Source organism: Callithrix jacchus, chromosome 21 (genome assembly GCF_049354715.1).
Source record: "Callithrix jacchus isolate 240 chromosome 21, calJac240_pri, whole genome shotgun sequence".
NCBI lineage: Eukaryota > Metazoa > Chordata > Mammalia > Primates > Cebidae > Callithrix > Callithrix jacchus.
Window position 1 is genome coordinate 21,151,896 of NC_133522.1, and position 1,153,433 is coordinate 22,305,328.

A 1,153,433-nucleotide genomic window follows, 5' to 3' on the forward strand; every position below is an offset into this window, starting at 1 on the left:
TGGATTTGATTTCCAGCCCTGTGCCAGTCCATCAGCCGCTCACTTTCAAGTGAGAATCTTTAGGTGAGTCACTTTCTGTCTCTGTTTCTTGATTTTTGCACATGAATTTATGCGGGCATTAAGGACCAGAGGGAAACGATCCCTTTTTCAGCTCAGTGCCTGATTTGTTGAGTATACTTGTCAATACGGAATTTAATAAACCTATGATTTTGGATTAGCTCTATTACCTCTGCTAGAGTTAGCAGAAAAATTAAACAAAAATGAACAACTTTCATAATATATTCAGAATGTTTAACTGTATGCGTTATTTCTTTATTTTTGATTCTTAAATTTTTTTCAAGAAATAGAAATATCTGAATCTCAAATTGAACAGTGCATTATAAAAGAAAAACTAATTGCATTATTTACAAGTCCATTAATTCACAAACAAGTGTATTTGATGAAAGACAGCATTTTATGTTTTCTTTGGTGTACATGTGTTTGGATTAAGAAATACTTCCTCTCTTTCTTTAAGTTCAATATTATACCTGCAAAGTGGTGGTCTGTGAAAGAAAAAAAGGGAGAGAACAATAAAATAACTATTAGTAAAACAACAGTTTATTTCTTTCTCTTGTAAATATTAGAATAGTCCATACCTGTAACTAACTAGTTCTCTAAATGTAGGGAGTTGGAACAAATCTATAGGATCATATTCACTCTATCCCATTTTGCTGTGCAGGGACAAAATAGACATAATCCTAATGAGAAAGAAAAAATCTGTTTCACTTCTTTTCTTTCTGCTTTATTGGAACACTTAATTGTATGAGCGATACAGTTATACACTGATACACCTGAAACTTGAACTCAACTCAGTGACCAGTCCATTCCTTCCATCATGATGACCACCAGAAGAGAGTCAGGGTGAATCACATAGACAAATTTTGCCAAAGCGATTTAATCAGTCCTCTCATGCCACCTACTAAAATGGAAATATTAAGGCCTAAGGTATTCTATATCTTGGACAGATTTTATATTTATTATTTCAAGCTTTCTGAGAAGTCAAGTCACTGAAACACTGTTCACATATTTATAATAAAACAGTGAGACAAGTGTATTTTCTACAATTGACTAAAAGCTCATGACCCTATTAGCATAGCACTAATTTAAAAAAATCTATATTTCATAAAGTCTCTACAAGCATTACAAAACAGTTTAGGCAGGCTCACAATGCCTATCAATGTTAAATTTTACTAAAGCCTTTGAGAAAAATTAATTTGCTCTCCTTTTATGTTGTAAAAATTTAATATCACAGTCATGAATTTGGATATCTTTTTTATCTTATGTTTAATAGTTCCTTCTCTCCAGGCAATAAAAAACAAAAGCACTATAATTTGGAAGTAATTTTGTGATATATTTGGAATTACCAAGGGAGAAGAATATTAAGTATTTATCTTTTTAATTTCAAAAAGCATACTGAATATTGTACTTCTTCTGCTGTGCTTACCACACATTACCAAAATGAAAGCATTACATTGGTAAAGTGTAAGATTGATCTAAAATAATAAAAAAGAAGTCTAGTGATTAAAAAATTTTTTAAATTCAAATACATTCTAGTTTGTATTTTAATTCACATTTATTATTATACCAAAGCACAAAATATATATAAGCTTCTTTGCTTGAAAACTCTCCTTAAGGCTTTTGCTCAATCTATCACCACATCTATCCATTTAACATTCCTTTTCTTTTGCCATTAATACAGAGGCCTCTAAATTTGACTTTATTTTTTATTTATTTGCTTATTTTAAATTCATAAAATTCTATGTATTCATTATGTATGTTATGTTTTGAAGAATAAATACATTGAGGAATTGTTAAATATAGTTAATTAAAATACATATTGCCTCATATAGTTATTTTGCAGTAAGAGCATGCAACATTCACTCTTTGCATTTTTCAGGAATATAATATTTTGATATTAACTATGGTCACCAGGCTGCACAATAAACCTATTGAACTCATTCCTTCTATGTAACTGTAATTTTCTATCCTTTGACAAACATCTCCTAAACACTTACCCCTCCCTACTGGCCAGCCTTTGGTAACCACTATTCTACTCTCTGCTTCTATGAAATCAACTTTTTTAGATTCCACATGAGTTAAATACTACAGTATTTCTCTTTGTGTACCTGGTTTTTATACTTAATATAATGTCCTTTAGGTTCATTCACATGCCATTGCCAATGATGAGATTTTCTTTATTATGTCTGAATAGCACTCCAATTTCCATCTCTCTTTCTATCTTTATCTATCATTTATTTCTCTTTCTCTATGTCTCTCTCTCTATATAAATATAATTATATAAATATATATAATTATTTGTAAATATATAATTATATATAAATATATATTATATATAATTATATATAAATTATATCAGATGAAAATACACATGTACATAAGAGTTTGAAAAGCACTAGAAATGGCAATCCTGTGGGTAAATTAATAAGGTTTTACTTAATTATTTATATCTCTTAATAGAGTAGCACAAAACCTGGCAAGAGAGAAATATAAGTATACTACTGTTCTCATTTTATATGTGAAGTGCTAAAACTCACATGAAGTTAGACTGTGATAAAGTAACAGTTATAAACTCTGAATAAATCATTAAAGTAATAAAACAAAGAATAATAATTAACAAATTGACAAAACAGATAAAATTGAATCGTGAAACTACTTGATTCACCCAAAAAGGCAAAGAATGAGAAAAAGTAGAACAAAGGACAGATGGATCAAATAGAAAATGGAAGGGCAAGATGATAGCTGTTTGTTTGTTTGTTTGTTTTGAGATGGAGTTTCACTCTGTCATTCCAGCTGAAGTTCAGTGGTGCAAACTTGGCTCACTGCAACGTCCACCTCCTGGGTTCAAGAGATTCTCCTGCCTCAGCCTCTCAAGTAGCTGGGACTACAGGCGCATGCCACCACACCTGGGTAATTTTTTGTATTTTTACTACAGAATGGGTTTCACTATATTAGCCAGGGTGGTCTCTATCTCCTGACATCCTGATCTACCTGCTTTAGCCTCCCAAAGTGCTGGGATAACAGGAATGAGCCACTGCACCCAGCCAAGATGATAGTTTTAAACCTAACAATATTAATATTGAAATTAAATTAAAAGATGTAAATACCCTCAATTAAATGGCAGGGCTCATCATCATTTTTCATTTGAGACATGCAAATTTTAAGAAAAATGAGGTACCTCTACACACCTATTAGAAAAACTAAAATGAAAACTAAACGTTAAGGAAAAAAAAAAGCTGGAGAAGGTGCAGTTTGGGTTTAGGAGTTCATAGAGTTCTTGTATTTTGCTGGTATGATTGCAAAATGTGCAGTCACTTTAAAAAATAGTCTTGCAGTTTGTTATAAAGTTCAACACACACCATATGACCCAGATATCCAAGTTCTAAATATCTATCTAAGACAAATGAAAACATATGTTTACATAAAAACTTGTATGCCCAATATTTAGAGTAGCCTTATTATAGACATCAAAAAATGCAAGCAAACCATATGTGTTCTTACTGGTAAATGGCTAAACAAACTGTGGTATACAATAGAATACTATTCATTAATAACATGCCATTGACACAAGTAACAATGTAGATAAATTTTATATGTATGTGGTTAAGTGAATAAAACAATATTTAAAAGACCTCATGCTATATACAGTCAACACTCTGTATTCATTGATTCCACATCCATGGATTCAATCAATAGCAGATCCAAAATATCTGGGGGAAAAAATAGATGGCTGTGCCTGTATTGAACATGTACAGACTTTTTTCTCTTGTCATTATCCCCTAAATAATTTAGTATAGCAACAATTTAAATAGCATTTATATTGTATTAGGTATTTTAAATAATCTAGAGATAATTTAAATTCATGTGCATAAATTATATGCAAATGTACATAATTTTATATAAGGACTTGAGGAACTGTGGATTTTTATATGCACAGGGTTTCTGAGAACAATCTGCCACAGAAACGAAGGAGAAATTGTAATTCCATGTATATGTCTGGAGAAGTCAAAATTGGCCACAGTGGTTGCCAGCAGGTGGACTTGAAACCCAAAAAGCAGCATCAGGAAGTTTTTGTGATGAAGGAATTATAAGTTTTGATTGCAGTGGTGATTATATGACTCTCTGTATCTATGAAAATCCATGGAACTATACAACAAAAGAGTAAATGTTACTGTTACATAAAATATTTGAAAGCAGCTTTAGCCCAACATTTTCTAGCTGTCATCTCAGGTCACCTCTGTCATATCCCTCTCAGCCCTAAGTTCTGAGGTCCTACTCCACTGTAAGTGCCTAGAAGGAGAGCTCTGCTGTGGTCTCTAACACAGTTTGTTAAGAAGAGATAATTGATAATTACTCATTGAGTGCATGCATAGTTAAATATGGACCATAAGACATCACATTTTTATAACTCACATTTCCAATAATTTGGCAGTACTAAGTCTCACTAATTGCACATTATCTGTATGGACAGATCTAAATAGGAAAAGCAAATAGATGGTTTTGGCAATTGTCTAAGTAATTCAGCAATTATCTAAGTAATTAAAGTTAAAGCATACATTCATCCAAGCATCTGTTAACATCTCCAGCCAGCAAGGAATGTAGCGTTTTGCTCAACACACCCATGAAATGTATTTTCGTACATTTTCCCCAGAGTAGACACAACTGCTCCAGATTTCAAAAATTTAATAAATTTCCATAGTTCATTCATGTTTATACTTTACATAAAAATTAAAATTACATAGTTGTTCTTTTTTCTATTGCTCTGTAGCATAACCCAGTGACTTCACCCTATTTTTTTCTTAAAATATGAATAAGTAAAATATAATATTTATGTTAAAATGATTAAGAAGATAGTGAGACAAATAAAATAGTGGACACATATGTTTGCCTTTTCTCTTTCTTTTTTCTTTATAATAAGTGGCTAAGAAAAAGAAATGTATGCAAAGAACAATGATTGTGTGCTTACCAACATTCTGTATAAAGGTGTAAACATCATAACCCAAGATAGAAGGTTTAAAAGCGTTCTTCCTCCTTGATGTCTCTTCCATGCATATATAACAATGAAATTGTCTAAAATAAAGATCGTTACATATGCATAGATATTAACTATTTATGGAAAGACAAACTTTGGGGAAAATGACGGATCCAGTAAAAAAGACTAATTAAATTTCATAATCCGCAAAAGATAGAATACAACATAGCCATTAAGTTAGAAAAAAATGCTTACAACCCAGTTCATGATATAACATAGAAGCAATAACATTGTGTTCACATTGTTTTCTATGTGAATAATGAGCTTGAGGATACTGCGGTCTATGTTGAATGATGGATGTACACAAAGACCATGTCAGATAATGTAAAAAATTAAATGCATGCTTCCACTGTAATATATGCACTTATGAGTAAGTACAGCAAAATACTAACAATTTATACGTCTTAGTTGTAGAATTACATATGAATTAAGTTTTTCAAATTTTCCACAATGGGAATAATTGACTATATTAATTAGTGAAAAAGGTATGTTATTGTAAAAATTGCAATACCTAAAAGCAAAAGATAAATAAAACAAGGACAAATTAAAAACTCCGAGAAAGATTTTAGTTTAAAATCATTACAAAGGTACTTCTGAGCTGAGAAACCTTATATATTCTATGTATTAACTCTGGATTTCTGTTTCTTAAACTAATAAAGAGGATATTTCATAGATTTGTTGGAAGGACACCAAAAATAGCATTTGTAATGTAGTAGACACGAATTAAATTTTTACACTGTTACTCATCTAGAAATCAGGTTACTAATATGAAATAATCATCAAGGATATTTCCTTAAAGATGCCTAAATAGTCAAAGAAATCATCAATCTTAAGTACAAAACATATCCTAAATCATGTGTGTTATCCAAAGCAAGCATCTTGGAGAAAACTAAAAATCCCTTCCTTATGTATTAGTTTTCTATAGGAAATGATGAAATTCACTTTGGGGCAGATAGCTCTAAAGATAAAGTCTACTTTAAAAGATAAAATTGCAATCAATGCAAATTTCATTTTCTAACTTTCTTAGTCAACTGCGCTCCAGCCTTCCTATATCTTTAACAACTCTCCTGGGTGGCTGGGCTCAGTGGCTTATGCTTGTAATCCCAGCACTTTGGGAGGCTGAAGTGGGTGTATCAGGAGGTCAGAAGTTCGAGACCAGCCTGACCAACAAAGTCAAATCCCGTCTCTACTAAAAATACAAAAATTAGTTGGGTGTGGTGGCAGGCGCCTGTAATCCCAGCTACTTGGGAGGCTGAGGCAGGAGAATCACTTGATCCTGGGAGGCAGGGGTTGCAGTGAGCCAAGATCATGCCCCTGCACTCCAGCCTGGGTGACAGGACTAGACTCTGTTTCAGAAAAAAAAAGAGACAGGGACAAAAGCGAAATATGAAAGATTTTAGCATCTGTGCCCTGCCCTTGGACCAAGTTCAAGTTGACATGGCTACTGCCACCACCTAGCCAAGAAAGGATGAGGAAACCAGGCTCTCTGTGCTTGGTATATCTAAGACAATACCCACTACCATGCTATGGGCTGCTGAGAGACCAAGACTCAAGCAGACTGCACTGCCCACAGCTTCTTGCTCATTCTGCACACATGAGTAGAGCTCCATCCTCTCTGGTCACAAGCCTATACCTGGCACCATCTTGAGAGTTTAATGACATGCTGTGCATGACCCTTGGATGAATTTTGAGGGGATTCAGCTGCAGCTGCCAGCCAATCAGAAGAGAGATGGAGAGACCAAGCTCTTCTAAGCACACTTAGGACAATAACTCCTGCCCTACTACCAGCAACTGTGGAACTGAGGTCTAGCCTGTCTCACCCATCACAGCTACCAGGAACATCAACATTGACCAATTGCATCCCAGTGGGTTGCTCCACCACCACTACTGTCAACCCCATGCTACCCAGAGGTCTAAGAACCTTCCCACACACCTGGCTCACCACTCTCACTACTAACTTCTAAACAAGCTACTTGGAGACCCCCAAATCAGCCCTCCAGGACCAACTAACACTGAAGCCAGTAAAAGCTCTTCTGGAGCCTAAAAACAGGGACATTTACCCTACTCTGCCACTACTGGGGTTTGAAGCCTGATTCAGTTAGCAACCAAGTCCCCATCAAAATGTTGCTACAGCATCAAATAATAACTGTACCTTAAATCACTGAGGAAATCACAGTTAACACTGACTCTATGTACTGCTGAAGAAGTCAAACAGAATTATATTATCACAGGCACCCCAAATCAAAACCAATGGATCCTACTCAACCAACAATCTACAAATATCTTCAGGAAAAAAATATGCCCCTATGAAAGAAACTTCAAAAAACTGAAACAAGCACTGGCTATGCCAGTTGTGTAAATATCAGTGGAAGGACACAGGAAAAATGAAAAAGCAGGGAAATATGACACCACCAAGGGACCACAACAGTACTCAAGCAGTAGATCCCAAGCAGAAAGAATCCTCAAAGTTCCAGAAAAATAATTCAAAATATTGATTTTAAAGGAACTCAATGAGATGTAAAACCTGTCTTTGAGTTGTGAGATTCTTCTTCTTCTTGATCTAATTTCTTATTGAAGCTTAGTAAAGTTTTGGATGTATTTTGTATTTCCTTCAACAAAACTTTTACTTTTAGAATTTGTGCTTTTGGTTTTCTTTTAAGAAACTTGATAAATTTCTCATTAATATCCTGAATTGATTTTCTGATAGCTTTGTATGAGTTTTCAGTTTTCTGTTACATCTCATTGAGCCACCACATCTGACCATTTAAATACAGTTTCTGTTGGATTGCCAGTCATTTTTTATAGGATTAGAAAAAAATTCTAAAATTTATATGGAATCAAAAGAGACCCCAAATAAACAAAGCAACCCTAAGCAAAATGAACAAAGTTGGAGGCATCACATTACCTGACTTCAAATGAAACACAGCATATTCTCACTCATAGGCGGGTGATGAAAAATGAGAACACATGGACACAGAAAGGGGAGTACTAAACACTGGGGTCTATGGGGGGAAGAGGGGAGGGCCAGTGGGGGGGGAGGTGGGGAGGGATAGCCTGGGGAGAAATGCCAAATGAGGGTGAAGGGGAGAAGGAAAGAAAAGCACACTGCCATGTGTGTTCCTACGCAACTGTCTTGCATGCTCTGTTCATGTACCCCAAAACTTAAAATCCAATAAAAAATTAAAAAAAAAATTGTACTACAAGGCTAGAATAGCCAAAACAGTATGGTACTGGTATTAAATAGACACGTAGATTATTGGAACAGAATAGAGAACACAGTAACAAAGCCATACCCCACAACCAACTGATCTCCAACAAAGTCAACAAAACTATACACTGATAAAAGGACACCCAATTTAATAAATAGTAGTAGAAAAATGGAATAGTGATAGGCAGAATTATGAAACTAGACCCCTGTCTCCTGCTGTATACAAAAGTATATTCAAGATACATTGAATTAACCTAACATAAGACATCTAAACATAAGATCTGAAACTATCTTCTGCTTTCTGCACATGGCTCCCAGTTTTCCCAACACCATTTCTAAAACATGGCATCCTTTCCCCATTGCTTGTTTTTGTCAGGTTTATCAAAGATTGTATAGTTGTATGTATGTTGTGTTGCCTCCGGTGCCTCTGTTTTGTTCCATTGGTCTATATCTCTGTTTTGGTACCAGTACCATGCTGTTTTGATTACTGTAGCCTTGTAGTATAGTTTGAAATCCGGTAGTGTGATGCCCCCCGCTGTGTTATTTTGCTTAGAATTGACTTGGCTATGCGGGCTCTCTTTTGGTTCCATATGAAGTTCATGGTGGTTTTTTCCAGTTCTGTGAAGAAAGTCAATGGTAGCTTGATGGGGATAGCGTTGATTCTGTAAATTACTTTGGGCAGTATAGCCATTTTCACGATATTAATTCTTCCTAACCATGAACATGGAATGTTTCTCCATCTGTTTGTGTCCTCTCTGATTTCGTTGAGCAGTGGTTTGTAGTTCTCCTTGAAGAGGTCCCTTACGTTCCTTGTGAGTTGTATTCCAAGGTATTTTATTCTTTTTGTAGCAATTGCGAATGGCAGTTCGCTCTTGATTTGGCTTTCTTTAAGTCTGTTATTGGTGTAGACGAATGCTTGTGATTTTTGCACATTGATTTTTTATCCTGAGACTTTGCTGAAGTTGTTTATCAGTTTCAGGAGTTTTTGGGCTGAGGCGATGGGGTCTTCTAGGTATACTATCATGTCGTCTGCAAATAGAGACAATTTGGCTTCCACCTTTCCTATTTGAATACCCTTTATTTCTTTTTCTTGCCTGATTGCTCCGGCTAGAACTTCCAGTACTATATTGAATAGGAGTGGTGAGAGAGGGCATCCTTGTCTAGTACCAGATTTCAAAGGGAATGCTTCCAGTTTTTGCCCATTCAGTATGATATTGGCTGTTGGTTTGTCATAAATAGCTTTTATTACTTTGAGATACGTTCCATCGATACCGAGTTTATTGAGGGTTTTTAGCATAAAGGGCTGTTGAATTTTGTCAAATGCCTTCTCTGCCTCAATTGAGATAATCATGTGGTTTTTGTTTTTGGTTCTGTTTATGTGGTGAATTACGTTGATAGACTTGTGTATGTTGAACCAGCCTTGCATCCCTGGGTTGAATCCTACTTGATCATGATGAATAAGTTTTTTGATTTGCTGTTGCAATCGGCTTGCCAATATTTTATTGAAGATTTTTGCATCTATGTTCATCATGGATATTGGCCTGAAGTTTTCTTTTCTTGTTGGGTCTCTGCCGGGTTTTGGTATCAGGATGATGTTGGTCTCATAAAATGATTTGGGAAGGATTCCCTCTTTTTGGATTGTTTGAAATAGTTTTAGAAGGAATGGTACCAGCTCCTCCTTGTGTGTCTGGTAGAATTCGGCTGTGAACCCATCTGGACCTGGGCTTTTTTTGTGAGGTAGGCTCTTAATTGCTGCCTCAACTTCAGACCTTGTTATTGGTCTATTCATAGTTTCAGCTTCCTCCTGGTTTAGGCTTGGGAGGACACAGGAGTCCAGGAATTTATCCATTTCTTCCAGGTTTACTAGTTTATGTGCATAGAGTTGTTTGTAATATTCTCTGATGATGGTTTGAATTTCTGTGGAATCTGTGGTGATTTCCCCTTTATCATTTTTTATTGCATCTATTTGGTTGTTCTCTCTTTTCTTTTTAATCAATCTGGCTAGTGGTCTGTCTATTTTGTTGATCTTTTCAAAAAACCAGCTCTTGGATTTATTGATTTTTTGAAGGGTTTTTCGTGTCTCAATCTCCTTCAGCTCAGCTCTGATCTTAGTAATTTCTTGTCTTCTGCTGGGTTTTGAGTTTTGTTGATCTTGCTCCTCTAGCTCTTTCAATTTTGACGATAGGGTGTCAATTTTGGATCTCTCCATTCTCCTCATATGGGCACTTATTGCTATATACTTTCCTCTAGAGACTGCTTTAAATGTGTCCCAGAGGTTCTGGCACGTTGCGTCTTCGTTCTCATTGGTTTCGAAGAACTTCTTTATTTCTGCCTTCATTTCGTTGTTTACCCAGTCAACATTCAAGAGCCAGTTGTTCAGTTTCCATGAAGCTGTGCGGTTCTGGGTCTGTTTCTGAATTCTGTGTTCTAACTTGATTGCACTATGGTCTGAGAGGCTGTTTGTTATGATTTCAGTTGTTTTGCATTTGTTGAGCAGTGCTTTACTTCCAATTCTGTGGTCAATTTTAGAGTAGGTGTGATGTGGTGCTGAGAAGAATGTGTATTCTGTGGATTTGGGGTGGAGAGTTCTGTAAATGTCCACCAGGTTTGCTTGCTCCAGGTCTGAGTTCAAGCCCTGGGTATCCTTGTTTATTTTCTGTCTGGTTGATCTGTCTAGTATTGACAGTGGCGTGTTAAAGTCTCCCACTATTATTGTGTGGGAGTCTAAGTCCTTCTGTAAGTCATTAAGAACTTGCCTTATGTATCTGGGTGCTCCTGTGTTGGGTCCATATATGTTTAGGATCGTTAGCTCTTCTTGTTGTATCGATCCTTTTACCATTATGTAATGGCCTTCTTTGTCTCTTTTGATCTTTGTTGCTTTAAAGTCTATTTTATCAGAGATGAGAATTGCAACTCCTGCTTTTTTTTGCTTTCCATTAGCTTGGTAAATCTTCCTCCATCCCTTTATTTTGAGCCTTTGTGTATCCTTGCATGTGAGATGGTTTTCCTGGATACAGCACACTGATGGGTTTTGGATTTTTATCCAATTTGCCAGTCTGTGTCTTTTGATTGGTGCATTTAGTCCATTTACATTTAGGGTTAATATTGTTATGTGTGAATTTGATACTGCCATTTTGATTCTAAGTGGCTGTTTTGCCTGTTAGTTGTTGTAGATTCTTCATTATGTTGAAGCTCTTTAGCATTCAGTGTGATTTTGGAATGGCTGGTACTGATTGATCCTTTCTATGTGTAGTGCCTCTTTTAGGAGCTCTTGTAAAGCAGGCCTGGTGGTGACAAAATCTCTGAGTACTTGCTTGTTCGCAAAGGATTTTATTCTTCCTTCACTTCTGAAGGTCAGTTTGGCTGGATATGAAATTCTGGGTTGAAAGTTCTTTTCTTTAAGAATGTTGAATATTGGCCCCCACTCTCTTCTGGCTTGTAGTGTTTCTGCCGAGAGATCTGCTGTGAGTCTGATGGGCTTCCCTTTGTGGGTGACCTGACCTTTCTCTCTGGCTGCCCTTAGTATTCTCTCCTTTATTTCAACCCTGTTGAATCTGACGATTATGTGCCTTGGGGTTGCTCTTCTTGCGGAATATCTTTGTGGTGTTCTCTGTATTTCCTGCAATTGAGTGTTGGCTTGTCTTGCTAGGTGGGGGAAATTTTCCTGGGTGATGTCCTGAAGAGTATTTTCCAGCTGGGATTCATTCTCTTCGTCCCCTTCTGGTACACCTATCAAACGTAGGTTAGGTCTTTTCACATAGTCCCACATTTCTTGGAGACTTTGTTCATTCCTTTTTGCGCTTTTTTCTCTGATCTTGGTTTCTCGTTTTATTTCATTGAGTTGGTCTTCGACTTCAGATATTCTTTCTTCTGCTGGGTCAATTCGGCTATTGAAACTTGCGTTTGCTTCGCGAAGTTCTCGTATTGTGTTTTTCAGCTCCTTTAATTCATTCATATTCCTCTCTAAGGTATCCATTCTTGTTATCATTTCCTCGAATCTTTTTTCAAATCTTTTTTCAAGGTTCTTAGTTTCTTTGCATTGATTTAATACATGATCTTTTAGCTCACAAAAGTTTCTCATTATCCATCTTCTGAAGTCTAATTCCGTCATTTCGTCACAGTCATTCTCCGTCCAGCTTTGTTCCCTTTCTGGTGAGGAGTTTTGGTCCTTTCTAGGAGGCGATGTGTTCTGGTTTCGGGTGATTTCCTCCTTTTTGCGCTGGTTTCTTCCCATCTTTGTGGATTTGTCCGCTGGTCGTCTGCGTAGTTGCTGACTTTTCGTTTGGGTCTCTGAGTGGACACCCAGAATGTTGATGATGAAGTATTTCTGTTGCTTGGTTTTCCTTCTACCAGTCTAGCCCCTTCACTGTACGACTGTTGAGGTCCGCTCCAGACCCTGCTTGTGTGGGGTCCACCTCTAGTAGCCATGGCACAGCGAGGGATGCTACCAGTTTCTTTTTCTGCTCTCTTTGTCCCAGGATGATGCCTGCCTAATGACAGTCTTTTGGATATAGAGGGGTCAGGGAGCTGCTTGAGGAGACAGTTTGTACTTTATAGGGGTTTAATTGCTGAGCTGTGCACTCTGTTGTTCATTCAGGGCTGTTAGGCTGCTATGTTTGATTCTGCTGCAACACAGCTCATTAAACAACCCTTTTTTTTTTTCTCAAATGCTCTGTGTTGAGGGGTTTGGGCTTTATTTTTGGATGTCCGATCAGGTGTCCTGCCCAGCTCAAAGGCAGACTAGCCACTGTTTGGCTGCCGAGGCTCCGCCCTGCTGTTGTGTGATTCGCGCTGTTCCTGCCGGCTCTGCTGTGGTCTCCGCCACGCCCTGCGGCGGAGTCTGTTCGTGGCAGCGTGTTGCCTCAGCAACGGCAGGCTGCGTCAGCAGTGGGCGTGTATCTCAGTAGGGACGGGTTGCCTCGGCAACGGCTGGCTGCGTCAGCAGTGGGCGTGTATCTCAGTTGGGGCGGGTTGCCTCGGCAACGGCTGGCTGCGTCAGCAGTGGGCGTGTATATCAGTTGGGGTAGGTTGCCTCCGTAGTGGTGGACGCCCCTCCCCCACAGAGCGTCTCGGACCGTCTGCCCGGGATAGTTTGAAATCGCGGTTTTGTTCGTCCCACTGGGTATCCCAAGCGATCTGTCGCTGCAATCCCCTGGGCTGGGCTACTGTGGAAGTCTCGTTCAGTCTCAAGTCCAGCCCTCTCAAGTCTCAGGTTGCCAGTTCAACAAGGCACCCGGACAAGCGCGCCCTGTGGGGATTGCTGGGTAGGGCTGTCCGTCACCGCCCCGGCTGCCAGCTTCGCCAGGCAGACCTACTGCCTGGCATCCCGTGTCTTTTTATACTTGGGAGTTTCCCCGTTCTGTGGGCAACAAAGATCAGTCTGGAAATGCAGCACTGACTCACCGTTTGCGAATTCAACGCGGGCTCCAATCCTGGGTTGTTCTCACAGCGCCATCTTGAGTCCCCTCCCCTTGGTAGTTTTTGACTGACTCATGTTAATCTTATTGGTGCATTTAACAAGAATTGCTATTGCTATAACATTGAATCTTCCACTCCATGGATAATTTTTTGAATATTTGCAGAATTCTCTTCAGTATCAAAATTTTAATATAAAATTTATACAAATGGGTCTAAATGTCTTTTCTTTTAGTTCTTTTAGTACCTGGTTTTTAGTTCATCCTTTCTATTTGAGATCTGTATCTTCTTTTCCTCAGTTGAATGGAATTTTATTGTACTATATCTGCGGTTAGTTCTTCTGTCATGTCTCCTTTTCAGGAACATTAGGTATCCAAATATTGCATGTCAATTATTTTTCCCTAAATAATACCCTATTTTATCTAATTTTTGTATCTCTTTATGCTGTACATTATCAATAAATATATTTTTCACATTATTGATCAAATCTATTTTTTACTATTTTAATGTTGATACCAAATAACTTTACGTTTTTTTTAAACTCAGCCAACTTTCTTTTAACTGCAATCAGTTGTCTCATCATCTCACTTTTCACCTAGTCTTCCAAGGATTTCTGCTTTTTTCAAATATCATTGAGAACACTAACCAATGCTTTATGGAACTTTCTTCTATTTCCTGTTAAAAACCTTTTTAAAAGCCAACCTTATTTTGAATCCTTAATTGTTATGCCTTTTCTTCTTGCATTGCTATCCTGAATTAGCCCTAATTTGGTTGTCTTTTTGTGTTTTTCCTGTCCACTTCTGTTTAAATAATGAAAGGAATATCTGCCCTGGCATTTGCCGATGTACACAGAGGGTGAATTGTCCTTGATTCTTTTTACTTTCCACATGAATGGAACTAAATTTCTCTTTCTCATCTTGAGTTTATGTGTTCTTTTATGTGAAAATATTCTAGCTAAATTTCTAATGTCCAGCCAAGATTTATATTGTGTGCTGCCTCTGGATTGAGGTATTTATGATAGAGTGAAAACTTTATTCCTGGATAATATAAATTTTTAAAATTTAAATCCCAGGAAAGAAGCATGCACTATAACATCTAGCCATCTCTGTTTATACTCCAACTTTATATTTAGAAGGAATAGGGCAACTAGGGGACTTTAACCCCTGTTACAATGGTGCAACAATACTGGCCCCTTTATAGTCTAGCATTAGGGGACTACAAACATCATTTCTATTCTTATGTTTAGGGAAGGCTTTTCATCTTCAAAATAATAGTCAGGAAGTGGCGGGAGCTAGATAGCATTAGGAGGAAAACCTAATGTAGATGACGGGTCGATGGGTGCAGCAAACCACCATGGCACGTGTATAACTATGTAACAAGCCTACACATTCTTCTGTACATGTATCCCAGAACTTAAAGTACAATAAAAAATAAAAGAATAATTTGAAATAACATTGAATAAATAAATAAATAAAACAATTACTTAAAGGAAATAAAAAAAAGTCAGCATATTGGCCCAAAGACCTCATTATAGATTATAATTATGTATTATAAAATTACAATTATAGATTATAGATAATAGATTAAATATATTTTGGGGGGGACACAGGGTCCTGCTCTGTTGATGAGGCTGGAGTGCAGTGGCACAATCATGACTCACTGCAGCCTCAACCTCCAGGCTCAAGTGATTTTCCCACCTCAGCCTCCTTAGTAGCCGGGACTACAGGCACACATCATTATGCCTGGCTAATTTTTAAAAATGTTTTGTAGAGGCAGGATTTCTCACCTTATTGCCCAGGATGGTTTCAAACTCCTGGCTTCATGTGATCCTCCTGACTTGGCCTCCAAAAATGCTGGGATTACAGGCATGAGCCACCATGCGTGACCAATTTACATATTTATAATTTAGATTTTATGTTTATATTGTAATTAGTATATTAACTTCCACTTATATTTGGATATATACTTTTTAATATCTATCAACTCAATTATTTGCTTTATCTGTCCTAGGAAGTAACTTCCTGACATCAAGTTCCCTGAGACATAAATTTTAATCATAATGCTACTTGAATTTTAATCAGAATCATAGCGTAAACATTGCTCTGGGAGAGTGTTTAATAGAAACTCTAGAAAAACCTAGTGACATATGCGTACTCCACAACCACATATGCTCTTCTAATGACCAGAAAATGGAATCCCCAAATGCAGTAGCCTTTTACCAGTAAAAGTACGAGTTGTTTTGGAACAGAGAGAATAATCAGAAGCAAATAAATAAATAAATAAATAAATAAATAATAATAATAGATGCAAAGATTAGTAGCAGATTGAAAATCTTGCAGCTCTGGTCCTTCAAGGCATTAACCCTCCCCACTGTGTACTTTCGTAGTGAATGATGTTGCTAATGTTCCTGCTGAAAATGTTCAGATATTTTGGTGTTTTTGTAAGAATTTCAATCAAAGGCAAGGAACAATAAAACTACTCCTTGATTTTTGCCATTATATTGATATCTGATTTATTGACTTTTCAGTGACTAAATGATATCACACCAAAAGTTACAAAATGACTTCCCAACTCTCTTCTGTTGAAATAGACCCCATCTAAATGTATATTCTTAACATTTATTATTTTTATTATTACACCCACAGGTTCTTGTGTACTATGTTTAACATTGACAGGAAGATAATTGGGAAATATATATACAGGAATATAAAGAGAAATAAAAAGGAAGAACCACAGTCAACCGAAGAAGTGAGATTTCCAGCAATGTACGCACCCATTTCTACTACTGGCTGTCAGCTGATGCTTACTGTTTGGACAACTCACATATGCAAATTAACAGATGACCAACTTATAAAAGAGATTTTTAATGGTTCTTCAGGATTTCACAAGGGGTTGTCAATGGAAATATGGATTCTTTTACAGCAAACATGTACACTGATACCATGTGAAACAAGGATAGTGGGAAATACTCTGTGATTGTGCGGACATAGAACTGAGAAAAGTATATTAAATGGAATAAGAAAAACACTTCTAGAGCATGTCGTCTTCAGGAAAATTGTGTCCACACAGCAAGGATTGTGTTACATTTTAATGGGAATGGAGATATCTGTGATATACTAGACCAGTCAAGACAGATGGCTATAAAACTGCAATGTAAAGTGTCAGCTTCTCCTCATGCTGTTATAGTTCATATCTGAGAGTTTCACTCCTGTCAATATATTCTTAGGGTTGAATCTCAAGTGATCGATAGTACCTTAGGTACAGCAGATGAAAATGGACTTTTCTGTCTTCTCAACTGAACAGCAGTGAAGTTGAGAAAAAGAAGTTAATGCTGGAAGTCATGATAAAGTCTATCATCTGTGACCATGTATTTCCTTAGAGAGTTTTCATCATGGGACCCCATCTAAAAAATTGCAGAAAAGGACTCTCACCACTCTGTAAATATGTATGTTTATGGAAGAAATTACTGGTAAACTTCTAAGGCAGACATTATTGTTACTTTTTCATCTTTCTTGCGTCTTTGAAATGACTATGTGTGTTTTCTTCTTTGATTACACAATGGGATTACCAAATAAATTTCATTCAAGCAAGAAAAAAAAACTTTATGCCATTTTGATATTCTAATATTTGTGTAAAATATAGACTGAAATACACAACAAGTATTTGAAAACATGAATTCTTAAACCATTACTTAACAAACTAATATTTTCAAGTTTAAAAGATAACATGTTGAATTCAAAATTTAATTTTCTTACCTTTCTGGATATGTAAGTGATTTTAACATGAGACTCTGGATCTTGTATGTGCATGTGGAACACTGGAGATTTGAGTTCTGGAAATATGTCAAACCAATGCTTGAAATATTTACAAAGTCATTGTAAAATTGAGCAAGAATCTTGACTTCCTGAAGTTTATAAAATGGTGGGTTCTTTCTAGAGAGAAATTTGATATGTTCAGCATATTAATAATTTGAAACATAATTCAATTCTAAAATCAATATAATCCTAATAAGGGAGGCCACAGGGAGCAATACTATAGGGAAAAGACCAAACAAAATATTATTGGGGTATTTATTAAAATAATTAAAACAGTAATTTATAAGAGAACAAAATAATAATAATAAATGCATTCCATCATGTAACTATTTTGAAAAGGCTTTTTTTAGGTAAAAAGTAACATGTCTTTCTGAGTATATGTCTAGTTTGTATATTTGTCTAAAAGTAGAGAAGTCATCCTGTATATGTTTTTTAGATTCTTTAATTATCACAGTTCCTTCAATAGACTAGATGTGCAAGGGATAACTTAAAAATATTTTATCAAATATTTTTGACCAAAAGAAATAACTTTCAAGGCCTGAGATTCAAAATAAAAATATAGTGTTTAATAAGTACAATTTTTCATGCATTTGCAATGTAATTAAGCTTTATATACTTAACCTTATTTAACTCTCTGAATAACTCCTTTTATTAGGTACTATGAGTATTACCATTACAGATAAGAAAACAATATCAGAGCATGTAAGTGTCTTTCACAAAACCATGCAGCTAATAACACTCTTCACCACTCTGCTCAATTTCTCACTCTATGTGCCAGAAATATCGGTCCCTGGAGAGCAATTTATGTCAATTAGGGCTTTCCTGACGCAAGAGGAACTCTAGCTACTCTGTTGCACTTTTTCTTACTAGATAAAACTGATGGCAAAGAGGAGAAGGAGAAGGAGGAAGAAGAGGTGTAGGAGGAGATAAAAGGAGAGAAAGAGAAGTAAAAGGTGGAGGAGGAGGAGAAAGGGAAGGAACTAAAAAAAGGACAGAAGTGAAGGAAAGAAAAGTTTTTTTGAAAAATCAGTTTAAAGAACATTCCCTTTTGAGCCACAACAACTTGGTTAATCGAAGGTGACAATCACACAGAGAACAGCTGAAGAGTAACCATTGGGGCACCCAGCACCTCCTGCCATCTCACATTTTTTCTGCTCTCTTTTTGATTCCTTGCAACAGTTAGAAACCAAAAAAAGGACACAATGATCATTCAAAGTCCATCTCTGCTACCTCCTCGCAGTGTTACCACCTCCTCTTTCACAGACTATAATGTAATTAGATATATCTCTAATGTCTTTGCATGAACTTACCTAAATTTTTCAGAGATGATTCAAATTCAACATAGCCAGATGGGTATGCGTTATCTTCCCATACAAATTCACAGCCATGAAAGTGGCTCAATTACCAACAGTTTGCTCATGATCACAAAATTTTTGCCTTTAGCTAAGGCCTGTATGCTAAGTTTTAGATACATGTATCCACTGTCATTCAACATGTCCGTTTGGATACCTCAAGAATGCCTGAAACTCATTAGGTTCAAATCTAAACAACTCCTCTTCCTCAACACTCTATCCAACCAAAAAAATATATATATATATACTAAAACTAAAACTTAAATTTTCTCAGAGTATTAAATGGCACCACCACCTAATATCCAAGTCAAACAACTAGGATTCATCTTTGATAGCACCCTTCTTTCAACTGCCACATTAAATCTATCAGAAATTTCTGCTGACTTTACCCCTGAAATATCAAAACTGATTTGAATCCCTCATTTTTTCATCTCAACTATAAACCTTCAAACCCAGGACACCATTGTGTCATGCCATATTCCTGCGATGGCATCTTGCTTTGTTTCTCTCCAATCCACTTCAGTCAAATTGTTTTTCCAAAAGAAAAGTCCAATTATGGCCTCAACCTGACTGCCACAACTAAAATACTTTGGTGGTTTTCATATGCCCAGTTAATAAAAAATAAATTCTGGAACATGGCCTAAGAGTTCTAATTTCTTTCAAAATATCTAAGTGTTCTCTACATTTCCCCTCTTTCTTTAGCTTTCCCACTCTCTATTCTTAAACACACCAAAACTCCCTTCACCTCTTGAAGTGGGCCATGCTTCTCCTTGCTTCAGATAGTCTGTATTTATTGGCCCTTCAACCTGGAATGCAGCAGGGCAGTGACTCCTGTTCATCATTTAGGACTCAATTAATATACTATCATGGAGAAGCTTTTAGTCACTCCACTAATTTATACGCCCTATTTTAATTTTCCATATACACTACAATTTGTGTCAAGACAATTTTTCATGAACAGATTTTACTTATATAGTTTTATAATTCTTTGTCTATCCTTATATGTCTCATTAGGCTATGAACTTAATGAAGGTAGGACCATGACTGATTTTCTCATCACAGTATGCCCAGCAGCTAACACAGTGCCTGGCTCAATGTAGATGCTCATTAAAAGTTGTTTGAATTGAGGAATGATGGACATCATTGTTTCACTTTTATTATTAATTTAAAATCTATCTGCTGCAGATATCTAATTTATATAAGAGCAGAGCATCTAACCTATCCAGAATTGCATCCCCTATTCCTAGCACAGGTCCTGATCTATAGAAGAACTCAATAATTTTTAAGGAATGGACTGAATTGGATTCTCTCCATGTATCTTTCAGCTCAGTGTAGAATGGCATTATACTTTTTAAATAGTCACAAAGCTCTAAACTTGAAGTCACTCTAGATTGGTTTCTTTCCTTAACTTTCACTAATTCAATTAACCATGCAAACACATAACATACCTATTCTAAAGCCCAAAACCTCTAGAATTTCCTTACCTTGTTTTTTCATTTCCACTGACTTAGACCCAGGCTCACATTATCTTTCACATGAATTATCACAGTAACTACTTCTGTAGCCTCCTGTCTCTGGTTGTGTTCCCTCTAATCTCCCTATTACTCATATGTCTGGGCCATCCTTCTATCCTGAATACCAAATATTGATATTTTCCACTTAACATCCTATATTAGCATATGAATACACCTGGTCCAATGAATCTTTAGTGGCATAGAAAAAATAACATTCAGTACAAAAATCAGGATGCAGAACACATTTCAATCAGATCCTAATTTTACTAAATAAAAAAATGCCCATCAATTATAGACTAGATAAAGAAAATATGACACAGATACATCACAGAATACTATGCAGCCATAAAAAAGGATGAGTTCATGTCCTTTGCAGGGACATGGATAAACCTGGAAACCATCATTCTCAGCAAACTGACACAAGAACAGAAAACCAAACACCGCATGTTCTCACTCAAAAGTGAGTGTTGAACAATGAGAACACATGGACACAGGGAGGGGAACATCACACACTGGGACCTGTTGGGGGGTAGGGGAGCTAAGGGAGGGGTATCAGGGGTTGGGAGATTAGCGAGGGATAACATGAGGAGAAATACCTAATATAGATAATGAGGGAATGTATGCAGCCAACCACCAAGGCATGTGTATAACCTATGTAACAATCCTGCATGATCTGCACATGGACCCCAGAACTTAAAGTATAATAAAAAATAAAGAATGAAAAAGGATGTGTCTGTACATAAGAGGATGTACAAGAAGGAGGACAAGGAATAATTATAAATCAAATGCAAAGAGTAGATATTTCTGGATGGTATAATTATAGGTGGTCCTTATATTCTATTATATACTCTTACACATTTTCTACAGTGAATAAATATTCCTGTTTCCATTTTGAAAAGGAAAATAAAAGATCATTTAAAATTGTTTGACTCCCATGGTATCTTTAAGACAATTTAAATCCCAAAACATAATTAAATGTATACTCATGTGCCACATAAGGATGTTTTGGTAAACAAAGGACTGCATATATGACTGCATATAATCTCATAAGATTATAACACCATATTTTTACTCTACCCTTTTGTATGCTTAGATATTTTTACATACACAAATATTTATGATTATGTTACAATTGCCTCCAGTATTCAATACTATAGCATGCTGTACAGGTTTGCAATATATTGCTTTCAGGTTACAAACCTATGTTACATTCCATATAGCGTATGTGTGAAGCAGGCTATACCATCTAGGTTTGTGTAAATACACTCTATAATGTCCAAACAATGACAAAATTACTCAAGCATGCATTTCTCAGAGGATGCTTTCGTTGTTAAGTGATGCATGACTGTATTAGAAAATAATTTTAATAAAAAACAGTAAAATCATTATCCAAAATTAGGTGGACAGGTTATAACATATGTGTTTATGTTTCCATATTTTATATTCCTTCATGAAAATACACTAATCCAAGTATGTGAATAAAACTATCACTATTTCATCCTGTTCCACATAGAATATGTTTGTAAATTAAGAGTTACAGTTTCTTTATCTTCTGAACAAATTTGAAACAACTGTTCTAGGCTGGTGGCTGTGTGCAATTTTTGAATTTAGATACTGTATTAATCTATTCTCATGCTGCTATGTAGAAATATCCAAGACTTGGTAATTTATAAAGAAAAGAGGTTTAACTGACAGTTCTGCATGGCTAGGGAGGCCCCAGGAGACTTAAAATCATGGCAGAAGAGAAAGTAACATGTCCTGTTTTATATGGTGGCAGGAGAGAGAAGAATGAGAATCGAGCAAAGGGTGAAGCCCCTTATAAAACCATCAGATCTCTTGATAACTTACTATCAAGAGAATATTATGGGGGAAACCACCCCCATGATTCAATTATCTCCACCTGGTCCTGCCCTTGACATGTGGGGATTATTACAATTCAAGGTGAGATTTGGGTGGAGACACAGAGCTAAACCATATTATTCTACCCCTGACCCTCCAAAATCTCATATTCCAACATTTAAAAACACAGTTATGCCTTTCCAACAGCCCCCCCAAGAATTAACTATTCCAACATTAATCCAAAAGTCCAAGTCCAGAGTTTCATCTGAGACAAGTCCCTTCCACCTATGAGCCTGTAAAATCAATAACAAGTGAGTCACTTCCCAAATACAATGCTGATACAGGCATTGGGTAAATGCATCCATTCCAAATGGGAGAAATTGGCCAAAACAAAGGGGCTACAAGCCCCATGCAAGTCCAGAATCCAATAGGGCAGTCATTAAACCTTAAAAATAAAAAATGAAAAAGAACCAAAAGACCTTAAGGTTCCAAAATAATCTGCTTTAACTCCATGTCTCATTTTCAGGGCATGCTGATGCACGAGGTGGGCTCCCATGGACTTAGGCAGCTCACCCCTGTGGCTTTGCAGGGTTCAGCCCCTCTTCCAGCTGTTTTCATGGCTAGCATTGAGTGTCTGCAGCTTTTCTTCGTTCACAGTGCAAGCTGTCAGTGGATCTACCATTCTGGGTTCTGGAGAATGGTAGCCCTCTTTTCACAGCTCCGTGAGGCAGGGCTCCAGTGAGAACTCTGTGTAAGTCTCCAATCCCACATTTCCCTTTCACACTGCCCTAGCAAAGGTTCTCCATAAGGGCTCTGCCCTTGCAGCAGATTTCTGCTTGAATACTCAGGCATTTCCACACATCCTCTGAAATCCAGGTGGAGGTTCCCAAACCTCGATTCTTATCTTCTGCACACCTGCAGGACCAAGGAGAATAGTATGGGGGAAACCATGCCTATGATTCAATTATCTCAACCTGGGCTCATCCTTGACACGTGGGGATTACTATAATTCAAGGTGAAATTTGGGTGGGGAAAAAGAGCCAAACCACTTCAGGTACTCTCCTATCTCTAGGTTTTTGGTACATTCTTTCTTTTCCCTGGCTGTATTGCCTTGCTTTCATATGCTTCCTTGTTTCTTCTCTCTGCTTGAACCATACATTGAGTGATCTTCTTTTATAAAACAGTTTATTAAAAGCTACGATTATGCACGAGTCTCCATTATTCTGTGACTTCCCTGAAAACAAAATACTGTCTGTGTCAGTTTGGATTTCCATTATTTTGAAAAATGCCCAAATAAATTTGATGCTGAATGATTTGAATCAATTTAATAGCCAAAACTCATGTTTCTGACAAGAATAAATAATAGATTATGTGTGAATGCATATGTATATACATTCATATATACAACTGTAAGCAATTTAAAGCAATGAACAATTATAGAATAATATTAGTTACTATTTTAAAACATTCAGTGTTCAAAAGTAGATGAAAAAAGCCAAAAAGTTTTTCTCAGTAAAAGATAGGTTCCAATGAAAGTCAAGGATTTGGATTGGAATTATTTTTTTGAGATGAAGTCTTGCTCTATTGCCCAGTCTGGAGTACAATGGCACAATCTTGGCTCACTGCAACCTTCACCTCCCAGGTTCAAGTGATTCTCCTGCTTCAACCTTCTGAGTAGCTGGGACCACAGGGGTGTGCCACCATGCCTGGCTAATGTTTTTGTTTTTCTGTATATTTAGTGGAGATGGGGTTTCACCATATTGGTCAGGCTGGTCTTGAACTCCTGACCTCATTATCCACCCACCTTGGCCTCCCAAAATGCTGGGATTACAGGCATGAGCCATGGCTCTTGGCCAGAATTTTTGTTTAATTTTTTTTATCTTCTTTGGGTGATGAAAGGTTAGTTTAAAAAGGGAAAGGAACAAGGATAATTGTTACTCTTTCACTACCAGTCCTATCCAACTGTTAACTTATCTTAAATGTATTTATTAACTTTAAGAAAATTAAATGTATACAATCTAATAATAAAATATTTAAAATATGTTCAAAATTTTAAAAATTTTGCTGGACTTGAAACCCAGGATATTATCTCTAAGGATGATCATGGCATCCCATGATGTAATGGTCTTTATGTTACCTCAGTACACAGGTATTTCACATTTTCATTATGGTGAACTTATCATTATTTTCTTTGTGGATTCGAAGGTTTGAAAAGTTTATTTATTATTATGAGCTATGGCTACTTTTTATATTTTAATATTGTTTCATATTTTACTTAAGTGTTAATAACACCATAACATTAAACATTTCACTTCCATTGTTTGTGAATGTGCAAATAAATAACTAGTCAGGGACTTTCTCCTGGCTCACAGAATTTGGATATCTCTATGTACTCAAGTCTAAGGTCCATCAAACATTAAATTTGTTAATTAATTAACTTATGTACAATAACTACCTAAACTGTACAGCAGTAAATGTTGGAAATATCAGCTATGATTCCTGAAATCCTAATATGTTCAGTAACCACTCAAAACTGTAGCCAAATTGCTCTGTCTATCCACAATAGAACAAACCTTTATATTCTTTTAATCACTAGTTATGGTGTCTGTGAGCCTTTTGAAAATCATTTCATTATTTAATGGCTATTTAGAAGTCTAGCATGGCAGGTTGGAAACCACAATTGTATAGTAATTAGTGTGCCCCTTTATATCATTCTTCTAAGAAAAAAATATTTTCTAGTTTAAGAAATTATTAAACACAGAAATATATATTCAACAAGCTCAAGCCAAGAACATTCTTTATATAATTATACAACCTTAAAAATATGTATACACATGTTCACATACATATGTACAAAGTTAAACAGAAGATTGAGAAACAAAACCCTCTCCTATTATTTGGGAGCGTTGTAGGTGGGAATTGCTCTCTAAAATTCTAAAATTGTATCACTCTATTTACAGAAGTCACTAAACGTTTATTCACATCACTGTGAATGTGATACTGCCTAGAAACTGGAGAAATTGGAAAGCAAGGTGGTTAGGAGTAAGACTGCAATGAGAGTCAAAAGAGAGAAAGAAACAAAGCCATCTTTAACACTTATAACTTTTTTGTGTGTTTGTTTTTTGAGACAGGGTCTCATTCTGTCACCCAGGCTGAAGTGCAGTGGCTCCATCTTGGCTCTCTGCAACCTCAGCCTCCTGGGTTCAAGGGATTCTCCTGCCTCAGCCTCTCAAGTAGCTGGTACCACAGGTGCATGCCACCAGGCCTGGCTAATTTTTTTGTATTTTCAGTAGAGACGGGGTTTCACCATGTTAGCCAGGATGGTCTCAATCTCCTGATACACTTACACTTTTAAAGTCTCTAGTTGCTTAAAGTAAAAGAAACTCTTTAAATATGTTACTTTTCTCTGTAAAATAAAGGATTTAGTATATAACACATGAGATCCTTTTAATATTTAACATTTTAAGACTCTCTGGATTAAAAATAAACTATACTATTTAAATTATCTGGTAGATGGGATCCTGAAGAAAGCAAACATTGAATTTAGGAGAGAAGAAAATACTACATTCTACTTACTCATAAAGCCTTGACTCTTCAATTATTCCAAGCTGGTTTAATAATTTAAATGAAAAAGAGCCATCTGTCATAGTTTTATCCAGAACAATTATACTGAGAACAAAATAATAGGCTGTAAAATAAAAATATAGAATTCAACTCACGTTATTTTTTTAATTTTTTGGTTTTGGTATACCTTCAAATACATATGTATGTATACATTTACATAGATATGTAATCTAGGCTCTAATTACATATGCAAACAATATTATTAGGAGGACTCATTTGGTAAATGGATAATATATTTTACCTTTTGTTTGTCAATTTTCGACTACTCTTAAACATGAGGAATGAAAAAGCCTGCCTGCTAGTAATGGATATGGTGGAGTGTCAAACAAATAGCTTCTAAATACTAACTAGTCTGAAACTAAAAGATTTCAGAAATTAGGCCAAGTAAGCAACTTGTACTTTTCAATGGCACATCTAAGGTAAATATAATAAGATTTCTTAATTATCTGATTAATAGTACTAGCTGTTTCCTTGGAAAACATAATTCCTAATTTCACTGGCTGTTCAAGAATGACTGTGAGATTAAATAATCCTATATAAGGTAAGTTCATAGTAGTTCTTATTCAAATTGCCTTTGCTGACTTCAGTAGAATATGTCTTTCACGTGCAAGGATGCTGAACTCACTCCTATATATTGCCAGAGCTGTGCAGGAAATCCCGACTTTCTAAGAGTTACCCCAAGCCCTAAAAGACAATGAATTTGTAATTGGATTTTTCCCATCCCTGACACAAGAGGTACAAAGAAGCACTTCTTACTTTGAAGTTACTTCACAGCCTCAGAAAAAGTACTTTGATTCATTTTGACCATAAAAAATGGGCATTCACACTTGCTCAGATGATTTCTGGCAGCATAGAATATTGAGATGTTACAGATTAAGCCACCCTCCCACTATAAGTACTTGGAAATGCTAGGTGTACAATTCACATTTCAATATAACACCAAGCTCAGAAGAAGGAAGAATAGGTGTCAGAAGGCAGGAATAAAGAGAAATTAAAGCCAAGGCCAGAAGAATATTTGTGCTATTAGAGTGTCAGAAAGAGAAAAAAGTGTGGGGCCATTATGACTATTCAGATATGATGCCTGAAACTTTCTAAATTTGGCAAAAAAATAAAAATAAAAACACAAGTTGAAAAAGTGAAGTGAATCTGAAATAGAATAAACCTCATGAAATTCTCACCAAGACACATTATAAAAAAAACTGCAAAAGTAAAATCAAAGAAATAAAAACCTCGAAAGCTGGCAAAAACAAATGATGCATTACCAATTTGAATCATATTGGATTTTACATCTGGAAGCCATGGAGGCAAGAAGAAAATATTACATATTTCAAGTGCTGAAAGAAAATACTGTCAACATCAAATCTTACATCCAACAAAACTGTCCTTTGAGAATGAAGGGTAAATAGAGATATTCTAAGAAAAAGAAACAGTAAAAAAAAAATCTCACTACCAGACTTATCCTTAGAGATTGTCAGGAGTAATTTTGTCAAACATAAAGGAATTGATGAAATAATCAAGAACCATTATGAAGAAAGAATGAACAACAGGAAAAGAATAAATATGGGTACCTACAACAGTTTGTCTTTTTTCTCACTGATTTTATAAACATTATTTGAGGATTGAAACAAAAATTATTATGAAATCTGATATTTAAAATCAAGATCAGGAAATGTGGAGAATGTAAAAGGACCTACATGGATGTGAAGTTTCCACAACTTACTGGACGTGGTTAAATGTTGGAATCACTAAACAGTTATAAATTATGTCTGCATATTGTAATTGTTGTAGGTCTCCCCAAATATGTCCGTGTCCTAGTCCCTGGAACCTACAAGTATGTTATCTTATATAGCAAAGACTAATTAAGATAGCAAATAAAATTAGAATTGCCAAGCAGCTGTTCTTAAGTAGTTATTTTTTTATTAAATTATCCAGGTGGACCTAATGTTGTCACCTTAAAAGAGTAAGAGGAAGAAAAAAGAGGAGAATCAGAAAAGGAGATGTGGCACAGAAGAAGGTTCAAAATTATGTAATATGAGGATTCAGTCCACCAATGTGAAAGAAAAGGACACAAGTCAAGGAATGTGAACAACATCAGGAGCTAAAAAAAGTTAAGAAAGGAAAGCACCTGCTAACACCTTGACTTTAGCACAGTGACATCTGCATTAGTCTTCTGGACTACCAAACTTTAAGATAATACATTTGTGCTGTTTTAAGCCACCACATTTGTGGTAATTTGTGTAGTAGTGATAGAAAAGCAATATTCATTTTGATACAAAGAATGGGATACTGCTATAATAAACATATGCAAGTGGAAAAGTGGCTTCTAAATTAGAAATGAGCAGAAGCTGGAAGGATTTTCAAAAACATAATAGGAAAACCTAGATTTCCTTGAATAAATTGTTGTTAGAAATATGCTAGTAAGGACGCAGGAGGAAATAAAGAACATGACAAAGAAAACACACATTTCAAAAAGACTGTTGGTGAGAAATATGGATGTCTAATGAAGTGAATAAGAATGTTAATCTTGCTGTTGTTGAGGACTCAGACAGAAATTAGAAATATGTTATTGGAGGCTGGGCAAAGTGGCTCATGCCTGTAATTTCAGCACTTTGGGAGGCTAAGCTGGGCAGATCACAAAATCCAGTTCAAGACTAGTCTGGCCAACATGGTGAAACCCTGTCTCTACTAAAAATACAAAAATTAGCCTGGCCTGGTGGCAGGCACCTGTAGTCCCAGCTACTCATGAGGCCGAGGCAGGAGACTAATTTGAACCCAGGAGGTGGAGGTTGCAGTGAGCAGAGATTGTACAACTGCACTCCAGTCTGAACAACAGAGGGAGATTCCAGCCTCCCAGAAAAAGAGTTATTGGAAACTGGTAGAAAAAGAATCCTTGCTACATAGTGGCAGGTAGCTTAGTGGAATTATATCCTGCAATTTATGTAGAAAGCAGAAATTGTAAATGAAGAAATCTGAAATTGAACTAAGGGGATTTACAAGTCAGGGATTTAAAGTGGGGCCAGATTTCTCCTTGGTGCTCATCGTGAATTGTGAGGGGAAAGACAGAACTTGAAATAAAACTGTTAAGTTAGAAAGAGTCCTGACTTGCTGATTTGGGAGATCATCAGCTTAGCAAGTTTACTAAAGATGCCCAAATTAAGAAATTTACCATGGGAAATGAGGATCTAGAGAAAGAGCTGAGGGTGTAGCTGGAACAACATTTTCCCTCAGAAAGATTTTAGAAATCAGAGTATTTAGTCACACAAAAGGATCTTTGAAAATATTAAGCAGGTGACTCACAGATTCCTTAAGCCATCTCAGCAGAGGCCAATGATAGAGGCAAGATTTTCTAGAAATGATATGGAAGAGTCTCTTTTCTAATGGAATGACTCTCTGTGGCATGCAGAGAGATCCACCAGGATTTGGAGAATGTTATAGTGGTATAAATACTGCAAACATAGACTAAAGGCAACAAAGTATAAAATGACAGAAAGTTTTGAGGCTTGCAAGAATTCTACAAACAAGAAACAAGATGAAAAAACTACTCAGATGCAAACATATGCTACCATTTATACATCTAAAGAAGAAAGGGGAGAAAGAGAAAGAGAAGGACTCTAAGAGACCAACATACCTTGAACACAGGGAGCAGAGCCATGAACCATATGGAATTATTCCCAGGCCTTGGAAAAATCCAATGGAGTTTTCCATGCTGAATTTAAAAGTTGCATGGGACAGTTGACTCTATTTTTCTTCTAATTTTTTTCTCTTTAAACAAGAATGTCTATAACTGGTATCCTATATCTATGTTGTCATTGTTTTTGAGGAGGAGGTAACTGGATTCCTGAGATTCACCACAGATGAAGAAAAATTATGCCCAAGCACTTATAACCAGAGCTTTAGCCAAATCTGATTTAGATGAATTAGATAAAAAGACTTGGAACTTTATATCTGTTGGGTTTAGAGGAGATTTTTTACTTTAAGTTGATGCCATAGTAACTTAATAATGCCTGAGATCAGCCAACAAAATGTTATTTTATACCCAGAAAAGCAGAATACACATGTATTGCAAGTATCCTCGAAGCATGCACCTAAAGAGATCAATCCTTGACTACTAAAAATACCGCAGCACATTGTTAAAAAATGATAGTTTTATTTCTAGCAATAATAAAATTAAACTAAAAATCAGTAGCAGAAAGACAACAGGAAAATTTCTAAACACTGGAAATTAAACAGCATGCTAACAATTAACCCATGGTCAAAGACGAGTTCTCTAAAAAATACATAGAACAGAATAAAAAAATACAATATATCAAAACACAAGGAATACAGTTCAAGAAGTACTGAGAGGGAATTTCATAGCACTAAATGATTATATTAGAAATGAAGAAATAACTGAGGCCAATAATTTAAGTTCCTGCCTCAAGAAAATAGAAAAAGAACAAAATAAACCCAAATAGAGTAGAACAAAATACCTGTGTGTGTAAATATATACATAGAGGACAGAACAAAGCAGAAATTAATGAAATTTAGTAAAATAACATAATAGAAAATTAAACAAAAATCTAGGTCTTGAATAAAAAACAATAAAATTGATAAACCACTTTGTCTAGCAAGACAGATAAAATAAAAAGAAACAAGAGATAAATCACTATCAGGAATGAAACAAAAGGCATTACCACAGACACTGCAATCCTAAAAAATATTTTAAAAACAGTGCAAACAACTTACTGACCAATTCCTCAAAACTACAAACTACAAAACCTCAGCCAAGCTGAAACGGATAATCCAAGTAGTCTTAAAATTTTAAATAAATTAAATTTGCAGAAGAAAACTTCCTCCCAAAAAGTCTCCAGACCCAAATGATTTCACTGGAAAATTCTTCCAAACATTTAAAGAATTAACACAAATCTTGCATGATCTTTTCCAGAAAAGATAATAGAGAAGGGAAAATTTTCCCACTTCTTTTATGATGCTGTGTTAATAGAGTATGAATACATTATTACTCTTATGCCAAACCAGACAAAAACGATAAAAAAGGAACACTACTAAGAACTTAGAAAAATCCTCAAGAAAATATTAACAGATCAAATTCGACAATATATTTTAAAATATTCACTAAGGCCAAGTGGAATTTACTACTGAAATGCAAAGCCAGTTCAACATTCTAGAATCAATTAATGTCATTCAACATACCAACAAAGAAAAGAATTACATGATCATATCAATTATGCATAAAAAGCCTATGGCAAGATCCATCACATATTTATGAGGTAAAATACTTAGCAAGTTAGGAATAGAGGGGAACTAACTCAATTTTATAGAGTATCTACAAAACAAAGCAAAACAAAACTATAAGTAACATCACACTTTAATGGCAATAGATTGGATGATTTTTCCTCTAAGGCAAAGGTGTCTGGGTTTACCACTAGTATTCAGCATAGCACTGGAAGTTCTAGCCATTGCAATAAGTAGATTTTAAAAAACATTAAGTGCACAAAGATCGTAATACAAGAAATAAAAACATTCTTATTTGCAGAAACATAATTGCTTACATAGAAAATCCCAATGAATTTATTTTTTAACCTAGAAATAATAAATGAATTCAGCAAGTCCCAGGAAATATTTCTAACATAAAAGATGCAATCTCATTTGGTTTTCTTTTCTCTTTTATTTTTTTTTATTGCATTTTAGGTTTTGGGGTACATGTACGGAACATGCAAGAAGTTTGCATAGGTACACACATGGCAGTGTGTTTTGCGGCCTTCCTCCCCTTCACCCACATCTGGCATTTCTCCCCAGGCTATTCCTCCCCACCTCCCCGCCCACTGTCCCTCCCCTCTTCCGCCAATAGACCCCAGTGTTTGGTACTCCCTTCCCTGTGTCCATGTTTTCTCATCTTTCATCACCCACCTACGAGTGAGAATATGCGGTATTTCATTTTCTGTTCTTGTGTCAGTTTGCTGAGAATGATGTTCTCCAGATTCATCCATGTTCCTACAAATGACATGAACTCATCATTTTTGACTGCTGCATAATATTCCATGGTGTATGTGTGCCACATTTTCCCAATCCAGTCTATCATCGATGGGCATTTGGGTTGGTTCCAGGTCTTTGCTATTGTAAACAGTGCTGCAATGAACATTCGTGTGCATGTGTCCTTATAGTAGAACGATTTATAGTCCTTTGAATATATACCCAGTAATGGGATTGCTGGGTCAATTGGAATTTCTATTTCTAAGGCCTTGAGGAATCGCCACACTGTCTTCCACAATGGCTGAACTAGTTTATACTACCACCAACAGTGTAAAATTGTTCCTATTTCTCCACATCCTCTCCAGCATCTGTTGTCTCCAGATTTTTTAATGATCGCCATTCTAACTGGCATAAGATGGTATCTCAATGTGGTTTTGATTTGCATCTCTCTAATGACCAGTGATGATGAGTATTTTTTCATGTTTGTTGGCCTCTTGTATGTCTTCTTTTGTAAAGTGTCTGTTCATATCCTTTGCCCATTTTTGAATGGGCTTATTTGTTTTTTCAGTAAATCTGTTTGAGTTCTTTGTAAATTCTGGATATCAGCCCTTTGTCAGATGGGTAAACTGCAAAACGTTTTTCCCATTCTGTTAGTTGCTGATTCACTCTAGTGACTGTTTCTTTTGCCGTGCAGAAGCTGTGGAGTTTCATTAGGTCCCATTTGTCTATTTTGGCTTTTGTTGCCAATGCTTTTGGTGTTTTGGTCATGAAGTCATTGCCTGCTCCTATGTCCTGAATGGTTTTGCCTAGATTTTCATCTAAGGTTTTTATGGTGCCAGGTCTTATGTTTAAGTCTTTAACCCATCTGGAGTTAATTTTAGTGTAAGGTGTCAGGAAGGGGTCCAGTTTCTGCTTTCTGCACATGGCTAGCCAGTTTTCCCAACACCATTTATTAAACAGGCAATCGTTTTCCCATTGCTTATTTTTGTCAGGTTTATCAAAGATTGTATGGTTGTAAATATGCTGTGTTGCCTCCAATGCCTCTGTTTTGTTCCATTGGTCTATATCTCTGTTTTGGTACCAGTACCATACTGTTTTGATTACTGTAGCCTTGTAGTATAGTTTGAAATCTGGTAGTGTGATGCCCCCCGCTGTATTCTTTTTGCTTAGAATTGACATGGCTATGCAGGCTCTCTTTTGGTTCCATATGAAGTTCATGGTGGTTTTTTCCAGTTCTGTGAAGAAAGTCAATGGTAGCTTGATGGGAATAGCATTGATTCTGTACATTACTTTGGGAAGTATAGACATTTTCACCATATTAATTATTCCTAACCTTGAACATGGAATGCTTCTCCATCTGTTTGTGTCCTCTGTTATTTCATTGAGCAGTGGTTTGTAGTTTTTCTTTAAGAGGTCCTTTTCATTCCTTGTGAGTTGTATTCCTAGGTATTTTATTGTTTTTGCAGCAGTTGTGAATAACAGTTCGTTCTTGATTTGGCTTTCTTTAAGTCTGTTATTGGTGTATAGGAGTGCTTGTGATTTTTGCACATTGATTTTATATCCTGAGACTTTGCTGAAGTTGCTTATCAGTTTCAGGAGTTTTTGGGCTGAGGCGATGGGGTCTTCTAGGTATACTATCATGTTGTCTGCAAATAGTAACAATTTGGCTTCCACCTTTCCTATATGAATACACTTTATTTCTTTTTCTTACCTGATTGCTCTGGCTAGAACTTCCAGTACTATATGGAATAGGAGTGGTGAAAGAGGGCATCCTTGTCTAGTGCCGGATTTCAAAGGGAATGGTTTCAGTTTTTGGTCATTCATTATGATATTGTCTGTTGGTTTGTCATAAATAGCTTTTATTACTTTGAACTACATTCCACCAATACCGACTTTATTGAAGGTTTTTAGCATAAAGGGCTGCTGTATTTTGTCAAATGCCTTCTCTGCATCGAGATAATCATGTGGTTTTTGGTTTTGGTTCTGTTTATGTGGTGCATTATGTTTATAGACTTGCATATGTTGAACCAGGCTTGCATTCCTGGGATGAATCCTACTTGATCATGATGGATATGTTTTTTGATGTGCTGTTGCAATCGGCTTGCCAGTATTTTATTGAAGATTTTTGCATCTATGTTCATCATGAATATTGGCCTGAAGTTTTCTTTTCTTGTTGGGTCTCTGCCGGGTTTTGGTAACAGGATGATATTGGTGTCATAAAATGATTTGGGAAGGATTCCCTCTTTTTGGATTATTTGGAATAGTTTCAAAAGGAATGGTACCAGCTCCTTTTTGTGTGTTTGGTAGAATTCGGCTGTGAACCCATCTGGACCAGGGCTTTTTTTTGTGTGGTAGTCTCTTAATTGCTGCCTCGACTTCAGACCTTGTTATTGGTCTATTCATAATTTCAGCTTCCTCCTGGTTTAGGCTTGGGAGAACACAGGTGTCCAGGAATTTATCCATTTCTTCCAGGTTTACTAGTTTATGTGCATAGAGTTCTTTGTAATATTCTCTGATGATGGTTTGAATTTCTGTGGAGTCTGTGGTAATTTCCCCTTTATCTTTTTTTTTTTTTTTTTTTTTTTGCATCTCTTTGGTTGTTCTCTCTTTTCTTTTTTATCAGTCTGGCTAGTGGTCTGACTATTTTGTTGATCTTTTTAAAAAACCAGCTCTTGGAACAATTGATTTTTTGAAGGGTTTTTTGTGTCTCTATCTCCGTCAGTTCTGCTCTGATCTTAGTTATTTCTTGTCTTCTGCTAGGTTTTGAGTTTTTTTAATCTTGCTCCTCTAGCTCTTTCAATTTTGATGATAGGGTGTCAATTTTAGATTTCTCAACTTTTCTCATATGGGCACTTATTGCTATATATTTTCCTCTAGAGACTGCTTTAAATGTGTCCCAGAGATTCTGGTATGTTGTGACTTTGTTCTCGTTGGTTTCGAAGAACTTCTTTATTTCTGCCTTCATCTCATTGTTTATCAAAGCAACATTCAAGAGCCAGTTGTTCAGTTTCCATGAAGCTGTGCAGTTCTGAGTTAGTTTCTGAATTCTGTGTTCTAACTTGATTGCACTATGGTCTAAGAGACTGTTGGTTATAATTTCAGTTGTTTTGCACTTGCTGAGGAGTGCTTTACTTCCAATTATGTGGTCAATTTTAGGGTAGATGTGATGTGGTGCTGAGAAGTATGTATATTCTCTGGATTTGGGGTGGAGAGTTCTGTAAATGTCTATCAGGTTTGCTTGTTCCAGGTCTGAGTTCAAGCCCTGGATATCCTTGATAATTTTCTGTCTTGTTGATCTGTCTAATATTGACAGTGGGGTGTTAAAGTCTCCCACTATTATTGTGTGGGAGTCTAAGTCTCTTTGTAAGTCACTAAGAACTTGCATTATATATCTGGGTGCTCCTGTATTGGGTTCATATATATTTAGGATTGTTAGCTCTTCTTTTTTTTTTTTTTAATTCTTTATTGGATTTTAGGTTTTGGGGTACATGAGCAGAGCATGTAAGACAGTTGCGTAGGAACACACATGGCAGTGTGCTTTTCTTTCCTTCTCCCCTTCACCACCATTTGACATTTCTCCCCAGGCTATCCCTCCCCACCTCCCCCTCCCACTGGCCCTCCCCTTTTCCCCCAAATAGACCCCAGTGTTTACTACTCCCCTTTCTGTGTCCATGTGTTCTCATTTTTCATCACCCGTCTATGAGTGAGAATATGTGGTGTTTCATTTTCTGTTCTTGTGTCAGTTTGCTGAGGATGACGTTCTCCAGATTCATCCATGTCCCTACAAACGACACAAACTCATCATTTCTGATTGCTGCATAATATTCCATGGTGTATATGTGCCATATTTTTCCAATCCAGTCTATTATCAATGGGCATTTGGGTTGATTCCAGGTCTTTGCTATTGTAAACAGTGCTGCAATGAACATTCGTGTGCATGTGTCCTTATAGTAGAACGATTTATAGTCTTTTGGATATATACCCAGTAATGGGATTGCTGGGTCAAATGGAATTTCTATTTCTAAGGCCTTGAGGAATCGCCACACTGTCTTCCACAATGGTTGAACTAATTTACACTCCCACCAACAGTGTAAAAGTGTTCCTTTTTCTTCACATCCTCTCCAGCATCTGTTGTCTCCAGATTTTTTAATGATCGCCATTCTAACTGGCGTGAGATGGTATCTCAATGTGGTTTTGATTTGCATCTCTCTGATGACCAGTGACGATGAGCATTTTTTCATATGATTGTTGGCCTCATATATGTCTTCTTTCATAAAGTGTCTGTTCATATCCTTTGCCCACTTTTGAATGGGCTTGTTTGTTTTTTCCTGTAAATCCGTTTGAGTTCTTTGTAAATTCTGGATATCAGCCCTTTGTCAGATGGGTAAACTGCAAAAATTTTTTCCCATTCTGTTGGTTGCCGGTCCACTCTAGTGACTGTTTCTTTTGCCATGCAGAAGTAGTGGAGTTTCATTAGGTCCCATTTGTCTATTTTGGCTTTTGTTGCCAATGCTTTTGGTGTTTTGTTCATAAAGTCCTTGACTACTCCTATGTTAGCTCTTCTTGTTGTATCGATCTTTTTACCATTATGTAATGAACTTTTTCATCTCTTTTGATCTTTGTTGCTTAAAGTCTATTTTATCAGAGATGAGTATTGCAACTCCTGCTCTTTTTTGCTCTCCATTTGCTTGGTAAATCTTCCTCCTTTTTTTTATTTTGAGCCTTTGTTTATCCTTGCATGTGAGATGGGTTTCCTGGATACAGCCCACTGATGGGTTTTGATTTGTTTAATCCAATTTGCCAGTCGGTGTCTTTTGATTGGTGCATTTAGTCCATTTACATTTAGGGTTAATATTGTTATGTGTGAATTTGATACTGCCATTTTGATGCTAGCTGGCTGTTTTGCCCGTTAGTTGATGAAGGTTCTTCATTTTGTTGATGCTCTTTAACATTTAGTGTGTTTTTGGAATGGCTGATACTGGTTGTTCCTTTCTATGTGTAGTGCCTCTTTCAGGAGCTCTTGTAAAGCAGGCCTGGTGGTGACAAAATCTCTGAGTACTTGCTTGTTCACAAAGGATTTTATTTTTTCTTCACTTATGAAGCTCAGTTTGGCTGGATATGTAATTCTGGGTTGAAAGTTCTTTTCTTTAAGAATGTTGAATATTGGCCTCCACTCTCTTCTTGCTTGTAGAGTTTCTTCCAAGAGATCTGCTGTGAGTCTGATGGGCTTCCCTTTGTGGGTGACCCAACCTTTCTCTCTAGCTTCCCTTAGTACTTTCTCCTTCGTTTCAACCTTGGTGAATCTGATGATTATGTGCCTTGGGGGTGCTCTTCTTGCAGAGTATCTTTGTGGTGTTCTCTGTATTTTCTGAATTTGATTGTTGGCCTGCCTTGCTAGGTTTGGGAAATTTTCCTGGATAATATCCTGAAGAGTATTTTCCAGCTTGAGTTTGTTCTCTTCGTCCCCTTTTGGTATACCTATCAAACATAGGTTAGGTCTCTTCACATAGTCCCACATTTCTTGGAGACTTTGTTCATACCTTTTTGGGTTTTTTTTTCTAATCTTCATTTCTCATTTTATTTCATTGAGTTGATCTTTGACCTCTGATATTCTTTCTTCTGCTTGGTCAATTCGACTGTTGAAACTTGTGCATGCTTTGCAAAGTTCTTGTGTTGTGTTTTTCAGCTCTTTCAATTTATTCATATTCCTCTCTAAGTTATCCATTCTTGTTGTCTTTTCCTCAAATCTTTTTTCAAATATTTTTTCAAGGTTCTTAGTTTCTTTGCATTGATTTATAACATGTTCTTTTAGCTCCCAGAAGTTTCTCATTACCCACCTTCTGAAGTCTGATTCCATCATTTCGTCACAGTCATTCTCCGTCTAGCTTTGTTCCTTTGCTGGTGAGGAGTTTTGGTCCTTTGTAGGAGGCGAGTTTCTCTGGTTTTAGGTGTTTTCCTCCTTTTTGCGCTGATTTCTTTCCGTCTTTGTGGATTTATCCACCTTCGTCTGAGTAGTTGCTGACTTTTCTATTGTTTCTCTGAGTGGACACCCAGATTGTTGATGATGAGGTATTTCTGTTACTTGGTTTTCCTTCTACCAATCTAGCCCCTCTGCTGTACAACTGCTGAGGTCCATTCCAGGCCCTGCTTGTCTGGGGTACACCTGTAGCAGCTGCAGAATGGTGAGGGATGCTACCAGTTTCTTCTTCTGCTATCTTTGTCCCAGAATGATGCCCACCTAATGTCAGTCTTATCAGTCCTTTTTGAGGTGACTCTGGATATACAGGGGTCAGGGAGCTGCTTGAGGAGATGGTCTGTACTTTATAGGAGCTCAAGTGCTGAGCTGTGAGCTCCGTTGTTCATTCAGGGCTGTTAGGCAGGTACATTTAAGTCTGCTACAGCAGAGCTCTTAAAACCCCTCTTTTCCTCAGATGCTCTGTCTTGGGGGGTTGGGCCTTTCTTTATGAGTGTCTGTTGCACTATACTGCCCAGCCAGGAGGCCGTCTAGTCATTATTTGCCTGCCAAGGCTCTGCCCTGCTGATGTGGTGTCCGCTCTGTTGCTGCGGGCTCTGCCCTGAAGCCACAGGCTTCAACACAGGCTCCGCCCTGCTGCCACTGGCTCCGTCTTGCAGCGGAATCTCTCTGTTAGGGCGGGTTGCCTCAGCAATGGCAGGCTGCATCAGCAATGGGAGTGTACCTCAGTAGGGGCAAATTGCCTCGGTAATGGTGAATGCCCCTTTCCCCACCGAGCTGCACTGTCCTGGGTTCAGCTGTGCCTGCAGTGAAACTCTCCACCCAGAGCATTTTGAATTGCCATTTTGTGTGTCCCTTTGGAGGTGAAACCCACCGAGCCTGCTCGCCTGGCTCCCTGCCTCAGGGCATCTTTCTTTTTTTTTAAGTTGAACAGTTGGCTCTCTACCAGGTGTTTCAGTCGCCCACTGTTACAGGACTGGGATCTGTGTGATTTTTTGTGCCACTAGCCACTGCACTGGCTCAAACGCCACTTCCCAGGAATCTCCTGGTCTGGATCACTGTCCAAGTCCTGTTTAATCAGATGGAGATGCTAATCTGCCCTCCCAAATCTCAGATTGCCAATTTAGCAGGGCACCCAGGCCAGTGTGCTTTGTGCGAATTGTTGTGGAGAGCCGCTGTGCTGTGGCACCAGCCGAAGCGGCCACAACAGCCAAAATGGCTGCGCTTGCATCCTGTGTTTTTCCTACACCTGGGAATTTCTTCGTTCTGTGGGCAACAAAGATCTGTCTGGAAATGCAGCTTTGACTCACCCTCTGAGCATTCACTGAGAGCTGCAATCCTGAGTTGTTCTTACTGTGCCATCTTGAATTCTCCTTCCACAATCTCATTTCTATTTACAAACAATGAATGTGGAGATACCAAAATTTAACAATACATTTTATAATTATCACCCCAAATGAATATGTTGTATACACATAACAAAAGATTCACAGTATCTATATGCTGAAAATCATAAAATGCTGATTGAAGAAATCAAAGAATCAAAGTATATTGAAAGACATACTATATTCATGAATTACAATATTTAGCATGATAAAAATATAAGCTCGCCCCAAATTGAAATATATGTCTAATAAATTTCTGTTGAAACCTCAGATAAATTTTTAGATATAAAAATCTGATGCTAAAATTTATATTAAAATGCACATACAGTAGAAGATCTAAAATAATCATGACAAAGAAGAATAAAGAGGCACTATATAGCTATATTAATTAAATGCTATGTGGTATCAGAAAAAAAAGGTGAACACATACGTAAGTAAAAAAGTATATGAATCAAAATATAAATCCAACACAAATGGGTACAAAAAATATATTTAACTGATCATTGATAAAGAAGCAAAAGCACTTAATAAAAGATAACCTTTCAACAAATGCTTCTGGAGATATACAAAAACTAAATATAAATGGATTTTAGCTGTCAATATAACACATATAACTATATAATTTTTAGAAAAAACATTACAGGAGAAAACCTTCAAGACTTAGGGCTCAACAAAGAGTTCTTAACATCTAAAGCAGGATACATTTCTAAAAGGAACTAATGATCAATAACTCTGCATCAGAACTAATCACTTTTTCTCTGACAACACTTTTGTGAAACAGATAAAAGACAAGTTACAGACTGTAAAAAAATATTTGCAGATCAAATACTTGACAACATATATAGTTTAAAAACTATATAAATAATTAACAAAAGTCAACAGCTTACAATCATACAATCTTTGATAAACCTGACAAAAACAAGCAATGGGGAAAGAATTCCCTATTTAATAAATGGTGTTGGGAAAACTGGCTAGCCATGTGCAGAAAGCAGAAACTGGACCCCTTTTTGACACCTTACACTAAAAGTAACTCCAGATGGATTAAAGACTTAAACATAAGACCTGGCACCATAAAAACCCTAGAAGAAAATATAGGCAAAACCATTCAGGACATAGGAGTAGGCAAGGATTTCATGACCAAAACACCAAAAGCATTGAAAGAAAAAGCCAAAATAGACAAATGGGACCTAATCAAACTCCACAGCTTCTGTACAGCAAAAGAAACAGTCATTAGAGTGAATCAGCAACCAACAGAATGGGAAAAAATTCCTGCAGTCTACCCATCTGACAAAGGGCTGATATCCAGAATGTACAAAGAACTCAAACAGATTTACAAGAAAAAAAAAACAAACAAGCCCATTCAAAAATGGGCAAAGGATATGAACAGACACTTTACAAAAGAAGACATACATGAGGCCAACAAACATATGAAAAAATGCTCATCATTGGTCATCAGAGAAATGCAAATTAAAACTACATTGAGATACCATCTCACACCAGTTAGAATGGCAATCATTAAAAAATATGGAGACAACAGATGCTGGAGAGGATGTGGAGAAATAGGAACACTTTTACACCACTTGTGGGAGTGTAAATTAGTCCAGCCATTGTTGAAGACAGTGTGGCGATTCCTCAAAGACCTAAAATAGAAATTCCATTTGACCCAGCAATCCCATTACTGGGTATATATCCAAAGGACTATAAATTGTTCTACTATAAGGACACATGCACACGAATGTTCATTGCAGCACTGTTTACAATAGCAAAGACCTGGAACCAACCCAAATGCCCATCGATGATAGACTGTACTGGAAAAGTGTGGCACATATACACCATGGAATATTATGCAGCAATCAAAAACAATGAGTTCATGTCCCTTGTAGGGACATGGATGAATCTGGAGAACATCATTCTCAGCAAACTGACACAAGAACAGAAAATGAAATACTGCATATTCTCACTCATAGGCGGGTGATGAACAATGAGAAGACATGGACACAGGAGAGGAGCACTACACACTGGGGTCTATTGGGGGAATAGGGGAGGGACAGCGGGTGGGGAGCTGGGGAGGAATAGCATGGGCAGAAATGCCAGATGTGGGTGAAGGGGAGGAAAACAGCAAATCACACTGCCATGTGTGTACCTATGCAACTATCTTGCACGTTATGCACATGTACTCCAAAACCTAAAATGCAATCAAAAAGCCCAATTAAAAAATGTCCAAAAGACATGAATGTACGTTTTACCAAAGATGATAAAAAGAAATAGTCAATATAATCAGCCATCAAGGCAATAAATATTAAAACCACTGAAGTATTATGTATGCATGTCAAAATGTGTAAGAGTTTTTAAAAATAATGACAACACCACATTTTGAGAAAAATTAGGAAAATTAGATCACTTATATTTTAAATGGGAGAATTTAGTAAAGTGGTACAGTCACACCAAAAAAGTCAAATATTTTCACAGCTAAATGTGCAATTAGGTTCTGTCCCAGCAATAGCACTCCTAGGGATTTAAGACAGATAAATGAAGACATATTCACACAAAAACTTATACACAATATTCATAGCAAATTTATTTGTCATAGCCAAAATCTAAAAACATCCCAGATGCTCTTCAACAGGTAGTTGGTTAAACAGATGGTGCTGTATCCTATATCTATGTAAATGTTTATGTATATTCTATATGTAATATCTATATATAGAGATATATAATATAGATATATATATCATGATCAATATATAGATATGTCTATCAATAGATATAGAGATATTATGTATCTCTAGAAAGAGTTACATAATATAGATATATATTATATAGATATCAATATATACTGATTATCTAACAATGGAGATAGAGGTATATTACCATGGAATACTACTCAGCAAATAAAGTATAATGAATCATTGATACATTCTACATGGATGAACCTCCTCCAGGAAATTATGCTGAATGAAAAAATAAGCCAATTAGAAAAGTCACTTGCTGGATGGTTCCCTTTATATAACATTCTTGAAATAACAAAGTTCTAGGAATGTATGAATGGATAGCAGGAATTGGAAACCAACAAGTGGGGGGATGGTGCAGGTAGTTATATAAGCACAATACAAGGATTCCTTGTGGTGATGAATTGTTTAGAATCTTCACTGCAGTGGTAGATACATAGCCCTATAAATGTGATTTTTTTATATGGAGTCAAATACACACATAGCCACATACACACAGGCAAGTGTGTAGGGAAATCTGATTTAGATGGGTGGATTTTATCAATGTCAATATCCTGCTGGTGATACTAGACTATGGCATTGCAAAATATTTCCATTTAAGAAAACTAAAGTATTCATAGTATCTCTGTATTATTTCTTACATCTACATGTAAATCTAAAATTAACTCAATAAAATTTTTAATTTGAAAAATGGACAGCCCCAATTCTGTTTGATAGGATGCATCACTAATGTCTGAAGAATAATATATTGAAGTTGGTAGTGACTGTGACTGGAAAACATTAACAATGACTGACCCAAAATATTTTATTAGAATTTATTAGAATTAAGTATTTATCTCTCAGTAATCAAAATCAATGACAGGAATTTAAAACTTCCTCCATAATTCTTCACATAAAGAAGACTCATTTTATTTACAAAGCAATTCCAATTTTTCATTTCCAAACAGAATAATTTTGCATTTTTAATACCTCCTCATAAATCTAATTTTGTATTATTTCTATGAGATTCTCTCTTGTTCTACAAGCTTTCTCCTTTTGTCTAACTCTAAATGAATTATGAGCATTACTGCTTTCTTTACTTTATTTATATTTATATATTAATAATTTAGTTTTGGTTTTTAAATGGGTGTTCATACTATATATAGAGGCCAAAATAACATCATTTTAGATGTCAAAATAACTCTAGAGGTGAAAAGAATAATATGTAAATTTGGGATGAGGGAGTACAAACTTGATTGTTTCTTTGGAAAAAAATGCTACACAAGCACCTGTTCATTTTATCTAAAATATCAAGTCCTTAGTAGAATTTGTCTAATTGGCTATAGCAAATTTTAAATTTGCCCGAAAGAACACAGTGGACTTTGAGTGGGTGCAAAGAACACTTTGAATCAAATGCAAATAAGTACAAAAAAAACAATAATTTGTTTATGTGTTAAAAGTGTTAATTACTTACTACAGAATGGATATGTGCCACTAGTATCCAAAAACACAGTGGTCCTAAGTGGTCTTTCTTCCATTCTTTCTTTTAAAACATCTTTAAATAGCTTGGCTTGATAACCTGACATTTGAAAAATAAAACATTAGAAATTGGACATCCATTAAATAGCATATAAAAATGTCAAATCACTAAAGTAATTAAGTACATAAAACCATCATGATGATCATCATGGATTTTGATAACTTACAAAGAATTGTTTTCAAGTAATATAGCATTCTAGTTATTTTAATTATGGTAACAACTCGTAATTTCAGGATTCACAAATAAATCTGCTTCCTGAACAATCTTATCAAAGCTTGGCATACTCCATATGGCTATAGTCCATTTTTAGAAGTTTTACTATTATAAATTCAGAATTTTACTTGTAATTCTTTACAATAAATAAGCAGAGTAAATTGACTACATAAAACATAGAGTATAGCTCCATGAGTATAGCTCCCTCATTCTCCCATACATATAATACATACAGATATGGTATGCATGTATATATGTTATTTATACTATATATATGTATTATAGACGTATTTTCAATGTACTATATATTGTATATATTATATACATATTTCAGATACATATGTGCACATGTAGAATATTTATTATATATAACATACTGATATATTGATAAAAATTTAAAAATTAACTTTATATTAATATATATTTCATATGCTTCATGTATTTCTTTGTTCCCACATTGCTACCTCCAAATTTGAGATTTGAATATGGTAGAAAGAACAGTAAATTAAAAATTCAGGAACTTGAGGAAGATGGCGCTGTAGGACCAACTAAGGATTGCACCTCCCAGTCAATCCACAGAGGGTGAGTGGATGCCGCATTTCCATACAGATCTTTATTGTCCACAGATTAGGAGATTCCCAGGTGCAAGAGCCCCATGGGCCGTGCGGCAGTTTTGGGCTGGCGCGGCTGATTGGGCTGAGGCCGCAGTACACCGACACTCCATACAAAATACGCGGGTTTGGTTGCCCTGTTAAACCAGCAATTGGAGATTTTGGAAGGCAGATTAGTACATTCATCTGATTAAACGAGACTTAAACAGAAAGCCAGCCCAGGAGATTCCCAGGCAGCAACGTGGTTTGAGCCTGCACAGTGGGTCGCTGCACAGAAAATCACACAGATCCTGGTGCCCTTGCAGCAGGTGACTGGAACACCTGGGAGAGTCAACCACTCAACTTAAAGAAAAAAGGGGGCTCTGAGGCAGGGAGCCAGGGGATCAGGCTCGGCGGGTCCCACCCCCACAAAAACAAACAAAACAGCAATTGGAAATGCTTGGTGTTGAGAGTTTCATGACAAGCACAGCAAAGCCCAGGATGGTGCAGCTTGGAGGGGGAGGGGCATCCGCCATTACCAAGGCACTCAACCCCTACAGAGCTACACTGTTATTGCTGATGCAGCCTGCCATTGCCGAGGCAACCTGCTGTTGCCAGGGCAACCTGCAATAACAGAGAGAGTCTGCCACTACAGAGGCAAGCACACCCATATAAACAGGACTACAGGGAATTACACACAACAGCAGGGCGGAGCCCATGACAGCAGGGTGGAACTCACGGCAGCTCAGCATAGCCACTGCAGGCAAGCAGTGATTAGACTGCCCCCTTGATGGGCAGGACAGTGCAACAGTTACTCATAAATGGAACCCTAACTCCCCAGGACAGATCACCTGAGGAAAAAAAAAGGGCTTAATGAGATCTGCTGCAGCAGACTTAAACGTACCTGCCTAGCAGCCCTGAATGAACAATGGAACTCACAGCTCAGCACTTGAGCTCCTATAAAGTACAGATAGTCTCCTCAAGCAGCTCCATGACCCTTGTATATCCAAAGAGTAACCTCTCAAAGGACTGATCAAACTGACATATGGCAGGCATCATTCAGGGACAAAGATAGCAGAATAAAAATCTGGTAGCAACCCTCACAGTTCTGCAGCTGCTACAGGAGTTCCCCCGGCAAGTAGGGCCTGGAGTGGACCTCAGCAGTCCTACAGCAGTGGGGCCAGAAAGTTAGAAGGAAAACTAAGAAACAGAAATACTTCATCAACAACAATCTAGACGTCCACTCAGAGACCCAATCCAAAAATCAGCAACCACTCAGAGGACAGGTGAATAAATCTGCAAAGATGGGAAGAAACCAGTGCAAAAAGGAGGAAAACACCCAAAACCAGAACACCTCACCTCCTACAAAGAACCAAAACTCCTCACCAACAAGGGAACAAAGCTGGATGGAGAATGAGTGTGATGAAATGACAGAATCAGACTTCAGAAGGTGGGTAATGAGAAAATTCCGAGAGCTAAGAGAACATGTTCTAAATCAATGCAAAGAAACTAAGAACCTTGAAAAAAGATTTGAGGAAATGATAACAAGGATGGACAACTTACAGAAGAATATGAGTGAATTGAAAGAGCTGAAAAACACAATACGAGAACTTCGAGAAGCATGAACAAGTTTCAACAGCTGAATTGACCAAGCAGAAGAAATGATATCAGAAGTCAAACATCAACTCAATGAAATAAAATGAGAAGCCAAGATTAGAGAAGAAAAGCACAAAAAGAAATGAACAAAACCTCCAAGAAACGTGGGACTATGTGAAGAGACCTAATCTATGTTTGATAGGTGTCCCTGAATGTGATGAAGAGAATGAATCCAAGCTGGGAAATACTCTTCAGGATATTACCCAGGAAAATTTCCCCAACAACCTAGCAAAGCAGGCCAATATTCAAGTCCAGAAAATATAGAGAACACCACAAAGATATTCCGCAAGAAGAGCAACCCCAAGGCACACAATCATCAGATTCACCAGGGTTGAAATGAAGGAGAAAATGCTAAGGGCAGCCTAAGACAAAGGTTGGGTCACCCACAAAGGGAAGCCCATCAGACTCACAGCAGATCTCCGGGCAGAAACCCTACAAGCCAGAAGAGAGTGGGGGCCAATATTCAACATCCTTAAAGAAAAGAACTTTCAATCCAGAATTTCATATCCAGCCAAACTGAGCTTCATAAGTGAGGGAAAAATAAAATCCTTTCAAACAAGCAAGTACTCAGAGATTTTGTCACCACCAGGCCTGATTTACAAGAGCTCCTGAAAGAGGCACTACACATAGAAAGGAACACCCAGTACCAGCCCTTCCAAAAACACCATATGCTAAAGAGCATCAACAAAATGAAGAATCTGCATCAACTAATGGGCAAAACAACCAGCTAGCATCAAAATAGCAGTATCAAATTCACATATAACAATATTAACCCTAAATGTAAAGGGCTAAATGCACCAATCAGAAGACACAGACTGGCAAATTGGATAAAAATCCAAAACCCATCAGTGTGTGCTGTATCCAGGAAACCCATCTCACATGCAAGGATACACAAAGGCTCAAAATAAAGGAATGGAGGAAGATTTACCAAGAAAATGGAGAGCAAAAAAGAGCAGGAGTTGCAATTCTCATCTCTGATAAAATAGACTTTAAAGTAACAAAGATCAAAAGAGTCAAAGAAGGACATTACATAATGGTAAAAGGATCAATACAACAAGAAGAACTAATGATCCTAAATATATATGAACCCAATACAGGAACACCCAGATATATAGGGCAAGTGCTTAATGACTTACAAAGAGACTTAAGACTCCCAGACAATAATAGTGGGAGACTTTAATACTCCACTGTCAATATTAGACAGATCAACCAGACAGAAAATTAACAAGGAGACCCAGGGCTTGAACTCAGACCTGGAACAAGGAAACCTGATAGACATTTACAGAACTCTCCACCCCAAAGCCACAGAATATACATTCTTCTCAGCACCACATCACACCTACCCTAAAATTGACCACATAATTGGAAGTAAAGCGCTCCTCAGCAAATGCAAAACAACTGAAATCATAACAAACAGTCTCTCAGACCATAGTGCAATCAAGTTAGAACACAGAATTCAGAAACTAACTCAGAACTGCACAGCTTCATGGAAACTGAACAACTGGCTCTTGAATGTTGCTTTGATAAACAATGAGATGAAGGCAGGAATAAAGAAGTTCTTCGAAACCAACGAGAACAAAGTCACAACATACCAGAATCTCTGGGACACATTTAAAGCAGTCTCTAGAGGAAAATATATAGCAATAAGTGCCCATATGAGAAGAGTGGAGAAATCTAAAATTGACAGTGTGGCGATTCCTCAAAGACCTAGAAGTAGAAATTCCATTTGACCCAGCAATCCCATTACTGGGTATATATCCAAAGGACTACAAATCTGCCTACTATAAGGACACATGCACATGAATGTTCATTGCAGCACTGATTTTACAATAGCAAAGACCTGGAACCAACCCAAATGCCCATTGATGATAGACTGTACTGGAAAAATGTGGCACATATACATCATGGAATATTATGCAGCAATCAAAAAAACGATGAGTTCGTGTCCCTTGTAGGGACATGGATGAATCTGGAGATCATTCTCAGCAAACTGACACAAGAACAGAAAATGAAATACTGCATATTCTCACTCATAAGCGGGTGATAAACAATGAGAACACATGGACACAGGGAAGGGAGCACTACACATTGGGATCCATAGGGGGAATTAGGGGAGGGACAGTGGGGGGAGGGAGTGGGGAGAGATAGCATGGGGAGAAATGCCAAATGTGGGTGAAGGGGAGGAAGGCAGCAAAACACACTGCCATATGTGTACATATGCAACTATCTGGCATGTTCTGCACATGTACCCCAAAACCTAAAATGCAATTAAAAAAAAAGAATTCAGGCCGGGCGCGGTGGCTCAAGCCTGTAATCCCAGCACTTTGGGAGGCCAAGGCGGGTGGATCACGAGGTCAACAGATCGAGACCATCTTGGTCAACATGGTGAAACCCAGTCTCTACTAAAATTACAAAAAATTAGCTGGGCACGGTGGTGCGTGCCTGTAATCCCAGCTGCTCGGGAGGCTGAGGCAGGAGAATTGCCTGAACCCAGGAGGCGGAGATTGCGGTGAGCTGAGATCGCGCCATTGCACTCCAGCCTGGGTAACAAAAGTGAAACTCCGTCTCAAAAAAAGAAAAGAATTCAGAAGTTTTACTCAAGTTCTAATTGATGCCTTTATATAATCTATATATTTACTCGGTTATAATTTTCTTATTATATGAAAGAAGGTTGGAACCAGAAAAGCAATCCACAACAGGAAGCCTGAAGGAAGCTAATCCCACATGATATCTTATAGACAGAAGAGGTCTAAAAGAAAAATCAAATTGGCAAAGCCTGCACAGTGCATACCCCTCCCAGAGTGTTCTCTGTGTATGTTAATCCTGCTTCAGTGTATGGTTTAATTTAGCCTATATAATCACTACCCATTCCTGGAACCCCTTTAGCATTGGAAACATTTCTGGAAAATCCTGCCATGATACTGACCAGATGTTTACAGGCTCATGTCATCCTTGAGTCCAGTGCTCTCTTTGAAAATCCCTGAGCAAATAGCCTCTGAAATTCTTTCCAGTTCTAGTATTATATATTTATGTGGATTCTTTTTTCTCTATGATTTCCTATTGCTAATAGAAAATAAGCACTAATTTTCTCTATAATTTCCTTTAAAAAAGGTTTTAGTTATCAGAAGTAGCAATACTTGACTGCTCTTACCAAGCTTTATCCATTTAGAAGGTGTGAACCATGTATGATTCATGTCTACTTGCTGATAGCAAATGAGAAGCTAACCATGGTTCACATCTCTTCACTTGCTCCTTAGATCCCCCATTAAAAAAATAACAAACCTGAGTGTTAACAAGGCCATGCAAGTTTCATTCTTTAAGTGAAAATATAGTTGGATGATAGTTAGATGTTTCTGTACATCAAGAACAAGGATCATTATAAAGCCACCCAATTTGCCTACAGCACTGAACATAAAAAAGCAGTTGATGAAGTTCCTCTAATTCAATATATTAAAAATGTTTAGTATAGAATGAAATATTTACTCTGTACCACATCTCTACGGATAATTTTTTCCATAAAATGGTAATGTATTAACAAGTAGAGTGCACAGTTTAGCTTCCTGCAGAAAATACCAACAATTATGTTATACATATTAAAAAAGAATGATAGTAACTGTAACAATCTCTCTTACCCAGCCAAGGGCATGATTTATTGATAAAACTGCCACAGTCCACACATAAGCTAGTCTTGTAATCTTTGTATGATTGACAAGGAAATGAAATAAAATTGCAGTTTGTTTCCAAAGATGCCATGAACAAGTGAACTGCTCTCTGGTGGTTGCATTTAATGAATTCAATTCCTTAAGGGTTAAAAAAAAAAAGCAAAACAACAGTAGATGTATTAAGGTATGTTCACATACATTTAAAAGCAAAGTAAAGATGAAGTTTTACTAAATACTATGTATCATAGGAATATCGCTGACTTTAATACACAGTTTTATCTCAAATCGCTAAACATATAGTATCAATGAAAACTTAAATTTAGCACTTTTTTGCATATTTATAATAAATTTTTAAAGTAATAATTAACACAGCAGAAAGGTTTAATTTCAGTGTTTCACAAGCCCTACACAGTGCACCTTTACTTAATAACTAGCATACATATCTTTTCCTTCTAATCCTTCACTCCTAACATTTTCACCTGATGACAAAGATGACTATGAAACCAGATGACATTAGAACTTTATTACCATCCTTTTCTTTTCCAACCATTTTTCTAACTTTGCACATCCTCATCCTTTTCACCAAACTTCTTCTACTACGGTGGCCTTTGGTCACGTGTTATTTGACCAGTTGCCATTATGGACCTAAAAGCATTTCTTGCAATGGCTCTGATGTGAGCCAAATTCCACACCATGGGGAAGTTGCTCAGCTGTCTTTATGGACAGAACAACCAAGTATCAAGAGTTTTCAAATTTGTCTTTATACAGTAATACTGTGATGGTTAAGATTAACTCCTGAGATTAAAATTGTTTTATATGATACTTTAGCTGTGTGTGCTTCCTCAATGACTTGACTTCTCCTAATGTTTAAAACAATGAACTAAAATTATTAAAAATATAATATAAGAGGTCTTATCCATGACCAAATTGGATGTCTACTGGTAACCTTTATGAACTAAGCACAATAAAATTAAACCATAGTCAACCAATAACTCTCCTGAGTCATGAGAAATGGTGAGGAAATCAAAACACTGCCTACAGATTAAAAGGAGAAGAGTAAGCTATTTTCTTTCATTATTTCAAATATTATGTAATTCATTCAAAAATCTCTCAGTATACCTGAGAAAATTGATTTAGGACAGCCGGGTTGTTTATTTCCTCCATTTGGATAAAAATCTATGTGGCCCAAGGGCTCTTGAATGCCTAAACCTGAGAAGAAAAGCACCCAAGAGTCATAACGTGTACATAATTAGGGGAGCAGCTTGCATAAAACAAAATATCCTATAAAATCCATGGAAAGTTACTCTTTAAATATTAGAACTGAAAATAAAATAAGCACTATTTTTATAAGAATAATTTTTTCTGCTATAAATTCTTCACAAAAAGTATATTTAGCTAATTTAATATATTTTCCAGTCACCAGTTTACTATGGGTGAGTCACAGTTTTTTGTACGATGAATGTGTAAGTGAAAAAAGAAATGGAGCAAAATTCCTTAAAGTGGAAAATACTTTTTTATTGGATGGAAACCATAATAAACAAGTAAAAATACAGTATGTCAAATAATAAGTCCTATGGAGAAGAGTTAAGTAGAACAGGAAGAGGACAGGAAGGGTCTAATGAGGGCGGTATTTTCATGTTTAAGTCATTTGGTTAAGGAATTTGCCACTTGAAGTTGGAGTGGAGCAAAAATGTGGAGGATGTGAGGCAGTGAGCCCAGGGGATATTTGCATGAGTATGCTTGGGGTATTCATAGAAGCCAGTATGGCTAAAGCCTAATCTGTAAGACAGAGCTTCGGAGCAAATGAAGCCAAGTCCTACAGTGGGCCTTTTCCATCAGTGTGATGATATGCTTTCATTTTGGGTCATAATTCCTAAGACCTGCTGGTGCTGGATTCACTAACTGGAAAAAATCTAAAAACTAAGCTACCTCAGCTGGAGCAGTTTAAGTCGGAGTGACATGAAACACATAGCTTTGATTCAAGGGCCTATGTAGCCCTGTAGATCCTTAGAGCACAGGTGAATGTACAGATTCTGAGCCTATTACCAGCATATAACTCAGAGAAGCCTTAACAATGAAAAGGACTAGCAAACCCAGAATACTCAGAACTCTGATTTGATATAAAATTATGCCACCAAATAAGATTACAATGCTTTACTCTGGGGCACAAAACATTTACTGCAACATAGTGAACTCACGAAAGAGATCAGTAATAGATTTAGCATAAAACAAAGATAAACACAGGGGTCTGGCAAAAAGGGTTTAGATGCCACAACTTGACTTAGTTCTAGGATGTTAACAGAACCCCTAGTGAGTTGTTAGAAGGACATGAGAACACTGGGCATGTACACTGAGACTGGGGAGAGGGGAGAGGAGCACTGTTTAATGCCTAAGGAAAGACAAAGGACAACCTAGATGACTTCATGACAAGTTCCCTTATAGAATCCAGGGAAGAATACGTATGACTCGATTGGGACAATGGTGAGGATATGCTAGACAGTCTGTCCTAACATCCCATCATCCTCTTAGCTTGTGGAATTTAAGCAAGGAAAGGCATGTTTCCCAAATAACTAAAAAGTTTTTAAAAACAAGATCAAAAATTAACAGCATTAGAGATCTGTGAAATGTCCTCATATATGAACTTGACATGGAGTTCCAAGACTAGTGGTTTCCAGTTTGGAACCATCACTTTCTCTAACCTGCCACCGAAGGAGACTCAAACCAATAGGACTGCTTAGGAATCTGGGGGGAGCAAAAGAAATTTGTCATTAACTTACAAGCAGCCCTTGATGCAGTTGTACCACATCTTTAGTAATAAATGGTCTTGTCAAGCTTTTTAATTTTAGGAATGTGGCTTCTTATTTGGGTTTTCATTTATATTTTTTCTTACTGACTTTAAGAACTTCTTATATGCTTATTGTCTATTTGGAATGTCTCTTTCATAATGTCCTGACTTTTTCTTAACTAGGTTATATTCATCTTTATTATTGGCTGATAGTGGGTTTTTATCTCTTTTCCTGCTTTTTTTTTAACAACTTGCTGTTCATATCCTTAAAGTCTTCATGACATTCTCAATCTTTATATAATCTGACATTTTAATCTTTTCATTTGGGTTAGAGGTTTTCGTGTATTTTGGGAAAATGTTATTCATTATTCCAGTGTTATAAAGGTTTCAAAAATAGCTCATAAACTATTTATTTTCCTTTCACATTTATGCACACCACAAGGGAAGCATTTTTGTGTTTCACATGAGTTTAAGGCTTTTCTAAACCTCAGAATCCAGTTGACTGAAACAGAACCACTTAGTTACTGATAATAGTTGTGTCTTCTCTTTTTGTCCTTTGTTTCCTGTCTCTGAGAATTTATTTTTAAAAGAAATATAAGAAGTTCAATAATTCTATGTTCCTTTCATTATATGGAAAGAAGGCAAAAGTGATATAAATAAATTTTAAAATGATAACTAATTTTTATCATTTCCAAAGTGCAAATGTTGGATTTTTAAAGCATCTGCAATTCATAATTTTTATTCAAGTAATCTTTTGGTATGTTTCATATTTGCTCTATGTCTATTTCTATGTGTTTATTTTGTTTAATTCTTAACTTTCTAAGATAGATGCTTAGATTATTGATTTTCAGCCTTTCAAGGTAGCTGCATTCTAACCTATACATTTACTTCTAGCAATGGCTTTTGCTGAATCCAAAATTAATATGAAATAATGTGAATATTATTCAATTCAAAATATTTTGTATTTCCATTATTATTTATTATATTATTCATTAGTTACTTTAAAATGTTTTTTCACTTTCTCAAAAATATATTGATTTTAGTTATATATCTGTTATTTATTTGGATTAAGTGCACTAAAGATAGAGAAGATTATGATTTCTATACTTTGAAATATTTGAAAATAGATTTAAGGTTCAATATATGCTGAATTTTGGGTAAAATAGCCATGTGTGTTTCAGAAGACTATAAATTCTTCAGTTCTAAGGTGTAATGTTCTATTAATGTCTATTATATCAATTGATTTAATTAAAATTATTCACTATGATTATGCAGTTGCCCTTTAACAATGCATTTCTGTCAATATTGCATTACGTATTTTGAAGCTGTGTTATAAGGTACATAGAAACTGGAATTGTTATATCTTCCTTGTGAATTCAATGTTTTATCGCTTTAAAGTCTGTCCACATTTTTAGTAGTTTATGTGATAAAATCAATTTCGTCTATTATAGATTGATCACCAGTTGGAGGATAATATCTGCATATATTTTTTATCACCATTCTACTTTCAAATATTCAGCTTCCTTGCTTTTATATAGGCATTTACTAAATAAGAGTGGGATTTTAACTTTTTAATAAAGTGAGACAACCACAATATTTTAATTCAAGGATAAGGCTATTTATCTTAACTGTATAGTTGTGTTTAATTTTACCATTTTATTATCTACCTTCTATTTGCTTCACCTGTTGCATGTATTCTTTCTCTCTTTTCTTTCCTTCTTTTAGGCTTCATAAAAATTATATTCAATTTCTGTCCTTGATTAGCTTGAAAGTACTCTTTTATTATATTCTTGCTAGATACCCTAGAGATTCAACATGAATACTGAACTTACGAACATCAAATGTTAAAGGTCATTTTTACCTTCTTCTGTACAATGAAATGGAGAAAGCTTGAAATTCATTTACCACCTGAAATCATATGCTATTTTTAACTTATTTTAATTATCTATATATTTAAAGTCCCATAAAACATTATTAACAGTATTTTATGCTATCAGCATAAGTTTAGATTTAACTAGTTCACTGTTCTTCCCTCCAAAATAGGGACGATCTAAGAATAATTTTCATTCTGCCTGAAGAATACCTTTCTGCTCATGACTGTCTGAAGAGTAACCTTTCTGCTCATGACAGTTTCTCTCCAGTTTAAATTTGTCTGACACAAAATACATGTATTGTTGAAACAGATTGGGATACTATCTTAGCAGTTGTTTCTATTCACCATATGGTAGCAATCATTCTGTTGTTTTCTCGATCCCACTGTTTCTGTGGAGAACTCTGTTATAACTATGGTCAAATTTATTCATCTTATTTAAATAGATCTGTATGCTTTGATGATGGCTGTTTATGCAATTCACTATTATTCATCTCAATGGAGATTAATCTTTATTATTTTTCTGATTGAATGGAATTAATTGGGCATTTTGAATTTGTATAGTGATTCTATTAGTTTGGAAAAATTATGAGATAATATCTCTTTAAATATTGCTTCTGTTTCATTTTTCTGCCCCTTTATTCTGGAATTCTAATACGACATAATTTACCTTCTCATTGCATATACTATACATCTCTTAACTATCAATCTATATTGTCCATTCTTTGGTACCCATTTGCTTCAGCCTAGAAATTTACTTTTCACCTACTTTTTAGTTCACTCACTCACTCTCTCTTTATCTATTTCTAATTTTCTGTTAAATCTATTCAATGGATGTCAATTATTTTACCTTTTAGGGTAAGAATTTTCATTTTTCAAATATAATTAATAACATTTATACTTATTTTCTGTTAAAATTTTTAGTCTTATCTTCTACCTTTTTAAAAATATTAATAGCAAAAACCACAATTACTTTTGCAGCAACCTAATAATAAGCACATTTTCTTTATAGCCAGTATATAATAATTCCAGTACCTGGAGGCCTATAGTTCTTGTTTATTGACTGTTGTTTCTGCTGGTTCTCATTCAGGCTGTGTTGCTCCAAGTGTGCCTGGTTATCTTGGATGCTAAACATTTATTTTAAAATGTTTTCATAAAGATAATTTGAGACTGAATTATGTGAATTTTCTACAAAGAAGGCTACTGTTTGCCTCTGTCAGATAACTAGGAGCTCTAATGATTCAGAATCTACTTAAACAAAAACTCAGTAAATGTGCTTTTGAAGGGGCAACTCAGATAACTAGACGCTTGCTGCAGATCATAATAAGGCCGGTTTGTTCAGCTTTACCCAAGCTCCTATAATGTCCTTGGGGTTCCAAACAAGAATAACAGATGATATGTTTTGCAAACCCAATATGAGGATTTCAAAAGCATCTATCTTTTGGGTATTGGACTGATCATTTTCCCCAACATCTCAGCAAGAATATTTGCCCAAATTACCTAATCCACAAATCTAAGGTCACATGACTTTTTGAACACCAACAACTGAATAAAAATAAGGATTATTGTCAAGCAGAAAATGGGATCATTGTCTAGCATTCAAGGAAAAGGAAGTCTACCAGGTATGTGTTGAGTCCACATATCTCATTCAGAAATTTCTCAGGACAGGTACATATGCAGCATCAAACATTTGTTTCTTACTTGGAATAGTCATAAAAAGATCAATCAAAAGATCAATCAAAGGGTCCAACTATGTTGTCTCCAGTGGCAGGTTAGTTCTGATAGGTCACATCATCAAAAGATGTTAAGAATATAAGACAATCCAAGACAGTTCATTAGGGTAAGTAAAAATTGAAAACAAAAATAATAAAAAGTATGAAGAGCTAAGACAAAAATCCATAGGCAGAATTGAAGTTAGAGTTTCAGAAAGAATTCAGACAAGAGACTATGGATGATTAACTGGCCAATAGGTATGTTGTGTGTGGATGTGCCAAGTTGATGTAAAGAGTTAGGGATAATAAAGACATGAGATGTTTGGATATCACACTAAAACTATGACTCCCAAGGCTTTGACTGCTTATAGAAGTAGGTGAACCTAAATTTCAAAAAAGGAGCAAAATTGTTACCATTGGAGTCTCAATCTATTGACATGTAGTCATGGGGGTTGAAAAATTGCATCTATGGCATTTACGTATCTCACCAAACAACAACAACAATAATAATAATACTAGTGTGGTAGTATAGATCACCACAAGATAAATTCAGGGTAATATGGGAGCAATGATATTACCTGGATGAAGAGAAATAAAGCCTCCAGAAATAGGGAATTAGGGGTGGTCTTCGTGTCACTGCCCTTGTCTCTATCTTAACACCGAACCCTCTCCTGATTCTTACAAGTATTTATAAGAATAATATATTAGTTAAGTACATCATCTGGAATCAAAACATATGATTTCAAATTATGATTCTACCACTTACTGATCTTACGACCTTTATTCTGGTTTCCCAGACTGTAAACGGAATGATAGTGTTATCTATGTAATGGAAATTTAGTAGAATACACTAATTAATTCATACAAGCACTCAAAACACTGCCTAATATATAGGAAGTGCTCAATAAATATTAGTATTAACAAATTCAAATCAGGAAGGTGATGAGGACAATCTGTTTTTTAAAACTGTTCGATGCCCTCTGGCCAAGAATCCAATATCCTGTTAGAGATTTTCAGCTAAGATAATTAAAAACAATAGAAAAATGTATTTCCTTACATTTAGGGAATACTATTCTCTATTTGTGGCTGAAATGCTGTGTTCAGTTCTAGTCGACATATATCACAGCAAGAAAATAAGTGGAGAGAATGGTAACCTAAATACATCAGGAACATTAAACATGGGGGAAAATGTGATCAAATCAATAAAACTGTCAACAGCATGAAAAGAATGAACTCTTAGTTATCTATTTCAGTCTTTTAGGATGACATAATACATCTTGAAACCTGAAGGAAGCAAGCTAAAGTCAGAGTGCCATTTGACAATGCAGGACACTAAGAACTATTGCTTGGGAAATAGTATCATTCTATAATTGCAGGGTTAAAATCATTTTATCCGTGATGTTTTTTCTTCTTATGCTCTCTCTGGCCCAGGGTCTACATTTCCCTCTCCATTTTCAAATAATTAAGTGATAAATCCTAATTTGTTACCATTGGAGTCAGAATGGATGACATCCACAAACTTTGCATCAGTGTAATCTAATCTGCCATATGGTGGCTTTCTGGAGAACCTTGGCCCGGCAGGGTCAAGACCTAAAAAGCAAGGCAGAAACCATCAGTCTAATCAAGTCTACAGAGCTCATTATATTGAACAGTTCTATTATTATTACATTATATACATAAAAAGCATTTATACCTTTAAACCTATCAAAAAGCATATTTAAAAACAAATGAAAGTGGATGAATAGCAGGTATCTTCATTATTTGAACAGTACTACTAGGCTTCAGAGCTTTTCAAGTAAAGCCACAACAAAATATTGTAGGAATTTTTGGAGAATTTTAATGTAAGAATGAATTAGGAGTAATACAGTAGTTTATATTGAATAATAACTACTACTTCTTCTCCTGAAGGAAAAAAATAATGAATACCATCTGGTTCTCTCTTGAACTCTGTACCTTGCTACTTCACTCTGGATTTATCTGTAGATAGACCTGTAAAGCTTTTTTAGATGCCAAATATGATTTGGGATATGGAATAAATCATATTATGATTCATTTCTCATAAGAATTTCTCACACACTCTTAAGAAAAGAAAAATATATTTTAAATTCCATGGAGTATGAATCATATTTCTAGGGTATTTTAAATTCTAAATAAAAATTCTAGACTCATGACTTTCTGAGGAGTGTCAAAAAGAGGAGAGAAAAGATAAGATTCAGTTTCTTGAGAACATCTATACAATGAAGAAACAATCTTCTTAAGATATTTGAAGGTGAAATATAATGTTTCTCATCTCAAACACTTCTATTATCTCCATTTTACTTAACCCACTTGACTGAAAGAGGCAGAAACGCCTTTCTTCCTATAAATTATTCTGATGTAGAACCTCCACATTTGGTGGTCTTTTAGTTCCTGATGGTTGCCTGGTATTTGGATCCATTCAAACCAGACTAATAAGTGCAAATACAATTTAAAGTATAAATTGAACAAGTGTGGTTGTTGAAAGAGAATAGGCCTTAAGTACGAGGGAACTTTGTATAAATAAATCCTGGCTAAACTGTTACTTCTTGACCCTACTACATTCATTCAGTTAATTTGTTTTCACACGTTTGATAATATTAAAACTGATTAGAGTAAGGGTATGCTTAAGGTTTGTAAAGTTAACTATCTATATGTTTCTCACCTCTCTCCCCCTTTTTTGAAATTTAGCTAAAGACACTATTACCTTTTGTCAACACTTAACATTATTATAAATATTCTATGGACATAGATATAAATAATTGCTTCTCCCCCCCCAATAAAATGGTAAATTGGTTGAAAGGAATATTATCCTCCTATTCCTAAAATCACCTCCACTCATACAGGAAAGAATGAAAAGCCATGTCATCCTTATTAGGTGACTAAGTTTTCTGGATGCAGTAACTTTGTTATGGAAATATGAATGGGGACCCATAGCCCCTTAAATTGGATATAACTCCTGATTCTTTTGTAGTAAAATAAAAATTTTTAGAGAGTTGAAATGATTCAAAGTTTGTGATAACTAAGTACACAGTTATATTCTTAGTTAATACATAAAGTATTTTTATTTGATGGGTTATATTTACTTCTGTATTCTTAGGATAATATGTCCTTAAAAGTTAGCTGGGACTGCAGAAATAGGTATTTTTCTCCCATTTCCTTTTCGGTAACTTAAAGTTAAAATTTAGCTGGGACTGCAGAAATAGGTATTTTTCTCCCATTTCCTTTTCGGTAACTTAAAGCTCTGTTGAGAACTAAACAAGACTTCAGAGTCTAATTAAAACAAAATAATATTTGAATATAACATAATAAAAAATAAATGTTTGTACATAATTTCTACTGCTTAGTTATTGTACCCATTAAATTTTAAGCAAAATGCCCAGGTGCAGTGGTTCACACCTGTAATACAAGTGCTTTGGGGGGCTGAGGTGGGCAGATTACTTGAGGTCAGAAGTTTGGGACCAGCCTGAGCAACATGGTGAAACCCTATCTCTACCAAAAATACAAAAATTAGCAGAGCATAGTAGCATGTGCCTGTAATCCCAGTTACTTGAGAGGCTGAGGCAGGAGAATCACTCAAGCCCAGGAAGTAGAGGTTGCAGTGAGCTGAAATTGCACCACTAAAACTTCAGCCTGGACAACAGAGCGAGACTCCAACTCAAAAAAGAAAAAAAAATAGCAAAGCAACTTCTGATGCTTAAACATACGCTAAAACAATAATTTTATAAGAATAATTTTACCTGTTATTCTTCCAAGTTGACCATGAAATATTTTTCCAACAAATCCACTGATATGAGCCCCTAAGCTCACACCTATGAAATGAAAATTGTCAAGAGATGCACCATGCTTCTGCAATTAAAAAGGCAGTGTTAACAAACAGTACTCATTTCAAGTAATCACAAATCATGCCTCCTTCATATAGCAACATTTTAAAATTCATTAATTTTTCTGGCTTAATTCATTTTGCAGTTATAGGGAAAGAGACTTTATAATTTCAAAACAACTAATATTTGTTCAACTTATGCCATAAAATATTTGACTTTTCTTTATTCATTTTTAATATCATTTTCTTATTTTAAAATTGTATCATCTCATGCAGGACAGTATATACAAAATACAATTAATTAGCAAAGGGTTTTATAATAATAAACATTACTAGGTGCTTACTTTCTGCTAGCTACCTCAATATGTGCCTTATAACATTTACATTTAATACTCCCAATTTCGTTATGTTATTCATTTTTATCCTATTGCCTAAAACTGTCATTAGTACCTATTAAATGCAAAATAAATAACATTGTATCAATTCTCCTTTTTTTAAGGAAACACTGTCAGAAAATAACGACTTGCCAAAAGCCACATTGATTCATAAAAGATGGAATCCAAGCTGCCGTAGTCTGAAAGTTTGGATCTCCCTAAAATGCATAATCCTCAAGGTGATTATGCATTTTACATTTATATTTTGAGGTGAGGTCTTCTTGTGGGTTGGAAGAATTGCATTATGAATGTGGAACCCTCATGAATGGGATTAATGACCAGATAGAAGAGACCTCTTAGGGATCTCCTTCGACTTCCACCATGTGAGGACATGGTGAAAAAAGGCATCATCAATGAACCAGGAATTGGACCCGCACCAGACACTGAATCTGCTGATGCCTTCCCCTTGGACTTTTCAGACCCCAGAAATATAAGAAATAAATTGTTGTTGTTTATAAGCTACCTAGTCTATGGTATTTGGTTATGGCAGCCCAAATGGACAAAAACACAAACCAAGGTCTGACTTCAAAATTTACGCTAATCTGCCTTCTTGTTTTATCTATTCAGGTTGTGTCAAAAACCTTAGGAAGTTTCACAAAAGTTGAATAGTCATTCTCACTTCAGAGATAATATAATCAAGTTCACGGATTTTAGGTGACTTCCTCACAAGCTGAGGAGTGAGTGATGCAGTCCAATCTTCCAAGGCCAAGGTCTGAATACCTCTTAGTCTAAGCTCCAGGAAGGGACATTAGGCAACTACATGAAGGTGTATTTCCACCACGCTCTCAGGGGTGAATGTGAGACTCGTGGGCAGATCACAGTCCAGCCCACACAGTGATACACCTGATGGCTTGCATAAGATGTGGAGTATTTGCCACAAATGAAAAACTAGACTCAGGCTTTCAAGGCAAAAGGTTATCATTTTCTTCACATGTCTCACAGCCATGCCCCAAAACCTGAGGGAGTATCTCTCTAGAATCCAGTGGTGCCGATCTTTTAAAACTTCCTCTGTAATGTAAATCCTCTGTAAGCAAAGACACTGTTAGAAATTTATCTAATATTACAAATTTTCCTAAATATTTCTATTTAAATTCTCTGCACTTTGAGGCACATATTTATTAGTTGAGGAAAGACCAGTATCATCAGGAAAAATCAATGATGTAATTAATAGTCTATTGGTAGGAATGGTTGAATCAATTAACTCCTCTGTCTCTCTACAGGAATGGAATAGTTGTGTCCAAATTTGGGGGTGTAAAACTAATAATGAAAGTCAATTTATTCAATGATTACTAAATTTCATCCATTGATTAAGCACATATATAATTCAATATTCATATAAATATTTTTACAACATTTTGTTATTCTATATAAACAAAAAAGGAAATACAGCACCAAGAGGCCATGTAGTTGTTCAAAGTCACACAGTTGATCAAAGATGGATATACACTTTGAACCCATCCAGTCTGACCCCTGGTCACTACGTGTAACTGCTTCTTGAAAGTGTTATGTTTGTTGTTTTTAACAGGGTCTTGAAAGCTCAGCACAACACAACTCAAGGACAAATTTCATGTCCAAGAATGTCCCCAAATCAGATATCACCCTTTTTTCTCTCAAGCACCCACAACTACCTACTTTTTTTTTTAAGGATAAACATGGATCTCCCTAAGGTTTGACAAGAATCATTCACAGGTAACATAGAACTGGCCTGAATTTTATTTGATCCATTCAAATCCTGAGCAGACTTGAATGAATCTGAGGTCCACCTCCAAAGTTGACAGAAGTTTGCTACTTTCCAAAATCATTTTTTGCCAGTGATCCCAGCACTTTGGGAGGCCAAGATCACCTGAGGTAAGGAGTCTGAGACCAGCCTGGCCAACATCGTGAAACACTGTCTCTACTAAAAATAGAAAAATTAGCTGGGCATTGTGGTGGGTGCCTGTAATCCCAGCAACTCGGGAGATTCAGGCAGTAGAATTGCTTGAATCTGGGAGGTGAAGGCTGCAGTGAGCTGAGTTTGCACCATTGCACTCCAGCTTGGGCAACAAAGTGAGACCCTGTCACCCCAAAAATGACTTTTCTTTACTTTTACTAATTCACACTTGATTATCTACAAATGTTTTGGCCATAGATTTTTAAAGATAACTAAAAAAGGTAATAATCAGAAAGTTTATATTCCCTGCCCACATAGAATCACCATTTTATTCTGAAGTTGGTATAGGTAGAGTTAAAATAAATCTCAGAAGATTTTGAAATATAGCATAATATTTACTAAAATTTAATATAATTTTTAAAAAATAAGATAGCATATGTCTAGTTATAGAATTATTCACTGAGCCTGACAAAGAAAAGATGGCTACATACATTAGTATATCAAACCAGTAATTGTTAATGCTTATGGAGAAAAGTATTTATCATAACCTTGTGGTATTAAATATAACACACTATATATTATATAATATGTATAATACATTAAATTCCCAGACTTACCAAAAGATTTTTAATGTACCCACTCAAACTTACAGCAACTTTTCTGGTGTTTTTAACTGCTCTACTATAAATAAAAGTTGTAGCACCCCGGTTCCAGTCTACTACAATTACATTCATATCTTCTTCATTCAGCAAAATCCTTAGGAAGTTCTGAAGCCATGATGGGATGGAGCCCACTGGTCTATATCCATGAATAAGCCAGACTGTTTTCTTTTTTGTGTCGAAATTAACATTAAGTGAGTTATTGTGTTCAAACAGTGGCTCAGCACAATTTAGGTTGTTCCTTGTATACATCATCAGAATTGTCTCTATTCTCGGAATAAATAAATCTCTGAAGGAATCCTTTACACTTAGCTGAGAGAATTCAAGGCATGGTCTTTTATTCTCTGAAATAAGAAAATGTCAGTCAAGCTGAATACTGGGATAGTATTTATTCCAAATAACAGAATTGAAAGTGGAGGGTAGAAAGGATTTCATTTCATTAGTCCTTCAACATAATTTACTGAGCAACTACAATAAAGTAGTGCATTAATTATGTAAAAAGATTTTCTGAACCAAAGATAACATAATTACAATGGAAAATAGAAACGTGATTTGTTCCAATATTAAGAAGACTTTTTCATCTGTACAAAATATAATAGTAATGGGTGTGAGTGAAAGCAATAATGCTGTTAATAAAGAAAGTGCAATGGGCACTAATCAAAGTAGATAAGTTAATTACAAACTTTAACAAAAGTTTTACAAAATAGTCCCTATATGATAAGCATTAGAAAAAAAATATTTAACCTGACTAGTTATCAATACAAATCAAAACAATCAAGTAATATTTTCCCTATAACATTTAAACTACTTTAAAAAAATAATAATAAATATTTATATTACATGAATGTTGAGATCGTAAGTTGATACAACATTCTTTTGAAATTTTGCATGTGTATGTGTTTATACTACATATAAACTTAACAAATCTTTTTCTTAATTTTCTTTCTAGGACTTACAAACCATTTGTTTTAAATTGTAAAGACATTAATCTCTGGGTTATGTAGAATGGGACGAAAAGGTAAAACATCTTAAATCTCATTCTTATAGTATTTTCATCCATGCGTGCATTGTCACTATTAACTATTTATTTATACATTGTTCTACATGATTATCTATCTGCACAAGAAAGAACTAGGGTAGAAAATAAAATAACTAAACCAGATTAATAGCAATAGTCATTCCTAGACAATGAAATGATGGTTGCCTTTTATTTTCTTTTTCACAGATTTTTGTGATTCTAATTTTTTCACAATAAGCAAATAATCCCCAAAGTGTTCCCCCACCCCAGGTGATAGTGTATGTTCATACTGTTTCTAGCACTTTAATTTCACAAGAATACTTAGGAAATAATTTTTCAATCCATACCAAAAATTACAAAAGCATTAGTACACTTTATGCCAGTAATTCCACTTTAAAGAATCTATCCCAAGAAAAACATAGCAAAAACAGAGTTAACAAATACTGTTTTAATATTGAGATAATATCTATTTCTTACAATAATCCTAGTTTTCAAGTATATACAGAATATTGTCACAATTGTCTAGATGAAGAAAAAGAAGGAAGGCAATGAAGGAGAAGCAAGACTTGCATTCCATTCCTACGTTAACAGCTGAAAGATACTTGGAAAAGTTATTTCATTTGTTATAAATATCAGAGAATGAGGAAGTGTAGAAGAGAAATATATTGAAACACAATACAACATGAATGCATGCTACCCTGTGCAAATCGTGTGGGAAATCTCTACATGCACCTTCCCACCACCTGGAATATTGATAAGAATTTAATATATATCAATACCAATCAATACATCCAAAGTGCTGGTCTACTCCAGGTAAGATCAATTTTACCTGGCCCTAGAATGAGTAATGAGGAATAAACCAGTAGGATCCTGGTGATAAATATAGGAGACAGAAGTCATCACCCAATATGATCAGCAAAGATATCTGTTAACAGATATAGAAATCTTTCTCATTAGAATGCAAGAAAAATTATATGTCAAAAACCTGAGCTGGAGACCATTAAGAGAAAATATTCCTAATACATTTTCTACATCACCATAGAATAACTTGATATATTCTACATCACCGTAGAATTACTATAGTTAACAATAATATACAGTTTCAAATGGCTAGAAGGAGGATATTGAGTGTTCCCAGTACAAAGAAATAACTGTTTGAGATATCCATATGCTAATTACACTGATCTGATCACTATCTATTATATATATCAACACATTACTATGTATAGAAATAATATGCACAATTATGTCAATTATTTTTTAATAAAAAACCAAGATATTCAGTCAGTAACTCATTTATGCAAATGGTTGAAAAGCTGTTGAAAATGAATCTGACTACACAAGCAAAATAAAGTATATATCTAACAAGTCTTTAAACCAGGAATTCCCAAACATGGTTTTTAAAATAGATGTAAAAAAATGACTGGGAATGTATGAATTTTCAGAATGTAGTTTCCTTGGCCATCCCCAGAGATTCTGATTTTGTAGCTATATCTGCATCTTTAATGGGGTAACCTTGGGGATTCTGATACATTAGTTCATGAACCACACATGGAGAAGCCTTACATCTGGAAATTATCTGAAAGAATTAAAGAGAAAATGAACATGGAAGAAAACAGAGTGGATTATTCTAATCTAGTTTTTATTGCTTTATATGTGACCAAATCCACATTTATGTTAACTTCTTTGAGCTTCGCAATGGAGCAACATAGAATTACAGCTATTAACTGCATTCAGAAATGAGGAAACAAGGTTCATAGAGGATAAGTGACTTAGCACAAGATAACATGCCACCAGGACATGAATCTGGATCTTTTAATTCCAAATTTCATGTTCTTTCATGTGACCCTTGTTTAAAGAGATTTGGGTACAATAAATGGAAATCCTTTGAGGGCATCTGATTTTAGTAAGTCAAGGGAAATTAATCGTGGATCATATCAGAAAAATACTGATACAATTTAGAGAAAAATAATTATTTTGTTGAGGCAGTCAACTCAGAATCCCATGTGTTCTAGAAAGATTACAGCCCTACAAACAGGCTTCTAAGGCTCCATAACTTCCTACCCTCTTATTACTCCAATGTGGTCTGTGTACCTATAGGCATCACCTGAGAGCGTAATAGAATTGCTAATCTTGGGCTTCACTCTACCCTATGGATAAAAATTCACATTTTAACATGATTCCTAGATGTCCTATATCACGTACTACAAAATAACTTTACAAAAATAAGTCCATTTTATTCTGTATTTCACTTTCCTCAACTGTGAAATCAGAAACCTGAATTAATCTATCTTTAGCATCTCTTCCAAGGCACACAGGAGTGGGAAACTATGTCTTGCGGCCCAGTCTGGTTGACAAGCTAAGAATGTTTTTTACATATTTAAATGGTTGGGAAAAATCAAAATTATAATATTTGGTGATGTGAAAGTTATAACAAATTCAAATGTTAGTGTCCATAAATAAAGTTGTGTTAGTACACGTGCACACTCACTTGTTTATGTATTATCTACTGCTGCTTTCTTGCTTTGGTGACAAAGCTTAGTAGATGCAAAAAAGACTGTATAGTCCACAAAACCTAAAATATTTACTATCTGGTAGTTTACAAAATTATTTCCTGGCTGGCTCAGTGGCTCACGTCTGTAATCCCAACACTTTGAGAGGCTGAGATGGGTGGATCACTTGAACCCAAGAGTTGGAGACCAGCCTGGGTAACATGATGAAATGCTGTCTCTCCAAAAATTACAAAATTAGCTGGGCATAGTGGTGTGTGCCTGTAGTCCCAGCTACCCTGGACGCTGAAGCCAGAGGATTGCTTGAACCTAAGAGGTCGAGACTGCAGTGAGCCGTGATCTCCCCACTGTACTCCAGTCTGGGTGACAGAATGAGACCCTGTCTAAATTAAAAAAAAAATTCATGACCCTTGCAATATAATAATAGCAACAACAAAAATTTCAGTTTAAATAGTTACTATAAGTTGGCAACTGTACTAAGAATAAATATGCATATATGCATATAATTTGAATATATAGATACATAGATGTGCTGCATATTTGTATAAAGTTTTTTGCTATTGCTCCTCTCCCATTTTATTCTACTTATAATTTTTAAAAACACCTGACTAATCTACTTTCTGTAGGTCATTTGTAATCAAAGGCAGATGTAATCAATGATTTTCACGTTGACAAGTATGAAACATGCCCCTCCTGGAGGTATATATCAGAATCACCAGTGGAGAATAAAGGAGCATGTATAATAAATAAAACAAACTTATATGAAATAAACTACTGAAATCCAACAAAATTTTTAATGAAGCAGAGATTCAAGGAAAATGAAAGAAAGCATAAAGGGTCTACATGGGTTAAAAATGATTTTGAGGATCAGTACAATTTTTAAATCACATATTTGCTACTTCTACTATTAACTTTTGTTAATATCTAAAAGTTATACTATTTTATTTTAATCATCATATACAAGAATTAAACTCTCCCTGCAGAGAGAAACATACAAAGCAATTATGCTTCAATTTTTCCAATTGAAAATTTAGGCAACTGACTAAGTAAATACTAATCAAAACAATAATATCAGAAAGTCTGCCAAATACATTTTCAATATAAATGATGATATTTAAATAATTATAACTGCATCCAAAATGATAATTAGGGGCTTAGACTTCAAATTTCTTTGATTTTCAACTTAAGATGCCACTATTATACCTTATAATAACATAAAATCCCTATCAAGAAACTTCGGAGTAATAATATGAATTATAAACTGCATATCAGTATCGAGATTGTATATTTAAATATAAAATTCAAACATTTCCAGAATTTATGATTATCTCAAATAGCCAATTGAAAACACAATAATTTTAATTTCTAGTTAATTTTAAAGTTATTTGAACATGCATTAACAAATTTCAAGTAAGTTTAAAACATAAAGGAAATTACCTGCTTTCATAAAACCCCTATGGAAAACTATTCATCTTGAATTTTAAATTTGCAACTGTTATTACCATAAAGTAGAACAAATTGTTCTACTTACCAAGTCAAACAAGTAATTCTACTTTATCATAAAGCAGAAAATGATACTATTAATATTGATAAACTTTATCACCATACACCGATAGAACAGGAGAAAAAAGTTCTATCTTACTACCATAAACCAGCTTTGTTTTTTGTTATACTAAATGAGAGCAAAAGTTGTAGTATATGATTATTTTGTTTGTTTTGCCATTGATAATTTACCCAAGTAAGAATTGTCTTCAAAAGTGGAGCTAGTTAAATAAAATTGAAACAAGCTATTTAAAGTGTAATTTCAAATACCAAAATAATTTCTGTTACTGAATTATTCTTTCTCTTGAGTGTTTCTGCTTATTCTCTATTTATATCTTTTTTAAAAAAAAAAGCTTTCCTAGTTACTAATTAACTGGCAAGTAAATAAAATGCAAAACGTCAACTTATTAAACACATGCACACACACACATACACACACAGAAGTTTTCTTCATAGTAATGTTTGTTATAATTAGTACCAATAGTCATAGCATCTTTTTATTCTATTATGTCATAATATTTTTATACGGGAATACAGACTACACCATTGTATATGCAATTTTTAAAGATAATCACATTGTTAATAAGTATCTTACCAGATCTTACGCAGCACATCAAACAAAGAAAAATGTATACTCTCATTTGGAATCTGAGAAAAGCAAAAGCGGCACTCAATTCACCAGAAAGGAAATTCTGTGACTCATTGAAGTTTGCCTTTGGCAGGATCATCACAGGCTGCCAGGTTCTACTGTAAAAGTTCACTGATTTTTGCTCCTCCCTCTTGTTTGAAAAAGGTGAGGTAGTTTGTTTTCTCTCATTTTAGCTTGTGGTTGTGGGAAGGATTTTTAAGTCACAGGCTCTGTAATAAGTCACAAACAAAGCTTCAGCTACACAAGTTGAATTTAAGGGAATGATAAATCTAATTACATCTTTCTGTATTCCTTTTTAACCTCAGGATTTCAGAAGTGGTCCGGGAAAATATGTAAATGTGATGTTAGAAAATGCTGGAAGTGGAAAGTGTCAGAAAAAGTTGTGGTTTATATTCATCTTGATTACAAACTGAGATGTCTTTATATACATAAATCAATAATGAAATTACATCCATCAAGCTCTGTCAAGTATAAAATACAAGCTTTTCATATTTATGTTATTTTACATCCCCAAAGCAGAAGCTATTTTAAAATTCAAAATTTCACCTTATCTCTTGAGGCTAAAAGGTGAATTTTTTAAATTGTCTTTAATTATGACAACCATTTTAAAATTAGCATGCTTTTTCTTTTTACATGTTTACTTAATTATCTTCTTTTCCTACCAGCCATGGACTTTAGTAAGCAAGAAAAATTGAGAGTTAGAACAACTCTCATGAATTATAAGGTTAAAAATTAAATTTGTTTTTAAAAAATTCAAGTCTCTGTAAAGCTCCAAAAATACAGTAAGAACAGAAGTGTTTAATATGTGTCATAAACCTACAGAAACTAATCTGAGGTTTTGGAAAGTATTTGAGAAGGTCCACAAACAAAATGGGGTGTTAGTTTTAAAAAAATCATGAACATTTAACTTCTGAGGAAATTCCATCATTATTTTGACCTATTTGATCTCTGGGTGTTTTATGTGAGACTTCCATTTTTAAAACAATGCCACCACTACAATCTGTTTGGAGACCAAAAAATAATTTAGGTCTTTCCACAGCACTCAACTGTAAGAACTATACCTCTCTAACAAAGACATAAATAAACCATATCATTTCAGAATGTGAGAAGAAAGATGATCTTAAAACAATTTTTTCCTAGCAAGTTATACTTAATAAATTAAAATACAAATCTTTCCTCCTTCACTTATAATTTCCTTTTTTCTTTGTGCTTTCAATGCAGCATTACAATATGACTTTTGGACATTTACTTTCATCTTTACAATTCTGTAGAGTTCATACTGAAAAACACTGGCATATCAGATAGTACAATACAGTTTCCAAATTTAAAACTATGGTTCTTCATGTATTTTACATACTGCCAATATGAGAAAGATGAGGTTATTAATGTTTATTGCATTAAATAGCAAAATATTGGAGGATGACAAAGTAATAAAATGCCAGTAATTTAGTAAGACATAATCTATTTAAGCACTTTAGTCCTCCTTGGATATAAAAAATAATTGTGAGTAGCTTACATACATACTTACAATGTAAATAGTAACTCAAAGGCGATGTTCAGTATGATGATGTGATGAAGATAATGATGAAGAAGATTTACAATTTATTGAGCCCTATGCATCAGGTGTTCTTCAAGCACTTAAGAAGTAATTATAATAGGTAGATAATTAATGTTTATTGCAATGGAAAATCATTGTTTATCACAATATATTTTGTGAAAACTTTTTATTAATTTGTCAATGTGTAAAAATGTTTAACAATCTTACCTTTTGACTGAGCAATTAAGCATCAAACATATTTCCTACAGAAATCCAAAACATTTTTCTACACACACATCCAAGGTCCTTATATGTGGCAAGTAGCCCACATGTGCACAAATATATGAGCAAAGATGTTCATCTCAGCATTCCAGTGATAGTCAAAAACGAAAGCAATATAAAATCTAACAATGAGAGATTAGTCTAACTAGGTACCTACTGTGGATTACAATTAATGATATAGATAGATCAGTATTTATTGATGTAAAAGGTCTTCGTTACAGTTTTAGAGGGCAGAGGGAAAGCTGAAAAACAGTATTATGTAGCATGCTTTATTTTCCTAAAGTGTGAAATATATATGTATATATATATGTGCATAATTCGAAGTCTGGAAGGATTTCCTCTAAAATAGTTATCTCTGCGTGATAAATTTGTAATTTTTACTCTCTTACTTCCTTAAATTTTAAACATATTTATTTACAATATTTACAGTGAACATGTAAAATGATTAAAAAACCATATTACTTGACAAAAATGTGGATAGGAAAAAAATCAGAATAAAGACAAAATGGGGGTTAAAAAAAGTGAAGACCAAAGTGAGTTCAATTTAAAACAGCATCCATTAAAATCCCTTAACAGTAATTAGCCAAGTTCCCCCATTCACTCATTCATTCATTCAGTTGTTCATTCATTTTGGAACTTTTACTAAGCACCTATTGATTTCCAGGCACAGATTTTGTTGTTGGGGAAAAAAAGTATTAAGATATTTATTTATTCAATCTTTATTATTTCAACAACTATTTATTATACACCCACAGGTGTGCCAGAGATTGTCCTAGGTTCATTTATTATACGTTCATTCAGCTAGGGACATCAGATATCCTGATATGAAGAAAGGCTAATTCTTTATAGAATGCTACATGTATTTAACCCACTAAAACTTGCATATGAGTAACAGTCCAGTAAATGCTGAAAGTTTGAAGTGAATTATTTTTAACCCACTAGATTTATTACCATGCCTGCATTCAATATCAGTTAAGAAACAGAGTATGCTTACATTAGATAAATGATATATTGAGATCAAATTCTGAAAATATTGCTAACTACAGGGGCTGACTTTCAGAGTTTATAATATTGACTAAGTACGTTATAATTATAAGCACTATAAACTCATGTACAGCCAAAAGAGGATATTATAACACCAAAATTATGCACATTTGTAGACAAGGATGCAAATTTCAATACAACAATATAATATGAACATTAATTACAAGTGTAGTTAAAGGTTTATAGCATATACACTCATATACATGCAACAGTTTAAAGTGAAACCAGAATATACAGCTTCCATATAAGTAGTGTCTGAGGGGAATTTAAGGAGGAAATATGTTGGTTTGATATTATTTATGAAGTAAATGACTACAAATATATCAAGAGGTTTACACATAACAGAGTCTTGCAAGTATTCATTCATTTGATCAACTTATATTTATTCGCCTACAATGTGTTTTCTTAACTCCCTCCTACTATACCACAACTATACTGATGATAAAGGAAAGAAAAATAAAACAAAATGGAGACATGATGTATACCTTCATGATATATCAGTTGAAGGTAACTACTGATACCTTTAGTATTCAGTAGTTATTGAAGGTGACTACTTTATATTGTATTTGTGAGGATGGAAAAGCTGTCTCTCCCATAATATAAGTTTTAGGAGGTCAGAGTTTTATACTTGTTTTCCAAGAATTGAGCATTTAGAAAGTATCTATTAAAGTAACTATATTTAGTCTGATCCATTCCCTAAGAAACAGAATTCGAATTCCAAAGAGAAATTGCTTGTTCAAAGTCATAAAACTGTGTAATGTCAGAGTTCAATTAGAAATTAGGACTTCCTAAATTGTGTACCTTCTTATTAGAAAAGATTATTTATTTTTGTTTGGTCCATCACCCAGATAAAAGCACACCTCTTCAATTCAAAATGAAATTTCATCATGATGCCAAACTAAAGGCCAAATAATGCTCTGATTACCTATATTATATTCATGAGATGATCTCAAGGTCCTATGTAGACATATGCTAGTTTCAGAAAGGAAGCTAAGTTAACAATTGACAGTTAATTTATAAAATTACTGAGATTCTAACTTTTCTTTCTCCTTTCTTGTAACTTTATTGTTTTTAAGATTTTTATTAAAAACAAAAATTATCCCCAAGAAAGCACTAAGCCTTTAACATAGTATACCATATACAAAGTATAGCCCTGAAACCAAGTACAGCCATTTGATCCTGCCACAAACCCCCAGCTGCCATTCTTAAAAATTCTCGCTTAGATACAAATCTTGCTCTGTTCTCACCAGTATATCCCTTTGTATTGGCTTTCCCAAGTTCAAGTTCCTTTTGGAGTCCACGTAAAACCTCTGGGGCCAGTTTCAAAAACTCATCCAGGGAGCACTTTCTAAGAAAATAAACTTTAATTCTAGTATTCTGTTGTATCCGCATCCATCCAAGCATCGATTCTTTCAAAAGTTATTTACGAATAAATATCTTAATGATTTGTTCATTTATTCTTCAGACACAAAGAAATGAATCTCCTCACATTAGCCTGGGAGCAATGAAGTTACTACATCTCTACAGTCATTTTATTTAAAATGTTGATTGAACAAATCCAAATCAATTAATGTGCCAGAATAAAAGGAAGCCACCACACGAGCTAAAGGTTAGTAAAGCCCTTTCTGCAGTCATCTTTCTTACTCTCACCTATTTTCCCACCACCCAGCCCTACCCTCGGCAAGGGGGCGGTGCGGTGGGCGGTTCCCCACGGGCGCTGGAGGCGTGGCCCTGAAACATCGCCCCGCTCCCGGCGCCGGACCCGCCCCCTCATCCGGGCGGCGCCGTAAAGAAGAAGGGGCGGTGTCTCGGCTCCTACTTCATCTTACTTCCAAGACCGGAGGATGTTCCCTGCTCAGGAGGAGGCCAACAGGACCGTGTTTGTGGGGAATTTAGAGGCCCGAGTTCGGGAAGAGATTCTGTACGAGCTGTTCCTTCAGGTACCGTCCTTTGGGAAGGGGCGGCGGAGGGGCGGAGCGCGTCGGGCGGAAGCACAGCGCTCACCTGGGCCACCCAGGGCACCGCCCCCTTCCGCCCCATCCTGAGCAGGGCTTTTAATTTGGTTTCGCCTTGGCGCACCCGTTTCCAGGTGAGCGGCTGGGGCGTGTAGTGATGGAGGGATCCCACGTCCCCATCTCTGCTTCAGAGTCCTGGGGGTGGGCAGGGATCGGGTTCCCCCGCACTGCGTTTCTGAGTAAGGGCTTCCCAGAGGCTGCCTGGGCCTCGGGTGTTCTCGGGCAGAATCGAAAACAGCCCGGTCACTGTACTCCGTGAGGAGATAAGCACGTCTAACATCCAGCAGGAGAGGGGTCGCTTTTATAATGTTTCCTTTTACACCTTGCTCCTTACTTCAAGCCTCTTATGCGGAGAGTATTTTTATTCCAGCATCGTAAGTGAGATTTGAGATGATTCGGCAGCCAACTTACCGTGACTGTGACCAGTTGATTCCCTGACCAAGGCCCTTTAATTCATACCAGGAAGACCTTCGGAAACTTTGAGACCTGGTACCTCTAGGATTAAGCCTGTTGTGTCCTGTAAACACACTTACGTATCGTGTTGTCCTATACAGCTAGGTCTCACTTGCCAAAGAGATAACCTCATTCAGCCATTCCCCTAACCGTGTAATGATCCTGAATTCCAGGGCAAACAGGAAGATTCTGGGAATACAAATTGAAGAGACCCTTTCATCTTCCTAAAAGGAAGAACTTAAAATTACAATGTTTAGGATAATCTACGAAGAAGGGGACATAGAAAAGTGGTTCCCAGTGTGAGCTCTGAGGTCAGCAGTGTGACTCTGAGCCTGTCAATGAATACTTCAATGCCTCAGTTTCTTTATATGTCAAGAGGGTAATAGTATCTACAATATAATGTTTCTGTCGGAATATACGACCTAAAGGTAAAACGGCTAGACCTGAGTCAACACTTACTCTTTGCCTCCACTACTACTGCTAATGATAGTGCTGTTAGTATTCATAATAACATCAAGAGAAATCTACAGTTACTTCCTCCTATCAGAATAAGGGAAAGTTCCGAGAAAGACAATTGCAGAACTAAATTTTCGGATTGAATGGGTGAAAGGGGTTCTTTATTTGGTTGTGAAAGGACTTACTTTTGTCTCTAAACTTAACTAAAGAAACCCTCTTTAAGTTATAGATACACACAGTTTGGTAGAGAGGGTTCTCTCCAGGAATAGTCTCCTTTCCTGAACATAAAACTTTTTTATTATTTGAAAAATATTGTTGATTTTAAGACTTATGTTCATTCTTTTAATTCATCATCTTTTTAAACTTGCCCCCTTTTTATCACCTCTGATCCATGTCTGTTTTTTCATCTCGTATCATTTGAAACTATTTTTTTCCAGAAGACTTCTTTGACTTTGAGCCTCCAAAAAAAGGAGCGAGGAAGACTAGGGTGGGATTGCATTATCCAATACAAACACATGTTTAGTCAATCAGGACTCCATCAGTATCAGTTGTGTGGATCCACCAGATTATATATTTTATCTTCTCATTTTTTATAATTTCCTTCCTCCACTTAAGCAAATTGTAAATTTTATTTAATAGATCAGGTAAGAAGCATAAGTTCTTATTTTTGTCTAAATACTGAAAGGAATTGTTGAAGTGGAGTTTCTTTTCCACTTTAGACTTCAACACCCAGTAAAACTTGACAACTGTCATACTATGTATTTCATTGTGGTTTAAAAAATACTATAAGATGATGTGATTGTTGCTACATGTAAGTCTTCATGTTGAATTTTATCTTTAAAAATGCTTTGGATTATCTAAATTTATGTCAAAATTCAAATCATGTAATCATATTCTGTCCCATAGTGATTACATGTATTTAATATCAGTATAAAAATCACCAATTTTATTGGTTTTATTTATATTATTGTATATTTATCCTTTTACTATGTTCTTTCAAATTTCTGATTATACTCGGAAGTGAGAAAGTCAGTTATTTGATGATGTTATCATCAAAAATCAGTCACATTGATGAAGGCTATCATCATTATACTTTTAATACTGAGATATAGAGAAGAAAATGTAATGAATTCAGTTTCAAATACGTTGAGTTTGAAGTACAAGAACATAGAGGTCTCCATGAAAGAGACATGGTAGAAAAAGTAGATTTGCTGATGAGGTGGTCCTTGAAGCCAGAAGGGAAGGGAAGCTAGTCCCTGGAAGAGCACAGAGAATGAAAGAAAAAGACTAAATCTTAGCACAGAGAATTATTTTAAAGATGATTGTGAATATTTTTATTTAGAGTAAAAGCAGTTTTTGTATTTATGCAACTCTACAGAGAAAAATCATCAATTATTAAAGTCTGAACCATTCGACATTAAATCAGTTGTTTGTGTTTGTAAGTGCCTCCTGTAATCATTACTATGGCTACGATTTTTTTGTTAGTTGTAATTAACACTTTTCTATGATATTTGGCTCTGCATTTTTAAATCTTCATTGCATATTACAGGTTTTTCTGTCAATATAATCTGAATATTTATAATTTATATTTTATTCCATTTTAATAATGTACCATGGAATAATATCTCCAGTTAGACTTAGAGCCTCTCTAAATTCTCAAACTTATAAATGATGCAATCTATTTAAAAGTCTTAAATGTATTTAAACATTTTTCCTTTGGAAATTTGCCAAATGGAGTTTCCAAATCAAAATGCATGATATATTTATTTCTTCTTGTAAAGATGTTTAATCTTCATGACAGAACATTTAAACTATTATATAACATTGCCAGCTTTTTTGAGGTAAACTGAACCAATATTGAGTTTCTCATTTCAGTTAATTTTGTAATTCAGTCCTGCATGTATGTATGGAGAGGAAGTAGTATTTTAATCTTAGATGTATGTGTTTTCTAAGTTGGTTTCTTAAGCCTAACAGAAGAATAGTCTACTATTTCTTTTACAGTTCGAAACTAGTACCTAGAATTTTCTATTCTTAACACCATATATGTTTCCCCAGTGAACCAGAAAATACAAAGAAAGTGTGAGGAAGTGTAATGTTTATTATTAGAAAGATGCATTATTAGCAGAGATGCATAAAAATATTGCTAACACATTTCTTTTGTCTAAAGCTGAATTTGTTTGAGTATTAAAAAAAATCTTTGGATTTTTGAGAAACTAATTTTTAAGTTTTTTATAGGCGGGGCCACTAACCAAAGTGACTATATGCAAAGACAGAGAAGGAAAGCCGAAGTCTTTTGGATTTGTGTGCTTTAAGCATCCAGAATCGGTGTCTTATGCCATAGCTTTGCTAAATGGAATTCGTTTATATGGAAGACCAATTAATGTGCAGTATCGATTTGGTAGGTCCTGTCACTGATTAATCTTCAAACTGTTTTGTGGTTGGTACTATTCTTAGAGGTGTAAGCATTTTGTTTCCTATATAGTGTAAGATCAAAAAAGAAAAAATATCTCTCTGGTAATTGTTATATTTTCTCAGAACACATGTCTAATTCATAATGTTATAAGGTTAGTCTTGCCAAACCTATAGCATCTTTTCTAAAAATAAAATGTAAGATTATCATTTTAATATCAGTCAGCAAGTGGCTATGATGGTTGCTAAGGCCCTTATAAATTTAGCAAATTAAATAAACTGGGGTCACACAACTGTAGCATTTATATAGCAAGAGTATTTACTAATCTTGTCACTGCTAATGTATAGCAAGAGTATTTACTAATCTTGTCACTGCTAATACGTGCTCTTTGGAAGATAGACAGGGGACATTTGTCCTTCTGGGGAAACCTTTCTATACACGTTGCCCAGGATGTTAAGCCCTTGTAAGAGCAAAATGGCCAAAGGCAACTGTAGAGTTACCCTTACTAATGGTGGAAAAAGCCTCCTGACATGAATGGCCTCAACACCTTCTCCTGCACACGTGTCAGGAACAAATCATTCATGATTAGCTTCCCAGAGAACCCTATACCATTACTCTAGCCCTTTCTTGTTTCAGGAGACTAATAGAGGCTATATGGTAATTCTTGCAATATGTAAGCAGCCTCCTTTAAGTGATTCAGGCTTCTAAGTTCATGTGCCGTGGGCTGCCAGGAAGGAGACACCTTCCTGAGCCCTGGATCTTTCTTCCTTCTGGAAGTCTTTTGCTGTGGGTATTTGTTTTTGAATAAAAGCGTCCACACATCATGGACCTCATGGGACTGCTGAAGTCTCAGTTCCTGTGCCACCTGGTCTTCTGCTACGTCTTCATCGCCTCGGGGCTGATCATCAACACCATGCAGCTCTTCACTCTCCTTTGGCCAATTAACAAGCAGCTCTTCAGGAAGATCAACTGCAGACTGTCCTATTGCATCTCAAGCCAGCTGGTGATGCTGCTGGAGTGGTGGTCGGACATGGAATGCACCATCTTCATGGACCCGCGAGCCTACCCCAAGTATGGGAAGGAAAATGCCATCGTGATTCTCAACCACAAGTTTGAAATTGACTTTCTCTGTGGCTGGAGCCTGTCCCAACGCTTTGGGCTCTTAGGGGGTCCAAGGTCCTGGCCAAGAAAGAGCTGGCCTACGTCCCGATCATCGGCTGGATGTGGTACTTCACCAAGATGGTCTTCTGCACGCGCAAGTGGGAGCAGGATCGCAAGACAGTTGCCACCAGCCTACAGCACCTCCGGGACTACCCCGAGAAATATTTTTTCCTGATCCACTGTGAGGGCACACGGTTCACAGAGAAGCAGCACGAGATCAGCATGCAGGTGGCCCGGGCCAAGGGGCTGCCTAGCCTCAAGCACCACCGGTTGCCGTGAACCAAGGGCTTCGCCATCACTGTGAGGAGCTTGAGAAATGTAGTTTCAGCTGTATATGACTGTACACTCAATTTCAGAAATAATGAAAATCCAACACTGCTGGGAGTCCTAAACGGAAAGAAATATCATGCAGATTTGTATGTTAGGAGGATTCCACTGGAAGACATCCCTGAAGACGATGCCAAGTGCTCGGCCTGGCTGCACAAACTCTACCAGGAGAAGGATGCATTTCAGGAGGAGTACTACAGGATGGGCACCTTCCCGGAGACGCCTATGGTGCCCCCCAGGCGGCCCTGGACCCTAGTGAACTGGCTGTTTTGGGCCTTATTGGTGTTCTACCCTTTCTTCCAGTTCTTGGTCAGCAGTATCACTTGTTGGTTTTTAAATTCCTCTTGCTGTACTAAAAACAAATACTAATAACAAAAATAACCCTTTATTGAAAAGGGAAAGTGTGCCTCTTCACAATTCTTTTTTTCTTCCTTTCTTTTTTTAAATACATGGTTGCATCATGTTCTCCAGTACTTTCTGGTTAACCTAATACCTAGTCTGGGATTAGGTTGGTGCAACAATAATTGCGGTTTCACCATTGATTTTAATGTCTGTGGACTAGACCAGGGTATATTATGTTCTGGCACATCATGTATAAGGTTAAATTGGCTTTTGTCCATGCAGGTTAGAGAACTCCTGCCTTGTACACTGGAGGCAAATAATACTTGTTTATTTGCCATTTTCAGTTTACAGGTATCTAGAACAAACCATCGTGTATCTTACAAGTCCCATGTCAATGTAATTCTTATGTATAGTCATTGCTTTACACAAAGCTTGATTTTAATTCATTGATTTATAGTACTGTAAACAATCTGTAAATATGATTTGAGATGTCAGATAGATATGCATATATCTTATCTGAGTATAGAATTTTTAAATCACTACTATGTCTTAAAATATTTTGAGTTATTTTATGGCTTAATAATAGAACTCAAAAAAAAAAATGCACCATGAAGTAACCTGCTAACTGTGTTTCTTTGAAAGGGAGTTCTCGCTCTTCTGAACCAGCTAACCAAGGTTTTGAGAGCTGTGTTAAGATAAATTCACACAGCTACAGGTAATTATAAAAATGTTTCTTATTAAAGGTAAAGAAAATATGTTCTTATACTAAGAGGGGTTTTAATATATTTTGGGCTATTGTAAAACTTTACTTTTTAGGCATAGAATAAAATTAGGGAATCCTTTTGTTCTGAGCCATTAAAAGTGATAGAAAATATTTTCATTTAAAGTTTAGTCTTAATATTTTCAGTAGTAGGGGGTAGAGACTTATATTTGTAGTTTTTTTATAGTTTCCCACATGCTTTTCATAGCTGTTAAATGATTTAAGCATACAAGGTTTCATCATGAATTATAGAGATACTGTTATTTTTATTTTGTATTTGAGTTACTGGAGTTGCAAAAGTCAACTAGTTCACAAGGTCATAGGATAATAAAGTGCTAGCTTTGAAACTAAGCCTTCTGGCATTAAGCCATTCAATTAATTATTTTACTTTTTGAAATAACTTTTCTGTGTTAATTTTCAAACTGTTCTAGAACTTGATATAGCCTGATTTCTGATGCAGTGGTAGCCTCCATGTACACTATCTGGCAAGTCATCCCAGAGGTCATGAAACTCGAAGGCTCCCACACCAGATAAAAATGTTCAAATTACGCCTTTTATTAAATCCATTTTTTAAAGCAGTGAAAAGCAAGAAGAAAGATATTGGATAACTTACCACACTTAGGATAAGATCCAAGTGGGCAGAAGGACCAACTAGCTGATTGCTGGTTACACTAATATCCACATGTCTTGTTTCTCTCTGTTGTATCAGCCTCCCCTGCTGGCTGCAGTAGTTCTGCAGCCTCCTCTAAGTGGTTCAGGCTTGTTGATATATCACTTGTTAGTTTTTTTATTTCTCTTGCTGTAAATGTGAATAACCAAAACAATGCTTTCTTGCAAAGAGAAAGTGCTTTGCTTTGCCTTCTCTTTGCATTTCTTCTTTTTTTTTAAATGTCTGGCTTTATCATGCTCTCTGGTACTGTCAGTTTAACTTACAGGCTGGTAGAATAGGTCAGGGTATATTATGTTCTGATATATCATGTTTCAATGATGTATATATAGATAGATATAAGTCATCATAAATTCTGGAGTAGACAACCTGAGTTATGTGTATATTTTGGCTATGACATTTCATTGATAGTACTTTATTCTTCTAGTATTTCTGATATTACAAAGAAAGTATAAAAATGGGTTATCATGTCCCCAAAGCGATTTGCAGAGAAAAAGGTAACAATAGATATACTCTATTCAGAGAGAGAGAGTGTGTGTGTGTGTGTATATATATATATATATAGAGAGAGAGAGAGATATTGCTATACTATCTATCTATATATGTATATATAGAGAGAGGAGTATTACTCTGCTAGCTTGTTTACAGTCTATGATAAACACTAGAAATGTTAACAGTATCAGTGTCATCCATAATTCTCTTTTTCTTGTCTTCTGTAGCAGAACTGAATATTCTCAAGTAAACTAACAATAGCTGACCCTCCTATCCCTTTTAGTTATATCAAGCCTCTGAGCATAGGGGAGTGGCCCATTGGGCTGTCAAATACCCAGGTTTATCTTTAGGAGCAGTATTGCACCCCAGATAAAACAGTGTAATCCTCACCTTCATTCAACCCAGCATTTCGACATCAGTGAAATCAGAAGTTAGGAAAGGAGGTGGTGAAATTAGATTGCCTGAATTTGCGTCTCGGCTTTGCCACTTATTAACACTGTTAATAAAGTAGCAGAGGCGAGACGTAAATTTAGACAAGAACTAGATATGTTATTTCACTACTCTGTACCCCATCTCTAAAATGAGGATAAAACTTCAAAAGGTTACTGTGAGAATTGAATTTTATAATTAACACAAGGTGCTTAAATACTTAGCATACTTAAATACTTAGCATACAACATTCTGCAAATGTTAGCATAAAGAGAGATTTACTACTTGGAGGGGGGAACACTATATAGTCTCATGGATTGAGCCATGTATATAATGTTAAGAGCTCCTTTTTTTCTACTGATACCAAGTGGGAAAAGATATCTCTTCTTCCTCAGGAGTTAGGAAAGAACAAGCTATTGCTAGGATTTAGATAGAAGAGAAAAGAGTAGATGGGCACTAGAATATAGCAGTAAAACTCTGGTATTTTCTAGTTAAGTTTGATACACTGACTCTAAGTCATCAAAAATTCTGGAGTAGACAACCTGAGTTATGTGTATATTTTGGCTATGACATTTCATTGATAGTACTTTATTCTTCTAGTATTTCTGATATTACAAAGAAAGTATAAAAATGGGTTATCATGTCCCCAAAGCGATTTGCAGAGAAAAATGATGCTTATATAACAGTCTAGTCTTTGGTCTTCCTTGGAAGTGGTTTTTTATTCTTCTTGTTTCTTGTACCTTCCACTTTTAATGAATATTTCCTGTATTAGTTTGCTAGGGCTACTGTACCAAAGTACCACAAACAGAGTGCTTAAGCAATAGATACTCATTATCTCATGGTTCTGAAGGCTAGACATCCAAGATAAGGTGTCAGCAGAATGGCTTCTTTATGAGAGCTATCAGAAATAATTTGTTTTATGCCTCTCCTCTAGCTTCTGGTGGTTTGATGTCAATCTTTGGTATTTTTCAGCTTGTAGAAGCATTACCAAGATCCCCACGTTTATCTTCACATGGTGTTCTTCCTGTGGGTATTTGTGCTGTAGTTTGAATGTGTCTCTCAAAAGTTCATGTGTTGAAATTTTGGTCCCTAGTGCAGCAGTGTTGAGATGTGGGACCTTTTGGAGGTGATTGGGTCATGAAGGCTCTGCCCTCATGTACATTTTAATTCATTTATGGATTACTGGATTAATTGGTTATTGAAGAAATGGGTTTGTTATCACAAGTAGGTTCTGTTGTAAAAGCCAATTTGACCATCTCTCCTGAGCTCCTCTTGCCTGTGATGACTTCTGCCATTTTGTAACATAGTATGAGGCTCTCACCAGAAGCTAACCATATCTAGCCACCTGATCTTGGACTCTCCAGCCTGAAGAACCATGAGCCAGAATAAATCTCTTTTCTTCGTAGGAAACACAATACCTGTTTATTATAATACCTGTTTGTTACAACCAAACTGGTGTTGTGTTTTAACAACAGAAAATGGACTAAAACAGTCTGTCTTCAAATTCCCTCCCCCACCCTTTTTTTTGAGACGGAGTTTCGCTCTTGTTACCCAGGCTGGAGTGTAGTGGCACGATCTCAGCTCACCGCAACCTCTGCCTCCTGGGTTCAAGCAATTCTCCTGCCTCAGCCTCCCAAGTAGCTGGGACTACAGGTGTGCACCACCATGCTCAGCTAATTTTTGTATTTTTAGTAGAGACGGGGTTTCATCATGTTGACCAAGATGGTCTCGATCTCTTGATCTTGTGATCCACCCGCCTCAGCCTCCCAAAGTGCTGGGATTATAGGCTTGAGCCACCACGCCCAGCCCAAATTTCCCCTTTTTAGCAAGATACCACTTATATTGGATTAGGGACTCATCCTGTTTTAGTATGACCTCATCTTAACTTACAGTATCTGCAATGACCCTTTTTCCAAATACAGGAACATTCTGGAATACTAGGGTTTAGGACTTTAACAGCTGAATTTTGGGGAGACATGTCAGCCCATCACAGTTCCCAATTTACATGTGGTTCCACTATGCAGACAACTTTACATGCCCTGAAGAAAGATAGTGGTTTCAAAGAATCTGCAGCTGTTTTCATGGTGGTGCTGATCTCACCACTTCTGCTACTTCTGCTACTGAGTCCTATCTTCCCCGCATTCCACCTTTCATCTTGCTCCTTGCCATCACTTTCTCCACATCCCTTCTGGACTTCCTGAGCACTGTCTTCTTAACCGGTTGTTATATTTTTCTCTTTCTGTCACTGAAAACTCTTTCCTCCCTCACATTCTTTTCTTCCCATTCTTTCCTCAAACTCATTGTTGTATAGAAGCTGCTCTTTTTGAAAGTTATCAAAAATTGATAAATTGATAATTGAAAGTGACCAGCAATTCAGAAGACTCAGTGCTATATCCAGTTTACTCTTCCATAACAACTGACACCTAATTCTTTTCTTAATGGAAATTCTGCTTCTGCTGATTTCTATAATAGTGCTCTCACCACTTATAAATGGGGTTCTGCCTAGCAATCTGACTGCTTCCTGTCATTCTTCTTGACTCATCTTTGTCTCCACCTTCCTGTGCTGATTTTAGCCTTCTTCATGGTACACTCTCTCTCCTAAGAATTAATAGTATTAGCATTAAAATTAACATGTAGACTATTGAAGAGTAGCTATAGAGGCTGGCTAGCATTTGTAACCTCTCCATAGAAGCACATATTACATTTATAAATGTATAAATGGTACAGTTTTTAAATTAGGTATTTAATTAATTAATGTGTGGAGGATGCATACAAATGTGTTCATGTTAGCATCAGCAATTAGTTTAGGAAAAAGCATAAGTTTTACAGTTCAGCAGTAAAGGTATCTTTTAAAAATAAGTTGGAGTAAGGGGAGAAAACATAGAGGACAGCTCAACAGGTGCAGCAAACCACCATGGCACACATATACCTGTGTAACAAACCTGTACGTTCTGCACATGTATCCTAGAACTTAAAGTAAAATAAAAACTTTTTTTTTAATTTGATGGAAATGTCTAACTTCTTAATTTTTTTTATATCTGGAAAAGATTGAAGTATACCCTTAGTGAATACTAACAACTTGCTTTACCCTTTCAATAGCTAGCTATAAAGACCCTTTTCAATGTCTTTATATGAATCGAATGCTATCCAACAGTTTTCTATCAGAAAGCCAAATTTGACTCTAAATATCAAGACTTCAATATCTAGTAATTAATTAATTTATTGCTATATCACTACATTATCAGTAATAATAACTGAATATTTGTGTATGTTTTTAAGGTAATTAATTACTCTTTAACTAAATGCCATCAGAGAAGCTTGCTTTCTCTCTCTTTGTAATTATGAAGAGCTTATGTTTTTCTTAAGAGAAAATAACATTTGTACATAGAAATTTTAATATTTTATTGTTTCTTCTTTTATCTCCTCAAAGGAATGAAGAAATGGTGGGCAGATCTTCCTTCCCCATGCAGTGTTTCCCAATTAATAATACTTCTTTACCTCAAGAATATTTTCTCTTTCAGAAGACGGTAAGTTTAATATGCATTTTATTAAGTATATACTATGATACAAACTATGAAGAACATGAAGACTATTTGTAACGTATGGTGCACAAATTTAAACTCGGATGAAAACACAAGATGTCCCAGCACTGTCCTCTAGTGGTCTTCTGCCCTAACGCCATCATCCTAAATTTCACTTGTAATGCCTTAGCAAATGGGCAGGATGTCAACAGAAAAGGGGTGGATGGCAGTGATGATATGCTGCAGTCCAAGTGAAATTTGAGTAGAGAGTTCTAATGTAAATGACTGTTTTAAAAAACATTTGCAGTGGCTGGGCATGGTGGTTCACACCTGTAATTGCAGCACTTTGGGAGGCCAGTGCAGGATCAATTGAGGACAAGAGTTTGAGACCAGCCTGGCCGATGCAGTGAAACACTGTCTGTCATAAAAATGGAAAAAATTAACTGGGCATGGTGGTACACACCTGCAACCCCAGCTACTCGGGAGGCTGAGACATAAGGCAGAGGTTGCAGTGAACTGAGATCTGCCACTACAACTCCAGCCTGGCCAATAGAGCAAGAGTCTATCTCAAAAATTTTTTTGCAGAATTGAATAATTTCACTTAGATTGCTTTTGGACATGGATTTTTAATGTAAATTGCTCTTTTTCATTGAAGATGAAACTATTATGAAGGTTCTCAATTGGTCGGGTAAACTAAATTATTTCTAGAGACAACCAAAAATTGGTTTTGAGTTAGAAATCTTAAGTATGGACTTCATTTCATTGTTAAAAGGGAACCTAATTTTTTTTCTATTCCTCATAAATAAGAAATTGAAGTCCAAGGTTGTCAATCAGCAGGCCCAAGATTTTGCAGCTTGTTAGTGATGGGTGTAGGACTAACGCAGGTCTTCTGATTCACAGACTGTTATTTTTGCAAATACCCAACATATACATGAGATTTAGATTTTTTAAATATCCATTTTCAATTTTTAAACAGAAAAAACTTTTCCTGGAAAATAATGCTTGAACTTTAAAAAAAAAAAACTTTTCTTAGTGATGGTAAAATACAGTAAACAATCAGTTCTCATCTGAAACTATAAATGTCTTCATCCCAGCATGTTTTATCTTTTGGTAGGGATGGTGTAGGAGAGAGACACAAGTGCGTGGTATCTCTGTTCATCTTTAATCTGCTTTAAATATAAATTTGAGTTAAGAGCTTGTGTGTTTTTAAAGGAAGCGTCTCTCCTATCTATATAAACAGTAAATAACTGTGCTATGCAATATGTACAATTAGCTACATATGTACCTAGGCAGCTGAATTTTAAAATTTTATTTAATTTCAATTCATTTAAATTAAAATTTATGACCGATACTTGATTCACTTGTCAGAACACTTTTAAGTATATTTGAAACAATTTGGGCATGTGACTATTTTTTCAACTCTAAATTTGATATAATCTAAATTCAGATCAGGTATTTTCAATAAAAATTTAGCATTCAGATTGAGATATGCCATAATTATAAAATATACCCCATATTTCGAAGACTTCATATGAAGAAAAAGTAAAATATCTCATTAATTTTATATCATTTGCATGTTAAAATTATAACATTTTACAGTGTTATAGTGGGATAAATAAAATACATTGTTTACTTTTGCCTGTTTCTTTTTACTTTTGTAGTCCAGTTACTAGATTTAAAACTACATATGGGCTGGGTGTGGTGGCTCATGCCTGTAATCTCAGCACTTTAGGAGGCTGAGGCACGTGGATCACCTGAGGTCAGGAGTTCAAGACCAGCCTGACCAGTAGGGTGAAATGCTGTCTCTACTAAAAATACAAAAACAAGCTGGGTGTCATGGCATGCACCTGTGGTTCCATTTGCTCAGGGGGCTGAGACAGGAGGATTGTTTGAACCCAGGAGGTGGAGCTTGCAATGAGCCAAGATCACGCCACTGCAGTCCAGCCTGGGCAACGAAGTGAGACCCCATCTCAAAACAGAAACAAAAACTATTTATGTTAGATAACACTAATCTACACTGTAGATTAGTAGAGCTATGCACATCCTTGACTATATTGACCCTTTAATGAAACACCTACATTTCTATGAGAGTTCACTGTCTTCTTATACCGAAACATAGTTTAGTTTACTCATGGCTATTTGTATAATACACATAAATTGTTAACTTTTTTCCTTAACCTTTTGGATTAGTTTTGGTAGATGAACGTCCTTCTTTTTCACAGCAGTGGCATGCATATAATCCAGTGCTGCAGCTTCCTTACTACGAGATGACAGCTCCACTTCCTAATAGTGCATCTGTATCTTCCTCACTGAATCATGTTGCAGATCTTGAGGCTGGACCCAGCTCATATAAATGGACTCACCAACAACCAAGTGATTCTGACCTTTATCAGATGAATAAACGAAAGAGACAAAAGCAAACAAGTGATAGTGATAGTAGCACAGACAACAACAGAGGTAACGAATGTAACCAAAAGTTCCGAAAGTCTAAGAAGAAGAAAAGATACTAGTATTCCCTACAAATGAAACTTACCTACACTGATTTAGTTGTCTTTTGAAAAAAATAAGATCTTATTCCATCAAATAACCAATTTTGTGGCTATCTTGTCTTTTGAAATATATAGTAATATGACTTATCTCGTTTGCTATTCAATTTTTGCCTTGAATGACAAAAGCTTTTTAAAAATAATCTAATGTACTCATTTTGTATTTGTCATGATATTTTTGATCCATTGGCAGTATATACTTTTGTCATTTTATTAGTACCAATGATGAAATTTCACTAAACTACTAATCAAAAATCACTTATTGAACACATTGATAAAGCACCATGCTCCCTTTGATTATCACCTATAACCAACACTCAACTACACATAGGCTGGGATTCTATGTAGAATGGTGGATTTCCTGAAAGAAAGTAGTGCAGATATTTAAGGGTTGCATATTGTTTCTAATGAGGATGTAATAAACAGGCATTAGTACCCCTTTCTTTTAGTATCTAAATATGTTGTTTCTTCTTCAGGTTTATTTTATAAAGTGAGGACATACAATAAGGAAAGATAATTATCATGAAGCCAACTTTTGGATCATTTTTTAAATATATTTGTGTATTTATAGAGATACCTGCTTCTTCTCTCTTATTAATTATATGTCATGAAAATCAGTTGGCTATGTCAGTGTGTATTATCCACCTCTTGCTAGCAAAGTTTGAGATCATATATTCACATATTTAAATCTTGAAAATGAGCAAGTAAATGAAATAATTTATTAATGTATGATATGTAATTCTTACTGTCTAAATCAAGTTTCCTATTTTTGGTTCATTTATTTTAGAAGAAAAATAGAATACATGTAAAAGTAATTGTTTATTTGGGCATTTTGTTTATTGTATAACTCATTACAAACTAGAGTGATGAAACTATATATTTACTAAAGCTAATTGAAAGAGTCTTGCAACTCAATTGGGAATTAACCACCCAATTCAATAGTAAAAGCCATGCTTGGATGTTTCTTTTTTGTGTTGCCTAGCACTTTATAAATATTTATTATTTAAAAAATAAAGATATGTTTTTAACAAAAAGAGTAACTGAATTTTCTATTGGTTATAAATATATAATACAGTAACATTTGAAACATATTAGTCTATATCTAGTCAACATGAAAAACTAAATTTTGCTTTATGTAGCTGATATGGTTTGACTCTTGTCCACACACAAATCTGACCTTGACTTATAATCTCCATTATTCCCACATGTCAAGGGCAGGACCAGGTGGAGGTAATTGAATTATGGGAGTGGTTTCCCGTGTGCTGCTGTTCTTGTGATAATGAATGAGTCTCATGACATCTGATGGTTTCATAAGTATCTGGCATTTTCCCTGTTGGCACTCACTTTGTCTTATTGCCTTGTGAAGAAGGTGTCTGCTTCTCCTTTGCCTTCTACCATGATTATAGATTTCCTGAAGGCCACCACAGCAGTGCAGAATTGAGAGTCAACTAAACCTATTTCCTTTATTAATTACCCAGCCTCAAGTATTTCTTCTTAGCATTATGAGAATGGACTAATCCACTTAATTGGTGCCAGGAGTGGGACACTGCAATAAGATACCAGAAAATGTGGAAGAGACTTTGGAACTGGATAGTAACAGGCAGAAGTTGAAACAATTTGAAAGGCCCAGAAGAAGACAGGAAAATATGAGAAAGTTTGGAATTCCTTAAAGACTTGGAGGGCTCAGAAGACAGGAAGATGTGGGAAGGTTTAGAACTTCATAGAGACTTGTAGAATAGCTTGTTGGAAACTGGAGTAAAGGTCACTTGCTATGCTGTATCATAGACATGGGAAGCATTTAGCCCATGCCCTAGATAGAGATCTGTGTAACTTTGAACTTGAGATAAATGATTTAGAATGTCTGGTTGAAGAGATTTCTAAGCAGCAATGCATTCAAAATCTGACTTGATTCCAGCACTTTGGGAGGCTGAGGCGGGTGGATCACAGGGTCAAGAGATCAAGACCATCCTGGTCAACAAGGTGAAACCCCATCTCTACTAAAAATACAAAAATTAGCTGGGAGTGGTGGTGCATGCCTGCAGTCCTAGCTACTTGGGAGGCTGAGGCAGGAGAATTGCTTGAACCCAGGAGGCAGAGGTTGCAGTGAGCTGAGATCATGCCATTGCACTCCAGACTGGGTAACAAGAGCAAAACTTCATCTCAAAACAAAAGAAAAAAAATACAAAAAATTAGCTGAGCATGGTGACAGATGCCTGTAATCCTAGCTACTCAGGAGGCTGAGGCAGGAGAATTGCCTGAACCCAGGAGGTGGAGGTTGCGGTGAGCCAAGATCACTCATTGCACTCCAGCCTGGGTAACAAGAGTGAAACTCCATCTCAAAAAAAAAAAAAAAAAAAAGATTTGACTTGGGTGTTCTTAAAGCATTCAGTTTTGTGCAGTCACAAAGATATGGTTTGGAATTGGGACTTATGTTTACAAGAGAAGTAGAGCATAAAAGTTTGGGAAATTTGCAATCTAATAAGATAGAAAAGAAAAGCCAAGTTTCTGAAGAGAAATTCAAGCTAGCTGCAGAGATTTGCATAAGTAATGAGTCAAATGTTAATCACCATGACAATGGGGAAAATGTCTCCAGGGGATGTCAGAGGTCTTCCTGGCAGCCCCTCCCATCACAGACCCAGAGGCCTAGGAAGAAGAAATGGTTTTCTGGGCCAGGCCCAGGACCTTGCTGCTTTGTGCAGTCTCAGGACTTGTGTCCTGCATTCCAGTCATGGCTAAAAGGGGCCAACGTACAGCTCAGGCCATTGCTTCAGAGGGTGTAGGCCCCAAATCTTGGCAGCTTTCATGTGGTGTTGAGCATGTGGGTGCACAGAAGTAAGAATTGAGGTGTGGGAACCTCCTCCTAGATTTCAGAGGATGTAAGGAAACTCCCGGGTGTGCAGGCAGAAGTTTACTGCATGGGCAGAGCCCTCATGGAGAATGTCTGCTAGGGCAGTGAAGTAGGGAAATGTGGGGTCAGAGCCTGACACAAGTCCCCATTGGGGCACTGCATAGTGGAGCTATGAGAAGATGCCCACTGTCCTTCAAGCTCTAGAATAGTAGGTCTACTGACAGCTTGCACTGTGCACCTGGAAAGCTGCAGACACTCAACATCAGCCTGTGAAAGCAGCCAAGAGCAGGGCTGTGTCCTACAAAACAACAAGGGCAAAGCGATTCAAGGCCATGGGAGCACATGCATGACTTGGATGTGGGACACAAAGTCAAAGGAGATCCTTTTGGAACTTGAAGGTTTAATAATTCCCCTACCGGATTTCAAACTTGTGTGGGGTCTGTAGCCTCTTTGTTTTGGTCAATTTCTGTTATTTGGAATGAGTATATTTACCCACTGCCTGAACCCTCAATACACCATTTGAATCCTAATAATGTGTTTGCTTCTCTTGTCATATGAAAAGAGTAATATCTTGGAGAGGAAAATCACCTCAGACACATACCCCAAGCTGACTATGTCTTTGTTGATTTTATTCCAACCTCCAAGGTTAATCACAAGCAAAACATTGCAGACTCATTCTGCAATCAGAACTTGTCAATCAGAATTCCAAGAGTTATTCTAGACAACTTCCCATCTCCACTTCTATTAGGTCATTATCTCCTCATTGTGACCTTGTTCAGTTTCTCTTTATTTCCTGCTTAGAATATCCAATAAGCAAGTCAATCAACAATGAATAATATTAATTTTGGTGCTGAGGCTATATTACTAAAAATGTATGGTCCCAACATTCCAGAAACTACTCATCTACTGGTATTGATGGAAAAACAGATGACATCAGGATAATGCTGTCACATAATATAGGTAAACACAGAGCAGAATGAGAGTGTAAGACAAGCTTCATTCCTCAAGAAAATCCTGGGAAGAAAAGAGGGAATCATCTGACTACACAGAATAAAGGAGGGGATCTAGGAGTTCCAACAGCTTTCTGTACGAACTCTTAAGACTTTCTCATATTTTCAGCTCTGCACCTAAGGAAAGGTGGCATCAAGTTTTAAGCCTGTGCAAGTAAAATGACTGGCAGCTTGCCAGTTACTCCATCCCTCTGAGAATATAGAGTCTCAGGATATGGCAATTAAAAAAAGATAAAAATTTCTGCTTTCATGGAACTTATATTTATCAGGAAGATAGAATAATTAAGATAAATGAAACATAAAACATTTTAATAACTGATAACTGCTGAGTAAAAAATGCAGAGAAAGGTTTAAATGTTAACAAGCCAAGCCAGAGAGAGAGTAAGCCACGTGGATAGCTGAGGGAAGAGCATTCCAAGCAGAGTAAACAGCAGATGCAAGGCCCATAAAAGCAGCATTCCTGGGAGAAAAGAAGGGAAGTCAGTGTGATGGAGGAAGTTAACTAAGGGACCTTATATTATATAGACTTTGACACAGATTCTTAGTGAGGGTTTTTTTGTCAATGGGAGTAAGAGTGAGAGTGTGACAAGGATAGAAATAGTGAGAACATTGAAGTTATCCAGCCAAGAAAAGATGATTGTTTGGATCAGATGGTAGAAACAGAAATGTAAGATGTTGTAATATTCTGGATATATTTTAAATGTAGAGCCAACAGTTCACTAAGAAGCCTAACACTGGGAAAGAGAACAAATGGAGTCAACAATGATTCCAAGGTTTTTGGTCAGAGCAACTAGAACAATGAAGTTACCAACTGATATAGAGGAAACAATGGAGGAGCAAGTTTTGGAGAAAAAACAGGAGCAGAATTTTGGACATTTTCATTCTGATTTGCATATTAGACATCTAATAGGAGATAGGAGTTTGTTCACACAAGTCTGGAACCCAGGGAAGAGGTCTAGGTTGAAGATATAGGCATTAGAATCATTGGCATACTCACGATACTTAAAACCTAGAGACTGGATAAGAAGTGAGTGAAGATAGAAAGGAAAGGAATCCAAGAATTGCCCTGGGTCTTACCAGTCAGTATATGTCCCTCAAGGAGATAAGGATCAGCCAACAAGATATAGGGACAAACAGAATGTGATGTCTGTAAAAAGAAATGAGAGAAATACTTCAAGGAGGAAGAACTTATGAGTTGTATCAAATTCTATTGACAGGTCAGGCAGGGTGTGTACTCAAAATTGTTCATTGGCCAGGCATGGTGGCTCACACCTGTAATCCCAGAACTTTGGGAGGCCAAGGCAGGCAGATAACTTGAGCTCAGAAGTTCAAGGCCAGCCTGACCAACATGGTAAAAACCCCATCTATACTTAAAAATACAGAAATTAGCTGGGCATGGTGACTAGTGCCTGTAGCCCCAGCTACTTGGGAAGCTGAGGCAAGAGAACCACTTGAACCCGGGAGGTACAGGTTGCAGTGAGCTGAGATCATGCCACCCACTCCAGCCTGGGCAACAGAGTGAGACTCCATCTCAAAAAAAAAAAAAAGAGAGAATTGATGATTGGAGTTAGCCATGATCCTTGATCTAAGACATTTTGAATGGATGATTCTGACAAAGGCATGCTTGGAGTTATTTCAAGTGAGAATAGACATAAGTAAAGGGAAGACTGCAAAAAGGAGATAACTCATTCAAATGTCTTGTGAAGTGGTGCAGAGACAAAGGACACAACTCAAAATAAACGATCAAGAAAGATTTTTGTTGGGTTTGTTTAATGAAAGACCTAAAGAAGTTCTAAAATTTTGTCGTTTCTTTTTTCATTCTCTGTGGTTTAATAGTTTGTTTATAAATTCTTTACCTTTATTGTAATTGGATTTTCGGAGGAAGAGAAGTTAAAACTGTCTGGTTTTCATATGTCATGTTTAAAGAGAACTTCTGTATACTTATTCACTTATTTTAAAAAATCATTTTTATTAAGTTCTTAAGAAAATTAACTCTCTGTTTTTTGTGTATGTTTTACAAAATTTTCCAGTTTGCTTTTTGTGTTCTTTCCAGAAGAGTTTAGTTTTTATATTATTAATATGTAGTCAAACATCAGTTTTTTATGGTTTCTGGTTTTTTATAATTATGCTTAGAAAACTCTTTTACAATCAAAAATTAAGAAAAAATGTTTTGTCTTAGAATTTTATTACTTTTAATATTACATACAAAATTGGATCATGAACTATTATATTATATATAGAGAGAAAATCTTTAGATTTTCAAAAGTACAACTTAAGCAATTTTGAGTTTGTTTGTTTATAAAAGAAATTATATTCTGACTTTAGGTAATCCTGCAGAGGATGCAGTCCTGATGAAAGGAGTGAATATTCCCTCCCCAGCCATTGGAATGGGAGTTTAAAGCAGAAAGTAAATTGAAGTAAAGGTTACACTACCTTAGCTGAGTTTGTAGAATGAGATGCCAGCCTTCTACATAGAATACATAGCACACTCAGTAATGGATTCCAGGGAAGCAGATTCCATTTCCACCTGAGGTAACAAAATAAGTTTTATGCAGGTGGTCACATTAAGCTTGAATTTTAGAAGAATTAACGGTATTTTGAAACATCCAGAATAAGGAGATTATTTTCTAGGAAAACGACCAGTTTAGAGGTAGGAAAATAAAAGGCATAATTGAAACATGGAAAATAAAATTGAGGGAATTTAAGTAAGATATGGTTAAACGTATTTTGAAATGTGAATTCCAACTAAATAAAATTTGAGTCAGAAAAATCTGAAGAAATATGACACACTCTAAAATAATGCCAAAAATTTAGCTGTTATCATTAATTTTTTAAAAAAATAGATGAGTGGACCTCTAAGAAAAGTAAATTGTCAGCATTTTGCAAGGAGCTAGACTTTCTGAAAATGGCCCAGGTATCTGCTTTTGACAAAGAAATAGTTGAAATGAGGATTTTCTCCCGCTTCTCCTAGCCGGAAGGGTAAAATCCAAGCCCAATTTCCAATGGGACAAGTGGCTTCCTCAGTTCTACCCACAAGAAGGAAGGACTGAAACTTCACATGTGCCCAGGATCTTCTAGTTCAAGGCAGCGGTGGCCTCTGCAACAGCACACAAACCCACTGCATACAACTTCAGCAAGCTTCTCTTAGGAAATAAATGGAGAATGATAAAATGTGCCTTATCTTGTCTTGCTCTGAACTTCTCCAATGAAGTCTATTTTTCACCCATCTATAGGATGGTAAGATATTTATGCCGAGTCTGGTTGTAAGACAAGTGGTGTTTCCAAAGTGACCCATCTTACAAGACATTGAATTATAAGAAACAAGTGTTTGAAATCACAGACACAAAAAAATTAATGAATCTCTTTTTCAAACTCTGAATCTATGGAATTATAATTTGTTTTTCTTTATAAAGATGCAAATCAGAACAGCAATTTGCTGCAATCTCCACCTTTCAAATATATGCATACAAGTTAAGACAAATTAAAATAAATATCATATTCAGAAAATAACAATATAAGAAGCCCCAAAAGATCAGCTTGTGAATTTTACATGAAAATGGAAGAGAGGAAGTTACAGACCATTAATTCGATGAAAATTCCAGTCTTTCTAACAAACTGGGTCTACTTCCACTTTCTACCCACAGAACATCCGGCCACCAGCTTCTTCCCCCTCAATCAAGTCCATCAAAGTAGAACTTAGCCAGTCGTTCTGATCCACTGTATTCCAGGAGTAATTGAGAACCACATGAAAAAATTTGTGCAGGATACCATAATGTACTTCTCTGAAGAACATTAAAGATAAATTCACTGAACTGTATCAAAGAACTAAATTTTCAGGCAATAATATGAAAATAACATTAAGCAAGCTTTCTTTGTTTACTGCTGAGTAATTGAGTAATGTTCATTACTCAGTTTTGGGAGTAGGAAAGTGAATGAATGAATGGAATGGAATGAATAAGGGACTAAGCTGTAAGAGGTTAATAATCACAATAACTACTGTTTATTTAGACTATTACATTCCAAACATTAGCCTTGAGAATAGCACCATAGAGATGAGGAAGTTACAAAGAAAAAATAGAATACAAATCTTGTGGGATTTGTTCCAGTGACCTTAATATTTATTACCACACTGGTGGTACTAAAGATTTACCTGCAGGATCCACAATAACTGGAAAGTGATTTTGAATGAAAATTTGCTTAACAGAAATGATAATTAGCCTTTGCTAGAACTTTCATTGTCACTAGTCTCTTAGATGTAATCTTGGACCTACTAGATTGAGGATGAGGCTCTTTGTAAATATTATGCCATAGCTCACTGTAAACTTCAGATCTATTAAACTTACTTCATTCAGGTAAATGAAATTGAGGCTTTCCTGTGATATTCTGTTCAAGAGAACCATTTTATGATACTGCTTTTATATTCTTTGACCACCCAAATCATCCTATTTTAGTTATTTCCCCAAGTTTAAATAGGATATGCATTATTTGGAAAATATGTTTTATTGATATAATATGCACTATTTAGAAAATATAGAAATAGAAAAATTTTTAAAAATTAATGAGGTGAGTGTGTGTTTAAGAAAAGAGGTATTATAGCAAAAGAAAACAATGTAAATACATTTTGAATGCAAAAATATCCTACCTTTTACAAAGATGAATGAAAATGAAATGTCACCTTCTGAATTATTTTTGAATATTTCACTTTTTTGTTTTTGCTTGATTCAGTTTTCACTGAATGAAACTTTAAGGAAACTTGCTTGAAGAAATCTGAAATTGGGGCATGACTGTACTGACATTTGAAAGAAAGCTACAATATAAGGCAGGATGGTTGCACAGAGAACATAGCAGCTGCCTGACAAGACACCTGACAAGGTGGAATTGTTGAATTCAACATGGTTCAGTGTCTATCTTTCATTTTGAAGTTCAGAAATATTTGGACACCTATTATGGATTGCTTCACATTAAATAATCTCATTTACAAACCAATCCCTCTCTTACCATGATTGACATTGCAATGACCATTATGATTAAAGGATACAACTTCTTTAGATCACATATGTCTGAAGTAGCTAAGCTTATGTGACCCACGTCAAGCCTTCCTTGCAATCTTCCTCTTCTGGCCAAAAGTGATCAGTCAGTATTGCTGCTCAACCCAAAGTGGGCCAATCCTGGTTAATTCTGCTGGAAAATACAAAGGAGAAGGAGAATGAGTGGCTACATTCAGAAAATGTAAATCCAAGAGCTGTCTGTAGCCATGTTTTCATCTTGTGGATAAGTGAAACATGAAGTCCTTTACAAAATAGATTAACAGTGGTATGCAGAGAATGCAAAAAAAAAAAAAAAAAAAAGAAAATAATAAAGACATCTGAGACTTCCTAAGACCTAGTAGTTTTACTATACATTCCCTCTTTTTGTTTAGGTATTTGATTTGGATTCTAAGTAATACACTCTTTAATACAATTTTTTTTTGTAAAGTAAAAGTCATAGATCCAGCTCCTAGAGATCTCTCTGTTAAAATATAAACTCTGTCACTTCTAATCTTTTAATTAGAGGAAGTTGCTTAACAGTTCTTGACTGGGTTTTCTCTTCAGATGATTATGGTAATTTACATTTCTGCCAGCTGTATAGGAGGTATTTTCCAACAATTTTACCCTCACTAGATATTTAATATCTTTAATATTTGCTAATCACCAAGTGAATAAGCCAAGTGTGCTACCTTGTTGATATTTGCATTTTTATATGCTTTATTATAAAATAACACATAAGAGAAAAAGAAGGTTGATTTTTATTCTTGTTTATTAGTCAATTCCTGATTTATGTGAATTAAGTTCTTGGTCCATTCTTCCTATTGGGGGTTATGTTTTTCTTAATTGTTATTACTATTATTATTTTTTAAGATGGAGTTTCACTCGTTGCCTAGGCTAGAGTGCAATGGTGCAATCTCAGATCACCACAACCTCTGCCTGCCGGGTTCAAGCGATTCTCCTGCCTCAGCCTCCTGAATAGGTGGGACTACAGGCATGCGCCAAAACACCTGGTTCATTTTTGTATTTTTAGTAGAGACAGAGTTTCTCCATGTTGGCCAGGCTTGTCTTGAACTCCGGACCTCTGGTGATCTGCCTGCCTTGGCCTCCCAAATTTCTGGGATTACAGGCCTGAGCCACTGCTCCCATTTCTTAATTTTTTTTTAGGAGGCCCTTATATAGAAGGAGTAACATTTATTGCCATCTGTAATTTTTGCAAATGGAGTTTCCCTGTTTGTCACTTGCTTTCTATTTTACTCAAATATCTTTGAGCTGGAGAATTTACAGTGTATACTCAAGTCTAAGTCTATCTTCTCTACTTCGGTGCATTCCTTATGTGATATTCTCAGGAAGGCTTTTTTATTATTAAATTATGTGAATATTTCTAGCTTTTCCTCTGGCATGTTATTTCATCTTTCACATTTAAATTTTTAATCTACTAAAAATTAATGTTATTCTGTGTTACAAGTTAAGGGCCTACCCTCATTTATTCTCCAATTGGTTAAAGTGACTCTTCAGTTGTATAATAAATCCTTACTTGTTTGTGTTTCTGTACTTTATATTCTAATTCATTCAACTATCTGGCTTTACAACAATACTGCATTGTTTTAATCACTCTAGCTTCCAAATGTACTATTTCCATAGTTTTTTAAAATTTCCATTAAACATGTAAGCTAATAAAATTTTGTTGCAATTAAAATGTGTTTTTCTGCTTGTTTTATTTTATTGATTTAAAATATTTTAAATTCAATAACTTCTTACCAATAATTTTATAAAGAACCTGATAAAATAATGACTTTGAAGAGTTAACTTTGGTTTTAATTCCTGTCCCCTCTTTTCCAATGTAAGCTGAAAGATCTATAGTACTGGCAATTTATTTTAAATATATATGTGAAAAGACTGCACTCTTATGAAAATATAATTTATACCTCTACCAATTTTGCTAGTTTTCAGTAGACTTCAGGGTGAAGAGGATAAAATAGCATTAATACTTTTGAACATTTAAGTAAATATATCATTAGAAATAAATAATAAGGGAAACTGAACAATCTAAATCACTCTCCCCTTTTTTCACTTTTTTTCTTCTCTCTCATCTTTATTCAACTGATAGCTCTTGTAACATGAAAATTTATTTTTATTATGTGTATTATTTACCAATTATAAAAATGAGCCAATCCTATTTCCAGTGGTATTCATACATAATACTCAAAAAAAGGACTAAATATCCCATAATCTTCAAACATCTTTGTGTTAAAAAAAAGTTTTACCATGTAGAGAGCTTTACTGTGTGGCTCTGTGGCATCTAGAAACCAGGAAGAGCCTGCTCTAGATTTTATGTAATTTGACCTCTGGCTAGAGTGGAGTGGAAATACCTAGTTTTATTGGAGAGAGTCAAGGCAGTATAATTATTACAGGTTGACACGTATATAGCCATTGTGTCTTAAGTGAACATGTACTTGGCAGTTATCTGAAAAGGAGGAACTGTAACACATGGAAGAGTGATTTGTTCTCTCTAGGCTGCCAGATTTATGAATACCAGAAGCATCAATCCAGCTTCAGCTGGGAAATCTACTGAGAAAATTTTTTCTAGCTGAAACAAACATGAAGCCACGAAAGTTTTGTAGGTCTACTATAGACTGAATGTTTGGGTCACCACAAAATTTATATGTTGAAGTCTAATACTCTGTGATGGTATCTGGAGGTGAGACCTTTGGAAAGTATGGGGTTTTATGAATATAATGACTGTCCTTATAAGAAGAAACATAAGAGAACTTGTTTCCTCTCTCTCTCTGATCTTCACCATGTGAAAATATAAGGCTGTCATCTGCAAAGCAAAACAGGAAATAGGCCCTCATAGATACCAGATATTAGCACCTTGATCTTGGACTTCCCAGCCTTCAGAACTGTAAGAAGTAAATGCTTACTGTTTAAGCCAGCCACACTATGATATATTTGTTATAGCAGCTTGAACTGACTAAGATAAGGCCTAAGCAAATCTATAGGAAAGGGTAGAGGCAGGAAGCTAAAAATCCTTTTCCACTTGTGGAAGCAACATTCCTTGACAAAGCTCTCCTTTAGTGCAGCAATAAAATTTCAGAAAATGGAAATTAAGAGCACTTTCTGGATTGCAAAGATAGATATATATTTTTGCAAATGTCTAGTCTTTGTAAGATAGTAGCAGTGTTTCAAATGACACTTTCAGAAAAAGAAAAGAATGTGTTTAGGTAAAATTTCCCCCAAAATATGATAAATATGGTCATCAGAATAATTTTTCTACTAGGAAACATCCTTAAATGAGTTTAAATTTGCAATATATATATATATATATATATATATATATATATATATATGTATATATATAGATACACACACTCACACACAGTGAGCACTGATAGCCTGGCATTAAACAAACAGCTCTAACATTCTTTCAGAGCAGAAACCAGGTTACTTTCCATCTACTCATTTTCACTCATTTCCAACTAAGTTTCTTGCAATAGACTTGGCAGTCTGTTGCTGGGTTCTGTAATAACAGCCCTCACAACTAAGAATTGGCTTTTGACTAAATTGGCTGATCAGTGCTGTGAGATTCATGAGCTTCCTATTAGCTCCTAATATTTGAAAAAAAAAAAGGTTGCCAAAATATAGAATCAACCTAATTGTCCATAAATGGATGAATGAACAAAGAAAATGTAGTATATGTGTACACACACAGACACACACACACACACAAACACACTGAAATATTATTCAACCATGAAATAGAAGGAAACGTCATTTAAAACAACATGGATGAACCTGGAAGACATTATACTAAATGAAATAAGCCAGGCACAGAAAGAAAAATACTGCATGACCTCACTTCTATGTGGAATCTAAAAGTTAAACTCATGGAAGTAAAGAGTAGGATGGGAGTTACCAGGTGTCAAGGTGTTAGGGGTTTAGAGGAGAAATGGGAAAACCCTGGTCAAATTGTAGAAAATTTCAGTTAAGAGAAATAAATTCTCAAGATCTATTGTACAACACGATAACTACAGTTAATAGGGACATATGGAATACTTGAAAATTGCTTACAGAGTCTATTTTAAATGTTATCACACACAAAAAAAAATAGGTACATGTGATGCATATGTTACACACCTTGATTTAATCATTCTGCAATGTATACATATATCAAAATATCATGTTGCACCCCATAAATATATATGCTTTTTAAAAGAAGAACAGTAAAAAATTTAGACTTGGGGATGAGTTAACCCTCCTCTAAGAAATCATATACATTTCAGTAATTTTGTACTGTGTGAATATAGCTAGGCTGCTGCTACACTTTTCAGACTTCACTTCACATTTGTGGTTTGGTTTTTTTTCCACTTCTGGCCTTATTGATCTATAGCAACTTCAGTCTGACCACCAAATGCAGTGGTAACAGTCTTCTATTGATTTGTCTACCCTATAATAAATCCCAATTCCTTATCACTCATGATAAGTCTTCTTCCTTGGTTGTAACCTATAAAGTTGGGTGCCTGGAGTAAAGGTGTTACCACAATAAAAACCTGAAACACATCAGCTCTGGGATAAGACAGCAAGAAGAAGATGAAAGGCACTTGAGAAGACTATTAAAGCTGGAAGGGGCTTCAAGAGACAATAAGGATGCTGAAAACATTGAGGATATTTTTACTAGAAAGTTTAGCCACACCGTTCCCTGTTGTAATATGGACATTAAATAAGATATCCAGCAAACTTTTTGATTTAGCTGGAGAGCTTTGTGGACTAAATGAGGAAACAGCCACCAGGCTTTTTCTAGCTTCCTGTAATTAAATACATTGGTGGGCAGAGAGAGGCTAGAAAAGAAACTGTTCCATTTTAATTTATATTTTAGGAATTTAGAAGAAATATAAAGGATCCAGAGATTTCTGGGTTGAAAAGAAAATGTTTTTTCATCCCCAGTTTTTGCAAGCAAAAGATTCTAAAAAAGAAAAGAAACAGCTTCAGCATATATAAAATACAGCAGACTAAATGAAAGTCAGGATAAAAATCACAAGCATGTGGCTGCTATAAATATTCTTGTTGAGACCTCAAAAACTTTAAGGATGAAATGGGAGAGTTCCCTGATCCCCCTCACAGGACCTGTGACAGGGATGTGGCTCACCTGATCAATTGAGCTACTTGATTGCAAAAGTTGGCCATTCTGCATGTAGAAAGACCCAGAGGTCAGAATCAATAGCACAGAAGACAGTAGCAAGAAACAAGGGGAATCATTTCCAGGAAGCAGACCTGTTCCCAACCCTGAATGTCAGAATTACTAAAGACCAATAAGAGCCATGACACTGTATCCTCGCCACTTTTGAACTGGAATTTCTACTGCACTTACCTTTCTTCATCTCACCATTGTGTGGAGGTAGAAAAACTTGTCTTTTTAGTTCACATCTCATCAGATACAGAAGAACCATGGCCAATTAGTCAGCGCACCTCATCCGTACCTGGAACTGAATTAGATTATGGCCTCTTGAAACCTGGCCTGAGTGTGGTGCTATAATGCAATGAGAACTTCACAAGGTTCATGGGAAGGGTTGAATGTATTTTGTGTGTGGTCAGAGGGAAGGCAATGGCCCATTAATGATGACCGTAAATTATTGGACATTCATCTCGTGTAGTTATGAGGTACATATGCCTTCTCCAAATGGGCTCTTCAACTGCTTTGGCAAATAAAACGCAGCCAAAATGATGTTATGTCAGCTCCTGAGCCCAGGCCTTAAGAGATGAATATTTTTATTTTGTGTCTTGGAATACTTGCCTTTGTAGTCTTGAGCCTTCACATAGGAAATGCAATTATCTTGCTGGAAGGACCATGTGGAGAAGTACATGGACAGGGAAAAGAGCCCAGATGAACCCAACTTTCCAATGATCCCCGCTACAGCTACGTATGTGAGTGAACCCATTTTGAACCTCTGAATCAGCCCACCAGCTGAACATTATCACAGGATCCCCATCAACAACACAGGGAGCAAATCATGAAATACAATAAATTTTGTTGTTTTTAGCCACTAACATTTGGGGTAATTTACTACACTGAAATAGATAACTGAAATTGTATTTCAATGTGAGACATCCAGGCTTCAGCTGCTAGGACATGGAAAAAAAGCCATCCTTATTTTATTATGGCAAAGGAGAAGGATTTCCTCTTTTCTTGGCCGTCCTAGCAGTGAGTTGGCCTCAAGGTGTAGGTATCACATCTTTCCAACCCGTGGCCCCAAAAGGAGGGTGTCGAGACCTTTGTACTCGTAAAACCACCTCAGGAGTGAGGGTGAGGGGCAGGGGTGGGGGTGAGGGGTTTCAGAAGTTCTGAGGGCTAGTGGATTCTGTAAATCACCTCTGGGGTGGTGATGAGCGTGAGGGGCTCCAGACATTCCAGTGGATTCCTGGGCAAAGATGAGGGTGAGGGACTCTGAACATTCCGAGGGCCAGGGGACTTTTGACATTCTGATGGTTACTTAAGTGGTTCACAAAAGTCAAGATTAGCATTTGTTTACACATTGTCTGGGTAGGGTGGAAATTACCATCCTTAATTACTTATTACAAGTTGCAGGGGCCAAGACAGCATGAGTTTGGACTGCTTGCCTGTCACATTTGGGTTACAGAGAGCAGTTTCAATAGAAAGCCAAGGTATGGTTGAGGTATGCAGTTTTATGGGGCTTGTACCATGTCACATTCCCCCTTTGTTTTATTTACAGGAATTAAATCATTGATTCCTCCAACAGGTTAGTATTGTTTGTTGGTTCTAAGGGCCCATATTGAGACCTTAATGTCATTAATTTTATGGAATCTATCCTAAATTTTATTAACCTGAGCAGTTGGTTGAGGAGGCAGGGGCCAAACATGAGTCCCAGTAGGAGTGGGAAAAATGTTTCCCATGTCCTATCCATATATATACTCTGAGACCTCAGTTTCACCCCGTTGTCCATCTACCATCTGGGGTAGTCACAGTTATCTTGAGTGGATTACAAGACCCAGTGTAGCATGGGGATGGGGGAGAGTCTTGGTGATAAGAGATGAAGAAGTCTATGTTTTTGGTGTACCCTGATATAGTGGAGATAGTTTCACAACCCCAGTGGGGGCAAAAGAATTCATTTAAGTCTCTACAGTTCCATCTTTTTTTTGTGGGGTGGATCCTGGGCACAGATAGTTGTTGTTCTGCCCCTGAACTGTCACACCCAGTTACACCTCCACTTGTTCTGAAATTTAGGTTGGGGCCCAGGAGGGCACAGATGTCTAGGGAGAAGGTAATGAGGTTCTTTGGAATGTACTCCAGGGTTAAGTTGACTAGGGTGGATCCCTTCCCGGTTAAGTAACTAACATATCCTCCAGTGGAGCCCTTAGTGAGGACCCATTGACAGTAGGTGGGTTCTAAGGGGGGTTTGCTATAGGGATTTGCAGCACAAATTATGGTGGTGAGGGTGGTGGCCGCAAGGAGCGCACAGGTCTTAGCTTTAGTGAGTCAGGGGATGAGAGTTTGCTGCTCCATTGTCCTTCCAGTGGGGAAGTCTTATCATGGATGTGATGAATCCAGGCCATTAGTCTGTCCACCTTGAGTGTGGTGGGTGTGGTCAGGATAACCCTGTAGGGTCCCTTTTAATGGGGAGTGAGGCCGGAGGTGACGAATCTTTTAACAAGGACAGAGCCTCTGGGCTGGAAGGGGTGTGTTGGCTGCTCTGCGAGTTCCAATGGGGTGGGATGGGTGTCCTTAATGAGCTGGTGTATCTGGGATTGAACAGACTGGAGCACCTGTAAGGACTTAAGGAATGTATAGTTATGGACTTCAGCATGTATGGTATCCATGGGTCTGGGGAGTAAGGGAGGGGGGGCCTACCAAACATGATTTCAAAAGGGGAGAAGACTTTCTGATAGGGTGTGCATCAGACTTGGAGGAGGACAAAAGGAAGCAGGCTGATCCAGTTTTCACTGGTCTTCAGGAAAAACCTTGTCAGGGTTTCTTTTAAGGTCTGGTTCATTCGTTTGACTTGCCCTGAACTCTGGGGACAATAGGCACAGTGTAATTTCCAGAATATACCCAGGGCCTTGGGTAGGCCCTGAGAAATTTGTGCAGTAAAGGCAGGCCCATTGTCGGATCCCAGCATTAGAGGGAGGCTGAACCAAGGAACGAGGTCCTGTAATAGTTTTATTGTGACACCAAAGCAATCTCGGACCTAGTGGGGAAGGCTTTGACCCATTCAGAGAACATATCTATAAACACCAGGAGGTATTTATAGCCATTTTCTGGGGGTTTTATTTCAGTGAAATCTACTTCCCAGTGCTCCCCAGGGCTAGTCCCTCTGAGTCTCACTGCTACCTGACTAGACCTGTTTCCTCCCGGATTTACTCAGGCACATATATCACACCGAGTAGTAATTTTCTTTATTAGTTCATGTAAGTCAGAATGTACTATTTGGCTTTTAGCAGCTCAGTTAATTTGCTCTGTCCTAAGTGAGTGGCCTGGTGTGTCTCCTTAACTAGGGCCCATCCTAGGGCCTTGGGGACCACAATCCTTGTGTCTGGTAGAATCCACCATCCTGTGGAATCTTGTGTGCCCTCTTGTTCTTTGGCAAAGTTTTCTTCATCAGGTGAGTACATAAGAATAGGGCGCAGGGTTGGGGCCAGCAGAGTTATAAGAAGAGTCAGAGGTTTTACTGGTCTCAAGGCTGCCTGTCTGGCTTGTAGGTCAGCCACCATATTTCCCTTCACCTCTGGTGAATTTCCCTTCTGATGTCCTTTGTAGTGTATTAATGCCACCACTGCCTTGGGCTTCCATATAGCCTCTAGTAGGGCTAGGATTTCTTCTTTATTTCTGATGGTTTTTTTCCCTCTGAGGTAAGTAGTCCTCTTTCTTTATAAATGGCTCCATGTACATGAGCCATAGCAAATGCATACCAGCTATCCATGTTGATGTTAACAGTTTTTCCCTCTGCCCAGTCTAAGGCCTTTAACAGAGGTATGAGTTCTGCCTTTTGGGCCGTGGTTCCATGTGGAAGAGCCTGGACCCAGACAACCCGCTCTAGGGTGACTATGGCTGCCCCAGCATACCTGACTCCATTGACCATGAAACTGCTGCCATCCATATACAGTACCTCCTCTGGCTTCTGCAGGAGGACGTTGGTGAGGTCTGGTTGAGCCACGTGGAGGACATCCATTGTCTGTTGGCAGTCGTGTATGCGCTCCTCTGGCTCGCTGTCTGGTATCAGCATGGCAGGGTTTAAAATTGTAGCCTTTAAAAACTCTATGCAGGGCTGGTCCAAAAGTAAAGCCTGATATTGAACTATGTGGGCATTTGACATCCATTTTCCCGGAGCTCCACAGAGTAGTGACTCCACCACATGGGGTGTTACTAAATTTAACTCCTGCCCCAAGGTTAGTTTGTCCACCTCCTTTGACTAACAGGGCTATAGCTGCCACCTACCTCAGATAAGCTGGCCATCTGGAGGTTACAGGATCAAGTCTTTTTGAAAAGAAGGCAACTGGCTGGGACCGTGGTCCCAACGTTTGGGTGAGCACCCCCTTTAGCGACTCCCTGTTTTTCATGCACAAACAACCAGAAGGGTTTAGAGATGTCTGGCAAGGCCAAGGCTGGGGCTGTAGTCAGGGCAGTCTTGAGCTTGTCAAAAGCCTGATGCTCTATCTCTGTCCATGTCAAGGGCTGATTTCTTCCAGTGCAGGCATACAGGGGCTTGGCTATCTTGGCAAATCCCAAAATCCATAGCCTGCGGTACCCTACCGCCCCAAGGAATTCTTGAACTTGGTGTTTCATGGTGGGGGTGGGTATTTGCAGCACTGCTTGGACTCGGCTAGGTGCCAGTGCCCGGTTGCCCTTGTCTATGATATAGCCCAGGTAAATAACTTTCGGTTGGCAGAGTTCAGCCTTTTTAGCTGAGACCTGGTAATCCAAAGTCTGTATGGTCTTTAATAATGACTGGATGGTCTCTTTACAGGCCTCCTGGGTTTTGTAGCCAAGAGTAAGTCATCCACGTATTGGAGTAGTGTGCACTCAGGAAATTCAGCTCAGAAGATGGCAAGATCTTGGCTAAGTGCCTCATCAAACACTGAGGGACTTTTTAAACCCCTGAGGCAGTCTTGTCCAAGTGAGTTGCCCTGAGACCCCAGTATCGGAGTCAGTCCATTCAAAAGCAAATATGGGCTGGCTACCAGGGGCCAGTGGGATGCAAAAGACTGCATCCTTGAGATCCAAGACAGTATAATGGCAGTGTTCTGTGCCCAAGACACTTAGGAGAGTGTTCGGATTTGAAACCGTAGGGTGGACAGTTTCCACTTGTTTGTTTACCTCCCTTAAGTCCTGTACAGGCCAATAGTCCTTTGTGCCTGATTTTAAGACAGGGAGCAATGGGGTATTCCATGGGGACTTACAGGTAGTAAGGACCTCTCCTTTTAGGAGTCTAGTTATATATGGAGCAATTCCCTGTCTGGCTTCCTGGCTCATGGGATATTGTCATACCTGGACTGGAGTTGCCATTGCCAATAGCTGGACCACAACTGGGGTACGTTGACTTGCCAAGACTGGGGAATTTGTCTCGGCCCACACTCCAGGTACATTCTCTTGGAATTGGTGGAGGAGGTCTGACATTGGTGGTTGATCTGTCTCTGAGGATAAGGTTTCCTGCAAGAGATACTCATCTGACAGAGCACAGGTGATGAGGATTTGTGGAGGTGGCCCTGATGCCAAGGGAGGAGGAATTGAGAGGCAAGCCTGACTCTCACAGAAAGAAATATTTGCTTGAAGTTTGTGAAATAAGTCCCATCCTATGAGTGGGTACAGACACTCTGGAATGGCTAAAAAGGAGTGGGTGACAATGCCGTTCCCCAGATCAACAAGTCGATTGGTGGTCCAAGGGCTTGTTGTGGTTTTTATTTCCTGTGGCCCCTTGGATAATTGTTTTATTTTTTTTACTGGATATTGGTCCCGGAGGCTAAGGACCAAGTGGGCCACCTGGTGTCTACTAAGAAGCTGACAGGTTTGTCCTCGACTCTTAAAGTGACCCTGAGCTCTTGGGGGCTTAGTAAATAAGAGCCCCAGCCCTGTCTATCCTGACCTTCTAACTTGAGGATAGCCCTCAGTGGATTTTCCTGAGCGATTACTCCTCTTTTTCTCTTGGGGCACTCATTCTTTCTAATTTTCTCCTTTACAGTACACATATTGGTTTCTTCCTAATGGGGCCAGGGACCCCGAGTGCCATTTTACAAGGCCCCCTGACCTCATGGAATGACTCACGTCTTCCGAAGGGCTGCTATTACTGCCTTAGTAACCTTTTTGTTTTGTATGGCTCCAGGAGTATTCCCATTATTAACTTTCTGGGCAATTTCCAGCAATTGGTTAAATTTATTCCCTGGAATTCCTCTAACTTCTGTAACTTTCTTTTAATATCTGGGGCTGACTGGGAAACAAAAGCCAGATTAATGGTCCATGATTTTCTGGAGCCTCAGGGTCAACAGAAGTGTAGGTGCAATAAGCATCTTGTAGACGGTCAAGGAAGGCAGCCAGCGACTCCTGCAGACCCTGAGTTACAGTCCCTGCTCTGCAGAGGTTAGTGGGCTTGTGGGCCACTCCCCTAACCCCTTCTAAAAGATACTGGTGAAAAGTGTTCAGAGCCTAGTGACCCCCCCAAGGTGTTGGGGTCCCATTGGGGTCAGGTAGAGGAAAAAATCTTTTTAATTTGGTCCCCCATTTTTTTTCCTACTGTTCCTTGCCCTGGACCTATGATGGCTTTCAGGGCTTCTTGTCTAATTTTGCCTCTTTCCTCTTTGGTGAACAGAATCAGTAATAATTGTAGGCAGTAATCCCAAGTGGGGCAATGAGTCTGCAGTACAGATTCTAAGAGCCCTGTCAAAGCCTGGGGCTTCTCAGAGAATGGGGGATGTTGAGCCTTCTGACAGAACTTACTGCATTGTAAAACCTGCCATCGCCTAAAGTTCCCCAGCCTCCCAGCACAACCCCCTCCCAGGGAACTTTCCATCTCAGCAGGTTTCTAAACCTCCCCCTCTCATCATCTTAGCAGTTCCCCAGCATGAACCCCTCCCAGGAACTATTAAACTCAGCAGTTTCCCAGCCCCTCCCCTCATGCACAGCCCTTTACACTGGATGCATCTGCGTGCTTGCAGGCCATAAAAATCCCCTTTGCCACACCATGGATGCTGTGCGCCAATTTTGGGTGCAGCCCATCAGCTTTTCCCTTGTTCTTAATAAAGCTGTGCCAGCACTTGGTGTTTTGGCCCTCTCTTTAATTTCTATCACCTTCGAGTTATATAAGTCACTTGACAAGAAGGGGATGTGAACAAAGAATGGGTGACCCTGATTGTCTTCTCCTGTTGGGGGGTGCCTCCTGGAGAGGAAGGACAGCCAGTGGGTGTGGGGTCCTGCTGTGGGTGTGCAGGGGGGAACAAGGTTTGGTTACTAGTACTGTCCAGGGGAGTGCTGAGGCCCTGGTTCAGAGGGCCTTGAGTAGGGTGGAGGTAATTCCTGATCCTCCGCTAGGGTGGGGAGAATGGCTGGCCCATAAGGGGTTTTCTTTGGGCTGGCTGACATGACCTGAAGTCTATCCTGTTTTATGCAACATTTCAGCCATGGCAAGGTGGTAGGGGGAGGTTGTTGGACTAAATCCAACCACGGTTAATGTATGGAAACTGGTCAGGGTGTCCAGGAGTTCCTGCGACCATTTTCCATACAGCCTGGAAAAAACAAATTTTTTTTTGAGTTGTAGGTCCCAGTGTCAGGCCACCCAATCTCAAAAGACAGCCATTCTAGTTTAGATAAAGAGCAGAGTTCTCCAGGGTCTAATTTTACCCCATATTGGCCTGAAAACCCAACCTTGAAGTTGGCCATCATGCATTGGAGTGGGGTACAAGGCCAGGAGCTAAATGAACCCGTTTGTTTTTTCCTTCAGTTTTTGAATTTCCCCCAAGAGATTTCACTAATTTAAGACTGGCTTCGCTGAGGATTTGAACCAACAATCTTGCAGTTGCAGGCCCTACACCTACACCTTAACTACTGTGCTAACAATTCACTTGCATTACAAAGAGTTAGAAAGCTTTTCTTTCTTTCTTTTTTAAGAGATAAAGAAAGAAAGAAAAAAAAGGGAATAAAAAAGAGGAAAAAAGAGGAAGAGGAGGAGGGAGAGAGAACGAGAGTGTTGCTTAATTGCCCAGGCTAGAATGCAGTCTAAAAATGGGTATTGAAAACCTCCCTTATACCATCAATTGTGCTTCATAATAGCCAACCAATATTTTATTTAAACCTGTGAGTAGGTGTGATGTGGTACTGATAAGAGTGCATATCTTGTGTGTTTAAAGTGGAGAGTTCTACAAATGTTTATCAAGTTTACTTGTTCTGGATCTGAGTTCAAGTCCAGGATATCCTTATTAATTTTCTGTCTCATTGATCTATCTAATATTGATGTTGAAATCTCCCACTATGACTGCGTGGGAGTCCAAGTTTCTTTACAAGTCTTACGTATCCTGTATTGGGTGGGTACACATCCAGGATCGTCAGCTCTTCTTGTTGGATTGATCCTTTTACCATTATGTTCTCTTTTGATCTTTGTTGCTTTAAAATCCATTCCATCAGAGGTGAGAATTGCAACCTCTGCTTTTTATTTATTTGTTTATTTTTGCTCTCCATTTGGTTGACAAATCTTTCTCCATCTTTTTGTTTTGACTCTTTATGTATCCTTGCATGTAAGATGGGTCTGGATGCAGCATACCAATGGGTTTGGGCTATGTCTTTTGATTGGGGGATTTTGTCAATTCAAATTTAAAATTACTGCCATTTGATGTTAGCTGGCTATTTTGCCCATTAGTTGATATAAATTCTTCATTATGTTGATACTCTTTACTTTTTGGTATATTTTCAGAAATGCTAATACTGGTTGTTCCTTTCTATGTGTAATGCTTTTTTCAGAAGCTCTTGTAAAGCAGGCCTGGTGGTAATGAAATCTCTGAGTACTTGCTTATTCACAAAAGATTTTATTTTTCCTTTGGTTGCAAAGATTAGTTTGGCTGGATGTGAAATTCTGGGTTGAAAGTTCTTTTCTTTAAGGATGCTAAATATTGGCCCCCACTCTCTTCTGACTTGTAGGGTTTCTGCTGAGAGATCTGTTGTAAGTCTGATAGGCTTCCCTTTGTGGGTAACCTGACCTTTCTCTCCGGCTTCCCTCAGCATTTTCTCCTTCATTTCAACCCTGGTGAATCTGATGATTACGTGCCTTGGGGTTGCTCTTCTTGAGGAATATCTTTGTGGTGTTCTCTGTATTACCTGGAGTTGAATATTGTCCTTTCTTGCTAGGTTAGGAAAGTTTTCCTGAATAATATCCTGAAGAGTATTTTCCAGCTTGGATTCATTCTCTTCATCACATTCAGGTACACCTATCAAATGTAGATTAGGTCTTTTCACATAGTCCCATATTTCTTGGAGACTTTGCTCATTCCTTTTTATCCTTTTTACTCTATTCTTGTCTTCTCATTTTATTTCATTAAGTTGGTCTTCAACCTCTGATATCCTTTCTTCTGCTTGATCAATGTGTCTGTTAAAACTTGTGCATACTTTGAGAAGTTCTCGTGTTGTATTTTTTAACTCAGTTAATTCACTTATATTCCTCTCTATATTATCTATTCTTGTTAGCATTTCATCAAACCTTTTTCCAGAGTTCTTAGTTTCTTTGCATTGGGTTAGAACAAGTTCCTTCAACTCCCAGACGTTTCTTATCATCCACCTTCTGAAGCCTGCCTCTGTTAATGGAACACAGTCTTTCTCCCTCAGGCCTTGTTCCATTGCTGATGAGGAACTGGTCCATGAGCAACAACAAAAAAAAATGTCTAAAAGTATGGCATCCTCTAGATTTCTGCACTTTCACTGGGAGCCACAATCCCAAGCTGCTAATGGTCAGCCATCTTGGATCTCTCCAAAAGCTATTCTTAAAGCCAGATTTTGGATGCAAATACTGCACCCTGAGGCAGTGTGGTCTGCCTGAAAGCCGGGTGGGGCTGGTGACCCACAGAGAAAGAAAAAAAATGTTTTTTGTGTCAGTTTAAAAACTGAGCTCACAGCCACTGAGCTGGCTGTGAGTTCCATGCCCCTGCAGCTTCTGGTCACCTTGACACAGGAACCCTAAAAATCATTAAATTCCTGTCTCCCTATCGCTCTCTCCTTGCTCTTTCTCTTTTTCCTTTTCTCTTTGTCTCTGTCTCCTCTCTCCTCTCTGTCTCCTCTCTCTCTCTCTTCTGTCTTCTCTCTCTTCTTCCCTCCTTTTATTTTCTTGTCCTCTCTCCTCTCTCTTCTACTTTCTCTCTTTCTCTACATTCTCTTTCTACTCTCTCTCTTTCTCTTCTGTCTCTGCTCTTTCTCTTTTCCTCCTCTACTTTCTTGTCCTCTCTCCTCTTTCCCTCCCTGTTTGTTTCTTTTGACAGAAGAGACATTTACTCCTTTTTTCACCCTAAATGGGCAAAGAGGGGTGGTGGTAGTTTCTTATTTAAAGTTTGATTCCCAAAAACAGAGAAGAAAAACTACACCCAAGTTGTCAAGGGCAGAATTTTCTCTTGGACATGAAAAAGAGGAAGAATGAGGCCTTAATGACTGAATAATAAGAAGAAAAGGAAAGAGAACAGAACTATTTCCAGGGGTGCAAACTCAATCAGAGTTCCTTGAAGTCAATGGTTACTTAGTCAATGGAGAATATTATCTACCTCAAGAGTAGCAGGCCTAAACCACTATCTATCAGTGAACAGGAGTCTAACAAAACTGGTGAATTTACAATAAAGACAGAATCACATATAGGATTGACAGACAAAGGATGAGTGCCCCCCAGATGGGAGACAAGTCTGATGCCTGCCCGCACGTCCCCGGAGGGATGTTTCGGAGCATCTTGGCTATGGTGTACCCATATAAACCCTGGGCCTGGTCACCTCAGAATTTTCAGTTCTGAGATGAATCACCATTATGCCTTATGATGTCCTCGTTTAACCACAGGTGAAGGCCCACACGAGCCCTGTAGCCTTCCAGCCGTGGGACTACATATATACACACTCACTCACTCACACCGAGGTTATGGAAAACAACCAAAAACTAAATTACCAGAGCCTCCATTGAGGCAACCTGAGCCTCCAGTGGCATCTCATGGTAGGTTTGCCTGGTCAGAGTTGCAATGACCATGTCTGGTCCCCCAACTCAGGCCCAATGATGGACCAGTCCCCAGAACTGACTTACCTCTGGAGGTTCCCAGGACCCTGAGGAATTTTGGGTGAATATCGGCTGGGTAGTCGCTCATCCTCCATGAGGCTGGAACTCTGGGGCCCTGAAACATCTCAGGGGGTGCCTCCCCTGGAGGTCCCCAAGGTGAAAGCAGCTGCCTGGGCGAGACTCTGAGATGGCTTTTGTCTGGCAATGGATGAAGATACGTCTCAGTGAAACCTCCACAACATTGTACTGGCCCAAGCATAGAAAGTCAACACCAAGACAAAAGTATGTCAAATTGCAGGGTCTTTATTGCAGGCGGCCATGGAGGATTCACGTCTCTCCAACCTGTGGCCGGTTAGTGAGCTTTTTAAACTTTGTAATCCAATAACTGGAAGCCATTTGGATCTCACACTCCAATACATTCCCCTCCCAAGCTTTGTCAGTAATAAATATGTTTTGGCCTCCATCTACCACTCTTTTGTTTTATTTATTTTACCTTCAGAACTCAGGTAGATATGGGAGTAGGGAAAGGAGTATTTTCTTCACCCCCTTCTAAACTTCATCAATGTGTAGTATTTCTGCCAACTCAGCATTCAGAATTTTAATTCAATCAGATTGGTTTGATTTGCTTTTAAAAACCAGTAAGATGAAAGGAGAGACCTGATTTATTTTCCATGTTTCATTAATCAACTCTAATAACTTTCCATAGGCTCCCTAAACAATTTAAATGCATTTCTGTGAATTGATCTGCCTTTCATCTCTTTGATACATATCTGTTAACTGGGAGGTTTATATCTACATAGGCACTGGTTCCTCCCTATATTTAAAGGGCAAGTAAAATTATAGCGCCTTAACACTTATTCTGTAAATTTATTTACCAATCATTTAATTTTAAACATAAAAATTCCATTTAATCATATGCTATCTCCATAAATCAATATGTTTAGAACTTAGTCTGAAAAACTCATAGGAAATAATTTACATTAAAGCTGTTCTAAGAATTTGCAAATTCTGCTTATTGTTGATTTTTTGTTTTCTCTGAGAGTTGGCCATCTGGGTAGCTATTTCTTGGACTTCTTCCCTCACACCTGCACTCCAGCTACCACAAGCCACATCTCACTCTATCACCCAGGCTGGAGTGCAGTAGCACAATCTCGGCTCATTGCAACCTCCGTCTCCTGGATTCAAGTGATTCTCCTACCTCAACCTCCTGAGTAGCAGGGATTCCAGGTGTCTACCACCATGCCCACCTAATTTTTGTATTCTTAGTAGAGACAGGGTTTCACCATGTTGGCCATGCTGGCCTTGAACTCCTGACATCAAATGATTCCTCTGCCTCAGCCTCCCAAAGTGCTGGGATTACAGGCATGAGTCACCACACCCAGTTTCAAAAGAACTGTTTATCTCACTAAATACCTTTCATTTTTTTTATATTTTATTCAGGGAGATAAAATAGTTTCTTCCCATTTTATTCTGAACCCACCATGTTTATTTACAGTGATTCACACAGATTCAGCCTGGTGCTCTCAGGGTTTCTAATTCCAAATATTTAGCTATATTAGGCACCCCAGTATTTTCTAAAATCATTAAAGAGTCCAAGTTGGTCCCAAGAATCTATAGCTTTTTTTAAAAAATCAGAGTTATAAATTCCTCAGTAGACCAGATTACTTGGGAGTGCCTTCAAAAGGGGCAGGTGTGTAATGACAAGACATCCCTTTTTTCAATCTCCATGCTTTCTTCAGCAGGGGTCAAGTAGAGCTCCATATCTCTGTGATCTGGTAAGAGACTCACCACTCTCTTATTCCAACTCCAACCCCTGTACTAAGCTTCTTCCTTACTGTTTCCCTTAACACCATTAAGATCAATCTTATTATAGTGTGTCTTTATTTACTTCAACTACTACTAAAAACATAGGTCATCCCTCATCTCTCATACCATAGGCATCATTGGGTATGTGAACATCCTAACTCGCATTCATATCTCACCTCTTTCCATTTTGGAGCATTTCTACTGTGTTTTAAGAACTCACAGTCATTCAACATAAAATCCTACATGTCCTTAACTTATTTTCTTACCTTCCTAGACTGAAACTAGATTCTCTCCTAAAGACACTTGTTCCCTTGCAACTTTCTTGAGTAGTGGTCGTTTTCTCTAGTATCCCCCTCATACAACTCGTCCTGGAGGAGGGATAGTTGCCTCTTTGCTCAACATTGCTACTTCCAGATCATGCTCCTTCTTCCCTGACATTGCAATATATTAATAACACCTGCCATGCCTCCTCATTGCGCCATTCATAGTGCTGTCATGTATTGAATTTAACTCCTGGCTCATGGTCAGTCTTTTCAACACCATTCCTGCCAAAATTCTCAGTGATTTCAAGTATAAGACCTAGTTGATTCTTTCAAATCACTGGGCCTGATTTCCTAAACTTTTCTCTAATGATTTCAAGTCTTACCCTACCTAATAAATTCACTTTTGTCATTGTATGTAAAACTTAACCCAATCAACAAAAAATGCAACTTCTTTATATTTAAATTTCATTAATCCCACTCTTCCCTGACCACCTCCTATTTTTCCATTAATAGATATGGACAAGAACAAGATAGAGATTATGAGAGCTCTTATGATTATGTTTTAAACCCTAGGCTAAGGCAGCCTAAATAAACCACATTTCATAAAATTGTTTTTTGCTTTATTTTCCAAAATTTGAATATTTTGCACCTCTGTAGATAGTACTATGTCAGACATCTTTGTGCAAATTATTAATTGGTATATGTATTATATAATAACATATATCTCCAAGAGTTAATGGATTCAGAAGAATCCATTTTGATACTCCTAGTATATTATTTGAAAGTGGTTAACTTTAATCTAAAGAGTTATAATTATAAGTGCTATAGAGATTAAAACACGTATTTTTCCACTCTATAATTCAGTATTGTTTGCACTTTTAAATAAGAACCAGCATGTATGAGTCAGTTATGTAAGTGAAAACTTTTAGTTTAGTTTAGTTTTGTTTTAATTGTACTTTAGGTTCTGGGGTACATGTGCAAAACATGCAGGATTGTTGCATAGGTACATATATGGCAATGTGGTTTGCTGCATCCATTCCCCCTGTCACCTATATCTGGCATTTTTCCCCATTATCTCTCCCCAACCTCCCTAACCCCCACTGTCCCTCCCCCATCCCCCCCAACAGATCCCAGTGTGTGATGCTCCCCTCCCTGTGTCCATGTGTTTTAGCTTTAAAAATAACAGCTAGGCAAACGATCCAAGATGGCTGATCGCTAACATCCCGGGATTGCAGCTCTCAGGGAAGGCGCGGAGAACTAGAGGACGCCACACTTTCAGACAAATTCTGGTCGCTCATGGATCAGGAGATCCCCCAGTGGAGGAAACACATGGGTGGCCAGCGTGACTCTCGTGGCCGGTGCAGCGGTTCCGCCGGCACCTTGGCACGGCAGCTCTCGGAGCAAAGTAAACAGGTTCAGAGGACCGGCCCGGGTCCCCAGCAGGACACCAGAGCCCGGCAGCGGCTGTGACGGCACCTCGGTGCGGGAGCGCTTGGCGCAGAGTAAACAGGACCGGTTTCCCTTCTCACTGAGGTTTGGAGCCCCAGGAAGGCAGAGTCGCCTACTACCGACACAAGAAGGAAGCCCGACAGGAGAATCCTGGGCAGAAAAGCACCATCAGTTTTAGCGCCCTGCTCTGGCCCTGGGAACTAACAACCTGGACGTCCACTCAAGAGACCTAATCTGAAAGTTGGTAATTTCAAAGAGACAGGAGGATAAATTTACAAAGACGGGAAGAAACCAACGTAAAAAAGCTGAGAATACTCAAAGTCAGAACGCCTCTCCCTCTAAAGATGATCACAGTTCCACATCAACAATGGAACAAGGCTTGATGGAGAATGAGCACATCCCAATGACAGAATCACTCTTCAAGGAATGGATAATAAGAAACTTCGGTGAGTTAAAAGACCATGTTGTAGCCCAACGAAAAGAAACTAGGAACTTTGAAAAAAGGTTTGATGAAATCCTATTGAGAATAGACAACTTAGAGCGGAGTATGAGTGAATTAATGGAACTAAAGAATACAATACAGGAACTCCGAGAAGTATGCACAGGTTTAAACACTTGAATTGTTCAAGCAGAAGAAGGGATATCAGAGGTCAAAGTCCAACTTAATGAAATAAAACGTGAAGAAAAGAATAGAGAAAAAAGGATAAAAAGGAATGAGCAAAGTCTCCAAGAAATGTGGGACTATGTGAAAAGACCAAATTTACGTTTGATAGGTGTACCTGAATGCGACGGAGAGAATGAATCCAAGCTGGAAAATACCCTTCAGGATATTATTCAGGAAAATTTTCCTAAACTAGCAAAGCAGGTCAAAATTCAACCCCAGGTAATACAGAGAAAACCACAAAGATATTCCTCAAGAAGAGCAACCCCAAGGCACATAATCGTTAGATTCAACAGGGTTGAAATGAAGGAGAAAATACTAAGAGCAGCCAGAGAGAAAGGTCATGTTACCCACAAAGGCAAGCTTATCAGACTTACAGCAGATCTCTCAGCAGAAACTCTACAAGCCAGAAGAGAGTGGGGGCCAATATTCAACATTCTCAAAGAACAGAACCTTCAGCCCAGAATTTCATATCCAGCCAAACTAAGCTTCACAACTGAAGGAAAAATAAAATCTTTTATGAACAAGCAAGAACTCAGAGATTTTATTACCACCAGGCCTGCTTTACAAGAGCTTCTGAAAGAAGCATTACACACAGAAAGAAACAACCAGGATTAGCCTTTCTAAAAATACACCAAAAAGTAAAGAGCACCAACATAAAGAAGAATTTACACCAACGAATGGATAAAATAGCCAGTCAACATCAAATGGCAGTAACCCTAAATTTAAATTGACTAAATCCCCCAATCAAAAGACACAGCCAAAACCCAATGGCATTTTACATCCAGACCTGTTTCACATGCAAGGATACACAAAGACTCAAAACAAAGGGATGGAGAAAGATTTACCAACCAAATGGAAAGCAAAAATAAATAATAAATAAATAAAAAGCAGGAGTTGCAATTCTCGTATCGGAGAAAATAGATTTTAAAGCAACAAAGATATAGTGGTAAAAGGATCAATGCAACAACAAGAGCTAACGATCCTAACACCCAGATAGGAGACTTAGATTCAATGAGACAGAAAATTAATAAGGATATCAAGGACTCGAATGCAGATCCGGAACAAGTAAATTTAATAAATATTTATAGAGCTCTCCACTTCAAATACACAAAATATACATTCTTGTCAATACCACCTCACACCTACCCATAAATTTAAATGAAACATTGATTGGCCATTATTAATACTCAATTTTTTTCAAAATAAAGCAATATTTCCATTTACTCTCCCTCTTTCTCTTCCTCTTTCTTCCTCTCCTTTACCTATTTTTTTTCTTTCCTTCTCTCAAAAAAAAAAAAAAAAAAAAACAGCTAACATTAACCAGTGATTCACACACACACACAAAAAAAACATCAATGGATATACAAGGAAAAAAATTCCAAAGATGAAGTCTGATACCAGTATGAATATTCTTTTATTCTTTGTATCAAATTAGTAATTCTACCATAATAATTTTAGAATTTTTCTCAATATTTGCATTAGTTTCTCCTCACACTGTTACAAATGAGTAGCTGGTACTGGGTAATTTATAAAGAAGAGAGGTTTAATTGGCTAATGGTTTCAAACGCTGTACAGAAAGCAGGATGCCAGCACCTGGTCAGCTTCTGGGGAGGCCTTAGGATACTTACAATCATGACAGAAGGCGAAGCAGGAGCCAGCGCCTTATATGGTGGGAGCAGAAATAAAAAGATAGTGAAAGGGGAGGTACTACACACTTTAAAACAATCAGATCTCCTGAGAACTCACTATAGAATACCAAGCGGGGGATAGTGCTAAACCATTCAGGAGAAACCACCCCTGTGATCCGGTTGCCTTCCACCAGGCTCCACCTCCAACACTGGGGTGTACAATTCAACCTGAGATTTAGGCTGGGACAAAAATCCAAACCCTATCAATATGATTGCCATCTCATTTATAAAATATTTAAAATGTGATACTATTCTCACTGAAATACATTCCATTTTTCTAAATTGACTTTTTTCCTACTTATGGAATATACAAAAACACCCTTTTTCTCATTTATCTCTTTTTAAATTACATCTTATTCACTTTCATACCAACTTGTTCTTTTCCTGTAGCCTTCTTCTCATATTAATTAATGTCGAAGCATCTTGTGTCCTGAAGAGAATAATAAACATGCTCATCACTACATTTCTTTAAGTAAATATTTTTGGAGTTTGCCTCTTCTCTGAAGCATCATGATTTGTTCTCTGATGTTGTATTACACATTTTAATATTCCTTCTTTTTTAATTTATTATACTTTAGGTTCTGGGGTACATTTGCAGATTGTACAGGTATACACTTCCCTTGGTGGTGGTTTGCGGCATCCATTGCCCTGTCATCTACATTAGGTATTTCTCCCAATGTTATCCGTCCTCAATCCCCTCACCCCCTGCTATGCTCCCCCTAGCCCTCCACCCCCCAGGCCCCAGTGTGTGATGTTTGCCTCCCTGTGTCCATGTGTTCTCATTGTTCAACACCCACTTATGAGTGAGAACATGCAGTATTTGGTTTTCTGTTCTTGTGTCAGTTTGCTGAGAATAGTTTCCAGATTCATTTATGTCCCTGCAAAGGACACGAACTCATCCTTTTTTATGGCTGCATAGTATTTCATGGTGTGTATGTGTCATATTTACTTTATCCAGTCTATCATTGATAAACATTTGGGTTGATTCCAAGTCTTTGCTATTGTAAACAGTGCTGCAATAAACATTCATGTGCATATGTCTTTATAGTAGAATGATTTATAATCCTTTGGGTATATACCTAGTAATGGAATTACTGGGTCAAATAGTATTTCTATTTCTAGATCCTTGAGGAATCACCACACTATCTTCCACAAAAGTTGAATCAATTTACACTCCCACTGAGAGTAAAAGCATTCATGTTTCTTCACCTTCTCTCCAGCATCTGCTGTCTCCAAATTTTTTAATGATTGCCATTCCAACTAGGGTGAGGTGGTGTCTCAATGTGGTATTGATTTGCATTTCTCTAATGACCAGTGATGATGAGCCTTTTTTCATGTTTGTCGGCTGCATAAATTTCTTTTTTTGAAAAGTGTCTGCTCATATCCTTTACCCACATTTTGATGGGGTTGTTTGTTTTTTTCTTGTAATTTTGTTTAAGTTCCCCATAGATTCTGGATATTTGCCCTTTGTCATATAAGTGGATTTCAATTTTTTTTTTTTTATTTTAAACATTTAAACATGAGGCCTAACACCATAAAAACTCTAGAAGAAAACTTAGGCAATACCATTCAGGACATAGGCATGGGCAAGGACTTCCTGATCAAAACACCAAAAGCAATGACAACATAAGCCAAAACAGACAAATCGGATCTAATTAAACGAAAGAACTTCCGCACAGCAAAAGAAACTATCCATACATTGAACCGGCAAACAACAGAATGGGAAAAAATATTCCCTCTTTTATAAGTACACTCATTCCTAAATGAGGAAAACTTTCCCAGATGCAGTGTTTCCCCAATCACATGAAATTAGAAATGAGTTTATGCCCATTGTGTTTCAACTGGGGTGCAAGTCCTATTCTTTCCTGTATTCAGAAGGCTATGTGTGGACCACGGACTGAGTTCATATGCTCTTTCATTGCTGAAAAGGCTTTTATCTATTTGGGTCCTGAAGAAATGAAATGAGCTCTTTTTATATTCACCCCTGACTTTTTAACATTCTTACCAGATAACACACATGGATCTGTAAAATCCCCACTGTGCACCATGACAGAAGGTCTTCCTGACCCTCTTTCTGTTTCTCACTTGTAGACATTACATCTTGCAAAAAATAGTAGCTACCACCACAAGTTTATTTTTGGATGGCCCTTAGTTCCATCCTATTTGTATGATAGAAATTCCAGTCTCTAATTTAAGGTAGGAAACGTTCACTTGAAATTTAGATGTTAACATGACAAAGTAGCATCTAGACAGTAGAGAAATAGTTGTCAAGGTTACTATTTGATAAAGATATTTGAATTTAGAAACAGGAAGAAAGTGGCAGAAAATCAAGAGAGGATGGCTTGCTTCTTCCCACAGCTGGACTCGTTGGCCTCTCAAATCCATCAGCCAGGCAGTCTGCAGAAAATTCTCCCAGACCCAGACAAGATTACTATCATGGCTGCTTTGAGTTTTATTTTTTTCTGTTTCTGCTACTGCTTATCTTAGAAGCTGAGTGAAGTAAATTAATTACAGTCATTTTCTTAAAACTGCAAGAGGTTATTAAATAACACACTGTCTTCCACAATGGTTGAATTAATTTACACTCCCATCAACATTATTATAATCTTATTCATGAGATGCAAAATAAGCAAAAATCAAACCAAGCAGGTGAAGGAAAAATATACAAAGACTAATTTTGTTTTCAAGTTATCCCAAAAGTAAATTTAAAATACTGATATTTTCTGTCATTTTCACTTTTTTAACTAGGAAAATCATATAAAGACATGCTAGGGAGCAATTAATTTAAACATAAAAAATCAGCATCTCATAAAAATCACATTAGTGATGATGACTTCTCTTAATGGCAGCCTAATATCCTGAAAGTAAACTCATCTTTTCTGTCACTATAATTTTTTTTTTACCTTCCCTCTGTTACCCAGGCTGGAGTGCAGTGGTTCAATCTTGGCTCACTGCAACCTCCACCTCCTGGGTTCAAGCGGTTATCCCGCCTCAGCCTCCTGAGTAGCTAGGATTACAGGAAGGTACCATGATGCCCAGTTAATTAAATAAAGTAAACTGGGTATTATCTTTAACACTCACCCGAATATTCATTGTTTATTAATACTTAAGTTAAGTGTGTAATGATAATCTGATTGCAGGCACATATGCATTTAATTTGATGTTTATAGTTACTTAGAACATTTTCCAAAATTACCATATGCTAGTAGTCCTAAATTCCCTAAGTGACAGGTCCTTTAATATTTCTTTAAGAAATGGAATACCTGAAATTTATGTCCATCCCATATTAAGTATAGAATCATGGGCCAAAGAAATTTGCACAATTTTATATGCAAAGTGGGAAATAATGATTTATTTCTACATTGAAACTAAAGTACTAAGATTGTCCTAAGTACCTTGTAAATGCTTAGTAAATATGATTTTCCCTCTAGACCACAAAAATTATACCATATTTATTTTAAGAGTCCTATTTGTACTTATGAGAGGGTACATGGAAATACACCAATATTCTGTCGGCATAAACACTGAAAAGCAAAGCTCTTTCCCCAAGAATGAGAAAACACTCAATACAGCAGCATGGTTTAACAGCTTGCAATGTTAACAAAAGGACATGCTACAGTATGTTCAGCTCTTCATATCTCTGTGCCTGTGTTTATCCATTGAATCTGATAATTGATAGCCTCCTTCAAGTTATCTGTGCAAGAGTGTATCTTAGTATTTCTTTACCCTATAGAAAACATTAAGAGAAATATATCTTATTTCCTCATTTTTAAAATTTATTATCTAACACATTTATACTGTAAAGGATACATTGCTACAATGTGATACAGCAAGAACAGTGAGTTAAAATTCTTCCTAGCAAATCCAAGCCAGCTATCTTCATAACCCAGAGTTCATTGATAATAAACATGACTAGATATTCAGTGTTCAACAGAACATCTTACTTTATTCTGAAGTTTTCTCTACACAAAGAAAAGGTTCATGTTCTGACTCATCATATTCTCTGCTACTGTAGAGACATCAATGTTTAAAATACTTTACAAAATTCATTTTTGCAGCAAGAAATAGAAAAGAAAAATAAATGTTTTACATGTGTCTGAGAATTATAGTATTATAATTATGCAGCTTTCTGAAAGACAAATAGCAGTTGATAAATACAGAATCATTATACAGAATTATCAATCCTTCTAAGCAGCTTTCAGAAGGCTAAGAAAATTATTTCAGACCTAAGAACTATAAAAGAAAATGAAACACTAATCCCAGAAAAAGACTCCTTATTTTGCATTCTAACCATAAGTGCTTCCTCTGAGATTTTGTAAAAGAAGAAAACAAAAACAAACAAACAAAATGCTTAAAAACAGAGTTTAGCTATTAATCTAGCTAATTCTTGTATGCAGATTTTTTTTGATTTATCAAATCCAGTAGAGAGTAACAACCAGTTAACTATATAGTAAGCAAAATTCACTCTGATAACTTTAATTCAAGCAGCTGTAGTCATCAAGCTTCTAGTAAAAGGTATAGAGTCAAGGGCGTTCAGTATATGTTAGGACTGATCAACAGCTCTCCTTGACCCTTTTGCTCTTGCCTCAGGATGCTTTTTGTCAAAAATACAATTGTCATCACTTAATCATGGGGACGCATTCTGAGAAATGTGTAATTAGGTGATTTAGTTGTTGTACCAACACCATAGAGTGTACTTACACAAACCTAGACTTTGACCAACTACATACCTAGGCTATATGGTATAGGTTATTGTTCCTAGACTACCACCCTGTACAGCATGTGACTCTGCTGAATACCATAGGCAATTGTAACACAGTGGTATCTGCATATCTAAACATATCTATGTGCGGAATGCTCCCGTGTGAGGCCCCTAGGAAATGGGCCTCACCATACAGTGAGCTTGAGCTGGGACACAGATCCCCAGTTGGGGTAAGTCAAGCTGAGGGAAAGCAGGAACCGAGAGAGGGACTCTGCTATTCAAAATAATTAACAGACATTACTTTATGGATATGAGGACTTGGGAGGCATTGTGTCCACTTTCGGTTTCTTATGGTTTATTGCTTCATTGTGTTCATTTTTGGATCCTTGCTACATTAGTTGTAAAATATTAACTTCAGTATTTACAATTGTTAAGTATTTACTGGGCGTAACTTACTCACCTTGTGACTTACCTTCAGTATTTACAATTGTTAAGTATTTACTGGGCGTAACTTACTTACCTTGTGACTTAACTTCAGTATTTACAATTGTTAGGTATTTACTGGGCATAACTTACTTACCTTGTGACTTTACTTCAGTATTTACAATTGTTAAGTATTTATGACTTAACTTCAGTATTTACAATTGTTAAGTATTTACTGGGCGTAACTTACCTTGTGATGTAAGAAGACTTGTGATTTTATGGTAAAACTTTGTGTTCCCCTTTATCTCATAGAAATAACTTTTGTGTTTTATGTAAGCAATTCTACTTGTAACGTATATAATCAGACCCTGAGTGCAATAAAATTGATTGATGAAGCATAGCTTCTCATCCCTCCAGACCCCTTCTGTCTGTCATCTTTTATCTTCTGCACACCCCCCTATCCAGGTTGGGACCCTCTTGCTGGCCAAGAGCCACCGGCAGACGTGCTGCTCTTCTCAGATCTACACATAAGAAACAATAAAAACAGTATTATAATCTTATATGGTCAACCACCATATATGCTGTCATATAGATCAGTTGTTGACTGAAATGTTATGTGGTTTATAGCTGTAGCTCATCCATTACCTCTGTGAATCACAGCTGTGTCCATATTCCATCTTCAAGCTCACCCTGAATACCAGTCCCTCATACAAAGATGCCTATTGTGTGCCTTAACAGTGGATATTGGATGTTGTTGATTGTTTGGAGAACAGAGGGGTAAAAAGCCAAGATTCAAAATAATAGGAAGTTTTGCTTCAAAAAGTAAGGAGTTCTCCCTAAATTCCCTCTCAGAAAGGAAACCCTTCTTGAGATGTATCACAGAGGTGATGATGGGCAGCTTTTTAAAAAAATGTTTTAATCACACACTTGTGTGTACAGGTATTTTGCTGAGACATGATCATTGAGACTAAAATAGATTATTTTGGCCCACAGAATTTCACAGATGGGTAGTAAAAGTCAGTTGCCAGTTCCATTAAATAAACAAAACAACAACAACAACAACAAAAACCTTAGTGGAGCTTCTTTTTTAATGATTTCTTCTACTACACAAAACAGGATGAATCACTGTGAAATGTGGCCAGGTTAATTAATCAAAAGGAAGATATTTTGATTTGATATTGTTCATTGACAGAATTTGTTTTCAGAAAAGCCATTTTTGCAAAATATGTAGTAAAATTCTTAATATAATTCTAATTCCTCAAGAACCTAAATACATTTCAAAATTTGCTAAAACTAGCTTTGTCTATTCCTAGTGAAGTGTTAAAAAATTAAAGGAATTAATCTTAAAAGTTAGCATCTATGTTTTCATTATATAGTCTTTTTTTTAGAAAAATGCCTTGAAAAGCCTCTAGAGAGCAATGATTAACAATAAACTAAGAAATTTGAAATGTAACAGCACTGTATAGAAATGAATAGGATGGGCTGGGCGCAGTGGCTCAAGCCTGTAATCCCAGCACTTTGGGAGGCTGAGGCGGGTGGATCATGAGGTCAAGAGATCGAGACCATCCTGGTGAAACCCCGTCTTTACTAAAAATACAAAAAATTAGCTGGGCATGGTGGCACGTGCCTGTAATCCCAGCTACTCAGGAGGCTGAGGCAGGAGAATTGCCTGAACCCAGGAGGTGGAGGTTGCGGTGAGCCGAGATCGCACCATTGCACTCCAGCCTGGGTAACAAGAGCAAAACACCATCTCAAAAGAGAAAGAAAGAAAGAAATGAATAGGATGGTGTGAGGAAGGGGTCCAGTTTCAGCTTCCTGCGTGTGACTAGCCAGTTTTCCCAACACCATTTATTAAACAGGGAGTCCTTTCCCCATTGCTTGTTTTTGTCCAGTTTGTCAAAGATCAGATGGTTGTAGATGTGTGGCATTGCCTCAGAGGCCTCTGTTCTGTTCCATTGGTCTATATATCTGTTTTGTACCAGTACCATGCAGTTTGATTACTGTAGTCTTGTAGTATAGTTTGAAGTCAGGTACCATGATGCCTCCAGCTTTGTTCTTTTTGCTTAGGATTGTCTTGCTATGTGGGCTTTCTTGTGGTTCCACATGAAGTTTAAAGTGGTTTTCTTCCAGTTCCGTTAAGAAGGTCAGTGGAAGCTTGATAGGGACAGGATTGAATCTATAAATTACGTTGGGCAGTATGGCCATTTTCACAATATTGATTCTTCCTAACCATGAGCATGAAATGTTTTTCCATCTGTTGTGTCCTCTCTTATTTCCTTGATCAGTGGTGTGTAGTTCTCCTTGACGATATCTTTTACCTCCTTTGTTAGTTGTATTCCTAGGTATTTTATTCTCTTTGTAGCAATTGTAAATGGGAGTTCACTCATGATTTGGCTCTCTGTGTGCCTTTTATTGGTGTATAGGAATGCTTGGGATTTCCGCACATTGATTTTGTATCTTGAGACTTTGCCGACGTTGCTTATCAGCTTTAGGAGGTTTTGGGCTGAGACACCAGATGGATTAAAGATTTAAACATAAGAACTAACACCATAAAAACCCTAGAAGAAAACCTAGGCAAAACCATTCAAACATAGGCATAGGCAAGGACTTCATGACTAAAATATCAAAAGCAATGGCAACAAAAGCCAAAAGAGACAATGGGACCTAATTAAACTTAAGAGCTTTTGCACAGCAAAAGAAACAATCATTAGAGTAAACCGGCAACCAACAGAATAGGAAAAAATTTTTGCAATCTACTCATCAGACAAAGGGCTAATATCCAGAATCTACAAAGAACTAAAGCAGATTTACAAGAAAAAAAAAAAAAACCATTCAAAAGTGGGCAAAGGATATGAACAGACGCTTTTCAAAAGAAGACAAATATGCAGGCAACAAACATGAAGAAATGCTCATCATCATCACTGGTCATTAGAGAAATGCAAATCAAAACCACATTGAAATACTATCTCACGCCAGTTAGAATGACAATCATTAAAAAATCTGGAGACAAGAGATGCTGGAGAGGATGTGGAGAAATAGGAACGCTTTTCCACTGCTGGTGGGAGTGTAAATTAGTTCCACCATTGTGGAATACAGTATGGCGATTCCTCGAGGATCTAGAAATAGAAATTCCATTTGACCCAGCAATCCCATTACTGGGTATATACCCAAAGGATTATACATCGTTCTATAATAAAGACACATGCACACGTATGTTAATTGTGGTGCTGTTTATGAGAGCAAAGACTTGGAACCGACCCAAATGCCCATCGATGATAGACTAGACAAAAAAAAAAAAAATGTGGCACATATACACCATAGAATATGATGCAGCCATAAAAAATGACCAATTCATGTCCTTTATAGAGGCATGGATGAACCTAGAAACCATCATTCTCAGCAAACTAACACAAGAACAGAAAACCAAACACCACGTTTTCACTTATAGGTGAGTGATGAACAATGAGAACACTTGGGCACAGGGAAGGGAACAACAATCACAGGGATAGGTGGGGGGTGGAGGGGAGGGAAGGGATGATGCGGGGGCGGGGAGAATGGGGAGGAATAATGCCTGATGTAGGTGACAGGGGGTGGGGGATGGAGATGGCACGGCATGTATGTTCCTATGCAACAATCCTGCAGAGTGCAGGACGTGCACATGTACCCCAGGGCCCAAATACAACTAAAGAAAAAAAAATGAATAGGATGGTGTGGGAGAGAACAAAGAAGAAAAACTGAGGGAACTGAAAGAGGAGCAAGAGAGTACACAATTATAAACATGGTGCAAGACTGGATCCATTGGCAGAAAGTTCCACCGGACAGTGTTCAATACTAAGTTTCAAATTTATTTGCAGCAATATCAACCTGGACCAGGGCTGTCAGTAAAGGCTGGATGTCTGTCCAGCGCATCAGTAAAGTCAGCAATGCAAGCAAAGCACTTCTGTGAATAGGGTGTGTGTGTGTGTGTGTGTGTGTGTGTGTGTGTGTGTTTTGACATTAAAGAAATCTCTGAAGTCAGTATTTGAGTAAACAGTGCCAATATATTATTTCTGCTAATTTAGTAGAAGCAAGAGTTTGAAAATAAAGATGATTATGGAAATGACAATATTGAGTATTCCTAGAAATCTTAGAGATGCCCTTAATTTTTCACAATACATGAATTTAGGGTTTGAACCAATTTTTAGATCTTAAGTGGCAAAGAGTTTAGCTATCACAAATTGTAGATTAAACACGAATAAACACAACACTCCTTAATTATTGAGGAAAAGATTAGCACAGGGCTTTTAAGGAGTTTCTGGGTTCATAGTGGCAGGTAAAACAGTCATATACATGCATACATATATACATGTCAAAAATAAGGCAAATTTTGGCATATAAAACAATACATACACATGCTTTATTTCTGGCATGTATGTGTGTGTGTATGTGTGTATGTATATGTATCTATATATATTGTTTCATATGTCAAAAATAAGGCATATGAAACAATAAGGCATCCTAGAAGAAAGAAGAGCCCAATACATTTATGGAATACATTGTCCCTAATAGTGGGGACAGCAATAAAAGTACTCTAGACCCAGAGTTTGCACATATCAAAAGAAAAATCCAGCAACAACTGCCAGTGTGATCTGTTGGATTATTTACAGAGGCTGGCCCCGCCCATCTCCTGTGGGCAGCGGCACCAAGGCTCTGACTCCCAAGTGGATCTGCAAGAAGTGCATCACACCTACCAATAACTTTAGCAAGTGTTCATTGTTTCTAGTCCATTTATATTTACACTTTTGTGATGGAAAGAAAGCTATACTATTTACATATCAATATTGTTACTATTTCTGATGTAGACCTAACAGATAAATGTAACCAAAACAGTTTCATCTTATAAAATGTCTTTTTTTTTAATTTTAAGTCAGTCATCTTAATACATATGTACTGGTATCTTACTGTGATTTTAATTTACATTTTCTTAATGATTAATGATGTTGAACATCTTTTCATGGCTTTTTTTGCCAACTGAATGTTTTCATGGGTCTGTCCAACTCTTTTGTGACTTTTTTTTTTAAATAGGTTGTTTGTATTCTTAGTACTGGATTTTGAGATAATTCCTTTTATATTCTTGATATAAGTCCTTTATAAGATGTGTAATTTGCAGTATTTTCTTCTAGCTGTGGCTCGTCTTTTTATTCTCTTAACATGTTATCTGAAGAACAGAACTTTTGAATCTGATGAAGTCTAACATCAATTTTTTTTCTTTAACTTTTATTTTAATTTCCAGAGTACATGTAGAGGATGTGCAAGTTTATTACATAGGTAAACATGTGCCATGGACATTTGCTGCACAGAACAACCCGTATTTAGATGACTAGGTATTAAGCCTAGCATTTATTAGCTGTTCTCCCTCATGCTCTCCCTCCCTTCATTCACCCCAGACAGACCCCAGTGTGTGTTGTTCCCCACCATGCGTCCATATAGTCACATCTTTCAGCTCCCACTTGTAAGTGAAAACATGCTGTGCGTGATTTTATTTTCCTGCATTAGTTTGCTGAGAATAATGGCTTCCAACTCCACCCATGTTCCTGCAAAGCACATGAACTCATTCCTCTTTATGGCTCCATAGTATTCCATGGTGTATATGTACCTCATTTTCTTTATCCAGTCTATCATTGATGGGCATTTAAGTTGATTCCATGTCTTTGCTATTGTGAATAGTGCTGCAGTGAACATAAGCATGCATGTATCTTTATAACGGGTTGATTTATAATCCTTTAGGTATATATATCCAGTAATTAGTTTGCTGGGTCAAATGGTATTTCTGCTTCCAGATCTTTGAGGAATTGCCCCACTGTCTTCCACAATGGCTGAACTAATTTACATTCCCATCAACAGTGTAAAGGTGTTCCTTTTTCTCCACAACATCGTCAGCATCTGTTGTTTCTTGACTTTTTAATAATTGTCATTCTGACTGGCATGAGATGTTATCTCATTGTGGCTTCGATTTGCATTTCTCTAACAATCAATGTTGAGCTTTTTTTCATGTTTGTTGGCTGCATGAATGTCTTTGGAGAAGTGTCTGTTCATGTCCTTTGCTTGCTTTTTAATGACTTTTTTTTCTTGTAAATTTGTTTAAGTTCCTTGTAGACTCTGGATATTAGAACTTTGTCAAATGGATAAATTACAAAAATTTCCTCTTATTCTGAAGGTTGTCTGTTCACTCTGATGATAGTTTCTTTAGCTGTGAAGAAGCTTTCTAGTTTAATTAGATCCAATTTTCAATTTTTGCTTTTGTTGCAATTGCTTTTGGCATTTACATCTTAAAATTTTTGCCCATGACTATATCCTGAATGGTATTGCCTATTGCATAGGTTTTCTTTTAGAGTTTTTGTGATTTTGGATTTTACATTTCAGTCTTTAATCTATTTTGTAATTTTTGTATAATGTGTAAGGAAGGGATACAGTTTCAATTTTTCCAATAATATTAGCCAGTTATCTCAACACCACTTAATAAATAGAAAATTCTTTCCTCAATGCTTGTTTTTTTTTCCAGGTTTGTTGAAGTTCAGATGGTTGTAGGTGTTTAGTCTTATTTCCGAGTTCTCTATCCTGTTCCATTGGTCTATGTGTCTGTTTCTGCACCAGTACCATGCTGTTTTGGTTGCTGTAGTCTTCACCTTACAAAATTTTAACATATCTAAAGCGTTGCTAACTTCCCTTATAAGTAAGGGAAGTCAGTATACTGCAAAGCACTTGGGTGATACTTTGTGCCTTCCCTTAGAGAACTTTCTTAGAAATAGGAAGTCTGTTTCTCAGAGTTGGGGCAATTCTCTGTCACCTTGAAACTCACTTTTGGGTTCATGGCATTGGGCTTCAGCATTCTGTCCCATTTCATGGCTTCCTGGGAAGAAAATATAAACTGGTTACTAATAGGACTAGGAGGAAATCCAAGAGTAGTGTTTGGTTTTGGAGGAATTTGCTTTTAAAGGTTGAAGTTATTCGCCGTGAGACAGTGCTGATCTCTTCCTCTCAAGGGGACTATCTTGTTCCTATTTGACCACTGAACTAATGGTTAAGCACAGTGGGTTAAGAGAACAAAAGGCCTAGAGATGTAACAAGGAATATGTTGGTCCCTCTGCTCATGTTTCTACCCTGTGGATGTCCCGAAAAGGATTAAAAACATGTTTTTTAATTTCCATAGGTTTTTGGAGGAATGGGTGGCATTTGGTTATATGAGTTAGTTCTTTACTGGTGATTTGTGAGCTTCTTTTTGTTCAGAATTTGTATTAATAAATAAATATAAACTTATTTATATTTATACTATATATAATTAAATCTACATAGTAGATTTATATTACATTAAATTTATATAATATAATTTATAAGATAAATATATAAAAATTAGATTAACCTAATAATTTATATCATATTAGATTTACATAAATATAAATATGTTAATAAATATACATTTAATAATCTACATAGTAGATTTATAGTCATACACATATATCCTATTGATTCTATTTCTCCAGAGAACATGGATGAATACACTACTGACCTTATTATCCTTCCACCGTCACATTGCCGATACTTTATACAACCCTATGGTATTGCTGTCTCACTCTTTAAGGTGTGTATCACAGGTCAGTTTCTACAGGAAGTAGACTCTGTGTTGGAGTTCAGTGTGTAGGCTATTTCCTAGAGAATGCTCTTGGAATCACAAGGAAGAGATGTGAGCAGCAACGGACAGACGGAAAAGTGAAGAGACCACTTCCTCCTCATAATCGGAGCTATTCTGTTTTGGACTGAAATGGTCTCGTCTTCATACCCCAACTCTACCAGTCATTTACAGTAGGCTACCACAGAGGTGTTTGGCCTTGGGCCAGGCTGCTCTCAGCAGCTGAGGCAACCTTGGTAGGGCTTGGCAACTAAAGGTTCTCTGCGGGCACCTATCTTACCAACTGGGTGGCAAATCCTTCCTTGAAGATGGTATGGGTGGTGCAGCTTCATGTCCCGCACTGGGTCATTCCTGATTGCTTTTATTTTTCATTTTTTAAATGTACTTTTAAGTTCTGGAGTACATGTGCAGAACATGCAGGTTTGTTACATAGGTATACATATGCCATAGTGGTTGGCTGCATCCATCACCCTGCCGTCTATATTACTTATTTTTCCTAATGCTATCCCTCCTCTAGCCCCGCACCCCCCAACAGTCCCTGGTGTGTGATATTTCCCTCCCTGTATGCATGTGTTCTCATTGTTCAACTCCACTTATGAGTGAGACATGCAGCGTTTGGTTTCTATTCTTGGGTTAGTTTGCTGAGAATGATGGTTTCCAGCTTCATCCATGTCCCTGCAAAGGTCATGAACTCATGTTTTTTTTAATGGCTGCATAGTATTCCATGTGTGCCACATTTTCTTTACACAGTCTATCATTGATGTCTTTATTGCTTTCATTACAGATTCTCTCCCTGCAGCTGTTTGTTTGCTTGCTTGCTTGCTTGTTTTTTGAGACGGAGTTTCACTCTTGCTGCCCAGGCTGGAGTGCAATGGCACAATCTTGGCTCACTGCAACCTCTGCTTCCCAGGTTTAAGCAATTCTCCTGCCTCAGCCTCCCGAGTAACTAGGATTACAGGCTCCCACCACTATGTCCAGCTAATTTTTTTAATTTTTAGTAGAGACGAAGTTTTAGTAGGTTGGCCAGGCTGCTCTCAATCTCCTGACCTGAGGTGATCCACATGCCTTGTCTTCCCAAAGTGCTGGAATTACAGGTGTGAGCCATCATGCCAGGACCCTCCCTGCAATTACTACCTGTAGTATCGATGGAGAATTTATCAATAGTTTTTATCTGAAGTTTTGAAATAGACCTTATTGATATTTCCCTAAATTATGGCTCTTTCTGGGAATCATCTAACCTCCTCCTTTTTTTCTCTAGTTGGGTCTCTTGAGACTCCTCTATATCACCTTTCCCCAGGAATTACTCCCTAACTTGCTTTTTGAAACTAAGTTGGTGTAGATATGTTGTTTGTGTTCTAGTTCCCTTTTCTCTCTCATTATGGGTCTAGTTTACCTTCTGAGTATTCAAACGTCCTTGGTATCTTGAACTTTTAGTAGTCCGCCAGTTTTTCCTCTGTTGTTTCTTAGAGTTAACTGTTTTCTGAGTCACAATCTTTCATTCATCTAAAGCATCCTGAATTTTTCCTATCTACTCTCTCACTTACATGTACTCCTTCTGTACCAAATGAAATGCCAAGCCTAAGCCGTTTTAGAAGAATCAAACTGTTTGAAAAAACTTTGTTGGCATCTGTGTTTTCATTGATGTCATCCAGTTTTTTTTTCTCTGACACCACCCAAGTGAAGATTATAGCCCATTTCCTTTAGTTCTTAAGAGAGACTACCACACATTTATAAAAATAGGCATAGCCTGAGTCTCCAGCACACTCAAGCATAATTATGGGTGGTGGTAATTAGGGTTTCAGGAGAATGTAAAGGCCAAAGAAACTTGTGATTTCAAATAATAGGTCCAATTCCTTGGCCCAGATGCACAACAAATCTAATGATTCCAGACTAGAAAACTCTCTGACTGTGAAACACAATGCAAAATGGCCAGCAGGAATGATTTCAGGTAAGCCTTTAAAAGAGCTAATAAAACTGGAATGACCAAAGCCATGTGTGTTTCAAGTGCAGTGAAATCTGTGGCCAAAACTGATGGGCCCTGGACCCACAAAAGTTTTTGTTGTATAACTTTGGCTTCCAAATTCTACTTTTTGTCTTTATTTCCCAGTTTCCCAGTCTACTACATCAAATATTAGGGGTTTAGACACCTCAGGGAATGAGTGAAAGGCAGAGAAAGGTTAAGTGTATTACTGCATAGTAATATTTCACACAAACATAAAGAAGAATCAAATAAGTACCCTCATCTAATGGCTGATATTCACCCAATTTTGTTAGCTATGAAGAATAATGAATATAAAGTAGGAACAATATATAATACTGCCCATTTAGCAAGTATAAAGTGCTAATTAAATGCATGAGATTATTATCAATTATTTTAGGAGATCATTATAGTTCACTTATAGTAAACCTTCATAATCTAGGTACTTTGTCATTCATTTCTCTTTTTAACACATTTTAATATAAACATGCATTATATTTAGAAAAACATGTCTTAAATTTATGAATTGTTATCTATAAATTTCCTGCATTATACCATTTGCTTTTTTCTATATTGACTCTTTCACATTACAAGAAGATAAATAGTAATGTAAAGTCATCTGTTCTGTTTCCCATATTTGATTTTTACGTATAATATTCTAATTAGGATTTTATTTAGTGTGTGACATCAAGTAAAAATGTATCTTTTGACATCAAATAATCAAGCAATAATCACAGAACCATTTAAAATTTTATTTTTGTTTCTGACTTGATATATTTACAATGTATTAAATTCTTGTATATGTATGAAATACATAGGCTGATTCTGTTTTTCGATACTGTTCTATTAACATTAATCCCTTTTTTTTTTATCACATTAGTGCAAAGTTTCTCAAACTCAGAACAACTGGCATTGAAAGCCAAATAATTGTTTGTTTTGTGGCCTGAACTATACACTGCAGGATGTTTAGCAGCATCTATCCTCTATCCATTAGATACTAACAGCAGCTTCCCACCTCTCCCCACTGGGATAACAAAATATGTCTTTAAACACTGCTAAGTGTCCTCTAATGAGGAGTGGCAAAATCACCATTGTCTGGGAATCATTACATTAGTACAACACCACCTAAATATCTGAATCCTTACTTTTTAGTAACTAAAAGCACAAGTCCATTTTCATTAAACTTCTTATCAATCTTTTCTGGTCTAGGTTCATCCTTTTAGATAACTGAATGAATTATTTTTATCCTCCTGAAGTGCTCAGTCTGGCCATGATTGTGTGGCAGACCTACCTTTTCAAAATTATTGTGAGTTATTATGAAGAAGAAAAATGTACATCAGGCATGGAAAATCGCTACTATGTGAATGCTCGATACAATTAATTGGGAAGGTTTAGAACTTTTTATGCTACAAATTTCCTGTTATAATCCTGTTTTCTAATATGTTTCCGTTGGGGGAATAAATTCTTAAGACCTTTCTGCTTTTTTTTTGTTGTTAACATTAGGTCTCACTCTCTCTTCCAGGCTGGAGTGCAGTGGCATGATCTCTGTTCACTGCAACCTCCGCCTCCCAGGCTCAAGAGATCCTCCTACCTCAGCCTCCCAAGTAACTGGGACAACAGGTGCACACCACCATGTCCAGCTAATTTTTGTATTTTTGGTAGAGACAGGGTTCTGCCTTGTTGCCCGGGCTGGTCTCGAACTCCTGAGATCAAGCATGCCACCTGCCTTGGCCTCTAAAAGTACTGGGATTACAGGCCTGAGCCACCAAGCCTGGCTGCCTTTGTAAAGTTATTGAGCTATTCTGGCTTTCCTTTACTTTGAGTGTTGGTAGTTTAATATTTTTCTATTCTAGAAAATTATTTGTTTTATAATAAATTTAATTGTTGATCCAAATAGAGAAATCACTTAAAATGATTTAGTGATTACTAAATCACTTATCCAAATATATACCATTATTTTATATTTTTGTGTCATATCTTTACAGTGTTAAAATTACTTTTCAAATTGAAAAGTTCATGTGAGATTACTATAACATTAACCAAAAGAGGCCAAATGGATATAAAAACAAGTGTACTCTGTGAGACATAAATGCTTACTGTATATGCTAAATTACTGAGATCTTAATAAATGATGTAACTGAGTAATTAAACATCATTGATGCCTCAAGATTTTAACACTGATTTTATTGGTCTCACAGTTCCAATTATGAAAATACAGAAATGTAAATTTATCATATTAGGATAATGTGTTATGCAAGTTACATTTTTTTCCTAAACAAAGTTTTAGCTTGTATTACTTGATTCTTATTTACATTTAAGAAAGGCACCAAGAAGAAGCCTGTTAGAAATATTATATCTTCTGGGGCCTGGGTGCAGTGGCTCATGCCTGTAATCCCAGCACTTTAGGAGGCTGAGGCAGGTGAATCACGAGCTCAGGAGTTCAAGATCAGCCTGGCCAAGATGCTGAACTCCCACCTCTACTAAAAACACAAAAATTAGCTGGGCATGATCATGGGCACCTGTAATCCCAGCTACTCGGGAGCCTGTGGCAGGGAATTGCTTGAACCCAGGGGGTGGAAGTTGCAGTGAGCTGAGATCATGCCACTGCACTCCAGCAGGGCAACAGAGCAACACTCAATCTCAAAAAAAAAAATGAAAAAATAAAAAAAGAAATATTATTTCTTCTGGCTTAAGCCAACTTAAATAGGCAGAAGGGGCTGCCAGCCTTCATGCAATTTAACTTAGAAGAGCAGCAACTCTTTTGGCTAGTCATATCTCTATCTTAAGTTCATTATACTGTTTATACAATTCTCCTAATTATTTATACATTTAACATGTGATCCTTGATATAAATTTTCATATGGAAGTAAAAAGGAAGAGCAAAGAAGTGGTTGATATGTGGTGAAACAAACATTGACCATATTAACATTTACTTTCAATATTTTGGCAGTTTTTGATAATAGACTGATAATAAACGTGCCTTGTTAAGAACAAAAAGATATAATTTTATACATGATAAAATAACATATAAGTCAAGAAAGGAAAATTCTTTTTAAGTGTTCTTGTATTGTCTAAGAGGAAAATAAAGGTGTTGATTAACTCTAGAGTTTGATTAGGTAAGCATCCATATTGTAATTTCTAAAGTAAATACTAAGAAAATGTAAACAAAGTTTGTAACTTCCAAACAAGAAAGGGAGGGGAAATGGATGCCTAAAGAGGTCAAATCCATCGAATAAGGCAGGAAAGGAGAAAATAATGAAATTTAGAACAGACAGAAGCGCAAAAATGTATGGTGCATTTAACAAATAGTAATAACAATATGAAATATTAAAGACCTAAATAAATTATATTTTGGCACTGTAGTTTTAAAAAGTTCAACTAGGGCTGGACGAGATGGCTCATGCCTGTAATCCTAGTTCTTTGGGAGGCAAAGGAGAGTGGAGTGCTTGAGCCCAGGAGTTTGAGACCGGCTTGGGCAACAGCGAAACTCCAGCTCTACAAAAAAATACAAGTTAGTCAGGCATGATGGTGCATGCCTGTAGTGGTGGTGGTGCATGCCAGCTACTTGCAGAGTTGAGGTGGGAGGATTGCTTAAGCCTGGGAGATCGAGGCTGCAGTGAGCCATCTTCGCTCCACTGCACTCCAGCCTGGGTGACGAACAGAGACCTTGTCTCAAAAAAGAAAGAAAAAAAAAAAAGGTCAACTAACATATGCACTGGGAGCGGTGGCTCACGCCTGTAATCTCAGCAGTTTAGGAGACCGAGGCGGGCCTATCACAAGATCAGGAGATCGAGACCATCCTTGCTAACACGGTGAAAGCCCGTCTCTACTAAAAATACCAAAAAAAAAAAAAAAAAATAGCCGGGCGTGATGGAGGGCGCCTGCTGTAGCTCAGCTACTCGGGAGGCTGAGGTAGGAGAATCGCTTCAACCCCCCCGCCCCAGGAGGTGGGGGTTGCAGTGAGCCGAGATAGCGCCGCTGCACTCCAAGGAAGTAGATCTGAAACAGGGATTTCTGGGACTACCTCTTAATATTACCAAATCCTCAGTGGGTTGGTTGTTACTTAAGGTGTCCAGTAGATGGAGCCAAAGTAACATTCTTAGATGATTAGGCGGTCTCACAGGCTGGTCCAAGACGAGTATTATTAGTTCCCACAGCCAACCATCCTTCTTTGCCTTGGAAAGGTGAAGTCTGCATTTGCAATTGCTAATGCCAGCTGGACATATATTGAAACTGGATGGTATTGCTTGTTTTACTTTTGGTATTGAAAGAATAAAGGTCAAACCATATCTTACAGCTTTTATAGACCTTTACTGATATAGTTTTTATGGAATTATAAAATAAACATATTCTGAAATTAAATCAAAAAGTGCTGTGAACATGAGGGTAATAATTCACAGTCATATACCATGTTTCTAATTTTAGGGTCTATTTGAAAAGTGTGCTGTATTTTAAATCAACACTACATACGGTGTTTTTTCCTAGGGTTACCCTTTAATCCTAAACAAGAACACTTGTTAAGCCCTGTTTGATCTTTCATAGAAAATGTTCCATCACCTGAATAGTCAAGACACTGTAAAGGGTTTCAGTTTAAATTTACAAAGCTATAATCAAAAGCATTTTCTAAGCAAAGTAGAGGAAAAGTCATAACATAAAAGGATTTAATTGATTTTGGCAAATGGTTCAGAGCATATTCTGGAGAGAAAAAAATCTTGGTTTTAATGCTTGCTCTGTATGATTCAGGACAAAGTTCTTAGATTTTATTCTGAACCTTTGCTTCCTTAGCTGTATCATGGAAGTAATAATGGTTTCTTTTTCATAGCTTTGCTCTGAGATAACGAGTACAAATAAATTACTGGAAATATGCTTAGCATTTAAGTCCTAAATAAATACTAACAATATTAATTGTAATTAATCATTATTTGACCAATGTTGAACTTTGTGAACTTATGTCTAAAACTTTGTGAGCTCATATCTAAAATATCAAAATTTTGATGTGTAATTTGGACCTTCCATCTACAGTAAATTTGTCCTTTTTCTTTTTAAAATATTTATGGAAACTATATTTTTTATAGAATACAATGTTATCTGCCATTTAAATAGCATGACACTAAGAGGATATTTATTTAAATTTAAATGGATTTCAATTAAATCAGGATTTAATTTGTTAGACAATTTACTCATTCTTGTCTCTGAATGGCACATTCTGGTTCACTAGACCAATATTTATATTCTTGAAAACCGAAATATAGTTGAAAATTTTGTATTAAAATGTGATAAATATTTTAGAACTCATACCTCATGGATTTCAAATAAGATATCCCACAATATAGTTCCCTTGATTCTGTAGCTACAATCAGATATGTGTTTTGTTCAAGTTCTAAAAGTTTGCTCACTCCAACCTTTTTTTTTTTTTTTTTTGAGACAGTTTCGCTCTTGTTGCCCAGGCTGGAGTACAATAGCTCGATCTCAGCTCACCGCAACCTTCCCCTCCTGGGTTCAAGGGATTCTCCTGCCTCAGCCTCCTGAGTAGCTAGTATTACAGGCATGTACCACTATGCCTAGCTAATTTTGTATTTTTAGTATAGACGGGGTTTCTTCATGCTGGTCAGGCTGGTCTCGAACTCCTGACCTCAGCTGATCCGCCCACTTCAGCCTCCCAAAGTGCTGGGATTACAGGTCACGCCAACTTTAATGACCACTGAAAAGTAATTCTCTCTTCCCAACAGTTTCATTTACGGAGGTTGCTGCACGTGTGCTACATTGAGAACACATCACTAAAGCCTTGGCAACTTTGAGACAGCCAGTTATAAAGGGTTCCCCAGAGAATCTTCAACCTGCCTGAGCACTGGGAGGACAGGGTGCAGTCTTCGGAGTTTCCTGCCATTAGCAGTGGAGAGGAGGTTGACCCCTCCTGTTTCTGTGGGATTCTATTTGTGAGATGGGGCCTGTTAACAGGAGCCCCTTTCTCTTTACTATGCCGTTTTCCTTTTCCCTTTTCACTTGAATTCCATAATCACCTTACCCTTCGAAGTGTCTGAGAGCCTAATATTTCCTGGTCATGTGACAAGAACCCAGTTTTTAGCTGAAATGAGGAGAAAGTCCTGCAGCAATTCAAATTTGACTGTATCAAAAAGATATCAATACTGAAATTAAAATACGCATGTACCATAACCCTATACTGTACGCTTAAAATGATTTAAAATTTGTTGGAAAAAATAAATTTGCAAGACTATGCAATAATATTGTGAAAAAAACAAATACACAAAAACTATGAGTTTAGTAAGTATAGTCTGCCAAAAAATTAAACATATTTTAATGCCATAATCATTGAAATTTTATTTATTATATTGGCATAAAATTATATCAATGAAAAAATAGAAGCTTCAGAAATAGACAAGGATTATGATTATTTAGACTATAAGGATGTCCATATTAAATATTGGTGAACTAAATAATATTTAATCAATAATGCAATAAATGTGTTGTTAGAAAAGGCTAGATGCACACATTTTGACATATTTAAAAAATAAATTCTTGAAAAATGAAAAGGGCAATCTTTTTAAAATCAAATGTTAAGAAAACCAACCCTTTCAAAAATTCTGCAAGATTTTTACCACCATTTGCATAGTGTGACTGGGAAAGTGTATCTGAAAAAGGTTGAATGACCTTCGCAGGTCACAAAGTTAGTTAGCAGACGAGCAAGGAATTAAATACAAACTCATTTGAATATAAAATCTATAATTTTTATTTAAATTCTATATAAATTACTTAGGAGAGTTGTCAGCATGTTTTGGACTAGATAACCTTATTATTAGTGGTGGTGATGTCATCATCACTATCTTTATTGCCCATAGAGCAGGAACACAATTGTGAAGTTAGATAAAATAAATTTATCAATTTATAAATAAATAACATTCTGGGGACAATGTAAGTTAGTAGTAGCTTTTGGATAATGTTGCCAAAGGTTAAGCAGAACCATTAAAATGCTGAAACCTCCTAAACTAGTAATTATTTGTAATTCATTTCAAGGTAATAAAAAGAAGTGAGTAAAAACACTTTTTGCACAAAGAAGCTTATGTGATAGTAAAAACTTGAAAATAAGAAGATGTTGAATAATTGACATAATTTTATTGGTTAAAAATATTAGGTAGTTGTATTCAATGATAATTATGGGGATAATGCAGGAAAAACTAAAAATGGAAAAAATAAATGTAAACATGGTAAAATTGTAATTAAATACAATACTAGAGCTTATTTAAAAACTGGAGCATAGAAAATTAGAGTTGTCATGAGGTGGAGGTGAGAATAAAGGTTAGGCAATTTTTTTCTTTGCTCTTTCTAATGTGTTTACATTTTTTTTAATTCATAAAAATAGGAGGTAATACATTTAGGCAATTTGCTTAATATATTCATTGACATAATTATGATTTCTAAATATAAATGTAAGTATATTTGACTGAGATAAAAATAATTTGAGCTTTAATTAATTGTTTCAGCTATTTCAAAGAGAGAAATTCAACATATTAAATAATATAGGTTTTCAGATTTCTCTTTCTTTTTGTCTAAATTTGGACAGTTTTTTATCCCTAAATTAATTTCCAATTAATAATCATTGGAAGGAGAAACCATATCTATATTTTTATAGGAATCTACTCTAATGAAGGCTAATCACTTTGGTAGTCTTTGAAGAATTTAAAGACTTTTCTGACTTCTCTCTCTGTTCATTAACGTGCCATTTTGAAAGCCAAATTAACGAAACTCTTCCTTGCATAGCTCATCCTTATCCCATAAATTCATCTAGTTAATGGTAATGGGAAGATAATGACTACATTCTTGTGCCATAACCACCACCCTTGCTTTAATATATAAAGATCGATGGTGAGTCGAAGTATGAGAACATTGGCGAAGGAGGGGGCTGAAATGAGGTTAAAATTGTGCACCAACCTCTTGTGACCCCTCTTTAAACCTTTAAAATATACATGATTTTATTGTGTCTACTTCTAGGTACTTAAAAGATATTAGCCTTAATTTGAAATGATTTTTTAATGATAAGACTCCTTTGCCAATCTTTATCCTTGACTAAATTCCATCTGCTGTTCCTAATACTATAATTCACTGGATCTAAGTTGTCACTGACTGTAAGCCTTATCATCATTTCATGGACTACTAAGAAAAAAAAATACTACAAGTTAAACTATAACCAACAATGTTTTCTTATCTATGAGATGTGTTATTTAGAGCACTTGTTTAGACTTCAGTCAGGATAAAACTTGTCTAAAGTCTAAACAAGCACTGTTGTCTTGGATTTCTTCCAAATTCTAACACCTGTTCTACAAGTTTCCATGCCAAGGTTTCCTTGAATATTACCAGATAACTATATTTCTTGCTCCTCTTCTCTCTCAGGTGTTTGCTTAAACACACTGAAGGAATTCAGAACATGACACCCCACAATATGCTGCTTTGGTATATGAATTATTTTTAGCTGAAGGCTCTTGAAAAACAGCAAAGGCAGTTAGAAAGATATGCTGAACTCCATCTTTCTACAGACAGATCCTCCATATGAAACAATTGTCATCAATAGCTTCTTTAGGAGTTTCATCAAGCAGGAAAGATTGACTCATCACAGGAGAGGGGACTAGAAGTTGACACCACTCCCAGACAAACTTTTTCTCAAACTTTCATATTTCCCAGCCCTTCTTCTTTTACTCATCTTTCCAAAAAATTATTTACTCTTCCCTAAGTTGTCTATGCACCCCTCTATGTCCCTATATTTCTATATATTATTTCCCTTTGCATATGGTGTATGTGCTCCAGAATCTCACTGATTTTTGGGGGGATATTCACTTTTTTCTCTGCAATGTCCCTGCATATATAATACTAAAAACTAAGAAATGTGCATTCCTTTTCTCCTGTTAACCTTCCCATTGTCAGTTTATTTCACAACCTCAGCTATCAAAAACATGAGGGTAAAGAGGGAAAGTCTCTCCTCCCTCTAACTCTTTTTTCAGTGGGTCCTTCCCTGACCACCATATACAAATTGCAGCAACATTACCCGTATTCCCATCCCTCTTCTCATTATTCTTCTTAACCCTGCTTATTGCTGTGACATCAAAACCTTTCATTATTTAGGTGGTGTATTGTCTCTTCCCCAAAACACACTAGAATATATATTTTATGTTGGAGGGATTTTTCTTCCTCTTTTTTCTTTCCAACACTTCCCACAATGCCTACCCCTTATATAATAGGAATGCAATAAATACATGATGGGTGAATAAATGACTATTCACCTAAACAACAGAAAATTTAGAAAAGTGCTTCTAGTTCACAGTAATCTCCTTCCCCTCGAAAGACAGACTACTCACACTGAGAAAATGTATCTTTCTCATAACCCTGTTCTATGCTGACACTTTTAGCTGACACAGTCTTTTCATAGCTGTGTTAATAGTGATACACATACAAGTTGCCACAGCTCTTGGGCTTTGGGTGCACCATTTTTTTCCATTCTGAGTAAATTGATGGTAAAACTACTTCTGGTCAACTCTGGGATTGTCAGCCATATGACTCTTTTCAAGTTGTTTAATTTCTGAAAAACCCATGGGTTTGTTTATATGGACTCAATTAAAGACTAAATATAAATAGCATAATGTAATATCTGACACATAAATGCACTATAAATATTAACAATTATTAAGTTTTAATCTTAAAATCCTCAGGGCTCTGTTCTAGCATTCTATATTAGTTTGATCAAAATATTCAAGTCTATCTGAAATGCATTGTGTACAGAAATGACAGATTCCTGGAGCATGGCTCAATACACGTTCATTTAAATAGAATAAATGTGAAATTTACCCCATTGTTGTCTCCCTGGAAACTAAATAATTCAGAAGGTGGTGGAGAAAGATAGATGGAGGAATAAAGAATACAGCCCTGCTCCAGGTGTAGAAATATTTATTCATGGACATATTACATATTTTCAAATAATTTACACTCTAGAAAGAATGAAAAAACAAACATGAAAGTGTTTAGGCTTCTGTCCGTGTTGTTCCTGTACCTGAAATGGTTTGCCTTCAACTCTTCTGTGGCCATTTTATTCATCATGAGGCAAAGGGAGAGTGTCAGATTGGCATAGTGGAAAAATAAACACAAAGATCCTCAATTCAAGTAAATCTGATGTTATTCTCTGGCTTTTATTCCAATTTTAATGTTGGCAGTCACTGAACTCTCCCTCAGCCTTGTCTCCTCCTCTGTGACATGGTAGATCTGAAATAAACCCTGAGCACCCTGCAGTCTTTTCTACTAGTCCTTTGACTTTCATTCTCCAGTGCTAGTTTTTAACTCTTATAACACAGTCAGCAACAGTGCAACTTTCACTTGCTTATAATAAACAGAAGCGTAAAGTGACTTTGTGACTTTTGCTAATGTTCTTCTAACTCCATTTTACTATCAGCTCTCATCTCAGGAGGACTGGGGAAAGAAAAACTTGGTGATTTTTCCCAACCTTGACAGATCTTGAGGTGTGAACTTCACAGAGAGAAGCTTGTGCATATTTAATAGAAACAAACCAAAAAGTAATTTTACAAACATGTTTGATTCTCCCTGTGGAAATCAACACCTGCCCTTTCACTGCTTAATGTCATTATTATGATGAGTTTGGAAGTTCTGAAGGGATCCAGCTATGCTTATCACTAGGAAAAAATGTGGTAGCCATGTTCTATAGAGAGTAAAGCTGTCAACCCCAAATGACAGACCTGCATGTTGATTTCCCATAAGACCCTCTTTATGTCCAGTAAAAGAGAGCCAAGTCCCCCTTTAACAGGCAGCACTCTTGGCAGAGACAGCTGACTATTGCCTGGTTTGTCACTCCAAGGGCATATTTGAATTACAATCTGTTGACTGTTTAAATATAACAACTCATAAAAGTTTATCCTCCTTGAGACATTCAGTACTTTGACCCTGACCTCAGTTCCCTATCACTTTCCTAGCCTCAGCTTTTTCTCTATCTGAACAAAATGACCTCAGTGACAGACACCCTCATGACCATTTTCGATTTTTTTTTTTTTTTTTTTTTTTTTTGAGACGGAGTTTCGCTCTTGTTACCCAGGCTGGAGTGCAATGGCGCCATCTCGGCTCACCACAACCTCCGCCTCCTGGGTTCAGGCAATTCTCCTGCCTCAGCCTCCTGAGTAGCTGGGACTACAGGCACACGTCACCATGCCCAGCTAATTTTTTGTATTTTCTTTTTAGTAGAGACGGGGTTTCACCATGTTGACCAGGATGGTCTCGATCTCTTGACCTCGTGATCCACCCACTTCGGCCTCCCTAAGTGTTGGGATTACAGGCTTGAGCCACCACCCCCGGCCCATTTTCGATTTTTGCTTCTTTTGAACACTTTACAGATCCTCTGTGTTAAGTCCAATCATTTCTTTTTCCACTATTGCTCCCATGTTTAAAGTCTATCTAGGACGACGGCCTTAGAGTTATGTCCACTTGCTGTGCTTCACATTTATGGTTTCCAGCCTAGACTGAGCATTAATCTCTATACCTTTTTAGACATAGCTAGGGTTGGGCACGGTAGCTCATGCCTGTAATCCCAGTACTTCGGGAGGCAGAGGCAAGTGAATTACCTGAGGTCAGGAGTTCGAGACCAGCCTGACCAACATGGAGAAAACTCATCTCTTCCAAAAAACAAAATTAGCCAGGACTGGTGGTGCATGCCTATAATCCCAGCTAATCGGGAGGCTGAGGCAGAAGAATCACTTGAACCCAGGAGGCAGAGGTTGCGGTAAGCTGGGATTGCACTCAGCCTTCACAACAAGAGCTAAACTCCGTCTCGACAACAACAACAACAACAACAAAGACATGGTTCTAAATAATGATTGCAGTGTTTACGGTGTCTACACAACACATCAGGGTCTGCACCCTGCATTTTACATTAAGTATCTTTGTTGGCACTTTGGATGTCCTATAAGGTAAAAATGAGGCTGAGGAAACAGACAAAGAAACAAGAAGTTACATTTGTCCTGTTTTAAACAGGTAGAAAATGCCAATGGAGTTGCAATCTCTGGTTTCTCTCACACCCACTCCCCTGCTCACAACCAAGCCCTCCATCAGCTCTTTCCTCTCTATGCTAAGACAGTTGCCAAAGTGTGGGGGTGGAGGTTCTGGCAAAAAATTCTTAAAGCATGTGTTGAAGAATTATGTATGTATTTAAAAACACATCAGCCTAATGGAGAAATCTCAGAAATTTTGAAAATGCATAAAAATATACATATATAAAGAAAACGATTCATAATCTCCCTATGCAGAGGGGATGACTATTAACATCTGATTCTTTACAATGTTAAATAATTTAACATCTTTAAGTAATTTGACATTTTTAAACAAAAGCCACTTATTTATATAATTAATATATAATTATGATATATACATATACACAGATATTTGGAAGATATTTGTAAGTCAGAGAACTAATATTTCCAACTACTAATAAATGATGTTACAAAACTATGAAAGAATAAAATATCCACTCAAAATGCAAGATAAACCAACAGTGTTAATATAATAAAGCACAAAAGATTACCAATATGGTTTCAGATTCCACATTGTAAATAACTTTTAAGAAGCTACAAAGTTTTGGTGTTCTCTCAAGGAAAAGTATACAGAATTACCTGAAAACTAGTTGAATTTGTCTACCTCTTCCAAATGCACATGCATATAAATGCAAACTGTCTTCATTTACTTCAATCAAAAAAAAAATTTTTCTCAAAGGATTGAATAAAGAAGCAGGTATAAGAGTCCAGCTGTCTTCTACTAAACCAGACATTAAAATGTTAAATTATATTAAAACATAAATGTTAGAATGATATCAAACCTTAAGTTTTGGAAAGTATAGATTTTTAAAAATAAGTAATATATCTTTAATGAGAACATGAAATAGGTTTATTGTCGTTATTGTTAAATAGACAAATAAATATATTTTATTTTAAATTTAAATTTCTAATTTGATAAATATAGGTAGACAGAGCATACATAAACTAAAGTTAATTGGGCCCTCAACAATTTTGAAAAATATGAAAGGTCCTATATTCTCAAACTTTGAGAACTATGATCTAACAGAAATGCACTTGCCAGTCCTCAGAGGGAGGTGTTTATCACAGTACTGACTGCAGCATCACCCTACATACTGATACAGTGTGACTAGATAAGTAACAATCATAATAATTCATGCAGTATTTACCACATCCCCTTGTTGTTTTGTTTATTATATGATTAAGTTGTATACTTGTTACAACAAACTTATGAGGAAGGCATGGCTATTACTTTTATTTTGTAGATAAGAAAGTGAACCTTGAGATGTTCATGACTTGCTGGTAAATAGTGGAGGCCACAGATTAAGCCCAGAGTCTTACATTAGAGTCTATGTACTTAATTGTTGTTCTATGGGAGTTCCTGTAAAATGTGGTATTTGAATGGAACAAAGCAGCTTGAAGCAGTAGGTGAGGACTGCCTAGCCTTGCATGGGTAGATGCCTTACAAATAATGTTTTAAAAACCTGGGAAGAGGGAGGTGTTTTGCATGGTTGAAATAGAGATGATCAATGTATGTCACGAATCATAGTTTATTGCTATATACTATGGTTTGAATGTCTGTCCCCTCCAAAATTCATGTTGAAATCTAATAGCCACTTTATCAGTATTAAGAAGTGGCATCTTCAAAAGTGTTTAGGCAGTGAGGGTTGGGTAGAATTCATGCCATTATAAAAGGGCAAGTTACACCCCATTTTGTCTTTTTTTCCTCCTACCTTCCACCGTGTGAAGACATGGTGTTCCTCCCCTCCGGAGAATGCAGTATTCAAGGTACCATCTTAAAATCAGAATCACCAAACCAACAGTGCCTTCATGTTGGCGCAGCCTCCAGAACTGTGAATCAAAGAATCTCTGTTTATAAATTACCCAGTTTGTGGTATTCTGTTACAGCAGAATACCATATAAGAAGAAGTTTTATTCCTTAGGTTCACAATGCTGAAAGAGAGGGAGAATAAGAACAAATCTCACAGGAAATACGCTTGATAGATGAAGTACATTGACTACAAAGTGAGTGAGTTCCAAAATTACTGAAGTGTAATTGCTCAGTTAGGACAGTAGCAGGCCTCTGTACAAAGTTAAGTCTACTTAAAGTTTGAGGTGTATATTTATCTCAGCTTCTCAGGTGAAACTGTCATGACTGATAAAGCAGAGATCTTAGATTACAGGCAAGGTGACTGGTGTTGGCAGGGTTTCAGAGATTATCTCAAAGGGTAACAGGGTGTGGCTCTGTCAAGGCTGAGAGTTCAATCTTCTGAGAAACAGCTGACAGTGTAGCCCGTACACAACATATGTAGGGAGGTAGCTCACAGAGTGAAGACTACTGTGGTCTAAGCTCTCAGATTGTGTGTATATGTATATATATATATATGTATGTGTATATATATATGTGTGTGTGTATGTATATATATGTATATATAGACATATGTATATATACGTATATATATACACACACGTGCACACACACACATATATACACAATATATGCCATATATATACACAATATAATATATATACATGTATATATATTGTGTATATATGGTATATATATGTATATATATTGTGTATATATATGTATATATATATATATATTGTGTGTATATATATATATATGGTATATATTGTATATATACATACAAATTCCATTTGACCCAGCAATCCCATTACTGGGTATATACCAAAAGGATTATAAATTGTTCTATTATACAGACACATGCACATGTATGTTCATTGCAGCATTGTCTATGATAGCAAAGACCTGGAATCAACCCAAATGCCCATTGATGATAGACTGGACAAAGAAAAATTTGGCACATATACACCATGGAATACTATGCAGCCATAAAAAACGACGAGTTCCTGTCCTTTGTAGAGACATGGATGAATCTAGAAACCATCATTCTCAGCAAACTGACACAAGAACAGAAAACCAAACACCGCACGTTTTCAATCATAGGCAGATGATGAACAATGAGGACACTTGGGCACAGGGAAGGGAACAACACTCACAGGGCTGGGTGGGGGAGATGGAGGGGAACGAGGGGGAGGGGCAGGGAAGATAGGGGAGGGATAACACAGAGGAGAAAAGCCTGATGTAGGTGACGGGGCCGGGGGGTGGAGACAGCAAACCACCATGGCATGTATGTACCTATGCATCAATCCTGCAGGATGCAGGACGTGCACATGTACCCCAAACACAATTTTTTTAAAAAGTCATGATCTAAAAAAAAAAAAAGGACCACAGGCTTCTAGCAGGAAATGGAAAGGGAAGAACTACTGAGTGGAGTTCAAACTCCTCGCCTGGCAGAGAGCAGCTGACTATAGACTGTCCCTCCCTGTCTCCCTCCACACCTTCTTTCCTCCGGGCCCAACCCCATTCCACCTGCACCCCGCCCCAGGCACACTGACTAGGACGCCGGGACTAAAGTGACAGCTGACTCTGCCGGGTCGGAGTGCGCGCCCTCCCAGTGCCGGCGCCGCATTGACAGTCCCCTGACAAAGGAGGTGCAGCCGCAGCCCCGCTCTAGGCCAGCGGCCAGGCGCCCCGCGGACAATGCTCTCCAGCCTGCGGAACCGGGGACCCCGTGGCTTCTATCGGCCCGTCCGCGGGGAGCTGGATGAGCAGGTAAAGTTCGCTGGTCCTTAGGGGAGAGGAGAGGAGGCTGGTCGTGGGGCCACTGTGGGTGGGGGAGTGGAAGTGGAGAGAGGTGAGTCCTCGGACCCTGAATGTGGACTTATGAGCCCTTGTTTCAGTTGTCATCACACGCGGGATAAACAGACCTGCATTCACACTCAATCCTGAGAGCAGAGAGCAGAGATCAGGGTGGGTGCAGCTTGAACCAGAGGGAGCTCAGTCTTGGTGGAGCTGGATGAGAGGAAGAGGAATCTTTGAAGAGATAAGTAACTCCCCCATAAACAGAGAGCGTGCGCGGACCTGTTATCGCTGAAGGAACACAGGTTGGAGTGGAATTCTGCAACCAGTGGGTGGTCCCATTAAACCCGGAGAGCATTGGGGATTAATAATACTCAGTGTGGATTTTGATACCCAGGTCTGGGGCAAATTCAGAAATTTCAGACACTTGATTGTGCTTTGCTCTGGCACAGGATAATTCACGCTTTTACAATGGGAGTCCGGTGCTAAGACTGTAGTGAGAGAAACGAACCCTTCAGTTGTGTATTAGCAACAATTTTCCTAACAAAAGTTCCGTTTGTTTCTCTTATCACCACTATACAAGACATGGACTTAGAGACAGCCCTAACAAAGAAAAACAATATGATCCCAATTCAGTGGCACTTGTTCTAATCCTGGCTTTTTTAGTAACTCTGAGTGTCAAATAAATGTGACATCTATTCTGATCACATACAAAATCAAACTATAAATTTATTATTATTTTTTTTACATGATGCCGTTATGGCTTGTCCTAATACAGTTTACAGAAATCTAAGGAAATGTTCAGCATTCTGCAAATTAAATGCCAGACTTTGGAACAAAGTAATAATGATACTTATTACTATTTACCTCATGTCAAATTTAAATGGCATGATGTATATAAAACATTCAATTATATTTGCCCGATATATAGATGATACTCAATAGGTATGCAAAAAAAAAAACCTCATGAAGTATAGAATCTTAAGCATAGCAATTAGTTTAATAAGCTATTTGTTTAATAAACTTTTATAAAATTTATACATTTTAAATAAATTTATTTCAAATTAAGCTACATGTAAACTACCTTTATAAAAGTCTATGAAATAGAAAGGCTAAATAAGTTCCTTGAAAATGTGAGAAAGCTCCATCACTATAGCATGCTTTTTTTTTACTGTACCATAGAGATGGCAGGCTCAATTGGGTAAACTGCTTTAATATCATTAGTGAAACAGCAAAGGTGACCAAAGGCAGTAAATTATAAACTTGTAGTTGAAAAAGTGTAAAACTCAATTTTGTCACACAAAATTCTAGTCAGTTCTTCCTCTAGTATTCAAGAACTGTTTGTTTCCTTGACTATTACTGACCTTTGATAGCCTTCATAGATCAAGAATCCACTTAAACAAGGTTGAAAATCTTCATTTTAATTTCATTCTCTATTTATTATTTCTATGATGCCAAATGTTTTAAAAAGTTGATGGTAGCCAGGCACAGTAGCTCACACCTGTAATCCCAGCACTCTGGGGGGCCAGACATGGAGGCACGCTCATGTATTCCCAGCTACTTGGAGGCACTGAAGTGGAAAAATTACTTGAGTCTGGGAAATCAAGGCTGCAGTAAGCCATGTTTGCTCCACTGCACTGAAGCCTGGGCGACATAGTGAGGCACTATCTCAAAAAAAAAAAAGTTGATGACTTCAAAATGTATAAGAAACTCTGTTTACTTACATATCGACTTCATATATATATATATACACACACACACACACACACATATATGTATATATATATTTGGTTTTTGAGATGGAGTCTCACTCTGTTGCCCAAGCTGGAGTGCAGTGGTACGATCTCCGATCACTGCAACCTCTGCCTCCCAGGTTCAAGTGATTTTCCTGCCTCAGCTGGGACTTGAGTAGCTGGGACTACAGGTGTGTGCCACTTGAATAGCTGGGACTACAGGTGTGTGCCACTATGCCTGGCTAATTTTTTGTATTTTTCGTAGAGAAGGTGTTAGCCAGGATGATCTTGATCTTCTGATCTTGTAATTTGCTGGCCTCAGCCTCCTAAAGTGCTGGGATTATAGGCATAAGCCACCTTTCTAACTGAATTTTTATGGCTATTATGGTGACCTATGAATAGATGCTTCTACATATTTTTTGTTGGTGGTGATTAGCATCCATCCATCCATTCAGTCAGTCATCCCAAACTTTAAGCTGGGACATGGGCCTAGAGAAACTAGAGATTTCTCCAGATGCCACAGACAGAGATAAATCAGCTATAGTTTCTGTCTTCCAGGAGCATGCAGTCTAGTGAGAAAGAAGCACCTGTAAGGAAATAATGAGAAAGTTACATAAAATATGAGGGTAAAGTCACTGAATGCCAATCTGAAGGACGTCTTAAGTCCTCCCTGAGGAGTATGTTGAGGTTGCTCTGGTCATACAGAACCTGTATCAGAGCCTTGGACTGGAGTGAAAGGACAGACATTACCAAAGGCACTAAATCCTGAATAGGACTGAAGAACAAGAGCCCGGAGAAGGGAAGCACAAGGAAGTGGGCGAGAGGAAAGGTGTAGGTAGTGAAAAACAGTGTTGCATTAGAGTTGAGAGTGTAGAATCACAACTGGAGGATAGAATAAACTAAGTGGTTTAGATCCTGTTTCTAATACTTCGTTGCAAGATCTTAGGCTAGTTTCTTAAACTCTGGCTATTACTTTCCATTTCTATAAAATAGGGGTGACAAAAATTATTATACCATAAAAGTATTTTACATTTAGTGGAATAATATACTTAGAACAGAGTTTAGCACATCTTTAGTGATTTTAAAAGTTTTATCTGGCTGGGCATGTTGGTTTACACCTGTAATCCCAGCACTTTGGGAGGCCAAGGTGGGTGGATCACCTGAGGTCAGGAGTTCAAGACCAGCTTGGCCAACATGGCGAAACCCCGTCTTTACTAAAAAAAAAAAACAAAAATTAGCCAGTTGTGGTGGTGAGCACCTTTAATCCTAGCTGCTCAGGAGGCTGAGGCAGGAGAATTGCTTGAACTTGGGAGGTAGAGGTTGCAGTGAGCAGAGATAGTGCCACTGCACTCCAGCCTGAGTGACAGAGCAAGACTCCATGTCAATTAAATAAGGTAAGTATTTTTTTTCAATTTCTGAAACTTTTCTTTTCTCTATGAGCATCTACTTTCACTTTCCCGTAACCTCCTCCATATTCCCAGAATCCTCCTATAAAATCCACAAAGGAAGCTTCTGAAATTAGGCATTACGGGATATCAGTAAACAGCAATGTGTCACACAAACCATAAGGCCACATCTCAACTTTAAACCCAAGGAAGCTTGAAAACCTCACAGTTCTGAACCCTGGCTACCTATGATCTGGTGGTCTAAACAATTCTTGTTCCTCTGCTATAATCCAGAAATAACAGGACCTCCATTCTAGTGAAGATTGCTAAGTCAGCAATGTCAAGGTATGTTTATGGAATGAATGCCTACTATAAACTCAATAGTAAATAAATACAGTAGATGATAAAATAGCTTAAACAAGGCCTGTAGGGGACACAGGGAAATGAGAAACTCACCTGGGGTCAATGAGGTCTTCAGACTAGAATTGCTGTCAGATTGAGAACAAATGAGTTAGAAATATGATAAATATTTAATGGAGAAAATGGGAGTAAATTAGAACATTCCAAGACACTCAGAATTGTCATGTTCTATTTTTCTACATAAAAATTACTATTTGCAGTACATAATCAACTCAGTAATATCCATAATATGAATTCAGTAATTATCAATGTATTATAAAATCATTAGCTTGATTCTTGTGCTTGGTCAGGATTAATTCCCTTCATCAGACTTAAAAAAAAAACTAGCTGCTATTTCTTCTGGGAAGTAAAGTATGGTTGGGCTTTACTGTGCTTCAGCACAGCAAAGAGGCTATTTACTAGAAAATATAAAGGCCTTCATATAAGATGCTTTCACATGAAGAAAAATGGTCCTAGAGGGAATGCTAATCTGAATATTGAGTTCCTAGTCTGCTAAAAAAGCCATTTGTAGTAGTTTTGCAAGGATTAGGCGCCTAAAACAACAACCATGTTATTTAGTTCACTATTCTTTGGGTCAGCTGGTTTGTGTCCTCATTTTGGTCAGTTTGACGGTTTGACGGCTAACTCCTGAGCTGTCTTATGCATAGGATGGTTGTGAGAACTAAATACAGTGACAGTGATTCTACAATGATTGTAGAATCAGCTGGCAGATGGGCTAGTAGTCAGATAATCTAGAACCAACCACCTTATTCCTATGTCTGGCAGTTTCAAGCTATTGGCCAGAGTATAAAAGACCATCAGATGAGTGCCTCGTTTCTCCTCCATATGATCTGTCATCCTTCAGCAGCCTAACACCACCTCAGGTACAGGGTGCACTCAATGTTCTAAGCACAGAAGGAGCCAAAGCATTACAGCATTTGAGGCTTAGAATTGGAGCTCTTTCAATGTCACTCCTGTTGTATTTCCATGACCAAAACAAGACACAATGCCAGCCCAGATACAAGGGGTAGAAATAAATCCACATCTTGATGGGAAAAGCTGCAAAAAATTGGTAACCATTTACAATTTCCCACAATTCTTGTGTTTTGGATATGAATCAGATCCTTTCATTGGTGGCAAAGTATCAAATTAGCAACTCCCTGTGAAATTTGAACTTATAACATAAAGTATGTCCTCTAGGTTAATTAATGATTTTTAGAACATTTTTTCCAATAATTTCTGTTCTTATTTCTGTGGGGTTTTTTTGGGTGGGGGGGTGGGTTTTTTTGTTTTTTTTTTGAGATGGAATCTTGCTCTGTTGCCCAGGCTGGAATACAGTGGCAAAATTTTGGCTCACTGCAACCTCCACCTCCCAGGTTTCAAGTAATTCTCTACCTCAACCTACCCCATAGCTGGGATTACAGGTGCCCACGACCATGCCTGGCTAATTTTTGTATTTTTACTAGAGACAGGGTTTCACCATCTTGGCCAGACTGGTCTTGAACTCTTACCTCGTGATCCAAAGTGCTGGAATTACAGGCATGATTACACTGCGCCCAGCCTTAATTTTTAAATAATATGTTTGGTAACAATAGTGATTACAATTTTATTGTTCATATATTTGAGTCATTGTTTTGAGCTAATGGTGTGATAAGTATTCTATATTTAGTTCTTGCAATAATCTTATAATGATAGATACCATTTTGGTAAATTTTATATATCTTACATGATTTATATAATTTTCTATAACACAGAGAACAGATTTGGAGTTAATTATGTTTTCTCTTCTATACTTTGGGCATTTTGTTGTATAGAATGAAATTTGGATTTACTCATTCCTTCTAGCTTCAGAAGTTTTTAAATTGGTAAACACTGCATATGGAATCAGAACTTAGTTAAGAAAGATCAGTGCAAAATTTCTAAAATTTTGACAGTTTCTAAAAATCAAAATTAACTTGGTGACCAGTCTTACTTTTCAAAATTCAAAGAGATTTATGCTAACTATAAAAACACAAAATGATTATTTTTGAGGTCTTCTCTTTTTAAAGCTCTTTTCTATTCGTTAAACCAACATAGTAAATGGGAAAGTTTTATGGAAATTTTATAATCCAGCCCAAAATAACATGTAATTGTGACAAATATGTAATTGTGCATATAATTACAAAAATATTTAAACACATACAGAACTATAACAAGAACATATAATAGTCTTTTATTTTTCTATTTTTTTAGAAAAAGAAAACTATCTTTAGCAATTTAAATGTTTTAAATTTAGCTTATATATACATATACATATATAACACATATATGTATACATTATTCACTTATACTGTCATATAATTGTATTAATCATAAATAGCCAATATAGGCTAATAAGTTCAAAGAACTGACCCTCTGTATGTGTACATATACATACATAGTATATGTACATATATGTGCATATGTACATATATTGTGTATAAACACATATAATTGTAAATATACATTTCTAAAATCTCTCTATATGTATGTATGCATACATGTACATATTTTTCACCATGATTTATTGCTATGTGCACCATCATAATGTTGAGAGAAAGCTTGAAATTCCTCTAGTCCAACCACCATCCCAGAATATCTTAAGTATATTTCTTAAGAATTAGGATAGCAATAAAATCTGTAACCATTAGTAGAATAAGTCATTTCAGGTTTACTTTTCTGAAAAAAATATTTTAAATGTAAATTTAAAACATTTACTTTATACACTACTTGCTATATCTTTTCTTTTCAGAAATGCAGTCTTGAGAAAAGTGCCTCATTTTTCAGTAAAGTGACGTATTCCTGGTTTAGCAGGTAGGAATTTTACTAATATATTTGTAGCATAACACACTGAAAAAGATCACAAGGGAAATGACACCTGACTGTTATTCCTTTAATCTCAATGTGAATAGTTGGTACAAAATTGTCTCATATTACTTATTACACAGAATCACAGGTAAAAACATACTAAGTAGTTCCACAGATAACAGTACCAATATTCCTCCAATACGTCTGTCCCTTTATAGGGTTTTCATTTCATTAGCACTAGGGAAGGACAGAAAAATGAACTTCTTTTTATCATCAAGTATATGCTACCCACTTTTTGTTTATGATTTCATTTAATTCTCCCCCAAGTGCTCTGAGATAGGCATTTGCATGAGAAAAAGTTAGGCTCAGGAAGGGAAAGCACCTGTCCATTGAAACCCATGTAGGAGCAAGTATGTGTTTTAAACCAATTCCTACTGAGTTCATGTTTTAGGCTTTATTTTTACTATGCCATTCTACTTTTTATCAGGAATGCGTTCATATATACTCATATATGTTACTATGAAAACACACACATACACACAGCCCTAATCATTTTATAAGACATCTATTATGGTTTTTCTCATAGACTAACTCCTCCGTAATGTATGATGAGGGCTCAGAATTTCCTCAGGACATATAATTGTGAACTCTGATTTTAACACAGAAATTAAATCATATTGAATGGGAAGAGCTGATATTTTCTTATTTTGTAAATTCTGAGGCCTTCTTTAGAAATGTATTTCTTTCTCTCCCATAACAGAAAGTCCATGATATGAAGTTAAATTTGTCTTTCTAGCTTTATGTCCCTTTCTCTATAGTCCATAGAAACAAAATTGCTCAATTTTATCTACAGATATGTTCTCAAGAGTAGATTAATATTTTAAAAGATGATTGGGTACTAGGTGCCCCAAACTCTGCTAATCTTTAAAAATGCAGAGATAAATGACTTAATTTCTGTCTTCTAGAATGCATAGTAGAATTAAAAAGGTTAAAAAGTATACCACCATTACGAAAAAAAGGGGAAAAGGCAACGTAAGCATAATTGACAAATACAAATTTTCAGTAGAATCATCTAACCAAGTGTGCATCATTAGGGACTGTTTCACATACACCAATACTTTCACCTAACATTTAAAGATGTATAGGAGTGAGTAACATGGTATTCCAAGTTGAGCAAATACTATGTGAAAACCACATAATAAAAGGTAGGAAAGAACTGGCTGTGAGGTTCAGGTGTGGGTTCAAATTGGGAAATTTTTAATTTTTGAGATACATTTGAAGCATCACATGAACAGGAGTTTAGATATGTGGCTTCCGGGCTTAGAATAAACCTTTGAGCTATAGATATGGATTTGGGAGTCATTGACTAGAGGATAGTAGTTTAAGCCATCAGTATGAATGAGACTTTTCACAAGAAGAACCCATTGAATAGGTTGAACAAATGGAACCACTGGCAATCCTCAGTATTTAAATGGCAAGAGAAGGAGGAGTCTACACAGGAAGCTAAGTAAAGGTGTTCCGAATGTATTATAAGAGAAGTATCTGATAAAATAGTGTGAGTGAAAGATAAGAAAAGATAAACTGTCAAGAAAGAAGAAATATAAAGTGGTCAATAGGGACAAATACTGAAAAGTGGTAAATCAAAATAATAACTACATATTCTTCAGTAAATTTGCCAACACAAAGATCATTGGGGAATTTTTAAAATCAATTGAAGTTATGCGTATACTTGTGAGCAAATACTTGGGCAGAAGTGGTTAAATTGTGATAAGATTTCCAAGTTACACACATCTAGGAATCTCTTAAAGAGGATGGCAAACCTATGTAACATTAAGCTGTACACTAGGAAAAAGAAAGATTAGATAGAAATCTGAATGTGAGCTATTTACATTTAAGGATTTTAATTCTTCAAATTTGCATATGTATAGAAACGTTTTCAACCCTGAATTTTGTTTATGGAGGAGTTGAAAGGAAGAGTAATACCTATCTCAGCTTTAAAAAATTTCAGTTTCATTTTAAAGTCATAGGTATCATAGAATTTTAATAATACAAATAAAATCAATTTTAAATACATGTAATTTTAAAGTTTGATTATCAAACTATAAAACTATGTGCATATATATTAAATATTGCAAACATTATTTTAGCGTTCTAAAGTAAGAAGCTGAACTTAAGTTTAATAAGCAAGATTAGATATAACAAATCTTCAAATATTACAACCTAGTATTTTGAAATCCATATCTTAAATCAATCAAACAAACCATCAAGCTCTAACTGTGAATATCATATTTCTTTCTGTTTAATTTGAATATCTCACAACTAGATACAAAATATTTTCATGGAATATTGTTATCCAGAACTGTCATTGGCATGAATCTAATCTGATTTCTTAAATGTGATTAAACAATTATATTTGAAACATAACTATTGTTTAATAGAATGTCCCTTTGAAGACGAAGATAAATTGTATTTTCAAATCTATCTTTGGAGTTAGAGAATAGTGTCAAATTATTTCCTAGAACAAATTCAAGCATCTATAATTATATGAATAACTCAATTAAAAGTGCTCAGATGTCACAATAATTAAAAATTATATACTTATGAGCCTTAATTCCTAAGACAATAGCTGTCTACATCATTCTGATGCTGAAATAATTACCAAGCCTTTATTAGCAAATATAATTTGTCCCCAGTGGAAATTATCATGGCTAGAGAATACATGGACAAAAGTAGTAAGAGTTTTCATAGGTCACTACTGTGTCATTATTTTAACCAGATCCACTATTCAATACGTCCTTTTTCTCACCTATTAATAAAATTTATACATTAACCAACTTTCTCCCATTCTCCCATTCTATAATTTTTGGCCAGATTAATTTATTTTCTTTTCCCATAACATAATAACCTCTTTCCAGAAATGTTTTAAAAGATGATTAATAATAATAAAATCAATAATGCTACTATATATTTATACTTTCTAAGCATTCAAATATTCATCTATAAACATTATATTTTAGCTTATCTTTCTAAGAGAATGCCACTGTTTTTCTAGTCTCTTCATGAGTTGGTTGAGATATTTATAGTCAAAATTCTCTCTGAGATAATAAACTTCAACAATGAAAGTTGTATCAGTCAGTACTCATGCTGCTATGAAGAAATACCCGAGACTGGGTAATTTATAAGGGAAAAAGATTTAATTGACTCACAGTTGCTCGGGTATGAGAAGGCCTTAGGAAACTTGCAATCATGGCAGAAGGGAAAGCAAACATTTCCTTCTCCACATGGTGGCAGGAAGAAGTGCCAAGCAAAGAGGGAAAAGCCCCTTATAAATCTATCAGATCTCGGGTAAACTCACTCACTATCATGAAAACAGCATTATAAGGGTAAACACCTCTATGATTCACTTACCTCCCACCAGGTCCCTCCCATAACATGTGGGGATTATGGGAACTGCAATTCAAAATGAGATTAGGGTGGAAACAAGGCCAAACCATATCAGAAATAATACATCTCACTGTCTGAATTTTTTGCTAAGTTATCCTTGGTTTGTTTTACATATAAAACACTGTGACCAGTCTCTGAAGTTCTTAATGTTTAACTGCCTGTAAAAATGAGAAATTAATTCTTTTCTGTCTGATTTGAGGAGTTTTGAGAATCAAATTCATTGACGGGACTGTCCTTTGAAAAGAAACTGTAATCCCAGCACTTTGGGAGGCCAAGGCAAATAGAGCACGAGGTCAGGAGTTCAAAACCAGCCTGGCCAAGATGGTGAAACCCCATCTCTACTAAAAATACAAAAAATCAGCCAGGCATGGTGGCACACACCTGTAATCCCAGCTACTCAGGAGGCTGAGGTGGAGAATTGCTTAAACCCATGAGGTGGAGATCGCAGGGAACTCCAGCCTGGGTGACAGAGGGAGACTCCATCTCAAAAAAAAAAAAAAAAAATCAAAGAAAGAAAAAAACATTATTCTAAAAATATGAGATGCATGTGTAAACTTTATTACTGTTTTAGGAATAAAGCCCACAGCTTGATGGGACCTGGTATGCATCATATATTTCACTTACCAAGACGGCCAACTCGTGGTCCTCATTGATTCCCAAAGAACTGCCTCAACATTTGAGTTCAATAAATACCACTTCCTCAACACTTCCTTGCTTATTCTTTTTCCAAACTTGTGTGGGAAAGTAAGGCCAGTCATGTGACCAGAGCCTATCCGAAAGGAGCAAAAGATGGTGGCGGTAAGCACACATCTGGGAAAAAGTCAAGATAGTTAAACCACCAAGCCATGAGAGTCGCAATCAATTCAGCTTAAGTGTCACTTTTAGATGCTGCATTATTTGGAGACTCAGCATGAAAGCCAGAGGTCACTTTTCCCTGAACCAAAACTGCTGAGTTTTGCACACTTCTAACTCAAAATGCTGAGGCAGTAAATGTTATTAAAAATGCTTTTCTAGAAGTTAATGGAGTCTTATTTTGAAAATGAATATTTATTTTATGGAATGAAATAGAACTTAATCTGACATGAAAGTAGTTTATTGCTTAATATGTTTTTAAAAGTGCACTGCAGGAAAATGTCCAGCATATTTGAGCCATCAGAAACATAATTGCCCAAAGTCCTTTCTTATTACATTTAAACCTTTTTGTTAAATTTGAATTGTGGTAAGATATTATCAATTATTCTAAAAGTAAAATAAAATATAGTGGAAACTCTTGTTACCACAGGGTTTAAATTTATCTCAGAGTCAATCAATTGAGATTATTTAGTAACAAGGCCAATGAAAGCAGTCCCAGTTTGGAGTATTTAAGGCATTGTTACAGTCCTCTGGGCTAATAATATGCTTTGTAATGGAGAGAACTTAGGCTCTACGATCAGAAGGCCTGAATTTAAGTATGAGTTTAATTTCTTTTTTTTTTTTTTTTTTTTTTTTTGAGACGGAGTTTCGCTCTTGTTACCCAGGCTGGAGTGCAATGGCGCAATTTCGGCTCACCGCAACCTCCGCCCCCTGGGTTCAGGCAATTCTCCTGCCTCAGCCTCCTGAGTAGCTGGGATTACAGGCACGCACCACCATGCCCAGCTAATTTTTTGTAATTTTAGTAGAGACGGGGTTTCACCATGTTGACCAGGATGGTCTCGATCTGTTGACCTCGTGATCCACCCGCCTCGGCCTCCCAAAGTGCTGGGATTACAGGCGTGAGCCACCGCGCCCAGCCGAGTTTAATTTCTTACTGAACAAGTCATGTCACCAAAGTCACAAACTATATCTGACTTATATCACTTCAGAGTGCATATGGCTTCAAGTAACAGAATAGTGAAATAATAATAATTTTAAAAATCAGGTATTTATTTTCTTATGTTATTGGGAAGAAAGTGTTACTGAAAATAGGATGTTGAACTATCTCAGAAATGCTATAAAAGGCCCAGGCTAGGGCTGTCATGGCAGGTCACACCTGTAATCCCAGCACTTTGGGAGGCAAAGGCAGGTGGGTCACCTGAGGCCAGGAGTTCAAGACCGCCTGAGCAACATGGCAAAACCCTGTCTCTACCAAAAATACAAAAACTAGCCAGGAGTGGTTGTGTGCGCCAGCAATCCCAGCAACTTGGGAGGCTGAGGCATGAGAATTGCTTGAACCAAGGAGGCAGAGGTTGCAGTGGGCCAACGTTGCTCACTGCACTCCAGCCTGGGTGACAGAGCGAGAGTCTGTGTCAAAAAAAAAATAAAAATAAAAAAAGGCTCAGGGCTTTTCTGTCTTTCCACTTCCTGTCCTTATTATTTGGCTTTTCATTCATGGTGGCAAAAATGACTTTTTTATCTGAGCATCATGGCTTCAAAGAACAAAGGGAAGTGGTAGGAAGGCAAAATGTTTTCTCCTTTTGAAGTTCTATGCTTTCATTTGAATAAGAAAGTTCTTCCCAGCAGATATTTGTTTAGGTATTGTTAGCCATAACTCAATTATATTATTAATCCCAAGTAGAGGGTAATGAGATTACCAGGACTGGTTTAGACCAATCATAATTCATAACTTAAGGTCTTAAGATAAGACCTTACCATGAGTTCAAGAGATTTTCAACTGGATAAATATAAGAACCCTGTTAGCAAAAACATAGTAGAGCAGAGCTGTAGATAAGTACAATTCATTGTCTCGCACAGTAAATTTTGTGATAAAACTACACTATGCATCTTGTTTGCCTACTAGTTTAGACCCATTGTTCTTGCATAATTATTCACAGTGTCACTTGGGATAAACTCACTGAATGGAGGAGGGTTGATAAATTAAGAGGCTTGTGGAGACTTGTCTTGCTTCTTAAGGTGTCAATTCAGAAACTGTACTCAGATTGGCCATATGCTGTTGGTCATAAGGCCAAGGCCAAAGCTTATGGGACAGGGACAAGTACTACATATCGAGTTGTACAATCTACAAAATTAGGTGGCAAATTGTGTAGAAAGTCCTAGTGGAACAGAAAAAATTGCAAATGCAGAGGTTGGATCCATTTCCCCTCCAATACAAGCATAAAAGCAAACACAAACACAGTAGAATATTTCCCCATCCACCAAGTGGGTACCAAGTACCAACCAAGTGGGTACTTGGCAGCTGGGGAAATATTCTACTGTGAAAGTTTGCTATTTAAGTTTCAGCAAGTGAGGTGAAGTAGCAAATGAGGTGAGTGGTACATTTCTCAAATATAAGATAAATAAATGAAGTCAGTGTTTCACTGAATAATTGGATGTCTAAACAGCATTTATACAAACTACACATGATTACTTCACATTATTGACCTCCAGGATAAAACCATATGATTTTTTAAACATGTAATATAATCATTGTATTTTGATCAGTAAAATAATTTATAAATCAAGGAATGAAATAAGTTCATGATGACAATTTTTTTAACTCATTATTTGTTTTGCTATCATGTTTACCTTACTTTTTCATCTTCAGAGTAATTACTTTAGGCTATAAGAGATCTTTGGAAAGAGAAGATCTTTTTGAACTAAATAAAAGTGACTCCTCTTACACTGTGTGTCCCATCTTTGAAAAACAATGGAGAAAGGAAGTCTTAAGGACTCAAGAGAGGCAAAAAGTTAAGGTAATTAATTACAAGGTTCTATTAAATTCTGACATAATTACTACTGGAAAACTAGATAAAGTTTTTTTCAAGTATGAGATGCCATTATTAATATAGAAATTCTTAAAATGTGTGAAATGACAATCAACTTTTATGAGCATAATTTGCTGCTATTGCAGCCCATTTCTGTCTTCCAACTTCTCAACATTCCTTCTCTTTAACGTTCATTTATAATGTGTCGATATGCATGTATGTATCATTTGGCTTCTCACCAGTGGTGACAAAGATAGCTTCTGTATCTCAGAGCATCACATCTATTGTTCAAAGCAAATTATATGGTGGTCAAAATGAAAGTTTCTGGGAGCAGGAGCAGATACTCCACATCTAGCATCATATATACATATACATAGGTATTATTTTTAGACTTCTCCAAAGGAAATATAATTTGGAGATAAAAACTGTATTTATATTAATTAAATAGTTTCAAAACTTGGAAAAATAATAAAATGCAACTACTGCACTTGCCCTTTTATGCCATGTGGTATAAATAATGCCACCTACCCTCCCAATGATATGGGTCATAATTTCAAGTTTAACTGATTTATTCCTTTCTTATTATCTTATTGTCTTTGAGCACACTGTTAATTGTATGATTAGTTTATATATATTTTATTTTATAAATATTAGTTGAGTCCAATTTTCTCATTGTTTCTATTTTCTTTAATTATGTAGGCATCTTTTAATAAAGAAGCAGATACCGTGAAACCATCCCTACTCTATGCCTTGTGGAACACCTTTAAGTCTGTCCTGATTCAAGTTGCCTTATTTAAAGTGTTTGCTGATATTTTATCCTTCACTAGCCCACTCATAATGAAGTAAGTTAAATTCTGGTGGGGCTTTTTTTTCCTCCCCACAGGTAAATGATGAGTAAGTATTCTAATAAAAAAGTTCTAATACAAAAGAGTAGAGAAGGTCCTTACTGGAAATATTATTAGGAGGTGGACATGCCATTAGGGTTACTGCAATATAAATGGGAATTAGGGTGATATAGTCAATATTTAATAAAGCCAACCATATAATAAACACTGTTCTAAAATCTTATTTTAATTTTATTAAGCAAGGGTTCTCCAGAGAAACAACCAATAGGAGATATATATATATATATATATATATATATATATACACACACACACACACATACATATATGTATATACACACATACATATATGTACACACACACACATAGAGTCAAATAAAAAGGAATTTATTCTGAAATTTTATTTCATATATGTGTATATATAATAAATTATATATTATAAATATATAACAAATATATGTTTATATAATAAACATATATAATATATATAATAAATTATACATATAATATATATAGCCAAATAGCAGATTTATTGTGGGAATTTATTTATTTATTTTTGAGATGGAGTTTCGCTCTTGTTACCCAGGCTGGAGTGCAATGGTGCAATCTTGGCTCACCACAACCTCTGCCTCCTGGGTTCAAGCAATTCTCCTGCCTCAGCCTCCTGAGTAGCTGGGATTACAGGCATGCGCCACCATGCCCAACTAATTTTTTGTATTTTTAGTAGAGGCGGGGTTTCACCATGTTGACCAGGATGGTCTCGATCTCTTGACCTCGTGATCCACCCACCTCAGCCTCCCAAAGTGCTAGGATTACAGGGAATTTATTATACATGTGTGTGTATATGAGGAATCAGAAGTTCCTGTTTTATGTAAGGTAACTATGAAAGACATTGGTGATAAGGTGACATTTGGTCAAAGTCCTGAAGAAAGTTAGGAAGGAAACTAAAATAAAATATCTATTGCAATTAAACGTAGCAGGAAGGGCAAAAGCCGTGAAGAAGCTCATGCTTAGTATCTCTGAGGGCATACAAGGAGGCAAAATGAGGTTGGAGCAGAGAGTTAGAAAGATAAGATTGAGGTCAGAAAGGTGCCGAGATGACAAGATTTTGTAAGACCTTATGGAATATGATGGTAATATTGGCTTTTATTCCACATTAGTAGAGAAGCATTTGGAAAATTTTGAGCAAAAAAAAAAGTCATCTGATTAGTCTTAAGTTTTATAGGAATGATTCTGGCTGCTATGTGGAGAATAAAATCAAGAAGTGCAAGAGTGGAAGAAGAAACACCAGTTAGAAATTTGCTTGCAATAATCCAAGCAAAAGTCAACGTGGCTTCAACTAGGTAGTAGCAATAAAGGTGATAAGAAGTGGCCAGACCCTGGCTGTGTTTTAAAGGTAGAGTTAACAGAATATACTGCTGGACTGAATGTAGGTTGAGAGAGGAAGGAAGAAGTTAAGGATGCCCTAAAAATTTTTGTTTAAATCATAAGGTAAACAAGTCATTACATCCTGAGATAGAGAAAATGCAAGAAAGACTAGAAGTTTGTTTCCGGACTTGTTAACCTTGAAAGATCTGTTAGCTGTTGTGAAAGAAAGCAACAATTCACATAGCAGACCTGCCTGTGGACTTTGGAAAGCCTAGTTACTTTAGCTGGCAACTGGAACTTACATTTCAGGAGAGTATCCACTGCCCTAACTGATAAGAATGACTCCTTATGTCCAAGTTGTTTATTCAACTGATATGGTTCACGGTGAATATCTGTTTTCCTTCTGGGAGTCTGGAGTTTTGGTGTGCATTAAGAAAAGGGTGTCCACTTGACCAGCCTCCAGTAAAAACCCTGGATGCTGAATTTCTAACAAGCTTGCCTTGTAGACAACATTTGACATGTTTTGCCACAACTAGTTGCTGTGAGAATTAAGCATGCTCTGTGTGTAGGGAAAAGACTTTTCGGAGCTTGTGCCTGTTTTCTCCCAGACTTCACTCCATCTTTTCTTTTATGCTGATTTTGTTTTGTATCCTTTCGCCGTAATAAATACACCCATGAGGATGACGCTATGCTGAGTCCTGTGAGTTATTAAAGTAAATAATTGAGCTGAGGCGTCCTTGTGGGGATCCCTGACATGGGGCCATCTAGATTAAAAGGTTGAGTAAGCAATTGTCTATATACACTTGGTGTTAGGAAAGATATAGGCTGGAGTGACAAACTGGAATTGTTCTAAATTGGATTGGGTATGTCAAGCAATTGTTCTGGATGAAATCACCTTAATGTATGTGAAGAAAAGTAAAAGTAAAGATGTCTGGCAAAAAAAAACCTATCAGCTATTCTAATTCATAGAATTGGTTAAAATGAGGAAATTTATCAAAGGACATTGAGCAGCAGTGGCTAGTGCAAACACATACACATAAAAACAAGAGAGAATGGTACTAGGGAACCAAGGCAAGATGCATATTGCTGTCAGAAAATGGACCCTGACAGTTTGCACCCCAAATTCTTTGTTGGCTCCCTTGTCTGTTGAAGGATAGGCCAAATGTTTCCTGGATTAACTGCCCCCTCCCCCACTAGACAACAGATCTCTTCCTCCCCTTGCTTCTTCCCCTCACCTCAGCATAACCCAGGAGTCACCATATCACTATCTTATGTGTGACCAGAGAAATCTCTGTCAGAAGCATTGACCAGGATCTTCCTCTTCTGCCCTATTCCCTTTATCCAACGCTGCAAAATGAATCAGCTCACAATTTGGTGGTGTTAATCAACAATTTTACTATGTTCATGAATTTGGTGTCAAAACTTTAGGCAGTGATTGCTTTTCTCTGCTCCACCATGATTGCAACCCTGCTGAGTGCCTAGAACATCTGGAGAGAGCTGCCGCAGCCCAAATGGAGACATATGGCTGGCGCTTTGGTTCTAACTGTAGGCTAAGTTACCCTGGATCTTCTCCCTGTGTGCTGGTGCTGGGATGCTCAAAATGGCTCCTCACCTCACACATCTGAGGCCTGGGCTATCATTGCTGGAAACAATCACATCTCTCCCTCTCTTCCGTCCTCTCTTTCTGCTTCTCCCTGTCTCCGTGTCTCTGTCTCCATCTCTCTCTCTCCCTCTTCCCTCCCATCTCTCTCCTTCTCTCTGTTTCTATAGCCTCTGAATGGTTAGCTTGAGAACAGAGGCCATAGAGTAGCTAAATTTCTTACATGGTAGCTAGATTTTCTCAGAATGAGTATTACAAGAGGCTCAGACAAGTCTTTCTATGATGTAGGCTGGGAACTCTCAGAGGTTTTGCCCATTGTTTCAGCCAAAAGATCCCCCAAGTCAGCCCAAATTCAAACGGAAGGGAATTAAAGAAAAGAGTTTCAATTTCCCAATGAGAGGAGTAGCAAGGGATTTTCAGGATATTCTGACTCCTCTTTGCCAATGACTACTGCTCAAGAAACTTGTGAGAGAATCTCACCATGGCCCCGGTCTTTCCTAAAACAGCAATAGGTCATAGCAGTTCAGTGTGTCTGTTTCCTAAAAGGTTGTATCTGAATTACCAAAGAATGTCTGTGGGATAGAGAACAATCTCCTTTATTTTGTGAGACACTTTTTCATCACACTGGTTTGATCAGTCCTGCAAAACAAGAATTTTAATACTGCATTGCAGTGAGTCAGCTGACACACCCTTCTCCCTGCCTACGTGATGAAAGACGGAAAGGATCCTGTATTATTGAGTCATTACGTCCTTAGCTCTTAGCACGAGGTCTGACACATAGAACCCAAATAATTTCCCTGAAAAAAAATGTGAATAAACGGAACTTACCCAAAGTTACAATTTTCCAAGATCTTCTAAGACATTTATTCTGCAGTAGCTGAAAAACCTTAACATTTTCACAATGAGTAACAACTGAGTGATCAGAAAGAATTGCAAAGCTTGTATGATCATAATTTGGCCATGGAACAACTAATGTTATGAGCTATTTTTGAGACTACATATATACATACATACATATGTAGTCTCAGAATATGTTTATTCTTTTTATATGGAAAAGTTGCTGGGAAGGACTGTCTTTAAGGATGAGAGCACATTGTCATATTTTTTATACTTGTATGTGTAAAATAAAGCATATAAAAGGAATATTTTCATTAATTTACTAGTAAAATTATACTTTTATTGTTTATTAGATACATTTCTTGTTGATTGTTGTGTTGGCTCTTTTCCTCCCTTTATGGATTTGATTTTAATATTAAACAAAATACATGTATTCATATCTAATATAAATATTGTTTTATGATCTTTATCATGCCTTGAGCATAGATTATTTTAATATTTCTCAATTAATTTGAGCCACTGCAGTGACTGATGTTAGTCATTTAGTTTTGTTTTTATGAAAAAGGAAAAAGTAGAATTGGTAGATATATGCCCAATAAGAACAGTGCTACTCTTTCAGGAAATGTAACTCATAGAACAAGAAGGCATTTAGCAAGTTGCTTTTGTATAAAGCAGGTGTCCCAATAGGTGACATCAATTAAGAAATACAGAACTTTCTGCTGTTATTATGCATATGTGGGGTGTGGGATAACTTAATAGTATTATTGAGAATATACAATGCTCCAAATAATTTTTGATACCTAGAGGTTTTACTATTAGAGACACTTATATATTTTTATTCTAAACTCTAATTTTAATAAAGTAAATATTTTTTAAGTACTTGGCTAATAAAGCAATTTGGACAAGTTACTACAAAGTTTTCACACAGTAGCTGTCGAAATTGTCAATAAATATATCAAAGCCTAGAAATCTATGCTTTATCACTTAAAAATTTAAACTTTTGGCCGGGTGTGGTGCTTCATGCCTGTAATCCCAACACTTTTTGAGGCCAAGATGGGAGGATCACTTGAGGTCAGGAGTTCAAAACCAGCCTAGGCAACATGATAAAACTTCGTCTCTACTAAAAATACAAAAATTAGCTGGGTGTGGTGGTGTATACCTATAGTCCCAGTTACTCAGGAGGCTGACACAGGGAGATTTCTTGAGCCTCGCAGACAGAGGTTGTAGTGAGCTGAGAGCCTGCGACCGCACTTCAGCCTTGGCAACAGAAGTAAAACCCTGTCTCAAGAAAGAAAAATAAACTTTTATAAAGAATTAGTTTTTAAATATAATATTTTTTGAGGAAAGTGTAGATACAGTCACACCTAATTGCATATGGTTTCATTCTAGTTCTACTAACCTATGGATTCACTCAAAATATCTCTTTACAATGATATAGAACATTTTTGCATCTCCAGAGTTTACAGTGAAAAAGGTCCATTTACCAAACCTCTAATACTATACGTTTTACATATGAAATAGAAGGGACTACTAAATAAAACCCAAACTGTAGGTCTGCAAAATAAATGACATGTTAGCTTGTAGTATGTCAGAGTATATGCCCAAATTGTTTTCACCATATTGCATGGCTTATGTAGTCTTTTAAATTTAATATTATTTTCAATTACACTGAAGCAGTTTAAAAAAGGTGAAATCATGTTTAAAATATTATTACCAATGAACATCAGGCACTCTAAGTTTAGTCACTGTTTATAGTTGAGGAACTACCAAAGATATTATAACTAAAACCATCCCCACTGTTTTTCTGCACCCCAGCATTAACCCTAATCATCATGATCATGCTGGTCACAAACTTAGGAGGAAATAAGGGAAAGTAGAGAAAAAATAAATTGGTTATAGATAAAAGTGACAAAAAAACATGAGATATAAATCAAGCCTTTTAAGAAAACAACACCTGTGTGTCATACTAAAAGATCTTGGTTGCTATGCTTCTCTATATTAGAAAAAACACATAATTTTGAGGAAAAAAATGAAGTTTTAAATGTATCTATGTCTCCACCTTTCTGATGAAGTTAGACCAGAAAAGTTAATTATTTGATGAGCTTGCTGTGTGAAACCAGAAAATAACCTCTTACTCACAAGCCAGTGGAAGGGGTTGCTGATTTTACTTTCTTAAAAAAGGGACAAATACCAAATTAACCCAGTAGAGAAAAAGAACATGTAGAAGCATGTGTGTGTGAGTGTGTGTGTGTGTCTAACATTTTGACAATTATAAACTCTCATAAGCATTTAACTACTTCAGATGTTTAATGTTTCTACCCCTTTCTCAATTTTTATGACATTCAGGCAAATGATCATTTTCTGTGAACACAGCTCAGATTTTGGCTGGAATGGCTATGGTTATGCAATGGCACTTTTTGTTGTAGTCTTTTTGCAAACTCTGATTCTTCAGCAGTATCAACGTTTTAACATGCTCACCTCAGCAAAAGTTAAAACAGCTGTAAATGGACTGATCTACAAAAAGGTAAAAATTCCAAGGAATCCCCATATGTAGATCTACTCCCTTATGTGCTTTAAAATAAGGGGACTAGAAAAATAGGAGAGCGTACCAAAACATCCTTAGGAAATCCTTTGCATACACATTTGTTTTGCTTTAAAAGAACTTTGACTCATTAATATTGGTTGCATTAATTTCTCTTTAGTGTACACTCTCTCTACATAGATAAAAGGTCTTTACAACTCCCGGTCAGCCCTAATCCATGAAATTAACTGATAATCATTGTTTAATCTTATGTCACCTAACTGCTCCTCAGAAAGTGAATGGAATTGAATATTTTCATGATTTTCTATATGTATGCATCAATAACAGTTCTCCTCTTCATAAAATTATTTTCAACATTCATATTACCTTTTCTTCTCCTCTGTGAACTTTATTTTTATGCAACAAAGTCATTCTTTTTTTATAGAGTCATTCTCCACTTCTCTCTCATTCTAAGTCTTGCCTTTCAAACTTGGCTGATCTTTGTTTCGGGCATAACCCTAAGGTTTAATTAGTCCATTTCTGAAAATATCATTTTAAGCACTATCTCTTTACCATCCAGCGTCCCTTATTTACAACATAATTATAAACAGTTAAAGAGCTTTCTCCTTCCTCTAGTTATCAACTAGTTATTCAACCAACAGGAGTACTTTGTTCCTACTTTGCACTGTGATATAAATTGTGGGTTTTTCAGGATTTGGAATAGAAATTTATTTACCTGGTGTATCCTTATCATGTAAGACAGTTACTTTTATACTTCATTAAATTTAGATGACTGAATAAATGAATGAATTAATGAACAAATAAGCCCCAGCTTTTCAAATAAATTGAGGGAAGTGTTAGCATAAATAACAAACGTGTAGAAGTAAATGCAGATTTTATAAGAGATCAGATGAACAGGAAACCTACAAGGATTATATATAGTTAAGGAAGTTTTCACACAGTCCAGAAAAGATCTTTGAGAGAGCTACTGACTTTGTGTAAGGGGAAGGCAATATTCTAATTTGGGCTGAGCTGGACATGAAGCATTACAGGCCATTTTGCTCGACTGGGTCACAATGGGGCATGAAGTGATTTTATGGATCTTGGAAAGCCAACGACAAACTGAGCAGTAAATGGTAACTGAACTTGCAGCAGAGTTTAGCTCTGTAGAACTCAGTCCAAATACAGGATTAGAGGGGCTGTTCCAGTCCTAATTCTAGAGGCAGTACATGCTGCCTCCCATATGGCATAAAGATATAGAAGAATCTAGGAACTGGATGGGATGCTTACACTTGTTTTGATATATAGTCCACATGGAACAGGATTTTATTCCATGATTAGAGCATTGGAGTTTAGACGTGAGATGTAGGTGGATTTACAAGCATTAAAGACTAAACTGCCATGAAAGCATGAATTTAAAAACATAAAAGGTGGAACTTCTAGAGCAATAAACCACTTTGTATGATACTATAATGGTGTATGTATATAATTATACATTTGTCCAAACACATAGAATGTACAACACCAACTGAATCCTAATGCAAATTACAGACTTTGGATGATAATGATGTGTCAATGTAGGTTCATCAGCTGTAACAAATGTACCATTCTGTTGAGGATGTTGATAATGGGGGCACCTATGCACGTGCAGGGTAGGAGTATATGGGATTTCTCTGTACCTTTTTCTCAGTTTTGCTGTGAACCTAAAACTGCTGTAAATAAAAGCAGTCTTTGTAGGGAGAGATAGGTGTAATACCTCTTTTCACCCATTGCGAGAGTTGCAATGGACACTCCTATAGCATAAGACAGGTTAAAAAGAGAAAAATAAAACAAGTTAATTTAATTAAATTTTACTTTGTCAGAAGTAAAAACCCAAAAATCAAGGGCAAACTGTCTATTTTTATGCTTAGGTTCTATAAAGAATATACAGGAGTATAGAAATGTGATCAGACAAGGGTATGATCTAATAGTAATGGACTGAAAGGGGAAAGCATGGCCTTTCAGATTCTTCCTGGCCCCTCTGTATAGTATTCCTTTCCCCGGATATTGTACAGGACGCTTTTGGAATGATGGTCTTCAAGAGAGAATCTTTCTAAGTTAAATGTCTTGTTGTGGGGAGAGGGGTTCCAATTCCTGTGACTCACTTTTGGAAAAAGGAAAGAAAGAGGAGTGAGAGACAAAAGGGCTGGAGAGGGTCAGAGAGACTTTGCTTCTGAGACTCTCCCAGTGTTCTTCAGTTCCAAGCACTCAGCATGCCTAGGTGCCATATTTTGGAGTATCATGTTCTGAGTCCCAACACCTTAAATGTAAAAGCAGAATGGACTGAAGTAGGAATTAGAGCAAACTATTAGAAACAAAAAGGGAAACAAATTTCATTGTTGAGTCTGTTGCAAAGTTGGAATGCTGACTACAGGGGAAAGACCTTGTACACCCCTTAGAGATTGCTTAAGATCAAGGGACACTGGAAGATCAAAGGAGTATTGCTATCAAGCCTACTTTGTGGACCCTGCGGTGGATATTACAATGTAACAGAAGACACAAGTCTTTTTCTATGAGGTGAACAAGGGTGGTTAAGTTTTCCTTCTTCTTTACAGGTTTTAGAATTCCAGATGACTCATATTTGTCTGAAATTGACCATACTTCATCAGGGACTTGTGACTAGAGTAGGGTAAAGCTGGTCTCAGGTCCTTTTCTTGATGAGGGTGTGTATTAGTCTATTTTCACACTGCTATATAGATACTACCTGATACTGGGTAATTTAAAAAGAAAAGAAGTTGAATAGACTCACAGTTTTGCATGGCTGGAGAGGCCTCAGGAGACTTAGAATCATGGCAGAAGGTGAAGGAAGCAAGGCAGGTCTTACATGGCAGCAGGAGAGAGAGGGAGAGCAAAGGGGAAAGTGCCACTTTTAAACCATCATATCTCATGAGAACTCACTCACTACCATGAAAGCAGCATGGGGGAAACTGACCCCATGATCCAGTCACCTCCTACCAGGTCCCTCCCTTGCCACATAGGGATTACAATTCAAGATGAGATTTGGGTGGGGACACCGAGCCAAATTATATCAGGAGTAAAGGTATCAGGATGTGCTTTGTACCTTATCCATATACAGTTACTAGTGTAAGTTTGGAATAAAGTTCAGGGAATATCATTTTTAGGTTTACAAGAAAGAACATGGGCTTCCTTCCACTTGATGACTTTAAGATTCTGTGGATCTCAAAACTTAGATTCTGTAATTGCTTAGTTCACAGGTGCAAACTCCATTAAAACTCTTGGAGACTAAAAAACAAAACATGATTCCAAAGAAATCATTATATCAAAAAGATATTTTCACTTGTGTGTTGATCACAGCACTATTCACAACAGTGAGGCTATGAAATCAACAGTGAGGCTATGAAATCAACCACCAACAGATGATAAGATAAAGAAAAGTTTCTGTATATCACACACACACACGTGCATACACACACACATACACACACACACGTATGTGATGGAATACTACTCAGTCATAAGAAAAGGAATGAAATCATGTCACATTTGTTGGAGAATGGATAGAACTAGAGGCCATTTTCTTAAGTGAAATAACTCAGAAAAAAAAGTCAAATACCAAATAAGTGGACACTAAATAATGTGTACACATGGACATACAGAGTGAAATAATAGATATTGGAGACTTGGATGGCTGGGAGGGTGGGTAGGGATAAGGGTAGAGAAATTACTTAATTGGGACAATGTACACTTTTGAGTGATGGCTACATTGAAAGCCCAGATGTCACCACGACCCAATATAACCATGTAACAAAACTGCAGTTGTATCCCCAAAATCTATGAAATTAAAAATTAAGAGCTTTTTGGCCGGGAGCGGTGGCTCACGCCTGTAATCCCAGCACTTTGGGAGGCCGAGGCGGGTGGATCACGAGGTCAAGAGATCGAGACCATCCTGGTCAACATGGTGAAACCCCGTCTCTACTAAAAATACAAAAAATTAGCTGGGCATGGTGGCGCGTGCCTGTAGTCCCAGCTACTCGGGAGGCAGAGGCGGGAGAATTGCCTGAACCCAGGAGGCAGAGGTTGCGGTGAGCCGAGATTGCGCCATTGCACTCCAGCCTGGGTAACAAGCGCGAAACTCCGTCTCAAAAAAAAAAAAAAAAAAAAAAAAAAAAAGAGCTTTTTAAAGAAAGAACCATCAATTAGACCTGGGTTTACTGTGGGCAGTCTGGGGGCATTCCTCCATTAAGTGTTGTCCAATAGAGTTTTTATGATTTTTAAAAAATGTTCTATATTTGCACTGTGCAGTATAGTAGGCACTAATCACACAGGGCTGCTGAGCCCTTGAAATGTAACTAGTAAAACTAAGGAAGTCAATTTTTAATTTAAATTAGTTTAAATTTAAATTTAATAACTACATCTGGCTAGCGGCTACCACGTTGGCTAGTATGGTGTCTACACTGTCTCCATTTGTAGTTTAAAGGTGTTATCTTACTTTAATTATGGTAATTATAAAATGCCAACAAAAACTGGTAACAATTTCGTTACATTCTTAAAGTAGAGATACTTAAATATAGTCAGGAGAAGGAGAGACAGAATCCACATCCCACCCTGAGAGTCAGAAGGAGAATCCTGGCATATTTTTTGGCACACAAGGAATTAAAGAATGCATTCTTAACGATGTTATGTGGTACCACCTTCAGCTTTACCATTTTTCATACTTCTAGTTGAGATCATTAGGATGGGAATTTTTGGAGCTCTTGCAGTTCTATATGAAATGATGTGTGTAACTTGCAGCTAGGATGGTCAGGAAAAGTTTCATGATTAATATTGCATGATGTGGGTCATGGAATAATGGAAGGATGCATTTAATGGGGTAAAGACTCTGGTGCTGGAATAACATGGGAGAAAAAAAGCACAGAAATGCATACAAGGCCTGCTCAGAAATTGGTGAGTAGATTAATTTGACTCAAGACAATATTTCATGTCCAGAATTGTGTGGAGAGATAGTAAAGGCAAAGGGATTACTTAAAAACAACTTGAAAGTTACATTTTTAAAATGCACCTTAATTCTATAGGAAATTGGGGCCCAGTTGAACCTTAAGATGGATGATCAGGACAAAATGATTGAAAACAGATGAGACTGAAAAGAAGATGACCCTTAAAGCTAGTCAATAATTAAGGAAATAAAGAATTAAACTAGCAGCATTACATTGAGTCTGGAGAGTAACAAATATATAAGAAGGAGAATATGAAATTGCAAAACAAATTTTATCATCAGCTCATAAAATGAAATATTGAGGACTGAACTAGTGATAATCAAGATTGTGGGGCTTGGAACTATATCTGGTTCATGTGGATTTTCTTAGAGCATAATTCAATTAGTGATATGAATGAAGTTTAGAAAAGAGTTGAATCACACAGCTGTATGTGTCTGTGTGAGAGTGTGTGTATTAAAATTTATACGATATGAAAATACTGTCAAAAACAAATCTAAAACTTGGATAGAATTTTAAAATAACATATTCTTAGAAAAAGTGATTAGATAACAAATGACCTGGCTAATTTTCATTTTGATTGAAGAGTACTTAGAAGCTTCCAAACTTTTAACATTGTTTTATATTTTAAAGATAGGGTCTTTTCTTTGCATCTGAGTCACTTATTTCCTCTTGTAACAGACTAAAATATTTCCTACCAGGCAATTCTAGAAATGTTATGCCATCCACTTTAATTGGTATATATTACTGTATTTTTTCAAGTTGCTTCATATAACAAAAAAGCAGCTTAGATTGTATAATTTAGCAACAAATGGTAACTAAATTGCTCTTCCTGGCTTGTAAATGTAGTTCCTTTAAGAAATGTAAAAGTTTATTTGGCAGAAAAAATATTGAAAAAAAAAGTTCTCCTAGGGCCGGGCACGGTGGCTCATGCCTGTAATCCCAGCACTTTGGGAGGCCGAGGAGGGTGGATCACAAGGTCAAGAGATCGAGACCATCCTGGTCAACATGGTGAAATCCCGTCTCTACTAAAAATACAAAAATTAGCTGGGCACGGTGGCACGTGCCTGTAATCCCAGCTACTCAGGAGGCTGAGGCAGGAGAATTGCCTGAACCCAGGAGGCAGAGGTTGCGGTGAGCCGAGATCACGCCATTCATTGCATTACAGCCTGGGTAAGAAGGGTGAAACTCCGTCTCAAAAAAAAAAAAAAAAAAAGTTCTCCTAGTGTTAGAAATGCCATACAAACAACGTTATATAATATTTTTAAATATTTTCTCTAATAATCTAAAAGCAATTGATTTTTTCTTTTATTATTGTAAAAAAATGAAATCTATCATTTTAACACATTTTAAGCTTAAAATGCATTTATTGTTAACTATAAGTGCAATATATCACAGCAGATCTCTAGAGCTTATTCATCTTGGTTAACTGAAACTTTGTACCTGTTGAGTACTAAATTCCCAGGTTCCCCTTCCGCCCACCCTTGGAACCATCATTCCAGTCTTTGGTTTTATGAAATTGACCATTTTAGATACCTCATATAAGTGAACACATGAAGTATTTATTTTTCTGTGTCTAGTTTATTTCACTTAGCATAACATCTTAAGGTTCATCCATGTTGTCTCATATTGTAGAATTGTCTTCCTTTTTTAAGGATAAATAGTCATTTCTCCAAAGAAAACATAAATGGCTAATGACATATACCTGGTTAGCTGTTCCACTGTGGACCCATCTGTTATATTCCAGATGGTCTTTTCCACTGTTTTTTTTTTTTTTTAATTCATTGAATATATAGAGTGACTCCTGTATCTCATTTTTTCTTGCTATCCCCAACTCTCAGTGCTGTCTCTCTTTAAATCAATGCAGTGAAGATTCCATGTAATTTTTTATATATAAATGAATCTGTGTCCAGTTTCCAGTACAAATACAAATCTCCCACTACTTTTACAGTCGTTTATGTATTTCATTGGACATTTTAAATGGAAGGATAATTAAATAAATCAATTTCTATCTACATCTTTTATAAGAAGTTACTAATAATTATGCTTGGGAATATTGGATTCAGAATACACATATTAAATAGCATGCACTTGGGGAAAGTGAGAATTGACACTTTGAAGAAAAGGTGTATTTGTATCTGGTCCATGACACCTTTTCAACACTTTTATCTTTACGTTCCCACCGCCTTTATTAACTGTTTTTACACTTACACCAAAACAATGTGTGTGTATATGTTTGTTTGTAGCTTTACAGACAGATTGTAATCACCTTGAAAATTAAAACTATATCTTTTTAATTTTCCATAATTTCAATCAGAAAACTATTCATTAGTGTTCATTAGCTATTCATTGATTCATTTGTGTACTTCGTATTGATAACATTGAGGTGGTTTACATTTTGGGGACACCACCAAATGGAGGAGAGCCTTAACATATCTAGAACAGAGTTTTTTTGTTTTTGCTTGTAGTTTTTTGTTTTGGTAAGTAACAAGTTGTTGAGGGTTCTTTTTTTTTTTTCCTTCAGCTTTTAAGTTCTAGAGTGCATGTGCAAGATGTGAGGTTTGTTACATAGGTAAATATATGCCATTGTGGTTTGCTGCACAGATCAACCCATTGCCTAGGTATTAAGCCCAGTATTCATTAGCTTTTTTTCCTGATGCTCTTCTTTCCTCTACCTCCACCCATCTGACAAGTCTCAGTGTGTGTTATTCCCCATATGTGTCTATGTGTTCTCATCGTTCGGTTCCCACTTATAAGTGAAAACATGTGGTATTTGGTTTTCTGTTCCTGCATTAGTTTGCTAAGGACAATGGCTTCCAGCTCCTTCCACGTCCCTACAAAGAACATGACCTTGTTCCTTTTTATGGCTGCATAGTATTCCATAAATTCTTCTAGTTTAAAAACCCAAATGTAACTCTCTACCAAAAAACAGGTTATTCCAAAACGATATACTTTAATCAGTAATTATATTTCCTTACCTAAAAATCATGTCTCTTGGTTTTTTAATATCCCAATTCATAAATAACATTGTACATTTTTCTAATTATATTAAAAATTGATATTAAAAGTTACAGTTGTTTGACTATAAAGATGCCCCATAATCACATGACTCTAAAACATTTTGCTTCTCTTTTTATAGGCCCTACTTTTATCAAATGTTTCTCGACAAAAGTTTTCCACTGGAGAAATTATTAACTTGATGTCAACAGATGCTCAGCAACTCATGGACATGACATCAAACCTCAATCTCCTCTGGTCTGCTCCTTTTCAAATTCTCATGGCCATTTCTCTCCTTTGGCAAGAGCTGGGCCCAGCAGTGTTAGCAGGGGTGGCAGTCCTTGTATTTGTTATACCAATAAATGCTTTAGCTGCAACCAAAATAAAAAAGTTAAAGGTAAGAAAATGATGGCCTCATGTTACATGCGTAAACAGGAGCTGAGTTTTCTGACAGCAGTTAACAATCACCATCTAGCTAGTCTTATAGAAAGAGTTATCAATGGAAGTCATCCAAATTTATTATTGACTTATTCATTCAACCAGTATTGACCAAGCATGTATCCTATGTCAGCCAGTGTTCCAGGCACAGGAAGCACAGCAGTGAGGATAATGGACAAGTTCCAGCTCTCATGAGCATAGTGGAGGAGACAGGCATTAAGCAAGTAAATAAATAGAAAATATTTACATCAGAAGAAGATTTAGCAAAGATAAGGAGATGAAGAGACCAAGGACGCCATTTTACATTTATAACCAGGAAAGTCCTCAGGAAGGAAATGGTATATCAACAGGATGAAGGAATAATTCATGTGGACGTCTGAGGAAAAGACATACCAAGCAAAGGGAACAGTATACGCACAGCCTGGAGGTAGGGGTATGCTTGGTTGTTTGAAAAGTGGACTACTGGCTGGGCGCGGTGGCTCAAGCCTGTAATCCCAGCACTTTGGGAGACCGAGGAGGGTATATTACGAGGTCAAGAGATTGAGACCATCTTGGTCAACATGGTGAAACCCCATCTCTACCAAAAATACAAAAAAAATAGGTGGGCATGGTGGAGCATGCCTGTAATCCCAGCTACTCAGGAGGCTGAGGCAGGAGAATTGCCTGAACCCAGGAGGCGGAGGTTGCGGTGAGCCGAGATCGCGCCATTGCACTCCAGCCTGGATAACAAGAGCGAAACTCCGTCTCAAAAAAAAAAAAAAAGAAAAGAAAAGAAAAAAGAAAAGTGGACTACTGCAGCAAGCAGACAGAAAGTGCTTCACTAAATTATTGTTGATATTCTTCCTTTATATTCAGTCATTCATCTTACCATCAATATATGTTTTCACATTTTGCCATGTGTTAGACTGCACAGTATTCTGTCCTATAAGCAAATGGAAAAACCATAGAGTCCATTGCACAGAAGGAAATCACACTGCAATGAGATAGACGCTTTCACATGTCAAATTAACAGAGGCAGATGTATTGCTTATGAAAACAGTATTTTAAATGGATCAAAGATTAACAATATATATTGACATGGGAATATGTCAGTTATATTTTAGAGCAAAAAGTAGATTAAATATATGCATGTATATCAAGCATATATGTATCTATATCATAGATTCATTATTAAAATGTGAATATATCTAAACACGTGTGCAATGGAGAGATAAATAAATGAAGATACATAGCTATAAATATATTTGCATAAGCATAGACGTGGTCTAAAGATAAAGCAGCAGTGTTTTAGGAATAGTTACCTGTAAAGTAGAATTAGACAGGAGGATAGATTTTTACTTATTACTTTAATACCCTTAAGGGACTAAAAATTGTATAGTATTTTATATTTTTCTTATTTTTTCAAATAAAAGATGACTGCTCTTTAAACATAAAACTAGAAAATAGCATATAATTTTGAAGTAAAGGTATTTAGCATGCTAGTGTTTAGAATAACATGTTTGTTTATAGTTATAATAAATGCTTTTAACTAGTTTTTAAGAATATATTCTGGATTTTTAAAAACTGCTATTTAAAAGCACATTATTAGGAATGGAAATGTATTTTTTGAACCTTAATCTAGATTCCTAGAACCTTCAACGAGATTTCAATATTATGTCCAAATATACTAAAAAGAAAATATGCCTTTAAGTCACACACATAATATTATTGTATTAAATCACACACAGAATATGATGGATATTAGCTTGTAAATGGATTTTTTTATAAGATATACAAATACCTGTGTGTATGACATAAAGTGCCAATGGCAATGGAGAAAACACTTAAGAAATGATACCCAAACAAGTATAAAATATTATGACAATTGTTAAATATTTGAATAAAATACAATTGCATAACATTGATAAAAAGAAGAGTATTTGAAAACATAAATTTTAATTATTCTAACTCTTAAAGAACAAATAAAATTTGGAGAAAGCCTTATTTTTATTCCTGTGACTCTTCTGTTATAAGTATGTATATAAATAGTTAATGGAGCTTTTAGAAATGTGTTCTATTTTAGTAGGATGTGAGTGTTATTTTATTATTCAATTTTAAACAAATTATGTTTAAATAAATATTACATTTTATACTATTCTATACTGGTTTTAGTCTCCTGTTGGCTATCTTTGTTACCTATTTATAACTATCTTCCACCATTGTCAATAGAATAATGTATAAATATTGTAAGATGCTTTTATCCACTAAATCTTAAATAACATAGAGAAAACAGACATATTTTTAAAATAGCTATGGCCATATCAGTAAAAGTATTATCAACTTTGTCATATATTTTTAAATTTTCTTTCCATTAAATAGAAAAGCCAAAGAAAGATCAAAGATAAACAGATAAAGCTGCTGAAAGAAATCCTACATGGAATTAAGGTAATATAAAAGGGATATGCCTTTGACTTGACTATTTTGAGTATAGAAATACAAATGACGTTAGTACTGTTCTCAATATCTCAGAGCAATTATAGATATATAATTGTGGGCAGAAAATTTCAGATTTCAGATACGTAGGAATTCTTATCACTAAAATAACATTTAAATGCCCAGCCAAATAAAATGCAGCCATTTTCTTTTTGTTTCTCACACAAGTGAACACAAATATCCTAAAAGTCACAAAATATTACTTATTTTAAGTAATTATGTTGAAAAGATGGGATGAAGCAGGCAAGAATGGTAATAACACACTTATCAATGTAATGGCAGATTTACATAAGGGAAGTGATGACACGTCATTTAGATTATTTTATGTGGTTACAAATGATCATATGAATGCTATTTTATAAAAAATATGTTGCAAATTATTTTTCCCTAGGAAAGCTAGAATAGTTTAAAAATGAGAACAGTCAGTATCCTTGGGGTCTGACAATGGTGTCATAAAGCCTCTCTCTGACAATCCTGATAATTGCTACAATTTGTTAAATATTTTCTGTCCATCAAATGCTGTGCTTATTACTCTATATGTGTTTTCTCATGGAATTCTTATAAACCGCAGAAAAAGATTCCCCATTTCCATTTTATTAACTGGGAAACAAAGGCACTGAGAAGTTAAGGGGCAGGTCTAAATTTACAAAACCAGTGAGAATGTATTAGAGTTTTCCACAGAAACAGAATCAATATGAGATTTCATACATAGAGATATAGAGATACAGGTATATGAATAGAGATTTAAGAAACCAGCTTATCTGATTGTGGGGGCAGGCAAGTGTAAAATCTGTAGAACAGCTGGGCAAACTGAAAATTCTAGCAAAAATTGATGCTGCAATCTTGAACCTGAAGGCAATCTGGAAGCAGACTTCCTTCCCCCTGAGAAACCTCAGTCTTTTCTCTTAAGGCTTTCAAATGATTTGATAAGGACCACTCATAAAACAGAGGGTAATCGTCTAACTCAGAGTTTAACTAATTGAAATGCTAACAACATCTAAGAAATACCTTCACAGAAATATCTAGACTCGTGTTTGAACAAACAACTGGGCCCCATAGCTCAGTCAAGCAGTCACGTAAAATGAAGCATCACATAGAGACAGAGCTGCAATTTGAATGTAAATCAATTCACTCTAAAGTATATGCAATAAGCCAGTGTAGGATCTTATTTCCCCACATTTTCTGCCTCAGAAAATAGTTTACAATCTCAAAACACTAGTCACCTTTCAGAGAACGGCTTGAAGTCCCAAAACATCTGTCTTGAAGAAACTGGAAAGCCAGGGAAACGAGTTTAGCTATAAGAAACAGATAATAGAAAGAACTGAGAGCTGGACCAGCAAGAAGAGTGACAGAACTGAGCTAGACCAAAACTGTCTATGGAGTTCTGTGGAGTTCATGCCTAGAGCTGGCATGTTGTCAGAGTCTGTCTCAGAAATAAGTTATTGGGAGTTGTGGGGACATAAGGCTGGAGGATGGTGATTCCCTCTTTCTGCTCTGCCCCATCCCGAAAATACCACAATTTAAGAAAATTTTGATTCAATCAAAGTGGGAGCAGTTTAGTTTTTTTTTAATGGTTATACCATCATTTTTAACTTTCATAATTGTGTGTGTGTGTCTATGGCATTTGGGTGTGTGTGTGCCTGTGTATGGCATTTGTTAGTATGTGTGCATTTCTTTCTTCTATGATATAAATTGTCAGATAATTTTTGTCTGAATCATTTACAGATCCTCAAACTGTACGCATGGGAACCCTCCTATAAAAATAAGATTATCAAAATTCGAGATCAGGAATTAGAATTTCAAAAATCAGCTAGGTATCTTACTGTATTCTCCATGCTGACATTAACTTGCATTCCATTCTTGGTGAGTGTATGTCATATTTCCTGTTTTGATTTTCAAATCTGATCTAGAGATTTAACTCCAAATTACTTGGAATTAGGATGTTTAAAGTTAAATTGTATGTATCTGAATTAAAGTTTAACCAAATACATTAATTAACTTATGTGGATTAGAGAACGAAAGTTGTAAAAAAAGAGAAAATATTGTATGTGTTTTCATTGGTATGTATTTTCAAAATATAATAAGATTTTACTTTTTTGTGAATTTCTCAGAGATTTCATATATGCCTCTATCTCTTAAAAACATAATCTACATTTCAGAGTTTCATTCCAGTTTTAAAATTTAATATGCACAATTAATTCCTTTTAAGTAGACTCAAAGGGCAGATTAAATGGAGTTGAGAAGTGAAGCAAATTTATTGAGTTGTTACTGAATGTCAGGAAAATTACATACATTGCCTTATTTCAATCTCATCATGATAAGGCTTTATTTTTATCATTTCACAAGAGGAAATGGAAGTCCAGAGTAGTTGGAAACATCCTCAAAGTTATAAAACTAGTATTTAGAGGCTATTTGACATCAAGTGACATTATTCTCTTTCTATTACACCATGTAATACACATTGGGAATCCCATGCTATTTTAACTAGAGTATAAATTGCCTTGGGATATGAAGCCATGGACAAAAGCCAGGGGAAAAGCAAGCCACCTGTAATCAGAGCATGCATCAATTTTAATCAAAGTTGCTACTCTTTGTGGATAATTTAAATTTTTTTTTCAACAAACATATGAGTATTATGGAAGTGAAAGCAATATATATTTGGAACACATTGGTAAAACCATCCAAGATGTATTTGCTTAAGCCTGGACTACATACATGACAGTAAATCCATTCTCATTCATGAATGAATTTTTCCTGCCTTTTCTAAATGAAACTTATAAGAACAAATATAAATCTTAGCCATGGTATATTCATATCTTCCTCAGTTAATCTTATGACACAAAGAAAGCATAATTATTATATGTAAGTCAGAATGTATGCACACGCAACTGGAAAATAAGTTTACATAGAACTTCTGAAGTTTAAAGAAAAGATGAACTGGTATACAATGTAAATGAAAATAATAACTGTAGTAAGAATATAACATGTCTTAAAAGAAAAGTTCTGGACTACATGTTCTCAAGGATGTCATTGTCCAAGACACATGATTTTATGACCTGTACTAAAATATATTTTATGCTCTTCAGCAAGAGTACTAAATTTTAGGAAACAAACAGAATTATTTAGATTTTCTTTTTCTCATTTTTGGAACTGTAACTAATAATGTTGTTATCAGTAGAAATTTGAAGAAAATAACATATCTCTATTTTTTAGGTGTCCCTGGCAACCTTTCGTGTTTATTTCTTACTGAATGAAGAAAACATTTTAACAGCCACTAAAGTGTTCACATCGATGTCTTTGTTTAATATTTTAAGGATTCCTCTGTTTGAGTTACCAACGGTGATCTCAGCTGTGGTCCAGGTACACACAGAGTACCTAAAACTAAAAATCATTCCCCTACTGGAATCTATGCTTTGCGACATTTTGTTTCTTTGTCTTTTTATTTATTTTATTTTATTTCACTTCATGTGGTTAACGCTGCACTCAAAATTAGTCTTCCTGAATTAATAAGTAATACAGAACACTATAGAATGAAAAGAATCATGTTTTCCTTGCTTGTGTTTTTTTCCCATCAAAGTGACTTTTAAATATTTCAGTATATTATTTTGTTTTCTTAAGTGTTAGGTTCTCTACTTAGCATTTTTAAAGCTGGTGTTAGCCACTATGCCATCACAGGATTCATTTTCTGTTTCCAATGGAAAATTTTTAGTTAGATGCTTTATATGAAACTGGATCAAATGTTTTCCCAGAGTTCAGCAGCATTTCATCTATACTGAATGAATAAGCAGGGAGAAAAGCACATTGATACTATCAGTCAGCCAACAAGCCACATGTGAGATATCTGGGTCAGCCTGCTTTTAGTTGTAATCGCTGGTTCCTGTAGGCTAGATACAATGAGTAGATTGATGCTAAAGCCACAGGCAACCCAAAAAAGTTCCTTGAGCCTTTTACCCTGAGATTTCTGGTCACATTTTTTGGATGTCAGGTTTGAGTCATCTGGCCATTCGCCATTGAATTCTTTGCCTCAAATCTAGATTCATAAACAAAGTGACTATTTGCTGATTGGAATCATCCCTTTAATCTAAGAACTTTCCTCTTTAAAAAATATTATTTGAAAAAGGAGTAACGTAATTGAATAGTAAAGACCAATGAAGCCATTTTTGTTACAACTTTTTAATGTTGTTTTTCTTAAAATAACCAACAGAGGGCATAGAAGAACCATTGATGTGATGCATTTAGCTTTGATTTCATAACACACTTTTCTTAAAGAAAATGTCAGTTCGTAGAGTAACACTTTTGTTCTACATTTGAAATTAGAATCTAGCTAAAGGTCCGGTATCAAAGTCTTTTCCAATTCCTAGCAGTACACTGCTGCCTTCACTTAAGGAGAACAATTTTCCAAAATGGAAAGAAAGAAAAAGCTAGCTGTATGTTCTGATTTGGCACACGTGGTAAACAAAACCACAACCTAATTACATCTTATGTGCTAACAATACAAGTCCCCTAGCACAAAGTAAATAAAAATGTACTAGAAATTTTATGGGTCAGTTTCCAGAAAACGATTTAATTTTATTTATCCTAATATAGCTAAACATTTTATAGCTATTTTACTATATTACTATTTACTATTTTACTATACTTGAATATTATTATTGTTAACATTATAGTTTTATTTACCATCAGTAGTAGAATTCACTCACCGATCTTAAAGTTGCTTTTAAGACCTAATTTTTCTACAGCACAAGGAAATACCACCTCGCACCTGTTAGCATGGCTATTATCAACATGTCAAAGAATAACAAGTGTTGGCAAAGATGCTGAGAAAAGGGAACCCTTGCATACTATTGGTGGGAACACAAATTGGTATATCTGTTATCAAAAACAGTATGGAAGTCCCTCAAAAATTCAAAATAGAATTACCATATGAGACAGAAATCCCACTTATGAGTAAATATCCAAGGGAAATAAAATCACTATCTTGAAAAGATATGCACTCCCATGTTCATTACATCATTATTCAGGAGCCAAGATATAGACACAACCTAAGTGGCCATTGAAGATAAATTGCTAAAGAAAATATAGACATAGTTTAATAGTATTCAACATGGCAGAATATTATGCTAAGTGAAATAAACTAGACACAGAGAGACAAATACTATATTATCTCACGTATATGTGAAACCTAAAAACGTCTAACTTATGGAAGCAGAGTGAAGAAAAGTGCATATTAGAGCTCAAGGGTGACATTGGGTGGGGTAGGTGAATGAGATGTTGATCAAAGATTGTAAACTTCCAATTACAAGATGAATACATTCTGCAGACCTAACATACAGCAAGGAAACTGTGGTTAATAATAGTGTATTGTATAGCTAAAAATTGCTAAGCGAGTAGATGTTAGGTATTCATATACACACGAGAATAAAGGTGTGTATGTGAGGCGATACATAATCGAATTAGCTTGATTGTGGTAATCATTTCAAAATGTGCATGTATATCAAAAAATCATGTTGTACACCTTAAATATGTATAATTTTTCTCAATTATACCTCAAAGAAGTCGACAAAAGACTATTCTTTCTATGACTATTAATTAGCAATTATTATAGTTATTCTAGAATAATAAATCTGATTTTTGTTTCTTTTTCTCATACCTTTCTGCATAGATGACATGAGTTTTGATTTTTGATTCTTGAAACAGCCCTTTCTCTTTAAGAATGAACATAATTATAACATTAACACAATTCAAACTATGCTTTCTATATTCATCTCAATATCTTCAATTTGCATAAAAAATTCTAATCAGGCTGTAAAATGTAATAAATAGTTTTTAGTTTAAGTTCTACTTGAACCCCAGATAAATTCCATCTGTGCTTATTTTGATAGACAAGGATATCCCTGGGCCGTTTGGAAGATTTTCTCAATGCCAAGGAGCTTCTTCCTCAAAGTATTGAAGCAGAGTATATAGGAGGTCAGCTCTTCCTCTCGGTACTTATTTGACTTCTGGACTGAAGATAATTAGTTCTAAAATGCATCATTGCCCTTTTTTTTCTTCCTTAGATCATGCTATTGGGTTTACAGATGCTTCTTTCTCCTGGGACAAAAGAGGAATACCAGTTCTAAAAGAGTAAGTCATGGTTTGGATAATTTTTTAATGTTAATATTGGGCTCTAAAATACTCCATATTTTTATTTTTTAGAGGTTTGCAATAAGATTAATATATTGAAATTAATAAGACTTTTAGCCTTTCACTTTACTTTTCATTTTCAAGGTGATTTTGTTGTCCTTTTTTCTATTATTTCTTCTACCTGCAGCACTTTACTGATCATTTGTTTGCATTTTGGAAGGGTAGGTGTTTGTAGAAAAAGGTGAAAAGCAGCAATTTCAGGGATGGTGCTAAGTGCTGCATACAGTGACTTATCTAGGAGCATATGTTAAAAACAACCATAACAAGAATTTCCTATATCACCTCTCTTCCTTTTTTCTCATGCAGCTTGAACTTAAAGATTCCAGAAGGAGTTTTAGTGGGTGTTGTAGGGCAAGTTGGGTCTGGAAAATCATCCATGCTTTCTGCCATTCTTGGGGAAATGGAGAAACTTACTGGAGTAGTTCAAAGAAAGGTAAAATCAAAAATACATTCTTTCAACATCTCCTAGTGTAACCAGCTATAGCCAATTTGTCATTAGTGTCAATAAGAATTTATCAAATTGAATTGAAGATGCAAGTATTTAATGGGTATTTCTAGTTTATAACAAACGTTTCAATTCCATAGAAATTGATTAACTATGGGTGAATGAGTAACAGAATTCTGATCTCCAAATACACCAGCAAATCATTTATAAATGCTTATGGTAATTGTTTGATGATATTAACTGAATTACAACCAGTTATAGAGAAACAAATGTGATTTTATATTATAATTTGATTAGGTATCTAATTATTATTCAGCAAGATTCCCTAAGTAATTACAGCCATTTCATTTCCAAGAAGTCTTAGAGCTACTCACGGGTAGGATCTTTGACTGAAAATAAACCTCAGAAAAATAAAGATATTAATAATGTACATTTAAGATTCAGCATCAGGACCATGGAGAGGTCTGCTCTTGACTAATTGTTCTATTCTTAAAGGTTGATAATAATAATAATTCAACAAGTTCTTTATCAACTTTCTTTTTTCAAACAGTAGACTACCCAATGATTTTTTCCTTGGATGTAATCAACTCTTAGGTAAAATACTAAGTAGCCCAATCTTTCCTTCTCACCTGTGACAAGACGAATAAGCTTTATGTACCTGAGATTAGTATCTCTTCACTCTTAATTTTTTTCTTTCCTCTCTGGGAAAAGTCAACTCTAAATTCTTTTATTTTTCCTCATATATTTGTTTATGTCCTTACATCTTTCCTGATTCCAGTCCTTGGGTGACTAATTTTTTGTTATCTCAACATTACTGTTAGCCAGTCTAGAAGCAAATTTGATTCCTACGACTTTTTCTGATGATTGCATTTAATGAGCACCACTATTTTTTAACCTTAAATATACTATCTTTGTACCACTATGCTGTTCATAGCAATTGCAGTTAGCCATTTCTCTGCATTTCAAGATGGCTGTACCTTTCCTTGGGTGTACCTTACAAACATAATGTGTGTCATATTAATTTCATTTTTGTTTAGTTTTTTCAGCTATTTTCACTAAGCAATTACTGAGCACCATGCTATGTGCCTAGCACCTAGTGCCAGAGAAGTAAATATGAATAAGACATACTGCTCTTCTTTCAAAGATCGTAGTCTAGAGAGGGAATACCATGATCAATTATAACAAATGTCTAAGTTAGACATAAAAAATGAATTAAAGCATAAAAAACAACAAATTCTGCTTTGAAGTGTTCAAAAAAGAATCAGAGAGGAGGTTGCCGTTTATTTTTGTTTGTTTTTTTTTTTTTTTTTGGTTTGGGTTTTTTTTTTTTTTTTTTTTTTTTTTTTTTATTGAGACTGAATCTCGCTCTGTCACCCAGACTGAAGTGCAGAGACGCGATCTTGACTCACCGCCACCTTCGCCTCCTGGGATCAAGCGATTCTCCTTCCTCAGCCTCCTGAGTAGCTGGGACTACAGGCGCATGCCACTATGCCCAGCTAAATTTTTTTTTGTATTTTCAGTAGAGCTGGGGTTTTACCATGTTGGCCAGGATGGGATCTATCTCTTGATCTGGTGATCCATCTGCCTCAGCCTCCCAAAGTGCTGGGATTACAGGCGTGAGCCACTACGCTCAGCCGAGGTTTCCTTTTATTTGATCTTGAAAAATAATTAGAAATTGATAAAGATAAAAATATTGTTAATTCTAGATTTCACTTAATTCATTAATAATAGTAATAAGCGGAAAAGGCTGGGATGAGAATTGCATTGGATAATGTGCAAAGACCTAGCCTATTTCCTGGAAAAGTATTAGCTGGCTCTTTATGAATATGTATGATAATCATCATCTTTATTATGACTGTTGAGGCTCTTATAATAAGATTTACGGATTATTTTTGATATCTTTGAATGTTTTTGATTAAGAAGGTGTTCATAGTGATGAAAGAAACTGTAACAATGCCATTGTTAGTGGTAAAACAGAGAGGATGCTCTTTGTTTATATTAAAGTATAGATGCCCAAGTCAAAAGATATTATCTGTTTTTATAACTGGTCGCTGGCCTTCAGGAAGCTTTTGGCCTGGATCAATAGCAGGAGTTGAAGTATCACACTCTAAATTATTTTCCCAAATATTTTTTATTCAGAATTTGTATCACCCTATCTCCATTTAAATAAAGTGAACATTATAATGGCATTTTCAAAGTGCTTTTGTGTGCTCTTTCTATTTTTCTGTGTTTTGGATGATTATTTTTGGGGGGCATATTTTAATCAACAGTATTGAAACTCTAAGACTGCCTATTGTCACTAAGCTTTCTCTATAGACTCGCTACTCTTCTCAGTATCAAAAGCTCTCACCAGGCACTGTTCATGAAAAGTATTCAGTATTCTGTGGTAGAAACATCAGAGATTTGGAGACCGTTTTTGAATTCACAAAACTTCTACTATAGTTTTATTATTAAGAATGAAACAAAATGTTTTCATTTTTATGTGAAAAGAAATAACAATAATAAAAGAGAACATTTACATCCCTGTGAAAATTGATCAACTCTTTTTCAGCTCTTGTAATACCAATAAAAGGCCATACCTTTTAATGTAGTAGTTTTTTCTTTTTTTTCATGTTGTTTAGTTTTTTCTCCTGGTTTTTTTTATCCTCTGCACTGTTCACCTTGCTTAATATATAGCAAATATTCAAAATACTATCACTCGCATGATGATTTAATATGCAGTTCTAAGCAAAGTTTAGATTATTCACTTCACAAGGCAATTGAAGAGCAATTCCTTTTGTGTTCAAGATCAGGTCAGATTAGAATTATATTGTTTTTGATCAAAAGTCATTCTGTGTCTTACACACTCAACAAAGAAGATTTAAAAGTTATTCTTTGATCTTTAAAGTAGCTGGTAGAAATCAAAAGGCTAATAATGGTTGCTTACATGTGTATGCCAGAAAATACTTCAAGTGTCTGGTATTCTTATAGAGTGTGCAGTACTTAAAATACTAAATCAATGTTTGGAATGAGTCCATGGGGCAGATTGAAAGGTAGGCCACTAGTACAAATACTGTGGGTTCTTTTACTAGAAAAGAAGGTTAGTTGAGAAGATATTTTAGGCAGCAGACTTTCATGTATTTAAAAATCATTTCAAGACATAAAATCATAAAAAAAATGAATTTGGGAGCAGAGGTTAATGTAGAACACATGGAGATTTGCTGCTCAGATCCTCCTACTAGTAGGGACTTCTACACATTACAGCTGTGGGAGTATGAACAGCAAGTCATGTCCTTCAAGGCTGGCCTGGCCTTCAGATAATGGCCTAGCCCAGGGTCCCACTTTTGCTCAGCCTGACTTGGAACAGCTGTGATGACCAATTCTCTTCCATGGCTCTCTGGAGGATTAGCTAATGCTTTCTTGGTTCTGCATCATGGTGTGGCTTCTCCCTCTGCCTAGTCTCCTTTCCTTCTTTCCTTCTGCAAGGGTTGATCCCACATAAACCACTTCTACATTAAAATCTAATTCAGTGTTATAGACTGAATTGTGTTCCCCCAAATTTCATATGTTGAAGTTCTAACTCCTAGTACCTTAGAATAACTGTATTTGGACACTGGGTGTTTAAGGAGCTAATTAAGTAAAAATAAGCTCATTTAGACAGGCCCTAATTCAATATCACTGGTGTCTTTATAAGAGGAATTAGGAGACACACACACACACACACACACGAGAGAGAGAGAGAGAGAGAGAGAGAGAGAGAGAGAGAGAGAGAGAGAGAGAGAGAGAGAGAGAGGGAGAAAGAGGGAGACCATGTGAAGCACAAAAGATTACAATCATCAACAAGCTAGAGAGTGGCCTCAGTAGAAATCAACCTTGCTGACATCTGATTTCAGACTTCTAGCCTCCAGAATCGTCAGAATAAATTTCCATTGTTTAAGCCATCCAGTCTATGCTATGTTGTTATTGCAGCTCTAGCAAACTGACACACTCAGCATCTGCTTACAGAGAATACTACCAGAGATGTATAGCTTGGATAGAAGCTGCAGTGAAAGTAAATAAGAAGCACAAAGTAAATCATTTGAAGGAAATTCCAAAAAGGATATAAAAGATTAAAATATGGTGCCATGATCTGTATAATTATGTTTATCTATATTAAATTTTTATTTCTATTTTAAAGCTAAAGAAGATAAAACTGTGGATTAAATATGTTGCTTTATTGTGGTGCATGCCACTTCTTTTCTCTAGTTAAGAATGCTTATTTCTTTACCTCTTTCTTTTTTAGGGCTCTGTGGCTTATGTTTCTCAGCAGGCCTGGATCCAGAATTGCATTTTGCAAGAAAACATTCTCTTTGGCTCAGTCATGAATAAAGAGTTTTATGAGCAAGTATTGGAAGCCTGTGCTCTCCTTCCAGATTTGGAGCAGCTACCAAAGGGAGATCAAACTGAGATTGGAGAAAGAGTAAGGAAACCATAATTTATCATATGAAGTAACATAGCCCCATTCAGCTGTGCTAATAAAATGTTGATGGCCTTTCTCCTGAAGTCTCGAAGAGCTATACAACTATAATTTTTAGAAAATTTTATGTAATTTCTACATAAGAGACGGCAGTATTAAGGACAAGTGATTATTTATAACTGACCGTGGAAAACAGATTAAAAATCAGTCAGAAATTCTGTTGTTAGTATACATGTGGGGGAATAAAAGCCCATTAATTAGATCATCGAACTTTTGTTTTGGTGGCTGGCACAATGCAGTCCACTTTCTGAAGAGTGACTAATAGTTTTGTTGGTTCCTGTATCTCTTGTGCACAAAGTCAAGTCTAGAATAGGAGCAAAAGAGCACCAGTCTCCTGCAGTGGCCCCTGAGTCCAGGTTCTAAAGAAGCTCTGATACAACACTGTTATTAATGTGACTTCTCCAAGTTTGCTCATCCCTGCTTAAGTGGAACTTGTTTCCCAATCATCTTACTCTTTGTTCTATTTCATTTTCATTGTGTTAGTAAACAGTTGTTACTCTGCTCAGTGTTTTGGATTTAAAAATATATATATCATGAGTGGAAGTATGAACCCCAAGAGACTATCTCCAACCCCTGACTAAAATCTCCATTAATTAAACATTAATGTAAAAGCAGCTTCTGCCCACAATTCATCTGTGCTGTAAAGATGAATAAATAATCCTTATTGAGTGTTTTGAATCCCTGAAAAGAGAGTGAGCATAACATTGTTAGACATTTTTACCCCTGCCCTCATGTTATCTAATAACTGTATTATAGAAATTAATACATGAAATACATAAGAAATTGTAGAATGTAGAAGTATATAAAATCCAGGATGAGCCAGAATTTACCTTGCAACTAGACTTACTTCATTTATAATCTACAACTTCACAGGTATATTTTCTCAATAGTTTTAAATAAATTTATTTTTTTCCAACCCCTGGCTTTCTTCTGGCATCTTCACTGTCTCTAAGAAAAATAATTTCATAGATTCCCATCTCTATTTTAAAACTAAAGAAGGCAAAACCATGGGCTAAATATGTTCCTTTACTGTGGCACATGCAAAATGATTCCCCCACGTGGATACTAAGTAAAATGCAGAAATGTGACTTCTTCAAACTTGTTAATACATGTTGAACAATATGCTGATAAATCTAATCTCTAAAAATATAAAACATCTGATATTTTGTAACTCTAAAAGCCTTTAAAAGGGAAACAAATCCAAACAAAGAAGTATAGATTTAATATCGGCATTGAATGTTATTGTCATTTATAATGTCTTATTTTTACAATTAAATTTATCCCAATTTGCATTTGGACTTTAAACATGTAGTTGAATATTTCAAAAGGAAATCTGTTTACACAATAACTGTAGACTTTTCCCCAACTTGGATTCATCTTTTCTGTTGACATTCTTTTTTTTATCACATTTATTAATTTCTTACATGCCTTTATTCACGATGGTGAGTGAGAGATCTACCACTCTGCCTTCCAGGGATTTGCAGTCTGGTGGACCTCTGCCAATAATATTTATCAGTTGTCTTTGCCAATATTTATTAATCACCTAGCCTTAGACTCTGGGTGTTGGGAACACAAGAATTAACCAGGTAGGGGCTCATACGCTAGTGAGAGAGACTGAGATAAATATTGCCAATTCTAGCAATGGGATGAATACACAAAGCACAGCAAGACAGGAAGCAGGGGAATGAATCACTTCGCTTGGGACATCAGATGAAAAGTTGCCTTCGGAGGACATTTCAGTGTGAGTAGCCCATAAGTTAAAAAGAGCGACTGTGGTCTCCCAAGCAGAGTGAACAGCCTCTGCCCAGTATGAAAGACCGGGTTAATCTGCTTGACAAACCACAGTCACTTGAAGACAACATAGGGCGAGTGGGTGAAGAGATAAGTTAATGCCAGAATATAAGCATCTTAGATTTATACTAAATAATTTTCTGTTTTTGCTGTTGCTCATGAGTGATGGAAAGAGGGAGATGTGAATATCCAAGGTTTTTAAGCAAGATGATGACACATTACAGAAAATGTGATGACAAGGTAGAGGATGAATTGGAAAGAAGAGTGACTGAATGATAATAGCTAATGTTGATGGTATCCATACTCAATGTTGAATTTTTCCTAAATTGTTTAGTCTTATTGAATGCTCCCAACAAACACATGACTTGGGTGCTATTATAAGCATATGTACACACACGGGTATTACATTGCTTTATGTATACGTATATGAGTGTGTCGGGGGAGGACATATAATTCCCATAGCTAAAATGTGACCTCCTCATGACAGACTCTGTTTTACTTATCTTTGAATCCCAAGCACTAGCATGGTACTCCAAATATAGTCATACTCAGAAGATGTTTGCTGAGTAGGAGAAGGTTGAAAAATGCAAAGAAGCAATGGCATTTTACAATTATAGGTCATTGGCTAAGTTCTGTGCTGCACTGAGAGCTTTTAAACCAGATCTGTAAACACTAAATATAAAATAATTCAAGTAAATTGGGCCTGGCCCCATAATTCTTCATGCATGGTTGTACATGTCAACTTTAATTCTCACATGGAGTGATGAATATTCTCTATTCTTGCTTCTTAGAGTTGTACTTTTGCCAACAAGACTTGTACTAATCTTTCTACGGGAGAAAATAGGACATGTTGATTACTTCTTTGGTAATTTAGCTAGTATTTTCAATTTTCTATGTGTCAATTTAAAAATAATCACTACTATCAGTATATGGTTGACAGCCAAAAGTCTTGTTTAATATTCTACAGGCACAACTTTTTAGAATTAGAGATTCAGAAATTATTTTCTCCTTAATTGTTAGCATCCTCTTTTGAGAGTAAGCAGTTAAGAGAAAGTAGATATATCTTCTAATTTGTACAAGTTAGTAATGCTAGGAAATGGGATAGGGCTAGACCTAGAAAGTCCTGGGTAAAGAACGATTGGAGCAGCATTCATCTTGGGTTGCCATCTATCCATGCTATAAAAGAGCATTTAGATGTAACTGCACATGCTTTGAGATATATACACATTTCCTCTAGTCTTGTTTTTCTTCTGCTTCATTTTCAGGGTGTGACTATAAGTGGGGGCCAGCAACATCGAGTAAGCCTGGCCAGAGCTGTCTACAGTGGGGCCGACATCTACCTCCTGGATGATCCCTTGTCTGCTGTTGATGTTCATGTTGGAAAGCAGCTTTTTGAAAAAGTGATAGGGTCCTTGGGTCTTTTGAAAAACAAGGTATCCATAGTTTCCTTTATGCTTTCTTGTGGGGCAGGGAATCGGCCCAGCATTGTGCCTAAAATTCCATTTATTTTGTTTGTTTGTTTAAGCAAAGTAGTCACATTTCACATGAAAATACTGGATGCTTAGATTGTGATTTCACAGGCAAATTTTAATGGGTAATTTCAAAGTTTTACTTAAAAGTTTACTCTGGTGACAATTTATGTGATTGTTATATCTTCATCTAATACCATATCCTAAGGGGATTTATGTGCCATAATGAGTTGTTACTGAATAAAGTGATTTTTAAAATGGTATTTTGGTGCACACTACTGTTATTAAGAATTGAATCATTTTATTGATGATTTAAAGCATAAAATTAGATATTATTAACATAACAATAGTAGTGATTCAACTGTTTTGTGAAGGGGCCAAGAGGATGAAGATTAATATTTACCAGTACCTGCCGTATTTTGCAGTGTAAATTAGTTCAGTTATCCCTATTTCACATATAAAGGACCCCAGGGCGCACAATGACTTGATATAGGTTGCTCAACTCAAGAACAGTAGATACGTTTAAAATTATGTCTGACTCCAAAGCCACATTTATTTCTTCATAATATGTGTTTATGGAATTATTTGTATAGAGAACTCTGAAAAACATATGTATAAAATTATAAAATATATGTCTCAGTAAAAATAAACAAACATCTTTATATAATGACATAAACCCAAGATTTAAAATGTCACACTTCATTGTATGTATATGTAGAAAATAATATGAATGACTTAAAAATAAATACTATAAATTATAACTTGGATTAAACACTTTTTTGTAATGATACTGTATATTTACAAATAAGCGAGAATGACATATATGAAATTGTTTTGAATTTGCAGTTAAATTGATTCATTTCTAATGAGTGAAAAAAATACCTGAACTAAAGTGTTAAAAGTCAAATTTACAAACTATTTCCTCATCTAACAGCATGTCATTATTCCTTGTAAAATATATAGATGCCGCCTTAAACTGGCATCTACAAAAAATCATACTTGAAATAGTAAAGGAGAAAAAGTCACTATAGCTTTTTTAAAAAAGCTATTTTTTGTAACCTATGAAACAAAACACTTTGTTTTTCAGACTCGTATTTTAGTGACACACAATCTCACACTTCTGCCACAAATGGATCTTATTGTTGTAATGGAAAGTGGCAGAGTAGCTCAAATGGGAACATACCAGGAGCTGCTGTCTAAAACCCAAAATCTCAGGAATTTGCACCAAGTCATCAGTGAAGAAGAAAAAGGTAAGGGCACAATGAAAAACAAACTTAAGATACAGTACACCTATTCATTTTGAAAGTTCATTAATTGTGTAATTTTATACTATAAATTTTATTCATCTTGCTTTAGTCAGGGGTGGGGCACCTTTCTTTCCATAGGAAGGAAGCAAATACAGTGAGACAAACAGTTAAAAATCAAACTCATTTATGAATTTTAAGAAAAGTTTTAAATTCCCTGGGATCTATTTATTCATTTATGAAATAAGAAATTAGATTACTAACAAACACTAGTCCAAGTCTAAAATATCATGACTCTAAACATTATATCTTCTTTCAGCTAAGAACCGGGAACACATGTGAAATAAATAATACATATTTTAAACATCTAGGTATAATATAACACATTTAGGAAGAGAAACAAAAGAAAGAAATTGGGAAAGGCAAAGGGAATAACGTTTGTCCAACTTTTACAAATTAACTATTGGTTTTGTTGATTAATTTTTACTACTCTAGCCCTAGAATATTACATTAAGATATATGGACATTTTAAAATAAAAGAAGTAGTTTGATCCTTAGCCAATGTGTAAGATGCAGAAATGCTTGAAATCCAGCATTATGTTAAAGCTGGGGAATGTGCCATCATCTCTTTTTAAAGCTATAGATGGTTTGTCATGTAGAGACCATAATATTTTTTCTATACTTTCCTCGATCCTTCATTTATACCTTTCCAGAACACTGCAATAAACTAACTGTAAAACCAGTTAACTCTTTCATAATTTCAAGATAAAAGAAGAAATATAGAGCTAGTCTCACTATTTTCTACATGAGCTAGTATCCATTAGCTCATCTGACACTTTTCCTTGATATAAAGTCCTAAAAATATGAAATTGGTTTATAACAAGTCAGTACAATTTATCATTTTAATGCCATGGAATTCAAAAACAAAGTCATTCTGCTGAAGTTTCTCTTTGGGATCTAGGGTCACACACATTCGTTTTGTAGTACTACTTTTTTAAATTCCTTGTTTGTCCACCTTTCTCAAATGACAAATATTCTATTTGCAAAATTATTTGGTGCATTGTCAGATGACTGCTGCCATCCTTAACAAAAGAAGCACTTCCTTCTCTCTTTTTATTTTATTTTATTTTATTTTATTTTTTGAGATGGAGTTTCGCTCTTGTTACCCAGGCTGGAGTGCAATGGTGCGGTCTCGGCTCACCGCAACCTCCGCCTCCTTGGTTCAGGCAATTCTCCTGTCTCAGCCTCCTGAGTAGCTGGGATTACAGACACATGCCACCATGCCCAGCTAATTTTTTGTATTTTTAGTAGAGGCGGGGTTTCACCATATTGACCAGGATGGTCTTGATCTCTTGACTTCATGATTCGCCCGCCTCAGCACCCCAAAGTGCTGGGATTACAGGCACTTCCTTCTCTCTTAATGGCTAGCAACTTTGGAAGTGATTCCTTGCCTTCTTAGACAGGTTAAACAATAATTTATGCTTCTTGTGTAGAAAACAGATGTCTAGGAGTGCCTCCTAGACTAGAAGAATTTATTTACTCTATCCCTATCACTTAGGTAGCCTCATGCTAAGCAAATTACAAGTGCTCAGTAGTTGTTTGTTAAGCATGTGAAAGTTTATCCCCTCAGTAGTTAACAAGGCACTATGGAATGCTATAAGCCAGTGTCTTTCTTGTGCTGTGTGGCCATTTATTTTAAAGGTCACATGAAATATAGATGGCATGACTTTAGAAAATATCATTCCAAAAGTAGGCAGTGTGTAAGCTTTAAATTATATCTTTAATTTGCCATAAAATATGAACAGTGTATCTTTTGAAACCTGTGGAATTTGCTATTGTTTAAATATCCAATTTGGGAAACAAAATCCCACCTTTTCTGCATTTGTATAACTTCTTATGTACAAGTGCCCTCTACTGTAACAGAATCAAAGCAGTAATATTCTTGAAGTTTGGCTGATAGATGTTAATAGATCTATTAATAGATGTTACCAACTCACAATCAGAAATTTACCAGAGTTAGAAAAATGTAACTTGAACTTCTTTCTAATTATCTCAGTATTTCTGTCTTTTCCATGACAATCAGGAAGATGGAAAGTAGAGAAAATCTTTACGCCGGAAATAGAATGTGTTATTAAAAATGAATATTCTGGAATATTAATTTTTTTGAATACTGGATAAAAAATATATATATAGACATATACTCACAATAAAAACTAGATAGCCAGATAAAGAGATAATCTGTAAAAGGTTAGCCTTTTACAGCCTTTTAGTATGATTTCCTTGGCCACCATAAGGAGCAAGGCAAAAATGGATTTTAATATCAAACCCTCCATTAAATAATAGCTTACGTTCAGCGTGATGTCCCCGCAATGTTGCCCCCTAAACCGAGGCCAACTGAACCTGGCCCTGTACTTCATGCTTTTGTCACTTCTCACTCTAGTGTTCCTTGCATGGCTCTCTGACCAGCAGTGTCCTCCCTATTTCCCACTTCCTGACCATTCTAAGTATTCAGGTCCCAGGATTTTCTGCTCAAATAATGGAAGCTTGCTTTTGGGACCTGGGCTATCATTCCTCAGATTTGTTCTCTCAAGGGCAGACTGCTCTGCTGGCATGCATCATTCCTTGGCCTGAGGATGTTTACTCTTGCAGGTGGGAGAATGAGTAGAGTCTGGACATGTGAGCTGAAGTATCCACAGATGTGCAGGGCCTTCGGAGTGAAGTGTGGAGCTTGGGAGGGGGAGCAGAGCGGCAAAGGCCTTGGCTGGGACTGACTCATCAAGGACTGTCATGTCCCCCAGAGGAAGAAGTCTCAGGAATCTAGACATTCTCACCTGATTCTTGCCTTCCAGGTAGCTTGGAAGGTATATTTGTCAGAGAAAGCAATAGAACTTGAGTCTTTTAGTCTTTAGTCATCTATGACTATTAAATAATTGAAAATGCAGCATGTGAGCTTTATTTGCTCTGGTTCCAGAGATTTTAGGTGCAAGTCTCTCCCCATGGGAAATTTCTTTTTTTTATTTGCATAAATAGCAAGGAGAATTGGATTCTGTTTGAGCATTTTTTTGCTGAGATTTAGAAAAATTACCTGGCAGAGAGTAGGCTGTGAGAAGTGTGATCACTTTGTGATCTTTCATTTTTTTATTATAATTCACTCTTTTTGGTCTTGAGTCTGTTCAAGAATTTCTTTAAAAGGTACACACAATTCTTCCATTTCAAAATTCTTGTTAATTTGTGTGTCACTACAATGTGAGTGCAGTAGTCACGCCTCATCTACAGGGGATGCATTCCAAGACCCCAGTGGATGACTGAAACTTTGGATAGTACCTAACTCTGTATGTACTATGCTTTTTAAATTCCATATATGCCTATGATAAACTTTAATTTATAAACTAGGCACAGTAGGAGATTAGCAATAGCTAATAATAAAGTAGACCAAGATACCAGCATCACTACTCATGTGCTTTGGGGCCATTATGAAGAGAAGTAAGAGTTTCTTGAATACAAGTGCTTTAATACCATGACAGGTGATCTAATAACACAGAAGTCTCTTAAGTGAACAACATGTGGGGAGCATCTTCAACGATGCTCCCCACATGTTGTTCACTTAAGAGATGATTCACTAGCCAGACAGAGCTAGACAACGAGATGATTCACTAGCCAGACAGGACAAATGAGGACAGTGCAGTATTTCCTCAGGCCACTCAGGACAGCAAGCAATTTAAAACATGAATTGTTTGTTTCTGGAGGTTTTCATTTAATATTTTGGAGCATGGTTGACAGTGGGTAACTGAAACAGTAGGAAGCAAATTGCAGGTAAGGGGGAACTACTGTATAGGTCAGCCCAACGTTGTGGAATAAACAGTGGACCAACTGTTAGGAATCCTGGGATCTAGTTCTCTCACTGAATAACCATGTTGGTCTTCATCAAATGACTTAATTCTTATGGTTCTTCCCGTTTGTGAAATGCAGTGCTTCAACTTGCTCTGTTTTCCCTAGTGGCAGACATGAAACTGAACAATTCGGTTATTATCTCTCTCCTGCCCCCAAAACTGCTTGTTACTCAGCCAATTCTTTTTCTTTCCCAATCATTCTTATTCTCATTGCTGAAGTTAATGACAGGTAACTTAAAAAGTAAATGGTAGAAAGTATTGTTTGCAGTGTAATTTGGGTTTGGATATATCAAATCTCTAAGATTCCATCTAGCTCTAAAAAAATCCTAGAGTCTTGCCTTATGGAAATATCATATAAGATAATCAAATCAGAGGTCAAAAATGAGTTATAAAGAAAAACATAAGAAAACTAAAGAGAAATTTTACATATTTACAGATTTAGGGTAGGCTAATTCTTATCCTAATTATACTGATGTTAGCTTGTATGTCGTGGATATTAACAATGTCAGTATATTCATCAGTTTTACATTTACTTAATCCGCCCCCAAAGCTCCAGTGACTGCCATGGTCCTCATTTTACAGAGATTAGGTGTCTTTCTCAAATTAAGACAGAAGGTAAGTGACAGCATTTGAATCCCATGCTACTTCTGTTTCAAGCCAGAGAACAACCAAGCTCTTAAACATTGTATCAAGTGTGTAGGAATAAGTACATTGACTTGGTACTGACTTAGAGTGATGAGAGAGTGGCCCACTCTCATTTACTGATGCTTGCTGTTTCCCCAATACTTGCTTTCCTCCCATGCCCTGTCTTAAGCAATGCTGGGTTTCAGGCAACCCACTTATCCTCTCTGATTTTTATTTTTCCTCATGCAAAATATAGGTGATTTTACTTATTCTCTTATCAGGCCCTTTGTGAGCTCAGTTTGTATAATGCATGTGAAAGCATTTTATAAATTGAAAATTAAGAAATTTAAATATTATTATTAAAGGCTATAAGAATGAAAATATGCCCTAGAGGGAGAGGCTGAAACACCTTCACACTGAATTTGCACTCTTTGAGATGTGGAATCGCCATGTTTCATAGAGATGGTTGAGATCAATCAGATTCTTCCATTAGGGGCTAGACATTCCCTTCTAGAAAAAAGAAAGCATAGAATTCGTACAAGAGACCATAGAAATCTCTGAATCCAATTCCTTCTTTTTACAGATGAGAAACTTAAAATTCAAAGAGTTCAACTATTGTACTATAAATAAAGACAAAAATCTGTCTAGCACTGAGGTATTTACCATCAAATTCTCTAGCCCATTTACCATCAAATTCACTAAGGTTACTTGAACCTCAGTAGCTGATAGGTCTAGATGTATGACCTTAGTTTGTGTTTCCTGCTTAAGATCTCAGTGCCTCAGTCTTTTTAATCCCTAAAATAAGGATAATAACTATAGCACCTTTCTCATAGGGCTGGTTTTGAAAATTAAAAGAGATATACAAAGCCCTTAGGGCAATGCCTGTCACATAGGATGCAGTTATTACTGTTGGTGACATTTGTAAGACAACAACCGCTTTGGTTAATTTACCATTGTTTTCTTACTAATCTTCACAAGAATCACATTTGTATAAAGGCCTCATGAAATTACATGTTTCTTTTAATGGCTGGAGTGGTGTTCCTCTGGGGAAATACTTAGCTCTTCTCTGGAAGATCTGAAATATGTTAGCATCCCTCTCAGAGGGACACTGAGAGAGTTAGCATCCCTTTCTCAGAGAAAAAAAAAGAATTTATCTTTAGATTTTTTCATTATGAAATCTCAGTTTTACTATGAGATTACAGGACATTTTAGGACAAGCCGAAATAATGGAGAAAATAAAAGGGCTCCCAGTAAACCTACGATCTAGAACCTAAAAATCTCTCCAATTTGTGTAATTCTCCATTATACTTCACTCTATTTTGCTTATTGTTTGCTTATAATTTTGGATATAAAAGTACATACTGTCTTTCTCTCCAGCTCATGCTCTAAAGCAAGTTAGTGCAGTCAACTCCAGAACTAGACAAAAAGACCAAATCCTGGAGCAAAAAGACAGGTGAGTATCAGGAAATGCCAGACTCACTGGGATTATGGACCGATTAATTACCTTTTTTTAGCGTTTGAACACATTCTGTAAAAAAGAGCCATACATTATAACAGATATAAAATGTACTTAGTGGTTTCCAATTCTAAACTACAAGTTAGATGAATGTGTCTAAATTTTTAAGTGAGATGGATGAGACTTAGTTTGGAAAACATATGCTCATTAGATTCCTAGCTATTTCTAGCCAAATTCTAGTAGTAGAAATTTAATTTGATTGCCAAATCATCCCCATCTCATAGCATTCATACACTCTACAGATGAGAATGTGAAAATAGGCTTTGAACATGAACATTTCACAATGGATTGGGATGATTATCAAGACAGGATATGTGAGCTAGACATATAGACTTAGTGTAGTACCTGAAGAACCTGCCTAGAAAAATGGGAGAAAGAAAGAAAAAGAGAGAGAGAGAGAGGAGGGAAGGAAGGAAGGAAGGAAGGAAGGAAGGAAGGAAGGAAGGAAGGAAGGAAGGAAGGAAAAGAGAGTAGAAAGGAAGGCAGGAAGGAAGAGGGGTGGGAGACAGGAAGAAAGGGGTAAATTGTGGTCTTAGGTTTTTACATTTTTTTTTTTGCAAGTGATGAAAATGAACAGTGACTGAGGCAAATTTATCTAATCGGTTCTTTCCCAATATTTCTTCCCATCAGTTGCCTAAACAGAAAGTCAAAAGATAATAAGTAATATGAATAAAAAGATTATAGGCTGGGTGCATTGGCTCACACCTGTAATCCCAGCACTTTGGGAGGCCAAGGTGGGTGGATCACCTGAGGTCAGGAATTCGAGACCAGACTGACCAACATGGTGAAACCCCATCTCTACCAAAATAGAAAAATTAGCCAGGCATATTAGTGCACACCAGTAATCCCAACTATTCGGGAGGCTGAGGCAGGAGAATCACTTGAACCTGGGAGGCGGAGGTGCAATGAGCTGAGATCGTGGCACTGCTCTCCAGCCTGGGTGACAGAGCAGGATTCCATCTTAAAAAAAAGAGAGAGAGAGAGAGAGAGAGAGAGAGAGAGAGAGAGAGAGAGAGAGAGAGAGAGAGAGAGATTGAGATTATAAAATAAGTGTCTGGAGTTATAGGGAGCAGCTTATGATTGCTAAAATGGAGAACTGGGACAGATTACAGGGAATCAAGCACTTTAGGCTCCAAGGGCTCAGAATGTGGCAGTTTTGACCTTGAATGGAAGAATAAGTCTTGAATGTATTATTTTTTAAAGAATTGGATATGCCTAAGGATGTGTGGATGATGTGGATGTTGCAGGTTGGAGATTTGTGTGCGTACCAGATTTAGCCGACTCAATAGGTAAAGTACTAATAAACCATTCCTCCTTGATCATAAAGGTCTTGGACTGCTTCTCTTTGTCTATTATCTTAGTGTTGTTGTACTCTCTCATGGCTTTAAATACTTTCTATACACTAATATCTCCAAGTTAATTCCTCTAGTCTGGATCTCTACTCTGAACTCTAGGGACAGACAGGCAACTGACCCTCTCAGCATCTCCTCTCTAATGTCTAAATGACATCTCCAATTACATGTCCCACCCAGGATTCTTGATTTTCCTTCACCACACACAAACCTGCTCCACATGTGATTTTTTTTTCCACCTTAGCTAATGGTGATGCCATTAGCTTCCAGTTTCTCATGTAAAAAATATCTTGCAGTCATCTTGATCCTTCTTACTCATGTCCAATCTATCATCAAATCCCATTGGCTCAATCTTGAAAATATATCCAAGAATCCAGAATTCACTCACTGCTCCTCACCTTCGCAGCTGCCCCCTTTATCCAATCACTATCATTTCTCACTTGTCATTATTGTAACTGCCTGTTCACAGGTCTTCCTGCAGCCATCTTACTCCATACAGGCTATTTGCAGCATAGTAAGAGAGTTTCTTTGATAAATGTAAGTCAGATCATATCGCTCTTCTGCCCAAAACTTCCAAAAGATTCACATCTCAGAGAAAAATCTAAGGTCCTCACACTGACTTGTAAAGTCCGATAAGACCTGGTCCTGTTTACCTTTCTGATCTCAGAATTGTAGGAAGTTCTCCCCTCTTTACTCTGCTCCTGCAACACTGACAGTTCTCTGTTCATGGAATTGCCAGGTGTGCCCTACATCAAGCCCGCAGCGTTTCTGATTCACTGCATAAAGTATACTTTGTTCAGTTAACCATATGGCTTGCACATCCGCCTTCTGCTGGTGTTTGCTTAAATGCTGTCTCATCAATGAAGACTTGCTTATCCAACCTATTTCAAATCTCTACACTTCATACTCCTTTCCCAGTTTTACTTTTTCATAAGTCTTATTAATTTCATAAGATTGGGAAATTTACTTGTTCATTTTTATTTTGTCTTTCTCCTAACTCTATTATAAGGTTTATAAGGGCAGAACTTTTTATTTGTTCCATTGCCATTAGCTAGAACACCAAATAGCATGTACATAAATATTTATTGAGTGGGTAAACAAATAACTAGAGACTGAAAGAACACTGAAAAGTATTCTGATTCACCATTTTTGAATTTTTTTTGGCCACCGTGACAGAACATATTTCATTTAAATGAGTATAATTCTTTAAGAATCTCCAAGAAAAGTTAATCCAGAAGCACTGAAACACGTTTTGAAATCCATTTGCTATGGGCCATACATATCTCTGAATCCTGAAAAGCATATTTGCCTGTGCATAGTATGGCTATGCACTCAGTAAATAGCTTAATAAAAGCTTAAAATGTACAAATTAATAAATATTGTTGTAAACTTAATCATTAACTTTCCCTTACAGTAAATCAATTTTCCTAATTTATGAAATCTCTGTTAATATAATATCTAAGTTGAACCTCTTGAAGTTCTGTAAACCAATTTTGGGAAACCATTTCTTCTTCTTCTCCCTAAAATAAGAATTCAAGTACTATCAATTTGTTTACAAAATTGTTTTTTAAAAAAATTTCTAAGTTGCAGCAGCTCCAATAAAGAATACAGTAGAGCATGGTGCTGCATGCCTATAGTTCCAGCTACTCCGACCAAAGTGGGAGAATCCATTGAGCTCAGGAGTTTGAAACCAGCTTGAGCAAGATAGCAACTCTTGTCTCAAAAAAAGAAAAACAAAGGGAAGAAAAGATGAAAGGAGGAAGAAGGAAAGAGAGAAAGAAAAAAAGAAGAAAGAAAAAGAAAGAAAGAGAGAAAGAAAGAAAAGAAAAGGAAAGAAAGAGAGAGAGGAAGGGAGGGATGGAGAAAAGAGAGAGAGAAGAGGAGAGGAGGGGAGGAAAGAGGATGGGAGGAGGGGAAGGTCTAGGGCAAGATGACCTATAAAGAACAGCTCCGTCTGCAGCTCCCAGCTAGACCAACGCAGAAGGTGGGTGATTTCTGCATGTCCAACTGAGGTACCTGGCTCATCTCATTGGGACTGGTTAGACAGTGGGTCCAGCCCACGGAAGGCGAGCAGAAGCAGGGTGGGCGTTGCCTCACCCTGGAAGCGCAAGTGGTCAGGGAACTCCCTCCCCTCGCTGAGGGAAGCCATGAGGGACTGTGCCACTAGGGACGGTGCACTCCAGCCCAGATACTATGCTTTTCCCATGATTTTCACTACCTGCAGACCAGGAGATTCCCCTGGGTGCCTACACCACCAGGGCCCCAGGTTTCAAGAACAAACTGGGTGGCCGTATGGGCAGGCACCAAGCTAGCTGTAGGAGTTTTCTTGTGTACCCCAGTGGTGCCTAGAACACCAAGCGACAGAATCGTTCTGCTCCTGGAAAGGGGGTTGAAGCCAGAGAGTCAAGTGGTCTTGCTCAGCAGATCCCACCCCCATGGAGCCCAGCAAGCTAAGATCCACTGGCTTGAAATTCTCACTGCCAGCACAGGAGTCTGGAGTTGACCTGGGACACCTGAGCTTGCTGTGAGGAGGGGCGTTCGCCTATTACTGAGGCTTGGAAAACCACCGTGAGGTTTTCACTCCACAGTATAAACAAAGCCACTGGGAAGTCTAAACTAGGGGGAACCCACCTCAGTGCCACAAAGCCACTGTAGCCAGACTGCCTCTCTAGATTCCTCCTGGCTGAGCAGGGCCCCTGTGAAAGAAAGGCAGCAGCCCCAGTAAGATAAAACTCACTTACAGATAAAACTCACATCTCCTTAGGACAGAGTACCTGGGGGAAGGGGCAGCTTTGGGCACAGATTCAGCAGACTTAAATGTTCCTGCCTCTTGGCAGGAAGATCTCCCAGCACAGTGTTCAAGCTCTGCGAAGGGACAGACTGCCTCCTAAAGTGGGTCCCTGACTCCTGTGCCTTCTGACTGAGAGACATCTCCCAGCAAGGGTCAACAGACACCTCATACAAAAGAGCTCTGGCTGGTGTCTAGCTGGTGCCCCTCTGGGACAAAACTTCCAGAGGAAGGAGCGGGCAGCAATCTTTGCTGTTCTGCAGCCTCTGCTGGTGATAGCCTGGCAAGCAGGGTCTAGGGTGAACGTCCAGCAAACTCCAGCAAACCTGCAGAAGAAGGGCCTGACTGTTAGAAGGAAATAACATTAACATCAACAAAAACCCCCATTCAAAGGTCATCAGCATCAATGAACAAAGGCAGATAAATCCATGAAGATGAGGAAAAACCAGCATAAAAATGCTGAAAATTCCAAAAGATCAAAACTCCTCCCCAGCAAAGGAACAAAACTGGATGGAGAATGAGTTTGACGAATTGACAGAGTAGGCTTCAGAAGGTGGGTAATAGCAAACCTCTCTAAGCTACAGGAGCATGTTCTAACCCAGTGCAAGGAAGCTAAGAACCTTGATAAAAGGTTACAGGAACTGCTAACTAGAATAATGAGTTTAGAGAAGAAAATAAATGATCTAATGGAGTTGAAAAATATAGCATGAGAACTTCACAAAGCATACATGTGTATCAATAACCAAATAACAAACCCGCAAACCCCTCCCCCCAAAAAAGAGTAAGGATTGGAAGGTACAAGCCAGCAGGAACATTTCAACAAATAGAGGCTTCCTATAATGGGATGTACCTAAGATGGAATACAATAAGTCTTCCTCATGGAAAGGTACATGGGAAAACTGTCTAACTGCCTATGAGGAGTGTGTTGAAAAGGAGGGGTTTGTGGTTGGACCAAATAACTTCTGAAAGTTTCTCCCCTCAAAGTTTAAGAATTAGAATTAGTTTAATGACATCTGTTTTCCAGCAAGGACTAAAATATTTATTTCAAACTGTTTCCAATTTTTTTCTAAATTTATATTATGCATATTAATTACTTTCTTCAATCTCTATCACTATCTTCCCTGAATAAAATAAACTGAAAATGTTATTTTAGTGTCTAGGCTGTCCCCTTTTGTCTTTCATGTCCAACACTGAATTACTTTTGTCCTCCCATATGTACTCTAAACTTTGTAATTTTGCGCTCAGCTCAGAGACAATAGATTCAATATGGTAATTTTACACAGTTTATACAAAATATATAAATAAATATTGTGCAAATTTTCCCGAGAATTTCTCAAGGACAGAACAAGACTCATGTTTAAAATTTCTCTACCAGAATTAAATAATTTCTCTTTTAAAAGATTCAAATAAAAGCTATTATTCAGAACAAAGTACCTAGAACCAAATGCAGGTTTTTGTGAAAGAAGGATGAATAACTTCTTGTTTTGGAAAAGGAATACTTTCTATACAGCGTCCAATAAATTATTGGGTTTTGTTAGTTGTGTCTAATTAGGAACCCTTAATTCCCTTTTAACAGTTGGATTTCATAGCATTTTATGTCCAGCTACATTAAGAATTAATTTTTTGGCTTGGTATCAATGCTAAATTTGCTTATCCAAACAGAAGTCATGCCAAGAGCTTGAAGAATGATGACGGTAATTAACCCAAATCATATACCAGGAGCTATTCCAGTGAAAGTGTCTGTTAGTGTATCTTTCTCTGATGCTAAAGCTGATCCTACAAAGGACATGCACTGCAACCTCCCACAGAATGTTTCTGGATACTAGTGCCCGAGACAGGAAGGGAAGAACTACCAGGTTGATCAAATAAGGCATTTCTTATTCTGAAAAGTAAAATAGAAACTATAGAGACATGGGGGTTTCTCATCATCTGTTGAGAGGTGTGTACATCAGTTCAGTATTTCTAGAGGTCAGTTGGATAGTAGACTTGCAATTGATCATATTGCACGTTATTGTGTATGGTAATTTAGTACAAGAGACAATAAAAGATGTATGAAAAGAATGATCATTATAGGAATAAAGTAGGAAAAAAATCTACAACCAGTGTAAGTATTGACTTTGTTAAATAAATCATATCATGGCTAAATGATAAAATATTACGTTATATTATAAAAGATAACAGTGCTATTGAAGAATATATTTTTTACATATTGAGTTACAAAGAATACATTTAATTTTCTCTCAAAAACATGGACTGGTTATAGAACAACATTATCAATATTATTAATGCTGACAATCATTGATAATCATAATATAAATTTATATTATAATATATTAATATAAGATGAGAGCAACATTAATGTAAGATATGACCTATTACATTATATAATATAACATAAGAACAACATTAAGAATATTATCATGCCACACATAAATAGAGACAAGAAGACAGAAATGTTCACAAGTGTGTTAGCACAGATTGTCTCTTAAAATGTAGAATTGTAAATCTTTTCTTCTTTTTTCTTCTCCCTCTTTTATCCTTTTCCCCCTCCTTCTCCTCCTCCTCCTTTTTCCTCACTTTTCTTCTTGCTGTTTGTCATTTTCTAAATCTTTATCCAATAATAATGTTCCAGAAATATTTAGAAGATGAAATTGACAAATACTTGGTGAATAGATGGAAATATACCATGATCAAGACAGAGGAAGTGTCGTGGCTCTTTGCAAAGCCAGAGAGAACATTAGAGGAGATAGGCAAATAACTGATTCAGTTAAAGTTGTGTATAACAGAAACAAGCAAAGAAATAAATCAAATGTCAAGAAACCATTTGACATGTGGATCTGGAGCTCAGGGAAAAGCTAGGGACTGGAGATACCAATTTGAAAGTCATCTACAAAGAAGCAGTTACTGAAACTATGGGAGTGAATGGGGTTGCTTAGGAAAGTGTAAAGCATACAAAGGAAATAATTCCTAGAACTGAGCCCAAGGAAACATAAACATTGAAGGGAAGACAGAGAAATGAACTTAAAGGGAAACTAATGGAGGGCCAAAAAGGTGGAAAGAAATATGAAAGTACAGTGGTGAAAGGAAGTGAACGAGGAGCCCGTTAAATAAGTGAGTGATCAACAATATTAAATGTGATGAAGAGTTTAAGTGAAATAACTTTCAAAGTGTCTAATAGACACAGTAATAGTTTACTAGCATTCTTGAAAACAGTTTCAATCAGGTGCAAAAAAGCTTAAGGTGGTCTGACAGAAAAAATTTGGCTACAAAAAGACAGCAAAAAGTAGGATGGTAACTGAATAAGGATTATAACAATTGTTGTTATTGTTGTTTCACGATGGTTTTAAAATGAGAAGAATATGTTCTCTGTCAGCTGATGAGAAGGAGTCAGTAGAGAGGAAGAAGGTGAAGATTAGAAAAGAGAACAGTTTAGTGTTTTTCAGACTTGTCTGAAGATAAAATCTCTTTCTATTATTTGTTTAAAAGATAGATTTCTAGAGGAGAAATCTTATAATCTGTATTTTTAAATATCTGTGTTTGTTACAGGAGAAAATTGGGAAAGGCTGGGTGGATGAAGGTAAAGGTAAAGGTTTGGTGATTGACTTCCTTGTCTGCTCCTGTTTTCTCCATGAAGTGGGATGTCAGTTCCCTTCTGAGAGTCATGCAAGGATTTCTAGGCACTATTAAGAACCCAGGTAGAAACAAGATATTAACTTATGGTAGAACCAGTTTTCAGGGCTGCATGATTTTTTGAAGCAATGTCCCACAGAAGTAGATGTGATCAAGACTGACATGTGAGTTCTAAGAGACAGATTAGAACTCACCTTTTCTTCATGGAAGAAAAGCAGGGAATGGAGGTTCAAAAATATTACCAAAGTTTGCATGAAATGATCATGGAGAATGCAGGGAAAAGAGAGAGAAGGTAGGTTTGCTTGGGACTAAACAATACCCCAGAATGTTGGATAGCCAATGCTAAACCAGGTAAATCCCAGGTAAAGCAGAATCATTGATTATCCAAGAGGGTAAAGATGATAGAAGACTAGATTTCTGAATCTAAGTAAAATAAAAACCAAATGTAGTGAGAATAAATGAATTTAAAACATATAAATGGAAGAGGTTGTGATCAGAGATCGAAATACTTAGAGTTGGGTTTTCAGAGATGTGTTAGTACTGAGTAATAAGATTCATGGTTTAAGGTCATGAAAGTTGATAGCCAAAGTGAAATGCACATGCAGGACCCTGAATGTATGAAGGTCATGAAGCTGGAAAGAGATCGAGTTTAATACAGTTTTTCATGTAAGCTATGACATTACCCAGGATGGTGGCAGAACAAAATGGGAAGAGTAACCCTGATGTTAGTTCATCTTCGGAGATACCAAGAAGTGAGTAGATGCTAGTCTAGGCCACCATGAGAAGGGATAGAGTATGGTACAGTCAGATGACATTAGTTTAAATGCTCTAAAGACTTGCTTCAAGATTAAGGAATAATTATTTAGAAGAAGCAGTGAAAAATAGGCAATGTGCCAGTGTCCTAAATTATGTGGGATATGGTAGAATGAACAGTCTCCCCCTGTTAAGACAAAAAAGGTGCAAAGTTATTAACAGGTAAATCCATGTTGCTGTTAAGGTAAGGAAGTAGAGGAAGATGCAACAAAATGATTAAGGATGTGTAATTTTTTAATGTTAGTTTCATCCAAAACCTAAAAAGCAAATGTGTCTTGCTTTATCAGGTCCTCATTGGATCAAGGAAAACAGCTCTCAATGAAGAAAGAAAAGATTGCTGTTGGTAGGGTAAGCCCCAGAAGAACTAATGTTATTTGCTATTAACCACCTAAACATAAAAGTTTACCTTGCATTATTGATAAATACTATATATTTATCATTTAATTTGAGGAGAATTGGCATATAATAATTTGAGGAAATTAAATGAAATGGAATTGTTGGTGTTTAGTTATGATTACATGTTATTTAGTTATGTATATATTCTTTTTTACTACTGATAGAAACCAACATTAATTGAGCTTTTAAGTGATCAGTACTGTGCTTGACACTACATATACTTGTAAGTTGACTGTTTGTTTGGTTTTTTATTTTTTCACAACATCTTTATTTGTTTTTATTTTTCTAATTGACATTCTTTTTTTGGAGTCAGGGTCTCACTCTGTTACCTAGGCTGGAGACTGCAGTGGTGTGATCAGAGCTCACTGTAGCCTCAAACTTCCAGGCCCAAGCTATCCTTCCCACTTCAGTCTCCTGAGTAGCTGTGGCTACAGGCACAGCACACGCTATCAAGACTCGCTGATTTTTTCTTTAATTTTGTAGAGACAGTGTTTCCCTATGTTATGCTAATTTACAGAAGACTCATTTGAGGATTACAGGTATTAGTGACTTGACCAAGATCACAAAGCTTAGGAAGTATCAGAATAGGGTTTAAATCGAGGTGGGACTTTAAAGCACATCTTTGAAATCCTATGTAATACTATGTACTTAATTGATGCTAATCGAAATTGACAGTTATGAAACTTTTTCAGAAATGCCATGTCATGTTCTGGTTTCTCTTGGTAATCTAACTTTATATCAATTTTGCCTTTAGGTGAAGTTCTCAATCATCTTGCAATACCTCCAAGCCTTTGGCTGGCTCTGGGTGTGGCTGACTATGTTTACTTACTTAGGGCAGAATTTGTTGAGTGTCGGACAGAATCTATGGCTTAGTGCCTGGGCAAAAGAAGCAAAATACACGACTATGAATGAGTTCACAGAATGGAAGCAAATAAGAAGCAATAAACTTAATGTTTATGGATTATTGGGATTAATAAAAGGTAAAAAAAAATGTATATCTGCTTTTCTTTTCTTTTTTCTGACCTAATTGATTCAAACACGACAAAATCAAATTTGATTTTATCTCAAATAAAATCTGGGCTATAATTATTGAATATTTGGGGATGACTCAAAAGAATATGTTTTCAATTTACCATATTCAAGAGAATAAACCAAAACTTATAGGTGTCATCTACATGGCTAATATTAAATATTAGACATAGGTATTTAATCTTGAAAGTAATTATTTAGAATGTGCTATTGTCCTCATTTTACAGCTGAGGAAACTGAGGCTTTTATGTAAAGTCATGAAAGATTCAAAAATAGCCACTCTCTGTATATATGAAGGTTGTTAGTGATGTGAGGATAGAGAGCTGAGTCTGTTAAGGGGTGTACAGCTTAGTAATCCTAGGTCAGGTTTACAATCAAACCAAATGGTCAGCATTAAGCACTCTACAGGTAGTGAAAGAAAACGCTGTGAGAATTTAGAGCAATGGGAGGCCGTACTGGGTTGACATATTAATGTGATTTCTAAGGAGTACTTGGCAAATGTGATTTCTAAGGAGTACTTGGCAATTGAGGGGACACTTAAAGGATGAAGAGAAGTTTATCAGCTTGAGATCACAAAGAAGAAAAGAAAGTCATATAGGTAGATAGAAAGATGTGAGTAAAGACAGGGATGGGGAGGTAAGGAGGGCTTTTAGTAAGAGAGAGGGTGCCAGTTTGAGTGATCTTCAGGTTATTGGTAGGGAAAAGTAGGGGAGCTAAGGGTGAGAAGGAAGATTGGAGATTTGTCAGAGATAATCAGTTGGAAGGCAGGTGGAGAATTTTGGAAAATTGATGAAGGAAGTGACATAGTTGAATTTGTATTTCAAAGAATAAATTAGTAGTGATAATAAAAAGATGGGTTTTTCTTGGAGGTAGGAAAGTCAGAGAGACTAAGAGGAAGCAGGGTTTGGTAGGAAAAGAATAATCAAGTGTATTTGGGAGTCCAGATGAAAGGTAGTCTAGTAGAGCAAGATCTCTTATCTGATCCATGACTGTGTCACCTAAAATAACCAATAGGTAAGAAGCAGAAAAGAACTGAATAATTACCTGATGAACCAATGAATGAATGAATGAATGAATGGTCAGACAGCAACCGTGGGGTTGGATAAAAGGGATGATTAAGAAAGACATTACAATGAAAAACTTAAGATTTGTCAGTCTGAGGGTGAATAAGATGGTATTCATTAGTCAATCATGCTTTCGAGGTTTAGACTGGGTAACTGGGAGAGTAATGATGACAAAAATAGGGAAACCAGGCAGAGCCTTAATTAGTGGAGGAGAGAAATGGTGAGTTCATTGTTGGACACATTTAATGGGAAGTGTTGATGAATTTTTCTCCCGTAGGCAAACTAAAAATGCATATCTGTAAGTTTGGAAAGTAGGTTTCTTTATTTGTAAAAAGGGGAACTTAAACTAGATAATTTCTGCATATCTGCCAAATTCTAACATTCTAAAGCTCTTAGTTCTACTTAGGCTTGGAATTATCCTATAGAGATAATAAATGAACCCATAGGAGTAGACAGGATCACCATGAATGAGGAATAAGGGCCATGAGGGTGAATGACAGATTCTTAAGGAATGTCCATAGAGAGCTGATTAGTGGACTAACTTCACAGAAGTTGAACAGAGATAAGTTCCTGATTAGATGATCAGAGGGAGAGAAGGAGATAGAACAACAGCCACAATGATGTGAATACTTGCTCCATGTCTGGAAATCGAGGCATGTTTTTGTTGTTGAAGTTGAAACAAATGAAAACGCCTGTATTGGACTTTTTCTGAACCACAAAAATGGCAAATTCATATGGCTTAAGCTAACACAGTAGTTTCTTTAGCATGTATCGTAATAAGGGAGCCCTTACACTCTTTACTTAAACTTTGTTACTTAAAGTTTCAGTTTCATCACTTGTACAGTATAGATATTGTTTCATTGGTTACATCAGATATGTGTAGTACATAGGCAAGAGTGTAATAAATATTAGCTATTATTTAACAATAGAAAATATAAGTAATTATGACAAAGCCCTATGACTGGTAAGTTTTGGAGCCAGCTTTGAATCCATGTCCAGCTTACTCCCAAGCCAATGTTCTTAAAATCTAAATTAGCATTAGTATTACATGGACAGTAGTGAGATACTCTACAAACATCAGCTTCTATTTCAATAAGTTTGGGAAATTGAGAACTCTGTTCTTCCATGAATCTGATTTTTTTTTCTTTCCTTTAGTAGAGGTTTTGAGATATTCTACAATAAAATGACCTGTTTAATTGTGTTTAACACAATATTCCTCAAATTTATTTGACCATGATTTTTTTTCCTTGTGCTACTACTCATTAATATCTTGGAGCAACTTGCGTTCCACAGAATATACTTTGAGAAATTCCAAAGTATGATGATTGTCTTCCAAGAACCAGAAAAGTATGATGAAACAAAAGCAAAGAAAAATAAGTGTTTTAAGTAAATTCTCAATGGTTCTGAAATGTTACATATCTATTAAAAACAAAGAAAATTAAGAAATGATTCCTTATTATAGTCAAGGAAACATAATCGAGAGATAAATGGAAAAAGAATATAGATTGTAGGTAATTAAATAATTGTTTGGAATATTCAAAAGTATTGAATAGTCTTTTAAATAAAACTAATTTTTTTTAGAGATAATTTCTTGTGTTTGTATCAAGAGAAACAGGCAACTAGAGAGAGACTGGTGGGAATTCACATAAGAAAATAACAGAGACATCTAGGTGGAAGTTGTTAGATCTTCATGTCCATATCCAGATGGGCAAACAGAGAGAGATGCATGCTTTTGGTAATGGAAAAGTAAGATAAAACAAATACTATGAAACTTAGACCCTTGCTTCTCTTTTTTTCCTCTCTTATTTTATTTTTATTGTCTGGCCATAGTACTGCTTAAAACTGTCTCCATTCAAAAATAAGCAGAGCTTGTGAGACAGATTTATGTGTGTTCTGCCATTTTGTTAACACTCCCTGGGAAAAGAGATGTTAATGAAAATGAGTTATGAGAATTACCTATAGTATGAAAGAACAGGATCTTACAGTTTCTTTGCTTTTGAATCAGTAAGAGTCAGATTTATTGACTTGCAGTTTGCAGCTCAGTGAGGATGATAGAGATGTAGACGTTTCGGATTACACCAAGAGAAACATCCATATATACACGAATCTCTCTATCTCTGTATGTCACACATACATGTGAAGGCTAACCTCAAACGAATTCAGTGAATTTATGTTACAAATTTAGAGTAGATTTAATAACCTTAGAAGAACATTTATGTGAGTAAATATCATTTCTATAATATATAAGGTATGCAGTTTTAGTGTCTGTAATATTATGTAAAATCTTAATTTTAATTAACTTACAATATTACATTTCAGTAAATATAGGAAGGATTTCATAACTTAAGCAACAGATTATGAACAGTTTTATCACAAAGACTTTTTTCCTGATTGGCTTTTGTTTAGAGTGGTCTGCAGTTGTTAGAATATATCTTCTCTTATTTATTGCTTCCTCATTTTTTTTACATTTAAACAATTTTTAATTTTTAAGGCTCATTAAGTGCAATTGCAGAATACATTTCCATAAGTAAGGAGAGCCTGAAAAATAAAAGTCTATAATTTCTGATTTTTTTCAGCAGACCTCAGCTGTGTCTTATGGAACCTGCTTTAATCAAGAGCAGTCTGTATTCATGGCTCAGTTTTTTCCCTTTCCATTTATTTATTTAGAACTTTAAAGCATAAACAGCACTTTCACATGTTAATACCACTGTGTGGTATTAACATAGAGGACCACTATGAATAATATAGAAGGCTGGCATTCAAACAAAACTGGAGTACTGAAGCTGAAAATGCTACGTCCATAATTTATGACAATAATAAAGGTCTTACCTCATTTTTTAAAGAAAGAAATTGCCCTGAACATTTTTTTCCCTCAGTCTCAGCTTTTTGGTTTTGAATTTCTAGGATACTTGGCACATCTCTAATGTATTGTGTTTTATGTGTCACTCTTGGGAACTTCCTTTCTCTAATCCAATGTGTAAAATATAGGCTCCTTATTTTCAAAGTGTAGTGATTAAGGAGCACACTGCTGCTTCCAGTTTAAGAGGGCTAAGTGGTTCATTTACTTTACTTACCTCACTAAATTTCACTGAAATGACAGTGAATAAATATAAGAGGAAAGGTGTCAGGAAATTTCAGAGTAATATATTTCCACATACGGGATTATACTGATAGAAAATGAAGGGTAGAAGAAAACTTGTAGCTGGGAACAGATACTGGAGATGCTGGAACAGAAGAGGGAGATGTTCAGTTGAGCCATGGAAAAACGCTAAACTTATGTTCACAGGTACAGAGAGAAGAACTGGGTTTCACGGAAGTAATGAAAGTAGTTCATTAGAACATTGCTCTGATGGCCCATCAGCCTCTTTTAGAACAACACTGCCACCACCCCCAGTGTATACAGCCACTGTGACAGTAACAGCACAATGAAAAGGAGAAAGCTGCTGTTTAAAGAGGAAATGAGGCTTTCTAACATATGTGATATACATAGAAGAAAACTTCCTTATTGTGGCTTTCGGGGTCATACCTTCCCACTTACACAGAACTTGAAGCAAACTCTTCTAGTCAGGGGAGAGAAGTGTTGGCAGAAGAAAGCCACATCAGGTACCTATATTAATTAACCATTTCATCGTCTCATATTTTTAAACTGATAATGCCTATCCAGGGCATACATTTCACTCAAACCAACAGCATAAATAAAAGTCAACAAATGCAGAAGTCAGGTCCAGAACTAAAACCATAATATCTGGAATACAATAAGACCTTCAAAAGGTCTAATTAGTGTTTTCAGAGATTCAAAATACTGCGTATATAAAGTTAGTATAGAATATGCTAAAATAAGTCCAGTCTGAGAACAAGAAAGTTCTTGGAAACATTTAAATAATTTTAAAAGGTTGTATAAATGTAAGATAAATTAGAATTATCCCAAATGTACAACATCATAAACAGAGATGGAAAATGATAGATAAGAAAAAATTAGAGGAACAGTTCAAGAAGTTTAACATGTTTATAAAAAGAGCTTCAGTAAATGGGGAAAAATACTAAGTATCTAATATTTAAAGAAAAAATACTTCCCGTGCTAAAGAATAGAAATGCCTATTCCAGTAACCATTCTAGTTTACAGCAGAAAGATGGAGAGTCCCAAGGGGGTAGTTTGTGTTGCAGAGGACAGGGGCTAAATGAGATTAAAGAAACAGTAGGATATTTGATGAGTTTAAGTGTATTCAGAAGAGACTTTGGCTATTGAAGTGTTTGGGAATAAATTAGTCCTAGTTACACAGAAAACTAAGCATATAAAAAAATAATGACACAAGCTACAGATTTGGTGACCTTCACAAGCAATATATGTTTATTGAATATTTGAGAAGAAAACAGGTAATATATTGGAAGTGGAATAGGGAAGTATGGGAGAAATGGAGGAAAATATTAGAAAACACTTAAGACTGAGAAAGCTAATAGCCATATGAGATATTATTTTAAAATATAAAGAAATTAGCTAATAGAATGTAAGGTGGTGAGGGGCAACTAGTTTTGTGTTGTTTTGTTTTAATCATGATACTTGCAAAGGAACAAGGATCATATTGGCAACATACTTTTATAAGCGGTTTTTTATGTTAGAGTGCAATGGAGCAGTTGTGTATCTGTTACTCAAGAGCAAACTGGCTTAAGTAACATGGAAGTGTATTGACACCCAAAGGTAAAATGCCCAGGCATAGATCTTTAACCACACTTGATCCAAAGGTTCACATGAAGTGTTCACAACTCTCTTCATTTTGCAGATCTACTTATTTGTTGTTAGTAGGTTTTGTTCCCAGCCTTCACATAATGATGGAAATGTATCTTTCACAGAACTTCCTTATGTTTCTATTTGTGCTAATAACTGTTTTTCAACTTATTCCACTAAAGCTATAAGTTTATCTGATAAGTAATTAATACAAGAACAATCTTCCCACCAACCACATCTCAGTAGCTTAACATACCAAAAGAATTATATCCCTCACCCATTTTATGTGTACACTGTGGGTCGGGAAAGGAACTCTGCTTATCCTAGGTCTCTAGCTGAAGGAAGGAGCCAAGCACCGTTTTAAATGTTGGCAGGCACTGTGCTAAGGTAATAGGACTGACACCAGCAATTAAATATTCTAACTCAGAAGTGTCATATATCGTTTCTCTCATAACTCATGAGTCAAGACTGTTTATTTGGGTCTATCAACCAAAAGGGGGCCAGAAAATTCAACCTTACTACGTACCAAGAAGCTAGGGGAAGGAAGCTATTTGGCTAAAAGCACTAGTAACTAACATATTGTCCCATGGAACATCATAAAAGTAATAGGTTGCTAAAATTCCATGAATTAGATCGACCTTTTATCTTCTGTGTGGAACCTATGACCACAAATGGAGAGCATTCTGCTGTAGCAGCATAACAAACCAGCAGAATTGTGTATCTATTTCAGATACATCATGTATTATATTAATATTTATTTTAGTCCACAATAACACATTTTAGGTATAATATTTGGATTTTAAGTTAAAATAAATATCAATATTTTTATAATTAATCATTTTACAGCAATCTTTTAAAAGTTAAAACACAAATTTCTTTATATTGTTAATATAACTGTAATAACAATGTGTGTTTAGGTCTCTTTGTCTGCTCTGGAGCATATGTAATCACCAGAGGATCCCTGAGTGCCTCTCGAACCTTGTATGTTCAACTGTTGAATAATGTGCTACATCTCCCCATCCAGTTTTTTGAAACAAATTCCACAGGCCAGATCATCAGTCGTTTCACCAAGGTAAGGAAAAGACACACCTTATTAAATAGCATACATAAAAGTGACCCATAGTTAGTACCTTATATTCTCACCTGTATAAAAGTATCATGTGTTTTATACAGATGTCACTGTTAAATACATTTCTAAGCCTTAGGATGCATATAACTGATGTACAACAGAGTCACATTTTATACATATAATTAAAATGACACTTGAAAAATTACTTAAAAGATTCCAAGAAACACATGTGTTTTGATATCTGCAACTCTAATTCTTACATACATCGAGTTGTTTGAGAATCACTGCCTTAGGCTAAGAAGGGAAAGAAAATGTAAGTCAATATGCAGATAATGTAAGTCAATATGCAGATATCTAGACTTTGAAAACATTCTGCCTTTAAGAAAACACAACATCTCTTATGGTGAATGGGGAATGAGTGAAGATTTTCAGAGTGTCTCTGCTTACCTGTAGGAGTTTTCTCATTATGTTTTATAGAACTGCTATAAAGTGTTTCTAATACAACTGTCCTATAAAGATAAAATGCAAGCCATGAATGTGATTTTAAATTTCCTGGTAGCCATAATAAAGAAGTAAAATAAAATACTGTCGAAAGAATTAATTATGATAATACATTTTATTTAACAAAGTATATCCAAAACATTATTCCAAACTGTACTTAATATAAAATTATTAATCAATCTTTATATTTTTTGTACAAAGTCTTTTAAAGCTGGTTTTTATTATGTGCTTGTAGCATATCTCAACTTGCAATAGCTACACTCCAAGTGTTCAATAGTCACATATTGCTAATGGTCCTTATATTAAAGTGTGCAGGTTCATAACTTCAAAGTGTGTTAACACATTTCTATGTATATGTAGAAACATGGTGGATGTACAAAGAGAAGTGAAGATAAAACACAAAAACATAAATAAAAGTACCTAACATAATAAATTACTAATGGAATATTAAATCTTGCTTTATCGTACCAAGGTACATGTGGTTTCATGAAAACTTATAGAAGAGTTTGATCACCAGCATTCTTTCTCTCCCAGAGGATGTTTCTGACCAGAACCCTACTGATCAATTCTCATTTTTATACAGTAAAATTTCAAATGATTGAGCCTTATGCAGATGGGAGTATGGGCAGTTAAATTCTAAATAGGAAATTGCATGTGAATATGATACTGTTATACTATTTGGTATATGAGATAACAGGGGAACTCCCAGATGAAAGTAGAATTAACAAAATTTCATCTCGGCTTTTTGTGTCAATTTTGTCCTGAACTGAATAGTTTACCCATTCAAGGTTCAGTGTCTCAGTATTCCCTGGCATCTCTCAGGTCATACCTTGTGCCACAAACAGATTAAGTTCTATGCAACAAAGTGTGAAACAGGCAGGGCGTGGTGGCTCATGCCTCTAATTCCAAACTTTGGGAGGCAGAGACAGGAAGACCACCTGAGGTCAGGAGTTTGAGACAGCCTGACCAACATAACGAAACCCTGTCTCTACTAAAAATACAAAAACTAGTTGGGCATGGTGGCTAATGCCTGTAATCCTGAGTACTCAGGAGGCTGAGGCAAGAGCATTGCTTGGACCTGGGAGGCAGAGGCTTGCAGTGAGCCGAGATCTCACCATTGCACTTCAGCCTGGATGACACAGCAAAACCCCCTCTCAAATAAATAAATAAATTAAAAAATGTGTAAATCAATGCATGACCTTCCCATTGTCCTTCTCTCATTCCTATTGGCCCCTCCATCTTTCAGTTCATAATTTAGTAAATGAAGATTATTTTGTTTTTCTGTCTCTCTTGATAAGAGTAGGATTCAGTTACCCAGGAAGGCCACTGGACACATTCTTAGCTGATAACAATGCTCCAGCAGTGACTTACAAATTTTGACTCACAAATAGTGGTAGCGCAATGCCCCAAATACTGGAATTAAGAAAACTAGCTATTTAATCATGGGTTTTTTTTTTGGTATGTTTGTTCATTTTTTCTTTTTTGATCAAAGTCTGGCTTTAGTTGTATAATTAATTGCCATATAGTTGTCATTGGGAAATGCAAATTGCTTGATCGTAGGTGTCTTGAAATTAGAACAGCCTTTTAATTGTTATAGTTGACTAAAGGGGAAAAATATATGGAGATGAGCAAAGATCATGTAGTTAGATTTATTTATGTAATTATTAGATTGTCATACCTGGGTAAACATTTTTAATTTTGCCATTGAATAATATATTTCTTCTTTCTCTCATTCTAAACTGTAAAAAGTTAAAAATAAAGTAACCTAATATCAAATTTTTCAGGACATATTTATACTTGATATGCGTTTGCATTACTATTTACGGCTGTGGTTGAATTGTACATTGGATGTTATTGGAACAATTTTGGTCATTGTGGGAGCTTTGCCCCTCTTCATTCTGGGTATTATTCCCGTAGTGTTCTTCTATTTCTCTATACAAGTAAGTGCATACGTTTCTATTTGTATTAATAACTTGTAAGTTCACAGTCAAATACAGTTTCAGACCCACTTAAGCCCCCTCTTCGTCCAAGTTCTGTAAGAAGCAGAGTCCAAGAAAGGAATAGATGTACGGGAGATATGCTGGGGGAAACGCTTGTAAAAGATAAAGGAAAGGGAGCAAAGGAAGGCTGGGCTGAGCAAGCCCTCGGACAGCCATTCAGGCTGAATCCCTGTGAGGGAGAAAAAGAAAGAAGAAGGATTAGCACTGGGTAACAAGGGTCTTGGACTACAGGACAATTCCATAACAGGTTCAACAGGAAGCTGTCAATCGCTGTTGCCCGTTAGAGGGTCCCATGTGCACTTCCTGCCAGTACTCAGTCATTGGCTGGCCTCTACGCGACTACAGGAGTGGATCCATCAGTGCAGTCGCTGGAGCTGTCAGTCAGCCATGCTCCCTACAGCAGGAGAGGTGGAGACTGCATTTTTATTCCCACCACAAAACCTGTATGTTGTTCACATTTTAGCAGAAACTTAAAATCCCTGCATATCCAAGAGGGAAACAGATACTGCCTTTTCGTTCTGTTTTTCCAGACATCACCTGTTTCTTCCAGACAAACAATTGCTGGAAGAGCTGAATATGTCTCTCATGATACTTACATGATATCTTCATATTAAAGTGTGATCATCCAGTTTAAACTGCAAAATTATGTCGCTGTAAGGCTTCGGTGGAAATCAAACTTTTTAGCATATATATTTTTTTCTTCAGCAGTCAAACAAAGCAATTTTATTAAATAATGAAAAGAAAAAATTAAAATGAACATCTTTATTATCTTTATTATTTTACAAGAAGCCATGACAGCTTTTGGTTTAAAAAAAAGTTTATAGCTTCCTACAGAAATGGCTCACATAAAAGAAATTTCACCAGCTTGCTCCTACACTGTGATATAAAAGTTCTTTTCGTATTCACAGATTTATACACCTTATTTCTGTTCTCATAACTTTTTTGACACTTATCCCAAGGTACTAATCAAACATGCAAGAATGATAAATAGATGAATTTTTCAAATGTGTGATATCTGTAATATATTATGATATATTACAATGTAAGATATTGTAAAATATTTTAAACATCTCTTTACATTACCTTTATCAAAGTACATGCATTCTTTAAATTACAAGCTTAATTCACAAAAAAAGAGTGAAATTTGTGGGTGAAGGGGAGAAGAAAAGCAAAGCACACTGCCATGTGTGTACCTACGCAACTGTCTTGCATACTCTGCTCATGTACCCCAAAACCTATAATCCAATAAAAAATTAAAAAAAAAAAAAAAAAAAAAGAGTGAAATTTAAAGATATTTGTAGAAATAACTATTTCCCACTTATTTATTTATCTTGGCAATAAGGACTTCAATAAAAGAGGAAAATTAGTTTCAGTGAACTGAAAAACAAAAGGAGATTATAGGTGTAAATGGAGCTCAAACTGAATCCCAAATAATGAATGAATATTTTTCCACTCCACATTTTAGTTAATTATCCTCAAATATGCCATCTACTATGAAAATGTAATTCTTACATTTTTGGAGATTTTAAATAGAGTATAAAATACAGAGAAAACTACTTATTATTTCTAAATTTCCAGTGCCATTTCTATGTTAAAATAATATTTATTCCAAAGCATGGTTTCTATATCCTGATAGTCTTAACTGATAACATATAAGGTAAAATAAATCCTGAAGCATATATTTTAAATATAAAAGTATCTGAGCTCTTTTCACAAAAATATTCTTAGAGTTTAATGCTTTTCAAAAACTCAAATTTTTAAAATTCATGTTAGAGTGTAGTGTGCTCAAGCCAGATTACAAATAATTTTCTCATTTCTATACCTATACTCTATTATTCATCCTACTTCACATGTTTTTCCTGTTCTCTCTTGTCCATCCCCATCTTACTTAACATTGATGGCCTACATCATATTCCACTTTCTCTGTGGAGCATTCTCTGTCAAAATAGTGCAAAGAAAACTGACTATTTGTCTACTATTCTGATATCTACTATTACGGTTTTATTACACTGCTGGTATATACTGATGGTATAGTAAATGCAGAATATATGAAAATGTAAGTGCTCTGGGGGAAGAGACTATGTCTTATACATATATTAAAGATCTATAAAAAAGCACTCATGTGTCAAAAGGAATTTTATGTGATGGTCTCCTGTCTGGTAAACTACAACAGAGTGATCAGGAGTAAAAGAGTCTAGAAACCATGTCTCATTAGGGGGAGTGTAGGATGAGGTCTGAATTTGGATTCAGAAACTTGGAGTTCTAGTCATTTTCGTTACTTGTGTACCTTGCACATCATTTCTTTTCTAGGCTCCATGTGTTTCCCCTGTGAAATAAAAGGTTTGATTTAGATGTGTGCTATGTAAAGTGTGGTTCCTGGATGCATGGGCCATAGCCCAGACCTACTGGATCAGAGTCTCTCAAGGTGGGGCCCTGAAACCTGCCTTTCAACAAATGCTTCAGGCAGGTGATTCTTACTAAAGTATGAGAAGCATTGATCTAGTTAAAAGTTTCTTAAATCAGATTTCCCAGAGAGTTGTCTGAAAAAACTCCGTGGATTCTACAATTCACTGAAACTTTATCAGAAGCTCCAAGTGTGTATGCATATTTACGTTTGTCTAGGGAAAGCATTTTACCCTCATTTATCTACTCACAGGGTCTGTGACCCCAGTAACATAGTCCCTAATCTAGACAATCTCTTAAATCCCCTTGTGGCCTCAGAATGCCATAGTCTTTTGTATTCTTCAGAGCACTTAGCACAGAGTTCATAAGTGTAGACCACCAAACTGTATGTAACCTGAAATATGTTTTTGTTTAGCTCGCTCAGTGGTTTTAACAAAGGTAGACATTTTAAAATCAGAGATTTTACATAAAATTCCAGATTTAAGATTTTCCTGAAAATTTTGCAAGGCCTCCTAACTCTTAATTGTCATTTCCAGGTGGTAGCAATTTTCTGGGGCTGATTAACGGCCCAGTTAATTCAGGGCGATGCTCCCTCCAGCTCTCCACAGTCCCTACCTATCCAAATTGTCCTCAACTTGAAGCCAAGGGGAAGTAGACAACTTCTAATTGTGTCTGCAGTGAAAATTTTTGAAGAAAAAAAATAAAAACTATTTTTGCTGTAATTACGTTTAAGTACAAAATATGATTGTTTGTGTATTTGGTCTGCTTCCCTGATTCAGTGAGTTAATTGTTTGGTCACATTTTCAACATGTAACATAGAGCTTTTTGCATGGTGGGTACTCAGTAATGGTCATCTGAGAACATTGTCAAAGTGAAATTTTGCCCACTTATATTCTAGTTGTCCTGTCCAGAATTGGGGCTTTTTCTTTTCTTTTTTTTTTTTTTTTGAGACAGTGTCTCATTCTATTACCTAGGCTGGAGTGCAGTGGCATGGTATGATCTTGGCTCACTGCAACCTCTGCCTCCCAAGTTCAAGCGATTCTCCTGTCTCAGCTTCCTGAGTAGTTGGGACAACAGCAGTCACCACCACACCTGGCTAGTTTTTATATTTTTGGTAGAGATGGGGATTCATCATGTTGCTCGGACTGGTCTTGAACCCCTGAGCTCAAGTAATCCATGCACCTTGGCCTCCAAAGTGCTGGGATTACAGGCCTGAGCCACCGCTCCCAGCCTCAGAATTTAGGCTTTATAACCATTACGAGAGCACGAGTTTCCTAAGGCTTCTGTAACAAAGTGCTGTCAACTGGGTGGGTTAAAATAACAGAAATGTATTCTCTCACATTTAAAAAAATCTGTTTGTTTCTTTTTATTTTATATTTTTGAGACAAGGCCTGGCTCTGTCACCAGGGTATAGGGTAGTGGCATGATCATTGCTCACTGCAGTCTTGACCTCCTGGGCTCAAGTTAACCTCCTACCTCAGCCTCTCAAGTAGCTAGGCCCACAGGCATGCACTACCACATTTGGATAATATTTTTCTTTTTTTACTTTTTGTAAAGACAAGGTCTCCTGACATTGCCCAAGCTGATCTCAAACTCCTGAGCTCAAGCAACTCTCCTGTGTTGGCCTCCCGAAGTGTTGGCCTTAAAGGCGTGGGCTCACACTTGCCCTCTCTCACAGTTCTGAAGGGCAGAAGTCTAAAATCAATATATAGGCAGAGTTGATTCCTTCTGGAGGCTATGAGAGGAAATCTGTTTCATGCTCCTCTCCTAGCTTCTGCTGACTGTCAATAATCCTGGTATTTTCCTTGGCTTCTAAACACATCACTTAAATCTCTGCCACTGGCAGACATGGTGTTTTTCTTGTCTATGTCTTCTTTTTATTGTCTCTGATAAGGACACTCAAGATTGGATTTACGGTCTACCCTACATTCAGGGTGATGTCATCCTGAGATCCTTAATTACATGTACAAAGATGCAGTTTCTAAATAAGGTCACATTCAGAGATACTGGGGGTTAGGACTTGTATGTAACTTTTTGGGGTCACTTTTTAAATCCCTACACAAGGGTCTCACAGTTTTTAAACTATTGAAGCAATTTCTGCTGCATCTTTCTAACTGCTTCTTTCTATCTTCTGATCAGAGATACTACGTGGCAAGCTCTCGGCAAATCCAGAGGTTGACAGGAGCGTCCCGTTCTCCTGTCATTTCCCACTTTAGTGAGACTCTATCAGGAGTGTCCACTATCAGAGCATTTGGACATGAACAGAGGTTTATCCAGCAAAACAAAGAGGTGGTGAATGAAAACTTGGTCTGTTTCTACAATAATGTAATTTCTAACCGGTAAGTCCCATCAATATCTAGCCTAGGATCAGTCTCTCTTCTTAGATATCTTGCTCACTGACTTCTAAACAGAGTGTTTTGTAATGGCATTTCATCCAATTTTAGGAGTATGTATTAATAAGACAAATATTTTCTAGTATTTAATGTATGTTTAAATTAAATTACATCTATTCATATTCACATGAAAGGTACATACTATTTAATAAGAAAAAATGTCCCAAGTTGTTGAAAGGTATGTGGATACTATTAGAATTACTGATGACATAATTCTACATTGTGTTTTATATTTTTAGAAGATATTTTATTTGTATACACTGTTGTGTAAGATTTTTGGATTTGAAGTTATAAGCTTACATAAAGGAGAAAAAGGAAATATTAAATAGTAGTTGGGCACATTTCAATTTTTGGAGACTAATTTTATTATATTAAAAAGTGTATACAATTGTAAAGGGAATTGATTATCCAAAAGGATTTTAAAAATGCAATACATCATTTTAGCTAGTGTTTTCTTGCTTTGAAATTCTGAGGTCTACAAAAGTAAAATGCATTTTCATGCAGATGAATTTTTTCAGTTATCATGTGATGATCCTGTGTTTGATTGATTTCCAAGTCAGCGGAGGAGGAAAAAGAAAGTAGCTATTGCTGTTTACTTCTCGATTTCCCAGAGACATAGTACCAAGTGCACCAAAACTTTTTCATCTCAGTTACTCAGGAATATATTCCATTTATCACAGGTGGCTGTCTGTTAGACTTGAATTTCTTGGCAACTTACTGGTGCTTCTTGCTGCACTGCTTGCTGTGCTGGCTGGCAATTCTATAGATTCAGCAATAGTTGGTTTGTCTATCTCCTATGCCCTTAATGTAAGTAATAACGATTTTTGTGGTATATGGTATGTTTACAATCCAATAAGTTAAACACTCTTCTTCTTTGCTTGTCTGAATTATGGATTATGTTAACTAAATAATGAGAGACAAATCTGGATTGCCCTGGAGGCTCATTTCTTTCTCTATCTTGTTAGTAGCAGAAAGCTAGCTCAGCAATTCTAAGTTAACTTATAGGAAGAACAGGCTGATACTCAAGACTGAGTGCTAAAGGATCAGGAAACTCCTGCTATTCCACAGTTACTCAGAAGTTTCCTGCTCTCCTGTCCTGATGGATTTACAGAGTATTACAAGGGTAAGGTCCCTCTCCAGCACAGTTGGTGTACCTAATTTGCGCAGCCTAAGCCAAGAAGACAATGCAAGCTCTAGGGAGAACATATGTGCTACTTCTCCTTGGTTTGTATGTTTTTTTCTAATAAACCTTACTTGATATTACACTGCTAGATATACCACTAGTGTATTACTAGTGGTAGGACGCACACCACCTTTGTAAAATAGCAAATGCCCTAAACTGCTTAAGAATTCCACGTTATGAAGAAGGTAAGTCTAGATGATTTTGTTGTATATTCTTGGTCTCATATTCAAAAACCTTGAGCCAGTTGCATTTCAGAATTCAGAATTTAGGCTTCTGGAAAAGAAATATGTATACATCCATATCCAGGGCCTGGTTCAGAAGCCTATAATCAAACACTACTGTTTTTACAGTGAACTGTGTGCCTATACACCGTAACTGGATTAAGTAAATGCTTTGAAGAGCCCCATATCAGTTCAAGTCAGGTGGGCTATCAAATAAGTTGGCACCAAACTCAAGAAAAAATTGAATTGTACAAATTTTTTTCTTCTTTTAGAATTCTGTTGGAAGTTACACTCTTGAAGAGCCTACATTTGGGAATAGGGTGAGAAGAAAATATAGGTTTTTTTGTTTTTTTAAATGGGAAAGGAATAGTTCCAAAGTTAGGAGAATCTTCCTTCTGGTGGAAGGTAGTGAAGAATGCCAAAGTGTTTGCAGATGATTATTTTTTTCTCATTTAGTATGAACATTTTTTTTGAGGCACATCCCATCGATCTTGGCATGCATCATTCTTTATACCCAGTATTCACTTCTTGAATATACGCTGAATTATGGTCCATCTTCTGACAAATCGTTTCAATATTTATGATGTTAATGAGTGAAATATCCTTAAAGAAACACAGTATGTATATGAAGAAATACACTTATTTGTAGAGCTGCTAAATAAAAGTAATAACAGTATTTGAGATAGTATGTGACAAGTTCTTGGCAGATCCAAGAAATGAAAAGTGAAACTTTATTTAAAAAATTATTTGTATTACATAAAAAACTAAAGAACATGCATTATGCTCTTGTTTTCTTCACCATACCCCCTAGATAACTCATTCTCTGAATTTTTGGGTAAAGAAAACAAGTGAAATTGAAACCAATGCAGTTTCTCTTGAAAGAGTCTGTGAATATGAAAATATGGATAAAGAGGTAAGCACTCCTCCTGTAATCCTAGTACTTTGGGAGGCTGAGGCGGGAGGACTACTTCAGGTCAAGAGTTCAAGACTGGTCTGGTCAACATAATGAGATTCTGTGTTTCCAAAATATAAAAGTAAGCTGGGAGTTGTGGCTTACGCCATTAGTTCAAGCTACTTGGGAGGGTGAGGTGGGAGAATCCCTTCTGCTTGGGAGTTCAAAGTTGCAGTGAGCTATGATGGAGCCACTGTACTCTAGCCTGAGTGATAGCACAAGATCCTGTCTAATTAAAAGAGAGAGAGAGAGAGAGAGAGAGAGAGGGAGAGAAAAGAGACAAGCAGTGAGCACTCCTAAATAATCAATAAATGGGTTGGATGCAAGAGTAAGACACAGTAATGTACCATGAATTGCCATTTAAAAAAATAAAGTTTGTTTTTTTTTTAAATTTTTTATTGGATTATAGGTTTTGGGGTACATGAGCAGAGCATGCAAGACAGTTGCGTAGGTACACACATGGCAGTGTGCTTTGCTTTTCTTCTCCCCTTCACCCACATTTGGCATTGCTCCCCAGGCTATCCCTCCCCACCTCCCCCTCCCACTGGCCCTCCCCTTTACCCCCCAATAGATCCCACTGTTTAGTACTCCCCTATCTGTGTCCATGTGTTCTCATTTTTCATCACCCACCTATGAGTGAGAATATGCGGTGTTTCATTTTCTGTTCTTGTGTCAGTTTGCTGAGGATGATGTTCTCCAGATTCATCCATGTCCCTACAAACGACACGAACTCATCATTTCTGATTGCTGCATAATATTCCATGGTGTATATGTGCCACATTTTTCCAATCCAGTCTATTATCAATGGGCATTTGGGTTGATTCCAGGTCTTTGCTATTGTAAACAGTGCTGCAATGAACATTCGTGTACATGTGTCCTTATAGTAGAATGATGTATAGTCTTTTGGATATATACCCAGTAATGGGATTGCTGGGTCAAATGGAATTTCTATTTCTAAGGCCTTAAGGAATCGCCACACTGTCTTCCACAATGGTTGAACTAATTTACACTCCCACCAACAGTGTAAAAGTGTTCCTTTTTCTCCACATCCTCTCCAGCATCTGTTGTCTCCAGATTTTTTAATGATCGCCATTCTAACTGGCGTGAGATGGTATCTCAATGTGGTTTTGATTTGCATCTCTCTGATGACCAGTGATGATGAGCATTTTTTCATATGATTGTTGGCCTCATATATGTCTTCTTTCGTAAAGTATCTGTTCATATCCTTTGCCCACTTTTGAATGGGCTTGTTTGTTTTTTTCCTGTAAATCTGTTTGAGTTCTTTGTAAATTCTAGATATCAGCCCTTTGTCAGATGGGTAGACTGCGAAAATTTTTTCCCATTCTGTTGGTTGCCGATCCACTCTAGTGACTGTTTCTTTTGCCGTGCAGAAGCTGTGGAGTTTCATTAGGTCCCATTTGTCTATTTTGGCTTTTGTTGCCAATGCTTTTGGTGTTTTGTTCATGAAGTCCTTGCCTACTCCTATGTCCTGGATAGTTTTTCCTAGATTTCCTTCTAGGGTTTTTATGGTGCCAGGTCTTATGTTTAAGTCTTTAATCCATCTGGAGTTAATTTTAGTGTAAGGTGTCAGGAAGGGGTCCAGTTTCTGCTTTCTGCACATGGCTAGCCAGTTTTCCCAACACCATTTGTTAAACATGGAATCCTTTCCCCATTGCTTGTTTTTGTCAGGTTTATCAAAGATTGTATAGTTGTATATATGTTGTGTTGCCTCCGGTGCCTCTGTTTTGTTCCATTGGTCTATATCTCTGTTTTGGTACCAGTACCATCCTGTTTTGATTACTGTAGCCTTGTAGTATAGTTTGAAATCCGGTAGTGTGATGCCCCCCGCTGTGTTCTTTTTGCTTAGAATTGACTTGACTATGCGGGCTCTCTTTTGGTACCATATGAAGTTCATGGTGGTTTTTTCCAGTTCTGTGAAGAAAGTCAATGGTAGCTTGATGGGGATAGCGTTGATTCTGTAAATTACTTTGGGCAGTATAGCCATTTTCACGATATTAATTCTTCCTAACCATGAACATGGAATGTTTCTCCATCTGTTTGTGTCCTCTCTGATTTCGTTGAGCAGTGGTTTGTAGTTCTCCTTGAAGAGGTCCCTTACTTTCCTTGTGAGTTGTATTCCAAGGTATTTTATTCTTTTTGTAGCAATTGCGAATGGCAGTTCGTTCTTGATTTGGCTTTCTTTAAGTCTGTTATTGGTGTAGACGAATGCTTGTGATTTTTGCACATTGATTTTATATCCTGAGACTTTGCTGAAGTTGCTTATCAGTTTCAGGAGTTTTTGGGCTGAGGCAATGGGGTCTTCTAGGTATACTATCATGTCGTCTGCAAATAGAGACAATTTGGCTTCCACCTTTCCTATTTGAATACCCTTTATTTCTTTTTCTTGCCTGATTGCTCTGGCTAGAACTTCCACTACTATATTGAATAGGAGTGGTGAGAGAGGGCATCCTTGTCTAGTGCCAGATTTTAAAGGGAATGCTTCCAGTTTTTGCCCATTCAGTATGATATTGGCTGTTGGTTTGTCATAAATAGCTTTTATTACTTTGAGATACGTTCCATCGATACCGAGTTTATTGAGGGTTTTTAGCATAAAGCGCTGTTGAATTTTGTCAAATGCCTTCTCTGCGTCAATTGAGATAATCATGTGGTTTTTGTTTTTGGTTCTGTTTATGTGGTGAATTACGTTGATAGACTTGCGTATGTTGAACCAGCCTTGCATCCCTGGGATGAATCCTACTTGATCATGATGAATAAGTTTTTTGATTTGCTGTTGCAATCGGCTTGCCAATATTTTATTGAAGATTTTTGCATCTATGTTCATCATGGATATTGGCCTGAAGTTTTCTTTTCTCGTTGGGTCTCTGCCGGGTTTGGTATCAGGATGATGTTGGTCTCATAAAATGATTTGGGAAGGATTCCCTCTTTTTGGATTGTTTGAAATAGTTTTAGAAGGAATGGTACCAGCTCCTCCTTGTGTGTCTGGTAGAATTCGGCTGTGAACCCGTCTGGACCTGGGCTTTTTTTGTGTGGTAGGCTCTTAATTGCTGCCTCAACTTCAGACCTTGTTATTGGTCTATTCATAGTTTCAGCTTCCTCCTGGTTTAGGCTTGGGAGGACACAGGAGTCCAGGAATTTATCAATTTCTTCCAGGTTTACTAGTTTATGCGCATAGAGTTGTTTGTAATATTCTCTGATGATGGTTTGAATTTCTGTGGAATCTGTGGTGATTACCCCTTTATCATTTTTTTTTTTATTGGATTATAGGTTTTGGGGTACATGAGCAGAGCATGCAAGACAGTTGCGTAGGTACACACATGGCAGTGTGCTTTGCTTTTCTTCTCCCCTTCACCCACATTTGGCATTTCTCCCCAGGCTATCCCTCCCCACCTCCCCCTCCCACTGGCCCTCCCCTTTTACCCCCAATAGACCCCAGTGTTTAGTACTCCCCTCCCTGTGTCCATGTGTTCTCATTTTTCATCACCCACCTATGAGTGAGAATATGCGGTGTTTCATTTTCTGTTCTTGTGTCAGTTTGCTGAGGATGATGTTTTCCAGATTCATCCATGTCCCTACAAACGACACGAACTCATCATTTCTGATTGCTGCATAATATTCCATGGTGTATATGTGCCACATTTTTCCAATCCAGTCTATTATCAATGGGCATTTGGGTTGATTCCAGGTCTTTGCTATTGTAAACAGTGCTGCAGTGAACATTTGTGTACATGTGTCCTTATAGTAGAACGATTTATAGTCTTTTGGATATATACCCAGTAATGGGATTGCTGGGTCAAATGGAATTTCTATTTCTAAGGCCTTGAGGAATCGCCACACTGTCTTCCACAATGGTTGAACTAATTTACACTCCCACCAACAGTGTAAAAGTGTTCCTTTTTCTCCACATCCTCTCCAGCATCTGTTGTCTCCAGATTTTTTAATGATCGCCATTCTAACTGGCGTGAGATGGTATCTCAATGTGGTTTTGATTTGCATCTCTCTGATGACCAGTGACGATGAGCATTTTTTCATATGATTGTTGGCCTCATATATGTCTTCTTTCGTAAAGTATCTGTTCATATCCTTTGCCCACTTTTGAATGGGCTTGTTTGTTTTTTTCCTGTAAATCTGCTTGAGTTCTTTGTAAATTCTGGATATCAGCCCTTTGTCAGATGGGTAGACTGCGAAAATTTTTTCCCATTCTGTTGGTTGCCGATCCACTCTAGTGACTGTTTCTTTTGCCGTGCAGAAGCTGTGGAGTTTCATTAGGTCCCATTTGTCTATTTTGGCTTTTGTTGCCAATGCTCTTGGTGTTTTGTTCATGAAGTCCTTGCCTACTCCTATGTCCTGGATAGTTTTTCCTAGATTTCCTTCTAGGGTTTTTATGGTGCCAGGTCTTATGTTTAAGTCTTTAATCCATCTGGAGTTAATTTTAGTGTAAGGTGTCAGGAAGGGGTCCAGTTTCTGCTTTCTGCACATGGCTAGCCAGTTTTCCCAACACCATTTGTTAAACATGGAATCCTTGCCCCATTGCTTGTTTTTGTCAGGTTTATCAAAGATTGTATAGTTGTATGTATGTTGTGTTGCCTTCGGTGCCTCTGTTTTGTTCCATTGGTCTATATCTCTGTTTTGGTACCAGTACCATGCTGTTTTGATTACTGTAGCCTTGTAGTATAGTTTGAAATCCGGTAGTGTGATGCCCCCCGCTGTGTTCTTTTTGCTTAGAATTGACTTGACTATGCGGGCTCTCTTTTGGTTCCATATGAAGTTCATGGTGGTTTTTTCCAGTTCTGTGAAGAAAGTCAATGGTAGCTTGATGGGGATAGCGTTGATTCTGTAAATTACTTTGGGCAGTATAGCCATTTTCACGATATTAATTCTTCCTAACCATGAACATGGAATGTTTCTCCATCTGTTTGTGTCCTCTCTGATTTTGTTGAGCAGTGGTTTGTAGTTCTCCTTGAAGAGGTCCCTTACGTTCCTTGTGAGTTGTATTCCAAGGTATTTTATTCTTTTTGTAGCAATTGCGAATGGCAGTTCGCTCTTGATTTGGCTTTCTTTAAGTCTGTTATTGGTGTAGACGAATGCTTGTGATTTTTGCACATTGATTTTATATCCTGAGACTTTGCTGAAGTTGTTTATCAGTTTCAGGAGTTTTTGGGCTGAGGCAATGGGGTCTTCTAGGTATACTATCATGTCGTCTGCAAATAGAGACAATTTGGCTTCCACCTTTCCTATTTGAATACCCTTTATTTCTTTTTCTTGCCTGATTGCTCTGGCTAGAACTTCCAGTACTATATTGAATAGGAGTGGTGAGAGAGGGCATCCTTGTCTAGTACCAGATTTCAAAGGGAATGCTTCCAGTTTTTGCCCATTCAGTATGATATTGGCTGTTGGTTTGTCATAAATAGCTTTTATTACTTTGAGATACGTTCCATCGATACCGAGTTTATTGAGGGTTTTTAGCATAAAGGGCTGTTGAATTTTGTCAAATGCCTTCTCTGCATCAATTGAGATAATCATGTGGTTTTTGTTTTTGGTTCTGTTTATGTGGTGAATTACGTTGATAGACTTGCGTATGTTGAACCAGCCTTGCATCCCTGGGATGAATCCTACTTGATCATGATGAATAAGTTTTTTGATTTGCTGTTGCAGTCGGCTTGCCAATATTTTATTGAAGATTTTTGCATCTATGTTCATCATGGATATTGGCCTGAAGTTTTCTTTTCTCGTTGGGTCTCTGCCGGGTTTTGGTATCAGGATGATGTTGGTCTCATAAAATGATTTGGGAAGGATTCCCTCTTTTTGGATTGTTTGAAATAGTTTTAGAAGGAATGGTACTAGCTCCTCCTTGTTTGTCTGGTAGAATTCGGCTGTGAACCCATCTGGACCTGGGCTTTTTTTGTGAGGTAGGCTCTTAATTGCTGCCTCAACTTCAGACCTTGTTATTGGTCTATTCATAGTTTCAGCTTCCTCCTGGTTTAGGCTTGGGAGGACACAGGAGTCCAGGAATTTATCCATTTCTTCCAGGTTTACTAGTTTATGTGCATAGAGTTGTTTGTAATATTCTCTGATGATGGTTTGAATTTCTGTGGAATCTGTGGTGATTTCCCCTTTATCATTTTTTATTGCATCTATTTGGTTGTTCTCTCTTTTCTTTTTAATCAATCTGGCTAGTGGTCTGTCTATTTTGTTGATCTTTTCAAAAAACCAGCTCTTGGATTTATTGATTTTTTGAAGGGTTTTTCGTGTCTCAATCTCCTTCAGCTCAGCTCTGATCTTAGTTATTTCTTGTCTTCTGCTGGGTTTTGAGTTTTGTTGATCTTGCTCCTCTAGCTCTTTCAATTTTGACGATAGGGTGTCAATTTTGGATCTCTCCATTCTCCTCATATGGGCACTTATTGCTATATACTTTCCTCTAGAGACTGCTTTAAATGTGTCCCAGAGGTTCTGGCACGTTCTGTCTTCGTTCTCATTGGTTTCGAAGAACTTCTTTATTTCTGCCTTCATTTCGTTGTTTACCCAGTCAACATTCAAGAGCCAGTGGTTCAGTTTCCATGAAGCTGTGCGGTTCTGGGTCAGTTTCTGAATTCTGAGTTCTAACTTGATTGCAGTATGGTCTGAGAGGCTGTTTGTTATGATTTCAGTTGTTTTGCATTTGTTGAGCAGTGCTTTAATTCCAATTATGTGGTCAATTTTAGAGTAGGTGTGATGTGGTGCTGAGAAGAATGTATATTCTGTGGATTTGGGGTGGAGAGTTCTGTAAATGTCTATGAGGTTTGCTTGCTCCAGGTCTGAGTTCAAGCCCTGGATATCCTTGTTGATTTTCTGTCTGGTTGATCTGTCTAGTATTGACAGTGGAGTGTTAAAGTCTCCAACTATTATTGTGTGGGAGTCTAAGTCCTTTTGTAAGTCATTAAGAACTTGCCTTATGTATCTGGGTGCTCCTGCATTGGGTCCATATATGTTTAGGATCGTTAGCTCTTCTTGTATCGATTTTTTTACCATTATGTAATGGCCTTCTTTGTCTCTTTTGATCTTTGCTGCTTTAAAGTCTATTTTATCAGAGATGAGAATTGCAACTCCTGCTTTTTTTTTTTGCTTTCCATTAGCTTGGTAAATCTTCCTCCATCCCTTTATTTTGAGCCTTTGTGTATCCTTGCATGTGAGATGGGTTTCCTGGATACAGCACACTGATGGGTTTTGGCTTTTTATCCAATTTACCAGTCTGTGTCTTTTGATTGGTGCATTTAGTCCGTTTACATTTAGGGTTAATATTGTTATGTGTGAATTTGATACTGCCATTTTGATGCTAAGTGGCTGTTTTGCCTGTTAGTTGTTGTAGATTCTTCATTATGTTGAAGCTCTTTAGCATTCAGTGTGATTTTGGAATGGCTGGTACTGGTTGATCCTTTCTATGTGTAGTGCCTCTTTTAGGAGCTCTTGTAAAGCAGGCCTGGTTGTGACAAAATCTCTGAGTACTTGCTTGTCCGCAAAGGATTTTATTTTTCCTTCACTTCTGAAGCTCAGTTTGGCTGGATATGAAATTCTGTGTTGAAAGTTCTTTTCTTTAAGAATGTTGAATATTGGCCCCTACTCTCTTCTGACTTGTAGTGTTTCTGCCGAGAGATCTGCTGTGAGTCTGATGGGCTTCCCTTTGTGGGTGACCCGACCTTTCTCTCTGGCTGCCCTTAGTATTCTCTCCTTTATTTCAACCCTGTTGAATCTGACGATTATGTGCCTTGGGGTTGCTCTTCTTGCGGAATATCTTTGTGGTGTTCTCTGTATTTCCTGCCATTGAGTGTTGGCCTGTCTTGCTAGGTGGGGGAAATTTTCCTGGATGATGTCCTGAAGAGTATTTTCCAGCTTGGATTCATTCTCTTCGTCCCCTTCTGGTACACCTATCTAACGTAGGTTAGGTCTTTTCACATAGTCCCACATTTCTTGGAGACTTTGTTCATTCCTTTTTGCGCTTTTTTCTCTGATCTTGGTTTCTCGTTTTATTTCATTGAGTTGGTCTTTGACTTCAGATATTCTTTCTTCTGCTTGGTCAATTCGGCTATTGAAACTTGTGTTTGCTTCGCGAAGTTCTCGTATTGTGTTTTTCAGCTCCTTTAATTCATTCATATTCCTCTCTAAGTTATCCATTCTTGTTATCATTTCCTCGAATCTTTTTTCAAATCTATTTTCAAGATTCTTAGTTTCTTTGCATTGATTTAATGCATGTTCTTTTAGCTCACAAAAGTTTCTCATTATCCATCTTCTGAAGTCTAATTCCGTCATTTCGTCACAGTCATTCTCCGTCCAGCTTTCTTCCCTTGCTGGTGAGGAGTTTTCGTCCTTTCTAGGAGGAGAGGTGTTCTGGTTTCGGGTGTTTTCCTCCTTTTTGTGCTGGTTTCTTCCCATCTTTGTGGATTTGTCCACTGGTCGTTTGCATAGTTGCTGACTTTTCGATTCGGTCTCTGAGTGGACACCCGGAATGTTGATGTTGAAGTATTTCTGTTGCTTAGTTTTCCTTCTACCAGTCTAGCCCCTTTGCTGTACGACTGCTGAGGTCCGCTCCAGACCCTGCTTGTCTGGGGTGCACCTCTAGCAGCTGTGGCACAGCGAGGGATGCTACCAGTTTCTTTTTCTGCTATCTTTGTCCCAGGATAATGCCTGCCTAATGTCAGTCTTTTGGATATAGAGGGGTCAGGGAGCTGCTTGAGGAGACAGTTTGTACTTTATAGGGGCTTAATTGCTGAGCTGTGCGCTCTGTTGTTCATTCAGGGCTGTTAGGCTGCTATGTTTGATTCTGCTGCAACAGAGCTCATTAAAAAACCCTTTTTTTTTTTCTCAAATGCTCTATATTGACGGGTTTGGGCTTTATTTTTGGTTGTTCGATGAGGTGTCCTGCTCAGCTAGAAGGCCGACTAGCCACTGTTTGGCTGCTGAGGCTCCGCCCTGCTGTTGTGTGATTCGCCCTGTTCCTGCAGGCTCTGCTGTGGTCTCTGCCACGCCCTGCGGTGGAGTCTCTTCATTGTAGCGTGTTGCCTCAGCAATGGCAGGCTGCGTCAGCAGTGGGCGTGTATCTCAGTTGGGGCGGGTTGCCTCGGCAACGGCTGGCTGCCTCAGCAGTGGGCGTGTATCTCAGTTGGGGCGGGTTGCCTCGGCAACGGCTGAGTCAGCAGTGGACGTGTATCTCAGTTGGGGCGGGTTGCCTTGGTAGTGGTGGACGCCCCTCCCCCACAGAGCGTCTCGGACGTCTGCTCGGGATAGTTTGAAATCGTGGTTTTGTTCATCCCACTGGGTATCCCAAACGATCTGTCCCTGCAATCCCCTGGGCTGGGCTACTGTCCAAGTCTCGTTCAGTCTCAAGTCCAGCCCTCTCAAGTCTCAGGTTGCCGGTTCAACAGGGCACCCAGACATGCGCGCCCCGTGGGGATTGCTGGGTAGGGCCGGCTGCCGCCGTCCCGGCTGCCGGCTTCGCCAGGCAGACCTACTGCCTGGCGTCCGTGTCTTTTTATACTTGGGAGTTTCCCCGTTCTATGGGCAACAAATATCAGTCTGTAAATGCAGCTCTGACTCACCGTTTGCGGATTCAACACGAGCTCCAATCCTGGGTTGTTCTCACAGCGCCATCTTGAGTCCTCTCCCCTATAAAAATAAATTTTAAGCAAACCTGCATTTATAAATTCATGTACTATTCAGAGTTTCAATGAAATTAACACCAAAATTGTTGTAAGTGGCCTATTATTTTATATATTACTAAAATAGAAATAAAAATACTTTAAATTGGGATAATCCCTAAATTGTAAGATATGTTCCCACTTCAGTGAGTTATAAAAATGCAATATGGTGTCTTGTTTTTAATAGGCACAGTGATTTGTCCTCTACTGATGTATAGGGTAAAATATACAACAGGCAATTATAACTTTGGGGGAATTTTACAGTAAGAAAAGTGTCATAATATAGTCAACTTATAATTATTTAGATTCTGCACAATTTCTAAATTAATTACATTTGATTGCTTATAACTTCCATTTTATTTACTCATCATTAGTAGTATCTCTGTGAAAGAGAAGGGAGAGGAGAATAAATTAGTCTGATTTGTTTCCTCTAATTAACCATAATTTGGGAGGACAAAGAGTTATTTCGACTATTGACAAAGTAAAATATTTAAGTTTTTAAAATATTTTACTCATCTAGGTTACTTCTGCTTCCAAATTCCATTAATTAACATGGTAGATGGCAAAGATGACTTGAATTTCTGTTCTTCAATCCTCCTAGGAAGCTAGCTTTCCTTTTGATCTTGTAACTCTCCCTCTTCTGCTCATGAATCTGAGGAAGAGGTACCTTCTCCAAATAAAAATCTACCATTTCCCATTGCATTAGTGGTAATATCTCTTCCTCTCTTCCCTCAGCTCTTACTCCATTTACCACCTCTTCCACTTCCTGCTCCCTTGCTGTTCCTCTCAGCCTGTAACTATGCTAAAATATTTTCTATATTCTCCAACTCGTACCTAAACTTTGAATTTTCCTCCGAATTTTCTCCCAGGTTTTGTTTTCCCTTCTCATAGAAATTTCATGAAAGATTAGTGTACCTTCACAATCTTTAGTTACTAATATTGAGCTTTTTCAGTCTGTCATCGCAGGGCTAATATAAAATATTATTTTTCTACATTTTCTAAAAAAATTTTTTTTGAGACCGAGTTTTGCTCTTGTTTACCCAGGCTGGAGTGTAATGGCGCGATCTCGGCTCACCGCAACCTCTGCCTCCTGGGTTCAGGCAATTCTCCTGCCTCAGCCTCCTGAGCAGCTGGGATTACAGGCACGCGCCACTATGTCCAGCTATTTTTTGGTATTTTTAGTAGAGACGGGGTTTCACCATGTTGACCAGGATGGTCTTGATCTCTTGACCTTGTGATCCACCTTCCTCGGCCTCCCAAAGTGCTGGGATTACAGGTGTGAGCCACCGCGACCGGCCTCTAAATTTTTGCTCATAAAATGTATTTCTTTCACATTAGAAAATGATGATAAAAGAAGTGTGTACACACATTTAAACAAACAAAAACCTTTATGTAATTTGATGCAAGTTGTGACAAATATTGCTACAAAAACTCTTGATGTGGAAGAGATAAACGTGTTCAAATAACCTTATTCAGCCCTCTACACTGTTTTTCTGCTTTCCATTACAGGAGAATTCTTTTGCAAAGATGCCTGTACATGCTTTTCTATTTTCTTTTCTCTGATTCATTTTTGAACCCTCTCCAAACAGGCTTTTGATCCCATTACTCCACAGAACCTTCCCTCATGAAGATCACAACTGGTCGTTTCTCAGTCCTCACTTTAACTGACCTATCATTTGACATTAGCCATCTCTCCCTCTCCCACGAAACTGTTTACCTCACTGCCCAGGCATCACACAGGCTTGTGTGTTCTTTTAATTCGTATTTCGTCCAGTATTCCACACAGGCCCCTGTCTTAGATCTTGGACACAAGTAATCAGTTCCAAAGAGTTACCAAACCCTTTGCCTAGAATGTTCTTCCATTGGTATCCACATAGCATTTTCTCTCATCGTGGTCAGCAAAGTCTTTCCTAACTACACTGCTTTAAATGACACCTCTTTCTTCTCCCACCTCTGGTTGTTTCTTGTCTTACAAAGCTTTATCATTATCCAGCATGCTGAATATATTACACGGTTCTTTTTGTCTCTCCCCACTAGTATGTATACACTATAAAGGAAATAATTTTTATCTGTTTTTCTCACTTCTGAATCTCCAGCAACTAAAATAGTGACTGACACAGTAAGTCTTTGAGGAATGAATGAACAACAAACTGTCCTTATCTCAACTAAAATTTCATGTTATCTTCAGGCCCTTAATAGGGATTTTAGAAAATTTTTCTTAATAACTTGACAGGAGATGAGAAGTCCTGTTACCTCAAAATATTTATTTCTAATATTTTCTTATAACTAGATAAGTTTCATGTTGGTAGAATTTAAAACTATCTTCAGAAAATCATAATACCTACAAATGTCTTTCATCATTTATATTCACTTTTGTTACATGCATAAGAATTATTTTGGGGGGAGGGATTTTTTAATTACAATTGTTGTTTAAAGTATTTCTTATTGTTTGTTTTTGTTTTAAGGCACCTTGGATAACATCTAGAAGACCTCCATTACAATGGCCCAATAAAGGTGTAGTGGAATTTATTAATTATCAGGCTCGATACAGAGATGATCTTAGTTTAGCATTACAAGATATCACTTTCCAGACTCATGAGGAAGAGAAGGTATCATATATATTTGATATGCTTTAGTTTCCCTTTTATCTGAATGCATTCATTGTTGAGTATAATATGATATTGAATGTAAGGTGGTCTTTTATTAAATTTTTTAATAAAAATAATAAAGACGTGGTTGATGTGTACTGAATGAATTTTTCCTCTATAAAAAATACATTTCTTAATTAAATTGCTTATACACCATTATGAAACACAATTTTGATGTATTTGGTTTTTACTTCCTCTATAAAATGAACTGCAACAATAAATAAATCATTACCCCAAATACAGTAAATACATAAGTTCAACTATTTGTATAGTCAAAAACATTATATGTTTTCCAAAACCATTAAAGAGATGGGAAAATGCTTGAAATGCACTTTAGTTAACAAAAGCAACTTACAAAACCATTGATAGCACAGAATTTTGGCTTTATGTTTTAAAAAAGCAAACAGGCACATTAGCAAAAATATTTTTGGAACAGAAACAACCATTCTGAAATTTTGACTACCCCAATTAATTCAACAGATCTCTGTTTTTTCTGATGTATTTTGTTAGACTTAAGATTTTGTATTAGAGTAAAAAAAAAAAGTTTAATATTCTACCTGCCTAACATTCCTATTAATACCAAGACACAAGTCAGCAACCAGAAGAGATCGCTCTTTAGTTCCATTGGTCACAGGAACATGTTTAATCACTGGGATGTTTATGACAAGATGATCATTTTGGCCAGGAGTCAAAATCCTTAAACACTATTTGTGGCCACACGTAACAGAGTTGTTTTAATGCAGATTTGTTTTGATACACCAGAAAAATTTACGGGTGTTCCTTGGATTTTCTAGTCTATCTGGCGAAATATTGCAGTACCCTGTTTATTTCTTTGCTTGTTTGTTTGTTTCAGTGAAGGGAAGATAGCGAAAATCTGTTTTCTGAAAATCTCAATGAAACCACTCATTCTCATTGCTTCTTTTGCCCTACCCTTTAATGGGCAGTTCAGGGGTGGTTCAGGAATGACCTGTTTTTCCTGGGCCTGCCGGGGATCTTTAGTGAGGAGGTAACTAAATTACTCAAAACTAGAGGAAAAACACAGATTAGTCAGAACCTCTAAAGTGGGTAAAGAGTATTTGGATAAACACTGGTCCTTAGATGTCACATGACATCTTCCATGCCCATCTTGTTGACATAATTGGATCCTATTGACCTAACACTTAATGTATTTGCTGTCAGCACAAAGGCCTTGTTCCCTTACAAAAAGTAGAGTCTATGATTATATAATTACAGATTGGAATTGTGGGAAGGACTGGAGCAGGCAAATCCACACTATCAAATTGCTTATTTAGAATTGTGGAGAGAGCAGGAGGCAAAATTATTATTGATGGAATTGATATATCAACTATTGGACTTCATGACCTTCGTAGCAAACTTAACATTATTCCGCAGGTAAAGCTTATTTTGCCAGTAATCTTTCTTAACCCACTCTAAGGAAATCTGTTTTCTTTTTTAAAATCTATTCCTTCCAAGTTGATAAATTCATTGTTTGAAGCCATATCATTTTAAATGAATTATATGAAAAACTGCTATGAAACTGAATCTTTTTAAAACACTCTTATTATAAAGCATTCTTCCTAAGAGCATTTATCTATTTGAAAAACTAATACATCTTTTTTTTGATAAAATTTCCTTACTAAGTGCAAATAAAATTCAGATAAATAGATCAGACTGAAATAAATTGATTTTTAAAAATTACTGAAGTTCTTGCTTAGTTGGTAGTTTGAGTGTAGAAGCTTGACTGTTTTTCACTTGAAGTTTAGAAAATTAAAAAAAGAACAATAATTTAGTTAGATCTCTTTCCTCAAGTCCTTCGATTTTTCTATCTGTGTAATCAAAGGAACTTGATCATTAAGGGGCAAGAAAATTAGCTTAAAAATATGCCTCTAAAGCCAAAGATGAAATACTCATCAGAAGCTGGGCGTGGTGGCTCATGCCTGTAATTCCAGCACTGGGAGGCTGAGGCAGGCAGATCATCTCAGGTCAGGAGTTCAAGATCAGCCTGGCTGACATGGTGAAACCCCGTCTCTCTACTAAAAGTACATAAATTATCCCAGCATGGTGGTGCACATCTGTGATCCCAGCTACTCAGGAGGCTGAGACAGGAGTATTGCTTGAACCTGGGAGCCAGAGGTTTCAGTGAGCTGAGATCGCGCCACTGCACTCTAGCCTGGGCAACAGAGCAAAGAAATACTTAGCTGCGTTTGAGTGAATTAAGATTTTTTAAAGTATTTGATGAAATATCTTTGTACTATCTTCTAAAAATATATTAAAATACTGATTTTAACATACTAAAATGTCATTTAGACATATACTTGTATTCATGGATTTACTTCAAAACAATTTGAGTAGAATCTGGAATTCTGGAAAGGAAAAAATTTAGTGGAAAAAAGAGACATCAGTCTTTCCTCTCTCATAGATAGAGTAAAATATAGTTTCACTAGGCATCTTGGTGTAGTAGGAAGAAAACAGACTTAATCCTCTTTGAATTCTATTCAACCACTTACTTTCTGTGTGGTGTGGACAAGAGCTCTTCACAACCTCCAGCTCACTTTCTTTAAAATAGGAATACTAATTTCTATCTTTCTGAGTTGCTATATTGATTGGTAATATTATATACATACTATACTTCATATTTATTATATGTTGTATTATATCTATCCCTGACTACATAGCAGTAATTATCGTCATTATTACAGTAGTTGTTATTATTTTCAATAATAGGAGGAGGAGAAAGAAAATCAGGGGACTTATAATCACTTAATATGAATTATAGTTTATTCTGACTCTTCTGTTTTTGTTTTATATATAAAATGAAGTTGACGATTATATTAGATCTGATCATTTTGTTTTCTCTTGCTTTGTTTTGAGTCTGATTTTTAAAAATGTATTTATGCCTCATGACAGTAAGATTATGTGGGACTATTTTCTGCTCTAGCATCCTATTTTATTTTCTGGAACCCTTCAAATGAACCTGGATCCCCTAAACAAATATTCTGATAGCAAGCTGTGGAAGGTACTGGAATTGTGTCACTTAAAAGAGTTTGTGCAGTCCCTTCCTGAGAAGCTACTGTACGAGATTTCAGAAGGTGGCGAGAACCTCAGGTAAGCTGCTGAGAGCAGAGCTTGTCCAAGTTATTCATTCTTTGGAAATCTGAGTTGGCCTGCATGAGAAGTACAGCTCCTGAGCCACCAGGGCTGTTTAAAGTGCACCACGGCTGATTCGCTCTAGGGAAGAAGAAAAAGTAAATTGGCAACTGCAGGCTGGGAAACCACTGGCTAAGAGAAAGAAAAGGAAAAAAAGGAACAATGCCCTATGAAAAGTCACTGTTTAATTGAATCTTCTTTTGTCAAGACTGCTACTCTAAGAGCCTTGTTACTAAAAAATGTAAGGGGCTACTTTGTCTTCACCATTGTTTGTTGCCTTAAAATAGCCCCCTTCATGGGATCAGAGACACAAGGAAAGCCAGCTAGATCCGTGTATTGACCTGTGTGCTGATACTCCCACCAGCCTTTCTTTGATTTCTTTCTCCCTTCCCCTCTGTGTTTTTGCTGCATTGGCCTCCATGCTGTGTCCATGAGTTTGCTAGGCCAGTTCACGCCTACCACAGGGATTGTATATCTGCTGTTTCCTTTACCCAGAACAAGTTTTTACTGGAAATCTGCATTCTTCACTCTCCACGTTCTTCAGTTTTTGCCTTAAAACTTCTCCTGAGGATTTCTCTGGCAAGCCCATCTAAAATGCTCACCCCACACCCACACTTTATACCCCCTTCCGTGTGTTTGAATTCTTCTTAACACTTATTATATGCATGAAATTATGACATAAAATGTTGCACTGTACTTGTATACTCCTCCTACTATGCATTTTATTCAATTATCTTACTGATTATTTTCTGTGTTCCCATGAGAATGTATCGGCTACACAGAGATTTTTGTCTGTTTCTCTCATTGGTCTAAAGCCTGGCACTACCTCAATAAATATTTCTTGAATAAAAGAACAAATGAAGTTGTGGGTGAGAAAAAGAATGAATAGCAGTATCATCAGAATTTTAAAACAGGAAGTGTGTTATGAAGTCCAGGGTTGAAATTACCTTATTATTATTATTATTATTTTTAACAGCGTGGGCCAACGGCAGCTGCTCTGTCTGGCTCGTGCTTTGCTTCGCAAAACAAAAATTCTCATCTTGGATGAAGCCACAGCTTCCATCGACTTTGAGACAGACAAGTTGGTGCAGACCACAATCAGGAAGGAGTTTTCTGATTGCACCATCCTGACAATTGCTCACAGACTGCAGTCTATCATTGATTCCGACAGGTGTGCTTTCTTTCTTTTCAGAAATAAAATCCTTTCTGCCAAGATCAATATTGGGCATATGATTACTTGCCAGTCATAAATAATTATATATGTGCTGAGAGATATAAAATTTTCCCTAATGGTATAGAAGGTATTTTCTAAAAGAATTGGAAGCAAAAGTTAAAGCTAAAAGAATATTAGAAAACTTGATATAGTTCCTGAATTAACTAGCACCTATATTTTGTACTGATATAACTTGTACAAAAGTTTACACTTTATATTAGGAGTACCAAAAAATGTGAAGTGGAAGACTGTAGGTTATCTGATGCTATATTTTTTCACATTTCAGGGTGCTTGTTCTAGACTCTGGAAGAATTGTGGAATTTGAAGCACCACAGAAGTTGATATGTCAGAAGGGACTTTTCTATGAAATGACAACAGAAGCTGGAATAACACAAGACTCAAGGACAAAACATAAATTACTTTAGCTGTGTGTTAATGCATATAATAAAAAAAAACCATATGCATTAGCATTTAAAAAGCAAAGATAGAGAAGAAATGCACAAGGATAGGCCCCTGCTCTGAGTTGGCACACACACTAATAGGCACCAGAGTTTGTTTGTGACGGAGTTTCACTATTGTTGCCAAGGCTGGAGTGCTATCGTGCCAGATCTGCTCTCTGCCCCTCCATCCCCCAGGTTCAAGTGATTCTCCTGCCTCAGCCTCCCAAGTAGCTGGGATTGCAGGCCGGGCTAATTTTTGTATTTTTAGTAGCAACAAGTTTTCACCATTTTGGCCAGGCTGTTCTTGAACTCCAGACCTCAGGTGATCTGCCTATCTCAGCCTCCCAAAGTGCTGTGATTGCAAGCGTGACCTACCGCCCCCAGCCAGCACCACAGTTTCTAACTATTCTGGGCTGTACTGAGTCTTCCCTCTTTGATTCATGCTTATCTTATCCACATTGAGCAAAATGCTAAGTAACACTTGTTCTTTAAGTCTCTAACTTCACTTGGGATTTCCTTTCTCAATGGAGTATCCCTCGATCTTCTCCCTCTGCCCTCCAGTGTGATCTAGACGCCACTTTTCTGTGCTCTCATTAGCCCCACATCCATACGTTTATCATGGCAGGGCTCATACTCTATTTTAATTTTTTTTAAGTCTCCTTTCCCCTTGAAGGCAAGTGCCTAGCTTTAATCGTCTTTGTATGTTATGTTCCTAGCATAGTCCTTTCGCATAACTGATACCCATTATACAAACAAATGTTTGTATAATGAATGACTAGACGTTTTAGAGTACAGTAAGTACCAATTTATATAGATGTGGGCTGAGCACTGTGGTACACACTCATACTTCCAGCATTTAGAGAGGCCGAGGTGAAAGGATAGCTTGAAGCCAGGAGCTTGAGACCAACCTGAGCAACATAGCAAGATCCTGTCTATACAAAAAATAAGAAAATATAATGAAAAAAATGAGACAGGCATGATAGTGCACACCTGTAATCCCAGCTACTCAGGACGCTGAGGTGGGAGGATAGCTTGAGCCCAGGAGTTCAAGCCTGCAGTGAGATGATACACTATAGCACTCCAGCTTGGGTGACAGACACCCTGCCTTTAAAATAAATAAACAAAACAAATAAATATTAAAAATATATGTTGAGTTATTGTACAATGTATGAAATGATGAAGGAATCAGAAAAAAATGTTATTCAGCTGCTTTTGGAAAGAGTAATTATATATTAACAGAATTTTATAATTTTTTATATTTTTGCTATTCACTTTTGAGTAAAAAAACTAGCATTTTCTTTGGAACATTATTCTTTGATTAATATATCAACCTCAGTGAGATATTTTATTACATTTAATGAGAGGATTGTTGATTTGTAGTCCTAATCAGATTCTGAAGGACTTTATCTTTAGTAATTTTATTTAAAAGAGGCAATATTATGTCGCTGAATTGCCCTTCAAATTTTGTCTTTAAACTTCAGTTGGATTTTCTTTCAAGAAGATTTTAATAATAGAGTTTAGCATGCTCTTTAAAGTCATCAACCAATTCTTTTATCCTCTTTTTCCTTCCCTATGCAACCCTGTACAACCATCCTTCATTTCCTAAGGGTATTTATGAAAAGTTGCCTTAAACTAGAAAACTTGTATTATCTAAAGTCACCTCCCTTAAGGATGTGAGCTACTTGAAGTGTTGTCCTGTCTTTACAAGTGCTTTGTACTCATGAATAATTAGCTGTTGAATTCCATTAAGAAAGGAATCAAGATATTTCATTAATATCAGTTAAAAATGTTTTAGCTCTCTACTCCTATAATTTTAGTAAATCAGCAAATCTGCATAATTTTAAAATATAGTGGAAAATCATGGATAAATTGTGGTATATTCACATAATAGAACTCTATCTAGCTATGAGACTGGATGAACAACAGCTACAGGCACTCTGACGAATCTCACAAAGAATGTTGAGTGAAATAGCCACAAAAGAATATTACTATATGAGTCCATGATCCTATTTATATAATTTTTTTAAAGAAAAACTAATTTATACTGTTAGAAATTGGGATACTGGTTATCCTTGGTGGGGAGGGGTTATAATAGAGTATACAAAGTAAGACTTCTGGGATAATGGTAGAATTTTGTTTCTTGAAGTGAATCTGAGTGATTCACTTTGTGAAAGTTCAGTTTATGGAAATTCATCAATCTGTGTATTTAGAATATGTGTTTTCTGCATGTATATACAGATATATATTATCTTCATATGTAAGACAGAGTAAAAGGAAAGCAAAAGTAAAAAACAAAAAATGACTAAATCAGTTATTCAAAGATAATTTTATTATTTTAAGAAATTAATATTTTAAACTTATTTCAATTATGTACATTGAGCTTGTTCAATTATTAATGTATACTAGAAACAAAGTGAAAAGTACTCAAAATGATTGTATTACAGAAAGGTAGCACATTTGTAATAAAACAGTTATTCCATGATTGTATGATTTGTTTAAAGATTATAACTTCAAAATAGATTAACAATATAAGGATAAATTTAAATATACAAAATATTTACCATAGCTGATAGAGAAAAATCCTAAGTAGCATTAAGTTGCTTTCTTTGAAGATAATGAGAATGTTTATTATTGAAAGCTCGGGATGTGCCAGGTAATGTGCTATATATTTGGAACATGTATCACTTTCAATCCCCACTAAATAATGTAAGAAAAGCATTATCCACTCTGTTTACCAAATATGATACTAAGATTCCAAGAGGAGCTGGGACAATAAGACACAGAATCCAGGTCTATGTGACTACAAAGCTGATGATGCTCTTTCTAGTTCTCTACCAAGATGTCTCATTCCTAGAAGAGTCACTTAAAATTAGTCTGTAGTTCAATAGTTTGTACAATCCAAATGTGTAATTTTTTTTAAAAATCCTGAGTTTATACCTAGTGATTTATGCTTAGATCTCATTGGCCAGAATTATATCACAGAGCCATCCCTAGCTGCAAGGGAAGCTGGGAAATAAAGTTTTTGAAGTAAAGGATATTGCTGCTTCAAATAAAACTGGGTTCTGGAAGTGAGCATAAATAGAATAAATGTTGAGATGCATTTAGCAGGGTCTGCCACAACTACTCAGAGTACTTTTCCATCATGTCAAAATTACCTTATTACTATAGCAACTTGGGAAACAGAGGAAGGGTATTGATTACAACTAATAATTGAGACCCAATTTCCACTTTCCAACAGTCCATGTTAAATAATTTAAGGTGGATGAATTCTTAACAGAAAAAATGTGGGTGTTTTTATCATAATAACTTCACATACATACACATACACACATACACATATACATACATATAAATATAAAATAAGTTACAGAGTTACAAGTGTTAGAGCATTTGAAATTTTTTAGGTATTTTAGGTAAGCCAATTGGTAGGTAATTCATGAAGTATCAAACAAATTGCATTTATTCCTGCTTTAAAATCTAAACAACTTAATGTGAAGCAAACTGTTTATAATTCTTGCCAAAACAAAGTAAATGCTTTACTAATCAAACTTTTTTACATATTTAATCAGAACTCTCAACAATTTACAGAAATTCTAGACCCATTGAATTAGGCTCTGAGGATATTAGGTAATATAACCCACTTGTGGCATCCCTAATAAACCCACATAAGGCCAATCACAGTGACTTATTCCTGTAATCCTAGATTTTAGGAGGCAGATCATCTGAGGTCAGGAGTTTGAAATCAGCCTGGCCAACATGGCAAAACACTGTCTCTACTAAAAATACAAAATTTAGCCAGATTGGCATGTGCCTGTAATCCCAGCTACTCAGGTGGCTGAGGCAGGAGAATTGCCAGAACCTGGGAGGTGGAGGCTGCAGACCACACCACTGCACTTCCACCTGGGAGACAAAGGAAGACTCCATCTCAAAACACAAATAAATAAATAAATAAAATCCACATAAAATTGGCAGCCACTGAACACTGTTTCTGTATCTACCATATGTGTTAATATCACTTTCTACATGCCAGGCACTTGCAAAAACCAAATGAAATAAGTGCTATTGATTTCATTTTGTATTTAAGAAATTAAGTTCTAAACCTGCTTGTTGAAAATGTAAAGGTATAAATACCATAAATCTCCAGTGTTAACATTATTTGGTAAATAAGAGGCCTTCCATGGATACTATCTAGGTGTGATAATGGAACAGCTAAAGGTACTACGGGGATTATATTCTGCAATGAATTGGGCAGCACAGCATTTGGTTTACAAGCATCAACTGGATTGAATCCTGATTCTCTCACTTGGTAGTTGTAATCCTGGGAAAACTGCCTAACACATCTATGCCTTAATTTCCCTATTTGAAAATGCAGATAATAGTACCTACTCATATGGTGGCTAGAACTAAATTAAACTGATTAGTATTAGTAAAATATTTAGAGCAGTGCTGTAGTAAAAACACCATTATCTGCTGTTGTGTAACAAACTAATTCAAAGTTTAGTACTTTAAAACAACAAAAATTTGACAATGAGTTCATGTCCTTCATAGGGACATGGATGAATCTGGAAACCATCTTTCTCAGCAAACTGACACAAGAACAGAAAACCAAACACCATATATTATCACTCATAGGGGGGTGTTGAACAATTAATAAACGTGGACACGGGGAGAGGACCATCACACACAGTGGTCAGTAGTGGGGGGCTACGGGAGGGATGGTGGGGGTGGGAAGGGTGGAGAGGGATAATGAGGGGAGAAATACCAGATATGGGTGATGGGGGGATGGAGGCAGCAAACCACCTTGCCATGTATGTACCTATGCAACAATTCTGCATAATCTGCACATGTACCCCAGAACCTAAATTACAAGAAAAAAAAAAAAATGAATGATCTCACATTTTCTGTGGGTTAGGAACCTGGACATAGCAGATGGAAGGCAAACTGTTTATAATTTTTGCCAAAATAAGAATTAAGATCTCTCATGAGGTGGCATTCAGTCAGTTGTAGCTGCATTATTTCAAGCCTTACCAAGGCTGGAGGGTTCATTTCAAGAAGGCTGTCTGCTGTAGCTGGAAATACGTCTCCTATCAGTGGGGGGTACCTGTTCACCTCTACGTGGCCTCTCATAGGGTGTCTTTCTACACCTGTATTCACCAGAAAAGCCTTCTTTACGTTCTTTCTTACATGGCAGCTGGGCTCTGAAAGATAAGACAGCAAGAGGGTGCAACCAAGAAGAAAGCTGGTCTTTTTTAAACCTAGTTTCAGAAATGACATCCCAGCACTTCTGCCATATTATTCATTAGCAGAGCTTCATTATCTCTTGCCCAAATTCAAGAGAATAAGATTACACAAGGGTGTGAATTCCACGAAGTGGAGATCATTGGGTCTTACATCAGAAGCTGCCTACCTCAGTGAGGCACTATCTGTTAACTAAGGTAAATAGGAAGTATTGCTGTATTTCCTCATATATTTGAGTCCCTCCAAGGTCAAGTCTACCATCATTATTTAAAAAGACTCATCTTAAAAGACTACATTAATCAAATGCATTTCTTAAAGAAGCAAAACACAATTAATATTTCTTTTTTATCCAAAGACTAATATAAACTTTGTTAGAGAAATATTTATTAACCATCAACCAAAGGAATCCTGTTATGCAGGATTATTTATTAACTAACTAGATTAGGTTAGCATAGTTTAGCTCCTGGCTCCATTATGGTCAGAAGCCATGAATTAGTATTTGGAATTCTGAAGATACTGTTCATATGCTATAAGAACTGTCTTTCCTAAATTAGAATAATAAGTGGAAAGCATATCAGCAACACAAAGGATACAGAGAAATGCACATTTCTGAAACTAGGCAACAGCTAGTGAGGTTGAGTGCCTAGGGCAACAAATCAGTTCCATCCTCACTTTCTTATTTAGATGCCTGAAAAATATACTCCAGACTAGACCCGAATGAAAAATACAGTTTAAAAATCAAACTGCAAAATGGTATTTATTTACATGAAAACATGAATTACCTGTATACACACAAATATAAGAGGAACAATCTGTTATGCACAATAACTGTAATATTTAGTACATGTTACACACAGTAGTATCTGTTAAGTCAGTGGTTTGAATAAAAACACAGTACCAAAACATTCCTGATACAAAATAAATTACTCATTCAAATATTTGAATCAGACAAGACACTTAATATTTTAAAAGTTACGTACTTCAAATAACACTGGCTAAATGTACAACTAAAGTAAATTGTTTTATGAAAAGACTTCAGATTATTATTCATAAATGATCCCTTTCAGGATGCATTATCTTTTAAATAAATAAACTACATTGATTTTAAGACTATTAATAGCCCCCTAACATATGATTGAAGACATTCCTTCATTTTATTTAAGGTGTAGCTATATACTAGAGAATATGCTAAACTACTGCCCCCAAAATCCAACACTGTCATTCTAATTTTCAGATACAAATTATTTAAATTCCAACTTCAGTACATAAGATTAGCTGCCTGCCCTATTTTGTCAATTGTTTCCAAAAGCATTAATGGACTAAGAGATTGTATTGAACATCTCAAACATTTGAGAAACTCAAGTTATTTTTTAATATTATAATGTTTTAGGTTAAAGCTGATACTATATATGGAGATTCTGAGATAAACTGAACACTTTTAGAAGACCTTCACAAAGACTTTTTCAATTCTACAATCTGCTACAGACTTATATAAAGTCCAAGAGAACATCTGGAATATTTTTCTAATGCAGTGAAGGATTCATCTTTGGCATTTCTCTATTCATTCTAAAGTAAAATACTTCAACAAACATAGTATACTTTTCTATCTAACTACTATAGACATTTTCTGTACACAAAGGTATTTGACTGAAATTTGTGTTTTAACAGCAATTTCATTGCTAAGAATTTTTTTTAGATATGAAAAATATTACTAATATTCAGCTTTTTACTATATGAGAAGCTGAAATGTTTTGAGGTTTTTGAAATGAACTTGCTTAGTTTCCTTTTTCAGTGACTGGAAATTCAATATACTGTCGAATTCAACAATTATAAAGCAGACATACTTTACAGTAAAAAAAAAGTTGACCAGATATAATTTTTTAGTAATAATGTGAAGCATTCCTCTACTAAGAAAAATATGTATGTGTATCCACATATCATCAAATAAAATAATTATAGAAATCAAACTGTTATATTTTCTGTCTTGGTCCCTGTGGTTTTTCTTAAAGGAAACAAACAAACAAAAAAACAACTCTGCTACAAATGCTGATTTGTAGAAACTGAAACTGCCATAACGCCTTCCACATTACATTTCTACATTATTTCCAGTATTCACAATTTTTTGCTCTCATCACAAACTAACCTAATGGTTGAAAATAGTCCAAGTGTGACTATTTAAAAATAATAATAGAAAACATAACATGGCTTTTATAACTGAGCACATTTTCCTCATTCAAAACTAAATATGAGAAAAAATCTGAGTAATACAGAACCAAAACCATATAATATCTCAAATACATGCTATATTCCTCAGGGCTTACTGAAAACATAAACAAAGAAACAAAAATATAAAATAAATATGTGGGTAATTGATACTATTTGCCAATGTTTTCAAAGGTCTTGGATAACAAAAATGAGATAATAATCATGGCTTTATTATGACATTAACACATTCTTCAAATGCAATTAATAATTGTAATATTATTCTCTAACCAAAAAGAATCAGGGAAAGCCAAGCAGAGAATGATGTACAGGACATAAAGGAAGTAGAATATAAATTGGGTATTTCTACTATATAGTGCTGAAACATTTGCATACCTTTAAGAGTAAAATAAATTCATCCATTAAATACATAAAACTCCCAGACAATGGGGATTACAATATTAGGCTTAACAAAATACTGAATTTGTAAATGTAAATTTGTTATAAAATATAGCAGTTATTAAATATTTTGTATGCAGTTTATACTAATACTACTACTATCTTCCAGCCACTGTAAATGCCTGACATTAATGCTGTCTTTCAAGTATAGTTCAAATTAATAGTTACATGTGATAACCAAGAAATTACCAGTTCTTGCTAATACAATTTAGTAAGAACTGGGAATCTCGTAATTGGCACTATTTAATGTTTACAGAATATAATGTTAAGTGCATATGGTTATCTATCTCCAGAATCCAGAAAATACAGTCATCCATACTCTTGTAAGAGAGGTGCACCTCAATTTTATCATTTTAGAAGTTATTTGTTAGAATAGGGTCTCTCCAAAATCAAATAGGATCAATCTGGTCATGTCTAATCCCAAGACATAATGCTATGTAAAATTTTCCTGTATCTACATGTTACCCTGTAGGTAAATCTGTGATATTTTACATACAGACTTCCTTTTGTGGAGAAGGTAATCTGACACATGGGAAGAGATCATCAGACAAGATCACAAATAACCATTATTCCTCCAGAATTCAGTTGAAGTTGGTTTTTTGTAAATGCTTATTGGGAATTTCTAAAGCACTGACTTGGAGAGGCCAAGAGCCTCCATCAATACCTGCTTGGATAGCCACTCCCGTTACCACTGCTAGGTCAGGGTCTACAGATGTGTTGGGATCTTTTCCAAAGAACTCTCGAATGACTTGACGAATCCGAGGAATACGAGTGGAGCCCCCAACTAAAACCACCTCATCAATCTCAGTCTTTTCCAGGTGGCCTTCTTTCAATACTTGCTGAATGGGTATGAGTATTTTCTGAAAGAGGTCTTCATTAAGGGTATCAAAAAGTTTACGTGATATTTCTGTTTCAAATAAAACCTGACTTTCTCCACTTTTCCTATCAGAAAGGCCATGTCCAAACCCACTGTTCACACGATGGTCATCTGCTGAGGAAAGTTTGTCTTTTGGCAGTTCAGTGTCACTACTGAGAGGTTCCTTCCTGTCCTGTTCCTCCACTGTTAGTAATACTGACAACTGAGCAGATTGATGAAGAGTCAGATTTAATTTGACCATTTCCACAGCTTGTCTCAATCTGTGGATTTCCTCTTTCCTAGAGGGCATGAAGCCATACATTTGATAGATCTGTTTATATAAGTACTGAAGCAATCTTTGATTGAAGTCCTGTCCTCCAAGTTTATTGTTTCCTGAGTGAAAAATTAAAAAGTTTAATATACTTATGCATATATGTACGTATACACATATGTTATTATGTACATGTAAAAATTATATTCTGGGAATAACAAACCCCTGTTTCATGTATTATTACAATTTTATTCAAACAAAGATTAGTTAAAAATAACTGTGTTTCTGGGCATGGTGGCTCACACTGGTAATCCTAGAACTTTGGGAGGCTGAGGTTGGAGGACTGCTTGAGGCCAGGAGTTGGAGACTGGACTGGGCAACACAGTAAGACCCTGTCTCTACAAAATAAATCAATAAATAAAAATTTAAAAAATCAAAAACAAAATAACTGGGTTAACTTATATAAAAGAAAATATCTCTTCATAATATCAAATATTTTTCAGAAAACAGATTATGAATACAGATTGGCTTACAAGTAGCTATTTAAAAACACTGAATGTCATTCTCAACAGAAGAAAGTTCTTCTTACAATGAAAAGGTAGGTATTTAATCTCTTTTTCTTCCTTTCATTTTTTTGCTTGCCTGATTAAGACCTGAAAATGTCTTTCTACTTTTCTACCTGAAAACTAGAAAAATGATTTCAAAGAAAATGGGTAACGTAATATAAATCCCTGGTATTTAACTTGATTCAAAAAAGGGTCTGGTTAAGAGAAAAAAAAAAAATGCAGAGGTTAGAATACCTATACCTTACAATTCAACTTCTCAAACTGGTTTAATTCCTTAAGCTAAATTAAACAAAACAAAAACCTTTAAAAAATGATTTAGAATGCAAAATCCTAACATGTCCTAGGGAAAAATACAATTAAATGGTGATATAGGGAAAAGAGAACAAATCTGAACTTGTAATAATAACACATTTAATTACATATTTTATGGCTGGCATTAATTGTTCTACATTAGTGAAACCAATTGTCTTAGTAAAAAAAAATACAATTAAATTTTCTAAAGACATTTATTTTATAAAACGTATTAAATGAAATATACTGATCACCCTTCATTTTAAAGAAAGTTTTCTTTCCTCTGTTCCCTTTCTTTACCTTCACTATGAAAAGTCCTGATGGTTCAGTGAGCTCTAACGGGGTAATTGGTAACATATTTATCTGACTTATAGGATGCCCAGTCAATTTTTGAGATTTAACTTTTTGCTATAAATATATAAAATGTTGGTATAAATTATCGAAAAGAAGTTAAAGAATTCTGGGGGAAAAAAAGCATTACACATTGGATATGTTTAAGAAAGCACTGTCTAAACCTCTTTAACTCTCCCTCCATTTTTCTTACCAGACATTGCTCGGGTTAGAAACATTCCTCCTTGTTTATTCAGTAAAGACACATCTAGCGTTCCTCCTCCCAAGTCTATTACCAAGACGTGGAAAACGTCAGCCTTGTGGAGGCCATAGGCCATAGCTGCCGCTGTGGGTTCATTTATTACCCTCAAAATCTTCAATCCTGTAAGATTAGTTGAAGGGGAAAAAAACTCATGAGAGGATGCTATAAAGTAATCTTGTCCCACTCAATCTCACAGTACATTTGTGTCTTCTATGACATGAACTGCACCACCGAGTAATAATGAGAGCAGTCACAAATCGAACAGAAGCATGAAATGGGAACAATAAACATAGGCTCTTCTAAATGGTGTCTTTAAAATAATTCTGAAAGATTATCATATGAAGAAATAGCTAAGGTTCAGTGGAATAGGTCACTCTACTCTATTAATTGATCCTTAATTTTCAAAAAATCTCCCAGCCTTTTCTAATAATCATATTTTACTTTGGAACATATGAGTAATAAAAATTTAATCATTATATACTATCACTAAGTGCTGTGGATATTAGAGAGGCTTATGTTGAGCCCGTAAAAGATCAGGTTTCTTCAAATGAAATTCCTGCTTTAAACTGAATGCTATACTTATGAGTGGTCTGGAAAGTAGTATGATATTATGCATCAGTAGCTAACACAACATTCACACTCTAAAGAATTCTTCCAAAGATTATAACACCCTTCCCTTCAGCTGTGTAATTTTACCACTTACTCCACTCTGGCCACACTGATCAACTTCCTAGCCTCTATGTACCAGCAAACTCCCAGCTTACAGCTGTTGCACTGGCTGACTTTTCTTCCTACAACACACCTTCTTGGTGTGTCTGCATGGTTAACTATTTTGATTTCTTCAAATGTGCTTAAATGTCACTTTCTCAATGACCTGACCACCCTATTTAATTCTACAAGCCCTCCATCCCCTGAGCACCAAAAGCAACCTTGCCCATTATCCTGTTCTTTTCCTCATGGTAGGTTACTTTCTGATATACGTTGTATCAGTGGCTCTCAACAAGGCAGGATTTTACCCCTGGAAGAAATATGACAACATATGGAGACATTTTTCATTGTCACCACTTGGTGGAGGAGGGTGCTGTTAGTAAATGGTGAACAGAGGCATGGGATGCTGCTAAATATTTTGTAGTTTACAGGACAGTCCTCCACAATAAAGATTTATCTGGCCCAAAATATCAGCATTGCAGAGGCTGAAAACACTATTAAATTTACCTTTTATGCTCATTCTGTTTTTCTCTCTGGTAGAATATAAGCTGCATGAGAACAAAGATTTCCTTCTTTTTTTAGTAAGGACCTCAGTATTGGTTCAATGGTATTAAATGTTAAATGATTAAATGATCTACCTCAGATTTAAAAAATTATGTTGACCTTAACATTAAAGAAATTTAAAGGAAATAATTCCTCACTGCTAACATGTGTCCATTTTCTCTTTGAGCCTTTGTCCTGTAGCTATCTCATTGGTTCTTGTTACATATACATTTTATATTGTGTTACAGAGCTTTCAAAATTATAGACCTGTATAAAAAGCCATCTACTGGGCCCGGCGCGGTGGCTCAGTCCTGTAATCCTAGCACTTTGGGAGGCCGAGGCGGGTGGATCACGAGGTCAAGAGATCGAGACCATCCTGATCAACATGGTGAAACCCCGTCTCTACTAAAAATGCAAAAAATTAGCTGGGTATGGTGGCGCATGCCTGTAATCCCGGCTACTCAGGAGGCTGAGGCAAGGAGAATTGCCTGAACCCAGGAGGCGGAGGTTGCGGCGAGCCGAGATCGCGCCATTGCACTCCAGCCTGGGTAACAAGAGCGAAACTCCGTCTCAAAAAAAAAAAAAAAAAAAAAAAGCCATCTACTTTACCTACTGTGATGGTTAATCCTGTCATCTTGACTGGATTGAAGGTTGCAAAGTATTGTGCCTGAGTGTATCTGTGAGGGTATTGCTAAAGGAGATTAATATTTGAGTCAGTGGACTGGGAGAGGCAGACCCACCCTCAATCTGGGTGGGAACCATCTAGTCAGCTGCCAGAGCCAGAGCGTGGCTAGAATAAAAGTAGACAGAAGAATGTGGAAGGATGAGAGTGCCCGAGTCTTCTGGACTCCATCTTTCTCCCGTGTTCGATGCTTTCTGCCCCCGAACAGAAAGTTCTTTAGCTTTTGGACTCTTGGACCTACACCAGTGGTTTGCCAGGGGCTCTCCGGCCTTTGGCCACAGACTGAAGGCTGCACGGTCAGCTTCCCTACTTTTGAGGTGTGGGGACTCAGACTGGCTTCTTTGCTTCTCAGCTTGCAGTCAGCCTAGTGTGAGACTTTACCTTGTGATCCTGTGAGTCAATACACCTTAATAAATTCCCTTTCATATATACGTATATCCTATTAGTCCCGTCCCTCCAGAAATACACCTACCATTTAGTTTGTTTATCGTGACTATGGTTGTGTGGTTTGGGAAGTGATAAACCTATAGAAGGTTTTGAATCTAACACAACTTTGAGAAAAGTGCAACTCAGTCAAGGGTACTGTTACCTGCAAGGTTAGCAGCTTCAATTGTTGAATTTCTCTGTTTTAGATCAAATTCTGCTGGTACAGAAATGACAGCATTGGCAACTGGCATTCCAAGATATTCCTCTGCCATTTCCTTTAACTTCAACAATAGTCGAGAGCCAACATATTCTGGGGACACTGTGATGGTCTCATTACTTGTCACAGAAAACTCAACCATTCCATTTTTGTTTAAAACCTGCAAAGAGGATTTGCAAATAAGTAAATAAATAAAAAAGTATGTGTGTATATATATATATATATGTATAAGACAGAGATACAGACAAACATATATACATAAATACTAGACCTAATGAAAACTTACCTTTATCTTTACAAAATCAAAAATATATTTGTAATCTATCCAGTATATTCACCAAGATTAGAACTTATTAAATATTATACCTTAAAATCTATAAAATGAATCCATATTAGTTTTTTTTATTTTTTAAGATGGAGTCTTGCTCTGTTGCCCAGGCTGGAGTGCAGTGGTGTGATCTCAGCTCACCACATCCTCTGTCTCCCAGGTTCAAGAAATTCTCCTCCCTCAACCTCATGAGTAGCTGGGACTACAGGTGCAAGCCACCATGCTCAGCTAATTTTTGTATTTTTGGTAGAGACGGGGTTTCATGATGTTGGTCAGGCTGGTCTTGAACTCCTGACCTCAGGTAATCTGCCCAACTCAGTCTCCCAAAGGGCTGGGATTACAGGTGTGAGCCACTGTGCCTGGCCTATACTAGTTTTTAATAACAACAGAATAAAATTCATCACTAAGCATATTAACTAGAACGCACAAGATCCTCAATATATATTTGCTGAATAAATGAAAGAATAAATGACAAAATGTAAGAAACAGAAGTTGCTCATTCAAATATGTAACTCAAGATCTTCTCCCTTTTTTTCCCAAATTACTCATTTCTAAGAGTAATGGATAGTTGAATCTTCTAGTGCATATTAACAAGAATAATTTTAGTACATCATTATGTTCTCTTTATATGTACACAAATATGAACACATACACACACAGATGATCTATCTATGGTACACAGGGCTTCATCAACCTTCCTGCTACCCTGAAAGAGCTAAGCAGACATGCTGAGGATGTGAGAGCAAGAAAATGGTAAGGTCTTAAGCATCTGTTACCATTATGGAATCAGTGATTAACTCATCCAAGAGCTGCTGTGGAATTTGTTATGTAAGATAACAGAACTTTCCTGTATTAATTGATTAAGCTAGAAGAGACAGAATGTTTGTGAGATGAAGCCGAAGCATTAACTGAAAGAGTACACTAAAATTAATACAGATTTTTGATTAATCACTTACCTTAAATGGATATCTACCAATTTCAGCCTCCAGCTCCTCTGGGGTAAAAATCTTGCCTATGAATCTTTTGGCATCATATATTGTGTTTTGAGGATTTGAATCTGCCAGCTCTACGCTTTCATACCCCACATATACATCATTGTCGGTAAAGGACACCATGCTGGGTATGCTGATATGCCCATTTTCATCTGGAATCACCTTTACTTTTCCTGTGCCAGGAAAAAATACCCCAACGGAACAATAGGTGGTGCCAAGATCAATGCCAATCACTTTAGGAGTAGGCAATGGTAAATACTGCTGTGCCAAATAGCCAGCCAACAGGAGAGTCAAAACAGCTGATCCTGAAATACAGGAAAATTAAAAGATGTATTTTATCAAACTAGTACAATGTGCTAAATTACTGTAGCAAAGACCCTTTAATATCACTCCTTGAAACAAAGCTAAAAAGATATATATCAAAATTTGGTATAGGACTACTGATAACACTACTCTCAGGAGGTTTTTCAAAATGTAAATTATAAAATACAATTTAAAATGAAGTTAACAACACAAACAACAAAAACGCTCTATAACTGTATGTCTGTATCATTCTCTAATGGGTGAATGAAGAAATAAAATGTAAAAATATTTCAAAATTATTTGTACAGATTGTGACAGGAAACAACATTTATCTGGAGCAAAAGCCAGATATAATCTAATATTATTGATCAATTAATATTTAGATTTTACAGCTTTATAAACAGCTTCAATTACTTTTTTAAACTCCACTATTAAAATTCTCACAACAAAACCTTTATTATTGTAAGGTTAAAACTCTCTCCTCGTATCTCACTTTCTTCTCCCTTTCAAAAGGATGAAATGAATAAATTGGATAAAATAATTCTGAAAGTTGCAAAGGTATTAAAACTGTCACTTCATAACATAGTTAACTTTTTATGTATTTAAGTATGAACTAGGGCCATCCTTCTTGCAATGATAATATTTAGGGGAGAAGAAACATAAAAGTGGGCAACCCTGACGACAACATCTATGAATGCTTCTTGAAGACAAGTTTTGTTCACTATCCCCCAGACCAGGAATAGGAGATGCTCAACAAATACTAATTAAAAAAAAAAAAAAAGAGTAGGAACAAATGACACGCAGATTGTAAACATAGGTGAAGAAAGATTCCCCTTTGGATTCTGAATTAATTTCGTATTTGGTATCAGAAGGCTGTGTTATATACCTGTGTCCACTCATATTACAAAGGACCCAAAGCGTCAATTTTCAGATCTCCATTTTACTGATTGTTAGCTCATTCTGATCAACACATAACTCAAAGAAATAAAACCAAATGCGAATCCTATTTTCCCCTTCCAGCTACGGGCAACATTTCAGAAGCATTTCATCACCTTCGAGTCGCTGGATGGGGGTGTGTGGGGGTGGGGGATTGGTAATTCCGAACCCGATTTGATAGGAAAAGCATCGATCGAGTTATTCATCAGAGTCCTGAATCCCTCCAAAATCAGCAACCCAAGAGCCGACAGCTCCGGATGCAGCTCCTCCCCCTTCCTCCACAAAGGGGTCCTGGAGGTGCACGTTCTCGCAGCCTTCCACAGCTTGCTCCAATTCAACAGGCAATTCAAAACCCTAGGTGCTGTTAAAAGGAACGCTTCCCTAAGTCTGACGTCGCTGGGATGACACAGCTGGTCGCCGCTTACCCTACCTAGGCCGGCCGGGGCCGGGGCCCTCCAAGAGGCGTCCCCACCCCCATTCGCTCCGAACAGCCGAAAACCGCCTCTAAGTCACCTTTGCGATTCCCGTCCCGCCGATCCAGCAGGATCCAGGAGGTGAGCCAACTACCCCTGCCCACGCTGGCATCCTCAGGCCGCCTCTACGCCCTCAAGAGCAACAAGACCCCGCGGGAACTCACCTAAGATCGTCATCTCTCTGGCCATCACAGTCCCGCCGAACTGGCTTGGGATGACTATACCAGACGTGAGGCACCGCCCCCACGCCACCCGGCAGTCCCGCAGACCCCTGGGAAATGTAGTCCGCTTGCTTTGAGGCAATCGGAGAAGCTACCGCTCTGACCAAAGCAAGGACTTCATCTACCGTGAGGGCGCGGGGTAAAGAGCCTCCATTCAACCGCTGCCGGTGACGACTGAGCTGCCTTCCCACGCACTGCCGCCTGGACCAGTCAAGCTGAGGGGTAGGAGCGCCGTGGCGAGGGAAAAGCGTTTGTAATCAAACCTGTTGTCCCGCGAGCCTACTTGAGAAAAACACTCTATTTTTTAGCCCCCTCCCGCGCTCTGCATTCGGGGAAGCGTAGTTCCGGCCTTCCTCTTTCCGCGGGAGGTAATGAAAGGGAGGATGAGAACCGTTCCTTATCGCTGTCTGTGGTTGCGCCCCTAATCAGGTCCAGGATTCGAGTTTGTGTTCTTTCGTTTCAATTCCTTTTAAAGCGCATTCCTTTGCCTGAGATCTAGCTTCTCGATGGCGTTCCTATAGCCTCCCCACGCCCCAGCCATCCTCCTTAGAAGGGTCCCTGTCGCAGTTTGGGGCCCAAGGGAAGTGGGTTTTGACGTTTCTGCTCGCAGCGCTGGGAACAGCCCTGAAACTCCAGTGACCCTCAGTCCTCTGCCTTTGTTTTGGGATAAATGAATTCAAGCATTCTTCAGTCAATTCGATTTATTCAAGAGAGCAGGAACACATTTTCTCTATGCTAACACTGAAGTGGGCAATTAAAAACAAAGAAAAAAAAAAACGAAATTAAAAAGAAAACCCTTAGCTCTATCTTCAAGTGAGGTTTAAGTGGCCAGAATTGACCTTGTGGACAAGTCCTGTAATGTGACGGCCATTTTAGGAAACTTGTGACATGTTCAGGTTCTAGTCTGCAGTGACATTTTTCTCATATCTTGGTCACTGGCCGCATTTAATGGCTCCTCTGAGAGTGGTTTTGCCATTTTTGCTGTTAGAGTTCACGACAGGTAAGATCCTGGAAAACTGAATCTTATAAGATCCTGATTTGTTCAAGAAGCAGATAAAGATAATGTGATTTCAGAGTAGAAGGCCTTTAGAATTAAGGTTGAACTTAATAGGTTGTATTCATTTTCTATTTCTGCCTTAACAAATTACCACAAATTTAGTGTCTTAAGCCAACACAAGTTTATTGTTTTTACAGTTCTGTATATCAGAAACCTGGTATGGCTCACACTGAAGTAAAATCAAGTTGTTAGCAAAGCTGCATTCCTTTCTGGAGGTTCTAGAGGAGAATCCATTTCCTGCTAATTTGAGTTATTGGCAGAATTCATTTTCTTGCAGTTGCAGGGCTCAGGTCGTCATTTTCTTGCTGGCTGTAACCTGAGAGCTGTTTCCAGTTTCTGAGGCCATACACATTTCTTAGCTCACAGACCCTCTTTCTCCATCTTCAAAGCCAGGAACAGTAGGTCAGGTCCTTCACAGAGGACATCTTTCTGCATTGCTCTTCCAAATCTTAGATGTCATGTGATTACATTGGACCTATCTAGTCAATTCAACATAGACTCCATTTCAAACCCTGTAAACTTCTCATATCTGCACAGTCCCTTTTGCCATGTAAGGTAACTATTCACAAATTCCAAGAATTTGAAGAGGCCTTTATTTTGCCTACTAAAATGGTTCTGCAACCCCTCAAATTCACATCTGACCACATAACAAAATGCAACATCCATCCACCGAAGTCCCATCCCATTATAACATTAACTCAAAGTCCAAAAGGTTCATCTATACTTCATCAGTTCAATAGTCTCAGATATAATTATCTAAATCAACTAAATCAGGTAGTAATTGATACCACTTATCCCTTCTTGTTTGCTTACAATCAGAGGGATAAGAATGCTGGTGAGACTATTCCAGCAAGGTTATAAAGAACAGAAAAGTCAAGGCATTGGGATTGGAAAGTAATCATTGTTATCATTCTCCAATGGTGACCAAGTTATTTGTTGTTGTTACAGTTATTGTTTGGTGTTATATATTAGAATCCATTGCAATTCTTCTTCTTGATACTTGGATTGTTTTAATTTTGGCTGATGGCAGCCTATTCAAAATTCGCTCATGAGTGCTTTTGACACAACTCTAATAAGCTTTACTTACTGCCTTGCTACCTGCTCTAAAAAGATGTCTGTGATCCCCTTATTTATTTTTTTATTTTTGTTTCATACTTATAATTAACTGTATGTCTAAGGAACCCTACTTTCTTTTATTAAGAAAGTGTAGTGTCTGGAGACCATGATTTGCATGCTAGGGGGCTATAATTTTAAGGATGTCAGTTCTCTTTATATATTTGAATTCAGTGAAATATCAAACATAATACCAGCAGGATATTTTATGACTTGACAAAGTGATAATCAAATTTATTTTGAATATTTAAGATAAGAATTTAATGAGCATATAGTCCTTTCACATGTTAAGTGACAAAATCACAAACTTAATACTACAGAGGAAATAGAAAATAGACCAGATAAGCTTAGCAGCACATGCTTGTAGTCCCAGCTACTTGGGAGGCTGAGGTGGAAGAATCACCTGAGCCCCGGATTTTGAACCCAGCCCGGGCAACACAGTGAGACCCTATTTCAAAGAAAGAAAAGAAAAGAAATAAAGAAAAATAAAATGGACCAAAGAAGAAAGTGACAATCTCTTCAAAATAAAGGGAACTTACATTATTCAACAAATGTAACAGGGCAATTAGTTATTTATAACTTTGAATGTAAAAGGGGATGTTATACCTTAACAGCAAAATAAATTATAAGTGGATAAAATGTTTAATTAAAAAATACAAGTAATTTTATTCATTAACTCAAGGATAGGAGAAGTCTTTGAAATTAAGACTTAAGACCTAGAAACAAAGCAAAACTAAACAGAAAGCATACATTTGGTTATGTAGAATTTAAAATTATGTAGAAGACAGAATTACTTATTTGAATTTATATGAAGTCAAAAGACAAATGACAAACTGAAGAAATACTAAACATACATGATGTACAAAAGATTTAATTCCTTACTTTATGAAGAGTTCCTTTAGAATATAAAGATGTACAACTCAATTGAAAAACAAGACAGGACATAGACAATAGAAAATAAAATAAAAATAACCAACAAACATGAAAATAAATTCTATCTTAATCACATTTAAATAAACATAAATCAGAATAATAACATGTTATTTCTTCCTATCTGTAATCAGTTGAATTGTGGCCCCCCTCCAAAAGAGATATGCTGGAGTTCTAAACTCCTGTACCTCAGAATGTGACTGTATTTGGAAATAAAGTTGTTGGATATATAATCTGATAATATGATGTCACACAGGAATAGAGTAGTCTCTTAATACAATATTACTGGTATCCTTATAAGAAAAGGGCCATATAAAGACACAGAAACACAAGGAAAATGTTATGTGATGACCAAGACAGTGATTGGAGTTATGTGCTTACAAGTCAGCGAACGTCAAAGATTGACAGCAAACCAGCAGAAGCTATAAAGAGACAATGAAGAGTTATCCTGCATATTTTAGAGGGAACGTGCCCAACTCATATTTTGATTTTGGACTTCTAATCTCTAAAATTGTGAGACAATAACATTTTGTTGTTTTCAAGCCATGCAGTTTGTGATAATTTGTTATGGCAGCCCTAGGAATCTTTATACTATCTTACTGGAAAAATATTTAAATAATGATAAGCAGTGCTAGTGAATGTCTTTTGCTCATGATAGGCCTGTTTGTGGAATACATTTTGAAAGAGTAATATTGATTAAATTGCAGGGCACATAGATTTGCATTACAGCCATGATTATAATGAATGGAATTACCTTTTCTCCACAGAGAGATGGAAAACAGCACAAAATTAAATGAAATAATAGTTTCAGACTTTGGAAACTATGCAGAGGAACACTGATCTCTGGGAGAAGGAGTTAAACCAGGTAAAGTCTATAGTCATCCTGTATTTCTATTGAGAGACCACTTGTAAGAACACAGTGTAGAGTCCCAAATAGAGCATTTGGCCTTGCCTTGTAGAGAAGATACATATCAGAGTTCAAGAGTTTTGGAAGGAGGCTGAAGTTACGGCAAAGGGCACTGAAGAGGTAAGTGCTATGCAGAACACCAGAAATCCCCAAGATATTGAGATATCTTTACTTCACACCATACACAAAAATTAACTTGAAATTGTCATAAATCTAAATGTAAGACTTCAAAGCTCAAACTACAAATTTATGGGAAACAGGATGGGAGAAGATATTTGTGATCTTCTTGTAGGCAAAGATTCCCTACATATGAAATAGAAAGCATGAATCATGAAAAAGTTGATAAACAGAATGTCAGTAACAGTAAAAATTTCTATTCTTTTTTTTTTTTTTTTAATTTTTTATTGGATTTTAGGTTTTGGGGTACACGAGCAGAGCATGCAAGACAGTTGTGTAGGTACACACATGGCAGTGTGCTTTGCTTTTCTTCTCCCCTTCACCCACATTTGGCATTTCTCCCCAGGCGATCCCTCCCCACCTCCCCATCCCACTGGCCCTCCCCTTTTCCCCCCAATAGACCCCAGTGTTTAGTACTCCCCTTTCTGTGTCCATGTGTTCTCATTTTTCATCACCCACCTATGAGTGAGAATATGCGGTGTTTCATTTTCTGTTCTTGTGTCAGTTTGCTGAGGATGATGTTCTCCAGATTCATCCATGTCCCTACAAACGACACAAACTCATCATTTCTGATTGCTGCATAATATTCCATGGTGTATATGTGCCACATTTTTCCAATCCAGTCTAATATCAGTGGGCATTTGGGTTGATTCCAGGTCTTTGCTATTGTAAACAGTGCTGCAATGAACATTCGTGTACATGTGTCCTTATAGTAGAACGATTTATAGTCTTTTGGATATATACCCAGTAATGGGATTGCTGGGTCAAATGGAATTTCTATTTCTAAGGCCTTGAGGAATCGCCACACTGTCTTCCACAATGGTTGAACTAATTTACACTCCCACCAACAGTGTAAAAGTGTTCCTTTTTCTCCACATCCTCTCCAGCATCTGTTGTCTCCAGATTTTTTAATGATCGCCATTCTAACTGGCGTGAGATGGTATCTCAATGTGGTTATGATTTGCATCTCTCTGATGACCAGTGACGATGAGCATTTTTTCATATGATTGTTGGCCTCATATATGTCTTCTTTCGTAAAGTATCTGTTCATATCCTTTGCCCACTTTTGAATGGGCTTGTTTGTTTTTTTCCTGTAAATCTGTTTGAATTCTTTGTAAATTCTGGATATCAGCCCTTTGTCAGATGGGTAAACTGCAAAAATTTTTTCCCATTCTGTTGGTTGCCGATCCACTCTAGTGACTGTTTCTTTTGCTGTGCAGAAGCTGTGGAGTTTCATTAGGTCCCATTTGTCTATTTTGGCTTTTGTTGCCAATGCTCTTGGTGTTTTGTTCATGAAGTCCTTGCCTACTCCTATGTCCTGGATGGTTTTTCCTAGATTTCCTTCTAGGGTTTTTATGGTGCCAGGTCTTATGTTTAAGTCTTTAATCCATCTGGAGTTAATTTTAGTGTAAGGTGTCAGGAAGGGGTCCAGTTTCTGCTTTCTGCACATGGCTAGCCAGTTTTCCCAACACCATTTGTTAAACATGGAATCCTTTCCCCATTGCTTGTTTTTGTCAGGTTTATCAAAGATTGTATAGTTGTATGTATGTTGTGTTGCCTCCGGTGCCTCTGTTTTGTTCCATTGGTCTATATCTCTGTTTTGGTACCAGTACCATGCTGTTTTGATTACTGTAGCCTTGTAGTATAGTTTGAAATCCGGTAGTCTGATGCCCCCGTCTGTGTCCTTTTTGCTTAGAATTGACTTGGCTATGCGGGCTCTCTTTTGGTTCCATATGAAGTTCATGGTGGTTTTTTCCAGTTCTGTGAAGAAAGTCAATGGTAGCTTGATGGGGATAGCGTTGATTCTGTAAATTACTTTGGGCAGTATAGCCATTTTCAAGATATTAATTCTTCCTAACCATGAACATGGAATGTTTCTCCATCTGTTTGTGTCCTCTCTGATTTCGTTGAGCAGTGGTTTGTAGTTCTCCTTGAAGAGGTCTCTTACGTTCCTTGTGAGTTGTATTCCAAGGTATTTTATTCTTTTTGTAGCAATTGCAAATGGCAGTTCGTTCTTGATTTGGCTTTCTTTAAGTCTGTTATTGGTGTAGACGAATGCTTGTGATTTTTGCACATTGATTTTATATCCTGAGACTTTGCTGAAGTTGCTTATCAGTTTCAGGAGTTTTTGGGCTGAGGCAATGGGGTCTTCTAGGTATACTATCATGTCGTCTGCAAATAGAGACAATTTGGCTTCCACCTTTCCTATTTGAATACCCTTTATTTCTTTTTCTTGCCTGATTGCTCTGGCTAGAACTTCCAGTACTATATTGAATAGGAGAGGTGAAAGAGGGCATCTTTGTCTAGTGCCAGATTTCAAAGGGAATGCTTCCAGTTTTTGCCCATTCAGTATGATATTGGCTGTTGGTTTGTCATAAATAGCTTTTATTACTTTGAGATACGTTCCATCGATACCGAGTTTATTGAGGGTTTTTAGCATAAAGGGCTGTTGAATTTTGTCAAATGCCTTCTCTGCGTCAATTGAGATAATCATGTGGTTTTTGTTTTTGGTTCTGTTTATGTGGTGAATTACGTTGATAGACTTGCATATGTTGAACCAGCCTTGCATCCCCGGGATGAATCCTACTTGATCATGATGAATAAGTTTTTTGATTTGCTGTTGCAGTCGGCTTGCCAATATTTTATTGAAGATTTTTGCATCTATGTTCATCATGGATATTGGCCTGAAGTTTTCTTTTCTCATTGGGTCTCTGCCGGGTTTTGGTATCAGAATGATGTTGGTCTCGTAAAATGATTTGGGAAGGATTCCCTCTTTTTGGATTGTTTGAAATAGTTTTAGAATGAATGGTACCAGCTCCTCCTTGTGTGGTAGAATTCGGCTGTGAACCCGTCTGGACCTGGGCTTTTTTTGTGTGGTAGGCTCTTAATTGCTGCCTCAACTTCAGACCTTGTTATTGGTCTATTCATAGTTTCAGCTTCCTCCTGGTTTAGGCTTGGGAGGACCCAGGAGTCCAGGAATTTATCCATTTCTTCCAGGTTTACTAGTTTATGTGCATAGAGTTGTTTGTAAAATATTCTCTGATGTTGGTTTGAATTTCTGTGGAATCTGTGGTGATTTCCCCTTTATCATTTTTTATTGCATCTATTTGGTTGTTCTCTCTTTTCTTTTTAATCAATCTGGCTAGTGGTCTGTCTATTTTGTTGATCTTTTCAAAAAACCAGCTCTTGGATTTATTGATTTTTTGAAGGGTTTTTCGTGTCTCAATCTCCTTCAGCTCAGCTCTGATCTTAGTTATTTCTTGTCTTCTGCTGGGTTTTGAGTTTTTTTTGATCTTGCTCCTCTAGCTCTTTCAGTTTTGATGATAGGGTGTCAATTTTGGATATCTCCATTCTCCTCATATGGGCACTTATTGCTATATACTTTCCTCTAGAGACTGCTTTAAATGTGTCCCAGAGGTTCTGGCACGTTGTGTCTTCCTTCTCATTGGTTTCGAAGAACTTCTTTATTTCTGCCTTCATTTCGTTGTTTACCCAGTCAACATTCAAGAGCCAGTTGTTCAGTTTCCATGAAGCTGTGCGGTTCTGGATCGGTTTCTGAATTCTGAGTTCTAACTTGATTGCACTATGGTCTGAGAGGCTGTTTGTTATGATTTCAGTTGTTTTGCATTTGTTGAGCAGTGCTTTACTTCCAATTATGTGGTCAATTTTAGAGTAGGTGTGATGTGGTGCTGAGAATAATGTGTATTCTGTGGATTTGGGGTGGAGAGTTCTGTAAATGTCCATCAGGTTTGCTTGCTCCAGGTCTGAGTTCAAGCCCTGGATATCCTTGTTGATTTTCTGTCTGGTTGATCTGTCTAGTATTGACAGTGGAGTGTTAAAGTCTCCCACTATTATTGTGTGGGAGTCTAAGTCCTTTTGTAAGTCATTAAGAACTTGCCTTATGTATCTGGGTGCTTCTGCATTGGGTCCATATATGTTTAGGATCGTTAGCTCTTCTTGTTTTATCGATCCTTTTACCATTATGTAATGGCCTTCTTTGTCTCTTTTGATCTTTGCTGCTTTAAAGTCTATTTTATCAGAGATGAGAATTGCAACTCCTGCTTTTTTTTTGCTTTCCATTAGCTTGGTAAATCTTCCTCCATCCCTTTATTTTGAGCCTTTGTGTATCCTTGCATGTGAGATGGGTTTCCTGGATACAGCACACTGATGGGTTGTGGATTTTTATCCAATTTGCCAGTCTGTGTCTTTTGATTGGTGTATTTAGTCCATTTACATTTAGGGTTAATATTGTTATGTGTGAATTTGATACTGCCATTTTGATGCTAAGTGGCTGTTTTGCCTGTTAGTTGTTGTAGATTCTTCATTATGTTGAAGCTCTTTAGCATTCAGTGTGATTTTGGAATGGCTGGTACTGGTTGATCCTTTCTATGTGTAGTGCCTCTTTTAGGAGCTCTTGTAAAGCAGGCCTGGTGGTGACAGAATCTCTGAGTACTTGCTTGTTCGCAAAGGATTTTATTTTTCCTTCACTTCTGAAGCTCAGTTTGGCTGGATATGAAATTCTGGGTTGAAAGTTCTTTTCTTTAAGAATGTTGAATATTGGCCCCCACTCTCTTCTGGCTTTTAGTGTTTCTGCCGAGAGATCTGCTGTGAGTCTGATGTGCTTCTCTTTGTGGGTGACCCGACCTTTCTCTCTTGCTGCCCTTAGTATTCTCTCCTTTATTTCAACCCTGTTGAATCTGACGATTATGTGCCTTGGGGTTGCTCTTCTTGCGGAATATCTTTGTGGTGTTCTCTGTATTTCCTGCCATTGAGTGTTGGCCTGTCTTGCTAGGTGGGGGAAATTTTCCTGGATGATCCTGAAGAGTATTTTCCAGCTTGGATTCATTCTCTTCGTCCCCTTCTGGTACACCTATCAAACGTAGGTTAGGTCTTTTCACATAGTCCCACATTTCTTGGAGACTTTGTTCATTCCTTTTTGCGCTTTTTTCTCTAATCTTGGTTTCTCGTTTAATTTCATTGAGTTGGTCTTCGACTTCAGATATTCTTTCTTCTGCTTAGTCAATTCGGCTATTGAAACTTGTGCATGCTTCGCGAAGTTCTCGTATTGTGTTTTTCAGCTCCTTTAATTCATTCATATTCCTCTCTAAGGTATCCATTCTTGTTATCATTTCCTCGAATCTTTTTTCAATGTTCTTAGTTCCTTTGCATTGATTTAATACATGATCTTTTAGCTCACAAATGTTTCTCATTATCCATCTTCTGAAGTCTAATTCCGTCATTTCATCACAGTCATTCTCCGTCCAGCTTTGTTCCCTTGCTGGTGAGGAATTTTGGTCCTTTCTAGGAGGCGAGGTGTTCTGGTTTCGGGTGTTTTCCTCCTTTTTGCGCTGGTTTCTTCCCATCTTTGTGGATTTGTCCGCTGGTCGTCTGCGTAGTTGCTGACTTTTCGATTGGGTCTCTGAGTGGACACCCAGACTGTTGATGATGAAGTATTTCTGTTGCTTGTTTTTTCTTCTACCAGTCTAGCCCCTTCGCTGTACGACTGCTGAGGTTCGCTCCTGACCCTGCTTGTCTGGGGTGCTCCTCTAGCAGCTGTGGCACAGCGAGGGATGCTACCAGTTTCTTTTTCTGCTCTCTTTGTCCCAGGATGATGCCTGCCTAATGTCAGTCTTTTGGATATAGAGGGGTCAGGGAGCTGCTTGAGGAGACAGTTTGTACTTTATAGGAGCTTAATTGCTGAGCTGTGAGCTCTGTTGTTCATTCAGGGCTGTTAGGCTGCTATGTTTGATTCTGCTGCAACAGAGCTCATTAAAAAAACCCTTTTTTTTTTTTTTCTCTCAAATGCTCTGTGTTGAGGGGTTTGGGCTTTATTTTTGGATGTCCGTTGAGGTCCTGCCCAGCTAGGACGCAGACTAGCCACTGTTTGCCTGCCGAGTCTCCGCCCTGCTGTTGTGTGATTCGCCCTGTTCCTGCAGGCTCTGCTGTGTTCTCCGCCACGCCCTGCAGCGGAGTCTCTCTGTTGTAGCGGGTTGCCTCGGCAACGGCAGGCTGCGTTAGCAGTGGGCGTGTATCTCAGTAGGGACGGGTTGCCTCGGCAACGGCAGGCTGCGTCAGCAATGGGCGTGTATCTCAGTTGGGGCGGGTTGCCTCGGTAATGGTGGATGCCCCTCCCCCTCAGAGCGTCTCGGGCCGTCTGCACAGGCCTAGTTTGAAATCGCAGTTTTGTTCGTCCCACCGGGCCATCCCTAACGCTCTGTCCCTGCAATCCCCTGGACTGGCCCACTGTCCAAGTCTAGCTCAGTCTCAAGTCCAGCCCTCTCACGTCTCCGGTTGCTGGTTCAACGGGGCACCCGGACAAGCGCGCCCTGTGGGGAGCGCTGGGTAGGGCCGGCCGCCGCTCCCCCGGCTCCCGGCTTCGCCAGGCGGAGGTTCTGCCTGGCGTCCCGCATCTCCTCTTCACTTGGGAATTTCCCCGTTCCTTGGGCAACAAAGATCAGTCTGGAAATGCAGCTCAGACTCACCTCTCCGCGGACACAATGAGAGCTCCAATCCTGGGTTGTTCTCACAGTGCCATCTTGAGTCGCAGAGAGCAAAATTTCTATTCTTAATGTCATCAAGGAATGAAAGGTCAACTCACGAACTGAGAAAATATACCTATAGTACATATATTTAACAAAAGACTTGTATCTAGAGTTTATGAGCAACTCTTACAACTAAATAATAATATAACAGAAAATACCTAGTTAAAAGTTGGTTATAAGATTGTAATAGATATCTCATAAAAGAAAATATACTAATAACCAATAATTGTGATAAGATACTTAACACTGGGGACAAATAAATCACTGCATATCCACTACAATGTCTAAAATTTAAAAATTGATTCACTAAGTTTTGGCATAGATATGGAAAAACTGGAATTCTCATATGTCACCAGCAATAACGTAAAATGGTACATTAACTTTGGAAAAAGAACGTCTTTCATCAGATTGTGAGCCTTAAGGATATATATTTTATCTCTTTAAACTTTGCATCTCCACAGCCTAAAATATCCCCAGGGGCCCATAATAAGCACTCAAGGATTTATGAATGAATGAATGAATGAGGATGCAAAATGACATATCTTTAAGTTAGTCTAAATCCTTAATCTTCTGAACTATTCATTCCCTTTGTTCAAGATATAATTAACCACTTATAATTCCATGAATCTATCCCACTTGATTTGAATTCTGGAACGCTGATTATCAATGTGGCAGTGAGCAAAGTTACCCTTTGAGTCAGTTTTCTCTGCTTCCTCGGGTTGTATGAGTAGTTAAAAAAAAAAAAAGTGTGTCAGTTTCTTATGTTGTTCAACATATTGTTATATCACACTCAGCACAGAAAGTCAACACTAGAACAAAAGTATGCCAAATTACAGAGTTTATTGCCAGCGACCACAGAGGACTCACGTCTCTCTAACCCGTGGCAGAGAAAGAAGAGTGACAAGACCTTTTTATACCCACAAAACTACCTTGGGAGTGGGGGTGAGGAACGGAGATGGGAATGAAAGCTGTCAATCACCTCCTAGGCTGAGAGGAGGGTGAGGGGGCTCTAGACATTCTAAGGGCCAGGGGACTTTTGTCATTCCAATTGCCACCTAAGTGGTTTACAGAGGTCAAGGTAAACATTAGTTTATACATTATTTGGACAGGTGTGGGGTCTACATAATTTTAGGTTACTTGGCACCAGGATGGAATTATCTGGGGGTGCTTACTTTGGTAAACAAAGGCCAGCAATTCTGGCAGTTACAGATAAGAGAAAGTATGCAGCTTGTCCTCTCTTTACATTTTGCAAGGTAATCTTAGAAGTTTACAGAAGCTATGGCTAGCAGTCATTGTGAGGAGAATGGAAACAGTTTTCCCATTTTAAAATGGCATTGTACTGGTTCTAATTCTAGGCCAGCTATATCACAATATCCTTACCATATGACTTAGCAATTCCACTTGGTATTTAACCAAGAAAAGTAAAACCATATAAAAAAATTGTACAAGGATATATGTAGCAGATTTTCTTGCAGTAGCCCCAAACTAGAAGCAACAATAGATCCGTTAACAGTTGAGTCAATAGATAGTTTTACTGTACCATTGTGCATAAGAACTATTAAAATGTGTCCACATGGTAACTTGCACATGAGTGATTTGGGCATCTGTGTCCATAATAGCCTCCAAACAGAAGCAATCAAAATTCAGCAGGTAAATGGAGATGCAAATTATGGTGTATCCATGTAACAGAATTCTACTGCAATAGAAAGAAATTGTTGGTAAATGCATAACATGATGAGCTAAGCAAAAGAACCCAGGCACAGTGGAACTTCTATTATATGGTTAAATGTATAGAAAATTCTAGAAAAGAAATATCTAATACACAGTGAAAGAAAACAGGGAAGTGATACCTGAAATGCAAGGAGGTGATTGACTGGAAAGGGACACAAAGGAAGTTTTTACAATGATGCAAACGTTCTACATCTTAACTGTGGTAGTGGTTACACGGATATAGATCTATCTCTCTCTATATAGATATCTCCTTGTATAAATACTATCTCTGTCAAACTCATTAGATTGTACAGCTAAAATGGATGAATTTTATTTTATATAAATTATACTTTAAGAAAGTTATTTTGAAAAATAAAATTTTCTATACCTGCAAACTATAAAGAAGGACACCAGAAATTCTAAGTATTCTACTGCTAGGAATTTATAGATGTTCTTATGAAAGTACACATCTTAATTGCCCGTGGTAGGACCCTTTCCCAAAAAATAACTAGAAACGACCTAATCAACGATTTAAAATGACTCTGTCAAAACAGTGGAGTCATAACCAAAAAATGAAATTCATTGTGTTGTTGTATTTCTAAAATGTGTTTCTAAACCATGTTGTTAAGTAAAATCGATCTAGGTTTAGAGCACCTATTAATTACATATTAATGCTACTTTGGATAGCCTAAACAATATATGCTAATAGCATAAGCATTTTATGTCCACTTTACTTTAATTTTAAGTTATTATTGGCTTTACTATATTTTCTTATTTCTATTATATTTTCATATTTGAACCATTGGTTTTTCAGAAGTTGTGCTTCCTAATTTCCAAACATTTGGTAATTTTCTAATTACCTTTTTGGTATGATTTCTAGGATAATTATACTGTGGCTGGACAACATAGTCTGGATGATTTTAAACCTTTGAAATATATTCCTACTTGCTTTATTGTCTAGAATATATTCTGTTTTGGTGAATATTCCATCTATGTGTAAAATGTGTGTTCTACCATTTCTGGGTGTAGTATTTTGGAACTATCATTTAGATGTAGTTTAAAGCTTCTGTATTTTAATTTTATTCTTATTACTGTTCTAAATACTTTATCTGTCATTGAGAGTCGTCTGTTAAAACATCCATCTATGATTGTGGATTTTCCTAATTGATATGTGTGTGTATGTGTATTCTCTGCTTTTAGACAAATACAAATTTAAGATTATAGTTATTTTATTGTCATGAAATATTCCTTTTTATGTTTAATAATACATTTTGTTTTAGAGACTACTTTGTCCCAGGGTCAGAACTACAAAGCAAAATTTAAGGAGATGCTTACTCTCTGATTCTGAGTCTGCAGTTGTAGGAAGCTGAGAATAAGTTCCCCCTTAAATTTTGTGTCCTAGCTGCCTCATCCTATAAGAGGCATTCACTCTCATTTGCGCTTGCTTTCCTTGCCCTTGCTCCAGCCCCACTTTTTCTGATATTAAGACAGTAACTCCAGCTTTCTTTTGTTTGTATATGCTTAGTACATTTTCCCTATCCTTTATCTCTTGACCCATTTATGACCTTATATTTAACATGTTTATTGTATGGAAGCTAAGTGTACACATAGATATAGAATGTGGAATAATAGACGTTGGAAACTGGAAAGGATGAGAGGGTGGGGGGTGTGAGGGATGATAAATCACTTAATGAGTACAATGTACGTTATTGAATGATGGTTACACTAAAAGCCTAGACTTTACCACTATGCAATACATCCATGTAACAAAATTACACTGGTACCCCTATATTTATAGAGATTCATTTTTTTAATAGCGTCTCTTGTAAATAGTATATAGTTGGGCTTATGTTTTAATGCAGTTGGATAATATGTCTTTTATTTGAATTATTTAGTCAATTTACATTAACTGTAGCTATGGTTATAGATGAATGCATGGATTTAAGCCTACCATCTTGCTTTATTTAAAAAGTCTCATTTTTTTTTACTTCTTTCCTGCTTTCTGATGGATCACTCAGTAATTTTTATTCCATTTTATGTCTTTTTTTTCAGTTAATATTTTATTTTTTTCTTTTATGTAGTGATTATCTTAGTGATTTTAACATGTATCTGTGACTTATTACATTTAGTCCTTTTATCATGTCTTGAAGAATGCAAAACTCTCATAGCACTTTACTTGATTTACCACTCCCTTCCTTGAATATTTATTGTCATATATTGTACATGTACTATGTTATATACCCTAGAAGTAATAGTTATTACTATTGTTTTAAAGACATTAATATTTTTTAAATTTCCTCATGTATTTAACTTTTTTAGTGCTCTTTCTTTTATGTTTTCATTTTTGACCATTTTCCATATGGTTTGAAAAATTTCATTAACATTTTTTGTAGTGCTGGTTTGTTGGATGCAAAAGTTTTTCAGGAGGGTCTAAAATATTTTTATATCTTCTTTATTTTTAAAAAATATTTTCAGGATTTGTGTTGGCAGTTTTAATTTCTTCCCTCTTTTTCTTTTATCACTTTAAAAATGCCATTCCATTGCCTTTGTCTTATAAATTATCCATAAATCTCATTCTTGCTCTTTGAAGAAGACATGCCTTTTTTCTAGGCCTGGTTTAAAAATCTGTCTCCTCTCTCTCTCTCTCTCTCTTTTCTTTTTTTTTTTTGAGATGTTTAAATATGTTTTGCCAAATATAGTTATTTTGTATCTGTCTTTCTTGAGGTTGACTGGGCTTCTTGGACCTCTGGCTGTTACCTTCATTAGAAATATCCTCATTGGAATATTTTCATTGGAAAAATCCTCATCCATAGCACTTCACATATTGTCTCTGTCCCTTTTTTCTTTTTCTGAGATTTTATTTCAACATATCTCTGCCCATGTCTTATATTAATTTTTGGCCTATATTCATTAATACTTAGTTCTTTTCTTTCCATTTCTTTTGTTTTCACGTTGATTTTTTCTGTCTCTGTGTCCACTAATAATTTCTTTTTTGTGTCCAGTCAGCTATTTAACACATTCTAAAATTTTTAAATAATATATTTTATATTTTTTAGTTATAGAATGTTTTATTTGATTTTTATATTTATTCTAATTGTATGTTGAAATTCTGTCTTTCATTCTGCTTGTTGTTTATGTTCTTTAATTTAAATGTATTTGTTAAGTATTTTAAAGTTTTTATCTGTTTATTCCAGTGATATCCATGGCCGGGGGGAGGGAAAGTGTCCTTATTTCATCTGATTCTTTTTTCCTTTTCTTTTGTCATGTTTTCCAGTTTCTTCATATATCTCATATCTATACGTGTTAGAACCGTAGAGAGGGAGGTCGATGTTATTTTCTTCTCAGACAAGATTTGCCCTTTTCTCTTATGCAGATACACTGAGAATTAATCAATTCAGTACAACTGGGAATTTAGCCACATAGGTGTTGGATTCCACTGCAAGTAAAAAGTTAGTCCTTCTCTAAAGTATAGACATGTCCTGTTTTGTTGCAGACCTCTCCCTCTAGAGGGACTTTATCTCTTAAGAATTGCGAGAAACAGGAGTTTCTGCTCTGCTTTGCACCACCTTAGCACTCATATTTGGGGCTCCTTTAGATTACACTGCTGTTCACCACCCAAATCTTTCAGGGTTTTTGTTTCTCCTAGAGGAGTTATTTCCTTAAGTCAAGCTTAATCTTTACTATGTACACAGATTTGGCAAATGCTGCCATGAAGAAAACCGTTGATCTCATCTTTCCTAAGAGATATTCCATCTCTGGAAACAGTTCATTTAGTCCTCTTTGCATCCTCCCTACTTTGATGTCTTACAAACTTGACTTTGGGATGTAAACAGTTTTTTCTATTTGTTGAAGCGTGGGTTATAACTTGTACCCTATCTTCTTTATTACACTCAGAGGTTAAAATAGACAAATACTTTCATGAGTTTGTTACCTTTATTGGTCCTGGCTGAGATAAATACTGATGAAAAGGATTTTAAGATATATTTATACTTTTGGAAAATGAGAGCCATAATTAATTAATAATATCTGCCATGAGATTGGATACAAGAGTATGGGACTCATACTATTCCTACATCTGTCGAATTACACTATTTGTTTCTATGTACAAAAATCTTTGGTAGGTGGTGGATGTGCCCAAGACACAGGGAGGGAAAAGAATTAAACAGGGAAGTACAATATAGACTCTGAATTGGGGCATCAAGGAAGAAGGGGCTTTGTCGTCTTGTTCTTTCTTATATATTCACTTCTACAACAGTGCTAAGTAAATTGTGGATGCTTAAATATATTAACTCAATGCATGAATGAAAAGAGTGAATAAAGGGTATATATGACAGTATGTAGGTAAAATTCTTCAGTAAGTCTTGGGGATCTAGCTGCTTAAGGACTAAGACCATATCTAGGTCCTTTTAATATTTCCACAGCATCCCACAGAGATATGTTTCTGAATATGTATCATACATGGAAATTATATGTTGTTGAATGAGTGATTGAGTAAATGTCTATTAGGGAAGCTAATCATAAATACTTCTACTGTTGCTAAAATGACTGGATTTATCCATTCATTCCAAGAACTTATGCTGATGGTTTATATTGTATCAAATACTGTAACTGAGGGCATTTTTTACTCAAACCAATAACAACATGTAAATTTATGCAAACAATAAGATTATATCTTTAAAAGTTTTTCAATAAAAGCTGCATAAACAGCATATTCAACAATCTAATTAAATAATTTTACAATATTTCTTCGGGTTTAATGGCTATTTGTGTCTTCTGACATGCTGCTAGTCATTCAAAGGTCACATACTTGAAAATGAAGATCAAGAAAAATGATTTAGACTCATAAAAGACAAATCATTTCTTTCTGGACATGTGATTATTAATAATTAATTAGTATTTAAATATGTATTATTTAAGTTCCCTTTAAGTTATAAAAGTCTATGATTTGCTAAACAGTTTATGTAAATGATGAATAAAACATAAAATAATAACAGTTGCCATTTTTAAAATTCCATAATAACTGATTTATATGTATTATAAACTTCTTTTCTAAAAGCAGAGTTTGGAGGTGGGTTCATAACTTTCTACCAACAGAAAATTGAGATTTAGAGAGTTAGCTAGGGAAGAATTTAAAACTATATCATCTTATTAAAAAAAAATCTATGTTCTTGTCTTAGCTTGGGCCTCCATAATAAAATACGATGGACTGTTGGCTTCAAAAACAGAAACTTAATATCTCACAGTTTTGGTGGCTGGTAGGTTAAAGATCAAGGTGCTGGCTGAATGAGTTTTTGTGAGGATCCTCTTCCTGGCTTACAAAAGGCTGCTTTCCTTGTCATTTATTACTTGATGTAGAGGGGGGGGGGGAGAGAGAGAGAGAGAGAGAGAGAGAGAGAGAGAGAGAGAGAGAGAGAGAGAGAGAGAGAGAGAGAGAGGGAGGGAGGGAGGGAGGGAGGGAGAGAGGGAGAGAGGGAGGGAGGGAGGGAGGGAGGGAGGGAGGGAGGGAGGGAGAGAGAGAAAGAGATCTTATACCTTTTATAAGGTCACAGTTTTGCAGTATTAGTACTTCATTCTTATGATCTCATCTAACCTTAATTACATCCTGGAGCCTTTATCTCCAGATACACATTTCACATTTCACATTGAGGGTTTGGAAAGGCTTCAACATATAAATTCTTGGGGACACAAGTCACTCCATAGCAATTCTTAAGCACTATAATATACTCTTTTGTATTTAATTGATTATAATTCTTAAATAAATATAAAATTATTTAATATGTTGAGTTACTTTTCAGTTGCCTTCTGGGTGTTATTTACATTGTGACTTTTAATACTAACTCCCTGAATAACTCTGACTACAATATCTGCTGAATTAAGGAGTGAATCCCATCCCTAAAAAGAACAAGTTTATGATAATGCAGATGTGTGTTCTTGTATGATCTTCATTTTTTTGTCTCCAAAGTATAAATTATGCACTATTTCCAATGAAAATGATACCCTGTAAGTTTTCTTTCTAGCAACTCTAGAATTCAGAGAATAAGCCTAAACTCAGCTTTGATTTCCTCGACTTAATTATGTCTTAGATATGGGACTTTAGTAGTCTAATTCTCTTTGCATCTTCATTGTTCCTCAGTCCACCAAAACAATATTTAGCCTCAGCAAGATCATTAGATTTTGGGTACAGCTTTAAAATATATAAATAATACTATCCCAATAGCTAAAAATTATTTTGCATAGCTGGACTAGTAAGGAATGACAGTGGGTTATAGAAGATGGAAACGTATCAGCTTTCAGGTGTTTTTCTCTTTTTAACAAAGAAAACCCTAATAAAAATAGTATTTTCAAAGAACTTACTTAGTTGTTCTTAACACAAAGCTATGGTCTTAAATTTTTGCCTGATATGATGAAATTCAATAAAGTCACCAAATAAGAGTTTTCTAGACTCAACTCTATACAGGTGGAAGACAAAGGAAAGAAGGGAAATTATGTCCAGATGTTCACAATCATTTTGTCCTAATCAAACATTTGATCCGATTCAAAAAAACATGTTATTTTTAACAAGAACATTCAACATTTTGGTAATTGGTGTTGAAGTTCTTGGCTAAATTTAGAGCAAATTAGCTATACTATGTACATCAGTATTTTTTTTTTTTTTGGTTCAGATTTGGAGGAAACCCATTAACTTGAAACAGAATAGGATCTGTTGCCTAATAGAGCAGAAATAATTCTGGGTGAGCTATTAGAAAAGAGTTCCAGGACCCTATGACATTGATTACATGACTCTTACATGTAAACATTGATAATATGACACCAATAACGTCTCTTTGGCAGATATGGCCCTGGAAATTTCTTTCTTTCTTTGAAAATGTTGTGATTCCATTCCTCCCTCCCTCCTTCCTCTGTCTTCCTTTTCCTGTCTTTCTTCCACAAATAGTTGTACAACTACAATTTCCTAGGCACTGTGAATACTGTAAGGAAACAGAACAGGATTCCTGAGCTCAGGGAGCTTATAATCCAGTCAGAAGAGCCCAGAACTTTAACAATGAGTTGCTGAAATAATGATATAATTTTAAGCATGATAACTGCTTCAAAGAAAATATTTACATTGGTGGGAAGGGGGCTTTTGTGTATCATCTTATGTTTTAATGTATACACCTTTATTCTCATGTATTAAAGGGAAGTACTTCCATCTTTTCTCTTTTTTTTTTTTTTTTTTTTTTTTTGCTGTAAAGAGAGATTTAATTGGTAATGGGCCAATATTTTAATAAGGATAATAATACTTATAATGCAGTCTACAACTAATGTTAACATTTCAAATATATTTTTAGTAAAATTCGTCTTCTCTTTTCCTAAAAACATTATTTTGCAAGATTCTAAAGAATAGGCATAAGCTTATTTCAGTGCCATCTACTTTTACGAATTTCAAATGTTAGCAATGAGTTGTTTTATTCATGAAGATGATGAGCTCAGAGGACTAGGTGAAATATACAGTGCCCTAGATTTCTCCTTTTTTTTATGTGATTTTTTTCCCCTAAATTTTAGGCCAGCTAAAAACACTTTCTTTGTATAGATTATTGTAAAAAATTTAAACACAGCAGTATGTAAAGTTAGAAAATATCTCCCTTCAAACAATTCAACTTCCCCATGTGGTGTTTTCTTGACATTTTTTTTTCTGCATAAACATATATAACATAGCTATACATTTTTATTCACAGAAATTTGTTAATATCATATATATTGTTGTATAATTTGCTCACCTCCCTTAGCAATATATCGTGGATATCTTTCCTTATAGTTGTACATAATCCTGTTTTAGTCTAATACCTAATAATATTCTAATAATTTTCCATGATACTAATATACTGTAATTTATTTAAACAATATCTCTTGTTGGTTACTAGGATTCTTTCCAGCTTCTTAATGTTATTCTTATGTAATAAAATCCTTCTACGTCTGTCTTTCCTTTTTCTACAATTATTTCTGTGTATCACTTATTAGCACATGGGACAGAGAAACTGTTTTGCACCCAGGACACTGTAAGAGCATATTCCACTCCTGAATTATTCTAATTACTCTATGGCTTGCTTCTGGGCCTGCTCACTCATTTTCAAACTCTGCTGTCCTTGAAGATCATTTTTCTTGATGGCTGGTTCAGAAATTGGTGTACCCTCTACTGTGGACACTACCTTCTTTTCCTGTTGAATTACCGATAACTTAATTTTGTTTTCATGCCCTTCTTATGTTTTATACATACATAATTATAAATGTATAAATAAGAAAAAGAATAAAAATATATATAATATGTATTTAAGTTGTGAACCAAAATAATAAAAGTGAATGCCAGTGAATCAGTCCTTCCATATTGAGAAGTCTGTCAACACCATTCTGAATACCGTTGAGTCTATGAATTTGTTTCTTTCCTATCTTTTTCTATTCCTGCCTCCCTCTCAGGGGTGACTTTTATGTTTACCATTTTCTTTTCTTATTAAAAAAGGTTTATCACATATGATGCATACTGGCATCATACAGTTAGGGTTTGCTCAGAAAAACAGAATGCCTATGAGTGATATTGACCAAGCAACCTACTACAGGGACTAGAATTTAGGCAGGTATGGAACTAATTAGGCCATGTATGTAGTGTTTGTTTGTTTTTGCCTTTCTCAGCTCAAAGCCAGCTGTCCCTGAATCTGGAGGTAAAGCTGGAGTAAAGTGGGAGAGACTGAGGAGAAACTGGAGACACAGCTGTCTCTCATGATCTCCAATCTTGATTATGTAGGTGACTTTACAGAGAAGATTATTCTTTTCACCACAGAGCTGAGCCACACCTGGCCAGAATCAGAGAAGCTGAAGGAGGAGATCTGGAGGGATTTGGGGAAGCTGTAGGGCTGGCTGCTGTCCTCTGCCACGATCAATGACAGCATGTGTGAGCTACAACTGCACATGAATGTTATTGACCTTTTGAGACTTAAAAGTTTCACCTTCTAGGCAGGAGGATAGCTTGAGCCCAGGAGTTCGAGACCTGCCTGGGCAATATAGCAAGACCCCGTTCTCCACAAAAAGGAAAAAAACAAAAAGACAAAAACAAAACAAACAAAAAAAGTTTCATTTTCTAAATCATAGACAAATTTCTTTTGTAGAAGTGTTAATTCGAAATCACACTGCGAAAGCACTTCTGGGCCATGTAATTCCAAATTCGTTACATTGACAAAGTAGCAAGGTATCCACTCTTTATAGATTTCTGTGAGTTTTTCTTTCAATATTTACATTGCCAATTGTTTTTTGTAGCTATATGTCTTTGATTTTCACTGGTCTATTATAGTCCATTATGTGAAAGATCTAAAATGTATTTATCCATTCTCTTGTTTATGGACATTTTAATTGCTTTTAGTGTTTTGCTATTATGAAGAATGCTACTGTGGATATTCTTCAGTATTTCTCCTAATGTAATTAGAAGCAATTGTAATTGTGCAAGCATTTCTCTATGGCTTAGAAATAGGAGAACTGATGTCCAACTTTACAAAATAGTGCCAAATTGTTTTCCAGAGTTCTTTTTTACCAAATTTATACTTTCACTAATGGCATATAGACTTTTTATTGATACATAATAATTATAAATGTTTATGGGGTACAAGTGATATTTTGAGACATGCAGTGTGTAATGATCATACCAGGGTTTCTTGGATATCCATCGCCTCAACCATTTATCATTTTTTATGCTGGGAACATTTCAAATCTTGCCCTTGAGCTATTTTGAAATATACAATAGCTATTAATTGTAGTCAATCAACTATGCTATCAAACACTAGAATTTATTCCTTCTATCTAACTGTATGTTTGTACCCATTAACCAACCTCTCTTCATCCTCACTCCCTTCCCAACCTCTAATAACCATCATTCTACTCTCTACCTCCATAAGATCAACTATTTTAGCTCCCACAGATGAGTTCAAACGTGACATGTGTCTTTCTGTGCCTGGTTTATTTCACTTAACATCATGACCTCCAGTTCATTGATGTTGCTGCAAATCGGATTTTATTTTTTATGGCTGAATAGTATCCCATTCATTCTATACAATGGGGAAAAGTAACTCAAACAACCACAAAAAACAAATAATCCCATTAAAAAGTAGGCAAAGGATCTGAATAGACATTTCTTAAAAGAAGACATACAAATGATAACAGGTATATGAAAAAATGCTCATCACTAATCATCAGGGAAATGCAAATAAAACCACAATGAAATATCACTTCAGGTAGAATGGCCTTTATTAGAAAGACAAAAAATAAAAAGCACTAGTGAAGATGAGGTGAAGGGAAAACTTCTATGCACTGTTGGTAGAAATACAAATTAGTATAGCCATTATGAAAAACACTATGAAAGTTTCTCAAAAAAACTAAAAATTGAACTATTATATGATTCAGCAGTCCCATTACTGGGCGCTTTTTCAGCAGAAAGAAAATCAGTAATCAAAAGAATACCTGCAACCCCCATGTTTTTTGTTGGCACTACTTCAGTTGAGCTACATGCTTGTCAACACTTAGCATTTATCATGCTGGTCAACATTTTCTAGTCTGATGAAAGTAAAATGACATCTATTTGTAATATTTATTTGCATTTTCTTAATTGTTAATGAAATTAAGTATTTTTTCGTAAGTTTACTCTCCATTTTAAATTTTCTATAAACTCTTGTTCATGTAAATTTTCTCATTTTTCTGACTTTTTCTTTCCAATTTTAGGAATTCTTTATTTTGAATGCTATTATTTTACAAGTTATACATGTTGCAAATGTCCTTATGGATTATTTTAAATATATTTATAATTTCCTTAAATGACATAAATTATTAATTATATAGTGTGATCAATTTTATGATTAGTACCTTTTGTATCATTTAAAATCTCCTAACCTACCCTGAGTCATTAATGCATCCACCTATTTTATCTTTTTTAATTTTTATATTTGGGTCTTTAATCAACCTGGAATTGATTTGTGTATGTAATGTGCTTTAAGGATTCTATTTTCCCCCATATTTATAAATATGAGCCAATACTGTTATTGAATAGTCCGTGATTTCTGTAATGTGTTGCATGGCTGTCTCTATTATATATTAAGTTTCAATATGCACAAGTCTTTTCTGTGCGCTCTATTTTGTTTTACTGGTCAATTGATCTAATACTGTTTTAATTGTTATATTTTGATAATAGGTTATGCTGTTCATCAGGACAGAGATCTTCACTTTTTCTCTCTTCTTTGTGAGCATGCTGACTATATTTCCTTCCTTTATTTTTTTATGTCAGTTTTAGAAAAAATCTTACGATTCAATTTGATTTGGGCAACCAACGTGGCTTTACATTCGGCCTGTCCTAGGCTCCTAGTTATATCTGTGACTCTCAAATTGATCTTCCTGTTTCATTGCTGGCCCAGGATTTGAAGTGATGATCTTGGCGTTTGCCCTAAAGGTATCACTGTCTCTTGGGGGTTCTTTTGGTTTTTCTTCTTGAGTTTTAGCAAACTTATATTACTTTTTAGTCCCTTAGAGGTTTGCCTGAAACTCTCAGTAGCCCAGTATGCAATAAAAACAATGTTTTATGAAAGCTCTTTTTTTTTACTAGTGAGAGGGAGCTTCGCATATGTAATATACAATTGTAGAAGTTCTCCAAATTTTTTATGTTGTAACCTTAAAACTCTGAGCCAAAAATGTTATATTTTGAATTAACTGTTGACCTCAGAAATGACAATTTTTACTTGTGAGTTAAGGTAAGTGAAAGTGACAGAACACCTTAACTTTTGTTATTAAAGTCAATTGACCCAGACCCATTTCCTCTCTATTGTACATTACTGCAGAATTGGAAAGAACTTTACAGCTAAATAGCGAACAGGCCTTAACTTTCTTTCTCTCTTATTTAAAAACTATTAACCAAAGATTATTGTTCTCCAAACGAGGATATACTAATCAATAGTATTGAAAAACCATGCTAAAATGAGAGGTGGCCTAGTAAAATCTCTATGTCAATTATTTATGTCAAGAACATTTTTAAAAGTAGGCCAAAATGTAGAGTATCCTGAATTATATCCCTCAAACAAATAAGTAATTGAAACAACAAAAAATAAAATAAAACGTAGCAGGAGGATTATGTTGTTAACTATTATTTAATGTCAGCCTTCATTATGACTCTAGAATATTGAGAATGAATTTTGAAATTATTAATTGAAACTCTGCTTTGAGTTTTTAGCAGGATATTTCTATCAATACTTTTGATTTCCACCATAGTAGTCCACTAACATTTTGGCAAGCAATAATTTCGATGTAGTTTGAAGTGGCCTTCCATGTTGACATTTAGCTTCATATAATGTAGTTCATAATTAAGTACTGACTTTTCTCATACATTATTATTTTTGTGAAATAAAGTGGTCTATACAATTAGAATGTGGGTGCCTTGAAAATAGATTAGTTCTTACAGTTCTATACCTCTTATAATCCTAAGCACAGTATTGAGCACAGAGTGTTAATAACAACTTGTTAGTTACTGAGCTAACTGATTATAGTAAGCACTTTTACATTTGCCCCCATTGTGAATTTAGCCATGTACAATATTTAATTTACTAAGTTTATTTATATTATGTGTCATTTATATTCTGATTGTGGTTATTGGTCTTTGGAATATTTTTTAAATCTGTGTTTTTAGAGTATGAAATATGAGGGTGCTAAGTAAAACACAAATTACATTTTGCTTGCTAAAAGTATATTACCCACAGTATCTTAATTAACTTGGATTATTTAAGGAAAAGGGCTGTATTATCACTGAGTCAAGATTCTCTTAGGGTTGGGAGACCCAACTTCTCCTCCATAATCACCTGCTTAGTCTTCAAGTCTGACCCCTCATAAGTACTACTCTAGTAGCTATGGACACATCCCATCAATCTTGATAATCTTATAACATTGAGATTAAACAATCCCATGTTTTAGTGGTTTATTATAAGATAAACTTTTAATATTTCTAGATAACATTATTTGCATTTCTTTTATAAAACAAAAATCCTAGTCTGACACCTTAGGTATATTTCTTTTATAATTTTTTTAATCTGTCTTATCTTGTCTTTTTTCTTATTCCCTTCCCTTCCTCTTCCTCTTTCTCTGTTTTTTTTTTATTCTAATATGTGATTTTTATTTAGTGAACACAGTATTTGCAAGAGCTCTGATAGCCATCCACCCTCCAATCTTAATCTTATTAACTGTTCACTTTACAACCAAATATCGATAGAAAGAGGCTATTTCTTCATGTGAGCTGTGGGAGTATATACACTGAATAACACACTCCAGACATCAACACATGTACATTATTTACATATTACTATATTTATCACAAGTAGAAATATTTTATTTATTTATTTATTTTGAGGCAGAGTCTCACTCTGTAGCCCAGGCTGGAGTGCTATGGCGTGATCTTGGCTCACTGCAACCTCTGCCTTCCAGGTTCAAGTGATTCTCCTGCCTCAGCCTCCCGAATAGCTAAGGTTATAGGCATGTGCCACCACGCCTGGCTAATTTTCTTATTTTTAGTAGAGATGGAGGTTTCACCATATTAGCTAGGCTGGTCTCAAACTCCTGACCTTGTGATCCGCCCACCTCAGCCTCCCAAAGGCTGGGATTACAGGCGTGAGCCACCGGTCCCGGCCCAACTAGAAATATTTTCTAAGAAGAAAGTCACAACTTGGGGTCTCTGGTCCATCACAGACCTAACGTCTCGGCAAAGCACATCTATGTAGATATCTGCATTTGTAACTTTAAAAAAGGCATTGCTTTCTATGAAGCACTAAGTGCTGCTCCGTCTGTAAATAGCTCCCATTTTCACTCAGTTTGGTACCACATTCAATGGCCCAGAAATGTTCTGTGACCCCAAAGGCATTGCTGCTTATCTGGGTCCAGGGTCAGTCCAATTAAACTCAAATGTGAATCAGGACCCAGCAAGACAGAGGCTGGAGGGGCTGTGACAGCTGCCGCCTCCCCGAGGGGCTCCCCTCACTGCCTCCTGGCCTCTGTCTCTGGAAGAAAGTATGTGTTTGGTCAGAGTTGGGACTAACAATTTAAGCCCTGCATTCAGCCATCAGGGCAAGGAGGAGGATCATGATGGGTCACACCTGCCCAGGGTGAGGAACAAAAACAGATGTCCTGCTTCAGGGCCATCCTGGTGGCAGCTGGCTCTGCTCAGTCACTGACCCAGAGACTCTTCTTTTCTTAATTTAATTTTCTCTTTTCTTTTCTGAGACAGGAACTGGCTCTATCACCCAGGCTGGAGTACAGTGGTGCCATCTGGGCTCACTGCAACCTTTGCCTCCTGGGTTCAAACAATACTCGCACCTCAGCCTCTCGGGTAGCTGGGATGACAGGCATGGCTAATTTTATATATATATATATATTTGTAAAGATGGGATTTCACCTTTTTTTTCAGCCTGATCTCTAACTCCTGGGCTCAAGTAATCTGCCTACCTCGGCTTCCCAAAGTGCTAGGATTATAGACATGAGCTACCACACCCAGCCTCGTCTTTTTGGTTACCATAATACTATTCTGTACTTTCCAGAAAACAAAACTACTTCTTTTTTTCTGGTTAAGGGGTTGTTTGATAGACTTCAGTCTAACTTTTAGTGGCTTATGATACAAACCAGATTTAATATATATTAAAATGACATTATCAAAGTTGTCTTGCTGGCAGAGGTTTTTACCCAGATTCAATGTGACAAATACACTCCATTGATATAATTATCATTTTTCGTATGAATCTCCCATCATGTATGTGCTGTGAATTTTTAAGAGATTAGAAACTATGTGTGGGAATAGGATGTAAAAAGTGAATGAACAAATCTATTTTGAGGGTTTTAACAATGAAATACACAGTGACCAGTAGGTGTCTCTCTTACACAATGCAGATGAGATTCTCAAAGCTTTTCTAGTATTAACCCTACTTTCCATCTAACTGAATTCACTTTTCAGTTTTAACATTTACATTTGCTTTCTTCTTCAACAACATATGAAGAAATTCTTACCTCTTTCATATCTTTAATCAGGGCTCTGCTTTTATTTTCTTAAAATCCTATATCCAAGATGATTTTTTAGTGTGTAACTTCTACCCTCTTTTTAAAATTTTACTTTACTGTTTTCTTTAAACAAACATTTTTAAAAAATATAATAGAGGCAGGTTTTCACCATGTTGCCCAGGTTGGTCTCAAACTCCTAGATTCAAGGGATCTGCCCACTTCATCCTTCCAAAGTTCTAAGATTACAGGTGGGATTTTGCACCTTTTTATAGAATGAAAACTGGATTAAGATCTTTATTTAGAAGCCCTAAGCACTGAAAATTTGCAGTATCACATTTCCTCATATGTTAATTAAATCAAAAATAGTAAACTATAAAGAAATTGTAAAGAAGTTTGAAAAAGTTTTTTTTAAGTAAAAGTTAAATAACAACTACAGCAATTTTTAAAAAACATATCAAATGTATTTTTCTTAGGAGTTTAGGAAAAAATCTGATAATCCTATTTAGAGGGAATTTTCAAATTTAGTTTGCCTTTTGTATAATCTATGACTGTATAAAAGAAAGAGTCTAGACAAAACCAAAAATTATGCAAAATACCCCTGCCAAGAATTTAAATCATACACCACGCAAATATGAATGGTTGAAGGGGGAAAAGAGAGCACTAAAGGAAAGCAGAGGAGTGAATGAGTATACCTAGCCACTGCCAGTGAGGGTGTAATTTCTACATTCTTTCTAATAAAAGTGAAATATAACATTTACTCATAGTTTATTATGTGCTAAACTTTGTGTATACTCTCTCATTTTTCCCCTCACAATGGCCCTGGTAAATTGTAGCTGTGATTAATCTCATAGTCAAATGAATAAACTGAGACTGAGAGATAAGTTACAAAATGTTATACAGTCAGAAGTCTGCTAGCATTTTTAACCTCTATGCTGTATTTTGAGAAGGTAGTTTGATACAATATTGTTTTTCAACTAAAATTTTGCATGCCATTTGGCTTAGCAATTGTAAGATTTTTATTAAAGATATAATAATCGATATGTGCAAAAGCGATCTTTAGAGTTTTTATTAGATAATTTCATTACATTGAAATTCATGATTAATGCAATGGAACCAGACTGACTAACTCTTACAAAAATGTGTTTGTTAAGAGGCTCCCTGGGAGTCTCCAGAAGAATGGGAAACAGATTCAGTGGGACTCAAGTTATCGAGGATGAGGCAAGAAGCACAGTTACAGGCTTGTAGCCAGTAGAGCTGGTCAGGATGCCCTCAGAACTCCAGCAGAATCTACCCCTGTTGGGATGAACAACCTCTAACATTTTCTTCCAGTACTTGATTGAAAGCTTGAGGTTCTAAGTCCCAGGAGAGGGCCTCCAACTGGCCAAATTTATGTCACATGCTAACACCAGCTGTACAGTAATGATGATAGAGAATTTCTTTCCACTGGCTTCTGTAGTAGCAGACAATCACCCAGAATTCTCTCTTAACACTTAAAACAGCAAGAAAGAACTGTTTCTTTAGTTGAAAATTAAGATGTTATTGGTACTAGACAATGAAGCTGGGTGGATCAAAAAAAAAAAAAAAAAGTAGGGAGTAAGCAAGGGGACAAACGACCACCACTATAACAGTATAAAATTGAAGCATCCTGCAATTGAGAATTAATTAAATCATGCAACATCAATATATTAAGATACAAATGAGCAGCTACCAATTAAGTTATAGAAAACTGTTTTTATTTTTAATTTTTGTGGGTACGTAGTAGGTGCATATATTTATAGGGAACATGAGATATTTTGATACAGGCATACAATGCATAATAATCACACCAGGACAAATAAGGTATCCATCAATGATGTAGTTTGGATATTTGTCTCTGCCCAAATCTTATGTTGAAATGTAGTTCCCAGTGTTAGAGGTGGGCCTGATCGGAGATGCTGAGCTCATGGAGTTGGATCATTCACGAATGGCTTGGGCCATCCCCTTGGTTTGAAGTGAGCTCTTGCTCTGAGTTCACACAGATCTAGTTCTTTAAAAGTGTGTGGCACCTCCCCCAACCCACTCTCACTCTCTCTTACTCCTGCTTTTGCCAGGTGATGTGCCTACTCCCTCTGCCTTCCTCCATGAAGCAGATGCTGTTATGCTTCCTGTATGTATAGCTTGCAGAACGATGAGCCAGTTAAACCTCTTTTCTTATAAATTACTCAGTCTCAGGCATTAAGAAATTAGGAAAAGCAAGAACAGTGTAGCACATTCATCTCAAGCATTTATATTTTCTTTATGTTACAAATGTTGCAATTATACTCTTTTAGTTACTTAAAAATGTACAACAAATTATTGTTGATTGTAGTCACCCTGTTGTGCTATCAAATACTAGATCTTATTCATTATATCTAACTATATATTTATACTCATTAACCATTTCCATTTCTCTTCTCTCTAACCTTGCCAGTCTGTGGTAATTATTATTCTACTGTCTATCTCTATTAGTTCAATTTTTTAGAAATTTTCATTTTCTAGCTCCCACCAATAAATGAGAACATGCAGTTTGTCTTTTTGTGCCTGGCTGATTTCTCTTAACATAATGACTTCGAGTTCCATCCATGCTGTTGCAAATAACAGGATTTCACTCTTTTTTTAGTTGAATAGTACTTTACTATATATATGTACCATATTTTCTTTATCCATTCATCTGTTGATAGACACTTACGTTGCTCCCAAATCTTGGCTATTGTGAATAGTGTTGCAGTAAATGTGGGAGTCTAGATATATCTTTGATATACTGATTTACTTTATTTTTGCTATATAACTAGCAGTGGGATCGCTGGATCATATGTTAGTCCCACTTTTAGTTTTTCGAAAATCCTCCAAACTGTTCTCCCTAGTGGCTGCAGTAATTTACATTCCAACTAATGGTGTACAAGGGTTGTACTGATTTATATTCCCACCAACAGTGTATGAGGCTTCCCTTTTCTCCCTTCCTCACCAGCAAATGTTATTGCCTATCTTTTGGATAAATGCCATTTTAACTGGGGTGAGATGATATCCCATTGTTATTTTTAATTTGCATTTCTGTGATGATCAATGACATCAAGCACCTTTTTATATACCTGTTTTTTGTTTGCCTGTTCTTTCTTTGAGAAATATCTCTTTAGATCTTTTGCCAATTTTTAATTAAATTATTTTTTTCCAATTGAGTTGTTTGAGCTACTTGTATATTCTGGTTATTAATCTCCTGTCAGGTGGGTAGTTTCCAAATACTTTTACCCATTCTGTGCCTTGTCTCTTCATTTTGTTGATTGTTTCTTTTGTTGTGCAGAAGCTTTGAAATTCCCATTTAAGCATTTTTGCTTTGGTTGCCTGTGCTTGTGGACCACTACTCAAGAAATCTTTGCCTACTCCTTCTGTGCCTTCCTCCTCTATAATTGGAAGCCTCCCAGAAGCAGATGCTATTATGCTTCCTGAACAAATAGCTGCAGAACCAGAAGCCAATTAAACCTCTTTTTTCATAAATTACTCAGTCTCAGATATTTCTTTATAGCAATGTAAGAACAGCCTAACAGAGTCATCAAAAGCATTTATCTTTTCTTTGTGGTCTAATGTCTTAGAAAGTTTCCACAATGTTTTCTTGTAGTGGTTTCATAGATTGAGGTATTTGAGTTAAGTCTTTATCCATTTTGACTTGATTTTTGTACATGGCTGGAGATAGGGATCTAGTTTCACTCTTCTACTTATGGATATCCAGTTTTCCTGTCACCATTTATTGAAGAGACTGTCCTTCCCCAAGGTACGTTCTTGGCATTTTTTTGGAAAATCAGTTCTCTGTAGATATATGGGTTTATTTCTGGGTTCTCTATTCTGTTCCATTGGTCTATGTGGTTTTTATGCCCATCCTTTCTGTTTTTTCAGCTGTAGTTCTGTAATATGATTTGAACTCAGCTAATGTAATTTCTCCAGATTTGTGCTTTTTGCTTAGGATAGATAGCTTTGGCTATTCTGGGTCTTTGTGATTCCATATAAATTTTAGGATTTTTTTTCTATTTCTGAAAAGAATGTCATTGATATTTTAATCAGGATTGCATTGAGTCTGTGGATCATTTTGGGTAAGGACATTTTAATAACTTTGATTCTTTCAATCCAGAACTTGGAACATCTTTTCATCTTCTGGTGTCCTCTTCAATTTTTTGTATCAGTTTTTGTAATAGTTTTTATTGTAGGGATTTTTTACTTATTGATTAATTTCTAGGTATTTTACTTTATTAGTAGCTATTGTAAATGGAATTAATGTCTTTTTTTTTCAAATTGTTGGTTGTTGGCATATAGAAAACTACTGATTTTTTGTACATTTATTTTGTATCCGGCAACTTTACTGAATTTATTAGTTCTAATAGTTTTTGGTAGAGTCTTTAGGTTTTTCCAAATATAAGATTATATCATCTGCAGAAAAGAATAATTTTACTTTTTCCTTTCCAATGTGTATACACTTTATTTCTTTCTCTTGTCTGATTGCTCTAGTTAGGACTTCCAGAAGAGTATTTCTTGACATTGAAAAGTGATCATTGAAAAATTATAATGACATTAAAATTAAGTTAAAATAAAAAGCAAACATATTGTATGAATCTGTTTTTTTTAGATATATACATATGTGTAGTTGCATACCTATAGTTTTAATTATGCATTTATTTATGGGAATCAGGAGACACTAATTCCTTCATTTTTTTTTCTTTCTGCATTTATTTTGGGTTCTAGAGGTACATGTGGAGATTTGTTTCCTGAGTAAATTGTGTATTGCAGGGATTTGCTATACAGCTTATTTTGTCACCAAGGTAATAAGCATAGTACCTGATTGGTAGTTTTTTAATACTCACTCACTTCCTGCCTTCCACTTGCAAGTAGGCCCTACTTTTTATTGTTCTCTTATTTGTGTCTATGTGTACTCAATTTTAGCTCCCACTTATAAGTGAGGACATGCAGAATTTAGTTTTTTATTTCTGGATTAATTTGCGGAGGATAGTAGTCTTCAGCTCCATTTATGTTGCTTCAAAGGATAATATTTTGTTCTCTTTTATGGCTACCTAGTATTCCACAGTGTATATATACCATGTTTTCTTTAATCAGTCCACCATTAATGGGCATATAGGTTGATTCCAATCTTTCCTATTGTGAATAGTGCTGCAATGAACATTCATGTGCATGTGTCTTTGTGGTATAACAGTTTATATTCCTTTGAGTATATCCCAATAATGGGATTGCTGAATTGAATGGTAGTTCTGTTTTAAGTTTTTTGAGAAATCTCCAAACTGCTTTCCAGAGTGATTGAACTAATTTTCATTACTACCAGCAGTGTATATGTCTTCCCTTTTCTCTGTAACTTTCCAGCATCTGTTCATCTTTGATCATTTAATAATAGCCATTCTGACTGGTGTGAGATGGTATCTCACTGTGATTTTGAATTGCATTTCTCTAATAATTAGTTGTATTAAGCATTTTTTTTGTATACTTGTTGGCTCTGTGTATGTCTTCTTTTAGCAAGTGTCTGTTCATGACCTTTGCACATTTTTCTATGGAGTCATTTGGTTTCTTTGCTGGTTGATTTGTTTAAGTTCCTTATAGACTCTGAATATTAGACCTTTCTCAATAGTTTGGAAATAGTTGCTCCCATTCTATAAGTTGTCTGTTTACTCTGTTGATAGTTTCTTTTGCTATGTAGGATCTCTTTAGTTTAATAAAGTCCCACTTGTTCAATTTTTGTTTTCATTACCACTGCTTTTGAAGTCTTTGTTATGAAATCTCTAATGAGTGCAATATCCAGAATGGTATTTCCTAGGATTTTCTAGTAGAATTTTTATAGTTTTAGATTTGTTCTTTGATCTATCTTGAGTTGACTTTTGTATATGGTAAAAGGAAGGGGTCTAGTTTCAATCTTCTGCTTATGGTTAACCAGCTATCTCAGTACCATTTATTGAATAGGGAATCATTTCCCCATTGATTGTTATTGTCAGCTTTGTCAAAGACCAGTTGGTTGTAGGTGTATGACTTTATCTTTTGTTTGTCTACTCTATTCCAGTGGTCTATGTGTCTGCTTTTGTACTAGTACCATGCTGTTTTGGTTACTATAGTGTTGTAATATAGTTTGAAGTGTGGTAGTGTGATGCCTCTGGTTTTGTTCTTTTTACTTAGGATTGCTTTGGCTATTTGGGCTCTTTTTTGGGGTCCATATGAATTTTAGAATAGCTTTGTCGAATTATGTGAAAAATGCTGTTGGTAATTTGATAAGAATAGCATTGAATCTGCAAATATCTTTGGGTAGTATGGCCATTTTAACAATATCAATTCTTCCTATCCATGAAAAATGGAATGTTTTTCCATTCGTCTGTGGTCTTCTCTGATTTCTTTTAGCAGTGCTTTGCGATTCTTATCACAGAGATTTTTTCTCACTTGTCTAATTAGCTGTATTCCTAGGTATTTTATTCTTTTTGTTGCTGTCATGAATGGAATTGTATTCTTGATTTCATTCTCAGCTTAAGCATTATTGTTATATAGAAATGCTACTGATTTTTGTACATGGATTTTGTATACTGAAACTTTGCTAAAGTTGTTTATCAGATCTAGGAGCCTCTGGGCAGAGACTGCAGGGTTTTCTAGGTATAGAATCATGTTGTTTGCTAAGATAGTTTTACTTTCTCTCTTTCTACTAGAATGCCTTTTATTTCTTTTCTTTTCTGATTTCTCTGACTGGGACTTCCAGTGCTATGTTGAATAGGAGTGGTGAGAGTGGGCATCCTTATCTTGTTCTGGTTCTCAAGGGAAATGCTTCCAGCTTTTGCCTGTTCCATAGGATGCTGGCTGTGGGTTTGTCATAGATGATCCTTATTATTTTGAGATATGGTCCTTCAATACAGAGTTTGTTAAGAGTTTTTAACATGAAGAGATGTTGAATTTTATGGAAAGCTTTTTCTGCATCTATCGAGATGATCATATAGGATTTATTTTTAATTCTGTTGATGTAATGAATTACATTTCTTGCCTTGTGTATGTTGAAACAACCTTGAATCCCAGGAATAAAGCCTACCTGATCATGGTAGATTAGCTTTTTGATGAGATGTACTAATTCTTAGTGGAGTGAAATAACTCTAAAATTTCCCAACAGTTTTCTTCTTCTTCTTTGCTCTTCTTTTTCTCATTACTTTCTTATTAGATCTGCCATTACCCCTTCCAGGTTTGTTTTTGGGGAGAGAGGAATTATTTGCATGTGTGTGTGTATAAGTGTGTAGAATAGGAGATCTTCTAGAAATATAACTTTTCTTTTCCCTTTAGCACTTGCTTTGTATGTATACGTGCCTCCTTGTATGAATAGGTGCATGGACTTATTTAGGTCTTGTGGAGTGTGCTATGGAAACCTTGGAGAAACATTGAGTAAGACGATCATCATTAGATTTGAAATAGTTGGACATTTTAGTTGGTTCTAATCATTTTGCTTACTGCATAAACTAAATGACTTTATGAGGTAGGATTGGTCATATTGCTCATTAAACTTAGAGTAGCACTGAGAAAATAACATTTGTAGAATGTGTGTTTTAGGTAAATTTTATTATAAAAGCATTAGGCAGTAATGATAAATTCTTTTTGTAAATACCCCTAATTTTTACATCTAGAGACAACTTTTTTGAAATATCATCTGGTCTTGAAAATATATCAGAAAAGAGTTTGAAACACAATCTGAAAATACATGTAGGATCATGCTGATGTTGGTTAAATGATTCTTCTAAGTCAGTCCAAACTACTAACTATTGCAATGCCTCATCATCTAGGTATTACCCTCACCTGTGGTGACATGTGACTTTGCAGCTGTCTGGATGTCTTATTAGTGTAAAAAACATTTGTTTAGTGTAGATATAATTTTGAGCCTTCCTGCTGTCCCTGGTCTGCTGAGAATGATCAAATTTACACACATTTCCTTAGTGTAGTGTAAGTTGTGCAGGTAGACACAGCTGAGAATATTTTGAGGTTGAGTATAATGTTAATGAGGTCAGGGAGATGGGCTTTACAGGCCAGTTAGCTTTCTTGTGTTCCTGGCTTCATACAACCTCCATATGTTGTATGTAATTCAACCTCCATTGAATTAACTTTATTCAATCACTTGTCAGACATGTACTGCAAGAGGACTAGGTCAAAGTTTGCCTTTGGGTCAGTGAAATGTACTATCTAGGAAAAGGAATTTAGTTCTAGAAAAAGGAGTCAAGACTCATGTCACATTACTCAGGTGACTATCAGAGCATTTCATGAAACATACTATTTAATAATTTTGAAAAAATTCTATTGTGCAGAATGCAGTATGGGCTAAGACATGTAAATTTAAACAGTGACTTAAGTTGTTAGAGCATATTTGAAAAGATTTAAGTAGCAAAGAATAAAAAATCCAGAAGTGAGTCTGAGATCCCATTTGGGTTATAGATCATTTTATCCACCTGGAAGTAAGACAGAAAGTCAACCTTCCAAGAAAAAATTGTTATCTCCTCTTTTATTTTTCTGATTTCACCCCCTTTCTAATCATATATTGCAAGAAAATATAATCATGTGAATGTTTTGAAATATTGTAAATCAAATCATAATAAAATGATACTGGTTTCTATTCCTTTTTTTTTGAGACAGTCTTGCTCTGTCACCAGGCGCCAGGCTGGAGTACAATGGCGCAATCTCGGCTCACCGCAATGTCTACCTCCCAGGTTCAAGCAATTCTCCTGCCTCAGCCTCCGAAGTAGCTGGGACTACAGGTGCATGCCACCACGCCCAGCTAATTTTTGTATTTTTTTTTAGTAGAGACGGAGTTTCACCATGTTGGCCAGGATGGTCTTGATCTCTTGACCTCATGATCCGCCCACCTCAGCCTCCCAAAGTACTGAGATTATGGGTGTGAGCCACCGTGCCCAGCCTCCTATCCCTTTTTGAAAGTCATATTTCCTGTACTGTTTTCATTTTATTTTATGAAAGGCATGTTCTAGAAAATCACAGAACACACTTTTTTTTTTTTTTTTTTGAGACAGGGTCTCACTCTTTTGCCCAGGCTGGAGTACAGTGGCACAATGTCAGCTCACTGTGACCTCTGCCTCCCAGGTTCAAGTGATTCTCATACCTCAGCTTCCCAAGTAGCTGGAACTTCAGGCATGTGCCACCATGCTCAGCTAGTTTTCGTATCTTTAATGGAGACAGGGTTTTGCCATGTTGTCCAGGTTGGCCTTGAACCCCTTACCTCGGTGAACTGCTTGCCTTGGCCTCCCAAAGTGTTGGGATTACAGGTATGAGCCATCACACCCGGCCCACACATTGCATTATATACTTGAAAGCAATTAAATAATCAGGAGCACTAAGCCAATAATGTGTTAATCTTCTGGTCAGTGTGCATAAATTAGTATGTATGTAGATGCATGAAAATAAAGAATCCAACTTTTGTACCACTTTGCATGTGAAGGCAGTATTGGAGCAAAATACATTTTGAACACTTTTGTATTGTCTATAAAATATTTTACAAATGAGTTTTCAAGGTTCTTGCTCTGTGCCTCTGTGTGAACTCCCTCCTCAAAGTTATACTAGTTTGTGTTCCAGTGTACAAAAAGGGAATTAATTGGTTTACCTCTTAAATTTCCATATACAAGAGTTAAATGGGATACTCCCAGCAGAATTCCAAAAGAAAAACTAAATAAATAAATGAACAAACAAAAATGATTATCCCATCTTTCCAATGCCCCCTGTTGCCTCTACATGTCCTGTGATGGATTTGTGTCCCTCAAATTTCATAGGTTGAAGTCCTACTCCCTACTACCTTAGGGTGTGACTTTATTTGAAGATAGAATAATTGCAGATACAATTAGTTAGGAATGTTTTCATCAGGGTTTACACTAATCCAGTATGACTGCTGCCTTCATAAAGGGTGATCTTTGGACACAGGCATGCATAGGGAAGATGATGTGAAGACGCAGAAAGAAGAGCCATCTCCTACCAGGAAGAAAGGCCAGAAATGGATCCTTCCCTCACAGCTCTCAGTAGGAAACAATCTTGTTGACATCGTGATTTTAGACTTCCAGCCTCCAGAACTGTGACAGAATAAATTGCTGTTAAGTTGAAAAAAAAAAAAGATTATCCTCCTGCAAACAAAAATGTAATAAGTTGTCTGCACAGATGAGTTCAAAAGAAGAAAGAAATATGTTATGTGCCAAAAATGAAGTGGCACTGATCCGCAGAATGCTAAGTCCATAAACTCACCATGCAGTTTATGAGAGTCTCAGTCCTTATAATTAAAGAGTTCTATTTTAAGACTTTCAAGGGCTGAATATGAGGTCTAGGATTTGACTGGCCTTTGGATCAAAGATCAATACACAAGCCAAAATTCTTGAAGACCTATCCCATTGAGAAAAATTATATACTAAGGAGAGAAAAGATGAAAACATCTGCTAGTACAGAGCAACAAGGGAGCTTTTTCTATCTGGGACCTGATTGAAAATAAAAATGAAACACAACAACAGTGGTCTTTTCTGAGAAATCAAAATCCCTGGTTCTACAGCTTACAAATTAGGGAGCCAAATTTACATTTTTGTGGTGACACTGACACTCCAAGCTGAAGAATTAACATAAAAATTGGTCCCAGGTGGGGGATACTCTTGAATCTCTTGCAGAAGGTTTTGCAAACTATGAAACTATGCTGACATTAGAGTACATAATTCAGGTCACGTGGGAATCTTCCCTCAAAATAGTTCAAAACACAAGAGGAGATAAAAACAGGGGAGTAGAACTTCTAGAATTTTATAAAATAGAACAATCTGAAAAGGCTGTAGAATAAGGTTCTGTTTTAAGATACAAACAAAGAAATTGAAACAATAGGAAGGAAATAATGCTTTTAAAAACCAAATAGAATTTACTGGAAATAAAAGTTTCACTTGTTTCTTTTTTTTTTTGAGATGGAGTTTCACTCTTATTGCCCAGGCTGTAGAGCAATGGCTCAATCTCAGCTCACTGCAACCTCCACCTCCGGGGCTCAAGTGATTCTCTTGACTCAGCCTCTTGAGTAGCTGGGATTACAGGCATGCACCACCACTCCTGGCTAATTTTGTATTTTTAGTAGAGACGAAGTTTCTCTGTGTTGGCAGGCTGGTCTTGAACTCCCGACCTCAGGTGATCTGCCTGCCTCGGCCTCCCAAAGTGCTGGGATTATAGTCGTGAGCAACCGCGCCTGGCCAAGTTTTACTTGTTTCTAAGAGCAACTGATATGGTAAAAGAAGTTTGCCAGAAGGATATAATAATCCTGAATTTGTTTACAGTAAGAATATAGCCTCAATGCACATATATTTATATCCATTTTTGTTTCAAATACAATAAGAAATATTAGTCCTCTTCAGTTACTAACAGGTTAAACCAGTAATCTGTAGAACTACAGAAGATTTGAGCATTTTAATTAATCCTTTTAACCCAATGGACTTTGGTATACCCCTGTACTGAATAATTAGAATGCTTCTTTTCTTTCCTTTTTTTTTCCGAGACAGAGTCTTGTTCTGTTGTCCAAGCTGGAGTGTAGCAGTGGCACTATCTTGGTTCACTGCAACTTGCTGGGTTCAAGCAATTCTCATATCTCAGCCTCCTGAGTACCTGGGATTACAGGTGCGCAGTATCACATGTAGCTATTTTTGTATTTTTAGTAGAGATGCAGTTTTGCCATGTTGTCCAGGCTAGTCTCAAACTCCTGGTCTCAAGTGACCCACCCACCTCAGCCTCCCAAAGTGCTGGGATAACAGGAGTGAGCTACCACACCCATAAATACATGTACATTTCAAGCACACATGGAAACTACCAAAATTTTTTTCAGCCTGAATAAAGTCTCAAAATTACAAATAAGCCAATATTATGCAGAAAACATTGTCTGACCATCAATGAAATAAAAATAAATCTCTACAATACAAAAATATAATCAAATGCCTTACACATTAGAAAATTAACAAAATACATTTCTAGATAATTCATGAGCTGTGATGGTTAATAGTGAATGTCAACTTGATTGGATTGAAGACTACAAAGTATTGTCCTAGGTGTATATGTGAGGGTGTTGCCAGTGGAGATTAACATTTGAGTCAGTGGGCTGGGAAAGGCAGACCCACCCTTAATTTAGGTGGGCACAATCTAATCAGCTGCCTGTGCAGCTAGAATATAGGCAGGCAGAAAAATATGAAAGGAGAGACTGACTTAGCCTCCTAGCCTATGTCTTTCTCCTGTGCTTTATGCCTCCTGTCCTCAAACATCAGACTCCAAGTTCTTTAGTTCTGAAACACGGACTGGCTCCCCAGCCTGCAGACAGCCTATTGTGGGACCTTGTGATCTTGTGAGTTAATACTTAAACTCTCTCTCTCTATATATGAATGGAATATATATATAATTATATATAAACTAATGGAATATATATATCCCTATATATATATATTAAAATGGAATATGTACATATAATTATATATAAACTAATAGAATATATATGTGTGTATATGTGTGTGTGTGTGTGTTCTATCCCTCCAGAGAACCCTGGCTGATACATGGGCCAATAGAAATCAAAATGTAAATTAAAAAATAATTAATACTAGCTAGCAATGAACCTGATAAATAACCAAATTTGCCAGATACTAGTATTATACTTAAAGGAAATGTATAGCTCTAAATTCGTTTGAAAAGAAGTCAGAGTGAAAAGTAATGATTAAAACACTTAACTAAATGTTAGAGAAAGAGTAGAAATAGAAGGCAGAGAGAAAGGTATAATAAAGACCAGATGATTAATTAAATAGAAAAACAATAAAGGAGATAATCAAAACTCATATAACCAAGTTCTCAGATACATGCAGGTCTGTTGTGTGTGCTCTAATGTTTCCTGAAGTTGTTGTTGTCATTATTTTTTCCCTACCTCTGACATTATTTTAAATACAAATATTACCATAAAGCTATTTGAATTAAAACATAGAATGCATTACCAAGTCAATGGATCAAGCAAAGACTATTCAATAAATGGTGCTGAGACAAGTGGGATATGGAAATATATGCAACTAGACACTTTTCACCATATGCAAACATACATTCCAAGCAAAACAAAATATTTTGGAAGAAAATGTCTTCTTGTTATTGAAGTAGGAAATAAATTTGCATAGAAGACAAACACAGAAACTTTAAAAGAGTAACAAGTAAACACATGCAAATGTGCTCAACATCATTAATGAAATACACGTAGTAAAACCACAATGAATACCAATAGTTTTCTAACAGAGAGGCCAAAATTAAAAGAGCTGATATTTATAGTGTTGACTTTGATAAGGAGCAACTGGAACACTCATGTACTGCTGGTGGGAGCATAAATTGAAATAGCTACTTTATTAAACTTTTTGTAGTATCTTTTAATTCTAAATAAACAAATGCCTACTCTATCAGTAAGCAAATCCATACATTCAGTAATATATATTGTATCTTAGTTTATGATTTCAACATTCAATTATTAAAAATATCCCAAATGGCCACCAACATGAGAATGAATGCTGGTAAAGGATGAACCACTTCTACTCACACTGTGGGTGAATCTCAGCCAACTGAGGAGCAAAAGAAGCCAGACACATAAGTAAATATTGTATGTTTCTATTCATATTACATTTACCAGCAGATTGCCTTCATTTAAATGTGTCTCCTAAAATTCATGTCTCAGAAACTTAAACTCAATGTAACTATTGAGAGGTGGTGTCTTTTGGGAAATGTCCCAAAGGCTCTGCCCTTATGAAAGGAATAATGTTGTTATGAATGAGGAAGTTTGTCCTTTCCCCTTTGCGTTTGGCCTCGTGATTACACAGTGCTCTCCCCCTCTGGAGGATGCAGCAAGTTGCCATCTTGGAAACAGGGATCAGCCCTCATCAAAAACAAAATCTGCCAGCAACTTGATCTTGAACTCTCCAGCCCCAAGAATTGTTAGAAATAAATATCTGTTCTTATAAATTATCTAGTTTTAGGCATTCTGTTATAACAACACAAAATGGACTTATACACAGGCAAAACTAATCTATTATGCTAGAGATGAGAATACTAGTTACTTTTGCAGAATGTATTAACAGAGAAGGGACACAAGGAAACTTGCTGAGTTCATAAATGTTCTATATCTTGATCAGTATGGTTGTTACACAGGTATACAGACATATAAAAATTGTATGCTACAATTTCTAAAATTTAATAGACTGTATGTAGTTTATACCTCAAGAAAAGGTTTAAAAAACATTTATCAATTGGGTTTATTTAAAAAGAAGAAAAAGGACATGATATCTGCAAGATATCAAACTAGGAGGTCCAAATTCTCATTTCTTTTACAAAACAACGAATAAACAACTACATAACAAAATAGCAAAGGGAGAGCTCTGGAATATAGCAAAGGAGTAGCACAAACCCCGTGGAGCAGAGAAACCTAGCATGGCTGCATAGAATAGGGTGGGAAACACTTTGGTCCACCCCACTATCAAGTCTGAATTATCTCAGAGACAAGAGATATTTCCACCTGCTTGGAAAGGATGAGGAGGAAGATGCCAGTGGCCCTCATTACTACCACTAGTGACATAAGCAATGCTCACCAATGGAGACCCCTGCAGTCTTTACCAGTCCTGAGCCCAACATAAAGAGCTAAGAAGGAGCCAAGGCTGTGCCTTCTGCCTCATGAGCTGAGTTACTGTGGTTTCATGACATTTTAGAATGTTGCTGCTGTGCTGTACCCTACTGTTAGGTCCTGAATAGCCATTGTTTCTCTACACGCCTAAGGTCTTACTGTCCCTACATCCCACCACCTGGAGCCTGGGTTGCCCAGTGCTCCAGTATCTCCGGGCCTAGGCTGCTGCCGTAGGCCTGGATCTCCATTGTGCCCTACCTTTTCAGCATCCTACTGCCACAGTGTCCTGGCTCCCCTGGGTGTGGGTTGCTGAGGCACCTTGCATTATTAGGGACTGGAGTTGCCACTGCACTGAGCCCAACATCCAGGAGCTTGAGTGTTTACCACCTGCCTCCAAGGAATTAGAATCACTGCTGTGCTATGCCATGACTTAAAACCTGAGCTGCCATGGTGTTCTGTCTTTCCAGGGTCCAGAGTTGCGTCTGTGCTGTGCTCAACCTCCTAGAACCTGAGGTTCTCTGGCACCCTACCACCCCAGGGACTGGTGCCATTACTGTGCTGTGCACTGTTCTCAGGACCTGAGCTTCAATAGTACCCCATCTTCGCAGGGACTGCAGTTACTGCTGTGCTGTGTCCTGGCTGCCTGGAGCCTGAGTCACCATTGTGCCCCACCCTCTGTGGCTGAGCTCCCACAGTGTCATGTCCATCCTGGGGTCATGTTGCTGCTGTGCCATGCCCCTCAGAGCCTGAGTTTCTACTGCATCCTGACATAGCAGGGCCTTACCACCACTGAACTCCATCCTTTGTATCCCTAGCTGTGGCAGTACTCTGCCTTCACAGGGACTGGAGTCACCATTGTGCTGCATCTTGCTCTTAGAGCCTGAGCTGCAGCTGTGCCCCATAATTCCGTGGGCCTTGCTGCGACTGTGTCCTGGCCCTTGGGGCAGAGCTTCTGTGGAGCCATACCAACCCTGAAGCCTAAGTCACTGCTATGTCCACAAATCCCCAGTGTCTTACTGCTGTTCTAATGCCTGGGCCAACACAGTAATGTGTCACCCAGGTGCCTGTGCTACTGCACTGCTCCCTGCCCCTTGGGGCCAGAATCATGTCTGTGCCCTGACATCCATGGAACTAGAGTTGCTGCTGTTCCCCACCCCCCAGGACTTGAGTGGCCAGAGGATTCCTTCGCCCTGGGCTGTGCTGCTTCTGTGCCTGTCTCTCAGGGTCCAAGTCACCATTACCTCATATATCCCCAGGCCCATGCCACTGAGATGAGCTCCAAAGTCCTAGACCCTGGCAACGTGGGTGATCAGTGCATGCCAGTGCCTTGTTACATCAATTTGCTCTCAAGAATCCAGGTGCCATGGCAGTTCACAAGCCCCTGAGCCCAGGAAGCTAGCTTTGCAGTGGCTCTGAACACCACATTGCACTAGACACCAAAAGGGATCCTTTTGGTTAGGTCTCCTTGCTCTAGGGAAAAGGAGAGCAAGATGATGCCTAAAGTCCTTGCTACTGAGGACCCCAATGGTCCACATTGCCAATGCCACCACCACAAACACCTGAAACTTTAGCTGTTAATGCTTCTGCAGTCTTCGTTAATGCTGGCCTCAGCTGATGAAGCTACACAGAGACTACACTGCTATATCTTTTTAGAACTAGAGCTATCCAGTCAATGCCATTGCACCCACCTGCAGGTGGAAGTCTTTACCCACTAAAACCAGTCTTTAAAGTCTGGAAGAGATGACTGCTCTATCAAATGTATAAACATTAACACAAAGTCACAAGAAACATGAAAATGGAAGAAAACAACACCACTAAAGTAACATAATTTTAAAGTAACTGCCCTCAAAGAAACAGATATTTTTAAATTGTCTGAAAAGTAATTTAAAATAATTTTCTTTTAAAATAGAAATGGCAAAAAAGAACCAAACAGAAATTCTAGAGCTGAAAAATACAATGAATGAAATGGAAAATACAAAAGTCAAAAGCAGACTTAAGCAAAAGAAAGAATCTGTAATCTTGAAGACAAGTTATTTGAAATTACAGGTTGAGTATTGAGTATTCCTAATCTGAAAATCCTAAATTTGAAATGGTTCAAAATCTGCAATTTTTTGAGTGCCAATGTGATGCTGAAAGGAAACACTCATTGTATCATTTAGGATTTAGCATTTTGGGGTTAAGGGAGCTGAACCCATTAGTATAATACAAATATTCCAAAATCCAAGAAATACAAAATTCAAAACAGTCTGTTCTTAAGAATTTCAGATAAGAGATACTCAAACTGTATCTAGTTAGAGCAGAAAAAAGAAAATAGTGAAGAATTCTATGAGATTTATGGGGCACCACTATGCAAGCTGATATATGCTTTATGGAAATCTCAGAGGAATAAGAGAGAGAAAGGGTAAGAAAGCTTATTTAAAGAAACAATGTCTGAAAACTTTCCAATTTTGGGAGAGATATGGACATCCCAAACCATGAAACTAAAAAGTCCACAAACGGTTCAACACAAAGAGCCCTTTAGCAAGACACATTATATTAAATTGTCGAGAGTTGGACAGAATTTGAAAGCAGCAATAGAAAAGTGACATGGCACATACGGACAAATGACTATTAGACAATCAGCAGATTTCTCACCAGAAACCTTGAGCCCAGAGACAATGGGATGATATATTCAAAGTGCTATAAGGAATATATCATCCACCAAAAATACTATATCTAACAAAATGCCCTTCAAGAATAAAGGAGAGATAAAAGTGTTTCCATATGTGCAATAGCTGAGACAGTTCACTATCACTAGACCCACCTCATAAGTAATGCTAACAGGAGTTCTTCAAGCAGAAATTATAGAACACTAACAACTAACATAAAATTCACTAGTAGGATCAAGGTGGCAGAATAGAAAGCTCCACCACTTGTTTCCACACACCCTTGCAAGAACACCAAGTGAACAAGTATCTTTAGAGAAAAAACACCTTAATACCAGCAATCAGATGAGCACTCACAGTACTTGGTTTTCACTTTATATAGCAGACAGAAGCACTGAAGAGACAGAAAAAGCAATCCTAAATCACCAATGCCACCCCTATGTCACCTCTGGCAGTGGCAAATTGATGCAGAGAGCATCTCTGGGTGCTGAGGTAAGAACAGAGCAATTATGAGGTATTGAACTCAGTGCTGTCCTGTTAGAGACAGAAGGAAATCTGAACCAAACTCGGTTGATTTTAGCCCATGGGGGGAGCATTCAAAGTAGCCTGAGCCGAAAGGGAATGGATCTCAGCATTCTCAACTTGAGTGCCTGCAAAACTCATCACTGAGAATTACAGCACTCTGTCTCCAAGGCAGTCTTGAAAGGCAATCTAGTTCATAAGGACTGCAACTCTTGGGCAAGTTCTAATGCTGAACTAGGCCCAAAGACAGTGAACTGAGTGGGCATGAAATATACTGAGACACCAGCTGGGGCAGACAAAGGGGTGCTGGCATCACCTTGGTTATGACCAAGGCTGCACAGCTCAAGGTTCTAAGAGAGACCCCTTCCTTCCAGTTGAAGACAGCAGAGGGGAGAGTGGGAAGGACTTTGTCTTATATCTAGGATAGCAGCTCAGCCACAACATGATAAGGCACGAGCCATAATTGTTAGGCCCCTGTACCAGGAACTAGCTCCCAAATGACATTTCTAGGCACACCCTATGCCAGAAGAGAACCAGATACCTTGAAGGAAAGGACCCAGTCCTGGTAGTATTTATCATCTACTAACTGAAGAGCCTTTGGACCCTGAATAATCAGCAGCAAGACCCAGGTACTATATTGAAGGTCTCAGGTGATCCTCAGACTTGCTTGCTTCAGGTGAGACTCAGCATATTACCAGCTTTTGTGGTTTCAGGAAAAACTCCTATTTGAGAAAAGCAGAGGGGAAAGTAAAGGGGACTCTATCTTGCACCTTAGGTACCAGCACAGCCACAGGGAGATGGGGCACAAAGCAGGTTCTTGGGGTCCCCTATTCCATGACTTAACTCTTGGATGGCATTTTTGGACCTGCCCAGGACCAGAGGGGAGCCCACTGCCCTGAAGAGAGGCCAGGCAGCACTTACAACAAGCAGACTTGGGCTTTATGGGAACACTGGCAGTAGTCTGGCAGTACTCCCTGCGGCTTGGGGAGGTAGTGCCTACGGAGTGAACCTCCTCTGCCTTTGGAAAGAGGAGGAAATAGCGGGAAGGACTGCATTTTGTGATTTGAGTGCCAAATCAGCTGCAATGTGATAGAAGACCAGGTAAGACTTCTAAGATTTTGACTCTACTTCTTGATGAAAGCAATATCAAAGAACTTGGTGACATGTTTTTAAAATCACCCAAAGCAGAAAGTCTGAACTCTGGTAATTTTATTTTATGAAATAAATTCTTAATAATTCATTAATTCAGAGAAAGAAAGAAAGTAGCACCCCATAGCTGCCTCACAGCTTTGGGATACTACTTTATTCTCACAGCTTCCTTTTTGTGGCCATTCTCATAAATAATTCTACAGATATTCTCCTTTTCTGTAATTGATTAAAGAGGTGTAAATTCCCAAATAAATTAAAACTCTTTCCTTCTCATCAAAACCTAGAGCAGCTTTGCTAAGACTTTGCTGCTTCAGTGTCCACAGTGGAGATCAGGATTTTACAATAAAGACTGCTAATACAGTAGGGTTTTTTTTGCTTGTTTGTTTTTTGTATTCTTCTCTTTCATTGCACTTTAATGTAAATAACTGGTATTTCACTTTTTTGCCTCCTTGGTATTTATCAAAACCAATACATTAGTTTTTTGGATTATATTTGCCCTATGCAAAGCCAGTGGCTAAGAGCTAAAGAGCAGAAATAGGCCAAGAACGGTGGCTTACACCTGTAATCCTAGTACTCTGGGAGGCTAGTGGGTGAATCACATGAGGTCAGAAGTTTAAGACCAGCCTAGCCAACATGATGCAACCCTGTTTTTACTAAAAATACAAAAATTAGCCGAAAATCTCTTGAACCCAGGTGGCAGAGGTTAGAGTGAGCCAAGATTGTCCCACTGCACTCCAACCTGGGTGACAGAGCAAGACTCCATCTCAAAAAACAAAAAAAGGCAGAAAGCTAAGTGCCATTGCCATCTTACTTCATAAGCATAATTCCACCTCGAACGCTGCTCCTTTTCAGTGAAAACAAACTAAATACACCTTGTGCTAAAGTGTAGTGATGTCCCCTCTTCTTAGTGTGCATGCTGAAGACAGTATCTGTTTCTCCCTCTTTAGCCCTATTTTTTACCCTACCTTGGAATTACACTGTAACTTTTATATTTTCTTTGATTATAGAAGGACTCTGGTAACTTTCAAGCTCAAAACAGTCTCATTTTTGTAATAGATTCGATCTAGTGTATTCATGTGAAGTCTTATTTTATATAAAGCAAAATAACTTCTTCAGCTCTGCATTGCTGCAGCCTGGAAGCCACAATGTGAATAGAGTGAGGGATTTGTCTTTGTATTTTTCTCTTTCTTTGCTTTGAGCTTTGCTGCCTCCTACCCCAGGTTATCTCTGGATCTTTGAGGGTTGGAGATAATGGGAAAGAAGAAAGCAAGGAGAAATGTTTGTATATATATTACAATTTTCAGATTTTAGAACATGAGTGTTGTTACCTTCCTCTTCCTACTCACTTTACAGTTCTCATTCCCATGTATTTGTGACATCTTATCACACTGAGAAATTCCAGTATGGGGAGTTTGTACATTGAAGGGTTTAAGGAAGCAGAACTCTTAGACCACGTGGATGTGGTGCCCTCTAAGTACCAAACCTGAAAAGGGAAGAAAGCACAGGATACATGCGTTTTGATCTCTGATGCATTAGAGTCTTGAGGACAAGAATGATAAAGAATCAAGAGAGCCAATGGATAAGACCGGAGGAAAGAAAGCAGTGGGCAAGAAGAGTGGAGCTTGAGCAGGTGGGTCCAGGGTGCTGAAGCCTGGAAGGATGGGTGCTGCCTGGACCCACATTATTTGGCTGTCAATCACCTTCAGACTCCCTCAGTCACTGCCATAGTCCACTCAGGCTCCCATTTATTTTCTCCTCCATGCAAGAGAATAGATCATGGAATGCAATGAGAATTCATAATTATACCCAAGTTTCATGTGATGACTAAAATTAATTTAATGAGAGATAAAAATGTTTTAAACAATTAGAAACAAGACTTAAATGAAAATTCCTCAAACTGTTATAAATGAGTGAATTTATTCATACTAAAAAGTGAATGATTAATACAAAAATCTGTTTTTGAAATTATGGCAGAAGGAAAGAAAGACCACTGGACTCCATGGGTGATAGGGTGACAACACCCAACATTCAGATTTGAGATGGCACAAAGATGTTTAAGGAAACCAAGGCTTTCTCTCTCTCTCTCTCTCTCTCTCTCTCTCTCTCTCTCTCTCTCTCTCTCTCTCTCTCTCTCTCTCTCTTTTTAAACTGCAAATGCCTTTGGATAAGTGAAAGGTTTTCTCAGCTCTATGACATTTTACATGGGCCATGTCCCAAATGTTCTGTCTCAAAGTACACAGAAAATGACTTTAAAGGGGCAGGGGAGCCAGATTCCCTGTGGACAGTAATTCTAATTCTGAAGAACACATGCAGTTGCTGAACAACGCTGCTGGATTGAGAAATGAGGTCTTGAGAATTACCAAAGAAGTGCTTTCAAGATAATAGAGCTTTGCAGTGTTCCATCGCCTGCAGAGGAACAGCAGGACAGACGGTTTTCCCTCTAAAAGGGCTAAACCTCTGAAACCTAACAATGATGGAACTGAAGCTTTGGAGTTGTTTTAAGTAAATACAGAAAAAACAAAATTCTGTCACAGTTCACATCACTTCAGGATTGACATTAGCTGCTTTTATTTATATTTTTTACTTGTTTTTGGGGGTGCTGGTAGAATGTATGTCACTTGAAAGGTCAAGTCTTCAAAACAGGAGGAAAGCAGAGAGGTGAAGCAACTATGTGGAAAATTCTGGGAGATTTGCTGCTCATGCATACATTAGCTTAGGCATTCTTTCAAGAAGCTGCTAGGTTAAGGAAATGCCAGTGCTAAGAAACTACTTTTAAAATAACATTGATATAATGTATTGTTTATGTGGGATTATTTTACCTTCAGAAATTTTATGACTAATGGATTCTTTATGAATTGTCATTTTGTGAAAGAATTTAAATAACTGCAGATTAGCAGTTTATCTAAACTTCCAACTTTTCTTTTGAGCTTTGAGCCAGGCTTTTTCTAATATTTACTTATTTTATAGAAAGACCAAACTTTATCACTAGACACAAAATGTAAGTGAGCATTGTCTGTCCCTTGAACTCACCCACCTTTCTTCTCAGCACTGCTCTTGGTGTTCCTCTTGCCTCAGTCTTCTTTGGCCCCTACATCCTGGCACCAGCTCCATCTTGGGTGCTGTTCTCAAATAGCTTTAGTTTTTTCTCTTTTTCAGTAAAGATACATGAAGTGGTGGCATTCTTACACTTTGGCATGAGGTAGGAATCTTTATATTTGTTTTGTGAACCCCAAAATATGATCTTGAAGCAAAGATTGATAGCAGTGGAAGTAGCAGGTGAAATCACCTGGAGCCCTACCTGATGCTCCTTCAATAAATGCACCATAAAAATTCTCATCCTCTTCTTAGTCAGATCTACAGGGAAACCCACTTCACTGCTTTGTCTGAAAGTGACTTGTAGTGAACTAAAAACATATATGAAACTCTCATCCTTTATGTAAGATAAGCCTGGAGTGCAAAAATGGAAAAGAACTGGGAAATATCATATCAACTTTCAATCATTTGAACAAAATGTTCAAGATAGTAAGTAGGAGATCTTCTTGAATCATCCCATCAATCTCTTTAGGATTCCACTTCTTGTTATGATGACTGAGCATCTCACATTTCATCTGTTTTGAGATTATCATGAAACTAAACAAATAGGCATGAGAAAAACTATAGTAGAGGGAAGCAACTTTGTGTTAATAATCATTACCTCTGTAGTTTTTATTGTAGAGATCTTTCACTTTGTTGGTTAAATTTATTCATAGGTATTTTATTGGTTTTGTAGCTATTGTAAATGGGATTATATTCTTAATTTCTTTTATAGAAAGTTCTCTGTTGACATATAGAAACACTACCAATTTTTGTGTTTATTTTGTATACAGCAACTTTACTGATTTTGTTTATTAGTTCCAATAGTTTTTTGGTCGATTCTATAGGCTTTCCTATAATTAAGATCATGTCTCATGCAAACAGAGACAATTTGACTTTCATCTTTCCCATTTGCATGTCTTTTTCTTTCTGTTGCCTAATTACTCTGGCTAAGACTTCTAGTACTATATTGAATAGAAGTAGTCAAAACAACCATCCTTGTCTTGTTCCAGAATTTAGAGGAAAAGCTCTTAACATGTTTCTAGTCAGTAAGATGTTAGTTCTGGGTTTTTCCATATACGGCCTTTATTGTATTGAGGTAATTCCTTCTACACCTAATGTATTTAGGGTTTTTGTCATGAAGGAATGCTAAATTATATGGAATGCTTTTTCTTTGTCTGTTGGGATGATAATTTGTTTTTTGTCCTTCATTCCATTGATGTGATATATCATGTTTATTTGATTTTCATGTGTTAAACCATTCTTGCATTCCTGAGTTGAATCCTATTTGATCATGGTAAATGATCTTTTAAATGTGTTGTTGGATTCAGTTTGATAATATTTTGGTGAGGATTTTAAAATTCATTTTCAACAGAAATATTGACTTATAGTTTTCTTTTTTAAATTGTGTCCTTGTCTGATTTTGGTATCAGGGTAATGATGGCCTTGGAGAATGAATATGGAAGAATTCTCTCCATCCAGTTTTGCATAATAGTTTGAGAATAATTGGTATTTGTTCTTTAAATATTGGGAGAATTCAGCAATAAAATCACTCAAACCTAGGATTCTATTTGATGAGAGGCATTTTATTACTTATTAAATTTAGTTACTTGTTATTTATCTCTTCAGATTTTCTATTCCTTAGTGATTCAATCTTGGTAGTTTGTATGTGTCCAGGAAATTGTCTGTGTCAGGTTCTCCAATTTGTTGATGTTTAGTTGTTCATAATTGTCTCTAATGATCTTCTGAATTTCTGTAGTATTGGTTGTGATTCCTCCTTTTTATCTTTTATTTCATTTATTTGAGTAGTCTTTTTTTCCTTAGTTGGTATAGCTAAGGGTTTGTCAATTTTACTTTTTTTTTAAAAAAAACAACTATTTATTTCATTGATCTGTATTTTTTAGTATATATTTTATTTCTGATCTAATTTTTCTTTCCTTCTACTAATTTTGAAGTTAGTTTGTTCTTGTTTTTCTAGTTTTTTGAGATGAAACATTATGTTGTTTATTTGAAATCTTTCTATATTTTGATATAGGCATTCATTGCTATAACTTTTCTTTTTAGAACTGTTTTTGCTGTATCTGATACATTTGTGATATATTGTGTTTCCATTTTCATTTGACACAAAAAAATTTTAAATAAAAATGAAATAAAATGTTTCAATTAAAAGTTTTTAAAGATTAGCCCATTAGTTATGCAGGAGCATGTTGTTTAATTTCCATGTGGTTGTACAGTTTCCAAAGTTCCTAATGTTATTGATGTCTAGAATTTTTTTCCCTGTGGTCAGAAAAGATACTTGATATGATTTTGATTTTTAAAAATTTGTGAAGCCTTGTTTTGTGGTGTAACATATGATCTGTCGTTGAGAATGAAAATATTCCACGTGATATGAGAAGAGAGTGTATTCTGTAACTGCTGGATGGAACACTCTGTAAATGTCTGTTAGGTCTATTTGGACTAGAGTGTGGTTTAATGTTTTCTTTGTTCATTTTTTGTCTAGATCACCTGTCTATTGCTGGATTTGGGTTTTTGAAGTTCACTATAATTACAGTATTACAGTCTTTCTCTCTTTTTAGGTCTACTAACATTTGCTTTTATATTTATTCTTCAATATAAGAAAACATTTTTATGTTGAGTGAATATATAAGTGTTATATCCTCTTGATGTATTGACCCCTTTATTATGGCTTTCATTGTTCCTTTTCACAGTTTTTGCTTAAATCTCTTTTTTTCTGGTACAAGTGTAGCTACTCCTGCTTTCTTATGGTTTTCATTTGCATAGTATATCTTTTTTTCTATTTCTTCACTTTCAATCTATGTATCCTTACATGTGAAGTGAAGTCTCTTAGGGACAGCATATAACTGAGTATTGTTTTCTTCTCTGTTCAACCCCTCTGCTACAGTTTGGATACTCGACCCTCCAAAATCGTGTTGAAATTTGTTCCCTAATGTTGGAGGTGGAGCATACTGGGAGGTGTTTGGGTTAGGGAGGTGAATTTCTCATGAAATGCCTTCCCTGGCATTGGGGTGTGTTTGAGTTCTCATTCTGTTAATTTCCATGACTGCACATTGTTAAAAAGAGCCTGGTATCTCCCTTTTTTCTCACTTTGCTCTTACCATGTGATGTCTGCACATGCTAACTCCAATTTGCCTTCTGCCATAAGTGGAAGCACTGTGAGACCCTCATCAGAAGGAGATACTTCTTGTATGGGCTGCAGAATGGTGAGCGAAATAATCCTCTTTTCTTAATAAACTACTTATCCTCAGAAATTGCTTTATAGCAAGGCAAACAAACTAAAACATCTTCTAGCTCTGTTAATTAGAGGTTTACTTTGAATGTAAAGCCAATTTACATTCAAGGGAATTATTGATAGGCAAACCCTAATCTCTGCTAGTTTGTTATTTGTTTTCCAGTTGTTTTGTAGGTTCTTTTTTTCCTCTTTTACAGTCTTTTGTGATTAGATGATTTTCTCTTGATTCCTTGCTTTTTTATTTTTAGTGTATCTTTTGTAGGTTTTTGCTTTGTGGTTACTGTGGGGCTTACAAATGCCAGCCTACAGTTATATCAAGTTATTTTAAATTGATAACAACTTAACTTTTATTGTAAAGAAGAAAAAGAATTTAAAAAGCTGTATATTTTAACATTTTCATTCCAAATTTAAAATTTTTGTCATAATTTACATTTTTATATTGTCTGTCTCTTAATGAATTATTATAGTTATTAATTTTGATAGTTTGTCTTATGGTTTTATACTAAAGATATGTGTTTCCAGAATCATAAGTTATCTATGATGGCAGTATTTGAATAACAATCATGGTACCATCATCTTTCTTTGGTTTGTAGCACTCCCTGTAGCATTTTTTGTGGGACAGATCTGAGAGCAATAAATTTCCTCTGTTTCTGTTTTTCTGGGAATGTCTTTATTTCTCCTTCATTTATGAAGAATAGTTTACTAGGTAAAATGTTTTTGGTTGATAGTGGTTTTTATTTAGCATTCTGAATATATTTTCCATCTATCTTTTGTCCAGCAAGATTTCTGCTGAGAAGTCTTCTTTCTGCCAGGCATATTACAGCTCCATTACATGCTATTTGCTTCTTTTTTCTCACTGCTTTCAGACTTGTTTTTTGTTTTAACCTTTGAGAGTTTGATTATAATGTATTTTACATTGTTCTTATTTGAATCTGATTAGTGACCTATGATCTTCCTGACTTGAATATTTTTATCCTTCCTCAGTTTTGGAAAATTTTCTGCTATTATTTCTTTGAATTAGCAATTCACCCCTTTGTCTTTCTCATTTTCCTTTTTAACTTAAAGTAACCCAAGTATTTACTCATTTGATGTAGTTCCACAGATACTATATGCTTTCTATGTTCCATTTCATTTTTCTCTTTCCTTCATGATGTATGTTTTCAAATATCCTTTCTTTGAGCTCACTGATTTTTTTTTCTGTTTGATAATTTTGCTGTCAATGGCCTTTATTACATTTTTCATTTTATTCATTGTATTTTTGGCTCCAGGGTTTCTGTTTGGCTTTATGTTCTCTTAACCTTTCTGTTAAATTTCTGATTTTTTTGTTTTATTGAATTTTGTTGAGCTTCCTTAAAACAGCTATTTTGAATTCCTTGTGTAAAAGATAGCACGTCTCTATCACTGAAGGGTCTGTTATTGGTGTCCTATTTTGTCATTTTGTTGAGATTACATTTTTCTAATGGTCTTGATGCTTATGGATGTGTGATGATATCTGCCCACTGAGGGACTTGGTATTTATTTCAGTCTTCACGATCTGGCTGTGTTTGTAACATTTCTCTCCTCACACATTTTAACCAGAATAATGGAGTTATGCTTACTGAGCTCGTGACCACTGTAGCTATCTCAACAATAGAGGATGCTCTAAGCCCAGTTTGCCGTGAGTCTCATGAGGACACCAAAGGTGTGGTGACTCTGGCCTGGATGAATTTGAGAAAGACCCAAGAAAGGTACCCAGGCTGTGAAGGAAAGCTAACCAGGGAGTAGAAACTGGAGACTGTTTCTGTGGCCTACAGAAGCATGCCTTCCAGCAGATCCCAACACAAGCAGGATAGATTTTTGACTGTAGTCTAAATAAGCATGCCTTCTAGCAGATCCACATGCAGAATAGGTTTCTGACTAGCAAGAGGAGGTGGAGCTGAGACTGGGTCCCCTTGGCATCTCCTGTGGAAGGGTGGGCGGTGAACTCATTTTGTTATCTCAGAGAGGCATGTCTTGTTTTTTGTTAATTGACTTCCTTTTTACTCTCTACCCTTTTCTTGTGGAAACCATACTATATGAATGTTGGGCTCTTGGGAATTTTTCTCTGTCTCTTGATGGTTCATTTTCTGTTTTGAAACTATTTGTTTGTTATGTGTTCTGGAAAAATTCTCCCATCTTTCTCTTCCAACTCGCTGATTTTCTTTTCAGCTATGGATATTAGCACTATATTATTAAGGGTTTTTTTAATTTTTAGCAAGTATATTTTGCTCTTTTTTTCATAATCTTCTATCATACTTCCTAGATAAAATATCTGCCTGCATCACTTTGAGGATAAACATCTTTCCTGGTTACTTACGTAGTTAATTTTACTCAAGTATTCATTGCTCTTATTTTATTTTTTCTCATGGAGTGGGTTTTCATAAAAAAAATCATCTATGCACTGAGAATTTCTGCTCAACTGTCAGCAGCTGGCCTTAGAGGAAAGGTGAAATCACCTGCCAATGGCTTATACTTTAAATTGTTTTTAGTTAGAGTGAAAGATGGGAGTAAAGTCTCAGCAACTGGTTTTCTGTCTCTAACTTTACCTAGTCCTCCATGGAGTTATCACTCATCTAGGTTTCCACCATGTTCCTTTGACCCAAACACAGTGTTCATTCCTGGAGACAAACCCTACTGACACTACAGGGATGTAACACACAAGGGTGTAGGGTTGCAGAGTTAGCCAATGTGTATGCTCTCCTTGTAGTAACCAAAGGATCCTATCAATTGAACCGTGTTCTGCATAATAGTGAGAAGCTTGCTGTTAGCATTTAACAATGCATTTAGGACATATTTCCAGGTTATTTTTTTAGTGACTGCACAATATTGCATTCTATACTTGTATTATGATGTGTTTAATTACTCCCTGATAGTTTTCAATATTTTTTTTTTTTTGTAGATATGGGATCTTTCCCAAGCTGATCTTGAAATCACCTCAAGCATGCTTTTCACCTTGGCCTCCCAAAGTGCTGGGATTACAGTTCTGAACCACTGTACCCAGCCCCTGATAAATTTTTAAGTTGTTTTTAGTATTATGCTATTGTAAACAAATTTTTGGTTAAATATTCTTGGCACTAGTTTTGTAGAATAGATTCTTAGAAGTACCATTGCTGGGTCATAGAGACCGCATTTTTTAAACAATTTGTGCTCCCATCACAAATTGGGAGCACAGGAGAGTGTGTTTTCCCACTTTGAAATCAAACCTAACCTTTTTAATTTTGCCAAGCTGATACAGAAAAAAAAATGGTATCTGACTATTATTCTGGCTTATATTGCTTCCATTATAATATTTTTCTGCTATACTTTTTTTTTATGGAAAGAAAGAAAGAAAAAAGGAGTGAAGGAGAGGAAGAAAGATGAAGAAAAAGAGGGAGAGAGAATGGAAATATTGCTTTATTATAAAAATGGGTATTAATAATGGCCGATCAATATTTTGTGTATTTAAAGTGGAGAATGTATATTTTGTGTATTTAAAGTGGAGAGCTCTATAAATATTTATTAAGTTTACTTGTTCCAGATCTGAGTTCAAGTCCTGGATATCTTTATTAATTTTCTGTCTTGTTGAGTCTAAATCTCTTTATGGGTCTTATGTATCTGGATGTTAGGATCGTCAGCTCTTATTGTTGCATTGATCCTTTTACAAATGTATCTTTGTTGCTTTGAAATCTATTTTATCAGATGCGAGAATTGCAACTCCTGCTTTTTTATCTATTTATTTATTTTTGCTCTCCATTTGGTTGGTAAATCTTTCTTCATCCCTTTGTTTTGAGTCTTTGTATATCTTTGGATGTGAAATGGGTCTGGATGTAGCATACCATTAGGTTTTGGCTGTATCTTTTGATTGGGGGATTTAGTCGATTTAAATTTAGGGTTACTGCCATTTGATGTTAACTGGCTATTTTATTCATTCGTTGTTGTAAATTCTTTATGTTGATGCTCTTTACTTTTTGTTATATTTTTAGAAAGGCTAAAACTGGTTGTTCCTTTCTATGTATAATGCTTCTTTCAGAAGCTCTTGTAAAGCAGGCCTGGTGATAATAAAATCTCTGAGTACTTGCTTGTTCATTAAAGATTTTATTTTTCCTTCAATTGTGAAGCTTAGTTTAGCAGGATATGAAATTCTGGGCTGAAAGTTCTGTTCTTTAAGGATGTTGAATATCGGCCCCCACTCTCTTCTGGCTTGTAGGGTTTCTGCTGAGAGATCTGCTGTAAGTCTAATAGGCTTCCCTTTGTGGGTAACCTAACCTTTCTTTCTGGCTGCCCTTAGTATTTTCTCCTTTGTTTCAACCCTGGTGAATCTAGCGATTATGTGCCTTGGGGTTGCTCTTCTTGAGGAATATCTTTGTGGTGTTCTCTGTATTACCTGGGGTGAATATAGTCCTGCTTTGCTAGATTGGGAAAGTTTTCCTGAATAATATCCTGAAGAGTATTTTCCAACTTGGATTCATTCCTTCTGTCACATTCAGGTACACCTATCAAACGTAAATTAGGTCTTTTCATATAGTCCCATATTTCTTAGAGACTTTGCTAATTCCTTTTTATCCTTTTTCCTCTATTCTTGTCTTCTCGTTTTATTTCATTAAGTTGGTATTCGACCTCTGATATTCTTTCTTCTGCTTGATCAATTCGGCTATTCAAACTTGTGCATATTTCACTAAGTTCTCGTGTTGTGTTTTTCAACTCCATTAGTTCATTTATATTTCTCTCTATATTGTCTATTCTTGTTAGCATTTCGTCAAACCTTTTTTCAAAGTTCTTAGTTTCTTTACACTGGGTTAGAACAAGTTCTTTTAACTCCCAGAAGTTTCTTATCATCCACCTTCTGAAGCCTACTTCTGTTAATGGAACACAGTCCTTTTCCATTAGGGCTTGTTCCGTTCCTGATTAGGAACTGTAATCCCCTGTATAGGGACAGCGGTTCTGATTTTGGGTATTCTCAGCCTTTTTAGGCTGGTTTCTTCCCTTTGTTATCAATTTATCCATCTGTCATCTTTACAATTACCGCCTTTCTAATTAGGTTTCTGAGTTGACGTCCAATTTATTGATTCCCAGTGCTGGGATTCAAGCAACCCACTGCGCCAGCCAAAATAGCAGCAATAAGACTGATGGTGCTCTTCTGCCCAGGAATCTCTGGTCTGGCTTCCTTCTTGAGTCCACACCTAGCGGCTCTGCCTTCCCGGAGCTCCAAACACCGGTCAGTAAGGGAACCAGTCCCGTTTACTCTGCATGAAGAGCTGCTGTGCCAAGGCGCCAGCAAAACTGCTACACCGGCCACAAGAGTCACGCTGGTGACCTGTGGGGCTCCTCCACTGGGAATCTTTTGGTCCTTGAGCAACAAAAATTCATCTGAAAGTGTGGCATCCTCTCGTTCTCTGCGCTTTCACTGGGAGCTACAATCCCGAGCTGTTAGCGATCAGGCATCTTGGATCCTTTTGTCTCTGCTATACTTCTTTATAGTATGATTATAATTTTGTTGTTTTCACATTTACATTTTAAGTGATCTGTCATTTATTATAGTACAATTGTGAAACAATAATCCAACTATTCTTTTTAATTTGACAACTAATTGTGTCAATACTACTTGTTGGGTAAAATATTTTTTCTCCATTGATATGAGATGCCAAATCTATCATTTATAGATTCTAATATATACTCGCATTATTTTATGAGCTTTGTTTTAGTCAAGTGATCTACTTCTCTGTTGTAGTATTTATACTTTATAGTTACAACAAAGAAATGCATTTAAATTCCTGGTAGGCCACAAACCTATTATTTTTCAAAAACTTTGTAGCGTTTGTGTTGACTTGTCAGATTTCAAAAAAAAAGAGTCAAGTTTCTACTTGGAATACTTTTAAACTTATCTAATAATTGGAAAAATATTTATATCTGAATGGGATTGTATTTTCATTTGAGAAAATGGCATGCTTCTTCCTATCTGTTTTTTTGTAGGCTATCCAGGTTTCTTAAAGATTTTATTAATTTCTTGTTAAATTTATACCTAGGTATTATCAAATTATGTTACTAATGTTAATTATATTTTTCTCTCATTTCTATTACTTTCTTAGGTAACTTTTACTCATAGAGAAAAACTATTGATATTTGTATATTTTCTTATATAGAGCAACTTTATAAATGTTAGGAATAAAATTATTTTAGTTATTTATTTTGAATTACAAAGATATATAATTACATCACCTGCAAATGATAATAGTTTTATCTCTTCTTTTTCAAAATGTAATTAATTAGCGAATGCATTTGCAAAATTTGTTTCATGTGCTAAACTCTATATACTATTGGTGACAGTCATACCTGTCTGGCTCCTGACTTTATTGGAATGCCTTTAGTATACGACTTTTAATATTTCCGGTTTCTGATAAATATATTTTTGATGTTTCAGAAATTGCTTTTTTAAATTATATTAAAAGCATTTTAAAAACATTTTAGAAATGTCTGATACAAATTTATAAAGAAGAAGTAGCAGTTATCCTACATCATCTGATAAAATACATCTGGCCTGATCTGGATTTTTTCTCTGTGTGTCTTATATTTCTCTTGTCCCATGTGGTCTTCAATGGGATGTCTGCTACTTACATTTTTATTATTTATTTTATGCTTATGTTTTTAACCATAGTGTATAAAGTATGGAATCTTTCTCAAGTGGTTTCCTTGGGAAGACTTTATTTTGTTAAAAATTTCACCAAATCCCCTCTCTGAACATGTGGTACTGGCATGCCCATCTTTCATGTGCCATTATTTCACCTGGATTTATGTTCTCTTTGGCAACGCTGTTTTCTGTGGTAGCCATCCCTCTCAGTGCTGTGAAGAAGGAGGAAATTTTGTATCTTCTTTGTCAGTAATAAAAATTTTCTGCCTGTAATCCAAAATGAAAATAAATTTCCACTGTGCAGAAACATGGAAGTCATGATATTCTCAATAAAACACCATCAAATGGTCCCCCAGCAGTGATGGTTTGGGTATTACTGTTTACATTATGATAGGGGTTAAATTTCCATTTATTTTGAATAATTTAACAATAAAATACAAATTGTTTATTCTGTAATGCTAACTTTGTTTTGCACTGTTTAAATTTTAGCGTTTTACTAGTGTTGAGGGATGGCATCCAGAATATTTGCATTTTTGTTTCTGACATTTACGTAAAAAAAGAAGGAATGGAGGAGACTTTGGCTTATCAAGCAAGCTGGCATTGTGGATGATTATAGCTATAATCCTCAAGTTAATTCTTAAAAATTAGACGTTTCCACAATCAAATAAAACTGGATAATTGACATGCCACTGAGTATGTTCCCTTCTAACAGTACCAGTAAGAATTTAATGCATGATATTTTATCCTTTGCTTGCTATCTAAAAGGGCTCTAAATTAACTATTTACTTTCCTTGACTTTTACTATGCTATTTTGTTTTTCTCATAACAAAGATTGCCTCATTCTGATAACCCTTCTTTATTTGGTAAATTTTTAACTTTGGTTGCCATTCTCTGGATTTCTTTCAGTTTCTTGATGTATTTTAATGGAGAAAACTCAAAACCTAAATTCTTGTGGCTTTTAAAATGCCAAGTAGGGCAAAAAAAATTACCTCACTTGTTTTTTTTTTCATGTGATACTCTTATTAACCGTGTTCAATTTAGTGTGTATTTTTTGTTGTTGTTTGGCAAAAATACTTAGTATTGACTAATCCTTTCTATTTCTAATTCTTTTCTTATAACCTTGACAGTGATGCATAAAAAACAGAAATAAAATTTAAAGTATGTGGCAGAGATGGAGGGGATCAGAGGAAGGCGGTATTATGGCTTCTCAAAATTAGCTTAGAGTCTGTGATATTTGCTAGGCAAATAAACTTTGGGTATTAAATCAACAATATATTGACAATTACGTAAAATCTGAATGCCATCTTTTGTCTACGATACTTTAGTAATGATGTAAATAGTATCACATTAAACATTATTATTGCTGATGCTATTATAAATTTTGACTTCGTTCCTGCAGTTTTTCAAATTTTATTTTTACACTTCCAACTGATCACCTCATTTTATCATTTTACTTTTGTTCTAGATACAGTCCATACTGACTGATCATAAGTATTAATTCAAGGGTATTTCATAGTATTTTACAGATTGTAAAGAGATTTCAGGTACGTAATCTCACTTGATCCTACAGCCTTATGGAGTGGGAAGAAAATACATTCTTAGCTCCACTTCACAGATGGAAATGGGGGCTCAGATGACTTCTAGGGTGTCTAATGGGTTAGCAAATGTGGCTAATCTTATGGATACCCATTAGTAGAACCTGGGCTAACAAACAGGTCTTTGGACCCCTGGTCCATTGCTTTTTCCAATACATATCTTCACAAGAAAAGTTTAGTTATAATTTAGCTCTGTGTTTCATCATTGGGGTTAGACTATGCCAAGAATATTGATGGCAGTACTTAAGAGTAGATGGTATGAAAAGGGAACAAAAGAAGAAGGAATAAAGAAAGTAGTCAAGGAAGGAGACAAGAGAGCAGAGTCTCATGCAATTGCCTTGGGTCCATGGTACCAATGTCATAGGTCACCAATCCAAATTTAATAATTAAATACAACTGAGCCATTTGTTACTGAATGTGTAAAAGATGCCAATAGGAGAATATATGGGTATCTCTTACTTGTGTAACTAACATTCCCAATTTGTGTGTGTGATTTGTATTCATTATAATAACAAAACTAACCACTGCTGCAACAAAATCTTTAAGCCCTGGACCCCAGAAAGCACATGTATCCCTTTCTCAGGAAGAGGCAGAAGAGCCTCACAGACTCACCTCACTGCCACAACGAGAGCTGCTTCCTGCCCTTGGACTAGCCTGGATGCTGTTTCTCTGCAAGTGAGCTCTTGCCATATGACTTCATTGTTATATGTAAAGTCACTGCCCTCTGTCATCTTTCAATTTACTTTTGTCATGGCAGATGTTGCAAACTCAGAGTCAAAGGGAAAATGACAACTTATTTATATCAGTGATGAGTTTTATTTAAAAGAGTGTCAACAGATATGAATGGAAAAATAAAATGCAGAGATTTCCCGGAGGGAAGTTTAAAAATGCAATAAAAGAAATGCCAGGTGTTTAAACTCCTCTCTCATTTCTGCTTGACTTTTAAACCTATGATACTTTTGTTAGAATATCTTAGAACTGTGAGTGCATCTAATCCACTGACACTCCAGCTTTGAGTAAGTTATAATTATGAGTCACATTAGTGTAAGTCAGGGACTCATCCTCCCTGTGCCATTCTGTCTTCCATTTTTGGCTCATTGCCACTGTCTCCTGTGGCCAAGACCCAAAGACCTGGCAACAGGAGAAATGCACTTTCCCTTCTCATTCTACCTACATATTTACCACTCCTTGAGAGCACCTGAAAAATAAAAACCAGGTTAGCAGCCATATTATTGAGCTGGAGAAAAGGAGAAAGCAAAATAGTCATAGTATTCCTGCTTTAAACTGATTAATTTAGTCCAAAACATTTTTTTTAAGGCAAGTTCTCACTTTGTCACTCAGGCTGAAGTGCAGTGGTATAATCTCAGCTCACTGCAACCTTAACCTCCTGGATTCAAGTGATCCTCCTGCCTCAGCCCCCCAAGTAGCTGAGACTACAGGCACACACCACCACACCTGGCTAACTTTTGCTTTTTTTTTTTTTTTTTTTAGAGACATGGTTTTAGCATATTGCCAAGGCTTGTCTCGAACTCCTGAACTCAAGCAGTCCTCTTGCCTCGGCCTCCCAAAGTGCTGGGATTACAGGTGTGAACCACCACACCCAGCTAACACATATTTTTGAAACATGCTCTGTGACAGGCACAAAGTATATAGAAATGAATAGGTATTTGGTTTAGGGAAAGCAGATACTTATAATATATTTTGATAAAGGGACATTTAGTTTTATTTATAAATGAGCAATCTTGCTTGAGAGTCCATCATCACCCTAATGGGAGGATTACTCATTTACCTATATTTGACCTCTCAACCCCTTTTCTATTTTAGAAGGTGGCATGAGAGTCCATTCTTGGAATGACTGGCAGCCAATGGCATTAAACCTATTAAATATCTTACCCTGTTATGTTGTGGACTGGCAGGGGACCACTTTACTAGTCAGTAGATAAATCCACTAGCACAAAGACTATTTTTTAGTAGCAAACGTGCATTAAATGCTGTCATGCAATAAGACATCCTTGCAGACCAGGGACACAGTTAAGTAGACAGAAAAGTTATTGAGATAATATTGTGGTATTGAACTACACCGGGGATAATAGCATTGATTCACCCCGAAAGGATATTGTAAATAATAACCAATTAATTGTTGCAGAAACTTTGAAAGTAAATCAATGAAAATCAGGGAGACAGATTGGGTGACTCAATGATTTTGTTCAGTTTTTAAAAAAAATCTTACTGAGTCTTCTGTGGTCAGAGTTAATGACATATTTGCAGTTCTTCCTGTTAGAGGCTTGAGAAATTCTGTCTTGCTATTGTGACCTGAGTGCAGAATCTTTGAAGTACCTATGCTTTCTTCTTTGCTCATTACTGGAACCTTAAAGCAACAAGGCTGACAAGTAGAAAAACACCTCTAGAAACCTCAGGGGAAAAATTATCCTTCAGTGTTTATTTTGCTTGAGGAAACATCCAGAAGTCTCTGGTGATGAAGTGAAGGTCCATCATTTTGGAAAAGCATCCAGGGAAGATCTGTTTTTCTGTCTCCTGTGTTGCACTCTTGCAATTAGCCTTTTCCTTTTCTCAGAATGCAAATAGCGTTCATTGGGTTATCTGACCCTCTGTCTTTCCTGTCATTCCTATAGTCATGTTGAGAAAATGACATCTTTACACAAGGTCAAGTATTGGCCATGTAAGAAACAATATTTTTCTTCCTAAGAATTATGGTTTCAGGATATATAGGCAAGAAGTTAGGTTACTAAAATCCTTCTATCAACTTTTATTTATTTGAACCATAAAGAATGTACCCATTTTATAGAAACTTTAGACGCATTACGTAAAGATTAGTGTTTAATGAAAGTTTTCATCTTTCTTTACTCTGTCATCTCTTTGAGTCCCCAGTGGGTGTTCAATAGGCTAAGCATTTCTCCTGCTTGAAGTTGTTTTTAGGATATGGTACAGTTAAGAGGCACTCATTGCAAATAGACAAAAAAGGACAGCAGCTTTAAGGGCCTGTATACAACCAAAGGGAAGATTTTGAAGGCTAAAAATTAGCCAAAGATTACCCTTCAGTTTTCTTCAACTGACAACCAATATAAAGATATTCACTTTCTAAATAGAATGGCTGAAAATAATTTTAAAGTGCTTAATATTGTACTAACTCATAATAATAACAGCTTACATACATTGGGTGCTTCCTGTGTGCATCTGATATGCATTATCTTATTTAATGCTCACCATGAGTCTGTATAGTAGATCTTTTAATAATCCCTCATTTTAATGGTAAAATGGCTATCCTTTCACTTCACCTTTACATCATCACCAGTCCTATTGATTTGATTCTACCTCCAGTATACAACACATACAAACCACTTAGCTCATATCCAGGGACAATGTGTTAATTTGAGTCACTATCGTCTCTCATTTAGCCTACTTATTTTCCATTCTCACTCCCATCCAATTCTAATAGTCAGAATTACCTTTTAAAAATGCATATTGAGTCATATGGACCCTCTGCATGAAATCGTGGTCTGCAAAATTCTGCAGGCATTGACCACCATGCCCTGCCTGTTCTGACCCTGTGGCCTACTTCTCCATTCTCACCTTTTACAACCTCTTCTTGCTCACTGCACTCCAGGCTCATGGTAGTCTTTCCCTTCTAGAGCATGCATTATTGTTTTCACATGCGCTGTTTGTACCCAGGCTGCCTGAAGTACTCCCCCAGAATTTGCCTGGCTACTCTAAGTCCTCATTAGTTCTTTGAGAAAAAACTGCTCAGTGTTTCCCCAGTGTTGCCATCTAAACCAGGTTTGTTTGCTCTGTGCTGTCATACAGTGTTCATATCTATATATCTGTATCTCTGTGTCGTAGCTTCTGTGGTTTTAGCTACACAGGCAGATTTTTGTCTTGCTGATTAGTATGTTGGTACACGATAAGTCAAAACTCATTAATAATTTTTTGGAGGTGCTTTTAAAGAGTTGGTGGCCCAAAAAGGCCAATGTAGCATAGTATGCTAACATTTGATTCTAAAATCCAGGTATGCAGTGTTCGGTGGGAATTTTTCCTGAAACCTCTGCCTTTCCCTACCCAAGTCTTAAAGCCCCCCACACCTTGACTCCTCCACCAATCAGGATCCAGCTAGTACAGCAGGTGCAGGACTTCCCTCCTGAAATTCCCACTCCCAACTCCCTGGGGCAGTAACATTTAACTTCCTCCATTCAAAATGCATAGCAATTCCATCTGGTCCAGCTTCTACCCACAAACCTACTCCCATTACAACTTGATTTACACAAAACAATCCAGCCACCAAAAACTGTTAAAAAAGCTGTGGAATACCTGCGCTCCTATCTCTGTTATGTTTATTTCTGTGATCAATTGTTTAATGCCCATATTCTCAGTAGAGTAAACTTTATAATAACAGGAAACATTATTATCACGTTTGTAGTTGTAACTCCTAACCATAGCACAGTACCTGGATCATGAAAAGCAAAAAATACATAGTTCTTGAATGAATGCAATAACTTGCACAAAATTACACAGCATTAAGTGTTAGAGCCAGAACTTAAATCCAGATATGTGTCTAATTCCAGAGGCCATGCTCTTTTTAAAAAAATACCGGCCGGGTGCGGTGGCTCACACCTGTAATCCCAGCACTTTGGGAGGCCGAGGCCGGTGGATCACGAGGTCAACAGATCGAGATCATCCTGGTCAACATGGTGAAACCCAGTCTCTACTGAAAATACAAAAAATTAGCTGGGCATGGTGGCGCATGCCTGTAATCCCAGCTACTCAGGAGGCTGAGGCAGGAGAATTGCTTGAACCCAGGAGGCGGAGGTTGCGGTGAGCCGAGATCGCGCCATTGCAGTGCAAAATATAGTTTTGGAGAGTCTCCATCTTGGTGACATAGCCTAAAATTTATTGATACCTTAAAGAGCACCAGAGGCCATTATGAGAACGTGTAGATATATTTTGCTAAAATAGATCTACTGATCATTGATCACCACACCATCTGCCTCCTCTTATCACATAATCAAAAACTAAAGAGTGAAAGGAAATATCCAGGATCATAAGAAAAAATAATGCCCAGTAAAGTTTCTGTTTCAAGGAATTGAAAGGAACTTTCCTGTCGTGACAACAGACAGTTTAAAGGCATGGATTTATGCAAACTTTTTGTGCAGCTGTCACGTGGCCCACAGGTCCATCTTCAGTTGGGCATCAGAAGGATCTGCAAAGGAACATAGAAGGATAACATGTAGCAATGCTCTGGCGTAGCCAGTGCCCCAGGAGGCTCTCTCTGTGGTTTCTGAATTGCCCATTTCATTCTGCAAATGGAAAAAAAAAAGAGCAGTGGTTTCTTTCATTATCTTTTATTCTCATGTTATCAATGGTAATTCAATAATTCATTTATCTATATACTGGTAGGTGATTCCCAACATCACTTATTATTTTGAAAGTAATGCAATTCTAAGGTATACTTGCCACCAATCTAATTTTTTTTGTTAAAAATATAATACTTTAGAATATTTGCAAAGTACTGAAAAATCTAAAGACTAGATATTGATTTTATTATTTTTTAGATTTTTTAATTATAATCTCAGTTCTGGGATACATGTGCAGAACATGCACATAGGTATACATGTGCCATGGTGGTTTGCTGTACCCATTATCCCATCATCTACATTAGGTATTTCTCATAATGCTATCTCTCCCCTAGCCACCCTCTGCTTGACAGGCCCAGTGTGTGATGATTCCCCTCCCTGTTTCCATGTGTTCTCATTGTTCAACTCCCACTTATGAATGAGAACATGTGGTGTTTGCTTTTCTGATCCTGTGTTAGTTTGCTGAGAATGATGTCATATGATTATTGCCGCACTATTCACAATGGCAAAGACTTGGAACCAATCCAAATGTACATCAATGATAGACTGGATAAAGAAAATGTGGCACATAGGCCGGGCGCAGTGGCGCACGCCTATAATCCCAGCACTTTGGGAGGCTGAGGTGGGTGGATCACCAGTTCAAGAGATCAAGACCATCCTGGTCAACGTGGTGAAACCCCGTCTCTACTAAAATACAAAAAATTAGCTAAACATGGTGGCATGCGCCTGTTGTCCCAGCTACTCGGGAGGCTGAGGCAGGAGAATTGCCTGAACCCAGGAGGCGGAGGTTGTGGTGAGCCGAGATCACACCATTGCATTCCAGCCTGGGTAACAAGGGCAAAACTCTGTCTCAAAAAAAAAAAAAAAAAAAAAAAAGAAAGAAAGAAGAAGAAAGAAAGAAAGAAAGAAAGAAAGAAAGAAAGAAAGAAAGAAAGAAAGAAAATGTGGCACATATACACAATGGAATACTATGCAGCCATAAGAAAGGATGAGTTCTTGTCCTTTGCAGGGACATGGGTGAAGCTAGAGGACTGATATCCACAAATCATATTTTGATATGTATATGGACACATGCATCTCAATGCTCACACACACTGTTACTATATGATTAAAGAAACTAAGGCTTTCCCCTTCTATGAAACATAGCAGGAAATTTTAGTATACCAAGACAAAGGGTTTCATATTGCCTTTTATTCCATGTCAAATGCCATGCTTAATCTCTATGCAGAAATGACCTGGTCTTTTCCCAGTCCTCCCCTGGATAAATGGAATTTTCATTGGTTGGAGTAGTACCCCAATGCAAAGCTGTCTCTCTTTACTTAGCAATTGAGGGGATGATACAGGAGTTTTGCTTACAACTTAGCTCTTAAGGACCACCAAGCTAGGCTCTAGTAAGTGTAAAGATTGAACACATTTGTGAAATCAGGTTATAAGTCACTTTTACCACAATTTTGAAGTCTCAAGGTTTTCCCTTATTCAAAATGATACATGTACGATACAGAGATAACAAGAAAGATTTTCAAACAAGATTTTATAAATAAGAGAATTTAAACAAGTTTCATAAAGATATTTCTCATTTTCTTGGTGCAGGTATACAGCTTATATCAAAAAAAAATCCATAATCACTTTATCCTACTTGCTTACAGAAAACTCCTCTTCTTTCTATCTTGAGACAATAAAGACAAAAGAAATGCCCTCAAACTATTTATGAAGAACTGTTTCTCAAAGTTAATTCTCATAACATACCTAAGGTTACATAATATATTTGCTTAGAGTGCCGTAACAATGTACCACAGACTAGATGATCTTAACAGCAGAAATTAATTTTCTCACAGTTCTGCAGGCTAGAGGTTCAAGATCAAGGTGTTGCAGAGTTGATTCCATTCAGAGGCTTCTCTTCTTGTCTTGCAGATGGCTGTGTTCTCACATGATCTTTCCTCTGGACATATTTGTGTTCTAATTTCTTCTTATAAGGACATTACTCATATTGGATTAGAACCCATACTGATGGCCTCATGTTAATTCAGTTATCATTTTAAAAACCTTATCTTCACATAAAGTCACATTCTGAGGTGCAAGAGGCACAGACTTCAACATATGAATTCTGTGGGACACAATGAAGCCCATTACACATAGATAGTGAAAGAAGGGTCTTAAGTTTAAACAATGTTTTTTTTTCTGACTCGCAGGCCAGATTTTTTTCACCCGACCAAAGCTGCCTCTCTGTTATTAATTCTCTTCTACACTGCCTTCATTCCATATCACTAAGCAACTTCACTTCCCCGTCCCAAGGTGGAGCTAGTTGCTAGTAAGATTCTGAAGATGGACTGGATGAACTGTAAGGATAAGAGGTGGAAGTCAGTAAGTAAAATGATCGAAATTCAGATTTTGAAGGTTGTATAATTATTAGTCTGAAAAAGAGACATTTATTGAATGAACATGGATTGTTTGTCAATAACTGCTAGATTAATTGAATTCTACTCAACCAGTGAAATCTAGTTTAAGGGGAAAACAATAGAAAGTCCCTAGGTCTACGTAGTCATTGTTTTATTTGTTCTTCACCTGGTAGGTGGATAAAGTTCCTTTACCTTTATCATTTTAGAGAATAAGGAGTAGAAGCTCAGAGAGTTTGTGTAACTTGCTCAAGTAGTGGAACTGGGACTCCAATCCATTTCTTTTGATTCAGAGTACAGTGATCTTTTGCCTGTACTTGCTGCCGCCCCATTCAATGTACCCACAGGACGCTGTGTGAAGTTCTATAGGTAATTTGTAGATTCACCACGGGATGTGCTCTCAAAGAACTTCCTTTGTGAAACATCAAACTATCATACTTTTCACCCTCCTCACTCTGTCCCTGCTGAAGCTGACAGGTGCCCAAATGAATATGCATATCCACACTCACAAAGTTCATTTCATATTATACCTTTATTTGTGTTCTAAAAGTGGGACTTACTCAGAAGGGTAGGCCACTTAACTGCTATGGCGTATAATTGGAAAGTTCACAAGCTCACATCTTCCCTAAAATATGTCTTCTAAAATATGTCTCCACCTATCTGCCAAGATGTCATACCTTCTCTCAACTGACTTTAACATCTTATCTGTAAATGTGCTAGAATTGGTTAAAAAAAATGTCTTTCAATTATTTCTTTAATAGTGCATTTCACTAGTGAGTGTGAAATCGGTTTTGTGGGTCAAAATCAGCATTTCAAATATGAAGTAGAATAAAATAAAATAGAAAATATTAAAGTGAAGTGATGTGATCAGAGGAAATATTATTTTATGAAATTTTGTTTCCATTTTTCTTGAGTGTATGTGAGAGCTCACATATTGAATTTTTATAAAATATTTATTTCTTGGGAGATGGCAGTGAGAAAAAAAGGTTAAGAAACAATCTTTTTTAAAAAAATAACTCTATACTTTTTGATTTGAGATTTATTTTGTAATATTATAGAAGTTATGGTCCTTCTTTCAAAATATAAGAACATGAATCTACACACCTATGTTTTGGGTACAATTTTAAAGAGCCGATAGGCCATATGAATCTAATCCACTGAGCTCAAGTTAAGGACATCTGCTTTAGCTAAAACGGCATGTATTCTCTGGAAAGGGGAGAAATGGTCTGGAGATCTCTTCTGTGCTCTTTGCCTCAACATTTAAATATTCAGCCTGAATGTTAGCTTTAGCATTTTAAAGCTAGCGGTGTTGCCTAAAGAGGATGAGATGATGAGATATTAGCAACATTTGGTTAACCATTTTTATTAAATAAAGTAAAGCTAAGTATACAAGGGTGTTCAAACCATTTCACACTAGCTCCACTGAACTTACATTCCAAAGAGGAAGAAAGGCAATAAGGAACTAAATAATAAATGAACAGGCCGGATGTAGTGACTCATGCCTGTAAACCCAGCACTTTGGGAGGCCAAGGCAGGAGGATCATAAAGTTAAGAAATCGAGACCATCCTGGCCAACACAGTGAAACCTTGTCTCTATAAAAAAAAAAAAAAAACCCACAAAAATTAGCTGGGCTTTGTGGCACACACCTGTAGTCCCAGCTACTCAGGAGGCTGAGGCAGGAGAATCCCTTGAACCCAGGAGGATAGGTTGCAGTGAGCCGAGATCGCGCCACTGCACTCCAGCCAGAGCGAGACTCCTTCTCAAACAAACGAAGTGATTTCACATAGGGTTAAGTGTTAGAGGAAATAATTGGAATGATGGAATAGAGAAAACTGGAGAGGAGGTATGATAAGTTAAGGAAGATACAGTAGTTTATTTTGAATTAAGGTCCAGGAAATCCCTCTTTTATTAGATATGATTGCTATAAGAATATCTGTGGTCATGACTTCTCTACCACATTACAACTATCAGCGCTTTATGATATTTCAAGCACTCCATGAATATTTCTAGATTGGTGATTTTATTTATTTATTTCAGAATTGATGGAGAAAATATGGCTAAGAGTATAGATTTTGGCATCAGACTGCCTAAGCTTGGATCCTTGCTCTGTCCTTTACTGGCAATGTTGTTGGAGGCAAGTTATTTAATCTTGTTGACCTTCTGCTTCTTCTAGTTTATCTCTAAAATGGGAAAAATAGTATTACCTATGTGATAAGGCTGTTAGGAGGATTAAATAGGTTAATAAATGTAAAGAACTTGTCTATTACATTTTCTGGTTGTGCACTCCAGAATTCAGTGGCTTCAAATAACAGATATTTTATGATATCTACCAATTTTCTGGGTGAGAAATGTAGGCAGATCTCAAAAGGGCAATTCTTCTCCTTCATTCTTTTGCTTCATCTGTTGGTCACTGGTAGTATTTGGCTGGCAAACGAGCTAGTTGGGAGGTCCAGATGGCTTTACTCACATATCTGGCATATGTAGATATGACTGGAAGGATAAAAAGATTGACCAGAGGTTCTATTTGTGACCTTTCCAGCTGGCTTTCTCAGGATAAGCACATTTCTTATGTAGAGGTTCAAGACTCTGAGAAAGAATGTTTTAAGAAAAGAGAAATAGATGCTGCCAGATCTTTAGGTGCTAGGTCCAGAAACTAACACAGAGACAGTTTTGTCCTGTTCAGCTCATCAAAGCCATTAGAGAACCAGCCCAGAATTAGGGAGGAATTCTGGATTGCCTCTCTCTATGGGAAAAATATAAAAAAATACATAGCCATTTTAACCTGCCTCACTATCTACAGCACTTAGAAAGTACTAGGTTAGTCCCTAAGCTATAATTATTATATCTTCTTTTTACCTTAAAAAAATCTGGTTATGATTATTTCTGATTGAGTAGCAAAATCAACCTTTAGCCTTGATTTTTCTTTAGCTTTTCCATCCCTAATTTTTTAAAATAGCCCTCATCCCTAGGTGCCAGTTGGAGATTTAAAAACAGCCACGCCCTTCACAAGCCAGTGAGTATTAATTGTCAGAATTTCCCTCTCATGATAGCAACAGTTTTTATTTATGTCATAAGTCACACATACCTTGGTTTCGGTTTATTCATTGGTACCCCATAATCCCACTAACATTACCACACAGTTGTGTGTGTTTCTTCTTCGGAGAACAAGGGAACAAGGATTTAGCAGAAAGATGACATCTGAGTACATTAAAATTCATAGTAAATAATAAAATGTTCCTTGACTCATATACTACTTGACTGAACCCCAGGTTTTACTTTTTTTCTCCCCAATATCAACAAAATCTTCCAAATTCAAAGAGCAGAAACACAAAGCCACATAAAAAGTTGAACAAGTTCACATTTTAAAATTTCTCGTAAAAGACTGATGATTGTGTGACATTAATCTCAACAGACATTTCCTGTAACTGCTTATACCCCATAAGGAATCAGCAGCTAATAGGGCTTCTGCATTCTTATCTATTGGCTTGGCTGTCTAAATGAGTATTTATTTGCTTTGACCAACTGTGCCTATCCCTCATTTTTTATTTAATTTTTTTCAGATTTAATAGTGTCCTGAGGTACACAAATGTTCTTTTTGGTTTGTGAAGCTCAAGGTCAATTTAAAGGCAAGTCCCTAGAGAAGTGAGCATTTAGATGACTAGGTCATCTATTTCCCTGAATCTGTTACAGCTTTTGAGATATATGTAAGAAAGAGAAAACAGATAAGCCAAATTGGTTTGAGACGTGGGGCACCTCCAAATGGAGCACTATTGACCATGAAAGTGTAGCATCACAGTATTTATTTGGGGAAAAGATCCATTTGATCATTTTATCCTCTGGGAAGCTACAATGTCTTCATCCTTCTTTTATTAAAAGTTCTTTAGAATGTAACCCATTCCAGCCCCTTCAACCACACCCCCACCCTCCCAGCCTCCGATTTGTCTGTTAAACAAATTCTGTTTTGAGGTCATTTTCCCTAAGTTTCCCAGAATTACTACTCCCCCCTCCCAAAACTGTTTCAATTTGTGTAGCAAGGCTACTCCAGAGGGATATTGCTAGCAGGAGTATTGATCCAGTAATGGAGTTGCAGTTCAATTGTGGTGACAAGAAGCCCTCCTTTTTTTCCTTTAAGGATGATGGAGATATTTGGACTTCAGAGGGTAAAATTTGCACATGAAATCACCTGATTTTCCTTGTGACATTACGTTTTACTGCTTAGGCAATACACTTGCGTTAGCAGTTTGCTCGAAGTTCACACATTTGCACCTTTTAAATAGCTTTCAGAATGAAGGCTGTGATTCCCTCTTGGGGAGAGAAAAATTGCTCTCTCACAAGTGGGAAGCTGATATTCCTTGGAGACCACCGGTCTTCTTATGTGTGACATTATCCCCATTATCATACTGGGACTCTCACAGACTTTCCCTGAAGCACGGTGTGGTGGAAAGAACACTAATGAGGAGCCAGGAGGCCTGGCTTTGATACTCTTCTGCTCTTCACCAGCTGCTGATGCTGAACTAGGCACTTAACCTTTCTGTGGGTCCTCTTCCTCTGCCATTTAAAACAAGCATAAGGAGCTATGTGATCTGATGGGCTCCTTTCCAGTCTAAAATACAAACCAAGATATAACAAGCTTAAAATATTAATAGTTCACTTTGGTATGAATTGAGAATGGACAGTGTCAAAGGAAACACTTTAAATCATTTTTGTTTTAATGTATTCCTTAATGCTAGTGTGAATAACTCATTTCTTTTATCTGAGATTTTTAACCAAAAGCTGGCTCTATTGTCCTCACTTCTGATGAGACACTCTGAGAACCTTGCATCGGGTGTGAATATGGGAAATGATGAGCTGATTTCTGAGTTTCAGTCACCTTTACACAGCAGCATTTCCAATCAGACTGATGTTCACAGTTCTATTTCTGGCAGCAACCTGCTTGGCCACAGGGTTTGTACAATTTCTTTTTTTCTCAACACAGCATTTTCCCAGTACACATAAACTCTGTGCTAATTATTTTGGCTATTAACTGAGAAAGAAGAAAAGCTCACATTTGCTAAATCAAGAATGACGGAGTGGATTCAGAAGTGCTCTCTCAACAAAGTGGTTTACACTCTGGAGATAATGCAGACTCTCTTTGCCTCAATGTATGGCTCACAAATATTGATTAAACATTTTTCTTTATTAGCTTATGCCCTCATGGTGGTATAATGCATTTGACTTTCTTCTGTCTTCCAGGAGTGGGATATTATAAACCTGGGCTGACACTTCAGCAAAAGGATTCCAGAGGTGTCTAGAGATAGGGAAACAGATAATTAATGTCAGTCTCCTCTAATAAAAAATAAATGTTAGAGAGAGGGGGTGTGTTTTTCTCACGTCCTTTAAAACCTTGGGCTTTGAGTATGTGACAGTGGTGAGGCAGAAGACACTGCGGTGAAATCATTCAGATCAGGGGTTCATTCTTCTGTTAATTCCACAGTGCTTCCTGAACACAGTTTTCTGTGCCTTTTAAAGAAGGGTCAGAGGCCTATTCTAAGACCTGTATGGCTGTCAAATAAATATCAGTGTTCCGGTAAAGGAGAAATTCTAGTTGAGGCCTTTCCCTCTTAACTACCTAAGAAGTGTGTATTTTTAGGTGCAAAGGAAAGAATTCAGCTGCCTTTTGTGTCCCCGTTGATAAGCATAGTCTTAATAGTCAGAACTCTCTGGCTCTAAGCATGAAAAGAAACTGAGTTAGTTAACACATAAAAGGGGTGCTCTTCACACATAGGACTGGGACATGGGAAGTTATAAGGACCCCAAACATTATCTCTCTGTACATAGGTTTTCTTCTCATGTTGCAAGCTGGTTTTTATCACTCAGTCAACACCATGGGAAAGAGAGCCACTTTGCAGGCCTTGAGATCCCTATCTTATTTCAAGAAAACAGAGCATACTGAACCAAGGGTCTTTCCCTCTCAGTTGGAAATTCCGCAGGAGAGGATTTTATTGTTTTAGCTCCTGTCAAAGGAGTATTTTTCCTTGAATTAATTATGGTAAGTGGGTTTGGTAAAGAAACAAACCTGGCTGCCAGGAACATCCTCTTCATCCTCTTTACCACTATGAAGCGAGGAAGCCTGGCAAAAACTATTACCTAAAGGACCCTTGACCATTGTCAAAGACCTGAACTTTCATAGTCACAGTCGAAAGTAAAACACAATGTATGTTCTTAATTGATCTGCCTTATAGGTGCTTGACAAGAGGGGTTTTACCTTTGTGCCAATATAGAAAGTAGGACCCAAAGCTGAGGACAAGACATTCTCCTATTACCATTTCTTTGAAATTTAGACAGTTACTGACTTCACTGCAGAAGAGCAGGATTTTGCTCCCTTTGACACCCAGCATTCTCACACACCAACACACATGCTTATTCCCCTCTCCCATCCCACTTTTATATGCACCACTCTCACATAACGTATTTCCTGTTTTCACAGTATCAATTCTGGATAGAACAATAATTTAGTGTTTATATTTTTATGAATATGTGAATGTTATTTACATAGAACTATGGAAAATATAGCATAAGCCAGAATAAGTTAATCCATACCTTAGTAAGGAGCAACACCAGAATTTCATTGGCTTTCGGTCAAGCAAAGTCAGCTCCAGGTTCAAATGATTCGCCAGGGCATTTGTCCTTCATGCATGACACAGCTATCTAGAATGTTTTGATCTTCTGGCTGGACCCACTCAGTAATGATTTCGAAAGGAAAAGAGACAGAGAAGGGAGTAAAAATTCCAGGGGCTTTTCATTGTTTAAGACCAGAAGTGATCATTTGTTATTTTTGCTCACAGTTAATTGACTCAAACTAGTCACATGGCTTTGTCTAATTGCATGGATATCGGGATCTGGAATTTTTGGAGGGAAAAGTGAATGGGATATTGGTGTTGTCTACTACATGTCAGATTACTTTTTCTCTTTTTTCTACTTTTTCCTGAATTAAAAAAATTCCTGAAGCTCATCATTGTTTTGTTATTTTATTTGCTGATACAGAATATGAGATTTGTCTACTTGACCATATCTCTCCTTTAGCATTTTGACTAGTTCCAATCTTGACTGGGTTTTCTCCATAGCAGTTTTGGAGTTGTTTTTCTGAACTCTTTCCACCTTTCACTTTGAACTAATCCCAAATATTCCTCTTTTTTGGTTTTACATCTTCATTTTGATGGAGCATGTCCTACAGTGATTTCTTGAGATGGGTACATTGGAGGTAAATTTTTCAATAGCACACATATCTAAAAATGGGTTTTTAAATTTCATTTTTATATACAAAAATGACTTTTTTACTTCATTTTATTTTTACTTTGATAGTATGGATAGATATAAAATCTAGTTTGAAAATAACTTCCTCACAGAATTTTAAAGGCATTTTTCATTTGGTCTCTTGTAGCTAGGGCTTCTGTAGAGAAAGTTTAAGCATTTTTATTCTGATATTTTATGTCTTTTTTACAAAAAACTTTTGTAGAATCTTTCTTTGTTTCTAGCATTTTAGAAGTTTTCAATGACACTTAATGTGTATAAATTGCACTGGCCACTCAATGAGTCTTTCAAATTTAATGACCCTTCAATTCAGGAAAAGTTACAGAAAATAAATTTTAACTTATTTCTTTTCTCCGTTAGCCTTTTGGTAACTCCTATGTTGTGAATATTGTACCTCCTATACTGGTGCTATAATTTTCCTATCTTTTCCATTTTATATTTAGTTTTAGAGTATCTTCTTTTAATGTTTTTACTTAATTTTAAATTTCTACTTTAATATCTTAAATTTCAACAGTCTCTTTTGTCTTACGGTTTTTTTTGTTGTCACTGTTGCTTTTTCGGTAGAAGTGGCAGTTCTTGTTCCATGGATGAAATAAACTTACCTTTTTTTCTCTGAGAATATTGATAATGATTTCCCCCCATCTCCTCAAATAGATTTCCCTTTTCTTCAAGTTTCAAATTGCTGTTGGCTTGTTTAGGTTTGTTTTTAATGTTAGAGAATTTTTTCAGGTATCTTGTGATTTTGGGATGTATGCTTATGTATGAGGATTCGTCACTAGAAAGCTGATTGGAATGTTTGTGTGTATGTGTGACTTGTTGATTATAGGTTTAACCGTAAAGTATCTTTATTGGGTGGTCTCATAGGGGATTCAAAATCAATAGGTTTAGATATTTTTCTTGTAAATGGTTCAGATTCTCCAGATAAGAATTCTCTCCTGCTCGGATGGTATAAATCTGTCTACCAGCATCCTTGGAGCTAGGAGGGAAAAAGAGGACTGGAGATTTCAATATAAATGTATAGACTTTACTTCATTCCCCTGTTTTCAATACAGAATACCTGGTTCAAAATCTGGTATTGGTATCTCTTAATCCTGAATAGCTCTGCACTAGATTCCACATTCTAAATCTCTGGTATTCTGCCAGATCTTTGGATGAGCAGCATGGAAGAGGAAATCTTGAAGTCTAATTGCTTCTTATATAAACTTTCAATAAGTCCTCTTATCCTTAGTTCACATTCACTTGTACTTCTACATGTTAATAGTTTGCCCTGGATTCATGAGATTTTCAAGAGAATATGAAGCAAATCAATTTTTTTTTCAAATTTACTTACCCCTACCTTAGGATTTAGCTTCCTGGGATCTCTAAATCATTTCTTACTTACTTTGCCTTCCCAGATTGATTATCATTTTCATTCATATGCTGTGTTTCTAAGTTGGAAAACCCCTTATATTGTCATTTAAAAATTGTATTATGAAAATTTTTAAGCATGTACAAAATGTTTAAGCATGTAAAATATGCAGAGATAATAATAATAAGCTTCCATGTACTCATTTTCTTCAACAAGTACCAATATATTGTCGATATGTGAACCACCCTCCCCTTCTTTTCCTATTCCAACATCCCGCTAGAATGTTTTAAAACAAATCCTAGACACATAATTTAATTTGTAGCTAATGCTTATGCTAATAGAACAAGAAAAGACTTAAAAAAATATAATTGTAAAGCAACATATGCTACAAAACTAGCATTAACTATTTAATATAATCCAATACCCAAATCCATTCCAATTCTCTCTGGTTATCAGAAAATTTTGTGTTGTTACTTTGTTTTTATTTTTTAAAAAAATTAGAATCTTTATATTGTCTAAAAAATTAGAATCTTTATACTTTATACTTGATCAGCAAGCAAGCATAGTTGATCGAGTCATCAAACATGAGGCCATATGATTGCTCTATCTCTACCCATTTGTGTGGAGGAGTGACCATATGCCACAATCACTTCATGAGTCTTCATTTTTGCCTTTTACCCAAGCACATTTATTAAGTGTCCTTGGCCATGCTCAGAAGTGTTGTGATTTGGACAAGAAATTATGTAGTCACTCTATGCCTGCGGACAGGTCCTATCAGTGGAGAAGCCCATAAGAAACTTTAATAGTTTATTTTTTTCTACAAGTCTTAGGTCTTGCAAAGGTCTTACTTTATAAAACGGGCTCATAATATCCATTCCTCCTCTTTTACCCACTTCCTAGTTGAAGAGGGGATTGAATAGTCAGATAAATTTCCTTTATAATGTATAGCATGCTCTTGAGGTATTGCTCAATTTCTTCAGTTTAGAACTTCAATCTGGGCATGTAATTCTCATTCTACAATGCTGAACTCGAAACATTGATCTTGGGTACAAATGTGAGTTTCACTAATTTGTGGATAGAGATGATTCGTAATACAGTTATTATCATGCTTTAATTAATTACCTGAGCAGCTCCCTGTGACCTATTCCATCTCCCAGTCCCTGTGCCTTTTGTTTTTTGTGTGATTTGGTGCTTAAAAAACTATAAATAAAATCTATTTTGAGCTCTTCCTTGTCTGTGAGGACTTATAGTTCTACAGCTATGTTAGGTTTCATTGTCAATCTGTTCCCACTTGCTTTATAATATCTTCCAGGAATTCTTTGCTTTTCTGGTTTGTGGTAGTATACCACCTGGCTTTCAAGTGCTTTTATGGATTTATTTTTTGTCACTTTACTTTCTGTGTCATTAGAAAAGGGATTTGAGGAAGCAAGGAAGGAAGCTAAACTCAAGGGTATTTGAGTTTAATGAAAACTATGCTTTTTTCTTATTACTACAGACTTCTTAAAATTTTATTTCATTTTTCTCTATTTCTATATATACATATACATATATATATATGTATATGTATATGTATATGTATAAACTTCTAGAGACAATCTTCCAATAGAAAATCTACTGAATATAACAACAGATGTGCGTAGTCATTCGTGAACTATAACTCCTAAAATCTCTCACTGAAGGAAGGGGAGATGGGCTTATTCTCTACAATTACAAGAGAAGTTGTATCAGAAAATTAAAGTTCTATTTATAGAAGATAGATAAAGCTGATGTGATTCAGAAAAATGCAAATAAGAAATGATAATGAATTGCCACTACACACTGACCAGAATCAGTAAATGAGAGAGACTGATATCACCAAGTGTTGGCAAGGATGCAGGGTAACTAGAATTATGCTATAAGTATGTGACAGTGATGAGGCAGAAACTGTTAAATTTCTGAATTTAACAATCTAAAATTGTTTAGAAATTATGGTTTTATGAAAGGAAAGTGAACCAACAGTTTTGTAGTGCTTTCTAGAATTTGTAAACATGAAAGACTTCTCAACAGAAATATAACACAGTTTATAACTGTAACTGCCCAAGAGGTTCACCTTGCCCACCACCTAGACAGAGCATATTTATTAAGACAGGGCACTTGCAATGAAGAAAAAGTAATTCATACAGAGGCAGCTGTGTGGGAGACTGGAGTTTTATTATTACTCAAATCCGTCTCCCTGAAAACTCAGATATCAAAGGTTTTAAGGATAATTTGGTGGGTAGGGACTCAGGAAGTGGAGAGTGCTGACTGGTTGGGTTGGAGATGAAATAATAGGGGGTTAAAGTGAGTTCTTCTTGCTGACTTCTGTTCCTAGATGGGGTGGCAGAACTAGTTGAGCCAGATTACCCTTCTGGGTGGTGTCATCTGCTGCATCAGAATGTAGGGTCTGCAAAAGATCTCAAGCACTGATCTTATGCTTTGCAATAGTGATGTTATTCCCAAGAGCAATTTGGAGAGGTTCAGACTCTTGCAGCTGGAGGTTGTATGACCACTAAACGATAATCTCTAATCTTGTAGCCAATGTGTTAGTCCTACAAAGGTAAAGTGGTTCCTATGAAAGAAGAGGGTCTTTTCGGGAAAGGGTTATTATCGATTTTGTTTGAGAGTCAAACTAAAGTTATTCCCAGGTTATTTAGGCCTATGCCCAGGAATGAACAAGGTTCATTTAACTTAAAGGTTAAAAGCAAGATGGAAGGCCGGGCGCGGTGGCTCAAGCCTTTAATCCCAGCACTTTGGGAGGCCGAGGCAGGTGGATCACGAGGTCAAGATATCGAGACCATCCTGGTCAACATGGTGAAACCCCGTCTCTACTAAAAATACAAAAAATTAGCTGGGCCTGGTGGCGCGTGCCTGTAATCCCAGCTACTCAGGAGGCTGAGGCAGGAGAATTGCCTGAACCCAGGAGGCGGAGGTTACGGTGAGCCGAGATCGGCCATTGCGCTACAGCTTGGGTAACAAGAGCGAAACTCTGTCTCAAAAAAAAAAAACAAAAACAAAAACAAAAAAAAACAAGATGGAGTTGGGTGGACTGATCTCTTTCACTGCCATAATTTCCTCAGCTATGATATTTGAAAAGGCAGTTTCATAACATTCAAACTTAATGCCCATATGATCTGTCAGATTAATGCATAATCAGGGAAGTAGTTTACTAACTAAGAATGCATGTCACTCTGAAATGGTACCTGAACCTTGTATCATCCACAGCATAATTTTGACTGCTTTGATAAGGAACATTTTTTCCCAATCAACCTTTGCTGCTCTGAATACATGATATAAGTTTTTAAGTAAACAATGTTTAAATCAAAGTGCAATGTTTATTCTCAAATACATATTTAAATCAATGTATAGTCTTTTTAGTTTAATTAAATGTGATTTTCTCATACTTTGTGTTAGATTAAGAAATAACTATGTAAGCTTCTCTCTTTTGGTTTGCCTAAACATTTTCTTCTCCTATATTAAGATACATGAAAGCAGTTAATTATAATTTGTTTTTTTTTTAATTTTTTATTGGATTATAGTTTTTGGGGTACATGAGCAGAGCATGCAAGACAGTTGCGTAGGTACACACATGGCAGTGTGCTTTGCTTTTCTTCTCCCCTTCACCCACATTTGGCATTTCTCCCCAGGCTATCCCTCCCCACCTCCCCCTCCCACTGGCCCTCCCCTTTTCCCCCCAATAGACCCCACTGTTTAGTACTCCCCTTTCTGTGTCCATGTGTTCTCATTTTTCATCACCCACCTATGAGTGAGAATATGCGGTGTTTCATTTTCTGTTCTTGTGTCAGTTTGCTGAGGATGATGTTCTCCAGATTCATCCATGTACCTACAAACGACACAAACTCATCATTTCTGATTGCTGCATAATATTCCATGGTGTATATGTGCCATATTTTTCCAATCCAGTCTATTATCAATGGGCATTTTGGTTGATTCCAGGTCTTTGCTATTGTAAACAGTGCTGCAATGAACATTCGTGTACATGTGTCCTTATAGTAGAACGATTTATAGTCTTTTGGATATATACCCAGTAATGGGATTGCTGGGTCAAATGGAATTTCTATTTCTAAGGCCTTGAGGAATCGCCACACTGTCTTCCACAATGGTTGAACTAATTTACACTCCCACCAACAGTGTAAAAGTGTTCCTTTTTCTCCACATCCTCTCCAGCATCTGTTGTCTCCAGATTTTTTAATGATCACCATTCTAACTGGCGTGAGATGGTATCTCAATGTGGTTTTGATTTGCATCTCTCTGATGACCAGTGACGATGAGCATTTTTTCATATGATTGTTGGCCTCATATATGTCTTCTTTCATAAAGTATCTGTTCATATCCTTTGTCCACTTTTGAATGGGCTTGTTTGTTTTTTTCCTGTAAATCTGTTTGAGTTCTTTGTAAATTCTGGATATCAGCCCTTTGTCAGATGGGTAGACTGCAAAAATTTTTTCCCATTCTGTTGGTTGCCGATCCACTCTAGTGACTGTTTCTTTTGCCGTGCAGAAGCTGTGGAGTTTCATTAGGTCCCATTTGTCTATTTTGGCTTTTGTTGCCAATGCTTTTGGTGTTTTGTTCATGAAGTCCTTGCCTACTCCTATGTCCTGGATGGTTTTGCCTAGATTTCCTTCTAGGGTTTTTATGGTGCCAGGTCTTATGTTTAAGTCTTTAATCCATCTGGAGTTAATTTTAGTGTAAGGTGTCAGGAAGGGGTCCAGTTTCTGCTTTCTGCACATGGCTAGCCAGTTTTCCCAACACCATTTGTTAAACATGGAATCCTTTCCCCATTGCTTGTTTTTGTCAGGTTTATCAAAGATTGTATAGTTGTATGTATGTTGTGTTGCCTCCAGTGCCTCTGTTTTGTTCCATTGGTCTATATCTCTGTTTTGGTACCAGTACCATGCTGTTTTGATTACTGTAGCCTTGTAGTATAGTTTGAAATCCGGTAGTGTGATGCCCCCCGCTGTGTTCTTTTTGCTTAGAATTGACTTGGCTATGCGGGCTCTCTTTTGGTTCCATATGAAGTTCATGGTGGTTTTTTCCAGTTCTGTGAAGAAAGTCAATGGTAGCTTGATGGGGATAGCGTTGATTCTGTAAATTACTTTGGGCAGTATAGCCATTTACACGATGTTAATTCTTCCTAACCATGAACATGGAATGTTTCTCCATCTCTTTGTGTCCTCTCTGATATTCGTTGAGCAGTGGTTTGTAGTTCTCCTTGAAGAGGTCCCTTACGTTCCTTGTGAGTTGTATTCCAAGGTATTTTATTCTTTTTGTAGCAATTGCAAATGGCAGTTTGCTCTTGATTTGGCTTTCTTTAAGTCTGTTATTGGTGTAGACGAATGCTTGTGATTTTTGCACATTGATTTTATATCCTGAGACTTTGCTGAAGTTGCTTATCAGTTTCAGGAGTTTTTGGGCTGAGGCGATGGGGTCTTCTAGGTATACTATCATGTCGTCTGCAAATAGAGACAATTTGGCTTCCACCTTTCCTATTTGAATACCCTTTATTTCTTTTTCTTGCCTGATTGCTCTGGCTAGAACTTCCAGTACTATATTGAATAGGAGTGGTGAGAGAGGGCATCCTTGTCTAGTGCCAGATTTTAAAGGGAATGCTTCCAGTTTTTGCCCATTCAGTATGATATTGGCTGTTGGTTTGTCATAAATAGCTTTTATTACTTTGAGATACGTTCCATCGATACCGAGTTTATTGAGGGTTTTTAGCATAAAGGGCTGTTGAATTTTGTCAAATGCCTTCTCTGCATCAATTGAGATAATCATGTGGTTTTTGTTTTTGGTTCTGTTTATGTGGTGAATTATGTTGATAGACTTGCGTATGTTGAACCAGCCTTGCATCCCTGGGATGAATCCTACTTGATCATGATGAATAAGTTTTTTGATTTGCTGTTGCAATCGGCTTGCCAATATTTTATTGAAGATTTTTGCATCTATGTTCATCATGGATATTGGCCTGAAGTTTTCTTTTCTCGTTGGGTCTCTGCCGGGTTTTGGTATCAGGATGATGTTGGTGTCATAAAATGATTTGGGAAGGATTCCCTCTTTTTGGATTGTTTGAAAGAGTTTTAGAAGGAATGGTACCAGCTCCTCCTTGTGTGTCTGGTAGAATTCGGCTGTGAACCCGTCTGGACCTGGGCTTTTTTTGTGTGGTAGGCTCTTCATTGCTGCCTCGACTTCAGACCTTGTTATTGGTCTATTCATAGTTTCAGCTTCCTCCTGGTTTAGGCTTGGGAGGACCCAGGAGTCCATGAATTTATCCATTTCTTCCAGGTTTACTAGTTTATGCGCATAGAGTTGTTTGTAATATTCTCTGATGATGGTTTGAATTTCTGTGGAATCTGTGGTGATTTCCCCTTTATCATTTTTTATTGCATCTATTTGGTTGTTCTCTCTTTTATTTTTAATCAATCTGGCTAGTGGTCTGTCTATTTTGTTGATCTTTTCAAAAACCAGCTCTTGGATTTATTGATTTTTTGAAGGGTTTTTCGTGTCTCAACCTCCTTCAGCTCAGCTCTGATCTTAGTTATTTCTTGTCTTCTGCTGGGTTTTGAGTTTCGTTGATCTTGCTCCTCTAGCTCTTTCAATTTTGACGATAGGGTGTCAATTTTGGATCTCTCCATTCTCCTCATATGGGCACTTATTGCTATATTCTTTCCTCTAGAGACTGCTTTAAATGTGTCCCAGAGGTTCTGGCACGTTGTGTCTTCGTTCTCATTGGTTTTGAAGAACTTCTTTATTTCTGCCTTCATTTCGTTGTTTACCCAGTCAACATTCAAGAGCCAGTTGTTCAGTTTCCATGAAGCTGTGCGGTTCTGGGTCTGTTTCTGAATTCTGAGTTCTAACTTGATTGCACTATGGTCTGAGAGGCTGTTTATTATGATTTCAGTTGTTTTGCATTTGTTGAGCAGTGCTTTACTTCCAATTATGTGGTCAATTTTAGAGTAGGTGTGATGTGGTGCTGAGAAGAATGTGTATTCTGTGGATTTGGGGTGGAGAGTTCTGTAAATGTCTATCAGGTTTGCTTGCTCCAGGTCTGAGTTCAAGCCCTGGATATCCTTGTTGATTTTCTGTCTGGTTGATCTGTCTAGTATTGACAGTGGAGTGTTAACGTCTCCTACTATTATTGTGTGGGAGTCTAAGTCCTTTTGTAAGTCATTAAGAACTTGCCTTATGTATCTGGGTGCTCCTGCATTGGGTCCATATATGTTTAGGATCGTTAGCTCTTCTTGTTGTAGCGATCCTTTTACCATTATGTAATGGACTTCTTTGTCTCTTTTGATCTTTGTTGCTTTAAAGTCTATTTTATCAGAGATGAGAATTGCAACTCCTGCTTTTTTTTGCTTTCCATTAGCTTGGTAAATCTTCCTCCATCCCTTTATTTTGAGCCTTTGTGTATCCTTGCATGTGAGATGGGTTTCCTGGATACAGCACACTGATGGGTTTTGGATTTTTATCCAATTTGCCAGTCTGTGTCTTTTGATTGGTGCATTTAGTCCATTTACATTTAGGGTTAAGATTGTTATGTGTGAATTTGATACTGCCATTTTGATGCTAAGTGGTTGTTTTGCCTGTTAGTTGTTGTAGATTCTTCATTATGTTGATGCTCTTTAGCATTCAGTATGATTTTGGAATGGCTGGTACTGGTTGATCCTTTCTATGTGTAGTGCCTCTTTTAGGAGCTCTTGTAAAGCAGGCCTGGTTGTGACAAAATCTCTGAGTACTTGCTTGTTCACAAAGGATTTTATTTTTCCTTCACTTCTGAAGCTCAGTTTGGCTGGATATGAAATTCTGGGTTGAAAGTTCTTTTCTTTTAGAATGTTGAATATTGGCCCCCACTCTCTTCTGGCTTGTAGTGTTTCTGCCGAGACATCTGCTGTGAGTCTGATGGGCTTCCCTTTGTGCGTGACCTGACCTTTCTCTCTTGCTGCCCTTAGTATTCTCTCCTTTATTTCAACCCTGTTGAATCTGACGATTATGTGCCTTGGGATTGCTCTTCTTGGGGAATATCTTTGTGGTGTTCTCTGTATTTCCTGCAATTGAGTGTTGACCTGTCTTGCTAGGTGGGGGAAATTTTCCTGGATGATGTCCTGAAGAGTATTTTCCCGCTTGGATTCATTCTCTTCGTCCCCTTCTGGTACACCTATCAAACGTAGGTTAGGTCTTTTCACATAGTCCCACATTTCTTGGAGACTTTGTTCATTCCTTTTTGCGCTTTTTTCTCTGATCTTGGTTTCTCATTTTATTTCATTGAGTTGGTCTTCGACTTCAGATATTCTTTCTTCTGCTTGGTCAATTCGGCTATTGAAACTTGTGTTTGCTTCGCGAAGTTCTCGTATTGTGTTTTTCAGCTCCTTTAATTCATTCATATTCCTCTCTAAGTTATCCATTCTTGTTATCATTTCCTCAAATCTTTTTTCAAATCTTTTTTCAAGGTTCTTAGTTTCTTTGCATTGATTTAATACATGATCTTTTAGCTCACAAAAGTTTCTCATTATCCATCTTCTGAAGTCTAATTCCGTCATTTCATCACAGTCATTCTCCGTCCAGCTTTGTTCCCTTGCTGGTGAGGAGTTTTGGTCCTTTCTAGGAGGCGAGGTGTTCTGGTTTCGGGTGTTTTCCTCCTTTTTGCGTTGGTTTCTTCCCATCTTTGTGGATTTGTCCGCTGGTCGTTTGCGTAGTTGCTGACTTTTCGATTGGGTCTCTGAGTGGACACCTGGAATGTTGATGATGAAGTATTTCTGTTGCTTGGTTTTCCTTCTACCAGTCTAGCCCCTTCGCTGTATGACTGCTGAGGTCCGCTCCAGACCCTGCTTGTCTGGGGTGCACCTCTAGCAACTGTGGCACAGCGAGGGATGCTACCAGTTTCTTTTTCTGCTATCTTTGTCCCAGGATGATGCCTGCCTAATGTCAGTCTTTTGGATATAGAGGGGTCAGGGAGCTGCTTGAGGAGACAGTTTGTACTTTATATGGGCTTAATTGCTGAGCTGTGCGCTCTGTTGTTCATTCAGGGCTGTTAGGCTGCTGTGTTTGATTCTGCTGCAACAGAGCTCATTAAAAAACCCTTTTTTTTCCTCAAATGCTCTGTGTTGAGGGGTTTGGGCTTTATTTTTGGATGTTCGATGAGGTGTCCTGCCCAGCTAGAAGGCAGACTAGCCACTGTTTGGCTGCCGAGGCTCCGCCCTGCTGTTGTGTGATTCGCCCTTTTCCTGCAGGCTCTGCTGTGGTCTCCGCCACGCCCTGCGGCGGAGTCTCTTCATTGTAGCTGTTGCCTCAGCAACGGCAGGTTGCGTCAGCAGTGGGCGTGTATCTCAATAGGGATGGGTTGCCTCGGCAACGGCTGGCTGCGTCAGCAGTGGGCATGTATCTCAGTTGGGGCGGGTTGCCTCGGCAACGGCTGGCTGCATCAGCAGTGGGCGTGTATCTCAGTTGGGGCGGGTTGCCTTGGCAACGGCTGGCTGCGGCAGCAGTGGGCGTGTATCTCAGTTGGGGCGGGTTGCCTCGGTAGTGGTGGACGCCCCTCCCCCACAGAGCGTCTCGGACCGTCTGCTCAGGATAGTTTGAAATCGCGGTTTTGTTCGTCCCACTGGGTATCCCAAACGATCTGTCCCTGTGATCCCCTGGGCTGGGCTACTGTCCAAGTCTCGTTCAGTCTCAAGTCCAGCCCTCTCAAGTCTCAGGTTGCTGGTTCAACAGGGCACCCGGACACACGCGCCCTGTGGGGATGCTGGGTAGGGCCGGCCGCCGCCACCCCGGCTGCCGGCTTCACCAGGCAGACCTACTGCCTGGCGTCCCGTGTCTTTTCATACTTGGGAGTTTCCCCGTTCTGTGGGCAACAAAGATCAGTCTGTAAATGCAGCTCTGACTCACCATTTGCGGATTCAACGCAAGCTCCAATACTGGGCTGTTCTCACAGCACCATCTTGAGTCCTCTCTCAATTATAATTTGTTAATGGTGATCATAATGACTCAAAACATAAGAAATTCAAACATTTTTTCCATTTCAATACAAATTAGTTTTCAGGACAGACACAGAGGAAAACATGAGTGCATTCTGCTTTGTTTGGCTCATTTAGAAGAAAAACTGTAACAGGTATAATCAGTGGGGTAAAAATTAGACAAGTTTATCTTTTAAAAGTTATTTTCATTGTTAAATAATAAATGTTCACATAGAAAAGCACAGAAAGACCTAAACAAGAAAAGAAGAATCTAGAGAGCCATTATTAATATTTTTCTATTTCCATATAAATTCTTCCCTATATATGCATATATACAGTATGTACTTGGGTGTCTATTTCATATGTATGCCCACATACAGATATACATAGAAATACAGGGTGTGTGTGTGTGTGTGTGTGTGTGTATGCATTTCTGCAAGTATATATTCTGTTTTATAATTCTTAAAAATTAGCAATAAAAGATGAGTATATTCTAATGCTACAATAAACAATCTGGAAAAAAACCAAATCAACTGTTCCTTTACTGTATATTTTAGTTTATTAAGCATTTACTATACGTTGCTTCTTTACTCAGTGCTGAGGTTACAGTTTCTTCCCTAGAGAGCTATCAGTTTAACAGAGAGATTAAACAGACAATTTTGCAAGAGTGATAAATTCTGTAGTAGAAGAATGCCCAGGATATACAAGAACACACAGCAGGGAATTTAATTCATACTGGAAATAACCAGGATTTTTTTCAGAAAAGGTTCACATCTGAGCTAAGTATTGAAGAGTGAGTATGAGTTTCAGTGAAGGAGATGGGTCTAGATATGGGGAGGTGGGTGGTGGATCAGCCTGAAAGTTAGGAGAGTGACTTCACATTAGAAAAAGTGAAAACAGTCTTCCATCACCACAGGATAGGGTAACGAGAGAGGCGTGGTGAAATGAATGAAAAGGCTGGAGAATTAGGTAGGAACAGATAATTAAAAATCAGTGTAAGTGTTTGAATATCATTCAGAAAGTACTTGAGAGCTAAGGAAAGATTTTAAACTGGGGAGTGGTGTAATCAGATTTGCAATTTTGAATGCTCTACTGAGCAGTCTGGTGAGTGCATTGGAAGAGATGAAGTATAGAGTTGTGGAGTGTAGTGAGAATTGATCATGATTCTATGAAAGGAAATAAAATACACACATATACTGAAGAAGAGGCAGTGGTGATTAAGGGGAAGAGGTAAATTCAGTGGTTAAGTTTTGACAGCAATATTGCTGGAACTGAGTGATTGTGTGTGAAGTATGAAGGAGAGGAAAAAGACAGTGTTCATATTTGGATTTATAATTTGAAATCTAGATAATTGAGCATTGTAGAGAATAAGATTTTGGAAAGAAGATGAGTTTCATTTTGAACAGATTGGGTTTGAGATTCATGTGGAACATTCAAAATAAGTCATTGTCTAGAAGGGCTCAGCTGAAAATTTAGAATGGATAGGACGATAGATCAGTGTATCTCAACTTTGGTATACATAAGAAACCACTTAAAATTTTTTTTAAATTGTATTGCCTATGCGACATTCCACACCAATTAAATCAGAATTTCTAGGGGCAGGAACCAGGCACTGACATTTCTTTTTTTTTTTTTAACTTTCATTTTAAGTTTAGGGTACATGTATAGGATGTGCAGGTTTGTTACATAGGTTAATGTGTGTCACAGGGTTTGAATTATTTCATTACCCAGGTATTAAACATAGTATCTATTAGTAATTTTTCCTGATCCTATCCCTCCTTCCACCCTTCACCCTACAATAGGCCCAAGTGTGTGTTGTTTCCCTCTGTGTGTCCATGTGTTCTCATCCTTTAGCTCCCACTTGTAGGTGAGAATATATGGTATTTGGTTTTCTGTTCCTGCATTAGTTTGCTAAGGATAATGATCTCCACCTCCCTTCATGTTCCTGCAAAGGACATGATCTTGTTCTTTTTTTGGCTGCATAGTATTCCATAATATGTATGTACCACATATTCTTTATCCAGTCTATTATTAGTGGACATTTGGATTGATTCCACGTCTTTGCTGTTGTGAATACTGCTGCAGTGAACATATGTGTACATGTGTCTTTATAATAGAATGATTTATTTTTCTTTTGGTATATACCCAGTGATGGGATTGCTGGGTCAAATGGTATTTCTGACTTTAGGTCTTTGAGGAATTATCACTGCAGTGTCTTTCACAATGGTTCACCTAATTTACACTCCCAGTAACAGTGACTAAGCGTTCCTTTTTCTGTACAACTCTTCCAGCATCTGTTATTTTTTGAATACTGATATTAGTCATTCTGACTGGTGTGAGATGTCATCTCATTGCAGTTTTGATTTTCATATTTCTAATCATCAGTGGTGCTGGGCTTTTCTTCACATATTTGTTGGCTGCATACATATCTTCTTTTAAAAATTGTCTATTCATATTCTTTGCCACTTTTTAATGGAGTTTTTTTTCTTATACATTTGTTTTAAGTTCCTTATAAAAAACACTGACCTTTCAAAAACTCCTTGAATTGTTCCAGTGGGTATCCCAAGATTTAGAATCACTCTCCCAAAGAGATGACATAGTGGGTCTCAATGTTGACTCTTCAACAGAATCATTTAAAGTGCTTTAAATATTCTCAAGATGCAGGTCACATCTTGAAAGCATTAAATGGGAATGTATGGAGATAGAGTACATATGGCAATATTTTTGATACCAGGTTTATTTAGGTATAATTTGCATAATATAAAATTCATCCTTTTAAGGTGTCCAATTCAGTGTTTTTAGCATACTAAATTCATATGGACAATTCATATAAGTAGTGTTATAAAATATATGGCTTCAAATCTGGCTTCAATGTTGAATTAAAATAGGAATAAGAAACATCCTTGTCTTGTTTCTGATCTTAGAGGAGAAGCATTCTTTTTTTATGATTAATTACAGTGTTAGCTGTGGGTGTTGTTAGTTTCTTGCTATAGATATGAGGTTTTTTATTGAGTTTCCTGAATTAATTGTGAAGAGCCTGATTTTCTGTCATGTATACCCCTCAATATCTCTGCTCCGTTAGCTTAGTAGTCAGCTAATGACTTCACATAGATTTCTTTGAATGTGTTGAACCAGTAAGTTGATGTCGTTTTGCTGAAGGGCTTTGAGTGCATGTGTTTGAGGGGAATATTTTAACCTCCCATTTCAGGGCAGTAATTAAAGATGTGCTCATTTTCTTTTAGCAGATTAGTGCTTTAAAGGTTAATGAAAATTAACTCAGAGATTCAAGCATGTAGTTTAAAAACTCTACATTAGCCTTCATTTCCTGCTTGTGCAAAGCCTCAGAGTTATCCACAGGTGATTCGGGCCTCCCAGGTCTTTCCTGCGCATGTGCACCTCCCTGCAAGTGCATATGGTCTTCTAGAGTTCCAGGAATACGTTAGATATTTTCAACATTCCATATGAAAATCCCATCCCCCAATGTTTTCTTTTAACGTTTTTGCTAAGTCTCTTACTTAACCCAACTTGTGCCTCAGCGGCACAATTGAATAATTGGCACTGACTGATTTCAACAAATTTCTAAAGGACAGGGCTGTTCATACCAAATGAGCTCCTGCCTTAGATTTGAGTCAATTGTCAGTGACATCAGATAAAAACAAGCCCCGAGAATGAAAGTGCTAGTGAGGTGAATAGTGACAGTTCTCTAGGGATGGGGTTTTTCAGGAACTCCAAACTCGTTAACTTCCTTCCAGTGGCTCCTGGGCTTCTAGAGTTTATAGTTTGTGTAGCTTTTGGTTGGAAGGCTACCATGGACATAGGAAGGGGATAGGGAAGATTGAATGCCACAAAGCTTGCTGTTTTTACCAAGGGCCAGTTGATTTTCTGGAATAAATGTTCCTCAGATTTGTGCAAGCCTCTGTTTAATTGCTAGAGTTCTGACAAAGTTTACTTTTTTCCCATTTTTAGTAGTAGTCTCTCTCTCTTTGTTTTTATGGAGGAGTGGATTTATGGAGGTCTGTACTCTGCCATTCATAGGGGTTTCTATTGTAATTTGTATACTGCCTTACAGATTACAAAGTTTATTTTTTTCCCATTTTTAGTAGTATTCTCTTCTTTTTTTAATGGAGGAGTAGATTTATGGAGGTCTGTACTCTGCCATTCATAGGGTTTCCTATTATAATTTGTATACTGCCTTACAGATTCCAATGTTCAGGAAAAGCTGAAAAACACTGGTTTCTAGAGAACAGAAGATCAAGTCCAGAGTCTAGAAAACACAAGACCAGGAAGAGGAGCAAGAGCTTATAAATAAGGCAGATAAAGAATGGCATTGAGATGAATGGGCTTATACGAAGCAAAAGAAGAAAGAGTTTTGGGAATAGAATAATTAAAGCTATTAAATGCTGCCTACACGGATTAGAAAATTGATTCAAAAATACTGATTTGAATTATCTACTAAAAAGTCATAGATATATTTTTTAGATGAATTTTGGTGGAATGATGGAGACAGAATCCTGACTATAGTAAGTTGTTATATAAACGGGAGGTTAAGAAAGAGAAAGTAGCTGGAAAGGGAAGTAGAGATAATATAATGGAACAGGACATGAAGTAAAGAAAGTTGCATTCTCCCAGGGTTCAGTTTAACTGCTCTATTTATTATTCATAAATTTTCTTTTTGGCCTCTATTCTAGACCATAGGGCTATCACTAGTGATTTGGACCTGTGGGTGAGGAGAGTGACCTTTCTCCCATTATATAATGAAGAAATATAATCTTAGACATATTAGTCATGCCTCTAATCAGATTCTCAATGAAAGAATGGTGACAAATAATAACTAGATCTATGAAGGGCAGTAGACTGAAGCATGAATAAAGTCTGAGAAAACTGAGATTAAATCCCACTTTACCACACTACTGGTACTAGCTGTATGACCTTGACCAAATTACTTGGACTCTCTTGACTTTGCTTTCCTCATATGAATAATAATGCTAATTATTTAAGATTGTCATGGGGGTCAATTGAGATAATGCCCAGTCTTGGCAATAAAGAGAACTCCTAGTTCTACCTCTTGGATGCTGCATTAGAATGGAAGAGTTAGCTTTCTAATATCTCCATTTTCTCATCTATACCATTAAAAGAGTTAGGTTATATAATCTTTATGCTTCTTTTCAACTTTTTCTATATGAGGCTTCCAGTTTCTTTTAGTTGAGTACTATTCTTCATGCACTTTGTGGGCTAGATAGATATTTGGAGTTGGCCTGGGACTTAAACCAATCTATAGATGACAGTTTCTACTAGAAAAGGCATTCCAAAGAATTGGCTTACAAATAAACTGTGGAAGATAGCTCTGCCAACCTGGGTAGTAGTTTTAAATAGATGGGCTCAACCTAGGATATATAATAGAGAGTGCTCACCAATGCATATTTCTGATCCTTTAGAAATGAGCTTTGAAGACAGCATAACTGGTGTAATATCAGATCCCAAAGCTAAGTCTCTGTTTTGGGTGGTCCTGGATTGATCATTATAACTGAAATCTTTCTGTGTTTATGAATGTTTATAAATGCTAGTTTTTGGCAGTTGAGGAGACTTTGAAGCAGTAAACCACACAAGGGAGAAGGACAAGTTTGAAGCCAGACAGTGTTCAGGAGGAGTAAAGCAGAGAAAAGTGTGAGTCATTGGTAAGACCAGCAAGTGTTATAAGACCCAGATTAGATAAGGGGACTCAGAATCTCAGGACAAGGGAGAACTGGAGGCCCAGTAAGGGTAAGATGGGCCAGAACAGGAAGAACAAAACAAAAGAGGATTTGCCTTCTCAGAGACTGCGTTCTTTTTTCTACTAATGATATCAGTTTGTTTTGTTGAATTTACTGATGCATTGTGGTATTATTTGAGTAGGTTGTATGTAATTTAACCTCCCATTTCAGGACAATAATTAATGATTTGCTCATTTTATTTTAGCAGATTAGTGCTTTAAAGGTTAAGGAAAATTAACTCAGAGATTCAGAGATTTAAAAGGAGATGAAATAATTAGGAAATAAAAACACTGAAAAGCAACACTGGATTCATTGTGATTTTATTAAAAAACAGTTTTTACACAACTTTTTTTAATTATAAAAAATTCCTCTTTAATCAAGGCTTTTAATATAAACAGATTTCTTGAATAAAATGGAAAGTTTCCAGAACATTGAAATATAAATCCACAAGTCACCAAATATACAACACCTGACAGGAAGAAACAAAAACAGCAAGTTTACATGATCCCTGTAACAGCCATGGTCTTAATCTCAGATGCTTCCTCCATCTTCCAAGTATGTTCTGGATACAGAGCACACCATAGCTTCTGGGGTCATACTCAACTGAGACTGTGGGTTTACAGAGCACTCATCTGGCTGGGCTATGATAGTGGTGGCTCTACTCAAGAAGCAAAGCAGTTACCATCACATTCAAACAGTGTATTGAACATCTTTTAAATATCAAAGTGGGCAACATGAAGGCAACATAATAATGTTATCAGAAAGATGCTAGGAAATAAGGACAGCTGTGTAAAACTTGGGGCTAAAAAGTGGTTTGCCAGCTTCATTTCCTTGGCTTCTTGGTTAGTGGGCACGAGAACAGTAAGATGTGAGGTTCTGGTTTCTGGATCATATAATGGACCCATCCCTGACTCTGCTGAATACCAAGATTCCTCCATTCAGATTCAGAAATCAAATGGTTTTAGGGACCAGCTTGGCTAAGTCTTTGGGCAGCATGACATGCCAATACTCAAACTGCTTGTTGTATTTATTCGAATAGTAAGTTTGTTTGCGCGATATAGTCGCTACATCTGCTACCCTTCGGCCCCACACTGCCAACCTCCAAGCAACTCCCAGTAACACCTTTACACAACTTTTAACACATGGTGTCCCAACTGTGGTTTCTGGCTCAATCGTAAAGCTATGTCTACTTTGACCTTTTTTTCTTCCCCTGCTTATTTCCTTCAAGTGGCCTGTCACATAAATTTATGTTTAAAATTAAAGATGGCTAATTTTCCTTTAAGACTGCTCCAGTTCCACACTACTTCTCGAAATAACTGGAGCTGTCCAGGATGGGCTGGGAATACCCCATCTACATGGTATGCATTACTGGAGGCTTCACATTCTCTCAGAGATGCTTTGCTCATGTATACCATTTGGCAAGAGAGAGTCACTGGCATGTCCTTGGATGACCCCTTGCCTAAGTGGAGTTTTTGGATGGTATTTTTGATCAATGGGGGCTTTGTAGGCAGACAGGCAGCACTGCTGCCCTGAAGATTTTCCTCAGCACCCTGAAAATGACACTAACATTATGAAAAATTTCTCCAAAGACAGACATTTTCAATTAGCCAAATTACACTAACAGTAATTTAAATCAGGAAGATTTAAGGCAGAGATAGTTTCTATGCCAGCCAAGAAGACGGCTCTGCCAGTTGAAAGGCAAGCACATCCTTCCCTGCCAGCTTGCAATGAGATGGTTCTTGCAGTGACAGCAGATCTACCATGCATGTTTGATTTAAAGCCCTCCATTACCATACCTTTGTAATTATCATCAGGCAATGATGAGTCCTGGGGAAAGTATGGAACTTAAATTCTAGGATCAAGAAGCCTCATCAAAATGCAGCACATGAAATGAATCTTTCTTCTTTGTATAGCTCTTCTTTTCAACCAATTGGTCTTGATTTAAGTAAAACTGTAGCAAAACCCTGTGCCAAAATTGTGATTCATTTTCACTTTGCTAATCAAAATGTTGTTTCACAAGGCTCTGATGGTGTTCAAGACACCTTATAGGAGGTATGATTTTTCTTTAAGTTGGCTGGTGAAGATCCTTTATTCCATATAGAAGTCATGAGAACGATTTGTAAAGGCTCCTTTGATTGGTAAATTCTCTTCTTCTTGGATAGTGCTCTCACAATGATTCTATGGGACAAACGTTATACTGCTGACTTATTTGCTGTGTCTTAAGGTTAATGATATGTAGACTACTGTACCTTTTTTTTTGAGACGGAGTTTCGCTCTTGTTACCCAGGCTGGAGTGCAATGGCGCGATCTCGGCTCACCACAACCTCCGCCTCCTGGGTTCAAGCAATTCTTCTGCCTCAGCCTCCTGAGTAGCTGGGATTACAGGCACGTGCCACCATGCCCAGCTGATTTTTTGTATTTTTTTTAGTAGAGACGGGGTTTCACCTTATTGACCAGGATGATCTCGATCTCTTGACCTTGTTATCCACCCACCTCGGCCTCCCAAAGTACTGTACCTTTTTAAAGGTACCTTTTTTCTACCTTTTTCATACCTATGGAGTATATGTTGTTTAGGAAACATAAATTTCAGAGGATTTGTAAGGATGAGAGAGGTTGCTTTTTCTTTAAAAGATCTAACTTCAATTAGCAACATTTTGTTAAATATCTAACTTTGCCCAGTGCCCTGTGCTTTACTTATAGTTAAGCAGCATGATGTGAAGAAAGAAGCATAGGCTTAATTCCAGATCTCAGTACAAATCTGAATTCTTCTTACTTGCAAACTGGTGTGACCATGGATAGATAGATATCCTTACCCCTCTACTATCTCAAATCTCTCCTACAATATGGTGGTGTTGAAATATACCTTTCCAGGTCTCCTCCATCTTTGACACCTATGATTCCATGAATATGGTAATCCCCCTCTTGAAGAAATAACCATCAGGCTCCAAGTTTAGTACTTAGTATATAATTTTGTTAAAAAAGTTATTTATGACATTCTAGCAATGCATATTTAGGAGCCATTTTCTTCCAGGACTTCTCTTCAACCTGTCTTTTATTATTTCAGATAATGGAAATCTGAAACCAAAAAGGGATATGTTAGCATTATTCTTATATTCATAGATTTAGGGTTAAAATATATTTGGCTCCTTTGGTTTGGGGAATAGTATCCTCACTCAGACATACATTCAGTATTACATACTGAATGCTGCCTTCCCAGCTAGATGATAAATTCTTATAGGTCTGGGATCATGCTTTTGGGCTCTAAATATCTCTAAAAAAATAAGCTTATGGAACAATTGTACCAAAGATTTCCTTTTAATCACTGAAATGCAAACAATTTTTCACAACACTCAATGAAAAGAGAATGTGTAAATGAATCTTTGGTGTACTGTAGTAAACTGAAGTTCAATTTGGTATAATTAGTGTTAATTAGTTTTTAATTGACAATTCCTCTTAAAAATCATATGGTATATAGCTAAGTAGTTCTACTTCACAAATAGCTTACCTAGTATATAATTTTATGTATACTAGGTCTTTGTGGTCTTTCTCCCCTTAAAACAATACAGTGAAAAAATAGAGCACACACACACACACACACACACACACACACACACAATAACTGTATACTTTGAAAACCAGAATATCTCAGTTTAGAAAGCAAATATGCCAGTCTCACAGACTTTAGGGACGTCTCCCTTCACTGAGCTCTTCAGCTGTGATTTTGCTCTATTGTGATGCATATGCTGTGATGGGATTGGTTTGCTATCATAGTCTTTGATATTGGTACTGCCTCTCCAGAGAGATTGCAAATTTATTGACATAAAAGACTATGCATTTTATGTTTCTTTATTCCAGGTGTCTAATAGAGTTTTATTTATTTAGAAAGACCTCAATTAATAGTTGCTGTAATTATGCAGGTAGGTCAATGGACACATTACCCATTGAAAGCTCATAATAAAATCAACAAATGTTAAGTCAGTTTATTAAACTTCCTAATTGACAAAACAAATAATGGAGAAATAGCTATCTTTATGCTAATTAAACAACTGTAAATTTTGTATCCTGTATCTCTTATGTGGAAAGATATATTTTGATCTTTTAGATATTGCTATAGAGTTTAATCTGGGATCTTATGTAGTGTAGGATATTTGAAGATTCAAAATGCTTTTAATTCAGTTAAAATAAATTTATTAGATAATTAAATTATTTTCTATATCAACACTGCTGTATACATTAAAATGGGAGGCAGCTTTGAAATTATTGAAAAAAAGATTTTTATTAATAGTAATTTATATGATATCTAATTCATGTCTCAAAATACACATACAAATAATCCTTAAATTATATCTCTCATTCATATTTGAAGAATTTTAGCATTTTTTCAGAGGTAAACTACCCTAGACCTCTAACAGCACAGTAAATAAAACATTTATAAAGGTAGGTAGTATAAAAAGGACAGTCTAGAAAAATCTATATAAATCAGAATCCTAAGAGTTCTTTTTAATATTCAGGATGAGAAGTAATTTTTCTCATTAAAGTCCCTTGGTGTGAATATGATAGTTCAATATTTTATAAATAATTAATAAAGTATTATTTCCTACAACTTATGAGTGTTTTGACAATTGAAGCTATGTTTGGAATATGAGTATATGTCTGTCTATGTGGAGAATAGATGATGCTAAATGCCTGACACTGTGTGCCTTGAAAAAGACTAGACAAAATAATTTCTAAATTTTCCAGAAGGCAGAAATGATGCTTAGTGGGATTCTTTATGGTACAAATTTGAAAGTGCCTGATGGAAGCACTTCTTCATGCTTAAATCTGAATGGTATCAATAATAATATTATATGATACAAATAATGAGCTTGGAAGAGGTAAAATCTTGCAGAAAGCATGCTAGATGCTTTACTTGTGTAAGCTTCCCAACAACCCTACAATGTAGACATTAACATCTCCTTTACATTTGAAATAACTGGATCTTAGATGCTTAAGAACCTGAAGGAAATGAGTTTTGAAACGAAATCTGATCCCAATTCCCTCACAGGCCAAACTTTATGCTCTTTTATTGCATCATGTTGATTTCCTGTGCTGAGGAAAAAGTTACTTTTCCTTTTGCTGTCTATAATATAAGTAGTTCTTTGCATACTGGTTCTGGCACTGTCTTACACAGGATCTTCCAATAACTGCCAGTCACATAGTGACAATTATGCTTGATTAAGCAGATCCAGTAAGTACTTGATCGACTTCTTCCCATAAATGCTGACATTCTGCAGCCAAAGGGAAAAGAACACTTGCTGTGATTCTGAGCACTCTGGGCATCTCCCCTTGTCCCTCCCAATAACACCAGGCCCTGAATTTCCTAAGATCAATGTTCCCAGAGTCTTAGACTCAGCCCAGATTCCAGGGTTTCTGTCAAATTCTTCCTCGGTAATTTGAGATTTTGAGGTCTATGAGTCCTACAGGCAGACAGGTGGTAATTTATGAGATTCAAGGGTATGTTCAGCAAGTATCATTGTTGCTATTGGTCATTCTATTCCAGATAATTCATTGTTAGTGATGTTGAAGTCTTCAGTGTTCCATAATCCTCCAGAAATACATAGAAAAGAGTGCTTTGAAAATTATTAATGCATGCTATTATGAGAATATAAATATCCCCACAAGATAACCTCATAGCTATTGGCTAGCACATTGTTTTATAGTCTTTCGATCTGATGACTTCAGTAGTTTCTCAAAAGCTGGCCCAATGTTCATATGTATCAGAATTGCTCAACAATCTCGATACCCCTTTGGGCCCTATCCCCCTGCCTCAGATTACCATAACCTCTAACATAGAGTATTAGAGTAACATAAGTAGCTTAATGTAATAAAGCTTAATTTTATGTAGCACTCAAATGGGGATCAAGCAACATTCCTGAATGACTTTCCTCTAAAAATGACCCAGGGATTTGAGCTCCTCCTTTGGAAGGCTTCCCGTTTCAGAGTTCCTTGTTTCCAGCCACATAGGTAAGGGGGTGAAGGGAGACAAAGAGTAAGGAAAACCTAGTGAAAGAAGGACTTGAATCTCAAAGCAGAAATTTTGAGTCAGGCCCTACTTTTGGCGTGAACTGATCACAGGGACCCAACTGAATGCAGCAGGACCGGGAATATGCCCAGGAGGCTAACAAACACTGTTGGGGGAACGAACACATAGCATTTTCTTTGCCTCATAAATTATATGAGTAAGGCTGATTAGAATAGAGAGAAGCAAAGTCAAGTAACCATGCCACATTTTGATGGAAATGAAGTTTTAATGGGTACCTAACAATGCCTTTATAGTGATGTAAGCCTGTACAAAGAAGATGTGATCATAATGTAACTTGTAGGCAGGTTGTTTTCCTTTCCATAAGTCTGCAATAGAGTCTTTGGAAAAAAAAATTTTTTTTATTGTATTTTAGGTTTTGGGGTACATGTGAAGAACATGCAAGATAGTTGCATAGGTACACACCTGACAGTGTGATTTGCTGCCTTCCTCCCCTTCACCTATATCTGGCATTTCTCCCCATGCTCTCTCTCCCCAATTCCCCACCCCCTACTGTCCCTCCAGTATTCCCCCCAACAGACCCCAGTGTGTAGTGCTCCCCTCCTTGTGTCCATGTGTTCTCATTGTTCAACACCTACCTATGAGTGAGAACATGCGGGATTTCATTTTCTGTTCTTGTGTCAGTTCTCCAGGTTCATCCATGTCCCTACAAAGGGCAGGAACTCATCGTTTTTGATTGCTGCATAATGTTGCATGGTGTATATATGCCACATCTTCCCTGTCCAGTCTATCATCGATGGGCATTTGGGTTGATTCCAGGTCTTTTCTATTGTAAACAGTGCTGCAGTGAACATTCATGTGCATGTGTCCTTATAGTAGAACGATTTATAGTCCTTTGGATATATACCCAGTAATGGGATTGCTGGGTCAAATGGAATTTCTATTTCTAGGTCCTTGAGGAATCGCCACACTGTCTTCCACAATGGTTGAACTAATTTACACTCCCACCAACAGTGTAAAAGTGTTCCTATTTCTCCACATCCTCTCCAGCATCTATTGTCTCCAGATTTTTTAATGATCGCCATTCTAAGTGGCATGAGATGGTATCTCAAGGTAGTTTTGATTTGCATTTCTCTAATGAGCAGTGTCGATGAACATTTTTTCATATGTTTGTTGGCCTCATGTATGTCTTCTTTTGTAAAGTGTCTGTCTGTTCATATCCTTTGCCCACTTATGAATGTGCTTGTTTGTTTTTTTCTTGTAAATCTGTTTTAGTTCTTTGTAAATTCTGGATATCAGCCCTTTGTCAGATGGGTAAACTGCAAAAATTTTTCCCATTCTGTTGGTTGCCAATTCACTCTAATGACTGTTTCTTTTGCTCTGCAGAAGCTGTGGAGTTTGATTAGGTCCCATTTGTCTATTTTGGCTTTTGTTGCCAATGCTTTTGGTGTTTTGGTCATGAAGTGCTTGCTTAATCCTGTGTCCTGACTGGTGTTGCCTAGATTTTCTTCTAGGGTTTTTATGGTGTTCAGTCTTACATTTAAGCCTTTAATCCATCTGGAGTTAATTTTAGTGTAAGGTGTCAGGAAGTGGTCCAGTTTCTGCTTTCTGCACATAGCTAGCCAGTTTTCCCAACACCATTTATTAAACAGGGAATCCTTTCCCCATTGCTTGTTTTTGTCAGGTTTATCAAAGATTGTATGGTTGTAGACATGTTGTGTTTCCTTCGATGCCTCTGTTCTGTTCCATTGGTCTATATCTCTGTTTTGGTAGCAGTACCATGCTGTTTTGATTACTGTAGCCTTGTAGTATAGTTTGAAGTCTGGTAGTGTGATGCCTCCTGCTGTGTTCTTTTTACTTAGAATTGACTTGGCTATGAGGGCTCTCTTTTGGTTCCATATGAAGTTTAAGTGGTTTTTTCCAGTTCTGTGAATAAGGTCATTGGTAGCTTGATGGGGATAGCGTTGAATCTGTAAATTACTTTGGGCAGTATGGCCATTTTCACGATATTGATTCTTCCTAACCATGAACATGGAATATTTCTCCGTTTGTGTCCTCTCTTATTTCATTGAGCAGTGGTTTTTAGTTCTCCTTGAAGAGGTCCTTTACTTTCCTTGTTAGTTGTATTCCTAGGTATTTTATTCTCTTTGTAGCAATTGTGAATGGCAGTTCGTTCTTGATTTGGCTCTCTTTCAGTCTGTTATTGGTGTATAGGAATGCTTGTGATTTTTGCACATTGATTTTGTGGAAAAATTTAAATGTGAAGTGTTGATAAGGAATATCTGAAACCAGGGCCAGCTTCATGTAACTTGTCTTGTTTTTTGCACAGGCTGTGCTCTCATAAAGGTCTACATTTTGCTTAATGCTCTGCTATTGTATTGCTGTCTTAAAATTCTTAATCATTTGAAACAAGAGGTTGTGCATTTTCATCTTGCACTGGGCCCTTATTCTAAGCACTCAGGCTGTCTTCCATTATATAGCTGGTCCTATCTGAAACTTGTGCCTTATTAGTGATTAAAATTGAGGCTTCAAGGATAAAATGAAGACACAGTCTTTAAGATGCTGTCAATGCTAATTGACCTTTTAAAAAAGACAAGTTACAATAATAAAGTTCCAAGGGTGGGGGTGTGGGCTCACACAGGTGCATGTTAACATGAACCTGTGCAAAGTTTATTAGGAGCAATTTGTTTTAATTGATATTCATTGGGCATCATTCCATTGTTTATTCTTAACTACTCATGTGAAGAGTTGGTTGATGTCAATTGCACAAACATTTGTTTCAGATAAATGGGTGTTTCAGTTGGATAAATTTTAATTAAGCAACCTTTACTGTATAAGCAACTGTAGTTGCTTTTGAAGCCAAGAGAAAAATGGCTATAATTTATTAATTCTATAATCCAAAATCTGAAGATATTGAATCTTGTCTACTCTAACCTTGAATATAATTTTCCCTGTGAATGTCCTAAATACTTGGTCACAAGAATAAGGAATACAAAAAAATCCAATGTAGTGTTAAATTCTTCTCCTACTGCAAATGTCTAGGCACATTTAATTATTCTCAAGCTCATATATACAGAACTTGATTGCCGAGGCTGCTAGGCAAAGTAGCCAAACATCTTGAATTTACAGATCATTTGGTTCTGAAATAATTTATTTGTAATTGCTGCTTCAACACCACTTGTACACATAGTAGTTTATCACATTTCATAAGGATGTATTCATTTACACATATGCCAAAGGACCACACTTAACTCTTAACTCTTTGAGAACAGGTGTTTTGTCTCATTTTTCCCAGAGCCTAGAAGATTTACCAGGTACCTAGAACATATTCAATAAACAGTTGATGAGGGAATGTAGGAACAAATAAATCATGATACAAAAAATCACTTTACTTTCAGGGAGTGGCAAAGCATATATTTACAGGTCTTTAAAGAACTTTCTGCTTTTAATAAAGCCAAAATCAGAGTGTTTTTGCTTTGCAAGAACATTTTAAAGTTGTATAACGCTCTTTAGCCTGTAACAGCTATGTTCCCAGTGGGGATGAAGGAGAGAATAATCTTATTACATGGAAATTTAAAACATCTGAGGGATAAAAATAGCATATACTTAACTGTTAAATTCATAAATTCATTATTTTATTGAAGGAGATTTCTGTCCTGTTGTAAAAAAAATTTGTTGATTGAACATAGGCTACACATGTATAAGAAAATAACGGTACACATAGATTTTAAGGGATATAGATATTTATATGTATTTGTATTAAACTTACTGCTAATAATCTACTTTTTCCTATGGTCTACTAGTAAATGCCAAGAATAGGCATCACAATCCTCTTAATACTGGAAATAGTTTATTGGCTGTATTAGTTTCCTGTGGTTGCTATAACAAATTAACTACCAACTTGGTGGTATAAACCAACAGAAATTTATTCTTTCCTGGTTTTGGAGGTCAGTCAGAAATCAGTATCAATGGACTAACATCAAGGTATGTCTGCAGGGCCATACCTTGGAGGTGCTAGGGGAGAATTCATTCCTTGCCTCTTCCAGCTTCTGGTGGCTTCCAGCAGTCCTTGCTTATGGTTATTTCACTCTATTCATCAAGGCCAGCATCTTCAAATCTATTTTTGCTGTCTTCCAAGTATCTTTTCCTTTCCATGAGTTACATCTCCCTCTGTCTTTCTCTTATAAGGACACTTGTGATTGCATTTAGGGGCCCACCCACAGAATCCAGGAATAATCTTCTTATTATAAAATCCTTAATTTAGTGACATGTGTAAAGACCCTTTTCCCAAATAAGGTGACATTTACGAAGTTCCATGGATTCGAATCTGCTGTCTTTGGGGAGCTATGATTCAGCCTCCTATACTTGCTCTGCCCACTATTCTCATTAATGACTAAGTAATGGGATTTTAGATGACATACCCTAGTGTACGTTTCTCCATGATCCCTGACACAGGAATAATGATACTGTGTAATACTTGAGCTTTGGAAAACTATCAAGTAAATAACACTATCAAGAAAACACTGCCTGAAGAAGCAGGCTTTTGGCAAGTAGGGCTGAGATGGAGCTCATAACTTCATGATAATACTTCCCATAAATTAAAGTAATGTTAATTGTCTCCCCCAAAGCAAGGCTATTAAGCCGCTTACTGCTTCTACCTTAAGAATTTATTTTGATATTTCCTGTGGCCCTAACTTTTCAATGGGCTTTTACTTTTTACCCAGAGGAGATATAAACGCCTCCCTGACAGTCCTTTCTTATATATTTCATCTCAAAGTATAACAAGAGAGGTAAATAAATGCACAAATAGGTCCTGATAAACTCTGTAGCCATCCAAGACAAAAGGCTCTAGAAAATTACAAAAGGTACAGCTTTATTTTGAAATACAAATCCTACCAGATAGAAAAATATAAGTAAATCTACATTCCCTAGCTAAACAGATGAACTATCAGTGACCTTGTCATTAACCAGGGAGAGATTTTTCTATTTCATTTGTTTCCATTGTGCTGAGGTAAGACCATCTTAACCATGAAAGAAGGTGTTGCATTCCTGCAACACATTTCTGTGAATCTTCTACTATGGGCCAGACATACTGTGTCCAAAGCACTGGCTAATTTAGTTGCTTTCTTTCACCCTCTCTGCCTATAGTTTTTCATTTAATTTGCAAGTTCAAAACTTTGCAAATTCCAGTGCTTGGTCATTTAAATCTGAGCCAAGGTCACATAAGGACAATTTAGTTAGAGTGAGAGAGAAAAGGAAAAAACAAGAAAGCTACGTTTCCTAAGTGTCCTTTAGCACGTTCCTTGTTCTGAGGGCTAATGTACTGTAGCAATTCATCAGTCATTCTAATAGTCTTTTTAACTTCTGTCAGAAAGTCTACTAAATGCTAACATTTAAAATGTTTAATATTCTAAAACATATTTTCATTAATCATGCAAATTATCCAGGCATCCATACTATCATGCAAATTATCCAGGCATCCATACTTTACAACAACCTCTTTTGAGACTAAGAGGTCTAAGAGTTTGTGTATGAGAGCCTGATGCAGTGAGTGATACTGAGATGAAATATAACTTAGAATTAAACAATTTTGAGAGTAAAAAATTGCTAATATAATTTCAGTATCTATGTGCTATCATATTTATACATACCTCCGAAATGCTATTAATGTCAGATATTTCTTATTAGGTAGCAAGCAGCCTAAAATATGCACTTCCTTCATTCTGCTTTATCATATGACTGCAGGATGAATATTAATATTGGTGGATGATGCATTTTTCCAATACAAATGACCCCTGCGTTTCATAGCAAAGTGGACAGTGGATTTGTTTATTAGTAAAAGAGAGAAGAATGTTAATTAAGTGTTAATTGCAGTTAGGTTGGCCTGAACTGCAACAGGAAAACCTCCATTTATATGCTGCCAGTCACTCCACTTCCAGAAATTCTTAGCTTCTTGGAAAAAGGAGAAGTATGTGTCTAGGCCCCATGAAACAGGTGGATAAAGAATTGAAAGGGTACAAGACATGAATTTTGATGGAGTTAGTGGAAATTCTTTACCCTTTTCTCTTTTCTTTCCCCTCCCCTCCTCTCCTCTCCTCTCCTCTCCTCTCCTCTCCTCTCCTCTCCTCTCCTCTCTTCTCCTCTCCTCTCCTCTTCTTTTTATTTTTTGTTTCTTTTCCTAAAGCAAGTTGATTGCCAGCAAGGCTGGTGGCTGGTAGTGAAATAGAAAAAATGGCCAAGACCATGTACATGTAGTTATACTGGAGTCACAGAGCTCACTGGATTCAAACACATGACCTAAGTATTTAGAAGTCATGAGGGATGGTGGATCACTGTACCAGTCCAGCTACCAGCAGGAAACACAATCAAATTAGGAAATTCCAGGAAGGCTTATTTATAAAGGGACAATTACAAAGGTGTGGGCAAAGAGGAGGGCAGGGGAACCAATAAGGGCTGTGCCCGTAGTGGGAGCTAACAGCTCCAAAGTTGTTACTCAATCTAGACCCTAAGAGATGAGGGGAAGGAGCAGTTACTAGAATCTCAAGGAAGGAGAGTCATGTAAAAGGTCGCCTTGAAAGGACTAGTGACCTTTGATTAAGGGAAGCACCAGCACAAGGTGACTTCATAGGGAGAACGAATACCCTGACCTCACTCCTCAGGGAGTGAGGGGACTTTCTGCTCTCAGACCAAACAGGAACCTGAAGGGATGGAATCGGAATGTAGTAGGTTATACAGGTTAACATCTCTGAGTGAATATCCAGGCTTCACAAGTGGAGAGTAGATTGGAGAGGGGAGTCAGAAACATCTCATTTTAATATGAATGCTACTTCTTTCATTGTGTGTTACCAAAACTCATAACCACCCTTTGAATGATTTTATATAGTTCTTTTTTTTTTTTTTTTTTTTTTTGAGACAGAGTCTCACACTGTGTCACCCAGGCTGGAGTGCAGTGGCACCATCTCGGCTCAGTGCAACCTCCACCTCCTGGTTCAAATGACTCTCCTGCCTCAGCATCCCAAGTAGCTGGGACTACAGGGGTGTGCCATCACACCCAGCTAATTTTTGTATTTTTAGTAGAGATGGGGTTTCATTATGTTGACCAGGCTGGTCTTGAACTCCCGACTTCAGGTGATCTGCCGGCTTCGGTCTCCCAAAGTGCTGAGATTACAGGCATGAGCCACCACTCCCGGAGATATAGTTCTTTTTTTTTTTTTTTAACCATTACCCATATTTTCTTTTATGGTTGGTTTCTTTGTCTTAACACAATTTTTAGCAGCATTGCTGTATCTTCAGTTTACCAACATGAACCACCTTAGCCCCCAAGTAATCAGATATTTATTAAAAAAACACAAATGCAATCCAGACACTTCATTATTCTCCCTATATCGCTGTTTCAGATTAATAGTGTGCTTTTAAATTTCTGTAGTTTGTATTGCTAAGGAAACACTTAAGACTCATTTTTTTTACATGGTTTGCCTTCTAATTGTATTTCTCTAGTAAAATATTTAACCATTACTTCCTGAATCATGGATTCTAAGGTGCAATAAAAATCCAAAGGAAAATATATTTGTTTTACACAGACACATATTTTTTTTCCCAGAGATTTTTCAATGACTGCTGCAGAAATGACTGAGTAAAGGTTTCTGGAATGAATAGTTGCAGAAACTTACTGTCATACAGAAGTCCATGCAGCTCCGGGTAAAAGTACTTATGTATCTCCTTTTGTTGAGTTCTCAATTTTTTTTATGAATCTGCATATTGGGGGAAAACTTCCATCTGCTCTCTTTTAGCTGATTCTATCACATTTTTGAGCTGTGCATCATTACAGAGCTTCAGAGAAAGATAATCATTTACATTACATATGGATATAAAGTAGAGAAGGAGTTGATGAATTGCAAACAAGTATAATTTATATGAACAAAGTTTGCCAGAAGTGCTTTTCACCCCATTTTACTCTGCAACTGGGATGATTCCTGCCCATTCACTTGGCCTAGTGCCCAAGAACTCAGAAAGGAAACGATCCTGTTAGCCTTACGCATCAGGATTCTACTCCTGCCCTATGAGGAAATGGGGCTTTGCACTCAGGCCCATCAGGGACCCCAGAAGGTCAAAAGAAACCACGGAATATACTAATGTCGTTTTTTAGATTCTTCCCTCATGGTTTCTAAACTTATAATGTACCTCATACAGACCTTCTGATACTGTTGAGAATTCAAATGTGAGAAGTTTGCATGATGAGAATAGGGAAGCGGGGGTTATGATTAGATCATATATGCTCCTGGTAGCTTCTCAGCCTCTTTCTGCACTTTGATTTCTCATGGCAGATTGTTTGCCTAAATGCTCATAAGCTTCATAAATAGGTAAATATCTACATTTAGGGTGCCTTCCTAAGGGCTTCTCTGTTGTCTATAGCATAATAAGTTGTGACTTCATAATCTTTAAGAGACCAGGTTCCAGGGTACAGTAATGCCAGTAATAACCCCAAAACATTTATTTATGTTTTTCACTCATTCATTAGGCATTTATTTATAAATCCTTCATTCTTCAAAAATGAGAACTCCAGCCAGGCGTGGTGGCTCATGCCTGTAATCCCAGCACTTTGGAAGGCAGAGGCAGGCAGATTGCCTGAACTTAGTAGTTCAAAAGCACCCTGAGCAACATGGTGAAACCCTGTCTCTATTAAAATACAAAAAAATTAGCCAGGCATGGTGGCGCACACATGTAATCCCAGCTACCAGCTTGGGCGACAGAGTGAGACTCCCTCTTGGGAAAAAAAAAAAAAGTACTCCAATCAAGCTAGGTGTGAGGAATCAAACCTAAATATAATACAGCTTTTTCCTAAGCTGGTCAGGAGTAAACAAAGAAATATTCTTTTATGAAGAAGTGGTCATTCATCTGAGAATTTCTGTTAAGCCAGCTAACCCTCTCATTGCTTCTGACAAACACAGTTATCCTAGTTCTGAGACAATTTGTGTCTTAAGAACTTCAAATGCCAACAAGTCTATGCCTGCATTGTGGTAGCATGTACACTGCTTCCACTGAATATCAAGACATCAATGAGTAAAATGAAGTAGTGGATATAATAACAGTAGTTGCTTTTATGCACATACTACATGCATTGTGCTGTTTGCTTTACACACATTATCTCGTTTAATTGACGACATTTTTTAGATTAAAAAAAAAAAAAAGACTAAGCTTGGAAGATAAATGACCTGGCCAGGCGCGGTGGCTCACGCCTGTAATCCCAGTACTCTGGGAGGCTGAGGCAGGCGGATCACAAGGTCAAGAGATCGAGACTATCCTGGCCAATGTGGTGAAACCCTGTCTCTACTAAAAATACAAAAATTAGCTGGGTGTGGTGGTGCACACCTGTAGTCCCAGCTACTTGGGAGGCTGAGGCAGGAGAATTGCTTGAACCTGGGGGGCAGAGGTTGCAGTAAGTCAAGATCGTGCCACTGCACTCCAGCCTGGTGACAGAGCGAGACTCTGTCTCAAAAAAACAAGAAGATAAATGACCTGCCCAGAGTCACACAGTTCTCAAACCAGATGATTCAACTCCATGACCTCCTCCAGTCTCTACGTTTAGGTCAACACTGGGTATGATCAGAGGAATTCAGCAATTAAATAGGAGGTAACATAAAAGGAAAGTTACTTTTATCTAATTTCTATAGACAAATTCCTGGTCAAGTTTGGAAGCTGCTGTTCTTTTACCTATATTTAGTCTCTATTCATTTTGCTCTCAACCTTTACATGATGGTAGCGTGACTTCCCACTTTATGAAAGGATACTTGAAGTCTGTATGCAAATTAGTTATACAAGTTTCTTTGATGGTTGTAGGGAGGATGGAAGTGCGTGTGTGTGTGAAGTGATGGAGTGTCTACAATTTCTTCTATTATTTTTCTCAGAACTTCTGCTTGTAACGGAAGTTTCTCAACATGAAATGTCATCAATTTGGCCTCACTCAGGAAGTTGCAAGGCACTTGACTATAACCTCAGTAAACTGTACGTTTTCTGAAATCATGATAATCTTTAGCTGCCTATCTTTTGAAATTTTAAAAGTTATTTTATTTCTGAACTAAACTCCTTGGCAATTTAATTGATTAAAAAAGAAAAGATTATAATAAAATACTTCAGAGTGAAGATATATTCATGTTTACATTAGCAATAGAACAAGGGAAACTCAGAATTTAAATGATCTAATTTTTATATTCATCAAAAACTATGATGATTTTATTTATTTATCTAGAATAAAATTCCTCTAATCATGCATGCTGTCACAACATACTTGAATTTGGAAAGACGGGGAATCTCTGGGATCAGAATAACTGTTGCATCATATATATATACAACTGTGTGTATATGAAAGACTCGGTGGGTTCCAATGAGAGAAGCTGTGGTATGATGGTCATGCAGTTTTATAGTTAAACAGACCTTTTTTGGCTTAGTCTTGGACAGCATACATGTTCCATGCTTAAGTATGTCTGAGTGAATAAATCAACAAATGAGACTAGGAATGTCATCAGGGTTTATCCTGGAAACACAAAGCCATTATCATGATCCTATCATTATTAAAATGTTAATCCTTTAGCCATCTTAAAAAATCAGACTCATGTTTCTCACTCAGGCAAAAGCAGCAGAAGGTCCAAGTTCCTCAACTACTTCCCAACCTTGAATGAGCTATTTCTTATCTTTCTGCTCTGCTTTATTCAGCTTTCCATGGCCAAGGCGCAAAACCTGTCTTCCTTCTGTTGATGTTCCCTCCCCTACATAGAGGGAGCTGAGACTAGAGCTGCAGTGGCATGGTAAGGAGCTGTGAGTAAAGTGAGCACAGCAGTACACCCTTAATGTGCAATATATGCCGACTATACACATGTCCTTTCCAGTGCAGAACTGCAGGATGAGGCCTTGCTGCTGACCACTTGAACCCCTTGGTGTCTTCTCTTTTTAGGAATTCAATCTCTCTTCCTCTGTTTCAATCTCCTCTAGGCCTCTGCTGCATTTCCCCTCAAAAATATTTCCCTAAATCCTTCACCGGACCTTCATTTTTAAGGGATTGAAGTTGTGGCTGAGTACATGTCATCGTGATTGCCACTGTTTTAAAGTCAAGTAGTTTGTTAGTTGCTTCTCAACTTAAAATTTCTTGGCATCTCCATAAAGGAGCTATCCTTTCTTGATCTCCCCGAGGCAGTGGGTTGATTAAAGTTATAAAATTATGATTAGTGACTTCTGTGTTTAAGGACACCCTAGAATATTCGGTTTGGGGGGATAGCCTAAGGGATAGTCTTAGCAAGAGTGGGGTCATGATGGAGGCAGCATCTTGGAAAACTGAAATTGAAACACCATTTCACACCATGAAGGGGGAAGAATAGAGCTAGACATGTGATTTATGCCTCACCTGGGCACTGCATATGCAGTTAAATCTCAGGGGTCTGGAAAAATAGGCAGGCATTAACAATGTAATGCTGTCCGCTAGCATCTGAAGTAACACTTCGTGTTTCCTGTTTTTTTCTAAGGTATTATGCTTTATTTGTTTAAAAAAAAGGTCACTTTGGAAGGTACTTACCTTTAGTTTGATTGGATCAATTTAAATAGAGATGGACTCTATTTTATGAGAAGAATCATCATATTCAATGCCCTCTAACAAATATTCCCTAAGTCCCCACTCTGTGCCAGGTATTGTTAGGCACCAGAGATTTAAAAGGCAAAACAAAATAATCTCTGTCACAAAGAGGCCACAGTTTTATGGAAGGGCAATTGTCATACAAATAGATAAAGCATAATATGACAAGTGCTATGACCCACAGTTTACAAGTTGCTACGGAAGCACAAAGAAGAGAGTACCAAAGGGAATCATGGAAGGCTTCACAGAGTAAGCGAACTTCAGGATGGACAAAGGAGGGAGACTTCCTAATGTGGAAAATAGCAGGAGACACTCCAGGAAAATAAATAGCATATGAAAAGTCACAAAGAGAAAAAAATTACAAGTCTATTGTTATGACAGGAGTGTATATTGAGATGTGTGCGTGTATGGCGGTGGTGGTGAGGGGGTAGTTACAATTCATAAGGTAGGTAAAAAGTAATTGGGAAAACCTTACACAGCCTGGAAGAACGTTTGAATATTATACTCAAGACAATGAGGAGCCATCCAAAACATTCAAGCAGAAAAGTACCTGATTTAATTTGTGGGTTAGAAAGATTTATCTGGAGGCTCTGTGGAGGATGGATGAGACGGTAGGGGTCAGTTGGAAAGCTACTGCAATATTCCACACATGAGATCACGAGGATCCAAAGCAAGACAACAACCGTGAAAATGGAAAGAAATCCATGAACATGAAGGCATTTTTAGAGGTAGGATCCATAGGGCTTGATTACTTATTGAATTTGTCTGAGGAGGATATATGTGAGATGAAGCAAGAAGTGATTTTCTGCTTTGATGACTGGCTGGGTGTTAGCAGCAGTAAAGAGAAGTTGAGAATATAAAAGCAGAGAAAAATTTGTAGAGAAAATTAATGGTTTGGTTATGTTGAATTGAAGTTTCCTGGGGGTATCATGTGAGTCAGATAAACATCACCGGGGTTTAGGGGACAGATGAGGCTGAGATTATTGCCATGGGAGGCACTTATATTACATACAAAAAGTGTGGGATGTCTGGGAGGAGGTGTTTTCTCTAAAGTCCAATACTAAAACCCCTAAGTACCACTACTCTGGAAAATGAAATGTGCAAATAGTTCTTTTTATTATTAACATCAGGGTATGTCAAACTTAAAAATATTTACACTTAAAGACAAAAACATCTGCATAATTATTACAATTGGTTTCACTAAGCCAGAAGTGACAACACATTATCTTTACTTTTATACCAGAAAACAAGGTGAAGAAATCAAGAAAATATAATTACTAGAACTCCACTGTGGATCAGGATAAAATGTGTCCAATATTAACTCACACTTTCCCAATAAGTATAAAAATGAATATAACATTGCTTGGACCACTTGTTTCCACAGAGGTTCCTCTACTACTATTTATTCAATAACATATAAAAATTCGAAACTGGCAGGTATGAAAAAAGGTGACTTTGTTTTTTGCAGGTATCGTATTTATAAAATAAAGCATATGTCACACATACCGAAGTCTTACATTATACTTTTCTAATACAGGCAAGTGAAATATTAGCATATAGCATTTAAAATAATAAATATGTGTTTTATTGACAATAATTTGGAATGTTAGAGATACAAAATTTTACGTACAAATTATTCAGATTAAAACATTTAAACTCTAGGTTTTATTTACAAATATTTCCTCTCCTGTTTGATGTTTTAGCTCAAGAAGAGTTAAAATGGAACGCATCTGTAGGTAATAGTTGAGAATGTGTGCTCAGTCGCTTGGCTCTGTGATAGTAATCTTATGTATCATGTCAGACAGATTTTCAGACTCCAGATCCTCTTTGCCATTATCTGAATTTCCTGATGAGATATAACAACCAGAGTCCCTTGGGCAGTCATCTAACTGTGACTTATTTAAGCAGATGTCCGGGCTCGAGGATAGGGGCACAGGTTCATTTTCTTGCTCCTGAATAACTGTAAATGGATAAAAGGGCAGGGGTTAGGTAAAGCAAAGAAAAATCTTATTCATGTACTCATTCACTTTCAAGCATTATCCTATTTTAACTGTTCTAACCATGACTTCATTACAATGGAAAGTTCTGCAAGTGAAAGATATCTTTGTTTATTACAAAAGAGATATTTGCACTCAAACTTCAAGCTACTGTTTGATTAGAAGCCAGTTTGCCCTTCATTGTTCACTTTCAGTTTCATGGAATTCATGTGAACTGCCTGCATAAGCAAAGATCAATATGGACTCTCATTTTACATTAATAATAAGTTGCCAGAGAAAGCAGATTGTATCCACAGTGTGACTGATGCCTCGTCCAAATACTCCTTAAAGTATCATTAGATAACGGCATTTATAGTTTAAGTGCACAATCCAAGTCAATAGTGATCTTTGTGAACAATTTTAGATTTATGATAATGTGGATTAATTAATAAAATATCACTATGGGTAAGAATGTACAGAACTTCAATTATTTGGAAGTTAATAAAACTTTATCCAGAATTTTCCTATGTTTGCATGTATCACAAAATAGATATAAGAAACCAGATTGCTTTTATAAAGTACAACCAAAATTTCCACTGAATCTACCTTATGAATATTTAGTTTGTCTTCCATATCTTTGTCTGTAGTCATGAGGTATAATCATTTATTTTCAGACGGATAATTCTGCCTTCGTAAAGCAGTGTTCTATATACAACAGGCATTATCTTTTAGAAAAAGATTAATATTAGGGATAAAACAAAATATATTTTGGAAGAACCCCTAAGCATCCTGTATTTCAAGTGTTACTCCTCTCGATTCCTTTAACATCAACTTTCTCTCTGTCCGCATGAAGTTTCTTGGTTGGTGTTTCTTTGCATCTTGAGTTGAGCCCAGAGAAGAAATGGATCTCAGGTACTGCCTCTTAGCTGCAGTACCATATCTTCCTCTTTCTCCTTCTTACCCTGGGGCTTCACCACTGTAGATATTTGAATAGCTCCATGTTGAAAGAACCAAGCACACATTTAAGGTTGGGGAAAGGACTCTGCCTTCACAGGCTATACGCTTCATCCCATTCCAGAATCCAAACCTTGAAATTCTTCAAAGAAGGAAATGTTTTTATGTCTAGGAAATCCACTCTTTATCTTATTAATATCTATCCATATATATAACTTGCTTCAAAATGTATTTTCTAGCTTCCATATGCTTTGCCAACATTAGCTTATGATCCACTATGTATACAATTGCCATCAACCTCCAATACAAGAGAGAATTGTTACCCTTTTTTGTAATGAATTAACTTCTCTTTAATGTATGAGGAATGATACTATTTATGCACCATCCATGGGAAAAAGAAAAGGGTTACTTAAAACATCTTCTAAATTCTGTAGTTTAGAAGAACACTGGTTGAGAAAAGGCTGGAAGATAATGATAAAAATTAGTCTACTCATCTTCAAAATGAGTCATAACAGTTCATTTAACCTTTTCCTTAAGGCTTTTATTTGCAGCAGTGAAACCATATTTATGCCATTCTGCTGAATCTCCACATTTGTCCCACAACTTTATTTAACTATAGATACAAATGTCAGGTATTTGTCTAGTGATGTTATAACTAATTCTAGGTATGAGATGACAGTTTTAATATGCACCTGTTGTGATAGTTATTTTTAAATTTTAGCTACCATGGAAGCCTTTTGTGTTCATTATTCATAACAATCTTTAAGTTTGGGGGGGATTTACTTACTATTCACTAGTCTTCTGAGTATGTCATTCAATCCTGTTTCTAAGCCTGTTTTTTATGAAAAGGCAGCGCTAAAATGGGACCTTATTCTCTAAAGAATTGTTTCCTCCTGCCTCTGCTTTTCTATCTTATTGCCACTGAAAAGAAATGAGCCAGCTCTGTGTTCCATTATGCAAGTGTTTCTAGAAAAGGCCAGAGGAATTAGTCCTTTTGTAAGCATTCTGCCACATCAGCAATGATCATCCTATTTGGAGTGTGACCCTCTTAGTCATAATGATTGTGGGGATAATGCCACATTTCCCCAGATTATGTTTGGGCCAATATTACCTCAATGCAAATTTAAAAGAACTGATCTACTTCCTCTCACACTGATGTCCTAAACAAGACCTGGCATAATAAAAACTGTTTGTTCCCAATACTTTGTTCTATTTAGGTTGATTACCAATTGCGGGTCTCTCTTCAGGGTATGAAACAGAGTCATTAAGAACTATAATTTCCAAATTTAGTTCTTTTCCTTAAAAAACATAAGTATTTACTTTGTTATTTCCCTCTCAGAAGCCTCTGTGCATTTACGTTAAAGGGTAGCAAAGTAAATAAATTAAAAACTGTCTTTACCAGAGAATATGTCATTCTGTAATATTAGTAATAAAAATGTATTTGTTTTTATTTCCACATGAGAAATACTATATCACATTCTCTAAATTCTAGGAATGGTTTTGTTTTAAATACAGGTCATTTATTGTAGAAACCTTTCATCTGCAATTTTTATGGAAAAAGAAAATAGTTTCTCAGTATGAAAGTTATGCAGTACAGTAATTTACGGAACAGCAGTAATTTGCTAAATGATTTCCTAGTGAAATGAAAACATGACTATGCCTCCTCAAATGCTTCCCACCAGGCTTGCAATAATTTCAGGCAGGTGATCAGCTGGAACCCCTAAACTGTAACTATAAAAAGGCAGGCCATTATGTTATATTACAGAGATGAAAGCTGTATCACATTCACTTTTTGTATTTGGAAGATCAAGATTTTCCTCATCTTGTTTCTTTTCATCCTGACACTAATGACAGGGATTGGCGCAAACCTAGGTCTTGTGGTATGGATGTTTTTTCCTGCAGAGGAGATGAATTCACACTAATGCATCCACATTTTCTTTCTAAGTCATTTATTCCCTTCATGTGGCCATGAAAGAGAGTAAAGGTAACTGGCTACCCAGAAATTGAAACCATAACAGTCATCAGTTTTCTCCCATGGTTCAATCATCTGGGCTAACCAGGCAAGTAACACATTGGAATAAGAAACAGGTTTGCCTACAAAATTACAGACTTCCCATAGGATATTTCAATGCATCTTTTTATACTAAAATGTTTCTGATAATATGCTAGGTTTTAAAAAAGTATACATAATTTATGTATTCTATTATTAAAATTATATAAAAACATACACATATGCATATAATTTACAAATGAAAGTGTTCAAATTTGTTAATTTCCCCTCTGTTTCTCAGGTCATCCACATTATTTTTTTAATAAAAAACTTAAAATAGTATAAATTTCCAATATGGTTTGCCATGCATATCGAAATCAGAGTACATTGAAGGATGATTAAATAATTTGAAAAAGGGGCTTTCTTATTGCTGCCAGCTGCCAGCAGGCATAATAGGAACTCCAGAAAACCGTATAATGCTGTACACTAGGTAATAAAAATAAAATGATAATATTTAAAAATTATTTAGGAAATATTTTATTATGAAGAGCTCATTTGCACATTAAAATCATGTATTTCCTACCAAAATTGTTATGGAATTGTATAAAGCCCATGGAACAATATTTTAAGATCAGTGATCAATGTTGAATAAAAAAAGCGTGGCATGGTGATTAAAACAGAAGACAACTAATGTAACTATCCACAAAATAATTATATTGGAGTTGTGACATTTAATTAATTAAGAAAGGCAATCTCAATTATACTAAAAGTGAAGATAGTTTTAAGGAAATAAAACTAGGTCCTTATGCTGGGAAAAAGTTCTCCTAGGCTAAGAAGAGAAATTTGCCCCACTTTCACGTATTAAAAAGTTAAAGATTCAAAAAAAAAAAAAAGAAATCTAAATTTTGCTTGACTTTTCCAGATTTTTTTGCCCAAACCTTTCAGATTTTGTCTTTATCATCTCCCTTGCCTTAGGTTTGAAGTCTCTCTTTCTTTGGGCCAAGTACTATAGAATAATGCAGCCTGGAAGGCATAGGAAAATTCCTGGCAAAGGAATTCCTCAATAAATAATTTTTTAATAAATACAATGCTGTTTAGATTAAATAAAATAAGAACCAAAAAAGATCAAAAAAGGAATTTTGTTAAAATTTAAATAAAATTACCTCTCAGCTCCATCAATCATCCTCCTCTTTTTCTTCATCCTATGGCTGTCTCCAAAAAGGGAAAACCCAGGGATATACATCTTAGGATGACTCAAAATCTCAACCTCGTGTTTTAACCTCATTGGAGTCACTCATATGAAAATCCAGCCACTGTCTAGGTAACTGTGGGTATATTTATTTGTCCAGAGGCAGGGTTATCCATGGAGGATAATTTAGTGGACAACATGGCTCAGTTCTCAGTTACTTTTTATTTCATCTAAAGCACATTCTTAAGTTAGTTGAATAATTCTCCTAAGTAACAGTGAATATTTGGTGTTCATTACACTTGAATACGAATTCACCTTTTGGAAACACAGCAACAAATGAAAAATAGGATTCCATTCATAGGAAAATAACCCGTTGCTTCTGTCTCCTTGAGGCTATGAGAGGATATGGAGTTAAAATGACTTCTCCTCTTGCATATCTCTTTGGAGCCTAGCTTCTAATGAGATCTGAACCTGGAAGTAGATCTTTTCGCTTTCAGCCAGGGCAATCTCCACTTCCACTGTGCTGGGTATTTCAGCAGGGGCAGAGGCATACTCACTCAAGATCATGATAACTTAGCACCTACCCAGGCAATGTCATGAGACTGCTACTCTCCCCAACCATACACCCCTATGGAGGGCTTTGGTCCCAGGAAATATTTATCCTCAGTTGAAGTTGTCATATCGAACTGACTATTTTGGTAATAACCAAATAACATTTAAAACTGTCACACGTTATTTAATTATGGGTCTTGGAAAATCAATTTCATATTTTTTACAGGTTAATTAAACCCATTTACTTGATGAAGGAATTAAGAACACATTACCCCAAAATATGCTGCTTTGGCATATTGATTATTTTGAGTTCAAGGCTGTTGAAAACAGCAGGTGCAAGAATATCACTGTGCCTTACCTTTTTTTTTTTTTTTGAGACGAAGTTTCACTCTTGTTACCCAGGCTGGAGTGCAATGGCGCGATCTCGGCTCACCGCAACCTCCGCCTCCTGGGTTCAGGCAATTCTCCTGCCTCAGCCTCCTGAGTAGCTGGGATTACAAGCACGTGCCACCATGCCCAGCTAATTTTTTGTGTGTTTTTAGTAGAGACGGGGTTTCACCATGTTGACCAGGATGGTCTCGATCTCTTGACCTCGTGATCCACCTGCCTCTGCCTCCCAAAGTGTTGGGATTACAGGCATGAGACACCACACCCAGCCTGACTTTCCTTCTGTTTCTTAAAAGCAGATGAAATTTTCATGTGAAAGCTATCTTCCCTTTACCAGAAGAAAAGTATCATTCCTATCATCAAGGACAGAAAGTTGAGGCTGAGGGGAATCTGTACAAACCCTTATCTATCTAACCACTTCACCTAATTAGCTACCCTATTTCAAGCTTCTGTGACTTGTCACATTTTCACAATTTATTATTCTCTGTCTAATTCAGTATAGAAGTGTTCAACTCTAACTGCATCTTTGGGTCTTCATTTCCTGTGAGGGCTCCCTTGCCACATGAAATCAGTGTTAAATAAATTTCTGTGAATTTTCTCCAGCTATTTAAAAAAGCCTAAGAGGGTAGAGACAATATTTTGCCTTTCCTGGATATGGTACAAAACTAATCTAATTTCATTATGTCTATAATTATAGGATTACTCTGCACATTATTGATCTGATATTTGCTTTCACATTTAACATGTTTTGGAAAAACTTTGATATCAGTAAACAGCATGCTATATCATTTTCTTAATATAACACCTTCAAAAGTACTTTATTGTTAGGGTATATCTTAATTTATTTAACGGGTTAATTACTGATGGAAGTCCCTATTGTTTTTAGTTGTTATCTAAAACGACTAGATTTTTAGCTAGTATTTTTATGCATTTGTATCTTGAACTTAGGACAAATACTTAGAACTGGAATTTCTGGATATAAAAGTGTGCACATTTTAAACTTTGTGTTTTAAGTTATTGCCCTCCAAAAATATACTTATTTACACTCTTGCACACATGCATGGTTAGCATATTCATAAACTAAATCTTGACAAGATACACCAATACTGATCTTGTTATTACAAATACTCATATGTGTGAGGTGGAATTGCAGGCAACTTCATTTTTGTAATAATGATAGAAGACTTGCTTACTATTTGAGGATCTTTTGACCCACTCATTTATGATTTACTCATTTTACATGCAATTGTTAACCATCCACTAATGCAAAGCACAGGACGAGGGGCTTTCGGAAAGCAAATGTTAATAGAAGATTTGGTCCTGTTTGGCCAGGGTAATAATTACAAAGCTATGTATAGTACACAATCACAATGCAATATAAACACAGGTACAGGAGTGCTCTATATGTATGAGCAGTAGAGAGGAGTGCATTATATGTAGGGCATTAGACAGGTCCTAATGTGACTAAAGAGAAAAATCTGTGAACACTTTCCATTGGAAATTTTCTGGTAAAAAAGTAAAAATCCTTATGCTTTATTTTATTGTTTATTGTATGATATAGAATAGGGTATCCATCATAAATACAAGTTTGGAGGTAAAGTTAAAAAGAAATCTGAAGAAATTATATGAGGGCAAACAACTATGACTATAGATATTAAATACATATTGATAAATACATAAAGTAAAATGCCTGCATGCTTTCTCTACTTTGTCTGTGTGGACAGCCAGCATAGCTTTTCTTTAAAGCTGTATATTTCTTGAATCTAGATGCAAATCATATGGCAAGTGGGTTGGAAACTCCAGGTACACATGTCAGGGGCTAGGGCACCAGGCTATGCTGGCACACTCTTAGGCCAACTGCTGGACTGCTGCTTGGCATAACTACAAATCTCCCCTGCTGACAGCTCATGTTCCAGGCTCCTGGCTGTGGCCCGCCATTTGCCCTGCATCGATTTGGGCAGACAGGCAGGCAGGCAGGAAGGCACAACTGGGGATGGTTGAGCAATGAGGGGCTGCTGTGACCACAGCTGGTATCAACATTCTGGCGCACAACCCACCCCTTCCCCTTCCTCCTCATTTGGCACTGCAACCAGAGTTTGCAGGTACCTCAAATACATTGTATATAGATTCTGTAAAGTTTGCTTATTCTGTTACTTATTTTTTTTCAATTTTAAATTTAATTATCCCTGTACTCTAGAGAAAACAAGGTATTTCCATCACCCATTTACCCCAAGGACAATAGTACATATTCTCATAGACACAATTATAAGAAACAGCTAAGTGCTTCTAAATGTGGAAAATGAGGAGCAAGTACAGAATAAAAAGAAAATGTTTACGCTAAACAACAGTAAACTATCATATTCTAAAGAGGCACCTCAGAGGAAGGCAAAGGGGACTTGAAGATTGAGTTTATGGAACAACACACACACACACACACACACACACACACATACACAAACACTCTGTCTCTCTCTCTCTCTCATTCTCTCTGTTCTCTTTTTTATTTGGGAATATTTACTCCCAAAGTAAACAAAACATTTTTAAATTCATATGATAAACAGAAAAACCCTAAAGTGTACAAAATAAACAGATCCTGCTCTCTTGTCCCTTAAAGAGCTGCATCTCACCCCGATTTTTCTTCTCCCTATAACCTTACCTAGATTCCCAGTTGAGGAAATTGATGACCTAATTCCTCTCAGTTCTAATGCAACACAGGACAAATTCCAAATATCTGTGCTGGGCTTGCTGGGATTGCAGAACCCCATTGTGGATATCTTCCTCTAGAGGTAATCCTGTGACCAGCACTAACACCACATGCCAGCCCTTTTATCAGCTTGTTGGGGAAGCATCTTTGCCTCCTGCCAGGCAGTGACCTAGATACCATCTCACACCAGTTAGAATGGCGATCATTAAAAAGTCAGGAGACAACAGATGTTGGAGAGGATGTGGAGAAATAGGAACACTTTTACACTGTTGGTGGGAGTGTAAATTAGTTCAACCATTGTGGAAGACAGTGTGGCAATTCCTTAAGGATCTGGAATCAGAAATACCATTTGACTCAGCGGTCTCATTACTGGGTATATATACCCAAAGGATTATAAATTATTCTATTATAAAGACACATGCACACGTATATGTTTATTGCAGCATTGTTTACAATAGCAAAGACTTGGAATCAACCCAAATGCCCATCAATATAGACTAAATAAAGAAAATGTGGCACATATACACCATGGAATACGATGTAGCCATAGAAAAGAATAAGTTCATGTCCTTTGCAGGGACATGGATGAAGCTGGAAACCACCATACTCAGCAAACTAACATAGGAACAGAAAACCAAATACTACATGTTCTCACTAAGTGGGAGTTGAACAATGAGAATGCATGGACACAGGAAGGAGAACCTCACATACTAGGGCGTATCAGGGGTTGGGAGGTGGGAAGGGATAGCATTAGGAGAAATACCTAATGTAGGTGAAGGGTTGATGGGTATATCAAACCACCATGGCATGTGTATACCTATGTAAGAAACCTGCACGTTCTGCACATGTATCCCAGAACTTAAAATATAATAACAAAAAAAAAGTGTAATCCAGTTTACAGTTACAAGGTCAAAGTGGGTACAATGCTATCTATCTTGGGCTAAGAAGAGAAAAGGAAATTTTTTTTCTTTGCTTTAAATCTTAGACGTCTGTTTTTTCCATGTTTTGCACCCCATTCTCTTGGACCCTCTAGATATATTCAAGTCTCACATAAGACTTGTCTTTTCTACATTATCTCAAAATTTTAGCCCTTATCCCCGAGACATATGCCTATTTTCCTCAACTTTTATATCGAATGATTAGCAAAGCAAACCTTTTTAAGTTCTCAATCTAACAATGAAACAGCAAACTAGGAATTTATTGTCATTCCTCAAACTGACATTTGATCATACAATGATCAAATTAAATGCATACATAATATCCTAGAGAATTTGCCTGCCCCATTCTTAAAAAGAAGGTAACTATTTTTAACCTATAACACTCATTTGTTTTTAAATGTCTCGGTTTTATATAACCATATATTCAAGGTCTTTATCATTCAGGATACATGAAGGTTGTGCATTTAATCTTTAGCATGGTTGTAGGAGATATGATTCACAGAGTAGAAAATAGACAAAAATAAGCATTCAGCCAGCATGGTGCCAAATCATCAGAACTCACCATCTTATCAAAAAATGGAAGTCATTCTTCTTTATTTCTTGAGCAAAGCAGTTTTAAATAAGATAAATAGCTTTCAGTCAGAATAGCCTAACATGCAATATGCATCTTTTTGACATGTATATTCTAATACGACTTTAGACCATAAGATTAAAATAAGAAAAATCTCAGGGTAATGTGTTGACAAGAAGCACTGGTTGAATCTGTATTTTTTTTTTTTTTCATTTCTCATCATCCAGAATTTGGCTCTGTGTATGTTTGTACCTTGCTGGCTATCATTAAGTGATCAACTTCTAGTGACCTTCAAGTATCATTTTCTAAAGTTTTGTACAGGGGAATAATGTCTGGGAACTGTCCTTTTTTATATCAATATCAAAAACCATTTAATGCTTTGGAGACCTTATGTTTTGTTTTCAGAGACCAAGATATAGCAGAACATGTTTCTAATTGATATAGGAAACTGAGTTATAGATATGGGAACTTGAGAAAGCCACTTAGCTGCTCGGATTTTCATCTTCCCATCTTGCAAGGAAGAATTTTGCATCGGGCGTTTTTTCTTTTTAATTATACCGGCTCTATAAATAATTTTATCATCTATGAATAATTGTTCTTTTGTTAACATAGAAAGGAGACAGATTATGAGTGAGGTGGAATGAAAAAAATTAAGGGGATGCAAGCCTTTTGCAGTGAACCCATCTTCCCTCTGTGGGTCCCTACTGGACACTGTGCATTGCTGAGAGCACAGATTTCCCAGGTTCCCAGACCCTTCTCTCCACAAACCCTGTTGACAGGCAGCCGTGGTAGCCTCTCATTTTTCACTTTCTGATACAGAAAACTGAACTAAATCACTTGAGAAAATTGGCAAAGGAGCTGAAAACTTCTATTTTCAAATATTCATTGCTTTCCTATTGACTAGTTTGCACATACGGAGGAGTTTTATAGCAGACTCGCTTTGATTAAAACTACATCTCTACACTCATCTAGCTGTTTGACTTCTTCGAAATTCATCTCCAGATTTTTTCCTCATCTGTAAATTGGGCAAAATACGTAAATGTGTGCCATTATGGAAGAAAAGCAATCATTTACAAGTGTTCAAAAAATACTCTTCTCCTCCCTGCAGTTCATGGTCAAATTATTTTGGAGAGTATTGACAATAACACTGGACATTGTCAGTAATAAAACTCTATAGAATCTATTTCTAAGCCAAACATTGTTCAGTGAGGAGCCATGTCTTGAAATGACAAGATGTGAAGAAAACTGACTCCTTTACCTCAAAGAGCTTCCTATATCTGACACTGATCAATATTGTCTTGGCTTGTATTATTGATTAAATTGGCTGCTTTCTAAAGTTTGAACTTTGTCTCTGTGACCTCATCTCCCACTCTTTTCTGTTTCCCAGCCCGATAACTTCCAAGAAAGCATATAAAAACCTAGGCCTATGATGAAATCAGTTCTGCTGATGTCAGATTAGTTATGCCTGTGAAAGCTCTTGGCAAATGATGATAAGAATAAAGGAACAACTTCTTAAAAAGTAAACTACTTTTCACTAGGTAAAAGCCAGTGTATAGGAAACATGTGCTCTGTCTCAATTTTGTGGGACTTATGAGAGAGGGTATAGAATAGCCCACAAATGGACAATCAGGAAGACTGGCCCCTAAATAAAGCTTTCTTCCCTCCTCACTCTCCATCTGGGCTGTTACTTGTGGTGTTAAAAAGTATAACACAGCAGCACAAACATTGGGTTGAAATCCGAACTCTACACTTCACTATGGGAGTGTTGTTAGACAAGTTACTTATTGTCTCAATTTCTCATCATAAAAAAGAGGGCAGTACTGTCTAACTCAAAGATCTTGGGTGAGTACTCAAGTGAATAATAAGGAAGGACCCTGGCCCAAAGTCTTGCTCAGAGCACATATATATTAAAAATGTAGTTAATGATTATTAGTATTATTTTTATGGCCAGGTGCAGTGGTTCATGCTTATAATCCCAGCACTTTGGGAGGCTTAGGTGGGCAGATCACTTGAGGTCAGGAGTTCGAGACCAGCCTGGTCAACATGGTAAAACTCCATCTCTACTAAAAATACAAAAATTAGCTGGGCACGGTGGCATGCCTATAATCCCAGCTACTTGGAGGCTAAGGCATGAGAATCGCTTGAATCCCGGAGATGGAGGTTGCAGTGAGCCAAGATTGCACCATTGCCGTCCAGCCTGAACAATGAATTGTGCCACTATCTCAAAAACTAATAATATTAATACTACTACTAATTATTCTAGTATTTTTGATAGAGAAGTCTGGATTTGATTATCTAAGTTCCTTTTCATCTTTAAAATTAGACTTTCCCCATTTGGTTGCTCACAAAATACTTCTTATAGAGTTTGGAACACCCTAAGCTCAGTGTTTGAGGACCTGACCAGACTTAGCAGGAAAGGCAGTCTGGATGGGTAATTATAAAAAATAAAGGTTATCCTATCTTTACAAGCCTGATTGCGGTAGCCAGTTTTCTGTGAATCTGCATGTATTATTTCATCTTCAGTTTATACTTAAACAAATACAGAGAACCATCTCAGATACTAAGAGTGCTGAATATTTTTTCAAGTTATTATAACATTTTGAAAGAGTACTATAAACATGTACAATATGTGACTATAGAATAATGAATGAATTTTCCTGTGTGGCATGGAGGCTTATTATCTTAAAGCCACATTCTGTGTTGTTCTACAGAAGCCATGTGTGACATTTCTCACTAATGGCTTGTGCTCTTATTAAAAATTTGTCTCTTAACTCCCTCAGTCTTTGGGAATGCTAGCATCCACTTGCATGTAAATTAATACCTTTGCAGAATGGAAATGAGGTACCTGGAAAAGTCCCTTCATTTCTTGAGTCTGATAAGGAAATACATTGCTTTCTATTTATATATTTGAGCAGAGTTATTGTTTTCAAATTTATATGAAAATACTTATTTTATGGGAAAGCATACTTTTATGATCTCAGTAATAAAACTGGGGCTTGTTTTTACTGATTATGCTGTTTATATTTAACTGTAATTATCAGCTGGGGAGAAGAATAGGTGTGCACACTTACTTTCTTCGTCAAGGAAGTTTTCAGCAGCTGATAGTAACCTCCTTCTGTCTTCTGAGTTTTCAATATTTAATTCAATGAGATGACTCTCTTTTATATCTTTTAAATCTTCTAGAGTCTCATAACCATTGAGCAAAAGTGTTGAGGTATATTCCTGCAAATTAGTCAAATTCAAATATTTTATTTTTAGTTCTCTTTAAAGAAAATGTAGCAATGCATATGGAAACCAAAGGTACCAATAGAACTTTTGCTTAACTTCACTTGTATTAGTTTTCGACATATGAACTCCAGGGCTCTTAAATGATTATGTTGTTTAATTCTCACCTTTTGTATGGCCAAGTCTAAAGAAGAAATCATTAACTTAAATATCCAATTTCAAATAATGGATAAATTAAATAGTTGGATCATACACCCATTTGGCATTTTTTCACTTCTCAACCAACTAAATTGATGAAACTAGCATTACTTTAAGGCTATCAATGAAATGCCTCTAGCAGAGTAGCATGCTACAGTAATATCTCAGAATCTATATCTCTTCCTGTTTGCATGATCGCAAAAACTTCTACTCTCAAAATCTTCTTGGGGCCTAGGCGGGTGGATTACGAGGTCAAGAGATCGAGATCATCCTGGTCAATGAAGTGAAACCCCGTCTCTACTAGAAATACAAAAAATTAGGTAATCCCAGCTACTCAGGAGGCTGAGGCAGGAGAATTGCCTGAACCCAGGAGGCGGAGGTTGCGGTGAGCCGAGATCGCGCCATTGCACTCCATCCTGGGTAACGAGAGCAAAACTCCATCTCAAAAAAAAAGAAAAGGATTTGAAACAGATGTAATTCTACATTAAAAATTTGTTGTAGCATTTTGGTTGAAAGGCATTATATAAACCAAAGGAATTCTAGACTTTCTATTTAATTGAAAGTTTTTATTAAGCATAGAAGCACCATAGTTGGGTGAAAGAATTATTTTCTCAGAATGTATATTTTGTCCATCATTTGCATCAATATATATTAGTTTAAAATTCAGAGGTTTCTGATTTCAAATATTAGGTGAAGTTGAGTGCTTTTTCAACTTCCTCAAAGATTTCTCCCAGTTTACTTCATCTAATTTCAATATCCTTATTTTAATTCTAAAATAGAATAAGAGGAAGTCTAAAAGTTTTAAGTAATCAGGAAGAACTTATGACCAGCCCTTTTTAACAAAAAAATAAAAGGAAGGAAAACAAGAGGAGTGACAATTCTTTCTTTATAAAAGTATAATCTTAGCACTGAATTAGAATAGAGAACACAAAAATTCCTGTTGTGACAGAACCATTTAACCCTTCTTGGGCAAGTCATCTCAGTCTCTTAGCCCCTGGTTTTCTCACAGGTCACAGAACAAACAAGAGGCAGAGGCAAGATACCAACCTGTACATTCCCCAAGGAATATCTCATTTGGGGTGCACCAATAGCAATACAGGAAAGCTTAGATGCTGTGTTTATAGACAGAAACATAACTAAATAATTCAGAAAAAAACAATTAAGAAAAGTGTAATTGACTACTGCCTTGATGAATTTCGAAAACTATCAAAGTACTGCTCAGTTGATTTTAGAAATAGACAAAAAAAAACTGTAAATTGATTGATACTAGGTATATTTTCTATACATGCCATTTAACAAGGTAAACATTTCAAAAGAATTTTGCTAATATAACAAGAAAATAGTAATTGGGTTGCAGATACAGACAACACACTTAAAACAATCATTATGGGGCTTGATGATCACTATTTCCTTCAAATTACATTTAAAATGATTATATTCAGTTATCTTCTCTCAACTTGATTTTCATCTCTGCTTTGTAAAAAATACAATTCTTTTCATTTTTCCTTTCACTTTTTTAGACTTATTTTATTCCTTACACTCTCTTTATCATTCTAATTTAGTCATTTTCTTAGGGCCTTTTGTTCTTCTAAGGTATTTTTATTTTTCACTGCACTTTCTCAACATTAATCTCTATTGTCCCTGCTAAATACTATTAAGGTTTAGTCCAAGGGATATTATACCAAGACTTGCCCTTGCATAATAAAAGTAATAAAGGAGAAATAAGAGCTCTTCTAGGAAAACAAGTTTTCCTTTGCTTGTAAGACTGATCCATGCTCCTCAATTTTTCCATTTACATGCCACCAAAAGCAAACAAGTCATAGGTTTGCTCACCTGAAGATGAATCCTCTCTAGGAACTCCTGCAGAGTTTTGGATTTTTCGTTGTTACTCCTTTGGTTTGCCTTTATTTTCTTGGGGGCTGCTTCCTCTTCTGAGATGACATCCACATAAATGAATTTGAAGTTTCCTACTTTATTGTTCAACATTCCCGTCCACATCCCCATTGGTGTTTTGCAGATAATGTCTATGATGTCTCCTTTCTAAGGACAAAGAAATCCATACATATTAGGTTTCAGAGAAGTATGATGCTATAAAAATTGATAGAAAGAATGAAATCATAGAAAACTAGAATAATGAGGACATTATGCTAAAGGGGTTCAGATATAATAGAAATAAATCTAAACATCCACTTCTTGCAAAAGTTCAGGCTAATGGTATGGTGGGTTATGCTTAAATTCCCAGAACTTTGAGAGGCCAAGGCAGGAGGATTGCTTGAGGCCAGGAGTTCAAGACCAGCCTGGGTGCTAAAGTGAGATCCCATCTCTAGACAAAAAAAAATTTTTTTTAATTAGCCTGGAATGGTAGCATGTGCCTGTAGGCCAAGGTGGGAGGAGTTCAAGGCTACAGTGAGCTGTGAGTTAGTCACTGCACTCCAGCCTGGGCAACAGAGTGAGATCCCATCTTAAAAAATAAATTCAAAGAAGTTACTTACTAGGTATAAGGAAGAAAACTTAAACATTCTTGACAAAAAGCCCTCACATAGTTTGATGACATGTTTATTTTTCTGTTATCATATCAATTTGTCAACTTATAACTGTAGAACATAGTGTAATTTACAAAACACTTTTGCCTACTCTAAGTTATTTTTGCTCATAACACATCTCTTAGATACATAAGGGAGGTATCCTCATTATTAATTAACAGATATTAAATGACTTCCCAAGAGCTTGAAGGAAGTTAATGGTAGAACCAGGACTCAAGTCTAAGTTATCTGAACTGAAAAATGATGCTCTTATTATTTGTATTTTGAAAGCAATGTATATGTAACAAAGCTCAAGTCATCATTCCTGGAGGCACTCCCCAGCTGGGGATGGAGATGAAGGAGAAGTCTTTACTCTATGTGTTTCTAGTGCATCTGAAAAATTTATCTACAGTATAAGATAAACCCATCTCCAGTATTTAATCTATCTAAAATAAAGAAATTGTACCGAAGTCATAGAAAAGTATGTGTACACTAAGGTTAAATTATGCTAAATAATTCTTTTTAAGGTATTCATGCCCTCCTTTTATTAAGAGGAGATAACATTTAGATTGAGCTCACAGCAAAGTTTAAATTGAAGTATGAATGAATCACATTGGTATGGACAAACCAATTGGTCTTTTTCTTTACTCACATCTAAGATGATAATTAACTATAAGCTGCCAGTTATTGGCAAAAGTAGAAAACTTCATGGGGATATTTCTTTGTAAAGAAAATTTATTTCTATGCAAATATGATGCCTATGTTTAAGAGTCATAGTTCCTCCTTTGACACAAAAGTTTCTGCCCCAGAGAGGACTTTACAGATTCTAATATTTTTGCACATTTTAAGTGTCTACCCACAAACAAACTAAGCATCAAGTCTGCTACTAAAAATATTTTTCCTGCTGCTCTAGGAATGTGTGTTCTTCCATCTAAAAAACAAATTTTACTTGTAATGGTATAATTCACTGTGACTGAACTATCTGTCTGTCTGGTCTTGTGATCTGTTAAGCTAGGTCTTTCTGCCTTTTAGGAAAGGGAATAAAATTATAGGCTGGATGGCATCAGGTAGGGAGACTGGGAAGCTCTCCCAAAGCTCTAGAAAGTTTCTAGGCATGGAAACCCTTTACTGCATCCTTCCTATTATATTTGAGACTTGTAAATTTGCAAATTATTATCTAAACATACATACCTGCACATTCCAGGAAAGCCCACAGTTCATCAAGCAAAGACTCAGTTTTATTTTGGATAAAACCCTTGATTGAAATAATAGTATTTCAATCTTCATGGGTAACTGGGGAATTCTCATTGTGTCCTATAAGAGCTTCATAAAAACTCACCTCAGGCAGCAGCATCAGTGGTACCCTGGCATGGTATTGTAGGGAAGTTGAAAGGCTATCTTGAGTCAAACTGTGCTGTGTTTATTTCCTTCTATTTCTCTCTTCCACAGTGGTTACTAGATTACGATATCATTTCCCCAAGACTTGAACTTGGACATCAGATCATTTCATATGCATGACTAAGGAGCTTACTATGGGGAACACTACATGTTTTATTCTCCAGTTGAGCTTACTCTGATTTGGTAGTATGGAAGGGATCAAGACCATAACTGTTAAATAATAATATAAATACTCCATAATGTATCATAATTATTAGTTAACATTGGTTAAGTGTTAACAATATAGAAAATTCATACTTTATGTCCTTTGACTTTTAGCACTTTGTGATACTAGAAAGAATTAATTTAACATCTATGAATTCTTTTAGCACAAAGCCTTCTTCTCTTTGTGCTATTGTAGTCGACTACTCTCCTTGAGTGTAAGCAGGACTATGAATACTGCTTACATGGATTTCATAATCATGATTATGTTACCCTTATATGATAGGAGGGACTTTGCAGATCCAATTATTGTACTAAATATAAACTAGTACAACCACTATGGAAAACAGTGTAGAGATTCCATAAAGAACTAAAAGTAGAACTGCCATTTGATTCAGCAATTCCACTGCTGGGTATCTACCCAGAGGAAGAGAAGTCATTATATGAAAAAGATACTTGCACACACATGTTTATAGCAACACAATTTGTAATTGCAAAAAGGTGAAACCAGCCTAAATGCCCATCAATCAATGAGTAAAGAAACTGTGATATATATATATATATACACACACACATATATATATATACACATATATATATATACACACATATATATATATATATGATGAAATACTACTCAGCCATAAAAAGGAATGAATTAATGGCATTTGCAGTGACCTGGATGAAACTGGACACTATTATTCTAAGTGAAGTAACTCAGGAATGGAAAACCAAACATCGTATGTTCTCACTCATAAGCGGGAGGTAAGCTACGAAGATGCAAAGGCATAGGAATGACGCAATGAACTTTGAGGACTCGGGGGAAAAAGTGGGAAGGTGGTGAGGGATAAAAGACTACAAATATAGTGCAGTGTACACTGCTTGAGTGATGAGTGCACCAAAATCTCACAAATCACTGCTAAAGAACTTACTCATGTAACCAAATGCCACCTGTTCCCCAATAGCCTAAGGAAACAAAAATAAAAGGTACTGGAGTAGACTTGCCAAGTCTCGCTCCCAAGGCCTTTGCTCTGCTGTGTTTTTGCCTGACATTTGCACTTTCTCTCCTTCTCTTTGGTTTCGTTATTTTTATTTCTGCAAGTATCAGGCAGAGTTGAACACCCTCAGCAACTGTGAGGCTTTTGGTTTTCAGGAAAATGGAGAGAATTCCTTCCTCCCTGATAGATTTTGAACCTGAATAGTCTACAAAATAACAAATTATGCTAATAGCCTGAATAGACTGCTACCCTGACCCCACCTCACTTATTTCATTCAAATTCTTAGTGCTGTAAGCCAGTCTCCACTTCTATTGTTGGGAAGAACACACTCACACCCTGTCTTCCCACTGCTTATACTTGTTGAAACAGATCATATAACCAGCATTTGACAAACCATTCAGAAGGTGGGATATGGTGTCCTCTCACCTTGATTTTGAGGGAGTCAGTGTCGTAGGGACTTGGTGTGAAATCCGTATGCACTCTGGCACGACCACAGAATGGTCCTGAATAGGGGACATCGTCATCCAGTCGAAAGCTGTCACGGTTACTTGTACCATCTGAACAGCTTGTTATGCCACCTAATAAAAGCAGTAGTTCACAGCTGTCATTGAAGACTTCTAACATTCTGAACCATCATTTAGACACAACTAAGTATTGATAATACTGGAACACTGGATGCCAGGCTTATGAGGAGGTTCTAATTGACCCATCCTGGTTATGGTCTCCCAGTTGCTCTCCATCAATGAGCTTTGTTCTCTGAGCATTTCTAACCTTTTTCTGCCAATCTGGCCACTCTCTCCTCTACTACTAACCCAAGTACCCTCTCACTTCATTCTCCATAATCTGATCCAATACACAATATACTAAGCATTGGACACTTGGCAAAGAGGAGGAAGGTATAGGTACAACCACAGACCAGGCCAGCTAATTAATTTTGTACATGCAAACAAATACAGAAACTGATAGCAAGTTTGAACTTTGTGTGCTATTGACCATGAATGCTCAAGGTATGCATGACATTATAAAATTTCCTACAACTTATCACAAACCTTTTCTGCCAGAGTTCCCACTGTGTACCGAAGGCCATTTTGAGTCAATATTTTTGCCATAACAGGTGGCACTTTTGCTTGTTGTATGAGCGTAAAAGAAAGAGGAAGTGTGTCCAAATGTCTGCACCCCCAAGTGGTTTGAAACTTCTAAACTGGGTCTTTAAAACTGCTCTGAACTTCAAGGAAAAGAGAAAAGAGATATCATTTTGCCACCTGCCTGGGAACAAGAATGGCTCCCAGTGAAAGTAACTCTCCTCCCCTACCCTCATACTCAGTCATCACTTCTTCCTTGGTCTGGCCTTTCATCATTCTGTTCAATGAGGGAATAGCCCAGGTTTCACTACCATGCAATGTGGAAATAAGGTAAAGATCCTTCAAGACGCTCCACATTGTATGTGAACTGGTATAGAACAGGTGAGTTGCATCTAATCAGATAAATTAAGTGGTATATGGTAATAGTAAAATGGGCCACCATCTCTTCACACCCTTCCTTCTGTGACACCTCCAGCCCAGGGATTTTCACAGTCCATTCTAGTTAATAAAATTCTCCCCACGTTCAGCATCACAATATAGTTTTAAAACTTCCAGCAGAAATGAATACTAATGAGATCTGAATTTCACACATGTAAAAAAATTCTTTAAATGTTTCTGTTAGCTTTTGTCACAAAATATCTGTTCTACAGCAAATAGGAAAATAGGAATAAAACTCGGGATATTTGAAACATCTGGTCCTTGCCATACATCTTCAAATAACAGAAGCAGTCGATTTAAAAGGAAATGGAAAATAAACTTTGCAAAATCATTTAAAAGCCCTGAAAAGATTAGAGAGATGTATAACAGTCTACATATAAAAAGTCATAAGGCACCCTGAAATATCAATAATTTCATCCAAATAGTGTAGCTGGAAAAGTGGCTAAATCCTGAGTGATTTCTTTCTTAGAAAATTATTAATGTTCACTAGAAAATCCTTGTTTGTCACTTATAGATCCCTTTTTGCCAAATAATTGGTGACATTCCTACCATTTATTATTTGCATATTGCTTTGCTCTTTACTCATTAATTCTGGGTTAAGATCTAAAAAGTAAATGTCAGTAAAAGTAAATTGATGCAAATGTGCTACATTTTTTCAGAGTACTTCTGAAGAAAAGAAAAGCAGTGGGGGGAGAAAGAGAGAGGGGGATGCAGGGAAGAGGGTGGGAGAAAGAAAGGGACTGAGAACAGAACAGAAAATAAATTTCATTTATCTGAATACTTTAAGTGATTTTAAAATATTTTGACTCGAGATAAATCTGGCTCACTTCAACAAAGATTTTTATTTTAGAGATGCAGATTGAATCACCTAATACGACTTTTTACACTGTTGTTGACTACAGTGTTAAAAGTTTTAACACAATATATAACTGTGTCAAATATATTATGTATTATTTAAACAACAGCAACTCTATATAGATCTAATAGATCTTACATTTTACTATTTCTCTTATCAAGTAGCTGGAACCTTGTTTAACCCAGACCTCACACCCAGGATCTTGTCTCTGATTCATTAACCTTACTTGATGAGCTCTGTCCACTGTAGAGACTATCCATGGAGTCACTGGCTTTGAGTGACAACTTCTCTGTGTGGGTCCCAATCACAGGGTCACTGTTCCTATATGAGAGGGCACCATCTCCATCTTCTTCATCCTTCAGAAAAACAAACCAGAGGTCAAGTACAGAGAGAAGATTCCATGAAGATGTTCATTGTGTACACTGATTTAATTGACAAGACATGTTTTAGCAATGAAATACTTAATACATAAGGGTAAAATATATAGTAGTTGATCTTCAGTTCAATTTCTAGCAAAACCTTTTTCAATATACTTGAAAAAATTCTTCAGATGACACATTCCTTTTTCTAGAATTCAATTGAAATTATAATGGCTCACTTTTACAAACTAGGATGAATATCATATCAATACTATTTAATCAAAAATATTAGATTTATTAACATCTATGGTTTATCTTTTAAGACACATTTACTTCTTCATGTTGTCCTTATCCTCAATTTACCACCGTTACTAATCCACTGATCCTATAAGCTTCAACTCTGCATAGTTGTTTCATGTCAGTTATTTGCACCCCACCAGATCACTAGATATGAATAAAACATGTACATTTTGCAATTCTAAAGCAAAGCTTATCTAAGAAGCTTTACAAATCTAATACCGTGCTTGCCACCTCGTCAGGTGAAAAGCAAATCTTGCATAAAATTAGAAAAGACAGACAATTTCAAAACAAATTATATTTTCTTGAAAACGTCTCCAATGTTTTCCATATTTCAACAGTTTGGATTAAACTTATGAATTTCTTAATATTTATCAGAATGTAATTCAACATTCTTTATTTGTGTGCATTTCTAAATGTTTATAAAACTTGACAATATACACATACTAGACACTCAGTTTGATTTTCTGCTTTTATCCATTTCTTTATTCCTTCAGTCATTCAACACAAGTTTATAGAACACCTACTAGGTCCTGGGCAATGTTCTGGGAACTGGGAATTATCATGGTAAACAAGATAACAGGGTGCTTGTTATAATGAAGGATGTTCTATTGTGTTAACTCTGTGTGTGTGTATCTGCGTGTCTGTGTGTGTAGAGCATTTGGGGAGGTGTGTATAAACAAAATAAGCAAGACAATTTCAGAAAATAATAAGTGTTAAGAAATAAATAAAACTGGGTGATGTGAGAGAATGTGTGGCTAAGGTTAGGGTTACAGGTTGGCTACTTTAAATGGAGTGTCCTTCAAAGACCTCTGCCATACAGTAATGTGTGCCCTTAATTATTGAGCTAAATGACAAGAAAATGTAACTTAGGTGAAGCTTTGGAGACAGTTTTCTAAGCAAAAGGAAGATCAGGAGCAAAATAACTGCACTCAGAATTAGCTTGGGTTGTGCAGGGGAAAACAACAAGGCTAATGTGGTGAGAGAAAGGAGAATATTAGTGTGTAAGTTTAGGGAAATAGACTGGAGCCACATCAAGAGAAGCTTTTTAGACCACGTGTGGTGGCCATGGAAATGAGCCACTTAGATCTCTTGCTGAGGGACCTTTCTTTACTGACAGCCCCAGGACTGCCCCTCTGTATCCACTACTCTGTTTGCAGTAAAACCATACTCCCTGCCAGTAACTGAAAATGTAGAGATATTGTTTGAGCCCATTCTAATGGAATTCTGGGCTCCTGTAATGGAAAACTTTAGTATAAGAATCCTCCATTAATCTGACCAAAGCTTTTCAGAATTCTGCTGAAGTATGACACTCTCTCTACCTGATCCTTCTTCCTTTTCCCTGTCCTTTTACAGATGTCAGATTTGCATTGCAGTCTAAAAGCTTTCTCTTCTTTGGCCTTCCTAGCACTTCCCTCTAAATCTCTGGTGTTTCTATTTCTTTCTTGGGATCTGCTGCTCAGAGGACTAGAATGAACACACCAAGTAAAGGGGTGCATTATGAAGACACTGTGAAATTTTAACCATGACTGGATTTCCACTTGTCAGACATATTTTTAGCTTTCATATGGAGAATAAATTTTATGTGGGAAAGAATAAAAAGCATGGGAAGCAATCAGGGGATTATTATAGTAATCCAGGAAAGAACGATTGGTTACTTAGTCTAAAGCAGGAATAGTTTACATGGAGAAATTAGAGAGTTTATATATACTTGGTAATATAATTAAGATAATTTACTGATGAATTAGTGTGAAAAGTGAGAAAAAGAAGGAATTTAGGGTGAGTCTTAGATTTGATTTTCTTTTTTCCTCTTTTTTATATTTTTATTTTTATTCATTTTGAGGATCAGTGTTGTCTGCTGCCACTGGGAATACTGGATGAGAAAACCTTTTTTTGGGATAAAAGCATAGAGAATTGATATATTAGCTTTGGATATATTAAGTTTTGGATGTATACTGAACATCTAAATGAGGATATCAAATAAGAAATTGATGGTATAAATACAACAGATAAGTGAAGAGATCATTGCTAGAGATATACTTGTTGAAGACAAAGTCATGAGAGTAGATGAGCTGACTTAGGAGGGGAGTGTAGATTCAGTGGAGCAACCAGAAACAAGCCTCAGGAAGATCCAGTGTTTCGAGGAATGAGAAAGAAAGCAGAGCCACGAAAGGAAACTCTGAGGAAGAATAAATGCCAGAAGTATGCCCAAAGAAGCCAAGAAAAGTGAATGTTTTATATGTAAGGATATCAGCACTTGGATCGAATACAACTGAAAAGTAGTAAGGAGAAAGAAAAGTGACCATTGGCTTGGACAACACAGAGGTCACTACAGATGGTGACAGCTATTTTAAGGGAGTACTGGGGGCAGAGCCTTATTGAAGTGGGTTGAAAAAGAGAATGGACATAAGACATAAAAATCAATAAAGTAGAATTGAGAGCCCATAAATAAACCCACTTATTTATGATCTGTATATTTATGACAATATATTTATGGTCAATTGATTTTTAACAAGAGTGCCAGGACCATGAAATAGGAAAAGAATCGTCTTTTCAACAAGTAGTGTTAGGGCAGCTGGATATCTACTTTCAAAAGAATGAAGCTGGACTCTTCCTATATACCATACAGTCGAATTACCTTGAAATGAATCATACACCAAAATTTATGAGACCACTGACTTCTTAAAAGAAAACATAGGAATAATTCTTTATTACATTAGGTTAGACAACAGTTTCTTAAATATGTTACCAAAAGCACCAGAGACCACAAAAAGAAAATCGGACTACAAGAAAATTATAAACACTTGTTTTACAAACAATACCATGGAGAAAATAAAAATATAATCCATGCAATTGGAGAAAATATATTATATTGCAAGTGATATATCTGATAAAGACTTGAATCCAGAATATATAAAAAACATTTAATACACAAAGATAAATAACCCAATTAAAAATGGACAATGGATGTGAAAAACACTTCTCCACAAAGATATATAAATGGCTAAAAAGCACATGAAAAGATTCTTGACATTACTATTCATCAGGGAAATGTAAAGTGCAAAAAAAAAGTAAATCAAAATCACAAGGAGATTCCATTTCACATCCACTAGGATGGCTAGTATTAAAAAGACAGACAATAACAAGTGTTGGCAATGATGTGGAGAAATTGAAACCCTCATACATAGCTGGTGGGAATGTAAAATGATGCAGCTGCTTAGGAAAGCAATTTGCCCATTTCTCTATTAGACACAGAGTTACCATATATCCAAGAGAAATGAAAAAATATTTCCATACAAAAAATTGAACAGACGTATTTGTAGTAGCATTATTTGTAATACCCAAAAAGTGAAAGCAACCCAACTGATCATTAACTGATAAGTGGATATATTCAATGTGGTCCATAAAGGAGAAATATTATTTGGCAATAAAAATGAATGAAGTATTGATACTTGCTACAAAATTAATGACATGTTGTTCACATGCATCTATAGATGCATGATCTTTTTTTTTGGCTGCAATACAGTGGCTCACTGCAACTTCTGCCTCCCAGGTTCAAGCGATCCTCCTGCCTCAGCCTCCTGAGTAGCTGGGACTACAGGCATGCACCACCACGCCCAGCTAATTTTTGTATTTTTAGTAGAGATGGGGTTTCACCATGTTGGCCAGAATGGTTTTAATCTCTTGACCTCGTGATCTGCCCACCTCAGCCTCCCAAAGTGCTGGAATTACAGGCATGAGCCACCGTGCCTGGCTGATTCATGCTCTTTCTGAGTGTTAGTTTCTTCTGTTAAAATGAAAGTAATGCTTACTTCCGCCCAACTTCTGGGCATAATGACTAAGGAAGAAAACAGGTGCTTAAGTACTTCATAAAGCACCAAGCACTTCTATAATCCAGCTGAACAGTTTAAGAAAGATTTAGTAAAAAAGTACAAATGATGTAATAGAGAATACTTACCTTTTCCTCAGAAAGGGCTTTGATGTACTTTTTACCCACTTTTTTCTTCATTGTCCAAGAAATAGCTCTCATTTTTTTACCCAAACCACCTCCATTATTTGAAGTTTTACTTGATTCTCCACTTTCATGTATGGGATCTCCGTCATGTACCTAGATTAAAATTGTTTATAAAAGACAAAGTAATAAAACCATAAAAAGCATTCATCTGAAATCATTGTTACAGGGAGCATTCTGATTCTGCGGGCTTCCCATGCATTCTGTGCAGCAGCCTCCATGGACATACACATATTTTTAAAGTTGTCTAGGCCTGATTGCTCGTGTTATAAACTTGGAAAGTAAACCTTATGATACTGAAGGACTTGAGCCTCACATCTGCAACTCTTTTAGAGAATTTTGGCTATTTTTTAAATTGCTATATTGAAGAACCATTTTATTCCCTCTTCTTTAGATGAACAAATAAGATTAAATACCAGGTATAAGGAGTTGTGTCTACACAGATAAAAAAAGATTTTATTGGAAACTTTAGATAGGCTGTAGCATCTATCTGAGTTGAATGGGCCTTAAAATATCCTCTTGCTTCTCATAGAAATTGAGATGATCGTGGTTATTTTAAAGAACTGTTTGTGTTAATGAAACCCACTGAGAAACATTAGGTTTTTTTTTTTTTTTCATCTTAGCATGCACATTTCCCACATTCTCAAGCAATAGTAAATATGAATTGGTTCCAGCCATTAGTACAGAAATCTTTACATAATTCACATGCTATATTAATCAAACATCTTATTTGGACTGCTTTGGTCTGTGCTTAGGAATTTTATTAAACCAATGATTCAGAATAAAACACACTGTTCACAGCCCCAAGACTCTATATATCATAAAATAATATTCTGTTAATAAAATTAATATGTATAGATGTGATATATGTCACATTATATAGAATCTATATGGAATAAAATATCCTCATCACCAACCTCACCCCTAGCTTTTTCTCACATCTCCCTTGCTCACTGGAGCAGTGGTTCTCAAAATATGATCCCTCGACCAGCAGCATCAACGACACTTGAGGGCAGTTTGTGCTTTAGCAAGCTCTACAAGTGATTCCAATACTCACTAAAGTTTGAAAACAACTGTAAAATGTATTGCTATGCTGATCCCCTTGCAGTTTCTCTCTCAGGTTCTCAACAAAGTTTGTATTTGCTTTTGCCATTGGCTTCCCCTAGATATCCAAGAATTTCTTCAATGAGTTATCCAGGCTTCTACTCACATGTCATACAATAGGAGAGCAATTTTCTGATTGATCACCTCCACACTTCCATACATCCTGTTTATTGGCCCTGATTAATTATTCCTCTAAGCAGTTAACATTACCTGATAATATGTTTTCTCATTTGATTATTGTCTACATCTCCTACTAAGATGCATGCTCCATGAGACTCGAGATTTTACGTTTTCTTTGAGTGTCTAAGTACTTCCAGGCACATAGCTAGCACTTGATATTATTTGAATAAATGAAATTTCTCATATAGAACTTTGCAGATTTTTTTTCTTTTAGGATATGTTTGGGTTACATATTTTTAAATACCTTATATTTGCAAGAAAAGAAACTTGAAGGTCATCTAGTTTAGCACTGCCCACCATTCCTGATAGATGGACAGGCAGTCATTCACTGAATATAAAAAATGATGGGAAACTTCTCTTTAGTGAACTTGAATATTTTAATATAAAAGTTTAACCACATTGTTAACATCATTATTAATCAATATTATGTTTTGCTTCATATCTTACCCCAAATTGCCTATGATAAATATGAATGGACAGCCAATTTAAACCCTCATTGCACTTTATTAATTTCTACATTCAAGGTTATAAAGGCAAAGATTCTTTGCTTAATTCAAAAGCCCTGAATAAAATATAATTTGGAAGCACTTTAAAATTTTAGAATTAGCCTTTTTCTTCTCTCTACTTAAACTTTCTCTGTCTTCATTGTAGAATTATTTTGCTAGCTAACATAAATAAGAAATGTTATTTAATTACTACTTATGTTACCCTGTGATTTCTAAACTTCAGAACAATGTACCACAAATATTTTTTCAGGTTTTTCTATCATTATTTACAGAAGCTACAAAGAAACTATGTTTATGTCTTTTGAATGTTAACATTTTCCTATTCTATTTCTCCATAGCCTGAATCAAATTTCTATTTAGATATTACTTATGGTTTTGTTGTTGTCTTTTAAGATTTGTCTTCCCCTGTAGACTCCAGGTATGAAGTAAGGATTTTCAAGTGTGATTGCAACAGTACTTCCTGAGTGTGTAAGGGAAAACATGTCATAGAGTAGGCATTTTTTTAATGAATGCCGGACTTCTGAAAAATATGCCAACTACTTTATTAGGTTCACTAAATTATTTTACAAATTACTAGGCAACCATTATTAACTAATGACCTTGAATGAACCTGAGCTATCTTATGTAGGCTAATTCCAGAATTATAAACTAAATAGCAGTAGAATATATGTATGATTGTGGAGAGTTAAAAATGTATACAAGATGCCCACTGAAAATAAAATTATATACAGCTTCTTTCTCTCTTCACACACACACGCATATATATATATATATATATACACACAAACACACACATATATAATACACACATATATATGGAGAGAGATTTATATGTATACATTCCATGCGTTACTTACAATTATGTAAATGTTGATTAGCTATATAGTTATGTACAAGTTTACTAATAAATGTGAATATATACATAATAAATAAAAGGAGATAATTACTAAAACTAAAATATTTAAAAATATTACAGATAGATATATCTGAAAACAAGCATAAGATCTAAAAACCTATTGATCTGAAAAGAATATATTGCCTGTGAGCTTGCTGAATCAGGTTCAATCATAAACAGTATTTTCAGTTTTCTCAGTAGACACCCCATCTCTGTACTATTTTATTAGTTGTTGTTATACCTGTCGTTAATCACTTAGCAAATGTGGCCCCTACTTTATGAGACAGTATGGCAAACTTTGGAGTCAGAGAAGAGTTTGAGTTCTGCCTTTGTCATTTATTCACTCTGTAATTTAGAAGTAATTTTATTTGATGATAAAGCATATTTCTGCAATGGCAGAACAGATACACTAATACTTCCTATGTTATAGATAGGTAAATTGTTATAGAAAGTAAAGTTAGCATTGTGCTTATTTCATGGTGAGTGCTCCATTAAATGTACATATTATTGAAATTTTTTGTATGTAAACCTAATTTTATGGGAAGCTTTTCTTAAGCTACATTTAAAATGTTTGTAGTTTATTAATGTGTACGTAGTGCTCACCAATGGGATGTTTCAGTATACACTGAAGTGTGAGAGTCCAATTGAGCAGCCATATGCTCTCCTTAACAAATTTACAGTTGAGCCACCTAATCATTTTCTAATTTAAAGCTATTACAACTTACATAAAATTATATATATATGCTAAATAATGTGTACAAATACAATGTTGGTGTGTGTGTGTGTGTATATACCTAAATATATATATACACACATTGTTTTATGGCAGAAATACTCAGGAAATTTGGAATTGTCAGTGTTTTTGAACTCTAACTTTTTAGGTGTATATTTTGCTTTCCCAAACATCTGTTAGGTTTCTTAAAATAGTATTTTACTTTTAATGCCCTGCATGATACTGGATACTGACAGAGACAAGGGACAGCCAAGGGTCCCTGGCGAAACGTCACTTTCAAGCCTAAAACAGCCTAAAGGCTGAAAAACCAGACTGCTGCTCCCGGATGAAGCCCACCCTTTCCCAACTACTTCTCTTTGAATAATGCCCACCTGTGCACTGAGGGAATTGGGTGGAGCTACGGGAAGCTCCCGTCCTTTGCAGCCGGGAGGAGCCAGGATTCTTCTGTTCCTTTGAAGTGGCTAAGGATTCTATTTGTAAGGTAGGAGCCTGCTAGCAGGACTCTCACTTTGCTAAGAGTTCCTCTTTTCTTTTTTCCTTTTCACACAGTAAACCCTGCCCTACTCACCCTACAATGTGTCTGTGGGCCTAAATTTTCCTGGTCATGTGACAAGAACCCCTTTTTTTCTACAACAGTACTAAATAATGGTTTGTTCATTTATCATGAAAATATGTGCAAGGCTGTAATTTTAAAATGTATTTATTTTTCTTATTGTACTTTGCAAAAATGAGAATGTCTTCATATTTCATAATGTGTTTTCATAATAGTCATAAAAATGGAATAAAATACTAACCTCAGTTGAATCATCTGGTTTTGATATAGAATTATTCCGAAAACGATCAAAATTCCCAAAACTGCTGCTTCGCTATAAAATAGAAAAGAAAAAGGAAAGGAAACTTAGAGTTGGTTATTTTCGCTGCCCAAACTGATTAATATATTAGATTATAGCTGAACAAGCCCCATCTTTTCCAAATAAAGGGTTTAAAAAGCTCTTTTCTCTGGAATATTAGAAGGCTGTGAAGATACAACAATTAACATGTTTATACTTACAGTCAATAAAATGTCTTTCTATGTTATAGTGTTAAGTAAGCACCTTGAAGAAGATCTTGATTAAATTATTTTAAATTTATGATTTTAATTTTGCTCTTGGAAATGGCGGCTGAAGAATCCATAAATTCTAAACTAAAGCCCTTTGAAATGAGCTAACCACAAACTTAGTGGTGTGTAGTACTAACCAACCAGCCAATAAACAAATAACAACAACGCAATACACAAACAAAAAGCAAGCATCTGACTAGATCCACCATTATGCCTCACAAAGATCAAGTTTGTTCACATGCTGGGGCCTGTGGGGAGGAGGGCATGGAGAGGTGGATCATCAGGAAAAATAGCTAATGGGTGATGGGGGCTTAATACTGAGGTGATGGGTTGACAGGTGCAGCAAACCACCATGGCACATGTTTACCTATGTAACAAACGTGTACATCCTGAGCATGTACCCCAAAACTTAAAATAAAAGTGAAAATAAAAGATCTACTTTGTTTTAAGAAAAAAATAAGTGTATATTCTATTACCAACTATTGATCATTTGAAATTCTCTGCTGTATATCAGAAAGAGAAGGCACACACGTAGACTTATTAATAAATTGAAAGCAGCATTTAGGTATGCATAGTCCAAGGTTGGGAGTAAAACTGAATTTTTCCACATTTGACATAGAATTACAATGAGACCTCTGGGTCAGTTTCATTCACTGGTTTTGAGAAAAAGCTCAGTATGTTGATAGAAGATGTTGCCTTGAATACCTTTTGCTTACAAATCTAAATTTTTATTATGCAACTCATTCGAGGCAGGTAATTATAAATAATTCCTGATATGCAACAAAATAAATGAATCTCTTAAACACATTTTAAAATTCTTGAGAGTCATTGAGTCAAAAAATTGATATTTCTTCACTATCTAATTCTATGCATTTTTGAGAAGCTGGATATCTGATGTTGTATTCTTTGCGTACCCATAAATCCCAAGAATATTTTCTTTCTAAAGGCCTTTATCTCATTTCAAGCTTATCATATTTTAAAAATAAATGGGTGGTACTGACATATAATCTGGTAATTCAGAAATTAATAATGGGAGTCAGTAATCTATAAAATCTTGCACAAGTTCTCCCTTAATGCTATCGATAGGATCTCGGAAACTGCTACTTTTAAGCAAAACCATTTATAATCCGCTTTACCATAGGCTACTTGAAATAACAAGTTCAAATAACAAGTTTCTATGACCTATTTCTTATCACGAAAACATCATCCAATTACTAAATAAAGACCCAAACACTTCTAATGGTAAACATGGAAACAAATGTGATCCATACATACATTTAAGAAAGATTAATTTTAAAAACTAACATAATTATTTACCCAGTTATTCCAGTTCAGGGTTGCTGTGAGTGGTCAGAGCCTATCCCCACAACTCAGGGCACAAGGCAGGAACCAGCCCTGGACAGGGTGCCGTTCCATCGCAGGGCGCACTGAAGCACACATCCACACTCACTCATCGGGGAGCTATTTTGACACGCCAGTTGACCTGACATGCACTTCTTTGGGTTGTGGGAGGAAATCCACACAGAAATGAGAAGACTTCAAACCCTGCACAGACCCTGGTCAGGAACTGATTTTTTTTTCTCCATCAATGTTATTATAACAAAATTATGTCGGAGGAAACGACATTATTGGAGGACCTGCTATATTGTCCTTTCAGAAATCACAGCCCATTTTAGTACAAGTCAGCTTCAAGGGCTCCTAGTCCTTAGAAGCTCTTATGTCTCCCTACCAGCTATCTTTAAAAATCCTTGTTTCCCTTTTAAATGAACTGAAATAAAAAGATCCTGACATATGAAAAGGGGTTAGCTTGATAGACGGTGTGATACAGAATATTGCCCCGAGGACGATGTCTGCGTTACACACAATTAGCGCCTTTTGCTGACTTGCCACCCCTGCTGAACAAGCCCTTCAGCCTGTGGTGAGAGGAGCGGAAGCGAAGGGCTGAAATTGAGAACCACAGTGGAAAATACAAAGTCTTCTTATGTAGTACTTTCTAGTCTAGAGTGGCTTCCCAGAGTATTAATCACTCCAACTTGCCTAGTAGGCCTTTCCATCTGGCCGTCATTGCTCAGCAATCACAGAAGGGAATTGAGTGTATTGTTGTCCTGCTTATAAACAATCCGAACACAGGGAAATCTATTACTCTTTTATATACTTAAAACCATTCTATGTCCGATTGGAGCCCATGCCCAAGGCAATTTTGTGGCCTACATCTAGCCTGTTAAATATTAATAAGAGTTAGGGTATGATTTCCACCACTGGATAATGGGTCCCGTTGCACAGCAGGGCACAGAATAGACTCACTTCAGCATTTCTCTACACTATCATCTTCCATTAAGTAATCAATAGCCACCACCTTTTAAAATTAATTCTCCACTCATTATATCAATAAAGAAAAGCAGATTTAGGAGTCCTGGTTTAAGAAGGACACAGAACTATTACTTTGGGTTTTGTCAGTCATCTCATCGCTAATTACTCAATAGCTTTATGCCATAGGAGTATATCAATCCATGCTAAGACAACCTTAGAAAGAAAATCTAAATATTTCAAAGAACATTTACATTTTTTCATTATTCTCTAGTTTAAAAGATAGTAAATAAGTTTCTCAGGTGGTTTCATAATGTATAGATTATGGCTTATGACAAAAAGGGGCTAATGTCTACTATGAGGTCTGAACAACGAACACTTTTGTAACTTTTGTTTTTGTCAAGTTTTATGATAACAAGGCGAATTATATGGAAACAAAGCTTGCTTCCTAAACGTCCTTAATAAATGTTTGAATAATGATAATGTTGCATTATACCATTGTAATGTATTAGACTTAGTAAACATTATCTTATGATACAAGTTCCTATCAAGACAGTTATATAAGCAAATAACTGTCAAAAAGAAGAGGAGCCTAAATTAAAAATGCAAATATATGTGTGTGTGTGTGTGTGTGTGTGTGTATATATATATATATATTTATTTATTTTTTTGAGACACAGTCTCCCTCTGTCACCAGGCTGGAGTGCAGTAGCATGATCTCCGCTCACTGCAACCTCCACCTACCGGGTTCAAGTGATTCTCTTGTCTCAGCCTCCTGAGTAGCTGGGATTACAGGCATGCGCCACCATGCCCAGCTCATTTTTGTATTTTAGTAGAGGCGGGGTTTCCCCATGTTGACCAGGATGGTCTTTATCTCTTGACTTCAAGATCCGCCCACCTCATTCTCCTAAAGTGCTGGGATCACAGGCGTAAACCCACGTGCCTGGCCACAACATATATTTTAGATAATTCTTTGTGTTTGTTGACATTAGATCATATTTAGTCTATATATTCTACACAAATGTTTCCAGTCTTTCTTTATGCAATTAAAATGCATTTGTAAAATGGCACAACACCTACAGAGGGAAATTTGGCAATATCTAGCAAAATTCTACATACATTTTCCCTTTGTCCCAAGAATTCTATTTCTAGATTTTTGCCAGAAATACAATTGGATATGAATTGTTTACACTTCAACGTTTACTGTAGCACTTTCATATTATCAAAAAGATGTAAAGCCTAATGTTCATCAATAGGATACTGGTTGAATAATGTATGGTAAATCTATACAATGCAAATGTATGTAGCTGTAAAAAAGTTAAATAGATCTTTTTATATGAAACAGAATAACCTCTACAATATAGTGTAAGTTGAAAAAGTAAACCGGAGAAAAGTGCAATATATTCAAATACATCTAATGTCAAAATTCACAAGTTCATAAGGATACTAAAAAGAAAAATTCATCTGTTACATTGGGAAATGTCATAATTATATTCAGAAAACTAACAAAGGGACAACTTAGACATTTAATCTGCCTTTCGTGTATGAAATCTGTTTCATCAACTATATAGTTCATCAACTAAATATTTATAGTTGATGAGGGGAAATTGCTCTATATATGTGCATACATCAGCTAATCAATTAAAAATAATGAAATGATAAGATTACTATTTTGCAAACCCCTAATGCAATGTCAAATCCAGGCAATGATCATCAATGAACACTAAAATCACACAAAGGAAGATAACCAGAATATATGCTTTGTGATGGAACACCAAATACAACTAATGAAATGTTGTTTATTTAATAAAATGTATGTTTAACTAATAAAATGTATGTTTAAAAAAGAAAGGAAGGAAGAAAGCAATCATACCAAGCTCTGTTATCTAGCTACCAGATTTAAGGATAAAAAGAGAAAAAGAGCATGTTAAATAATACCAAGAAGATACAGTTAATTAGAAAAAATAGACAAGAAAATACAGGACAAAAGAACTGAGTTTCTTTAGCAAATCAATGTAAAAAAATAAAAAGAGAGAGAGAGGTAAAGTATAAATTAAGATACTTCAGAAACAGATCAACCAAATATAACCCATGAATCTTGTTTAAATATAGAACAAATAAATCACTATACCAAAATCAACTAAGAGACAACTGGGGAAATTTTTAAAGTGACTAGCTATTTGATGTTGAGGACATAAGGTTACTCTCTTATTTACAATTTGAAATAATGTAGTGAGGAGCAGCAAATGTGTGGGCGTAAGGAAAAAACACAATTGACCTTTCTTGAATGATTAGCTGGGTGGTGGATATATGAGGATAGACTTTACTACTCTCTCCTTTTGCATATATTTAAAATTTTCCATAATAAAATGTTGGGTTTTAAAAAGAAATATTTCTATATAATAGCTAAAAATAATTTATAAAAGTTAGTGGTCTCATAACTTTAATATGGAATCAATTTGTAAAAAAGAAAATCATAATATAGCTTACATCATGGTTGTTTGGAAGTACAGACAGGGAAGAAAATAAAGTTGCGTTTCGTAAATTCATTTCAGTACAACTAACTTTCTGATATAAACATGTGACCTTGGATTGCTGTTTTGAAGACTATCTGCAATAATATGGTGCACTTAACCCTCTTCCATAGAATCCACTTGGCTTACACAACCATAGTGCTGAACTAGGGTCTGCTGGGGTGTTTGAACACATTTGTGTATATGTGTTTCTATGCAATCAAATAAATAATATAAAAGCAATTAAGAAGATTTTTAATTGGTCACCTTTCTTCTCTAGTTTTGCAAAACAACCTAATTATTACAGAAAGTTGTTTCATGATATAAAGCTGGCAGTGTTCTTAAATATCATCTAGCTCTTCTCAATGAGGAAACTGTTGGAACCAGAACTTGCAAAATGTTCCTTTATAAAAATTCTCCACCCTTGTGCTGGGAAAATCCTTTTGATTTGAAAAAAACAAATTCTCCACCTTGTTAGATCCTCCCCTATGCCATTCAATTCAGAATCTAGATCCCGTCTTCTTTCAAAGAGACTTGCTTTCTGAACAGAATAAAAATTATGGCAAAGTTAGTCTCATAGAGAAAATGAAACTAACTTGGTTTCCTAGAATACTGACCAGCCTGCATTTATGAACATGAATGAAGATTAGAGGGTCTCTCTGTAGAAATCTGAATCAAGCTTCTGACCAAAACCAGAAGAAATTGACCCTCATTTTCTTTTTTAGCCAGCCACTAACTTTGGGGGTCTTCAAACAAGATCTCATCTCTAGCATGACTTAATATTTGGGTAAGGTGCTGATGGAAAACTTTCACAGTCTATTTCAAAGAAAAAATTTGCATATGTGAATCACACATCTGCAATACCTTGAAATATGCTGGCAAATTAAAAATTACACACACCCTGCTAACAAATTTTCACCTCTTCTACATACTGCACAAAGAGTGTTGGTTAATAATATACTCAAAGATCAGAATTCTGTTTCAGCACACCCTTGTATGAATATTCTACTATAATAAAATGCTAAATCTCAATAAGCTTGTCAGCTTTTATCCAAAGGCACTCGAGGATTTAATTGTTCTAACTAACTCAGGTGCTCAGATCTTTTGAAGAGGCTGAACAAATTTAACTCACTTAAAAATCAGTTAGAATTGCCTCAGTGCCATGTGGTGCCAGAGGAATACACTTCTGTGGGATATCAGGAAACTGAAGGCTAAAAGACAACTAGAGTTGTCAAGCCTTGCCTTTGACACTAACGTTTTATCCTGGGATAAAGGCAGCCTAAAGTTCAAACATGTATCAATGCTTTAAATACTGTCAATGTACATTTGGACTCTAAGAACAAAAGCTAGTCTACTCTATCTCTCTGGTTCAGTAACTTTTCTATCAACTGAAAAATATCTGTAAGAAGTGCAGATTCTGACTCCACCACAGTTTTACAAACTTTTGTCAAAATTTCCATGCTAAAGATTTTCTTTCAGAAGTTCATGTGACACTAGAAATGTTTTCTGCAAGTTGAAACCATTTTAAAGATTACCCAAAGAAAAGAAACTAGAACTGAAAAAAAATCAATGCAGCATGATCCGTAACCTCTATAAGTGGTTATTCATATCAGCCTATTTTATGCAACAAAACAAGTTTGATGAGTAAAAATGTCTCAAATTTACAACCATATCTCATTCCCATTATTTACAATGTACCCATAGACTATAAGTCATGCTATACTTCCGAGAATGGAATAGAAATTATGAAATTCTATTTCACTTGAAAATAGTTCTTAAATAATATTTTGATGTTTTAAATATTAAAATTAAATAATGCTGTCATATGTTTTAAATATCACTTTTTCAGGAAAAAAGCATAACATGGCAAAAGAACTGGTATCATTAATTCTTTAGAAAGCTATTAAAAAGGAAATGAAAAGCTTTAGAAAATGTGGCCACGATTACACTACCATGAACTGCTCAGTTTGTTTTCCCTGTTGTGAAAATTCTGCTGGGCCTACTCACCCCTACATAGAGAGAATGAAACTAACCAGGTTTTCTAGAATAATGACCAGCCTGTATTTACAAACGTGAATGAAGATTAGAGAGTCTGTGTAGAAATCTGAATCAAGGTTCTGACCAAAACCAGAAGAATTTGACCCTCATTTTCATTCTTAGCCAGCCACTAACTTTGGGTGTCTTCAAACAAGATCTCATCTCCAGCATGACTTAATACTTGGGTAAGGTGCATAACTGTGTTGTTGTACACTTTCAATTCCTTCTCCCTCTTCTTCTCTAACTGCTAAACCCATAAATACCACTAAAATCAATACTAAAATAAGTGGTACTTCTTGGTCCTCCTGGAACCCTTTCATTATGGCAACACTTCTTGAAATCTTTAAGAATTTCCCCAGAGAACCCAATTTTATGCTTGCCCCAGCCCATTAGCACTCTCTGCCTGCCTCTAGGCTGCAAGGCAGATACACCAACCAAAGGCTATGTGCCTATGTCCTGCTCCCCCTGAGGATCTAGTTTGGCTCTACCTCTAAACCCTTCACCAGCCCCATTTGAAAATGGTATTTGCTCGTTGCTCTTTTTGGAGAGTTTAGTCACATAATGTAAAATGTAATACACCACAAATGCACATTCTCCCAGCCTATATATATATATATATATATATGTTCAATTATTTCTCAAAATTTCATTGTAGTTTTTTTCCATTATTTTTACTAAAGTATGTGCTAATTCCTGAACAAATGCAAAAACTTTCAGATCATTTGTCCCTAAATTCTTGCCCCTCTAATAATATACAGTTCTATGTCTCATTATCTTATTCTTTCCAAAATGTAAAGCTTGCTCCACATTGCCATGACTGTTACCAAGAGCTTTCTATCTGTCAAACTCCATGCCATGCTATTTAACTATAATTGTTTTATTAGATAAACACAGTCCCCCTCTGAGTTAGGCATTACTTTCTCCACTTCACAGATAAGGAGAACTAGGGCTCGGAGTATTTAAATAGCTCTTCCTCAGTCGACAAAATAAAGCCCGTACTCAGTATGCAGTGCATTTGTGATTTCTTATGGAATCAGGTAATCTTGGTTAATATGATTTAGCAGAATTTCTAATACTTCTTGCTGGTCACTATAGACAAACTCATTTATATCTCTAAGCTTTTTCTCTTACTGTTTTTTTTTCAAGGAATATTGGTCTTTTTTTATTCCACCTACTCAAACACAGCCTACTCTTCAAGGGCAGGATTAAGTCTCGCCTTCCTTATGAAACCCTTTTCTGATGCCATTTTAGTGAACTTTATAGTGCACATTAATTGCCACTGTTATAACATGCTGTAGCTCCAATGGATAAAAATCCTACAGTTGTGAGGCTTGGGCAAAACCATAGCAAAGGACAAATCCCACATTACTCTTCAAGTTAAATGTCAAAAATCATGTATTTCACAGTTACACAGAAACAAATTAGAACTTAATCATGTTACAACTAATGACAATAATTTGTTGATGTCTAAAGATCGTAAGGGTTTGCCTCATGTAATTTAACATAAATACTCTAAGTGGCTTCTATGGCTCAACTGTGTACTCTGTCCATATGAATAAATAAGAGTCAACCCTGAGAGAGATGTATACTGTATTGGTGCCATGGACCAAATCATTCCAACCAGTAAGAACTAAACAGAATCATGTTCCAATGAAAGGTAAACAAATAAAGAATCAATTCCTATAAGCAGATTATATTCATATACAAAATAAAAGAAGTTAAAATCTATAGTAAATGTCAACTTGGAAATTTGCATTTATTCATTTATGCTTATTTGTATTGATTACTTAGTACATGAAAGGCATTTTGAGTGCCTATGCCTACTTAATTTATAGTTTGTCTACATAATGGTACACCAAAATAATCACAGATTTTGGGAGAAAATTAGCTGAAATCAACATAATTTGAATTCACTTAACCATTTTCAAAAATTAGTAGATTTGTGTAATTGTTGAAAAAGGGGCTCTTTAGAAATAATCACTAAATCCAAAGACTATGATTGCTAAAGTTATAAGTAGCAAAAGTAGTGGAATGTATGCTATATATAAAATAGATCACAGGGTGATAAAAAAAATTTGTCTAGTATCTAATATAATTCTCTCCCAAACTTTCATGGGAGAGAAATAAATACTGTCTCTAGCAAACATCATTTAGGTCACTATGAAAAAGTTTTGTATTTGTTATAGGAATATTTCACAATGATTTTTTATTCTCTGGACGAACTATCTCTCAAAACTAAAATTGGCAAAAAGTTTTCAATGCATGCACCAGCATGGATAGTTTGTCAAAATTTCATGGAGAGCTGCGTTGAGAAGGGTTCCAAAGCCACTCTCAGAGCTAAAAAGTCATGATTCACTGTGTCCACAGTGGTTACAGAAGATAGTGGATGTGTGGGGAAGGAATGAGGAATTATGGGTAACATGTTTTATGCATTTGCCATCTCTACTCAAGTAATTTCCTTGAGCAAATTTTGCATTACTAATTTTGTTATCTAGTGATAAAGGGAGAGCAATTCAAAGGATGGATGACTCAAATTTTCAATTTTATATATATATTATATATATATTATTCTTTCTTTATATATATTATAATATATATATTTTATATATGTATATTATTTATATATATTATAATATATATATTTTTATATATGTATATTATTTATATATATTATATATATTATATATATTATTCTTTATATATATTTATATATATATTATTCTTTCTCTATATATATTATAATATATATATATATATTATTCTTCCATAAGTTTGGAGATTAACTGTTCTGTGCATATTTTATTTCTCTATTTATTATAGAATATTAAATAATATTTTTTTTCTTGGCACACGTTTATTATTCGAGTTGGGCTGTGCAGGAGGGGTGCTGTCACATTGACAGTTTTAATTCTGTAACTAAACTTCAAAACCGAATAACTCTACAAATAAATAATTCTGTCTAAATAATACTCCTGTGTAGGATATGGCTAATAGACAGAAGGTAATATTGAAGATGATGGTTTAAAAAAGCAACTATTAATTAAGGGATTAACTTTGAAATACTGATTGCAATAGACTTTACTACATTAACCATAAACTTAAATATTAAATTTATTCTGGTTTTTGTAATAAGTGACTGATTTTTCTATTTGTTGTACTGTTAATAAGATTTATCCTATGTATTTTGTATAGTGTCATTTATCCAAAAGACAAGCAAAGGAGATACAAAAATAAATAAATAAATAAAACGAGTAACTTACTATAAGCTAAGTTAAATTGAGCAATTTCTTTCATGGTCTTAGATGTAAGCCTTTTTTTTCTTTTCTATAATGAGAGAGAGAGGAAATCTTGAAAACTTTTTTATTATCTAACTTGATGGAAGAATGTGCAGTACTTTTAAGCCTAAACACTTTTAAACATATGTGATAATTGAATATGTTGACAAAACTTTAGTGTCCTGAAATATTTCCTAACAGTTTACCCATCTCATATTTACGCTACTAAATTCCAGTCACTCCAGTTTTTTAAATAAAATAAAATTATCACAAAGAGGCAAAAATTTATAGTACCCATTATTTGAAATTATGGTTAAATAAAGAGGTGAAAATTATGTTGGGAAAGCAAAATCATTTTAACCAAGTTTCCCATCAAATTTTCTGGAACAAAAACTCCCTTAAAAGTCCTCTGCATTCACTTGGCCTCTGGGTACGCAGTAACTTTTCTAAAGGTCTGCCCAGGGGATATTTAGTCATTCTGTGATCTCCTTGAACACAAGTAATGACAAACAATAAGTTAATTCTCAAAAAGTTTTTTTTTTTTAGTCATTTTTACTACTTTTAAATGAGTGTGTTTGATGCATGATTTCGGTCCCCCTGATTAATGGTCACCGCCAGCCCAGCTTCTGGAGTTGTAATGTTTCCGTGAGCTTCCCTCCAGCAGAGCTCGACCATTAATCCAGTGGCATATGTCAGCTCAGCTGAGCAAGGTCACTCTTCTGCTTCAAGGGGAACCTTTTTAGAAATAATAAAACTGACAGAAAGTTCTTTTTTGCATGCTTTATGCCACCTGAGGTTGAGTGCTGCAGTTAATATCATAAAGCTTATAAACATTCCCATCTCAGGCAGCACCCGCTGCCACTAGTCTTAGGAATTTAAACACTTTTTTTTCTTAATAAGAACAGACGTATTTATGTGGGACAAATATATGGTATGTAATCCCAAATAGGGGAAGAATGGATGGGAAAAAAACGGCAAGTTCATGTTAGAATGTTTGGAAGAGATGATAGTGTCCTATAATTTTTTAATTGTCAATTATATTTATTTACCTTTTAGCAAACTGGGATTTGGTTAGATGAATATTTCAGTCTATTGAGGGGTTAATAACAGAATTGAAATGTAAGAGTAGTGGTAAAAATGAACTCAGATTATGATGATTACTTGACCCATAACATAATGTTCAATAATTTTAGAACAGTTATCTTTGAAGAACTATATTTTTAAAGTTATAAACATTTGTTTTATTGGTAATGACTTTTTTATACTTGATAAATAAATAAAGTGAGATAATCATAATATTAAAGTAATTTGAAATTTTAGATGTCCTAACATACAAATCAAACAAAAGATAAAAGAAAACAATGATCACTATGTGATAACTAACAATATAAAGAAACTATAATCATAAGTATTAAAAAAGTATATATTTAAGATTTTATTACTTTTATTATTTATTTCTTGAGACAGAGGCTTGCTCTGTTGCCAAGACTGGAGTACAGTGACGTGATCATCGCTCACTGTAACCTTGAACTCCTAGGCTCAGGCAGTTCTCCCACTTCAGCCTCTTAAGTAGCTGGGACTACATATGCAAACCACCATGCTCAGCTAATTTTTTTATTTTTTGTAGAGACAAAGTCTCACTATGCTGCCCAGGCTAGTCTTGAACTCCTGTCAAGTGATCCTCCCACTTCAGCCTCCCAAAGCATTGGGATCACAGGTGTGAGCCACCATGCCCAGCTACTTTAATTAAAAATATTAGTAGCATAGCTATAACCATGTAAAGCATTCAGGGGGGAAAAAAACAGAAAATTCCAATTTGCTCTTTTTAACCTAATATTGAGACTAACACCATATCACTATGTAGATTTTGATACAAGGTAAATCTGACTTGACTCTTACTCTGGGAATTTAAGCTATTAAAACTATGAAAAACATAATAAAGAAACTTTGTTATTGTATTCATTTTACTTATGTAGTGAAAATGTACCCGGAAGTGAAGCCGGTTGGCAACTTAGCTCAATCCTTCTAGGAAGCCAATACCTTGGTCAGGTATCATGTCTCTATGTCCAGGGTCAGGCCCTCACTGCAACAAGTATGGGAACTTTATTTTTCATGCTTGAAGAAATAATACAACCTCAGGGTGACTAATTCATAAACCAAACTGATAAGATATCAAAAACGGCAATACTAACCAAGCAAGCATTGATTTGCTGTGAGAATTTCATCTGCCAAGAAAAATGCATATTCATGTTGACTGATCAAAAAATTGTTTCCCCTGGAAGAAGCATTACATAGGACACCAGATCATTGCTAGAGGTTTGTTTGATTCATGTAGTGGTCACAGTAATGTCAATTAAATGGTATGAAAACTTGAGACATGAAGTTCTTCTCCTAGCCTTACGTATACATCTTACCTAAGGGAAGAAGTCTGTCCAGCCAAATGGGATATTTGCTTCAGCTGTTTTGCATTGTTTGCAGACACAGTGGCAAATTTCTACTCTCCCACACATTTCTAGCTCTCTGCAAAGCAACACCGTTTGCTAATCCTTTTTTTCCCTTAAGACAGATGGCATTACAGTGTTTGATTATTTTGAGTCTAGGAATGGTTACTTTGTTTTGATGTGGGCACTGCCCAGATCTTTATCAGTGACCCATTTACAAACTATCTTCTGGAGCAGACTATTTCTGTAGATGACTAATATTATCCATTAGTCATTTCACACTCACTATACATATTTTGAGAAATCACTACTACGTTTTATACTATGAATGTTTTTGGTGGTAGCCAAAGTTTAATAAAAAGCAAATATAATCTGAAAGTTAGGTAGACTGAGTTGAATCCCTCTTGAATCCTCAACAAAAATCCCGGAGATACAAATATGAGTAAGATACATCCTCTGATCCTCTGTTCTTGATGGTAAATCTAGTCAGGATGGGAGTACATACTGAAATAAACTATGAGTTAAAAAAACACACACACAGAGAAGTGTGGAACAAGCACTCCGAAAACAGAAAGAAGGGAGAGATTATGACGTGGACATGTACTACCAGCCAGGAATCTTACATACGGTAATTTACTTAATTCTCACATCAACCCTATGTGACATGTTTTAAGACTTTCCCTTTTCCTGATTACCACAATGAGTCTGAAGAAGCTTAAGAAAATGTTCAAAGTCCCTTGGTTAAGAAATATCAAGTAAGATGTTCACACTCAGGTCTCTATGCCTTTAGTTCATGTTGCCTTCTGCTCTGCCAGACTGCCCCTAATACATTGTTCTGGGCTAACTGGTCGAGGCTTTCTTGAGGTAATGACAGTCCACCTAGAAATTCTATTAGATAAGAGTTCATGAGTTGGAAAAAAATACACAGAGCATTTTAGGGTAAGAGAAGCACAGACAGACACATATGAGCATGGGTCCAATCACAGGTACATGGGCCTCACTCTACCAACCAAACCAAAAGATCTGGTAGTAGGGCCCAGACATAGGTATTTTTGTAAAATGCCCCATATAAGTTTAATATTAGGTTAGTGCAAAAGTAATCACGGTTTTTGTAATTACTTTGAATATGTAGCCAGAAAGCACTAATCAAGGGAGTTGAACGGATGTTTTACTTTTTAGTTTTCAAATGATTCCTCATAGAGGTCTATGGGATGTAGCAGAGTTGCATTTGGATGGGAGGAAGGGAAGCATAGCAAAGACTGTAGAGTGAAGGCAAAAGGCAGGCAAGTCAAATTTGGGGCTGGCAGCATTAGAGGATTGGTCAACTGGAAGTGGAAAAAGATCTAGAGTAATTGGAAGGAAAGAAGCAACTAAAAACCTAATCCTCACTTCCATTTAGTGCAAGCTCATGAAGTATGTTACGAGCTGAATTGACTCCCACAAATTCAAATGTTTGCAGCCCTAACACCTAGAACCTCAGGTCATGACTATATTTGGATACGAAGCCTTTAAAGAGCTAATCAGGTAAAAAAAAAAAAAGTGGCCATTAGGGTAGGACCTAATCCATTCTTACTGGTGTCCTTATAAGATGATGTCAGGACACACAAAGAGAGACATCAGGAGCACACAGGCACAGAGGAAGAGACAGTAAAAGAGCAGCCATCTATAAGTCAAAAAGAAAAACCCAGAACAAATCCTTCCCTGATAGCTCTCTGTGAAGTCAACCTTGCCAGCACATTGATCTTGGGCTTCCAACCTCCAAAACTGTGAGAAAGTAGATTCCTGTTGTTAAAGCCACTCAGACTGTGGTGTTTTGTTATGGCAGCCATAGCAAACTAATACAGACTAGGTAAAGAACCTCAAAGCTCTTCACATAAAAGGAGGGGAACTTAGCCAGCTTGTAGTAACAAACAGCTCTCTCTATGCAAGAATCACTTCATCTACCAACAGAGACAGTTTAAAAACTTCTTCTATTATTAATCAATTCTTAATAGGGGACATTTTTGTTCTCTACTAAGAACCTAATATGAATGTCTTGTTTCTGAAAGTTCATCCAAATCTTTAACACTAGAAAGGAAGAGAAATGGATCCGATTGGTAATGCTAACTTTGGAAACAACTATGTAGAGTACGGACTTGATTCCATTATTGTAAAAACACACACATAGACACACAATTTTCAGGAATTTTGAAACCATTTATCTCCAAAGAAAGATTAAAAAGATAAATGCCTGATTAAATTGATTTTTAACAAGTCCAGCATCTTAGTAAAGTCTGACCTTATAATGCTTCCTATAAAATGCAATATCCAAATTTCCAAACAAAGGGGAGGCTATACTTCTGTCGTTTCTCTAGCTACTCATCTCCTGATCTTTCTGCTTATTGTCTGAACACTTTTCAAGTATAGCTAATACATTTGGCCCCAAACTTTTGCTACCTGCTTGGGGTAAATACTGATTACAGATTCATATTCTGTAAAATGGAAAAGCTAAAATGAATTAGTGCTTTGTTTGGAGTGAAGTGATCAAGGCTAAAAATTATTTAAAAGGTGAATTACAAATTGAAATAAAATCCAATGGAAAATTGTACGTTTAAGGAAGAAGCAGAAGCTTTTCGAAAGTGAGGCAACAATTTTGCGATGAATTTCTGGTGGCAATAAGCAATGGAATGAGGCCTCTTCTCCTTGGAATGCAAGCACCAACTCGAAGGAAGAATGGGACTGGGCAGTGGAAACTTTCTGTTTGCCATCTTTAGACTGCATGTGGTAAGTTTCCTATAAATATCTAAATGGATAAATAGGTACAAATAGATCCCAAATTTAGAGTCTTCTCAACATCCAACTCAACTGGGCTGTTCCTTTTTCTGAGCCACGGTTATCTCTCGCCTGGTTTCTGCAATAGCCTCTTAACTGGTTTCAGGCCCTTCAGTATATTTGAAACATAAAAGCCAAAATATACCCACTAAATTGTAGGCCAGATTCTATCACTTCTCAAAAATCTTTCAATACTAGCCAACATTCTTATAATGATCTAGAACACCCTCTGTGATCCAGGTCTTTGTGGCTGCTCTTCCCCCTGTGAACTCTGCTCCACTGTTTCTCAAACACACCAGAGACAGTCCCATTTCAAGACCTTTGCACTTGCTTTTCCATCTGCCTGGAGTACAATTTCCTACACCAATCCCAAGGCCAGCTCCTTCACTTTCTTCCAGTCTATTCTCAAATGCCCGGTTCTCACTAAGCCTGCCCTAGAGCCTCATATTTCAATTCCTTCTTTTCTGTTAAATTTTTTTTCTTTCTTGCTACCTATTATTATCAAACACACTGTACATTTAACTTATTTATCCTATTTATTGTCTGTCATCCCCAGTAAATGTAAGTCCTATTGGGGCAGGGATCTTTGTTTTGTTCACCTTGGTATCTCCAGTGTATTGCACATATAGTCCATACAAAAGATTTAATAGATATTTGTTGCGTTGAAGGATACCTGAATGAATGAATGCATGGATTAGTGAACTAACTTCTAAGGCTTTTGAAAAGTAGAAAAATGTGCTGCCAGGTTGGAAACCTTTAAAAATTATTGATGCCCAGTCACATTTATATTAGGTAAATCAGAATATTTGGTGATGGACCCCAATCATCAGTATTTTTTTAAGCTCTTCAGTGATTCAAATACTCGGCCTAGATTAAAAACCATCAATCTAGAACATCATTTCCAAATTTTAAAGTGCTTACAGAACTGCTGAGTATCTTGTTAAAATGTATGTTTTGATTTCATAGTCCTGGGGCAGACTGAAAAATGCACATTCCTAACAAGTTCCTGGAATGCCAGTGCTGTTGCTCTGTATGACTGCAAGTGGCAAGTTCTTAGATTCAAGTCTACATCGTTGAACCTTGAGATATAGTTTAACGTATTCTAGACTCCATTTTCTCCTAACTTGTCTTATTTCGTTTATGTTTGCAAGATAATTTACTACAAATATTAAAAATAATGTTATCAATGCTATGTAAACACAAAAATGAAGACAATATTTTGAGAGATCTGTTTTTTTTTGTTTTGTTTTTGGAGGGGAGGGAGGTAATAACAGAATTTAAAAGAAATATTTATTTATAGCCACCATTTTTTAAATGGGAAAAGAGTAAATCTAATACATTTCCTACATTTTATATCACATATTTTATTCCAGATAACTCTGTTTGAAAAGCCAAACATTCAACAAAATTTGTACCCCAGATGAAGAAATAATAGAGGGTAGGGGGAGAGAGGCACAGGCTTAGAAGGAGAAAAGCTGTGCAGTAAATCCCAAATCCTTTAACTGTGGGAAAACATTTTGCATCTATGGGGCTTTTCCTTCTTGGTAAATTGGAAATAAAAATAATGTCTACTTCATTGGGTTCTGAGACGATTAAATGTAATAATGGACATGAACATCTTGGGCAAGTGCCTGGCCTCAAGTAAACACCAGTGCATATGAGTACTTCTTCTCTTTCTTATACCTGGTTAGATAAGAGTTAAAACTGTATCTTAGCAGCTTTGATACAAAAAACAGTGAAGAAAGCTCTTTAATGGCACAACTATGTGTCATCCTTGTCTAGGAGCATAAATTTGCACAGCAGGCAATGCAGTGAAAACAGCTCATAATCAACTCATCACCTCTCATCATTGCTAGGCTCAAATGCAAATGGGAAAGAATGCCACTTCAGTCATTGCTAGTGAAAATTAGCATCTGTGACACTAATGGTGTCTCATTTAGTATGCACTTTAGATTAAAAAGAATGGTTAAAAAAAGCTGTTTCCAGAACTGTCATTATTCTAACATTTCCCTCAAAAAATAACAATGGTACTTGAATCTCCATTACTCAAAGAAAAAACTGCTAAAATTTATTAACACAGATCATTAATCCCTACCAAGTAAAGGCCAAGTTGTTCTAATTACAGTTACTAACTTTCATTTGTGGGGTCTATTTCTTTCTATTTTCAAAGTTTCTTCCATATTCTTTGACCTGGACCAAAGGTCTACTATTAGGTAACAGTGGCTCTTCCCCCAGAGAGTCTTCAATAACATTGAGTATATTAGAGTTCTTAAAATAAAGCTTAATATGAGTTACAGTTGTATTTATACAGAAACATTTTTACACACATATTAACAGACTTGTTACCAAGGTACAATAAAAGTACATAGCTCCAGTGTGTATTCATATTTGAACCAGGCTATATGTAGTAGACCAAGGATGTAAAACTCTGAAACCCATGATGCTTCTGAATGTGGCCCAACACAAATTCATAAACTTTCTTAAAACATTATGAGATTTTTTTTCTTTTTCTTTTCTTTTTATCTTTTTTTTTTTTTTTTTTTTTTTTTTTTTAGCTCATCAGCTATTTTCAGTGTTGGTATATTTTATATGTGGCCCAAGACAATTCTTCTTCCAGTGTGGCCCAGGAAAGCCAAAAGGTTAGACACTCCTAGAGTAGACTCAAGAAACTTAATTCACTTTACAAATATTTATTGAGAGTCTACTACATTCAAAGTATTATGCTAGTTGTGGAGGGAAGATATGTGGTTATGCTTGCTTCAATATTAGGTCATGATTTTTTTGAGTATTTGAATATTAAGAAAGTTGTTAGCCTGGGAAACCTAGAGAAACCCCCGTGTCTACAAAATATACAAATATTAGCTGAGCATGGTGGTGCAGGACTGTGGTCCCAGCTACTCAGGAGGCTGAGGCAGGAGGGTCACATGAGCCCAGACAGGCTGAAGCTGCAGTGAGTGGTGATTGTGCCTGCACTCCAGCCTGGCTAAAACAGTAAGGCCCTGTCAAGAAAGAAGAAAGAAAGCACAGTGCGACCCTGTCAAGAAAGAAAAGGAAGAGAGAGAGAGAGAGGAGAGAGAGAGAGAGAAAAGAAAGAAAGAAAATTGTTTTACAATTGTAGGTGTTGACATGTGTGTGGACACCTAGAGGGATTTCTTTGATGAACTTCCCAAATTGTCAGAGACAGTAATGGAGGATTTCTAAACTCACAGAGGCTCTTAAACACATGGTCTCCCTGATCTCCGTAAAGTTTAGCTAGAAACAGAATAATATGTACAGTCCTTTTGCTTATAATGGCAGTATATTAATAACAGAATACTGGAAATTAATGTATTTCACATCAGTTTCATTTTTCATCTAACTGTTGTTTTCTTCAAGGTAATTAACCTTCCTTATGCCTTTATGTATATAACCTTCCTTAGGCTCTTTATGTATAAGGCTAAAAAAGAGTGATTCTCTCACAGTTGTTACAAATGCTAAATAAATTAGTGTACAAAAAAGTGTGAGCACAGCAACTGACATGAAAATAAACAAACAATAAATATAGGAAATAAAATAAAACATTTTAGTTGAAAAATAGGCAAGGAAAATTGTTATGTTCTATAATTTAAGCATTTATAGAGTGTAATGCAATAACATCTCATCAAATCTGAATCCAGTATATGTTTAAACGTTTTTAAAATCACTATCACTAGTGGGTCCTAGTAGTAAGAAGGTAAAACAACCAGATCTGGTTGCTTATGCCTGTAATCCCAGCCCATTGGAAAGCTGAGGTGGGCTGATCACATGAGCCTCGGAGTTTGAGACCAACCTGAGAGCAACATAACAAGAATGCATCTCTACAAAAAAATTTAAAATTAGCTGGACTGGTGCCATGGTGCCTGTAGTCCCAGGTACTCAGGAGGCTGAGATGGGAGGTAGCTTGAGCCTACCCAGCAGGTTGAGGCTGTAGTTAGCCATGATTGCAGTACAGCAACTCCAGCCTGGGTGACAGAGCAAGACCCTATTTCCAAGGTAAAAACAAAATTCAAGACGAAAGATAACAGTACCTTGCATGTATGTTAAGCAAGCCTATTTTTTTTTTTTTTGTAAACACAGCCGTCCATATCAATGAAACCATTGCTTTTGGCTTTTAATCCCAGGGGATATGGTTTGGTGCTGTGTCTACACCCAAATATCATCTTGTAGCTCCCATAATTCTCACATATTGTGGGATCCGGTGGGAGGTAACTGAATCATATATATAGATATATATATCTATGAATATATATGTATGAATATATATATGTATGAATATATATATATGTATATTCCAGTTCACTTAAGGAATTACAATAATGTATAAGTAGCCCTCCCCTTCAACATGAAGGAAACAGGTATGTGTGTGTGTGTGTGTGTGTGTGTATTTTACCAATTCTCTTCCTCAATACATGTACAAAACATATATATGTATATATATGTGTGTGTGTATATATATATATATATATACATATATATGTGTTCTCATTTCCCCTGTGTATATGTGTGTGTGTGTGTGTGTTAAGTATAGAATACTTAACTACTATTCATCTTATTTCTTTTTTAATTGGAATTTATCTATATACAGTAAAGGGTTCTGAGACATGCATTAAAACCCTTAGAAGTTATTAATGTTCCAGTACATGCAATGGATTTCTTTTATAATAATTCTGCAAGAATTTACCAGTTTCTGTTACAGAATATCTCTGGTCTCTGGCTCTTAGCCTATACTATAAATGTCTCACAATACATTTGAATGTTACTGGTCTTAATTATGAGTTATTCAAAAGAGAAAACCTATACCAAAAATAGAAAAACAGAGAAATAAAGGATAAAAAATAGGGTACACTAATGATAAGACTACATATGGTAAAACTGCATTTTAACATGTATTTGGATTTACTCTTTTTAAATTCATGAATATATTTATTGATAAGTTTTAGGAATATAAGAAAATAAATTATTTTTGATATAGTTCTCAAAATCTATTGCTACATGTTACATACACGAATATTTGAAACTTCTCATAACTGTAGGACCTATTTGAATAATAACAAAATCTTTTTCCATTAACTTTCAGTTGAAAAACTTCATCATTTTTATTTGAGGTAACGTTAGTTATAATACACATTGCATTTGAATTGTCCATTAGGTAGCTTGAAATAGAAGCAATGATACTTAACAAAAGCTAAATAATTACATATTTTCTACCTTTTTAATATTGTCACCTTTTACCCTATTAAAGCATTTATAATTAAAAAAAAGAAAAGAAAATCGCTTTCAGAAATTCTGAGAGTATAGTACGAAGAGTTTATGTTTCTGGGTTAGGAAATGTAAACTAATGTCTGGTGTGTAGTTAATCAGTGAAGACAGTGATTCCCCATATTTCAGACCAATTTGTTGAGGGTTCTGTTTCTAGACATAGATCCTTTCTAGACACAATTCCTTTTCAGTAAATGAAAGGATTTGCACTCCTTTTTCTATGAGCCTTTTATTTATAGGGATCATCATAGCATCCACCTCTGCAAATTGTTTTTCTTTTTAGAAAGAGTCTTGCTTTGTTGCCCAGGCTGGAGTGCAATGGCACGAACATGGCTCACTGTAGCCCTCACTCTCCTGGGGTCAAGTAATCTTCCTGCTTTGGCCTCCTGAATAGCTGGTACTATATGCACGTGCCACCATGCCCAGCTAATTTTTGAATTTTTTGTAGAGATGGGGTTTTGCCTTTTTGCCCAGGCTGGCCCAGAACTCCTGAGCTCAAGTGACTCACTCACCTTGGCCCCCTAAAGTGCTGGAATTACAGGCATGAGCCCATGCACCTGGTCAGATACTGCTCTTTATTCATATAAGATGCAAAGAAAATTACCCAGCAAAATAAATGTGAATTAATAGGAAAGAAGGGTTATTTTAAGATATAATTACAAATGGAAAAATATCACTTCCATGTTAAAAGGGTCCAGTTGAATGTATGAAAAATATACCTGTGCATCTATACTCACATCTCTCTAAATTCATACAGAATGAACAATCTGTGTAATGAAAATAAGAATTCATTCATGACAAAACTTAGTGTTTTCAATGTGACTATTTTCTGTGATATGTTTTGCTCAATGATGTATATTTTTTCAAATATATTTTTTATTTTATGAATAAGGAGGTCAAGATTAACAGTATTCCACCTGTATTATAATAGTTACTGCTCTTAAGCCAAATGATAATGATAAAGTTTCATTTTGAAAATAGTTTAATGTCATAAATATGAGACTCACTATATAATACAGTCTTTAACAAATAATCTATCTTTAGATTTAAATACTTTGTGGAATATCACTCTCCATATCAACTTTTATGATCTTCCCTAAACCTGCTATTGTTAACTTTTTGTTGCACTTAATCAAGTAAATGTTATATTAAATTAATCTTAAATAGAAGCACAAGTCATGTTTTTAAAACTTTTTTTGTAATCTTTGGAAAATGTTACTTTGAGTTTTTCTTATATTAGAGAAAAAGAAATTATGATACATTATCTGGCTATATTTTAAACTAAAGAAGCCTGTCCATCCATTATCATGCATTTGTGTCAGAAAGGATTAATATTGAAAATCATTTATTCTTAGTTTCCAAAGATTGAAAATCATTTATTTTTGTTTCCTTCAGAAAAATTTGGATGGTAACTTCCAAAAACTTTCAAAATATTGACCATTGTTCAATGTCTCATCAATTCAAAAGGTCATAACCAATGAAAGAAACCAACTTCTTTCTCTGAAAATGGATGCCTAACAAATAAAGACTGACAGACAATAAATAAATTCTTTAAAAATATCTGGGCTCAGCTATTGTTTATCTCAGAAAGAGATTAAAAATTGTATTTACCTAAGAAAAGAAATGTACAGGTATTGGAGAAATTTTCTGACATTGATACTTTATGAATAGTTGTTTCATGTTATTAATAAATCTAGAGTTCTACAATGGAATCTAAACTTTATCCCATATTATACTTATTTTTAAAAGTAGCGCTTATTGTCAAGACAAAGAACAAAGTAACATCCCACATATTAACAATTTGCCAAATCTACCAATATATGGGGTTTTGATGCTTCTCAAAACACAGCCCAATTTTTTGTGTAGTAACAACATTCGTTCAAGACAGAGAATAGAAAATATACATCTCTAGAACAAGCTATCATAATTTAACATTCAGAAATGAGAAAAGCCTTCCATTTAACCACAACATTTCCATTTTATGACCTTCTCATAACTCTATCTTGAAGAACTAATCTTTTTAACAGATAAAATTCTTTCAGTAGACTATTGTTAATAGACGTTGACAATCTCACAGTCATTAAAAACATGCAAGGAGATTTTATAATATCAAACATCCAGAAACCACTAAATTGATTTTCTTGAAGTTGAGCTGAACTCAAACATCATTTACAGATGTAAATGTTACAATATGCACTATAAGACAAAATTACAGAGACAATAATTGCTAGGTGTGATTTAAAATCTAACTTTGCAATTTAATTTTTCTGTATTTGCCATAAGGCATTAAACCCTATGTTTGATTTATGACGAACAGATTAGAACATTGTGTGTGTTCAAACACATATGTTTTTATTTTCTATTAAATAGCGTGATTTTATTTAACTATGTATGAAATTACCTTACCTTTGGTTTTTGATGTTTCTCCTTCTCTGAAACATTGGACGGCTTTCTCTTGAGCATGTTGAATTCAGACTACTAGTGAGTGCACTTTCTGCTGTTACAGAAACAACTGAAAACAGTCAGCAGTGTGCTGTCTAATGTACAGCATCAGATAAGACTGAGCCCAGGGACCCGCCACTTCCTCCTTTGGTCAGGATATGACTTCAACATTTACATGGGTAATTTTTTTTTTCTTACGGTAATTATTTGGTAACTCTCTATTGTCTTGCTATATTCTATGAGGTATGTTCCAAGTCTCACACTTAGACACACCTGCAGTTATAAGAGCCGTAAGGATTCCAAAACAAAACTCATTTTCTTGGTTTATATAAAGGTAAAAATATACAATGCATTCCATAGGTAGAAAAATGAAAAATCTGAGCCAATAACTGAAATAAAACTTGAAATGTTGGCTTTCTGTTATTTTTAAAAACATAAAAGAATACTCAAGGTAGTCAGTTTTATATTTCTAAATAAACACTATTAGAAGATAAAATAAGTTAGACCTTAAACAATATTAATCCTACTCATAGCATGTATGAATATACTTTAAAATTCTAAATATAAATGGGAACATGACTCCAAAAGTAAATGCTTATGCATATGTTACTTTTCTAATGTACTAAGATGTGGTAAAGTCCTAGTTAACAAAGAAATCAATTAAACAGAATCCCCAATTAATCATATGTCTTTGTGCTACAAACTATGCCATATTCTGATCATTGTTTTCTTGGCGATGATCCAATGGATCAATGGTTTCTCCAAATAAAACACCCAGAGTATCTATTTAATAGGCCTAGAAGACCTAATATGACTTATTAAGAGTTTCTCATCAAACTAAAGGTTGTAAGATGTTTATTATAATGTCAAAAGCAAAATACCCAGAAGTAAAAGCAAGCAGTTCAAGCTTTCTTGTTAAATGGGGATTTATCAAAGGGAGACTTGCAAAATATATGAAATTCTGGTTCTATTTGAACAACCCATATTAAGAAAATAAACTTAGATTTCTGTTTATAAATCCTCTGAGTTGAAAAGCAGTAGTGCCATATTCTTAATCAGCAGCTTGTCCGGGTGACAAATCAACTGATTCTATTTCTCAAACTTCCCTCATACCTCTAAGCCCCTCCTCCCTGAGGCTCAAATTTTACCAATTCATTTAACAAATAAGATTCAAATTTCAATAATTCATTTAATAAATATTAAATTGATCGTCTATTATGTGCTATTTGACAATATGTCAAACTTCTTGACTAGTTAAAAACGACCTGTTTTTGTTCTATAACAGAATTGAAGGAATACACTTTTCAAGATTATGGTTAATATGCCTATTATTTTATTACCAGATAATAAAAGCAGACTTTTATTTTTCAGAATTATTGAGCTAGTATTTTCAAAATACTGACACAGAGAGATAACACTGGAAAACCTGAGAATGCTGAGGTTGGGTAATTCCCTAGAAATACATCCTTTAGACTTTCAGTTTGGACTTGGGTTAAGACAATAGGCTAGGAAAATCTCGTTCATCTCTTAAGAAATTGAAAGTCATAAAAAATACATTTTTAAGTGAACCATTTGCACCCTCCATACCCCCTTTTCTTCATCTATAAATAAAAATATAATTTTGGAATTCAATCAGTAAAATGAGGATGATAATGCTTATACTTACTACATGGAAAGAGTTTTGTTGACAATAAAAGGAAATATCAATAAAGGACATACTTATTAGATGATTCATCATTTCAGTAATGTTTCATGTCAAAAAATGTTTGTAAACTTCAAAGAGGCATAAAGTTTCAACAAGTTTGAGGTGGTGCGTGTTATAGGTTATATTTCTCCAATGTTTCTATAATACAATGCTAAAAAATAGAGAACACTCATATTTATGAGACCCACATCTGGACTAGATGCAGTTTTTTAAAAGTGTTATATTCAAGCAGCTTGAAAATAAAAACCTCCATTTACGATCTCTAGGCACTTCGCCATTGTTAATGTTAGAAGAAATATTTAAAATGTAAGCAAAATAAGAATTTTCCTTCAAGTACAGGTGGAAAAGGAATTTTCCAATATTTCTTTCACTCAAGAAAAATGTTTTGTGGGGGTTAAAGGGCAGATACGACATTTGAGATCCCATTCATTATCTAACTATCTTAAACTTCTTGATCTCCAAAAAGATCAAGTGACAAGGTAGCAGATGTTTTTGTCAATTCTGTACTTTTTATGGAAGTTGAAGGACACCGAGCTATTTAGTGAGTGACACAGAGTGATCTAGCAAGCTCAAACATCACAGATGGACAGAACAAAAATGAAGAGTCAGTATTGAGCGCACCTAACTCCAGGCCATGATTAAACCGCTAGGAAGCCTGTTGCTTAACATGTGTTCTGAAATAGGGAAATTGCAAAAGCCCAGTCTTGGTGCTTAACAATACCTGAATGATCTTACATCGCAGGCAGGATGAAACTTTGTATACTAGCTCTGTGTCATGAATGATGTGTAAAAATTTTAACGAAATTACAGTCAAATCACAGAGAGCAAGGTGTATTTTTCAGGGAAATAAGGCGAGCCATAGAAGAATTGTCTTAGCAATCCAAACAATATTTATTTATGATTGCTAACACACAAATCATAAAATTTAAACATAGGTAGAGGAAAACTAGAGATCATGGGAAATTCAAAGTGATGACCTCAATTCTGAGACATTGAGGATCTCCATCTACATTTGTCTGCCTCGTACCATCAAGTTGAAGAATACAGGTAGATAGTAATTTGGATTAATCCTACTTTACATTTTATTTTAGGACATGTACATTTGTTCAATAGATGAAAGGTTTTAAGTCAAATCTTTTAGAATCAAACATTTTTTGACAAAATATATGAAATGCTGGTTCTATTTGAACAACCTATATTAAGAAAATAAACTTAGATTTCTGTTTATAAATCCTCTGAGTTGAAAAGCAGTAGTGCCATATTCTTAATCAGCAGCTTGTCCGGGTGACAAATCAACTGATTCTATTTCTCAAACTTTTATAGATTCTCTGCATTGCCCTAATAGTTAAAACTTCTCTAACATGTGGAGTTGGTTGGGCACAATCTTATGTATGCCTTCATGTATTGCTGGGACAACCATGACCAAGAGCAATTGTTTTAACTCTAACGGAAAATACTCCTAACAAAGTATTCCTCAAGTACTTTGTTAGAGGAGGACAACAGAAAGACATCTTTCAAGAAATTAAAAATAAGCAAAATAAGATTGTCATCACAGAATCCAACTCTGAAATTAACATTTAACATAAGAAAATCATTTTATTAAAAAAAAAACTGTATTCCATGCAAACCTGCAGAATGTAGTCATCTATGACTAAGAAAAGCAGTCAATCATAAAAGTAATTTAACTTTGATAATTCCTCTCTTCTTTTTGGCCCTGTCAGAGTAGGCTTCTTTCTATAGTACAGGGAAGAGAATTTTATACAAAGAAGTTGAGTGCAGATATGATATTGTGTTCCTACCTGTTTGCAGATTCATGGAAGTGGAGATCCTACAATATCATACAAACTCTACCTTACTCAGGGTATTCTGAAATAAGTACACACTGGCATCTGATGAGATTCTATACAGTTCTGTATTTAATAATTCAGATGTTGGTGCAAAGCTATATAGAGGGGCCTGGGTGTTGTACCCTCCTCCAGTTATCTAGCGTATTCTTACCATATGTGGATCAAATACCTCAACATCTCCTTATTTGGATTTGGGAGTTTAAGAGAAATGATGGGACGGATATTCCCCCTGGCCTATGGGAGGGGTGAAGGAAGTAGGGAGACAGTTGCTTCCTCCTGAATCTCCTATATTTCTTAACTCTCTAAAGTCATTTACCCATTCTATCTGTGGAGTTCCTGTTTACTAATTACTTTCTCTGAGGGACCCAGCCTCTACCCTGCTCTTGAAATCCCTTCTAAAGTTTTACTAATTTAAAAGCTGTGCAGTCGCTTTTCTGCTTCTCCTGGTGACCTCCTCTGAGAAATGACAAGCTCATGTTTTGGGGAGATTAGGGGAAGATAAAATTCTGATTCTATTAAAAGGAAGTAGAAAGAAGATGGGAGCTACTGAGGTTTGCCTTTTTCAACAAGACGTGAAATCAAGCATATCTAACACAAGGGTTAATTTCTTCTAAAAACCTGCCTCAAGTCTACATGATAAATTAATATTTTGCCTGGTAATTCTTATAAGGCCTTGCCTGAGTTTCATTGCAGAGTGTTCCTACACATTCAACTAACAGTGATGAGGTGATGTCCAAACCAATTCTAAATAATTAGGGAGGTTAGGGAGACTCTGAATTCATTTACCTCACATAGAAAAAGGACAATAACAGAGACAAATGCTGGAAGTATCCATTCAAGTATTCAAGAAAAAGCGAGCTCAAGAAAAAGATTAGTTCAAGAAAATGGTGAGTTCTAGAAAAAGAGTTCAGTGAACTTGAAGTATCTTAACTCTCCAGACATGCAATTTTAGCTGGATTTCAGTAAACAAAAGATGTGTTTAACTATGTCCCTTTGTTTTGATTTTAAGCTCTATGAATAAATGATGATTTGGCTCCTTGGGTGGATATGTCTACAGGACACAAAGGCTGCATTCATATGGACATCAAGTATCTGGAATCTGTGATTGCTATTTCTCATTATAAATTTAAATACTGCCATTGTGGTTAATTAGAATGTGTTCCCAGAAAACGATCCACCCTTGATATGCTCAAAATACTATGTTTCTGAGAAGTTAGAGTTGCTAGTCAAACCCTGGATATCTTGGGAAGCCTCTTGGAGAGCCTAGCCTGGGAACATTACTGCTTATCTTAAATTTCCAAAGAGATAATGTAGCATATTATCTCATTACCTTGGTTGTAGAAGAAACAGATAATTGGGGTAAATTAAAAGGACCAATGTTCTAAGATGAATAGTGAACCTAAAGATTCATAAGGGATAAAACTGCTTTGAAGAGACAAAGGACTCCATAGATTACATGTATGCCTTACAAGATGTTTGAATGTAAGAGAAGACTGAGTACCAAAACTGAGTAGTATCAGTTCAAAGTGAATGGAAAAATTATGGAGGCTGACAAAGTTTAAGATTCAAAATGAATGCAGATTACTCAGATTACTTCAATAAATTACAAGTATTTCATTTCTAAGTGGCTTTAAAATCATATAAGGGTCAATTTCTGGGGTTGGCATTATAAATAATGATAAAATTTAATCCATTTATGATTAAAAGTTATAATATTCATGAAGTAATCTTATTCTCCAAGTTAGTAATATTAATAATTACTGTCATCTTGAGTGTTTATTGCATAATAGAAATTTTGCTGTGTGCTTTATAAATATTTTCAATATAATCTTCACAAAAATCTTCATGAGTTGGTACTAATGTTATTATCCTCAACTTCCCGGTGGGGTTTGGTAACATGTCTAGTTTGCACAGTAGGAAGTGGTGGAGTCAGGATTCAGTCCAAAGCCTCAGCTCATAACCATCGCTCTATGTCACAACTAGATCTTGGCATACCTAAATACCTGGCATAAAATGGGAGTGATTAATTTGACTGTTGGGGTCAGGAATGCTAAGGGATAGGAGGAGGGTAATACTGAGCTGCTGGCTGCTGGTTGAAAAGAGAATTGGTTCCATCATTACATGTGTAAAAAAATTTGAAACCAGTAAATTTACAACCAATCCAGAACCCTTTCTATAATTAATACTCAGCACCATGGGGACAAAAATGTATGTCAGGCCCTTCTCCAACCCAAGCGACCTCATTGTGACACTTACTGGCCCTCAAGTCTACCCTCGATGACAATCATTGTCTCTAATTTTATGCTTACAAAAATGGGTGTAGGTAATCAGAGTAGAAGCACAAATGAGACTTATGATATGACACTTGATGATATTCCTTTCTATGAAGTTCCTTGGTGCTGTGGTCTGAATGTTTCTGTGGTCCCAAAATTCATATGTTGGAATTCTCACCCCACAAGGTGGAAGGTAATAGTACGTAGAGCTTTTGGGAGAATTAGGTCATAGGGATATGATTAGTGGATCATAGTGCCCGTATAAGAGTCTGCAGAGACATCCCTCACTACCACTTTTCCATAATGTGAAGACATAGCAAGAAGATGCCATCTATGACCCAGGAAACAGGCCCTCACCAGAGGAGAAATCTGCTGGTGCCTTCATCATAGACTTCTCAGCCTCTACACTGTAAGAAATGAATTTCTGTTGTTTGGAAGCTACCCCAGGTTTATGGTATTTTGTTAGTTCATTTGTCCAAATGAACTAAGTCATCTGTTTTCAATAAGGCATCTATCTGTAAAGTTGCTACCATAAGCACATTCCATTTTCTCCTTGATTTGGAGGTTTATCTCTCCAATTTCTACTTCTAAAGAGTGTTTATTTTTCCCTCAATCTTTGGCTCTTAATTTTGCTTTTTTGCTTGCCTCAGTATCAAATCCAAATTGCGGTTATCATCGCCACATTTCTACAACATTGTTCCTTTCTACATTTCTAAATGTCATTTAACGTTTTGCAAATATCATAATGCTTGCACTAAAAAAGTTAGAAAACACAAGCACCCTCCTCAAACCTCTATTCCTAGACTTACTATTTCAACTCTTTTCCTTATCCTTCCAATTAAAAAAAAAAGTTTCTAATTGGTTAGATATATTTTTCTAAATAATAGACCAGTATTTTCTTATTTATGCATTAGGCATTGTCTACTGATTCCTGATTTTGTCCTTGAGAATCTGTACTCTTCTCACTTCCCAACTCCCTTACAATTATTTTGTTAAATCATTAGTCACTCTTTACATTATCATGATGCAAATAATATCATTCCTGACTGAGACAAATAGTGTTTAATGCTTCATGTTTCTTTGTTACTTATTTTTGGAATCAATAACTGTCTTTCTGTTTATATGATTGGCTCTCTATATGTTGTTAATATTTCTCAAGTGCTCTGACAAATATTTCAAGTGATTTCTTTCAAATATTTAATTTCAAACATCATACTTGTCATTTCATTTCAAATGCTCAAACACTTTAGATGTTTTTTTCTGTTCTAATGTGTGCTAATGTAGTTTAGCACTGTAATGTTCTCCACTGAGGATGGAATGGAATTTCTCCTTAATTGCTTCCAGTCCTCTCTGGCTATGGTCTCATATCATCTTTCTTTCTTGTCTACTCTTGCATTTGCAGAAACACATCTCCGTAACAGAAAGAGGGCACTTACATCCTTTTAGATCCTTCACAGTTGAATGCTATGTTGATTTGAAATTGAATTCTAGCCTGGAAATCATTTTTTCTCAATATCTGGATGGCTTCTCCAGTTGTCTTCTAGCTTTCGAAGTTGTTGAAAAGTCTGCACAAACCATTGTGATTCCTGGATTGTTGTGCATGGACTGTTTTTCTCTGTCTCTTTTCTCTGTATTTTATTTGTATGTTTGGAATATTTTTAAATGTCATATTATGTGTCTTGATATGGGTTATTTAAAAACTTCTCTTCAGGGCTATTTTCCCTTGATAAGTTCTTCATCTCTCTTTGTTCTCTCCTTCTGTAAACTGATTAGTCCAATATTGAACATACTGGACTGATACTCTCATTTTATTATATTGCTCTCTGTTCCTTTATTTCCCAGGAACATTCCATTACTCTTTCTACTAATTACAGTAATAAATATTTTATTTTAGTGAAAATTTTAGTTTTCAGAAATGCTAATTGTTTCCTTTTCATAACATTCTATTCTTAAGTTTTGGAAAGGCAGTTACATGTAATGGTTATGAGGGTGAACTTTAACCACACTGCCTAGGTTCAAATCCTGATTCTGTCATTTACCAGGGTGCCCTTGACAAGTCCTTTCCATAAAATGCACATGACAGTAATGCCTGAAAGAGATTGCTATGAGAATTAAAAAAGAAACTATTTATTACGGAGTTGTTCAAAAAGTGTCTCGCACATAGTAAATAAACACTAGGTAGTAACAAGCAAATATACAGAATATGTTCCATTATCTTTCTGAAGTTATTAATTATCATTTTTAGAATTTTCCTTGTATTCCCTTCATTATCTTGATTTATTCTGACTTCTGTTTGCTTTGATTTTAGTCTTTCATGTTTAGGCTGCTGTCAAATGTCAGGAGATTGTGCTCTGTGGATACATTACTAAGATCATGGTATGAAAAACCCAACTGGAAGTTCTATGTAAATGGGTGGGCTTGGCAAGTAATCAAGTAGCAAGGAAGCCTTTGGTTTTCTTTTTATTTTCTTTCTTTCTTTTATTTATTTATTTATTTTTTTGTGAGATAAGGTCTTGTTCTGTCACCCAGGCTAGAATGCAGTGGCACAATCACAGCTCACTGCAGCCTTAACCTCCCAGGCTCAAGCAATCCTCTCACCTCAGCCTCCTAATTAGCTGGGGTTATAGACATGCACCATAATGTCTGGCTTATTTTCTATTTCTTGTAGAGATGGGTTCTCACTGTGTTTCCCAATCTAGTCCCAAACTCCTGGACTCAAGTAATTCTCCTGCTTGGTCTCCCATAGTGGTGGGATTACAAGCATGAATCACAACTACCCCAAGGAAGGATTTTCATCAGAAGACCCTCAAATGACAGTTTCTGGAGTTCTTTTCTTTGAGAATCTGCAGATACTAATCTTCCCATGCCCTGCTGGACTGTGGAGAAAAGAAAGTAATTTCTTTGCTGCCTTCAAAGGCTGAGCCTCTCAGGGCCTCTGTGGTACACACTGACTCATTTTATTGCAGCCTCTTCATCTACAGCTTCTGAGATTGCAACTTACTCTAATTCTCCATTCACCTTTTAGTATCTAGAACATTAATTGACATCTTTTTATCCTTCTCCCAAATCTCTTTGTCTCTTGAGGTGTGTGACTTCTTGGTAATTGTATGTAGCTATTGGAACAAAGTCTAGTTTTGCCAACTACATTTCTTCACATTTTTATTAACTCCAACTCTTCCTTCACCCTGCCCTTTAAAACATTTGCACATCTTTATCTTATTTGCTCAGCTCCTAATCATCTGAAACATATCGCTAACTATGTAAAACTGATTCCTGTCAATACCACCCCTACCTTTCAATATTAAGACTGGCATAGGTACATAGCAGAATGACACAGCAAGAAGGCAAGACACACACGAAGCCTTTCCATTGAAGCCCATTTTTACCTTTACATGATTGTGCTCTCTCCATGTTTTCATATTCTTTTCATGACCAAAAAATACAGTATTCTGTGGAAGAGTTTGCCTTTTCATTCTTTATAAAGACTATAAAACAATCAAAACTCAAGTTTTTGTTAAAAATCTTCAAAATAATTTTTAAACTTAGAATATTATTTAGTACCACCTTATTGTGCCTCATTTGGCAGAAAGGAAATTCTGTTCGTATTATAATACTGACAGAACAACACATTGATGTAAATTTTTCACAGAAGTGCTTTGTTATTAACTTTTTTTCTGAACATAGTACACTTTGTGTTTAATATTAAAATCCCCTGCTTAATTCATACTTTATTCCCCAGAAGCAAAGAGGAAGGTAGATTGTACTGATCAATAGACCATGATTTCCTGTCTCTACCTTCTGAAGAAAAATGCAATTAAAAGAATATCATTGAAGAGATATATATGAGCTTCCTTTCCTCAGAAAAGCTATTCTTAAACAGGAAGAGCAAGATCATTTCTATTTCCTTTCTATTTTCACTCATCAGAAAAATTTATAGCAGATTCAAGAGAGACCAGATTCTTTTTCAGGCCTTATCATTTGAAACTACATTAAAGTTGTAAAACTATAGGAGATGGTAACTGTATAGTCTACTTAAAACAATCAAAAGCCCTGTATGATCTTCTTGCCATCAACTCTGAAACAATATAATTCTAAGATGAACTACTCCAATTGCATATCTGTTTAATTACGAATGAATAGAAAATAATTATGCTGGATATTTTTAATGTAAAAATGTGTATCACAGCAAAATCAAATGTCATATGTATATTACATAAATATGCATATATACATATGTAGATATGTATGTGTATATGCATGTGTGTGTTCATACACATAACATATATTAGGACAAGTTTCAATTAAATGGAATCCCACCTTTTCTTTTCAACATGAAGGGTTAATAAAAGAACTTCTTAGGAGACTGAGTATACTCTAAACAAGTACACACTGCCTTCTCTCACCCAACAGACACAAAGCAAGGTTTATGCATAAAGTGCAAAGCCACAGTGAGGCACACCTCCTTGGAAGCCTTCCTGCATTCTAATTTTAAAACATTTGCATGTGTCGTTTGTGGGAAGACAAAAAAAAAAATCAAGTGATCATTTACAGGATTTTAGAAACATGTTACCTGCAACTTAATTCTATTTTGTTCTCTAATAAGAAAACTTTTCCATAACATTTGCAGCTATGCTTATGAAAAATGAAAGAAAAATCTGGTTTTCTCTGTCAACTGAGTATATAATGAACCAAGTATCCAAGTTAACATCTGTGCCCAGCAACACTCTCCCCAACCAATAATAATTATGATAATGATGATGATGATTAACTACAAAATAATATCTGGTTGAAGAGAAATCAGATTTATTGTTGTTTCTAAGGGCATGTAATTCTGACCTCCTGAAATAGCCCCTGCAAGCAGTGAAACACTCAGACTACTAGTTTTCTGCTGAGCAGGCCTGGAAGAAGGGTCTGCTTTTCCTCATTCTGTCCATCCACGTCTATCCTGTAACGTGATGAGAGCGTGCGGACTTCGGAGGAATGATACAGATTTGAGTTTAGACAAACTACATGAACTTGAGCCTGATGTCTGTCCTCCCCAAGTCTCAAATTTCCTCATTAATTAAAAGGAGAAAATAACATTTCTTCATGGGATTGTCATTGGGATTAAATTATGCAATATGTATAAAGTTCCTGACACAGAGACAGCCTTAACAGATACTAATTCCATCCTCTCTCCTTCAGGGACAAAGGTAGAAAGCATGAGATTCCCAGGAATTCAAGTCCCATACTTCTAGGACATGGTTACAGTGTGACCCAGCTTCCGTAGAACATGTTCAACCCATTTTCAAACCCTATACACATATCATTGCTCTTTTAACCTGGTGTTTTCTTGTTGTCACATGCTATAATGATATTTGAATATGCTGTTTATCCCTGGCTACCAGTTAAGGGAAATTTCTATGGGGAATTCACTTCTGCTTTCACTTAGATTTAGAACTTAACTGTGGATTTCTAATTGTACGTGAAACAAACTCCACACTCTTTTCTATCACCAGGAAGGCTGGAACACCTCTAGCCTTTGCCTGTCTATGCCATTCTCCTCCTTTCTTTCTCTGACCTGGTCATACTGTCTTCTCTGCACTTGGACCACCAATCAGTTCTTTCTTATCCTGAGTTTTGTTCAAGTTCTTCCTTCTGCTGGAAGTGCTTTCCCCTTTACTTTTGACATGGCTGGCTCCTTGTCATTAAAGTCTGCTTTCCTTCAGGCCACCTGTCCATGGAGTTCCTGTGGTGTGATGAGAGCATGTGGACTTTGGAGGGGTGATAGCGTGAGGCTTCATGTCACCTCCACGAAAGGCTTTCTCCAAGCAAACTTATATAGGTGCTTGATTGTTTTTACTGTTTGTATGATTCACTAGGTTGTTGGTTTGTTTTGGTTACTGGAGAGCAGAAGTTAGGCCTATTGCTAGCACTAGCATAAAACCTGACACAGAGAGTGGCTCCGGAAATGTCTGTTTAATACATGAATATCTCAACTGTATAAATGTGCACATTGTAGGCCACCTCCTTGAACTGACAAGTAACAGAATTAAAATTACAGCATCCATCCCTCTCAAAACTCATAAGGATTATGGTAGGTAGAACAAAAGTTGAATTAGACAACATCAGAAAAAAATCCTGCAAAAATTTTGAAAAACACACACTACAAACTATTTAAAAAAATACTTTCTTCTGGGAGCAGTGGCTCATGCCTATAATCCCAGCATTTTGGAAGGCTGAGGGTGGATCCCACATGGTGATATCCGTCTCTAGTAAAAATACAAAAATTAGGCGGGCGTGGTGGCGCATGCCTGTAGTCCCAGCTACAGCCTGAGAGGCTGAAGCAGGAGAATCATCTCAACCCAGGAGGTGGAAGTTGCAGTGAGCCGAGATTACACCACTGCATGCCATCCTGGGCAACACAAAGATTCTGTTAAAAAAAAGAGAGAGAAGGCCGGGCGCCGTGGCTCACGCCTGTAATCCCAACACTTTGGGAGGCCGAGGCGGGTGGATCATGAGGTCAAGAGATCGAGACCATCCTGGTCAAAATGGTAAAACCCCGTCTCTACTAAGAATACTTTATAAAATTAGCTGGGCATGGTGGCGCGTGCCTGTAAACCCCAGCTACTCAGGAGGCTGAGGCAGGAGAATTGCCTGAACCCAGGAGGTGGAGGTTGCGGTGAGCCGAGATCGCGCCATTGCATTCCAGCCTGGGTAACAAGAGCGAAACTCCGTCTCAAAAAAAAAAAAAAAAAAAAAAGAGAGAGAGAGAGAAAGAGAAATTCATAAGATATATCTCAAAATACCTTTCTAATGATGATAATGATCTAATATTGATCTTTATAACATTCTTTCTCAAGGCTTCAAAATCTTTTAACATAAATTATTTTATTCTAACTGCTTTCCTGTGAAGTACTTATTCTAATTTTTATGCACATGGAAAACTGTTTGAATTTCCTTTTCTACCAACTCAGCTCCTGATTCCAGGACTTCTAATTCTGAACCCACAAGTTTTCCTGCAAAGCATTCATTGAAATGAAATGTCTCCTTATCCATTGAAAGAAATTATGTCAGTCCCATCTCCACTAAAATCCTGGCCCTATAATTCTCTGAATATTAGAGCTTGACTTGTATTTGCCGACTCATCTTTGTGCAGGTGGTGTTTTTGAAAATTAACACTTCTCCTTTGGAAGAGAAAAGAAACTTTCTTCACAAGATAATAAATACATAGGGGGAAAACATGGGCTTTTGTTTTTCTAGTTTATGATGCAATCAGTATGTCATATGGTTCATGCAAAGGCAGTTTATTTCAGTCAGCAAAGGTCATCCCAACTGTCAACCAGTAGGTGAGCAGAGTCCACTCAGTAGTATCACCTTACCAAGGCAGCAATGGAGAAACTATAAAAGTTTCTTGCTGGTCTTTAAACCAGCATAGCTTTATCACCAGTTTGGAAAACCCTAACAAGCTTAAGAGTCTTTTCTATGACTGACTAAGGTCTCCACTAGTGAAGGTCCCTTGGCAGAATCTCTCTCTGTCTCTTCTTTTTCCAGAAACAGGTGCTCATCCAGGCTGGAATGCAGTAACACAATCATGGCTCACTGTAGCATTGAACTCATGGCCTCCAGCGATCCTTCTAGGATTCCTGAATTGCTAGGACTACAGGTGTGGGCCACCATGCCTGTCTAATTTTTTTTCTTTTCTGCAGATACAAGGGTATCCCTGTTGCCCAGGCTGGTCTTGATCTCCTGTCCTCAAGTGATCCTCCCACTTCTGCTTCTTAAAGTGCTGGGATTACAGGTGTAAGCCACCAAGCCTGTCCTCAAAATCCCTCTTTTAGATAGACAGAGATAAGAATGAATGGGATTTGAATTCTCCACAGGTATAAGATACTGTTTCTGGGTGCCTTCCAGCATTCTTGTCATGTTGCAAGATTTGGAAGGAGGTCTCACCTTATTTGTTTATAAATATTTACCAAATGTCTGTTATAGGCCTGGGACTCTATTAGGTGTCCAAAGATGGAAAGGTATGAGCTGTGCCTTCCAAGCCTTACATTTTAATAAGAAGACAGGCAGATCAAGAGATAATGAGAATCCAATGTAACACGTTCTATATCAATCTGAGGTGTAATAAACAGTGAAAGCATACATGGTAAATTGTTAATTTGCCTGGACAAGTTAGGCAATGTTTTACTAAAGAGATAATTCTTGGGAAAACATTTAGTGAAACAGGAATTTGTCAGGTGGACAAGAAAAATGGGGGACATATTCTAGCAATGGGCAGAATATATGATAAGATTAGAAGGATGAAAGTGTTTGTTACTGAAACCGCCTTTGCAAAATCATGACAGTAAGAAATCTGACATAGAATCCATCTTGCTTCTGACCTCCAGGCTGTCCATGGTCATTCCTGGATTTAGGCCAAACTAATTTTGGGAACAAGTTAGTTTATAGTTTAACCTTAGAGCAAAGATGATAATAGCCCTTCCCAAAACTAAATTGTCTTTGTAAAACTAATGAAAGCCCACAATGTTAGACTTATGAAAGGGGCTTGAACACTGATAAGATCGGCACAGTTTCTATAATCACTTGCTGCTCAGGGGTCATATAGTCAGAGGTCACAATATTTATGACTTCCCCAATTTCTCCTGTAGATAACGTCACTATTGTAGAGTCTAAAGTGGTTTTTTTGAGATATCTTTCAGACTGCCCCTCCAGACTCAGGACTTATGACTCTACTGGTCAAGTGGCCTCATCCAGAGGCAGACTCAATGCCCAAGGATCATTTTCTACACCCCTATGATTTCATTCCCCAGCCAATCAGCAGCACTCATTCCCTAACCCCTGCCCACAAAATTGTCCATAAAAATTGTCTCCAAGCCTTTGGGGAGACTGATTTGTGTAATAACTCTGGTACTTCCACATGGGCTGGACTCTGTCAGTTAAACTCTTCTCTACTGCAATGCCACAATTTCAGTGGATTGATGTTGTTTGCCTAGTGGGCAGGAAATCCTATTGGGCAATTACAATATGGTCTGGAACTGAGGAATAATTCCCTACATCAAGTGTGTATGATAAACAAAGAGAAAGACATGGGAGGGGGATGGAGGTGCTAGTTTATGGCCAGGTTCTGAAGCATTAGAATGGCATGTGTTATGGGTTGAATTGTATGGTCAAAAAAGATATGTTGAATTCCTGACCCCCAGCACCTCAGAATGTGACCTTATTTGGAAATACAATTGTTGTCAATGTAATTAGTTTAGTTAAGATGAGGCGATATGAAATAGGGTGAACCGTTAATCCAATAGGACTAGTGTCCTTGAAAGAAGAGGGAAACTTGGACACCTACATGCACAAAGGGATGACCATATAAGAACAAACGGGGAGAGACTTGCCATGCGAAGATGGAGGCAGAAAGTGGAATTATGCCACCATAAATCAAGGAATGCCTAATGCCCAGGGCTATCAGAAGCTGGAAGAAACAAGGAAGGAATCTCTCCTAGAGGCTTTGAAGAGAGCATGGCCCTGCCAATACCTTGATTTTTGACTTCTAGCATCCAGAATTGAGATGGTAAGATGCTGCTGTAAGCCACGCAGTTTGTATGACTTTGTTATGGCAGCCTTGGGAAACTAATATACTATGCTAAATAGTGTAGAGTTGAACATAAGGTGATTATGTATACATTTATATGGGGGTGGGGAACCATCAAAGAACCATTGTGAAGCAAGAGAGGGACACAGATTTGTGGTGAAATAAAAGTCACCGACTGAAATGTGGAGCATGGAATATAGATGGAAGAGATATATCTTTCTTCTAATTATCAAAATTTCCAAAGCTTGTTGATCACTAAACTTCCTCAGTGCTTTCTTGTCTATGAAACAGACATACAGAATTCAGAAAAGATCACCCCTCTTCTTCTCTCAGTTGGATCCAAAATGTTGTATCAGAGCTCTCCTGTCTACATAATGTTACCCGAACCAAGAGACATGCTTTGAAGTTTAATCCTGCCACATTCCCTTATTGAGTGATGGGAATGTCACTGTGAAAAATGACAGTACTAATATTATTATATGGACTCAACATAATTCAGATATTGATATTTTTATGATTAAAAAATTCAGTTGAAAGCTCATCACCATAAAATGAATAAAATTAATGTTCTAGTATCAAGCCATTACTTCCCAGAATTATTTTTCTTGATCTTTATCCCAATTGAAAAATGAATTCACATCCATATCTTGAAATATCTACTCCCATATAAGTAAAAATCCTAGGAAGCACTCTACAAGTAAGATCATACTAAGGATACCATAATACAGCTGTAATTTTCTTTTATATGTATTTTCTCCTATGTCATAAATTGTTATGATAATTGGTAACTTTAATGAAAGCAAATGATTCCTTTTTAATTTGGGTAGATGGTAGTCCAACGTATGATGTTCCTAAGTCTAATACTTTCTAGCTATTTCTAATTGTGGATAATTTAAATAGTTCTTATTATGAATGCAGAAAAATTGAGTATGTTTTCAGTATTTCAAAGGACATAAATGCACATGCACATACTTTACAAGTCATATATCTTTACTGAAATGTCCGAATTCACTAGAGAGCAGGGAGACACTGCTGAAGCATTCTATTTCACATTCTGCAATATCATCATAACCTCCTGAGACACAGCATGTTGTCTGTGCATGTATGAGTAAATAATTTAGCCACTATAAGATATGACCCAATATATCTTTCATTTCATTTACTGGACTACCATAACTGACACTGATGCCAAAATATTAATTATATGGCATAACCAAAAATGTAAAGTATATGTTTCTAGTTCAATTATATTGAAGGAAACATTTAACATGACTTCACTTTGTTTTGAACATGAATTACACATGATGTCATTAAATTAAGACTTAGTATGAAAAACTTTTGTGCACACAATTTGTTATTCAGATGTTTTCGGTACTTTTATGTAAAATCATAAAATTTATTTAGGAAAGTTAAGGCTCAGAGAAGAGCTGAAAAAGCTTGACTTAAGGGGGAAGAAAGTAAAGCTGAGAGCAGCATGGTGTCTAGAGTCCAGGTGTCTTCATTTGTGGTACAAACGAAGAGTCATACGCTTATCATGTGAGTGACCTTTTTCCCCAGTGACTAACCCCTGGATACAGAAACAACAGTGGTTTCTATACTTAGTGATTCCTACAAAATGATATTTTAGAGATATTAGTGGCCTTAAACAGAAATGCACATAATTTCTCACCCTGCAAATCAAATGTTCTCTAAGAAAATAACAGATATACAATACTTGGAAGGAGTTGTAAATGCCTCATCTCAGCAATTGACATATGTGTCAGCATAAGTAGTGGTAGAATTACCTAAGCAGGAAAAGACTCAGCAAGGATATAGGTACAATTAAGAATAGTAGCAGAAATTAACCAAAAATAGCCTATATCTGCATGGGGTGGTCAAGTTAGGTATACTTACCTACCTACTGGCATTCATTCATTTTGTCAGTCTTTCACCCCAACACCATTTTTGAGTTCCTACTATACGTCTAGCGTTGGTAAATATATTCGTTTTTTAAAAGTTTGATTTGCTTACAATAGCTGGACTTTTAAAATGAGTAATGTCTGGTTCTGAACCCATGCAATTGATTTCAAATCAGATAATCTAAGAGGACCTTAGATGCCTCCATACTGACTTTAAAAAGAATTTTATGGAGATGCAGATGGAGGATATGGATTATATGTTTAAAAGCCACCATTTCTCATGCTCTCATACTCAGTCTCATTTGTTACTATAGCATAGAAGTAGATGAGAAGAAGGAAGATTTCTTGGAAGAGAAAAATGAACAAAATTGGCAAACATTTATTGATAATCTGCTATAGATTACTGCATCTCACTAAATCCTCTTAAAAACAGTATCAAGTGTTATTATCTCCTGTATTGCAAAGAGGAAGCTGAGGTACAAAATGGCTAACTCACCTAAAGACAAAAAGCTATCAAGTAGTCAAGAGTTAAACCCAGGCCTGTCTGACACCACTATACCGCAATGCCAAACCTGTTACTCAGAATAAAACTTACATGCAAATTAGTAGAGAAAGACAATAAGCCCAAAGCAACTCCATGCATTTCTTTAGCAGTTGGCTGTACATCTAAACCTTGATTTTATAATTAAAGAAAATAGCCTCTTTATCCTTTCCCTCCTTCCCTTCTCTACTTTCTTTCATTTCATTTTCTACTTTGTAATTCCTTTCCAAGTGCTCACTATCCGGTCACCTTCTCCTAAGACCCAAGGTAGTATTTTTCCGGAGCAATCAGAGGAGGAAACCAAAGCCTTGCGAGAATCACTTCAAATCCACTCAGGAGGAAAAGTTGTAGCATGCATAAGTTTCCAAAACAGTGTTCAGGCTTCAAATGAATGGAAAAGTAATGGAAATTAAGCAGAGGGACATCAAAAAGAATACACCAGGGAGCTCGTAAAACCTAGAAGAAAAAGAACATGTTTTGGACTGGGTACAGTAGCTCATGCCTGAGACAGGCAGATCACTTGAGGTGAGGAGTTCAAGACCAGCCTGGCCAACATGATGAAACACCCTCTCTACTTAAAAAATACAAAAAGTATTTGGGCGTGGTGGTGCGTGCCTCTAATCCCAGGTATTCAGGAGGCTGAGGCAGGAGAATTGCTTGAACCTGGGAGGCAGAGGTGGCAGTGAGCCGAGATCATGCCACTACACCCCAGCCTGGGCAACAGGGCAAGACTATCTCAAAAAAAAAAAAAGAAAAAGAAAAAAGAACATGTTTTGATTTGTGTATATTATAGAAGGCCAACAAGATGCATGGAAAATATCTTCAACCACTCATCCTCTATTGATATCATTAGCATTTATACCAGGAGCCATGCTGAGAAGTTCAGAGACAGTGTTAAAGTGCCAAAACAAGTCAATAAGCTCAACAAAATGCATCTCATATACATAAATCTACAATTGCCGCTGGTTTTGTGATGCAGCTTTCTGAAATATGTATTTGTTTCCTGGGTTCTTGGCCTCCATCTATATGCCAAACAGAGAACATGGGTTCTTGGCCTCCATCTATATGCCAAGCAGAGAACCAAGCATCAGCACATAAAATATCTCTTAGCATCCTAACCATAAGTCTGGGAGAAAAGCTGTATTTTTCCTACCACACAGAAAAGGGACTGGGGACCAGAGAGTAGTATGACTGGATGTCATGGATCCCAAATTTAAACACAGGATTCCTTCCTTTAAAGTCTAGTGGTCTTCCCCTTATACCATGCTACATAAACTTATCAACATCATAATGAATACAATGCTAGCCAAACTAAAAGTGCAAAAATGCTCTGAAAATAGGAGCTTAATAAATATTTGGTAATTGGTAGATTTGTTTAATTTCAAAAACAAATCAACATACCTTGTCTCCTTGCCAAGTGGACATATGTCTAGACAATGAAAGTAACAGAAACATGTAATAATTTATTCACTTCCAATTACCAATCTACAGATGGACTTGCTAATTGATTCTGTTTTTGTTACTAGTAAAGACATAATCTTACCTTTTTAACGGTTTTCCCGGATACACAAAGGGCAAGCTGCTACTGTAGTGGACAACTCATTGGCAGTAACCACACTTAAAGTCAGTTGTGTTTTAGTCAAAAGAGACTCTTCTCCACTTTCATCTGAATTGAAGTAATGCACAGTAAATATAGCTATCAAATTTACTAATTGTGTTGAATAAGGATATCCAAGTGTTGCAAGACCGTCAGAAAAGCACATTACAACAGCTAAGTACCCAATTTCAAAAAGCCTTTTAACATAAGTATTTCAAAATCATTAATTTTGTTGCCATTTAACACTAGTGATTTTCATTTCCCACAATCTATTCTGACATTTAAAGGAACATTTTAAAAGTATCTCTTGCATAATATAAGCCTACCACCTTATAATGCTACTTAAAATTGACTTCATTTTACAAAGGTAAAGGCAGAGGGAGGTTGACTCATGAGAAATCAAATAAAACCAAGGAGGGGGGGTCTCATTTTGTTGCCCAGGCTGGGTTACAGTGGCATGATCTTGGCTCACATACAACTTCCACCTCTTGGGTTCAAGTGATTCTCTTGCTGCAGCCTCCCAAGTAGCTGGGATTACAGGTGTGCACGAGCACACCTGGCTAATTTTTGTACTTTTAGTAGAGATGAGATTTCACCATGTTGGCCCTGCTGGTCTTGAGCTCCTGACCTCAAGGGATCTGCCCACCTCAGCCTCCCAAATTGCTGTAATTATAGGCATAAGCCACATCACCCGGCCTTCTTCGTATTTCAGATGTTGGTATTATCCAATACAAAGAAACACATGCATGCACACCACCTGGAGGCCTATTGTCATGGTTCAAATATCTTACAATATAGAGATCATAACCAAACAATATTGGAAATTCTTACTAAAGTAAGTCGGCTTTATGAAAGAAAACTGGGCATTTTCTTGATTCTCTGACACAGGAGATGACTTTTGCTCCTCAATAATTGGGTTGAATGCTATGTCAGTGGCCGTAGGTCATACAGAAGTGGTACTGACAGAGGGTTTCATGGCTCCTAGAACCATAATAAGGCAATCCACTAAAACATCCATACCAGGGAGGTGTTGTCAGAAGAGAGAACGGAAAATAATGGTAAAGAACATAAAAGAGACAGCCATAACTAAGAAGAAGTTGCACAAGTAAGTCAAGTGAATGAATGGTTTTTAATCCAGCTTGGATGGCGAGCTTGAAAAAAAAGCAGAATTAGATTTTATTTACATAAATACCAAACAATGATTATGTTAAAATGATAAAAATTATTTAATTCAAATACATTTTGTAAAATCTGGAAGATATATGGTAAGTAACCTTGTGGTTTGTTTAATACACTTTGCTTGGGGATTTTTCTACTCCATAATTCATAAAAAGTCCCAAATACTCTCTAATGGGATTTTTAGCCCAGTCGGTTGGAAAGTACAAAACTACCTCTGAGAATTTATCCACTGCACCCATTAGAGGCTCTTTATACTTTTCCAGCTGATCATAAAGGCCTTGAGTACTGAGCATTACCAAGTAACACCCAGTCCATTCCTGGTGTCTTTTTTTTTTTCAGTATTCTCAGCATGACATTCTAAGGTGATGTGTCTTACAAGAATGGGACTCAGAAGACCTTGACTGAAATCCCAGCTCAGCCCTGAAACTGACTGACCTAGGGCCGGTTCCTCAATCTCAGCACCCTGTTGCCTCTCATTTGGAAAACTGCATTGCCTACTTTACAGGATTGTTGTGCCTTCTGGATTTAATAACTTGTGAAAATGATACACATATAAGAGATTCTCAAAAAGACTTCTTGGATAGGTGAAAACAAAACTAAAAAATCAGAGAATAATAAATGGTGTTCCTCTATTCAGATATTATTCTCCAACTTTGGTGAGCATAAAACATCACCTAAGCAGGGTGTGAAAAGATGTCCATCCTAGGAATTCTGATATAGTAAGTCTGGATTAAGCAAACATTAATAATCATGGAACTGCACATTGAGAAATATAGCTTTAGAACAAAGTATTCTATCAAAATTGTTTTACTTGAAAATATTAGATATGCAGTGATTCTTTCTTTAATGACATATCTCTTACTTAAACATTCAGGTTTATAAGGCCTTTGATTCTCAATTAGAATTAGTTCCCTATGTCCCCCTCATAAATAGAACTATAACAACCTTTCTCATCTAAGTAGCACTGAATTCTAATAAGTGTGCCATTTTAAGTTAGCCAAGCATGGAATGATGATTGAAAAAAACCCAAATATTGTTTATTTCCTATTTATTTTAAAACTAGGTAATAAAAGGTGGTCACCATTTTGCCATATAAGATACTAAGTTCAAAAATATTTTCCCAGGATCGGGTCTTTCCCCCGCTAATGGCTTAGCATAATCCACAATTACTCTTCATTCCTTTATAAAGTTGATCCCTGAATATTTATTCATGGACGAGGTCTTAGTGGCCATCTAGTACTATTCATTTATTTTACAGCTAAAGAAACCCTAGCTAACATCAGCTGGCTTGTCCCCCAACCCAGAATCTTCATTTGAAGACATTTCCCTCCCAAGGTAAACCTAATTGAGAGCCAAGTCTACACTCAGAAAGATTTCCCCACTGAACCTCACTTTGCTGTCCCGTGTTAAAAGAGAATCCAGTGTTTTAAATCATAGTATTAATAGTAATTCTTTCATGTAAATAAATGCAGCAACTTTGGGTTAACCTCCTTCACAGTATCTCACTGATGATATAAGAAAGCAGGATGACAGATTTATTTCACATAAAAATATACCCCCTCAAGGCCGGGAGCGGTGGCTCAAGCCTGTAATCCCAGCACTTTGGGAGGCCGAGGCGGGTGGATCACAAGGTCAACAGATCGAGACCATCCTGGTCAACATGGTGAAACCCCGTCTCTACTAAAAATACAAAAAATTAGCTGGGCATGGTGGCGCGTCCCTGTAATCCCAGCTACTTGGGAGGCTGAGGCAGGAGAATTGCCTGAGCCCAGGAGGCGGAGGTAGCGGTGAGCCGAGATCGCGCCATTGCACTCCAGCTTGGGTAACAAGAGCGAAACTCTGTCTCAAAAAAAAAAAAAAAAAAAAAAAAAAAAAAAAAAATACCCCCTCAAAATAACAAAACTAATCAGTATTCATTTTACTTCAGATCCTGAAATTCCAGCATTTAAAAAACATTTAAAAGGCCAGGCACAGTGGCTTCATGTCTATAATCTTAGCAATTTGGGAGTCAGGGAAGAAGATCACTTGAATCAGGAGTTCAAGACCAGCCTAGGCAACATAGTGAGACCTCATCTCCACTTAAAAGAAAAGAAAAAAAGCTGGACAGGGTGTTGCACGCCTATACTCCTGTCTACTTGTTAGGCTGAGGCAGGAAGATGGCTTGAGCCCAGCAAATAGAGGCTGCAATGAGCTATGACTGCACTACTGCAGTGCAGCCTGGACAACAGAGCAAGACCCTATTGCTAAACTAAAACAAAACACATTTAAAAGTTACTTCTTCTGGAAAGGTAATTCTCTCCCATGTTCCACAGTAAAATAAATGAATTCATTTTGGCTAACTCCTGTTTTGGGTTATTTCCCTTAGATGTTTACAAAAAAATTAGTGCTGATAATATTTTTATTTGATCTTAACCCTCATCTGCTCTTTTGATAGATTTTTTCCTTCTGTTAACCCAAGCCCACACAGCCAGAAAAACTCCCAAGAATTCTTGTCACCAATTCTTCTTTTCAATTGTACAAAGCTTTGAAAGTTATTGATTCGGCAAATGTGAAAAATTAACTTCTCAAAAAATAGCACACATAAAATGAGAACTGGCCAAAGAAACACAAAGAACATTGTTTTAACTGGAAGTTCTATCATTAACTGCTGCAACTACTGTATTCCTGATACATTTTTTTTGCAATATATTTATCACTATATGGGAATGGTTTAATCTACTCCATACAGAGAGCAGTAGGAACTCTCAGTGGCCTCAAAATAGGATGGTTCTTGCCACAAACAACTAATCTAAATTTCTTGCAGATGGCAGGCCTAACTTTTTTTCTAAAAGGAAATAACTCTCCTCTAAAAGTCAAATTTGTTTTTAAAACTGTGGTGTCTTTAACCACTTTTTCCCCCAGTTTTTCGGTTGACACATTGTCATGAGTTAGAGTGGGTTGCATCAATCATTCTGGGTTCTTACAGAAAATATTTTGTGGTGGTTGACTATCACGTACAAGAAACTAAGTGCCCTTTGTGGGTGACTGCGCAGGTACCTCTGATTTCCTGCCAAATCATTCAGAATGCCGCAAATCCATTAAATCTCTCCACAGGGAGGAAAAAATTCCCGCATTCTAGAGAGAGAATTTATGAGTTCATTTCAATCACCACAAATGAAAGCCACCCTTAATATTCATTAGCAATTTTACAGTGGCAATATGCATTATCTATTCGTATGCCCCTCTAAAAGGCCAATTTCCCTTGAAACCTCGAATGGCTCCAAGCCACTCTTTATAGAAACAACGGCCTATGCCCAAGTGGAATCAGGGGAGGCAAATGGATGACATTTCCTTATGCATTGGTAATAATTCCACTAAGCCACTGTGGTGGCTATGAGTTTCTGAGTTTTAAAAATTAAAGGACAGATTTGGAATGTGCAGTCGTGTCATTGTATCACTTCTCTGCTGTCATCTGTGACCATATGTCCCAAATTGAATAGAGCTTTTCGGTTGGCATCACAAGAGATGACTTCTGAAACTGGCATTTCTTTCATTTGGAGAAATGTATATGTCAGAGACATAATTCTATGAGCCTGAGAGTTTTTCATTAATCTCCATCTTTCTACCACCATAGTTCAAGCCACCATCATCTTTTACCTCTTTTTCCCTTCAAATCTATTGTCTTCACTGTATGTAGAGTTATCATCTTTCCAAAACATCAACTTAAGCCTCATGTCATCAATAAATCAACAAGAAATATCAAATAAGCCCTTGGCTTAAAAACATTTTTGCACAGCTTCCTCATTTCTTTTAGGGAACACACAGCAAAACAGCATAACCTATAGGATCATGTGTGGTCTGACTCCTTCCCCAGACTTACCTTATTGCACATCTCCTTGTTTTCTCTCCCAGCCATCATGAATTCTCATTCTCCTCATTTTGGGTTAGTTAACTCTTCGCTTCCATCACATTCGACCTTAATCATCTGAAAACATTTTCTGACTGTCTGACTAGGTCAAATATGCCTATTACTGGCCTTCATAGAACCATGTAACAATCATAGCTCTTATCAAAGCTGCCATTTCATGTCTATTTTTATTTATGTGATTAAATATATTTTTGTCTCTAATTAGACTATGGGGTTCACAATAATCCGTTTCTACCCAACATTTTATCCTCCTTATCTGGCATGATGTAAATACTCAAAACAAATTGTTGAGTGAATGAATAAATCAGTTCTTGATGTTAATGCATCTTGTGCTCTGGCTAAAAAATCCTTTCTATGGGTGAGACATAGGCTTCTATTGGGGCTGGGCTTGAGGTGAGCTGCAATAAGGCCATATTTCTAATCCAATTATTCATCAGTATGGTTGCATTTAATAGCTGGGGACCATGAGATGCATAAAGATCTTACACTGAATATTCATAAGGCTTTTAGAGAGAATTCAACCACTTGCTTTACAACTTCCCAGGAAGGAGAGGGAGCATGAATTTCTTTCCTTCATTTTTTATTCTCTTCTGAAAAAGGTGGTTATGATTGAGCGATATATTATGACTTTGAAATAAAATATCATGAAATGCATATGTGATGTCGCTTTGATAAAAGATATGAGAGGGGTTTTAAAAAGCTAACATCATTTTATATATGCAAGACACTGTTCATACAGTGATAATGTGGGAGGTCAGAAAAGGGCAATGGTGATCCCAGCACATGCACACCATCCTCATCTTCTTTTTGTCTATATTCCCCAGTGACTCATAGGCATGGGGTCACTAGAGTACCCCCAAAAAGCTAAAAATAAACTTTCACCCTTTACTTGTTGTATACATTTCAGTGAGTTAGCTCCAGCTTTCTTATTTCCAGGGAGATAATGGGGCAAACTATATGAAATAATATCTGAAAAACTACTGGAAACCAGCAATGTAAATTCAGTGCAACATTTTCTCATGTAATACAGAATTGCTCAGAATTGTTGATGGCAACATCCTAATGCAAGAACCTGTCTTGGTTACCATTGTGGCCTCCCAGCTCAGGGAAATACCTGATTTATCACAGACAGTATGCTGTTGCTTACTGAATGACAAATAATTAGAAACATATAATAATACATTATAATTAAATGGTAATAATTTCCCTTGAAAATAATAGCTTTTCTTCATTAAATTCCAATTAGTTGTCAGGTACCGTTAATCATGTTACATATATTATCTAGTTCAATTCTTACTAGAATTCCACAAAGAAATCTTTGTGTTTTCCGTTTTATAGATAAGAAACTGAAAATCAGAGTAACGAGGTGACTTAACAGTTACACAGGCAGTGAGTGGAGAGGCCACAATTGAAGGCCAGGCTTACTTGACTCATGGAGTTTCCACCATATGCTGCTTCTCTTTACTGCCATGGTTATTTATGTATCTCCTGCAAAATTTAAAAACAACCCAGTGATAGGAAAAGTCTGGACTAAGAGTTAGGAGGATTATGTTAAGCATCAGCTCTGCCATCATGTGCTGTAGGAGCTCAGGTAATTCACTTAATCTTTATGCACCTCCATTTCTCTATCTGTAAAATGGCAGTAATGCTTTGCCTATTCATAGAGCTAGTATAAGAGCAAATGTGAGCTCTTCTTATATATGTGAGCCAGTATAAGAGCAAATTGTACCTCAAAGGCAGGGTCTCTAATTATCAAGCAGTCAAACCTCTGCCTTTAATCAGCACTTTCACATGCAAGATATTGTTTTATACTGCAAATTGAGAGCTGCTGTCTCCACTTTTATAGATGAGATAAGAAAGGGTAAGTTACTAACCTAGTCTCAAAAGTTACAAAGCCAAGATCTTTGCAGAAAACTTTGGATGCTATGTAGATTTCAGCTTAAAATCCTGCTCTGCCACCTGTATAAATCAGTTATCCTCTTTGAGTTCAGGTTTCTACCATTAAAATGGAAATAATGATACCACTTACTGAATCATAGCACAATTTAAAGAATATATAAAAGCACCTGAAATAAAGTCAAGTGCAAAGTCAATGGTGACCGTGATTATCACAGTGTGTTTGTGTGATGAAAACAAGATTTCAAAGGCATGAACCACTCAAGGTGGCACCTACTGTATGTGTGGTAGGGGTTGGGGTCGGGGGTGATGGTGGCAAAAGCAGATGTCTCACTCCAACCAAGCACTCTTTAAGCTGCATAGACCCTGATCTTCTGCTCCCTTCTACAGTCTTACTTAAACTTCACCCATCCATTTTTCAAAGCAGACTTTATCCCTAATAGCATTTAAAAGGATCTTTTAAAGTACATCTTTTTTGAATGGTGAGACCTCCTGAGAATGAAAATGAAAATTGTGGTTCATGAAGAAGTTTTTGTGGCCCTGAAGTGAACCCATATTCATAGCTGGTTCTGTCTAACATTGTTTGAGTCATGGCTGATGCATCCAGAGACCATGAGGGAGAAAGAAAGTAGATGGGATAAAGGAAGTGTAGTTGTTCAGAAACAAAACAAAACAAAATAAAACAAAACCCTAAACCTAAAACAGCTTATGTAAAGGAAAAAATAAGGTCAACAAGCATCATCTGAAAAAAAATTGCTTTGAAAAATTAGAAATAAATCTTTATGTACAAATCTTCTGCACATAGAATTTATATTCCTCTTTGTATCCTTATGGCCCAAACTGTTGAAGACAAAAAGGATCTGAAAAATCATTGACATTCTCCTCCATTCCAAAGATGAGTAGGTGGAAACCCATGGAGATTAAGCAATTTGACCCAAAGAGATCCTACTATGACAGAGCTAAGCTCACAGCTGACTCCTCTGGCTTTGAGCAGTCTTCCTCTGAGGGTATAACAGCCTCTGAGACGCCATCCTACACATGCAAACTATGTCTTTTCTATCGTGTGCTTAGCAATATTTGAATTATGAATATATTTCTTTTCAACAAAAGAAAATCTGGCAACACTTGGAACATTTGCCAAGGCTCATTATATGTTCTAATGAGCTAATTCAAATGTTCTAACATCCAGGCTTTTCTCCCGCCAGAGATTGATGTCCAGGTTTGGTGATTTGCTTGCTTCTGTTGAAGCATGCAAGAGAGGCTCTGAGTAGGAAGGACATTTAGGTCTCTCATAGCTAATGGGCATATTGGGTCCCCCTCAGATTGTCCATAGTTGTCTTCCATCTTCTATTTGAGAATCCAATGAAACAAATTCCAGCTGTCTTGTGAAAGCCAAAATGTAGTTATAATAGATTATCATGGGTCCTGTTTCATGATCATAAGAACTAATATAAATCATATACATTTTATGATGAACTTTAGCAAGATTTTACTATAAGGAGTACCAATTCAACTTTCTCCTTAATATGATGCACTTGAGTAAACAAGCCCAGAGTGAAAACATACAAAGAGAGAAAAGGAGCAAAACCCTTAGGGTAATTCATAAAGAAGAGGGATTCTGGGTTTCCATAACAGTTTTAGAACTAGATCATGGGACTCCTACTATTTTCACTTATGCATGAAGTTTGTGTAATTGGGAGAAGCCAAACATCAACCCAAATAATTCGATTTGTTTGATTGTTACATTGTTGTGCCTCAAAAGTCTGATTTAATAATATCCCTGTTTATCCTGGGCTTCTAGACTAATACCTCACATTTACAAAGAAATTACATTTTCTCATTTTATCTTTATTTTTATTGTAAAAGATTTTATTGGAAAAAACACTTAAACATTTTATGTACATTTACGATTTACTTTCTACATATTCAACCTAAGGAATTTCCATAAACCTGAAATCTTCTACTATTATATTATCTCATATTTTATGTGTTTATTCTAAAAGCTCTTCTTTATCTAATAAAAAATGTGTTCTCGTGTCTGGTGAGATCTTTTTTCAGGCTTATTTTATATACAAGTAATACAAAGTGTTTGCCTTTTTAGTGAATTTTTACACCAAAAATTGCGATTACTTATTCTTCCTTTTTACCTTTCTATTTTAATAAGAGCCCATAAACTCTCTTGTCAACCCCTTCTCCCAACACGCACATATACTTCTAAGCTCCCAAGTTCATGGACTGGATGGCTTAGGAGGCACTTTACATGAATTTGCTAAATGAGTAAATGAATGGATAAATAAATGAATCAGCTATTGCCGAATCTCCTATTTTTCTCAAATTCTTCTCTTGAGTAAATGCTGATTCTCCTTCCATCAAACATAAAATTGGCCATAATTTACATTTCATCATATAAAGTGGTCATAATTAATGATTTGTTTTTGCTCGCTTTAAGTTTATAAAATTATTTTTAGAATCTTGATTGTCAAGTATGTTAATTTTAGTACAGACTGTAGTAAGTATAGATATGTTTTAGCATTTTTCTATCACATTTTCCTATTTATTTTGTTGAAATTCTCAGTCCAGATTGCTATTTATGATGCTTTCCTTTCCACAAGTGTTCCAAATATATTTGCTGAAACTTTTTACCTTTCTATCCCACTATAATTTCACTGCAAAAAAAAAAAATTAAATCTGTTCCAACAAGTGGTTTTTGATGTCTTGGAGTTGAAACACAGGGGTGTTAAATTATGAGGAATTATGCATTGGTAATTCAGAGTCTACATTCTTCTGGGTGGATGTGTGAGCTTTCTTCTTAGTATGTCTAGTTACTTACCAGGTTCAAATAATACTATCCACCACAAATAGGAGCACAGAGCACAGAGGTTTTTTGGCAGAAGCCTAACATCACTAATGAACACAGAAAATGAGAATAGAACCTGTGAAATTTGTTTTTTCCTTTTACCTAAACCACGTGCTTCCTTATTTAGTCTTTTTACTGATCCACTCTAGTCTTAATTATTTTCTTGCATATTTCTGTTCTTCAAAGTCTACATTGTGGATTCTTACTCATTCATCTACACTTTTAAACTTCACTACTAATTATCAAATAGGTAGAAAAGAAAGAAAGGCCAAAATGAGGAAATAGTGTAGATATAAAGATGGAAAAATATATCATTGTGCTTGGTGAAAGGATGATACTCACTTTGCCTGTAGTAAACAGTGTATAAAAAAGGCCTGGGTGCTTCTGGTTAGAGGGAAGATTAGGTGAATGAGTTTCGATTTGACCCTGTAGGTTGTGGGGAGGTGCTTAAAGGTTTATGAGGGGAACAGTGACATTATTAGATTTGAGCTTCAGGATCATTAATCGGGGTAGTATTTATCCGTTAGAATAGTCAAGAAAATTAATCTGTTACATTAATCTGGTAATGCTGTGTCATGTTGATTGAAGGGGGAAGACTAGGGTCAGAGAGACTGAGGGAGATTGCCAAGGGAGAGAACAGAGAGACAAAGTGGAGGACAGGCACAAACAGCTTATCCTGGTTATGTGGTCTGTCTCCCAGAGACCTCTGGTTTTCTCAAAACGTATTAAAACTCTTATACAACTTAGCAGTGAAGTTGTGTAACCCAAGAGCACTTTCCCTTGTCAATAATTACATCCACTGCTGCCCATTTTTAACTGAAAGATGAATTATAAAACCTTTTGCTGCTTTTCTTATTGGTTAGCATTAGCAGACCTCTTGTTCCTTAAACTGAAACGGTGATGTGAAGAATTTTCCCATGGCCCACATGGTTTGTCACCATTGTGATGAATTCATGTAAGATTCCAAAAAGCCCTCATATTCACCTTGTATGTCTCCAAGTACAGCCTTATTTCTCACTTTCAGATGCTGTATATCAACCTGACTCATTTTTCTTTGATTTTTGTTACATGATTCTGTCTCTCACTATTATAATTTTCTCTCTATATGATGTTTGAATTCTGCTGTAGGCAGGTCCCTTTTCTGTCCTTTTGGGGCTTTGACTTAGCCTCTTCTTGAAAGATCTTTGGTTAGTCACTTTTAAAAATTTTCACACTGTTTTTATTAAATGGGCTTCAAAATATTTTAGAAATTTGAGGAAAGGGATGGATATTTCTTCTTGCTTATGTCTAGATTGCATCATTTTCTTGATATTATAAAAATAATTTAGGAGAATAGCTTGAACCTGGGCAGCAGAGGTTGCAGTGAGTCAAGATCTCGCCACTGTACTCCAGCCTGGGCAACAAGAGTGAAACTCCGTCTCAAAAAAATAATAATAAATTAAAATTTTTTTCAGAAAAATGTGTTTATCCTTATAAATCTGAAACAGTGTCCCAGGTTTTAAAAAGTATATGTGTTATTTAAAAATATATGAAAGGAAGATTTTTCTCTCCTTCAGAGCCCACAGACTCTATCCTTTCTTACCCTCATTCCCTACAAAGCCTATGGCTCATTTTCCTCCTTTTGTTAAGATGTTCCATGCTCTTAGTGTGCAGAGCTTCATAAGTACTCTTCCGTTATTCTTCTTATAAATTGATTCAAAACACATGGCTTCAAAGATTATTTTTGGCTACCTCCACCATTCCCTTTCTTAAGATGCATCTGAAATCCCCTGTCAACACCACTCATCTCAGATATTACAAAAGACCCTCATCCTTAGTTTTCCATTTCCATTTTCTTTGGAGAATACCCTTTCATAAATCTGATCTTTTACCTTTCTCAGTTTATATCAATTCCATAATCACATATATTTCTTTACTCCCAGATCCCACAGACATTACAAATGACTTAACTTCATGTTAAACATCTCTGTGTGTCTCGTTTTCCTGTTGACTTCTGTGAAGAGCCCTTGACAAATAATACATTTCCCTGTCTGATTCAGTTTGTTTATAGCACCTCAACTGAATAAAACATTCCAATCCTAACACAGACTGCTGGATGTTTTGATTTTTGAAATAAATATTACTTACTATAGATGAGTCCCAACACTATTTCATTAAACATTTCTAATAGATACCAATAACCTTGCTTAATCAATGGGTGTTTTTGGTATGCAAAGTCACTCAGAGGAAAAAGAATGGGGACTGAGACCACTGTACAGAACTGTAATTGGTGGCTGAAAGAGGTAAGAAGATTATTCAAGCTCACTCTGCTGGCAATGTAAGAACTGCATTCAATCAGTCAGGACTGGCCTTGAGAGTGGGAGCCTACAGTAGGCTTAGCAGGAAGCATACCAGGGCAAACAAGGACTTTTTCAAAAATAAGTTAATTTCAGACCACCTAAAAACTTTGATGTAATAATGGAGTCAAAGACACCACGTGGATTATGAGGTCTGGAGTTCAAGATCAGCCTGGCCAATATGGTGAAACCTCATCTCTAATAAAAATACAAAAATTAGCTGGGCATGGTGGTGAGTGCCTATAATCCCAGCTACTAGGGAGGCTAAGGCAGGAGAATCATTTGAACCCGGGAGGCAGAGGTTTCAGTGAGTCGACATCACTCCATTGCACTCTTGCCTGGGCAACAGGGTGAGACTCCATCTCGAAAGGAAAAAAAAAGAAAACGCACACACCAGAATCTACTATTTCTAACATTTCTGAAGTCAAGGAGAAACTAGTGTCCTTGTAGATTGGTTTCATTTCTCATGAAATGTGGGGTTTAGGCCCAGCTCCATCATATCTGCATATGTTGGCACATACATTTTTAAAAATATGACCACACCCTTACCCTTTTAAATTGCAAAAAATGTCGCCTCTGACTACCTGCCATTTATAGTAAGTAACTCTCATTACAGAAGCACATCTTTTAAACCCCAACACTGACTCTGTACGTTCTATAATATGAAAGTTAAATAACCCAAATAATAGCCCTGCAATTACTATTGAAAAAAATCCAGCGATGCTAAAATGAAACTGGATATTTTTCACTTGTTGTTGTTATAGAATATATGTGTAGAATACAAAAATCGTAATTTGCACTCATCCGACTTCCTTCACTTTAGTGTCTCAAGTCCCGGAGTGTAAGTGGTCTCATTAAGTTTACCAAACTAATTTAACTCTAACATGCTCTTGAACCATCTCTCCAAATCCACTGAGGCTTTTCTGTCATGAATGCTGAACAGTATCATCTGAAATTCTGAGCATTCTGTAGATATGTTTGACCTTCTGCAGATAAAACTCACTCAATCATTAAGTTATATATTAAAATAGACAAAACTACCTAAATAAAAAAGAAAAATATGACTATTGTGTATTTGCCCAAATCTACACACATCCATAAACTCTCACATATACAAAATAACTGAATTTATGTGTAACTGGATTTATTATAATGAGGAAAGCTTTGGCTGTAAGAACAACTAGAAAAACAAGAAGAAATACTTTATCTGAATCTATGGAAACAAAGTCCATTGGTTTCTAAGCTCCATTTATTTAGGCAACAAGTGCAAGTGTTACTCAGATATTTATTTGCTTATTTAATTATTTCTGTTCTGCACTTCATGTTAGAAAATACTTCCTTCTTCCTCTTTTTTTTTTTCCTTTTTTGAGACAGGTTCGTCTCACTTTGTCGCCTAGGCTGTTCTGGTCTTGAACTCCTGGGATCAAATGATCCCCCAATTTGGCCTCCCAAAGTACTGGGATTAATGGTGTGAGCCACCATGCCTGGCCAATTGTTCAGATATTTCTCGAGGACCCATTACATTATAGGAACTATGGAGGATACAAAGATAAGTTATTCATAGGAAGTATACAAATACTGAACTGCCAGCACAGGTAGCGTATGGTAAGTTCCATGAGGATGAGGGAAACGTAGATATCATTTAGTTCTGTATCCCCAGTGCCTGATATCATGAATAGCAAATAGTGGTGCCAGTATGTGTTTCAGAAATATGTAATGAAAGAATAATGCCTTCGTTTAGTGTAGACGTTCAAAGGAAGGAGGGACTACTCTGTCTGGTGTTAGCCAGAAAATCATTCTAGACAATGAATTATTTGAAATGAGTCTAAGGGATGAAGGGATGGGTTCTAACGGAGAGAATTCACATACCAAGAAGAGGCCATCACACAAACACAAAGAGAGCCAGGAAAGTGCAAGACAGCCTTTAGGAAAAGCAAATCATTCTGTTTGGCAGTACACCGTAGGAAATCAATAAGGAAGGCATAGTATACAGTTAAGACTGAAAAATTAGATTGAAGTCAGACTGATGAAATCCAGAAATGCCAAGTTAGGGAGTCCAGATTTTATTCTTGAAGAAAGCTTGGACTATTTGTGTTCTGATACTTATACAACAGCTTAGTCACTTGCCAAGGAGTCATCAGCCTTGATCCTGCTTCTGAACCTGTCAGAGGGAGTCGTCAGAAGCACATCCTAATTACATTACCAGCTACTCTCCAAGACACTGCTTAAAGAGAAAACCTGCAAAGTGCAACAGTCGCAGAAGAGAAGACAGAGACTAAAGAAGCAGGAGAGACATTTAGAAATGATTAACGTTGGTCAGTTTCATCACTTCCAAGTCTGTTATTAGACACCTGTTATATTTACCATGGTACTTCGAACACAAGTTGCTTTAGTTCTAGTTGTTGGAGACTTAATGCACAAATCTCAAAAGGTAAAAAAAGTTCCAAGAGAGAACCAAGGTCCTCTTCAGGGACCTCTAATGTGTTATAAAATGTAGCCTCTGCCTAAGGAGAAACTGATTATTTGAGCAAAATGGTAGAGAGTAGGTTTCCTGGATACACAAAATTGTCCCATTTATTCACTTAAAACACAAATGACCAGAAGCTGTAGAGAAATAAAGTCATAATACATGCCTTGAGCAACTTACAATGAAGTTGAAAAAAAGTTTAGCACTCTTAAGTCCTAGTAAATTTATAATATTTGACTTTAGCTTCTTTACTATTTCTTTACTATTTCCATTTTTTAGTTAAGAAAATTAAGATGAAAAGGTTTAAGTAACTTGTCCAAGCAAGAAAAAAAGAAAAGCAAAACCAGAATCAAAATTTGTTTGACTCCAGAAAGCATATTCTTTCTCATGTACCATATAGCCTTAGAGTCTGCCCTAGGATATGGAAAACACTACATGGTAGTAGATAAAAGCAGGATCTCTAGATAAAAGCAAGACCTAGGTTGTAGGTCTTGGCTCTACCTCTTGTTAGCTGTCTGACTTTGCACCTGTTACTAACTTTTTGTGCCTCCATTTTCTCAATTGTAAACTGGGGAGAAATAATATTTCTTAAGGTAGTGTTTCATAATGTAATTCCTTACCTGATAGAGTTGTTGTGAAATTTAAGTGAGATAATACATACAAAATGCTTAGGCGAATGGCAGGCCTAAAGAAAATGCTCATTAAAATTAGCTATTATTTTTCAGTGAAATTTCATTATAATTGCAATAATGTAGACAGTTCACTGCACATTTTCTTGCTTTCAGTCAACATACAAAGTCTTCCTTTAATCAAAAAGAAATCCCTGGAAATATCTTATACAGTCATTAATTTGTACATAATTGAATATATGAAATGTTAACATGGGCAAAAGTCACAAGCATTTGGTTGCTTTTTGGAAAGACAACTCTTGCTCTGGTAACTTTTCTGACACTTATACATTTGACTGATTAGCGTTTTTTCTATCTGTTTCTTTCCTGACAGTCAAAACCCCAGATAAGATGACACATTTCCGTAGTTTGCAAACTTACCCATGAATGTAGGAGATCCATATCTGAGCAGGAAGACTTGAGACGTGTGTGGCGAACACAAGAGGAGCAGTGGCCCCAGGGTCCAACCTCGGCTATTTGGAAATCAACATATGTCCAGAGAGGGTTTTCAGGAAAAGGCTTCCAGTGATGCCATATGTAAGCTTCACCTTCATACCAAGCTAATTTATCTTCCAAGTTGCAGTCATTTAAAGTGTTGGATGTACCCTGTGTTGCAGAAAGAGTATCCGACCTAATCTCCATTTCTTCCTTCCTGCTTGTGCTAACATTACTCGTTTTCTTTTCTTGGGATTTGGTTAATTTCAAACAAGAAATCAACGTGTCATCTTCATCTTCTGAATGACAAATAAATAGGTTAAAAACTATTATCATAATTCTTTGCATATAGAAATTATACTTCCCTTTAGGTAAGAAAAATAAGTGAACCACACTGGATAAACCAGGATGTCATTCAATTTTATAAAATTATTCCAGCAGCATTTCTTTAAAGAGTAAGTTACTTTGCATTATAAAAAATTTTGTTTTGTAAAAATCTGATTTTTCTGATGTTTTTGAAACCATATCTATTGATTAAAGTCTTACTGGAATTAATAGAAGCCACATACAAATAGCATGCTGAAAGATATTTGAGGAAAAAATACAAGTAAAAAAAATCCACCTCTTATGTTATGTTTCTATTCTTAAATATTTTTAATTTTTAAGGTCATATGTATAATAAAGAATTACAAGGAACACATGGACACAGGGAGGGGAAGATCACACACCGGGACCTTTCAGGGGTTGGGGGATAGGGGAGGGATAGCATTAGGAGAAATACCTAATGTAGATGACAGGGTGATGGATGCAGCCAACCACCATAGCACATGTATACCTATGTAACAAACCTGCACGTTCTGCACATGTACCCCAGAACTTAAAGTATAATAATAATAAAAGAAGAACTATAAGGAAACAAATAAAATTATTTGCCTTACTTAAATGAATAAAATTTCAGTGGGTATGGAATGAAATCCTACTGATATTCTGAAATTGTCTATTTTAATATCAACCTGCCAAGAAATTTATGCATGCAGTGTGTCTCATGGTGAAATCGTTTTTAAAAAGCAAGAACGACAAAACACAAAAGGCATATCAGTAATGCTATAAAGTTCATTTGTGAGACCTATATGTACACAATGTGGCAAAGAGTCTGATGAACTTTCTAGTAATATAAAAAACAATTACAGAAAATAGAAATGTATATCACCCAGAATCCATTGCTCTAGGTCATGGAATCCTTTTAAATTCAAATGTTTAATGGGTATTTTTAAAAGATTTTGATTAATTGAAACATGCTATTATGAATAAATAAATACAAATCAAAGTTGCATGCCATAGACATACCAATTTGCTAGGTTTACATCAAAATTCAAATATACTGTTTTCTATGGCTAAGGAATTGGAACAGTAGACACTGCTGAGCTTCCTCCATTGCTCTCACTCTGTCGCTGAGCCTGGTCTCAAAGGGAAGGAGAAATGGGGTGTGACATAAATGTGGGGTAAAATTCAGGACTAGATGGGGATGTCTGTTTCAAAATAATTTGGCAATAAAGAAATACTCGATGTTTAACGATTATCTTAAGACCCTATCAAAATGGGCTCCATTAATATATGCTTCTTTAGTTTTCCCTCAAAGGAATTTTAAGAGCTTATTGAGCTTTTACTTACGGAGGTTTATTAATGTCGGTTTCACCTCATCCAGAATCTGCCCTCTGGCTTTCTTGGTCCAAACCAGTTTCTGCAGTCTCTTTAGTGTCCCCATTGATTCCACTGGGTCACCGCCAGATTTTATGGCCTAGCACAAACACAGCTCAAAGTTAAGACAAATTATTCTTCATAAAAGATTAAATATAAAATATGTTGAGATCATAAGTGTGGAAAAGTTAGTAATGTGACCTTAAAACCTGAAGCCTGAGTCAATTTAAGAAATAACTTGAAAGCACACCACACTTTTTTAGGTTCAAAATTGTAAAATATCTTACAACTGGCCAGTCATACTAAAGCAGAGTGGTTTTACCAATTTTTTTTTTTTTACTTCAAAATACAGCAAAATGAATTGAACTCAGAAATGTCTGTGAAATAGTGGAAAGATCTTTGCAGTGTAATATAGATGGAACAAGAGGTTCAACATTGCTATTTGCTAGTGTTGGAACAGACTGATAGTATGCAAAGTCTAACAGCTAATATTAGATAAAGCAGAATTTAAGTTGTCTTCAATTTCTTTTTGGAAATTTGTGGGCGAACAGCATTTGTTTCAAGTATGAAAAATTTTCAAATAATGTACTTTAAAAAATAACCTCTTTCTAAAAGATATGCAGAAAGTGACACAAAGGATAGCCACAGTATGCCACATTATGTTGTAATATATAAGAATCCCTTATTATGACAAAATACGGACAAATTATAATTAACATTTCATTAATGACTCTTGTTTTCTTTAAAAGATTCAGGAATGTTTTCCACTAGTTCAGTGTTGATGAATTAGTATTTCTACAGCCTTTACTTATGATCTTAAGGACAGTTCCTCATAAGGATTTCAAAATACTTTGGAAATTAACATTTTATGTGCCAAGTTTGATATGAACTGATAAAATCATTGTGTTCTGTTGAATTCACAGGTGTGATGTAATACATATAGGAATACCTCTTCATCCAGAAAGTTCTGGACTTAGAAATATTTCTCCACCCACTTTTGTCTCATTCTTTCCATTGAACAGCTGACAAATGACATCTACAAAGACATTCAATTTTCAAAAGGTGAATGTTTGCTTCCTCATTAAGGTTTGAATGAGACATACTTATAACAATGCTTTCCAATTCTTTGAAAGAGACTATAAGCCCAAATAAATGTTTGGGAGTAAAGAATATCTGACATGCAACATTTCTAATCTTTATACCCAGCTGTTATTTTTAGCCTTTAAGAATGGCTTTGAACAACCAGTATAAACTTGATGTTCTGTCTCTGCAAAATAGCACTTATGTAGGAAATGTGACATTTTTGTCAGAGCAAGCTATACCTTTTCGCATTAAATAAGTGAGTAAATATTGAAATCATTTTAATCTTTCAGAAAGGACTGTGACGAGATATTCTTAGATATGCAAAATCTTCCCTCTCTTTCCAAAGGCCATGCTCTGTTCAACAGAATTTCTATTGCTGTTTATATTTTGTATTATTTCCCAGTGTTTCTTTTAGCGCTTTCTAAGTTACTTGGTTTTATAGACTCTTTTCAGCTGAGAAAGAGCCAGTTTCTCCTCTTCAGACCCTTCCGGAAAATCATAAGATGACATTGCACAACCATTTTTTTTCTTTGCTGTGCTTCTTTTTTTATGGCAACTTCTTGTTACAGCCAAAGCTTAACTGCTCCACTGAAACACTGGCAACAAAAATCGCCTTTTCTTCTCCCTTTGTGAAAAATATTTTCATTTAATGTAGGAAAGGTATTATATACCAGGGAAACGGAACTTTCTATAAATGATTCCCCCTAAGAGGAACTAAAGCATTTGGAAGGTATCTGAATTCAGATAAGTAAGATCTCATGGCCTAGAGGTTTTAAAACAAACTGACCTTTCATTATTTTTTTCACACTATTATAGCCTTTTTAAAGCACAATATTGTTAATTTTTGTATCTTTATTCACTTTGAGTTACTAGACATCAGTCTACTGCATTTTATTTATTTTTTAAAATACTATGTGACTAGGATTGTGCATGGCTTAATAAATATGTACTGAATGTAAATACAATCCTAACTTTATACATATACATATATTTTATATACCAAATGGAGTATTCATAGTACATTTTTAATACTAGACACAGTACTTTCTAATAGCAAAGTACTTCTGGACAATCTCCTCTTGTTAATAGGTACTATATATCCAAGGGATAAAATTTAATGTTAATATTATTATAAAAGAAATAGAATCATTAAAACTATGTATTAAAAAGAAATCCTCTAAAATATTTTCCAAATAATAACCCTATTTATCTCAATTCTCTTATCTGTTACCTACATATTTGTACTGAATGTGATTTAGTTTTATAGTAACATGGCTTTTAAATTCTAAATGTGTTCTAAGAAGATTGACCCATAAATTAAACCTAGCATTCAGCAAATCAATGAACTTTTATTGAGCAGCTACTCTATGCCATGCACGGTCTCATATTCTGGGGATATGGCATTTAAGAAGTAATAGGAGACCACTGTTTTTATCAAGTCTAATTCTAGAGGGAGGTGACAGATGATAAACATATAAACAAGTATAAAACATAAGAATGTGACATAAGAAATGCTATATGAATAATTAACAGGGTGATTGAGTGAGGATGCAAAAGGGGGGTTTATTCATTTACTGATCAGGAGGAGCTTCATTAAAGATACTATAACTGAGGCCTGAATGATGAGAAGGGATCAGATATGTAAAGATTTATAGATGGTTTAGAATTCAGCAGATGGTCAGAAAGAATATTTTGCCTGAGACTTAAGTAAGAGAAAATTTCAGCCAGGCAAATAGCAGAGAGTAGAGAAGTCTTGGAACACAATACAGTTTTCAAAGGTTCTAAAGCTGGAATTCCTGGAATATGCTTAGTATGTGACCATGAAGAGAAAAAAAGGAATAGTATCAAGAGGTGAGCCCAGAGAATAACAGAGATCCTTCCAGGAAACTTCTGTAGAGCAGGTTGAAGAATATGGAATATCTAACTAGAGGATGATACAATTTGGTTTACAGTTTTGTTCTTCTGTATCTACTGAATTTTGATTTTCTATTTCAATGGACTCTTCCCAATAGCATTCAAACGTGCTCTGTGTCATTCATATTTACTTCACCATCTTTCATTCACTTTTTCTATTCTTTTTCCTAGGCATTTGTCTCAAAATGTTAACTATTTATGCTTCCTGTAATTTAAATCTATTAACTTCACATCCTTTCAATGTATCTCACCTATCAGCTTTCATCTCTGCCATTTCCTTTAAATTGTCCTTGTGGTCCATTCTAAAACTCCTTTACTACATGATATTCAGCAATGTTGACCATGGCAACCTTCTGGAAACACACCCTTTTCTTGGCTTCTGTGACACGATGTCCCTCTGATTTTCCTTTTGCCTTTTTTGACTCTTCCTTCTATAACTCCTATATGCTGACAGCTTCCTTTTCTTAACATTAAAATTTGAAATTACTTAAGGATTAACCCTGAGCTTTCATCTGATATCACCATCATTCTCTTCTCGTGTGCATTCATGCACACACACCACTTTTTACACCACTTATATGCTAATGACTCCTAATTTCTTTCTTTCTCTAGGCCTCGCTGCAGAGCTTCAGACTCACATATCCAACTATGTATTTAAAACAATTTTTAAGCACAATCAGTACTGACCGCTAGACCTGTGCCCCAAATATGATGCTCATACAGTCTTCTTCAACTCAGTGAAGGCCATCTTCATCCACCCAGTGCACATTCTGTAATGAAGAGTTTGGTCTATTCTATCACCAAAATGTATTTTAAATGTTTTTTTTTCTCCATCTCTGTTGTTATCAATCTAGTTTAATTTTCTTTCATTGAAACTATTGTCAAGTCTCTAACTGGTTTTCTTTTCACTTTTGTTTTTCTAATTTATAGACTTCTTTGAAAGATGTAAATTTCCAATAAAATGGTAATTATATGCAAGTGTAAATGTAATTTTTCATATGTATATATTTAACATGTATATACTATATATTTCATATATTTATGTCTATAAATGTAAATATCTTTTATTTCATTTTGGTCACTCTTCCTTAAATAGTATACAAATTTTGTTAGAAGTGCTTGGTTAAATATGTCTCATTTTCTGACACTTCGCTTCTATATTAAGATTAGATAATAATTTTTAGAAGATAGCATCAATGAATTATTGAACTGGATTAGTCCTACAATCATATTTTATGAGCTGCAATGGAAATTATTAGACAACTAGTCTACCAGACTATATAAAAAATGAGAAAACTCAGAGAAGTTAAGTGGCTTACTCAAGGAAAGATAATCTATTAATAATAGAGTTGGGATGGGAATCAAGTATTCTGACTTTTAAGCCAATATTTTTTCTAACAGCGACTTTAAAGTCCAGAATAATTACTAGTTATCTAGTATTGACAACCAAATTAAGACCAATCAAATTCAGGGAATCGATTTGGAGGTTAAATATGGTTTTCCAAGACACAGAATAAGTATCAGGTAGGCACTTTCAGATTGGTAGGCCTATCCTCTTAAATATAAATAATTAAGAAGGAAATAAATATATGTGTTTGTATGTATGTATATGCTTACACATATTTGCTGGAAAGGCATTTACATCTTTTAAATCTCTCTTGATATTATCGCTTCCTTTTACAGAAGGAAAATTTAGGCTTATACAGACTAACTAAAACCAGATGGCCCATCTGTCCGAATTATGTTCTCCTTACTCCGCTACTGAAAAGGAAGCTGAATAACATGTCAGACTTAATGAAGTAAAAAACAAAACAAAACAAAAAACCCTTTGTTCTTTCTTTTGTTCTTAATTTCTGATTTAGAAAAATTTTCCTCTCTAGTGCCATCTTTAACAAATATTCAGATAACAAATCCTAGTAATTTGATGTCTATTTCACATAATTCCTTCAACAGGAGAAATGGGGATTTTCAAAAATTGATATTTTGGTTTATTTTTAAAGAAAGCTGTAATGGAAACCGAAATTGCAGGTAGTTTCCTATGTTTTGCATTGACAGTGTTCTCTAAGTTTCCTGGTCTTATGATGCTTTGCTTCATTATTAAAACTTTGCCAATGCACAGGTCTTAGAAATTTTTTAATGTTCACATAAATTAGATGAAAAATCAGATTGTAAATTTATATTGAAACTATAAACACCACCATATGTGGTCATTTTCTTTCTTTATATATTCTACAGTTCTTAGTTTTCTACAATGAAGATGTATTAGTTCTGTAATTATAATAATTGGGAGAAATTTTTGTTTGTTTGTTTGTTTTAAACACAGGGTCTTGGTCTTGCTCTGTCCTCCAGGCTGGAGCCTGGTATGCAATTGCACAATAAGAGCTCACTGTAGCCTTGAACTCCTAAACTCAAGTTATCCTTCTATCTCAGCCTCCCAAAGTGCTGGGACTACAGGCATGCACCATCACACCTGGAATTATTTTTATTTATGATTTATTTACTTTGTAGAGATGAGGTCTTGCTATATTGGCCAGGCCGGTCTTGAACTCCTGGCCTTAATTTTCCACTTCAGCCTCCCAAAGTGCTGTGATTACAGGTGTGAGCCTCCACATGTGGCAAGAAATTCCATAAACTACAAAATGTATTGAGAAGGCAGATTTCAAAAATTCGATCTGTCCCTACTAAGGACAAAAGTGTTCAGTTTTTCTACAGGGAATTTGTTCTTAGTCACTTGAAAGGGAAGGTGCCTAGAGACTGGAAGGAGAGAGCTACTTTCATGGTAAAAACAAAACAAAGAAAAGGTTTTAAATGTTGAATTATTAAACCCCTAAATCTATATTTTTATTCCCTCCTATATAAAAGTGACTAGTCTCTATTCATTACCTAAAACACACTCTAAAAAGATAATTTTAAGGTCACAATGATTAATAAACGTTTAGAAACTCAACGAACAGTAATAAAACCAATGGGATTATGGACTAGAATTGATCAGTGCAGACACATGAAAACAAATACATTTCACTTCAGAGGTTTATTTTACTGCTTTCTTGGAACTATAATTAATTAAAACGATAATTTTTATGCAAATAAAATATTGATTGAAGAAATAATTACTGTTGTGAAAACTGCCATGTTGACATTATTCACATATAATTATAATTTTAAAAATTATTAATTTTCAGTGTTAGAAACTGAACTTAAACCAAGATTAGATCAGCACTTAAAATAAAGCTAGGCAAAATTTTTAAAGTAATAGAATAAATGAGCAATTGAATGAATTAGCTAGTGAAATCAAATATATTCTCCGAGAAGGCCTATAACACATTGACTTATTCATTTATCAAATATTTGCTGAGCGCTTAATCTATGGGAGATAGAGGAAGAATGAGGCCGGGCGCGGTGACTCACGCTTGTCATCCCAGCACTTTGAGAGGCCGAGGCGGGTGGATCACGAGGTCAAGAGATCGAGACAATCCTGGTCAACATGGTGAAATTCCGCCTCTACTAAAAATACAAAAAATTAGCTGGGCATGGTGGCACGTGCCTGTAATCCCAGCTACTCAGAAGGCTGGTGAGCCAAGATGGCACCATTGCACTCCAGCCTGGGTAACAAGAGTGAAACTCAGGCTCAGGGGGAAAAAAAGGAAGAATGAAACATTGTGTCTGCTTGTGATGCGCATTGCCTAACATGAGTACTAAGAAAAACAGTCATATGTTTCTCCTCCTGTCCCCCTCACTGGAAGGTGACTTCTTTGGGTTCTAGTACTGTTTTGTTCATATCAATTCCTAGAATCAGTACAGTCAGTTTATATATATTCAAACTGAACAGCTGGCCAAAAATACATCTGGAAAAAAAAAGTTTTATATGTGTCATATAAGAACTACAAATAAAATTCAAGGATTATTACAGGAGAGAAAGATTGCATAAGGTGAGAGCAGGGAGGGGAAATGTGCTTGGCTAAAGGATTAGCAGGTATTTAAGAAGCTAAGCCGTATAATTTAGGATGCCTGACAAAGCCATTTACGTAATAGTCTTATCCCACTATATAAACACTAAAATCCTTTCAAGTCCTAATAAAATTTTCTAGCTCCTCCTTACTCTCAAGCAGATTTTGAGGTGCATAATTCTGGTCTTGGAATCATGTGCCCTCTGAAAACACCGTAAAAAAGGAAAGGAGTCTTCCAGAGCCACACAGGCCCAATTTTCCATTGTAAAATGAAGTGGCAATGTCATGGCCAATTCACTTCTGCTCTTTCCTCACTGACGTAAAGCTTAGGGTCAGTCTTTGAATGTGAAGACACTGCCATACTAGGTGGGAGTTGCCAGGATTACACAAACCAGAGTTGCAAACGAGGGTTGTGTTGATTTAAGGGAAAAGGCCACAGAAGCCACATCTTTCCTACTTCCTGCGTAATATCCTCTGCTCTGAAATTTTGAAGAAGTTTCTAAAACTGCTCATAAGAGCATTTCTCTTTTTGGGTACACCTCCTAGCTGACCAAAAAATGTGAATAGGAAATGTAAGAGCCAGTATGCAAATCAATCAACTCGTAATAAGTGTCTATTGGATTCTTAGCAAGAAGAGGAGATATGGATAGAAAATTACACAGTAAAAAAACAACTTTTTAATTTAGGATTTATAATTTAATATACACAAGAAATGTAAAGCAAACCTGGAGTAAGAACCTGCCCTTGTGTGTTGACAAATGATGGTTCTGCTTTAAAAATCTGCTTTGTGACTAGCCATGTGAATTTGAGTGAGCCACTTCACCTCTCTGCACTTCAACCCTTCATCTGTAAAATCTAGAATTGGATCAGAGGAATTCATTGTTCCTCCAATATCCTTGGGGACATTTGGCTAGAGAAGTATCTCCTTTTGTTGCTTTACATACATTCTTGAACCTTAAGAAAATATCAATGAAAAAGTGGGAATGAGCTACTGTTAACCACAGATTATCGGAGTCTGTAGAAATATTCTATAGTCCAAGAGTTTACTTTACAAATGAGGAAACTGAGATGCAGAAATGTGAATTGAGTGGTCTAAGAGCACAGTCGGTGGTAGATCCAGGTCCCACGATCCAGTTCTCTTACTTCTGTTTCTGATTAAGGCATTTCATAGTCCTCCCAAATGTATAGCTTTATTTTCATCCAAAAGTCCTTTTAGTATTTATTGAGATTCATTTGTTTGTTTCCTACAGCTCTTTGGTATTTAACTAGTCATTACAAATTCAGACAGCATGAGAAATAGCAAGGGCAAAGCTCAATAATTTGTTTTAGGAAACAGAAGTAATATTTAAATTGTACCTAATAGTCGCCTCTTCCTCCTACCTAGAACAATTTAGATGTCCCTTAGACCCAAAAAAAAGAAAAAAAAAAAAACTATAGTTGAAAAGAAACTGTTATAAAAATGTAGTTGTTAATAGCATGTTAATAATAATGGGGAAGAGAGAGCTATAAATAAAGATATTAAAACTTTTGTATTCATACCTACATAAAGAAACGTGATTTACCAAAAGTAGTGATTTGTTACAAAATTACTATTACATTTTGGGGAGCAATAGTCAAATAAGTTGCATACATTAGCTTATAGTGTTACCAAACCATCTTGAATAAGAACTATAAATAGTAATTATAGTTGATTCATATCTATAATGCTATAATACCTGTCGATGTATGTGAATACCTTGGAAATTTGCCAGACCTTTTAAAACACGTCCTTTCTACGAACCTCTGTTTAGCAATATCTCAACAAGGAGAGGAAGGCAGTTGATGTGATTTTAACATCATAAGGGGGAGCTGGTACAGAGAGATACTTTTTAAAAAATGGTTTTATTATATTTCATTGTCTGGACCATAATCCAATTAATTAATTGATTCCTCTTGTCACACACTCATGCTGCTTCCAAGTTCTCTTTTTTTAGCAGTGCTACAATGATGTACACTTCTCCCAGAAATGTGAAATAGCACTGATTTCTCCCAAATCAGAAGATATGCTTTTTAACATTATACATTTTAGAGAAAAATTTGTATATAACCTATCCTTCTTTGGAGGAAATGCTTTATGCTCCTTTTAGATCAGAAAACCGCTCAATAAGGACAAACCTCTTTTTATATTCTTTAGAAGCACTTCTATGGGGAAGCTAAAAACAAATGTAATAAAGAACTATAGAAAACAGTGTTTGTGGCATTAAAATGATTGGAAAAGAGATGGAAAATTCAGCTAAATAGTTATATCTGGGGAGAAATATCTCACCATTTCATCAAGAGTAGGTTCAACATGTCTTTGATAGTGAAATGGACTCCAATATTCAGAGGTAATCTTAGAAATTAGAAAAGGAAAAAGAGAAAACTCGTGTTAACATTCTTTAAAAAACAAAACCAAAAAACTCCACAAAGCTACCAAACTACTTGGGAAAGGATTCGTTGTCTTAATTAGAAATAATTTTCTTGTTATCAAAGCACACTGATTAGTTTCGTTAGTGACTTCATCTAATGAAACTTTATATGTATACATACATATAAAGACAAATATGGAATATGTATGCATATGTATATATAGTATACACACATTATATATCCATATATGTGTCTATGTGATATGCATGTGTGTCTGTATGTATTAAATTTACTCCTCAGCCCTCACATAGAGCTCTCCCAATCCATCATCTCACATCTAGAAGGGCTAGTGGAAAGAGAGGATCCGGAATGTTTTATGAAGCAGCTCACTGTAATCCCTTAGTGCTCTACATTATTAGGTACATAATGAGCAACCATTTTAGAAACTCTGGTTGAGTCTAAACTTAAATCAAATATACGTTTGGGGTTGGGTAATATCTCGAGTCATAGTGTGGGATATATTTTAGCACATTTGGTATCTGTCCATGTAAGCTTCTTACTGCCTGCTTCTACACCTTTTTAAAACTTTACATACTCGTATCAAACAATTTCTACTGAGGGCACTTCAAGACTGCAGCAAAGGGCATTTGATGGAGTCTATAACAGGTAATAAAACAGTGATGTGGTCTGAATATTTCTGTTGCCCCCAAATTCACATGTTGGAATGTAATACAAAATGTGATAGTGTATTAGTCCCTTTTTACATTGCTGTAAGGAAATACCTAAGACTGGGTAATTTACAAAGAAAAGAAGTTTAATTTGCACACAGTTCTATAGGCTGTACAAGAAGCATAGTGACTTCTGCTTTGGGAGAGGCCTCAGAAAGTCTCCAGTCATAGTGGAAGGCGAAGGGGGAGCACGTATTCCCACATGTCAGGAGCAGGAGCAAATGAGTGGAGGGGGAGGTGTTACACACTTTTGAACAACCAGATCTCATGAGAACTCACTCATAATCTTAGCACCTTCATAATCCCATGACCTAACCACCTTCTACCAGGCCCCACCTCCAACACTGGAAATCAAAATTCAACAGGAGATTTGGGCAGGAACACTTATCCAAACGATAACAGATAGTATGAAGAGGTGGGACTTTTGGCGAAGTTACTAAGTCATGAGGGCAAAGAATTAGAGCCCTTACAAAAGAGGTTGAGGGGAGCTACCTTGCCCCCTTTTTGAAGCAGACACTGAATCTGTTGGTGCCTTTTCTTGGACTTCTCAGACTCTGGAGCTGTAAGCAATACATTTCTATTGTTTACAAAATGCCCAGTTTAAGGTATTTTGCTATAGCTGCCAGAAAGAACTAAGACAAAGGTAATTTCAAATTTCATCCTGAGGGGAGTCTGCAATGAGGTTAAGAGAAATTTAGAGACAAGAAAATATGAATATTCATTAAACATCTTCTGGGAGTAGTATACATATGCTCCTTTATTTAATATTTATGACAATCGCAAGCAGTTTTACCACTATTTTACACATAAGGAAATTGAAGCACAGAGAGTTGAAGCAACCAGTTTAAAGTCAAAGTTTTGACTCATATAAAGTTAATGTAAGTTTGGTTTCCATAAAGTCCAAACCTCAGCAGAATTCTGGAGTTCTAGCTCACGAAATATAGCCAAAGAACAAGAGGTTTGAAGCAGAAAACTGACAGAGTAGCTGAAGTGACTGAAACAAGTACTAAGTGACTGGACTTTATTTTTGCCACTGTGTGTAACCTGTAGGTTCTTAAAAGACTAGGCCCACATGTTCAGGTTTGTTACATTTTAAGGATGCTACCTAATGCCCAGGGCTTGACGCAGTATATGAGAATGCATCTACTGGCCATTTTCTGGGTTGCATAATTCCTTTTTAAAAATGAGTGGGAATGATGCTAAGGAACACCAATTAAGTCCTCAAAAAGGAAAACACACGTACATATGTAGAGTTCATTCTTACCAATCATTTGTTAGAATCAGGCATTTCCTCTTCTTTAAATAAAAGTTAAAATGTAGACTTGCTTAAACTCTCTTCCTTTCTTTAAAAGTGTAAGTACACTTATCATAAATGCAGTATAACTTTGGATAAGGAAATGAGAAAATCCAATATGATCTTAATTTTATTTCACCAGAAATTAAATATTTGGATTCCATGTTAACATCCTATGTTTCTTTAACAACAACTGAAGCCCACTCTTTAAAGTCTTCTACTGTTAAAGAAAGGAGATTAGATTGTTTCTCAAGATAACAAAATACAGACCTATATTATTTCTACCTGCAAAATAAGTTATAATCTTGGTGTTTGGAAGTAGAAAACTTCTCTGTCTATAACCTCAGAATAGTATTAGGTAGTTATAATGGTTTTAAAATACACTCACGAATTCTTTTACACTGAAGAGTTCTTTAGAAGGTGGATCATAATACTGCTCCCCACCCTTAGTGTGAGATGGATGTATTGAGTTGCTTCTAAGAAATAGAATAAAATAGAAGTAATGATGTTTAACCTCTGAAATTAGGTCTTAAAAGGAATTGTGACCTCCTCTTGTTCAGTGTCTTCAATACTCACTCTGGGGAAACCAAATGCCATTCTATGAAGAAACGCAGCCTCATGGATAGAGCAACATGGCAAAGGACCTATCCCTGTAGTCAACTCCCATAAAAACACTAAAGTCACCTGTCTACCTTTCTATAAGAGGGAGTTAGAAACAAACCCTAAAGCCCCAGTCAAGCCTTCAGATAACACCTTGATTATAATCACAAGAGAGACTCTAAGCTAGAAATGCCCAGTTTAGAGTCTCTCTAAGAGACTTCCCAACTTCTGACCCACAGAAACTGTGAAATAATTTTGTTTGTTTGTTTTCAGCCCCTAAATTTGGGGAAAATTTGTCATGCATCAATAGAGATCTAATACAAGAGTTAGTCATATAATTGGTAAGAAAGTACTTAAAACAAGAAACATTAATCAATATATAATATCATAATATTATCACATAATACGTAAAGATTATCATTTGGTTAACACTGGCAGGCACTACTGAGCAATCTGTCACTTTGGACTCTTTGTTTCTACCTTTTAGTTTTTGTTCCCCCTTAGTTTAGAAGTGCCTCAAATTGGTCTGATAAAACCTAATGAAGGACCTGTGTCTCCTGCTTGTTAATATATCACAGCATAACCTTAGATTATTTCTCCAGCCACCCAGTGCTGTGACCTCAGTTAGGCTCATGAAAGATTGGTGTCATTTTGTCCAGTCTACACACATATCCCCAAAATGGTAAGCTATGTTAGATATAGTTTTAAGTCTGTATATAGCCAATGGGATGTGTGTCGCCAATATTTTATTTGTTAGCAATCCAATTTTCATCCTAAGGACTAAATGATGAACTCTAAGTGCTGGTTATACTACATGTGAACCTAAGGAGGCCAGTCTAGTTTGTACAATAAGAAGTGAGTCCAGACACTGTTTAATTCTGTGGACATAGTTGTCTGATTGCTTATGTAGAGCAGAGTTCAGCATTAGCAAAAGTGACTGTATTAAAAATAAATTATCAGGAATGTATTCAGCTTTGAGGAACAGAAAAACCAACAGTAGTGGCTTGAACAAGTATGGGGCTTATGTTTCTGTAAAATAGAAGGGCAGACATAGGCTTTCCAACCCGGGTACAGCTTCTCAAGGATGTCCTCAGTGAATTAGGCTCTGTGCATGTGCCTGCTCCACCGTCTTTCATGTGTGACTTTGCCTCGTGGCTGGAAGACGGCTGCTGAGTTACCAAGTATCACATCCAGCTCCAGGTAGAAAAGAGAGAAAAAGACAAAGTTTTATCTTCATGAGACTCTGCTTTTTTTTTCCAGAAAAGGAAGTCCTCTTCAGGAATTTATGACTATATTTCATTGGCCACAACTGGATTCCATGGCCACCCCTAACTATTGGGAGGCTGAGAATTCAAATAATGAAACTTGCAGTCTCCATAGTGAAGGACATCAAGAAAGAGATTGATTGGTGTGGAATGATTTAACTCTTAATACTTTAATAGCTGCCATAGAAGGGAACCTCAAGGTTGAGGGAATGTTATGTATTTGTCTATACATAGATACATATTTTTTATTAATTAATTCAATTAGCAACATTTTTTCTCACTTAAGGAGCTCAGAAAGCAAATGTTTTAGTTCAGTTCTGGGTAGAGGTGCTTGACAGTGCTTAATATCACCAGCACTGAAGGTAATAAATGTTATCTCTCTTTTCTATCATGAATATGAATGATACTCTGAAGGCTGAATGCAACCTAAGAATTTATGTGAGAAATGAGGCATGCAAACTTTTGAAAATATATTAGCCCAAAGTCTGTATTACTGCATATTTTATACCAGTTTTAATATGCTACTAAAGGTTTGAGCCATCAACTGAGTGCTGCCAGAGAAGAACAAACAAGAACAAGAATGCAAAAATAAATGCTGGGAGTCAGGTTTTCCCAAGCTGTTCTTTATGGTTGATGTAATGATCACAGTACTAAGCAGACTGCTTTGCTTCAAACTCTACCCATCAGCACTTCTTCCATAAGTCTGGTTCTCCGGCAAGTTTATCTTGGGCCAAGTATGCAGAAATATGCATGGGGCAAAGTGGGTTCAGGAGAAAGCGTTCCATGAACTTCTCTTGCCCCTGCCACCTGATCCTTTGTAACTTCTTCTATACCTGAGATCTTCTCTTCCATTTTGAGAACCTGAAGGAAACATGTTTGCCTAACTACTTTCTGACTGGGAATTAGACATTTAATTCTGATCATTCGTAGTGTCTGAAATATATTTTGTAAGCATAGTCATATGATAATTATAACTATACAATGTTTTACATTCCACAAACTTTATCCCATGTTACTAATATTCAGGAAATAGAAACAGAAATACATTTACACTAAGATACTATTCACTATTTTAACTCTTTCTATTTTTACATAGTTTTAAGAAATTCTACAATGAATGTGTATCATCTCCACAATAGAGAACAAAAATCAATTTCACTTTTTCTGGAAGGCTGTTGTCTTTCAAGACCCTACCTAAGCCAAGTTTGAGTTTATAAAGTTAAAATCATACGACATCACATCTGTGAACAAGTATTCATGGTCATAATTTGGACATTTGTTGTCTCCAACCTTCATGTTGAAATTTGACTCTCAATATTGGATGTGGGGTGATATGGTTTGGTTGTGTCCTCACCCAAAATCTCCTCTTGAATTGTAATCCCCATAATTCCCACCTGTCATGGGCAGGATCAGGTGGAGGCAACTGGATCATGGGGGCAGCTTCCCCCATGCTGCTCTCATGATAGTGAGTGAGTCTCATGAGATCTGATGGTTTCATAAGCCTCTGGCATTTCTCCTGCTCACACTCACTTCAGACTGCCACCCTGTAAAGAAGGTGCCTGCTTCTCCTTTGCCTTCTGCCATGGTTGTAAGTCTCCTGAGGCTTCCCTAGCCATGCAGAACTGTGAGTCAATTAAACCTCTTTTCTTATTAATTACTCAGTCTCCGGTATTTTTTCATAGCAGTGTGAGAGTGGACTAATACAGGAGGCCTAATGGCAGGTGTTTGGGTTATGGGGCTGGATCCCTCTACAGATTAATGTTCTCCCTAAGAGGTGAGTTTTCACTCTATTAGTTCCTACGTGACCAGCAGTTTCAAAGAGCTTGGCACACACCTCCCATTGCCTTGCTTCCTCTTTTGCCGTGAAATCTCTTGCCCCCCTTCACTTCAACAGTGAGTGAAAGCAGCCCATGGCCCTCACCAAATGCAGATGCCCAATATTGAACTTTTCAGCCATCATAACTGTGACCCAAATAAACCTTTTTCTTTATAAACTATCCAGTCTCAGATATTTCTTTATTGTTACACAAAATGGACTGACAACCAACTCTCTTGAATTCAGGAGTTTCGTGGCTTATGTACTGAACATTGTCACATAAAATACCACTTCCTAGACTCCAATCATGATGATCCAGTTGAACAAGAGTACGGCACCAAAGTCTGCCTTTTTAAGTGATGCTCCAGTTAAGTCTGATATAGACAGTTCCCAGGGTATAACTGGAGAAACACTTATCTGATAGTCATTTGTTAATTGATGGAAGGCCAAGTTTCATCTTCCATCTTATGCCCACTGACAAGCCAGTGTCCCGCTCACATCAGCTTCTCCATCTGACAATAGCTCCCTCCCTTCCCCATCTTTCAAAAGATAAATTGCATCCACTTCTCCTTAGTCACAAGAAGTTAATAAATTAATATTTTGCATAATACTCCTTGTTAAACTATTCTGTCATAAAGATAAGGGTGTCTTAGTTAAATTCAATTGAATGTCTACTGTGAATATATTATAAAATTTAGATAAGACCAGTGCCTACTCCTAAATGAGGATTTCTAGATTAGATGGCTCCTGCTTGTCTGTCACTACGTATGAATTCCTTCAATCTTTAGTGATAGACTACATGGCACAATTGAATGCTTACCATTCTGGAAGCACCATTTCTTAGCCAAATTTAACCACTAGGAGCATTGCAGTTAGGGTAAAGATTTATCTTTAACCATTTTCTTCTAAGAACTTCCTACATTACTTTCTTCTTTCCAAGAGATAGGTCTATTTTTCTACTAAAAACCTACAGAAGGATTTCTTTTGGCATAAGGCATGTCTAGGGAGCTCTTCCTGTAAATCAGCTGTTATTTTTCTCCTGGCTATCAGACAATGATTCACTTAGATATTATATCTGAGGTTTCATCTGAATTTAGGAAAATGAGACTGTGTGTTTCAGAGATAATCTTCCAGCTGTGCGTGTACAAGTGTCATTAAGCCCTTGCAAAGAGTAAGGGGAGAAGGAGGGTGAGGAGAGGAAGAGAAAAGAGGAGCAATGACAACCAATGAATTTTTTAAAGTAAGCTTCAACTAGCAGACATAGAACTGTACTGTTTTAATGGCATGTTTCACTGAATCCTCATGAAAGTACCGAGATTTTTTTATACACATATTTTACAGATGATAATAGAAGCAGAGAGTCTAAGTGAATTGAACAATGCCACACAGCTACTAACAGTCAAAGGAAGATTCAGACTGAACTCTGTCTGATTTCAGAGCTCTCATCCATGCACTAAGGGAGAACTCACTGGGAGACGGTGCTCAGGCAATGTGTTAGCATGTCTTGTAGCACAGGTCTATCATTCTGGTAGCATCAGAGCAGCCAGCAGAAACTGTAGTGGATCAAAATCATGATCTACCATCGAATTCATTGGACAGCCTCCAACAACATCAGGAATCAGGCTGGATTTAGGAATGTGAGCTTCCTTTCCTCACCAAATCAGCACTTTACAATTCATATGCTATGTACCTTCTACCTACTGCACCAAGTAAGGTCAGTTCTAAATTTTCTAATACAACTATCAGAATGATTAAAGAGAACTTCATGGCTGTCAGGAAAAACATCAAAAGTAAGTCTGATGCCTGAATTGGCCTTGTTGACTCATATATACCCTTTCTTGTTACAGGGTGAAGGCAAGTATTTGGCTATTGATTAATATTATGTTATTATTATTAGGGAGGCCAAACATTCAGACATTTTTAATTGCCCAAACTCCTGGGCTGATTAATGCAATTTTTGGAGGCATTGGTCAGGACCTACAGTATATGTTTTTATATAAGTGCTTAGCATAGGTCTTGACAGAGAACATTGCAGTATATTAATTTAATATTCCCAGACTTACTTATCAAAAGGCTGTACAACATGATGTTTTGCAAAATCAAAATAGTTTATTATCTTACATCATTTGATTTTTTTTATCTGTTTTTCAATTCACAGGGACATAAGCATATCAATTATAAAACAACCTATAATAACTAAATACCAAATAGCTACAAGGCTGTCTAAATATTGTATACTCTTTCTGATATATTACAGAGCTGAGTAACAAGATGATTTTTACAAAACTCGCAAATGCTGATTATTCACATTACCTGACAGGAAGTTCCTTGTGGCGTTTTTCCTTGAAGAGTATGCATGTTGTTACTTAGAAAATCATCTTCGTTTAGATCTAAGGAAAGAGATTACTATTATATACGGATTATCAGAAATTTTAGGATTTAGGAAGTTTAAGTAGAATTTAACACTCATGTTTTTATTTAGTCTGTAAGGCATTACATTGGCTAGGTCAAAAAAATTTTTCTAAAATATATGCTATTTTTACAAGAAACAGATCAAAATAAAATAGAAGTTTAAGAAAATAGGGATGCCCCTGACCAGCTGTGTTTTTGAGGAAGCAATGGAAATTCACTGTGACTCCCTTTCTCTCTTGGTAATAATAGGATTGTGGACTAGCAACAAAAGCCACTTCTAACTCCAAAATGCTGTGATTCTATGCAGTTAGCACCTCACCTGTTTCTATTAAACTAAGCTTTCCACCCCTGGCATTTTGAGCTTCATTAGCTTAGGTCTTCTCAACATGAATTATTTATGTCCAAATTGTTCTATGCATGCTTTAGTAAAAGCTTTGCAATGTAGCATCCATTTGCTTGCAGCTAAATGAAACCTTTTCAAAAGTAGCAGCACTTCCCTTTTAGCTCCTGTAAAAGGGAGCTTCATTTATTTAAGTCTGAAATATATGGTATGTTAAAAGGGGACAAGACTTATGGGTCGCTTAATCCAAGCCTCTTATTTCACAGATGAGGGGAGTGCGACCCACAACATCACCTGGTCACCAGGGCAGTGAGTTTTCCTTTCACTTTCACTCCTGTTTATTTGCAACCATTGCTTCAGTTTTCCACTATTCCTCATTCTCATGCACAGTAAAAAAATAGGCGCAGATTTTTCTCCAGATCTCCATCATAGCGATAGTTCAAAGATATATTAAATTCACAGCACAATCTCAACGTTATTTGCACCAATAACCTAATATTAAAATGAGAGTAGCCATACAACAGGATTCCAGAAAGTACCTAAATTTTAAAATGATATGATTTTGTGATCTGGTTCTATGAATGAAGAATGTATGTCACAGGGTCAGGCCGCTAGAGGCTGAGCTTTAGCAGCTTGGTTTTTATTTTCTGTCTTGAGGAAAACAGCTATTGCCTCCCTTCTTTTATTCCTTTCCATCTTGCCTCTTTTAATCACCTTTTTACAGGAATTTTGGATAACTCCTTCTATCGGCGTTCTTCTGGGTATAGAAAAAGAACAGTAAAGTGGCCTCCTGCGTTCTAGAATTTGGAATCAAGCTGAGGAAACAAGATACGAATATGTGCGATGCACTTACATAACACAAAGCAGAAAAACGAGTGATTCATATTCTGTGGGGAGAGATCGCCATGACTCAGAGAACTTGTGGAAGAAACAGGGCCAGAATGGAAGCTTAAAGAATGGAGATAGTTTAAAAAGGTGGAAGAAAAGGAAAAGATATAAATATAGCAGTGATGCCATGAACATTGGCCTGTAGTGCAGCAGAAGCGGAACATGTTTAATTAAGTGTAGAGATTGAGCTGGTGAGGCCCGAGAGCAGTTCTCAGACGGGTGGATCACGAGGTCAAGAGATCGAGACCATCCTGGTCAACATGGTGAAACCCCGTCTCTACTAAAAATACAAAAAATTAGCTGGGCATGGTGGTGTGTGCCTGTAATCCCAGCTACTCAGGAGGCTGAGGCAGGAGAATTGCCTGAACCCAGGAGGCGGAGGTTGCGGTGAGCCGAGATCGCGCCATTGCAGTCCAGTCTGGGTAACAACAGCGAAACTCCGTCTCAAAAAAAAAAAAAGAGGGCTGGATAGGTGCTGAGACCAAATTTTAATAGGCCCTGAGTACCAGGTGGAAGAATTGAGGCATAAACCTTTAGATCAATGTTGTAAATATAAATATCTACAGGAAATAAATATATAACTAAGTGAAGTTAATCAGATCCAGAAGGCAATGGGAATTCTACAGGGAGCTTAAGGTCCAACTCCCCAGCTAAAGGGTAGCCAAGGCCCTGAGCTCCCTCTGTTGAAGTCACCTGAGACTTTGGGCCCTAGATTGGCACTTTTCCTCATGTTTTTCAAGGGTATATAAATATATGGATTTTACTGTAAAATTCCCTGATTTTTAAAACACCATATGGCCGCAAACAAGCTTTTCTTCTGAATAAATGTAGCTACAGAGGTACCAGTTTACAGCCCCTGCGGTAGAAAATGGGGACCTTTGAGGGTTGGGACTAGGTTAGGTACACTAAGCTAATTGTATTTTATGAAAACATACCTTTGGTGTCTGGTCTTACATATTTTTTGTTTATTTATGATTCCCAAATATTACCCTTCAAACATTTTTTTTTTATAAAGACAATCTATTTGGTCCTAAGTAGCAGTGAAGGCAGTAGTTGAATTAGACAGTATGTGGCTACTCTTCTCAAAGTTGCTCACAACCACATCTCCCATACCATGTGTTCTTTTGCAAAGTGACCTTGACATTTCATCAAGAAATGGAGTCTAATTCTTCTTCTATTAACTCTGAAGTGATCTTAGTGACTCACTTGTCACAGTAGAGTGCAGTGGAAGTAATATTTTGTGATTTCCAAGGTTAAGTTAAAAGAAGCCTGGCATAAGTGGGAGGCAGTAAAGCATGTACAGCCCGCTGCTTGGGAGGCTGAGGCAGAGGATTGCTTGAGGCCAGGAGTTTGAGATCAGCTTGGGCAACAGAGTGAAGCCTTGTCTCAAAAAGCAAAATACAAACGAAAACCATTACAAAACAAGAAACCTTACAGCTTCCACCTTTGGTTCTTGGGATGTTCATTTCTAGATACTTCCTCCTGTGATATGTGACTCTCCCTTGTATGTTGCATCCTCTTGAAACCCAACCCTGAGGCTGGGAACAGCTGGAGTGACATGAAAAGGCCACATAGAGGTTCTTTAGCTGGCTGCCCAGCTGAGCCCAGCCTAACCTAGACTAGTTGTTAGACAGGTAAGTGAAGAAGCCTCTACATAACTCCAGCTACCAGATGGTTAAGTCCTCCCAGGTCATTCAAGTCTTCCCAAATGTAGCCTCAGACATCATACTGTGAACCAGTTCCCCAACTGAATTACTGACCTACAAATTGATGAGCCTAATAAGATGCTGTTTCATACTGCTAACTATTGGAATGGTTTGTTTGCGGCAATAGATGATCAGAACACGCATGAACTACATCACAGATTACCAACATCAATGAGCACAGGAATATGCCAGCCAGCATAAACACTGAGATTCCAACTGCCCTTCAAATACAGAGGCAGCAAAAAGAATAAAAGGGATAATGTAAAGAAAAGTTTTTATTTTAAAATTTTTATTTATTTATGTTTTTGCTTGTTTGTTTGAGACGAAGTCTTGCTCTGTCACCATGCTGGAGTGCAATGGTGCAATCTCAGCTCACTATAACCTCCGCCTCCTGGGTTCAAGCCATTCTTCTGCCTCAGCCTCCCATGTAGCTGGTACTACAGGCACATGCCACCACACCCAGCTAATTTTTGTATTTTTGGAAGAGATGGGGTTTCACCATGTTGGGCAGGATGGTCTTTATCTCTTGATCTCATGATTCTCCTGCCTTGACCTCCCAAAGTGCTGGGATTACAGGCGAGACCACTGTGCCCAGCCATCAATTTTTAGGTTATTCTAACATAGCAACTTCTGGCTATATTAATTTTCAAACACGCAACGATAATCCTAGTAAGAACTCCTTTAAATAACGGAAGGATCCTACGATTCATTTGATAAACAGTGGAAGTCTAAGTGGTCTCATCACTGAATTCAGAAAGCCTTCCTTGGAAATAGGTGGCATCACACCATGCAGTGGATATCCTTTCCTCAGGGAGTTTATTCCTACCTTGTCAGCAAAGGTTGAGAGGCGTGAAGTGGGAACTTCCCTCTGATATTCCTCACGTGGCGCACTTTGGCCAGAGTTTAATTAACTGCTCTTGGAAAACAAGTTTGTCTAAAATTAAATGTGTGTTCCCTGAAAATTAACCAGAATGGTGAACATAATTTTGAATTTATAGCATCTTTTGCCATCTTAAAATTAAGCTCTTTGGCATCAGACCAATGAAAAAATAATAATTAGTAAGGTCTTGAAAAATTAAGCCAAAATATTTATAACTTACATTGAAGAGGCTGGCCTAATAATAATATTGACTAGAATTCTGGAGAGAAAGTAGGTCTCAAACCAATGGTAATTCAAATGGTGGACTAGAGTACAAGGCCTTAAGAACACCTCTTTGTTCTCGGTAGGTTTCTCCTTTTACAATTAATCTCATTAAAGCCATATGCAAAAAAATATATATATATACTTCAAGATGGAGTCTTGCTCTGTCACCCAGGCTGAAGTGCCATAGTGCGATCTCGGCTCACTGCAACCTCCACCTCTGGAGTTCAAGCAATTCACATGCCTCAGCCTCCAGAGTAGCTGGGATTACAGGAACCTGCCACCACGCCCAGCCAATTTTTGTATTTTTAATAGAGACAAAGTTTTACAATGTTGGCCACGTTGATATCGAACTCCTGACCTCATGATCTGCCTGCCTCGGCCTCCCGAAATGCTGGGATTACAGGCGTAAGCCACCGCACCCAGCCAAGAGATTTATTTTTAAATTAACATTGCAGCAGTATAGGTGAAGTTAATATTTCTCTTATTGCTAACACTGTTTTCGGACTTTCTCTGGTCCCTCACTTCCCTTACTAACATATGCCACTTCTCCCCAGATTTTTCTTATGGAATAGTCTGTCACACTTACGCTGATTGATTGTAAAATTTCTGAATGTCCAAATGTTTTGTTTTCTTTTTATTATTTTTTAAATGTAGATTTACTTTTATTCTTTGTACTTTCTTGAAATTATATTTAATTAAATCATAAGTTAATCTTGGGTAAACTCCAATTCACAGATTCAAAAGTTTGTTCTTCTCAATTCTTTTATAAACAAAGCCAAAATAAATTTAAACCTTTTAAAAATTGACTTTAACTTGCTAAAATAAATATTGTAAATATTATTCCTATTTATAATGCTGAAAAATTAACAATTAACCTGAATTACAGATTAATTTCTCTTGACACATAAACTGTGCCAATTTTTTAATAGTAAAGTCCTAAGCACTCAATTTGTTCTACATTATTTCACAGATGTAGTCTTTTTCAATAGAACAGATGTAGGCTTAGATAAAAATCTCCTTAGAAGAAGGAAATGGACTAGATAAACTAAAAATATTATGCATCTGGAACTCAACTTATTCTGATAAATTTGGTCTTAATCTATATAGTACAGTCATGTTGTTGATCTATGGATTAACACACCAGACACAAATCCTAACTAAATATAGCCTATGGAATTTTTTCATCAGGTCCCAATACTCTTTTGGGCTGAAATGCTATTAATATAATGTGTCATGTAGAAATATCATTTTGAAATTCAGGAAAATTGCCTTTTCTTGGCCTTGAATTTTATAAGACTGCTTAAGAGTTAATGTCACTCCTACAGTTTATTTCCCTATATATTTTCTTCTATTTTATTGAAGCTATCGTTACAATTTCATCATTAGTGTCTAATAAAATCATGTGCTGTGGATGACAGCGAAGATGCACTTTTGCATCTTTATCCCACTGAACTCCACAGACTGCCTATCCGCAGGCACAGTAAACTACTACTAAGTAATTATGCAATTAACAGCTAAGAAGGAGTGTTTAAAATGAGAAAGAAATATTTTAGGTCAATACATAGGTCACTAATTACTTAGAAATACTCTGAGCTTTCCAAATGAAACCACTATACCCATAAAATTTGAGCCTACAACTTGTGGCCTTGAATTTCTCCCTTCAATTTATAATGTTACAGACAGCCTTGGTCTCAGGCCATCAATTCTTCCTAGCATGGCATTAATTGCTAGGAAATGTCCTGTGACTCAACTGCTACTGCTGAAATGTCGGCTGAACCTCTTGGATGCACACACATGCACATGTACTCACTGAACACACATGGTCATTCAAGAACCTGAGAAATACCAAAGCTGTGACAAATTCTATAAGGGCTTGCTTTCTTCTTTCTCTGACAAAGCCCTCAGAAGCAACTCACCTAAGGCCAAGATTCTTTGGTGCTTTGTCAATTTAGCTATAACAGAATTCCCTGCCCATTATTTCTAATTTAACACAACACAACAAAATAAAAAATACGTAAGAGAAAGGTAATTTTAGGAAATAGAATACGTGAAGAAATTTACGGAAAAATTTATGTCTAAAGCAGTCTAAACATAGTTATACCTTCTTTAGCCATAGATCAACATACAATAATCTAAAATACAACATGTGCATATAGAGGAATTAATAGATACGTGGATTGATGGATGAATAGAGAAACTGATAAAGGAATGTTTGATTAACTGACTGAAGGTGTGGATGCATATAGCTGGTATCCATGTGGTGAAGACAGAGTCCAATCCAAACATGATAGAGAGGGAGGTGAATGAAGCAAGGTGGCTGAATAGAACCTTCAGCAATCATCCCTCTCACATAACCAACTTGAGCAGCTATTCACGCAAGAAAGCACCTCCATAATATCCAAAAATCAGGTGAGTGATCACAGTACCTGGTCTAACATCATATCTATGAAAGAGGCACTGACAAAAGTAGGAAAGAGTTTTGGATTGCTGACTCCACCCTCCTCCTCTACCTCTGGTAGCAGCCTCATGGTGCTGAGAGAGAATCTTGGTGCTTGGGGAAGGAAAACCAAAGTTATTGTGGGACTTCGCATTGACCTCAGTGCTGTCTCTCACAATGGAAAGCAACACAGGGCAGAATTCAGCCATCAACCACAGGGGAGCATATAGACTAGCTCCCGAGTTCTGACCAGCCCCACAGCAGTAGACGGAGGCACTTTGGGGTCCTAAGTAAACTTGAAAGGCAGTCCAGGCCACAGGGACTGCAATTCCTGGGCAAGTCCTAGTGCTGTACTGGGCTCAAAGCCAGTGGAATTGAGGTGCACATGATCTAGTAAGTCATCAGCAGGAGTGGCCAAAGGAATGCTTGGATCACACCTTTTCCAACCCCAGGCAGCACAGCTTGCAGCCCCAGGAGGGACTCCTTCCTTCTGCGTAAGGAGAGGACACAGGGGAGTTAAAGAGGACTTTGTCTTGCAGCTTCGATACCAACCCAGGCACAGTAGAATAGGGCACCAGGCAGACTCCTAAGGTTCCCATTCCATTTTCATTCCCAGGTGAAATTTCTAGACTCTTAAATCATCAATAGCTAATGTAATCAAATTTGTCTTGTTCCAGTAACCCGTGGGGGTGAATATCAAGCAGATACTGTTTTCATCTTTCTAAACCCTTAAGACTTTCTGTTTTATTACTTGCCTTCCCAAAGTAAAGTAATTTTAATTATGAAATCACTTATTATTAATATGTTATTCTATATCTGACTGCTAATTTGCTCTCCTAGAAATTTTTAAATTGTAACATGACCTAATTTTACATTCATAATCAAGGTTATTTCTCTTAAATTTTTTTAAGGAAACCTAACCATAACTACTAACATGTTGATGTTATCTTTAGAGAGTTTTTGCATGTTCTAATTTTTAATATATTTTAAAATTCTTTTGAACATTAAAACTTTCGATTTTCTTTCCAATTGATTCTTTGCTTCAGTAGGCAACATAACTAGATCCCACTTCCTTTCATACATGTGTGTATGTGATGTATGGACATATATGTATATATATACATGTATATCTTAATAGTTTATAATAATACATATTCTATTATGTCTTATTTGGTTTTCCTTTTTAAGTAGATCACAATATTCTGCTTATTTTCATGGTGAAAGATGTAAATTTTTCTTACCTGCCCTTTAAACTACTTTGGGAAAATGCAAAGTCAGCTGAACTAAATTCAGCAATTACCTTTTAGCTGACAGGGCCTTCTGATGTGGGAATCATTCTTATGCTTGCTGAGTTCCTGCCAGGTTTTGTCATTCACAGTTTTTCCTTCTAAAGTGAAGCAGGGAATTGGTTAGCAGAATTCATAGTAACATTTGTCCAGTAAATATGACATTTGAAATCAAAACAAGTTCAGCACGGGGGTTTGTAAATTTATAAGTGATATCTTAAGAGAGCTCTGTGGCCCATTCTAGGGAGTTCGAGTCCTTCATGGACAATTGCAGGTATCCTGTGGGCTGCCCACTTACTCCCATGAACTACATAGGCACCTCACCATATATGGTAGAATGCTGTTACTCTAGTGTCTCTTGAGCGCTTATGATTGCATTATTCTTTGAAGTCGTTTTGTTGAATTCATAACCAATTATTATTATTATCACTTTTTTGAGACAGGGTCTTACTCTGTTGCCCAAGCTGGAGTACAGTGGTATGATCATAGCTCATTGTGGCCTCAAATTCTTGGGTAGTGGGTATCCTCCTGCCTCAGTCTTTCCAAGTAGCAGAAACTACAAGCATATGCCACCTCGATAGGTCCACTTTTTTTTTGTAGAGACAGGGTGATAATCAATTATTTTTATGCATAAGTTAAAGTATCCTTGCCCTCCATATTCCCCATTATATCTTTTTTTCTTTTTGAGATGGAGTCATGCTCTCAGCTCATTGAAACCTCTGCCTCCTGGGTTCAAGCAATTCTCCTGCCTCAGCCTCCTTAGTAGCTAGAATTATAGGCACCCACTACCACACCCAGCTAATTTTTTGTATTTTTAGTAGAGACAGGGTTTCACCATGTTGGCCAGGATAATCTCAAACTCCTGACCTCAGGTGATCCACCCACCTGGGACTCCCAAAGTGTTGGGATTACAGGTGTAAGCCACCATGCCCAGACCATTTCTAACAAACTAATTGTGTAGAGAGAAATTGAATTGTGAAGAAACTCTTAAGATCCTTAAATAGAAGGTAAATGATTTGCTCACCTTTGTCCTCCCAATATCTAAAGTCGGACCTGGACATGTGAAGAAATGAATTGCACCAAATGAAAAATTGGAATCCCTTTTAAATTACCGACTAAAATAAATCATTCTACATGTTGTATCACACATTGATAAAACAAATGTTAAGTAAGGCAACCAATATGTCGCATGAAGACAAACTCAGCATGCTGTATTGTTTTTAAAGTCACTATTTGCTCATTTGTTTTGTTTATAGAAAAGGCAGTTTATCATCAAGAATTGTGTTAGGGTAGAAATATTTGTTGTATTGTATGTACATGCAGAATAGACTAAGAATGGATCTAGATGGAAAATAAAATTTTTCCTTACTTCCTTTTATTTAAGACTATGCATTATTCAAATCGGGGCTAATATTCAAAATATTTAACAAGGAGTGACTGCAGGACACTGATAGGACCCTGCACCTATAGATGCTACTGCTGGGCGAATTGAAACCTGATTGAAATGCAGATATCCTTCAAAGTCATACCCATTGAGGGGTATCACCTTGGTCAGAATGCGCTTTTCAGATCCTACCAGAAAAATTGTTTTTTAAAAAAGAAGGAAATGGGTATGAGCACCCACTCCTAATCTCTGCTGGAAAAAAGGAAAAGGGTACCCACACGTTTAGCACACTACATTAAAAAAAACAACCTGACTGGATGATCTAGATGTTTCACCATTGTAAATGTTTTATAATTACTGACTCCCTATATGCTGTAAAGTCAAGAGATAATTTTCTAAAAGAAATGAAGAGAAATAGATTTTTTCTTTTGAATTAAAATACAAATCAAACTGATTGCATGTATTATTACTATGTTTGCTATCACAGAACTAAAGAGGAGATTTGGTGTGTGAAATATTGAAGAGACTTTTATAATAGAATCACTTTCTACTAATTTTTTATTGACTCCTAGATTCACATATCTAAAAAGACCTCTAGGGCTGGGTGTGGTGGCTCATGACTGTAATCCCAGGACTTTGGAAGGCTGAGGCCGTTGGATCACCTGAGGTCCGGAGTTTGAGACCAGCCTCACCAACATGGAGAAGCACCATCTCTACTAAAAATATAAAATTAGCTGGGCATGGTGTTGCATGCCTGTAATCCCAGCTACTCTGGAGGCTGAGGCAGGAGAATCACTTGACCCGGAAGGCAGAGGTTGGGGTGAGCCGATATTGCGTCACTGCACTCCAGCCTAGGCAACAAAAGCAAAACTCCGTTTCTCCCTTTCCCCAGAAAAAAATAATCTCTAACAAGTCACCTTGACCACGGAGCAGCCAAGCTAAACATGGAGAGCTGGAAGGTGATCAACCAATGAACTACCAAAGAAGATTATTTTCTTTAAATGCAAAAGGAAATTATTGCAAACAAATCAATGATTTCTTTGTCATAGGCATTTAAAATTAGAATGCAGCCCTTTAAAAAAATTTCTTCCATATAATTCAAAAACAACTCAATTTCACTTTCATCAATCGGTTTTGTTGCTTTTAGGCAGGAGCAGGAGAAAGAACTTCTGGGGAGACAGAATACATCGTTTATACTTGAAATCTTAGAAATCACTAACCAAATATTTTATTTTCAGACATAAATCTCCGGAATAACCTGGAAGAAAAAAAGAAACAAATATTTAAGTCTAGATTTAATAAATAACATTTTAATCAAACAGAAATTAGAATGTATGCAACACCTTTGGGAGCAGAAATAAATTCTACCTCTAAGTAAGGTTTACCTACAGTCTTGAATTTTCCTAACTCTGGGTGGCAAATTACAGTAAATACAAGTATAATTTGGGTCTGTAAATTTCTATTCAATATAAAGAAACTAATATTCATAAAACCTGAAAAAATAGGTAAGTCATTTTACATTAAAGTATCTCAGGATAACCAAATAGTTACCAGGGGGAAAGTGCTTTTCCAAATAATTATGTTAATAAATAGAGAAAGAATGAGGTAAATTGAATATAACTATTGTGAAATATCTAATAAAATAACAGATCTGGAAAATAATCACCAATTATTGATAAAGCTTAATTGAAAGGCTGATGGGCAACTTTATGCCAAATGGATCAACTTGACACCATCCAAACCCACTAAGCAATATCACTGTCATAAAAATATGACCATGCTAATCAATTCATCTGTGTGGGTGAATACACATCTCATAATTAAATTGTCATAGCTTAAGTGTTTTCTACTATTGATATTCTTTATTGCCATTAAATTAAAACCAAGGTTGCCCTTTTTTTAAGCTCATAATCATAAGCAAAAACATGCATGATGAGGTTTCCTTTTCCTTAATTATTTTGTTTCTTTTTAATTTTTCTAATGCAAAATGCTTGGGACATCTCTTGGCATATAGCAAGCATTCCAAACAAGTAAAGCCATTTATAATATTGTAAAGTGAAGTAGATGAATAACAACAAGACTAATATATAGCTTACAATATAACAAAACAAAGTATGCAGTCACTGAAGACCAACTTTTAAATATACATGTATATATTTAAAACTTTTCACACTTTATATACGTTTGAATCTTATCACATTTTGAGATTTAACTAAAAGTTTACAGGAAACATAGAGTAGAGAAGAACATACTTTAAAAAACAGAAGGATTCAATCAGCAAAATTCAAAAATCTGGGAAATTCTTCAGGACACAGATTCCAGTGTCTTCAACAAATACATGAAAAGACATAAATTAAGAGACGTGAACTGGATCCAACTGAGCTTTTTGGATACTGATTTAAGTAAAGCAACACTGAAAAAGCATTTGAGCCTGTCAGAAATATATTAATATTGACTGTATATTTGGCAATATAATGTCATTTGTCTTATTTTGTTTTAGTGCAGTAGAGGTATTGTGATTATGCCGTTCAACACTGCATGTTCTCACTCATAGGCGGTGTTGAACAGTGAGAACACATGGACACAGGGAGGGGAGCACTATACACTGGGGTCTGTTGGGGGGATATAGGGGAGGGATGGGGGGTGGGGAGTTGGGGAGAGGTAGCATGGGGAGAAATGCCAGATACAGGTGAAGGGGAAGAAGGGAGCAAATCATACTGCCACATGTGTACCTATGCAACAATCTTGCATGTTCTTCACATGTACCCCAAAACCTAAAATGCAATAAAAAAAAGTTCTTATTTTCTAACAATATACACTTAAGCATGATATTATGTGTCTGGCATCTGCTTGATTAAGAAAAACAGTGGGGATGAAGTTGGGGGAGTAGAACGGGTAGAAATAAAACAAAATTGACTCTAGGTTGATTCTTGTTTAAGTTTGGTGATATGAGTTTATTATTAACTCTTCCCCTATGTATGACTGAAAATTTTCATAATAAAATGTTTTGAAACAGAAACAGAGGATGGAACTGGGACATATCATATTCTTGATAGTCATGTGCTCACTTTGGCTGCACATATACATATTCTCGATAGTCACTAAATTAAAACCAAGGTTACCCCCCTTTCTTTTGAGCTCAAAATTATAAGCAAAAACATGCATAAATAAGGTTTCCTTTTTCTTAACCTTTTGTTTGTTTTTAATTTCTTAATGCAAAATGCTTAGGACATCTCTTGGCATATAGCAAGAGTTCCAAACAAATAAAGCTGTTTATAATATTTTAGAGTGAGGTATGTATATAACAACATGAGACCACTTTCCATCAGGAGAGTGGTAGGCAAAAAAAAAAAAAAAAAAATTAAGGAACTCAAAGAAGTTTTCGATTTTATTTCAGTTGCTTGGAATCTGATGAGCATCTTAACTGATCTGGTTTATGTTGGAAACATCGTAAATTGGTCAGCATCAGACACTTTCCCTTTAATTCAATCCTCCTTCGTCTTCTATGTTTTGGTGGCCTATATTCTGTGGAGGCATCAATCACAGGCCAACAGCTACAGTTTTGTGTAAGTATGTGCCTTGGAATTAGTGAACTTCTTATTTATGGTCAGAATAAACAGCCTCACATACATGGCGATAAGACTGAGAAAGGCCCTTCTTTACTCCATCTCATGCTTAAAATGCCAGTGTCATAGTTTAAACAGGTAATTGTAGCTAAAATACAACTACACCAGCCTGCCAGTCCCTGAGCTGTTAATCACCCAGTACCTACTTACTATGAATGTGTTTTATATTTTTAACTGAGAGAAAGCTTTGAGCAAAAATTTTTTTTTAAAAAGGAAAGAATAGGAAAAAGCAGAGTGCTAGGGTGGGAATAGAGTAAGGGCTTTTGAGAAAAAGGACACCCAGAGAGAACATCAGGTAATTCACAATTTGGCCCCAGACCAATCCAGGGTGCAAGGAAGCCATTCTTCTGTATCCACGGCAACCACTCTGAAAGTTTCCCCATAAACCAGCTTCCTGCCTGTGTGTATTTCCTGCTTATCAGTTAAAATCCCATTACCTTATGCAACATGTGTATGTCATGTCCTCTGGCAGCTGGATGTGCTGAATGTAAAGCCAGGCCTGACCTAAATAACCTGAAACTGTTTGCAAATACATTTTTATGTGGCTTAGAAAAATACTTCAGAAGATTTATAGGTCACTGATAGAAATAAGTTTTTATGTAGGCTCCCACTTTAATCTAGGCTTGGTTTAGACACATGTTTCTTCTGAAAATATAATTTTCACATCCCTGTCTTCTGGAATGTCACAACATAGCTTTCCCATGTATCAGCATAAACAGAAAAATAGTAGCAAAGTAATCCACACCTAGATTTGTACATAACAGCTGAAAAAGAAAAAAGTACTCTGGCAGGAAGTTCACTAAAACTTCACATTCAAGTCAGGCACACTAGCTCACACCTGTAATCTCAGCACTTTGGGAGGCCAAAGTGGGCAGATCCTGAGGTCAGAAGTTCAAGACCAGCCTGACCAACATGGTGAAACCCTGTCTCTCCTAAAAATACAAAAATTAACCGGGCGTGGTGGCACTCGCCTGTAATCCCAGCTATTCAGGAGGCTGAGGCAGGATAATCACTTGAACCCAGGAGGCGGAGGTTGCAGTGAGTTGAGATCATGCCACTGCACTCCAGCCTGCATGACAGAGCCAACTCCATCTCAAAAAAAAAAAAAAAATTTACACTCAACATTACACAACTAAGGGAAGTTTACAAAGTAAATTTGACTTACTTTCTCTTTTTTGGTTTTGTATTCTCCAAATGAGACACTCCCTGTAAAATAAAATAATATAAATAGCATAAGCCAAAGCTATACCAAGAAATCTGAAAGAATATTCATTCATTTTCTAGTAGAATCAAAATGTAGCTCATTTTGCCTTTTTCCGAATAAAAAGACTGATATGTCCCTTGTTGTATTTTAGTAATGTGTCACAGAAGTTTGGCTCAAATTTTAACTTTTTTTTCCTTTTGTGTTTGTAACTTTGAGAAAAGTAGGATGTTTCCTTTATTAACTAGGGCTTATACCTTATTTTAAGCCCTTGCCATTTTAAAAAAACAAAAGGTCTTTTAAATGAAAACATCCCATTAAATCCTCATAATGTAAACCTTCTGTCCCTTCATCAATCCACCAAAACCAAGGAGAGAGATACATACCAGGGTGTGTTAGTTATATCATGGAGTACCTTCACTTAAGAAAGATGGAAAGTAGTCTATTGCAATACCCTGAGGGTGTTGAAATATATCTGTGATTCATCTGACCTTTTTCTTCAGACCAAGTGACAGTTGTGTAAAATCCCTTACACTTTTGGGGAAAGAATATGTCACATTTTTCACCATCCTTTAAAGAGCTTAAACTGCCCTAGGCACCTTTAAAAAATCCTTCAGATTCTCTATTATTCAGCTGTTCTTCATTTTAAAAAATTACTAAATATCTACCACATGAAAGGCAACAGATTGTGTTCTGGAGAGGTTCATTGGTTTGGCATGGTAGGAATTTACATACCAATGAAAATTGCTATCAATATTCCACTTCTGAGGGGATAAAAAACACAAATGCTAAGGATAAGAGGAATGGTGACTGTAAACCAGAAAGAGGAAGTTTGATTCTATTATTCCAATGGTTAATAGTACCACCCAGAACACAGTGAAATCCAAGATAACATTTCCCCCAGATAGTGATTGAAGGGGCCATTTATCTAATCTTTATTTTGTTAGTATCAAGATTTTTTTAACTAGCAGAGGAAAATCTGAGTTTCCTATTTTCTCAGTTGTTGAGCAGAGCGTTACTAAAACCCCACATGCTGAAACAGTCAGTCCCTGAACTTGAGGAGCACATATTGCCAAGTTTGAAATGCTTGTGCATCTCCCATAGGACATTGCTCATAGGGAAAAGGCGACAGCTAGCAGTTGTAGGTAACGGCGTGGGAGTCATGAACTAAGCCCTGATGCGAGTTAGGATATCAACAGGCCTTTGAGGAGTTAATGGTCAGACTGACCACTCCTTCCGTTCTCTATGCTTTGTCGTCCTGTTCCCTAAATGTACCCAATCTCTATTCAAGGTCTTTTTCTGAAATTGTTTAGGTCCTGAGTCAGATCTCTTCAAACCTCAGATTAGAAGTTAATTGTGTTCTTTGCCCCACAATCAGTAGACACACACAGCTTTGTGACAATCGTGAGGAAAAAAGATGGCCACCCATCTTTGTAGTAATGTTTTCCTGTCACATATATTTGGAACTCACAAGGAAAGAACAAGCTCCATATTCCACAGTGTATGCCATCGGGTCCAAATGTCTTAATTGTCAAAATCCATCATCCTGAGTCTCATTAGTTTGTCACACGGGTTTTAAATAGATCTCTTGGGATTATGAATGTTGCCCTCTACAAAATAGAGTCTACCTTTTGTGAGAATAGACAAGATTTGCCTTAAGGAATATGGAAAATATTCAATACCATTTAATTTTTAATCATTAAAATCACAGTACTTTGGAAACAACTTATTATATCAGTATTCCTTTGCCTTTGCTATCAAGGAGATTAATTCCAGATGCCTAAAAAGATTTATATCCAATTGAGCAAAAGAGTTTGAATCCGGGGAGAAGATGTATTACTCAAACACAGTCTCCTGTATCACCTGGGTGAAGCTTTTGTTAATATATTTAGGTATGGGACCCACACAAAGTTTAAACACTTGTAACTGGTGATTGTGATGAAAGGAACACAATTAGCTTCTGGTTTGAAGTTTGGAGACATCTGGACTGAGACTGAAAGAATTTCAGGATGGGTGTGCTGGATCACACCTATAATTCCCAGTACTTTAGGAGGCCATGGTGGGTGGATCATGAAGTCAGGAGATTGAGACTATCCTGGCCAATATTGTGAAACCCCATCTCTACTAAAATACAAAAAACTATCTGGGTATGGTGGCGTACGCCTTTAGTCCCAGCTACTCAGGAGGCTGAGGCAGGACAATCTCTTGAACCCAGGAGGAGGAGGTTGCAGTGAGCCGAGATCATGCCACTGCACTCCAGCCTGATGACAGAGCAAGACTCCATCTCAGAAAAAAAAAAAAAAAAAATTATAAGACCACAAATAGAGATTAGTTACTTTTACCATGTATGTTGTCAAAATATTCTCTATGGACTATCTACTTTGTTCTGTTTTGCTGGAATTGGAGTCATCCAATTTTTCCTCATGATGAATCAGTTTAGTTTTGGGAATTTTGTTAAAAGACTTTCTTGTAATTAATATTTTGGGAAAAAATTGAGGGGAAATTTCTTTTTAATCTCTATTAAGATGAAAGAGTTAATGTAGTTCTGCTTAGGCAACCTGCTTCCTACAAGGGTAGGGAGAGTTAGGGATATTAAATGTAGGTCTGGAGTGTGATTATATGAGGAAGAGGGATTACTTAAACAGGCCAACATCTACTTAATTAGAACAATAGGTCTATTCCCTTGGCATTGCCTAGTTGTAGATTACTACTGACCTGGTTAAGCAATTTTTAGTACTGCTTATGCCAGACTCAAAGCAGCTGTGGAAATGTAAATGGCTTTCAATTCCGACTGCTGCTTACATAAGCAGACTGTCACGTACATTGGAGTTCATACCCTGGGTACCTTATTCCTAGAGGGGCAAGTCAAAGAAAGACTCATACAATTTTATTTTTAGAACCACAGCTGTGTGTGTGTGTGAGCACGTGCATGTGTGTGTGTGTGTGTGTCTTCTACTCTGAATTCCAAAAGGAAGATACCATTTCAGAAAGTTATTTTAGTAAAATAAATGCCTAGTCCATTAATTTGACATTTGCCATGAATACGAGGTCACACTTACTTTAAAGAATAAATGAGTTAACCTTTATAAAATCCTTACATGATGCCAAACACCTTGGAGACACATATATATGATATTTCTCATTAGATCAATTGTTTATTAATAGTTACATAGAATTCTGATATTGAAGTGAGTTGAACTTAATTATACATATGTAAATATGAATACACACATATAACTTCCTGTTAAGCTAATTTAATTTCTATTTTGTTCAATTCATTCTCTTGCAAATGAAGATTGGTCACTTGCATAACTAAAATGGTTATACTAATATTAAAATATAGTGATTCCAAGAATGCCACGGAAACTGAAAAGGTATGTTTCTGGACATTTATTGGCTTCCTTTGTTTCAACAAAGTTCCTACCAATGTTCATAGAAGACATGAAAGTTAGTTCCTTTTTAAAATTCTGATAGACATATGGCAAAGAGAATAACTATGAAACTTCAAAGTTAAAAAAGTAAACTAATTTTTAAGCATATCTAAGGCAATCAGGAAGATGAAAAAATATATATTGAGGTATCAATTGTATTCTCAAAACAAGATTTATGTGACTGGGAACAAATGATTCCAAATATGAACAAGTCCTACTGCCTTCCTCCATACCTGATTGCAAATATATGGAAAAACTCCAATGAAGGAGATGTCTCCCAATGAATGAGATCACTATGGCAAAGGGGAATGTTGGTAAATGTACCTAGTCTGAGCCCAGTTGGTTAAAAAGCAAATCAATGAGAACACATGGACACAGAAAGGGGAGTACTAAACACTGGGGTCTATTGGGGGGAAAATGGGAGGGCCAGTGGGAGGGGGAGGTGGGGAGGGATAGCCTGGGGAGAAATGCCAAATGTGGGTGAAGGGGAGAAGAAAAGCAAAGCACACTGCCATGTGTGTACCTACGCAACTGTCTTGCATGCTCTGCTCATGTACCCCAAAACCTATAATCCAATAAAAAATTAAAAAAAAAAAGAATGACAAGGATTAAATCTTATCCCTTTTCTAATTATTGATTTTACATATTTGCAGAATAATAATGATGGAATACATACAGTATCAAGCATAGTTCTAAACGCTTTATGTATAGAAAGTCATTTAATCCTCACAACAATGTGTAGGGTTGATACTATTAAAATTAACCTCAATTTATAGACAAGTAAACTGAGGCACAGAGCAGTCAACATTCTTGCCTAAGCCCACATTACTAGTAAGTGATAAAACTAGGGTTTTGTGCTTGGTGTCTTCACTACTACATGATGCTACTTCTATTCTTGATGGCATAGATACAAAATCTACCTATCATCTAGGTCAGAAATTTCACAAAAAAGCACTATTGGCCAGAAGGGAGATTAGCTACAAAAATGCAGAGGAATATAATACCACGTGTCACTACTAAACAAACAACTCAGAAAAAACACCTTTCTTGAAGCACTAATACTAATAATTCAATAGTATTTGAAGGCAAGTGTGTCAACAGCACACTGATGTGTCTTAAAGGCATTAATCATTTTGGAGCTGCCATCATCATCATCAAAGAATGGCCAGCAATTTGTGACACCACATTTAATTAAAATCAGGCACTTCAGGAACCAATGAATTTAGATGACAGTCTGCATATTAGAGGCCCCTTCAGCATATTACTGTAATAATGTTATGGTTCTCAGGGAAAACAGATTTTATCCTCCTGTGAGAATAAAATGAAGAATGAAAAGCAACAATCAGCTCTTTCTGATGGGAGAAGTAAGGCTTTCTTGCCAGCCTGTCCAGCTCCCGTCTTCAAGTAACAACCCCATATAGCTAATGAATTCTGATTTCTCTAAGAGGCTGGTGTACAGCATCCACACACAGCTTCTCATCTCAGGACAGATCCTGTAGCTTACAGTGCATGGAGAATGCACAGGGCCTGTAATCCATCAGGAACAGAGCTAGTAAATCGCGTATGAACTTTGCCATTTGAATACTAGTGTGCGAAAAGAGCCTTATATCAATCCTAAAGTAACAAACTCTTCTGAGAGCACTATAAATATCCAGGTTGGCAAAACAGGTTACCTAGGGGATAGTTATTTGCATTATAGAAGATTCCTCCTTTTCAAAAAGATTCCCTTCCAGATTTCTTAAAACAGAGCTTTCTTAAGTGTCCTTAAATTTATAAATTTATGAAGTGATTTACAAAATTGAATTTACACAGGTCTTAGAAAGGGAAAGAATAACTAATGTTTATTAAGTGCCATGTTTCCTGGCACTTATTGTCTTCTTTAATCTTTGTAGCCACAAATGAAACAAGAGCAAGCCAAACAAACTTGCAAGAAATGTGATATGAAATCAGATAAGTAAAAATATCAAATTCCATCATCGCAATGGAAAAGCACTGAACTGGTATCCCAGAACCTGACTTGCTCTCCCAGCGCTGCTACTAACCTGGACAAAACCCAGGAAGCCCCTCAGAGCTGAATCAGGTGTCCACATGTATAAAACAAAGGTTGATGAACAAGAACTTTAAAATCCTGATCTATAGCATTTCAGTCCAATGTCAGTCAGTAGTGATGACAAACGCTTTTAAGAGAAAATTAAACTGGGAATGGGCTTTTTTGTTTTACAGCTTTTTTAAAGATGATTAAAGAGATAACCATGGCTTTCATCAGATTCAATCAGTAATTGTCCTGTAAGCCTAGGAAATAAAAAAAAGAACAGAGCATAATTAACCTTAATCTATTGATTTCATTTTATTTTAACATAAATCTTTATTTATGGGAGGAAACCAATTAAAACTACCAAAAGGTGTTTATATATGAATTGGTGGTAGAGGAATAGCTGTATGTCATCATAGATATAAGAGGAAAAAATAAAAATGAAAGAAAAGTGCAGTCTTGTTAGTGAACGTAAGCTATGTTTTACGTATTGGCTTGTTATGAGTCATTATATAATCTCATATAAAGAAAAGGATTACATGCACTGTTTTGACACTGACTACTCTTGTTTATAGTTTGATGAAGACCTAGCTGATGGGATGCCATTGTTAATCTCATTTTCTTCCTTTAGTGTCTATGTTATTAATAGCTATGTCAATGCTGATGATAATATAAGACAGAACAAAAAACTCTCAATTTTAATAGTTTGAAGTCAAGTAAGAAATGCAGTTAAGTGGTTAGAATACCAACTTGGGAGTCACCTACTTTGACTCCTCCATTACTCACCTATTCTAAAATGACATGTCACATTTCAATGTGTCCATTTACCCATTTATAGGACACTAGACTCTAAGTGCTTTTTTAAGACCTTTTGTGAAAGGTTCTTGGACACTGTGCAGTTAAAACATCTTAAATACCTGCTTTTCATCATTTTTAACTTGAATTCTTCCTTTTTAAGCCAAGCTTAAATCTCATTTTGTCCATGGGACTTGTACCATTAAACTAGGAACCATGGTTATGTACTTAGAGTTAACACCTATTATTGAGCATTTACCTTGCGCCAGCCTTCCTGTTAATAATATAAAATATGTTGTCACTGTTTATTCTCACCTGATAGTTAAGAGGTAACAAATAATTTTCTAATTTTATAAAATTATAGGAGAAGAAACAAGAGCTTCAAGAGTTTAAGAAAATTGTCCAAGATGGGATTTTTTTTTTTTTAAGGAGTCTAGTTCTGTCACCCAGACTGGAGTGCAGTGGCAAGATCTTGGCTCACTATAACCTCCACCTCCTGGGTTCAAGCAATTCTCTTGCCTCAGCCTCCCAAGTACTGGGATTACAGGTGCCCACCACCACACCTGGATAATTTTTTGTATTTTTAATGGTCCGGGGTTTTACAATATTGGCCAGGTTGGTCTTGAACTCCTGATCTCTTAATCTGCCCGCCTAGGCCTCCCAAAGTGCTGGCATTACAAGCATGAGCCACTGTCCCTGGCCCAAGATGGGATTTTTATAATGTTTGTTTAACCTCCTCCCCAAATTTTGTGCTTCTAATTACTGTATTGCATTATTTTTAGGAATTCTTATAGAAGTTAGGCTTGATACTTATAATACAGAATATAATCGCAGTTGTTCGTGCTACTCTAGATATTTTGAATATATATTTCTTGCTTAAGTGGACATTTGTCTTTTATTGATCTAAAAATCAATGTGTAGAAGAAGGACTAAGAAGAGGAAGAGGAGAAAAAAGAGAAATAGGAAGAAAAAAGGAACAAAGAAGGAAGGAAGGGAAGGCGGGGAGGAGGAGGGGAGGGGAGAAGAGAGAAAATACATCTAACTACTCTTGCTACTAGAATAAGATGTTGTTTAGGTCACATCTATCACAGATGCTAACTTAAGATACTGATACAACATAGGGGAAAGGCAAGGTGTGTGCATCTATTTTTAATGTCACAAACTTCAATGGAGTCAGTGGTTCTTGAGCCAGCCATTGTGGTAGTAGTTTCTTGATTTGGCCACTTCCTGACTGTGATAGAAATAGCAGCTCTCTTCGATGGCTCATAGTGTGCTTCCTGATGTAATTCCTGCAAGCTTAGAGTATGTGTTTTCAGTTCTCAATAACTCTGGGCTCTATAACCTGCAGTATATTCCTTTCTGCTTAAGTTAACTAGCATGCATTTGATTTATCTGAAAATAACCCTGATCAATATCTTGTCACATTAATTTTAGTTTCTGTAATAGCTGTCTATTTTTTTGCAATAGAAATTACTCCCAAATATAATGGCTTAAAAATAAACATTTTTTATCTCACAGTTTCCGTGGATTAAGAATATGGGCCTGACTTAGATGGGTTCTCTGTTTCACGGTCACTCAGAGGATTGTAATCAACTGTTGGCCCAAAGGTCTAAGGTCTCATCTGAAGGTTCAGCTGGGAAAGGATTCTCCTTTAATTTTACTCAGTGGTTGTGGGCAGCATCCAATTTCCTGAAGGCTGTTGGGCTGGAGGCGTTACTTCATTGCTGGCTATATAGAACGTTTTTCCTAGTTCCTTACCATACTGGTCTCTTCCACAAGAGTGGGAAAACCAAGAAGGAAACACAGGCAATCTGCTAGGAAGTCTTTCGTAGCCTAATCACAGAAGTGACTTCCTGTTATCTTTGCCCTACTCTATTGGAATCAAGTAACATCCAAAGATGAAGATGACACAAGGACATAAATATCAAAGGGCAGATGTTATGGTTAATTTATTTTATGTGTCAACATGGAGAGGTCACAATATCCAGATATTTAATGAAACACCAGTCTAGATGTTGCTTTCTCTCTCTCTCTCCTCTTTCTCCACCAACACACATGCATACCACACACACACACATGCCACACACACGCGTGTGCACACACACACACACACACCATGCACACCCTATTAGTTCTGTTTTTCTAGAGAACCCTGACTAATACAGTGGGGTTCATTGAGGTCCTCTTTAAATTTTGCCTTCTGCAGTACCAAGAGGAAAATAATAGAGTTTAATGTTGGGTAACCCTCCATTCCCAAAAATCTTAAATGTATTTATGGAGCTATTTTAATGCAGCATGAGGCCTTAAAAAAAACATCTAGTCTATCTCTGTTAGTTTATAGAGGTAAAAACTGAGTTATGGATTGGGTAATGATGTAACCAAGTGCTATTTAGGAACCAAGCCAGGAAGAGAACTCAGTTTTTATTTTAATGCTCTTACTATTGTCTGATAACTTATCCCAAGTCAAAAATGGAGAATTGTATCTGGTGGCCTAATACCTATTATAGTGAAGGAAAATTCTCATGGACAAATGACATCAGAGTGAACAGTGGACAAATGGAGCACGGTGGTTCTACCCTTCAGTTATTCTTTCCATAATGGGCAATGGTTTTGTACTGGTGCTCTCTATCCTTCAGCCCAGACTCCCTAATGATCAATGGCAAATCCAAGTCAGCTATCTGAGGTCATGGATGCTGCCATTGGCTATGAAATAGAACAAAACTAGCCATGAGGGGATTAAACCCTTGACCTTGGCCTCATTAATGCTGAGCTCTAACCAACAGCTAGATACACATCACATTGTTTGTCTTTAAAACTGTTTGAATCTGCTATATTACTTTCTCATTAATATCTAGTAGCTGCAAATAATTTAACAGATTTCCCCAGTGCTTTTTATCAGTAAAAAATGTTGATTAGTAAGTATATAAAACATTAAACTTGCATTTTAAAAATATTTAATTCTATTACTATTGGTATCCCTATTTAATAAATGGTGCTGGGAAAACTGCACAGCCATATGCAGAAAACTGAAACTGGACCCCTTCCTTATACCTAATACAAAATTTAACTCAAGATGGATTAAAGACTTAAACGTAAAACCCAAAACCATAAAAACTCTAGAAAAAAACCTAGGCAATACCACTGAGAACATAGGCCTGGGCAAAGATTTTATGATGAAATCACTAAAAGCAATTGCAACAAAAGCTAAAATTTGACAAATGGAATCTAATTAAACTAAAGAGCTTCTGCACAGCAAAAGAAACTATCATCAGAGTGAATAGGCAATCTACAGAATGGGAGAAAATTTTTGCAATCTACTCATGTGACAAAGGTCTAACATACAGAATTTACAGGAAATTTAAACAAATTTCCAAGTAAAAAATAAGCAGTTCCATCAAAAAGTGGGCAAAGGATATGAACAAATACTTCTCAAAAGAAGAAATTTATGTGACCAACAAACATAAGAAATCTGCTGAACACCACTGATCATTAAAGAAATACAAATCAAAACCACAATGAGATACCATCTCATGCCAGTCAGAATGGTGATTATTAAAAAGTCAAGAAACAACAGATGCTGGCAAGGCTGTGGAGAAATAGGAATGCTTTCACACCGTTGTTGGGAATGTAAATTAGTTCATCCATTGTGGCAGACAGTGTAGCGATACCTCAAGGATCTGGAACCAGAAATACTGTTTGACCCGGAAATACCATTTGACCCATATATCCCATTACTGGGTATATACCCAACGAAATATAAATTATTCTATTATAAAGACACATGCACATGTATGTTTACTGCAGCACTATTCACAATAGCAACAACATGAAACCAACCCAAATGCCCATTAATGATAGACTAGATAAAGAATAAGTGGTATATATATACCATGAAATACTATACAGCCATAATAAAGAATGAGATCATATTTTTTGCAGGGACATGGATGAAGCTGGAAGCCATTATCCTCAGCAAGCTAACACTGGAACAGAAGACCAAATACCACATGTTCTCACTAATAAGTGGGAGTTGAACAATGAGAACACGTGGACACGGGGAGGGGAACAACACACACTAGGGCCTTTTAGGGGGTGGTGGCAAGGGAAGGGAGAACATCAGGACAAACAGCTAATGCACATGGTGCTTAAAACCTAGATGACGGGTTGATACGTGCAGCAAACCACCATGGCACATGTATACCTATGTAACAACCCTGCAAGTTCTGCACATGTGTCCTGGAACTTGAAGTGAAAAAAATTAAAAAAAAAATTAAAGGAAAATAAAACCCTGAAATATGCATTAGTATGTGAAAAAATACCACTATAATAGATTTTCTTGTTTACAGCTGTTTGTGTTTGATGGGAAATTTAAGGCCGAATTGTCAAACACTGCACTACACCTAGGCGTTTGAGGCAATTTGTGGAGATTAAAATCTTGGGTTTTCTAACTCACAGCAACAATAAATCCTGTTTCTTCTCTTGTCCAGTAAAAATCAATACTTTTAGATAAGAAGCATTGATTACAAATTATTTTAAGCAGTTATTTTCAAACAACATCCAAAATCAAGTGAGAGTTTGACTTAAAGTCATTTAATCAAGGATATTAAATTTAAAGATTACGCTGCCCCAGTATGGTGGTTTGCAGAGGGAAAGGTGGTGATCATTAACATGCGCTATGCCAGGTGCTGAAAGTGGGTAACAACATTTGATGCTCACTGCAAACCGAGAGACAGAAACTTGTATCCATATTCTATTGCTCAGTAAACTTAGGGTCAGCGAAGTTCAATCACATTCTTAAAGACACACAGTTCCCAGTTTGGGAGCAGGAATAAAATGTAAGTCTTTCAAATTCACCCATCTCAAGTTCTTTTCACTATGTTCTCTAGATATCAGAATACATTTAGCACATATATTATAAGGCTGGGTTATTGTTCTTACCATTGTTTCCTCCCCCCATTTCTCTTCTCCCAAAAACTTCCAATTACCCCCTCTTAATCTCTCTCACTCTTGTGTATGTATCATGTGCCTAACCCCCATCCACTGCCACCACACACACTTGTAGCAGAGACACCAAGGAACAGGACTCCAGCCAGAACTCCAGCCTAGACTCCATCTGCCACTGCAATCAACTCACTAATCTCAGCTTCCTCAATGGTAAACTGATGTGTTCCTTATAATCCTATCACCTTTTAAAAGTGTATAACTGGCTGGGTGCAGTGGCTCACCCCTGTACTCCCAACACTTTGAGAGGCCAAGGTAGGTGGATCACGAGGTCAGGAGATTGAGTCCATCCTGGCCAACATGGTGAAACCCCAGCTCTACTAAAATACAAAAAAAAAAAAAAAAAAACTGGGTATGGTGGCATTCACCTGTAGTCCCAGCTACTTGGGAGGCTGAGGCAGGAGAATCGCTTGAACCCAGGAGGCAGAGGTTGCAATGAACTGAGATCGCACCACCGCACTCCAGCCTGGGTGACAGAGCAAGACTTCATTTCAAAATAATAACAATAATAAGTGTACAACTGTTTATTAACAAGTATTATTATACTTTAATATCTATGCTCTTTCTAAAAGTATATAATGAAATGTCTATCGTCAAACATTTTTATACTTTAATATCTGTACTTCCCTTAGTGAGGTGGATAATTGATATTATCTGTTTATTATTATACCTCTGCACCATCAGCAATTCAAAGCCTTCCATCCTACCTTGTCCAATATGGCAGCCATCCATAGTCCCAAGTGTATAATATGTGGCTGACACAACTTAGGAATTGAATTTTAATTTAATTTTCATTTTCATTTAAAACCGAAGGTCAGTAAAAGCCACAATTTTTATTTTTTCACTGGAACTGATTGCACTTTAACCGTTCCAGCATCCGAATTGAAATGTGCTCTTAACTATAAAATACACATCAGATTTTGAAGTGTTAGTTTAGAAACAAAAATGCAAAAATATCATTAATTTTGTATTAATTACATGTTGAAATGATAATACTTTAGATATATTGGCTTAATTCAATATATTATTAAAATTTCACCTGTCTCTCTTTTTAAAACATTTTATTGTGGCTACCAGGATAACTAAAATTAAATGTATGAGTCACATTATATTTCTAATGGACAGGGCTGCTACAATTGTCTTTTAGCAACATAATAGGTCCAGAATGGGGTCTGGGTATCTCTTTGTCTTCAGGTAATCCTTAAATTCAGCTGCTCTTGAGAATGACTGCCCGAAGTGGCAGAAAATATTTTGTCTATCAACTCCTTTGTTTGTGATTTATCCTCTAAAATAATGTTATTAAATAATTTTGTTTTTTTGGTCATGCATCTGTATATTAACTGAAAAAAAAAGGTCTTAAATCTATTAACAGTTTACAGGACCTAAGTATTGCAAAGGGGTTGTTATATCCAACTCCTTTTAAATATTATCATAAAATTTTGCCTGGGGCAGGGATGACACAAATTATATTCTCTAGAGACAAAGGAAGGCCACCTTCTGAAAGCCAGGCATCCTTCATGTACACTGCAAAGGAGTTCCAGTGGTGAGAGGGCACTGTTTGTGTGTGTGTGCATTTTGTGTTGAGTGTAGTGACGCCAGTTACAATAAGGATTAAAGACCCTGGGGGGGAAGAGTGGTGGGCATAGTAGACTTCCCCTTAACATTCCCCACCTACCTTCTTGTGTGTCTTTATGCAAAAGCCAGAAGGCTAAAAACCACATCACATGCACTCCTGCAAAGCTTGGATAGCAGATACTACTTGGACTTGGCCGACTATATGCATTCATGTGAAATTTGGAAAGTGGAATGTAAAAGTGGAGACCACGTCTAGTAGCCATGTTAAAGGGAATGAGCAAAATTTCATTTTTACCTAGTATATATCAAATATTATAATTTCAACAAATTATCATAATGGAATTATTAATAACCTATGTTTTACTCATTTTTTCATATGAAGTCTTTAAAACATATATTTTACACTTATTGTCTATCTGCATTTGGACTAGCCACTTTTTAAAAAACTATGATTACACTTTAAGATCTGGGATACAGATGAAGAATGTGCAGGTTTGTTACATAAGTATACATGTGCTGTGGTGGTTTGCTGCATCCATCACCCCGTTATCTACATTAGGTATTTCTAATGCTATCCTTCCCTAGCCCCCATCCCCCAATGGGCCCCAGTGTGTGATGTTTCCCTCCCTGTGTTCTCATTGTTCTACTCCCACTTATGAGTGAGAACATGTGGCATTTGGTTGTGTTAGTTTGCTGAGAATGATGGTTTCCAACTTCATCCATGTCCCTGCAAAGGATATGAACTCATCCTTTTCATATGGACTAGCCACTTATCAAGTACTCAATTTCCACCTGTGGTTGTCCAGTGTAACTCTAGTGTAGCAAAGTTTTTCTGTGAAAAATCAGATAGAAATATTTAAGTTTGTGAGACACAGTTTCTGTTGCATTTTATTGTCTCCCTTATTTTTGTTTCTGTTTTTAAAGATACTTTTAAAAATGTAAAAGCCATTTTTAGCTTATGCACAGTACGTTTACAGGCTGCCTCAGGCTATGATTTTCGGTCCCTACTCTAGAGTATGAAAATCAGCCCTTCTGAGGGTTCTCTAACTTCTGTGCTAAATCCTGCCTGCTTATAGTCGCAAGAGTAGATTCTGCTTTCCACATTGGAATTTGGCAAATTTATACAGAACATTATTCACCTCATTCTATACCATAAGGAAATGGAGATTGCAAGACTTTGAGAAACTTTTCAAGGTCACGGAGCGTCTAAGTGACAGAGCTAGAAAGAGAATCCATAACTGCTCAACTCCAAAGCTGACAATTTTATCCGCTGCATCATCGGCTCTCCGCTATCACTAAGACTTTCTTTAGCTTGAGTAATGAAGCTTCACGATACATTTATTTAGCTTACAAATATTTATTGAATGACCACTATACACAAGACATAAATAATAGGAACATTGCCTTTGACCCACGTTGAAGCACATTTTTTAAAAGGTTCAAATTTTCTATCAATTTAATTTATGAGATACAAAATGAAGAAAAAATTGACAATTATTTGCTGACCTCAATCAATATAAACAGCAAGTCAGATAATTCAGGCTTGATCCAGTTAACCCCAAATTGGCAGAGATACAAACATTTTATGTTCTCTGTTTTAATCTGTTTTGTGTTGCTATAAGAGAATACCTGAGAATGGGTAATTTATAGCAAACAGGAATTTACTGGCTCACAGTTCTGGAAGCTGAGAAGTTCAAGACAGAGGGGCCACATCTCATGAGGGCCTTCTTACTGTGTCACTGCATGGCAGAAAGCAAAAGGGCATAGAGGTCAAGACAAAGAGAAGTAAAGAGGGCCAAACTTGCTTTTATGACAAACCCACTCTCGATAACAAACTCACTCTCATGATAACGACATTAGTCCATTTGTGAGAGTAGAGCCCTCATCATCTATTGATCACCTCTTAAAGGTCCCACCTGTCAATATGATTTGACTGAGGATTAAATTTCCAACACATGAACTTTAGGAGAGACATTCAAACCATAGCATTCTCATGCTTTTTCTAATTCAAATACTTTATTGGCTTTAGACACAAGAGGTACTAAAATAGATACAGATTCAAGCAGTTATAGGCTACATTTGAAATAACATAATGGAATGATCAGTCCTTAGGCTAATATGTTAGTTTATTTATTTAATTTTTTGGCATGTTTATTTAGCCACGGGCTTGTTCACTCCCACTAGTTTTTGGCAGTTGTCCTCCAACACTTTATGCCTTCCTTAATATACCGCAAGTGGATCACTTGCTATTCCTCGTTAAACATTTAATAATGTTCCATATCTTAAATTGGTTTCTCTTTGGATGAGCTTTTCATTATTGACCCTTCCTGAAACTCCAATTAAGATACAAACTAGATATTTATGATGATGTATGATATTCTTCATTTGAAACCCCCCAATAAAATTATTTTTGTCCAATACCTCTACTACCCATAATTGTACATATGGGCTACACTGGATCATCTGCTTTGAGAACATTTATTGTCTTATGTTCATTCATCTATGGGACCCCCACCATGTTCAAAGCAGTGATATCCAAAGGGTAAAATTCCTAGTAAGTATGGATAAATAAAATATTTCATAAGGAAAGCCAAAAGCCAAGGATTCTTCTCTCATTTTGATTTTCCTTTTCAATTCAGGTGGCAACTGATGTTATTTTTATTAAGGGCTATAGTTTCCTCTGTAACAAACAGCCGTATTGTCAGGTTGATTCTAGAAATTGTTTGAGTACCTCTGTTCTCTGAGAAGTTTACAGATACCTGGATTGAGGACTGGGAGCTTGAGCCAGGACTCCATTAGCTTTAGGGATGATTTCAAAGTACTTCTGAAGAGCCAGTCCAAAAGGAACGATCCTTTTTATGGTACTGTTAAATCTGGTCCAAAATTTTTTTGTTTCTTTACATCAGGACAGGGGAAGGAAGCATCAATACCAGAAGAAAGGGAAAAAACTATGTTCTTCAAAGACTGAGAGAAATTTAGGTACTCTCCAAACCATTAACTAGGGATACTAAGAAAGCAGATAAATATTTTAATTTCATTATTAAAAACCTGATTTTATTTATCTAAGCTGTGAAATAATTTTTATTAGGAATATAATAAGTGTCAATAATAATTTGATTGGAATGGCATAATTCAACTACTAAAAGGTGAAATCAAGGATTGAACTGACTTTTCAGTATGTATACATACATGCATACATACGTTTGTATTTATACATACATTTTTTATTAAATGTTGAGAAATTACAGAGAGAGAGAGCTATAGCAATTTAAATCATGTTTTTATATTCTCGTCTAATTTTGCAATATAAATGAAGTTTGAAAACTAAACTCACACATTTAAGAAAATGTCTTCAGGCTCTTCAGCCTATACAATTTTTCTTTATAATTAATTACAGGGTGAAAATGCTTATAAACAATTTGCAATGTCAGTTGACAGCCTTCATGTGTATGGTTTATCTCGCTCACATTAATATGTACAAAATATCATAAGCTCCTCTTAGGCATATCTAGCAACACCAACATCTTAGGGATATTCAAAAAGTTGTAAGGTTAAGGGAAGAGTTTCCACTGCATTAAAAAATGTTTTTGTTTTATTTTTAAGTTACGGAGACTTATTGTTAAACTTGCTTTCCAGCATTGCTTCTAGTTGCTCTAAGCTTCTAAGAAATCTAAACTTTGAAAGCTATGATAATAAGCCATTTTTAATGTACCCAAAGAACAAAATAGGTATGCGTGAAGGTAAGTACAAAACTTAAAAGTAATTTGTTGTTATCCTTCCCATTAAGCAAAAAAGATCTGAGTTTGAATTCTGGTGCATTCTCTTTTTGAGAGGGCAAGTTATTTAAAATTTTTCAACATTTTGAGAAATTTTGAAACAGAACATTTTGAAAGAGAAAAATCAGAGATTTCTAAATCTCTCTAAAATCTCACAACTCCCTAAGTTGTGAGAATAACATAATTTCATGTATACATATATTACCTTACAAAAATAAGGCATTAAATAAATGATAGCTAAAATTATTTTTTGTGTTATCAGGAAAAGTGTGATTATAAGGGCAGGAAGTGGCATCTAAATCTGTAAATATAGGGACGTTGTTTATCTGTAGTAGACATAGGCTGTTTTGTATTGTCCTGAGCCACAACACAAGTAAAAGAAGTTTATATGTATTAAATTATAGTTGGCCCTTTAACAACATGGAGGTTAGAGTTGCTGACACCCTTTGCAGTCCATAATTTTCATATAACTTTTGACTCCCCAGAAGTGTAACTACTAATAGCCTACTATTGACTGAAAGTCTTACTGATAACATAAATAGTCAATCAATACATATTTTGTATGTTATATATATTATATACCGTATTTTATGAGAAAGCAAGCTAGAGAAAAGAAAATGTTATTAAGAACATGAGGAAGAGAAAATACGTTTATTATTCATGAAGTGGAAGTGGATCATCATAAAGGTCTTTATCCTGTCATCTTCGCATTGAGTAGGCTGAGGAGGGGGACAAATAGGAGGAGTTGTGGCAGAGGTGAAAGAAAATCTGCGTGTAAGTGGACCTGCACAGCTTGAACCCATGTTGTTCAAGGGTCGACTGTATTTTAAATACAGCTCAATTGCCTAAGAGTTGGAATAGCCAGCACTGTTAAATAGGAGGGACAGGTACAATTTTGTATAATGCAGAGAACTCTATCTCTAGTAATTTTAAAGATAATTCACAAAACAATTTACATTTGCATTTTTGTAACACTTACCTTTTAGAAATGATGGTGTGTATCCGTAAGTTCAAAAAACAATTTATTACAGTGGTTAGAAAATAAACTTTGAAAGCAGCCAGTGATACGCTAGAATCAGCCCTTGAGATAATTATTAACTAAATATTCAGATATTGCAAACCTGTAGTTAAACCATGGGCAGCTTGACATTGGCCATGGTGAGGCATTTACACCATAGAAATTGACAAATGCTATGAATCTAGGTCTCCCCTCCAACACCTGGTTTACCAGAAACTACTGATTCAGACACATATCTGTTTAAATGTCAACTTTAACACTTAATGGTTTATAGCCTTTAGTAGCTTATCTTGCCTTTCTTTCTTGCAACTTCCAAATATAGAAAATGATATAATTATTTATAGTCATAAGGTTGCTTTGGGAATGGAATTAACTATATAATCATCTATTGCTCATTCAGTAAATGGTAGTTCACAGTAAGAACTCCAAATCATAAAAAAGACAACAAGAAAGAGAAAATCAGAAACTAAAGGAAAATGAATAAGTTTCTGAGAACAGTGAATTTTTGCTGTATTAACAGGTATCATTGAGCAATAGATTCTAGATATATAATAGAGAGAAAAATTCAGTCAAGTCAATGCTTCACTCACCATGAAGAGACTGTTAGGTGATTGTTCACTCTCTCCAAAGGGTGGGATAGGAGAATCAGTTCTACTGGACATGCTTTCTTGGTTAGCTTGTTGCTCTGGGATCGGCTCATATAAGCTATCCATAGAACCTTCCTGCAATACAGAGATTTATGAGTTAAGAAATAACAGAATAATTATTTTCCTTGAAAAGATACCTAATTTATCCACCCACCTTTATATAGTACTTTATTAAATTACCCTGGGCATAGGGATTAAGAGTTTACAGTATGCTAATTTTCAACACTGAACAATACAGTAAAACCAGGAATTATTACACAGCCAGGAGTTATTATTCCCACCATTATTATGGAGCCAAGAATTTAAAAGATTCTAAATGTTGCAGAGGCAGGCACACAATGAGGGAATTCCTCAAGAGGCATGTTTAAAACATTAAGTTCAAAGAACAGGCCAGCCATATGCAGAAAACTGAAACTGCATTACTTCCTTACACTTTATATAAAAATTAACTCAAGATGGATTAAAGACTTAAATGTAAGACCTAAAACCGTAAAAACCCTAGAAGAAAAAATAGGCAATCCCATTCAGGACATAGGCATAGGCAAAGACTTCATGACTAAAACACCACAAGCAATAGCAAGAAAAACCGAAATTGACAAATGGGATCTAATTTAACAAAAGAGCTTCTGAACAGCAAAAGAAACTATAATTAGAGTGAACAGGCCACCTACAGAATGGAAGAAAACTTTTGCAATCTATCCATTGGTCAAAGGACTAATATCCAGAATCTACAAAGAACTTAAACAAATGTATAAGAAAAAAACCATCCCATCAAAAAGTGGCTGAAGGATTTGAACAGACACTTCTCAAAAAAACATATTTATGCAGCCAATAGACATGAAAAAATGCTCATTATCAATGGTCATTAGAGAAATGCAAATCCAAACCACACTGAAATACCATCTCTTGCCAGTTAGAATGGCAATCATTAAAAAGTCAGAAAACAACAGGTGCTGGAGAGGATGTGGAGAAATAGGAATGCTTTTACACTGTTGGTGGGAGTGTAAATTAGTTCAACCATTGTGGAAGACAGTGTGGTGATTCCTCAAAAATCTAGAACTAGAAATACCATTTGACTCAGCAATCCCATTACTTGTTATATATCCAATGGATTATAAATCACTCTACTATAAAGACACATGGACATGTATGTTTATTGCAGCACTGTTCACAATAGCAAAGACTTGGAAACAACCAAAATGCCCAGCGATGATAGACTGGATAACAAAAATGTGGCACAAACTGTGCAGTCATAAAAAAAGGATGAGTTTATATCCTTTGCAGGGACATGGATTAATCTGGAAACCATTATTCTCAGCAAACTAACAACACAGCATGTTCTCACTCATAGGTGGGAGTTGAACAATGAGGACCCATGGACATAGGGAAGGGAATATCACACACTGAGGCTTGTTGGGAAGTGGAGGATGGGGTAGGGATAGCATTAGGAGAAATTTCTAATGCAGATTGTGGACTTATGGGTGCAGCAAACCAGCATGGCACATGTATACCTGTGTAACAAACCTGCCTATTCTGCACATGCACCACATAACTTGAAGTATAATTTTTTTAAAAAGGTCAGAAAAATAAAAACAGACACACAGACCAATGTAACATAATAGAGAACCCAGAAACCCATTGGCACACCTACAGTGAACTCATTATTGACAAAGCTGTAAAGAACATACACTAGGGAAAAGATAGTCTCTTCAATAAATATTGCCAGAAAAACTAAATGTTCATATGCAGAATAATGAAATTAGGCCTCCATCTATTAACATAGAAAATAAAATCAAAATGGGTTCAACACTCAAATCTAAGACCTCAAACTATGAAACTACAAGAAAACATTAGGGAAAAATCTTCAAAACATTGGTCTGGGAAAGGATTTCTTGAGCAATCCCCCACAAGTATAGGCAACCAAAGCAAAACTAGACAAGTGGGATCACATGTTGAAAAACTCCTGTACAGCAAAAGATACAATCAACAAAGTGAAGAAAGAACCCACAGAATGGGAGAAAACATTTGCACAATATCCATCTGATGTGAGATTAATAACTAGAATATACATGAAACTCAAACAACTCTATAGGAAAAAGTCTAATAATCTGATCAAAAATGGGCAAAAGATTTGAATAGACATTTCTCTAAAGAAGACATACAAATGGCAAACAGAATTATGAAAAATGCTCAACATCATTGATCATCAGAGAAAGGCAAATCAAAACTACAATGAGATATTATCTCACCCTTGTTAAAATGGATTATATAAAAAAGACAGACACTTTCAAATTCTGGTGAAGATATGGAGAACAAGGAACACTTGTACACTGTTGGTGTGAATATAAATCAGTACAACCACTAAGGAGAACCATTTGGAGGTTCCCCAAAAACCTAAAAATTGAGCTAACATATGATCCAGCAGTCTCACTACTGGTTATATACCTCGCAAAAAGGAAAACAGTATATCAAACAGATATTTGCTCTCCTATGTTTGTTGCAGCACTGTTACAATCTAAGATTTGGGTGACAGCTAAGTGTCTACCAATAGATGAATGGATAAAGAAAATGTGGTACATAAAAACAATGGAGTACAGTTCAGCCATAAAAAAGAATGAAATCCAGTTATTTGCAACAACATAAATGGAACTGGAAGTGATTATATTAAGTGAAATAATCCAGGCAAAGAAAGACAAACATTGCATGTTCTCAGTTACTTGTGGTATCTAAAAATCAAAACAACTGGACTCATGGACATAGAGATTAGAAGGATGGTTACCAGAGGCTAGGAAGAGTAGTGGGGTGCTGGGGGTAAGCTGGGGATGGTTAACAGACAAAAAAATTGAATGAATACAACCTACTATTTTATAGCACAATAGATTGACCATGGTCAACAATAACTTAATTACATTTTAAAATAATTTAAAGAGTGTGACTGGGTTGTTTTTAACTCAAAGGACTAATGTTTGAGGGGATGGATACCCCATTCTCCATGATGTGCTTATTTCACATTGCATGTCTGTATCAAATCATCTCATGTACTCCATAAATACATGTATCTACTGTGTACTTACAAAAATTTTAAAAATTTGAAAGAATGAAAAAAAAACCAACGGCAAATGATACACACTGCAACACACACACACACACACACACACACACACACACAGCAGTTTCATTCACCTTACCAAGGAGCTATAAGGATAAAATAAATACAAGATATGCTTTGAAATAGCAAAAATATTTTACAAATACAGTCAAGGAATTAATATTAATGTTTAGAATGTCAATATTGAAAATATTATTTTATTCATTTTTATCCTTGTAAAATGAATTTAAAATACATGTAATTGGATTTAAAACCATTGTGTAATATACTGTAACTTGTTTGTGTTTGGAAAGCAAACTTATTAATCAAATTGACTTTTTGAAAGAATTATCTAGTTATGACATTATCTAGAAGCAGTCTTAAAAGAGAGAGGTATACAGTATATGCTTAGTATATTGAAATGTTCTAGGTGTATTAACGGGTAAGTAAAGGGAAGACTGGATGCCTTGTCTGTCTTTTGAACTTTCAGCCAATATAATTTGCTGTTTCCTCTTTTAAGTAACCCCTGTTCCAAACACATCACAAACTACTGGGAAAATGATGAAGAACTAAGGAAGTAATGAGTACTCTATACATAAACATGTAGGGAAACCTAAGAGAAACCCAAAGTCGTGAGTGAAATTAAAGTTTTAGACATATAAAGCTTCCACTCAAAAACAGACAACATCAGGCAGATCTTAAACCGTGAGGGGTAGCATACAATATATGTCCTCTACATAAGGCAAGCTCCATGAGGGAAATACAGGGTCTATAGTAGCAGTGGTTGAAAGGGGTCTGAAAAAAGCTTTTGCCAACAGCTGTTAGGGCTCTTGCTCACAGGAAGCCATGGAACTGAAAAGCAAAATTCTACAACATGGCCAGAAAAACAGGATATAAAACAGAATATACCAATGGTTTAGTGTCTATATCAGTAATAGTCCATATATTGTCTTGGAGTGAGATCTCTGGACCAGCTCTGGTTTTTAATTGGGGCATCAGAGAAACACGAGATTTTGCTTCACTAATAGATAAAGAAAGGTGACGAAGCTAGGAAAAAGAGAGAGAGAGAGAGAGAGAGACAGAGCGAGAGCGCAACAGGAAAGAGTTGTGATTCTAAATTATCCAAAGCACATGAAGAGATCAAATGCTGAGAAGGAGAGCCAACTGAATTGACAATCAGATAATTAAACCAATTCATTCCAGATGAAATTAAAATCATAAAACAGATGGAGAGACAATATAAGAAAGAATATATATAATCTTCAAAGAGCTAAATGAAAAAGTAATATTTGATTAAAAAGAAATAATTTATGATGAAATGGAAATCATTAAATAGGAACAAAGAACAAATTACAAAGCCTTGAAAATGAATAATATAATCACAGAAATTTATATTAAATAATCAAAAATTGAAATGAACTCTAGACCTTTCAAAAGAGAGAATTAGAAAATGCTGAGTTCATTTAGGGTGCAGCATAGAAGGATAAATAGAAAACATATGAAACACACAGGTAAAAGGTTGGAAGATGTATTGAAAGATGACAAAATGCTACTAACAGAATAAAAAGAAAATGGAACTTTTTTGTTAATGTAAGAAAAAAAGATCAATTTTAAGTATTAACATACTTTATTTTTTGTTGTTGTTTCCCTTGTTTTTTTGTTTGTTTTGTTTGTTTGTTTGTTTTGAGACGGAGTTTCGCTCTTGTTACCCAGGCTGGAGTGCAATGGTGTGATCTTGGCTCACTGAAACCACCTTCTGGGTTTAAGCGATTCTCCTGCCTCAGCCTCCCTAGCAGCTGGGATTACAGGTGCCTGCCCCCACACCCAGCTAATTTTTGTATTTTTAGAAAAGATGGAGTTTCACTACATTGGCTAGGTTGGTCTCGAACTCCTGACTTCTGTTGGTTCACCCACCTCGGCCTCCCAAAATCCTGGGATTACAGGCCCATAGTTTTCTTAATCCTAAGCAAAATATCAACAAAATCAAATAGTGCATCTAAAACCACATTATGACCAATCAGTGTTTAATACAGGAATGCAAGAATGCTTTAATATTTAAATATACATTAAATATTTAAAAAGAAGTTCATCTCAATAAATATTTAAGGCACTTGAAAACTTTTAATGTTTACTCACGTCAAAATCTTAGCAAATAGGAAAAGACAGGACTTCCTTAACCTGAGTAGGGTTATTTAATACACATTTCCTCATGAAAACTAAATTATAAATAATTATATGAGCATTAGAAATAAGAGTAGGATGACTGCTATTATAGCATTCCTACTTGTCAATATTATGGATGATAAAGAAGTTGAGAATAATATAAATGCTAAAGAAGGGAATAATTTATAAATTATTTACACAGATAATCTGAGAAAACCACAAAATATCTATCAGAATTCCTTAAGATCAGCAAAATTATTTATTTGGGTATCAACATACTAACAATGTATCTCTAAGTCAGCATAAACAAACTTGGTAAAAACATTCACAATGGCATCCAAATTTTTAGATCCCTAGCAATAAATTTAACAAAAGATGTGCAAGCTATCATAGGGAAAATTATAAAAAATTATTCGAGGCTATGAAAGTATTGAATAAGTAAAGAATTATCTATGTTTGTGGATAAAAAGACCTAACACCATAATGAAGTCAGTTTCCTCTAAAAATGGTATAAAATTCAAATTCATTTCAGTCAAAATCCCATCCAAGATTTTCAGATTATTTGATAATATGAATCTAAGTTTATATTTTAAAAAAAGACAAAATCCAAACTTTGAAGGACAAATGCAGAGCAGGGTATTCTTCTGAGTAAGACATCTACTTGGCAGTAGAATTATTAATATCTTAATAGGTGTTTAAAAGAACAAGTAAAAGGAAAGGGATAGAAATAAGCCAATGGGATAGAATAAAGAGTCCAAATAAAGACAGAGATAGCATTTCAAATTATTGAAGAAATTGTGCAGGGATAATTGATTTGTAACCTCATTGGTTACAAAAACATGTTAAATGCAGTTACTATATGATGAGCTCAACAAGAAAAATCACCAGGCTTCAAATGAGCAAGTTTTCTAAAAGCCTCATCACACGTAAAACTCTAAGAAAAAACGTGGAGTCACAATGGCATATATAAAAGGGTATTTCTGCCTCCTTTTTGAAAGATAGAGCCCATTTCAAGTTTATAGATCCAAAATAATAGCAATCACCATTAATAGATTATTTATAGTATCCTTGGTTCAGAATGGGTAGTTCATTAAGTTTCTGCCTTTATATTTCTCTTAAAAACCCCATTTACCAAAAGATTTACAATTTTCCCCTACACTTAAATAAGAGATGTTTAACTCTTACATTCTTTCGTTAGTGGTAATCTTTATGTGACACATATTGTTTAAAATCATCTGCTTCCCAGAGATTTAAAGGTCAATGTATTTACATATACTTTCATTCTTTACAATTCAGAAATCTTTCCACTAAATCAGTGGTTTTCTTCTCTTTTCTTAAATGCAGTGTCCGACATGTTCACATTCCTACAGGCATGGATAAAATATGTTTTGGATTTTGCATAAAATCCTGGCAAGAGCTGTAATCCCACCCCTTCTTCAAAGCTTATAACAGCACAGTAGGGTGTCACAACACCCTGGCTGAGAACCTATGCTAAATTATTCTGCATATTTATTCCACAAGAAGGAATAAAAAAACACCTAAGATAATGTTTATTTTTTCCAAGAACCTTGTACACATTTTCTTATTAAAGCAATTGAATTTGATAACATAAACTTTGCAATGATTCAACAAAAGACCAGAATTCTTGATGGTTTCGTCTAATATATTATACTTCTGAGCAAGTAACTTCTTAAGGACAACTTTAACAGATAGAAAAGAGTTATTGAGTCCATGAGCCAGGACTTTGAGGCAATCCTTTTCAAGTAAGCGCTCCATTCCCTGTATCACAGAGGAAGACAATCAAGCTCATTATATGGTTATACATCTTTAGCAGCAGCATTACAAACGTATGTCACACCATGCTATGTTATAGAAACATTGCCATACTGATTATATTACCATTCAAAATAATTTCAGAATGCAATCATCTTTGGTGCTACACTGCCTCTTTCCATGGGAGGTATATTCATATAAACCACATATAGCTCTTTTAGATCAACTAGAAAAGTATGCACAATACCACTTAAATCACCTGAAATGGGATTTATGCCGTCATATTTATATGGCACAAAGCAAAGTAGGGAGCTGGCAGTTATTTTGTAAATTGGACTATATAGGCAACAAGAACTCGATGATTCAGCCTCTCACAACTCACAATTGCATTTTATTTTTCAGTATGCTCTAAGATTAAATCCCTTATCTTGGCTTAAAATGCCTTCTGTTTAGGTATTACAACGTATGTCAGCACCATCTCTACCGCTTATGTTAATCTTATGTGCAATTTGAAAAGAAAACAAACATCAGAAGTACACCATTTTATTTTCCCAAATGAGAGGGATCTCCCATCGACATCTTGAAAAACCAATGAATAGACATAATGCCCTGCTGTAAACACAGATAGAAATGAATAAAATTATTTTTGAAATCCATTTTTAAGTATTGGCAGATGGTCACAAATGCAGGTTAGAGTTATAAAGTATTTTCACATGCATGACTACCTGATAACTTTCACGGATCCACTTCAGAATAAGGGAAAAAAAAGGTAATAATGCGAAAATGAATTCGAGAGACACTTATACTGTTGAGTAAGCATATCTTCAGGACTGGATTACCCTACTGTACCTTGCATTTACAGTGTGGTGCAACTCACAAAACTGCCTCCATGGAAGTTTAACCAAGCCAACATTGAAAGAAATTCACTACTCAAAGAACAAAGAAGAAATTTTGATTCCTGGGATATCTCAAAGCAAAGGAAGCTACACAAAGTCTGCATATTTTGCAAATTTTTTTCTCATACTCATAACAAACAGAAGAAAACTATTTCTCAAAAATACTGTTCACAAAACATTATACTCAGAATTCAGCAACAAAATGCTAAAGACCTAGTAATTGATGCAGTTCTTTTTATCACTTGTTTTTGAGTAGAGTTGGCTTAAGTGCTTTAATGAAAGCATCCTTTCTCACTGTTCCTTTTGATGTGAACTTTCAGAGATTATTAAGTGTATTAATATCTTCATATAGGAAGTTTAGAATATATCCCAATTTCATTCCTTTTATTTGACACAGTAAAATTAAAATGAGAACATAAATGGTACAAATAAAGTAACTTACCAGCGAAATGCAGAAAAGATTCATTTTGATCAGCTTCACTCTCTTGTTGCTCTGCTTTAATGAATACGATTGCCCCCTTGTAGCTCTCTCTTGCCTTCACAGCTGTTTGGCCAGTTCTCATGGGAGATTATGACAAAGTAAAATCCCTGCCATAATCCAGGGCATTCAGAGATCATTATCAAATAATATTGGTCTTTATTGAACAAACAATTTCCTAAATTAATGAAGAACCCTGACTCATAAAATGAGAGAATGAGACTTACCATGATCTGTGTACACAGATTTCAAAGGTGGCAATGATAGCCCTAAAACCTGCAGTGAAAATGCATTGAAAACAACTACAGGCCTAGCTAACTAAATGGAGTATTGACGCAAACCTGGAAAAAATATTATTCTTCAGGATAAAAGTAATATCTTCCTTTTAAAAGTGGTAGGTCAAGGGTTTATCTCATGTTCCTTCCCATCTCCCATTCCTATTTTCTCTTTCAACAATTTACAAAACGTTTGATTCCTTACATGACAAGATATAGAGATAAACACATTTTTACAATGGCAAAATATACAAAATGCATAAATCTAAAATTTACCAGAATAACCTTTTTTTTTTGAAACAGAGTCTTGCACTGTTGCCCAGGCTGGAGTGCAGTGGCACAATCTCAGCTCACTGCAACCTCTGCCTCCTGTGTTCAAGTAATTCTCCTGGCTCAGCCTCCTGAGTAGCTGGGATTACAGGCACCCGCCGCCATGCCCAGCTAATTTTGTATATTTTTAGTAGATATGGGGCTTCACCATGTTGGCCAGGCTAGTCTCGAACTCCTGACTTCATGATTCGCCTGCCTCAGCCTCCCAAAGTGCTGGGATTACAGGTGTGAGCCACCGCACCCAAACAACTTTAACCATTTTTAAGTAAACAGTTAAGTAACGTTAAATACATCTACATTGTTGTGCAACACCACTATCCATCTCCAGAACCATTTAATCTTTCCTAATTCAAACCTCGTACCCGTTAAACACTGACTTCCAATTTCCCCTGTCACTCAGTCCCTGGAAACCAACTTTCTACTTTCTGTCTTTCTAAATGTGACTACTCTACGTGCTTTCTGTAAGTGGAATCGATATTTACCCTTTGGTGACTGGTTTACTTCACTTAGCATAATGTCTTCAAGGTGTGTCCATGTTACAGCATGTGTCAGAATTTCCTTCCTTTTTATTTTTATTTTATTTTATTTATTTTTTATTTTTTTTTCTTAGTATGCTATTTATTAATATTTAAACAATGAGCTCATACATTGATAATTATGACCCAGTGGATTTTTTAAAAACTTTTTTAAATCATAGAAAAAGATGTACTTTACATTTTGACCCAGTATATACATATATCTTTTTTTTTTAATTTATTTTTTTAATTTATTTTTTTTTTTTAATTTTTTATTTGATTATAGGTTTTGGGGTACATGAGCAGAGCATGCGAGACAGTTGCGTAGGTACACACAAGGCAGTGTGCTTTGCTTTTCTTCTCCCCTTCACCCACATTTGGCATTTCTCCCCAGGCTATCCCTCCCCTCCTCCCCCTCCCACTGGCCCTCCCCTTTTCCCCCCAATAGACCCCAGTGTTTAGTACTCCCCTTTCTGTGTCCATGTGTTCTCATTTTTCATCACCCACCTATGAGTGAGAATATGCGGTGTTTCATTTTCTGTTCTTGTGTCAGTTTGCTGAGGATGATGTTCTCCAGATTCATCCATGTCCCTACAAACGACACGAACTCATCATTTCTGATTGCTGCATAATATTCCATGGTGTATATGTGCCACATTTTTCCAATCCAGTCTATTATCAATGGGCATTTGGGTTGCTTCCAGGTCTTTGCTATTGTAAACAGTGCTGCAATGAACATTCGTGTACATGTGTCCTTATAGTAGAACGATTTATAGTCTTTTGGATATATACCCAGTAATGGGATTGCTGGGTCAAATGGAATTTCTATTTCTAAGGCCTTGAGGAATCGCCACACCGTCTTCCACAATGGTTGAACTAATTTACACTCCCACCAATAGTGTAAAAGTGTTCCTTTTTCTCCACATCCTCTCCAGCATCTGTTGTCTCCAGATTTTTTAATGATCGCCATTCTAACTGGCGTGAGATGGTATCTCAATGTGGTTTTGATTTGCATCTCTCTGATGACCAGTGACGATGAGCATTTTTTCATATGACTGTTGGCCTCATATATGTCTTCTTTCGTAAAGTATCTGTTCATATCCTTTGCCCACTTTTGAATGGGCTTGTTTGTTTTTTTCCTGTAAATCTGCTTGAGTTGTTTGTAAATTCTGGATATCAGCCCTTTGTCAGATGGGTAGACTGCGAAAATTTTTTCCCATTCTGTTGGTTGCCGATCCACTCTAGTGACTGTTTCTTTTGCCGTGCAGAAGCTGTGGAGTTTCATTAGGTCCCATTTGTCTATTTTGGCTTTTGTTGCCAATGCTTTTGGTGTTTTGTTCATGAAGTCCTTGCCTACTCCTATGTCCTGGATAGTTTTGCCTAGATTTCCTTCTAGGGTTTTTATGGTGCCAGGTCTTATGTTTAAGTCTTTAATCCATCTGGAGTTAATTTTAGTGTAATGTGTCAGGAAGGGGTCCAGTTTCTGCTTTCTGCACATGGCTAGCCAGTTTTCCCAACACCATTTGTTAAACATGGAATCCTTGCCCCATTGCTTGTTTTTGTCAGGTTTATCAAAGATTGTATAGTTGTATGTATGTTGTGTTGCCTCCGGTGCCTCTGTTTTGTTCCATTGGTCTATATCTCTGTTTTGGTACCAGTACCATGCTGTTTTGATTAGTGTAGCCTTGTAGTATAGTTGGAAATCCAGTAGTGTGATGCCCCCCGCTGTGTTCTTTTTGCTTAGAATTGACTTGGCTATGCGGGCTCTCTTTTGGTTCCATATGAAGTTCATGGTGGTTTTTTCCAGTTCTGTGAAGAAAGTCAATGGTAGCTTGATGGGGATAGCGTTGATTCTGTAAATTACTTTGGGCAGTATAGCCATTTTCATGATATCAATTCTTCCTAACCATGAACATGGAATGTTTCTCCATCTGTTTGTGTCCTCTCTGATTTCGTTGAGCAGTGGTTTGTAGTTCTCCTTGAAGAGGTCCCTTACGTTCCTTGTGAGTTGTATTCCAAGGTATTTTATTCTTTTTGTAGCAATTGTGAATGGCAGTTCGCTCTTGATTTGGCTTTCTTTAAGTCTGTTATTGGTGTAGACAAATGCTTGTGATTTTTGCACATTGATTTTATATCCTGAGACTTTGCTGAAGTTGTTTATCAGTTTCAGGAGTTTTTGGGCTGAGGCAATGGGGTCTTCTAGGTATACTATCATGTCGTCTGCAAATAGAGACAATTTGGCTTCCACCTTTCCTATTTGAATACCCTTTATTTCTTTTTCTTGCCTGATTGCTCTGGCTAGAACTTCCAGTACTATATTGAATAGGAGAGGTGAGAGAGGGCATCCTTGTCTAGTGCCAGATTTCAAAGGGAATGCTTCCAGTTTTTGCCCATTCAGTATGATATTGGCTGTTGGTTTGTCATAAATAGCTTTTATTACTTTGAGATACGTTCCATCGATACCGAGTTTATTGAGGGTTTTTAGCATAAAGGGCTGTTGAATTTTGTCAAATGCCTTCTCTGCATCAATTGAGATAATCATGTGGTTTTTGTTTTTGGTTCTGTTTATGTGGTGAATTATGTTGATAGACTTGCGTATGTTGAACCAGCCTTGCATCCCCGGGATGAATCCTACTTGATCATGATGAATAAGTTTTTTGATTTGCTGTTGCAATCGGCTTGCCCATATTTTATTGAAGATTTTTGCATCTATGTTCATCATGGATATTGGCCTGAAGTTTTCTTTTCTCGTTGGGTCTCTGCCGGGTTTTGGTATCAGGATGATGTTGGTCTCATAAAATGATTTGAGAAGGATTCCCTCTTTTTGGATTGTTTGAAATAGTTTTAGAAGGAATGGTACCAGCTCCTCCTTGTGTGTCTGGTAGAATTCGGCTGTGAACCCGTCTGGACCTGGGCTTTTTTTGTGAGGTAGGCTCTTAATTGCTGCCTCAACTTCAGACCTTGTTATTGGTCTATTCATAGTTTCACCTTCCTCCTGGTTTAGGCTTGGGAGGACCCAGGAGTCTGGGAATTTATCCATTTCTTCCAGGTTTACTAGTTTATGCGCATAGAGTTGTTTGTAATATTCTCTGATGATGGTTTGAATTTCTGTGGAATCTGTGGTGATTTCCCCTTTATCATTTTTTATTGCATCTATTTGGTTGTTCTCTCTCTTTTTTTTAATCAATCTGGCTAGTGGTCTGTCTATTTTGTTGATCTTTTCAAAAAACCAGCTCTTGGATTTATTGATTTTTTGAAGGGTTTTTCGTATCTCAATCTCCTTCAGTTCAGCTCTGATCTTAGTAATTTCTTGTCTTCTGCTGGGTTTTGAGTTTTTTTGATCTTGCTCCTCTAGCTCTTTCAATTTTGACGATAGGGTGGCAATTTTGGATCTCTCCATTCTCCTCATATGGGCACTTATTGCTATATACTTTCCTCTAGAGACTGCTTTAAATGTGTCCCAGAGGTTCTGGCATGTTGTGTCTTCGTTCTCATTGGTTTCGAAGAACTTCTTTATTTCTGACTTTATTTCATTGTTTACCCAGTCAACATTCAAGAGCCAGTTTTTCAGTTTCCATGAAGCTGTGCGGTTCTGGGTGGGTTTCTGAATTCTGAGTTCTAACTTGATTGCACTATGGTCTGAGAGGCTGTTTGTTATGATTTCAGTTGTTTTGCATTTGTTGAGCAGTGCTTTACTTCCAATTATGTGGTCAATTTTAGAGTAGGTGTGATGTGGTGCTGAGAATAATGTGTATTCTGTGGATTTGGGGTGGAGAGTTCTGTAAATGTCCACCAGGTTTGCTTGCTCCAGGTCTGAGTTCAAGCCCTGGATATTCTTGTTGATTTTCTGTCTGGTTGATCTGTCTAGTATTGACAGTGGAGTGTTAAAGTCTCCCACTATTATTGTGTGGGAGTCTAAGTCCTTTTGTAAGTCATTAAGAACTTGCCTTATGTATCTGGGTGCTCCTGTGTTGGGTCCATATATGTTTAGGATCGTTAGCTCTTCTTGTTGTATCGATCCTTTTACCATTATGTAATGGCCTTCTGTGTCTCTTTTGATCTTTGTTGCTTTAAAGTCTATTTTATCAGAGATGAGAATTGCAACTCCTGCTTTTTTTTACTTTCCATTAGCTTGGTAAATCTTCCTCCATCCCTTTATTTTGAGCCTTTGTGTATCCTTGCATGTGAGATGGGTTTCCTGGATACAGCACACTGATGGGTTTTGGATTTTTATCCAATTTGCCAGTCTGTGTCTTTTGATTGGTGCATTTAGTCCATTTACATTTAGGGTTAATATTGTTATGTGTGAATTTGATACTGCCATTTTGATGCTAAGTGGCTGTTTTGCCTGTTAGTTGTTGTAGATTCTTCATTATGTTGAAGCTCTTTAGCATTCAGTGTGATTTTGGAATGGCTGGTACTGATTGATCCTTTCTATGTGTAGTGCCTCTTTTAGGAGCTCTTGTAAAGCAGGCCTGGTGGTGACAAAATCTCTGAGTACTTTCTTGTTCACAAAGGATTTTATTTTTCCTTCACTTCTGAAGCTCAGTTTGGCTGGATATGAAATTCTGGGTTGAAAGTTCTTTTCTTTAAGAATGTTGAATATTGGCCCCCACTCTCTTCTGGCTTGTAGTGTTTCTGCCGAGAGATCTGCTGTGAGTCTGATGGGTTTCCCTTTGTGGGTGACCCGACCTTTCTCTCTGGCTGCCCTTAGTATTCTCTCCTTTATTTCAACCCTGTTGAATCTGACGATTATGTGCCTTGGGGTTGCTCTTCTTGCGGAATATCTTTGTGGTGTTCTCTGTATTTCCTGCAATTGAGTGTTGGCTTGTCTTGCTAGGTGGGGGAAATTTTCCTGGATGATGTCCTGAAGAGTACTTTCCAGCTTGGATTCATTCTCTTCGTCCCCTTCTGGTACACCTATCAAATGTAGGTTAGGTCTTTTCACATAGTCCCACATTTCTTGGAGACTTTGTTCATTCCTTTTTGCACTTTTTTCTCTAATCTTGGTTTCTCGTTTTATTTCATTGAGTTGGTCTTCGACTTCAGATATTCTTTCTTCTGCTTGGTCAATTCGGCTATTGAAACTTGTGTTTGCTTCGTGAAGTTCTCATATTGTGTTTTTCAGCTCCTTTAATTCATTCATATTCCTCTCTAAGGTATCCATTCTTGTTATCATTTCCTCGAATCTTTTTTCAAATCTTTTTTCAAGGTTCTTAGTTTCTTTGCATTGATTTAATACATGATCTTTTAGCTCACAAAAGTTTCTCATTACCCATCTTCTGAAGTCTAATTCCGTCATTTCGTCACAGTCATTCTCTGTCCAGCTTTGCTCCCTTGCTGGTGAGGAGTTTTGGTCCTTTCTAGGAGGTAAGGTGTTCTGGTTTTGGGTGTTTTCCTCCTTTTTGCGCTGGTTTCTTCCCATCTTTGTGGATTTGTCCGCTGGTCGTCTGCGTAGTTGCTGACTTTTCGTTTGGGTCTCTGAGTGGACACCCAGAATGTTGATGATGAAGTATTTCTGTTGCTTGGTTTTCCTTCTACCAGTCTAGCCCCTTCGCTGTACGACTTCTGAGGTCCGCTACAGACCCTGCTTGTCTGGGGTGCACCTCTAGTAGCCGTGGCACAGCGAGGGATGCTACCAGTTTCTTTTTCTGCTCTCTTTGTCCCAGGATGATGCCTGCCTAATGTCAGTCTTTTGGATATAGAGGGGTCAGGGAGCTGCTTGAGGAGACAGTTTGTACTTTATAGGGGTTTAATTGCTGAGTTGTGCACTCTGTTGTTCATTCAGGGCTGTTAGGCTGCTATGTTTTATTCTGCTGCAACAGAGCTCATTAAAAAACCCTTTTTTTTTTTTTCTCAAATGCTCTGTGTTGAGGGGTTTGGGCTTTATTTTTGGATGTCCGATCAGGTGTCCTGCCCAGCTAGAAGGCCGACTAGCCACTGTTTGGCTGCCGAGGCTCCGCCCTGCTGTTGTGTGATTCGCGCTGTTCCTGCCGGCTCTGCTGTGGTCTCCGCCACGCCCTGCGGCGGAGTCTCTTCATTGTAGCGTGTTGCCTCAGCAAGGCAGGCTGCGTCAGCAGTGGGCGTGTATCTCAGTAGGGACGGGTTGCCTCGGCAACGGCTGGCTGCATCAGCAGTGGGCGTGTATCTCAGTTGGGGCGGGTTGCCTCGGCAACGGCTGGCTGCGTCAGCAGTGGGTGTATATCTCAGTTGGGGCGGGTTGCCTCGGTAACGGCTGGCTGCGTCAGCAGTGGGCGTGTATCTCAGTTGGGGCGGGTTGCCTCAGTAGTGGTGGACGCCCCTCCCCCACAGAGCGTCTCCGACCGTCTGCTCGGGATAGTTTGAAATCGCGGTTTTGTTCGTCCCACTGGGTATCACAATCCCTGCAATCCCCTGGGCTGGCCTATTGTCCAAGTCTCATTCAGTCTCAAGTCCAGCCCTCTCAAGTCTCAGGTTGCCGGTTCAACAGGACACCCGGACAAGCGCGCCCTGTGGGGATTGCTGGGTAGGGCCGGCCACCGCCGCCCCGGCTGCTGGCTTTGCCAGGCAGACCTACTGCCTGGCGTCCCATGTCTTTTTTATACTTGGGAGTTTCCCTGTTCTGTGGGCAACAAAGATCAGTCTGGAAATGCCGCTCTGACTCACCGTTTGCAGATTCAATGAGAAGAGCTCCAATCCTGGGTTGTTCTCACAGCGCCATCTTGAGTCCTCCCCCTCCTTCCTTTTTAAGGATGAATAGTATTCCTTTTTGTGCATGTATCACATTTTGTTTATCTACTTGTTTGTTGATAAACACTTGGATTGCTTCTACCTTTTGACTATGTGAATAATACTGCTATGAACATAGATGTACAAGTGTCTGTTTGAGTCCTTGCTTTCAATTCTTTAGGGTATATACCCAGAAGGGAATCATTGTATTCTTTGTGAATTCCATGTTAATGAGGAACCACCTACTGCTTTCCTCATTGACTGCATCATTTCCATTCTCACCTACAGTAGATACCGGTTCCAATTTATCTGCATCCTTGCCAGCCCTTGTTATTTTCTGGTTTTTGTTGTTGTTGTTTGTTTGTTTGTTTTTGAGATGGATTCTCCCTCTGTCACCTGTCACCAGGCTAGAGTGCAGTGGTGCAATCTTGGCTCACTGTAACCTCCACCACCAGGGTTCAAGTGATTCTCCTGCGTCAGTTTTCTAAGGAACTGGAACTACAGGTGGGCATCACCAGGCACAGCTAATTATTGTATTTTTAGTAGAGATTGGGTTTCACCATGTTGACCAGGATGGTCTTGTATATGCTAATGTAAGGGTTCAACTTTATTGTTTTGCATGTGTATATTCCATTTCTCCAACAGCATTTGTTGAAAGACTGTACCTTCCCCATTGAATGGTCTTGACAGGTTTGCTAACAAACATTTCACCACATAAATGAAAGTTTGTTTCTAGGATCTCCATTCTATTACATTTGTCTACATGTCTGTTTCTAAGTCAGTATCACATTGTTTTGATTACTGTATGCTTCGAAGTAAATTTCAAATGAAGCACTTTTGCATATTGTTTTACTCCTTCAAAAAATAAAAAACCTTGAAAAGGGTTCTTTTTCTTTTAGTAAGAAAATTGAGGCTCAGAAGAATAAATAACTTGCCAAGGTCAAACTAGAAAATGGTAAATTCTGGAATCTATTCCAGGAACATCTGGTTCCAAATTTCATGCTTTTTTTAACTAACAATATAATCCTGTGTAAACTTTAGGATGATACTTAGCTTCTGCATCTTCAGTAAATTCATCTCTACAATGGCATGTTAAACCTAGCTATATAAAAACATCAGTTAAAACTAGGTGACTTTTTATATTCATTTAGGTGTTTTATTTCTAGACATGCTTGAAATCTCATTATTTTTAAAAATGCACTAATAGTTCTAAAAGTTAAATTTATTTTTTAAATTTTTACTGTTTTTTCTTTATTTTTAATTAACAAAAATTGTATATACGGTATACAACATAATCTTTTGAAATACATATGTGAAATGGTTAAATTAAGCTAATATATGCATTATCTTATGTATTTATTTGTGGTACGAACACTTAAAATCTACTCTTTTAGCAGTTTTCAATGTACAAAATATTGTTATTCATTAAAAGCACCATATTTTACAATAAATCTCCTGAACTCATTCTTATGTCTAACTAAAATTTTATATCTTTTGACCATGACCATCATTTTCTCCAATTACTCCTCAAATTCCCCGGAGCCTTGTAATCACCATTCTACTCTTTGTTTTTATGAATTCAACTTTCTTAGATTCTGCATTAGTGAGAACATATAGTGTTTATCTCTCTGTATCTGGCTTATTTCACTTAACGTAATATCCTCCAGACTCATCCATGTTGTCACAAACAACAGGATTTCCTACATTTTAAAAACTGAATAGTATTTCATTTTGTATAAATACTGCATTTCCAGAAACCTCCCTAGTGGGTATATATCCAAAGAAAATAAAGTCTGCATGGCAGAGAGATATTTGCACCCCCATGTTCAATGCAGCATTATCCCCAGTTGCCAAGATATGGAATCAACTTAAGTGTCCATTAACAGACGAATAAATAATTAAGTTAAACTTAGATCTTCAAATAAGTTTCTTCACCACCTGGTCCTGGACTTACTTTTCATTAAATAACATTTATTTCCGAAAACCTTATTAGAAATTAGGCATTCTAAGGGAGGATATCTACAGCCCCTTGTTTTTAATTAGTAACACCTAGAGATTTATATTGGCACCTTCTGTTTTAGAGTGTTAACAGTTAAGAATACTTTGAGTTGCAGGTAATAGACTATATGGCTAAGAGTGTTTAATCAAGATGGGTTATTGTTCACATATAAAAATAGGTCTATAGATTGACAACTGTTGTCACTGAAGCACAGGGTCAGTGAGGTCAGTCATGAGTACTGTCCATAGTGCCCTTGCCCTTCCTTTCATGATTTGAAGATGTCTACAGAAGTTCATACCATTAATTCCTCACACAGTTGCTTTCAAACACTGGAAACAGACATCATATGCACCAGTGTCAAGCAGCCCTTCCTGTTTGGCCTCCCTTCCATCATGCCTCCCAAGAGCCTCAGTATGGTAAGCTTCACGATTTCTGTATAGGTTTCTGCATATAGAAGTGTATCTTAATTTTTTGAGATACAATATTAAAACTTAATCAAAAGCAAAACTAGATGATACAAGGACTTTGAGTTTCTTCTTTGTTATAAATCCTGATGTTAAAAAAAGATTATAAAAATTTTCACACATGCTCAAAAGTAGACTATAGTAATTCTTTTATATGCCCCTCACCTATATTCAACAATTATCAAGATATTGCAAAAGTTTGCTTCATCTGTCCTCTTATTTCCTTTTTCTTTTCCACTAACGTATTTTAAAGCAAGTCTCAGCATCATGTTATTTCACTCCTACATATTTCATTTATTTCTAAAATTTGTTGTTTTTTTTAGACACTCAGAATGCCATTCATAAATCTAAAAATTGTTTCCTGATTACTTCAAATACCTTTCTTTGTCATTCCCCTCACAGAAAGGTAGGGTCCTTTCTCCAATCTCTTGAATGTTGCTTCTTTGTGTATCATTTAACTTCCTCTTTTATCTCTGGAATACACTATACATGGAAATTAGCTCTTTCCTAAATGGAAATTGATTAGATTCTGAATCAACCTTAAAAGGTGCAAAAACTTTTTATAGGTATTGGGTACTGTACTTGGCATCATATCAGGAAGCACTCAGTATTTCCCCTATTTGTTAATACTAAGATAATTTTAACTATTAATTATCTTAACGTAAACTGCTTCATTAGGAGCCACAACAGAATGTTCCTTTTAATTTTAGAGGTGATCTCACATCAATTACCTAGAGAATTTGGTAAAGTAGAAATTTTTTCTAATCAATTAGTGACATGGTTAACCTAAAATACAGTTTATAGAGGAAAAACAATAATGTGACAATTTTCAAAAAAGTTGGTGCTGTATAAATTCATTGTCACATTGGCTATAAGAAACACCTGAGACTGGATAATTTATGAAGACAAAAGGAGGCTTAATTTACTCACAGTTTCACATGGCTGGTGAGACCTCAGGAAACTGACAATCATGGTGGAAGGCTATGGAGAAGCAAGCACCTTCTTCACAAGGCAGCAGGAGAGAGCAAGAGCAAAGGGGTAAGTGCTACTTTTAAACCATGGGATATTGGAGAGCTCATTCACTATCACAAGAACAGCATGGGGGAAACTGCCCCCCTGATATAATCACTTCCCAGAAGGTCCCTCCCTGGACATGTGAGAATTACAATTTTAGGTGAGATTTGGGTAGGGACACAGAGCCAAACCATGTCAGTGCTCTGGTCATTTTTTCAATTGCAACCAGTAAATTGCTTATTATTTTTTTCTCTTCATCATCTTTTTCCTCTTCCTATTTCTTTCTCTCCATCTCTCTGTATCCATTTCATGACCCTATGAGCTTATAGACTTTATATGTATAATGTGCTTCAATTTAATTCAAATTGAACATGCTTTAATTTAATTCAAAAGTATTAACATCCATATTTTTCACGATACTCAATTTTGTCTTTTATTTGGCCATTGATAGACTTTCAGCTAGTGTGTTTCTATGCCTCTTTGAACCAACTTACTGTTCTTTGAGTTTCTTGAATTCTAGCAACACAGGGTGTCTCAGCCTCATTTTGTAAGTTTTCTTACTGAGATCTAGAGTCAGCCATCCAAACAAAAAAGTCTAAAAGCTTTTAATAGAATATGAAAGGTCAAATGTATGTGCTATAGTATTTTGCTGTTCTTTGTTTGCTCTGATTCTCACTTCAGTGTCTTAAGAATATCACTTATTTCTCACATATACAGACTAATATATGTTTTAGAGAGCTTATTTCATAATAATAAAGAATAAGACAAGACCTTTGGTCAATATTGAATAAGTGATAATTTCTGATATTTCTTAATGTGCACTACTGTCATTTGGGAGGTGGTAGCTATTAGTAGAGATAATACTGCAGTAGCCAAATTTAAAAATCTTTGTAAACATTTATTTCCCCGTAGTTATTCTGCAACTTGAAATTTTTCTGACTTCTGTGCCTGGTAGAGGCTATACAAACAATAAAGTATCCGAATATTATTTTTGCAAAAGTTCGCTGACTTGTTTAACATTACTCCTGGATACCCATTCCCCAAAAGCCATTGCTTATTCAGAGAAGAGTTCTGGTAGCTACAACAATGGCCCATTGCATTTCCTAACAATCTTGTCTTCTCATATACTGAAAATCAACTACTGCATATCTATTTCCAATACCTTGTAAGAATTCCTGTACCTTGGAAGATGGCCATTACTTTTCATATCAACAAGTAGTTGTCACGACATTGTGCAAGCCCACAAGCTTTAGAGCCAAGAAGACCTGTGTGTGAATTCAACAACTTACTATGAAATCTTTGATAAGTCACTTAACTTCTCTAAATGTAAATTTCTATTTTTATATAAAAAGATAAACCTATCTTGAAACCTTTTATAAAAATTGATATCAATGTACATAAAGAAAATTTCAGGAGAAATTTAACAAACTGTTATGATACATTAGTGTGGTTATATTTCAATTAAAGTACATACCAAGAACAGACATTAAATTCCAGTCTGATTCAAAGGGAAGGAAAGAAGTGTGTCACAGCCAAAGTGTAGCAAAGTAAAAGCTACAAAAATCTGGATTCTATACCCAGCATTACATCAAAGGAATTCTGTTGTAAAGCCTTCCAAACTCAAAGGGTTTCATCTTCTTCATCTATAAAATGAAACAGATATAATTACTTTTTCTCAGCATTTGTCATGTACCAGCACAAAAAACAAATGTAAGGTACCTAAAGGACCCACTGGTAATCCCCAGGTTCCAAGAAGTTGACATATTAAAACATCCACAGCCATTCATAACATATCAGTATGTAACCACACACAGGTTGTGAAGCTCTGGTCTGGAAGACATCTGAAGTCCCTCTACCTCAAGGATATTTGTGATGGAAATGTAATATCATGGAATGGCAACATTAGAATAGGAAAGAGCGAACACTTTTCAATCTAGATAGAGGTCAATGTAATCTTTATATTCAAATCTTATAGATTGCTGCATAAAATTATAGCATAGACCTGAGACCTCACCGTATCCCCAGATAGTACATCCTAAAGTTAGATTGAAAAAATATAAATCATATTGTCCTTTTTATTGAGAAGGAATGGGTCTTAGTTTAATAAGAAATCATTTATTGTCCCAAGTCTAGTGCCAAAATTTCCTGAAGGGTAGATGTAAAGTTATGAATTTCATAGAAGCATAATTAACACAATCAGAAATATAATTAACTAAACACAAAAATATTTATCATTTTGGAAATAATTCATAGAAAGGATTAGAATCTTATCTATTATTTAGTAAACCTAAGTAATATTTTATCCTCGATTTTAAACATCTACTATCAAAGGAAGAGAGAGAGAGACAGAGTGAGAGAAAGGGAGAGAGAGAAAAAAGCTAACAACATGCACATTTTTGTGATAGACAATAAGTATCTTATCTTTCCGGAGACTGATTTTGAATGAACGTTAGAAATATATTTGTTAGATAAAGGTTTACAGAAATATGCTGCTTTCGAAATGCTGAAATTTCAAGCTTTATTTGGTGATGGCTTTCAGTATTTCTTGCAACCAAAATAGAATTTGACAAGGAATACCTTTTTGTTTGTTTTGTTTATTATACTTTAAGTTTTTGGATACATGTGCAGACGTGCAGGTTTGTTACATAGGTATAAATGTGCTATGGTGGTTTGCTACACCCATCACCCATCATCTACATTACATATTTCTCCTAATGTTATCCCTCCCCTTCACCCCCACCCCACATCAGGCCCCCACCTCCAGTGATGTTCCCCTCCATGTGCCCATATGTTCTCATTGTTCAACTCCCACTTATGAGTGAGAACATGCAGTGTTTGGTTTTCTGCTCTTTGTTAGTTTGCTAAGAATGATGGTTTCCAGTTTCATCCATGTCCCTGCAAAGGACATGAACTTACTATTTTCTATGACTGCATAGTATTTCATTGTGTTTATGTGCAACATTTTCTTTATTCAGTCTAACATTGATGGGCATTTGGGTTAGTCCCAAGTCTTTGCTATTGTGAACAGTGCTGCAATAAACATATGTGTGCCTGTGTCTTTGTAGTAGAGTGATTTATATTCCTTTGGGTATATACCCATAATGGGATTGCTGGTTCAAATGGTATTTCTAGTTCTAGATTTTTGAGGAATCACCACACTGTCTTCCGCAATGCTTGAACTAATTTACACTCCCACCAACAGTGTATAAAAGCATTCCTATTTCTCCACATCCTTTCCAGCATTTGTTGTTTCCTGACTTTTTATGATCATCATTCTAACTGGCGTGAGATGCTATCTCAATGAGGTTTTGATTTGCATTTCTCTAATGACCCGTAATGATGAGCTTTTTTTCATGTTTGTTGGCCACATAAATGTCTTCTTTTGAAAAGTGTCTGTTCCTCTTGTTTGCCCACTTTTTGATAGGGTTGTTTTTTTGTTTGTAAATTTGTTTAACTTCCTTGCACATTCTGGATATTAGCCCTTTGTCAGATAAATAGATTGCAAAATTTTTCTCCCATTCTGTAGGTTGCCTGTTCACTCTGATGATCATTTCTTTTGCTGTGCAGAAGCTCTTCAATTTAATGAGATCCCATTTGTCAATTTTGCCTTTTGTTTCCATTGCTTTTGGTGTTTTAGTCATGAAGTCTTTGCCCATGCCTATGTCCTGAATGGTAATGCCTAGGTTTTCTTCTAGGGTTTTTATGCTTTTAGGTCTTACATTTAAATATTTAATCTAGCTTGAGTTAATTTTTGTGTAAGGTGTAAGGAAGGAGTCCAGTTTTAGTTTTCTGCATATAGCCAGCCAGTTTTCCCAACACCATTTATTAAATAGGGAATCCTTTCCCCATTGCTTATTTTTGTCAATTTTGTCATCAGATGGATGTAGATGTGTGACGTGCTTTCTGAGGCCTCTGTTCAGTTTCATTTGTCTATATATCTGTTTTGGTACCAGTACCATCCTATTTTGGTTCCTGTAGCCTTGTAGTATAGTTTGAAGTCAGACAGTGTGATGCCTCCAGCTTTGTTCTTTTTGATTAAGGTTATTTTGGCTATACAAGCTTTTTTTTGGTTCTATATGAAATTGAAAGTAGTTTTTTCTAATCCTGTGAAGAAAGTCAATGGTAGCCTGATGGGCATAGCATTGAATCTATACATTACTTTGGGCAGTATGGCCACTTTCATGATATTGATTGTTCCTACCCATGAGCATGGAATCTTTTTCCATTTGTTTGTGTCTCTCTTATTTCTTTGTAGTTCTCTTTGAAGAGGTCCTTCACATACCTTGTAAGTTGTATTTCTAGGTAATTTCTTCTAACTCATTTTGTGAAGGCAGCATCATCCTGATACCAAAACCTGGCAGAGACACAACAAAAAAGAAAATTTCAGGCCAGTATCACTTAAGAATATCAATGAAAATCCTCAATAAAATACTGGCAAATTGAATCAAAAAGTACAGTAAAAAGTCTATCCATCACGATCAAGTCAGCTTCATCCCTGGGATGCAAGTCTGGTTCAGCATATACAAATCAATAAACATAATCTATCACATGAGTTAGGTGTATGTTTAACTTTTGTACATATTAGGAAATCATTTTCTAGAGTGGTTGCATCCCATCAACAATGAAGGAGAATTCCAGCTGCTTCATATCACCATCAAACGTTGGTATTGTTCATCTTTAGTTTTTTGTTCTGATGAGTGTGTCTTAACCTGGGCTTTACCAATATTGAGGCCCTGTTCATATAATTCTTAGCCATTTTGACACTGTGAAGTGTGTGTTTAAATTGACCAAACATTTCAAATTAAGTTTGAAATGCCTTTTTTTTATTTGTAGGAGTCCCTTATTCTGTTGATGAGTAATTTGACAAACACACACATGTTACAAAAATCTTTTCCCAGCCTCTGGCTTAACTTCTCATCCTCTTAATTTTATCACTTTATAAACAAAAGTTCTTAACTTCAGTGTAATCCAATTTATTGATCATTTTTTATTTTTCACATTTTTTGTTAAGAAATCCTTACTCATTTTGAAGTCATAAACATATTCTCCATGTTTTATTTTAGAAGCTTTATTGATTTAGCTTTTACACTTTAGGTTTATGATGCATCTCGAATTCATTTCTGTGTTTAATATGAGGTAGGAGTTAAGGTTATTTTTTGTTTTTCACTGATATATCCAATTAACCTGGCACAATTTATTAAGAAGACCATTGATTCCTATAGAAATGCAATATGACACTCTTTTCATATCAAGGCATTATTTTAGTGTGGATATATTTTTGGAATATCCATAATTCCACTGCTCTATCTTTGTGCAAATATTATACCTTCTTGATTACTACAGCTTTAGAATAAGTCCTCCTATATGTTATGGCTCTGCTTTATTTCCTTGGTAATATCTTGGCTATCTTACATTCTTAAGTATATATTTTGAAAGCATTAGATTAAAAATATATGAGAAAGTTTGAGTTTTATTTAGCCACTGACTACACATGACCTCATGAAAGACAATTTAACTTCCCTCTTTGTTTCCTCATTTGTAAAATCTGTAGTGCTTGAATTAGACAATCCCAAAGACTCTTGCATGTATGATTTTCTATCCCAATTCACACAGAAAGGGAAGGCAACTAACATTCATAAATAAATCACAGAAAACCTCCAATGAAAAGATGATGGCCTAAATGCAGACACATTTTTTTCTTCACAAATTATATTCCACATTTAAAATAATGCATTTTGAAGCTGGGTTTAGAGACCACTTCTTTAATATAACATCAACAGATTTGCAAATTCGTGGTATTTCTAATTGCCTCTTTAAAATGACAAAACAAATTGCATTGCTTTTATTGGAAGTAAAATTTTGATACTATTGAAAACATTGGCCAACATATATTTCTCTATTACTAGTACATAAATGAAAGCCTGCAGCAACTGGCATCACTTTACCTCTCTAAATAGAATCTTTAACCTCAAACCCACTGTCTCCATTATACCAGGCTTATACCACAACATTACGCTTTGTTTTGCTCTCAAAATTATCCTAATTTCTCTTGCCTAAAATATTCTCCCACTTTATTTTCAACATTTTGCACTTAACAATTTCTTTATAAATCACATCTGCCTGTCTTTCTTAACTTTTTCTACTCTTTTTGTTACTTTGTGCTCATCTGCCTGCACTGCATTATCTAGTCTATGTCTACACACAAATTTATTAAACATTTTATTCTCATCTCCCCACTTAGATTCTAAGCTTCTTCTATTTTGAATGGTCAGATGTGAAATACTGAGTTTAGTATTATGCAAGTACACCTAGGTCGTTGGGAGCAAGACTTAGGTTGTGAGTGTCTTCTCTCTGCCAGTCATGTGTTCTCTCATTTCACAATAGCCCTGTGGTGTATATTAGTCTCATTTTTAAAATAAGGAAATGATGTTTATTAAAATTAGGTAACATGCTTACTGTCACTTGTAGCATCTGAGCCTTTTCTTCCATCATGGAAATAGGGATGCTAACAAATTGTCTCAGAAGGCATAGCTGACCATTGGGACGGGGAGGACAAGGTCCTACAAGGCACTGTCTAGGAACAAAGGAGTGCTTCTCATCATAGACAAGAGGCAGTAGGGCCAGAAAAGCAGACTAAGCAAGAGGTGATACAATGAGGTCAAGATCTAGGCTGAGAAGTGTAAGATAGATGCCAAAGCCAGAGGAGCAGAGAGTGAAACAGGAGATAAGATGGAACAGAGCCTGGTTTGAAATGCAGAGATTGTATTGAAAGAGGGAGGATGTACAGCAACAGAAAAGGCAGCAGGTGATTGACAGGCATTTGCTGGATACAAATATTAATGAATAAATGAATAACTTATAAAGGATAAATGAGAGAGAGGCAACAAAACCGTATTTAAACATTTGCAATCTGGGTAACTGACAAATTATTAGTACAATTTAATAGAATTAGAGAATTCAGAAAAAAAAATGGAAGCTTGAGTAGTGGATATTGAAATGCATTTTGGACAGGGGAAATCCAGCCATGAATGTTTAACAGGCAATTGAAATGTATGAAGCTCAGAAGAAAAGTTGATACTGGAGTTTGCAGCTTACAAAATGCTTTACAATGTTTTACCTTATTCTCTAAAATAACTAATAAAGAAACTGAGATTGAGAAAAGTTGAGTGACTTGCCCAAAGTGGCACAGTTAACGGGTGGACAATCTAGAAATCAAATTCGGGCTCCTTACCGTAAAGTTCAGTGTTCCTTTATTACATTTTACTGCCTTTCATATAAGAATGAGCAAATCATCCAAAATAAAGAGGGTGTCAGATAATATGATTCTATTCGGGCTGCAAATACGATAATGCCTTATGCTAACGTGCATAGCTTCAAGTGACAATGAACTGAAATTTATCAAAAACAAGTTGACCTCCCTCTTGGTTAAGGATCTTTTTTCATTCATTCCAAGAGTTGCTTGCTTATTGCAATGGGCCTGCTGGTGTGGACATAGCTGACAGCATCATCAGCTGCCAAAAAAGTAAATGTGCTGGAAGCTGTTAAGTGGATTAAAACTTTGTGCCACCAAGTAATGCCCAATAACATAGTCTGAAATTCCACCTCAGCCAAAGATGTTCCTAAAAACCATAAAACAAAAAGCAGAAGAAAGAACATTCTAGGAGAATTTATGAGATAGAAGATCCAAAGTAATTATACAATAGACAAGAGAAGAAAACAAATATTTGAAAATTTGTGAAATAGCTGGAAGCCAAAATTGAGAAAAGAAAAATCTCTGTGAGAACTGCTAGTTTTATAAAATATTCTGAGAGTTTAAGAAAGGGTAAATTAAATAAATTATGCATTAGTTATAATTCTGCTGCTGAGCTGGTATCCTTATTTTCTCCAAATTCCATCAATCAGTCAAAGGAAGTCACAGTGGAAGGTCAGAATCAAGGAATCTGGTCAGATTCAAAGTCACATTGCAACTGATGTAGACACAGACAGCAAGAACAATTGCAGTCATTTTGTTGTCAGCCTATTACTACAAATAACCAGTGGTTTGACTTCAAGAAGTTCATCTCTCTTGGCCTAAGTTTTTGTTGTTGTTGTTTTAGATGGAGCCTTACACAGTGACCAGGCTGGAGTACAGTGGTGCAATATCAGCTCACTGCAACCTCTGCCTCCTGGGTTCAAGCATTCCCCTGCCTCAGCCTCCTGAATAGCTGGGACTACAGGCACGTGCCACCGTGCCCAGCTAATTTTTGTAATTTTAGTAGAGACGGGGTTTCACTATTTTGCCCAGGAGGTCTTGATCTCTTGACCTCCTGATCCGCCTGTCTCCCAAAGTTCTAGGATTACAGGCATGAGCCACCGTGCCCAGCCAGTCTCTTTATCTCCAAGATACAGTTTAGGACTTGCTCTGTAGGATTCCTTACAGTCCTCTATTCCTAAGGCAACAGCTTTCAAAACTGCCTTACAGGCAAATTAGAGAACGTTTTTGTATCTCAAAAAAAAAAAAAAATCTACAAACAACATGACATGTAGTTACTTCACTATGTGTAAATCCACTTATTAAAGGCAAAAATGCCATATAGAACATAAAAAGTGAAATAGGAAGATGAAATAAAGTTAAATGACATCAAGTTACTACTGCAAGTTGCAAATGATTGATGATTTCTTGTTTAGCTGTTTGCCAACACTAAACTGAACTGTCCACTTCATGGCCTAAATGGCCCAGCTTGGCACTGGATCATAACCAATATTCCACTTTATAGATTTTTCTGCATCAATAATTCAGGGTGTGAAAGTGATCAATATTAGAATTACTCAGACTGTTACTATCATTTAAATTAAATGGTTAATTGCTTCATCTTCTATTTCACCTGGACCATAAAGATTCAACTGATTTAATGAAGCTTAAACTTTAGCCAAGCAGACAGTAGGTGAAGGAAGTCAGTCACCAGCCAACAGTGCTTTCTATTTTTATATACAGATAAGCAAACTCTTATTAGAAACCCCAACTACCAGAGAAGACAAAATGCTTTACTTCTCTCTGACTGATGGGGAAAAGTGGCTAAGATAGAAAGTGTTATTGTCCAGAAAAAAAAAAGAACAAAATTTCTATGAATGCTAAGGGAAAAAAAACCATAAAGATTTAGTACCTTTTCTTTGGTTTCACTTGCAAATATCTGTATGCACTGTTTTTCCTCAGGATACACAGTTGAAATGTCAAATTACTGGAATCTGGAGATTACTTTGATTAAATTTTGCCTTGCATAAAGCAGGCTAAAAGAAGTTAACCCTAATGGCCTCCACCAATAAGAAAGAATCTACCTGAATTTAGCACACATGGAAACTTGTAATGCTCTACAGTCAGGCAAGAATGAGGAAATGCTCAGATCTAAATGGAGCTGTTGCTGTAAGGAAGCCATTTCCTTGATATCTGCATGATCATCATCTTAGCTGTCAGGCCCCCAGACAGCTGTCTCTTCAACTTCAGGAAATTAGACACCAAAAAGAAGATCTGAAAACCTAAAGCCTGCTAAGCCTGTACATTGCACACAGAGGCCAGGCAGAACTATATTTAGGACTAATTTTGAGAGTTCTGGGTGGTTTTTGTTTGTTTTCTGTGTTACTGTTGTTTTTAATTTGAGGGAAGCCTGGATGGCAGAGTGATCAGTGTACACATCTTAGGTAGAGAAATTACTAAGTAGATGTGTAAAAGTAAAACCTAATTCATTAAAACCCGGAGTATTCATTGAGTTGTTTACTGCTGAGCAATGAAGAGCAATCCACACACAGTGCAGTCTTTATTTTTTCAAAGTAGAAACTCCCATAATCTACATTACGTTAACAAAGGGAAATTGCAAAACAAAACAAAACAAAGTGTTTTGGAAAATAAACTCATTTTCTTTGCATTCCTCTTTCCATTGCTTCTGAAAATGTTTGAAAATCAGTAGCATTATAAAATTTACATTCCCATTTCCCAAATTGACTTTCTTTTTTTCTGCTCCCAATCTTTGGTTATATTTGTCACCTTCTGTTTCTGTAACTCATGGCTGAAGACCTAGCATTGCATCTGCAACAAGCACCCTGACTATCTTCATGAATGTAAGTTTACAGGAATGCCTGTAAAAAATAATAGTAAGAGATTACAAATATCACATCCCTGTTAAATCAGCTTGACTTCCTTCATCCTTTCATGGGTCTGGTATGTCAACAACACTTGACAATGTGAGGTTAAACTACTTGCTCTGCTCATGATCTCATTCCCTCCCACTATCTCTTTCAGAATAACGACCTTGTAGTATCAGCTGATGAATTTTCAGCTTCTTTGCCTCTACCTGTTCTATCACTGCCATCTACATCAGTTCAAACCATTCCTGTCTTTAAAAAATACATCTTGACCTTAAGCCTTCCTCCACTATCATTCTCTTTTTCCTTCCCCAGAAAGCCATGTTGTTGCAAAGACTAATTTATAATCACTTGGTCACAACATTTATTGTTCAATCCACCATAATTAGAATTATGTCCCTTCGTTCTATGGAAAGTGATTTGCTGAAGGTTATTAACAATTCAGATTTTTCCAATCTAATATACTCATTGCAGACATCATCTATCTGGAGCTGGTAGCACAGCTGAGAGACAGCTTCTTTACTCCTGGAGCTACCTCCTCCCTTGAATGGATAAACCCTTCTCTTAGTCTTCTGCAGTCTTTTTGACCATTCATTCCCAGACTTCCTTAAGGCCTCAATTCAGCTGCCTTTCAGTCTACTGCTTAACGATCCAAGGCCACCACTGTTGTGTATCTCCGGTCCTTGAGCCCCCATCTTTGAAACCAGTCTTTGAAATCCTCCCGTTACTCTGGCAGTCTTCTCCTCACTGGTCTTGTTGCCTCTATTCTCTTTCACATCTACTTCATCCGTTCCCTCACTGTCAGCATGATCTCTCAAAATATAATAAAACTACTTTCACTTAAAACCTTTAAACTCCTTCCTGGAACTCCTTATCATGTTCCCTTAGCACAAATTTCCCCAGTAGCAACCCTGAATAAGGGTTTGCATGCTGATAGTTTATTTGGGAGGACAAAGAACACCAGTAAAGGAATGGGGAACTGATACAGAGACAAGAAGGCAGGGAAGACTAGAGCTTAATCCTGCTAGAATATCCTGGGGAATTGCTACAAAACTCATGTCTGCTAGTTATCCTACTGAAGGGGAAAGGTTCTGGAATGATACATATACAACAACTCTTGTCAGTCTGCTTCTGGGGATGGGAGGACTCACTTCCCTCAGCACTTCTGGACTGCCACGAATGGCCAGAGAACCTTCTAGAGATCCAACAAAGCCCAAAGGCAGAGCTTGAAGTTGGCCCTGGAGCACAGTGAACTGGGAAAGGTACAGGGATATGGTAAGACTCTGACAGTCTCTCCAACACATAGCTTACAAATTTTATTTATGTCACATTATCTTACCGTATCTCTTGTGGCACCCTGCCTCACCTTCTTGCATACACCATAGGGAAAGCCTTTGATCTTGCAGGATGTATTGCTCTGCTCTGGTCTATGCATCTCTAGAATGCCCTTCTCCTTGCTCACTGGTCAACACCTGATATTTTAACAACCATCTCAATTGTTACCTCTGTCACAGTGCCTGTCCTGACATTCCCATGGGTACTAACCAATGCTTCCCTTGAATACCTACATGCTATACTCATGATTTCATTCCCTCCTGCTGTATATATATCAATACTACAGCCTGAACATTTCCCTGCAAGTCATGTTCATGTATGCTGCTAAATAAGCCTTTGGTGGCAAAGCAGTGAATTTAGGTCTCAGAAACTCCAAACATAAAAATAAGATTACGTATTTCAGGTGAGTAATTACTTTCGTAACTATTTGTAGCAAAGTTGCCGACTATACTGATTTGCCTTTTTGAGCAAAGTAGACCCTTGAACACATGATTAAAATTCATAGGTATAAAAGTCAGACAATAGACTTGGACATTATAAGAAGAGTTTCATACCAAGAGTTAAAGCATTGTATAGGATTGTGAATTATATTTTGCCCTTCGGAAACACCCACTTTTGTGACATAATAAGAAAAATGCAACAATCGAAAATGTTGACATAGTTGGCTAACCCCACCCCTACCCACACACCCACACTACATACAAGACAATGATGGTGTAGCCCCAAAGAAACTCATGGTTCTGGGGCAGCCCTACTTCACAAGGGCTGATAATAGTCCTTAGTTAGAGGATGACATGCATTCTGCATTTCATTTGTGCAAGACAGATCAGGGTTATCTCAGTAAAATGTATTAAAAAGCAGGTTGTGTGAAAATTGCATGCTGCTATAGCAAACAGCACTTGGATTATATTAAGGAGGAGTCTCTGGAGATGAGAAGCTTGTCAAATTATTACTGTCAGAGCAAACAGATCAACATGGCCTCTTGAAGCCAAAGTCAAAAACATCAACTTGAGAAAAACCAGATAACAAGAGGGGTAATTACAATTTTTTTATGGAATTACCTCATTTTAGTGTTGGGAAGGCTTATTTTGAACTAATTTTATGGATTCTCAGGCTCTTTAAGGTACAGTAGAAAGAACGTTAAACTTTCAGTAGAAGATTGTATTAGTCCCTTCTCACGCTGCTATAAGAAATACCTGAGACTGGGTAATTTACAAAGGTCAGAGTTTTAATGGATTCACAGTGCCACATGACTTGGGAGGCCTCACAATCACAGCAGAAGAGGAAGGAAAAGCAAAGGAGCATCTTACATGGCAGCAGGCAAGAGAGAGTCAGCAGGGGACTCCCCCTTATGAAACCATCAGATCTTGTGAGATGTATTCACTTTCACGAGGACAGCATGGGAAAGACCCATGCCCAGGATTCAATTACTTCTCACTGGGTTTCTCACATGACGTGTGGGGATTATTAAAATTCAAGGTGAGGTTTAGGTGGGGACACAGAGCCAAACCATATCAAGGACCTTGGCACCTACTTGCCTGCCATCTCCTTTCAGTCATAGCATAATACCTTCCTTTTAGGAACTGGTCAAGGATCTAATGTTAAGTTGTCTTTGTTTAATGTCCCATCTCAAGTCCAACCAAAGCAAGTGACACTAAATAGGGAAAGTGTAAAACAAAGGTATGCAACCTCACTGCACATTAGAAGCACCTGGGGAACTCCTAAAACCTATGGTTGCCTGGACCCATCCAAGATTAATTAATAGAGATGAGGCCCAAGAATTTTAAAATTTCCTCCAGGTGATTCCAATGTAACTTCAAGTTTATGAACCACTGACCCAGCAGCATAGGCATTGCCTGACAACTTGCTAGAAATGCAAATTCTTGGGGACCATCCCAGATTCATTGAAACAAAACCTCTGTGGGTTGTTTCCAGAAAGCTGTGTTTTAATGACTCTCCAGGTAGTACTAATACTAAAATTTGAGGACCCATGTCCACCCTATCTTCACTGATTTTTTATCTGCATGTTTTTATTCCATATTCTAGCTCCCCAGAGAAACAGCTAATAACTGCATAGATATTATGGCTAACTTTATACATTTACTAAAGTTCACTATACAAAACCCAGTGAAAGGGTAGGCAATACATGATTTAGAGTTCAAAATCCATAGATTCCACACCAGCTTTGCCCTTTTGCTCTAGAGGTGACGTTCAGCAAGTTCTTAAAGTCTCCGAGTGTCAGTTTTCTCAGCTTTAAATGAGAATAATGATGGTACCTATAGCAATGAGCTATTGAGAGGATAAAATCAGAATACCAATGTAAAGCTCTAGAATAATGTCTCATACATAACAGCACTCAGGAAAGGCTGGTTCTGTAAAGAAACTTTCTGAAAATTTGAAAATACATAAATAAATGAAGTCTGGAAAAGATAGTATCAACTTAAAAAGTTGTTGTCAGGATTTGAGACAAGAAAATATCTTGACCATATCAACTTCTATTAGTCTATGAAAGATGTACAATAGCTCATTGTTTCTTTCCCATCAAAGGTAGTTAACAGGAAGCTCAGAACCGGGCACCAAGCTATAAATTGGTCATAACTTTACTGAATTTAGTTATTATTTTTTCATGTTACATGCACTCATTTATAATATAATTTAGCTCCTCATTTTTAATGCTTGTTTCAAAACAAACCTATGTATTATTTTGAGAAATCACAAATCCTTTTGTAATGAAGGCAAAATACAAAGTAATGAAGGAATGATTAATTGTGTTGCCTTAGAAAAATCAAGAACCATGGAATAGTATGCAGCCATAAAAAAGAATGAGTCCATGTCCTTTACGGGGACATGGATGAAGCCGGAAACCATCATCCTCAGCAAACTGACACAGGAACAAAAAACCAAACAATGCATGTTCTCACTCATAAGTGGGAGTTGAACAATGAAATCACATGGACACAGGGAGGGGAACATCACACATAGGGCCCAGTCACTGGGGAGGAGAGGAAGGGGTGGGATAGCATTAGGACAAATACCTAATGCATGTGGGGCTTAAAACCTAGATGATGGGTTGACAGGTGCAGCAAACCACCACGGCACATGTATTCCTATGTAACAAACCTGCACATTCAGCACATGTATTCTAAAACTTAATAAAATAAAATAAAGAACCACTATCTCCATATCTTGTAAAAATTTTTGAATCCATTTTTGGGGTAAATTTTGTTGCTAGAAAATTTACTATCAATGGTCCTTCTTTAACAGAAAATAGTAATATTCACTCTTTTTAAAAAATAAAGTAAAAAAAAAAATCATTTCTCTCAACCCACCAGATTTCACAGCGGTAATCTGGGTGAACCACAAATTAGTTTGTGTGTGTATGCTTCTTCAGTGTTTCTCTCTGTGTATATTTTAATTGAGATTATTAAATTAGATAAATGTGCATTTTTTATTTTATAGTTTGTATAGCTCTGTATGTAGTATTCTTTGTCTATGTGTGTTCGTATTTAAGGATATGTTTACATTTTTCTACCTCTAAATGATGGAACTGTAGATTTAATTTTTTACTAATTGCTGTATTTTCAATTTTTTTGAAACAGTATGTGTTACTTTTTAAATCAAGGGAAAATACAGATAATTTAATGCTTTTTAGAATTTCCCATTAAAATAATTTCCATTCAGGAACAAGCTAGAGAACAGTTTGAGAATGTGTGATGGTTGTAATCATCCTGGTACTCCTATTCAGATGACAAGCCTGATTCATTCCGCAAAGAACGTTTCTGTGTACCACTGTCTGGCTTGGACTTTAGGAGCTGTGATTCTCTGCCCATGTTTTCACAAAAGGAATTCTCCACTCATACATGCTGAAAACTTTCTACCTTCCTATATGCAAGGTGGGTGAATATTGTGTGGCATATGGAAAACTCTATTGTTTTGTAAAGAATATGAGAGAAGATCATTTAGGAACAAAAATGCTATTAATTATTCTGTCCGATATACAGGTAAGATTTATGTGAGTTTAACATTGTCTTTTTCACAGCTGTGCTAGCCCTGACCCAGAATTCTGTGTAGTGACATAGGAAATAATAGATTGCTAGATAAAAGGCTGATCATGCATCTCCACATCTAGTTTTTGCCAAGCTTTTAAAACTAGGCCAAATATCTACCGTTTTAAAAAGTTGTCATATTATAAGTGAAAGCTCTAAAAAAAGGCTTTTGTTTTACAGCCTAGATGACTGAGTGTATCTAACATGTTTGTATGTAAATGTAGTTGTATGGGTACCATTGAATCAATGTTCAAATTGCATAGACACTTCAAAGTCAGTAATATGTAACTGTAACATAGAATTAAGAAAGGCAGTTCAGACTAAAAGTTTCCACAAAAATATTCAGTGGAAAACTGACAAACATTCTTAGTTCCTTAAACTTGCCTTAAAAATAAACCTACAAAATGTGGATCAAGTAGAGGGCAAAACATATGGCAAGGAAATAATATATTCAATATGTAATACTTTCTGTCTCTGAGTGTTTAGAATTAATAATTGTGCCTATAAAATTGTTATAAAAACTGTTTAGATAATTAAATTTATTTATCTATAATTTTAGGCAATGGTAGGAATACATTTTTAGCTTAACTAATCTGTTGATTCCTCTTCCTATTATCAAAAAACAAAACAAAGGAAGGGAACAGGGAGGGAGGAAAGAAAGAAAGTGCATGCTATTGTCTGAATGTTAGTGTTCCCTGAAATTTGTGTTGGGACCTAATATCCAGTGTGATAGTATTAAGAAATGGGGACTTTAGGAAGTGATTAGGTCACCTCTGAAATGCGATTAGCACTTTAAAAAAAAGGCTTGAAGGATCCTGTTTGGCCCTTTTGCCAAGTTAGGACACAGAGAAAGTGCCATCTATGAGAAACAAGCCCTCATCAGACACTTACTCTGCTGGCACCCTGATCTTGGAGCTCACAGTCTCCAGAACCATGGGCAACAAATTTCTGTTGTTTATAAATTCTTCAGTCTAAGGTATGTCTGAATGGAGAGTGCAAAAGAGGAAAGGAGAGAGAGACAGATTGAGAGAGAGAGAGGAAAGAAGGAAGGAAGGGAGGGAGGGAGAGAGGGAGGGAGCGAGGGAGGGAAGCAGGGGGAAAAACAAGGGAGAGGGGGTGGGGCAGAGAAGAAGAAAGGAAGAAGAGAAGGAAGGAGGGTAGGGGGGAAGAATCAATTTCTTTTCTTTTTTTTTTTTTGAGATGGAGTTACCAGTCACTCTGTTGCCCAGGCTGGAGTGCAATGGCGTGATCTCTGCTCACTCCAAACTCTGCCTCCTGGGTTCAAGCAATTCTCAAGCCTCAGCCTCCTGAGTAGCTGGGATTATAGGTGAACACCACCACACCCAGCTAATTTTTGTAGAGACGGGGTTCCATTATGTTGGCCAAGATGTTCTCAATCTCCTGACCTTGTGATCCATCCACTCAGTCTCCCAAAGTGTTGGGATTACAGGCGTCAGCCACCGCGCCTGGTCAACTGCACGACTTTTTATGATCTAACCCCAAAAGGCCTTCACCATCCCTGGGTCACCATCTGCCCTGAACATTTAATGCCCAGCCATATCAAATTCCTTTTAAGGGTCTCTAAATGAACCAACTTTCTAAATTTTCATGTTGTTGCACATGCTGCTTCTCCTTGTAGAGTAGTTTTGCATCTTCATCATCATTTATTATCTAACCTCAACTCCTTTTTCAAAATCAACTTAGAAGTCACCTTTTCTGTGACACTTTCTCAGGCTCCACTACGCTCACATGCAGTTGACAGCTTTCTCTTAGTTTGCCGTGGTACCTGGGCATATCTCTTATCCTAACACTTTTCAAATCATATTGTAGGTGTGCATGCTGTTGGCCCACTTTGAAGAATGAGCTACCAGAAAAAAGAGGTTGTATTTTATTCTTCTTGCAAATCTCAGAGCCCAACAGTATCTAACACTAGTAGGTGCTCAGTCAAACTTTGATGAGGGGAAGAGCATGAAGTCAGCTGAGCAAGAAGACAGAGAGCCTAGATGCAGACAGAAAACTTCAGCGCCATGTTTCATTCAGGGGAAACCATCCCCAGGGCAATCACTGATTAATAGCAGGCATTTGGTAGAGGCATGTTGCTGAGAGAGAACCCCTTTAAAAATTGGAATGATAGAAAGTTTTTAGTTCCATTATGCACTGACAAATTTCTTGAGCAAAAGCTGAGAATTGTCTGCTTATAGAAAGAGGAACTTGAAATAAGGAAGTGACATCCCACGGTGAAATCACATGTTACTTAAGAAGTTCAGCAGAATTTTAGCAGTAGAAAAATTTAACAGTTGAAACCAACCTGAAATAGAATTCTTTTCTTAGTTCCAGTTGGCTATATATAACCATTTACTCATAAGGCAAAATTGGAAATTAATATTAGAAATACCTGACATTCCATTTATAGTAATTATGCTGAGTTTTATTATATATTGAGTTGTTGTTCCCAATCCATAATTATTCTTTTTTTTTTTTTTGAGATGGAATCTTGCTCTGTTGCCAGGCTGAGAGTGCTGTAGTGCAATCTCAGCTCACTGTAACCTCTGCCTCCTAGGTTCAGGCGGTTCTCATGCCTCAGCCTACTGAGTAGCTAGGATTACAGACATGTGCCACCACACCCAGCTAATTTTTGTATTTTTAGTAGAGACAGCTTTCGCCATGTTGGCCAGGATGGTCTCAATCTTCTGACCTCATGATCTTCCCACCTCAGCCTCCCAAAGTGCTGGGATTACAGGTGTGACATAATGATTCTTAACTAACCATTTTGTTGTTTGTGGTCTTATAAAACCTTCAGTTCAAAGAAAACCTGACTATCACAATCAAGATTCCAGGCCCCAGAGTGAGGGACACCAAGTGAGCAAGAAGCCTTAGTAATGATTTCTGTAACAACATTTATCCCAAAGACACATTACATTTGTACTCTCTTAGACCTTGTAGAGGGGATATTATTAAAAATGCAAAAAGGTAAACGTAGATGGATCTAAATAATTAAGACAGAGAAGATAAGGTTAGCATCTGAGGCTGCAGGTGGGATGGATTTCAGCTGAGCTGGGGAAAGAGTTTTTAGGAGCTGGAACTAGAGTAGAAGCAAACATTCTATGAGAAGGCTTATAGGCAAACGTGGGAGAAAGAGGATGTGTAAGAAGTGTTGCAATTTTCATTTTCACATTCTCAGTGTTCTCACTCTGGTTTTTTGTGACACCAGACTGATAGGTCTTCCAAAGCAGTACCCCATGCGGGACTTTTGGCATGTTGTCACTTACTGTTTTAAATGTTTTCAGATTTATTGTGATCTCTTGTGCTATACCAAATTTATGCAGAATTCTTGGCAAAGATTATAGTGGACTTGCCCACAGTCCCCTCCATTATCTGTCCTCTGACTTTTAGTACAGACCACAGAACAGTGGTTGAGAACACAGATGTGGAGCCAGACCGCCTGGCTTCCTGTGTGTGTGTGACCATGGGCAGCTGTATGCTTTGTATTCTTCATCTGTCTAATGGGGACAATAAAGCTCCTCCCAGGCTAGTTACAAAAATGAATAGTTACTATTAACTCTAAATGAAGCTCTTAGATCAGTTCCTGGATCATCACAAGGCCCTCTGTGTGCTTGCAAAATAAATAAATAGCTCAACTTCGGGTAGGTAAAGTGAAGCCTTGAGTAAACTGTTCCTCCACCTCGAATAAAGAGACCATTAAGGAATGCCCAGCCTGTGCCTTAATCACATCTGCTCATCCCGCTGGGTAAAGCCAACAGCGATACCAGGAGAATAGATACCATTACTGCCTCCAACCCAGAACTGAATAAAGAGGACAAGGAAGAATATCAGGGCTCCTATTACCTTACCCTTTATTTTTGCAAATAAAGGAATTGAAAGAGTTTAAGGAATTTTCTGAAAGCCACATCGCATACCTAATATCAGAGTCACAAACCCATTTATTGTGACTATCAGCTTAGCACCCTCCATTATAGTCAAGTCATTAGAGTAGTTATGACAGGAGAGCAGAAGAAATGCCAGGGGCTCAGTGAAGAAACACCATGGAGATGCTACAGGTAAAGAAAGGAGAAGCTGGGGCCCCAAAACATAACTTTGTCTACCAACTCTGCCAGAATATCTCAGATTGGCTTAAGCAAGTAACTTTTCACAACTTTTTCATCAGCCAAGAGAACAGTTTATGAATGTCTTAAATACATTTAACTATGTTTTAGGTTAATGGATAAGAAAATGCATTTCCATTTACAGAAACTGAAAGTAACCTACATGAAAACTCAGTCCTCAAGCTTTACAGTTTGCCTACACTCTGTAGGAATACTTAATTTGGGTTTCATGATTTGCCTTTGGGAATTCTTGAAGTGAGTCTGTTTACTCATGTATTTCAGCATCTAGCCCAGTGTACAGCACTGAGTGAATGTTTCTGATTTCCTATTTTAGTCTATATCAGTGGCCCTCAAACTTTACTGAACAGCAGAATCACTTGGGAGAACTTATTAAAAAGGTGGATTCCCTGAATACAACCCCCAGAGGAGAATGACCCAGCAGGCCTGTGGGCATTTTTAACAAGCTGCTCTTGATTCTGAGGGAGGCAGTCTTACATAATGTCCAAATTAGAAATGTAAATAATAAGCTCATATCAATTTGTCTCCTTTATCATTTGAGCCAAAATTTCCCCCACCTACTCACGCCTCTCAACACTATTTTACAGGTGCTCTCTAACTCACACGCCTCAGGGATCCCAGCAGCACTGTGTTTTTTTAGCCACAATTCTAATGAAATGTAAGAGTAGTATTCTCCTCATGCAAAACTTCATTCTGTCAACTCTTTCTCAATTATTGGTTATTTTTGTTAGTGACACTTAATTTGAGAGAGCTGCTTAGAGAAATGTTGAAGGGCTAAATTTGACATTTTCAGTGCAATAGAAGATTTTTGACCTCCTGGACTAGAGACTTAATCAATATATCTTCAAGTCTATCTTTTTGCTTGTTTTCAAATACTTTAAATTAGGACAATGATCTCAGAGTTGGGCTCATATCATGAGAGGCAAGGTGACTTCAGAGCAATTATATGAATGATACTAGCCTTTAAGCACAGGTTTCCACCAAACGGTTGTCTGGGGTCAATATGAGACATTCTGAAAACAAGTGATGCTTCACATGCCTACAGATACACATTTAGGCCCAAATTCTCTAAATTCAAAGGTCTATGTGGTTCCAGTGCTCACCTCTGAGGACATTTTTTGCTTGTAGATCTGACTCTTATAACAAGTGACAAGATTATGGCTGGGACTCAAGTCTGAGCCGTATGTGGAAAATATCATTATTTTCCATTTTCCTCCTTTGGAAATATTAATTAAAGAAAATATGTTTGGTGGTTCAATTATCATCAAAAAGTAATTAAGAGAGACTGGATACATCGAACCACAGTAGGAATTAGATAATATAAATTAATCTACAGAAAAATCCTATCTCTGGACCGTTATGCTGTAAACAAAGTAAAAGACGCACTGGCCACTGACAGGTATGTAAATAAGAGAGAACCTAACATTATGAACGTAAATACAGAGTCAAGTATCTGTTGAGTGGATGGACGACAAGGAAGTTGTGGATTTACTACTTTCCTTACACCCTCTACAAGTTCCAAAGCATGACCTGGCACACTTGAATCCATCCACTGTGTGCTTCAAGAGACTACCTCTATGGTTATTTCAAGGAAAATGTTTTAAGACTTGAGATATTATAGAAGCCTGAAGGAATAGTAAAGGGAAAAAAATTAATTGGAGAACAAAGTGATACAGTCTGCCCAAGCTTGGATGAAAATCAAAGTCACTTGATGTATTAGTCCATTCTCATGCTGCTAATAAAGTCATACCTGAGACTGGGTAATTGATAAAGGAAAGAGGTTTAATGGACTCACAGTTCCACATGGCTAAGGAGGCCTCACAATCATGGCAGAAGGTGAAGGAAGAACAAAGGATCATCTTATGTGGCCACAGACAGGGTGTGCGGGGGAACTGCTGTTTATAAATTAGATCTCGTGAGACTTATTCACTATGATGAGTACAGCATGGGACTAACCCACCCCCATGATTCAATTACCTCCCACCGAATCCCTCCCCCAACACATGGGGACTATAGGAGCTACAATTCAAGATGAGATTTGGGTGGGAAAACAGCCAAACCATATCACATGATATTCATTGGTATGTAAATGGAACCAATAATCAGCTAGCAATGATAAGCCTTGTACCAAGAAAGGATAAAAAGAAGTATATAGGGCTCATTTTTAAGGAACTTACAAGCTACTGGTGGTGAAGACAACATAAATGCATATGGATTGCAAAAGTGTCAGAAACAGGTATACACATATAACATGGGATAGTGCCAATAAATTTCTAAAAATTAAACGAAGTTTGCACAGAAATAAGTGGCCTGGTTTCATGAGAAAGGGTGTGGGCGATGTTTTACATGAGGGCAGTGGCAAATCTTAAAGTAGGAAAAAATATGGCAAGCAGGATGGCAAAGAGTTTATGTCTGGCTGCAGACGGGAGGTGAGAGCAGTGCTCAACACAAAATAAGAACAGGAAGGTACAGGATGAGCAAAGAAAGAGAGTCAAAACATCTTATTTTGTTGCAAATTAAAACTAGGAGTTCTTTTAAAGTTATTTAAAGACAGTGACCTAATCAAAAGGATGATTGCAGAAGATCATTCCTTTTACTTATAATTGGAGGGGGAAAAGGAAAAACGAAAAGAGTTGAGGTCTGCTGACATTTTTAATCCATTAATTTTAAGGCATCTGAGGAGGACAAAGTTAGATAAAAAACTTGAAAGAAGTTCACAACATTTCATCAGATGCCCAGGAGGTCTTGGCAGGAAAAGTGAGGACACCTCTGCACCAGACCATGTCGCCTGATTGAAAAAAAAAAAAAACACCAAAAAAAACCTCTTCTTCCATGGAAGCAAAATAATGTGTTCCACTTCTGCCAAGGTCATTCTGCATATACAGATGGCTTAGGTGGCTCAGTGTAGTTAACTCCTCTCCTTTGGCAGAGGAACAGAGATTTCCATCATATCTTTTTCTGCTCACTGATAGCTGGCCCCCAGCCTTGCTTGATCTTGACACTTTGGGAAAACTGTGTTGTTTGTTGTTGCAGTTATTTTGGTTTCTCTAATCTTAATGTCTTTGATAACAGTTGTCAGTGGCAACATATAGATGAAGCCAATTCAACATTACCTCGAAGAGATGAAATGCTTCATCTTTGTCTCAATTGCCAAAGTTAGGTGGCTGGGAAAAGTCTGTTAACACAGCTCCCCTTGGCTGGGATTCACTCCAGTGTTTGTAATTTCTCTGAAGACCCATTGAGCAACCTGGCCTGAGTTTGAATTTGTGCAAAAAAGCCTCTAACCAGGTGAGTTGCACATTGTTTCCAGCTCATTAGAGATGTTTTGGACAACTTTTTTAATGAGGTTTGACATTTGACTACCATGGCATATGTGTCTTTCTCCACCACATCACCCTCCCCCCACTCTCTGCTTCCTTTGCTCTTGCTCGGTTTTGTGAGTGAATCATCTGATCTATGCCTTATATGACCATGCTCTAGTTTGATTAATCTCTCTCATCAACACTCCTTCCTGAATCCTCTGATTAAATCTGGTCTTCTCCCTCCCCCCTTCCATAATACATGGGACCTTTTAGCAGCTATTAATTATTTAAAAGAACGTTACTTTCTATCATGCTCAAGTTGGTTGCTACAGTTTTCTGTCCACCACGTGGCTTCTATTAAAAATTATTGAACCTAATTAAGAAAGGCTTTCAAACACCAAGTTTGAAAAATCTAAGATATTCTTTTCCTATTACATTGACAAACTTGATAGGTTGGGGGAGGAAATAGGTACAATATGCCTCACCAAAATACACCTCTTCATTCTATCCTAAATGGCATATGGTACTCACCAACAGATTGAGAAAGTGTTATTTAAATCAAATTATCAGCAGGTGACTGTAAAATTTCTAGGGGTCATTCCCAAGGAGGATTTTACTAATGGATATTTCTGATCCAAGCAGTCAAAATTCTCGCAAAATTCTACATATGTTAGTCCATTATAGAATGTTATTTTTTAATTAACCCAGTTAATGAATTATTGAAAAGTGACACAATAAATTAACTAGTTGTTTGGCTCAAAACAAAACAAACTGGTTGGAATAATTTTTCACCAATTTGACTAAATTAAAGGAAAGTTTGGTTATGGTATAGATAGGGTCTTTAGTAAATCTGCTCACTAATTAATTTTCTGATGGTGATGAATTAGCTGATAGCAGCTAAAATAAGACATGACCTTTATAAGCTGAAATCGCCTGTGGGTCTAAAGAGGATGAAGTAATAATATAGTACCAGGTGCTGCTCACATCAATTAGCTAGAAAAAAATAAAATATCCAGAGAGAGTTAGACTGACTTGTCTAAGCCAGATACGCATCTGAAGTCAGAGCTGACCCCACTTTAAACCTGGCATAATAATGTGGCAGTGAAACTAAGAGAACCATGGCTCTTTGCTGTATTAATAGAAAAACAGCATGTCAGGAAATGAATAAATTCTCATTAACACTTTCCAAGCAGGGCTGATATTCAGCTAGTAAGCACCAGGATAGCATTCAGGTAAGAGTGTTTGTGCTGATTGGTCAATGTCCATCAGTGTTAAATATTTAAGATTTTGTGTATATGAAGGAAGTTAGCATAATAGGATATTATTTTGATACTGATTAAGGGAAAGCATAATCACTGTAAAGTTTACTGAAGATATGGACTCTACTCTTGCCTTTTTCCTTAATAAGTGCCTAGTGCAAGTTGTCTCTAACCCTTTCTTTCAATACAGAGAGTTGGACTAAATAATATTGATGATCACTTCTAACTCTAAAAACTCAAGGAAACCTAGTCTCTGAATTTTTCAAGCTGAATAATTTCAAATTTAATTTAAAATACAAAGCAAGGTGTATGCAATTTATATAAGAATTGTGTCTTTAAAAAGTCATGAATCTTAGATATTTAGTAATATTTTACCCTTTACATACTGCTATACATATGTAAATTATATGTCTCTCTATAACAGTAAAAATATAAATGAATAACATAAAAATAAAACTTTATGATCACTTAAAAAACCAAGACATTGGTTGGAGACACTAATATGAATGTGCAATCTTGCTTTTCTTTCTTCTTTTTTATTTTATTTTATTTTTATTTTTTCAGACAAGGTCTCACTCTGTCACCCAAGCTGGGGTACAGTGGCACAATCACAGCTCACTGTATCCTTGACCTCCTAGGCTCAAACGATGCTCCCACATCAGCCTCCCAGCTAGCTGGGATTATAGGCATGCACCGCCATGCCTGGCTAATTTTGTGTGTGTGTTTTTGTTTTGTTTTGTTTTGTTTCTGTTGTTGTTTTGTAGAGTTTTGCCCTGTTGGCAAGGCAGGTCTCAAACTCCTGGGCTCGAATGATCTGCCCAATCACAGCCTCAAAGTGCTGAGATTTCAGGTGTGATCTGTGGCACCCAGCATTTTTTTTAAAAACATCTATATTTATTTTTAATCTATTTAAGAGATTGTATACTTGGCAGGGGGTGAGGAGAAGTGACTACATTAGTTTGAATGAAGAGAGAAAAAGAAGCCACCCAAAGTCAAATTTACAGAAAAAAAAAATGTTTTACTTGCTTTTGATGGTTCAAATTATCATTCATTAACCACATCTCATACCACTAGAAGGGAGAACATGCAGTACTGATGCCAAACTAGAACAGATACGGCCCATGACTTTCCTGAAAATACCATGGCACACATTAGTTTTAGTATAGATCTCATTGAATGTACATAGAACTGTTTTAAGAAAAAGAAAAAAAAAAAGCCTCTGCAGGCTGCTCCTCTCTGGTGCAGCTCTTCTGCAAAGCAGAAGTGAAAAGTCTCCTGAGCTTTTCATAATCCCAGCTAAATGCTTTCTCAGGCATATTCCACATATTGCTCAGAGGTGCGTTGATTAAACGAGGCTTATTAGACTAATTGCTTTTTTTATAAGCACATATGCTAGTATACGAGATGGAGAGTGAAGTCAATATGAAGGAAAATAGTTCAGAGAGTAAACATTTGGCCAGCAAACTGATTCTCCCGACTTTCTTCATCCGTTCTAACACACACACACACACACACACACACACACACACACGCATGCAGTGTGATGAAGAATACCAAATAGAAAGAAACAAAATCAATTCTGGTTAGTAAAAATGCAAATTTTTTTGAGATTCTTTCCTTTTTGAGATTAGAAGAGGTGAATGAGGAGAGGGATAAGACATTTTCTACTTAAGAACGAAGAAGTACTAAACATGGGGGATTTATTTAACATGAAAAGTCACATTACTGAGATTAGACATCGCTTTCTCAAGGTGCTCCTGGGAGATAATGGCTCTCATGCCTATAATTCAGTGTAGGCATTGGTTTTGCCTGGTAACATAAAAATGGATTTGAGAACAGAAGTGAATGCCTTCATCTCTATAAAGCACATGATGATTTTAAGAATAACTCTAGAATATATTTCTTCTTTTACATTATTGTCAATTCTAAATTTTAGGCAATAGACTCTGTATGAGTCTATTTTCTTTAAAACATGGTAAATTAAAGACAATTAAAAAATTGAAGCTATCAAATATTTTATCTATTCTGTAAATGAATAATTTAAAATATCATTCTCTCATGACTGTAATCCCAGCACTTTGGGACCCTGAGGTGGATGGATCACTTGAGGTCAGGAGTTCAAGACCAACCTGGCCAATATGGTGAAATCCTATCTCTACTGAAAATACATAACTTAGCCAGGTGTGGTGACAGGTACCTGTAATCCCAGCTACTCTGGAGGCTGAGACGGGAGACTCGCTTGAACCCAGAAGGTAGAGGTTGCTGTGAGCTGAGATTGCACCACTGTATAATCAAAGAAAAAAAAAAAAAAGCATGAAATAGGCAGAAGAGTTAGAAAATGATTCTTCATTTGCATAGTAGGTATGATATCTATATTGTTTTAAAATAAACTTTAAGGAAATAAGCAATGTTTAATATTTGTTTTCACTACTCTATATTTGCTTATCCCAGAAAAAATTAATAGAAATAGATAAATGTTGATTTTTAATAAACAGATGTTGAGCATACTCATTATCATCTTTGAATAAACCATGACCTCATCAGCAAACATTCCCAACCTCTGCCCCTACCCTGACTGTTTCCTCTCGAAATTTGGTCCACTACAGTCTGTTTTTCACCTTCATTATATGATTATAACCAAATTTTAGCCTCCTTAATCTAGTCTCTTTATGGTCAGAGAATGAAGTTATAAGCCCTTCCTATCCTTGACCCCAGTCCTTGAGTCCCTGAGCTCTGTCTGTGTGGTGCCTGTTCCAGGTGCTGTCGCACACTTTGTACTGTCTCATCTTGAGGCACTGAGGGTGTTTGTTCAAAGTCTACCTCTTCTTTGGTGTTTCATTCTAATTCCACTTACTCCAAAAAGCTTTCCCAGATTTCTCTAGCTCAGAATAGCCGCCTCTCCAGCTCAGAAAGGCTGCTTCCCCAGTACTATAGGTCCTATGCATGTAAAAATTTTGCCTTGCCTTTTGATATCTATCAGGTGGTATTATGTAATATTAAATGCATTTTGCTTCTTAACTTTGCAATTAGACTGAAAGTTTTCACAGATACCATTTCTGAGTGCCTACTTATGTGCTAAGCAATATTTTAAGTTTTTACAAGAAATTGGCACAGTAGTTATTATCCTCATTCTACAAATGAGTAAATGAGGCACAAGGGTTGAATTACTTGCCTAGGACTATATAAATATTGTGTACTAGACCTGAATTGGAATTGTATCTATTTAGAAGACAGAGATCATTATTGGAATTTTTGCCTATCCCCTTGGCCACTTTAGTAGTGTTTTATGTACAGTAGATAATAAAACATTATTTTCAGATTGATTGGTTTTAAGCACTGACTTAAAACTGTCCAGGTTATTATTATAAGTAATGTTCCATGGTATCAACCAAAACTAATATTTAGTGCTGTCTAACAGGGCATGGAATAGGTTGGCACTGGGCCAATGCAATCAGTGATGGTAAAAAATATAATTCCTAGGGAGGAAAACAAACGCTTACATGGATGACTGATCGGGGACATATGCTTTAGAAATAAACAATGATTTTGACCAAGACTATGTCTTTCCTTGAAATGCTACGAACTGATGAGAAGAGACATTAAGATTAAGGATCATTCGAGAATATGATAGCATTCTTTTCAGATTTCAAGAGCAAGGTTCAAACACACCTGGAAAAATAAGTAGTCCATTAAAATGGCTGGGAATGGAGGTAATAATGAAAATAAGTAACAGCTAGAAAAGCATGGGGATGTACCAATTGGGACAGACAAAGCAAGCTTTCAGAACTGACACCAACAATGAAGAACTGGTCCAGCTGTCCCAGTGCATGTTAGCTGGGGATCAGTCCTGGTTATAAACTACGGATGGCTAAAATACTCATTGAACAAATTCTCCTTTCATCCCTCCAAACAGTTCAACTCTAGTCTGCTGTACTGTCCTATCCCTGGAATTATCAGACTTTGCAACCGTGTTACTTAGACCATCGTGATCTGTTCAGCTATATTGATTACCTACTCTGAGACAGGCATTGTACTACTAACTCCATAGCCAAGACAAATTAAATACTAGTCTTAGCAGTGTTTGTACAATTTTGCAGACTCTTCACCAAAACTTATGCTTGGTGCAATTACAGGAGTGGTTTTTACCCCTGAAAGATGACGACAACAAGCTTTCCTAACAAGTCTTTATTTTAGTTGGCTTCTCTCCAGTTGCAGACCCTGAGGCAAAGACTATATGCACACTTAGCTATGCTTAAGCAACAGGTGTTACGGACTGAATGTTTGTGTGCCCCCCAAATTTCAGTGTTGAAATCTAATCCTCAATGTGATAAAATTTGGAGGTAGAGCCTTTGAGAGGTATATAATATATGTATATAGGAGCTCATTAAGCATTAACTCACACAATTACAATGTCCCACAAAAGGCCATCAATAGGCTGAGGAGCAAGGAGAGCCAGACCAAGTTCCAAAACTGAAGAAGCTGGCATCTGGTTTTTGACGGCAGGAAGCATCCAGGACAGGAGAAATATGTAGGCTGGGAGGCTAGGCCAATTTTTCTTTTCACATTTTTCTGCCTGCTTATGTTCTAGCCCATCTGGCCGCTGATTAGATTTTGCCCACCCAGATTAATGGTGGTTCTGCCTTTCCCAGCCCACTGACTCAAATGTTAATCTCCTTTGGCAAGACCCCACAGACATATCTATGATCAATATTTTGTATCTCAATACAAACAAGCTGATATTCAGTATTAACCATCACAGGAGGTAATCAGATCATGAGGATGGAGCCCTCATGATGGAATTAGTGCCCTTAAAAAAGAGGCTGAGAATTCTTTCACCCTGTTTCCCCCATATAAGGATGGAAAGAAAAGACAGACATCTGCAATAAGGAAAAACTCAACTATGCTTACCTAAACTCAACTATTCTGGCACCCTGATCTCAAACTTCCATCCTTGAGAACTTTCAGAAATGTGTGTTGTTAATTTGTTATAATTGTCTGAACTGACTCTACATTGTACTAGTAAGTTGATAGACAGAAACAAATTAGACAAGTCTTTGGCAGCCAGCCTGGAAGTCAACACCAGTAGTAAACTTCCAATACTACCAAGAAATTCCTCGTTTTTTATGCTTTAGACCTCTACTTCAAATTCCCAAGGGTAGTCTTGTAACAAAAAAGCTAGCGGTGTTATTTCCACTGAAATAGAAAGAGGATACATGAGGAAGGGTGACATTCTGATAATTTATACTGCAATCTTTTTATAAAAATTAAGAACCATATGTTATTAGCATAATAAATGTAGCTATTGTCAAACAAAAAGAGTGGAGATCTATATTTATTAAGGCAATAGGCCAGTAACCAAAAGGGAAGGAATAACTCAAAGTAAAAAGCTTGTTTATTTCTACATTATTTAACATTAGCCTCAATATGACAAATTTTCTGCCTTCCAGAAATGTATAGGCTGATTTTATGGGACAGATTACACACAAAATGACCTTTCATAAGCATGCATGATAATTCATGATATAATTAGCATTTTTTACTTGTAGAATACAGAATTTCATTTCATCTAATTTATCCAAAATTAAAAAGGATTTATTTGCGTTTACTTGTGCTGACTTTTGGATCCCCTACAGACCACCAGAAAAACCCCTGGATCAAACAAAGCTAAATTTACCATATCTCCTGCACTAAAGAGTTTCAACAACTTGATAGCATATTAGTAGTATCACTGAAGGGGAATCCTCAAGGGAGGATAAGTGTGAGATTTTAGGGTCCGGATATAGTCATTTTAAAGGAAGTCATCAAGTCAGGGAATTATTTGATTAGAATTTATAATAGGTGGGAACAGTAAGGCAAGGGCCTTAACATGAGCTTTGATAAGCAAGAGGTTAGTCTTGGTTTTAATTGTCTCACAATCTTCTTTTCCAGAGATAAATATATACTGAAGCAAGCAGCTAAGCAACATTTGTTCCACATCAGTATTGCCTAATGCAGGCAAAGGGAAATATGTTGGCTTTAGTTCTCAATATATAGCCTATAGACTCAAAGGAAGGAAGAAACAACTGATTTCCAGAAGGTTACAAACTGGGGTATCTTAAGGAATGCAATGGTATTAACCCCCCCAAAAAAATCTCTAGGGATCCGCCCTCTGGATCCTCAGTTCTCACCAACTTTCATCCTTGAGTACCTTAGTTTGAGGATCAAATTCTCAGTAGGATGCCAGTAATTGGTCTAGTGTAGGCTATGTGGCCTGCACTGTGGTCAAGAGGGACAGGGTCTCAAAAGTCTCATGGAGAAGTAATTTCCCAAAAGAAGAGAAATTAAGCAGATGGTAGTAAGGGCTATCCCTTACAATGGTCAAATCCCTCTCAAATGTCTTTCTCCTCATGAGTATTGAATTCTGGTTGAAATTGTTTCTTTTAGTTTTTGTTGAACAGTTTAAATGTATTTTTAAAGTCATTTCTTCTTTACTCTTCTCTGATTGCTTCCCTATAACTAACCCCCAGGTCTAAAACATGTCAATTACATGTATAATGAGTTTCTTTCATTCACACTCTTCTTTTCTATTCTACCTATATCTGCGGTAATCTGTTCCTACGGTATATTTTTTCCTAAGTTCCTGCAATGATCTCCTACATGTTATCTACATTTATAGAATCTCTACGTACTTCCAAATTATTAATGTACTTTCTTGAAGCACAGCTGCAATTCTTTCATTCTGTTTTTCATGAGTCAGTCATTCCTCATCCTTTAGCACATAAGTATCACATGCTTCGGTCTCACATCAAAGGCCACTTACAACTGCCGCCAGCTCTCTATCTGGACTTACTTTCAGCTACTAACATTCATGTTAGCCTTGTTCTAATTAAACACATTGCAACTCCCTATGATTTCTTAACTCAAAACTCTTTGAGAACACATTATGTGCCTGATACCCCTTCACAGTTCCCACTTCCTTCAATTGCCATTTGAGTGACTACTCCAATCAACTGAAACTGTTGGCTTCAATGCTACTTTAAAAAAGATCAAAGGCCAAGTTAGGGTTGAGTCAGCAGGAATGTTGTGATTGATTATTAATGTCTGTTATGGGCAGTGGGTAGAGGACAGTAGCAGTTATCTGTGCCTGGAATTTTCCATCTTTCATTGTATATTTAACAAATATTTGTTGAATGAAGTTCAACAAGACTTTAAAATAAAGAGATCCTAGGAAAAGGCTTTCAGTCTCCTTTGGTTTGAGAAGTGACACCACCTTTGTCCACAGATCCTAGCAATTGTCAGTAAGAACTGAAGCCACTGGCATTAACATAACAAATATTTGTTCCTGGAAATTCTTCCTCAAGAATATAAGGTTATAAATCAATAAATAACTTCGCTATTTGCTTTAGGAAAATTCTTGCAAACTAGCTTGTCTGGGCAAATATTTTGCTCTCCTATCAGGAGAGTAGATTGCTCACCTGGGCAAACAAATCACTTATCCAACTTCAGTTTACTTATCAGGATTCATGTTAAGACTCTCCCTTCTTGAGTCCACCAATATGAAAATATTATGACAAAAATATTTTCTAGGCATAATCAGTTCTTCATCTTAAACCACACACCCTAAGACTCACTTAAGCCCAGACTCTATCCAAACTCTATAAATATCCTCTTCTGACATTTGCCTTCTTGAAGCATAATAAGCCTCAATAAAGTAATGTTCTCTCTTACTTTAGTAGGTAAACTTAATTTTGTTCCAACATATTTTGTGTGTTTTAAATATATACCTATATTTTACACTTGGTGGATTTAAGAAATACCACAGTGGGATCAAATTCATGAAACTGAGAAGCCTTCTGCAAGCAATAAGTTGTGAATTCTTAGTTATTGAACAGTTTCATTGACATTTTGAGAAAAGGTGAACTGTTGTCTGGTGCTTTGTAAACTAACATGACATCTTTACACTTCTACAATGCAAGGAAAAGAAGATTAATTAGCCTTAGTTACTGTCTAGAGGTCAAACACACAAGGCCCATTAATTCTAGAGTAGAAGCATAGAGAGGTTTCCAAATAAGGATGTTCATTAGAATTTCTGGGGACTTGTTTAAAATGAGGATAAAAGCCCACCTTTCAGAGACTCTGATTCAGAAGTCCATGGCTCAGGCATCTGCATACCAAATGGTGTTGCAAGGGGATCATGGTCCACATTTTTTGAATCTAAACAGCATCTAAAGTTCAGTCACTTAAGACCATTTCTACAACTGGTCAGTTCACTTAATGGCCATTTTATTCAACTTACTTTTGAGAAGATTTATATTTATTTGACTGCCTTCTTTTTGTCTTGTCCTTTTTTCAACTGGAATACTATGCAGCCATAAAAAGGGATGAGTTTCATGACCTTTTCAGGGACATAAATGAAGCTGGAAACCATCATTCTCAGCAAACCGACACAAGAACAGAAAACCAAACATTACATGTTCTCACTCATAAGTAGGTGTTGAACAATGAGAACACAAGAACATAGGGCGGGGGGGGGGGGGACATCACACACCAGGGCCTATCAGGGAGTGGGGAGCCTAGGGGAGGTATAGAAGGAGGTGGTGGATTGAGGAGGGCTATTAGGAGAAATACCTCATCTAGATGACAGGGGTATGGATGCAGCAAACCACCACAGCACGTGTATACCTATATAACAAAACTGCACATTCTGCCCATGTACTCCAGAACTTAAAGTATAATAAAAGAAATAATTAAAAAAAGAAAAATAATAATTGCAGAAATAATGAAGGGAGGTGGAAGGAGAGAAAGAGAGAGTTTCATCTTGCCTAATTTCATTCATCTGATATATTTTCTTTATTTTATGAAAAAGGATGATTTATTTCTATCTTTTACATTAATTTTTTGTGTTTGTATTGAAAATTAGTTGTAACTAGGCTTTTGGGAAATACTTCCTTAAAAATAATATTTCTTGCAATATTAATTTATTGATAATACATATAACATAAATTATAATCATTATGCAACAAGCATAATGATCCATGAAGAAAATATAGCCAATTTACCAAGCATTAATTTGGTTTTAGAAGATGCTTTCTGTTAATGTGCTTATTATATGGATGATGTCAAAAATAGCTGCTTCTTTTCTATTAAAAAAATTGGATTTTTATAACAGGCAAAGATAAATAGATCCCTGCCCCCCCTTACCCCCACCACTCCCCACCTCCCCCTGCCCCGCTCCATTCTCCTGACAAGACTTACACTGAGGGCTACAAAGAAAGTAGAAAGAGAGGATATGGTGGGAAGGAACTGCAGGTTATTGGACAACAAACTTTTCTTCTTGACAGTTTGCCTAGGACTTGCACTGTGAGCCCTGTTTGTACTAAGCTCTTAAGCTGTTTTTCTGAAAGAATGATATTGAAAGATGAAATAACTCCAGGAATATTGAAGTAATTTCTTTTATACATATGTGTATATATATGTGTGTGTCTAAAGTAAATGTTATCAACTTTTCTAGCAAAAGCAAATGCCTTATGTTTTTCATGTTGACAATTTTTTTTAAAAGACAATATTTACATATCAAAGATAGTACCTTACTTGCAAAGAGGCCTGTTTCCCCAGATACCTTTTTTAACCCCTTTGGATGAGACTTTTATTGTCAAATTTATTGGGCACCAGCTTTTCTATAAGTTGTATTTTATTTATTCGGCAAGAATTGTACCAATCAAATTTTCCATCCAACTTTTTGCATTATGGTTGGACTTGATGATTGGCTTTAAAAATATACACTTTCCAGCTTGTATTACATATAAACTAGATAAATTGTTAATGTTTTTGAACTCTCTAGGCAATATGAATGATGGAGATTTCTGTGCTCTCCTGGATAAAGTTGAGGATACAGAAGGCAGTTTTAATTCTCTTTATATACTCTGCCTGTGGAACAAGCTGAGGGAACAGAGCCACAGGCTTAATTTTCAAAGCCAGATAATACTGCACGGTCATATATTCTAAATCTACTTAAAATATGAAATAACTAAATAAACTGCCCTCGCTAAAGTAATTGTTGTCCTTAAACAATGAATAAGAGGGTTTGTTTTTTTTAAGGCTGAATTCAGGCAAGGCAAAATTTCCATTTGTTTGCATTGTTTTTGTTTAAAGTATCAATGTTTTGTAAAATTTAATCTTTCATTAAAAGTAAACCACTATTTTTATGCAAGAAGGGACAATGATAAATACAGCCAGAGCCAATCTTTAAATTGTACCTTAAGTGTTCTGTCACCTGTCTCTAATGGCTTCACTTCAGCTTTATGCCTGGGATTATACTCAACCATATGTATTTTTTTCTTCTAATTATAATCAGGATGTATCTACATGAAGTGGAAAATGTGAGCAATTATTCAGATTGTTCAAAAAAAAATAAAAGCACATTCAACTGAAAACATGCAAGTAATTGGAGTAGAATGAAGTATTTTTGAGATGAGAATTCTTTGAATCCTATGTTTGTAAATAGTTTCTCTTCATTTTAAATTTCTTATAGTTCGTGGATTTGTGGATCTGGCTACAGATCTTTTTTAAATCATCATGAGGGCATTTTTGTTTACAAACATAGAGAGTTTATGCCTTTAAACCTCTACTGTCTTCACTTCAGAGAAGTGAAGGTTTCTGAGAGTGCATGGCAAGTATGATTTACATAACTTGTTGCAGTGCTCACAGAATTAAAGCTTTTGTCAAAGGAGCCAGTTTCTCTTTGTCATACATATGATGATATTCAGAGGCATCCTTTATATAAAAAAGGTATGAAGACACAGAAAACTTTCTGTACCTGACAAGCCCCCAAATTACCTCCCCTGTGTCTCATTTCTTTAGAACCCCATGGGAGTGATCCATTTCTTAATTTCTAGTCCCCTTATTCCACACTTCCTGTTGTTCTGTTTTAGACCAGTGTTTGCAGTGCAATATCCTAGTACTTGTTAGAAATACAATGTCTTGGGCCCCATCTCAAATCTACCAACTCAAAACCTGCATTTTATAAGATCATCAGATATTTGTGAGAACATTAGCATTTGAGACACTTGGGATTAGATCTCATTAAGCCATGATGTGACTGACTGTCTGCTAATTAAACCACACTCAAATTGAAAATTCAGCAAAGGGGCTCCTCATACTCATGTAGATTTCTGTATTCTCAATGAGACTTGACCTCATCTTTCATAATTCTTCATTTTCTCTAAAGATCCCAGCAGTATCTTCAGTGTCTTCTCCTGACACAGGCAACTTCTTACCCAAATGAAAGATTCTGCTACAGTGGTGAGAATTTTTACATACCAGTAAGGACAGGGGCAGAAGAGAGTTTTTAAGTTGCTCTCTAAACCGTATGTATGATGTAGGCAACAATTCCCCCATCTGCATGTTAGGAATGTGTTGTTTATATCTACTTTCCTTATAGAGGAAATAAATCAGGCATAACTCATAGCCAATTCTCTTATATTATAGACCAGCCTTAACAGTACTTTGCAGAATCATTTCTCTGCATGGCCTTTAATGAAGACCAGCCTGGTTATCTCCATGTTGATTCTGAAATTCTCAGTAGACTTCTTCTCTAGGTTCTTAGACCAAACATACTTTTGATGTACAGAAGACTATTAACTCTTTTTACTTTATGAACATGACAAGTAATTATTTATTAAAGCAGTGGAAGTAATTCTACCAAGAGCAAGTCACTCACTTCGCCCAAGATGAATGAATATAGACAAGTCTATGACAGTCCCCTTCATACTTACACCTGAGTACTTCCTGAGAACATTTTCTCTCTTTTTTTGTTAAGGAAAAAGTATTCAATGGACACTTGTTTAAAAATGGTAAAGCCAATTCTAGTCAGCGGGAGTCTATTTTGATAGGTGTAGGGCTCACTGGAATGGGCCTTTGCACTGGGGAGAGAGATTGGGCTCAACTCTAAATATAACAAGAAAAAGTAGGAATTTATAGCAAAAGATTAAGGTGGAGGTCAGTACATAGAAAATTACTAAAAGAAAATATCAGGTTAAAGAGGAAATTCTGGCTAAACCAACCTCACAGGATCCTTTCTGAAGACAGGCTACGATGTTCAGAAATCATCTTGGGGATGGTGAAGAATAAAGAATTTGATCAGAAATCAAGGGTGGTCAGATATATATCAAGGATGAATAAATTGGCTGTTTAGCATTCTTGCTAAAATTAGACAATACAGAGGGAAATAGAGTCCAAAAGCTACAGCCTAGTTGGCAAAGGGTTGAGAGAAGCTTGAGTAATGTTTGAACAAGGAAATAATGTGTTGTTTTCCCCTACTCCATTGTCATGGTCTGACTTGTAATATAGACGATTACAATAGCCTCCTAATTGATCACCCTCTGATTGTAGTCCTTACGCACTCATCACACTGACTAAAATATGCATCTGACCGTGTCATACTCCATTCAGAATTACTCAGTGTCTCTCACATTGCCCCCAGTGATACACAGACTCCTCCTCAGGAAGCCATGCAAGGGTTTGCTTGCTCAGGCCATTGCCTTCTTGCTCTGTCTCACAGTTCGTTCCTATCCGTTCTCCAGAAATAAGTTACTTTATATGCTCTATTACACTTTGATTCTTCTGTCTAGGATACTTTCACACTTTCTCGCCTTTAAATACCACTCATTCATTAAGTTTCAATTCAAGCATTCCTTCTGTGAAGTCATTCTTAGTGAACTTCAGAAAAGTTAGATATCTTTCTACATTTCTGTTGAATTTTATATATCCTTTTACTATAGCATATATTTTTGTAACTGTCAATGAACCAGACTTTCAACATTCTGAGGGCAAGAAAAATGCTTTTTCCTTTAATTCCAATTTTCTGGCAAAAGAAAGAATATAAAAGCTCAATAAATATTACAGATTGACTGAATAAAATGCATTTATGTAATAATTGATTTGAATGAATATAATAGATTCTTAGAGATTGGGGAATGGAAATTGAAATACCAAGTATCTATATACAAAAGTGTATTCAACAAGTATGTACAGTGCCACATAGAAAGAGAACTCTATGCTTGATGTTGGACAGGACACATAAATTCATTCAACACGTATTTACTTAGTGTTTACTTCACATCAGCACCATTCTGGATTTTTTCAGAAACATTGCTGAAAGATAAAATTTCTACCTTAAATGACTGCATGTTATTAAACTTTGACTTTGTTTATCTTAATCTGACCAACTCTGTCTTAATTCATCTGAATTCAAATTAAGAATATAAGAGAGGCGATGAGTTCATGACCTTTGTAGAGACATGGATGAATCTGGAAACCATCATTCTCAGCATACTAATACAAGAACAGAAAATCAAACACTGCATGTTCTCACTCATAGGCGGGTATTGAACAATGAGAACACATGGACACAGGGAGGGGAGTATCACACACTGGGGTCTGTTGAGGGGTAATAGGGGAGGGACAGCGGGACATGGGGAGGTTTGGCTGGGATAACATGGGGAGAAATGCCAGATATAGGTGATGGGGGGGATGGATGCAGCAAACCACATTACAATGTATGTATCTATGCAACAATCCTACATGATCTGCACATGTACCCCAGGGCCTAAAGCGCAATAAAATGTGTGTGTGTGTGTGTGTGTGTGTGTGTGTGTGTGTGTGTAAAATAAAATAAAAGAATATAAGGGAGGAATTCATTTATCTTTTAGTAGTATAGTATGATGCTTTTCAAACTTCCATGTGGATATGAATGCAGATTCTGATTCATTAGGTTTGAGATGAGACTTGAGATCTGGCTTTTCTCAGAGACTTTCAAGTGATTCCCATGCTACTCGTCCACAGTTTTATTAGCAAGGGTTTAAGATTCAAGAACAATGCTGACCCTTCCTAGGAATGAACCTCCCTCACATTACCGAAGCTCCAGAGTGTACTCATTGAGCTCCTCTGATCCATGGATCAGAGTGGGGTAAAAATGGAGTAAAGCTAAATATGTGGGGTGCCATGCTAGGAAATCTAGAGATAATACTTTCAAAGAAATTTTTACAGTTCATCCGCCTCTAAACAGAGGCGAGGAAATAAAGAGGAAGAGGTCCTCAGATGATATTGGAAGTTGTTTCTAAAAGTTGCAGTAGCAACCCTCAGGAAGTCAAAGCTAGCCCCAACCTGGCCTAAGTGATGGAGAAACAAGTATCTCTAATAACAAACCTATTTTGAATAGACATGTCCTTGCCCAGCATCCATAGGACAAAACTGTGTGTAGATTCCTTTGCATTTTTCACAATACTTAACATACTGTTTCACATAGAGGCTACATATATGTGGAGTGAATGAATGATTGAATGAATTGTCTTTATTTTACAAGATAATTGGAAGCTTTCAGGATTTAAGTAAATGGTCTGACCTATTAGTTATGGAAGAATGTTTACACTTTCTTGAAATGCTATTGTTAAGCACTGACTTACACTGGCTTGTGTAGGATAAAAAGATTTAAGAAAAGTACACATCAAATAAGCTGCCTTTTCACTGCGTGAGAAAGGTGTCATATAAGTATTGTGGCTTTCATGTTCTGTGGTGGTTGTCTGCCACAGTCTAGCAGAAGTTTAACAGTAAATACTGTTAAGCATGTGAATTTGGGGTGGGATGGAATTTGCATTTATGTCTCATATGGTTTGTTGCCCAAGTAGAATTGAGTGGCTACATTTTTCTATTTTTCCATTTCTTATTTTGTTAATCATTCCAAACACATTTGTTCCATTCCATAAAAATGAGCAGCTTACCTTCTACCTTTGTGAAATTACTGTTAATCATTCTCTAATGTCTGCATTATCCCATTTAAACCGTTCCCCTGTGGTTTTACAATTCCTTCTGCTCACTAATCCAACAGGAGGAATGAGGTGCGAACAAGCAAATATAGAGAAACAAATCGGTTTTCTTGTGAATCATGCTTATAAGCCTCATCAGTGAAATTAGTTTCTCAAATTGTTATTTAAGAATCAAATAAATCTATAGATAAAGCATTCAAGTTAATGGGCTTGAAATTAATCCAGGTGGTGATATAAGCTCGATATAAGATAGAGGAGGCTTTTATACACATGAATCATCCCCACTTCCTGCACCTAGCCTTAAACTTGAGTGATAGAACAACATTTTTAAAACTTGACCATAGTGAAATAATAATCAGCAACATGTGAGGCATATAATGGAAAGAGAAAGTTCATATAATTTCCTAAGACTTACATCCACATTGCTAGCCAAACTTACCTCAAATGATAAAGGACTGGATATCTACATGTGTATTAGTCTGTTCTTTCATTGCTAATAAAGACATACTCGAGACTGGGTAATTTATGATGGAAAGGGGTTTAATCGACTCAGAGTTCCACATGGCTGGCGAGGCCTCACAGTCATGGCAGAAACCAAAGGAGAAGCAAGACGCATCTTACATGGCAGCAGGCAAGAGAGAGATTGTTCAGGGGAACTCCTACTTGTAAACCATCAGATCTCATGAGACTATTTACTACCAGTAGAATGGTTTGGAGAAAATCGCCCCTGTGATTCAATTATCTCTACCTGGCCCCGTCCTTGACATGTGGGGATTATTAAAATTCAAGGTGAGATTTGGGTGGGGACACAGCCAAATCATATCACTATGCAACTGTTACATGAGCAGGCCCATCAATAAATATTGCCACATATCTGCATTGAAGATAAGAACATCCAATCAGCTGGATATTTCTTAAATCTCTGAATGTCTGATGTTACACAAGTGAAATATTCAGGTATTTAACTGCAGTTTAACATTCTCATGTATGTTACATACTTTGTATATAGTGCTTGAACATGCATTTGGACCAATATTTTATTTGGCTTTCTGGAATTATAATGATAACATTATATATCCATGATCATGTCACATTTATTTGTATGAATATATGCTACAACTTGTCTGAATGGTAAATTAGAGACAAGCATGACCAGGTGTATACTGGCCCCATTTAGATGCTAAACCAGTATTACCTAATAACAATACAAACTCATATTATCTGATAACAATTCTGCTTCCTTCGCCAGCTTCTAAGGAGATCTTGGGCTGGCAAAGGCAGCAGAATAGGAACACTGAGTGTACATCTCATTTGATAGTTTTCTTTCTATCCATCCTCAGGATATCAAACACAATTAAAAGGAATGCAAAGATAATTAAACAGGAAGCTGACTAGATGCCCAAAGTAACAATATCAAGTTCTGAAATAAAACCTTTCTCTTCTCCATCAGTTAGAATAGAAGAAACTTTCCCACTTCAACTGGAAAGATTATACCACAATCCTAATTTCTCCATTTTATTTCTACTTGCATAGGGTTCTTGCAATGCTGTCACCTATCATTAAGTTCAATTGTTAGTGAGTGGAAAGGGAGAATATTTCCCCACCACCTTCTCCTTGCCTTGTGAGAAGTCACAGAAGTGTGTCAAATATTATCACATGAATTATGTCATGCTTCTGTCAGTTAGACAGCCCACTTGACTACCATCATAGGAAAAGTTGATACAAACATGAAATACATCATGGTTAATTTTTGCCTTCACAGTATACATGATACAGATACAAGATACACATGTAGGCTGAAGACCCCTTCCTCTTCCACGGTGTCCTTAATTGTGATGTTCTTTTTTTAACCTACAGCACCATTGATATAAACCCTTATACTCCTGCTCTTATTTCTAATGAAATATTTTATAGACAACCCTTTTCTATGATTTACACCTCATTATAAAATCAAATTTCTTGGCTGTCAGAAAGAAATTGAGTGCAGAAAGCTAGGAACTAGTTCTGTGACATACTGAAATGGTATATCAGCCTGGAGGTGTAACTCCCAAAGCAGAAAGTTGGAATTATAGATACCACCTACATTCATTCATAAATAGGAGAAGAAATAATGATGGTACAGAATAGTGATTTTAAGTCATAATGCAAGAGATTCTTAATATTTAAAATTTTTAAAAGTTGATTTATGATTGAAGGTATCAAAATTAACCAGAGCTCATTTCCCTCTTGCACAATAAATTAATATCACATTTATCTTATTGGAAAACACAGATATTAATGAGTTATAGAATAAAATACGGTGGCTCAACTCTCTTCAGGAGGATCTACCAGTGTCCTTAAAGCTCTACTACTAATCATGACAACACTAGTTATTTTTGCCTTTCGAACTTTGATCTGTTCTTTTGACCAGTTGAGGAGATATGTGAGCATAGCATGTAACACTGATTTGTGCCTAATTATGAATCAAAGTTTCTAAAATCATTTACATAAATTTGTATAATGTGGAAAGAACTAAAAATTAGACTTATGAGCTTCGCGAAACACTTCTTCTACCTTAACTCTTTATTAATTTTTTTTTTTTCTAAAAGAATCAGTGGATTCTTCTTTTACTCAACGCTCTTCACTTCTCACATTTTAACCCTCAGCATCTAACAAACTGCTTTCATGTGTTCGGGAAATGTATATAATGAGTCTATGTGTGTGAGTGCCTTAGTGTATGTGTCTTCTTTCTATGTATGTGAGTGCCTTAGTGCCTTCCTTCTCGTTGATAAGAAAGGGTATAGAGTCCCCATCACTGGACAGCTTCATGAAGTGAATAAAACCCCTGTTTCCTAGATGCTATTATTCCTCTCAGGAGCCTGAGCCAAATAATCTCTTAGAATCATTTTTTGATCTATGATTCAGTGATCAGTGAGCCAGCTTTAGGTCGTCCTGTAATCTTTAGAACATAACACTATTGTTCAAGAGTACTATATGGTGCTCCTGGGCCCTGAAAAAATTAACGTACAACTCTAAGGGTCCAAATTACTGCCAGGGAGTGATTCAGGTAGTGGAAAATAAATTCCATTAATATCTTGCGAAGTAATCAGCAAGTAAAATAATAAAGTGTTAGATCTGTTTTCTCAGTCTGTCCTTTATGGACAGATAGAATATCTGTTAGGTGTGTTCCTCTTAAACAGCCTTTAATAAATTTTAAAGTAGTGATCAAGACTTCCCTTGGGTTGCTTATCTCTAAACTAAATAAACCCTATTTCTTTCATCTTTACAAGTAAGATCTGTTTTCATCCCTTTAATCATTTTCATTGTTTTCTCCGAGTTCTTTTTGGTTTATTCACATCTTTATCAATGTGATGAACAATAATATTTAGCGAATAAGCACTAGCATATAATTTAAGTGTTCTTTCTTGACTGTATTTTTTTAGCCATATTAATATTATATATATATATTTTTTAAATTTTTTATTGGATTTTAGGTTTTGGGGTACATGAGCAGAGCATGCAAGACAGTTGCGTAGGAACACACATGGCAGTGTGCTTTTCTTGACTGTATTTTTAAATGACACCTTAGTCTTAATAAAGAGATTAATGCCAAAATCATAAATGGAAAATCTAGAGTTTTTATAATGACTGATTGCAATTATGGGTAACCATTCTAGCCAGTTAAGACAGCATTTGAGGCCGGCAAGCTGGCTCATGGCCTGTAATCCCAGAACTTTGGGAGGCCAAGGCAGGTGGATCATGAGATGAAGAGATCAAGACCATCCTGGCCAACATGGTGAAACCCAGTCTCTACTCAAAATGCAAAAATTATCTGGGCGTGGTGATGCATGTCTATAGTCTGAGCCACTCAGGAAGCTGAGGCAAGAGAATCACTTGAACCTGGAAGGTGGAGGTTGCAGTGAGCTGAGATCACGCCACTGCACTCTAGCCTGGCGACAGGGCAAGACTCCATCTCAACAAAATACGTATAATGAAAGAAATGACAGGAGAATTAAAATGGTGTACTAGAAAATATCTACTTACCACAGAAGAAGGCAGTAATATAGGAATAAAGGCACAAGAAGGCATAGAAAACCACTAGCAAAACATCAGACATAAATCCTACCATATTAGTAATTACATTAAAGGTAGCTGGACTAAACACTCCAATAAAAAGTTAGAGATTGGGAGATGAACAAAAAAATAATCCAACTATCTGCTGTCTACAAAGACTCTCTTTAGAGTCAAAGACACAAATAGGTTGAAAATAAAAGGACATACCATGTAAACAGTAACCAGAAGAAAGTTGGAGGGGCTATACTAATATCAGACAAAACAGATTTATTTGAAACTGTTCAAGGTAAAGAAAAAGCAAGAAATATAATTCCCAAGCCACTGATTACCTCATTCTACAACAGTGGTTCAGAGAGCAAGGAACATTTGCCACCAGTTCCCATCTCTTGATTATTGTCCCTTCTTTTGGTGGGGCCTTGGAAACAAAGACTTCATAAACAGGTAAAATTGATTATACATTCTGTCTAAAATGTAGTTGTGTTTATCTTTAAATAAATTTTGATTATATTTTAGAATATAGTCATCTTTTTATTAAACAATAACCTATGTACAAAAAATAATACAAAACAAATGTAAGCTCAATTAATTTTTAAAAGTGTGACACATTCATGTAACCAACACTCAGATTAAGAAATGGAACATTATCAGCATTCCAAGACCTACACTCTTACCCTCTCTTTTAGTCCTTTTTTCCCCTCAAAGAATAACCACTACTCAGACTTCTAACGCTGTGGGTAACTTTTGTCTGTTTCTAAATATTATGTAATGTAATAGTCTAGCATGTGCTTTTTTGTGTCTGGCTTCTTTCATTTGATTCCATGTTTATACAGTACATCCATATTGAGGCTGTAGTTGTAGTTTGCTCATTCTTATTGCTGTGTAGAATTCCATTATGTGATTATACCATAATGCATTTATTAGTTTTACAACTGATAGACATTTGGTGATTTCCAGATTGAGGCTACTATTAGCAATGCTGCTATGAATATTTTTGTAGATATCTTTTGGTGAATACATGTACACATTTTTCTTGAAAATCTAACTAGGGTTAAAACCGTTGGGTCATAGGATATACAAATGTTCAACTTTAGTTAATACTGTCAAATATTTCCTAAAGTAGTAGCACTGATAGACACTCTGCTAGCAATATATGATCATTAGTTACTATGTTTGCTCACTTGGCATTGTCTGTTTATCATTTTAGCCATTCTTATGGGCATGTAGCAGTATCAAATTGTGATTTTTCATTTGCATTTCTCTAATGACTGACAAACTTGGACACCCTTTCATATATTTACTATTCATGTTGGCACATTCTTTCCTGGATGCCCATTTTTCCATTTGGATTTTCTGCCTTTTACTTAATTGATTTGCAAATATTTTTCACAATCTGTAGGTTGATTTTTATTTTCCAAATGGCCTTCTTTGATGAACAGATATTCTTTTTTCTTTTTTTTTGAGACGGAGTTTCCCTCTTGTTACCCAGGCTGGAGTGCAATGGGGCGATCTCGGCTCACCGCAATCTCCGCCTCCTGGGTTCAGGCAATTCTCCTGCCTCAGCCTCCCGAGTAGCTGGGATTACAGGCACGCGCCACCCTGCCCAGCTAATTTTTTGTATTTTTAGTAGAGACGGGGTTTCACCAAGTTGATCAGAATGGTCTCAATCTCTTGACTTCGTGATCCACCTGCCTCAGCCTCCCAAAGTGCTGGGATTACAGGTGTGAGCCACCGCACCCGGCCCTGAAGAACAGATATTCTTAAAGTAGTAATGTTATCATTCATTTTATTGTATGGTTACTGATTCCGGTCCTTTTTAAAGAAAGACCTGCTTAATCAAGGATCTTGAACATATTCTTCTATACTTCTGCTAAAAGACTTGTTGTTTTACCTTTTACATATATGTCAGAATTTCATTGAGAATATTTTTATATGTAATGAAAGATGTGTGTAGAGACCTATATTTAGATCAGTATCCAATTGACCAAGCACCGTTTATATAATGGTCATCTTATTCCCCTTGCCCTCTAGTGACACTTTTTTTGTTTGATTTCTTTCTTCTCTTTTATCCGGCCAACTCTAGTTCTAGAGATGTTACCTTGCAAGCATAAATATACAGAAAGCCAGGAGTCTAGTGCATGAAACAAAAATTCATGCCATTATTTTTACTGTTTCTCAGTGCTTTATAGTCTAGCCATGATTAATAAATGTTTTTAGTTTCTCACGTTTCCCCTTTTACCTTTGCTAAATAACATTTTACTAGTGGAATAAGTAATAAGTTTACAGATTTTTTTAAAATTGTAGCATACAGAAAATAAGAATAACCCACAATTACATCACCCAAATGAAAACTACCAAAAAGTTTTGATGAGATTTCTTCTCAGTCCTTTTTCTAACAAGCTTATTCTTAATATTTAGTTAAAAATCTCTAAGTACCTAAAAGCACAGGGTTTGTAATGGAAATCTAAAGGTTGACTTCTGGCTTATCAAGATAGGTATTCAAAAACATTTAAAAATGCAGAAGAGAAACATCTGATATCAACAAGATGGTGCAGATTCTTCTTTCTCTGTTTCTCCCCAACTAAGTACAACTAAGAACCCTGAAAATTACATAGAACAACCATAGATTGACACTAAAACATGATAACAGAAAGATGAACTGGTAGAGGCCCCAGGAATGAAGGAAAAACACACAGTCTGGCATCTTCTGAACACTACAGCCCTCATTCCATTTGCAGAAGGAGAACTCACGCCCAACAGCTTCTGACTCAAACCAATGGCAGAATGTCATCCAAGTAAGTAGATTCCTTCCTTCACTTTCTGCAGATTAAATAAGAGTCTTGCCAACAATAAGCAGCCTGGAGAACTGTTCTCTGCTTCCATGATCAAGACTCTCATTTTCCCCTCTTCCTGACCCCCAACTTAGAAACACCAGGCAATCAACTCAGGCAGAAATTAAATGGGTACCCTACCAACAGCAGAAGTCCTATGAAACTGTATCAAACCCATGACCAAGAGTCTCACTCTGCTTGCTTAAAGACTTTGGATGGCAGAATTTTCTCTTAGTCATCATAAAGGTTATTCAACAAACAATTATGAATTGAAGCAAATGAAAAAAGAACAACAGAATATACAACTAAAAATCAAAGACTAAATGGAAATTACAGAACTAAAAAATACAGTAGCTGAAATAAAATTTTCACCGGTGGTGCTCAGTAGCAGAATAAACATGGCAGATGAAAGGATAAGTAAATTTAAAGATAGAACAACAAATTACTCCATCTGAATAACAGAGAGAAAAATAACATATACACACTTGAATACACCCACAATGCTTCAGACATCTGTGGGGCAATCACAAAAGATCCAGCATTCATGTAATTAGAGCCTCCTAAGAGGAGAAGAAAGAGTGGAATGAAAAAAAAATGTGAAGAAATAATAGCTAAAAATTTTTAAAATTTGGTGTGAAACAATCTACAGTTTCAAGAAGCTAAGAAAACCTCAAGTAGAATAAACTCAAAACATTCCACACCAAGACACATGTAATAGAAGTTGTGAAAACTAAAACAAAGAAAAAATCTTGAAAGCAGCTGGAGAGAAACAGCACATTACCTATAGTGGAAGAATGATTAGAATGACAGCTTTCTCATCTGAAACCATGGAGACCAGGGAGAAGTCTGACATTTTTCAAGTGGCTAAAGGAAAAAGATCGTCAATTCCAAATATATCCTTCAAGAATAAATAGAGGGGCCAGGTGCCGTGGCTCAAGCCTGTAATCCCAGCACTTTGGGAAGCTGAGGTGGGTAGATCACGAGGTCACAAGTTCGAGACTAGCCTGACCAATATGGTGAAACCGCATCTCTACTAAAAATACAGCAATCTGCTGGGCGTGGTGGCAGGTGCCTGTAATCCCAGCTACTCGGGAGGCTGAGGCAGGAGAATTGTTGAACTCAGGAAGCGGAGATTGCAGTGAGTCGAGATTGCACCACTGCACTCCAGCCTGTGTGACAGAGTGAGAAGACTCAGTCTCAAGGAAAAAAAAAATAAATGGGGAAATAAATACATTCTCAGACAAAGGCAATCTAAGAAAAGTTGTCATCAGCAGACTTATCCTTAAAGAAGGGCTAAAGAAAATTCTCCAAACAGAAGGGAAATAATAACAAAATAAGATTTGGAACTCCAGAAAGGAAGGACAAAAAATGCAATGGATAAAAATGAGAGTAAGTAGACAAGCCTCCTTCTGAGTTTTAAAAATCATATTTGATGATTGAAGCAAAAATTCAATTAATAAAGAGAAAATATTTAAGTTAATTGTATTTCCAATGTTGGAGGGTAAACAGACCTAAACAGAAATAAGGTTTCTGCATTTTGCTGGAAGTATAACATGTCAATACCAGTGGACTGGGTTAAGTTTTATATGCATACTATAATACCTAGAGCAACCACTAAGAAAACTATACATTGACTGGGTGCAGTGGCTCACACCTGTAATACCAGCCCTTTGAGAGGCTGAGGGTGGTGGATTACTTGAGCTTGAAAGATCGAGATGAGCCTCAGCAACATGGCGATACCCCATCTCTACAAAAAATAGAGATATTAGGTGGGAGTGGTGGTATGCACCTTTAGTCCCAACTACTCAGGAAGCTGAGGTAGGAGAATGGCTTGAGCCTGGGAGGCAAAGCTTTCAGTGAGTTGAGATCGTGCCACTGCACTCCAGCCTGGGTAATAGAGCCAGACCTTCAGAAAGTTTAAGGAAAAAAAAAAAAAGAAGAGAGAAAGGAAAATTGTACAAAGAAATATTGTGTTAGTAAGCTCAGAACACCACAACAAAATGCCATAGACTAGGTAGCTTAAACAACATGAATTTATTTCTTACAGTTCTGGAAACTGGGAAGTACAAGATCAAGGTGCCAGCAAGGTAGAGATTCCATTCTGAGACTTCACTCTTCTCTTGATTTGTTTGCTGCGATTGTTTCACCATGTATTAATGTAACCTCTTCTTTGTGCAAACAGAAAGAAAGCTTTCTCTCTTCTTCTTGTATAAGGACACTAATCCAATCATGAGAGTGTTGTCACCTTTATGACCTTCTTTAAATCTCATAACTTCCCCAAAGTCCCATCTACAAAGACCATCATGTTGAAGGTCAGAGCTTCAATATATGAACTGGAGAGGATACAACTCATTCCACAGCAAATTGACTCAAAAACTTAGATAAATCAAAATGAAATCTCCCAAAATGGCAAACTAACTCACAGGAAGGCAAGAAAAGGGAGATGCAGGAATGAGAAGCAGATGGAATAAAAAATAAAAACAAACAGTACGGCAAACTTAAGTCCTATCATATTACCTACAGTGTAAATAATTTAAATATACAATATAGTGACAGAGACTGGCAAAATGAATAAAAAATGTGACTCGACCAGATGCTAACTACAAGAAACTCAGTTCGAAAACAATATATGTAGGTTGAATTTCTAAGAATGGAAAGAGATGCACCATGCAAGTGTGAATTTCCCAAAGCTCAGAAGGAACTCTTTGATTCCCTACTGCCACACTTATGATGCGCAAATATTTTAATACACAGTGGGTCTCAGTCTTCGTGAAATTGATAATTACCATTTGTCAGACTGTCTTAGCTCTTTCCGGACTAGATTACTCAAGATATTACCAACATTTTTTAAAAAAGTAATAACTAGACAATCGTCTAGATGAGCGCACTGATCTGAAATTGTTGGTGGGAGGTTGCTGATTGGAAGAACAGCCAAAGCTAAAGGAAACATGTAGGCAAGATCAGTTAGATGAATGAGGGCCCTGCTCGATATTTTGCATTTCAAAGAAAATTTTCATATATCACAAAAATAGCAATAGAGAAAGGACAAGTGGAAAGATAATTTTTATCTTCAGTTCTGTGGTGTGGCTAGTGGTTCTGCTCTTTTTAACATCTATCAGCCTCCATCAATATATGTCTGCATAAGAATTCAGGCAATTATCATATGAAAGGTTACAAAACTGTCTACACAGTAAAATTCCCCTTCCAGGTTGTAGTTTGACAGCTAGGTTGATAAGCTAAATCCAAATAAAATTAGTCTTCAGTTAGATGCTCTCATGTTACTATAATAAACTTCCTAGGACATACAGTGTCCTTTGGAGGACCAGGCACCTCACCCAAACAGACCTGAAAAACTTTTGTCCAGGGCTGACAGCATGCAGTCACAGAAGTGTCTGAAACCCCGGGGGGTGGGGTGGGGAACAAAAAATAAAACTATTCTTATTTTTTGCCTTCTCCCTTTCTCCTCTAGACCACTATTGAAAAGGGTAGCTTTTTTTTTTAACATAAAAATAAATATACTATACTTTCTACATTTTGGTCAATTTTAGGATGTTTTGTGGAATCTAGAACTAACCAGAGTTACCCTGAATGTACTGGAAAATCTTTTGATTTTCTGCTCCCAACTTACCTGTAAGCTTCTATGTAAAAGTGCCATAAATACAAACCTATGGATGGCCCTAGACCCGCTATACTATGGTAACAGGAGCCACAAAGAGCTCAGTGTGACATAGTGTGGAAATACAGTATGGCCCTCCTCATGTCTCCCTCCCACGACCTTGATTGATCCATCATCATCATCATGAGAAATACTAATTTAGATGTTTAATCTGACTGCATCCTTTTTTCTCTCAGCCACATTTTCTCTGTAGCCAGATGCAGTAAAAGGACATTCGCTAAGAAGAGAGTGATAAGTAAACTGACTTCATATTTCTCTTTCTGTTGTTCTCTTTTTTTTTTTTTTTTTTGAGAAGGAGTGCAATGGCGCGATCTTGGTTCACTGCAGCCTCCGCCTCCCAGTTTCAAGTGATTCTTCTGCCTCAGCCTCCTGAGTAGCTGGGATTACAGGCATGTGCCACCATGCATGGCTAATTTTTTTTGTATTTTTATTGGAGACAGGGTTTTTTCATGTTAGTCAGGCTGTTCTTGAATTCCCAACCTCAAGTGATCCACCTGCCTTGGCCTCGCAAAGTGCTGGGATTACAGGTATGAGCCACCACGCCCAGCCAACTTCATATTTCTAACACTAGATTATACAACGACATTGCAGTGATCTGTGACGTGGGTAGCAAAGGATGGTGTTGGATAATGTTTCTCAGCATTATTAATATTCTTCTTTTAATTCAGTATGATTACATTCAATTCAACTAACATTTATTAGACACTTGGCGTAACAGGCACTCCACAGTGCCAATAAACCAGGGGAAGACTAGAAGTAGCTGTCAATCTTATAAAGGAATATATTAAATGCAACAATGACAATATCACAAGATAAATCCCATTCTCCTGCTTTCTTTTCTCCTTTTCTCTTTCTTTCCTTCTTGTTCTTGTTATTTTCTTTTCTTCCTGAGAGATTACATTCTTCGAAGTGACATTAACAAATTCAAACCAAGGTTGATTTCAGCCTATCATTTCTGTAGCACATTTCATTTACCAATCTAAGACATCAACACCCTCTTACAAAAGGCACTATAAAAGCAGTCACTTCCTTTGCAGAGACCTAGAGAGCAAAGAGGACTTTCCCAAGGTCACCCTTCACTTTTCTGATGCACACAAAAAAGCACTAGCACCTTTGCTCTTTGGCAAAAGCATCTCTCATACTGCAGTTTTCTGTCGCCGATTATAATGCACTACTGGTGATTTTCATCTACCTCTATATGAAAACATGATAGAATGCGCCTTTTCCCTGGGTTATTTCCATAGCCACTGTATTTATTATATTAATGTTTATCACTGGATGTCATTTAATGAATGTCAGCAGTGGGGAGGGAGAAGATAGAATGTTCACAGAAAGAAGCTGTGCTATTAATTCAAATGGATAGTAAAGACAAGCATGTACATTCACATTGCCATATGGGGGCTGTTTTAGGGCACTGAAGCAGTTAATTTTGTTTTAAAGACACAAGCTTAGATAAAATATATCTTTTTGACTTTGTTGAGAATGGAAATTATAAAGCATGCAAGGCTTCAGATCAAAATGCTATATTATTCGTTCCTCCCCACCTTATCTGAGGAGTGTAATGCCCTTACAATAGCCCACTTCTTGAACTCTTTCCAATTTCAGATATTTCCTATCTCTTTTAATACCTCATTGCTTTTGCATCAATTACAGCCTGACCTAAAGCTGCACTGGAAGTGGAAGTGATATATAGTGAAATCCATTGAAATGAATTTCTGATGAAAGAATAAAACTGTTAAAAGAATAAATTTACTGCATACAAATTTATACAAATCCCATATATGCTGTGAAATCCCCTGAAATGAAAAACTGATGAAAGATTAAAACGTTAAATGAATTAAAATCCACCATCCCAGTGAAATATAATGATGATTTGACCTACTAAATGAATGGCATAAATGAAGATATAAATTTGAAGTGCTCCAATGTATGTCAATTTTAAATGTGCAGTAAGCCAGCATAACACAAAAATACGGCTCTCACTATTAAAGGAACACATTTTTTTGTGGAACTGGCCATTATTTAGAAACATCTGTGTTATATGGATGAGAAAGGCAAAATATTCTGTTGCTGATACAAAGTAACGTTATGTATTAACTTTTCCCTCTTTCCTAATCCTTTATCTCTTGATCTCTTCAGATTATATTTGTATATATGGCCTAGGGGATGGATAAGAATTGGGACATTCCTAAGGCAATTTCTACCCTTTAGCAGGGGTCCATACTAAACTAAGTTTATATCGTGCCTGCAGAATATACAAATATAATATTAGGATATAAATTTTTAGTGAAACATGGGAAGTTAGCTAAGCAATTTTCATTAAGAATTACTACTCTGCCCATCTAATTCCCAATTTGACATTAAAAAATAAAAACCATGTTGAAAAGTTCCTAGCACTTAAAATAAGTTTGCAAACTAGTTTATTGCCCAGGTGAATTGTAGGTTGTAACTCAATTTAGGTGATGTGTGTTTTGTGGATAATAAATTTAAGTGTTGGTCACTGAAAAATCATACTCTCTAATTAGGCACAACTGCCTTTCATCATTGCCAGGAAAAAAAAAATGCAATTGCACTATGGAAAACATCACCCAGTGATTCTCTGACTCTTAGTCAGATTATGGTATTACAGTTGTTTGCAACTGGAAGCTATGACCAGGATAAGGGTCATTATCCTTATCGGTACCTCTGGCAATGACCAAATTTTAGGGCATAGGGCCAAATGCACATGGTTATTAATTCACATGGATCTACTGACCATTATCAAATGATATATAACCTGCCTTGATGGAACAATGGGGGAGGGGTTTCTCTGCTAATTAACTCGGGCCAATCCTGAACCTATTTCTCTCTTTTTTAAAAGAATATATATTTTTATTTTACTTTAATTTCTGGGATGCATGTGCAGAATGTGCAGGTTTATTAAATAGTTATACATGTGCCATGGTGCGATGCTGCACCCATCAACCCATCATCTAAGTTTTAAGCCCCACATGCATTAGGTATTTGTCCTAATGCTATCCCTTCCCTTCTCCCCAACCCACCAACAGGGCTTAGTGTGTGATGTTCCCCTCCCTGTATCCATGTCTTCTTATCGTTCAGCTCCCACTTATGAGTGAGAACATGCAGTGTTTGGTTTTCTGTTCCTGTGTGTCTGCTGAGAATTATGGTTTCCAGCTTCATCCATGTCCCTGCAAAGGACATGAACTCATTCTTTTTTATGGCTGCATAGTATTGCATGGTGTATATGTGTCACATTTTCTTTACCCAGTCTATCATTGATGGGCATTTGGGTTGGTTCCAAGTCTTCACTATTGGAAATAGTGCTGCAATAAATGTATGTGTGCATGTGTCTTTACAGTAGGATAATTTATAATCCTTTGGGTATATACCCAGCAATGGGATTGCTGGGTCAAATGGTATTTCTGTCTTGAACCTATTTCTAAGAAGAAATAAAGTTGCTACTGAAGAGCTTCTTAAATTTTTATTAACTCTAGATATTTTGGAGTGGAAAACTGCCCAAGCTTTATTGGAATTCCTAAAGAGGAAGGATTCCTAGTGTACAGCTATAAATAACCCAGGATAGTCTGCAATGATAGTTGGCATAGCCTTGAAATAAATGTCTTGGGTGCTGGATGCGGTGGCTCACACCTGCAATCCCAGCAATTTGGGAGGCTGAGAAGGCAGGTCAGGGGTATGAGACCAGCCCGGTCATCATGGCAAAACCCCATCTCTACTAAAAATGCAAAAATTAGCTGGGCATGGTGGTGCACACCTATAATCCCAGCAACAGTGGAGGCTGAGGTAGGAGAATCTCTTGAACCCGGGAGGTGGAGATTGCAGTGAGCCAAGATTAAATACTTATTGGCATTACTATTATCCCTAATATCACCTTAAAACTTAGACTGTCAATACTTGTTAGAATCTGAGTGAAAAAGAATTTTGACATCACTGAGCTAAATATAGTGGAAATTAAATTGCTGAAAATAAAAAATATGTATCCTTTATGGCTAAAAATATGCATTACACTCATTAATTTTGGGGAAATTCATTGAAAATGAGGATTTATCTTCATTAAATTTTAATGTAAAATCTAAAGCTTAGTTAGAATTTTAAAACAATTTAAATAAAATAACAAAAATTATATACATATATAAAATAAACATTAAAATCAACATAAAAGGCAACTAGGAAAGTTTAGAGATTAATTTCTAATACTTAGAAGACTTCTTTTTTCCCCTAGTTATGGTTTTTCAATTTCTAATTTACATACATTAAGAATTTAGGCTGGGCACAGTGGCTCATACCTGTAATCCCAACACTTTGGGAGGCTGAGGCAGGTGGATCACAGGGTCAGGAGATCAAAAGTTTCTTGGCCAACATGGTGGAACCCCGTCTCTATTAAAAATACACAAATTAGCTGGGTGTGGTGATGCACACCTTTAATCCCACTACTTGGGAAGCTGATGCAGGAGAATTGCTTGAACCTGGAGGTGAAGGTTGCAGTGAGCTGAAATTGCGCCACTGCACTCCAGCCTGGCAACAGAGAGAGACTCCATCTCAAAAAAACAATATCACAGACATCTCAAATTCTACATTACAGATTAAACTGTCTTTTAATAATTCTTTGGTTTACTTTTATCTTAGTCAATAATTCCTCTTTTATCTATTATTGTTTAATTTCATTTGATTTTCTGATCTTTTGTATTTAATAAGATTAGTTTTTACTGTATATAAGATATTAACAAAAAAGTAGCACAGCTTAAACAAAATTCATTTCCCTGCAATGTGAAAAAGAAAATCTATATGTAGTTAGTCATTATTTGCTTAAAGAAGGTACAACATATTATCAGAGTTTCTGATGACTTCTGTCTCACAGCTCTGTTAATTTTATATTTACTTTTCAAGATAACTTCTAGGACTCTTATATTTGTGAATATTCTGTTGACTGTATAGCTAAAAAATTAAGTTTCCTAAGAGTTTTAAAAATATAGTAATTTGTGTATTCCTGATGCTGTATGCCCTAAGGTCAAAAACACCTTTCTTTTTGTTTCTTTACTTTTCTTTTTTTTTAATTTTTAATTTTTGTGGGTACATAATATGCATATATATTTATGGGGCACATGAAATATTTTAGTAGGGGCATGAAAAATAGCTTTCTCCAAAACAATTTATAACCGATTTCCATATGCATATTGTTGCTAATAATATAGTGTTCTTCTTAGATTGCTTTCTGGATAATGTAGGATAAAGCAAAAAGACTAATTGGTCTTTTGCTTATGGCATTTTGATTTTGCTCATGGTATTTTGATTATAACATCTGTAGTTTACCTAAGAGCTAGGATTCTCTGTGTGGATTAAAAAAAAAAGAAAGAAAGAAAATATATAGTTCAGTTGCAATAGGTTACATATAAACAGTTGCAAATTTGAGTTAGAATTAAAAGTATAAATTCTTAATGGGTTTTGTGTTTAAAATATATATATATTACCAATATATATCATACATATAAATGTATTATTATTTATTTAGTAGCTCTGAAACTGCCTAGAAAAAAATGACCAACCTTATAGCAGTAACCACCTCTATCAGATCAGGCATACTGGCCCATGTCTGTAATCTCAGTGCCTTGGGAGGTAAGGCAGAGGATCACTTGAGGCCAGGAGTTCAAGTCCAGCCTGGACAACACAGCAAGATCCCATCTCTACAAAAATTCTAGAACACCTCTGTCATGGTCCACAGATAACATTTCCTACAGACTGATTCCAGACCTGGGGCAGAAAAACTACAAGATGAGCCTGGATACTCTATCATACCGTAGAGCAAGAACACCATTATATGTGACTAGGGTCATATCAAGAGGATTTAGGGGCTGACTTAAAACAACTCCCACTGGTCAAAGATTGTTATGTAAAAGAATAAAAATTGCAAATGATTCAAACACATTAAATATGTTTGTTCATGAGCTCATAATGATGCCAAAATACACACACAAACACAGAGAAAAACAGAGAGAGGGAGAGAGAAAACATCTACTGTGTCATTATTACAGGATTCTACGGAAATAGCTTATTATTTGGGGAACCAATAAATAAAATAAAGAAACAAAGCATTTATTTGCCTTCTCTACATAAACTATACCACTGGATGATCAAATAAAAGATCAAGAGATGTTTCTCTTTATACAGATATTCTAACAAATAACAAATAAATGATAAATTAGAAATTCACAATTCACAAAAAATGCATTTATGACTTTTATAGGACAACTGAGAATTTGAACACTAGATACTTGATTATGTTAAGAAATTATCAATTTTAGGTGACATACTAATATTTTGGCTATATTAAGGGAGTCTCTATTATTAAAAAATCACAATAAATATTCATGGATGAGATAACATGGTCTTTGCAATTCACTTCAGCATAACAGGAGGGAGAAAATGGAAGAAAGTATAAAGGAGCAAAATCGGCCTTAGCCTCATGTTTCTTGGAACTGAGTGATGGAATTTTATTATATGGTTGTCGCGAAAGTAACTGTGGTTTTGGGGCCGGGTGCAGTAGGTCACACCTGTAATCTCAGCACCTTGGGAGGCCAAGGCAGGTGGATCTTCTGAGGTCAGAAGTTCAAGAGAAGCCTGGTCAATATGGTGAAACACCATCTCTACTACATATACAAAAATTAGCCAGGTGTGGTGGTACACACATGTAATCTCAGCTACTCAGGAAGCTGAGGGAGGAGAATTGCTTGATACCAGGAGGTGGAGGTTGCCATGAGCTGAGATCTAGCCATTGCACTCCAGCCTGGGCAACAAAAGCGAAACTTCATCTCAAAAAAAAAAAAAAGAAAGTAATTCTGGTTTTTGTCATTAAAGTAGACAAAAACCACAATTACCTTTGCACCAACACAATACTATGCTATCTACTTTTGTATATGATTGAACATTTCTATGTTAAAGGATAAATTATAAGAAAGGGTATAATCATGACTTTTCTAAATCTATTAAATGAGCCTAGGTCAAAGATTAAAGTTTACTAATTAATAAGGAAACCAATAAGATGTTGCTATTAATTTTAAAGGAGATTATGTAATTTAAGGAGATTTCAAAGAACTAAATCCTTGTAAGCACTAAGTGTACAGAAATGAATTTACAAAACTGGCTTATTCTATGAAGCACGTGGTTGTGGGGGTGGTAACAAGAAAGAAATTGTATTTCCTCTGGACAAAATATGTTTACATGTCTATAGTCAGGAATCTTTTGTTGGTACCACTTATTTGCAATTTACAGAGTGGTTGAAAAGCTTAAAGGCAGCGAAAGTTGTAGAAACACCATAGAATCAGATAACTGGAAAGAATGTTTAGGCAGCACTTAGTTTTCATTCTTTCTCACTTTTGAGTAGCCTTTTCAGTCTTTTTCACTTTTTCCTATCGTCTCTCTGTTAGGCAGAATAATGCTCACCCCCAACAACCCCCAGAGCCTGTGAATATGTCAATTTACATGGCAAATGAGACTATGCAGTTGTGATTAAATTGAAAATCTTGAGGTTGGGAGATTATCCTGGATTATCTGGATAGGCCCAATGTAATCACAGGAATCCTTATATTGAAAGGAAACACAGGAAAGTCAAAGTAAGAGAAGGACATGTGATAACGGAAGGAAAGATTGAATTTATGCGATTGCTGACTTTGAAAATGGAGTTGGGCCATGAGTGCAGAAGGCAGGTAGCTTCCTAGAAATTGCAAAAGTCAAGGAAACCAATTCTCTCTCCTCTAGGGCTTCCAGAAGAATGCAGCTCTGCTGACATCTTCATTTTGGTCCAGTGAGACCCATTTCTGATTTCTGACCTCAGAACTGCAAGGTAACAAATTCATGTTTTTTGAGCCATTAAGTTTGTAGTAATTTTTTATAGTAGCATAAAAAATTAATACAGTCAGCTGTATTAATACAGCTGGTGAAGTGGCTCAGGGCGAGGTGGCTCATGCCTGTAATCCCAGTACTTTGGGAGGCCAAGGAGGGTGGATCACGAGATCAAGAGATCAAGACCATCCTGGCCAACTGGGTGAACCCTTGTCTCTACTAAAAATACATAAATTAGCTGGGCATGATGGTGTGGCCCTGTAGTCCTAGCTATTTGAGAGGCTGAGGCAGAGAATGACTTGAACCTGGGAGACAGAGATCACAGTGAGCTGAGACTGGGCCACTGCACTCCAGTCTGGAGACAGAGCGCAGAGGGACACTCAGTCTCGAAAGAAAGAAAGAAAGAAAGAAAGAAAGAAAGAAAGAAAGAAAGAAAGAAAGAAAGAAAGAAAGAAAGAAGGAAGGAAGGAAGGAAGGAAGGAAGGAAGGAAGGAAGGAAGGAAGGAAGGAAGGAAGGAAGGAAGGAAGGAAAGAAGGAAGGAAGGAAGGAAGGAAGGAAGGAAGGAAGGAAGGAAGGAAGGAAGGAAGGAAGGAAGGAAGGGGAAGGGAAGGGAAAGAAGGAAGGAAGAAAGAAAAGAAAAGAAATTAATACAGTCTTCAACCACACTCAACTTTAACATGATAATTACCTCAAACAAGGAGTATTGTTGATCACCAAAATGCTTGGTCCCACCCACTATTTTTAGCCTGATCGAAGGCTAATAAGGTGTAGCAAGAGTGTTGACATATTTCTTTGCGACTATTTTGAGAATCTATAGCTATCCAATGTGGAACAACCACTGAGATCTCAAATTTAACTTCTGTCTGTAAGTTTCCATAAGAAATAATTTATTTCACATCATTTCCTGCCTCATGGCAAGTACCAACATTTATCTCATTATATTCAGATTATTTAACTATTACTAATTTCTGGATTTCTCTGTATCACCTATTGTATTTGTACATGTAGAAACATCTGTTATTCATTCTCTTAAAACTAGAAAATCAAACCCAAGCAAATATTTATATCAGATTGCATCTGTAGTAACTTATAAATTTGAGTGACTTCCTCTCTTCTAGGGGTCTCTCAAATTTTCTAAAGCTTTTACTCTATGAAGAAGAGACCATCTCCAGGAGCGGTGGCTCAAGCCTGTAATCCCAGCACTTTGGGAGGCCAAGGTGGGTGGATCACGAGGTCAAGAGATCGAGACCATCCTGGTCAACATGGTGAAACCCCGTCTCTACTAAAAATACAAAAAATTAGCTGGGCACGGTGGCGCATGCCTGTAATCCCAGCTACTCAGGAGACTGAGGCAGGAGAATTGCCTGAACCCAGGAGGCGGAGGTTGCGGTGAGCTGAGATTGAGCCATTGAACTCCAGCCTGGGTAACAAGAATGAAACACCGTATCAAAAAAAAAAAAAAAAAAAAAGAAGTGACCACCATCTTGCCATCTGTAAGACCAAAACCTGTAAGCCAGTATTTCCAGGCGGGCTTTGTACACATTAGCTCCACACATAAAATTCACAGTAGTTCTTTAAAAGTGACTTATCCTATCGAATTAGATTTGTATTATTTTCAAAAATGCTATTCACCTTTGTTGCATAGTTGATTTATCCAAATCTGGTAAAACAGAGGACAGATTCTATTGAACCTATTCACATAACTATATTACTATGCAAAATAATGATACTTAGCAAAAGCTTTGAAATAAAAAGTCATTATAAATCAGCTACAATTTATAAATGTTTTTTCAGTTTACAGAAGTAGTTTATTAAACTTCTGTGGGTTGTTAATAACTTAAGAAAAGATAAGACTTCCTCATATATTCAAGAAATACAAAACCAACACTATTCCAAACAAACAAATTACTACAATAAAAATGTCCTCATCAGCTCATTTAGATCTATTTAATTAATTCTTGCTCTGCTGAATCTTTTGTTACCAGTTTCATGAAGCTGTTTACTTTTCAACTAAAGATAATATGAGAAACCCAACCGCATCCACTGGTAGAATCTGAGAGCAAATTACCTCTGTAAAGTCTCAGACAGTAACTATTTTAGAATTTGCAGACCAGGACAAGGGCAATGGCTTGCATCTGTAAAAATCATGCTTTGGGAGGCTAAAGTGGGAGGATACCTTGAGCCCAGGAGTTTGAGACTAGCCTAGACAACAAACCAAGATTCAGTCTCTACAAAATATTGAAAAATTAGCTGAGCATGAGCATCTGCCTACAATTCTGGCTACTCAAGAGGCAAGAGGATCTCTTGATGCCAGAAGTTCAAGGCTGTGGTGAACTGTGACTGCACTGCAGCATACACAACAGAAAAAGAAAAGAAAGAATTTGCAGGTCAGATTCTCTCTGCCACAACTGCTGAGCTCTGCCGTTTTAGCAAAAGAAGAGTCACAAAAGGCAATACAAATACAAGTGGACATGGTTGTGTTTCAATAAAACATTTACAAAAACAGACAGTTTATCTTGGGGAAGCATGCCATCCTTTGCTGACCTCTGCTATAATCAATACAAGATCAGCTTTGATAAGTCAGCAGGTTGCAGTACAAGCCTTTTCCTGAAGGCGCTGAAGCTCTCCTTATTAGTTGAACTCAGAAAATCTTGCTTGTAGCTTACAGTAAAGATTCCATGTGATCATCAGAGCAAAACAAATATTATCTGAAGATAGACAAGAATTAATGGCTGTAGTTAATGTATTGCTAATAATTTTCAATTGTGAAAATTTTGTAAGATTTTTCTATATAGTATAGAGCAACTGTAGAGTTGAATAATGCCATTGACAGGAGTATATGATCATTTCAGTCACATGAAAAACAAAGGTAATAAAACCATTCCAAAAAAAATGTTTCTGAGAAAAATGATTGTCTATTTTCAGGAACATCACTGAATGCTATATATGATTTACAAAATTGGATGAATAGTTTTAATGAGAAAAAATCTTGAAATATAGCATGTCATATACATAATATACCAAGAATGTCAAGTAAAGAGATTCAGTAAGTCTGGAGTGGGGCCCAAGCATGTAGAAAATTCTTTGCACAATCCAATGTGCACCTCCAATATAGAACCACTAGCCTAGAAGACTCTTGCTTTTGTTGGGTGTGGGAATGGATTTTACTGTATTTACATATCACTAAGATATACTCTAAGATCTGTTCTTACTGTTTCTTGGGTGCTAACAGAAGACATGAGACTCCTAGATCAGAGACAGAGGACTTTATTACTTACTAAGCATGCTCTAAGATATGCTCTTACTGTTTCATGGGTGCTAGCAGAAGCTATGAGACTCTTAGATCAGAGACAGAGGACTTTATTACTGACATCATAGCAACCAACACAAACATATATAGCTTCATGTAGTTTCCCTTAGACGTAAATCCTGCAAGGGTGACAAAGAGAGCCCAGATAGATGTGCATGCATAGGGTTTATGTCACAGTTCGAAAAACACTGAGTTTGAGGAAATGTATAACTTCTGAAGTAAGCAGTAAGCAAGCCTAATCGCTGCCTTGGAAGAAAACTTTATTTCATCCCTCAGAGAAACACGGGAACACAGCATTGGGAATTGGCCCAGTAAAAGAGCAACAAGGGCCTTGAAATCTTGGCAAGGAGTATGAGAGGCCTATAAACAGCTATGTCTCCCAATGGAGTCAAATTAAAAAAGTAAGGTTGTAGACAAGTGAACATTTGAAGTAAAAACTGAAATTATAACAGAGAACACTATACTATTACTGCTTAATGTCATCACATAAAGCACAATAGGACTCTGATAAATATGCAAAAACCCCACAGAACTATTTCATAATAATGTTGATCAGGGTTTCACCAGTTAAAATATATTATGGAAAGCAAGACATTGAGAAATCTCCAAGGACTTCAAATAAAGCATACAATTTCTGAAATATTTGTATTAATAACATTAACCTTTACAAACTTAACCTAGAGAAAAGTGTGTCTTCCCAAATTTGACAATTTTTCCCATGCAATTATTATATTAGTATCAAATCAAACAAAACTTAGTATTTCTAGTGCCTCTTTTTATGAGCAAAAGAACACATTTTTGTGATTGTTTCCAGGAGCCCTCTGGGAAACATCAAAAATAGTTTACATGTAAAAGATATTCTGAATTTTTATTTTATTTTTTCTGTACTTAGGACCTGAATTTGAGAAGACTAAAATCACAATGTCTTCAGAGGAGATTTGGAACCAACATTTAGATAAGATGGTGGGTGCCTGAGAAATAATAGTTACCTATTTAAGTAAAATGACAATAAAACAAGTAAAAATAAACATCGAAATTAGGAGGGTGGGGAAAATCTTAGTCCTAGGCGGGGTGCAGTGTCTCATGCCTACAGAGCCAGCACTTTGGGAGGCCAAGGAGGGTGGATCCCCTGAAGCAGGAGTTCAAGACCAGCCTGACCAATATGGTGAAACCCCGTCTTTACTAAAAATACAAAAATTAGCTGGGCATGGTGGTGTGCTTTTATAATCCCAGCTACTTGGGAAGGTGAGACAGGAGAATCACTTGAACCTGGGAGGTGGAGGTTTCAGTGAGCCGAGATGAGATGGTCCCACTGCACTCCAGCCTGGGTGACACAGTGAGACTCCATCTCAAAAAGAAAAGAAAAAAGAAAAAACTTAGTTCTATTAGTTCTATTATAAGTGAGGAAACTTTCTTCTTTTTTTTCATATTATGTAATTAAGAAATTTAGTCAACAAAAAGCGTGGAAAACAATGCTGGTAAAACAGAGAGTCTCTGCTGCTATCCACATGGATTACACAGAAGGCAAAAAAGAACCCTTCAGGTTGTTGGCAAAGATAATCAGTAACTCAAAAAAGGAAACTCATCAAGATTTAGTCTACTTTGTTAAAATTTTAACACTTTCAATAGTTCGTTTTATACTCAAGTATTATAAACCATAGGGAAAAAATCAATTTTCACATTTCAATCTTCTTTATATTCTGTCACATTCTGGAATAACTGGCGTTTTACTTTAGAACAGATCAGGAGGCTTATGAGTACAAACTTATTTCATAATAATACAAGATATTTATGTTAACATGCAATGCATTCATCATGGCTATATTTAAATGAATCCATAAATGTTTAAAAATTGTTTAAATTTTGAATATGATAAACATTGATATGTATAGCTCAAAGAAGCAAAAGCTCTCTGAGTTCCTCAATAAGTTCCAAAAGCCTGAGAATTGTTTCTTTAAAACTAAAGTACTCTTTTTTCCTTCTAAAATGCATACACAGTTCATTTTTGGGTCACCATCGCTCCAAGTGCAGTTTCTATTACTCATGTTAATTCTAACATTTACTAAACTATTATAGAGAAAACTAGGGTAGCTGAGTATCTGTCATATATAAGTATTTTAGCTGATTAGCAAAGCACATAGACACACAGAATACATTTTTCTTCTTTTTTTTTGGAGACAGGGTCTTGCTCTGTCACACAGGCTGGAGTGCAGTGGTATGTGGGGTCAATCATGGCTCACTGAGGCCTTGACCTCCTGGCCTCAAGCAATCCTTCCATTTCAGCTTCCTAAGTAGCTGGAACAGCAGGCATGTTCCACCAAGCACAACTAATTTTTTAATTTTTGTAGCGATGGGGTCATCTCCCTATGTTGCCCGAGCTGGTCTCAAATTCCTGACTCAAATGATCCTCCTGCCTTAGCCTCCAAAGTGCTGGGATTTTAGACATGAGCCACCTCACCCAGCTTACACTTTCTTAATTAGGTAAAAATGAGAACATCCATTAACAGGGCTAAATATAATAGCCTTTCTGGAGCATTAAAAAGGAATGCACATAAAATTATGCTTGGGTACAATTATTTCAATATTCCACATTACTTTGAAATTTCTGGATAACCAAAGATTATCCACACAAATCAGTCCAATTTAATTGATTTAATGCAATCCACTCAGTCCATGAGCTTGGAAATTGTCTTCTAGCTGGCACATTATAAAACAATTACACATTTGTCCTTTTTACAATATTAAACAGCATGTGATAGTAATGTTAGCTTATATGATCATTAAACTTGGGTAAGTTTAAGAAAAACAAACTGAAATAGAATAAAATGCATGCTTTCATATTACTTAGCATTGATAAAAAGACCACTGTTGCTAGTAAACTAAAATAGATCAAGTTTCATTTACCAAAGATTTACTGTTATAACATTTCCAAGTTAACTCATGTAAGAATATTTTAATTCAAGCACATTTAAAGTATTAGAAGTCTCTTTTTTCATTATTTTTCTAGATATTTTAGTAATATTCATTTTCATGTATTTATAAACTACTCAGAATAGAGCTCCTTTAACTTTAGAGGCTTTGCAGTCTAATTCATTCAATACCATCTAAAGGTAGGAAGATATTTTATATTAGCACAAAGAGGTAAAGTTTTTTTCTGAATTATAGAAATATATACACACAGACTCACAGAGAGTGTGTAGTTTGAGATTTAAAACTTTAGCCACAGGTCAACTGTAAACAGAGAAACACAAATATCTCAGCCCAGATATCAAATAGCTGTACTCGCTTCTACTGGACACAAAATTCTTGAGTATTCTAAGCACAAAAATAAACAAATTAACAAACAAGCAAAAACATAAGTAAACTAGTTTAACTCTCGTATCTACAATATACAGAGATCACAAATAATCAGACCATAAAAACAAATTTCCAATTATTGCTACCACCAGTGGTGCATAACTCATTGGCCATGCATAAGCCAGAAACAAAAACAAAACGCAAAATCAATAGAAAGGAAGAAGAATTACAGAAACGGAGGTTAAGTAAATTTATAGCTCTCTTGCTGCTTGTGATTCACTTCTGGGAGTCAGGAAGAGAGGCATCTGTGCTGAGGCTGCCTATGAGGTACACTTCTTCTCTAGCAATGTAGCTTACCAACTATGTCACATGAATTCATTGGGCATCTTGGTGGAAATTTCAAAACTATTAAAGAGAAATTTTTAAAAGAGGACATAACTATGACTCTCACACAAATATAAAGTGAACAGATGCTCAGATAGATAGCAGAGCCAAGAGTCTTGATGACATTTGAGAACCAGGTTTTAATTATTCCTGGGCCCAGATACAATTCCATTCTTGGGGTCTGTGAGTCACCATCTATCCTGACAACTCCTCTCTCTCTCTCTCTTTCTCTCTCTCTCTCTCTCTCTCTCTTTCTCTCTCTTTTTTTTAACAAAGTTTGAGTCAGTTTTCAGTTACTTCATTTAGGAAGCATTTTTACCAGTGCCATAATGCAGCATTACTCTAGAAGGTTCTGTCCAATACATCAGCCATCAGCTGCATGTAGCTATTTAAACTTAAATTAATAAAAATTAAATAATTTTTAAAATTTGGTCACAGTAGTCATATTCTAAATGCTCAATAGCCACTTGGGGCTGGAGGTTACTATGTTAGATAGCACAGACCCACAAGGACCTTCTCATCCCCAAGCCATATTGTAAAGAAGAGTCCACAGCAAATAGTTGCTGGGTTTACATCTCAAACCCAGAGACTGAGCAAGAAACATTCTAAGGAGTTTAGAATGATGTGATGAAAAGATGGTTACTTTAGTAATAATGTAAAAGAGAGTGTCTATATAAAAGTGAATGCAAACAAAATCATATGTCCAGTGCAACCAAGTTTTTTATTAGATCAAAATCAGGGAGACGCTATTAGATTTAGTGTTTGTGAGGTCATTGCTTAAACTATTTTCTTACATTGAAATGGTAAGAAATAAGTTGTGTAAACTAAGTTTCATGTATAGGAAAATGTTACGGGTTGAATTGTGTCCCTCAAAAAAGCATGTTGAAGTCCTAACCTCCAGCACCTCAGAAAGTAACCTTACTTGGGAATAATGTCACTGCAGATGTAATGAGTTAAGATGAGTTCTTGCTAGAGTAGAGTGGGCCCTTAATCTAATATTAACAGTGCATCTGAGATAAGAGACACAGAGAAAACACAGGGAGACGACGGCCCTGTGATGATGGATGCAGAGAGTGATTGGAATGATGCATCCATAAGCCAAGGACAGCCAGCAAATAGCGAAAGCTAGAAGCAAGGGAGGATTCTTTAGGTTTTGAAAGGAACATGGCCCTGCCAACACCTTAATTTCAGACTTCTAGCCTCCAGAACTGTGAAAAAAGAAATTTCTGTTGTTTAAGCCATCCAATAAAATAAAATAAACATATGTAAAATATTTTATTTAATTCGTCAATTACTGAGAAAACCTCTACAATGTCACAAGCCGTTCAAAGACTAAATCGAGGTACTACACGTGTGAAAGCAACAATGCTTAAATAAATGTGCAAGTGAGTACTAAAAGGGCTTATTCTGTGGGAGGGAGGGAAGGATTTGGAGGAGATTAATTGTATTTCCAATGAGCAAATTTACTTGTATGGCTATGGATAAGAATCATTTGCATTGCTGTTAGTCATATACAATTGAAAGAGTTGTAAATTAGGTGAAAGACAACAAAAGGCACAGAGAATCCATGGAGAGGCCTGGAATCAAAAAAGCCAGAAGGTATGCATAGACATAACCTTTTTGGCAAATTTTTGTCTTTCATAATTTCTTCCTTTATCCATAACAAAAAAAATGTTTAAATAACATTCATTTTTACCTTTATACTCTATTTAGAGGCCAAAATGATTTAGAAACTTCAAAAGAAATTATGAAGGAGTAGTCTAAATTATAAGAAACTATAAGTTTTCTGAGAAACAGAAATTAAAGCTCTCAGGTGAGTGGGAAGGTCCTGTTTCTTAAATCCATTTTCCATTTTTCTTAAATTTTACTTATGATTTATTTCAACTCAAATGTAGCAAGACTCTGTTAAAATTATAGTAGCTAAATGAATTTACAGATAGTCTAAGACAAAAATATAAGATTGAATGAACTTCATTTGATTACTATATTAAGATAGAAATGTTAGTTGCTCTAACAAACACCTATATCTCAGCTTTAATGAAATAACATCTTATTTCTTGCTCGTAGAAAGCCCAGAGGAATTGGGCAGCTTTCGTAGATGTCTTCCCTTCAAAGAATAACTCAGGAATCTAAGTTCCTTGCATTACATGGTTCCGCTATTTGGGAATCTTTCACTTCCACACACACAGCAAGCAAATGAAAGACCTCATGAGCGATATTAGGTACTAAGCCTAGGTTTGACTTTCAGTTCTTGTCTGAACTAGACACATGACCCTAACTCAACTGCAAAGAATTCTAAGAAATGTATTTATCCTGAGTGCACTGAAAAAGGCAACAGGTTTCTCAGCACTTAGTCTATTACTTCCATTATCATTCTTACTTATATAATCAATTGCCAGTTAAAACTGTTCCTTGTAAACCATAATTAATTCGACTTATCTTTTAAAATTCTTTTAATTTATGTCTATTAATTTATAACCAATGGAAAGTTGCCCAACTTTCTGACTTTGTCCTTCTGAAGACCCAGTATGGAAGGTTCTGAACAGCAAAAGCTGCATTCCATTCAGAAGAGGACAACCACATGGACATAAAAGCAGTGAAGCTGACAGGGTATCAATGTGTCTTTCAGTGCTTCGTGCTTCATCAGCTGTTTATTTCCATATTTTGTATGTCATCAGCACTTTGTCTGACAGCTCCATTTGTTCACTTTTCATACTTCTTTTGAGTAAACAGCACGAATAATAGCTCCATTTTAGAACAGCACATTAATCTTCCCTTGTTATGGGATGACTCTTTCTCACACTTATCATTGCACCTCTCTTGTGATATGACATCATCCCCCCATTTGCTGAGATAAATGTCAAACAACAGAAACTTCACACTGGCATCTCAGTCTCTACATTGCTTATTTGATTTGCAGCACAACTTTGAAATATAAGGAAAGGGGGACACTAGTTATTAATGAAGCTATTTTTTTTTTACTTGGCACTTTTATATTTTCTACAAGATTCGAACTTAATAATGAGGAACACTGAGAGTCCTAAATCAATTATGTGGCTTGCCCAGTAGGTTAAATCAAGCTGTGCCAGGAAACCCAAACATACTCCCATCTCCTACACGATGGAGTGGCAACCAGCATTTCCCTTGTTCTTCAGCATGCATGGGAAGCCTCTCCTCTAGCACTGAGTTATATGAGCCACAAACAAATGGCTGCATTTAGAACAATTCTAGAAGATTTCCTTATAGAACAAAAGACCTGTGAAAGTTTAATTCATTTACAAATAACTCATGAATTAAGTCCCTTCCAGAAAGTGATGCTGAAATACTGCACAATAACAATGTATGTTTGCTTAAGAACGACATTCAGCAGCAATGGTTCATTACAGATTAGGCACCATATTTCAATTCCTAATCAAATTTTATTTGGATCTTTCATTTCCTGAAATGACCCTGAAAATGTTGTCTCTACTCTAGCTCTCACCCTTCCTGCTTGTGATCTCAGCTTGAAATCTGAGTATTACAAACCACAGAGGAATGTGGCTGCATATGACATTATTCTAGTTCACTATGAAGATATATTGAAACTGAAAAACATACAGTTCACTAAATGAGATGAACTGATCTCCATAAAAGGAGCAGGTAATACAATGATAGCTTATGATTTGGAATAAAAATCATGTAGTGTCTTTACTGTCTTTCATTCACAAGACATTACGGGTATAAAGACTTGGAAGATTAGAAAATTAGGCGAAAACATCTGAATGTCCATGAACAAGAGGATAAATAAATAAATTGTGCTATGCTCAAATAATGAAATAATATGTAGCAGAGAAAAGCAATAAGTTACAGGCATGACTGACAATGTGTAAGATTCCCATGAACATAAATGTTGGAAGAAAATGTCAAATGAACACAGAACAGTATGGTATAAGATTTTGTATATCAACTTTTAAAACTTACAAAATAATATTATGTACTGCCTAAGGCTACCTGCAATTAATGTACCAAAAACACAGTGGAAGATAAATACCAGTGACTCCCTCTAGAGGTAGGGAAGAAAGGAGACATGATCAGAGAGGAATAATAGGGCACTTCAAATGTGCAGGTTGTGTTTTATTTGCTAAGCTGGTGTTCGCTTTATTTTTCTTTATTCTTTCCTTGTATGTGTAAATATTTGCATAATAAAATGTAATAAAACCATGTAGGTGGTAATCCCTCCCCTTAAAAATTTTTAAATCTAATTATGGAGAAAAGATATTTGCACATTTTTTAAAAGGTAGATGACAACACAAAATGACAAATGTGTAAATTCCAAATGAATCTTACTGATAATCTGATAATATTCCTGGAGTCTTCAGAAAAATTTTCTTTGAGGAAATAAAATGTCTTATTATCAAAGAAGCAGATAGAAACAGGGAGAGCACTAAGAAGAATATGACCCATGATTCATGTCCATACAATTATAATGTATATCTTCTCACTGGAAGGTTATCTCTATGACAGCAGGATCATCTGTTGTATTCAGTGCTGAATCTTGAGTCCCTGGCATATCCTAGGTAAACTCTACATACAATGACTTTCATGGAAGAAAGACTGGCATTCTCTAACACCAATATTCCTGACATAGAAAACACAGAGACATTCTGACAGGTCAATAACATAAAGTATTTTACAGAGCAGTTGTCAACCTTATAGAACTGTTTTTTCCAGAGAAAACATATAGTAGATATTTTAAGTTTAAATTTGTGGCTGATAGATCAGTATTGCATGAGCAAGGCAATGTAAGGGTGTATCTGATAAAGAAACTAGTTTGATCTTTCAACATGAACTATGATGCTCCTGTAGGAAATAAAAAATAAAGTGGAACGACAACAACAAAATCTAGGCTGCTTCAAACACTGAAGCCAAAAATACTGAATTGAGAATTAGTACACCTAAAATAAGATTTACTCTATTGTTTGCACTTGTTGTAGAAGATGTGTGAAAAAAAAACACCAGAAAATACTGATGTGTTTTAAATAGTTCTTTGTATCCTAAAACAAAACAAAAAAGTAGCCCTCAGAGGCATTTGCAGGCTGACCATCACAAGACCCAGATAAAAGGTGAGAGGTCTAAAGTGATGGATCAAGATGGGTCACAGGATGACCGACAAACCACATGATTTGGTGCATTCAGTCAAACAACTGTAGAGTCAGTGAAAAATCAATATGGAATTGGCAGAAGCCTATGAGTGAACTCTCTTTTCCATATTTTTTAGCTATCACTTTGCCAATAACACACTTGAAATTGGATGCTTGAGAAATAAAAGATATTAGATCTATAAAGCATGTAGAACAGTATCTACTGGGTTCTAACTTCTCAATAAACACTGGCTACTTTGCTGACGCAATAAATATATTAATAACAAAATTTTAAAATATTGAATTAAATCTTTTCTTGTATTTACAAAGGCTCCTTCGATGCCATCTGTTATTTTCACCATGGTTTCACATTACCCCATCACAAAATTCTAGTCCTTGCCTATGGTCTCAGTGAGGGCTTCTTGCAACAGGATGTACTAAGAACACCAAAGAATCTCAAGTATTCATGGTTATGGCAATTTCTACAATGAAGATAAACAAGGCTTATGCAATTTGGTTGACATTCAGTTCCCCAGTGTATATTCTTTGGCTTTTCATGATCCTACTATGTGATGCTCTGCTCCTATTTATATCATCTTCATCAAATAACAGGCCTAGTAGGAGAATTAGAGGCAGGAAGTGAAGGAAAAATCAAAGTGCACAAAACCTTCGACCAAACACAACGACTTTACATTACGAGTACTGGTGAGAGATTTGTTACAGGGCTAATAAAGATGCAGAAGCATCTTCATATAAGATCAGAAGATCCAAGGCCAACTCTAATTTGCCAGTAACTATCTGAATGATCATGAGACTAGTTCCTTAACATCTGTGCGTACAATAGTATACTCAAATTACAAAATCTTCCAGATCCCTCCTGTTTCATATTTTTGATTCGTTGACTTGGCACCTTCCCAGATAAACAAGAATCACCTATAAACAGGAAAGGGCAGGCATTCATCCCTTCTCATCACATTCTCTTTTCCAGTATGTGTTACTACTCTGTAAGTTTTTTAAATAAAGTCCCCTAGCAAAGGCAATGATTCCTCTATTACTCATAATGAAAAACAGGGCCAGATTTGTTTCCTGACTGATAGAAATATCTGAATAAATATGTGGTGCAGTGTCAAAAGCCTTGTACATGGAAGATCTGGGACTAATCTCTGATTTACTACTTATTAGCAGTTTTACTTTAGAAATGATATAGAAATTGTAATATTGGCAGCTATTGTCTTGGAGATTTTGTCTTTAATTTCACTTGCTTTAGAGAAGAGCAAACACCCTCAGTGAGACTGAGGATAGATATTGCCAGAGACATGACGGGAACCTAGTGATTTTTTCCCCCCAAGGCTTAAAAACAACTGTTTGGTTTCAAAGTCTGAAGAGCTTTAGTAACTATAACAAAAAATTCTTCAAGTAAAGCTCCACGTGCAACTTTAAAATATTATGAGATCGAAATGATATCATTGTGGTTGAAGAGAAGCAAGAGCCTTAGGGACTTTCACCTGACTTCTCCCACCTCCCTTCCCAGCCCCTCAAGGCAATAAAAACTTTGAGTCCTAGGACTCTTCCAAAGCTCCTCCTCAAGGTGGCCACTAGCATCACCTGAGAGCATGAATGCCATGAAAAATCTCAGGCCCCATCCCAGGTTCAGTGAATCAGAGTCTACCATGTGACAAGATCCCCAGGTGGTATGTGTACACAGTGAACTTGAGAAGCACTGATCTAGAATACAATTTAAAAACCAGCAAATTACCCCATGCTGTTTTTCCTAATTAAAATCTCTGGCTTAGCTTTCCAATGTCTACTTCACAGTGTTGTTAAAACCATGAGTGTGAACTCATTTTGTAAAGTACACATTTTATAAACAAAAGGTACTCTTATTAGTTCCAAGTTCCTGGAAGTTTCTGTGACCTCCCTGCTACTTGTGTTCTAGCTTAAAATCTCGAAATTTGCATTAAAAATGATTCTATATAATAAAGCTATTCCGATGTTTTAGCAGCTATTCACTAAGAAAATAATGCTTGTTTGATTTGCTTATAGAATTTCTGTGTAACAAATAATTCCATGTGAGTTTTTTCTCTAATCTCTGCTTATCTAAGTCACTTTCTATGATTGAAGTATTTAATTGTGTGTTATTTGCACTGTGTACTGGGTGAGCTGTCTTTGATAAGTCAAGTGCTTTATCCAGTAATCACACTTAAATTCCCTTCTCAGTTAGTACACGCCACCTTGAATATTTCAAATAATGAAGTAAAGCTCATTTTAAAAAAATAATACAGCTAAACAAAATATAAGCTAATAGGTTATTATTAAATGATGGTCACTCAGATATACTAAATGAATGAATTAAAATTTGAAGAAATAAATTTCAAGGAGATTCAGCAAATTCCTCACCTACTGTTGTATTTAATCCTTTGTTTTTATCTGAAAATTCACTTCAACAGGGCTACTCTGTAATGCTGGTTTTTTTCCGTCTTGTGTTGTGATATGTAAAAACTTATTTTGACAAGTTTCCAAAAGGCGCAAAACTATGCAGCTAACCTAAGTGTCTGATGAAAAGATTTGACTCATTGTGTTTTCGGTGTATCCTCCCTGGTTAATTAATTTAAGAAGTCTCATATATGTAACTGAGATGTTAAATGACTTAATGATCTCATGATTCCCATTTCAGTATGTTGACTTTTTAAAAAAAACTTAATTGAAAGAGTTGTCATTAGACTACTTAGAAACAAAGAGTATTAGAGTATGGATTAATTCCTCTCTGTTTTCCTCCTATAAAACTCTACAGATTTATGCATCTCCTGGAAGAAAAAGAAATAAAATTCACCCCTTATCTATATTTAATTTTCTTAATGTAAAATATATGATATTTTCAATCACCAGTATATCATATAAACAATCATGTCATTTTACAGCTGGATTCTTACAGATTACTATTGCGTATCCCACACTCATGCCTTATTTTCTCTCCAAATTGTTTGCATTCCCTTCCATATTTCTGTATATTATTATTATTATTTGCTTTTTTGCTCTCTTTTTACAGTACTTCGGAATTTTAAAAACTGGCATTGAAGTAGCACTAAGGTTATGAAATTAAAATGCTGGAGATGAGCATAGGTATATAGTAAGTTTCTTTAAGTAACACTATACAGGATTAAAAACAAACTATACGCTTTCAAAAATGCATGCTATAAGGAAGGAACAAGGGGTAAGTTGCTCACTGTTACATTGTATGAAAAGAACACATTAAGAAAGATTAATATAATTTGTTTTCTAAGGCATATAACCATGAAAAAGGTATACTTAAACTCTTAAATGCAGTATATTATTCTTCCCTATCAAATACTTTAGTAAAACTTAATCCAAATATCAAAAAAATATTTAGTTTATTAAGATTGTAAGTGGCTAATATCAGACTCAGAGGGAATGAGGGGGTAGAGGTACCACCGTTCATAGACAGCCACCATTTAAGTGTCCCAATGTCATCCTAGTGTTTGGGAGAGCTAAGACTTTTAGGTTACAGAGGATTTTCCAAGTAAATAATACTGAGTAATTCTGCCAACTTATGTCTACAGAGGCTGAAGGAGAAAATAACACAGAAGTTCCCCCTTAAGTTTAGTTTTGAACACAACATTCACTCAGATAATAAGGAACTATTAGTGTTTCAGAACTGGAGAGCCTAGAGCAGCTTGATGCTGTCCCACAATAAATTGACAGTGTTTATTTGGAGGAATTCAAAATTTGCTCAGAATAATTGCTGAATCTAATACTTCTTTCAAAGACTATAACTTGTCTCTATAGTATAAAAGATAAAATACAAAAGCACCAAAAATAACTATAGCTACAATAATTTGTTAATGGATTTGTAAAATTGAAAGATAAAAGGTATGACATAAATAGCATAAACTATGGTGGGAAGGTGCAGATTAAAAGTATAGAGACTTTGTATGCAATTGAGGTTAAGCTGTTATTAGCTTAAAATAGAATATTATAACCATAAATGTTATATTTAAGCTCCATAGTAACCACCAAGGAAAAAGATCTAGTAGATAGAGAAAAGATTCAAAAAAATGAATCAAAGTATAACATTACAAAAATTTAACAAATCACAAAAGAAGGCAAATCACAAAGGAAGACAGCAACATTGATTGAAGGGAACAAAGGAAATAGCAGTAATTAAGAAAATGGCAACAGTAATTTCTTTCATGTCAATAATTACCTTAAGTGTAAATAAATTAAATTCTCACTCAAAAGACACAGTAGTTGAATGGAGTAAAAAAACCCAAGATTCAACAACATGCTGCCTAAAAGGGATGCACTTTAACCTTAAGGACATAAGTAGACTGAAAGAAAATGAATGGCAAAAGATATCCCATACAAATGGTAAACAAAAGAAAGCAGGGGTGGATATATTCAGACCAGATAAAACAGACTTTCTGTCAAAACCTGTCGCAAAAAACAAAGAAGTTCTTTATATTATGATATAGGGGTCAATTCATCCAGAAGATGTAACAAGTATAGTTATAGGCGCACCCAACATCAAAGTACTTGAATATGTAAAGCAAGTTTTTGAATTATAAGAATAACATAAGCATTGTGACTATTAATTTTATGTTGTGAACATGACTGGGCCAAGATGTGCCCAGACATCTGGATAAATGTTACTGTGTAAGAGTGTTTCTAAATGAAATTACCATTTGGCTTGTACTGACTAAAGCAGATCGCCCTCCCCAGTGTGAGTGGGCCTCATTCTAAACCAAAAAGTGGAGTAAGGGACTAAATAAAACCAAAAAGTGGAGTAAGGGAGAATTTGCTCTTGCTCTTACTATCTGAATGTCATTGAGTGGGGCCATTAAATTCTTCCTGCCTTTGTGCATAGCCTCATAGTAGAACTTACACCATATGCTCTCCTGGGTCTGGATTTCTCAGCCCCCAAAATCATTTAAGTCAGTTTACAAACACACACACACACACACACACACACACACACACACACACAAACACGTATTCTCCAATATCTTATTGTTCTGTTTCTATGAAGAACCCAGATTAATACAAGCTTCTTGTTTATTTTGAGTATGAGAAATACAAAAAGTCTATAAAGAAGAAAATAAAAAACACCCATAATCTACCACTGGAGTTAACTACTTTTAACATATTGGTATACTTCTCTCTAGTCTTTCACCATCTATGTATGGATAAATGGGCATATAAAATATGTATATTTATAATATATGTATATTAGGCAAAATATGTATAGATGTATACATCTATGCAAATATATGTAGGTGACTAATTCAACAAAATTGGATTGGTGCTGTATATACAATATTGCAATCTTTTAAATACAAAATTATAAGCATCTCTCATATCATAAAATAGTCTCCAAATAAATGACTTTCAATAGTTACATTATATTCCTTAAGTTACAATAATGTATTTAACTATTTTGGTAATTAAATATTAATTATTGTTTCAAACTCTAATTACCTTTTGTATTAGTCCATTTTCATACTGCTATAAAGAGCTACCTGAGACTGGGTAATTTACGAAGAAAAGAGCTTTCATTAACTCATAGTTCTGTTGGCTGTACAGGAAGCATGGCTGAGAAACCTTAGGAAACTTACAATGATGGCAGAAGGCAAAGGGGAAGCAAGCACATCTTACCGTGTGCAGAGCAGGAGACAGAGAGAGATAAGGGGAAAGCACTACACACTTTTAAACAAACAGGTCTTGTGAGAACTCCCTCACTATCATGAGATCAGCAAGGGGGAAATCTGCCCCCATGATCCAATCACCACCAACTAGGTCCCTCCCCCAAAACTAGAGATTAAAATTCAATGTGAGGTTTGAGTGGGGATATAGAAACAAACCATATTATTCCACCGTGACCCCTGCCAAATATCATGTCCTCTTCACATTTCAAAGCCAATCATGCATTCGCAATAGTCCCCGAGAGTCCTTACTCATCCCAGCATTAAATCAAAAGTCCAAAGCCAAAGTATCACCTGAGACAAGGTAAGTCCCTTCTACCTATAAGGCTGTGAAATAAAAAACAAATTAGTTACTTCCAAGATACAATGTGGGCACAGGCTTTGGGTTAATCTTCCTGCTCTAAATGGGAGAAATTGGCCAAAATGAAGGAGCTACAGGCCCCACGCAAGTCAGAAACCCAGCAGGGGAATCATCAAATCTTAAAGCTCCAAAATAACCTCCTTAGCCTCCATGTCTCTCATCTAATCCATACTGATGTAAGGGGTGGGCTCCCAAGGCCTTGGGCAACTCTGCCTCTGGGGATCTGCAGTGTATAGCCCCTGTGGCTGCTTTTTCAACCTGGCATCGAGTGTCTGTGGCTTTTCCAGGTTCAGGTTGCAGGCTGTAATTGGATCTACCATTCTGGGGTCTGGAGGATAGTGTCCCTCTTTGCACAGCTCCACTAGGCTGTGCCCCAGTGTGGACTCTGTGTGGTGGCTCCACATTTACAGAAATATAAAGTTAAGCATGAAAGTATTAACATCTAATTATTATAAACTTTCTGTAATTGAACTCGAACTGTTAGGACAATTTTCAAAGGCAGTATAGTGGTTAGGCATTGCCTTTGAAGCCATCCTTTATGGGTTTGATTCCATTCTGCTATTTGCTTGTTGGCTGTTGTATAATAGAATGCTATGGATTCCATAACAGAATACCACAGATTTGGTGGCATAAACAACAGAATTTTATTTTCATAGTTCTGAAGGCTGGAAGCCCATGATCATGGTGCAGCATTGGGTTCTAATGAGAACTCTCCTCCTAGTTTGCAGATAGCTGTCTTCTTGCTCCGCTCTCACATGTTTTTCTTTTCTGTGCATGTGCATGCCTGATGTGTCCTCCTCTTCTTATAAGGTCATAGGTCCTATTGGATTATAACTCAACTCCTCTAATACCAAGTTTTTCTATTAGTTCATTTTAATACTGCTTATAAATAACTACCTGGGACTGAGTAATTTATAAAGACAAGAGGTTGAATTGACTCACAGTTCCATAGGCTGTACAACAAGCATGGCTGGGAGGCCTCAAGAAACTTACAATCATGGTGGAAGGTTGAAAGGGAAGCAAGCATGTCTTACCATGTGAGAACAGGAGACAGAGAGAGTGTGAGCAAACAGGGAAGTGCTACACACTTAAACAACCAGATCTCCAGAGAACTATGGAGATCTATCATGAGAACAGCAAGGGGAAAATCCAGGCCTCTGATCCAATTACCTTTCACTGGGTCCATCCCCTAACAATGGGGATTACAATTTAACATGAGATTTGGGTGGTGACACAGAGCCAAACCATACCAGCTTTTAAGGATTTATTTCAGAAGTAAGATCAAAGGGTATAAACATTCTCATGATAGAGGGCATGCCATAAGAATTTAGAAAACAGAGAATTTCTAAAATAGTCCAGCATTGCTGTCCAGAAAATCTTAACTATGGAAAAGAAATGAAGCATTCAGAAAGACAAAGTTAAGCATAAAAGTATTAAGCATTCAGATTTCAAAGCATTAGGATCAACATGATTATGAATGGTCGACAGAAAGTTGAATATATATCCAGAGCATGGGGATTAAGGCTATGCTGTACAGCAGCTGAAACAAGAGACTGGACAAGATTACCCACAGATGAATATTGGGAGGACACAGTTTGACCTATAACAGCTTTGCTTAGCCAAGCTACTTGATGTCTGCATATCTGATTATCTCATTTGTAAAATCAAGGTAGTAATTAATACTTTGTTGGCTATGATGCAATTAAATGTGCTTTTATGTACAAAGCATTCAAGAACAGTGCCTAGCACATGGCAACTATTCAATAGATAGGTAGCATCATATTTAAAAGTTGAAAGTTTACATGGACATGGTATGCATTAATAACAATTCACTATAAACAAATATCTTCTATAGCGGGATTTCTAAATTGAATACAATATTAATTTTCATAATTATTAGGAGCAATTAGTATTAATAGAGAACAAATAGAAACATTAAGCAAGTAATCCAAAATCATACAATGAATTGACAGCATAATTCAGAATGAGGGCAAATGTTTCAAGAAAAGTTATATACTTTTAATTCCTTTGAAATTAAAATAACTTTCATTAAGAAGACTAGTCAACTTCTATAGTAAATATTTATGAATTTCATGGGCTTAAATATTTTTTAAATCACTTGGAAGATTTCACTTATTTCAGGTTTTTTAAACTGCTTCATCCACATAAACCTCCCAATAAACGTCCCAACACAACTAGCTCCAAAATATTTAGTAAGATGCTTAAGAATAAGAAAAATAAGCGCCAAGGTATGAAGAGCATCGATATTACCTCTGTTTTGAAATAAACTTATTGGAAAATGAAGCAACCCACAAGTAATACCTGAGTTGTATTTTGTGACGAGAAGTAGGCAAGTTAACATTGAACATGCCAAGGGAGTTATGATATGTAAACAGATAATTGAGATAATATAGATATTCACATAATATCCTGGAGTATAGCTGAAGGACACCTAACTCATCATGGCAGGGAGAGATCGGGCAGAATTCCAACATCATAGTGGTCATCTTGGAAGAAATGTAGAAATGGCATTGAACTGATGACTACAAGACAGATGGCAGTAGGGCCAGTGGAAAGGAAGAGCTCAGCCAAGCAGAGGAATGAGAACCTCTATGTAAATGAAATCACAAGATCAAAGACACAGACATGGAGGGGAACTTATAGAAAACTACAAGTAGTTCAGTGTTGTTGAACCAGAGTAAGGCAGTTATAATAAAAGATGAAGCCAGTAAGGTAAGTGGGTCACATGATAAATGACTTGCATATGTCAAAGGAGTCTGAAATTTAGTCTATATACCATCTGGAAGTTGCTACAAGGTTCCGACGTAGCTTCATTTGATGTTATTGACATCTTTAGTTGTTCTATCTGGCAGTTCTGTAGAAGACAGATTTAAATGTGGCAAAAACTAGAGGCAGATGGAGGAGTAAAGACAATTGTGATGATCCAGTGGAACTGAGGTAGTGGGATAAAAGAAAAAGCAGAAAAGGTTGAAAATACTTAAGCATTAAAAGTATTCAAACCATGGATGGGTAGATAAGGAACTGTGGGAGAGGAAAATAATTAGACAGAAATTCAGGAAGAGAAACAATTTAGAGGGAAGATTTCAAAATATTAGAAGCAACATGATAATGGGTGGTTGACAGAAAGTTCAATAAATACATTCAGAGCATGCGGATTAAGAGACTGGACAAGATTACCCACAGAGTATTAAAAATGACAAGTGGGTAGGGTGAAGAAAGGGATAAATTGAGGTCTAAAAATATAGTCAGATAGAAGAAATAATGCCTAGTATTAAATAAATCAGTAATTATAGTAAACAATAATCTATTTTACATTTCAAGAGAGCTAATGATGAATAATTGCAATGTTTCCAGCATAAAGAAAATAAGAAAATATAATGTATAAGGTGATGGATAGCCAAATTACTCTGATTTGATTATTACACATTATGTGAATGTATCAAAATGTCACATGTACCATGAAAACATTTAAATTTCTTAGACATCAATAAAAAATATTTTGACAAATGATTCAGAGACAGAAGACTAGAAAAAAATCAACATTAAAGGAAAAACCATATGGAAGAAACCTATGAAGTATGCACAGGAGCAATGAGAACCAGCAAAAAAAAAAAAAACTGAGTTAGAGAAGATAAATATGCAGAGATACTAACACAGGGGAGCCTTTGATAAAAGCCCATTGACTCTGCCAAAAAGAAATTAATTTGTGATCTTAGAGATGTCAGTGTTTGTATGGTGAGGGAACTAGGAAGATGAACAGATTGTAGAGAATTCCTTTGTGTAGATGAATGTCTAGAAATACCTTAGAATCTTTCTCTGCATATACAGGCAAGATATAATGTCCCATCAAATAAGGTAATATCTCTGAGGTGAAACAAACATAGAAGTGTTCAAAATAAATAAAGTGCAGAGACTAGATGGAGAAGTCTGGCCCAGATAGGAGACTACAGTTTAAACTAGGATTATCAGCCTAGTGAAATGCTTTACTTGGGAGAAAACAGAATTTCAAATGGAGAACTGGCCAATGAGAAAAGAAAATGCATCATTATTTAAAACAGGAAATGAAGGAACCACAAGCAGAATTAGAGTAAGATTGACTTTTGATGTCGTGTCCTGCAAGTTACTCAGAAAGGATTCATTAAATACCCCAGACTAAGGTGGGCAAATTTCAGAGAACTGGGCTTGAATGTGTCAGTAGAGATCGAGTTGCTCCAACAAAAGGAGAGGAGTCTGGGCATAGGGAGCTCTGGAAGTATAGGAAGAGATTGACAGGAGAAAACATGATTATACACATTTGACCTGACATAGATATGCAAGATGGACATCACAGCTAAACTGCTAGGACACATGAAAGAGTCAGGGAAGTAAATTATCTGATGGAATAAGAAATGGACAAAGAAAGAAAGAATAGCATGTCAGAAGCCAAATACATGAGAGTTTCCATGCCTGGCACATAATAATGTGGAAAATTTTTATTGAATGAAGAAATGAATGAGTAAACAAATTAATGAAAAAAATAAATGCAAAGATTGGTCACAGTTGCACTGTTTCACTTTATCTAAATTAAGAGAGAAACACAGTATCCATTCTTCATCTAAAATTTCTACTTTTTAAATTATGAATGGATTATCCCCCTACCACCCCCAAATTTCCCTACACAAGAGTTGACTTCATAAAGAAAATTAAAAGTTAATTAAATTTTATTAATTTGGGAAATTAAATAGAATTAATTAATTGATGAAAATCACTTACAAACATAAAGAATTAGTCTTCCTTTACTGTTGTCCTATTTTTCAGTTTTCTCTCAGTAGAAAAGTTATTAATCTGCTGTGTTTTATCCTAGAATCACATTTTTACATTTAATTATACATACAACATGCACTAAGCATACCCTCACTAAAGGGAATACCTTAATAAAGACTATACAACAGGCCCCTGTAACCTAGCAAGGTTAATCCATGAGAAGAACAAATAAAAAGGTAATTTAGTAGCTGCTAGAATAATCTGAGAAGACAGAAACAAAGATCATGTCTGGAGGACAAAATGATTTTTAAAAAATAGAAAATGGTGAGGTCACAAGGTAAATGATAAAAAAGGCTGGACTTGGAGTCAGAAGACAGGGGTTCTTGTTCTATGACTTTGTAGTCTAGGACAAACCATTTAATGTGTCTTGCTTTGTTTTCCTCATTCACTATGCAGAAGCCATAGTGATATTTTTAAAACATAAATCAAATCACATCACTTCCCTGCCTAAAAACCTCCAATAGTTTCTTCTTACCATTGAAATAAAATCTAACCCCTTCCCCGGGACCTTCAGTATTGTGAACATGAAGGGTACCCTGCCTACCTCTTTAAACTCCTGTCCTTTCCTTTTTCTTTTTATGCATGTCTCCTAGATTGTTTTATGTTCTTAAACCCTGTGAAGCTCACATTTGCTGTTGGTCTGACTGAAATACTGAGTCCTAGGTCCTCTTGTTATTGGCTATTTCTTGTCATTTAGGTGTCAGCTCAGATGCTACCATCTCAGAAATGCCTTACTTGACTTTCTATAGAAAAATAGCTACCCTACTCTCATCCATCAATCTCTATCAAATAACTATGACTTATTTTCTTTATAAAACTAAGTATAGAAAATAATATCTTGTCTTTATATGCTGTGTGTGTTCTCCTATCAAACATCTCCTTGCCTATCTTGTTCATCACTGAAATATTCCACTCTGGCTAATAATTTATGCTGCACACAATTTTGTAGATGAAAAGAGAAAAAGAAAACAAAAGGAGAGGAGAGAACAGGAAAGGAGAGAAGGGGAGAAGAAAGGAAAGGAATGAAAGGGAAAGAAAGAAAAGAGGAAGAGAGGGAGGGAGGGAACAAATAAATAAAATACTTTGGCAATAAAATGAGAAAAAATGTGAGAAATTATATTGGGAAGAAACTATCAAGGAATTGTTTAAATATCACTTCATGCTTGAATATATTTAAATACCACAAACTTGTTATGATTTTAAGGAACTCCAGAGACTATTGTTTTCATTTTCTTGATATTTCAGTGAAGCCTGAAAAATGTATACGTGGGGAAGTGAGAGTAGATGTGTGATTTAATTCTTGTGCTTTATTTGGGTAAAACTGGGGAATAAAGAAACATAAGAGACACCCTCAGAGCACAATCAAGATGTCAGCATCCACAAATGCATGTGCTACCTCTCTAAATTATACTCCTCCAGATGGCTTGGTTAAATTTGAAGTGGATAAAGCTAACAGTGCCAGATCACACCCAAGTATAAAACTGTATAAGAACACAATAAAACAGTAATAAACAATAGATTATTTTAGTGGCATATGGCAGATACTGAGTCAGGCCAGCCTCAAATGCAATCTTTGGATTCTGTTTAAAAATCAGTGTCTGAATTATAGCATTAGTATTCAAAGCAATCCTTGTAAGCAGTAAGCAACTATTCCAAAGAAGAGAAAGGGAGGGTCAGATAAAGGAGAAAAGGAAAACACAATGGTCATTGGAGAAAAAAGATAAACAAGAAATAACAAGCAGTGCTTGCATGACAATCTACAAGAGGAAATATAAAATTCATGAAAGCATTCAACAGGAAGAGATGGCAACAAGTAGACTGACATGAATGAAATATATAGGGGAACTCCCAGCAAGAATGGAAGCAAAGGAGAAACAGGAAAATACACACAAACAAAGTAACAATTCCTCCCTTTCCTGAATATCTGGGCATAAAATTTTTATCTTCCATTAAAATGACAAACATCATATGTTGCATCATAAAAGTTGGAAATACATTGTTAAAACCTTATCTCCACAATCCCTAAGTCAAAATTCATTTTCACCCCTACATTAAACCCAACTATCCACTCCTGGGAGAGGGATGCTTGAGAACAATGAGAGGTCCTTTCAAATCACAGAAATTAAAGCTTCCACATCAAGAACCCAGGATATAGCCCCCTTTTACCTACCCCCTTTATACTATGCATTTCAATGTAAACAAGACTTCCTTCATACCAAATCAGAGATTGTACACCTAGACACTAAATAAAAAAGTGTTTTTTTCCAGAAAAATACTTTTCAAGTGAGAGTTTTGTTAATGGATAGTTTTTTGATAACATGAGTCATCTGAATGAAGTGAATTATCTGTATAATTAACTACATGTGGTTTAATTGAAAGCCTCCGACCTTATTCCCATACAGAAACACTAATTGAACAAAAATGTATACACTAAACATTTTTATGAGAATTCCAGGATCCAATTAAGATGTTGTAGTATCCCAAGTGTGTACAACGTAGAGAATAGTCAAACTGATTTGAGTAAGAGGAGCAATTTCACTGACCTATGTCATCCTCTTCTCCAAGTTAACACAGCTCTGTGCCAGGACAAAATGCCTCTTTCACATCTTTTTCCTCTGGGAAAAAAGAATTGAGCACGCTTTCAACATTACAGCTTTTCAGAGAGCTGCCCAAGAAACTGGTCTCTGACTTCCTTGATTGGTGTGCCAATAGAACTAGCATAATTTGAATGTCTGGAGGTCACTGAGGAGAATGGAAAGCAGCAGGTGGCTTGCTATGGTTGGTACAGCATGGCACAATTGAGGAAGGAAGTGCATAACTTAAGACTTCTTCATTGGCAAGGAGAAAGAAGAGTGGTGGAGCATGCGTTGGCATTCTGGGTCTTCAGAGGGCTGCCCAGGGGACTAGTTTCTTTCTTCCCTCACTTGGAGCACTGATAGAACTAGCATAGTTTGGATGACTTGGAGCCACTGAGAAAAGAAGTAAAAAAATAAAATAAAAATAAAACAGTAGGCAGTTTGCTATAGCTAGCACAGCTCAGTTAAATCAATAAAAGATGCATAACTCAAGGCTTCGCCTTCAAGAAGAAGGGAGAAAGGAGCAGAGCATGAGTCTGCCTTTCCAGCTTCTTGGAACGCCAGTTTCTAAGAAACTGGTATCTGTCTCACCTTAGTGTACTGATAGGAAGCTGGCATACTCCGGATGTTTGCCAGCCATTGACAACAAAAGAGAGTTGGAAACTTGCAGCTATAGAATCAGAGAACTGTGGTGCCACAGACCGACATCAGAAAAGATAATGAATTCCTGAGGGGAAACAAAAACAGAAAGCCTCTCTGAGAAATTGCATGCACGGGCCAAGATATACCCAAAAAAGTTTCAAAGAATTCCAGAATCTCTTTCTCGTCTGTTTAGTGGGGGTCCTATCTAAGCAAAGCCAGTCTGAAGACTGAGATAAATGACAGATCCTAATATGAAGCAACAAGGTGCATGAAAAACAGAGAAATATAGTTCAATCATAGGAATACACTAAATATCCAGAAAAGTACCTAAAAAGAGGTTTAGGAACAACTTAAAAGAGAATTCAAAATAATTGTCATAAAGATGCCCAGTGAATTCTAGGAAATAAAAAATGAACAGGATAAAGTATCAAGAAAGAGGCAGAAAATATAAAAAAAGTTTTGGAGCTGAAAAATAAAATAAACTACAAAATTCACTAGAGAAGTTTAATGGCAGACTTGATATGAAGAAGGAAACATCAGCAAACTTGAATATAAGTCATGTGAAATTATCTACTAGAGGCGCAAAATGAAAAAAGAATGACCAAGAATAAAGAAAACCTAAGGGACATATAAGATACTATCAAATGGATCAGTATTTGCATTATCATGGTTTTAGAAAGGGAAGACAGAGAGAATGGGGCAGAAACATTACTTAATAAAACAATGGCTGAAAACTTCCCAAATGTAAGGATGGATATGGACATCTAGATTTGAGAAACTCAGCAAGCTCCAACTAAGATAAATTCAAAGACATACACACCAAGAAACATCATAATCACATTGTGAAAAGTCAAAGAAAAACTATTTTGAAAGCACCAAGAGAAAAGCAACTTGTTATGAACAAGAGACTATCACCAGATTTCTCAGCAGAAACCTTCCAAGACAGAAGATGAGTGGATGATAAATCAAAATGCTGAAAGAAAAAAAAAACCTGTCAATCAAGAAAGCTGTATCCAGAAAAACTATCCTTTAGTAATTAAGGAAAAGTAAAGACTTTCCCAGGTAAACAAAAGCTGAGGGAGTTCATCATCACTAGACCTGCCTTACAAGAAGTTCTAAAGGCAGTTCATCAAGTTAAAACCAATGGATGCTAAACAGCAACATGAAAGCCCATGTAAATATAAAGCTCACTGGTAAAGGTAAGTAAATAAACACATAAGGAATACTATTACTATGATCTGAATGTTTGTGTGCATTCAAAGTTCATTTGTTGAAATCTTTACTCCTCAAGATAATGATATGAGGAGGTGTAGCCTTTGGGAGACAATTAGGTCACGGAGCAAAGCCTTCATAAATGGGATTAATACTTTTATAAAACAGTCCCCAGTGATCTTGCTTGCCTCTTCTACTATGTGAGAACACAGAGAGAAGGCATAGTCTATGAATAGAAAGTTAGCCCTCATCAGACACCAAATCTATTGATACCTCACCTTAAACTACCCAGCCTCCAGAACGATGACAATTGTCATTTAAAAGTACACAGCTTATGGAATTTTATTAAAACAGCCTGAACAAACTAAGACAACCGTAATATTGTAACAATAGTGCATAAATCTCTTTTAATTTCTGTATAAAAGTATAAAAATATTTATAAAAATATAGCAATGAGTATACAGTATAAAATTGTAATTTGTGACATCACTAGCATACAGTGTGGGGGAGGTGAGTAAAAGTTAAGAGTTTTTGTATGGAATTAAAACAATAATATGTTTTAGGTAAGTTTTATGGCAACCACAGAAGTACCTATAGGAGATACTCAAAAGAAAATGAGAAAGAAATCAAAACATGCCATTACAAAAAGCAAAACACAAAAACAGTGAGAAGAAAAGAGGTCAAAAAAGCTACAAGATAGCTAGAAAGCGATTTAAGAAACAGCAAATAGTAAGTCCTTTCCTATCAACAATTACTTTAAAGGTAAATAAATTTAATTCTCAACTAAAAGACTTGTACAGTGGCTAAATGGATTTAAGGAAAACAAGATTCAACTACATGCTGTATGAAAGATACTCACTTTGGATTTAAAGACCCACACAGGCTGAAACTGAGAGGTTGGAAAAAATAATCTACACAAATAGTAGCAAAAAAAGACAGCAGGAGTGGCCAAATTTGTATCAGGCAGAGTAGATTTTAAGTCAAGAACTCTCCAAAAAGACAAAGAAGGAAAGGACATTATAAAATGACATAAGGGTCACTCTATCAGAAATATGTAAGAATTATAAATATACATGTAACCATAATCGGAGCACCGAAATATAGGAAGCAATCATTGAAAGAATTGAACAGACAAATAGACAACACACAATAATAATAGGGAATTTCAATATACCACTCTCAATAATTGGTAGAACATCCAGACAGAAGATCAATAAGGAAATAAATAAATAAGAGGATTTGAACCAGACTTTGGATCAAACGGAACAGACGTTTGCAGAACATGCCACCCAATGGCAGCAGAATACATATTCTTGTCAAGCCGCATGAAACATTGTCCAGAATAGATCACACGTTAAGTCACAAAATGAGTCAAGCCCATTCAAAAGTGTGCAAAGGATATTAACAGACACTTTATGAAAGAAGACATATATGAGGCCAACAGTCATATGAAAAAATGCTCATTGTCACTGGTCATCAGAGAGATGCAAATCAAAACTACATTGAGATACCATCTCATGCCAGTTAGAATGGCGATCATTAAAAAATCTGGAGACAACAGATGCTGGAGAGGATGTGGAGAAAAAGGAACACTTTTACACTGTTGGTGGGAGTGTAAATTAGTTCAACCATTGTGGAAGACAGTGTGGCGATTCCTCAAAGCCTTAGAAATAGAAATTCCATTTGACCCAGCAATCCCATTACTGGGTATATATCCAAAGGACTATAAATCGTTCTACTATAAGGACACATGCACACAAATGTTCATTGCAGCACTGTTTACAATAGCAAAGACCTGGAATCAACCCAAATGCCCATTGATAATAGACTGGATTGGAAAAATGTGGCACATATACACCATGGAATATTATGCAGCAATCAGAAATGATGAGTTTGTGTCGTTTGTAGGGACATGGATGAATCTGGAGAACATCATCCTCAGCAAACTGACACAAGAACAGAAAATGAAACACCGCATATTCTCACTCATAGGCGGGTGATGAAAAATGAGAACATATGGACACAGGGAGGGGAGTACTAAACACTGGGGTCTATTGGGGGGAAAAGGGGAGGGCCAGTGGGAGGGGGAGGTGGGGAGGGATAGCCTGGGGAGAAATGCCAAATGTGGGTGATGGGGAGATAGGAAGCAAAACACACTGCCATGTGTGTACCTACGCAACTGTCTTGCATGTTCTGCTCATGTACCCCAAAACCTAAAATGCAATAAAAAATTTAAAAAAAATTTTAAGAAGATTGAAACTGTGCCAATTATATTTTCAAACAATAATGGAATGAAACAGAAAGCTAAGGAAAATGGAAAAGTTCTTAGATATGCAGATATTAAACCGCACACTCTTAAATAACAAATGAGTCAAAGAAGAAATTAGATGTTAAATTTTAGAAAAAATATTTTGAGACAAATGAAAATGAAAACAGAACATAACAAAATCTATAGGATGCACCATGACCAAGTAAGATTTACCCCTGGGATACATGGATGGCCAACATACAAAAATAATCAGTATGAGACACCAAATTAATAGAATAGACAATAAAATTCACAATTGTCTCAATATATGACAAAAAAAATCTGAAAAATTTAACACCCTTTCGTGATAAAAACTCAGTAAACTAAGAAGAATATTACCTCAACATAATACGGTTCACAGCTAATGTCATACTATACAGTGAAAAACTGAAAGTTTTTCCTCTAAGATCAGAAACCAGCTAAAGATGGCCTCTCTCACCGTTTCTATTCAACACACTACTGGAAGTTTTAGCCCAGATAAATTAGGTAAGAAATATAATTAAAAGTCATTCAAATCAGAATGAGAGAAACAAAATTTTCACTCTTTGCAGATAATATATAGAAAACATTGACAATTACACACACAGAGATGCACACACACACACACACAAACACACCATTAGAACTAATAAACCAATTAAGCAAAGTTGCAGGTTACAAAATCAATACACAAAAATCAGTTGAGTATATGTAAACTACCAACAAACAATTGGAAACAAAAATGAAGAAGACAGTGCATTTACAACTGAATCAAAAAGAATAAAATTCTTAGTAATAATCTTAACTGAGTATTATAATATATGTAGAAACTGAAATCTATAAAAATTGCTAAAAGAAAACAAAACACAAATGGGGGCATGATGCCATGAGCCAACCAGCCCACTGTGCAGATCGCAGAGCTCACCGATGAGAATGTCAAGTTCATCATCCAGAACACCAACCTGGCAGTGGCCATTTCGATTCAGAGTGTCTCCTTCACTGAGGTACCCATAGTAGCCATTGACTGGGTTCAAATTTATGCCAATTCCTCAGTTCTTCATGACGAGTTTATGGCTCACAGACTTAGACGAATTCTCCTCATTAGTGATGACACTGTGGACAGCTGCTGTCCTCCTGGGACTGCACATGTGCAGAGTTCTGCCCAGTGCTTGGTGGAGTTTACCCTCAGTGCGCAGTGCAATGAAGACCAGATTCAACATGTCACGTCTTGAGACCTCATCTCCAACAGCCCCCAGGTCATTCTGGTGACATCCCACAACCAAGATAATGAACCTAATGACTATATGGAGCAGGATGACATTCTCATCATCAAGTTGAGAAAGGGCCAGGAGCTGAGACTTTGAGCCTATGCCAAAAAGTGCTTTGGCAAGGAGCATGCCAAGTTGAACCCTACTGCAGGGGTGGCTTTTGAATACAATCCAGACAATGCCCTGAGGCATGCAGTGTACCCCAAACCCAAGGAATGGACAAAGAGTGAGCGAGCACCTGGAGCTGCATGAGGATGAATCACAGGATTTTTGCCCTGTGACCCCAAGGGCAAGCCAGAGAGGTTTTACTGCAATGCAAAGTCCTATGGCTCTCTGTGTCCTGGAACCATTGTCCTCTCAGCTCTTTCTGCATTGAAGAAGAAGCTGAGTGATTTACAAACTCAACTAAGCCATGAGATCAACTAGCCAGAGTGACATGCTAACTATAAACTAGCTGCAGCTTGCCTGCTTCAGCAAAATGGAAATTCATGCCAACAGCTGGATTTGGGCTTCTCTCTTGAGATTCTTCTAGTTTCTGGGAATCTAGTCTACTGTCATTTGAGCTTCTTGGCAGGTCATCAGTACCAACTAGAAGCAGGTCACAGATTACCAGGGATGCCAGCAGTGTTTAAGGACAGTGTTTTACTGGCCCTAATTGCCAGCAGTGCTCCCCAGATCCCAAAACATCACTTTCAGCCTGTTTCCTAATGCACCTGTAGGGGAACCAACCAGTCTTCTCTCCTGGTTGGTTTTTTAAATGCTTTCTATCCAAAGGAGTAATTTCAATTGTACCTTAGATTTCTGGTATTAGGATTGAATGCCACAGCCTTCCTTCAAGGGGCTTATAAACCCCTCCAGTTTTTCCCTGGGGCTGGCCTACTACCACTTCAAATTCCCAGGTGTCTTTAATCTGAAAAGTAACCTTCTGGGAATAGCATCAGATCCTGACTGTCCCCTCACTCCTATACAAACACAATGTTTCATGAACCCCTTCACCATGAATACCTGATTATTTAGTTTGGTGGTGGTGGTGGTGCGGTGGCAGTGGCCAGCAAGAGCAAAGTTCCCTCCCACATACACAGAAGTATTTCATTTACCCTAAATGAAGGTTCTGGCCCTGACCTCTTAACACTGTCTCTAGATAGGAACATACCAAAACAGTTAATTCAGCAGCCTGAAGAAAACACAGAAAAAAAGAGATATTTATTGATTAACAGAAGTTGTCTTTTTAAAAGTGTTTATTTTGGGCAATAGAGAGCACAATATAAATCTTAAAAAAAATAAGAAGTAAAGAAAAGACGACACAAATAAATGGAAAAACTTCCCATGTTCATGGATTGGAGGAAAACATTGTTCAAATGGCCATACCATCCAAAGTGTTTTACACATTGACTGCAATCCCTATTAAAATCCTAGTGACATTTTTTGCAGAAATTGACAGAAAAATTCTAAAAATTACACAGAAGTACAAAGGACCCCAATGTAGACTAAACAATCTTGAGAAAAAGAGCAAAACTTGAGGCCTCACACTTTGTTACTTCAAAACATGTTACAAAGCTATAGTCATCAAAAGACCATGGTACTGGGATAAAGATAGACATATCGGCTAATGGAACAATACTGAGAGACCAGAAATAAATCCACACATATACAGTCAAACGATCTTTGACAGGATGCCAAGACTACACAATGGAAAAAGGATAGTCTCTAAAAATTGGTCCTGGGATAAACAGATATTCACATACAAAAAAATAAAATTGTACCTTATTTTATATCATACACAAAAATCAACTCAAAATAGATTAAAGACTTAAACATAGACATGAATTTATAAAAACTTTAAGAAGGCAACATAGGGTAAAATTTTCATAACATTGGTCTTGGCAATGAATTCTTGGATATGACACCAAAAGTATAAGCAACAAAAGCAAAAATAGAAAAATGGGCCTACATCAAACAAAAAAGCCAGAAACTAAAAATCTTCTGCGTAGTAAAGGAAATAATCAACCGAGTAAAAAGGCAACCTACAGAGTAAGAGAAAATATTTATAAACCATACATCTGACAGAAAGTTAATATAAAAATGTACAAGAAACTCAATAGCAAAAAATAAAAATAACTATCTTCGAAGGAGAGATACAAATGGTCAACAGACATATATGAAAAGACATTCATCACTAATCATTAGAGAAATGTAAATCAAAACCACACTGAGGTATCACCTCACACCCATTACGATGGTCATTACAAAAATTAAAAATAAAAATAAATAAATAAATAAAAAGTGTTGGCAAGGATGTAAAAATTTTGAAACTCAAGCACTATTGGTGAGAATATAAAATGGTGTTGCCAGTATAAAAGAAAAAAAACAGCATACACGTTCACAGAAAAATTAAAATTAAAAAGTACCATTTGATCCAGCAATCCCACTTCTGGGCATTTATCCAAAAGAGCTGAAAACAGGACATGGAAGGTATTTACACTTCTGTGTTCACTGCAGCATTATTCACAATAGATAAGAATAAAAAACAACCTAAAAGTGTATTAGCAATATGTACGGATAAAGAAATGTAGTATATGTTTACATAATTGTTTCTTTATATGTTATTATAAAGAAAGAATTATATAAATAATTTATATGTTATAAAGAAATATAAAGTATATTATATACTACGTTTATATAATAGAATATTATTCAGCCATCAAAAAGAAGAAAATTCCATTGCATAGGTATACCTTGAGGACAATATGCTGAGTAAAATAAACCAGTACAAGAAGGACAAATACTAAACAATTCCGCTTACATGAAGTATCTAAAATAACCAAACTCATGGAAATATATAGTAAAATTATGACTTCTAGATGCTCAGAGAGAGATAAATGGGGAAATCGCTGTTCAGTGGGCATAGCTTTAGTCAGACAAGAGAAAAAAATTTCACAGACCAGCTCTACAACATTATGCTTATAGTTAACAGTGCTGTACCATATACCCAAAATTTAAGGGAAAAGTTGTGCTTTTTACCACAATAAAAAATGTTGTAACATTCACAGAAAAAAATTTTTTTTACTTTATTTGTACATATGATAGAACTTTTTAATCTACATCTCAAAGGCAAAAAGTAATCATTCCAAAATTAAATTATCTTGGTTAATATGGCTGTTTACAATAGGGAATATTGATCTTCACACTCCAACTGAAAAATAAAGACATTCTAATTTCAACAGCCTGACCTCTAATAAGAATATAAAATTATAAATGAAAACTTTTAACCCCCATGTGAAGCATGAAATTTCAGAGCCAATCTACACTGAGAGTGAGGAGAAGTGTATGCTTAAAGGTAAGATTCATATTTTATCTCCCTGGAGGAACAGTGTCTTTCTTCAAAGAGAGAGCCATCACAGTGTAAACCCTAAAACAACAACAATCAAAGGGACATCCACAGATAGTGATGTTCATTGCATTGCCTTTAATTGCTTTAGCCTAAAGGACAGCAGCCCAAAAGTAGATTATTGTACTTAAACCACCAAATATATATTCTTCATATTTTAAAATATAGCCACTGGCTCACTGAATATTAATTCTACTGTCCACTTCTCTCACACTGCCTTCTACCCAGTATAAAACCTTTCATCTTGATAAAATTAGAAGAATTTTCCTACCAAGTAAAACTATGACTTGCTCACATCCCTACTTTTTTCCACATGGCCATGGCAAATCAGATATTGTCAAATTACTGGGGGACTGCAATTCACCATAGACTTTTCACAAAATGGTTAAGAATAGGAGCCTATGGTTCGTGGAGGAAATTTGGGAAGAACTCCTGCTTTGGCTAATAAAAAAAAATGTTCATTTATCTTCATAAAGACAGGAAAATCATGCCATCCTCATCTTCACGGTGTCAGTTGTCTGTAAGTGTTCAGTAAAATATTTTCAAATGAAGGAATGTCCAAAGTTGTCTGGATTCAGTCTGCAAAAGAGTAATTAAGCTTTTGCTTTTGCTTAATATATATGCCTTGACAGTATATTAAAATGCTTTGCCTTGACAGTATATTAAAATGCTTAATCAAACAGCTTTTTTATTGTCACAGAAGTCCTCATGATAGTCAACATTATGAAATCTACATATTCAAAGCCACCTCTATTCTATAAAATTAATGTATTTACATATAATTCATTCACTTATATTTTCTTTATAAAAGGCATTATTTAAGATTTGGCCACTAAATCAGAGAATTCAGGACAATTGCTTTTTTTCATAATTTTATCCAAATGATGAAGTTCATAATTACACAATGTTATAGTTACTAATATGAGATTAAGGCATATCTTAAAAGTTCACAGCAAAAGAGTAACACGGTGTCTGAGGTTGTGCAATATACCAAATAGGTTGTTGACTTTGCTCTAGATAATGTGCAAACAAATTTATATTTATGTCTTAAACTTAACCCTTAACATTATAAATGATTGAATGCATCCAGTGGTTTATTTTCCATAAATCTATAAATAACCTCAAACGAACATATCAATTTTCACAATGCATGCTTTTTTAGTATTAACTAATATTTTTATTTCAAGTAAATAACCATATTATTCATGCCAGTAGCTGTTACAAACCTTTACCATTCCTCTTAAATCACTTAGCTGGACTCACCCACTCACTTTTAACAGATGGCAAAGCCTCCTACCTCACAGAGAAAATAGCATCCATCAGTCACAAACCGCACCTCTTGTATTATCTTCATGTTCCCCAGCTTTCCCTCCTTCCCTTCTGTCCCAGAGGATGTCTTGCCTCTCTTCCAAAGATAACACTTTAATCTGTATTCCTGATTTCATCTTCTTCCTTTCTTCCTCTTTCTGTTTACTGAATGCCTTCTGATTCTAAGCCTGGGGACACAGTGTGAAACAAGACAGACAAAGCCCCTCTCCTTGTGAACTTTCCCTTCTATTACATGTCCTCCAAGGCCTTTCCAACATTCATCACCTCTTTTTGAATCTTCACGGTATCCTCTGTCATGCCTGTTCTCTTTTAGCTTACAACCCTGTGTAACTTGTCCTCATCCTTAAGATGCATCTGCCTATTTAGCTGACCTTGAAGGCATGTATTTCCTTCCCTCACTGCTGCGCTTCTAGAATCAGCTGCAGTTTGTTTCTACTTTCACTTCCCTTTATCACTCCTCAGTGCACAGCTATTTTTCTTTTGTTCTCTGTACTCCAGTGAAACGTTTATCCTCAGCCTGTACATAGTCTTCCTTCCCTTGAATTCTCATGAATCCTAGGACAGAATATAGTTTATTCTCTTGGCCACACTTTCGTCTACTGCTTCATTCTCTACCTGCAGCCTTACTATTTGACTCCCCAAGATTCCTTCTTTGGCCTTCTTTTCTCATTCTGCCCATTCTTCCTGAATCATCCTACTCACACCCATGGTTTCAATTACCACCTATGTGCTAACAACTCCAAAATTCTGTTTTCAGATCTTTCTGAATTCCTTTTCTATATTTTCAAGTATTCGAAAGGCATTCTCATTTAAATAGCCATATCATGTGCTAAAGATATGGTACATATTGCCGCAGAGAAACAGCAAGAAAATATTACTAGCTGTGGTTATAGGAAAGCTCTGAAATCTCAGTGGCTTAATAAAATAGGAGCGTTTTGTTGTTGTTGTTGGTGGTGGTGGTGGTGTTGGTTTGGCTTTTTGCTCATGTAAGGTCCATTTGGAGGTGGTGGCGGCAGAGTGGTGTGAAGGACAAAGGTGGTTCTGGGACTCGAGTTCATGAAGACTCTCCCCTTTTTGTTATGTGGCTTGCCAGGACATTCAAGAAAGTTTTATCCAGCCAGTGGATGGGAAAAGAGTTTAGAAGGGGTGGAAGATTTTATGGGACAGTTTTGGAATTGATATATTTTCACCCACATTCCATTGAACAGAATTCAGTGCCATGGTCTCACCTAGCTGCAAAGGGGTTGGAAATGATAGTCCATGTCCGCGCAGCCTCTTCATAGAAGCCTCTATATTATGCAAGATGAACTCATCTTTGGTAGTTAGTTAACACTCTTTGCCACAGAAATCCGTGGGTGACCTTTCTAGACAGAATTTTGTTTCTGATCAGTTGAATAAGTATTGCGAAGAGCAAAAGTGGAAATGAACAGGGTGATTATTTTCTGGAAGCACAATGCTAGTGTGTAGGTGCTCATTTAATGTTTTTAGAACCAAAACGTGGCTGTTAAGGAAAAGACAAAGCTGAGCAAGGTCTCTACCTTCTATTTTTATTTCCTTGCATCCAAACTTCATATAATTTGAGTGTCAGAGTGTTATATATTTTTGATATAGTTTTCATGTTTGTCCCCTCCAAATCTCATGTTAAAACATAATCCCCAATATTGGAGATGGGGCCTCACAGGAGGTGTTTGGGTCATGGGAGCAGGTGCCTCATGAATGGCTTGGTGCCATCTCCTTGGTAATGAGTGAGTTCTCGCTCTGGTAGTTCATGCAAGTGCTGGTTGTTTAAAAGAGTGTGGCACCCCCCTCCTTTCACACCATGTGATAAGCCTGCTCCCTCTCTGCCTTCCACCATGATTGTAAACACACTGAATCCCTCAGCAGAAGCAAATACTGGCACCATTCTTCTTGTACAGACTGCAGAAACATGAGCCAATTAAACCTCTATTCTTATAAATTACCCAGTCTCTAGTATCTTTATCGCAACACAGAAACAACACTAACACATTGCTCTCCTTCATTTCTTATTTTTTCCTCTTTATAGTTATTTTCCTAATAATAAAAGTGTAGATTAATCTTTCTAAAACTCAGTTAATCATTTCATTCCCTGAGTTAAGACATTCAATAATATTTCCAGTGATTCCAAGATGATATGTAAACACATACGATGTCATGAAAGCCAGTACAATGGGGCTCCAGCCAACCTTGCCTGTCTTTCACTGAGCTTTATTGTCTGCTCTTATTTCTGTACCACTTTAACCCCCATAAGATCTATTTTCCACTGCCAGGAAGAGGATGGCAACAAAGAAAATTCTGGGAGTACTCTTCCCCATGTGGTTTTTGTGTAGAGTCACCATTGAGAAGCATCACACAAGACTTGGAAAGCAAATGCTTCCAAATCCAAATTCCAAAGATTGGGAGGGCATTATTCCCTAGATATTGTGAGCAGACACATGGGTGGTCATGAGATTTGAAGCACATTCTAAATAAACACTTGAGGATCACCTCATAACTGTCCTGCACTGAGATAGTCTTTATCTCCCCGAAAGGCTTCCAATGAGAATAAACGTCTAATTCCCTCCATTAAACATTTCTAACTTGCAATGCAAAGAGTAGCTGAAATTTCCTTGAATAAACCTTGATAAATCTATGTTTATCATTATGCCATAATGCTCTCAAGTGGATACACACACACACATATACATACACAAAAACCGAAATTCTTATCATTACCAAAATCCGATTCATAGTTTTGATACATCCTATTCTGTATGGCATGTCCTTTTTCTGACATTTCTGCCTGACAAAAGTCCTGTTCATCTTTCAAATTCAAATATCATCATCTAACTGAGTCCTTCCCTAATTCTCCCAATTATAGACAAATACTCCCTGGGGAGCCTATGACATCTTGTTCATACCACTTACATGGTATTTATAACATCGTTTATATGCCCTCGCCTTGTAGAGGGAAATTATGTTTCATTACACTTCGTGGCCTTAGTTCTTAGTGCAAAGACTGTCACATAATAAGCATTCAATAATGTGTTGGATAAATGGTCCATTTTCAAACAAAATATCACTAATGTAAGTGAGCATTTTCTTCACAGCATACTCTGAAAATTAGAAGGGTAAACCTACATGCTAGGGGTATATTTAAGGCTCACTGAAGCATTACAGGAACCACCTCCTCCCTCCGGTAGGACACAATCATGAAGGGACAGATAAATGAGCAATGGGAAGACAGGCACAGTCTCCCATCTCTCCCTCACCTTTCTCCTCTCAATCTCTTACCACTTATAAATTCACTTACTTCATTTGTTGGCCTTCTGAGAGTAGGTTTCATACCAATATCTGACTCTAGTATCCACCCTTACATGCTTTTTCCTCCTGAAGGCCTACTGTGGAGAAAAAGTCTCCTCCATGTTGTCACATGAACAGTTCTATGTGTCTGACTTTCCTGTAGGAGATTCCCCAGTTGCCCAGACAAGTGGTGCCACCTGCCTGGGTATGGGGGAGCATGCTCCTGCTGCCTTGCAAGGTGGAGCAGCACCTCCAGGAGCTGAGCCCCAACTGCGACATCAGTTTTCCTTCATTAAAATGTGGCCAAAATGGCTCCACTACTTAAAATGACTCCTATCTAATTAAACTGATGCCAGCTTGTATGTCTCACCCTATCCCAGGAATTTTCAGTCTGTTACTTAAAGCAAGAACAGAGAAAACATAATAACTATTTGATTAGCCATTTGCTTGAATTTTAATTTCCAGAAGCCTTGTTCAGGTCAAACACCACTCAACAAAATCACATCCACACATTCCATTAATTCATGCTGCAAATATGGCACTGATTGGGCAGTGAAATTACTAGGGTTTTTCCTGGGGCAAGAGTAGACTGATAAAATAAGCGTGCTCCTTTCCCTCTTGGGGCTTACAATCTTGGGAGGAAGTAAAAGGAGAAAATAAAAAGAAATGTTCAGTATAGTATAAGGTAAGAGGTAAGTTCTATAAGGTAAAATAGAGAAAAGCAGCAGAATAGAGAGAGTGGGAGGGGGCAGATGGAGCACACTATTTTAGACGGTGTGGGCAAACGTCTCCGATATAATGAGGAGTCTTCTGTGCTAGATCTGAGTAAAGGAAATAAGCCATGGAAATGGCAAGATCTATGAAAAGAGCATTCCAAACATAATAGAAAGATCCGGAGGCCTAGAGTATCTAAAGAAGAGCAAAAAGGTCTGATGTGGCTTCAACTGAGTAGGGGGAGACAAGCTGGAAAGGCCGGCAGGAGCCAGTTCTGTGAGAGTTTTGCAACAGGAATTGAAACTTCCACGTAGGTCTAAATTACTGTGACACCTGTGACAAGACTTTAATTAGGGCCATGCTCAATGTTCCTTATTCCTCTTGAGGAGTGAAAATAAATTAGGCAATCTAGAATAAGTAAAACCAAGAAAGTTATTTCTGGTGCCAATTGTCCTGTTATTTGTCATGCTACCTATTTTCTAAAAGAAATTACCTTAATAAAGCATCTCATTTATTTACACCCAAAGGACTTTGCATAAACTGAAATTAAATCGGTGCAAGGGCTGTTACAAAGTTGGGGGAAATTACTTCTCAGGCTGAAAGTAGTAAGGGAGATTTTGCCAATGCCCTTATGAAATCTTTTTGACTTCCTAGGAATGCAGTCATGTTTCCAGATCTTTCTGAATAAACCTTAGAGATGATCTATCATTTTACATATAAGAACACTGTTATTTCTGCAAAAATCATCCAGTTCATTAGTGGCTGATTCATTCACATTTCTGCAGTAGTTCAGTGTGTAGAGTGAGTATTCGACCAGATACACCCGGACTTACAATCTATTCTCAATCTTTCTACCACTTTGAACCTCAGTTTTACAAATTAATTGATAATAGAATCAAATGTAGATACGTGGCCTAGGGCCTGGCACATTACATAAACCTTTAATTAGTGTTTCTGTGTTCTTAGACAGTTGTATTTCATGAAGCTTGTGGACAAAAATATTGCTGCATTTACTTCCCTGCAAAATATTCTCCAATGCCATACCATATTTTGTCCCCTCCATTCACTCTTGCCTTTCACTTACCATGTTTCTTAGAGGCTAAGTCAGTTTGAGAGCCCTCCTTTCTCCCCAGTATAACAGCTTTCAAACCGGAATGGGCCTCTGAGGTAACTGGGAACCATGTCACATCATATATACAACAAACAAACAGATGGCAAACCTATTTGTCAGGACTATTTCATCTCACAGAACTATATTTTGATTTGGAAGACATTTCTATACGTGTAAATTCACTCCCATTGATGAGTTAGACACTTAACCTCAGAATATGGTGTATGAATGAGGCTGTCTGGGTCCAGGGTCTATAGCAGCAATTTGTTACTTGAAGAAAGAAAATATACAGTAGAACTTAGCTTCTGGCTTCTCTCTGTAATGGAGTTTTCAACTTCTAAGCTCCTGACGAAGCATCCATGACAAAATACACACACACAAACACATGCATGCTGTCTCTCTCTCTCTCTCTCACACACACACACTCACTCACTCACACTTGCTGTGTGTATATAAGCTCCTGACGAAGCATCCATGACAAAATACACACACACAAACACATACATGCTGTCTCTCTCTCTCTCTCACACACACACACACTCACTCACACTTGCTGTGTGTATATAAGGGAGCATTTTGGGGATTGCTATTCCAGAACTCTCAAATCATTAGGTAACAGAGACAAACCCAGAGTTTACTGATTAGTGGTTTTGTTCACTTGCTTCCAATGCATTGTCACCTCTATATAAAAATGATGTATCTCATCAGGCACAATGGCTCATGTCTGTAATCCCACTAATTTGGGAGGCTGAGGCAGTGGATCACCTGAGGTCAGGAGTTCAAGACCAGCCTGACCAACATGGTGAAATCCTGTCTCTACTAAAAATACAAAAAGTGAGCTGGGCATGGTGGTGGATGCCTGTAATTCCAGCTACTCAGGAGGCTGAGGAAGGAGAATTGCTTGAACCTGGGAGGCAGAGGTTGCAGTGAGCCAAGATCGTGCCATTGCACTCTAGCCTGGGCGACAGTGAGACTCCATCTCAAAAAAAAAAAAAAGAAAGTATCCTACACAGGATATAGACCTATCCATCTATTCTGTAATGAACTGTCCTAGACAATGAAGCCTGAGACAAGCCCATAGCTGGGTTTTATATTAACATAAGGCATCACTCCTTAGTCTATTCTTGCCACAAATGGGTTATATATCATTGTCAGTTTATTAAAACTTAACTCAAAACACATGTATAAAAATTAAGTAGTAAAATTGTATATAGATACTAGAAATTCCTTAACCATCTCAACGTGTGAAACACATTTGCCTTCACCCATGGCCTTTAGCGCTCATTCCTTCCAAACAGGCATGGTCAGGACACTGAACTTACCTGATAGTCAGATTTCCAGGATTTTAAAGGACACTGAAGAATCTTGGACATGTGGAGGTGCATAATTTTCATTTTTCTTTCTTTCTTTTTTTTTTTTTGAGACGGAGTTTCGCTCTTGTTACCCAGCTTGGAGTGCAATGGCGCGATCTTGGCTCACGGCAACCTCCGCCTCCTGGGTTCAGACAATTCTCCTGCCTCAGCCTCCTGAGTAGCTGGGATTACAGGCACGCACCACCATGCCCAGCTATGTATTTTTAGTAGAGATGGGGTCTCACCATGTTGACCAGGATGGTCTTGATCTCTTGACCTCGTGATCCACCCACCTCGGCCTCCCCAGGGTGCTGGGGTTACAGGCTTGAGCCACCGCTCCCGGCTGGAGGTGTATATTTTTCTACTTTCCCAACTGGGTTCTGAGAAGCTAGCAGCTGGGTTGGTGCCACATAGAGGAAAAAAGACCAGAGAAGAGAATTGGAAACTCCCTGTAACACTGGGAAGAGGCAAAGTAACGTTTTTCAGTGTTATCACCTTTTTCTTTGTCTTTGATCAGAGTTCTTTTCTTTGGTCCCGAGCTTTCCATTTGGTTTCCATGCCCTCATTCTCCAAAACCCACAACTGGCGCATCTTATATATAGTTTTGCCATATTGTTTGTCTTTTCAACTTCAACAAATTGGACAGAGAATGGTTTTGAAATGTTTCCATTTACAGATTCTAGTTTTCATCTTTACTATTTTGAAATATGGTAAGCACTTAATCAGTGTTCTCTTCATTAGAATTAGTGATCATTAACTTTAATAAGAGTATTGTAAGGCCGGGCGCGGTGGCTCAAGCCTGTAATCCCAGCACTTTGGGAGGCCGAGGCGGGTGGATCATGAGGTCAAGAGATCGAGACCATCCTGGTCAACATGGTGAAACCCCGTCTCTACTAAAAATACAAAAAATTAGCTGGGCATGGTGGCGCGTGCCTGTAATTCCAGCTACTCGGGAGGCTGAGGCAGGAGAATTGCCTGAACCCAGGAGGCGGAGGTTGCGGTGAGCCGAGATCGCGCCATTGCACTCCAGCCTGGGTAACAAGAGCGAAACTCCGTCTCAAAAAAAAAAAAAAAAAAAAAAAAAGAGTATTGTAATATGAAACAAATGTCATCTGCAAGAAATAACGTCCTAACTTACTCAAAATTCCCCACCTTCACTGTGAAGTATCTTTTGATAAATTCTCCTGCATAAGAAGGAAATAACCAACATTTTAGGATGGAAATTACTGGAGCCAGTGTGGACAATTCTATCACTGGCAAAAGTACTTTACTAATACCCTGAAGGAAAGTTTTAGCAAAAATATTTTCAGGATATCTTGTTTACTATATGAAGAAAGAGATGTATTAGGTTGATGCAAAAGTAATTTCAGATTTTGTCATTGAGAGGAATGGCAAAAACCGCAATTAATTTTGCACCAATCCAATAACTCAGATTCAAAAACTTTCCTGGAAACTTTACTCCCAGTGGAAACATTTGACTGTTAACAATTTGCTTTCTTCTTTGAATCTCTCTTCTTACCCTTCCTTATATTGTCTCATGCTTAAATTTCATAGATCATAATTAAGAAAAAGGAAAAAATTAAGGGATTAAAAGCAAACTTATCTTTATCCGGTATTTATAAGGAAATGCCCTAAATATCATTAATAATAAGTTCCCTTCTTTCCATCTTTTTTTCCCTCAGGTTTCTTCTGTTGTGTGAACATTATTTGGTGGGGTAACTGCAAAATAATTACAGCAACACATATATTGCTGGTATACTCCAAAATATGAAACAGTAAATTTCTACTTTTTCATAATTGAAGAAATAGAAATAAAACAACCTCAAATAGCAGTTTCCAAAATGGGAGCCTTAGATCAGTAATAGCAACACCACTGGGAATTTGTTAATAGTGCAAACTATTAAGGATCTATATCACAGATACTGAATCAGAAATTCAGAGGTGCAGCCCAGCAGTCTGAAGTTTAAACAAGCTCTCCGGGTGATCTTCGTGTACCCTAAAGTTTGAGGATCACTGGCATAAAGGGGGATTTTCTAATTAGGATAAATGAATTGCCTCTACCTGTGTTCATGCCTAAAGATCTTTACAGAGCCCCCCACTTCATGACCAACGACAAAGTAACAGACTTGTTACACAAGCAGCCCAGAGTTAACTGTGGAAGTTGCCTATTAGTACTGACAAGATTGAAATGGGACTGGGTATGTAGCTTATAGAGGAAAAATGAAGATTTTATCATAAAAAATAAAAATGCAAAGACTAGTGCATCTATACAAGTTGAAGTGTAACTATTTTAATGCTACTATATGTTCATAACTATTAGAAATGCAACAAAATTTCATTTAAGTAAACTAAAAGAATGTCACCTAAGGATGTGTGATAGGCAGAATTCTGGCCCCTGTAATCTTTGTCTTCAGCTCCTCCCAGGAATATATTAAATTGCATGGCCAAGGGGACTTGGAAGATATAATTAAAGTAACTCATCAGCCAAATTTAAAATAAGAAAGATTATCCAGGTGGATCTAATCTAACTACATGAGCACTTAAAATCAGAGATTTTCTCTGGCTGGTAGTAGAAGATTCAAAGCAAGACAAGGATTTGACCTCCTATTTTGGGCTTAAAAATTAAGAGGGCCATGTGTGAAGGAAATAGAAACTCTAATATAAAACTGGATTCTGAAAACTACCAGTGAGTTTGGAAGCAGATTCTTCTACCCAGACCCTCTAGATAAGAAGCACCCAGCCTCACTTACACCTTGATTTCAGCCTTTATAATGTGCTGATCTGAGAGGACCTAGCTGAGCCATGCTGTGCTTGGATTCTGATTCATGGATTGTAAGATAATGAATGGGTATTGTTTTGAGCTGCCAAATTTGCAGTAATTTGTTACAGCAGCAACAGCAAACAAATACTGGGTGTTAATTTAAAATGCTGTTACAGTCATCCCACTTTGAAATCAGCCTGCCGCCTTTGTCAGCAAAAGAACCAATTGGCAATTTAACATTCAGAACACAAGGTCCTCACCAGCTTCTCTAACATTCGGAATATCTGGATAATCCTTTTGGCTTCTAAAAGCAAGCACTCCTTCAGTACATTTGTCTTGAGGGCACACTCACTTTTCTTGTAGGCTAGACAGCAACATCTAATATTCACATAACCTCTGGAAATTCGAAAGCGGTACCTCTTTCCTTTGTTCTTCTGCTTCAGAAGGGTATTTCTACGTAAAGGAAACTTGGCTTACACGATGCAGAGAAAAACCACAAGGTAGCTCCACTGCCACAGCTTGGCAGACTTCAATAGGTGACATATTGTCAGACCTCAGCACTTACAGGAAAACAGAGCCTTTCAAATATAAGTTCAGTTCAGCAATTTTTCATTTTGCCGGCAAAGATTACACATTTAATTCTTTTTATGTAAGGGAAGTAGGAGGGGACTCATAAGTTGATAGACACTATCCACATAGTACTATGTCCCAGTTTCTTAGAGAAGTCATGCTGAGAAAGAGACCTTGAGCAAAGGAGACAGGTGGTGTATTAGTGTCTTAGCACTGCTATAATGAAGTACCATAGACTGGATGGCTGCAACAACAGAAATTTATTTCTCATAATTCTAGAGCCTAGAAGTCTACGATCAAACTGTCAGCAGGGTTGGCTTCTTCTGAAGACCCCTCTCCTTGGCTTTTAGATGGCAGTCTTCTTCTGGTGTCTTTACCTGGTCTTCTGGGTATCTGTGTCCTAATCTCCTCTTATTATTAGGAGGCCCGTCGTATTGGATTAGGATCCACCTCCAATGACCGTGTTTGATATTAATTATCTCTTTACGATAACTCCACATACAGTCACATTCTGAAGTACTGGGGTAAATACTTCAACATATCAATTTTGGAGGAACATGATTCCGTCCATAACAGGCAAAGTCCAGTTGCTTTGGGAGTATAACCTGACTGCCAGTGACCCTCCCAGACAATGCATCAGAAACTTTCCCACTGCTAGGGTCAAGGAACCCTAGAAGAGGTTTATCTTCCACATATGGCTGAAGACGATAATAGGTATATTTGCAAAAATTAGGTGGTGGAAAGTAACACAGCCAAGATAAAGCAAAGTCTCCTGATACAAAACCCAGTGGTTTTTCTATTGTGTTATACTATTAGTCCTGATTTACAACATAAAACTCCTCAAGAAATCATATGCACTGTGTCTTTATCAGAGTTAGGATATTCCACCTAATAAGAAAATTATTAACATTCATCCATTTAACTGCTTATCTCTTTTGCATTATCTCCATGCTTCCTGAAGTATCCACAGAATAGAGACAGTAATTGTGGCTTAATTCCGTGTGTTTTTTCACAGAACATAAAAGTTAATTAAAATCAACTTTGACATTTATTGAGTCAAAATGTTATAGATGCTGTGCGGAGTGGTTTACACACGTTATCTCAAGAAACTCACAATAACTCTATGAGCTAGATACTATGGTTAATCTAATGTTACAGAAAAGAGAGCTGATGTTTAGAGAGATTCAATACCTTGCAAATGCCAAAGAACCAGTATGTAGTGGAGCCAGGTCTACCAAGGACTATCCCAACTGCCTCTCTGATGCTGATTGTCTTCCAAATGTAATAGGCAAAACCTCTGTCATGCAATGAAGAAAAGTGACGTCGTGATTCATGAATTTCCATATACAATAAAGAAATTTACTAGCAAAGTATAATTCACTACAGTTGCTATATTACTATAGAAAGTGAACTCAGGTAATTAACTTATCCTTACAAAGTTGAGTGTTTCTGTATGTGAAACATTTCATGGGCTTCTAAAGGTGTGAATGTGGGTAACCTCCCATATAGACACCAAGGAATGAAAGCTAAGCAGAACCCTGGCACAGTTAGGGCTTGAGGAATATCTCACTTTATAGTGTTACTACTCAGCTATTTCCTTTTATGTAATCCTTTACATTATTATATCTTAGTTTATAGAATTAGGGCTTGAAGAGTCCCTTCATATAATCATATAGTAGTTGATAGTATGAGTGCCTAAAGAATATTTCACTACATATATACCTATAACTATATCTTGGTTCATAATCAGAGGAATGTCTAGAGTGGACACAGTACAGAGCATGAATTAAGGAATAAGCAGCTCATAATCGGAGGAATGCCTAGAGCAGACACAGTGCTGAGCATGATTTAAGGGAAAAACTGTTATACCAGAACAAGAATCCGTGGCCCAGGTGGCAGCGTTCAGTATTGTAAAGATACCTGCTGTATGGCAGGCTTGGGGCAAGAGCCACTCCTCCTGATAAAGGAGTTGTAGGACCTTGCTCCAGTTCTCGTGGAAGGCTGCCCTCAGACCAGCAATCCACCTTGGTGACTGTGAACTTTATCAGCTCTTGCTACTATGCTGCTCGAAAAGCATCTTCCCATAGAACCCATTGGAAACTGCCAGAAGGTGGCAGTAAACTTGATAGCTCTGTCACTTATGTGACTTAAAGCATCCTCCTATAAATCTTCTTAGAAGTAGTTTGCCCATAGATAGAAAGAAGTATTGCACATTGCACCCTCTTCACTGTGCACAGCCCACCTTCAAGCCTTGGTAACCTAATGGGGGTGGACCCCATGTTTTATTGCTCACGACCCTATCACTATCCTTAAAGATGATTTCACTCACTGCCCTGCCCCCTAACCTATACACAATACATACTCATGCTTCTGGACATTCGGGGCCTCGCCTGACTCTGCTTATATGTGGCGTGGCCCCCCTGAGCCCAGCTGCATTTTTCTTGTACTTCTGTGTCCTGTCTCTTTGTTTCTCAGATCCTGCACCACAGCACAGCATAAGGCTCACCCCACAACTCTGTGGGGCCCTCAGTCCTATAGTGAAGCCTCTTTCTATAACATATCAGAGTATAATATTCTCTGTTTTTGAGGCCTCAGAAATAACTCCACACACCTACAACCATCTGATCTTTGACAAACCTGACAAAAATAAGCAATGGGGAAAGGATTTCCAATTTAATAAATGGCATTGGGAAGAGTGGCTAGCCATATGAAGAGAGCTGAAACTGGACCCCTTCCTTACACCTTATACAACATTAGCTCAAGATGGATTAAAGATTTAAACTTAATACCTAAACCCCTAAAAACCCTAGAAGAAAACCTAGGCAATACCATTCAGGACACAGGCATGAGCAAAAACTTCATGACTAAAACACCAAAAGCAATGGCAACAAAAGCCAAAATAGACAAATGGGATCCAATTAAACTAAAGAGCTTCCACACAGCAAAAGAAACTATCATCAGAGTGAACAGGTAACCTACAGAATGGGAGAAAATTTTTGCAAGCTACCCATCTGACAAAAGGCTAATAGCCAGAATCTACAAAGGACTTAAACAAGTTTACAAGAAAAAAATGAACAACCCCATCAAAAAGTGGGTGAAGGATATTAACAGACACTTCTCAAAAGAAGACATTTATGCAGCCTACAAATATATGAAAAAAAGCTCATCATCACTGGTCATTAGAGAAATGCAAATCAAAACTACATTGAGATACCCTCTCACATCAGTTAGAATCATGATCATTAAAAAGTCAGGAGACTACAGATGCTGGAGAGGATGTGGAGAAATAGGAATACTTTTATACTGTTGGTGGGAGTGTAAATTAGTTCAACCATTGTGGAAGACAGTGTGGCAATTCCTTAAGGATCTAGAATTAGAAATACCATTTGACCCAGCAATCCCATTACTGGGTATATAACCAAAGAATTATAAATCATTCCATTATAAAGAGACATGCACATGTATGTTTATTGCAGCACTGTTCACAATAGCAAAGAACTGGAACAAACCCATATCCCCATCGGTGATAGACTGGATAAAAAAAATGTGGCACATATACCCATGGAATACTATGCAGCCATAAAAAGGATGCATTCATGTCCTTTTCAGGGACATGGATGAAGCTAGAAACCACCATTCTCAGCAAGCTAACACAAGAACAGGAAACCAAACATCACATGTTCCCACTCAGAAATGTGAGCTGAACAGAGAGAACACATGGACAATGGGAGGGGAACATCACACACTGGGGCCTGTCAGAGTGTGGGGGGGCTGGGGAGGGATAGCATTAGGAGAAATACCTAATGTAGATGACTGGGTGATGGATGTAGCAAACCACCATGGCATGTGTATACCTCTGTAACGAATCTGCATGTTCTGCACGTGTACCCCAAAACTTAAAGTACAATTTTTAAAAACTGAGGTAAGGATTAAGCTATTTAAAAAAAAAGATTCTCTGTTTTTAAAAAAGCATCATCTTCACATATTAAAATAAAATTAATAATAGAATATAATCTTCAGACAAATGATCACCTACTCTGGAATCCAGGTCCAAATTACTAACATAATGGCTATAATTACCTATTTCTTACTCTAAGAAAGTAGGAAAAGTTATGGGCATTTTCAAGAGAAAAATGTTAGTACCAAGTACTGCTTTCACAAGGACAAAGAGACCTATCTCTTATCTTGAAAGCAAATCTAGACCAATTCTTTTCCACTAACAAAAATTAAGCTATAACACACTAGTAAACTTCTTGCCAGGAAAAAACAATTAATATTGAAGAACACTACAAATTCCTATTGACCTATTTCAAGTAAACTATTACCACATCCTAGTAATATTTTGTATTTATCTCGTAGACTATGGAGAGTAGCTGCTGTCTTCTCTCATCAAGCCTTAAGATGAAACGACACCGTCTGCAAATTTAGTGCCAAGACTAGACTCCAGCTTCATTGAGAGCCGGGAGGTCTGTTGGAAGCACCTCAGCATTATTCTCATCCTAAACTCTGGAGAGGCACAGCACCCTCTGCTGGTTAAAACCCTGGGGCTACAGCACAAATACCCTTCAAAGAAGTGAAATAATAATTTTCTATAACCATGTGCTGCCAAAATTTTTCACCAGCAGATTTTCACTAAAAGAAATCTTAAAAGAATTTCTTTGGGCACAGAAAAATTACACCAGATAAAAACTTGAATCTACACAAAGGAATAAAGAGCACCAAAAAATGGTAAATATATGAATAAATATAGAATGAGATTGTCTTCACTTTTAAGTTTCTTAAAAGATAATTGGCTCTCTGCTCCTTCCTGTTCCACAAACAGCCATGTATTCTTGTGAAGTGCCAGACACATACCTAAGACATAAAGGTAAGGGTCCAAGTCACCAGATTTGTCCACATTGGGCACCTGGACTGTAGGACTGCTTTCAACTCCAACGAAGAGGAGACTGTCATCATCAATGACTCCTTCACTATATAACCAATATGGTACACATACTTCAGTATGATTTAATACATGGCACTTTCAGTGGCACAGTTAAGGCTGAGAACAAGAAGATTGTGCACAATGGGAAGGCCATCTCTATTTTCCAGAAGCCAGATGGTGCTCACATCAAATGGGATGATGCTGTTCTGAATATGCTGTGGAGTCCATTGATCCTGGGGCTCATTTAAATGGTGGAGTCAAAGGGGTCATCACTTCTACCCCTTCTACTGATGCCCTCACATTTATGTTTCGAACCTCCAGACCATAAGAACCATGAGAAGTAGGACAACTTCCTCAAGATTGTCAGCAATGCCTCAAGCAACACCAATTGCGTTTGCCCTCTGACAAGTCATCCAGGATAACTTTGGCATCATGAAGAGAGCAAAGTTCATATGATCACTGATACCAGAAAACCGTTAATGGCCCATCTGAGGAAATCGCATGACAATGTGGGGCTGACAAGAACATCATCTCTGCGTCTCCTGGACCTGCAAGGTTATGCCAGCTGAATGGGAAGTTCAACATGACTTTCCTTTTCCCTGTATCCACTGCGTTGGTCGTGACCTAACCTACCATCTGGAGAAAGCTGCCAATTATGATTACATCAGGAAAATAGCATAGCAGCTATCAGAGGACCCCTATGGGAGCATCCTGGGCTACACTGAGAACCAGATTGTCTCCTTTGGTGTTAACAGTGGCACCTGCTATTTCTCTTTTGACGCTGGGGCTGACATTGCTCTCAAGGACCACTTTGTCCAGCTCATGTCCTGGCCTAATAATAAATTTGATTACAGCAAGAGTGGTGTACATCAAGGAAAAGAGCCCCTGGGCCATTAGTCCCAGAAAAAGCAAGAGAAGAATAAAGAGATTTTCAGCTGCTGGGGAATCCTTGACCCAACAATAGCCCAACACACTAAAAAACTCCCACTCCCAACGCAGTTTCTATCCTAGACTCCCCAAAAAAGAGGAGCAGCTTAGAGAGTCCTACCTTATCATGTACCATCAATATGAGATACCCCCCCAAAAAAGGTAAATTTTAAATAAGAACAATATGCTAGGATTTGTAATAAATACAGGATGCAAATGTATAAAAGTAGCATATAGAACAGGAAGGAGGAATGGAAGTACACTGTCATATGGCAGAGAAACGATAGTAATATTTGCAGACAGACTGTGATAAATCACAGACAGAGCAATCACTAAAATAATAAAGTGGTGTAGATAACAAGTTGAGTGGCGATAAAATGATATTCAAAAATTCTCAACCAAAAAGATACCAAGAAGAGGAAAGAAGCAAACAAAACCTGAAAAAAATTAGAAAGAATAGTAAGATCATAGATTTAACCCAATCAGATTGATGGTTACATTCAAGATAAGTGGGTGGATTGGACTTTTATTTAAAAAAAAAAAGACACAGCAAGAAGCACACTTCAAATATTAATATGAAGATATAGATAGATTCAAATAAAAGAATGGAAAAATGTATATTACACAATTACTAAGTATTAGGGAGTTGGAGTAGCTATATTATCAGCAAAGTAGACTTCAGAACAAGGACTATTATTATTTGGGAAAAGATGGACATTTCATGATGCTAAAGATATCAGTCATGAATAAGACAAAGCAAATCTAAATGGATATGTACTCCAGAACACACCTTCAACAAAGTAAAGTAAAAATTAATGGAATTGAAAGGAGAAACTGAAAAGTCTACAATTATAGAGATTTCAAAATTTCTCTCTAATTTACAGAACAATTAAACAGAAGATCGGTAAGGATACAGAAAATTTGAACAACAGTCTCAATTAGCTGGACCTAATCAATAGTTATCAAACACTCTAGCCAAAAACAACAGAATACACATTGACAGTGAAAAAGTTGCCATAGATGTGGTGGACCTGAAACATAAAGGAAGTCTCAACAATATTTTTTTTTTTTTGAGACGGAGTTTTGCTCTTGTTACCCAGGCTGGAGTGCAATGGCGTGATCTCGGTTCACCACAACCTCTGCCTCCTGGGTTGAAGCAATTCTCCTGCCACAGCCTTCTGAGTGGCTGGGATTACAGGCACGTGCCACCATGCCCAGCTAATTTTTTGTATTTTTAGTAGAGACGGGTTTCACCATGTTGACCAGGATGGTCTCGATCTCTTGACCTCGTGATCGACCTGCCTCGGCCTCCCAAAGTGCTGGGATTACAGGCTTCAGCCAATTTTTATTATAATTAAGAAATAATAGCAAACATTTTTGCTGTGGCAAAATAAACACATAAAATTTACCCCATCTTAACGACTTTTAAGTGCAGAATTCAGTTAGCACGAAGTATATTTATATTATCATTCAAGAAATTCTGAAATATTAAAATAATACAAATATGGTTTTTGACTAAAACAAATTGGATTCATCATAAATGACCAACAATGGAGAAAATGAATGAAAGCAAAAGGCTAGATCTTTGAAAAGATCAAATATATGGATCAATTAAACTTCTAGCTAGGCCAATTGAGAAAAATATAAAGAGGACATAAATTACAGTATTTTATAAATTAAAAAAGAAATATCAAAGCACAACCTACTATTAACAAAAAGATACCCGGAAAGTCCCCCGCTACAAGAAAATTAAATTAAATACTTCTAAGTAAGCCAGAGATCAAAGAAGAGGTCCCACAGAAATTTAGAAAATATTTTGAACTAAAAAAATGAAAACATAACTTATCAAAACTTCAATTGCAGCTAAAGCAGTTCAATCTATATGCTATAAATTTATAATTTTAAATGCTTATAAATAAAAAGAAAGGTCTAATATTTATGCTCAGAGCTTCTCTCATAAGCTGCTAGTAAATAAGAGAAAATGAAACTCAAAGAGTTAGAAAGACAAATAAAGCCAAGAGTGAAAATCAATAACACAGGAAATGACAAACAATGGAGAAAATAAATGAAAGCAAAAAACTAGATCTTTGAAAATACCAATTATAATGATCAGTTAAACTTCTAGCTAGGCTGATCAAGAAAAATAGAAAGAGGATATAAATTACAATATTTTATAAATTGAAAGAGGAATGTTAGAGAACCTACTAATATTACAAGGAAATTATAAAGGACTATTAACATGGAAATATTATAAACAATGTTATACCAATGAATTTGACAACATAGATGAAGTGATAAATTATTTAAAAGACACTAATTATCAAAACTGAAACAAAAATAAATAATAAAATTGAATATACTTATGTGAATTGAATTATACAAATAGTTTAAAATTTTAAATCTTTCTACAAAAATTTCGAGTCTCCTAAAATCTTAAAAGCAAATCAAATCCAGTATCATTTATGCAAGAATATAAGGTTGATTAAACATTAAAATGTCAATAAAATAATGTTAATAAAAGAGATAAAGAAAGCATCTGATTATCTGGATAGATGCAGGAAGAAAAGCATGTGATAAAATTTAGTACCATACATAAATTAAAAAAAAAAACCTCAGTAAAGTAGAAATATGAAAAAAGTTATGCAACCCAATAAAGGGAATCTTTGAAAAGCCTACAGAAAGCATCATATTTAGGGAGGAAAATGGAATATTTTCCCATGAGACTAGAACAAAGCAAGAACATCTCTCACCATTTGATTCAGTGTTGTATTGCAGCTATGTGTCTTACGTTATTGTATTGACCACAAATCTGGCCAATACAGTAAAGTAAGACACATAGCTGCTTATTTACAGGTAACATAATGTTCCATGCAGAAAGTCCTGAAGAATCACCTAAAAAGCTAATAAATGAATTTTACAAGGCTTTAAAGTACAAGGATACAAGATCAATATCTATGTCACTGTTATTTCTGTATGCTACTAATGAACAATTGAAAATTTTTAAATAAAAAATTTAAACCATACAGTATCCAAAAGCATGAAATATTTAAGATAAAAATATCCATCCCAGGGAGACGATCCAAGATGGCCGATCGATAACAGCTCGGGATTGCAGCTCTCAGTCAAAGTGCAGAGAACTAGAGGATGCCACACTTTCAGACAAATTCTGGTCGCTCACAGAGCAGAAGATCCCCAGTGGAGGAACCCCACGGGTCGCCAGCGCTACTCTTGTGGCTGGCGCAGAGGTTTTGCCGGCACCTCGGAGTGGCAGCTCTCGGAGCAGAGTAAACAGGGCTGGCTCCCCTTCTGACCGAGGTTTGGAGCCCGGGGAAGGCAGAGTCACCCATTACGGACACAAGAAGGAAGCCAGACAGGAGAATCCTGGGCAGAAAAGCACCATCAGTCTTAACGCTGCCATTCTGGCCCTGCGAACTAACAACTTGGACGTCCAATCAAGAGACCTAATCTGAAAGTGGGTAATTTCAAAGACGACAGGAGGATAAATTTACAATGATGGGAAGAAACCAGCGTAAAAAGGCTGAGAATACTCAAAATCAGAATGCCTCTCCCTCTAAAGATGATCACAGTTCCACATCAACAATGGAACAAGGCTTGACGGAGAGCAAGCACATCCCAATGACAGAATCACTCTTCAAGGAATGGATAATAATAAACTTCTGTGAGTTAAAAGAACATGTTGTAGCCCAATGTAAAGAAACTAGGAACTTTGAAAAAAGGTTTGACGAAATCCTATTGAGAATAGACAACTTAGAGAGGAATATAAGTGAATTAATGGAACTGAAGAATACAAAACAGGAACTCCAAGAACTATGCACAGGTTTAAACACCCAAATTGTTCAAGCATAAGAAAGAATAACAGAGGTCAAAGTCCAAATTAATGAAAGAAAAGAAGAAGACAAGATTAGAGATAAAAGGATAAAAAGGAATGAGCAAAGTCTCTAAGAAATGTGGGACTATGTGGAAAGACCAAATTTACATTTGATAGGTGTACCTGAATGTGACAAAGAGAATGAATCCAAGCTGGAAAATAGCCTTCAGGATATTATTCAGGAAAATTATCCTGAACTAGCAAAGCAGGTCAATATTCAACCCCAGGTAATACAGAGAACACCACAAAGATATTCCTCAAGAAGAGCAACCCCAAGGCACATAATTATTAGATTCACCAGGGTTGAAACGAAGGAGAAAATACTAAGGGCAGCCAGAGAGAAAGGTCAGGTTACCCACAAAGGCAAGTCTATCAGACTTACAGCAGATATCTCAGCAGAAACTCTACAAGCCAGAAGAGAGTGGGGGCCAATATTCAACATCCTCAAAGAACAGAACCTTCAGCCCAGAATTTCATATCCAGCCAAACTAAGCTTCACAACTGAAGGAAAAATAAAATCTTTTATGAACAAGCAAGTACTCAGAGATTTTATTACCACCAGGCCTGCTTTACAAGAGCTTCTGAAAGGGGCATCACACACAGAAAGAAACAACCAGTATTAGCCTTACTAAAAATATACCAAAAAGTAAAGAGCACCAACATAAAGAAGAATTTTCATCAATGAATGTATCAAACAGCCAGTTAATATCAAATGGCAGTAACCCTGAATTTAAATCGACTAAATCCCCCAATCAAAAGACACAGCCAAAACCCAACGACATGTTACATCCAGACCTGTTTCATATGCAAGGATACACAAAGACTCAAAACAAAGGAATGGAGAAAGATTTACCAACCAAATGGAGAGCAAAAATAAATAAATAAATAAATAAATAAAAAGCAGGAGTTGCAATTCTTGTATCGGATAAAATAGATTTTAAAGCAACAAAGATATAGTGGTAAAAGGATCAATACAACAACAAGAGCTAACGATCCTAACACCCAGATATATAGAGACTTAGATTCAATGAGACAAAAAATTAATAAGGATATCAAGGACTCGAACTCAGATCCAGAACAAGTAAACTTAATAAATATTTATAGAGCTCTGCACTTCAAATACATAAAATATACATTCTTGTCAATACCACATCACACCTACTCATAAATGAAACATTGGCCATTATTCATACCCATTTTTTTTTTCAGAATAAAGCAATATTTCCATTCACCCTCCCTGTCTCTCTTCCTCTTTCTTTCTCTACTTTACTCATTTTTTTTCTTTCCTTCTCTCAAAAAAAGAAATCAACTTGTAAACCTCTATCTAGATCCAGGTCGGCAATGTCTCTCTCATTGCTTGAATTCCTTCCTTCCCTTCCCTCCCTCCCTCTCTCCCTCCTCCCCTTCCTCCCTTCCTTCCTTCATCCCTTCCTTCCTCCCTCCCTTCCTCCTTCCCTCCCTTCCTGCCTTCCTCCCTTCCTCCTAACCTCCCTAAAAAAAAAAAAATCCACCCCAAACTCCCAGAACCATAAGAAGTACCACAGTACCACAGCTTCCTTAAGGTTGTCAGCAATGTCTAATATGCTGAAAACTGAAAAACCTTGGCAAGAGAAATTTTTAAAAGAAGCCCTAAATAAAGGGAGATATAAACCAGGTGAATGGAATAGAAACATAAGATTGTTAAATTGTCAGTTCTTTCTAAATGATCTACATAGTTCATATGCTTTGGCTATGTCTCTACCCAAATCTCATCTTGAACTATAGTTTCCATAATCCCCACATGTTGTGGGAGGACCTGTTGGGTGGTAATAGAATCATGGGAGTGGTTACCCTCATGTTGTTTTCTAGATAGTGAGTGAGTTCTCATGAGATCTGATGGCTTTTTTGGTCATTGTTTTTTGTTGAGACAAGTCTTGCTCTAACACCTAGGCTGGAGTGCAATGGCACAATGAAATCTGATGGTTTTATAAAGGGCTTTTGCCAGTTTTGTTCTGCACTTCTCATTCCTGCCACCTTGTTAAGAAAGACATGTTTGCTTTCCCTTCCACCATGATTGTGAGTTTCTTGAGGCCTCCCAGCCCTGCAGAAATGTTAGTCAATTAAACCTCTTTATAAACTAACTAGTCTTGGGAAGTTCTTTATAGTAATAGAGAATGAACAAATACAGTACTCAACAAATCCTGGTTAAAAATCCCAGCAGGCTAATCAGTAGATATGGGAACACTAATCTAAAAGTTTTTATAGAAACAAAAAGAAATTAAATAGCCAAACAATTTTGGGAGAAAAAAATGTGAAAGATGACTAAATTTACAGAAATTAGAAAAGGGGGTGCTAAAGTAAAAAAAAAGATATATGGATCAATAAAATAGAATAGCAAACTCGAATATAGAATCATACAGACATGGTTAATAGATTTTCAACATAAATGACAAGGTAATTAAATGGAAGAAAGTCTTCTCAACAAATAATGCTGGAATAACTGAGTCATGGAAACAGCTGAAACTCAACCCTCACTTGACACCATACATAAATAAAACTCAATGTGGTTCATCAGGCTAACTGAAATTTCTAGAAAATAAAAAGAAAGAAATCTTTGCAAGCTTGAAGAAGGCACACACTTCTAGATTGGACACAAAAAATAAACTATAAACAAATAGTGTATGTGAATATATTGAACTTTATTGAGATTAAAAACTTCTATTCTTCCTAATAAAAATGTTAAGAAATGAAGGAAAAAGCCAGAGATTGGGTAATACATAATCTGGCAAAGGACCTGTATGTAGAAAATATAAAATACTCTTAAACTTAAGAACATGCACACACACTTTAAACTAAAATGCCCAAAGGTTTAAACAGACACTTTATAAAAGAGGATGTACAAATGACCAATAAGCACATGAAAAGATGCTCAACTCTTCAGTCAGACTACAGACTCACAAGAATGGCTACATTTAAAAACCAATGCCAAGTGATGAAGAGGGAATAGAACAACTGGAATTCTCATACACTGCTCTTAGGATTTCAAAATAGTACAACCACTTTGGAAAAGAGTATGACAGTTTTTTCTCTCTCTCTTTTCTTTCTTTCTTTCTCTTTCTTTCTTTCTTTCTTTCTTTCTTTCTTTCTTTCTTTCTTTCTTTCTTTCTTTCTTTCTTTCTTTCTTTCTTTTTCTTTCTTTTTTTGAGACAGACTCTTGCTTTGTAGCCCAGGCTGGAATGCAGTGGCATGATCTCTGCTCACTGCAACCTCTGCATCCCAGGTCCCCTTTCAAGCAATTCTCCCCTCAGCCTCCCGAGTAGCTGGAATTATAGGCACATGCCACCATGCCCAGGTAATTTTTTGTGTTTTTAGTAGAGATGGGGTTTCATCATGTTGGTCAGGCTGGTCTTGAACTCCTCACTTTGTGATCCACCCACCTTTGCCTCCCAAAGTGCTGGGATTGCAGGCATGAGCTACCGCACCCGGCCAGTGGTTTTTTCAAAAGTTTAAAATACATACCTACCATATGATCTGGAGATTCCACTCCTACCTACTTGTTTAACAAAAGTGAAAATATAGTTTACAAAGATTTTACCTGAATGTTCACAAGTAGTTTTATTCTCACAGTTCCCAAAACCTGGAAACCAACAAAATTTCTAACCACAGGTAAATGGTTAAAATAGAATGTGTTGTACACATACAATGGAAAATAGCACTACAGCAAAAAGGTAAACTATTGATGCAGTAATATCATAGATGAATCTCAAAAAATGCTGAGCAAAAGAAAAACATGAAAGATTTTATTAAACATTCATTTATATGAAATTTTAGAAGAGGCTAAACTATTTTACTGTGAAAATCAAATAATTTATTGCCTGGGCCCAGGGATGGAGGAATCGACTGGAAGTATCATACAGGTATTTTTGGGGGAGTGGTGAAAGTATTCTATGTCTTAATTTGGTGGTATATATGAGTTATACATTTTTCCAAAACTCATTATATTATACACTTAAGATGGGTGCCTTTTATTATCTGTAAGTTATCCTTCAATAAAATTTTAAGGGAAAAAAGGAAAAACTTGGGGACCATGCTCAAACTTGGCCAAATAGACTAAGTTCTCTAAAACTTAACCCCCTCTTCTCAGTTTGAAAAAATTCCCAGAAAACCCCCACTCTTTCCTCACATGTCCCTGATATTTTCCCTTTGACTTCATCCTCTTAAGAAGTCATTATACCTACTTCTAACCTGGGATGTTCTTGTTACCATCACCACCCCAATTGCAGATCCTTCTGGGAAATAGGATATAGATTTCTAAACTCTGTCCTCACTACTAACTACCTAAAACAGGTATACAGATATTCTTTGTTTTACCACTTTTACTAGATTTATCTATGGAGAAAAAGACATAGATAATGACCACAACCAAGAATGGAAAAAAATACATACAAAATACTTCACAAGGGCATAAAATATACTCTCCATTCTAAGGTTTATCTCAATCTATGGGAAATGCAAAATATTTGACTTTGGAATCAGTCTGCAAAACTGAGAGTGCCCTGGATATCAGGATGAATTAGCAGAATCTATCTCTCCTCAGAATTTATTTCTTATTCTAAAAGCCAAGACTCCACCTTTTTCTGTTAATATCTTCCTAGTTCTCATGGAAGTAATAATAATGAACAAGCAAATGGTTGAGCAAATGAATGATGTTCCCATGGGTCTTCTAAATAGTCACTTTACTGAGAACATTCTAAAAGTAGACTCTTACAATAGGCTAACAGGTACCACACAAATTTCTGTTTCTGAACTTAAGGTGCTCATCCATACCTAGTCTATTGATCATCTTTTACAAAGAAATAGAAAACATATACATTTATAGATATTCTTCACAGTTGAAAGTTCTCTCACTTATTACCTTCAAATGTGTGAAATAATGGATCATGACAGCAGTCCTTTCTTTACAGAGTATGCAAAGAGATAACCCATTCTCTGGTTGGCAGCCATGACAGTTGTCTACATGGCCCATCACAGGAAATGTCATTTCGCAATTTATACAGTTGTTAACAGTTTAGTTATGAAAACAAACAACTCTAAAATCTCAATACTGTGGTTTTCAACAACACATTTTTCACTCACAGGTCTAAGAGTTGCTGTTAACTCTGCTCAGCCCTGCTCTAAGTATCTTTTTATGCTGGGACCCAGGCTGGGCTGATTAAGAACTCTATCTGTGAAAACATGGTTTATATTATGTCCACATACATTCCCTATTAAAGTCACATGCCCAAGCTTGCCAATGGCACTGGAGATATATTCTACCTAGTGGATTGCAGTGGTAGTCAGATGGCAAAAGGAGTGGGTATATACCTCTTGGGAAAGAAACAGGTAGTAGGGAACAATAATAAAATCTATGACATGTGGTTAACTAAACTTTTATAAAAGGACCCATTCAGAAAAAGGCCATGCTGTCCCTTGTAATTTCTCAAGTCATCTACAACTTAAGGAAATAGAAAAAGCAGTCATTACCCCTTGATATATCTGCATATATCTAATATTAAGTGCAAAAATGTATTCTAAATAGATATGAAAAGAGACATGGCAGTTTCTGGAAAGATACCTTGAGGTTGTGGCTTGTCTGCCATTCACCAGATGCCCAGAATCAGTTACACAGCAAGCATGAAAACCTGGATGACAAAAAAAGAAAAATCTGATTGAATCATGAGGGAAGCGAAATACTCTTTCATTCATCTGTTCTGAGTGAAAATATATACAATTTAAATGAATATAATTTCCTCCAGCTACCCAAGTGTGATTTACTTTAATAAGCCACTAATTGATATGCTAAACTTATTATTTTCACCAAGTCTTCACATCTTATTATACATGTCAACTAGCCACTGAGATAACCACTGCCATCTCCTCTAAAAAGCCTATTGGAAACAATCCTGGTATTAGCCATTCATTTTTTGTTCATAAAAGAGAGCTAAGGAGTCCTAAATTAGAAAATAATGATTTTAAAGCCCAGCCTTGGGTGCAGATAAACAGATTCATTAAGATGGACTCTTGAGACAAAATGGCATAAAAGAATGCTACTACCTTATGTACTTTATGTAAATGTTTTTAGTAAATCTTCTTTCCAATTTACTTTATAAGAGAGATTCAAAACTTGAAGGGCTAGCCAAACAGGCTAAGTTTTCTGAAATCCATGGAAAAAACAGGCAGATATCTGCTTAGACCAGAACCTTCTTGTTTTTATGCTAAGTAATTAGAAAGATAAGAACTTCATTGAGTTTACTAGGTAGTATCACCAAAATCACCACCCAAGGGAAGGAAATGTGGCCCTAAGAGCCTTAAAAATTAAGGAGGGCAGCAACACTTTCTTTGTTAGAAATTAGGGAAAATCACTTTCCTTCTTTGGTAGCCAGTTTTCCCTGATTCCTGCCTCCTGCTAATTAGACCTCTGTAGAACCCCTTCTACATTGTAGCAAGAATGTTTTTTATGACCAGTAATGCATATGGCTTAAGTAATGGCATGTCATTACCAAGATCAGTCAGTTATAAAAGTCTTATTTTCAACAAGTCTTGATTGTAAAACTTGGTGGCTTATGCCTTGGGCATTCTCTCTCTCTTAGATTGCTCACTCTAGGGAAAGTGAGCTTCTATGTTGCACACTTCCCTATGGAGAGGCCAATATGACAGGGAACTGATAGATGCCTCTGACTAACAAGCAGAAAGAAAATAAAGCCCTCAATCCAGCAGTCTGTGAGGAACTGAGGACTGCTGACAACTACGTGAATGAACTCAGAAGATCCTCCTCAGTTGAGCCTTTAGATGAAACTGCAACCCTGGCCAACAACTTGACTGAAAAAACAAGACAGATCTTCAGCCAAACCAGCTAGCTAAACCATTTCCAGATTCAAGACCCACAAAATCTGTAAAACAGCAAATCGTGGTTGTTTTAAGCTGCTATTTTAGAGTAATTTGTTATATAACAATAGATATGTAACATACCCTCACAAAGCTATGTCTGTTAGATCTTATTCTTCAAAGAACAAAGACAAAAATAAGGCCTTTGTTCTTTGTTTCTTACTTGTTCTAATTTTTCTTTAGTATTAAATCAATGTCAATATTTTATCATATGCACCTTCTAATTTCTAATAATATCCAGAATCTTAAATTATATCTATAACTATATAATTACACATGTATATATACATATGTATAATTAGACATACATAAATGTATATATAACTATAATATATACTTTATGTATTATATATAATAAAATATATAAATATATATGTTGCATTAGTTCATTCTCATACTGCTAATAAAGATATACTCAATACTGGGTAGTTTATAAGGGAAAAGAAATTTAATTGAATGACATTTCACATGGCTAGGAGGCCTTGGAAACTTATAATGTTGGCAGAAGGAAAAGGAGATGTGTCCTTCTTCACATGGTGACAGGAGACAGAATATGAGCAAAGGGGGGAAAAGCCCCTTATAAAACCATCAGATCTTGTGAGAACTCACTCACTATCATTAGAGGATAATGAAGGAAACTGTCCCCATGATTCAATTACTTTCCACCAGGTCTTTCCCATGATAGGTGGAGATTATGGGAACACTTCAAGATAAGATTTGGGTGGGGACACAGCCAAACCACATCAAGGGTCAATATCTAGCAATATAAAATTTCCCCTTGTATGGTGGGAAGTTAAAAATCTACTTTTTGTGATATATAATTCATTTTATAGGCATTGAGTAATGTAATACGCAGTGATAAGACAGTATTCTTGTTGCTTCTGTTAGACTATCACAACAGTCACCAAACTTCTCCATTTTTAAATAATCATACTAGAAAAAATTTAGTGTAATATTATTGTTTATATAATTGCCACTTATGTTACTTTTGGGCATTATTATTTTTATATATTTTATTTTTTATTTTATTTATTTTTTAGATGCAGAGTCTTGCTCTCCTGCCGAGGTGTGAGGTCAGTGGTGTGATCAGAGTTCACTGTAAACTCAAATTCCTGGGCTCAAGCCATTTTCCTGCCTCAGTCTTTCAAGTCGTTGAAACTACAGCTGTGTGCCATGATGCCTGGCTAATGGTTTTTCTTTTTTGTAGTGACAAGATTTTACTATGTTGCCAAGGCTGCTCTCAAACTCCAGGGCTCAATAAATCCTACCACCTTGGCCTCCCAAAGCACTGGAATTACAGGTATAAGCCAACATACCCTGGCCTCAATATTATTTTAATACTTATCACACTAACTTGTGAAACAAAACAGTTCTTATTAGATTGTTTTGTTCAACATTATAAATGTTTTTATTGAGAGAGTCACATATAAAAGAAAAAACATATATTGAAAATAGAATGAAAAGTAAATATCAAAATGAATATTTGTAGTTGTTATTAAGGCATCCTAAAATTTCAGTGTGTCCTTGGAAAAATCCAATCTTGATGTTACTAAAATTTGAGAATGAAGTTCATGTATATAGTAAAAACTGGTTTGAACAAATTTTTCCTCTGGTTACACTGACTTGAATTGATTAACCTGTTGACAGATTTGAAAAACGTGTTTGGTTAGTAGTGATATAAAAGCTAACATATAATGAGTATTTTATAATAAATGCAAGTTTGTGTACTTGAAACACCTGACCACAGATTTTGTTACTCTAAACTGGAGTAGGATGAAGTTTTTATTTATTTATATGTATGTATGTATGTATGTATGTATGTATGTATTTCTTGAGACAGAATCTTGCCCTGACAGCAAGGATGGAGTACAATGGAGCAACTGCAGCTCACTGCAACCTCTACCTCTCAGGTTCAAGTGATTCTCCCATCTCAAACTCTGAAGTAGCTGAGACTACAGGCACCTGCCACCACACCCAGCTTATTTTTATATTTTTAGTGCAGTCAGGGTTTCACCATGTTGGCCAGGCTGGTCTTGAACTCCTGATCTCAAGTGATCTACACTCCTTGGCCTCCCAAAGTGCTAGGATCACAGGCATGAGCTACCATGCCCGGATGAAGGCTGAAGTTTCTAAAATTATAACTCAATTGTCCATGGTTCTACTGTTAGTAAGTAGCAGAGGATTTATACCCAAACTGTCTTGCTCTAGAATCCCTGCACTGTACTGTAGTCCAGGACCCATGTGACTGGTAATGTACTTCTCCATTCTTCATTACCATTCTTTCTTCTAAACTCCTGCAGGTTTAAATACACCTTACGCCAGAAATGTGACAGACTGAAATGTATGTCTCCCAAAATTCATATGTTGAAACCTTATCATTAGTGTGATGGTATTTGCAGGTGGGGCCTTTAGGCAGTGATTAGGTCATGAGTCCTCATGAATGGTATTATTACCCTAATAAAAGAGGTAATAACCAGAGAGCTCCTTCATTCTTCGGCCATGTGAGAACACAATGAGAAGTTTGCCATCTATGCACCTAGTGGCATATTGATCGTGGACTTCCCAGCCTCCAGAAATACAAGAAATACATTTCTGTTGTTTATAAGCCACCAGTCTGTCATATTCTGTTACAGTAGCCTGAATGGAATAAGACAACTTCTACGGATTGAATATGTTCCCCTAAAGTTAATGTGTTAGAAATTCATCATTGTTACAGTACTAAGAAGAGAAACCCTTGAGAGGTAAGTAGATTAATGCATTTATTACTGGAGTTCAGCCCTCTTTTTCTCAACCACTCATATGACCTTCTGCCTTTTTACTCTACCGCCCCTCTGCCATAGAATAATACAGCATCATGGCCCTTGAAAGAGGTTGGAACCATGCTTTTGGACTTCCCATCCTTCAAAACTATGAGCCAAATAAGTTTCTATTGTTTGTAAATTACCCAGTCTCAGGTATTCTGGTATAGCAGTAGAAAATAGACTAAGGCAACAATGTAGGATTCAGAATGATGGTGATGATAGTGATGATAAAAGTGAACATGATTATGATGATAGTTTTGCATATTAAGAAGGGGAAAATGAGGCACAGCAATCTTTCATTGTTTAATGTAGAAAAAGCAGTAAATTAAAACATTTAAAAAAACTGTAATTGAGCTCCAGCTCTGCCATAAAATCCAATCATCTCTATGAGTTAGTAAAATGACACATAATTTTTTTTATTTATAAAGTAAGTTGGTTGAACAAGATTAATTTATTTTCATTTTATCAGCCCCTACATATATGTCTTATCTAATGTTAGCACCTTGAAATTCAGGGCTATATTTAATGTATCTATTTTCTCATTAACACAAAAGTAGAAGCAGCTCAACAAATAACGTGGACTTTCTATGAACTCTAATTTAAAAGGGAACAAAATGCTACTCTCCCTATTAGAATCTTTTATCAACTACATCATTAAGTTTCCTTTTCTGATGTTCTTGAATTTGTGAAATTCTCCTATGATACCTCTAACTCCACGACCAATGTTTCTTTCATCATGATAACATGTCTTCTTTACTAATTTATTACTATATATAAGGTCCAAGAAATTTATGTAATTTTCTACTAAAGTGCTGTATGCTATTAAAATGAGATGTTCATTTCTATATATTCAAAGATTTTCATAATTATTTCTCTAATTTTTGCAAAAATTTGTTTTTTCACCTATGAAAGCCAAATTCTGGCCTCTGTACCAATCTATCATTTGTCAATTTATTAGACTAAATGATGAAGTGCTTTCTTAAATGCCAAGTAAACCATGTCATAGAAGAAACTGCCAGTGTCAATCTGCAATAGAATCTCATACTAAAAGTTAAGGTTACTTAGGAAGAAGTCCATTCTTCTAAATCCAAATAAGTTAAACATAATAAAAAATAATGACTAGTTATATGTCAAGAACATGCATCCATAGATTGAATATTTGGCAATGATGTCAAAAAGTCCAGATCACTAAACATTACAAAAGACTAATTAAAAGTTTCAAATGTAAATCATATATACATGAAGGAGTAAAAAATTATTTGTGTATAATTGTTCAACTGCCCATTAATCTAAGTTGTTCAAAGCATATTTCCTTACCTACTGTTATAAGATATATTTCTAAGTAATAACCTGGATTAAGGAATGAACATGAAAATAACTGTCTTTATAGAATATCCTCATATATCTCAATATGTGATGGCTAATCTTGAAAATATGATGAAAGATACTTAATAATTTTAGTAACAAATTAACAATAGTTATATATATATTTATTTAAAACTTACTGAGATTTTCATTTAATATTTTTAATTATACAAATTTATCATCACCTATTTTAAAAGCACTTCCAAGTATTTGCAATTAAAAATATTTTAGTATACCCTGTATGTCAAATCTTTTGCTTAGAAGATTTTGCTTGTACATGTCCTATCTTATTTTATATTTACAGTAATACCATTAAGTACTGTTATAATTATCCCCATGTAACACATAATGAAAATAACATTGAAAGATTACATAATTTGCTACACCGTTAGTAAGTAGCAGAGTTGAAAATTTGTTACCAAAATTCGAACCCTAAATCACTTAATAATGTTCAAGACAAAAGTCAGTCTTTGACAAGCTGATTTTACCTGTTCTCTGAAATTGTTTATATGCTTTAGTTATTCCAAGCTACATAAGACTTGATTATTTAGCCATTCAGTTATTGTCAAGAAGTATTAAGCCAAACTCATATTGAGCATCATGTTAAGCCCTGGACAAAGTGTCATGCTCATCATTTCCCAGAACATCTTATCTTCATTCTACTTTCACACTTTATTTTTATCCCACATTTTTTGCCTGAAATGTCTCCACCTACCTAGCATCATTTTGTGGACCATCCACATGACCTACTTAAAATGTTATTTCCCTTGGAGATTAAGTCCTCCTTTGAATGCCAATAGCCCTTATTATACCTATGACATATTCAGAAATTAAATAAAACTAACTATCTTTATTATTTATATGTTAATGAGAATACATTATAAGCCCTTGAGAGAAAGTTTGTCCTAAAGTCTCAGCCCTGGCACTCTTCCCTGCCAGCAGAAAGCACTCCAAAAATATATATAGATGATAAGGTAATGATAGAGTAGTTTATTTAAACCAATTTTTTCATATAAACTATAGAGGCAAGATAAAAAATGAAAAACATTAATGGAGAGAGAGAAGATGGCGCTGTAGGACCAGCTCAGGATTGCAGCTCCCAGTGAAAGTGCAGAGGGTGAGTGGAGGCTGCATTTCCAGATGGATCTTTATTGCCCACAGACCAGGAGATTCCCAGGTGGAGGAGCCCCATGGGTCACCAGCGTGGCTGTTTTAGCCAGCACGGCTGTTTTGACAGGTGCTGCAACACAGTGGCTCTCCATACAAAATACACTGGTCTGGTTGCCCTGTTAAACTGGCAATTAGAGATCCGGGAAGGCAGATTAGCCCATTCATCTGATTAAATGAGACAGAAACATAAACCCAGGCCAGGAGATTCCTGGGCAGCAATGGTTTTTCAGCCAGTGCAGTGGGTCACCACACAGGAAATCACACAGATCCCAGCGCCCTTTCAGCAGGCGACTGGAACCCCTGGGAGAGAGTCAACTGTTGGATTTATAAAAAAAGAAAGGGCTCTGAGGCAGGGAGCCAGGTGCTCAGGCTCGGCAGGTCCCACCCCCACAAAAACAAACAAACAAAAAACAACTGCAATTGGAAACACTCCAGGTTGAGAGTTTCACGGCAAGCACAGCTGAACTCAGGATGGTGCAACTCAGTCGGGGAGGGGCACTCCACCTGTACAGAGGTAGTCTGCCATTGCTGACGCAGCCTGCCATTGCCAAGGCAACCCGCCATAACGGAGAGAGTCTGCCATTACAGAGGCAGGCCACTATTGCCATGGCAGTTCTAACCACACCCATATAAACAGGACTGCAGGGAAATACACGCAGCAGGAGGGCAGAGCCCACGGCAGTAGGGTGAAGCCCATGGCAGCAGGGCGTACCCCAAAGCAGCTCAGTAAAGCCTCTGAAGGCAGGCAGTGACAAGGATGCCTCCTTGCTGGGCAGGACAGTGCAATGGACACTCATAAATAAAACCCTAACTCCCCAGGGCAGAGCACCTGGGGAAGAAAAAGGGGTTTTATGAATTCTGCTGCAGCAGACTTAAACGTACCTGCCTAGCAGCTCTGAATGAAAAACGGAGCTCACAGCTCAACACTTGAGCTCCTATAAAGTACAGACTGTTTCCTCAAGCAGCTCCCTGACCCCTGTATATCCAAAGAGTCACCTCACAAAAGACTGATCAGACTGACATTTGGCGGGCATCATTCTGGGACAAAGATAGCAGAAGAAGAAACTGGTAGCAACCCTTACTGGTCTGCAGCTGCTGTAGGTGTTCCACAAGCAAGCAGGGCGTGGAGTGGACCTCAGCAGTCCTACAGCAGAGGGGCCAGACTGTTAGAGGGAAAACTAAGAAACAGAAATAACTTCATCATCAACAATCTGGACGTCAATGCAGAGACCCAATCAGAAAATCAGAAGCTACACAGACGACAGGTGGATAAATCCACAAAGATGGGAAGAAACTAGTGCAAAACGGAGGAAAACACCTGAAATCAGAACACCTCACCTCCTACAATGGATCACAACTCCTCACCAGCAAGGGAACAAAGCTGGACGGAGAATGAGTGTGATGAAATGAGAGAATCAGACTTCAGAGGGTGGGTAATGAGAAACTTTGGTGAGCTAAAAGAACATGTTCTAACTCAATGCAAAGAAACTAAGAACCTTGAAAAAAGATTTGAGGATATGACAACAAGAATGGACAACTTAGAGAGGAATATGAGTGAATACATGGAGCTGAAAAACATAAGAGAACTTTGTGAAGCATGCACAAGTTTCAACAGCCAAATTGACCAAGCACAAGAAAGGATATCAGAGGTCGAAGATCAACTCAGTGAAATAAAACAAGAAGCCAAGATTAGAGAAAAAAGCACAAAAAGGAATGAACAAAGTCTCTAAGAAATGTGGGACTATGTGAAGAGACCTAATCCACATTTGATAGGTGTACCTGAATGTGACAAAGAGAATGAATGCAAGATGGAAAATACTCTTCAGGATATTATCCAGGAAAACTTCCCCAACCTAGCAAGGCAGGCAATATTCAAGTCCAGGAAATAGAGAGAACACCATAAAGATATTCTGCAAGAAGAGCAACCCCAAGGCACATAATCGTCAGATTCACCAAGGTTGAAATGAAGGAGAAAATACAAAGGGTAGCCAGAGAGAAAGGTCGGGTCACCCACAAAGGGAAGCCCATCAGACTCACAGCAGATCTCTCGGCAGAAACACTACAAGCCAGAAGAGAGTGGGGGCCAATACTCAACATCCTTAAAGAAAAGAACTTTCAACCCAGAATTTCATATCCAGCCAAACTGAGCTTCAGAAGTGAAGGAAAAATAAAATCCTTTGCAAACAAGCAAGTACTCAGAGATTTTCTCACCACCAGGCCTGCTTAACAAGAGCTCCTGAAAGAGGCACTACACACAGAAAGGAACAAACAGTATCAGCCATTCCAAAACAACATACCAAATGCTAAAGAGCATCAACAAAATGAAGAGTCTGCATCAACTAACGGGCAAAACAGCCAGCTAGCATCAAAATGGCAGTATCAAACTCACACATAACAATACTAACACTAAATGTAAATGGGCTAAATGCACCAATCAAAAGACACAGACTGGCAAACTGGATAAAAAACCAAAACCCATCGGTGTGCTGTATCCAGGAAACCCATCTCACATGCAAGGATACACAAAGGCTCAAAGTAAAGGGATAGAGGAAGATTTACCAAGCAAATGGAGAGCAAAAGAAAGCAGGAGTTGAAACATGGACTCAAGATGGCACTGTGAGAACAACCGAGGATTGAGGCTCTCGCTGGATGCACGGAGTAGGTGAGTCAGGGACGCATTTCCAGACGGACCTTTGTTGCCCACAGAACGGGGAAATTCCCAGATATAAAACAAACGCGGGACGCCAGCCAGAGATCTTGACTGGTGTAGCCAGCAGCCGGTGCGGCTGCGGCCCGTGCCGGAGTGCAGAGGCGCTCCACAGAGGTCCGCACAAAAGCGCACTGTTCCGGGTGCCCTGTTGAACTGGCAACCTGAGACCTGAGAGGGCTGAACTTGAGACTGAACGGGACTTGAACAGTGAGCCAGCCCAGGACAAAGCATTAGGGGTAGCGCAGCGCGACAAACAAAACAGGATTCCAAATGCTCACTGTTAGGAGGTTACCTTAAGGTGCAGCTCCGTGCGGGAGGGGCATCCGCCATTACCGAGGCAATCAGCCCCTACTGAGGTACACGCCCATCGCTGACACAGCCTGCCGTTGCCGAGGCAACCCGGTACAACAGAGAGACTCCACCGCAGGGCGGAGCCCGTGGCTGCAGGGCGGAGACTGCAGAAACAGGGTAAACCTCACACCAGCAGTGCGGAGCCCCGCCAGGGCAAGACTGCCTCCTAGCTGGGCAGGACAACCCGGCAGACACTCAAAAATAAAGCACCAACCCCTTCAGAAAGAGCAGCTGAGAAAAAAAGGGCTTTTTTTGAGTTCTGTTGCAGCAGAACTAAACACAGAAGCCTAACAGCCCTAAATGAACATCAGAGCTCAAAGCTCAGCACTTGAGCTCCTATAGAGTACGGACTGTCTCCTCAAGCAGCTCCCTGACCCCTCTATATCCAAAAGACTGACATTTGGCAGACATCATTCTGGGACAAAGATAGCAGAAAAAGAAACTGGTAGCATCCCTACTGTTCCGCAGCTGCTATAGGTGTACCTGAGACAAGCAGGGCCTGGAGTGGACCTCTGCAGTCGTACAGCAAAGGGGCTAGACTGGTAGAAGAAAAACTAAGTAACAGAAATACTTCATCATCAACAATCTGGGGGTCCACCAAGAGACCCAATCGAAAAGTCAGCAACTACACAGACGACAGGTGGATAACTCCACAAAGATGGGAAGAAACCAGTGCAAAAGGGAGGAAAACACCCAAAACCAGAACACCTTGCCTCCTAGAAAGGACCAAAACTCCTCACCAGCAGGGGGACAAAGCTGGATGGAGAATGACTGTGACGAAATGATGGAATTAGACTTCAGAAGGTGGATAGTGAGAAACTTTTGTGAGCTAAAAGAACATGTTTCAAATCAATGCAAAGAAACTAAGAACTTTGAAAACAGATTCGAGGAAATGATAACAAGAATGGATAACTTAGAGAGGAATATGAATGAATTAAAGGAGATGAAAAACACAATACGAGAATTTTGCGAAGCATGCACAAGTTTCAATAGCCGAATTGACCAAGCAGAAGAAAGAATTTCAGAAGTCGAAGACCAACTCAATGAAATAAAACAAGAAATCAAGATCAGAGAAAAAAGCGCAAAAAGGAATGAACGAAGTCTCCAAGAAATGTGGGACTACGTGAAAAGACCTAACCTACATTTGATAGGTGTACCAGAAGGGGACGAAGAGAATGAATCCAAGTTGGAAAATACTCTTCAGGACATCATCCAGGAAAATTTCCCCCACCTAGCAAGACAGGCCAACACTCAACTGCAGGAAATACAGAGAACACCACAAAGATATTCCGCAAGAAGAGCAACCCCAAGGCACATAATCGTCAGATTCAACAAGGTTGAAATAAAGGAGAAATACTAAGGGCAGCCAGAGAGAAAGGTCGGGTCACCCACAAAGGGAAGCCCATCAGACTCACAGCAGATCTCTTGGCAGAAAATCTGCAAGCCAGAAGAGAGTGGGGGCCAATATTCAACATCCTTAAAGAAAAGAACTTTCAGCCCAGAATTTCATATCCAGCCAAACTGAGCTTCAGAAGTGAAGGAAAAATAAAATCCTTTGCGAACAAGCAAGTACTCAGATTTTGTCACCACCAGGCCTGCTTTACAAGAGCTCCTGAAAGAGGCACTACACATAGAAAGGAACAACCAGTACCAGCCATTTCAAAATCACACTAATTGCTAAAGAGCATCAACATAATGAAGAATCTACTACAACTAACAGGCAAAACAGCCAGCTAGCATCAAAATGGCAGTATCGAATTCACACATAACAATATTAACCCTAAATGTAAATGGACTAAATGCACCAATCAAAAGACACAGACTGGCAAATTGGATAAAAAGCCAAAACCCATCAGTGTGCTGTATCCAGGAAACTCATCTCACATGCAAGGATACACAAAGGCTCAAAATAAAGGGATAGAGGAAGATTTACCAAGCAAATGGAGAGCAAAAAAAAATAGCAGGAGTTGCAATTCTCATCTCTGATAAAATAGACTTTAAAGCAACAAAGATCAAAAGAGACAGAAGGACATTACATAATGGTAAAAGGATCGATACAACAAGAAGAGCTAACGATCCTAAACATATATGGACCCAACACAGGAGCACCCAGATACATAAGGCAAGTTCTTAAAGACTTACAAAGAGACTTAGACTCCCACACAATTATAGTGGGAGACTTTAACACCCCACTGTCAATATTAGACAGATCAACCAAACAGAAAATCAACAAGGATATCCAGGGCTTGAACTCAGACCTGGAGCAAGCAAACCTGATAGACATTTACAGAACTCTCCACCCCAAATCCACAGAATATACATTCTTTTCAGCACCACATCACACCTACTATAAAACTGACCACATAATTGGAAGTAAAGCACTGCTCAGCAAATGCAAAACAACTGAAATCATAACAAACAGCCTCTCAGACCATAGTGCAATCAAGTTAGAACTCAGAATTCAGAAACCAACCCAGAACCACACAGCTTCATGGAAACTGAACAACTGGCTCTTGAATGTTGACTGGATAAACAATGAAATGAAGGCAGAAATAAAGAAGTTCTTCGAAACCAACGAGAACGAAGGCACAACATGCCAGAGTCTCTGGGACACATTTAAAGCAGTCTCTAGAGGAAAGTATATAGCAATAAGTGCCCATATGAGACGAATGGAGAGATCCAAAATTGACACCCTATCGTCAAAATTGGAAGAGCTAGAGGAGCAAGATCAAAAAAACTCAAAACCCAGCAGAAGACAAGAAATAACTAAGATCAGAGCTGAACTGAAGGAGATTGAGACACGAAAAACCCTCCAAAAAATCAATAAATCCAAGAGCTGGTTTTTTGAAAAGATCAACAAAATAGACAGACCACTAGCTAGATTGATTAAAAAGTAAAGAGAGAACAACCAAATAGATGCAATAAAAAAATGATAAAGGGGCAATCACCACAGATTCCACAGAATTTCAAACCATCATCAGAGAATATTACAAACAACTCTACGCACACAAGCTAGCAAACCTGGAAGAAATGGATAAATTCCTGGACTCCTGTGTCCTCCCAAGCCTAAACCAGGAGGAAGCTGAAACTATGAATAGACCAATAACAAGGGCAGAAGTCGAGGCAGCAATTAAGAGCCTACCACACAAAAAAAGCCCAGGTCCAGACGGGTTCACAGCCGAATTCTACCAGACACACAAAGAGGAGCTGGTACCATTCCTTCTGAAACTATTCCAAATAATCCAAAAAGAGGGAATCCTTCCCAAATCATTCTATGAGACCAATATCATCCTGATACCAAAACCCGGCAGAGACCCAACAAGAAAAGAAAACTTCAGGCCAATATCCATGATGAACATAGATGCAAAAATCTTCAATGAAATATTGGCAAGCCGATTGCAACAGCAAATCAAGAAACTTATCCATCATGATCAAGTAGGATTCATCCCGGGGATGCAAGGCTGGTTGAACATACGCAAGTCTATAAACGTAATTCACCACATAAACAGAACCAAAAACAAAAACCACATGATTATCTCAATTGACGCAGAGAAGGCATTTGACAAAATTCAACAGCCCTTTATGCTAAAAACCCTCAATAAACTCGGTATTGATGGAACATATCTCAAAGTAATAAAAGCTATTTATGACAAACCAACAGCCAATATCATACTGAATGGGCAAAAACTGGAAGCATTCCCTTTGAAATCCAGCACTAGACAAGGATGCCCTCTTTCACCACTCCTATTCAATATAGTACTGGAAGTTCTAGCCACAGCAATCAGGCAAGAAAAAGAAATAAAGGGTATTCAAATAGGAAAGGAGGAAGCCAAATTGTCTCTATTTGCAGACGACATGATAGTATACCTAGAAGACCCCATCGCCTCAGCCCAAAAATTCCTGAAACTAATAAGCAACTTCAGCAAAGTCTCAGGATATAAAATCAATGTGCAAAAATCACAAGCCTTCCTCTACACCAATAACAGACTTAAACAAAGCCAAATCAAGAACGAACTGCCATTCACAATTGCTACAAAAAGAATAAAATACCTTGGAATACAACTCACAAGGAACGTAAGGGACCTCTTCAAGGAAAACTACAAACCACTGCTCAACGAAGTCAGAGAGGACACAAACAGATGGAGAAACATTCCATGTTCATGGTTAGGAAGAATTAATATCGTGAAAATGGCTATACTGCCCAAAGTAATTTACATAATCAATGCTATCCGCATCAAGCTACCATTGACTTTCTTCACAGAACTGGAAAAAACCACCACGAACTTCATATGGAACCAAAAAGCCCACATAGCCAAGTCAATTCTAAGCAAAAAGAACACAGCGGGGGGCATCACACTACTGGATTTCAAACTATACTACAAGGCTACAGTAATCAAAACAGCATGGTACTGGTACCAAAACAGAGATATAGACCAATGGAACAGAACAGAGGCAACACAACATATCTACAACCATACAATCTTTGATAAACCTGTCAAAAACAAGCAATGGGGAAAGGACTCCGTGTTCAACAAATGGTGTTGGGAAAACTGGCTAGCCATGTGCAGAAAGCAGAAACTGGACCCCTTCCTGACACCTTACACTAAAATTAACTCCAGATGGATTAAAGACTTAAACATAAGACCCGGCACGATAAAAACCCTAGAAGGAAATCTAGGCAAAACTATCCAGGACATAGGAGTAGGCAAGGACTTCATGAACAAAACACCAAAAGCATTGGCAACAAAAGCCAAAATAGACAAATGGGACCTAATGAAACTTGACAGTTCCTGCACGGCAAAAGAAACAGTCAATAGAGTGAATCGGCAACCAGCAGAATGGGAAAAAATTTTTGCAGTTTACCATCTGACAAAGGGCTGATATCCAGAATTTACAAACAACTCAAGCAGATTTACAGGAAAAAAACAAACAAGCCCATTCAAAAGTGGACAAAGGATATGAACAGACACTTTACGAAAGAAGACATATATGAGGCCAACAATCATATGAAAAAAATGCTCATCGTCACTGGTCATTAGAGAGATGCAAATGAAAACCACATTGAGATACCATCTCACGCCAGTTAGAATGGCGATCATTAAAAAATCTGGAGACAACAGATGCTGGAGAGGATGTGGAGAAAAAGGAACACTTTTACACTGTTGGTGGGAGTGTAAATTAGTTCAACCACTGTGGAAGTCAGTGTGGCGATTCCTCAAGGCCTTAGAAATAGAAATTCCATTTGACCCAGCAATCCCATTACTGGGTATATATCCAAAAGGCTATAAGTCGTTCTACTATAAGGACACATGTACACGAATGTTCATTGCAGCACTGTTTACAATAGCAAAGACTTGGAGTCAACCCAAATGCCCATTGATGATAGACTGGATTGGAAAAATGTGGCACATATACACCATGGAATATTATGCAGCAATCAGAAATGATGAGTTTGTGTCGTTTGTAGGGACATGGATGAATCTGGAGAACATCATACTCAGCAAACTGACACAAGAACAGAAAACGAAACACCGCATATTCTCACTCATAGGTGGGTGATGAAAAATGAGAACGCATGGACACAGAGAGAAGAGTACTAAACACTGGGGTCTATTGGGGGGAAATGGGGAGGGCCAGTGGGAGGGGGAGGGGGGGAGGGATAGCCTGGGGAGAAATGCCAAATGTGGGTGAAGGGTAGAAAGAAAGCAAAACACACTGCCATGTGTGTACCTATGCAACTGTCTTGCATGTTCAGCACATGTACCCCCAAACCTAAAATGCAATAAAAAAAAAATAAAAAAAAAAAAGAAAGCAGAAGTTGCAATTCTCATCTCTGATAAAATAGACTTTAAAGCAACAAAGATCAGAAGAGACAAAGAAGGCCATTACATAATGGTAAAAGGATTGATACAACAAGAAGAGCTAATGATCCTAAATATATATGGACCCAATACATGTGCACCCAGATATATAAGGCAAGTTCTTAATGACTTACAAAGAGACTTAGACTCCCACACAATAATAGTGGGAGACTTTAACACTCCACTGTCAATATTAGACAGATCAACCAGACAGAAAATTAACAAGGATATCCAGGACTTGAACTCAGACCTGGAACAAGCAAACTTGATAGACATCTACAGAACTCTCCACCCCAAATCCACAGAATATACATTCTTCTCAGCATCACATCACACCTACTCTAAAATTTACCACATAATTGGAAGTAAATCACTCCTCAGCAAATGCAAAACAACTGAAATCATAACAAGCAGTCTCTCAGACCATAGTGCAATCAAGTTAGAATACAGAATTCAGAAACTAACTCAGAACCGCACAGTTTCATGGAAACTGAACAAATGGCTCTTGAATGTTGACTGGATAAACAATGAAATAAAGGCAGATATAAAGACATTTTTTGAAACCAATGAGAATGAAGACACAACATAGCAGAACCTCTAGGACACTTTTAAAGTAGTCTCTAGAGGAAAATATATAGCAATAAGTGCCCACATGAAGAGTGGAGAGATCCAAAATTGAAACCCTATTATCAAAATTGAAAGAGCTAGAGGAGCAAGATCAAAAAAACTCAAAACCTAGCAGATGACAAGAAATAACTAAGATCAGAGCAGAAGTGAAGGAGATAGAGACACGAAAAACCCTTCAAAAAATCAATAAATCCAAGAGCTGGTTTTTTGAAAAGATCAACAAAATAGGCCACTAGCCAGATTGTTAAAAAAGAAAAGAGAATAACCAAATAGAGGCAATAAAAAATGATAAAGGGGCAATCACCACAGATTCCACAGAAATTCAAACCATCATCAGAGAATATTACAAACAACTCTATGCACATAAACTAGTAAACCTGGAAAAAATGGATAAATTCCTGGACACTTGTGTCCTCCCAAGCCTAAACCAGGAAGAAGTCAAAACTATGAATAGACCAATAACCAGGTCTGAAGTTGAGGCAGCAATTAAGAGCCGACCACACGCACAAAAAGCCCAGGTCCAGATGGGTTCACAGCCGAATTCTACCAGACACACAAAGAGGAACTGTTACCCTTCCATCTGAAACTATTCCAAATAATCCAAAAAGAGGAAATCCTTTCCAAATCATTTTATGAGACCAACATCATCCTGATACCAAAACCTGGCAGAAACTCAACAAGAAAAGAAAACTTCAGGCCAATATCTATGATGAACATAGACGCAAAAATCTTCAATAAAATACTGGCAAGCCGATTGCAACAGCACATCAAAAAGCTTATCCATCATGATCAAGTAGGATTCATCCTGGGAATGCAAGGCTGGTTCAACATATGCAAGTCTATAAACATAATTCACCACATAAACAGAACCAAAAACAAAAACCACATGATTATCTCAATTGACGCAGAGATGGCCTTTGACAAAATTCAACAGCCCTTTATGCTAAAAAACCCTCAATAAACTCGGTATTGATGGAACATATCTCAAAATAATAAAAGCTATTTATGACAAACCAACAGCTAATATCATACTGAATGGGCAAAAACTGGAAGCATTCCCTTTGAAATCCGGCACTAGATAAGGATGCCCTCTCTCACCACTCCTATTCAATATAGTACTGGAAGTTCTAGCCAGAGCAATCAGGCAAGAAAAAGAAATAAAGGGTATTCAAATAGGAAAGGTGGAAGCCAAATTGTCTCTATTTGGTTTTAATGTGTTTCCCAAATTTTATAAGTAAAGAACTTAATCCTCAATATGGCAGTATGAAAAGTGGCCCCTGTAAAAGGTAATACAATTACAAAGGCTTTGCCCTCATAATGGATTAATTAATTCATGTATTAGTGGTTTAATGGATTAGTGGCTTATGGGGATGGAAATGGTGATTTTATAAGAGGAGGAGAGAGCTAAGTAAGTGTGACCTGTCCCTTTACCACCATGTGATGCCTTTCACTGCCTCAGGACTCTGCAGAGGGTCCCCATCAGCAAGAGGTTCTCACCAGATATAACCCTTTACCTTAGACACCTCAACCTCCATAACCCTAAAAAAATCTTTTTCTTATTAGGTCATACAATTTCAGGTATTCTGTTATAAGAAACAGAAAATAGCAATGTGTTAAATGGGTTAATATCTAAAATATAAGTCAATAGCAAAACAAAACACAAAAACCAAGAAAAACAAAACAAAGTGACTACAAAATGGATAAAAGAAGCAAATAGATGTTTCTCCAAGAAGAAATATAAAGAGCTGACAAATTAGTGAAAAGATGCTCAACATTGCTAGTCATCAGGGAAATTCAAAACCACAACAAGATAGCACCACACCTATTAGGATGGCTATCCTAAAATGTTTTTGTCATCCACAGATAATTGTTTTCTTTTTATGGTCCTCTTTAAAATATGGTTTTATAATCAGATATAAAATTTGATGAGTGCTTTTAAATGTAGGATTGTGATTAATAACTCTGGAGATTGTGACATTTAGAATAGAGGAAAATAGAAGAGTGAATGGTGTTTGGTTTTCTTTGGACTGTATTTGTATAAACACATTATTACTACATGTTCCAAAATTATGGGAAAATTCTATAATTCTGAAATGATTTAGTGTATATTATAATTATGATTGTTATGAAAAGTTGTTATATGCCACAGAAGTAACCAAAATTCTTAATTAGTTGTAGCTTTAAGGATGGCTATTCTAATTCTTTTGTCATCCACAAACATTTTGTCTTGCTTCGGTCCTTTTTGAAAGGCTGTATATAATCAGATGTAAGACTCTGAGTGCAGGTCTCAGATAACTTTCAAAATTATGATATTCAAATAGAGGGGGGAAAAAAGCAAACTTCTAGGACTTTCACAGAAAACTACTTTGTTAAACACTGCTAAACTTCTTGTTTTCAAAGTCAAGGGACCGTATTTCTTTAGAGCTATTGGCAACTTTTAACAAGTGAGTAAAATAATACGCTCCTGTTAACAAAATTTGCAGCACATTTGTTTCTCTCTACCTGATTTCTCTAGAATTTAGGAACTATTTCTGAGTATTCTCAATTTGTGGTAATATAGTTAATTGCATAAGTACAGTAAGAATGTGTTTTCTTTTGTAACAGGATACAATTTGAGAAATTGATCATTTTACCAAGGCTTTGACTGGAATGGCATGATTCCTTTAAAGAATCAAAGATGTATCCCAAAACCTAAAATGCAATGTAAAAAAAAAAGCCTATTGGGGAGTCGGGTCTCATCCCTTGTCCACACAGAGTCCCTGGAAGAGGTTTCTGACCTGTGGTAAGTAAAGAATGTCACTTTCTAACAGGCTCAGGAACCCCAAGTTATCTTGGGACCTTAAGAGAAGAGTAATTTGCTAAACTCATAGTTATTTGAGGGTAGAGACCCATGGCTAGACTTGGCTTTTAAAAGGTTTTATCTGAGATGCTTCATAGAACAGAGTTTCTTCAAAGCCAATTAAAGCCAACGTGAAAAAATGATTATTCCTGCTGCACTTTATGCAAATAATCAGGCCAAGTACAGTAAGACTAAAGTTTATTTTGTATACTGTAAATCAGTTCTATTATGATTTGTTTTCTTAAAAAAAGTGGAGACTGGAGACCGAAAAATTATGCTTCAAAAGAAAAACTATAGTATACTGCTGTTAGCTGTTCATGAGGTTTTTTCCTGCAGTTTAGACTAAATTCTAAATTTTTTGTGGTTAGAAGTCCCCAGACTAATGATTTTGAATCTTTGCTTTTAAAATTGGGAATTGTACTCCTCATCCTAGCACTCACTATTTACCTTATAGTATGCTGTTCACTTAAATACCATACTCAAACTATAGATGAAGGTAATAATATATTTACCATGCCAGCTTTGAAAGCCCAGCCAGACCTGGATGAGTATGCTCAGAGAGTTGCAAAGTGGTTCCACTCTTCTCACCCTGGGGTTCACCCCCATTCCCACTGCCCTCGCTGTCAGCAGGAAGAAATCAGAGCAATCAATGGCCTTTTCCCATCTTCATAGCCTACGCCTTGAGATTAATGTGTTATAAAACCTAAAGGGAGGGATTGAAACCATCTTTGGAAAATTATGACTGAAACAGTGAAAGAGAGCTAACTTGACTGACTCCATCTTGCTTTTAACCTTCAAGCTGTCCTTATTCATTCCTGGGCATAGGCTGAACTAACTTTGGCAGAACCTTATGGTTTATAGATTAAACAAAAGATGGTGACAGCTCTTTTCCAAAGCAGATCTCCTTTTTGCCAGAGGACTAGATTGCCTTTGTAGGACTAACAATTGCCACAAGATTAGAAATTATGGTTTAAGAGTCATGTAGCTGTAGTCTACAAGATTCTGACCCTCCCTAAACTGCTCCTAAGATCACCGCTTAAGATATTTTGCAGACCCTGCATGTGACGGATCAGCTGGCACTACCCAGATCAATAAACTAACTCATCTAATCTTGTGGCCCCCACCCAGGAGCTGACTCAGCACAAGAAGACAGGTTTTACTCCCTATGATTTCACTTCTGACCAATCAGCACCTTGGCTCACTGGCTTACCCCAACCCACCAAGTTTTTCTTAAAAACTCTGCTGTCTGAATGCTTGCAGAGACTGATTTGAGTAATAATAAAACTCCAGTCTCCCACATTAAAAAAACTTTAAAAATCTAATGCCTTTTTTCACAATAATGTTAAAAACAATTCTTAAACTCTTATAGAACCTCAAAAGACCATAAAGAGTCACAATAATCTTGAGCAAAAAGAAAAAAGCTGGAGATACCACACTGCCTGATCTTAAAATGTATTATAAATCAATTGTAATAAAATAGCATGGCACTGGCATAAAAACAGAAACATCAACTAATGGAACAGGATAGAACCCCAGAAATAAGTTCACATATTTACAATCAAGAGATGTTTAATAAAGGTGCCCAGAACACACAATGAGAAAAGAACAATCTCTTCAATAAGTTGTGCTGGAAAACAATATATCTATATGCAGAAGAATAAAACTGGAAGCTTACATAATACCATATGCAAAAACCAACTCAAAATAGATTAAAGACGTTTAAATGTAAGAACTGAAACTGTAAAACTACTAGAAAACATAAGGAAAAGTTCTATGACATTGGTTTGGGCAATGATGTTTTAGATATAACCCCAAAAGACAGGTAACTAAAGCCAAAATAGATAAGCAAGATGGCATCAAACTAAAAAGTTTCTGCACAGCAAAAGAAATGATAAAGAAACAACCCACAGAATGGGAGGAAATATAAATATCTGCAAACCATACATCTAATAAGGAGGTAATATCCAAAATATATAAGGAACTCAAACAACTCAATAGCAAAACAACAAATAGCCCAATTAAAAAATGGGCAAAGGGCCTGAACAGATATTTCTCAAAAGGAGACTTATGAGTGGCCAATAGGTACTTTTTTTTCTATTCTTTCCTTTTCTTTTTTTTCTGAGACCAAGTCTTGCTCTGTTGTCCAGGCAGGAGTGCAGTGGCACTATCTCGGCTCACTGCAACCTTAATCTCCTGAGTTTGAGAGATTCTCCTGTCTCCGCCTCCTGAGAAGCTGGGATTATAGGTGCACACCACCATGCCCAGTTAATTTTGTATTTTCAGTGGAGATGGAATTTCACCAGGTTGGTCAGTCTGTTCTCAAACTCCTGACCTCGTGATCCACCAGCCTAGGCCTCCCAAAGTGCTGGGATTACAGGTGTGAAGCACTGCACCTGGATGTCAATAAGTGTATTTTTTAAATGCTTAGTATTATTAGGGACATACAAATTAAAACCACATGAGATATCACCTTACATCTGTTGACTTTTATAAAAATTATGAAAGATAAAAAGTGTTCAAGAAGATGCAAAGTAAAGAGAACTTGGTTGGTTCCACCAACTATTGTTGGTGGAAATCTAAAATCCTACAGCCATTACGGAACATGTTATGGAAGTTCTTTGTAAAACTAAAAGTAGAACCACTATACAATCCAGCAATCCTGCTTCTGAGTATATATTCAAAAATGCTGAATCCACAGGTCAAAAGGATATTTGCACTCCCATGTTTATTGCAGCATTATTCACAACGGCCAAGATAAGAAGACAACCTAAATGTCCATCACTGGGTACATGGATTTAAAAAAGTGTCACAAATACACAATAGAATACTATTCAACCTTTAAAAAAGAGAAAAGTCCTGTTATTTGTGACAACATGAATGAATCTGAAGGACATTAGGATAAGTAAAATGAGCCAGGCACAGAAATATAAAATAGCACATGATCTCACTTATATTAGGAATCTAATAAATTTGAACTCATAAAAGTAGAAAATATAATGATGGTTACCAGAGGCTGGGTAATAAAGGGACAGTGGGAATGGGAAGTTGCTGTTGACCAAAAAATGTAAAGTTTCAAACAGAGAAGAGGAAGAGGATTTGAGATCTGCTGCACAGAAAGATGACGATAGCATCTTTATAGTTGTAATACAATAACAACGTATTATATATTTTAAAATAACTAAAAGTAAGTTTTAAATGTCTCACTATAAAAACTGACAGGTAAGCAGGATGAGGAATATGTTAATTAGCTTAATTTATTTATGCCAGATTTAATGCATATATCAATATGTCAAATTACATAAATGTATACAATTATAATCTGATAATCAAAAATATTAATACATATTTTTAAAGATGTATATTGCTATACCCTAAAAAAGCACTAAAAACAATTTAATTACAGTGGTCCCCCATTATCAGCAGGGGATACATTCCAAGACCTCCTGTGGCTAAAACCCCAGATAATACCAGATCCTCCTATATATACTATGTGTTCTTCCATCTGATAACTGAGACAGCTACTAAGTGACTAACAGGTGGGTAGATATATAGTGTGAATATACTGGACAAAGAGATGATTTACATTCTGGGCAGTGAGACCTGGACAATGTGAGATTTCATCACGCTACCTAGAATGCTGCACAACTTAAAATTAATTAACTATTTCTGGAATTTTCCATGTAATATTTCCAGATCATGGTTGACCATAGGTAATTGAAACCACAGAATGTGAAATCATGGATAAGATTGTACTACTGTATTAAGAAGTATAAATCATTCTCAATAGTCAAGTTAAATAGAATCATAATAAAATTCCAAAAGCCGACAGAATAGAAGAAAAAACAGGTAGAACAAATAGAAAACAACTAGCAGGCTGGGCAGATTTTAACCAGATATCATAAAAATGGTTACATTAAAGGTAAATGGTCTAAAAATACTAATTAAAATACAATTAAATAATAAAACAAGAGTCAAATATATGCTGTATACAACAAACTCTTTCACTTTTTTCTTTTATTTTCTTGAGACAAAGTCTCCCTCTTGTCCCCTAGGCTGGATTGCAATGGCATGATCTTGGCTCACTGAAACCTCCACCTCCCAGATTCAAGAGATTCTCCTACCTCAGCCTGCTGAGTAGCTGAGATTACAGGTGCCTTGCCACCACGCCTGACTAATTTTTGTATTTGTAGTAGAGACAGGGTTTCACCATGTTAGCCAGGCTGGTCTCAACCTCCTGACCTCAAGTGATTTGCCCACCTCAGTCTCCCAAAATGCTAGGATTACAGGCGTGAGCCACTGAGCCTGGCCAACTCTCTTTATATATAAAAACATATTGGGAGGCCGGGGCAGTTGGATCACGAGGTCAAGAGATTGAGACCATCCTGGTCAACATGGTGAAACCCCGTCTCTACTAAAAATACAAAAAAAATTAGCTGGGCGTGGTGGCGCGTGTCTGTAATCCCAGCTACTCAAGATGCTGAGGCAGGAGAATTGCCTGAATCCAGGAGGCGGAGGTTGCAGTGAGCCGAGATCGCGCCATTGCACTCCAGCCTGGGTAACAAAACCAAAACTCCATCTCTAAATAAATAAATTAATCAAAAGGCTAAAAGAAAACTGATGTAGAAAACATACCATGCAAACCCACCTCCAAAGAAAGCTGGAACAGTTATAGTAATATCAAAGTAGCCTTCAAAAACAGAAATATTACTTGGAAGAAAGAGAAAATTAATAATGATAAAGGGTAACCAAGATGACATAAAAATTCTAAATGTGTGCTTAGCAGAAGAGTTCCAAAATAAATGAAGCAAAAACCAACATAACTAAAAGGAAAAATATACAAGTCCACAATTTTTGACTAAAATTTCAACACAATCTTTTCAGTAATTGATAGAACAAGTAGACAGAAAATCATTACAGATCAAGACTTCAGTAAGAATATCATCTGACTTAACCAACTATCAGCTGATTAAACATTCTTTTCAAGTGGACATTCAGGAAGATAGACAACAGTTGTGCCATAAAACAAACCTCAACCAATTAAAAAGAAGTGATATAATACCAAGTGCCTTCTCTGACTATAATAAAATTAAATTATACATCTGTAACAGATATCTGTAAAACCACAAATATTCGAAGATTAATAAATATACTTCTAAATATCCCATGCAAAGGGCAAGTTTAAAAGAAAATTAGAACATGTTTTAAGTTGAATGAAAATTAAAACCCAATGTAATAAAATGTATAAGACGGTGCTAAAGAAATGCTTGAAGTGAAACACATTGTGCAAAACACTTCCATTAGAAAAAAGAAATAGGTTTTATTCAGTTATCTAAGAACAATGATGCTGGCACCTCTTCCCTCTTCCTTTCCATCAGAGTAAATTATCTGTAAGGAAGATATATACATCCAAAAGATACATCCAAAAGATAGATTTTCCAAACACATGCATGTGCATTTTGAAGCCAGACATTATAATCAATTAAGATCCATTCCTAGACCATCTGGTCACTAGCCAGGCATTCAATTTAGGAACTATCACTTTAAGCATTAAATGCAACTGCATTCAATAACACTTTGTCTCCTTCCTTTGAAAGCAAAAATAACTGCTTCAAAACTATAGTTTTGTAATTCAAAGGAAATTTTACCATATTGTTCACTATTTGTTTTCTCATACTTGATGTTGGAAGCAGACAAAATACACAGCAGGAAAGCATAATTAGTATGTGTATCATAACATCTAAAACCTATGGCTATAAATAATATGTCTTGAGCTTAGAGTGACAAACCATCATAGATTGCCCAGAACTACAAGGATTCCAGAGACATGGGATTTTCAGTGCTAAAACTGGACAATTCCTGAGCAAAGTTTGGCAAGTTGGTGATCCTACGCATACATGTCTAACGAATCATACAGATCTATTTTAATCGAACAATTATAAAAATAAATTATTAAAATCAATTCTTTAAAAACAAAATAATTCAATATATTAAAACATGTCAACTTGATTTGTTACTTATTTTCATGGGATATACATTTGTGTTGTTGAATCCACATTTGTGTTGTTAAATGTAAAGTATTATCATACTTCATTTTTTTTCTCTTGTAATTTCCTACACAGAAAAAATTTGGAATGGATTATGTGTCACAGTTATTAGACCAGGACCAAGGAAACATGTTGCTTTCCCATGGGATGTGGCAAACTACCCAGGGCCACTAAATGGGCTACTTAGGAAATCCCAAACCCCAAAAAATAATCCCTGGAAGATATCTGGTCTGTTGATTCACATCCTGGACTCACCTCAACATTGTTTTTTGTTCTTTTGCTTAGCCAAGGTGAGAGATGAGGTAATGATATCTGAATTTATCACATAATTTTCCTTTCAATCTCACATAAATTTGTGGAGGATCCAAGTAAGACTATGTATTTATACGAGGCTGCTCTCCTCACTGGACATGAATGTGGCTACCATTATTACTATGTTCTTAAATAAAATAAAGACATTCTTCTTAGGTTGTTTGAGGCAGTAATTTCCAACTTTATTGCTTTATTTGGTTCAAAATAAACATTCTTCTCCATTTGCCAGCACTGATAAAAGATGCAAAATAAAAGCAAAATTGGTCTAGGACATATCAGGGGAGATAGCCAGAATCCATGACATCTGTTGTTTTCTTCTTGACTGATAATCATGGTGTTTTCCTGTAACCTAAAAGGCTAAGATGATTGAAAAGAATCTCAAAATAGGTTTAAAAGGTTCGCCAGACTCAGTAGTATATTTCTGAAGGTCAAGACAAGCCATAGGAGAAAAATCCTTTGGTTATCAGATGCCCAAGTGGTATCACCAACAAGCAAGTCACCACCAGCAATACTGGTAGTAGGGTAACATTTTGTAATTCTTAGTAAAGCCTCATTAATCAGACTTTACTAATAGGAAATATGTGACTATCCCAACAGAAATTGAGTTAAACTTTACCTTTGTACTCTGAATGAGAATTGAAACTGTAAGCATAAAATATTAATCGATTTAAAATGAATATAAACTGTTTGATTACTTTATAATAGTATTGACAAATTCATAGAGATAGAGAGCAGAGGGGTTGAATAGTGTTAGACAGAGAGTAGAATGGAACTTAGTGGGTCAATATGAGATGATGAAAAAGTTCTGGAGATGGATAGTGATGATGGTTGACAATGTGAATGTACTTAATGTTACTGAACTGTCTACCAAAAAAATGGTTCAAATGGTAAAAGATAAAAAATAGTACTAAAGGCAAACAATTACTTCAAATCTTAGTTCAACTATTATGTTCTTCCAAGTAGAACTTACATACTCTTAAAAATATCCTCTCATTTTGAAACATTTCACAATTCAATTCTACCTACCACAAACATTTATTTCCATATTCTGGAAAGGTTAGTATACACAGTGGTCTGCTAGCCTGACTCAGTCATTAGACTATTTGAATTAAATCCTCACTTCACCAGTTTCTAGCCGCGAGAGTTAGACAAGTTTCTCAATTTTCTCTTCTATAAAGTGCTGGTAATGGTAATTACCTTATACAATCTTTATAAGATTTGAACGAATTCATACATGTAAAGCACTTTGAATAGTTCCTGGCATATAGCAAATATTCAACAAATGTCAGCTAATGCATTTTGTAATAGTACAACAAAAATGTGAAGCTTTTTACTATGGAAAACGTATACATATGGATGAAGTAGGAATAGCTATTTTTTAGATAATCTACAAGTGGCGATAAAAGCAAATAAAATATGCCAAAGAATTTGCAAAACATTTGAATAAAACTATTCCAGTTGTTTACCTTTAAAGGTTTGTAGACAATTTATCTTTCTATTGTACAATTATTCTTCAACTGAAGAATAATGCTTATGTATGTATGTCCTCTATGCAGTAGACAATGCAGGATAACAGCCTTTGCCACATTTCATTTGCAGACTATTAATGGGCAACAACTTTAATTGTTATTTATTTAGGTTTAAAATTTAATGAAGATATGAATAATTTTAAATTTTTGCCATATTACAAAAATGGAATATTAAACTTGCAATGTATCTAGCCATATCATTTTCTAGAAGTATATCAAATGGAGTCTATCACAGGAAATATTTATTTAAAATGTGAATAAGCATGAATAACGAATAATAGGAGTAATCATTACCTATTAAAAGCACGCTTACACAAAGATGGAAATACTGTGTCAGAGTCACTATTTTCCTTTTCATAAATCTTACTGAGAGGACCAGGATTCTATGAGCTGACACTAACTGTTTACTGCCTATACCAAAATTTTCTCCAACTGTTGATGAACCAATCACAAAGGTACACAGCAGGGATGGGACCATTTCTTCTACTAATCTTTTAGACAATTTCTCCTACATGTCTTGGCAGAAAGCCTGTAACAGTTTGAACAGAATTGTGCACAATATGTGCAGCACAGCCAAAACTCATTAAGTGCCTTTGTCTCATGCATCTTGTGAAACACAATATTGCACCCCTGATGAGCAATGCCTCCAAATGTTATGTTAACATTAAGATCACCAGAAACCATTAATTTACTAGTCAAATTACATCTCTCAGCAGCATTTAGACAATGTTCTAGGGAATAATCTGCCTATCACTAAGTATAAATAAAATTTTAATGAGTGTTTTCCAGGTACTTCAAACACAGGTTAAGACAGTGCTCTAGAAAATACTTCATGACTAATCTGTTATAAGACTTTAATTTAAACCTAATATATTCTATACATTTTTTCCAGGTACAAATAGTTCTCTGGCTTTATTAAAAGGGCACTTTCTTTCAGAGAATTCAGGTAAGTCTTCAATTTTTAGTTCTAGCTTCTTTTCATTGATGTCTATTTCCAGGTCCACATTTTACTTTGCCTCCACTGCTGCATTGCATTCCACATCTGTATTTTCCCATGTTATAGGTTACTCCTAGAATGCCTTTTCTTATCTCAGATAAAGCTAACTACCAGTTATTTCCCTCTCTCTTTCTAACTGCTCTCAAAAATACACTCCATCAATGAATTATCTGTAACTAGCTAAAAGGCAGGGTGACCTCTTCTAACTCCTCTTGTTAAATATTCTCAAGTCCTAGGTACCACAAATGCAATTATCACTATACTTTTCCACATAAAATGTATTCATTATTTAAACTTACATTTTAAAATTATGCTTTCTTTTTCTGTTCCAGATTATAAACCAAAGTTCTAAGGCTCTTTGCCTGACTTGGCATAGACTCTAGATCATCATCATATACCAAGAGGCATTTAACAAGTACCATGCAAACTGTTATCCACAAAATGCGGTAAACATAATGGTCAAATGGTTAAATACTAATGAGTTATATTCCTCAGCATTACTGATTTCTTCAACTAAATTTTCTAACATCCTTATTGTCTATCTTTACCTGGACTTATCTTTGATTGATAAGTGAGCAATCCTTTATCTTCCACTGACAAAATCAAATAAACTACATGACAACATGAGCAATAAGGCAAAAATGGATCTTTAACGCTGACAAAAAAAATCAACAAAAAATAGATCAAGTTAGCCATTGACTGTGGACAAGGTCATCACACATAGGTCAAAATTCAACTGCATTTGATCTAACAATCAAGAGGTCACCGTTTTTCCTTTGCCATTTGCTAAATTCTATCTTCATCCCATCTACTTCAATTTTTTAAAGCATCTTAAGGTAATGATGATAACACAGCATTTATTGATTTGGAAAGGAATTCCAATTTAGAAAATAGTTATAAATGGCAAAACTTTACTGGTTTTGTTTTCAAAAGATAATGGGCTAAGATAGAAAACCACATTTTACAAATGTAAAATCCTCTGATTTTGAGTAATGCAAAATGGAATACTGTTCCCTAATTCACTAATAAACACTATTAAAGGAGAAATAAAATGATTTGTACAAGCAGCTGAGCTCATCATTCAATAAAATCCATAAGAATGATAATTCAGGTCCTTCGATAGTTATCTCTGGAGACCTGAACATGGCAATAATAGAAGATCAGCCTTATTCAGATTTTGTGACTTATAATTCAGACCAGAAACAAATGAAATGTAAGAACAACTTCTCAAAGTTAATGCTCAGTTTTGTAGCAAATACATTGTACTATTTTTAAAAAATGTTTTCAAAGCCCCAATAGAGAAGGGTTAAAAATATGAAAGTTCACAAGAATGTTTGCTCAAAAAGTCACATGTTAGAAAAAAAAAATCATATGAAGACTTGGAGCAAAGAGATTATGGCATGAAGCCTGAGATTAAATATGATGGCTGAGGGATGATTCTGAAACCTAATCACCCAGCACCAAATTGTGCCTGTCCTGCCTTCTGGCTGGGCAATTAGGGAACGTTTCTTAAGCTCTCTTTTCTTCTCTCACTGGCAAATAGGGATGATAATATAACCTACCTACCACTTACTTGTTAATATAGACACAGCTCTTATAACAGTGCCAGACAAGTAGGAAGTATTACATTTGATTTATTATTATTTTCTAATGACATGTCTTTGTTTCTTTCATTTGAGCTTCTTTTGCGTTAAGTGAAAAGATAGATAAATTGCTTGAATTTTTCTTTTTTCTGATTTTTTTTTTCTTTTTCTGAGATAGAGTCTCGCTCTGTCACCCACGCTGGAGAGTAGTGGTGCGATCTCGGCTCACTGCAACCTCCGCCTCCCAGGTTCAAGCGATTCTCCTGCCTCAATCTCCCAAGTAACTGAGATTATAGGCGTGTGCCACCATGCCTGGCCTGCTTGTTTTTCTATATTCCTGATGGGATGAGACCTATTTCAGTGAAGCATTCCTTTTAAAGTAGCAACTGAAAGTCTCAACATGATGAGTCCTCCAGGGATGAATAATAGTCTTCAACAGAAAGCCAAGATAAAAAAAGAAATTTCTAAATATTAAAAGTGCCATGATGATAACTTTGAAACTTAATTGCAAAAGATAACGATAGCAATATCTAACATGGCAATTGTCTAAAATGAGTGCCAATTAAAGGTCACAGGAACCTACAAAAAGGCCATGAGTGCTCCATTACACCTCACTAATTTGAGTAAATAGAGTAACAGTATTTATATGCAAGTTGTGCAAAGAGAACACACTGCAAATATATTTCTATAGCTATGTTAGCCATTTTCTTACTGCCTGTCTAATGGATAAGGGAATTCCAGTCTTTATTAATAGCCTGTAGGATTAGCATTTGCTTTACAAAGAAATTTTAAGAAAAGAAAGGGGAATTTGCAGAAGTTACCCACTCTACTAATCAGCTCATTTACTGTTGACACATGGATTTAAAAATGGACCAACACAGAATCAGAAACCTATATCACAGTGTTTTAAACACCTCAGGCATGGAATGTAAAATGAACACTAGGAGTGTCCTGACAACAAATGTATTTTAAGCAAGAAGACATTTCAAAAACATCTTTGTGTGTCCTAATGCTTCAAGCACTTTGGCCAAACAGTCCTACCATGGGATGGTAGGACTGGGATGGAATGGTTGAGGACATTTCAAAACAGTTGTAACCTTTTGAGGAAACTATTCCTGTTGTTCCCTAAGGAAAAGCTTATGTGTAGACTTGTCTTCAAATGTCTTTGTCAACAGTTGTTAATAAGTTTGCTATTATCACAATTGGCTACTCTTTATGTACATTTAATACTAAATATTAGAAAACAGAGTATGATATGTAGAACATGCTATAAAATTATTAATTTTCCATTTTTCCTGAGAGGTCTGCTGCCATTAAGGAACATCAGCTGACAAAAAAATCACAATCCCCGTCAGCACCACTTCTGCTGTAGATTTCTAGAAACACCAAATGCTATAAGCTTATTAGGATGAAAACAGTTTTGCAAACATAGATGAGGGCTTTACCTGGTGCCTTTTCACTTAACAGTTCTCAACAACACCATTTCTGTACTTATTTCTGACTCTATTGTATGTTGAAATGATTCCTCTGGCCAAAATTTATGTTGAAAAAACTCACAAAGATAAGGAAAATGTTATCTGTTTCCATAACACATTATTCAATAGCATTTTCTCTAAAATCAGGACAATTGTTTTTTTCTTACAGAACATTTTTCTCATGAAAAACTATTTTAGACATGAAAAGGTATTCTCTTCCAAATGAATCATGACAGAATTTTTGTGAAGATACTAAATTAACTATATGAGGAACAATGTTCCACATTTCGCAGGAATTTTGGAATTCTACCTTGAGGAGAAATTCAGCAGAAGACATTATGGTCAGGACCACTCTAGCTAAATGAAAAAAATTGATGTAATTATCTTCCACAGACAGCCTTTAAGAGAAACCATATTTACTCAATTCTCCAGATAATTTATATAAAAATGATGTTTGGGGTTTGATTTAACTAGAAAACCTCACCTTTCCTTCAGCTATTTGACTATAGAGACATGACCTTAGATGAACACAGCAGAAATGTAAAGTTTAGGTAAATGAAAACAAATTAATACATAAAATCTAGTGTTTCCAATTCTAGTGATTGTCTAGGTGACTTCACTTTCTCTGTTGATAAGAAAAATAATTATTAGTGATAGATTAATAAAATAACTTTAAAACCATGTATTTGACAGTTTAAGTTTATGCTGTATAAGTTCAGATTTTACTGCCTTTTTAATAGTTTGTAAATCATGTTGACACTTGTAAGAAAAATGTCCATATTATTTTAAGTCCAAATTTTACTGCTTTATTATTTCTATTATGTATTTTGGAAATGGAAATCTTTTGACCTTAAAATAATCAAGTAATAAAATGAAGTAGTAAAAGAAATTGAAAAGCCATGCATCTGACTCTTTTTTTCAAACCATTAAGATGAAAGTCAGAAAAAAATTGATGACTTCCATTCATAACCAATTGAAAAAGGAAGCAAATCTCTCTTTAGCCTGAAAGTGTATATCTTGATGAGAATGACTAAAAATGGATAAGCGCTGGTTGGTAAATATAATGAATAGTTACTGATGTACTGGTTTTTTAATAGCTTAGCTTAAATGGCATTACTTTTGTAAGTTTTATGCAAGAAATTACTTGGCTATTCACTAAACTTATTTCCCAAAAAGTTCTTAGCTATTTGAGAAGCACTATGTTACAAATACTGCATCATAAAGGAAAAATAGGAAAAGATAATGTCCTCTACCTTTGAAATCTCAATAGCATTTTAATGTTAACAATGGTCTGCTTCTTTTTATTTCAATGGTAACATAATACTGAAAAGTCTTGTTTGAAAAAAATTCAAAAAGAAGATAACGAAATATGCCAGAAATTTGTCAAATACATTGTAGAAAGAAAACCACAATCAAAAATGTGAGATCCTTTCACACAACAAATTCCTTAGCATATGATCAGAAAGCTTTATTACTGGCAGTCACATAATATTTCAATATAATTACCACGTTGTCTCCTAATCATTACTTACTAATTAAAATTGCTAAGGAAAAACCTATGCTTATTCTGTGAAAATATTCAGTTAAGGAGGTTCAAAGTATAACATTTTTTATTTTTAATATTACCTATTACATATGAAATCAAACAAAATAGAATACTAATTCTGAGATGTAACTGCTTGAAATATAAAAATACTACATCTAAATCTATTTCTGCTCTATAATTATTCTTCAACCCAGCTCCCTGTACAAATCCAATCTGTGTTTGAGCTTATTTAAAGATGTCAATCTTATCAGAATGTAAATATGACACAGCATAATAAAACATATCTGGTCACTTAAGCTTTCTACTAGCAAACATGACTTTAAGCAGACCCCAAAGGCAAACCCTGTCAGAGGGGGATTCTCTATGCCTATCCTTTTTGAAATTCATCTCACTAGAGAGACCAAGCCCCCAAAGAAAGACCATGTCCCTGAAATATTGCTTAGCCCTTGTGTTGAACTATAGGGCATTTTGATAACTTTTCAGAGTTATATCCTACATATCCCCTGTACTGGTTTCCATTATCACATCTATTACAGACTATGCTTTGAAAATTATGTTTACAAGGGAAAATATAAAGTTCTTATGGATTGAGAACACCAAATTCCTAAGTTCAATGTATTTTTATCTTCTATGTATTTATGGTCAAAGGCTGGCCTTCAGTTAAAGAATAAAAATCTCAAGTGAGATGAAGCATCAAAATATATATTATAGTTCTATTTAGGTTTTAGCTTAGAAGGCCAAGGACATTGTCACTTAGGGAGAATTTCTGCCTCTCAACAAATCAGAGTGTATTTGCTCTGACTAGTTTCTTAACTGAAATGAAAAGGCAATTTGGATCATTTATTAAACATAACAAACCCACTGGTAAATTCAGCCAATCAGCTACAAGGAGTAAAACAGGCAATTAATATAATTTGTATTAATCATAACCACTGCAATTATGTAAATGTAGCTTGAAACGTTATGTGTTAATTTAGTATGCTACTGTTGCTTTTAGAGAACCTATGAATTTCTAAACTCAAATGCACTTCCAGAGTCCCTGAAAGGTGTTGACGCTGTCATCAGCTATGTTCCCTGGATGACTTGTGTATTAGAGGCTAAAAGCTACATGTTGCCACATCTCACAAATAAATCTGGGGTTTGACTCCAGCCTAGTATTCTGGTTAAGCACAATTAAATAAGCAAGAATCATTTATCCCTTATATTACATTAAGAGTTGGAATGGGAGAATAGTCAAGATGGTGCTGTGAGAACAACCCAGGATTGGAGCTCTCCTTGAATCCATGAAGAGGTGAGTTGGAGCTGCATTTCCAGACTGATCTTTGTTGCCCACAGAATGGGGAAATTCCCAAGTATAAAGGAGACACGGGACACCAGGCAGTACCTCTGCCTGGCGAAGCCGGCAGTCGGGGTGGCGGCGGCCGGCCCTACCCAGCGCGTCCCACAGGGTGCACTTGTCCGGGTGCCCTATTGAACCAGCAACCTGAGACTTGAGAGGGCTGGGCTTGAGACTGAACGAGACTTGGACAGTGGGCCAGCCCAGGGGATTGCAGGGACAGAGCATCTGGGGTAGCCCAGTGGGACGAACAAAACTGCGATTTCAAACGATCCCCATGCAGGCGGTCCGAGACACTCTGTGGGGGAGGGGCATCCACCATTACTGAGGCAACCCACCCCAACTGAGATACACGCCCACTGTTGACGCAGCCGGCCATTGCTGAGGCAACCCGCTACAACAGAGAGACTCCACCACAGGGCGTGGCGGTGACCACAGCAGAACAGCAGAACCTGCAGCACAACAGCAGGGTGGAGCCTCGGCAGGCAAACAGTAACTAGTCTGCCTCCTAGCTGGGCAGGATACCTCAACCGACATCCAAAAATAAAGCCCGAACCCCCCACCACAGAGCATTTGAGAAAAAAAGGGTTTTTTTAATGACTCTGTTGCAGCAGAATAAAACATAGCAGCCTAACAGCCCTGAATGAACAATAGAACTCACAGCTCAGCAATTGAGCTCCAAAAAAGTACAGACTGTCTCCTCAAGCAGCTCCCTGACCCCTCTATATCCAATAGACTGATATTTGGCAGGCATCATCCTGGGACAAAGATAGCAGAAAAAGAAACTGGTAGCATCCCTCACTGTGCCACAGCTGCTAGAGGTGCACCCCAGACAAGCAGGGCCTGGAGGGGACCTCAGCAGTCATACAGCGAAGGGGCGAGACTGGCAGAAGGAAAACCAAGTAACAGAAATACTCCATCATCAACAATCTGGGTGTCCACTCAGAGACCCAATCGAAAAGTTAGCAACTACGCAGATGACAAGTGGATAAATCCACAAAGATGGGAAGAAATCAGCGAAAAAAGGAGGAAAACACCCAAAACCAGAACACCTCACCTCCTAGAAAGGACCAAAACACCTCACCAGCAAGGGAACAAAGCTGGACAGAGAATGACTGTGACGAAATGACGGAATTAGACTTCAGAAGGTGGATAATGAGAAACTTTTGTGAGCTAAAAGAACATGTATTAAATCAATGCAAAGAAACTAAGGAACTTGAACAAAGATATGAGGAAATGATAACAAGAATGGATAACTTAGAGAGGAATATGAATGAATTAAAGGAGCTGAAAAACACAATACAAGAACTTCGTGAAGCATGCACAAGTTTCAATAGCCGAACTGACCAAGCAGAAGATAGAATATCTGAAGTCAAAGACCAACTCAATGAAATAAAATGAGAAACCAAGATTAGAGAAAAAAGCGCAAAAAGGAATGAACAAAGTCTCCAAGAAATGTGGGACTACGTGAAAAGACCTAACCTACATTTGATAGGTGTACCAGAAGGGGACGAAGAGAATGAATCCAAGTTGGAAAATACTCTTCAGGACATCATCCAGGAAAATTTCCCCCACCTAGCAAGACAGGCCAACACTCAACTGCAGGAAATACAGAGAACACCACAAAGATATTCCGCAAGAAGAGCAACCCCAAGGCACATAATCGTCAGATTCAACAAGGTTGAAATAAAGGAGAAAATACTAAGGGCAGCCAGAGAGAAAGGTCGGGTCACCCACAAAGGGAAGCCCATCAGACTCACAGCAGATCTCTCGGCAGAAACACTACAAGCCAGAAGAGAGTGGGGGCCAATATTCAACATTCTTAAAGAAAAGAACTTTCAACCCAGAATTTCATATCCAGCCAAACTGAGCTTCAGAAGTGAGGAAAAAATAAAATCCTTTGCGAACAAGAAAGTACTCAGAGATTTTGTCACCACCAGGCCTGCTTTACAAGAGCTACTAAAAGAGGCACTACACATAGAAAGGAACAACCAGTACCAGCCATTCCAAAATCACACTAAATGCTAAAGAACATCAACATAATGAAGAATCTACAACAACTAACAGGCAAAACAGCCACTTAGCATCAAAATGGCAGTATCGAATTCACATATAACAATATTAACCCTAAATGCAAATGGACGAAATGCACCAATCAAAAGACACAGACTGGCAAATTGGATAAAAAGCCAAAACCCATCAGTGTGCTGTATTCAGGAAACCCATCTCACATGCAAGGATACACAAAGGCTCAAAATAAAGGGATGGAGGAAGATTTACCAAGCAAATAGAGAGCAAAAAAAAGCAGGAGTTGTAATTCTCATCTCGGATAAAATAGACTTTAAAGCAACAAAGATCAAAATAGACAAAGAAGGCCATTACATAATGGTAAAAGGATTGATACAACAAGAAGAGCTAACGATCCTGAACATATATGGACCCAATGCAGGAGCACCCAGATATATAAGGCAAGTTCTTAACGACTTACAAAGAGACTTAGACTCCCACACAATAATAGTGGGAGACTTTAACACTCCACTGTCAATAATAGACAAATCAACCAGACAGAAAATCAACAAGCATATCCAGGGCTTGAACTCAGACATGGAGCAAGCAAACCTGATAGACATTTACAGAACTCTCCACCCCAAATCCACAGAATACACATTCTTCTCAGCACCACATCACACCTACTCTAAAATTGACCACATAATTGGAAGTAAAGCACTGCTCAACAAATGCAAAACAACTGAAATCATAACAAACAGCCTCTCAGACCATAGTGCAATCAAGTTAGAACTCAGAATACAGAAACCAACCCAGAACCGCACAGCTTCATGGAAACTGAACAACTGGCTCTTGAATGTTGACTGGGTAAACAATGAAATGAAGACAGAAATAAAGAAGTTCTTCAAAACCAATGAGAACGAAGACACAATATGCCAGAACCTCTGGGACACATTTAAAGCAGTCTCTAGAGGAAAGTATATAGCAATAAGTGCCCATATGAGGAGAATGGAGAGATCCAAAATTGACACCCTATCGTCAAAACTGGAAGAGCTAGAGGAGCAAGATCAAAAAAACTCAAAACCCAGCAGAAGACAAGAAATAACTAAGATCAGAGCTGAACTGAAGGAGATTGAGACACGAAAAACCCTTCAAAAAATCAATAAATCCAAGAGCTTGTTTTTGGAAAAGATCAACAAAATAGACAGACCACTAGCCCGATTGATTAAAAAGAAAAGAGAGAACAACCAAATAGATGCAATAAAAAATGATAAAGGGGAAATCACCACAGACTCCACAGAAATTCAAACCATCATCAGAGAATATTACAAACAACTCTATGCACATAAACTAGTAAACCTGGAAGAAATGGATAAATTCCTGGACTCCTGTGTCCTCCCAAGCCTAAACCAGGAGGAAGCTGAAACTATGAATAGACCAATAACAAGGTCAGAAGTCGAGGCAGCAATTAAGAGCCTACCACACAAAAAAAGCCCAGGTCCAGACGGGTTCACAGCCGAATTCTACCAGACACAAAAAGAGGAGCTGGTACCATTCCTTCTAAAACTATTCCAAATAATCCAAAAAGAGGGAATCCTTTCCAAATCATTCTACGAGACCAAAATCATCCTGATACCAAAACCCGGCAGAGACCCAACAAGAAAAGAAAACTTCAGGCCAATATCCATGATCAACACAGATGCAAAAATCTTCAATAAAATATTGGCAAGCCGATTGCAACAGCAAATCAAAAAACTTATTTATCACGATCAAGTAGGATTCATCCTGGGGATGCAAGGCTGGTTCAACATACACAAGTCTATAAACGTAATTCACCACATAAACAGAACCAAAAACAAAAACCACATGATTATCTCAATTGACGCAGAGAAGGCATTTGACAAAATTCAACAGTGCTTTATGCTAAAAACCCTCAATAAACTCGGTATCGACGGAACGTATCTCAAAGTAATAAAAGCTATTTATGACAAACCAACAGTCAATATCATACTGAATGGGCAAAAACTGGAAGCATTCCCTTTGAAATCCGGCACTAGACAAGGATGCCCTCTCTCACCTCTCCTATTCAATATAGTACTGGAAGTTCTAGCCACAGCAATCAGGCAAGAAAAAGAAATAAAGGGTATTCAAATAGAAAAGGTGGAAGACAAATTGTCTCTATTTGCAGACGACATGATAGTATACCTAGAAGACCCCATCGCCTCAGCCCAAAAACTCCTGAAACTGATAAGCAACTTCAGCAAAGTCTCAGGATATAAAATCAATGTGCAAAAATCACAAGCATTCGTCTACACCAATAACAGACTTAAAGAAAGCCAAATCAAGAATGAATTGCCATTCGCAATTGCTACAAAAATAATAAAGTACCTTGGAATACAACTCACAAGGAATGTAAGGGACCTCTTCAAGGAGAACTACAAACCACTGCTCAACGAAATCAGAGAGGACACAAACAGATGGAGAAACATTCCATGTTCATGGTTAGGAAGAATTAATATCGTGAAAATGGCTATACTGCCCAAAGTAATTTACAGAATCAATGCTACCCCCATCAAGCTACCATTGACTTTCTTCACAGAACTGGAAAAAACCACCATGAACTTCATATGGAACCAAAAGAGAGCCTGCATAGCCAAATCAATTCTAAGCACAAAGAACACAGCAGGGGGCATCACACTACCAGATTTCAAACTATACTACAAGGCTACAGTAATCAAAACAGCATGGTACTGGTACCAAAACAGAGATATAGACCAATGGAACAAAACAGAGGCACCAGAGGCAGCACAACATATCTACAACTATGCAATCTTTGATAAACCTGACAAAAACAAGCAATGGGGAAAGGATTCCCTATTTAATAAATCCTGTTGGGAAAACTGGCTAGCCATGTGCAGAAAGCAGAAACTGGACCCCTTCCTGACACCTTACACTAAAATTAACTCCAGATGGATTAAAGACTTAAACATAAGACCTGGCACCATAAAAACCCTAGAAAGAAATCTAGGCAAAACTATCCAGGACATAGGAGTAGGCAAGGACTTCATGAACAAAACACCAAAAGCATTGGCAACAAAAGCCAAAATAGACAAATGGGACCTAATCAAACTCCACAGCTTCTGCACAGCAAAAGAAACAGTCACTAGAGTGAATCGGCAACCAACAGAATGGGAAAAAATTTTTGCAGTTTACCCATCTGACAAAGCGCTGATATCCAGAATTTACAAAGAACTCAAACAGATTTACAGGAAAAAAACAAACAAGCCCATTCAAAAGTGGGCAAAGGATATGAACCGACACTTTACGAAAGAAGACATATATGAGGCCATCAATCATATGAAAAAATGCTCATCGTCACTAGTCATCAGAGAGATGCAAATCAAAACCACATTGAGATACCATCTCACGCCAGTTAGAATGGCGATCATTAAAAAATCTGGAGACAACAGATGCTGGAGAGGATGTGGAGAAAAAGGAACACTTTTACACTGTTGGTGGGAGTGTAAATTAGTCCAACCATTGTGGAAGACAGTGTGGTGATTCCTCAAGGCCTTAGAAATAGAAATTCCATTTGACCCAGCAATCCCATTACTGGGTATATACCCAAAGGAGTATAAATCATTCTACTATAAGGACACATGCACACGAATGTTCATTGCAGCACTGTTTTCAATAGCAAAGACCTGGAATCAACCCAAATGCCCATTGATGATAGACTGGATTGGGAAAATGTGGCAGATATACACCATGGAATATTATGCAGCAATCAGAAACGATGAGTTTGTGTCGTTTGTGGGGACATGGATGAATCTGGAGAACATCATTCTCAGCAAACTGACACAAGAACAGAAAATGAAACACCGCATATTCTCACTCATAGGCGGGTAATGAAAAATGAGAACACATGGACACAGAGAGGGGAGTACTAAACACTGGGGTCTATTGAGGGGTAAAGGGGAAGGCCAGTGGGAGGGGGAGGTGGGGAGGGAGAGCCTTGGGAGAAAAGCCAAATGTGGGTGAAGGGGTGAAAACAAACAGAGCACACTGCCATGTGTGTACCTATGCAAGTGTATTGCATGCTCTGCACATGTACCCCAAAACCTAAAATGCAATAAAAAAATAAGGAAAAAAAAAAGAGTTGGAATGGAGGCTATTCATTTATATCTAGGGGTGGGAGAATAAAAGAAGCACTGAATTGTCTTTTAGAATGTTTAGCCCTGAAATCTATTTTCATACATGAGTCCTTCGAGATGCCTTCTGAATAAGGGCTCAGATTATTACACCAAAATGCATTAGTCTATGGCAAAAAAAAAAAAGAGTTTGATTATGTGAATAAAACTAAACAAAAAATCCTGGGGTCCAGAGGAATGCCTTAAAACTAGAATAAGAAAATTGTGTGTCTCACATACTATAAAAGTACAACTTCAGGGATCTCTATCTCTGGTTTTGGTTTTGCAATTTTAAGTTTTAGTCAAAACTTATTGCTTAGTCATGTCTTTTTTCTCTTCCTATTCCAGAGATATATCTCATGTGATGTAACGACATGAAGACTGTTAAGGCAGCTGCTCTAAAAAGCGATAGTTTCAGCTCTATCAAGACTTCCCTGTGGAGCCATATTCAGGCACATGAGCCAAATGCACATCATGTGTCTTCTTCCTCTTGTACAAGCTGAAAAGCAAAAACACTAGGGGACAGAGAAGACTGTAAAACTAACATTATACTTGTTACTTCAACTTAATTATTTCACCACAAATTATTGAATTTTATGTCATGGACTCACCCAAAATTTGTATTTTTATAAAGTAAGCACCTTTGATAACAGATATTGTTATTTAACTCATGCCTTATCTTCAATTTAGACACTGAAGTTATTTAATGTCCCACATTTTAGAAAATAAATGGTGTCCTCCATGTAAATAAAAAGCATCAGAAATAGAACCTGCCTGCTCTTCCAATCAGAGGCAACTCAACTGTGAAGCCATTTAGGAAACCACAAGGGAATTCACAAATGAAGTTTCAAATGTTACAGTCAATTTCAGTTTTACCAAACAGAAGCAAGGATAAAATTTAAGTTCCCCAAGGTTTGATTAAATGAGTATTTTGCTTCCTTCTACCGGAATTCTACATAACAGGAAATATAAGTGTGCCACTCAAACATTAGCATTATGAAATCAAGAAATAACTTTTGTTTGAAGTCTAACTCTAGAACTATCTTTGTTTCAAATGGATGACAGGGCAGGCTTTAGTTCAGTGGTTACTTCGACAATGCTTTCTATGGTGGAAACACTCAAATGGATGACATTAGAGAAAAACAGCCTCAGACCAAATAAATTATGTATCTAGTCATATTCACCAAGGCTAGGCATTTCAGTTCAGAATTCTGTCATTTTATTTCACTCACCAAATTCTATTCCCTAGTACCATATGCATAAATGACTGAATCTATTCCATAGTACCATGCGCATAAATGATGGTAAATGGCTCGGAAAAAAAAAAGTAGAAACATTCATATTCTTTGACCCAGTGATGCTGTTCCTGAGAAAATGTCCAAAGAAACTAACAAACAAAAGCATCAAAATATACATATGTATAAACATGCTTGATACATTACTATTCTAAGAGAAAAATTGTTCTACATGTTTGCTAAATCATATTATATTCATTATGTGGCATATTAAATAGCTGTTAAAATTATGGAAAGGTATATATTGTTATAGGAAATAAGCCAAAGACAATCTTTGAAGTCGCTGTTTTGGTTTACTCACTTCTCAGTGCTATTTGTTCTCTCTCACCCTTTTTGTGAAATGCTAATACTTTGATCACCAATAATCTCTTAATTGTTCAATTCTGTGCCATTCTCAACTTAGTTTGGGTGGCTTCAACAAAAGACAAAATAAACTTCACCATTTCTGCCACCACTCTCTATTCCCTCATTTCCTCCCACTCCTTTCCCTATCTCTCACCCACCTTTCCTATCCCTCACCCCAAAGTCACATCTTACTCTGCTCCTTTTCTTGTATTCTTGAGTCAGAAATTTGAGGATCTTCTCGTTCCTCCTAAAATTATCTCCTAAATATCTGTTTAAATCGTTAGTTTCTGTCTATTTCTTGCAGCAGGTTGTCTTAGTTCAGACCCCCATAATCTCTTCCTTAAACTACTGCAATTGCCACCCTCCTCATCTCTCTGTTTCCAGTTCCTCCCCAGCCTGATTCATCCTCCACCTTCCCCCTATGTGCTTTTCAAATATCTATTTCTGATCATGTCACTTTCTCTTTAAAATCACTGACTCCTTCAAACTAAGAGATGCTCAAATAGTTTGTACAGCATGCAAGAACTTTCTCACACCCCTTTTTTTCTCAACAGCCTCATTTCTCACTGTTTTGCACCATACCCTGTACTCTTTCTAACACGGAACTACTTGTATCCCCTAGATTCCAAGACCTATCAGAAGCCCTGTCTGGTCTTTCACCTCATTTGCCCCATTGACTCTCCTGTGTTTCTTTTTATAAACTTGAAAGTACTCTTCACATTCTTCTAAGTTAATGGTTTATTTGTGCATCTTTTTCACCATCTATAACCTGTGGTCAGCATATTTGTTTTGTAATACCAACTATATTATAGCACCTGGTACTGAGGAGAAACTTAAAAAAATATTTCTTGAATGAATGAACAAGTAAGTAAATAAATAACCTGCAACTATGCAAAATATGCATAGACTAAAAGTAAATGTAGGAAAATAAAAACAGTTAAGTTCTAATAAGTAAATAAAACGTTTTTCTGCTTTTGGTTAACAAATTAAAATCTTCTGCTTTTGAACAAATTATAATTCAAAAGAAAAGATCTTTCAAATCTATAGTAAATACCTACTTTCAATGATCAGTCAATGCTGACTAGCAATAGTCTCATTGCTTATATTACTGGTAACTTTCATTTAGACTAGAGCAAAATTAGTAGATTTTTAAGACAATTTTTAGGCCAATAAGATTTTCTGTACAAAGAATGATTTGCCCAAAGTCACGATATATTCAAATCATTTAAGATATTATAATTTGGTGATTTTTTTCTTATTTAAAATGAAAAAGCAATTTCCAAAAGGTTAGTTGAAGTTTCTATCCTAAGTAGCAACCTTTGCAAGCTCATATATGCAGTTCTGTCTATATGCAGAATGTGAAATTGCAAATGGGAATGAAATGCTCATCAATCAAACATCAAATACTAGCAGAATCCAGGAAATAGTTTGCATTTCCAATTATTCTATATCACTTTACATATCCCAAGATCACTGGCACATAAAACACCCTGTGAGAGAGACTAAAATATTATACTTTCTTAGATTTTACATATATTTTATATATATCTGTACATATATCTCTATATATAGTTAGAGATATATAGAGAGAATAGAATGAATGTGTTGTCAGAGATACTCTCTTTTTATTTTTTATATTTGAGAAGGAGTCTCACTCTGTTGCCCAGGCTGGAGTGCAACTGGTGAGATCTCAACTCACTGCAACCTCCATCTCCCAGATTCAAGCAACTCTCCTGCCTCAATCTCTTGAGTAGCTGGGATTACAAGTGCCTGCCACCATGCCCAGCTAATTTTTGTATTTTAGTAGTGACAGGGTTCCACCATGCTAGCAGGCTGGCCTCGAACTCCCGACCTCAAGCAAACCACCCACCTTGGCCTCCCAAAATGCTGGCATTACAGGCATGAGCCACCACACCCAGTCACAGATACTCTCTTTTTAATCTGCCATGATTTGTCATGTATCTCAATGGATACTACTTTCCATAAAAATCAACTTTGCCTGTGACTAAAGTCATTAGCTAAAGTTACAGTGGAAAAAACAAAGATAGCAAACCTTTTATTATTATTGATCTATAAAATAATACAGGAGCAGGAGCCAAAATATGTTTTAGTCATTACTTAAACTATATGATAGTAGTATTTTCTCACTATGCTGGCTGAAATTCTTCCATCATGGCCTAAGAAGCTAAGAACTAAATAAAAAACTGTAGAGATTATCTAGTCCAGTACTTCCCACCTTTTACATGCCCTATTACATTGAAAATAGTAATATTTACACAGAACACTACAGGAGGGGAGTGACTACATGTGAACATAGGTCACTGCTCTTAAAATCTTAGGTCTGGCACAATGGCTCACACCTGTAATCCCAGCACTTTGGGAGGCCAAAGCGGGCAGATCACTTGAGGTCAGGAGTTTGAGACCAGTCTGGCCAACTTGGTAAAACCCTGCCTCTACCAAAAATACAAAAATTAGCTGGGCATGGTGGCGGGGTGCCTGTAATCCCAACTACTCAGGAAGGCTGAGGCATAAGAATCGCTTGAACCCAGGAGGTGGAGGTTGCAGTGAGCCAAGATCACGCCACTACACTCCAGCCTAGGTGACAGAGAGAGACTCCATCTCAAAAAAGAAAAAAAACAAGAAAAGAAAAGAAAGAAATGAAAATCTTAGGCATCAAAATTTCAGAGTTTATAAAAGATGCCATATAAACTCTTTAATGAAATTTCAACTATTGTAAATTTTTAAGTAGTCATATAAAAAACAGATTTCAATTTAAGGAAATTCTGCCCCAGATACTTTATTTACAGAAATTGTAAAATCACAAGTGCCATCGTATTGCATCTTAAATATCACACTTTGTTTCAAAATCTGAGGATTTCAGCAGGCTGCAGCCTGGTCTGGCCTATGGCCCTGGGGTTGGAGAATTTGTGTGGATATGCTTTCAAATCAACTGAAACATTTTCTTGAGCAAACCTATCCTTGCTCTTCCCTTCTTTCCTCATCCTGCCGCTGCCAAAGCTCTGGGCTCAGAACCCCGACTCTCCTTCCTCTCATCCCCTTCTCTAGGTCCTCCTGTGCTCAGGAAGCTGTGGTCTGCAGCTGCTGTCCCGGACACTGGACAACCTGGTTAGGACTTCAGCCCCTATCTGGACTCTCATTCCACCTTGGTGTGTTTACTGCAACTTTGTGTGTCCTCATTTTTTTTCATCTGGTCTCTGGCAGGCAGCATGGATAGTAACTTCTCTGTCCCTCTTTGTCTTTAACTCAAATGATGGTCTTCTCTTTGGTGAGTTTTTTCCTTTCTGGTTTTTTTTTATTTTTTCCTGTTTTTCTCAGCCATGCTGTTGGTGAGAGTGATTCATCACTGGAGCCTTTAGATGAACTAGGTGAGGGAGTCTGGGCCCCACAACCCTTCTCCCAGAGCTCTCATGGCATCATCCAAGTCCTCTGGGTCAGGCCAGGAAGCGAGGCAGGAAGTTGGTAATTTCATTCTTGATCAACTCAAATAATTCTTCTCTTGATCTTGACTCCATTAAAATTGTTAACAACCAAAATTGTAGTCCTCTGGTCTTCGTAGCAGGTAAAGCAGAATCTTTTAGACACGTTCCTGTCTTCCTGTCCTGTGCAAGATTAATGTTAACATATTTCCCCTTACTGAGAGGCTACACAGATGACATCACTTCAGTCAGTTCATAACAAACCCCTCCCAGGAAGATCCAGGACCTGTCCTTGTACACAGAGGGCAGGATGCTTTGGGAGTCACTGCAATACCAGCCTGCCTTTTATTCAGTTTCAGGGCTGGCTTCACATTGATTAACAGGTTCATCTCTGTGGGGTGGAGAGCCACACAGTGGCGCCTGGGTGGCTGCACCATACCCACCTCTAGAGGACAGAAAAGGGAGGTTACCACTTCCAGTGGAGGCCCTCAGGGCACATGCGCCCCTCCTCACATGCCTTCCCCGTCCTCCTCACATGCCTTCCCCATCTTCCTCACATGCCTTTCTCTGCTATGTAATGTTCAACTTTTCATGGTAATCCATTCACCACACAGAAGTGTGCTACTACTGCTCACTAGTTTGGAAGTTCTAAACTAATCCAGTTTCAAAATAGAATGGCCATGCTGGAACAAAGACTTCTGTTCTGAAATGGTTCCTGATCATGGAAGTTGTGACTCTACTATTTCACTTTTTTTCCAGATAATAAATCCTTTCGAGAGCCTACGCTGTGTTATGTTCACTTGGGCCAAATTATGAAAGATAAATATTTGATGTATTATAAAGCAGCAACTTAGACAGCTTTGCTTTGAGTGTATCTATTATATTAGTTAGGGATCTACAGAAAAACAGAACCAACAAGATACATTTATTATAAGGAATTGGCCCAGATTATGAAAGTTGCCAAGTCCCAAGATCTGCAGTCAGATAAGTAAAGATCAGGAGATTCAAGGTTAAGTTCCAGTCTGAGTCCACAGGCCTGAGAACCAGGAAAGCCAATATTACATGTTACAGGCTCTAAACCCAAGAGGAGCCAATGTTTCACTTCAAGTCTGAAGAATAGAAAGGACCAATATCCCAGCTCAAAACAGTCAGGCATAAGGAACTCCCTCTTACTCCTTGGAAGGTCAGAGTTTGTTCTATTTAGGCTTTCCATTGATTGGGTTGGAGTCACCAGCATTGTGTAAAGCAACCTGCTTTACTCAGTCCACCAATTCAAATGTCAGCCTCATCCAAAAACACCCTCACAGACACACCAAAAATAATGTTTGACCTAATATCTACATACCCTGTGGCCTAGTCAAGTTGACACATAAAATGAATCATTATACCTATTACGTTTCCAGATTGAAAGAGCCCTCAACAGTAATAATTCTGCTCCATATCAAACCCATTTGAATGATATAGCAGGTGAACCTTTGCTGTTAAAGATAGCAGTTCTCTGGGTGAATATAGTACACATTTGTGTGCACAGCTTCAAATGGCACTAAGAAACCAATAGCCACTATGAGTGGCTGCAATGCCATTTTGGAGAGTCTTAGTTTGATTTGATATCTCAAACTAAGCCACTCAATTTCTTGTGAAACTATTGACTTCTGCTACTTCTATAACCCACAACTTTGTAAAAACTGTGATTGTTCTCCAAAAGGTGTGTTTCACTTGGTATTTCAAGTCATGCGATGGCAATCCCACTTGAAACCTCCATAAAACAGTCACTTAGGTCTATTGCTCATACTCAGTCAATTCACTGGTCCAGCCTATTGGACTTGAAACTCACTAATTAATTAGAGTTGTCATCCTGCCTTTATTTCATTCATATCACTATTGTTAGCACACATAAAAGGACTCAAAAATGGCACACAATAGGGAAGCTGAATATGTCTTAGAAGTCCCTTCCATGTCCATAGGACAGAAAATATACCTCCACCATTGCTCAATTTGACCCACAATTAAATATCATCTTAAAAGCAAGATACATGTATTTCCCAGAAAATACAGCAGACTTCTTGGTTTATTTTACTTATGAAAATAGATTAATGTTGCATATGATTCAGTGACAAGTTATCATAGATATAGGTGGTAAAATATAATACTGTGTGTTGGAGAAGGATTTATGTATACTCCAGTATAAGTAAAAATACTTAGTCCAGGATCTTAAATATGTTACACCAAGCCTTTTCCCTAGTAAATAGTTAAGTCATTCTATTCTTTTGTCACCATATGGTAATCAGGAGGTGAAAGTCAACAACTTTAAGTTATAAATATAAAAGGCATTTGCTGTCTGTCAGGCACTTTACATATAGAACTTTATAGCAAGTTCTTTATAAAAAAAAAAAAAAAAAGAGGTTTAATTGACTCCCAGTTCCAAATGTTGTATAGAAAGCATGGCTGGGGAGGCCTTAGGAAATTGACAATCATAGCAGAAGGTGAGGGGGAAGCAAGCACACCTTCACATGGCAAAAAGAGAGAGAGAACTAAGGAGTAAGTGTTGCACACCATTAAACAACAAGATCTCATGAGCACTCAGTATCACAGGAAAAGCCAGGGAGAAATCTGTCCCCATGATCCAATCACCTCCCACCAGGTCCCTCCCCCGACACTGCGGATTACAATTCAACGTGAGATTTGGATGGGGACATATCAAACCATTTGCAAAGAGAAGAATGAGAGAGCCTGTTAGACAGAGAGAATGAGAGAGACTTGAGGTTGTGTCCTGAGAACCTGATGTTCTCCAATTACTGTATACTAAAGTTGGTTACTCAAACTTTTAAAAAACTATGAGGTGTCCCAGTATTCTTCCGTTCAGTCAGAAGTTTTGGCTAAGCTGTTTGAAATTATTTTCTGCTAATTTTCATCCAAGAACACTGTATTCATTTGCTAGGGTTGCCACAATAAAGTACCATAAACTGGATGGCTTAAAGAACAGAAATGTGTTGTTTTTCAGTTTCTGGAGGCTGGAAGTCTGAAATAATGTCAGCAAGGTTGGTTCCTTCTGAGGGCTGTGAAGGAAAAATCTGCTCCAGGCCACTGTCTTGGACTTATAGATGGCTTTCTTCTACCTACGTCTCTTCACATAGCCTTTCATCTACACCTGCCTGTGACCAAATTTCCTAGTTTTGAAAGGACACCAGTGAGTGGATTAGGGCCCATCCACAGGACCTCACTTTAGCATAATTATCTCTGTAAAGCCCCTAGCTCCAAATGAGGTCATAATCTAAAGCAACAGAGGACAGGACGTCGACATAGAAATTAGGTAGAAAGTGTGGACCCGATCCAACTCATAACAAATACTAACTAAAACAGGAACACAAACATAGACTAAATTATAGCATGTCCATTTATTACTGTCATTAATACTTTTTGATATATTTCTCATGTTTTGAATTTTAATTTTTCAAAGGCATTTTCTATATTTCCTCTTCTTTCTCCCAAATCTTAATAAATTACTTAAGATCTTTAGTTTCCAAAATATGACACAGTATCCCATAAGGGCAAAGAATGTGGATTCTACCATGAGACTGCCTGAGTTCAAAGCCAGCCTTTGTCATTATAACATTTATAGGCAAGTTACTTAATCTCTTTATGTGTCAATTTCCACAACTGTAAAATAAAAATAAAAACAGTATTTATCTCTTAGGGATGGTATGAAGATTAAATAAATTGCTATATGTAAAGTGCCTGACAGACATCAAGTTCCATCTGAGGGGTTACTATTATTATTACAGAGCCCAAGCCTTTACTTGTGCACTGGTCTTTCTTTATGAAGTTTGCCTTTTAAGACAATCACAAGGCAAATCTCAACTGCTGACTGAGTTTCTGGGTAGGGCCTAGGAGGACAGACTTATCTTAAGGCCAGGTTGCCTGCCTTTGGATATGCCACTTAGTTCCTCAGGACTTGCTTCAATTTCCTCACCTGTCAAATGGAGATAATAATAGTAACTACCATAAGGAGTTTGTTGTCATAATTAAATGAGGTAATTTATGTAAAGTACTCAGTACATACTGTGTATATGCTTAATGTTGTTATCATTATTGCCAATAGATGAATTGGCCAGGTGGCAATCTCTGACACTGACCAGAGAGCCCAATGACACAGCACTGAAGCTGATGAAGTTCATGGCTGGATCACTGTTCTACCCTACAGAGTCTTGTGAATTTGCAAATACTCTCTACCTCATTGAAATTCATAGTCAGGGTGAAAGCACTAATTTTGACTTGCTTTGGTCTCATATAAACTCCATGTACTTTATTCTTGATTATTTCAAGTATAATTTTTTAATGGTTGTAAGAACAATACTTGAGAAATATGAACCTTAAATTTGTCATTTCAATTGGAAGCTAAGAGAGATATAGTCTCTATATAAAATATCCATAACCACATGCCAAGCAATTAATTATTTCTGCACAACTGTTCCAAAAGAGTATTTTAGCCTTGCTCTACAGGGAGGGAAATGATATGCAAAGAATCATTTACATTTATACAGAATATACAAATATTTGACATTTGTTGGCCTCTCATTGGGGAAGGGAATCTGATTCTCTTATAATTAAGAAGAAAACATTTCCCTCAGCTAGAGAAATTAATAGAATTCATTGTTATTTAATAAGTTTAATAACCACTTTCTTTAAGGTCTCTATATATGTGGTATGCAGAAGACAATAATTATCTAGAAAATATGCAAAAAAGCTTCTATTTTATTTACATTCTAGAACCAAGCAAATTGATAACACAATACGTGTTGCCTATATTTTAGAACAAGAAAGAAATTTAGTTACATCTCTGAGGAAGGACCAACTTGAAATTATATCATTGTAAAAGTGGGGAAATCCAATACATAGAAGTAAGAGCATTCCCCATAGTGATACTAATTACTACACAGTATCCATAACCTTTAGAGCATTCAGCTTAGTTCAAACAAAATCGCAGATGGTGCTTCAGGAAAACAAGCATTTATATTGCTTTGGTTTTTCTTTTCATGTGTGACTATTAGAGAAAATTATGTTGGGAGTTCACTGGGACCTAATTATATTTGGTCTTCTATTCTTAATTCTGTCTATTTCATTCCAAATAAATAGCATAATTATATTAATTTTAACCCAAAATAAGATAGTATACTGATTAAATATCATATTAGAAAACTTATCCTAAATATCAGGGCAAACATTTTACAATCTGATAGGGTAAAAGAATAAGTTTTTCAAATGTGTATTTTATTTCAGATCTATGTTTGTTTTTTTCATGCTTTAAGTCTGCATTTTGAAGGTAACCACTTTGAGAGAATTCAGACAACAGCAGATGAAAATACTGGCTAGAAGTGAAACAAGTGGAATTTTCCTGTGTCAATTTGTATATTTATATCCCTTCCTGTAAATAAATAAACAAAGCCTGGTTAAATCTAAAACAATAATTAAAAGAATTGTAGACAGACACACATATAGACGATCTCTCAAGAGGGTGATATTAGGATTTATATCCATCTTATTAAACATAAAAAATACATTTCTCTTGAGTATGACAGCTTCACCTGCTGAACTTTGAAAAGACTGCTGACTCAACTTTGCAGCTTTCAGTCTCATCCTCCAAATGATCAAATAGATAGTTTTCAACAGAAGACCAGCTAAGTGGCTGTTGTCCTCTCGAATGGTACCAAGCAGTCTCACTGCTGATCTAAATATCAGATCAATAAGAACCGCCACAATGCAGATGTGCGTATGTACTTTACACCTGTTCTATGGCCTCCGTGTTTTCACTTCTACGTGAATATTCTACGAATATTCACTTACTTCAACCAGAAGAATTGGACATCACTAGTTACTGGATTAAACAGACCAATCCCTGAAGTAAAATTTTACTTTATACCTCATAGAACCCAACATATAATAGACCTAAAAATATAGAATGACCTACCTTGTGTATTTGTTGCATTAGCTACTACTGCCTAACTTAACTATTCAGACAGATTCCTCATCCTCCAATACAATTGCTGGATTTATTTTAATCATAAATACTCCTGAGTAGAAACTGTGTAAACTACTTGCTCTGATTTTTACAGTATAGCCAGCATTAGAAGACATCTTCTAATTCAATTTACAGCATTATAATCTTTTTGTTTGTTTGAAACAAGGTCTTGCTCTGTCTCCCAGACTGGCAGGCAGTGGAGTGATCTCAGCTCAGTACAACCCCCACCACCCAGGCTCAAGCAATTCTCCCACCTCAGCATCCCAAGTAGCTGGGACTACAGGCATCTGTCACCATGCTCAGCTAATTTTTAAAATTGTTGTAGAGATGAGATTTCACTATATTGCCGAAGCTGGTCTCAGACTCGTGGACTCAAGCAATCCTCCTACCTCTGCCTCCCAAAGTGCTGGGATTACAGGTGTGAGCCACCGTGCCCAGCCTATGATCATTTTTTTAAATTGATCAATGATACTTGTTCTTTAAAGGCCAACCCCTGTTCAGATTCTTCCCTGCTTTGTTGGTCTATAAGTCTCTGCTGAAAATAACTGACAATCATGTATCTTTTGGTCTGACCATCAAAACTATGCTATACATGAATTGTTGTCTTTCTTGGTCATTTTGTCAGAGCCAAAGCATTCCTTTGTTAAATAGTTCTTATGCTTTTTCACATAGTGTTACAAGGAAATTTCAGTGCCTAGAATAAGGACTAACACAACTATAACAAGATCTTACCTTAGCTGGGGTGTGACTAACCCTCCTGAATATTATGCTTGGAATTTCACAAATAAACTAGAAATAGTTCATTCCTCACACTAGAATATATATAGGGCCAGAATTTGGCTGATGTACTAGACTGAAGATGAAATTTTCACTAAACCATGAACTCTACTTGGCAATGGAAATGATATTTTTTTCAGAATAAATCACATCCTGAAAGCCATTGGTCCACACACTCCACATCAGTATAAATCCTTGCAGAGTCTGGAGATTTATGTTTTCATTTTGGGCTTTCTTTCAATTATTGGAGAGCTTTAATTTCTTTTCACTATTTTGGATTGCCTCATTTTTTCCCCCTCCTTCCTATTCTCTGCATACATTACACACCTGTATTTGTCTTTGATAATGGAAAACAAGACTCATCACTTTCAATGCTCACTCAACATATCTTCATTATATTGGGAATATCTTCACCAAAATATATTAAAATGTCACTAGAGAAAAATGAGTGCATATAGAATGTGTGAATATTGCTGGGCTAAATGCGTATCTCTATCTCATTAGTCAGTATACAGCCGCCTGGCTGAATGCCTACATTTCAAGTCCAGCCAGAAAAACAACAACAACAACAAATGGATTTGAGACATCCAAATGAAAAGAAATGACCCTTTTTCGCATTGTGTTAACATTCTGCTAGGTATTTATTCATTTATGTCTTTTCCTTAGTCTTTTGCAGCACAATCAAGCAAATCCCATTTGTTCCCTCACTCCACCCATATTTATTGTACACCTTCAATATTCCAGCAACTATTGTAGGCACTGGAAGAAGATTAATAAAACCAGTAAATTTCCTGCTTTCATAACATTTGCATTCTAGTGAAATATCAGAGACAAACAAATAAATACACAGTATGTCAAATGAGTACTAAGATCTAAGGAGAAAATAGCAACAGGGAGGGTGAGAACGAAAATGTGCTCCGGGGCAGTGAGGATTCTATTTTATCTAGGTGTTATCTGATTGGGAACTTAAAAAAACTTAAATGAAGAAGCAAGTCACATAAGTATCTGGGAAAGTAGTGTCCTTGACAAAAAAACTGAAAGTACAAAAAAAAGCCTTCATTAGTATGATCTGATTGGGACTGGCTTGAGAGGAGCCAAGTTCATTCCACTTTCAAGTAAAGAATAAGTCAGAATTATGTATCCTTTAAACCATGATATACTATTAGAAACTCTGCAAAAGGCCTCTGAAGATATTGTTCACTTAACCCTTACTCATACTATTCATACTTTTCAAAACTCTTCCAACTTTACATTGCATAATTGATAATTCTAAACTAAGCTATAGTACTCTAAGTTTGCTTTACATTTTTTTAAAATCAATGGTGGGTGCATTAGTGAGTACATTTTATTATACTTCATAGTTGTTTGGTTACTTCCTAAGGAAATTTTTTCAGCATGTTTTCACACTGTAGGAGCTAAGGAGCACAAGGAATATGACCAGATGTCCTCCCTCTTGTTTAAGAGCTCCGATTTCAAGTGACACTTGTACTCTTTCAGTATAGACTGCTGCTTTTCGTAGCAGTGTGAATGTTTGCTACACCAAGATGCTGTGATCATTGAAAATGAATGCAAATCCCTATCCTCACAGGCAGTCTCTAAAGGCAATCTGATAAATGCATTTAGATGTTTGAACATAAACTGAAAGCAAGAGGAAAAGAGCACTTACCAAAATGGAGTAGAATACCAAATGAAGAGAGTGCAAGCTATTTTGTTCTGTGAGAGAAACAATATGACTCCCTTCTTTTGGGAAGTCTATTTCTTTTCTTTAGGTCTGAGCCCATTAAATGATTCAATTTATGTTTAGCACTTAGACAATAAACATAATATCCCTTTCCTCTGTGACTGTAAGATCAGCAGGAAGGTGAGAGGGAAAAAAAGCAAAGATTTCCAGAGGTTCACAGATACCAGAAATGAAGTGGATAGAGATTATAAATGAGAAACAACATTTTTGTCACTGAATTTAACCTGCCTTTAAAACTGATAAAATTGCAGATTCACATTGATTTTTCTCTAAAAATAAGTAACTTATTTTGAGGAACAGCAGATGAATTTACACCTACAGAAAGAATTTAGGATGCTGGTTCCCTAAAGTTTTGCCCAAGACTAAGAAATATTGATCAAGAGCAACAGGAAAATTCCCAACCAAAATAATGTAAGCAGTTTGAAATTTTATTCTCATATTTTGCCTTTATTCTCAGTATCTCCAATAAGGAGCTTAGTAGTCACTTTGACATTTATTGTCTCAATATACACATGTATAGAATAGTGAAGGGAAAAGCATTAAATAATTTTTAATGACTGACAGTAAGAGGATTTAGATAAAACTTCCAACAGCTAAGTGGATTATTGAAGGAATTAAACGGATAATTCATGCAAAAAATTCACCGATGTGCTTGAGGTAAAAAAAATTTGTTTATTAGATTTTATGCCTATATATTTTAGATAATCACCTTGATTTCTTCTTTACTCTTCATGGAGAGATACAGGCTGAGTAATTTGTGTAGCATATATTACCTATATGCAGCTTTTGGTACCATCATATATTTAATCAACATTTATGCTTGGTTGACTTTTCTTAATTAAAAAAGGAAGATTAACTTAGCCATTAATTTATGACCTAAAAGTATAAGCTTCCACCTTGCCAAACTACTATCTAGTGCTTGTAAATGACTGTGTGATTCCACTTGACTGATTTTTAGTGACAGCATGGCATAGTGACCTTAAAAGGGATAACATGGTGCTAATGTACAATAATGATATATCAAATGTTGGCTGAAAAAAAGGTAGCATACATTAGTGCATCCCTGCTATGATTAAAACTATGTTACAAGTAAGACAAAGATTGAATGGACACTAGAGAAAATATAAGCAGGTTAGTTTTGTGCCATCATGGGAAGTTGGATTCAACTAGATTTAGGTTCAGCTGAAATGTACGGGATGCCCACTATGCACCAAGCAGTCTGCTGAGCTCTTCCGTCTTTTTTAACTCATTATATCTCATCAGTCCTACAAGAGGATTATTATTATTCTCATTTCACCAAGAAATTAAAAAGAAATACCTTCAAAGGAGAGACTCATGATTACACGACTTCATGAGAAACTGAAATGTAAGCCAGGGTTTCTGATTACTTTCACACATTCCCTACAGCATGTAATGCGTTAAAAATAAATAAATATAACTAAAACACCTAATTAGTTCAACTACTCTATGGCTTAACTAATACATAATCTATGCAATATTTAATACATGAAGTATTATTGTCATTAGTTATGAGATTTTCAGGAAATGTGTCTTACATTATGTAGAACAGCAAACCTGGAGGCCTGCAGACTAAACTGACAAAAGAGATTAGCAAGAGAAACAAAAAGTAAAGCTTATTTATGTATGCCTATGGAAGCACACAATATAGGTGGCCTCAGTAAATAGCTAAAGTGAGGGGCTTCTATGCCTAGCAAAGTCACAGAATCAACCTTAGTGTCCATCTAAGTGGATGATTGAATAAAGAAAATATGTTTATATATACTATGAAATATTATGCAGCCATAAAAAAAGAATGAACTCATGTCTATTGCAGCAACATCAATGGAGATGTAGGCCATTATCCTAAGTGAGAAAATCAAATATCGCACATTCCCATTTATCAGTGGGAGCTAAACAATGGGTACACATAAACATACAGAAAAATAATAGACACTGGGAACTCCAGAAGTGGAGATATTGGGAGAGGTGGCGAGAGATGAAAAATTACCTATTGGGTACAATATTCATTATTCAGGTTATGGTTACACTAGAAGCCCAAACCCCACCAATACGCAATATTTCTATGTAACAGACCTTTACATGTACCTCCTGAATCTATTTTAATTTTTTTTTAATTTAGTACACTAAACTTTTGTCAACAAAAATGAAGCAATTATCTTTTTCTCTCTACCTAATCCTGCCAGAATTTGGAAGATACCATTGAGTATTTATTTTCCTGTAAATATAGTTGTTTGCTTAAATTTAATAATAATCTGTTCTTATAATATAGTCTTTGTTTTGTGCTGCTATAGTAGAATATCTGGGATAGGGTAATTTATAAAAAGCAAAAATTTATCTCCTGACATTTCAGGAGGCTGGGAAGTCCAAGATCAAGAATCTGTGTTTTAGTTTGGTCTCATATTAGTAAGGAAATGCCCAAGATAGGGAAATTTGTAAAGAAAATATATTTAATTGACTCAGAGTTCAGCATGGCTGGTGAGGCCTCAGGAAACTTACAATCATGGTGGAAGGCAAAGGGGAAGGAGGGCACTTTCTTCACAAGGCAGAAGGAAGAAGTGCTGAGCAAAGGGGGAAAAGCCCTTACAAAACCATGGTTAAAGAGAGAACTCACTCACTATCACAAGAACAGCACAAAAGAAACCACACTCGTGATTCAATTACCTATGCCTGGTCTCTCCCTTGATACTTAGGGATTATGAGAATTATAATTCAAGATGAGATTTGACTGGGGACACAAAGCCTAACCATATCATTCACTCCGTCCCCTCCCAAATCTCATGTTGCTTTCATATTTCAAAACCAATTATGCCTTCCCAACAGTCCCCCAAAATCTTAATTCATTCTAGCAATAGCCCAAAAGTCCAGGTCCAAAGTGTCATCTAAGAAAAGGCAAGTCCCTTCCACCTATGACCTGTAAAATCAAAAGCAAGTTAGTTACTTCCTAGATACAGTGGGGGTTGAGGCATTGGGTAAATACGCCCATTCCAAATGGGAGAAATTGGCCAAAATGAAAGGGCTACAGGCCCCATGGAAGTCCAAACTCCAGCAAGGCATTAATTAAATCTTAATGCTCAAAAATGATCTCCTTTGACTCCATGTCTTACATTCAAGTCATGCTGATGCAAGAGGTAGGTTCCCATAGTCTTGGGCAGCTCTGGCCCTGTGGCTTTACAGGTTACAGCCCCCCTCCCGGCTGTTAGTACAGGCAGGCATTGAGTGTCTACAGCTTTTCCAGGTGCATGGTGCAAGCTGTGGGTGGATCTACCATTATGGGGCCTGGAGGATGGTGGCCCTCTTCTCATAGCTCCACTAGGCAGTGCCCCAGTGGGGACTCTGTGTTGGAGCTTCCATCCCTCATTTCCCTCTGCACTGCCCTAGCAGAGATATAATGATGAATAAGTGATGGTCACTAAACTTGTGAAATTTACAGCCTAGTGAGAGGAAAAGGGAATAAAAAAGGTTACAAAAGTGGTAGATGTATTCAGTATAGCAGAAGCATTAGAGAATGAGTGGGTGACTTTTCTGGGTAATATATATATTTAGAAAGGATTCTTAGGCCCACTGATGCTACACTGGACCCTTGAAAGACAGAATGGTGAGGAAGGTAAAGTGTTTTTTTTCAACTTTTATTTTAGGCTCAGGGGGTACATGTGCAGGTTTGTTACATGGGTATAATGCGTGTCATTGGAGTTTAGGGTACAAATCATTTCATCACCCAAGTAGTGAGCATAGTACCTGATAGGTAGTTTTTTTACCCTCACCATCCTCCCACTCTCAAGTAAGCCCCAGTGTCTATTGTTCCCATCTTTGTATCCATGTGTACCAATGTTTAGTTCCCACTTATAAGTGAGAACATGGGGTATTTGGTCTGCTGTTCCTGCATTAATTTGCTTAGGATATGGCCTCCAGCTTCATCCATGTTGCTGCAAAGTACATGATTTCATTTTTTATGGCTGCATAGTATTCCATTGTATATATGTACCACATTTTCTTCAGCCAATCCACCATTGATGGGCATCTAGGTTAATTCTTTGTCTTTTCTATTGTGAATAGTGCTGGTATGAACATATGAGTGCATGTGTCTTTCTGTTAGAACAAGTTATATTCCTTTGGGTGTATACCCAGAAATAGGATTGTGAGGTCAATGGTAGATCTGCATTAAGTTCTTTGAGAAATCTGAAAAGTGAGTTTTGAAAAGTCTTGTGTTCTAGATAAACCAAATTAATTGAGTTTTCTTTTATTCTCTCTCTCGTTTCATACTTCCTATAACTATACATATTGCTCCTAGTTAAAATGTCTCCCTCCTCTTTCAGACACCCAATTCACTTCTTCTAAGCTATCTCAAAAGTCACCTATCATGCAGATCCTTTATTACTCTACCAAAAACTAAATTGTTCTCTCTGATCCATAGCTTATTGGTAACTCTATTCTATGCTGTAGTCATTTGCTTCCATTTTAGTTATTTAGGGGGAGGATTATGTTTTCCATCTTTGCATCCTGATTTCCGGCAAATAATAGCCAGAGTTTCTATTATAATCTGTTGAATGGTTACAGCATACCAAGTGTTTGATGTATATTATCTGTAATTTTTACAATAATCCTTAATTGTAAACATTATTATCATGCTTATATCTGACTAAGGGGTAGAGAGGCTTTGTTTGCCTAGCTCAATTCTGTTTGTAAGTGGTGAAGCTGAGTTTGATATTTAGGTGTCAATCTCTCTTCAGAACCTACATATTCTTATTGAACTACAATATCATCCTCATTGATACGGAAGGAATGTTGAAAGGATAAATAGATGGATTCATGAATAAATCAGTGGTTGAGTACATGATCTTCTAGAGTTAAAATGATTAAATAATGGAACAAACTCCACACCCATTAGCTTCTTCTCATATGTGAGATAATGCTTAAATCCACAAAATTTTATCACAGTTTTGCTGCTTATATCCTAATCATCTATCTTGTTCTGCTTATGGCTTATATATGTATATGTGTATATATATATATATATATATATACAAAAAAAATTGCTTTTTTAAATGAAAACTTCCATATCACAAGATTCCACCTAGCAAAACATAAAATAACATGACTGAAAATTATAATGCAGCTGAATATATGTAATTACATTATGTAATTATATTATGTAATGTCACACAGGTATTATGAATCGATTTTTTAAAATTTTGTCCAGATAGAAAGCAATCAGACAAACAAAGTGTGATTATTGCTGTCATTAGATATATGTTAGAAAGATCTTTTCACTTGTTTCAGATTGTATACCTAATATCCTAAGTTATGTTGTAACTTCATCGCATGTTACATGCGTGGGTGATGGATAAATATTCAAATAGGAACAGATCATGTTTTAGTGTCATTTGGTGTTTATCTTTCCTGGAAATCCTAGAAACCAGAAACCAGAGCATGACAGACAATTCTTATTTTTGTGCATTTTGTACATAACTTTCATAAGCAACTTCTATAATTTGCAACCTCATGAAGACAAAGAAATGTTGAGACCGGTTATGTCTGCTAAATAGCTAATTTGGGCATACTTCTACAGTTAATGTCCAATGAGGTTTTGGTATTAACTTACTGTGGCTTTCATATTCCTCAGCATACATTAAACTATGCTGCGGTAACACACAAACAGCTAATTCCAAGAAAATGTTAGGTTAAATAATGGTCTCTGATATGATGTAAATGTTTTTCCCCTCCAAATCTCATGTTGAAATTTGACCTCCAGTATTGGAGGTGGGTCTAATGGGAGATGTTTGGGTCATGGGAGCTGATACCCCAAGAATGGCTTGGTGCTATCTTCACGGTAGTGAGTGAGTTCTCACTCTGTGAGTTCACACAAGATGTGGTTGTTTAAAGGAGCTTAGCATTTCCTTCCTTTCTCGATCACTCCCTATTTGGCCATGTCATGTGCTGGCTCCCTCTCTGCCTTCTGCCATGATTGTAAGCTTCCTGAGGACTCACCAGAAGCCAAACAGATACAGGTGCCATGCTTGCACAACCTGCAGAATCATGAGCCAAATAAACCCCTTTTCTTTGTAAATTACCCAGTCTCAAGTATTCCTTTATAGTAATGCATAATGGACTAATATAGTCTACAATAGTGTCCATATCCTAATCTCAAGAACCTGTGACTATATTACCCTGTTTATCAAGAGGGGCTTTGCAGATTAGGTTAAGGATGTTGGGACGGGGAACTATACTGGATTATTTGGGTGGGTCCAAGTAATCACATAGGTCCTAATAAGATGGAGGCAAGAAGGCCAGAGTGAGAGAAGAAAATGTGAAATTAGAAGCAGCAAACAGGGAGACAAGGAGAGGGAAACACAGATTTGAAGATGTAATGCTGTTAGCTTTGAAGATGAAGGAAGGGGCCAGAAGCCAAGGAATGCTGGTGTCCTGCAGAAGTTGCAAAACACAAGGAAATAGATTCTCCTCAAGAGTATCTAATATCTCTATACAGCTTCGACAACATCTTGATTTTAGAACTTCACAATCCCACAACTATAATATAATAAATTTGCTTTGTTTTCAGCCATTTAGTTCATGGTAATTTGTTATAGTAACAACAGGAAACTAAGATAAAGGTCCTTAACATAGAAAAGAGTTACCAAATTAAACATACCACATGTCACTGATCAGTGGCAGGGGCTTTTCCTTATACAGTCAATCAAAAACTCAGGTAGACATATATTCTACCATTTTAAAAATCACTGGTACCCATAGCAAAAAGAAGAACGAATATGGAGAGCTCAGACCCATTCGTCTATACTTTGGTCTAGATAGTAACACATGTCATTTCTCTTCATTATCCATTGGCCACAAAGTCATATGATCTAGCAAACTGCAGAGAGTTGACAAGTGTAACTTCCTATGAGCCTGGAGGGAAAGAAGAAGTAGATTTCAATGAGCACTGAATTTAGCATTTCAATGTCTACCTTAGCCTCATACTAGGGAGTTCATGAAAATCTTGTCAGAAAAGCTGGAAAGAAATGTTTCTTATCTGATGGGTCTAGATTCCTCTCTTTCGCAGTTGCAGATCTGCTCTTCTGTGCCAATGTATGTTGAAATGACCTGCTCCTTATGTTATCAGAGTCTATATTGTTAACTACAAAGAATTCTCAATCTCTGAAATTCGTCACACTTAGATGTCATGCAAAGAATATTAACTCTTTCAACAGCTCTAGTTGTTGCAATGCTATGCACAGTCAATGAATTTTAAAAATTTGTTTCTCCAATTTGGTGTGAAATACCAGTTGCAACTACAAATCATGCTGAGCTTTGCATCTTTTTATTTCTCAGTTTTATTGCAGTCTGTATCATATTTGATCCATACTGGAGAACAGCAGAAAAATATAAACTTCTTTTTCTTTTCATAGATGAGAGCAAAGCACAGGTTAGGCAAACCTTAAAAAAGCTCCCCAACACAGCTGGATACCAACCCTGCTAGAGCACTCTAGAGAGGATGCTTACCATGTAATACAAATTTTTTGTAATTTGTTTGTATATGTACCTTACAATACTCACATTTGGCTGTAATGATATAGTATATGTAACAAAATATGATAGATAACAAAAATATTTTTAAATATTTCCATAAAAGGAGATAATATTAAGACAGTAACAACTGAACCACTCTATTTATGATACATGGACTCCTAAGACAGGCTCCATTGATCCCTTCCTCCCATATAATCTCACACCCTTGTGTGATATCTTTCCCTTGAGTTTGCCCTGGACTTAATGACTTGTTTCTAATGAATTAAATATAACAAAAGCAATGGGTTGTCATTTTAGTCCTTAAGTTGCAATAGACTGATGTGCCTCTTGCTTGCAGATTCTCTCTCTCGCTCGCTCGCTAGTTTTGATGAAGCAGGCTGCTATGTAGAAGTGGCCAGGTGGCAAGAAACTAAGGTTAGCCTCTGGCCTACAGTCAGGAGGAAACTGAGGCCCTCTGATGGCCTACAAGGAATTGAATTATGCCAAAGATCAAATGAATGAGCTTGGAAGTGGATCTTTTCATAGTTGGTCCTTGAAATTAGACCACAGCTCCAGATGTCACCATGATTGCAGCCTGTGGAAGATCCTAAGCAGAAAATCCAATTAAGCTTTACCTACATTCCCAGCCCACAGAAACTGTGAGATACTAAATACGCTGTTTTAAGACATTTAGTTTTGGGTAATTTATTACATAGCAGCATGTAATTAAGACACTAGACATTTTGTTTCTTTGTGATTCTTTGTTTTGTTTTTCCTTATTTTTTATGTTGTTCCAACATGTTTGCTGCTTCCTCTTTTAATAGGTTCAAGAATAGTGAGAAAAAGGAAAAGTAAAATGTTGGAGTAAATGGGTTTAGCAATAATAAAAACAAGAACAGAAAATCAAACACTGCATGTTCTCATTCATAGGCAGGTGTTGAACAATAAGAACACGTGGGCACAGGGAGGGGGACATCACACACTGGGGTAGGTTAGGGGTTTGGGGGGCTAGGGGAGTGACAGCAGGGGGCAGGGAGGCTAGGGAGGGAAAACACTGGGAGAAATGCCTGATATAGGTGATGGGGGATGGAGACTGCAAACCACCATGGCTTGTATGTACCTATGCAACAACCCTGTGGGGTGTGCACATGTACCCCAGAGTTTAAAGTACAATTGAAAATAAAATAGATTCCATTTTTTTAATTTCTAAGAATAAAATTTTGTAAGAGATATTTATTTTTAAAAGGAGTTACTCTTGAATTTACACATTAATATGTCCCCAAAATGTGTCTACAGATTTCTTCATTTACACACACAAAATCTAATATTTACCTTAGTTTACAGAAACCCATCCTTTTTGTCAGGTGAGTTACACCTAAATGAAGTTTATCACTTTCTTAATAAAGAAGTCTATGTCTTTGGTCTCTTCTTCCTAATGAATACCAAAATTTGAGGAGAAAGGTCTATAAGCAGGAGGGAAATGTGATCTGAACTTAAGACTTGAATATTGTTATTAGATTGGGACTATGTTAAGATGAATTGCTCTCTCATGGGATGACTCAATAACTTATGACTAAGAATTATGTAATAATTACAATGATACCCATATTGGTTCTTTTGAATTTGGGTAACAGAAGAACATAGGTCTTTAAACTTTGAGGCATATCTTTTTGGATCAAAACAACTTCTTTACATTTTATCCCTTTAAGTCCTTTAAAGCTTAGCACACAGAAAAAATAAGTCTTGGAGAGGAAAATTAAAGAAATCAACTTTCTTCGGAGCACATATAGATTTATTGTAGCCAACTGATGACATTGCAAAACTGGCACAAAGGCAAACACTTAATAAATAAATGGAAATCAGAGTGAATCAATTCCAGTGCTATATGTTTTGAACCTGGTCCTCAAAGGCAAGTCATCATCAGAAGAAAGAAATACACATTTAAGGAGTGTTAATTATTGTTTATCTCCAAGCCCAAAATAAAAAAAGCCTAAAACTTTTAGATTATCAAAAATCTACTATACTAGGATATTAAAGTATTTTAAAGAAAATGAGATTTCTGCTTAATAAAAAAAATCCCACTAAATAGCAAACTATTAGGAAAGAAAACCATTCTGAATCACTATATTTCTCAATCCAAATACAATACCATAAGCTATAATTAGGTAAAAAACTCTATATTTTGGATACTGAAGCTTGAATCATAATTGAAAGGAAACCCTCCCAATTCATGATTGCTGGTCTCACATATATTACAGAGTAACCTCTACTGTAGTTTCAAAGTTTCAGATTTTATTTCCAGTAGTTTTTGAAAGGTCATCAATTGACACAATGTAGTTGCTATTTGTGAAAGACAACAATTTTAATTGCAACTCGAAATCAATTGGAAACCAGTCCAGTCTCTAGAGGACACTTGCAATATGCTTCACAGGGCTAACCCCATTAAGCATCAAATGCAACTACAAACTCAGCACACCAAATATAGCTTTTCAAGGCACAAGAGAATAACTTCACATGAATGACAATTTCTGTAATGCTTAGGCTTAACAAAATCTTTAACTTTAAGTGTAATACTAATCAAAATAATTCCAGAAAACAGTTTATACATTATCATCTGGAGCTAGCTGGTAAGGATTGAGAAGTTTGTCAATAATTAGGTGCTCCGGATTTTATATAACTTATAAGTAGAGTTGTCAACTCTAAAATTTGGGGAGTTTAGTAGCTATATTAAGTTGGGGAAAATGTAGATCCCCAGCCTTAGTTTTCTCATCTCTAATATGGGAATTCTGGAACCAATGATCCTGTATCGATATACTATTGCTGTATAACAAATCACTCTACGATTAATGGCTGAAGACAACCACTTACTATTCTGAGTCAACTAAGGGACTGGCTCAGCAGTTCTGCTACCCTGGGCTATGCTCACCTGCTCTCAGATGGGCTCACTCATGTATCTGCTGTCACCTGGCTGGTTAACTGTAGTTAGCTCATCTCGATGGCATCATTGGGGACACTCAGCTCTCTTTCATTGGACTTCTGTTATATTTCTCCTTCAAGCTGGAAACAGCATCTTCTCATGGTGGTGGCAGGAGTCTACAAAAGAAAGAAGAAATGTAGAAACATATTTTAGCCTTCTGCTTGCATCAGTTCTGCTAAAATCCCTTTGTTCTAATCACACAGCCAACCTAGAATAAGGACTCTACCAATGGGCATGAATTAGAAAGGCATGGAAAATTAGATCCATTAGTATAATCACCTTATAATAATCTTAAAGTTGCTTTTCAGTATATAATTGTTTGAGTATAGGGTTTTTAAAAAGAAGCATCCAACATAAAATACTGAAAAATATACTGTAAGTGAGGAGGGAATATAAGAGAAAGAAAATCAGCTACCTCTTCTCTGCCATAAGTCTTTGTATAATTAGATACGAAAAGCCCATACTTGAAAAAAGATTAGATATATTTTAATTAAAAGTGAGTACCTTACAATAGACCTACCTTTCATGCAATTTTCTCTTAATGTATTTCTGTCAAAGTTTTCCAAAACGATGTAATAACCAAACAAGGAAAATTCAGAAGATAACTGTGTTTGATGAACGCATGATTTTATATATGTATTTTCACATCTCATTCCCATTCAACTAAGAGCAAAAGAAACATGAATGGGGAGAAAAAGGGAGTAATATCAGATTTTTAAAAAGGAAGAATATTGGGGGTTTTATTTTTGCACACTTTCCTGTAATGCCCATCAGAGACCCATTATAATAGCAAAGGGCATCTTCTGTTTGCAGTAGTTGGACCAATAGATAATAAGGAGTAATCTGAACCAAGTACATTGCACTGTGATGTCATGCCCAGGATCTGTTTTATAAACCACTAGTAGATAAAAGAACTCTTCCCTTATTGAATTCTTCTTTTAAGACTATAGAAGAACCCTATTAAATTTCATCTTCAAATTATGCTCATAGACAGTCTTAAAATCCAAGGTTATAAGTCATAATCTTGTCCACTGGTTAAATCACAGAGTGATAAAAATGCATTTCTTCCCTGTTTTAAAGGATAACCCTGAGAACTAGGGTATGGTAAAGGACAAAGCTATGTAAGCACCTATAAATCACAGTTATGTTTTTGCAGTAGGTCATGATATTTCTGCTTCCAACCCCTCTCTTCTTTTCCTCTGAGGTAGATCCTAAAACTTTGAATGAACACCCTTACAGTAATGTTTATACCTCTATATTTTACCAGTTATTTAAAGTAATATAATATTCATCTCTGTAATTCTAATTTTCTAATAATTCCTAAATTGAGTTAAAAGCTATAACCAATTTTCCTAATGCATGAAAACTTAAATGACTTATCAGAGGTCACATCAATCAACCACTCTGCCAAGACAAGAAATCTCAGTTTGGCTGTTGAAGCATTTACTCAGCTAAGGGAGTCAAGCTATCGCAGACCTTTGCCTATTCAAAATGTCTTGAAGGCTTGCCTTGCAAAAACTTGTCTTAGTCTGTATGGGCTGCTATAACAAAATATCATAAATGGGATAGCTTATAAACAATAGAAATTTATTTTTCATAGTTCCAAAGGCTGGACAATCCAAGATCAAGGCACTGACAGATTTGGTGTCTAGTGTAGGCCCACTTTCTGGCTCATTGATGACATCTTCTTGCTATGTACTCACATTGTGGATGGGGAAAAGCATCTTTCTCTGGTGTCTTCTGTAAGAACTCTAATCCCATTTGTGAGGGTTCCTCCCTAAGACCTAATCATTTCCCAAAGGCCCCAACTTCTAATCACATTGGAGGTGAGGATTTCAACATATGGGAGAACATAAACCTTAGGTCACAACAAAAATCATTTTATATTCTACATCATAACATGACCTTATTAAGACATCACAAAGGCATTGGAATTTCTTGTCAGTTAAGTTACCAATCTTTTATCCCCAGCCACATGTAGACTGACACAAGAGGAAGAAGCTGCAGGCTCATCCTGTGGTTTCAGTAATGCATTTCCCACTGCCATTTGCTCCAGTTCAGGAAACATGACCCTAAGCCAGCCTGTGCAACACTGTTTGAATTATTCCAGCAATCAAAGTTTCATTTTCTCCGTATTTGTATTAGTCCGTTTCACACTGCTGATAAAGATATATACCTGAGACTGGGAAGAAAAAGAGGTTTAATTGGACTTAAAGTTCTACATGGCTGGGGAGGCCTCAGAATCATGGCGGGAGGTGAAAGGCACTTCTTCTTATGTGGTGGTGGGGAGAGAAAATGAGGAGGGAGCAAAAGTGTAAACCCCTGAATAGACCCATCAGATCTCGTGAGACTTAATCACTATCATGAGAATAGCATGGGAAAGAATGGCCCCCATGATTCAATTACCTTCCCTTGGGTCCCTCCCACAACACATGGGAATTCCGGGAGATACAATTCAAGTTAAGATTTGATTGGAGACACAACCAAATTATATCCTTCTGCCCTGGCCTCTCCAAATCTCATGTCCTCACGTTCCCAACAGTCCCTCAGTCTTAACTCCACTCAGCATTAATCCAAAAGTCCACAGTCCAAAGTCTCATCTGAGACAAGCAAGTACCTTCCACCTATGAGACTGTACAATCAAAAGCAAGCTAGTTACTTCCTAGATACAATGGGGTACAGGCATTGAGTAAATACAGTCATTCGAAATGGGAGAAACTGGCCAGAACAAAGGAGTTCAGGGACCATACATGTCCAAAATCAGGTGAGGCAGTCAAATTTTAAAGCTCCAAAATGACCTTCTTTGACTCCAGATCTCACATTCAGGTCATGCTGATGCAAGAGGTGGGTTCCCATTGTTTGGGCAGCTCTGCCCCTGTAGCTTTGTATGGTACAGCCCCCCTCCCAGCTGCTTTCATGGGCTGGTGTTGAGATTGGAATGGAGACACAGCCAAACCACATCAATGTTAAAACAAAATCCTAACATAATTTTTTGTCTTACATATTGAACTTGGAATTCCTGACTTCTTATTTACTTGGAACTTCAACAATTGTTATAGATATATGACTTTTCTTTTCTGCCAGGACCTAATTATTATTTGAAAAAGTTACATGATGTCAGTTTCAATTTCTCTTGAGATTTCACTTGGATAATGTGTTATCACAATTTTGCCTTTAATTCACTCTCTGGTGAATTGCTCTGCTCTATCTACCTTTATAAAATGAGCACAAAAAGGAAGTAAAAATTATGGTTCTTACATGTATTTCTTATGTAAGATAGGATGGAAAGATGATTTGGAGCTATATTACAAAATGAGTCAGAATCTGCTTACTAATTCTGGAGGTCTTTTACAAACTCTCAAATTCTTCAGAAAACACAGCACTCTTTTAAAACATCATGTTACATGGCCATTCACTGCCTTTCATGCTACTACTCAAGCCCATGGTTTCTGAAAGTCCCTCCCAAAAAGAAGTTCAGAGTGTAACTAGGTTTTTATAACTACCATTTAAATCATCAAAATGGAATAGGTTCCTTTCTCCTAATTTACTTCTAATTTCTGTTTGGTAGGGAGTTCATCACTAAAATCCTCTCTGGAAGGTTTGCAAAGACAGAACTTTGGTTGAGGATGGGGGCAGAGGCAGCACTGGCCAATCTGGACTGCAGGGATCACTTTATAGGTCTTGAGAAAAAATAGTGATAGGAAGGGAAGTAGGAGAGAGGAATTAACTAAAGAGAAAAAAATCTCTTGTTTAAACTAGTGGGAGCAATGAAAATCTAGCAGCCCTGGTTTTATCTTTATTCCTTATTGATAAAACTAAACAGTAAACTGTATTTTTAAGTTAGCTTTTAATTTACAGGAGAGAAAGGGAAAGAAACCAAAAAGAACCCCCTTCTGGCCACTCTAATTTCTACCCTATTTTTTCCTTTAAAAAAATAAAAATTAAAAATATACTTACTTTTCCTACATTTTCCTATATTTAAAACATAATTTGGAGGAGGACTCAAGATGGCGCTGTGAGAACAACCCAGGATTGAAGCTCTCGCTGGACGCATGGAGAGGGTGAGTCGGGGAAGCATTTCCAGACGGATCTTAGTTGCCCACAGAACAGGGAAATTCCCAGGTATAAAAGAGACGCGGGACGCCAGGCAGAGGTCTCCGCTGGCATAACCGGCAGCCGGTGCGGCTCCGGCCTGCGCCGGAGCGCAGAGGCGCTCCACAGTGCTCCATACAAAAGCGCACTGTTACGGGTGCCCTGTTGAACCGGCAAACTAAGACCCGAGAGGGCTGAACTTGAGACTGAACGGGTCTTGAACTGTGACCCAGCCCAGGAAATCCCAGGGACTCAGCGTTTGGGGGAGCGCAGTGCGACAAACAAAACGGCGATTCCAAACGCTCCCGGTGAATAGGTTTTTTTTTTTTTAAAGTGCAGCTCCGCGGGGGAGGGGCGTCAGCCATCACCGAGGCAATCAGCCCCTACTGAGGTACACGCCCATTGCTGACGCAGCCTGCCTCTGCCGAGGCAACCAGGTACAACAGAGAGACTCCGCTGCAGGGCGTTGCCCGAGGCAACAGGGCGGAGACCACAGCAGAAGGGCGGAGCCTGCAGGAAAAGGGCGAACCTCACACCAACAGGGCGGAGCCTCAGCAGGCAAAAAGTGACTAGACTGCCTCCTAGCTGGGCAGGACAGTGAGGCGGACACTCACAAGGAAAGCCCCAACCCCCCCCCAGACAGAGCATCTGAGGAAAAAAAAGGGGTTTTCTTACGAGTTAGGTTGCAGCAGAACTAAACATAGCAGCCTAGCAGCCCTGAATGAACAACAGAGCTCACAGCTCAGCACTTGAGCTCCTACAGACTGTCTCCTCAAACAACTCCCTGACCCCTCTATATCCATAAGACGGACATTCGGCAGACATCATCCTGGGACAAAGATAGCAGAAAAAGAAACTGGTAGCATCCCTCACTGTTCCGCAGCCACTACAGGTGCACCCCAGACAAGCAGGGCCTGGAGTGGACCTCAGCGGTCATACAGCAAAGAGGCTAGACTGGTAGAAGGAAAACCAAGTAACAGAAATACTCCATCATCAACAATCTGGGTGTCCACTCAGAGATCCAATCAAAAAGTCAGTAACTACTCAGACGACAGGTGGATAAATCCACAAAGATGGGAAGAAACCAGCGCAAAAAGGAGGAAAACCCCCGAAAGCAGAGCACCTCGCAACCTAGAAAGGACCAAAACTCCTCACCAGCAAGGGAACAAAGCTGGACGGAGAATGACTGTGACGAAATGACGGAATTAGACTTCAGAAGGTGGATAATGAGAAACTTTTGTGAGCTAAAAGAACATGTTTTAAATCAACGTAAAGAAACTAGGAACCTTGAAAAAAGATTTGAGGAAATGATAACAAGAATGGATACCTTAGAGAGGAATATGAATGAATTAAAGGAGCTGAAAAACACAATACGAGAACTTCGCAAAACATGCACAAGTTTCAATAGCCGAATTGACCAAGCAGAAGAAAGAATATCAGAAGTTGAGGATCAACTCAATGAAATAAAACGAGAAACCAAGATCAGAGAAAAAAGCGCAAAAAGGAATAAACAAAGTCTCCAAGAAATGTGGGACTATGTGAAGAGACCTAACCTACGTTTGATAGGCGTACCAGAATGTGATGAAGAGAATGAATCCAAGCTGGAAAATACTCTGCAGGACATTATCCAGGAAAATTTCCCCCACCTAGCAAGACAGGCCAACACTCAAATGCAGGAAATACAGAGAACACCACAGAGATATTCCGAAAGAAGAGCAACCCCAAGGCACATAATTGTCAGATTCAACAAGGTTGAAATAAAGGAGAAAATACTAAGGGCAGCCAGAGAGAAAGGTCGGGTCACCCACAAAGGGAAGCCCATCAGACTCACAGCAGATCTCTCAGCAGAAACTCTACAAGCCAGAAGAGAGTGGGGGCCAATATTCAACATCCTTAAAGAAAAGAACTTTCAACCCAGAATTTCATATCCAGCCAAACTGAGCTTCAGAAGTGAAGGAAAAATAAAATCCTTTGCGAACAAGCAAGCACTCAGAGATTTTGTCACCACCAGGCCTGCTTTACAAGAGCTCCTGAAAGAGGCACTACACATAAAAGGAACAACCAGTACCAGCCATTCCAAAATCACACTAAATGCTAAAGAGCATCAACATAATGAAGAATCTACTACAACTAAAGGGCAAAACAGCCAGCTAGCATCAAAATGGCAGTGTCAAATTCACATATAACAATATTAACCCTAAATGTAAATGGACTAAATGCACCAATCAAAAGACACAGACTGGCAAATTGGATAAAAAGCCAAAACCCATCAGTGTGCTGTATCCAGGAAACCCATCTCACATGCAAGGATACACAAAGGCTCAAAATAAAGGGACGGAGGAAGATTTACCAAGCAAATGGAGAGAAAAAGAAAGCAGGAGTTGCAATCCTCATCTCTGATAAAATAGACTTTAAAGCATCAAAGATCAAAAGAGACAAAGAAGGCCATTACATAATGGTAAAAGGATAGATACAACAAGAAGAGCTAACGATCCTAAACATATATGGACCCAATGCAGGAGCACCCAGATACATAAGGCAAGTTCTTAATGACTTACAAAGAGACTTAGACTCCCACACAATAATAGTGGGAGACGTTAACACTCCACTGTCAATATTAGACAGATCAACCAGACAGAAAATCAACAAGCATATCCAGGGCTTGAACTCAGACCTGGAGCAAGCAAACCTGATAGACATTTACAGAACTCTCCACCCCAAATCCACAGAATATACATTCTTCTCAGCACCACATCATACCTACTCTAAAATTGACCACATAACTGGAAGTAAAGCACTGCTCAGCAAATGCAAAACAACTGAAATCATAACAAACAGCCTCTCAGACCATAGTGCAATCAAGTTAGAACTCAGAATTCAAAAACCAACCCAGAACCACACAGCTTCATGGAAACTGAACAACTGGCTCCTGAATGTTGACTGGGTAAACAATGAAATGAAGTCAGAAATAAAGAAGTTCTTCGAAACCAATGAGAACGAAGACACAACATGCCAGAATCTCTGGGACACATTTAAAGCAGTCTCTAGAGGAAAGTATATAGCAATAAGTGCCCATATGAGAAGAATGGAGAGATCCAAAATTGACACCCTATCGTCAAAATTGAAAGAGCTAGAGGAGCAAGATCAAAAAAACTCAAAACCCAGCAGAAGACAAGAAATAACTAAGATCAGAGCTGAACTGAAGGAGATTGAGACACAAAAAACCCTCCAAAAAATCAATAAATCCAAGAGCTGGTTTTTTGAAAAGATCAACAAAGTAGACAGACCACTATCCAGATTGATTAAAAAGAAAAGAGAGAACAACCAAATAGATGCAATAAAAAATGATAAAGGGGAAATCACCACAGATTCCACAGAAATTCAAACCATCATCAGAGAATATTACAAACAACTCTATGCACATAAACTAGTAAACCTGGAAGAAATGGATAAATTCCTGGAATCCTGGGTCCTCCCAAGCCTAAACCAGGAGGAAGCTGAAACTATGAATAGACCAATAACAAGGGCAGAAGTCGAGGAAGAAATTAAGAGCCCACCACACAAAAAAAGCCCAGGTCCAGACGGGTTCACAGCCGAATTCTACCAGACACACAAAGAGGAGCTGGTACCATTTCTTCTGAAACTATTCCAAATAATCCAAAAAGAAGGAATCCTACCCAAATCATTCTACGAGTCCAATATCATCCTGATACCAAAACCCGGCAGAGACCCAACAAGAAAGAAAACTTCAGGCCAATATCCATGATGAACATAGATGCAAAAATCTTCAATAAAATATTGGCAAGCCGATTGCAACAGCAAATCAAAAAACTTATTCATCATGATCAAGTAGGATTCATCCCAGGGATGCAAGGCTGGTTCAACATACGCAAGTCTATCAATGTAATTCACCACATAAACAGAACCAAAAACAAAAACCACATGATTATCTCAATCGATGCAGAGAAGGCATTTGACAAAATTCAACAGCTCTTTATGCTAAAAACCCTCAATAAACTCGGTATCGATGGAACGTATCTCAAAGTAATAAAAGCTATTTATGACAAACCAACAGCCAATATCATACTGAATGGGCAAAAACTGGAAGCATTCCCTTTGAAATCCGGCACTAGACAAGGATGCCCTCTGTCACCACTTCTATTCAATATAGTACTGGAAGTTCTAGCCACAGCAATCAGGCAAGAAAAAGAAATAAAGGGTATTCAAATAGGAAAGGTGGAAGACAAATTGTCTCTATTTGCAGACGACATGATAATATACCTAGAAGACCCCATCGCCTCAGCCCAAAAACTTCTGAAACTGATAAGCAACTTCAGCAAAGTCTCAGAATATAAAATCAATGTGCAAAAATCACAAGCCTTCCTCTACACCAATAACAGACTTAAAGAGAGCCAAATCAAGAATGAACTGCCATTCACAATTGCTACAAAAAAATAAAATACCTTGGAATACAACTCACAAGGAATGTAAGGGACCTCTTCAGGGAAAACTACTAACCACTGCTCAACGAAATCAGAGAGGCCACAAACAGATGGAGAAACATTCCATGTTCATGGTTAGGAAGAATTAATATCGTGAAAATGGCTATACTGCCCAAAGTAATTTACAGAATCAACGCTATCCCCATCAAGCTACCATTGACTTTCTTCACAGAACTGGAAAAAACTACCATGAACTTCATATGGAACCAAAAGAGAGCCCGCATAGCCAAGTCAATTCTAAGCAAAAAGAACACAGCGGGGGGCATCACACTACCAGATTTCAAACTATACTATAAGGCTACAGTAATCAAAACAGCATGGTACTGGTACCAAAACAGAGATATAGATCAATGGAACAGAACAGAGGCATCAGAGGCAACACAACATAGCTACAACCATACAATCTTTGATAAACCTGACAAAAACAAGCAATGGGGAAAGGACTCCCTGTTCAACAAATGGTATTGGGAAAACTGGCTAGCCATGTGTAGAAAGCAGAAACTGGACCCCTTCCTGACACCTTACTCCAAAATTAACTCCAGATGGATTAAAGACTTAAACATAAGACCCGGCACCATAAAAACCCTAGAAGGAAATCTAGGCAAAACCATCCAGGACATAGGAGTAGGCAAGGACTTCATGAACAAAACAGCAAAAGCATTGGCAACAAAAGCCAAAATAGACAAATGGGACCTAATGAAACTCCACAGCTTCTGCACGGCAAAAGAAACAGTCTCTAGTGTGAATTGGCAACCAACAGCATGGGAAAAAATTTTTGCAGTTTACCCATCTGACAAAGGGCTGATATCCAGAATTTACAAAGAACTCAAACAGATTTACAGGAAAAAAACAAACAAGCCCATTCAAAAGCGGGCAAAGGATATGAACAGACACTTTACGAAAGAAGACATATATGAGGCCAACAATCATATGAAAAAATGCTCATCGTCACTGGTCATCAGAGAGATGGAAATCAAAACCACATTGAGATACCATCTCACGCCAGTTAGAATGGCGATCATTAAAAAATCTGGAGACAACAGATGCTGGAGACGATGTGGAGGAAAAGGAACACTTTTACACTGTTGGTGGGAGTGTAAATTAGTCCAACCATTGTGGAAGACGGTGTGGCGATTCCTCAAGGCTTTAGAAATAGAAATCCCATTTGACCCAGCAATCCCATTACTGGGTATATATCCAAAGGACTATAAATCGTTCTACTACAAGGACACATGCACACGAATGTTCATTGCAGCACTGTTTACAATAGCAAAGACCTGGAATCAACCCAAATGCCCATCGATGATAGACTGGATTGGGAAAATGTGGCACATATACACCATGGAATATTATGCAGCAATCAGAAATGATGAGTTCGTGTCGTTTGTAGGGACATGGATGAATCTGGAGAACATCATTCTCAGCAAACTGACACAAGAACAGAAAATGAAACACCGCATATTCTCACTCATAGGCGGGTGATGAAAAATGAGAACACATGGACACAGAGAGGGGAGTACTAAACACTGGGGTCTATGGGGGAAAAGGGGAGGGCCAGTGGGAGGGGGAGGTGGGGAGGGATTGCCAGGGGAGAAATACCAAATGTGGGTGAAGGGGAGAAAGCAAACAAAACACACTGCCCTGTGTGTACTTATGCAACTGTATTGCATGCTCTGCACATGTACCCCAAAACCTAAAATGCAATAAAAAGAAAAAAAAAAAACATAATTTAACCTTCTATTGTTCATTGTAATTTATTGTATTTCTATTTCATTGTTATAAATGCAGTATACACACATAAATTCCTTGTCTTTAATGACAAGAAGAAAATTAGTCTTTTAAAGATATATTTTTTATTTTAAATTTACATTTAAAAGTCTATCACTCGTAGATTAATTTTGTTATTTTTATCTTAATAGGAGCAGAAAATAAGTTTGTTTTGATTATCTCAAACTCTGGGAGGTCTTTAAAATTAAATAACGAATCAGAGTTTTATTCACAACAACTGTCTTTTGTCTTGTTCTAGAAAATTAAGGGGACTACACATAGCAAAAATCCCAAGGCAGTGTTTGTTTCATGGTGTTACTCGAATCTATGATGAGGTCATTTCATAGACTTATTCTTTAGAAAATGAAACTCCTTAGGGCAGACTGACCCGGGTTGCTCAGGAATGTAAATAAAAATGATTATTTCTCTCTTTACATAAGACAATATTTTACTACATTGCATACCATAATAATCTTTCTCATGGCCAATACAGAAATAAAAGCATCTACCAAATATGGTTAAATCCTCAAAGCAAAAGCAGTACTGGAAATTGACATCACTTACATTTAGTCACATTTTCAAAAAAGCGTGATTAATGAAACAGAAGTGTTCTCATGGAGAGTGTGCACCATGTGCTAGTGACAGTTATATCAGAACAAACTACATGTAACATTAATCTTCCTTTTGCTCTGGTATCTCCCGAGTGAAATGCTTGGGTGTGTGTGAAAACCGTAGGGAGAATGACAACTCATTTGGTATTGATTTGGCCTTTGTCCCGGCTCTCTCTCACATTACCAACCCCTTCCTCATCCCTGCTGTCACTGACTTTGAGAAAGCACATGGTTCAACCATTTGACATTCTCTCTGTAAGACCAGGGATGAGTCTGCTTGGCATACCTCTGTTTATAAGTCAGTTTTAAGTAGGTTACCATTCTACATAAAACCCTTCACCTCTCAGAGTTAGTGGTGTGAGCCTGAAAGTTGCCAGGACATGCTAAACTTTTCCTGAGATAGAGTCCAGTCAGCAATTTTATGACAGTCCTTCTGACCTGAGCTTTGCCTAATAGCATCAAGTCAGTCACAGGACAGTCAGGAGGTTGGAAATGTAACACTTGATGAGGTTTTCACATTGATAACGAGGATAAGCAACTGTGTCATCAGGAGGCTCCAAAGTCCAGGGTCCATTCAGGGCCAACTACAGCATTGCCACCATTTCTAAGTCCAGGCAGTTTCCACCGACTGAAGCCCTGCAGGAGGCAGCTTCCCATAGCTAAATCTGAAAGGACCATAGCCAGCCCCACTGAAGTCCCAGGAAAAGGCCAGGTTGCCTAAGAGTCATGAGACAGCTGGAAAAGTCCCCGCACCTGACACACCGTTATGGACAGTGCTGCCTCACAGACACCTGAAAGGCACATCAGGGACAGTGTCCGGGTCACGCCAGAAGAGGCACATTCAATCAAGGAGGTTTTGTTTGGGGCTCACATTTAGACAGAGAACGATGCCTTCTCTGTCATTTTTGTAGTTTTTTTCATTGTGTTTGAAAACAGGAGTTCTCTCTTTGGCCTGACAGTATCCCTTCCATGGTAACTGAAGCTTTCCATTGCAGCGGTGCTCCTGAGGGGGGCGACATTGAACCTGCTCAGGGCTCAGTTTTCCTCTTCCCGGATCTCTGGCCTCCTGGAGCATGAGTAACACTATGGCCTGCACAGACAGGGCTTCATTGTCCTTAAAAGGAAAAATGCCTGCATGTCCAGAGTTGGACCAAGCCAGAACAGTAGCCCCTGAGAAGCGCTAGATACATTTTTGACAGTTCCTGTTTACTTTCCATAGGAGAGAGATTATGAGAAGAACATAAGACCACATTTGTACTAGTTTTCATGATTCATGTTATCACTGAAACCAGATGCTATTCTGAATCAAACAACTGTGAAGTGATGTGCAATTCTAATATCTGCTTAATTAATCAAATATTCATTAATACATAAGAAAGCTTTCTATTTGTGTTTTAGAGTACACATTCATCACATGCTCATAAATACTTAAATACAGGAGGCATGCTTGGCAGAGAAATTATTAACTTTTCAGAGATCTGCATATTTTGGAAAGTTTTGGGGGGATTAAATTTTAATGAAACAGCTTTTACTTAATCATAGAAAAATCAAATAATTTTCTAGATTCTGAAAGAAAAATAGATTATAAATTGTAAATGCCTTTTGTCTGTGACAACCGTGCTATCCTTAGTAATTGTATAATATTATGAATCTTGGGAAACAGTGCAAAGCATCAAAAATTTTTATATTTACCTACATATGGATATATATGTAAACATATATATAGACTCTAATATACCTTTATCTATATTGTTTAATATTGATTAGAATTGCTTATAAATTTATATTAATAAGAAATACATCCTGATCTAGTAGAATTTTAATAATTTAATACAATCATGTATCACTTAACGATGAGGACACGTTCTGATAAATGCACCCTTAGGCAAGTTCGTCATGTGCACAGCAACATCATGGTGTACTTACACAAACATAGATGGTATAGCCGATTGATTCTAGGCTATGGATCTGTACAGCATGTTACCGTATGTAGGCGATTGTAACACAATGGAAAGTATTTCTGCATCTCAACATAGAAAAGATACAGTACAAAGATGGTATTATAATCTTATGGAACCATCATCATATATGCAGTCTATTGACTAAAATGTCATTTTGCATGATAAGGGCATTTACTCCAACATTACTTCATTAGATTGGCATCCTTGCTGACTCAAGACCCTTTCCTTATGGAGTAAGGAAATGATGATGATCACCTATTGATTCTCAGAAAGTCTTATATTCTCACTCTTACGTCACCCTCTGTTATTTCCCTCTGCCTTTCACAGCTAGCTGTCCACTTCTTCACTTCACACTCACTAGTCAACTGCTGTGAACTTGGCTTTTACCTTGATCTCAGCTCCCCCAAAAGTCACCAATCATTTCCTAAATGCAAAATACAATGACCTTTTCTCTGTGTCCATCATATTTTGTATAACATTTGATATTGTAATGAGTTGAACTGAATCCCTTTCAGAAAAGACAAGTTGAAATCCTAACCTTCAGTAACTCAGAACGTAACCTTATTTGGACAAAGAGTTGTAGCAGATGTAATTAGTGATGAAAGGAGGTCATACTGGAGCAGTTAGCCCCTGGTCCAATATTACTGGCGTCCTTCGAAGAAGATAGCCATCTAAAAACATATACACAGAACATACTGTGACAATGAAGACAGAGATTGGAATTAGGCCTTTGCAAGCCAAGGAACACCAAAGATTGCCAGCAAACCACCAGAGGCTAAGAAGAGGGCAAAGAAGAGTCTCTCACAAACTTAAGAGAGAGTGTGGCCCTGCTGATGCCTTGATTTCAGACTGCTAGCGTCTAGAATTGTGAGATGATCAATTTCTTTTATTTTAGGCCATTTATGGTGCTTCATTATGGCAGCCCTAGGAAACTGATACAGTTACTACTGACCAAAGCTTTAGTCTGAGCTTATCACAATTTTTTAAATGCTCTTGACCACAGGGTTTCATACACCATATTTTTCCAGGAGCCTGGCTATAGATGTCATAGATCACAGGATTCTTTACTGCCCCTCATCTCTCTTTTTTTTTTTTTTTTTGCAACAGGATTTAACTCTGTGTTGCCTAGGCTGGAGTGCAGTGGAGCAATTATAGTTCACTGCAGCCTCTCCATCTCCTGAGCTCAAGTGATTTTCTCTCATGCTCCCAAGAAGCTAGAACAACAATCGTGCATCACCACACCCAGCTAATTTTTATTTTTTCATAGAGATGGGGTCTTGCTTTGTTGCCCAGGATAGTCTCTAACGCCTGGCCTCAAAGGGTCCTCCTGCCTCAGCCTACCAAAGCATTGGAGTTACAGTCATGAGCCAGCACATCCAGCCTGATATTCCTTTTAAGACCTCAAACTATCCTACAGTATCAATTGCCACAGATATGTTAGGGTTGCTCAAGTTCATATCTACAGCATGAACCTCTCTATGGCTCCATGGGTCAACCTCCTGTGTTTTCCTGCAGCACACCAGAGTCAGTAATATTCAGAAGCCTCATTCACTCTTTCAAAGTTACTAACTGTATAGCCCATTTTCACATTAATATAAAGAAATACCTGAGACTGGGTAGTTTATAGAGGAAAAAGGTGTGATTGACTCACAGTTCTGAATTGCTGGGGAGTCCTCAGGAAACTTAACAATCATGGCCGAAAGGGAAGCAGGCAGCAGGGACCCTCTTCACATGGCGACAGAAGAGAGAAGAGTAAATGAGTGAAGCAGGAAGAGCCCCTTATAAAACAACCAGATCTCATGAAAATTTATTCACAATCATGGGAACAGCATGGGGAAGATCACTCCCATGATCCAAACACCTCCCACCATGTCCCACCCTCAACATGTAAGGATTATGGTGATTATAATTCAAGATGAGACTTGGTAGGGACACAGAACCAAATCATATCAGTAAACATTCTTTCATCTATATCCCTAAGGCTAATGTTCCTATAGAAGTTCTGCAATGAGGCTTGTCACCTCCTGTAGCTTTATAATATTCTTGAAAGCAAGAAATATATCCTTGTGAATTCCTGTCCTAAAGTTGAGTTGAAAGGTCTTCAAAACTCTGACAAAATTGGCATGTTTTCCCTTTCCTTTCTCATTGGCTGGCAGTGAAATCTGATATCTTCTACATCCCAGGATTGCTTCTAAATGGAAGCAATATGGGAACAAGCCTTTCCCTCTCCCTCTTTGACCCTAGGTGAAGAGAAGAAAACCAGGCTGACAGAGATGCTTATGGGAAGCTACAGATCAGAGTGAGAGGAGAAGACCATAATGAAGTAGGGAGTGTCTTCCTTTGGGTCTACCAGGAATGGATCTACCTCTGCTCACCATTCAAAGGTCTTTTTTTTTTTTTTTTTTTGCAGGTTTAAAATAATTTTATCCTGCTTTGGAACAGCTTAACAGTATAATAAAGTTCTGAACTATCAGGGAAAAATATTTCTTTCCTTATTTATTTACTTATAATTTTTCACATGAACCTTGTTTCATGAATGGATAGAGAAAAAGCAATGACAAATTTTTATTTGAAAGTGATCTTGACAATGTTTAAAAACTACAACATTGGGAGGAAATTCAGCCTCCCATTATGAAGGCTTCCAAAAACCAACTATAACTTTTAGAAGAAAAAAAAATTCTGCATTTTGGCAATCAGAAAAATGGCATGTTATGTAAAAACAGAAAAGTTGTATTTCAGCCATGCAATTCAGGGGAATTGTTAAGTTGAGGGTCTAATCTAATACACAATTTTTAAAAAGACTAAATACAAGCTCTACAAACTAAAAAAGCAGATTCCCAGACTGCTATTGAAACTCTTTTTACTTACTGATATTTCTCACTGCTAAAGTATCAAAATGGTACTACATTAAACTAGTCAGGACCATCTTTATCATCTGATAATTATTTGCATATCACCTATACATACTATGCTGAAAGCTGTAACTTAACATGTATTTCAGAACTAGGTATATATATAATTACCATGATCCTAGAACCTGATAAAGTCCACAAAATAAAACCCTAGATTGATCCATTGATTGATTGATTGATTGAGACACAGTTTTGCTCTTTTTGCCCAGGCAGGAGTACAACAGCAGGATCTCGACTCACTGCAACCTCTGCCTCCCAGGTTCAAGTGATTCTCCTGCCTCAGCCTCCTGAGTAGCTGGCATTACAGGCATGCACCATCATGCCCAGCAAATTTTTCATATTTTTAATAGAGATGGGATTTCACCATTTTAGCCAGGCTGGTCTTGAACTCCTGACCTCAGGAGATATGCCCGCCTTGGCCTCCCAAAGTGCTGGGATTACAGGCGTGAGCCACCAAACCCATCCCCCAGAATTATTTAATTTATGAAACAACACTAGAAAGTAATAACCCAGAAAATATTCCAACTATTTTTCTACACATGACTGAGAACTTTCAATTCATTCACATAAGATGAACTAGGACTCCCAGAATCTAATTGTAGCACCATTCCTTTCTCTACTCAAAAAGCAAAACAGAACAGCAAATAGTGACTTTGAGTCTCAACTATTTTTTAAAAGTTGTAAAAAAAAAAAAAAACTGGAAAAGTTAAATCATTTAAATAACATCTAAAAATTATTCACAGTATATCCTGATAAGTAAGTGGACTACTATATTAATAAATAAACCATAGCAAGACTTTTGATTCACTATTTAAAAGCAACTTTAAAATTGGTCACTAAAATTTTTTATTACATCAAAGGATTAGAGAAGTAAAACCGTATGACCACTTTAATAAATTTCAAAATGATAACTGAAGAAAATGTCATGACAAGGTAAGGCTTATTGTTTAAAATGATTCAACATTTTTATCTAGTAAAACTTGCAAAATCCAAGATTTAGGATTCTTTCTTTATGTGAAGAATATTTATCTTACATCAATAGCTAGAATCACAATTAACTACGACTGTTAAAATGTTTTAGACAGTAAAATTAAAACAAGAAATAAGATAAATATGCCTGCTGACATAATTACATTTTGGTATGGTGTGAGTTTTGCCAATAAAGCAAGAAAAGAAAAATACAGCTTTAGAAAGGAGGAGATAATTTAACGCTATGTTCAGATGATATGCGACTGTCTTTCAGAAGACCCTGAGAACCAATTTAGAAATTCTAAGACTACAAGAGTTGAATAGTTGTTTGAGTTCAGCCTGAGTAAGACATAAACAGCCTTCACATACACTAGCAATTGTCATTTATAAACAGTATAGGAAAAATTCCATTTATGATTTATAATATAAATTTTTGAAATGAATAGTACCAAAATAAGCTTGGGAAATATGTAAGACCTATATAAAGACAACTGAGAAATTCTAAAGGAAACCATTATAAGAATCTATAAATAAATAGAAGTCTAAATATATAATGTTTTAGTATAGGAAGCCACAATATTGCACACATGTGAAGTCTCCTCAAATTGTTTTACAGATTAAATACAACTTCAGTAAAAAACTTTTAACAAATTATTTTAATTTGACAAACTGAATATTTTACATTACACAGATGAGAATTTAATACATGAAAATATAGATAGCTATTTATGTGACATTACTATGAGAAACTCTTTTTAGGTATTAATCCAAAACAGTATTTCACAGTGTGGTTTATTAACTATTTTATGTAGAAGTAGCTAGGTACATTCTAGCAAACAGTCACCAGGGTCACACCAAAGGATTATGACCCTACTTACTAAAGATGCTAACCCAGGATTATTATACCCTGATGGTGGGTCCTGAGACTCTGTCTTAATGAGCACTCCAAAAAATTCTGATGCACATTACATTTGAGAATCGCTACCAGGAAGAGTAAGACTGATAGATTTATTACACAGTTTATGAAAATTTCTATAAAATAAATACACAAAATCAGATAGGGTATGGTGGCTCAAGCCTGTAATCCCAGCAGTTTGGGAGGCTGAGGTAGGTGGATAACTTGAGGCCAGGAGTTCGAGACCAGCCTGGCCAACATGGTGAAACCTTACTAAAAAAAAAATAAAAAATTAGCCAGGCATGGTGGCGGGCACCTGTAGCCCCATCTACTTGTGGGACTGAGATACAAGAATCATCATCATCTGAACTCATGAGGCAGAGGTTACAGTGTGCTGGAATGAAGCCACTGTACTCCAGCATGGGCAACAGAGCAAAACCTTGTCTCAAAAAAACAAAAGATAAAAGATAAATAAATATAATCTAAAGTCAAAAGAAAACCTGGTTAGAAACATTACCATATAATAAAATGAAATAATAATAATAAATCAATAGAAAAAAAAAACCAGTGAGAAAAATTTGACTTTCTCCAAACACAAGTAAGAAAAGAATGAGGACAGCCAATTCACAAATAGAAGAATGAAAAGACAAAAAGCAAATAAAAAAGAAAACAAGACAGTTGATACTCACTTACAAAATAAAACCAGATAAAGATTTCTTTACAAATTGAGAAAGATGTTTTTAAGCATAATGATAAGTGTTGGCAAATGAACTTGTCCCTCTCAAATATCATGTGAGAATATCACTTGATACAATTTTACTGGACAGTTATTTAGCAATATGCATGAAGTATCTAAAAATTATTAATTCCCTTTGACCTAGTAATTTTATTCCTTGGGAATTATCCTGAAATAATAATCAGACCTGCACCAAAGATTCACATACACGGAATAAATAAAAGTAAGAATTAAATCATGTTTTGATTAGAAAAATGAAAACAACAAAAATTCCTCAAATAGGGAAGTTTTTCATAAAGTTTTTAATAATCTGGAAAATTCTTATCATATAATTTCAGTATCCCTCAGATATATAGTTCCAAGTTTATGAAAGAGAGATATGTATGCAGGACATTCCTCAGATATACGATTCCAAATTTATAAAAGACATATATATGTATTTATGTACATATGCACATGCATACATATGTATATATGTTTGTATATCCACACACATATATTCTATGTGTATGGTACTGAGAAAATGATTCTCAGAAATTTTTAATAATATATGGTAGTTTCCATTTTCTTTATTCTTTCTTCATTTTTCAAGTTTTCTACAAAGTAAATATGTGACTTTACTGGTTAAGAAGAAAAAAATGGTTAACAAAACTGGCATGCCATAAAATTTTTTTGAAGCTCTCATTTGGAAACATATTCAGAGCTTGTTTAAGTCATAAACACAAACATACACAAAAACCTCTCATGAGAGACACTTAAAGCGGACCTTATCCATGTGACTATGTGTTATTTACTTATTAAGCAATCTGGCCACAGTATGTATGGAGGGGACTGAAAGAGGCTCAAAGTCACCAACTTGACTTTTGAACCTTTAAAAAATAACTTCACTGTTTTACCAATGGTGAATTTTTGAATATTGATTATTAAATAAGAATTAATCCCAAATTAGTGTTGATGATTCTGTTTATATTATAGCTTTCATTGGATTGGGTATACAAAGGAACTTTCAAATAGATAAGTTTTGGATCTAAGCTGGCTTATAAAATTACAATCACCAGGAAGAAACATCCTAGTGTTTAAGATTTCCATTTTTAACTTATGTTGTTACTGTACTTTACAAAAACAGAAACTCTGTTATTTCTAACTTACTATACATGTCATGTGAGAATAAATAAACTCACTAGGCTTGGGTGAGAAACAGCAAACACATTTAAAGAGCTGGATGCCTACACCCTCATCCAACCCCACCAAATGATCACATTTTTCTGAATGATGCATTGAAAATGAAGCCTTGGCCAGATGCAGTGGCTCATGCCTGTAATCCCAGCAATTTGGAAAGCCAAGGCTGGCAGAACACTGGAGGTCGGAAGTTTGAGACCATCCTGACCAACATGGAGAAACTCCATCTCTACTAAAAATACAAAACTAGCTGGACATGGTGGCAAATGCCTGTAATCCGAGCTACCGGGAGGCTAAGGCAGGAGAATTGTTTGAACCTGGGAGGTGGAGGTTGCAGTGAGCCGAGGTCACGCCATTGTTCTCCAGCCTGGGCAACAAGAGTGAAACTCTTGTCTCAGGAAAAAAAAAGAAAATGAAGACTAAACCCACAGATACATATCTGTTTTTTATATATGTTAAATATACATATGTAAAACATACACATTTCCATATAAAGAGTAGACCCAAAGATCCATTTCTATATATATGTATATATACATAAAGTATATATTTGCATATAAAGACTAGACCCACAAATACATAACTGTAAAGCCTCAAAGTCACTGACCATTGGCTTTTGAACTTTTAAACACAGATACATACCTGTGGGTCTAGACTTTATATGCATATATATATGCTTTATGTATGTATATTTTCTAGATATCATTTTATGTGGTTTATATTTATTCAATTTTTATTTGCTTCGTTCAGGGCCAATGTATCTATCCACTTTTCAGAAAACATTAGGAATTAGTTGTATTTTAGAAAGACATGTAGAATAACAAATTTCAATTTGGACTAGCCACTTTTCAAGTGGCCAATCACCACATGTGGATAGTGGCTATCCTACCAATCAGCACAGAGCTACACAAAGGGCATATGAGTGCTTATTTTACTATACTTGCAATTTCTGTAGGTTTGAATTTTTTTTAAATAAAAAGTTGACCAGTTGCAGTGGCTTATGCCTGTAATCCTAGCACTGTGTGCGCTGAGATGGGTGAATCGCCCGAGGTCAGGAGTTTGAGACCAGCCTGGCCAACATGGTGAAATCCCGTCTCTACTAAAAATACAAAAATATTAACCAGGCATTGTGGTAGGCACCTGCAATCCTAGCTACTCGGGAGGCTGAGGCAGGAGAATTGCTTGAACCCAGGAGGCAGAGGTTGCAGTGAGTCTAGATGATGCCATTGCACTCAGCCTGGGTGACAAAACTGAGACTCTTTCTTAAAAAAAAAAAATGTTTGAGTCGGGGAAGGCCTTTGAAAACATTCCAATCACATTCGTTCTGCTGCAGACTGTTGACTGTTCTTAATCCCTGCAAAACATAGTTAATTCACTAGCAGTTTTGCTTTTCAAGCAGTGACATCCCCATAGGACCATCCTGTGGTCTTTCTATTCTTTGCATAGTTTCATGGTTCTTAGAGGGGAAAAAAAAGGATGTCACACATAACAAACAAACTAACCACTAGACACTAAAAGAGAAAAGGGTTTTGGCATGGCTCAAAAAATGTCATATATATAATTTTTAAATCAGTGCTGCAGTTTGTGGCCCAGCAAGTGAAACGGCATTTTGCTTCCTCCCAAGAATCCTTTGTTCTTGTCATGAACCAGAATCTCAGCTTCTGCACTGGGAGGCAGAGTCTTCTCTGTTCTGGGAGGCAGAGTCGTCTTTGACCTGGTCTGTCTCCTTTGACAAGGAGATAGATTTTAGCTTGTCCAAAAAAAGATAACCCCTGCTGCTCCTTGTTTGGGAGGAAAAACACATTCTCCTTCCTGGGAGAGGTTGAAAGAAGAATTGACTACAAAAGAAAATGTAACAAGTCTTCATTTTCAATTCATTTCCCTTTAATTGTTAAGCCAAGTACAGCGTGCCTTGAGTGATGTGGCAACAGGCTGAATTTCCCCTTCTTTCTCAAATTGTCTCTTATTTTGACAACAGCCTCTTTTCATTAATAAGAAATCAATTACATGTTCCTCTGTTTTCTTAACAAAAATATGCACTACTTGTGGATAGGATGGTCACATACTTTTGCAGTCCAGAATGCTGGGGACTAGGGGATAGGAAAAAACTTAGAGAAGCAGGTTTTGCTGCAGAAAAATAGTAGCAATGCAGCTACCCTAACTGGAGAGGAACAAAGCTAACAGTTGCACTTCTTGTTCCTTTCCAATGCCATTCTGGCATACCTGAGTTTTCATAGTCCTGGAGAATCTTGAGAGATAATAAAACTTTGTGATTGTTTTAGAACTTCAAAACTTTTGTAGAGGATTTACTTGAAATATCAGAGAGGTTCTTGTGGGAGAGGATGTGAGGATATATTTTTAAGCCAGATGTCAAAACCACTTATTTTAGCTTCTCAAAAGAAGGAAGGAGAAGAAAGGAAGAAATGAAGGAAGGGAGAGACGGAGAAATAGGGAAGGAGGACAGGGTAAAAAAAACACTGTTGGAGTTCACAAAAATTTGATTAAGTGTAATGAAAACCTTAATTTATTGATAAAAGAACTCATTTATTAAGTCCTTTTAACTTTATTCATATTCCTAACCATGAATATGTAAATTTATGTATTTATTTCCAAAATTGAAGTTTAAAGGCAATCTCTGTATCCTCTCCATATGTATTTTTAAAATCGAATATAACATAAAATATTTATTCAGATTTTTTCTTTTCTTCAATCTTCAGTGAAGAAAAATATAATTTTCTTCCTTCAGCAGAGATTGCACAACAGTTTTAATAAAATCGATCCATTTCACCTCTAGATATAGAATATTTCCCGAAGGGCCACAACAAGTCCAAGTTGGTTTGTCTTTGTCAAAGCAGATAAGCTGTTAAACGAAAGAAACAGCAGCAGAATCTTCCCACTAACTGAACTAGGAGAGAGGAATGAAGAAGGTGAACTCTACATGCAAACATACGTGTCATTTTTTTTCCTCATATGTCTCCTGCTCTGTTTCCCCCAGTTCTGTCTGCAATAGCAGCCATACTGCACTTAGACTATTGAGATATACTGAAACTTGAAAGAAAAGGGAATGTATAATGTGCAAATGCAATATTACTATTACTATTCAATAACTTTGCAAATAATTTTATTACCTTAAGACGCCATGGTTTCTTTGTTTCCTCTTTCTGTGTCCCATTCTCTGCCTCCAGCTCTGGGTCTGTTTCTCTCTCACACATGCTCATCTAGTGGGGTATACATATTAATAATATGTGGGAATTTCCTACTTAAAGCTATTTCGTCTTTAAACCAAGGATAGCATAATACTTGGATCCAATAAACAAATGATCATTTCTCAACATTTAAAATAAACAATCTGGCAGAAGACTGTAAATGAATACTTAATGCCAAAACTTAATAATAAGGAAACTCATAAAGAAGTGCAAAAGTAGGAAGCTTTCTTGTATCACTTCCTCATGACAAAAACAGAACTGGAAATCATTTGAAAAATGAACTTTTAATAGTTCAAGTTTCAAACTTGGTCCAAATAAATAAGGTGTACAACTGTAATCTCAGTTCTCTGTTCTATACACCAAATTTAAACATTTTACAATAAGTCTTACAGTATTTTTTGAATACAAATATTTTTCTCCCTTCAGGCTAATAACACCTATGGGTGAGTGCAGAACTCGTACAACTGGTTCTACTACCAACCTATAAAATGTTCATGCCCTATTTTTCACATAAGAAGAAAGCAACTTTCTCATTTTTTCTCAGTCTCGTTTTAGCCTGGACATGGCTTTTTCTGAAGCTATGCCAGGTTCAGATCAGATACTATTAGAGAGCAATGACTATGGGTTACTGCACACACTATCCCCATGGTTTCTACTGTGAAATCCCTTTAAACTTTCTATCTGGACTGTTTTCATGTGCTATGTATGCGTGAGCACCTCTGGAGGTTACTAAGATGTTGTTTCATCAGTAAATGTTGGTGATGCTTATCTCGGTATTTCTCTGGATTCTAGCATGCAAGACTTTTCAGATGACCTACTGAGATAAAGATCTAAGTGACAAGCATTGAAAAGACACAATTTGATTGGAAAAGACTTAAGAAAATAAGGAGGTTACTTTCTGCAATACGTGTACAGGGTAACTGTTCTCCATGCTTATCTTTGAACTCCTGTTAATTTAGTGTTTGATTCTCTATAGTGAACACAACTGTTCTTTACACTGAATCAAACACAAAGAATTTACAATTCATTACCTGGTGATAGCCCATGAGTTCAGAACACTCCATAAAGTCTCTACATTAAAAAAAAAAGATAGGTACAAATGCCCGGTTCTGTTTTTTAATGCTTTTATTTCGCTTTTATTTATGAGAAGTGTGAACGTCTCTGTAGTACAGCTCCTATCTCCAAACTATTTCCTCCACCCTTGACCAACTTCTACATTAGTATTTTTCCTTTCTAACAATCCTCTTGCCATCAAATATCTGATGAACAAGGCTAAATTTCAGTCTCATCACCAACTCTGGCTTGAATGCACTTGCAGTTTTTTCTAGTAAAATCAAATAGCCATTCATATTAATTAGGTAGACTAAACTACAAAAGTAAATATTCCCCAAAATGTAATGGCTCAGATAAAATAGAAGCAGATTCATTTCTAAAGTAACAGTTTAAGCTGGAGGTTCAGGTGTGTGTGTGTGTGTGTGTGTGTGTGTGTGTGTGTGTGTGTGTGTTGGGATGTTGGGGTGGGGATTCAGGGGAGGCCCTGCTCTACTCAATAATTCAGGAACCCAATATAGAATGAGGCTAGTGCTGCCATCTTTAATATGTGGCTTCTACAGTCTCTCTTGTCATCATGATTTCAGTCCATGAGCAGAAAAAAAGATCTGTAGGCGCGAGCCCTCAAACTTGCAGGGCAAGGTTTGAATGACGGCCTTCACTTCTGCTCATATTTCACTGGAGCTTGTTTACTCTCAGGCCACGACTAACTGCAGAGGGAGCAGGAAAACACAGTTTGTAGCTAGGCAGCTGTGTCCCAGTTGCGATTCTACCTTATGGTGGAAGAAGTAGGGCACAGATTTTGGTGGCCAACTTGCAGTCACCACCACACCCTCTAAGCATTGTTATAGTCTTAATAAGAATGTAAGGATAAAATAGAGGTCCAACAATCAGTTGTCCTGGGTTCTTTGCAGAACAAATTATTCTAAGAGCTATGCTAGTCATCTCAAATGGGAATGCATTATATAAGTCTTATGAAGTATTAGAGTCCTCCTATGACCTATTATATATTTCTATTTCACATAGATATGATAAGAAATATATACTCTCTATATATTATGTAAATATATAGGAAGCATATTATACACATTTAATATATATGTATTGATATATCAGTATGTTATATTTTTAAATATATATATAAAATAGATATCAATATAAATATATATTAAATAATATAAATATATATGAATACATAAATACATTTACATATTTTTATATTTTTATTTACATTTATTTCTTTATTTATTTTATACATATCAATAGAGTATGTCAAGAAATATATATTAAATATATCCAATTATTACATATTTAGATGTATAATAACATGTTTCTCTATATTATTTAAAATATATTTCTATATATATTTTTAAAGTATATTAAATATATTTGATTATTATATATCTAAATATAATACATATTTCTATACATAATATATATCTATATCAGAATATAATATATTTACTATTTCTGTAATTTAATATATTTTTATATCTGTGATATAGAATATCATACATTATATATACCTATGATTTAGATATATAATAGATGTAGAAATACATTTTAAATATAGTTTTCATTTTATATACAGACATATATATTAAATATATTATATAGAGGGAATATATATTAAATATATGTTATACACACAGGCACCATTTGGAAGGGCTTAGAAACTAAATTGAAGGATTCCTTCATTGCTAAATTTAAGAAGGATTTAGTTTACGCCTATGAAGCCATTGCCCAACATTTCTATAAACAAATAAAAGACAATGACCAACAGGTAAACTGAGAAGGCAATCAGCCCTCAGATAGAGTCCAAACAGACAATATTCATAAGTAAGAATAGAATGTATGTTATAGCTATGCTGGTACCCTTTTGTTGATAATGGGTCTCTAAAATAAAGGCAGATTTAGCAATATAGACAGAAAATTTCATTTAACCATCCAGAACTATAGCTCAAAGAACATCAAAACTGGCTATCATTCTCGTAGCATAACTGAAGTTTGAAGATCAACAAAGTTTGAAGGCAAAACCTAAGAGGAAAGCCTAGAGTATGTGTAGACCTTCAATGACTGAACCCTGGATCCCGAATTATAAGAAGAATACTTTTGTCTAAGGAGTACAGCCAAATAAAAATAGGAAGACAAGAGACAGAGCAAGCCCCCTTCACTGGGATCAGACAGAAATACAGATCATAGCAGATGAGTAAGTTGTCTAAACCCAATTTCTTAAGAATAGCAAAAGAGGGGTATAAAACTCTCTGCCCCATCTTGCCTCACAACCCTGATCGATACTCTCATATGTCATGTAAAGTGTCAACTAATATTAGGTAATGGAGGTCTCCTGACCCATTCACCTTGTTTTGGCATTAGACATTCAACTTTTTGCCATTAAATGTCAGATCAATTCCCAATGATTTGAACATTACCCAGAAGTCTTTGGCTTCCTGGAATCTTTAATGAAAAAAAAAAATACAAACACTACCATTTCTGAGCCTAAGGAATGATTATTTACTACATTAGCTTAGTCCATCTCTCTTGCTCAATTTTTAATGTTGTTTCAGTTTGATTTCAGCATTTATAATGCACATGTATGTTTTTTTAAATCTATATAATTTTCAATGTAGGTTTTTGTCTCTTTTTCTCAGATGAAAAAAAAAGTAAGTTATAAGAATCTCAGATGAAAAATCTTCCTGAAATTCTTATAACTTACCATAAACTGTCTGTTTTCTCCTGTAGGCCTTACCAGAATTACCCTCATATTATAATTATAGATGAAAATGTTTTTCTCTCTTTAGGTCAAGGAAGATTGTGTTTATCTTTTATCCTATATAATATTTTACATTTGGTGGACATTCAATACACAATTTAGTAAAATCTGAGCCCAGCTGTACTTCCCTCAACTTGACGTGGTCAAAGGGAAACAAAAGGGAAGCCCATATGTACAGCTACCATAAATTTATAGAGTATACAAATTTTCCCCTCAGGAATCAAGTGACCAGTCTCTTTGGACCTCCCAAAGGAGAATCAAGTCTGGTTTTTAAATGAAAGCCTCAGTCTTTAAATGAAAGACTATGAAGCAGTATTTCGCAAATTGTTAGAGCTTCTTGAGGGCATGCCCTCTGCCTAGCCGTACTGGATAAACAGGTATTTAGCAGCAATACTTCCTAACTCATCTTTTTATATCTTCGGGGTCACTAAGAGATTCCTGTGTCCACAGACTGGCACATCTTTTTGATGGGCATGATACATGTTATTTGAATGACTGATTGAATGAATAAACGAGCCAACAATTGCCATCCCTAGATACCAACAAATTTCTACCTGGCATCTGCCTGCTTGATAGTGCCATTTTCATTAGGTGTGACAAGTGGTAATCTAAAATAACACCTAATTTAGACATGAGTTCACTCTCAGGACTGCTGGGAAAAAGGAAGGGAGAAGATTACATCTCCTTGCACAACCAGCCTCCCACTCCCATTGTACCTGCTGTACAATGATTGCTGTTTTGCCTGCCAAAGTTCCATTAAGGGTTCTGGAGCTCCTGGCACTTGCAGGGATACTCTACTAAATATAAGCCCCAAAGATGATTTATTCTTGCCAGCTGGGTGTATCAAACCAAAGGAATAATACCAGACAAATATATAGAGATCTACTTTATAAATGTATAGAAGATGGAAACAGAGAAAAGGGGCTTTTTCCTGGTGTGATTTTTGCTAATTTATTTTTCAGTTTTACCATCAATTCAAATGTTCATGCCAAAAGAGGTAATATTGCCAGGGACAACAGGTGACAGCAGAGAATTCATCAGCTGTTGGCTGCTTTGGGAGGTAAGGTCTTGCCTTCACGGCTGAGTTGGGATTATGGCCTTATCCCAATTTGGGAGTATTGTTAGTTCGAATCAGCAAAGGCTACTTCCTGCTACTGCTCCTGCACTTACCTTGGTGGGTCTGGGCCAGAAACAGGGTGAGGTGCTAGGTTGCCCTTCCAGGCCCTCTCATCCTCCCACCCTCATGGGAGATTATTGGGCCTGGCCTACAGAGAGTGCTCACTGCAGACAATTCACATACTGAATTATTTGGCACTGGCTTTTTGGGTTGTGCTTAACTCTCTGTTCTTTCCTTGCCTTAAGGTGCAAGTGATTTTTTAAAAGAGAAATAAGTAAATAACAAAAATAGATTCATCATCATTGCCCTGAATTGAGCCACCTGGAATTTGTTTAAGCTCATCACTGAGAAGAGCGACATAAACCTTCTGCTTTTTAATTTCGTAAGTGCAACATATTTGCATTGTGATATTTTTCATTGCAGGGGTCACTGGCAGACAAAACTCAGTGCTTTATTTCCTTCTAGATGTTGATGCAGGTAAGAGGCATTGGGACAGCATGACTTGTTTCACGACGACAGTCATGCTCTGTTTGGTGACCCCTGACCTCTCCCTTCATGGGTTCTGGAGTTTAACAGTATTGTACCTCTACACCGGAAAGAATGCACTCAAGACTAGAAAATGTGGGAGGAATTTAGTGAATGAATAGAACTTGGCGGGCAGAGAAAATAACTGGGTAATTTTGTCTACCAAAAACCCCAATTACCAGTTATTTACAGCCCACTGGTCTGCAATTTCGGTTGCCTAATCAGACATTCATATCAGTGCAGAACATTGCTCAAATAGTAATAATCCCTTGCCACGATGGACTCTCAGACGAGGAAGAGCAGGCAGAGGAGATAGTAAAGCAGAAGCAAAGCAGTTGAAAGCTGCTGAGAGTGGTCAGGGAGATGGGTGGGTACACATCTGTGATGTGACGGAAGCTGAATACAGCTGTTTGGCACTTTCAGCAGGCAGTGACCATGAATGGGATGCCCTGCTTCCAGGGCAGTGCAAACAGGCCTTCAGCCAGCCAGCCATCTCACTCTCCTTCTCCTCTAGCTGTCTCTGCAGAAAGGTCCCAAGTAACATCCTGTGGTTCCAACCTGCTCACTCTTTAGGGCTAGGAAACAAGAAAATCACTGCTAACCCCACTTCAAACTCGCCTGATTTCAGAGATCCCTATCATTCTGCGCTTTGCAGTCACACTGGGAGGGTCTCTTTCTCGTATATGAAAAGGAGGACAGAATGTTGGAAGGGAACACTCCTCGACAGATGGGAATGAGAGTGGTGTGAGTAACTAACTGGAGGCAATAAAGGTGTTAGCAAATAGCAGGAGGGAAGAGTGGGCCCCACTGAACACTGGCTGTTCCGCGTGCTGTGTGTTGTACCAGTGCCAGTGAGAGCTGCCTATCCAAGTCTTGGTATTAACAGCATGTGACTCTGGCAGATTCACAGTGTCCTCATTGGCTTTGTCAGTATCACAAGCTTTGCCTGAGTCCCTATCCAACTGAGGGGGCTACCATGTCTGTCACCCTCCTTTCTGATGCCTTTTCTCCTGATCATCCCTTTTTCCCTTGTCAAGCTTCTTTTGTCCTTCCTTTTTCTTTCCCTCATACCTCCTTACATTATATTCCCCAATTCCTTTGGGATTTTTGTTTTAACATAAGGAGAACCTTACCATTGATGTCAAGCTCAGCCTGATATAACCAATTACCCTAAAACCACAGCCATCTAGACTTATCCTGAAAAAAAAAAAAGGATGTTGCCTATGATTGTATATCTACCCAAGCTTAAACATAAATTTCGTTGAGAAATCTTAAGGCAAGAATACAATTAAACTAAAATACTTTATAACAGAAAGGGGTGTTAGATGCTTTTACCTCCTCCCAATTGTATTCCATTTTACAATGAAGCAAATCACAACTTGGAAAAGTTAAATGAGTTTCTAGGGTTCCACAAGAATTAAGGGCAAAGGGGCCACTTAGGACCCAGATTTCCTGGTTCCCATCTAGTGATTTTTCTCTACTTCATGAATTTTAATGTAGAAAGAGAAGTCACAGATCCTGTAAACCCTTATGCTAAATAGGGAAATATTTCTTAACCAGAATCATGCTTTAATCACTCTGCTACTGAAACAAATACAGCTAATGAATTAGAGATGCTCTTTGGTTCTCCTGTTAACTGTCTGACCTTAAGGAAGTCACTCAACCTATTGGTTCTCAGTATTCTCTTTCCACACTGAAAGAACTGTACAGATAATCTATGGTTGCTTCTAGCTCCAAAATTCAATGACCCTTTAAGCTTAACTTCTTTCACCAGAATACCTGTCATTTCTAGGTAAATAGTGTTCTCAGTCCTTTCTGCTAAAAGAGGTTAAGTAAATAAAAAGAAAAGATCAGGCTATGCTTTTGGCCTAGATTATAACTTTGTGACCAAGGATGAAGGAAGTTAATAGCAATAAGAAAGCTTCCAGGGTCTACCATTTACAATTTAAATACTTTACTTGGGAGGTTAAAAGTTCAAAGTTGAGTCACAGTCTGAGGTGGCTCTGCTCTTCCTTTTTAATTATCTGAGGTCAGGAAGTTAATAATACCAGAAATCCCCAGTGGAGACCTCTTGTGCACTGTGTGAACTTTAAACTTGCTCATTTTTTTTTGAGGGTAAAAAGTTCAGCAGAAACACAGTGGACTTTTCCTCTTAGCCTCCACCCATTCATCCCCCAAGGTCAAAAGTTGAACTGTAAAACAGAAACCCTTGTTCTCTGATCCGCATTTAAACAGATCACTTATTAAAAGGTAAACATTCCAAATGTAAGCCAAAGTTCCGAGTGAATCTGCTCAATAAAAATACAAATATTGTAATAAAATAAGTCTTTGATCTTTTCTGCTTTCTTAAAACTGAACAAAATAATTTATTTTCGCATTTTTTTGAATCTCAGAAAAGGGGCAGTCCTATAACCTCTTTCCTCACCTACCTCCGCCCTGAGATTGGCATATCTAAAAGAGATAAACCTAAGATATTTTAAAATAGTCAGATTTGGAGCCTTCCCTTAAGGCAATTTCTTCAACTAATTCTAAACCATTTATGTTTGTTTATTTGTTTTGCTCAAACAGGAATACAAGAACAGCAAATGTGATTTAAGTCAGAGATAGAAAGTACTACAGAATTAAGAGGGGTTTGCTGAAAATGGTGGAGGATGCTGTATTAGTCTGTTTCAGGCTGCTGATAAAGACCTATATGAGATTGGGCAATTTACAAAAGCAAGAGGTTTAATGGACTTACAGCTCCATGTGGCTAGGGTAGCCTCACAATCATGGCAGAAGGTGAAAGGCACAGCTCATATGAATGGCATCAGGCAAGAAAAAAAAAAGCTTGTGAAGGGAAATTTCCTTTTATGAAACCATCAGATCTAGTAAGACTTATTCACCATCATGAGCACAGGAAAGACTGGCCCCCATCATTCAATTACCTCCCACCAGGCCCCTCCCACAACAGGCGGAAATTTAAGATGAGATTTCAACCAAACCATATCAGATGCAGAGAAAATAAAGAAACTAATGAATTTACCCAATGAACCTCATATGAATAATGAATGAAAAATACCTGAGATCTTCACAGTGTTAAAACTCAAACAGGAAGCCAAGAAAACAGCACAGAGCTCCAAATATGTATTTAGTAATAGTGACAAGACTCACTTTCTTGACGTAACGATGTCAAACTTTAAAAGCATGGAAGACCCATTGACCAAATAGTAACCCAATCCAATCAGCATGCTTAGCGAAACTCCCTGAGATGATCATATGAAGCTGTTATTTCATGCAACCTCAAGATGTCCTCTTCTAAAAAAAAAAAAGACAAATGACATATGTGTCCAGTTTTTTCAATGTGTACTTACTGGAAATGCTTTCACTTGTTTAAAAAAGTCCCACCTGTGAATCAACATTTGTTTAAAAACTTTTTAAGGAAGCATCTTTGTCACTATTTATCTATCCAAATAAAAATAATACCACCTGCTTCCCACCTTAATTTTTGTAAAGATTAATGAGTATATTTAAGCACAGGAAACAGTAAGAGCCTTGAAATTAAGATATGAACACATTGATAATAAATACTTTTCACTCATGTCAGTTTTGACAGTGTCATTTAAGTTTAAATGACTTTGTGATTACTATTAACACAAATCAAAGCTAGAAGATACGGCTCTAAGTAAGTTGTGTTCTAGATCCATTTACACTGTGATTAACATTCACGACACCCTCTGGGACGCCTGGATGCAGCTGGTGACCCAGACCCAGGAATGACACAGCAAGGAAGGAAGCGAAGAGGGTGCACATGGCTACTTCCTCTCGTTAGAACTCCCCTCTCAACAGCTGTAAGGAAGAATGGAAATTCCCTATGAATCAAAGTGTGACTTCAAAGTATGGGATACAATTTGAGAGACCTGATCATATTGATTAGGATGTTGACCAAAAGGAAGTCACTGCATTTCATGTGGACACTGCTCAGACACTTAAGCTTGTATGCCTTAATGAGAAACTTCTGGTTTCAATTCATTGTTTTCCCATGAATATTTGTGTTCCTTCTTTTTTTTTGAAAATCTTTAAGTCACTTCATGATATTCAAACTAGTTATTTCCAGCTTTCTGTCTGACCGAATTATCTATTAAATCTTTCTTTTTTTCCCCCTGCAAAATACTTTAATTTATGAGAGGCTATTATACAGTAAGGATCAGGCTGTGTTCTGAGCATATGTATCCTCAAAGTCCTCATAGGTTAGAAATAGTACTAAATCTGTATACAATTAACTGTACACAACAATGTGGGGACTATGTTACAAGTACTATGAATAAAGTACTGGGAGAACCCTGGGTCTTTGCTACATTTTTTTTTTTGTTTCCTCTCTGGAGTTTTTCATGGGTCCAGCATCACCTGGCATCCCTCCAAGTTTGTGGTGTTAATTTTTCACTCTTTCTTGCCATAGGGGTCATATATTGTAATTTGGACTTTGGTCTGCAGTTCATAGTACAGGATGTTTTGTAAGAAGGCCTTTGTGTCTTATACAGTCCAATCCCGCCACCTAAAATAGTCCTCCTGTCCTTCATCCCTGGGACCCTGTACTCGGCCTTCACACTTCACCTCCCCTTGCCTCTCTGAATGTGTCTCTTCCACAGCAGTCTGTGCAGACTAACACCAGAGTTAACCATCTTACAGTATTGTAATGTTTAGTTAATTTCTTTGTCTCCAACAATACATTATGATCTATTTGAGGAAGTAAACTCCCATACCATTCTCAAGGAAGTCCTTCTTCAGAAATACAGACTGAAACGAGACAGAAAAGGGATTCAGTGTATACCCTAAAGGATGGCATAGGAGAGCTGAGACTCAGCAGGGTATACACCAGAGTGGTCTCGTGCTCTTCTTGCCAACACACCATAGGGTAGCAGTTCTCAACTTTGGCTGTACTTGGTATAACCTGGAAGCTTTAAGATATTTTTGATGTCTAGGTTTCAGTTCCAGAAATGCTGAATTCTTTGGAATGGGCTAGAGTTGGGCCATTAGGGTTTTTAAATGTTCCCAGGTGATACTGGGGATGATGAGAACTTAAGGATGAGACCCAATGCACAGCAAGACACTGTGAAATGGGAATAGATGTTAAAAGTCACCATTGGCACTAGGGGTCACAAATGGATTGTCAATTTAAGAGCACCTCATTTTTAATAATTCTCTTGAGGAATAAGTTATTCTTCCACCTGAACTGTTTCAGCATGTCTATTTTCCTCATAATATCAAATTTCTTAGCATATTACACCAACATGTCTATAAAATAAACACATCTTTTTCTTTATCCTCTTTAATATATTGTGTGCTGAGTCATGTAAAACTGCTCACAATTGCCTACGTGTGTCATGCAAACATTTCCCCCTACCTTCCTGTATATCTGCTTCCAGGAATGGCTTTCCTCTTACTCCCCCAGGAATTCATACTCATACTTTAAGACCTGGAGCCAGACATGGTAGCTCATGCCCATAATGGAACTGACTGATGAAGATCACTTGAGGCTTGGAGTTTGAGACCAACCTGATCAACATACTAAGATCCTGTCTCTAAAAAAAATTAAAAACAACTGAGCTTGCACTTGTAATTCTGGCTACTTAAGAGGCTGAGGCAGGAGGACCACTTGCCCTCAGAAGTTTGAGGCCACAGTCAGTCATTATTGTATTACTGCCCTCTAACCTGGGCAGCAGAGCAAGGCTCTGACTCTAAAAAAAAATAAAGAGAACAAAGACTCAACTCAGGTTTGTCTTTCTACTCCTGTTCTGTATTGCATACATCTTGGTTTCCCATTCAATTTCAATCAAAGCAGTTAACTCATTGCTATCTCTTTGCCACTTACTGTCTTGTTCTGTTCAGGCTGCTGTAACAAAATACCATAAACTGTGTAGCTTATAAACAACAGAAATTTATTTCTCACAGTTCTGAAGTCTGGGAAGTTAAAATCCAGGTGCCAGGAGATCCCATGTGTAGTGAAGGCTGGTTTCCTGATCCGTGATGGATACTCTGTATACTCACAAGGTGGAAGGGCTAAGGGGCCTCTCTCAGGGCTCTTTTATAAGGGGACTAGTTCCATTCATGAGGACTCCACCCTCATGACCTAATCAACTCCTAAAGGCCCCATCTCCTAATACCATCACCTTGGGTATTAGGATTTAAACATATGAGTAAATTTTGAGAAAACACAAATATTCAAGCCATAGCACTTACCCTGAATTTTTTTGTAATTTTCAAGGACAGAAAATGACTTTGTCTGGACGTGCTATTTCCACTATCCATACTGTCTTTGATATACGGAAGGTGCTAAGTGAATGACTATTGAATAAATGGATAGAAGGATGGATAGAGGGACAGATAGAAAGATGATTATGCAAATTAATTCCTTCATCTATTTAACACTTATGAGCATTCTCTCTATACTCATCATTGAGGTAAAATAATAAGGACTTCCTCTTAGGTGTCTTTCAAATGCCTCTTTTAGAAGTTATAAGGCTCAGAAGCCTGAACCAATTACATGTAATTAGGGACTCCAGGCCAGGGCAGGGAGGGTGCCCAGGAAAATCAGTGACAATTATGATTTCCTTGGTCATGTTAAGATTATCTAGATAAATAAATAGAAGCAAAACATTCTAGTCAAGTGCTGTCTCAAACATGCAAACTTTCTAGATGATTACTTAGCCCTGAGCCTCCTCACTCTCTTTTTGTTCCTCCCTCCCCTCCGTCATATTGACCTGGAATTCTACTTCATAGAATCATAATCAGCATAAGAGCATTTGCTCCTCCTCTCTCAATATGGGTTTCAGCTAGAATTTATGGGTTCATAGGTTTATTCGTGCTAAAAGGAATCTTAGGCACCATCTCATCCCATCCCTACGTTTTACAGATTAGAATCACTTGGGGAAAAGTTTGGCGAATGCGTAGTCTGTGGCAGTTACCAGTGTAACTAGATGGTTCTGGGCCACATCAGCATGAGAAGACCAATGAAATCACATCAACCTTAACACTCAAATCTTCCAGGAACTGGGCCCTTCTTAAGGTCTTCTGTACTTCCAGGAAGTCTCAAGAGAAAGCTCACGTGTACTCAGAAATAAGCCCTGGCCTCTTTGTCATTGTCCTCTTCCTCAAGGACCCCCTCACCAAGTCCCTGGTCTGGGTCTGTCTCTCAGAGTAGTCCTTCCTGAGTACCACCATCCTCAGTGGTCAGCTTAGAGCTACAAGGCTGAGGACAGTAGTCTGCCTCTAGGGGTGGGAGAGAGAAAAGAGTGGGAGGAAGGGAAGGGAGCTGGAGAAGGAAAGGCGTTGAAAGGCGTAGGAAGAAAGCAATCTTCCTCCAGCTTTTGAGCAGCACTTTGTTATTGGTGGCCAGACATGGCATTTTCAAATTTGGCTCTAAAATTAGGTCCAGATTGCAAATTTGTCCCTGCTACTTACTATCTTTTTGACTTTTAGCAATATAGAAAACCTTCCTGAATTTGAATTTTTACTTTTTCTTTTCATTAATATAATCAAAATAATAATTCTGTCCTCATAAAATTATTGCTAGAATTAAATGGAATACTATATTGTTATACCAGTGGCTGAGCAGAGTGTCAGAAGTTAGTAAGCACTCAATAGATGAGATGGATACTGTTATTTTCATCTCCATTGTTCTCCTCACTACTAGTTTAATTGTTCATGGACGTAGTTCCTTCAGCTTCTGCTCCTTACTGTGCTCTCAATTGCTCTCAATGGGAGTACCTCAGACCAGCTGGAAGAAATAATCATTGCCTCCCCAACCTCTTTGTTTCCTACCCCCACTTCCAGCTACCTATACATAAAACCTCTTTTTCCTCCATTTCTTCACAAGACAGTTTGGGTACCAACTGGTAGAAAGAGTTCCTTACAAAGCCATTTTTAATTCCATTAGAGGGTCAGCTAGGACATCCCAGCTGCTTTACTAGCAAAGTCCATCTGTCCTTCTAAAATAGTGGCAGATGTAATTGCCACTTTTCATTACAGGAAAAAACATGTTTTGGTAACTTGATTTCCCCCAAAGGAGCTCTTGCCTTTCCAGTAATAGAGTTCTAGCTAGACACATGGTTGGCTGAAGTCAATCCTTCCCACCTTCAACCATGCAGATGAGAACAATACCCAAGAAGTGAGCAATGCAAGATGATGAAAAGAACCCCAAGCCAAAATAACTTTGTAATTATCCGCCCAGTAGCTCTGATGGGTCTGAACTGTTTCAGCAACTATATTTAGACATCTGTGTTCACCCTATAGCCTAAATACCAGGTGGCGTCATTTCTAAACACTGCGAAGAGAAACTTTTGTTTAGACATGAATGCAACCCAAGAAGACAATTTTTAATTAAAATATTAATACCGGTCATATGCCTACAAACTTGTTGGAAAACCAAACACCTTTTCATTCCCAATACAGAAGCCTCAAAGTTGGTATTGAAAAATATTTCAAAGTTTCTGACACAGCCAAACATTAAACCTTCATGGTCACTGTTATGAACTGAATGTTTGTATCTCCCCAAAATTCATATATTGAAACCCTAATTCCCAATGTGATAGTATTAATTAGGAGGTGAGCACACAGCTACTATTATGGGATTTATGCTGGAGTGCAGTGGCGTAATCTCAGCTCACTGCAACCTCTGGGCACAAGAGATTCTCCTGCCTCAGCTTCCCAAGTAGCTAGGACTGCAGGCACCTGCCACCACACCTGGTTAATTTTGTATTTTTAGTAGAGAAGGGGTTTTACCGAGTTCGCCAGGATGGTCTCGATCTCCTGACATTGTGATCCACCTGCCTCAGCCTCCCAAAGTGTTGGGATTACAGGCATGAGCCACCATGATCAGCCAGATAGCAACTTTAAAGAGCAATTGTTTAAGGTACACTTTAATTACAAATGGATATATTCTAATTCACTCTTTGAGCAAATTATGGGTCTTCATATCAGATAAAGAAGCTGTATATGGAAAGAGGTGGGGAAAGTGCCCCAAACCTTGCTGGTCTCACAGTCCCAAGAGAATTTACTAACTCAACCTTAGGGAAAGATTAGGCAGCCCCAGCTCATTTCAGGCCATCTCCAATCTGGTCTTCTAAGGAAGCTCACAGTATGCCAAGAACCTAGTCACACATCCAAGCCAATTTTGGGATTAGCCTAGACCTGTAGTCCAGACTGATAGCCTCGATTTTGTATTTTTGATGATATAGACAGTCAAATATACATAATTAAGTATATTTTTATATTATATTACCTATACTTAATTAGGTATATTTGGCTATGTATATTTTATGAAATCAGAATCCATGGATTATCCCCATAATGATTGTCCCTACTGAGAATAAGTTGTAAGACTCAAATGAATCCATTTAGGGCAGCTAAAAACTCTCAACACCCTGTCCTTTCCTTCTACCCATGTTGGAATAAGACCAACTTCAAGACTCAGGACACATGGCTCCATGTAACCAGAGATCCCATGCCAAGAGAGAATAGGCAAAAATAGACACAGGTGGATATGTATGACTTCTTTCCATGAGCTTCCAGGCTTCCAAGGGACAAAATTCTTGATTTGGTGCCAAAATGTTCTATTTGTCTTATTAGAAGAAATTACCAAGTAAGGTGATATACCCCAGGAGGAGAGAACTGTTCACATATTATCCAAATAATTATTTAAGTCTATACATTTTCACTGAGGCTTTTAATGATGAAATTATTACGACGTAGCATAAGATGAGCTTTCCTAGAAAAATTTTCTCCTATTAATGGCTTTCCCATGTATTATTTTTGCTTTTGTGTCCTCTAAGTCTAAAAGCTTCTCCCCCATTTCCTTAGATCATGGCTTATGTTTGGTAATATTGTGAGATACATCTAATATCTTATTAACATTTGCGTAAAGTGCCTTTCCTATCTCTCCATGACATTGTTCTACTGTCTTTGAAGACATCGGCTTTGTGATAGGTGGCATTTGATATTGTTACTAACCCAACATCTACTGTATGAAGGGTAATAAAACAATACTAACAGTTGTTACACACCTATAATGTGCCAGGCACCTTCTAAGCCTATTTTGTTTTATAATTCAGTGTATAATGTATGCCCGTTTTGCTAACATCAAGGAACAGATAATTTCATTCTTTCCATTCTAAAAACAAGGAAACTGAAATTAAACAACTCAGCCAGCGGCATACCACTAATAAGTAGCAGGTCCAACATCGAAAGCCAGAGACGATCTAGCATAGATGCAAAATATACCAGTGGTGCTATTCACACTCAACAGAGACTATCTGGAAAGAAATAATAAAAGGATATGAATTGAACAGAGCTACAGAATCACAGACTCCTGGGGCCAAAGGGAACTTCAATATCCTCTAGTTTTTCTTGCCCAAAATTTTGATCCAAGAAATTAACTGGTTACTCATTAAAATTAGACAACCAGGTAAAAGGAGAACTGAATAATTCAAAGCAAATAGTCCAAATGGACAAAGACTGAGAAGAGCCACGTTTAGATGGAAGAGATCGTTAAGGCATTTGAGAATAAAAGGCAGACTTCTAAAGTAGAAGTCCAGCTTGGCCAGGTAATAGACTCACTAGCATATAAACTGCTGGAAGCTAGTGTGGGTGGTCAGGAAGGAATGAAAAGGTTAGAGGAACGAAGGCCCAGAGAGGGTTTTTGTTTGGTTCTTTGGCAGCACTTAATTCTAGGAAGTGATGGGGAAATTCTAATTTCTGAGAACGTTTTTCACAAGAATGACAGACATTAGAGCTTTCAATGAAGAAGACATTGCTGCAATCAAAGAAAGCAGAGTGGAATCAAGCTCTCGGGCCAGACGGCATTGACCTAAGTATTCCGGAGAAAATAAGGTGTGAAACAGCGGAGATTGATGACGACATATACTGTGACCATTCAGATAAGAGCCGTTTCTGAATATTGTCTAGTTTTTAACACAGTATCTATGTTTGGTTTTGTTTTTTAAGGAAACCAAGAGAAATCCCAAGAATTCAGACAAATGAACTTTGTCTTGGTGCTAGAATACTGCTTGGGGGAAAAACGTCTGATGATGGTGCCAAGTACAATCTGAGAATTGAAACTTGACAGGCTCCCATCATCTCTGCAGGAACAGAGATTTCTCCTATGAAAACTTAAAATTGATAATAAGTGCTATAGAGACACATCATGCACTTGCCCTTTTAAAAGGTTTGAAAATGAAGAAACAAATGTTTTCTTAAATCTGAAGCTAGCTAGAGAAATTACAATCATTGTGTAGAGTATGCTTAGGCCAAAGAGAAGAGATTAGCTGTAGCATGCCTGGAATCTGGTTTTGGAATGAAAATGTAATTTCACCTGCATTTTTTAAATAATTAGAGAGTATGGGCAAGTCACAAGCAATTGACTCTCACATGATTGACACTCTGTGGGGGCAAGCAGTGAAAAAGAAATGGTGAGCACATGATCCTATGATAGTCATCACTAGCATTTATTGAATGCTCACTACGTGGCAGGCACACTGCTTAGTGTTTGACATCCATTATCTCAATGATTCTCAGTCTATGAGTGATGGTATAAACTACTTCAGAAACATCTGCTATTTCAGAAAGAAAAGTGCTCTAAGGAGTAGGGCAGATTATCAGCCAGGGTCACAGTTCAGATGAGTTCCAAAGAAAGATTATCTAAAATATTCTGACTAAAATGTGGCTTCCATTTAAAACTGAATGGGGGCCAAGGGAGTTGTAAACGAAACTTGAGGTTGCACTCTATTCTCTGCCCCTCAATCCCTGAGCCAGCCAGGGACACTTGTTTTCTCTTAAACCTTAAAATAGGCTTGCTAATGTTGGTTTCAGGCTCTGTCAGAATCACCAGCTCTGAGACTACGGAGTTGTCCTCACTCTTTCCTATTTCCTGGTCTTTAACCCTGCTTCCTTACCTTTCTTCTGTGCCTTGCTAATTTTAACTGCTTTGTGTTTGTTTCCTGATTCCTGAGGCTCAATCTGCGTTCCTAGGGCCTTCATCTGTGGCACCCTCCTGGGATTTTATACTCATGTGAGTCTAGAGCTTTGGCTTAAGTTTAGTCTGAAACTCTGCTAGGCTTTGGTCCACAACCTCCTGCCACCCAACACGGTGCTGACAGGGAGGACAATCTGTAGCCCATAAAGATTAAAGCTATGCTATTAATCAGTGATCCTTCCCAGTGAAAATACTTAGTTCAGTGCTATTCACACAATGCTCAAAGTACTCTCTGTTCAATAAAGGCTTGTTGACTCTATTTACAACACATGCTGTATTATGAACTGCAGACCAAAGTCCAAATTACAACATATAACCCCTATGGCAAGAAAGAGTGAAAAAATAAAACCACAACCTTGGAGGGATGCCAGATGATGCTGGACCCATGAAAAACTCCAGAGAGGAAACAAAAGGTACTGAACAGAAACAGAGTGCACACACCGTAACCTTGTTCTCTGATCTTTTGTGAACTATGACGGGTCACCTTTGCAAAATTATAAGCCTTTTGAGAGCAGGGTACAATACAGCTTCAACTGCAGGGTGCCCATAGTCCCCATCTCTCCTCCTGCCCCCAGGGAACTTGCAGGAAGGGAGCTTTCCTGTTAGCCTCACTCCCCAGGAAAGCGCTGACAACAGCCTTGAATGCCACAAAGCCATGTTGAGAAGACAATGGAGTTTTGTCCTACCCACATTATATCCTAACAGATAGTCATTTGGAAAAGAATCATTCTGCATTTTATGTAGTATCACATTTGCCACACAGGAACTCTCTGTCTCTCATCACCCAAATCTGGTTCCTTCCCATTCTACATCTGCCTCTGGCTCCTCAAAGGAAGCTTACTTTTCATCTTGGTTTCTCCAAGCAATAGCTCTCCTTACCACCAGGTGTGAGGGTTAATTTTGTGTGTCAAATTGGCTAGCCTATAGTAACCAGTTATTCAAACACTAATCTAGCTATGTCCATAGAGATATTCTGTAGGTAAGTTTAATATCTAGAATCATGGACTAACCTTTTAAAAAATCTATAATCTGTTGACTTTATGTAAAGGACTTTATCCTCAACAATGTAGATGAGCCTCATTCAATCAGTTGCAAGGCTTAAGGACAAAAATAGTTTCCCTGAGGACGAAAGTCTGCCTCAAGATTGCAACATCAGCTCCTGCCCAAGAATTTTCAGCCTGCTGACCTGCTCTGATCCTATGGATTTTGGACTTACCAGCCTCCACAGTTTTATAAGCCATACTGAAAGTAGTCTCTCTCCATACCTAGTCATGCCTTGCTTAACAGATACATTCCGAGAAATGCATCCTAAGGTAATTTCATCATTGTGTGGGTGAACATCATACAGTGTACTTACACAAACATAAATGGTGTAGTCTGCTACGCCCCTGGGCTATATGGTATAGGTTATTGCTTCCAGGCTACAGACCCCTACAGCATGTTACTGTACTGAATACTGTAGGCAATTGTAACACAATGGTAAGAATCTCTGTACCTAAGCCTAGTACAGGTACAGTAAAAATATTGCATTAAAAGACAAAAGAAATGTACACCTGTAAAGGGCATTTACCATGAATGGAACTTACAGAATGAGAAGTTGCTTTGGGTGAGTGAGTGGTGACTGAATGTAGAGAGTGATACTGACTGTAGATTTTATCAACATTGTACACTTAGGCTACACTAAATTTATTTTTTTTTTAATTCTTCAACAATAAATTAACCTTCGCTTACTGTAACCTTTTTATTTATAAGCTTTTTTTTTTTTAACTTTTTGGCTACTTTGTGAGAACATTTAGCTTAAAACACAAACACATTATGCAGCTGTACAAAAACACTTTTTTATGTACTTTTCTGTATTTTTAATTTTTTTTTTTACTTTTTAAACATTTTTGTTAAAAATGAAGACAAAAACACACACATTAGCCTAGGTCTACACAGGGTGAGGATTATCAATATGTCACTGGACAATAAGAATTTTTCAGCTCCATTTTAACTTATGTGACTGCTGTCATATAAGTGGGCCATCATGGACCAAAAACATGTTTATACAGCGCATTAAAGTCTATTCATTGGATATCTTGAGGTTAAATTAGTGTTGCCACTGGAACCCTGGTAATTTTTAAGTGAGGGAACTGAGAGAAATACAAATATATTTTTATATATTTTATATGTAAAATATATAATAATTATACATCATTATATAACATAAATGTTATATTTCTGTAAATAAAATAAATAGATATTTCAATTTTCTCACGTGTAAATTATCAGGGTTCCAGCAGCAAAAATAATTTACCTTCCAGATTTCAAATGAATAGACTGTAATGAAGGAACCATGGGTAGCAGTGTTGGCAGGATTAAGGAAACAAAAAAGGGCAGGTTAGGCACCAGAGATGAGCAACAGAGGAAAGTCGTTATCCCTCCAAAGCTGGAGGGGAAGAGGAAGAAAGAAGTTTGCTGAAAGCTGAATCTTTCATGGAGCCTCCACACAGGACATGTGGTCAGAGAGGTGAGCCATGATGGCATCACTGCACTCCAGCCTGAGTGACAGAGGGAGACCCTGTCTCTGAAAAAAAAAAAAAAAAGATAATATCTAGCATAGTGTGGTTCTCCTAAGAGTCAAGCTACATATTCGTATTAGTTTTCAACTTTCATAAAACAGTTTGATTTCACTTCTTATCTGCTAATACACTATATCCAATTAATACCAAATAATGTCTGATCTAATATTATTATTTTCCCTGGCCCCAAGTCTTTCTTATGTATTATTTAGTTACACTGGCAATCACCCAGAATTTAGCTGTGCTCCCTTTAATCTCTATCACTTTTATCAATCATGTACTCCCAAATTCAATTTAATCTCAAGCTGGACTTGAGATTAATTGTATCTCAAGTCCAGCTACATTTCTACATCCATTTACAAAGAAAATATGGAAAAGATGTTTTATAAAGAATCTATATATGTTCAGTAGGTTTGTGGCTAAATATTATTCTGTTTCATACCTATCAGATTGTACTCACTGTAATTCTATGTACATAAATGTGTTCAATAACTTCCTTTTCCTTGTAAATTTTCATCATTTTAAGACACAAAACAGTAGACTTATCATTTGCCCCATTTACTGTGGTCAAAGAGAGAAAAAGGACCTAGTATTCTGCTTAGACACGGAGTTAACTGTAGCAGACATGTATGGGGTTATCTGCCCAGGACCCTCATCTGGGAAGTGGCGTGTTCCTCACTCCATCTGTGCAGTTATCACAGAAGGTGTCTTTTGGCCACAGTTACTCAGCAGTAGACACTAGACCTAAGATGACCTCATCACCATCCCTTCCCCAGATTTCATTTCCTAGCTAAAGTATATAGTCCAAGCTGGGCACCTGATTCAAATAGGGAAAACTGGAATTCATTCATCCTTGGGAATATTGCATCTAGAAGTGACAAGCATTCTTTGGGTGCCTAAACTGTGATGTATAAAACTGAAAGGTCAACTATCAGTAACTGAATTTCCAGTCATGTAGAACAGAAAATGGGAAAAAATAAGGGAAAGGAAAAAAAAGGGTGTGCGTGTGTGTGTCCAGGTAACAGAAGTGGGAGCCATGTAGATTCCTAATGGTGCTGGGGTGTCTGTTTCTAATTGTATCTCAAGTCCAGCTACATTTCTACCTTTGAGTTTTCTAAATCTTCCACTTTGCTTAAATTAGTTTGAATTTGATTCTGTTACATGTAAGCAAATGGGTTCTTATGAATAAAATGCCTAACATCTAAACTTATCAAATGCAAGGTTAAGCCTCAAAGAGGTCGGTGCACTTGGCGAAACATGTAGAAAGTAACTTATGAAAGAAAAAATGAACTTATGAAAAGAAAAGAAAAATCACACATTAATTTTCTGTCGGTGGATCTGACTGGCCTATTTTCCATTTCTAGGATGTTGTCTTCAGTGGAAGGAAGCTTTTTTTTCTTTTATTCTTTAGGTTCTGGGGTACATGTGCAGATCATGCAGGATTGTTGCACAGTTACACACATGGGAATGTGGTTTGCTGCCTCCATCCCCCTGTCACCTACATCTGGCATTTCTCCCCATGTTATCCCTCCCTGACCTCCCCACCCAGCCACTGTCCCTCCCTTGGCCCCCCACAACCAATCCCAGTGTGTGATGCTCCCCTCCCTGTGTCCATGTGTTCACATTGTTCAACACCCACCTATGAGTGAGAACATGTGATGTTTGATTTTCTGTTCTTGTGTCAGTTTGCTGAGAATTATGATTTCCAGATTCATCCATGTCTCTACAAAGGACACAAACTCATCATTTCTTATGGCTGCATAGTATTCCATGGTGTATATGTGCCACATTTTCCTTGTCCAGTCTATCGTCGATGGGCATTTGGGTTTGTTCCAGGTCTTTGCTATTGTAAACAGTGCTGCTATGAACATATGTGTGCATGCATCTTTATAAAAGAATGCTTTATAATCCTTTGGATATATACCCAGTGGTGGGATTGCTGGATCAAATGGAATTTCTATTTCGGGGTCCTTGAGGAAGTGCCACACTGTCTTCCACAATAGTTGAACTAGTTTACACTCCCATCCACAGTGGAAAAGTGTTCCTATTTCTCCACGTCCACTCCAGCATCTGTTGTCTCCAGATTTTTTAATGACTCCCATTCTAACTGGCATGAGGTGGTATCTCAATGTGGTTTTGATTTGCATTTCTCTAATTACCAGTGATGATGAGCATTGTTTCACATGTTTGTTGGCCTCATATATGTCTTCTTTTGAAAAGTGTTGGTTCATATCCTTCACCCACTTTTGGATGAGTTTGTTTGTTTTTATTCTTGTAAATCTGTTTTAGTTCTTTGTAGATTCTGGATATTAGCCCTTTGTCAGATGGGTAGATTGCAAAAATTTTTTCCCATTCTGTTGGGTGCCAGTTCACTCTAATGATTGTTTCTTTTGCTGTACAGAAGCTCTGGAGTTTAATTAGGTCCCATTTGTCTATTTTAGCTTTTGTTGCCAATGCTTTTGGTGTTTTAGTCATGAAGTCCTTGCCTATGCCTATGTCCTGAATGGTTATGCTTAGGTTTTCTTCTAGGGTTTTTTTGGTATTAGGTCTTATGTTTAAGTCTTTAATCCATCTGGAGTTGATTTTAGTGTAAGGTGTCAGGGAGGGATCCAGTTTCTGCTTTCTGCACACCGCTAGCCAGGTTTCCCAACACCGTTTATCAAACAGGGAATCCTTTCCCCATTGCTTGTTTTTGTCAGGTTTGTCAAAGATCAGTTGATTGTAGATGTGTGGCATTGCCTCCGATGCCTCTGTTCTGTTCCATTGGTCTATATCTCTGTTTTGGTACAAGTACCATGCTGTTTTGATTACTGTAGCCTTGTAGTATAGTTTGAAGTAAGGTAGCATGATACCTTGTCTTTGTTCTTTTTGCTTAGGATTGTCTTGGCTATGCAGGCTCTTTTTTGGTTCCATATGAAGTTTAAGGTTGTTTTTTCCAGTTCTGTGAAGAGGGTCATAAGTAGCTTGATGGGGATAGCATTGAATCTATAAATTACTTAGCACAGTATGGCCATTTTCACAATATTGATTCTTTCTAACCATGAGCATGGGATGTTTCTCCATCTCTGTGTCCTCTCTTATTTCCTTGAGTGGTGTGTAGTTCTCCTTGAAGAGGTCTTTTATATCCTTTGTTAGTTGTATTCCTAGGTATTTTATTCTCTTTATGGCAGTTGTGAATGGGAGTTTGCTCATAATTTGGCTTTCTGTTGGTCTGTTACTGGTGTATAGAAATGCTTGTGATTTCTGCACATTGATTTTGTATCCTCAGACTTTACTGAAGTTGCTTATCAGTTTAAGGAGATTTTGGCCTGAGATAATAGGGTCTTCTAAATATACAATCATGTAGAGACAATTTGACTTCCTGTTTTCCTAATTGAATACCCTTTATTTATTTATTTTTTTCTTGACTGATTGCTCTGGCTAGAACTTCCAATACTATATTGAATAGGAGTGGTGAGAGAAGGCGTACTTATCTAGTGCCGAATTTCAAAGGGAATGCCTCCAGTTTTTGCCAGTTCATTGTGATATTGGCTGTAGGTTTGTTGTAAGTAGCTTTTATTGTTTTGGGATATGTTCCTTTGATATCTAGTTTATTGAGAGTTTTTAGCATAAAGGGCTGTTGAATTTTGTCAAAGGCCTTCTCTGCATCTGTTGAGATAACCATGTGATTTTTGTCTTTGGTTCTGTTTATGTGGTGAATTACATTTATAGACTTGCATATGTTGAACCAGCCTTGCATCCCTGGAATCAAGCCTACTTGATTGTGATGGATAAGCTTTTTGATGTGCTGTTGCAATCAGTTTGCCAATATTTTATTGAAGATTTTTGCATCTATGTTCAACATGGATATTAGCCTGAAGTTTTCTTTTTTTGTTGAGTCTCTGCTCAAGTTTTGGTATCAGGATGATGTTGGTCTCATAACATGATTTGGGAAGGATTCCCTCTTTTTGTATTGTTTGGAATAGTTTCAGAAGGAATGGTACCAGCTCCTCTTTGTGTGTCTGGACCTGGACTTTTTTGGTTGGTAGGCTATTAATTGCTGCCTCAACTTCAGCCCTTGTTTTGGTCTGTTCAAGGTTTCAACTTCTTGGTTTAGCCTTAGGAGGATGCAAGTGTCCAGGAATGTATCCATTTCTTCCAGGCTTACTGGTTTATGTGCATAAAGTTGTTTGTAGAAATCTCTGATTGTAGTTTGTATTTCTGTGGAATCAGTGGTGATATCCCTTTACCGTTTTTTATTGCATCTATTTTATTCTTCTCCCTTTTTGTTTTTATTAATCTGGCTAGTGGTCTGTCTATTTTGTTGATCTTTTCAAAAAACCATCTCCTGGATTTATTGATTTTTTTGAAGGGCTTTTTATGTCTCTATCTCCTTCAGTTCTGCTCTGATCTTAGTTATTTCTTGTCTTCTGCTAGCATTTAAGTTTTTTTGGTCTTTCTCCTCTAGCTCTTTCAATTATGACTGTAGGGTGTCAATTTTAAATCTTTCCTTGCTTCTCATGTGGGCATTTATTGTTATAAATGTCCCTCTAGACACGTTTTAAATGTGTCCCAGAGATTCTGGTATGTTGTGTCTTCATTCTCGTTGGTTTCAAAGAACATCTTCATTTCTACCTTCCTTGAGGAATATCTTTGTGGTGTTCTTTATATTTCCTGAACTTTGGTGGCCTGGCTTGCTAGGTTGGGGAAGTTCTCCTGGATAATGTCCTGAAGAGTGTTTTCCAGCTTGGATTCATTCTTTCTTTCACATTCAGGTACACCTATCAAACATAGATTAGGTCTTTTCACATAATCCCATATTTCTTGGAGGCTTTGTTAATTTCTTTTCACTTCTTTTTCTCTATTCTTGCCTTCTCATTTTATTTCATTGAGTCGATCTTCAATCTCTAATATCCTTTCTTATGCTTGGTTGATTCAGCTATTGAAACTTGTGTACGCTTTGCGAAGTTCTCATGCTGTGTTTTTCAGCTCCATCAAGTCATTTATATGCTTCTCTAAGCTGTTTATTCTAGTTAGCATCTCATCTAACCTTTGTTCTAGGTTCTTAGTTTCTTTGCATTGGGTTAGTACATGTTCTTTTAGCTTTGAGAAGTTTGTTATTACCCACCTTCTGAAGCCTGTTTCTGTCAATTCATCAGATTCATTCTCCATCCATCTTTGATCCCCAGCTGGTGAGGAGTTGTGATTCCTTGGAGGAGGAGAGGTGTTTTGGTTTTTGGTATTTTCATCCTTTTTGCGCTGGTTTCTTCCCATCTTAGTGGCTTTATCTACCTGTGGTGTTTGTAGTTGGTGACTTTCGAATGGGGTCTCCGAGTGGACATCCTTTTTGTTGATGATGAAGTTATTTCTTTCTGTTTCTTAGTTTTCCTTCTAACCGTCAGCCCCTCTGCTACAGGACTGCTGGAGGTCCACTCCAGATGCTGCTTGCCTGGGGACCACCTGTGAGGGCTGCTGCCAGTTTCTTCTTCTGTTATCTTCATCCCAGAAGGGTACCTGCCAGGTGTTGGCCTGAGCTCTCCTTTATGAGATGTCTCTTTGGGTATACAGGGGTCAGGGGGCTGCTTGAGGAGATAGTCTGTCCCTTATAGGAAGGAAGGTTTAAACGCATCATTCCCATTAGAGTTTACACTAGGAGCAATAATGAACCTTAAATTATTCTAAAACATGGAATCTAAGTGGAATTAAGAACAGAATTACATTGAATATTAATTTTAAAAGCTAAATGAGCCATATTTATTCTTCAAAATGGAGCAAATATGTTCTGAAACCCAAAAAGAGGTGAGTTACTAAAGCAAGCCCAACATAACTAGGCCAATATTATCATTTCAGATGCTCATAGCCATCATAGGGACATAGAAGATGTTCCAAAGTGATTTCTATCAATCCTAGTTTCCATTTCTCACCTAAACTTTCTACATTTTCTTTGCAGACTTTGACTTTGGGTTGTGGAGCCAGACTGCTGGGTTTCTAATCTCCAGTCTGCCACTTACTATCTATGTGATGTGGGTGAATTACTTAGCATCTCTGTGCCTCAGTTTCTTGATCTGTAAAATAATATGAAAACAGGGACCCCACAAGTGGTAGCTGAGAACAGTAAATGAGTTAATAGATTTAAAGGAATTGGAACAAAACCTGGCAGATAATGAGCACTCAATAAATGTTAGCTCTTATTATTTATTACAAGGCCATGAATCACTTAATTTTGTAGCTTCAAATAAAGCACTCACACAGATGCAACTTGCTGGTTATTTAAATAAGAAAAGAAACATAAATCAACAGAGTACATTTTAATTAAATCAGTTAATGGCATATGGATCAGCTGGGAAAATGAGTTTACTTCAGAAATTATTTCCAAGAGTGTTCCTCATAAAACAATATGACCACATTAGATATATACTTAAGGGAACCATTAAAAATACATGTAACCTCTCAATTTTCACTTACAGCTGCCTTTATATTATTATTCAAAATTATTTTTTGATTATGGGGATTTTATGAATGATTTTCTCAAAAATAATCAATAAAAGTTTGATCAGTCTTGGGGATCACTGGGTCATAGCAACTACCAGTACTCAGACATTGGGGAATTGTTCAGGGAAAAGGCAGCAACTTTGAAGTATCCTCAAGAACAAGAAGGGCATGTCAAAACAATTAATCATAAATAAGTCATTAAAATTAAAAGTGTATTCTTAAATAGTTTTTTGATTAAGAACAAATGCCTCATTAATCTGGAACATATTGACTCGAGAACATAAGTAAAGTCAAAGAGAGTAATGACTGACATGACATGGAGCACAGCATGCTGATTGTTTCATCACAAAAGCTTTACAGGAACAGATTCCACAGTAGGTCACTGGAGACAGTGAACTGAAGAGAAAACCCAGCATCACCCAATGATGCAAAGGTACATTTTTTAGAAATCTAGATTACAGAGAACACTGGGTACCAGTAGCACTGACACTGTTTCCATCATAGATATTGAGTACATTTTATTTATTTCAGGCATGCAAATAAGTCTAAACCCAGTATCTAAAAAATAAAAAATACAGATATTTCTAAAAGAAATAGGCATCTAATTTTAAAGAAACTTACTGTCTTCCCCCTACTCCCACTTTCCAAGTTTTAGTTAAGTATGTGATTAGAAGTTTAAAACCAACATGAACAGCTCTGAAGAAAATTCTAGTGCAATAATTAGATGATACTAGATTGGATTTCTTTGAATCACACTAAAGCTACATTTTTTTAAAGGAGTTTATATAGTATTTAGTAAACAAAATAATAGATGTGAGATATGCATAAAAATCACACACATAATTTTTTAAAACAGATCAGATACTAAATGCCCATAGGAGGATGACTATGCAGTTTTTAAACATTAAATCTTGTTTTGGAGTAGTCGTCAAAATATGTCTCATATTTTGAAAAGCTTCAGAATTTCATCTTCTAGAAGGTAAAATTCATGAGGAAAGAGGCTTTTTCCCATCTTGACCACTGCTATATCCTCAGAATAGTGCTTAGGACATAATAGATACTCCATACGTATTTGATGAATAAGTAATTTCAACAGTGGCTGAAATCATATTTGGATGTATCTGCTATGACTGTAATTTTAGCACTGGCCTCAGGACTTTTCCTTGCCCTTGGCCCCTCATCGATGGCCCCCTCACACCTTCCCTGTACTCAGCATGACTTACACAGAGATGTCTGCATATAACGAAGAGAAAGAAAATCTCTATGAAAGATTACAGATGGTGGAGATGAATATTACATGCAAAGAATTTCCCAAATTCCATTCTCTAAAGTATGGCACAAAAAATTACAATAATGTTTCTAAGACTAGGATAGATTCTTCTGAAGACAAAATTTAACATAATTTTCAGAGTCAGATTTAGATATGACTATATTATTTTTACTTCAATAACGTACTTCATTTCAAACTTCAAGACAAGGAAGAGAGAATTTTTTTCTAGAAAGAAGAAAGCAGCATAATGAGAAAGAAGGGAAAGTAGAGTCCTACTTCTCTAAGTACCTGTAATCAGACTTTGTTTTCAGCAGTGTTTAAACCTTATCAGTCCCAAAGTCTTAATCTTGACAGCAGGGTGGCAAATAAAAATATTGGATAAGAACCACAGCTGGAACATTTCTTATTTATTATATCTACACCCAGCGTGTGCTAGAATACAAATTGTCAGAGCCCCTGCCCATGAAAACAAATAATCCAGTTACAGGTACAAGGCTAGCAAACAAGAAGCATAACTATATACTGCCTTATATTCACCCATGTACTAAACTGTGCGGGAAAAATTCTAAACGTTATACAACAACGTTTAGATTGTTGTATAGACAACGTTTAGGTGTTGATAAGAGGTAATTCCAGCACCTAGCGCAGTGTCCAGTACATATTAGACATGCAACAAATATTTGATAAGTAAACAAAAGCTTGAATGAAAGAATGAATGAATAAGTGCTTTCAGAAGAGGTGAATCTTGTATAGGATCCTGGAGAATGATGTCAAGCACGTGGATGGTATCTGCCACAAATGACATTTCAATGTTTCCTACCTCTCCATCTTCTCACACATGATAGAAATTGGATCAACTTTGTGCAGAGAATAAGAGAAGAAAGAAACCCAATTGTTTTCTTAGTAATACTGGTAGTCTTAGAGACTTGACCTGCAAAAACTATTCAATAGAGCTGATTGTCCATTGAATCCTTCCTTACAATCAGAGTAGCTGCTTAAGAATCAAAGACCTCTGAGTGGAACCTACCAAAAGTTATGCGTAAGAGCCACATGGTAAAGTGAAATTTGAAGTGGTCTTTCGGTGACTTCATCACGTATAAGAAAGAAAAGTCTACTGTTCTGTTTTTAGAATACTTGTTCTGTTAAGATTTAGCAAAACAGATTGACCAATAAATTTTAAGGTTTCCTGCTGGTTTTCAAGCCATAAGACTGCAAACAAATTCTCCTAAGGTCAGATATGCTGAGGTATTTATGCTATAGTCAAAAGGGTTACTTATGCCTTGCTTAATATATGCATAAACAGATCCCAAATCACAGCTATAATTTTCCATACAACAAATCAAATTTAGCCCATAAATAAAGAAGTCAACTTATAAAAGTTACAAAAGAAATTGTAAAGTTTTAGAACTACTAAAAATATTGGATCTGGAAAACCAAATCTAATTCCACACTGAGAAAACTGGATGAACCATGTTGCCTCTGGCTTCAAATCATGTGTCACTGGAAACAAAGAAAGGAGGTTTTTAAAATTATGTTCCCTGTCTTAAATATTTGCAGATTGGCATGATTTCTCTTTCTAGTTAATTTTTTTTTCATGTAATGGATGAAACATCTTTTTCCTTCTTTATTCATGAAACCCCAATGTTCTCAAACTCATTTTGTGACTGGAATGAAGTCATATTAATAATGCCCAAAAAGTTACAGGCTTCTTTCTGCTCCCTGCTTACAGATTGGAAGAATTTCTCCCACCACCTAAGAAATTCTGGCATTTTCCAGAGAACGACTTAACTGGTAAAGAGACTGCTGGTTGTGCTGGTTTGAATACATCTGTTTTTTTTTTTTTTTTTTTTTTTTTTTTTTAACCATGGTTCATGGGACATCAGGGGTCTGTCTGAGTCCACTGATCATTAAGAATATTACCTTCTCCAGGACAGCTCCTGGTGTCCCCAGTGCTACACAGCAATGTGGCACCATCATGGCACTGTCTTTCCTTCAATTTTCCTTGCTATGCACATGCTGGATTCCATCCAGAAATTAGAAAAAAAAAGTCTAACTCCTGAATTCACAGGACTCAGAACTATTCATTCAGCCCTTCAAGGAAGTTAATACCATATTATCCTCTACATTTCCTATGTTCTCACCTCTCAGAGCCCTCTAGGGCCTTCAGATGTAAAATGTTCCCTTTTCCTCTCTTCTTCTTTCTCCAAATGCAAATAGGGCTTGCAAATATATGCCTGGGAGAATTGCCGAATCCATAAAGCTGTTCTCAGTTTAGGCTAAGCAGAGATCACAGTCTATATCTACATTTGCTCCGTTAGAACACCAGATGACAATACTTAATAAAGATGAGATACTGAGTCACCTTTACACCTTAGGCTTTTGTATTTTTCAGTAAGAAGAATGTCACAGTTCTTCCTAGCTTGCCAAAAAATTTGAATAAAAAGGTACTGAACTAGAAGCAAAACTTTCTGCTGGCTAGGTAAAATGACATGTGAAATTGTTCACAGGAAATAATGGCAAACAGAAAGATTTTCCATCTTGTCAAGCAGATGGAATGGGCTTGGATAGAAAGAAGAGAGGAAAACGATAGAATAAACACCAGTTGTGAACTTGACTAAGAGAAGTGGTAGGTTTTATGTATCAAAGAGATAAGCTAAAGTGGTTCATAAGCAGATGTAATCTGTTTTACTAGTGTAATTTAAATCATCTGGTATTATACATGGTATATAAAGGGCAAGAAGTTTAAAAATGGAAAAAGTGAGTTTTTCAATAGAAGTGCTGAGTTGGCCTGTGACCTTGGATGTACTACACAATAGTGAGATAACTTGGGAGCAACTCAGGTCAAGGAGTGACCCACTTGAAGACTGGCAAAGTGGGAGCTAAGACAGAAGAAAGGAAAGTAGATGCTTGAATGAAGGTCACAGCAGCCATAAAGAAAAAAAAAAGGAAGAACATGTATTGAAATATGATGACTCCATTGACTGAAAGAGAAAATCAATTTAGAAGATAGTTTATGTGCTCTGTAAATCTTCAATTGTCACAGCAAAGAAGAAAGTTTTATCTGTTCTTTTTTTTCTTCTTACTTTTTGTGGGTACACAGTAGGTGTATATATTTATGGGGTATGTGAGATATTTTGACATAGGCATACAATGCAGAATAATCACACAGGGTAAATAGGGTATCCATCACATCAAGCATTTATCTTTTCTTTGTGTTACAGACAATCCAATTATATTCTTTTATTTTCATATTACAATAAATTATTGGTGACTACAGACACTTTGTTGTGCTATCAAACACTAGATCTGATTCATTCTGTAGAACTATATTTTTGTACCCATTAACCATCCCTATTTCCTTCTCCACCCCCACCCCGACCCCACTACCCTACCACCCTTCCTAGCCTCTGGTAGCCATCATTATATCCTCTATTTCCATGATTTCAATTGTTTTCATTTTTATCTCCCACAAATAAGTGAGAACATGCAAATTTTCTTTGTGTCCCTGGCTAATTTCACTTTACATATTGTCCCCTAGTTCATCTATGGCATTGCGAATGACAGGATCTCATTTTTTATGGCTGAATATTACTCCACTGTATATATGCACCACATTTTCGTTATCCATTTGTCTGTTGATGGACACATCCATTACTTCCAAATCATGGCTATTGCAAATAGTGCTGCACAAACATGGGAGTACAGATTGCTCTTTGATATACTGATTTCCTTTCTTTTTGGTATATATAGAGCAGAGGGATTGCTGGATACTATGGTAGTTCTATTATTAGTTTTCCTGAAGAACCTTCTCCATAGTGGTTGTACCAACTTACATTACAATCAAAGGTGTACAAGGGTTCCCTTTTCTATCTATCCTCATCGGTATTCATTATTGCCTGTCTTTTGGATAAAATTCATCTTAACTGGAGTGAGATGGTATGTCATTGTAGTTTTAACTTTTATTTATCTGATGATCAATAATGTTAATTAAGCACCTTTTCATATTCCTGTTTGGCATTTATGTGTCTTCTTTAGAAAATGTCCATTCAGATTCTTTGTACATATTTAAATCAGATTATTATATTTATTCCTATGGAGTTGTTTGACTCTTTATATGTTCTGGTCATTAAGCCCATGTCAGATGGGTAGTTTGCAAATATTTTCTTCCCTTCTGTGGGTTGTCACTTCACTTTGTTGTTTCCTTTCTTGTGCAGAAGCTTTTTAACTTGATATGATCCATTTGTTCATTTTTGCTTTTGTTGCCTGTGCTTGTGGGGTATTCTCAAGAAATCTTTACCTGCACCAATGTACCAGATAGTTTCCCAAATGTTTTCTTCTAGTAGTTTTACACTTTGAGACCTTAGATTTAAGCCTTTAATCCACTTTGATTTGATTTTTCTATGGTGACAGATAAGGATATAGTTTTATTCTTCTGTATATGAATATTCCATTTTTCCAAGGCCATTTATTGAAGACACTGCCTTCTCCCCAATGTATGTTCTTGGCATCTGTCAGAAATGAGTTCACTGTAGATATAGGATTTATTTCTAGGTTTTATCTTCTGTTCCGTTGGTCTGTCTATTTTTATTCCAGTACATTTCTGGTTTGGTTAATATTGCTCTGTAGTATAATTAATTTGAAGTCAGGTACTGAGAGTGTTTCATTTTTGTTCTTTTTGCTTAAGATAGCTTTGGCTATTCTGGGTATTTTGTGGTTCCATATAAATTTTAGGATTATTTTTTCTAATTCTGTAAAAAAAATCATTGGTATTTTAATAGATTACATTGAATGTATAGAGTGCTTGAGTAGTATGGACATTTTAATAATATTGATTCTTCTAACCCATGAACATGGACAATCTTTCCATTTTAGTTGTGTACCTGTTCAATGTCTTGCATCAATGCTTTACAGTTTATATTGTAAAGATGTTTCACTTCTTTGCTTAAGTTATTCCTTTTATCTTATTTGTAGTTATTGTTAATGGGATTACTTTCTTGATTTCTTTTCAGATTATTAACTGCTGTCAAATAGAAATGCTACTGATTTTTGTATGTTGATTTTGTATCCTGCAACTTTACTGAATACGTTTATCAATTCTAGTAGTTCTTATGGAGTCTATAGGTTTTTCCAAAAATAAGATCATATTATCTGCAAATAAGGATAATTTTACTTCTTCCTTTTCAGTTTAGATGCCCTTTATTTCATTTGCCCAATTTGTCTAGCTAGGACTTTCAGTACCATGCTGAGTAACAGTGGTGAAAGGGGGCATCCTGGCTTTGTTCCAGATCTTAGAGGAAAGCCTTTTGGTTGTTCCTCATTCAGGAGGAGACTAGCTGTGGGTCTGTTGTATATGGTTTTTATTGTGTTGAGGTATGTTCCTGCTATACCCACCTTTTTGAAAATTTATATCATGAAGAGATATTGAATTCTATTAAATGACTTTTCAGCAACAATTAAAATGATCAGATGTTTTTTGTTATTTATTCTGCTGATACGACGTATCACATAGGTTGATTTGTGTATCAACATCCTTGTATCCCTGGGATAAATCCCACTTGGTCATGATCAATGATTTTGTTTAATGTGCTGTTGAATTCAGTTTGCTAGTATTTAGTATTTTTGCATTAATGTTCATCAGGGATATTAGCCTCTAGATTTTTTGCTGATGTATTGTTGTCTTGTTTTGATATTAGCATAATATTGTCCTCTTAGATTGAGTTTGGAAGTATTCCCTGCTCCTCTACTTTTTGAAATACCTTGAATTAGATTGATAATAATGATCCTTTAAATTACAGCTAAATTCAGCAGTGAAGCCATCAGGTCTTGGGCATTTCTTTGCTGGGAGACTTTGTATTGCAGCTTTGCTCTCATTACTTGTTATTGATCTGTTCAGATTTTGATTTCCTTATAGTTTAATCTTATGTGGCTTTATGTGTCTAGGAATTTATTCATTTCTTCTAGATTTTCCAATTTATTGGCATATAGTTGCTCATAGCAGCCTCTAATGATATTTTAATTTCTGCAGTATAAGTTGCAGTGTCTCCTTTTTCATCTTTAATTTTATTTATTTGGCTCTTCTTTTTTACTTAGTCTGGCTAATTTGTTGATTTTGTTTATCTTTTCAAAAAGCAACTTTTCATTTCATTGAACTTTTGTATTTTTTGTTTCAATTTTATTTCTGATCTGATCTTTATTATTTCTTTTCTTCTAGTGATTTTGGGTTCCATTTTCTCTTACTTTTCTAGTTATTAAAGATGTATCATTAGGTTGTTCAAAGTTTTCTTACTTTTTTGATGTAGGCACTTTTAGCTATAAATTTCCTTCTTACTACCACTTCTGGTATGCTTTTTGGTATGTTGCATTTCCATTACATTTGTTTCAATAAAGTTTTTAATATCCTTCCTTATTTCTTCATTGACCTCATCGGTCATTCATGAGCATATTGTTGAATTTCTAAGTGTTTGTATAGTTTCCAAAATTTCTCTAGTTATCGATACTTGGTTTTCTTCTATTACGGTCAAAGAGGGTGTTTGATATTATTTCCATTCTTGAGAATGGTCTATGTGCTAAGAAAATGAATGTGTATTCTGCAGCTGGAAAAAAATTGTTCCATAAGTATCTATTAATACTAGGTCCATTTGGTCTATACTGCGGGCTAAGTCCAATGTTTATTTCTTTATTTTCTGTCCAGATGCTTTATCCAATGCTAAAAGTGGAGCATGGAAGTCTCCAGCTTTTACTGTACTGGGGTCTGTCTCTTTCCTTAGCTCTAATAATATTTTCTTTAAATATCTAAGTGCTCCAGTGCTGGGTGCATATATATTTATAATTGTTATGTCTCCTCACTGAATTGACCTCTTTATCATTACATAATGAGCTTTTTTGTCACTTTTCATAGATTTTGTCTTGAAATATATATATATGTATGTATATACATATATATGTATGCATGTGTGTATGTATATATATATATATATATATACACATATATATATATGTATATATAGCTAGTCCTACTCTTGTTTGGTTTTCATTGGCATGGAATATCTTTCTCTAGCCCTTTATTTGCAGTCTATATGTATCTTATAGTTAAAGTATTTTTTTTATAGGTAACAGATTATTGGGTATTGCTTTTTATTCATTTAGTTACTCTTTGTCTTTTGATTGGAGAGTTTAGCACATTTACATTCAATGTTGTTATTGATAAGTAAGGATCGACTCTTGCTATTTTGTTGCTTTCTGATTGTTTTGTGGTCTTCTGTTCCTCTTATCCTTCCATCCTATCTTTCTTTAGCAAAGGTGCATTTCTCTGGTGGTATGTTTTGATTTCCGGCTTTTTATTTTTTGTGTAACTGTTGTAGGTTTTTTTCTAATTTGACATTATGTGGCTTGCAAATAATATCTTATAACTCATTATTTTAAACTGATGTATATGTATATATATATGTATGATTACATAAACAAACTAACAAGCAAAATAAAACCTAATGAAAACTACATTTTTAACTTTATCCCTCTTTTTTAACTTTTTGCTGTTTCTGTTTATCTCTTATCATACTTATGTATCTCTTGAAAAGTTACATCTATTATTTGTGATAGGTTCATCTTTTGGTCTTTCTACTCAAGGTATTTGTAGTTTAATTACAGTGTGATGATATTTTGCCTTTTACTGTGCACTTACTTTTTTTGGAGGTGGGGTTTCACTCTTATTCTGTTTTATTCTTTCAGTTTTGTCTCTTCTGACTATGTATTTTAAATAACCTGTCTTAAAGCTCACTAATTCTTTCTTCTGCTGTTAAAAGTTTGATGCATTCTTCAGTTGGTCAATTGCATTTTTAGTTCTAGAATTTCTGCTTGCTTTTTTAAAATCATTTTACTTAATTTGCTAAATTTATCTGATAGCAAATTCCCTCTCTGTGTCATCCTGAATTTTGTTGTGATTCCTCAACAAAATTTCCCATTTTCTTTTTTTTAGAGGGTCTCACAAGCACCCCTGTGGCCACCACCACTGATACTACACTGGGTGAGACCTGAAGCCAACACAGCACTGGGTCTCACTTAAGGCCCATAGTGACCACTGCCTGGCTACTTCCTATGTTCACTCAAGGCCCCAAAATTCCACAATTAGCAAGTGGCAAATTCAGCCAGGTTCGTGTCCTTCCCTTCAGGCCAATGAGTTCCATGGGGTCCCATGCAGGTCCAGAGATGTTGTCTGAGAGCCAGGGCCTGGAGTCAGGAATCTAAGGAATCTACCTGGTACTGTCTTCTACTGCAGCAGATCTGGCACCCAAGCTGCAAGATAAAGTCCTTGCCACTCTTCTCTCCTCTTTCCTCAAGCAGAGGAGCGTCTCCCCATGGCCACCACTGCCCCAGGCTGGTGGTGGGTAATTCCTGGTTGCCTCCAATGTTAACTCAAGGCCCAAGGGCTCTGAAGTCAGTGTATGGTGAATGCTGCCAGGACTGTGTCTTTCCCTTCGGGGATATTGACTCCCTCTGGCCCAGTGCTTTTCCAGAAATGCCATCCAGAAGCCAAAGCCTAAAATCAAGGACCCCAGGTCCCTACTTGGTGCTCTACCCCACGGTGGCCGGGCTGGTACCCAAGCTGCAAGACATAGTAGTCCCCTTTACTCTTTCCTCTCCTTTTCCTAAACAGAAAAAATGTCTCTCCCTGTGGCCATCACAGCTGTAAATGTGCTAGGTCACACTTGAAGCCAGCATAACTGTAAGCCTCACTCAAGGCCTGCAGCGAGTACTGCCTGGCTTCCACTGTTGATTATTCAGTACCCCAGGCTCTTTTGTCAACAGGTGATAAATCCTGCCCATCCTGAGTCCTTCCCATCAAAGCAGTGGGTTCCCTTCTTGCACAAGGTATGTCATTTGCAAAACAAATGTCAACAGGGATAGGGGTCCAGGATGAGGGCCCTCAGGACTCCACCTGGTCCCCTATTCTACTGTGGTTCCTTTAGTAACCAAGTTGCAAGACAAAGTGCTCTTTACTCTCCCCTCTCCTATCTTCAACTGGGGAGCTGGGAGCTCTATTACCTAGGTCTGGGGTAGGGGTGGCTCAAGCACTCCCTTGGCAGCCCCCACTGATGTCTAAGCAGGTTGTGTGCATTTCAAGCCCACTTCTCTGAACCCAGCAAAACACTAGGACTTGCCCCGAATTGCAGTCCTTGTGGCCTAGATTACCTTTCAAGTTTATTTAGAACCCCAGAGCACCCAAATGGCAGGGCTTGCAGGAACTCAGGTTCTGACCAATGGAATGAATGATTTACCTCTGGCTAGGGCTGCTGTCACTGCTCCCTTTCATGGGTACTGGCTGATTTTGTACCCTTTTGCTTTCTGCTATAACGGGGTAGTATTGAGTTCCAGTGCAAAGTCCCACAATCAATGCGTTCTTCCTCCCCAACATGCACAGATTCTCTCTCCAAGTCGCATGGCTGCCAGGGAATGTGGTAGGGGTGGCATTGGCAATTCAAGACTGCTTTTTCTGTCCTTTTCAGTGCGTTTTCCTTAGTAGGATGTGAAAACCAGGTATTATAATCACTCACCTGATTTTTCGTTCTTATGAAGGTGGTTTTCTGTGCGGATAGTTGTTCCATTCGGAGTTCCTGCAGGGGGAACAAACAGTAGAGGCTTCTATTTGGTCATCTTGCTCCACCTCCCACTGAAATGTATTTTTAAGCTAAGCAATTAGAAAATATTTAGATGAGGAATTTTTAAATAGAGAAAAATCTCTACTCCAGAATCCAAAGTCCTCTGAGCCCATTCTGGCTTTTGTCATGCTAGAAATATGAGGCTTACATATTTTTTACACATGCAAAATTCTGCTCAGTTAAATACAGCAGACTGTTTAGATTGGATTGCTAAACACAAACGAGATGATCTGATTCTGCTGCTTCCATGGCATCTGAATTGGTGTCATCCTCTTTTTCAGAACAAATATCTAAGGATGTTTCCAAGGCATCACAATATTATATTGGCCTAGTTACAACAGAAGCCTTGTCTGTAAATCTCAGGTGTGTGTGAATGCAAGCATGCTTACTGGTAGAGTATCAGGCAGTCCTTGGTCTACAGACATTCCAAGAAAGAAAACCACTGCTAGCAGTATTATAATGCATAAAGTTAGCATCATAGTTTTATTTATTTTTATTTATTTTTAATTTTTTTTATTTTTTAGGAAGGGAAGAAGGGAGGGAGGAAGGAAGGGAGGGAGGCAGGGAGGGAGGCAGGGAGGGAGGGAGGGAGGGAGAGAAGGGAAGGAAGGAAATCGAGCAATGAGAGAGACATTGCCCACCAGGATCTAGAGGTCTACAAGTTGTTTCTTTTTTTTCTTTTTTTGAGAGAAGGAAAGAAAAAAAAAGGAGTGAAGGAGAGGAAGAAAGAAGAAGAAAAAGAGGGAGAGAGAAGGGAAATGTTGCTTTATTCTAAAAAAAATGGGTATTAAAAATGGCTAATCAATGTTTCATTTAAACTGATGAGTAGATGTGATGTGGTATTGACAAGAATGTATATTTTGTGTATTTAAAGTGGAGAGCTCTATAAATATTTATTAAGTTTACTTGTTCTGGATCTGAGTTCGAGTCCTTGATATCCTTATTAATTTTCTGTCTCGTTGAGTCTAAGTCTCTTTATTGGTCTTATGTATCTGGGTGTTAGGATCATTAGCTCTTCTTGTTGCATTGATCCTTTTACCACTGTATCTTTGTTGCTTTAAGATCTATTTTATCAGATACGAGAATTGCAACTCCTGCTTTTTATTTATTCATTTATTTTTGCTCTCCATTTGGTTGGTAAATCTTTCTCCATCCCTTTGTTTTGAGTCTTTGTGTATCCTTGCATGTGAAATGGATCTGGATGTAACATGCCATTGGGTTTTGGCTGTATCTTTTGATTGGGGGATTTAGTCGATTTAAATTTAGGATTGCTGCCATTTGATGTTAACTGGCTATTTTATCCATTCGTTGACGTAACTTCTTCTTTATGTTGATGCTCTTTACTTTTTGGTATATTTTTAGAAAGGCTAATACTGGTTGTTTCTTTCTATGTGTAATGCTTCTTTCAGAAGCTCTTGTAAAGCAGGCCTGGTGGTAATAAAATCTCTGAGTACTTGCTTGTTCATAAAAGATTTTGTTTTTCCTTCAGTTGTGAAGCTTAGTTTGGCTGGATATGAAATTCTGGGCTGAAAGTTCTGTTCTTTAAGTATGTTGAATATTGGCCCCCACTCTCTTCTGGCTTGTAGAGTTTCTGCGGAGAAATCTGTTGTAAGCCTGATAGGCTTCCCTTTGTAATTAACCTGACCTTTCTCTCTGGCTCCCTTAGTAATTGCTCCTTCGTTTCAACCCTGGTGAATCTAATGATTATGTGCCTTGGGGTTGCTCTTCTTGAGGAATATCTTTGTGGTGTTCTCTGTATTACCTGGGGTTGAATATTGTCCTCCTTTGCTAGTTTAGGAAAATTTTCCTGAATAATATCCTGAAGAACATTTTCCAGCTTGGATTCATTCTCTCCATTGCATTCAGATACACCTATCAAATGTAAATTTGGTCTTTTCACATAGTCCCACATTTCTTGGAGACTTTGCTCATTCCTTTTTATCCTTTTTTCTCTAATCTTGTCTTCTCGTTTAATTTCATTAAGTTGGACTTTGACCTCTGATATACTTTCTTCTGCTTCAACAATTCTAGTGTTTAAACCTGTGCATACTTCTCGGAGTTCCTGCATTGTATTCTTCAGTTCCATTAATTCACTTATATTCCTCTCTAAGTTGTCTATTCTCATTAGGATTTCATCAAAACTTTTTTCAAAGTTCTTAGTTTCTTTACATTGGGCTGAAACATATTCTTTTAACTCACAGAAGTTTCTTATTATCCATCTTTGGAAGCCTGATTCTGTTAATGGGATGCGCTCGTTCTCGATCAAGCCTTGTTCCCTTGATCATGAGGAACTGTGATCCTCTTTAGAAGAAGAGGCGTTCTGATTTTGAGTATTTTCAGCCTTTTTACGCTGGTTTCTTTCCATCATTGTAAATTTATCCACCTGTCATCTTTGTAATTACCAACTTTCAAATTAGGTCTCTGAGTGGACGTCCAAGTTGTTAATTCCCAGGGCCGAAATATGAGCAACCCACTGCACCGCCCAAAACAGCGGCGTTAAGACTGATGGTGCTTTTCTGCCCAGGAATCTCCAGTCTGGCTTCCTTCTTGAATCCGTAATAGGCGACTCTGTCTTCCCGGAGCTCCAAACCTCGGTCAGAAGGGGAACCAGTCCCGTTTACTCTGCACCAAGAGCTGCCACGCCGAGGTGCCGAGGAAACCTCTACGCCAGCCACAAGAGTCACGCTGGCGACCTGTGGAGCTCCTCCACTGGGAATCTTCTGCTCTGCGAGTGACCAAAATTTGTCTGAAAGTGCGACGTCCTCCCGTTGTCTGAGCTTTCACTGGGAGCTGCAATCCCGAGATGTTAGCAATCGGCCATCTTGGATCGTCTCTCCCATTATAGTTTTAAATATAATTCACATATCCAAGTACGTGTTGCTGCTTTTACAATATCCATTTGGGAAGCTGTGCATTTATTCTAATAAAATAGGCATTGTTCAAAACATGTTTTAGAGTTTCTTTTCAACAATCACCTTCATTGTCTGTGGCACAATTTTTGTTTTTACTGTCCATATGGTAAAGTATCTTTATCTTTTGGGTACAAACTTGATTTTGAAATAACCAAAAGTAAGTCAGAAGTAAATCTTAAGAACAAGAAAGACAAATTGTGAAATCTCATAAACAGCTAAGGTGGGCATTGAAGAAACTTTGTCTGGATGTATTATTTTGGATGTATTTGCCTTTTGTTATCAATTTGCTATACCTCATACTGCCAAGTCTTTTTTGAGATAGTTTTGTTGTCTTTACCTTCCGAAGTTATATTAGGTTGGTGCAAAAGTAATTGTGGTTTTTGCCATTAAAGGTAATGTTATTAATAATATCCTGAATTTTACTCTTGACAAAGAGTGTAGGTTTTATATTATTTGTGTGTATGAGAATGCATGCATGTGTGTATTTTCATAACAGAATGAAAGCAAAGATTCTGTAAATTCAATCTTTTATATTTAACAAAAACAAATATTCCATATATAGTTTAATTTAGTATTTAATAATTAAGCAAAATACTTGCTACTAATATGCACATAAACTTCTTTAAAGATATCACATCAAAATATGAGATTTCTTTAAGCTACATCTTCAGTCTTTTATGTAAAGGTCTATTCCAAAAGCTGCTTTATCAAGAATTTTAATAATCTATAAATATTTTTCTTTAATCTTTATAATAATCTTTATATAATAATCATATTACTTTTGTTAAATATTTTTCTCCTTTTCAAAATATTGCTTTGTAACTTCACATGCTATTCAATTACAATTAATATTTATAACTTTTTTTCTATGATTATCTGTATGAGAAATCTTTGATACCAAACATGGTAAAATAATGTTTTGCCTTAAGTTTTAGAAACTAAGGTTATTATAGAACTAATCTGTGAGGCTTTAAATTATATCAAGTCAGCTAAACTTATTTATGTAAAAGTTTTTTTCCCTACCACTGTGCTCATTGAAAAGGACTGCTGACTCAGGTGTTTTGTAGCTTTTAAAATAATTGTTCAAGATGATACTAGGTTGTGGAATGTGGTCACAAATTTCTCAAATCAGGAGAAGCCTTAGGAGGTCTATTCCACCGTCTCTCAACTTTATTATGCTCATGCTTGGCTCTTATGTCTTTCCTATTTAACTTATTTTATAAAATGTAGAACATATCTTTGAGAGTCAAACCATACCAAAGCCAAAAGTGATGGGAGTGCTATAATTATAAAAAGGTGGAAATGTTCAGTAAGCAGCGAAAGTTTGGCATGAAACTAGACACAGCGCAATAAGCTAGTGGACTTACGGGCTAAGTTTCCACTTGTATTTAGTGTCACTAGTTTCTCAAAACACATAAAAAGAAGTCATTTCTCTGAGAAGCAGTCTTTAGAGGAGGGTTTTTCTGCTTCAGCATTATTTCAGACTGAATAATTCTTTGCTGTGTGTGGATGAGGGTGAGGGGGTTGCTGCCCCGTGCATTATAAGACATTTGGCAGCATCCCATCCCCCATCCCTGGTCTTTGCCTACTAGATGATATTGACATCCCTCCTCCCAACTGTGATCACCAAGTGTTTCCAGACATACCTAAATGTCCACTGGGGGGACAAAACCCTTGTTTCTCACCCTTTTACCTCTTCTGTAGTTGAGAATCATTTCTCTAGAGCACCATTCAAGATTCAGCATAAATTTCTGATAGGGGTGTTAGAGAAGGCAATTTTTACCATTTTCATTTATTATTTCTTGTTTGTTTAGTGGTTTACTACAAGTAGCTTAGGGTCAAGAAAATATGTCCAGTTCATTTAATAGTATTCTTAATTAACTATGTTCCCAAGTTCTTAGGTTTCTTTTAATCTATGAACCTATGTTCCTACTTTTGCCTGAAGTAAGAAGAAAAACGTACTGAGTATAGACAATAAAAAATTTAATGTGGCCAAATATAGCATATACTAACATTGTAAAGCACATCTCAAATATTTGCAGCATTTCATGGCAACAAAAGCTGCTATAGAATAACTGGGTCAGAATTACCATCAGGGAAGTAGTACCCAAAATACCTTCGGATTATTATAGGCCAGGCAAAAGCGAGAAAAGCTGTTAGATCTGGGAGGCACTCCTTACAGGCTGCTAAAGTATCACCAGTCAAACAGCATTTACAAGAAACACAGGTCTGAGACAGCCATGTGAGTGCCCTAATAAGACTTCAAATGCTCTGAGAACAAGCTTCCCTGTGTTTATGCTAGTAGAAGTTTCAGATCTATTCTTGCTCAGGCCTAGGATTTTAGCAGCAAAAAAAAAAAAAAAAATGAACTTGAAATTTCACTTTGAGAAATATTAGGCTTTATGGAATATAAAAATAATTCAGAAGCATGGAAAACCACGAATAATTAACAAACTCTGATAGAAAATAAATAAAGGAACTCAAGGAATTGCCTTCCAATTTCCTTAGTAACCAGATAAGCAATGGATGAGTTTTAAAACTCCCATATATACATTTGGTGCTTATAAATACCTGAATAATAAAGATAATCATGCTGCATGACAAAGTACAGATAAACTCACTCCAGCTTTGCAAGTACGAAACCAGTTAAAACCAGTTATTCTACTCCTGACATTTTAACAAGTAGAACTTTACATATATTTGCTGGGCCTGGGGAGTATGAAACTGGTCTAATATCACCAGAGTCATCGCAACGTGTGGTTACTGACAAACCATCCTCCTGAGAAGAGAGCAGAAGGAAAATGTTGCCTTATTAAAGGCATATACAAGAATATACAGCTTGTGAATGCAAGCTATGTGACTTATGTTGGCTTTTACATACCAAAGCTGCTTCCAAAGCTCTGTAAGAAAGGCTGGTCCCATCGGCTGGAGAAGCACAGCAAAATGAAAATGATTTGATATCTACATTTCCAATTGCCTAAGTTGTTTACTCTGTTCCATGTGAACATCACATCTTATTTTCAATTGAAGCATGGAAACCTTTTCTCAATGGCCTAATAGTTCTTTTCCAAATACTATTTATTTTCATGTGGCATTAATCTTTTTTTTTACTAATTATTCTTGGGTGCACCATATTTTATAAGCACCTCAGCACACACTGATCCAAAGCTGAACATTATAAATAGTTATATCACCTACATCAAAAACTTCAAAGTGAGAGTGGGCTGAAAAAAAAAGTAGGAGTTAGAAAGAGAGAGTAGGGGATTGGGTAAAATGATAAAATAATGAGGCAAAGAAATAATTTCTATGTATCAGGTAGGAGAGAGAAGCTATTTCCTAAGGCTTTGGGGGAAGTGAATTTCCCACACTAAAGGTGGAGTAGATGAAAAACCAATACTGATTGTTCTTCACTCCTTCACTGAGATTCTCAAACTGTAGGCATTGAATGCTGTGTTAAAGATACATATGCTTTTGTTGCCAATGCTTTTGGTGTTTTGTTCATGAAGTCCTTGCCTACTCCTATGTCCTGGATAGTTTTGCCTAGATTTCCTTCTAGGGTTTTTATGGTGCCAGGTCTTATGTTTAAGTCTTTAATCCATCTGGAGTTAATTTTAGTGTAAGGTGTCAGGAAGGGGTCCAGTTTCTGCTTTCTGCACATGGCTAGCCAGTTTTCCCAACACCATTTGTTAAACATGGAATCCTTGCCCCATTGCTTGTTTTTGTCAGGTTTATCAAAGATTGTATAGTTGTATGTATGTTGTGTTGCCTCCGGTGCCTCTGTTCTGTTCCATTGGTCTATATCTCTGTTTTGGTACCAGTACCATGCTGTTTTGATTACTGTAGCCTTGTAGTATAGTTTGAAATCCAGTAGTGTGATGCCCCCCGCTGTGTTCTTTTTGCTTAGAATTGACTTGGCTATGCGGGCTCTCTTTTGGTTCCATAACAAAAGCCAAAATAGACAAATGGGACCTAATGAAACTCCACAGCTTCTGCACGGCAAAAGAAACAGTCACTAGAGTGAATCGGCAACCAACAGAATGGGAAAAAATTTTCGCAGTCTACCCATCTGACAAAGGGCTGATATCCAGAATTTACAAAGAACTCAAGCAGATTTACAGGAAAAAAACAAACAAGCCCATTCAAAAGTGGGCAAAGGATATGAACAGATACTTTACGAAAGAAGACATATATGAGGCCAACAATCATATGAAAAAATGCTCATCGTCACTGGTCATCAGAGAGATGCAAATCAAAACCACACTGAGATACCATCTCAAGCCAGTTAGAATGGCGATCATTAAAAAATCTGGAGACAACAGATGCTGGAGAGGATGTGGAGAAAAAGGAACACTTTTACACTGTTGGTGGGAGTGTAAATTAGTTCAACCATTGTGGAAGACGGTGTGGCGATTCCTCAAGGCCTTAGAAATAGAAATTCCATTTGACCCAGCAATCCCATTACTGGGTATATATCCAAAAGACTATAAATCGTTCTACTATAAGGACACATGTACACGAATGTTCATTGCAGCACTGTTTACAATAGCAAAGACCTGGAATCAACCCAAATGCCCATTGATAATAGACTGGATTGGGAAAATGTGGCACATATACACCATGGAATATTATGCAGCAATCAGAAATGATGAGTTCGTGTCGTTTGTAGGGACATGGATGAATCTGGAGAACATCATCCTCAGCAAACTGACACAAGAGCAGAAAATGAAACACCGCATATTCTCACTCATAGGTGGGTGATGAAAAATGAGAACACATGGACACAGAAAGGGGAGTACTAAACACTGGGGTCTATTGGGGGGAAAAGGGGAGGGCCAGAGGGAGGGGGAGGTGGGGAGGGATAGCCTGGGGAGAAATGCCAAATGTGGGTGAAGGGGAGAAGAAAAGCAAAGCACACTGCCATGTGTGTACCTACGCAACTGTCTTGCATGCTCTGCTCATGTACCCCAAAACCTATAATCCAATAAAAAATTAAAAAAAAAAAAAAAAAAAAGATACATATGCATCCTATTCCCCATAAGTAAATTACATTGTTTTATTACTACAATGTGCAGCCCAAAAGGCAAGCAATAATTTTTAGTGGCTGAGAAGAAATTAGCTTCACAAACAAGGGGCACTTTGAAAAAACAAGTGTAATCAAAAAGAAAATGTGGCTTTGGGCTTTCCTTAGATTTAAATTCCAGAACACGCTCAAAACTGCAGAACCAGTATTCAAATTTGGTACTCCTTCTGCCCATCATTACTAATGTCACCCTTCACACACAAATCTTTCCACCCTCCTTCTCCAGGCATTTTAAACATCTACCGGATTAGAAATTGCCAACAGATGCCTCTGGTCAAAAGCACCAAGTTTTGCTGATAAATTTTCCTAAAATCACACAAATGGAAACAATGGAAGGCAGAAGTGTATATTTTATACTAAGCAGCTACAAGTCTGAAATCTCAGGTTATAAGTAAATTATTTTGTGATTAAATCCTAATCTCGTCAGTTTAAATAACCAAAAACCCAGTTCAATGATCCACCACAATCTACCTTGAAAATGTAATTATCTTATTTGAATGTCTTCTTTCAGTACGAATTTGATTTTTTTTCCTGAAAATTCTGCCACATGGTCCTACTTTTGGATATTTAACGTATTTCATTTATAATTACTCTTACGTATAAATGGTATCTTTAAATAATATGTGCAGGAGTTCTTAATAAGTTTTCACAACTCTCCTTATAAAGCGAAGCTATTCATTTTTAGACAGTTTGAATGTTTTGGTGTTAATTTGATGAATAACTGCTATTGGACAACTGAAGAGAATAACCACTCACATGCAAGTCTTCTCTTTGTACTTAATTAAAAAATATTAATATTTCATTCATGGTGTCTTCTCATATTAAATTTCTCAGGGTCACTGGACCTCAGATGCTAAAAGGACAAAGAAAAGGGACAGATGAGAACAGCCACGAAGTGATAGTGAAAGCATATGGTGTCCATCTTGTAAGCATAAGGCTCCCTGGTATTGCTGTCACTCTCCCTGTGTTTGGGAAAGCTGGGAGAAGCCTGTAGGCAATCTGGTGTCTCATCAGAAGAGTGCCAGAAACACGTTTTGCCGACCTAACCCTTTCCTTCTACCACAGATTCTCTCAGTAAATCCTACGCTCGTTACCATAGCATTGTTTTCAAACACTTGGTTATCTGATGAAAACCAAGAGTTTTAAAATAACAATTTATATGGAATCAAAATGCTGGAAATTGCTGTCGGTTTTTTTTTTCCTTTTTTCCACACTTTTTACAATCAAATAATTTTTTAATTACAATAAAATGCACACAATTGAAGTGTTCCCCGTGTGAGCGTTGATGGCTGTATACACTGATGTAGCACCACTCAAAACAAGATACAAAACGTTTCAATCAGCCCAGAAGTTTTCCTCTTTCTCCTTTCCAGTCAAACCACACTGTACTAATTTCCATTGCCATAGACAATTTTGCCTGTCTTTGAACATAATATACTGTATATGTACTTTTATATCTCTGGCTTTTTGCAGATATATATTTTTAAGACTCATTTTTGTTGTTACATGTGTCACTAGTTCATTCCTTTCATTTCAGAGTAATATTTAATTATATGAATATACCACAATTTGCTTACTCATTTTCCAGGAAATGGATAGTTAGGTGACTCCACATGTTCTCAAAACAGTTTTATATAAGACTTTGTGTAGACATATGTTATTTTATCAGCCGGTTAAACATCTAGGAGTGGAATTCCTGAGACACAATGTTTAATCTTTAAGAACATGGCAAACCATTCCCCACAATCTTTGTAACATTTTCCTCTACTGACATATTAGTATTCACCTTTCTCCATATACTCATCAATATTTTGTGGTGTCAGTCTTAGCCATTCCGGTGCCTATGAAATGTTATCTCATCATGATTCTAAATTGCATCTCTCTGACGACTTAGGATGTCGATTATCTTTTCAGGTGTTCATTAGCCTCATCCTCTATAAGATGTCTCGTTCCCAAATTTTCTTTTGCTAAGTGTCTGTTCCAGACTTTGACCCATTTTTTACTGAGCTGTTTATCTTTTTATTGTCTACTCATAAAAGTTAGTTATATATTCTGCATATGAGATATTCATGAAAAATAGGTGATGAGAATTTTCGCAGAATTTTCTGTCGATTGCTTGTTCACTTTCTTTTGATGAGCAGAAATGTTACATTTTGATGAAATTCAAATATTCTTAGACAGGCGAAACGCTTTTAATTCTAATACATTTTTGTATACCCCAGTGTTACAAGTTATTATTTGTTTTCTTCAAAAGGCTTTTTGATTATACTGTTTGTATTTAAGTTTATAATTTTTTTACCTAATTTTTGTGTTTTGGGTGAGGTAGGATCCGAGATCATTTTTTTTTTTTTTCTAGTTGATATCCAATCTTTCCTGCATCACTTTTTGTTTGTTAATTGGAGACAGGGTCTCATTCTGTTGCCCAGACTGCCATGCAGTGGCGAGATCTCAGCTCACTGCAACATCTGCCTCCCAGGTTCAAGCAATTCTCCAGCTTCAGCCTACCCAGTAGTTGGGATTACAGGCACAAGCCACAGCATCTGGCTAGTTTTGTATTTTTAGTAGAAATGGGGTTTCACCATGTTGGCCAGGCTTGCCATGAACTCCTGACCTCAGGTGATCCACCTGCCTGGGCCTCCCAAAGTTCTGGGATTACAGGTCTGAGTCACTGCGCCTTGCCACATCATTTGTTTTTTAAAAAAATTTGTCTTTATTAATATAATTTGCCACTCTGGTCAGATATCAATGTATGTTTGTATGTACATATCATATATGTGTGTATATATCACATATATCTGTATGTGCCAATTTCTGGATTTTTTATTGTATTCCATCAATTTATTACTATGCCAATATCACATTCACTTGATTACTGTGACACTGTATTATCAAATACAAATACGATGAAATCAAATAGTGTAAATCCATCAACTTTGTTTTTCCTTATCAATATTGCTTGGGTTAGTCTAGACACTTTGCATTTTCCAACTCACTTCAAAAGAGCCTATTGATATTTTTATTAAAATTCCATTAAATATATAAATAATTTTAGGTAAGATGGACATAAATATTGAATTTTCCAGTTTGTGAACATGGTATTTGGTTAGGTATTTAAAATTGCATATCAGTGATGTTTTATATTTTGTTCATCTTTTGTTAGATCTATTTCTAGGTATTTAGGGTTTTTGAAGCTATTGTAGATGATATTTTAAATTGTATTTTATAGTTGTTTATTGTTAGTACTTAGAAATGTAATTGATATTTGAATATTAGCCCTGTGTCCTGAGACTTTGCTAAATTCACTTATTAGTTCTAGTAGTTATCTGTTTGTGTGTGGATTACGTGGAGTTTTCTACACACACAAGTATGTCATCTGTGAATAATGATAATTTTACTTCTTTTTAGTTTTAGTGTTTCATTTATTTTTCTGGCCTCATTGCACTAACTAGAAGTCACAATACAATGTTGAATACAAGCAATGACAGCTATTCAAATATTTATTCTTCTCCATATATTACCCTTCCTGGTGCTTTAGTCCTTTTTCTACAGATCCTGGCTTTCACATAGTTCCTTCTTTGTCCAAAGAACTTCTTTTAGTATTTGCTGCAGTGAAAATCGGCCACAGACAAATTTAATTATTTTTCTCTCCAAAACTATTTTACCTTCATATTTGTAGATTGTCTTTATAGGGTATAGAACTGTAGGCTGACAATATTTTATTTTAGCACTTTAAAGATATTGTTCTATTCTTTTCTAGACTTCACTGTTTCTGATAATAAGACAGCCATTATTCTTATTATTGTCCTCTTACATGTAGTTATCACTTATGTTTGTCTATTTTAAATATACTATTTATTATTTTGGGTTTACAGTTATTTGACTACGATGTACGTAGGTGAAGACATTTTTATACACTACTCCACTTAGGATTGATTGCAATTCTTTGATGTCTTTCACTAATTTTGAAAATTTTTATCTATTATCTCTTCAAATATTTCTTCTACCTCATTCTTTCTCTCCTCTCATGAAACTCCAGCAACATATATGGCAGATCATTTGATTTGGGCCCATACATCTTAGATATTCTTTTCCATTATTTTCACTAAAACATTGTTTTAAAACATATCTCTCTGTGTTTCATTGTAGATAATTTCTACTGATCAATCTTAAAGTGATTTCTTTCTCACTCATTTCAGTTGTCAATAAGCCCATTGAATGAATTCTTCATTTCCCATATTACATATTTCATTTCTAGCATTTCCATCTAACTTTTAAAAAATGTCCATTTCATTGATAAAATTCCCAAACTGCTTACATATATTATCTACTCTTTCCACATACTGATTATAATTATTTTTAAATTCCTGTCTGATAATTCCAATACCTAGAACATCTCTGCATTTGCTTCTATTGACTATATGCTCTCTTTAACTTGGATTGTATTTTCTTCTTTCATCAATTGTCATAACTTTTTATTGTGTAGTGCATAAAGGAATAGTTATGACCAAAGTCAAACAATATTTTCCTATAGAAAAATAATGCCCTTTCTTCTGTCTGGTTGTAAGTTTGGTGAACTGAGTCAATCTGATCTGTGTTGGACATTTTCACAGGTTTAGTTAAAGCTGTGTTTGGACATTTTCACAGGTTTAGTTAGATTCAGTTTACTCTTGGCTTTACATTACGTGAGAATAAGATCAGGAATTTGTCTTTAGTGATGTTTTGAAATCCTAGAACCAGTGATACTCTGGAGATTTCTTTATCCTTTTCATCCAGCCTCCAAATTTCTGAACTATAGGGCATACATCTCTTTATTTTTATTTATAGCCTTGCTATTAGATTTTTGGTCGCTGGGGAGTTTTCTTTGCCTTCATGCTAGATTTTCTGAATTTTAAACTTGGACCTATTGAAGACTGATTGTCTAACTTGAGTGAACTCACTGAACTTTTGCATTTCATTACTAAAATAGAATAAGAATCAGCACTTCCATGTATATTAAGGACTGACCTAACATTAAACAGCTAACATGCATACAGGAGAAGAATATGTGTCCTAGTTGAACTGAACGTGAAAGTCACATTTGTTAAGAAAATAAAATATCTTTTTAGCCCAATCTCACTCTATCATTAGTATTTTGAATTAAGTACTGTTGAACCAAATGCCAAGTCACCAAGTAATTATATTTTTCTTCTTTAGGTCTTTTAAAAAATAAGACAAAATTAAATCAGCCTGAGTTATTAGAAAGGATAGTGGGAGCACGTCATCAAATTAAAAATTATATAGATTCCTGAAATAATTTCATCATTTGCAATTTTCTAGTGACCTCCAGAACTTCATAAAATGTGATATTTTAATGCAGAAACATACTGAAAGACAGGCAGCATATAAAATACAACCTCTGTGTTACAGGCTGCATGAAAGTTAGGTGAGAAAAGAAAGAAAAAGAAGAGAGAATACCATGGAGTTAATATTCAGCATGACTTTATCAGCCATCTGCAATGGCTTAACATTCATTGCTCTAGTATTGTAGCTGAACAGAGTAGCATAGAGAGTTTCTGTACTCTCTCGTAGGTGTGGTTTAAAAAAAGAAGTTTGCCTTGTTGAAATTAACCCATATCCACTGCCAAAATTACATGATCCAGTGGCTAACATGTAATGATGCTATTTCTAAAAAATGTGTTGTAATTAAATGTCACAGTCTTGCATATATTTCAGACAACTCAGCACTGAAGTCAAGTCAGGTCACTGATAGAAAGTTTTTGGTCAATGATCCCATTAAGCATGTGAAGGGATGATGCTCTATATTCAAAATGACTTCATCTTCTCTAAGGATAAAACCACAACCTGATCCCAAAGAATGTATTCTTGTCCTCATGAGAACTCCATTAAAAATTAATATCTCCACCAATTACAGTAAGAAGGAAGGAGATTCTACTTTTATTGTGGAGAAACATTTTATAATGAGAATGTTGCTAGGAAAAACATATCTCAACAAAGAAGAATATTAGGTCAAAAAAAGAACTGAAAGCACCTTCCCTTCAACTTACTGTCTCACAATAAGACCTAAGAAAACTTTTGTGGTCAAAGATTGCTTATGATATACACATTACTCTGACTATATTTGTAAAGCCTTGTACTGAAGGCAAAAGTAAATTATTGAATTGAGATGTTTCTCCTTAACTTGGAGGAAATAAATTTCACTTCTGTAAGTTCTTCTCATAAGGATGATTTTTGAAATTTAATAGACTAAATATACATTTATATCTTCCCCCCACTCCAAATCACACTACATAAAATATTTTATTGCTATTAAAAGTAGAATCAAGAACCACAAATTTTATGAATTTCAGAGAGCAGAAAGCATATACAATCATGTCTTCAGCAAAATAAAACTGAATGAAACTATAGCCCAGAACACACAAAGAAGGACCTGTTGTTGAAGTGGGAGATTTGAAGGTCCCCAAGCCCAGTATTTACAGTTCTAAAAATCAAGAGAAAACACTCAAACATTTAGAGAAAATTCGTTGGAAGGCTCCTTTTGGCACAGCAGACTAGTTGTTTTCTTTCTTTTCTGTCTTTTGTGCTATGTGGCATTTAATATCTGGCTAGAGAAGAATATTGAGGTTGGAGAAGACTTATACTGCTATGGAGCTACTCACTTCTAGGAATGATGAGAACTTCCACATTTAAAAGATAAACTTCCATTCCATATGTTTCCCCAATTTATTGGGGATAGATTTTGGTAATGCAAAGAACACATAAGCAGTGATTCTCAAATCCAAAGCTATGGGCAGCCAAGATGTGCTAAACATTTTAAGAACGTCAGTAATATAGAAGCTGCTAGGCATTATCAAAAAAACAAAAAAAGAATAACTACCCCTTCTTAGAAAGAGCTAGTAAGTTAACAAGAAAGACTTAGAATAAATATGAGTAGTTGAAAGACTTGAAAGAACATTTCCTTTATGTAGAAATAGCTCCTAAAAAATTTAATTTTTAAAAATTCAATCTTCTTAGAATTAAAAAAATATGAAAGTTTCAATAGGCAGGCAATAATAGCAGCAATACATATTCATGGTGAATTAGTGAGTTGAATGATTGAAGTTAAATATTTTCACATGGAATAGAACACATGGACAAAAGAAAGGAAATTATAAGTGTAGAGTTACATGACAAGAAGGGTATAATCCTGATTTTCCCAAATCTAGATTACAGGAATTCCAGACTAAAAGAACTGAGAAAATGCGAGGATGTGTATAATCAAATAAATATCAACCAAAAACAAAACCTCAGGTCTGAAGAAAGCATAAATCTTCAAATTGAAAGTGCTAAGCCAGACTTTAAAAGAGCCAAAGCTAGATGCATCTTTGTGAAATTTCAGAAATTCAAGAAGAAATAAACTGAGATAATGACAATTTAAAAAAATAATTAAACTCTGAAAAGCCATCCTGCTATCACCATAACTTCTCAGAAATACAACTCAATACTAGAGGAGAAGTAATTGATATCTTCCAAGTTAAAGGGGGTGATGATTTTAAACCTACAATCCCATACCCAGCCAAACTAGCATTTAGAGAGAATCTAAATACATATTCAGACAAGAAAAGCTTTAAGGTAAGCAATCTCTGAAATAATTACTTGAGGATACACACCAAAAAATAATAAATCCAAAAAACGACATCACATAGTCCTAAATATACAAAAGAGTAATAAGCAAATTTATACTAGAACCTAAATAATTGTTGGTGTGCAACACAAAACTAAAACATAATAAACATGTGAAACAAAAATTCCAGCTAAACTCAGTATGAAAGGTGGTAGAGTTAGTGAAGAGGAAAAAATCAAAGATAAGATTTTTACATTTTGGGAAATAAAAGCAGGTAATTATTAATTCTAAATATCAATAAAAAATAAATTTTAAAAAATGTGTTAAAAACGTAAGAGTAAGTATTTTTTTTTTTTTTTTTTTTTTTGAGACGGAGTTTCGCTCTTGTTACCCGGGCTGGAGTGCAATGGCGCAATCTTGGCTCACCGCTACCTCCACCTCCTGGGTTCAAGCAATTCTCCTGCCTCAGCCTCCCGAGTAGCTGGGATTACAGGCACGCGCCACCACGCCCAGCTAATTTTTTTGTATTTTTAGTAGAGACAGGGTTTCACCATGTCGACCAGGATGGTCTCGATCTCTTGACCTCATGATCCACCCACCTCGGCCTCCCAAAGTGCTGGGATCACAGGCTTGAGCCACCGCGCCCGGCCTAAGAGTAAGTATTAAAAGTGTACGATGTATGGCTTCTAAATGATAGCATTAAAAAATGGATCTTAGAAAAACATCCAATTTGAAAGGCTGGTGCTTCCAGGCTTTCTCTTGTGCCTTTGTGGTGGCTGCCAAATGCATTTATTTTCTGCCAAGAATGCACTACCTTTGCTAAAGTGTTTTCCAGCATTTGTCTATTAGTATATTATTTTGCAATATATGCTACATCTTGCCACAATGCCAAGAATTCCCCGACAATCTACAATTCTCTGAAGTTAAAGAAGATTATTAGATCTATCCATCACAGGCTGTCGCATGTCTTCAACTTTCTTCAGGCTAAGTTCAATCACTGGCTCCACTGCAGTGCACAAAAAGCTCTAAAAAGCTCCAATTCCAGCCATTACTGGAGGTTTGGACCCTTGCACAGTTGTCCAGATTTTTCAAATGTCCAGCTTGTGCATTCTGGTATAAATTTCAGACTGAAAAACATTCCACTGGATGAGAAATGCATCCCAATATACAGAAACTAGTTTTCTCTTAAGTCCATTTAGACACAAAAACAAATTCAGAAGAGGAAAATCACAAGCAATTTCATTAGCATCAAAACATAAAACACAGCCATTTACAAAACTAGATTCTTTTTCTTCCATTGGTCCAAAGAAGTATCCTGGGACAAGAGCGGTCTTGAAAAAAATTCCTAACTCTCTGGGATACCCATAGATATTATTCATTTAAGTACATTGTATCTGGAGTTGTTTGTTTAACTCAATGGCTAACTTTAAATTAATTTTTAGAAGTTCTGTGCTGGGCCGGGCACGGTGGCTCAAGCCTGTGATCCCAGCACTTTGGGAGGCCAAGGTGGGTGGATCACGAGGTCAAGAGATCGAGACCATCCTGGTCAACATGGTGAAACCCCATCTCTACTAAAGATACAAAAAATTAGCTGGGCATGGTGGCGCGTGCCTGTAATCCCAGCTACTCGGGAGGCTGAGGCAGGAGAATTGCCTGAACCCAGGAGGTGGAGGTTGCGGTGAGCCAAGATAGCACCATTGCACTCCAGCCCGGGTAATGAGCGAAACTCCATCTCAAAAAAAAAAAAAAGTTCTGTGCTATTTCACAGATATGTACTATTGAAGTTATCTTCACGCCATTATCAATATTTTAGTAAATTTAACTGTTAGCTAATTGAATATTCACAGATATCATTAATACATACAACATGATGGCAAAACTTGTTTTTCCAGTTTCTTTATAACTTGCCTCATTTGTCATCAAATCCACATGGAGTAAAAAAACAAAAGCTCCCCAGTGGATTTGATTTAATAAAGCTGAGAAATGGGTGGTGTCTTCCTGGGACTGTGTTGATGAAATTGACCTGACACCCAGTTCTAGTGCTTCCTCTCCTAGAAAAGCTTGATTTTACTTAATAAAACAGAGAAACAGAGTTTGCATGAATGAGCAAATAGTTTGATCCAATAGTAAAAAGAAACCTGTAATAGAAGATTCTTTATATATGGAATCCAGGCCTTAAGAAAAAAGAGGCAAGCTTAGAAACAGTTGTTGATACTTCCAGCAAGACCCTTTTAATGTGCCTGAATATTTACTAACAATAGCAAATGAGAACAAGAGTGTATAGGTAGTGGCAATGCCTAATATAATGGTATGACGTGAGTGAGGACTTAGGTGTGTGCATTCTCTTAAAGAACCCCAGGGACTAGGAGGCTTAGCATTATATCTCAGAAAATACCAGTCTTTGAGATCCCTTGCTGTACAGAGAAGGGAAGCTGAAACTCCAGAGTAAGGCCTACTAATCTGTGGTATAAGCCAATAGTACACAACAAATGTTTGCTTTATCAGAGCTCTCTGATGGAAAGACAAGAGTGTTTGAGAAATAATGAATACATTTGGGAATTTATATTTTGTAGGGCTTTGTTTTGTCTCAAACACCGGATCTATCATGGACACAGAGACACACACGTGCATGCTCACACACACACAAACAAAAGAAAGCCTCATTAATACATTAATACCTATCTGCATGCAAGTCTATATTGCACAAATCCTGGTGATTACTTAAAAATAGCAATTACTTAGATTTCACTATGTGCCAGATACCATTCTAAGTAGTGATTTGGGTATATTTATTCAATCTTTACAACAACCCTATCATGACCCCCCTTTTTTTTGGAGACAGAGTCTTGCTCTGTTGCCCAAGCTGGAGTGCAGAGAAGTGATCTTGGCTCACTGCAACCTTTGCCTCCTGGGTTCAAACAGTTCTCCTGCCTTAGCCTCCTGAGTAGCTGGGACTACTGGCACCTGCCGCCACACCCGGCTAATTTTTTTGTATTTTAAGAGACGAGTTTTCACCCTGTTGCCCATGCTGGTCTCAAACTCCTGAGCTCAAACAATCTGCGTGCCTCGGCCTCTCAAAGTGCTAGGATTACAGGCATGAGCCACCAGGCCTAGCCCATGATCCTCATTTTTCAGACAACAAAACTAAGGCTTAAAGTGGTTAAGTCACTTGTTCAAGTTCATACAACCAATAAGTAGAAAGTCAAGCTTTATACTCAGAAGGGAGCCTCCAGTCTATACTCATGGCCGCTACACTCTAAAAATCTCTCAGTATGAGAAACTGCTTCTAACCAAGATTGTGAAGTGACAGAAACATACTTCATACTTATTTCTTCTTGGTGGTGGACAAGAATTAGGACTAGGCTTTTCCCGTAATGGGCACTATTTCAGTGCCACAATAACAGCCAGAGTGTGGATTTCTACCTTCCTTCTTAGAGAGGGTGAGGACACTTCTGCAATAATGGGACATGACTGGACGAGATGCATATTATTTTTGCTAGGTTGCACCATTGAAACAGGTTCTGAAAACAAGGTGGGTAAGTGCCAAGATCTGTTTACATTCTTATATATTGATCTAATTTAATCTTTAAAATCGTATCTGTCCTTCTGGAAAATTAGCTAATTAACTTAAGAGATTCCTACCATCCCCTCTCCTCTTCTCAACCAACTGTAACGCTATGGTTAAGTATGAAGCACAGAGGGTTAAAAACCCTGGATTCTTTCCCTAGCTCTGCTACTGCACGACCTAGGTCAAATCATTTAACCACCCCGTGCCTCGGCGTCATCATCTGTACATAATAGAGACTTCTTCCAGATCTAAAACTCTAATATTCTAGCTCACTGCATTCTGTGTGGACATTTCTATAAATTCCATGAATATTCTAACAGAATAAGAAAACCTTCATGAGAAGAGGGACCATATTCATCTTGGGCACCATTGGACATGCAAAACTTAGCATTTAATATGTGATCTTTAAATATTTGTTGAAATTGAGAAATGTAAAATTATTCCACAAATATAAACAAACAAAAACTAAGTGTCTCAGAAAGGAGCTCTACGTTTGGATTAGTAAATGGGGGAACAGCCAGACATATTTAATGTAGAATTAGACATTTTTGGAGAAAGACCTGATAATGAGTCCCTTCTTTCCAAGATTACTTTTAAAAGCTTGCAAAAACCTTTTCTTCTTCTGCAGTTTTAAATGTAATTCATTATAAGCTGAAAGTTGCCAATAAATGTATCTAATGCACATAAGAAAAGTGCTATTACAGCATCATTCTCCTTACTTGTACAGCCCAACCTCACAAAATATAATGGAAAACCAAAATGCCATCTAGACTTATGCATTATCCTGTCAATAAAGACCTTTGTCTCACTGGTACCTATACTTTGTAGCATCTCACCCAATTTGATGTGCCAACATTCAACTTGGGCACACATACACATCTACATTTAATAGTATCTTTGTCTCGGAAACTCAAAATAACCAATTATGGAATGCTATGGAATCGTGAAAGTTGTTCTGCAAAATTTCTAGGTCAAATCTAAACAACTACAACTTACTTTCTTGCAGATTTAAAATTTTTTATTTCATTTTATTTTTTAATTTGGAAGGGAGAGCTTTATTTCCTATAAAGGGCTGCAGCCTGCAGGGTGGCCATCCTTGGCAGATATTTTAAAGCTGAAATTATTAACTTGAGTTTATTATTAACTTCACCACAATGACCAGGGTCTCCATTAAGTTGTACCTAAGGGGAAAACATAGTGAAGAGGCAAAATTAAGAGGTTGCTATAGTCATGCTCTGATGAAACTTGCAATTTACTCTCAGAGCCAAAAATAATACAGCGAGAGGTAAAACAAAATAAAAGTAATTATGAGGTGATCACTTTATTGAAGCTCAGAAAAGAAGCAATTTAAATAAGCTGGATAGGTTTTTAAAAAAACTATCATAAAGAGGTGGTTTTTAAATTTTTCCTTGGATAGGAGAAGCCAAATTAGAAAGACATAAGGTTGAGAGTGGGAATGGTATTGGGGTAGGTGAAAGGCAGAAGCTCAGCTCCACCATTAATGGTGATAAAATTCAAACTCATCAGTTACATAGTAAAGAAAAATTATGGCAAAGTTTTATGCCGGCCCTTAAGGAAACTAAGCTGCAGAAAAGATACAGAGAAGACCAATCATATGCCACATACTATGTCCTAAAACACTCTAGGGCTATTAGGGGCACAGTTGAATCCAATGTTTTCACTTTAGTCATGAGAAAACAGAGTCCCAAAGATGTTAACTGATTCCTCTGAGGTCACATGGTAGCTTTAATGGCCAAGACAGGCCTGGAATCTAGATCATTCTATTGTATCACTGCATTTCCCCAGTTTCAGTTTAGCGTTAATATCCTCCCTTGCCACGTATTTATCACCAAATAACAAGATCCCATTATTCTCATCCTGACCTCACTGTGTCCATGTCTGGCTGAGTTGCTAATAAACAGCAAAAATTGTTTCAAGATTTGAATAGGCCCTAGTAGAGACAAGTGTTTAGAGATCTATCAGCAAACTCACAGGGGGCAGCAGTACGGGACTGAAGAAGAAAAAGTCAGTGTTCACACAACTGAGTATGGCTTTCACTGTTGACTGGACAGCTGTTCAGTCTAGAGCTTCTTAACCCAGAAAAATATTCAGTTATCAAAAGGGTACATTGATTTGCCAGCTGTACGTACATTGCTAAGACTTTCTAATATTTAAAAGTCATAAGGTTACCATAATTCAAAAGATATTATTGAATGTTACTGTTGCTTCACAGAAATTGATCTTTCACTATTTATTCAACTATTCATTCAACTGAACTCAGTGAAGAGCATCTCACTGCACTGTAAATATTTAAATGGCTCTTGCTGGAGACAAAGTGAATTAGCATAAGTAGGCTGGGAACAACATTGGCTCAATCTGAGAACAAATATTCAGAATAAAGAGCCCAATTTTGCATCCAGGACGTCAGCCTCAAGCAGGTATCTTACCAAGAACACCTTCCAAGTTCACACTGTGCTTGAGAAACATGAGTATCCCATTTTAAACTTAAAAAATAAAAGTACTAAGAAAGTGGTGAGAGGAGTAGGGAGAAAAATAATAAACTCCTAACTCTTCCTAAATCTGAAGCATTAGGAAATGAAGTGACAAACCAGTTTTCCTTTCTGACCTCAAGCAAATGATTGACTTTAGAGCCCACAATGACCTGCTCAGAGCTATTTAGAGTGTCAAGGGCCACCTAGTTTCATGTCATTGAACAGGTAACAAAGCACAGTAAAGGAGAGGCTTAGGTACTGGGGGATAAAGTTTGTATCAAGTTACATCCTGAAATCTCAGCCTTTTCCAAACAAATGTAAATACTTAGCTACATCTGAATCATTCATTTTGAAAACCCAACAGACCTTTTCCTGGGAAAGTAGGCCAGATTAAAGCAACAATACCAGACGCTTTGCTCAACTGATTTTCTAGATAGAGCTGAGAAAACTGTTATTGTAGAAATCTAGTCTTACCTCTTTTCACTTACAGAACTGAAATGCCTTTCTAGGTTATGCAGCAAAAGAAACGCAGCAGCAGGGCCAGAGAAATCCTACTAGAGGTGACACACATAGAACTGAAAGGTCTGAGTTAGGACCACATATTGATTAACTTCATTGATGGTATGATAATTTTCAGGTTTAGCTCATCATCTGCCCATAACCAGCTTTACCTGTGACTGTGGTTCATTACCACGCTGCTACCAACCCACCTGGCTTTCATGTGGTTTCACAAATGAAGTGAAAGTTCCTAGTTTTCTTTAATCATATTCACTTACTCATTTATTAAATCTCTGAATCTCTTACTCTTTTCTTTCTTTTTCTTTCTTTCTTTCTTTTTCTTCCTTCCTTTCTCTTTCGTTTTCTTTCTTTCTTTCTCTTTTTCTTCCTTCCTTTCTCTTTCTTCTCTTTCTTTCTTTCTTTCTTTCCTTCTCTCTCTCTCTTTTTCTTTCTTCTTTCTTTTCTTTCTTTTTTTTTTTTTGAGATAGAGTCTCACTCTGTAGCCAGGCTGGAGTGCTGTAGCTCGAGCTTGGCTCACTGCAACCTTGACTTCCCAGGTTCAAGTGATCCCCCTGCCTCAGCCTCTTGTGTAGCTGGGACTACAGGTGCACGCCACCACGCCTGGCTAATTTTTTGTATTTTAGTAGAGACAGGTTTCACCGTGTTGGCCAGGATGGTCTCAATCATTCCCCATTTATTTACCCAATAAGCCTTAATGAGTAGAACAGGTAGGCATGATGCTATAATGGAGATGAGAAAGACAAAACACTTTGCACAACTAGGTGCTACTTGTCTTGCCAGAGATGGAGAATGAGACTAGGGGCAGACTGGACTAATTGTAATTTTGCCTAAAAGAGCTGGAAGGCTCTACTGGATCATTGATCTTGAGAAGTGGTAGAGGAACAAGACAGGAATTAACCAGGAGGAAGGGGCATTTCATAGAGAGGGAATGGTAGCTATAAGGGCAAATAAGCACTGAAGGTCTTGCTATGCTTGGGGAAGGGTGGAAAGTTCTGTATGCCTGGAGAGTATGCAGGGATGAAAGGATAGGCACAAGGAGGAAGCAGGGAGTTGGAAGAATGAAGACTAGTGAGGGAAGTCACCATCTAAGGGTGCTATGCTTTCACCCCCATCACTCCTCTGAAACTGCTTTTTCCAAGATTACCAATAAACCTTATTACAACGGAATACATGGGTAATTTTCAAGCCTTATTTTACTTACCATCTAGGCAAGTATTCTACCAAAGGTTGAAAGATGAGAGTAGTTCACGTCAGGTGCAGGCAACAGGGAGTACACTATCCACAAATTATTTAAAGACAATCATAAAAGCTGATAAACATGGATCGACTTTCTATGATCGCAACGCACCAGCGATTCCATTCAATGTTGGTATAGAAAACTTCTCCCCAAACTTTTTTGTTAATCTTAGCTGTAAGCAATTGCTATGCTTACTGTTGCATTTCAGTAATATTATTGTATGCACATATTATGTCATATTGTATGGATATGTATGCCAACTTCAAATAAGCACACTCGTGTTACTCATCCTTTAATAAACATCATGTATACCTGAAAACTATACTCAGGAGTCTGATGTTACATAGTCTATGCCAGACACACATGGACTCAGCACATGTGTTCATTTCAAAAGTAAATTCATAACGATTCAGAGTCACTCAGACTTGCTTTGAGCACAGTTAATGTTTCCAACTCTGTAGTACACACCCTGCTGCAAACATGCTATGCTTAATCGGAAGATTCAAAATAAACAAGGACAGTACAGATTGTAAAGACAAAGAAACAAAAATTAAGTTATTTTTTTTGAAAACTGTGTAAAATTGAAAACAGTGAAAGAGTGCAAACTATGAGATGTTCATTACTGAGTTCATTGCTAAGTACAAATTTTAATTCATACATAAAATAATGTACTGAATTTGAATGATATCCTTAAAATTGAAATTCATTCTTTTTAAATTGTACTCTTTTTTTTTTTTTGAGACGGAGTTTCACTCTTGTTACCCAGGCTGGAGTGCAATGGCACAATCTCGGCTCACCGCAACCTCTGCCTCCTGGGTTCAGGCAATTCTCCTGCCTCAGCCTCCTGAGGAGCTGGGATTACAGGCACGCAACACCATGCCCAGCTAATTTTTGTATTTTTAGTAGAGACGGGGTTTCACCATGTTGACCGGGATGGTCTCGATCTCTTGACCTCATGATCCACCCGCCTCAGCCTCCCAAAGTGCTGGGATTACAGGCGTAAGCCACCGCACCCGGCCTAAATTGTACTCATTTTTAAATCAAAGGACAAATCAAGAAAACAAAGATGGCTGCATGATAATAATTGAAAACAGGGAATCCACTCTGGGTGTCAACTACATCAGGTGCACCACAGATGGAGGCTGCGTTCAAGTCTTGTGATCTCTCCATCCTTCTCCAAACACTCTTTTCCTTTGGTTTGTGTGATACATGCTCTCCCAGTTTTTCTCCTAGCTAGTAGTCTCTCCAGCAGTATTCACTTCTCCTCATCTCTGAAAACACCGTATTTCTCAGGTTCTATGATAGCTAGGTCATCATCTCTTCTTAACCTACAAGGCTTCTGAATGATCTCTTCAGCTCTATGGCTTCAGTAAGCAACTGCATGCTGACAACTCTCAAATCTGTTCCTTAGCTCAAACCTGTTTATCCAACTCTCTACTGAGCATCTTCTTTTGAAGGTAACTTAGACATCTTCAATTCTTGTCTGAAACTGAGCTCATTAACTTCACCTCCTTCTTGATCTGTCTGGAAAAGTGGGAGCCACCCTTGATTTACCGTTTTCCTTTTTCACCCCTTCCCCTCTCAATCACCCAGGCTGACAAATGTCCCTCTTAAATATCCCTTATCATCCACTTATCTGCTTCTTTGCTGTCACAACCATTACACTGGTCATGCACCCGCTCTCCTGCATAGCTCCAATAGCCATTTTTTGTGTTGTAGACAGAGCTCCTTCTGAAGAGTGAATTGGATCCCATCACCAACCTGCTTAACCCCGTTTAATAACTTCCATAGTCTTTACTGACAAGACAGAGGTAAAATGTCTCTTTTTACCACCACAGCCTTATCTCTGAGCCACTGAAATCTTATTTCAGTTATTTTAATATGTTTCAGATGGCTGGGCACAGTGGCTTGTTCTTGTAATTCCAGCACTTCGGAATATAGAGAAGCAAGCAGATTACCTGAGGTCAGAAGTTCAAGACCAGCTTGGACAACATGGCAAAATCTCATCTCTACTAAAAATGCAAAAATTAGCCGGGTGTGGTGGTGCCCACCTGTAGTTCAAGCTACTCTGGGAGGCTGAGTCAGAAGAATGTCTTGAACCCAGGAGAAACAGGTTGCAGTGAGCCGAGATCACACCACTGCACTCCAGCCTGGGCGACAGAATGAGACTCTGTCTCAAAAATAAATAAATAAACAAATAAATAATATGTTTCAGGTTCCCTCTTGACTTTAAACCATTGCTTTTGCTATTTCCATGTCTGATGTTCCTAGGAAAATATTATTTCCTCTGGAAAACCTGACTGCCTCTTAGGTTTGAGTTAGATGCCTTCCTACTGTCCGAGTGCAAATTGGTTTGTCTGTCTCCCTTGTTAATCTTTAAATGAATTAGACTTTAAATTCTAAGAGCAGCTATCAGATCTGTACTATTCCTCGTCGTATTCCTAGGCCCTTGCTGTAGAGTGGGTGCTAATAAATAGTTGTGTAAAGTGAATGAATGTGTGTATGAATTGCTTTGGCTCTAACTAGAATTTTTCTACACAAGATCATGGCTGCTTTATCTATGGTTTATAATATCAATTGTTCCATTTTGACTTATTTCATTCCTAGAAAACTTGTCCTATGCGTTGTTATTTATAACCAGATTTAGGATTTCTTTCAGAAAATATATAAAAAATGATACATGCTAAATAAAATCTGGCAGGTATTTTTTTTTTCCCCATCACCAGGAAGGAAATGGAGGTGTAAATACATTTGAAACTCACCATGTGGTGACGGAATGCGGCACTTTCGTCAACCTTAAACCTTAAATTGTCCTTTCAATTTTAAATCTATGCACCAACATACGGGATAATTTCAAGTCACTCTTTGTTCGGAACTTCAGGGGAGAGTGTATAGGGTGGATATATTTTTTTTAAATTGAAAATGAAGAGATACACGAAAACTACCAAAGTCAAGGCATTTCATAAAGAAAAGTATGGTGTTTCATTGCTGAAGAGGCCCAACTAAAGTCTAATGTGGAGGATGAGAAAGAGAGGGGGCTTGTTATATTCTTCAGCCAGCACAGCCTTCCCTTCATGTTCACATCGAGAGCGGTGGCGCCTTCTGGTCTGATGTTTACGTAAAGCTGAGAGTCAACTTGATACTCTGGCTCCATGCTGGCCCAAGGCAGAGCTGACCACAGCAGGTAACAGGCACCTGGACGGGGCTCCCCACGGGCCATCAGGGGTTCTCATCAGCTTCTCTTAGCTGGCAGGTTTTGAACAGTGGGTATGTTCCAAATGTGTCAGGGCATATTTTTCAAACATCACTGTAGATTCACTTGTTATGTCTTGCCTTTTTTTAGACCTTGACAATAAAGGGACACTTTTAACCAAGGAAGGGAAAGTGAAGGTAGTGCACACTGATATTTTATGGCATGCTAGGATCCACAGTGAGATTAACCTATTTCTTTGAGATCTTTGGGGTCCTATCATCTGCGACTCCTTGTTGTTTTCCTTTCCACAACGGCAATTATATCTTCAAAGGGGGAGGGTTCACACCACACTTTCAGGTTTATCTGCTCTGAATTCCTATGTATTTCAAAATACATACCTTGAGGTGAACTTTGATAAAACAAAGGGCTCTGTACTCTGCTCCAGTTGTATATGTGTGTGTGTGTGTGTGTGTGTGCGTGTGTATCTCAACTTAGAATATGAACACCTCAAGCACAAGAATCTTTGCTTTGCTTTATTTTTCTTCAGAGAAAACACTTGATACTTAATTTTCACATGTACATAAAAAGAACAACATATTTTTTGCATGTTTCATGAAAACTGTACTTACTGTAGGAAGATATTTAGATATGTGAGGAACAGAATATAGAGAATTAAAATGGACCTTTTTGTATTTCATTATTTCCTATGTAGTAGCAAGTGATGTATTACATTCCTAGGGCTTCTATAACAAATCACCATAAACTTGGTGGCTTAAAACAATAGAAATTTATTCTCTCACTGTTCTGGAGACCAGAAGTCCAAAATCAGTCACACGGGGCCAAAATCAAGATGTCTGTGGGGCCACATTCCTTCCAGACGGTCTCAGAGAAAATCTGTTCTCTGCTCTACCAGCTTCTAGTGGCTGCCAAAACACCTTGGCTTGTGGCCCCATCACTCCAGTCTCTGCCTCTGTGGTCACATTGCTTTTTTCTCTGCTGTCTACGTCAAGTTTCCCTGCAGGAGACTTGTAATTGCATTTCGTACCTGTCTGAATAATCCATGGTAATCTTAACATCTGAAAATCTTAACTTTAATCATGTCTACAAACTATATTTTACCATCTAAGGTAACAGTCAATAGTTCCAGGTATTAAGAGATGGATATTCATTAAAGGAATATTCAGCCTACTGCTGGTGGTGAGGGCATCATCTTAATAAAAACAAATTTCCTCAGGGGTGCAAGCAATCCAAGGAAAATAAAAGATAAGAGGTACAAGATGTGATAGAAAAAACTACCCTCAATAAAAATTTCATGCTGACCCGGTAATTCAGAAATCAATGCAAAAGTAAGTTTCCGACTCTGGAAAATGATTGTGTTTCAAAATGTTGTGAGTCATTTATTTAAAGTTGGGATCTAACATCACTTTTCTATAGAAACAATAATGCTTAAGACAATTTTGATTCTAGTGAGCTACTAAAGTTAATTAAATGTAAGTGAGGTATAGAAATAATTTATTTTTGTCTTCTAAGAATTTATTCTATGGAAATAATCAGAATGCAAAAACTCAAAATGTGTTGCGAAGATGTTTTTAGCCACATTATGTACCGTAGCATAAAAAAAGATAGAAGGGAGATCTTAAATATGCAACAACATAGAAAGGTTTATGCAAATTATAGAATATCCACATGATGGAATGTTATGCAACCATATTAAGTTGATGTAAAATTGTTAAAGACATGCGAAAATGTGCATACAACATTGAAGTGAAATATTGACAATATTTTTTGCTCGTGAATCTGTAATTTGGACAGAGCTCAGTAGGGACAGCTTTTCTCTACTCCATTTGGCATCAACTGCAGCAGCTCAGAGGCTGGAATCATCTGAAGGCTCACTCACTCATATGTCCAGCAAATGCTGCTGCTGGTCTGAACACCTACACATAGGCTCTCAGTGTGACCTCCCCTTCCTCACGACCCAGTGGCTGGTTTCCAAGAATCTTGTCCCAAGAATGAAAGCCAGACAGAAGCCATATCACCTTTCATGACCTGATCATTAAAGCCAGGCAATGCCACATTTGTCACCTTCCATTCACCAAGGCCTGGCCAGTTATAGATGGAGGTAAAATATGACTCCGCCTCTTATACAGAGGCAAGGTTCTGACACTAGAAACATTGTCTGGTCATTTTGGGACAATAGAGTCTGTCTCACAAGGACACAAGCTATATACAAAACGTAATCCTGATAATGCTAGACACAAATCCATAGTTACCAGCACATTAGAAGGAAGTAGTAGTAGTATTTTATGTAAACAGAAATAACTAATATTCTTTCTCTCTCGGTGGTAGAACTATAGGTCATTTTTATTCTCTATGTGGTTTTTTGAATGCATCATAAATTTCAGGATCAAATCTATTTACTGTGAGTGAAAATATAAACAGACTACTTAGAACAGAGAGTATGTGACAAGCACTTAATACAACACCCTTATATATAATATATCATGTAATCCCAGCAATTATCTGGTGGGCAAAGGGCACAAAACTCATTTTCAGGCCAAGAATCTGAGAGGCAGACAAGCTTATTGCTAGTTTGTGATGGACCTGGATCTTGAATTTCAAGCTTTTGACTCCAAAGTCTTGTTTCCTATTGTATTCTTGTTCCGTGGTTTCTCCTTTAAATGGGTTGGAAATTGCAGGTAATGTGTGTCATCCTCCAGGGGAGAATCTCTCGCTTTTCATTGTCATACTTATAAAAGATCCCTCTTCCCTCTCCACAGCATCTTTTTTTGTACTTGAGGTAGGTCTTGGGAAGAGGGAGAATGAAAAACCTGGAGAAGCTTCTGAAAGGATTCAGGTAAAAGAGAGAGAAAGGCAGAAGTCTGAGACAGGGGCTTGGGAGAATTCTCTGGCAGTGAGAGACATAGGGGCAATTTTGGCTCCTGTTGAGTGTGGGGCTCAGATAGCACAGTGAGGGATTGAAGCATGCCCTGATCCTTGACCACAGTGATGCTAAGACAAGATGGATGAGAAAAAAGAAAACAGGGACAACTTTCCAAAGGACAGCAGTTTCTATAAGGAAGAGAAGTTTCATAGGATAGAGTAGTAAAAGAGTGACTCTTCAGTTCTAGGAGCTGTTCATAAATAAAGGATTTTCATAATGTGAGTGCTGGTAAATCAGAAATTGCCACTAACTCTTGAAAAAAAAAAAAACGTTTGGCTTAAGAATTTGATGGAAATGAAATGAATTGAAACAATCCCAAATTTTCTTTTGAGTTGAAATTTGTTTTAGAATGTATTTAGGTTTAAATGGAATATCTTATTTTATAAAAAGAAAAACTTTAATCATATAGAAAAGCTGAAATAATAAAATCAGTAAATGTATATGAGTCTACGGTTCTCTGACACTACAAGCAAGCATTCTTCTGTTATACTCAGCCTAGATGAAAGAAATCATCTTCATTCATTTTGAGTACTACATAGTCAGCAGCACCAAACACCATCAATCCCTTATTAGACCTCTCCTTCAGGCTGCTATCTTCCTTACAGTAGGCAGATAGAGCTAATTTTATAAACTAAGCCTTTTTCTTTGGATTGGTAAATATTGTTTGAGCCCTTAAGCCCTTAATTTTAGCTTCTAGCCTATTGTCCATAGTCTGAAGAGGGAAAGCAAACATTAAGATATAATCAAATTTAATTTAGTGATCAAAAGATCAGTGTTCTATGCTCCAGAAAATCAAGTATTAAAAGAAGGCATTTACTGAATGCTCAACATTTCTGATTCTTCTTCTCCTAGGTCTATTATATAATTACATTTCTCATCCCCTTGAAGTTGAACAGGCTGATGCTTTGATTACTGTAATGCAAGGAGACATGTTTGGTCCTCTGACAGTTAGTGCTCCATTGACCACGTTCTTTCCCCTCTGCCATGATAACCAATGACATTTATAGATAGTGGAGGCTTCATCACCCTCGGCACCAGAGAGAGGATGAGGTGAAACAGAGTTCCTTGCCAACTCAAGATGGGCAGGTATCAAAAATAATAAATAAACCTTGTGGTTCTCCATCATGGAGAGTTTCTACTTGCGTGATACTGCCACATAACTTAGTCGTTCACTGGATTGATACATCCAGTGACTAATGGGGCTGGAATTGATGGTTAAGCCTGTCTTGAGCATAGGGGAGGTAGGAAATTTAAATTACTAGAAGGTAAGCTTCCAGCCTCTGAAAATATATCAACAACAAGTGAAGGAAAACTTAACTCTACACCAAACCCTAAACATGAATAGCAGCGTCGTTCATAGTGGTCAAATTTTTGAAAACCAAGGCATCTTTTAATAAGTGAAAGGATAATCAAACTGTGGCACATCCTGTGCAATGGAATATTATTCAGTGATGAAAAAAGTGAGATATCAAGCAACAAAAAGGAAGAAACCTTAAATGCACATTGCTAAATGAAAGTGTCACTCTGAAAAGTCTACATATGGTATGATTTCAACTATGTGACAGGATTGGAAAAGGCAAAACTGGTGACAGTAATCAGCAGTTGTCAAGGGCTTATCATAGAGATGAGAGTAGGGGTGGGTGAATAGCAGGGGAGTTTTAGGGCGGTGAAGCTGTTCAATATGAGGCTATAATGGTGGGTACATGTCATTATGCATTTGTCAACACCCAATAGAATATATAATATAAACAGTGAACCCCAATGTAAATGATGAATATTAGTTAATAACAAGGTATCAGTATTGGTTCATCCATTGTAGTAAGTATATCACACTAATCAAGATCTTAATTTAAGGGAAACTGGGAGAGCTGGAAGAGGGGATATATGGAAAGTCTTTGCAATTTCTGTTCAGTTTTTCTGTAAACCTCAAACTGCTCAAAAATTCAGCTAAAAAAGCCAATAAAGGATATTTTAACTTAACAAAATACCAAAAAACTGTTTACATTATTACAAAGTGAATAGGTAAGTGGTGGCGAGTTGCTGAATTGAGAGTTAGTCTTGTGGGTTTAATTGTGGAATACTTGATGGACACAAATGGTCATACATTTGGATATTATCCAGAGAAGGACAAGAAAAAAAATGAACTTCTTGGAGAGAAGAGCCTAAAAGATTTAGGTAAACTGTGATTAATAAAAGGGAGAAAGAACAGTCTTGAAAAGTAATTGAAAGCGATTTTGTCTTCCTGGCCAGATATGTACCATCCTATGAACAGAAATAATACTGCATCAAAACATTGCTTAAGCAAGTTACCCTGGAGGAATGTTACTTCCAGTGTTCATTTATTTGGTAATCAGAAAAAGATAAGTAGGAGAGATTCACTTTTGTAATGGCAAAGTGGACCTCTCAAAACCCCTAACAGTGCAAAGGGGGTTGGCAGTGTGTGAGGCCCTCTGCAAACGTCCACTCTAATGCAGCAATTTAATTGGTAAAAATTATTGAAAGAAGGAAGGAAGGAAGGAGGGAAGGAAGGAGAGAAGGCAGGAAGGAGGGAGAGAGAGAAAGAAAAAGAAAGAAAGAAAGAAGAAAGAGAAAAAGAGAAAGAAAGAAGAAAGAGAAAAAGAAAGAAAGAAAAGAAGAAAGAGGAAAGAAAGGAAGGAAGGAAGAAAGGAAAGAGAAAGAAAGAAGAAAGAAAGAAAGAAAAGAAGAAAAGAAAAGAAAAGAAAAGAAAAGAAAAGAAAAGAAAAGAAAAGAAAAGAAAAGAAAAGAAAAGAAAAGAAAGAAAACCAGACTGGGCATGGTGGCTCATGCCTGTAATCCCAACGCTTTGGGAGGCCAAGGGCGGCAGATTGCTTGAGGCCAGGAGTTCAAGACCAGCCTGGCTATCATGGCGAAACCCCATCTCTACTAAAATACAAAAATTAGCCAGATGTGGTGGTGCTGCCTGTAATCCAAGCTAACTGGGAGGCTGAGGCATGAGAATTGCTTAAACCAGGGAGACGGAGGCTGCAGTGAGCTAAGATCACGACACTGCACTGCATCCTGGGCAACAGAGTTAGACTCTGTCTCCGAAAAAAGAAATGAAACAAAACCCTCTGTTTTCCTAAGGTGATATGGCAAATGAAGAAATAGTAATGAAGAAAATTTCTTAAATCTTGGTAAGAAAAATGAGAGTCCCTGGCACTAGAGACATGGCCTGCTCCTACTCCCTCTCACGATTTAATGTGATGTGAAGCTCCACTAAAGCTGGGTGTGGCCAGGGAGATGAGGTTCTCACTCCTCAGCCTCTAGTTAAGGGTGACAGTATCTCCTCGGGATTGGCAGGAATTTCTCATCCTTGTGAACCTCCATGTTATAGAGTCTAAATTCCAGGCAAATTTCTTTGAAAATCAGGGGCTGTCTTCCTCTACCCACCCCGCCTTCTCTTGCCTTCACTCTAGGTATGGCAGGCCAAGAATACTTGAGTGTCATTACCTTAACCCCTTCTCACTCATAGGGTAGAGGTTCCCCACTTGGAAAACAAGCTGAAAAGACCACAGGCAACTGTCCCTACCCAGCTCCCTGCTTCCAAAGAAGTGTGTCATTTTGAGAGAAGCAGACAACTATCTCTGTCCCCAGCTCTCAAGCAGTGGCTCAGAAATTTTGCACAGGGGATGCGTCAGGCCGTAAAAGAACATATATATTTTTTCCTAATTGCTAAGGCCATTTGGGTAAGTAAGCATGCTGCTTTGATAGTATACGTTAGGTTGCTGTTTGGTTTGGTGGGGGGAGAGGGGGTTTTGGAGAATGTGGTTGATAAGGGGTCTTATCTCTCTGTAGTCCATAGTTTCATATCCCAATTCCACCTGTCTACAACCTCACCCAAGGAGGAAAAGATGCTGGGAAAAAATACTGATTTTAAATATGCAGACTCACAAGAAACTTCTTATCTTCCATGAGAGTAAAAAAATATGATTATCCTCTGTATAGTTAGGTTAGAAGTCTTATTGGTTTGTTCAAGCTAGAAAGGAGCTTATAGGAAGAGAACAACTTGAAGATTCCCCTTTCCTTAGCAAAGCTAGAGACATTGTACTTCAAACTTCTCTGTCCTCCTGCTGAACACATCCAGCCATCTTCATGGTCCTTCTAAGTCCACAGATACCCACTTGAAAAATGCCCCCTTTATTGAGAAATACTGACTTTGAAGTAGGGCCTCATATTGGATAGAGCTCATAATGGGTCCTCTTTCTCAGTCTTTCTTGGCAAGGGAAGAAGGACTATTCCATCCCCACTGTAAACAGATATCCACATCCTGAATATGTTCTATATTTACATTGTTCAGAGCCATCTGGAATGATCTAGAATATAACAAAAGTGATTTCAGTCCAGATCTTACTTTCTCTTTTTGGGGTGGGGTTGGAATAGGAAATGAGGTTTTTGAGGGGGCAAATAAAATGCAATAATTAAAAAAAATAAAATGTTGCTTATATTAATTTCTGGTATCTGAATAAAAGGAAATCATAATGGTCAGCACAGCTCCACAGATACAAAAGAGATAAGCTTCTGCTTTCATATCAATTTAATACACCTTTATTAAGCACCTGCGGAATCACTGAAAACCCAGTGGTTTTCCAAGCCTTCTAATGATGGAAACTCATGCTATGTGCCAAGTTGATATGTGACTCCTGTTTCCTGCATTTCCACACCTCCAGGGACCCAGATTTCCTTGGGGATCTGAAATAGCCTAATGCTAACTCCAGCTTCTATGCTGGTGAGGGTCTTATCATCAAGGAATTAGTTGTACCAGACTCGGCAGGAGAGTATATTCTCTGCTATGATCGATTCTGGATAGTTCAGGAGAATGTAGTCTTATGGGACATGATGTATTCATTAGCTAATTTTCAGTACAGACCATGAATTCTGATCCCAGGCCTACCTCAGACTATATTCAGCTTCACTGCTTGCTCTTTCTATTACTTGGAGGAAGGTTGGTTCAGTAGGTAATTAGGTTTTTACTGGCAAAATCTGCACAGTTCCCATTCTCCTTTCAAGAACCAGTTTTTCTTATCAGGACTTTCTCAGGAGAGATCATATTTCTGCAGGAGATTTGAGAAGGCAGAAGGGAGACTGTCTGACCTGGCCCAGATAGACCATGAGCCCTAGGCTAGAGGTGGCTGGAGGGGCTGGGACTTGCCTCAGATAAGTGGTTGCATCCCTACCTTATACATTATTTAGTTTCCTTCCAGACAAGGAGGAGAGCCTATCATTTTTTGTTTGAAATCACCTTTCATTCATTCCCTCATTTGGCATACATTTATTGAGTAACTGCTATGTATCAAGACAAGTACCAGGTGGCTCACACCTGTAATTCTAGCATTTTGGGGAGCCGAGGTGGGCAGATCACTTGAGGTCAGAGCTGGGCATGGTGGCACATGCTTGTAATCCCAGCTACTCGGGAGGCTGAGGCAGGAGAAGCGCTTGAACTCAGGAGGTGAAGGTTGCAGTGAGCCGAGATCGCACCACCGCACTCCAGCCTGGGGGACAAAGCAAGACTGTCTCAAAAAAAAAGGAAAAGAAAAGAAAAGTAAGAGAAAAAAAGATATGTACTAGGCACTCACTGAATGTAAGATTAAGAAGATATACTTTCTTGCCTTTAGAAGGAATACAAAGTTACATATGTTGTTAACCATTGTAATAAGTGCAATAAGCCTTTGGCATTGCAAAGGGCTGAGAAACACACTCTGTCCTGCAATAGTGAATTAGTGAGGGAGGGATTCTTTGAGGAAGTAAATGTGTTAGGTTGGAGAGGTGAATAGGAGTTTACTAGGTTCAGAATGAGCAAAGGAAGGAGGTATTTTAGGCAGAGAATATTACGTGACTGAATGCACTGATGCCAAGATAGCAGGAGCACTCAGGAAATAGTGAGTTCTTATTGGGGAATGTTTGAACATGGAGTGATTGCTGATGATTCGCAGAATGGTGTTAGAGGGTAGGAGAACGAGTTGAAAAGGTGAAAATGCAGGCAGAGCCAGAGGTCAAAGGAGCTTGGAGGACACAGAATTAACCCCATGAACTCACACTGGACACCAGTAGTTATGCCACTTTTGTTTGGCTAACACATGGATTTTTCTTTTTTAAAAAATATTTGAATTAGAATAGCTTTAGCTCCTCTATTTAAGGTAGATTCACCCCTTCCTAAGCTATTCCGCCAAAAGCCTTACATACTTTACTACTCCCCCCAAGCCCCTATAGACGTGAGTGTGCAATTTCATAAGGAATAAAGTCACCAGAGGATTTTTAAGCAGATTTAACAGAAGATTTGTATTTCAGAATGATTGCTCTAGTAATGGTGGCTATTACAACTGGGGAGGGGGGAGGCTCTGGGTTAAGACAAAACTTATTGGTTGTAAGCTACAAATTGGGAAAGTCTACAAAATAATAGTGGCTACCCTAAGAAGAGTCCGCTGGGGACCAACATTTTTAGAAATAAGCATACTTCCTACAAAGGTATGGAAGAACAAATTGGGGAGAATGACTGTATATTGAATTCAAGATTGGGGCATGTTGAAGTTTAGATACTAATAGATCGACAAGCTGGATATCCATGAGTGGTAGGAAACAGAGGACAACTAGACAATTAGAAGAAACTTGGAAAAAGTATGGGGTGTTTGTAGTTATAGGGATGGCTGTTTCTACTGAAGATGTAATGAAAGAAGAGACAGTTGTAAGGTGGAACATAGACAGTTATGGGAAAAGGAATCTGTTATGAGACCAGATGAAACTAGCATTAAGAAGAGAACTAGGAGACACTAGGTTTTGAAAACCAAAGAGAAAAATGGGTCAATGGTTTGCCTAGGCCAGAAATGCAAGTAGTAGGAGTTGCTGTTTCTGACTCAGGCCTCCCTGTTTTCTGAGTGATCTTTGATTGTTACCTTCTTGGTATATCTCACCCACAATAGTCAAAGTAGACCGGAACTTCACCCTTAGGCATCTCAGTCTCCCCAGAACAGGCATTTCTAGAGTGAACCACAAGCAGGAAATCTCCCCTTCAGAGGGTTATCTATTCTTTGGCAGGTAAACCGGATTTTCATAGTAAGGGCACAAAATTCTCTGGGATGCAAGCAATTCCAAAGGGATCTAAAAGCCCATCCCTGCTGCTCACTTTGGAAAGATTATCATGATTATCTTTATTAGCAGAGAACTATGAAAAATGAGATAGTAGATTTAATTATGGAGTTGAAGGTGTGGGTAAGAGCAGGTGATCATGCTTGAGCCCATGAAGCCCTAAATTAATCTACCCTCTGGTCAGACTACCCCGAGCTTAGGCATGTGTCAAGTCCCCATTTTTTACTCCACTTAGGAGATAAAAATCTCTGTGGATGTTGCTGGGGGTGGGGAATGGAAGAAAAATTTCCCCCCACATTTGTCAACTGACCTTGGAAAAGCAGGAAGAGAGCAAAGAGCCCTATGGATAAAAACCCAGATTTTGATGGACATAGGGAAAGGCCACTGCAATTTTAAAGAAACACTTTCTATGTTGACGTGGGGTCAGGGATGTGAAAGGAGGTAGCAAACCCAAAGGCATGGCCTTGTGAGAAAAAATATTTGTCAGAGGAAAACAATTAGGGAAAAGGGAGAGAAAGGCCTTCACTAGAGATGTAAAGTTTATTGATCAGTGTGTGTTATGGCATTTACCCCACTGGTTTTATTCCTGTACTTTACTCTCTCCCACAGACTGGACTGAGCCCTTGTTTTTATCCACATTAGGGTATCAGCACTCGAAATGCTTTTTTAATGGATAATTCCCCCCCCAAAAGAAAAGTAATTAAAAGGAGAAAGCCATGATTTAGAAGTCTGGCAGTGGCTAAGCTTTGCATTACAACTATGGCTTTTGAAAGTGATTACAAAATGATGAAGGAGAGAGAAACAGGTTCTCTCCCACTGTTCTCAAAAGTTTTACCTATGCATGTCTATATTTTCAAAGATGCTACTGTGAATCAAACAAGAACATGACAAGACTCACAAGACACGGGCAGGGGGCAAAAGGGCAACGCACAGCGCAAAATATAACGAGGCTAGCTGGTACATCCAACGTGGTGCTAAAAGTCTTTTAAGGTCTTGATGCCTGCTTGTGGAAAGATTAGCTATTAATGTTTGTCAGAGGCAACTCTTCGGCCTTTAGAGAAAATTGGTTTTTCAATTATAAGAAAATTACCCCATGGTTCTATCCTTGGATTATTATATCAATTAGCTAAGGGACAATACGCTCTAAGACAATGTACTGTGCCTGCACTGTGGCACTACCATGTGGCATTATTCATGTAGCTTTCCAAAAATGTGGGCCATAACAACTATAAAATGTTAGGTCATTTCTTTTCCAGATGTGACCTCAGAGGTGAATGTTTATCAGCTAAAGTGAGGAAAATGAATATTCCAAAAGGACTGCAGCTTTTCTTAAGGTTTGGAACACATACCAATTAAGTTTGGTAAAGGCAATAAAGGCAGAAGAGAAGGTTGTCTGGGACTTCGTGTCAACACGAAGTCTGTAAAAGATTTTTGAATGTCTCAAAATTCTCTTCTGACTGCAAAGGTATACTATTTCAAAATTCGGTTTATTGATTAAAAGGGTTATATACTTTTAGACACTTATAAGAAGACATCAAAAGTGCAGTAGCACCTGCCCAGAACTGGAATTTATGGGACTGTATATCCTATTATTCTGCTTCCAACTCAAGTACATAAATTTTGTTTTTTAGACTGGAAGTTTTCAACTTATTTATGAAGACAGAATCAGAAAAATGTTGTAAATATTGTTGTACCAATCGCTTATAGAGCTTTGGGAGTATTAAATGAATGCTAGATGATGTCAATAGCTTCCTCTACCAGCCCTTATAAGGTGATACAAGCTTGTATTCAATACAAGCTTTATGGAATAAACAAAAAAATTGCCAGTATGCTTAATAATGATCAATTATTAATTTTCTATAGTCAAACAGGTCTTAGTTTAGTGATACTAGTGGTAGGAAAATAAATTTCAAAATCACTTTTGTTGTTGATTTTCCACACTAACAAGCTTGAAGCAGAACCTTACATAGTATGAGGGATTTTAATTGGAATTAATTTTTAAAGAGCCTCCATATTAAAGTCATGGACACAATTTAATAATCAAGAATAGCTAATTGGTGCTTCTCTTCATACAAATCTCTCCTGGACAATTCACTACTTGATGCGCTTGTCATGCCTTTTCACCATATAAATAAATAAAGCAGACATGGTTGTGCATGTCTCATTCTGATGTCAGCATCTACATAAATAGCAAGATGCAATTTTTCAGCATTTTAATAATGTAGAACAGCAGGAAGTATTCCTATTACTTAAACATTTTTAGATACTTATAAACTTATTAATAGAGAAGCTGCATGGATTACAATAGACCTATTTGGGTCCCAGGAAACAGAACTTCTCTTTGGGAAAATGTCTTTCTCATAAATTACCATTATTTGTAAAAATAAAAATGCCTAAGCCATAAATTTACAAGGATACAAAGGAATTTTTTTCTTGGACTCCACTGGTCCAATACTTACTACGTATGCATGTTGCTTACCAATTACTCATGACCTATACATATATAGTATATGTTTAAATACATACACATAGGTACGTACATACACATTCATTTTTGGGAAAGCGTTAAACTCCTTTTTTCTTTTATTTTAAATACAACACCCATCAAAAATTGGATAAAAGCCTTCTGATAGAGTCATATCTTAAAATGAAGTGTGTATGTATATATGAATAGTCAACATTAAATTTGAATGCTGCACAAATTATATTCTAGTTTAAAAATTTACAGTAATCAACTAGTTACACACTGAATCATGGGAGAGAGGTGAAAGGCTGGTTGTCATTTTGAGTTATTTCTTAATTACTCTTTTTTTAGTGCACTAACTTGCTAGCCACCTTCTTTTTTGTCCCCTTTATTTTTTGGCAAGGGCAAAACATCCTTGAACATCACTGTTGTATTCATAGAAATGGGTTTTATGTTTATGGAAAACCTAAAAAACAGAGAAAGCCCACAAAATAACAGTCATTTCAAACCAGAGACAATGCATTTTTTTCTCATTTATTCAAATTCACTGCAGGAAGTAAACACTAAAAGATTAAAAAACAAAACAAAAAAATTCACACTGCAGTATGTACAGTTTCATGACATCACATGAAGTCAATTTTTAATAAAAATGACAAATTATATTACTGAGCAGATCGCATCCAACTTGGTTGTGTAAACACTGGAATTCTTACTATGAATGGTAATGTGCCTGTATTCCAGCATTGCTAATACCAGGATACTCTTGGAATAATGTCTGCAATGGGATTAAAAAATTCATGAAAGTAGTTGCGTGAATTCTTTATGTTTAAAAGTGGTTGGCTTGATTTAAAAAAATTGTTTAAGACCCTTGGATTCAAAGCACATTCTTTCACAAAGCTTAAACCACAGACGTCATGTCCAGAAATGGAATACTGTCGTGTTGGGATGAACATCTGATCTGATTTGTTAAGACATTTTGCCAAATGCACAGATGCACAGGGTCCCCCATGCACTTTTCATGCAGCAGGTAATCACAACTTAAATAAAAGGTTTATTCTATACATTTGTCCAGACTTGCAACTGTATACATACATGCACAACTTTTAAACCTGTCTGATTATATTTACACTTATACATGGAATATACAGGAACCAAAGAGATTAAAAGGCTTTTCTGTTGCATTAGAACAATACAAAATATGTATTTTTCATTAAGGAAATCACTATTTACATCACCTTTAAAAACTGATTTTAACATCTTCATGTAACAAGTCAATATATATATATACATATTATATATATATATAAAATATATACTCTCACCAGTTTACTCTTCTGTAAGATGCAGCAGAGAATAAACAGGTAATGAATGCTACCTTACTGATGTCGATGAGAGCTTTAGTACCCTTTCACAAACGACTTTATTAGAAGAAATTGTCTAGATATCTAAAATAGTCCTTGAAAATGTGTATATGTGCATCCTTATATCTACATATGCATAAACAAAGTGAATCTGTGGATGTATGCCCTTTCTCACTGTTCTTTAAATCACCCTAAATTCAAATTGGGGACATTCTCTAGTAAATCAGAACAGCATTCTTTGTGGTCATATTTATTTAAGTATTACATATTCTCATTCCTTTAATTGTTAACAAATGAAAACAACCAACCAAAAAACAAAACAAAATCCACAAAAAGAAAAAATAGCAATGCTGGCCCTTGATGGTCTTTTCTCTGACCTAAATTTCACTCTCTTGTAAAAAGGCCATTTTCCCCTACCCAAGGGAGAATACCAACATATTTTTCTGACATACCTCTAAGGCTCCAGACTTTTCACAATGATCAAGAAAAATGACTTGCTTAAAAGCTTATTTATATAGTGTTGACAGTAAGATTGTCACAGTATGGACATGGAGTAGAATATATTCAACTGGCCCGTGAAATTTTATGTCAGAATAAGCCTATGCCTCCTTCACTTTTCCATGATGCTGCATAGTACCCACTCTTATTTCCAGTAGCTATTTACAAATCATTCTGAGGAAAAATAACCATTTAGGGTTTTAGATCATAATAGGAAATCACACCCAATTTTAATATAAAAATCTTAGAAACCACTTCAAGTAGAACAATTTTAAATCAATTTCCTTCTAACTAATAGTGATTATAGAATAATTTTTGAGAGGTCATTTGCTAACCTGGTTCACAATTAAAAATAAAGTATCTGGTGAATGAATTGTGAATTGTACAAACTGAACATAAAAAGAGACTTGTTTCAAATTTGAAACCCCATGTGGCTTCAATAATACATTAAGTTCTTCTAAGACAGTATCAACATTTATTTTTCATTACCATTTTAAAATAATACGTCCCATGGAGCGATTGTGTACAATTCTGTCATGAATATGTGCCCTTTGTACTTTTTGTTTAGTCAATCTGAGTTTAGTGCCTTTCTTGGGTTTGAACTAAATGTTGTAACCTTTGTTAGCATTGTTCTTAGGACAATGGTTTTAATAAAGGTTAAGGATGTATTCAGGAGAAGTTTCCAGACCATCCTGGAATCACCTGAGTTTGGTAAGTGGCCCTGTTTTTCCATCCCTAAGGCTAACTAAGTAGATGTTACTCATTAGAACACATAAATAATCACAGATTTTCCTGAGATGTTGAGCCAGATATGAAAGTTGTCCCCTCCACCCAATTTTTTTGTCATAAAAAGTATTCTGAACCCGATTTCCAAAGACATCACGGTAATATATGAACCACAATATTGCAAATTTTGAGCTGATGTGACTGTACTGGGGAAAATAGAGGCATCAGATAGTTTTTGCTTTTGTTTTACAGTCTCTCATGTTCTGAGGAAAGTCATCAGCCAAGGTTCTCAAAGATCAAGGTGCAGAAGAAACACCTAGGGAGCGTGTTAAGATGCAGATGGAAGATTCCAGGTCCACTTTGCAGAGATTCTTGTTCTGTAGATCTGAGATGCTGCCTATGAATCTGCATTTTAAAACAAATGCTCCAGATGGTTCTAATGCAAGTGGTCTGAGTTCAGCTTTAAGGAATCCTGGTCATAAGACTTGCAGGTACCACTGGAATGGTGAGAATTAACTTTTACAAGAGATGGTGAAAACTGTCCAAAGAAAAGCCATTTTGCTTCTGTTAAAAACAATTTCTTAAATATTGAACTATTCAGGAAACCACCTAGAGATAAATGTTAACTTTTCTAATTCTGTAAAACGAGGAGTTTTAGTAAAGTAGTTAAAATACAAAAAATGGAAATCTGCCTTTTTTAAAGGTTCTATCAAACTTCCCTCAATTGTAATCAATTTTTACTAAGTAGTACAAGGTTTAAAGAAATATATATTGAAAAGGACCAGGGTGGGACAGACACATTGGGAACCAAAAAAACCTCTTCCAAGAGTTAAAAATAAACACTTTTTTTTTTTTTTAGCAAAAGTGAAAAATGTAACCATATATTTTTCTAATTTGGTTTTGAATTGGATAATAAGCTGTGAATCAGCAGTAGGCTTTTTTTTTATTGGATAATTATCCTTTAAAGACTTGTTTAACAGTTTGGACTTTAAAAAATGTGTTATGTAGGCTGACTTCTGAAATGCAAACTAAAGTACCCTAAATAAAGGCAGCAAAATGCATTAATCCACTATGAATGGAATTTTACATTTTAATTTATGCCTATTATTTATGTTTATAAAAGAATTTCATTCATAGGCTACTCACAGTTGTTACCTGATGCATACAGAAGTGTTAAACAACCAATTGCTAGTTCAGTAGTTTCCTCATGACATCTAATGTTAAGCAAAAGTTAGTATGCATATTTAAACATCACCAGTAACCAATACTTTTCAAAATGAAAAAGTTTCAATTATACCATGCTTTTCTCAAATCATGCTCTTATTTATACAGATCTCAAGTTCATACTCATTAGTTTAAAAAGATCCAAAACTGGATGGCAGGTACATTTTATTCTGATTCTTTTTTTATTGTTAGCATGTTTCCCAGAAGTCCATAAACTTCTCCATTCGTGCTGTGTGGGCGAGAAGCATTATTTCCTATATGGCTATTGTAAGGGCTTCTTAAATTAAAGAAAGAAGCTTTCGTTTCTGCAGTAGGAAGTAACTCTTCTTTGATTGTGACCTGTGAGACACTTTCAGCAGATGAAGGCTCCCTCCAAATGTCTTTGTCTTGTGTTTCTCGACTGGTAACAGAATTGCCTCCTTTCTGGAGCATATAATATAGTATTGGGTTGGTTTTGGTCAGTCTTGGAGAATCTTTTTCATACTCATTCTTCTCCACATCAGTGATAACCCACTTAATGGGTCCTTTCTCACTGGGCATGGAACACCCATTCAAAAGCCCAGATTCTGGTCTAGACCCTGCACAGCCCAAGTGCTCAGGGAAAGTAGGACTCACAGGAGTTCTTACTACTCCTGGGTATGAAAATGTCCTGCTATCCATGCAACTGTTGGGCTGACTGGAACTGTACATCAGTCCATTTAACGAAGAAATGCTAAATTCAGGTTTGCTGTTGGTCACATTATTTTTGTGTCCTTTCTTTTTACTGTCGGTGACAGAGTTACTTCTGTGCGGGGACAGATCTCGCACACAGTTTTCCGAGAGAAGCAGCTGTTTCAGAACATTGAAGCTTTTGCTCTCTCTGGCCCAACTCCTTTGTTCACTTTCGCTGGCTGAGCTGTGACCAGCAGGATATTTAAATTCAAGATCATTTCTGCTCAATTTCAGCTCTTCCTGGTACCCATACAGTACTTCCGGGGCACTGTGATTGTTTGCAGCATCAACAATGTTGTTCTTCATCTTTTTAAATGGATTTTCTAATGGCTCAGTATAAAGCTTCCTTTTCTTAGGGACCATGCAAAGATTCTTTGATTCTAGAAGTGACATTTCATTATTTCTGTGACTCTTGTCTGAATCATCTGCCAGGTAACTATCTTGATTCTGTCTTAGCAATCGACTTAACAGACCATTCTTTGAGAAAGAAAAATCCTGAGGTGAAACAGGCTCCGATTTAAAGTCCTCGGACACTGGTAAGGCAGGTGTGCTTCTTTGCAAAGCAGGAGCCATACCCAAGAATGGCACACTCTTAGTATCATGGCTCAAGTGCACATTTGTATGAGGAATTTGTAAGTCATCACAAGGCTCAGACTTTATTTTCACCATCAATATTTGTTCACTTAAAGCTCTCTCTGAGTGTTCCTGAGTACTTTCATCTCTTAAGGGAGTTTTCTCTTTCTTTTCACTCTTACCTTTGTTGGGGTTTCCCAGGAGCAACTGGAGGACAGTACGTCTTTCAAGCAGATTTTCTATTTCAGAACCAGAAAGTCCTGGTTCTGTAACTGTTGGTTGACTACTAAATCCTTTATTTTCTTCAACCACATTTGTTTTACTTGAGAGCAAAGGGCTATTTAATCTATCAATCATACCTATCGGTTTATCTGTGTTTACAGTTAACAGCTGTTTGCTAGATCTCTGCTCTTCCACTGACACAGAAGACTGCATTCCACATTGTGCTAAATTCTGTAACAGCTTACTGGCACTAAAAGTTGCAGAGTTTTGTGCACCTTCACTGTGGGCTGGTTTCTCTCCTGGCGGTTCTTTGCTTTTTGTAAGGTCCATTGAGTGGTTAGATGTAGTATTTGTTAGCTTTTCAGATGGAGTATTGCAGGCATATGGTGGGGAATTCCATTTAATAACCAGAGAGTGTTGAGAGAGATTGATGGGAGACTCCGCTTTGGTTGATGTAAGTAATGGTGGAGTGCTCACTGGAGTAGTCCGATTTGTACTGGGGCTTTCTATCACAGAAGTCCTTGAATAATTCTGTGTATTGAACTTGGTTACCTCATTGTGTACTCCCTGAGGGCTGGCGTTTTTTTCTACATTTTCTTCATTCTTATGGCCAAGTAGCAATTGAAGAAGTGTTACTTTCTGGTGTGAGTTTAGCTTAGAATTCTTTGAGGTATCTTGATCTTCTTTAATATCTACATCTGGGACTTTTGGATCCCAAGTGTTCAGCAAGGATTGAGTAAAGTTATCCAAAGAAACAGGTTGGTCAGATTCTGATTTTTCAACTCGGTGTTTGCAAGACAAGTCTATGGGAACGCAGTTGGAGTAAGAACTTTCATCACCACTGCTGTCATCTGTAAAACTAGGATTGTTATCTGAATATTCATCAATAGTTGTAGGAGTACTACTTTCCTCAAAAATGCTTCCTCTCTCACTGTGACTATGTCCATTCACTGGCTTAGGTATAGTCTGGCTTTTAAGAAGATGTAAAAGCAAACTATTGTTAGGAGCTTGTTTTACATTGTTTCTTTCTAGTGAGTTCTTATAACCTGCATTTTTAGGGGAAGAAGGAATGATACCCATTGGATTTTGAAATGTTGCAGCATTACTTTTGCTAGCCATCAGTTTGCTTGATGATGTTCTTGCCTGACCATTAAGATGGCTTGACATTCCTTTTGAGAGCTGGAAATTGCCAACATCCTTCTGGCCATTTTCTTGCAATCTGGCCATAGCAGCAAGTCTTTCACTTGCAGCTTGATTTGCATTTTGTGTTTTTAAAGCATGTTCTCGAGAATACTGCTGCAAATGGGCTTCACTTGAAAGAAGTAATGCCAGTTGGCTACAAGCAACACTAGGTTTAGGTGAGGTGGCAGGACTAGCCCTTTTTTCCACCATGCTTGCAACAGCCTGTAATCTTGCAGCACATGACAATGGTTCACTCATGACCTTTGTTCCACTTTGTCCAACATGATGAGGAGACTCGGCAAACCTATCTCTGATTAGGTTTTTAGTCACGTCAGGAAGATTCGTGTCAGTCTTTTGATCTTTAACTTTACTTTTCTTCAACAAAGTTTTTAAGTGACTTGATGCAACACCATAGCACCTTAAATCCTTCTCCACTTTTAAAGAATCATGACTGAGGGCATATCCTTGCTCCTTGAGGCTCTGCCTAATTTGTTGTGACAGAGCAACAGTCTGCAGCCTAGAGCTGAATGACTGAAGCAAAGAGGCCAGTAATGTGCTATCCTGTTTGCCTTTAGGCACATTGTCAACCATGCCAGCCAGCAAAGCTTCCTTCTTTACGTTTAAATTTACGATAGAATCAGACAGCCTCTTCCGCTTTGCTGCATTCCAGTCCTCGGAAGACTGCAACAGTCTGGCTTTTTTGAGATGCAGCATGCCAGATCCCTGATATGTGTGTGTATTGAGAACTGGACAATTACTTTGACAGGTGGGAAATGCACTGCCAGAAATGTTAAAGTTCTGATCCTCTTCATTATGCCCAGCAGACTTTTTGTCAATGGCAGTACCTGATCCCCCTGCTGCCTGATGCATTAGTAATCCTTCTAGGTAAGTTAAAACAATAGAATCCTGGTGCACATCAGAGCCAAGCTCTTCTCCATGAGTCATGTTCAATAGAAGTGTTCACAAGGGCTTGGTTTCTATTCACTTTGAAGAATGGTTTTCTGCGGTGAGATGTAACTTTAATAACTGAGTATCAGTTTATCACCTTCCATAGCACTGAGAGAGAGACATACTCTTACATTCTGATGAGGATTTCTTTTGGCAATGACAAGATAAATGCAGTCTGACCACAGAGCTGATGAACTTCTAAGCAAAAAGGAGGATAATTCCTTAAAACATAGGTCTGTAGCAGTAAGCAGATATAATCCTTAGTGAATATATTCTTTTTCCTTCTTCATCTTTTATTCCCCATTAAATGCAAATATCAGTGTTCTAAAAAAAATAAAAATAAGAATAGTTAAGGAGGTGCAGAACTAGAATCATGTCATGATACCTACAAGCAAAATAATATGGCATTTGTAAGTTTATATATACATATCATTAGTCACCTTAGTAATTTGTTTTATTGCCATTCTATTCAAATGAAAATCTCTACTAGAAATCCTGTGGGTTAATCTATACTGTTAAAATGATCAAATCATTTAGAGAAGAGAGCATTCTTTAATGTTATATAAACGTCTTCCAAAGCCTGCCAAGTCTCTGAATTTTCATAAGCACCTTTCTGCAAATTAATGTGAATGTTAAGTCTCCTTTACAGGTTTATAGCTCTATAGGGGAGCTAAAAGTTGCTTCCTACATTACTGGTCACTTAGGAAGAAACAAAAGTAGATGTGCAGAAAAAGAAAAAGAGATGCAGACTCCGATGAGTCTGATGTGGGGTTGAGGCCAACAGAACAGATTCACTTCAGACATCATCCCCCAAACACCAGATATCCCATAAGTGATTTTTAGAATTTCTGTTTTTCAAAAAAAATCAAAGTACTAACAAGTTGAAGATTATTTTGTGAGCCTGTTCAAAGTGTGACAATCTTAATGATATTCCTAAACATTAAAATACAGTCATAAACTTACCTACCCATAGTTTTTACCATGACTTATTAAAGATGGAGTAGAATAATTCTTTAGATGCCCTTTAGATGCTTGTTCAGGGCTATCAAGGATTTCATATAGTTTGTTATTTAATCCTTACTCATGTGTTCTATGGAAAAGTCTTAATGTCACGTCCATTCCTTACAGATACAGAAGACAGGGAGGGCATAAAATGGAAAATGCCAAAGACATTTTAGTCACAGTTTGAAAAATATTCCAATGATATTATCTAAGAAGATACTGAACAATCCCCTATCACTAACACATATACAACAGAAGAAGCAAGAACTCATTACATTTCTGAAAACTTGATAGAGAAGTGTCAAAATTGACCTAAGGAAGGGGGCCATTACACCTTTGGAAGAAAAGCTGGAATAAATTCCATGAAGATTGTTTTTCAAGAAGCCAGAACATTTTGTTCTGGTTATTAGATCTCTTCAGTTCTACCAACAAATACCTTGGTCCCTATGGAATTGAAAAGATAAATTCTAATTTAGAGACTACCCTGTAGCTTTTTGGGTAAAATGCTAACCTCTAAGTCAAACTTTAGGAAAGAATTATCTGATTGCATCAAATTGTTAAATTGATTGAAATGATAAAAACAATACCCAAAGAAAAAGCTATAGAAAGGAGGCAGCAACAATTAAATAAATTTCAATTGTATAAAGAGGTGAGAAAAGAGTTTCTTAAGATCCCAATGCCACTATTTTAAAAAGATTTGCCATAATGTACTTAAAATGGACATTTTAAGAGGCTTATAATGATATGGAAATTAAATGATGATAACTCTCACCCAATATCCATTCTCCCATTTTCCTTTACTAATAAAACCCTGATATGTTTTTCAGAAAGTAGGGAGGTATCTCAGCTAAACACTACTTATTTTTCCCCCATAGGTATATATCTTACAATTGATGGCATGTTGCTTAATCAGAGGCTTATTTTTCTTAGTAGTATAAAACATGAGTACATTTTACAACTGATAACATCTTGGAGTTGAGGAAACAGTTTTCTAATTCTCTTAAAAAACTGCTAATATGGCCAGGCAGGGTGGCTCACACCTGTAATCCCAGCACTTTGGGAGGCCGAGGATGGTGAATCACCTGAGGTCAGGAATTAAAGACCAGCCTGACCAATATGGTGAAACCCCATCTCTACTAAAAATACAAAAATTAGCCAGGCATGGTGGTGCGTGCCTGCAGTCCCAGCTACTCAGGAGGCTGAGGCAGGAGAACTGCTTGAACCCGGCAGGCAGAAGTTGTAGTGAGCTTATATCGCGCTGCTCCACCCCAGCCTGGTTAACAGATCAACATTCCATTCCCACCCCCCCAAAAAAACTGTTAATATACAATTAATTCTCAACTAATGAAGACATTTAATAACCATTTAATGGGATATGCAAATCCACTGTATTTCTCTCCACACCACTGTCAACCTTTTTGTTCTTGAGTGAACTCAAGAAAGGAAAAATCATATCAGTCATTTGAAAACTGGTTTGTAAAATATATGTCATTGTAAATAGCCTTAAAATATACTTCATTGAAGCATAAGAATGAAATAAGGAGCATCTTTAAGTTCATATTAACTCCTGTTATTTCTATTCTGCTTTTTACTGTGCATAATATAAGTTGCAAAGTATTATTCATTGCTTTAAAAAGATGAAATTTACACATTTCTGAACTTACAAAGCAGATTTGGAAGTTAATTTAAAAAGGAATTACCACAGTTTCTTTGTAGAGGGGCTCTAATACTATATTTTACCATTTATTTACCTATCTACCATTTATTTCCTATCTTAGCAGAGAAAGTAGATGACAGATATTGAGAATAATCGTTTTTGTTTTAAATTTGATTACTTTTTTTTGTACTTTAGGTTCTCGGGTACATGTGCAGACCATGCAGGATTGTTGCGTAGTACATACATGGAAAGGTAGTGTGCTGCTTCCATCCTCCTGTCACCTCTATTTGGCATTTCTTCCCATGTTATCCCTCTCCAGCCTTTCCAAGAATAATCATCTTTTAATAATCATTTCTTTTTTTGGCAATCAGCTTTCTCAGGTTGAAAATAATAATTTCTTAAATATGAAAACAATTAACTTCAATAACAAAAAATAACATACAAATAATTTTATTAAGCTCCTTGGGTCTGAGGACCGTGCTAATGATAATTAGTACAGTGCAACACAGTCAATATATACCTGAATCTTGGGATACATTCAAGTTATTAAACGACCAAATTCCCAGTAGAAAGGAAGGGATTTTGATATTCAAATGCACACATTCTCTCACACTCCAAAACTATAGGGAGTTGAGAAACTAAAATAATTCACATCACAAATTTGAAATCACACACTGTAAGTTCATCACTTATATGAAATGACAAGGCAAAGATCATTCTAAATATTCAATTGTTTATTTCATTTAAATCAATACAACAAATTCTTACCGAACTCCCAATCTGCTTTGAGACCTGTCTTAGGACTGGTGAATTATGTTCATTTTAAAAGGGGGATGTGATAGGCAACATCTAGAGAAGCAGGCAAGGTGAACATCTACCTCTAAGTTTCTAGAATACCTCTAATAATAGAATTCTCTTCTCATGCTATTTCTTTTCACATTTTCACATGACTATTACATCACCAAGTACAAAAAACTAAAAAATTAAGTGTGACTTGAAAAATATTCTAAAGATTGTTTCAAGATTTTCCAGTGAGAATTATAAAACAAACATTTTTAGTTTAGAAAAGGTGGTACCATAGTATGCATAAGAATCACTGTGTGGGGGAGGACTGAAGATGGCATGGTGAGAACAACCCAGGATTGAAGCTCTCAGTGAATGTGCGGAGGGTGAGTCAGAGCCACATTTCCAGACGGATCTTTGTTGCCCACAGAACGGGGAAATTCCCAGGTATAAAAGAGATGCGGGACGCAAGGCAGAGGTTTTGGCCGGCACTGTAGCGCAGCGGTGCTACACAGCGCTCCGCACAAAGAGCACTGGTCTGGGTGCCCTGTTAAACCGGCAATCTGAGACTTGAGACTGAGCGGGACTTGGACAGTGAGCCAGCCCAGGAGATTCCAGGGAAGCAGCGTTTGGGGCAGCGCAGTGGGACAAACAAAATGGCGATTCCAACGCTCCGGGCGCGAGCACAGCTGAACCCAGGACGGTGCAGCTCTGTGGCGGAGGGGCGTCCGCCATTACCGAGGCAATCCGCCCCTACTGAGGTAAACGACCATGACTGACGCAGCCTGCTGCTGCTGAGGCAACCCACTACAACAGAGACTCCACCGCAGGCCGTAGCCCATGGCAGCAGGGCGGAGAATGCAGCAGCAGGGCAGAGCCTGCAGCAACGGGGCGAACCTCACACCAGCAGGGCGGAGCCTCAGCAGGCAAATAGTGACGAGACTGTCTCCTAGCTGGGCAGGACAGCACAACGGACACTCACAAAGAAAGCCCCAACCCCCCCGAGACAGAGCATCTGAGAAAAAAACGGTTTTGTTTATGAGTTCTGTTGCAGCAGAATTAAACGTAGAAGCCTAACAGCCCTGAATTAACAACAGAGCTCACAGCTCAGCAATTGAGCACCTATAAAGTACAGACTGTCTCCTCAAGAAGCTCCCTGAACCCTCTATATCCAAAAGACTGACATTTGGCAGGCATCATTCTGTAACAAAGATAGAAGAAAAAGAAACTGGTAGCATCCCTCACTGTTCCGCAGCTGCTATAGGTGCACCCCAGACAGGCAGGGCCTGGAGTGGACCTCAGCAGTTGTACAGTGGAGGGGCTAGACTGGTAAAAGGAAAACAGAGTAACAGAAATACTTCATCATCAACAATCTGGGTGTCCACTCAGAGACCCAACTGAAAAGTAAGCAACTACACAGACGACAGGTGGATAAATCCACAAAGATGGGAAGAAACCAGTGCAAAAAGGAGGAAAACACCCAAAACCAGAACACCTCGCCTCCTAGAAAGGACCAAAACTCCTCACCAGCAAGGGAACAAAGCTGGACGGAGAATGACTGTGACGAAATGATGGAATTAGACTTCAGAAGGTGGATAATGAGAAACTTTTCTGAGCTAAAAGAACATGTTTTAAATCAATGCAAAGAAACTAAGAACCTTGAAAAAAGATTCGAGGAAATGATAACAAGAATGGATAACTTAGAGAGGAATATGAATGAATTCAAGGAGATGAAAAACACAATACAAGAACTTCACGAAGCAGGCACAAGTTTCAACAGCCGAATTGACCAAGCAGAAGAAAGAATATCAGAAGTCGAAGATCAACTCAATGAAATAAAATGAGAAACCAAGATCAGAGAAAAAGCGCAAAAAGGAATGAACAAAGTCTCCAAGAAATGTGGGACTATGTGAAGAGACCTAACCTATGTTTGACAGGTGTACCAGAAGGGGATGAAGAGAATGAATCCAAGCTGGAAAATACTCTGCAGGACATTATCCAGGAAAATTTCCCCCACCTAGCAAGACATGCCAACACTCAAATGCAGGAAATACAGAGAACACCACAAACATATTCTGCAAGAAGAGCAACCCCAAGGTACATAATCATCAGATTCAACAAGGTTGAAATGAAGGAGAAAATACTAAGGGCAGCCAGAGAGAAAGGTCGGGTCACCCACAAAGGGAAGCCCATCAGACTCAGAGCAGATCTCTCAGCAGAAACTCTACAAAACAGAAGAGAGTGGGGGCCAATAATCAACATCCTTAAAGAAAAGAACTTTCAACCCAGAATTTCATATCCAGCCAAACTGAGCTTCATAAGTGAAGGAAAAATAAAATCCTTTGCGAACAAGCAAGTACTCAGAGATTTTGTCACCACCAGGCCTGCTTTACAAGAGCTCCTGAAAGAGGCACTACACATAGAGAGGAATAACCAGTACCAGTCATTCCAAAATCACACGAAATGCTAAAGAGCATCAACATAATGAAGAATCTACAACAACTAACAGGCAAAACAGCCAGCTAGCATCAAAATGGCAGTGTCAAATTCACACATAACAATATTAACCCTAAATGTAAATAAACTAAATGCACCAATCAAAAGACACAGACTGGCAAATTGGATAAAAAGCCAAAACCCAGCAGTATGCTGTATCCAGGAAACCCATCTCACATGCAAGGATACACAAAGGCTCAAAATAAAGGGATGGAAAAGGATTTACCAAGCAAATGGAGAGCAAAAAAAAAGCAGGAGTTGCAATTCTCATCTCTGATAAAAGAGACTTTAAAGCAACAAAAATCAAGAGACAAAGAAGGCCATTACGTAATGGTAAAAGGATCGATACAACAAGAAGAGCTAATGATCCTAAACATATATGGACCCAATACAGGAGCACCCAGATACATAAGGCAAGTTCTTAATGACTTACAAAGAGACTTAGACTCCCACACAATAATAGTGGGAGACTTTAACACTCCACTGTCAATATTAGACAGATCAACCAGACAGAAAATCAACAAGGATATCCAGGGCTTGAACTCAGACCTGGAGCAAGCAAACCTGATAGATATTTACAGAACTCTCCACCCCAAATCCACAGAATATATATTCTTCTCAGCACCACATCACACTTACTCAAAAATTGACCACATAATTGGAAGTAAAGCACTCCTCAGCAAATGCAAAAGAACTGAAATCATAACAAACAGTCTCTCAGACCATAGTGCAATCAAGTTAGAACTCAGAATTCAGAAACCAACCCAGAACCACACAGCTTCATGGAAACTGAACAACTGGCTCTTGAATGTTGACTGGGTAAACAATGAAATGAAGACAGAAATAAAGAAGTTCTTCGAAACCAATGAGAATGAAGACAACATGCCAGAATCTCTGGGACACATTTAAAGCAGTCTCTAGAGGAAAATATATAGCAATAAGTGCCCATATGAGGAGAATGGAGAGATCCAAAATTGACACCCTATTGTCAAAATTGAAAGAGCTAGAGGAGCAAGATCAAAAAAACTCAAAACCCAGCAGAAGACAAGAAATAACTAAGATCAGAGCTGAATTGAAGGAGATAGAGACACAAAAAACCCTTCAGAAAGTCAATAAATCTAAGAGCTGGTTTTTTGAAAAGATCAACAAAATAGAGAGACCACTAGCCAGATCAATTAAAAATAAAAGAGAGAACAACCAAATAGACACAATAAAAAATGATAAAGGGGAAATCACCACAGATTCCACAGAAATTCAAACCATCATCAGAGAATATTACAAACAACTCTATGCACATAAACTAGTAAACCTGGAAGAAATGGATAAATTCCTGGACTCCTGCATCCTCCCAAGTCTAAACCAGGAGGAAGCCGAAACTATGAGTAGACCAATAACAAGGTCAGAAGTCGAGGCAGCAATTAAGAGCCTAGCACCCAAAAAAAGCCCACGTCCAGATGGGTTCACAGCCGAATTCTACCAGACACACAAAGAGGAGCTGGTACCATTCCTTCTGAGACTATTCCAAATAATCCAAAAAGAGGGAATCCTTCCCAAATCATTTTATGAGACCAATATCATCCTGAAACCAAAACCCAGCAGACACCCAACAAGAAAAGAAAACTTCAGGCAAATATCCATGATCAACATACATGCAAAAATCTTCAATAACATATTGGCAAGCCGATTGCAACAGCAAATCAAAAAACTTACCCATCATGATCAAGTAGGATTCATCCCGGGGATACAAGGCTAGGTCAACATACGCAAGTTTATAAACGTAATTTACCACATAAACAGAACCAAAAACAAAAACCACATGATTATCTCAATTGACGCAGAGAAGGCATTTGACAAAATTCAACAGCCCTTTATGCTAAAAACCCTCAATAAACTCGGTATCGATGGAACGTATCTCGAAGTAATAAAAGTTATTTACAACAAACCAACAGCCAATATCATACTGAATGGGTGAAAACTGGAAGCATTCCCTTTGAAATCCAGCACTAGACAAGGATGCCCTCTTTTCACCACTCCTATTCAATGTAGTACTGGAAGTTCTAGCCAGAGCTATCAGGCAAGAAAAAGAAATAAAGGGTATTCAAATAGGAAAGGAGGAAGCCAAATTGTCTCTATTTGCGCATGACATGATAGTATACCTAGAAGACCCCATCGCCTCAGCCCAAAAACTCCTGAAACTGATAAGCAACTTCAGCAAAGTCTCAGGATATAAAATCAATGTGCAAAATTCACAAGCCTTCCTCTACACTAATAACAGACTTAAAGAAAGCCAAATCAAGAACGAACTGCCATTCACAATTGCTACAAAAAGAATAAAATACCTAGGAATACAACTCACAAGGAACGTAAGGGACCTCTTCAAGGAGAACTACAAACCACTGCTCAACGAAATCAGAGAGGACACAAACAGATGGAGAAACATTCCATGTTCATGGTTAGGAAGAATTAATATCGTGAAAATGGCTATACTGCCCAAAGTAATTTACAGATTCAATGCTATCCCCATCAAGCTACCATTGACTTTCTTCACAGAACTGGAAAAAACCACCATGAACTTCATATGGAACCAAAAGAGAGCCCACATAGCCAAGTCAATTCTAAGCAAAAAGAACACAGCAGGGGGCATCACACTACCAGATTTCAAACTATACTACAAGGCTACAGTAATCAAAACAGCATGGTACTGGTACCAAAACAGAGATATAGACCAATGGAACAAAACAGAGGCATCAGAGGCAACACAACGTATCTACAACCATACAATCTTTGATAAACCTGACAAAAACAAGCAATGAGGAAAGGATTCCCTGTTTAATAAATGGTGTTGGGAAAACTGGCTAGCTATGTGCAGAAAGCAGAAACTGGACCCCTTCCTGACACCTTACACTAAAATCAAAACCACATTGAGATACCATCTCACGCCAGTTAGAATGGCGATCATTAAAAAATCTGCAGACAACAGATGCTGGAGAGGATGTGGAGAAAAAGGAATACTTTTACACTGTTGGTGGGAGTGAAAATTAGTTCAACCATTGTGGAAGACAGTGTGGCGTTTCCTCAAGGCCTTAGAAATTGAAATTCCATTTGACCCAGCAATCCCATTACTGGGTATATATCCAAAGGACTATAAATCGTTCTACTATAAGGACACATGCACACGAATGTTCATTGCAGCACTGTACAATAGCAAAGACCTGGAATCAACCCAAATGCCCAATGATGATAGACTGGATTGGGAAAATGTGGCACATATACACCATGGAATATTATGCAGCAATCAGATATGATGAGTTTGTGTCATTTGTAGGGACATGGATGAATCTGAAGAACATCATTCTCAGCAAAGTGACACAAGAACAGAAAATGAAATACCGCATATTGTCACTCATAGGTGGGTGATGAAAAACGAGAAAACATGGACCCAGGGAGGGGAGTACCAAACACTGGGGTCTACTGGGGGGAAAAGGGGAGGGCCAGTGGGGGAGGGGGGGAGCTGGGGAGGGATAGCCTGGGGAGAAATGCCAAATGTGGGTGAAGGGGAGAAAGGAAGCAAAACACACTGCCATGTGTGTACCTATGCAACTGTTTTGCATGTTCTGCATATGTACCCCAAAACCTAAAATGCAATAAAAAATTAAATAAATAAATAAATAAAAATCAGTGGGTGGGGGGAAAAAAAAGAATCACTGTGTGGTATGCACTAAGCTGTCACACTTTCTTCCAGAGAAGTGGGCCAGGAACACACTTGGGAAGATGAATAATTGCTTCCAAATATTCTAAGTCAAGGTAGTTATTTTTCATTAATTTTTTTTGAAAAAAATCCTATAAAACATACCAATTACATGAAACAGTGGAGAAATAGGATCTTCTCATGGAGGCCTGTTTTTCAAATAAGATAAATCTGAAAATCAAAGATTGTGGTCACTTGGAGAGGCTGCCTCCGGTGACACAGCAGCAACACCTGCCACTGTTCTAACAGAAAATGAAGTGCCTTTCCTAGGAAAGCAGGATTCTTATACCCCATAAGGCCTGAATGCACTTAGCTCCTTCTATTGAGAGCTGTTTATGGAGCAGAGTGAGCCAAAATTCTTTGGATATCTTCTTTTCCTATCTCTTAAAGAACTAGAAAGGGAGAAATCACTAATAATCCTCACCTTTCCCAAGCTATACCTTTTCATTTCCATAGTACAGAATGTAATTGAGAAATATAGGAAAAAAAGAAAATGAGGCATGATACTTGGAAATAGTACAGCTTGTTGGGACCTATGGATTTAGGATATAAGGTAAAATACGACCAGTACCTAATAAATAGACGTTACTTAAAGTTATTTAATTTTATCTTAAATCATTTTCTTTTTGTGAAAGACAGCCACATTATTTGTGAAATACCAACACATAGGTCTCTCACCTGGTTTTATATAAATATAACTTAAGAATGTTTCCAGGTGTATACTTGAGTATATTTAGTTACAAATACCTAAATTTCAACACACATTTAATAATTAGGTTTCTTTAGAGTAGCAGTCCCCAACCTTTTTCGCACCAGGGACTGGTTTCATGGAAGATAATTTTTCCATGGACTAGTGGGGTGGAGGTGGTTTCAGGATGAAACTGTTCCACCTCAGATCATCAGGCATTAGATTCTCATAGAGTTGGCAACCTAGATCCCTTGCATGTGCAGTTCACAATAGGGTTTGCGTTTCTGGGAGAATCTAATGCTGCCACTGAAGTGACAGGAGGTGGAGCTCAGGTGGTAATGCTTGCTGACCCACTGCTCACTGCCCACTGTGTGGCCCAGTTCCTAACAGGCTTGGCAGGGAGGTTGGGGACCCCTGCTTTAGAGAATTGAAATTAATGTGTATTTTGAAACTGGAATAGTTTATAAAATATTGAATCCACTGGCTTTTTTCCTAATTTCGACATTGATTTCATTAGAGCTTTTTTTTTCTTTGCATGTGTCTATTTAAAAATATTAAACATTTTCTGTGGCACATATACACCATGGAATATTATGCAGCAATCAAAAACGATGAGTTTGTGTCCTTTGTAGGGACATGGATGAATCTGGAGAACATCATTCTCAGCAAACTGACACAAGAACAGAAAATGAAATATTGCATGTTCTCACTCATAGGTGGGTGATGAACAATGAGAACACATGGACACAGGGAGAGGAGCACTACACACTGGGGTCTATTGGGGGGAGTAAGGGAGGGACAGTGGCGGGGGGGAGTTGGGGAGAGATAGCATGGGGAGAAATGCCAGATGTGGGTGAAGGGGAGGAAGGCAGCAAATCACACTGCCACGTGTGTACCTATGCAACTATCTTGCATATTCTGCACATGTACCCCAAACCTAAAATGCAATAAAAAAATAAATAAAATAAAAATATTAAACATTTTCATCACAGTAAGGGAGAGACTTTACTTGTATGCTATATGCTTGTTAAATAACTTTTAAGTAAAGAAAACAGAATTTTTCTATAATTTGGCTTACGTTGCATGAGAAGAACCAAAGGAAGTCAAAACATTAAAGGGACAGAAAAAGAAAAAACAGGAAAAAATACTAAATACAAATAAAGGCGTCATAAATTCTGCAACTCTCATGAGGTTTCAGAAGGAAAAACTTAGTTTAGAAACTAAATAGATTATATTATGAGCCTGTCTTTAAACATTAGGTTGATAGATGTGACAGTCAAGATAAGAAAGATTTCTTTCATGAACACTAAAAATGCATATAAACAAAGAGAGAAAAGTAAAACCTACACAATAATAAAATATAAGGTAACTGAGTGATGTTTGTTTCAACTTGGCTGTCATTTTTATAGAGTTGCCATAAAATGTCCATAAAATTTTTAGAAAAAAATGGTTAATTTTAGCAAAAAATTTTAGTATAACATTTAGGATACCTAAAAGTGCTAAATTTGGATTTTAATATTATCTTCTTAAGTGAAAATGAACTTGTCTATATGTGTGTGTGTGTGTGTGTGTGTGTGTGTATGTGTGTTTGTGTATGTGTGTGTGTTTTTTTTTTTTTTTTTGGAGACAAGGTCTTGTTCTACTCCCAGGCTGGAGTGCAGTGTTGAGATCATAGCTCACTGCAGCCTCAATCTCCTGGACTCAACTGATTCTCCCACTGCAGTCTCCCAAGCAGTTGGGACTACAGGTGTGCACCACCATGTACAGCTTTTTCTTCTTCTTCTTCTTCTTTTTTTTGGTGGGATGGAAGTCTCACTATGTTCCCCAGGCTCATCTTGAACTCTTAGCCTCAAGTGATCCTCCCACCTTGGTCTATCAAAGTCCTGGGATTACAGGTATGACCCACTACAACTGGCTCTTTACAATTTTAACTAATTCATTTTAACCCTCAGTATACCAAGAAAAATAGTCATCATTATTTATTATCTGGGTTCAACAGACATTTTAAGTTTTAATTCATGAATAATTTACACAATAAGAATAAAGAAGGAGTATGTACCTGAAAAGGGCAAGGTGCTTTGAAACTGACAGCTCATCAACTGTCATGGATGAACTTGGAAATATTTATAAATACTGATTCCAGATTTCAATTGTGTGTTTTGGTTTTCTTCTTTTACTTACAGAATTCAAAATGTGTTATTTTTGATAACATCAATAGCTCATAATGATGTTGAAAATATGAAAGAAATTTGTTTCATAATTGCCCAATATATTTCATTTTTAGATTAACAGCAATTACAATGATAAATCCAATGAATAACTTCATTTCTATATCATCTTTTTTTCAATATCCTTTATCAAACACCTACCTTAAGTATTTGTCCACTTATGAACAGTTTCAAATAAATTTTGGTGTTCCAAAAATCATAAAAGATGAAAGAATACTGTCACACACCATTTGAGCAACACAGAGCCATACAAATTTTTGCCACAAAACACTGAGTGTTGAATACTGAGGAATAAGGCCTTTCCTACTGAGTAACTAACTGGATGAAAATACTACACTTACTTTTTGTCCTGAGAACTCTGTTTTTGAACTACATTGTTCACTCATCTATTCCTGAGTTTGAGAAAATTCATCCAGAGGCTGGGCACAGTGGCTGATGCATGTAATTTCAGAACTTCCAGAGGCTGAGGCAGGAAGACTGCCTGAGCCCAGAAGTTTGAGACCAGCCTGGGCAACACGGGGAGACCCCTCGCCATCTTTACAAAAACATTAAAATAAATAGCTGGGTGTGATGCTATGAGCCTGTGGTCCGAGCTACTTGAGAGGCTGAGTTGGGAGGATCACCTGAGTCTGGGAAAGTCAAGGCTGCAGTGAGCCATGGCAGTACCAGTGCACTCCAGCCTGTGTGACGGAGCAAGACCCTGTGGAAAGAAGGAACAGAAAATAAAGGAAAGATGAAAGGAAGAAAGAAAGAAAGGGAAAGAACAGGAAAGAAAGGAAGGGAGGAAAGAAAGGAAGAAAAGCGAGGAAAGGGAGGAAGTAAGGAAAGGGGGGAAGGAAAGAAATCCACTAGGATGTATCTGAAAACAATAGTGAGCAATATTGCTTATATAATCAATAGCACCATAATCATTCATGTGTAAAGTATCACCATCAATTTCTTTCCATTCATCTTCTGGTTTAGCTAAGTGAAGTATCTTCATATGTCAACTTCCTTCTCTTTCACATTATAGACAATTCTCAATCATCAATTATTTTTCATAAAAACTTAAAAGGAAAAGACTGTAAAGATAATGTCTCCAGATTTTGCATTTTTATTTTTTATATCCTTGAAAGATAATATAGTATAACGGGCTCTAAGAAAACTAAAGATTGGGCTGGGTATAGTGAATAGCCTGTAATCCCAGCATTCTGGAAGGCTGGAATGGGAGGATCACCTGAGCCCAGGAGTTTGAGGCTTCAGTGAGCTATGATTGTGTCGCTGTGTACCGCACTGTAGCCTGTGTAACAAACAGAACAAGACACTGTTTCTTAAAAAAAAAAAGGAGGAAGAAAAGAAGACAGAATGATGGTATAACAGTGATGACTTATTTTAGTATCGCATCATCCTTCTGGGCACGTTGATTACTTTACTTTTTATTATTTTAGCCTTTTTTTTTAAAGCACGGTTAGGAATAAATGAATTGGCAAAATGGTAAAATGGCAAAATGCTTAAAGATGGAGATAAAATAAGATCACTAAGATTACATAATGTACTTTTGACTTCTAAAAGGTTCAATGGACACATATAGTAATAGCAAAATACTATGTTTGAGTCTATTAAGAACATATTCATTAAAACTTTTAAAAAAATGTGATATCATCCTTCCAACCAGTTAAAAAAATATATTTTTAAAGTCTTTGAAAACTAAAACTGAGTCCAAAGAACCCTGAGAGTATACCAAAGGTTAATTAATTTCATGACAATTTAATAAAATTCATGTCCAACTACTTAACAATGTTAAAATTATAAACAGAATTTTCCTTTTATTAATTTTAAATTGTTTATAAGCATAAAAATCCTTTAAAGTTTATAAAGTTAAGATTTTACTGGTCTATATCACGTGGTGGAAAAAATTATTATGGTGAGAAATAATTATTTTAAAAAGTTATAAAATCAAACTAAACCATGAAAAAACTCCATGGAATTTTGACCATATGCAAAGAATGATTTGGGGAAAGATCCAAGTGTCAATACAAACTAGTTTAATGAACTCTCTAATAAAATGCTTGAATTACAGAGTATACTTTAAAAAGAGCTAGATTCGGCCGGGCGCGGTGGCTCAAGCCTGTAATCCCAGCACTTTGGGAGGCCGAGGCGGGTGGATCACGAGGTCAAGAGATCGAGACCATCCCGGTCAACATGGTGAAACCCCGTCTCTACTAAAAATACAAAAAATTAGCTGGGCACGGTGGCGCGTGCCTGTAATCCCAGCTCCTCAGGAGGCTGAGGCAGGAGAATTGCCTGAACCCAGGAGGCGGAGATTGTGGTGAGCCGAGATCGCGCCATTGCACTCCAGCCTGGGTAACAAGAGCGAAACTCCGTCTCAAAAAAAAAAAAAAAAAAAGAGCTAGATTCTCTTTTTGTATAAGTATCTGAAAAGTACAGTATTAGGCTGATAAGTAACTTTTTTTTAGCATTTTTTAAATAAAAGACAGTAGTAAATAATGTGCATACTAACGGTTCACAAATGAGTGCTATTTTGATTCTCTAAAGTGGTTAAACTATTTTTATTGCAATATGTTTTACATTTTCTATTTGGAAATGGTTTATTAGACAAAGGGAAACTTTGCTGAACTTTTACATACTTTAAATGATAAAGTCCAAGTTATAAGATTTTACTTAGATAAATGAAGGATGCATCTAGTAGAATTCTTACATGTGGGACTACTTTTAGTTGGGAGTAGACAGAATGACAATGGTCTTTCTCTGGCTGTTTTTAAGGATTCAGTATCTTACTTGCAATTAAATACTCTGTTAAAAACACATTTAAATGATTAAGCGTCTATGAGTTCACTTGGTATGCCATTTAAATTATGTCTAAGGACTACCTTGTGACTTCCAATTGTTTCCATGAGATCCCCCCGACTTTGTTCTGCCATATCAAATAACACCTATTCACGTACTGAATTTAAAGGAATTTCTACAATGCAGGTTTGACCATTAGGACACGTGGCTTTGCCTGGTTCCTCAAAATGTGTAAGTAATCAAAGGGCTATTTAATTATGCCATTCAAGAATAACTCCTATTGGACAATAATATTGTCTACATTCCACTGTAGATAATTTCAGGGGTATTTTTATATAATGGTAAGAAAGACATTAATATGTTTCATTAAATATTAGAAGAAAAATATTGAAATACATACTAAGAAGATTCCAAAGTCTTACTGGCTCTTTTATTAAAAAAAAATATATAGATCCACGTATTCACAGAACTCTTGATGTCCTCCAAAGTGTGGCTTTGTTTGAAAGGAAGATTTAAATGCTGAATGAGAAACAGTAAGCCAAAAACAATTTACCAACTAGATGTAACTCCAGACATCTTGTCTGAAGGGATGAAATTAGCTTTGCAAACCAAGGGCTAATCAAAAGTTGAAATACGTAAAATCCAACACTTAATTTCACAGAAAAAGAAAGGAAAAGTAACATTTTAGATAAGGGGCCTGAAGTTTAAGAAGACAACAGTGAATCCTCTATTATAAACTAAAAGCTAAAATGTCATTGAAAAAAAAAAACATGTAAAAAGGAATAAAAGAAATATTCAAGTGCTGACATTTCACTGCACGGAATAATAAGACAATAAAAGAATATACTTGAGTTTCATTTCTTAAAATGTATTTCTAATTACTTGAAAAAAGAATCAAAATTAATATATGTCTTTTGAGGGAATTTGAATACCATGATAATAACTTTCTTTGAAGTAGTATCTTTATCAAAAGATATATGTATGGTTGTACAATTTAATAGGTGCCAAAAATAATTATCTAAATACATTTTGCTCAACTGAGGGCCTCAACACTTGAAATGAGAACTGAGGGATTTCTTGTCCTCTCCTGGGGGTTCCCATTTTTAGGTGCAGATACTCCTCAGAGACAGGTGGCATGGAATCCAGAGACACTGGTGAGGAAAACAGCTGCCCAGACTGCTCTCCACTGCAACCTGAAGGACTTACATTTTTTTGCCCTATGCCAAATTTGCTCCTAACTTCTAGGTCCATTGACTTTAACTCACTCATCAGCTGCTTCCATAGGAGTAAAATAGTGTCATTCACATTTCCAATTAAAAAAAGACTCATTCGGAGACCCTCCTGCTTGACTAAATAAAGCATTTACCACAAGGATACATGTATCTGAGGACCTCTCTAAATTTAAAATTTTATTCCTATGATTCCAAGTAATTTGTCAAATTATAGTTTATAAAAAATGACAAGCATTTTAACAAGAAAGATGATACACCATCTTAAAGTTATGGAAATAGCCCTGACCAATTATAGTCTTTTAAATACAATCTAGGGGAAAGAAATAATTTTGAAATAGCCACACACCCCACCCACCTAATCCCCCAAAAGTTATCTATGTTCACAATTTTCTGTAGGGTCACAGAATTGCAAACAGATGTTTCCTTAAAAGCTAAATATGAGCTTACATTCAAACTGAAACTTTTTAATTATCTCATAGCAGCTATATACTGAATAAAAATGCAGGATAATAGCAAAGATTTAGGATTTTTGATGACACAAATAAAAGACACAGATGAAATAACTGTTCTGGTGACAGAAAGAAATACCCCATAATTGATACAACAAAATAAAGAAGAGCTTCTTTGTTCTGGATTATCCTCAGAAGGCTTATATATATAAATTGGATTCAATAAATTTACTATTCATTTCACACTGCCTTTATAATCTTTAAAAACATTTAATTTTAAACAAAATTAAGATGAAAAAGTTAGAGATTATAAGTTAAAAATCAAAGAGCTAGACAGTCAAAGGAGCTAGAGAAAGCGATAAATTGCCAAACAATTTCTACTTCAAAAATACAATACACTTCTTGATGCTGTGCTGCAGTCTTGAAAACATTGAAACTGAAAAATTGTTAAATAAAGTTAATTTTAACTACAATTTTTAAAGCTCCAGAAAGTAATTATTATATGACAGATAGTGCATACCAATTTGTCATTAGTACTAATATCTATTCACTACCTTCTACAGTTATCAAAGAAATAATAGTTTCAATGAACATAAAATAATCATTAACAAATTATTTTAGCGGCATGTAAGTATAAGGAAAGAGTGTAAATATAAAATTAACAGAGAGTGTTTGCTTCTCCTAACCTTTCGCAATACTCTTTGGAGTAACTGGTGCTTCCTATTACTTTTCAAGAGCATAATATTTTCCAATCTCTATCAAAATAAGAAATGTAACAGAAAATGGATCTTTCTTCTTCTGGAATTAAGCTTGAGGGTTTATAGTGTATATACAGGGATATCCTTCGAGATGGCAGCATCGATCCTATTAAGCTCAACTATAGTTTTCCTACCCCTAAAATAGATTTGACATACAGACACAAGCACAAGGTCAAGGTCACAGATCAGCGAGAAAGATCACCAACAGAACTGATGTAACCGCTCGCTTTTGATCAAAGCTCCCAGGGTTTTTAGTACACTTAGACACTCTGCACTTTCTTACAGAGTACACTCTGTTTTAAAAATGTTCCCCATCTTTGAAGTCAAAATCTTCATGTACTTCTTATGATAAAGTATGTTCTATTACATATATTGTACTGGGCCAAGAATAAGAGAAGAAATTAGTATGTGTGTTACAGAATTGTGAATTTTTATGTGTTTGTGTGCATTTGTACACATGCTTGTATTTTTATTTGTTTGCTTGTTATGACTGATCATTGCCATGTGACAATTTTAAAATTAACTTAACCTACAGTTCCTTGAATGGATAATGCCCTCTCAGAATTCTAAGCTTTTGCTCGATCTGAAATTGAAAGTATGTTCTGCAATATCTTGAGTCATTTGTTCCCCAAAACACAGATTTAACTTCTAAGTACTGTTTCAATAAGAAAATTTTATAATGTATACAATAGTCTTCCATAACAATTTTCAAATCACAGGGATCAAAAGAAACTTCGGTTAACAACAATGGCAAAAAAAAAAAAGTGATTCTTAAGATTCTTAAAGGAATAGATTATTAAATATATTGGTGCAGGCCGGGCATGGTGGCTCATGCCTATAATCCCAGCATGTTGGGAGGCCGAGGTGGGAGGATCACCAGAGGTCAGAAGCTCGAGACCAGCCTGACCAACATGGTGAAACCCTATCTCTATTAAAAATCCCAAAATAGCCAGATGCGGTGGCACACGTCTGTAATTCCAGCTACTCAGGGGGCTGAGGCACAAGAATAGCTTGAACTCGGGAGATGGAGGTTGCAGTGAGCTAAGACCATGCTACCACACTCCAGCCTGGATAACAGACACACACACACACACACACACACACACACGTATGTCCAGAGCTTTTCTGATTTCAATTGTTGAACCAATTGTTAGATAATTGTACTAATTATGTAATTTTGTATATTATAAATATACAAAATACATATATATAGTTATATATATGTATATATATGGTTATATATATGTATATATATGTGTGTGTGTGTATATATATAATTACATGATTAGTGCAATTACCTAACAAAATTGTGCCTTTTGTTTTAACTGTTTAAACAAGATATTAAATTTATTTTAAGTTATATTTGTGAAACCCAGAGTTAAGTGGTCAATATTCTTACTGAAGCATTCTGGTCAAGAAATCATTTTTAAGAAAACATAAAGCTGTTGGGGTAAATTTATACTATAAAGCCTTCCTTGTTAAATCAAGTATCACCTACTTTATACAATTTGCAAATTACTTATATGTACATGTAAATTTTCTCAATTATTGGTTTTTCATATTTTTGATAAATACCTTTGAATGAAAAGAACCCAAAATTTACTTAGAAGGATTGCTAGTTTTTCAAAAACAAAGTAAAATAGAAAAAATTATGTCAAATTGTCAAATTAAATACTATCGAAATGACATATATGACATGACTGTAGTCATTACAGGCCTATAACACAAAGATATCTAGATAGAAGATTCCTGTCAGGATGTGGAAGAGAAACATCACTATAGACACAATCCACAAACACACACACATGGTGGTGATACCTGTAAAGAGGGGTCAATAAACCTGACTAGGGCCCATCCTACAGAAAGGAACCAAAACCAAAAATACCACATGCACGACGTACCTGGAGAAGTTCTATGTCTTAAATTTTCACCGGTAACATTAATGTCTGCCTGTCAACTCAGATATGAAGCTGCTAGCACATCAGCAGGCTACTTACTTTAAATGGTTTTATTTTAATTGAAGAAATTGCAGTGGGTGCTTTCCCCCGATTTGCCCATCTAGCGATATATCCAAGTGTTTAAAGTAGTCATCTCAGGAACGATAGCCAGTAAATGCTAATCTGAGACCTAGTTCTGCTGTTATCCAGGTTTAGGGCACGTTCAGTTTGTGTAGCAGGGATAGAGACACAAGCTCCTTGCCATGGCACCTGCCACTCAAAGTCAGATATAGACCAAGGCTGGGGAGAGTAAGGAGGCTTTAGAAGCCGACTCTAGTGTGCCAAGGACACAGAGGCAGAGCAGCGGTCTAGGGAATATGGCTCAGGGCTTTTCTGATTTCAATTGTCAGACCAAAAATACTTCAGAACAACTTTTCCCTTAACAATAAAGATCATTAAAAACAACAACTTATTTCCTACTCTGAGCTTCATTTAATAAAATTAAATCATTTGAACACTGAAAACCAAAATCTTTAATGAAAATCTATCATTTTTTTTTGTCTTGAGATAGAATGATGATGTGTGGAATGGCACATATATACTATATGAATCTTCTCTTCACTATTTAGTAGTTCATTTAACTTTTTTTTTTTTGAGGTAGAGTCTTGCTCTGTCCCCAGGCTGAAGTGCAGTGGTGAGATCTTGGCTCACTGCAACCTCCGCCTCCCCAGGCTCAAATGATCCTCCTACCTCAGTCTCCTGAGCAGCTGGGACCACACACCACCATGCCCCCAAAATTTTTGATTTTTTGCAGAAATGGGGTGTTACCATGTTGCCCAGGCTGGTCTCAAACTCCTGGGTTCAAGCGATCCTCCTGCCTTGGCCTCCCAAAGTGCTGAGATTGCAGGCATGAGCCATGACACCTGGTACTAGTTCATTCAACTCTTGAATTACTTAGATCTTTACATCAGAATTTCCCATTGTTTATATTTTGGTTTGTGTTTTGGTCTTTGCTTTGCTTTCAATTATAGCATTTATATAAAATATATAATTTGTTCTATATTTAAATTATTGTCATTAAATATGAGGTTAAATAATAATAGTAGGGAAGAAACAGGGTAGTAAGAAGAGTAAAGAAGCTTCTGCTAGTGCCCTTCCCCCCACATCGTCCCTATCATCCTCATCTTTTGAGGAAAAACACATCAGACTTAAAAAATGCACAGAGAGGCCTATAATAAGCCCCATTTATTTACAGTCCAGCTAAACAACCAGGACATCTCTTTCATTCTGTAAGTCTCAGCTGACAACTCATCCTCTCTTTAGGCAGCCTTCACTGAACTCCACAGCCTGAGGGTAGTTGTTCCTCTCTGTGACTCCACAGCACTCAGTAGAGCTTTCAGTCATCTTGCTTACAGAAATGTACAGTCATAAGTCATCTTATTGTGTTTTACTTCATTGTACTTTGCGGTTATTATGGTTTTTTTTTTTACAATCTGAGAATCTGTGGCAATCCTGTCAAGCAAGTCTATCAGTATCATTTTTCCCAACAGCACATGCTCACTTTGTAACTCTATGTCTCATTTATGTAATTCTCATAGTATTTCCAGCTTGTTTATTATTATTGTATCTGTTATGGTGTTGTGTGATTTTTGGTGTTACTATTATAATTGTTTGGGATGCCATGAACTATGCCCATATGACACATACTTCGACACATACTTAATAAATATGTGTGCTCTGACTGCTCCACCATTTGGCTGTTCTCATCCCTCTCCCTCTCCTCAGTCCTTTTTATTGCCTGAGACACAACAATATTGAAATTAGACCAATTAATAACCCTACAATGGCCTCTGTGTGTTTTGCATGTCTCACACTTTAATTCAAAAGCTATAAATGATTAAGCTTACTGAGTGAGGATGGCATGTGAAAGCCAAGACAGGCCAAAAGCTCAGCCTCTCACACCGGTTAACCAAATTGCTAATGCAAAAAAAAACAATTCTTGTAGGAAATTAAAAATGCCACTCCAGTGAACACATGAATGATAAGAAAACAAAACAGCCTTAATTGATGATATACAGAAGTTTTAGTGGTCTGGATTTAAGATCAAACAAGCTATAACATTCCTTTAAACCGAAGCCTAATCCAGAGGAAGGCCTTAACTCTCTTCAATTCTATGAAGGCTGAGAGAGGTGACGAAGCAGCAGAGGTGGTTCATAAGATTTAAGGGAAAAAAGTATAAAAAACAGTGCAAAGGGAAGCATCAAATGCTGACATAAAAGCTCAGCAAGTTATCTAGATGATCTAGCTAAGGCCAATGATGAAGGTGGTTACACTAAACAACAGATTTTCAATGGAGACAAAAGAGCCTTAAATTGTAAGAACATGCCATCTAGAAATTTCATGGCTAGAAAGAGGTCAATGCCTGGCTTCAAAGCTTCAAAGGAAAGATTGACTCTCTTAGCATGGGCTAATGAAGCTGGAACTTGAGGTTAGAGCCAATGCTCATATACTATTCCAAAAATCCTAAACCCCTTAAAAATGATGACAAATATACCCTGCCTTTGCTATATAAGTAAAACAACAAAGCCTGGAGGAAAGCACAACTGTTTACACCATGATTCATTGAATATTTTAAGCCCACTGTTGGGACCTACTATACAAAAATCAAGATTCCTTTCAAAATATTACAGCTCACTGGCTATATACCTGGTGCACTAAGAACTCTGATGCAGTTGTATAAGGAGATTAATGTTTTTATTCCTACTAACACCAATTCTACAGCTCATAGATCAAGAGGTAATTTTGACTTCATATCTCACATATTTTCTAAGGCTACAGCTGTCATCAAAAGTGATTCCTCTGATTGGATCTGGGCAGAGTCAACTGAAAAGCTTCTGAAAAGGATTCACCATTCTAGATGGCATTAAGAAGATGTACAATTCATGAGGGGAGGTCAAATATCAACACCTGCAACCTCCTGGATGACTCTGAGGAGTTCAAGACCTCAGTGGAGGAAGCAACTGCAGATGTGGTAGAAAAAGGAAAAGAACTAGAAGTGAGCCTAAAGATGTGGTTAAATTTATTTAATCTAATGATAAAACATAAATGTATGAAGAGTTGCTGCTTTTTTCTTTCTTTCTTTTCTTTTTTTAATTCCTGAGTTCAAGTGATCCTCCCACATCAGAATCCCAAAGTATTGGCATTACAGGCATGAGTCACCACACCCAGCCCAAGGAGTTGCTTCTTTTTTTTTTTTTGAGATGGAGTTTCACTCTTGTTACCCAGGCTGGAGTGCAATGGCACGATCTTGGCTCACTGCAACCTCCACCTCCTGGGTTCAGGCAATTCTCCTGCCTCAGCCTCCCGAGAAGCTGGGATTACAGGCACGCGCCACCATGCCCAGCTAATTTTTTGTATTTTTAGTAGATACGGGGTTTCACCATGTTGACCAGGATGGTCTTGATCTCTTGACCTCGTGATCCACCCGCCTCGGCCTCCCAAAATGCTGGGATTACAGACGCGAGCCACCGCGCCCGGCCCAGGAGTTGCTTCTCACAGATGAGCAAAGAAAGCAGTTTCTTGAGATGGAATCTATTCCTGTGAAGATGCTGCAAACACTGTTCTGTTGAAAAACAACAAAGAATTTAGAGTATTATGTAAATGTAAACTTAGTTGATAAAGCAGTGGCAGCTTTGAGAGGATGGACTCCCTTATTGAAAGAAGGTCTCCTGTGGGTAAAATGCTATCAAACAGCAACATATGCTACAAATATTCCATGAAAGGACGTAAGTTGACGTGGCAAACTTCGTTGTTGTCTTATTTTAAGAAATCATTACAGAGACCCCAACCTTCAGCAACCACTACCCTGATCAGTCGGCAGCCATCAATATGGAGGCAAGGCCTCTACCAGAAGAAAGATTACAGCTGTCTGAAGGTTCAGAGGATCGTTAGTATATTTTTAGCAATAAGGTATTTTTAAATTAAGGGATGCACATTATTTTTAGACATCATGCTCTGGCACACTTAACAGACTATAGTGTAAACATAATTTCTATATGGACTGAAAAACCAAAACTGTGCTTGCTTTCCTGAGATATTTGCTTCACTGCAGTGTCTGGAACTGAACCTGCAATATCTCTGAGATATGCTTGTATTTTTGTTTGTTTAGGCCTAGCTCCCTTGAGAGTATAAACTCTTTATGGGCGAGAATTAGGTCCTTTCATCTTTATATCTTAGTGCCTAGCAGATGTAGCATTCCTAGTAGAACATGCTGTAAACAGCAAGTAAACCTTTTGGAGCCTCAGACTGCAAAATGAGGAGTGGCTGTCATAATTTTATGGGATCAGAAGAGTTAAAATGATACGACAACGTTATTTAAAATAATTGTTTCAGACGATCAGGCACGGTGGCTCAGGCCTGTAATCCCAGTACTTTGGGAGGCCAAGGCGAATGGGTAATGAGGTCAGGAGTTCTTGACCAGCCTGACCAATATGGTGAAAACCCTGTCCTACTGAAATACAAAAATTAGCCAGGTATGGTGGTGCACACCAGTAATCCCAGCTATTCAGGAGGCTGAGGTAGGAGAATTGCTTGAACCTAGGAGATGAAGGTTGCAGTGAGCTGGGATCGCAGCACTGCACTCCAGCCTGGGCAATAAAGGGAGACTCCACCTCAAAAGAAGAAGAAGAAGAAAAAAAAAGATAGTTTCAGATCCAAGATATCTTTTTCCCATTAATAAAAATTAACACAAAAGATAGAAAATTAAAGAGTAATAAACTATTTTATTCTACAGAGAGTTCTGTGGGTTTAGAAAACACATGTGACTAATATTGCGGTAGGAAAAAACCCTCAAGATTTAAGCTTTTTATTTGAGATGGAGTCTCCCTCTGCCACCCAGGCTGGAGTGTAATGGTGCCATCTCAGCTCACTATAACCTCTGCCCCCTGGGTTCAAGCAGTTTGCCTGCCTCAGCCTCCCAAGTGGCTGGAATTACAGGCCTGTGCCACCATGCCCAGCTAATTTTTATATTTTTAGTAGAGACGGGGTTTCACTATCTTGCCCAGGCTGGTTTTGATCTCCTGACCTCAAGTGATCTACCCACCCTGACCCCCCAAAGTGCTGGAATTACAGGCAGAAGCCACCATGCCTGGCGAAGCATTTTAAAAATACACATATTTTTAGAGTATTTTAAAGTTTGTGTAAGATCTTTATTTTATCACTTGTTTATAAAGAACTGATCATACTAGTTTGGTTTCCTTTAGTTGCTGTTTCCGAAGTCAAGGTTAGTAAGCTCTGGTACGGATTTAAGTTATACCAAGAAAGAGTATATGCTTCAAAATATCAGTTACATCAAGCTTTTTATCATTTTTCCTTTTCAAATTACCTCCCCTACATAAAGATGAAAACCCAGTTAACATTAAAATATTACTTAGTTACATTTTCTTTTGATGGAGATATATTAAGAATTGAAGTATCATATCAAAAGATTTAGTCCCTAAAACCAGACATTCATTCTAAAAAATAGTTACAAAGAAATGGGCAAAGTAAGCATTTATGCAATAAAGGCTTTTATTTTTTTAAAACAGTATCAACCACAATTAAGAAACTACTTCTCTGTACCCATTTTAAAAATCAATCTTTGAAGCAGATAATAATTGTCTGCCAAGAACTTGAGCCCTTTAAATGTGTGATAAAGATTAAATCAAATTGGTCAAAGTTATTCTTGGAATGATCTTTTTAATTTGAATCTGCATTTGTCAAAGAGCTTCAAGTATGAATGTCCAATGAGTTTGGCTTAATAAAAACAGTATCTTATCATAAAGTGACGAATTAGAAAATGTAAAAGTAGTGAAAAATCCCTTTTAAAGAATTTAAATCTGAAAACCTAAAACCCAATTCAACAAAACCCACCATTACCCAAGTAGGTCTTAAATACTGATACCAGATAACTCCATATATCATTGCCATAGCTTTCGATTTCTTACCATATTAGCATGTTGCCATTAGTAGAAATATAAAATCATGAAAAATTATTCCTTCAAACTCTTTCAAAGAGCTTCAGGTCCACTCTTGACTTGTGGCATAATATTAAACCTTAATAACATTTCTCAGGTCTGAGAAAACTAAAAAGTCATATGGGTTCAGAAAAGCGCTCACTTTGTTGTGAATGGGTAAGATTTAGAAACCCAGTTCTAAAATACATAGTAAGAAACTTTTATTTAGGCATTTGTTTAGGTATTTGTTTTAAATATATTATATATCAATTCAAAATTTCATTGTCTATAATTAGAAAGTGGCAGATTTTTGGCATATATTTTATTCATTTGTAGTAATGACTCTTTTTAAAAAACTAAACTTATATCCTCTCTCTCATAATACTAGATACACAAATTTAAAGAAATTGTAGCCAATTGCAAGAGCAGCTAATTTTTATGAGGTGAAATCTATTTTCCTCTAATAATTTTGCCACTGGCTATTGTTTTCATAATAGTATGGCATGTAAAGTAATTCTCCACACATGACAGCATCATAATTTAAAGGTCTGGAGGCAGCTGAAAAGTCATCTGCCTAACTAATCATCCTATCTGATGCTTAATCCCCTTACAACTCATTTGCTAACCAATTTGTTATCTAGTTTCTTTCTGAAAACCTCTAGTGACCATGAACTGTCTTCCAAGGTGGTCTTTTGGAGTCAGATGGCTCTGGGTTCAACTTCTTCTGGCTCTTCCATTTACCAACTGTTTGATCTTGGGAAAGTTGACTATTCTTGAAAGTTTTATCATTATTAAAGGTGCAAAATCATTAATACCTATTTCATAAACCCCTGTGCTGAATAAATGTAGTCATGCTCACATAGCCTAGACACAGAGCAGTTGCTCAGGAAGAGCACTTGCATAACTGCAACAGTATGAAATTCTGCCTTGCACTGAGCTATAATCTGTTGGGTTTTAGTCTGATTTTTGTTTTTTTGGGGGCCACAGAAATCAAGGCTAATCCATCAGTTATCTTTCAAACATTAGAAAACAGCTGCCATGTTCTACTGACCAGGTCTATCACCTTGTTAAGGTCAAGATAAGATAGTTAAAACCCATTGTTGACAGGGGCTTAGCAAAGGGCAAACAGGAAGACAAATGTTCCTGGGGCCAGTCTGTGGTGGGTGCTGCAGAGATGCAATTCTTTACAAATTCTTGACTGGCCAAAGCAGTGTGTAAAACCTCCTGGGAGCTCCTGTCACTGACTGTTTATTCCTACAAAGCATACTGTACATTTTAAAAGGTGCTTTAAGCCATACATATCCTTGCCCAACTGAAATACCAGAATAGAGTTTTCTTAGATTCTCCTTATGGGGTTGGTTAACACATTATTTATCCTCATTCACATGCTACCAAAAAGAACACTAAAGCTCAGAAGGACTAAGTGGCTGGTTAATTATCCAGTAAGTGTCTGATCCAAAACCACGTCAAGGTCTTCTGGAACACAGCCTTTCCTATCATAATCAATTGCCGCAGACTGTAACGAATGTGGATTTGAAAACTTTTGGTAAAGCAAATATTTATGCAACCCTCTGAGAATTCTGGATTACTTTTCCTATTCTAAAATCTTTTCTCTGCAAGTGTTAGTCTCTTGTTTTTATTAGGAAGGCCACAAAGCACTGTGGTTAAAAGAACAGTTCCTGGATTCCTGACTCTGCTATCTAGCAGTGAGTCACTTTGGTCGATTTACCTAACTGCTCCAAGGCTCAGGTTTTTAGCTGTAAAAGAGGAAGAATAATAGTATCTACCTAATAAAACCATTGTATTAAATGAAAGGTTTATGTAAACATTTAGTATAATAACTCACAGTTTCTAAGCACTCAATGAATGTTGTTTTATTATTCACAGACAAAGCCTCACCCTATATATATATATGTGTCTATATATCTCTCTCTATATATTTATATATAAATCTATCTATATATTAATATACATTAAATATCTATAATATATATAGATATCTTATATATTATATATGTTAATATACATTAAATTATTATAGATATATAGATAGATTATAGATATATAGATAGCTATATATGTTATAGATATTTAATGTATATTAATATAAATATATAAATATATATCTATATATATATGGTGAGACTAGTAAGTCAAAAATTTGTTTTTGAGGAAGTTCTCTGGGCTGAGGCTTTGTCTATGAATAATAAAACAACATTCATTGAGTGCTTAGAAACTGTGAGTTATTATACTATTTACATATACCTTTTATTTAATACAATGGTTTCATTAGGTAAATACTATTATTCTTTATCTTTTACAGCTAAAAACCTGAGCCTTAGAGCCTACAGATCTATCTGCATATAAATATATAAAGATATATTTATATCTTTATATATTTATATGCATATAGATATAGATAGATAATCTCCTGAAAAACTGAAAAAAGAGAAAGCATTTGGATTTCTAATATAATTTAATAATCTAGGTAATTAATTCTTGCCTATAATATCTTCCTTCCCTAAATCTTTTTCTTAAAGAACCTGTTCCCAGTCCACAAACCTCAGGAGAATGGATCAACACTGGGAACCTAACTAAAATGGACCAATCATTTCCTCTCTTGAAACCTGGAATTCAGAGGGAGACAGATAACTTCCTTTAGGAGTGGCCTTCATGAGGCCACATTTCTGATCAGTGCCTGGAGGAGTCAGTATTCTGAGAGAAAAGACTGGAGTAGGCACACAGAAGCAGAGATGAGGAAGGCAAAACGAAGAGAGGGACGGGACAGCAGGGAGGTGCTGAATGAATGGCTTTCCAGGTTCAGGAGGGGCAGAGTACTCCTACCACCGGGCTCAGGAAGAGTTTGCTGCGTGCCTCTAGCAAGTCCCCCTGTACCTGAGCTGTGTTGAGGGGCTTCTGTTCCATGTAATCACACCACCCCTAAGATACTGCAGTGACATTGTGTAAGACAATCTGCACATTTTAATCCATGGTCCTGAAGAACTCTGCAAACACTCTTTTTTCTCACTTTTCCTATGGTACCTTCACCTCACGTATGGTCAAACATGTGGCCAACATGTGGCTCTAATTTTCAAATGGGGAAAGCTAATGGCACAAAGAGGTAAATAAGATGTCTAAGGTCATACTTATAGTTTGTAGGGGCAAAGCAAACAACAGAATTTCATATTTCTTATTCCCAGGGGCCTGCACTAACCCATAAACTAACTGCCTCCCTTGATGAAACTGAAGTATGCCAATTAACCAAACTGTGTAGGAAACGTTGACCAAAACAGGGGTTAATTGGACATCGGTTGTTTTAATTCCATAATCAGCTCTTTCCCTGAGCTACCCTGGGAGTGAATAACATATCTTTTGCAGGAATGGGAAGGAGGCCAGCACAGGCCATCTGGCTGAACATATCCTTTCCTCAAGTTATCCCTGCAGCTGTGTGAAACTTACTGATGTTGAAGAACTTTACAGTTTAATTTGTTTTATCATGTTCCCTCTATTCTACTGAAATTAAAAGTAGACACATCTTTATGTTCATATTAGCCAAGAAGTTTCCCTGACTCCAAAGTTATGGAATATACATGAACATATATAGTCTATTTATGTGTGTAGGTGAAAAGGAGGAGAGCCTGAAATTTGTGGATGTCAGGAAAGATGTTTCATATTAAAAAAGAACAACTCACTTAGATAAGGGCCACTAAAAAAGAAACAAAAACTCTTCACATAAAAACGAAACTAAAATACTGGTCATAGTAATCAAGAAAAAAAAAACATGAAAGAAAATATGTAATTTCCTTGCCCATTTTCCCCACTTCTCCTACTTTGTAAATTCGTAAATATGACATTAAATCTAGACTACTAGGCCAGGCACAGTGGCTCAAGCCTGTAATCCCAGCACTTTGGGAGGCCAAGGCGGGTGGATCACAAGGTCAAGAGATCGAGACCATCCTGGTCAACATGGTGAAACCTCATCTCTACTAAAAATACAAAAAATTAGCTGGGCATGGTGGTGCACGCCTGTAATCCCAGCTACTCAGGAGGCTGAGGCAGGAGAATTGCTTGAATCCAGAAGGCAGAGGTTGCAGTGAGCCGAGATCGCGCCATTGCACTCCAGCCTGGGTAACAAGAGCGAAACTCGGTCTCAAAATAAAAATAAATAAATAAATAAATCTAGACTATTAAGTTGAAGAGTATTTCCTAATACTCTAGAATCACGTGTGCATTCATCAAGTGGTTTAAGTCATGATTCTAGGGCCACTAGCCTAAAAGCTGGTCCAGATGATAAACATGTATTTTTTCCCCTCTCAATAATTCTCTCTTCCTGCCTCCCTCCACTCCTCCTCTTATATGGTTTACTTTCTTCTTTGTTCCATCTTTTAATTCTTAAATCTGAATAGATTTCTATCTGTCTTACTTATGAACATTGCTAGCATTCAGATAATGACATAAGGCCATCACATTCCTTATGCTGGGAACTGTGTACTGGGGAGGGATGGGGTAGATTACGTTTTTTTTTTGAGATGAAGTTTTGCTCTTGTTACCCAGGCTGGAGTGCAATGGCGCAATCTCGGCTCACTGCAACCTCTGCCTCCTGGGTTCAGGCAATTCTCCTGCCTCAGCCTCCCGAGTAGCCGGGATTACCATACCCAGCTAATTTTTTGTATTTTTTAGTAGAGACGGGGTTTCACCATGTTGACCGGGATGGTCTTGATCTCTTGACCTCGTGATCCACCCGCCTCGGCCTCCCAAAGTGCTGGGATTACAGGCTTGAGCCACTACGCCCGGCCCGGTAGATTACTTTTAAGCAACGCAAATACTAATGCCCAACTTCGAGTCAGACTAGGGTTGTCTAAACCCTAGAGGAGGGGCCTTGAGCAGGTTGAAGTGCCTTAAGTATGGATGAGAATAAATGAATGTCAAAAAGGCAGTGTAGAGGGCATGTCTTTACCTAATACATGATCTAGGTACTATGACTATTAATTAGAAGAAGGTAAGAGCCAGAGGGCAACAGTAAGAAACAGCCAAGAGAAAATGAAATCTTAAAAGGGATGCTGGTGTTCAAGCTATATGTGTGAACAGACATGGAAAATGAATTCCTAAAGTGAAACTCTAACGCAAAGACTGGGTAGATGGTTATGTTGCAGTTGGCCAGCAAACAAAGAGCAGATGGTTCTTCCTCAGAGGGCTAGATGGCAAAATATTAGATAAGGGGACCTTGATACAGCTAACTTCTATCATTTCTAGCACAATATGCCCCTATTTATAATAATAAATGGATACAGCATCTAATAATAAGCAGCCATCACACTGCCTGCAAAGTTCATTAGTGAAGCTGAGTGGGAAGAAGGGTTACCCTAGGTCAGGTAAGGCCAGTTGTACCTCAGAGCTCTACGTGCTTCTCTTGTTTCATTTGCTGCTGTCAACTATTAGGTTTCCACATGTCTCTAATTCTTCTTAAATAAACTCTGATGGCTCCTGGTCCTAGATTACAGCCCTGGCCCAAAATGTCTTGACAACAATTGCCTAAAGGAAGGAGTCAGAAACAACAATAATTCCACGGTGTGACGGCCAAGAAAAAGAGGCAAAGATTCCACTGCTGTAGTTCCAACTAATTCTCACTCAATCTCTTTGCGTATATCCTGTAATGTGCCTCTTGTTATTAACAGGACCTGGACTCTGAGGGACTACTCTCAATTTGTCCATGCAAACCAACTTTTGGAACTCTGGGGCTATAAGATAATTAAGAAAGAAAAATTTTTCTATGTATTATTTTCTCTTTGTGCCTCACTCTATTCATTTAAAAACTGAAGGCTCAACAAGATCCTCTTTGAGATTCTGCTGCATTTTCCTGGGCTTTAGTTATTTTCCTCCTCATTTTAAAGGCCTTTTTGAGAACATTCATAATTCAGCTAAACACGACTCTTCCTTTCTTCCTCTGCTCTATCTTATAGGCTGACGCTCCTTTCAGGCAGAAGCATGCATTTCCACTCTCAACAGAATAAGATGTCTTATTTCACCTCCCCTATTGCCCACAAAAAGAAAGACTTGTAAGTGTAACTTCAGAATTTCTGCCATTGAGCTTTAAATATTATCATGGCCATAAAAAGGAAATAAAGTTATTTACATAAATGATACCAAATTTTCAAAAAGTAAATAGAATAAAATAATGTTCTCTTCTATAGAAAGGAAGAAATAAAAGGAAACAAGGTAACTGTTCCATTCATTTTCCCCACAATATTATTAACACTCAGGTATATGAAAAAGACTTGTCAAAAGACTTTTTAATATTAAACTGGAAGACGACTAAAAATATTGTCTATTTACATCTGAGAGGCCAAGAAACCTAATCCAGAATTTAAAAGGTACTTTTCCTGTAAGCTTTTTTCTTTTTCCTGTTTCTCTGACTTAATGTTTTCTCCTCTGTTCTAAACATTGTACACAGCCTAAAGAAACTCAATCTTGTTTTGTTTTGTATGCTTTGAGACAGGTCTCACTCTGCTGCCCAGGCTGGAGAGCAGCAGTGTGACCATGACTCCCTGCAGCTTGAAACCTGGGCCCAGCAATCCTCCCACTTCAGCCTCTGGAGTAGATGGGACTACTGTCGTGTGCCAACATGCTTGGCTAATTTTACATTTTTTATTTTTTTTTATTTTTGTAGAAACGGGGTCTTGAAATGTTGCCCAGGTTGGTCTTTAATTCTGGGCTCAAGTGATTCCCCCACCAGTCCTCCCAAAGTGCTGGGATTATAGGTGCATGCCACCAACACCAGCATAGTCTACATTTGAAATAAACCACAGAAGGATATCACTTAAACAATGTAACTTACCTTCAGTCTGAGTGAGTTTTGTGGTTTATAACATATTGATGAAAACAGTGAAGTGTCTATGTTCTATTTACATAAAAGAATGCTATTCAAGCTTTTAAAATAAAAAACTCAAACTATTCCCTCAGCCCCCAAAAAGTCTAACTATAAAGATGAGTTTGCTACAAAATAGTTAGTAAAACTGATTTACCAAGTAAGACATCCTCCCTCTCACTGCCCCTCGAAATAGGTATATGTAAGAATACTCTAGGAAGTGACACAAGTGGAAGAAAAAATATTCTTTCAATATGCTAAAAACATCTACAGTGTACTTAAAAAGTCCCTACATTTGGCAATACATTTCTTCCAAATATGTTATTCAATAACATCAACATTATGAAGTAGAAGTGGCTGTCCCGTATGTTCAGGAAAAAAGGGTTAAGTGGAATACTAGCAAAATGAAAGAACAAAATGGTAAAATTAAGACATACACATACATACATTAAAATCTAAATATTAGAACAGCCAAATAAAAATTTACCTTGCATCTCTACTTTTAACTATATAATAAAAAATGGTCATTGGATAGCTGATACTTGTCAAATCTCAGCAAAATTATGAATGAGAAGGGATAAAAATGGTTAAACCTTAAAATATTTGTGAATATTCTTTTTTTTTTTTTTTTTTTTTTGAGACGGAGTTTCGCTCTTGTTACCCAGGCTGGAGTGCAATGGTGCCATCTCAGCTCACCACAACCTCCGCCTCCTGGGTTCAGGCAATTCTCCTGCCTCAGCCTCCTGAGTAGCTGGGATTGCAGGCATGCACCACCATGCCCAGCTAATTTTTTGTATTTTTAGTAGAGACGGGGTTTCACCATGTTGACCAGGATGGTCTCGATCTCTTGACCTTGTGATCCACCCGCCTTGGCCTCCCAAAGTGCTGGGATTACAGGCTTGAGCCACCGCACCTGGCCCATGAATATGCTTTAGATATCGAGAAAAGGTTGTTCAGAAAGGAACTTCTACAATTGCAAAGGGAAATCCTTATATTTTGCATGGCTATGTAGTTATACATTTGTGCTATCAGTAATGAGTCTGGAGATAAAAGATGTTCACAAATAACCAACTAAAATTGACACTAGTAATGACAAAAAAAAAATCCAGGGCTCAGAAGCTTTCTATACTTGACTTCATAAACTATTTTTACTGTATTGGTTACTCAGAGGACTAAACACGACTCCAATACACAAGTTGTGAACCTCAACAATTTAAATGTAAGAGTCAGATTTTCCACAGTTCACTTCTGAGAGATCTTCATTTATACAAAAATCTCTTCCATATTCATTTCTAAAAGACACCATGAGCCTTAAACAGTAAGAGTGGGGCTCATGCATTTGCTAAGTAACCCGGAGTTAAATGTGTCTGAGCCTCAGTTTAATATGTACAACATTGTATTTAATGGAGCAGTTGTGAAGATTAAAAATGACAACATCAGCCTGGGCAACACAGCAAGACCCCATCTCTACATAAATAAAAATAAAAAAATTAGCTGGGCATGGTGGTGTACACCTCTGGTCCCAGCTTCTTGGGAGGCTAAAGCAGAAGGATTGCTTGATTCCAGGAAGTTGAGGCTGCAGTGAGACAATATCATGCCATTATACCCCAGATTGGGAAAGAGAGCAAGATCCTATCTCAAAAAAAAAAAAAAAAAAAAGACAATGTATATACAACATCCAATCCAACACAGGCTGTCCTCAAGAAATGCTAATTCAGCTTTTTTCTTCTTTGGATAACTTGTATCTGTAGTAGATATGATCATGATTTATATAATTATTTTAATAGAATCTTATATTAATTAGGCAAAATCTATCCTTTCAAAAATCAAGCACTATAGTGGAAACTTAAGTAGGTAGTAGTAGTTTGAAAATGTTTTGATACTCAAGTATCTTAAACAATTTTCTGCATAATACCACATACTAAGTATCTGGCATTTCTAATTCCTGACAGATTCTGACATCTACAGTTGGATCATGTATTTATACATTTTATGACTTGGTACTTTCAATCATATGACACTGCTTAGTCACAATAAGTCTATTGATTCCTCCTCTATCCTATTGTTTATAAAATTAGCCATTAAAGGCGAATTCCAAGATTCCGTTTTTTTTTTGAGGGGGCAGGGAGTCTTGCTCTATCGCCCAGGCCAGAGTGCAGTGGCATGATCTCAACTCACTGCAACCTCCACCTCCTGAGTTCAAGTGATTCTCCTGCCCTAGCCTCTCAAGTAGCTGGGATTGCAGGCATGCACCACCATACCTGGCTAATTTTTGTATTTTCAGTAGAGACAGGGTTTCACCATGTTGGTCAGGCTGGTCTCGAATGCCTGACCTCAAGTGATCTGGCTGCCTCAGCCTCCCAGAGTGCTGGGATTACAAGCAAATCACAAGATCTTTTTTCTATACAGAGAGATTTCTTGAGCACTATCTAATTTTTTTTCTTATTTTCCTTTAACTAGAGGAAATAAAACTATTAGCTTACTGAAAAGGATCAACCTTCTGAGTGATACGACATAGATCAACTTTAATTTCACTAAAATCATAATTTTTAAAAAATAGATATTTTCATTGGAATTTCAAATGAACTTTGCTTCTTACAGTGAAAAACACTGCTGTCAACTGTAAATGATATACGACAGGGATTCTGTGAAGGTATTTTGTTTCAAATATACTTAAAAGTGGACAGCACACTGAAGCTAAGAATACCAGCCTTAAAGTCAGGTGAATGGGCTTTGAATCTTAGGTTTAGTCAACAACATTTCTGAGATTTTGGGGATAATATTACATATTTAACAAGGTTGTAAAAAAATTAAAGCACTTAACATTGTGTCTGCTGTCCTCTAAGTACTCACAACTGAATGTATTCTATAGCGAACACATTTTATTTTTCCCTCTAAAGTAAAAACAAAAACCTATAAACTATACTCACCTGCCTTGTATTTTAAAAATCAGTGCTATACAAAAAATCCAAAACCTTTTACCATCACTGAGTAGTATAAGTAACAATAAAAGCCAAAGAGTAATAATTATTCTAATTTCATATACATTTAATGATGGTATTACAAATATAGCTTCTGATCCAAATAAAATAAATGGAAAATGTAACTCACGTTCATGCAGACAGATACCCACATTCATACTACATAAAAGAAGTAAATAGATAAGCAGAAATCAGGAGACATATGTCAAAGATCTGAGTTTTAGCCTAGAGACAGTCATTTGCTACCAGTATTAACCCTGGCAGCTTGCATTTAATTACTTTAAGTCTCAGCTTATTCGTTTACAAAAGAGGGAGAAGGAGTCCTACCTCAGAGAATAGCTGAGAGGATTAGAGGCTGGACTGTATTAGGAGGTTCCTTAAATTTGGGATCCAAGGCCTTCTGAGAAATGTACATAGGGGCCTATGGGATCTGAGATTGTCAGTAGCTTCCAATAAATCACCAATTACTTGAACTCCCAAATATTATGAAATGTAGGTTTGTCAAAACACTTCAAAATCTTTAAAGCTGTAAGTGATTTTAGAGTAATGTTAAACTTCCACAGATTACAGTGTTCTGGGAGGATGAGAGATTTAATTTTGTAAGAATTTTAATATTTCATAAATTTGGAAGGAAAAGAATTTTTATATATGTAAAACTAAACCACTGCCTGTATCTATAGCCTAGGAAATTCTGTCAAGTCTGAGAAACTCAATGGTGATTAAAGAAACTATTTTTAACATAAATTTGTCTGACAACTGTTGTGATAACTGTTAAGCTGTGTGTGTGTGTGTGTGTGTGTGTGTGTGTGTGTTACTGTACTCACTTCCTAACTGGCCCTCCTCCAACACATTTTCCAAACTGCAGCCAATGCTCTTTGTAAAAGGTAAATCTCTTTGCTAAAAACTCATAATAGTTTTCTATTTCATTTACTAATAAAGTATAAATTCCTTAATATGGTTTATAAGATTGCATCAACTGGCTCCAGTACATCAGGGAAACCTTATCTCACATCATTTTCCAGCCAGGTGATGTCCAACAGAAATGTAATGGGAGCCATCAATGTAATTTTACATTTTCTAGTAGCCATACTTTTTTGAAGTTGAAAAAAGGTAAAATTAATTTGAATATATTTTATTTAACTCAATATACCATGGTATCAATATGAAATCACTTTAAAATTCTTAAGACACTTCACATTCCTTTTGTAGTACTAAGTTCTTCTTCCAAGTTAGTGTGTATTTTACACTTACAGACTACCACCATTCAGAAAAGCCATATGTGGCTTGTGGCTTACAGCTTCTTCACTGGACAGCACAGCTTTAGCTACACAGACTTCCTTGGATAATGGAATACTAACAGTGCTCTCTGGTCTCTGGGGCTTCTGTGCGTGTGGTTCTATCTCATGAGAAAGTTCTTTCTGGCTTTCTTATGGCTGGCTCCTTTGCCTCCTTCCCCAAACACAGCTTAAATATCACGCACTAAGATAAGTCTTTCCCAATGACTTGAGGCAAACAGTCTCCCCATGTATTCCCTAGCAGAGCACCTAGGAAATCACAGTGGACTTAGAACTTCTCTCATTCTGTCATGTTTTTTGCTTGCTCTTCTTGCTTTTAAAATATTTGTTTATCTCCTGTCTTCCACCACTAGAATATAACCATTGTTCCATGAGAGCAAGAACCACTTTTATTCTGTTCACTATGGGCATGTCTGAGATACTGAATTTTTGCTAAATGTAATAAATGCATGTCATTACTCTTAGTTGCTCTCTGACCACTTCCACTATATTCAGACACTGGGAGCATAATATACAAGCAAGAAAAAAGTAAATATATATATATAATTATTTAAATTATAAACCAAATAAACATGCTTATAAGATATAACCGTTTGAAAAATCTTTCTTATTTTCAAGTAAAATGCTTTTATAAAGGTCAAAAATTACAAGTACTATCCAATGAAAAAGCAAAACTTTACTTAAATCAAATCATAAGGCATTCTGAGTATTTCTCCTTGTCCTGCCTTCCTGAGAAAAGTATTGTGTTAATTGCTATTTGCACCTATAAAGTCAGATCACCTTTGTCTCCTAAAGATCTACAAAAAAATCTTTAATTGCCAAAAAATTTTTATGATTAAAATAAGATAAAAGCCAGGAAACTATGAGTGATATTTAAAGAAAGATAAAAGGTTAAGATTTAAACAAATTAAATTTTACCTTATCTGCTCTTGACTCTCATTTTCCAAATCATATATGATAATTCTAAACTGAAATTCATGACTCCTTCGGACATTTTACACTTTTAGGTGGAAAGGTGATCACTGACAATTACGTACAATTTTTGATACATATTTTAATAAAGTCAGTACAAATAGAAATCGCTTAACTGATCATGACAAAGAATATCTACTTTGGGAGAGAGAAAAATATGACTAAAGTTATAGTCCATTATCTAGGTTAAAATCTGAGAATAAAATAATAGGTAAAAAATAGAAATAAATGGTTGGATACAGATTCCATATTAAGGCTACCTAGTCAAGTCATCTGTTATTAGCAGCAGGATAAAAAAAAATACATCAGTAGAGGACATGGCCATCTTACACACAGACATGCAAAAACCCACAAAAATAATCATTATATATGTTATTTACAATATCCTTGAATTTATACACACACACACACACACACACACACACACACACATATATAAATTGTATATATTCCAGGTATTATACATTTGTCTTCTCATTTAATCCTCATAACCTAAAGAGGAAGATACTACAATAATCCCCATTTTGCAGATGAGGAAACTGTGGTGTAAAGAGGTGAAATAATTTGCTTGCAAACTTTGCCCAACTGCTGAACTAAAGAACCAGGCCTGGAGATCTGTTTTCCAGTAATCAGATGGAAAGGGTTAGAAACAGAGTGGCCACCATTCCTATGACTTGTAAGCTTATAAACTTAATTTTGAGCATGAGACAGCCACGTCCCCAAACCATACTGCTACCATCTAGTAGTTTCTCCAGTATCTTTGTGTTTGGTCAATTAGGCTTTCTGACCATGTCTCTAGCTCCCTGTTCATTTCTCACTGAAAATAAAACCAAGTCATGAATCTCAGCCCATGTGGATGAAGGCCGGACCCACCTATAGCTAAGTCTGTCAGCACTTTGATCTAGGCATGTGATTTTTGGATGGACCTTCTCAGTCTTTATCTTGAATATTCATCTGACAGGTACTGCTGGGACCCATCTGCAAACCTCAGCTCCACCCTCAGGAGTCTAATCTCACCATGAATAATCTGATTAGAATATTTCTTGAATTGTGGTAAGTCAGCATTTAATTATCACTGAAGGAGGCAAGCATTGCCCCTTGGTGGTCCCCGCATGACAAGAGTCTCAACTGGCTGCCTTTCTCTGCAAAGCCATGACTACCCTATTAAAGAAAATACTGCCACAGATTATCAAATATCAAGAGACTATATAATGTATTTGTGACTCTGCTACAGTTGACCTGTGAACAACACTGGCTTGAACTGTGTAGGTCCATTTATAAGCAGATTTTCTCCCACCTCTGCCAATCCTGAGACAGCAAGACAAACTCCTTAGCCTACTTAACGTGAAGATGATGAGGATGAAATCTTTATTATTTCCACTTAGTGATGAGCAAATATATTTTCTCTTTCTTATGATTTTCTTTGTAACATTTTCTTTCCTCTAGCTAACTTTATTATAAGAATACAGCATATAATACACATAACATACAAAATACATGTTGATCAACTGTTTTAATGTTATCAGTGAGGCTTCTGGTCAATAGCAGCTATTAGTTAAGTTTTGAGGAAGTCAAAAGTCATATGCAAATTTTTTAACTGTGCGGGGGCTGGCACTCCTAATCCCCACATTGTTTAAGGGTCACCTGTATTCACAAACTTACTCCAGTATGGACTCTCAGAAAGAGAGAGAGGCGGGTTCTTGCTCTGTTGTCCAAGCTGGAGTGCAGTGATTCAATCACAGCTCGCCACAACCTAGATTTCTTGGGCTCAAGCAATCTTCCTGCCTCAACCTCCAAAGTAGCTGGTGAATTTTTTAATTTTTAGTAGAGATATGGTCTTACTATGCTGCCCAGACTGATCTTGAACTCCTTGGCTCAAGTAATCCTCCTACCTTGGCCTCCCAATCTGCTGGGATTACAGGAGTGAGCCACTGTGCCTGGCCACTGTAATTTTAAGTAAAAATTTTTACTCAATTTTTAATATGTTTCTTTATAATACTAAATATGTTGTTACCCATTCTTTGCATAAAAGTCTACTGAGTCTACATCCATAGTGAGCAATTTGCGTGTGTGTGTGTGTGTGTGTGTGTGTGTATGTGTGTGTGTGTTTGCTTTGATTTATGTTCTGTTTGGTTATAAACTTTACTGTGGCTACAGGTATAAAATTTGGCTAATATAAACATAATTGTTATTTCAGAAGAATAAATCTAAATAAAGAACTGATACAATGTTAAAAAAAATAACTTTTTTAAAAGCCGGATGATTTGTGTTTTAGCCCTGGCTCAGGTCCTAAGCAGGTTTATAACAGTGGATAAGTAGGAACTTGCCTAAAGCCCAGTGTTCTCATCAGTTAAATGAACTCTTTATACTAATTCCCAAGGTTCCTACTACTCAAGAACTCCAGTCCAAACCTAGCTAACACTGGATACCCAATAATACTGCATGCTCATTTACTGAGCTTAGGGAAGTGTTACCCCCATAAAGTGGTTCTCATGAATGTCTTCCATTTCATGGCTTAAATTAATAATAACAACATGTCAGATGTTTGTTTTCTCTGTACTTCAATGTACTTAGATATATCCGACTAAAATTAACAGGTAATTTTCTAGGATTTTTAAAATAATTTGTTGATATTGGTTAATAAGCATAACACACCAAAACTGACATGATGAAACTCTAAGAATTAGATTTCACAGCTTAACAAAATTCAGCAACACAGTAGATCAGCATAATGAGGGAAAAGAATAGAGGCACTTTGAGGTGAAGAAGAACTCTAAGCACACATTTGGAAGAAGTACACTTTAAGACTCAGTCACTTGAAGTACTCTGACTGGGAAACAATTCCATAAACACAATTCAGAGGCTGGTTCTAAAACACTGAATTCCTGTTCCTTCAATACCTAGAATACTTTCAGAAGAGCAACTGATGTAAAAATTCACTACCATGAGCACTGCACAAACTGAAACCATAAATAGCCAAGAGAGAAGAAAGGAATGTATCGGGGTGGGTGGAAAGTGAGGGTGATTGAGTATTCCTTATTCATGTGTTCAACAAATATTTATTAAGCAGATGTTATGTGCCAGGTACAGTGGTAAGCATTGTGGATACTTTGGTAAACAAAATATAGTCCTTTCCTGTTAAAACAATCTTACACTCCACCTAAATCAATAAATAAGAAAGAAAAAAGAAGGAAAATACCAATTTTTTCTACTTGGTATCCTCTTTTAACTTCTCCATCTTACTTGGCTAAGTATTAACCATATGTATATCATCTATTTCTTTCGAGAAAGTGAAAGATTCTAAAATCTTCAAAATTTGTAATTACACAATTAAAAACTATAAGTAAAAAGTTTAAGAACATGTTTTATTCTGAAAAATGAAATATTTGAATTTTTAGTTCTATACTTTAGTTTTTACATTTTCTGACGTTTTTTTCAATAAGAGAAAAACCCAGAAAACTGGGTGTATAAAAATACAGTATAAATAATTTTGATGACTATATCCAATTGAAAATAAATTTAATAGTCTTAATTTTGTGAGGAAGTTGAAAAGTTCTTTGAAAACATCCCCTTTATAGATAATATGACCTCAAATAGTTCATTTTAATCAATGTTTTATGCCAGAGAGTGACATATTTATTATTGACAGGTACTTAAAAATGCTTCTTCACTTGCTCATTTTCTATAAAACTATCTGCAAGCCAGTCTAGACCAAAGTCTACAGCCTCTGATTATACAAATCTGTATCGGACTATCTTCAGGACATATAATTACTATACACAGAACAGCTATTCACACATTTAAATGGAAGTGAAATGTAATCTAAAAAATGTAAAGCTATACACTCATTTCAAGAATACAAGAGTAAACAATAGAAAACAACTTTCATTTCATCAGTGTATTAGTATGAGACATTTTGCTTCCTCTCTCTCGTAAATCAAGTGTTCTGACTGTAATCGAAGGACCAGGATGGGAACAGAGGAGGGAAAAGGGCACCTGCAGTTCACATGTGGCAAGAGGCTTGGACAAGAGAAATTCCTTTTCTCCCCTCACAGTACAGATGTATACACAAGTTAAAAAGTGCAGCTATGACCACATGTCAAGAATGCCTAAAAATGCCCAGGGGTCTAACTCCAATCACAGATATTTCAATCACTTTATAAAATGTTAAAGCATTTACTCCTTTCATACTAAGTAATTCCAAATATCCCAAATAGTACACAAGTCTCTACTGAATAACATTCACAGAATTAAAAGAAAAAACTATAAGAAACATGCGTATCCTTTTCTACAACATAATCAAATGGTACAGTGTTTATGCAAATCAAACTAGCAAAAGTATAAAGTAAATAACACATTTCTTAATTTCCTTAATATAGTTTAAAGTGGTATAGTGGCCCCCTCTTTTCTTTTTTTAATGAAAATCTCTTTCCTATCCTCTGGACCATGTTATGTAGGACCTATAAAAATATAATGTACTGAAGCATAATTTAAAATAATTTTCTAAACTATGTCCATAACCACCTCCATGACTGCTCCCATCTGATGGTTAAAATCTTACAGTATTAACTTGAATTTCATCTCCACCTGACATGTTTCAAGCAGGGAAGCAGATTAGTGCCTAAGAACACTTTATAAGGGTTTCATTATCAATCAGGTTTTGTTCCCAGTGACACTTGCAGCAAAATTATCTTATTCGAATGAACTCTCTTGGACTGAAGTAAACAAAGCTGCAGCCCATTGCTCTCACACACTCTCCATTCATTTATTTCCTTTTTCTTTACTTAGACTTATAGCACGTGCCATAGAAAGAGTGCATGTTAAATATTCCTGGAGTGTCACAATATGTAATACAATAAAACAGATTACAGCCCTACCTTTCTTTCACAGCAGTGGTGCCAAGCACAGGTACACCGGAGCAATCAATTTGTTCTGCAGACAGTAAGGCTTTCATAGAATACTAATGTAAAATCTTTTTTCTTTCTCCTTTGCCTTGACTCCCCAATGCCCGGGTCCCGACCAATACAAGGAGGAGGGCGGTATGTCTTCTGCTGAGATAACCACAACTACTAATCAAGTATACGTGTACAAGGGCACAGGATTAAACCTCCACCAAGCTTGAGTCAGGGTTTGAGAGCAGCTAAACAGATGCACAGCATGGTCCAAATTAAACACACACACACACATACACGAGCGTGCATACACACGTGCCATGAAAATACAGATGTGTCTACTTCGGTGAACTAATTCATCACACTTTACCACGCCTCATTTTTTTTATCTCAGGGGCATAAAATTACCTCCTGTTGAACTGAGGGCTTAGATCCAAACAGTGCCTAACAATTGTTTTTCCAGAAATGAGAATCATGATCAGTCCTCTTTGTATTCAACTGTTTACCATTTTTAAAACTAGGCATTTTTCTTAATTGTACTATTTTTTACATGAACTTATCATTTCAGGTATTAACATAGGGTTAATAAGACTCAGCATGGATTCTTAAGAGTTTACACTTTAAAATATATTTTAATAGTTCCAGCCTACTTTCTCAAGAAAAGCATATGCATTGCCAGTAATAAGACATCCAAAAGATTTTCATGTATCTTGAAGTTTTTACATTATGAATAATCCCAAGCTATTTGAAAAATATTTTCAAGTCTCAAAAATTATTTAAAAAGCAACTTTAACACTTTATAATTATGGAATCACACAGTGGTATAGTTGATCTTATAAATCTAGAGTTCTGGTGTTCTTTTCAATTAGACATTTTCACTTGGCTTATTTTTCTTTTATTAAAAATATGAAAAGGTATGTCAATCATTGAGTAGCGGAATGACAGAAGTTGTTAAATATTTTTTAACAACATATATTGCTACGTTTTAATTTGCCTGCTTTAATTTTCAAATAACTATTGAAAAGTATTGATAGTTAAGAGGCTGCAAACCAAGCAATAATTAAGAACAAAATACTCTAAATAACTAAAGAAACGTATTAGGAGGCATCCTAAGCCAATTCTATTTTCATGTATATAGTTGCTTTAACACTGCTAAGATACATGTGTCTCATTTTGTGCTTTTTTGGTTTCTTAAAAAAAAATTCAGTAGGAACAATTAAGAAATACTAGGGACTCAATGAAGTATTGTAATAATGTTTATTCGATACTGATGCATTTGTCCTTGACACACTGACCATGTCATCAGGCTACTGTCATGTGATATCATGTCATTTCTCCACCTGGCTCATAACCTTGTCCTCTAAATGACCTAAAGCTTCCCTCAAGTAGCAGGAGGCCCCTCCCCGCTGTCTCAGCAAGGTCGAATGGGTCAGCGTGTCCTCATCTATAATCCACTACCATTTGTCAGCAGGGAGGCTGGAGGAGGCAGGCTTGCTACAAGGGGAGAATGCCCAATTAGGCAGCTGTCACACAAAGCATAGGCTGCAAAATTATCCCCTGTCAAAAGAAAGAGCAGCTGCGGGTGCCAATTACAGCAACCTTTCAACCCTTTAGGTACTGGAAACTACACAGAAGTAAATGAAGAACAATTAGTGATAACAAATCGATGAATTAGGACAGTAAATTAGAAATTACTAGCAGGTGAGCTTGGGTCATACATGACATTTAGGGCATACCAGACTCCAGGCAAGGGCAGGACACAATGAATCACACTAACCATTCCTCACATACAGATTCCCCACCTAATATTTTTTTTTTGCAAACTTGAAATCTTTAAAATACCTATACCTAAAAATATGTATCTTAATATCTACACTCTTTCATTTCATGGACCCCAAAAATTGTTTCTCAAGGAGAAAAATCCTTTAAACTAGTAAGTCTCGTTCATTCTAACTTGTTCTTACACTGTCCATCATGTTATCCTTTTAAGTGTGGCCCACAAAATCCAAAATATCAGTTTAAATAATCACACTTAAAATACTATCCATCTTTTAAAGTATTTGTCCTGATTCTACTTCAGTCAAAAAGCAACTGAGTATAAATTCTGAGAAAACGGTTTTGCTAATATGATAAAGTTGAAGGTAACTTTCTCTACACAGTGTCATTTTGTGGATAAAAAAATAACTGCCATGTGTGCTTCTATACATAGTATACATAAAGAAAATATCAAGCACAAAATTACTGTCTTAGATTGTTCTGCTCCACTCCTGCAGAGGTGATATGTATTAAGTCTCAAGCACAGAAAGCCAGTGCACTTGGACTTTGTCCAACTAATTTATTTGGTAGTTAACATTCGCAGGCAGCGAAGGAGGAACAGGGGGAAACGAGCCTCGCAAAGGGGAGCAGGTCCATGTGGCTACTTGAGTGTTCATGGACATGGTTTCATTGTGCCTTAAAATGTCATGTACGTTTAGAAACAACTTTCTTTAAAGTCCGTTTTTAACTAAAATTACTTTTTGAATGATTATGTGCTGTTATATCTAAGAGGCAGGGGTAAACTGTTCAACTAGACTTCTAAATCACAAATGGATAAAAGTGAGGAAGAGAGAAGGTGAGGCAATAAAGCAGCATTTTACTCACCCACCTCCAATACATTATAAATAAATCACAGTTGCCAGGGGGAAAAGTGTGTAATTCTTAGTTCCTAAGTCAAGCCATTTGATAGTCTTTCCAGGAGATAGATGTCATGGGGAGAAAACTTCTCCATTAAAAGTTTATCCGAGAATCTAATTTATAAATTGCATTTCATCCTTTTAACACTGGGCATTTATAATCTCTCTTAAGTTTAGAATGCAACTCTCTAAAGTCAGACACGAGGAATTCAAAGCAATGACAAGAAGTAGATAGGAATGAAGGAGTTAATGCCTTTAGAATTCAGCTTCCATCATACATGGGTGACTATCTCTTTAAATAATTTAAATCCTCTCCATCAACTACAAAGCTGTTTTGAAGCCATTTAGCTTTGTTCTTTACATGTGTTCTAATTAAGAAATGACCTTGTCATCACACACACCAGAAATCCGGGATTATTTCCTACAGCAAAAATTCACAGAGCCCCCCAAAAAAGAAAAAGGGGGGTAAAAAAGACTTCTTCCTCAGTTCCTCACTAAAGGAAGTTGTTGGTTGGCTGAACGCTGAAGCAGTTTCACCGCATAATTTTTGTTGTTGTTGAATGTCACAGGGCGGGTTAGTGTGACCTTGAGCTGCATCAGCAGCACAGCAAGGGTCGAGATGCCTGCAGGCGCCCTTGTACTGGATTTGCAAGACAAAAACCTTCAAACTGGCTGAAGGACATCTTAAATCTCTTCAAAGGTTTTCCGAACTAATCTGGGCTGCTCTTAGCAGGATCTGTGCCAGTGTGAGAAGCAAAATTAAAAACAAGGTCTTTGACAGGATGTTGTCTCTTCTTAACCCTTCCCAAGCAGAATAGAACAAACCACCAGCATTCTGGAGAGAGGGTTTACCTAGAAGCATTCTTTCATAACAAATTATGTAAGCAGGCAAACACAAAGAGTGTGGCAGCTATTAGTTCTCAAAAGTAAACAACCCTTCCATTGTGCTTATTAAAGAATTCAGGTCCAATTCTTTCTTGACTATATTTCAGGGTAGTGAATGTAAAACTTAAAGCTCTGTTTGTATCTTTTAGATTTGTAGCACAGTGACAGGTTAAGGGTAAAAAACATTTCCATCAACATTTATCTCTAGAATTTTCGTTTTAAAAAATATATGGTTTTAGTTGGTTAAGTCACAAACTCATGCATAATGCATATAGAGTACTAAAATTACAGGTAAGGAAAATTACATCACAGCATGTTTACCAAATTTCTTATTCCCAACATGATGAATACATTCTTAAGATGGAAAAAAATATCATTCGAATAGTGAAAATGACACAAGTAAGACAAGGTAAAGTAATCTCAGTCTTGTTATAAAAAAATCAGCACGACATTTTATGTTTTAGCATCAACAGTGCAATGGCCAAAAGAGAAAGTGCTAATGCCAGTAGAGGGTGTTTGATTCCCTGGCAATGCTCTCCAAATTTAATTTAGTAGTTAGAGTCGACAAGTTTTTAAATCATTACTCTAGAACAACAAAAGAAAAAAGATGAATAAAACAGCCCTGGCTCTCAAGAAATAAATAATTCGGTGGAACAAACAGCTGTAATGCTTAAAATGCCATATATCCTAAAATCAGTGTGTGTCCATCTGTAACATGCTGATTTGTCATCATCAGATATAAGGTATGTCATGATTAGTTCTTAAAGAGTATTTAGTGTAAGTACAGAATTTAATAAGGTCTAAGAGGTTGAAAATTATTACCTTAAAAAAAAACCAGACTAAATAAATTCAAGATAACTTGGGTAACAACCACACTTTCACTCACTTAGATTCAGATATGCCTTCCTAAGCAGGATGGAAAAAGGACAGAGTAATAATACCTAGTGAGCAGGTAACACACGAGGGTGCACAGTGTCGCTGATTTTCTTCCTTAGTCTCTGTGCCAAAGGAGAGAGAGAGTATATACTGTTCTAAATGCAATGACTGAAATATGTAAAAAGTGTTCTAGGAACACAGATAGGATGTAAGTAGGTTTTTAGTTCATATGTGCATGTGCAGGTGGTGGTCAGTGATGGTTAAAAAATGAGTAAGGGCTATCCAAGCAGAGGATAATGGCAGCCATTCTAGGGTCCAGAAATAGCACTCAAAGTCAAGGAAGAGCTGAGTGTGTCACAGGAAGCATGGTAGTCCAATGGAACTGGAGATTAGGCTGGAAATGCAACTGGGACCAAGGACTTTGAATCAAGGCCATGCCAAGAAGCTGGTCTTTATCTGGTGGGTTTCCTTACACACAGTGGTATAACGAAAAGCACATTAAAAAACAAAAACAGAATCTATGGAGTTATTGATAGCTTGGAGGGGAGAAGAAATTGTAGATCAGTTAGTGCATGGCCATGGTCAAAATAAGGCAGAGGCAGGAGAGTTGAAGAAAAAGACAGCTCTGAAAACCATGAAGGCTGCTTTGAATATTTAGAAAGCAATTTGTTTAACATAAAGAGTGCTATAAGATACGGTGTTATTTCATAAGCAACTTTATTAAATCAAAGATAAAAATGATAAAAAATAATTACTGTATCTCAAGCCTAGGTTTGATAAACACTGTGCTAAAAAATGATTTCAACAAAGTTTCATGAAAGTAGTAATTCTTATCAAGGTGCTTCAAAGAGTCAGTATCAGATCCTGTTTGAAATCTGAATTTTGTACATTTCAACTATCAATCTTCATTAAGTATTAGGTAAGGGTTTTGCTTACTAAGACAGCAACATGTACCTTTTCAGATAGTGTGAGAGTGTATTTCCCTTGGCTATAAGGGAGAGATGTCTGACTTAAATTATAATGTAGTTCTTAGAGCTAAGAGTTTTATCCAACACAAATGAGAAAAAAAATAACTCAGTAAACATTTATTGACTGCCGACTATGTTTAGGACACAGAATTAAAAAATAAAAACTAGCCCAACATTCTATTAGCTTCATGTTTTTGGATGATCATTCATAATGATATCAAGTCCCCAAATTCCAGCTTGCATGACATCATCACATGATAAAAAGGCTATGAGTAAAAAGAATATGAAGCTGTCAGTAAATCAAGTGTCGGAACTAGCAACCATCTTGCTATTCCCAGCCAGCTGAAAGGTACACAACGCATTCCCAGAAACCACCAGGAAGACCCAGTACCAATGTGATTTGAAGAGAGTCGTCAAATACTCTAGAGACTGGCTGTCCCGCTAAGACCTCAGAAAGAATTTAGCAGAGTATCAGCCAAGGTAAGAGGGTAGGGAATAAAACAGAACAGGAGTCATTAAGGCCAAGTAAATATCTGCCAGAGAGCAGACTGTACTCTCAGAAAAGGAGCGCCAGCATCAGGGATCAGGTTGAGGCAAGTGGAGGGGAAGGTCACGCAAAGGAGAGAAGGAAAAACTTGAGGGGAAGCCTAATCAGTCCTGCAAAATAAGACGTCAACTTCATTTTGTGAAATTATTTTTTAAATGACAAAACCTCTGAAATTTCTGGAGGTAGGAGAATCACCATAGGAGAAGTATTTGAAGGTCCACAAATCATAAAAAGGACAAGAACTTGAAAGCCAGGGTTACTGACAGGGCACAACTATGAATGACCTTACTGAGTATCCACAAATAAAATGACTTCTCCTTGAGTAAGCATCTCTGTCTTACAGCTGCCAAGTCAACACTGGCAATAAGTTCCAGCACATTCTAGGTCTAGACATTAATAGAAAAGTGGGTAATATGATATGTCAGGCAGTTATTAAAAAAAACTTATTAATCTACAAACACAAAAGCTAGGTCAATATTATTGGAATAAAAATATAGACGATTCTGTTTGCAATTAGACAAGTTAATTTCCATAATATGGCAGTTCTCAAAGGGTGGTCCAAGGATGCCAGGGCTCCCCATGACCCATTCAGGAGGCACATGAGGTAAAGACTACTTTCATAATACTAAATGTTATCTGGTTTTTGGTATCATTACTTCAAAAGTGTACAGTGGAGTTGTCCAGACGCTACATACATGGAATGCATCCTTGTGTAACTCTTGTTTTAAACTTTTTCTCAGTTTAAATTTCTAATATGATAAATATTAGTTGATATGAATCTCATAAAGAAAAGCTCTCTTGGGTCCTCGATAATTTAAAAATATAAAGGGGTCCTGAAAGCAAAAAGTTTGTGAACTGTTGCTAGTAATAGTTAAAAAGTGCAACGTTGGTTTTCTTCAAACACAATGTCTACTTTCTAATTTCAAGAATTTCCACTACAGTTATGGCAGATAAATATGGTTCTCTGTGCAGAATGTCCCTAAGACCTAGATGGGGAAAGAAAAGAAAGATCTTTCTAAAGCAATGAGTAGACTAAGGAGGATATGAAAAATCTCCCATCTCTGCAGTCACTATTACTCTGAATTTACCACACAAGAAGTAACAAATCGACAAATATTTATAAAAAAGCTGCTATGTTGTTAAGAGCTGAAGTTACAAGGAACACTAAGTGTGGGCTCACAATCTCATCAGGAAAAACAATAAACATCATAGTGAGATACTACTTAAGAGAAGGCATGGACAAAGTGGAGAAAGCACTGAAAGACACAATTTTGGGGAGAAGACTGGGTAGTACGGCAGGAAACACTGTACTGAGTACTTAGTGAAGGTGTTCTACAGAGGTGGCATATGAACTGACTCCAGGGACAATCGAGGCTTCCCCAACTGGAAAAGAAGCTTCAGTCTTCTTTAGAAAGTGGGAGGATCATCGGTCTAGTCCAGGAAGCACAGTGGCACAGAATATGTTTCAGAAACTTTAATCACCTCCAAGAACAAAAACTGCCGGAAATGACAAACTGTTATAAAACATGACAAAATAATTTGATGGCATAAAACTATATAAAAGTTCTATAAAAGTTCTAGATAATTAAATTCAATGATGAAAGATGTGGACTTAGATTTTGTAGTCTTTTAAAAAACTTCTAATCTGTCACAGAAGCTTTTTAAAAAGATAATAAAAGTGAGTTACTAAAAAATAAAATCAAAACACACAAACAAGTTATTGTCTTTATTGCAGACATTTTGAGAAGCACTAGCTTGAAGGACAGGCCGCAAGATGGCAGGCGGGGAGAAGTGGCAATAGCATGAGACAAAGCTTCAAGCTAGAAGCTTACATAGAGTGTGCTATAAACAATTTTTTTAAATAAAAAAAAGCAAAAAGGAAGCAAATGAGGTTTGGAAATTACTCATATACCTCTAATCCAGAATGGAGAAATTCTAGTTATCTAAATAAAATACATAAGCTCTGAAGTTAGAATCGGACAATTTTCAGAGATGCAAACCGCAGGCCACATTGTTGAAGGGCAAATGTAGCAGAGAATCAAGGAGACTATCAGGTTCACATCAGTTAGTTACAGTGAAAAAAGACCAGGGTCTGTGTAAGAAAAGAAAGTGTATTGACAGTTTGATCAACACTTTTAAAATTATGTTGACTATTTCATTTGAAACCTTTCATGGAAGAGGAAAAAAACCTAAGTTGATATGGGAAGCTTAGAATATAGAAATTTTATAAAATTGAAGTTGATATGGAGGCTTAGTATATAGGGACTTTATAAAATCTGAGTTGATATGGGGGATTAGTCTAGTAGGGATCCTCCTCCCCAAACGACATAAGTTATATCAATTAAGATATTAAGTAAAACACTTAAAGAAAAGTCAATTCTTTAAAGATAACCAATTCCAAAAAGATGTTAATTATATTAATATTTCCCATAGTAACAGTAAGTTAGGATTAAAAAAGGTCTATTACTTTTCTATGTTCATTATGCTATCACAATTGCTACATTATTTTTGATCAGACAAGTAACACAAGTAAGCTGGAGTTTTCGGAAGAGCTGGTAGTTGTGAGAGACTCGGACAAGGATGTTAGAAAAGAGGCTTGCCAGCACAAGAGCTCCACATGAGAAACGTTAAGACTCTGAACTAACATGGTTGGCTGTGAGGAAGGAAATTAAGAGTGGATGAAAGCAATGCTGGAAACTAACAATGATTCACTTGAGCCAAGCATACAGATTTTCTTACCGACATTATCCACTAGGCCAGGAAAACTCTAGTGAGAAATCCAAACTGATTTACGGCAATTAATTACAACTAAGACAACTTACCTAGATTATAAATTGATCTTGGTTTTACCAGTTTCATGTTCCTACTAAAAACCTAACATGAAAGTTTAAACACATTTTACAAAGAGTTATTTCTTAAACAAAAAACTATGACTTTGAGGAGTGTTTTACAAAGTTGGTAAGGCATTCCATGTATATAGTTCACCTACTTTATCAATCTGGTAACCCAACCCATCAGTACTGGCCTTTAAAAAAAAAAATTATATAGATACCTCTATGTCTGACACGAGTTTTAAACTCAAGACATCTACTAAAATAGTCGTCAAAATTTTAATCAAACTAGAACTCTTCCCAGTGGAAAATCATGACATATAAAAACAATTCCATTAGAGGGAAAATTAGCATATTGAGCTAAATTGATTTATGGTCGTTTAGTTGACTCTACACAAGATGGTCCCTGTTTTTGTATCAGCAATTTTTATCAAAATTACCTAATAAATACTATACACAGAGCTAAACAGCAGAGAAAGTATATGAAGTCCCATAAAACATAATAAAGGATGAATTAACTTTGTTACTCCATATGATGATTGTATCTTTTTCAAAAGAAGAAGCCAACAAAGAGCAAGGGAAATATGGCCTAAGACACTAAAAGCCTTTTTAAACACTTGATTCTTTATATAATTTACAATACTCAATTAATTACATCCCTTTTCTCCCCATTCTCTTTGAGCTTTCATTCAAAAAAACATAACTATACTTAAAAATATAACATGAGTGTTTTACAGAGTATAACAAAGTATAGCAAAAGCCTCATAAAACATATTAGTTTACAATCCTCAACTCATCAAATACTCATCTCCAGAAATATACCAGATCCTTCTTTTGGAGACACAGTCCACTGGTTAATGAAAGGCTTAATGAAAAGACATTCTATACTTTGGACCAATATCTCCCAAGCTTATTTGCCCATGGACTGTTCATTCCTATTTAACACAACACATTTTAGAAAAAACACATTTGACATATCATCTTTAAAATCTAAAAGTATTTTTAAATATATGAAAGGAATACAGAAAATCACTGTTTTCAAAGTTGTTCACTGTACATTATAATGTCTTCTTTTTTTAATCTGGACGTAAAATCTAAATTTGATCATTTTCTAAGAACAACTCATTCTATGCATATTTACCAGATGGCTACCTATAATTTACTTATCTAACTCTCATAAGTGAATGTTATTCTGGTTACATAAAACAAAGGTGTTGACAAATTAAGAACAACGACAAAACAATTATATCTTGTGGGGGAGGGTCAAAGTAATGTGCATGACTATAATGTTAACATTAACACAATTAGAAGTTCGGAAATGGGGTTCAATATCAACTGTTTGATCAAATATAAAAGCAGATTTCAGACTACCAACCAGTGATTAATACTTAATTATATCTGAATAAAAACACTTTTAGTATTTATTAATAATTGCCAAGTTGATTTTAAATTTTAATTTAGAGGTGAAAAATATATGGATACATGAAAAGTGACTTGCAACCAAATAATTATTAGTCGTTTTATGCAGTCTTTTAAAAATTAATGTTTTAAAGATTTTTTTGATAAAACTACAAGAAAAACTAAGCATTTAAGTAGGTGATTAAAATAACTTCATTACTAGGTTTTCTGAACATTATCAGAATAGTGAAGGAAAAGCAGTTAGGATCATCTTTGTGGATGCCTACAGGTAAAGAGCAAATTTGGCTCAGAGTTGCCATTTCCTTTTTGAAACACTGTGGTCAATTAAAACATGGTGAATTTCAGCATGCTGTATCTGTACTCTCTCTGACCAGAGTTTTTCAGTTAGCTAGATGAAACTGAACTAATCACAAATGATTATGAGCACCATAATCAATCACTATGCCTTTACCTAGTTCCCTTTGATTCCTACTGCCCAGAAATCAGCAGCATAAGTTCCAAGAGCTTAAGACATGAGGAATTCATTTAGGTTGTAGCTTTACTAGAAAACAGGAGTGTTAATCCAAGTACAATTAACCACACACTCATCGGCTCCTTTGTTGTTCTGCCCACCTACTTGTGTTAATTTAATCCAATTACTTTATCATTTCCCAGAAATGCTAATAATGCTCTTTCCTTTGTAAAAGGAATTTTACATAATTCCAAAAGTAATCACTGGCCTATACTATAATAAATGCACAATAATCAAACATGCTTCTATCTTTCCTCAAAATGGTAATTAACTTTTTATCTGAAATTGGGGATTGCTATTTCAGGCTTTATATTAACTGTCGATTTTCTTTAGTTTTTGATAAAAACAAATTAAGTATTATCAACAAAAATACTATTTCTTCTTTCAGGCTTCCCATTTCCTCTCTCCAGAAGTAATATACACATTGAATTCTCAAGAATATTTTTCTACATTTCTTTTACATGATTTACCTCTTTTATTATTAGATTACATTTATTTATTTACATTTATCCTTTCCATATAAGTTCCTTAAAGGAAGGATTGTATCTTACTCATTTTTTAAACCATACTGCCTGATGAAATAACCTGCAGAGATGAAGCCGTAACATTTCGAATTATAAGCTAATTTATAACTGAGAAATAATTATCTGAAATATATTAACGTCGCAATGATTAAGCCTTAAGAACTCAGGAAAAAAAAATTCTCACCATCTGTCTCCAAGCTTTAAGCCTCTGCTTTCTGAGAAAGGAAACTGAGAAGGCTGTTGAAAAGTAGCTTTGATGTCATCTGGAGTCTTCAGATTCCCCGTCCTCCTTCGGTAAAGTGTGCATCTTAACAAGAGGGAAAAGATAGTTTGGTATCTATTCCAAACCAGATTCTGGAATATGTTTTGATGAAGTTCGACTTATCCCACTAATTTTCTTGTTCAAATTCAATGCAAAAGTAGTCATTTGCCAGCAAAATATCAATTGTTCATGAATGCTGGTTCATTAAAGGAAAGCAACAGATCTTTGCTTTCCAGATAATAATTGATATGAGTAGCTGCTTCAACAAAATAAACCATAAAAAAGGCTTATAGTTGCTAGGATGGATTTATTAAACTTTGTTAATTTCAAATTTCTTAGTGTGCTGTGCTATATTAATTAATTTACATCCAAAAATTATAAATCCTCCTAAAGGTATATTTCTTAAAAAAAAAAAAAAAAAGAGTGGCTATAGTTTTTCTTATATGAAACTTTTTCAGTTTCAAAATACCAAGTATGTAATCTTTGCAGCAAAAAATTTGGTAAGAAATATCAAATGCCCTATATCCATAAGAAGATTTACACAACAATGTCCTAAGCAGATTTATTTTTAATAGTCAAAAACTAGAAACAACTGAAATGCCCATCAATGGGTGAATGAATTATATGGTATATCCATATCATATAATTTTACTATGCAGTAACAAACAGAATACACACACATATATGAAAAATAAATATGGGTGAATTTCGAAATAATTACCCTGAGTGTAAGAATCCAGATAAAAAAGAAACATATTTTGTGTGATTCAATTTTGACAAAATTCTAGAAAATGCATTCATCTATCATTAAAGAAAATAGATCAGAGGGGCTGCCTGGGGATGAAGGATGCCAAAGGGTGGGATTTCAAAGAAACGTTATCTTAATTGTAATGATGGTTCACAAGTGTACGCATAAGTCAAAACTTGTTGAACTGTATCTTAAATATGTACAGTTTATTATTCATCAATTATACCTCGATAAAACTGTAACAAAAATTAAATGCCTTAACATGTTATATGTCCTTTGATACAGCAATTCCACGTGTAAGATTTATCCTAATTTTAAAAGAAATCATGGAGTACAGGTATAAATATTTAGCCATAGGATGTTCAAAATATATATATTGTGCACTGCATTGTATATAGCCATAAAATGTCAAAATGAAAAAACAGGAAATAGTTATATAAACTATAGCATATTACATCATGGAATATTATGTAGTCATTAAAATATTATACAAGAAAATTAAATTATATGAAATTATATACTATGTTAAGTGATAAAAATGGGAAACATTTCAGCTTAATTGAATTTTTGTTTTAAACAAATGTAAATGCAGTATTTCTGCATTTAGAGGTAATTATTATTATTTTTGCTATTTATTTTTTAATTTCTCTACAGTAAACACATACAATTACTTTTATAATAAACAACACAAATTAAATGATGACAGTAGGAAAAAACTAAAACTGTCCACTCCCTAATAAAAGTATAAAACTCCTAAGAGGCAGTGCACATTACAGATGTAATTCTGAGCTTTCACATGGCCACCAGCAGCACCCTACCAAGTAGCTATGAGAAAGAGCCAGGCTAACACATGAATGGGAACATAATTAAGTGAGTAATGCTTTACCAGTTACAAACTCTTTCATGGGCATGACTGCATTTGATTTTCACAACTCAGTGAAACGACCAGAGAGTCCATCTTATACAGGAGCAACAGATACTGAGCAGGACTGGTTAAGTCATATGCCCCAAATTATAGACCTTGGACTCACTCAATTCTAGGAAAAGTAGGAAACAATCACTTGCCCTTTTTATGTCTACCTAGAAGGCAGTGATACACAGGGCAATTTAACAATAACCATATTTGCAATTACATTAGTACTACTATTAGAATGCAGCAGGGACCATGGGAATTTCTGAAGTCTCCAATCCCTACTCTGTGAAGCAATACTCAGGGCAAGCCCATCTTCCTCTTGTCAACATTATCTACTAACTCACTGAAATTCTAGTAGAATTTAATTGTTTAATTTTCAATTACCTTTTTTCCTTCTTAACAAAAGATTATAAACTTTTACTTTAAAGTTGGAACAAGAAAGTAAACATAACTATATTTAAAAATGCTGCAAACAGTAATCTATAAATTGATGTCAAAGAATCTAACTACTGGAAATTTAAAATATGAACTGGTGGGCTAAATCTTTTTTTGGTATAGGTATATAGATAAGAAACCTTACAAACTGGCATATTCTATAAAGAAAACTACCAACTTCTGAAAAGGGTAAAAGAAAATATCTTTAGAGAAATATTATTATTATTTTTAGTTGAGTCTCTCAACTCAGCCTCCCAAGTAGCTGGAACTACAGGTGTGCACCACTGTGCCCAACTTAGAGCAACATTATTAATGAGCTGGCCATTATCTGTTGATGACAGCATAAGGAATCCTTATAGCTCCTACCCTTATCAATACTCCCAGACTGAGAGACTTAACAGGTAATGATAACTATGGTTTACTGGGCAATTACTATGTTTCAAACAAAACAACAAGCCTTTTACAGATGTAATCTTTAAAAAAACTCTATAAGGTGATTATTATTATCTCCAGTTTGTAGATGAGGAAACTGAGTTTAAGTTACCTCAAGTCACAAAGCTAATAAGAAGCTGAGGCAGAATTCAAATCCCAGTATTTTGGAAAAAGACAGGGTCTTGGCAGTTCTCTGGAACATAAATTCTGATTATTCTTTACTACTGTTCATCTACAATGATCTGAATTCAGGTAATGCAAAACATTTGGTACTAGCATATGAAGTTAATGGACCTATATTTTCCATGTAAGGAGTTAAAAGTATTCCAAGCTCACAATCTGTATCTGATATTTTGTCACATTCCCAGAACTAAGAGACTTAACAGATAATGATAACTATGGTTACTGAGCAATTACTATGTCTCAAACATAACAATAAGACGTTTACAGATAGAATCTTTAAAAATAAACCCTACAAGGTGATTATTATTATCTTCAGTTTGTAGATGAGGAGACTACAAATTGTTTATGTTAATGGTTGGTCTCTACTAAGACATTATTATACTTCTTTTGAGACAAAAATATAACCACACAAAAGATAAATCAAAAGAATATTTAAATAAAACCAACAAAAGATAACACAGAATAAATTCCTCTAACATTAATATTTAAAAATTTTCCTATATTAATAAATGGGTAAATTAGCCTTCAGTCCAAGTCAGTGAAACTCAATATGCCAGCTGTGTTTTGAATCATAACGAAAGCATGTCTAATAAAGATACTTAAATAACTTCATCATAATGATATTGTGAAATATTATGAAATAATTAAAACAAATGTTTTCAAAGAGTATTTAATAATGTGGGTAAATTTATCAGAATATAATGCTAAGAAAGCAAGATACTATTCATCTGAGCTGAACAAATTGCCAAACACATTAGAAGGCTAGACGCTATGCTAGGTGCTGGAATTACAGCATGAATATGACAAACACAGTTCCCATGGGAAAGAGACAAGAAGGAAACAGAAAATAAAAAATAAAAAAATTGAAGATTTCAAACAAAACAAGAAGTAGAGAGGAAGCTATTTTACATAAAGTGATAAGGAAAAGGAAAAGCTTCTCTGAGAAAATGACATTTAAGCTGAGAAGGTCCTAGTCACATAAAGAATAAACTGGAGAGAATTTCCAATAAAAGAAATAGTATATGCAAAGGACATGCCTGCTCAAGGAACTGAGAGATGACCAAAGTAGGCAGTAATGAGCAAGAAAACAAACGGTAAGACATTTAGTTCAGAGATATAAGCATAAAATACAATCTCAAATTTGTTTTTTAATGTGTTATCCCACAAACATATACACACACCATACTGAAGGGAAGGAGAACACAATGTTAACAGTGATAATTCTAGATGATAGGGAAAGGAGTTGGGGTTATTTTCCCTTTATATTTCCACATGCTCCAAAATACATTGCATAAGTATTACAATGAGAAAAAATATGGCTAGAACTTCCAGTTCAGAGTTAATAGAAGTGGTGAGGGCAGACATTAATGCTCTGTTCCCAGATTTTACAAAGGAAAAAAATCCATCTTCCACTATTAATTATTATACAACTGTAGTATAATATAGCCGCTATTCCCTCTTCTCGATGTATAGTTTTTGAGTTTTGTTTGTTTGCTTTTATCACTGATGTGTTGGATTTTATCCAATGATTTCTCTGTATCTACTGAGATAATAATGTGGGCTTCAGTCTTCTATTCTATTAATAATATACATTAAGTGTTTCAGTGTTGAAACAATCTTTCCTTTCTAAGGTGACTGCCTACAACTAATATCATAATAGTGAAAGACTGCTTTCCCCAACGAAGACCTGAAAAAGACAATGATACCTCATATCCACTCAGTGCAGCGAATATAAAGATATATAGATTGAAAAAGAAGAAGTTAAAATTATACTTATATGCAGCTAACATGATCTTGTGTGTCGGTAATTCTAAGGACTCTACAAGAAACCCACAATAATTAATTTAAACGTTTAGAGAGGTATATACCAAAATCTGTAATCAACTGCTTCTGTCTCCCCTCTCTCCTCCCTCCCTCTCTCCTCCCCCCTCTCTCTCCCCCTTTTTCTCTTCCTTTCTTTCAACAGAGTCTCTCTCTGTTGCCCAGACTGGAATGCAATGGCGCAATCTCAGCTTACTGCAATCTATGCCTCCTGGATTCAAGCAACTCTCCTGTCTCAGCCTCCCAAGTAGCTGAGATTAGAGGCACATGCTATTGTGCATGGCTAATTTTTGTATTTTTTTAGTAGAGATGGGGTTTCACCATGCTGGCCTGGATGGTCTCGAACTCCTGAGCTCAAGCGATCAGCCTGCCTCAGCTTCCCAAAGTGCTGGGATTACAGATACGAGCCACCACACCCAGCTGCACTCCTTATATACTAACCACAAACCATCCAAAAATAAATTTCATTCAGTCCAAGAGTAATAAAAAGAATAAAGCTTAGAAATAAATTTAGTGGCCAGGTACGGTGGCTTACACATGTAATCCCAGCACTTTGGGAGACTGAGGTGGGGGGAGCACCTGAGGTCAGGAGTTCAAGACCAGCCTGGCCACATAGTGAAACCCTGTCTCTACTAAAAATACAAATTTAGTCAGGCATGGTGGTACATGCCTGTATTCCAAGCTACTTAGGAGGCTGAGACAGGAGAATTGCTTGAATCCTGGAGACGGAGGCTGCAGTGAGCCGTTTTCGTGCCATTGCACTCCAGTGAAACTCCATCTCAATAACAACAACAAAACAAAACAAATTTAACAAAAGTGCAAAATATGTGAACTCAAAACTACAAAACGTTGTTAAGGGAAATTAAAAGACTTGTTTATTGGAACAAAGATTCAGTTGATTGAAAGAGTCAATGCTGTTAAGACGTCAATTCTCTCTACATTGATCTATTTAAATGTCATCATAATTTTTTTTCTAGAAATTGGTCCTAAAATATATATGAAAGTATAATTATCAAGAATAGTAAAATAACTTTGAAAATGTATGAAGCTGCAGGATTTAAACTTATCTAATCTCAAAACTTACTATAAAGCTATATGGTAACCAACACTGTTGATCCTGGCATAAAGATACTCATGTAGGTAATGAAACAGAATAGCGTTCAGAATAAACTCCCATTCATAGTCACTTGATTTTCGACAAATGTGCCATTACAATTAAAAGAATCATCTTTTTAATACATGGTGCTGGTATAGTTAGATATACATATGTGAAAATAAACAGATAAATAAGTGTAAACCTGTAACTCACAACATACAATAATAATAACTCAAAATGAATTATAGTCTGAATTGTAAAAATTAAAATAAAACCTCTAGAAGAAGGAATAGGATAAACTCTTGTGAACTTAAGTTACAGAAAGATTCCTTAAACAGGAAAACAAAAGTACAATCCATTAACAAAAATGGATCATCAAATTGAAAGGCAAACCACAGAAGAAAATATTTGTAAATCATGTAATTGATAAAGATATAGTATACAGTATATATTAAAACCCTTAGAAGTCAGCAATAAGATAAACTAACCAAAGTTTTTTAATGGATGAAAGATTTAAAAGTTCTTCACCAAAGAAGACATATGAATGTTTAGTAAACATACAAGAAGATACTCATTGTTACCCATTAAAAACATGAAATATTAATAAAATTACACCGAGATCACATTACACCTCACTAGAATAGCTATAATTTTTTTCTTTAAGACCGAAAAAAATCAAAGGTTGGGGCGGACAGGAAGAAACTGAAACCCCACTACATTACTGGTGAGAATGTAAAAACGGCATAGCTACCTGAAATACACTTTGGCAGTTTTTCAAAAACTTAAACATACATGTATGCATCCACTTGCAATGACCCACTAATTTCACACTGGGGTACCCAACCAAGAGAAATGAAAATATATGCTCACAAAAAAATCTGTCTGCAAATGAAAATATCAGCATCAGTCATAATAGCCAAAAACTGTAAACAAACCAAATACTCATCAACTGGGAAAGGCAAGCATAAAGAGGGAACCAACAAAAAAAGGAAATGAACCAATTATTCATGGAACCAAGGATGAACATCAGAAACTTAATTCTTAGTAAAAGAAGCTAAATATAAAAGATATCTATATTGTATAATTCCATTTATATATGAAATGTCTTAAGCTGAAGTGTAGGAAGAGAAAGCAGATCACCTTCTGGGGCAAGAGAAGGGAGCAGAGATTAAAAATGAGAGTGAAAGAACTCTAGAGAGATGAAAATGTCCTAACGTTGGACCGTGGTGATGGTTGCAACATCTGAGTACACTGACTCAAAACCTTCAAACTGTACACTTACAGTGGATGGATTACTTGATATATGTAAATTATACCTAAATAAAGCCAAGAGAAATAAAAATAAAAAAGATATATTACATACAAAATCATAAATTGATTTAAAACGAGTCTGATGCCCTGACAAAGGTCTAATATCCAGAGTTTACAAGGAATCTAAACAAATTTACAAGAAAAAAAAATTCCCATTAAAAGGTGGGCAAAAAAACAAACAAAAGGTAGGGAAAGAACATGAACAGACACTTCTAAAAAGAAGACATTCATGTGGCCAGCAAATATATATACAAAAAGCTCAGTATCACTGATCATTAGAGAAATGCAAATCAAAACCATAATGCAATACTATCTCATGTCTGTCAGAATGGTGATTATTAAAGAGTCAGAAAACAACAGATGCTGGCAAGGTTGTGAAGAAAAAAGAATGCATTACATTGTTGGTGGGAGTGTAAATTAGTTCAACCATTGTGGAAGACATTGTGGCAACTCCTCGAAGACCTAGAGGCAGAAATACCATTTGACCTGGCAATCCCATTACTGGGTATATGCCCAAAGGAATAAAAATCATTCTATTATAAAGACACATGCATATGTATGTTCACTGCAGCACTATTCACAATAGCAAAAGGTATGAAATCAACCCAAATACCCATCAATGATAGAATGGATAAAGAAAATGTGGTAAATGTGTACCACAGAATACCATGCAGCCATAAAAAGGAACGAGATCATGTTCTTTGCAGGGACATGGATGGAAGCCATTATACTCAGCAAACTAATGCCAGAACACAAAACCAAGTACTGCATGTTCTCTCTTATAAAGTAGGAGCTGAATGATGAGAACACATGGACACACTGCTGGGGAACAACACGCACTGGGGCCTGTTGCGGGGAAGGGGTCGCGGGGAGGGAGAGCATCAGGAAGAACAGCTAAAGGATGCTGGGCTGAATACCTAACTGATGGGTTGATCTGTGCAGTAAACCACCATGGCACATGTTTACCTATGTAAAAAAACCTGTGCATCCTGCACAAGTACCCCGGAACTTAAAATAAAAGTTGAAGAAAAAAATGAGTCTGATTTAAAATGCATTGCCACTTCTCTCACTGTTTAAAATAATAATCATACTTTTAATTGTAATACCTAATGTATTACAATTACTCTTTGGAGAATGCAAAAGTAGAATTAAGATGACTATTTACCTTCTTCATACACTACTGGTGGGAATGTAAAATGTGGTGTAGCCACTAAGGAGAACAGATAGTTCCTTAAAAGGCAACACAGAGTTACTATATGACCCAGAAATTCCATTCATAGGTAATCACAGAAGGGAAATTAAAACCTAATATCCATCAACTGGCAAGTAGATAAAATGTGATAAATGCATACAATGAAATATTATTTAGTCACAAAAAGGAATGAAGTGCTCATACTTGCTACAACATAGACAAACTTTATTATGCTGAGTGAAAGAAGCCCATCATAAACAATGATGTGTGGTCCCATTTCTGTGGAATGTACCGAATAGGCAACTTAATCTAGACAGAAAGATGAGTGGTTGTCTAGGGTTGGATTGGGAAAGGATGGAAATGGAGAGTGATTGCTAACAGGTGTGGGGCTCCTTTTGAAGATCCATGAAACTATAAAAAATATTGTGGTTTAGTCACACATCTATGTGAATATAAAAATTATGAACTGAACACTTTAAATGGGTGAATTTATGGCATGTAAATCATATCTCAATAATGCTATAATAATGACTATTCACCTGGTATTTATTAAAACATCAAAAGTAATTTAGGGGTAAAAACTTAGACCTTTAATCTTACTTGTTTGCTTTTGAAGTTATGTCACATTTATCAAAACAATTTGTTAATATTCAATTACTTGTAGCTAAATGGAAGAATGCCTTTTAAAAAAATTAACTGTATTTTTATACAGCAGTAACAAACAGAAAATAACATTTAAAAACTATCCAACAGTAAAACATACCTAGGAATAAAAGTAACTTGTAAATACTGCATGTTCAATATAAATAAAATATATTGGAAGATATTAACAATGAAACCTAAATAATCTAAATGGACTGACATACCATGTTCATTATAAATACTCAGTATCATAAAATGAAAATTATTCCCAAATTGAACAAATGCCTTTAATGCAATGCCTATCAAAATTCAAAAGGTTTAATAAGTTGATTCTAAAATTTACATGGAGTAGCAAAAGCCCATGAAAAAGGAACCATCCTACCACCAAAAGAATAGAGTAGAAAACTTGCCATGCCAGACACCAAAACTTATCATAAAGTGCTAAAAATTAAGCTAGTGTGCTCCTGGAGAAGAGACAAACAAGTTGATGGCTGGAGAAGTAGACCATCACCCAGAGAAGACATTTGACAAAAGTTGGACTTTAGATCACCAGAGAAGCGAGACATCATTCAATATGCTGAAACAACTGGTATTCCACTGTGGAGGCAAAAGTGGATTCCTGCTGTCTAACACATGAACAATCAATTTCAGAGGGATTAAAGTTTTAAATAGAAAATGCACACCTTTAATATTTTTAAAACAAAATATAAGAGAATATCTTTATGATCTCAGAGTAGGAAACATTTCCTTAAGACACACAGAAAGGGTTAGCTATATGTAAAGCATAAGATTCATAAATTCAAATGCATTAAAATTTAAAACTTCATTCATGAACAAATATAATGACAGAAGATGAAAAATGAACTATAACACCAAAAAACACACTGACAAAAAAAACTGGGGTTTGGGTGCAGTGGTTCCCACCTGTAATTCCAGCATTTTGGGAGGCTGAGGTACATGGATTTCTTGAGGTCAGCAGTTGGAGAACAGCCTGGCCAACATGGTGAAACCCCTGTCTCTACTAAAACATGAAAATTAGCTGAGCGTGGTGGTGGGCACCTGTAATCCCAGCTACTAGGAAGGCTGAGGCAGGAGAATTGCCTGAACCCAGGAGGCGGAGGCTGCAGTAGCTGAGATCATGCCACTACACTCCAGCCACACGACAGAGTGAGATTCTGTCTCAAAACAAAAACAAACAAACAAAAAATTAGTATCCAGAATTATGTGTGTGTGTGTGTGCGCGCATGTGTGTGTGTGTTTGTATGTGTGTGTGTGTCCCATAACATTTTAATTAAAAGTGGGCAAAATGCAGAGGGGGTAGCCCTAATAAGAGGTGTCTGAGAGCTCAAGAAGAATGAGGTGGGTGTCACTGTGGAGTGGAAGAAATGATGTGGCATGGGGAATTTGAGCCCAAGCTCTAGATCTGTATTGTACTTGTTATTATATTTGTTATTTTAAAACTTAAAAAACTAAGACATAAAGGCATTTAATGTACAGTTTTAAGTATGTAATGGACAAAAGATATGAACTAGCATTTCATGAAAGAATACACCAATGGTGAAATGAAAAGATGTCTAACCTTATTAGCAATAAAAGAAAAGCAATCAAGAACAGTAAGATGTCATTTTGCATCCAATAAAGTAAAAAAAAGGGTGGTTTGAGGTAAGCAGGATGACAGAGAAGTCCTTGCAGAGGAGTGGTCCAGCACTGGGTATCAATACCCAAGCTAAAGCAGAAGGGTGCAAAAGATGCACTGTGGTGTGTACTGTAGCAATCAATGTGAGGTGAGAGGGCTTCCATGTGAAGGGGCTTTGAGGCTCAAGTAAAACTAGGGGGCAGGGTGAGGGACAAGAGAAAGGGCAGATTGACTACATACATGGGGAATGGTCAAATGAAGAAACACTAAGGACCACGGTAGTCATGTTTCTCACTGTAGGAGAAGGAGGTACAAAAAAGGAAGGAAACATAATTGAAGTCTATACGATTGGAATGAAATTAGAGATATCAGTATGATCAAGGGATGACATGTCAAAAAAATACTGAAGGGTATCCCACTGGCTAAATCAGGGACAAGATGAGCACCAAAATAAGTAACAATAGTAATGGATTACAGCACACTAAATAAAATAGGCTCATGAGTACACACTGACACAAATTAACTAAAATTGTAATCAGGAAAGGTTTTACATAGTTTCAAAGCACCTGCATGCAACATAATTATTAATTACAGAAGGGAAACGAGTAATTTCACAGTAGATAAACAGCAGACACCATCTTAATCAAGCAATCCCAAAGAAAATCAACAGTAATGGGTCAAAATGAAACTGTGCCACAGAACAGGACGCAGAGGAGACACAGCATCACTTCTGTGATATTCCTGCTCAATATTCATAATATGGATCTAATTTAATCATAAGGAAACAAAAGTCAACCCTAAAGGAAAAGATATTCTACAGAATTACAGGTCAACATGGTATTCCAAAACGCCAGCATCCTTAAAGTCAAAGACTGAAGAACTGTTCCAGACTGAGGGATATTAAAAAGATGAGAGAAGTAAAATGCAACATGTGATTCTAAACTGAATCCTTTGCTTATAAAGGACATTATTGGGACAACTTGGAAACTTGAATGAGCTCTGAGGATTAGATAGTAGTGATGATCAATGATTTTGCTGGTTTTGTTGTGATTTACAGGACAAGGTCCTGTTTCTTTCTGGGAAACACACACTTGTTTATTCATGGGTAATAAGGCATTAAGTCAACCAGAGGAAAAAATTTCCACTGTATTGTACATGCAATTTTTCTGTATGTGTCATTTTAGAACTAAAAATATATAAACTATAAATGAACAAACTAATACTTTTGAGTACATAACAGGCACATGACATAAATGAGAATTTCATAAAAAATACACCAATGATTAAAAATCACATGAGAAGATGTTCAGCCTCATTAACAATCACAGAAAAGTAAATCAAGACCATAATAAGATGCCACTTTGTATCTACTAATTCAGAAAAAGTTAAGAAGTCTGACAATTCTTAGATCTGGCAATGATGTCGCTCAACAGAAGCTTCTGATATATTACTAATGAAATGTAAACTAGGCTGATGACATTGGAAATAATTTCATATTATTTCATATAACTGAGCTTTCTCTACACATCTATTCTTGGGTATATACCCTAGAATCTTGCACATCTTCTTCGGAACACATATACAAGAACACTAACATTAGCAATGCTTTTAATAGTTATACATATATCTGTGTGAACCTAAGTACGTCAACATATATGTATCTAAGCATACCAACATAGATACATCAGAAACAAGCAAACCAAAGCGCCCAGCAACAACCCAAATGTATACCAACAGGAGAAGAAACAAACTCACACAATGGAATATTTCCCAGGAGTGTAAATAAATGAACGATAGCTACATACAGCAGTAAAAATAAATTTTAAAAAGCCACAGTGAATTAAAAAGCAAATTTCATAACTGTACATTTTAAATAATTTAAAGAGTGTAACTGGATTGTTTGTGACTCAATGGACAAATGCTTGAGGGGGTAGATACCCCATTCTTCATGATGTGCTTGTTTCACATTGCATCCCTGTATCAAAACATCTCTTGTCCCCCATATATACATATATATATACCTGTGTAGCCACAAAAATTAAAATAAAAAAAATGAAAACCCAAGTATCCAAAGACTTCATACAGAATGCTACCATTTTCACAAAAGAAAAACAAAAAGTAACATATTATCTAAAGGTTAATGTAAAAACCAGTATTATTTAAAAGACAGTAAATGATTAACACAGAATTGAAGAAAGTGGTCGCAAGGCACCAGGGCAAGGAGAACACCACACCAGTGGATGCAGCTGTGGTAGTTAGTCTGATTCTATGCTCAATGGTAGGACTTTGGGAGATCACTTTAATATTGTGCCCCATAATTCAAATACATTCTTGTTTACACCAAGTGTTACTTACGTAATAGAAAGTAAGTGGCTATTTTGTGGCAAATCAGAGCTTTGACCAGTATCTTTAGATAAGCATCACCTTAATAATTTTCACAAATAAACAAATGTTAACTATTAGGCAACAGATTTTCTTTATTCTCCTTGTTACAAACAAACCCAAAGGAATATATAAAGAGAGACACTCAAAAGAACTGGAAAACTGACTGGCAGATAAAAACTTATAGCTTGGTCAATCAAATAATGAGGCTAATTCATATCTACCACTGCTTGGTCTCAAATAAAGTTAACATAAATGCTTGCTTACTTAATTACTGCAAATTTCAGAAATGTCTGATGGAAGAGGGTCATTTCGCAAAAATTACTTAACATGAGGAATAGTTAACTGGAGTAATTCAATACACTTCAGGTTCTTAACAAACTGCGTTTCCCCTCTAGATCTATAAACAGGCTTTTTTCTCTCTAGTTGATCATATTTACGCCAGCAATCATATATTCATCATGACAGGCAAAACTGATGAGAAATACTTAATCCACCTTAAAGAGCAAAGTTTCTTTGCACAATAAATAACTCTTTAAGTTCATTATATGGTACTTCTATCTCAAAAGAAAATTACAATTCAATTTTCTCAACATTTTATTACAGGTAGAGCACACATTGTTAAGCAATAACCACTGTATGCAGCATAATATTTAAAAATCTTTTAAATAAGTTAGAAATGTGAATGATGTTCTAAATCAAATTTGCTATCCAAATACTTCTGGAGTATCTATCATGTGAAACGTACTTTACACGGTGCTTTTTGGTATTTTACGTAATGCAAACAGATTGAAAATCTTAGCTATGTGCTACATTCTTGTTAAATGCAAATGAGTACAATAATCTGGTTAAAAGACATCTTATACTAATTCCTCTTCAAAAGAAAGGGAGCGAGAAGTCATTCATCCTGATAAACTCACCTAAGATATACTGTACTGACTCTTGGCTTGGATTTCTTTTTAATGATGTGCTTGCACATTAACTACAGGCTACACAATACTGAGGAAGTTGGAGTGGGGTAAGATTGTCTATTTAATAACACATTTCCTTTAAAAGGATCATTGCTTCATGTTACAGAGGAAACAGGCATAAAACTAAATCCACACCATTATTCCTTGTGGTATACTTCTTTTTGTATGTATACTATTTTACAAGGTTTGGGGCTGAAAAGTGAGGCACTAATTCAAATAATAAATATATCTAATATGCAATTTTTAACACTAAAGTGGGCACTAAATAATGTTCAGTGTACAAATGTTTCTTTGAATACTCTATTTTAAAATTACTTCCAGTGTTTCCCTGTATTGTTCAAAAGAACAGAAAATATCCACTTCACATAACATTTAATTTTTCTATATCCAATTCTTTACTGTTACTATAGAAATTATATTCTTTTAAATGTCATTTCCTATTATTAATGCCCAGTATCATTCTTTTTAAGAATATACATTGGTAAGAAAAGTGTTTATATAAACAAGTGTTTATCTGACATCTCCATTTGGGGGTCTCCAAGCATTTCAAGTTTAATAACTCAATAACGGAGTCCCTGTTTCCTCATCTCAGATCAGCTCCATTCTTCCAATTGTTCAGGCTGCCATCCAAGATGCTTCTCTTCCTCTCACACCCACATTCAATGTGTTAGCAAACTCTGTGGGCTTTACCTTGGAATCCAGAATCCAGAATCCAGCTATGTCTTACTGATCCCATTCGAGTCATCTCCTTCTCTCCTGAATTATTATAAGGGCCTCCTCACTGGTTTCCTTGCTTCTGTTTTTGACACCTCTTTGGTCTACTTAATACAACTGCTGAAGTGATTCTGCTAAAACATTTTATTGGGCCATTCTTCTGCTCAAAACTGTCTAGTGGCTTCTCCCTCTGACCTCATCTCCTGTGACTCTCCCTCACTCACCCCACTCCAGCCACAGGAAATTCGACTGGAATACTCTCCTCCCCAGACGGCTACCTCACTAGCTCCCACAATGACTCAGCCCTTACTCAAGGCATCGTCTGGGTAAGGCTTTCCCTGGATGTCATCTAAAACTTCATGGATATCTCCCCTTCCCCTGCCCTTAGGACCCTCCATTCTCCTTTCTTTGCTTCAATTTTTATTTATAACTTAATAAGATATCATAATTTGAATTGTTTTATCTTATTTGTCTACCTCACTAATAAAATGTAGGCTCCAGTAGGGTAGCTATTTTTTCCTTCTCTTTTCTTTACTGTTGTATCCCCAGGACTTAGAATAATAACCAAAATACAGTGGGCGCTCAATAAATCTGACTGGGTGGGGTGCATAGCTCACACCTGTAATCCCAGTGCTTTAAGAGGCGGAGGCAGGAGAGCAGGTGAGCCCAGGAGTTTGAGGCTGTGGTGAGCTAATAATAACCCCACTTCACTCCAGCCTGGGCAAGAGTGAGACCCTGTCTCTAATAAACTAAAACAAATTAATAATAACTATGTCTGTATTTTGTGATCTCAAAAGAGAGTTCGCAGAGATGAACAAAACTGCGATCCTCACCAGCTGTGACAAACACTGCAGTGACCTCCTCAGAAACACACTGTCCCCTTCCTTATTTGCCTGTAGAAACTCACCCTCTTCTGCTCAGGAGGTGAATCCCAATTAGGTAAAGCTACTTGTGACAATTTCTACTCTGATAATAAGAGGCAGGGCTTAGGCATGGGTATGTGATATAATTACGACCAATGAAAGTGACAAGGAAATGTGAGAAAATGGCCATCTTTCAACAATGAAGAGTGACATCACCAAGTCATTCAAGATGGCAGAGTAGAAAACAGAAAATACTGTGTGGTTCACTGATAAGATCATTATGACAATTCATTAACTGCCAATACTCCAAATTTGTTGTTGGGTGAGAAGATACGTCCTTACTGTTGACAAACTTTTAATAAGGCCTTCTATTACTAATATTTTTATTAACACAGAAAAGTTTTTCAAATATTCACACAGTTTCCTACAATGGGTTAAGTCAAACTAACACTAAGTTGGAGTCATTCACCTCATCGAAGTCAGGTGTTTTCCCTTTCTTCCTGCTGCATGCCTAGAGAACATGTCATACGACAACGAAACAAGATATTTAAGTGGAAATCATACTTTCTCACAGGAATAATATGTTATAGACGGTGTTTCCTCTTAATTAAGAACTGAAAATAAACATATAACCAAAGCAAAGGCAGTACAAATAAATATAGAGCTTTAATAAGTTAAATGGTACAATTATGACCCCAACGACTACATACTTAACAATGTTCTACAGAATAGTGCTCATTCATAGGGAGGAAAAGGGGGAGGAGGTTGGGGGATAAGGAGGAAGGAGGTGAAGTCCCAAGGTCAAATCAATTCAGGAGATGATGATTTAAGTTAAAATAGATTCCCTTTCTATGTGTATACACTCTGGAAGGCAGTTGGGGGACACCATCACACATCTGAGATGCTCCCATTCATCTCTGAAGTAATCCTAGTTTGGAGGGGGAGGAAGAAAGTAGGTCAGTGATAGTTTCAGCCAAAGGGCTAATTGTGAGTCAAAGGGTTTTGATTTTTAACTCAAAGCCAAACCATTAGTAACAAAGCCAGAACTATGACTATCCAAAACCAGAACTCTTCAAATTCTCATTACAGCCACCTAACAAACCACACACTGCCTCCTCATAAAAGTCTTAAAAACTCTGAAATTCTAATAAATTCTTTGTACTATCACGTAACTTACCGTAGACAAAATAGAGGCTGCTTTTTTAAAATTTTACCATAGGATAAACTTAATTCTGTCCTTAACACAGTATCTGTAACATAGGGTAATTGTTTATCAGTACTTGCATTAGCTGTCATTTTTGAAAAAGTGTTTGGATGAATGATGGCTCTGAAACAAAAACTACTTGAAGCCACTGAAAAAAGGAATTTCCTTCAAAACCTTTTCACCATATTCTCCAATAGTAAACAAAGGCATAAAAGTAATTCTGTTGGTAGAACTTCAAAAAGCAGTAATTGAATCAATTTAACTAAGGACTTTGGTCCAGAGAGGATATCTGATCACTGTAAGGTTGATTACAAAGATCTACTGGTCTCAGATACAATCCTTGCTTCCTCTACTCTCCCTGGCTTCTTCTCTGGGTCACTCTGCATTCAGGAAATGAAGCAGGAGAAGCAGCAGAAGGGTGAGTTAAGACTGGAATTAAAAGTGTGAAGCCACAGAATGACCAAAAAACGTGTGTGATGTAAAAATGTTTTTACAAAAATACAAATTAGTCTGTTGGATTCAAAATATGGTTCTTGTCAATAAGGAGCCACTGAGAAAGCTGAAAAATTAAATGATCATCTCTGAAGTACCTTATCTCAAGGTAAGTTCACTAAATAGGCATTATTGAAATAAAAATTAAAATGTATCTAATCCCCAAATTCAAACATTAATCATTATGTAAAAAAAATTCAGAACTGTATTTCCCCCAAGTAGTCAACGTCATTTCTAAAGGGGTATTTATGGAGTAGTAGAAATAACTAAAAAATACTGCATACCACATGTCAAGAACTGTGTTAAATGCTAGGGCTTCATTCCTATACAGTAACTCTGAAATAACTCCATGAAGTTGTCCCCATTTTATAGATGAGAACACTGAGCCTTAAGGGGGTAAGGTGATTTGCCCATAGTCAACAATAGTAAGTAAGTGGCAGGGTTGGGATTCATACCTAGATTATCTGGTCTTGTTGAAAACACCACATCACAGCCTGTGTCAACTTCAATCCATTTACCTATAAACACTACTTTGGCTGATATGCAGTTTATTAAAGATTTTCAGTAGCCTCAAATATACTTCTATACTGTAATGGTGACTTCCAACATGGAATATAAGTTTTAAAGCAATTATCTACTGGGTTACTGACAGCTATTATGCTTAATTTTTATTAATCAGACACAGGGTAATACCTGTTACTGACAACAGTGCTAACAGATACATTATCTCACTAGGTATCATCCAATTTTACAGATGAGACTCAGAGAAGTTGAGTGACTTGCCCAGTTAACAGGTAACTCTGGGATTCAAACTCAAGTCAGTGTGTTTCACACTAAGGCATTCCACAGCCACTCCCCAATAACCCTCGACAGCGTCAGACCTATTGCCTTGGTCAGCTGGTCTCCTGATCATTTCATGAAAAATTAACCATCTCTTTATAAATCATTCATCAAATTTTTTGTTCCTAGTGTTGTGCTAAAGACATAAATATAATTACAAGTCCTTGCTAGACCCCACTAGATTTTCTTCAAATAAAAATATGTTTCTAGGGTAGTCTAGATTCTGGCAATTTCTGCTGCAAAATCACCAAATACATTGCTTTTGTTACTACCACAGCATAAACACTCTGAACTTTCCTTAGTAGAATAGAGCCTGTTAAAACTTTTTGCAGGAAAATCTCCAGGACTTTTTAAGTATCAAAAAGCTGAGGAAATGTTGGTACTTTAAAATAAATCCTGACCCAGTAAGTACTGGCACTGGGCCTTTTATTTTCTTGCAGTCAGCAAAACTACAAACCTATAAAAATTCAAATAGTAGTTAAGGGCATGCATTTTGAAGTACTTCCATATGTGGTGAGTCACTTCCAAACTCATGCTTTATACTGAAAACTTTTTTTAACCTGAATATGTAGGCAAAAATCACTTTTAAACCTATCACAGCCATACTATGAAAGGAAAAGCAAATCCATGTGGGAGTTTACTAATTGTTTCCCCTGAAAATTGCTTTTTCCTGGGGTGGAGGGAAATGAATATTATTCATTGACTCCTAAGTTCCACTTTGCTTTATAGTTCAAACAAATTCAAAAACTGTTTTTCCTAACCCTGTATTGATCTAGATCTTTGCAAAAATGAAATGAAAGACAGGTTAATCATCCAACAAACAAAATAAGCAAGTGTGTATGAGGAGAGGAGAGCGGGAGGAAGCGGAAAGAACTAGGTCAGTAGGTGGCAGATGTTGAGTGGTTCAAACTTGAAAGGAATCCAAAGCATGTACTGGGGTTTGTGAAACTCTTAAAGTAAATGAAAATAAAAACAAAAATGAATGGAAGAAAAGATTCTAATTCAGAAGGACGCACTATTAAGTAAAACAGTGATCATCAAAAAACCTAAATTCTTTCTTTTGAAAAATATATTGCAATTAACAATATTGTCAATAACACATTATCTTTCTATGGCATTACACTGATATCAATGTACGTTATGTATTTCCTCATTTATTCTGCATATAATTCTTGTGATGTAGGATATATCCTCATTTTACAGATCAAAAAACCAAAGCTCAGATTAAATGATTTGCTAAGAGTAGACATGAATACGCAGGGCTCAAATATAAATCTTAGAATTCCAAAGCCAGCATTTTCCACACTATTGTATTGAACTGCGGCTGTGATAGTAGCTGCTCTTAATGCCTATGCAAGAGTTAAAAAACTAATATACCCTTTGGTTTAAAAATGTTTTTTAAAATGACAAACGATTACCTCTGCCTTTTCTCAAGAGAAAACAAGAATCCTTCTATCTCAAATCAATGTTTTCTTTTAAAATACAAGTTTACAAGGTAATAAGTAGTGTTCATGTGATAAGCCTATCAGAAACAAGTCTAAATGCCTGAGCCAGTTTTAAATAGTTCACATTTATTCATTTCATACAACGCTGCTGTAAAAATCAAGTCTGTATTGTAATTCTCATTTTACATTAAAGTAACCAAGATGAAGAGAGGTTACACTAATAAAAGGTTTAAAAGCTAAGAAAACAGCATTCTGTGATCACTAAGTTTAAATTGTATATGACTTTCTAACAAATACTGTAATCATGCTTTTCATCCTTAATAGAAATTCATGGGAGTATTTAAAAATATAAAAATGTTAACCATTTCTTATTTTCTGAAATTACCATGAAAATGGCAAATTAGCAGTAATTTGGTAGAGGAGTATCACTATTAATACAAACTGCATGCCCATGGTTTTAAAACACTTATAAAAGTTACTTTATTTACATTCCTTGCGAGGTAATATCCATTTCTATGAGAATAACAGCCTGTCTTTCAGTATTTTTGTCTGTAATATAAATAAAACCAAAGGATTAATATTTTTTGAACCAACACTGGAAAAAAAGGCTGAATATTTTCTTTTTCTTTTTTTTTTTGAGACGGAGTTTCACTCTTGTTACCCAGGCTGGAGTGCAATGGCGCAATCTCGGCTCACCGCAACCTCCGCCTCCTGGGTTCAGGCAATTCTCCTGCCTCAGCCTCTCGAGTAGCTGGGATTACAGGCATGTGCCACCATGCCCAGCTAATTTTTTGTATTTTTACTAGAGACGGGGTTTCACCATGTTGACCAGGATGGTCTCGATCTCTTGACCTCGTGATCCACCCACCTCGGCCTCCCAAAGTGCTAGGATTATAGGCGTGAGCCACCGCTCCCGGCCAAGGCTGAATATTTTCTAAACATTATGCCCTAGATGATAAAGTAAGGGCTATGTATACTGCTCACATTATTTGGGTGGCAAATAAAGTTAACTTCCCAAACCTATTTAGTTGCCAAATGGATATCCAAATTGCACATCGTATTTTGTTATAGTAAGGAAGATTTAGAAACTATAATCCTTATTTCTTCCTCCCAAATTCAGTTTCTGCTATTACTCCATGTTACCAACATCTCAGCATTTAAATACCATAGTCAGTCCATATGTTCAGGGTCTATATGTGATGACAGAATTCACCTTTGTTTATGCTGCTGATTCTAAGAAACTAATTTCCACCCTTCAACTTTCACCATTTCTTTCTGTGAACTAATTTACACCCACCACCCAGATATACAAGATCTTCAGATTTTGGAGTTTTTTTTTTTTTTGAGGTGGGGCTATCTCTGAAAGTCAGAAACGTATCTCATTCCTAGATACCGTTCTTAGCAGCAGAACTATCCCCTAACCAAATAAAAAAATTTTTAACACCCCAAATTCAGTCCCATTTAGAATCTCCACTAGCCAGGCAGGCTATTTAGGAGTATTTTTAAAATATTCCTAAGAAGGCTGGACGTGGTGGCTCATGCCTATAATCCCAGCATTTTGGGAGGCCGAGGCTGGTAGATCATCAGGTCAGGAGTTCGAGACCAGCCTAGCAAACATGGCGAAACTCTGTCTCTACTAAAAATACACAAAATTAGTTGGGCATGATGGTGTGCACCTGTAATCTCATCTACTCTGAAGGCTAACACAGGAGAACTGCTTGAATCCCGGAGGCGGAAGTTGTAGTGAGCAGAGATCGCACCACTGCACTCTAACCTGGGTAAGAGTGAGATTCCATCTCAAAAAAAAACCAAAAAACTCCTAAGAGATACACTTGAAAAGGTTGGGGTTGCCTTTAGGAAATTTAGGGAAATCGTGAATTGGCAACCAACAGAATGGGAAAAAAATTTTGCAATCTACCCATCTGACAAAGGGTTAATATCCAGAATCTACAAAGAACTAAAATATCCAGATATACAGGAAAAAAACAAACAACCCCATTCAAAAGTGGGCAAAGGATATGAATAGACACTTTTCAAAAGAGGACATATGTGAGGCCAACAAACATATGAAAAACTGCTCTTCACCACTGGTCATTAGAGAAATGCAAATCAAAACCACACTGAGATATCATCTTACACCAGTTAGAATGGTGATCATTAAAAAATCAGGAGACAACAGATGCTAGAGAGGACATGGAGAAATAGGAACACTCTTACACAGTTGGTGGGAGTGTAAATCAGTTCAACCATTGTGGAAAACAGGGTGGCGATTTCTCAAGAATCTATAAATAGAAATTCTATTTGACCCTGCAATCCCACTATTGGGTATATACCCAAAGAACTATAAATCGTTCTACTGTAAAGACACATACACACTTATGTTCATTGCAGCCCTGTGTACAATAGCAAAGACCGGGAACCAACCCAAATGCCCATCAATGATAGACTGGACAAAGAAAATGTGGTACATATACACCATGGAATACTACACAGCCATAAAAAACGATGAGTTCATGCCCTTTGTAGGGACTTGGACGAATCTGGATACCATCATTCTCAGCAAACTGACCCAAGAACAGAAAGCCAAGCACCGTATGTTCTCACTCATAGGTGGGTGTTGAACAACGAGAACACGTGAAATCAGGGAGAGGAGCATCACACACAGGGGACAGTTGGTGGGGTAGGGGAAAGATAATGAGGGGTGGGGAGGGAGGGTAGGGTAGGGAGAGGTAACATGGGAAGAAATACCAGATATAGTATATATCTAAAGTAAAATAAATAAATTAATAAAAAATAAGAAATTTAGGGAAATCTGTAAAATGATTATTTTTTAAAAGTATATTTCTCCCCAATGAGAATTAAATATGAAAAACTAAGGATAAATTTGGGGAAGTTAACAAAACTTTTATCTTTGAAACTGTTACATTCTAAACAGGTAATTTACTACTTTCACCAAACGCATTTTTATTTTCTATCTTGACGAACAGCAAAGAGACCTAAGTCTAAAGTAAAGTATAAGGAAATAATAAGCAAAATAATAAGCAACATTACAAGCAAAATGTATTTAGCTAACATTAAATAGATTTTGCTTATGCAGATAAGGAACATTAAAAGACCATTCTGGCCAGGCGCGGTGGCTCACGCCTGTAATCCCAGCACTTTGGGAGGCCGAGGTGGGTGGATCACGAGGTCAAGAGATTGAGACCATCCTGGTCAACATGGTGAAACCCCGTCTCTACTAAAAACACAAAAAATTAGCTGGGCACGGTGGCTCATGCCTGTAATCCCAGCTACTCAGGAGGCTGAGGCAGGAGAATTGCCTGAACCCAGGAGGCGGAGGTTGCGGTGAGCCGAGATCGCGCCATTGCACTCCAGACTGGGCAACAAGAGTGAAACTCCGTCTCAAAAAAAAAAAAAAAGACCATTCTATATATCACAGTAAGTTAAGTCACAAAAATATACATATTCAACACAAAAAGTCTGGGTACAGTCATAATTACTCTGCAACCTGTAAATTTCTAATACACATGCTATCATTTCATCTTCCTACAAATCACATGAAAAAACTGTTGCGCAAATGCAAGTAACATGCATTATATAATAAAGACGAATTTTTATGCTTGATCATTTCTAAAGCTTTACAATTGTATCAGGACAGACTCTGGAGTTCTCTTTCATCGACACTTTGATTTATCACCCTATATGAGTGACGCATCAAGTTGAGTGCTTTGTAAATCACAAATTTATAAAAGATACAGCCCCCTCCATTTAGAGTTTTACAATTTTGCTGAAGAGATGAATAAAACGCTATGAAAAACAAAGGTGGTGTGAATGGCACTTATCAACTACTATGGGAGAGTAGATGGGAGCACATGTTCCCTTCTGTCCAGCGGTCATACAAATCACGGGATGGATGGCCTTTTGGGAAAAGAAAATTTGTGGGGATCAAAAGACATCAGAGCTGAAGATAGCAAAAATAATGTGGCAGAATATGAAATGTGCAATTAACATGTTTAAGGAAGGGGCAAACAAAATATTTGATCCTGGGATATGCAGGAACCAGGTAGAAATAAGATTTGTCTTATCTTGTGAGCAAAGATCTTAGTTCAGGGTAACAATACTTTCTTCAGAAAGTTTTACTTTGCTGTGTAGAATGTATTAGGTAATAAAAACTAAAACACAAAAGACCAAATAGAAAGTTACTGTGGTAACCATCTAATAATCAGAAAGTAATAAAGCCTGAGTTTGGAAAATGAAGTGGAAAGACAAAGGAATGAAAACTTGTAATTCGTCCTGTTCCAATGAAAATGATTATTGACATAGTCATAATTATGGCTGACTGTAATCAAATGTTAAGTATGTAAAGGTATAATATAAAACCAACAACTTTCTAATAGTTTTAGAAAAGTCTTTGATCGCATTTATCATCTCATATTTATCCTACAAGGTAATAAGCATTTTAACATCCCCTTTGAATGTATTCTAGGGCACCATATACCATAACTTAATATGTCTTTAATTAAATTTTTATACTGTTGTAAAAATATTTATTGTAGCTGACCTAAAAATAAAACTTAAAGAACTACAATTAGGGGACGGGCGCGGTGGCTCACACCTGTAATCCCAGCACTTTGTGAGGCCGAGGTGGGTGGATCACGAGGTCAAGAGATCGAAACCATCCTGGTCAACATGGTGAAACCCCGTCTCTACTAAAAACACAAAAAAATTAGCTGGGCATGGTGGCGCGTGCCTGTAATCCCAGCTACTCGGGAGGCTGAGGCAGGAGAATTGCCTGAACCCAGGAAGCGGAGATCGTGCCATTGCACTCCAGCCTGGGTAACAAGAGCGAAACTCCATCTCAAAAAAAAAAAAAAAAAAAGAGAGAACTACAATTATATAACTACCTGTATAAAATGAAAGCCAATCTATACTTCTCTATGCAAAATTACTTTCCAAAATCTTTTGAGCTCTACCTGGTCTATACTAATTTAAAGATACCAAAATTTAATAACATGTCTCCTATATTTTACAGAAAAAGAAGAAATCTTTTATTAATACACTTCTCAAACTGATTGCCGACATAATTTTATTATCCAAAAGAAAAATACACATATTTATACACATAAGAAAAATTGCCTGACCATAATAATAAACTGAAAGCTTCATATTTACATATTACCTTTCAAAGGGACGTGTATGTCAGTTAGATGAAAAAACTACTTTCAAATTATTCAAATTATCCAAATGTATTATTATGCTTAAAACTTACAATTTCTGTTTTCATTTAATTTAAATATTCCCTGCCCCAGAAAACCTATGAAGGCAAATTTTCAGAAATGAAAAGAAAATGTATATCTTCTCCATGCATTCAATAAATAATTTGTCTATAAACAGTTATGTCCTCCTTCTAGATGCCTAGCCTTAGACTAGCTTCTTCAGATTTATCAGTAATGAACACAACAGAAATTCTTGCCTCAGGAAGTTTCAATTTTATAAAGATTAAATAATAAACTACAATTTAAAAAGAAACACAAATTTCATTGTATTTTTAAAAGTGTTCAGTGCTGTGTAAAAAGACAACAGCATAAAGGAGAGAGGAAAAAGAGGAGACTTCCAGTTTGAATTGTGTGGTCACTAGGGTAGGTTTCACTGAGAAGATGACCTTTCAGCTAATGCAAGGACTTTAGTTTTACACGAGGCAAGGTGAAGACTTTTAAGCACAGGAATAATTTTATTTTCTTAATAGCCAATAAGAATTGAGTGTCAAAAAGAACAGCAATTTCATTTAAGAGTGTGGAGGTAGTACTATCACAAATGTGTTGGGGTAGGGCTATAAAACAACGATGATACCCCAGATCTGTGACCCAAAAGAAGCAGCATGGTACGATTATGCTATCTATTGCTCAAAGGGCTATTCCCTCCACAATAAGTCTCCATATTGACTGTTTTCACAGGTCAATAGTCCCTTATCCACATTCCCAATTTTGAACACCAAGAAGCTTTAAAAACCAATTTGGTGGCAAAAACAAACCCACATTCATGTGAGACAGTTTACAGTCTTGATTTTTCACATTTGGCAAAAATAAACATGAAGAAACAGTAACCCTCAAAATTTAGGTAACCTTTAAATATTCTAAATAATGAAAACTCATAGGTACATCTATATGTACACATACAAACTATTTGTAAACTGCCCTATTTTATTAAATATAGTGGAGTTATATCATATAGCAATTTATCACATTCTATTAAAACAGCCATGCTTTTAAAAAAAAGAAAAATGCATTTCCCCTAAACATAAAATTCTACCTACTATAATATAAGCTGGAGTAAGATGGAAGATATGAATCTACTGTTACAGATTTTGATTTTATAGTTTAAAGATACATATCTGCCATTCAACATGCCTCCTAAACACTGGCTAATTGTTTGATCTGATATTCAACCAAAGAAAATACAATTTATTCCAAAATAGAAGGAAAAATAGGCTGTTTGAAACTTAACTTCAAGATAGTACCTCAGCATATGACATGGCACCTTCCTATTGGATTTTTAAGGGTAATTTTAACTAGACTTGAACTTGACTAAAGCACTGTCTTTTAAACACCCAAAATGTAACTCTATAGCTGTGCTGTCTAATATAGCAACCTCTAGACACATGTGGCTGCTGTGCACTTGAAAGATGACTAGTCAGAATTCAGAGAGCTGTGAGTAAAAACACACCCCGGACTACAAAAATTCAGTATACACTTACATTCTCTTTGAATGTAAAATAGCTCATAATTTTACACTGATTATTCATTAAAAGGATAACATTTTGCAGAAACTGGGTTAAATCAAATATATTATTAATTCAACCAGTTACTTTTAACCATAGCTATTAGAGACTTTAACATTTAAAATATAAAATTACATAATATAGCTCACATTATACTTCTAGTGAACAGAACTGCTCCATAGAAAAGACTTAGAAAAAGATTAGTACAACATTTCTCAAATACTTAAATGCTAGAATGAATAATTTCAATTTAATTGCCGTAGTAATAAAAACACAGAGGTCACAAGAAACACTTATCAAGAATGCTGAAATAAGTGTTTTGTAACTCAAAAGTATCTATTCCTTTAAATATTCAAAGAAGTGTCCAAATATTCAACTAATAAAAAAGTCTTCAATATGTATTATGTCTGATTTGCTTCAGAAGCCACTTTCAGTATTTGAATCATACAACCGTAAGTACATAGAGGAGGGTTTTGTGTCCTATTTTCCTTCAACAGGGTTAGAACAAACCCAGGTTTTGTTAGCCAAATATGTATAATGGAATCAGAAAGTAGGTAACTTATTTTTAATAGATGAAAAAATTTAAATAACTCCTTAGAAATAACTCTGGAGTTTACATTAAGTCAAAGAACAATACGTCTATCTAATTATAGAATCTACCATCAGCAAAAGACCCACTGATTGACATCTCTTAAATATCCTTAAAAGCACTCTAAGTGCATATTACTCTAAAGTTAAGCACATGCACATCCCACCACTCTGCAGTTCCACTCCCGTGCTTGTACTGTACTCATGAGAAATGAATGCTTATTTCTACCAAAAGATACAAAACGTTCACAGCAGCCTTACTTGTAGCCACAAACTGGAAAGAAAACTAAATGTCGATTTACAGTACAATGGATAAGTGGTGGTATAATCATAGAATAAAGATAATTTAAACGGGACAAACAAACAACATGCACAACATGGACAACTCTTACAGACATAATGTTACCAAAAAGATCAAACACACAAGAGTTCATATGATATGGTTCCAACTTTATATAGTTTAAAGCAGGCAAAACTAATCTATAGCAAAAGATGCAGAAGACTAGTTTCGGGTGGATAAGGGTTGTATTGACTAGAAAATACACAAATACAGTAAGCCTTCTGAAGTAGGGTGCTAGATACTCAGACTATACTTATATAAAAAAAAATCAAGCTAGCAAATAAGGCTGTCTATTTGATTACATGAAGTTATACTTCAGTAGGTTTTTTATAAAAGTAAGAAACTTTTTCTTAAAAGGACCTTATGCATTATGATTTCTTTTCAACATAATTACTTAAAACTAATTCCTATCTTAAATACCCATGAGAATTTGTTGATTTAATCCTTCAGCTAAGCTTTCAATTTTTGTGCAGTTTCTTTTTAATAAGAAAGAATAACTATAACTTTATTCAAACATACCTTTAATTTTGAGATATAATAAACAATAAACTTTGATGAACTGATAATTCACATTAGCATTAAAATTACATCTTTCATCTTTATAGCTAAGTGTGAATGTTTATATGAAATGTTTATAATAGTTCATTCTTTAATTTGAAAAAGGTAACTGTAAATTCCATAAAATCCAGAGTTTCTGATCATATATTTTACTGATAAAGTATATATCAAACTAAACTAATATTTGGGGTTCATTTATAAGTTCTTCCACAGACCTAATTTGCTTATTTAAATTTCTTATTTGCTTTTGTCTTTCCCCCAAAACTGACAAGAAGAGGAAGAATATGCTGGTTTGCCAATAAAGAATAATCCTAAATACAAAGTTTCCATTTTAAAGTTCAATGCACTGTGCTGGGGAGACTTATTAAAAGACTATAGTCAACCAACATAGAAATTCACACTGCATGACAGTGATTAAGAAAATACATAAAAACAGATTTTTGTGTTATTTCATATGATAAATCATGAATATACAGCTCACAAAGTTAAATATATATTATAGTAGAAGAAGATGGCCAATTCACTACTACCTTAAGAAACACATTATTTTATTACATGTATTGTATTCTTCCTTCATCTGTTTCTATTCCAAGCAAGACAGTTGGCAAAAGTTTGAGAAGGAAATCACAAGATACATAGAAGGTATAAAGTTGAACATTAAGAAGGATGCCTTGGATATAGATCAAGAAGGCTACGTTCACCACTGACAGTCAAACTGCTTGGTATATCCACAAGGGGTCTATGAGGTATTCTATGTTCTGAAAGTTGTGTCTCCCCAGAATTCATAAATTGAAACAATGTCTGCAATGTGAGGGTAATTTGGAGGTGAGGCCTTTAGGAAGTGATTAGATCATGAGGGCAATGCCCTCATGAACAGGATTAGTACCCTTATAAAAGAGGTCCCAAGAGTTTTCTGGCCATCTCTACGGTAATGTGAGGTTACAGTGAGAAGTCAGCCGTCTATGAGAAACAGGCTCTTACTAGGCACTAAATCTGCTGGCACCTTGGTCTTAGACTTCCCAGCCTCCAAAACTATGAGAAATAAACCTCTGTGGTTTAAAAGCCTCTCATCTATGGCTATGTGTTACAGCAGCTCAAATGGACTAACATAAGGTACAACAGACAAAGCACAAAGTGAGTACGTTTCTCAACAGATGATTTTAATATAATCTGCCTTCCTAGTAATATGTCACATGGCCTGACACTCTGGGTCTACAAGCAGATAAATTATTATGCTATACCAATCTATCTACAAATGATAATGCAATGAGGGAACTCAGCAAATGGCTGTTCAGAGGTAGAACCAGGTGGCCTCACTGTATTTGTCCATGAAACCTGATGACAGACTGATGCAAATGCAGATGGCAGCTGATCTCTACATTAGAAGGTAGAGCTGTCACAGGCAGGAAGAATTTTAAGATTGCCTGAATATTTCATGTATACTTCACACTATCTTAGATAAACAGGAATTTTATGTATCTCATTTTCAAATCAATATATTCTTTAAAATAGTTCTATATTAGTAAAGTAAAATGTAAATACCTTGGTGTTTACAATAGGTAAAACTGTTTTTCTTTAAACCACACTTTTTATTCACTTACACAAAATTCTGATCTACCAAAACTAAAATATAAACATCTTCTTTGTGACAAACGGCAAACTAGTTTATCAATATCTAAAAGTTAAAGAAAACATAAACAACGGAATGTGGCATAACAGTCTTACTTTTTTACAATTGGAAAGGCTTGATAACATTTTTAAAAATGGAGCAATGAGACAAAAGACAATACCTCTGGCTGTGTTTCTCCCAAATGTTAAAATAATGAGTCCTGAGAACAGAGTTCTGAAATAGCTCACAATCCAAACACTTCCTGAAAATTAAGAGAAATAAGTGTTACTTCAAGTGCACCTTATCTCAAAGAGTTGTTTTATAATGGAATTTTAACTACTAACTAAATCATCTCAAATATCAACAAAAAAGATATACTGCAAGGTAAAAAAAAAAATGTATTCATATATTTCATGATACATGCTTTCTTTGGGCAAAGTGGTTGACCAGATATAATGAAACAACTTCATTACGGAATTATTTACCAAAATATACTGCCTATCTGTTTTTATACTCCTGTAAATACTGTCCCTATTGTCAATGATGTGAAAAGTTAAGATCAAGGATAAAGAGGAATTTCAGTCAAGGATTCTGAGAGAAAAAAGTATTCAGATTATTTAACGGTCATTGCAGAGTTTGAAACACCTTGTTTCTTTTCTGTATTGCTAGGAACAGAAAATGTTAAACTGAGAATTAGAACTATACTAGATAGAGAACAACACTGATGTGGAAAAGTTCATACTTTCAGGAACAAAAAAATGGATCAAAGTTTTTGGTCATTAAGAGATATAGCAAACAACTTAACATTGTGGTGGCTGAGGAAACTTTATTTTGATCAATGCACAGTGAAGCTAGCTGGTGATAACGAAGGTATCATTCAAACTCCCTGATACTACCATAGCAGCATTCAATTTGTATCAGTCACGACACTTATATCTAATTTACACTTCTAGAATTCTCAATTCCTAGTCTATAAACTGTAATCAATTCTCAAAGATTATAGCTTTGAGTAAAAATAAATCTGTAAACCAGAATTCTAACCTCCGAAAATGAAGTAGCTATTTTTCATTTTCATTTCATTTTAACAGAAGACCCTTCAGTCTCCTTAAAACCATACAAAGGTAACAAATTTCTTAGCATAATACTTCCCCAACATCCTAACCAAGCAGGCTCTTCACCACTATACCTGTAGGTCACTTAGTCTATATCTTGCTTATGGTTATTCTCCCTGTGTCTGTGAGCCCCCAATACTCAGCATGGTGCAGGGCATAAGCTGATACTCAGTAAATGTCTGATAAATGAAATCAATGAATCATAGAGCCTTAATCAATTAATATGCCAGAGTTAAGTAAAAATAATACCATGAAAGAGAAGATGGTAGTTTTATATGGACCAACTACAATGAAAAATACATCCCTTTAGTTACTACACACACACACACACACACACACACACACACACGCACTCTCTCATCCACTCATTCACTGTCAGTTCTTCATCAGTAAGACTCCTCCAGTATCTATTTCAGTGTTCTCCTAATCCCCTGCCCCAGAGATTCAGCCTGGCTGGGTGGTGGTGTCCCTTCTACCCAGATGAGCTGGGACTCTTAGTGTGGCTGTCTGACATCCTATACCAACCAGCATGGTACTCAGGCACTAACGCAAGTCCTCTAAGCACATAAAAGTATACCTCAGAGATATCCTGGGCTCTACTCCAGATCACTACAACAAAGTGAATATCACAATAAAGCAAGACACAATGTTTTTTGTTTGCCAGTGCATATAAAAGTTGTGTTTACACTGTACTATACTAAGTGTGCCACAGCATTATGTATAAACAATGTACATACCTTAATATAAAAATACTTTACTACTAAAAATGCTAACAATCATGTGAGTCTTCAGAGAGTTCTAATCTTCAGTGGTAAACACCTTGCCTCCATGTTGATGGCTGCTGATTGATCAGGCTTGTGGTTGTTGAAGGTTGGGGTGTCTGTAATGATTTCTTCTTTTTTTCTTTAATGTGTGCACTTTTATTCAACCGGTCTCAAGTCAGTGCACAGGTAAGCCCTCGCTGCCCCACCCACTCCCAGGAAGGCCAAAAGCCTTCTTACAAGTTGGGGGACAAAAAAGGAGTAGCCACAAAGGCTAATCTTGCATAATAAAACAAAATTAAAAAGTATTAAGGTGAAGATTAAAAAAATTTGCATTATATAATTTACACGAAAGCAATGCTATTACCTCCACTGTGTGGACTCAGGAGAGGACTGGGCCATTCTCCTTAGAGAGAAATGGGGTGGCTTCTGGGAGGGAAAGGGACTTCCTGTAACAATGCATTTCATGATATGTGAAATGACTATTAAAAAAAGAATGCACAATCAATGTCCTCGGCCACATTGTAGAACTTTGGGGGATGCTCGCTCCAACTGACTGCTGTCACCTTCACCATTCCAGTTTTTAAATCCTAAGTCAAGCCAATAAAAAACAAAACAAAACAAAAAAACAAAGCCATGCCAATCTCACCTTGTTTTCTAAGCAAGTTAGGTTTTGCCGAGAAAGGGTGTAACACAGCTAAGTCACAGTCCACCTAGAAGCATTTGTGATGGACCCTCTATCGTCCGTTGTCCACCACAAATGCTTCTAGGTGGACTGTGACTTAGTTGTGTTACACCCTTTCTCGGCAAAACCTAACTTGCTCAGAAAAGTTGTCATACTCCTGCTTGCTGATCCAGATCTGCTGGAAGGTGGACAGTGAGGCCAGAATGGAGCTGCCAATCCACACGGAGTACTAGCGCTCGGGAGGAGCAATGATCTTAATCTTCATCACGCTGGGTGCCAGGGCAGTGATCTCCTTCTACATCCTGTTGGAGATGCCAGGGTACATGGTGGTACTACCAGACAGCACTGTATTGGCATACAGATCTTTGCAGATGTCCACATCACACTTCATGATGGAGTTGAAGGTAATTTTGTGGATGCCACAGGATTCCATGCCATGCTCAAACACTGCCACTGCTTTATCAATTAAGTTTACATGATACTCTAAATCCTTTGTTGGTATTTCAACAATGTTCACCGTATCTTCATCAGTAGATTCCATCTCAAGTAACCATTTTCTTTGGTCATCTATAAGAGGGAACTCCTCATCCATTCATGTTTTCTCATGAGATTGTACCAATTCAGTCACATCTTCAGGCTCCACTTCTAATTCTAGTTTTATTGCAATTGCCACAACATCTGCAGTTACTTCCTCCACTGATGTCTTGAACCTGACAAAGTCATCCACAAGGGGTGGAAGAAACTTATTTCAAACTCCTATTGATGTTAATATTTTGACCTCCCCCCATTAATCACAAATGTTCTCAATGACATCTAGAATGGTGAATCCTTTTCTGAATTGCCTTTGCCCAGATCCATCAGAGGAATCACTATCTATGGCAGCTATAGCTTCACAAGATGTATTTCTTCAATACTAAAGCTTGAAAGTTGGAATTACTACTCAATCCACAGACTACAGAATGGATCTTGTATTAGCCCCATGACTAATACAACATTAACTTCCTTGTACATCTGCATCAGAGCTCCTGAGTGACCAAGTACATGGTCAATCAGCAGTAATATTTTGGCAGGAATCCTTTTTTTTTTATTTTTGAGCAGTTGGTCTCAAGAGGAGGCTTAAAACATTCAGCAAACCATGCTGTAAACAGATGTTCTGTCATCTGGGCTTTTTCTTTCATTTATATAGCATAGGCAGATGAGATTTAGTATAAATCTTTAAGGGCTTAGGATTTTTTGGAATGGCCAATAAACACTGGTTTCCACTTCAAGTCACCAGCTGTATTAACCCCTAACAAGAAAGTCAGTTTGTTCTTTGAGGTTTTAAGGCCAGGCATTGGTTTCTCCTCTCTAGCTATAAAAGTCCTAGAGGGCATTTTCATCCAACAGAAGACTGTTTTCGTTTACACTGATAATCTGCTGTTTAGTGTAGCCATCTTCATCAAGGATCTTACCTAGATCTTCTGAAAACCTGCTGTAGCTTCTGTATCAGCAGCAGCTTCACTTTGCACTTTTATGTTATACAGGCAGCTTCTTTCATTAAACTTAGTGAACAAACTACTGCTAGCTTCTAACTTTTGTCCTATGGTTTCTTCATCTCTCTTGGCCTTTGTGGAATTAAAGAGAGTGAGGGCCCTGCTCTGCATTTGGTTTTGGCTTAAGGGAATGTATGGCTGCTTTGATTTTCTATCCAAAATATTCTCCATATTAGCAATAAGGCTATTAGTCCATTCTTGCACTAATATGAAGAAAGGCCTAAGACTGGGTAATTTATAAAGGAGTAAAGTTTAATTGACTCACAGTTCTGCATTGTTGGCAGGCCTCAGGAAACTTACAATTATCACAGAAGGTTGTAACCAAGGGGAAACCAAGGCCCCTTCTTCACAAGATAACAGGAAGTACAAGTGCTGAGTGGGGTGGGGGGTGGGGAAGCCCCTTATAAAATCATCAGATCTCATGAGAACTCACTCACTACCACAAGAACAGCATGGGGGTAACTGCCCCCATGACTGAATTACCTCCCACTGAGTCCCTCCCATGATATATGGGGAGTATGGGAACTATAATTCAAGATGAGATTTGGGTGCGGACACAGCCAAACCATATCAGGCTGCTTTGTGTTCTTATCATTCATGTGTTCACTGGAGTGGCACTTTTAATTTCCTTCAAGAACTTTTCCTTTTAGACTCACAACTTGGTGAACTGGCACAAGAGGACTAGCTTTCAGACTAGCTTGACTTTTGACATGCCTTCCTCACCAAGCTTAATCATTTCTAGCTTTTGATTTAAAGTAAGAGACCTGTAACTTTTCCTTGCAGCTGAATATTTAGAAGCCATAATGGGGTTATTAATTGGCCTAATTTCAATATCATTGTGTCTCAAGGAACAGAGAAGCCCAAGGAAAGGCAGATGAGATGGGGGAACAGACAGTCTGTAAAGTAGTCAGAACACATTGAACAATTCACTTCACTGGCTGATATGGGCACAATTCATGATACCCCAAAACAATCACGATAGTAATATCAAAGATCACTGATAACAGATCACCATGACATATATAATAACAAGTAGAAATTTTAAATATTGTGAGAATTATCAAAATGTGACCAGAGAGATGCAAAGTGAAAACATGCTGTTGAGAAAATGGTACTGATAGACTTGCTCAACTCAGGACTGCCACAAACCTTCAATTTGTAAAAAACAAAGTTATCTTCAAAGAGCAATAAAGTTAAGCGCAATACAATGAAGTGTGCCTACACGTCAGCAACACGAAAGCTACCCTACATCATTAACAGGGCATGCCACCTATGTGTATAAGTCAAAGCTACCTAGAATCAGAACTAAGGGCAGCATGTTCCCAAAATCTTAGAAGTTGACAGAAGGCATCTCCTCAAAATAGAGTTTGTAACTATCAGACAAAAACAAACAAAACCTGAAGAGACCTCCAGGTGATCAGAAAATACAAAGCATTATCATTTCCTATTAAGGACACTACTTTTTTGGGAGCTAAATAAAAACATTACCAAATCATTTTATGTAATAAAATTTAACCTTACTTTGACCTTTCTCATAAAGCAAATAAACCTCTCTATCCAATAAGATTCCATCTGAACTATGTAAGATGATAGGCAATACCTTAATTGCATTCATTTACATGACTTTGAAACTATTCTGGGCTGAAGTCACTGACTGCAAGGTCACAGAATACAAAAATGTAGAATGTATGCAATGTACCAAGGAGAAATGATCCACTTAGACAGTGTGGCAGCACCTTTTTCATCCATCATTAGGAGACACCAAGTGCTTAACGCAATCGACAGGTGCAGATATCTCTACTTAAAATATATCACATGAATACATACACACACACACACATACATGTTCATTTTATAAACACATAAGCAATATTAAAATATATATTTAAGTTCATCATGTATTATGGTTTTCTTCTTAAAAATAATCTGCCTACATAGAGGAAAAGAACAATTCTATAACCTAATAGCATTTAGAATCAAAATATAATATAGGGCCATTATTTTTCCATTGTCTTATAAAGTTTCTAACAACTAATATTCAGGTTACAAAGCTATAGTTTTAGGACAAGAATTACAAACACAGGATGCCAAGTATGTTAAGACTTCCTGCTTTCATTTTTTATAACCTAAACAAGCATATATTCAACTAATTTGCTTAGAGAAGCATACTTTACATGTCTCAAATCCAATACTACATTAATAACAGAAAAGAGGTACAATAGATTGACAAATTAACTACCATAGATTAAAGGGATAATGTGTATTCCACAAAATCAAAACACACACACACAAAGTTAACCCTACAAAATATTTCCCATTAGCTTTGTAAAATGCAATTGTAACATAAACTATATATTATTGGCACTTGAAGTTACTGGAGAAAAGGGAAGGAACTCAAAAGAATAAAATTCAGGGTACTTTTTAAATGTTTATAATACTAATACATTTGCAGAATGTCAAGTATTTGTTTCAGGTTTAATACATCATCAGGAGATTCATTTAAGCAGTTTCCACTCATTAAATCAGGTAAATCTCTTACATTTAATTTACTATCCAAGCACTTTTCACTACTCAAGCCAATCTTTTGCAACTTACAAATGATTTAATGAAAGAGAAGCAATGATATTATAAAATTTATGCTTCTTCACCTTCTCTCCCTGCGGAGAAGGGCAAAATTTCTTCACTCAAATCTATATTAGATCCAAATCATTTCAAGTGAGGCTACTCCACAAAGAACACAAGGATGGATTCGTATTTCATCAACATATGCCTAACTAAACTCCAATACATGATGTCACTTTGTCCTTTGTAAATGAGAAATAAAATTTCTCAATGTCTTTCTATAAGGTAAGCCAATTCACTTTGGATTAGCTTAGTTTAAAAATAAATGCATACATATACTTAACAAAATACTAATTACTATTATCATCTATGGATAACTTTCAGTGACCACATCTTCTTCATGTATTTTAATTTTCTTTCTATAAAAACACTACAGTCAGACATGAAATATATAATCTGTGTAACTAGATAAAAGGCAATTCATGGTTCACATTATTTGACAAGGATAAGCTACTGAGACCAATCAGAACTTTCCAATGTGTTTCCAATGTTCTTGGCTACATTTATTTGAACTCAAACCTCAGGAAGAATATTCAGATAAAGATAACTTGTTCTTCTCAAACATTCTCTCTCTGCCTTTCCCAAAAGACTGAATGAATGCACTATGTTCCTAAGTTCATTGACTATGAGTACAACATCTGATGATTTCATTCACATAAGATAGGGATCCTTCCTTTCCCTGGATATCAGAATATGTTGGAGCCAATTTCTATAACCACAACCTAGTATTTGTGTATCTTTAAGTGGGCTACAATCTAGAACTAAAAATGAACTATATCAACGGCATCACACTTAACAGATTTCAATGAAGAAATGGGTTATAGTCTAAGTTCAAACACACTTCAAACTCACGTGATCACGGTAAATCCTACCCTCAAAGCAAGTACATATGCGTGTATTGTTTGTGTTATGTGATGTATATTATGATAGTTTTGACCCCATTCTGGCTGGAAGAGATGACAGCCAATTCTTAAAGAGATGACAAAGGACTCGGCACTTTCACATGCAAACTAACCAATTCATAGCCATACCTCCACTACCTGGCCCATATACCTAGGAGGCAATATTCCTCTGCCTTCATCATTTCATGACCAGACACCAGAAAAACTAGGGATCTTATAGTTTAGAACTTGTATACCTGTAACTTATTCAAAGCTATTATTATATACCTATAGCTTATTATTAGTAGCAGCAGTAGCATTTACCTATAGCTTATGCATACTAGCTAATCCTAAACTTGGTTACCTGGCCTGCCTCGCTTTTAAAACCACAGTACTCCAGAAAAGGCAGTGGCCTGGCCTCTTTCCTAGCTCCTGCCCCTTTGGCCCCTCAACCAATGCTGATGCTTTCCCACATGGCCCTGAATGGAATGCTGTGCCTTCGAGAACTCATGAGTACAATAAACTTTGTTTTCCTGAGCCTCTCCTGTGTCTCCTCTTGTTAATGCACCTGACTGACCACATAAAAGAGCACAAAACTCTGTGTGTTGTGTGTGTGTGTGTGTGTGTGTGTGTGTGTGTGTGTGAGATTTTCATTTTATTTTCCCTTGTTCAGGAGGTCAGTTAAAAATTATTACACCTTTAAAAAGAAGTACCTAAATAAACAAATCTACCAATTCTGTATGCAAAATTGAATCCTGGACTGGCAGTGTTGCTCAGATAACACTCAGAAAAGAACAATGTGACTGAAACTATAAGAAACAGGTCACAAACACTCGATTTAAAATGTGAACACCTGCTATGGAATATGTTAATTCACAAGTTCATCTAGGAAATATTTTTCTTCCTCCCTCACCTACTCCCCAACCTATCTTGCATTTAACTCTATAAACAGCAGTTATCCCCATTATAAAACAGTTGACGGTTAAAACAATGAGCCAACAAAGAAAGTATAATATTCTATAACTGACATTTACTGCACTGGCCTTGGACTTCTAATCTTTACCAGACAGGCACACAAATCAATCCATCAGCTCATAAAGGTGTGCTTTTTTAACCTCTAAAACAGATGGGATTGGCCAGAAGTGTCTGGCATGTCAAACTGCTAATCACTGCTGCCCTTTGCACAAAATAACCCACTTAAGTTGAGGCATGGTTGCACTGTAACCGACATTAGTCTGTGGGAAACCCATTTAACTGTCACACACTCCTGCCACTCCTGCTCTCCCTTAATTAAGCCTAATGCCTTATGCTTTGACCTTTTGTTCTAGCCTATTAACCCTATCTAGTACAAGTTCAGTTATGTTAAGCTAAAAACTTTGCTGCAAAATATTAAATGCCAAGCTAAAAAAATCATAAGGGACATCCTCCCAGCCCTAAGTTCTGTTCACCCTGATACTCAATTCATTTGGAAGTAAAACCTCACTTTGGAAGTAACACTGATACTGAAGCAAGAAACGTTGAATGACTCACCCATTTCATAGCTTTTCCATGGCAAAGCTTCAGTAAAACCTATGTAATTCCTAGCTCCGCTTCTTTATTCTCCATGGTGTTTCTGATTAATAATTAAACCACCTGGAAGTGTGTTGAGGATACTAATATTTTCACCACAAATTATACTTCGCCATCCTCTAGAATATGCTATGCAAAGAGGCCTAAAGCAAAATAAATGGTGACTTCAGCAGTTGAGAAGTAATGATTCCTTTCCCCATCCACACATCAAAACTTCCTATACTATTCTTTCACTACCTTTTTTTCCTTTTGAAAAGTAACAGTGGTCACTGAGAACTACTAAATCCTGTAACACTCACAAGGTAGCATGTACAATTTTTCCCCCATACTTCACAGAAGTATTCAATAGAGCCAATGACTTAAACTACAGAAGGCAATTACAACTTGCTCCTTATCCTCACTGGACAAATTCACACATCATATCTTTTAAAATATATCTTTTTTACACCTGTATGCATGTGAATTGCTGTTCATATTTACCAGGATTCCCAAACACAAAATCAAAAAAATGTTCGAATTTACTCTAAAATAAAATTAAATGTAATCCAAACTAACATGCAATCATTAAAGATATTTTCGTTTTACCACATAGTGATGTACACTGTTATTTTTCCTTCCATTTACTTTATACAATTAGAAAAAAAAAAATCTTAACATTCTCATTGTGACACATGAAACAACTTAAAGATTAGCAACAAAACAAAATTTGAATTTCTATGATCAGTGTGAAGAAATGTATATTAATTTTAGACTTTCAAAGAATTTAAAGTCAGATTTTAATTTTACTTTTGTTGACTGCCCAAAGGCCCATTTTAACTTTTCTTAATATTAACCAATATTATCTTTTGCCTTTACCAACTCTGAACTTTGCAGTTTTAAAGTAACATGCCATTAAATAGAACATACAATGATTTTGCAAAAGCAAGATCATTTAGAGTATTGCCGAAACAATGAATAATCTCAATGGGATAATTTATTAAAGGGGGAAAGAAGAGAATAAGAGCTTAAAATTCAAAGGGAATGTGTTTGTGTTATTAGAATGATGCCTTCAAAGAAAAGCATTCCTTGGCAATAAAGAGAGGAATACCCATGGATGTATAAAATGTAAAATAAATGGATGGATGAGTAGTCAAAGCTAAGCAAACACTTGTATCAGAGGCAACTACAGCAACTTTAGTTTTATCCACCCTTTCCGTCACAAAGGATAATGTCAATCTTGATCAGACATCGTGCCTTAGCTACAAGTTTTAGTTCATGAAATAGAAATTAACTTTGAGTGTCTGCTGAGGAAACCAACAGTCAGAAATTCACAATCATGACTAATGCACAGAAACTCATGCATTTCTATAACATACTGACTGACACTAAGGAACAATGAAGGAAAAAGTGGTTCAGGAACTCAGGATAAGCACTGGTAGAAAGCACACAGGAGAATACAGAGCATAAACAGTAAATGTGCTCATTTTTCTGCCCTTTTACTTCACATATTAGTCTAAGAATTAGTTTATTCTTCTTTTGCTATGATTTATAAGCATGTGAATACATAGAAATATGAGCCAAAGAAATATACTGTCAAACTCAAAGTTACCTTTGTTAAAAAAACAAAAACAAAAAACTTTGTCTTCACAAAGCAAGGAACTAGGTTAACGTTATTTTAAGAGCATCTGTTAAAAATCAATGTTATAAATATATATCCAGGTAATTTATATATTTTCATTAGCATTTTAAAATAAATTTCTCCTCTACAAATCTCTGAGCTCCGTTTCAAAATATTTTCTGTCCCCTACCAGCAGTTATTAATGTAATTAAATATGACAGTGTTCTAACAGTCAGGTAATTCACCTCTAGTAAAGAGCAAATTTTAGTTTCTAAAATTTAGAAGAGCTTCATATATTACTGAAGTCCTATAACTTACCAAGTTCTGAATTATCAATTGTTCTTGATACCCTCTCTTAACTTTTAAGGTTATTGCACACCAAAACTAACTCTAGATGTGAAATGTTAAGATTTCTACCTGCCCAGGCCGTCAAATCCAATGCAGTTAAGTGTGCCCAGATGGTGGTAGGTCCTTTTGATTCCAGGAAGTGAAGCTAAGGAAACTGCCTAGAAGGCTCTAGAAATATTCTGATTCATTTTCTTATCAAAAAAAAAAAAGGTTGTCCCCAAAGATTTTGCTAAACATGTTTTCTAATATGTTATAATTTGTGTTATTTCTGAAGAAATGTAGTATTACTAAACAAATTATTTCAAGTACCAATTAATTAAAATGTCACTAACAGTTAGTTTCACTTTTTTTTAAATATGCCTGGAAAGAAGATGAGAAATTTTAAGGAAAAAATATTATTATTATATCTTTTAGAAGTCCTAATTTAAATGGACTAAAGAAAAAATGTGCAAGAGCTTCCATTATTCATAAGTTTTGCATAACCATTAACAGCTACCATGTATAAATACATAAAGGTTCTATCCCTGACCCAAGTGAGCCAAATTCTCCCAGTGGTTGGGTCTGGTGCAGTTCAATTCAACAAACACTTGTAGACATCCTTCTGTGTGCCAGACACTTACAAGACCACCAGTGCACTGACGAATAAGCTCCTATTCACGGAGTTCATAGTCTACGAAGGAAAACAGCTATAACACAAGTTTAACTTTCACAGTCAGGGTGTACAGAAAACTGTGAAAGAAAATCTGATTTTGTTAGAGGCTGGGGGACAAAAGTAACCTTACAAACTCCCTTGCCCATTGTCCCAAGAGGGAGAATATTCCTTTCCAATTTGTTGCACTGAGGTCAGGAACATGGCCAGAGTGTGGCCCATGAAAAGGTCTACAGACAGGTTTCTTCTCTCTCACTCTCTTTTCTAGGGGTGTAGACCAATGTGCACTTGGTTCACAGCACATTATCACCACTGGTCCATACAGTGTCCCCTCATCTTATTTGTTACCTTTCACAAGAGAATAGAAGAATAGGGTGCGTAACCTTTGGGATATGTCCCCACTTGAACCAACAGACCCAAGCACCTCCATTAATGGTGTCAGAACGTTCGTTACTCATCAGTCAAAAGTAGAGCTGGCTTGTAAGTGTCCTGGTCAACCAAAGGTATCTGGCTCTGTTCATCTACAAATAGCAAACTTCCCTGTTTCTTTTCAAATAGAATTCCAAATGTATGCAACATGCAAAGCAATGCCACTGCATGAACATGTACATAACTGTACTCTTCTTCTTTTTTATATTCTCAGCCTGGAAATTACATTTCAACTACTAGAAATATTCAGTGAATCCTAAGACTTTCATGAAGACCATGAGAAGAAAATAATGTACTAGAACAAAAGTGATGCAGCCAGCCACTTCTCATTCCATGTCCCAAGACCCACTTCCCATTATTATAGATCCCTTCTTGGGGCTAGCTTGGATTTTACTGCAGGATCCATCATCAAAGGTTATTAATTATTCCTTAACACCTGGTACACAAACACCTCTTTCTGAGACTGCTTTGACAAAAACAAACTAAAAAGTGTGAAATAAATCAAGATTTGACAGATCATCCTAGGGTCTACCCAACAGCTAGCTGAATGACTTTCAAAATTTCTTTAAATTCTTAAGGACTCAATTTCTTTCCTCTGTAAAATGCAGATAATAACTGTTTTGGACATTTTAACTTAACCACAACAAAAACTGAAGGAAGACAAGTAATCATTTACCCCATTGTATCACATGGATCCCCTGGCAATTAAAACAAGTATGAATGAGATATTAAGAAATAAAAAGGAAAACAGAGTAAAGATGAAACAAAAAATAGAAAAAGAAGGAAACTCAAGAGAAAAGAAAATGGCATAAGCACTCAATGGCAGCATTTTATCATTATCTTATTTATAGTCTACAGTAACTGTGTGCTCTTCCATACACAAGATGCATCTATAAACCAACTTGGTTGATAAATTGAGGGAGGACAAGATACCTCTAAGATAAGTGCGCTTAAATCAGAGCAGCCATACCTTTTATCAAATTCTCTTACAACCTGAAAATCTATCGATTCTATGAAATCACTTCAATTTGTGAAAGTCCAAGCAAAAGAAATTCAAAGTTTAAAAAAAATATGTGACTTTGACTCGGGTCAGTCAAGTCTTACCAGGACAGATAAAAGTAGATTTTTAGCAATGGAGTTAACAATGCATTGCCTTCGATTTTGCCGCAATAGCAACCATCAAAATATTGGGAAAGAATCAGATGATAAATTTAAAAAAGACTGTTTTCAATCCTTATATTTGGCATCACATAGATTCGGTATATTTTAATTCATTTTTTTAAAGGCATATAAGTTCATACCTGACCTTTAGAAAGATATTCCTTCTTTCATGTTGTTCACTTTGGCAATTTCTCTTTTTGCTTATTTGGCTAAAATATGATTTCTTTAAACAAAAGATAGATACAAAATGTTTCCTTTGCAGCTTTTATACAAATCTCTTGTTTTTCCAACATGATTTGGCAATTCGCAATCCAAAGCACCCTAGAAAATATTTTGTTTACTAGTTTTATTATTCATCCGTGTGTCTCCAATATAGTTTCAATTTGACTATACCTTTCAGGGTATAGGGAACCACTCAGCTTGAATCTTTCAGGTTCAAAATTCCATAAATTTTAAACGAGGCAAGTAAAAGGAGGTGGAGAAACTCATAACTCCATGTCTCATGGCCTTAACAATAAAAGCACATACCTGGTATGTACTTAAAAATGTACTATGTGCCACAAAGCTCCCCAACTCAAAAATCTCCCTCCTGACCACAGCCTACTCCCAAAATAAAGCCAACGACTCCTCATCTCTTACTTCTACTTCCTTCCAATTCACAAACGCATTGTTAATTTCCTCTTGGTATTTCAGAGACCAGTTTATCAGCACAGCATAGTCTTTAACAAAATGCTTGTGAGTGAAGATGGGTAATTTAAAAAAATCATGCTAAGAACTGTGTAACAGTCAAGAGTTCTAACTTTTCAACTAGGAAGTGCTATGGTTCTGAATTTGCTACTACCACTCCTTGAAGTGGACAAACATAATTAGCCTTGGAAACAGATTAAGAACATGGCAAGCTATTTTAATGAATTATATCAAGAAATATAGTTGCTTTCACTGCCTCAAATAACACTGCAGTAATTCTGTGGTACACTTCACAAAAGCTAGCACTGGAGGGGGAAGAGCCTTTGTGGCAGCACTTGGTGACTACATTTGTCTCCAGTGCATCGAAGGCAGCAGCACATCAGTGCTTCAAGAACTAGCATTAACTGCTGCAGAATCATCAACTGGCAACAGTGTGCCTTCCCAGTGAGTCTGGTCTTGGAGAATCCAGGCTATGAGGCTTGGAAATGCTGCATGAGTTTTGTGGCTACCAGGTTGGGAGCAAGGTTTTTTAATGGCTTCCTGAAAATCAGATGGCAACTGGTTTTCTCTTCGAACAACGGCATAATCTTAAAGAAAATGAAATTAGCCACGTGATGGCAGGCAACTTAACTACTCTTGGATTTCCCGGACTAGGTTTCTTTGTGTCTAAACTAGGAAAATGATACCTATATGTCACAGGGGAATTGAAAGGATTAAAAGACAAAAGCAAGACAAAATGTGTGTAAAGCTTCAAGCACAATGTCTGGCACAAAACGGCTGCCCCAAAACATTCAATGCTCTTCCTTTCCCTGCTCCCCCTCCCAACGAAACAGGAAAAGGCAAGAGGCAAGTAACTAAACAACTTCTTAGTATTTCAAGTTTCTACCCAATCATCTCTTCTTTTGAAACCACAGGCTTGAAATCTTTACTGCTGACTGTCAACAACAGCATATACTGCTGTGGAATCAGAATTTTAGAATTTAGAAATCAAAGCTAACCCCCTTATTCAACAGATGCTGCTGGGGGAGATAAAAGGGCTTTCCTTTTATCTGTATCATCTTGATTTAGTAGCAGAACCTAAACTCGAAAAATAAACGTGGAATAACAAAACAGGAATACTATTTTAAATTTTTTTTAAATATCAAACCTGAGCCTACGTGACCCATTGTGCAAACAGCCCCTTTAGGAGAAAAACTGCAACTGTGATTAATTCCTTTTGAGGATATTTCTCATGTCTCATTTGAAGAGTTTCACATATTCCCAAACACATTTTCTTGATGTCCTCCATGGTGTTGTGCACTCTCTCCTTCCCTTAATTTGTTTCTTTTCCAGTGTATAAATCTATTGCTCTACTACAGATTACTATAATACAAACTCATAAATTCAGGAATTAAAAATCTTAAAAAGCATGCTTTTCAGAAACCATTACAATCTGGTAAACATTTCCTATCTCTCAACTTCTAGATATTCCTCAAGAGAGAAGTCCCTTTTTCATCCTGAACTTCTAATTCTCAAATTTTGATTGCGTCCTGTTAAGTTATCAAACACACCATCATACTACTACTCTTATTTCAATATTGTACATAAACAATTTCTCATCTTACTAATGAAATACTTTTTTAATGCAGTGACATATTTAACATGTGCACATGTTATAGAGAGTATAGGCAAACTCAACTATTAAAAACATGTAACTATAAGGAAAGCCATCTTAGTCACTATATGTGAGTTCAGCTAAGCTTTTCTCTTAAGTATCTAAAGCTTACCATGAGACTTTTACCTAGTACCTTCATATGGCTACATAAGAAAGCAAAAGTAAAATAAAGCAGACTCCTAACAGTAGAAGCTCCAAACTCCTTAGTTTCTCTGTTTCGCTCAATCCTATAGCAAATCACAGGCTTGAAAACAAGGAGTAGCTCTGACTATCACTTAACAAGTGACTAAGAAATTACTTTCTTAATTAGAAGTCCAAGGGTGAGAGGCTCCTTTCCACCAAAGCTCTGAATAAACACCAACATCAGGTCAACCAGAGTTGCCTTGGTCCCAGGAGTAGTTTCAGCTGATGACTCAAATTCCCAGCAGGATTCTAGTTTAATATTTATTGAAACTCTGAGCTTAGTCACACAGTGCCTTGGAATTTAAGGCACATAGGGTCTCTTCTTTCCATCCTTAAAGATATTTTTGCTAAGTGACACAAAGTTAAAGAGGCAAGATAAGTTTTAATTTAGAGCTTTTATTCCCTGAGGTGTAAGAAGTTAAAAATTTTCTGGGGAGAGTGAACCATGCTAGCTTTGAATTTCAAGCATAACTATTAACCCTGTCGGAGAATTCTATTATCAAGTTTAACGAAACTCTTTTTTTTGTTTTACTACCCCAGACCTATGTATTAAAAGTGGAAGGAAGGAAGGGAAGGAGCAAAGGAGAGGGGAGAATGGATGAATGGATGTATGTCACAATCACCTTTCCAGCCGAAGTTGCAACATATGCTGGAGTTCTTGAAATTATTTCAACCAAAAAAAGAATCATATGACTCATAATTTGTTTAGCAGGTAATTATTCACCCCATTATCTTCAAGAACAATCTATCTTAAAACTGTGTACAGATTTTTAAAATATCTTAATACTAAGAGGATCCTTTTTTCATAACCCCGAGTTTTTTTCCTCTATTTTTGAGTTGCCAGCCTTGTAAATTCTTTAAATCTACTTCACATTATATTACTTTTAGAATTCTAGGCTAAATGTTTATCCCTAGCATGATTCAAGGTGTTAATTTTAACAAAATCCTAACATAATGATAAAATACATCAAATTTATTTTTAACTCTCTCCTATTCTTCTAAGAACTTTAGGAAAACTTCTTATGTTTCAGGTGCATTTTGATAAGCTAAAAATCCCACAAATTTTGTAATGCTTCATTTGTAATATTTACAAAATAGTGCAGAGATCAATTTGAATTTCAAGGCTCATGATATAGAGTATGTGCCGTTAACAGTGACAAAAGTTAGTATAAATCCCTACTCATCTCAGTTTCTGTATTGCAACAAATTAAAACTGCATTTCATAACTCATAGTAAAACAAGGAATGTTCTGTTCTAAATAAACTCCAATCTTCAGAATCCTACACATTCAGTATCCATCAACTTGAACACTAAATTTCAAGAAAAAACAACAGATGGGCATTCATATACTAGTTTGCAAAGAAATCCTAATAAGACTTCAGGAGTTTCTGCGGTCTCAGTTTTCCTGCTACCATGAATCATAGGTGACGTGCTTGAATCCAGCATTCTTTCTGCAGTTATTTACATTGTTTATCTTTATCAGAGATCCTATAAAAGAATTATCCAGTTTACCACTCAAACTTCAGCACTCAGAACACTGTTTTCTCTGTTGATGAAGCCCTTTGAAATATTCCAGATCTTAAAAGATTAAAGAAAAAGTGATCTAATATTAATTCATTTTCCTCCAAAGTGAAATTCCTGATTCCACGGTGGTACCCAGTTTTGATCCTCTACTTAGATACATCTCAGAGACATTCAAAACAAAGTGTGATCATGCACAAATGGAGAACTTGTCATTTCTCTCCCTCAAACAACCACTATTTATATAATATTGCTGCCCTCATAAAAGAGAATAGAGAATCCATTACCATCAGCAATTCATGTCCCTGCTTCAGGATCAGATGCAAATCGGATATAGAAACTAGATCTCTCTCCTCCATTTACTTTTTGTTCATTCCAACCTCTCGACATAATCTTCACTTCCATTCCAATGGCCTGTTTCACCATCTGACACTCCTGGTTTTTACCTTCTCAAGTCTTAGTGACCGTACTGGTGTTACATTTCTCTAATTGTTGTGTTATCTAAATACTACAGGATGAGCTTGCTCATTCCCCCTGCCCCAAAAGTCCCTGAAAAAAACTACAACTGAAGAAAATGCAACTCGAATTATTTAGTTCACAGATTCAAACTCATACATCCTGCAAGTCCCTGAGCTTATCTTGTTGAAAATTTTCTTTGACTTTTCAATAGTAATCGAGATTATTTTAATGAAAATATGTCTCCAGTTGGAAGACACAGGCATACAGGACTTTGCTAGAATGGCAAATGCTTTTTCCCACTCTTCACCCATGTAAGAGTAAATCATTATTAAACACACAAAACAAGGCCTACTCTGATTGTGTATCAATCACCTGAAGGGGCAGAAGGAAAAAGTACAAGAGTGAAGAAACTTCACCCCAACCACAGCCAAGAAGGAAAGCTGCAACTAATGCACTTTTCATGGAAGAAAATATCCAAAGATGTAGACGCTGTTTATTTTAGAAAAGGGGAAGAAAGCAACGGAGGGAGGGAAAGAAAGGGTGGGGGAGAGACTGGAACTCCTCTTACTAACCTACATTAAAAACTAACTGTATCAAGCAATCTCAAATGTGAAAAGCAAAACTGCCCCATCACAATTTAAAGTGAGTAATGTTTTCCTGGACTAAAATTAGGTATTTTAAACTTTTTCTGAGCAAAACTATTTTTTAACCCGATACACCAAACTATTATTGCTTTTCCCAAACAACACTTAGAACGTGAGCTTTTAAGTTTCTTACATTCTTTAATGTTTTAAAATTAAAAGCCGAATTCCTTTAACCTCATATATCCTAAGCCACTCTGATTTAAAATTACTTCTATAGCATTGTCTTCCAGCACTGGTCTGCAATAGAATCTGTGCAATTAACAATAATCTTCTTCCCTCTGATCTTTCTAGAGTCAAGGATGGCATATCTCCTTATCTTATTTGTTCCATTAGATTGGCATATTTTGCCTCATCTGTCACCTTCTATCAAACTCTGCTTTCAGATATGAGTTAATTCATTTTTAGTTGTCCTCAATGTTCTAAAATAGTGATGTTTGACAGAATTAATACAGTGCTCTAGTTCTTTCTGTTCAACTGGTATTTAATTAAAGATCTTGGAGGCCATCTTTCTCTCAGGCTACACCACTTAAAGGAAGAACATTACTTCCTCCATGGACAATGTGATAAGCCACATGGCAACAAAGCTGCCTCCCTAAGGTGTCTCATTTAATAGACTGCTTTACCACATACAGACTACCAGCAAAACAGATTATCACTTTAATTCACATTGATTTTACTTTTCACATCTCTGAACCACAACTCTGCCATAGGCTGCATCCTCTTAACTTCTGAATTGCCAGAATTTCTGTAATTGTAATGCTTTCCTATATTTTTGCTTTTGTTTCATTCGGACTTTAAAAAGTTCTAACGGCATCTGATTTGGAAGATTTCTTGAATCTCTGATAACATCACAGAAGTTGTTAAGGAATCAGAACTGCCTTGGTGCACAAGCCGAGTACTCCGTTTTAAAATATTTTGAATTAACATCTTGGAGAATAGCCCACTCAACTTGATATGTCATAATTTTCAATTCCAAAGGTGGCATGAAAAATTTAAACTGGCTCTTGCTATTTATTACTTAAATAATTGTTCTCTTGGATGGCCTTTTGAAAGCCAGCACTTCTTAATCATTTTCGACTATATCAGAACTGTAACAGACATGTCAATTTAAGCAAACTTCATGAGCAATAAACTAACAAACAGACTCTAGGTGGTGGTATAGGTTATTTTTTATCATGATGTTTTGCACTTATAACTGCAAGAGTCAGAAAAGCCTTTGGTCTCTTCACACATTACTGCAAAGTTAACAATATTTTAGGATGTTAAAATTCGCAAAATCCAAGTTCTGCAGAGTTTGGAAAAGCACGCAAAACAGGCATTAAATCTGATTTTCAACTAATTCATATGAATAAAATCAACAACAAACAGTCATTTTTTTTTTCTTATGTTTTGATGTATATTTTACTCACACTCCTAGGGCACTTTTAAGGGTAAGTTTGGAAAGAGGTCTTTTCCACCAGCTAATGAAACAGACTAGATAGAGCAACCAGTCCTATGACCTGCAGGGCAGTATCTGCTCCACTAATTGATTCTCCTTCTTTGTTTCTAGGAACTATACCCAGGCAAAGAAAAGTTACTATAAGTGATGAAGCTACTGCTCCCTGAACCAGATAAACCCTACCGACGATACCGAACTGCTGGGCAAAACCAGAGCAACTCACTTACTTGGAAGTTAAAAAACATTTCAACATACTCCAGGCGGCAACCGACACTTAGGGGCCAGGCAGATGAAGCGCCATTTGTTTAAAAAGTCTATTATTTCACTATCTCTTCAACAAAGGTGGAAAACTGATGATTAAACATAGAATAATGCCACCCACTTACTAAACCTATGACTCACTAATAAGCAGGTTCAATGCAATTCATAACTTTAAAGAATGAATTACCGAAGCCCCTTGCTTCACAAATTCCCCCAAGAAATAGAAAGAGCATTCATCATATATAACCCGACAACCATTTTTACTGTGGACACCTACAGATGGCTTCTCTGCCTCTAAGGACACAATTTCCTTCACAATCCCACATGTAATCATTTACAATACCAGAGACAAACTCTAACTCAGTTCCACCAATTGAGTTCTTAAAAATCCTTGTACCTAAAAACGTCTTCTTTTTCCCCCCGAAGTAAAATGTGCCATTACAGAATATTTTTAAAACGAAAAAGTGCTTATCATTCCTTTCTTCTTTTACTACCTTCAGAACCCAATTACTGACGTGCTAAAAGGTAGCAACTCCTGGAATGCTTCAGAGATCAACATGTGTCACAGACTCCAGCCTGTCCGCCTCTAAGACACAGTTGATTCCTTTGTTCCTTCAGACTGAACACCAACTCCTGATTAAAACTGGGAAACTACTTTGGAAGGGCTGGGAGGGTGTGCAGAAGATGACCATGGGAACCTTCGTAAAACAATATTCAATAGCGGTAACGTGGACACAGAAGAAGGGAGAAAAGGCAGCCTCCCCGGACTTCCACAGGGCTCAGCCTAAATGGGAGCCGGCCCCCGGCTCCGGGTAAAACGGTGGCTGAGGCCTCGGGTCCGTGAGCCTCGCTCTCAGGAGGGGACAACGAGTGCGGGCAGAGCGGGCCTGGGGTCGGGTGGGGGCCGGACGAGCAGTCCCGGTTCCCATTCACTTTCCCAGCCGGGTATCCCGCGAGCACCGAGCAGGGAAGCACCCGGGCGAAAGGCGCCGCCCCGGATCCGGCTGGACAGCAGGACCGAGAGCGACGCGGCGAGCGGTGCCCGGGGCTCGGGGCCGAGAGGGCAGGCGAGCCGGGCGCAACCCCGATCCGGCCCCGCGAGCTCCCGCGCAGGGGCCACGCGGCGGCCGCCCCCTCGCCCAGCACTGGCACGGACTGGCGGGCAGCCCCGGGGCCACTCCACAACTTGCCGCCCCGCCGCCCCGGCCCCCCGCGAGATCCCGGGGAGCGGAGGCAGGATTTCCCCGGAAACGCACCCTCCCCGCCGCCCCGACGCCCCCGCGGCCCTGCCCGCCCAGCCAGCGCCTCCGCGGGCCGCACTCCCGGCCGTTTCCGGCGGGGCCAGAGCGGGCTCCTCCGAGCGCCCCGGCCGCGGCCGCCACTCACCCGAGGCCGCCGCGGCTCCCAGCCTCCGGCTCCGTCAGGCTCGGTCCGCGAAGGCGCCCGCCGCCCCGTCCTGGCCCGGCGCCCCGGCGAGCTCTTCCCTCCGACCAGCGGCGCTCCCTGCGCAGCGGCGGACGCGAGGCCACGGGCGGACGGGCGCGCGCGGGTGGCGGGCGGGCGTGGGGCCGGGTCGTCCCTGCGCCTCGCCGCGCCTCCTCCACCTCCTCCGCCGCCGCCTCCCGAGTTCGGGGCTCTGCTGCAATGTCTGCGAGGCTGACTTTGAGCGCCTCGCTCGCCGCCCGCCCGCAGCCGCGCTCCTCCCTCCGCCGCCGAGTCCGCCGCGGCCCAGTCCCTCCCCTCGCCGCCCCACGCCATTCAGCTCTTCAGCCAAGTTTCTTAACCCTTTTCTCCCCCTCCCTCCCATTGTCACCCGGTCGGGAGGAAGCCGCGCGGATGCGGGCCGCTCTCAGGAGTCGGGAAGCCCCCTCTGGTTCGTGGTTTTCCTCCTCGCCTGCTCGGGGGTGGCCCAGACGGGGCTGCGGGGCCCCGGGGCGGCGAGAGGACCGCGTCCCCGGGAGAGGGGACGTTCCCCGGGCTCCCAGCTCTGTCCAGCGGCCCCCGACCGCCGCAGGCGCCTGGACAGCTCCTCCCGGGCACTCGGGGAAGCGCTCTCGGGACCCAGGCCGATCGCTCCCGCCTGGGCACAGCCCGGGAGCCGGACGCCCCAGGGTCCCCGCCTGGGTGCTGGCGCCTTAAGCGTCTACCTCCTCCCCTTCACCCCACGACACGCGCTCCCTGGGCTCCCTCTCACCCACCCACCCCCGATTTCCACCTCCTTGTCATCTGTGTGTCCTGCTTTAATCTCGGGGGGCACGGGCGCGAACTCTGGGTCACTTTGACCCCACGCCCAGCACGTAGTAGGCACCCAGCAGCACTCAATGTGGCGCGACTCCGGGAGGAAAACTAGGAAGAAGACCTGAGGAGCGCCCCGCTCAGCTCCCTGGACAGACGTAGGACCCAGGAGCAGGGTTAATCCTCGGCTGCTTTGTCACTGCGAAGTCTCCGGCGGAGTCTGTCAGCCAAACTACATCATCCCCGGGCAGGATCTGACCCAACGAGACAAGGCAAAGGAGCAGGGCTGCTACTTCGGCAGCTCTCCCCGGTTCAGTCTCCGAATAAGAAATGACAATTACATCACGAGGCCGGGGCGGCAGCGCGGTGGAGCCTTTCGGTTTCCTGCAGCCTAATCTCGCTGAACCCGCCTCTAAATTGGGGGGGCTACAGATTGGTGAAACGAGAGAGTGGAGGGAGGAGAGAGTTATACGAAACCATAATTTCCCCTTCTCCGTGTATTTGCTGTTTTAAAAATCGTATCCTCAACGCTCCCCAACCAAGCATCTCACGAGAACTATTAACACCCCCTCAACACCTCCCCAGATGTCAGGTTTCTTTGTGACTTGAGCATCTAGCATTTAGTAATAAGCATGAAAAAATTTACCAGGGGAAAGGAGTGTTGTTGCTGAAATTGTTTTTGCTTGACACAAAAAAGCTAAAAGTACAGCGTAGTCTCATCCGAAATTCTGAAATGGCATGCCTGTGTTAAAGCACTTATTACATAAGGCAAATGAGCCGCTGAGGCACTCCATTCTTATATGTAGGCTTTCATATCCTGAAGAATTTGATAGCATTTGGAAATGGAGTTGCTAATGCGCTTAAAAAACAAAAACTATCCAAGTCATAAAACTGTATTCTTATGCCTGTTATGTAACGGCTGTATTGTGTATTTCAAATTTCACTTAGCCTTTAAAAATGTGAATACGAGTTTTAAAATACTGTCATAGTCTTGAAAGTGAAAGCAAATTTTCAAATTAATGCTTAATAAATTCAGCATCTAGCACAGTGCCGGGCACATGGTTCCAATGTTTTGCTTAGTGGCAATGGCACATATTAAAACAATTATTTTACATCACCCCAGTGATTCAACGATGCAATCTGTTGCCATTTTATATAGTTAAACCTCATATAATAGCATATTATTTGCATATACCACAGTGCAAAATCTGCTCTAGGCAACTTAGTAAAGGCTGCTGTTCTTTAGTGCATCATTTATTCAGAACTGATACAAAGCAAACCATTCCAATTCAATGATGACCAGCATAATTGGAGCTTGGCCCCTTAGTGGGAGTCAAACTTTTTTTGTGAAAATTATTTTTAACCATTATACAAAGATTTTTCTGTATTGTCTTTCAAATGTTTCTCTTAAGCAGTTTATTGAACGTCATTTAGCATTTTCTTGACAATTCAATGTCAATTTTATTAAAAGTGATTATGTAGTAGGTTGTAGTGGATTCAGGAAATACGTCAAGTTCCTATTCTATATTCTTCCTAGGTGTTAGGGATGCTCCCAGGAGGTACAAAAGCTATTAGTCTTTACACAGAAGGACTCTAGGATGCTATGACTTAGTGATTATCTCTGCCTTTTGTAATTTCTCTCTCTCCCCCTTCACTAACTAAAAATCTGTTGTCCTTGCTGTTACCAGCATAGCTGCCACTAACATTCTTCTCATCTTCTGATTGGTAACTTCCATTCTAGTGCGGACTGGGAATCCAGATAGCTTCACTTGTCACAATTCTGTCTAAAGTAAACTTAATAGGTTCTGGGTGAGGGACTGATGGGCTCACCGAGGAGTAAGGTGCAACACACGTTAGTGCATAGACTTTAGGAAAGATATTTGGACTACTCAAGTGTAGCTTTTAAATGCATTCTTCTTACTTCTTAACCAGGTTTTGAACCACAGCGGTTGCCCAACAAGCCGAGAATTTTCCAGCCCTCCAGCACTGGTGTTAAAAAGTCCACTGCTGTATGTTAGATGACTGCCCAAAGCGCCTCACTTATTATTATTATGTTTTCTCAATCACACAGAAACCCAGTCCTTGAAATCCTGAACTCTTTTGATAGTGCATGGGTGTTAAGTAAATTGCACACCTCTTGTGGAATTCATTTTCACTTAATCATGCTAATTATGTGGAGACTATTTTGTTTTGTTGTCTTTTTTTTTTTTTTTTTTAAATAAATCAATACCTAAATTTCCCGGGTAACAGAGTCATTGCAAGGATACTAGGGCATATATGTAATATAAGAATGTCTATTTGGTAATTTGTACTCCGAAGTCAATTCTCATTTGAACCATTTGCGATGTGAAAACAACGCTGTTCGGTTTATATACTCAAACGCCTAATTATTGTTTTACGCCCAGGGTTCCTGTGGGATCACATGCTTATAGTTCAGTCTCAGTAGGCCTATCTACCACAAAGATGTAGCCTTGGAGGGGTATGCCTTTGGTGTGTTCTCTAAATCTCTCCTGTATAGCATTTTTTGAAACCATTTTGTGAGTGGGTATTTGCTTGTCTGTATTCCACTGTAGAATGCAAGCAGTATAGGCACAGGGTCCACATCCCTCTCGTTCACATTTGGGGACTTACAGCTACCTGTCCCCATGCCCAGTAAACATGTAGACATTCAGTAGATATTGGCCAACATACCATCATATTCCAGAGGACAGAATATGTCTTTCTCTTGGGGTCCTGGCTGTGATGTAAGGGAGTTCAGAGAACATTTTGCTGAGAAAATAATGCTTCCATTGGCTATGAAAAGGTTAAAAGAATTAGCCAAGTAAGCAAAGTGGGAAAAGGGGTTCTCAGGAAAAGACATAGACTGTTTAACTGTAGACAGGTGTGAGAAAACAAAAATATGCATTTAGAAGTATTGAGCCCATATTTCGCTATGGAGTGAACTATGACACCTTAGGGGGGAAAATATGTGTAATGTAATAGATCACAGACAAATGGAACCCCAATGCAGTTACCCTATCAGCTACAGTCCCTTAGCCTCTGGAGAATCACTGACCAATAAAAACATAAAGTGAACCACAAATGTGAGCTACATATGTAATATTAAATTTTCTGGTAGCCACATGAAAATAGTACAGAGGTACAGGTAAAATTAATTATAATAATGCACTTTAACCCAATACATCAAAAATTACCATTTTATTGTCTATGCAACATACAAAAAATTATTAACTAGATATTTTAAAATCTTTTAAAGTCTTCAAAATCCAGTGTGTGTTTTCCATGTATAGCACAGCTCCATTTGGACTAGTCTTATTCCAGGGCTTAACAGCCACATGTGGCCAACAACTACCATATTGGGTAGTGCAGCTCCACAGATTGTAGGAAATCTTTAATAATATAGCTCAAGAAAATTTTCTTAAGATGAAAATCTAAATCTTGTTAAATCTAAGAGTTTATTTATGCTGATTATTCGTGTTGAATTATGCTAGGTTATAAAGACCAGCTTCTTGTGTTTAGGCTTTTACACCAATTAGAGAATCAGCAAAGTTTACATTTTATGTACTGTGTCTTCATTAACGATGCTGTAGTTACAACTACTTCTGTCTCTATTAACTGTGGTGGTGGACTGTAAATGTAAACTGTCTTTATGGCAGAAATAAAACGCTATAGATTTGGGGTTGACTAAGCTTTAAAAAAAAAATCTCTCTACAATATGAAACTACCTCTTCTATGCCAGTTACTGCCAAGCATCTTCCTAGCTGTCCAGGGTTTTGCTCTTTAATTCTTCTATGCCCATTTACTTGTAGATGACAAAAACCACCCAGCCTTTGTTTGAGGCCGTTACCGTTACCTGTCTGCAGTAAGGATTTGCTGCAGCTCCTGAGTACCAAGAAAGGTATAGAAAGGTCTAAAGAGCTAACATGAAGATGCTTAGACACTCTCTCTACAGGTTACTGTGCAGCTTTCCCTAATGAGATTGGACCCTTTTGCTTTCATTGGGATTTGAGTGCCAAAGACTGGCAAATCCAGGGCACTCATTTTCTTCACGAAAATCAATCTTGAAAACTATCTTTTTTAAAAAGTCTGAGAAAGATTGTTTACAAGTAGCCAAATCTGTGCAAGAAAAAGGCAGATACTTTAATGAAATGAATGTGTGGTTGGTGCCATCTCATTCCTTCTCAAAAACAAGAAAATGTCTAATATAGTTAAGGGGTTAGAAAAGCCAAGGAGTCCCAACGAAGCAAGGAAAACCTGTCAGTTTTAATGATGCATCAATTTAATATGTCTAAATGATTGAGAGAAAATATTACATGAAATCTATCCTTTTATGTAGAAATGGCATCTGCAGCTCTCATTAGGCAGTCCTGTCATAAATGTATATGAAAGTTTCCTTTAAGGAATTTCACAAACATATGACCATATTATGAATCAATTCAGTAACAAATAACATGATCCTATTATTTTTTAGAGATTTATTTAGATAGACTTCGACTAAAGCAAAGTGCAGTACACATGAGTTTTTCCAAATTGTTCAAGGCTCTGAAGGGAAGAAAGCTATAAAGAAAGCATGATGTATGTTCACTATTTATATAATTGACTCTCAAAAGAAGATATAGACAATGACCTGTTTTAGATTAGATTAAGAAACATAAAAATCTCATATAATTTATCTTTTCACAAAGAATTTGCATGCACAAGATTTCATGCAATTCGATGGTGGAAAGAATCATTTTTTCAACAAATGGTTCTGGGACATCTACATGCAGATGAATGAAATTGGACTGCTTTTTCACATCATATACAAAAATTAACTCAAAATGAAACGTAGTCCTAAATGTAAGAACTAAACTGTTAAACTCTTAGAAGAATATATTGCAGTAAATCCTTGTGACCTCTGTTAGGCAAAACCTTAGCTATGACACTGAAAGCATGAGTAACAAAAAGTAGGTATATTGAACTGAAGTCAAACTTAAAATCTTGTGAGTTTCAATGGATACCATCAAGAAAATGAAAAGACCCATAGAATAGGAGAAAGTATTTGCAAATCATGTATCAGATAAGGGACCCATATCTAGACTATATAAAAAACTCTTAAAACTCAATAATAAAAAACAAATACCCAGTTTTTAAAATGAGCAAAGTGTCTGAATAGACATTTCTCCAAGAAGATACACATTAAGCAAGTGAAAAGATACTCCATAGGATTAGCCATCAGGGAAGTGTAAATCAAAACCACAGTGTGATGCTACTTCACACTCAAGAGAAATGGCTATAAAGGAAAAAACAGGTGAAAACAGGTGTTGGTGAGCATGTAGAGTCATTGGAACACTCAATTGTTGTTCCTTGTTGATGCGTAGCAAATCACTTCAAAATTCAGTGGCTTAAAACAAGAAATATGTATTATCTCATAGTTTCTGGGGGTAAAGAACACAGGAACAGCCTAGCTGGATGGTTCTGACACCAGGTCTCTCGTGGCTGCAGTCAGGGTGTTAGCAGGGGCTGCTGTCATGCGAAGGCTTGCCTGGCTCTGGAGGATGAAACTGCAAGAAGGCACCCTCACATCGTTGTTGGCAGGAGGCCTCAGACCCCTGCCACGTGGGCCTCTCCTCAGATTGCTTGAGTATCCTCATGACGTGGCAGCAAACCTCCACTAGAGCAAGGCGTCCAAGAAAGGGTGACAGTGAAGCCAGAGTCCTTTCTGACCCGGTCTCCTAATTCACACATGGTTACTTCTATTTTACTCTATTAATTAGAAGTGAGTCACTAAGTTCATTCAGCACTCAAGAGGAAACTCATCTTGAAGGGAGGAGCAAATCATTTGTGAACAGGTTTTAAAACCACCAAGCAGGCTCTTCACATTTTTCCTAGGGTCTGCCTCTTTGGTTTCCTAAACCAACTTGCGTGTCTTGTTTCCACAGACTGAACAGACTCACTGCCTCCCTCAAGGGAACAAGACTTAAGTATCTTCTGGTTACTGCATCAAAGCTATTGCATAAGAGTTCTGAGTGATACGCAGCACCCCCCAGGAGTACCCAATGAGGCTCCTTGAAGGCACATTGATCACCATTCGATAGTAATTATCAAAACCTACTAAGCAGGAATAGCCAGGACTCCTTTCCCTGGCAATACAAGAAGTTCCTGGATTAACCAACCTGGTAGCCTCCTATTCTTTCTCCTGAATGTTCTCTCTCATGCCTTGCCCTCTGCCGTTCCTGGATCTCCCTTTGGAAGGTTCATGTTTAACAGTTTTCCTTAACAAATGTATCTGAGGCAGACACAGGGGAGGCTGTCCTTCTTGGAAACCTCTTGGATTTTGAAATATTTCAGCACAGGGGTTATTTTAAAGTTTAACAATAAGATTATTGCAGACCAAGTTGGGGGTTTCTTTGGGATGTTAATTTCTTCAGGCACTTAGCAGGCTTGATTTGTTTCCATTCCAATCCATTCCATGGACAGGTTATCATAGCCAAACCTCTTGCCCAGACATGGTTTTCAAGGCTGCAGATTCGCAGTTTTTATTTACTGGGCTCTGTAGACTTCCCATCCCTCTGGCCCTTAAATTAATGGTGTCTACCTTGAGATCATCTGAAATAATAGGCTTCGGTGGGGAGGCAATACAATTTATCACCTCTTGCTAACAATATCACTGCTGCTTTATGACAAGGCACAAGTCTTGCCTCCTGCTAAGCCTGCAGTTTCGTGGCCACAGCTTAAAACTTCCTCAGTTTCAGGTGCAGAGTAGATGACTGTTTCAATACTGCGAGGCCCAAATCACTGGACTCTCCATCAGGGTAGTTAGCAAGTGTGGGCAGAGAATGTCTCCCTTAGCCAATCTTTGCTTCCTTCCACCTTTGTTTTCAGAATGTTTGGTTCTAGTCTGAGTTCACCTAACTCAGAAGACTTTGCTGAAAATAGCAAAACTGTACCATCACCTACAAACAGTGTGAATTTATCTTTTATTTCCCTTAACATTATAGCCTCAGCCAGCAAAGCGTCTGGTTTTCAAGGTATGCAATTGACAGCTTAAGCAAATAGTTTGCTAGCACATTAAAAACAGAGCCCCAACACACACTGACCAAATGTTTCTGCTAAGTAAGTGGTACATGTACCATGCAGCATACCATTTCTGGTTGGTACCAATTGGCCATGGTTCCTGGTTACAGAAACAAAATTCACTCTTGCTAGTTTAGGCAGAAATGGGTTTTTTTAAATAACAAAATAGTTTACAACATTTCTGCGAGGACCCAGAAACCAGACTTGGATTATACATGGGAGAAATGTCCAGTTGCACAAAGGGACTGCCGTGTGGAAATTCCACTCACCTACTGTCTGCCACTTTGAACTAATAAAGATACAGACTAAGTACTAGAACCTTCATTAAAACTCTACAGAGGGGCCGGACGTGGTGGCTCAAGCCTGTAATCCCAGCACTTTGGGAGGCCGAGGCGGGTGGATCACGAGGTCAACAGATCGAGACCATCCTGGCCAACATGGTGAAACCCCGTCTCTACTAAAAAAAAAAAAAAAAATTAGCTGGGCACGGTGGCACGTGCCTGTAATCCCAGCTACTCAGGAGGCTGAGGCAGGAGAATTGCCTGAACCCAGGAGGCGGAGGTTGCGGTGAGCCGAGATCACGCCATTGCACTCCAGCCTGGGTAACAAGAGCGAAACTCCATCTTAAAAAAAAAACTCTACAGAAGAACCACACACTTCAACTGACACTTTACTTGCCAAACAGCCCTACAAATTCTGCCTTACAATGTTCATATCCAGCTTCCAGGTCTTTTGTAGGTGCATCTGGTTAGGGGAGACCAGGCCACCTGTGAAATCTTAGCTTCACCTGAGTCTGAGAAATGTTACATTCAGCTTTCCAGTAACCTGGAAAGTATGCTAGGAAGAGATTAGAGTAGCATTTAGTGTGTGTCATTCTTCAGTATCTGGCACAGTGGCCAAATGTTTATTTCTGGGTTTTCATTATGTTTTAACTGACATACTAAAATTTGAGGAAAATCTTAATAAATAGCATGAATTACATTGACTTACTATGTTTCCTTTTCTCTGTAGGATTCTTTTTGGTTTTAGTGTTTGTATTAGTCCTTTTTGTGTTGTGATAATTGAATACCTGAGGCAGTGTAATTTATAAAGAAAAGGTACTCATTTACCTCACAATTCTGTAGGCTGGGAAGTTTAACAGCATAGCCCTGGCTTCTAGAGCGGGCTTTCATGCTGCATCATAACATGGTAGAGGTCAGACGTAAAGCAAAAATGTGTGAAGAGAAAAAAACATGTGAAGAGCTTCTGACCTTTATAACAAAGCACTCTCTTGGGGACTAATTCATTCCTAGGAGGACTAATCCAGTCTTGCCAGAAGAAGAACTTCCTGCCACCAGAATATGGCACCAAGACACCCAAGAGGGACCTGCCCCGTGAGCCAAACATCTCCTATTAGGCCCAGCTTCACAGCACCACCACACTGAGATCAAATTTCTATTTTCCTTCCTTCCTTCCTTCCTTCCTTCCTTCCTTCCTTCCTTCCTTCCTTCCTTCCTTCCTTCCTTCCTTCTTTCCTTCCTTTTTCCTCCCTTCCTTGCTTCCTCCCATCCTTTCTTCATTTTCTTTCTTTCTTCTTTCTTTCTTTTCTTTTTTCTTTTCCTCTCTCTCTCTCTCTCTCTCCCTCTTTCTCTCTCTCTCTCTCTTTCTGGATCTCACTTTGTCATCCAGGTTAAAGTATAATGGCATAACAACGCTCACTGAAGCCTCAATCTCTGGGGCTCAGGCAATCCTCTCACCTCAGCCCCACAAGTAGCTAAGACTACAGACCCATACCACCACACCCAGCTAATATTTTGTATTTTTTGTAGAAACAGGGTTTTGCTACATTGCCCAAGCTGGTCTCGAACTCCTGCGCTCAAGCAATCTGCCCACCTTGGCCTCCCAAAATGCTGAGATTGTAAGCATGAGCCACCTTGCCTAACCTAGAGATCAAATTTCAACATGAGTTTTGATACAGACAAACTCAAACCACATCTAAGGCATAGCAACATTATTGCTGTTGTAGTTTGTTTGGCCTACCTTTCTATTTTAAAGCCACAAATAGTATTCCGGAAGTGTTTGCTATATATCTCTGTATGCAGATAAATCAGTAACTGCTCACCTCCACACGCTTTCATAGTAAGGAGCACGTCTTTGTTCCAAGCCCTTCCCTGGTGGAGACACAGGAGTGGAACATGGTTGTGGGGCAAGTGAACAGTGAAGTGTGGCGGTAATTATGCCTGAGGATCTGAACTGTTCAGTGGTGACAGAAAAGTATCATCTGGAGCTAAAAGTGGCTTGAAATTAAGGAAGCAGGTAAGGTCAAATACCCAGTAGAGAGCAAAACCCAAGTTTCTGAAGCACAGGAAGTATCGTAGATTGTAAAATGAACAACAACTCACCCAGGGATCATTAAATATGAGTAAATTTTGCATTAATTATATTTCACTGTATTCTAGTTCTTGGAAAGTTGGCTAACACTATTAATCGGTATACCATATATTGATTTTGTTGGGATACAAAAAAATGTGCTTACTTTTGGATAAGTGGATAAGACACTTCTGGTTGTAAGTAAGAGAGACTTACGCCAATTGATTTGGGAAAAAATGAACTTCTAATTCATAAAATCCTAGGAAGTGCTGTTCCATCAATCCTCAGGAGACCATAGCTCTTCATCCTGGCTCTCCACCAATAATGTGCCCTTTTTCTCTACTTCTTCAGACCCTATTGGTCTGATTCTCCAAGGAGAAAATCTGATTGGCTTTTGGCCAGCCAATGGACTACTTCTTTTATGGGCAGGTGTCCAGCCCTGGTCTAACCAGTTATGCTGAGTGGAGGTGAAGGCAAGCTCACTTAATTCAAAGGATTGACATTCTGAAGCCTGTGAATAGAACTGGTAAAACTAGCAGGGTAAGATGAGTGTGGTAGATCAATAAACTCATGACTCCGGTAGAGTTATTATCTTTTCACCACTTAAATTAAGACTTGTAATATTGTAACAGCATCATTAATCTTATTTACAAACTGTCTGCTTGCAAATTAATGCTTGTGATTCTTATATACAAAATACCTTAAACATATTCATTCTTTCACTAATTATTTACTGATGCCTACAAGTACCCTGTGGCAGAGTGTATCAAGTTCTCTTGATGCCAAATAAACCAATCATGAATGCATACTTTGAGGCACCCACAGAAGGAGACAGCTAATATTTACTATGATATATTTTTTAATAAAGGCATAAAGATGAGTATTGCAGGGAAATAAAGCATTGGTTCATATTTGGGGGATTGAAGAGAAGGTTTCTTCCTTCCTTCCTTCGAGTAACTATTTTTGAACTAGATCACTAGTGATGAATTTACCAGTGCACTTCTTTCTTATGGTCATCACTGATTAGATTTATACACTTACTGTAACATCCTATTATCAAATCATATTTTACAGGTGTTGTTTCCATTTCAGGAAGTTTTGCTGATTCTCAATGTGTCAACATATAGAACTAGAATGGTATTTTGTCAATTGAAAGTAAATTAAGATTCCCTCCCATGAGATAAAATTGTTTTCTTTTACTTCCTTCTTTTAATTTTTGTTCCCTTTTCATAGTCATTGAAAAATCCTTTTCTAATAACATAGTTTTCATATACCTCAGAATTTTTCAGGTGTCTCCAGTAGTGGTGGTGATTGTCATTTCCATGGTCTCTCCTTTGGTATCAAGCCAGCCTTAAACGAAATGTGAAATGTGCCAAATGCATGTTTAGTACCAATATATGCTCTTTTTCTAACCCACTTTTAGTGCAATGCCCAGCAACTGCATAATAACATTGTATATTTAGGTACCAAATCTTTTTACTTTAACGCACTATCAATCACTTCACGTACTCTTTTTTTTTTTTTTTTTTTTTATGTAGTCTTGCTCTGTCACCAGACTGGAGTGTAGTGGCATGATATTAGCTCACTGCAATCTATGCCTCCTGGGTTCAAGCGATTCTCCTGCCTCATCCTCCCAAGTAGCTGAGACTACAGGCACGTGCCACCACGCCCAGTTAATTTTTGTATTTTTAGTAGAGGCAGGGTTTCACCATGTTGGTCAGGATGGTCTTGATCTTTTGACCTTGTGATTCACCTGCCTCGGTCTCCCAAAGTGCTGGGATTACAGGTGTGAGCCCCCATATACTCTTAAAAAGAAGATTGTAACCAACCAAATAATAGCACAATGCTTTCTTATGACATAGAATTCTAATTTTATAGTTATTGAAAAGGCCCTTTTTAACTTATTTATACATAGATTTTTAATACTCTATCACTCATTTATATAAATAAAAGGACAATATAAGTGAATCACATTCTTTAATATATTCCTAAACATGTCCACATTGAGTCTGTCCCATTACAATAGCAAAGAACTGGAACTAACCCATATGCCCATCGACAATAGACTGGACAAGGAAAATGTGGCACATATGCACCATGGAATACTATACAGCCATAGAAAACAATGAGTTCGTGTCCTTTATAGAGAGATGGATGAATTTGGGAACAATCATTCTCAGCAAACTAACACAAGAACAAAATCAAACACCGCATGTTCTCGCTCATAGGCGGGTGTTGAAAAATGAGAACACATGGACACAGGGAGGGAAGCATCACACGCTGGGGTCTATTGGGGGGGCCAAGGGAGGGACAGCGAGGGGTGGGGAGGTCAGGGAGGGATAAAATGGGGAAAAACGCCAGATGTAGGTGACAGGGTGGTGGAGGCAGCAAACCACCCTTGCCATGTATGTACCTATGCAACAATCCTGCATGTTCTACACATGTACCCCAGAACCTAAAGTACAATTAAAAAAAAAAATACCTTTTTGACGTCATCGTCACTGTTTATTTTTAACAAAACACAGTTTACTCTTTTGTGCCATCAAACAGTGTTGTTGATGCAGCATGTCTTAAAAGAGTGCTTTACCACTATAACTGTAAATTTTTTTCCAAGCTGCTGATCTCCATTGTAAGGGTTTTGATGTAGATGAACTAGCAAATGATACCCACAGACAGTGACACGAAGACCCATTCCCACTTCTGAGTTGTTAAAATTTCAAATGATGAATCAATGGCATATGACATAGAATTAAAGAGATATGAGACTACTTGATAACTTTCAAAGTAGTAATGCAGACTTCATGTTTCTTTTGCATTATCATAATCTAAGACAAGTCAGGTAGTCATTGGTTCTTATTTTATAAAGTACTGGATGTCCCCCAAATTAAGTAATCTGCTCTCAATGACACAAAGATAACAAATAGTAGACTTGGAACTGTGCTTCATAGTACCTGGGTATTTTATTCATAATCCAAGCCTCTTTCCACCAATTCATGCTATTTCTGCCCTATAAGTACCATGTGCCACGGGAAACCCCAATTTATGCTATTTCCCATCATACTTCTTAGATATGCATAAACCTAGGCTGTAATTCTCAGTCTCTCTACCTGCCCCTTATCCTTGCCGATTGAAAAATTTAATCCAACAGTTCTCAAACTATTACCCCCAAAATATTGTTGTTTCAAGATTTTCTGTTTTTAAATCAAGTAACAGTCATCTTTTCTTACTTTGCAGGAAAAATTTAGCTACCAAATACTCTTCTAAATCAAATGTTTTCATTATTTTTTCTTTAGTTCTAGTTTCTGCTATCATTTGATGATATGAGAATCTTGTTTTGCATGATTATTGAATTTACACAAGTCATTTTTAGTTTACAATAGCAACATTTCAAGGTATTATAAAATTTTTTCCACAAGTGTTACAATTCTCGAACAAATATGGAAATCCTTGATTTTATTCCTCCTTCTGGAAGTCTGCTCTCTTTCAGGTAAACAGATAATACTAATGGTTCAAATACACTAATCTCTGCTATTCAATTGGCAAGTTACTTTGTTACACTCCTTAGAAGAGTCTTTAGAAAATTCACACAGAGTGAATTGAAGATTGGGAATTTGAGACACTTCATAAGACAAAGGAGTTATATTTTTCCAGTCAGACTTTTGCAAATTTCTTTAATTACATAATGTATAATTAAAACAAGACATTCTAATTTCAGGATAACACTACCTGTGACCAACTTTTTCCAGGTAATTTTAGGGGGAGTAGCTCAATCCGGCAACAAAGAATCAAATTTACAGCTTCTTTTTACCCAAGAAAGAGCTGATGCACTTAATTAATCTTCCCAGGAAGCCAGGCTGACTCTCATTATTTCCACGCATTGTATGCTTAAAGCATGTATAATTTAATCCTGTTTGAAAGATATGTGAAAGAGAATTGACATAAAATAGCAAGAAAGCTCTGAAGTGAACTGAGGTATATAATTTGGGCATAAGCATTCTTAATATCACCTTTAAAAGAACTTGAAATATATTTGACGGTAGGAGGAATTTCAGTATAGATTTTAAAACTATTAAGCAGCATCTGTTGCCTTCTCCATTTTGATTAAAACATGCTCACAGGGAAAATAGTGGTTTGTCTGTTAAGTCAAACAGTAATGAAACATTTGCTAAAATAATCTCTTTAATTTGGACAACATTTGGCAATAAAGTGCACTCATTGGATCATTTGCCTGTATTCTGAGGCTTCCGAGTTAACTGAGCACAGCTAAGTCTAATATGGTAATGGGCTCTTTGTTAAAACCTGGACATATGCATTTCTCATGCTCTGTTGTGTTCTCCTCTGGTGAAGAGAGATAAGAAACGTTATTGTGATGGCGTTAAAGGTTTCTCATTGACATATCTAAATACCATGAGCCTGAATTGTCTCATTTCATCATGTCTTATTTCTGTATATCTTTTGAATCAAAGGCACTATGGCCATAAGGCTCAGGTGAGTAATGAGGATTAGTGGTATTAGTCAAGTCACCAAAAAAAGTTGGTAATTAATGTATCAAAGTGGTGGAAATGCTTTTTGATTAGCCTGTGAGAGTTCGTATGAAACATAATACTGTTGGCATGTGAAACAAAGTAAATGCAGCAGGTAATATCAGTAGAAAATAGAAATAACATCACTTCATACTATCGTTTTATAGAAATTAGACTAAGTGTTCTCAAATTCAAATTGGTTCTTGTTTCTAAATTACTGTTTTAAATTTTATGTATGTATGTGTGTGTGTTTGCAAATATATGTATACAATGGACACACACACCTACACTCACACAGCACTTCTACACTCCACACACATATTATAATATGTTTTATGGTAACATTTATTACTCATAGTCAATTAGGCAAGTAACCAGTGAAAACACACACACACACACACACACACACACAGTCATACTTTCAGCTTTGGATTGCATCCTACAAAACCAAAGCTTTAGTTGTCCATGTATACTTGGAAGAACTGACCTGAAATGCCCTTCCAGAAGCCATATATCTAGATCATTATGTTGCAACCCTTCATTGGTTTTGAGTTTTTGTACTATTGAAAGAAGAGCAAAGTGAATACTTCTTAGTCTCTTATTCCATTACCATAGCTCAAGATGGGCTTCCTTTTCTTTGTCTATAAAAATATTCTTATCTACCTAGAGAGTCAGGTCAAATACCACTCTCTGCATAAAACTTTTCTTCCTGCATAATATGTTTCTTACACTTTGTTAGTATTTCATCCAGGTTTGAATACGGTCACATTTCAAGATGCCCTCTACCCTGTTGGACTGTAAGGTCCTGGAAGGCAGGGACTTTTGACAAATCTGGGAGCAGGGAAAGAGGCAGTGTCAGTAGAGGTGGCATTTGAGGTGCTGATCCATGACAGGAGTAGCACAGGCTACAGCAGAGGACACATTGCCGGCAGCCATAAGAGTGCAGGAGATGAGCAAGCAGAAAAGATGTGAAGAAGGAGGAGTAGTCAGCGACATTGGCCTGGGTCCTTCGTGAGGAGCAGACTCACATGCTAAAATACATTCCCATGCCTCGTCCCCAAGCACTGCCACCACCTAGAATTAAATTTTCGACAATAACACCAATTGTGTATTTTGGGGATCTTTCTTTCTTTCTTTCTTTCTTTCTTCCTTTCTTTCTTTCTTTCTTTCTTTCTTTCTTTCTTTCTTTCTTTCTTTCTTTCTTTCTTCTTTCTTTCTTTCTTCTTTCTCTTTCTTTCTTTCTTTCTTTCTTTCTTCTTTCTTTCTTCTTTCTCTTTCTTTCTTTCTTCTTTCTCTTTCTTTCTTTCTTCTTTCTCTTTCTTTCTTTCTTTCTTTCTTTCTTTCTTTCTTTCTTTCTTTCTTTCTTTCTTTCTTTCTTTTCATCATAAAGGTGTTACTAAAGTTTACCATTTAATTTTATTTGTCTGGATAACTCCTTCCTCATTCCTAGCACTGGTTGCTAGGAAAATAGTTTCCCAGCAATCTACTGAGTTGAGGGTCAGGGAGTCTAGGAGACTGGTATCAAACAAGTAAAATGTAAGTGAATATCCTTACACGTCAGTTCATCGTTAAGAGACTATTTCTCTCCTTTCGGCCAAGTATTCTCAGTGTTTAGCACTGTTCCCATCACACATGTAGGCTTCAATAAATATTTAAATGAGTGACTAACAATAAATAATATTTACTTGGGGCTTATGTATGTCGACATCGTGCATAATACTTTACAGATATTGTGTAATTTAACAGTGCTCTTATTCCTATTTGATGGATAAGTAAACTGGACCTTGAGAGAATAAATAATTTGTTCAAAGTTACATGGTTAGTTAAAGGTGGTAAAACTAGGATTTGAACCAAAGAAAACTACATGCAGTGCCATAACTCTTAACCTGTATTCTGTATTATCTCCAATATAGAAAACATGCAGGAAGGAATGACTGAATGTCCCATACCTGATAAGAGACAATCATTCTCTGGGTTAATTGTGCATCCAGAATAAAAAGTAGTTAGGAGTGCAAAGACTCAGGGCACTGCCCATGCTTATAAACAATTTGTTTTGGTAACAGTAACTAATTTTTACTAATTTTTGTACTTGAAATGGGATGGAACCCGCTATCAGTTTTTTAAACATTATTTTTAAACCTAACATATCTCCATGATAAAAAGAAACTTAAGATGACGACTACTTCAGCAAAGAATGATAAGTGAAACACCAGATGCTACATATTTTCAACTGCAAAAATATCATGGGAAGTTAGCTGTATCTTCTAAAATTTCATGATGTCATCACATGGCTTCAGGATCTATCTAGTTGCCTTATAATCTTATTAGCTTATCTCTGCTTCCAGTCATGCACTGGGCCTTAATTGCATAGGTTTGTTTATAATATTGTTAGTGTTCTGGTCTCATATTTCATGCAAGAAACATCTTGCTTACAGGCTAGTGCACAAAAACTTGCCACCCTGAGCAAAACCCAGTGATCCATTGCAAAATGATATCACTGTCCCATTTTTCTGAAGAGGTCATCGTTTCCTGGCATTGAGCTATCATGCTTGTGACTCAGAGTTTTTTATTTTATTCAACTTTCCCAAAAGTTCAAGTCTAGGATGATGATTTCAAAGTGTGATGGAAGCGAACTGTTTTAGTTCAGCAAGTTTCAATGTCACAGTGAAATTTACCATGTTTTCCAGACATCGGTTACACTGCCAGGTTTAGAGAGATTTCAATTATATTAGGAATGGAAATAATTTTGGATTTCTTGCAGTTCTACTCTGAATTTCACTGTCCCATCTTTTTGTCCCCCAGATTTATTCATCTTTTTATTGTCTTCAATCTACATTCTTTCACAGGTGAATATTTTCTCCTTATAGAATTTTAGATAAGGCATTGTCAGATGTTTCCTTGGAGATCTCATACAAATAATTGAGTTGTACTACTTTCAAAAGTTTTAAAAATGGAACCACTAGCATTTACTACCCAATAGAAGAGGGTGCTCCTCATAACCCTACCAGAACTAACTTGGGCCATCATAGAGAATGGGTGGCAAATTATCTCCGTAAGAAACTATCCCTACCTATATCTACTGGTTAGTTGGGCAAAAATGAGACCATCTTTCTTTCCCTCAGTGCCTTCTGTGAGTAAAACCTTTTAATTAAGACTCTTCTATGTACAACCTAACAATCTGAACTGGATGTTTGAGAAATGGGACTTGAACTGATTTGCTTCTGTAAGGGAGAAGTTCAGTATTTCAGGGATGGGTTGAGGTGGGGCTAGGCAAGAGCTCAAGTGGTGTCCTGGTTTTGCTTCCTCTCAGTCACCTTAGTGGTAGACTTAGCTCTCTGCCCTTGGTATGCTACCATCATTCTCAGCTTCATTCACAGAGCCAAGGGACAGTAATCTCCAGACTTTAAATTTCCCAAATTCCTGGACCAGCAGGAAAGGACAAATAATATTCCTCATAAGGACAGTATAAAACGCCCACAAAATCAACGTCACTGGCTTTGATTGGCCTGACATGGCCATGAGCTCACTGGGAAGCAATTACTGTTGCCAGGAAAGAATGATGCTCTGATTGGCTAGTTGTGGATTATGGGCCACCTCTGGAGTCACGGTAGTGTTTTCTCCACAGGGGCCATGAGAACTGAAACTGGAGGGGCCAGTTCCCAAACAGATCAATCAGAAACAGTTACATGAATAGGATGAATGGATAGAGCTGACTACTAAACACTGCCATTTCAGTAATTTATCCGACTTATTCATATGTTTGGATATTTTCTCTTTCTCTTTCTTGTTCTTTTGCAAGCACATTAAACAGTCGTTCTCTGTTTTTCTCCGGGCCTGTTTGCTTCTGAGCAGTCATCTTACATCTGGCCTTTTTATATTTATTCTTGCGTCATGCCCACAACATTTTGCTTTGTCCTTTTTACATATTATTAAATGCTGTCATCCTTGCTTTTTTCGGTTACTGTCCTGAAACATCTCATTTCAACACCTGCTGATGTACTCATTTCTTCATATCATATTGCCTGGATTGGGGATAAATATTGAAAAGTTGAATGCATGGGCAGTGAGCATCTAAGTAGTCCCCTTTGCAGATAATATTTTTTTTTAATAGCAAAGGAGAAAAGTCAGTGTTTTGTAGGAAGTAGAGTGCATAGCTGTGAAAGAATTAAGAATGAAAAGGAAAAAAGTAAATCAAAAATATCGAAACATCTTATGTTAATCACTCTACTCAACCTTTTCTTCCTAAAGCCTTTTTATATGTGCAATTAATAACATAAATTTCTTTGAGCTTTGCCTCCTCTTTAAGACCATGCCCACTGGAGCTGTTACTGAGTAGGAAAATGATTAAGAGGCAGGTGGCAGAGGATCTAAGGATGTGAATCAAACAGTCTAGGTAATGCACAAGCTCAATAGTGAGTTCTAAATAATTGATACACAGGTGTATATGATACACAACAGGACACTGATACACAGAGCAAAACACTATTGTTACTAATGGTCTCAGGTGAGCAGCAACCGTTCACCAATAATGACTTCTTATATTCAGTTCTTATAATAATACGGTCCATATTTTTGGGCCAGCAGATTCTAAAATAACTTCTTCTGGGAGCCTTTGGATTATCTTTTTCACATGATAAAATAGCCATTCGATAACAATAGAATGGATACTAAAATCTGTCCTGTATTTGCTTTCACAAAACCATCACATATACCTACTGTTAGTAGAATACAAATTTTGAAACCCACAATGTCTGCATATGTCCCCATTCAAAAGACAGACAAGGCATACAGGGAAAGTAAGTCTCTCTCTGTCCAGCTACCCAGTTCTCCTTTCCAGAAAAAATTGCTATTACCTGTTTCTTATGTATCCTGCCACAGACAATGTAAGCATTTGCAAACATGTGTACCTCTACAAACATAAATGAATTTTTATATACATACTTAGTAACACATTATTATTTTTTCACTTATTAACGTATGTTAAAAATTTCTAATGGCTAAATTACAAACAAGGATGTTGAAGACCAGGTTTCCAATATAAATTCTAACCTTTTGAAGAGAAGTATTATAATTGCTATGATGGTAGGCACAAAATAAACCAAAACACCCTTGGCCCCTGGAATAAACATACGAAAAGAAATGTAAATTTAAATTCAAAAGAGAGAAGCATTGTTACCTATCAAATAAGAAAATAATAACAACAATGAAATGGTTATTTCAATATAAAATCTGTAATGCCTATGGCCAAATGCTGAAGCCAGAAACATAAGAATAATTTCTGATTTCTTTCCCTGCTTCATCCACATTCAATATTTCACTAAGGCCTGCCATATCATCCTCTAAAATATATGTATTAAATCTCTTCAGGGGACATAGCTGAGTTTCACTCAGATATCAGACCCATGGAAACTGTAACATAATAATATTTGCTGTTTTAAACCACCATGCTTTGGGCTAATATGTTTCACACTGATATGTAACCATATACCTTTCATAGCACCTTGTTTTTTTTTTCATAGTTACGATACTTTTAAACTCTGTCATTGATTGTCATGATATTTATCATCTCCTTTTTAAATGCACACCCCAGAGAGTAAGAATCTTATATATTTGGTCTCCAAAATATCGGTGACATTTATTATAGCTCTGAAATTCAGTTGTTTAACAAAAGAATAAATAAATGAATTGACGTTCTGGATTTACTGCCTATGGAAGAATGTAAACTGGGGTAAGCTCATTGTCTGTGAGTTCATCTCTTTTATATCAACGATCTTAACTTTGCCAAGTCTTTGTCCCAGTGATTTCATTGTTAGAAACTTATCCTGGCATATGAAAATTTAGCTAGAATAAAGTTTATTGTAACTGTGTTCATAATAGCAGAACAATGTAAACAATCTGACAATAGACTATTAAGTTATGGTTCATCCTATGTAGCCATTAGGTATAGAAAAATATTCATTAACATAGAACATATTCACTATATGTTGTTGAGTGGTGCAAGCAAGCTACAAATCAGAAATATAATAGGTCCTGTTTACTGAGTGTTTACTGTATGCTAGTCACTGTGATACATACCTTACATGTGTGATGTCATATATATAACATATCCAGAGTTATATGTGGGGTGTGTGTGTGTGTGTGTGTGTGTGTGTATGTGTGTGTGTGTGATTCAAAGGCATCAGATAGCTGCTTTTGCCAAACACTGATTGACATACATAGAATATGAATAGAAAGTTATGTCACTAAAATGCTTACAATGATTATCTCCGAAAGGAAAGATGGAATTTATATTTTTGCTTTTTATTTCTTTCCCTCATTTTTCTACAGTGAGGAGGAACCTCTGGCCAAAATGCCAAAAGGAGAGTTGCCAAATGATAAGAGTTACAGATACCAAACCTAGAAAACAGAGCCAGAGAGACAAAGAGCAGAACAGTAGATCAGGGGTTGGGCAGGAATCCAGGACATGCCTAGAATAACGAGCTATTGTTAATGGTTCTGCTGGGATATGCTGCCACTTCTCTAAGATAGTAGGGATCCTGCAAAATCTGGGAAAGATTCTGGGTAGTACTTCTGCTAGGCACTGAATAATTAGGCATTTGTGTGCTGCCCAAACTGAATGGTCTCAGTCAGCTGCAGTATGGCCCTGCTGGACAGAAGATTGCCAGGTCAGAGGAGCTTTTAAAGAGTTATCTGTTGAACTGAGCCCTGCTAGTTTGTGTGACCTGGTATCTGCTTGGTGCTGACTGCTCAGGACTGAGACTGTTTGCAGGTTGAAGCATTTAAAGAACATAGCCCATTTCACCTATCTATTCTAAGTGGCTTGGCTCTCCTAAGCTGCAGTGTTTAGATGCCTTATCATCACTTGCCTGAAGACCTGACTGCAACTTGCAATCAATAGCCAGAATTGTCTATTCCTTGAGCAATATTGATTTCAGATGAAACAAAGTTTCTAGACATATAGGCATGGTGATTTTATTTGCTAGGATGCTCTTTAAGTATCAGCTGCAATGGTGACATCAGCATAAGAATCCGAATTTTCAACTGTTAGAATGCTATAGGTTCATTCATGGACCAGATTACTGATTTTAATTCCTAAGATCTTTATTGGGTGGTCAGAGTGAAAAAGTACGGCATGAACCACTGTTTGTATGTAGAAAATTATAGAAATTGCTAGACATCCATGATCATCCTTCCTTTCCATGATACTTGTTTTTTTCTAGAAATTCCACATCCAAACTTAGTATGTTTCATTGGCATTAGTACATACATGGTATATTCATATTATGTTTAGGACAGTCCCAGTGTTTAGAATTGAGGAAAGGAGCTCATATGTATCAAGAAGATGTCAACATTTATGATTCTGTTTGGTTCAGAATCTGCAGAATCTCCTCTTGGGACACTTAATGGAATTGTAGTGCATTCAAAAGTTTGGAAACTGTTGTTTATTTGCAATGCTCTCATGTCAAGGGTTTAGCTTGCAAAGACTCAAGAGTCAGATAAAGTCAGATGATCCCAAGCTCTATAAAGCTGGTCTTCGTGTAGGTAAGGATCCCAAAAGAGAATCTCATAATGGTTTGGTAGACATAAAAAAATAAACAGATTTTTCTGTTCTTTTTCAAAAGGGGTACCATGGGGCCTAATGAGTTTTCAATACAGAGTATGTCTCTATGTAATCTTGAGTACTTAGAAAGTGAACAGGCACTTGTATATGGGCAAAAGAACCTGCACAGAGTGGTCCTTATTTTCAGTTGATGTTACCAGGGTTTCTACCTTGGAGCCCCCATGATATTGCCTAGTCACATGGGAATGGATTGGTTTTGGAACAGTTGTTAGGTCCACTGGATTAGTGTTTGGCAAAAGCAGCTATCTGATGCCTTTCAATCCATCGAGGATCATAAGAGGATGCAGCTACACTCCAGCTTTAATTCCATAGGGTGCAGAACATTTGCTTCCAATCCACCACCCCCAACGAGGATATGACACAAGGTCTAGACTGCTCTCTTCTCCAGTGGGCTGGATGAGTCTTAGTTTGGGCCCCTGCATACAAGGATGCCCAATGATCATCGTTTAACCCTTCTACCTTAGGCATTGAGTGCAGCCAGCACTCTTTAATCTTTAAATTTTGTCATCTAGTGCCACAGTCCATTGGTACCAGGCATAAAGACTGGCTATAACCTCAGGTATCTCAGAGGGAAGGAGACAGGGTAGGTTAGCAAGGTTCAGTGCTTGTGGACAGAATGGGTGATAATACTCACACAGGATTGGCAGAGATGTTTAACCCAATTGTTAACTTAAGTATTATTTATGTCAACAAGTTAAGCATTCAGTACAAGTTCTTCAACCATTTCAGGAGATAATACCACTGAGTGTAAACTGCATTTAAGGACAATGGAGCAGGTCAACAGACCCTCTGAATTATATATTTTAATCTGAGCACAAACTGGAAGCAAAAGATCATCTGTAAGTACAAGTGTTTCTTTTAGTAAATATATTTTTTTCATAAAACACAATAGTAGCTAAAAGCTAACAGTTTACTTATGAAGCTATTAAAAGTTAAATAACTTTTCTACAGAATATTACTGTATCAGAAATAGATCTGAAAATAAACCCCCAAATATCCGATATTGAGTCTTGTACCTGGCTAGATTATTGACCATCATATGGCTTAAATATATCTTACTGATCTAGTAAGATAAAAAGAGATGAAATTTCCTGGAAAAAGAATGGCTATTTCTTCAGTATCAGTATTTTTATTTGACATCCTTCAAGTCAAACCTACATTTGATTTTAGTCATCGTAAGTTATTAAAAACTACTTTTTATGCTATCACTTTGGAATGCAAAACCATCGATCTCTCTGGAAAAATTATAATAGGGCATGTTTGATCACCCTTTTCCATGACCCAGTTCTATCCATCTTGGAGGTTAAAAAAAAAAAAAAAAAAAAAAACTCCTATAGAAAAGACGTAGGTCATTATCAAGAAAAATGGTTCTTCAAAGCACTATTGATTGCCAAAAAAACTATTACTGTGAAAAGAGAAATCTTCAACTACTCCTAAAATAATTGACTGGACATATGTTATATGTGACCCAATGGCACAAAAAAGAATTTCATTTAATCAACAAAATAGATCTTTCACATAAAAGTTGGCCTCTTATAATGACATACAATAATCACCAATTTTATAGTGGACTCCAATACTAAAAAAGCCCTTCTGAAAGCAATTGACTTTAAAATGGTCTCTATTTTAACATCATGAGATTCACCTACTGTCCAAACTAAATTGTCTCGGTCAGATGCAGTGTGGACTAGACGGCCAGCGGGTCCCCGGGTTAGAAGATAGGTGACTGTTCCACTAAGCCCTGTTGCTTTATGTGATTGTGGCATCTGCTTGGTGCCGACTGCCCTGGATTTAGCAGGCAAGTTGAACAATAAGGATAGCCAGCCACAATTTTTAAAATAAATTTTATGTTTTTAAAAAAAGAGTAGATTGAGATTTAGAAATTTTTGGCCACAACCTGAGCAGGCCACTTCATTTTTTACCCTCAGTTGTTTAATCTAAAAAATAAGGAGGAAATTGAACTGATAATGTCTAATTCCTTTCTTACCTCTAAGATGCTGTGATTTTGTTAATGCACACTAATGCTTGTTAATATGTTGCTGATGACAATAGTTCATGTGTGTTCATCTGTTGAGGCATTTTATTTCTCACTCAAGGAGATATCATTTTTATCATGACTTTCAGCCTCTTTCATTTTTTGGATAACTTTTTGGGCTCAGTTAGGGCTAATCTAACCTTTCACATAAATTGAGCAGAAATGAAAATTTTGTGAGTAAAAATTATTTCAATGTAAATAAAGGTAAAATAATGTAAGCCAATAGTTTTTCCCTTATTTACAGGAAATTTTTTGAGGACATGGCATTTGTGACCTAACTGAGAATTCTGGTAGTTTATGTAGTGAGGGAGGGAAGAAAGGAGAGATGCTATTTGCTCAGAAGTAATTAGCAATCTGCAACTACTCAACGGTGAAGAAATGAAACTAAATCCATAAAACCTGTCAAAATTAGAACTATAAAAATACATTAACTACCATTAAGAATTACAAATAAATAGTCAGTTTAGAATAATTAGAGTAGTTGCTACATTGAAAAATCAGGATTATCCATTATTGTTCCCAAGCATATTTAAATAAGTATAACACAAGTATTTCCTTTATTTTCTCATTATCTTCAATTGATTCTGTGTTTACATGTGGCAACTGAATCAATTACTTTAAGTTGAATCTCTTTTTATGCCATCTTGATCATTCAGGTATGCCCAGCTAATCACATTGATAACCTATTCAACATGACTCAGTGAAAAAGAGACCACAGAAATCTCAAAGTTAGCTGTTTTGCCCATGGATCTTCTTTCATTTAAACACAGGACAAAGGTACACTTTGCATTCCTTCATTTAAAATTACCAAAATGTCTCTGGCTTTCATGACTGTAGACCACAGAGTACAGGTTTCGGGTAAGCTAGTTTCCCCTCAGATTGCCAAAGAAATGCAAAATTGCCTTTACTATTAAATTACATTTAAGCATTCAATCTGTCTCTAACATCATTTCTTTCTTACACACACTTTTAAAGTTATTTAAAGTAATATCTGCACAACTGATATAGTTTGGCTATGTCCTCATCCAAATCCCATCTTGAATTGTAGTTTCCATAATCCTCACATGTCACGGGAGGAACATAGTGAGCGGTAACTGAATCATGGGGCTGGTTTCCCCTATGCTGTTTTCATGATAGTGAGTGAGATTTTATGAGATCGGATGGTTTTATAAGTGTCTGGCATTTCCCCTGCTGGCACTCACTCTCTCCTGCAACCTCGAGAAGAAGATCCTAGTTCTGCTTAGTCTCCCACCATGATCTTAAGTTTCCTGAGGCCTCCCCAGCTATGCAGAACTGTGGGTAAGTTAAATTTCTTTTCTTTATAAATTACTCAGTCTGAGGTATTCCTTCATTGCATCATGACAACAGACTAAAACAACAACTGTATACAAATTTGGGGGAAAATTTTTAAAAATGTACTTGTAATCATATTATTCAAATAACCATTAATATTTTACTTTGTTTTTTTATCCTAATATTTTCTAAGACACCAACATATTCACACATATGTAAATACAAACAAATTTGTCTCCTATTTATTGTATTTCTTTATATTCATGTTTATCTGTTTGTATATTTGGATATGTATATGCATGTATATGCATTGTATTATGTATGTAGTTAATTATTTTCCTTTTACTCCTTTAAAAACATTTCAACACAGTGCCATGGGCATGTCCCTACATTTATTAAGTAGTATTCAAAAACATAACTATATAGTCTGTGTAATATCATCAAAGTATTAACTATTTTAACATATTTTTTTATTATCAAATATTAGCATTTTCACTTAGAATTTACATCATTTTTGAAGACTGCTCTAGAGTTGCATTTCTGATAATTCTGCAGCCATAACCAAATATTTACATCCTAATCTTCATATTTATTATATGTAATGGCTCTATTGTCTTCTTTTTTTGTTGTTTCTTTAATTAGTTTTTATTTACATAATTAAGATATCATAAAATTCACCTTTTAAAGTGTACAATTCAGTTTTTAGTATATTCATGAGTTTGTGCAACCATTGTAACTTTCTATTCTAGAACTCTTTTTTTTTAATTTTTTATTGCATTTTAGGTTTTGGGGTACATGTGCAGAACATGCAAGACAGTTGCATAGGTACACACATGGCAGTGTGTTTTGCTTCCTTTCTCCCCTTCACCCACATTTGGCATTTATTCTATTGTCTTCTTAATTGTAGTCATCTGGTCTGGTCCAGAGTGAGAGGACTTTCTACTGTCATTTCATTTTGATGGCTCTATATATCAGTAAGAAAACAACTCTTCTTTTCTAAGCAAAAAGTCCTTTCTCTTTATTGCCCAACAAAGAATCTTTGACCTGCGTTTACTATATGAGAGAGAAGTAAGTGGATTGTCCCATAAAAGAAAGAAGAATTAACAGTTTCCTCTTACTGTTACCTGGTTTACAGAAAATTAAATATCTGCCAAGGGCTATGATAGTTTAGTATATTTTAATATGGAAGTAGCACGTGTGCGCACACACACGCACACACACACATATGGCTTTTATCTTTTTCTACCTTAGAAGAATGAAATGTAGCTATTCTTTTCTGGGACCGTTGTTGGAAGGTTAATCCCTTCCTCCCCTCAAGGGAAGGAAAACTCAGTTTCTCAGTTTCTTATGATCTGGCCTCTGAGTTTAATGAATATCATGTTACATTTTACAAGGGTTGGGGAAGATCTGGGAAGATGGGAATTTTTATACACCATCGGAAGAATATAAATTAGTACAACAGCTTTGTAAGTTAATGATGTCTATTCCAGTTAAAGGTGTACATTCCTTATAAACATTAATTCCATTCTCAGTCAGGTACAAAAGGAGACAAATATATTAATGGTGTTCATCTTAGCATTGTATAATAAATAATAGCAAAAATAAATAAAAAACATTGCAAATAACAAATACAATAAAAAACAGCAAATAACAAATAACCAAAAAATGGAAAATACAGCAAAAATAAACAATAGCAAACAATAGCAAAATCTGGAAAACCTAAGTAACTACAAATAAGAGAATAGACTAATTACAATGTGTTTGTATAATAGAATTCCATATAGCAGTTATAAGGCATAAAGTAGATGTGTAGGCAACAAATATGGACAAAATTAAAAAGTCATGATGAATAATAATGGTAAATTTCAGAAGTATATATGCACAATGATTCCATTCATGTAATGCTTAAAAACAATATTACCGCTGTATTGTGGTTATCTCTGAGGATGTGGGGAGAGAAGCATCGAGGGATGGGAATAGAATGAGGGTTGATATAGAGAGGCATTAATAATACCTCTAACATTCTAGTTCTTAAAAAGAAAACAACTTCAGAAGCACATTTGGCAAAATATTAACATTTGTTATATCTGGATAGTGAGTAAACAAATATTTGTTATATTAATCTCTGTAGTTTTCTGTATGTTTAAAATGTTTTATGATTTTAAAATGCTTAAATATTATTTAAAAGTTCTGTACATGTCAGGGAGAGGAGACTAAAGTGTTTGTTTTGGGGTGGCAGGGGGGCACGTAGGAAGGTGGAAATTGAGAAAACATGGGGGATGGTGGGAGAAAGCTTTACTGCCTGTCACAGGAAATTGGCATCTCTTCAGGAATAAAGAGGACTTATTTACTGACACTTTCACTGGTCAAAAGCCAGGTGTGAATGACACGGACTTTACTTAGTCTTTGTCTGTCTGACTATGCCAGGTGGACATCTCCCACAGTGTCCCAGGATGGCCAGAAATAGAATGGCCCTGGGTGTTTCATGAAAATTCTGTTGGAAAGAACATTCCCCTGGGCCCTAACACACCTATTCCCAAACCTGTTACCACTGGTACACATTCCCACACAAAGTTAGCAAAGAATATAATACAAATGTTATTTGTGGGCAAAAAAGAAGTTGTTTATTTTATGCACAGTGTTGGCAACAGTGGTAAAACTGGCACTTTGCTCACTGTGAGTGGGATTGCAAATGGAGACAATTTGCCAATAAGTGTCATAAGCCTTCAAAGCACAAAGCTTTCTTACCTTGTGATTCCTTATTCTAAAGAACCAGAAATGTGAAGGAGCTGTTTATAACAGTATTATTCATAATCCAAACTATTAGAAACAGCTTAAATGTCGAACAATAGAAAAATGAACAAATCATTGTCATTACAGCAATACAACAGAACATTCTACAACCATTAAAAATAATAGAATACTTTGCAGCCATTAAAAACTATAGTATTGGGCTGGGCGTAGTGGCTCATACCTATAATCTCAGTGCTTTCGGAGGCCAAGGTAGGAGGATCACTTGAGACCAGGAGTTTGATAGCAGCCTGGGCAGCCTAGTGAGTCCATCATCCTCACAAGAAATTGTTAACAAATAGCTAGGTTTGGTGGCATGCACCTGTTGTCCTAACTACTCAGGAGGCTGAGGCAGGAGGATGGCTTGAGCCCAGGACTTTGAGGTTGCAGTGAACCATGATAGCACCATTGCACTCTAGCCTGGCTGATGGAGTGAGAACTTGTCTCTAAAAAAAAAACTAGAAAGCATAATATTGAAACATACTTATTGGCATGAGGAAAATATTTACAACATATTTTGTTCAAGAAAAAGATTTCAATACAACATAGAATATACATAATAGTGACAATTTAGCAAAATATATATGCATATTTATATGCACAAATGACAGAGGACATATTTCAACATGTTATTACCTTATGATTTTTATTTATTGCTCATTCATTTCTATTTTGCCTGGGTCCTATAATAAACATGTCTTAATAAAAGATATTTAGAAGACAATTGGTCATTAAATAGTAAACATTTTGTAGTTCTCCATTCACTTTTATAACAGATATTTTATGTAGAAAGAGAACTGGTCTGGGGGTCTAAAGAAAAGATCTTACCTTTCTTGTACCATTTGCTTTGTATGCCTCTCTGGTCCCCAAATTTGTCATCTGTAAAACCGAGCCCTAATACATACCCTACCTAGTGAGTTAATAACCTGGATTGGCACTCAGCATATTAAGGCTGTAGAAATCTGTGCTTATTTCTTGTTTTAAGCTTTCTCTCCTTCAAATTCCCCCACTGCAGCTTACTTGGCAGCCTTTTCCTGCAACCCACTTCCAATTCATATAAAAAGCATAGTCTCCTCATAGCACTCGCCTCAGGTTGCAGTAGATTTTCCCCATCACATCCACTAGACTGTGAACTCTTGAGGTTATTTATATTTTATTCTCCTTTATCCCATTAGTGCCTAGCACAATTCCTGACACATCATCAGTAAATATTTGTTGAGTGCATAAGTAAAAGAGAATATGTATTGTAAAAGCAATTTGCAAACTGCAAAGTGCTATAAAGTAAGTATTCCTTATTTCATATGTGCAAAGATCTCAACATTAAGCATGTATTAGCAATGCAATGTGTAGAAATTGAGTAACAAACTCAAGATTATAATGACCGTTTGCAAATTTATATATTTGACTAAATCTTCTGGAGGTGTTAAGATGAACAAGAAATTTTTCTAGGCTGATCACAAGGAAAAGTCAAAACAAACAATGTTTTTAAAATATGGTTAGAAAGAAACCCATTAGGATCCAATATGAATAGCATATTAAATGAAGCATTTAGGTAGAGATGAGTAATATCAATATTACTTAGTGAGAAAGGCTTAGCTGGTGCCACCATCATGATATCATGGTTGTTAAGCATCCTCACAGTACAGGAGTACAAATTATAGCAAGCCACAGAGTAGCGTCACTGATGCCAGTCTACTGTTCGGAAAGCTAATACGACACCGGGTTATAGCACTAAGCCTATCATCCTGCAGTGGACAGCAAACCATTTAGAAGCTAAAATTAAGCCAGGTCCACAGAGGCTTTGTCCCATTTGGGGCTCTATGTTTTTTCAGTGATTTGGAAATTTGGAAATGAACCAGGGAAGAACAACAAAAATAATTAGTGTTGGCAAATGGACCTATGGGGAACAAAAGGGAAAAGAACTTGGAATTATTTGAGCTGAAGAAGAAATTGCTGCAGGGTGACCTCATAATCACTCAACTGGTAAAAGGGTATCATAAGGATAATAGGTGCTGGGGTTTGCGGGTGTCAATTTGTTATTTCCCTCTTGACTTCTGGTTTCCAAATTTCTAGAACCAAATTCAAAACAGATCAAAGCAACCAGGGGAGAAATCAAGGATATAATCAACAATCCTCTCCCAAAGTCACAGCTTCTGTGTCGGAGGGTGCAGCTTGGGCCTGAGATCCAAGTACGGTTTTCTGTTACTTTATTTCCTTTTCTCTATTCACAGCACTGCTTCTGCTACTCAGCTCCACAAATCTTAACTTAGGACCCAATCAAGGAGAGAATCGAGTCTAGCTGGTGAGATGTTTACCCATTCGCCCATGTATGCTTGTAGTCTGCCTCACATGTGGTTCAAGTAGAGAATAGCAAGAGAGCAGCTCAGGAACAAGCAGTGTTTTGGCCCCAATCTTAACAATGAGAAAGTAGTAACAAAGACAAAGAGAAAGAGATAAGAAGAGAGTTTCTTCCCCAGAACAGGAGCTCAACTGTTTTGCTATCTATAGAAATAATAAGCAGCTGTGTAACAAGCATCACCTTCCCTCCACAACAAGAGCCAGGGGATCCCCATGTTCTCAGTTATAGACCAATTTTCCAAAAGGAAGATTTCTTTCAAAAACAAAAACAATGCTGAATCTTTCTGAGAGAATGACATAGCTCTCTGAAGGACAATTTAAAATTTCCTGTGGAGAGTTCTGGCAATGACAGTCATTGGGCCAACATTGTTCAAAGTGGTTCCAAGGGCTCTTAAGAGGGATCACATGAAAAATAGGATTTCGTGGTAAAATCCTTTGAGAAACACTAGGTTAAACCAACTTACATCATTTTCTATACTAAAGATCATAATAAAACTTTTAATATTATAATATTTACTGTGAACCTCCATGTTTTCCAGAATCTTTCTTCTTATTCTTTTCTTCTCTTTGGCAGAGTGTATCAGTTGGCTCAGGTTTCATAAAATACGCTTTGGAAAATGTAGCCTTAGATGGTTTCATTAACTTAACGTGGGGACAGAAAAGTTGGATCTCATCTACAAGCCTCTTCTAGCTCTACTATTTCATGACTAAGTTTGATGCAGTGACTCATCTTATTAGAACTGTAATCATCACATTTCACCAAGCTTAAACCTACAAGTGATTGGTGCAACTTTTTTTAATGGAAATGAGACTTGGACTCAGCTGACTACATCTCATTGGGAGACAATACAGCTTTGTATTAACAACTTATACTGATGAAACCGTGAAAAAACACACAATCCACATTTATTTACAAATGTTTTATTTGTTTACCTATACTTAGCAGCAACATGGTTGTTTCTCAGGTCAGAGTAGGGTGCTCCTGAACTGAAGTTTAATATTGGTCATTGTTACTTTATTTTATTGCTGTTTAGAACTGTACTATGCCTTTACTTAGGAGAGGCACAAAGCAAGAGTGTGGATAGAACAGAGGAGACTCATGGTTGCTTGTGCATAACAAATCACAGTATGGCTTATCTTATAGTAACATCACACCACACTAGAGAAGCAGAAAGATTTTCTCCCATGAGAAAAGGATATCATGAACCCAAAAGGGCCTGTGATATCTTCTGTTTTGTGTTAAATAAAAGCCTTGTGTCCATTTTCAGATTCTGAAAATGTCCCCTTTAAAGTTTTCTGTTCTTACGGATAATAATGAAGTGGCATCTGAAACAGCACACTCCATTCAGTTTGGTGCTTTGGCAGGAAGTAGCTGGAAGAAATTGCTTCCATAGGCAGAGAAACCTGCTGAGGCTGCAGGACAATTGTAGAAGGAGGCCTCTCTCAGCTGCTTTAAGGGCTTTGCAGCTTGGTTGGTTAGTCCAGAAGATGGTAATTAAAAGATCCCTTTGAGGGAAAGAATTGCTTCAAGGAAAGTAAGATTTATGAGTAAATTAGGAGAGCTTCAGAATTCAGGTGCCACATGCTGTATGTAGCTGTGAGTGCAGGCTCTTCTATGACTCATAGGCGTACCTGAGTGCTTCTGAGACAAACCAGTCTCATTTTACTTCTGATGCAGAGCTCCAAGTTTCTTAAAAGTTGCTCCACTCTAAGAATATGTGAGTACCACCTTTTGCATGAGAGCTTGGAGAAGGAGAGACCATATTATATTTTCAGCTCTGATGTACTTGTCTTAGCTATATTGTTTTGAATCCATTTAGACTGAAGATTTATTAGCCATCTTGTTAGTTCTGTCAGTAACAGAGTATGAAGCCCATTTTGAATGAAGTGACAAGAATGAGGCATCTGACAGATAAATGAAAATTTAAGTGTGATTATAGGCACAGGTAAAGGCTGGCCACACGTTGCTAGGAGCTGAGAAAGCCAGGTCTGTGCTCTGAAGTTTGCCAGAACAAACAGAGCTAAATATACACATATTTCTGTTGCCCATATAACCCTCAAGCCTTCACCTACTTTGCTGAGAAACTTAATGCTTTCAAACAAAGCTACAGACCTGAAGCATAACCCATGTCTACACAAATACTAAACCTTCTACAGAACTAGAATTCATCTAGTTACCAATGACCTGGAATAAATGAAAAGAACTGGGTCATGCAATGTCCTCTACACAGTCTATTTGCAACAAACGAACAGCACTGAAGACCACCAGGCTGGGAATGGATCAAGGGAATATTCACTGGTTATTCTAGGACTTCAGGAAAAGAAATTATTTTTATGTTGTACTATAAATACATAGCCAGATAAATAAGAAATATAATGTTAAAAACAGCAAATAATCATTTTCTTCCCAAAAGACTTGTAATCTGTTCACGACTATTGCTACAGAGCAAGTCTCCAAAGCCAAGGATGCAGAAACCATTTTCACCCTAACAAGCTGTCCCAATAGGGGGGTTTGCATGGCCCCCAGTGAAAGAATAAACATGGTTGAAGAGAGGGCAATTGGCCAATGGTGCCATGTGTAAAGAGTGATGAGAACACAAGGTAACATCAAGAAAGACAGACGCACGAATCACAGTGTCCTGCAGGCTCATCAAATAACCATCACCGTGGGTCTTAATGGTAAGGTAAAATTAAGGTGGCCCAGAGAAAAACAGGCAAAGGAAATAAGTAGGCATTTTACAGATTAGAAAATCTAAATGGCCAACAAATTTGGGAAAACATATTTCATGAACCAAACTAGTAGTAAGGGAGATGGGAAATCGAGTAACAATGAGATATCACTACTCACTCATCAAATTATAAAAACAAATGGTTTATGGCCAGTTGCCAGTTGGGTTGTGGGAAAAAGGACACCTTTATATATTTCTATAGACATGTGAATGGCTTAGGTTCTTTTGGGAAACACTTTGGCACTATCAGTTCACATCAGATATATGTGTTTTTAGATCTACATGTATGAATTTCTCACTCAATAATCGTACTTTGAGACACTTTGCTATAAAAATGAAAGCACTGGCCCGAAGTGGTGGCTGACACCTGTAATCTCAGCACTTTGGGAGGTCGAGACGGACAGATCACTTGAGGTCAGGAGTTCGAGACCAGCCTGGCCAACATGGTGAAACCCTGTCTCTACTAATAATACAAAAAATAGCCAGGTGTGGTGGTGCTGGCCTGTAATCCCAGCTACTCTGGGGGCTGTGGCAGGAAATCGCTTGAACACGGGAGGTAGAGGTTTCAGTGAGCAGAGATGACGCCACTGATCTCCAGCCTGGGCAACAAAGTAAAATTCTGTCTCAAAATAAATAAAGGAATAAATAAATAAATAAAAATGAAAATAAAATGAAAGTACCAACCTATAAAGGTGTTGATTGCATTGTTGTCTGTGGTAGCTAGTGAACATGTTTATATACCTGCAAGTATATATATTTGAAAATATTTGGTTAAGAGAAAGATGTGGAAAGAAGGAAGAAGGAAATGGGAGGAGAGGTAAATAATACCTAAAAATAAAGTTGTTCATGAATTTTTTTTTTTTTTTGAGACGGAGTTTTGCTCGTTACCCAGGCTGGAGTGCAATGGCATGATCTTGGCTCACTGCAACCTCCACTTCCTGGGTTCAGGCAATTCTCCTGCCTCAGCCTCCTGAGTAGCTGGGATTACAGGCATGCGCCACCATGCCCAGCTAATTTTTTGTATTTTTAGTTGAGATGGGGTTTCACCATGTTGACCAGGATAGTCTCTATCTCTTGACCTTGTGATCCACCCACATCAGCCTCCCAAAGTGCTGGGATTACAGGTGTGAGCCACTGCTCCCAGTCTAGTTGTTCATGAAATTTTAAAAATCAGGTTACTATGATCATATTTAAATAATACCATATAGATAGGTTTATATAAACAGAGAAATGTCAGGGGATGGTTACCAAAATGTCCATGGGTTTCCAAGAGGTGCAACCTTAGGTAAATGTTTTTCTTTTTCTCACATTTTTGTATTTGTTTTTTTTTTTTTTACAATCTGCACGTTATTTTTACATCAGAAGAATAGAGAAAGGTATGTTTTTGATTAGCTAAAAACTTTAACATAAAATTCCAATTTTGTGTCTATAAAAATGTTTTATGTGGATTAGCATGAATTGTGCAAGTTACCAGTGAATGCAGTGGAAGAGAGCCTGGGGAGGGGAGTGTTTTAGCCAGAGTGTGCATTCTTTTTATTTCCTGCACTCTGGATCTATTCAAATCTCGTCTCCTGCCGAGGGATTCAGTGCAGAACTAAAATATGATGACTTACTTGGCAACAGCAAAAAAAAGAGCATTTACTCAAATGCAATAAAGATAAGCAATAAGTTTCAGTGATGCATATAGTATGTTCTCTGCTCGCCTGCTTGTTCTTTCTTCTCTCAGCAGAAGTTCAACTGAAAATAAGCTCCAACAGCAATTTGCCAAATTAGCTAGTCACCTCACTTGTGACCAAATCACATCCTACAGAGATGCTGAACCCCAAGTTTTTCTTCCCTGGAATATATATAATTTGAAGAATCTTTTGACTTAAGAAATGAAGGGGTAACCTGGTAAGTTCAAGTTACCTTGAAATAAGATGTAGAAAGAATATTTGTGTATAATATCCTCAGATAATTCCTAAGTTACTTCTCCCCAATCTACCACCCTTCCAAAAACAGCCATGCAAGAAATATACATTTTCCTTTTCTCTGTCTTTTCCCCACCTCACAGAGAAGTATAATGATGTTTGTTTAAATCCTAATAATAAATTGGAAAAAAATTAAAATGAGAACATAACTTAGATAAAGCAGTAGATAGATAATCAAGAATTTGATGTATGATGCAATCAACCTTTACCCAACAGAAACTAAGGGTATTTCTCTTTTGTTTACATGGTTCTTTCTTTCTGATTAATCCCCTGGTGGACAGTGTTTTGCCACTCTGAACGGCTCTGAACCAATCACTGTGCACAGAAGTCACTCTGTGTAGAAGTCTGGGGCATTCTGATTGACCAGCATGAATCCATGTGTCATCCTTTTGGCGGAAGAGACTGTAATCTGTAAGCTGTGCCATCAGGGAGATGGGCAGCTCCCAAAGAGAAAAAAAAAGTGCTACACAAATCAAAAGTATTAGCTGTTCCCAGTGTTGAGATATATTTGAGACGTAATTTTCTAGCTGTTACCACCGATATAATAACTTTCTTATTCTATCTTTTAGCATATTTGACAAGTGCAAACAACATATAAATGCAAAAGAACTGAATCTTTTCATAGGGATCCAGCATGAAGTTTTATTCCATGCCCATATTTTGAGAAAAGTGATTTCTAGTGGTGACCCCCATTGTTATTCTTGTTGGCCACTGGTAGCACAGCCAGCTCTCTTCAGAAGGGTTGACACTTGATTATTGTAATAAACGGTGTTTGTATTATGCTGTTAGGAAAAATCAAAATATGACCCTTTGGTACTTCTATTTTTGGATTAAAGTCTCCTGTAAGATTTATCTCCATGTGAACACAAAAAAGTCCTCTCTTTTGGAAATTCCATCCCAGCAATTAGAAGAGTTATCCTTTCCAGATATCAAGCTACCCCTCAGACTGCCTGTATTAGTTACTACTGCTGTGTAACAAATTATCATCATCTTAACAGCTTAAAACAATTCTTATCTATTATCTCACATTTGCAAAGCTGGTAGACTCTGTTAGGTTTTCTGCTTGGCTTGTTTCCAAGGCTGAAATTGAGGTGTTGACTGACTTGGGTATTACGTGGGGTCTTTGGACAAGAATCCACTTCCAAGCTCATGCAGGTTGTTGACAAAAACTACTTCCTGTGTTTGTGGGACTCAGGTCTCCATTTCTCCATTTCTCTTTTCATCTGGGAGCTACTCCAGTTCCTTGAGACTGTTCCAGATTTTTTCTCATGTGGTTCCCTCCATCAAAGAGCCAGCAATGCTGGAATGAGTTAGTTCTCATGTTTTGAATCTCTCTGACCTTGTCAAATGCCACTTCTTGGAGAAAGAGCCTTTAGTTTTAAGGGCTCATGTAGTTTAGATCAAGCTTAACCAGATCATCTCCCTTCCTTGTTAACTGTGCCATATCATATAGCATAACCATGAGAGTGATAGCACATTGTCTTTCCAGAGATGAAGGCAGGATATCTTTGGGGACCATTTTAGATATTCTGCTTATCACCTGCCTGCCTACTACTGATACTTCTATGAGCCAGCATTGATTCAGTGCTTGTTCAGTGTCTGCTAGGTGCTTTGCTAGTTGCTTTGCATGGATTATCTTATTTAACATCTATAGTATTTTTGAAGTGGGTGCTATTTTCAGTTCCATGTTTGGATAAGGAATCAGGCTTAGGACAATTATATCCTTGTCCAAGATGACAAGCCAGCAGGTAGTGGTACCAGGATATGAACCCAGGCCTAACTCTCAGGATTTACTCTTAATTGCCTCCCTTGTTGGTCATTATATATTTGATCTCCCAAGAGTAACCTTAAAAATTATCAAATTATGACCTTACATAAAAATGTCAATCACATTTAATTAATATGTAGTATGTTATTATTATTAGTTATATTATCTCATTTGGACAAATGTAATTGTTGTAAACCCCAAAATAATTTAAATAGTTGTAAACCAAAAAATTATTTTAGTTTTCAATAATAAGTAAAATTTGCCATATTTCAAAGGCAAAGGAGCTGTTGTTATTTTTATGACATGCATTTGGGATTGTGTTTCTATTAGAAATGATTGTTTGCATCCATCCAAAGCCATGATTGGCAAAATATCTTTGTGTATTCATTATTAAAGTTACCATATTTGACCTATGGGCTGGTCATTCAGAGCAAGAGGGCTTCTTTGGGTGGATGAATTAGAAAAAGTCAACTTGCCTTCTGGGCTGACACTTGGATAGTAAAATGTGGAAGGCTTTCGCCACCCACTCCATACCCTTGGTCGGCTGCCCCATGCATCGCCACTCTGAGCTGTGCATATTCTCCAGACTTCAGCTTACAAACAACAGCACTTATTTACAAATTTTAGACACATGATGTAATCTCTTCCTGTGAGCCTAAGTTTTTGGTTTTTGCAGGACCAAATGTCTGTCCACCAACTTCCATTAGATCAAATACTAAGAAGACTGGCCCAAGATACCAAGGAAAATATTTTACAAATTAAACTGTAGCTAATGAAATGAGTTTTATGGTTATCAATTTAGGAAGATGTTTGTGCTGTATCTTTGATTAGACTTCACATTAATCTTTTCCATTTTATGATATAAATATAGAAAAACAGAGATGGTAAAAAAGTAAACTACTCCACTGAGTACTTCTAAATTGTCCAGTTTACATTTTTATAACCAAGACTAAGAATTAAACCCAAAAGACAGGAATAAAAGATTTACTGCTATACAAGTCCAGTATTATAAATACTGTCATTCAGAAGTTGGGCTGCTTTTTGCATTTAATGAGAAATTTATGAATTCTCATAAACCATTCATCTTTTACTTAGCATTCTTTTGAGTACTAAAACATTTGTTTTAATGCAGCATATTGACATATGAGGCAGTAATAACAAAACAAACACATAAACAAATCCACGAACTTGAAAAAGTCATTGCCTCTGAAAACACATTGCTGTTTTTCAACATCCTCAGTTTGTGACTTTCATTACAATGTTATTCTTTAAAATCAAATTTTACTTTAACAATTATGCATGTGGTACATGAGTCCTCAGGGGCCTGGGTCAACATCTAGGCCAACAGATTGGTCCTCCTGTCTCCTGAGCCACAACAAAAACTCGGCGCTTTGTCCCAACATCCAGTACTTACACCTATTTAAAGGTCTGAGGCTTTAATTTGAGTTCAAGCTCTTTCCACACTAACCTTTAAGGGACACAAAAGTTTCTAATTTGATTTTTAAATTCTATTTATTTTATAGTTGCTCTTTAGAAGCATTTGGTTCATTATTTTTTATTGATTCCATTTTAAAATACCATAACACTTATCATACTTGACACCATCAGCCAAAGCTGTTTCACTGCTTAATCATGAAACAGACCCAACACTGAAACAATTCCACAGATTCATCCATTGAAATTGAAGGCACCCAACGTATCATTTTAGGGTTAAAAAGCACACAGTTGACTAATTAGAAATCTTACTTGGAAGAGTTTGTATCCTACACTTGACAAGTAAAACAGACTGTTATCAATGATTTATTTTTTAAGCCCCTCCACTGAGATCCTATCAGTCATATACTGTGATCGGACCATAGTTAGATTAATCTTCCACACCTTCATTTGTTGTGGTAGGTGTTCAATAAATATTGATGCTCAGAATAGTGATGCCAAAGTACTGCCAACTAAGCACCATCAAAGAAAGGCTCAGGGATCCATGAGTCCAGAGAGTAAATAAAGTGGAATAACCCAGTATATGAGCATCTCACTTGATGAAGGGGTCAAATTCTTTGATTGTTTTCCTTTAGACCAGGTGAAGTGAAAATTGTGCAAATTTCCAGACAATAAACATTTTAGCTAAGAGCCACTGGACTCATTTAGATTATGTATCTATACTGATTTAATTCATCAACTAAATGCCAGTTATTCACATTGTACTACATGCTGGTAGGCTCGATCTTCAGTGTATAAGATGTATTCCTTATGTCATTCATTGGCCTTTAAGAGGTAGAAGGTAGTGGAAACAGGGCATAACACAATTTTCCTTTTCTTAGCATAGGTTGTCCTGTCTTTATATATATATATGCATATATATATTTATATAGAAAACATTTTAGGAAACTTTCTCCAGATTATACATTACATTTTCTAAGGCTGCAAAGGAGAAGACTGAAATCAATTTGTTACAGATTTTGGTTTTCATGCTAAACTGGCAAAAACAGAAATGAAAGATATCACTGTGCACCCTAAATGAAAGATTGCACTAATACTTGGATAACTCAAGAGTGACTACTGGTAGACCAATGTTTCTAAATCCAGTGAGAAATTATGCAATCTCTTACTTTCTTATTTCTTATTTTATTTATTTATTTATTTTTGAGGCAGGTTTTTGCTGTTGTTACCCAGACTGGAGTGCAATGGCACGATCTCGGCTCACTGCAACCTCCGCCTTCTGGGTTCAAGCAATTCTCCTGCCTCAGCCTCCCAAGTAGCTAGGACAACAGGTGCGTGCCACCATGCCCAGCTAATTTTTGTATTTTTAGTAGAGACAGGGTTTCACCATGTTGACCAGGATGGTCTCGATCTCTTGACCTCGTGATCCACCCGCCTCGGCCTCCCAAAGTGCTGGGATTATAGGCGTGAACCACCGCGCCTGGCCTCTTATTTCTTACTTTAAAGCTCTGCGAACTTGAGTTTATGAAGCATTATGCCAGGTCATCGTTGCTCTTACGAATAGGTTGTTTTTGTTTATTGTTGCTTTTAGGTTTCTTTTTAAAAGTCTACAAGTTGATTTATTACATGACATAAAAAATAATTAAACTCTGGCTGGGTGCAGTGGCTCATGCCTGTAATCTCAGCACTTTGAAAGGTTGAGGCAGGTGGATCATTTGAGGTCAGGAGTTTGAGACCGGCCTAGCCAAGAAGGTGCAACCCCATCTCAACTAAAAATACAAAAATCAGCCAGATGCAGTGGCGCACACCTGTAATCCCAGCTACTCAGGAGACTGAGGTAGGAGAATCGCTTGAACCTGGGACGCAGAGGTTGCAGTGAGCTGGGATTGTGCCGGGCACTACAGCCTGGGTGAAAAAACAAGATTCTGTCTCAAAATAATAATAATAATAATAATAATAAAACTCTAAAAATAAAATCAGCAAACTGATATTAATCTCTCAGGATAGAAAGAATGTGATGTGAAGTTCAGTTGTGACTTGAAAAAGTGTCAGGTAACAAGCACTGAAGCTAATTATTAAGCCAATGGATAGATCAGGTTCTAAAATGAATGGATGAGTGATTTTAAACAGGAAAAAAAAGCATGTGTTGAATAGAATTGTTTGGGCTTGAGTAGATAGCTATATTTCTTTCACAGAGAGAGAAAGTAGAACACTAAAATTTAAGAAAAAAGGTATATTGACAGTAAGAGAGTTATAGATGCTACCAAAATGTTATTGAAAAGTTGACTTAGGTAATATGTAGTGAGGTAAATAACATAAAGGAATTTGTTGCAGAAAGAAAATGTAGAGCATTTGCTCTTTCTGGGTTTTAACACCAAATTGTTTTATTTTCAAGAATGATTCCTCTAAACTATTATTCTATTTCATTATGTAGCATACAAGTGACCAGGGATTAAAGCAAAAGAAAAAAAAATGTGTTGAAAAATATGTAGTAATGTCAGGTGCAGGTTTAGATTTGGTTTTGACAGTCAAGTTCAAAGCTAATCAGTTATCTCAGTATTAGACCAAGCCTGGAGATACAACTGGTATGGAAAAAAATTAACTACAGTCATGATGCCAAGAAGCTTACGTTGATGACGCATAAGTGGGCAATATTTAAAAAAACATTTCAAAGGAAATTTTTCTATATCAATTATCAATTGTAAAGGTGAGAAATTTTTAATTCTCTCAAGTGTTCAGAAAAATGTTGGGAAATTTAAAAAGCATGACAGCAATCCCTTCTGCACTCTACCACTTTCTTTTTTCTTATTGTATATTTATTTATTTACTTATTTATTTATTTACTTTTCTTATTGTTTGGGGATTGTCAAAATTACAGTGGGTACACCAACACTGCCTTAACAGATGGAACACAACTTGTTTGTCTGATATGATCCCTTCTCATTAAGAAACTTTTATGTTATGGATGAATAATGGTCACTGGGAAAGGCGACCAGATCACCCTAAAGACGGCAGAGAAACCTGGAGCTCAGACTTGAGTCTGACTTCTAGACATCATAGCTGGGTGAATTCTGGGAAAGTCTGAAAAATCTGCTGTGCCTCATTTTAGAGATGAGTTTGCTCATCTCTGAAAGCATTATGCTAGGTCATCATTGCTCTTACGAATATGTTGATTTTATTTACTTTTCTTTTAGAGATGAATTTGCTCATCTCTATAATGGGAATAGTAATTGTACATACCCTTAGGGTTAATGAGATGATTAAATAAATTAAGATATAAAAAGCACTTAAAGTACTTGACACCTAGAAAGTAATGTATGTGTTGTTACCTATTATTATGGTTATTAATATGATTTAAAAAATTTGAGAAAGCCACTAAATCTCCACTTTAGAATGTGGATTAGGTAATATTAATAGCTTTGTATACTAGCTCCCTACAATGCAAGGAGAGCAAAAATAATTATGGATGAATTCCAATGAAGCTACAAACTCCAAACCAATGCAAATGTAGGTCTCCCTAATTTAGAAATTCCTCTTTCACATGGAGTTACCAGCAATCTCTCACTCATTTATTCACTCAGAAAGTATCTATTGACTACCACCTAACATATGCCAGGGGATATAATAGTGAATAAACATTACCTTAAAGAACGGGCCTTTTAATCAATTGGTAGGTAATATTTCTCCATGGAGCATGGTGTTCCTGAGGACAAATCTGTCCGACTTTTGATAACGTGGGTCTCTTGGAAATGTGAAGGTGTAAGTGCCTGAAAACTGAAAGTATCAGCGCATGAGCAAGGGCTGCCACAAGGGAGGTGGGAGTAGGCCAAATGTGAACTTTCTTATTTTCAAAACTTGCACAGGCCTGTAATATATTAATAGATAGGAATACACTTTTCCTTTTCCATTCCCTCTTCTTCCTCTTCACTCTTCATCTCAGGACCCAAACCACATTTGTGTAAAATGATTCCCATGATTCTGCCCAAGGTGAACTAAATAGGCATCCACAGAATGCCCGAGGCTCCTAGCTGTGACATAGAACATTATCTCTATTATAAGTGTTAATACTCTAAACAAACCTACTTGCAAATAAAATTTTAGAGCACAATCCGTTTGTTGGAGTCTGTATTTCATTACTGCTGTGATAATTTTCTGGTTCTGATATTGAGTGCCATGAATGCAGTAGAACAGATGTTGAAATTTTCATTTTCTTTACATGTCCTACCCTTACTTTTTCCTGGATACTTATATACATAGGTTAAAGCTAGCAACTTTGTTTTCCATGGTGAATTCCAAAACAACTTAAAGGAGAACAAAAGGGACAGATGGGTAGTTTATCCTTGAAAATTAATTTGCTTGAATAATACATGGTATCAAATTGGAGTGATGAGGTTTGCATATAATCAAAAGGGGAGAAAAAAACTAAGAAATATAGTTCTACTCCTTTCTCTTTAATTTGCTACCACAGTGGGTCAGTACATGGCAATACTTTCAAATGTAATCTTTATTTCATTCGGAAGAAAACACAATGAAACACAAAAGGATATTTTTTTTTCTAGGAGGAAAAAGAGTTTTCTGGAAAATCTTAATTAGCAAATTTTTACTTTTATTATTATTTTTTATTAATAGAGACAAGGTTTCACCTTGTTGCCCAGGCTGGTCTTGAACTCTTGGCCTAAAGTAATCCACCTGGCTTGGCCTCCCAAAATGCTCAGATTACAGGCATGATCCACTCTGCCTGGCCAGCAAATTTATTTTGATTTTTCCCCCCTATTAATCAACAATGTTGTTATTCCAAGTTTAGCCCTTACCAGGTGCTACTCCTGTCTGCAATGACTAAGCCAGTAGTTGAAAATAAAAATATTGTGTAATTCTCACCAACAAAGCAAATATATATCATAAAATGCTCAGTCGATGATGTTAAAATAATGATATCCGAGAAAGCAGTAGTGTGTAATGGCCATTGTTATCCAATTACTCTAAACTAAAACACCAATACAGTAAAATAAAGTCTTCTTATTTAAGAACTTACATTAAAAATATTTTGATGCCCTCCTTGATTTCAACTTCCTGTAGAATTTCCACAGTTCTGTTTGGCATTTTGTTTTTGCTACTAGCCTTATTCTCGGTCTGTATCTTTGAACTAATTTTGTGAAAGAGATTGGGATCACATACTGGTCTTTTTGCGTGCTTGCTTCCAGAACACACACATTAGCATTGCAAAACTTTGCATGTCCAGATGTCTCCTAGACTTTTCATTTGATTTATGGCTGAAGGGTCGGAAAAATTACAGAAATGAGCTGCCATATTCCCACGTTTCCTGTTCTTCTGGTGTCTGATGGGGGAGTGTGGACAGTGAGATGGATTAGATAACCACCGCCTCTATTCAAAAATATCTACTCTGCCCTGTTTTAAGGAACTGGGCTTTTCACTACTTTAATCAGTGTAGTCAGCTTCTTCCTCCTATAGGTTTATTTGAACACTGAGGAATTGGAGATGGGAGAAAAGGAAGGAGGGAGAATTATGTGTGTGTGTGAAGGAGGGAGAATTATGTGTGTATGTGAAGAGAGAGAGAGAGAGAGAGAGAGAGAGAGAAACATGAATGGATGGCCCACTGAGGGTATTTAAGAGCCAGAGGACAGTATTGAAGAATAAAATATTTTGAGTTGAGAAATGTAGGTTCCACAAGAAGACAGGAGAGAAGTTGAAAAAAGAAAAAGGAAACCATCAGACTGTCAATGATCACTTGCTTCTTTGATGCTTTATCCAGGCCCCTGTGGCAGTAACAGCCACTGAAAACCAAACTCCCAAGTACTTTTACATGAAATGTCTTCATGATTAAACTTGTTCTAATATAGGTTTTGGGGGAAATGCCCCAGAGAAAAGGTAGATGTAGACCGCATTTTACCAGTGCCAAATAAAGTGGTCAAAATGTTCTTGTTAACAAGATGGAAACAATCAAATAACCCACCTTTGACTGATTTTAAATGAACTGACTGTCTTGCATGGTGTGCATTAATATTTACACTCTGTGGTTCCAGGAATCTGTATAAAATGTGATGAACTACTTATTAGCTATGTGCTGACTTCCTCCATGATCTCATCTTCATATTCCAACTAAAATTTCTCCAGCTATGACTTGCAGAAATTCTTGCTCATGTGTTGTGTCATTCTTGGTCTTTATTTCAACAAAGATCGACTGGGCACCTACTGTGTTTGAGGCAGTATGCCAGGTGTTAATGATGCAGTGGTGAACACAAAGGTGTGCCTTTTAAAATTTACAGTCTGAGGAGGGCAGGTATTAAACCTTATGTTACACCAATGAAATTATGTACGAGTCATTGTGACGGACCTGAGGAGGAAATGTGAAGTACCTTAGAACATAGGGCAGTGACAAACAAAATTAATCTGGGGAGACAAGGAATACTTTCTGGCAAGGGCCAAAGGGTGAGGCAAGAGCCTGATGGTCCCAGCAGAGGGGAAAACATGGGTGAAGACCCTGATGCATTAAGAAAAAAAACAATTAATTTTGAAATAAGTATCGACTGACAGAAGGGACAACAATAGTACATAGAGTACTGTGAACTCTTCACCAGTTTTTCCCAGTTTCTCCCATCTTTTGTGACACTGGTATAATATCAAAACCAGAAAGTTGACATTGGCACAATGCTATGAATTACAGTCTTATTCAGTTTCCAACAGTTTTTACATGCAGTGTGCTTGTATGTGTGTGTGTGCATGTGTGCATGTATTTTTATAGTTCTATGAAATTTGACCTTGTGTAGAGGTTCATATAACCACCACTGCACTCAGGATACGGAACTATTCCATCATTACAGAACATCTCCCTTATGCTTTTTTTTTTTTTGGAGTAGCACTAACTCCTCATTCTTGTCCCTATCCTCCAGTAACAACAAATCTATTCTTTATTGTAGAGATAGAGTTTTGTCATTTTGAGACTGTTATATCAATGGAATCACACAGTATGCCACCTTTTGAGACTGGCTTTTTTCACTAAGCACAATGTCCTTAAGACCCATACAAGTTGTTGCGTGTTATCAATAGTTTGTTTTTTTTTATTGCCAAGTAATATTCCATTGCATGGATGCCTTAGTGTTTAACTTATTTCGGGACATTTGGGCTACTTTCGGTTTGGGGCTATTACAGAGAAAGCTGACATTGACACTTTTGTACTCTAATGCATTTTATGGAATGGGGAAAAGGCAAACAAAATGAGGCTTGTTTGGGGCCAAATTATGCAAGGCCACAATTCCTTTCCGGGTATAGATTATAAAAGCACAAAAATGAATGAATAAATAAGAGGAAACTGAATGTAAACATGGAGTGTTTTAAGGACTCTGACTTTTGGTGTTATATCAGTATCCAGATGGCTGCCTTTTATTTTCCATTTTTTAATCTAACTGTTTGCACATAATGAGGTGGTCACATTTGAATACTAGTTTGCAGATGGATTGGGGGTACTCTATACTTGAGACAGCTAATTAAAACATAATTCTAAAAACAGGCTTATAAAAACTTTTCTTCCCTCTGTTCACTTAGAAAAGACTTATATTTAGCATAAGAATGTTGTTGGAAGCACCAAATTGAAAACTGTCAGCTCAGATTCTGCAATCTAAGGAAGATTCTGCCTAGTGGTGTGTTGAACAATGTAGAAAAATCAAGAAAGCATGAGTGTACTAGGTTTTCTTTAAATCAGCAGATATAGCATAATGGGCTGTGAGAATTCTGATCAAGTTACAGGTCTGCCACCAAATGCAAGGTATGAATTCCCCATTATGTGAAGTGAAAGGAGGGAACCACCAAGGCAATTTTAGAATAAAATCAGTCCTATCTGAGTTAACCCAATTTATCAATACAGTTTTTCCTAAAGGATATTATGCTCATTTGAACCTCTGGGCCTCTGCCTATGCTTTTCCCGTTCCTAGTTTCCTGTCTTCGTTCCTTTTTTGCCATGAACCCTATAAATCCTTCAAGATGTAGTCTAGAGCTTGTCCTTCCTTGAAAGCTGCCCTCACACTGATACATTTCTTGACTGATTTCCTGTCATAGAGCTAGGATAGTAGAGCTTAATACTTAATGGCTGTTATTTTGCATGCCTTACTCATATATGCCTAACCAAATTTCTTCCACTTAAATGTAAAAGTAAAATAACAAAACATAAAGCCTGAAAATTAAGGGGTGGTGGTGGGGTGGAAAATCTCTTAAGATCATTGCCTATATATTTTTTTCCAAAATCTTTTCAATGTCATAAGTATGCTCAATTCTTAGAGGGTTCAGGTGAAATAAACATGGTGATACAACCTTGACAAGTATTTTAATTGAGACTAATCTTTGAGGACAACCATTTGGACTCTTAAAAGAGAGGTAGGTTTGTTTGTTTGAGACAGTCTCGCTCTGTCACCAGGCTGGAGTGCAGTGGCCAGATCTTGGCTCACTGCAACCTCCACATCCTGGGTTCAAGTGATTCTTCTGCCTCAGCCTCCTAAGTAGCTGGGGCTACAGGCATGTGCCACCACGCCTGGCTAATTTTTCTATTTTTGGTAGAGACAGGGTTTCACCATGTTGGCCAGGATGATCTCTATCTCTTGACCCTGTGATCCTCCCGCCCCAGCCTCCCAAAGTGCTGGGATTACAGGCGTGAGCCACTGCACCCGGCCTTGGTTTTTGCTGTTGTTGTTGGTTTTTGTTTTTGTTTTGAGATGGTGTCTTGCTGTGTCACCCAGGCTGAAGTGCAATGGTGCAATCTCAGCTCACTTGAACCTCCATCTTCTGAGCTCAAATGATTCTCCTGCCTCAGCCTACTAAATAGCTGGGACCATAGGTGTGTGCCACCACACATGGCTAATTTTTGTATTTTCTATAGAGATGGGTTTTACCATATTGGTCAGGTTGGTCTCACCCAACTCCTGACTTTTAGTGATCTGCATTCCTTGGTCATCTGAAGTGCTGGGTTTACAGGCATGAGCCATTGCACCCAGCCTCTTAACAGTTTTTTATATCCTTGGACCAATAAGCCCACTTCTAGGAATCTCTGCTAAAATAACCTCTAGAGATGCAGACAAAAAGTTACATACAGGATTATTCTTTGCTGCATTATTTATGAGAGAAAAATGGAAATGATCTGAAGAGGAATTTAATAAATTAATAAGTTTCTTTGCAGGCATTAAAATGAAATAGTGAAGGAATATTTAACAACATCAGAAAATACTCATGTTATAATAAAAAATGGGAAAGTAGAAGACCCACAATAGTTACTACCCTGTTCAAATCAGATTTGAATCCTGGCTCTTTTCTATTCCTTCTCCCTCCCTGCATCTGTCACTATTTTTGCAATAAACTGTTTGCATATGGGAAAATGAGGAATTCTTTTGGAAATTCACATTCTGGCCTCCAAATCTGACATTCACTTATGAATACTTTCAAATAATTAGAACAAAATACATTGAATAGCAAATATATGTAAATCCAAAAGCTAGAAATAACAGAAGTTAATGTTTTATCAGCTATGTACCTCAATTATTACTGTACTAGTTGAGGAGATTTTCCCTGGTAAAATGATAAATTAACCAGGTTTATTACACTAGGGTCAACATCATATTGTATACAAAGCTGCATTATGACTGCATGTTGCCTTGAAAATCATGGTGTACCTGTAGTTGTTACAGCTAATGTACTTCCTGGACATAGTTTTCTGACATTAGAAAGTTTTTTTAGCTTTCTGGGTCTCTGTCTTCTCATCTGTGAACAGAACACAAGTGGCTTGTCATCCTCCAATGCTTATTTATGTGTGTGTTGAGTTCATAAGATGTAAGTTTTTAATAATAGACTAAAAATTTGAAGCATAGTACCTACCTCTAAGGACCCTTCAAGATACATTTTGTGACTGAGACTTTATGACACAGAATTTGTCTCCTGATATATTGCATATCCTTTTGTAATTGGTGACATGTCTTTTACTGAACTCCCTCCAGGTTGTCTTAGTGAGCAAACATGCTTGTGGATAAAATGAGATCCTATCAGACTGGCAAAGGTTTAGGAGTTTGAGAACATTCCATGTAGCAGAGGATGTGAAGAAACAGGCATTGTCAAATACCGTTGGTGGGAATGGAAATTAGTTCAGCTCTTTTGGAAGGCAATTAGGTAATAATATACCAAAATTTAAAATGCATATAGCCTCTCTTTAGCCATTCTACTGCTGAAAATATCCCACAATTATACTTGTAATGTGAACAGATTTATGTATAAGGATGTTCTTTGTAACATTCTTTATAATAGAGAAAAATAATTGTAACTTAAAATAGATACTAGACGCATAAACTGTGGTGTGGCCATGCAATGGAAAACTAGTCATTCAAAAGAAATAATTAGGTCTGTATGTACTGAAATAGAAAGACGTCTAAGATATTACGGTAAGTGAAAATAACAAATTGAAGACTAATTTGTATGGCGTGAGCTTGAGTTAAAAGCAATGTGGATTCACTTCAATCTGAATAGTAAAAGATGGACTCCTTTTATATCTTTCTTATGCTCTTTTCTCAGTCTATGCCTGGGAGAATCGTGGAGCCTGAGACAATAATTCTACACACTGCTATGATGAAATAATGTACAAAACAAAAATGTTTCTCCAGAGATCATTAAAAACTGTAAGGTAGAATCTACATTGCTCTAGAAACCTATGAAGGTATGAATAAGTTATCGTTGAAAGTTTCACCATATGTGGGAAGCAGAGCAGTGATATGAATACCTACTACTTTGACAGATGATTAAAAACACACTTCTCTTTTCTCTCTAAAAAGTCATGCCTGGTGATGTTTGTGTGAAGGCCATGTGTTGACTCGTGGAATTGAGAAAGGTACTAAATACAAAATGGTTAATATATATTAGCTTTCATTTCCAAACTTACTTATCAAAATTGGCAAGAAAAGTTTTCAAATTAGTTGTAGGATTATTTGTTTCAGAAATCTGTGGTTATTTTCCTAAGATATGTGAGATTTTCAAAAGAAAGAAAAATAATTGCATTTGGGAGTAGGGCTAGGCAATGAGAGGACTGGGAGTGGGGTTTGAATGAATAAGGAGATCCCTTCTAAAAATTAGTCAAAACAATAGCAAAACAATAAGAGAAAGAATCAATCCCTAGAGTCTGAAGTTCATAGTATACAATATAGTTTACTGACATAGAAAGAATCAGAGGTTTAGCCCATCTGAATACATATATATTCCATTTGTTAAGAAGTTGATATAGAAAAAATGTGGAATTTTCTACTATAATTTAAGGGATGATTGACCTCCAAAAAGCTTCACCACAATATCGACTCTATGCTCCATATATTTTCTTAATTCATAAGCAGTAAATTTTATTTGTAGCATAATCACTTCTTCTTATATTCCAAATGCTTTCTTTTCTTTGTTTCCTATTATTTTATATATAATATGCAAATACACTAAAATTGAAATATAGTTTGACAGTTTGTAATACTGTAAAACCATAAAATATAATATATGACTACTAAATATTTTGGTTTAATGGGCCTGGTGTTCGACTATATATTTATTTTAACTCACTCTTAAAATGTCAAATAAAACTCAAAAATCTGTTTTAGTTCCAAATGTAGAACTATTAATTTTATGGCTTAATATCTGATTAAATTTAACTATGCTTCTAAGAGTGTATAGGTTCTACACATTAGATGGGCTGACTATTTAATCCCATCATTTTAAGTGGAATTGAACTCCATCTTGCCAAATATGCTAATATCCTAAGGGAGGGAGAGAGGGCAGAATGAAAGCAGAAGATGTTTGAAGGCTCTGTGAATTTATATTCTTCACTTGGGAGGCTCACCAAAACATTTTAATATCTCCAGTATCCACATTCTGGAATAGAGAATACAAAAGTCGAAAGGGAAGTGTTTTCAGTGATTTCTCTGGCATCAGTAAACCTATATACATGTGGACAGACTTAAATAAATAGTTAAAACAGAATGTCTGGGTATCCAGGCATGTAGGCTGAGGGCTGAGCTCTGAGGCTGTATCACTTCTATTTCCCAATTGCTAGCTTTTGAGGCAACGGTACCCTTAGTCCGAGAATAAAGGCACAGACAACCTCACTCTCATGGTTCTGAAGAGTCCTGCTGACTTCTTCATTAAACAGAACTGGCAACTGACTCCTAAGATATAAGTTCCTGATAGCTTTCCAAGCAGAAGGAAGGGTGCTGAGTGACACATATAAATATGAAAGTGAGAAGGAAGGGTGAGCTCCAATGGCAGTGACGTTTTCAGGAGCAGTTTATGGAAGAAGTACTTGTTGTAAGACACTACATTGCATTCAGGAGAAATCGTTCACCACTAAGCAAACGGTGAGACCTCCCCAGGAGAATATCCAAAAGGAATTTTAGATATCCTTTATAAATCAATGGTAACACTTTTGAAAATAGTGTATGGTCTTAGAAATAGCTTGCTCTACTGAACTACTTGCATATGTTCTTTTTTTTTTTTTTTTTTGGTTCAACTACTGGTTTCATTTGTACTACAGAGACTTTGGGAAAATTTCTTGAAGATACTTTTTTAATGGGAATAACCACTTCTATTTTTTATCTGGGTATTCTGTGAGTATCTGTTGTCTCAATAAGTATTTGTATATCATGTGTGCTATGTAGTTTAAAAAACCTTGAGTTCTTCAGATAAAATCTGTAATGCAAATAAATGATTTAAAATTTAGCTATTCTAAGCATATTAAGTGGTTACCTTTTTTTTTTTTTTTGAGACGGAGTCTTGCTCTGTCACCCAGGCTGGAGTGCAATGGCACGATCTCGGCTCATTGCAACCTGTGCCTCCCAGGTTCAGGTCGATTTCCCTGCCTCAGCCTCCTGAGTAGCTGGGATTACAGGTGCATGCCACCATACCTGACTGATTTTTGTATTTTTAGGAGAGACGGAGTTTCACCATAATGGCCAGGCTGTTCTCAAACCCCTAACCTCAGGTGATCCACCTGCCTCGGCCTGCCAAAGTGCTGGGATCACTTAAGGCCACCAAGCTTGGCCTTAAGTGGGTAACTTCTAAGCAGTGACTATCATTTTCCAATTCTTTTCAGAATAAATGCATCTCAAAATCTACATTACAATAAATTATCTCAATAATCCTTTTTCTTATTTTTGATTACAGTACATAATTTAAAAGCATTTTAGTTAGACACTTGAAGAGGTAAAAAATATTGTAATAAGCCTTATGTCTCCTCAGGTTTTAGAAAATCAATGAGTTGTTAGTATTAAAGATGTTTGGAATGCATATTTTGAAATAAATTTTTTTGAAAAAAGTATTGAAATATAATGTTTAAAAGTCAAACTTTCTATGGAGATTATATTAACATCCATAATAAATCTTAATAGTATGATAGTGAACCCTATTTTAATTAATAAAATTTAATCCTGTTGTCTACCACCAAATTCTGCATTTTAGCTCTTTTCACTAGATATTATGGTGTTTTAAATACAAGCATGATACTTTGGTTACTAATAATTGTCATAATTTTATTATCTGTTCGATAATAGAAAACCATGTCTTTGAAATAATTTCTGAAAGATAATTTAAAATAATTTTCAATTGCTTTTACAAATTTATGTTTTCAATCAAATTTGTCATTCAAATATGTTAATAAAAATATTTTATCTTTTGTGATGTAAAGAAGAAACAATGATGCTGGTGTATGTTTCAACTCCTTTTGACAATGGTTCTCACAAACTCTCCCATGTTTCTCTAAGTACAGAAAATGACTGGCTTAATAAATTAAATTTTAAATGATCCTAATGGAGCATTTACATAACCTTAAATGACTATAACACAGCCAAAAAGTAATTAAAGCTTCATAAATGCAGAGTGACATCATTCAATCAGCTATTTACATTTGTGTAGTTCAAAGTAAGAGGACCTGGGAAAGCCTTCATGTGGGGAGAGAAGATAGAAAGAATAGAAAAAAAGAGACAGTTTTAGGGAAAAACATAACTTTAGTGGATAAGGTTAGAGGAATAGCTTTAAGAATAATTTCTCCTTAAGTCAAAAAGCATGTGAGAAATATGATATTTATAAAATATTTATGACAAGTAATTTTCTTTTAATGGTAACAATAAAAAAATATAAACTGAGATATCACCTTATCAAAACTGTAACAACTCATTTAATATATATGGGAGCAAATTGTTTTATCTATTCTCACATGAATGTGTAAAATATTTTTCTAAAAATAGATTTTACTCTTTGAAAGGCCAAGACAAGAGGATCACTTGAGGTCAGCAGTTTTAGACCAGCCTGGCCAACGTGGCAAAACCCTGTCTCTATTTAAAAAAATACAAAAACTAGCCAGGTGTAGTGGCATATACCTGTTATCCTAGCTACTTGGGAGGTTGAGGTGGAAAAATCACTTGAACCTAGGAGGTAGAGGTTGCAGTGAGCCAAGATGCACCACTGCACTCCAGCCTGGGTGACAGAATAAGTGAGACTCCATCTCAAGTATATACACATATAAAATCATAAAATATATATTTTAGAAAAAGTTGCAAACAATGGAACATTTTTACTTTCTTTAATAACTGCTGAAAGGGAAGGGATAGAAAGAGAAGTAGGAAAATGATAAAGGGAGGAAGGAAGGGAGGGGGAAGGAAGGGAGGGAAGGAGGTAGGGGGGAAGGAAAAAGGAGGGAGGAAAAGAGGAAGGAGAGTGGAGGAGAACAGCATAACTCGATGAAAGGCAATATGTGTATTGTCTATGTTTTTGCGTTACTAAATCTCATACTGTTGATGGCAAACCATCTTTAGCCATATACACGATCTCTTAGTGGGCATTTCTACTGAACTCCAGCTCAATGACTTGAGTCAGCATACTCTAAACTAACTCATCACCCCTCCTCCTCCCTCCCCGCCCTTCTATATTGCGTATTGCCAGCACCATTTTTCAGATGTGGCAACCTAAATATGTAGGTGCACTTTCTGACACCCATCTTTGGATCAAACACTGCTTTCTATTGGTTCAATGTCAGGACTGCCTCATGATCCCACAGTCTCAAATGTCATGCTGCTAAGTTTTCTGTCTAAAAGGAATTTGGTCATGCCAATCCCTGATTTAGGAAACTTACTATAAGCAGAGAGTAGGTGTCTCCCTTCACACACTTGACTTGGAAATGAAATTGGCAAAAACTCTTCCTCTCTCTCAATTCCATGGCTTGCTGATGACCAAAATCTTCCCCAAGGCTTTTAAATATACTTGTAGGAGGAGAGAGATAATTACTCTTAACACATCTTTCCTTTTTCCCTCACACCGTGGATATTCACTAACCTTGTTTATGAACCTGCTTCTTGCTTCTCTTTATCTTGTTGGGTCTGCTCTGTGTTTCACTTCTCTGTTTCTGATTTCCTTCCTAAAGAAGAACTCCTAATTCTTCTTCTCCTATATTTCAGAGTAATTCAGCTAAACCTCTCTCCTGCATCTTGTACAACAAAGCCCATCCAATGCGTAAAATAAGCCCTTCAAAACACAAAGTGGCCCACCATTTGATTTGCTTTTTTGACTATAGAAAACAGATGTAGTTCTAAAAAAGAAAACATTGATGAATTTTTAAACAAAGATGATAAAAATAAACAACAGCAATGATTCCTATCAGATAAAACCCAGGCTGCTTAGTTTGTTCTGTGAGAATGTACTTTCTGTCTATATCCTCTGTCTCCCTTTTACTGGTAGCTCCAAGCCTTCTAATTCTCCAGGTACCAGGAACCTCTTATCTTTTTTCAAACAAATTCAAAGTTTTTTGTACTCTATTTTATTCCTAGATGGCCCACGCTACCTTTCTTTGCTTAATGGACCATACTCATGCTTCAGGGTCCTTCTCAGATGACCCTCTTAGCCCTCACACAAAGTTAGTCTCAACTTCACACAGCAGTTTCATTTTAATGTTTGGAAACGTGGCTGCCTTCTTCACTAGGACAGGTGCCACTTCACTAGTCAGGGGATGGGAACTTGAAAAGTAGACCTGTCTTGATGCTTACATAGCATCAAAACTATTCTACTGTCTTCCAGTGAGAGTTGTCATTGTGACAATATCTTAGATACTTTATTCACAGAGTTTCAAATAATCTACTCTCTGCAAAATTGTATTTTTTTTTTTTTGAGATGGAGTTTTGCTCTTGTGACCCAGGCTGGAGTGCAATGGTGCGATCTCGGCTCAGTGCAACCTCCGCCTCCCTGGTTCAAGCAATTCTGCCTCAGCCTCTCAAGTAGCTGGGACCACAGGCATGTGCCACCATGCCCAGCTAATTTTTTGTATTTTTAGTAGAGACGGGGTTTCACCATGTTGACCAGGAAGGTCTCGATCTCTTGACCTTGTGATCCACCTGCCTCGGCCTCCCAAAGTGCTGAGATTATAGGCGTGAGCCACCATGCCTGGCCTGATTGTATTATTTTTTATATGGTGCTATGGTCTGAAGGTTTATCTTCTTTCCAAATTCATGTGTTGAAATTCTAACCATCCCCCAAGGTGCTGGTATTAGGAGATGGGGCCTTTTGGAAGTAGCAGGTCAGGAGAGTGAAAAATCATGATGAAATTTGTGCCTTTATAAATAGGGCCTGAAAGAAGAACTCTTGCTCCCTGTACCATGTGCAGACACAGCTGGAAGACGCCATCTGTGAACCAGGAAACTGACCCTCATAAAACACCAAATGTGTCAATGCCCTGATCTTTGACTTTTCAGTTTCCAGGACTGTGGGAAATAAATTTCTGATGTTTATAAGATATCCAATCTATGATATTTTGTTACAAAAGCCTGAAGACACTAAGAAAGAAAAGTAGTACTGAGAAGTGGTGTGCCCCTCTAACAAGTACCGAAAAATGTGGAAGCAGCTTTGTAACCAGGTAACAGGTAGGGGCTGAAAGAGTTTTGAGGTTCATACTAGAGAATTCCTACATTGCCATGAACAGCCTATTAAAGGCAATTCCAGTGGTGGCCCAGAAAAAAAAAAAAACAAAAACAGAGAGAGCTGCAAAGAAAACCTCAATGGTCTTAGAGAATACCTAAGTAATTCTTAACGAAGTTTGGTAGCAATATGGTTGTTACCAAAGGTCATTCTGATGAAGTCTCAGACAGAAACAAGGAACCCATTATTGGATAATGGAGGAAAGTTCAACGTTGGAATAAAGTAGCAAGAACCTTGGCTGAATTATGCTTGTGTTCTTGTGTTTTGTAGAAGGTAGAACATGTGAGCAATGACATTGAATATTTTCAGGAGAAATATCTAACCAAAGTGTAGAAGGAGCAACTTGGTTCCTCTTGATTGCTTGTAGTAAAATTCAAGAGAGAAATAACTTAAAGATAGAATAGTTAATCAAATGGAAAACGGGTAATGGTATCAGGAGGTGGAGCTTTTGGTATGTGATTAGGTCATGAGGACAGAACCCTCATGAATGAGTTTAGTGCTCTTACTAAAAAGACCTCTACCACTCTGCCATCTGTGGTTACAACAAAAAGATGGTTGTCTAAGAAGCAGGCCCTCATCAGACATGGAATTTGCTGGTGATTGGAGCTTGGACTCCCCAGCTTCTGAAACTGTGATCAATAAATTTCTGTTTTTTGTAAGCTGTCCAGTCTGTGGTATTTTGCTATAGCAGTGTGAACAGACTTACAGGCTAAGATATGTGACATAACCCCAGATTTAGTTTCCAGAATCTCAGTCTCTTGAAAGAAAATCACTAAATTTTTAAACTCAAATCTTTTATTCTTTTGTTGGAAGAATCATATGCTATCTTGGAGGTCATCTTCTTCAGAGCTTCTCATCCTATTTATATCTTGTAGTACTCCTGAAGGTTAACACCTTTGTGCCACATACTTTCTCTGGCTGTTGCAGCTCATGATAAAAGATATAACCTGGGGGGGTTGGCACTGTACTTTGTGCCAGAACTGGAATACAGTACTCTGCTCTGAGACATGCCAGATGGAACTGACATTTGCTGCTCTGGTACAACACCCCAATTTTACTGAAAGGGAAAATTGAGACACAAAGAGGTTAGCTGACTTGCCTTCTGTCATCCAGCTCCTTAGAAAGTGGCAAAACTTGACCATCCTGGTCAACATGGTAAAACCCCGTCTCTACCAAAAATACAAAAAATTAGCTGGGCATGTGGTACGTGCCTGTAATCCCAGCTACTCAGGAGGCTGAGGCAGGAGAATTGCCTGAACCCAGGAGGTGGAGGTTGCGGTGAGCCGAGATTGTGCCATTGCACTCCAGCCTGGGTAACAAGAGCAAAACTCCATCTCAAAAAAAAAAAAAAAAGAAGAAAGTGGCAAAACTTGATCTAGAACTCAAGTGCTTTGAGATGTAACCTTTAGGCAGTGAGAACTATCATGGGTGTCAAGAAAACCCTGCCTCCACTGTTTATGTGATTGCACTTAGTCACTTATGTGTTCTGAAGTAAAACCTCCCTGCTTCTGAAATGCTGTCTTCACATAAAAACTGACTTGGCCGAATTTAGCCTATACAAAGTAGAATTCATGAAAACATATTTTTCCCAGACATGATGTGCAATTGAGGCTTTGATAATTTTTTCTTTTTACTTTGTATTTAGTTATTTCAGGTTTACATAGAAAAGGCAAGATGCTGTGAACCAGAAACTTCAAATAACACAGGAGAATATTAACTATCTTTGGTGTTAAGGCAGTTGTGTTTGTGACAGAGACGTTTAGCTGAGAGGATAGGTACTAGGCTAGTGCCCTGAAATAAATAGGGAAAATAGGCTAGGCATGGTGGGTCACACCTGTAATCCCAGCACTTTGGGAGGTGAGGCAGGAAGATTGCTTGAGCCCAGGAGTTTGAGACCAGCCAGAACTATATATAGAGAGACCCCCTCTCTACACAGAGATTTAAAAATTAGCCGGGTGTGGTGGTGCGCACCTGTGATCCTAGGTATTTGGGAAGTAGAGGCAGGAAGATCGCTTAAGCCCATGAGGTTGAAGCTGCAGTGAGCCATGATCCAGCCTGGACCACAGAGTGAGATACTGTCTCTAAAAACAAATAAATAAATAAATACACAAACTAACTAACTAAAAAAATACAAAACAAACAGAAAACTCATAAAGGGTAGTTTGGGCTCCAGCTACAAAAGCAAACTTGTGGATCACAAATAATTACTGAAAGGAGATCTGTTTGTTCACAAAAGAGGTACAGTAACGCTCTAACAGCTCGGGAACAGTTGAGTGTCTCCACACCATGCCCTGTAGGCAGTGGAGATGTTGTACAAAACAAAGGTTTATAATCAGTCTTTTTGCATATCAACCAACCTAGCATTAGGGTAATCTAGCCAGGAGAAGATGAAAGCATGAATAAGCCATAGCAAGGTGAAATTTACTCATTTATTTCAAAAACATCTTAATCTTTAAATGAGACATTGAAAATAAAACATACGCCCTTAAAAATAATACAAAGAGGCAGAAAAAGATTTTTAGTTGATGCTCATGGGTAGAATTTTTAGGTCAGAATATAAGATCTGGTAAAAAAAAATTGCTTGCATTAAACTGAACAGTAAAGAAAAAAAATGGCTAGGCTCGGTGGCTCATGCCTATAATTCCAGCACTTTGTGAGGTCAAGGTGGGCAAATCCATTGAGCCCAGCAGTTTGACCCCATCTCTACAAAAAATACTAAAATTAGCCAGTGTGGTGGCATGTACCTATAGCCCCAGTTACTTGGGAGGCTAAGACAGGAGGATTGCTTGAGCCTGGGAAGTTGAGCATGCAGTGAGCTGTGATTGTGCCACTGCACTCCAGCCTGGTTGACAGATCAAGACCCTCTCCAAGAAAAACAAACAAAAAGGGTGATTTGGAGGCTGAGGCGGGTGGATCATGAGGTCAGGAGTTCAAGACCAGCCTAACAAGCATGATGAAACCCCGTCTCTACTAAAAATACAAAAATTAGCCAGGCATGGTGGTGCCTGCCTGTAATCCCAGCTACTCAAGAGGATGAGGCAGGACAATCACTTGTACTCAAGAGGCAGATGTTGCAGTGAGCAGAGATCATGCTACTGCACTCCAGCCTGGGCAACAGAATGAGACTTCGTCTCAAAACAAAACAAAAAACAATCAAGAAAAGAGCAAAGAGCTCTATGGATAAAAGCCCAGATTTTTATGGACATAGGGAAAGGCCAGGGCTACTTTAAAGAAACACTTTCTAGTTGAAGTGGGGTCTCAAAAAAAAAAAAAAAAAAAAAACAGGATGCACACTTTTGTATCAGCACCAACTTGCAAATATGGTTAAAACAAAACACTGTTAGAAATCACTGGCTTGGTTCAGACATAGATTTCTGAGTTGTCATAGACATGAAACCAATACTGTGTCAGTGAATAGATCTACCCCTAAGCAACCTTGGTGAACAGAGCAAGATCAAGGCTAGATTGTAGTCCCTTGAAGTACTGATGATAAACACACTATGGTTATAGGAGAGGAATTACCCTTGGTATCATAATGCAGGTACATACACTGAATGTAAGAACAATGTGATTCAAACTAATGTAGGACTGTGCCAAGCAGGAAGAGAAAGTCCTTTGGGCATTCAGAAAGAACATTTAGACAAAGCAAAACAAGGAGAATTTGTGGTTAGCAGGAAGCTGTTGCTCATTTATATTTTATCAAAGATTTTAAATGTTGAGTAAAAGAGTGTGACTGTAGCAAGCAGAAAGAAATTTGGAATGTATGTGGTTTATAACTGAAATAATCAACTAGAAGAAACAATAAGCATCAGGGGGATTTTTTTAAGTGTTCTCTGTGGTTTCCTAAAATTATATATTTTGGAAACTCAGATGGGTTAGAAAAATCAACATACATTTCTCTGGTGTCTCATTATGATGTCTCATATGACTTACACTCTTCTATGTTAATCAAGTGAATCTCTTCCAGTTATACAGATTGCTATGAAAAATCATGAGACATCACATTTTACTAAGTGGGAATTACTATTGATCTAACAAGATTCATTGAATAATGAAGGGGGTCCATTTTTTATATGTTACTCCCTCTAGCAAGGTTGAATAAATATACCAGTGAAACATGGAAGGAAGGATTTTTATAGTTTCAGATACTTACATAGTTTTAGATAAATACATGGAAATTTGGAGATAATGATTTAATTGCCTATATCCCCATAGTACAGAGTTTAGATATGTTTAACAAATCATTAGTTCTTCTTTGTAGGAGTTTAAAATAAGGGGCTAATGAGAATAATACAGAGAAATGCATGAAAATGTTGTAAACCACAAATGAAACAATGTTCAAATATAAGTACTTTTGGTCCATTACCAATTACCAATGTGCACTTATAATGAGGGGATAAAAAGAAAATACCTTAACTCTTATTATGAAGTAAGTTCTTGGTGCTAACATAATATATTGAAAAATTCTTAAATATATATGAAAAGTGAATCTATCTATCTCTCTATCCATCCATCTATCCATCCAACGGGAGAAGATGTAAAGCGAAATGGCCATAGGAAGAGAGTAGTAAGCGTACGTGTGAATTGTGCATCAGGAGACCTGACTGTGATTCATTCAGAGGGTAAACAAGAAGAAGGGAGAAAATGGTTATAGTAGGGCATTAAAAAGATTAGAATGAAATATTTTGCAATTGAGTGAGAATCTAACATATGAAGTATAAGACAAATTTAAAAAATTATATGGCCTCAAAATATCTGGCATACACAAAATGACAGGTGAAAAAGATAACTTTGGCAGAAGAACTGAAGACTTACAGGACATAAATGCTGTAACTTGGGATTCTAGGGAGATTCATATCCAAACAAGGAAAGAGTGATTATACATAAACCACCATAAAACAAAAACAGTGTCTGGAGTCCAATTGTTATGTTTCATTGAAACGATACATTGTCTTACTTTCAATTATATCCTCCAAGTTAGTATGATTTGGTCCTGAAAATGACAAAAAGAAACAGACCACCTTAATGATCAAATTGAGAAACACAAATCTATTTGTTTGTGCTGCTATCATTCAACAAATATTAATTGGCTACTCTTTGCAATATATCAGAGCAAATAGTTGCCATACAAAATGCCAATCGAACACAGAGTACTTAAAAAGTTATTCTGCACAAATAAAAATCCATCAAAGTGTTGAAAAGAAGACAAGTTAGGTTAAAAAAAAATCATGAGTAAAAAAACAGATTTAACTGGGAATTCTAAATAGAAATTGAAAAACAACCAAGAGTCAGGAGGAGTTTTATTTGGGAGGTTCGTTTTTTATGTGTTCTTTGCCAACACATAGATGTTGGATGTGGAAAAAGTTAAAGACAGATGATAAATTTCTGTTTAATATGAGTTGGTCATGTGACTTGCCTCACAGCCAGATGCAAGTGCAGGTCTGAAGGAAATACAGAAATTGACCTATGAGATACGTGCATTTGTTCAACTTCTGTTTGAGTCTATGCTATTTTGCAAGCACTGTCTAGGCAGTGGGGTTCTAACATGAGTGAAGCATGGCCTCTGCAGTCAGTGAAGCAGCCATGCAGGAAACAGCTAAGTGGCAAAGCAATAGGGGTAGCCCATGGAAAGCGGAAGCAAGGGAATGAGGGGTGAAGGGTTTCTGAAACACATGAGATGAGAGGCAGGCTAAATGAGGAAAGAGGCTCTGAAGCCAAGAAGAGAGAGTTGTGTAATTGGTTATCAGCAGTGTCAAATTCTGTACATAGGTCAAGGAGCATCAAGATGGAGAAGCGCCATTTCGTTTTGGCAGTGAGTATGTTACTGGAGACCTTGGCAAGGCTGGCTTCTGGGAAGTGGCGTGGGTTAGAGCAGGACTGGATCAGGTTCAGGAGCATTTTCACTGAGGAATTGAATGCATCTGGTGCACTCTAGGAGTCAGGAGAGGAAGGGTGGGGAAACAGTTGTTAGAGGGTGTAGGCATTTTTTGAGACCTAGGGATATCTGAGACTCAGCCGGATCCAAATACAGACTTTTTAGCTCTATTTTGTAAAAAATAATAGAGCTTTTCTCAGCAACAAGGAAACAACATTTACATCTTGAAGCAGGCTTTGTTAAGCTTGTTTGTTCTATCTGGCAATGAGTCACTGTAACACTGACCCTGCCATTGAAGTCAGCAGATTCTATTTGGAGAGCTTTGTGATTGTGGGGGAAGTTGTTTGAAAAGTTAACAAAAACATCTACTCTCCCTGATCTGCTAAACACCTGTGTGTATTGGTTTTGATGATTGACTATTAGCTCAAGAGCAAGGGAATGCTATTTTTGAGTTACAAAAAAGGGAAGACCCATCAGAAGTCAAATGTACATGACACAAGAAAAAGATATAATATTTTCTATTTTAGTTTCCACTCATTTGAAAAGAGTTTTAAAAAGAAAAGTGTAATAGTTCTGCCGACCGCCAACCTCAATTAAAATGCTAAGTACAAGTTGCAGTTTCTCTGCCAGAGGGAATATGTCCAAAGTGACCAGCCACCTGTTTCCTTTTGTAAGAGCTCAAGACTGCTGCTCCGTCCAGCGTACTCCTCACTGACACTAAATATCAGTGTGATGATGAATCAAAAGTCAACAGCAGCAGAGCTTTATTTACCAAGAAATGACACTTAGTAAGGTCATCTCTTTTCGAGAGAACTTTGCAATCATTTAAACTGATAAAGATATCAGTGATTTATCAACTTCAAATAAGGTATGAGGAACATGTATGTTAAGGGGCACCCAACTTGGCTGTTTCCAACTTGCTTAAATATATATGCCCACAGGCTGGCTGAAGGTATTTGAGGGATAGTAATGGCACATGGTCTGTGATGGCACAGTGAAGGTCATAGAATGAGAAACTTAAGAATCAATTACAAAACAGGTTAAAGTTGCTGTCTGTAAGACAGTGGCTTTGGAGTCAGTAGACTTGGGTTTTAATGATAGCTATGCCATTTATTAGCTGTGAGATGTCAGTCAAATGACTTAAATTCCCAAGCCTCAGATTTCTCATCTATAATATAAAATAGAAATAATACTAGTGTCTCAGTGCCGTTTCAAGGATTAAATGACAGCACATGGAGCATAACCCAGAACCAGGCATATAGTAAATGCTTCATAAAATGATAGCTATTATATATCATAAATCAAGCATCCTCAATGCCTTGTTGATAAGAAAAATATCAACTGTTAGCATTTGGTTAAAACCATGAGAGCTAATGTGAAAATAGATGTATTAAACAGCTTGCCATAAAAATGCTACATTTTTAAAAACAATTGAGATATGTCTAAAAGAAAAAGAGGGAGCATTGTGAAATTCAATCGAATCTAAAGGGATTGAAGCAACAGCATTTTAACCCGCAAATGGAACCCAGAAAGAAAATCCTAAAGTTATAAAAGTTTTATCCACTTCTGAAATTTAATAAGATCTGATTTTACTAACATTAAAAAATAAAATCATCTCTATCAAATGTGAAATTAGCTTATTATACATATAGTCTCAGTGATCTTATTCAAATTAATAGTAAAAAATTATTCCAAGTACGTTCTATGGGACATATTAGCAATATTGAGATAATAATCAGTGCCCTTCTCTCCACATATAAAATGCTGTACTTCATTTTTAGAATAACTTGATGGCTGAAGCTCTTCACCACATTATCTCTTTTATAGTTCCTAGTTCACCATTTAGTATGGAGGCCCTAGAGCCCTCTCTTCCATCAGTCAGTTCCAGGCTTTCTGCCAGTTTTCAGATTCCATGTTTAATCAGAACCCCAGGCTATCCAACCCCAGTCTGTATTACTAATTTTTCCAATTCTTAGGGTAAATTTGCCACTTTGAAACATGTTATGTTATCTGCAAAGAGAACCCAGAAACAAAAATCTTATAGTAATAAAGAAAAGATTGGTAATGTTTTAAGGAATGAATGATAAACAATGAAAGCCCTTTGAGTCTCAGCAAAGACTGAGATTTAAGTCACATCCTTATGGAGAACCCAGAAATCATTCTGCTGGCCCCCAAATGGACTTGCTGAGGAAAAAATGGGCTGTCTTTTATCATATATAAACTCTATATTTCTAGATAAGAAAGAAAACTGCAACAGCAAGGCAGCATGAAAAACTTCCCACTCACTGGGGCAGGTTGATGGAAATTCTACTTGACAAAGCCTTTCTTGGCCAAACTACCCCAAAGTGGCCTCTCCCTCCACTGGGTTGCTACTTACCATTGTCTTGCCATTTGTGTTTATGCATCCTTAGACGCATGAATGGAGGGTAAGCTTGGTAAACAGAGGTAAGATGGTAACAGAGGGTAAGCCTCCACGAGAGCTACATCTTATGGGGGACTTAAGGGACTTTCTCTCCCTTTCTCACTCACCTCAGAGTCTAAGCCAGAACTCACTCTTCCTAGAAGTGCTGAATCCCGGAGACAGGGAAGAAGGAGGGGGAAGGGAATTTGGGGTTCTTCTTGCCTGTGTCAACCTCCTATAAGTCACTCAGCCTCACTTGCAGTAATTCTTTTGTGTAATGGAGATAATTATAGATACCAGTTTGAGAAGTGCTTTGATATCCTCAGATAAAAGAGGCTCTAAAAGGGCAGAGGATAATTATTATTAGCAGCTCAATGGTTCATAGGTTTTTCCATATGCGGCTTCCTCCAGGGAAGCTAAATCCATCAAAATAAAACCAGTTTGAGAGAAAAGGTACAATAGAAACTATTTAAACAAGGAAAATGACTTCAAAAAGATGAGCCAGATGAAACATAAAAGTGAAATAAAAAATTAAAGTGATGACAAGCTTCTAAAAAAATCTCTGCTGTCTTGTCATGAATGAACTTAACATCACACAAAAGTCGTGCTGGTAATAATGGCATCTTGCATTTGTATAATGTCTTTCCCAATAACTTTACAACTGTTTTGTGACATAAAATGATACTTAGTAAATCTTCAAATGGCTATCAGGCTCGTTTTTAGGTGAGATCATTGAAGGCTGAGCCACCCCACATGATAGAACAGTGAGAATTAAAATCCAGTTTTCCCAATTCTTTAACACAGAAGAAAGACACTAGAGTATCTTCCACCTCATGGGAACTATAGAGGATTTTCTTGTTGGAATCTAGTCAGCCAAAGCATACAGATAGGATTTTCAGCACTTGTTCTGATTTTTGTCTTACTAAGTAAGATACTTGTCTTCAGCAAGTATTATAAAACAATTATGTATGAAGGGCCTCCTAGGCAGCTAATCCTTGCTAAGAGAATAAAAGATAGGGAATAGAAACACAAGTATTATATCAGTCTCCAGCCACAAGAAGATTATGGTGTAGTTGAGAAGATAAGACATACACACAAAACAATTAGTGGTCAAAATATTATTATATACTTTTGTATTAAACGCTATCTTCTCTGAAGAGCTTTCCATAATTATGCTAATGGAAAGTAATCTTTTTTAAATTCCTGTAGTACTCATAGAACTACGTTTCTTATAGCACTTGTAAGAGGCATATATCATGTCACATCTTCTCTTTGGTATCAGAGTTTAAGCTCACCCAAAGTAGAAATCATGTTTTATTTTATCTTAGATTTCACTTGGTGCTTTACATTGTTTCAGATATAAAGAAAGGGCTCAGCAATATTTTTCCAAATAACGTAGTGATGTAATAATTTTAAAATATAGACAACATGTAAGGACAATATGTGCAATAACATTGCTCAGCATGTTTTCACTGATAATTGAAATCCATTAGGCTCTAAACAATTAGGAAATAATCACTCCACTCCTGATATTCTTTAAGTGCCCTGGTAGCATTTACAAATCAGATTATAGTTGAAAAGCTCTTTGCGGTTGTTTTTTCCTATTCTTCAAAACCATATGAGTGGCTGGGCGCAGTGGACCACACCTGTAATCCCAGCACTTTGGGAGGCAGAGGCGGGCAGATCACCTTTGCCACCTCACTTATCTCACCTGAGGTCAGGAGTTCGAGACCAGCCTGGGCAACACAGTGAAACTCTATCTCTACTAAACATATGAAAATTAGCAGGGTGTGGTATTGTGCGCCTATAATCTCAGCTACTCGGGTGGCTGAGGCAGGAGAGTCACTTGAACTGAGGAGGCAGAGGTTGCAGAAAGCTGAGATCACACCACTGCCCTCCCACCTGCGTGATAGAGACTCTATCTCAAACAAGAACAACAAAGACAACAGCAAAAACAACAAACTCCAAAAGCTATATAAGCACAATTTACTTTTCTTTCCTCAAGAAACAGATGACATAAAAAATAAAGTGAGGAACATACATGACCATCCTACCCTCAGGATTTTCTTGTCATCTTTGCAGCCCCTAACTTCTTACTTTAGGTTTTCTCTGGGGCTTCGGGTGAAAAAAAGTGGTTAATTTAGCAGTGCTGAGACCTAGATAATGGAGCCAGCTGCCACAGAGATAAGGGGAGACAGAGGAGAGACTAGGAGAAGGAACTTAGGAGTTCCAGAATGTACTTGGGAGGACAGCCTTGTATCCCACTTAATTTCTTCTGTAGGCACAAGTGGAAAGGCTGACTGTCTATGTGCCCCTGAAATAAGGCCAGAGTTAAAAGTAGGGTAGTGGTCTAGAGCAGAATTGCAGGATAGCTTTTCCTCTACACCAAAAGAAAGAAGAGGAAATAATTGAGCTTACTGCTCCCTTTCATCATTTCTTTCCTCTAATAGTCTGTCCTTCATGGAAAAATAGCACATACTTTCCATTCATGGAAATATCACGTTTATGTAAAATGATTCAAAATTTAATTTAATTTTCTTTTTGCTCATTGGGTACAAAATAATTTATATTCACATACTGCATACTGACCTACTTAGAGAGGTATCCATACACAGTTAGGAATATAATTCTCTTCTGTTTAAGATGCTCTCAATCTAAGAAAAGATTATTTAACAAGGACACCCAGGCCTTTCCCAGTCAACTACATAAGTAATTAAACTGATTTTTTAAAGAATCAGGATGGTTTTTCCCATTATGCATAAACTTAGGAGGAACTTTGCCACCTCCCATATCTCACCAACCCTCTTTCACTTTCAAGAGAGGGAGAGAAAAAAGAAAAAAGAAGTAAGGATTTGTCCTCCTAACAGGATACAAAGATACTTTTCTTGAGAGGTTCTAGCTATGTTTTGGCTATCCAGTGCTATGTTCTTTGCAGGCAGCACTTCACATTGTTTTTTGATGACTTCCTGAGAGAAGTCACGATGCCCAGGCTACCAGGGGTCAGACAAGGTCAGCTCCTCTTCCCACTGTAGGGAGGGAGACACAGGAGTTGACTTTGCCCAAAAATAGCCTGTGTCCATGATGCAGAATTAGCTTGGTATCACTAAGTCCAAAAGTTGGAGCCAGAAGTCCTGCTTTCAGAAAGGACTTCCAGCCCCTGAGCATTGCTGTTACTCAAGGTTTTAATTAGTTATGAGGTCACTGGTAGCCAGCGCCCTGGGACAGTACCATGATGACCAGGGCGGGTGCCTCAGGAGGGAGGAGGGAGCCGAAAGATGAAGACACCACCTTTACGAGAATGTTTTCTTTCTACCAGTTGGAAGGGAGTCTAAGTAACAAGATCTTGGATTTCTCCTGGTATAGGGTTGTTCACCTGAAATCCCTATAGTTTACCATAATTTGTTATGTCATTTCTACCTTCCTCATTTTCCAAGAAGCTGATCATTTCAACAACTTAATCCAAGTCATGACAAATTTGATTGATAGACAAAACCTCCATTAGACAGATGGACTTTATACTTTGAGCCTTCTCTGGCATGGAGTACATGCATCAAAATCGGGTGGATGAAATTTTATCTGTAGGAGAAGAGATAAAATTCAGTCTACTATGGCCAGAATGCTTATTACTCTCCTGAATTTGTATTCAGTAAATATCTTATTTTTTTAAAAGACATTTGCTAAACTATTAGTGTGCCATAAATAATGATTTATAAATGTTGTCTAATAAATCACTTCCCTGGCTCACAGCTAAATATTCGTATCCCTTTTGTCTTTACAGATGGACAAAATGAAAGTCATAGATTAAATTAATGGAAGGAAAGTGGACTACAAACGATGGTTACTTCTACTTCGGCAAAGTGAATTATTCATGAAAACCCTATTGCAAGCATACAGTGCCAAAGGTAGCCCTCAGGATGATTTTTCTCAGCCTCTGGGCCCAGAGAGTAATTGCAAAGTGGGTAGCAATTACTTTTGGCATCTTTCCACTTCATGTCCACTGTCCTCCCAACTACTTTTCTGGAACCAACTATGTGGTAACCCTATCAAAGCCTTACAGCTTTCCAAACTCTTCTCTGAGTCAGCCTACTCATCTCTCTGCACCGAACAACCTGGGGTTGTTATAATTGGCATATAGGTCTGTAGTTGTTATATGTAGCTGCATAAATACATGCACATGCACATGCACACACACACAAACACATGCAACAGAAGGAAGGCTTTCTTTTTTTTTTTCTTTTTTGAGACGGAGTTTTGCTGTTGTTATCCAGACTGGAGTGCAATGGCACAATCTCAGCTCACCGCAACCTCAGCTTTCTGGGTTCAAGCAATTCTCCTGCCTCAGCCTCCCGAGTAGCTGGGACTACAGGTGCACACCACCATGCCCCGCTAAATTTTGTATTTTTAGTAGAGACGGGGTTTCACCTTGTTGACCAGGATGGTCTCGATCTCTTGAGGAAGGCTTTCTTATTATAGGCCTGAGATCATTTGTACTAAGGTTTTGGGATGTTAAGAGAAGTTTTTTCATTAAAATTAACTTTAAATGGATGTGATGTGTGGAGGAGACAGTCTCTCACCTCCTTGTCCCCTTGTTTGTGCCCTAGTGTCCCCATGTCCAACTCCCCTTCTAAACAATACTAAGAATTAGTTAGCAAAGAGTATTCTGCCTCTGAATGCCTTCTTTATCTCATGAGATATAGACCTTAGCAAGACTCTACAGACCTCAGGCATTCTTAAAACAATCTCCTAAAATATGGTGTGAAGAAGTGGCAAGAATTTAACTCCCTGTGCCCTGACTCTTGGCAAGCAATAAAGTACAGGAATTTAGAAGAAAGACCTTTGGGTCCAACTTCTGGAGTATGAATTCTGGCTCAGCTAAATGACCCTAGACAATTTCTTTAACCTTTTTGTAAAATAGGGATATAGTATAAAGGATTCACAGTTCCATGTGGCTGGGGAGGCCTCATAATCATGGTGAAAAGTGAAAGACATATTACATGGCAGAAGACAAGATAGAATGAGAGCCAAGTGAAAGGGGTTTTCCCTTATTAAACCATCTTGTGAGACTTATTCACTACAATGAGAACAGTATGTGGGAAACCACTCCCATGATTCAGTTATCTCCCACTGGGTACCTCCCACAACACATGGAAATTATGGGGATATAATTCAAGATCAGATGTGGTTGGGGACACAGCCAAACTATATCAGGGTCCTCATGCTATTACTTCATCACATGGTTTTAAGGATTCATTGATATGGTAAGTATACAGGTCAGTACCTGGCATTAACTAAGTATTTGTTATTACTATAGACATAGCTATTATTATAAACTATAGCAACATCTAACAGAGATTTCCCGTGTGGGCAACTTTAGTGCTTACCTGTGATCACATCTCTCACTGAGTATCCTGGCTTTAGTACTTCATCTCATTTTTCTGTCTTTAGCTATTTATTTGGGAATATTGTGCATCAGGCTTTTTGCTAGGAGCTGGAAACGGCCACAAGTTACACAAATAAGACTCCTATAGCATGCATGGTTTTGGGGGAGGAACACTACAAGAATTAGGAAAAAATCCATCTTGAAGCATGAGTAGGAATGAGATAGTGCAGGGTTCGGATTGTAGAGTAGAAGACAAGTAGATATGAACATAGTAGAAGAATCCATGTGAGTAGATGGAAGGAAGCCAGTGTGGTTGACGAACAAGAGAGTAGGGGCTGCGGTTGGGGAATATGGGGGGAGTAGCGCCAGATTTGGCTGGAGGCAGGGCAGGGTTCAGTTAGATCAATTATTCTCGATCAGGGTAGACATGTGGCAATGCCTGGTGAGATTTTTAGTTGTCACAACAGGGAGTGGCGGGTTCTACTAGCATCTAGTGGGTCAAGACCAGGAATACTGCTAAGCATCCTGCAATGCAGAGGACAGCCCCCACAACAAAGAATTATCACAGTAAAAATGCTAGTAGAGCTGAGGTTGAGAAGCCCTGGGACAGGTAGATCATGCAGGATCTCAAAGGGCTGAATAAATGCATTTTGCTTTACCGTAAGAATAAGGGGATTCCAGGGGATGGTTGTAAGAACAGCTGTGATGTGATTACATTTGTAGCTGGTAGATCTTTGCAAAAATCAGGTGAGAGATGAGGTTGGCTTGGACCAGGCTTGCATGAAAACGTATACCCTAACATTTCCTAAACTTTGAGCTAAGAAGGGAATTAAAGAGATGTGGAGGGGAAACAGAAAAAATAATTGAACTCCAGAGAAAGAGAATTGTGGTTTCCTTTTCAAGATTCTCTGGCTCATATAAATGCACATCCTCTTTTCTTCCCTGGTATGCAGGAGTCACCGCTGACTCTGTGTTGGTTGGTAGTTACCAGACAGGCCTCAACACCTCTTCCACCTTCTCCACCCACCTTTCTACCTCCACTCTGCTCTTAGTATTGCAAATTGGCCCTTGTGGGCTCCTCTACCCAGTGACACTCATGTTGGAAACGTGTGCTAATCACTGCTCCACAGTTTGGGAGAGCCCATCCCCCACCCAGAGTGAAATCTTATGTGTGTCAATTGTGGCAAATGCTTTGAAAATGGAACATCTGTATCTTCCTTCAAAACTAGGTGTCTAACAAATTCCACAAAACAGCAGTCTCCTGTGCCTGACTTCTGCCGTGCGCATGGTACCAGTATGGCGAGAATTTTTTGAAGATGATCCAGATTATATGTCATTTGATGGTTTTAAATAAAAATAATTCATCATCAATCTTTATAACTTCATCTAATAACTGTCTTCAGTCCTTTCTGGGAAAAACAAAAGGATAATGTGGAAGTATATCTAATTGTGACTTGGATTTTAAATTTGTAAAATTTTCTTCCAGTACGTAAATATATAAATCAGAAATCCTGATTGAGGACAAACAAGGTAGTTGCATTGATGAGTCATGTTCTTCCTCCAGGGGAACAACAGAATAAGCAGTCGGGCACCCATATATGGAGACTTCTAGATTGGGATGTCCCAAGTTGCCCATATCAGCCAGGTGTAAATCAGACCAGAGTCTAACAGATCCTGGGCCAAAAAGACAGGAAAAAGTAAACGTGGAAAGCGGCCAGAGAATAGAAAGTGCTGGAATTTCCTGGCAACCAGATATGTCCACCTAAAAGTGTTTCAATTAAAAACACTTTTTAAAAGCAATGAGGAGCCAAAATAAATAAATAAATAAATAAATAAATAAATGGCCAAAATATTAAAAGATGAAAAAAACGAATGTATGGTTCAGATATAGCAGACGATTTTTAAAACTGTCTTCTTTTCCCCCTTTCAATGTTCTATTATTTGTGGGGATCATATAAATACAAAATTATTTCCCTTCTTCCTTTCCCTCATCATCTCCTTACCATCTCTCTCTTTATACCTCATACACAACACATCACCATAACAGCAGGGGTGTGAGGGTCAAGTCTACGTAAGCAAGGAAATTGAGCATCCTTGCGGAACTGCTGTCCTTAAATGTGTGCAGCCGCATCTGTAAGCTCTGCAAAGTAGGTCATCAGAGTCTGAAGGGACATATTATCTGTAATGCCTGGTGCATAATAGGGCACATTAAAGACAAACTTTCAGCCTTAATTCTTAATCTCTTTTCCAGCTTTGGTAGATTTAAAAATCTGATATTCTGAGCACAGCATTATTCTTCCCAGGGCTACAGCTGTGCATTGCTTTCTATCTTGGGAGGAGATGTTTTTGCACAGGTCTAAGGAAATGCAACACAAGGGAAATGCCATTTTAACAAATTTCAAGAGAGGAGGAAGATCGCTCTTCTTTTTGCTGCAACAGAATTTTGCTGGTGGAAACGTTGTAGAAGTGGAATGATAAGGAAACTCATAGTTTAACATTTATATAGTGCCATTTATTCCTTAAGAACTCAAAGACCTTTACATATATTAGGCACTGTCCTTGTTCCACGATTCATGTTTTGAGGATGTCCAGACCACACTCTTTCATATTTTCTCATCCCTGTTCTGTGAGTTGGGTAAAGACAGTGAAAGAGAATCAAAATAGAGGCAACAGACTTTTCTGTTTTTGTTTGTTTGTTTGGTGATATAGTTTGGATATTTGTCCCCTTCAAGTCTCATACTGAAATTTGATCTCCATTGTTAGAAGTGGGGCCTAGTGGAAGGTGTTTGGGTCATGGAGGCAGATTTCTCAGGAATGTCTTAGTTCCCTCCCAGCAGTAATGGGTCAGTTCTCATTCTATTAGTTATGTGATGCTCTCTCTCTTTCACCAAGTGGCATGCCAGCTTTCCTTTCTTTTGTCATGAGTAAAAGTTCCCTAAGCCCCTCACTACAAGTAGGTACCATGCTTCTTCTACAGCCTGCAGAACTGTGAGCTAAATAAACCTCTCTTCTTGATAAATCATCCAATCTCAGGTAATCTTTCATTATATCAAAACAAAACTGACTAATACAGGTGGTAACAGATGACTTTTACAATGACTAAAAGATGATGAAAGTATATATTCTGTACATAAGTGTACCCCTTTCTATAAGTTTCAGATCCACTGAATGTTTCTTGGGTTCCCTAAATCCTATATTTGACACCTTTTGGTATCCAATCTTTTGCCATGTTGGTGAGGCCAGTCACTATTCTAACTACTGCAAGTAGAGTAGTGATTATGAAAGGCAAGGTTCTTGTTCTCATGAAGCCGACCTGATGGAGAAGAAGACAATCAAGAAGCAAATAAACCAGAAATATGATACGTACGCTATGCAGAGAATTAGCTGAAGATCTAGATGGCTCTGTAGATTGCATGGTCAGAGAAGATGACACCTAGAGACAAGAATGACAAAGAGGAGCTAAAGATTCTGGGAAAGGGCATTCCAGGTACGAGAAACGGCTAATGGAAAGGCCCTAAGGTGACAAAAGACCCTGTTAGCTAACTATGACTGCTGTAAAGAATTCCTGCAAACTTAATGGTTTAAAATAACACCTCCCCCATCCTATGCTAGTATCAGAAGTTTGGGGACATCCAAGTGAACAATGAATGGATGTTTATTATTGTATTGCAGTTCTGAAGAACAGCAGTTCAAAATTGAGTTTCACTGGGCTAGAATTAAGGCACTGGCAGGGATGCTTTCCTTTTAGACATTGTAGGAGAGAGTCTGTTTCCATGCTTTTCCAGGTTCTAGAGGCCACCTGCAACCTGCATTCCTTTGGCTCATGTCCCCTTCCTGCATCTTCAAAACCACTGTAGAGCATTTTCACATCTCTCTCTGAAACTGACACTCACATTTCTGTCTTTAACTTGTAAGAATCCTTATGATTACACAATTGTCCCACCCAGATCATCAGGAATAATCTCCCTATTTAAGAACCTTAACTTAGTCATACTTGCAAAGACTCTTTTGCCATGTAAGATAACATATTCACAGGTTCTGAGGAAGAGGATATGAACACCTAAGGAGCTATTTTGTTGTCTACCATGGTGGGACAGAAAGAGCCAGTGTGGTAGCAATGTAGTAGTGAAATAGAGAATGATGCCAAAAGGTTCTGACCTCCCAGTGGTATCCCCATCATAACACCATTCATTGTTCACTTGGATGTCTCCAAACTTCTGATACTAGCATAGGATGGAGGAGGTCATTCAGCCTTTGGGGTCTCTGACCTCGCTTGATTAATAGTAAATCAGTATTGTAATTCCTTAGTCTAATTTTCTAGTTTTAAGTACAGCAAAGTTTTAGCATGTATTATAAACACTTTTTAAAATTCTGATTCATCAAATCATAGAAATTCAAATCTCAAGAAAATGTAAACAAGTACCTAGTTGGACTTTTAAGTTTTACCAAAAAAAGGGGCATTAAGACAAGAAAAGTTACATGTCTTTCTTAAGAAGATGGACTTAAGACTGAAACCTCAACATGCAATGTCCCCGTCCATTTCAACTGAGCATTACTACATTTTAGGTGTGTGTTATTTTTTCTGATTGAAGCTGCCTCATGTGGGCATAGGGTATTACACTTGTCTGGATGTTCCCCAGGCCAAGCATGCATTGCTTTGCCTGCACAGAAGAGTATATGGTAAATAATACTTGTTGATTGAAGGGCTGATTCAGTCTATTGTCCTCTCTTGTCCTCCCACCAAGAACAGAGATGGTAAAATAGAAAATTCCTGATTTACAAGATGTCTGAAAGGTATGTAGTATTTTGTATCAGTTGCAAAATACTCTAAAAGGCTATCCTGTCATTTGATAAGAAGAGTCAATCATTTGTGGATGTACCTGAGACTTTATCAAGAACACTCAAGTGAGGGTACTAACCAAAACTTGCCACCAACACATTTTCCATCTGGAATCTATGAGACATTCAGATTAATTTATTTGGGGGTTTTTCTTGTCTCTATAACTGATTTTTGAAGTAAATGTTTTTGCATTTCAGAGAAGTTTCAGACTTCCTAATCCTGTCTACCAGCTCCACCATCCTCTAAATTTGACCTATAGTAGAGGATATGTAGATAAAACACCAAAGAAACTCAAAACACTGTGAGGCTGGGTGAGGTGGCTCATGCCTGTAATCTCAGCACTTTGGGAGGCCAAGAAGGCCAAGAAGGGTGGATCATGAGGTCAGGAGATCAAAACCATCCTGGCCAACATGGTAAAACCTTGTGTATACTAAAACCACAAAAATTAGATGGGCGTGGTGGCATGCACCTATAGTTCCAGCTACCCAGGAGGCTGAGGCAGAAGAATTTCGTGAACCCAGGAGGCAGAGGTTGCAGTGAGCTGAGATTCTACCATTGCTATCCAGCGTGGTGACAGGCGAGACTCTGTCTGAAAGAAAAAAAAAAAAATCACTCTGAAATACAGGAAATTACCTCAATGATTAATAGAAATTTGGTTATATAGATTAGAAAGATTGACACTAGTGGGTAAACGTCACACTTTAGTTTTTGACTCTGGGCTCTGGAGATAACTACCAGCAACTTCCAACTTGCTCCTAAAAATAATCCACTAAAGTAACTTCTGAAAAAATGCAGGAAATGGCGAGACAAATTAATCCATATAAAGAGGAACAAAAGAGTTTCTTACAGCCTGCCCTCGGTAAGAAAGCTGGTTGGGGCAGGTCCCAGAGGCAGAGCTGGGTGTGTCTCTTGGTTGCAGACCAAGTCTATAAAGTTCAAGCAGGAAAGTTTGCTAATCTCCAAGCAGGTGGGTCAAGACTGATAGATATTCTGGACTTTCCATGCCACTGCCCTGCACTTTCCTCAAGATTCCCCAGCAGAAATAAAAATATTTCTAGATATTTCTTTCAAGGGTGTAAGGTAGCCAGCACTTTAAACTGTTAATGTATCTTACCAATGTAATTTATGATCTTGCATGTGCTGTGTAAATCACTATATTGGACCAAAAGCAAACCACAGTTGTTTATCTATAAGGCCAGCTCCCAGAGCACTCGGTTAACTTATTTCACTTCAGTGACAAGAGAAACACAGGTATGGGGGCATTTTTTAATGATAATCATAGGGCTTTTTGCATTGTTCAATAGAATGGAAAACTGTGTTTCTTGTGTATTTTAATTCTAGGCTTAGAAAGTTTTTATAACATATAAATTCATATTTTTGGTATTTACAAAACAGTTTATTAGACTTTCTATGTTACAATGCTACATTTTCTGTAGTAACTGCACCACATAATTCCAGCTTCTTTAAAATTAAGAGCTTTGTAGCAAGTTGAGTGTGGCTTAACTTTAGAAAATATGGTCCCAGAGCCCAGGAAGCTCAATAAGCGCAAATGCTCTGAACAGGTTAAAATCCTGCAATGATTTACTGCTCATTACACGTGATCTTAGCCAAAAGGCTGAGAAATGATTATTTTACTGCTCATTTATTGTAGCCTCAGAGCTGTGTTTTAGCAGAGACCTATTCAAATAATATAAGATCAGGTTTGTGGCACACAAAACTAGCATACCATCAATTATGAAATCATATGAAGAAAATAAATCTGCAGTTTTGAGCTAGGAGTGCAAAAATAGTTTGTTTGTTTGTTTGTTTGTTTGTTTTTTTGAGACAGAGTTTCGCTCTTGTTACCCAGGCTGGAGTGCAATGGCATGATCTCGGCTCACGGCAACCTCCGCCTCCTGAGTTCAGGCAATTCTCCTGCCTCAGCCTCCCGAGTAGCTGAGATTACAGACACGCGCCACCATGCCCAGCTAATTTTTTGTATTTTTAGTAGAGATGGGGTTTCACCATGTTGACCAGATGGTCTCAATCTCTTGACCTCGTGATCCACCCACCTCGGCCTCCCAAAGTGCTGGCATTTTAAAGAGAACTTAGATATTAAACTATTGATTGATGCATGACATGTAGAAGAGGACGGATGTGGAGAAAATATTCATAATGACACAATAATAGTTCACTGCATGCCAGCTATGAGGCCATGTCCTTGATGGGTCTTATATCTAAGTCACATTTATTCTGCATTCCCAATTTAAAGACAAAGAAACTGAGGCTTAAAAATGTCACAGCTTACTAATGACAAAACTGGAATTCAAACACAGACCCAGCTGGCTCCAAAGACTACATTTTCCACCATAAAATAGCAATAAGCACAGGAATAATTTTGTGATGAGCTGGCTTGAGAGGAAAATGCCTTACACATACTAATGGGCAGTACATTTGGATGGGTCATGTGGAGCTAAACTTGGGAGGAATTTGAATGCCAGGATGGAAGGCTTAGGTAGCCTCCAGGATGGAAGGCTTAGGTAGCCTCCATGATGAAGTAGAGAACTACTAGAGGCTTTTAGGTAAATCTATAATTCTGGCCACCACTATATGCTCTGTGAAGATTTCTGACTCAGCTTTCTGTCCCCAGGGAAAATGATAAATATAAACTCCTTTAGTCCAGTACAGGACTTGGCATTCACAATGTGCTTAATAAATGCCACAGTTCCGTTCTTGCTGGGGACTGAATTCCATCCCTTGTGCCTCTCTTTAGGGGCCTTTGCAGAGCAAGTAGGTCAGTGGTCCAGCTTTTCTCTTCACCACACACAACAGCCTAAAACTCAGATTTTTTTTTCTCTGCATTCTTATCAAGAGCAACAGATGAAGCCTGAGCCAAAGGACTTTTGGTACTACAACCTGGACCCATCTCAGGTAAAGCAACATCTATCAGCACTGAGTGGAAGACTTAAGCCTACATTTGGAAGTAGAATAAAACTATCCCAAGAATTACATCAGCCAGCAAATGTTTAGAGGGCTTAAGGTAAGTAAAGGATACACTGAAGGGACCAGAGTTATGATCTACATTTACAGAACTTACAAATGGTAGAAACAGCTGGGAAAGAGAATAGACAGCTTGCGAATGAGGACGGGAAAAGCAACAGAAATAGATAAGGTGTGAGTAGTTCAAGAGGTGACTACACATACATAAGTTCTGAACCTCTTAGATCAAATAGTTCTGGAGTGTTATTTTAGGAGTAGGATAAGAAATATAAAAGCTGATAACTGGCAAGGTGCCATGGCTCTTGCCTGTAATCCGAACACTTTGGGAGGCCAAGGCAGAGGATCTCTTCAGCTCAAGAGTTTGAGAATAGCATAAGCAACATAGTGAGACCTCATCTCTACAGAAAATAGAAAAAATTAGCCAGGCATGGTTGCATACACCTGTAGTCCCAGCTACTCAGAAGGCTGAGGTAGGAGGATTGCTTGAGCCAGGAAGTGCAAGAGTGCAGTGAGCCATGATTTTGCCACAGCACTCCAGACTGTGCAACAGAGCGAGACCCTAAATTAAAAAAAAAATGTGATAACCAGTAACTAGGCATTCATGCAAGCGCCAGTGCTGTGAACAAGCAACTCGATGACACTAAAAAAGTCATGTTACTCTTGGCATCCAGAGCAATTCCTCTTAGATAATCAAAGGCAGTTAACCTTAATTTATGCCAAAGATAAATGCAAAATTAGCACCGAGAAGAAATTGCAGGTGGAAATGAGAAGATCTTGCAGTTGATTGATTATATCAAGCAATAATTTGTTGATCTAACTCTGTACTCTATCTAAATATTTTAATATTAGGCCATATTTATCACTATTCTCCATTCCTGTTTTTTTTTTTTAAATAGTAATACTATAAATAAGAAACCAGAATGTGATTGGAGGAAAGGACATTTGACCAGAAATTGCAGCAGAGATTGGCTTGATAGTCCAGAGAAAGCCAACCAACCGCATCTTTCTTTGAGAGTCTTTCTTCCCCTCTTTATCACCTCCCTGCTTTCAGTGTGGCAATGCCTCTGTCCTTGCTAGTTTCCTTTTCTTCACTTCTTTCCTTCAAGTTTTCACTCTGGGAATTAATGACTATTTCTCCAAAGCATAAAAGATAAAAATACTAGTCCCTGAAAGTCTAAGGGAAAGTCTCTGTCCCTCGGTTGGTGCAGATCTTCCTGTAGACACTTGTCTTTGCTGATCCTGTCCTGAGCTCCTTTCATTCTACAGCAGCATTACTGTCTGCTTTTCCCATCCCTTCTCTTCTGTTCCTCTGTGTGTGTGTGTGTGTGTGTGTGTGTATGTACTGGGAGAAAAGACCAAAAGATATGGAAAATTAAGAGGAGTTTTTATTAGAATGTCCTGTCCATGAAACATTAAACTTATGTTACTTTATATATTTTCACTCATTGGTCAGGAACTAAGAATCAAATGGAGTAATCATGTTTGTTTCATGGAATTCACCTTTATGCAAAAAAAAAAAAAAAAAGAAATTCAATATGCATTTCTCATCTGTAAGCTTAGGTTACTATAGTGGATATGATACAGTTTTCTATTCCTGTATCTTACAGCAATAAGCTATATAAGCTACAATCACCTTTGATTTCACGTTGCTAAACCTGCTTAGAACAGGTGACAAGATTCTTCAATAGAGAAGCTTGAATTCTTGTTAAACCTACTTGGAGCAGGTCACGAGATTCTGGGACAGAGAACCACTCTGGAAGGTCTAGGTGTGGTTGGGGAATGAGGAATGGTCAGAGAGAATTGGGGTTCTTGTTGCATGGTACCCCAGACAGGGCTGACTCCAGGGCTGACCCCTTGCTGAATGAGAGTTAGACACACATGGAGAAGCAGGTGGAGGAGTGGGAAGGGGAGTAGATCAAGGGTCAATTACCATGTTCCATCTGGCGTAACTGAGATTGAATTTGGAGGCCATGTCTGCAGTCCTGGCTGTCCTGAGTGTGCTGCCAAAGCATCTGACTGCATTGCTTTCAGGGCAAAGGTAATTAGGTGTTCTGGAGGAGCCCTCCTACTTTTCAGATTGACCAAATCCTAAACAGGTGCAGCCCTAATCTAAGGCCTTGGGAGGAGCTGCTGGAGAGCCAGCTGCAGGTGCTGGCAAGCTTCCAGAGGAAAGCAGGAAGCAAAGAGACTGTTGCGGGAAGAGCCAAAAGTACAACGTTTTAGTACCAAAAACATCATAGGCACAGAAACAGTGAAATGCATGGTCTGGTCTTTTCGGTCTCTCTGCCACCTTGCTGTAAAAGAGGTGATCCCTGAAAAGCCAAGCACAAGGAAAGCTAGATATATAGAGTCTGTGGATCATCCAGGGATGACGCTCAACATAAAAGCCAGAGATGTGATGTTTCCAAATAATTTATATTTGTTTAAAATTTCCCTTCTCTCCTTTTAAATAACCTGAATCCAGATAGTAGGCTAAGCGACTGGACTGCATTCCCTTGTCATGGCAGGCTTGCAAAAATGTATTAGGAATGAGGGAGGGCAATATGCACAGAGAAGCCAGACCTGCTCCTGTACCTTGTCATTTGTGCTCCAGTGATGAGTTTCTAAACTATGTATTTGAAGTTGTCAATGAAAAAGAAAAGAGCAAAGGGAAGAAAAGAGAAGGGCAGAGAGAAAAAGGAGAACAGAGGGGAAAAAACACTAGGAAAAAACAAGAGGAAAATAAACCAGGAATATTAGACTGGCTTGCAAAGTATGTTTTGGTCAGACAGCTTTGGCATAAATGGACTTGGTGATTGGAAAATAAAGCAGATAGGTGAGTGGGGGGCTTAACCACTCTGGAAGGTCTAGGTCTGGTTGGGGAATGAGGAATGATCAGAGAGAATTAGGGGGTTTTGTTGCATGGTACCCAAGACAGGGCTGACTCCATGGCTGACCTCTTGCTGAAGGAGAGTTAGACACACAGGCATTGTTTAAGATAAAAAGAAAAATGAGAAGAGGGTGAATGGTTGTCTGAACTAAGCTCAACCACTCTCAAAGTAGACAAAATAACCCCGTGGTGAAAGGTTAATTTCTTATCCCCCAAACCCTTAAGCAAAGCTTCGGAGGGGGCCCCTTTGGTCTTTGTTAGTTACTAAATGAATGGCCTATAGTCACCAGCTCCAGGGTTTCAGAGACCAAAGACTACTTATTGATCAGTATTGAACAAAATTGGCAATTGAACTAGTAGCAACATATTCTATGGGTTGGGTAGGGCATGGAAGTCCAAGTATTTTCAGTAGGACTAGTATGGGTTGGGTAGCTGGTCACTGGTGCTTAGCTCACTAACAATCTCACTCTTCCTTTTCCAGAGCCCAGCCCCTCTCTTTAAATAGCTAAACCTTCAAGCTTCTGAGTATCAGTTACTGATTTGTTGAAGTTAAGTGCAATGTGTTTATTTGGGAAGTAGGATACTTGGACGTGCCCTTAAATTGCTTTGACTTCCAACTGCAGCAAAACACATCTTGGCTTCTCTGGCTGAGGGGATGATGTGTGCGACATGGGGCACCATCTTTTAACTCCAGTGCCACTGTGAGCCTGAATGTGGAGAAAAGAAGGAAAGAAGGAAAAAAATGAAAAAGAAAAAATAATGAGTGAAAAGAAAGATAAATAATAGAAGAGTTGACGTGGTGGGGAGAGGCGAAGTGACAGCAGTCACCGCCTGATGTGTCATTTAATAGCATCAGGACCATGGTTACCTTCTCTGAGTGTAAACTGAAAAGCAGAGAGCATTGTGCCACCTCTGGAGCCACAATTACAAAGTGGCATCTCTGCAACAGCCAATTCTGAACAGGAGAAAGCCCTCCCACAGGGACGATGAGTCCCTGTTAGAGACAGATAGTGCACACAAGCACAAGTGCCCATCCCCATGGCAGGCATAAGGGGGAGAGGGATCATATTTTAAAGCTCCATTAACAAAGAACTTTACTCAAGGAGGAACTGTTAATAAGTAATGAAACAAAGTGCCTGTTATAGAGATTAAATGCCCCTGTGTCGAGGTACAAAGTTCAGGCTGCAAAGTGCAGCTGTCACCCTGTCTATAACCCCACGGCAGCCTTAGAACCCCTGGTTCAAAGTGTGTCTTGCTGCCTTCCTGTTACTAGGCTGCCCAGTGCAAGGTCCAGCCAGGGTTCAGAGTTCAGCGTCTGAGGCTCTGCTGACTGCCTTCTTTGTTTAGCTTGGGTGAGCTTTCGATAAACCAGGGGCTGCTTATTTAAGGCGATTATTACAAACAACTGACAGATTATTTTCCCAGATTCTTACACTTATTCTTTATATACAAGTTTAAACGAGCCCCAAACTATAATTTCTTTAGGATTTGTGTGTGTACAAAAGCAATCAAGATAAGGACATGTGAAAGACTAGGTCAAAAATCTATTTCTAAGGAATAACTATGCTCCAAGCAGACACAGGAAAACAAGGTCCTTTGAAGTAACGACTTGTGAGGGCAATTTCAAGACAGGTCAGAGAATTCACTTCTCTAACTATCAAAGATCAAATAAATACTAGATTTGCCCTTTAAAATCAGACAAACCCTCTCCTCATAAAACAGTAGATCAGTGTTAATTCATTTCTGGATAAAGTCTCCCTCTATAATTGTTCTTTTTATTTGTCCACTAAAAACTCAGAGGGAAACTCACTTTTTTCAAATAGTTTGCATTGCTCAGCCTAATCCTAGCAAAAGCCTCAGGAAGGTGGCAAATGGGGATTGGGATTCCCATTATGTAGATAAAGAGATAGACTCAAAGAGAGTAGCAGTTGGCCCCGCATCTTCGAGGTAGTATCTTACAAGACCAAGAACACAATCCGTCTCTGCAGCCTTTCCTCTATCTCACAATCCGTCTCTGCAGCCTTTCCTCTATCTCACAATCCATCTCTGCAGCCTTTCCTCTCCGCACTTGTTTCAGAAGTCCACTGCTTCCTCTATGTCCTGACACAATTCATTTAAATGGCAGTAGTTCTTTTTCATTTCTCACTTTTATGGAAGTGAATGGAATCTAAATAAAATACCACAGGCAGGCAGTTTGGGAAATATGATATGAAAAAGCACTCCAGGTAAGGTTTAGGGAAACAGGGCCTGACTTGTTATTCATGCTCCTTCTCCTGGCCACAAGTGACAAGGGGGCAGGATTTTCGACTAGTTACCCAGTGGGTTGGTTAGGGTGCTGCACCTCCTGGAGATAGCATAGATTAATAATTTACTTCAGAAAGGTGCACATCTCATGGTGATACATGAGTGCCCCACAGGCTTAGAATTTAGAATAATACTTGCTTACGATGCATAAAGCACACTAAGATTTCCTTTTCTCTTGTTGTCTTTACATTGGAATAGAGATTTGGTGAAGTAAAGGAGGCATGATGCAAGCTCCAAAAGTGAACCCCTAACTCTTTTAATACATGGCAAGGGGAAAAAAGGTTGAACAAAATGCATTTTTAAGGTCATTGTTTGTTGGCTCCCCTTTCTCTGCACCCATCTATGAAAGACCACTTTTCTCATGCTATGCATATGCTCTTATGCTCTCTTAGGATGGCAACTATCTCCTATACTTGGAAGACACACCCTAACCTAGATCTCTTGCTACAATCCAGTCTCTCTCTTCAGATATTGATTTGTATTTCCAGGTACCCATGCAGTGTGTCCAACTGGTCAGTTCCGAGACACCTCTGCTCCTGCAAACCTGTTCCTTCCCCGCATCCCTACCTCAGACCGTGGCATCCTACTCCCTCAGTCTCCATGCTATCAACCCTGATGTTGTCTTTGATGCCTTCCTTATCCCCACCCTGCAAATCCAACACATCTCCAGTCTTCATGGTTTTAACTCTTTTAACTCTGAAATGTCTCCAAATACATCACCTCCTCTCAATACCCCTACCGTACTATATATTTTTATATCATAGTCTTATCATATATGTGTAAGAGATATACTTTTTTATGAGAATTACGTCAAGTCTTTATTATCTCTTGTAGTGATTAAAGTGTGGTTGATCTAACTCTGTTCTTCACGGTTATACTCCACTCTGTCTTTCCATTACTACCGTTACTAGAAATGATTTCTAAAGTGTAAAGCAAATGGAGTCACATCCAGCAATGCCTCTCTCTTGCTTTAAAAATGTTAATAAAACCAGAGGCCAGGTTTGGTGGTTCACTCCTATAATCCCAACACTTTGGGAGACAGAGGCAAGAGGACTTTCCACTCTCTACAAAAACATTTAAAAATTAAGTAGGTGTGGTGGCACACACCTGTAGTCCCAGATACTCAGGAGGCTGAGGCAGGAGTCCCTCTGGAGCCCAGTAGTTCAAGGCTGTAGTGCACTATGATTGCACCTGTGAATAGCCACTACACTCCATCCTGCACAACATAGCCAGACTCCAACTCTAAAATGCAAATAAACAAGTTCTAACAATCCCTATATCTTTACAGAAGAGTTAGCAAACTGGTGACCATAGGCCAACATTGGCCTACAGATTTATTTTATTTGGCCCACGCAAGTATAGAATCATCGTGTTTTAAATTTGAATTAGTTGTCAATATTTAAAAGTTGAATATTTCACATCAACATGGAGATTTCTGGCTCTGTTGAGAAATGAAGAACAGTCAGCACTGGGCAGGACTCCCACAGAGCAGCAACCAGGATTCCATGGCAGCTGCCTGCTACAGAGTGGCATTTTCTCTCCAGCTTGACCCCGTCCTCACACTCATAAGTCATAGTGTATACTCTTGATATAATGAAATGAGAGTGGCACTTTACCCCTGTAATGTTTTTCCCCAAAGCCATAAAATCCCAGTCTTATCACGAGAACATTAGAAAAATGCCAAGTAAGGGTCATTCTACAAAATTCTTACCAGCATTCCTCGAAACTGTCAATGTCCTCAAAAACAAAAAAAGTCTAAGAAACTGTCACAGCCAGGAGGAAACTTAGTTGGTAAATGTGATGTGGTATCCTGGATGAGATCAGGGAACAAAAGAAGGACTCTGGGTAAAAGCTAAGAAACTCCAAGTAAAGTATGGACTTTACTTAATAACAATGCATTGTTATTTGTTTATTTATTTATATTGAGACAGAGTCTCACTCTGTCACTGAGGCTGGAATGCAGTGGCAGCCTGATGTCAGCTCACTGCAACCTCCACTTCCCAGGCTTGAGTGATTCTCCTGTCTCAGCCTCCTGAGTAGCTGGAATTGCAGGCACATACCACCATGCCTGGCTAATTTTTATATTTTAGTAGAGACCAGAGTTTCACCATGTTGGCCAGGCTGGTCTGGAACTCATGACCTCAAGTGATCTGCCTGCCTTCATCTCCCAAAGTGCTGGGATTACAGGTGTGAGCCACTGAGCCTGGCCTATTTGTTTATTAATTGTAACAAATACACTATGCTACTGTAAGATGTTAGGGGAAACTAGATATATGGAAACTCTCAGTATGTTCACAACATTTTTGTAAGTCTAAATCTTTTCTAAATTAAAATGTCATTTTAAAAAATGAATTAATGGCAAAAGTGAAATGTAGGCAAGCTGTTCGTTGACCTCTTTCTATTTTTCTAATGCCTCAGTTTCTCTGGTCTGTGTGTTTTAGTGACTCAGAGATAGTGCATAAAGAATTATCTTGCACATATATGCACACTCACACAGAGACATGTCATTTCATATATCAATTGTCTTTCTAACATATATATAAGTACATACACACATATGAAAGATGATACTTTATGTATTTTCATTGAGTCATTATCTATATAGGTATGTATTTGGAGGTTACTAAAAACCCAACATCTCTGATACCTAAATGATTACATTCCTACTGGTAAAGATTTATGTCGCTGTCATATGTGAATGTGGAAGATAACCATTGTTAGAGCAGAAACTTCCTAATCATAACATCAGCCCTAACTGTTATTAAAATATTCAAAAAAGGAAAAAGACACATGGAAACAGCTGATTTTGTAGAAGGTGCTAACTATGGGCATGAAGCATTGAAGAAGAAACAAACTCACTGACAAACTTCTCCTACCTCCTCTATGGAAATGTTCAGGACCCAAAGCAAGAGACACTGCAATTCATCTGCGAGGAAGGAAAAGCATTCCTCACAAATGCTCACAAATCACTTTCACTTTATTAATTTCATTTTGTAAATCATTCCCCATGGTCACCTCAAGGGGTGCATTGTTCTTTTCTAATTTTTTTCAAGGCAAATAAATTTTGGCTTGAAGAGCCTCACTGACTTTGCAGAGGTTATCTAAGGATTCATTAACAGAATAAAAATTAGGCTCCAGATAATGTCACTAAGCCATTGCTATCCTCTGCATCTTCAAGCTTCCTCAATCCAAAGAGGCTCTAAATAAGGAGATAACGTAATTACATAACTTTAGGGAAAATGCAAATGAACCAAATCTGGAGAAAAGATGAAGATAAATTAATCAGACCGAGTGAGATAGTTTAGGCATGCATGATGTTTGGGAGACAGCAAATTAAATTGCCATTTGTAAGTAACAAGATAGGGCACTAAGAAAGGCCGGGAACATTGTGATCTATACTCAAAGAGGGATAGCATAACCCGAAGACGAAGTAAGGGCATGGCGCTAGTATTAGGTTGGTGCTATTACTTTTAATGGCAAAAACTGAAACTGCTTTCGCACCAATCTAGGGGATTTTGGGGTCCATGAACACCAAAACTGCAGACTTTTTGGAAGACCTCCAAATAATAACATATGCAGATAATAGGTGAAGTCCTCAGGCTGCTTTTCTCACAGTCCATCAAGTTCTAAAGACAAAGTTATGCCAGATGGGATTGGTTTAGCCAGCTGAGTAACTCAAGTGGCAGGTCTGTGTAGACATGTTTTATTCAATTTTAGTTGCCTTCAATTTTTGATATGGATGATTCTGTTTGGGTGGGGATAACCCTACATGTATGTGAAATAAGTGACATACTGCCTACAAGGTATAGCCCCCAAATTTCTCTTTTAGAACCCACAGTGCTATAATGTTCTCTCTGTGGCCTGACAGTCTCAGCATGAGAGAAGGAAAGACTTGGGAATAAAAACAGAATCACTACAGAAAGTGTGATTTCCAAAAAGGGTAAAATCTCTGCATTATTGCAGCAAGAGCCTGTGGTGCTCCTCCTCAGAGCATCTTCACCAGGTTGTTTATGAACCGATCCCACTGACATCATGGAATTCACAGAAGAGTGCTTGGTGTAAAGAGACAGCATTTGCATTATGCTCCAGTGATCAAAGATCAGCCCCTTCTAATCAATATTTTTTTCTGTCTGACAGAAGGGGCAATATCCATCTGCCTCTAAAGGCAGGCAGAGCTGAGTGACATAATGATAAACTGATGGCAGTAGGTAGGAGAAATCTATCCCAGGCACAGATGATACCTAGGAAAGTGAGTAAATTCTATTTTTATAGGCAATGGCTGCTGAGTAGAGACAAGGGAAGTTTGTATTGAGCAGGGTAGGAGAACTGAGAAGCAACTAACTTTACCTACTTTACTCTGCATTCACCCTGATGACCAGGGTGAAGCCAGGTAGGTAGGTGAGACCAGGTAGGTGAGAGCCATGGTTTGCCCTTCTTATCTCCCCTTCCACCCTTTAGTATCAACAGGATATCTCCCCAAAGCCAAGGCCCACCAAGGAGAATGACTCAGCCCCTACTCTGCATAACAATATAAATTATTTGTCAATAAAATTAATATTCTGAATAAACAGATCCATGCTTTTTCTCTGCCCCTAGCACTGCTGGAATAACAGCCATCTCTAAAAAGTAATGTAAACAGTAGAAAGAATGATTTCAAAAAAGAAATGCAGAAATTACCACAATCTAAGATAGTTTCAGTTCAACCAGAAAAGAGACCAAGGACATCAAAAAAACAAAAACAAAAAACTTGAAGCTGAATTGAATGCTTACGTCTTGGCAAATGTCTTTTGATTTCAGCAAGGATGTGGGGAAAGGGAGATTTAAAAAGAACTTGCAGTAAGAGAGTCTAGTGAGAATTAGAGGTTCTTGGATGAAAAAGGGAATTAAGTGTTTGTCAAAACCGAAGGATAAATGAGCTGCTTTGGGAAGGATGAGGAAACCCTCCACTTCTTTCTTTGTTCTTTGCTTTGGGCCAGGAATGAGGCAGAAACCCATCCTCAAAGAATGTGAATGTAGTTCTTTAATGTTTCTGTCACATTTTTTGTTCTTTTTTGAATGAACCATTTGAAATCTATTTCTGCATTGCATAACTCAAGATTTGAAACTGGAGATGTCTGGAAGCCAAGAACTCATTTTCTCATTTGGGACATGAAAGCACCAGGTACACAAGATCTATGATATGGAGAAAAGTCTCTAATGCTTATGTTTATTATTTGATTTCTAGTATTTCCTAACTTTTTTATTTTAATTGACATTGATATGATTTGACATGACCACAACAAAGGTCTAAGTATACTAAACCAGCACTTTGCTTAGTACTAGTATGTATACCCACAGTGGCTGTAAGACCACATTGCCTCACATTTTGTTGAGAGCTGAAGAAATTCTCTGCGGCCTCAGGACAAGAATTCATTAAATCTTTTTTAGAGGGGTATCACCAGGCACAAATTTCAAGTCAAGGAACAAAGGGACTAATCCAACTTCACGAAAAATTTGATTGGCTTTGTTTTCTGAACCCATGACTTCCTCTATCACTGCAGATGAAGCATAAAGCATGAGGGATTTCCTAACAATGCCAATGAACTAGAAGCCAGAGGGGCAGGGAGGCCTCTTCTCTCACTGGTGCTTGGAAGATTTCCATAGGTAACTCCCAATGCTACTCCTGAGAACTGCATAAAGGAAGCCTTCGGTTCAGGATAGAACTCAGACTTGTAGCTGAGGGCATACTCAGAACAAAGTGGCCTTTGAGTATGCTCAGAACTCAGAATTCAAGAGCAGTCAGAAAAAGGCTAGACACATCTTAAAAATGTGTTGGAATCCATTTGTGATAGCTGTGAATAACCTTTATATAACTAATTTAGATAGATCATTATTAACTAGTAGCTAAAATATTACAGAAATGCCCTCATAAATATATTTCCAAAATCAATTTGGGAGCATTAATTATGTCTTGTTTATTGAAAGAATATAGTGAATTGCCAGGGTCAAAGGCAGGATGACGTTTGTGGGTAAGTGAGTAAGCATTTAAAAAGGAGGGCGAATATCCAGAACTGGACCATCCAACAGAGTAGCCACAAGCCACCCATAATAAGGTAATTGTAAATTAATTAAAATTAAATGACAGTTAAAGTCCAGTCTTCAGTCACACTAGCACATGTCACAGTAGCCACATGTGCAGAGTGCAGAGACAGAACATGTCCATTCACCTTGAAAGTTCTATCACCCTATGCAGATCCAGACCCTCCTGCCTCTGTCCCCACCCCCACCCCCACCCCCACCCCCACAGCATATGTAACTTCCAAATCCCCACCAGCGCAACTTCAAGATTCAGAACGACTCTAGAAGAAATCAAAACTAAAAGTCAGAGAACTAGGGCAAGGTTGTTGCCACTATCAGCTGACGACATAGCCAATGAGCTGATGACCATGGGGGTAGGCACAATTTTGGAGCCTAAATTTTTCTGTACATGTGAGAAGCTCTGAATTGACCCCAAGGCATTCTAGCTAAAGTCATCTTCCTTTGGGTTGTGATCATGTGTTCATAGGGTCTGTCTACATTTCAAATCTGCTCCTAGCTGTTCCTCTAACTGCACAGCTGCCCAACACAATCAGATGATGGTTCAAGAGAAACAGTCTTTTGTGGTCTAAACCCATGCCTTGCCCATATCACCCATATCACTGTGGTTCCCTCATTCATGTTAATATTAGAGGTTAAATTCAGGGTTCAAAGTCTAGAAGCAAGATGTGAGGTATAAAAAGACACCTCCGAATTACCAAAACACTAACACATGAGTGAGTATGAACAAATGGCATTACATGGTGTGCAAATGTAGGAGAATTCATTACATGAAATAAGTTGACTTGCCAAAACCATGTTTTGTCTAAATCTTTCTTGTTTTTTTTTCTTTTTTGCAGCCATGTGATTTTTCAAATTATCTTCTATGTGAGTATCAATAATTTTAAAAATCAGTCAAACATTCCTTCTTTTGGACTTTATCTTCCTGTCACTGAAGTGCTTGATCTAACTTTGATATAAAACTGAGCTAGTGTTCCAGAAAGGCGATGTACCTACCATTTACAAAAACATCTACAGAGAAGAGTGGCAGAGTACAGTTATTTCTAAAAAGGAGGCACTAAAAATTGGTTTTAAAATAAACACAAGTTACTACTACTTGGCTTATTTTAACTGTTCAATAATATATGTGATTGATACTATGATAATATTGATCAATAAGAAGCATTATACTTAAATGAGTCTCTTCCCCAGGAATAATTATTTTCTAGAAGGTTATACCTGTAAGGTTAGTGTAGTTAAGTGCTGGTGCTATATTTCTTTTTTTTGTTTGTTTGTTTGAGATGAAATCTCGCTCTGTAGCCCAGGCTGGAGTGCAGTGGCATGATCTCGGCTCATTGCAGCCTCCACCTCCCAAGTTCCAGCGATTCTCCTGCCTCAACCTCCTAGGTAGCTAGGATTACAGGCACATGCCACCAAGCCTGGCTAGTTTTTGTATTTTTAGTAGAGACAGGGTTTCACCATGTTAACCAGGCTGATCTCGAACTCCTGGCCTCAGCTGATCCACCCAACTTGGTCTCCCAAAGTACTAGGATTACAGGCATGAACCATAGGTCCTGTATTTCATCTTAACTTCTGTTTCTGATGGCCAGGTAAAGATAAATTAGTAAGAGCACTTAGAGACTACATTGGCAATAAGTCACGATGAAAATTCTTATACTCTAGCCTTGCTCATATTGTTGCAATTAAAAACAAACAAACTGAACATTGTGATATGTTCCTGGAATAGGCGGAGGAAAGACAATGGCTTTTTTCAGACAGAGGTGTTGCATTCATTGGAGTTAATCCTAAAGTTCTCTGAAATTTGGCAATGATGGTTTTATGTTTCAATTCGGTGACTGCTGTTTAAACTGCAGAGTTGATGCACAAATGATCCATAACACATTTTGGCATATTAAATCATCTTCACAGTTCTAATACACCATGAAACCCAATTTACATATAACGTAGGCACAGAAGATGAAAAGCTGAGAACAGACCCCTGTTTCAAAAGGCATCAGGCACACTACTTTATTTTCTTGAAGCGCCAGTAACTTCTATAAATCCTTTGCTGGAAAAGGTTATTAAACTGCCAGGCCCTTCTTCTTTCTTCTCAATCTTTAACTTCCCTCCTCTTCTCACATGCCATATGGAAACTCTCCTCTCCTCCTTCTATTTTTTTTCCTTTTTATTCCACAGCTCCTTTCCCTTGAGCCGAATCTCTCAAAATCATGGACCATGACAAACATAATTCTTCTCTTTCTGTTTGAACTTGTAAGGTATTTGGATTTTACAATTTTATTTTTTTGTCTATGGTGGCTGTGACATAGCAATAGAAGATGAAGTAGGCAACAAGGCAGCTTCAACAGATTTTGGACCTGACTTTAGAAAGGTAGCACCTAGAAAATAACGCAAGTCCAGAGTGTGACCAGTAGGTATGATGTACCACTATATCATAATACCAATTTCCTTCTTTCTTTCTCTCTCCTTCCTTCCTTCCTTCCTTCCTTCCTTCCTTCCTTCCTTCCTTCCTTCCTTCCTTCCTTCCTTCCTTTCTTTTTTCTTTTCTTTCTCTTTCTTTCTGTTTTTTTGAGACAGAGTCTTGCTCTGTTGCCCAGGCTGAAATGCAATGGCGTGATCTGCAACCTCTGACTCCCGGGTTAAAGCAATTCTCCTGCCTCAGCCTCCCAAGTAGCTGGGATTGCAAGTGTCCACCACCACACCTGGCTAATTTTTGTATTTTTAGTAGAAATGGGGTTTCACCATGTTGGTCAGGCTGGTCTCAAATTCCTGACCTCAGGTGATCCACTCACCTCAGGCCTCCCAAAGTGCTGGGATTACAGGCATGAGCCACCACACCTGGCCACCAATTTCAATTGTCATTATGGACAATAGACTTTCAGCCTACCATCCAATTATTATTAACTATGTGGTATACAGCCAAGGACATCACAGGATGGACAGAGTGCAAAAATTGGCTTCCAACACACCTCAGAATAAATAATTTCTTTGAATTAGATCAGCAAATACTAAAACATTACTTAATCATGTCTCTAAGAAAAAGTATTGAGAATGTTTTAGGTTCTATTAGAATTAAAATCAATGTCCTCAATCATCGTTGTCAGTTGCTTGGCACTAGATAAAAAAGGCATTGTGCCTGCCAAAGTTTTCCTTTCCTCCAGGGTCCTTAGATCAGGGTTTCTCAACTTTGGCACCATGAGTATTTTGGGGCAAGTTATTGTTTGTTTTGGAGGGTTGTTTGAAGGTTGCAGAATAGTTAACAGCATGCCTAGCCTCTGCTCCCTAGGTGCCAGGAGCATCCACTGTAGTTGTGACACCACGAAAATCTCTAGACATTGCCAAATATCTCCTGAGGGGCAAAATCTCTTCCAGTTGAGCACTACAGTCCTAGATCTATAAAGGCATGGATCTTTCATCTCCTATTTCTTTTTCTCCTCTTCTTTTATGCGCCAGGCTAATTCCTGCCCCAAGCGGTATCTACCAATCCCCACTTAATCACAGTCTCTCCCCACATCCTCCCGGTTCTCTGAAATAGATTATTGGTTACCTGAAACTCCCTTTGCAGTGCCTGTGGAAACCACAACAGATTCCCTTGGGCCTCAAGGGAGTCATAGCAAAGTCTGAGGCAATATAGAAAAAAATTAAGTAGCTAGAAAGTGTGAGGAATGTCTGTCTAGCTCTCTAGGGCTCTGTATTGGGGAATCAAGTTTACATTGGCTGCTATGGCTTGACTATCTGGGACAATTTGAAAGTAATATTATGGGGTTAGCTTGAAACTCCCCTGAGGAATTAAGGACCTGAATTTATATCCCACAAAACTTTTCTTCTTGTGGAAGCTTAGAACTCTTATTGATTTCCTATGACAATTGTTCATCATGGATATTCCATAACCTTTAAAAATTATCTAAACCCTTTAAGTCCCACCTGCTTGACCTACTTATTTTTAGCAGGTGACCACATCTTTGACTTTAAACTGTGGAAATTGATGAGAAGATCTGACTCATCTTAACATGAGCTTTCTTTTTAAAGCTTTTTCCTTTCTTCCTTAAAATATCTCTTTTTTCTACCTCTCAGCTATGCTTGTCATTTCCCCCTTCCTTCCCTTCACTTCTTATGGTGGCCTCTGGTTTCAGCGGCTGAGATGGTTCTCATTTTTAAAACTAGCCCCTTGAACCGTGTCCATGACCTCGAGCCTCTTATTATCTACTTTCTTTGCATCTTCCAAAGAAGGTACCTTCTTATCAGTACCTTTTACCTTTACTGGTACCTTCCACTGTGTCTACAAATATCACTGCCTACCTCACCCATTTGCCTATCCATTACCACAGCTTTTCTCTCGTAGTCTCGCCATCTCTTTTCTCTTTCCTTTCCTTTTCTCCCAACAGATGTCTCAAAAGAATAACCTATGCTCCTCACTTTACCTCTCACACCTTGAATCTCTTGCAGGCTTGTTCCCATCTTCACAAATATGCTGAAATTATTCTTGCTGTTTAACAGTGACAATTCAACCATTGAACCTAATGGATTTTTGAACCTTAACATTTGGGAATTTGACACTATGATCACTTTGTTGATTTTTCAAATATCCTTGCATTCTCTGGATTTTTTAATGTGTTACCTTTCCTGTTTCTTTCCCCTGCTCTTGTCTGCTCATACCCCAGGCAAGTTAACTCAAGGCTTCAGATGTCTGCTATTCTGTCTAATGTAACCAGTCCTCAACAGCACTTCCATTCAGATATGCCACTGTTGCTATAAAAATAAATTTAGTGACTTCCTCTTAACTTAGAAGTGGCATCCATTCTCCTCTTTATATGATCTTTTTTCATAATGGGACAATGTCTTTAATAACCTAGAGTGGAAACTTTGGAACTCTATTTGGAGACCTATTTGACCCAAGCAATGGGGCTATCATTTCAGGATTCTACCAGGCCCTTTAATATAAATACTGATGCTAATCTCAAAGGAACCAGAAGTTTTGGGGAGACAGGACATATATTAGAGCAGGAATTTTTGCCAGCAGGAGTCTATTATATAGATATAACAGTGCACATGTGCAAAGGTGGGTGATGGGGAAGAAATTGGCAAATCACAAGTAATATTTAAAAACTTAAAAGCAACTACATATATAATATTTAGATATTCATAGATCAGTGCAAAAATAATCCAGAAGACTGAAATTAGTTCTGAAAAAAGAAAACTTGAAGGATCTTATGGAGCCTGATTTAATGTAGCAGGTATTTAGAATTCATGGGCCCTTTAAACTATGCATGTGTAAATAAAACCCACATACATACCTAATAAACAATACCATCAGTGTTAATAGTTAATTATGAGAAACAGAGAAGAATGCAGGATGTAACAAAGAAAACTTCTTGCTGTGTAGAAACTTTCTGGTCTAGATGGAAGAAGCTGAAAAGGGAGGAAAGGAAGAACAAATGCAATGAGGTGCCAGCTCGGTGCTGATTCTCTTCTTCAGTCTATACATTTGAAAGCCAGATTTGGTTATTTATATCTTCTGTGGGTGGAGACCAGAAGATAGCTTGGGAATCTTAGCACAAAGATTATTAAGTCATTAAGAAAATGTTGGCCAGGTGCAGTTGCTCACACCTGTAATCCCAGCACGTTGAGAGGCCAAGGAGGGCAGATCACAAGGTCAGGCGATAGAGACCATCCTGGCCAACATGGTGAAACCCTGTCTCAACAAAAAATCAAAAATAAAAATACAAAAATTAGCTGGATGTGGTGATGTGTGCCTGAAGTCCTAGCTACTTGGGAGGCTGAGGGAGAAGAATCTCTTGAACATGGGAGGCAGAGGGTGCAGTAAGCTGAGATCATGCCACTGTACTCCAGCCTGGTGACACAGTGAGACACAGTCTCAAAAAAAAAAAAAAGAAGAAGAGGAAAATGTTCCATTTCCCACTGGAGGCTTTGGGTGCCTTTGCTTTACCTTGGCAGCCACAGCAAAGTAGAAGTGGGATATTAGGCAAACAACAGGGCCTTAAGATATTCCCTCCACCTCAGTTGGCATGGTCTTTTGTAGAAAGAAAGAAAAATATTCTTACCCTGAGAACTCTTCTGGGCCTTCCTGGGCCTCATATTTTAAGGTGATATATATTGGTCTTTTTCTGACCGAGTTTTGCCTTACTGGACCAGAAGTCCATTGGAACAAAGGAACTTGCCCATCCAGGTCTCAATGCACTCCCACCATTCTAGACCATGCTCTGGACCCTTGAGATTAGAAACTCTGACAAGACTGCCCTCAGCCTGCATCTTGACTTTGTGTGTCTCTTCCTTGGTCTAGTTGCTGGAAAGTGAGTCATAGTATCTGTGTGTAAACTCCTAGATCTGAGGTGTGGCCAAAAAGTGGTTATTTGTTGTGTATTGGGGGAAGGGAGGTGGCTGCTATGGGGAAAATATGGGAACTTAAATATATGGGCTGAGATTTCTACACTAGAGTGCATAGGGCCATGGGGGAAAAAGCTAGAGATGGAAGCATATTAATCCATTCTCATCTGCTATAAAGAAATACCCAAGGCTGGATAATTTGTAAAGAAAAGAGGTTTAATTGACTTAAAGTTCAGCATGGCTGTGGAGGCCTTAGAAAACTTAAAATCATGGTGGAGGGCACCTCTTTACAGGGTGGGGGCAGGAGAGAGAATGAACACTAGCAGTGGAAATGCCAGACACTTATAAACACATCAGATTTCGTGAGAGCTCACTATCATGAGAACAGCCTGGAGGAAACCGCCCGCATGATTCAATTACCTCCCACTGGGTTCCTCCCATGAGATGTGGAGATGAGATTTGAGTGGGGACAGAGCCAAACCATATCAGAAAGACAATAAAAAATGGGTAATAAACTGGGGTTTGCTTTCCCCCGTCAACACATTTCAGCACAGAACTACAAGTAATCTAATAATTCTGAATTCAGATGACCTAAGTCATTATGAAAGTATCCTTGTCAAGGTAAAAGTGTAGAATGTAGGCTGGGCACCGTGGCTCATGCCTGTAATACCAGCACTTTGGGATGCCAAGGCAGGTGGATCACGAGGTCAGGGGATTGAGACCATCCTGGTCAACATGGTGAAACCTCATCTCTACTAAAAATACAAAAAATTAGCTGGGTATGGTGGCATGTGCCTGTAATCCCAGCTACTCAGGAGGCTGAGGCAGAAGAATTGCCTGAACCCAGGAGGCAGAGGTTGTGGTGAGCCAAGATCGCGCCATTGCATTCCAGCCTGGATAACAAGAGTGAAAGAAACTCCGTCTCAAAAAAAAGTATAGAATGTATTTTATTTCACAGTTTGTTTGCTCAATTAATAATATGCAAATGTTTAGAATTACCATATATAGACCTCTACTTGTACTCTTGCCCTGAGCCCTGCAAGTATTATGTGGCTCAGAAGGTGAGTGCTAACATACTGGGAGGGTCTGTGGAGTGCAAGATGTTGGGATCAAGATAAAGGAGGAATAATGTTCAGACCTTGTGACTGGAGGCCAAGGCAGCTTTTAGATGTGAAGGTCAAGAAGGACCAGTTACAGCAACTTCAGCAAATGTAGCAAGGGCAGAGGCCAATAACCAAGACACAGAGGCCGTGCAGCAGGAGACAGTTTAGCCTTCTAACAAGAATCTGGAAGAAGAAGTGAAAATTAGACCCATCTTTACACACACACACACACACACACACACACACACACACACACACACAACACTGTGTATTAGATGAGCTCCTCTCATACCCTGTAGGTAGGAGAAAAGACAAATAAATCTTTTGAGAGGTTAGAGCAGCCACACTAAACAGATTAAACTATGAATTAAATAACTCTAAAACTGGAATATAAATAACTTTTTAACCCAAAGAGAATATTTTAAACAGGTTGTAATTGGATAAACTACCTTAAAGATACATGATATTATTATTATTATTTTGCTAGTGATTAAAGAAGGATTCAAAGGTCAGCTCTGGAAATGTAGCACTGTTACATTTCTGTGTATCTGATTAATTAATGTAAATTAACTATTAATACCCTGGAATATAGACTCATGGATAACTTCCTGGAGAAGCTGCTCTGGGTCCTGTCACAATACAGTGTGAGATTAATCCCATAACTGTATACCTTGGTAGCAAACAGCTCATTATATCCAAGCTGTAGATGAATTCTAACTTCAACGGATTACATAATGGACACAAAGACATTTTGAGGTTCACAGTTTGGAGTTCCTTGCCTTAGAAAGTAAGATTGAAAGTTAAGGTTACTTTCTGAGAGTGTTTTCCTAGAGACTATTAACTTCTAGGCCTTGACCAATCCTTGTGAGTCCTAGACACACTGCAAGCCAAGAGATGTGATAAGAGGAAAGATCCAAAGTCGTTAGGCAAAGAGAACAATGCCTTCTGGAGGCAGTTCTATTGCATTATTTGAGTTGAATCTGATCAACAGAGAACCATTCTGTGTACCCAACTATACAGTACTAGGACATTATAAATACCTGGACTTTTTGTCAAAATTTCAGATTTATCTATCTGATAGTTCTGATTTCTTGACTTGATGATGTGGATGGCAGAGAAAGGGGAATTAATCTACAATATGATTAATTTATTTTTATTATTTGTCCTCTTGAGAAGGCTAAGGATGTCAAGAATCTTACTTGTTCTTGCAGTATTTCATAGAAGACCCTGAAAATTAAAGTAGTGTTAGAAACTATACATAGCTCCAACCCAAGGTACTGGAAATACATTACCCACTAGTGGGAATGGCATATAATAAGTGTCTAATAAGCATTTGTTGAATGAGTTTGTTGAATATGTAGGTAGTAAACACACATATAGACATATACTGCATAAAAGTCAAACATTGAAAACTTGTGAGATATATTTGGTAAAATAGATAAACTCAGGAGTTTTCTCTCAGGGATCTGGCAACTCCCAGAATTTCTTAGACACTGTGTAGAAAATACCTTTTTACTATGTGTGCTTCTTGCATGAGTTCATCTTGAACAGGGAAGGTACTTTAAGATATTGTGGGAAGAGTTTTAGTCGGCCAATGTAGAAGAGACCCAGAAGAAGATTAATTCATTGCAATGCCATCACATGAAAGCCTTTTTCAAAAAAATCATGGAGACACCACAACCATTTTATCTTCAATTGAGGGGGAAAGTATGAAAATATGAAAAGCACTAACATCAAGCCTGGGGAGAGTTGATAAGGCATAAAGTGGTTTTTATGGAGCATTGCATCAGTTGCTGATAAGGTCCAATGAAAGGATTGTCAAGCAGCATAGAGGGTCCAACGAGGAGAGAGACCACAAATCCTTAGTGGCACCATTTCACATAATGGTGAGATTTTCTCCAGCAGCACTCAGCAAACTGGTGTTTAGAGTATTGGAAATAAATTAATGCCTGGAGCTGTTGGGGCTTCACTGGGTGGATACTTTGCATTGAACATTTTAGGGAGTGAAAGGTTGTGGTCTAGCTTGGCAGAAGGGTGCTGGCTGATTCAGAGAAAATGGAATGGTAGTACAGGCCTGCATTTGGTCAACAGTAGGCACAGGGTGAATAAGGGATGGAGAAAGCTGAAATGGTGAGAGGTTATGGTCCATGAATGGATACTGGCATTTAATAGACATGGAGTATTTCATAATCATGTCAAGGTCTATTATAAAGTCATATATGAACCAAGCAGACTCGATATAAAAGATCCAAAGTTAAAGATATCATGGATCCATGAGGAAAACACATTAAATATGTCACCTAGATGTCTAATTAAATTACTAGGGATGAGAAGAAATTGAGAAGCTGAGAAGTTGAAAGGACATATGTGACTCAGTTGCCCAAACTGGTAGTTAGTAAAAGGGACCAACAAGATGTACAGCTAATTGACATCAGCCCCAAAGATTTCTGACATGTAGAGAAATAATAGTTAGTATAAATCTACATTGATGGACACAAGTAGATACTAGCACTCCTCTCTTCATTAGAAATGTCTGCATGGGAAATCAGCTTTTAGTTGAGGCAAGAAGGTGGAAGAAACATGCTGTAAAGAGATTTACAAAGGAGGGGTTTGTGCCATAGAATGTGGATTGCAGAAGCTCCAGTTGGAAATGGCAGGAAGAAAGGGACAGGCAGAAAAGTAAGGTTTGGGACTGAGAGTAGGGGAGAGGGTAAATGGTTAAAGGGACTTGAATATTGGGCAGGGACTGAGAATCAACAAGGGTTTGAGGTCTGGTAGGATTAGCTGCTTTCTGGGTTCCAAGTGGAGCAGAGATACAAAGTGGCTTCTGTGCCAGTGTTGGCTTAGTCCATAGAGGGTGTTGTCAGAGGCTTCATGATATTAGCAAATTGCGTTTTTTCTCAGTTCCTCAAACAGAATCTTGGTGAGAAGCTCTTGTGGTGCCACCGAAGAGATCATCATTCACCCATACACACACAGATAAAGAGTGAGTGTCCTCTGGGGGCAGGATGGCTCTGAATCCTCTCAAAGGGTAGCTATGTCCAGACTCAGTGGTCCTTTTGAAGAAATCCTAGCTGGGGATGAAGGGATAAGTCTAGCTTTGCATCAGAGAGAAACAAGCTTAGTTCTTAAGTGCAAGTGCAGCTATAGAAAAGAAACTATATCGTTGATGTGAAGTTAACTCCTTGATATGATTTGTCTCTGTCCCCACCAAAATCTCATCTTGAATTGTAGCTCCCATAATTCCCATGTGTTATGGGAGGAATTTGGTGGAAAATACTTGAGTCATGCGGGTGGCTTCCCCCATACTGTTCTTACGATAGTGAGTAAGTCTCATGAGAGCTGATGTTTTTATAAGGGGTTTCCTATTTCACTTGGCTCTCATTCTCTTTTGTCTGCCACCATGTAAAGTGTGCCTTTCACCTTCTGCCATGATTGTGAGGTCTTCCCAACTACATGGAACTGTGAATCCACTAAACTTCTTTTTCTTTATAAGTTACCCAGTCTCAGATATGTCTTTATCAGATAGCAGTGTGAAAATGGACTAACACACTCCTGGAAAAGACTTTCAACCTGACTATGCCCCCCATTCCATGAGTGTTCTGGATGAAATATTACTTCTTTGTTCTTCAGGATAACTGAATTTGGAATAAATATACATGGATTTAAAACAATACATTAATTTAAATTCTCTAGGTAGAACTACTTTGAAAGAAATTTTCCTAAAAAAGCAACAAATGATTTGCCTCTGCATCTAATCAGCCAATCAGACACTCCCATGCTGATTACTTAATGAACTGGAATTTTAATGGAAAAATTTATGATTTTCAACAATTCTTCTGTTCCCCTTACCCCCCCAAAGCCAAACACTTTGTGCTTATAATTCTTAACAATTTAGTAAATCTTTTCTTTAACCATATAACAGAATTTGTTAATCAAAACTGAATTCCCAGCCAAATATCTCAAAGCACCTTGCAAAGCAGGTATTCAAGGAGATAAGAAGTTGATGACTAACCAAGTGGTTCTCTTTTTACTATCAAGAAGAAAATAATGCAGGTAGATGTATCAAGAGAAAATAAAAGGCCAGGGACTATTTCAGAAGTCTTGTGGCAGACTAAAGAAAGAATACAATCACATCCACCCATGAAAAAAGGTTTATTCTATCCTGACTTGCTATTCTACTTAAATTCCAAAGGACAATCTTCACAGTGAGAATAGAGGTCTAATTTTGGCTGGGAAAGTGAGACAAAGTGGTGGTTTTAGGCAGGATTTTGTGGTTTGTCATTGTACTTTTTGAAATAAAGAAGAGGTCAAACTACTTTGGTGGACTGTGGTATGCTAGGATACTGTCAGAGCTGTTTGCTCCGACTTTCACTTCTAGGTAGAATTCAAAAGTGGAATAAAACTGAGGAAATGTGGGGCCAATGGAAGTCAAAATAGTCTGTGGGCCCTAAGTTCCAACTACATGATATTATTCATAGAAGAGGTCTATGTTTGTTGTACGGATAGAATTTGTTTTCTAATGAAAAGATATGCTATCTATATAATTTTTATAGAATGACATAGAAAGTTTCATGAAGTGAATAAATCCTTTCTATGCCTCATATTAAAAATAATAAGTGTGATTCTTTTATAATCCACGTATTTTGGTTATAGTGATTTTGCCTGCAGAATAATAACACCTATTTCATGGGCTGAGTGTGAGAAATCCTTCAGCTGATAGCTATGAAGTATGTGAAACTGCACCTAGTGCCCAGAAGAGTACAACAAACAGTCACTATTACCACTAGCACTCTAGATGGTAAATAAATGCTTTTTACAAAAGAGGAGCTTGGATTTCAGAACATTTTAGTGACTTCCAGAAGGTACAAACTAAATCACCAGATTGAGAGTGCTGCCAGGTCACACTGAAATTATCTGAACTGTTGGCCTACTCCTAAATTTATTTCCAGACTCATAAATTCAAAGCCATAATTGAAATAGACTCATATGAAGGTAGTCAGAAGAGACATTGAGCAAAATGATATTAAATCACATTTTATAATAAATACAGCTGCAGCAGGAACAAAATTTGAGATGTAAGCCACTCATCCTGATGACTTAGACTTTTTGCTGATATTTGGAGACTTTGCAAGAAGAAAATTTCAAGAGTCTGCTTGTATGAGCAACCCAAGACCATCAAGGAGAGGAATTTGCGGTGAGAAAACACAGCTTTAAGGTACATAAAACTGTTTCTATAATCAGTTGTTGTTAAAGGAGAGAATTTTTGAGTAGCCTGGTGAATAGTAGTGAGTCTGGCCTACAGATCCAATCTCCCTGAACAATCTTGTGCCCAAGGGAAGAAAAAGAAGCAACAACAAAACTCCGGGATCAGGAAAATCTCTATGAGATCTTGAGAGTGAAGGCTAGCCTCATACACACAGGAATCAAATATGGCATTTGTACTGTATAACCTAAGTAGAGTAGAAGATGGTTTTTCTCAGTGGAAGAGGTAGCTGTAGAAAAAGTTGACATTCAAAAGACAAGAAGTAAGTAACATGTACAAGTAAGCAACCCTAAACACATTGGAAGGATCATCAGGAGACATCCTCAGAGCCCTGAGCAGGAAGTCACAACTTACTTCATCACTAGGATGTCAACATGGGAGCCCAGAATCCATGAAGTCTATGTTCCAAGAGGGAAGAGGGGAGTAGTAGGCACCCCATGATAAACAGGAGGGCTGCATTTAGTGCACACATGAAATGAGAACTTTCTTTAAAAATTAGGGGAATTTGACGGGGAGTGGAGTAGAGTTTCTACAATTCAGCAGGTGGGAGATGAACCAAACTCTGTTTAAACATAATTATATGATGTCAATTTTTCTACAAATTGTAAATACACAATTAATTATTATTTTAGCTTTGTAAAGAGAACTGTGCTAGCACGGTGGCTGACAGGGAATAAAATATGGTCCTTGTTCTCAAAGACTTACCCATTTTTTGAGGAAAGTAAGCTCCATGAGGGCAGGGGCTTTATTTATTTTGTTTATTTATGTACACTAGGACATAGAGAAGGTCTTGGATGGAAGAGGCAGTTATCAAATATTTACTAAAATAACTATTAAGTGACCTAATTTAGTTTAAGAAGAATTTTAAAGAGTGAGTTCTATTACATTCTTTTTTTTTTTTTTGAGATGGAGTTTAGCTCTTCTTGCCCAGGCTGAAGTGCAATGGCATGATCTCAGCTCATTGCAACCTCTGCCTCCTGAGTTCAAGCGATTCTCCTGCCTCAGCCTCCCAAGTAGCTGGGATAGCAGGCACCTGCCACCACGCACAGCTAATTTTTTGTACTGTTAGTAGAGATAGAGTTTTACTATGTTGGCCAGGCTGGTCTCGAACTCCTGACCTCAGTCAATCCACCCACCTCCATCTCCCAAAGCTCTGGGATTACAGGTGTAAGCCACTACGCCAGCCCTACATTTCTTAATGTATACCCAAGAAGACTGAAAACATACATCCACAAAAAAACTTGTACACAAGTGTTCAGAGCAGCTTCATTTATAATAGCCTTAAAGTAAAAATAACCCAAGTGGATATAAGTAATGAATGGATAAATAAAATGTGGTATATCTATTCAATGGAATATTATTCACCCATAAAAAGCAATAAAGAGTTGATTCATGTTACAACATGGGTGAACCTTGAAAACATTATGTTGAGTGAAGAGGTCAGTCACAAAATTCCACATATTGTATAATTCCATTTACATAAAATGTCAAGAATAGGCAAATTTATGGAGACAGAAACATAAGTTGTTGTCAGGGACTGTGGGAGGGCTCGGAATAGGGAGTGACAGCTGATGGGTGGGAAGTTTCTTTTTGGGGTAATTGAAATATTCTAAAATTGATCATGATAATAATTGTGCAACTTTGTGACTATACTAAAAACCTTGGAAGTGTACATTTTAAATGAATGAATTGTGCGATATATAAAATACTAAATAAAGCAAAACAGAGAGAAAGAAATAAAAATTAAAGCAAAAGAGAGAAAGTGGTATCTTCAGGATACCATATGGTTCTATGTGGAAACACATAGAACATACTACTAAAAATTAATGTAAAAGTAAATTATTCCTACTTTAACCTTAGTTTATCCTTTTATCTAGAGAATGTTGAAGTTGTGCTCTTATAGAGATTTGCTACAGATGCTAAGTGAAAAAATAATCTCATCCACAATAAGATTATTTTTTCTCAAATCTTCCTCCCTCATATTGGGGGTCATATGGCTTTTGTCTGCAGACTCTGTCCTACCCCAGGAATTAGGTCAATCTTGACCTTGATCAGTGGACATTTATTGAACCTTAGTTCAATATTACATGGACTTAGCAAAGTTTCTACCCTCTTGTTAGTTTGGTCCTGATCTAACCATTTGAATATAAGTCCTATTCTTGAGTCTGAAACTCTAAGCTGTCCTTGCAGTTCTGGGTCTGTGCCTTTTTCTCTTATGCCTAAGCACTTATCCTAAAGCTGTGTTTAGACTGAAACTTTGCCTGGCTTTTCAGGGCTTTTTCCAGGGATGAGGATTTTGTCCTTGATTGTGATTAGGTCTTGGTCGGAGTCCTCAGATGCTAACCTCCATCCAGCGTTCCTGCTGTCATGCCTGTATCATAATTGGCCTTTGGTAATGCCATACACTTAGCTGAATGCTGCTGCTGAACCAGCCACCCTCCTCCCTGTCTATCTGTGTCTATCAAGATACAGCATTCCAGGGGCCTGGTTGGACCTCTGTCTGCCACTGTTGTGCTGCTTTCTTCCTCCCAACTTCCTTACTCCCACATTATAGAGGTTGTAGATCATCCCAGTGACACCAATCCTGGCACAACTAACTTTTTTTATATCTAGATGGTTTTGATAAAAATAAAAATAATTTTGGTTTTGATAAAAATATATGCTTTTTCATTCAATTTATCCTGCTTAGAGATTCAGCAGATGTGCATTTATTAACTCAACAGTGAATGCTTACTATATGAGGGGTATTGCCACAAATGTGGGATACACACAGCTGAAATAAAACTGATGATGTGGATGATGACAACTAGTATATATGAGTATTCATGAAGTGCACTCCCTAGATCAAATGATGTAGATTATTTCATTTATTTTTCACAACAACCCTATATTTTAGGTTCAAATCTGCATTTTAAAGATGATAAAACAGACACAGGGAGCAACATGTCCAGGATTCAAATGTAAGATGATCTCATTCGTGATACTAAGCTATGTATTTAAAAAATAAATGTTATTGTGTATATTTGAGGTTTACATGACAATGTTAGGGAGTATATATAGACAGTAAAGCCGTTGCTATAGTGAAGAAAATTAACATATCTATTATCTCACGTAGTTTCTTTTGACAAGAGTAGCTAAAACTTACTTAACACAAATCCTTAATACAATATATTTTTATTAACTATAGTTCACATGTCATACATTAGGTCTCTAGACTTGTTCATTCTACGTATCTGCTACTTTGTGTCCTTTGATCCATATCCCCCATTTTCTCCCCTTCCTCTCTGACCCTGGTAACCACTGTTTCATTCACTATCCTTGTATATGTGACCTCTTTTTTTCCGTAGACACCACACGTAAATGGTATTATGCAATATTTTTCCTTCTGTGTCTGACTTATTTCACTTAGCATAATGTCCTCCAGGTCAATCTGTGTTGTAGCAAATGGCAGGATCCCATTCATTTTAAAAACTGAATAATATTTCAGTGTTGATACTAAGCTCTTAATCGGCATGTTATACTCTCCAGAGAAATTAGGTTCTAATGAGACTCAAAAATAGTGTACTCAGTTATCACGAAGTAAACTTAGAGTAAGATAATATTCAGTCTTAAAAAGTCTATCGAAAGAATTATGAATAGGCTTCCTACTCTTATTCCTATCATGACTCATCCTGGGTCAAGAACTAGAGTTTCACAAGACAGGGACAGAGACCAGAGGTCAAGTCCAAGGATGTTGTAAAGGCAGGGAGGAGCAGGTGAGTCCTACATGTCTAAACAGGCCCACAGGTGCACAGTCCAGGGAGTTCAGTTTCAAAAATATGGATGAGGACTTGTAGGAGAAATCACAGGCCAATCTGAGCTACAGTATTTCTGCATCTAGGCAGGGTCCCTGAGTAACAAACATATGGTATTGAGGTTAATAATGAGCATGATGGTGAGCCCAGAGCTCTGCAATGTGATGAGCCTTCAGAATTCCTTCCCTGATCATGTGATGACACTAAGACAAGTCACAGTCACAGAGAGCAGGCTACCTGATTGAAGTGGGGAAGCGAAGGGAGCAAGTATTTCTACCAAGCTGTGCATCTGCCACAATTTAATAATATAGCTTTGCATGAAGAATAACCTATATCTAAAATCAATGAATTAGATTTCTCTAAATACCCCTTTTGATTTAATCAAAAACTGAAGGAAAAAACAAAAGAACTAGTTTTTACAATCAGTAAAATTTACAATCAGTAAAATGAGCTAAAGCGACCTTGGGAATATTACAGAATCTTCAAGAGCAGAAATAGACAAAGCAGTCTTGGAATTCATGTGAAGCAGTGCTTCACCACTTTCTGTATATTGTATTTTCCAAAGATGATCACAATCATGTCTTCCACGTGTTTGTCTAGAAGCCTGCCACTCCTCCATCAAGAGACAAAGTCTAAGTCCCCTCCCCTCAAATCTGAGTGAGCTTGTTACTTCTCTGTAGCCAATAGATTGTAGTAGAAGGAATTACAATCAATCTGATTCCTGAGACTAGGTCGTTCAAGGCAATATGACCCTTTATCTTCTTAGTGGGAACACTCACTTTTTAGAGTGCTGAGATGGCATGCAGTAATATATAATGTAAGACTGCCATGACAAAGAGCTACACGGGAACATTCTGGTTAACAGCCCAGCTGAACTCTGAGACAATAGACTGCTTCAACTGCCAGCTCTGTGAGTGTGAGTATACCATCTTGGATGTCCAGTTGAGTTGAGCCTTCAAATGACTACAGCAGTAGGCAACATCTCACTATGACTTTGGGAGAGACTTAAGTGAGAAAGAGCTTACGAATTCCTGATTCACACAATTATGAGAAAAGTAAAATGTGTCATTTTAAGCTACTAAATTTTGGTGTGACTGATTATGCACCAGTAGTAACCTGAAAGCCACAGAAGAGAGAACAATAACTGAGTTCTCAAGATTCAAGATTTAAGATACTTGGTTCCTCTCCCTCTGCTGCAGCTATGAGGAGAGCTGCTGACTGCTGACCAGGGTCGGGAGGGACACCTGTGTTGGGAGAAAGCACCTGTGTCGAACAGAAGCTTAGGTTAGGGCCACCAGTCAGATAGTCTGCCCATTAAAGTCCATTCATGCCATGAATCAAGCTTTGTGGGATCTCCAAAACAGCGCATTTTTAAAAATTGTTTCTCAATCTCAATTTTTTACCTAAACAAGTATTTCCTCCCTGACTTTTCAGTTCCAGGAGGTAAATAAACCTCCAAGATTCTATGACGGAATTTGCATAGTGATAATGATCAATGAGTCAGGTGGGATGTGTGTACTTGTGCATTTACTCTTAACTGCATAGCTGTATGTTAACAGAGACTGCCGGAGTGAATGGTAAAAGGAAGCCCTCATTTTCTTCTAGTTTGGTTATGAGGCCACTGATGATGAAAGGACTTATTTAGATAACTTATTTTTAAGTAGTATATGTTTTTTTCAGCAGACTATAATCAGGATTCCTGAGTTCTATTACCTCTTCCCTTTCACTTATTATGATTAGAATTTTGGCAAACAATGCACCTTCCCCCTGCCTCAACTATTTTTCCAACCAAAGTCTCCCATGAAACATACCATTTATGAAATTCTCAATAGGGAAGAGAAGAACTATCACAATCATAACCACCTAAGTTATTCAGCACAACCTCTGCCAGCAACTTTATTCTCCCTTTGGCATTCAGAGGACTCTGATGTACCCCTTGCCCTCAAATATGCTATCAGTGTAATGAAAGTTGAGATGAAAATTAACCATTTAGTGAGCTTTCTCTTGCATATGTTTTAAAATCTTTGGGTTGGGGGCTGGGCAGCAGGCGATTAGAACCTTGAGAGTCCGTGTTCGGATTCACTATGGCTGTACCATATTAGAAAACCTGAGAAAATCTATAAGAACTGCTTATTAGGGAGAAAAGGGATGATACCATGCCTCAACATTTAAGATCAAGAACCTCATATTGAGATAGGCTTTCTGACTCTAATTTCCCAAAGTTTCCTGTTTATACTATTCTCTTCCCACTTTTGTCTCATATTTTCTAGTTGGGCTCTTTCCCTTACTAGACTATAAGCTTCTTTTATGTTTTTGAATCCTTAGCGCCTAGAACTGGGTTAGGATATAAAAAAGAACCTAATGGAGTTTTGATGAATTAATGCTACCTTAAAAAGAATGAATAGATGTCCTCAATCTAATAATGTTTGTGAAGTATACATTAGGGATCCTTAGGGAGGCCCAGTGATCTTTACATCAAGGTTCGCCCTCAGCCCTTTGTGGTAAAATCAATTTATACGTGTCTTCAAATCTCCTCACAGATAAGAGATGGAATAATAATAATAGTACCTGTTATTTTTATAGTTCTTTTGTGTTTATCATGTTGATTTTTATGGCAATCTTTTTTGAAACAATTTGGCAAAACTAATTATTATCATTTTGAAGCATACAAGAATAAATCTAGCTATACAGGACAGAAATCTAGAGTCAAGGAGTCCTGACTCCTAATCCAGTCCTCTTTCCACTATAGCCCACTGTGAAATTTTGGAAAGAGTGGAAATAACTGTTTACACTAAAAGAAAATGAATTTTGGATTCTGATCAAAATGTGATATTGTGGGTTTCTGCAAACCACCCTAGTTGAGAGGTAGTCATTTTTCATTTAGAGGCCAGCACTTTGGTAGCTAAAAGCAGTTTGTATATTCATGTGAGATGAAGGATGGGAAGTTCCCTGAAAAGGTTTGAAGGCTTAATTCAATTGATGTTGGCACAATAAACTCTTGGACTCATCCAAATCCATTATGAAGGGCTTCTCATGCCAGCAGATTTGCAAAACTAGATGTGGAACTGCAACAAGTTCTTTCTGCTGTGTATTTTACGGTAGAGTGACACGAATCTCCTATTTTCACATGAGGACTGAAGAGTATGCTCCTGTGTGAGTGACATTCTAAGAAAAACAAAAATAAAATCTGCAACTCTTGGCTTACCCTTTCAGTGCATCTGGCACTGAAAGGCTTTCTGATTCTCCACACTACAGTGGGATGCGCACACGTGGTTTTCGTAATGTGGAATAGAGACTGGAGGATTCCATCACCCCATATGCCCATGGTCTTTGACCAGGAATTACAGATATCAGGGAAAAAATGGAATTACTTGGTGCTGCTTTCTAAATCCAATCTTTTAGAATCATGTGGATGTTTAAAGCTAAATATTTTGGTCATTTTTTTGCTACTATATTATCATAAGTGTATTATGGTAATATAGCTTGATTCTGACTATTTCATTACTTTTCCTCATTAACTTTCTACAAGACCTAAAAATACAAGAAAGGGCTGGATTCACTCTTTATGATCTCATTTTTAGACATTCCAAAAATGAAAAAAAATATGGAATAATTTTTTGTCAGGATGATTGGAGGTACAAGTAACAGAAAACCCTAAAAATTGACAAATGAGACCTCATTAACTAAGAGCTGCACCGCAAAAACAAACAAAGCCTATCATTGGAGTGAACAGACAACCTATAGAATGGGAGAAAACTTTTGCAATCTACCCATGTGACAAAGATCTAAAACCCAGAATCCACAAGGAACTTAAAAAAAATTCCAAAACAACCCAAACAACCTCTTTAAAAAGTGGGCAAAGGACATAAACAGGCACTTCTCAAAAGAAGACATTTATGTGGCGAACAAACATATGAAAAAAAACTCAACATTACTAATCACTAGAGAAATGCAAATAAAAACCATCATGAGATACTGTCTCATGCCAGTCAGGATGGTGATTATTAAAAAGTCAAGAAACAACAGATACTGGAGAGGCTGTGGAGAAATAGGAACACTTTTACACTGTTGTTGGAAATGTAAATTAGTTCTTCCATTATGAGACACAGTGTGGCGATTCCTCAAAGACCTGGAACTAGAAATATCATTTGACCCAGCAATCCCATCACTGAGTTATACTCAAAGGGATATAAATCATTCTATTATAAAGATACATGTATGCATATGTTCATTATAGCACCACTCACAATAGCAAAAACATGGAATCAACCCAAATGCCTGTCAATGATAGACTGGATAAAGAAAATGTGGTACATATACACCATGGAATACTATGCAGCCATAAAAAGGAATTAGATCATGCTTTTTGCAGGAACATGGATGGCTCTGGAAGCCATTATCCTCAGCAAACTAATAGAGCAACAAAAAACCAGCACCACATGTTCTCACTTATAAGTGAGAGCTGAACAATGAGAGCACATGGACACAGAAAGGGGAGCAACACACACTGGAGCCCATCGAGGGGAGGGAGAGGGAGAGCATCAGGATCAATGGCTAAATGGTTAATGCACATGGGGCATAATATTTAGGTAATGGATTGATAGGTGCAGCAAACCACCATAGCACACATTTACATATGTAAGGAAACTCCACGTCTTGTACATGTATCCTGGAACTTACAATAAAGTAAAATTTTAAAAAATGAAAAACAGAAAAGCTTGATTCAACTTGCTTAAACAATAAGAATGTTAATTATACTGGTAACCAGAAGTACAGAGATTCGACAGCTCTAAGGCATGGTATGGTCAAGGTCTAGATTGAACCCCTCTGTGCCTTAGATTCTCTTGTGACTGGTTTCTGTCAGGTTCAAGATGGTTGTAACAGGGCTAGATATCACATGCAGATACAACAATGACAGAAGGTCAGAAAAATGGGTCCATTTCTTTCACATACTGCTTTCAGGAAGAAGGAAAAATTTCCTAGAAGATGTGCTTTTATAGCTCATTGGCCAGACATATGTCTCATGGCCATGCTGAAACCAGTCATTGGCAAAAGTGCTGTGGCCACCGTGTTTGGTTTAGCCCAATTTTAGGAACCATCCTTGAGACTGAAATTGGAGTCAGTGTCCTTCAAATATGACTACAGAGAAAGGTAGATACATCAGGAAGGAAGACATTTATGTGGTGGAAATTAGGGACATGAATTGATGCTGGATAGATGATCGATAGGGTTTGTTACAAGGCTTATTCAGAATATTTGACATTTTTAAAATACTTATAAATTCCAGCTTTATCACTGCCTCTGTCACACTTACTATTGAGTATTTAATATGAACTGTCCTAGGACTTCAGGATTGTTTTAACTTGGGATGCTATGACAAAATATCATAGATCAGGTAGCTTCTAAACAACAGAAATTTATTTCTCACAGTTCTGGAGGCAGGGACATCCAAGATCAAGCTGCCAGTAGGTTTAGTGTCCAGTGAGAGCCTGTTTCTGATTCATAGATGGCTCCTTCTTGCTGTGTGCTCATCTGGCAGAAGGAGCTAACTAGCTCTCTGCATTGTCTTTTATTAGGGCACTAACCTCAAACATGAGGGCTCTGTCTCATGAGCTAAATCACTTCTGAAGGGAACCAGCTCCTAATACCATCACCATGGGGCTTAAGATTTTAACATATGAACTCTTGGGGAAACACATCGCAAGGATATTCAGACTACAGCATGGATATTAAGATTTGAAAAGGCAATGGTTCTGCTCTAGAGGAAAGCATAGTCTTTTCTACACTATAAAGAAAAGGCACAGCGAAACAAAACAAAACTGTGAGAATGTCTGTCATTCCGAAAAGAAGAAGAAGAAGAAGAAAGCTTTTTAGAACCCGCTCTTCCACTAATTACGAGAAATAAATTATAGCACTTCCATATAAAATAATAAGTAAACAAGAGACATGAGTTTGACCTATTTTCATAAGCACATCATTTAATATAAATGCAGGTGGATGGGGGCGGGAAGTTAACAATAAAATTCCACTGGCCCCATATGAAGCCCATGGTATTATAGAACTAAGAGAGCTAAGTTTTTTAACTGAAAACAAGATAAGTAATTACCTTTGATTCTTGTTCTAAGAAGGTAATAATTAGAGTGGATCCCCACTTCTGGGTCCTCATACCTGGCTTACAACCTGATAGAACTCTGCAGCTTGATGTTAACAGAATAAATAGAACAATATAGCCTCAAATCCATGGGGAAGGCAAGGATATGATTGGGGATTTAAAATCCTGTAATTGTTGAATTCAGAGTACGAACAATGCAGGTAATTTCAGTACGATATCTCTACTATTAGAGTCTATAACATCCTATGGTATCTTTAAAAAAGAAGATGGGAGGCCGAGGTGGGTGAATCATGAGGTCAAGAGATCGAGACCATCCTGGTCAACATGGTGAAACCCCGTCTCTACTGAAAAAAAAAAAAAAAAAAAAAAATTAGCTGGGCATGGTGGCACGTGCCTGTAATCCCAGCTACTCAGGAGGCTGAGGCAAGAGAATTGCCTGAACCCAGGAGGTGTAGGCTGCAGTGAGCCGAGATCGCGCCATTGCACTCCAGCCTGGGTAACAAGAGTGAAACTCCGTCTCAAGAAAAAAGAAGAAGAAGAAGAAGAAGAAGAAGAAGAAGAAGAAGAAGAAGAAGAAGAAGAAGAAGAAGAAGAAGGAGAAGAAAGTGCCCCATTAGTGGCTCAATCCCATACTCCTTTAAAATTTGTTAAGCTCGATGATTCAAACTGATGGCAAATAACTCTCTTCTCAAGTAATGTTCTAATCTGAAAGAAATACATTATTTAAGAGGAAAATCCCCACTGAAGCCAAGATGTGGAAACAACGACGTAGAATACACAGCAACATGAAAGAGCAAGATAAAAGAAGAGAAACAGAGCATCAAACATGCTCCTCTAAACCAGAAACAGAAGAAAGTGTTCTTTAGAAGATTAGTCAGGTCTTGAATTTTTATTGTTGGCAAAGAACAATGTTTAAAGGCAAGAGCTCAACCTTTCTACCGGGCAGTGTAGTTTTTAAATTCATGGACCAAGATGGTGACACTGGCTGTGTGTACTAACAAAAAGAATTGAAAACAATATGATCTTGCATGATACTCAAAAACTAATATATTAAAGACTCGTGATAAGAGGCAGATCATGAGTAGAGGCAATTTTGATTTTAAGAGCCAAAGTGGATACGTTGTTATAAAAGTTAAACTTGCGAAAGTTAGAGTATCATACTTATGAAAGAGTTAAACTTGGAATGTCACAAGATATTGGGGTAAGAGAAACTGAAGAGTCATCTTGTTTAACTCAAATTCTTAAGTAAAGAAGAGGGTTTGAGGCTTCACAATGACAAGTGGTCTAGTTTACAGGTAATTCTTCTTTCTGTGAAGGTCAGGTCAAGATTCCAAATAACAAAAAAGGAAGAAATGAAATGAGAAATTGCTTCTGAAAAACATAATTGTATAGCAGCTAAATTTTCTATGGTTTGGATGAAGAATATTTAACACATGCATACAAGGTTATAAATTCTTAGCCCTCCTTGCTAACTTTCTATGAAAAATAGTTTTATCTTTTTTAAAAAAAGTATGCTTTAGCATCAGAATCAGAAAGCCTGTTGAATCTTAGTAAAAGCACTAATACTATTTCTATTTTTATTTCTCTCCCAATTTTATATGAAAGGTACATTTTCATTAGAGGAATTAGGTAGCTAACTCTCTTGCAAAGATTCAGCTGTCACTGGGTAACACAATCTTCCTCTGCCCTCCTCACCCGGGGCTGGCAGGGACTGTGCTTCAGCTAACAACAGTGGCTCTGGTTTGCTGGGACGTTTCGAGCTGCTGTGACAGCTGACAGGAGAGTAGTAACAGCTAAGGTGTCAAGCCATCCTTTCCCTAATTCCATTTGCTTTGGGAATGTGCTAACTTGAAAGTCCATAAGAGTCATTTAAGAGCAAGTATTAGTAGATGGTATTATTGGTTTCTGTTCCTCTACATAGTTCATTTAAGGAGGAAAAATAATTTTTATAATACCATCTTAAGTGACTTTATGGTTATTGATACAAAACACCTTGGAAAAATATCCCAGTGCATATGTTATCTTGATGTTTAAGCAAGAAAACATTTACCTAAGGAATAGCAGAATTTTTTTTCTTCAGTGAGGGGTCACGAACTAGTAATTTGATATAATATATAGCAAAAAGTCAATTAGATTTCCAGTGCACGTAGGGCTATGTTTTCTGTGGACTTAAAACATTCTTCATCAACACTTCTTTTCATCTTGGATGTGACAATGAGCTCAGGAAGGGTTGGGTAAAATACACAAGTCAACGAACTGCCAGGCACTGTTGAATTGAGTTTAGTACTGTAGGAAATCAAAATTTTTTATAACACAGTTCAGTTTTCAAGGATCTTCCGGATTGCAAAAACAATTATATGTAAGCTTAACAATATCTACCTAAATAAAATGATGATTTTAGTATTTCAAAGAGGCAGTATGGTTTTCTAGACTGAGTGTTCACTTGCCTTGGAATCAAATGCTTCAATTCACATCTACACACTGACACTTACTCATTTCCTCATTCCTAAGAAGGTTGGAGTAGATGATCTTTAGGTTCAAACATTTCATGATTTATATCTTCAAAATATGTGCTTTTTTCATAGTGATTTACAATGCAGCTAATAGGTTAGATTAGTAATTTAGCAAAAATACAAAGATTTGAGTGAATTTAGATTAACAAAAAAGTTTTATGTTCTAACAATGTTTTAACAATGATTTTGAATAAAAACACCTTGGCTGTGTGCCTCTTTGCTAATTAAATATTTATGAATGAGCATATTTTCATTATTCTTAAATAAGACAAACCGAACTTCTATACAGAGCTGCTATTTACACATGAGGTGTTTGCTTTTTGGTTTATCTTGCTGACTTTCGCCAATGCCCCAAGTGGTTTTAACTGAAGACAAGGTTATCTTGCCATCCTTGATTTGGGGCAATCAACCATCACAGAACAATTCTTGGTAATAAACATTAGAAGGAGAGGCCTGCAAACAGCTCCAGAATGATAAATAAGGATATCGTTTTCCAAATAGGAAACAGGAGGAGGTTAATTTAAAATAAACCACTATGAGGTTTCTTACAGAGTTATCATCACCTGCCTTTCAAAATAAGCATAGTCATTACATGTGAGGGCCATTGTTCATTTGAACATCTTGTTTACTTGTCTGATTGTTCTCCCCAGGTATAATGATTTTCAACAGGTCAATCAGCAGTTCTAAGCGCTTTTCAAGCCTATTTAACAGGATAATTTGGTCAAAGTGCACGTGTTATATAAATTGCCCTCCCTTAACGTTCCCCATCATGAAAGCACACAATCAAGAGTTTCATGCAAACCTGTCTGTACTTCTTGCCTCTTCTACTTTCCTGGAAATTTGGATATGTTACTTGAAATTTTTGAGTCTCATTTCCCTCATCTAGAGATTTTTAGGATTGGGGAGGTTAAGCCCTAAAACTGGGACAGTCCCAGGCATCTATTTCCAACTCACTGATGACAGAGAGGGAAGGAGACAGCAGCTCTGTCACTTCATAATAACATTTAAAAAAAAAAAAAACCTCATAACTGATAAACTATGTGTAACATAATCTTAATCTGGCATTTATTTTCAGATATTAAGGTTAAGCACTATATCAATTTTGTTAAAGTAAAAAATTATTTCTACCTATACAGAAGGCATTAGCTGGATTTATTTATTTATTTTTATTTTTTGAGACAGGGTCTCACTCCGTAGCCCAGGATAAAGTGCAGTGGCGCAGTCAGAGTCCACTACAGCCTCCACCTCTCAGACTCAAGCGACCCTCCCTCCTCAGTTTCCTGAGTAGCTGAGGCTACAGGAACATGCCACCATACTCAGCTCGTTTTTGTATTTTTTGTAAGCACTGCCATGTTTCTCAGGCTGGTCTCAAACTCCTGGGTTCAAGCCATCAGCCTGCCTTGGCCTCCCAAATTTCTAGGTTTATGGGCATGAGCCACTGCACCTGGCCTGACTTTATTTTATTTTTTTAAATAAGCCAGCTCATGAATGATTAAATGAAAATATTATAATAATAAACAAATAACTGCTAAATAATAAATCTAGTTTATAACGAATATATCCAACTCACTTCCTTAGGTTAGTTTTCAATGCCCTTAATTTTTACGTGTGCTAACATCTCTCAATTTTCAAACATGTTTAGCTTTTTGAAAAATAGCATGGCAATTGAAAAACTGATTTTTAAAGTGAACAAAACATTGAGTCCCAGAAGAAATATTTTAATGAACAAAACATTGATTTCCAGAAGATGAACAATTTCACATGTTCATATGTAATCAAAATATGTAGCACTAATTATAGATGTATCTACACTTTTCAAACACCAATATTAATTCCCAAATACATGTGGTAGTAAGCCGCTTTTGAACACAGAATAGATGGCTGATTGATAATGCATTTTTGCAGCAAAGCAAGTTTTCATGCCAAATTTCACATGTTTGGATTCATTAGATAATAACTTTATATTTCTTCTTGTCAAACAGAAATAAAAGCATCCAATATACATGTTTTTCAAGACGTGGAAGACTAGATTTAATGATCAATTATTAAAATAAAAGAAAACCTGGATTTGGGAGGCCAAGCCAGGGGTATCACTTGAACGTAGAAGCTCAACATCATCCTGGGCAGCATTGTGATGGATATGGTCTCTATAAAAAAGATTAAAAAGGCTAGGTGTGGTGGCATGCACCCATAGTCCCAGCTATTTAAGAGGTTGAGGTGGGCTTAAATCCAGGACTTAGAGCCTGCAGTGAGCTATGATCCCACTACTCCATGCTGGCTTGAGCAATAGACTAAGACTCCATCTGAAAAAACAAGAAAACAAAATAAGCCTGGTGCTGTCTAACAACCTATCTTCTGGAACTAACATCAGTCCATGGGGAGTCCTGAGTGGTATCAGAAAAATGCTATTTCAATCAGATAATAAATATTCAGCCCTCTACCTCAAACCCTGCGCAGAATGACTCAATAAATATTAGCAGCAATGACAATTAACAACTGCTTTCAGTTCAGCAGTTTATGGATCCTTGATATTCTTAGCTTATCTTTCTAATCATTATTAGTTCCATCACCTTTTAATGGATTAGTCAGAAATTTAAATATCAAAAGGGAGAGAAGGCAAAACTAAACATCTGTTAATTTTATTAATTGTTAGCAATTCCTTATAAAAGCCAAGAGGGTGGAGTAACCTGAATGGTTAAAATCGTAACTAAAAGTTCTTTAAATGACTCTTTCAAGGCCATTCTCCTTTTGCACTGTTTAATCAAGAACTGGCTGCAGTGGCATTTTTGAGGTTAAGAAATATCGAGAAAAGGAAAAGGTGTATATGTGGTTTTCTGCATCACTGGGTTGTCAGAAGAATGGCAATAAAATAACCATTTAAAATGGAAAAATGGAGCAGTAGGCCCTACTCTGAAGAAGGTAGGACATATTTCCAGTGTTCCCTGAATGTTACAAGACACAGGAACAGCAACCCGGGGGGGTCCCTATCTTGAAGACTATCAAACTATGAGCACAAGTTCTATAAAGGAACTAGCAAAATAAAAGAATTTGGAATATTTATCCTCTTCTGATGACTAGACTTCAGACTCCCTGAAACAGCCTTTCTCTTGGTTTCTAGCCACTGCTTCTCAAACTTTAATGTTCACACAAATCAGCCAGGGATCAGGTGGAAACACATTCTGCTCTTATAAGTCTGGGTTGCAGCCTGATATTCTACATTTCTAACAAGCTGGTCCTCAGACTTCTCTTGGTAGCAGGCTTCTGTTTTACATTGTGATGTTTCTTATCCTGTGTTCTTTAGCATAGCCTAAATTTTGTTGGTATTTCATTATGTTCAGCAAAGCCAATTAGTTAACTAAATTGATTTAATTTTTATACCTTTTAGAAGCTGTTCATATAACAGATTTTCCTCATCAGAAGATAAAATGTCCAACTAGGTATATTGGCTTGGAGTTTTGAAAGATAGTCTTTTCATAATGACCTATCCCCACCTTTTCTCTTTTCTTCTTGAGACTTCTCATCTTACACAAATACTCCTTTGTAGATCTGCATAACAACTTTACTGGAATAAAGTAACTATTATTTTCGACCAATCAGGGCTAAATAGTCATCCATGAAGAAGGAACTGTTGAGATGAACTGGATCCCTGAGCTAGGTGTTACAACTGGAAACAAGGGAGAATTAGATTTAGGAAACTTTCCTAATGGTCATAAGAATTTCTTTCTTTTCTATCAAAAAATAAATGGAAGAAAATCTCTTCTCTAATCTGCTGGCTCCAAGCTCTGAATTTTGGCTCTCATGCATTAACGAAGTTACACTGCACTCAGGAGAACTGAGCTCATTTCTTGCTCTGTCACTTACTAGCTCTTTGACATTGGTCAAGCTACTTTACTTCATCTTTGTGAACTTCTGTTTTCTATTTTTTTAAATGAGAGAACAAAATTAGGGAGGGAACTAAAGGCCCTCTAAGCTCTTGTTCAACTTCGAGAAGAAAATATAAACATATGGCCTCAAATTTGAGTTCTTAACAAATTCCTAGGGGCTTGTTATTCTGATTATATGATATTACGATTTGATTATAATTTACCAAGCAGGTGATAAGAAATTGTTATATGTAATCCAGAGCAAGCCCTTGAAAACTTTGTGTCTCACAAAGATAATCAGAAACTGGGATTATCCAGGCCACGTTTGAATTTCTGTTAGTAAAGTCTTGGAAGTTGCCATACTACGTCGCGGTAGCCCTCAGCCTCAGTAGCCCTCAGGCTGAGGCTACTTTTAGATCTTATTTTAGCACTCTGGACATTCTCATCTCAATAACAACAATGAACTTCATTTTAGTATTACGGCAAAAGTCTTCTTTTCTAAACTCTAAATCACTCAAATAGTAATGGGAAATAAAATAATATTTACCATCTCATTAAAAAAGAACAACCGAATTTGGATGAGTATATATGTTCATCTTGTTTCTTCAGGACCTGGCTAAATGTTTAATCAAACAATCAATCAATTAACAAAATCATGGATAAGTCCTGGAATATCTGTAACAGAAGATAAAGAAAGTCTTTAGAACCTAAAATTGAAGAAGAAAGAAGTACCATAAACTCTCTCCAGAATTTTAATACCTTTGAATTAATTTTTCTTTTTTTGAGACTGAGTTTGGCTCTGTTGCCCAGGCTGGAGTGCAATGGCGCGATCTCAGCTCACTGCAAACTCCACCTCCCAGGTTTAAGCAATTCTCCTGTCTCAGCCTCTGAAGTAGCTGGGATTACAGGAGTGAGCTACCATGCTCAGCTAATTTTTGTATTTTTAGTAGAGATGGGGTTTCACCATGTTGGCCAAGCTGGTCTCAAACTCCTGACCTCAGGTGATACGCCCACCTCAGCCTCCCTAAGTACTAGGATTACAGGCATGAGCCACTGCGCTTGGCTTGAATATGTATTTTTTTAAGTGACAGTCTATCAAAGTTTTAGGAAAATTCAAATTCTGGGCAGGAGCACACAATACATTACTATGCAAAAGGTGAAAATTAAACATTTACAAACTACCTCTAGAAAGCATTTTCATGAAAGTTTAAAGTTGAAGAGAAGAAATATTGATATGAAAAACTCTAGTGAGCCACAAAAACACTTGAGTCTCTTAACTCCATAATCATTTTCAAACACCATCACCCAGATGGAAAAACACAAGCCTGAATGAATGTAATGTTTCCCTTTCCTACTTCCCAGCAAATTCGTGGCTTCACACTGATGACTTCAGGTAGTGATCATTTAAAAGTAAATGTAAAATGACTCGTATCTAACTCTCTCCCACCACCAGGAAACATGGATTTCTGTGTGTTTGATTACAGGTCAAACTTTCTGTTCAAAGAGCAATTAAAAGCTACTGTAACTTTTAAGTCTTTGAAATGCAAAAGAAAATCCAAGAAATGAAATTTGCTTGATGATTCTATTGCCTTTATCTAACACTGATTTTCATATGAAAAGGGTTGCTTTCGAAAGTCCTAATTAGAAGACCACCTTTAATAGTTGCATCTACGAGACATCAAGCAATATATAGTAAAAGAATTAAGCAGAATATGTGAGCTTTGAAATTGGTGTCCTAATGGGGTAACAGCTTTCAATCAAGTAGCCCTCTCTATATTCTGTGTTGAAAAGGAATTTTCAAACCAAAACCACATGGATTATGCTCAGTGGGCTATATCGATATTTATAACTCTTATATTTAGTATGTTCTTTTCAATCATAAGCTAAGTTTCTTAATAGATAGGAAATATTATATGTTAAAAATATGGAGATATTTGTCTTTGGTAGAATCTCTCTTTATAGGCAATTAAAGAGGAAAAATAGATTCTACCAACACCAACTTTAATCTGTTTCTAGTCACTTTGTTTTCTGAAATCAGTCTGAGCAGAAATCTTTTTCATACAATGTCATATTTTAATCTTACTAATGAAACAATGTTACTAGATAGAAGGAATACATGAAGTGAGTTTAATTATTCTTTTACTTTCCATGAATAATAGAAGCATCATTTTTCTCATTGCATTTCTAATGAGTGAAGACTGACAACTCTTTCTGAACACAACCCAGTAACTCAGAATTATGATGAGACTTGAAGAATTTTAAACATTTCCTACCTTTAAGAACTGCTCTTCAGAAAGGATGCCACTGTTGAAGAAATTCAAGATTGCCGTAAGTGCCCATGGGTATTAAGGAAAAAGGTATCTGAGAAATATAATAAATTATCTGGCTATTTTGTTTGTTTTGTCAAAGTTATAATTTTCCTCTTGTTACAGTGAACTTTTTATTGGCCAGAACCCTATTGGTGAAAACTCTTTATTAACCAAAACCTATTTGTACCCCGTCCCCTCACAGTGTCTTAAAAGTGATAGCACAACATTTGGTGAAAACTCTTTATTAACCAAAACCTATTTGTACCCCGTCCCCTCACAGTGTCTTAAAAGTGATAGCACAACATTTGGTGAAAACTCTTTATTAACCAAAACCTATTTGTACCCCGTCCCCTCACAGTGTCTTAAAAGTGATAGCACAACATTTAATAGAAACCCTAAAATGAAAATCATGGCTTAAAAGATTCTGAATTATTTTCTAAAACATCAAGAAATTAATTTACTCATAGATAATTTGCCTCAGTTAGAATAACTCTCAGTTGGCTAAGATCTGAGGAAACAGAATACCCAAATCTCAATCATGCAAACGGAATTTACACTGTATATAACTGATATCTAAAAAGTGGAAGAACATTCACAGAATTTTAGAAAAGTTACCTAAAACCAAGTGGAAAGATAATATAAATAATAGTCTTTGCGTTGTATTTATTAATTTAGACAATTATAAATTGTTGGATTCCCTAAATCAAATTAGGAGACTTAAAAGCTAAAACATAAAGAGAGAAGGGATCCAGAGAGTGAATCCAATCCCCTCATTTTGCAGATGGGAAAACCAAGGCCCAGAAGTTAAGTGATACTGAGTTTGGACCAGTATCCAAGTCTGATTTTCCATTCAACATATTTTCTATCAGAGAACTTTTAAAAAATAGATAGAATATAGGCTAACATTGGAGTTGGGGAAGCACAAATAGGGGTGATCAGGGATGGAGGCTACCAGCAATTGAAGAGCCTCTTACTAGATGTCAAGCATTGTTTTTTGTTTTTGTTTGTTTGTTTGTTTTTGAGACACAGTCTTGCTCTCTCACCAGGCACCAGGCTGGAGTGCAGTGGCGTGATCTCGGCTCACTGCAACCTCCGCCTCCTGGGTTCAAGCAATTCTCCTCCCTCAACCTCCAGAGTAGCTGGGACTACAGGTGCACACCACCATGCCCAGGTAGTTTTTGTATTTTTAGTAGAGACGGGGTTTCACCATGTTGGCCAGAGTGGTCTCGATCTCTTGACCTCTTGATCTGCCCACCTCAGCCTCCCAGAGTGCTGGGATTATAGGCATGAGCCACTGCGCCAGGCCTCAAGCATTGCTAATGACACTTTTTTTAGGTGTCAAGCAATGTTTACCTCATTATGCACTGTGCTTCGTTTAGAGATAAACTGAAACTCTCTCATGATGAGAGGTCATCACAACCCCAAGGTCTATGCAATTTCTCTATACTGACCCCAGATACAGAATGACTACGTCTCTGGTGATTGGTTGACTATTAACTGGTTTATTTGCTCACAACTTCATTCAACAAATGTATGCTGAGCCTTTTCTTTGTGCCAAACCCCATCCTGGAAGTTGGGTGTGTGGTGAGCAAGAGGCTTGACCCTTGTCCTCACATAGCCAGTGGGCACAGGAGCCAACTCCACTCTTTCCTACCCTACCAGTGTCTCTCAGTCACCACCAGCATTGGGAACCTCCACTTCAAACCACTTTTTGGAAACTTTGATAATGACCAGATCCTTGAGAAAAACACCAGAAAGCTTAATATCAGCTTTTTATGTACTTCTCTTCCAAAAGTTGATTGACACAAATGGTTTCAATAGGAATTGTACGTTTTTCACAGTAGTTTTCCACAGTATGGAAGCATCAAATTTTGGGATTTATTTCAGGATTAAGTGTATTCTTAAAATTTTACATTTTCATTAAATCCATCCACTCAAACACACTAAAATTTGAGTATAGTGTAATATTATTTTATAGTTAGGTTTATTTTATACTCTATGCAACAAGATCAATCAGAGAAAAGGTGATCATTGACCATGGGAATTGTGGTTCTATGCACTAACCATAGGAGCTGTGTTGCACCAAATTGTTAGCATAATGCTGGCAGCACCAATTCTGAGAATGTAAACCATTCTTATTTCACAGGCAACATATAGTCTGTGAATAACAGAGCACTCAGGAATGAATAGACTTGGTCTATGGCTTTTCCAGGCATTTTATAAATATTCACTGCAAACTTACATGCATAACTGGGTTTTGGGTTTGAAAACAGTGCTGATCATTCTTTCACCAACCAGCATGTATATGTACAGATAAGACTGATGCATGTCGGAGAGGCCTGCCTACACTGCCTAGATGAGATTTGCCCTTGATTTGCAGACACAGCTGCTAATGGCAAAACATACAGCTATTTTCAACCACTCCACTCAGATTCACATTCTTTTCTGCTCTGGTGCTTTAAAAAGAACCAGGATGCTTGCCTCTCTCCTGTGTCCTGGAAGGCCTTTATTCTACAGACTGATTTTAATTTGAGCTTAGGCATGTCATCACAAGTTTGTGGGAGAGTCATCTAAAATCATCAGAAACGTGATGACTTTGTTCTTGAAGCACACATGCAGGATGTCATGCAAAATATTAGAGGTCACTTTGAAGAGTCAACACTGTGTCCCAGAGTGATGATAAATCCAAAGAAGATGTGCATTTCCACATAGCAGAGATTCTCCATGGTACTGCAGAGATGAGACGTGACATGCATCAACACTCTGTCCCATGGTATGACGACAAGGAAGCATGATGATACCTCAGTTGTTCACAACTTTCCTGGGTAAAACATACTTTGGGTAAAGTTGACCTGCGTAGGGGAAAGTTCTTAACTCTTCATTATTTTAGTGACTGCTGAGAAAAGTTGAACATTTCTTTTGTTAAGCCTTCTATGACCCACCGAGAAGAGTTGATCCCTTCCTCCTTTGCACCTTTACTAGCTCTTTGACATGTTCTTGTTTTTGCATCAATTTACTTTCTACTCCCCTCCTGGACTCCTAGACTCTTATGTCTTTGAAGGAAAGATCTGTTTCTTTGAATTTCTACCATATCTAATTTTGTGATTAGATATGGGTGGATGAATGAATGGATAAATGGATAGGGAGAGAAAAACAAGACTCAGTAGGCTACTGCGGTTGGCTGGCCTGGGGTGCTGAACTAGAACTAACTCACTCCATGCTCCCATAGTTGAGTCAACTTGGAGAAAAAAAAAGAAGTGAAGTAATAGCAAGCAGTTGTTACATGACATCTGTGCTACTTGATAGGAGTCGCTGCTGAGAGGAGTGACTCCATTTTAACCAAGGTTCCTGGAGATCAACTTTCCTCCAGGTATGATGAGAGGAGAGAAGATTATTATTCTGTAGGGATCCCGTAAGGTGGGTAAATAGGGATGTACAGAAAAGAATCTTGGAAATATGACACACTTGGGAACCAACTGGAATTTAGCCAACTACTAATCAGCTGGGTGATTTGGGACAAGTTACTTGGTTTCCTTGAATATCTGGCTCTTCATCTACAAATTAAAAATCGTAATGTCCACTTTGAAGCATGGTCATAAGAACTCTAAGGAGCATATGTTCAGTGCCTGGCACAGAGAGATACTCAATAAATATTTTTATTTAAAATAATCATGTGTATGCATTTCCTTATTTTTAGTTGTATAATGACATTTTATTTCACTAAATTTGACATTAATATTGTTGGAAAGTATATTCTTGGTTAATTGTGATTTTTCTATAGAAAAAGAAATTCATTTTTCTCTCAATGAGGCAAATATTTAGTCCCTACCATCAGGCAAAATGGTATATCCAGAGGGCCCATAATATTCTTTGGACTATGTCAGATAAAATGAGGTGACCATAAGAAAGATCCATAGCTGAATGATTGAATCACACAGCCTCCAAATAAGAAAGCTTGAAAGGTAGGAGGGATAGGCATTCACAGACACATGCTGTTATGAACTGAATGTTTGCATCCCTCCCAAAATTCATGTGTTAAAAATCCTAACCCCAAGATGATGGTTTGGAAAGTGTGGCCTTTGGGAGGTAATTAGGTTATAAAAGTGGAACCCTAGTGAAGGAATTAGTGCCTTTATAAAAAGGAACCCAAAGATCTCTTTTGCTCTCTTTTCCAATAGTTGCGAGGACAAGAAGGCAGTCTGTGACCTGGAGAGGTCCCTCATCAAAACCCAATCATGCTGGCACCCTGATCTCAGAGTTCCAGCCTTCAGAATTGAGTGGAATGAATTTCTGTTGTTGATAAGCCACCTGGTCGCTTATTATAGCAGCACAAGCTGACACATGCATACCTATGCATATGAATAAGAAGGAGCTCATGGTTTCTTGGGTTTAAAGAATAATATTTGAGTATTCCACTCATATTAACCTGCAACAATTATAGAAGTCCATATGTGTTCCTGAGTTCTAGCAGAATGTCTGTAAGATGTTAACCTTTCCTTTCTTCAGAATAAAACTGGTCATGAGAATAAACAAGTGACCCAAGAGAAGGGTGCCTGATGGGTCACTCTGTATAACGCCTAACACTTCACGGACTGTTACAGAAACCAGGGTCCAATATCCCAAACTTAACTATTTGACTTTGACATTCCCCCTCTTTCCTGCCTGTGCCTTCAGATGGACCATCCCACTAAAAGACGACAGATGCAGTGGAGAGATCACTAACTGTCCATGTCACAAGATAGTCCTCCCACACCGACCTCACCCCCTGAAGTGGTCTGTTCTCTCAATCATCTTATCATCCCCCTGTTTCAACTTGTTTTCATAATTTTAGAACCCTAATCTCAATCAGATATGAGTATTACTAGATTTCATGATTAAAATGATTTAAAATAAGATCTGGATGACAGAGTATGCTTGGATGATTTAAGTAGTTTATTTTATTTGCAAAAGTGACTTAGTTGCCCAAATAAGATTTAAACATTTAGATTTGGGAATCTCCTTTCACTTATTCCTTTCCTGATCCATAAGAAAAGCCAGAACCACAGCTTGCTTCTCTATTTCAGAGCTACATTAAGATGAGTTTAAAAACAAGTTAACTTGCTGAATGCCAGGAAGAAAAACAATATAAGGGAATAAAATATGAGGAAGATAAGACCTGGCTATTGAGGAAATTATCTTTGGATAAGGAATCATATAAAACTCAATTCTTAATTGGTTGAATCAGGCCATTCTTAAGTGAAAATCATTAAATAAAATTTTAAAATTAGTCGTCTCAAACTGTTTTTTAACCAGAAGATGTATAAATAAGAAACATATTAAAATAGCAATGCACAGCATGCAGTTTGATAAAAGTTGACTAGGATGAATTATGTAGCCCTCCCCCAAGCAGTTTTTCGCTGAATTCTGAGGGTAACAAGATTGAGTGGGAAGAAACCATGGAAAAAAAATGAAAACTTGTTACAACAGAAAACTGCACTTGTGATCCCAAAGAACAGTGGTTTGGGTGATTTCCAGTAATTCTGGGGAAAAAAAAGAGCAGGGACTATAACTTCACAATGTAATGAGTTGGGATATGAGATTCAGGTATAAAGATGAAATGATATACCTTTCAAAAACAGAATTCTTCTAAAATCTACAAGCTGAGAAGAAAGCACCTTTGAAAAGATTTAAAGTAAAAATAACTGAATACAAATGCTATAATTATGGGACCATACTATAGCCATCTAGACAGAGTAAGAATACAGAAATTACTTTGACAACCACTTTAGCGATTGGACAGAAAAGGATGAGGAGTCATGAGATATCCTATCATGACCTACCAGTCATAAGGGCTGTACTTCTTACCATCTGTATTAGTCTGTTCTCACATTGCAACAAAGAAATGCCAGAAACTGTAGTTTATAAAGAAAAGAGTTTTAATTGGCTCACAGTTCCACAGGCTGTACCAGAGGCACAGCTGGGGAATCCTTGGGGAGCTTTTACACAGGGCAGAAGGCAAAGTGGGAGCAGGCATCTTCACCTGGCCAGAGCAGGAGAAAGAGAGAGAGTGGGGAGGTGCCACACTTAACCACATCTTGTAAGAGCTCTATCATTAGAACAGTACCAAAGGGGAAATCTGCCCCCATGATCCAAACACCTCCCACCAGGTCCCACCTCCAACACTGGGGATTACACATTGACATGAGATTTGGGCGGGGTCACAATTCCAAACCGTTTCACTGTCTAAGCACAGAGCTTGGTTCTATGGCTTTCAAGGTAAGTCTGCTCACAAGGAAAATGCCACAGTTTCATTTATTTTTTAAATTCAGTGATCACCTACTGTACAACTACTTTGCTCCAGGAACTGGGAAGGTAAAAACAGGTTTTGAAAGCCTCTGGAATTTAAATTAATATGACAAAATAATGTGGCAAGTGCACAAAGAGAGGTACATAAAAAATGGTTTTATGGGAGCTGTGCTGGATGTAGCCCACCAAGGAGGCTCCAGGAACGACTTCACAAAAGGGACAGCTGGTTGTAACCTGAAAGACAGTTCTGCCAGTCACGGAGGTGTGAGGGAGGAGTGCTCCGCCCAGGTAGAAGAGCACATTCAGGAAACAGAGAGAAGTGTGGTGTGGGTAGAACCTCTTAAACATGGGGTTTGGTAAAAGATGTGGTGAAGAGGTCAGCGTGTTGAGTTTGGAAAATGAAAAGCAAACCAAATGCTTAAAAGAAAATGTGACATAATCGGATTTAAATCTTAAGATGTTCACACCCACTTTCGTGTAGAAGACACACCGGAAGAGAGGAGGACTGGGAGTGGTTCATCATACTGACTTCTTTTTTTTTTCAAGGTTGTTTGTTTGCAAGGTCAGAGAAATCCAGTCGATAAAAATGTTTTTAATATTTCATCATGGCACTTGATGAGCTATTTTGTTAACAAGCTCTAGAAATATTTACTGGATGATAATACAGTCAAGTTGGTTAATCAGTAGGCTCCAACCTACTTTCCCAGTCTTTTCTTTCCTTGTTCCCATACCTCCTCATGCTCCAGTCATTACATTCCTTGTTGATCCCTGTAAGGACCGTGTGTGTTCCAACCTCACTGCCTTTGTTCACGATGTTCTCTCCACCTGGAGTGACATTCTTTCATCTTCTAGCTATTGAAATCCTGTTCGTTGTTCAATGGGTCGCCACCTTCACAGGTATTTTTGTACTTGCCTTATGACTCATTATAGTCGTTTGAGTAATTAATACTCCCCACCACAATTTACCTACTTGAGTGTAGGAATGTTTTTATATTCCTCAGCATAATGATAGTGATACTTATAAAAATGCCACCTTCAATGTCTTTAGTGAGTCTTGCCAGGCACTGTAGAAAGCCCTTTGCATGCCTCCTTGTCTTATGTACTTTTAAGTGGCAGTTCCATGTATTCATTAGAAATGAAAAAATGTGGCAGTCATCCAGACCCATGCTAGCTCCTAGCTGTAACACATTGTTGCATGACCTGGGGCAAGTTATTTAACCTTTCTGAAGTTAAATGTTCTCACCTGAAAATTTTTAGGGTTGTTTTGGTGATTGAAGTAGATTATTGTTAAAAGGGCACTTAGTGGCCTGGTGTGGTGGTTCACTCGTGCAATCCCAGCACTTTGGGAGGCCGAGGCAGGTGGATCAAGAGGTGAGGAGATTAAGAACATTCTGGCTAACATGATGAAAACCTGTCTCTACTAAAATAAAAATAAAGAAATTACCTGGGCTTTGTGGTGGGTGCCTGTAATCCCAGCTACTTGGGAGGCTGAGGCAGGAGAATCACTTAAACCTGGGAGGTGCAGGTTGCAGTGAGCCATGATTGCGCCACTGCACTCCAGCCTGGGAAGCACAGGAAGACTCTGTCACCAAAAAAAAAAAAAAAAAAAAAAAAAAAAGGCACTTAGCATAGTGCTTAACACACAATAATGAGACTACAGTTAGTCTCTATGAAATCACTGCTAAACCCATTACGCAGATTCAAGTCAAACACAAAAATGCATGTGGACCCCTCTGAGGGAGCTCACAATTTAGTAGAGACCAAAAGCTGTCAATGCTCTGGAGTTTTAATAAATACTCATACTAATTTTAAAAAACATGAAAATGGCAAATTGGTACTATAAGCATTTCATATTCATATTGATATTATGGAAATGCTACATGAAATTTAAATCATTTTAAAATCTGGCACGCTTAGATTACCTCTATGTGATGCATTCATATTTTACTAAAAATATTTTAATTACCCATAAACCCTTTTTTAATGATGGGGGGTACATCACCCCTGGACTATGTCAGGAAAGAAAGGAAAAAAAGATGTTGAAAATTTTGAAAAGCATTTTGATGTCATTTTCAACTATTACTTTCAGCTTTTTACTTCCTCCTTTTCAAATAAGCCATATAGAATAAAGAGAAGACCTACAGAATCTTGGCACTTGGGATGACTCTTGGCCTCTACCTCGCCCAGAGAAGGAAGGAAAGGCCCAAGACTTTGAGATTTCATGTGTAGTGGCATCTGATGGGCTGGGTGCCATCTTTGCCCTGTAGATCTTCTCTATTTTTTTTCTCCACTGCACTCTGCCCCGAGAGGCTGACCTGGATGAGCTGCACCTACAGACTCATTTGTTGTCAAGTTTCCAGTTGAGTTCCACCAACTGGAGGCACCATCAGGAGATGCAGACTTTAAGAAGAGTGACGTTGGGATGTTTACTTCCCCAACTCTTGCTCTGCCAAGCGGCGTGTGAGCTGGCTGGGTGCCTCAATGAAGTTTGCACCTCCCATCAGAGGTGCAAACTTTTCTACATCTGCCTCCATAGCTGCCCCACTTTCTTTTGCCATTGCAGCCCGTTGAGTGGCAAAACTGGCCCCCTCAATATTTCACTGTCCGCTGTTGGCTTCATTGTAGTCCCTCCACACTTTTGTCAATTACCTTTTCTTTAAACTCTCTATTACCTGTTTAAACATGACACCAGGGACGTTGCTTTGATTCTGATTGACAACCTTGGTTTCTAGTTTAACACTTTCCCCTCTCCCCACCCCACATGATGCTGGGTTGAAGCATGGAGGAATTAAAAGATTGCCTTCATGGAAATGGGCCTTATTTCTTTACTTAAAAATTATATTTTATTGGAGATACTTTGATAGTTAAGAACTGCAATCTCAGGCTTTTTTTTTTTTTTTGTGATGACATTGCAATTCCTTTGTAGGACCGTTTAGAAAAAGACTGAGTTTTCCTACGCGAATTGCTGATAGAACCACATCTCTTTCCAGCTCTTGTCTTTCCTCTGATAAAAATGAAAAGAGGTTATTCTTTGCGATATTGAAGCCACAAAACAACAAGATAAACTCACAAATAAAACCCATCTTAAGAATAAACCAGGAGTCCACAAGTGCAGTATTTCAACTATAACATAGCATGAAGAAAGGGCAGGCTGAAAGACAGAAAGCCCATGGGGACAAGTTTTCTTTACATGTCCTACAATCGTTTCTCTTTCATAAAAGTAATGAAAGAAAAGGTGAGGTGAAGTGGTAATGGGGAGAAGAATGGGTGAGAAGATAAGACACGCATGCCTGGTGCTGAAGAAAAGACCATTTGTACATAGTACATTGTAGAAATTGTTCAAGAACAGCTCAGCCATGTAATAATATGACCCTGTAATACTGCCAAGGTCAATCAAACCCATGTGATTGATTTAGAAAGGGCTGGCGTTATAGGATACCATTGCACAAAGCCTAGGAGAGTTTATACCCCTAATTGTTAGCATTTGGAAGGTAGCTTTTTATTCACTGGTTTTTTAATAAACCAAAAATTGACTCATAAATAATAATTTGTAGAGAGTTGCCTATTAAATGTCAAATTTATATACCTCAAATATGAACAACCATGATGTCCATGCTAGAGTAAGAGCAAAGTGTGTGCTGAAGAGTATGTTTGTCTTATCTTATTCATGCAAAAGGATAAAGTAATTTTTTGAAAGAAGGGGCCCTTTATATATGATGTATTATATGTTGAAAAAACACATGTATATAAAATATTTGCAAGTCTAAAAAAGGACCAAGTTGTAATCAATTTTTCCTTATAGAGAATCAGGTTTTAGAGGTTTTACATTTTTTTTTAAAGACTTCTATATTATTTGATTTTGTTACAAGAAACAAGCTTTACTTGTACAACTTATAAAAGAAAAAATTAAAGTCATGAGACAAAACCTGATAACCTAGTGGCTTTGGAGTCAACTATTGAACCAAGTTAGAAGCCGTATTGTAAGGAATAATGATTTGATTTTCTTTCTTTCACTCTTTTTATGTTTTTTGTTACCAGAGCAATGAAACTTCTTCCCAGTTTCAACTTCTATCCCCAACCCACTCCAACAATGTATTTTGCAACCATGTCTTTACTCATGACCATATACCCTATTAAGACTTTTCTGCCCAGTACTATTTCTAGGCTGAGCCAACTTTTAGGTTGTTGAAAAGAGTAAAGGGAAAAGGAATAGGGACGGGATGGGATTTAAAAGAACAAAGATGTTTGACGGGAGGACAGGCTAGGGAGAAAGTGACAGAGCCCTAAAATGATCTCTTTTACATTCTGCCCTCCCCCCAGATCAGTGCACTGAAATGTCTTTTGTTTTTATGGGGATTTGGGCAATATTTACTAGAGCCAGAAATACCGGAGTATCAAGTATCCCTGTCTGAGCTGGCATTTTGCCTACTCGTCCATGAACTCTCCCACTGGGTACATCCTGAAGCCTTCTTGGAGATTGCAGGTCATAAATGTGTGTGATTAATTGCCTATGTTGAAACAACAAAAAAAATGTTTCCAGAGCATTCAGACTGGAAGGTGAAGCAAGATCCCATTGGGTGGAGGAAGAAATCTCTGTTTGGAGCCTGACAGTGATGGCTGAAGGAAGAAGACAGAGCTGACTGCAGCTGCCTAATACACACATTTCTGGTAGGTGGAATAACATAAGCGATATGACGAGAAAATAGGAATTTGTTACAGATAGTGAAAGACACCTAATAAATTACAAAGGACACAGGCTGTGGGGCAGTGACTTAGGTAAAACTAGAAGAGCAAGGTGTAAAGCAATTTTCAAGAGAAGTCCACAACTTCATGTCTAAGTAAAAATAACTAACTGAGATGGGAACATAGGGGCAGTACAGTGTATTCCTTATGTATGGAGATACCCACAGATGTCTACCACCTATGAGTGAAAACAAACAATTCATCATTTCCAGTTCTGGTTAACAAACTATATTGCCTCCCTTGGAGGTGCCCAGTGTGTGCACACAAAAACCTGCATTCAATATTATACAGAATTGCGCAAAAGAGAGCCCTGCGGTGTCCTCAGTTGAGGCCATACACCTTTGAAGACCTCACAGTTAACAGATGAGATATCAGAGAATATGATTTAAGATTTCTTTGAATGCCCAATTCTGTCTTTAGTAAATGAAATTATATGTTCTATAAACTGCTCCACAAATCCTGGTACAAAAACAGTCACTTACTAATTTTTTTCATTTTCAATTAACTGCCGTCGGACTATCTTGGTCCATATTGCACTGCTATAGCAGAATATCAGAGACTGGGTAATTTATAAAGCAAATACTTTTTTTCTCACAGTTCTGGAGTTTGAAAAGTCCAAGATGGAGGGATCGGAATCTGGTGAGGGAGGAGATCACTTGAGGGAAGGAGAGCAGGAGATTGAACTCATAGCCTGAAGCTTTCTCATAAATCCACTCATGAGGGTAAGAGCCCTCATGACCTAAACACCTGTGATTAGGCCCTACCTCCCAACAGAGTTGCACTGGGGATTCAGTTCCAAGCCTGCACTTTTTAGGGGACATGGCCAAACTACAGGAAGGACTTAGATGTTTTGGTAACTGGAAGTCTAGTATTTTTTTCTTGAGGTTCCCTGTCTTTCCCTTACTCATTAATTCCCTACCTTCTGCAGGCTCATCCAGTCCAAAGTAGGGCAATTCTGGCTACCAGAAAGGAGACAGAGATATAGAGGCAAAACAGTGCTCTGCTGCAGCTGCTGTTTCTCAAAGATTAACCCTAAACAGTTGGAAGGGTGATTACTAGCTCAGAATGCTGCAGGGAGCCCACTTCTTCAGTTCTGAGGTTGGCCAAGGGCTATCCATGCTTAAAGTCCCAACAACTGCTGTTATATACAAACAGTCCATTCTAAATTTCCGGCTACTACTAAGGGGTTGGGGCTGATCCAGTTTCGTGTATACTAACTCCCAGGTCCTGGACCCCCATGGCTTTTCCTCTTCAGTGACCTACCTAAGGGAGAAGTAACTGATCTTGCCGCCTTTCCCCACATCTTTCAGATTTACTCTTTGCTCACGTTTCTCAGGGATGCAGTCCTCAGTGATTTAGCCAAGGTGCTATATCCTTCTCAGGAAGGTTCCCAAGTAATTCCATGGTTCCATATTTCTACCTTTCTAAATCAGGCTACTGTCCGTGACTCCAAAGTGATTTTTTCATCCTGGCCTAAATTATGAAGACTTTGGCACTTCTCTCTAAAGAAAAGAAAAACACACGTTTATTTCTGATTGGTTACTGCTGGATACTGCACCCCTGGACATATGTAACTTCCGCTTTCAAAATTGCAAATAGTTGTGGCTAGAAGTGGTGCCTCACGCCTATAATCCCAGCACTTTGGGAAGCTGAGGGTAGATCACTTGAGGCCAGGTGTTTGAGACCAGCCTGGGCAACATGGAGGAAACCCCATCTCTACTAATAATACAAAAATTAGCCCAGTATGTGGTGTGCTCCTATAATCCCAGCTACTCCTGAAGCCGAGGCATGACAGTTGCTTGAACCATGAAGGCAGAGGCTGCAGTGAGCCAAGATTGCACAACTGCACTCCAGCCTGGGCCACAGAGTAAGACTCTATCTCAAAAAATTAAAATAAAAAAAAATTGTAAATTGTTGTGACAAGGTACAAACCATTAGCTTTAGATGTCTTAAAACCTTAGAACGATGGTTCTCTGCAAAGCAGAACTCTGTACTCATAGGATGTTTCTGGATGTAAACAACAGAAATCCAGCAAAAGCAAAAAAAAAAGTAGTCAAGTTTGGAGGCTCATGCTTGTAATCCCAGAATTTGGGAGGCCAAGTTAGGAGAATCACTTGAGCCCAGGAATTTGCAACCAGCCTTGCCAGCGTACTGAAATCCTGTCTTTTTAAAAAATTTAAAAATTAGTTGGGTATCATGGTTTGTGCCTGTAGTACTCACTACCTGGGAGGCTGAGGTAGGAGGATAGCTTCAGCTTGGAAGGTTGAGACTGCAGTGATGATTGATCACACCACCGCACTGCAGCCTGGGCACCAGAGCAAGACCCTGTCTAAAAAAAAAAAAAAAAAAAGTGAATTTTCAGTTGATTTAACTAACTGAAAATTCCAAGTCTAAGTGTTCTTGTCAGAGCTCTCTTTCTATCTCTTAGATCCACATGACTTGGTTTCTTTTTAAGAATTTACCAAAGCTTCTCACCAGGTGCACTGTCAGAAAAGGTTGTCAAAGCTCATACCTTATAGCATATATTCCAAAAGAACGAGAAAACAGTTTTACTCCCAGTTCCTGTATATGGAATTGCATGAGTGCTCTAATTGTCACTGCTAGGGTTGTGCATGCACTCTGTAAACCATTCAAATTAGGGGAGGGGATTCCATGATTAATCAAGCCAGGCAATGTTTCCCTATTGTAGAGACAAGTCATGATTGGCAGTCTCACCAGAACCTCAGAAAAAGAGGAAAAATATTTCCCCAATGGCAAGAGAAAAGCTATATTTAAAAACAATCTGGGAAGAGGGCATTGCATTGAGTCTCCTTTAAACTGTTACTGGCTGAGTTTATGAGGTTCTACTGAGAGACACAGTCCATTCAGTTTGTATGTAACCTTTATCAGGCATGTAGGAGAGCACAAAGACTCACAATAAACCCTTGACCTCATGTCCATAGGTTTGAACTGGGTTTGGAGAGTTCACCTGCAGACTAGCTTGATAAAAAGTGCTGCCACAGATGTAAATTGGAATGTCAAGAATAGCTTTATTTAATTTTGTGCCAGAGCACAGGATCTGAACAGTCATTTGTTCTGCAGTCTTTTAGAAAGACAGGGGCCGTGCAATATAATCTTCTTCTACTGTGATATTACTGGAAAAAGGACTGGACATTTGTGCTGGTTCCATTTTCTGCTAATACGTAGTTGTGACCCAGGACAATTTCTTTAACCTCTTTGGAACTTGGTTTTCTGATGTATTAAGGAAGGTGGTTATGCCATCTGATTTCCAACACCTTTGATCATTCAGCCCCGAAGTTCTAAGGTTTTATTTTTTTTATTGATTTTCACCTGACACATGGGCTGGGAAAGATGAGACCACGGTAAGAGGCAGGTAGAAGTTGCTGTACTAGACAACTTGAAAAGCGATCTAAAAGGTAATAAAACGACAAGTGGTTATTTTTATTTAATTTCCCTATAAAAAATCAATTCCAAATACCAATCTTTGTTTTTAAATTTTAAAGATTACTTATTTTAAGAAATATTTAAGAAGGACTTTATAGTGTCCAGTGAAGCAACTTCAAAAAGAAATTAGAAAAAGAGACGAGATAACTAGCAGAAGCCATGAGTAGATCTTCTTTTGACCGTGGCTTGAACAAAGCAATTGTAAAATATATGTTCCATACAATTGGGGGAACTTAGATATGGCTTGCCTATCATATGATTTTAAGGAATTATAATTTTTTTAGATGTGACAACAATAATACTGCTATTATTGCAAATTGCGGGAAATTGTTCTTACTTTTCAGAGATGCATACTTAAATATTTAGGGTTATATGTCATGATATCTGTGATTCACTTTCACATACTTGAGCAAAATAAAAAATATATATATAAATCAAATGTGGCAAAATGTTAGCAAAAAACGTCTAGGTGAAGGTTCAATGGCTATTTCATCTACTATTCTCTCAGTGTTTCTGTAAGCTTGAAAGTTTCTAAAAAATTTAATCAAAGAAATGTGATTTTCCTTTAATGCTTCAAGCTGTGCTTATCCTACGTATTTATTTCAAATGTAGTTCTAGATTTTAGTTTTCCCAGGTGAAACTGCACTTAAATATCTTTAAGACAGTTAAAATATGATATCTGAATTTTCAACTTCAGGATGTGAGTTATAAGGTAAGTAAAGTGACAGCCTATTTCATATGCAAAAATGACCTTAAATAGAATCTTTAATATGCAATATTTCCCTCCCTGCCCTCAACCACACACACGTATAGACCCTTGACTCTTTCTAGCTTTTGCTAATTGTGTTGATGAACCCAGAAGAGGCTGAATAATGTAGTGGGTAGAAATTCCAACTTGAACCCTGTTACCTGGGTTGTGATAATCATAACACCTTATGTTTCAGTTTTCCCAGCTGTAAAATAGGGGAAAATGTTATCACCCATATGATGGGGGCCTTTTGAGAATTAGGCGTAATATGCATTTAGCACGGTTTCTGGCACTTTGTAATTTTTAATTATTATTTGTATATTTTGCTGTAGGAAATTCAGATAAGGTTTGAGTTGACGTCAATGTTCAAGAACAGAAATACTTCTGCTTTTTAGGTGATAACATTGGTTCAAGCGATGCATTCTGCTCTAGTGACTAGTGTTGAGACAGAGAGATTTTTTAAAAACTGGAAGGGCACCATGGCACGTCCACTGTAGTAATTTCCCTTACCAAATGACTTAAAGTCTTCTCAGAATGCTAGAAAACTAACATCTGAAAAAATAAATTTCACAAGACTTTCTAAAAATAACAACATTGCCCCAACAACTACAGGCTGGAAATATATTTGATAGATGCTTCATTGTACTTGCCAGGCATATTAAAATGATGTTGTGGTGGTGATTACAAAATATCCTTCAATCATTTATAACCAAGTAATGTTCCTTCATTAGATTGCGTACCTATTATAAGTGCTTATTGAAAACCAAGAATTTGATCTCTTTTATATATAAATTTCCTATTTATTTATGACCTTGTACATTTAAATGTTGCCCAAGCATATGAAAAAAAGGAATTTGTTTCAATGGAGATACACAAATGTCCTTATTCTTCCTGGACCTTACTATGAATGCTAGTCAAATTTGTCTAATAAAACTTTAGAGAAACTGCTTAAGACTTGGGTTTTATTTTTATTGTCAGTCTTTATTTAATAATGGTATCTCTATTTTATCCAAAGTAAATATTTTCCTTCTTAGAAAGATATGAAGTGGATGACGTCTCTATTGAAGCTCCTCTATGGGCCCTGATAGGCCTTTGCCAAGCCAAATATGATTCTTAGCATGTCAAAAGAGCCATTTAAAATAATGTATGTAAGTGAAATTGTTGCACTGCTAGAATTCGAGTAAAGAAATCCTTTGGTGCCTTGGAGCAACTGCAAGAAGCTAACATGAAAATTAGTCCTTCAAATTCTATTTTCAAGGAGAAACCAGGTAAGAGAGACTACATGATTGAGATTTGAGTGTGCTATTCCTCTGAATTCAACTTAAATTGGGGGGAATTTGGCCCTTGTGGGGGGCTGTTGGTATCCTGTTGGAAATGAGGTCATCTCTTCCACTCTCTGCAAAAGAGTCTTACTGTAGTGGGCACAAAATAGAAGCTGTTCAGGCAGGCTGAGTGAGGGATGAAATGGACTCTGGGCGCCTTTTCATCCCAGAAAGTCAGTATCTGATTGGAGTAGAGGTGACAGGCCTTCAAATATGTGTCACACAGCTTCGCTAAGGGAAAAATAGAGGTCTCGATTCTGTCTCCAAAATTGTCAACTTGGACTTTTAAAAATTATAAACAGCACTAGATTAAGTGAATTTTGGAGCTTCTTGGTAAGTGGGAATTATTTTGAAAATATTATTAGTAATTTGTTTAATTAATTAATGTATTATTTTATTTTTGAGTTTTCTTTGCCATTATCAAACATCACTATCACTCTTTCCCAACCATTTTTAAGTTTTTCACTTTCTGTGCTAATTTCAGCATTAAGAATCCCCAGGTCTCAAAAGTGTCTCTCCAGCACTGTGCAGGCTAGGTGGATACAGATATACCCGCTTCTCAAATTATTGGGTATTTATAGTTCCTTGTAATATAATTTTGAACCATTGCTCCATAAACTATCTACATACTTGCAAACAAACATAGAAACAGTACCTCTAAGCTTACATACTTACAAAAACTATTATTATTAGCAGATTATAAATGTGTGCCCTTTTCTTAACTTCTTTAGGCTCATTTGTTCTTAACGCATGTTTTTCTAATTGTTGACCCTCTCTCTCAACTCTGGCCCCAGCTGGCTACTAGACAAATTTCCAAACCTGATGAAAATATGAAACAGTCTTAGTTCCAAGATAGCCCTTACGTGCCACTATCTGTCCCTGTGAGGTCACTTTCTCTCAAGCATTCGGTGAGCAGTTCAAGCACCCTACAAGGAGTGTGACTCTGCTTGCTACCCTCTCCAGTGGTGAAGCAGGCAAATTTGGACACAGCAGCTGTCTGCTCCTGAAGACAGCTGGAAATAACCATATGCGATAGGATCAGCTATCAGAGGCAGGGCAGCACTGTTGTCTGTAAACAGCATGCTATCTCTGAGACTCCAAGACAGTGACACAAGCAGCTCCAGGTTCAACCTGCCCTCTGAATAGCAGGGGAGGCCTTTTATATCCAGCCTTGCACAAGTGGAATCCAAATCATAGAATTTCAAGACTGAAAAGTGCCTTGGAGATCATGTCACAACCCCATATTTTCACAGATTAAAAAGAAAACAAAAGCAAGAACCTGAGACCACAGAGGTATAGTGATTTGTGATACTTATAATTTTCATTTTGCACACATGGATAAACTCATCAGGAATCCAGGAAGATCCATGTATCATTCTGTTGTGCTTAGGCCGGTACATTTGTTTCCTTTCAAATGGTTAATTCTGTGCATCAACAAAATTTCATAAGGTTTAGCCTTAGATATAAGAGTACATATTTTGATCTGTTGTCAATTCAAATATGTCCTCAGGAGAGTGACATCAACAATCATGTGGTTACTGTATGCAGGCTTTGTCTGGAACCAAACACTGAAGCTACAAAGACAAATGGCAGGATAACTTAAAGGCATTAACAGACTAGTCTGGGAAACAGATATGTGAACAAATAATTAAGAGATATTGCACAAGTGCCATATGGGAGACTTCTGTAAAGTACCATATTAGCATATGAAAAAGTCGCCACTTAGGAGATGGGGAGAAAAGTGAGTAAGGCCACAGAAGAAAACCCCTGATTTAAGTCACATCTCTATAGTAACACTTGAATCCAAGTGAAGGGCATGAGAAAGATGAAGGAGTCAGTAGAGGGGAAATTTCAGGCAGGAATGAAGAGTGTTTTATTTGTTGTGAAATGAATTGACTTTGAAGAGCCACCATTTTTTCTGTCTGATTCTTCTACTCTACTATCTGCTGTAGCTAAAATTTGTATAAAGAAACTCTGTGATAAGGGTCTCTTTTGAGGCAGTGTGCATGAACTTCATGATTGCATTTTTCCTTCATTCTTAGAGACTCTTATATTCTGGCTCACAGTTTTGTTCGGCTTGATTGAGATTGTCAGAAATATGATTCTAAGACAGATAAGAGGTATTCTAGGTGATAAGTGACCAAATGAAGAATAGCTGGTGGTAATTCTTAAACCAGGAGGAACTTCGGGAGATTGGAAAGTCATAAGAATAATCCAGGGAAGAAAAGTTTTTAGTATGACCTCAGATTGAAAGTCAACAAAGAAACAAGATACTTACAAAAAATACAGGAGAAAGAACTAAAGGATGCAGTTTCAAAGTGCAAGGTTTATTAGGAGTCAAAGATAAGAAGTTGGCATCATTTGCCTACAAATTGATTGGGCCTTAAAAAATAAGAGGGTAAAGGAAAACAGGCAATTCTTTTTATTGCTGATGGAAGTAAAAGTTTGTATGAGCGTCCTAAAGGTAGTTTTTCTCTCCTTCACTCTCTAAATTTATGTACGTATGTATTATATATATATATATATATATATATATATATATATATGAAGATATTATATAATATGTGTAAATAATATGTATATTATATAAAGATATATATTTTACCATATTCGATTTCCATTTTATACATCCACAGATTTTCATCCCAAGAAGGTAATATTTATGTACCTAGACCATGACACAAAGATGTTCACTGCAATGATGCTTATTAAACAGAAAAAAATATATAAACCTGAATATTTGATAATAGAATATACATCACATGTATTATATGTCCATAAAATGGAATACTATACAACTATTAAAAATGCTATTCTTTAAAAAATCATCAGGATTAAAATAGTAAGCACAAAATACTTAGAACAGTGCCTGGTACCTAATAAGTGCTCAATCAATGTCAACTTAATTATTATTATTACCATATCTTTAAACATAGGGAGATATTTCTACATGTAAAGAGAAAAATGTTACAAAATAGTATATAAATTGTGATACCAATTTTGTGTGTATGTCTATATATATATGTATATGTGTGTGCTTATATATATATGTGCATATATATATATTACATATGAACTTAGAAAAAAATGGAGGGCATATTAGTTTGCTAGGGCTGCCAAAACTGTACCCCAGTCTGGGTGGCTTAAGAAACAGAAATTTATTATTTCAGAATTCTGCAGGCTAAGAGTCCAAAATCAAGATGTAGCAAGGTGGATTCCTCTGAGGACTCTGAGAGAGAATCCTGTTCCAGGCCTCTCTCCTTGGCTTGCAGATGGCTATCTTCTCCCTACATCTTTGCATTATCTTCCCTTTATGGGTATCTCTGTCCAAATTCCCTCTCTCTCTCTTTTTTTTTAATAAGGACTTCAGCCATGCTAGATTAGAGCCAGCCCTAAAAACTTCACTTTACCTTGTCTATCTCTGTAAAGTTACTATCCCCAAATAAGGCCACATTCTGAGGTATTGGGAATTAGGACTTCAATATTTGAATTTTGGGAGAGACACAATTCAATCCATAACAGACATTATGTATATCTGTAATTTTTGAATTATGGGTGGCATCTCTTTCATTCTTCTTCCTTATCTGTTATGTTTTGTAATGGACTATTACTATAATAATAGCAAAAAATTGTAGAAAGTTATTTTTTAATTCCATGGCTCAGAATGCCAGACACTTTTTAGTAACTGAAATGAAAATACTTTTAATTCCTTCCATATTTCTCTATTTTTAATATTACTTCATTTTGTTGTGTAAGACTAAGCATAGAACTTAGAACATTTAACATTACCTGTAGAAAGAAAAAGTTTGGATGCTAATCTCTGAATATTCAGCTTCTTATATAGCCAATATGTATTGCATGTGTGTCTGTTTCATTGTGGATTCCTGGACTGTATTAGGATAAAGCAGAATGATTACATAGCTTTCAAGTATTGTCATTTTGGAAGGATGCTTACTTTCCTGCCAGTTTCTGAGCTTGTCAAATCTAAAGTCAGTACGGTACATTTTTCCTGAATATTGCATCACTTTTAAATAGTAATCCTGCATGTTGAAAAAATATATAGCAGAGGGAAAACATGTTTCATATAATAGATAGACTTTTGAATAATCAATCACTATTTTAGAAATCAGACTATACTTAAATGCAATAGGGAAACTTTTACTTTGGTAACATACAGAATGAACTTGTAAAGCAAAAAAGTAATAATTAATTTGCATATTTTTAAAAACTTCTTTAATAAATCTGACTTTCCTGAAGCCAAGAGTGTGCCTTGCTTTTAATTTTAAATTGGCTGGAATTAGGATATGCTACATGAAGATGAAAGTTTATGTAAGAAAAGTTTATACTCAAAAATTGTTTTCAATCTATTATTTGAAAGTGCTGATCATTTGACCTGAAGCGTCACAGCTCATTTATACATGGAATGTTCAGTGAAATCAATCCGTTGTCTGCAAGCAACATACATCATTCTCATACTATTAGGTGGCTTGTATGGTTAATGTTTTGCCAACACTAATTATTAATTTGTTTTCATGAAATAAATCAGATACAAAAAAATCAGGTTCCTTACTAGTTAGTATTCCTGGTGATGCCATAGAATTGCAAAAATAAATTACCGCAGAAGGTTTGTGGCTAATACCTTATAGGGAGAGAACATTGTCACTCATTATGTTAAATAATGTCTTATATCATCATGTAAGTAACTTTAGTAATTGCTTGAAAAAAAAACAATTCCGAAGAGAAAATTAATATATCTGATTTGTTTATTCATCTAATTTAGGGCTGAAAGATTTTTGGAGTGATACAAGATATGAAAATGTGTCACTAAAATTTATCAGTACACAGAGCTAGGGACCTTACCCTATAAATATAGATTTAAATAGTTGCATGCATGGTTATCTCTGATAAGTTAAATCAGATAAGATGTTTAATATATAATTCTCCACTGTATGTTACAAGAATTCTACCCATCTTTCTGTTTCTGTCAGTTGTAGGTTGGATGGAAAATTAAAAGTTAATTTTGTCTTTGTCCTTTTGTCTTTTTCTTATCAGCAGTGCCTGGGAGGCATGGTAAATAAAGTGTGCTGAAAGTGACCTTCTGCTAACTCATATCATCTTGACACAAGTGAGCCAGGCTCTACCCTTGTAAGCTTCGTTGTTAGCCACAGGAAGAGGAGCTTCTCTCAGTAGGAAATACACATCATCCAAAAATACATAGGTATTTGATTCATTTCATGTGATTGTTTAAGAAAGGCTGTAAGGGTAGAGAATCAATCAATAGTGAAGGTAATGTGTGAAAGAGAAAAAATTACAGGTGAAACTGCTACCATGCAGAGGGTGAAGTAATTTACCCAAGGTTAGCAGCAGAACGTTCAGCAGGGACACAGTCAAAATTAGAACCCAGGGGTCCTGGCTTTAGGTGCAGAATGCCTTTCCTTTCTCCATCCTGCCTGAGGCTGTGGAAAAGCAAATGAGCTGCCCTTCTCATATGGGTGAGATGCCTGGTTTAGGCACTGCAGAGCCCCTTGTCTGTGTGGCATGTTGTTTCTTTACCTCTGCCCTATTCACATTTTTGTCTCTCTCCACTTAAGGCAGAAGTTGAAACTTCTGGTTGTAAGGGCACAAAGTGGCTCCATGTCAACTTTCCCCTGTAAATTATTTTTATGGGCATACCAACCAAGGGCATATCTAAAACACATGATTGCTTTTGGGATCATACCAATGCTTCTTCCCGCTCCCCCATTTTATGGATAAAAAAGGCCTTTTCTGGTTATTCTCCTTGGATGGGGCCCTTGAAACTTCTATCATGCATAATGTTAATAAATCAACTAGCAAAGAAAAAAAAATAAGTCGCTTGATAGAAGTAGGCATTTGAGATTTCAGGCTCCTGAAACCTATACCCATTTCTTAGTTATATGGAACAGGTGAGTTTAGGCTATTCCTGCGTCCCTTTTCACTCCTCAGTGAAAGGCTGATTTTAGATGAGCGTTCTGGTTGGAAGTTGCCACATTAAGAATGTTAGAACTACAAGTCTCCTGCCTCTATGACCAAATAGATGAGTGGAGCTGCTAATGACATTGAATGTTCCATGAAGAGATATGTAAAGATCTTCACTGGGCTGTGCTGAGTAACCACTGTGTGTTCAGTAACCACTTTGTGTTCGGTAACCACAGTGCAGGACATCTGGATTCAGCAAAGGACACAGCGCTGCAGTGTGTGCCCTTGACAGTCTCCTTTACAAACATGCCAGAGCGGAGATAGTGACCTCATGCTTCCCAGAGAACATCTTCACTGGGCTGTCCTGAAGTCACCTCAAACTCAACACATCCAAAATAGAACACAATCCTCCTCACACTTTCATGGGGCCTCATCATCCCCCCATTTGCTAGGACTAGCAATCGCATTTTCATGCCAAGGACAGACTGGCTCTGTGTCTGTACACTCTCTTGTATCTATACCTTCCATTGCTCTCCTGACACCACAACCTTGAGGCAGGCTTGTCATGACCCTCTCTGCAACTTTTGCCATGACTTTCCTGATAGGCTCCGAAACGGCAGATTCTCCTTCACCAGTCCATCTTCTGTGCTGCTAATGGGACCGCTTACTAAAACACCTACTCAGGCCAACCACTTCCCCCAAACCTTGAGTTGTTCCTTGCTGCCTATAGAATAAATTCCACAATGGTAAACCTTGGAAGCAGAGCCCTTTCATAACCTGGGCCAAGCATGCCTTCTTCAGGCTCATTTGGAAATAAGCAATTACAATGGTCTGAAGTTCATATGTTGGAACCCCTAATACCCAATATGATAGTATTAAGAAGTGGTGCCTTTGAGAAGTGATGAGGTCACAAGTACTCCACCCTCATTAATAAAATTAGTGCACTTACAGAAGAGGCTCCTTTGAGCTTCTTTGCCCTTTCTACCCTGTGAGGATGCAGAAAGAAGGTGCCGTCTTTGAAGCAGAGAGCGCATCCTCACCAAATGCCAAATCTGCTGGTGTCTCGACCCTGGACTCCCCAGCCTTCAGAATGGTGAGCAATACATTCCCATTATTTATAAATTACCCAGTCTAAGGTACTTTGTTATAGCTGTCTGAAATGGCAAGGTTAACAGTTAATGAAATAAATCAGTTTCCTTCAGATATGCTCTATGGTCCTCAGCCTGTACTTCTCTTCTCATGCTATCCTCCCAGTTTCAACCACCTTTAAAGGGCCTACCAAATCCAAACTGTTGTATTTTTCCCGGGGATACAAAGCAGCGTCAACATTTAGCTTGCCTTGGGCCAATCTAAGATAAAAGCCTAGCAGGTGCTTCTTATTCACATACACAATCAAGTTGTATAAACATGTGAAAAATGAGAGGCTTTGTACATGTGAGAGTAATTAGCTAGATAGCAACCAGGCAAGACTGCCTAAATTGTGATATATTTTAAGAACAGAATCAACTACACACCTCAAGTCCATGCCTCATTGCATTACAGGGAAAACCTCAAAAAATTAAATTACTGCAACTCGAGCTGAGAGGCAAAGGAGGTGGGAAGTCAGCAGAGATGGTAAATTGGTGGTGATCTTTATTTTACAGGTAACCTAAGGGGATGCTTTTTAAACAATAGTATACTTTGGTACTCAGAAGTCAAACCTTTGGATAAGACAATAAGATTTAGACAAAAAACTAAAATGTCCATGTTCTTATCCTTCATGTTGTTTTTTCCAAAGATATTTATCAAAGCACATTTTAAGAGAGGGGTGGGAAATGCCAGTTACACAAGAAAAGCTATCCTCTGCCCGACTGAAGAAATTGTTCAAACAGAGTGCACTCTTTCATAAGCAATGCTTCCTAATGTAGCCAGGGTCAGTGAGGGCTTAGGTTATTAGTTATGTAATCCCTGCTTCCTCAAACTGCAGTTTTGATTTCAATACACAGTTTCAATTAGTTACTTCAGTTTTTGCCTTCATTTTTAGAATCTGGAGAAGCTCAGATAATCCCCGAGTTCACAAATCTGACCCCCAAGATGTACCTTTAGCACAGCTTTGAGCCCCATGCTCTTTCCCTGAGACCACTTGGTGATTGAATTATGTTCCCCAAAAAAGGTATGTTGAAATCCTAATCCCTGCAATCCCTCGTATCTGTGAAGATGATCTTATCTGGAAATGGGGTTTTTGCAGACATAAGATGTCAGTTAAGATGAGGTCACACTGGAATCAGGGGACTGCTAGTTCAATCTAACGTATACCCTTAAAAGAAGAAAAAAGATGCATGGAGAACTCTGTGTGATGACACAGGGAAACTAAGCAACAAGTACTGATGGCCCCAACCAGCAGCTAGAAAGAGGCAAGAAAGGATGTTACCCAGGACCTCAGAGGAAGCAGGGTAGTCTCGAGAATTTGATTCTGAACTTCTAGCCTCCAGACTGTGCAAGAATATACTTCTGTTTTAAATCACCTAGCTACGATACTTTGTTACAGCAGTTTTAGTAAACAAATACACCATTTTACACATTTTGATAGCTGATTTTTATTTTTGTCATATTCTCTTGGGGAATCTCAAAACAAACTGACTTTGAGACTGGGCAGATGCTTTACATATTTTGTCTCATTCAACAATCACAAAGGCCTCTGAAGTGGGTGCTACCATCACCTATGTCCATTTGAGTATCATCTGGGTCCCAGACACCAACTTTATGCTTGGTGAAGTCCTGGTTCTACATACTGGTTCTTATGTTCATCTACTTTGATTTGGAGGCCTTTATTATTGATAATGTCACATCAAATCTTCTGTCTACCAAGAGGTTAAGTTAAGAGAATTTCAAATTCTGGGTCCTTGATGTAGCCACAAGCCACAGAATGCCATAGCAGTACATGCTGGATGTACTCTCCAGGTTGCTATAAATATAATGACATGAAAATCACTGTTAAATTATAATATCATTGGCTAATATGTATTTAATACAAATTATGTGTTCAGGACTGGGCAGATGCTTTACATATTTTGTCTCATTCAACAATCACAAAGGCCTCTGAAGTGGGTGCTATCATCACCTATGACCATTTTACAGATAATAAAAACTGAGACACAAAGAAGCTAAGTAACTTGCCTGGACCCTATGGCAAGAACGTGTCAAAGTTGAAAATGCAAGCTGCATTCAGCAAACTCCACAGTCCATGGAATCGCACGTGCCTTGAAGACATGTGACCTTAAACAATCTATTTACAATAGAAACTCACCATAACACCCACCAAATTTACTGTAAGTCCCCGAAGAATTTAGCTTCAACCTCTTTCTTAGCCTCATCTCTTGTCATCTCTTCCCACCAACTTTCCTCCCTGCCTTCTGCCCCTATACTTTAACCATAGTAGGATCTTCGCATTCCCTGGAATGTGCAGACTCTGTCATCCCACTCTATTTTCCACATTCTGCTCGTTGATTCCAGGTGTTCATCCCCCATTCCCCATGCATGTTATGCACATCGCCTGCCCTTATGACCCCGAGGAATTGTCATCTTCTCTGAGTTCCAAATTCCTCAGCAGTTAGTTGTTCCCTCCTTCCTTTCTGTGGCACGTTGTTGAGACCTGTACTCTGACACTGGGCAGGGCTGCAGTAAAGCACCGAGTTGCCCAGGGCAACACAGTTGCAGAGGCACTCATTCTTAGAGTCAAGGGACAGAATAATTCATGGAGATATTAATTTGTATTTTCTCATTGCAAGTATGATCTCTTGGAGTAGATTCTGGTGGGCTGGGATGGAGGAAATATGGAAGAGGGAGAGGAAGGTGATTACCTCCCAGGCAGAGAAGAGAAGAAAGCTGGGTGGGAGCTTTGGGCAGCAGGACCCAGGCAGGCCCTACTCCTGGGCAGAGCCCTGCGAGGAAGCAAGACCACAGAACAGGAACGGTTGGCTGTGTATCTAGGAAGATGGCCCTGGGCACCAGAATCCCAGATCTTCAAGGATCCAGTGTGTCATGGAAGTAGCTGGGCTTCCAGACCTCACATAATCAGCCAGGCTTGGACCACAGGCATCCAGAAATAGCCTGTGGGGACCCAAAATGGAAGGGGGTCTCCTCCATTCTCTGGGTTGTGAAAAACCATAGGACCTTTGCATGAGAGAGAGACAAAGCCAGGAGAAACTCTCAATACTGGCAGATTGCACTTCCCATAAGCCCAGCAGTTCGAGAGCTCAGAGTTGCATTGGAGTTTATGCTTTAAAGATAAAATCTAGACACGTGCCATTTACTGCACACACACCTCCATTTGTGAGCCATGATTCATACCCCAAACATGTGTTTCCATGTCTGTCTCCACTATTGGATCATGTACACTTTTAGGGCAAAACCCAACATTTTTTGTCTTTGCATTTTCAGCCTTTGCAAGGCATCTACTGCAAAGCAGGCCCTGAATGAAAGCCTGCTAAATGGGTGAAGAGAAAATGAACCAGTCAGCCAGGTGGCCAATCAATCTCTAAGGGCTCTTGCAGTTCTTGGAGTCTATGAAAGAAATGTTAAAAATACTAGACCCTCCAATTTAATCTCTGTCTGGGAAGGTGGCTAAGATCAAGTCCTTCTCACCAAAGCAGCCAAAGGTAGAAGGAAGGAGAAGGGAAAGGAGTTGCTAACTTGAAAAGGTTTCTTTCTTCCATAGCCTTTGATTCAAGAGGATGAGTAAGTGAACTTTTTTCATTTTTATTTGGTGTAATGCTGGCTGCCTTCAGGCAGTATGAAAAATTAAAGAATTAAGCTGATACCTATATCAGATAAGTTGACCAAGGACTGTTGGAAGTCAATGAAGAGGAATCCTTTGGGAAATGCTGTTAGGTTAACAATGTTTCCATCTCTATTGTTTTTGTACCTACTGGAATCTCTGAGCTTCACTAGCTGGTTCTTCTAGGTGTTGATATTCTGAAAGGCCATGACCAGGATAATTTGATTGAGAGAATTTCTGCTCATGATTTTATTGTTACCTGGCTTCTGGGTATCAAGGACACCAGGACATACAAAAACACTCTATGATATCCCAGATTCACAAGGTTTCATGAATTTATTTTATGTGCAATTGCTGGGTCCCCTCCCCAGGAGAAATTACAATGGTATAAGGGTCAAATATCTGGAAAATATCCTAGGTGACAATTAGAAAAAAAAATATTTTTTCATGTGAGTTAGTAAGCCAGCAGACTGCTCTCTACTTTTCTCAACCCCTTGAGAGACTGACCTGTGTCAGGGGAAAAAGATGGCAATTTGATAAAAGCAGTGTCTATATCACAGGGAGGCCTGGCTTCCAAATATTCCTTTGTGCAAATAAACAGTGGGATTTCAATCTTTTTTCCATTCTTAGGGCTCCTAAGAGATCCCCTTTCCTCTTCTATCCAGGATGGTTTAGCTCCTAATTAAATTACTTTCTTTTGTACAAACTAACAGGCTGGTCATTAGCTTCTGGTTAGAAAGATCCTATCATCCTCTTAAACATCTATAAGAACTGGAATGCCTTTACTTTCCCAAGAGAGGAGACAGGGAGAACAGGAACCTCCATCACCCGAGGGCTATTTGGCCATCTTCCCTCTTCTTCCTTCAACACCCCTTTTTAAGGTAAGAGTCATCCTATTCCTTCCTTCTAGGTTCCACTGGAGTCAGAGGGATTAGGCAATGGGGCATGGACTGCAATGCTCCAGCCCTACCCAGGGGTCAGGGCTCACAGCCAGGTTACTCACACAGAGGTCACTGGGTCTCTCTCCTGCTGCTCAGCCCAGACTGGAGCCGCTAGCCACAGATCTTAGCCACACATGGGCAAGGATCCAGGGGTCTGGCTTTATTGGCCATAGGGCTGGTTTCACTGGGTGACTAGGTGGACATTCTAATGGCTAAGCACCTCTCCTTACCCACTCCCAGGGTCATTTAAGAGACATAGGTTTTAAAACCAAGAGAAACAGAACCTAGCAAATGAGAGATCTAGAAAGAAAAATACTATAAAATTTATAGGTTAGAATAAACAATTTTACCTGTACAAGAATATGTTTTTTATTTCTGCTAGAAATATTGTATATTCATTACATTAGCAAGCCAAATATTGACTTGGCCATGGCTTTTAGTAATAATAATGTTAGGATAGACCTATAATTCCTATATCAGGGAATAAAGTGAAATGAAATTAGATATAAACGAAACCAAGCGTCTCTGACTTTAAAGTCTTCCTAGATACTGAGAGGTCACTTTAGAATTTCAAGAGGAATCTATCTCCTTATCCTTCTCTCAACAGAGCCTGCTTTCTTTCCCTCAAGTGTTAGCAAGCATAATGCAATCATCATGCATTAGATCTGGTTCCCTACTTTATTTCTAAGCTTTTCAGTTTTGTCTAGTTAATTATATTTTTTGTTTTGTTTTTGTTTTTTAGCTGAAAATTGCCTGTGGATCTATCCTGTATGATATTTGACACATCCTATTCCTATTTAAATAGACACTTTGGGAAATGGAAGGTTTCCTTTACAATATTTTAAGTTTGGGCAAAGTCATCATTGCATTAGTGTTAACGTATAATTGATTATCTAACTTCCACCACTTCTTCACTCCCTTAAAACTCTCTGATTCAGTGTGTGGGGGGAGGGTGGGAAGTTGTTTCTGGTCAAAATGCTTTTTATAAAAGAATATTTTTTGGTACAGATGTGCTTGGTCCATATTATTTATAGTAAGATGTGCAGTATACCGATATCATGTTATAAATGTGCTTCCAGATGACCTAGCCCCTGATCATTTTATTCTTTTTTAATTTTTCAATTGCTCATATAATTCATTTCAAACAAAAGGAAGAAAGTGATCATAGAAATAGTCTAGGTAGCAGGAAAGGAAGACAGAAATTTTTGCAAGTTGCAAACAGGAAAAAATAAATTGGGACAACGGGCTTCAGAAAGGCTGCAAGCACCCTGGTAAACAAACTTAGGCTGCCCTGGAACAACCCCCTGTTTGTCTTTGCTCTGTGATGCAATGCGGTCTAGTGGTCTGATCAACTGGGAATCTGTTTTGCCTCAGACTCCCTGTTCTGTACTGAATGGCCTTGCACCTGATCTAAGAAAGGCAGGTTTGCCAACTGTGAGGGTCGATGTTTGTAAGTGGAAAGGTTGCAAAGGGGTGAAGGGCATTATTGCAACTAAAGCAAGGACTATGATATAGGAACAATCAAAACAAAAATTTTTGTTTGTTTGCTGCACATTTAGAGTCAAACACCAATTCTCCTCCTGACAATTTGTTTGTTTGTTTATCCGTGTACGTATTTTATTGAGGTCCCTGATTACCCAGGCACAGAAACGAGTGGGAGTATGTGCATAGCAAAAGAAATCATCTATTGATAGGTTTTGGTAGTTTCTTCTGTTTTGTGATTCTTCTCTTCCTATCTCTAGAACTGATTTCTTTTTTTAAATTAAGAACTTATGTTGTAATGTATACTTCATATTTTATAATGAGCATGCTTAGTTATTTGCATTTTTTTCAAAATAATATTCTATGTACATATTAGAAAGCAAGGTGTTCAAACACATCTTTAAATGAAACCACGTCTTAAGAAAGCTCCACTTCTATTAAAATCCCACGATACTTGGAGCAGTACAGTCTAGCGGAGCTTGCTGATGAGTGAAATCCATAAATAGTTAAGAGCTTCCCGCCGTAGTAAAGAGGAAGTAAAATAGACTGATCTCATGACCTAAAAACAAAAGCTGCAAAATAATTAGCTTTTTACTCAGTATTTAAACAAAATATTATAGAGTGAGAATTTGGTTATTTCTGAACTGGATTTTCATCTCTTAACGCTGGAGTCCAATAAACTTGGAACTATTATGCTTTCTTTTATTTCAAAGTGCAGGCTTTAATAGGAAAATTATTTTATTGTTCATTAAATCATGTAATCACTTAAGAAAAACTGTATCGAAGTTGTTACCATTAACCCTTATGAACAAATTACAAAATGTAAAAGTTAACTGTTTAAAAATTATATTCTATGTTTAGTAGATTATTTTTTAATGAAGCGTACTGTCTTCCATTTAGAATCCATGGATCTAAATAGTAACTGGCCCTACTTATCCGGGAGTAAAGGAAGAAAAAGAAATCTCTTCTTGCCCCAGCTTACCCCAAACATAGACTGAAGAAATTAAATTTATTCTAGGCTCTGTCATACATATTCTGGGCTAGAAAAACAATCTAGCCCAATTGTAGCTAGTATCCCTTCTCATTTCTCTTCTCTTCACCAGTCCTCCTTTTTTTTTAAATCATTTTTTTCTCCTTTTTCCCCTTTTTGTTCCAATATATTTGAGCACCTACTGTATACCCAGCACTGTGATGCTGAATGCCTTGGAATTAAATATGAAAAAAATCCAGGGTCTTCAGAGAGCAGACCAGAAAGATGGTGAATAAGAAGCCATCTACATATTCCGGAAGGTACTGAGAGAGAGCATTAGCAAGACACAGAGATGAGGTTGACGGGGGCAGATCACCTGAGGTTAGGAGTTCAACACCAGCCTGGCCAACATGGTGACACCCTGTCTCTACTAAAAATAAAACAAATTAGCTGGGCATGGTGGTGGGTACCTGTAATCCCAGCTACTTGGGAGGCTGAGGCAAAGAATTGCTTGAAACTGGGAAGTGGAGGTTGCAGTGAGCGGAGATCACACCATTCACACTCCAGGCTGGGCAACGGGACTGAAACTTCGTCTCTGAGAAAAAAAAAAAAAGAGAGAGAGAGAGAGAAGAGACACAGAAATGCAGCAGGCTGCAGGAAGTAGGGTTTTAAGGAGAGCTTGGAGGAATTGAGCTTTGGAATTAGTTGGTACTAAAAGACAGGTAGCAACTAACCAAGGACATGAAAAGAAAGAAGGCAGGGAACAGCATACACAAAAGCTTAAAAAGAGAATGCAAGTCAAAGTGTCTATTTCATTTAGGGTCAGGGGAATATGAGTGGGAGCAGGAGATAAAACTGGAGTCTGACATGGGGTAAGAGCTTTCCATGCCGTGCTGAGGAGTTTAGCTTTATTTCTGTGGGCAGTTCCTATTGTCCACTGAAGGTGATTAGATAGAAGAATGACATGACCAGATTTGCATTTTAGAAAAATTACACTGGCCTCTTCTTTAAGTCTTTTGGGGTTGACATTCTGGGAGATACCATGTCATATAAATGTGAATTTCCTTAAACCTGGGCCTATTGAATTCGTTCACATAGCAAACCTTTATTGAGCACCTGTTTAACACAAAGCACCATACTTAGCTCTGTGGTGAATACAAAAAGGGACAAGATACAGCCAACAGCAAGATTCTTAATATCATACCTAACTGCCATCTTTTTTTTTTAAGTGTCCAATAAAAACTTGCGGTAGCACAGCCATGTTTATTCATTTACATATCATCTATAGCTGCTTTCTTGCTACAATGGCAGAGTTGAGCAGTTGTAACAGATGACCTGCAAAGCCAAAAATATTTGCTCTCTGACCTATTGAAGAATTCTTTTTAAAGACAGGTTTCTACTATCCAGACATCACCAATGAACTTCCATGTGTTGTCTATAATATCTAATTGGTGTAGAGCTTAATTCCACCATCTAAAAATTTCCTTTCTTTTGTTTGGAAATGCAACAGCAGTAAGATTAGGAGCACCTGTTCTTCCATTTCCTTAAATAATATTTTCAGTGTCAACTACATCTCCCTTGCTACTAACGTTTAACAAAAACTGAAACATAGCAGAGAGTAAAACTTAGCCTTTTGAGTCTGCACAATTCCCTGGTCTAGGTAAATGAATTTCCTTCATGTCTAAGAACATTCAAAGTGCTGAAAGTTAATTTACAAGAAAAAAAAAGCTGGTTGAACATTCTCACTCTAATACCACTTGTAGGAAATAAAGAAGGATAGAAATTAGCACCTAGCTAAGTGGAGTGTTTTGAGAAATCACTGTATGAAAAGATAGACTGTGATCTCAATAAGAAGCTTCTGCAATGAGATTTTGGAAACAAATATAGTCCCAGAGACCTACCTGGCTCATAAGTAGAAACAATCGATCCTACAATTAAACTTCTAGGGTTATGACAGATGAAAGAAAATCCAAAACAGCCTTCATTCATATCTTACGCCAATTTCTTTAGGCTTTAGAAATTATACTACTCAACTATTATGCAACCTTTTCTAAGGGCACTTACCCAAAATTTCCATTTTTCAAAAATTAAGAAAACCTTTTAATAATAAGATAATCTGAAGAAAAATGAAAAACTAATTGGAAACTCCCGGAAAATAAGACCACAAGCTGAACCAAATGGGTGTCACATAGAAACAATAATATAAAGCTAAATGCACAACTTGTAGCTTGTATATTAATAATGTAAGAACCATATACATTTATTCATGATAATGGACTGAATATAATTTGCTGTGAAATAATTGAACCTGAACTAATTGTTGCTCTATGCATTTTATGTTAGTATTATAATCTGACATTATAAAGATTTTCATACTCAAATTTAATGTCAAAATTTTATTGAGTATTAGTGTCTGATTTTTACCTACATGCACAAAATACATATTATGGATACTGTAACAAATTTTGAACATAAACACTTTTTTTAGGACACCATTTAACTTCCGTTTTTGTCTTTGATTAAAGTACAGACACATCATTTACCTAATAAATAGTTCAAATAAGAGAGGGACTCAAGATGGCGTGGTGAGAACAACTCAGGATTGAAGCTCTTGGTGAATGCACGGAGGATGAGTCAAGGCTGCATTTCCAGACGGATCTTTGTTGCCCACAGAACGGGGAAATACCCAGGTACAAAAGAGACGCAGGCAGAGGTTTTGGCTGGTGCAGACAGCAGCCGGTGCAGCCGGCGGCCGGCGTTGTAGCACAGAGGCGCTCCACAGCGCTCCACACAAAGCGCACTGGTCCAGGTGCCCAGTTGAACCGGCAATCTGAGACTTGAGAGGGCTGAACTTGAGACTGAACAGGACTTGGACAGTGAGTCAGGCCAAAAGATTCCAGGGAAACAGTGTTTGGGGTAGCACAGTGGGACAAACAAAATGGCGATTCCAAATGCTCCAGGTGTGGGCACAGCTGAACCCAGGACAGTGCAGCTTTGTGGGGGAGGGGTGTCCAACATTACGAGGCAATCAACCCCTACTGAGGTACACGCCCATTGCTGACGCAGCCAGCCATTGCCGAGGCAACCTGCCACAACAGAGAGACTCTGCCGCAGGGCTTAGCCCATGGCAGCAGGGCGGAGACCACAGCAATAGGGCAGAGCCTGCAGCAACAGGGCAAACCTCACACCAGCAGGGCAGAGCCTCCGCATGCAAATAGTGACTAGACTGCCTCCTAGCTGCGCAGGACAGCACAACTGGACACTCACAAAGAAAGCCCCAACCCCCCGAGACAGAGCATCTGAGAAAAAAAGGGTTTTTTTTTAATGAGTTCTGCAGCAGAATTAAACGTAGCAGCCTAACAGCCCTGAATGAACAACAGATCTCAGAGCTCAGCACTTGAGCTCCTAAAAAGTACAGACTGTCTCCTCAAGCAGCTCCCTGACCCCTCTATATCCAAAAGACTGACATTTGGCAGGTATCATTCTGGGACAAAGATAGCAGAAAAAGAAACTAGTAGTATCCCTCACTGTTCCACAGCTGCTATAGGTGTACCCCAGACAAGCAGGGCCTGGAGTGGACCTCAACAGTCGTACACTGGAGGAGCTAGACTAGTAGAAGAAAAACCAAGTAACAGAAATACTTCATCATCAACAATCTGGGCGCCAACTCAGAGACCCAATTGAAAACTCCTCACCAGGAAGGGAACAAAGGTGGACGGAGAATGACTGTGATGAAATGACGGAATTAGACTTCAGAAAGTGGATAATGAGAAACTTCCATGAGCTAAAAGAACATGTTTTAAATCAATGCAAAGAAACTAAGAACCTTGAAAAAAGATTTGAAAAAAGATCCGAGGAAATGATAACAAGAATGGATAACTTAGGGGGAATATGAATGAATTAAAGGAGCTGAAAAACACAATACGAGAACTTCGTGAAGCATGCACAAGTTTCAACAGCTGAATTGACCAAGCAGAAGAAAGAATATCAGAAGCTGAAGATCAACTGAATGAAATAAAACGAGAAACCAAGATCAGAGAAAAAAGCACAAAAAGGAATGAACAAAGTCTCCAAGAAATGTGGGACTATGTGAAGATACCTAACCTACGTTTGATAGGTGTACCAGAATGTGATGAAGAGAATGAATCCAAGCTGGAAAATACTCTTCAGGACATTATCCAGGAAAATTTCCCCCACCTAGAAAGACAGGCCAACACTCAAATGCAGGAAATACAGAGAACACGACAAAGATATTCCACAAGAAGAGCAACCCCAGGGCACATAATCATCAGATTCAACAAGATTGAAATAAAGGAGAAAATACTAAGGGCAGCCAGAGAGAAAGGTCGGGTCACCCACAAAGGGAAGCCCATCAGACTCACAGCAGATCTCTCGGCAGAAACTCTACAAGCCAGAAGAGAGTGAGGGCCAATATTCAACATCCTTAAAGAAAAGAACTTTCAACCCAGAATTTCATATCCAGCCAAACTGAGCTTCAGAAGTGAAGGAGAAATAAAATCCTTTGTGAACAAGCAAGTACTCAGAGAGTTTGTCACCACCAGGCCTGCTTTACAAGAGCTCCTGAAAGAGGCACTACACATAGAAAGGAACAAACCATACCAGCCATTCCAAAATCACACTAAATGCTAAAGAGCATCAACATAATGAAGAATCTACAACAACTAACAGGCAAATCAGCCAGCTAGCATCAAAATGGCAGTATCAAATTCACACATAACAATATTAACCCTAAATGTAAATGGACTAAATGCACCAATCAAAAGACACAGACTGGCAAATTGGATAAAAAGCCAAAACCCAGCAGTGTGCTGTATCCAGGAAACCCATCTCACATGCAAGGATACACAAAGGCTCAAAATAAAGGGATGGAGGAAGATTTACCAAGCAAATGGAGAGCAAAAGAAAGCAGGAGTTGCAATTCTCATCTCTGATAAAATAGACTTTAAAGCAACAAAGATCAAAAGAGACAAAGAAGGCCATTACATAATGGTAAAAGGATAGATACAACAAGAAGAGCTAACGATCCTAAACATATATGGACCCAATGCAGGAGCACCCAAATACATAAGGCAAGTTCTTAATGACTTACAAAGAGACTTAGACTCCCACACAGTGATAGTGGGAGACTTTAACACTCCACCGTCAATATTAGACAGATCAACCAGACAGAAAATCAACAAGGATATCCAGGGCTTGAACTCAGACCTGGAGCAAGCAAACCTGATAGATATTTACAGAACTCTCCACCCAAAATCCACAGAATATACATTCTTCTCAGCACCACATCACACCTACTCGAAAACTGACCACATAATTGGAAGTAAAGCACTGCTCAGCAAATGCAAGAGCTGAAATCATAACAAACAGCCTCTCAGACCATAGTGCAATCAAGTTAGAACTCAGAATTCAGAAACCAACCCAGAACCGCACAGCTTCATGGAAACTGAACAAATGGCTCTTGAATGTTGACTGGATAAACAATGAAATGAAGGCAGAAATAAAGAAGTTCTTTGAAACCAATGAGAACGAAGACACAACATGCCAGAATCTCTGGGACACATTTAAAGCAGTCTCTAGAGGAAAATATATAGCAATAAATGCCCTTATGAGGGGAATGGAGAGATCCAAAATTGACACCCTATCGTCAAAATTGAAAGAGCTAGAGGGGCAAGATCAAAAAAACTCAAAACCCAGCAGAAGACAAGAAATAACTAAGATCAGAGCTGAATTGAAGGAGATAGAGACACAAAAAACCCTTCAAAAAAATCAATAAATCCAAGAGCTGGTTTTTTGAAAAGATCAACAAAATAGACAGACCACTAGCCAGATTGATTAAAAATAAAAGAGAGAACAACCAGATAGATGCAATAAAAAATGATAAAGGGGAAATCACCACAGATTCCACAGAAATTCAAACCATCATCAGAGAATATTACAAACAACTCTATGCACATAAACTAGTAAACCTGGAAGAAATGGATAAATTCCTGGACTCCTGTGTCCTCCCAAGCCTAAACCAGGAGGAAGCTGAAACTATGAATAGACCAATAACAAGGTCAGAAGTTGAGGCAGCAATTAAGAGCCTAGCACCCAAAAAAAGCCCAGGTCCAGATGGGTTCACAGCCGAATTCTACCAGACACACAAAGAGGAGCTGGTACCATTCCTTCTGAAACTATTCCAAATAATCCAAAAAGAGTGAATCCTTCCCAAATCATTTTATGAGACCAATATCATCCTGATACCAAAACCCAGCAGAGACCCAACAAGAAAAGAAAACTTCAGGCCAATATCCATGATGAACATAGATGCAAAAATCTTCAATAAAATATTGACAAGCCGATTGCAACAGCAAATCAAAAAACTTGTCCATCAAGATCAAGTAGGATTTATCCCGGGGATGCAAGGCTGGTTCAACATACGCAAGTCTATAAACGTAATTCATCACATAAACAGAACCAAAAACAAAACCACATGATTATCTCAATTGATGCAGAGAAGGCATTTGACAAAATTCAACAGCTCTTTATGCTAAAAACCCTCAATAAACTCGGTATCAATGGAACGTATCTCAAAGTAATAAAAGCTATTTACGACAAACCAACAGCCAATATCATACTGAATGAGCAAAAACTGGAAGCATTCCCTTTGAAATCCTGCACTAGACAAGGATGCCCTCTTTCACCACTCCTATTCAATATAGTACTAGAAGTTCTAGCCAGAGCAATCAGGCAAGAAAAAGAAATAAAGGGTATTCAAATAGGAAAGGTGGAAGCTAAATTGTCTCTATTTGCAGATGACATGATAGTATACCTAGACGACCCCATCACCTCAGCCCAAAAACTCCTGAAACTGATAAGCAACTTCAGCAAAGTCTCAGGATATAAAATCAATGTGCAAAATCACAAGCATTCGTCTACACCAATAACAGACTTAAAGAAAGCCAAATCAAGAACGAACTGCCATTCAGAATTGCTACAAAAAGAATAAAATTCCTAGGAATATGAGTCACAAGGAACATAAGGGACCTCTTCAAGGAGAACTACAAACCACTGCTCAACGAAATCAGAGAGGACACAAACAGATGGAGAAATATTCCATGTTCATGGTTAGGAAGAATTAATATCGTGAAAATGGCTATACTGCCCAAAGTAATTTGCAGAATCAACGCTATCTCCATCGAGCTACCATTGACTTTCTTCACAGAACTGGAAAAAACCACCATGAACTTCATATGGAACCAAAAGAGAGCCCGCATAGCCAAGTCAATTCTAAGCAAAAAGAACACAGCGGGGGGCATCACACTACCGGATTTCAAACTATACTACAAGGCTACAGTAATCAAAACAGCATGGTACTGGTACCAAAACAGAAATATAGACCAATGGAACAAAACAGAGGCATCAGAGGCAACACAACGTATCTACAACCATACAATCTTTGATAAACCTGACAAAAACAAGCAATGGGGAAAGGATTCCCTGTTTAATAAATGGTGTTGGGAAAACTGGCTAGCTATGTGCAGAAAGCAGAAACTGGACCCCTTCCTGACACCTTACACTAAAATTAACTCCAGATAGATTAAAGACTTAAACATAAGACCTGGCACAATAAAAACCCTAGAAGAAAATCTAGGCAAAACCATCTAGGACATAGGAGTAGGCAAGGACTTCATGAACAAAATACCAAAAGCATTGGCAACAAAAGCCAAAATAGACAAATGGGACCTAATGAAACTCCACAGCTTCTGCACAGCAAAAGAAACAGTCTCTAGTGTGAATCAGCAACCAAAAGAATGGGAAAAAATTTTTGCAGTTTACCTATCTGACAAAGGGCTGATATCCAGAATTTACAAAAAACTCAAACAGATTTACAGGAAAAAAACAAACAAGCCCATTCAAAAATGGGCAAAGGATATGAACAAACACTTTACAAAAGAAGAAATATATGAGGCCAACAATCATATGAAAAAATGCTCATCATCACTGGTCATCAGAGAGATGCAAATCAAAACCACATTGAGATACCATCTCACGCCAGTTAGAATGGCGGTCATTAAAAAATCTGGTGACAACAGATGCTGGAGAGGATGTGGAGAAAAAGGAACACTTTTACACTGTTGGTGGGAGTGTAAATTAGTTCAACCATTGTGGAAGACAGTGTGGCGATTCCTCAACGCCTTAGAAATAGAAATTCCATTTGACCCAGCAATCCCATTACTGGGTGTATATCCAAAGGACTATATATCATTCTCCTATAAGGACACATGCACAAGAATGTTCATTGCAGCACTGTTTACAAAAGCAAAGACCTGGAATCAACCCAAATGCCCATTGTTGATAGACTGGATTGGGAAAATGTGGCACATATACACCGTGGAATGTTATGCAGCAATCAGAAATGATGAGTTTGTGTCATTTGTAGGGACATGGATGAATCTGCAGAACATCGTTCTCAGCAAACTGACACAAGAACAGAAAATGAAATATCACATATTCTCACTCATAGGCGGGTGATGAAAAATGAGAACACATGGACACAGGGAGGGGAGTACTAAACACTGGGGTGTATTGGGGGAAAAGGGGAGGGACAGCGGTGGTGGGGGGGAGTTGGGGAGGGATAGCCTGGGGAGAAATGCCAAATGTAGGTGAAGGGGAGATAGGAAGCAAAACACACTGCCATGTGTGTACCTATGCAACTGTCTTGCATGTTCTGCACATGTACCCCAAAACCTAAAATGCAATAAAAAATAAAAAAAAAATAGTTCAAGTAATTCTGGAACTGCAATTACTAGTAGACATTTACTCTATGGGAGAAATATAATTCTGTTCATTTCCTTGAAGAAATCATCAAAAATAATTATGGAGCCTGAAGAGTCTATAAAAAAATATGAAGACCAGGTTTTCATCTCTAGTGAGTGCTTCAAACTGCTTGAAGATTGTTTACTCTGCCCAGCCACAAAGACGGGGAAACTTCACGGCCTTAAAGCTTCTTCTGTACAGTCAATTTGGTGCCACAAAACAATGAGGATACAAGAAAATGCTAACAATAAAAATGGAAATCAAGGAAACAGAAAGAAACAAAACCACTAGTGTTCCTGGTAACCAGATGCTTGACCTGCATCAGTAACTAGCTTTGAGAACTTGATTACATCAGTTGCTTAACCTGGGCCTCAGTTTCTTCACCTTTCAATGTAGATAATAATACTTGCCTGTAATATTATACATTTCACTGAAATAATACATTTCACTGGTCCGTTGGAGTAACAATGACAAACAATAGAATAAATGCATACGTGCATCACAAATTGTCAAGTGCTAACTCTTTGCAAGGTTGGTGAATATTATTCTTCCTGGATGGAGTTCTTTCTCCTCCAGTGGTTTATTTTTGTAGTTTCTGAGAATGCCCAGTTTTGTTAATAACTCACCCAGAACATTGAAGTAAGCATTTTTTAGTCATTTAATCATCAGAGGAGACATGTTAGCTTGATTGAAAGATCTATCCTCAATATAAATCTATTTGTTTATTAGTCTATTCGGATATTAAAGAGTAAGCATGGCCCTTTTCCAAATTTCAGAAAGCTCAAAGACTTTCATTTCAGCAAATCTATAAACTGGGGAATTTCTTTTCTACAAAGTACTAGTTTATGGTTTGTGGTCCTTTTAACACCTGTAATGTTGACTGTCTACAAGATCCTTGAGGGTACAGACTTTTTGTTAGAACATGGTTTCCATTATCCACCCAATAGCCACTAGATTTGTGTTAAAAACAGTACTGCTGAGATACCACTCTACTGAAAAGCTGTCACTCAATTGAGTTTAATGCAATTCAGGAAACAGTTATTTTGGGTTATATCAGGGCTACGTTCTGTGACAGGTAGAAAGCAATTCAATAAGGACTTAGATATGATAGGAGCCCTCCAGGAGCCCCTCCTCCTTATGAGATGTTACTCAACTCCATGGGATGGCAGCAGGGCTTTATAAATTCTTGGCCTAATTGAAAAAACCACTTTAAAGGCAGTTTTGAGAAAAATGGAAAAAATGTAATATGAGCTGCTACTAGATAACTGACCATCTAATAAATTAATATTAATTTTGCTTGTGATAATGGCATTGTGATATATAACAAAATATTCATCTTTTAGAGATACACATCAAAATCAAAAGATGTAAACTAATAGATGTCTGCAATATGCTTTTAAAAAAATTAAGGAAAAAAAAAAAAAAACAGGTTGATGAACAAATGGGCCAGATTTTTTTTGAGACAGGGCCTTGCTCTGTCACCCAGAGGCTGGAATGCATTGGCTTGACTATGGCTCACTGCAGCCTTGACCTCCCAGGCTCAGATGATCCTCCTACATCAGCCTCCAGAGTAGCTGGGACCACAGGTAAACACCACCAGGTCTGGCTAATTTTTTTTTTTTCACGTTTCATACAGACCAGGTCTCACTGTGCTGCCTAGGCTGGTCTCAAACTCCTGGGCTCAAGCCATCCACATGCCTCAGCCTTCCAAAGTGGCAGGATTACAGGTGTGAGCCACCATATCGGGCCCCAAATTTTGATAATTGTTAAATGTAGGTAAGAGGCCTTTGAGGGATCGTTTTATTATTCTCTTTCCTTTTGTTAATGCTTGGAATCTTTCGTAATAAACACATTTAAAGAATTAGCTGCCCAAACTTCTGGCCTTTTATTCACTTAGGATAAGCCCTGGCACCCATAACAGGAGCTATGCTCAAGATTTGTGTCCTCCTGCAGTTTCCTCTCCCGGCTTGCAATGTCTCTAGGATCCTATTTGATGCAGTCTTTGAAGGTTTCAACATCATCTCTGCTGGGAAGTCTGCTTAATCGCTCACATAAAACAGACTTTGACTATCTTTAAGTACTCAGAACTTGATTCATTCCTCGATTATAATATTAGTACATTTTCTTATGTAAAATTGTACTTATCTTCTCCTGCTGCCGTGGAAAACTTTTAAGAAGTTGGTTCATTGTCTTTCTTTCCCTTGACTTTTCACAGGGTCTGACACAGAATCATAACACCCCTGAAAATGTCTGTTGGATCATAGAGTTATCACAGTATTCACAGCGCAGAGCACATAGCACCGTTGTCATTTTGTGACCTCAAAAGGATAGCCCCAAAAGTATATCTGAGCAGCTAAGCTGTGCAAATTTTATTTAGTTTGGAGGAATACAGAACCATGCAAAACTTGGGTGTATTTGTTTAACTCAACCTAGTTACTATAGCAGTTTCTCAAACCTCCTCATTCATTTAGGATTTAAAGCATTTGGTTGACTGGAGCCAGCAAGAACTCGTTTTGGAGGGCACCACATACATAACTAGGTCTCATTCAGGTGAAGCGCACATTATTCGTATCCACAAAGTGCTTTTGATTTACCAGGAAACCTTTGACAAAGCTCTTCTCCCTTCAGGGAAGTGTGGGTGGTAGTGGTGTTGCAGGACCTAGAAGCAAAAAAGAGACACTTCAAACAAAGCCATGAAGTTCTTCTGTGCTGTTCTCATGTGATCTGGTTAGATAAAGATTTGCTCTCTACATTTGTTTACAGAAATTAATTCCAGAGATCTTTATAAAGAGGAGTGCTTTAGGGGCAAAACAAGCATGTGACACTTTCTAAGAGCTAATTCTATATATAAATTTAGACTTTGTTAAAATAACTAGTTATCATGCGATCTTAATGGGCTTTTAAAACCAGCAAAGGAAATATATTTTATTAGTTTAGAGGGCTTGTCAGAATCAACTCTTGATACATGGTTTCCCTGGGCACATGGCATGTGTTTTGAAAAATCAGCCTCCTTTGGGAATTGTACTCTTAAGATATTTGTTCTGAGATGTTCAAGCTCTCAGTTACAAGATGCTTGATCAGAAACAGAAAAGTGTGTGTGTGCGTGTGTGTGTGTGTGTGTGTGTGTGAGAGAGAGAGAGAGAGAGAGGGAGAGAGAAAGAGAGAGAATTATGCTAAAATTTAAGGTGTCATCTTTCTCAAGTAATTCTGACCATCTGTTGTCTCAGCTCATCTTAGGGTTCATAACTGTGTTGTTTCTCTTAGGGCTGAGAGTATAATATTAAACTTAACGTAGAATTGATAGCAGGCTCTTTCTTCCCCCACCTCACCATTGTCCAACTGTATGTGCCTGTTTAAAGAACAAAAAACACTGTGTTTCATAGTATTTGAACACAGGTTATGATTTCCAACCTTGCTTATTTCCTTAGGCCACACCGAAGCTGCATTTTTTTTTTTGTCCCTTTAACCCAAAAAGTAATGATGGTGGCTGATGGCATTTGGTAAGGAATTCAGCTTTTGTAGAGCAATTATTTAATAAGGGTTTAAAAATTATTATTATTATTATTATTACAATAACTAAGCAAATTACACACTATAAAGTTTTTTCCAGGCAAAATCCATTAGTCATGATCAAAGATTCCTCAGTACTAAAAGCTGTGCATGCATAACAAATATACTTGGGGGTAAATTTGCTTTAGGGGAAAAATGAAGCCTCTAGTTGCTTGATAGAATAATGTGCATTTGAGTTAAAGCACTTTAGCATCACTATGAGTTGAAAACAACTGAATCTTATTGTCACAGATTAGCCCCATTTTCTTGAAAATATAAACTCTGTATTTGTTATGGGACTTAGTTATAGATGTTCACAGTCTGCCATTGGTTAATTTTTATTGTACAAATCACTTTTACTTTTATGGGAGGCACTGTTGTGCTGTACTCTACATGGTTATATAAATTATGCAGTTTAAGGCACAATTAGCATGCATTCTCTCAGCTTATGAATAATAACATCTTTTTAATAACAATATATTTAGACATACACAGAATGAAAGGAGTTTAATGTATTGATCAAGTTTCTTTCATTGCACAGAATAAGAATGAAATGCTATTTAGGAACTCAATGAAAATATTACAAAATATCCTCTTAATCTATAATGTACACATTGTGTATATGACATCCTTGGGACTATGCAATGAAAACAGTGACAAGTAAACAATGAAACAAAAGAAAATCAATTTACCAAACCCAGAAAGGTGAAAGCATTTGATGAAACACAACTCCACAAAGAAATGTGAAGCGCTGACAGAATTGTTATATAACCTTCAATTTATTTTAATAACACTGGAAGGGCAGATGTCATAGTGGTTCCTGGAAATCTTTTTGAGGTTTCCAGGATGTGATCCCATTAATTTTTTTTTAAGCACCTACTATATTGTACAACCTATAACCAGCATTGACTAATTTATATTATGTTCCCTCTTGCGGCTGACTCAGGTCTAGTTCCCCTAAAAGGGTTTCGACTGAGCAGGATGTGGGAGTCATATGCAAAGAGGCTTCTCCGTGCAGGACAGAACACAGCCTCAGGAAGGTCACAGAGGTCAAGCTGATTACCTCCTCCAGCTCTGGCAAGCAGAGGGCTCAGCTGGGTTACCCAAGTTCACAAGAGCTATTGACATTCAGCTGCAGCTCCCACTCATTATGGGATCAGCAGGGGACTGTCTGGGCCTCCTGTTAACTCTTCTGTGCCCTGTTTTAAGATTGCAGTGAGGTCAAAAAGGAAGCCTCTCAGGTAGCTGTGCTTCAACTTCTTCATATTTATGAATCGAGAAATGAACCTTTTAAACCAGTATCTAAAAAACCTTTTACAAGTGGACACAACCAATCATTTCAAAAGCACTGGATAAAACGCAGGTAAATATATACGTTCCATGTTCACGATGCAGTGAATGTTTATTTCCTAGGTGGAAATGGAAATAGGGAGAATACGTTTTCTCTTTACACCAAGAATAATTCCCACTTTGTCATTAATAAGGAAGGCCACACATGATTTTTAAAGAGATAATAGCAGCAGTTACAATTCTTTGTCAATTAAAAGTGCATGTTTTCTCTGAGTTGCTCATGTAAAACTAACCTCAGAGAGAACTTTAACAACTCATCATCTAAGAAGTGAAGTCACCGTTTTACAGAAGTTCAGAACCTCTCTCTCTATTAGGTTACAGACATGGAGCTCTAAGTGGTAAGCCTGTTCCTTCAGGCTTTGATCTTCTGCTGACACATTATGATCTTCTACAAGTGACTTAACCTCTTTGCCTCTATGAACTCATTTGTAAATTGAGAATAATAGTTAATTAATCCACAGAGCATGTCTCTGTGGTAGCAACGGGAAGACTGACTCACTGTTACACTCAAAGGCTCTAAGTAATCTATCACTCCTAATTCTTCCTTTTTTAGCACTATACTGGCCCTAGAACACACATTATGCTAAATCCTTGGCTCTCTTCTTTTATTCCTAATTGCTCCTGCAAATGGTTGAGTATCTGTACACAGTTGGGGCTAGTTTTCATTCAACGACTATATTTAAAAAGTATTAAGTTTCTTTTAAGGACCAAGAGCTTGTAAGACAAAAGCACTACCCTTAAGGAGCTTAGAGTTTAGCTAGAAGACACGGAATTATAAGCAATATGGTCAATTCTAGGAATCCACATAAATAATTCAGAGTCCAGGTGGATCTGGGGAGATAGGAGTTATCCAGTTTGATTTCTGGCTTTGTTAGACGGTCTAGTTGACTGCCAAATCTGCACTTGACCCAAGAACACAAAAGACTATCTACATAGACTTGTTCAATCTTGACTTTCATCACAAAGGCAAACAGAAATTCCTTGATCTATCTTTTTGTGTAACATTTGACACTGTTAGCCATTCTCTCTATTATGGGCATTTGAGAAGCTATGTGAGTAAACTGGGCAATGCTAGCCCTGCATGATGTTTAGCTCTCCACCTTTCTCTTGCCATACTTGATTTCTATCACCCTTACCTCCAACTCCCACTCTATGGCTTTAGCCATTTCCCAAATACTTAGCAGCCCTCTTCTAAGCAAGAGGTCCATTTTTGTACTTGCCTGCTCTGCATTTCCACTGGTTTCTCCCACTGGCATTTTTAACTCGAGTCTAGTGTGACATCTTTCCCAGAAGAGCTCTGTCCTCCAACTTCCTTTTTGCTGCGTAAGGATTCATTATCCACCCGGTTAATCAGGCTCTCAACTTGAGAGTCATCTTTGATTTCCTCCTCTGCTTTGACCCTCCTAACTTGTCTCCCATCAATATCCCATCAATTCTATGTTCACCCTTTCCTTTATTTTGTACACAGCCTTCATCTTAAGGCAAAACTGTTAATTTTCTCATACCGTAATGCATCACAGGCTAAGTTCCAAAATCTTGAATATTCCCTTTAAACTTCTATAATCTGGCATCAGCTTACTTTCTGTCAGCCTTCTGACTGATGGCATATTGTTTCATATTGTTTTACAACCACCCCAAGAGTTATCCACCCTTCCTGAATATGCTGCGTGCCGTTCTGCCTCCTTCTGTCTGCATTTGCCTTCTCTGCAGTCAATATCCTACAGTTCTTCGCAAACTAGTTTAGACATCCGTGAAACCCTCACTGATTTATATTGCAGTTAGTCTTCTGATATGTAGCTTTTTAAGTCCTCAGCATTTACTATCAGTGCTGTAGGCATTTATAGCTTTACCCGACTTCTCAGTGCTCTGAAGATGGAGGAGACTGCATCATGTGGGTGTGGATCTCCCTGCATCACTAAGCACAATTCTTGGCAGAGAGTAGATGGTTAGTAATACTTATTGCAAAACCAATGTATTAGTCAGGTTCTCTAGAGGAACTCATAGGATAAGTGTATATATGAAAGGGAGTTTATTGAGGAATATTGACTCACAAGATTGCCAGGTGAAGTCCCACAATAGGCTGTCTGAGGAGCAAGAAAGCCAGTCCAAGTCCCCAAACCTCCAAAGTAGGGAAGCTCACAGTATGGCTTTCAGTCTGTGGCTGAAGGCCTGAGAGCCCCTGGCAAACCACTGGTGTAAGTCCAAGAGTCCAAAAGCTGAAGAACTTTGAGTCCCATATTTAAGTGCAGGAAGCATCCAGCACGGGAGAAAGATGCAGGCTGGAAGACTCGGCCAGTCTAGGTCTTCTATGTTCTTCTGGCTGCTTTTATCCTAGCTGTCCTGACAGCTGATTAGATGGCACCCACCCAGATTGAAGGTGGGTCTTCTTCTCCCAGGGCACTGACTGAAATGTTAATCTCTTTTGGCAACACCCTTACAGACACACCCAGAAACAATACTTTGCATCCTTCAATCCAATTAGGTTGACACTAAATATTAACCATAACAACCAATATGAATGAAATCAAGTAAAGGATGCCTTCTGAATAGGCTGAGATATTTTAAATTTTAGAACATCAAAACTTTAATGAAATTCATTTTTGTTTATAATGTCTTCTATTCCAATTTCCTCAAAAGAACAGAAAATTCAGATTTTTTTGACATGTAAAGGACAACAGATGGCTACTAAACGAGGATAAAAATTTAAATATGAAGAGTTAATGATATCAAGAGTGAAAATCCCACTGGATTGCAAATAGAATGGAAAAATCAAACAGTGTAATCAAACCATTCTCATTAGACTTTCGATTAATAACTTGCAGTAACAAAGTTCTCCTCAGGAATATTAACAGTGACGTCCAAGCCAGGCCACTTCTGTGATCAGAACTATGTAAAGAATCAAGAGAAGAAAATGAGATTTTAAAAAATAGTTCCTGGAAAACATGGATAATTTACTATCATTTTATTGTGAGACAATTAACCAATTATAGAAAGTCAAATCCTAAAAGAGAAATACATTTTATATCTTTTTTTTTTTTTTTTTTTTTTTTGAGACAGAGTCTCACTCTTGTTGCCCAGGCTGGAGCGCAATAATGGGATCTCAGCTCCTGCATCCTCTCCCTCCAAGGTTCCAGCAATTGTCCTGCCTCAGCCTCCCAAGTAACTGGGATTACAGGCGTCTGCCACCACACCAGACTAATTTTTTGTATTTTAAGTAGAGATGGGGTTTTACCATGTTGGACAGGCTGTTCTCGAACTCCTGACCTCAAGAGATTTGCCCACCTCAGCCTCCCAAAGTGCTGGGATTAGAGGTGTGAGCCACCATGCCTGGCTCATTTTATATATTTATATATAAAAATAAAGACTAGTTTGTGTGACTTGCTAGAGAAGATATTGAGAAGAATATAAAGTTGGTCAAGGCGATGCAAAACTACCTTTTAAAAAAAGGAACAGTGAAAATATGGTAATATTGCTGTTGTGAAAACTGTAGAAATAACCACTCCATAGATTTGCATTTTTCATAAATAAAAAAGAGAAGAAGAAAATTGAATTTTGCCTAATTGCTGCCTTTAACCTCCAGGGTTGAGTCTGTCGCTCCTGCCTGGTTAGAAATACATCTGTTTTTTCTCCAATATTCCTGATAGAAAATCGCGGGATTCCCAATGGATATTTTCACTCCTCTGGCAGATCACTTTTTATTATTGCTTCTATTTAGAAAAGAAGAACTGATAGAGAGGGTACATAGGTGTAAGATTGTGACACACATCCTGAGTACCACAGTTTGTGATTTCTCCAAAAACTCACTGATCCATTGTTTGCAGTGTCTGGTTATGTTTTCTCTCCTGGAATCTGACCCATGCTTTTACTCAACAGAGGTGACCTCAAAGGAGGCTGGTCTGTCTGCTCCCTAGTTTTCCAAATGCGAATCATAATGCCAATGAAATTGTGCTTTAAGGCAACTTTAAGTCATTACTTTCCACACTGCTTATAGCCATCTCAGTTCAGATAAGCATGCCTTTATGTTACATCTTGGAAATCTGGCATCACTGATTCTTTCTACATCTTCATTTCAGTGTAGCTGAGGTGCACTAAGCAGTCTTTGCTTTAATGGTGGTATATAGGGTACTTAACGTTGAATCCCCTATGAGCAATCTGTGTTTTAAGGAGTTTTCCTGATGATTTTAGATATGCTAAGGTTTGAGAACCCCTGGTTTAGGTAATTAACAGAAACCGATGTAACAGACAAACCTCAAATCTCGATAGCCTAATGCAACAGTCTTCTTTCTAGCTTGCATCACCATCGAACATGCGCCGGATAGGCTCCCTCTGCCTTATAGTTGAGACACCTTTTTTTCTTTTTCTGTGTAGAAAACTATTTTAATAATTATAAAAGTATTACATGCTTATTACCAAAAACTTGAAAAACATGAAGTTATAAATAATATAATAAAATCACCAATGATTTCAATGTTTAGATTAATAATGGTTATTAATATTTTGGTGTCTTTCCTTTCTTCTTTTGAACATTTGACTTCCAAGTTGCTAAGGAGGGGAAAAAGAAGCCCAAGGAACTGCTTGGGAAGAGGTTATGGGGCAGACTTGGGAGTGGCTTACATCCTTTCTGCTAGAATTCAGTGGCATCAGTGACATCACTCCACCATACTGCAAACAAGGCTGGGAAATGTAGAGCATCACGTGGTTATTTTTGAGAGTTAACATCTGCCACAACCAATATCAGTGAAACATTATGTTACTTCTACCAGGCAGATACATCATTTTGATTTTTCATTTTATTATTATTTATTTTTAATTTTTTTTAGATGAAGTTTCTCTCTTGTCACCTAGGCTAGATGCAGTGGCATGATCTCGGCTCACTGCAACATCCACCTCCCAGGTTCAAGCAATTCTTGTGTCTCAGCCTCCTGAGTAGCTGGGACTACAGACATGCTCCACCACAGCAGGCTAATTTTTTTTTTTTTTTTTTTTTTTGCATTCTTAGTAGAGATGAGGTTTCACCATATTGGTCAGGCTGATCTCAAACTCCTGACCTCAAGTGATCCCCCCACCTCCGCCTCCCAAAATGCTGGGATTACTGGCATAAGCCACTGCATCCAGCCTCATTTTATTATTTTTATACCATCCATGGACCCCTGGTGCTGAACCATTCTCTTGAAAGCTGTCTTCCTGCTCTTATTCAACTGACTAGCTAGGGTTTATATTATTTCTTGAGCTTTTTTCTGAATCTGTGCCCAGGCTAGGGCCACACAAGACATAGACATAGACATAGACATAGACATAGACATAGACATAGACATAGACATAGACATAGACATAGACATAGACATCGACATGCATACATAGACTAATATAAAAACAAAAGGGTTAGATTAAGGTGTTTTGAAGAGTAGAAACTTTACTGAAGAGTAGTATCACTCAAGCTATACTCTTCCCACTCTTGACTACATTCTCCCAGAGGTACCAACTTTGACCCACATATAGAGCCGGTATTTAACTCCATAATGCTCAATAAAGTCATACATTTCAATCTCATAGAGGCTGGGCAGGTAATGTAATCAGAGAAAGCAGAGTAGGAGATACATAGCTATGAGATTGAGGAGTATGGCCAATGGAATAGCATACTCTCCATCTAAAGGAAACTATATGCAAGCTCTGGCCAATTGCTCCCATGTATGAAGGCAACTTCAGCGTTGCTAGATTCTTCTTTCAATTTTTTTTTCTCTAGGAAAACTAGAAATCTAGATGTTTTGGTTAAATTTCTTATTTTTTTTAAACCATTGCATAATAAATAAAAGACAATTGAAAAGAATCTCTTTTGCATAACTGGCCTGTACATGCAACTCCTGTGCTAAATCACACACTCACACATCTATTATATATAATATGATAGTGGGAAGATCACACGAACCCAGAAGACTGAAGCTGCGTTGAACCATGATTGTACCACTGCACTTCAGCCTGGATGACAGAGTGAGATCCTCTCTCTCTCTCTCTCTCTCTCTCTCTCTCTCTCTCTCTCTCTCTCTCTCTCTCTCTCTCTCTCTCCCCCCCCCCTCTCTCTCTCTCTCTCCATATATATATATAGCATCCAGGCTAAAGTGCTGTGGTACAATCATGGCTCAATGCAGCCCCAGTCTTCTGAGTTCATGTGATCCTCCCACCTCAGCCTCCCAAGTAGCTGGGACTACAGATGTGCACCACCATGTCCAGTTAATATTTTAAATTTATATTATGTAGAGACAGGGTTTAACTATGTTGCCCAGGCTGTTCTCAAACTCTTGGGATCAAGTGATTCTTCCACCTCAGCCTCCCACAGTGCTGGGATTACAGGCTATGAGCCACTGTGCCAGCTCATACTTCTATTTTGCATTTAACAACTTCTTAAGATTGTCTAATAATTTAAACCCCCAAATTTACAACTTAAAATACCTTATTTTTCCTTATAAGAATTGATGAATTTGCTGAGTTATACTCTCTCCTTATTTCTCCTTTATTTTTCCCACTAAATTTTTTATTAATCATATTATTATTAAACCTTATTTTTTATTTATCAAAGTTAACATTAACTCTTTATGCCCATTTTTAGGATAAGAAAATTAGTGCTCCACATTTTTCTCCTCCTTCTCCTCCATACCTTTACAGATCTATTAGCTGTGGCATTATTTGTACTTGATCAAGTTTATACTATTTAAATTTTAGACTAACACAGCTAATTAAAAATTTAATACTTTATATTTTAAAATGAGAACCAATAAGTGTTTTTCATATTACAATTATGGTAATTTGTAATCATCGTGGAGCTGAGTAGAATGATGTAATCCTACTTCACTAACCTTGGTCCTCTTGACAAACGATGTTCTAAGAGTGAATGTCAAGTGGAGCTTTTTCTTTATACTCCACAAGTAGTTCAAAACATTCCACACTGCGCTCTTCCTCAGATTTGCTTTGTGGCTTCCTTATGCAGGTTCTTGCTCTTCTTTGAGTTTCCAGTTTTCTTGTTAATTTCTCTATTGACGGACAAGGCTTAAGCCTTTTATTCAGCCTCACAATAATCCTGTCTTTTATCTCCACTATATGTCAAAGTTAATCCACTTGTTCTGGAAAACATTGTAGTTACTGCCCTCTATACCACATTCCAGTTTTGACCATTTTTCTTCTTACTTTGGGAGGATTTTTCTTTTTCTTTTTCAGATGGAGTCTCGCTCTGTTGCCGAGGCTGGAGAGCAGTGGTGTGATCTCAGGTCACTGCAATCTCCGCCTCCTGGGATTCAAAAGATTCTCCTGTCTCAGCTTCCCAAGTAGCTGGGATTACAGGCACCTGCCACCACACCCAGCTACTTTTTTTGTATTTTCAGTAGAGACAGGGTTTCACCATGTTGGCCAGGCTAGTCTCGAACTCCTGACCTCAGGTGATCCGCCTGCCTTAGCCTCTCAAAGTGCTGGGATTGTGGATGTGAGCCACCACACCTAGCCTGGGAGGATTTCTTTTCATTGTATTTCTGGGTTGGTGCATTATTTCTTAGATCCCATGGCTTCTCTTCAATTCCTTTGTAGTTTTCTTGAAAAATAAAAATAAACACAATTTAAAAAAAATTTTTTAAAGCAAAGGTAAGTGTAGGAAACCGATTGTGTGTTTAAAAATGTCTTTATTTTACACTCATGCTTTTGTTTGTCTTCAGGCTGAGAATTTCAAAGAATGCGTCTAGTTCTAGTTCTACGTTTGGTTTTTTTGATGGTTTGTTTTTTAGAGACAGAGTCTCACTTTGTTGTCCAGGTTGAGTGCAGTGGCACAATCTCAGCTCACTGCAGCCTGGACCACCTGAGCTCAACTTATCCTCCCACCTCAGCCTCCCAAGCAGCTGGGACTACAGGTGTGCACCACCACACCTGGCTAATTTTTGGGGTGTTTTTTGTAGAGATGGGTTTCTCCATGTTGCCCAGGCTGCTCTAGAACTCCTTTGCTCAGGCTATCTGCCAGCCTCAGTCTCCCAAAGTGCAGGATTACAGGCATGAGCCACTGTGCCTGGAAGGAGGTGTCTAGTTCATTCTTTCTTTTCTTTTCTTTTCTTTTCTTTCTTTCCTTCCTTCCCTCCCTCTCTCTCTCTCTCTCTCTCTCTCTCTCTCTCTCTCTCTCTCTCTCTCTCTCTCTCTTTCTTTCTTTCCCTTCCTCTCTTCCTTCCTTCCCCCCTCTCTCTCTCTCTCTCTTTCTTTCTTTCTTTCATTTTTTTCCAGAGAGGGAGTCTTGCTCTGTCACCCAGGCTGGAGTGCAGTGGCACAATCTCGGCTCACTGCAACCTCCGCCTTCTGGGTTCAAGCGATTTTCCTGCCTTAGCCTCCTGAGTAATTGGGATTACAGGTGTCCATCACCATGCCCAGCTATAATTTTTTTTGTATTTTTATTAGAGACAGGGTTTCACCATGTTGGCTAGGCTGGTCTCGAACTCCTGACCTTGTGATCCACCTGCCTTGGTCTCCCAAAGTGCTGGAATTACAGACATGAGCCACTGTGCCTGGCCGACTAGCTCTTTCTTAATGCCTAGACATGGATCTTTCATCCTGTACTCCAATTAGGATTTGGGCATTTCTTTGGCTCTGGGGAATTTGATCCTCTTTCTTCTCTGCTACCTCCATTTTCTTTTCCTTAATTTTTCTCCCTCTATATTTTCCCTTCTCTTTTTCGGAAATTCTTCTTAGCTCGGGATTTGGGCCTCTTGATTTGAGTCTCCATGTCTGTTCATTCTTCTTTCACACATAAATATTAATATATTATAATCTTGGGGGCTTTGACTCTATGTTCTAGATTAAAATATCTTTTTTTTAAATTTCTTGACTTATATCTAATACATTCATTAGTTTTAAGAAATTTGCCAGTTACACATTTAATTTCCAAAAACTCTCATTTTCTAATTGCCCTATTTCCATAGTAGTCTCTTCTTGAGTGTGGGTATGTTATGTCGGCAATATATTTCTGAATCTTTCTGAAGAGACTGATTATAATTCTGGTTAGTGAATTATTTGTTTTCTCTGGGATCACTTGTTCTGTTTATTTTGGTTCTTTTTTGACCTTCATCCTATTCTGATTTTTCTCAAGTGAGTGTGGTTGGTTGTCCACTTAATATTATGAATGAAAGACTCAATTAATGAATATAAGGAACAAGGATAGGTTTTCTCTGCTAGAAAATTGTGTGTATAAAGAAGAGCAGATACACTTTACAGTGTGCAAGAGAAGGGTAGACAGGCTGGCCTTTTTCTTCTCTTTCTTTTCTGTAAAAACTCTAGCTCAGGCTTGTTTAATGGCCTGTGGCCCCGGACGGCTTTGAATGCAGCCCAACACGAGTTCATAAACTGTCTTAAAACATTATAAGATTCTTTTTGCAACTTTTTTTTTTAAGCTTATCAGCTATGGTTAGAGTTAGCATATTTTATGTGTGGCCCAAAACAATTCTTCTTCTTCCAATGTGACTCAGGGATCCAAAAGATTGAATATTCCTGCTCTGGCCTCTTGAGTTCTCTAGGAAATGGAGTTGAAAATTAACTCTTGTCCTTCCACTTGGCCAATCTCAACTCTTTCTTTGCTGCAAACACCTGCTTTTCTCAGCACATTGACTTACCTGGGCAGCAGGCAAGGTGAACCCGTTAGGCAATTGCACTCCAGCTTCAGGATCTGGTAACCCCACCCTGTCCTTTGGTCCCTCTAGTCCCAGGAGTGGTAGACTCTCACTGCTATTGGTAACCTCTGCATTGAATCACCATTTTCAACTCTTGGCAGTACCAAACTGCTTACATCTTTAGGATAACAAACCTTTGTACTGATTTGCCTCCATTTAGAATGTCTATAAAGACTTTTGTTTTCCTGATTAAACCCTGCCTGACACAGTTGTATAGCCCATTCCAGCTCTCTTGTCTGCTAATTCTTAGGTTGGAATTTCTACAGATCTTCACCAGCAGAAAGGGTCCTCCCTGAATTGCTGCATCCTTCAATGAATAGCCTGTTAGGTATATGACTTCCTCCACCTTGAACACACACTTCATGCCATCCTTTCTTTTTACTTTTTCTTCTGATGACCCTGCCTCTCTATTTCCTCCTTTTACAAAGCTGTTATAATTTATTCATTTTAAAACATGCTTACTGTCACTTCAGTGGCAGAACAGGAGGAAGAGAAGCTGGATGTGTGCACTCAGTTTATTGCCTAGTAATGGAAGTTTTGGGTTAGCTCCTTTTGAGGGTTTGCTTTTCTTAAGAAAACTGGATATGACAATCTGATAATAATTTCATTTTTACTAATTTATTTATATTAAAAACAAGACAATAATAAAATCAAAAACCCCGACAAGAGCAAAGTCCAATGTAATGATTATTTCTGCTGTTAAAGGCTGGATAATTATTCTGAAAAAACTAAGGAAGAATTTGGGTGAATGATTTCTGTCCTACCCTTTCATCCATGAGCAACTATGTCCTTAGATCAGAGGCTCTGCCTATGTAACATTTCTGTGTATTGGAGCTGCCTCTCTTAAGGTTTCATGGTTTAATCAGTTATTCTGTGAACACACCAAAACTATTCAATTTGCTATTTTGGTTATCCCATAGTTGATTTCAGTATGTCCCTTTCATTTAGCCACTCTGTTATGACATAAACATGCTTATAAAGTAATAAGAAAAGTCATTTTTTCTAAAGACTTTCTTTAGTTCTAGTTATGTTGAACTGAAAACATCATTCTGGGAAAGTGGAGAAAACTACGTAATGACCAAATAAAGCGTTCATTCAATCATCCCTAATGATTTTATGGTGGCTCGAAAATAGGGGTCTAAATTTTTAAGATTGAATCTACTACAAACTCAATAGGAAATTGACTGTGCTCAATATTGCATATTTTAAATACTTAATAAAATGGTAATGGGTAAACACTTTTCTGTTTAAGAACAATTTTGGAAAAGAACATGTATCAACATAAAATTATTTAAGAATCTGCTCAATTGACACCTCCTTTCTATGAGAAATTCACCCCTTTATGTCTCCATTTGTTTTTGTATTGATTTACTTTGTTGCAAGAGCTTTGCCACTTTGACTACTGTTGATTGCTCCAAGATGGACACTTAACTACTCTGAGTCAGTCAGATTCTCTCTCAACAGACTGATACTCAGAGTCATCTAGTTTCTAAAAATGGCTGGAGATGAGCAACATATAAAATGTCTGTGGATGCTGGACAAGACACCCATCACCTATTATAAGAAAAGAGAGAAATGACAGTGAAGAATGACAGAAACAAGAGAAGCAAATCAGAAAGACAAGATATCATGGGGGTAGGGCAACCGGGGGGAGAGAGAGCCTATAAGCCTGCTCTGCATTCCTAACAGCTTTTATTACTGATTCCTGTTTCTATAGAGGCATTGGATTTGCGAGGCTCACCTGAATTCTTATAATGAAATCTTTCTTTTGCTTAAGCTTAGTTGAGCTGTTCTGCTACTTGAAACCAAAAGAGCCTAAAATAAAACACAGCACACAGCAGAACAGGGAGACTGTTACTTTCCAAGTGCATGAATACAGAAATTCAGAGACTGCTGGATTTACGTCTGTGTAAAAAGAACAAATTGGCTGCGATTCCAGGTTGCCCTCCAGTGATTTTTTTAAATTGATACATAAGAAATACATCTTCAACAATTTGCATATTAAGTCTTCTACGAGTATCCAATTCCTGAATATTTAGATGCTCTGTATTTGGTTAAAGTCTCATAAATTTATGTTACATTTTATGTAATCTTACACAGTTTTGAAAAATCTCATTAAATAATTCTGAATGAGCTTTGTAGAATGTTGCACAATGTCTGGTAAATGTGTAAGTGCCCATTACTGTTCACAGTACTAAAGACATGAAATCAGCCTACATGCTCATTAATGGTAGACTGGATATACAAAATGTGGTGCATATACACCATGGAATACTATGGAGCCATAAAAAGAATGAGAGCATGTTCTTTGCAGTAATATATGAGGAGCTAGAGGGCATTAACCTTAGTGAACTAACACAGGAACAGAAAACTGAATACCCCATATTCTCACTTATAGGCACCTGGACATTGAGGATATATGGGCACAAAGAAGGGAACGATAGACACCAGGGGGTCTACTTGAGAGTAGAAGGAGAGAAGATGGAGATGATTGAAAAACTACCTATTGAGTATTATGCTTATTAACCAGATGGCAAAATATTCTATACACCAAACCCCCACGACACACAATTCACCTATAGCACAAACCTTCATGTGTACCTGTGATCCTAAAATAAAAGTTAAAAAATAGTGTAAATGCTCATTAAATGTTAGCTCATGTTCTCTTTCCTCCTTAAAGCAGTAAGTTTTTCATTCATTAACTGATTGCCTCAATTGTTCAGAAAATATTTTAATACAAAGACCCATATCTAGTTCTGGGGCTATGTAGGTTTTAATTAGACCTACAGTTAGAACTACAGAGGAATCGGTTACAGACAAATGTTTTCAATACTACCTGCTAAAGACTGCAATGGAGAGAAGATCAGAGATTTTTAGGAGCACAGAGGAGGAGCAGCTGCTTGGCTGTGAGGGCAATGATGCCAAATTTGCCAGTTCTGCCTTTAAGCAAGTCCTTTAGGTTCCATGGCCCTCAATTTGTTAAATATAAAATAAGGCTAATAAGGATTTATCCTTAGTTGTTTTCACAATTAAGGTTGATAATTTAAAACGTATATACATTTTATTTATTTTTATTCCCTCCATGTAAATACAAGCATAAACGTATATTTACATGGAGGGAAGTGATTGCATCATGGGGGAAGTTTCCCCCATGCTGTTCTCATGATAGTGACTCATCATGAAATCTGATGGTTTTGTAAATGGCAGTTTCCCCTGCCCTCTCCTCTTTTTCCTGCCACTATGTAGGACGTGCTTGCTTCCCCTTCACTTTTCTCACAACTGGAAGTTTCCTGAGGCCTCCACTAATTCATTAATACTGCCCGGAGAAGTTGAAAAAAAAAAAAAACAACCAATCATATACCTAAGAAGCAGCATTTGAAGTGGGTCATGCAGCATTTAGTTATGGTATAGGTTTTTGCAGAGAAGAATGTTCTAGAAAGAGCAGACAACCTATACAAAAGCATCTGTTTTATAGTAACATAAATTCATAGGAACACAGAGGAGAAGCAAATACTTGGTTGTGAGAGCAATAGGTAAAGTGTCTTCAGTCAGTAGGAAGAGCTTAGCACAGCCCATTACAGGCAGTGTTAGAAAGGAGTGGTTGAAGAAGCAGATTGGGGCTCCAGAGGAGGAAGATTTTCCTTAACCCTTATGCAGACCGTGGCTGTGTGTGAAAATAAACTGATAAAGACAGTGATATGGTTTAGCTCTGTGTCCCCACCCAAACCTCATCTGGAATTATAATTCCCATGTGTTGAGGGAGGGACCTATAATCCTCATGTGTTGAAGGAGGGAAATGATTGGATCAGGGGGTGGTTTCCCCCATGCTGTTCCCATAACAGTGAGTTATCATGAGATCTGATGGTTTTATAAATGACAGTTTCCCCTGCCCTCTTCTCTCTTGCCTACTGCCACGTAAGACATGCTTGCTTCCCCTTCACTTTCCTCCGTGATTGTAAGTTTCCTGAGGTGTCCTAACCATGCTTCCTGTTAAGCCTGTAGAATTGGGAGTCAATTAAACTTCTTTCCTTTATAATTACCCAGTCTCAGGTAATATTCTCTTTTTGTGTGTGTGTGAGATTGAGTCTCACTCTGCTGCCACGCTGGAGTGGAGTGGCCTGATCTCGGGTCACTGCAACCTCCACCTCCTGGGTTCAAGCGATTCTCCTGCCTCAGCCTCCCAAGTAGCTGGGACAACAGGCACGTACCACCATGCCCTGCTAATTATTCATATTTTTGGCAGAGATGGAGTTTCACCATGATGGCCAGGATGGTCTTGATCTCTTGACTTTGTGATCTGCCCATCTCAGCCTCCCAAAGTGCTGGGATTACAGGCATGAGCCACTGCACCTGGCCTCAGGTAATGCTCTTTATTGCAGAACTAAAGAGCATGACCTGAGGTCAGGTGCATTGGCTCAGAAAGCAAGCTAATATAGACAGATTAACAGAAAAATAATCCAATTTATTTAGTATAAGGTTTCTGTGAAATAAGAGCCTTCATAAGGAAGTGAAGACCCAGAAAAACATTCAGAGTTGTGTATTTTGAGAGGTTTGGTGAAGAAGTGGATTGTTGTGGGGAAGTATGATGGGACAAATCAGGGTATGATAAGGACCATGCTCCCCGGGAATATGCTGCGGAGAACTTAGCAAAGTCATTTGTTCAGATCCTTCCCAACTGTCACATGAGGGTCTCATGATAGGCTTCCAAGGAAGGTGAGAAAATTCTTTCTAAGTTTTGTGGCTTTAGGGGAGAAGGGCAGTAAAACCTCAGAGAGACCTTCCTGCTTCTGCAGTTTTCTCAAATTCTTTTGGGTTAAAATACTCAGTATGTCAAGATGACATATTCTGGGGCAGCCTTGATAGGGCTCAGATGAGAAGGGCCATCTCTGGAAATGGGATTTTATTCTATAGGCTTTAAGGGGAAAACAGAGGATTTTAAACACAGGCACAACAGTCAAATATGCATTTAGGAAGATAACTTGATGACTGGTGGAGAAAGCACTGGAAGGTAAAAGGGGGAAGGCCAGTCTAGAATTCTCTTAAGATAATAAGGCATCTATACCCTCCATTTGTTTCTTAGGAATCATTCATTCTCTAAAGACTCATAAGGCTAGTAATGATTGCTGCGGAAAAATACTACTTTCCCAAAAGTGCCTATGGATTTACAGATCATCCTGAAGACAGAGAGGCAGAAATATGTGGGCTACAATATGAAGTTAGGAAATAAACCTTAAGTATTTTTGAATTTTTTGAAAAATAAAAAGTGCTAAAGAGTAATGTAACTCATTGAATGCAGCTATTTATACCTGGTTGAATAGGCTGATTGGTCATTACTTGATGAGTACAGGGTTGAATAGGCTGATTGGTCATTACTTGATGAGCGCAGGGTTTAAAAGTTATTTGACCAATGACTACAACTGTTTGTATCTCCAAATTTCCTTCTCTCTCTCTCTCTCTCTCTCTCTCTCTCTCTCTCTCTCTCTCTCTCTCTCTCTCTCTCTCTCTCTCTCTCTTTAATTTTGAGACAGAGTCTCACTCTCTCTCCCAGGCTGGAGTGCAATCTCAGCTCACTGCAACCTCCATCTCTTGATCTCAAGTGATTCTCCTGCCTCAGCCTCCTAAGTATCTGGGACTACAGGTTCCTGCCACCACGCCAGGTTAATTTTTGTATTTTTAATACATTTTAGTCATGTGCTTTACTTGGGTAATAGTTAGAACTCCATGAGCTATGTATCTAGTCTCAGAATGTACCATAGTACAGAAACTAAAAGCCTATTTTAAAATAATAATAATTCTTGACTCTTACTCTATTTTTAGAATACCACAAAGTGGAGTGAGACCCACAGCATTCATTACCTCTCACTTCTCTTTCTGCGCTTGTTCTACACAAAGCAATGGTATCCATGCTTCTCACTTCCAAAACTCCCTTAGAGTTCCTTCCTCTGACCCAATCTAAACACTGTTTTTCCCCATTTCCTACCACTTTCCTACTGAACTTGCACAACAGAGGTTCAGAAGAACCTATCTGGCAAGGGAGGATTCCTATGGGATGGTAGGGGATGGGAAGAAACTAGTGTAACAATGGCAGGATCATCTTTAGTAATAAAAGTGAGGAGGATGGCTGGGACCATTCATACATGAGCCATTGGACCACAGTGCCCAAAGTGTGAGAAAAGGTTACCCTAGAGAAGGGGCACAAGGTGAAGTATGGGAAAAGTTGGCATACATAAGTCTAGTCTTTGGTCTGATAAAATATGTCCCACTCTAGTTTTCGTATCTGGTTAATGGCAGTGAAGAGAGGGTCTGAACTGTTTAAAGGCTATGATTTTATTTTTCTTAAGTCCTTTGAAAGTGGAGATACAAAGAAGGCCAAATTATAAAAGAAGTAACAACAAAATAATAGCTAATATTTACTGAGTGCTTATTAAGGGCCAGGCATTTTGTAAGCATTATCTTATTTAATCCTCATGCAACGCTCTGAGGTATATGCATCTCCACTTTATAGATAAGGGAACTGGGTTTTAGAAAGTTTAAATAACAGCTGGGTGCTATGGCTCACGCCTGGCATCTCAGCACTTTGGTAGGCCAAGTTGGGCAGATCACCTGAGGTCAGGAGTTTGAGATCAGCCTGGCCAACATGGCAAAACCCCATCTCTACTAAAAATACAAAATTAACCAGGCATGTTGGTGGGCACATGTAATCCCAGGCTGAGCCAGGAGAATCACTTGAACCTGGTAGGTGGAATTTTCAGTGAGCCGAGATCATGCCACTACATGCCAGCCTTGGTGACAAGACTGAGACTCTGTCTCAAAAAAAAAAAAAAGAATTTAAATAACATGCTCAAATTGGTAGAGCCAGAATCTGAACCTGGTGTATTTAGTCCAGAGTCCTTAACTTAATAATTGGATTGAAAATATTCTGTAAACTTATCCTTCCACCTTAAGTCCCAGAAATAATAGTTGGAAGAGTAAAAGATTTAACAAAACACATTAATTAAAGTTATTGTGTTACTTCAAAATACTTCCTCTGAATTAGTAGCATTTGTAAAAAGGAGACTAAAATTTTCATGAATGTGAAAAAGGAAAGAGCTTTACTAATGGCTAACATAATTAATTAGCAATAATAACATCTATGGACAAAAATGACTTTAAACACTTTTTTTAAATGAGCAAGCATCTGATGAACATCAATTGTACCCTGCATGTTGGAGGTCATACAAAACATGTAAGATTTTGATCTTCAATACTAAATGATTGCTTAGGATAGTGTACCTAAGGTCTCTAACATATTCCATTGCTTATAACAGGTCAGTTAATACTGGGTTTTTTCCCCCCTTATTCTCTGTAATGAGCTTAAGATACAGTTGGGGAAATGTGACTAACACATCTGAAATATACATAAACTAGTGAAATATGATTGGTATGATTATATAGCATGGATATTTGTCCCTGCCCAAATCTCTTATTGAAATGCAATCCCCAGTGTTGGAGGTGGGGGCTAGTAGGAGGTGTTTGGATCATGGGAACAGATCCCTCATTAATGACTTAGTCCATTCCCTTGGTGATAAGTGAGCCTTCTCTCTGAGTTCACAGGAGATCTGGCCATTTCAAAGTAGCACCCCCTCCGCCCTTGTTTCTACTTTGGCCATGTGATGTGCCTACTCCCTCTTTGTCTTTCAGCATGATTATAAGCTTTCTGATGCCTCCCCAGAAACTGAGCAGATGCTAGCGCCAAGATTCCTGTAAAGCCTGCAGAACCATGAGCCAATGAAACCTCTTTTCTTTATTCATTACCCAGTCTCAGAAACTTATTTAGAGCAGTGTCATAATAACCTAATACAGTATAGTATATTATAGTATTATTGTATATTATTATAGTATATAGTACAGTATAGTATATTATTCAATATATATATATACATATATGTTGAAGCTGCAGGGAGCCATGATTGCAACAGAGTAAGACAAATTTGAGACAGGGTCTCACTCTTGCAATCATGACTCCCTGCAGCTTCAACCTCCTGGGCTCAAGCAGTCCTCCTGCCTCAGCCTCTCCAAGTACCTGGAACTATGGGCATGCGCCACTGCACCGAACTAACATACACACACACACACACACACACACACATACATATACACATACATATGTGTGTGTGTGTGTGTGTGTGTGTAGAATTGAGTTATTGCAATGTTGCCCAAGCTTTAATGCCAGGGCTGAAACAAACCTCCTGCCTCAGCCTCACAAAGTGGATTGTTGGCGTGAGCCACCATGCTCAGCCACATGCAATATTTCAAATAGAAGTGAGTAGACAGGTAAGATTTCTGAAATGAAATTGACTCTGAATGGGGATTTTATGGTTTATTAAGATTTGCTTAGGTGAAGAGTTGAAAATTTAGGAAGTTAAAATAATTTGAACGTATGTGAGATTAAATATGAGTTTAGGGGAGCATTTAATGTATTGATATGGCTGAGTTAGAGCCTTTTCTTTAAAACTAAAAATATTTCATGAATTTCCAGCAAAATAAGATTTTAAATCTTTTGAATAATTCGGGTTAAGCAGTATAATCATGATGAATGTCGTGGTAGCATATTATCTCAAGTGAATTAAGCATTATGAGTGGAGACGTCTGACCCCAGAAGCTTTTGAAACAAAACAAAGGGACATATCAAATGTCTGGTTTTACTCCAAAAAAACTTCAGAGTCTGGCTAAAGGGAAGTATTTTAAACATGTTTCTTAAGATAATAGCCCAGGTTTCGGACTCTTCCAAGTCATTTGGAGAAGAGATTGTCATACTAGAAATATCATCTTTAGGTCTATCTTATCAGGTATTAATATGTCTTCACAAGTGTATGCTTTTCTCCTTAGGGTGAAAATATCAAGTTAATCATGTCATGCAGGTCTCACAACTCAATATATTACCTTAGAGTCATATACACATTAGAATGTACAGTGAAGCAGTGATTAATGAAATATCATTTCCTGATAGTGCAAAAATTGTGTCTACAGATACACATTTTAGTTTTTGTTTTTTTTTTTTTTTACAGTCTTGGCATATCTTGTGTGTTTTTAAGGGAATAATTTTATAAAATGGAAGTCAAAATCTTGGGAGTGACTGTTCATTTTAGAGGAGAAAATTGGATCTTGGTCTGGCTGAGATACATTGGCATTAGTCTTGCTGTGGTATATCTTGAAAAGACAACAGAACTACATCTCAACTATTATAATACTGCCATTCTGTATTATGCAAACTTGCAATATTCCGTGAGCTGCCTTGTACATTCCAGAGAAAGGAGGAGCCAAACATAACACTTTAATAACATTAGCTCATATGAATTCATTTTTATACAGTGCACATGGAACGAAATATATAATCATATTAGAATTAATTGAAATCACAGGCCAAAAATGGAAATATGGTTCATTGTCTTTAATTTGGCCAAGTGCCATTTAATACCGAAAACATTTCACACTTAACTTCATTATTTATATATTTCATCTAGTGGGCATCAAATGGGATAATATATATTGAAATGTTCTACGAAGTAAATAAGCAATCCTAAAAATGTAAGGTTTTTATAATAATCGCTCCCTTTGGCCCAGTGTATTTTAAAATAGAAATGTGGGTATTTGTGTAATATTTTTTATTATGAACTTCCATTGGGTTATTTCATCAATGAGTGATCCTAAATTGTCTTTGTGATATTCTAATGCTACTGCAACTAGCAAAATATAGATATAAAATAAAATCAAATAGGTTTAATGTGAAAATATTTTTTTCTCCAAGTAATTGTGAAAGAAAGGTAGAAGAACCTTATAAGACAAAAATTATTTTAAATGAATTTTATGGATATTTAAAAATAACATTTAAGGTAATTAATGCCTCATTTTGGTGTCTGCAAATATTATTTGGAATACAATGCTAGGAAATTGTTGGCACTTGGATCTTAATGTCGTCACTTTTTCAGATCCAACTTCTAACAAATATAATCACTGCTAAGCACAACATGGGGGAAATGGCACTGGTGGGTTGGGTCATGACTATATCTAACAAACAATACAATTAACCCCTTGGTACTTAGATGGAGAAAAGTACACTTTTCTTCCTCTGAAATATATTCAATTCTTACTAAGACAACTAAATTTAAAATTCTGTTTCCAAACACTATTCAGGTTCACCAGATTCCGTGGCGCTATTTCTTTAACCCTGGGAGATAAGACTATTTATCATCTTGCTATACCTCACCTCTGGGTTCTTCCAGTTCCACACTCTGCTTGCAGTCTTACTGGCAGTATTCTGACACTTATGATGCAGTTCTAGGCACCCTAACCTTAGTGACCTGACCTCTTGGTGAAGGAACTTTTGACTTTGCATGCCAAACTTTCATCAGGATAGCTGTAAGGCACTTCACAATTGAATTCTAATGCCTGCCAATTTACAACTACTAGAGAAAAGTCACTTGGGAGTCCAGGTGAGGGAGTAGTTTGTTCAATTAATAACATTCAAGATGCATCATTTTCCAATAGGAAGTACAACTCTATTGGTCAGCATCGGACTACTCAAAATTCTCCACTTACAAGAACGTCTCCCTGTCCTTAAATTCAAGGACTTAGAGCAGTAAGCAAACCCAGCAGGAAGTCCCCTTTGAAGTGCAGGAGCTCAGATATGCAAAAGTCTTCATCAGCAAATGCTGAATAGTGCTTATTCTTCTCACCTTTGGGATTGACCATTAACTCACTTCTGGGCATTCTCAAGTAAAGCTGTTTTTCAGGTTGCTTCAACTTCAGAGTCAATAAGTGAGTGGCTTTGGTCAACAAGGGTTAATAAACACTTTCTTCTGCCTCCCGCCTCCTCACATTCCAAAGTGGACTCACTGAGCATGAATGCATTAGCATTTGTAAGGGACAGCCTTACAGTTATCTACAGGGAGTTTCTGGGATTATGCAGTCTTTCTCATTTGTTCCCCCTTCTTTCAAATCTCTTCCTACTTCAAAAGATCCTACATGTAACTGCATGAAAAATCTTCAACACTTGCCTCATTCTGTGACTTGAGAGTTTCCCAGGGGTTCATGTCCCATCTTAGTGACTCTGCCCGCTGCTCAACATCTCCCACCATTCTCTCTCCACATCCCATTATTTTGACACCTCTTTCAACATGCTTTCATGTTATTTGTCTCCTCCTGGTGTCATTATTTCTGCTGTGTATATTTTTTGCCTCTGCTGTGAGTTACATGTGCATTACAATTTTTACATTTTAAATTGTCTTCCTCCAGAAATCCTGCTGTGGATTACCTACCTCTGACTCATTCCTTTGCTATTCGTTCTATCCTCAACATGGATATATAAAATTTTACCCTATTATCTTTAAGCTATTCTTTAACAATAGTGATAATGTTAATAACTACCATTTTCCAACTTACTGCATTCCTTCATGTATTTTTTTTTCATAGCAACAACCTTCTGAGGTAGATATTATTGCATTTGTTTTATAGAAGAGAAACTGAAACTTAAGGAAGTTAAATAAGTTTATTAAGGCCACCCACATAGGAATTACCAAGGCTTGAATGTGAACCCGGCAGAACATCACACTTAATTACTATACTGTGCCTCTGGCTCTCAAGCCCCTTACTTTTACTAAACATCTCGTAGATACCAGATTCCACAGCTAAGTGATGGGGACAGCAAGAGCATAGTCTCTGCCTGCCCCCTGCTTTCTCACAGCCTGGTGGAAGACAGGATGTGGATGTCACGAGAGCAATGTGATAAGTGTTCAAACGTGTGGAACTACATGGGTAAGTAAGGGTGACTTATGAGAGGAAGTAACAGCTGAATTTGAAGTGGGAAGAAGAAGCTTGCCAGATGACAAGGAGACAGGAAGTGGCCTTGAAGCAAAGGGGTAGAAGCAGGAAGGGTCTTCAAGACGTCTTTATACTCTCAAAAGAGACTTACAGACTCAAAAAAAAAGTAGTTGTTAACAATTTAGTGAGGAGTTGCTGTGTGCCAACTCCTCCTCACCCAGAGTGTCCAGAATGCAGGACTCGGATCTGGAGGGTTGGAGGAGGATGCAGAGGCCCAGAGGCTTATGACCCAAAGGGCTTGTATAAAGACTAAAAAGATAGGACTTTATCTTCTGACATGTAGTTGGCTCTGTAATGTTTTCTCTGAATGACTTTCCCTCCTGATTAAATTGTAAAGGCTTTGAGGACATCTAAGCTGCTCTTATTCCGGCCTGGATACTTTTCCATACAGAAAGGGAAAATCTGTTTATTGGAGGCATTGGATGACCTGCTGCTTTTCTTGGTTTAGACTTGGTATCATCAAGAAGCAGTCAGTGCCCTCATTTTGGGAAGTATTAGATGCCTCCTGAAGATGTGGCGCCCTCATACCAAAAGAAGTTAGGTAACTATTTTTCAAGTAGTGTGATACTTAATGGAATCTGTATTACAAACTCTGATAAGGAACAAAAAGAGAAAGAGGCCCAACGGTAGCTTTAAAATAGAGAATCATTCTAGAGCAGATAAAATGGAAAGATCTAGAAGGGACAGATACATCATAATCAACATGCATCAGTATTGGTGAAGGGCAGTATTTTTATTATCATTAAAATAAGATCATTCTCATATACTAGGCCAGTGTGAAGAGAAAGACTTGAAGTAGGTGATCTAAGTTTAAAAGTGAGGAGAAAATCAGAAAAAAAAAAATATCCAGGAGTTTGATCAGTAATTCTGTGAAAGGCAGCATAATGTGGGCGTGTTCCTGCATCTGTAATAGAGATATTATCCCTTCTTGCTAATGAAAAGAATGGGTGGTCTTAAAGATATTTATAACCCTGTAGATTGAAGCTCATGCTGTTTTAAGTGTGAGATGAGATTGCCTGGTGCTCTGTGATTTGTAGGGAATTATTAAAATAACCTGGAAAAGATAAAATTGTAGCATTCCAGAATATACCCTGATCATCTACCTCACATGCAGTGAGGGTGTCTTTGGTCTAGAGGGCTCTAGTATGAAATTGACAACTGTCCTATTCTATTCTAGAGTTTCAAAACAGTTCTACTTAGTGATCCAACCTTGGCAGGTCAAAAAGGAGAGAATCAATGTCCTAATTCAAAGTTCATCCATCTAGAATACGGCTAAAAATAATACAGAAAAATAAAATAGCCACGTAGAATTCTTTTAATGGCTAAATCCTATATGCAGATTTAAAATTCAATAAATGAAGTGATGAAAAGCAAATGTTTAAAAAATGCATATGGCTGATTATTAAGTTTCCAGGACAGGCTGCTTGAGTTCAGATACCTGTTCCATAGCTTCCTAGCAGTGTGACCTTGAAAACTTGATCAAAATCTGGCCTCCTTTTCTTCATCTGTGAAAGGGATAAATGTGGCATCTACCTCATAGCATTGTGAAAATTAAATGTGTTATTGTGCCTAAAGCACTTGAAACAGTGTTGGCACACAGCAACTCCTCACTAAATTGTTAACAACTACTTTTTTTTTGAGTCTGTAAGTCTCTTTTGAGAGTATAAAGATTTGTGAAAGAGATGTCATTTGAATTTGTAACATAATTGTTTTTAAGATGATTAAGATGGTAGGTTGAACAGATAAATGTATTTAATAATTTTAATAACTCTGTCTATTGGTACCAGAGATTTGAATTTCTCTCTCTCTCTCTTTCTCTTTCTCTCTCTCTCTCTCTCTCTCTCTCTCATTGTATGCATTCTTTTTTCCCTTCTTAACCCCATTTCATGTTGTAGCATGTTTAGGAGGGTAGGAGGGAACTGGCCACTACACTGTGAAAATTTAATATACACATCTTAAATCATTTCTCAATACATATCACTCTCCCCATCATCCATATTTTCTCTGTACCTACTGAATCAGAAACACTGGGGTTACCCAGGTACCTCCACTTGTAACTTACTACCTAGATTTTCCTGCACATTAAAGTTTATATGGATAAATGTCCTAGATTCTAAAGTAAGGTTTAACTAATACTGAGTAACCAAAGTTTTATATTCTTTGCTTTATAATATCTATTTGGCACCTAAATATGTTGACTCTGAATATCAATCCTTTCATTAAATTAATGTTTTATTTTTATAAATTGGACTCTTTTGGTGGCAAGTAGAACTACATGTCAAAACAAGCAATCAGACATATCTTTGGGCATCATCTTTAAGACCTTTCCTCTACCAATCTCATCAGGGCTTATGCAGTAATATTAATCTATAGATGTGGTCATTTTACTCTTAAAAACCAAAAGAAAGTGTTTTTTATTATCCCACAGAAGTGGATCCCTGTGCTGAGTGTAATTTCTATGACTCTGATTTTTGTGTCTGGGTCATCTTTTCTTGAAATGCTCCCAAGATGAATATTTGCCTGCAAGGTCATCCTCTGACACGTCGTCCAGTTTGAATCTCAGCCCTCTAAAACAGGGCCCTTTCCACAAAAGCCTTCAACTTCAGAAGAGCTGCCTTTTATGTAGCTCATGAATATGGTCTAACTGCTTCAAGCTCTCCTCTCTGACCTTTGTCCTATTTAGTGGAGTTCAATTGTCTCCCACATTTATTTAAGCTAATGATAGAAGCATTAAGCAAAAGTTGAAAAAAGGGACAAATGGATTCATCATGAAAATGCACTGCACCATAAAAAAGCCCATACACCAAGATGCTATTCACAGTGGGTAGTAAATTTATGAAACTCATTGCCTCAAGGTATTATGTAGGCTATTATATATAAATAGGTTCAAGAAGGACTAGAGCAGGTTATTAAACAATATTGGGATGCCAGAGGTGGAAGTGGCGAGCTCATCCCTTACCTTTGGGAACATCGTGGAGCCGGGCGACATTGCTTAGTTCCTCAGTCAGAGAGTTGCTTGATGGAAGTGTATTACCTTCCTGTGGTGGGCTGGAACAAATTGCTACAGATTTAGCGGCTTAAAACATCACGAATATATTCTCATGGTTCTGAAGGCCTGAAGTCTGAAACCAGAATGTTGGCAGGGCACACTCCTTCCACAGGCTCTAGGAAAGAATCCCTTTCTGGACTCTTCCAGATTCTGGCGCCTATCCGTGTATTCGACCCTCTGCCTCTGTCTTTATATAACTTTCTCTTCTATGTGCCTGTCTTATAAGGATATGTGATTATATTTAGGGCCCAGTTGGATATTCCAGTGTAAGCTCCTCCTCTAAGATCTTTAACTTACTTACATCTTTGCCATGTAAGGTAATACTCACTTTCACCATTTACAGTTGTATTCACGGGTTCCGGAGATTAGGACCTGGGCATCTCTTTTGGGGGGCCACCTTTCAACCCATGACAGGGAGGGACCATCCTTCTGAGCACTCTCTGGTTTGTTTTGTTCCTCCTTCTTCTTTTTAATTGGAGGGCTACTCCAGTCTAAACCTTTCATTCCAATAACAATACCACAAGTTTTAACTTTCTGTTAAAAAATTGTTTTGTTTCTGTCCATTTCCTACATTAGTAATGAGCATTAGCCCTGCTGGATGTTAATCGTGGTTAAACAAATTCAAGAGAAGCCACACATGTTTTAGAAACCTGATTAAAACAACATTTCATAGAATTTCTCAGAGGCTTACTATGCCAGTCTGTACCATGTTCTGTGACGATAACATGGTGTGCTCACCAGATTCCTTCAACCACAAACCCTCTAGGCAGTATTCTCTAGCATACATTTTGGGAAACTATGCTCTAAAACATAAGAATGACATAAATCAAACGCCTTTGCTTTTTTCTTTTTGGGACCAAATCTAGGCCTATGGCCCTCCTTGTTGCATTTTTGGGTAATAATTTCCTTATAATTATTTGAATTAATACAACAAGAAGGAGGTTAGCTGTTCTTTGCCTTAACAAGCTCCCACTGGAATCTGGCAGATTCTTTTTCTATTGGGTTTTACATGATAGCCAATAGCTTTCCCTAGAGCCATCCAGCTACTATAAATCGAAATATATACATAGTCTACGAAAAACCGTATATGGGAGTCTGGGATTTTGCTGGCTCACTCTGGGTAGAGAGCCAATGAGCACGTGTATGCTCATCTTGACTGTTTCAAGTCAAGCTGCCAAGTTTACATTTTTTTATAGACTGAACAGACCTTAGAAAGAACGCTCTACCTATTCCCCTGACAGCATTTTTTCTCTTGAAATTAGGTAAGATAAGAATATTATTTTGCCAAATAGGTTCCTATATTTTTAAGTCTTTGAGTTCTCTTTTATTTTAAAATGTCTCCTTCCCTATCCCCCCAGGCAGACAGGGTGTCACTCTGTTGCCAGGCTGGAGTGCAATGGTGTGATCATAGCTTGAACTCCTGATCTCAAGAGATCCTCTCATGTCAACCTCTAGGACTGCAAGTTTGTATCGCCATGCCCTGCTAATTTTGCAATAAAAATTTTTGCAGAGTCAGGGTCTCTATATGGTGTCTATGCTGGTCTCAAACTTCTGGGCTCAGCATTCCTCCCACCTCAGCCTCCCAAAGTGCTGGGATTACAGGCATGAACCACTGCATCCAGCCTAAAATGTCCTAGAATGCTTTTATATGTTCCTCATCTGGCCATCCAGTAAATACTCATTTAAATTTTCTAATGCACCAACTTCTGTGGTCCATTTAGAAGACAGAAGGGTATCTGGATGACACTGTGTGTACCTTGAAGGCACTCTCAGTGGAGGATGCATGGCGTGAAAAAAATGTATATGTTGTGAAGCACACTCCAAGAGCGGTGTGAGAAATATGTTACAGCGGGGAAGGGAAAAGAAAGATGACCTGTCTTTGGGAAACTAACATTCGCTCTGGGTTTTGAAGAATGAATACAAGTTCATTCACTGTGATAAAGTACAATCCAGGATGAAAAACAAGGCTATGTAGGGACACAGTTATAGATGGGTATCTGAGGAATAATGAGAAGTGCAGACTTAATCCCCAGACTTTTACCCAGAGGTAAAAGGAAGGAGAGGGGAGGTTGAGGTAGGCTGATTTCTAATAAGGAAGGATTCTGATTGCCCAGCCAGGAAGCTTAGATGGTATCTTGCAGGAAATTGGGAGCCTTGGGGAGGGTTTTGTATTGATACAAAGGAGTGACAAGATGAGATTTTGATTTTAGAAAGACAATTTTAGAAGTCAGGGCAATGGAAGCTCCCAAATCTACTCTTGTTAACCTAGCTAGAATGGTTTCAGTTTTTTTTTTTTCTTTTTTTGAGACAGAGTCTCACTCTGTCACCCATGCTGGAGTGCAGTGGTGCAATCTCAGATCACTGCCAACTCCACCTCCCAGGTTCAAGCAATTCTCCCACCTCAGCCTCTAGGGTAGCTGGGATTACAGAAGTACTTTGCCATGGCTGGTTAATTTTTGTATTTTTAGTAAAGACACGGTTTCACCATGTTGGCCAGCCTGGTTTTGAACTCCTAACCTCAGGTGACCTGCTCACCTCAGCCTCCCAAAGTGCTGAGATTACAGGCATGAGCCACCGCACCCATCCTCAGTTTAATTTCTTTCTTTCTTTCTTTTTTTTTTTTAAAGAATTTGCTAGATTACTAATAAAGAAACTTAGTAATTATCTAAAGGGCGAAGAGACTCTAAACAAAGGCAGTGGTAACTGAGACAGAATTCAGGGAAAGGCAGATGCTGACTCAAAGGCTTCCGTTTAGTCAGTTGGGTAGATGGTGATGATAATAAGTAGGAGAGGCAAGGAGAAGAGCTGTTTTGTTCTGGATAGAGAAGTGCTACATTGCGAATAGGAAGGAAGGTAATCTAGTCTTCGGTGGCAGAGTCTGTGAGTTTTCACTCAGCCTCCACTCCACTCCCTTTCAGCGTGCCTGGATGTATGATACTGCACTATGATGCGATACTGCTAAAATCTGCATTTCCCAGATTCATTTACAGCTGCCTTATCAAATGTAGCCTCTCTGAGATTTGAAAGATGGAAGTGCACATCCTGTGGCCAATTCCATGCTTCTGTTGCTTCAGCTGTTTCCACTGGCAAGCCTATCCTTAGGGGTGTTTGTTTCTTTTGCAGTAGCTGTGGCAGAGTTTCCAATGTCCAATGTTAGCTTCACAGCGTGAACAGGCAGCATGGGAAGCATTCATTTTGCTGGCAGAGGTTGTGGACAAGCTGGCATAGTGGTTCCGGAGCTAGCAGCCTCTTGCTTCCCGAGCCCCCTGATCATGGTAAAGGCAGTGTCTTCCAGGGAGGCTCATTATAGACTGTTGTTCTGGACGTTCTGGAAGTTGTTCCTGGGAGCTCTGCTTAGGGCTTATTCCCCAGTGCTTCCACAAATATTAAAGCCCCCAAATCTACTATGATGAACCTAGCTAGAATGGTTTCAGTGATCTGCATCTGATCCTTAGCCAATTCGCCTTCAAAAAAAAAGTATAAGAAAATTCTTTAAATATTGCTCTGTTCATAAATTCATTGCATATGTTTGACATTGCGAATGTTTGGTAGCTACCAACAAAGAAGCAATCTTCTCAGTTAGGAGATCATAGAGGATCTGACCTTGTCTTAACCACCTGTGAGTGCCCAGTGCCTAGAACAGCGATTTGCACTTGGTGCTTAATAAATTTGTTAGGTTTCATTGAATTAATTGAATTGCCTGAACAATTTGTGCTTCTCCAAATAATGCCATGAAATATACTTGGCCAGCTCCCTAATTCTGATAGTTGCTTTATGTGATAAGTTGCCTATATTGTTAGTGTCTAAAATGCTTTGATCTTAATTTTTTTCGGAATTCTCAGATTCATGCCATCTGGCTTCACTGACTCATGGAAATTGAATGTCTTAAGTCGTAGTCACCACCTGTTGTTTCTTTTTCCATATTTATGCTGGTGAATCATATTTGCTTTCAATGAAAAGTACTTCTTTAGTGAAAATTCCACATTTACTCTGTCAGTGATGATCACTGACTGAGTGATCAGATAAATAATTCAGCCTTCGCTGATTCTTAAATGCTCCTGTTCCCTCCACTAAGTACATGACTGCATTTTGAGTTCTTTATCCACAACCAGATAGGGTCACATTCAATCCTTAGATCACTTTGAAAGAAGAATGATTTCCTCCATCCATAGATTTTACCTGAATTTTTGTTATTGTGATCCTTTTTGCATTGTAGTAGCATTCATGTCTGGTGTCTGGTGTTCTATGCCAATATTGCTTTTTTTTCCATATCATGTATTTCTTATGGACATTTGTAATTTTAATGCTTTCCATGAGGTTCCCTACACACTTCTGTGCAAGAGGCCAGTTAGAGGACATATGAGAAGGAGACATAGATGCTTCTCTAGTACCTCTCAAAATATGTTTTGTAGCAAGCTCAGAAACTCAACTAGAGCTAGGTAAAAGATAAGTAATCAGTTGGGTGTGGTGGCTCACACCTGTAATCCCAGCCCTTTGGGAGGCCAAGGCAGGAAGATCACAAGGCCCAGAGATCAAGACCATCTGGCTAACACAGTGAAACCCTGCCTTGACTAAAAATATAAAAAATTAGCTGGACAGGAGAATTGCTTGAATCTAGGAGTCAGAGGTTTCAGTGAGCCAAGATTGTGCCACTGCACTCCAATGTGAGTGACAGAGCAATCTCCTGTCTCAAACAAAACAAAACAAAACATGATAAGTAGTCTATGTTGATTGACAGAACTGAGAAGTACTAAGATAGGAAGGCTTCAGGTGTAGCTCAAATAAAGTTTCTGTTCTATTTCTTTGTGGTTTTCTTGACTCTGCCTCTTTTGCATATTAGCTTCATCCCTAGGCTGGCTTATCCTTTGCGGGAGAGATATCTACGTAAACATAGCAGGTTGTTGTGTCCATTGCACAAAATTTCTAAGCCTTACTCTGATAAGGCCACCCCCTCATAAGGGGGATGATTACATTCTTGAAACATCCTCTTAGGCTATACTTCTTGACTGTTACCCAGTGAGAGAGATTTTAATAGATGTTAGGTTGGAAACCATGTTATCTCTTCTTCCAGTGACCCAGTTTTATTGTGGTCTGAACTGGACCCCAGGAAGACAATTGGGCATATTCTCCACTCTCCTTAAGGGCAGACCAACTCTTAATATATATTGTTGCATCATTTTTACTGAATATTTTTTTTCTGTTTCTTCCGTTGAAAATGACAAGATTGAGGAAAGGTTTCATCTTGTTTATACTTTTATTATTGGGGCACATCAGCTACCACTGGAGTCCCCTCAGTGTAGGGAGCTAATACATGTTGAGCCTCTCTCTACATGTGATGATGACGCTTTAAAAGGATCGGATTATGTGATGATGCTTTAACAGAATCACCATAAAATACATTAAGATGTATTTTACATAACCTTGACTTAGGCTTTGCCTCTTGAGGCATATTGAGCCAAAACTAGACAATTAGTCAATCAAAAAACACATATGAAGTCCTCTTGTGTATGCCAGGCATTTGGTGGAGGTAGGGGAACATGGCAAGGAGTAGTGTCTCATTAAATTATTTCCAGGCAAATATAAATGGGTGATGTCATCTCCCAGGTCTGTGTCCCTCCTCCTGTCACTGTTGGAATTCTCCTTCCTTTCCTGGGTGTTCTTCCCAGGTTCTCAGTGCATTAGTGTGTATTGCCCCATGTCTCTGACCTTCTACTGCTGTAGCTTGCCAGTGCTAGGAGAGCTCCTTCTTCTGCTCATGCAGCCATGACTGAATGCCACTGAGGATCCCACAATGACTGGAGCTCATGATTCGCCTTGAGACTTCACAGTCTAGTGAAAGGCTTCCACATAAATGGTAATGTGATGAAGGCCAGGATAGAAATAAGAATCAGAATCCAATTCAAGCACTCAGAACAGGGCAGTCAAGGAAGATTTCCCAGAGACAAGTGATGCCTATGAATCTTAAAGAAAAACAAAAGCAAAAATGGGAAAACGTCAGCCAGGTGAAAAAGCATTGCATTCAGAGGGAGCAGCGTGGCCAGAAGCGGTGTGAGAAAAGCTGACTGCCAGGGAAGAGTAAGCCCCTCTCCACAGCTGGGTCATTTCATTCATGTGAAACGTTGCTAGGAACAGCCTCATTTTCCATATTATCATTCAAGCAGTGTGGCTAATGTTTTTGGTGACCTTTAAATCGTTAGTTGACACCAAGGTGAACAGTTTTCTTCATGAATATAAGAGGAAACTATAGCTAGGAAAGACCTGGGAGTATCTTTCTGCTCAGTTGGAAAAACAATTCTGTCTCTAGAGCCACCCCTGCAGAAGCGGAGGTGGGTTAAGGCAACTTGTTGCCGAGAACAACTTGAGAAAATCTCTGAGTAAAACATCTTCGCAGTGGGGTCTCTCTCTCTTTCTATCTGGCCACAAATTCTCAGTGGTTAACTCACTCACTGGCGAGGTCAATAAAAGTGGGTCATCTCTTCTATAGAAAGCCTCGGTGATCACGGTGATCACATAGACCTGCCTGAAGAGTACATTAACTGAGATTAGCTCATTATCTTTGTGATGAACTTCACAAGAGTTTCCATTCAGTGGAAAAAAGAGCAGGCAGGGCTGGGAGAGGAGCAGCGAGGCCTGCAGGAAGAGAAACTCATTCAAATGGTGACAATGACGCTGTTTCTGTGGGGCTGGTTAGTGTATTAGCCAGGGTTCTCTAGAGGGACAGAACTAATAGGATAGATTTATATATAAAGAGAATTCTATTAAGGAGTATTGACTCATAAGACCACAGGGTCCCACCATAGGCCGTCTGCAAGCCATATGGCATAGGCCGTCTGCAAGGTAAGGAGCAAGGAAGCCAGTCCGATTTCCAAACCCGAAGAACTTAAAGTCCAGTGTTCTAGGGCAGGAAGCATCTGGCACTGAAGAAAGATGTAGGGTGGGAGGCTAGGTCAGTCTCATCTTTTTATGCTCTTCTGTCTCTTTCTTTTTTTTTTTTGAGACGGAGTTTCGCTCTTGTTACCCAGGCTGGAGTGCAATGGCGCGATCTCGGCTCACCGCAACCTCCGCCTCCTGGGTTCAGGCAATTCTCCTGCCTCAGCCTCCCCAGTAGCTGGGATTACAGGCACACGCCACCATGCCCAGCTAATTTTTTGTATTTTTAGTAGAGACGGGGTTTCACCACGTTGACCAGGATGGTCTCGATCTCTCGACCTCGTGATCCACCCGCCTCGGCCTCCCAAAGTGCTGGGACTACAGGCTTGAGCCACCGCGCCTGGCCTTCTTCTGTCTCTTTCATTCTGGCCACTCTGGCAGCTAATTAGATGGTGCCCACCCAATTTGAGGATGGGTCTGCCTTTTCCAGCCCACTGACTCAAATGATAATCTACTTTGGCAACACCCTCATAGACACACTCAGGAACAATACTTTGCATCCTTCAATACAATAAAATTGACATTTAATAGTAACCATCACAGTTGGGTTTTCAGGGTCCTGACTCACCTTTCTCCACTTTCAGTTCTTTCCCTTTCATATTGGCCAAATGATGGCCAACGTCACACTGCCCAGTGAAGTTCTAGAACCGGTAATTACGTTCTTTTATGTAGTAAAAGGGACTTTGCTGATGTGATTTTAAGTTGAGTATCTTCAGATGGGGAGATGATCCTGGAATCTCTGGGTGAGCCCAATATAATCACAGGAGTCCTCATAAGTGAAAAAAGAGGTAGGAGAGTCAGAAGAGGAAATGTGATGGCAGAAGCAGGGTTGTTACACAGCCAGGACCCAAGGAATCTGGGCAGCCTCTAGAGACTGGAAAGACTCCCCTAGAACCTCCAAAGAAGACGCAGTTCTGCCAGCACCTTGCTTTATCCCCATAAGACCCATTTCAGAATTCCTGCCTCCAGAACTGTCATATAATATACAAAGTTTATGGTAATCTGCTATAGCAGCCATACACCTATCTTTACCTGATGCCCATGACCCATGAGGTCTCCCTTCCCACACCTACCACCATCCTCCATACTAAGTCTGTTTGGGGTATCTAATTCTGTTAGCTAATTTCAGAATTGTGTCAGGGTCAAACTTTTAGCAGAGTCACAAGTGGAGTTCAAGCCGCATGTCAGGGAAAACCGAGAGGAAAGAAGAGCCTGTTCAGGTCAAGTCTGAGGCCCAAGGCGCAGCACCTCCAAAGTATCAGAACTCAGAGCAGCGCCAAAGAGCAGAATGAACCAGCTGCCAGCAGGAATGGAGGAACCAGGAAAGGGCACTCGACAGCTGCAGCCAGGAACACTTTCAGGAATGACTGAGAGATGTGTGTTTTGTTGGGTTTCAACAATACCGTGACTCAGATACAAGGATATGGCAACCCTGAATACCATCACTGTCACAGGAGCTTTAGGTGAATGCTTTCAATAAACAGAAAACGCAAAGAATCAAGAAACCTTATGTCTACCAAGGATACTTGGAGAAAGTCCCTAAGAAACAAACTTCAGTCCCACAGTTTCAGACTCCTTATTCTCTGAACACAAGAGTATTGGTGAGTTATGTTTTCAGCTGTCCTTGCTGTTTTATGTGTGCACTCACTGCAAGTAACATATATTTTTATCTGAATGTATTTTAGAGCAGTAGGTAGAATAGCAAATGAATATGAAAACCATGGACTGAATGGACCATTTTATGTATTCAGAGAGAGGAGCCACCCACCATTACCAGAAACACCATGTAAAAATTGGCAATTCAGAGGGTCAAGTATTTAGTATAGTAATAAATAAATGATCAACATTGTGCGACTACTAGCAAAAAGTGTGTCATAATGAATTTAAAATCAACAAAATTTTATTCACTAATGAATATCAATAAAATAAATTCAAATGCTGAAAATAAAAAAATGAGAGCTGTCCAGAAATGAGAGCTTAAAGAAACAACTATTATACTTTCACATATACATTTTTATTTTGTTTAAACAGTTGATGGAGGCTCACATTGTAACCAAAAATGTCCATTTAAGTTAACCTTACCAACTTTATTTCCCATTTGAAAGTGACGCTAAGCTAACCTCTGTGAAAGATTAGCTAACATGGTTTATTATTCCCATAAACACTATAAAGAAGGGTTTCTCTTTGGCTTGAAAACCATATTTTGATTGTTAAAAAATCTTGAAAGACATACAATTATATTTGGTTTTAAAAGAACATTCATCTTCACAACTCCTCACTACCAATTTAAGACATAGCTCAGGAAAAACACTATTACCATGTTTTCCAGAAAATTGGCCTAGAGAAGTAAAGCGACTTGCTTGAAGGCAAAACATTGTAGGATAAATTTAAATTGTAACAGATATTATTACCTCATCAAATCCTCACAGCATGAGATGAAGCATATCAACAGTGTGTGTGTGTGTATGTGTGTGTGTGTATATATATATATATTTGTTCATTTTAATATTCGGGAAATGAAAGCCATATTGGTAAAGCAACTGGGTTAGCAAAAAGTAACAACATATAAGATTTTATGACTCATTGCCTTTTTCATTCATAAGTACCTAAGATATCAAGGTTTTTCTTCCCTTTAAAGAAACAGTTTGTTGCCGGGTGCAGTGGCTCAGCCTGTAATTCCAGCATTTTGGGAAGCCGAGGTGGGCTGATCATGAGTTCAGGAGTTCAAGACCAGCTGGGCCAACATAGTGAAAGCCCCTCTCTATTAGAAATACAAAAAATTAGCTAGATGTGGTGACAGACACTTTTAATACCAACTACTCAGAAGACTGAAGCAAGAGAATCGCTTGAATCCAGGAAGCGGAGGTTGCAGTGAGCAGAGATTGTGCCATTGCATTCCAGCCTGGGTGACAGTGCAAGACTCTTTCTCAAAGAAAAGAAAAGAAAAGAAAAGAAAAAGAAACAGTAAGACACCCCCTCTCCTTCTATTTTTCTATTACTGAATCTCAAGTAAAATGGTTCCAGAAGATCCAGCACCGTGGTGCTGCAGCCTTTGCTCAGCTAAGAGGCCTGTATAATCTCCAGGGAGACAGATTCTGGGAAAATGCCTGGAAGAACCTTCTTCTGAATCAGCTGCAGTGTTCCTTCTTCAAGCCTGGATTCAAAGTCTCTGCAGATGGCAGCAGTTCCGCTCCTGAATTCCTTCAGAGCACAGTCAAGCAAGTAGGCAAGTCAGAAAAGGCCTGAGGTGATCTGCAGGCCTGGGGCTCTGTGTCAAAAACCAGGAGCTGGAAGATCCCATTCTGTGATTGGAATCATTCCTTGGGTTTACACAGGTCACATTAATTAAAAATATCAATTCAGGAAACCAAGTCTTCTTTAGGTCAGCCAAGTATACAACCACAAGAGAAAATGGGCATGCCCTCTATGGCTCCACCTCAGCAGTTTCCAAAGTGCATTTCTTGGAACCCTAGTCCTGTCAGGTAGGCTGTGAAAGGAAATCCTATGATAAAATAAGTTACAAAATGCTGCCCCTATTACCTCACCTTGGAGATTCTGAAATGTACATGAACATGTTAAAAGCTTTGTTTAGACAAAATCTCTTCCAAATTTGGATTTGATTATGGAAATTTGCATCTCCTCTAAAACAAAATATAAATGTCAGACACTTTGTGTTAATTTATTGTTAGAATAGTTTCCCCCTAAAAATTTGTAGTAGGACTTTAGAAGAAAGATGATAGAGCATAAAGAAGGAAAGGTGAGAATCTTGCCATTCTAAAGTTGCCTGTGAGTGGAAATCATAACACATCTTCAGGTCTTCACTGTCAATCTGTAATAGGTGTAATATTTGCCACAGCTCACTGCTTTGAGGATTTGCAGTTACAATTAAACTTTACTGAGGTGATATAAAACAAAACAAAAACCATCAAAATCTCCTAAGCCACTTAGATAAAGAGTGAGACAAGATTATTCATTTTGCAGGAATGATTTTAGCAAATGGTCTAATACTTTGCACATTTAAAAGATCAAGTTATAGTAGAATTCATGTTTTCTTCAAATCTTAGGTGAAGTTCAAGAGTTTTAATCCCATATATTAGATTATATGGGATATTATATTATTATATTAATCCCATATAATATTTAGAGAGACAACAAGCATTTTGCAATCGCTTTAGAAAAAAAGAGCACTGAAGGATGTGTGATGTGGAAATCATGAGAATATAGAGAGTTTATTTTCTCACAGCCTAAATACATTGAGTTACTTCTCAAAGGCTGGTCTCATGAGAGAGGTAAAAATGTATTTGCTTAACTGCTATATATAGGATAACATGGAAAATATATTTCTGGGGATATGGAGCTGCCTGCCAAAGATTGTCTTCACATGTCTACTGACAATTAATCAAATTAGCTAGCTTCAAAACAAGTCGTTTAGAATAGCAAGTAATTCAGTAAGAGTACACTGACAATTTCTGTCTTTTGATATTTTCCTTCCATCTCATTTGCTGATGGTTGACGGAAGCAGAAAATGTGAAGAAAGCTTGTGCATGCTTTATTGTTTCTGATATACTTACTTTATTCACTAGATATTTTAACAGCCATTCTGAATTATCCTCCAAGTTATGATTAATACTTTATAGAATTAATAGTAAGATCATCAGTACCTTGTATTGTGTTGAAGCACTTAAATCTCTAAGACAGACCTAGAAAGTTTGAGGGTAGTATATTTTCAGGCCTAAATGATAAATATATATATATATATATATATATTTATTTATTTATATGTGTATATATATATATATATATACACACACACACACATACATAGAACATATGAATTGGAGCTGCTATGGTCAAATTCTAATGCCTCCCAATTGTTTACAGGATGAGACGAGAACCCTTTGCTTTTGTGTGTAAGACTCATGACAATCTGCTTTCTCTCTGATTCCAGGTTTAGTTTCCATGGCTATGCAGCATCTCATCTTTGTACCAGCCAGTATCCCTCAGGCATACTCACATTCCTCCTGTCACCACTTCTGTGCCATGCCTCTTTTCTCCAAACTCACCTCTAACTCTCTGAAACCTGTGACTATTATTGGAGGGTAAAACATTTGCCCCAGGTCACCTAACAAGGAATGGGGAAAGCCACAATTCACAACCAGGCATTTAGCTTCTAAAGCCTACAGTTTCAACTACTCCATTGAATTTATAAAACACCAAAAGGATGATATTGACAGAGCTGGACTTGAATCCTGGCTCTCTGGATGACTATGAGCTAGGTATTTGACTCCTATGAGCCATAAAATGTTTTTTTATCTGCAAAATAAACATGATAATAGATTTCCCTTCATAGATTTCTGTAAAAATTAAATAAGGTGATCCCTATAAAGTTCTTGGTTCAGTGCTTTCAGTGCTTGCTCTGTAATGAGGACCCAATAAATGTCAGACACTATTTTCACACCCTTATACTGTAAGATAAATATGCATGTGTATGTATTTATGTATATATATGTGATTGTATATTTATATTTCCCCCAAAACTGAATTGTTTGAATTTTGAGAATGGGGAAAAAGTCTTCCTGGTTTGTTAAATCTTAGAGCATCAAGAACAGTTCTTGAACTTGATAGATGCTAAATATATATTTTTGATGATTAATTGGTATTTGTCTTTAATTCTTTGCATTAAAATTGTCCAGTTGCTTATTAAGAGCACTACTATTAATGACTTATGCAATATGATAGCCACATATTCTATTAGAATAAACACTTCTCAATAATTTAAACATTTTAAATGATCCTTTGGTACTTAGCTAACATTCAGCAAATATTTGTAAGATGTTCCTTCTTTGACAAATAGGATAGCCTAACAGTATTCATGTTTTCAATCTTCACTCTTTTTTTTGATGCCATAGAAAATGTTTTGTAAGTATTTTATTGTAGCTGGGTTAGTACAGGGAATTAATTTAGTATTCACGGGGATAGATAACACATGTGCTTTTCTAGGTGTTTCACTATTGTTTAGCTTTAGCTAATGAGTACTAAAAGTCTTGTTGATTTTCCCCCAAAGACACTTAGTCATCTACAGCATTCTTGAATAATTGGGCTTTAAGTGGAAGTTGACAGGGTCGATTATTTCAAAATATATACAGAAAAGTCTTTACAAGATTAAATTTGAAATTTGTATAACCCCTCAGATTCCAAGTTTTGCAATTCCCCTCTCAAAAACTGAAAGTTAAATTATACATGTAAGAGAATGACTTGGGGTTTTGTTATTAGAAGTTATATAGAGATGTTCTATTTTATGAAAATATTATTCACCCTCATTGTAGATCCAACCTGAAAACAACAACAAAGACAACACAACAACAACAGTACCTGGATCCTAAAAATTGCTGCCACAATAAATACAATGTATCCCTAAGACTTTTCAAGAAGGCTTATTTTTAGGATACTCTCATTTCAAAGTCAACTGTTACTCTATGCTCTAAAGCTGTTTCCCTTATTTTAGATCTTCATGTACCTGTTGACATCAATTAGTCATCTAAGAATTGGCTGACAATCGTTTGGAAAACACTGTCTTTCACACGTTCAACACTTTAAGAACTTAAGTCAATATTTCTGGCAGTGGCGACTGGATTTGGATAGAAAGGGATAGGCGTCTTTCCCCTCCATCATCCTTTCCCTACTTTGGAGGTGGTTTCAGTAGAACATGAGTGAATCATGGTAGGTGGGGGCAAAAGAAGGCAGGATAACATTTACAACTATTACCTACTTATTCATAAAAAATATCCTTCTCTTCTCTTTGTTTTAGACTAAATGGCCCACTTCTGTGCTCCAAGAGCAAAATATCAATAATCTCATATTTGTCATCTCTTATATCATCTTTTCTAATACCCACAGCAACGCTGTGAATTTAGTAAGTTATTATTGTGCCCATTTTACATATAAGGAAACTAAAATTTAAATAAGTTAATTCATTTTTGAAAATGACACATGATTAGATGAAAAAATTGAGACTTCTTTAATAGAGGTCTTCGCCTTTAAGAGCAATGCATTTACTACTCTGCATATTGCCCGAGCTGTTCCACAGAAAGTGGAAAATACAATCATTGGCAAGTTAATGGATACATCTTTAATGGCATTAATAATCGTAATTGTGCTACATGATAATAATGGCACAGCAGACAAGTAGTGCACATAAATGGCTGAAATTAGCATGACTTTGAAGCATAGCCATACTTAGTATTTCTGACATCTGGGATGAAGAGGAAAAGAGGACAGGGCAGAGTAGGAAGCTGCTAAGAATTCTTTCTAGATCTGTCACTCACAGTCTGCTTTTGGGTAACTGAAAGCTACATTTTATTTCCCCCACTTCCTATCAAAGCCCTTTGGGAATTAGATCTATGTACCACAGTATAAGATGGGTTGTGGGCTCAGGTCAAATCTACCGTTCTTTTAGAACAGGTTAGTTTCATCAGAGACCAGTTGCCTCCACCCAACACACAAATATTAGCTAGAGATCTTTTCTTTTTATTCTTTAGTGGTGTTTTTCTCTTAATTCTGAAGGAAGAAGTGATACGCAGTTTGTAGAGAACACAGCAACCACAGCGGTTACTAGGTAAGATATATCTAGAAGCAGTTTGCTTTGACAACTCATCTCAATATCTGTCCTTCCACCTCCCCACCCAAGTTCTTCTTGGTTACCCTTTTCTAGACCTCTTAGTGAGAACTAGAGCCCTCATCTTGTTCTAAGCCCTGACTTAAAGCATTCCTAAATTATTCTGACTCTCAATTTTTTTAACCTCAAAGAAAACTTTTAATCCTTGAATATAGACCAAGATTCAGCAGACTCTTTTGGTCATGAGCCAGATAGTAAATATTTTTGCTCTGAGGGCCAGATGATCTCTTTCACAATTACTGATCCACACAATTTGTACTGTGAAAGCAGCCACAGACAATATACAAACAAATGAGCACAACAGTGTTTCAACAAAACTTTATTTACAAAAATAGATTTCAGGCTGGATTTGGTCCAAAACTCATAGTTTGATGACCCCTGATGTAGACCATCTCTCTCATTATGTACTGTGCTCTAGCATCAAATTTAAAAAAGGAGAAAGGTAAAACTGACATTGGTTCTGATTCGGTCAGTCAGTAGTGAGCTATCAAAGCACTTTCAATTGGTGAAGGTTTGTGCTCCATGCTGCAGATTTAGGGATTAACTCAGACTGGGATTTTGGACTCCTGTTGCTTCCCCTTCTTCTCTCCAACAAAAAAAGGACAGGACTATGTAGGTACAGGATAATCTTAGTGCTTCACTTCTTTTGCAACTGTATCCATACTTTGCCAAGAAAGCCTTGAGTGAACTTTCAACCTAGACAAAATTTACCTATTTACCTTCCCTTCTGAATCTTGTCTTGTGCCTTATCTCTCATCTCCATGAAAATTGGTGTGCTCATTCTATTTGCCAAGGGTCTTCCTTCATTTCCCTCCTCCATGTACCACACTCTTCCTCTTCCACTCCTTACCCTCTTTACAGAATATCTTCTCACTCTATTCAACACCAACACAATACCCTTAGAGGCTTGAACTTTACAAATTACACTTATTAACACCATAGTATGAAGGATGCAGATTTTCTTGTGTAGAAGGCAAGCTTGTGAACCCAAATGATACTGCAGCTGACAGGAAAGTATGTATAGTCAAGTGTGCATCTCCATGCTTTGTGTAAGCTGTCAGGGACCAAGCCCTTTTCCAGGCTCAAAAGAAATTAAGCTGAATCCTGAATAAAGAGGGCCTCCAGTAGTTTTCTCCATTTGCTGTAAGAAGAATGAAAAGAAAGCAGAGGTGCTTATTATGGGAGGTACTGGCAGCTCAAGGACTCCCTTGCTGTGCCAGTTAAAATAGAAGGTGTGTGACAGATTAATTTGGGCAAGTGCACACCACTCTGAAAAGTATGCACCAATATAAGAAAGTAGAATTAAATATTTAAATATGTCAAAATAAAAATGTGTATTATCTCAACCTCCTTCTCATTCCGTCTCTCCTGATTTTCCAAGGATGGCTTTTGCTAGAATATCTAGGTCATGAACTTTGACTGCATTGTAAATTCAAATGCCTATAAGACTAGAGTCTAGGAGGTAGGCAATTGATGACTGGGTTTTTTAAATGAGAAATAAAAACTTGAGTGAATACTTGTGAATAGAAAAGTGTAACAAGCAGTTTTTGTTGGCAGAAAATGGGAATAAGATTCTATACTAATCTGCAGAGAGAATTCAATGGTTATGGTGTAAAAAGACAGAAGATAATGATGTATATAAAACAATGAGGGAAGTCTATAAAATTCAATCAACTTCTATAAGCTAGTTTGGTACCCAAAAAAAAAAAAAAAAAAAAAAGAACTGGGGAAGCTTGGACCAGCTCTGCATTCAGCAAACATAATGGATCTTGGCTGTCAGCCTGCTGTGGTGCATTTATTTTCTCTAGGGAGTTGTTCTAATAGTCCAAGACACTGGTCTAAAAATGAGTTGGGGTTACTTAAGAAGTGATGACTTACTATTTAGTCCTGGAGGAGCTGTGATGGTTTGAAGTCTACTCTATACCTAGTTTTATCTCATTGGATTAAATCTCTCTTGCTTGATAAACATGTTCATTGGACAACAATGAAACAACTGGGCTAATTATGATGTGAGCTGACACTGCTGATATAAAGGCAGCTTATGGTTGGACCCAGGCCAGCTTAAGCAAGATGAAGACTGCATTGAAAATTGAAAGTAGAAATTCATCAAAATTTCTCCAAAGATGTGTGGGCTCTCACCTCTTCTTCTTTCTAACATCTTCCTCATCATTCCTTTCTCCGTGAACTAAGGGCTATTAACCATTTTTGTGCTATGACTGCCCTTGGCTCTTTGATGGAATCTATGATATCCTTCTTAGAAAATGCTTTCAGTGAATAAAATACGTTCTGTAGAATTATAAAAAGAAAACAAAATATACTAAAATACAATTATAAAATAAAAATTTTATGATATGTTCATTTGTGTCCTTCTTTGCAGCATAATAAATAAAAAGATCTCAGCGGTAAGTCTAATAACCACCAAATTTCAAAGTGGGAATGGGTATAAATAGCATTTTGAAGTTTATTACAAAAAATATGTTTAATTTCTACTGGAAGTAAAATAATAGGTGTTGATAGTACTCCTGTCATTTTATCTAAATTCATAATGTAGTAGGTGATTGGCCAAAAGTAATTATTTCTCCCTCCCAAATTCAAGAGCCCTCTGAATTCTGTCCTGGATCAGGAATACCTGGGTTCAGCTTAAGAACAGCTGCCATTTGCTAACTTCCATTTCTAATTTGTACAAATTGGGAAGTGGAGGTCCAGATTAGCAGTTACATAGTCTCAGATCTAGAGGTCCCAACAGCTGCTACATATCTAATTATCCCAATGGCAAATCCCCAGGAAAGGTAACCTGTTGGGCCAGGGGCCAGGTATCCATTCCAATTCCAAAAAGCAACAGAGGAGTAGATAGAAAAGATCCTGTAAGACAAACGTGTCTTTAATCCACTATCTTGGGAACAAAAAGACAGATTTTTCAAAGATAGTGTATGTGTGAAGCAGATTTCTCAAAAGGAGCCTTTTATAAGTACAGGTTTGGGACCTCTAAAAGCAATTGGAAATTTCCATAGCATACCCTTACAGATATAATGAGGGAGTTCTTCTCAGGGTGAAAAGCTATCATTATTCATTGAGAAAAAAAGTTATCTGTGTACAAATAAAAGTCTAGGCTTTTAGGTATTTTAAAACTCCAATATGACACTCTCTAATAGAGCTTTCTGTGGTGATGGCAATGTTCTATATCTGCACTGTCTAATCTAGTAGCCACTAGTCACACATAACTATTTATAACTTGCAATGTGGCTAGTGTGACTGGGGAGCTAAATTTTTAATTTGATTTATTTTTAATTAATTAACATTTAAAGTTACATATCCACATGTGGCTAGTAGCTACCACAGTGAGTGGCCCAGGTCTAATCTCTCCTACACTCCATCTCCATCAGTTTCCTACAACAACACTCCAGTCAAACTAGTAAAGATATCCTACCTTTTGGCTTCTAATTTTGTTGAGGTTCTTTGCCTAGCCCAGACATACACTCACAGTTGTTGTCCATTTCTCTAGGTCATTCTACACTTTATAGTCCTAACTCATATCCCACCTTGTGGACGCATTCTGTTATCAGTCTAGTTCTCTGAAATCTTAAGGCACCTACTGCTATATCACTAATTGGGACAAATCACATGTCACTTGCTTCTGATGTTTATTTTATTTTTTTCAAAAGTTTTGTAGTTTTTCTTCAAGTAGAGTTCATGCTTCTGAGGAGAAGAACAATTTCTCACATCTTTAAAAATACCTTGTTTTTTAAATACAGGTGTTCAGTACCATTCTGTTGAATTAGTACACTGAATGCTTTGAAGATGTATATGATGCAAATAAAGAGTGGAAAAATCCATCAAGGCAAAGATGCCTGAAGGTAAAGTCACTATGTGCTGAAAGATCACTGAAATATCTTAAAGCAAAGAGAGATCGGAAATTAATTTGGTGCTATCTTTGGGCAAATAAAGCATTCTCCTTTTACAAGTGAAACAACCAAAGTTTAATGATACTGAATGATTTACCAAGATCATATGCCAGTAAAAAATGGAGGCGAAACTGAAACTTAGGTCTGTGGCATTCAGCAATAATCTATAGAGCAAGATGGTTGATAGATTGGGAACTTTTTAAGATAAGAAGAAGATCGACAGAAAGAAGGGGACAGCAGAGGGAAAGCTCACAAAAAGGAATAGAAGAGAAGGTTTACGACGGATGTGCTTGATTTATTCAGGTTGTGAAAACCTAATAGATAATTTCCACAAAATTAAAAAAAATTCAAACATTCGATGGTGAAGAAGTCTCTCTAATTTTAAATACCAGCAACTCTTCAGTTTCCTGGACTAGATTGCATGTAGGAACCCAGAAAAAATAACTAGATGTGCTTAAGATGCTCCTCCTCCACTCTTGTCGGTCTCCAGTGTCCAGTCTTTCTGATAGGTACCTGGCGTGTGTATCATACTGATAGGTACTTGGCGTGTGTATCTTACTTCACAGGTGCATGGCATACTGCAGTGAATCAAGCAATCTGGGAGGGAAACCTTGCCAAGGAGACATCACTGAGAACATTTTCTCTAAGATTTGATGTGAAAATTGAAGAAAGTGTTAGGAAAAAAAAAGATGGCCATGAACCTTGGATGTGAAGTGTATAAAGGAAAAAAAAGTTACCCATCTTTTTATTTCCTATGCAGTGGCAGCATCACAGAGGGATGATAAAATTCAACGTTGCATAAGCATTAGCATTATATACCCCATATACCCACGGGACCTTTATACTGGTACGTTAAAGCTGTCCTATCAGATCTGGCCTACTTTTCATCATAGGATAGAGATGGGTAGGAAACAGAAGAGAGAAACTCTAGGTTAGATAGGTTGATCTTTGTTTAGAGAAAGGAGATCCAAAAATCAAAGAATTAGACATCCAGGTTGTGACTTGCTAAGAATATCCACTCGCTAAACAAAGTACTGGCCAAAACATTTCGACTAAGCTATTGTTCCTATACTAAAATTATTCTCGCCTTTAAATTGGGAGAAACATGCTTAATAATCTTTCAAAGTATCCAGTGTTCCAATGTTCTTACTGAATGTGTACAACATTGCACAAAAACCCTCAAATTAGTAAGACTACTTTACACAGTGTCAAAGTCTGTGTGGTTTTCATGGGTTGCAACCAACTTCTGCTCCTTAGTCATAAACTGGAACCTTTTCAAGTCATTCTATAAGCTCTTGGGAAAATGTCCAATCACCTTAATTTGAATTTGTCTGAAAAACCACATATCAAAATCAAGATAATATCAAGACGAAATATATTTATATAGATAAGGTCCACTTTCACCTACATGAGGAGCCCTCATTTCAAAGAACCAGCCTGGGCCGGGTGCGGTGGCTCACACCTGTAATCCCAGCACTTTGGGAGGCTGAGGGAGGCAGATCACGAGGTCAAGAGATTGAGACCATCATGTTTGCAATGGAGAGTGCAAATGTTAGCTACAGAAAATATAAAAATAAAAATTTAACCGAATGACCATGCCTGTGTACTGAAAATATGGTGTAAGTTTAGAAAAAAGATTCAACATGTCTGTAATTATTTTTAATAATAATATATTACATTTTAAGTATATTTACTGACAAAACATCTGTAATAAATACAAGTTTTGTTAAAGCTATAATACAATCATAAACCAGACTAATAAAGAACTTGTTTTGGCTGGAAGTGGTGGCTCATGCCTGTAATCCCAGCACTTTGGGAGGCTGAGGCTGCTGGATCACCTGAGATCAGGAGTGTGAAACCAGCCTGTCCAACATGCTAAAACCCCATCTCTACTAAAGAATACCCAACAAAATTAGCCAGGCATGGTGGTGGGTTTCTGTAGTCCCCGCTACTCAGGAGGCTGAGGCAGATAATCACTTGAACACAGGAGGCAGAGGTTGCAGTGAGCCAAGATTGCACCACTGCACTACAGCCTGGGCAACAGAGGGAGACACTATCTTAAAAAGAAGAATAGAAAAGAAAAAGAAGTTGCTCTGTGGGTAAAGTGATAAAAATTAATATGGCATATTTCTGCAGGAATGGAATATTTAATCTCAATTCAACCTGCATATGGTGAGTACTTGTCACCTGTAAGGTACTATGTCAGCTTCTGAGACATAAACAGAAAATGATTTTATATCTACTATTGGGTTGTTTTAATGGATATTTGGTGGTGATATGGAAGGGAAGTGTCCATAGGGACATTCAGATAAATGGTCTCTGATACAATTTGGCTGTGTCCCCACCCAAATCTCAACTTGAATTGTATCTCCCAGAATTCCCAGGTGTTATGAGAAGGACTGAAGGAGATGTAATTGAATCACAAGGGCCAGTCTTTCCTGTGCTATTCTTGTGATAGTGAATAAGTCTCACGAGTTCTGACAGGTTTATTGGGGGTTTCCACTTTCTTCTTCCTCATTTTTTCTCTTGCTGTTGCCATGTAAGACATGTCTTTTGCCTCCTGCCATGATTCTGAGGCCTTCCCAGCCATGTAGAACTGTAAATCCAGTTAAATCTTTTTTTCTTCCCAGTTTTGGGTGTGTTTTTATCAGCAGTCTGAAAATGGATTAATACAGTGTCCATTGATTGATCTGCACCATTATATGAAAGGAATGATTTGGGAGAATAAAATAGAGAGTCTTATTGAAAAAAATAGTGGAATATCATCCTTATATACCTGTTTCAAGGGCAGTATTTGATTGCCAGGTACAGGCTTACTTCAAATACATAGTTCATGCAGCAAGCAGTGATTTTTGCTTTTTGATTCTTGATACACAAAGCACCAAGTATCAATAATAATACACTAATAACCTAACAGAAAGCCCTATAAATAACTTTATTGCCTTTTCTTCCATGATGTCGAATCAGAGGCGCATTAAATCCAGCTCTTGTGACACTATTTCAGATTTTACCTGAAGAAGCAAGCAATTTCTGCTCAAGAGGGAGAGGAAAGAAAAAAAGAAAATATTAAAAATGATTTTTGCTTAGGTACATATAATTTCTATATTGTCATCTTTATTTTGCATCTGTTTCTCATTATTTGTTTTCAGGCTCTAATTTTCAGCAGACTGTACTTCAGGTCTGTAAAGACTTCAGAGTTCTGACCACAGGTTTTTGTGCTTTTTTTTTTTGAGACAGAGTCTTGCTCTGTTGCCCAGGCTGGAGTGCAGTCGTGCAATCTTGGCTTACTGCAACCTCTGCCTCCTGCATTCAAGCAATTCTCCTGCCTCAGCCCTGAGCAGTAGCTGGGATTATAGGTGTGCCCCAGCATGCCTGGCTAATTTTTGTATTTTCAGTAGTGATGGGGTTTCACCATGTTGGCCAGGCTGGTCTCCAACTCCTGACAACAGGTTATCCAACTGCCTTGGCCTCCCAAAGTGCTGGGATTACAGGTGTGAGTCACCACGCCCAGCCAGTTTTTGTGCATTTTTGACTTCCAGCTTAGGGAGAGAGCATGCCTACCTACATGGGTCATTCCCTCCACCATTGCTGTAGTTTTAAATGTGTTTGTTTTTTAATCAAAGTGCATTATGCTGCATTAGTCAGACCTAAGTGGGCGAGTACATTTTTCAAATTCGGAAGGAAAAACCAACAGAACTCATAAGATGGGTTGATTTCAAAATATCAAATGCCCTAAATTCATAGTTGTAATGAAACGATCACATTTGTTAAATGAAGGAGTTAATTATGTAAGATTATTATGCCAGGAAGGGGACAAAGAAAAATAAGGTTTTTTTCCATATCTGTCAATTGAAAATATGAAGTGTTACAGCTGAAACATGAATATTTTAAAGTAACAGCAAATGCTTGTAATTCTTCTTAGGCAGTGGTTTCAGGCATGTCCTTTCCTGGCAATGAACCACATGCAGGGAGAATCTATCTCGCAGTGCCAAGGAGTTATTTATGCTTGCCTTAGACTCTCAGGACTTGAGAGTGTTTTTTACATATTATTCTCCTCTTTTGCATAAAGTAGTTCAAATCTCTCTCTATTTACCCATTATATTTTTTCATTTTAATCAGGAGCAATTTTGATTTTTCTTTTTGTGTTCACAAGTAATGTTTGCAAAATGAAACCAAAGAATAAAGACTCCCTAATTTATATTTTTATATTTTTTTCCTGGGGTTCTTACAGTGAACACAGCCCCAAACCTTGGGGAAACTACTCCCAGAAGTGCAATGGAGTTGAGCACCATGATCTTCAAACTATCTTTAGTTTATTCTGTTTATACATTAAAGAAAATAAATGCAATTGCAAATGCCTAATGGACCTGTCTGGCACTTACTACTGGAGGGTACTTATATATTGTCTGATAAAAAAATTAAAACCAATTTATCAAAAATGGCAAAACATTTGGTAATTTGGTACATTCTTAATGTCCATTTAAAGTGCTATACTCAGGAATTTATTCCATTTTGGAGATTTCAAGTTATCAGCGTTTAGTACAATTTACAGCTCATTCTTAATTTTGCTATTATTTACGTTAGCAAATAAAAGGCATCCTACACTGCAAAAAACAAAAAGTGCTGATTCTCATTTTATGGAGTAGCTCAGTGTAATAGATTTAGTGTGGAAAACAAATTGAAGGCCTTCTACCACCAAATTAAAGTTTTAAACTTACGTTAGCTTTTAGATTAGTGACTCTCACACTTTAGTACCTTGAAGAATCAAACAGGAAGCCTGTTAAAACGCAAATTTCTGGGGCGGCACCAAGATGACCAAGAAGAGGCAACACCGGAATGCAGTTCCCAGCAAATGAGACGCAGAGAGCTAGAGGACTTCATGATTCCAAGTGAGGTGCCGGGTTCATTTTGGGGGAACAACTGGTAGGACTCTGACAGTAGCCCAGGGAGGGAGCCAAAGCAGGTTGAGAGCCACCCAGGGAGAACGAACCAAGACAGGGTGGGACACATCCCCACCTGGAACCTGCAGCCAGCTCGGAGGGTCAGGGGACTTCACCCACTCAGTGCTCTGATTCAGATCCTGTGCTTACTTCATCCTTCCTGCAACCTATGGTTCATGAGAGCCCTGCCAGACTGAGGGGTGCTGTGGGTTGTCAATGCAAATCTGAGCGACAGCTCCCACCTAGTGCCGTAAGTTGTCAGCTGGACCTGGGCAGAAGTTTGGACTAGCGCCAGTGGGAGGGAACAACCTGTCCCACAGAAAGAGGCAGAGTTGAAAGCAGGGAAACAGGTTATAAGGCCTGACAGGCCCCACCCCCCACAAAACTCAAACTGAAGCCCACATGCCAGAGAGTTTGGCAGTGAATACACCAGTTTGACCCCAACCAGGAAGATCAAGCTCAGGGTAGAAGAGATGCCATTGGGAAGGTGGGGCTAATTTCACCTGCAAACAAACCCCAAGGGAAGGCCACCCACCCAGCAACCTGACTGAATTCGAGGCAGCCCAGCAGCACCTCTAAAGGCCAAAAAAGATATAGCTCCAACTGCAACAGAAAGGATGCCCACTCAGAGGTTTCTCCCGAAATCACCAACTTCAAAGATCAAAAGGAAATAAACCCATGAAGATGGGAAAAAACCAGTGCAAAAAGGATGAAACCTTCAAAGACCAGAACACCTCTTCCCCTCCCAGGGATCACAACTCCTCACTATCAAGGGAACAAAACAAGACAGAAATGAGTGTGACAGATTGACAGAAGCGGGCTTCAGAAAGTGGATAATAACAAACTTCTCTGTGTTAAAATACTATGTTCTAATCCAACGCAAAGAAACGGACATCGAATAAAGGTTAGACAAAATGCTAACTAGAAAACCAGCTTAGAGAAGAACATAAATGACTTGATGGAGCTGAAAAACACAGCACAAGAACTTCGAGAGGCATGCATAATTTCAACAGCTGAATCAATCAAACAGAAGAAAGGATATCAGAGATAGAAGAAAAATCAATGAGATAAAATGAGAAGACAAAATTAGAGAAAAACGAGTGAAAAGAAAAGAACAAAACCTCCAAGAAGTATGGGATTATGTGAAAAGACCTAATCTATGCTTGATTGGTGTACCTGAATGTGACAGGGAGAATGAATCCAAGTTGGAAAACACTCTTCAGGATATTATCCAAGATAACTTCCCCAGCCTAACAAGGCAGACCAACATTCAAATCCAGGAAATACAGAGACCACCACAAAGATATTCCTCAAGAAGAGCAACCCCAAGGCACATAATCAGCAGATTCACCAGGGTTGAAATGAAGGAAAAATTCCTAAGGACAGCCAGAGAGAAAGGTTGAGTCACCCACAAAGGAAAGACCACCAGACTCACAGTGGATCTCTCAGCAGAAACTCTACAAGCCAGAAGGCAGTGGGGGCCAATATTCATCATCCTTAAAGAAAAAAACTTTCAACCCAGGATCATATCTGGCCAAACTAAGCTTCATAAGTGAAGGAGAAATAAAATCATTTATGGATAAACAATTGCTGAGAGATATCATCACTACAAGACCTGCCTTGCAAGAACTCCAGAAGGAAGTACTAAACGTGGAAAGGAACAACCAGTACCAGCCACTGCAAAAATGTACCAAATGGTAACTAAACATAGAAAGGAACAACCAGTACCAGCCACTGTAAAAACATACCAAATGGTAAAGAGCATCAACACAATGAAGAAACTGCATCAACCAATAGGCAAAACAACCACCTAGTATCAAAATGTCAGGATCAAATTCACACATAACTATATTAACCTTAAATGTAAATGGTCTAAATGCCCCAATCAAAAGACACAGACCAGCAAATTGGATAAAAATCAAAACCCATCAGTGTGCTGTATCCAGGAAACCTATCTCACCTGCAAGGACACACATAGGCTCAAAATAAAGGGATGGAGGAATATTTACCAAGCAAATGGAGAGTGAAAAAAAGCAGGAGTTGCAATCTTAGTTTCTGATAAAATAGAATTTAAACCAGCAAAGATCAAAAGAGACAAAGAAGGGCATTACATAATGGTAAAAGGATCAATGCAAAAAGCAGAGCTAATGATCCTAAATATATACGTACCCAATACAGGAACACCCAGATATATAAAGCAAGTTCTTAATGACCTACAAAGAGACTTAAACTCCCACACAATAATAGTGGGAGACATTAACACTTCACTGTCAATATTAGAAAGATCATCGAGACAGAAAATTAATAAGGATATTCAGGACTTGAACTCAGATCTGGACCAAGCAAACCTAATAGACATCTACAGAACTGTCCACCCCAAATCCACAGAATATACATTCTTCTAGGCACCGCATCCCACCTACTCTAAAATTGACCACATAATTGGAAATAAATCACTCCTCAGCAAATGCAAAAGAATGGAAATCATAACAAACAGTCTCTCAGACCACAGGGAAATCAAATTAGAACTCAGGATTAAGAAACTCACTCAGAACCGCACAACTTCGTGGAAACTGAACTGGCTCCTGAATGTTGACTGGATAAACAATAAAATGCAGGAAGAAATAAAGACGTTCTTTGAAATCACGGAGAATGAAGACACAATGTACCAGAATCTCTGGGACACATTTAAAGCAGTGTCTAGAGGAAAATTTATAGCAATAAATGCCCACATGAGAAGCAAGAAAAGATCTAAAATTGACACCCTGTCATCAAAATTGAAAGAGCTAGAGGAGCAAGACAAAAAAAAAATGCAAAAACTAGCAGAAGACAAGAAATAACTAAGATCAGAGCAGAACTGAAGGAGATAGAAAAACAAAAATCTCTTCATAAAAATCAATAAATTCAGGAGCCGGTTTTTTGAAAAGATCAACAAAATGGACTGCTAGCCAGATTAATAAAAAAGAAAAGAGAGAAGAATCAAATAGATGCAATAAAAAACGATAAAGGGGAAATCACCACAGATTCCACAGAAATTCAAACGATCATCAGAGAATATTACAAACAACTCTATGCACATAAACTAGTAAACCTGGAAGAAATGGATAAATTCCTGGACACTTGCACCCTCCCAAGCTTAAACCAGGAAGAAGTCGAAACTCTGAGTAGATCAATAACAAGGGCTGAAGTTGAGGCAACAATTAATAGCCTATCAACCAAAAAAAGCCCAGGTCCAGATGGGTTCCCATCTGAATTCTACCAGACATACAAAGAGGAGCTGGTACCACTCCTTCCGAAACTATTCCAAAAAATACAAAAAGAGGAAATCCTTCCGACATCATTTTATAAGAACATCATTCTGATAGCAAAACCTGCCAGAGACTCAACAAGAGAAGAAAACTTCAGGCCAATATCCATGATGAACAATGATGCAAAAATCTTCAATAAAATACTGGCAAACTGATTGCAACAGCACATTGAAAAGCTTATCCATCACGATCAAGTAGGCTTCATCCCAAGGACACAAGGCTGGTTCAACATACACAAGTCTATAAACATAATCCACCACACAAACAGAACCAAAGACAAAAACCACATGATTATCTTGATAGATGCAGAGAAGGCCTTTGACAAAATTCAACAGCCCTTTATGCTAAAAACTCTCAATAAACTATGTATCCATGGAACGTATCTCAAAATAATAAAAGCTATTTATGAAAATCCCACAGTCAATATCATACTGAATGGCAAAAACTGGAAGCATTCTCTTTGAAATCTGGCACTAGACAAGGATATTCTCTCTCTCACCACTCCTATTCAATATAGTATTGGAAGTTCTAGGCAGAGCAATCAGGCAAGAAATAAAGGGTATTCAGTTAGGAAAGGAGGAAGTCAAATTGTCTATATTTGCAGACGACATGATTGTATTTTTAGAAGACCCCATCATCTCAGCCCCAAATCTCCTGAAACTGATAAGCAAATTCAGCAAAGTCTCAGGATACAAAATCAATGTGCAGAAATCACAAGCATTCCTATACATAAATAGCAGACTTAAAGAGAGCCAAATCAAGAATGAACTGCCATTCACAATTGCTACAAAGAGAATAAAATACCTAGGAATACAGCTAACAAAGGATGTAAAAGACCTCTTCAAGGAGAACTACAAACCACTGCCCAAGGAAATAAGAGAGGACACAAACAGATGGAGAAACATTCCATGTTCATGGTTAAGGAGAATCAATATCGTGAAAATGGCCATACTGCCCAAAGTAATCTACAGATTCAACCCTATCCCCATCAAGCTACCAATGACCTTCTTCACAGAACTGGAAAAAACCACCTTAAACTTCATAAGAAACCAAAGGAGAGCCCGCATAGCCAAGTCAATTCTAAGCAAAAAGAACAAAGCAGGAGGCATCCCACTACCAGACTTCAAACTATACTACAAGGCTACAGTAATCAAAACAGCATGGTACTGGCACCAAAACAGAGATATAGACCAATGGAACAGAACAGAGGCCTGGGAGTCCACACAACATATCTACAACCATACGATCTTTGATAAACCTGACAAAAACAAGCAATGGGGAAAGGATTCCCTCTTTGATAAATGGTGTTGGGAAAACTGGCTAGCCATGTGCAGAAAGCAGAAACTGGACCCATTCCTGAAACCATACACTAAAATTAACTCCAGATGGATTAAAGATATAACCATAATACCTAACACCATAAAAACCCTAGAAGAAAACCTAGGCAAAACCATTCAGGACATAGGCATAGGCAAGGACTTCATGACTAAACCAACAAAAGCAATGGCAACAAAAGCCAAAATAGAGAAATGGGACCTAATTAAACTCACAGTGTCTTTTTTATATAAGCTATTGATTAATAGCTTTAGTATTCTTAAAATTAATCAAGTGGATGATTATATTCAACTTTGAGAATCTACATGATCTTTTAAATATTTAATTTTGGAAATTGTTCCATTTTGAATTAACATTACAAGTTGCATCATTATGATCAAACAAAAATTATCAAATCAGTAATTCACTTAATAGGCCATGGCCTACAAAGAAAGCCATAAATGTTTAAATTTGTCAGTTGTATCCTTCTCTTAAACAACATTATTCATGGGGAAATTCAGAAAATAAAACATATCATCAGAAAAATAAATATAATAAGCAGCTAATATTTATATACACTGAAAATAATGGACTGATTTAGTGAGAGTAATATTCTGTTGTGTTACAAAGACTTCCAAAAGAATATGGCTTTTGAAAGTGTGTTCGATGCTGAGATCTCATTCTGGCCATGTACTGCTTTTTTGTTTTTGTTACGAAACAAACCCCCCCCTCACTGTGAATATTTAGGTGTCAGAAACAAACATATTCTAAGTGACATCATTCTAACTGATAACTCTATTTTTTTCTGACAGGAAGCTTGCAATTGTGTCATTATAAAAGAATGATTTAGGAATTGAAGGAGATAATATATGCTCGTATTATGGATAAGAGTGGAAGATCAGTGAGTCCCCTGCAGAAACTCACTCAACCCTGAAATATTTCCTGAAACAGAAAAGTCAGTTATAGAGGAGTGTTAGATGCCAACTAGTAGATAACATCATAGACTTGAAATTACCACCTAAGAATAAATAATAAGGCTTTTTCATGGTTCTTTATATCCCAGAGACCATAGGAGAGAATCAACCTTATTATAAACAAAAATGGAGATGCCACACATGTCGTCAAAGACATGACAGTGTAAATCGGAGAGTTATAGGTGTGCAAACAACTTCTACGTTCTAGGAAAGTAAAGGCAGAAAGGAAGATCAAAGCACCATCAAAGTATAGAGCTTCAGAGGAGGGCTCCAACTCTGGCTCCTGTGAGATATTGGCAGAGGAAGGCAGTTCCTAGGTATTGAGTGACTGGTTGGAGAAAAGGAGAAAGTTACAAGCAATTTCTAAGGAATCTGGAGCCCAGGGCATTCCTGCTCCTGAAGATACTATGACAGGAACCTTAAAACTTTCATTTTTTTTCTGACATGCCATCTGAATTTTAAGATTCTAAAGCAGAAGAACAAGAAAATTCAGTTACCTAAGTCTGTATCCATTATCCAGACAAAAGGCCGTAGAATCAAACCTATTGGTACTGTTTATGTTTGCCAAATGAACAATTTCAAATATTAAAATGACATCAATTCAGGTTTCTGGAGAAGTTCACTGACATTAACAGCATTGCCAAAAATGTAACGCAACTTCTGAACATTTGTCATATTTAGGAAGTTCTATTTTTCAGTTCATTTTCATAGAGCTGGGAAAAGGAAACATAAATTGCTGCGGCAGTAGGAGAAGGAAACCAAAATGTAACGAAGGCTTATCACGGGTCTCACATTGTGTTATGCAGTCTATATATGTCACATTTGGTAAGCTTATGATATATGTGAAGTGTACTAAAGTTGCTAGCAATAACGTGTGGTTTACAGACATTTCAGGGTTTAGTAACGAACCTGCCATCTCAAACTACTTTATCAGTTTAACTTAGTAATTGTTGAAATTAAAAGTCATTTTTAAACCAACTAACCCTGAGAAGAGTCTGCAGATCTATACACATTCATATATATATCCATTTACATTCATTGTAATGAATCGATTTTGAAGGCTTCTACAACTATAGTTAGTTATCAGTTTTGGAAAAATAAAAATGGTATATTGCAATTTTTCTATAACTGTCATTGTGACAGGGTTGTGAGGAAAGTCAGGGTAAATCATACACCGACACAGAGCATGGGTTTTATTTGGGAAACTTACAAGCCAAACGTTGGCAAGAAGAAATGTGTATCTCCTTTTCTCTAAGCATTCCATAGAGAAGCATGCCAGCAATGAACAGTGTAACTTGTGCCCTGGTAATTCTACTTCTTATATTGTAAGCAGAGAATGGCCCAACAGTGGCTGTGTTAGACTTAATTTTCCTGAGAGCAGAGAGCCTTGAACAAAGATGTTTGAGCAGTGTATTTGGGAGTGCGATTCATGGGGGCAGGAACTAGAGAGAAGCAGAGAAATAAATGGAAATAGAGAAAATGACCCAGTATAAGTTACCCACTTAGTCACTGACAAGTTGGCTGACGAATTGCTCAACACTGAAGAACAGCCTGAGTGGTATGACACATGTATTGGGATCATCAGCTCAACGAAAAAAAAACGGGAGAAATACTTACCCATTGGTCTCTGTCTCTCAATAGCCAAGAATTGTCCCAGGGGGCATTAATTTACTATGCAATTTATATCAGTCTTCTTTTTGTGTGAGAGGCATCCCAGAACCGGTTTGAGGAGTTCTTATCCGATGCCTGAAGGGAGGTATTGTCATGTTGCCTTTACAGGAAACTGATCAGAGCTCATGGCTGGAATAGGCCATGACGTTTGAGTAAATGTATGATATGCAAATTTCCCTTCAGGTGGAGGATTCAATGTTTTCGACTCAGATACTAATAGGTTAGGTGCCAGCTGTCACAGCTCAGCTCCTGGAAACCTCAGGAGCCCATGGAAGATTGCAACATCTCCTGGGTTGAGGGAGCCACCCATCCTGTGGGAATTTGGTTTTGAAATACAGCTGGAATAAATGCGGGACTCCAAGGTAGCTTGTCCATTGCCAGACAATGAAGAAAGGGGACTGAGGCTCACCTTTGGACTTCCTGATTGACATCCCACGTTCAGATCTGGATATTCAGTTTGTAAATTCATTCTAATAATAATTATTTTAAGAATTGTGTATAATTTTTCTAATTAGGTATTTTATGCACAGATTAGGAAAAGAATTGATTTCGTTCACTTGATAAATTTGCATTGAACCTAATTCTCACATTTTATGTTCATGAATTGTAAAGGAAAGCTTGAATAGAGGGAAGATTCTCCATGTCTTGCTTTTGAGAGAGATATATGGGTTTGGGTCAAAAGGTGATTAGAACCTTCCCATCCTCTAATATATTATGGAGGATATTAACTGCTCTTCATCTTTGGTATATTAGAGTATTAGGTTTATAATGACTATTTTCTATTTAAGGAGGGTGTTTTTGTAAAAAACATGATCTTTTTCTGATTAGTAGCTCCTTCAATGCTATCTGTGTTCTCCCTGGATTATGACTCTGCAGCTGAATAACTGATTCATGATACTACCAAACAACTTTTTGGTGACATGAGTTTATTTATTTTTGAAAGACCAATGCCTTCATTTGCCATTCTTGTACTTCCTGTCCTTCTGCTTAAAGCACTTTTTGGTATTTGTGTGTGTGTGTGTGTGTGTGTGTGTGTGTGTGTCATAAAATCAGCCCAGTTTATCTTCATTCAAGACATCTTTATTGAAAATGCCTTGTCTCCAGGCTCACTTTGGTTTCCTTTTCCAATTCTTATGGACAACTGGTTAACTAATAGAGTCACTCCCAAGCCCCATTTCTGTTAATAGCCATATGCAATAAGGTGATGGGTCTAAACATTTATTTAATAAATAGAATGTCACATCTGTTGAATGTCACTTATAGAAGTTACAAAAAGGAGGCATCCATTTATTCTTTCAACAAATATTTGTTGAAGCCTAAGATGCATAGCATGCTATTCTCTATGTTGCCGGATATTACAGGATGTAAAAGGCCTGGCTCACAAAAGCATCCAAGCTAATGCTGCTAACTTCATTTTGTCAAGCAATTTGGTGTGGGAAATAACCAGTGGGAAAGCAAGTGGGGAAAGAAAAATAAGTAGAAAGACTCTGAACATATGTTCAACACAGCAGGAGACAGCGTTAGAGACCTGGGATCCAACTTGTAAAAAGAAAGTGTAGTAGCTTGCATTTTGAAAAGAGCCCCATATGGGAAAAGATTATACTTTGTGGCAAAGACACAACAGGGAGACCCAGATGAGATCATGAGTACTTTCTTTGTGGAACCACAGAGAAGAATTTAGGGTTAGGAAGCCCATTAGCAGATGACATGCCCAGGAGCAACACTTAGCCACTGCCTGGGCCTTTGTAGTGGCTTGTTTGTGTTAGAGGCTTATGAAGCTCTGAACATTCAATTCATTTATCTTTGAGTTTAGCATCTTCTGTGCAGAAAAGTATTTATGCTGCAGTCTCATTGTTATCCAACATTTTAGAAAACTAGCTACTTATTAGTAGTAATTGTATAAAAACATAAAATTAACCACTCCCTAGAATCATTTTTAGGATTTCTTTACTTTTAATTAAATCTAACATCAATGTTATAAAACCCAAAAACTAAAATAAGATTATTAGGCTAGTTAAATAAATTTTCAATGCTTTCAGGTTCCTTGGGGACTAAAGTTCAATAAGAATTGAAGTCTTGTCATACTGAATGCTGGAAAGAGCCAAACACCATGTTGGGAGTCTGCAAGTCTTCTGCACCAGCAAAGAGAGGCAGTAGAAGAAACACCTACTCTGCATTAGCAGAACTATTAGGCTGCCATTAATCATGCAATTTTTGGCAGTCACACAGAAACACATTTCTAGGTCATCTGACAGTTAAGTTCCGAAAAGGATTTTGCAAGAATCAAATCACATGTGAGCTGAGTCAAAATCAGGAGGTTGCTCTGTAGGTGAAGAATGTGGCAAACATAAGGTCTGAATGAAAGCAAAATTGAGTCAGCAGTGCAGGTTCTTGGAGGCGAAAGCCCAAAAGACAGGCCAAGAAATGCTTTCGATGTTGGACCATGGGGATAAATGATGATTTGTCAAATTACTAACGAGGTGAAAAAAACAAAAGGACACTCTCCAGCCAGGGTCATGGGACCAGAGGTGTTACCAGGTCCAGTGACACTGCCGGGTGGCCTATGGCTCCGAGTTTTTTCTTGATGCACTTCATTTAAGTTAACATCTTCATTCTCTGTGTTGTATTTTATGGATAGGGTTATCTCTAGCTGAAGTTTTTTGGAGTATTTACTCCATGACTTATCATTTGTATCCCCCTCTTTCAAGGTTAGTTGGCTGAGAACAGGCCGTTTTCCTACTTACCCACTATCTCCCAGCTTGTGAACAGTTACTAATAGGACTCAACTGTTTTTTGTTTTTTAAAAAATAGGAATGAGGTCTCATGGTGTTGCCTCAGGCTGGTCTTGAACTCCTGAGCTTAAGTGATCCTCCCTCCTCGGCCTCCCAAAATGCTAAGATTATAGGTGTGAGCCACCACGCCTGGCGGCACTCAACTGTTAAATAAATGAATAAATGAAATGAACATTTTTCAATAACAACCTTGCCACATCGTCCTGTGGCAGAGTGTGCACCAATGAGTGGTAATGTAAGATTCTATTGTTGAGTAAAGCTCAGATGTTTTCAGCATACAGAGAGCTGATAATAGCTCTTGCTGCTTGTGGGTGTGTACAGTGAATTTTAATTCACCTTGTTTATATCAGATGGGTATAATATTAAATATAATTTTGGCATAGGCTTTAAAAAACAACAGCCTTAATATATTGATAAGTTAGTACTTTGAGCTGTTGTCTCTTTTCTCCCTAAAGAAAATTCAGTTACAGTTAGGGTCATGTTGTCCCATAATGTTTGACAGAAGAGCATTTGAATTCCGTAACCAATTTTTAGAAACAGTAGCCTGAGTTATTTTCTTCCCTAGTGCAGTTACCATGGAATTGATATAAAAACTTGGATATTTCTATATTACTCATTTCAGAAATGTGTTCAACTTTAAGGAATTATTTGGGTCTTAAAAGTATTTTGCAACTAACTCATCTATACCATCAACTCCTGACTCACCTTCAAGCAATGTCGTCTGTCTCTCTGCTTTTACCTCCTTAAATTGGAGCTGATATTTTACATCTAATCTGTTATAGACAAGATACAAATTGCATGAGGGCAAGGACATTATCTGGTTCACTCCCTGTCTAGGCCTCAATGATGTAGAGAATGCATCACAACAGCAATTCTAATAAATGAAGGAGAAGTTAGTGGGCTGTTTCAAGCAGTACTTCCTGAAACAGCTGTGTTTTGGTGGGGTTCAGAGTCTGGTTTTTGACTTTGCATGTTTGGAAATTAGTTTTTATTCTATTTTGAAAAATGAGATTATAAACTTTTTAAAAAAATTTTTTATCATATTTATTCAAAAGTAAACCACTGCTAAAAGGCATATAACAGTGTCCTCTTTCTCCCTTACCTTTCAGCCTACAACTATCCTCCTCACCAATGTAATCCTTCTTTGGAGCTGAGAAATGTCATCTTTCTTAGCTTTTCTGGTACTTACCTCATTATTTCTAAATCTGATATAGTGTTGCTTTATTTCGATTATTAATTTTAAACATTATCCAATCCTATCACAGTGTGGTGAAAAATCCGTAGTTGGTATTATCACTATTAAAACTAATGTATATGCTATTCACAGTGAACCCAAGTAGCACACCGTATTTATAGTACATTATTATAGTATCTTTTCCTCGGTTAAGAGCTGTAAGTTTTTCTTTCAGTTTCCTTAGTTTACCTTGAAATTATGGTTAAGTCATCATGCACCTTCTAACAGTTCTATAAAATACTGCCTCATTCAAATTCCCGTAAGTCGAATCTATCTGGTAATCTCTGCATTTCTTCTTCAACTCTCTTTCCCCTGGAAGTATCCTTTGAGGGGGTGGCTGTTCCAATCTGCAATGGCTCTCCTCTGTGTGAAAGCTTCTGCCCAACTATAAACTTGGACCCTCCGTAACCTCTGTCATTTCTTTTGTCGCTCTTGATTTTTGAATTACCTGCTTTCTGATCCTTAGTCTTGCCCTGTCTTGGTTCGTCCCGTTATGGAGAGCGCATCCACTAGTTCCTGGAGAAACAGAGTTCAAAGGTAACTTTTTTTGTGACAACATTTCTTAAAATATCCTTATTTCATTTTCATGTAAGGCTGATAGTGCCATTGGGCGTGGACTACTAGAATGGACGTCATTTACATGAAGAATCTGAAGTGTATTGTGCTACTGTTGTAGGACTTTCTCCTTAGTTCAGCTCAAAGCCAGGATCTTGTCACAAGACCATGAAAGATTAGGCTCGCAGATACTTTGAAGGGTGAGAAGAGCAGGGTTCACTGGGTAAAGGGGTAAAAAGCGGAAACAGACCCTCAGCAAAGCGAGAGTCCTGCTAGTAGGTTTCTTGCTTCACAGATTGAATCCGCAGTTACTTCTCCTGAACAAGGGAAGCCAGGCTCCTCTCCCCTGCGATGGGCGCGAACTTCCCATGGCTCCATCCGGTTCTCCCAGTACACTGGCTAGGCGGAGGGTCTCCAGGGACCATTTTATACTTTGCTGTCTCACTACTGCCCTCTACCTTTCCATGTTGCCATTTAAAAGCAAAAGCAATTTTTATTCCTCAGCTTTTAATGTACTCCCTTTTTCTCCCTGGAAACTTTCCTCTTTATTCCTATTTTTTCTTTTTCTTCCTTCTTTCTTTTTTTTTTTTTTTTTGTTTTCATTTATAACTTTAGGCACTTGGTAGTGAGTCTTTTCCATCTGGGGACTTCCATCTTTCAGAGTGAGGAATTATCTGATTTTCTCTATGGAACTCCTATTAGTCAGCTGTTGGGCCTTTTTGCTTAATATTTTCTTTAATCTTTCCTCTCCTATTGGTTATCTCTTTATGTTTTTGATCTTCCGAGTCTTTTGTTGAATTTTTATTCTCTAATATCTATTTCATGTTTTGTGAGTGTTCCTTTTTATGCTTTTTCATGTTGTTCTTTGGTTTCAATACCTCTCTTGACTCCAGGGATATAAATCACAGTGTTTTTTGGTTGTTCTTTTTGTTGTTGTTGTTTTGATTTTTTGCCCCTGAATTCACTATGGTGCTTTCCTCATTTTAATTTTAGACATTTTCTACGATGTTTTTGTTCTTTTCTAATTAATATCATCTTTCCAAAGTAAATATGAAGTTCTGTGGGTGTAGGCTGCCGTTTTGCACTGCTAGACCTCCTGAGGTTGCCGCAACTGGCCTGTTAGCTTCCGTGTTGTGAAATCTCCGAATGCCTGCATTCCCACAGCAGTGCTCTCGGAGGCAGTACATTCTCTCTTACTCCTACCTGGGGGGAATAAGCTTGGCTACCAGCATTCTAGAATTCGGTGGAAAAGAAAAGCTCTGGGTCCACAGTTCAGTTAGAATAATTCTATTTTTTTTCAATATGGTACTTTGCTGCCTTTGAGGCCTCATGACAGCAGGTGTGTAGAAGTGAGGCAGCCATCTGAAGGTGCTCAGAGTGGGCAAGACCAGGAAAGTGAGGCTAATTGCTCCCTAGCAGTTCCTCAAATCCTCTCCCTGATTTCTTCAAATTATTCTGTGCAATCACAATTTCTGAGCCTTTTCTAACTTTTAGGGGCCAAATATCTTAGCATATCCATCTGCAAGAGCTTATTCTCCTCTACTCTCCTAAATTATTTATTATACCTACATTGACTTTAGTCTTCAAACTCTGACTTGGAACTATAGATATCTATTAATTCCTAATGAATACATATATTCAATATTTTGTTTGTTTTTGTTCTATTTTCCTGAATTTTATGGGTTGAATTTATTTATTTATTTATTTGATTGTTATTTTTTGAGACAGAGTCTCCTCTGTTGCCCAGGTTGGAATGCAGTGGCGCCATCTTGACTACATCCTCGGCCTCCCAGGTTCAAGTGATTCTCCTGCCTCAGCCTCCCGAGTAGCTGGGACTGCACTATGCCTCGCTAATTCTGTGTATTTTTAGTAAAGACAAGGTTTCACCGTGTTATCCAGGATGGTCTCAATCTCCTGACCTTGTGATCCGCCCACTTCAGTCCCCCAAAGTGCTGAGATTACAGGCATGAGCCATCGCACCTGGCCAGGGGTTGGATTTTGAGAGGAGAGGAGTGGAAATGTCTTCATTCCATCAATTTAAAAATCACAGATCTGGTGATCAAATTGTGAGGGATAGATTCACATTATAACAACACTTGTCAGAAATTTGTTTTAAAGCGAATTACAGTGTATTAATTCAGAAGCCAAGTA

The 1,153,433-nt window shown here is 37.0% G+C and overlaps 6 protein-coding genes, 2 long non-coding RNA genes and 3 pseudogenes across 23 annotated transcripts; 5 read left to right on the top strand and 6 right to left on the bottom strand.

Annotated features, from left to right (window-relative positions):
• Positions 1–420: 420 nt before the first annotated feature.
• LIPI (lipase I) lies at positions 421–68,721 on the bottom strand. The gene is made up of 8 exons (XM_078358557.1): positions 68,388–68,721; positions 62,681–63,066; positions 59,677–59,785; positions 57,410–57,511; positions 50,674–50,763; positions 49,525–49,692; positions 43,368–43,472; positions 421–542 (listed from the first exon to the last, which is right to left on the bottom strand). Exons 1-8 carry the CDS (start codon positions 68,518–68,520, stop codon positions 421–423), a joined length of 1,215 nt encoding a protein of 404 aa, XP_078214683.1. The 5' UTR covers positions 68,521–68,721.
• Positions 68,722–73,076: 4,355 nt separating this feature from the next.
• On the top strand, positions 73,077–87,917 carry RBM11 (RNA binding motif protein 11). The gene is made up of 5 exons (XM_003735371.6): positions 73,077–73,244; positions 76,464–76,626; positions 79,111–79,183; positions 84,247–84,343; positions 86,560–87,917. Exons 1-5 carry the CDS (start codon positions 73,149–73,151, stop codon positions 86,845–86,847), a joined length of 717 nt encoding a protein of 238 aa, XP_003735419.1. The 5' UTR covers positions 73,077–73,148; the 3' UTR covers positions 86,848–87,917.
• Positions 76,640–78,542, top strand: LOC103789590 (1-acyl-sn-glycerol-3-phosphate acyltransferase delta pseudogene; annotated as a pseudogene).
• Positions 87,918–148,167: 60,250 nt separating the features above from the next.
• Positions 148,168–254,342, top strand: LOC100395919 (ATP-binding cassette sub-family C member 2-like). Of its 3 annotated transcripts, XM_008986488.5 has the most exons (28): positions 148,168–148,343; positions 154,658–154,719; positions 161,657–161,804; positions 162,516–162,658; positions 168,813–168,990; positions 177,118–177,372; positions 179,772–179,837; positions 181,611–181,748; positions 183,099–183,245; positions 185,768–185,852; positions 185,942–186,008; positions 186,375–186,501; positions 190,775–190,951; positions 194,065–194,232; positions 195,356–195,518; positions 201,404–201,479; positions 210,413–210,473; positions 211,276–211,501; positions 218,255–218,409; positions 220,692–220,847; positions 225,450–225,649; positions 226,384–226,510; positions 227,919–228,020; positions 240,211–240,354; positions 241,627–241,785; positions 243,332–243,498; positions 244,517–244,711; positions 245,040–254,342. In XM_008986488.5, the coding sequence occupies exons 1-28, from the start codon at positions 148,272–148,274 to the stop codon at positions 245,176–245,178; spliced, it is 3,903 nt and encodes a 1,300-aa protein (XP_008984736.2). In that variant the 5' UTR covers positions 148,168–148,271; the 3' UTR covers positions 245,179–254,342. The 3 variants fall into 3 exon arrangements, with proteins under 3 accessions (XP_008984736.2, XP_054104920.1, XP_035138894.1); XM_054248945.2 differs by lacking the exon at positions 154,658–154,719; XM_035283003.3 differs by lacking the exons at positions 148,168–148,343; positions 154,658–154,719; positions 161,657–161,804; positions 168,813–168,990 and having other exon boundaries at positions 162,532–162,658.
• Positions 251,162–261,526, bottom strand: HSPA13 (heat shock protein family A (Hsp70) member 13). Its single transcript, XM_003735372.6, has 5 exons — positions 261,441–261,526; positions 259,529–259,869; positions 258,191–258,404; positions 255,621–255,788; positions 251,162–254,341 (listed from the first exon to the last, which is right to left on the bottom strand). The coding sequence occupies exons 1-5, from the start codon at positions 261,463–261,465 to the stop codon at positions 253,674–253,676; spliced, it is 1,416 nt and encodes a 471-aa protein (XP_003735420.2). The 5' UTR covers positions 261,466–261,526; the 3' UTR covers positions 251,162–253,673.
• A 123-nt stretch (positions 261,527–261,649) lies between these two features.
• On the top strand, positions 261,650–468,712 carry LOC108589410 (uncharacterized). Of its 3 annotated transcripts, XR_013530574.1 has the most exons (5): positions 261,650–261,719; positions 265,365–265,462; positions 461,788–461,990; positions 464,510–464,648; positions 467,196–468,712. It is a non-coding gene; the product is annotated as an uncharacterized LOC108589410 (long non-coding RNA). The 3 variants fall into 3 exon arrangements; XR_013530572.1 differs by lacking the exon at positions 464,510–464,648; XR_013530573.1 differs by lacking the exons at positions 461,788–461,990; positions 464,510–464,648; positions 467,196–468,712 and adding an exon at positions 447,662–455,162.
• On the bottom strand, positions 355,429–357,487 carry LOC144580705 (cyclin-dependent kinases regulatory subunit 1 pseudogene; annotated as a pseudogene).
• SAMSN1 (SAM domain, SH3 domain and nuclear localization signals 1) lies at positions 373,342–928,446 on the bottom strand. 5 transcript variants are annotated; one of them, XM_054248946.2, is made up of 25 exons: positions 928,246–928,446; positions 905,875–905,955; positions 876,423–876,545; positions 730,018–730,091; positions 715,383–715,549; positions 651,272–651,338; positions 537,306–537,377; positions 534,498–534,666; positions 532,940–533,011; positions 521,683–521,828; positions 513,264–513,395; positions 495,010–495,050; positions 491,439–491,476; positions 488,849–488,935; positions 480,935–481,011; positions 472,836–472,901; positions 463,560–463,686; positions 461,835–462,187; positions 403,304–403,375; positions 399,038–399,187; positions 394,650–394,779; positions 392,474–392,625; positions 388,762–388,968; positions 386,577–386,727; positions 373,342–374,204 (listed from the first exon to the last, which is right to left on the bottom strand). In XM_054248946.2, exons 10-25 carry the CDS (start codon positions 521,704–521,706, stop codon positions 374,002–374,004), a joined length of 2,010 nt encoding a protein of 669 aa, XP_054104921.2. In that variant the 5' UTR covers positions 521,707–521,828; positions 532,940–533,011; positions 534,498–534,666; positions 537,306–537,377; positions 651,272–651,338; positions 715,383–715,549; positions 730,018–730,091; positions 876,423–876,545; positions 905,875–905,955; positions 928,246–928,446; the 3' UTR covers positions 373,342–374,001. The 5 variants fall into 5 exon arrangements, with proteins under 5 accessions (XP_054104921.2, XP_078214692.1, XP_078214693.1 ...); XM_078358566.1 differs by lacking the exon at positions 472,836–472,901; XM_078358567.1 differs by lacking the exons at positions 521,683–521,828; positions 532,940–533,011; positions 534,498–534,666; ... (5 more) ...; positions 905,875–905,955; positions 928,246–928,446 and adding an exon at positions 492,471–492,543 and having other exon boundaries at positions 513,264–513,363.
• Positions 621,027–621,867, top strand: LOC100396636 (DNA-directed RNA polymerase II subunit RPB3 pseudogene; annotated as a pseudogene).
• On the bottom strand, positions 815,311–928,446 carry NRIP1 (nuclear receptor interacting protein 1). 8 transcript variants are annotated; one of them, XM_078358562.1, is made up of 4 exons: positions 928,246–928,446; positions 905,875–905,955; positions 876,423–876,545; positions 815,311–822,566 (listed from the first exon to the last, which is right to left on the bottom strand). In XM_078358562.1, the coding sequence occupies exon 4, from the start codon at positions 822,237–822,239 to the stop codon at positions 818,772–818,774; it is 3,468 nt and encodes a 1,155-aa protein (XP_078214688.1). In that variant the 5' UTR covers positions 822,240–822,566; positions 876,423–876,545; positions 905,875–905,955; positions 928,246–928,446; the 3' UTR covers positions 815,311–818,771. The 8 variants fall into 8 exon arrangements, with proteins under 8 accessions (XP_078214688.1, XP_078214690.1, XP_078214687.1 ...); XM_078358564.1 differs by having other exon boundaries at positions 928,102–928,446; XM_078358561.1 differs by lacking the exon at positions 928,246–928,446 and adding an exon at positions 927,273–927,524.
• Positions 928,447–1,088,369: 159,923 nt separating this feature from the next.
• On the bottom strand, positions 1,088,370–1,123,751 carry LOC118149915 (uncharacterized). Its single transcript, XR_004737670.3, has 3 exons — positions 1,123,486–1,123,751; positions 1,115,898–1,115,986; positions 1,088,370–1,089,153 (listed from the first exon to the last, which is right to left on the bottom strand). It is a non-coding gene; the product is annotated as an uncharacterized LOC118149915 (long non-coding RNA).
• Positions 1,123,752–1,153,433: the final 29,682 nt, after the last annotated feature.

Coding starts and splice junctions, on each gene's coding strand:
- LIPI (XM_078358557.1), bottom strand. CDS start 68,520: ATGATCCTGCCAAAGGCAAACTTCAATGAGTCACAGAATTTCCTTTCT. Junction 59,786..62,680: donor GGTACATTAAAAATCTTTTG/GTAAGTCTGGGA, acceptor TTTTAATTGCAG/AAGCATGGTGCATCTCTTGA. Junction 49,693..50,673: donor TCCTAAATCAATTTTCTCAG/GTATACTGAGAG, acceptor TTAACCCTTAAG/GAATTGAATTCATTAAATGC.
- RBM11 (XM_003735371.6), top strand. CDS start 73,149: ATGTTCCCTGCTCAGGAGGAGGCCAACAGGACCGTGTTTGTGGGGAAT. Junction 76,627..79,110: donor TAATGTGCAGTATCGATTTG/GTAGGTCCTGTC, acceptor TTTCTTTGAAAG/GGAGTTCTCGCTCTTCTGAA. Junction 84,344..86,559: donor ATTTTCTCTTTCAGAAGACG/GTAAGTTTAATA, acceptor TCTTTTTCACAG/CAGTGGCATGCATATAATCC.
- LOC100395919 (XM_008986488.5), top strand. CDS start 148,272: ATGCTCTCCAGCCTGCGGAACCGGGGACCCCGTGGCTTCTATCGGCCC. Junction 186,009..186,374: donor GGAATACCAGTTCTAAAAGA/GTAAGTCATGGT, acceptor TTTCTCATGCAG/CTTGAACTTAAAGATTCCAG. Junction 243,499..244,516: donor GAAGGTGGCGAGAACCTCAG/GTAAGCTGCTGA, acceptor TATTTTTAACAG/CGTGGGCCAACGGCAGCTGC.
- HSPA13 (XM_003735372.6), bottom strand. CDS start 261,465: ATGGCCAGAGAGATGACGATCTTAG. Junction 258,405..259,528: donor TTGGTAGATATCCATTTAAG/GTAAGTGATTAA, acceptor TCCTCTTTGCAG/GTTTTAAACAAAAATGGAAT. Junction 254,342..255,620: donor TCTAACCCGAGCAATGTCTG/GTAAGAAAAATG, acceptor TTTTTCACTCAG/GAAACAATAAACTTGGAGGA.
- SAMSN1 (XM_054248946.2), bottom strand. CDS start 521,706: ATGAATCTTTTCTGCATTTCGCTG. Junction 491,477..495,009: donor ACAAAACCAAAAAAGAGAAA/GTAAGTCAAATT, acceptor TTTTTCTTCCAG/GTTATTCCGGAGATTTATGT. Junction 392,626..394,649: donor CAGTGGACAGAGCTCATCAA/GTAAGGTTAATG, acceptor TGCTTTTATTAG/GTGGCATAACAAGCTGTTCA.
- NRIP1 (XM_078358565.1), bottom strand. CDS start 822,239: ATGACTCATGGAGAAGAGCTTGGCTCTGATGTGCACCAGGATTCTATT.